The sequence below is a fragment of the Leptonotus elevatus genome, chromosome 4 (assembly GCF_054856555.1).
Source record: "Leptonotus elevatus isolate MCC_2025b chromosome 4, RoL_Lele_1.0, whole genome shotgun sequence".
NCBI lineage: Eukaryota > Metazoa > Chordata > Actinopteri > Syngnathiformes > Syngnathidae > Leptonotus > Leptonotus elevatus.
This window is the reverse complement of record NC_141242.1, coordinates 5,353,139-6,477,412: the sequence shown is the minus strand read 5'-3', so window position 1 is coordinate 6,477,412 and position 1,124,274 is coordinate 5,353,139. Positions and strand designations below refer to the sequence as shown.

General features: G+C 39.6%; 80 protein-coding genes, 5 long non-coding RNA genes, 62 other non-coding genes and 3 pseudogenes across 204 annotated transcripts in view; 47 read left to right on the top strand and 103 right to left on the bottom strand.

Moving 5' to 3' along the window:
- The window catches only part of LOC147175262 (uncharacterized), a 3,933-nt gene extending 1,917 nt beyond the window's left edge, over nucleotides 1-2,016 (top strand). Inside the window, exon 2 of the mRNA XM_086074384.1 lies at nucleotides 1-2,016. This exon is cut by the window's left edge and continues 370 nt beyond it. Coding sequence (XP_085930510.1) covers nucleotides 1-1,576 — 1,576 coding nt within the window. The 3' untranslated portion in view covers nucleotides 1,577-2,016.
- A 6,300-nt stretch (nucleotides 2,017-8,316) lies between these two features.
- Nucleotides 8,317-23,210, top strand: LOC147175261 (uncharacterized). 5 transcript variants are annotated; one of them, XM_086074388.1, is made up of 4 exons: nucleotides 8,317-8,751; nucleotides 9,572-9,892; nucleotides 11,017-11,126; nucleotides 11,947-12,091. In XM_086074388.1, the coding sequence occupies exons 1-3, from the start codon at nucleotides 8,628-8,630 to the stop codon at nucleotides 11,115-11,117; spliced, it is 546 nt and encodes a 181-aa protein (XP_085930514.1). In that variant the 5' UTR covers nucleotides 8,317-8,627; the 3' UTR covers nucleotides 11,118-11,126; nucleotides 11,947-12,091. The 5 variants fall into 5 exon arrangements, with proteins under 5 accessions (XP_085930514.1, XP_085930513.1, XP_085930512.1 ...); XM_086074387.1 differs by lacking the exons at nucleotides 11,017-11,126; nucleotides 11,947-12,091 and adding an exon at nucleotides 22,240-23,210; XM_086074386.1 differs by lacking the exon at nucleotides 11,017-11,126 and having other exon boundaries at nucleotides 11,947-13,653.
- Nucleotides 23,211-24,499: 1,289 nt separating this feature from the next.
- On the top strand, nucleotides 24,500-29,565 carry LOC147175260 (uncharacterized). Its single transcript, XM_086074385.1, has 2 exons — nucleotides 24,500-24,978; nucleotides 25,824-29,565. Exons 1-2 carry the CDS (start codon nucleotides 24,855-24,857, stop codon nucleotides 27,737-27,739), a joined length of 2,040 nt encoding a protein of 679 aa, XP_085930511.1. The 5' UTR covers nucleotides 24,500-24,854; the 3' UTR covers nucleotides 27,740-29,565.
- Nucleotides 29,566-30,973: 1,408 nt separating this feature from the next.
- On the top strand, nucleotides 30,974-44,029 carry LOC147175259 (uncharacterized; annotated as a pseudogene). Its single transcript, XR_015094655.1, has 4 exons — nucleotides 30,974-31,411; nucleotides 32,533-32,856; nucleotides 37,971-38,051; nucleotides 42,561-44,029. The product of XR_015094655.1 is annotated as an uncharacterized LOC147175259 (transcript).
- A 1,197-nt stretch (nucleotides 44,030-45,226) lies between these two features.
- LOC147175258 (uncharacterized) lies at nucleotides 45,227-48,168 on the top strand. Its single transcript, XM_086074391.1, has 2 exons — nucleotides 45,227-45,862; nucleotides 46,482-48,168. The coding sequence occupies exons 1-2, from the start codon at nucleotides 45,757-45,759 to the stop codon at nucleotides 47,846-47,848; spliced, it is 1,473 nt and encodes a 490-aa protein (XP_085930517.1). The 5' UTR covers nucleotides 45,227-45,756; the 3' UTR covers nucleotides 47,849-48,168.
- A 660-nt stretch (nucleotides 48,169-48,828) lies between these two features.
- Nucleotides 48,829-58,759, bottom strand: epx (eosinophil peroxidase). The gene is made up of 15 exons (XM_086072704.1): nucleotides 58,645-58,759; nucleotides 58,522-58,582; nucleotides 56,461-56,545; nucleotides 56,209-56,384; nucleotides 55,867-55,999; nucleotides 55,513-55,642; nucleotides 54,772-54,978; nucleotides 54,362-54,704; nucleotides 53,659-53,819; nucleotides 53,143-53,572; nucleotides 52,833-53,070; nucleotides 50,710-50,921; nucleotides 50,480-50,644; nucleotides 50,128-50,227; nucleotides 48,829-48,937 (listed from the first exon to the last, which is right to left on the bottom strand). Exons 1-15 carry the CDS (start codon nucleotides 58,735-58,737, stop codon nucleotides 48,829-48,831), a joined length of 2,643 nt encoding a protein of 880 aa, XP_085928830.1. The 5' UTR covers nucleotides 58,738-58,759.
- A 1,615-nt stretch (nucleotides 58,760-60,374) lies between these two features.
- hps5 (HPS5 biogenesis of lysosomal organelles complex 2 subunit 2) lies at nucleotides 60,375-78,601 on the bottom strand. 3 transcript variants are annotated; one of them, XM_086074341.1, is made up of 23 exons: nucleotides 78,518-78,601; nucleotides 76,154-76,284; nucleotides 74,823-74,933; nucleotides 74,686-74,750; nucleotides 74,426-74,618; nucleotides 73,124-73,254; nucleotides 72,310-72,528; nucleotides 72,129-72,200; nucleotides 71,930-72,018; nucleotides 71,666-71,844; nucleotides 69,361-69,519; nucleotides 69,131-69,290; nucleotides 68,052-68,169; nucleotides 66,346-66,492; nucleotides 66,194-66,262; nucleotides 64,526-65,058; nucleotides 63,529-63,649; nucleotides 63,308-63,457; nucleotides 63,120-63,239; nucleotides 62,884-62,997; nucleotides 62,532-62,638; nucleotides 60,849-61,110; nucleotides 60,375-60,715 (listed from the first exon to the last, which is right to left on the bottom strand). In XM_086074341.1, the coding sequence occupies exons 2-23, from the start codon at nucleotides 76,259-76,261 to the stop codon at nucleotides 60,655-60,657; spliced, it is 3,288 nt and encodes a 1,095-aa protein (XP_085930467.1). In that variant the 5' UTR covers nucleotides 76,262-76,284; nucleotides 78,518-78,601; the 3' UTR covers nucleotides 60,375-60,654. The 3 variants fall into 3 exon arrangements, with proteins under 3 accessions (XP_085930467.1, XP_085930468.1, XP_085930469.1); XM_086074342.1 differs by having other exon boundaries at nucleotides 78,523-78,601; XM_086074343.1 differs by lacking the exons at nucleotides 76,154-76,284; nucleotides 78,518-78,601 and having other exon boundaries at nucleotides 74,426-74,614; nucleotides 74,823-74,863.
- Nucleotides 78,602-78,671: 70 nt separating this feature from the next.
- On the bottom strand, nucleotides 78,672-84,587 carry gtf2h1 (general transcription factor IIH, polypeptide 1). 2 transcript variants are annotated; one of them, XM_086073808.1, is made up of 15 exons: nucleotides 84,411-84,587; nucleotides 83,946-84,172; nucleotides 83,679-83,871; nucleotides 83,304-83,469; nucleotides 83,122-83,215; nucleotides 82,901-83,050; nucleotides 82,718-82,797; nucleotides 81,666-81,799; nucleotides 81,503-81,584; nucleotides 81,322-81,410; nucleotides 81,102-81,219; nucleotides 80,736-80,826; nucleotides 80,489-80,604; nucleotides 79,809-79,901; nucleotides 78,672-79,374 (listed from the first exon to the last, which is right to left on the bottom strand). In XM_086073808.1, exons 2-15 carry the CDS (start codon nucleotides 84,097-84,099, stop codon nucleotides 79,288-79,290), a joined length of 1,647 nt encoding a protein of 548 aa, XP_085929934.1. In that variant the 5' UTR covers nucleotides 84,100-84,172; nucleotides 84,411-84,587; the 3' UTR covers nucleotides 78,672-79,287. The 2 variants fall into 2 exon arrangements, with proteins under 2 accessions (XP_085929934.1, XP_085929933.1); XM_086073807.1 differs by having other exon boundaries at nucleotides 83,946-84,115.
- An 856-nt stretch (nucleotides 84,588-85,443) lies between these two features.
- LOC147175254 (uncharacterized) lies at nucleotides 85,444-113,891 on the bottom strand. Of its 2 annotated transcripts, none has more exons than XM_086074582.1 (42): nucleotides 113,813-113,891; nucleotides 113,073-113,111; nucleotides 111,524-111,791; nucleotides 111,325-111,439; nucleotides 110,787-110,859; nucleotides 110,193-110,290; nucleotides 109,908-110,118; nucleotides 109,702-109,830; nucleotides 108,651-108,768; nucleotides 108,445-108,583; nucleotides 108,171-108,275; nucleotides 108,031-108,100; nucleotides 107,794-107,931; nucleotides 107,535-107,699; nucleotides 106,700-106,794; nucleotides 106,158-106,284; nucleotides 105,828-106,083; nucleotides 104,249-104,298; nucleotides 103,960-104,060; nucleotides 103,688-103,839; nucleotides 103,470-103,608; nucleotides 103,282-103,389; nucleotides 102,036-102,209; nucleotides 101,730-101,969; nucleotides 101,472-101,628; nucleotides 101,128-101,256; nucleotides 100,852-101,002; nucleotides 100,733-100,776; nucleotides 100,462-100,650; nucleotides 91,686-100,343; nucleotides 91,277-91,515; nucleotides 90,720-90,891; nucleotides 90,373-90,617; nucleotides 90,080-90,263; nucleotides 89,786-89,987; nucleotides 89,528-89,706; nucleotides 88,239-88,308; nucleotides 87,973-88,112; nucleotides 87,868-87,899; nucleotides 87,625-87,790; nucleotides 86,440-86,563; nucleotides 85,444-86,356 (listed from the first exon to the last, which is right to left on the bottom strand). In XM_086074582.1, exons 1-42 carry the CDS (start codon nucleotides 113,889-113,891, stop codon nucleotides 86,179-86,181), a joined length of 14,448 nt encoding a protein of 4,815 aa, XP_085930708.1. In that variant the 3' UTR covers nucleotides 85,444-86,178. The 2 variants fall into 2 exon arrangements, with proteins under 2 accessions (XP_085930708.1, XP_085930709.1); XM_086074583.1 differs by having other exon boundaries at nucleotides 113,073-113,105.
- Nucleotides 113,892-116,905: 3,014 nt separating this feature from the next.
- On the bottom strand, nucleotides 116,906-124,206 carry LOC147175253 (intestinal mucin-like protein). Its single transcript, XM_086074584.1, has 19 exons — nucleotides 123,066-124,206; nucleotides 122,812-122,972; nucleotides 122,454-122,628; nucleotides 122,113-122,360; nucleotides 121,278-121,461; nucleotides 120,985-121,195; nucleotides 120,237-120,412; nucleotides 120,056-120,125; nucleotides 119,766-119,866; nucleotides 119,649-119,680; nucleotides 119,388-119,565; nucleotides 119,200-119,304; nucleotides 119,064-119,104; nucleotides 118,863-118,985; nucleotides 118,399-118,497; nucleotides 117,630-117,758; nucleotides 117,512-117,551; nucleotides 117,313-117,436; nucleotides 116,906-117,212 (listed from the first exon to the last, which is right to left on the bottom strand). The coding sequence occupies exons 2-19, from the start codon at nucleotides 122,953-122,955 to the stop codon at nucleotides 117,002-117,004; spliced, it is 2,391 nt and encodes a 796-aa protein (XP_085930710.1). The 5' UTR covers nucleotides 122,956-122,972; nucleotides 123,066-124,206; the 3' UTR covers nucleotides 116,906-117,001.
- A 4,030-nt stretch (nucleotides 124,207-128,236) lies between these two features.
- On the bottom strand, nucleotides 128,237-144,255 carry LOC147175252 (mucin-2-like). The gene is made up of 29 exons (XM_086072703.1): nucleotides 144,186-144,255; nucleotides 143,862-144,117; nucleotides 143,665-143,779; nucleotides 142,296-142,386; nucleotides 142,093-142,230; nucleotides 141,804-142,016; nucleotides 140,972-141,097; nucleotides 140,770-140,884; nucleotides 140,542-140,692; nucleotides 139,237-139,350; nucleotides 139,095-139,164; nucleotides 138,868-139,005; nucleotides 137,427-137,591; nucleotides 137,259-137,353; nucleotides 136,932-137,058; nucleotides 135,892-136,147; nucleotides 135,750-135,802; nucleotides 134,856-134,959; nucleotides 134,619-134,770; nucleotides 134,400-134,538; nucleotides 134,081-134,191; nucleotides 133,819-133,998; nucleotides 133,255-133,494; nucleotides 133,017-133,173; nucleotides 132,544-132,672; nucleotides 131,937-132,161; nucleotides 131,140-131,465; nucleotides 128,375-128,517; nucleotides 128,237-128,294 (listed from the first exon to the last, which is right to left on the bottom strand). Exons 1-29 carry the CDS (start codon nucleotides 144,253-144,255, stop codon nucleotides 128,237-128,239), a joined length of 4,257 nt encoding a protein of 1,418 aa, XP_085928829.1.
- A 3,441-nt stretch (nucleotides 144,256-147,696) lies between these two features.
- On the top strand, nucleotides 147,697-153,012 carry saal1 (serum amyloid A-like 1). The gene is made up of 13 exons (XM_086073871.1): nucleotides 147,697-147,840; nucleotides 148,282-148,481; nucleotides 148,612-148,710; nucleotides 149,074-149,157; nucleotides 149,278-149,357; nucleotides 149,440-149,499; nucleotides 149,575-149,690; nucleotides 150,159-150,321; nucleotides 150,798-150,880; nucleotides 150,957-151,142; nucleotides 152,043-152,200; nucleotides 152,307-152,399; nucleotides 152,693-153,012. Exons 1-13 carry the CDS (start codon nucleotides 147,837-147,839, stop codon nucleotides 152,768-152,770), a joined length of 1,404 nt encoding a protein of 467 aa, XP_085929997.1. The 5' UTR covers nucleotides 147,697-147,836; the 3' UTR covers nucleotides 152,771-153,012.
- Nucleotides 153,013-159,637: 6,625 nt separating this feature from the next.
- On the top strand, nucleotides 159,638-165,444 carry tph1a (tryptophan hydroxylase 1 (tryptophan 5-monooxygenase) a). The gene is made up of 11 exons (XM_086073221.1): nucleotides 159,638-159,854; nucleotides 162,108-162,239; nucleotides 162,384-162,567; nucleotides 162,651-162,751; nucleotides 162,827-162,894; nucleotides 162,978-163,174; nucleotides 163,245-163,380; nucleotides 163,450-163,576; nucleotides 163,671-163,766; nucleotides 164,778-164,911; nucleotides 164,998-165,444. Exons 1-11 carry the CDS (start codon nucleotides 159,765-159,767, stop codon nucleotides 165,170-165,172), a joined length of 1,440 nt encoding a protein of 479 aa, XP_085929347.1. The 5' UTR covers nucleotides 159,638-159,764; the 3' UTR covers nucleotides 165,173-165,444.
- Nucleotides 165,445-165,605: 161 nt separating this feature from the next.
- Nucleotides 165,606-179,957, top strand: sergef (secretion regulating guanine nucleotide exchange factor). Of its 2 annotated transcripts, XM_086073222.1 has the most exons (12): nucleotides 165,606-166,069; nucleotides 166,321-166,459; nucleotides 166,784-166,936; nucleotides 167,353-167,447; nucleotides 167,597-167,657; nucleotides 167,734-167,847; nucleotides 167,927-167,989; nucleotides 168,517-168,675; nucleotides 168,752-168,903; nucleotides 170,481-170,517; nucleotides 173,214-173,350; nucleotides 179,498-179,957. In XM_086073222.1, exons 1-12 carry the CDS (start codon nucleotides 166,028-166,030, stop codon nucleotides 179,615-179,617), a joined length of 1,272 nt encoding a protein of 423 aa, XP_085929348.1. In that variant the 5' UTR covers nucleotides 165,606-166,027; the 3' UTR covers nucleotides 179,618-179,957. The 2 variants fall into 2 exon arrangements, with proteins under 2 accessions (XP_085929348.1, XP_085929349.1); XM_086073223.1 differs by lacking the exon at nucleotides 173,214-173,350 and having other exon boundaries at nucleotides 179,498-179,955.
- Nucleotides 174,458-189,588, bottom strand: kcnc1b (potassium voltage-gated channel, Shaw-related subfamily, member 1b). 2 transcript variants are annotated; one of them, XM_086073219.1, is made up of 4 exons: nucleotides 188,646-189,358; nucleotides 181,385-182,300; nucleotides 180,313-180,486; nucleotides 174,458-177,006 (listed from the first exon to the last, which is right to left on the bottom strand). In XM_086073219.1, exons 1-4 carry the CDS (start codon nucleotides 189,207-189,209, stop codon nucleotides 176,897-176,899), a joined length of 1,764 nt encoding a protein of 587 aa, XP_085929345.1. In that variant the 5' UTR covers nucleotides 189,210-189,358; the 3' UTR covers nucleotides 174,458-176,896. The 2 variants fall into 2 exon arrangements, with proteins under 2 accessions (XP_085929345.1, XP_085929346.1); XM_086073220.1 differs by lacking the exon at nucleotides 174,458-177,006 and adding an exon at nucleotides 177,430-179,355 and having other exon boundaries at nucleotides 188,646-189,588.
- Nucleotides 189,589-191,575: 1,987 nt separating this feature from the next.
- LOC147175247 (CD81 antigen-like) lies at nucleotides 191,576-202,878 on the top strand. Its single transcript, XM_086073225.1, has 8 exons — nucleotides 191,576-191,772; nucleotides 193,552-193,666; nucleotides 200,406-200,503; nucleotides 200,593-200,667; nucleotides 200,731-200,844; nucleotides 200,958-201,056; nucleotides 202,274-202,357; nucleotides 202,454-202,878. The coding sequence occupies exons 1-8, from the start codon at nucleotides 191,707-191,709 to the stop codon at nucleotides 202,514-202,516; spliced, it is 714 nt and encodes a 237-aa protein (XP_085929351.1). The 5' UTR covers nucleotides 191,576-191,706; the 3' UTR covers nucleotides 202,517-202,878.
- A 3,664-nt stretch (nucleotides 202,879-206,542) lies between these two features.
- Nucleotides 206,543-227,214, top strand: LOC147175246 (plakophilin-3-like). Of its 3 annotated transcripts, XM_086073217.1 has the most exons (14): nucleotides 206,543-206,735; nucleotides 209,910-210,075; nucleotides 214,703-214,788; nucleotides 215,189-215,910; nucleotides 217,550-217,673; nucleotides 218,428-218,632; nucleotides 219,462-219,636; nucleotides 220,687-220,804; nucleotides 220,873-221,037; nucleotides 222,092-222,274; nucleotides 222,352-222,502; nucleotides 224,091-224,286; nucleotides 224,425-224,512; nucleotides 226,284-227,214. In XM_086073217.1, exons 1-14 carry the CDS (start codon nucleotides 206,733-206,735, stop codon nucleotides 226,323-226,325), a joined length of 2,424 nt encoding a protein of 807 aa, XP_085929343.1. In that variant the 5' UTR covers nucleotides 206,543-206,732; the 3' UTR covers nucleotides 226,326-227,214. The 3 variants fall into 3 exon arrangements, with proteins under 3 accessions (XP_085929343.1, XP_085929342.1, XP_085929344.1); XM_086073216.1 differs by lacking the exon at nucleotides 206,543-206,735 and having other exon boundaries at nucleotides 209,807-210,075; XM_086073218.1 differs by lacking the exons at nucleotides 206,543-206,735; nucleotides 209,910-210,075 and adding an exon at nucleotides 210,910-211,024.
- Nucleotides 227,215-227,957: 743 nt separating this feature from the next.
- sigirr (single immunoglobulin and toll-interleukin 1 receptor (TIR) domain) lies at nucleotides 227,958-233,333 on the bottom strand. The gene is made up of 10 exons (XM_086074159.1): nucleotides 232,950-233,333; nucleotides 231,849-232,124; nucleotides 231,435-231,642; nucleotides 231,237-231,364; nucleotides 229,948-230,088; nucleotides 229,733-229,876; nucleotides 229,541-229,643; nucleotides 229,312-229,462; nucleotides 229,062-229,239; nucleotides 227,958-228,315 (listed from the first exon to the last, which is right to left on the bottom strand). The coding sequence occupies exons 1-10, from the start codon at nucleotides 233,053-233,055 to the stop codon at nucleotides 228,143-228,145; spliced, it is 1,608 nt and encodes a 535-aa protein (XP_085930285.1). The 5' UTR covers nucleotides 233,056-233,333; the 3' UTR covers nucleotides 227,958-228,142.
- Nucleotides 233,334-233,370: 37 nt separating this feature from the next.
- On the bottom strand, nucleotides 233,371-255,533 carry LOC147175244 (anoctamin-9). Of its 7 annotated transcripts, none has more exons than XM_086074156.1 (25): nucleotides 255,382-255,533; nucleotides 255,119-255,304; nucleotides 253,043-253,117; nucleotides 251,605-251,736; nucleotides 251,362-251,498; nucleotides 250,818-250,867; nucleotides 250,585-250,643; nucleotides 248,809-248,888; nucleotides 248,297-248,431; nucleotides 247,641-247,734; nucleotides 247,501-247,561; nucleotides 244,518-244,600; nucleotides 244,319-244,423; nucleotides 243,840-244,004; nucleotides 243,723-243,759; nucleotides 239,839-239,950; nucleotides 239,692-239,749; nucleotides 239,520-239,617; nucleotides 239,239-239,435; nucleotides 238,455-238,607; nucleotides 237,038-237,185; nucleotides 236,808-236,930; nucleotides 236,584-236,677; nucleotides 236,377-236,489; nucleotides 233,371-234,361 (listed from the first exon to the last, which is right to left on the bottom strand). In XM_086074156.1, exons 2-25 carry the CDS (start codon nucleotides 255,137-255,139, stop codon nucleotides 234,313-234,315), a joined length of 2,379 nt encoding a protein of 792 aa, XP_085930282.1. In that variant the 5' UTR covers nucleotides 255,140-255,304; nucleotides 255,382-255,533; the 3' UTR covers nucleotides 233,371-234,312. The 7 variants fall into 7 exon arrangements, with proteins under 7 accessions (XP_085930282.1, XP_085930277.1, XP_085930281.1 ...); XM_086074151.1 differs by lacking the exon at nucleotides 233,371-234,361 and adding an exon at nucleotides 234,893-235,633; XM_086074155.1 differs by lacking the exon at nucleotides 233,371-234,361 and adding an exon at nucleotides 234,893-235,612.
- Nucleotides 255,534-258,966: 3,433 nt separating this feature from the next.
- Nucleotides 258,967-280,992, top strand: ano5a (anoctamin 5a). The gene is made up of 20 exons (XM_086074139.1): nucleotides 258,967-259,311; nucleotides 260,571-260,632; nucleotides 266,641-266,742; nucleotides 269,074-269,145; nucleotides 269,211-269,495; nucleotides 270,069-270,188; nucleotides 270,267-270,382; nucleotides 270,471-270,605; nucleotides 270,701-270,806; nucleotides 270,903-270,963; nucleotides 272,121-272,272; nucleotides 274,317-274,394; nucleotides 275,414-275,636; nucleotides 275,747-275,925; nucleotides 275,993-276,090; nucleotides 276,173-276,303; nucleotides 277,674-277,879; nucleotides 277,998-278,191; nucleotides 278,285-278,390; nucleotides 278,859-280,992. The coding sequence occupies exons 1-20, from the start codon at nucleotides 259,242-259,244 to the stop codon at nucleotides 279,042-279,044; spliced, it is 2,682 nt and encodes an 893-aa protein (XP_085930265.1). The 5' UTR covers nucleotides 258,967-259,241; the 3' UTR covers nucleotides 279,045-280,992.
- Nucleotides 259,103-276,293, bottom strand: LOC147175243 (uncharacterized). The gene is made up of 3 exons (XR_015094631.1): nucleotides 276,158-276,293; nucleotides 263,631-263,727; nucleotides 259,103-259,303 (listed from the first exon to the last, which is right to left on the bottom strand). It is a non-coding gene; the product is annotated as an uncharacterized LOC147175243 (long non-coding RNA).
- A 1,097-nt stretch (nucleotides 280,993-282,089) lies between the features above and the next one.
- Nucleotides 282,090-294,894, top strand: slc17a6a (solute carrier family 17 member 6a). The gene is made up of 12 exons (XM_086073016.1): nucleotides 282,090-282,633; nucleotides 283,681-283,936; nucleotides 284,068-284,186; nucleotides 287,038-287,152; nucleotides 288,675-288,762; nucleotides 288,972-289,058; nucleotides 290,234-290,376; nucleotides 290,466-290,615; nucleotides 290,969-291,101; nucleotides 291,179-291,289; nucleotides 292,502-292,629; nucleotides 293,297-294,894. Exons 1-12 carry the CDS (start codon nucleotides 282,545-282,547, stop codon nucleotides 293,624-293,626), a joined length of 1,749 nt encoding a protein of 582 aa, XP_085929142.1. The 5' UTR covers nucleotides 282,090-282,544; the 3' UTR covers nucleotides 293,627-294,894.
- On the bottom strand, nucleotides 282,336-303,745 carry LOC147175239 (uncharacterized). Its single transcript, XR_015094550.1, has 3 exons — nucleotides 303,692-303,745; nucleotides 298,985-299,045; nucleotides 282,336-282,435 (listed from the first exon to the last, which is right to left on the bottom strand). It is a non-coding gene; the product is annotated as an uncharacterized LOC147175239 (long non-coding RNA).
- fancf (FA complementation group F) lies at nucleotides 302,286-303,698 on the bottom strand. Its single transcript, XM_086073017.1, has one exon. The coding sequence runs from the start codon at nucleotides 303,407-303,409 to the stop codon at nucleotides 302,369-302,371; it is 1,041 nt and encodes a 346-aa protein (XP_085929143.1). The 5' UTR covers nucleotides 303,410-303,698; the 3' UTR covers nucleotides 302,286-302,368.
- On the top strand, nucleotides 303,155-329,019 carry gas2a (growth arrest-specific 2a). 2 transcript variants are annotated; one of them, XM_086073019.1, is made up of 8 exons: nucleotides 303,155-303,567; nucleotides 309,987-310,148; nucleotides 312,281-312,411; nucleotides 317,986-318,127; nucleotides 321,306-321,369; nucleotides 321,541-321,751; nucleotides 321,826-321,933; nucleotides 327,770-329,019. In XM_086073019.1, exons 2-8 carry the CDS (start codon nucleotides 310,004-310,006, stop codon nucleotides 327,998-328,000), a joined length of 1,032 nt encoding a protein of 343 aa, XP_085929145.1. In that variant the 5' UTR covers nucleotides 303,155-303,567; nucleotides 309,987-310,003; the 3' UTR covers nucleotides 328,001-329,019. The 2 variants fall into 2 exon arrangements, with proteins under 2 accessions (XP_085929145.1, XP_085929144.1); XM_086073018.1 differs by lacking the exon at nucleotides 303,155-303,567 and adding an exon at nucleotides 304,150-304,324.
- An 84-nt stretch (nucleotides 329,020-329,103) lies between these two features.
- Nucleotides 329,104-331,968, bottom strand: svip (small VCP interacting protein). Of its 2 annotated transcripts, XM_086072631.1 has the most exons (5): nucleotides 331,500-331,968; nucleotides 331,268-331,318; nucleotides 330,523-330,569; nucleotides 330,004-330,120; nucleotides 329,104-329,900 (listed from the first exon to the last, which is right to left on the bottom strand). In XM_086072631.1, exons 1-4 carry the CDS (start codon nucleotides 331,560-331,562, stop codon nucleotides 330,039-330,041), a joined length of 243 nt encoding a protein of 80 aa, XP_085928757.1. In that variant the 5' UTR covers nucleotides 331,563-331,968; the 3' UTR covers nucleotides 329,104-329,900; nucleotides 330,004-330,038. The 2 variants fall into 2 exon arrangements, with proteins under 2 accessions (XP_085928757.1, XP_085928756.1); XM_086072630.1 differs by lacking the exon at nucleotides 330,523-330,569 and having other exon boundaries at nucleotides 331,500-331,964.
- Nucleotides 331,969-340,893: 8,925 nt separating this feature from the next.
- On the top strand, nucleotides 340,894-381,298 carry ano3 (anoctamin 3). The gene is made up of 25 exons (XM_086073326.1): nucleotides 340,894-341,110; nucleotides 356,389-356,595; nucleotides 358,281-358,408; nucleotides 358,531-358,686; nucleotides 358,993-359,093; nucleotides 359,181-359,225; nucleotides 361,161-361,295; nucleotides 361,514-361,620; nucleotides 362,287-362,342; nucleotides 362,406-362,527; nucleotides 363,712-363,846; nucleotides 363,938-364,034; nucleotides 365,753-365,813; nucleotides 367,675-367,757; nucleotides 367,945-368,085; nucleotides 369,221-369,385; nucleotides 369,490-369,526; nucleotides 369,611-369,722; nucleotides 370,221-370,278; nucleotides 371,047-371,144; nucleotides 371,241-371,398; nucleotides 373,065-373,217; nucleotides 375,084-375,234; nucleotides 375,315-375,504; nucleotides 376,372-381,298. The coding sequence occupies exons 1-25, from the start codon at nucleotides 341,065-341,067 to the stop codon at nucleotides 376,552-376,554; spliced, it is 2,925 nt and encodes a 974-aa protein (XP_085929452.1). The 5' UTR covers nucleotides 340,894-341,064; the 3' UTR covers nucleotides 376,555-381,298.
- A 13,568-nt stretch (nucleotides 381,299-394,866) lies between these two features.
- fibina (fin bud initiation factor a) lies at nucleotides 394,867-396,467 on the top strand. Its single transcript, XM_086074054.1, has one exon. The coding sequence runs from the start codon at nucleotides 394,888-394,890 to the stop codon at nucleotides 395,509-395,511; it is 624 nt and encodes a 207-aa protein (XP_085930180.1). The 5' UTR covers nucleotides 394,867-394,887; the 3' UTR covers nucleotides 395,512-396,467.
- A 4,222-nt stretch (nucleotides 396,468-400,689) lies between these two features.
- On the bottom strand, nucleotides 400,690-404,745 carry tmem276a (transmembrane protein 276a). Its single transcript, XM_086073721.1, has 4 exons — nucleotides 404,155-404,745; nucleotides 403,742-403,855; nucleotides 403,527-403,664; nucleotides 400,690-401,466 (listed from the first exon to the last, which is right to left on the bottom strand). Exons 1-4 carry the CDS (start codon nucleotides 404,540-404,542, stop codon nucleotides 401,219-401,221), a joined length of 888 nt encoding a protein of 295 aa, XP_085929847.1. The 5' UTR covers nucleotides 404,543-404,745; the 3' UTR covers nucleotides 400,690-401,218.
- Nucleotides 404,746-406,763: 2,018 nt separating this feature from the next.
- Nucleotides 406,764-409,942, top strand: spi1a (Spi-1 proto-oncogene a). The gene is made up of 5 exons (XM_086074033.1): nucleotides 406,764-406,854; nucleotides 407,098-407,191; nucleotides 407,254-407,423; nucleotides 409,019-409,184; nucleotides 409,505-409,942. Exons 1-5 carry the CDS (start codon nucleotides 406,831-406,833, stop codon nucleotides 409,813-409,815), a joined length of 765 nt encoding a protein of 254 aa, XP_085930159.1. The 5' UTR covers nucleotides 406,764-406,830; the 3' UTR covers nucleotides 409,816-409,942.
- A 725-nt stretch (nucleotides 409,943-410,667) lies between these two features.
- On the top strand, nucleotides 410,668-417,118 carry LOC147175232 (protein regulator of cytokinesis 1-like). 2 transcript variants are annotated; one of them, XM_086074320.1, is made up of 14 exons: nucleotides 410,668-410,815; nucleotides 411,528-411,660; nucleotides 411,750-411,872; nucleotides 412,483-412,725; nucleotides 412,841-413,011; nucleotides 413,095-413,244; nucleotides 413,331-413,478; nucleotides 414,550-414,686; nucleotides 414,773-414,868; nucleotides 415,781-415,927; nucleotides 416,015-416,125; nucleotides 416,193-416,297; nucleotides 416,382-416,546; nucleotides 416,838-417,118. In XM_086074320.1, exons 1-14 carry the CDS (start codon nucleotides 410,805-410,807, stop codon nucleotides 416,907-416,909), a joined length of 1,812 nt encoding a protein of 603 aa, XP_085930446.1. In that variant the 5' UTR covers nucleotides 410,668-410,804; the 3' UTR covers nucleotides 416,910-417,118. The 2 variants fall into 2 exon arrangements, with proteins under 2 accessions (XP_085930446.1, XP_085930447.1); XM_086074321.1 differs by having other exon boundaries at nucleotides 416,382-416,479; nucleotides 416,838-417,117.
- On the bottom strand, nucleotides 416,722-431,857 carry LOC147175231 (uncharacterized). The gene is made up of 6 exons (XM_086074322.1): nucleotides 431,694-431,857; nucleotides 419,648-419,788; nucleotides 419,014-419,565; nucleotides 418,777-418,935; nucleotides 418,505-418,606; nucleotides 416,722-418,440 (listed from the first exon to the last, which is right to left on the bottom strand). The coding sequence occupies exons 2-6, from the start codon at nucleotides 419,768-419,770 to the stop codon at nucleotides 418,306-418,308; spliced, it is 1,071 nt and encodes a 356-aa protein (XP_085930448.1). The 5' UTR covers nucleotides 419,771-419,788; nucleotides 431,694-431,857; the 3' UTR covers nucleotides 416,722-418,305.
- A 2,335-nt stretch (nucleotides 431,858-434,192) lies between these two features.
- Nucleotides 434,193-447,263, bottom strand: clpxb (caseinolytic mitochondrial matrix peptidase chaperone subunit Xb). 2 transcript variants are annotated; one of them, XM_086074009.1, is made up of 15 exons: nucleotides 446,830-447,263; nucleotides 446,296-446,373; nucleotides 443,836-443,996; nucleotides 443,614-443,728; nucleotides 441,865-442,019; nucleotides 441,599-441,758; nucleotides 441,289-441,330; nucleotides 439,932-440,108; nucleotides 439,678-439,842; nucleotides 438,611-438,699; nucleotides 437,441-437,605; nucleotides 437,062-437,361; nucleotides 436,852-436,944; nucleotides 436,404-436,510; nucleotides 434,193-435,495 (listed from the first exon to the last, which is right to left on the bottom strand). In XM_086074009.1, exons 2-15 carry the CDS (start codon nucleotides 446,348-446,350, stop codon nucleotides 435,405-435,407), a joined length of 1,875 nt encoding a protein of 624 aa, XP_085930135.1. In that variant the 5' UTR covers nucleotides 446,351-446,373; nucleotides 446,830-447,263; the 3' UTR covers nucleotides 434,193-435,404. The 2 variants fall into 2 exon arrangements, with proteins under 2 accessions (XP_085930135.1, XP_085930136.1); XM_086074010.1 differs by lacking the exon at nucleotides 441,289-441,330.
- A 2,983-nt stretch (nucleotides 447,264-450,246) lies between these two features.
- On the top strand, nucleotides 450,247-460,554 carry cyp19a1b (cytochrome P450, family 19, subfamily A, polypeptide 1b). The gene is made up of 10 exons (XM_086073550.1): nucleotides 450,247-450,684; nucleotides 451,437-451,587; nucleotides 451,658-451,812; nucleotides 452,317-452,493; nucleotides 452,574-452,688; nucleotides 452,781-452,895; nucleotides 453,647-453,809; nucleotides 454,682-454,923; nucleotides 454,990-455,285; nucleotides 460,484-460,554. The coding sequence occupies exons 1-10, from the start codon at nucleotides 450,501-450,503 to the stop codon at nucleotides 460,521-460,523; spliced, it is 1,638 nt and encodes a 545-aa protein (XP_085929676.1). The 5' UTR covers nucleotides 450,247-450,500; the 3' UTR covers nucleotides 460,524-460,554.
- On the bottom strand, nucleotides 457,230-467,813 carry ap4e1 (adaptor related protein complex 4 subunit epsilon 1). 2 transcript variants are annotated; one of them, XM_086073548.1, is made up of 21 exons: nucleotides 467,521-467,813; nucleotides 466,503-466,574; nucleotides 466,296-466,419; nucleotides 465,918-465,991; nucleotides 465,701-465,822; nucleotides 465,442-465,601; nucleotides 465,136-465,302; nucleotides 464,979-465,052; nucleotides 464,764-464,886; nucleotides 464,573-464,682; nucleotides 464,349-464,488; nucleotides 462,634-462,746; nucleotides 462,431-462,549; nucleotides 462,047-462,349; nucleotides 461,846-461,957; nucleotides 461,635-461,773; nucleotides 461,117-461,360; nucleotides 460,375-460,911; nucleotides 460,091-460,281; nucleotides 459,853-460,013; nucleotides 457,230-458,403 (listed from the first exon to the last, which is right to left on the bottom strand). In XM_086073548.1, the coding sequence occupies exons 1-21, from the start codon at nucleotides 467,659-467,661 to the stop codon at nucleotides 458,243-458,245; spliced, it is 3,387 nt and encodes a 1,128-aa protein (XP_085929674.1). In that variant the 5' UTR covers nucleotides 467,662-467,813; the 3' UTR covers nucleotides 457,230-458,242. The 2 variants fall into 2 exon arrangements, with proteins under 2 accessions (XP_085929674.1, XP_085929675.1); XM_086073549.1 differs by lacking the exon at nucleotides 466,503-466,574 and having other exon boundaries at nucleotides 466,296-466,463; nucleotides 467,521-467,659.
- A 230-nt stretch (nucleotides 467,814-468,043) lies between these two features.
- gnb5a (guanine nucleotide binding protein (G protein), beta 5a) lies at nucleotides 468,044-477,317 on the bottom strand. Its single transcript, XM_086073258.1, has 11 exons — nucleotides 477,022-477,317; nucleotides 476,394-476,530; nucleotides 475,083-475,124; nucleotides 473,474-473,550; nucleotides 471,899-472,031; nucleotides 470,510-470,653; nucleotides 470,322-470,413; nucleotides 470,175-470,223; nucleotides 469,111-469,207; nucleotides 468,864-469,030; nucleotides 468,044-468,778 (listed from the first exon to the last, which is right to left on the bottom strand). The coding sequence occupies exons 1-11, from the start codon at nucleotides 477,155-477,157 to the stop codon at nucleotides 468,767-468,769; spliced, it is 1,086 nt and encodes a 361-aa protein (XP_085929384.1). The 5' UTR covers nucleotides 477,158-477,317; the 3' UTR covers nucleotides 468,044-468,766.
- Nucleotides 477,318-477,421: 104 nt separating this feature from the next.
- Nucleotides 477,422-495,072, bottom strand: myo5c (myosin VC). Its single transcript, XM_086073257.1, has 40 exons — nucleotides 494,967-495,072; nucleotides 494,601-494,711; nucleotides 494,334-494,505; nucleotides 494,103-494,247; nucleotides 492,941-493,097; nucleotides 492,717-492,860; nucleotides 492,568-492,649; nucleotides 492,371-492,478; nucleotides 492,194-492,300; nucleotides 490,369-490,634; nucleotides 490,203-490,284; nucleotides 489,979-490,119; nucleotides 489,761-489,883; nucleotides 488,892-488,975; nucleotides 488,669-488,800; nucleotides 488,490-488,587; nucleotides 488,321-488,407; nucleotides 487,260-487,371; nucleotides 486,924-487,135; nucleotides 486,669-486,834; nucleotides 486,436-486,582; nucleotides 486,198-486,362; nucleotides 484,924-485,017; nucleotides 484,785-484,848; nucleotides 483,802-484,076; nucleotides 483,676-483,739; nucleotides 483,524-483,604; nucleotides 483,255-483,435; nucleotides 483,062-483,155; nucleotides 482,912-482,975; nucleotides 482,665-482,833; nucleotides 482,500-482,584; nucleotides 482,319-482,414; nucleotides 481,778-481,932; nucleotides 480,592-480,681; nucleotides 480,372-480,522; nucleotides 480,019-480,304; nucleotides 478,983-479,157; nucleotides 478,833-478,913; nucleotides 477,422-478,747 (listed from the first exon to the last, which is right to left on the bottom strand). The coding sequence occupies exons 1-40, from the start codon at nucleotides 494,991-494,993 to the stop codon at nucleotides 478,595-478,597; spliced, it is 5,226 nt and encodes a 1,741-aa protein (XP_085929383.1). The 5' UTR covers nucleotides 494,994-495,072; the 3' UTR covers nucleotides 477,422-478,594.
- A 580-nt stretch (nucleotides 495,073-495,652) lies between these two features.
- Nucleotides 495,653-521,601, bottom strand: LOC147175225 (unconventional myosin-Va-like). Its single transcript, XM_086073256.1, has 40 exons — nucleotides 515,847-521,601; nucleotides 513,566-513,676; nucleotides 512,816-512,987; nucleotides 512,311-512,455; nucleotides 512,070-512,226; nucleotides 511,753-511,896; nucleotides 511,568-511,649; nucleotides 511,383-511,490; nucleotides 511,058-511,164; nucleotides 510,722-510,987; nucleotides 510,532-510,613; nucleotides 510,310-510,450; nucleotides 509,693-509,818; nucleotides 509,266-509,349; nucleotides 508,885-508,998; nucleotides 508,619-508,716; nucleotides 508,465-508,551; nucleotides 507,706-507,814; nucleotides 507,420-507,631; nucleotides 507,183-507,339; nucleotides 506,679-506,918; nucleotides 505,488-505,736; nucleotides 504,965-505,049; nucleotides 504,759-504,901; nucleotides 504,512-504,625; nucleotides 504,235-504,366; nucleotides 504,102-504,158; nucleotides 503,740-503,967; nucleotides 503,594-503,661; nucleotides 503,447-503,521; nucleotides 502,287-502,485; nucleotides 501,224-501,317; nucleotides 500,397-500,534; nucleotides 500,138-500,292; nucleotides 498,183-498,272; nucleotides 497,952-498,102; nucleotides 497,601-497,880; nucleotides 496,416-496,590; nucleotides 496,259-496,339; nucleotides 495,653-496,166 (listed from the first exon to the last, which is right to left on the bottom strand). The coding sequence occupies exons 1-40, from the start codon at nucleotides 515,871-515,873 to the stop codon at nucleotides 496,014-496,016; spliced, it is 5,436 nt and encodes a 1,811-aa protein (XP_085929382.1). The 5' UTR covers nucleotides 515,874-521,601; the 3' UTR covers nucleotides 495,653-496,013.
- LOC147175224 (claudin-11-like) lies at nucleotides 517,389-521,900 on the top strand. The gene is made up of 5 exons (XM_086073259.1): nucleotides 517,389-517,552; nucleotides 519,069-519,208; nucleotides 519,304-519,536; nucleotides 520,067-520,234; nucleotides 521,213-521,900. The coding sequence occupies exons 3-5, from the start codon at nucleotides 519,305-519,307 to the stop codon at nucleotides 521,461-521,463; spliced, it is 651 nt and encodes a 216-aa protein (XP_085929385.1). The 5' UTR covers nucleotides 517,389-517,552; nucleotides 519,069-519,208; nucleotide 519,304; the 3' UTR covers nucleotides 521,464-521,900.
- A 534-nt stretch (nucleotides 521,901-522,434) lies between these two features.
- Nucleotides 522,435-541,693, top strand: LOC147175223 (cell adhesion molecule CEACAM5-like). Its single transcript, XM_086072702.1, has 20 exons — nucleotides 522,435-522,501; nucleotides 522,865-522,945; nucleotides 524,624-525,019; nucleotides 525,821-526,093; nucleotides 527,032-527,286; nucleotides 528,202-528,474; nucleotides 528,552-528,839; nucleotides 530,168-530,455; nucleotides 531,805-532,071; nucleotides 533,175-533,462; nucleotides 534,404-534,673; nucleotides 535,200-535,241; nucleotides 536,227-536,305; nucleotides 536,398-536,460; nucleotides 536,551-536,599; nucleotides 539,442-539,534; nucleotides 540,964-541,046; nucleotides 541,119-541,161; nucleotides 541,241-541,391; nucleotides 541,526-541,693. The coding sequence occupies exons 1-19, from the start codon at nucleotides 522,435-522,437 to the stop codon at nucleotides 541,373-541,375; spliced, it is 3,333 nt and encodes a 1,110-aa protein (XP_085928828.1). The 3' UTR covers nucleotides 541,376-541,391; nucleotides 541,526-541,693.
- Nucleotides 541,694-542,344: 651 nt separating this feature from the next.
- Nucleotides 542,345-544,111, bottom strand: LOC147175222 (cAMP-regulated phosphoprotein 19-like). Its single transcript, XM_086074830.1, has 3 exons — nucleotides 543,918-544,111; nucleotides 543,372-543,494; nucleotides 542,345-543,303 (listed from the first exon to the last, which is right to left on the bottom strand). The coding sequence occupies exons 1-3, from the start codon at nucleotides 543,960-543,962 to the stop codon at nucleotides 543,133-543,135; spliced, it is 339 nt and encodes a 112-aa protein (XP_085930956.1). The 5' UTR covers nucleotides 543,963-544,111; the 3' UTR covers nucleotides 542,345-543,132.
- Nucleotides 544,112-545,082: 971 nt separating this feature from the next.
- On the bottom strand, nucleotides 545,083-547,499 carry rsl24d1 (ribosomal L24 domain containing 1). Its single transcript, XM_086073769.1, has 6 exons — nucleotides 547,356-547,499; nucleotides 546,719-546,832; nucleotides 546,570-546,642; nucleotides 545,760-545,823; nucleotides 545,550-545,635; nucleotides 545,083-545,435 (listed from the first exon to the last, which is right to left on the bottom strand). Exons 1-6 carry the CDS (start codon nucleotides 547,434-547,436, stop codon nucleotides 545,359-545,361), a joined length of 495 nt encoding a protein of 164 aa, XP_085929895.1. The 5' UTR covers nucleotides 547,437-547,499; the 3' UTR covers nucleotides 545,083-545,358.
- Nucleotides 547,500-550,519: 3,020 nt separating this feature from the next.
- Nucleotides 550,520-566,141, bottom strand: LOC147175220 (protogenin B-like). The gene is made up of 19 exons (XM_086073635.1): nucleotides 566,013-566,141; nucleotides 565,126-565,425; nucleotides 561,869-562,013; nucleotides 561,580-561,713; nucleotides 561,198-561,494; nucleotides 560,930-561,089; nucleotides 560,601-560,848; nucleotides 559,564-559,728; nucleotides 559,020-559,325; nucleotides 557,559-557,744; nucleotides 555,960-556,055; nucleotides 555,701-555,887; nucleotides 555,460-555,587; nucleotides 554,410-554,580; nucleotides 554,007-554,189; nucleotides 552,714-552,837; nucleotides 552,511-552,637; nucleotides 552,320-552,427; nucleotides 550,520-551,344 (listed from the first exon to the last, which is right to left on the bottom strand). Exons 1-19 carry the CDS (start codon nucleotides 566,068-566,070, stop codon nucleotides 550,973-550,975), a joined length of 3,495 nt encoding a protein of 1,164 aa, XP_085929761.1. The 5' UTR covers nucleotides 566,071-566,141; the 3' UTR covers nucleotides 550,520-550,972.
- Nucleotides 566,142-567,546: 1,405 nt separating this feature from the next.
- ighmbp2 (immunoglobulin mu DNA binding protein 2) lies at nucleotides 567,547-575,248 on the top strand. The gene is made up of 16 exons (XM_086073537.1): nucleotides 567,547-567,900; nucleotides 568,127-568,209; nucleotides 568,574-568,743; nucleotides 568,837-569,032; nucleotides 569,131-569,228; nucleotides 569,506-569,669; nucleotides 569,771-569,971; nucleotides 570,044-570,188; nucleotides 570,282-570,456; nucleotides 570,552-570,734; nucleotides 570,810-570,928; nucleotides 571,854-571,948; nucleotides 572,073-572,196; nucleotides 572,291-573,064; nucleotides 573,134-573,333; nucleotides 574,344-575,248. The coding sequence occupies exons 2-16, from the start codon at nucleotides 568,133-568,135 to the stop codon at nucleotides 574,539-574,541; spliced, it is 2,919 nt and encodes a 972-aa protein (XP_085929663.1). The 5' UTR covers nucleotides 567,547-567,900; nucleotides 568,127-568,132; the 3' UTR covers nucleotides 574,542-575,248.
- On the bottom strand, nucleotides 574,588-583,969 carry rapsn (receptor-associated protein of the synapse, 43kD). Its single transcript, XM_086073542.1, has 8 exons — nucleotides 583,726-583,969; nucleotides 582,984-583,322; nucleotides 580,982-581,140; nucleotides 578,701-578,799; nucleotides 578,507-578,629; nucleotides 577,523-577,576; nucleotides 577,215-577,414; nucleotides 574,588-576,166 (listed from the first exon to the last, which is right to left on the bottom strand). Exons 1-8 carry the CDS (start codon nucleotides 583,948-583,950, stop codon nucleotides 576,094-576,096), a joined length of 1,272 nt encoding a protein of 423 aa, XP_085929668.1. The 5' UTR covers nucleotides 583,951-583,969; the 3' UTR covers nucleotides 574,588-576,093.
- A 2,535-nt stretch (nucleotides 583,970-586,504) lies between these two features.
- kbtbd4 (kelch repeat and BTB (POZ) domain containing 4) lies at nucleotides 586,505-590,012 on the bottom strand. 4 transcript variants are annotated; one of them, XM_086073540.1, is made up of 5 exons: nucleotides 589,959-590,012; nucleotides 588,988-589,449; nucleotides 588,170-588,311; nucleotides 587,939-588,045; nucleotides 586,505-587,370 (listed from the first exon to the last, which is right to left on the bottom strand). In XM_086073540.1, the coding sequence occupies exons 2-5, from the start codon at nucleotides 589,438-589,440 to the stop codon at nucleotides 586,510-586,512; spliced, it is 1,563 nt and encodes a 520-aa protein (XP_085929666.1). In that variant the 5' UTR covers nucleotides 589,441-589,449; nucleotides 589,959-590,012; the 3' UTR covers nucleotides 586,505-586,509. The 4 variants fall into 4 exon arrangements, with proteins under 4 accessions (XP_085929666.1, XP_085929667.1, XP_085929664.1 ...); XM_086073541.1 differs by having other exon boundaries at nucleotides 589,918-589,993; XM_086073538.1 differs by having other exon boundaries at nucleotides 589,750-589,990.
- Nucleotides 589,658-592,001, top strand: LOC147175216 (protein FAM180A). Its single transcript, XM_086073543.1, is given in 6 exon segments — nucleotides 589,658-589,665; nucleotides 590,996-591,148; nucleotides 591,151-591,200; nucleotides 591,202-591,262; nucleotides 591,471-591,532; nucleotides 591,622-592,001. Coding segments are annotated over 5 exon segments (600 nt in total). The 5' UTR covers nucleotides 589,658-589,665; nucleotides 590,996-591,069; the 3' UTR covers nucleotides 591,970-592,001.
- Nucleotides 592,002-597,452: 5,451 nt separating this feature from the next.
- On the bottom strand, nucleotides 597,453-612,451 carry rfx7b (regulatory factor X7b). The gene is made up of 10 exons (XM_086074114.1): nucleotides 612,039-612,451; nucleotides 610,055-610,088; nucleotides 606,453-606,538; nucleotides 606,088-606,192; nucleotides 605,874-605,996; nucleotides 604,367-604,483; nucleotides 603,850-603,934; nucleotides 603,556-603,766; nucleotides 602,395-602,690; nucleotides 597,453-600,966 (listed from the first exon to the last, which is right to left on the bottom strand). The coding sequence occupies exons 1-10, from the start codon at nucleotides 612,164-612,166 to the stop codon at nucleotides 597,751-597,753; spliced, it is 4,401 nt and encodes a 1,466-aa protein (XP_085930240.1). The 5' UTR covers nucleotides 612,167-612,451; the 3' UTR covers nucleotides 597,453-597,750.
- A 10,761-nt stretch (nucleotides 612,452-623,212) lies between these two features.
- On the top strand, nucleotides 623,213-633,711 carry LOC147175214 (transcription factor 12-like). Its single transcript, XM_086074531.1, has 12 exons — nucleotides 623,213-623,410; nucleotides 625,558-625,657; nucleotides 626,606-626,745; nucleotides 626,825-626,948; nucleotides 627,765-627,835; nucleotides 628,198-628,294; nucleotides 628,427-628,500; nucleotides 629,148-629,324; nucleotides 629,930-630,047; nucleotides 630,124-630,271; nucleotides 631,295-631,524; nucleotides 631,605-633,711. The coding sequence occupies exons 1-12, from the start codon at nucleotides 623,342-623,344 to the stop codon at nucleotides 631,739-631,741; spliced, it is 1,485 nt and encodes a 494-aa protein (XP_085930657.1). The 5' UTR covers nucleotides 623,213-623,341; the 3' UTR covers nucleotides 631,742-633,711.
- Nucleotides 633,712-634,432: 721 nt separating this feature from the next.
- Nucleotides 634,433-649,909, top strand: LOC147175213 (cingulin-like protein 1). Of its 5 annotated transcripts, none has more exons than XM_086072997.1 (19): nucleotides 634,433-634,521; nucleotides 637,338-638,187; nucleotides 638,283-638,347; nucleotides 639,960-640,065; nucleotides 640,149-640,244; nucleotides 640,337-640,485; nucleotides 641,517-641,658; nucleotides 641,730-641,942; nucleotides 642,019-642,225; nucleotides 643,892-643,996; nucleotides 644,073-644,225; nucleotides 644,315-644,485; nucleotides 645,818-645,970; nucleotides 647,362-647,451; nucleotides 648,361-648,444; nucleotides 648,814-648,938; nucleotides 649,151-649,259; nucleotides 649,337-649,500; nucleotides 649,593-649,909. In XM_086072997.1, the coding sequence occupies exons 2-19, from the start codon at nucleotides 637,366-637,368 to the stop codon at nucleotides 649,666-649,668; spliced, it is 3,030 nt and encodes a 1,009-aa protein (XP_085929123.1). In that variant the 5' UTR covers nucleotides 634,433-634,521; nucleotides 637,338-637,365; the 3' UTR covers nucleotides 649,669-649,909. The 5 variants fall into 5 exon arrangements, with proteins under 5 accessions (XP_085929123.1, XP_085929119.1, XP_085929122.1 ...); XM_086072993.1 differs by having other exon boundaries at nucleotides 638,256-638,347; nucleotides 649,593-649,908; XM_086072996.1 differs by having other exon boundaries at nucleotides 638,256-638,347; nucleotides 639,960-640,059; nucleotides 649,593-649,907.
- Nucleotides 642,627-652,077, bottom strand: LOC147175212 (uncharacterized). The gene is made up of 3 exons (XR_015094547.1): nucleotides 651,683-652,077; nucleotides 651,169-651,429; nucleotides 642,627-648,432 (listed from the first exon to the last, which is right to left on the bottom strand). It is a non-coding gene; the product is annotated as an uncharacterized LOC147175212 (long non-coding RNA).
- aqp9a (aquaporin 9a) lies at nucleotides 650,070-654,352 on the top strand. Of its 2 annotated transcripts, XM_086072998.1 has the most exons (6): nucleotides 650,070-650,290; nucleotides 651,104-651,230; nucleotides 652,016-652,153; nucleotides 652,420-652,538; nucleotides 653,172-653,389; nucleotides 653,858-654,352. In XM_086072998.1, exons 1-6 carry the CDS (start codon nucleotides 650,213-650,215, stop codon nucleotides 654,072-654,074), a joined length of 897 nt encoding a protein of 298 aa, XP_085929124.1. In that variant the 5' UTR covers nucleotides 650,070-650,212; the 3' UTR covers nucleotides 654,075-654,352. The 2 variants fall into 2 exon arrangements, with proteins under 2 accessions (XP_085929124.1, XP_085929126.1); XM_086073000.1 differs by lacking the exons at nucleotides 650,070-650,290; nucleotides 651,104-651,230 and adding an exon at nucleotides 651,260-651,732.
- A 2,716-nt stretch (nucleotides 654,353-657,068) lies between these two features.
- Nucleotides 657,069-676,604, bottom strand: LOC147175210 (disintegrin and metalloproteinase domain-containing protein 10-like). Its single transcript, XM_086074235.1, has 16 exons — nucleotides 676,442-676,604; nucleotides 673,947-674,097; nucleotides 671,109-671,227; nucleotides 669,932-670,090; nucleotides 669,334-669,434; nucleotides 667,262-667,411; nucleotides 666,318-666,410; nucleotides 665,561-665,744; nucleotides 664,747-664,910; nucleotides 664,445-664,628; nucleotides 663,958-664,108; nucleotides 663,687-663,870; nucleotides 662,597-662,705; nucleotides 662,290-662,510; nucleotides 661,090-661,216; nucleotides 657,069-659,601 (listed from the first exon to the last, which is right to left on the bottom strand). Exons 1-16 carry the CDS (start codon nucleotides 676,506-676,508, stop codon nucleotides 659,423-659,425), a joined length of 2,343 nt encoding a protein of 780 aa, XP_085930361.1. The 5' UTR covers nucleotides 676,509-676,604; the 3' UTR covers nucleotides 657,069-659,422.
- A 987-nt stretch (nucleotides 676,605-677,591) lies between these two features.
- On the bottom strand, nucleotides 677,592-684,731 carry fan1 (FANCD2 and FANCI associated nuclease 1). The gene is made up of 13 exons (XM_086074862.1): nucleotides 683,371-684,731; nucleotides 683,150-683,290; nucleotides 682,560-682,761; nucleotides 682,247-682,480; nucleotides 682,047-682,178; nucleotides 681,184-681,292; nucleotides 680,987-681,106; nucleotides 680,737-680,901; nucleotides 680,510-680,666; nucleotides 679,293-679,396; nucleotides 679,013-679,207; nucleotides 678,790-678,918; nucleotides 677,592-678,672 (listed from the first exon to the last, which is right to left on the bottom strand). Exons 1-13 carry the CDS (start codon nucleotides 684,428-684,430, stop codon nucleotides 678,535-678,537), a joined length of 2,886 nt encoding a protein of 961 aa, XP_085930988.1. The 5' UTR covers nucleotides 684,431-684,731; the 3' UTR covers nucleotides 677,592-678,534.
- A 987-nt stretch (nucleotides 684,732-685,718) lies between these two features.
- apba2a (amyloid beta (A4) precursor protein-binding, family A, member 2a) lies at nucleotides 685,719-699,163 on the top strand. 2 transcript variants are annotated; one of them, XM_086072777.1, is made up of 12 exons: nucleotides 685,719-685,865; nucleotides 688,052-689,233; nucleotides 691,541-691,645; nucleotides 692,619-692,658; nucleotides 692,780-692,919; nucleotides 692,992-693,078; nucleotides 693,163-693,348; nucleotides 694,228-694,407; nucleotides 694,472-694,684; nucleotides 696,343-696,462; nucleotides 696,550-696,690; nucleotides 698,439-699,163. In XM_086072777.1, exons 2-12 carry the CDS (start codon nucleotides 688,247-688,249, stop codon nucleotides 698,508-698,510), a joined length of 2,271 nt encoding a protein of 756 aa, XP_085928903.1. In that variant the 5' UTR covers nucleotides 685,719-685,865; nucleotides 688,052-688,246; the 3' UTR covers nucleotides 698,511-699,163. The 2 variants fall into 2 exon arrangements, with proteins under 2 accessions (XP_085928903.1, XP_085928902.1); XM_086072776.1 differs by having other exon boundaries at nucleotides 692,774-692,919.
- On the bottom strand, nucleotides 692,284-695,961 carry LOC147175208 (uncharacterized). The gene is made up of 3 exons (XR_015094527.1): nucleotides 695,831-695,961; nucleotides 694,502-694,665; nucleotides 692,284-693,332 (listed from the first exon to the last, which is right to left on the bottom strand). It is a non-coding gene; the product is annotated as an uncharacterized LOC147175208 (long non-coding RNA).
- Nucleotides 699,164-699,245: 82 nt separating the features above from the next.
- On the bottom strand, nucleotides 699,246-704,411 carry duoxa (dual oxidase maturation factor). The gene is made up of 8 exons (XM_086072781.1): nucleotides 704,006-704,411; nucleotides 702,953-703,161; nucleotides 702,808-702,865; nucleotides 702,582-702,716; nucleotides 701,613-701,820; nucleotides 701,327-701,541; nucleotides 701,059-701,252; nucleotides 699,246-699,642 (listed from the first exon to the last, which is right to left on the bottom strand). Exons 2-8 carry the CDS (start codon nucleotides 703,097-703,099, stop codon nucleotides 699,631-699,633), a joined length of 969 nt encoding a protein of 322 aa, XP_085928907.1. The 5' UTR covers nucleotides 703,100-703,161; nucleotides 704,006-704,411; the 3' UTR covers nucleotides 699,246-699,630.
- On the top strand, nucleotides 704,030-742,099 carry duox (dual oxidase). Its single transcript, XM_086072782.1, has 33 exons — nucleotides 704,030-704,149; nucleotides 704,234-704,317; nucleotides 726,971-727,135; nucleotides 727,443-727,630; nucleotides 727,793-727,994; nucleotides 729,310-729,476; nucleotides 729,672-729,735; nucleotides 731,016-731,112; nucleotides 731,188-731,278; nucleotides 731,746-731,848; nucleotides 731,973-732,145; nucleotides 732,229-732,404; nucleotides 732,479-732,597; nucleotides 732,688-732,825; nucleotides 732,897-733,010; nucleotides 733,944-734,146; nucleotides 734,237-734,422; nucleotides 734,505-734,730; nucleotides 734,845-734,938; nucleotides 735,015-735,190; nucleotides 735,270-735,339; nucleotides 735,447-735,488; nucleotides 736,067-736,245; nucleotides 736,318-736,548; nucleotides 737,083-737,182; nucleotides 737,800-737,849; nucleotides 737,946-738,073; nucleotides 738,181-738,334; nucleotides 739,895-740,127; nucleotides 740,696-740,854; nucleotides 741,092-741,247; nucleotides 741,514-741,642; nucleotides 741,726-742,099. The coding sequence occupies exons 1-33, from the start codon at nucleotides 704,089-704,091 to the stop codon at nucleotides 741,846-741,848; spliced, it is 4,581 nt and encodes a 1,526-aa protein (XP_085928908.1). The 5' UTR covers nucleotides 704,030-704,088; the 3' UTR covers nucleotides 741,849-742,099.
- Nucleotides 706,643-706,714, bottom strand: trnag-ucc (transfer RNA glycine (anticodon UCC)). The gene has a single exon. It is a non-coding gene; the product is annotated as a tRNA-Gly (tRNA).
- Nucleotides 707,095-707,166, bottom strand: trnag-ucc (transfer RNA glycine (anticodon UCC)). The gene has a single exon. It is a non-coding gene; the product is annotated as a tRNA-Gly (tRNA).
- trnag-ucc (transfer RNA glycine (anticodon UCC)) lies at nucleotides 707,594-707,665 on the bottom strand. The gene has a single exon. It is a non-coding gene; the product is annotated as a tRNA-Gly (tRNA).
- On the bottom strand, nucleotides 707,961-708,032 carry trnag-ucc (transfer RNA glycine (anticodon UCC)). Its single transcript has one exon. It is a non-coding gene; the product is annotated as a tRNA-Gly (tRNA).
- trnag-ucc (transfer RNA glycine (anticodon UCC)) lies at nucleotides 708,413-708,484 on the bottom strand. The gene has a single exon. It is a non-coding gene; the product is annotated as a tRNA-Gly (tRNA).
- On the bottom strand, nucleotides 708,720-708,791 carry trnag-ucc (transfer RNA glycine (anticodon UCC)). Its single transcript has one exon. It is a non-coding gene; the product is annotated as a tRNA-Gly (tRNA).
- On the bottom strand, nucleotides 709,027-709,098 carry trnag-ucc (transfer RNA glycine (anticodon UCC)). The gene has a single exon. It is a non-coding gene; the product is annotated as a tRNA-Gly (tRNA).
- On the bottom strand, nucleotides 709,334-709,405 carry trnag-ucc (transfer RNA glycine (anticodon UCC)). Its single transcript has one exon. It is a non-coding gene; the product is annotated as a tRNA-Gly (tRNA).
- Nucleotides 709,584-709,655, bottom strand: trnag-ucc (transfer RNA glycine (anticodon UCC)). Its single transcript has one exon. It is a non-coding gene; the product is annotated as a tRNA-Gly (tRNA).
- trnag-ucc (transfer RNA glycine (anticodon UCC)) lies at nucleotides 709,891-709,962 on the bottom strand. The gene has a single exon. It is a non-coding gene; the product is annotated as a tRNA-Gly (tRNA).
- Nucleotides 710,141-710,212, bottom strand: trnag-ucc (transfer RNA glycine (anticodon UCC)). Its single transcript has one exon. It is a non-coding gene; the product is annotated as a tRNA-Gly (tRNA).
- On the bottom strand, nucleotides 710,448-710,519 carry trnag-ucc (transfer RNA glycine (anticodon UCC)). The gene has a single exon. It is a non-coding gene; the product is annotated as a tRNA-Gly (tRNA).
- On the bottom strand, nucleotides 710,728-710,799 carry trnag-ucc (transfer RNA glycine (anticodon UCC)). Its single transcript has one exon. It is a non-coding gene; the product is annotated as a tRNA-Gly (tRNA).
- On the bottom strand, nucleotides 711,035-711,106 carry trnag-ucc (transfer RNA glycine (anticodon UCC)). Its single transcript has one exon. It is a non-coding gene; the product is annotated as a tRNA-Gly (tRNA).
- Nucleotides 711,285-711,356, bottom strand: trnag-ucc (transfer RNA glycine (anticodon UCC)). The gene has a single exon. It is a non-coding gene; the product is annotated as a tRNA-Gly (tRNA).
- Nucleotides 711,592-711,663, bottom strand: trnag-ucc (transfer RNA glycine (anticodon UCC)). Its single transcript has one exon. It is a non-coding gene; the product is annotated as a tRNA-Gly (tRNA).
- trnag-ucc (transfer RNA glycine (anticodon UCC)) lies at nucleotides 711,899-711,971 on the bottom strand. The gene has a single exon. It is a non-coding gene; the product is annotated as a tRNA-Gly (tRNA).
- Nucleotides 712,207-712,278, bottom strand: trnag-ucc (transfer RNA glycine (anticodon UCC)). The gene has a single exon. It is a non-coding gene; the product is annotated as a tRNA-Gly (tRNA).
- Nucleotides 712,514-712,585, bottom strand: trnag-ucc (transfer RNA glycine (anticodon UCC)). The gene has a single exon. It is a non-coding gene; the product is annotated as a tRNA-Gly (tRNA).
- On the bottom strand, nucleotides 712,821-712,892 carry trnag-ucc (transfer RNA glycine (anticodon UCC)). Its single transcript has one exon. It is a non-coding gene; the product is annotated as a tRNA-Gly (tRNA).
- Nucleotides 713,071-713,142, bottom strand: trnag-ucc (transfer RNA glycine (anticodon UCC)). The gene has a single exon. It is a non-coding gene; the product is annotated as a tRNA-Gly (tRNA).
- trnag-ucc (transfer RNA glycine (anticodon UCC)) lies at nucleotides 713,378-713,449 on the bottom strand. Its single transcript has one exon. It is a non-coding gene; the product is annotated as a tRNA-Gly (tRNA).
- Nucleotides 713,685-713,756, bottom strand: trnag-ucc (transfer RNA glycine (anticodon UCC)). Its single transcript has one exon. It is a non-coding gene; the product is annotated as a tRNA-Gly (tRNA).
- On the bottom strand, nucleotides 714,240-714,311 carry trnag-ucc (transfer RNA glycine (anticodon UCC)). The gene has a single exon. It is a non-coding gene; the product is annotated as a tRNA-Gly (tRNA).
- trnag-ucc (transfer RNA glycine (anticodon UCC)) lies at nucleotides 714,547-714,618 on the bottom strand. Its single transcript has one exon. It is a non-coding gene; the product is annotated as a tRNA-Gly (tRNA).
- Nucleotides 714,852-714,923, bottom strand: trnag-ucc (transfer RNA glycine (anticodon UCC)). The gene has a single exon. It is a non-coding gene; the product is annotated as a tRNA-Gly (tRNA).
- trnag-ucc (transfer RNA glycine (anticodon UCC)) lies at nucleotides 715,103-715,174 on the bottom strand. Its single transcript has one exon. It is a non-coding gene; the product is annotated as a tRNA-Gly (tRNA).
- Nucleotides 715,353-715,424, bottom strand: trnag-ucc (transfer RNA glycine (anticodon UCC)). The gene has a single exon. It is a non-coding gene; the product is annotated as a tRNA-Gly (tRNA).
- On the bottom strand, nucleotides 715,660-715,731 carry trnag-ucc (transfer RNA glycine (anticodon UCC)). Its single transcript has one exon. It is a non-coding gene; the product is annotated as a tRNA-Gly (tRNA).
- Nucleotides 715,967-716,038, bottom strand: trnag-ucc (transfer RNA glycine (anticodon UCC)). The gene has a single exon. It is a non-coding gene; the product is annotated as a tRNA-Gly (tRNA).
- Nucleotides 716,274-716,345, bottom strand: trnag-ucc (transfer RNA glycine (anticodon UCC)). The gene has a single exon. It is a non-coding gene; the product is annotated as a tRNA-Gly (tRNA).
- trnag-ucc (transfer RNA glycine (anticodon UCC)) lies at nucleotides 716,581-716,652 on the bottom strand. Its single transcript has one exon. It is a non-coding gene; the product is annotated as a tRNA-Gly (tRNA).
- On the bottom strand, nucleotides 716,888-716,959 carry trnag-ucc (transfer RNA glycine (anticodon UCC)). Its single transcript has one exon. It is a non-coding gene; the product is annotated as a tRNA-Gly (tRNA).
- On the bottom strand, nucleotides 717,138-717,209 carry trnag-ucc (transfer RNA glycine (anticodon UCC)). Its single transcript has one exon. It is a non-coding gene; the product is annotated as a tRNA-Gly (tRNA).
- Nucleotides 717,445-717,516, bottom strand: trnag-ucc (transfer RNA glycine (anticodon UCC)). Its single transcript has one exon. It is a non-coding gene; the product is annotated as a tRNA-Gly (tRNA).
- Nucleotides 717,752-717,823, bottom strand: trnag-ucc (transfer RNA glycine (anticodon UCC)). Its single transcript has one exon. It is a non-coding gene; the product is annotated as a tRNA-Gly (tRNA).
- On the bottom strand, nucleotides 718,307-718,378 carry trnag-ucc (transfer RNA glycine (anticodon UCC)). The gene has a single exon. It is a non-coding gene; the product is annotated as a tRNA-Gly (tRNA).
- Nucleotides 718,614-718,685, bottom strand: trnag-ucc (transfer RNA glycine (anticodon UCC)). The gene has a single exon. It is a non-coding gene; the product is annotated as a tRNA-Gly (tRNA).
- Nucleotides 718,919-718,990, bottom strand: trnag-ucc (transfer RNA glycine (anticodon UCC)). The gene has a single exon. It is a non-coding gene; the product is annotated as a tRNA-Gly (tRNA).
- trnag-ucc (transfer RNA glycine (anticodon UCC)) lies at nucleotides 719,170-719,241 on the bottom strand. Its single transcript has one exon. It is a non-coding gene; the product is annotated as a tRNA-Gly (tRNA).
- Nucleotides 719,477-719,548, bottom strand: trnag-ucc (transfer RNA glycine (anticodon UCC)). The gene has a single exon. It is a non-coding gene; the product is annotated as a tRNA-Gly (tRNA).
- Nucleotides 720,034-720,105, bottom strand: trnag-ucc (transfer RNA glycine (anticodon UCC)). Its single transcript has one exon. It is a non-coding gene; the product is annotated as a tRNA-Gly (tRNA).
- trnag-ucc (transfer RNA glycine (anticodon UCC)) lies at nucleotides 720,341-720,412 on the bottom strand. Its single transcript has one exon. It is a non-coding gene; the product is annotated as a tRNA-Gly (tRNA).
- trnag-ucc (transfer RNA glycine (anticodon UCC)) lies at nucleotides 720,646-720,717 on the bottom strand. The gene has a single exon. It is a non-coding gene; the product is annotated as a tRNA-Gly (tRNA).
- On the bottom strand, nucleotides 720,953-721,024 carry trnag-ucc (transfer RNA glycine (anticodon UCC)). Its single transcript has one exon. It is a non-coding gene; the product is annotated as a tRNA-Gly (tRNA).
- On the bottom strand, nucleotides 721,258-721,329 carry trnag-ucc (transfer RNA glycine (anticodon UCC)). The gene has a single exon. It is a non-coding gene; the product is annotated as a tRNA-Gly (tRNA).
- On the bottom strand, nucleotides 721,509-721,580 carry trnag-ucc (transfer RNA glycine (anticodon UCC)). Its single transcript has one exon. It is a non-coding gene; the product is annotated as a tRNA-Gly (tRNA).
- trnag-ucc (transfer RNA glycine (anticodon UCC)) lies at nucleotides 721,816-721,887 on the bottom strand. The gene has a single exon. It is a non-coding gene; the product is annotated as a tRNA-Gly (tRNA).
- trnag-ucc (transfer RNA glycine (anticodon UCC)) lies at nucleotides 722,373-722,444 on the bottom strand. The gene has a single exon. It is a non-coding gene; the product is annotated as a tRNA-Gly (tRNA).
- Nucleotides 722,680-722,751, bottom strand: trnag-ucc (transfer RNA glycine (anticodon UCC)). Its single transcript has one exon. It is a non-coding gene; the product is annotated as a tRNA-Gly (tRNA).
- On the bottom strand, nucleotides 722,987-723,058 carry trnag-ucc (transfer RNA glycine (anticodon UCC)). The gene has a single exon. It is a non-coding gene; the product is annotated as a tRNA-Gly (tRNA).
- Nucleotides 723,292-723,363, bottom strand: trnag-ucc (transfer RNA glycine (anticodon UCC)). Its single transcript has one exon. It is a non-coding gene; the product is annotated as a tRNA-Gly (tRNA).
- Nucleotides 723,904-723,975, bottom strand: trnag-ucc (transfer RNA glycine (anticodon UCC)). The gene has a single exon. It is a non-coding gene; the product is annotated as a tRNA-Gly (tRNA).
- On the bottom strand, nucleotides 724,154-724,225 carry trnag-ucc (transfer RNA glycine (anticodon UCC)). Its single transcript has one exon. It is a non-coding gene; the product is annotated as a tRNA-Gly (tRNA).
- Nucleotides 724,461-724,532, bottom strand: trnag-ucc (transfer RNA glycine (anticodon UCC)). Its single transcript has one exon. It is a non-coding gene; the product is annotated as a tRNA-Gly (tRNA).
- On the bottom strand, nucleotides 724,678-724,749 carry trnag-ucc (transfer RNA glycine (anticodon UCC)). Its single transcript has one exon. It is a non-coding gene; the product is annotated as a tRNA-Gly (tRNA).
- trnag-ucc (transfer RNA glycine (anticodon UCC)) lies at nucleotides 724,985-725,056 on the bottom strand. Its single transcript has one exon. It is a non-coding gene; the product is annotated as a tRNA-Gly (tRNA).
- trnag-ucc (transfer RNA glycine (anticodon UCC)) lies at nucleotides 725,292-725,363 on the bottom strand. The gene has a single exon. It is a non-coding gene; the product is annotated as a tRNA-Gly (tRNA).
- Nucleotides 725,597-725,668, bottom strand: trnag-ucc (transfer RNA glycine (anticodon UCC)). The gene has a single exon. It is a non-coding gene; the product is annotated as a tRNA-Gly (tRNA).
- On the bottom strand, nucleotides 725,904-725,975 carry trnag-ucc (transfer RNA glycine (anticodon UCC)). Its single transcript has one exon. It is a non-coding gene; the product is annotated as a tRNA-Gly (tRNA).
- On the bottom strand, nucleotides 726,211-726,282 carry trnag-ucc (transfer RNA glycine (anticodon UCC)). Its single transcript has one exon. It is a non-coding gene; the product is annotated as a tRNA-Gly (tRNA).
- On the bottom strand, nucleotides 726,461-726,532 carry trnag-ucc (transfer RNA glycine (anticodon UCC)). The gene has a single exon. It is a non-coding gene; the product is annotated as a tRNA-Gly (tRNA).
- A 4,182-nt stretch (nucleotides 742,100-746,281) lies between the features above and the next one.
- Nucleotides 746,282-825,383, top strand: tjp1b (tight junction protein 1b). 11 transcript variants are annotated; one of them, XM_086072765.1, is made up of 31 exons: nucleotides 746,282-746,954; nucleotides 749,015-749,126; nucleotides 775,375-775,516; nucleotides 803,559-803,615; nucleotides 803,763-803,887; nucleotides 803,989-804,091; nucleotides 804,236-804,551; nucleotides 804,883-804,986; nucleotides 805,839-806,007; nucleotides 806,076-806,220; nucleotides 806,526-806,537; nucleotides 807,616-807,749; nucleotides 808,134-808,239; nucleotides 808,576-808,726; nucleotides 809,299-809,407; nucleotides 809,514-809,733; nucleotides 810,256-810,440; nucleotides 810,527-810,622; nucleotides 810,716-810,798; nucleotides 810,906-811,116; nucleotides 811,199-811,299; nucleotides 811,380-811,730; nucleotides 812,821-813,057; nucleotides 814,039-814,896; nucleotides 815,496-815,587; nucleotides 815,805-816,020; nucleotides 816,154-816,290; nucleotides 817,762-818,233; nucleotides 818,341-818,558; nucleotides 820,539-820,682; nucleotides 822,533-825,383. In XM_086072765.1, the coding sequence occupies exons 1-31, from the start codon at nucleotides 746,510-746,512 to the stop codon at nucleotides 822,625-822,627; spliced, it is 5,946 nt and encodes a 1,981-aa protein (XP_085928891.1). In that variant the 5' UTR covers nucleotides 746,282-746,509; the 3' UTR covers nucleotides 822,628-825,383. The 11 variants fall into 11 exon arrangements, with proteins under 11 accessions (XP_085928891.1, XP_085928896.1, XP_085928895.1 ...); XM_086072770.1 differs by having other exon boundaries at nucleotides 804,880-804,986; nucleotides 820,539-820,622; XM_086072769.1 differs by having other exon boundaries at nucleotides 746,283-746,954; nucleotides 804,880-804,986; nucleotides 820,539-820,643.
- A 1,045-nt stretch (nucleotides 825,384-826,428) lies between these two features.
- Nucleotides 826,429-835,011, bottom strand: LOC147175141 (long-chain fatty acid transport protein 2-like). Its single transcript, XM_086072779.1, has 10 exons — nucleotides 834,441-835,011; nucleotides 832,448-832,657; nucleotides 832,213-832,371; nucleotides 831,212-831,336; nucleotides 830,942-831,136; nucleotides 830,185-830,275; nucleotides 829,875-830,073; nucleotides 828,365-828,462; nucleotides 828,159-828,289; nucleotides 826,429-826,906 (listed from the first exon to the last, which is right to left on the bottom strand). The coding sequence occupies exons 1-10, from the start codon at nucleotides 834,904-834,906 to the stop codon at nucleotides 826,730-826,732; spliced, it is 1,851 nt and encodes a 616-aa protein (XP_085928905.1). The 5' UTR covers nucleotides 834,907-835,011; the 3' UTR covers nucleotides 826,429-826,729.
- Nucleotides 835,012-836,123: 1,112 nt separating this feature from the next.
- LOC147175140 (long-chain fatty acid transport protein 2-like) lies at nucleotides 836,124-844,943 on the bottom strand. Its single transcript, XM_086072780.1, has 10 exons — nucleotides 844,345-844,943; nucleotides 842,831-843,040; nucleotides 842,603-842,758; nucleotides 841,322-841,446; nucleotides 840,588-840,782; nucleotides 840,410-840,500; nucleotides 839,637-839,835; nucleotides 839,456-839,553; nucleotides 836,630-836,760; nucleotides 836,124-836,560 (listed from the first exon to the last, which is right to left on the bottom strand). The coding sequence occupies exons 1-10, from the start codon at nucleotides 844,805-844,807 to the stop codon at nucleotides 836,384-836,386; spliced, it is 1,845 nt and encodes a 614-aa protein (XP_085928906.1). The 5' UTR covers nucleotides 844,808-844,943; the 3' UTR covers nucleotides 836,124-836,383.
- A 1,131-nt stretch (nucleotides 844,944-846,074) lies between these two features.
- Nucleotides 846,075-860,936, bottom strand: cep152 (centrosomal protein 152). 2 transcript variants are annotated; one of them, XM_086074884.1, is made up of 27 exons: nucleotides 860,611-860,936; nucleotides 860,399-860,496; nucleotides 858,975-859,090; nucleotides 858,420-858,480; nucleotides 858,018-858,329; nucleotides 857,466-857,610; nucleotides 857,129-857,269; nucleotides 856,690-856,829; nucleotides 856,329-856,529; nucleotides 855,809-855,956; nucleotides 855,627-855,718; nucleotides 855,371-855,534; nucleotides 855,087-855,288; nucleotides 854,934-855,011; nucleotides 854,723-854,853; nucleotides 854,516-854,644; nucleotides 854,313-854,436; nucleotides 852,838-853,098; nucleotides 852,587-852,718; nucleotides 850,614-851,255; nucleotides 850,457-850,532; nucleotides 850,180-850,347; nucleotides 850,024-850,108; nucleotides 849,513-849,595; nucleotides 848,836-848,992; nucleotides 847,171-847,274; nucleotides 846,075-847,095 (listed from the first exon to the last, which is right to left on the bottom strand). In XM_086074884.1, the coding sequence occupies exons 2-27, from the start codon at nucleotides 860,483-860,485 to the stop codon at nucleotides 846,395-846,397; spliced, it is 4,680 nt and encodes a 1,559-aa protein (XP_085931010.1). In that variant the 5' UTR covers nucleotides 860,486-860,496; nucleotides 860,611-860,936; the 3' UTR covers nucleotides 846,075-846,394. The 2 variants fall into 2 exon arrangements, with proteins under 2 accessions (XP_085931010.1, XP_085931011.1); XM_086074885.1 differs by having other exon boundaries at nucleotides 858,981-859,090.
- A 354-nt stretch (nucleotides 860,937-861,290) lies between these two features.
- Nucleotides 861,291-864,910, top strand: galk2 (galactokinase 2). Its single transcript, XM_086073191.1, has 10 exons — nucleotides 861,291-861,514; nucleotides 861,603-861,691; nucleotides 861,882-862,005; nucleotides 862,100-862,193; nucleotides 862,292-862,438; nucleotides 862,528-862,626; nucleotides 863,137-863,289; nucleotides 863,607-863,817; nucleotides 863,912-864,113; nucleotides 864,512-864,910. The coding sequence occupies exons 1-10, from the start codon at nucleotides 861,465-861,467 to the stop codon at nucleotides 864,717-864,719; spliced, it is 1,377 nt and encodes a 458-aa protein (XP_085929317.1). The 5' UTR covers nucleotides 861,291-861,464; the 3' UTR covers nucleotides 864,720-864,910.
- LOC147175137 (uncharacterized) lies at nucleotides 863,878-866,456 on the bottom strand. The gene is made up of 3 exons (XR_015094569.1): nucleotides 866,021-866,456; nucleotides 865,048-865,106; nucleotides 863,878-864,633 (listed from the first exon to the last, which is right to left on the bottom strand). It is a non-coding gene; the product is annotated as an uncharacterized LOC147175137 (long non-coding RNA).
- On the top strand, nucleotides 865,570-866,657 carry nop10 (NOP10 ribonucleoprotein homolog (yeast)). The gene is made up of 2 exons (XM_086073193.1): nucleotides 865,570-865,747; nucleotides 866,264-866,657. Exons 1-2 carry the CDS (start codon nucleotides 865,694-865,696, stop codon nucleotides 866,402-866,404), a joined length of 195 nt encoding a protein of 64 aa, XP_085929319.1. The 5' UTR covers nucleotides 865,570-865,693; the 3' UTR covers nucleotides 866,405-866,657.
- A 380-nt stretch (nucleotides 866,658-867,037) lies between these two features.
- On the top strand, nucleotides 867,038-872,388 carry sqor (sulfide quinone oxidoreductase). The gene is made up of 10 exons (XM_086073192.1): nucleotides 867,038-867,178; nucleotides 867,514-867,697; nucleotides 867,786-867,956; nucleotides 868,057-868,110; nucleotides 868,176-868,370; nucleotides 868,466-868,675; nucleotides 870,564-870,747; nucleotides 871,041-871,108; nucleotides 871,211-871,389; nucleotides 871,474-872,388. The coding sequence occupies exons 1-10, from the start codon at nucleotides 867,171-867,173 to the stop codon at nucleotides 871,529-871,531; spliced, it is 1,311 nt and encodes a 436-aa protein (XP_085929318.1). The 5' UTR covers nucleotides 867,038-867,170; the 3' UTR covers nucleotides 871,532-872,388.
- A 655-nt stretch (nucleotides 872,389-873,043) lies between these two features.
- ctdspl2a (CTD (carboxy-terminal domain, RNA polymerase II, polypeptide A) small phosphatase like 2a) lies at nucleotides 873,044-880,144 on the top strand. 2 transcript variants are annotated; one of them, XM_086073190.1, is made up of 13 exons: nucleotides 873,044-873,261; nucleotides 874,494-874,708; nucleotides 874,940-875,069; nucleotides 875,871-876,017; nucleotides 876,100-876,327; nucleotides 877,224-877,320; nucleotides 877,616-877,727; nucleotides 877,828-877,914; nucleotides 878,007-878,069; nucleotides 878,175-878,254; nucleotides 878,372-878,498; nucleotides 879,235-879,330; nucleotides 879,571-880,144. In XM_086073190.1, the coding sequence occupies exons 2-13, from the start codon at nucleotides 874,517-874,519 to the stop codon at nucleotides 879,634-879,636; spliced, it is 1,425 nt and encodes a 474-aa protein (XP_085929316.1). In that variant the 5' UTR covers nucleotides 873,044-873,261; nucleotides 874,494-874,516; the 3' UTR covers nucleotides 879,637-880,144. The 2 variants fall into 2 exon arrangements, with proteins under 2 accessions (XP_085929316.1, XP_085929315.1); XM_086073189.1 differs by having other exon boundaries at nucleotides 874,940-875,075.
- Nucleotides 880,145-881,525: 1,381 nt separating this feature from the next.
- On the bottom strand, nucleotides 881,526-887,965 carry parp16 (poly (ADP-ribose) polymerase family, member 16). Its single transcript, XM_086072572.1, has 7 exons — nucleotides 887,809-887,965; nucleotides 885,806-886,002; nucleotides 884,626-884,763; nucleotides 884,335-884,541; nucleotides 883,278-883,449; nucleotides 883,049-883,193; nucleotides 881,526-882,819 (listed from the first exon to the last, which is right to left on the bottom strand). The coding sequence occupies exons 2-7, from the start codon at nucleotides 885,992-885,994 to the stop codon at nucleotides 882,684-882,686; spliced, it is 987 nt and encodes a 328-aa protein (XP_085928698.1). The 5' UTR covers nucleotides 885,995-886,002; nucleotides 887,809-887,965; the 3' UTR covers nucleotides 881,526-882,683.
- A 316-nt stretch (nucleotides 887,966-888,281) lies between these two features.
- Nucleotides 888,282-892,454, top strand: nvl (nuclear VCP like). The gene is made up of 3 exons (XM_086072954.1): nucleotides 888,282-888,336; nucleotides 888,576-888,636; nucleotides 889,505-892,454. The coding sequence occupies exon 3, from the start codon at nucleotides 889,711-889,713 to the stop codon at nucleotides 892,255-892,257; it is 2,547 nt and encodes an 848-aa protein (XP_085929080.1). The 5' UTR covers nucleotides 888,282-888,336; nucleotides 888,576-888,636; nucleotides 889,505-889,710; the 3' UTR covers nucleotides 892,258-892,454.
- Nucleotides 892,455-893,554: 1,100 nt separating this feature from the next.
- scamp5a (secretory carrier membrane protein 5a) lies at nucleotides 893,555-900,817 on the top strand. Its single transcript, XM_086072955.1, has 7 exons — nucleotides 893,555-893,625; nucleotides 894,324-894,402; nucleotides 894,530-894,649; nucleotides 896,499-896,655; nucleotides 896,745-896,846; nucleotides 898,368-898,485; nucleotides 898,567-900,817. The coding sequence occupies exons 2-7, from the start codon at nucleotides 894,396-894,398 to the stop codon at nucleotides 898,753-898,755; spliced, it is 693 nt and encodes a 230-aa protein (XP_085929081.1). The 5' UTR covers nucleotides 893,555-893,625; nucleotides 894,324-894,395; the 3' UTR covers nucleotides 898,756-900,817.
- A 1,875-nt stretch (nucleotides 900,818-902,692) lies between these two features.
- Nucleotides 902,693-909,624, bottom strand: LOC147175130 (ubiquitin-conjugating enzyme E2 Q2-like). 2 transcript variants are annotated; one of them, XM_086072952.1, is made up of 13 exons: nucleotides 909,369-909,624; nucleotides 907,468-907,572; nucleotides 907,269-907,394; nucleotides 907,126-907,182; nucleotides 906,892-907,044; nucleotides 905,480-905,564; nucleotides 904,733-904,793; nucleotides 904,545-904,635; nucleotides 904,418-904,476; nucleotides 904,260-904,308; nucleotides 904,081-904,176; nucleotides 903,045-903,111; nucleotides 902,693-902,950 (listed from the first exon to the last, which is right to left on the bottom strand). In XM_086072952.1, exons 1-13 carry the CDS (start codon nucleotides 909,525-909,527, stop codon nucleotides 902,919-902,921), a joined length of 1,140 nt encoding a protein of 379 aa, XP_085929078.1. In that variant the 5' UTR covers nucleotides 909,528-909,624; the 3' UTR covers nucleotides 902,693-902,918. The 2 variants fall into 2 exon arrangements, with proteins under 2 accessions (XP_085929078.1, XP_085929079.1); XM_086072953.1 differs by having other exon boundaries at nucleotides 906,892-907,041.
- A 1,728-nt stretch (nucleotides 909,625-911,352) lies between these two features.
- LOC147175129 (UDP-glucuronosyltransferase 2C1 pseudogene) lies at nucleotides 911,353-914,655 on the top strand (annotated as a pseudogene). Its single transcript, XR_015094652.1, has 2 exons — nucleotides 911,353-911,524; nucleotides 912,360-914,655. The product of XR_015094652.1 is annotated as a UDP-glucuronosyltransferase 2C1 pseudogene (transcript).
- Nucleotides 914,656-916,998: 2,343 nt separating this feature from the next.
- LOC147175128 (neuroplastin-like) lies at nucleotides 916,999-928,775 on the top strand. Of its 3 annotated transcripts, none has more exons than XM_086073003.1 (9): nucleotides 916,999-917,319; nucleotides 919,929-920,276; nucleotides 922,261-922,435; nucleotides 922,530-922,624; nucleotides 924,094-924,227; nucleotides 924,645-924,918; nucleotides 926,392-926,413; nucleotides 927,589-927,665; nucleotides 927,835-928,775. In XM_086073003.1, exons 1-8 carry the CDS (start codon nucleotides 917,229-917,231, stop codon nucleotides 927,647-927,649), a joined length of 1,200 nt encoding a protein of 399 aa, XP_085929129.1. In that variant the 5' UTR covers nucleotides 916,999-917,228; the 3' UTR covers nucleotides 927,650-927,665; nucleotides 927,835-928,775. The 3 variants fall into 3 exon arrangements, with proteins under 3 accessions (XP_085929129.1, XP_085929128.1, XP_085929130.1); XM_086073002.1 differs by having other exon boundaries at nucleotides 927,589-927,669; XM_086073004.1 differs by lacking the exon at nucleotides 919,929-920,276 and having other exon boundaries at nucleotides 927,589-927,669.
- A 3,048-nt stretch (nucleotides 928,776-931,823) lies between these two features.
- On the top strand, nucleotides 931,824-953,922 carry LOC147175127 (potassium/sodium hyperpolarization-activated cyclic nucleotide-gated channel 3-like). Its single transcript, XM_086073001.1, has 8 exons — nucleotides 931,824-932,733; nucleotides 940,693-941,116; nucleotides 942,116-942,277; nucleotides 942,413-942,631; nucleotides 944,386-944,532; nucleotides 946,356-946,596; nucleotides 947,819-947,983; nucleotides 949,304-953,922. The coding sequence occupies exons 1-8, from the start codon at nucleotides 932,111-932,113 to the stop codon at nucleotides 950,806-950,808; spliced, it is 3,486 nt and encodes a 1,161-aa protein (XP_085929127.1). The 5' UTR covers nucleotides 931,824-932,110; the 3' UTR covers nucleotides 950,809-953,922.
- Nucleotides 953,923-954,225: 303 nt separating this feature from the next.
- On the bottom strand, nucleotides 954,226-965,407 carry LOC147175126 (pyruvate kinase PKM-like). The gene is made up of 11 exons (XM_086074310.1): nucleotides 965,287-965,407; nucleotides 962,768-962,940; nucleotides 962,586-962,677; nucleotides 959,912-960,043; nucleotides 959,615-959,801; nucleotides 958,057-958,327; nucleotides 957,829-957,979; nucleotides 957,588-957,740; nucleotides 956,264-956,430; nucleotides 954,851-955,032; nucleotides 954,226-954,645 (listed from the first exon to the last, which is right to left on the bottom strand). Exons 2-11 carry the CDS (start codon nucleotides 962,910-962,912, stop codon nucleotides 954,539-954,541), a joined length of 1,587 nt encoding a protein of 528 aa, XP_085930436.1. The 5' UTR covers nucleotides 962,913-962,940; nucleotides 965,287-965,407; the 3' UTR covers nucleotides 954,226-954,538.
- A 2,151-nt stretch (nucleotides 965,408-967,558) lies between these two features.
- LOC147175125 (protein mono-ADP-ribosyltransferase PARP6-like) lies at nucleotides 967,559-977,558 on the top strand. 3 transcript variants are annotated; one of them, XM_086074261.1, is made up of 23 exons: nucleotides 967,560-968,359; nucleotides 968,436-968,487; nucleotides 969,684-969,752; nucleotides 969,846-969,943; nucleotides 970,024-970,084; nucleotides 970,652-970,742; nucleotides 971,754-971,820; nucleotides 971,891-972,040; nucleotides 972,106-972,247; nucleotides 973,692-973,823; nucleotides 974,148-974,243; nucleotides 974,313-974,405; nucleotides 974,492-974,617; nucleotides 974,679-974,744; nucleotides 974,825-974,892; nucleotides 975,905-975,953; nucleotides 976,077-976,189; nucleotides 976,281-976,353; nucleotides 976,424-976,493; nucleotides 976,576-976,655; nucleotides 976,728-976,785; nucleotides 976,868-976,952; nucleotides 977,032-977,558. In XM_086074261.1, exons 2-23 carry the CDS (start codon nucleotides 968,485-968,487, stop codon nucleotides 977,126-977,128), a joined length of 1,887 nt encoding a protein of 628 aa, XP_085930387.1. In that variant the 5' UTR covers nucleotides 967,560-968,359; nucleotides 968,436-968,484; the 3' UTR covers nucleotides 977,129-977,558. The 3 variants fall into 3 exon arrangements, 2 of the variants coding, with proteins under 2 accessions (XP_085930387.1, XP_085930388.1); XM_086074262.1 differs by having other exon boundaries at nucleotides 967,561-968,359; nucleotides 969,849-969,943; XR_015094644.1 differs by lacking the exons at nucleotides 976,424-976,493; nucleotides 977,032-977,558 and having other exon boundaries at nucleotides 967,559-968,359; nucleotides 976,555-976,655; nucleotides 976,868-976,946.
- Nucleotides 977,559-979,152: 1,594 nt separating this feature from the next.
- On the top strand, nucleotides 979,153-979,786 carry LOC147175124 (ribonuclease P protein subunit p25-like protein; annotated as a pseudogene).
- A 1,814-nt stretch (nucleotides 979,787-981,600) lies between these two features.
- Nucleotides 981,601-984,888, top strand: cox5aa (cytochrome c oxidase subunit 5Aa). Its single transcript, XM_086074842.1, has 5 exons — nucleotides 981,601-981,767; nucleotides 982,432-982,548; nucleotides 984,125-984,246; nucleotides 984,326-984,439; nucleotides 984,519-984,888. Exons 1-4 carry the CDS (start codon nucleotides 981,695-981,697, stop codon nucleotides 984,437-984,439), a joined length of 426 nt encoding a protein of 141 aa, XP_085930968.1. The 5' UTR covers nucleotides 981,601-981,694; the 3' UTR covers nucleotides 984,519-984,888.
- Nucleotides 984,889-985,408: 520 nt separating this feature from the next.
- On the top strand, nucleotides 985,409-1,002,216 carry LOC147175122 (AT-rich interactive domain-containing protein 3B-like). 2 transcript variants are annotated; one of them, XM_086073725.1, is made up of 9 exons: nucleotides 985,409-985,817; nucleotides 986,895-987,513; nucleotides 995,353-995,424; nucleotides 995,503-995,575; nucleotides 996,927-997,110; nucleotides 998,711-998,961; nucleotides 999,037-999,342; nucleotides 999,427-999,516; nucleotides 1,001,101-1,002,216. In XM_086073725.1, exons 2-9 carry the CDS (start codon nucleotides 986,965-986,967, stop codon nucleotides 1,001,238-1,001,240), a joined length of 1,665 nt encoding a protein of 554 aa, XP_085929851.1. In that variant the 5' UTR covers nucleotides 985,409-985,817; nucleotides 986,895-986,964; the 3' UTR covers nucleotides 1,001,241-1,002,216. The 2 variants fall into 2 exon arrangements, with proteins under 2 accessions (XP_085929851.1, XP_085929850.1); XM_086073724.1 differs by having other exon boundaries at nucleotides 986,890-987,513.
- Nucleotides 1,002,217-1,002,384: 168 nt separating this feature from the next.
- Nucleotides 1,002,385-1,009,556, top strand: LOC147175121 (synaptotagmin-11-like). The gene is made up of 6 exons (XM_086074745.1): nucleotides 1,002,385-1,002,484; nucleotides 1,003,992-1,004,256; nucleotides 1,004,334-1,005,208; nucleotides 1,006,656-1,006,806; nucleotides 1,008,030-1,008,190; nucleotides 1,008,281-1,009,556. The coding sequence occupies exons 2-6, from the start codon at nucleotides 1,004,112-1,004,114 to the stop codon at nucleotides 1,008,461-1,008,463; spliced, it is 1,515 nt and encodes a 504-aa protein (XP_085930871.1). The 5' UTR covers nucleotides 1,002,385-1,002,484; nucleotides 1,003,992-1,004,111; the 3' UTR covers nucleotides 1,008,464-1,009,556.
- LOC147175120 (uncharacterized) lies at nucleotides 1,007,916-1,014,835 on the bottom strand. 3 transcript variants are annotated; one of them, XM_086074747.1, is made up of 10 exons: nucleotides 1,014,689-1,014,835; nucleotides 1,014,556-1,014,620; nucleotides 1,014,270-1,014,453; nucleotides 1,013,931-1,014,016; nucleotides 1,012,762-1,012,876; nucleotides 1,012,428-1,012,621; nucleotides 1,012,196-1,012,349; nucleotides 1,012,097-1,012,135; nucleotides 1,010,829-1,010,950; nucleotides 1,007,916-1,010,351 (listed from the first exon to the last, which is right to left on the bottom strand). In XM_086074747.1, the coding sequence occupies exons 1-9, from the start codon at nucleotides 1,014,719-1,014,721 to the stop codon at nucleotides 1,010,831-1,010,833; spliced, it is 990 nt and encodes a 329-aa protein (XP_085930873.1). In that variant the 5' UTR covers nucleotides 1,014,722-1,014,835; the 3' UTR covers nucleotides 1,007,916-1,010,351; nucleotides 1,010,829-1,010,830. The 3 variants fall into 3 exon arrangements, with proteins under 3 accessions (XP_085930873.1, XP_085930875.1, XP_085930872.1); XM_086074749.1 differs by having other exon boundaries at nucleotides 1,012,097-1,012,349; nucleotides 1,012,428-1,012,504; nucleotides 1,012,592-1,012,621; XM_086074746.1 differs by having other exon boundaries at nucleotides 1,012,097-1,012,349.
- A 741-nt stretch (nucleotides 1,014,836-1,015,576) lies between these two features.
- edc3 (enhancer of mRNA decapping 3 homolog (S. cerevisiae)) lies at nucleotides 1,015,577-1,020,693 on the top strand. 2 transcript variants are annotated; one of them, XM_086074914.1, is made up of 7 exons: nucleotides 1,015,577-1,015,648; nucleotides 1,016,024-1,016,189; nucleotides 1,016,678-1,016,787; nucleotides 1,016,978-1,017,322; nucleotides 1,017,400-1,017,553; nucleotides 1,017,704-1,017,921; nucleotides 1,018,853-1,020,693. In XM_086074914.1, exons 2-7 carry the CDS (start codon nucleotides 1,016,026-1,016,028, stop codon nucleotides 1,019,185-1,019,187), a joined length of 1,326 nt encoding a protein of 441 aa, XP_085931040.1. In that variant the 5' UTR covers nucleotides 1,015,577-1,015,648; nucleotides 1,016,024-1,016,025; the 3' UTR covers nucleotides 1,019,188-1,020,693. The 2 variants fall into 2 exon arrangements, with proteins under 2 accessions (XP_085931040.1, XP_085931039.1); XM_086074913.1 differs by having other exon boundaries at nucleotides 1,016,678-1,016,895.
- Nucleotides 1,020,694-1,021,298: 605 nt separating this feature from the next.
- LOC147175118 (tyrosine-protein kinase CSK-like) lies at nucleotides 1,021,299-1,032,834 on the top strand. 2 transcript variants are annotated; one of them, XM_086073045.1, is made up of 13 exons: nucleotides 1,021,299-1,021,665; nucleotides 1,024,606-1,024,683; nucleotides 1,024,783-1,024,896; nucleotides 1,024,979-1,025,103; nucleotides 1,026,590-1,026,809; nucleotides 1,026,905-1,026,998; nucleotides 1,027,086-1,027,151; nucleotides 1,027,263-1,027,362; nucleotides 1,029,086-1,029,176; nucleotides 1,029,253-1,029,326; nucleotides 1,029,468-1,029,663; nucleotides 1,030,796-1,030,882; nucleotides 1,031,151-1,032,834. In XM_086073045.1, the coding sequence occupies exons 3-13, from the start codon at nucleotides 1,024,885-1,024,887 to the stop codon at nucleotides 1,031,343-1,031,345; spliced, it is 1,260 nt and encodes a 419-aa protein (XP_085929171.1). In that variant the 5' UTR covers nucleotides 1,021,299-1,021,665; nucleotides 1,024,606-1,024,683; nucleotides 1,024,783-1,024,884; the 3' UTR covers nucleotides 1,031,346-1,032,834. The 2 variants fall into 2 exon arrangements, with proteins under 2 accessions (XP_085929171.1, XP_085929172.1); XM_086073046.1 differs by lacking the exon at nucleotides 1,021,299-1,021,665 and adding an exon at nucleotides 1,022,632-1,022,702.
- An 806-nt stretch (nucleotides 1,032,835-1,033,640) lies between these two features.
- Nucleotides 1,033,641-1,038,420, top strand: mapda (N6-Methyl-AMP deaminase). The gene is made up of 11 exons (XM_086073047.1): nucleotides 1,033,641-1,033,746; nucleotides 1,033,855-1,033,949; nucleotides 1,034,409-1,035,602; nucleotides 1,035,698-1,035,828; nucleotides 1,035,894-1,035,954; nucleotides 1,036,024-1,036,111; nucleotides 1,036,183-1,036,264; nucleotides 1,036,330-1,036,558; nucleotides 1,037,213-1,037,351; nucleotides 1,037,472-1,037,572; nucleotides 1,037,991-1,038,420. The coding sequence occupies exons 3-11, from the start codon at nucleotides 1,035,558-1,035,560 to the stop codon at nucleotides 1,038,180-1,038,182; spliced, it is 1,068 nt and encodes a 355-aa protein (XP_085929173.1). The 5' UTR covers nucleotides 1,033,641-1,033,746; nucleotides 1,033,855-1,033,949; nucleotides 1,034,409-1,035,557; the 3' UTR covers nucleotides 1,038,183-1,038,420.
- On the bottom strand, nucleotides 1,038,242-1,054,018 carry nat10 (N-acetyltransferase 10). 2 transcript variants are annotated; one of them, XM_086073044.1, is made up of 29 exons: nucleotides 1,053,916-1,054,018; nucleotides 1,053,180-1,053,300; nucleotides 1,053,011-1,053,102; nucleotides 1,052,758-1,052,929; nucleotides 1,052,535-1,052,657; nucleotides 1,052,302-1,052,363; nucleotides 1,052,118-1,052,232; nucleotides 1,051,899-1,052,006; nucleotides 1,051,655-1,051,788; nucleotides 1,051,449-1,051,542; nucleotides 1,050,064-1,050,162; nucleotides 1,049,860-1,049,996; nucleotides 1,048,159-1,048,283; nucleotides 1,047,940-1,048,090; nucleotides 1,047,734-1,047,830; nucleotides 1,045,992-1,046,108; nucleotides 1,045,647-1,045,748; nucleotides 1,045,483-1,045,557; nucleotides 1,045,230-1,045,346; nucleotides 1,044,161-1,044,294; nucleotides 1,044,014-1,044,062; nucleotides 1,042,646-1,042,736; nucleotides 1,042,442-1,042,549; nucleotides 1,042,191-1,042,363; nucleotides 1,041,998-1,042,117; nucleotides 1,040,805-1,040,903; nucleotides 1,039,740-1,039,813; nucleotides 1,039,583-1,039,663; nucleotides 1,038,242-1,038,632 (listed from the first exon to the last, which is right to left on the bottom strand). In XM_086073044.1, exons 2-29 carry the CDS (start codon nucleotides 1,053,291-1,053,293, stop codon nucleotides 1,038,488-1,038,490), a joined length of 3,108 nt encoding a protein of 1,035 aa, XP_085929170.1. In that variant the 5' UTR covers nucleotides 1,053,294-1,053,300; nucleotides 1,053,916-1,054,018; the 3' UTR covers nucleotides 1,038,242-1,038,487. The 2 variants fall into 2 exon arrangements, with proteins under 2 accessions (XP_085929170.1, XP_085929169.1); XM_086073043.1 differs by having other exon boundaries at nucleotides 1,053,795-1,053,927.
- A 741-nt stretch (nucleotides 1,054,019-1,054,759) lies between these two features.
- On the bottom strand, nucleotides 1,054,760-1,067,326 carry caprin1b (cell cycle associated protein 1b). Its single transcript, XM_086074429.1, has 19 exons — nucleotides 1,066,824-1,067,326; nucleotides 1,063,624-1,063,831; nucleotides 1,062,824-1,062,988; nucleotides 1,062,518-1,062,580; nucleotides 1,062,347-1,062,433; nucleotides 1,062,012-1,062,241; nucleotides 1,061,794-1,061,876; nucleotides 1,058,222-1,058,437; nucleotides 1,058,095-1,058,147; nucleotides 1,057,923-1,058,006; nucleotides 1,057,153-1,057,323; nucleotides 1,056,747-1,056,855; nucleotides 1,056,614-1,056,678; nucleotides 1,056,433-1,056,522; nucleotides 1,056,108-1,056,248; nucleotides 1,055,824-1,055,977; nucleotides 1,055,583-1,055,759; nucleotides 1,055,390-1,055,496; nucleotides 1,054,760-1,055,296 (listed from the first exon to the last, which is right to left on the bottom strand). The coding sequence occupies exons 3-19, from the start codon at nucleotides 1,062,986-1,062,988 to the stop codon at nucleotides 1,055,210-1,055,212; spliced, it is 2,082 nt and encodes a 693-aa protein (XP_085930555.1). The 5' UTR covers nucleotides 1,063,624-1,063,831; nucleotides 1,066,824-1,067,326; the 3' UTR covers nucleotides 1,054,760-1,055,209.
- A 5,065-nt stretch (nucleotides 1,067,327-1,072,391) lies between these two features.
- Nucleotides 1,072,392-1,076,214, top strand: lmo2 (LIM domain only 2 (rhombotin-like 1)). Its single transcript, XM_086073738.1, has 3 exons — nucleotides 1,072,392-1,072,743; nucleotides 1,073,854-1,074,069; nucleotides 1,075,444-1,076,214. The coding sequence occupies exons 1-3, from the start codon at nucleotides 1,072,703-1,072,705 to the stop codon at nucleotides 1,075,667-1,075,669; spliced, it is 483 nt and encodes a 160-aa protein (XP_085929864.1). The 5' UTR covers nucleotides 1,072,392-1,072,702; the 3' UTR covers nucleotides 1,075,670-1,076,214.
- A 28,254-nt stretch (nucleotides 1,076,215-1,104,468) lies between these two features.
- Nucleotides 1,104,469-1,124,274, top strand: part of LOC147175113 (homeobox protein aristaless-like 4) — a 28,202-nt gene continuing 8,396 nt past the window's right edge. Inside the window, exons 1-2 of the mRNA XM_086072540.1 lie at nucleotides 1,104,469-1,104,921; nucleotides 1,121,488-1,121,798. Coding sequence (XP_085928666.1) covers nucleotides 1,104,579-1,104,921; nucleotides 1,121,488-1,121,798 — 654 coding nt within the window. The 5' untranslated portion in view covers nucleotides 1,104,469-1,104,578. The remainder of the gene's footprint in view (nucleotides 1,104,922-1,121,487; nucleotides 1,121,799-1,124,274) is intronic.

The following is a 1,124,274-nucleotide window of genomic DNA, read 5'->3' as shown; positions in this document are numbered from 1 at the left end:
AACCGATGACTATGAACAGTCTGACGGTGATGTGACATGTCACACTGACAGCAAACGTTGGAAATGTTCTCAGTGTGGAAAAACTTTTGGCTGCCAGTCTCTATTGAGAAGACACATGATCAGCCACACTGGAGACAAGCCTTTTGCCTGCTCGGTTTGTGGTAAAAAATTTGCTCAGAAGGGAACCTTAAAAATGCACGCAAGAACCCACACTGGAGAGAAGCCTTTTGCTTGCTCAGTTTGTGGTCAAAATTTTGCTCAGAAGGTAAGCTTAAAAATACACACAAGAACACACACTGGAGAGAAGCCTTTTGCTTGCTCAGTTTGTGGTAAAAATTTTGCTGAGAAAGGACACTTAAAAATACACACAAGAACACACACTGGAGAGAAGCCTTTTGCTTGCTCAGTTTGTGGTCAAAAATGTGCTTACATGGAAATCTTAAAAATACACACAAGAACACACACTGGAGAAAAGCCTTTTGCCTGCTCAGTTTGTGGTCAAAATTTTGCTCAGAAGGAACACTTAAAAATACACACAAGAACACACACTGGAGAAAAGCCTTTTGCCTGCTCAGTTTGTGGTCAAAATTTTGCTCAGAAGGTAAGTTTAAAAATACACACAAGAACCCACACTGGAGAGAAGCCTTTTACCTGTTTAGTTTGTGGTCAAAATTTTGCTCAGAAGGAACACTTAAAAATACACACAAGAACCCACACTGGAGAGAAGCCTTTTACCTGTTCAGTTTGTGGTCAAAATTTTGCTCGCAAGGAAATATTAAAAATACACACAAGAACACACACTGGAGAGAAGCCTTTTGCCTGCTCAGTTTGTGGTCAAAATTTTGCTAAGAGGGAACACTTAGCAAACCACATGAGAACCCACACTGGAGAGAAGCCTTTTGCCTGCTCAGTTTGTGGTCAAAATTTTGCTCAGAAGGGAACCTTAAAAATACATACAAGAACACACACTGGAGAAAAGCCTTTTGCTTGCTCAGTTTGTGGCAAAACATTTGCTGTGAATGAAAACTTAAAAAGACACACACTAACCCACACTGGAGAGAAGCCTTTTGCTTGCTCAGTTTGTGGTCAAAAATATGCTTACAAGGAAATCTTAAAAATACACACAAGAACCCACACTGGAGAGAAGCCTTTTACCTGTTCAGTTTGTGGTCAAAATTTTGCTCAGAAGGAACACTTAAAAATACACACAAGAACCCACACTGGAGAGAAGCCTTTTGCCTGCTCAGTTTGTGATCAAAATTTTGCTCAGAAGATAAGTTTAAAAATACACACAAGAACACACACTGGAGAGAAGCCTTTTGCCTGCTCAGTTTGTGGTCAAAATTTTGCTCAGAAGGAACACTTAAAAATACACACAAGAACCCACACTGGAGAGAAGCCTTTTACCTGTTCAGTTTGTGGTCAAAATTTTGCTCGCAAGGAAATATTAAAAATACACACAAGAACACACACTGGTGAGAAACCTTTTACCTGCGCCGTTTGTGGTCAAAGATTCACAAGTAAGGCAGAAGCTAAGAGGCACAAGTGTGCTGGTGAGAATAGCAGAGATGAATGATGGTGCAAAGATCATGTCTACCGCTGAATGAACGAATGATCTGTGTAGCTGTATTGTGTATTGTATGTGTCTGACTTAACCCTATTTTTAAATTGAATTTGTATTCAAAATGTTACATCAACCTGACAAGGGGCTGCAGATTTAAACTATCTGACAGCTATAATCTGGCATGTTTACCGGTAATTGTCCATTAATATGCATTGTGCCTTATATAATTTTTATATTACATATTCCATGTTTAATATTAAAGGTAATTGCAATGACAGAGATTTAAATCTACAATTTTGTGATCTATTTGTATTCGTAAATATTTCTTATAATTATTGTGTGTGCCAAAACACTCAAAACATTGTATATAGTTTGTCCTCTTTTGTTACATTTACACTAGTATGACTCACTCTGTAAATATAATAAAAAATTAAAAAGGATGTCATCCATTATTATTGAAATAACTTTCTCTTTTTTGGTAAACACCTTTACAATTTTAAAGTACGCATATCCATCCGTTATAATCTTAAAAAAATAAATGTAAAATTAGTAAATTATGACATACGAAGTGGAACAGAAGGGAGACAACGGTCCATTAAAAAGTATTACAGTGCATACCATAATATGGACTGAAGGTCTATGTGATTATGATAATTATGTGGCCGGGTGGTAAATACAAGAGTTTACAAGTTTACAACACTGCACATGAACTAAACCTGCTAAATGCATTTTTATTTATTTTAAATTTTTTAATTTTGTATGTTAGTGAATATGTGCGTGTGAGGGTGTACTTATTAGTTCACCTAAAACCTATTAAAAATCCCATACCGTTCACCTAAACCGAATACTTCAGAATCCAGCTAGTGTCGTGAGGTTGTCAGGAGACCCGAGGAAGGATCAAAGAAAGGAAAGTGAAATCCAGCACCGACCAGACTTTACTTACTACCCACCGGGTTACCAACCAGAGTCTTTCACCAACCGCAGAAACATCTAAATTCCAACAAATTAGGGAGACCTCAAAAGACCAAAGGAGAGACTGAGGAAAGGAAGGAAGGAAGGATAGATGAAGCAGAGTGAGATCCACAGACATCAGCCTCCACCGATTCAACGACCAGAGGAAGAAGCAGATTGTGTTTGAATTTCGATAGATGCTGGTGTGGTGGATCTGGCATGCATGAAAACCCCCACCAAAGAAGGGAGCCGTCATCCCGGGCCAGGACAGAGCAATTACAACCCCCCAGGGCCCCCCAGGCCACGGCAGCGCCAAGGGACAACCCCCGTCTACAGGCCGGAGAGCAAACCCAGGACATCCGGGAGAGCACCGCAACACAGCTCCTCCCAAGAGACCCAGGGAACGGCAAAGACGCATCCGCCAGCCAGCAGCCCACAGAAGGGCAGAGCCGCTCAGCCAGGGGGGACAGCACCTATAGAGTTAACCCACTGGCATGCAGTGATTCCGAATATTATCCCTTAGTGCCCATTGGTGGTGAATCTTGAGGAGTTGGTGACTGTAAGGCGTCGTTTGATGTAGTCTGCTGGATCCTGCTGGCAGCAACTGGGTTCGTGTCTATAAAAACACAACCATTAGTTACAATTTGCCAAATACAGAAACAGCAATGAAAGTTATCGTGATGTGGTGGCTCTCGCTAACAGGCAGAATTAAGTAACCAGATTTAGTTTAAAAGATTATATATACGTCGACCATGTTTCTATAAATGTTGATATTTCGTTTTTATTTGAGGCAGATATTTTTTCCATTCAAATGTGATTTATGAGGTTAGACCATTGGTCGATATTCAGAGTTTGTTTATTTTTCCAGTTCACAAGAATATTTTTTTTTTGCGATAGGAAGGGCTACAAGTGTAGATTGAAATTGTTTATGTGGTAAGTCAGTTGTTGTTAGGTCACCTAGCAAGCACAAGTTTGGAGATAAAGGTATCCTACAGTCCAAGATGGCGGAAAGTTTTTCCAAGACTTTAGTCCAGAAATACATAACCGGAGTGTATAACCATAAAGCATGAAAATAAGTGTATGTAGTGTTTTGTAAACACTGGAGACAAATGTCGGAGTCTGAGAGTCCCATTTTCTTCATCATATTTTGAGTAATGTATGTTCTATGAATAATTTTATATTGGATAAGTTGTAAATTTGTATGTTTTGTCATTTTAAATACGTTTTCACAAACTTAAATCCAAAAGTCAGATTCCGGAGCTGTAGACAAGTCTGTCTCCCATTTCGAGATGTGTAAAGACATTTTATCAGTATTCGAAAGTAACATATATTTTTGAGAGTTTTTTTGTTGTTGTCGGAGAAAGCTTAGTAATATCTTTAGCTAAAAATGGCGATTGGAGCATACCCCCAAGTGTTGGAATTTGTTTATTTATCATACTTTTAACTTGCAGATATTTAAAAAAAAATATTATTATTATTTTTTTTCTTTGGGAGCAAGGATGTATATGATATAAACATATTATCTGAGAAAAGATGGTGGAGATGTGTAATTCCTTTCTGCTCCCACACACCTAAATAAAACGATTGGTTGTTAAGTTGAAAGTCGCGGTTATGCCATAGGGGACAAAGCCCGCAGGGCTCCACTTGGGCTTTTGTAATTTCTAGTGCCTTCCACCAGACAGTCAGGGTGGCGGAAATCCTTGGGTTTTTAAAACAATTGTGTCGCTCAATCGATGTTGTAATGAAGAGTAAATCTAGAAGTCTGAGGTTATTACAATCCTTCTGTTCTAGTTCCAGCCAACAGTTAGTATCTCTGTTGGGTTGTGCCCATAGAATGATATATTGTAGCTGGTTAGCTATATAGTAGTGCATAAAATTTGGTGCCTCTCGACCTCCTTGGGATTTACTTTTCTGAAGAGTAGATAGACTAATCTTTGCTTTTTTTTTTATTCCAGTAAAATTTTGTAACGGCCGAGTCCAACAACTGGAACCAGTTAGCCGTAGGTTTAAATTGAATCATTGAGAAAAAATAGTAAATAGTAAATAATATTTAATGGTGGCTATTCGTCCTATTAGAGAAATAGGAAGATTATTCCAGCGCTCCAAGTCACTTCAAATGCTATCCAGAAGTGGAGTAAAGTTTAAATGAATTAAATCAGTTAATTTAGGTGAGATTTTTATGCCTAAGTATTTTAAATTACCTATAGGAAATGAGTAGTGTGGGTCCTGGCTTGCAGGGTTCCATGAATTTTCTATAATAGGGAGTAGTGTAGATTTTGTCCAATTAATGGTATAATCAGGTAAATTTGAGAATTTAGTTAATAAGTTAAATACTTCCCCTAACGAAATAGCAGGCTGTTCTAAATAAAGTAAAATATCATCGGCATATAGATTAATTTTGTGTTCTGTTACCCCAGAGTGAATTCCTTGAATCTTTCTTTCCTGGCGTATAGCTAATACAAGCGGCTCAATAAATATTGCAAATAATAAAGGGGACAGTGGGCATCCCTGTCTTGTGCCTCTCTGTAGAGTTCAAATCTTAGATATAATCCCATTAGTAGTAACTGTAGCTTTAGGAGAATCATATAATACTGACACCCAGTGAATAATTGACTTCCCAAAGCCAAATTTATTTAAAACAGCAAAGAGGAAGGACCAGTTAATTTTGTCGAAAGCTTTTTCTGCATCCAATGATATAATAACTGCCTTTTTATCATGCCGCTGTGACATGCTAATAAGGTTAAAGAGCCTCCTAATATTATTAGTAGAGTGACGACCTTTAATAAAGCCTGTTTGGTCGCTATGAATGATTGTCGAGATTACTGTTTCTCGTCTAGATGCGAAACCCTTAGTGCTAATTTTATTATCGGTGTTAATTTGTGAAATCGGAAGTTAACTTGATGGAAGGGTGGGGTCTTTTTCTGGCTTTCATAAAAGTGTAATTGCTGCTGTATTCACGTGTGGGCATATCTAACCATTAGTTTTAATTTCTGTTACTACTCTTAAGAATAGTGGAGCAAGCATTAAACAGAAGTGCTTAAAAAATATAGCCGGATAACCATCCGGGCCAGGTGCTCTGCCATTAGGCGTACTAGCACTGTACAGCTCGATTATAGTAAGTGGCACATCTAACATATCTTATATCTCTAAATGCAGTTTAAAGATTTCTTATTTATTCTCCAAATTAACCTAGAATTAAATGTCTATTTTAGTTCTCCCCGTGACACGAGATTTGTCCAACTGGTGAGATGCGGTACAGACTGAAAATGCAAGACTTAAAAAAGAACTTATGAAGTTAAAAAAAAGAAAAGAAAATCAAAGTGCAAATAATGTTATACAGAAAATGAAGGCAAACAATCCTGAAGATTTCGAGGACAGCAACAAAGTGAAATACTACACAGGACTTCCTAGCTTCCATACTTTAAGGGCTGTATTTAACCCTAATTTCCCCAGAGATATCGGAAAACAAGAATTGGATCTTGAACAAATTTCAAAAGCTCATTATGACGTTGATGCAACTTTGTCTTAATAAGCCCATTATTGATCTGTCCTACAGATTTGGTGTGTCCACGGTATTCCTAGAAACCTTGAACATCTTATTTGTAGCATTACAGCATTATATTAGCTACAAGCCACTATGCCTTTGGTATTGACAAACTATTTTGGCAGGACATGCATCATAGATTGCTTTGAGATATTTATTGACAGACCATCCAGTATGAGAGCAAGAGCTCAAACATGGTCAAGCTATAAACTTCACAACACTGCCAAATATTTGATTGCCGTGTCACCATGGAACTGTTAGTTTCATATCACGTGAGTGATAAGTATCTGACTGCTAATTGTAAATTTATGGACATCACCCATGGAGATGTGATCTTGGCAGACCGAGGTTTGCCATACTTTTTTTGCATCTCATATTTTTCTAGTAAGATATGATTATCAATTCAGCTTATTTTTTTACTTTACATTTTTTTTATGTTAATATCAATTGTAAGGCCCAAGAATAATATATATTGTTATTGTGTGTTAAACACAATACAGCTTAGGTTTCTTGTGATGCTGAGAAAACTGCAACATGTTTTTCTTTTTCTTTTTTTCTCTTCTTCAAGCAGTCATGTCTGATAACCACACAAAAGCTGTGTATCAATTATTTACGTTTGAAGTCCTGCAAACTTTGTAGAAAGTGTTCCTTCCCGTACCTTTTTCCTTCTGGGTCACTCTTCAACTTGACATATTTGAAGTGAAACCAATCAAATGGTTTGTAAGTACAATTTTCCTCATCACACTTAATCATGCGTCCAGTCCATTGATACCTTAAAAGGGGGGTTTGCTTTCACTCGCGCATGCGTAAGTAATACTCCCGTGGCATCATAGAAGCAAAAATGGCCTAAATATTTGAAATTTGTTAAAATTGGAACAACGAGAATCGGATGAATTATGTGGAAAAAAGGAAAAAAAAGGAACTATTTGCTATTCCCCGGAAAAAACGCAAATCCTGTTGCGTCTCCTTGCACGCAGGGGAGTGTTACACAAAAAGAAAAACTGTCGTTGAAACATCCACATAATTGGAAATAGTACCACAGTTGCACACATTTGTAAATAGTTTGCCAAATTGTTGTCAAATTGTTAAACTGTTGAATGTAAATAAACGTATTTTGCTATCAAAAACTCATTTTCATTGTTGGTGGTAGTATTTTACATAAGTAAAGCACTGTTTAGATGTTTGTGGCATCATTCATGGAAAATAAAAAAGGTGTCAAATTCACTAGAGTGCATGAAATAATATTGTTTCACTAAAAGCTTGATTTCTCCGTATTTTGGTCCAAAACAAGAGCATTTGGGTGAAACTAACCATTTTCTATTGTTGATTACTGAAGAACGGAATAAGGTAGAAACAAACTTTATTTTCTGATGAAAGATGAGAGTTCGATCTTTCATTTGGTAGTATGTGTGTTTACATAGTCCAAACACAAAACTTTCTGTGGACCTTGAAAGATCAGTCAAAATGCTTAAATCGGCTGGCACCCACAGCATCCCTTTTCTGAAAACGTCTGGCAGTCAAAGAGTTAACAAACAGAGGGTGAGCTAAAAGGAACTTTACGTTGTTGTTTATATAACGAAAACAGTGGTGGTTTGGCCCACAGCGTATCTCAGCGCATTGAAAGATAAGATTAAGAAAAACACAAAAGTGGTCAGAGACAGGGACCTGCAGGATATGAGAGGCCAGCATTGACACCTTTTGTAAAAACAAGGTCCAATGTGTTGCCATATGAATGAGTGGTACAGTTGACATGTTGGATAAAATCTGGACTAAAAAGAGAATCTAAGAATTCCATTGCTTTGGAGTGTTCACTAGTTCAACATTCAGGGTCGTCACCATCACACATCATTGGTGCGTGTAGACGTAAATTTGTCAAAAATATTTGTATTTCAGTCTGTTTAGTGTTTAGTAACCATTAAAACTGAAATAAGTTTATATATCTGGTAAACCCCTCAATATTTTTTATGTATATAACTCCATTCAAAAATATTCCACACTCTTATTTTGTAGCACATCGCCAGATGTAGAGAAATGAACGTGATACACTGCACTGATGAACAATGTTGTTAGAAGATGTCGAGGTTACAACAACTCTGTACAGGGACTAAACATGTTTCTTATTCGTCCAAATGCAAAGATAAAAAATATAAAATATCTTCAAATGAACATAGACTCAAATATTTATTTAAGTTATGCCCCACCCCCTGACAGGAGATTGGTCCAACTGGTGTTGCCGTAGAATAGATTTCACGTGACCCATACTCCATTCCAGGCTGCTTTTACAGAGCCACACGCTTTTCACTATAATTCATAATAATTCATTCTGAATTCGTACTATACGAACTTACACATCGACACTGTTTGTCCTTTCACTACTCTATCGAAGCCAAACTGCTCCATTTTGTGTCTGTTTACTTTCGTATCACACAGTTTTTGTCAAAATCTTTCGGCCTTGTTTAGCTTAGCTTAGCTTGCTAGCCACCGAAAAAGGGAGACGCGTTTGTTATCGACATATTGGCTCAACAGACGTCAAATGTGACCGAAAAGTGTCGTGAATATCGTTTGAAAATGTTTGCAATAAGGAAAGTCAAGTACAAAGAGGAGCTTTGTGGCGCACAAGAAGAGAATGAGCGATTACGTCAACCGATGGACGCCTTTTGCAAGCAGCCTCGAATTGTGTTGAACAGAGCAGGTTTGTCACTTATTTAATCAATGCTTTTCAACAATATGTCTATTTTGAAAGGATCCTTCATCCGGGCACTTTTTACCTTACGTTTACAGTTTTTCTCAAGTCGCTTTGGTACATGTCTCAGATAAGAATAGGTGCTCCTATTTTTGATGGTAAATGTTCTAAGAATTTTATAATACAGCAGGTTTACTCTTTATTTTTGATTCGTGGACATACCAACAACTAGAATGGAGGATGGAAGCCTAGTTGATAATTTGGTATTGTAGACAGAAGTGACTAGTTGGACCATTGTTTGTAACTAAATAAAAAACAAAAAACGTTTTTCTTTCTTAGCATAGAATTACCTAATATATTACATATAGACACATATTTATGCTAATGGCACATTGACACTAAGCCTATCACAATGATTAAAAATAAAAATAATTTAGGTTTGACATGCACTTATTGTTGGCTAAATTGATTTTTTCTCCCCTGGCTTTATTTGTTCTGCTTTGCTGCCCCTTAGAGGTGATTAATTTAAAGTTCTTCAACTCCTCGAGAATGTAGTACAGCTGATGCAAGCATGCATTTGTTAGCTTTTTATCAATAAATGCCAGATTTCACAACTTGAAATATTTCCTATATTTTTGTGCGGAACAATTAGTGTTACAGGCGTTGCAGAGTAACGTTGAGTGAATTCTGGAACAAAATACAGATACGTAACATTTGCCAGCTTTGCTCCTCTTTCGCTCAGGTGGCCCATGTGATAATGTTAAATATAAAACACATAACATCACAATAAACAGTCTTTACCAAACCATATGTATCTTGTGTCCCGCAGACGTCAGTGAAAAATATCTTTGTCCTGAGCGGCAGGAGCCAGAGTTCCCTGGCGTGAAAGAGGAGGAGGACTTGGAGCCTTTTCAAGTTAAAGAAGAGGAGCAGCCACAGCCTCCCAACATAAAAAAAGAGGAGCGGCTGCCACCATACATTAAAGAGGAGGAGCATTTCACAGAGTTGCCCGTGACTGGTGTGAATTTGAAGCGTGAAGATGAATGTCAATATGAAGAGAACAAAGGGGCGGAGTCTCCAAGCAGCAGCTCAAGACAACAAACAACAACAGAAGATGACGAGGACCACCGTGGAGGATCACAAGCAGAAGGTGATGACACGTCATACTTTCCTCACACTGATGACCATGAACAGTCTGACGGTGATGTGACATGTCACACTGACAGCAAACTTTGGAAATGTGGAAAAACATTTGTCTACAAGTCTCAATTGAGAAAACGTGTGATTGGCCACACTAAACCCTTGGCCTGTTCAGTTTGTGGCCAAACTTTTGCTCAGAAGGGAAGCTTAAAATTACACACAATAACCCACACTGGAGAAAAGCCCTTTGCCTGCTCAGTTTGTGATCAAAATTTTACTGAGAAGGGAAGCTTAAAAAGGCACATAAGTACCCACACTGGAGAGAAGCCTTTTGCCTGCTCAGTTTGTGGTCAAATTTTTGCTCGGAAGGGAAACTTAAAAATACACATAAGAACCCACACTGGAGAGAAGCCTTTTGCCTGCTCAGTTTGTGGTAAAAAATTTGCTCAGAAGGGACATTTAAAAGACCACACAAGAACACACACTGGAGAGAAGCCTTTTGCCTGCTCAGTTTGTGGTCAAAATTTTGCTTACAAGGGAAACTTAAAAATGCACACAAGAACCCACACTGGAGAGAAGCCTTTTGCCTGTTCAGTTTGTGGTCAAAATTTTGCTACGAAGGAACACCTAAAAATACACACAAGAACCCACACTGGAGAGAAGCTTTTTACCTGTTCAGTTTGTGGTCAAAATTTTGCTCAGAAGGAACTCTTAAAAATACACACAAGAACCCACACTGGAGTGAAGCCTTTTGCCTGCTCAGTTTGTGGTCAAAATTTTGCTGAGAAAAAAAACTTAAAAATACACACAAGAACCCACACTGGAGAGAAGCCTTTTGCTTGCTCAGTTTGTGGTCAAAATTTTGCTCACAAGGGATACTTAAAAATACACACAAGAGCCCACACTGGTGAGAAACCTTTTACCTGTGCCTATCGAAGCCAAACTGCTCCATTTTGTGTCTGTTTACTTTCGTATCACACAGTTTTTGTCAAAATCTTTCGGCCTTGTTTAGCTTAGCTTAGCTTGCTAGCCACCGAAAAAGGGAGATGCGTTTGTTATCGACATATTGGCTCAACAGACGTCAAATGTGACCGAAAAGTGTCGTGAATATCGTTTGAAAATGTTTGCAATAAGGAAAGTCAAGTACAAAGAGGAGCTTTGTGGCGCACAAGAAGAGAATGAGCGACTACGTCAACCGATGGACGCCTTTTGCAAGCAGCCTCGAATTGTGTTGAACAGAGCAGGTTTGTCACTTATTTAATCAATGCTTTTCAACAATATGTCTATTTTGAAAGGATCCTTCATCCGGGCACTTTTTACCTTACGTTTACAGTTTTTCTCAAGTCGCTTTGGTACATGTCTCAGATAAGAATAGGTGCTCCTATTTTTTATGGTAAATGTTTTAAGAATTTTATAATACAGCAGGTTTACTCTTTATTTTTGATTCGTGGACATACCAACAACTAGAATGGAGGATGGAAGCCTAGTTGATAATTTGGTATTGTAGACAGAAGTGACTAGTTGGACCATTGTTTGTAACTAAATAAAAAACAAAAAACGTTTTTCTTTCTTAGCATAGAATTACCTAATATATTACATATAGACACATATTTATGCTAATGGAACATTGACACTAAGCCCATCACAATGATTAAAACTAAAAATAATTTAGGTTTGACATTCACTTATTGTTGGCTAAATTGATTTTTTCTCCCCTGGCTTTATTTGTTCTGCTTTGCTGCCCCCTAGAGGTAATTAATTAAAAGTTCTTCAACTCCTCGAGAATGTAGTACAGCTGATGCAAGCATGCATTTGTTAGCTTTTTGTCAATAAATGCCAGATTTCACAACTTGAAATATTTTTTATATTTATGTGCGGAACAATCAGTGTTACAGGGATTACAGAGTAACGTTGAGTGATTTCTGGAACAAAATACAGATACGTAACATTTGCCAGCTTTGCTACTCTTTCACTCAGGTGGCCCATGTGATAATCTTAAATATAAAACACATAATGTCACAATAAACGATCTTTACCAAACCATGTGTAAATTGTGTCCCGCAGACGTCAGTGAAAAATATCTTTGTCCTGAGCGGCAGGAGCCAGAGTTCCCTGGCGTGAAAGAGGAGGAGGACTTGGAGCCTCTTCAAGTTAAAGAAGAGGAGCAGCCACAGCCTCCCAACATAAAGAAAGAGGAGCGGCTGCCACCATACATTAAAGAGGAGGAGCATTTCACAGAGTTGCCCGTGACTGGTGTCCATTTGAAGAGTGAAGATGAATGTCAATATGAAGAGAACAAAGGGGCGGAGTCTCCAAGCAGCAGCTCAAGACAACAAACAACAACAGAAGATGACGAGGACCGTCATGGAGGATCACAAGCAGACAGCCTGTTAGCTCGAATGTCAGATGGTGAAGACACGTCACACTCTCCTCAAACCGATGACTATGAACAGTCTGACGGTGATGTGACATGTCCCGCTGCCAGCACATCGTGGAAATGCTGTCAGTGTGGTCAAACTTTTGGCTGCCAGTCTCTATTGAGAAGACATATAATCAGCCACACCGGTGACAAACCTTTTGCATGTTCAGTTTGTGGTAGAAATTTTGCTCAGAAGGGAACCTTAAAAATACACACAAGAACACACACTGGAGAGAAACCTTTCGCTTGCTCAGTTTGTGGTAAAAAATTTGCTCACAAGGGATACTTAAAAATACACACAAGAACACACACTGGAGAGAAGCCTTTTGTTTGCTCAGTTTGTGGTCTAAAATTTGCTCACAAGGGATACTTAAAAATACACACAAGAACACACACTGGAGAGAAGCCTTTTGCCTGCTCAGTTTGTGGTCAAATTTTTGCTCGGAAGGGAAACTTAAAAATACACACAAGAACCCACACTGGAGAGAAGCCTTTTGCCTGCTCAGTTTGTGGTCAAATTTTTGCTCGGAAGGGAAACTTAAAAATACACACAAGAACCCACACTGGAGAGAAGCCTTTTGCCTGCTCAGTTTGTGGTCAAATTTTTGCTCGGAAGGGAATCTTAAAATTACACACAAGAACCCACACTGGAGAGAAACCTTTTGCCTGCTCAGTATGTGGTCAAAATTTTGCTCGGAAGGAAACTTTACAAATGCACACAAGAACCCACACTGGTGAGAAACCTTTTGCTTGCTCATTTTGTGGTCAAAATTTTGCTGAGAAGGGAAGCTTAAAAATACACACAAGAACACACACTGGTGAGAAACCTTTTACCTGCGCCGTTTGTGGTCAAAGATTCACAAGTAAGGCAGAAGCTAAGAGGCACAAGTGTGCTGGTGAGAATAGCAGAGATGAATGATGGTACAAAGATCATGTCTACCGCTGAATGAACGAATGATCTGTGTACCTGTATTGTATGTGTCTGACTTAACCCTATTTTTAAATTGAATTTGTGTTCAAAATGTTACATCAACCTGACAAGGGGCTGCAGATTTAAACTATCTGACAGCTATAATCTGGCATGTTTACCGGTAATTGTCCATTAATATGCATTGTGCCTTATATAATTTTTAAATTACATTTTCCATGTTTAATATTAAAGGTAATTACAATGACAGTGATTTTAAATCTACAATTTTGTGATCTATTTGTATTCGTAAATACTTTCTTATAATTATTGTGTGTGCCAAAACACTCAAAACATTGTATATAGTTTGTCTTCTTTTGTTACATTTACACTAGTATGACTCACTCTGTAAATATAATTAAAAATAAAAAAGGATGTCATCCATTATTATTGAAATAACTTTCTCTTTTTTGGCAAACCCCTTTACAATTTTAAAGTATGTACGTATATCCATCCGTTATAATCTTAAAAAAATAAATGTAAAATTAATAAATTATGACATACGAAGTGGAACAGAAGGGAGACAACGGTCCATTAAAAAGTATTACAGTGCATACCATAATATGGACTGAAGGTCTATGTGATTATGATAATTATGTGGCCGGGTGGTAAATACAAGAGTTTACAAGTTTACAACACTGTACATGAACTAAACCTGCTAAATGCATTTTTATTTATTTTTTATTTTTAAATTTTGTATGTTAGTGAATATGTGCGTGTGAGGGTGTACTTATTAGTTCACCTAAAACCTATTAAAAATCCCATACCGTTCACCTAAACCGAATACTTCAGAATCCAGCTAGTGTCGTGATGGTTGTCAGGAGACCCGAGGAAGGATCAAAGAAAGGAAAGTGAAATCCAGCACCGACCAGACTTTGCCTCCTACCCACCGGGTTACCAACCAGAGTCTTTCACCAACCGCAGAAACATCTAAATTCCAACAAATTAGGGAGACCTCAAGAAACCAAAGGAGAGACTGAGGAAATGAAGGAAGGAAGGATAGATGAAGCAGAGTGAGATCCACAGACATCAGCCTCCACCGATTCAACGACCAGAGGAAGAAGCAGATTGTGTTTGAATTTCGATAGATGCTGGTGTGGTGGATCTGGCATGCATGAAAACCCCCACCAAAGAGGGGAGCCGTCATCCCGGGCCAGGACAGAGCAAGCACAACCGCCCAGGGCCCCCCAGGCCACGGCAGCGCCAAGGGACAACCCCCGTCTACAGGCCGGAGAGCAAACCCAGGACATCCGGGAGAGCACCGCAACACAGCTCCTCCCAAGAGACCCAGGGAACGGCAAAGACGCATCCGCCAGCCAGCAGCCCACAGAAGGGCAGAGCCGCCCACGCTCAGGCAGGGGGGACAGCACCTATAGAGTTAACCCACTGGCATGCAGGGATTCCGAATATTATCCCTTAGTGCCCATTGGAGGTGAATCTTGAGGAGTTGGTGACTGTAAGGTGTCGTTTGATGTAGTCTGCTCGATCCTGCTAGCAGCAACTGGGTTCCTGTCTATACAATTTGCCAAATACAGAAACAGCAATGTAAGTTATCGTGATGTGGTGGCTCTCGCTAACAGGCAGAATTAAGTAACCAGATTTAGCTTAAAAGATAATATATACGTAGACCATGTTTCTATAAATGTTGATATTTCGTTTTTATTTGAGGCAGATCTTTTTTCCATTCAAATGTGATTTATGAGGAGGTTAGACCATTGGTCGATATTCAGAGTTTGTTTATTTTTCCAGTTAACAAGAATTGTTTTTTTTTGCGATAGGAAGGGCTCCAAGTGTAGATTGAAATTGTTTACGTGGTAAGTCAGTTGTTGTTAGGTCACCTAGCAAACACAAGTTTGGAGATAAAGGTATCCTACAGTCCAAGATAGCGGAAAGTTTTTCCAAGACTTTAGTCCAGAAATACATAACCGGAGTGCATAACCATAAAGCATGAAAATAAGTGTCTGTAGTGTTTTGTAAACACTGGAGACAAATGTCGGAGTCTGAGAGTCCCATTTTCTTCATCATATATTGAGTAATGTATGTTCTATTAATAATTTTATATTGAATAAGTTGTAAATTTGTATGTTTTGTCATTTTAAATATGTTTTCACAAACTTGAATCCAAAAGTCAGATTCCGGAGCTGTAGACAAGTCTGTCTCCCATTTCGAGATGGGTAAAGACATTTTATCAGTATACGAAAGTAACATATATTTTTGAGAGGTTTTTGTTGTTGTCGGAGAAAGCTTAGTAATATCTTTAGCTAAAAAAGGCGGTTGGAGCATACCCCGAAGTGTTGGAATTTGTTTCTTTATCATACTTTTAACTTGCAGATAATGTTAAAAAAAAAATCTTATTTTGTATTTTTGGAGCAAGGATGTATATGATATAAACATATTATCTGAGAAAAGATGGTGGAGATGTGTAATTCCTTTCTGCTCCCACACACCTAGATAAAACGATTGGTTGTTAAGTTGAAAGTGACGGTTATGCCATAGGGGAGAAAGCCCGCAGGGCTCCACTTGGGCTTTTGTAATCAGGGTGGCGGAAATCCTTGGGTTTTTAAAACAATTGTGTTGCTTAATCGATGTTGTAATGAAGAGTAAATCTAGAAGTCTGAGGTTATTACAATCCTTCTGTTCTAGTTCCAGCCAACAGTTAGTATCTCTGTTGGGTTGTGCCCATAGAATGATATATTGTAGCTGGTTAGCTATATAGTAGTGCATAAAATTTGGTGCCTCTCGACCTCCTTGGGATTTATTTTTCTGAAGAGTAGACTAATATTTGCTTTTTTTTTAAATTAAATTAAAATTAAATTAAAATTTTGTAACGGCCGTGTCCAACAACTGGAACCAGTTAGCCGTAGGTTTAAATGGAATCATTGAGAAAAAATAGTTTATTTTGGGTAAAACTTTCATTTTAATGGTGGCTATTCGTCCTATTAGAGAAATAGTCTTCTGCCCTTTAGAAGTTCACCGTTTGAGTTTGTGCAACCTTAGAGCGCCCTCCAGGGGTTGCTTTGTTCATTGTTTTGGTGAGAAGAGATGTTAACATTATTAACATTGTTTTACTGTTTCGATTTATATTTTAACCATTTTGATTTTAGTTAGAGCTGTGTAATAATAAGACAACAGTTAATTCATATGTTATTCAATCTATAGTCCATTGTTCTCTTCTCTGGGAAAGAGAAGTTGTTTCTGAGTTATCTATGTATCAGGAATGTTTGGAAGTTCACGCAGAGTTCTGTCCATAAATTTTCTGGTCCAGGAGGTGCCGGGACCAATTATTTACCCACATCTGTAGTGGACTAAGATACGAGCTGAAGATTTATTATCTGTTTTGTATTTCACCCTTCCCACAAGGACAAGGATGAAAGAGGGGGAAGTTTGGTGACGTGTATTGATTTATCATGTGACTGTTTGAGAAGGAGAGGATTGGCCGAAGAAGACAGAGGAGGGGTTTGAAGAGTCACGAAAAGGATACTAGTTTTTGGGACAAGGGGAGGAGCATCACACATGAGGGAGAACAATGGCGGAGTTCAGCCGATCTCATGTGTCCATAAGCTTATGTAAAAATAAATCCTGATTTCATCGATCTCATAGTCTGAGTTTGATAATCAACATTAACTAATGGTGACCCCGAACGAAAGTTTGTTTTGACGGTTGCGGGCTGCGGCGTTCACAGACGGGCGGAACTTCTAGGCGCCTAAATAATTACTTACGGTAAGTGGAGACGTTTATCCACGTAGGGAAGTTCTGTCTGTTTGGGACCGCTGCAACCGGTTTTCGTCTTCTAAATTGTCTAAATTTTTACATGAGGTCTGGGTGAACAGGTTGTAGTGGAGTTTGAAGTCGTTCGATTAACGGAGGGACGCGAAGTCTTTAATTTGAGATTTTACTACGACATTGAACTATACACGTACGTGGTGACGAGCATTGTTTACGGAAGTGCTGTCATGTTGGTTTATGCGCAGCTGAAGAAGCATTTTTAGACATACAGGTTGAAGCAAGCGGTTTTATTTTATTTTGTTTTTGGGACGGGAGTCTCTCCCCTGCGAAGCAATCGCTAGATCATGATGGTTATTTTATGAATTTTGAGAGGGATACGGATAGACGCGGAGGGTTTCTGCCGCTAAGTAATCTAGAGATCATGATAGCGCGCCTGCTGAAATTTAGCAGTTATATGAGGTCAGGATGACGCAGCGGTTTTGTTTTTTGCCGCTTGTGATTATTCGTTAGCACGTAATGGTTATTTTAAAATGCGCGCCTGCTAAAATTGAGCAGTAATGAGAGTGAGGACAGGTTGACGCAGTGGATTTGTGTTTTACCGCTGTTGATCGATCGAGAGATTACGTGATTCGTTATTTATGTATGTTAAATGTCTGTTATGTGTGTACGTTTTTGTGGTCGTCTGTGTTTATTCTTGTGAAAATGTTTATTTTGAGGTGAGGAACGAGTAACGTTGTCGAATAAATTTAACCTATTGAACTATCATACTACAAGTGAGACGTCACTGAATTGATAAATATTAATACGACTTGAATATAATAATGACTAAAGAGGTGAATAATTAAAATAAATAATGGAGGACGGTTTTGACTGCAACACCGAATGGTTTGACCTAAAAGTGCTTCCGGTTCATAGTCGGAACTTATTCTTAGATGCACAAGTTAAGAATGCTTCCGAGGTTTAAGTCGGAGCCATGCCCGAAAAACATAGACGAAAAATGAAAATACTGTTTACTGATTGAATTACGGCTTGCTGTGATAAAGGTTGGTTTTCACCGTTAACATCCGCGGTTTGCTTGGTATCTTTGATGAAAGTGGTGGAATTGGCATGCAAAAAAAAAAAAACGGCAATCGCTGGACAAAATGGTACAAGAGACTTTTGTATTTTCTTTAAATGGTAGAAGAGTCAGACGAAATTGTAAAAAAGTGGATCGAATGATGAGAAATGCTAGAATGTTGGCTTTGGGCAGTTCCGTTAAAATCGCTCGGATGGCTATGATAGAAGCTGGTGATGATAAAGTGACTGATTTTGATGCTAAGCTAACAGCTCCGCCGGCATATGCTGAGCCGCTCACGGAAAATATGTTTGATGCTATAAACCCGTGTACTGAATCACCATAAAAGACTGCGGTTCAAATGCTGCAAAATTTGCAGGCGCCTATATTGACTGTAAATGGCGGTAATCTCGAATGTGGATTGGAATGGTGAAAATTGTGATGCGAATCCTCGACCGCATCGATCTGTTTTGCAGGCCGCGGCGGACGGCTTGGCAGCTGGCGTAAACGCCTCTGTGAAACAATTGGAGGGAAAATTAGACGAAATATTGGCTATGAAGGATGACCCGCAGGAAAAATTGAACCAGGCGGAAGCTTTTAAATTGGAACTGACTAGACACGCTGAAGTGCCCCAGGTAGTTCGTAGCAAATGGCGTACGATTCTTTCTCGCTTTGAAAAAGCTGCAGACGACGAATTGACAGAACAAAACCGTTTATTATCTTTAAATGAATAAAAGAGTGTGTGCGTATGTGCCTGCAAAAGTTTGAAAAGTTGAGAGAATTGTTGAGTAATTGTATGAGACCTAGATAAAAAAAAAGTGGGGGCTACCCTGGTGGATTGGGTTTAACTGGGAGTGTGATTGTGAATGAGAAATGTGTGTATGGATATTTTATTTGTTTTTCTTCAATATCTAACTGTATGTTTGGTGTTGTTTTTGAGTAGATAAGACTGGTGTGATAATGGCGTTTGTTTTTCGAATGGGAATGTAGTAAAACAGGTTTTGCGATGTGATAATGCTAAGATTTTTTCTTTTTCCGCTCCCTCCCCTGTGTCTCAAATGGGGGGGGGGGGGGGGCTTTGTGTGTGTGAGATAGGAGTTAGAGTATAATGTGTCCTCGTGATGGAAGTTTTTCTCTTTTCTGGGTAAGAGAAGAATGATAAAAAAAAAAAAACAACAGTATTTAAAGGACATTGCTGAGTTCTTGTAGAAAAACATTAGATCCGATTTTTTTTTAGTGACTGAATAGAAAGTCTTTAAAACTATACTACTTTTGATACAGAAAATAATCTTATTAACTTTCTCTTTTCTAGGCAAATGAATAAAGACAAATGAAAAAATAATAGCATTTTGTATCAAGATATATTGAATTAACATAATTATACCTACATCTGGACAGTTGTGGCTAGATTTAAGATAGTTGAATGAGAAGTAATAAATGTTTTTAAAGACAAAATAATACTAATTTTTAATATTTGTTTTTTCTGAGTGTGTCATTTCAGAAACTGGTGCTAAAGTTCCAAAGCAGATGGGGGCTTGATGGCCCTCACTGGTTACAACCTGCAAACGGGCTACGCCCCAGCTGCTGCTACATTGTATTTACAAGTATTTCTAGTAGCTATTTTGAAGGGCATTCCCAAAAACAAGCTATGGTATAGTTGAAACATTTTTGAAGCAGGAAGTGAACTATCTTGCTATGATCTCATCTTCCTCGGTCTGTCGGTTGAGTGCATTGGATCAGGCAGGTGCATTCATTGGTTGAGGTGAGCTCCAAGGAGGGCCGATATGTGTCATCGGGTCCACGATTGCAGACAGCAACCTCCAGCGTCTGGGTGGACGTGGCAGAGGTCAAAGAGCTTCACGCCGCAGCAAAGTCATTCCCCTGTGCCTACCGACAATGATGGTGCTCAATTCCACAATGCCCAGTGACTGTGCACAAGCCTCGTTACAGAGACGTCTCTCCTCATCACTGATGACGGCTGTTTTGACTCCAGTGAACATCTCAATGCCTGCTTTGAACATTGCCTGAAACATCCGCCGCCCTGCCATCTGCTGGCCAGGACTGAACATTGACTACTCAAAGCCTATGGTCTCATCTGGGATGCGACACCTCCGGTCATTGATATGGTAAACTGGTTGTATGCAAGGCATTTTAATGTGTCGGATGGGGAGATGTGATCTATAGCAAGGTATTTCAGGAAATTGAAAACAACATATGTGAATTTGAAATAGGATGATTGGTAAAATTTATTTCAATCTTAATTACTCTATTTTCCGTTACTTGATGATTATTGGGTTTAGTCTACTAAATTTTTGCCTATTTTCTTGGGAGCATCAGTTTCTGAATTGGTACAATGGGAATTTAACAAATAACAGCGAGTTTGCTGGTTTTTGTATTACTGTTGTGTTTTATATGACCCACTACTATGTAGAAGAGGTGGGGTTGATTAGTATTTTAGGAATAATTGATGGTTTGCTCAAAGTAGGAGTGTTGTGATATTTTCGGCTCTAATTATAATACGTTTATTTTATCTGTTGAGAAGGTAGATATTTGTAAGTTTCTTGTAATTCGTAACCTGAAATAGATTAATGTGGCTAACTGTATTTTTCCCTGACCCCAAAGTCCTCACATACCAGTGTCTCAAATTGTATCTGCTTGTGCTCATTTTAATTGCAGTGACCTGAATCTCTCTCTCGTTTGCCTCACAATCACCTGATTTAAAGGCTTGTGTTATTTACGACGTCTTTTGCGGAAAGCTATAGTCTGGTATTCCTTATTTATGAGCTACGAAGCCTCGGTGTGTCCGCCCTTTGAAATACCATACGTGTTTGAAAAGATCAGAGTGGATCTTTGTCAAAAGGAGGGTGTGTACACATGATAGTTAATTAATGTAGACGAATTAGTAGATTAAAAAATTAAAAGGTTGCGGGGTATTGGTCTATACCCCAACTGACTGTGGGTGATTTTGAAGTGATAATCCACAGTCTGAATGTGATAAATCTACAGAGGAGGATCAAGCTGTGACAGAAAAGTAAGTTTGAAAAGGAGACAATAATGAAGCATATCGCCAAATTAAGGTAATTATATTATATAAGAACGATTTTCCAACAGAGAGAATTCCAATGTGGCAGCACGCAACGCCGACTCGTTTATGTGCTACGCGAACTGTTGGATCCTGTTTCGTTGTTGCTTTGGACAAGAATTGTCCGTAAGTACATGTGATGTTAAGAAAATAACACTGTGTATTAATTTTAGTTAATTAAGGACAGTATTAGAGATAAGAGACTGTTGTGCAATGTAACTAACTATTAGCATGAGAGTGTGTCGTGTACAGTTAGCTAATACACATTGTTTGTTATTGTTTTTTGTTTTTGTTTTACGACAACCTAAAGAGGGTAATGGTCAGAGGCCATTGTTCAAAACAACAGCCCAAAAGGAAAACAAAGTCTTGTTATTTGGAACGTCGTTAACTCGCTGTCTAGCTGGTGAAATCTCGACGCTTCGGAGCGAGGACAGCATAAATAGGAAGATTATTTCAGCGCTCCAAGTCACTATAAATGCTATCCAGAAGTGGAGTAAAGTTTAAATGAATTAAATCAGTTAATTTAGGTGAGATTTTTATACCTAAGTATTTTAAATTACCTATAGGAAATGAGTAGTGTGGGTCCTGGTTTGCAAGGTTCCATGAATTTTCTGTAATAGGGAGTGGTGTAGATTTTGTCCAGTTAATAGAATAATCTGATAAATTTGAGAATTTAGTTGGTGTGTCTGGTGCCCAACTTGTGTGTAATCGTGGGCTGTAATAGCCAGGCAAAAAAGAAGGGAAAGGGTTTTTGTCGACTCACGAAGAGTGTTACAAACCAGGGATTGGAAGCCCAAAAGAAGAGTGAGCGTCGAAGACGACTTTGGCTGGCTGCGATCAACCGAGCAAACCTACCAGGCCAGGAAAGGGCTACGGATTTGCTCCGATCACTTTCTTTCTTTCTTTCTTTCTTTCTTTCTTTCTTTCTTTCTTTATTTTCTGGAGAGCTCAGTATTGTTCATTCAGTAATTTTACCGATTTGACATGTCATCATCATTGCTCTCTTTTTTCTTTTGTATGTGCGTGCGTGTCAGTGTGTGTGTATTCATTAGTTCACCTAAAAGCTATTAAAAAATCCCTTGCCGTTCACCTAAACCGAACACTTCCAGCCAGTCGTGAGGCCGTCAGGAGACCCGAGGAAGGACCAAAGAAAGGAAAGGGAAATCCAGCACCGACCAGACACCACCCACCAGGCCACCAACCAGAGTCCTTCACCAACCCCAGAGACATCTAAATTCCAACAAATCAGGGAGACCTCAAGAGACCAAAGGAGAGACTGAGGAAAGGAAGGAAGGAAGGAAGGAAGGAAGGACAGACGAAACAGAATGAGATCCACAGACACCAGCCTTCACCGATTCAATGACCTGAGGAAGAAGCAGATTGTGTCTGAATTTCTGGTGTGGTGGATCTGGCATGCATGAAAATCTCCACCAAAGAGGGGAGCCGTCGACCCCTGCCAGGACAGAGCAAGCGCAACACCTCAGAGCCCCCCAGGCCGCGGCAGCGCCAAAGGACGACCCCCGGGCCCCGCAGGTGCCACCGGCCGGAGAGCAAACCCAGGAGCAGGAGCGCCGCCCACCCCAACACGGCCTGCGCCACCAACCCAATGCAGCAGGACGGGGCACTGCAGGCCCGCCAGGCACCCCACCGGTCCACAGCTCCCGCTCTCCCAATCCACCCCCACCATCCACCCCACCCCAACCCAGCCCCAGCCGCCCCCAAATCCCCAGACCCCCTCCCCCCCACACACACACCTCCACCAACCGGAAGCCCCCCAGACCCCGACCCCCAGATCCCGGGCATCGGCGCCGAAGAGGGGCCGGACAGCGGAGCGGAGAGGGCACCCGCGCCACCCCACCCTCACCGCGTGGAGGGATGGAACACCGGGGGCAGAAGGCGAGATGGGGGCACCGGGGGACGGGCGGCACCCCCGAAATGTGACCCCACCCAGTGTATATACAAGTGTGTGTGTGGTGCATTAAAAAAATTAATAGGGGGGGGCACGGACAGGGGACTGCAGCACTGCTCTATACTGCGGTCTGCCCCAACCAATGGCACCCCCCCCCCCCCCACACACACACACACAGTTGTGTGGTGCATTAAAATTGGAGGGGAGTTGTCGGGGGAAGACTGTCTTCAAAAAATAAAAATTCACTGACGGAAATTGGCTTCTGACATGACATTGATTAAAAACAAAAAACAACTTGTTCTTTTTTCTCATCTAAAAATACATGTAAACAACAGTCAACCAGCGTGGAGCATAGAGGAAAACAAAGGGGATAAATACAACATTTAAAAGAGCTTCACTTGTATTTTTTTAATGACTTAAGGTAGATGTGCGAGACGTCGTGTAAACAGTGCCTCAGAGCTGTTGCTGCTTCCTGTCACTAGGTGGGGATAAGGCATCAGAATTTTATTTACCTGTATATAGAAATGTAGTCGACGTAGTAGTGGTAAAAGAAGAAACCGAACAATGAACATCATGGACAAGTATTTAGTTATTAAATGCAAACAATAATAAAAGCACTTTATTTGCTGATTTTGGAAAGAACCCGCGGCCTGAAATAAACAGCGCCCCCTTTCGGCCAACCAGGAAATTTCCCGTAATATTTCTCTTATTATGTCTCGTGACTGGGCCTGGTCTGGAGACATAATACCCATAGTGGAGATGGAGTCAAGTTTAACAAACAGAGGGTGAGCTAAAAGGAACTGTACGTTGTTGTTTATATAACGAAAACAGTGGTGGTTTGGCCCACAGCTTATCTCAGTGCATCAAAAGATAAGATAAAAAAACACACAAAAGTGGTCAGAGACAGGGACCTGCAGGATATGAAAGGCCAGCATTGACACCTTTTGTAAAAACAAGGTCCAATGTGTTGCCATATGAATGAGTGGTACAGTTGACATGTTGGATAAAATCTGGACTAAAAAGAGAATCTAAGAATTCCATTACTTTGGAGTGTTCACTAGTTCAACATTCAGGGTCGTCACCATCAAACATCATTGGTGCGTGTAAACGTAAATTTACAAATCATTTGTTTTTCAGTCTATTTAGTGTTTAGTAACAATTAATACTGAAATAACTTTATATTTTTCGTAAACCCCTCAATATTTTTATGGATGTAACTCCATTCTAAAATATTCCACACTCTTATTTTGCAGCACATCGCCAGATGTAGAGATGAGCGTTATACACTGCACTGATGAACAATGTTGTTAGAAGATGTCGAGTTTACAACAACACTGTACAGGGACTAAACATGTTTCTTATTCGTCCAAATGCAAAGATTAAAAAAAAAAAAAAATTCTCCAAATGAACATAGACTCAAACATTTATTTTAGTTATGCCCCCAACCCCCTACGTGACACAAGATTTGTCCAACTGGTGTTGCCGTAGAATAGATTTCACGTGACCAATACTCCATTCCAGGCTGCTTTTACATAGCCACACGCGGTTCACTATAATTCATAATAATTCATTCTGAATTCGTACTATACGAACTTACACATCGACACTTTGTCCTTTCACTACTCTATCGAAGCCAAACTGCTCCATTTTGTGTCTGGTTACATTCGTATCACACAGTTTTTGTCAAAATCTTTCGTCCTTGTTTAGCTTAGCTTATCTTGCTAGCCACCGAAAAAGGGAGACGCGTTTGTTATCGTCATATTGGCTCAACAGGCGTCAAATGTGACCGAAAAGTGTCGTGAATATCGTGTGAAAATGTTGGCAATAACGAAAGTCAAGTACAAAGAGGAGCTTTGTGGCGCACAAGAAGAGAATGAGCGATTACGTCAACCGATGGACGCTTTTTGCAAGCAGCCTCGAGTTGTGTTGAACAGAGCAGGTTTGTCACTTATTTAATCAATACTTACAACAAAATGTCTATTTTGAAAGGATCCTTCATCCGGGAACTTTTTACCTTACGTTTACAGTTTTTCTCATGTCGCTTTGGTACTTTTGTCAGATCAGAATTGTATTTTTAAAACTACTTGTTCAATTTTCACATCACTACAGCAGTTTCTCCTTTGTGTGTGTATATATATATAAAACAAGCTGTAAGAAAAATGATTATGTAATTTTCTGTTGTTTCCTACAATATAAATTTCTTATGTCTGTTTCTCAACCTTTTTTGAGCCATGGCACACTTTTTTCATTGAAAACATTTCGAACAAAGTTTTTTTTTCTTAGCATTGAATTAGCTAATATATTACCACACCGCCATAACGTTTTGTTTAATGCCTGTTTAAAAGGGACTATAGTTAAGGTAGTACAATGATTAAAAATACCAATTTAGGTTTGACATACACTTCACTTCCTGTTGGCTAAATTGATTTCTCTCCCCTGGCTTTATTTGTTCTTATTTGCTGCCCCCTAGAGTTTGAATAATTAAAAGTTTGTCAACTCCTCGAGGATGTTGTACAGCTGATGCAGATGCATATTTTTTTAGCTTTTTGTCAATGAATGCCAGATTTTACAGCTTGAAATATTTTCTATATTTATGTGCGGAACAATCAGTGTTACAGGGGTTACAGAGTAACGTTGAGTGAATTCTGTAACAAAATACAGATACGTAACATTTGCCAGCTTTGCTACTCTTTCGCTAAGGTGGCCCATGTGATAATCTTAAATATAAAGCACATGTCACAATAAACGATCTTTACCAAACCGTGTGTATCTTGTGTCCCGCAGACGTCAGTGAAAAATATCTTTGTCCTGAGCGGCAGGAGCCAGAGTTCCCTGGCGTGAAAGAGGAGGAGGACTTTGAGCCTCTTCAAGTTAAAGAAGAGGAGCAGCCACAGCCTCCCAACATAAAGAAAGAGGAGCGGCCGCCACCATACATTAAAGAGGAGGAGCATTTCACAGAGTTGCCAGTGACTGGTGTCCATTTGAAGAGTGAAGATGAATGTCAATATGAAGAGAACAAAGGGGCGGAGTCTCCAAGCAGCAGCTCAAGACAACAAACAACAACAGAAGATGACAAGGACCACCGTGGAGGATCACAAGCAGAAGGTGAAGACTCGTCACACTTTCCTCACACTGATGACCTTGAACAGTCTGACGGTGATGTGACATGTCACATTGACAGCAAACTTTGGAAATTTTCTCTGTGTGGAAAAACATTTGTCTCCAAGTCTCAATTGCGAAATCATGTGATTGGCCACACTAAACCTTTTGCTTGCTCAGTTTGTGGTAAAAAATTTGCTCACAAAGGATACTTCAAAATACACACAAGAACACACACTGGAGAGAAGCCTTTTGCTTGCTCAGTTTGTGGCAAAAAATTTGCTGTGAATGAAAGCTTAAAAATACATACAAGAACTCACACTGGAGAGAAGCCTTTTACCTGCTCAGTTTGTGGTCAAAATTTTGCTGAGAAGGGAAGCTTAAAAAGACATACAAGAACCCACACTGGAGAGAAGCCTTTTGCCTGCTCAGTTTGTGGTCAAAATTTTGCTGATAAGGGAACCTTAAAAATACATACAAGAACCCACACTGGAGAGAAGCCTTTTGCCTGCTCCTTTTGTGGTCAAAATTTTGCTGATAAGGGAACCTTAAAAAGACATTCAAGAACACACACTGGAGAGAAGCCTTTTGCCTGCTCAGTTTGTGGTAAACATTTTGCTCAGAAGGGAAGCTTAAAAAGACACACAACAGCCCACACTGGAGAGAAGCCTTTTGCCTGCTCAGTTTGTGGTAAACATTTTGCTCAGAGGGGAAGCTTAAAAAGACACACAGCAGCCCACACTGGAGAGAAGCCTGTTGCCTGCTCAGTTTGTGGTCAAAATTTTGCTCATAATGCACAATTAACAAAACACACAACAGCCCACACTGGTGAGAAACCTTTTACCTGCTCAGTTTGTGGTCAAAAATTTGCTCGGAGGGGACACTTAAAAATACACACAAGATCACACACTGGAGAGAAGCCTTTTGCCTGCTTAGTTTGTGGTCAATATTTTGCTGATAAGGGACACTTAAAAATACACACAAGAATCCACACTGGAGAGAAGCCTTTTGCTTGCTCAGTTTGTGGTCAAAATTTTGCTCAGAGGGGAAGCTTAAAAATACACACAAGAACCCACACTGGAGAGAAGCCTTTTGCCTGCTCAGTTTGTGGTCAAAATTTTGTTCAGAAGGGACACTTAGCAAGCCACATGAAAATCCACACTGGGGAGAAGCCTTTTGCCTGCTCAGTTTGTGGTCACAATTTTGCTGATAAGGGAACCTTAAATAGACATACAAGAACCCACACTGGAGAGAAGCCTTTTGCCTGCTCAGTTTGTGGTAAAAAATTTGCTCGCAAGGGACATTTAAAAGACCACACAAGAACACACACCGGAGAAAAGCCCTTTGCCTGCTCAGTTTGTGGTCAAAATTTTGCTGAGAAGGGAAGCTTAAGAATGCACACAAGAACCCACACTGGAGATAAGCCTTTTGCCTGCTCAGTTTGTGGTCAAAAATTTGCTCAGAAGGGACACTTTAAAATACACACAAGAACCCACACTGGAGAGAAACCTTTTACCTGCGCCCTTTGTGGTCAAAGATTCCCAAGTAAGGCTAAAGCTAAGAGGCACACGTGTGCTGGTGAGAATAGCAGAGATGAATGATGGTGCAAAGATCATGTCTACCGCTGAATGAACGAATGATCTGTGTACCTGTATTGTATGTGTCTGACTTAACCCTATTTTGAAATTGATTTTGTATATAAAATGTTACATCAACCTGACAACGGGCTGCAGATTTAAACTATCTGACAGCTATAATTTGTCATGTTTAATATTAAAGGTAATTGCAATGACAGAGATTTTAAATCTACAATTTTGTGATCTATTTGTATTCGTAAATATTTCTTATAAATATTGTGTGTGCCAAAACACTCAAAACATTGTATATAGTTTGTCCTCTTTTGTTACATTTACACTAGTATGACTCACTCTGTAAATATAATTAAAAATTAAAAAAAAAAGATGTAATCCATTATTACTGAAATAACTTTCTCTTTTTTGGTAAACCCCTTTACAATTTTAAAGTATGTACGTATATCCATCTGTTATTATCTTAAAAAAATAAATGTAAAATAAATAAATAATGACATACGAAGTGGAACAGAAGGGAGACAACGGTCCATTAAAAAGTATTACAGTGCATACCATAATATGGACTATGGACTTATGTGGCCGGGTGGTAAATACAAGTGTTTACAAGTTTACAACACTGTACATGAACTAAACCTGCTAAATGCATTTTTATTTATTTTTTATTTTTAAATTTTGTATGTTAGTGAATACGCCCACGCTCAGGCAGGGGGGACAGCACCTATAGAGTTAACCCACTGGCATGCAGGGATTCCGAATATTATCCCTTAGTGCCCATTGGAGGTGAATCTTGAGGAGTTGGTGACTGTAAGGTGTCGTTTGATGTAGTCTGCTGGATCCTGCTGGCAGCAACTGGGTTCCTGTCTATAAAAACACAACCATTAGTTACAATTTGCCAAATACAGAAACAGCAATGTAAGTTATCGTGATGTGGTGGCTCTCGCTAACAGGCAGAATTAAGTAAGCAGATTTAGGTTAAAAGATTATATATACGTCGACCATGTTTCTATAAATGTTGATATTTCGTTTTTATTTGAGGCAGATATTTTTTCCATTAAAATGTAATTTATGAGGAGATTAGACCATTGGTCGATATTCAGAGTTTGTTTATTTTTCCAGTTAACAAGATTTTTTTTTTTTTTTGCGATAGTAAGGGCTACAAGTGTAGATTGAAATTGTTAACGTGGTAAGTCAGTTGTTGTTAGGTCACCTAGCAAACACAAGTTTGGAGATAAAGGTATCCTACAGTCCAAGATAGCGGAAAGTTTTTCCAAGACTTTAGTCCAGAAATACATAACCGGAGTGCATAACCATAAAGCATGAAAATAAGTGTCTGTAGTGTTTTGTAAACACTGGAAACAAATGTCGGAGTCTGAGAGTCCCATTTTCTTCATCATATATTGAGTCATTTATGTTCTATTAATAATTTTATATTGGATAAGTTGTAAATTTGTATGTTTTGTCATTTTAAATACGTTTTCACAAACTTGAATCCAAAAGTCAGATTCCGGAGCTGTAGACAAGTCTCTCCCATTTCGAGATGGGTAAAGACATTTTATCAGTATACGAAAGTAACATATATTTTTGAGAGGTTTTTGTTGTTGTCGGAGAAAGCTTAGTAATATCTTTAGCTAAAAAAGGCGGTTGGAGCATACCCGAAGTGTTGGAATTTGTTTCTTTATCATACTTTTAACTTGTAGATAATGTAAAAAAATTGTTTTTTTATTTTGTATTTTTGGACCAAGGATATATATGATATAAACATATTATCTGAGAAAAGATGGTCAAGCTATAAACATCACAACACTGCCAAATATTTGATTGCCGTGTCACCACGGAACTCTTAGTTTCATATCACGTAAGTGATAAGTGTAGGAAGATATGATTATCAATTCAGCTTATTTTTTTACTTTACATTTTTTTTATGTTGATATCAATTTTCAGGCCCAAGAATAATATCTATTGTTATTGTGCGTTAGTGAAAAAAACTATGTGTCAATTTACAAATATTTGGGAAGCATAATTTATTTTTTAATGAATGTAGTTTTATATAAAGGACCAACTTTTTAGTGTCTATTCTACGTCACCGTCCTACTCACGAGTGGATGAAATTTTAAACATGTTTCGCTTCCCCAATGTTCATCAGTGCAGCTTAGGTTTCTTGTGATGCTGAGAAAACTGCAACATGTTTTTATTTGTATTTTTTTCTCTTCTTCAAGCAGTCATTTCTGATAACCACACAAAAGCTGTGTATCAATTATTTACGTTTGAAATCCTGCAAACTTTGGAGAAAGCGTTCCTTCCCGTACCTTTTTCCTTCTGGGTCACTCTTCAACTTGACATATTTGAAGTGAAACCAATCAAATGGTTTGTAAGTACAATTTTCCTCATCGCACTTAATCATGCGTCCAGTCCATTGATACCTTAAAAAGGGGGTTTGCTTTCATTCGCGCATGCGTAAGTAATAATCCCGTGGCGTTATGGAAGCAAAAATGGCCTAAATATTTGAAATTTGTTAAAATTGGAACGAAGAGAATCGGATGAATTATGTGGAAAAAAGGAATAATATGTGTGAAGGCCACAGCTTTCACACAATGATGTTATTTGTAGTGTTATAGACCTGTATGCGATTATAGCCCATCACGTTGAATTTAGGGTTGCACTCACTCAACGGCTGACCAACGATCTCTTCAGATTCCATCCGTATCTAAAAGTATTAGCTGAATTTGCACATTTATTGATCCCTCCGTTGAAAGTCAAATTATGTTGGTATGCCATTAGGCTCATTTCTTTTGATGCAACTGCATCAACAGGACATGTTGGATAAAATTTGGACTAAAAAGAGAATCTAAAAATTCCATTGCTTTTAAGTGTTCCCTAGTTCAACATTCAGGGTCGTCACCATCACACATCATTGGTGCGTGTAGACGTAAATTTGTCAAAATATCTGTATTTCAGTTTGTTTAGTGTTTAGTAACCATTAAAACTAAAATAAGTTTATATTTCCGGTAAACCCCTCAATATTTTTTATGTATATAACTCCATTCAAAAATATTCTACACTCTTATTTTGTAGCACATCGCCAACACTGTACAGGGACTAAGCATTTTTCTTATTCGTCCAAATGCAAAGATTAAAAAAAAAAAATCTCCAAATGAACATAGACTCAAACATTTATTTAAGTTATGCCCCACCCCCTGACACGAGATTTGTCCAAATGGTGTTGCCGTAGAATAGATTTCACGTGACCAATACTCCATTCCAGGATGCTTTTACATAGCCACACGCGGTTCACGATCATTCATAATAATTCATTCTGAATTCGTACTATACGAACTTACACATCGACACTGTGCGTCCGTCACTGCTCTATTGAAGCCAAACTGCTCAATTTTGTGTCTGGTTAAATTCGTATCACGGAGTTTTTGTCAAAATCTTTCGGCCTTGTTTAGCTTAGCTTATCTTGCTAGCCACCGAAAAAAGGAGAAGCGTTTGTTATCGACATATTAGCTCAACAGACGTCAAATGTGACCGAAAAGTGTCGTGAATATCGTGTGAAAATGTTGGCAATAACGAAAGTCAAGTACAAAGAGGAGCTTTGTGGCGCACAAGAAGAGAATGAGCGACTACGTCAACCGATGGACGCTTTTTGCAAGCAGCCTCGAGTTGTGGTGAACAGAGCAGGTTTGTCACTTAATCAATACTTTTAAACAATATGTCTATTTTGAAAGGATCCTTCGACGGGGCACTTTTTACCTTACATTTACAGTTTTTCTCAAGTCGCTTTGGTACATGTCTCAGATCAGAATTGTATTTTTAAAACGACTTGTTTAATTTTCACATCACTACCGCAGTTTCTCCTCTTTTTTTTTTATTATAACAAGCTGTAGGAAAAATGATTATGTAATTTTCTGTTGTTTCCTACAATATCAATTTCTTATGTCTGTTTCTCAACCTTTTTTGAGCCACGGCACACTTTTCATTGAAAACATTTCGAGCAAACGTTTTTTTTTCTTAGCATTGAATTAGCTAATATATTACCACACCGCCATAACGTTTTGTTTAATGCCTGTTTAAAAGGGACTATAGTTAAGGTAGTCCTATTTTTGATGGTAAATTTGATAAGAATAATATAAATAAGCAGGTTTATTCTTTATTTTTGATTCGTTGACATACCAACAACTAGAATGGAGGGTGGAAACCTCGTAGATAATTTGATATTGTAAACAGAAGTGACTAGTTGGACCATTGATTGTAACTAAGTAAAAAACAAAAAACTTTTTTTTTCTTAGCATAGAATTGGCTTATATATTACATATAGCCACATATTTATGATAATGGAACGTTGACACTAAGCCCATCACAATGATTAAAAATAAAATAATTTAGGGCTGTTCGGTGAAATGGCCCATTTAGGTGTGACATGCGCTTACTGTTGGATGAATTGATTTCTCCCTCCTGTCTTTATTTGTTCTGCTTTCTGCCCCCTCGAGGTGAATAATTAAAAGTTCTTCAACTTGAGGAAGTTGTACAGCTGGTGCAGATGCATTAATTTATTAGTTTTTTGTCAATAAATGCCAGATTTCACAACTTGAAATATTTTCTATATTTATGTGCGGAACAATCAGTGTTACAGGGGTTACAGAGTAACGTTGAGTGATTTGTAGAACAAAATACAGATACGTAACATTTGCCAGCTTTTCTACTTTTTCACTCAGGTGGCACATGTGATAATCTTAAATATAAAACACATAACGTCACAATAAACGGTCTTTACCAAACCATGTGTAACTTGTGTCCCGCAGACGTCAGTGAAAAATATCTTTGTCCTGAGCGGCAGGAGCCAGAGTTCCCTGGCGTGAAAGAGGAGGAGGACTTTGAGCCTCTTCAAGTTAAAGAAGAGGAGCAGCCACAGCCTCCCAACATAAAAAAAGAGGAGCGGCTGCCACCATACATTAAAGAGGAGGAGCATTACACAGAGTTGCCCGTGACTGGTGTCAATTTGAAGACTGAAGATGAATGTCAATATGAAGAAAACAAAGGGGCGGAGTCTCCAAGCAGCAGCTCAAGACAAAAAACAACAACAACAGAAGATGACGAGGACCACCGTGGAGGATCACAAGCAGAAGGTGAAGACACGTCACCCTTTTCTCACACTGATGACCATGAACAGTCTGACGGTGATGTGACATGTCACACTGACAGCAAACTTTGGAAATTTTCTCTGTGTGTCTATAAGTCTCAATTGAGAAAACACGTGATTGGCCACACTAAACCTTTTGCTTGCTCAGTTTGTGGCCAAAGTTTCTCTATGAAGGGAACCTTAACAAGACACACCAGATCCCACACTGGAGAGAAGCCTTTTGCCTGCTCAGATTGTGGTAAAAATTTTGCTGAAAAGGGAAGTTTAAAAAGACACACAAGAACCCACACTGGAGAGAAGCCTTTTGCCTGCTCAGTTTGTGGTAAATGTTTTGCTGAAAAGGGAAGCTTAAAAATACACACAATAACCCACACTGGAGAGAAGCCTTTTAGCTGCTCAGTTTGTGGTCAAAATTTTGCTCACAAGGGACACTTAAAAAGACACACAAGAACACACACTGGTGAGAAGCCTTTTACCTGCTCAGTTTGTGGTCAAAATTTTGCTCACAAAGAAACCTTAAAAGACCACACGAGAACACACACTGGAGAGAAGCCTTTTACCTGCTCAGTTTGTGGTCAAAATGTTGCTCAGAAGAGACACTTAGCAAGCCACATGAGAACCCACACTGGAGAGAAGCCTTTTGCCTGCTCAGTTTGTGGTCAAAATTTTGCTGAGAAGGGAAGCTTAAAAATACACACAAGAACCCACACTGGAGAGAAGCCTTTTACCTGCTTAGTTTGTGGTCAAAATTTTGCTGAGAAGGGAAGCTTAAAAATGCACACAAGAACCCACACTGGAGAGAAGCCTTTTACCTGCTCAGTTTGTGGTCAAAATTTTGCTCACAAGGGACACTTAAAAGACCACACAAGAACACACACTGGAGAGAAGCCTTTTACCTGCTCAGTTTGTGGTCAAAAATTTGCTCGTAAGGGACACTTAAAAAGACACACAAGAACACACACTGGAGAGAAGCCTTTTGCATGCTCAGTTTGTGGTCAAAATTTTGCTGAGAAAAGAAGCTTAAAAAGACACACACTAACCCACACTGGAGAGAAGCCGTTTGCTTGCTCGGTTTGTGGCAAAAAATTTGCTCACAAGGAAATCTTAAAAATACACACAAGAACACACACTGGAGAGAAGCCTTTTGCATGCTCAGTTTGTGGTCAACATTTTGTTGAGAAAAGAAACTTAAAATTACACACAAGAACCCACACTGGAGAGAAGCCTTTTGCCTGCTCTTTTTGTGGTCAAAATTTTGCTCAGAAGGGACACTTAAAAATACACACAAGAACCCACACTGGAGAGAAGCCTTTTACATGCTCAGTTTGTGGTCAAAATTTTGCTGAGAAGGGAAGCTTAAAAAGACACACATTAACCCACACTAGAGAGAAGCCTTTTACCTGCTCAGTTTGTGGTCAAAATTTTGCTCGCAAGGAAATCTTAGAAATACACACAAGAACCCACACTGGAGAGAAGCCTTTTACTTGCTCTGTTTGTGGTCAAAATTTTGCTCACAAGGGATACTTAAAAATACACACACGAGCCCACACTGGTGAGAAACCTTTTACCTGTGCCGTTTGTGGTCAAAGATTCACAAGTAAGGCTAAAGCTAAGAGGCACACGTGTGCTGGTGAGAATAGCAGAGATGAATGATGGTGCAAAGATCATGTCTACCGATGAATGAACGAATTATCTGTGTACCTGGATTGTGTATTGTATGTGTCTGACTTAACTCTATTTTGAAATTGAATTTGTATTCAAAATGTTACATCAACCTGACAAGGGGCTGCAGATTCTGACAGCTATAATCTGGCATGTTTACCGGTAATTGTCCATTAATATGCATTGTGCCTTTTATAATTTTTATATTACATTTCCCATGTTTAATATTAAAGGTAATTACAATGACAGTGATTTTAAATCTACAATTTTGTGATCTATTTGTATTCGTAAATACTTATAATTATTGTGTGTGCCAAAACACTCAAAACATTGTATATAGTTTGTCCTCTTTTGTTACATTTACACTAGTATGACTCACTCTGTAAATATAATTACAAATAAAAAAGGATGTCATCCATTATTATTGAAATAACGTTCTCTTTTTTGGTAAACCCCTTTACAATTTTAAAGTACGTATATCCATCCGTTATAATCGTAAAAAAATCAATGTAAAATAAATAAATAATGACATACGAAGTGGAACAGAAGGGAGACAACGGTCCATTAAAAAGTATTACAGTGCATACCATAATATGGACTGAATGTCTATGTGATTATGATAATTATGTGACCGGGTGGTAAATACAAGAGTTTACAAGTTTACAACAACACTACATGAACTAAACATGATAAATGCAGTTTTTTTATTTTTGTTTATTTTTTTATTTTGCATGTGGGTGAGTATTTGTATGTGTGTGCATGTGTGCGTGCGTGTGAGTGTGTACTCATTTGTTCACCTAAAACCTATTAAAAATCCCATACCGTTCACCTAAACCGAATACTTAAGAATCCAGCTAGGGTCGTGAGGTTGTCAGAAGACCCGAGGAAGGATCAAAGAAAATAAATTTAAGTGAAATCCAGCACCGACCAGACATTGCCTACTACCCACCGGGTTACCAACCAGAGTCTTTCACCAACCGCAGAAACATCTAAATTCCAACAAATTAGGGAGACCTCAAGAGACCAAGGGAGAGACTGAGGAAAGGAAGGAAGGAAGGATAGATGAAGCAGAGTGAGATCCACAGACATCAGCCTCCACCGATTCAACGGCCAGAGGAAGAAGCAGATTGTGTTTGAATTTCGACAGATGCTGGTGTGGTGGATCTGGCATGCATGAAAACCTCCACCAAAGAGGGGAGCCGTCATCCCGGGTCAGGACAGAGCAAACACAACCCACCAGGCCACGGCAGCGCCAAGGGAAAACCCCCGGGCGTGCCCCACCCCAAAACTGCCCGCGCCCCCAACGCAGCAGGACAGGTCACGGAAGGCTCGCCAGACACCCCACCGGCCCACAGCCACCCCCCTCCTTGCCAGCCCGCCCTCCACCACAACCCAGCCCCAGACGCACCCCCCACCCAGCCACCCGTGCATATTGAGCTATAGACAAGATTGTCTCCCATTTGGAGATGGGTAAAGACATTTTATCAGTATACGAAAGTAACATATATTTTTGAGAGCTTTTTTGTTGTTGTCGGAGAAAGCTTAGTAATATCTTTAGCTAAAAACGGCGATTGGAGCATACCCCGAAGTGTTGGAATTTGTTTCTTTATCATACTTTTAACTTGCAGATAATGTAAAAAATGTCCGTTTTTTATTTTGTATTTTTGGAGCAAGGATGTATATGATATAAACATATTATCTGAGAAAAGATGGTGGAGATGCGTAATTCCTTTCTGCTCCCGCACACCTAAATAAAACGATTGGTTGTTAAGTTGAAAGTCGCGGTTATGCCATAGGGGAGAAAGCCCGCAGGGCTCCACTTGGGCTTTTGTAATTTCTAGTGCCTTCCACCAGACAGTCAGGGTGGCGGAAATCCTTGGGTTTTTAAAACAATTGTGTCGCTTAATCGATGTTGTAATGAAGAGTAAATCTAGAAGTCTGAGGTTATTACAATCCTTCTGTTCTAGTTCCAGCCAAAAGTTAGTATCTCTGTTGGGTTGTGCCCATAGAATGATATATTGTAGCTGCTTAGCTATATAGTAGTGCATAAAATTTGGTGCCTCTAGACCTCCTTTGGATTAACTTCTCTTAAGAGTAGATAGAATAATCTTTGCTTTTTGTTTTTATTCCATTAAAATTTTGTAACGGCCGAGTCCAACAACTGGAACCAGTTAGCCGTAGGTTTAAATGGAATCATTGAGAAAAAATAGTTTATTTTGGGTAAAACTTTTATTTTAATGGTGGCTATTCGTCCTATTAGAGAAATAGGAAGATTATTCCAGCGCTCCAAGTCACTTCAAATGCTATCCAGAAGTGGAGTAAAGTTTAAATGAATTAAATCAGTTAATTTAGGTGAGATTTTTATGCCTAAGTATTTTAAATTACCTATAGGAAATGAGTAGTGTGGGTCCTGGCTTGCAGGGTTCCATGAATTTTCTATAATAGGGAGTAGTGTAGATTTTGTCCAATTAATGGAATAATCAGGTAAATTTGAGAATTTAGTTAATAAGTTAAATACTTCCCCTAACGAAATAGCAGGCTGTTCTAAATAAAGTAAAATATCATCGGCATATATATTAATTTTGTGTTCTGTTACCCCAGAGTGAATTCCTTGAATCTTTCTTTCCTGGCGTATAGCTAATACAAGCGGCTCAATAAATATTGCAAATAATAAAGGGGACAGTGGGCATCCCTGTCTTGTGCCTCTCTGTAGAGTTCAAATCTTAGATATAATCCCATTAGTAGTAACTGTAGCTTTAGGAGAATCATATAATACTGACACCCAGTGAATAATTGACTTCCCAAAGCCAAATTTATTTAAAACAGCAAAGAGGAAGGACCAGTTAATTTTGTCGAAAGCTTTTTCTGCATCCAATGATATAATAACTGCCTTTTTATCATGCCGCTGTGACATGCTAATAAGGTTAAAGAGCCTCCTAATATTATTAGTAGAGTGACGACCTTTAATAAAGCCTGTTTGGTCGCTATGAATGATTGTCGAGATTACTGTTTCTCGTCTAGATGCGAAAGCCTTAGTGATAATTTTATTATCGGTGTTAATTAGTGAAATCGGAAGTTAACTTGATGGAAGGGTGGGGTCTTTTTCTGGCTTTCATAAATGTTTAATTGCTGCTGTATTCATGTGTGGGCGTATGTAACCATTAGTTTTCATTTCTGTTACTACTCTTAAGAATAGTGGAGCAAGCATTAAACAGAAGTGCTTAAAAAATATAGCCGGATAACCATCCGGGCCAGGTGCTCTGCCATTAGGCATACTATCTAGAACACTGTACAGCTCGTTTATAGTAAGTGGCGCATCTAGAGGAGCACTGTGGAGCACAAGAGGAGAACGAGCAACAATGTCAACTGCTGGTCGCTGTTTGCAAGCAGCCTCAAGTTGTGTTGAACAGAGCAGGTTTGTCATTTGTTTTAAACCAGGGATTGGAAGCCCAAAAGAAGAGCGAGCGTCAAAGGCGACTTTGGCTGGCTGCGATCAACTGAGCAAACCTACCACGCCAGGTAAGGGCTACGGATTTGCTCCGATTACAGGTAAATATACCCCCATTCGAAAATGACCGCTCTTATTTTCATGTTGTTAGTAAGACTACGCTGCCCTTAAAAAATACAAATACAATTAAAATTAATAATACACAGTCTTTTGTTGTGGCTAGCATGCCGCTGCTGCCATGCATGTAGCCGGCGAGGCCATCACGAAAACAAAGAGAACAATGCTTTGCTGATTTTGCTGTTTCTTTCAAAGCAAAATTATGAAACCAGGAACGTAATTTCTTGACTAGCATGACTCTTATTTCTTTCTTAGGTCGTGCTGTGCTATTTGGAATACAAAAAATGGAAGCAAGAATGGCCTAAATATTTGAAATATGATAAAATTGGAACGACGAGAATCACTGTGTGAAGGCTGTGGCCTTCACACAATGATGTTATTTGTAGTGTTATAGACCTGTATGCGATTATAGCCCATCACGTTGAAGCTAGGGTTGCACTCACTCGACGGCTGACCAACGATCTCTTCAGATTCCATCCGTATCTAAAAGTATTAGCTGAATTTGCACATTTATTGATCCCTCTGTTGAAAGCCAAATTATGTTGGTATGCCATTAGGCTCATTTTGGTTGATGCAACTGCATCAACAGGACGTAAAAATATAGCCTGAAATTTGAATCGGCATGTGGCTTGAATCCGGTAGAGGGCTTGCGCATGCCGCATGGAGGTCTGATAGAAAAGGTCTTCAAAAAATTAAAAAATCCACTGACGGAAATTGGCTTCTGACATGACATTGATTAAAAACAAAAAATAACTTCTTCTTTTTTCACATAAAAATACATGTAAACAACAGTCAACCAGAGTGGAGCATAGAGGAAAACAAAGGGGATAAATACAACATTTTAAAAAGCTTCACTTGTCTTTTTTTTTAATGACTTAAGGTAGATGTGCGAGACGTCGCGTAAACAGTTCCTCAGAGCTGTTGCTGCTTCCTGTTGCTAGGTGGGGATAAGGCATCAGAATTTTATTTACCTGTATATAGAAATGTAGTCGAAGAATATCTACCAATGGTCTAACCTCCTCATAAATCACATTTTAATGCAAAAAATATCTGCCTCAAATAAAAACCAAATATCAAAATTTATAGAGACATGGTCTACGTATATAGAATATTTTAACCTAATTCTGGTTACTTAATTCTGCCTGTTAGCGAGAGCCACCACATCGCGATAACTTACATTGATGTTTCTGTAGTTTGCAATTTGTATTTAATGGTTGTGTTTTTATAGTCAGGAACCCAGTTGCTGCCAACAGGATCGAGCAGATTCACCCCCAATGGGCACTAAGGTTAATATTCGGATTCACTGCATGCCAGTGGGTTAACTCTATAGGTGCTGTCCCCCCCTGGCTGGGCGTGGGCGGGTCTGCCCCTCTGTTGGCCGTTCCCTGGGTCTCTTGGGGGGTGCTGTGTTGCGGGGCTCTCCCTGGTGTCCGGGGCGGCGCCGCTCCGGCGCGGTCCATCGCTCTGGGCCCGGCGACGCGGTTCGGGGCCTGTGGGCCGCCGGGGTGCCCCGTGGTTCCCTCTCCCTGATTTGTTGGAATTTAGATGTCTCTGGGGTTGGTGAAGGACTCTGGTTGGTGGCCTGGTGGGTGGTGTCTTGTCGGTGCTGGATTTCACTTTCCTTTCTTTTCTTTGGTCCTTCCTCGGATCTCCTGACGGCCTCACGACTCTGGCTGGAAGTGTTCGGTTTGGGTGAACGGTATGGCATTTTTTAATAGGTTTTAGGTAAACTAATGAATACACATACACACTCGCGCGCACGCACACACGCACATACACATACACATACAACAAACAAATTAAATAAAAAGAAATGTAGTCGAAGTAGTAGTGGTAAAAGAAGAAACCAAACAATGAACATCATGGACAAGTATTTAGTTATTAAATGCAAACTATAATAAGTCAACATAAAAACAAACATATTTATTTTCCACACTCTTATTTTGTATCATAACCGAATGACGAGATGAACGTGATACGCTGCACTGATGAACACCAACAAAACTACATTAACTAAACATGTGTAATATTCGTCCAAAATACGATATAAATATCATTTTTTTATTATTCAAATTAATGTATAAGTTATTATCAATATATTTTTTCGTGACATGAGATTGTCCCACTGGAGTTGCCGTAGATTTCTCGTGACGAAGATAGATATTCCTTTGCAGGCTGCTTTTACGCAGCCACACTCGCTTCGCGATATAATTCATGCTGAATTCGTACTCGATGAACCTAAACATAGACACTGTGCGTTTGTCACTACTTTATTGAAGTCAAACATAATCGCTACATTTCGTGTCGAGTTATATTCGTCTCAGACTGCTCGTCGAAATCTCTCGGCCCTGTTTATTTTAGCCTAGCCTAGCTTAGCGTAGCTTGCTAGCCACCAAAAAAGGAGACGCGTTTGTTATCGACAAATTGGCTCAGCAGACGCCAAGTGTAAGCGTAAAGTGTCGTGAATACCGTGTGAAAATGTTCTCAAGAACGAAAGTAAAGTACGAAGAGGAGCTCTTTGGAGCACAAGATCAGAACGAACGTCAACTGCTGGACGCTGTTTGTAAGCAGACTCGAGGTGTGTTGAACAGACCAGGAGGGTATTAAATCAATCAACGAAGCTAAAAAATAAAGCGAGGTTCATGCAAAAAACAAAACAAATCTAATGGTTCAGATTAATCAACAAAATCAGGTTGAAACAATTGGAAAATCCAAATTGCTCAAACTTTTGAGCAGCACATATATATATGTATGTGTGTATGTATATATATATATATGTGTGTGTATATATATAAATATGTGTGTATATGTATGTATGTATATATATATGAATGTGTATGTATATATATATGTATATATATGTATGTGTATATACATGTATGTATGTGTATATATATGTATGTGTATATACGTGTATGTATATATGTATGTGTATATACGTGTATGTGTATATACATGTATGTGTATATACGTGTATGTGTATATACATGTATGTGTATATACGTGTATGTGTATATACATGTATGTGTATATACATGTATGTGTATATACATGTGTATATACATGTATGTGTATATACATGTGTGTATATACATGTATGTGTATATACATGTATGTGTATATACATGTGTGTATATACATATGTGTATATACATGTGTGTATATACATGTGTGTATATACATGTATGTGTATATACATGTGTGTATATACATGTGTGTATATACATGTATGTGTATATACATGTATGTGTATATACATGTATGTGTATATACATGTGTGTATATACATGTGTGTATATACATGTATGTGTATATACATGTATGTGTATATACATGTATGTGTATATACATGTATGTGTATATACATGTATGTGTATATACATGTATGTGTGTATATACATGTATGTGTATATACATGTATTATGTATATACATGTATTATGTATATACATGTATGTGTATATACATGTATGTGTGTATACATGTATGTGTATATACATGTATGTATATACATGTATGTGTATATATGTATGTATGTATATACATGTATGTATATGTATGTATGTATATACATGTATGTATATGTATGTATGTATATACATGTATGTGTATATATGTATGTGTATATATGTATGTGTATATGTATGTGTATATATATATATGTGTATATATATGTATGTGTGTATATATATATGTATATACATGTATGTGTGTATATATATATGTATATACATGTATGTGTGTATATATATATGTATATACATGTATGTGTGTATATATATATGTATATACATGTATGTGTGTATATATGTATGTGTATACATGTATGTGTGTATGTATGTGTGTGTATACATGTATGTGTGTATATATGTATGTGTATACATGTATGTGTGTATATATGTATGTGTATACATGTATGTGTGTATATATGTATGTGTATACATGTATGTGTGTATATATGTATGTGTATACATGTATGTGTGTATATATGTATGTGTATACATGTATGTGTGTATACATGTATGTGTGTATATATGTATGTGTGTGTATATGTATGTGTATACATGTATGTGTGTATGTATGTGTGTATATATGTATGTGTATACATGTATGTGTGTATATATATGTATGTGTATATATATGTATGTGTATATATACGTATGTGTGTATATATATGTATGTGTATATATACATGTATGTGTGTATATATGTATGTGTATATATATATGTATATATATATATATGTACATGTGTGTATATATACATATATATGTGTATCTATATGTATATATATTTATATTTGTGTGCGGAACAATCAGTGTTACAGGGGTTACAGAGTAACGTTGAGTGATTTCTAGAACAAAATACAGATACGTAACATTTGCCAGCTTTGCTACTCTTTCACTCAGGTGGCCCATGTGATAATCTTAAATAAATAAACCGTGTGTATCTTGTGTCCCGCAGACGTCAGTGAAAAATATCTTTGTCCTGAGCGGCAGGAGCCAGAGTTCCCTAGCGTGAAAGAGGAGGAGGACTTGGAGCCTTTTCAAGTTAAAGAAGAGGAGCAGCCACAGCCTCCCAACATAAAGAAAGAGGAGCGGCTGCCACCATACATTAAAGAGGAGGAGCATTTCACAGAGTTGCCAGTGACTGGTGTCCATTTGAAGAGTGAAGATGAATGTCAATATGAAGAGAACAAAGGGGCGGAGTCTCCAAGCAGCAGCTCAAGACAACAAACAACAACAGAAGATGACGAGGACCGTCATGGAGGATCACAAGCAGACAGCCTGTTAGCTCGAATGTCAGATGGTGAAGACACGTCACACTCTCCTCAAACCGATGACTATGAACAGTCTGACGGTGATGTGACATGTCACACTGCCAGCACATGGTGGAAATGCTTTCAGTGTGGTAAAACTTTTGGCTGCCAGTCTCTATTGAGAAGACATATGATCAGCCACACCGGTGACAAACCTTTTGCATGTTCAGTTTGTGGTAGAAATTTTGCTTACAAGGGATACTTAAAAATACACACAAGAACACACACTGGAGAGAAACCTTTCGCTTGCTCAGTTTGTGGTCAAAAATTTGCTCACAAGGGATACTTAAAAATACACACAAGAACACACACTGGAGAGAAGCCTTTTGTTTGCTCAGTTTGTGGTCTAAATTTTGCTCACAAGGGATACTTAAAATTACACACAAGAACACACACTGGAGAGAAGCCTTTTGCTTGCTCAGTTTGTGGTAAAAAATTTGCTGTGAATGAAAACCTAAAAATACACACAAGAACCCACACTGGAGAGAAGCCTTTTGCTTGCTCAGTTTGTGGCAAAAAATTTGCTGTGAATGAAAGCTTAAAAATACACACAAGAACCCACACTGGAGAGAAGCCTTTTACCTGCTTAGTTTGTGGTCAGAATTTTGCTCAGAAGGAACAGTTAAAAATACACATAAGAACCCACACTGGAGAGAAGCCTTTTACCTGCTTAGTTTGTGGTCAAAATTTTGCTAAGAAGGAAAACTTAAAAAGACACACAAGAATCCACACTGGAGAGAAGCCTTTTGCCTGTTCAGTTTGTGGTCAAAATTTTGTTCACAAGGGAGACTTAAAACAACACACAAGAACCCACACTGGTGAGAAACCCTTTGCCTGCTCTGTTTGTGGCCAACGTTTCTCTTTGAAGGGAAACATAAAACACCACATGCGAACCCACACTGGAGAGAAGCCTTTTACCTGCTCAGTTTGTGGTCAAAAATTTGCTCGGAAGGGAAACTTAGCAAGCCACATGAGAACCCACACTGGAGAGAAGCCTTTTGCCTGCTCAGTTTGTGGTCAAAATTTTGCTCATAATGCACAGTTAACAAGACACACAACAGGCCACACTGGTGAGAAACCTTTTACCTGCGCCGTTTTTGGTCAAAGATTCCCAAGTAAGGCTAAAGCTAAGAGGCACAAGTGTGCTGGGGAGAATAGCAGTAATGAATGAAGCTTGATATGATCTCCTTTATCATTTTTTTAATTTAAAATGGTGTATAAATCATGACTACCACTGAATGAACGGATGATCTGTGTACCTGTATTGTGTATGTGTCTTGACTTACCCTATTTTGAAATTGAATTTGTATTTAAAATATTGCATCAACCTGACAAGCGCCTGTAGGCATGATGGAAGATGCTTCATCCATGTTTCAGATTAAAGATAATTACAATTACATTTATGTGATTTATTCCTTTTCCTAAGTATCCTAAGTATTGTTTTGGCAATTAGCATTAGTGCCCCAACACTCAAAGCGTTGTATATAGTTTTTCCTTTTTTGTGTGTCATGTTAATATCCAGTAAGTGATTGACTGAATGAAAGTGACTTTGGAGAAACTTTGAGAAGAAAAAGTGTGCCTGATTTTGATTCTGAATAAAGTACTGTTCTTCTTATGCCTTTTTCTCCTTGACGTGCACACACAACTGAAAAGTTCAAGGGTGTTAAACTCGGGTTTGTTGCAGCCCCCTTTGTAGTTACGGGCTCACCTCAGAGGGCTGTTGTAACAGTGAAACCAAATAAATGTTTATTCGTCTCATCAAATTATTATAAATACACAAAAAACTGATGGATCAGAAATCAAGGATAATAGTTAGTTCAGTTATTCAGGGTTAGGATCATTTCTAACAAATCCAAGTCTCAGTTGTGCTTCTTCAAACCTCCACCACTAGATGACGGCAGCAAACAGCCATTGGTTTGTTTACTGTCAGCCAACCGCTAAAAGACACCACAGAAGAAGAACCAGGAAAGACGATGCACGACAAGGTACAGTCAAGTTTCGTGCTTATTTTCAGAGTTTGAAGGTTATGAAGAGAGCAAATGCTTTTATTGATTTTTTTTTTCCAATACAAATTCGTCACATTCACATAATTGGTGGGAGTAGGAGTAAATTCACAAAATATCTAATGTTCAGTCTGGTTACATTTAGTATGCAGTCTGTAAATACATTTTAAAACGTATGTCTTAATATGTATTATATATTCATACTAAAAAAAAATAGTTTTTATTTTTTTGTAAACCACTCAATAATTTGTAAGTATTCATATCCATTCAAACATAGTTATTTTATTCACTCTTATTTTGTACCGGATGACGAGAGATAAACGTGAAACGCTGTACTGATGAACAATGTTGTTAGAAGATGTAGCGTTTACAAATTTACAACAACAATGTACAGGAAACGTATTCGTTTAAATGCAATCTGAGTATTTTTATTACTATACAAATGAATGTAGAATTAAACGTGTTATATTTTTTTAACAAAAATTTTTTTTTCGTTACACGAGATTTGTCCAACTGGTGTTGCCGTAGATTTCACGTGATACAAGATAGATGTTTATTTCCAGGCTGCTTTTACGTAGCCACTCAATCTTCACTATATAATTCTTCATGTATTCGTACAAGACGAACTTAAACATCGAAACTGTGCGTCTGTCTCTACTTTATTGAAGTCAAACATAATTGCCACACTTCGTGTCTGGTTAAATTCGTATCAGACAGTGCTCGTCGAAATCTCTCGTCCATATTTATTTTAGCCTAGCTTAGCTTAGCTTGCTAGCCGCCAAAAAGGATACAGCTGACGTCAAGTGTGAGCGCAGAGTGTCAAAAATATCGTGTAAAAATGTTTGCAATAACGAAAGGCAAGTACAAAGAGGAGCTTTGTGGCGCACAAGAGGAGAACGAGCGACAACGTCAAGTGCTGGACGCTTTTTGCAAGCAGTCTCGAGGTGTGTTGAACAGCAGGTTTGCCACTTGTTTAATCAATACTTTTCAACAATATGTCTTTTTTTTTTTTAAAGAATTCTTTATCCGGGCACTTTGTTACGTTACGTTTACAGTTTTTCTCAATCGCTTTGGTACATTTCTCGAAACAATTGATTTTCTCATAACTATTTGTTAATATTTTCACATCACTGTGTCACTTATATACAGCAAAAAGCAGTTTCTCCTTTTTTTGAACAAGCTGTATGCAAATGAAATGATAATGTACAATTTTCTGTTGTTTACTACAATATCAGCTGCTTATGTCATGTGGATCAAAATAAATAAAAGAGTTGACCCTTGTCTCACACATTGAGTCCACAACATTTTTGCATTATTTGATCGTATAACATTTTACATGCAAAATGGTTGAACTAGTCGTCAAGCATATTTCTATACATTCTCAGATTTTTTTTCTAGACAAATAAACTTTTACTAATAAATGACCGTTTAAAGTTGGAAGCGGAAATGACGTCATTTTCTGCCATGACGTCGTCCGTGCTTCGACCCCTTACATCGAGTTATTCCAAATGGCATATATACGGGGGTAACTTTACCAAACCATTTGTTACTTGTGTCCCGCAGACGTCAGTGAAAAACATCGTTGTCCTGAGCGGCAGGAGCCAGAGTTCCCTGGCGTGAAAGAGGAGGAGGACTTGGAGCCTTTTCAAGTTAAAGAAGAGGAGCAGCCACAGCCTCCCAACATAAAGAAAGAGGAGCGGCTGCCACCATACATTAAAGAGGAGGAGCATTTCACAGAGTTGCCAGTGACTGGTGTCCATTTGAAGAGTGAAGATGAATGTCAATATGAAGAGAACAAAGGGGCGGAGTCTCCAAGCAGCAGCTCAAGACAACAAACAACAACAGAAGATGACGAGGACCGTCGTGGAGGATCACAAGCAGACAGCCTGTTAGCTCGAATGTCAGATGGAGAAGACACGTCACACTCTCCTCAAACCGATGACTATGAACAGTCTGACGGTGATGTGACATGTCACACTGACAGCAAACGTTGGAAATGTTCTCAGTGTGGAAAAACTTTTGGCTGCCAGTCTCTATTGAGAAGACACATGATCAGCCACACTGGAGACAAACCTTTTGCCTGCTCAGTTTGTGGTCAAAATTTTGCTCAGAAGGCAAATTTAAAAATACACACAAGAACCCACACTGGTGAGAAACCTTTTGCCTGCTCAGTTTGTGGGCAAAGTTTCTCTGAGAAGGGAAGCTTAAAAAGACACACAAGAACCCACACTGGAGAAAAGCCTTTTGCTTGCTCAGTTTGTGGTCAAAATTTTACTCAGAAGGGAAACTTAGCAATTCACATGCGAACCCACACTGGTCAGACACCCTTTACCTGCTCACTTTGTGGTCAAAATTTTGCTCAGAAGAGCAACTTAACAACACACACAAGAACCCACACTGGAGAGAAGCCTTTTGCTTGCTCAGTTTGTGGTCAAAATTTTCCTCGCAAGGGACACTTAAAATTACACACAAGAACCCACACTGGAGAGAAGCCTTTTGCTTGCTCAATTTGTGGTAAAAAATTTGCTATTCATGCAAGCTTAAAAATACATACAAGAATTCACACTGGAGAGAAGCCTTTTGCTTGTTCAGTTTGTGGTCAAAGTTTTTCTGATAAGGGAATCTTAAAAAGACACACACTAACCCACACTGGTGAGAAGCCTTTTGCTTGCTCAGTTTGTGGTCAAAATTTTACTCAGAAGGGAAATTTAAAAATACACACGCGAACCCACACTGGTGAGACACCCTTTACCTGCTCACTTTGTGGTCAAAATTTTGCTCAGAAGAGCAACTTCACAACACACACAAGAACCCACGCACACACATTTGGTGAGAAACCTTTTACTTGCTCAGTTTGTGGTCAAAGATTCCAAAGTAAGGCTAAAGCTAATAGACACAAGTGTGCTGGTGAGAATAGCAGTAATGAATGAAGCTTGATATGATGTCATTTATGAATTTACATTTAAAACGGTACAGAAATCATGTCTACCGCTGAATGAACGAATGTTCTGTGTACTTGTGTATTGCATGTCTTGACTTATTCTATTTTGAAATTTCTATTAAATGTTACATCAACCTGACGAGGGGCTGTTACTCTCGCTCTGGGGTGTCAAACTCAGGTTTGTCGCAGTATGTGCCATATGTAAAACCAAACATGAAGTCCCACCAGTTTGGATTTACTTTCAAATGTTGTCCCATTTTTGGCCTACTATAGAATTCACATTTTAAATAAATCCTTCCACAGATTCCATCCGATTGATTTGAATCTGTGGGGGTTTTCATCGAAAGATGTTCCAGATGAAAAGTAAAAGCAAAACTTTTTACTTGCCGAATGCTGTTGCTGTGGATACACGTCGTTTGACAAGAAAAAATAATGCTGATTTGGTTGGCCTAAACATACATACAGGTGAGAATAGGGCTTTATGGAAAGAAAATCTTTCTTTGGGAGCAGACGTTCCTGTAAACCTGTGGTTTCCGGCTTGAAATACCTTTTGTAAGCTTACTGCTCTGATTCCGCGGCCTCACAATGCAGTTTGCATTTGTTAATAATTAAGTACAATGAGAGTGTTTGGTGACGTCGTAATGGCACAAAGGACAAAACACAAACTCGATTCGTGTTCTACACTTTTGTTTTTTTTAGGCCCCGTGTTTCTTAAAGGTGTTATTTCATAGGGGGTTGTGACACAAGATTTGTCCAACTGAGGTTGCCGTAGATTTCACGTGACGAAGATGCTCCATTGCAGGATGCTTCTACGTAGCAACGCGCGGTTCGCTATAATTCATAATAATTCATCCCGAATTCGTACTGAACGAACTCAAACATCGATTCTGTGCGTCCGTCTCTACTTTATTGAAATCAAACATCATTGCTAAATTTTCGAGTCTGGTTAAGTCTGGAGGTGGGACGACATCAGGGATCAGCCCTGAGCCCCTTTTTGTTCGCTATGGTAATGGCCAGGATGATAGCGGTTAAACAGGAATCTCCATGGACTATGATGTTTGCTGATGACAATTGTGATCTGTAGAGAGAGCGCGGAACAGGTGGAGGAGAAGCTAGAGGCGTGGAGGTTAGCCCTGGAAAGGAGGGGAATGTGACGGTTAGCCGTAGCAAGACAAGAGTATTTGTGTGTGAACGGGAGGGGCCCCAAGTGGAAGAGTGGAGTTACAGGGAGAAGAGACCAAGAAGGTGGAGGAGTTTAAGTATTTAGGGTCAACAGTCCAGAGCAATTGGGGGGGGGGGGGGGGGTGGAAAAGAAGTGAAGGAGCATGTGCAGGTAGTGCTGGAAAGGGTGGAGAAAAGTGTCAAGTGTGATAGAAGAGTTTCAGCTCAAATGGAAGGAAAGGTTTGGTCCGGAGACAGTGCAAAAAGGCAGGAGGCAGAGATGAAGATGCTGAGGTGCTCTTTGGGAGTGACCCGGATGGATAGAATTAGGAATGAGTACATCAAGAGGGGACAGCACATGTTTAGAGGCTTGAGTTTCCAAAATGCCAGGCAGCAGGTCTCGAGAGGAAGAGCAAAAGAAGAGGTTTATGGATGGAGTTAAAGAGAGGACATGAGGGCAGAGGACAGGGTTTGACGGGGGCAACGGATTCGCGGTGGCGACCCCCTTGAAGGGGAAAAGCCGAAAGGAAAAGAAGAAAATGATTATTTTTGACTTTCAACTGTATTTCGAAAGCAAGAATGAGGGAGAAAGGGGCTTTACGGAAAGAAGACCTTTCTTCGGGAGCAGACGTTCCTGTAAGCCTGTGGGTTTTCCGGCTCGACATACCTTTTGTAAGCTTAATGCTCTGATTCCGCGGCCTCACAATACAGTTTGCAGGAAATCATTTGTTAATAATTTGAGTCCAATGAGAGTGCTCGGTGATGCCGTGATGGCACTAAAGACAAAACACAAGCTCGATCTCTCATATTTGTTCATGCTGCTGCAGTAAAATGAAAGCTTCAGTTTGCAGGTTTTTTTTTTTTTTTTTTTTTTTTTTTTAGGAAGTGGGCAGCTTAATTTTGCCTTTGGCAACATCCAGCACAGCCTGACTCTTGTTTGTTTGGCAAAAACCTGAAACAAAAGACATCCAAGATTTGTATTAAACATTGGACTGTTTCTATTAAAAATGACTGAAAAGTTGCGATTTCAGTGTCACGCGTGCGTGTGCGTGTGTGTGTGTGTGTGTGGGTGTGTGTGTGTGTGTGTGTGTGTGTGTGGTAACTTGCCTTCGAAAACAGCTAAGGATGATCAGCATTCCGGCAACACCGCCGAGCACGACTATGGCTGCCGTCACGACCAACACGGCGGATGGCGAGGAGGAGAACTCTGGATCAGTGCACACAAACAGAAACAGTCACAAGGAAAGCTAAATGCTAAACAAAACATAATGCACAGTGTGTAAGGTTGGTGGTGGTGGTGTTGGTGGTGTAAGAGTTTTTGTTTGAGAAATTGTCTCGTTATCAACCAACCTGAGCAAGAAAATGAGCCCGGCATTGGACATCATGGACAATCTTGGTGCGATTGGCGCCGATGAGACTTTGACAACTTTTTATGTAGTAAAAGTTAAGATTTGTATACCCTGGCATGTTGGCGGCGGGGAGCTCCACTGCTGACTTTGTGCGTCACAGCTGATGGATGAAGGACCTTGCAGCTCGAAACCAGGTCGGCACTCATACATGATCACATCGTCGCAGAGCAGGGAGTAGCCGGACTGAATTCTGGGTACGGGGCCGCACTTTGGATCTTGGGGGAGAGGTTACCGAATTGTGACAATGTTATGGACAACCTTTACTTTTTTTTGTCTTCACCTGAGTGCGGTTCTTTCCACGGGCTGAGGTTGAGGTCGGGGATGAGCGAGCTGGAGCAGGTCAGCATGGCGTCTGGGTTCTGTGTGCGTGAGAAGGGGTCTTCGGGCACGCGGGCGATGTGGCTGTTGTCGCAAATGATTCGGGACAGAGAGACGGCGCGGAGGTGTGTCCTCTGCGCGCTGGTGAACACTCCTTTCCTCTCCCACCAAAACCTTCAGAGAGGACAGGGGTCGGCAAAAGCTTTACTGCCAAAAGAGGCATTTTAGGCCAAATAACCAAAAAATCTGTCTGGAGCCACAAAACATTCGAACATTGTGATGAAGGTCTTAGCGTGAGTCACCGTAACACAAAAATACGCAGCATCCAATACTTTGACATTTATTTTCTTCTAACTTTTGTTTTCAGTTTTTTTTATTATAATGATTTTTTATACTTCGTTTTTCATACACTTGTAGACTTTTCTGATTTTCTGTTGAATTTCTGACATTTTGGGCAATTTTATGGACAATGGTCATTTTCTGCCTCTCTTCTTCCTGGGATCAGCTTTATATTAGCATTTTTCAGACATTTTTGGGCAAATTTATGGACATTTTATGGTAATTTTCAGGATTTCTTTTGTTTTTGGACATTTTATACGTAGTTACTATTTGAATGTTTTTTTTCCTGCCTTTTTATGCAATTCTCTGACATCTTTTTAGGGCAATTTCATGGACATTTTATGGTAATTTTCAGCTTTTCCTCACATTTTTTAGACACTTTAAGGTCACGTTTTGGAAATTTTTTAGTTTTTTTTCCCATCTCTCTTTTTCTGACAACTTAAAATTTGGGACTGTCATTTTAAAATATTTAATTATGAATATTTTATCCAAATCATTCATTACTTTGAAGAATATTTTATCTAAATAAATAAAACCAAGTATGTAAAAAAATATTTTTAATTTCTACTAATTATTTTAGAGATCCACAGGAGAGGACTAAAAAAGCCACATGTGGCTCCAAAGCCGCAGGTTGCAGACCCCTGAGATAGGAGATTTTTTGTGACTAAGGCTGCAATCACACTGCAGCTCAATTTTTTGTTTTTTTTCCCACAAGTATCAGATTTTTTTTCATGCAGTGTGAACGGTACAATTCCAATTTTTTTCCCACCAGACCTGGGAGTCTTTCGTATGTGGATATAAATCTGATATGTATGCGATGCGTCTGCACTGTGAACGCTCATCCGCACGCATCCGATTCATACGTCATCAAAAGCTTGATATGCGCTCGACGTGGGCGGGAGAGAGCGCTTGCAAGGGAGACTACTGACACGTCTGTGAATATATACAAGGCTGTTTTGAGTAACAGTGTTACATTTGTATTTGTTTTTAATTTAATCACACTTGAAACATGAAGCATAAAGTTGACGTGTGTGGCGTAGAAATTCAGCCCTGCAGACGGTTCATCACAAACGGCGATGACGCAACGTCATCTTCGGTAGACTTCTCAATGAAATGAGGAGGTCGAGGAGTGTCCCCTAATTTCCCCCAAATATTTCATTTTTTTATTATTATTATTATTATTTTATTTTTTAATAAAAAAATAAACTATCAAAAAATGAAAAATAAAGAATATAAAAAATTAAAAATATAAAATTAAAAATATAAAATTAAAAAATGAAAAATAAAAAATATAAAAAAAATAATAATAAAAAAAAATTAAAAAAAATTAAAAATTAAAAATTAAAAATTAAAAATTAAAAATTAAAAATTAAAAATTAAAAATTAAAAATTAAAAATTAAAAATTAAAAAAATATTATAAAAAAAATATATATATATATAGAAAAAAAAAAAATCTATTACCTCTTCCAACCTTGCTTCTCTGGCAACATGAGATGAAAAAAATAAGTCAGACGGATATCTGTTGCTGTTTGTAAACAGCACGTTCAAAACTGACGCATGAGTTAGCCGAGGACAGCAGCCAAACAGAGCGAGCGTGAAAACAGTCCACCTGGAGCGAGCGCGCTCGCGCAACTGAATTTGCATAATGTATGCAGACAAGACACATGAATCGAAATCGGAATTGGCCCTGCAATGTGAACGCAGCCTAAAACAGTTAAGTAGCGACTGAGCAGAGATTACTCTACCTGTCACCATCTCTCAGAGCTCTGAACTGTCTGGCCAGCAAGCAGGACAACAGTGGTCCCACTCTGCCTCCGGGTAGAGCCGGTTCAGAGATGGCCCCCACCCACACGTCAATGTTACGCGGTGTTCCATACAGTTTCTGGAATTTGTGAGCTAGAATCGGACTACCCAGGATGTCTGCCAGCGTCAATGTTGTGTTGGGAACGGAGAGACCGCAGAACCTTCGCCATGAGCTGTAGCCTGGTTGGGGATCAGTTGAGGAAGGTCAGCAAAAGTTTATACGTGAGAGGCTTTTCGAGCCAACGCTGGTACCTTGCAGGCCGTGGTCCCGGCCTCTCTGAAGGTTGAGTGCCCCGAGGTCCAGAGGCATTCCGCCTTGCGCCTGAAAAAGACGCTCTGTAAGCTCCTCCACCATCATCTGACCAGGAGTCTGTAGCTTGGCAGGAGATAGCAAGAGGCCACGCAGTACTGGGTCTATACCGCCTTCCTGGACGACCCTCCACGAGGCGAACAAAGAACGATGCAGGGGGAGCGAGGGATGCTGGGAGTTTGCGGCATACCCGGGCCCAAGCCTGGTCACGATGGGCTGCACGGTGACGTGAGCAAAACGAAAAGCGGCGGTGGCGAAGATGTTGGCAATGCTGGGATCCACGTCAGGGTCGTAACCCTTGTAGGGAGGCATCTGCCTGGACATGGCCTTCTGTCCGAGGACTCGTGGGAGGTAGTGCTCCCATGTTAGGATCTGGAATAGCAACAAGATTTAAGTCAGCCACTGAAGGGCAACAAAAAAAATAAAATTCTACAACTGCCATGTTTGAAGCATTCTACCTGGTGGATGGCACCTATGATCTTCCGGGCCTCCTGGTAGAGGGTGTCGGGACTCCAGTGGAGGTTAAGGTCATGTAGTTTTTTGACCAGACGGTTGTGTTCTCGCAGGAAGAGTGTGTGCAGGACCACCATGCCGAGATGCTCGTTGGCCCTTGAATCGCCTGTCAAACGTGACTCGAGCTCCAGTTGTGCAAAGTAACAATGTGCAAATACTTACGATGGAGGAAGCCTAAATAAAATAAGTGAGTGCAGTGTGAAAAGGGATTTACTCAGTACAAAACGGATACCTGCCATGTCGTTGTCATTGCTTCTATTGGCTCAGCGGCGCAAACCATCATGGTCGTCTATGTAGTTCACAATGTTGTGTTTGAATGAAGTGGACCAAAAGTTTTAATTTTTAATTTTTAATGAAGATGTTGAAAAAGATTTGCTGGTATGGCCAATCTATAGGAGTGACAACCACCGCAGTCAGCGCAGTCCTAATTAAAATTATACTGCACTAATAAACTAACCACCAGAGGGTGCTAGAACTGCACAAATGGAATAGTACCTCGCCTTTTTGAACAGATGGTGCTGCCTTTCATATTGTGAAACGACCACGGCGACGATATTGTGCCAATTTTAATATTCATCCCTAATGAGTAATGACGATCACAGCTCACTTTTTGGTGAGATGCATAGTTCATCGCGGACCTCGACTCACCAGCTTGGAAGCAGGACGTGGCATTGTCCCGTGGCACGGCGCCCTCTCTCGGGCCGCAGGGATCCAAATGAGTCTGCGGGCGCGGCAAGAAGGGCAGATAAGCCAGTTCCCCGTCCGAGTGCTGCGAGTTGCAAGCCATCGAGCCGAGAGGCGAGGAGCGATCGCGTAGCCCCAGAGCCTGACTGTCAGAGCTCCCGTACACCATACTGGCGTCCACAAAGGAAGTGATGGCGTTGAGCTGCTCACGGTGCAGAGGGGGCCCAACTCCATCCGCGCAACTCGGAGCAGAGCGGAAGAAGGGCATGCAACTCTGGATGCCATAACGAGGATCAGATGGTGGAATCTGAGGAGAAAAGCTTTTGATTGTAACAAAACACAACAGTCCCTTTCAGAAGCCGTAGCTGAAACACCTCTATGGGAAAGCAGGGTAAATCTCGGCTGCAGGTCTGGGTGCAGTCCGCCCCGGTCCGGAAAGCCACCATGCTGGGGCTCTGCGGGGTCAGCACGAGGTCGTGGTCAATCCATTGGCCCCACTCAACAAGCAGGTGGGACAGAGTGGAGTCCAGAGAGATGTTGTCATTGTGAGTGAACAGAACCTCCTGAGACACCAGTCGGACCTGCGCAGACCAACAAGGAGAGGTGAGGGGGCGAACCTGCTGTCAACAGGACAGAGAAGACAGTGGTGGTGGAGGGAGCGCTCTAAAATAGTTGGGTCAAAAAAGGACAAAAGTTAAATAACCCAACTTTTTGGGTTACGTATTCAACCCAAAACAGATAACCCAATTTTGGGGGTTATTTATTCAACCCAAAAAGTTAAATAACCCAACATTTGGGGTTATTTATTTAACCTAAAAAGCTTAATGACCCAACTTTTTGGGTTATTTATTCAACCAAAACAGATAATCCAGTTACTGAACTTTTGGGTTATTTATTTAACCCAAAAAGTTAGGTCAAATGATTAAATCACACAGCAACCCTTTTTTGTGTGTGTGTTGGTAAAATAAACGGGGTAGGGGTATTTGTTGTGCAAAACAATCCAATTTTGATTATTTGACCCAACTTTTTGGGTTAAATGAAAAAGTTTGGTCGGTTCCTTTATGACGCATTTTGTTGAACGTTTTGTTAAACTGTTTTTAGAGTGTGTGTCTTACTGGCGGCAGGCTGAAGCTGTGATAGGTGTGATTTGGATCCCAGCCTCTTGGTGTCCCCCATGCGTCTTCATACTCTGGAGGCAACCAGCGAGAATAGGGAATGTTTGCAGAGCCCCATCTGGGATGTTGTCTGAGCAGGAGGAATAGTAACAAAATGTATCTATTAAAATTGCTTTATTCTCCTTAACCAAGGTCACACATAAACTAGCAGTTATCAACTTAAAAAAAACAGCTGGGGCCCCAAAATCGCACCTTGTGGAACACCATACGACAAACCGTATGTAGAAAACTGTATTTCAGCTGCAGAGTGTGATTTTTAGCAAGAGATTTGAAAGAACATGATCAAGAGCTGACCTGTTGTTGCAGTTGGCAGTGATGGTTCTGTAGCGTTCTGCCACGCAGCCAGTCGGACATCCGGCTGTGCGCAGTTGAGCCGAGCAGCCAGTGGCTTGCAATAGATTCTCTACATCTGATTCCCTCAGCAGATCTTGCGGGACAAACACAGTCATATAAATGAAAAAGAAGTATGCCCAGGGACGGTGCTGATGAATGACGGACCGGCAAAATTGTATATATTGCCTACCTCCGGTTATTTACAACCGCACATAAAAAAAACACAATACTATAACAAACACATAACCATGCAGGCGTACCTAATGAAGCGTCCGCCAAGCATATTAATTTAAGTTTTCATACCGTGACCAATGGGCTGCATCATAGTGTTCGTGTAGACCATTTCTCTGATCAGCTCCACCGTGTTGTCCAGCAGCTCGGCGGCCCGGATGTGAGCCCTGCTCGTGCTTTGGGTCTGTTTGAAGTGAGCCAGCAGATCAGTCGGTCTGAGGGCACCTTCTGACAGAGACTTCTTCACCCTAAAAGTGGCACATTGTTAAAATTGTTGGGGAGAAAAATATTTTTGGGAGATGTTGCAGGCAAGATGTTATGGACCTTTCGCTTGTGTGAGCGTAGGCGCCATCGGTCAGCTCAATAGCCCTTCGAAGAGCCTCCTCCACAAACGCAGAGCCCGCGTGCACTTTTTTAGACGGGAAAAAAAACATTACGAGTTGGGCCTAGTAGTGTTGCGACTCGCGAGAGCAGCACAGTAGTAAAGTAGCTCACTTTATTACACTGCTGTGAGGTCCCTATGGACGTTTTTCACACCAAAAAAAACTGCATGAAAATACATCATCATTGTGGGGCTCAACTTCTGGTCCTTATATTAAGCGCTAGATACAAGATGGATCGCGGAGTATATTGTACACAATCTCAAGCCTTTGCCCAAGATCACCTTTGTCAAGTTCCACGAGAAACTCATCAAAAAAGGGACACAAGTATGGAGGACCAAAACTGCCAAAATTCAAAAATAAATAAATGACTAGATAAATAAATGACTTAAAAGTGAAAATAAAAATGGATGTAAAAAATATCATTCGAAAATTAAATCCCCAAAAATAAATATAAATGGTAATAAAAATGATATATATATATATATGCGTGTGTATGTGTGTATATATATATATATATATATATATATATATATATATATATATATATATATGTATATATATATATGTATGTATGTATATATATATGTGTGTGTGTGTTACAGAGTAACGTTGGGTGATTTCTAGAAAATACAGATACGTAACATTTGCCAGCTTTTCTACTTTTTCACTCAGGTGGCCCATGTGAAAATCTTAAATATAAAACACATAATGTCACAATAAACGGTCTTTACCAAACCATGTGTAACTTGTGTCCCGCAGACGTCAGTGAAAAATATCTTTGTCCTGAGCGGCAGGAGCCAGAGTTCCCTGGCGTGAAAGAGGAGGAGGACTTGGAGCCTTTTCAAGTTAAAGAAGAGGAGCAGCCACAGCCTCCCAACATAAAAAAAGAGGAGCGGCTGCCACCATACATTAAAGAGGAGGAGCATTTCACAGAGTTGCCCGTGACTGGTGTCCATTTGAAGAGTGAAGATGAATGTCAAAATGAAGAGAACAAAGGGGCGGAGTCTCCAAGCAGCAGCTCAAGACAACAAACAACAACAGAAGATGACGAGGACCACCGTGGAAGATCACAAGCAGACAGCCTGTTAGCTCGAATGTCAGATGGTGAAGACACGTCACACTCTCCTCAAACCGATGACTATGAACAGTCTGACGGTGATGTGACATGTCACGCTGCCAGCACATCGTGGAAATGCTGTCAGTGTGGTCAAACTTTTGGCTGCCAGTCTCTATTGAGAAGACATATGATCAGCCACACTGGAGAGAAACCTTTTGCCTGCTCGGTTTGTGGTAAAAAATTTGCTCAGAAGGGAATCTTAAAATTACACACAAGAACACACACTGGAGAGAAGCCTTTTGCTTGCGCCGTTTGTGGTCAAATATTCCCTAGTAAAGCTAAAGCTAATAGGCACAAGTGTGCTGGTGAGAATAGCAGTAATCAATGGAATTGACTTTGGAGAAACTTTGAGAAGAAAAGTGTACCTGATTATGATTCTGAATAAAGTGCTGCTCTTCACATGCTTTTCCCTCCTTAACGTGCACACACTTACGACTGAAAAGGCTGCACTCTCAAGTTGCCATGCTAGTTGAGTCGGGGATAGTGGGGGTTACTACCTGTGCTGTTGCACTCGCTCAAGGGTGTTAAACTCGGGTTTGTTGCAGTCCCCTTTGTAGTTACGGGCTTACCTCAGAGGGCTGTCGTGACAGTAAAACCAAATAAATGTTTATTCGTCTCATCGAATTATTACATATGCACAACAAACTGATGGATCAAAAGTCAAGGATAATAGTTTATTCATTTATTAAAGTTACTGTAAAAAGGGTAAGAAAGGGCAAAATCTTTGGGGCATGTGGCAAAAACTTTAAACAGTCGGACTACTATTGAGCTGATATGTCTGACTTGTGAGAACAAAGTGCATACTTGTAGATAGACCCTAATATATATAAAATATTTCGAGTAGTCGGTTCACATCTTTCCATAAGTAACGAGCTGAGGTCCTACCTGAGGTGTTATCAAATGGCATTGCTCGCCATGGGAGGGACAAGAGCAGGATGATGGTCACCTACAAGGAGTCGACATTGAAAAGAAGACATCTAGCACAAAACTGAATTTCAACCAACTCACCCCGTGTAAAATGTCCATCTTGATATGCTTCCCTGTTAAAATCGGGCTGCTGGTACAGAACAGTATCTTACTGCTGTGCTGACTGAGGCTCATGGTCAGCGCCAGCAAGCGTGTGTGTGTGTGTGTGTGTGTATCAAATGGCCATTTATACACTGGCAGGTATGTGCAGAATCCCCTTATCAGTCCCGCTGGTGACAGGAAGGCAACATCAAACAAGCTGTGCTGCCTACGCCTCACAATCTTTTTTTTAAATTTTTTTATTAATTCAATTTATGATGAAAAGCATTCTGTCATGTTAGGATCATTTCAAACAAATCAAAGTGTGTCAGTTGTGCTTCTTTAAACCTCCACCGCTAGATGGCGCCAGCAAACTTTAAAAAAGCATTGGGTTGTTTACCGTCAGCTGATTTGCCAACCGCTAATAGACACCACAGAAGAAGAACAAGATAAGACGATGGACGACCAGGTACAGTCATGTTTCGTGCTCGTTTTCAGAGTTTGAAGGTTATGACGAGAGCAAACACTTTTATTCATTTTTGTTTTAATACATTACAGTTGATAGTAATTTTTCTCATTAAGAATGTTTTATATGTTTTAAAGTGTGTGTGTGTGTGTGTGTGTGTGTGTGTGTGTGTGTGTGTGTGTGTGTGTGTGTGTGTGTGTGTGTGTGTGTGTGTGTGTGTGTGTGTGTGTGTGTGTGTGTGTGTGTGTGTTTATGGGCAAAGTCGCCGAATTTGTGAATCAAAGGTAAGGTTGTCTCACTCCTAAGAACGTTTGCTTTTTCTTTTCTTTTTTTTATATAAAAAAAAAAAGTACTACCGGTACTTTTCTATGTGTGAATAGTGGTCTGGACAATTCCAAGTTTATGTCACAAGTACGTCATAAGTCAAAATGGCGGTCGTACTTGGGGAATGCTGGCTCTCCCTCATTGAAAAGCATTGGACTTTTAAATTTAATTTATAATCATTTATGATTATTTTGATTTCAAAGAATGATGAAATGTCGTTTGAGTACTAACAATCTGCCTGGTTTGTATGCTCGTCACAGACAAAAACAATGCAACACACTGTTTGCTTTCACAGTGTAAGGTGCGTTGCATTGTGGAAATATCACAAATGCCCGTATGTTTGGAATTGTCTATACTAATTAACTTGTCTAGAAAACTATAGATTTGTTTGTACTTTACTTTTTTTTTTAAACTAAATTAAGCTGTAATTGCATCTGTAGTTATAATCTAAGACAATAAATCATTAAATTAAATTCCATCAGTGAGCAGTGTGCAAGTCCGTAAAAAGCTTGAAAGCGGCTGATTGTTTGTGTGCCAGAATCGGAGTCGGAGGAAGGAATTCTTGTCAAACTGAACGCAGGAATGAGGTTGAAAGGGTCGAGGTGACTCATAAGAAAGTTATAAAAGGAGAACATTAAAATGTGAATCCCCAATTTGCTCCTTTGATGCGGCAGGTGTGTGATAAGATCACAGGAATCAGGTGTCATTAACGTTGATCCACATTAGCTTCATCTGCTGTGTGCTTTCAAATGTCACATCCAAAACAATTACTTAGAATCAATTGTTTCGAGTAGAAAAAAAAAGGCATCACAATTTTTGTCAATTTTTCAAGTGTTTTCATAAAAAATGTTGAAAGTGTCAGGCTGCGTCAGCTGTCCATTTTCTATAGTGCAAGTCCTGATTAGAGCCTACGCTAAAACATAAAAGGCAACTTCACGGTACATAATGTGTGTATTTGTATTTATTTATTAAAATAACTCCTGGTTAGAACATATAGTAATATTACTGGTTAAGGTCTTCGGTAAATGCAAAACAAACAGAAAAATCAGTATTGCACCAACATTACATTCATTTTCAAACAAGATGATTTCCGTGCAAAATACAAGCAGTTAACATTTTTTTATTTTAGTTTCAAGGGTGAGTAGTAGTACCTTCATTAGTAATAAAGCAAATAAATTATTCCATATCAGTTTGAGGTGACGCTCGCGTAAAATGCTGGCATCTCATGCGTGTTGGGACCACAGGAAGCGATCGCAGCGCTCGAGCATCGTCTGAATGGTTGCCCTGAAACACAAGATACGACTTAACACGTCACGTGCAAAATGTTAGTAGCAAATAGCCTTTAACGACATCCACAAGTATTATGTAACGCTTGCACGACTATCTCCGCATAACGCAAGCTGGAGGCCCGACTCACCGCTGCCTCTTCTCAGCCACCTTCAGCAGCTCGCACACCAGCTGCGAGTGGGGGGAAAGACTCAGCTGCACTCCGCACTCCTCCAGGACGGCCACGGCGCGCTCCGGCCCGGCCGTGCGGGCCAGCCGCAGGGTCAGGGCCTCGGGGCTGATCTTTGTGCTGCGGTCCGCGGAGCCGTTGGACAAAGTGTCTGACGTCCGGCTGCCGTCCTGAGCCAGCTGGATCAACAGCCTCCACTCGGCCAAGTTCAGAGGCTCCACGCCTAGATGTAAAATCTGTATTTTATTTATTCATTTTATTAGGTACTATTATATTAACAAGCCCTAAATTGCATTTCAGCGCACTTTTGAACAGCAGGCTACACCTCTCATAGCCTGAAAATAAACAAAATGAGGTTGCCTGCCATGAGAAAATACCTCGTCTAGTGGCTTACGCTTTAATCAACACTGAGTGTATTGTAATGATCGACTTAAGTTTGACATCAGTAACCAAAATAATTTTGTTGTTAACAAATAGTAATCATTTTACAAATCTGAATTACTGAAGGCTCCGGCACCCCCACGTGACTGACCATTGTGAGTATTAAGCGGTAAGTAAGAAAATGGATGGATGGATGAATTTTCAAATCAATAAAAATGCCATTAATTTTTTTCCAGTAACCCCCACACCCACCCCCTCATACCCACAAAAATAAAAAAAATGGTATGATGTTTTTCCTTAAGAAAAAATACTACAACTCATTCACTGCCATTGACGGCTATAAACGTCAAAAATTCATTTGAACTATTTTTATTAGTTTAGTCCCCCCCCCCCCACTGTTGTTAACAAGAGTATGAAAACCTAGATATTTTTTTTATTGTACATTTAGAACAGATATAAACTTTGTGATTATTCGTGAGTTAACTAGTGAAGTCATGCGACTAATTACGATTAAAAAAATGTAATCGCCTGATGCCCCGAATTTTTAATAATCTTTTTAAAAATGAATTTATGGCAGTGAATGAGTTAATATTTACTATTCAGAATCGATTTTGAATGTCCCAAAATCGATTTTATTTAAATTATTTTATACCATCTTGCCTTTGTGTGTGCCTTTATTTGGAGCGCTGTTCATGTTGTACCCGATTTGGCCACTTAGGGGCAGTGTGGTTCCACGCGGTCTAATACACTGCTAAGTTGTAGCACATTAGAGAGTAGAAGGAAAAAGTCATGATCAAGTCATTCCATTAAAAGTAGTTTTTTTGCAGCGTGGAGCCGTTCTTTTGAGTGATAAAAGTGCCGCGAGTAGTGCGCTAATTAGCATTAACGAGTCAGACTGGAGTAGATTCATTCCAATTCTTTGCACATCTATAGATTGAAGCAAAAATCATTGTCAATCAAATCATTTTGAATCAAAAATCTTTCTTAATGGAATCGCAGACCTAAAAATCGGAATCGAATCGTGAGACATTCAAAGATTCACACCCCTAGTAGTAATGTTGGTGTATCACGATTAATTAATTAATTCTTCTGGTGTGCGCAACCTGGCCACTAGGGGGGCAGTATAATACAGTCGTGAAGACACAAAGGAAGAAGAATTTCACATCTACTGTACCCCTTATTAAAAAAAAAAAAAATCTGTGATATAATTACAGCTTTTGATAGCCAGTGTATGGTATGGAAACGAGGAAACCGAAAACCCACCATTCGGCTCCTCCAGTAGGCTGATGTCATCCAACTGACAGATTGTTGCAAAAGCTTCGGTTCGGCTCTGCAGCTCACAACAAAGGTGGATATAACCTGTCCAGTAACTGATGACACAATGTCACATGACATGGAATTTAAACTTTGTAGTGAAAATGAGAGAAAACTACCACCAGTATTACTACTACTACTACTACTAATAATAATAATAATAAATTGGTTTTATGTAGAGATTTTCTAGCAAAGGTCCGAACAGAGTTTACAACTAAAATCGGAAGAACACTTCTCTTCATAAATGTGATTCAGCTGCTGCTCAGAGCTCAGGCGGATAAACTTGAGAAGTTTGAAGTACCCGTGACTGCGGCACGTTTCTGCCATCTTCTCCTTGGACGACAAGTCTGCGGGAAGTTGGATGAGCAGAAACAGGAGGCGCCCGTAACCCCAACTGAAGCAATGAGAATTCCATCTGCGACAGAGGTCATTTCACGCCGGGTGCGAGTTTGAAAATGTTGACGACGCTAAAATGAGAGCTAATAAAAGACAACATAAAAAATACAGCAAGTCGCTGTTCAACAGATTTAAGCGGACCTGGGCTGCCCTTCGGGTGTCAACGTATCGCAGCGCTGAGGTGCATCGTGGGTAAGGGCCAGCTCAAGCCAATCTTGACGCAGCGATTCGGGCTCAAGCAGAGACTGCAGGAACGGCAACCTAGGGAGAATTCATCAAAATGCATAGTCGAGTGCGGATTGTTCGGAAGTGTCGAGATGCGGGTGTACCTGAGCTCCTCGGGTTGGGTCAGGACCAGATTATCCAGATAGGCCAAGAAGTGGCTTTCGTGAGCCATCCGCATCACATCCGCTGGGACGATGGTGGGATAGAAGGGGGGGAAGGAGCGGACAGCCGCCTCCCCGTGCTTCCCGTACAACCTGGAGGTCCGCGTATTCAATGACGTACTCGGTAGAAGTCGCTCACGCAGACAATCGGGATTTGGACCGACCTGTGCAAGTGAGCGAGCAGAACCGGAGGACTCCAGGGCTGCAGTTCTCGCAGATAGCGAAGCGATCTCTGTAAATCTCCTTTGTGAATGATTTCCACCACTTTACTGGACTGTGTCACACCTTTGGGGAAAAAAAGACGACTTTTATGAGCCTTTTCCATTTCATTGTGTAAAAATTGTAAAACGTTCTGCTGGTCTCTGGGTGTCAAACAGTTTTGTCACGGGCAAACCAAAATACCAAATAAATGTGTAATTGTCTCATCATATTACATAAACGACAGATTGATAGATTACTAGTTTTGAAATCAAAAGTTAAGAATTGTTTGTTCAAATTTACTATGAAAAGTTGGGACGTAACAAACAGCCTGTCAATAGTCAGGCCTTCAAAATAAAAGCACGACAGTATAACAGTTTAGAAGCCACACTGAAAGTATATATATTAGGGACGAGCGAGTACACCACTATCTGGATAACCATCCAAATGATCCGTAGCTGTATTTGAAGAGGGGGCGTGGTATAAACCGGAAGTGGGCGTGTTTTTTTGTTTGCCATCAGCTTTAGCATCAACTTCCGCAAAAGTAACTCCCAAATAGCCGCTAACTGTTAGCTCGCGGGCTAACCGTTCACCCACACGCTAAGCCCCGGGATAACTCCCAAATAGCTGCTAAATAACGGCTATTAGGTTAGCCCGTGAGCTAACCTAATAACCGTTAATTTGCGAGCTAGCCGGTGAGCATGTCGGCTAATAGCCGCTAATTCGCGAACTAACAGTTAGCTTGCGGGCTAACCATCCACCCGCACGCTAACTCCCAAATAACTGCTAATTCTGCTAACCGTTTACCCACACGCTAACCCGGGGATAACTCCCATTAGCCGCTAAAAAAACGGTTATTAGGTTAGCTCGTGAGCTGTTAGCTTACGGTCTTTCCCTACCTAAAACGCTACCATTTTACACGTGATGAGTGAAAAAAACCAACTTTTTTTTGTTTGTTTTTACCTAGCATGGCTTCGATAAAGGACCTCTGCACGTCCTCCTGCTCCTGGCAGCAGAGCAGACACATGCGTCTAATGCGCTCTTGGTCCAGCAAGAAAAAGTAGCGGCGCAGGAACGTGGCGCAGCTCAACTCCATGGCGTCTGCCTCCTTGCTGAAGCAGCTCATCTCTGTATAAAGCGTAGCCAGCTGAGTGAGATTATTGAAGAGATCGGAGGGTAACGCTTTAGGAGACACCAATCGAACGGCTTCTTCAGGTGCCGCCGTCTGGTTTTCCGAGGCCGGTTGACAGTCGCGCTCCGCCTCTGGAGGGATTTCGGTGTTCTCTTGTACCGAGCTCTCTGTAGGTTCTTCTGTTGACTCTTCTGGTTTCTGCGGTTCCCATGAATGTCTGGCTTCATGCATGTCTGAAGGAACTCCAACATCTGACTCAGGCTGAGCCGGCCTGAGGACTCGCTCCAGTGCCTTCAACCACTCTTGGAGACTTTCTTCCAGGAAGTCTGGATCCAGCAGAACCGAGGGATCTTGGATCTGGTAACTGATGTCAGAACAGGGTTTCATGCGCTGTGCATACCAAGCTAAGCTAGCAATGTGTAGGATACATTAATTGACTTATTTGTGATTATTATTAAGTCAGTCAATGCCAGCAATTTGCACTGACCCTATGATTATTTTTACATTAAATCTACCAAATGAAGAATACACAACGTTCTCTAGTAATCAACAGTAGAACGCAGGTAAGCTTTAAGAAATTAACACACTTTTCCCAAAATCTGGAGAAAAAGAGCATTTTATGTAAACATCAAGCAAAAGAGTGATTTTGATCATTTCTCTTTTCAAACAGCACATCGCCACGGTAACAGCGTGCAAAAAAAAAACTATTCGATAACTTTTTATCTTAAACGTCTTTAGATAAAACACCCAATTTTTGACATTTTGTAGTGAAAAATTAAGATCTCTTTAAGAGGGCAAAATTGGCACACAATTTCAAAATAAATTCAAAATGGCTGACCTCCTGTTAGGTTTAGCATATGGCTGCCAAATACTTTGTTTTTTAGGTATTGGGTTGATAATGTATTTATTAGGGTGTGCCCCAAAAAATCGATTCTCATTTAAATTATTTTATACTTTTTTCCCTTTGTTTGTGTGTGCCTTTATTGGGAGCGCTGTTCATGTTGTACCCGATTTGGCCACTTAGGGGCAGTGTGGTTTCACGCGGCCTGATACACTGTATACAAGTTGTAGCCACATTAGAGAGTAGAAAGAAAGTCACGATCAAGTTATTCCAATAAAAGTTGTTGTTTTTTTGCAGCGTGGAGCTGTTCTTTTGAGTAATAAAAGTGCCTGCAAGTAGCGCGCTAATTAGCATTAGCGAGTCAGACTGTAGTAGATCATTACTATTCCTTGAATATCTATAAATTGAAGCAAAAATCATTGTCAATCAAATCATTTTGAATCAAAAATCGCCCTCAACCAAAAATCGATTCTGAATCGAATCGCTCGCCCAAAAAAATCTGAATCGAATCGTGAGACAGTCAAAGATTCCCACCCCTAGTATTTATGCCTAACAATTTTCACAAATCTAGGTGAACCGCTCAATTAGGAATACTTTGAACCTTATTATCTCTAGATTTTCTGTCATAAAATAAACTAAAATACTAAAAAGTACTTACATGGCCCGCTCAGTGGCTGACTGAAGCTGGAGCAGTTCAGACTCCGTGTTGGGCACGTCTGTGTAAACACTGTGACAACAAGTTGATTGTCAGCAATTTAATCACATGCCCCAAAATGCGAACGACTTCCAAGTGAATCTCGGTGCACTCACTCAATATCTGCTTCCTCAAAGTACGGAGAAGATGTGGCAGACATCTCAGCGTGAGCACTTTCTCTAAATTCCGGTCGCTGCCAGAGCTCAGAATTCATCTGGAGCGTGTTGATCTTCTCGGTTGTCTTCTTGACAAAACTAGAAACACTGAGAGGGGAGCGGGTGGCGGAATTCAATGAGATTGTCAGGGCAACTAACATGCACGACCGGTTGGCAAAATGAGCGTGATGCTTGGAAATGAAACGTGCCACATTTTTACAAACAGATGAACGACATGGAAATAAAACTGACGTGGGTTGAAATCTTCACGGGAAAGGGGAAGTTAAAAAGCCACTGCTACAGCTCAGTCGCCCGTTTCTGTTAAGTTTCAGTTCATTGTTTCGAGTAAAAGCCAGTTAAGCAAATAACTAAAACTAAAATAGAATAGTCTTGGGAGGGAAAAAGATAAAGTGAAAATACATTGTACATTTACAAAAGTAACCATAATTATAACGAAAGTATCCTATGAGCTTTTAATGTTCGTTGAAAATGTATTCATTTTGCATGTTTTTACGACAGTTGTACCACAATTAGTTTAGTTTTAGTTTTAATTGTAATTAATCACACAACTTCAATAGTTAACTCATGATTAATCACAAATTTCATATCTGGTCTAAATGTACAATGAAAACTTTTTTCTAAGTTTTCATACTCTTGTTAACAAAAGTAGCTCAAATGAATTTTTGACATCTAAAGCCGTCAATGGCAGTGAATGAGTTAAATCTTGTATAAAAACTAAGACTAATACTAAAACTAATAAAAACTAAATTAAAATAAAACATTTTTGAAAAAACAAAAATTAGGGCCTTACTGATATAGATCTTTTTTATATTTTTATTATAATTTTTTGTTTGGCAGAATAAAATTCAGAAAATCAATTAAAAATATATACATCAATAAAATAAAAATTTTAACTTTTTTTTCCAGTCCGCTAATGCGTGCTTTAAACATTATTATCTTTGCCTTATGTTGTAATGTGTAAAAAGAAGAAGAAGCAAAAACCAATATTATTTAATTAATTTTAAAGGAGTCAATATTGGCCTATTAAAATCGTCCAGCCAATGAACTCATTCACTGCCATTGACGGCTGTAGACGTAAAAAAATCATTTGAACTATTTGAATTAGTTTCACATTTTTTGAGTGTATTGTACATTTACAACAGATGTAAAATGTGTGATTAATCATGAGTTAACTATTGAAGTCATGCGATTAATTACAATTGAAAAATGTAATTGTCGGACGGCCCTAATTTTTAATAATCTTTCCTTTTCTTTTTTATTACGAGCATCAGGCGATTAGTTTTTCTTGTTGTAATTAATCACATGACTTCACTAGTTAACTCAAGATTAATCACAAATGTTATACCTGTTCTAGATGTACAATAAAAAAATTCAAGGTTTTCATACTCTTGTTTACAAAAGTAGAATTTTTTTTGAAACCAATAGAAATAGTTCAACTGAATTTTTGACGTCTGTAGCCGTCAATGGCAGTGAATGAGTTAATCGGTTGGTCCCTTATAAAAACTAACAAACCTGCTCTAAAAATAAACTAAGACTAACCAAATCTGAAAAAAAAAGAAAAGAAAAAAAGCCAAAACAAAATAAAAGTCCAAAACTCTTAGGACCCTTCTGCTCCCGCACGGCAGCTGCTGCGACACTTTTTTCACCTGTCTTTGACGGCCTGCAGTGCAATGCGGGGGGGTTTGGTGCGGAATGAGATGGGCAGGTGGAATGGCAGGCTCTGCTCGGCTCGCTCGGTTTCTGCGCGCTCGCCGCTCTGCGGATCTGAATGGAGATCGGGGCGAGAGCCAGAGGACAAACACAAAGATGGATGGAATACGATGAGAGGGTGGAAACCACATGCATGTGGCTGGGGGACCAGGGGAGGTCAATGCTGTGCAATACAAAAAAAACTGAACACAGCTGATGATGCATATGACACAGAAGAAGAGCACTCCAAAAGATTGTGCTTGATAAAAAGTCCAAATTAAATAGAATTTGTCACATGGCATCAACTACATGTTCATTATGTTGGACTGTCACATTCAAAGTAGAGATAGACAGATATGCTTTTTAGCGCGCAGGGTAACCGTTAGCTCACGGGCTAACCTAATAGCCGTTAACCCACACGCTAACCCCGGGATAACTCACAAATAGCCGCTAAAAAACAGCTATTAGGTTAGCGTGCGAGCTAACTATTAGCTCACGGGCTAACCTAATATCCGGTAATTCGCGAGCTATCCGGTTAGTTCGCGGGCTAAACATTCACCCACACATTAACCCTGAAATAACTCCCAAATAGCCGCTAAAAAACGGCTATTGGGTTAGCGTGCGAGCTAACCGTTAGCTCACGGGCGAACCTAATAGCCGTTAATTCGCGAGCTATCCGGTTAGTTCGCGGGCTAACCATTCACCCGCACGCTAACTACCAAATAGCTGCTAATGTGCGAGCTAGCCATTAGCTCGCAGGCTAATAGCCGCTAATTCCTGCTTATTGGCTGTTAGCACTGCACGAGCAACCAATCAGATGGTGCTGTGGGCGGGCCAATGCTGCAGGGACTCAGAGCAGACGGAGGAGAAAAGCACCCATCAGAGCAAAAATAACAGTTTTTAACATATCGGCCATCAAACCAAAAAAAGAGGCCGATGCCGATATTCATAAAATGCTGAATATCGGCGCCGATTATCTGCCGGGCCGGTCTATCCCGAATTCAAAGCAGGCGCCTGCATTTTAAGTGTCTCCTACCGTGGTCCGCTTGATCTTCTTCCTGCGCAAAGCTGAACTCTTTCAGCCTCTCTTCCTCCGACGTGGACTGATTCATCAGCGAGCCCGTCTCATCGTCGGACTGGCTCCCTCGACGACTGATCACCCGGTAGATCCCGCAGTCCAGCACGTTGAAGCTCTCCTGGATTTTTACAAGAAGCAAGACTCGAACGACGAAAACACAACCGTCATCAAGTGTGATTTTCGCATACGTGTGATGAGATGCTGCTTCTGCGGCTGCTGCAGGCCGAGTCCAGGGGCTCCAGCTTGGCCATCACCTCATCCAGTTGGCCGATCAACTCGGGGTGAGTGCTGGAACTGAGCTGCGAGTGAAGGTGCTCCAGGCGCTCCATGGGAATTGATTTTCTGGCCTGAATTAGACAAAAATAAGGTTTGTGTTCAGAAAGCACCAATCAGAGACAGGCATTTTGTTGCAGTGTTTCTCAATTATTCTTTGTTACGCCCGCCCGGGAAAGAAGAAAATATTGCGAGCCTCGACTCTTCGGCACGATTATAAATAGTATAATTTGTCCATAAAATTGGTGTAAGTAGACTTTTGAAGAAGAGTTAAAATTTGTTCCGAACTCTCAGACAATGAGCGCGCCCACTGCCACCTAGTGTAGTGGATGTGCTATTACGCTTCCCTATTTGAGAAGCACTGATTTAATGAGAGAACTACTGGTTCTGCTTAATATGCATTTAGGGGAAGAACACTATTTTTATTGAGACTTTAAAAAAATATATAAAAATAAATAAATAACAACTGACCTCTATGAAGAGTGACAAAAGTCTTGAATTTTTTATTATAATTAGTTTTTAATTTCGTCTTAACTTTTGTACTCAAATTCAATTAGTTTTCTATTGTTCTTAGAGCAGGATTGTTAGTTTTTATATTTAAAAAATGCTTCATTTTAGTTTCTTTTTTATTAGTTTTAGTATTAGATCCCCCCCTCCCCCATATATGGAGCATTTTTTAGAAAGTATTGTGTAATAAAGTAAACTACAATTCCCAAATGACAGTTTGACCTTGCTTCGTCGTTACACTAATATCGAAATAAATAAGTTTAAAAACGATGCTGAAAGATCATCAAATTAATTGCCGAAAGATGGGGAACCCCCCCCCCCCCCACTGTGTTTAGTTTAGTTGTATTAACATAAAATCAACTCAAATGTATTTATAAAGCACTTCACAACAACCATCGCTGCATACAAAGTAAAAATGGAGTAAAAATCAGTCATAAAATAAATTTGTAAATATAAGTAGGTAAGTAAATAATTAATTAATCTTGCACGAGCAAACTCAAATTTAAATGAGTACGGTACTTTGGTTTAATTTTTACTTAAATTTATTCTCCCCATTTCGTTTTACTGATGAAGAATGACATTCCTTACCAATGAAAGAAAAAAAGGCCCTGTGTGTTAGAATCAGGGTTGGGAGGGTTACTTTTAAAATGTAATCCATTACAGTTACAAGTTACCTGCAATTTTTTTGTAGTTAGTAACGTAATCCAAGTACCATACTGTTAAAGTAATGTAACTGGATTCCCTTTGGATTACTCCAATATTGAGTATGCTCATGAAGACAAAATAAAAATAAAAATTACCACAATATATATTCTATACAATGTGCTATTTGCGGGTGAAAGGGACCCGGGCAGCCTACAAATAGCAAAAATCCTCGTGTAATTAAAAAGCATGTTGGCTATTGATTGATTGATTGATTGATTGATTGAAGGCCATATGCTGTTTCCGAACTGTCACTGAAAGCAACCACACCTCACAGTTTGATAGATAGATAGAATGAATGAATGAAGATGATGATGCGTGACATCAATTGCAAAATGAACTTTTATCCCAGTCACAAGTTTAGCCGTGTATATGTTGTGTATGATGTTTAAATAGTGAATTGGTGGGAGGAAGATTTGTTTGGAAGGTGTAACTCACATTATGGTCGTAGGCTAGCGGGCTAGCTAGTAAGAAGCTACAGCGCGTAGCAGGCCACTGGACTCTTAGCTCAAACTTTCGCTCCGAGTAAGTTCCAGTGAATACCGGTCGCTATTTCCTCCTCCCGTCCGTGAAGTTTTTTCAAACCGCCCGCGTGTGGAGGACACGACTCGTCAGTTTGTTCGTTCCCACCTCCCTGACTTGTAGCAACGGCCCCAATCGCGCGGGCGTTCTCTCTCATACTCTCTCTCTCTCTCATCGTAGAAATTGTAATCCCTCGGAGTAATCCCCATTTTGAGGAAATGTACCTGTAATCTGATTACATGTTTTTTCCTGTAAATGTAATGAAATAGTTACTTTTTTTTGTAATCTAATTACGTAACGGCGGTACATGTATTGCGTTACTCCCCAAGCCTGGTTAGAATATATTTTTTTTTTAATTAGGCCTACTTAATTTCCTATACATACAGAAGGTCGTGTACTTATCCAGATATTCAACATGACAGCAGCAAAATGACATCACAGGTTTTGGACCGCACGCACGCACATCCACGGAAATACAAGCCGGCGTACCCGACTGACGCAGATGGTGTGCTGGAACATACAGCAGACGGAAGCCGCCAGAACCCAGGACTCCCGTCGCAGGAGGCGTTCAACGCAGCGTTCTGCCGACAACAGGGACAGGTGGGACAGACGGCCGCCGCTGTGGAGGCAGAAGAGCTCGTTGCGGTAGACTGCGATGTCCACCACGTCTGCAAAACCGGAGGGAGGAAAAAAGCAGCTTGATGGTGGCATTTACTGTAAATATTTGCGTGGGTGAGTAACAATGTCTTTCACCTTTGAGCTCTGTCCATAGAAGAACTTGGCCATTGTGAGGTGTAAAAATATAAATGGCTGAATCAGTCCAGGTAAGCAAGTTTTGGTCTCTGACAAAAACAAAAAAAATACAAGTGGTCAATTGCTTTTTCCATTATTTCTTGAGAAATTGTGTTTTGATTTCACACGCTGTGTATGAATCAACCAAAATGACTCTTACCCAAAATATAGTAATTTTGGGAAGGCAATGGATTGGGGGCTCTTCTGGCCTGGATTGTATTGTGGCTCATTTCTGCAGACATCAGAGATTTTTAAAGGCCTTCAGTGTTATTTCACTTACAAAAAAGAAAAAACAATTGGTTTAGCAGTAACTTTACCTCTAAGACCCCGGAGGTTATTACCTGAATGTAACAAGAGGTAGAGGAGGGCAGTTGAGCACCTGTTTGAACTGCTGCGTGCTTAAAACCTCGCCATCAAAACTGGCTTCCCATATCCGAGACCCCGGCCGGGCCGAGTAGAGCAGCGGCGGCTGACCCGCCAACAATCCCTTGTTTTGAGGGAAAAAACAAGCTCCGTAGTCCCCGTCACGCTCTTTGTTCCCCACGCGCCAAAATTTCTCCCTGGCGACAGGATATTAAAGATGATTGTGATGTTACTTCTAAATACAATTACTTCTTTAGGGGCGGGGGGGACAGAATTACAAAATGAGAAAAAAATTCTTGATGATGACAATTATGTTCTATGCAGCCCCATTAGTTTATGGTATTCTGATTAATATTACATTTGTGGAATATGAGTTAAGCGGCGAAGGCGGCCATTTTGCCACTTGCTGTCGAGCTCAGGTCTCAGGTGACAACCAGGTGAGCTGTGATTGGTCGTTGCCTGACCCCTGAGCAACTGTGATGTCATCTTCAGTCGACAGCAAGTGGCAAAATGGCCGCCCCCTGAGATGAATAATAACGGCTGGATTTTGCTTCATGACTCATATTCCACAAATGTAATATTAATCCAAATGTCATGTTTGGATTAGTGAGGTCACATATAACATATTATTGTCAAGAAATGTTTAAGGTTGACTTCCACTTCAAGTCAGAATTTAGATACAATATTGTTCATCATTATTAGCATAATTAAAGGCCAGTTGAGCAAAACTGGCATTTTGGTGTGTATCCAGGAAGTAGCTCTTCAGTTTAGTAAAGAGCTCACCGAACTCACCTGTCGGTATCACAGAGGTAACAGCGGCTCAGAGAGGACACCAGCAGCCGACCTTCCTGGTACCCAAGCTGAACCACTTTGGAGTCGACGGTGGTGATAGTCTGAACAGGAAACATAACAAATCCTGATCCCTGTACAACAAACGACAAAAATAATTTTTTAATTATTAAATTATCATTTAAAAAAAAAATCTGCTATAGTGGAATTTATACGACTTTCACTATAATTTAAAATCACAACACAATTTAATGAGATTTAATAAAAAAAATTTAGTCTACTGCAGCGTTCCAAAACCACTCGTCCCGGTTCATAGTTCATGTAGTAGCAAGCTGCAGAGAAACTGGACAAAAATATTTTTTTATTTTGAGAATCATGCCTCACCACTCACCAATCATCTCGATCATGTGATACAGTAGTAAAAAAAGGAAGCCAATTAGCTAGCAAAAAAAACAAGTATGCAAAGGAATTTATATATATATATATATACTCATTTTTTTTTAAAAATCATATCAAACATAAAAATATGTTTTATACACATGTTCAGGAAAAAAAATGACAAAAAGAGGGAGACAGAACAAGAAACTTAGATGAAAAAAAGGAAACATGAGGGAAGAAGGGAAAAATAAGACCCAATCTGTGGTTCTTTAAACGACAAAAGATACAACAAATTTCAAACAAATTAAAGCTGTCAATGCAGAAGGTTGAATTTTGAATCGCTACTGCCACCTGTGGCCGAAAAATGAAACTGCACATTCCCTTCTTCACATACACAATGCGCACATGACGTCACATCTGCAGACAGAGGGCGGGAAATTCGAACCCGAATCCAGAGGCTTGCGGGACTGCCCATAGTGCATTTAGAAGAAGTTTCCATCATAAATGGTCAAATAAAAATGCTACTGTAAAGAAGAAAGAAGCTTTAACTCATTCACTGCCATTGACGGCTATAGACGTCAAAAATTTATTTGAACTATTTCTATTAGTTCTATTTTTTCCACTTTTGTTAACAAGAGCATAAAAACTAGATTTATTTTAGTGTACATTTAGAACAGATATAAAATTTGTGATTAGTTGTGAGTTAACTATTGAAGTCATGCGATTAATTACAGTTAAGATTTGTAATCTTTTTTTCCAATAGTTAACTCACAATTAATCACAATTTTTATATCTGTTCTAAATGTACAATAAAAAAAATCTAGGTTTTCATACTACAAAAAGTGAAACTCATCGAAATATTTCGATCCGTCAATGGCAGTGAATGAGTTAACAACAAATGAAGGCAGAATATTTTGTTGCGAGTACCTTTCCCATCTTAGTCGATCCTGCCCGGAGAAAAGACACCTTGCCTGCCGAGTCTCCGACAAAAACCTTGAGCGCGTTGGTGTCCCAACAGAGCGCCGTGATGTTCTGGCCCCTGTGCTCCCAGGACACGCTCACTCTCTCGGGACGTCCACGCCGTTCCAGCTGCAGCTCCCACACCACCACCACACCCTGACTGGACCCCCACATTGTCAATCAAAAAGATATCGACCAGTAAAATGCACTTCCTGTGCAACGTTTACCTTGTTGCAACAGCAATGAAGTCTTCGTCATGTGGACAGCACGACACCCGAGTAATAGACCCTTCCTGAAAGGGAGGTCTTGTCAATTAATCAGAAATGACTTTCACGAATCCGCTCAACATCGAGTCACATATTACCTTGTGGGTAAGTATAAGTCTTTGTTTCCAGCCCTCCCGCTGAATCAGGTGCAAGCCACCGGCCGATGTTCCTAATGCTAGCCACTTCCTCGACACGGCCAGACATGTGCACTGAAACACAACGTAAAGGAAATATCAAACCCAAAAATGTATAATAATGTTTTTTAATACTTTGTCCTGCACTCCCACTACGTTTTTTATGATTACAATTTTTTTTAATGCTAGAGCATACAGAAGGCTTTGATACAGCTTCTGACCTGAAGAGGTGGGTTAAAGCAATGGCAGTTATTACAAAAAAAAACGGCCAGCAGGTGGCAGCACAGTATAAGAGATCAACCAGGGCCATGTTGCAAGAAGCGCGTTTTCCCAGTGTTTTCAACAGGTTTGTAAATAATGATGAAACTTAGCTATATTCTAATGCTAATTGCTCCAAAACGTAAACAAATATAAACACAGCTGGGAGCAAAGGGGGTTGCTTCAAATAAATGATAAATCTGCTTCAAAATATTAAAATGCAACACGATGTTAACTATAAGCTACGGGTCATCCACAACTAGGGTGACCACCTTTGATCTTGTGTCCCGAGACCAGGCGGATTTTGCTCGCCCCAACGTTTTGTCCCGTTTTTATTCAGGTTCCGTCATCCCATTTTGGGCCATGTGAGTGTCAATCACACAGTTGTCATCGCAATTCATACAAAAACAATTGAAAAGAAATTTAGCTTTTAAATTATTTTCTATTTACTATCACATTCTCATCTAAATCTCTAAGAGCTGTGTTTCCGTCATACCAAAAACTAGAACTACTTCCTGCTTCCGTGCCTAAAAATCATAGGAAATGTAGTCCTAGTTGTCTAATGCTGTGGTTGCCGGTCAGACTGAACGCAAATTGAGATTTTCTGGTGGCAAAGTTCCAATTTGTTACAATGTGGGACCGGCGCAAGATAAACGTAGCGTTGTTAACTGTCAACCAAGATAGCAATTAGCATTAGCCTTAGTAATAACACCACCACTGGTCACCAGATTGACTAGCAATTAAATTTGTTATAAATAGTTCTTGGTGAGAATTTATTGTATACCTGTATTCAATTTTCAGCAAAATAGGAGTGTCCTGTTTGTTAGTTTTTTATATATCTGGTCCTCCTATGCTTAACTCAACAGAAATGGATAGCTACAAAAAAGTCAAATAATGACAATATGTGAAAATACCCTCATGTTACACTTTCGAATGACACGAGCGCGCACGTCCAAAACTTTCAGCTTGTGCTTCGGAAGTCAATTTGCATAAACAAGACGCATCTTATCGGCTGAACTTTGGTGATTTTGCGCTACCTTGAGTCTGCCAGAGTCTAAGCGCAGAGTGGAAAGGAGAGGATCGAGGCAGTCAAATTCTGCCAGGACGTGACTGTGGGCATCTGGTACGACCGCTATCCGAGGCATCTTCCCCTTGCGCTCGTCGGCAACTGGAAGAGAAGCACACAGACAGGCAGCCTGTCGTAGTCACGATTGTGCTCGGTCACGTATGCTGCAGCATCATATGACTCTCAGCAGGGTTCTTAAGTCTCTCAAATTGGCCAGCCATGACTCGGGTTATACAAGTAACAAGCCCACACAAAACTATCACATCCTGTATTTGAAAGTGGAATGACCATTTTGCACTTCATTTTTTTTTTTTTTAAATGTCACAAAATATTAAGATGTATGTTTTATTTCCTGGTGGTTTAAAGATACAAGGAGGCAGCTGTTAAAGTACATTTTTCCAAAATTGAACTAAAAGGTTCAAGCTTTATATTCAGAACTAGTAGTTTATTCCATAATCTCGATAAAAGTGAAATGTATCAGCCATTTATGACTTTTTCCTTTATTTGCCACTTGCTAGCACTGTAGTGTAGGTGGGTGAATATCTTGCATCATAGTATGATTTGTCATCAAGAATTATAATCCAAAACATGACTTTGCTCTGGAACAAATGACTAAGTGATCCTACATTCCCAAAAGGCTTCTTATTTAAGATGAGTTTTAAAACACGAATGACTGCTTGCCTCATAGCGATAGAGCAGAACGTATTTGCCAAATTGATTTTCCGTGATTTTGGGTCTGGATATCAGCTTGTACCTTTACACACGCTGTTGGGGGGAAAACACCAAGGCCTTAATGAGTCAAAAATAGCCCTCAATTTCCTGCTTTGCGGGGAAGGAGAGTTCTACCTATTAAAGGGATTAGTCAGGCATCTTAATTGGGGATAAATGTAATCAAAACAGGAAGAAAGCTGGAGTTACGCAACTACATTTGCAAATTTGTGGCCAATATTCATTAGTATTTGTTTAGTTGTGTAAAACTACACCACATCGTGGGGTGTCTCGAAAAACGTCATTAACTTGAAATGTATGACATCAATATAAACTAGAAATAATTTAGTAGGGCCAAAATAACAGGCAGGCAGGTTAATCTGACAAATAAATGATCACCTTTTTGAAGGCCTCTACGTTACGCCTGGATGTCATCTCTCGACCCAAAGGTTGTAGGTGCAATTTTGAGCCTCTTGTTACCAAGTTTTAGCGTTCTTGACCAAGAGATTTGTGCTGTTTCTTCAGTAATTGAGTAAGGAAACTAAAGCGCATGGAATACAAAAGCACTATACAAGGGACAGTTTATTTACAGCCAGTATGGCGGTAACTTCTAGGACAGTGTTTCCTAACGAGGGCAGGTGTACGAACAGTTTTAAGAATTTATTTCCAAGATGTTAAATATTCTGTGTTAGCTCAAGTGTTTTATTTTTAACCTCGGGTGATTGAATGAAAAGAAAGTAAACCTGCTAAAGTGGTCTACATATTATTCTTGTTAAGTGTGTTTTGTTTCTTATATTTAAAGTTTTAAATGAAATTCCTGTTTAAAGTGTGCTTCAAAGGAGCTCCATGTTTTGTGGTGTCAAGGCAACATACTGATAATTATCTTTGTGTGAAAAGGAATTTAGGAAACGAAATGACCTTTTCATTTGTATTTATTTTACGGTGTTACGTTCTACTTTTAGAGAACCATCAACGCGTATGAGGGGTTCCTCATGCTATGACAAAAAAAGTGCGGGGGTGCACAAGATTAAAAAAAAAAAAATGTTTCTACGGTACAGAACCAAAATTGTAAAGCGAGCAACCTTCAGCCCATACTGCACGTGTCACGTGACTGCACCAGGAAGTGTTCTCAAATCTGTTGTAAACTTGCCGAAAGTGACGTCACACAATTGAACTGTAGTTACCTCGATAAATAACGGTTGACGAACCCTCACGTGACAAACATTTGTCATTACATTTCGGTTGAATGCAGTGTTTCACTAGTTTTCGTCGATTAGCGGCGCTCTCGCAAACAACCGTGACCGAGGGGCGAGTCGGTCACGAGACGACACACGTCTGCTGATGACCCTGGGAATAAACACTTGTGTCTAAACTAAACGGCATCTCAACAAAAGCTTATCTCACCATAAGCGTACTGTAAATAAAATTTGAATTGTTTTACATCGCTGATTTTTGTTGTATGAAGACGATTTGCAAGCATGCTAGCTGTTTTCTGTTTTCGTTCAGTCGCCGTTCAAAACAAAAAAAAACAAAAACGAAATGCTGATCGTGAGGAAAAAGACACATTTAACAACTTATTTCCGTCTGGCGTGTTTACTAGGTCAACTTTTTGGAGAAAATCACTCACGTTACCGTACGAGCTGCAGCCGAGTGGTCAGCCTCCCTCAGCCGGCGAAGAGTAGACTTCCTGAAAGCGTGCTGACTACTGAGCATGTTTTGAATCTCAAGTGGAAGAACGACACGCCTCATGGAGAATCCGCAAATTAGGAGAAAAATCCATCTCTCATTAGAAGTTTATTTTTTCTCCTTGAAATGAAGCTATGAATCCAAATTTGCATGCATGCACTGTCACCAGGCTGCAACTAGCAACAAAAACGTCCTACCTTTTAATTCATAGTAACATTTGGTATATACAGTACAGTGCAGACAGAACCGACAAGAGTGAACTGTGTCTCCAACACACCAACACACTCCAGTGTGATGTGTCTTTAAAATATTGCTGGAACACGTTTCCATTCTCTGTCCTGTTCCCAGAGGGGCTCTCCGCACCGATGAAACGTCGGCAGTCCTCTGCTTGTCATCCTGAGAGCCTACACGATTTTCATGAGAAACTTGGTGTACAGCATCGTAAAAGTCCCATTACCGAAACCAATATCTCATCCGTAGAAAGAACACAAAGATTAAGAAACAAGTTTTCATGACTAAAATGCCATATGCCTCTCGTAAACGTTAACTGATGCGGCGGCGGTGGCGGCGTCGTCCGCCGATGTCTTCGTCACGAGCGTCCTGTGAAGCCGCCTGGCTGCTATCTGTCGTCTCAGCAGGCGCCCGAAGGCTTCCGTGGGACATCCTTGTCCGCTTTGTCTTCATTGTCCTTCGCCGACAAAGCGCCAGGCCTCAGGTTTTCCTCATCATGCGGCGCGTTTGCCAGACGTGGAACTTGCTGTATGCCGTCTGTAACATCTGCTCTAAGTGTGCTGTGAGCTGCAGGGGTGTCAATAAAACAAGAAGTGATTATATATGATGTTAAAACGAATCAGTCGTTTCATTTGGAAAAAAAAGATATCTCTACTTCTTCGTCTTTACTTTCTTAAAATAGATCCATTACTTTTTCAATCTTCTGCTGATGACATGATGTATAAAAAAATGTAAAGAGATGTCAAGTTAGTTGAGATTTTGAGGGTTATTTTAACAGTAAAAAAAAATTGAGACGGCAGTGCCATGGATGAATGTCAATCAGAGACTGGGAGCGATAATGACCAGATTTGGACCAGCAAAAAATGTCTCCATCCATGGCTTTATTTAATCAAGAGAATTGTTTGATGTTGTCAGCTAATGTAATTGATTGTGGCGAGCGTGCAGAATAGGCGAAAAAAAAAATTGGGGTTGAACTATAGGAAAGAAAAATAGATACTTACGTTTTTATTTAAATATTGACGTTGAATCTTCTCTTGAAAAGGACAAAGCTTGGTTGTCTGAAATCTCTCCAGGTTGGACTTCATTTTAATCAACTGTATAAAAAAAATACATATGAGGGTCTAAATAAAGAGGAGAAATGCTAATGGGACCTTTTTTTGTATTTTTACATATTGGTCGGAGGGAGGGCGTTAGAGTCTGTCTAGGCCATGGGTATCAAACATACGGCCCATGGACGGGGGTTTAATCTGGGCCGTGACCACAGGACACACAAAGTGCAGTTTTCCACCAAAATTAACAGTTGTTGCTCATTTTGTCCACTGGAGGGCGCACTGACAACCACTTAAATAAAATTCTGTTAGTTGTTACTCAGGATTTGACAGAAATGTAGATTACTCTGCAAAAAAAAATAATAGTAAATGTTAATATCTTTATAATGCATTAGGAAATATTTGGAACAGAGAAAATGTTTTAACATGTCGTTATGTATAACTTACTGGTCCGGCCCACTTGAAATCAAATTTGAGTTAAAGTGTCCCCAGAATTAAAATAAGTGTGACACCCCTGCTCTAGGCCAACACAGTGGTATGGGATGTTAAATTTGCTGTGTAAATTCATCTGAAATTAAACAGGGTGAAGGCGCTATTGTGATGTACAATAGTGTTACTCAACAATTAGTCACCTTCTCCTCAAAAAATGGCGTGTTGGCAGGAAAACAGGACCAGAAATGTCTCAACAACTCCCCCGCAGCTGTATAAAGATGCTTCAGTTCCCCTTGTATATCAGATGGTACCATCTCTGCCAGCATCACAAATGAAAAAAGACAAAAGAATGGAAATCAGTTCATGGGGTAAAAAAAATAAAAATAAATAAAACAGTATGCTCTATCAAAGGAAGTGGGATGTTTTCGACTGTGATTCACGACGTACGATTTATGGCTTGCTGCGATCCTGTCTGCATGAGGAGGCCGCCGGGAGAAAGCGCTGCGATGGCGGAAGTTGCCGCCGCGCTGGTTAGAACCTGCAGAGAGGAAATGGCTGAGACGTTTTGCACCGCCGGATGTGATATCACAAGTCATCACATCCAAACGGAAAATAATCCTAAATGGTCTCGGTGGGAGAATGCACCATCGCACCGAGTTTGTTGTACTGTCATTTTGTTCAAATCTTTATTACATACATTAGCGAATGTAGACTATTTGTTTTTGGCTCTCAAAACAAAAATATCATTTAATGAAATTGCAAAAGTAGTGCCAGAGCAAATAATGGAAATGTATAGCGTTCGCTTGATCAAACCTGAGTTAGGTTGGGTTTGTAATTGGCCAACTCGTGCCGGATGTGGTTGACGGAGCTGATGATTTCTTGGCTTGTTGTGTACTTTAGGGACTGAAGAGGCACAGGACCATGCGCATACCTTTACAAGAAAAATTGAGAAAGAACTACATTAGCAACACTGTGGAGAATAATAATAATAACAATAATAAACATAGGCCTTATATGTGGAAATAATTCTAACCTGTCTGACTTTTTGAGGTTTAATGCAACCACTTTTGGCCCGTTTTCCCTTTGCAAATCCTCATACTCTATGGCTTCTTGTAATTTCACCTAAAAACATTGCAAGTCAGTGATTATGCACATTTTACCTTCATGTGATGGACAAAAAATCTAATGAAAATAAAATAACAGAGCAATTGTACCTTCTTGATGGGAGGCTGAAAGAGGTCTGAATCCCGAGAGTTTCCATCAGTGCTGCTGGTCTCGCTACCTTGGTCATTCTCCCTTGAAAACAATGGCGGGGAAGATTTCGGATGAGGAAGTTCTTGGGAAATCGACATGGGACATTCCTATCTATATTTGTACCCCTTGCGTGTGCCTGCTGCCAGCACCATGGCGCTGTGATGGTTGAAGCGCTTTATAATGGCGTAGTTGCTGCTCTCCTTCACTGTCCTGTTTGAATTGGAAGTGGAGGGCAGCGGTGTGCCAACACCGTAACCCTGCAACAAACACAAGCAAGAGACTGAACAGTTGTTTTTGTTAATACTGTAAAGAAAAAATAGCACTCTGTAATAGTGTACTTCATGAACACAGAATTAAAATATTATTAAAAAGAATGTGAATAATTAAGTTTGTGCATTATGATTTAATGCTTCAATTCATTGAGCTGCTCCTTCGGGTGTGCATACCTTGGTCAACAGGGGGCAGTATATTATAATCGACAGTGCTACTACAATCTATTTAAGGCTGTCACAAGCGAATCTTTTACAATTGAGTATCCCATCAGTTACTTTATCGATTACTAGAATAATAGTCGTTGCTTAAGAGCTGAAATTATCAATGCTATCTGTTAGCCAGTCTATGGCGTTTTCTATTATGTGTTAGCGTTAAGCTCGACGGCAACGTTTTGGTGTCGTTTTAAATATACACGGTGTAATTCTGTTTAGTTTATGTTCACTTTAAAATGATTCACTCACATCTCAAGGCAACACTGTATTACCTCTTGGTGTGTTTTGCAGTTTCTTTGGCTATTGGGGCTTTTTATTGTGACAATTATTCAAAAAGAATGCACATCTTTAATTACTTCTGATGCAAAAGTTTTCCTGTTAAGTTGTATTGTTTTACATTTCGATGGTTAAAATGTTTGTGTATTATTTGCAGGCAAAAATAAAAATAAAATTTTGATATTATATATAAAACATCTTAAATCACTTACGGCTGGAGTATTTGTTTACTTTTTTTTTTTTTGCATGTGTATGATCATTAAGAAAACATTGCCTGTACAGTTTTGAAGGTTTTATGGTGACAACAATTTGACTCCGGAATAGATTCATTTTCTATGATTTCACATGGGGTGGAAAACCTGAAGAGGTCAACCAGGGTCCTGGAAAAGACTGTTTTCTATCAGTAACTCTTACCTCATCCAAAGATTTATCTTCTAATGACTGCAGGTCAACCAGGGGGTTCTTAACTCCTTGCACCACCATAGAATTTAACCCTTCATAAGAAACACGTTTTAAATACATATAAAGTATCACATAATGACACATACTGTACATATTACTACCTGTACATATTTGCAACATCTAAATGCTTTCTACCTTTTTCATCCAGCTTGGCACATTCTGTGAAGATGTCCTGCGTGCCGGTGTTGATGCGATCTCGGTGAAAATACTGCGACTGGAAGAAGCACGTCCAGAACTCCTTCTCGGTCAGGTCATTAGGCACACTCTCACAATACTTCTGTTTGACTGCAACGACAAGCGGCGTTGATGTGGATTGCGTACGCTTGTGCGAAAAAAACATTCACAGCCTCATTTACCCGCAGGATAGGTTCTGAAGATAGATTCAATGATATCTGTTGTCAGATTATATCTCAAGCCATTGCAGCCGTCCGTTTGAGGCCGTATGTCTGCCTATAAAGATAAAAAATGCCAAGAATTATTTAAAATGCAGCTGAAATTTTGGATAAAGTTGTACACAAAGGTTTATCGAGTCACTCACCAAAAAGGCTCCAGATATACCAACTTCCTGTTTATTGTTGCATACTGCATGATCTGTGTGGTTTAGGCCTCCTGATCGGTTAGCCCAGAATTCCTCAGCACTGATCACTTGGCTGACCACTAAATCTTTATATAGTTGAAAAAGCACCGGATCTTCTTGAAGCATCCTATGGGTGGAAAATAAACATTTTTAAAAAAATTTAACAAGGCTATGTATGGTTTAACTTTTTTATCAGTAGAATAAGTCATGTATTTTAGCATCCAATTGTCCCCCCCCCCCCATTTTTTTTTATATGTTATGGATTATTTTAGACACATATAAAGTTCTCACTATGTTTTTGAGAACATTCACGTCTCGTTATTAATGCAAGCTCACCTGTTTTTCTCCTCCAGTTCCTTGTTAGCTTTCTTCTTGAACTTGGGCAGGAGTTGCTGCAGAAGCTCTTTAGCAGCCTCCCGGTCTTTGAGTGCAGTGCTCTCATTTGCAAAGTGGAATGTGGTACTCTCGCCGGAGTGAAGGACCAGCTGGAGCTGAACTTTTGCTTTGCCGTCTGGGCTGATTTTCTGACCTGATCAGACGAGAAATAACGCTCCATTACACATTGTCTTTGCATTTTAATGTTTACACTAGAAGAGCTCTCACAGCGAATATCCGCATATAGGTGGCTGACGGTAAAACGGTCCTTGCCCTCTGGACTCCAGGCTATGCGTTCAGCCATCAAATAAAGAGTGCCATCCTGTTTCTTCTGGCGAACCTTTTTCACCACCAGAAGCACCTCTTCTGACAGCGAAGCCATGGCTCGGACGTGTAAACTGAGAGGGACCGGGGGGGAAGAGTGTCATTGTTTCTGGTCGTTATTAATCATGCATCTGTAATAACAAAAACGTGTATTCTTGAGGGGAATAATAAACAATAAGCCATGACAAAATGCACATCGACTCAATGCTTGTCATCCATGCAAGATGATGACTGCTGTAACTGAACAAGTAGTGTAGTGGCGTATTTCAAATGAATTATAACTCAGCTAGCCAGCATTACGTTAGCTAGCTCTAACAGTAAAAAGGAAAAGCCTGAGAGCATAAGTCGGCAGAAAAAAACTTACTTTACCTTAAAACTGGCGGACCCCGCTGCGGATACTTCACCTTTATTCAACGCATTATCTAAAAATAAATACCTAGTAGTCCCTGAATCTAAATAAACGAGCCATCTATCAAAAAAATGTAGACTAGTCTAATAATGAACAGACATACTTTAGCGCCGACATAGCTGATACTGTGTTACACTCAAAATTTCCGACCGTAAAATAAAGCGCAACGTTGGTTCCGACCGGAAAATACTCCCCGTGCAAACAAACAAAGGAACCTCTTTAATTGCATTTATTTACATTATATTTAACATAATAATAATAATAATAAAAAATAATACGCAATTTTCTTTGTTATACTTACCAGTATTTTGTTCGACTACACTGACTACCGTCTGACGAGTGTGTATTAAATTAACTTACATTTATTTAAATGTACTTAACCTAAATTAAACTACATTATGTTAAATTATAAACCCTCAAGGGGAATTTCAGTTCACACTCTGCTGCCTCAACAGTAGTCAAGAAAACAGACTAGCAATTGTTGCTATTTTCTGTTCGCTCACATTCCTGAAGTTATTGTTACATTTTTCTCGTTTTTATTTATTTTCTAAATATTTTATATATATATATATATATATATATGGTTTTTTTTACAAATTTATTTCACAGTAAAACAAGTGAATATCAATTCTCCTTTCAGACAACGTGTGTTTGCGTTTTGTTAAAATGTAGTGATAATCATAAATAATCCCACTCAAAACCTATTGCACCCTCCTGGCTATTTCCAATTATAATAGTATAATAGTCTATTTACAATTTTTCATACATGGCAAAGTAGAATTTGATTATAATTAAAACATCCTGCATAATGATAGTAAAAATAGTACAATATTTAGTGCTACCCATCTATTTTAAATAAATATGTTGAGGGAGGGTGGTCAATTCAATCTCACATTTACCACTATAAATGTGAAATGTAAATTGTGTACTGTATTTGTACCGGGTACTGACAGAATATTTGACATTGCACAATAAAAATAAGACATGAAGAGCTGCAATAGGAAAGTGTTTATTAGAATTAAGAGTGTTTAAGAATGCCAAATCAAAGAACATCAGTGGTTTTGTTGTGCAATAAACCAGAGTGAATGATAGAGAAACAATGTACATAGCAGTGGGATGCATTCTGCCATCATCAACTTATTTAGCATTTAGGGAAATTAAAGTGTCAATGCATTACATTTTTTGTAAAACAATGTATATTATGTGTTACTATGAACACATTCCTCTTCTCGATGCTCAACAAAACAAATTGCACAATGTGCAATTGACAGCAATTTCCCCATTTTAAATCACAAGATTTACAGTATGCAGGTACAGAGACACCGCCAATGCTAAAAACAACCAGATGAAGACTGAAATGCAATGAAATGAAACAATTTACTCTCAACAACTAAAAGAGTCATCAAGGCTCCAATATTTGCTAGACCTGCATGAAGGTATTTTGGTCTAATTTCCAAACATAAAATATTCTCAAACAAGATATGAAGACATAGTTAATCAATTTATTATTTATTAGGCTTAAATGTTTCTGAGCCATTTCCATAGGTCTGAATGAAAGTTTAACAGTAGAATAAACATTTTGTATTGCTTAGTCAGTTATACAAGTGGTCATCATTACACATACTGTAGAGCCTTGATTGTCTAATTGTTATTGAGGCAGAATGAATGATTTTATATGAATAGTGACTGTCCTCCTCACATTTAATACAGCCTTTAAAAATGTCAGATTTAATGGCTTGTGTTTTGTGTACAATGTGTAAGTTGACAGCCACACTTTTCAATTGAGATGTAGGAGTGTTTCATCTTGCTGCCATCAGCACAGATCATCTCCACTTCCTTCTCTTTGGTGGCCGTTTCTTGACAACATGAGCAAGAGTGCGTCAGGCTGTTGCTCTCCGCAGAGTACCTGAGCAGATAGAGATAGATCCACACATAATTACCATTGCTAAGCATACATGAGGAAAAAGTGCTGTTAATGAGAAATCTCACATTGATGTCGACGCTCCGCAGGATCCCCCGCAGGTTGACATTTCCACCGGCACGGCTGAAGTGCAATTATTCATGTGCAAGTAGGTGGTGTTTGTGTTTATTTTACATTTGGAGGGAAGATCAACTAGGAAAGACAACAGATTGCACATTAGAAAATTCATCACACAATAACTTAAGTGGACGGAAGGACGTCTATATCGGAAAATGCCATCAAACTCCTCTTATGAAATATAATTAAAGGGATACTTGGCTCATTGAGACATTTTCAGCAGCAAAAAGTTAGGATTTGGTCTAGAATGAATTTGGTAACTTCATTAATGTTCTTAGTAAGATTAATACCTTTAAATATTTTTTTCTCTCCACTTGCTGTCGACTGAAGATGACATCACCCGTGCCGAGGAAGTGGGTAACGACCAAATCATGGCTCAGTTTGCTGACCAAACCCAGAAAACAAGTGAGCCATGATTGGTCGTTACCCACTTCCTCAGCACAGGTGATGTCATCTTCAGTCGACAGCAAGTGGAAAAATTTGTTTATAAAGTTATTAACTCATTTGCTACCAAAAATGTATAAATACGTTCTATTTTAAATGTTTTAGGTGTCCCAAATACATATTTATAAGTTTTTATGTTTTTTATGCTAGAGCATTCAGAAGGCTTTGATGCAGCCTCTGAACTGCAGAGAACGAGTGAAGGAATGGTCGCAATTACAAAAAATGGTGGCAAATGGCAGCGGAGTATGAGATCAACCAGGGCCATGTTGCAAACAGGCTGATTTCCCCACAGTTCTAAACAGATTTGTGAATAATGATGAAAGCTATATTAGCTATATTCTAATGCTAATTGCTGCAAAATGGAAACATATATAATGAACAGAAATATAATATACTTTAATCTTTCTTTTGGTAGGTTCCATGTTTTTATAGCATTAGAACACAATATTCTGTGGGCCTTGCAAAATCAGTCAAAATCTAGTAAAACAGCCGGGAGCAAAGGGGGGTTGCTTCAGTGAAAATGGCTGGGAGTGAATGAGTTAATTGTACAAGAAAAATAATGAAGCTATTAAATTCATTTTGGACAAAATATTGTCGATGAGTCAAGTATCCATTTAAGGAGCCTCATTATTGTTAATTATTTTAACCCATTTCTACTGGTCTCCTGATGAATTGCATCTTCTCCAACTCACCACATGTCAGGGTCTGGCAGCAGTCTACCGTTTGGTTCACCAACGCCTGGCCTTCCTTGCAGGTTATTGGCGCTTGAGTGGGACACACGCGAGGTACACAATGCACACTCAGCGTATCCGCATCGCAGACACACTGCTGGCAGCCGCTCTCCCAGCTGTCACCAATCTTTAGGTAGTGAAACACAAGTAAACCATGATCAATATATGAACTAACCTGAAGCAGCAAAACGACACCACAGGTACCTCTTTCGGTTCGCCATCAGGCCCAGTGCAACCTTTGACAAGAAACATTCTTTAGGGCTTTCAATTGATTTAATCACATGATAGTTGATTGTCAGTGGCTCTTACAGGCAGTGACGCAGATGTCGGAGGTTGAACTGAACAAGATCGTGCCAGCTGGACAGAAACATCCCTCCACAAATGTATTACACTCAGACCTCTGGTAATAGTTTTCTCCCTGGCATTGCAGTGTATACTTGTTGTTGTATCTATAATGACGAAAAGGGATGGCAGGAAAATACGATGACATCAAAACAAATGTTTGAGTGTGTGCGAACTGCACAATCCCGTGAGTATATAAATACATATGGAGTGAGTGAAATGAGAGTTGTTACCTTGCATTGCAAGTTGGTTCCACAATCGGCCCACAAGGTTTGTAGACTTTATGTGCAGGACATTTATATTCTACAACAATTAGAGAAATGTGTTGATGAATCAAAATAAATGAATATCCCCCTTTATAGATCGGCGACGGTGTAAAGATATTCAAACGTCACAATACGATAAATATCGCGGTATGAACCTCACGATACAATAATTATCACGATATTTTGGGGATGTTGGCCATATTTAAAAAAAAATAGCTCACAATACTGTATAAAAACCCATAAAATTATTATATAAAAAAAAAAAGATAATATTGTGGAAAAAAAGCACAATTGCTGGTATGATTTATGGGAGTGATAACCTCCACAGTGGCCAAAACATTCCTACTTAAAATTAAACCGCACTAATAAACTGACCACCAGAGTGTGCTAGAATTTCGCCTTTGTAGATGTGCTGCTTTTAACTCATTCACTGCCATTGGCAACTATAGACGTCAAAAATTAATTTGAACTATTTTTATTAGTTTAACATTTGTTTCCCCATTTTTGTTAACAAGAGTATGAAAACCCAGATTTTTTTGTACATTTAGAACAGATATAAAATTTGTGATTAATCGTGAGTTAACTTGTGAAGTCATTCGATTAATTACGATTAAAATTTTTAATCACCTGATGCCCCTAATTTTTAATAACCTTTTCTTAAAATTAAAAAAAAAAACTTTTACATTTTTAATGTTTTTTTAAGAAAAAAATATGTTAAATTATTACAATTTGTACACGTAATTAATCGCATGACTTCATTAGTTAACTCACGATTAATCACAAATTTTATATCCGTTCTAATACCCCCAAAAATTCTAGGTTTTTATACTTTTGTCAACAAAAGTGGGAAAAAATGTTAAACTAGAAATAGTTATCAATAAAAATGAATTTTTGACGTCTATAGCCGTTAATGGCAGTGAATAAGTTTTTAATATTGCGACATGATGACAACAATATAGTGGCAATTATAATATTGCAATATTGCCATTATCGTTGCATCCCTATTTATAGGGCACACATACAAAATGAAGATTTATTTTTTCCTTAAATACTTTGGTTTAAAAAAATGAATTGTTACTTGATTTCATTAATTGGTCATTATTATCATTATCTTTTTTCACAGTTTGGCAGGAGGGAAAATCCATGGTTCTAATAATCCCTTACTGTGAGGTGTGTGTCATCCATGTCTACTATACAGAAAGTTAATTAAGTTTCCTTGGCGTAAAAAGGGCTACGCTAAAACCAAATGGTCTTACCGCACTGCCCCTGCGTCGCGTTCCTCCAGTCGACACAGATCGACGCCGCAGCACACATGCCGGCGTACGCCTCTAAACTGGAGCAACCCACTCTGGAGTGTGGCATGTGGCAAACATCAAATATACAGGCCTCGTAAAAGTCATCTGGTGAGACGGCTCTGTGGCACTCCCCAAATACACTGTGTACAAAACACAGCCATGAAGACAATTACTCACGGGCCACACTTTAGAAACAATGCATTTATTATGCGTACTTACCCGCTCATTATGATTTCACAAATTTCCGATTTACAAGTAGGTTGAGTTGGTGTTGGAATTGGTGTCGGCGGGGTAGGCGGCTTCTCGCAGTATGGTTTGTTCTTATCTGGTACATGCCACTCATGAGCCATTTCGGCGCAAGATGAGAGAATCTGCCCGCTGGGTAATCTGCAGTCGTTCTTTTTATTATTGTCACATGTACCTGGTGAGATCAGAAAACAGTTGCGATTGTCACCGTAACATGAAGACTTGTTTCATGTTGTTACTCTGAGCGCAAATACACGATTAGCTCACCGCACTGTCCCTCTGTGTTGTTGTGGAAAAGTGAAAAGGGTAAGTCAACGCTGAATAAAAGACCCTTGAACGTCACAACAGCTTCGATGGCCGGGATTCTCAGGAGCAGCTCGATTGCAGTGCTGGTGATGATGAAGTCGTCGTTGGCGTAAGTTGGAATTACTTTCTTGCCATTGACGTACACCTGAACACATAAGATTTGAGATTCAACAATTCTGATTTATGTTTAAACTATACTTTCATTTTAACAAGGATCAACAAAATATCAAGTGAATACAAGTAAAAATTTGTACCGTGTTGACTGTATTTGTGCCCCTCTCCTGTGTGAGAATGACCTCGTAGCTTTTGTAATACACAATCAAGCTGTTAGCGCAGGTTACTTCACCAGTGGCGTCACAGTTTTTGTTATCAATTAGGACGGTAAAATTGTGTCGAGGAATAATCTCTTTAACCAGGACGTAGGTGCAGTTTTTCTGAAAGCTGTAGTATTGACCGTCAAATGTGATATAATGTGGATCTCCCCAGCCGCTGCAAATACCTATAAAGTGATAGAAATCAATTTGGTCAGGACTATTAGTGATTTTAGGATCTTTTTTTTTTTTGCATGTAAAATCCCTGAAATGCTTCCAGTTGAACTCACATGTGCATTCGTAATGGAAACAGCAACCGTTGTCATCATAAACCCTCACTGGTGGTTGTCCATTTTCACACACAGGAATAATTATTGGGTCGCATGGCGTATGTTCTGTGAGGACTTTTCCATCATCACACAATGAAAAGGTACAGTTGCTTGAAATCCAAGTCTCACCATTCTGGAAAGGACAAATGACACATAAGTACACAAAACCATTTTACCCTGGCAATCTAAGCGTTGTTTTTATTCAGACTTTTTCAGCTGTAGAATAACAATATATAATAATATCATATGAAAACATGAAAGAAATGCTAATTGAGTATTAACCCAGTAAGACTCTGAGGTCTGCAAACTCGGGTCAATTAGTGGAGCCCAGAGTTCAAACCAAACATGGCGAAGTAGCATTTAGCTGTTATGCTGCACACAAATAGAATAAGATACCAGTTTTTGGGATTTCCTCTAGGAAGTGAATTTCCTGATTTGATGAAATACTGCCATGTGATTCTTGGTGAGATTAGAAGAGACAACGGTTATTCAAAATAACATTTGTAGAAGTTTGGTACCTTTCTTGGTGGGATGAGGTAATCACAGTCTTTGGGAGGCGCTTCAGTGGTTACCCTTGTGGTACTGGCGGTTGTTGTGACAACTTCTGTTGTTATGGCAGTTGTTGTTAAGGTGGTGGTAGGTGTTGGTGGAGTGGTTGGCTGACAAGGTCCTGCAAACTTCTCAATATTGCAAGTCTGATTGCAATATGCAATGAAACACCAACCTGCTTCATCGGTCTTATTGTAAACGATGGTACCTAAAAGCAATCATTTAATAATCAAGTCAGTTTGAGAAAAACACTTGCAGTACTTAACATAATTAAATGATTGTTTTTTATGGTGATGGATTGCGCCAAAAAGGTCACCAGGCTTTTGTTATCAGATGTGAAACAGGTCAAATATATTCATAGATATCATCAGTACTTACCAGGAGCAAAAACTTGATCAAGGTATTTGCAGAAGCATTCAGTGGTTCTGCCTGTTGTCTGTGTTGTTGACAAAGTTGTTGAAGGTTTTTCTGTTGACACTGTGGTAGGTTTTGTGGGTATGGTGGTTTTAGTAGATGTAACCAAGGGCCCCGTTGATGGAGCAGTTGAAACAGTTGTATATGTAACAACTTCATGGGTTGTGGTAATTGGTTTTCCAGTTGTGACTGCAATTGTTGTGGGACCTTCTGTTGTTGTTCTTGGTGGCTTTGTTGTGGGTACAATTGTTCCAGTTGTTGGTCCTTCTGTTACTGTAGTGGGTTCTTCCGTGGCTCTGATGGTCGTAATAGCCACAGTAGTGGGCTTTTCTGTGCTTACGGCAACAGTAGTACTGGGCCTTTGTGTGACTATGGTGGTGGGTTTTTCAGTAACGGTGGTGGGTTTTTCTGTGGTGGTTGTGATAGTGGTGGGTTCCTCTGTAATTGTTGTGGGTTGGAGGGTTGCTGTTGTGGGTCTTTCTGTTATAGTAGTTTGTGACTCTGTACTACTAAATGTAACCGAGGGTGTCGATGATGCTGATGCTGATGTAACAGCTGTACTTGTAACTATTTCGGGGGTTGTAGTGATTGGTTTTCCAGTTGATGTGACTGCAGTTGTTGTGAGACCTTCTGTTGTTGTTCTTGGTGGCTTCGTTGTGGGTACTTTTTCAGTTGTTATGGTGGTAGGCTTTTCTGTAGCCTCTGTGGTCGGTTTTTCTGTGGTTTTGGTAGTGGAGCTAGGTTGTTGTTTAGTTGTTCCAGTTGCTGGTCTTTCTGTTACTGTGGTGGGTTCTTCTGTGGCTCTGATGGTCGTAATAGCCACAGTAGTGGTCTTTTCTGTGCTTACGGCAACAGTAGTACTGGCCTTTGGTGTGACTATCGTGGTGGGTTTTTCAGTTACTGTGGTGGGTTTTTCTGTGGTTGTTGTGATGGTGGTGGGTACCTCTGTAATTGTTGTTGGTTGCAGGGTTGCTATTGTAGTAGTTTGTGACTTTGTACTACTAAATGTAACCAAGGGTGTAGAGGATGATGGAACTATTTCAGGGGTTGTAGTAATTGGTTTTTCAGTAGGAGTGGCTGCAATTGTTGTGGGACCCTCTGTTGTGGGTTTTTCTGTGGTAGTGGTGGGTTGTTCAGTTGTTTTGACAGCTGTGCTTATCTTTTCTGTTGATGCTGTGCTGGGTTTTTCTGTAACTGTAATTGTTGTGGTTTGGATCTCTGGTGCTGTGCTTGGAGATTCTGTAATGGTTGTTGGTCTTTCTGTAACTGTGGTGGGTTCTTCTGTGGCTCTGATGGTCGTAATAGCCACAGTAGTGGGCTTTTCTGTGCTTACGGCAACAGTAGTACTGGCCTTTTCTGTAACTATGGTGGTTGGTTTTTCAGTTACTGTGGTGGGTTTTTCTGTGGTTGTTGTGATGGTGGTGGGTACCTCTGTAATTGTTGTGGGTTGCAGGGTTGCTAATGTAGTAGTTTGTGACTCTGTACTACTAAATGTAACCAAGGGTGTAGATGATGATGGAACTATTTCAGGGGTTGTAGTAATTGGTTTTTCAGTAGGAGTGGCTGCAATTGTTGTGGGACCCTCTGTTGTGGGTTTTTCTGTGGTAGTGGTGGGTTGTTCAGGTGTTTTGGCAGCTGTGCTTATCTTTTCTGTTGATGCTGTGCTGGGTTTTTCTGTAACTGAAATTGTTGTGGTTTGGATCTCTGGTGCTGTGCTTGGAGATTTTGTAATGGTTGTTGGTCTTTCTGTAACTGTGGTGGGTTCTTCTGTGGCTCTGATGGTCGTAATAGCCACAGTAGTGGGCTTTTCTGTGCTTACGGCAACAGTAGTACTGGCCTTTTCTGTAACTATGGTGGTTGGTTTTTCAGTTACTGTGGTGGGTTTTTCTGTGGTTGTTGTGATGGTGGTGGGTACCTCTGTAATTGTTGTGGGTTGCAGGGTTGCTAATGTAGTAGTTTGTGACTCTGTACTACTAAATGTAACCAAGGGTGTAGATGATGATGGAACTATTTCAGGGGTTGTAGTAATTGGTTTTTCAGTAGGAGTAGCTGCAATTGCTGTGGGACCCTCTGTTGTGGGGGTTTCTGTGGTAGTGGTGGGTTGTTCAGTTGTTCTGGCAGCTGTGCTTATTTTTTCTGTTGATGCTGTGCTGAGTTTTTCTGTAACTGAAATTGTTGTGGTTTGGATCTCTGGTGCTGTGCTTGGAGATTCTGTAATGGTTGTTGGTCTTTCTGTAACTGTGGTGGGTTCTTCTGTGGCTCTGACTGTCGTAGCAGCCGCAGTTGTGGGCTTTTCTGTTGTTACAGCAGTGCTGGCCTTTTGTGTAACTACGGTGGTGGGTTTTTCTGTAACTTTGGTTGCTGTTGTTGGTACTTCTGTGACTGTTGTTGGTTTTTTTGTGGTTGTGGTGGTTTGAGCCTGTTCAGTAGTAAATGTGGTTGCCTCTGTTGGAGTAGTCGTTGGTATGGATGGCTTTTGTGTGGTTGTTGTCAAGGTGGTGGGTTCTACTGTAATTGTGGTTGGTTTTTCTGTGGGTAGAATGGTTGTTTTGGACGTAGTCGTTGGCTCTTCTGTGGTTGTGGCTACAGTAGTTGTGGCTTTTTCTGTTGTAACTGCATTTGTTGTGGCCCTTGTTGTCGTAGCTTTGGTTGGAGTGACACAATTGTTGATGCAACATTTGACTCTAATCTCATAGTCATAACAAATTGGAGGTATGCCTTGTTCGTTGTTATGGCAGATCAGTCCATCTGTTGGGTTGCATGTTACTTTTTGACCTAGCTGATCCAAAGGTACATCTGGAAATGCTTTTGCTCTGCATTCAATTTCAAGTGGTGGTTTACAGTCACTCAGACTTGGATCAGTTATGTTTGCGATAGATTCATAATCTCCACCACTGGGGGTCGGGTCAGGGTAATGATTGTTGATCCAGCTTGACCAGTGACAAACAAAACAGTCAGATGGTGTTGATGGTGTTTTTTCTGTGGTTGTGGTGGTTTGGGCCTTCTCAGTTGTGACTGTTGTTGGAGAAGTTGTTGGTACAGATGGTTTTTGTGTAGTTGTTGTGATGGTGGTGGGTTCTTCTGTAAATGTTGTGGGTTGGAGGGTTGCTGTGGTGGGTTTTTCTGTCGTTGTAGTTTGGGTCTCTTTAGTAATTGTTACCAAGGGTCCTGTTGATGGTGCAGTTGGAACAGTTGTATATGTAACAATTTCAGGGGTTGTTGTAGTAATTGGTTTTACAGTTGTGACTGCAGTTGTGGTGGGACCTTCTGTGGTTGTTCTTGGTGGCTTCGTTGTGGGTGCTTTTTCAGTGGTTATGGTGGTAGGCTTTTCTGTAGCCTCTGTGGTCGGTTTTTCTGTGGTCTTAGCAGTGGAGCTAGGTTGTTGTGTAGTTGTTCCAGTTACTTTTTCTGTAACTTTGGATGTAGTGGTGGTGATACCGGCAGTTTCTGAAACTGTGGTTGTGGATTTTTGTACTATGGTCGTTGCAGTAGTTGGATTTTCTGTAACTGTTGTGGGGCTTTCGGTGGTAGTTGTGGATTTTTCTGTTGTTGGAACAACTGTGCTTATCTTTTCAGTTGATGCTGTGCTGGGTTTTTCTGTAACTGTAATTGTTGTGGTTTGGATCTCTGTTGCTGTGCTTGGAGATTCTGTGACAGTTGTTGGTCTTTCTGTACCTGTGGTGGGTTCTTCTGTGGCTCCGATGGTCGTAATAGCCACAGTAGTAGGCTTTTCTGTTGTTACAGCAACAGTAGTGCTGGCTTTTTCTGTAACTGTGGTGGGTTCTTCTGTGGCTCTAATGGTCGTAGCAGCCGCAGTTGTGGATTTTTCTGTTGTTACAGCAGTGCTGGCCTTTTGTGTAACTATGGTGGTGGGGTTTTCTGTAATTTTGGTTGCTGTTGTTGGTACTTCTGTGACTGTTGTTGGGTTTTTGGTGGTTGTGGGGGACTCTGTACTACTAAATGTAACCAAGGGTGTAGATGATGATGGAACTATTTCAGGGGTTGTAGTAATTGGTTTTTCAGTAGGAGTGGCTGCAATTGTAGTGGGACCCTCTGTTGTGGGTTTTTCTGTGGTAGTGGTGGGTTGTTCAGTTGTTTTGGCAGCTGTGCTTATCTTTTCTGTTGATGCTGTGCTGGGTTTTTCTGTAACTGCAATTGTTGTGGTTTGGATCTCTGGTGCTGTGCTTGGAGATTCTGTAATGGTTGTTGGTCTTTCTGTAACTGTGGTGGGTTCTTCTGTGGCTCTGACTGTCGTAGCAGCCGCAGTTGTGGGCTTTTCTGTTACAGCAGTGCTGGCCTTTTGTGTAACTACAGTGGTGGGTTTTTCTGTAACTTTGGTTGCTGTTGTTGGTACTTCTGTGCCTGTTGTTGGGTTTTTAGTGGTTGTGGGGGTTTGAGCCTGTTCAGTAGTAAATGTGGTTTCCTCTGTTGTTGTAGTAGTTGGTATGGATGGCTTTTGTGTGGTTGTTGTCAAGGTGGTGGGTTCTACTGTAATTGTGGTAGGTTTTTCTGTGGGTAGAATGGTTGTTTTGGCCGTAGTCGTTGGCTCTTCTATGGTTGTGGCTACAGTAGTTGTGGCTTTTTCTGTTGTAACTGCATTTGTTGTGGCCGTTGTAGTTGTAGCTTTGGTTGGAGTGACACAATTGTTGATGCAACATTTGACTCTAATCTCATAGTCATAACAAATTGGAGGTATGCCTTGTTCGTTGTTTTGGCAGATCAGTCCATCTGTTGGGTTGCATGTTACTTTTTGACCTAGCTGTTCCAAAGGTACATCTGGAAATGCTTTTGCTCTGCATTCTATTTCAAGTGGTGGTTTACAGTCACTCAGACTTGGATCAGTTATGTTTGCCATAGATTCATAATCTCCACCACTAGGGGTCGGGTCAGGGTAATGATTGTTGATCCAGCTTGACCAGTGACAAACAAAACAGTCAGATGGTGTTGATGGTGTTTTTTCTGTGGTTGTGGTGGTTTGGGCCTTCTCAGTTGTGACTGTTGTTGGAGTAGTTGTTGGTACGGATGGCTTTTGTGTAGTTGTTGTGATGGTGGTGGGTTCTTCTGTAAATGTTGTGGGTTGGAGGGTTGCTGTGGTGGGTTTTTCTGTCGTTGTAGTTTGGGTCTCTTTAGTAATTGTTACCAAGGATCCTGTTGATGGTGCAGTTGGAACAGTTGTATATGTAACAATTTCAGGGGTTGTTGTAGTAATTGGTTTTACAGTTGTGACTGCAGTTGTGGTGGGACCTTCTGTGGTTGTTCTTGGTGGCTTCGTTGTGGGTGCTTTTTCAGTGGTTATGGTGGTAGGCTTTTCTGTAGCCTCTGTGGTCGGTTTTTCTGTGGTCTTGGCAGTGGAGCTAGGTTGTTGTTTAGTTGTTCCAGTTACTTTTTCTGTAACTTTGGATGTAGTGGTGGTGATACCGGCAGTTTCTGAAACTGTGGTTGTGGATTTTTGTACTATGGTCGTTGCAGTAGTTGGATTTTCTGTAACTGTTGTGGGGCTTTCGGTGGTAGTTGTGGATTTTTCTGTTGTTGGAACAACTGTGCTTATCTTTTCAGTTGATGCTGTGCTGGGTTTTTCTGTAACTGTAATTGTTGTGGTTTGGATCTCTGTTGCTGTGCTTGGAGATTCTGTGACAGTTGTTGGTCTTTCTGTAACTGTGGTGGGTTCTTCTGTGGCTCTGGTGGTCGTGATAGCCACAGTAGTGGGCTTTTCTGTTGTTACAGAAACAGTAGTGCTTGCTTTTTCTGTAACTGTGGTGGGTTCTTCTGTGGCTTTGATGGTCGTAGCAGCCGCAGTTGTGGGCTTTTCTGTTGTTACAGCAGTGCTGGCCTTTTGTGTAACTACAGTGGTGGGTTTTTCTGTAATTTTGGTTGCTGTTGTTGGTACTTCTGTGACTGTTGTTGGGTTTTTAGTGGTTGTGGGGGTTTGAGCCTGTTCAGTAGTAAATGTGGTTTCCTCTGTTGTAGTCGTTGGTACGGATGGCTTTTGTGTAGTTGTTGTGATGGTGGTGGGTGCTTCTGTAAATGTTGTGGGTTGGAGGGTTGCTGTGGTGGGGTTTTCTGTTGTTGTAGTTTGGGTCTCTTTAGTAATTGTTACCAAGGATCCTGTTGATGGTGCAGTTGGAACAGTTGTATATGTAACAATTTCAGGGGTTGTTGTAGTAATTGGTTTTACAGTTGTGACTGCAGTTGTGGTGGGACCTTCTGTGGTTGTTCTTGGTGGCTTCGTTGTGGGTGCTTTTTCAGTGGTTATGGTGGTAGGCTTTTCTGTAGCCTCTGTGGTCGGTTTTTCTGTGGTCTTGGCAGTGGAGCTAGGTTGTTGTTTAGTTGTTCCAGTTACTTTTTCTGTAACTTTGGATGTAGTGGTGGTGATACCGGCAGTTTCTGAAACTGTGGTTGTGGATTTTTGTACTATGGTCGTTGCAGTAGTTGGATTTTCTGTAACTGTTGTGGGGCTTTCAGTGGTAGTTGTGGATTTTTCTGTTGTTGGAACAACTGTGCTTATCTTTTCAGTTGATGCTGTGCTGGGTTTTTCTGTAACTGTAATTGTTGTGGTTTGGATCTCTGTTGCTGTGCTTGGAGATTCTGTGACAGTTGTTGGTCTTTCTGTAACTGTGGTGGGTTCTTCTGTGGCTCTGGTGGTCGTGATAGCCACAGTAGTGGGCTTTTCTGTTGTTACAGAAACAATAGTGCTTGCTTTTTCTGTAACTGTGGTGGGTTCTTCTGTGGCTTTGATGGTCGTAGCAGCCGCAGTTGTGGGCTTTTCTGTTGTTACAGCAGTGCTGGCCTTTTGTGTAACTATGGTGGTGGGTTTTTCTGTAATTTTGGTTGCTGTTGTTGGTACTTCTGTGACTGTTGTTGGGTTTTTAGTGGTTGTGGGGGTTTGAGCCTGTTCAGTAGTAAATGTGGTTTCCTCTGTTGTTGTAGTCGTTGGTACGGATGGCTTTTGTGTAGTTGTTGTGATGGTGGTGGGTGCTTCTGTAAATGTTGTGGGTTGGAGGGTTGCTGTGGTGGGGTTTTCTGTTGTTGTAGTTTGGGTCTCTTTAGTAATTGTTACCAAGGATCCTGTTGATGGTGCAGTTGGAACAGTTGTATATGTAACAATTTCAGGGGTTGTTGTAGTAATTGGTTTTACAGTTGTGACTGCAGTTGTGGTGGGACCTTCTGTGGTTGTTCTTGGTGGCTTCGTTGGGGGTGCTTGTTCAGTGGTTATGGTGGTAGGCTTTTCTGTAGCCTCTGTGGTCGGTTTTTCTGTGGTCTTGGCAGTGGAGCTAGGTTGTTGTGTAGTTTCTGAAACTGTGGTTGTGGATTTTTGTACTATGGTGGTTGCAGTAGTTGGATTTTCTGTAACTGTTGTGGGGCTTTCAGTGGTAGTTGTGGATTTTTCTGTTGTTGGAACAACTGTGCTTATGTTTTCAGTTGATGCTGTGCTGGGTTTTTCTGTAACTGTAATTGTTGTGGTTTGGATCTCTGTTGCTGTGCTTGGAGATTCTGTAACAGTTGTTGGTCTTTCTGTACCTGTGGTGGGTTCTTCTGTGGCTCTGGTGGTCGTAATAGCCACAGTAGTAGGCTTTTCTGTTGTTACAGCAACAGTAGTGCTGGCTTTTTCTGTAACTGTGGTGGGCTCTTCTGTAGTCTGCTCAGTAGTAAATGTGGTTTCCTCTGTTGTTGTAGTAGTTGGTATGGATGGCTTTTGTGTGGTTGTTGTCAAGGTGGTGGGTTCTACAGTAATTGTAGTTGGTTTTTCCGTGGGAGGAATGGTTGTTTTGGCCATAGTCGTTGGCTTTTCTGTGGTTGTGGCTGCTGTAGTTGCGGGCTTTTCTGTTGTTACAGCAGTGCTGGCCTTTTGTGTAACTGTGGTGGTAGGGTTTTCTGTAAATGTGGTTGTTTTTTCTGTCGTTGTGGTGGTGGTTTTAGTCTGTTCAGTAGTAAATGTGGTTGTCATTGTTGGAGAAGCTGTTGGTATGGAAGGTGTTTGTGTGGTTGTTGTCATGGTGGTGGACTCTACTATTATAATTGTGGTGGGTTGTTCTGTGGGTGGAATGGTTGTTTTGGCCGTAGTGGTTGGCTTTTCTGTGGTTGTAGCAGCAGTAGCGGTGGATTTTTCTGTTGTAACTGGGTTTGTTGTGGCCGTTGTAGTTGTAGCTTTGGTTGGAGTGACACAATTGTTGATGCAACATTTGACTCTAATCTCATAGTCATAACAAATTGGAGGTATCCCTTGTTCGTTGTTACGGCAGATCAGTCCATCTGTTGGGTTGCATGTTACTTTTTGTCCGAGCTGGTCCAAAGGTACATCAGGAAATGCTTTTGCTCTGCATTCTAATTCAAGTGGTTGTTTGCAGTCATTCAGACTTTCATCATCTACATTTGCTATAGATTCATAATCCCCACCATTGGAAATGGGATCAGGGTAATGATTGTTGATCCAAGATGACCAGTGGCAAACAAAACACTCGGGTGGTGTAGATGGTAGACCAGTTGTAACTGTTGTTGGAGTAGTAGTAGTAGTAGTTGTTGTTGAAGTGATTTTGGTGGGTTCGTTTGTAAATGTTGTGGGTTGGAGGGTTGTTGTGATGGGTTCCTCTGTGGTAGTCTGGGCCTTTGTAGAGGTTGGTCTTTCTATGATAGCCAAAACATAACCAAAAACAATAATTGTGTTGCTCCATAGGGCAATATAATGTATGCTGATTAGAATACATAATGCTTATCATTAATGTTTTTCATAGTTGAACATTACCTGTTGTCACAAACACAAATTCTGTTGTCGTTGGCATCGGCGTGGTTGAGGAACTGCAGGCCTTTACTTCTCTTGTAATATTTCCGCGTTCTCCACAAATAGCAGTAATACAGGTTCCGTCTCCATCATGAGTGTCATATGTTATATCTCCATAATTGTATATTTCGCCGTTATATAAACAAGTGCAATCTGCAAAGTAAAATAAAACATTAGCTTGATAAACTGTGTTTAAAAAAAACTTAAATAATTATGGAAACAGCAATGTTTTTACCTTCAATGCTGTTGATGCACTGTCTCTCTGATGAAGAACAGTGGCTAAACAGCAAATTAGACAATCAAATAAAAATAAAAAAGTCCAAGTGTTTTTGAATGTTTTGATGGATATCCTACCATTTCTGACAGTTTTCTGTCTGAAGCATCGTCTCTCCTTCTGCATAATGCTTCCCTTCATCATCATAGCACCCGCATTGCTCCAGTGATACACACTTCATGGTTACCTCTTCTAAATATGGTTGAGCGGGTGGACACCTTGGATAGCAGCCTTAAAGACAAAAATGTAACTGTCAATTGTACAAGCACATAATAGACAAAACTAGGAAGCAAACCTTTCGGAGTTCAAACAGCTGCATCCATTTTATTGACTGATGCTGATCATGACCAACGTACCTTCTAAAGCTGGGATGTGAGTATAGCACTTCCCAGAGGGATTCCTGCAGGTCTTCATACAAGGTTTTCCACAAGGTTCATAATGCCATTCACACTCACCCTCAGGATTGTAGTAATCACAGAATAGAGCTGATTAAGACAAGAAATTAATATTAGGATGTAAGTTATAGAAGAAATCCCTAAAGGCAAATTTACTTATATACCATTGTATTACTTTAAAATGAACAGAATATGTATTCATCTATAAGAAATAACCCATAGCGTGGTTCAATTGTAAAATAGTGAGGATTATGCAGGATTAGATGTAGATTAATTCTGCAAAAAAAACAAAAATGAGTACTTACGACAGACAGAGGGAGTTCTCCATTTTATACAATCTCCGGCCTTATTACAGGCAGCTGCATAGGCCGCCACACCCGAGCAGAAGCACTCGCAATCTCCTCCAGTATTACAGGCACATGTATCTCTTACGCAAGCGTTATAATAGTGCTGAGGGTCCACCTTTGAAGATTAATAAATGTAAAAATGAATAGAGTTAAATTTATAACCCCCAAATGTATTGTATTGAATGTACAAAGTAAGTGCAGCATATAGGATTTTACCTTTGAATGGCAGGCACCAAACACCGCACTGTTGATGATGCTGCAGCGTTTTAGTGCCCATGCCTGCCTGTGCGAGTACAACGTGCAGGGGCTTTTTATCACATTTGTGTTGGCACAGCTCTGTGACACTTTCCAGCTGTTTCCAAACTCAAAGGCATCTACCACCACCTCTTTGTTTCGGGTGGTAAAATCATTCTTGATGTTGCCGTCGTAATTCCCACACAGACCACAAACTTTTCCCTGTGTTGAAACAAGACCGTGTTAGTTTACAGAGACGACACCAATCACTGATGCGGGTTCCCTCACCTTAAATGTGGAGCTGAGTTTGATCATGAGTGTTGTCTTCTTATTCCAGATGAGAACAAGACCATTCTTCGCCTCAATGACAAGATATAATCCAATCGTATGGACTTTATAAGGTATTTCTAACCCAGTGTTTTTCTTTATTACAGTTCCATCTTTAAGGACAATTTCACTGTTCTGAAAAAAAAAGAAAAAATGTTAATCGAATTTAAATCAGCATCACAATAGTAGAAATGACATTTCCAAATTGCAAAGATTGCAATTTGGAGAAAAAAACGGCTTCTTTTTGGTCGGTTGGTAGGTTTTATTTTTCTATTTATATGTATACTTTATTTGTTTCTTAATTTTTTTTTGTATCTACATAAAGTCCAATGCTTACGAGGCGTATCAATCATGAAACATAAAAAGTTGAGGCGATCAAGTCACGGATTTGTTTGCATTATTGTAATCTGATTTATGAATTACTGATTTATGTGTATGCCACACTTGTTTTCTGAAGTTGTCGTAGTGAACGCTTAAAAGACAACAGGTCAAAGTGTTTATTAAGTTAACAATTACAACTGAGCTACATAAATAAACTCTTTACTGATTAAGGGTTAATTTGCTTTATTTTAGCATAATACTAAACACAAAAACATATTTATATTAAATATGATATTATTTATTGTAATACAGATTAAATTATTTCTTGTGTTTGTTAAAATTTACATGGGAAAAGAACCTTGAAAAAATAATTGCATATTAATCATAATCACAATGTTTTTCAAAATCATTCATTAATTGTTTATTCTTATTCATACTAATAAGGGGTCCTCAGTTTACAAAGTAGTTCCGATCCTATGCTGGTGATGTAACCTGAATTTGTACATAAATCAGAACTGTACTGTATTCACTAGCCCACACTAATGCAATGTACACTCTAAAAAGAGAATTGTTGAACCAATTTAAGATTACAAATTGAATTGTTGACCAACTTTGAAAAAAATCGCTTCAATTGGTAACACACGATTGAATTAAGTTAGTCCAAAGTGAATATATTAAGTTTAATTAATTATGAGTTCATTAAACCTAATACTTTGGATTGGAGTCACTTTGGATTAATTTAATTCAGGTGAATATATTAAGCTCTTTTTAGAGTGTAATACTGGTAATCGGTCTGGAAAAAAGGTGATATCGAACATCCCTAGTCATACAAATGGAACCCCTGTACAACATTTTACATGCAATAGTTTAAGACAAAACAATGTACCCCTAAGTAGAGCTTGATCGCAGTAGAGCAGATGCTTTCACTTGGTCCACATGGAACGCTCTCAGTCAAGACCCTGAAGGTGCCGTCCTTGTTGTCCCCGCAGTAATCCTAGATGACAATGAGGTCAGATATCTAAATAATCGCGCTAAAGCATAAAAAGGTAATTACACATTGAACACAAGTGATACCTGAGAGAAGACGTAGCCACAGTCCCCATTAAAGGTAAATTTTTTGTCATCATAGGTGATGTAATGGCCTTCTCCATATATTGTACAGGTTCCGTCACAATGCTGATTGGTGCATTCCCATTGTCGGCTCTTGCAAGTGCTTTCATCACGTAATAAAATTCACGTAAGACAAGTTGGATACAACGCTAATGAAAAAGGACACATAAGAGAGTGCTGACCAGGTGTTGCAGTCCACTTTAACAGTCTCCCCAGGTTTGTAGGATTGTCCGTTATAAGTGCAGGGACAATGCGTCTCTTCAATACAACCTCCTTTACCGTCAGACAACAGGCCAGCAGGACATACGCAGCCCGAGACGCAATGTGTGCTAAGCTGTCAGGCGAAATCACAATGTTAAATTATGTACGCATCAGAGGAAAACCTACATAGTCACATTCGACAATTATCTGACGGTATACATGACTAATTCTGAATAATTGTTTTGAGTCTTACACATTCTGTGTCCAGAGTCTGACAAGTCTTTTGGCACTCTGACCCTGAGTCACCGGGCTTTGCACTTGAGCAGTTGAAGAAAGTCATTGGAGCGCTGCATGCTGATTAGTCAACAAATTTGTTAGAAAGGACACAAGTGTACAATACATTAGCATTGGTCAAAAAAATCCATCCACCATTTTCATGCTCACTTATAGAAAATCGATGGATGTCAGTATAATTAATGAATAAGGTTTTTCTGAACTATTTTAAAGAAAATGTTGCGAAGGATGCTTTGTGTTGTACCTACATTCAGTCAGATGGTTTCCTGTGCAGTTAAGTTTCCCACCACGGCAGATGCTGAAATGCAAAGAAAATATGGATAAAGTTGACACTTTTACATGATCAGGATTTTGAATCACCAATCAGCAAAAAAATAAAAAAAATAAAAGATAACTGATCAGAAGATGGACCGCTCTATCTAATCTATTTAAACAATTTGTTTATTTACTGTACAGTTGACCCCCGCAATTCATGGGGGATTGGGGTCGGCCCAGCCCACAAATTCACATACAATTGATGGCCACTGAAATGCATTGGGGGAAAAAAACTCAAAAAACAATTAAACCTTAAAAATTATCCCCCAAAAGCTGATAAACATTCAATACATGGAAAATGAAAAATACATATATATATATATATATATATATATATATATATATATATATATATATATATATATATATATATATATATATTATTTTTTTTTTTTAATCTGGGAATACTATCTAATAGCGTTAGGGATTAGTGAGGCTACATTCAAATAGCAGTTTGTTTGTTTTATTCGCCAATTTCCCATTTAAATTCACCTGTAAAGGTTCTAGAGCATTTTAAGTTCATCCTGTACTTTACCAGAAAGCTGATTTTGACTTATTTTGAGTACCAGTGGAAGTTCTAGGTGTCAGAGGTTTAGGGCTGCTGAGCTCCCGGCCAGGCAAGATAAATGTAACCATTTTGAACATTTTAACGAAATTTCATTCCCACATTAATGAAACAGAAGTATAACACTTTTCGGTCATGGGCGTTCAATCGGTTAGCTTGTCAGTAGCACCTTGCCTTTAATATTAACACACGCACAGGACATAGAACAAGCTTCTCCCATTCCTATTCAGAGGATAGTGGTGCTGACTCTGACCACTTGAAGTGTCTCCTAGAAAAAAGGGTCAGTTAACTCCTACATAACAACTTACAGTAATTGGTGTAATTGTGTTAGTTTCTAGCTTGTTTAACTCGTTTCACTCCCAGACATTCTCACTGAAGCAACCCCGGTTGTTTCCTGGATTTTGATTGATTTTGCAAGACCCACAGAATGTCGTGTTCTATTGCTACAAAAACATGGAACCTACCAAAAGAAAGATTAGAGTCTCTTCTTTCATCAGGAAAAAAACGTATATTTGTATCGGTTTCCGTTCTGCAGCAATTAGTATTAGAATATAGCTAAGTTTCATCAATATTCACATTCCTGGTGAAAACACTGACAAAAAGAGCTTGTTGCAACATGCCCTGGCCGATCTCTTATACTCTGCTGCCACCTGCTGGCCATTTTGTAAACACTGCCATTGCTTTAAGCCACCTTTTCATGTCAGAAGTTGCATCAAAACTTTTTGTATGCTCTTGCATTAAAAAACAACAACATAAAAACGTGTAAATACGTTTTTGGAGGTGAAGGACAAAGTATTAAAAAAAAACGTGTTTATACATTTTTGGGTTTGAATAAGTAAAAAAAATAAAATAATAATTTTTTAAATTTTAGGGGTGCAGGGATTCAATTTAGGGGTGCTTGAGCATCACCCAACAGGGGCTAAAAACGCCCATGGTATGGCACTCACCAAACTTGTCCATGGACCCTGATGACCTGCTTCGGCCGCAGCACCATGTCCCCTACATGGCAGGAGCACTTATAGGCTGGCACGCACTCGCCCCTCTCATTGAGGTAAGTGCCCTCAGCGCAGCCACAGCCATCCACAGGTGTCAAATCGGCATCGCAGGTTAAGTCCGGCTGACCCAGAGAGCGGCAGGTGCGACCACAGCTTGTCATGTGGTAGTCAAACACGAAAGTTGAAGGGCATTTTGATGTGTATTTCCCTGTTGAACGAACATGCAATACAGTTAGGCTTAATCCAATTGATTAAACTGCGCAATGTTTGCGTGAAACTCACCACATACGACCTCACGCCATCCTGCCAAAGAGACGCCAGCGGCGGCGCAGGCGTGAACGTAGGAGGACATGATAGCACATATAGAATCTAAACTGTTTTCACCAGCGCACGTGTCATATATACAAGACTGTGGGAAGAGAACATATCAAATGAATGTGTTGTTTAATATTTTATATTTTAATACTTTATTTATTAACCCCATCAAGGGAATTTGGTAAAACTATAATTTCATAGTGAATAATGTTAAATCTCACTGCAAAATGGCAGCCAAATGGATAATGTGTCTTTTTGTTTGTTTAATATATAAAATTGTCTGGCCATTGAAATATTAGCGTGGTCCCAGATACCAATAAATGAATGAATTTTCTTTCTACATGTAGAATATTTTTTTTTTTTACAATATTTTAGTCATTTATTATTATTATTATTATTATTAGTAGTAGTAGTAGTATTAGTCTACTACTTTAGTAATGAATGTATGAACAAAAATGACAAAATCCACCCACAACCATTTTAGACAATTATGTAGCACAAATGCTTACAGTTAGATAGTCCTCTGGGTTTATCTCGGAATGACACTTGGAAAACACTCCTCTTGTGTCGATGAGCATGGAGCACCAGTGGTGAGCATATTTCTCTAAGAAGACACATATACATGCAGTATAAGGGAATGCAGACGAATGTAAAAACTAGAGCTGTCAAACGATTACATTTTTTAATCAGATTAATCACATCTTAGAATTTTGATTAATCACGATTAATCGCTTAATAAAAAAGCCTTTTTTCTCCCCCAAAAAATTCCCGCCAAATTTGAAGAGCACCACCGGTTATGTGTTCATTCTTTTGACATTTAATGGTAGGAGTACGTCTTCAACATTTTTTGATCCACTGCACACGCTCATCCTTCTCTATTTCTAATCAGTTAATTACTTGCATAATTTAAAATGAAAAAAATGACCCCGGTATTTTGACATGAACAAATATTCTAAATGAGATACGCAAACATTCATTCAATTTACTTTAAAGCACAACCTGTGCTACCTTAAACGTAGCCATCCGCTGTCACGCTAAAGGATCATCTATGGCCAAAATTAATAGTGTGATTAATATGCGTTAATTCATGATTAATGCAATATTTTTTTGTTATTAATTACTCGATTAACGCTTTAACTTTGACAGCACTAGTAAAAACATTACATTACTTTGAAATACAATTTAGTACAGTTAATGAGGGTTTTGAGATGGCTGACCTATGAAATCGATTATTCCTAATTACGCTATTTCCTATATTGATTTTGGCATCATCACTGTATCTTTGATAACATATTGCAATTTTATATATATAATTTTTATTTTATTTTTTTAAATATAACTTACCCTTGTCTACACTCAGAAGACAGGGGTCACCAAGTATATTATTGACATCTGGACAGGCTCCTTTAGTCTTCCACGAGTTGGCAAATGCGGCAGCCGTCCCCTCAATCATCCCACTTCTGGTTCTGAAGTCATTGGATTCGACATCGTTAAAATCGCCACACAGACCTGCAAAGAGAGGAAAAGAGAGAGAACAATCACCAAACAGATAGAACAAAGTAACCAGGCAAGACAAAGGATTTGGTCAGATATGACAACTTACCGAGGAGTTTGCCTTTATGTGGAAGGCTGGCTTTGATATAAACCTGCATGATGGGCGTGAGCTGAATCTCAAGGTGAAGCCCGTAGACAGTGTGGATCACAATGTAAAATGTGGATGGGCTGAAGATTGTAACGTCATCTGTAGGGAAAACACACACACATTTGAATAAAAAGGATCCAAGTCAAATGAATGTCTTCATTTTTCATGACAAGAAATGAAGAGAAAGAAGGCACTCACCCATGAAGAAAGGCAGACGAGAGGTGAGTTTGTTGACTAAAACTTGACCGCTGGAGTCAACAGCAATCATCTGTATGTGGAAAATGCATTAAATATGATCAAATATGTCTTCTATTGTGGGTAAACAAAAATATCCTTACCATGGATTTTGGCAGCAGTAGAGTGACTGCAGTCAGGCAAGTTGATTTATCGGATTTTTCACATTTGACAAGGTCACCCAGGACAATGAAGGTCCCATTTATCTCCTACAGAGGAAAACATGTATTGTACCAATATTTGGGGAATAGCAAATAGCGAGGGTCATTTTATTAGCTACAGTAAAAAAAAACATCTAAGTTTTTGCCCTAATGGTTGGAAAATGTTGAATTAGAGAGGAAAAATATGAATCTAGTTAGCCTTTAGTTTTAGCCTTACCTTTGTAAGAACATAAGAGCAATCCCCATGGAATGTGTATGTCTTGTCATCATAGGTGGAGATGTGTGAGCCACCCGTTACAGAGCAGACACCAGGACAGGCAGTGTCATGACACTTCCACTCGCTCTGAGTACACGTGCTGCCGAAACAATGAAGTCAGTTTCATAAAGCAGCTTCATAGAAGAAGAATAATAGAGCATAGTCACCATGTCTGACAGGCCCTGGAGTAGGATTCGGCAGGTTTGTAAGGCTTGCCGTTGTGCATACAGGAGCACTGGTCCACGGGCAAACAGCCGCTACCACCAATGTCATCCAGGAGGGTCCCTTGGTGGGAGATACATTAGGAAATTATTCGAACCAGCTCTCCAAGTTGAATCACACCTATTTGAAAGGCAGCACCTGCTGATTTTTACTCTTTTCCCACGTAAGAACAACATGGAATCTTTTTTGGGGTTATCTCATGTTTTTAGTTGTTATGGTGGACGGCAAGGATAATATGGCTGTAACGTGTTGTAAACTTACCAAGCTTATATGCAACATGTATAACATGAACATTATGCAAATATACTTGCGATTGTGATTGGATTGTTAGTTGTTGACATCATCCAAATTATGCGTTTTATTGGTTTAGACACAAATATGTCATTTCCACTGGGACCATCAATCGGTCTGAAGGGGTTAATCGAAATTGAATTACAATTTCAATTATTACACTCCACAATTACAAAATCAGCATAATCGCAAAAAAAAAAGATTATTAATGCTATTTTTGGGTTGTGTAAATTTATAGTTTATACATTTACACCTTTTTAAAATTTTAAAATAACAAATTTAATAGATTTTGTTTCATCCAAAAGGAACTTGCATAATTTTAGTGTTTGAAAGAATATATACATTTATTTGTCGTAATATTTTTTATTTGTTTTTTATGTTTAAACATTTTCTTGTTTTGTACCAAAAAAAATAAATTATCGTCCTGCTGCACTCCAACTTCAAGCTTTTGTCAACATAAATAAATAAATATATATTATTATAAATATATATTATTATAAATTCAGTTTGGTCCAAAAGGGACTTACATAATTATAGTGTTTAATTTTTTTTTAAATTGGTCTTAATATTTTTAAATGCTTAAACATTTTCTTGTTTTGTACCCAAAAATAAATAATCCTTTGAATAATCATGATTTCAATTATTGCTAAAATAATCATGATTATTATTTTTTCCATAATCGAGCAGCCCTATATGTAACCCTACCAGGTGGACAGAAACATCCATCGACGCAGTGTTCCTCACATACTTGGCTCCTCTGTGGGTCAGTACAGGTGTCCATGCAGGGGCTCCCACATTCTTTGTACTCCATGTTAAATGGGCATGTTTTTTTAGCTATTAACCATAAAATAGGAATAAAAGTGAATAAAAGTGATTCAGATGAATGAGCATGTCAAACATGTTCTCCTCACCGCACAAATGTGCATTCCATTCCTGTGGCTCCCCGCCCGCGTGAGCGCATTGGCGCGAGTACTCAGCCATGGTTGAACACAAGCAGGACGTGGAGTTGCTTTTACAGGAGCACAAGTCCTGCACGCAAGCTTCCACGAAGGCGTCACTGTTGATTCGGTCGTGACAGCTGAGGAAAGAAGCACCTGACACGAAACTCTCACAGTCGGCTCTCTGCGGGGCAAAGCAACATGTTAAATATGTGTTTGACAAATCTTCATTTTTGAGGCCATCCTTCCATTAGATACCTGACTGAGGGAGCAGGTTTGGGTAGGGGGTACGATTTCGTCACAGTTGTCAGTCGGACCGTTGGTTTTCCAGGTCTCGTCTAATTCCTCGGTAGATCCTGGAAAAGTGGGTTTAGTAAATTTTAATACTGGGATTGTGGTCAATTGTAAATATTAAACATTACACAGGGTGTTCTCAAAAACGGACATAATTTCAGAGTCTTATAGCCGATTCTCGCTTACAAATGAAATTATAATTTAAAAAAATGTTTTAATTTGTCTTTTTTTGGGGGCTAATTACTCAAATGGGCGAGTAATCGGGCCAATACCGGCCATATTTCAAGGTAACGGGAAGGTAAGGTAAGGTAAAAATGATCTAACATCAAACAAGTCCTCCTCGCCAGTAGTTGGCGCTATACTATGTCAGTTTGACACATTGGTGAATCATCATGTGCGTCGGAAAGACTAAAAGATCATTCTTCACATTTATTTGTCATTGTGTTAATTGGAAATGTATGTACAAAATAACTGGTATTGGTACTCAAAGTGAATAATTGTACTTTTATCAGTTTGAAAAAATGGGTATCAAATATCCCTAGTATAATATTTACTCACCATCAGTGTGGTCTCCATTGAAGTCGCCACACAAACCACAAGTCTGATTCTTGTACTTAGCATCCAACTCAACCTGTAAATTGCACAAAAAAATGTAAGAAAGGGCCGCTCATCCATCGCATATGAGAATTAAAATTAAATTTATCCGCTGATTAGATAGAGTTCAATGTCATACTCAAGGGCACTTACACTGTTTAGAATTCAAACCTGCAACTGTTCCCATTGATTCGTGAGGTAAGTTGGTCGTCTCTCTTATGTTTAAATTAATTGTACAGTTCAACTATGCAATATCAAAACATCTAATTTTTAGCAACCTTCCATCATGAATAAGTCATGCTAGCAACATAGCATCTTTAGCGTGCCGCCATGCATGTGGGCAAAGGGTGATGAGAAGTCAAGTGAGGCTATATTAACATTTTGCTAGCAGCTTTTTTTTGGTGGAGTTTCCCAATCCCTGGCACGTCACTCACTCATCCTTTTTTTTATTTTTTTTTTTATCTTAAAATTATTCTGACGATGATTTGGTGGATGGACTTACCCAGAGAGTGTCTTCTTCATTCCACATAACAACCACGCCGCTCGTCGCCTCAAACCTAACGTAAGAGAACGTTCTCACGATGGAGAGGCCCGCCTGACTGAAAGGCAACGTCACGCTAAACGGAGAAAAGTCATTGCAGGTTAACCTCCGTGTATGACCCATAAAACTTGCGTTGTGTCAAATGTTCTCACATACTCACCTCTCGTCATTGACCATGATGGAGGAGTTGGACAGTTCCACCACCACTCCCTCCAGCCGCATAGTGACCCGCTTGAGAGGAGCGGCCAAGCCAATCTTTTGCCGTTGCAACTGGATGTTAAAGTCCTCATAGTTGCCGCTGCCCTTACAGTTGGATGCAAGGAGATAGTTGCAACTGGAGCGAAGCTGGTAGAATTCGCCGTCGAAAGTCCTGAAATGGTAGTTTCCCCATGTGCTGCAGAACTGGTTGTCGTGGAATGCGCTCACTTCTGTAACAGGGTGGGAAATGATGTGACTTGTGGAAACAGGTGAATAGGATTAAAAATAATAATAATAATAACTTCTTTTTTTTTTTTTTATCTTTAAACGGGAATAAAAAAATACTTTTTTAAATGATTTTTTAGGCATTCAGCAGATTATTTGCTAACCGAGTACAGTAATAATAATAAAAAGTACTATCGTAACTAAAATACATATTTTTTTGGTCTCAACAATGAATAACTAAATTACAGACTGAACAGTATGGCATTTCACAATATTTAATCATTTTGTATTTTTTTTTAGCTTTACAGCACAGAGTTAATTTGGAATCTGTAGATTTTATTTATTCATTTATTTTTGGCAGACTCCCCCCTCATGTTTATCATTATCGTCATCTTCAGCAGATTATTTGCTAACCGATTATAGTAATTAAAAGAAAAAGTACTATCATAACTAAAATACATCTTTTTTGGTCCCATAATGCTTACAACAATGAATAAATAAATACAGACTGAACAATATAGTATTTCACAATATTTTATCCTTTTGTATTATTTATTTTTTTAGCTTTACAACACAGAGTTAATTTGGAAGATGTAGATTTTATTTATTTATTTATTTTTTGCAGATTCCTCCCCCCTTCCCCCCTCGTGGTTATCGTTATCTTCATCTTCTTTTGTTATGTGTTAATGTGAGAAATTTGGGGGGGCAAAAATTTGAAGATTTATTTTTTAAATATATATATATATATATATATACATATATATATATATATATATATATATATATACAGTATATGGACAAATTTTGCCCATTTGAAATTGGCTAATATCATCAGATTATCAGTTTATAAAAAATACGCACAAATGTCTTAAAATGTATTTATACTAAGAAAAATTTTATTCAACAGTATTGCACCGTCTGACAAAATAAAACAGGAATAATAAAATAAATAAAAAGGAAATGGCCCTATTGGCTGTTGAAGTCGAATGGCTGATTAATCTATTTGGTATAGCTTTTACAAAGAGGTGTATTTGCGATAGACTGGAGAGACTGGCCACTCATCAAATGTGAAATTTGATGAGTACCGTACCCATTTCTAATAATGCTGTCATTTTTCCATGAATACAAAAATATAGGGGGTGTCAAGTGAAATATAATTATTGATCTTTTAGGTATTTTGACAAAAACATATCACAGGCAAGTTATTAAGACACTTCAGAATGTTACATTTTTGACTCGTGGAAAAAACAACAACAACATATTTGTCTCCTTTAAGTTGACCTTACCTGTAAATACCGGCACTGCAGCCACCGTCTCAACTGGTACTTGAAAAAGAGGAAAAAACTTTTTTATTTCTTTCATTAATTCATTGATAGTAGCTACACATATATTATTATTACATTTTAGACACACAATCAAAATCATACAAATATATACAGTAGACAGTCTGATTCAATCTGAATCTGAATTTTATTTCAACACTAAGCATGGTTCACACTCACTGGCCACTTTATTAGGAACACATGCGCACAGACACCCGTGAGATTCAATACAAGAGCTTTATCGGCGTAGCGTAAAACTGCATTGCAATGTATTTCTAACACTGCATTACAACTTCACCTCATGTCTGCTAGTTTAATGCTAACACATAACGGGAAAGGGCTAACAAATAGCATCTATGTGGCGGTGTTATAAGTGTTTATTTGAAAATAAACGGTGCAACAACAGATGTACACAGAAAATATAATAATCACGGTGACAGGCATATATTCTTTATCCTCTGTGAAAAATGATTAATATTACAGCAGCATGTAGCCAAATCACGCATTTAATTCTTTACATTCAATTATGTTATTACTACATGGGTTTTTTTTAAATAAAGTATGACATTATAAAGTGCAATTTTCCTTTTATAAAAACACATTACCAAAACTTTTATTGTCTTTTTTGGGGGGGGCGGCACTTGGATTGGATGCTAATGTGCAGGTGTACCTAATGAAGAGTCCAGTCATGAGCCTATACATACCGCTGGATGCAGCAGCCAGTCCAAAGCAGAGGCTGAGCCACGATATCACCCATCCAAGCGCCATCCTGCGTGCTTTCATTGGCATCAACTGGGTGAACTGGGCCTAAATGACCAGTGCCATGTAATATAGTTCATTGGCTGTTTGCAGTTTAGGAGGAGTGACATTGTGACACTGTGGGTGTTAGCACCGTCACACACGTATGAAGAGTTTACTCATAACAACACATCTTCTACATCTCCATGTGACGCACATCGTGCTCCCTTGATATGTTTCATGCTAATCTTTCGACATCACAGTACGTCCTCCTGTAAGTAGAACAAACATTTGAAATGGCGCTACCATATTGTCAATGTATGCTTTCCTTATGATGCTCTTTTGTTCATGTACTTCCCTGTTTTTTTGTACAAGGAAGATGCCAGCGTACTGTATTGGTACTTCAACAAAGACTGTATGCTCTTCTCAGTCAAGTAGAACATTTTAACAAAGACTGTATGCTCTTCTCAGTCAAGTAGAACATTTTAAGCAGTGGGTTGGCCCTCTTTATCTATCTTTTTGTTTTATCTGCCAAGCGTACGCTGATTAAATATTAGCCATCTACTCATTCCAATCAAATATGGACCCACTAAAGGTAAAATCTAGCCAACCGTGGTAAACGCAGGGTGAGTTTAGAACAGGGATGGTGAGATCTGGTCCTCGAGGGCCAAAGTGATTCATGATCAGCTCATCAGCAAGCTCTGCATAAGCCTGAAAACGATCCTGTTAATTGGTATCAGCTGCAGTTCGAGTAGGGAAACCTCTAAAACCTGCCGGACTCCGGCCCTCAAGGACTGCAGTTTGCCACCCGTGGTTTAGATTGTTCAAGCATGTACACCGGGCATGTTGGACATTCTACAAGGACAGAAAAGTAAATAGAAATGAGGCCCAAAAATTATTTATTAAAAAAAAATATATAGAAAAATCTCATTCTCGACATAAAATTTCTCACTCACACAAAATCTCACACATTCTCAAAAAATGCTTCACACAAAATATTGTCGTATTCCCAAAAACCTCACTCACCGAAAAGTCTCACATTCTCAAAAAACTCTCTCATTAAAAACTCATATTTGCATAAACCTCACTCACACAAAATCTCTCATTAAAAACTCATACACCAAAATGTATTGGCTTTGCAGAAACCTCACACACAAAAAAACTCACACATCAGTAAATATTCTTAGTCACAAAAAACTCACACACAAAAATACTTCACGCATCAAAACCCTCTAAAAAAATATATATATATATATACAACTCAGCATTCAAACTTTGTGACACTTTCTTGCTTCAGTTCAGTAAAAAAAAAAAAAAAAAAAAAAAATTTTACTAAGACAAAAAAAGGAATGAGATTTTTTGTTTTTTAATGTTAAGTTTCTTTTGGGGTGTGCGTGCGTATGTGTGTGTGGAAGAGAGAGAGAGTGAGCAAGATCTTTTGGTGTGTGAGAATTATTTTTTACTTTGACTGAGTTTTTTTGCGTGTCAGAGGTGTTTTAGTGTGCGTAAGAATTTATTTGATGAAAGTGAAAGATTTTTCAGTATGTGTGAGAGCCAAATTTTGGTGTGTTTTTTTTTGGTTTGAGTTGGTAGGTGAATCTGGGATCAGACACAAAATAGCATGTACATTATATTTGACTTTATCCAAAATGCATAAGTATATTTATGACTTTTTTTTTTAAAGTCTTGATCCTTCTTACTCAAACATTTCTATTTGTATAGAACTCAGTGAATTAATGATAGCTCAGTTTTATGGAATAATAACACATGTTGAAATTAAACATTGTGTCAATACGCATTCACAACATTTGGAAAGGTCCATCCTCTCGTCAAAACTATCCCAAACAATTTGGCAAACCCACTGGCGCGGAGCTTCCCCATCTTTTATTGTAGGTGTGGACCACAACAATGTTTGCCAATGGTGGACCTGCTTGACAGTGAAGATGTAAGGCAGTGCCATAAAAGAGCTGGTTATACTGTGAAGAAACGACAAATGTTGTTTTAGAGCAAGGTTTTATACTTGCACTGCATTACTCATAAAGTTGTATGTATATTTTAATGCTGCTATCCTTCTGCAGTGTAGTTCTACAACAGATAGAAAAAGTCTACACACCCATGTTCAAATGTCTGGATTTTGTGCTATAAAAAAAAGAGACCAAGGCAAATAAATTCAAAACATTTTCTATCATTAATGTGACCTACAACCTATACAATGCAATCCATAAAAAAAACAAAAAAAACAACTGTGATATTGTGGTTGCACAAGTGCACACACCATATGAACAGGGGATGAGAATTAACCAATCCCATTCAAACCCATGTTAAATGGGAGTCAACAGGACACACACCTGCACGATTCAAAATGCCTCAGATTAACTCAAAATAAAGTTCAGCTGTTCTAGTCGGCTTTTACTTATATTGTATTTGCTTTTTAGCAGAAACCTGAAGTTTTTGTGATTATACTGACTGCTATTTAGAACAGTTCAAAATGCTTTCCACTTTGTCCAAGGCCCCAGTTCCAACTGCAGACGTTTCAACAATGGCCAATAAGTAAAAACTTTTATGAAGACATTTTATCACGTGTTCGATGAAACCATACTTTTGGGCCATAATTCCAAAACGGTATCTTTAGCATAAACACAACAATTCGAAATAGTGATAGGTGCAAAAGCTTTAGGCTTCTGCTAAAAAAAAAAAAAAAAGGCCAGAGAAAGACTAATCAGAGGCAATTCAAATTGTTGCAGGTGTGTGCAGACTCCAATTAACTTACAGTACAGAACAAAAGCTTGGACACACCTTCTCATTCAATACATTAGTTTTATTTTCATGACTATGTGCATTGTAGATTCTTACTGAAGGCATCAAAACTATGACAACTATGACAACTAGATTAAGTGCAATTTCTGCAGAAATTGTGTGAGAATGCCGAAAGATGAATGCTAATACCTGAATGCTAAGTCTAACTTTTGGCCTGTACTGTATGTTTGAATGTGACGGGTTCATTCTGATTCACTGTAAGTAAGTGTGAAACACAAAAGCAAGAAGACACTGAGGAGACATAAGATGCTGTACTTTTATTTGATTTTGAATGCTGATAACTACACAAGTGTACTCATTTGACAAATTGAGTGTTTGGCCAAAGTTTGACCTGGAGATTACAAAAGGGTAAAACTTCTCCTCCTTCGAGCTGGGGCTGCTGCCGTTTTGGAGCAGTCGCTGTGTTCGCATCTACACTCGTCCACGTGGATGTAAGTGTAGGGAATAACGTCTCCATTCAGACACAGCAAGTCAATGGTGCGATTGCTCGATCGCACCCCCTTACAAATGGAGCAGGTAGGCTGCAGGGTGTACGACGACTCTGAGTATCTGAAGGAGAAAAGAGAATGTGAGATCAATAAATATTGAAATATTATATATTATTGATTTCTTCAGTTCCCGGACTGGTTTGTGTGTGTAAAGAGCTTACTTGGTGTAAGTGTTGCAATATCCTTCACAATATGGAAAGTCTACCTCCTCGGCAGACTGGCAGTTCTGATGCATGATTTGCACTTTCTTAGGCACCGGCTTGCAAGCCTTCTCCTGCTCCACACCTTTTCAAAGGAAAAGAACAATTAAATTCCTTTTATTGACTTCAGGCAGAAAGGTAGGATGTCACGAGCACTCACAAACTTGACAACAGCCATCTGCTGCAGTTTGAATAGAGCCCTACAGGAACAAACGGAAATACAGCATGAAGCAGTTTTTAATTTGTGAATTGTTTTCCAATCGATCGCTGAAACTTACGGGTTGGCAGTTGCTTTGCTGGAATAGCGGACACACAATTCGCGTGCTGATGGCTGTAAAAGTCTCACCGCTCCTCAGGCATTTGTAATGCTCACATTTATCGTCCGGTGGTGACCACGTATCACCTGGCTGGAGACATGATCTTCACTGTTACTTTTAACTACGCACCATGAATATGTATTGCTTGTTTGCAATTGCTTAGAGTTAAGTCCAGTGATTTCCAACCTTTATTGAGCCATGTCATATCATTTTACAAATCTCTCTATTTTGTATGAATGGCAACAGATGGATACAAAGGTTACTTGTACCTTCTGACATCTAGTGGAAAATAATGTTCTGCCTGCCATTATACGTTGCTGGCATAGATGGATGAACCCAAATTATTTTCAGTAAATAATAATTGTCTGACTAATTTGTGAAACTCGATCATTTCCCGAGGCATTCCTAACAAAAAACTAATTTGCCGCAACAATATGTTAGATTAGGGCTCTTAGAAACCATTTTGGACAGATTATACCTTCTTCCGCATATTAAAGGAAAAAGGCTCCACAGCTGTGTACTCGATCGATCTTTCTGGCATCCAGTAAATAGTTCAACTGAGAATATGCAGTCTTCTGGTCATTACTGTTAGTATAATATCGCAAGATTTAAGGATAAAAGAACCACGCAGGGGTTCACTTAGAACCTTTCAAATAGTTGGGAATCACTGGTTTAGACTCGGTGGCTGTCTTTTGAGTCAAGTCAAAACATTTGAAGTCATCGTACTCACCCTGAGCATCTGCTCACTACCACTAGCGTTGAAGATGCAGTGTGTCTGTACACACCTTCCACAGCATTCATTTGTGCTGGGTTCCGCATATCTATGACCCTGGAAAAACGGATGTGATGACGACATTGATAATTGACATTGTCAATAATTCAACTGTTTTTTGCCACACTTCAATTTAATGTACATTGTGCCACTTTCTTCTGGTATGCATGGAGACCAACACAACTTCTCAGTGAGAAAGTAATATTAGTTGTTCATGTTCAAATATCTATTGCTTAAAGACTACAAAACAGATGCTAATCATTAGCACGTCTATGGTGTTTTGCATTGTGCGTTAGCATTAAGCTGGCAAATTTTTATACGCACTTCTTAGTTTTTCTTTCTTCAAAATAACTCGTCAGTCGGGCCACTCATATCTCACTGCATATAAAGAACACATTTGTACTGTATTTATGTATACATACCTGTTCACATAGTTGCTGACATTGCAGAACCTCACAATTTATTTGTAGTAAACCAGTTTTTGGGTCCACAAGATTGGTACAGACACACTCCTGACATGGAACCACGGGAACCGACTCACCAGGCTAGAAAATAAAGTGTTCATAATTGTGTGTACGTTGCCTTTAATCTACTGAATGCATCAAATATATGAAATAAAGTACCTGATATTCAGCGTTTTTGTTGACACAAACATTTTTCGGCTCTAGAATGGAGTAAGAGACATGCCGAGGCACACCATATGAATAGGTTAGGCCTATTAGTATTCATACAAGTTCAACCATAAACTGAAAAACTCACCGCACGTATGTTCTGGACAGCATTTCCCTTCCGGCACACTGACAACTACAGTAAATCCAATTGGACACACCACGTCGATGTGTGGACACGTGTTGCTTTGACATCCTGCGATGACATGGCAATAATAAATACCTGAGACCACCTGCATCTTCGTGACTATAAAGATGAAAATCGATTGCGCATCTTACGACAAGCTAGGAGAGAGCAGCATGGGTCGGCTGGGTTGGTCTGGTTGATGATGACGAAACCTGGAGCAGTGCAGTTAACAACAGGCGATGGTGGGCAAACCTTAGGTTGGCATGTTATGGTCTTGATGGCCTCCTCACAGATGCAGTTTTGGCAGTTGTACTCAAACCTTTCATTAAACTGATGGAATAAACCACAGCAGTGACTTATTGAAATTGACCTTTGGGGCAACAATGGCCCAAACATTTCTGGATTTGACTCACCTCGCGAGGAATACCCTCAGGATCAATGCACCCTGTTGGAATATTAGCAATCCCATTAGATTTTATTTAGAATTAGTGATAGAGGTGTGCTCATTAATAGGGAGAGGATAAGCTCACCGCACTTATCAACACATATGTCCGACTCTTTGTTGAAGAGCTTCATTCCATCAGGACAAAAGCAGCCTTCCGTTATGTAATCCAGCCTTCGGTTATTGGGACTGTGAAGGTCAAATCATCAACAAACAACAAATATATTTGAAACGTGGTCTATTCAGTGACGCAATGTTGAAGCTGCTGAAAGATGTCAGGCCTGACTTGGAGTGAGTCACAAGAAGGAGTCATGTCATATCTCTCTCCGAGAGCAGTTTACAAGATAGAGATCAATACAGCTTTTAATTGCAACATACCTGTCTTCACACGTTGGCTGCTCTGCAGGACCACATGGTTTGTAGACTTTGTCGGGTGGGCAATCAATTTCTGTATGCGAAGAAACAAACTTTCCTTGTTGGATGATATTTCTTGAACAATAAAACACACCAAGCTGGACAATATGATTCTGATTGTACTGAAACACAATGGGCTATTTACCGCAGTGTGTGGTATGATTCCTCCAGTACAAACAAACTCCAGCCTGAGCACAAGCGTCAGCATACATGTGCAAGCTTATGCATTCTACTGCAGGGTTGGACACATGGCAGTTGTCAAAAACACATCCTTGATAGTAATCGTCAGGGTTGACAAAGGGGTGGCACTCTTCGAAGACACTGTGGAAGAAAAACCCAAGTTGAAACTGAATGGCAAACAAAAATGCTGGCAAATGACAAGTCAATGTTACGACCCTTGTGGGATATCTGTACAAAATTTTGACATTTTATGATTAAATATTAATATTATCATAGATAAAGCCTATTAAAAAAATCACTTAGGGAGCTGAGATTTGACCGATTGTCCAAACATCTTCAAAATGGCTCTAACCATCCTTTTTTAATTATTATTGTCATTAATATACGTGGGAGACAAATATTTAGTGCGTAAGGGGTATTTGTACAAAAATTGGACCCATTGACTCCCATTATAAATCCTAATTTTGCATGTTTTTTGATGCACTGTACACCTGATGTGTTATAGTGCATTTCCCATGATTGCCCAATTTTATATATAAATACATAAAAACTACATGTGTATGGATAGGTCTGATGCCACTGAACATTTTGAGTGGTCAAAAGTAAAAAATAATAATCATAAATGACTTAGTTATCACACATACAAAGTGTGTCAAAATTTTGGACAAAATACCCCATATGGGGTAAAAGTGTTTTCATGCCCAAGAATCTACCTGCTCAAGAGAAGATCACATTCAGAGTCTGGCCTGCATGGAGTTAGTGTGGGTGGAGGTAGAGGTTCGTCGGTCGGCATCACAGATGGTATCTGGCAGTTTGGTTGGTAAATGTCTTTGGCAGGCCAGAAGTCGGCCATTGCACTGCAGCTCTGGACTATCTGGCCTCCGGGCAGCATGCAGTCATCTGCCTGGTTGTTGTTGCATTGACCTGGTAGCAGTCACAACAAAATAATATTGACATACCTCACAGTAATGATGTACAAATGTAGCAACTGGAATGGAAGACTTACCACACTGGCCCTGTGTGTTGCTGTCAAAATGCTTATGGGGCAGGTTGACAGTGAAGTGACTTAATCCAAATGTAATGATCACTTCTAAGGGCAGAATCTCGACAACCAAGTCAATGCCAGAATTGAAGATCTTAATGCTTTGTTGTAAATAGGGAAGACCCACTCGCTTTTCATCTTTGAAGGCCTAAAAGACAAAAATGTCATTATAAAAAGATCAGTGGCAAACATGAGGAGTTTAGGGTCAATTTGGAACTTGACAATGCCTCATCTCTAATTAACTAATTCACTGCCATTGACGGCTATAGACAAAATTCATTTGAACTATTTCTTTTAGTTTCACATTTTTCCACTTTTGTTAACGAGTATGAAAACCTAGAATTTTTTTATTGTACGTTTAGAACAGATATAACATTTTTGATTAATCATGAGTTAACTATTGAAGTCATGCGATTAATTACGATTTAACAATTTAATCGTCTGACGCCCCTAATTTTTTAATAATATTTTCTTTTTTGATTATTTAATTAATTTAACTCAAGATGAATCACAAATTGTATATCTGTTCTATATGTACAATAAAAAAAAAATTCTAGGTTTTCAATACTCTTGTTAACAAAAGCGGAAAAAAATGTGAAACTATTAGAAAAAGTTCAAATTAATTTTTTGACGTCTATAGCCGTCAATGGCAGTGAATGAGTTAATAGGACCATCTTACACTTCAAATCATTAAGAAGCCTCTCTGTCAAATTAAAAATAGTATGTGGTGTTGATTTACAAAATAGTACATTGTCATTTACACATTTTAAAAAAATGTGACATGTGACAATTACATTACCTCCAGTTCTGACGTCCCAACAAGGTTTTGGCTCTTGAGTACAAATACGTCTGATTTGTACGATATAATTAATGACCGCGGGCATGAAACATGTTGATTGGCATCACAGTAGACGTTGTCAACATAAATCTTTAAGTTGTGCTTTGGCGTAATCTCCTCCATTAAGACATATGTACAATTTCCTTGATAGGTGTAGTAGAGGCCATCAAATGTGATGTAATGCGGATCTCCCCAGCCTTTGCATTCACCTGAAAAGAACAAATGATAGAAAATAATAATGAAAACTCAAGTCAGCAAACACAATAAGTCAATATAGAGTTAGTCATAAATCAGTGACTTACAGTCACAAGCTTGATGTTGGCAGCAGTAGTTCTCATCATAAACAAGAACAGGATCCTTTCCATTGGCGCAAGTGATGTTCTTTAAGGGTGGACATTCGTATGGAATAATTTCAATTATATTGTTCTCGATGCATCTTGCCATAGTGCAGTTACACAACACGAAGGTCTCGTTTTGCTGGGGGGAAAAAAGAATGTTTAAAAACATTTATTCAGTTGTGCTACGCTTGTCTAAGGTAAAATTATATATAGAGTATAGGGGTCAGAAGAGTCACAACTCCTTTCACTGACTTGCATGTCAGGGCATCACTATACATCAGGATAAAGGCTTAATAGATTCTAGATGAATGAAAGTTCTTACAACGACATCCCATTCAGGGCACCAGGGAACAGAGGGGGTGGGTTTTGGCAAGGGCGTGGTCCAGCAAGGCTCAGTTTTGTTATGAATCTCACAAATATCAGAACAAATCATTGTGAGACAAACTCCCGATCCAATGTGTTCCATGTCCAAAATTATTTCGCCTGAAAGTATGGGAAAATAAAGTTGAACAAACAACGAAACCTATAAAGAAATGGCAAAATGTACAGAACATTTGGACAAATTAACTTATTTACCTGGGCTGTACTGCTTGCCATTTATTACACAGAAACATTGTGTGGTGGAGCCTGGAGTAGTAGTGATGGTGCTTGGTCCTTCACTTGTGGTGCTTGGGCCTGCGGTTGTGGTTGTAGATTTTGTTGTAGTTGTGGGACCTTCAGTTGTGGTAGTGGGCCCTGCGGTTGTGGTTGTAGATTCAGTTGTGGTAGTTGGACCTTCAGTTGTGGTGCTTGGGCCTGCGGTTGTGGTTGTAGATTTAGTTGTAGATGTCGGCCCTTCAGTTGTGGTGCTTGGGCCTGCGGTTGTGGTTGTAGATTCAGTTGTGGTAGTTGGACCTTCAGTTGTGGTGGTGGGCCCTGCGGTTGTAGTTGTAGATTTTGTTGTAGTTGTAGGACCTTCAGTTGTGGTAGTGGGCCCTGCGGTTGTGGTTGAAGATTTAGTTGTTGTAGTTGGGCCTTCAGTTGGGGTGGTAGGCCCTGAGGTTGAGGTTGTAGATTTAGTTGTAGTAGTTGGACCTTCAGTTGTGGTGCTGGGTCCTGCGGGTGAGGTTGTGGATTTTGTTGTAGTTGTTGGACCTTCAGTTGAGGTCGTGGGCCCTGCGGGTGATGTTGTGGATTTTGTTGTACTTGTGGGACCTTCAGTTGTGGTAGTGGGCCCTGCGGTTGTGGTTGTAGATTCAGTTGTGGTAGTTGGACCTTCAGTTGTGGTGCTTGGGCCTGCGGTTGTGGTTGTAGATTTAGTTGTAGATGTCGGCCCTTCAGTTGTGGTGCTTGGGCCTGCGGTTGTGGTTGTAGATTCAGTTGTGGTAGTTGGACCTTCAGTTGTGGTGCTTGGGCCTGCGGTTGTAGTTGTAGATTTTGTTGTAGTTGTAGGACCTTCAGTTGTGGTAGTGGGCCCTGCGGTTGTGGTTGAAGATTTAGTTGTTGTAGTTGGGCCTTCAGTTGGGGTGGTAGGCCCTGAGGTTGAGGTTGTAGATTTAGTTGTAGTAGTTGGACCTTCAGTTGTGGTGCTGGGTCCTGCGGGTGAGGTTGTGGATTTTGTTGTAGTTGTTGGACCTTCAGTTGAGGTCGTGGGCCCTGCGGTTGTGGTTGTAGATTTAGTTGTAGATGTCGGCCCTTCAGTTGTGGTGCTTGGGCCTGCGGTTGTGGTTGTAGATTTAGTTGTGGTAGTTGGTCCTTTAGTTGTGGTGCTGGGTCCTGCGGGTGAAGTTGTGGATTTTGTTGTACTTGTAGGACCTTCAGTTGTGGTAGTGGGCCCTGCGGTTGTGGTTGTAGATTCAGTTGTGGTAGTTGGACCTTCAGTTGTGGTGCTTGGGCCTGCGGTTGTGGTTGTAGATTTAGTTGTAGATGTCGGCCCTTCAGTTGTGGTGCTTGGGCCTGCGGTTGTGGTTGTAGATTCAGTTGTGGTAGTTGGACCTTCAGTTGTGATGGTGGGCCCCGCGGTTGTGGTTGTAGATTTAGTTGTTGTAGTTGGGCCTTCAGTTGGGGTGGTAGGCCCTGCGGTTGTGGTTGTAGATTTAGTTGTGGTAGTTGGACCTTCAGTTGTAGTGGTGGGCCCTGCGGTTGTGGTTGTAGATTTTGTTGTAGTTGTTGGACCTTCAATAGTGGTGGTGGGGCCTGCGGTTGTGGTTGTAGATTTAGTTGTGGTAGTTGGACCTTCAGTTGTGGTGGTGGGCCCTGCGGTTGTAGTTGTAGATTTTGTTGTAGTTGTAGGACCTTCAGTTGTGGTAGTGGGCCCTGCGGTTGTGGTTGTAGATTCAGTTGTGGTAGTTGGACCTTCAGTTGTGGTGCTTGGGCCTGCGGTTGTGGTTGTAGATTTAGTTGTAGATGTCGGCCCTTCAGTTGTGGTGCTTGGGCCTGCGGTTGTGGTTGTAGATTCAGTTGTGGTAGTTGGACCTTCAGTTGTGGTGGTGGGCCCTGCGGTTGTGGTTGTAGATTTAGTTGTTGTAGTTGGGCCTTCAGTTGGGGTGGTAGGCCCTGCGGTTGTGGTTGTAGATTTTGTTGTGGTAGTTGGACCTTCAGTTGTAGTGGTGGGCCCTGCGGTTGTGGGTGTAGATTTAGTTGTAGTTGTTGGACCTTCAATAATGGTGGTGGGGCCTGCGGTTGTGGTTGTAGATTTAGTTGTGGTAGTTGGACCTTCAGTTGTGGTGCTGGGTCCTGCGGGTGAGGTTGTGGATTTTGTTGTAGTTGTTGGACCTTCAGTTGTGGTCGTGGGCCCTGCGGTTGTGGTTGTAGATTTAGTTGTAGATGTCGGCCCTTCAGTTGTGGTGCTTGGGCCTGCGGTTGTGGTTGTAGATTTAGTTGTGGTAGTTGGTCCTTTAGTTGTGGTGCTGGGTCCTGCGGGTGAAGTTGTGGATTTTGTTGTACTTGTAGGACCTTCAGTTGTGGTGCTTGGGCCTGCGGTTGTGGTTGTAGATTCAGTTGTGGTAGTTGGACCTTCAGTTGTGGTGCTTGGGCCTGCGGTTGTGGTTGTAGATTTAGTTGTAGATGTCGGCCCTTCAGTTGTGGTGCTTGGGCCTGCGGTTGTGGTTGTAGATTCAGTTGTGGTAGTTGGACCTTCAGTTGTGATGGTGGGCCCCGCGGTTGTGGTTGTAGATTTAGTTGTTGTAGTTGGGCCTTCAGTTGGGGTGGTAGGCCCTGCGGTTGTGGTTGTAGATTTAGTTGTGGTAGTTGGACCTTCAGTTGTAGTGGTGGGCCCTGCGGTTGTGGTTGTAGATTTTGTTGTAGTTGTTGGACCTTCAATAGTGGTGGTGGGGCCTGCGGTTGTGGTTGTAGATTTAGTTGTGGTAGTTGGACCTTCAGTTGTGGTGGTGGGCCCTGCGGTTGTAGTTGTAGATTTTGTTGTAGTTGTAGGACCTTCAGTTGTGGTAGTGGGCCCTGCGGTTGTGGTTGTAGATTCAGTTGTGGTAGTTGGACCTTCAGTTGTGGTGCTTGGGCCTGCGGTTGTGGTTGTAGATTTAGTTGTAGATGTCGGCCCTTCAGTTGTGGTGCTTGGGCCTGCGGTTGTGGTTGTAGATTCAGTTGTGGTAGTTGGACCTTCAGTTGTGGTGGTGGGCCCTGCGGTTGTGGTTGTAGATTTAGTTGTTGTAGTTGGGCCTTCAGTTGGGGTGGTAGGCCCTGCGGTTGTGGTTGTAGATTTAGTTGTGGTAGTTGGACCTTCAGTTGTAGTGGTGGGCCCTGCGGTTGTGGGTGTAGATTCAGTTGTAGTTGTTGGACCTTCAATAATGGTGGTGGGGCCTGCGGTTGTGGTTGTAGATTTAGTTGTGGTAGTTGGACCTTCAGTTGTGGTGGTGGGCCCTGCGGTTGTAGTTGTAGATTTTGTTGTAGTTGTAGGACCTTCAGTTGTGGTAGTGGGCCCTGCGGTTGTAGATTCAGTTGTGGTAGTTGGACCTTCAGTTGTGGTGGTGGGGCCTGCGGTTGTGGTTGTAGATTTAGTTGTAGTAGTTGGACCTTCAGTTGTGGTGCTGGGTCCTGCGGGTGAGGTTGTGGATTTTGTTGTAGTTGTTGGACCTTCAGTTGTGGTAGTGGGCCCTGCGGTTGTGGTTGTAGATTTAGTTGGAGATGTCGGCCCTTCAGTTGTGGTGCTTGGGCCTGCGGTTGTGGTGGTGGGCCCTGCGGTTGTGGTTGTAGATTCAGTTGTGGTAGTTGGACCTTCAGTTGTGGTGGTGGGGCCTGCGGTTGTGGTTGTAGATTTAGTTGTGGTAGTTGGTCCTTCAGTTGTGGTAGTGGGCCCTGCGGTTGTGGTTGAAGATTCAGTTGTTGTAGTTGGACCTTCAGTTGTGGTAGTGGGCCCTGCGGTTGTGGTTGTAGATTCAGTTGTGGTAGTTGGGCCTTCAGTTGTGGTGCTGGGTCCTGCGGGTGAGGTTGTGGATTTTGTTGTAGTTGTTGGACCTTCAGTTGTGGTAGTGGGCCCTGCGGTTGTGGTTGTAGATTCAGTTGTGGTAGTTGGACCTTCAGTTGTGGTGGTGGGGCCTGCGGTTGTGGTTGTAGATTTAGTTGTGGTTGTAGGACCTTCAGTTGTGGTAGTGGGCCCTGCGGTTGTGGTTGTAGATTCAGTTGTGGTAGTTGGACCTTCAGTTGTGGTGGTGGGGCCTGCGGTTGTGGTTGTAGATTTAGTTGTGGTAGTTGGGCCTTCAGTTGTGGTGCTTGGTCCTGCGGGTGAGGTTGTGGATTTTGTTGTAGTTGTTGGACCTTCAGTTGTGGTAGTGGGCCCTGCGGTTGTGGTTGTAGATTTAGTTGTAGTTGTAGGACCTTCAGTTGTGGTAGTGGGCCCTGCGGTTGTAGATTCAGTTGTGGTAGTTGGACCTTCAGTTGTGGTGGTGGGGCCTGCGGTTGTGGTTGTAGATTTAGTTGTGGTAGTTGGACCTTCAGTTGTGGTAGTGGGCCCTGCGGTTGTGGTTGTAGATTTAGTTGTGGTAGTTGGACCTTCAGTTGTGGTGCTTGGGCCTGCGGTTGTAGATTTAGTTGTAGTAGTTGGTCCTTTAGTTGTGGTGCTGGGTCCTGTGGGTGAAGTTGTGGATTTTGTTGTAGTTGTAGGACCTTCAGTTGTGGTAGTGGGCCCTGCGGTTGTGGTTGGAGATTTAGTTGTGGTAGTTGGACCTTCAGTTGTGGTAGTGGGCCCTGCGGTTGTGGTTGTAGATTCAGTTGTGGTAGTTGGACCTTCAGTTGTGGTGCTGGGTCCTGCGGGTGAGGTTGTGGATTTTGTTGTAGTTGTTGGACCTTCAGTTGTGGTTGTGGGCCCTGCGGTTGTGGTTGTAGATTTAGTTGTAGTTGTAGGACCTTCAGTTGTGGTAGTGGGCCCTGCGGTTGTGGTTGTAGATTCAGTTGTGGTAGTTGGACCTTCAGTTGTGGTAGTGGGCCCTGCGGTTGTGGTTGTAGATTTAGTTGTGGTAGTTGGACCTTCAGTTGGGGTGGTAGGCCCTGCGGTTGTGGTTGTAGATTTAGTTGTGGTTGTAGTTCCTTCAGTTTCCACAGGGGCAGTTTCTGGGCTTGTGGTCTTCGTGGTTCCAGTTACAGGTTCTTCAATTGTTGTTGATCCCGTTGTCGATTTTGTGGTCGTTGTTTGTTCTTCAGTTGTGGTAGTGGGCCCTGCGGTTGTGGTTGTAGATTCAGTTGTGGTAGTTGGACCTTCAGTTGTGGTAGTGGGCCCTGCGGTTGTGGTTGTAGATTTAGTTGTGGTAGTTGGGCCTTCAGTTGTGGTGCTGGGTCCTGCGGGTGAGGTTGTGGATTTTGTTGTAGTTGTTGGACCTTCAGTTGTGGTAGTGGGCCCTGCGGTTGTGGTTGTAGATTTAGTTGTAGTTGTAGGACCTTCAGTTGTGGTAGTGGGCCCTGCGGTTGTAGATTCAGTTGTGGTAGTTGGACCTTCAGTTGTGGTGGTGGGGCCTGCGGTTGTGGTTGTAGATTTAGTTGTGGTAGTTGGACCTTCAGTTGTGGTAGTGGGCCCTGCGGTTGTGGTTGTAGATTTAGTTGTGGTAGTTGGACCTTCAGTTGTGGTGCTTGGGCCTGCGGTTGTAGATTTAGTTGTAGTAGTTGGTCCTTTAGTTGTGGTGCTGGGTCCTGTGGGTGAAGTTGTGGATTTTGTTGCAGTTGTAGGACCTTCAGTTGTGGTAGTGGGCCCTGTGGTTGTGGTTGGAGATTTAGTTGTGGTAGTTGGACCTTCAGTTGTGGTAGTGGGCCCTGCGGTTGTGGTTGTAGATTCAGTTGTGGTAGTTGGACCTTCAGTTGTGGTGCTGGGTCCTGCGGGTGAGGTTGTGGATTTTGTTGTAGTTGTTGGACCTTCAGTTGTGGTTGTGGGCCTTGCGGTTGTGGTTGTAGATTTAGTTGTAGTTGTAGGACCTTCAGTTGTGGTAGTGGGCCCTGCGGTTGTGGTTGTAGATTCAGTTGTGGTAGTTGGACCTTCAGTTGTGGTAGTGGGCCCTGCGGTTGTGGTTGTAGATTTAGTTGTGGTAGTTGGACCTTCAGTTGGGGTGGTAGGCCCTGCGGTTGTGGTTGTAGATTTAGTTGTGGTTGTAGTTCCTTCAGTTTCCACAGGGGCAGTTTCTGGGCTTGTGGTCTTCGTGGTTCCAGTTACAGGTTCTTCAATTGTTGTTGATCCCGTTGTCGATTTTGTGGTCGTTGTTCGTTCTTCAGTTGTGGTGCTGGGTCCTGCGGGTGAGGTTGTGGATTTTGTTGTAGTTGTAGGACCTTCAGTTGTGGTAGTGGGCCCTGCGGTTGTGGTTGTAGATTTAGTTGTGGTAGTTGGACCTTCAGTTGTGGTAGTGGGCCCTGCGGTTGTGGTTGTAGATTTAGTTGTAGATGTCGGCCCTTCAGTTGTGGTGCTTGGGCCTGCGGTTGTGGTTGTAGATTTAGTTGTGGTAGTTGGACCTTCAGTTGTGGGAGTGGGCCCTGCGGTTGTGGTTGTAGATTCAGTTGTGGTAGTTGGACCTTCAGTTGTGGTGGTGGGGCCTGCGGTTGTGGTTGTAGATTTAGTTGTGGTAGTTGGTCCTTCAGTTGTGGTAGTGGGCCCTGCGGTTGTGGTTGTAGATTCAGTTGTGGTAGTTGGACCATCAGTTGTAGTAGTGGGCCCTGCGGTTGTGGTTGTAGATTTAGTTGTGGTAGTTGGGCCTTCAGTTGTGGTAATGGGCCCTGCGGTTGTAGATTCAGTTGTGGTAGTTGGACCTTCAGTTGTGGTAGTGGGCCCTGCGGTTGTGGTTGTAGATTCAGTTGTGGTAGTTGGACCTTCAGTTGTGGTAATGGGCCCTGCGGTTGTGGTTGTAGATTCAGTTGTGGTAGTTGGACCTTCAGTTGTGGTGGTGGGCCCTGCGGTTGTAGATTTAGTTGTTGTAGTTGGGCCTTCAGTTGGGGTGGTAGGCCCTGCGGTTGTGGTTGTAGATTTAGTTGTGGTAGTTGGACCTTCAGTTGTGGTGGTGGGCCCTGCGGTTGTAGATTTAGTTGTTGTAGTTGGGCCTTCAGTTGGGGTGGTAGGCCCTGCGGTTGTGGTTGTAGATTTAGTTGTGGTAGTTGGACCTTCAGTTGTGGTAGTGGGCCCTGCGGTTGTGGTTGTAGATTTAGTTGTGGTAGTTGGACCTTCAGTTGTGGTGCTTGGCCCTGCGGTTGTAGATTCAGTTGTGGTAGTTGGACCTTCAGTTGTGGTGGTGGGGCCTGCGGTTGTGGTTGTAGATTTAGTTGTGGTAGTTGGACCTTCAGTTGTGGTAGTGGGCCCTGCGGTTGTGGTTGTAGATTTAGTTGTGGCAGTTGGACCTTCAGTTGTGGTGCTTGGGCCTGCGGTTGTAGATTTAGTTGTAGTAGTTGGTCCTTTAGTTGTGGTGCTGGGTCCTGCGGGTGAAGTTGTGGATTTTGTTGTAGTTGTAGGACCTTCAGTTGTGGTAGTGGGCCATGCGGTTGTGGTTGTAGAGTCAGTTGTGGTAGTAGGACCTTCAGTTGTGGTGGTGGGGCCTGCGGTTGTGGTTGTAGATTTTGTTGTAGTTGTTGGACCTTCAATAGTGGTGGTGGGGCCTGCGGTTGTGGTTGTAGATTTAGTTGTGGTAGTTGGACCTTCAGTTGTAGTGGTGGGCCCTGCGGTTGTGGTTGTAGATTTTGTTGTAGTTGTTGGACCTTCAATAGTGGTGGTGGGGCCTGCGGTTGTGGTTGTAGATTTAGTTGTGGTAGTTGGACCTTCAGTTGTAGTGGTGGGCCCTGCGGTTGTGGTTGTAGATTTTGTTGTAGTTGTTGGACCTTCAATAGTGGTGGTGGGGCCTGCGGTTGTGGTTGTAGATTTAGTTGTGGTAGTTGGACCTTCAGTTGTGGTGGTGGGCCCTGCGGTTGTGGTTGTAGATTTTGTTGTAGTTGTAGGACCTTCAGTTGTGGTGGTGGGTCCTGTGCTTGTGGTTGTAGATTTAGTTGTGGTAGTTGGGCCTTCAGTTGTGGTGGTGGGCCCTGCGGTTATGGTTGTAGATTTAGTTATGGTAGTTGGACCTTCAGTTGTGGATCCTGTGCTTGTTGTTGTAGATTTTGTTGTAGATGTCGGCCCTTCAGTTGTGGTAGTGGGCCCTGTGGTTGTGGTTGGAGATTTAGTTGTGGTAGTTGGACCTTCAGTTGTGGTGGTGGGCCCTGCGGTTGTAGATTTAGTTGTTGTAGTTGGGCCTTCAGTTGGGGTGGTAGGCCCTGCGGTTGTGGTTGTAGATTTAGTTGTGGTAGTTGGACCTTTAGTTGTAGTGGTGGGCCCTGCGGGTGAAGTTGTGGATTTTGTTGTAGTTGTAGGACCTTCAGTTGTGGTAGTGGGCCCTGCGGTTGTGGTTGTAGATTTAGTTGTAGTTGTAGGACCTTCAGTTGTGGTGGTGGGTCCTGTGCTTGTGGTTGTAGATTTAGTTGTGGTAGTTGGACCTTCAGTTGTGGTGCTGGGTCCTGCGGGTGAGGTTGTGGATTTTGTTGTAGTTGTTGGACCTTCAGTTGTGGTAGTGGGCCCTGCGGTTGTGGTAGTAGATTTTGTTGTGGTAGTTGGACCTTCAGTTGTGGTGCTTGGGCCTGCGGTTGTGGTTGTGGATTTTGTTGTAGTTGTAGGACCTTCAGTTGTGGTAGTGGGCCCTGGGGTTGTGGTTGTAGATTTAGTTGTGGTAATTGGGCCTTCAATTGTGGTGGTGGGTCCTGTGCTTGTTGTTGTAGATTTTGTTGTAGATGTTGGCCCTTCAGTTGTGGTAGTGGGCCCTGCGGTTGTGGTTGTGGATTTTGTTGTAGTTGTAGTTCCTTCAGTTTCCACAGGGGCAGTTTCTGGGCTTGTGGTCTTCGGGGTTCCAGTTGTTGTTGATCCCGTTGTCGATTTTGTGGTCGTTGTTCGTCCTTCAGTTGTAGTTGGAGGTTCTGTTGGTGGGTTAGTTGATTTTGTGGTGCTTGGCCCTTCAGTTACAGGAGTTGTTTTCGGAGGGGCTGTTGTAGTGGCACAGGTTTCATTTCCGAATATTACTGTTTTATTAATACATATTGCATAGTAGCACATTCCAAGGTTGTCAGTCACATTGTAAATAACTTCATATTCATCATATCTTCTTCCATTGTAAAAGCAACCTTCACACTCTTCAACACATATCTGGTGATCCTCATCAAATATGGGCTTATCTTCTGGACAGACAGGATAACAACCTGCAAATGCATTAGCATAAACCATCAGACATTTTTCTTTTTTATTTAGATAAATGCTGTCTACAAAAGACAAAATGTATGGTTGAAATCAATATTAAAGGAAAACACTTAATAATTAAAGTCACAGCAGATTAAATATATCATGATCTATAATCTTGCATTGGTATGACATAATGAAATAATAATTATAACTGAATAAAAAATCACTTGCAAAGTTTTGTAATAAACCCCTGTAACTTAAACTGACCCTTCTAACTTTGAATTTGTAACACATTTAAGCGAAATCCAGAGTCTTAACATGTCAGCGTCATATCAGTTATACAAGAACTTAACTACCATTTTATCCTTGAACATATTAAATATGATAATTTAATCGTCTTACCCTCCAGGTTAGGTAAGGGGTTGCTACAAATTCCCTCGAGATTCAAGCAGGTCTTGTAGCAAGGTTGATGACATGGGTTGTAGTGCCACCTGCATTCGTCTGGGTTGTTATAGTAATCACAGTAGACGGCTGAGGAAATAAATCAACATAGTGAAATTGTAAAACTTTCATTTTCTTTTCCAGCTTAGAGTCACAGGTAACGCTACTCGTTGCCAGTCAATCAAAAGGCGCAAGAGACAATCGCTCACACCTATTGTCACTGAGCTAAAATGTATCCCACGCTGGCATCAAATATGTATAAATATGCATACATACATATGCATATAATTCAATACAGCATCAGTGACTACATTGTAAACTTTCACTTAAGAGTGAAGAAAACTGCGAGCTTATTAGTAACTTCAAATGAATAAACACTAAATAATTTCAATCTCAATTCTGTTCCTCAGGACATATTTATAAAATGTACTCACGACAAATGTCTGGTGTTCTCCAAGCAACACATACACTAGCCTCATTACAAGCTTGAGCATAGGCTGCAACTGCTGTGCAGAAACATTCACAGTCGCCTCCAGTATCACAGGCACATGAGTCTCTCACGCAGTTTTCATAAAATGGAAGTGGATCCACCTGTTAAGACAAATCATATGCCCAATCAGATAAACTGTATAATTTCTAATTCAAACGTTTCCAAGCCACATCTGCCATTACCGTATTGTGACAAGCTTGGAATGTTTTTCCAATGATAATGCTGCACATCATTTTTGACCAGTGGAAACGAGAAGGTGTAACTATACACGGATTGGCGTTTGTTTCCACATTTGGGCAATTGCTGCTGGTTTTCCAGCTGTTTGCAAATTCTAACACATTTGACACTAACAGCTGACCCTGAGTGATGAAGTCATTTTGTTCACTGCCATCAAAATCTCCACACAGGCCACATACTTTTCCCTGTGGACACAAACAAATGAGTTAGTGCATTTCTCAAATTATTGTTAAGTATTGAGGTGACAAGGACCGGCAGGCAATATTATTTGTCATATGTATAACGTTTATTTCTTTATACTGCTTATTTTGATCCGGGTTGCATGCACAGGTAAGTTGGAACCTTGTCAAGATGACTCAATTGCAGGGCATATACAGACAAACAACCATTCATATTCATACTCCCATTTATGGCCAATTAATTGTTGAACTTGTAGTTTACAATCTTTGGCTTTCTGAATGATCTCAGAACACAATATTCCTTAATTCATACGTTCAACTTGAACTTACACTGTGCTGTGGTTCCAAGAGGATGCGAACGGTTGTTTTGCGATCCCACATCACCGCCATGCCAATGACAGACTCCACGACCAGATACATGCCAACTGTCCTTATTGTGTACTTTATTTCATTGCCCTGTCCAAGGTTGATCTCTTCATACTTTCCTTTGGATAATTTGATTTCCATTCGCTGCAATGTAAACAAGGTTCATGTTGATTGTGTTACAATGACAACAACAAGCAATATATGTATGTTTTACAATAAGTCTTACCCCCAACTGGATTCGGACAGTTTTGGAGCATGTGGTGCCTGTAGTTCCACATGGAACATTCTCTGTGATAACTCCAATGTTGTCCTGTACTGTCTTATTGCCACATTTGTTCTTAAAATGGGAAATACGTAATAATGTAATTACAAATCAATCATTAGTAATTCCTTGTTGATAAATCTGGTTTAAAATTCTTGTATTATTCAAACTCTGTAGTTAAACAAAAGTGATAATGGATGGATGGATGCTCCTCTCATTGACTAAAAGTGCATAAAAAGCTTTGGTATTTCAACAAAGTCTATATTTGTAGTGTTCGACTAACCTTGACTGCAACGTGGCTGCAGTGCCCTTGAAAGCCATACGTCCGCTGATCAAATGTGTTATAATGACCACTTCCATAAATAATGCAGGTTCCAGGGCATTTTTCCTCTGTGCACTCCCATTTTCCACTTCTGCAGGTACTGGATTACAAACAGTAAATATAAGTATTGTTAATATATAACTTATGTAAACAATCAGATATATAATGTCAAGATCATACCATGTGTTACACTGATTTGGAATCCGTGTTCCAGGAGCATAGAATATTCCATCATGTTTACATGGACATTGTGACTTTTCTACACAGAAACCTCTGCCATCATCAAAAAGCCCAGCTGGACACTGACAACCTGATTCACAATCGTTGGAGTCCTGCCAAGAAAGACCAAAGAGCTACCTGAAAATTAAGTGGAACTGTTCCCAGATACGAGGGGAAACTGGGCAAAAAAGAGCTTACACAATCCTCGCTGTCCAGATTTAAACAAGTTGGTGCACATTGGACTCCAAGTTGTCCTGAGCCAGGATTGGAGCAGTTGAAGTACACTTTGTGTGGAGGACATACTGTAAAATAGACAGAATGTTTGCCTTGTTCAACCAAATGTTTATGTCAATTAATAAATTAGACCAGTGATGGACAACTTAAATGCTGGAGTGGGCCACAATTTTCGTTCAGTACAACTGGGGAGCTAGATATGACCACACACTTCCCAACCTGATGTATGACAACATTTTTATTTAGGATATGGACAAAATACGAGCATATGTGTGAAATACATGTTCGTAAATATTTTATTTTTGATAATACATTTCTCGGTGTATAAAAGATCCACTACCCACAAATTAACATATTTTTTTCCCAGTCCAAAGGGTTCTCTTGCATAAAAAATTACCATTCAAGGACAGCTTTCAACTGTTTAACAAGAAAATGTTTAAACTATTGAGGCACTATGTTTTTTTCTGCAGATCATTCGAAATCAGCCCAAAAAATATTCGGATTGTTGTCATATAGAGATTCAGTGTAACTAAGCCATGTCTGCCATCTAGTGATGATTGGTAATATTACAACTTAAAAACGACACGACTCAGTTCGGCACCTATGGATTTGCATATTTGCTGACTTTTTTTCTCCTTTTTTTTGGTACATATTTTTAATTTTTTCTGTTGTTTTTGTTTAAAAAATACGCCCAATTTCCCTCTTTTATTGAATATTCATCATGTTTTTAAAGAATTCTTTGGGCTTGTAGAAAAAAAATATTACAGACTACAGTATTATTCATCTTTTTTTTAATTAATCAAGTGACTGGTCCGCAGGTTTCAAACACCTGAATTTGACAAAACAAACATGACTTACCCAATGAGCGGGCTCTCCAAGAGTGGCAATGCAGAACCCCATTACTGCACACACTAAAGAGCCACATTGGGCAATAAATGTTAAAAGACCCTTCAAATGACACAACACTGTTGAGTATATGATTTAAAGTGGCCAAACTAACCAGTGTTCATCCTTGATGTTGATAGACTTCCCTGGCTGGATGATGGCCTCATTGCGATAACATGGACACTTTTCTTTGGGGATACAGATGGCATGTTCATCGAGGTATTGACCCTCGGGGCAGGAGCAGCCGTCCACAGGCAGGAAGTCAGAGGAGCAAGTCTGCAGTGTTGAACTCAACGATCTGCAGGTCAGCTCGCACCGTTGATGCTTGTATGAGAAGATCTGGGATTGTGGGCAGGTCTTTGTGTATTTGTCTGTTTGTAGCAGAATGCAAGAAAGGTTAAGTTATAAGAAATTTTCAATTTTTTTAACGCGCAAATAATGACTGTACTTGGAAAATTGCAGCAGCAGACACGTCCACGTCAAAATTGAGCAGTAATAAATGTAATAATAATGCAATAATATATTTTTGGAGACTGGGGTCAAGTTGTATTTTACTATTTTAAAAATGTGCAGAATTTCGCAAGTTACTTCATGTTAATGTTTAGATAGCTCTTAATATGAAAAGATAAATGTGCTGAGCTATCACCGATATCTTACAAATGCAATTATGCCATCTAGTGGCATAAAATGACCTCAACACAAATCAATATCGCACTCTTTTATAGTACAGTAAATCTTTTTAATTTTAACAATTTTTTTTTAAATTATTATGAAATTATTGAATCAATGACTAAAATATGCAGCCATATTTTTATTAGTTTAACAATTTTTTCACTTGTGTTATGTTGACAAGAGTATGAAAACTTAGGGGGGGGATTTATTGTACATTTAGAACAGATATCAAATTTGTGATGAATCATGAGTTAATGTGATTAATTACAATTCAAATTTTAATCGATAGTCCCAGATGAAAAGGAGTTATCCAAATCCTCTTACAGGGTGTAATGGCTTGTTAGTTACCAATTATTTGCCCATCTTTTTTTCCTATAAAATGTGAATTAAAAAAAATCAACAAAAAACAAAACCATGTAGAGCCCCCATTTTATAGGACGTATAGAATAGCATTATAACAGAATGCCATAAGGAAGCACTTACCACACACAAGGGATCTCCAGTCCATCAAGAAGACTCCCTTTGATGCACAAGCTCGAGCATAGGAGGAGAAGACGGCACACAAGCAGGCTTCACTCTTGTCACAGTTGCAGCTGGCGTAAGTGCAGCGCTGCGGAATACAGCACACGTTGCTAACTGCTTGTTGTAAAAGTTTGGTTCGATTCACTACAGCGCTACTCGCCGGCATTTCCATTGTCAAAAGTTGTGAAGGGTGACCAAAATAAAACAACCCAATACATCCATTCTTGCTCGGCACACATCACTTGGGATATCGATATCGGATTTACCGTATTAAATAAAGGACTATACCTTGTAGTATGCCTCAGGATCCACAAAAGAATGGCACTGTTCAAAGGTGCTATTTGGGTGTAACAGCAAGGCGCACCAATGTTTGGCGTACAAGTCTGGAAAACGTGCAAACCATCTCTTAGAACCACGACAAGCCAACACGAAGGTTTAAGCGGTGTGAACGTGTACCGTTTTCCACACTGAGAGAACAGGGGTCGTCGAGTCTTTCCCTCGTGTCTCGGCACATGAGGTTGGACTTCCAGGTGTTACTAAACGTGGTTGCTGTCCCTTCGACAATCCCCTGAGGGGTTTTCAAGTCATCAGACTCGACCAGGTTGTAGTTGCCACACAAACCTGATGAAATAAAGGAATTTAAGGTTTATAAAATGTTCTAAGCATCTCAAACTGTCGCTGAACTGCAGTCGACAATGACAAATTTTGCATTGTTGTGCTAATGTCAATTTGCAAGCCATGGGCAAGGGAATGATTCGCTTACTGTATAAAAAACACAATGCAATGTTACATGATGTTTGGAGATTAAATGGGAAGTTAATCCCCCCCCAAAAAATTCTTGCCAAATAATGTTCTAAATAATGTTCTATGCAGCCCCACCGGTCTAAATACAGTATTCTGGTTAATATTGCGTTTGTGGAAAATGAGATAAGCAGCAACATCCAGCAGTTTTTATCCATATAAGAAGGCGGCCATTTTGCCACTTGTCGTCAAGTGACGATGACATCACAGTTGCTCAGGTAACCACCAATCACAGCTCAGCTTCACAAAACAGGTGAGCTGTAATTGGTCGTTGCCTGAGCCCTGAGCAACAGTGATGTCATCTTCAGTCGACAGCAAGTGGCAAAATGGCTGAGATGGATAAAAACGGCTGGATTTTGCTGCATAAATCATATTCCAAAAATGTAATATCAATCAGAATTTCATGTTTAGACGGGTAAGATCACATATAACATATTATGTCAAGAAATGTTTAAGGTTGACTTCCACTTTCAGACCTATTTAACTAATTCATTGCCATTGACGGCTATTTCTATTCGTTTAACATTTTTTCCACATTTGTTAACAAGAGTATGCATACCTAGAATTTTTTTTATTGTACATTTATAACAGATATAACATTTATGGTTAATCCTGAGTTAACTATTGAAATCATGCGATTCATTACAATTAAAAATTGTAATTGCCTGATGTGATTTAAAAAAAAGAAAAGATTATTAAAAATTAGGAGCATTAATTAATTGCATGACTTCACGAGTTAACGCACGATTAATCACAAATTTTATATCTGTTCTAAATGTACAATAAATACAAAAATTCTAGGTTTTCATATTCTTGTTAACAATAGTGGAAAAAAAGTTAAACTAATAGAAATAGTTAAAATGAATATTTGACGTCTATAACCGTCAATGGCAGTGAATGAGTTAATTTGTATCTTTCCAAAGAAATTAATAATCAGTTTTATGTAGTGGGTGTAAATCTGCCGAGGCAAAAATGAAGAAACAGAAAGAAAAATGAAATAAACCTATCATACAGGATCGCACAGTGCAAATTGTAACTGTTACATTTGCATTCAGAGGTGATATATACTTTACATTTTTAGAAATGTAAAACTCACCACGCGTTTTTCCGTTGTAGCTCTCATCCAGCCGCACATACACTTGCATGATAGGAACGTGCTGAATCTGAATTTGCAACCCAAAACTAGTATGTAGCAGGATGTGGAAAGATGACGCATGGAATATGTTGATGTCCGCTTTGAGTGAATACAAACACAACAACCAATGTTATCACTTATGGACATGAGGGCACAAAACAAAATGAGGGTTGGATTGTGCGATCCACCTGTATGGTATGGCAATGTGATGGTTTGCTGGTTCTGTTTTACTGTCCCATCAGAAATAAACATTAACACCTAAACACAAACATAATTAATCAGTTAAATGGTGCAGCCAACTGGCACAACTCGTATAAAAATTCAACTCACATTATTTCTGTCATTGTTTAGCAGGATTTTAAGGGCCTTGAGACAAGTGTCAAAACGTTGGTTGATACAAGGCACTAACTGCACCTGGATGGTAAACTTTGGACTTGAGGCATCCTGGAACACACATGGACATGTAAATGAGATTCACGTCATACACTGTAAAAAATAACAATCCTAAAATGGCAGAATTTTGATGTTCATTTTATTTTACAGACTTGTCCTATATTTTTTAAATATCATTTAATTTTCAAAAATAGTCTGTAACCTTATATGCTGAATGTAAAATAACATGAAATCACTGTAAGAGTGAAAACACACAATATTTCTGTTCTTTTGTCCAAAGAAATGCATTAGAAATACATATATTTAATGTTAAAATATGACAAATATTTGTCTGTCATTTAAGGGAATCAACAGTAAAATTTATCTTTAAAACTCTTGGGGGAAAAGGGGAAAAAAACATTAAAATTACAGAGAAATTAAATAATAAAAAATTTAATTTTATGGTAAATTATTTGTTAATTTACTTTTTTTTAAATTGAAAATAAGTATACATTTCATCATGTGATCTAAAATTACACACACAAAAAAAAAACTGTGGCGGCGTGGGTCAGTTGTAGAGTGGTTGTCTAGTACCCCTGAGGTTGTGGGTTTGATCCCTTTTGTGAACATGTCTTTGAGCAAGATACTGAACTCCTAATGCTGCGTCATCAGGAGGTGAATATAGTAGTCAAAATATAAAGTGTTTTGAGAGCCTTGTAAGGTGATAAAATACTATATAAATGAATGACTAAAACAGTAAATTGTTCATATTTTAAAGCCAATATCAAAATTTTCAACAGTTTTTGACATGTTTTGAAAGATAATTTTGTGTGTCATATACTGTTATATTACATCAAATGCTAATTATTATAAAACATCTTTCCATAAAATCATGACATTAAAAACAACTAATAACTGCATATAATAATAATGTAATTTAAAGCAGTACTATTCGCAATACAACGTTTACCTACTATATTTCTAGGTAATTCAATTCAAAATGTGAAAATGTTTCTAATTAAACATTAAAAACAACCTGAAAATGAGGTAAAATCTTGTTGAAATGACAACAGCAAACTTTTTAATTATGGAATTTTTTTTTTTTATGAGAAATAAGTAAAAATAAGATTCTGTTATTTCACTGTATTTTTTTTTTTTAGAGCCCCAGCTGCCGGAAATTTACAGTTTTTTTTTTTAAGCATATTTAAAAAGCAAGATAATGGACAGCATTTTCTCTACCAGTCAAGGCTCGGATTCATTTACCTTGCTTTCCACCTTGGCTAGTGTGTAATAACAATCTCCATGGAAGGTGTAAGATTTGCCATCGAATGTGGTTATATGAGAACTTTCCTCCACTGCACACGTCGCCGGGCCCTGAAGATACTCACAAGACCATCTGCCCTGAAAACAAGTACTGAGATAACAAAATGACATTTTAAACACACGATCAAGAGGAACATATTGCATATTATTACAAAACATTCCACTTACCATATCTCCTTGTCTTGTTGGTAGCCCTCGCTAGAGTTGTAGATTCTTCCATGCTTGCACTGACATTCCGATTGATCAATGCACCCTCTCATGGAAATGTCATCGAACACAGTACCTAAAACGTGTAAATGACAAAGAAGAAAATGATTTTACGGGTATAAAATTAGCGCAAACCTGGATTCCAAATGTAGAGAGGACTGACCAGGGGGACAGAAGCAGCCATCCATTCTGTGGTCCTCACACAATGAACTGGTGTCCAGGTGTGTGCACGTGTCCATGCAAGGAGAACCGCTCTCCTCATACAACATGTTGTAAGGACACTGCTTGGCTGTGGAGAGAGAAAGCGAGATGTGGATTAATGCAAGTAACATTTTTGTAACTGATAGGAATTTTTTTAATTTATTTTTGCATTAAGCAGCGAGTATATTGCAAGAATTGCATTTTATATCATATGATCTATTTAAATCTAAATTCATATGGTTTAAGTGCTGTGATATTTTAGGTTAGGTTTTTTCCATGTCAATTATCATTCTGCCTTGGAAAAAAGTTGCCATGCAAACATGGAAGAATAATCCAAACAATCACTTTTACTTGTTGTCTGCTACTGTGTTAAATCTGTGTTTCATTTGTTAAATTTTTTCGAATGAATCATCAACATCTAATGCGGTTTATAATATTGCTGTTGTTAAAATAAATTGGAGGTAAAAAAATATCAGTAGGAATGGGCAAGTATTGATATTATGTATTAGTATTGGGATCCGGAGCTTGAAATTAGAAGAATAGAAAATTGCCCTTAATTTCAGGCAATTTTAAGGAAAAATTGGGATATATGTCTTTCTCTAAAATTATATGTCATTGTATTTTTGTGGCGTGGGGTGTTATGTATCATAGTATTAGTGGTACTGGTACTTGGAATCAGTATCAGTGAGTACTCACTTTACCAGTATCAGTCTGAAAAAATGTGGTAACAGACATGAGAATGTTGTAATTTTCTGCTGTTTTGTGTCAATAAAATATAGGAAGTAAAACTTTACCACAGAACAGTGGTGTCCTCCAGTTGGGAGGCACTCCGCCAGCATGAGAACACTGTCGTGAGAACTCGGACAGAGTGCTGCAGACACAGGTGTCGTTTGTGCGATTGTTGCAGCCGCACATGTCCTGCACACAAGCCTGCACGTAGGGGGCGGGGTCAATAAGCTGGGTGCAGGGGCTCCAAGACTCTGAAAGCAGCATTTGGTTGCAGGTCGCTTTCTATAAGAAAACCAGATAAGTATTACTTGTGTGTCAAATTGTGTACTTTTGTTAACGGAAATAAAAGGAAACTCACAAACTCCTCGCATGAATCAACAGCTGGACCATCTTCAAGCGATTCTCCAAACTCTTCAAAGGGGTCCTCACAATCGTCATTTGGGTTATGAACCTTCTGGTTATTGCCAAACTCAATGTAGCTGATCATCCGATCTGCAATGGATTTCATTTATACCGTCAAATGCTGGAAAAAAATATACGGAATTTTAGGAACCAACCATTGTAAATCAACTCATTGTCGAGAGGAAGGCCATTGTAATCGCCACAGAGTCCACAAGTGTGATTAGCGTAGTCACGATCAACCTCCACCTACAAAAACAGATCATTGAAGAAGAAGATTAATCATTTATTAGTTGGTTTTACACTTTTAAAGGGTGAAGTGAAGTAGGTAACTTAGCACGGTAGAAGAATGATTAAAATTAGGATGTAATTAAAATGAGACATTTAGCAGTCCGACCCAAGTAATGGTGGTAACATTCAATACAATACAAGACGGGCTTTAAATAGTGTATTTAATTTACAATATGCATTTATATTAGAGCTGCCAAAGGATAATTTTTTTAATCAGATTAATCACGTCTTAGAATTTTGATGAATCATGATTAAATGCTTAATTAAAAAAAATTTTTTGGATCAAATTTTTTTGCCCGCCAAATTTGAAAAGCACCTGTAATGTGTCAATTTTTTCGACATTTAATGCTATGAGGAAGTCTTCAACATTTTTTGATCCACTGCACGCTTTCATCCTCCTCTTTTTCTAATCAGATCAATTAAAATGGGAAAAAATGACCCCAATATTTTGACATGAGCAAATACTCTGAATGTCATACCTAAATATTTATTAAATGCTTTACTTTATTGCATATAGTTATTAAGGGTGTGCCAAAAAATCTATTCTCATAAGAATCACGATTCTCATTTAGAACGATTCAGAATCGATTTTAAATGTTCCCAAATCGATTTTATTTAAACTATTTAATGCTGTCTTCCCTTTGTTTGTGTGTGCCTTTATTGGGAGCGCTGTTCATGTTGTACCCGAGTTGACCATATAGGGGCAGTGTGGTTTCACGCGGTCTGATACACTGTTAAGTTGTAGCCACATTAGAGAATAGAAGGACAAAGTCACAATCAAGTTATTCCAATAAAAGTTGTTTTTTTGCAGCGTGGAGCCGTTCTTTTGAGTGATAAAAGTGCCGCGACAGCATTAGCGAGTCAGACTGGAGTAGATCATTACAATTCCTTGAATATCTATGAATTGAAGCAAAAATCATTGTCAATCAAATCATTTTGAATCAAAAATCGAATCGCCCACCCAAAAATCGGAATCGTATCGAATCGTGAGACATTCAAAGATTCCCACCCCTGGTAGTTATGTTTATTGCTCAAACACAACCTGCGCTACCTTTAACATCAGAATAACGCGGCCAGCGGTCAGAATTGATGTGTGATTAATCTGTGTTAACACATGATTAATGCAACAATTTTTTTGTGATGAATTGTTTAGTTCTCATTTAAATTGTTCATCAGATGCATATAGACACACTAAAAGTCTTGCACTGTACAACATTAATTTTGAGAAGTCTTTACCATGACTGCATCGTCACCATTCCACATGACAACAAGGCCAACTTTAGACTGCAGTTTAATGTAGACAGCATTATTTTCCACTTGAACTCCACTATTATAGTATGGCAAATTGACCCTAGAAAACAAAAGACATCTCATTATATAAGCTTGTAAATAAATTTAAAAAGAAAAATTTTTTGCTTCGTTTTTTGACTTACGGTTGGCCATTAACAGTGACCAATTCCTTGGTGAGGTGGAAAGCGAGGTCATTGATGGCGACCACCAAATAAGCCACAGTCGGGTTGCCGTCATTCTGCTCCCTCCTCATGTGAACCGAAAACTCCTGCATGGCCTCGTGGCAGTCGGAAGCGAGGTTGTACTCGCACGCGCCGGAAAACTGGTAAACGTCACCGTCGAATGTCTTGAAGTGCTCTCGGCCCCATGTGCTGCAGATACTGCTGACATGGTTGCTGACTGAAGGAGATGGAAAACAGTCATGGTGAGGGTATGAAGTGACAAAAAAGTGAATTGATTGGTCTTACCCAGTCTGCCCTTGACTTCAATGACAACAGACAAAGCAAGGAAACACAAAGCCGCACATTTCCACATCATGCCTGCCGCAGTTCCCATCACCAATGCAGGTAACATAGGCTGACTCTTTTTCGCTAGCTCCTTATATTTAGACTGCTCAATTTGATCACACCTTCTCTCGGCCAAGTTTTATTGCCACCACATGGAGAACGTGTTGAATGGACGTCTGACGTCAAGATAATGATACCCACATCCTCCTTGTGACATCATTGAGCAAATTTACTTGCAGATCAATTCAGAGATTTTCACGAACAATATATTTAAAAATAATAATAATAAAAGATCCCCTCTGGTTATTCAAGCATTAATCAAAGTCCTTCCTATATTGAAAGTGACTCAGACACTACACCACACACACAGAAACACACCAACATTATTATCATTCCTTTTGTACAGTCCTATGTTCAGTGTCTGTTGATTTGGATGTGTTTGAAAATAAATTTGTTGTACCGATTGATCCAAATTTATAGTAGCGGCCTCAAAGTTGACCAGAAGAGATCTGTGTACAGAAAATGTCCTTGCAATCTGCAATTTGGAGCTTTTTTGCAAGGAAAAGCGGAAGTAATGCATATTTGTCAAGTGCCAAGCTAATAGACGACTATGGTACTGTTTTTTTTTTACCTGACTTTTTCAATTGAATTGTACCAACCATTATTTCACTCTTATAGTTATTATTTTTGAAATGTATTTTAACAAGGGTGTTCACCCATTGTATTATTCCTGACTCATGATAACCTCACTGAGTTCATGTAGAGTCCGTCCGTGCCTTGAACACAACCTGCGTCATCCCATCTGCCGTCTGTTTGATCTGACTGAAAGTGCCAAATATAATGTACGGAAAGAACCTACACTCTTATAAGTTCTCATTTCATTTGGTTGTTTCCAAATCTTACTCATAAAATATGGAAATTTAATGCGAAGAGTTTCACATTATTAACACATTTACATATGTCTGCTGCATTTCCATATCATTGTTAACAAACTATATCTAACTCTAAAGCTTGGATATTTTTTGTTAATGCTGTATAATCATAAAGCAACGAGAAGCTAATTATAGCGCTTGATTGTTATAACGATTATATTCTCAGATTGTGTCCTCTCATTCTATAATTTTGCCTTAGTTTGAATCATTTATATTGTTTAATATTAGTTCATTAACTTGACAGGTGTATGTATGTGATTAACTCATTCACTGTTATTGACGGCTATAGACGTAAAAATTTCATTTTAATTATTTCTATTAGTTTCACTTTTTTCCCACTTTTGTTAACTAGAGTATGAAAACCTAGATTTTTTTTAATTTATTGTACATTTAGAACAGATATAAAATTTGTGATTAATCGTGAGTTAACTATTGAAGTCATGTGATTAATGCCTCTAATTAAAAAAATTAAAGATTATTAAAAATTAGGGGCGTCAGACGAATATAATTTTGAATTGTAATTAATCGCATGACTTCAATAGTTAACTCACGATGAATCCCAAAAGTTTTATCTGTTCTAAATGTACAATAAAAAAAATCTAGGTTTTCATACTCTTGTTAACAAAAGTGGGAAAAAAAGTGAAACTAATAGAAATAGTTCAATTAAAGTTTTGACGTCTATAGCCGTCAATGGCATTGAATGAGTTAATAAAGTATGATTTATTTGACTACTCTGATTTAAACAAGCAGGGAAAAAACAAAAAAATGTCCCCTATGTAAGAGTGATGTGTGGGTGCATGCATCCTTAATTAGTCCAAAGATGCTCAAAACATCCTTACTATTCCTTTATCACATCCCACCATGCACGCTAAGCCTATAAAATAAGTTTATTCATGTATTTGATCTGTGATTACTTCTTGAAAACAAACAGAGTTACTTTGCACGATCCCAAATAGTGATTCAGTGGAAGCTCCTCCAAGTGCAAACAGGGTTTCGGACTACTCCCATTATTGGACAGCTGTATGATGAGGATGTGTAGAGTCCTTCTTGACTGACAGCTTTTATTGTGTTGACCAAAGGAAGACAGCAAATGCGCCAAAATGTCTGACAGCAGTTTTGATTAGCATGTACACAATTTCTGACTTGGCAATTCTTGTTCATCAGGTTTGATCACGTTAACTGTAGATCATATTGAATAGAGTCGGCTTGCATTTACTCCCTCTTTGTATGTCCAGACTGCATATCCACACTAGATGCTTAATCTTAGATCTTGTGTATGTTCAGGGTCCCGTGGTGTTGGTTAATAATAACAGAAAAGGAAGAAATTAAAAGACAGGTTACCTGTTCCATACGCTTACCTTATTCTGAATTTGTGACACAACATAGATGTCACACTCCTATTGTATTGTCAGAGCTTAGTTTTCTATTTGCATGGAAGGATACAAAGTAAACAGCTAACGTAACACATACGAATATGTTTCCTTTGACATGGCAGGTTAATGTTGTACCTTGGCAGTGATGACCCCAGTTCTAAAAGCAAAGCAAACAAATTGTGCCTATTTGGTTTGGTATGGCTATTTGGTTTGAGATTACTTTGCCATAGTAGTTCTATGTCTTAGTAGTCATTCATCTATTTTTTTGTGTTAATTCCTATGAGCGGCACGGTGGCTGACTGGTTAGCACGTCCGCCTCCCAGTGCAAAGGTTGTGAGATCAAGTCCGGGCTTCGGCCTTCCTGGGTGGAGTTTGCATGTTCTCCCCGTGCTTGCGTGGGTTTTCTCCGGGTACTCCGGTTTCCTCCCGCATTCCAAAAACATGCATGGCAGGTGAATTGGACACTCCAAATTGTCCATAGGTGTGATTGTGAGTATGGTTGTTCGTCTCTGTGTGCCCTGCGATTGGCTGGCAACCAGTACAGGGTGTACCCCGCCTAATGCCCGAAGCCAGCTGGGATAGGCTCCAGCAATTCCCGCGACCCTTGTGAGGACAAGCGGTACAGAAAATGGATGGATGGATGGAATTCCTATGAACTTCATATATAAATGATGAACTTTAGCCAGTGTTTAACTATCGTTCTTCAGAAAAATCAAGCGTGTTACCAGTGTGACTTCTAACCTAACCTCTACGGTACACTCACTGTACAACACTATGGTATCAGAGATCATCAGGTTTGCCGAGGTAAATTGTTATAAATGTACATGCACACAACAACAAAATGTGAGCTTGCTGACAGGGTGGACAATGACAGTGGACTTTTTTTTTTTTTAGCAAATGTTAGCATTACAAGATGACTACAAAAATGTTGATTTTTTTTAAATGGTTTATATCTATTGATATTTCACCATAATAGAGTGGTCATGTTAAGCTTTACAACACACAACTACACACATAATATGATGACGAAACAGAGAAGTGCGTGTGTCATATCAGAATCAGCCACCGACCTTTCTCAGCTAGATCCCATTAACAACATGTGATCTCCCAATTGTCCGTACGGGGGCGCCATTAATTTCAACTGTGACGCGTTTACTACACGAAGAAGATAAAGATGACGTTTGATAATGCGCATGCGCTCGCGGTTTAATTTGCTGGGTGGAAATAATTTGAAAAGCCGTCTACTTTGATTCCAATGCTGCCCTAATGGATACCGATTAATTATGTCTAACAAATAAACGGTAACCATGGGTGAGTCCAAACTCCATCATCATCATCAGGCGTGCAGACGAATAATCGCTACGAAACTCTTGCCAATGGCTAGCCGCTAGCTAAAGTTGTACATTGAATTACAGTAATTTTGTCTTCACTTTAAGGAGACCTGAATTTTTATACACATTGCCTCGTAATTGTCAATGTTATCGCTGACTATTAAGGTTTCTCCCCTTTAGTATAACCTCATTGGTGGTTTGTAGCCTAAAATGTGTTCCTGTGTTGAACTACTGGGGAAAATAAACAAACTAAACTAAAACGAACTACTCATGATGTCAGATTAATTGAGGCATGTAGACTAAAAATATATATTTTTCAGCCTTAATATAGTCTTTTTGTTAAGGATTGTAGAGGAGCATCATACTGTTCTCTCGAAGAACACATTATTTCATACACATTCTATATGCTTTCTAATTTCAGATTGCAGTATTGATGGTGCTGAAGACGTAGCAAGTGAGACATACTCACCACAGAAAGGAGATCCCTCTCCAGAAATGGAACGTAACCCATCACCTCCTCCGGAAACAGCCGATGGAGATGAGGCTGAAAATGCAGATGCTATTGGAGACACAGTATATAGCAAGCACTGGCTTTTCAGCACACTCTCTCACCTCATCCAGGTTACAAGACAAAATTCGTTCGTTGTAATCTAATGAGTGACATTTTATGAAAACTAATTTTGAATGTGTAAATGATGTATTGTTAATCTTTTGTATGTCACACTGTAATCATGATACATGTGCCCTTCAGGTGGTCACAAAATCTCCAGGGGAATCAGATGGTCAGATGCAGCTCACTGATGAGGAGGAAGAAGATCTGTGCCGAGTTTGGGACATGGCAATGGATAAGGTGGGTGCTTCATGATTGTTAAGCATCCTTTATTGTTTGTTCCTGATCTGTATAATGATGGATAGTTAAATGGTATAATTCCCTGACTTGGCGCGTATTAATAGAACAACGATAGAGGGAAACATTGTGAAACAAGCAGCATAGATCTGCTGCTTTAACATACTTCCTTCACGTGAACAACTTTTTTTTATTTCACCAACCACTCCGCAGACCACATGCATTCCCACCCGTGCACGGTGAATAAAATGATCCATTGCACCCCCTAGTGTGAGATGCAGTGTCAGCATTTGTCAGGTGTTATTGTAAAACCCTGTATAAATAATGTATTATATTTAATTGTTTCTATTCGCTAACTGTATGCAGGATGTGGCGGATTTCCTGCAGGAGTTCAAAGCTCCAGACATCCTACTTGGAGTGATAACCAAATCTGGTAATCCTCGTCTGACAGTGAGTGCTCCTGTTATACCAGTTCAACTCTGCAATATTTTAATTTTCACCTCAAATCAGCATTATTTACACCTATGTGCCTGAAGAATGTATTAAAGCTCTTATGTTGTTCTTCCTTAGGAAATTTGTGTAGGAATACTTGGGAACATTGCTTGCTTTCCGGACACTTGTTTGACTCTGAGCCAAAATGAAGATTTGGGGTAAAAAAAACAGTGCCTGCTTTCAAAGATATACAAAGTTGTTGTTCATCCTTTTTTGATGCAATACCTTGGTTGTCCGCAGGGCAGTGCTGTTGCTTCTGTTTGGGGATTCAGATCCGCCAACCCTTCTAGAGACGAGCAGGTGTCATGAGCATCTTCTGAGAGGGAGTCAGACAACTCTAAGCAAATCGTTCATTTTCTCTTGTGATGTTTGCAGGTTGATTCTGACCTGCGTTTCCCAAAAAGATGTCAGCTCCCTTTGGCTCCAGCGAATAAGAAAGCAGACGTCTGTGCGCGCCAACCTCCTTTTCATCATGTCCAGTTCAACCAACAGTATTTACCTTTGCTCACTTATGCATAATGCTGCAGTGTTTTGTGCACTCACCAGCCACAAGGTTAGCTTCAACTGCACGATGTATTGAGACAGTATGTATATAAGCACAATATGTATATAAGCTGTTTGTTATCACATTTGGTTTGCGAAAGATTATATAATTTCCAATTCCAATTTGCCAAATAAAGTTGACCAACATCTTTTGTGATCCAACATAAACACAGATCATTTCACGGATATCACAAACTAAAAAACGAACAAACAAAAACAATAATGACATGGATCTTTTTATTTATTTATAGGCTTATATAATCTTTTGGCTGGTGTATACGTACATTAAGCATAAGGCGACTGCATCTTAGATAACATGCGATGCAGTTATGCAACATTTTGTCCTTGTCAGCAACTCTTTGTCTGCTTTGTACTGGTAACATTGATTGCTGACGTTAGTGGCGCTGTTTTTACAGCGGACCTGCTTGAGAAAGTCGGCGAGCTCATTGACAAGCTGTTTGACCTTGATGAGGAGCTGATGAAAAGTTGGATCACAGCTTGGCCGAGTGAGGAGGGCGATGATGGTGACAGCTGTCTGGATTTAGCCCCGTGCCTTCTTGAGGCTGCCAAGCAGCTGAGGTATGAGTCTCCATCCGAAAGTGTAATAAATGTGGGTAGCACTTGGCAATATTGTCATGTACATTCACTGGTCACGGCATCAGGTACACCTGCACAATGAGATTTTGTATCAGTAATAATAATTGGTGATTGATACTGTCTTATATATATTGATTTAACACTGTGTTTATTATTTATGGTGTTGCAGGGGTGGGCAATATGTTATAAATTATTCTCTCTATAACATAGTGTTGTGCAAACTACAATCATAATTATTTGCATCTTGCTAAATTATACTTAATACTGAATTTTTGTTTTCGATGTACCTAATTTTGTGCCTTTCTGCTTTTTTATTTTTTATTTTTTATTTTTTCTTCTTTTTCTTTCTTTTTCAAAAAAAAAAAACTTTCTGCTGATGCAAGTGTCTTACGCAGTAACTGCTTTTATATTTGCTTTTTCTCAGTCTTTACTCATGAATGTATTCATTTTTTTCACAGATTAGAGAGTCCAAATGTCTTAGAGGTTTACCTTCATATCATGCAGCTTTTAACTACTGTAAATGAGGGCATTCAAATGTTCGGTAAGTTTGATAAACCAGTTAAATGCGCCCCACTAAACAGTGAAACAGAAAGAATTGTTACATTGGTTTCTTCCAGCTTCCAGTGAAGGACCAGGAAAAGCTGTATGGAATTTTGTATGTGAGGTCGTCTGTGATGACCTCTGCCAGCCAAATGATCTTGAAGTTGTTCTGCAGGAGCAGAAAGGTGCTTTGCTGCAGGCCTTCTCTGTTTTACAAGCACTCTACGGATTCCAGGAACAATGGAGCAGCACAGATGACAAAAGTGAGTGTAATTGGTCATGCAACAATTGTTGACTATCCTAAGCAGCATGTAGCTTGAGTGGTATATGTATTAAATTACATTTATATAAAACAAAGTGCATATCTAGTACATACAATGTCAATATTCAGGTGTTACTCAAGTTCTCAAAATCAGGGAGAGAGAGAGAATAATTTTTTTTAAGCATCGGCTATTACCGTCATTATTGTGTATTTAAAGTAGCCACACAGCTTCAAAATGTCCACTTATGATAATAATGCATCGGATTTATATAGCGCTTTTCTAGACACTCAAAAACGCTTTACAATGGAATGGATACATTATTTATGCACGCACACATTCACACTGTGGTGGTGGTAAGCTACTTAAGTAGCCACAGCTGCCGGAAGCTTGGCTGCCAGTGTGCGCCTACGAGCCCTCCGACCACCACCAAACATTCGCACCTTTCATACACCAGTGTGAGTAGCACTGGAGGAAATGTGTGTGAAGTGCCTTGCCCAAGGACACAACGGCACATGATTTGGGGAGAGCGGGGATCTACACCCTGAGCCACGGCCTCCACAATAGCTTAATGCTAACAAGCAATGCAATACGCCAAAGATGGGCTAATGATTAGCATTGGTGTCCCATTAACCAACACTGATGGCTCAGCAAAACGTTGACAAACAATATTACACATGCATACCTCTTGAGCAATTTGGACTTTCCAATTGTTCCAATTTTCACATTTACACTCACTTTTGCTATATTACTGATAAATGGGCTGAATTGTAGAGCTGGAGTTTGGACGCATTCAAAATATTCATGAATTCAAAACAAAAAAAGCTAATCAGCGAATGCTGTGCAGTATACAGGTTGGCAATCTGGATCCCTGAATAGCTTATGTTGCTCTTTTTCTCTGAGGTCTGCCTCTTCTTGGAACCGTTTTGCGGGTGATACAGTACCAGAGTGAACACAAAGAAGGGCCCCACAAGAAGGAAAATGCACAAGATGAGCAGCTCCTGACTTTATCAGAAATCACAAGTGAATTTCTGTCAGACATATGTTGCCAGACATCCAAGGTAATGCTCAAATATTAACAATGAGACTTAGATTCTTTACATGCCGATGTATTTTATATAATTGTGAAGTTAAAAGACTAATAAAGATGATTCTGTGCTTTTGCAGGACACAGTAGCAGCCTTAGTAAAGAGAGGTTACCTGACGGAAAAGAACTGTCTAGCAGCTTTTGGAAGTTTGCTTCCCAACTATCAGAAATCAGTAAGTGAACTTATCTTCCCATATAAGATCACATACACAAAGACGTCTACAGACCTGAAATCAATTTATTTGCGAAATTATTAGAACGATAAAAAAAAAATGCCCACCATAATCAATAAGACATCTATTTGTAATACTTTTTCAATTTGTTTTTTTGCATCAGGTAGGCTTCTAAATATTTGACAAATTATTTTGTTTTTTGTATCAGGTGAGGACATGTGGTGCTGCAAGCAAGCAGCTCATGTGGAAAATTAAAAAAAAAAAAAATCCCGCTTCTTTCTTTTCTCTCATAGTTTCAGCACCTGCTGTTCATGTTGTCCCAAACGAATCCTGAGTTGGCTGACAAGGTGAGGAAACAGTTTCCAGACTGATGGCCGCCGCAGGTCAATGTTCAGCCCGCGCTTGGACAGTTCCGCGTGCTTTTTCTAGAAGCAGCCCTCGTCCTAATATTTGACTTTCCGCCGGAGAGCCCTGTTCATTCATCCAAGGCAGTCCGTCATTATTGGCAAACAGACCTTTTTATTCTTAGTATTTCCCTTCAGTTCTCATTATTTTGTAAAGGTTATTTTTGTATTTTATGTTTTATCATTAAAGATTCTCTCTTTACTGTAAATGTGTGTCTGTGTGATGAGTGACGCTGAATTAAATCGGATAAAAAGGTCACTTAAGCAAAGCAGTCATATTTTTGCATCAAATGAAAAGATTACTTAAGAAAACTTGAGGATCTCAACCTTCTCTCCGCACCTGCTCATTATAAAGTAATACAGTAGAGCTGTACTAAAGATTCTGACTTTACAAAACAAATGCTCAGTTTTGACTGACATAGTAGGAGAACTACAAATTTATCAATATGCTCATTATTGTGGTTATAGTTTTCTCATAATGTTTTTCCAATATTTTGATGATTGTGTTTAGGTACCTGTGAGGTTTATATGATGCAATGCAATTTATGAAACGTATGAAATGAATACCTCTGACGTTGTCAATCAAAACGGAATCTTGTTTTTTGTACCTCCTAATGAAGTCATTGGTGAGTTTATGTGTCACATGCAGATGAGTGTCTGTAAAACCGTTCAATACCACTTTATTTTTTCCCACCAATAACTACTCGCCCATCCCTAACTACCAATTTTTGAGGACATATAATGAAAAACTGTACACTATAAGCCTTTTGAACCTCATTCTTTTATTTCTCCATGCATGAGGTGAACCTCACTGAACTGGTATTGAGTCATCTCCAAGCGTATGAGTAATGGTGGCAACATCAAGTGTTTACCCGAGGGTGACAGTCACTCAGTAAGGACAATAACATTAGATGAAAGGCTCGGGCCTGGCAACAATGAGCTCATTTGCTTTCCAAATGCACCATTTCGTCCACTCGTGACGAGGAACAGGCCTGCCTATGTATTACCAGCGTGCTTACTGTGAATATAGCAGCTTTTTAATTAAAGCTTGGATTGATATGTAGAACACTCTTTCTAATGCAAATCTGGAGATGGTGATCATGTAAGCTGGGACACGGATCACCTCATGGAACAAGTTCTCCCTTTTTTCCAAGCAGTGCCTTAACTAGGCTTGTGATGCGCATCGATGACCACCAGGGCCTCAGTCACGTCCACTTTATGTCTTGAACGCATAGAATGATTCAGATGGAAACGTGCATGGCCTTTAAAGATGGCCGGCGGCTTGTGTCTTACACTCTAGCGGGCATTCGGACCTAAGGCGGCCCCTTCTGGGCGAGTCACGTCATCCAGATGAGGGTGAAGCGCAGATGCTTGCCGTTGCCCTGCCAAACATGATCGTCGGCCTGCCAATCTTCGGCGCCGTGTGTTATGATCCGACGCCGCGCTCACAACGTCAAGGTGCCGATTCGCGTGAGGCTGTCCAGCTGACGCTAACGTCTGATGTCAGTTATTAACTTTTAGCTTTTCGCCGGCGCCCACGCTGTTCTTTCTCTGACATTTCAGTGAAATGTCTTCTATTTTGATCTTGTCTTTTTGGCAGTTTATATGTTAATATGACAAACTTATGTACATGTTATTTTGTGACACTATTCCAAGTTAAAGGTTAATGGGATGAATCACATCTTTGACGTTACATTTCTACGTTGTGCCCTGAGTTGCAGATTGATGCAAGGTAAGGAAGCAAACAACTGTTGTCAAAGTGAAATGACGGGTAAACAAAAGTGTTGCCTGGTGAGCAGGAGGAATAATGAAAGGATGAAGAAACACGTCCGTGGTTCTGTGTCCTTTGATTTCAAGGCCGAGCCTATTCACAAGCACCTGGCCTAGGCATGCTCATAATGAAACGTGACGCTTTTGGATGTAATCAAAGCACCGTTCTGCTTGCCTATTGCCTTCTCTGGCTTTCTGCCGCCTGTCAGCCAATCAAAATGAAAAGACAAGTGACGTGGGTCTGAATTGACGCAAATTCTCCCATTGGTATTCACTACTTTTTATGCTCATGCGGTGTTTTCTGGATGAGATACCAATACGCTGTGCAGTGATTGTAGTTAACCCTTTCAGACCCAATTTTTTTCTGCAGGGCAATTACATGTTTTATTTTTTTTCCCTGATCTTGACTCTCTTCACACATAAAAACAACATAGAATTGTTTTCGTCTTTATTTGTTATAGTGGACGCCAGTATAGTATGGCTGTAACATGTTGTAAACTTACCAAGTTTATATGTAACATTTTTAACATGAACATCATGCAAATCAACTTGTGAGGTAGGATCCAATCATGAACCAGAAGTGTTGACATCATCCAAATGATGCATTTTATTGGTTAAGACAATATGCAAATATGTCATGTCCACTGTAATCATATATGGGTCGGAAGGGGTTAAGTTGCGCACAATTAAAAAAATTCAGTCTTCATTTTTCTTTTTCTGTTTCTGTTTATATATATATATATATAAACTTTTATTTTCTCAACAGTAGTGTCATAAAATAAAGTGAGGCTTGTATTGTTGCAAGAGTACTGTCAAGTTTTTTTTTTAGGGAACATTTTTTTAAGACAACAAAAGTAATATTTGTAAGAATGAAATTTTAATACAACAACAACGTTCTATAGGTAGAAGAGTAGTTGCAATTTATGGTAATAAAGTTATGAAAAAGAGACCTTTAAAATATCTAAACTACAGATAAAGTATAATGATACCTTCTTAGAATAATTGGCAAAGTCATTTTTTTCAGATTTTTCAGGAAACACCCAAAAAATTAATCATTTGCATTTTTGGGCAAAAAAAAAATGACTTAGGCAATTATTTTCAGATAAGCAATTCATCTGAAACAAAAAATCTTTAAATTTTGGCGTTTACACACACACACCTACATAAAATACAGATACAAAGACAGTAACTGTATTGTATGTATGCTATACTTAAGGTAATTAAATACATGTTGCCTAACTTTCATTGTGGGAACATAAATAGTGACTGCTAAGAAAAAAATGATTAATCTGTGATTTAACTTAACCTGCGTATTCTTTTTTTTTGATCTTGAGTTTTCCCCTAAATAAAATACAGGACAAAAAATTGATTAATACAACATTTGCATTAAAATTTGGATGCTCTCTAGTTGCTGTCAATCCCGTGCCTGTGTTGTGTGTTGTTTCCACGTTGAATATGGCGGGTGTTTACAAGTGTGGCTCTGCCCTGTCCTTGTGTACATGATGCTTGTCACCAAGTAGCAGATGCCGCTGTTTGCTGTGCAATGAAAGAATTGCAGCTAATTAAAGAGACGGGAGGAAGTGCACGCAGGCTGACCATTCACTCTTCTCATTAGTTTGTTGTTCAAACAACGGCCAGGATCATGTGAAAAGAGCGGAATTCTATTCAGCCGGAGGACACTGTGGAAATTCAAATAGCAAAGTTTCCTGAATAATAGATCTTTATGTTGATGTAGAATAACACATGCTAAGAAGTGTTCATATAATTGTGTCCTTGCTGTCATTATATAAAAGGGCAATATTTGACACCCAAATTGATTTAACACTTCAATACCGGCGGTAATTAGTGTCAAATCCATTTCCATCTGATAGTACCGATCAAAACTTACTTTTACTCAATTTTCTACCACTCTTTCATAGATGTCATAAGATTGTGCATATGTAATTAATATTATTGCCAATGTTGTAAATAATTTTGATTGCATAGGTTTTTATAGCAAATATTTGTGTTATTAGAAAGTATCTCGATATGCCCAATCTCAAATTTTCAAATATAATATAAATGCAAAACTAAATAGTTAAAGTCTGTAGGTATGTTAGATGCTGGCTAATGTCGTTGTTTGTTGTCTCTAAGGGTTAATACACAAAATTTAGAAGAATACAAATATGGAAGCACAAACAGAAATTGGACTATTGTTATCCATGAAAATTCATATTTACTATCCTCGTGACGCATGATAGTCTTCTTGTTTTTAAGACAGGTTGTAATCAAATTAATGCAAAGCCCAGCAATTGAGTGCAGTATGTTTTTTTAAATTAAATTTTTAATACATTCTCTTGGCTTTTGAAACATTAAAAGGGAAGTCAACCCCCCCACCCCCCAAATATTTACAATAGTATGTTGTTTGCACCTCCACTAGTCTAAACATGGCATTCTGATTAATAATATTATTATTATTATTATCATTATTATTATCACTATCATTATATATCAAAATCCGCCTGTGTTTATCCATTTCACGGGGCGGCCATTTTGCCACTTGCTGACGATTGGATTTAGGTCATGGGTGATGACCAATCACAGCTCACCTATTTTCTGAGTTTGGTCTTGTCGCTTTTGCAATATGAGCCGTGATTGGTCATTACATGAGCAACTGTGATGTCATTTTCAGTCGACAGACAAAATGGCCGCCCCCTGAGTTGCTTTATTCATGTTCTGCAAACACAATATTTATCAGAATGCTGTCTACAGACTAGTGTGGTTGCATAAAACATTATTGTAAAGAAACTGTTTGTGTTAACTTCCCCTTTGAAGATTGGTGACTTTAACAGGAACTTTAAATCTCTGCTTGGATCCTCTAATTGGTGAATTATTAGTGTATTATAGAGCTTTCCCATGTCCGGTCACATATAGTCAGATTTCAATTTGTAATGAATGTGTTGGGCGGCGCCTCGAGTGAGATTAGCCATCCAAATCTCCTGTAGCTTGGCGCTCAGACACGGAGTAAATCCTCTGCGATTAAAGTGAACAGAACTGGGACAGACTCAATCACGTCTGCGACACAACATCTCAGAGGAGAAAGTCATTCTGATCTGGAGGTTTAATGAATCTTCAAAACGTTACATTGTCAAATTAGGGAGTGGGTTTTGTCATGTATTGGGGCAACCATGACACTGTGGCTGTGTGGCTAATGAGGAAACTCTTTGTTGCCATATTTGCTCGTGCGTCATGAATGAGATGTGAGAATGTATGAAGTAGCCTTAGAGTAGCAGAAGAGCCTCTTCGGGTCGTGAAAAATCAATACCGAGGTCTTGTTTTCAGGCGAGCTGATAACTATATTGAACACAAACACTACAAACATCCTAGTTCACAAAGACTAATTTATTTATACACCACTGATATGCTTGAAGTTCATTCTGGTTTCTGCAATGAACCATCTTATTCATTAACATCCGTCTGGGCCTTCTCCGAGTGCTTCTGCTGTTAAAGCAACTGTCAGTCGGTGTCAGATAACACAAGCAAGAGCACATCATTAAAGGAACACGCCGGATTACAAAAGAAACACAAATAAATGACGTCTGCTCCTTGTCAAAACAGGTGATCAGAAGCTTGGCCTGGATAATGTTTGAGCCATTATTATTATTATTTTTTATTAGAATCACGATTCAACCTATGATGTAATGTGTTTATTTCCTCATTGTTAAATGTGCTAAGAACTTCTTGGACCCATACTGAGTCCGAAGTCTTAGCACAGCTTAGTCTTTAAACTGTAGAAAACAATTATACATGTTTATTGCCGTCTGTTTTTGCGTACTTGTTTCTTTTATATATGAGCACATACTACATACAACTAGAATGGTTGTCTGCGAATTGGGAGGTTGTGGGTTCGATCCTCACCCTTTAGTGACCCTGTCCAAGTGTCCTTGAGCAAGACACTGAACCCTAATTTGCTCCCAGTGAACCTGGCATGGCAACAGCTGACGACTGGCGTATGAATGTGTGAGCGAATGGAACAATGTGAGGCTTTGTAAAGCGTTTTTGGGCACCGTATTGTGTAGATATATAAATAAAAAAAAACAGTTCATTGACAATTTCTAATGTGTTAATGTTAAGCCTGATGCGTTTTTAATGCTCTCTAAAGACCACCATTTAACACTTGTGGTCCCTAAAGAGCATTTAAAACACTCACATCTGTTAGCGCTCGCATTATTGTTGACTGCTCCCCCCCCCACCCCACCCCACCCTTTTAACATTAAACATCACATCTACAATAAGTGCTGATCTGGATTCAGCTTCTGACGAGAGGAAGTCGGGCTCGCTGCTTTCCCCGATTGTGTAAAGCGCCTGTCCCTGTCACGGGTGACACAGGCCAGGACCACCTGAGACGAGGCAGCATGCGCATCAGCCACGTGGACCGCCACGCCACACAATCACAGGAACAGCCCACCGCGGTCGCCATCTCATCTGCTCATCTACAGCGGGTGAGAGCGGCCGTGTTGTTTTAAGTATCTTAAGTCTTGCACTCCTTTTTAATTGGCCTTTTTCACTGATTGCTTTGATCTTATTAAAAGGCTCACTGTGTTAGAGAAAGACGTAGATTATTGGTGTCATGTGCGCCCAAACCCCGGAGCTGCTTACAGTGCAGAGCAGTGGATTTTAAAAAGGGGGTGGGGGGGGGGGCATTTTGGGATCACCGCACAAAGAAGGCAGGTGGTCCATTCCTAAATCCTCTTAAACCTCGACCTCCTCTTAGGCTAAACAACGGGAATGAAATGCAACACATGAAAGTTTTTGAACATTGTTGCCAACCTATGCTTAAATTTAACCATGATAATTATATGCATAATGACTTCTCAACCATGAAATTTTTTATTTTTTTTTACTGTTTGCCAAAATCAAGCTTTGTGATTGGTCTTTAACCCTACTTAAAAAAATAAAATAAAATAAAAGATGGCACTTTTCCCCCCACCCAAATGACATGAGTGATGCTGCTCTTTTTTCATTTGCTGCTGTCCCTGAGATTATTGCCCTCCTACGCCCCCTCCTCGTTCTCTCTGTGGTTAAATAGCAAAGCGTGCTGCTTCTCAGGGTTACGCATGCTACTTTACATAGAGGGGGGTTACACGGATAATCCACCTGCAACCACTGAATAAATAAAGTCGAGGTGGAAAAAGCCAAGCTGCACTTTGAAATGTACTCCAACAGGATCGATGGACCTCGAAGGGGGAGATCGTTTGACTCTATGAATAATGCCTATGAAGAAAAACTACTCAACAATGAGGTAATTTGAGTATTTTTATTATTTTGACCAAATGTGTAAAGATACTTTGCCACAAGGAGTCTGGGTAAGGTCATGAGCTTTAGAGTTTTTAGTTGTGGTGTTTTTTTTCTTCAATAAATGAATTGAACACTTATTATTATTTTTTTTTTTACAACCATAACCCATTTTATTTGGAAATACATGCTTTTAAATAAGCTTGCAAAATCAATAGTGACATATTGAGCTGATAATATTGGATGTATTTAAAAAAAAAAATACTGATTTTATTTGCCACAAACTATGCAATAACAAAAAGTGAAATAGGCGGTATGAGCAGCTGCAACCAAAATCATCCAATTTCTACGAGATTATTTACAGAAACAAATTGTAAGATACTTTTACACACTGGGTGGTCAAATGCATGTTGCCCGTTCAGATTTGAGTCCACTTAGGGGTTAATAATAGGCTTTCCCTTACTCTAAAAGCGATTGCTGCAAGGGATTTGGGGAAACAGAGACAAGTTCATCTTGGTTAAACCAAGACGCAGAGTTGACCCCGAGCAACCTGATCCAGTGATGTTTTCAGGAGCTCTGCAGACATGGATCCACCGAAAAATACTCACCCGGGTGGTCTGTGCTACGCTTGAAAGGCAAAATATGGTAGGCGACTAAATTTGATGGCAAAACGTGTCCGGGAATGGAGAGAAATATGTCAATGTGACCCTTAAATAGATTTTAGTGTGTTCCAGATTAGCGTTTTATTTCAAGTTTTTTTATTTTTTATTTTAATGCTAGTATGTTAGAGGGTACTTGAGCAGGATTATAATGAATTTTCCCATGGCGTGAGCAGACGTGCGTCAACGTGAGGGTACTGTCCCAGGTTCTGAAATGGAAGTCTCGTGACGATAATCTCTGCATGCGTGCACGCTGCACACCCTCCTCTGTGTCTGTCTGAGGCATTGACATACTTACCACATTCTTATCTGCGTGCAATTTTGTGGGTAGAAGAAGTGGCCCATATTTTTCTGATGGCTAGATGCTTTTAAGTGATAATGAGTTTGTGTATTGGCGTCATGACCAATCCTTGGGCTACGTCTCACTTCTGAGAGATGCATATTTGATTTGGGCTATTGCGAAGTTAGCTAAGAAAGGGAAAGATGTTTATTTGGATTATGTTTTTATTTTACTAACGCAATTATAATACAGGCATTTCATCTTCATGCAAGTAACTTTGACTTATGCTAAATCTATGGTGAGACTACACTGTAAAAAAAATAAAATAATAAAATAATCACCTGGCAGCTGTGGTTACCAGGGAAATTCTGTAAAAAAAAAAAAGAAGTGGAAATGTAAACAACTTTACAGAACAACTTGTTTATTTTACTGGTATTCAATGTACAGTAAACAGAATCTGCATATACATTTTACAGAATTAAATAGTATAAAAGCATCATGTTCTTGGAAAATGGTTCTTCATTTGTATAGCGCTTTCCTACCTTACAAGGCCCTCAAATTGCTTTGCGTTTTGACTACTCATTTCACCTACTGACTACACAGCATCAGTAACAACTGGAGTTTTATTCTCTTGCTCATGGATATTCAACACTGCGCCGGGATCAAACCAACAACCTCAGGGTTGCAAGACCGGCCCTCTACCACTGAGCCACGCCACCTTGTTGTTGTCAAGTTACCAGTAAAGGACTGTTTAAAAAGCTTAGTTTTAGGATATATAATATACAAGTTGTTCTGTAAAGTTGTTTGTATTTGCAAGAATTATTCTGGTATTCACCGCTTCCAGTTTTTTTCCTGTAAAAAACAACGTAATTTTTCACACGTGGTTTTACTGTATATCTAAATATTCATATCTGTAATATGAATTTGTAAAATGCATGTTTCTTTTGGCATAAAAAAAATGTACCAACGAACCTACTGACAAAACACTGCAATGATGTCATTGTAACTGTATCCCAATGTTTTTTGTTTTACAGTTTAACTGTGTTTACAGTAATTTGTGAATTCTCACCCCAAAATTATTTTGAAAATGTTCTTACTGTCAAATCAACAATTGTTTAATTCAGAGTTTGACGACAAATTCATGTAAATTACACAATGCTTCATTGTTTTTGTATTTAAATGTGTTTATGTCACAATTTTACAGAAATTCACTATTTATTCGACAGACATTTTTTTTTACAGTGTACAACAAGAAACGGGAAGTTGTGTATCATTCATGATTCATCCTCTCAGTATAACTATCAATAATTACTGTTTCCAGATAAACAAATCAACCTTCACAAAAATCGAAGAAAACACTGAGAAGAACACACCAGAGAAAGGCAGAGCAACAATTATCTTTTCACTCAAAAATGAAGTGGGAGGACTTGTAAAGGCGCTCAAACTCTTCCAAGTACGGACACATTTTCATATTCATATATTCGATTCTTTAGCTGGCAATCTACATCATACGTGTTGTTTCTCTTTAGTTGATGGTCATATTCACACCACATTTTAACTGGATGGTAAATTTAACAGCGATTCTTATAATTGGCAGGAAAATCACGTCAACCTCGTGCACATCGAGTCCAGGAAGTCAAAAAGGCGCAACTCAGAATTTGAAATCTTTGTGGATTGTGACAGCAACCACGAACAACTCAATGAAATCATCCAGCTTCTGCGGAAGCACGTGAGCGTGGTGGATATGGAGCCTCCAGATAATTCCTGTCTCCAGGAGGAAGGTATCGATCGTAACAGATTTTAGGATCCTTTACGATGCTAAAATCGGTTGTCAATCACTTTCTAATTCAAAGTGTCTTCTCAGATATGCATAATGTACCGTGGTTCCCAAAGAAAATATCAGACTTGGACAAGTGTGCTAATCGCGTCCTGATGTATGGTTCTGATTTGGATGCTGACCATCCGGTATGTAGGACAAATTCGTCTAATTACACTCTTACTTTTCAAATCCTTCTCATTTGTTGTATTCTACTCCTTAAGGGTTTCAAGGATAATGTCTACCGCAAAAGAAGAAAGTATTTTGCAGATCTCGCAATGGCCTACAAACAGTAAGCTTTTGTTAAGGCTCATTTAGGATTTAGGCGAATGTTTTTCTTGTAACTGACGGGGGGGATTTCCTGTTTTCCCGCAGCGGTGAGCCGATTCCTCGTATAGAGTTCACAGAGGAGGAAGTGAAGACATGGGGTGTTGTGTACAGAGAGCTCAACAAGTTGTACCCCAGGTACGCTTGTAGGGAATACTTGAAAAACCTGCCACTGCTGTCCAAATACTGTGAATGTCGAGAAGACAACATTCCCCAACTGGAAGACGTCTCTCGCTTCCTCAGGGGTGAGTTTCATTTCATCCAAGTATTCCATCATGTTGATTTTGAAAGAATAACATTTTTTGTGTTCTCCAGAACGCACAGGGTTTACCATCAGGCCTGTGGCTGGTTACCTGTCCCCACGTGACTTCCTGGCCGGTTTGGCCTTCCGTGTTTTCCACTGCACCCAGTATGTGCGACACAGCTCTGACCCCTTATACACCCCTGAGCCGTGAGTATTACCCAGCATGCAAATGTGAAGAAGAAAGCCGGCATTCATGAAAACCTGGTCATTATCCAGGGACACGTGTCACGAGCTGCTGGGTCACGTCCCCCTACTGGCTGAGCCCAGTTTTGCACAATTTTCCCAGGAGATCGGCCTGGCTTCATTGGGAGCCTCGGATGACTCAGTTCAGAAACTGGCCACAGTGAGTGACCCTGCTAAATTACTGCAATTAAATCGGTGCTTTCATGCTGTATTTTCATCATATTTTATTAATTTTTTTATCATTTTTGTTCCAGTGTTATTTTTTCACAGTGGAGTTTGGCCTATGCAAACAGGAAGGCCAGCTGAGAGCATACGGGGCTGGACTGCTGTCATCCATCAGTGAGCTGAAGGTAAAAACGGATTGTTTGTAAAAGAACTCCCAACAAGACCAAACAATTTTAATCTTTTTTTTTTTGTTGCTTTAATTTGAATTCAAAGTTAAAGGTCTCTAGTTTCTCTGCAAAGTACTGCCCATGTTTAAAGGTGTTTTTTTTTCATTATGAATTACACTTTTTAACTGCAGAAGTGATGAACGTGCGTTTTCACCGAGCGATTAAACATTATTTAAAAGAGGAAAAAAAGCTAAAATTTTCACAGATTGCAAATACTGTACATACGAGGTGTGTCAGAAAAGTTTCAGGACTGGTGTCACAAAAGATACATTGCAAATACAAACTAGTTTTCCCCTTTAAAGTAATCTTCCTGGAATCTAATGCAAATTAACTACTTGAACTTTTCTGACATGCATTGTAAATCACAGATACAATTTTTTTCTGCATCTACAGCAAAGAGTAATGACTTTTTCTATCAATCCAACGTTTTTTCTGTGCGGCTTTTCCTCACTCGGCTCATTGGTGAGCTAGAGCCTATCGTAGTTGATGAGAGGTGCCGTAAACCGAACTGGACCAGTCGCCTGGCAGTCGGGGCACATCAAGACAAATAACCATTCACACTTACAATTTAGTCTTCAGTTGACCTAAAAATCATGTTTTTAGAATGCGGGAGGAAGCTGGTACACCTGGTGAAAAATCACAATACTTTATATGATGACGTGGTTTATCATCAAATATTATAAAACAATGCCTGACCTCAGCCTGGTATGAAAGTCACATAGCTGGTGTGGTCTCCATTTCTGGCCAATGTCCTCATCACAGCCACCTCTTGATAGACAGGTGATCAGTTTCAGGATGTTCCTCGCCTCTTTTCATCGCTGTATAGGAATGTATGGGTGGATGTCTGACTTACTAGTCGTTACAAACTCACTCACTTTAAAACGCTAGAGAAGTCCCTGTCTCTGAAACCCAACGATCAGATTCAATCAAATGCCTGCCATTTCTTAAACATATTGTTCTCTTTTGCAGTACGCACTTTCTGGAAAATCAAGGATCATGCCATTTGACCCCAAAGTAACATCCAAACAAGAATGCATCATTACAACCTTTCAAGATGTCTACTTTGTATCAGACAGCTTTGAGGAGGCCAAAGTCAAGATGAGGTAAACGCGATCGACTCGCAATTCTTCATCCAAATTTCAGATTATGGTGATTTATGAGGAAAGTGACTTCATATTGTTTCTTTCAGGGAGTTTGCCAAGACCATCAAGCGTCCCTTCACAGTACGGTACAACCCCTACACCCAAAGTGTGGATGTGCTTAAAGACACTCCCAGCATCAACAGCGTTGTGGAGGAACTCCGACATGAGCTGGACATAGTGGGCGACGCTCTGAGCCGCCTCAACAAGCAGCTTGGAGTCTGAAATTTCAAAATCCATTTGCAGTCTGTTTGTGTCGCACCCCCAAGCACTGCTCTAGACATGCTGCTTATGTATCACCTTTGCAATTACAACGGCTGTGCATTAATTATGGCAAAAAGACATCAAGTGAATTGCACAAACCCAAAGAACACTGTTTTCATCCATTTGGCTTCTCTGCGACCTGTTGTCCAACCTGTTGTTGTATATCTTGTGCTATTGTTTTGTGTCATTATCCAAATAATCTTCCTCACGCCAGTGATTAAATAACAAATGTACCTTTGTATTCCTATTTTGTATATATCATGGTTCTTTCTGTGTAATGTTGAGGGAAGTTATACGAGAAATGTTATGAAAGTATTTTGGAGGTTTATGCTGACAGATTTAGCCCATGCAGCTCTTAACAGCCCTACATTTTAAAAAGCAGATATTAAGCCCGACTGAAATGAAAAAAATATTTTTTATACAAATCAATATAGACATAACAAATGGTGTACGCATAGGGTATGGATGTAAATATATATATATATATATATATACACATATATATATATTAGTGTTGAAATGTGTTTATGACTTCTTTGCCTCAACTGGCAAAAATTGTAACGTTTGTACTGTTGTGTGATGTAGTCATTTGCTGGATTTAATTAAAATATCGTTTAAATCACCTTTTTGGAATTCCAGTTCAAGGACAGGATTGTTAACGTAATAATTGAAACTGGATGGATGGATACAACCCACTGCTTGCGTTAGAAGTACGTTGTAGTTGTTTTTTTTCCTCCACTGCACAGCAACATACCAAGGCATAAGCGTCCATTTACGACAGTGTCGCGAATTTTCCAACGCAATTATTTACGGCCCATGGCAACTAGCTCGCAGCAGGAGTTTTGTTTACTCGCGTGGGTAAGTTTGTACCCCTATATTAAATGTATATATTTGGAGTTAATTGTGTTTTTATCAAGTTCACGAATACTCTCATGCGCTTTGATACCTTAAACCATGCTATTTTTCTATTGTTAGCTTAAAATTCGTTGAAAATGTTTTAGCTTCAACGCTGCGTAACATACGCATACAAATTCAAGAAATATTTAGACAGTCAAACTGTTTTACGAAAACTCCTGGTTGACACAGTGAATGATAAATATGTTTGTCAGGGGGCCAACAGTTATGGGCAACATGGACAGGGACATGAAGAGGACCAGGCAGTCCCTCGGCTCTCGAACAAAGTTGCTCTGCATGGAAAGACAGTTCAGGCTGTTTGCGGTGGCGGGGGGCACTCAGTGGTTGTCACTGGTACGTACACATTAGACGGAACGGCATAGAAAAAATACAAATTGATATGTAAATCAACATTATGCCGAATGCAGTTGTAAATAGGAGGTACCCTTCAATGAACAGGTTCCATCAAAAACATAATAATTGAATTCAAATCATTTTAGTTGCTCATTATTACCGTTAGAATATTGACAGCATCTATGTGTATATTGACAGCATTTATGTGTACTACGTCATAATCGATCAGTTTCTCAATGAGTGTGTACTTCAGTGAAATAGTTTTTAGGAGTGCATATAAAAAAAAAAGTGTAAACAGTTTCACCATTATGTGCTTTTGAACAGACGATGGAGAGGCGTTTGTGTGTGGGCAAAATCACAGAGGCCAGCTTGGACTTGGCCACACTGTCAGCTGCTCAACACTTCAGCGCTGCTCAGGCCTGAATCAGAGGGTCACAAATGTTGCCTGTGGCTGGGATTTTACTCTTCTTCTGACTGGTGATTAATTACAGCATTTCGCTTAGACACACTGCAGTCCTTTTAACTCATTTCCTTGATATGTGGTGTTCTACTTAAATTAAACGTCCTACGCAGAGAGGATAGGATGGTTTTATTTTTCTTCGACCTGGGAATGTGTGGATTGCTGACACGTGATTATTCACGCATTCAGAAAGCAAAAATTGTGTTCAGTCGTGGATGATTTGATCCTTCATTGACATTCAGATCAGTTTTTGTTTTTTGTTCGGTGCACACAAATATAAATATTAATTTATTTCTGGGTTTACACAATGGAAAATAAAACAAAGTATGAATTTCCCACATTAGGATGATGAAGCATGACCGTTTTGAGTTAAGCCGTAAACAAGGCAATCATTCCAGTACAGTACTAATTAAATTAATAATTTTTCACACAGATTGTGGTAACCTATTAGCGTGTGGCTCCAATGTGTTTGGACAGCTGGGTATTGGTCAGGTGACTTCACATTCGGCAGAGCTCGTGCTCATTGAGGTGAGCACATCATCGATTCAGCCATTATGTGTGTGTGTGTGTGTGTGTGTGTGTGTGTTTTTTTAAAAGGGGAATTCAAAAACATTGGTCAGTGATTTTTGTCACAATAACTTGACTTGTCACAATATAATTCTGTTGCTTATTCTTAGGGTCTAAAGGAGCGTGTGATGAATGTAGCAGCAGGCCTCCGGCACGCTCTTGCAATCACAGGTATACACTATAAATGGATCACTGTGTTTCCTGTCAGCAATAAATCCTGCCCAATCATCCTCTGTTCTGCTCCCAGACTCCGGATGTGTCTACCAGTGGGGGACAGGACTCCGTAGCCTTGCCAAGAGAGCACTGAGTCCAGACCCTATTCCGTCACACCTCAACTCCAAGGTTCCTTCTCTGGTACCAGGTGAGAACAGCGAAAGGAGAGGACTGATGGCTGGTTTGATGTTTGCTGCGGTGACGGGATTGTTTTGGCCATGTTATAGGTCTGAATCAGAAGATGCCTCGCGTTGTCACAGCGGGCTCAGCACATTGCGTGTGCCTTACAGGTATTGCTTGCAGCATGGTGCACCACACACACGCACACACACACACACCCACACACACCCACACACACACACACACACACACACACACACACACACACACACACACACACACACACACACACACACACACACACACACACACACACACACACACACACACACACACAACTGTATTCCGAGATAATGCTATTTACTTTATTAAATTAAATAAACTCAGATCTCAAGGCACCGCTGTAGCTTCTAAGATCCCATCTGTACATTGGTGAAATAGTTCACTAAGTCTTTAAAGTACATTAATATGTATGGCTGTCAAGAGCCCGTAATTTAAAAACATACTCTATGTAAATATAAGTGCATTTCAAATAATTTTCTGCCCGCAAGGTCTCCTGGTTTTCACTTTTGAACTGTCATGCACAACGTAACCATCTTCTCTTTAGTCTGTCCTGTAATTAGTGGATGAGTGGTTCCTGATTACTGCGCTGACTCTGCCAAATGAAGACTAATGTTGCCCCCATCGCTACATGCAGGAAATGGTGATTTATTTCTGTGGGGAAGCAACAAGCACGGCCAGCTGACTGCCACCGAGCCCTTCTTGTCCACTCCCGCTCCACTCAAGCGCTCACTAATGAATGGAGAGAAAGTTGTAAAAGTATGGAGTGGTTGGACTCACATTATTGCCCAAACAGGTGTGCTGCAGTAAAATCGGCATGTTTTTTTTTTAGGCTCACATTTGCCGTAATTAAAAAGAGTCATACATTGCAGAGACTGGGAGAGTGTTCACTTGGGGCAGAGGGAATTACGGACAACTGGGCCGAGCTCTGGCGATTGGCCCAAATCCTGAACACCAATCAGCAGAGAGTGTGAGACAGGCTTTTTTGTCTGCAGAGGTGAATGTCCTCTGTGGAGCAACACAGGTAAGACTTATTATAGTAATAGAAAAGAATATCAGTAATGGGCCGCACAGTGACCTAGTCACTAGGTTCTAGTTCAGGGGTAGGCAAGTTCGGTCCTAGAGAGCCGCAGTCCTGCATGTTTTTGATGTCTCCCTCCTCGACCACAATTGAGAGGCTACTGCAAAACGTAATTATGAGCTGATGATTTGAAACACCTGGGTTGGAGGCAGGAAACACCGAAAACATGCAGGACTGCGGCTCTCTAGTAACGAACTTGCCTACCTTTGGACTAGTGGTTAGGATGTCATAGTAGAGTTTGTATGTTTGCCTCATGCCTGTGTGAGGTTTCTTCTGGGACTCAGTTTCTTCCCACTTTCACAAAACATCCATGTTTGGTTAATTAAAGACTCAAAGTTATCCATAGGTGTGGGTGTACGGTTGTTGTTCAGTTTTTTTGTCGGGATGTTTGAGTTCCTACAATTTTCGCTAACATCAGCCTGGTGTTCATCATGTAGTACTTGAGTAGCCCAGCAGGAGGCAGCCAACACCCACAAATAGAAGACAAGGAAGCTGAAAGTTGTTTAGTGTGGGATGCTCAGTTCACCTAGTGAGAATGAGAGACTTTGATGAAATACATCATTATATGTGCAATAAAAAGCATGCACACAAGGGAGAGAACCATTAATATCTTGCACAGTCAGAGGTTTCCTTTCCCATAGGGGCCATTGTATGGGAGCGTGGCAGTTAACCTGTATTCTAAATGGTTGCTGTGTGACAGGAGAAGGCTGCCAATAAAGTAGATGTCAAGGTTCGCCAAGGGGGAACTCGCAATCCTTCTTATCCGACGTGTCGGGGATCGTCGATGCAGCAGCGGCAGCTCATGTCATTGTGCCGTCACCTTTCGTGCGTAAAGCAAAAGGTGAAGATGGATTTGCTGAGTGGACAATGAATCTCCTAGCCCGCTGGGGCTCTGCGTGACGTGTGTACACACCCACAGAGTCAATGTTTAGTTAGCTGTCACATTTTTTATGAGGCATATGAGCATAGCAAATAATAGCCTGTTGTTGGGTTTACCTGCCACTCTTCTATTCTGAAGCTGAAACCGATAGTAAGCAGACGAAGCCCTATTAGTAAAGATGTTGATTGCAAGTGGAGAAAGCTATAGCCATGTATAGAAGCACTTAGAGACCTCCGTGCTTCCACTCAAGTGAAGATTTATACTGTACATTTGCTGGTAGGTGTCACTTCCAATTTCTGCCGTTGTTACGAACAGTGGAAAGCCTCCAGAATAAAAAGTCATTGCTTATAAGTCATCAATGTGAGGATACACACTCGTCCTTAGCATGAACTCCCTTGGCGACACAGGGATGTTGTGTTTTAATAAGACTACTGCTCATTTTTCTGTCCCTTTTTAAAGATTCATTCACCATTAAAAGGAGGCTGCTGCTGTTTTTCTTTGATGTAATCGGAAACGATTTCTGTAAAACTTACTGTTTGCTGTGTCTGGTGGCTCAGCAGTCTTTGGCAGTGACATCCTTGGTGAAAGTTCAGTGTCAGCCTCCAGCATGCATTTTAATGTCTTGTCGTCTTCCCTGCAGATTGCATGCGGAGCTGAGCATAACCTTGCCATCGTAGGTGAGTACTGTCCTTCAAGGTACATTCATGTGAGTGTTTGTTTATGGTGTCTGAGATGATGTAATATTAGTAAGATCGGGGGGGGGGGGGGAAATATCCACACAACCGTACTGGGGAAAAAAAACAATGCTAAAGCGATTATGTCATATTATTACAACCGTCCGTAACAAGAGAGGGAAGACATAAATAAGTCTCTTTGTTTTACCAAAGATTTACTGGGGAGTCGTGCAATAAGTTAGATATTACACATCATTGTGAAACATTTATCCTTCTGTTGGCTTCCGAAGATTTCTGAGGTCAGTTTATTGTTCTGTGGCCTTTCCCGAAGGAAGTAATTACACGTCGCTAGGATGGGGATCACTGACAGATGCAATTATGAGAGCAGGCCTGTAAATGAGCCGAATTAGTCACACACGGGTTTTCAGGCGACTTTTTTTTCCTGTTGGAGGATTTGGACAGGGGTGCGACTTTGAGACCGACAAGAGCAAATCTTCTTGTGCTTCCTCATCATTAATACAAATATTTGCACCTTTTTCCCATGATGAAGAATTTTTAGAAGTCAAATTTTTCTCACATTAAATTTTGAACACTGACCCAGTTGTTACATCAGAGTGAATATTAATACATCTGAGGAAGAAACATGAGCAGAATGTTCCTTCAAAGCACATGCAGGTATTTTAAAAAAAGCTGCGTTGTATGCTATTCAGACAGGCTGTCAAAACACGCCTTCAGTATTGGCTCTCACTGCTCGAGAGCAGGGATGGGCTAATGTTTGTGCTCAAGGGCCACATTTGACTTTTTACGCGGGCAAATGATGGAAAATATAAAGTAGTTATATTTAAATGATGATAAAATAAGTGTTATTTTTATAATACTGTTGATGAAAAAGTAAGAAAAGGAAAAAAGTTAAATGGACAGTAAATTTCTTAAAGCGACAGCCACAGTTAACAAAGGAAGACATGACTTCAAATGAGGTACGAAAAACTCCGCCCCTCCCCTCCCCAAAGAAACTGTAGAGTGTGCGGGGTCCGGTACTATAAAAGGAAGATAAAAGATGAGAGATGCAATCAGAGTAAAACAGTCAGGGTTCTTCATACTCATCTGGGCATTGGTAGAGCATGCAAAATGATGTAGAAAAAAACACTTTTTAAGGGGAAAAAAGTAATCTGGCATTGAGTAAGTACTCCTCATCAGTAGTTGGTGCTATATTTAGCATCAGTTTGATACATCGACAAATTATCAGCTGCGTCAAAAAGAAAGATCTTTGGATTTTTCGCCGTTGTGTTAAATGAAATGTTATTTGTCAAAAGTGTGAGAGGTGTCGGTACTCAAAGAGTGAATACTTGTAATGGTATCAGTCTGAGTAAAAGTGGAAATGAACATCCCAAGTCTCGTTGCACTCAAACGAAGCAAACGAACAACACAAATGAGCTTTTAAGAAGTACAAATTGTTGTGGGCCCACAAGCTCTACTTTGACCACCCCTGCTCCAGACCGTGAGAAGGCAGAAGAGAGAACAGGAGCGCACAAGTCAACCTCACGTAACTCTTCGCGTCTTCCATCCATCTTCAGCATGGCGGCGGCAGGAGCAATGAAATAGCAAAACAGGATTGGAAGTAGAGACCTGAGTGCTGCTATTTCTGGTGCTCAAGTAGGTCAGGCGGAAACCAACCAAGAGCACTGCATGCTGCTTATGATATCTGTTGCTGGCGCTGCCTCTCCACATTTACACCTGAGGAAGAGCTCCTCACCGGTCTGCGGTCCAAGGTGGGAGCGGGTCCGAAGATGCTCTTCATCCAATCTGAGAAAAGATTTCCGTTTATGACAGAACATTGTTCCCGCGGCTAAAATTGTATGCGAAGTGTTAATCATTTGACATTTAGACGACCAAACAGAAAATCATCAACAGGATGTGTTGAGAAGGAAATTGCTTTTGGTTTGAGCGTCTTGATTTCAATCTTTTTTTTGTTGTGCAGAAAGTGCAGCACTTTGTTGCCATGGAAACGCTGATGTGCGGTATGCTTCTGTCAGTGAGTCCATGAATAAAGCACGGCGCCCAAATAAGGCTCTCTCCCCCCCATTGAGTATGATGCTTCCAAACTTTTAAAAATTCACTGAGAGATTACGACTTGTTACTGAATAACAAAATAGTGAGTCGTAAGGAAATGCATTCTCTGGCGCATTTCTGTTCGTAGCCCTCGTTGGCAGAGTTGTCACACTGACATAAGCTTGCTGGCATGACATCTTGGTCTGCTTGCTGGCAAACGCATATGTTTCGATGCACGCGTCCAAATCTTCAACGCCGAGCAAGCGGACGGACGGACGGACGGACGGACGGACGGACGGAGGGACAGACAGAACATGACAGACACACGACAACAGGATTGGGAGAGCTCAAGGATGTGTTACCCTTAAGAAAGCAAGCTCGCTTCTGTTGCCATGGTAATGGAGCCTATTAGGTAACGGTGTTGCCATGGCACGTGTCTCCTCGGTGATGCAGCCCTGACCACACCCACTAACAAGCTGTCCAGCTGTGATGAGCAGGAAGGCTTTATTACCCGCTGACTGGGTGTCAGCATGTGTGCGTGTTTGTTTTCTGGTTTCTTTTCTTCTTTGCGACTCTGCTTCATCCGCCCCCAGGCTGCTAATATTAGCTCACGCGTTGCTACACTGACCCCTGATCCCTCTCCTTCTCAGGGGAGCGTCTTCTTTCCTGGGGCTGGAACGAACACGGAATGTGCGGAGACGGCTCGCTAGCCGACGTCGTTGAGCCGCAACCCGTCCCCGGCCTCAGACCTCTTGTCATTGGCTGCGGGGCCGGACACTCTATGGCGGTGTGTATCGGGAGTACGCGCAAAGACGATTGATAAACTCCTGAATTCCTATTATGGAATTACTTTATGAATGAACGCTCATCTGAAGCACTCTTTTGGTAGTTAAGTGGCAAAAATATGTGCATGTCTTAAATACCTCGTTGTGTGTGGACATGAGTTATGTCTCCGAGGTCACCATTTATCTCGTCAGTCCGTCAATTTGATGGCCATTATCGAAGGCGATATCATCACGTGACAGGGCCATTTCTACGCCATGTTGGCCCTCCCGAATGAATGAAGGTGTTGAAAATGTGAGGGATGGGCCCGGCTGGAGCTACACATCTTCCCATATCAGCGCCTTTATTGCCTTGGTCTTGAGTGTGAGGAGACATTCACACTCTGATGCCTATAGTGAATATCTCTTATCACCTTTTGATTTACTATATACGTGTGAATATTTTTTGGCAAATGTCATGTTAAAAGGAAGTCAAGCCCAAAAACATTTTCTTGACTATATGTTCTATGCAGCCCCACTAGTCTAGATATGATATTCTGTTTAATAGTGCGTTAGTGGAATTTGAGTTAAGCAGCAAAATCCAGCATTTTTTTTATCAATATCAGAAGGCGGCCATTTTGCCACTTGCTGTCGAGTGAAAATGACATCACAGTTGCTCGGGCCTCAGGTAACAACCAATCACAGCTCAGCTTGAGAAAACAGGTGAGGCCGCCACCTCAGATGGATAAAAACGGCATGATTTTACTTCATAACTCATATTCCACAAATGTAATATTAATCAGAATGTCATGTTTAGACTAATGAGGTCGCGTATTGTCAAGAAATGTTCACGGGTAACTTCCTCTTTCAAGATTACAGTAATGTAATTGTTGTCTTAATGCCACTTTCATACTGTACATGCCATTAATTCTACTTGGGGAAGTTTGCCTGCTGCATGCGACCCATCTTGCATATTTATAAGCTATGCAGACATCTGCAGTGCAGTACCTGGTGACCACATGCAGGTGAAGGGCAATGTTGCATTATGTTATTTTTTTTCTTGATTTTATTTATTACTGTTTTCCTTTAGATATATTTATGCTAATATGGACACCAAGTTTTACCAACATTTTGAAATCGATAAACGAACACCCTCTGAAAATCTCTTGTTTGTTATTTTTTATTTTATTTTATCGAATACTATTTCTTGTACAAGTCTGAACTGTATTGTCCAGAAAAGACACCCAAAACCCTGAACCAACAAACCAATCAAAACTACCACTGAACAACCGACTACGATAGCTAGCCACAAAATACACGGTGTTCAAAACTCACACACTCAATTTCACACATTCGTTGCCTCGTATATTTTATGAATGTTTTAATGAGTGTTTTTAACCGTAACGTTGCTGATATTTCGTTATTTTGTCAGACAATGACTAGCACACAGTTCCCAGTGTTTGGTTGGCAGTGTAATCGCATTTGTTTGTTAGAAAGTTGGTCCCTTTCATTTTCAACTTTTCCAAACAATGAAAGCTGCACTTCAAACAAGGCTATCATAGTTGTTATCTACTCGTTATGATGCTCGTTGCCTGTCCATACTGATCCACACTGGGGGTCCTGCGCATATATAAAGTCAACATTCTCCTGTAAAATGACATTTAGCGAAGATTGGATCATTTAAAACTACGTTAAAAATATAAAAACAAGTAACGTATCGAAAGTACAGTTAACATCTGGTGTCAGGTGGAGGCCTCATATCTCCAAAACCAGTTTTGAATTTTCACACAACCCCCCCAAAAAACAGCAAGGTATTGTTGCGATATTAACAAATATAACAAAAAATAAAAGATTTGTGAAAAAATATGCAGTTAGCCCATTTTTGGACAGAGGTTTCCACCTGACGCCGGCGATAGTGATTAACTTAACAATTTTGCAGGGTCCGACATGAAGCCTTTTTGGTTGAGCCAAGTTTTGGTTGCACTTACAGTACCAGCATTTACCCTTATTTAAAAAAATACTTGACAAAATTCATAATTATATAGGAAATAGTGAAGCGTGTAGTCTCAGCGGCCAAAATCTACCTACTGTATGTACGCGCAATCAAGTAGGCCACTTTTCAAAAAAGATATCCACAGCCCCAGTTTACAGATAATGTGATTTCAAACAATATTTAACCAAATTTAACATGATATACAGTATGCAGGCCTAAATGCGCACAAGTATGTAACACACTTTGTCAGTGAATGGGAGTGATGGAATGTGCACAGCAAGTGTAAAATGAGCAAAGATGATTGATCAATTTAAGTAGATGAAACTAAAAACATTGAATTTTAGATATTAAAAAAAGAACGTGTTGATTCCATCACATTTATACCAGTATCAGTGAATTTCGGGTGCCCCTGGTCTTTCGCGCCACTTTTCATGTCGGACCCTGATTGTGTGACAAAAGCATTCATTAGAAGTAATAAAGTTTTTTTTAGTGTCAACAGTTTTTTGGGAATAGATTATTTCTATGTGCATAGTTTTCCCCCTAAGTAAAAAAACAAACAAAAAGAATAAGTCAAACTTTTAAGTGCCGGCTGTATTATTGTAAGTTGGTGCACAATTATTTTACAACATTATAAGATGAAATAATGCACACTTTAAGCTGCACCATTTTGAGGATTTTCATTCACGTATTTAGATTTTTTTCTGTAAATTTTTTTTTTCTTCTAAATAATTTGATGACATCGTCTACCACCCCAAATGTGTTCTTTTACAGGATGTGTTAACTTTATATATGAACTGAGCTCTATTCTGATGTTAGTCTATCAATTGCTATTGACTGATTAAACTTAAATTACCGGTATACAACTGATTATTAAGAATTTGAATGAAGAGGCACTTGTCCAGTATGTCGTATACACTGTTTTGGCAGCTGTTAGTACAGGTATTACAAATTTGAACTATATGCCAATTCTACTTGATTGTCAACTGAAAATCACAGTTAAAATGTATGTCCTTCATTATTTAGGGTAGGGTTGGCTATCTTCCTATGAGTAGAGTAACCAAATAAGCAGGAAGTCCTTGACTATTTTCTGTTAAGTTCTTAACAGCACGTTTGACCATTTAATGCCTCAAAAATACATGATGGAGTTCAAGTATGACAATTTTGTGGATGTTTGCCAAAAGCTCATCAAAAGAATGTTCCGTGCTGCAAAAAAGTGCAAAAGTCTAAAAAAAGAGGTGAGCATGAATGAGTGTGCAAAGTTAATTTGGCGTGACTTCAAATCAGAGCAACCATTTTTGTCTTTGGACACAGGAATCACACAAATATTTGATGATCACTCCAAAACATTGGTACACACAACATCAGCGCGCACACACAAAAAGAAGCATATTTACAGCACTGGCACACACAGAAAATAGGCACACTTTACAACACCAGTCACAGATACATATAGCTACATAAGGCTTGACAACAAAACGTCCTCAGTGCTACATCTATGCTGAGTTTGTGATGTTCAGGTTGCCGCTTTCACACCCATTTAAAAGTGCTAAGTAATACACACAACAATGCTACTTTACTATCAGGTGGGTGAAGGGCCATTATGGGTCATACACATAGTGGTCGGTACACCATGGTTCATAACACAAACTGACTCAGTTGGTTGTCTGCTCCGGTGCTGTCTCTGGGTCTCTATAAACATATAAAAAAAAACAACAATAATGAAAATAAATTATTACACCAATATGTTTTATGTTGGAGTTGATGGTGATGGCTGATGACTCTGCGGCGCAGGGAGAGGTGAAATGACACTTGGAGGGTAAAGAAAATGTGCTCCGTTAGTCGCCCATGGTAAAGGCGGGTTTACCATGTGTATTCCCATGCGTAGCCAAGGCATCAGACAAAGATGTATTGTCTGGTCCGGACTCGAGAGTCGGTTAATCAACATGCCCGATCATGCGGCCTGTTACAGGTTGAGGTACACTTTTCAGTCATTGTCATGCGGATAGTTCGTCATGCTCTCGCCGTCGGTCCCCTTGTTTTGTTTTTCGTCGTATCAACAAAAGCAAAAAGATGTGTATGCATGTGCTGTTGAATAAAAATGGAGTCTAAACGCTCATTGAGTACAAAATTTATTTCATGCAAGGACTTATCTGTACATATTTTTATTTGAATACTTTTCCGTTGCATAAATGGAAAATACATGCATTTACCTTTCCCCAAGAAGACCCACATTCCATAGTGTTTTGTATATTTTTTTTCCCACCTGCATCTCTTCACAAAAAAATCGTCACATTTTTTTTTTCTCAATATATAACGTCTATTAATCACCACAAAAGACATGACTTGAAATGTAAAACTCAGACACTTAAATATTCTAGAAATTTGTCAAATTTCTTATTGGTCAACATAAAATCTTTTAAAGTGCGTTGAAAAGATTGTGTATAACTATTGGGTCATGTGTAACAGTATTAATATTTTTCAAATGATTAGATACACTGCGCTCCTCTTGCAATGTATTCTAACCTGATGTATATATACCCTATATGTTTTGGAGTGGCCCTAGATTAATATTATGTGCTTCATTAAGCAAACCGATTATTTATTTGCTAACAAAATAACCAAAAAGTCATATTTCCTGCGATTAAGCTGTGTCGTAGAATGAAATCATAAGCAGCTTTTAAAAGTATTTATGCTACAACAAAGTTGTACGGTGTCAAAAATATTATATTTTTTACTTTGCCTCACCTGGTATAAAGGCACCATTATTATAATTCTTGCCTTGATTTCTGCATCTTTATCATAAGAGCGTTTGCAGCAGACAATTTTTTATTTTTTTTTAAAAAGGTCCTAACTTCCGGTGAATATATTTGTTTAAAAAATAAAAAAATGCTCATGGCAGCTCTGTACCAAATTCTTCAAGTGAAATAATTTCCGTTGTCCAATGAAGTCAAATAAATACAAGGACATCTATGATATATTGGGGAAAGGCAAAGAATGGCAGCTACATAAAAAATCTTGCTGTGACTGAGTCTCTTGTAAAGCTGTCTCAGATATGCATAAAAATGGCAAAGCTTTTCGATGCTTTTGAAAGACAATGTTTTCTCTTACAGGTACTGCAATACAGTTAGCTTCTTGTAGAACATAATTTCTCATGCAGTTCATGCAAAGGACCAAACAGTTTTAGTTCTGCTGACATTATTCATCACTAGTATCATAGGAATTGTCATCTTCTCCATAGTGCATTGGACATCATCTTGCTGTTTTTTTTTCTTCCTTTTCTTTTTTTCTTTGAATGTGGCCACTCCGATAGCATTGGCTGGTTTGCGCTTTCAGAATTGTAACGTCTCCACTTTGCAACATACAAAGCACTTAAGAGGAGTTTCCTTAACACCTGGCAATGGTACATTTTTTGGATATGTTTTGAACGCAATGTGTTGTTAATGTCCAGCATAATGTTACATCTTATGAAATTCCTTTCACAGAATTGTCAAAAGCAGATGAGAATTTAAAAAAAGAAAAAAGAAAAATAAAGTCATTGGCTGAAAAGTATGCGAGATCAAAAGCAACAGAGCAACAGGCAATGAAGTCAACATGGGGAAAAGAGATGCGGTTAGCCTGTCGAACGGCGCTTTGTCAGCAACTCAGGTGACCCATGCACGTGTGGCGTCTCGCCAATGTGACTTCTAGTCTAGGATATGATGACACCCGCAAGGACAACCCTTGGGAAGCTGGAGTAATCAGAACAGTTGAGATACAGTTTTTCAGAAAAAAAGGACAATCTAAATGAGAAAGCAGGAACAAAGGAAAAGTGTCAAAAAGCAACAAAAAAAAGAAAGAAAAAAAAAGCGAGAAGTGTGGACTGGCCTTCCAACGCCATTGTATCTGCTACTCAACCATGCTACATAATGGATGGGATGGGAGAATGTGAGTGCTGCATTAGACAGGGTGGGCTGCAGGGCAGGGCGGACACTGAGGACACTCCAGAGGCATCCCCGCTCATGCCAGACATGCTGTTAAGGCTCCAAGGCTTTTCATAACCTTCAGTTGAAAAACAGAGAACGTTCTGAGTACACTGCAGCACTGGATCCATGACATGAGTGTTGCTGTTTTTAAAATATATATTATTGTGCTCCTCATTGGTAATACTACACCTGTTGCTTTCTTGTTTTTGTCTCCAAAGAGAGGTCAACACACACTCGAGACGGATCCGATTTCTCCATGCATTGAGTGCATCCGGAGTACAAGGGCATGCACCGGGGTGGTACTGGAATGGTTTGGAGTGGAACACCATAAAAGGTAGGCACCTCAGGTAGGGAATGTACAGCTACTGCTTGGTTTTGTAACGCACAGCTACACAGTCGTAGCTTTTATTGGGAATGTTTGTGTAAAGTCCAAAAATTGGTACTTCAAAATTTTTTTTATCTCCAATTGTGTTGTGCTCCTTCACCATTCTGATAGCACCCATCAGCAAGACACTTCATGCACCATTATGGCCAAGAGCAATGTACTCAAAGTCAGGATCGCACATGGTATTTATCATTAAAAACACATACATACATACATACATGGTACACACATAGCACATCAATATATTCTTAAGCATAGAAGACAGCACATTCTAGATCATATAAATCTTCAAAATATTTTTTTTTCTTACTGGTAAATAAATAGGGGGTATTACATTATGCATGGTATCAAAAAATATATTATGTAGATGTAGACAACTAGTATTGACATTTTGTGGCGATTGTGCTTGGCCTAAACTTGGAATATGTACAATTCCCGAGGGAATAGTTGAGGAGAAGCAGCGGCTGTGAAGGTGTCGCGTTAAGAGGTTTGCAGTTGTGCGAGTGTGTTTTTTTTGTGAGCGTGTTCCTGTTAGTAATTACACTCTGCAAAGAAGGGGTGGGGAAAAAAAGGGGGCGTGTCCTGTCTAGGGCCTTAGAGTGTGTCAGTATCTTACAGGGGCCTGTGATTGGCTGTTACTGTACGTACCCCTCCTCACTCTGCCCCCTGTGTGGTTGGGCCGCTCGGCCGTGGTGACCAGGAAGCAGGGCCGCTCTCTTTCGCTGGGGCTGAAGATTTCCTCGGGAGATATGGCCTGGTCGATGTGAGGGCAGTCCTCATTGGCTAGAGCAGCGTTCGCAGCCTCACCGTTCAGCTTGGAATCTTTACATACAACAACAACAACAACAGAGAGCAAATAAAAGAGCATATAACGGGGGCAGGGGTGGGGGGGTGTTAAATATTGTTTTTATTTTTCCCATACTGCGGCTCCACATGTGGACTATTTGATACGTTGTGTAGCTGCTGCGTAATGTTTGTCTTTCTTAGGTTTGTGTGCACGTCAGGGCTCTGTCTAATTAGCCCACTGTTTGGATTGCAGTTTGTTTGCCGGTTTGTTGGTTTGTACGATTATGCAACGTATAGGGGAGGCTAGGGTGACCACTGACCAGATTTACAAAAAAAAAATTAAAAACCAGGACGCTACAGTTTCACTGAAAATCAAATATACAATACATTCTCTCCAGGAACTATTTATAAGAAATTTAATTGCTAGTCAATCCGGTTGTGTTATTGCTTTAGCTAATGCTCAACTCAATCTTGGTTGACGTTTTAACAGCTGTAAATAAGTCACAGCACACACCATCATCTAACCTAAGCTATTGAAAGCTTCATAATTTATATTCCACAAATGTGTGAGGTCACATATAACATATTATTGTCAAGAAATGTTTAAGGTTGACTTCCCATTTTAACATTGCAAGGACATGAAGATGACAGACGCTTTGCTTTCCCCTAAAAGACATTATGAACGAATCACTGAATGAAATTCTGAACAGTCAAGTGCAAAAGTAGTGAGTTGCCTAAATCTCAATTTCTCTCCATTTCGAGTAAGAAATCAAGCATTTTATTGATCGTGTGCTGGGAAAGTCTGCTGTGTAATCTCATGTCTGACTTATCAGCTGACTGAAATGTGGGAAGAGAGAAACAGCTGAATAGTGATATGTGTTTTTTCAACAAGGCATGGGAATGTTGTAGTTATTCATAAAGCGCCTTAGCCTACCTTGAAACTTTATCTCGAAAACGTCGTCGTGGGCCACGGGGCTCTGATGTTGCGAGCTGATGCTGGATTTACAGAAATTCGGAGAACCAGGTTGGGGTGCCCGTGGGATATGCCTATTTTTTTTCTTTGGTAGTTTCTGTTTCGCCATGGCCAGGGAGTAATACATTCCAAAGTTGTTGACAATCACAGGGACAGGCATGGCGATGGTCAGCACGCCCGCCAGGGCACACAAGGCTCCCACCAGCATGCCCGAGGTGGTCTGAGGGTACATGTCGCCGTAGCCGAGGGTCGTCATGGTCACCACGGCCCACCAGAATCCGATCGGGATGTTCTTGAAATGCGTGTGCTCGCTGGCTCGGGGGTCGTTGGGGTTTGCGCCGATCCGTTCCGCGTAGTAGATCATTGTGGCAAAGATGAGGACACCCAGGGCGAGGAAGATGATGAGGAGGAGGAACTCGTTGGTGCTGGCTCTCAGCGTGTGGCCCAGCACCCTCAGACCCACAAAGTGGCGAGTGAGCTTGAAGATACGCAGGATCCTGACAAAGCGGACCACTCTGAGGAAACCCAGCACATCCTTAGCTGCCTTTGAAGAGAGCCCGCTTAGACCCACCTCCAGGTAGAAGGGCAGGATGGCCACAAAGTCGATAATGTTCAGGGCGTTCCGGATGAAGTCAAATTTGTTTGGACAGAAAGTTATTCGCATTAAGAATTCAAACGTGAACCACACGACGCAAACGCCTTCGATGTAGGTGAGGTAGGCCGCCGTCTCGGGTTCTTGGTAGGTGCGCTCCACCGTGATGTTGTTTACCAGTTCCACTTCGGTGCGGTTGATGATGGGGTTGAAGGCCTCGTGGGTCTCCAGACAGAAAGTGGTGATGGAAACCAGGATAAAGAACAGCGAGGCCAGAGCCACCCACTGAGTGGGAAATTGGAGAGAGAGAGGAGAAGGCAATGGAAAGGAGGAGATTGGAGGGAGGGTGGGTGGGGGTAGAGGGTGAAGAAGGACAGAGAGTGAGCACAGTAATACACGCAACGTAATCAACCCCAGGCAGTCGTTCTTAGCAATGCAATTTAATCGGAGACATCGGCATCTGCTTTAGTGACAGTGACGGTCCTATGCTCCGCGTCTTGATTCCATTAAATGGAAACAGTCAATGCGAGCTCAACACTCGCATACCCCTCCTCCTTCCGCTCCATCTCAAGGTCGCGGAATTTGCAAGCAATTTCGCAAGCGCCGGTCAGCAGTAACATATGGGACATTTACGAATACATGTTAAAACTGGAGCTCTTGTATTCAGCACCGTAGTTACAGCAGGTCTTTCCCAACTCAAGGTCACATTGATGAGATCCGGGGTCAGCAACCTTTCCTGTCAAAAGAGCCATTTTAGGCCAAATAAATCATTAGAAATGCGTCTGGAGCCGCAAAACATTTGAAGATTGCGATGAAGGAAGCAGTGTGTTAGGGTTAGTCTAATGTACTGAGGGCCCATGTAGAGCTGCACCACAACACAAAAATATGCAACATTCATGTGACGTTCATTTTATTCTACTTTCGTTTTTAGTTTTGGGATTTTTTTGCATGTGTAATTTTTCATACTTTGTTTTTCATACATTTTGTGGTTATTTTCAGGATTTCTTCTTTTGTTTTTGAACATTTTATAGTTACTTTTTGAATGTTTTCTTTTATGCCTTTTTCCTCCCTTTGAAAAAATAAAAACAAATACAAATTCTGACTTTTTTGGGCAATAATTATATATATATTATTATATTTTCTGACTTTCTTTTGTTTTGGACATTTTAATGACTTTTTGATCATTTTCTTTTCTGCCTTTTTTTTATTCAATTCTCTGACATATTTGGCAATTTCATGGACATTTTATGGTAAATTTCTGCCTCTCTTCTTCCTTTTTTGGACATTTTATGGCTATTTTTTGACACTTTTTTTCCCCCTACCTTTTTTGCCAGCTAATTTCTGACAGTTTTGGCAATTTTGTGGGCATTTTATCCTCAGGGAGCCACAATAGAGGGACTAAAGAGCCACATGTGGCGCAGGTTGCAGGCCCCTGGACTAGACAATCAACTCGTGGGACTCATGGTGGGCTCAGGTTGATTAGGATGAGGTCCGCTATTTATAGTATGACGAACCAACATCATCCCTGATTACTGTAGAGTGCTTTACCTTTCATCTGCATTGATCTGGCGATCACATTTCATCACATTTAGCCTCTGATATTTCTGATACGTGCTACATATGTAGGTGTAACTGATATAGCACGCTCTCCTGGGTATTGATGATCGCAGCCCTGTCCTTGCGCTATCCTCTGATTATACTGGATTACAGTATGTGTTACCCCGCCTGCGAGTTGGGGGAAACAGCTGGAAGCGTGCCACCAGCAGATCAGTCGATGCACTGAGAAATGGTTCGCGGGATCCGTTATCACATCTATGAAGTCACCAAATTTGTATCCGTTTGGATTTAGTGGGGTACGTGCGCTCTCAAGCTAATGCGCAGCCTTGTTAAGAGGCTGGGGGGAGTGATGAATGAATGAGGCAGTGACAATGGAACCCGGGCATGTCCAGGCAGGAGAGAATCATATATTCCACAGAGCAAAGGGAAAAACTGCAATCTCGGCCATTCGAGTCCATTCAACGCAGGCTGAGATGGAAAGCAGGCCCTCATTACGGCAAGTCATCAGTGGCAATTGTTTGAATTGCGCTGCTAATGAATGTCTGCTTCCTGTCCAAGTAAGCGTTACTGTTGACGTGACTCCAGCCCAATGACTTTGGTTCTGTCAGCATCAGCCTTCCCTTTCGATAGCTTCAGCGTCACTTTTTTACCATGCGAATGTCAAATTAAACGCGAAGACAAAATGTAGTACGGAAAAGTTTAGCACTGCATTACGCCTCTGCAAGCTTTGCGCACATACACAAACCCCCGCAGCCACGCACTCCAGAATAAAAGGTGAGCTCTGCAGTAACAAACACCACACGCATAACCACACATGCTCAAAATGATGTCTTTTGTCCCTGAAGTGCTACAGTTTACTCCCAAAACTATAATTACTCATAATACTGAAGTGATTAGAGTAAGATGCATAAGATGCGAATGCTCTTTGCAATAATATGTTCTACACGCCCCTTAACATGTCTTAATTATGATTAATATAGCATTTGTGTAATATTAATAAAGCAGCTAAATCTATCTGTATTTATCCATCTAAGAGGGCAGCTTTTTTGCCACTTTTTGTCGACTGAAAATCACATTTGCTCAGGTAACAACCAATCACGGCTCACTTCTTTCTGAGTTTGGTCACGTGACGTTCACAAGCTGAGCCGTGATTGGTCGTTACCTCAGGCTTAAACAACTGTGGTGTCATATTCAGTTGACCGCAGGTGGCAAAATGGCTGCCTCCTCAGATGCATAATAATATTCAATATTAATATATGTATATTAATATTACTATACAATATATTCTATGCACCCCCACTAGTCTAAATACGGCATTATGATTAATATTACATTCGTGGGAATATGACTTAAGCATCAAAATCTAACTTTTTTTTTTTTATTCATTTCAGGGGACGGCCATTTTGCCACTTATTACCTCAGGCCTGAGCAACTGTGGTGTCATATTCAGTTGACAGCAGGTGGCAAAATGGCCGCCCCCTCAGATGCATAAAAACAGGTGGATTTTGCTGCTAAATTCATATTCAACAAATGCAATATTAATCAGAATGTCGAGCTTAGACTAGTGGGGACACACACACGCAACATTTTATTGTAAACATTTTTGGGTTGACTTTCCCTTTAACAGGCTTTGATCTCGACTGTTATTTTTAAAAAGTGACACACACACACACACACAAGCCTCATTGTTTTCAGTTTGGTTCCAAACATTGAGGAGCTAACACTTGTGTGTGTTTTTGTTGTGATGCATTGCATAATGTTGCTGTGCAATACGCCTCCTCTACGATGTGTTGTGCACAAAATAACTCCCCTACAATAAAATGCCAATACAATAGAGTGTAAACTACAACCTCCAAAAAGCAATCCAGGCCTTGCAGGCACGTCGTAATGTGATTACGAAAAAATGCCTTGGGAATACCTGATCTCTAACTTATAGCTATAATCAGCTCATGCATAATTCAAAAGTCAAACAGGCCAATCAACTTTTTACATTGATGAATGTTTGATGTCAAACACTGAGGTGAGTTAGTCTCGTAGATACCGTAATTGCTTTTGGCAAGTGATTTTATTATTATTGATCACTAACTTTGAATTGCTTCCCCTTGACTATTATGCATTGTTATTTTTGGCAAAGTCGAGGTCATGATCGGTCACCCGCCATTAGTGTGATGGAGCCTTTTTGCTCCGTTCGCCAGTTACTTGCTCAGGCCTGCGAACAATCGCACCCTTCAAACGCTTCATGTCATCACACCGCCCCTTTGCATGATGTGACTCGGCAACACTTGGGAACAGTGCGAGCAGTGGGGGAGGGTGGCAGGTGAACACCGTGGGCTGCTTATTGGTTAACTCTCACTGTTGCCGGCAAACCGCGAGCGAGCTCTGATGTGCTGATCTGACATGGCTTTTCCGCTGATGTATCCACTGTGAGTAGAGTCTGTAATTAAGTCTGGGGCTCAGTTCTAATTAATTTTCTTGCCTGTCTTAGTGGAGCTTTGTCCAACCTTGCTCTATAAGACGTGCTGTGCTGTGCATCTTGGCGGTGGGACATTTCAAGGTGATCCTTGAAAAAGATGATCAATGTGAGAATTTTTGCTTCCTAGCGGAAGACAAGGATTTGTGCTAACACTGACTTCTATTTGGAACTGTTCATAATTCACACTACTGTCGATGTCCCCAGTTCCAGGTGAAAGCAAAAAATAAATAAAAAATCAGGAAAAGCCTACTTCGCGGCAGTTTTTCCCCCCCAGCTGGGACTTGGGAACGTTTTCACGGTGGAGGGAATTCTGAACGGCTCCAACATCACAGTTATCTCAGTTGTGTTTACTTCCTGTCTCATATCTGTAGAATAAATTTTACTTTAAATAGAGTCTATTTGGTGCCACTCTAAACAAAGTAAAATTTACACTTGGAACAGAACAAAATGTTCAGAGTAAATTTTACTCTAAGTATTTTTAGTGTGTACGAGAGAATTGGCCTATGCCATAAAAATTTTTTATTAAAAAAAGTAAAAAAAATTCCACTCAGAAAATCTAAGTAAATTTTGCCAGGCGAGAGTTTGACTAACTAGTTTATTTTATTATTATTTTTAAAGTTGCACAAGAGTTAGGAACAAACTCATGACCTTCAGCTTGGGAGACTGCCACTCTACCACCTGAGTTATGCCACTCCTACTGTTTGCTTATATCCAGGAGACAAAAAAACATTGTATGTAGATTCCAGCTAACACATAGCAGGACCTGCGTGGCTCAGGAAGTAGATTGGCTGTGTCCCAACCTGAAGTTGCGGGTTTGTTCGTCAACCCTTGAATGAGTTTTTGAATGTTTTTATTTTTTTATTTTGCTCTCTTCCAAGTGTCAATTTTACTCTGTTTAGAGTGGGACTAAATAGACTGTTTACAGTAAAAAAAAAAATATATATCTCTACGTAATTTACTGTGTGAAAATTCATTAATTTATATTTTAGGTTATAAATCATTTAAGAAAGTTTTAAATGATTTGTCTTGGTCTCATTTTTATACCCCAAAAACTCTGGCACACAGGGGTGTGTGGACTTTTTATATCCACTGTACAAGAGTGAGAGACAGCAGATAGATACAATTGGCTACCGCTGGATAGGGGAGCCTGCTAATCAGGTTGCTGCAGCTGCTCAAGCAGCATGAATCGCAGCAGGCTTCAGAGGAGGACACTTGTCAAAAAAAACAAAACATGTGGAGTAATTGTAATTGTCACTTTTTAGAGGCGCCAATGAGAAAAATGCCCAAAAGCAAGGACTAAAAATATCACCTCCTACAGCAACCTGATTTAGTCTGGAGGCTTGCCATTGAAATGTTGCTGCCTGGTGCTAAAGATCTGCTTCCCTAATGTGTTGTTGACCTATTTAGTCAGTCTACCCAGGGAACCTTGTACCCCGGAAAGATCATTCCTGATTTTTCTCATATGAGCTGCAGAGACTCTGGATCAGGGGCATATCTTAATGATATCTATTTTTATTTCGTATAAACTAGTGGTGATTGAATTGAAAATAGGGATGGATAAGAAATGAGAAAATCTTACTCTGAATATTTTGAACTGATGAGCGGAATAATGCAATCAGTTTTTTTTATTTTTTTTTTTAGTTTTTTTTTATTTTAGTTTTTTTATTATTATTTTTTTGATTCAATGTTATATGGAACATGATTGTTGAGCAACTTCACTCTTTTCAGAAATAGATGAAGGATGCTTGGTGGAATAAAGCGTCGTCGTCTACAACCATGCATTTTAAGTCCCCTAGATCAGTGATCTATACAGTTGTGCTCATAAGTTGAAACTGACAGGCACATATACTGAAGTAATGATGATGTCATATCAATGAACTCACAAATTGACCTCCTCAGTGAGGAATCTGGGTTTGTTGAATTGAACAAAAAACGAATTTACTCGCAGGAAGCCATGCAACAGGTGGTACACTCTGTCATCTAATCAACGACAATTTAATTGTTCATAGATTGATAAAGATATATCTGTAATGATTGAATCGGATAAGCGGTAGAAGATGGATGGATGATGGATGGATGAATAAATAATTTCCTAGTGATATTGGATTATTTCCCACGGGTCCTGATTATCTCTCATGGTTCACCAATGCCACAAAACCACTTCTTGAGTGCATTTCTGATTGACTTCCTAGTCCTATTGGTTCTCTGTCCAGGGCAGAGCACCATCAGCTACTTGCTTGTCAGTCGAACAGCATCATGGGTTGAGCCCTATTAACTCTGCCTAGCAACAAGTGTTGAATATAAATATTTGTATCTGCATTGTTGTTTGTGTGCTTGAAATTTTACATTGCAGTTGATAAGTTTTAGAATGAATCACCTAATTATTTTTGTCTTAACAATGGAAGATAAATGTGACGAGTGTGTTGTAGTTTTCGTGATGTTAGCAAAAGAGTTATATTGTTCCTCTGGCCCGCTCGATTTTTGGTTTTGCGTCCCATCCATGCGTTGGGAGATCAATTTCAAGGTCATCAAGCGCCTTATGGATCCCAGTCACCAGTCCTTCAAAAAAAAAAAAAAAAAAAAGCATGCAAGCAACTCACCCTTGCATATTTGGAGGAGTAGGGGTCTTCAAACAGAGCCCAAACGCGCTTCTGCCAACGGCTCCACAAAGTGCCGCTCCGGGCGTCAGGAGAGTCTCCGTGCGCCAGCCTCCTGGTCATCTCTTCCACGTCGTCCTCCCCGTGCTCCTGCTCGGGCTCGGCATCGTCGTTGCCCAGGTCCAACAGTCCCCCGCCGCCGAAACTATCAAGGGCCTCCTCCGCCTCCCGGTGCTGGCGATAGGTCATCCAGCAGCACGGCTCCACGTCCGTCTCGTCGATGCCCCAGAACGCCAACTCCTCCTCGTACAGCGGCCCGCACACATCGGCCGGGCAGTGCAGCTTACCTGTCCTGTAATAGTTGAGGATGTGCGCGAAGACGCCCGGGTGGCGGTCGAAAAAGAACTCCTCGATTTTGGCGTCATAGTCAAAGTGGTTGGGAGCGTCCGGCTCGGCCAGCCACGACAGGCGGGTGCCGGGTAGGGTGCGAAGCGTGCTGCGGTACGTCTGGTGCCGGATCCCTCCCACGTTGATCACGATGCGATCCTTGTCGTCGCTCAGGCCCATGGCGTCCCTTAAACATCGCTCAGCAAAGTTCCCCTCGTCATGGCGGCAAAGGTGAGCCACCTGTCGTCTCCCCGCCAGGAAACAAAAAGCGACGCGCGTCAGGCGGCGCGCTTTGGGGATGCGGACGCTGACGTGCCCGTCGGGCTGGAGGCGAAATCCAAAATGAACGCGGCCAATGGCATCACATGGACAATGGGCGTCAGTCACATCGTCGCCAAATCCAGCCGGAACTAACACACAATGCTCTTCGCCGTTTACTGGCTCACCGAAGTCAAGGTGACTCTGCAGGTGCTGAGCGGACAGCGCCTTGCCCTGCTGCTTGCGGTCCTCCCGGTGTTCGGTCCCACCTCCAGACGCGCCTCCTTCACACCGACGCGCAGCATCAGCCTATGCAGCTCTTTGTCTCGGCGCCACCGACACGTCTCCCTCTCCTCTCCTCCTCTCCAAGCATCCAGTCAGAAGCACACATCCAAGATCGAGGAAACGAAAAGGCTTGAATGTGATTCACAACATGCCCGCTGCTTCTCCTCTCATATCAGATGGAGCATGCTCAGAGCATGCAGCCGATTTTTGTGCTCTCCAATTACGCCGCTTCACGGTGCCCAATTACCCCCTTGTCACTCAGGAGGTGTGCATGCATGCACGGGACCCGCCCCTCACAAAACAACAACAATGAATGGAAATGGCTGAAGGCGTCCACTATGATGAATGGAAATGTCGCCCTATCAACAGTGTGCATTGACCATCATTCACTGCTTTTTGTTTTCAATAGCTCGAGACTTAGGATGACTGAAGATGAGACGTGTCTTCTGTTGCGCATCTGCTCTCGACAAAAGGGAGCGTTTGTCTGTTTTTTAATCCGCCAGCAGATGGAGCTGTTGTTCACTGCAAAGAGGAGAAGTTCCTGTCTTGCCCATTATTATATTTGCTGATCTTGAGAGTATACCTCATTCACCCAATGGACACTTCATTATGTACTTCTGCTGAATGTAATGATTATGGTAATTCTCTCTGAGCTAATATAATAATGATTGCTTTTGGCGCACTTGTAGCAAAGTGGACTAGTGGTTAGAATGTCCGCCTCACAGTTTGAGATGCGGGGTTCAAATCCATGCGTCTACAAACTCCTGTTCAAATGCCAGGATTTTTTATGACATGAAAGAATGAGACTCAATAGAAATTATTTGGAACTGTTCCTAACTCCATTTTTTAGCAAGACCACAGTTGCAGCAGAAGAAAAATGACTCCAAAGCATAATGCTGACACCGCCATGAGTCATAGTTATTTTTTTTTTCATCTGCACCTGAAGTTTTAAACAAGGTGGAGGGAATTATGACCAGTTCCAAATGCTAGTCGGTGTTTACACAAAATATTTAGGCCTCTGCTAGACAACAAAACAATGTCAGGAAAAGCTTATTAGAACATCTCAAGTAGAGCTGTCAAATTAGTCGATTAATTGACAAGTAATTGATTATCAAATTAATCAGTAACTATTTTAATCATCAAGTAATCGTTTAGAGCCATTTTCAACAGTAATTATTCACTGATTTCCGTAGTCCTTCATGAAAGAAGACCGACTATCTTCTGTTACCAAACCGGTAACATAGTACATCTATCCCTCCTTTTTTTTCCCAAATCACTACATGAATACAGAGTATGAAATAAACACCGGTTAATAAACAGTAATCAGGGGGTAAATGCTTTTGTAATACATTTTAATGCAAAATTAAAATTAATCCGATTAAGTGAATGAATAATCGATTAAAAATATTCGATAGTGACAGCACTAATCTTGAGTTTGTTTGGGGATTAATCACAGGCTCGTTAAATGGTGGCAGGTGTGTAGTGGCTTTCGTTTAACATGATTTTGAATGTGATTGGTTAATTGTGAGCACAGGGTGTGGACACTTCTGCAACATTATTTCCTTTGTTTATTTGTACTTGCCCTCTCAAAAAGATGTTTTTTTTGGTTTGTTTTTTAAATCAGTTGAGTTATGAAGGTTATAGGTCACATTAATGGTGAAAGAAATTATTCATCTTGGTCTTACCTGTAGCATTTGAACAGGGTGTGTAGACTTTTTTATTTTTATTGCTGTTTGGGCTCGGTTGATTGGCTGTTGACCAGTCTAGTATGTACAGTGACTTTTAAATTATTTGGGGGGGGGGGGGGGGCTATGCATATATTGATGTTTCCTTTTACTTTTTCCATAAAAATCAAACTTATTTATTTTCTTTGTAACGCGAGTTCAGTCTTGGAAACAAAGTGGGGCACCCCGTTGACTCGTGCCGGACGGGGGCCATGTTCTTCCCTCGGTCTTCCCCCTCCTGGTGGGCAGTTCCGTGTCTCAGTTTTCACTCTTCATTATAAAGGAGGAGTTTGCAGCATTGAGGCTCTTATACCTCAACTGGCAGAGAGCGTGCGTGATTCTGGATTGTCGACCGGCCTCAGATACCAACTGGGCTAAAAAGAAGAGAAAGTGACCAAAAAGCTGGCAACATGGCGGTGACCGGATGCACGCAATGCATTAAATATATGTTATTCTTCTTTAATTTTATTTTCTGGGTAAGTTGTTTCTTATCATTTGAACATTTTCACGTTTCGGTTTACAAACTTTGACTGAGCTGTATAACATCTGTGAGGTTTATGGATTTACATGCAGTGCATTTCCCAACTTGCGTGTGAATGGCAGGCGTAGGAGAGCGGCATCAACTGAGCGCACCAAATGTCGCTGTAACCTCACAGTTATTTTCTGCACGGTCAAGCAGCAGTGTGGGATGGCTGAGAGAGGAAGGAGAGGGGAGGATTTCAGGGCTGGGTGGGCTTCAATCGAAACCTCTCACGTTAAACCACGCGACCCTATCAGGAATAGAGTCATGGGCTACAAGGAAAGATTAAAAAATTCCTCAATTGATGGATGATTTCTCACAGACGCCTCGCTTCAGAATAAACACTTAAAAAAGAGATTGGACAGAGCTTTTGGGGGACGGGGTGGGGGCGCTGTGTTGCTTTTGAACCTTCCTCAAGCTCAGGAAATACACAGGCATCACTTATTATTTTTTACATACATTTCTATATGTAACTTGTCAGCATCACATAATACTTCCTGAAAACATGCTAAAATTTGCTTCCCAAATACCCGGAATTGACCAGCTGTGAATTTCCACTTGCTTTTTCTCGCCACTTATCTTTTTTTAGATGAACGACATATCCTGGACGCGCCACACCAGAGCGTTTCCTGTGTTGGTTTTTGCCCCGCTTGTCATTGTGAAAAACTGCCATTTTTCATGTCGAGGATTTGGCTTCCTGTCTCTTGGAGAACAATGCCGTGCAGTCGTGGCACTAAATGTGTGGATGACTTTGTATAAACAAGGGAATAAGGGCAATTTTGTACAATCACAGCCTGTGGTCTGCATTCCAACAGAGGGGAGATAATGTAGAAGTTTTTTTATTTTTTTATTTTTTGAGGCCATGGACGGTGCTATAGGTCACTGTCATGTCAGGATGTCCTCTCATCACTTCCTTTAACCTATTAAGGCCTAAAGCGCCTGGCCAACCATGCCTCTAAAACGTAAGGGTGACTTTTGAGTCACTTCCCGAAAACCTGCAGTTTTCCTGGAAATTAAACAATATTAAAAAAATATATATATTGATATCTCAGCTCCCGAAGCAGATAGAAACGTAATTCCAAAAACATTTCAGCGCTTACACCTGTGGCGTTCACACAAACATATGTTTATTATTATAAACCTTCAATATATATATATATATATATTTTTTTAAATCAACTAACAAATGTCGAATCTGCGGGTATATAACTCCAAATATATTTACCTTCAACAGTAAACACTGGAGCGTACTGTCTTGTCATAACCTCGGGGGATCGGGATAATTATTCGTCGTCCATTCCGTTGCAAAGCCGTCAAAATCTTCACCATCCTCATTGTCTACAAACACATTTCTTAACAATATGTCACTGTCGACTCGTTAAACTCATTTGAATTCCTCACGCGCCGTCGTCAATCGCGTCTTTTATTTTATAACTCCCGCGAATCTGCGTCAACCATAAACGCTCGAATAAAATTCCAGGACATGCTACGAGGCACACGTCACCCTCTCGTGTATATTCTGATGCATTTAATCGGCTAATAGACCAAGAATTGGTCAAAACAAAACAAAATGACATATCCGCTCTCTCGGTGTATACACGCACAAATGTTAGCAGAAAGTTTACAACACCAATTTAATCTTAACATTGTAACTTCCATAAAGTTTGGATTTCTCCTTGCAAGACGAGAATAACTATGACATAATGATGACAGTTTATCCCTCTTTTCATTGCAGCTGGCTGGAGGAGTGATTTTAGGAGTGGCCCTGTGGCTCCGTCATGACAGTCAAACAAGCAACCTCCTCATTCTTCAGTTTGAAGGGCAGCAGGCACCCGGCACCTTCTACATCAGTGAGTCAAATGGTTTCTCACAACAACCAATCACGGCTCGCCTATTTTCAGAGTTCGGTCATGTGATGTTCACAAACTGAGCCGCGATTGGTCGTTACCTGAGCCTTCGTCATATTGAGGACAGTTTCTAATAATGTATCTTTGCCCCCCTTTGCAAAACATTACGTCCTGTTTTCCAAAAGATGCGCACATGGAAAAACAGGTGCAAACTTGATTGCTCATTCAAATTGATGCGGAAGTTAATCTAATAACGAGACTCACCGCCGTGCAGTTGATTTCCCTCATCCAAGGTGGAGTATATGCAAATGGATATATTTAGCACGCACATTGTCGCCTACAATAATGAAAACTACAACCAAAAATAATGAAAATATGTTTGATTGATTGTTTTGAAAATTTTAAGCATATTTAGTTTCCATGTGTTGTTATTTTACGAATATTGAGAGGAGGGGAGACTGCGCCATGAGATGATGTCATATGAGAGCGTCTCCCTGCTACTCGTCTGACTGTCAACAAAAGACGAAAGTTCACGTCTTTTATTAACTCCAGAAATATTCCAATGTCTTCGTACACCCAAACATACCTTACTTTATCGTGCGCCGCCAATATTTGGCATTTTGACAAGTTTCGGCATCAGCTTTTTTAACGAATCGGAGCGGTGAATGCTTGCGAATGTGGCGGATTTAGGGTTTTCATCAGGGTTTGTAAGATGTTCACAGACAGTTTTGACTTAGACATTTCAAACATATTTAGACCGTTTTTCACTGTCTGGGAAGATTTTTTTCAAAACATTTTTACGAACCCTGACGAAAATGAGCTACATTCATTTGCCTATGTCGCTCAGTGAGATACAAATAACTTTTCATTTAGGGATTTATTTAAATTTCCACTTCAGAAAAAAAATATGCTGACACTGGAAACGCCGGTTTTTCATTTATTTTTATTTTTTTAAGAAATTATGTTGAGATTTTGGAAAACTATTTATAGCAGAAACTTTAGGGAACTATTTACTTGCTTAGTTTTTAATTTAGCTTAACACATGCTGAAGAAGCTCCCTGCAATTTTGGTTATAATTTTTAAACAAAGCTGTCAATTCTTTATGAAATTAAAAGAAAAAAGTAGTTGGTTTTTTTTGCACTAACATTTTCTCTTTTACTGCAAATGAATATCGGCTTGAATTAAAATATCGGTTATCGTCTCCTTGACTACTAATAATCGGTGTCAGCCCTGAAAAAAACATATCGGTCTATTACTAATTTGTTTGCGACTACATTTTTTTACTTGTAACGTTCTCTCTGGTCAAAACGTGACGTGGTATCCCATCCTTGCCATCTTGTGCTGCCACTATCGAATATTTTTAGAATCAATTAATCTATTGATTATTCAATCGATTAATCGACTAATTGATTCATTTTAATTTGGCATTAAAGTTATTACTAAAGCATTTTTTTCCTTGATTACTGTTTATTAACCAGTGATTGGTGTTTATTTCGTACTTCGTATTCTTATAGTGATTAAAAAATAATAATAATTCAAAATTGTTTTCCAAAAAACAGATGTTTGCAAATGTCTTATTTTGATTAAACACAGAAGAGAATCAGTCTTCTTTCATTAAGGACTACAAAAATCAGTGAACAATTGCTGTTGATATGCTGAAATCAGAGGATTTGGACAATTTTGAATTAAAAAATGGCTCCAAAGCATTACTCGGTTATTAAAAATAGCTGTCGATCAGTTTGATAATCGATTACTTGTCGATTAATCGATTAATTTTGACAGCTCTATTGCCATCTTTCATTTGCAAAACCTGTTTGAATGGCCAAAATTTGCATTTTATTTTTATCGACACGCTGAAAAATCCACCCCTCCAAATTTATTTTCACAATTCTTGAAAATGTAAATAAAAATAGGTGGATGGAAACCATTATTCAAGTGAGTTTGATCCTGGATCTGAATGTGTATACCGAATGAAGTGATCGTTGAGTCGGCGTCCATCTCCAGAGCGATGCTTAAATATTTAATAGCAGGAAGGGAAACATTGGCTGGAGGAGAATGTTAAATGGAGCCTTGGCACATATCCTTATTAAATCAAATGTATTTTATTTTCTAAATGTATTCAACCCTTGCAAGTTGCTCCGCCATGACTTACAGACAACTCGTCTCCCGTTAGGAAGGTCATTTTGAAGAACGCCCAAAATAAAGGCTTACTTTCATATGGGGGCACAAATGTCAACTTGTATTTGACCTCTAAGAAAAGACCAGGAAACGGGACCCGCGTCAATCCGCAGCGTGACATTTTTACCCGGCTGTCAGTCTGACACTCTGAAGGTGATGCATTCAATCTTACAGCCCCGAGTCCATCAAAAAAGAAAAAGAAAAATGGCTCTCATGCTCCCTCCAGAGAGGCCATATGTTGTCAACAGATGTTGCGGCTGGTGTGGGCACTGAGTAACGAGCGTGTGAGCACGGTGCGAAAATAAAGCCATCGTGTGTTCACCCGCTCTGAAGTTTTTGAAGAGTGTTATTACAGTTTCTTCTACAAAATCACAACTGAATACCAGAATCAGGAATGTGCCCCTCAGGTTGCCTCAGCGCTTTAGCTAATGGCGTCCATCATTTTCCTCCTCGTTCCTTCAGTCACCCGCAGGCTGGCCCCAAAACATGCGAAACATGATACGATTTAAACATTTTCCTCATGTTGCCTTGTTGTGGCGGTGAACTGCTGTGAACCCATTCATTTCAATTTGGCCTTGCCGTGTTCTCCCATACTTCCCTCCTCACTAAGTATAAGGAAGCATCACAAACTCGGGCTTTTTATAGAGGAAAGGCCCACTAGTGATTTTGGAGAGGCCCACCCAAGCGAGATCAAGGGAATGTTGCTTTCTTTCGCCCGCCCTTAAACATACGCCCCGGCATAATTCAAATAACCTTGGACATCTGCACATTAACCCTCAAATTAGAGTTGAGCCTGGATGTTTTTAGCACGCTGGCGCAGCAACCTGGTGTTTATGTAAGGCTCAAAATACATATTGTCCAAACTCTGAGGCAGTGCTCGAGCGCAGTTGCTGCTGGCACAGCGCTCGACTGACAATCTTCGCAGACTTGTTTCAGAATGGAGAAAGGGAAGGTCAGTGAAACAAATGACAATTTTGAGACGCACCTCTTAATTGGATAGTCTTGAGGGTATGCGAGACCCCCTGAATCTTTGTTACATGTTTCCGTACTAGTCTTAACACAGAATTCTGATTCATATTGAATATGTGGAATAAGAATTAGGCAGATTATCCCGTCTGTTTTCATCCATCTAATGAGGCGGCCATTTTGTCTCATCAAGTCTAGTTTAATGCTTTTTAATTGTGTTTTTAATGCAACTTAAAACACATTTATTAATGCCCAAAACAATCAGCCAATTATTTTCCCTTTAAAATGTTAGCATCGAATAAAAACGAAGTTTCCGATACTGTGAAAGTACCCTGAATGCACCATTTTGCTTGCGTAGCATTAGCAACTAGCAAGTGTGTAGGTTATGTTATCCTGTTGTCGCTAAGCGACCTTGAAGCAAATTACACCCCAGTTGGAGTTAACTGTAAAACTAAACACACGACGGTAAGAATTACATCCACTGTATATTTAAATACAAAACATGCTTTGTTATTAAAACCTCGCGCTAATGCTACAAGAGAGGGGAGGATCCCATTCAAATGCTAACAGGAAGTTAACATTGACGTCGGGAGTGTTTTTCCTTCAAATAATGAATATTCGCACACAAGTGCTGTGGTAACGCATACCTACACGTAAGATAACACGACGCAAAGGCACAAATTCTTCCCAATGTGTGGAAAAATGAGTTATTTTAATAGAATTCAATAGAAGTCTAGTCCAGTAACTTTCTTCTGTACTCACTTTAAGTGTGTACACCGTGAATGCACGGCACCACACTGCCCCCAAGAGGCCAAAACTCACAGGAACAGTCAGTATTTGCTCTTACTGTTTTTTCAGTTGCTATTTTAGTTTATTCTATTCTTATTTCACTTTCTTGTTTTATTTTGTCATTGCCCTTACAAGTTATATTTAAAGTTGATATTTCAAGAATTCAAAGACTTTCTATACTCAAAATTCAAGGATGCAAACATCCAACGAGATATTTTTAAATAATCGGCAGATTAATCGGTAATCAGTATTTTTTTCTGACAAAAATTGGTATTAGCATCGGCCTCAAAAACTGATTATCTACACACGCACACACATACACACACATGCATACTTATATGCATATACTGTTTATACATTACAATCTTTCATCGTAATTAATTGCATGATTTCCATAGTTAACTTGCAAATTATCTGTTCTAAATGCACAATATTTTTTTACATTTAATTAAATTGTTTCACATTTTTCATATTCTTGTTAATAAACATAAAAGTTTTCAAATGCAGAGCAGTTGCTTTTTGGAATATGAAAAAACTCGTGGACTCCAGGCCATTTTGTCACTAGTTCCCACAAATAGTGTAAATATATTTTAAGACAACACAACGGGTTTCCCTATAATTCTTCATCTTACGAAGACACATACAATTAATTGCTTCCAACTTTGGGGATGTATGAAAAAAAATGTGTGTGGGGGGGTACGAGCCACTTAAGTAGGCTATATACTGTATACTGTTCTCTTTCTTACCGCCCGATGTGCTTTTATTAGTTCCAATATATCTTCTAACAGCAATGTACTAAACCAAGCAGGTACTAAATAGTCAACATGATCTGGAATAAAACTTCACAGCTGAAATAAAAATTTTAGTAGGTGCTGCCTCGTTGATCATCGGAATCGTCCCGATTATTTTTCGGGGTCAGGTTCACGTGGCACCCAGTAGCTAGGAGGAGTTTGTCGGGCTAAGTCATAAGAACAGACTACAGGCCAATGCAAAAAAATAAAAATAAAAAATGGCATAGACTAAGGAAATTACTGTAACTGCTATTATGGTTCTTGTGTCCCAGTACACAAAGCAAAGTCACATTTTCTACTTTCGAAAAATCTCATCACCACCAAACAAAAATTCTACAAAAGGTAGTGATTAAGTAATTGTAGCACTCTCAACTATATGTGCTCAGCCACTTTCACTCTGTCTCAGTCCTGAAGGCTCATTTACAGTATGACCCCTTTTAATGATTAATCCTTATCATAGATCAACAAGCACTCACTAAAACTGGGACCAATGTGAAAGACGGCTGGGACTGACTTTGCAACCTTTTTTTTTTGTAAATAGTGGCTAAGAAGAGAAGAAGAGAGACATCCAAGTGGGGCTTTTAGTGGCGGTTCGACCCCCCTGCCTCCCCCTCCCCTATAGAGATTACACAGAGAGACAAGAAATAAATGAACCTTCCCCGGTGCCGTCTCAATGGCCTTCAAACCTCAAAGGGTGTTGTCATAGTAATGGAAGGCAGTGGAAATAATGGCTGCTTTTGCCACATTGCTGGGTTACCAAGCCTGGTAGCTGGGCTCGCTCAGAGAAAAAAAAAAAAAAAAAAGAGAGGAGGGGGGTATAGCAAGAAGGCTGATGGAGATATATGGCCGCTTTTCGCAGAGAGTCCGAATCTGTCCGTCTCCTTTTCGAGCACCGTCAGGCTGCATTAGTGTGGCTGCTGTTTTCCGAATCAGACTGCTTTTAAAGCATCTGCCTGAAAGGATTTCATTCTTCCGGCGACGTTTCAGTGGGGAGGGAAAGATAAAGGGCAAAAGGCCTTGGAAATGCTGAGTTTGAAAGTACGCTGACACGCTGTTGAATGTGCGGAACACTTTTTACCTTAATCTTGCTTTTACCTGATGAATTCTGATGTGGTGTCAGTGCCTTTGTATGAGATCGTTTTATTCCTGTTCCTGATGTAGGCTTACTTATAATGTGCAAAGAAGCGGGCATCCGACTATTAAACGCACTGTGTTGCAAGAATTTTAGCTTTTGTTCCATTTTCAACTTTGTATTATTATCATTATTGTTGTTATTATTATTATTGTTATTGCAGAAAAAATGCACAGTGTGTACATTCGCTTTTTATTTGTATTTTTTTAAGCTTTTGCAACAAATTATTATTTCAGTAATTTATTTGATGAATCAGATTTAAAAACAATGTTCAAATTCCTATCTCCTGACTTAAAATAAACAAATTAAAAAAACAGCATTGGTTCAAATCAACAGTGCCCAAAAATAAATAAATTATGATCCAGTTTCTGGTTACTGGCTATATAACGTTATTTTTCAAATTAAAAGTTTGTTTTTAATTATTATTATTTTGGTTAAAAACAAAGATAATCAGTCTAATGTCATAGAAAATCTTTACTGTTGAGCTGAAATGTTGAGCATTTGGGCACATTTAAATAAAAAAATGTTTTAATGCATTTCTCTTGGCGGTGCGCACGTTTCCTGCGTGGGTTAGATAATGCCGAGGGTGAGAGGTCAGAGGGGTTTATTACACGTGCGTGTCTGAAAGGCACTTCCCGGCCTGAGGCTCCGCCCCTTCTCCCCACACAGGATCTGGGAGCTGTTTATCTCCAGGATGTCAATAATGTCGTGTCACCCTTCAGGGAGCGCGAGAGACATCCAGGAAGTCCATTACCGAACAGTGTATGGATCAATGAACAAGGAACATACAGTGCACGCTCTCCGTTGTCTTTGCCGCCTCCTGGTGGCGGTGGCGAGCATAACTTCTTTGCCTCATGTATTATTCCACGTTTGTGTTTTTTGGCAGGCGTGTACATACTAATAGCTGTAGGCGCGGTGATGATGCTGGTGGGCTTTCTCGGCTGTTACGGTGCCATCCAAGAATCTCAGTGCTTGTTGGGAACGGTGAGAAGTTTTGACTTTAGAATACAAATGACACTCTTATGGACAAAAAGTCTTGGGAAGTGGAATTACATTCAAACTCTTTTCTGCAGTTCTTCTTCTTTTTGGTCATCCTCTTCGCCTGTGAAGTGGCCGCAGCCATCTGGGGTTTCATGAACAGAGACACCGTGAGGACATGTGCAACAGTCGCTCAGTGATTCTGATTGACATTAACGACAAGCTGTCCACAGATCTCCAAAGAATTGATCAACTTCTACGACTCGGCATACATCAAGGCCGTGGACGTCTCGGGCTCCTCCAGTAAAGACGCCGCCATCAAGGTGCTGGATGTTTTTCACACCACGGTAAGTAAGCATGGACAAAATACAACTTTTGTACTAAGTGAAACGATGCAGGTGTACCAAATTTTGTGGCCGGTTAGACTACATTTGTGATTTGTGTCTTTGGCTCCATCCAGCTCGACTGTTGCGGTAAAGGAGACGACACGGCGCTCTTCAAACAAGTCGTCGGCACTTTATGTCCCAGAAAGTCTCCAGAAGATTTTCTCAGGTCTCAGGTAGTGAAGGTTTCCTTATTTATTTTAGCATTTTCCATTCCATTGTTTATGCATAGCCAAATTGATCTTTAATCATGTCACAGCCCTTTTCTGTATGATGTATTTTGCATACTGGAGGCTGTCTCAGTTCTGTTAGTATTAATTGACACTAAGGACGCACACATACCGATATTACTCAAAATCCACATGATAATTTCATGAAGCACATACGGTACTTTTGCTAGTTAAATGAACTTATTTCTTCTTATAACCAAGGTTACTTTAGTTAATGAAAACGAACGAAAAAACTAAAATTAAAAAACGAAATAAAATAAAAACGAAAATCCTTTTTAAAGTTTACAAAACTAACTAAAACGAACTATAATTATAACGAAAATGTCCTTCGCTTTAGTCTTTGGTAATTAATTTAATACATGAGCCTTTGGGGATGATTTTTAATGTGATTTTAAGTCGATTTTTTTCCCACTATTAACCGGAATAAGGACGTTTGAAAGTGTGTCACACAGAAGTGACGCCATCTAGCGGCAGCCAATAGAAAATCACCTTCAGATGACGTCACTCTATTTGCCTGCTTGACGTTTGGCTCCAATGGCTCGGCTCGCCTGCTTTTTCATTTAACTCAGCCAAAATTAATTTGTTTTCGTTTTTTTCATTTTACCATGGTGTTTATGAAATATTGCACACAAGTAATACAAAAAAAAACACTGAAACTAACTAAAACTAAACTAAAATTAAGCATTTTTTTAAATAACTAAAACGAATAAAAACAGAACCACTCTGAAAACTAATTAAAATGAACTACATTTAAAAAACAAAACAAAATCAAAACCCTGGTTGTAACTCAATTGCGTTATTTTGGGTGTAATTCCACATTAATGTGCTCAACTATTAACTAGTGTTATGTTTTATGTACATTTGAAAGAACAAGAGTAAAAACAGAAAGTATTTCAAGATCAGCCTCGTTTTTACTGAAGAGAATACAGAGAGATTCTATTCAACATCTCATTCCTCTCCCATCCTGCATTTTATGCCTATAGCAAGCAATGGTCCATTTTATGATGTACAGTGGACCCCCGCACACTGCAGATTTGTAGATTAACAAACAATCTTTACAATATTTTTTTATTTTATTGTTAGGTTTTTTTTTTTTTAAGTAAAATGTAAAAACTGTCCAAACGAAACGTGTCACTCATCACCTGCGATTTACTTCCAAACAGAGCTGTCACGACAAACTGATCGAGCTCTTTTCCGAGAAGCTTTATCTGATTGGCCTCGCCGCGCTGGTGGTGGCCGTCATCATGGTGAGCTGGGTCCCCCCACCCCCCACCCACCCCGGTCTCACTTGCATACAAGAATAATGTGAGTCAAAGTCGATTTTTTCTTTCCTTCCCTTGTAGATCTTTGAGATGATCTTCACCATGGTGCTCTGCTGCGGGATCCATAACGCCCCGGCATACTGAACCCACACGGTGATGAGCTCCGTGACACTTTGGTTGTTTTTTTATGCAGTCGCTCCTTTCTCCTTTTAGTAGAACACAGCATGGTGGATATTTTTGCTTTTGTTTTATTTTATACTAAAAAATACATTTTGGATGTTGTCTATTTATCATAGGGCATAACCATAACTTTCCTATATCTATACAGTGTATATATAGTATGCTGTGGAATAATTTGTTGTTTTTGATGGATGTATAAATTGTACATATGCACGTCTTATGTTCATAACAGGACAAGTCACGTTTGATTGTAACATCTCCGTGTTGCAGACTTACCATCTTATTATCACACCGCAGTGTGTTTAATAAACAATCTTCGTGCTGTATCATCTGTGCAGATTCTTTTGTCTCCTGCAGCATTGTGGGTAAGTGGTTGGTGCACATATTAAGATGTCAAGCAGTCACTGTAACACTATGAAAACAACTGAAAAGCAGTGGCATTGGTTACGGCGTTACTGGAAGTTGATTGAGTGGCTGTAATGCCTTACGTCACCACAAGGAGGCAGACTGATCAACGTTTCATCTCTGAACAATTCGTACCGCACACTCACTCCCATACAACATCCAAAACCCACCTGACTTGTATTTCTGGCACAGACACGCCCAGTGCACGGTTCTCGTCACTGAACCTCGCTGATGATGTCACGGGCGCAAATCCCGCCAGTTTGGATTGCTGCAATGAAGCCCGTGAGTGGTTAAGATATGTTTTTTAGTTCTCTGTGATGCACAGGTGGTGATCAACTGGTTGACTGAATGGGAATAGTAACATGTCATTTATATTAGTGAAGAAAGGCCTACATAGTTAAGGCAAAACTGGACTTTTCAATTGCTTGTACTAAAATTGTTGGGGCTCCCTCGAAATCAAGTGTAAAATAAGCCATATAGAAGTAAATCTTTTGGGATCTGTCGCTGAAAATGTGTGTTGGTGAGCTGTTTTGTACTTCGTCCACACTGTTACGTAACCATATGTAAATTAGCCCTTATTTGCATAATAAACACACCCAGTTTCCCTGCCCATGACATGATCAGCAAGGCTAGTTAACTAAAGATCAAGAGCCACTTTCAAGCAGAGGCTGGACTACTCTGCACTACTTTTGTCCTGGATGCGAAAAGTTCAGTTTCCTCAAGTCCATTTTTTGTTCTTCGTTTATCTAATGGATGGATAAAAAAAAAAAAGAAAAAAAGTAAAACTCTCTATATCAATCCCCCCCCACAATAATTTGAGACTTTTTGTATTTCACTGTAGCTAATTCCGTTTTAATTTTATTTACTTTTATTTTTTCCCCCTTCCAATTTGAGTTATTTCGTATTTTTTCGTGACCTACAATAACCTGACTCAATGCAACAATTTCGCGGCGTAACACATTCTGTAGCCGGTAAAGTTGGGCCTTCAAAATAAAAGTATTTCAATAAAATAATAGTTACCCCGCATTTTTTTTTAATGTGTTGATATACGCTACACTTACAAGTTACTAACTACTACTAGTACTACTACTAGAAGCAACAAACGATTATACCACAAACAATATAGCATCGTTAAAACTTAGTAAAGACTTCTGGTTAAACGTTGCCAGCAGGCCTTCCTGGTACTTTTAATGAGAGCAATGGAGTGTGACGTTCCCGTGGCACGAGGCAGCCATTGTGTGCGACCAACCGCAAAGTGTGCGAGAGCAGCTCAAACAATGATTTCACTTTTTGGCCTGATAAACTTGAACATGTTTGACGGTCATCTGATCTCGATTAGGCAGCGATGACGCATAGTTTACTTTATTGTTCTGTGGTGTAGTTAAGCTTCACTTTATCTCAAAACGTTGCTCAAGTTAACCTAATGTTTCCCATTATTGATCATCACAGATCGGATTATAGATACAAATTGTTTAACGAGCCATATAGTACACACACATTTACTGTAGTTACCAAAGTGGCCAGCAGAGGTCACCGTTGCAACTACTCCAAAGCTACGTATATAGTACAGTACAGTCATTTGACCGTACTGTTTAGTTCTTATGAAAAGAATTCTTGAAAATAATAAAATAAAAAGTTTTATTCAATATGAACTAGATGTTTACATTGTTGGTGTCAGATATTTTCGATAAATCCCCACATCCAGCTGTTGTAACGGGATATTTGCCAATATCTTCCTCACTGTTTGGATCATTCCATCAAAAAGACAATTTTATTGTGAACGCTGTTGATCATAATAGCGTTCTTCCGGAGAATTATCTGGCTACTATTACTGTACTAGCACCATATTATTTGCAGAGCAGTTGCCTGGCGACGGTTGCAGACATCAGCTTGTTGCTGGCATGTGCCAACAAAAATTTTCCCACATTAACCTGAGCTCCCCTCCTTAAAAACAAATGTTTCAAAAATTGTATGCAGATTTTGTGAAAATGCGCAAAACGGATATGCGATTTATGCCCATTTCCCTCCGCTCTTCTTTTGGGAATATGCGTCGCGAGATGATGTTGTAGTGATGGAACTTTGGGACAATGGGGAGTTCCAGGTGGGAATGTTGGTTTTGACGGACTGAACGGAAGTAGTTTGTCTCTGGCTTTGCTCCCGCATGTAAAAGAAGTGTGGCGTTATTTTGAAAGCTGATGTTAACTCATTCACTGCCATTGACGGCTATAGACGTCAAAAAATTCATTTGAACTATTTCTATCCGTTTAAAATTTTTCCCTACTTTTGTTAAAAATAGTATGAAAACCTAGAATGTTTTTATTGTATTAGAACAGATATAAAATTTGTGATTAATCGTGAGAAAACTAGTGAAGTCATGCGATTAATTATGATTCAAAATTGTAATCGCCTGACGCCCCTAATTTTTAATAATCTTTTCTTTAAAAAAAAACAATTAAAAAAATTATTACAATTATTTTATTATTATTATTTTTTGAAGAAAATATTTTTTTAAATTAGGAGCGAGCATCAGGCAATACATTTTTTTAATCAGAATTAATCGCGTGACTTCACTAGTTAACTCACGATTAATCACAAATTTTATGTTAAAAAATGTTAAACTAATAGAAATAGTTCAAATGAATTATAGCCGTCAATGGCAGTGAATGAGTTAATAAAGCCATCTAAAAAAATGTTTTTTCTTTAATTAATTATAAAAAGAATCGTGTTTCTTCGTCTCCCCAGACATATCTTACGTTATCATCCGCCATTTATCGTGTGACGTAGTATCGGTCAAAACGTGCGACGTATATCCGGCCGTGTAGTCGTTTCCTTTTTTTGATACGCTTCAAAAACCATCCCTTCCAAGCATAAAAACAATTTTTTGCGAATTTTGGGCCTTTTTGCAAATTTCTAGCATTTCCATTCAGTTTATCTTTCGCAATTCTTACAAATTCCAATAAAAATAGATGGATGGAAACCCACCTAATAATAACAGCATTTTCACTCACGGTGGCAGCACTTCATACAGTCGTGTTTATTTGGTGCATAAACATCCCCAAACACAAATCCTGTACCCCACCAGGGCATCAACAACTTAACTGAAATGTGGATTTTGGCCTGTTTTACTGCCTCTTCTCCTCTCCTCTCTCTGTCAATAGACAGACAAACAGATCGATCTAAAAGCAGTGCCTGGTGCAGACAGTTTTGCCCTCGGGTATGAGACAGCCTGCAAAACAAGCTTATCACTCTCACTCACCAATCGCGCTCTCGTATCAACCCCAAACACACCCTGACTTGAGTGAGTAATTGTGACGAGAATTCCTGTCGGAACGGGACAAAAAAACAGCTGTAAACTTTCAGCTTTAGTCATCCATTTACAAGTGGAAATAATAGCAGAGTGCGAAAAAGACTATAAATAAAACTACGGTATTCAGCAGGGAAGAGTCCGCATCCCACCTGACTTCTGGTGAAGACTTCCTACGTCTTGTAGGGAAGCGTCACATTCATTTGGATCTCACTTCTCCTTTCTGTCACTGTACACTCCCCTGCGCTGTTCCGCTAACACACCCTGCTGCGCTGTCAGCGGCTCCCGGTTGACTCATCTTTTTGTTTGGGGCTCGTCTTGTATTTACACGCAGACAGAACTGACCAATTTTCAGGGCGGTGACAGTTCACACACACTCAACAATTCATACTTTGCAACAAAATCGTTACATATCTGACCACCTGCTTGGAAGAAGGAAGGTGCATCATATCCGCAATCAGCTCCGTGGTAATGGTAGGTCAGCCTTTATTAATGAGCACTTATATCTGAATATGAATATATATCTCTGTATGTTTTAGAATTGCTGTGCATTTTTCACACGCTTATATTTCTCCATTTAACAATGTAATGTAAACACGTAATTCAAGTAAGTAAAATATTTATAGTATATATACATATATATATATATTTTTTTGTAACTCAATTATTGTACACAAGATGTTTACATGTTTTACTATTTGCTTTTTGACCTTTGCCCATTCTTAAGCCCAGGCATGTTTTGTTATTACTTTAAACAGTTGGGTAAAAAAAAATAAAAAATTGGGGCTTTAAAAAAAAGGTTATTTTATTACAAAGCGATTAATTTTTTTTAGTTGTTTATATACTAAACGACCACATTTTTTTGTGTGTTTTATACAAAATTACATTGTTTTGTTTTTTTGCTTTTAATAAATGCACAAAAAAATTGGATTGCTTTGAACAAAAATATTTTTTTTAATTTTGTTTGTTTGTTGTTGTTGTTTTAATACAAAACAACCCTTTATACAAATTGACAAAATTTGGGGGGGTTTCTTGCACAAAATAAAAAAAATTTGCTGCTTTATGCATAACAACCCATTTTTGGGAGTTTTATTCAAAATGACACAATTTTTTGGGACTGTTTATACAAAATAACCCAATTTTGATTTTGATCCAATTTTTGGGGTTATTTTATTAAAAAATACAAATGTCACAATGTACCCAGAAAGTTGGGTCAAATTGACCCAAGTAGTGGATCGGTCCATTTTTAACCCAAAATTGCATTTTTTTTTACCCAACTTCTTCTTATTATTTTTTTGGAGTGTCAGAATGTTAACGTGAGAATATGAAATATTACCTGACAGTTGGCAGCCATTGTTTTCCTTTTTTTGTGTGTAATGATAGGTTGGGTCAACTAGACTAACACTACTAGCTGTCTAGACGAACTAGTCATTATTTTTATCCTACAACTGACGTTAAAAGTGGAATGTCAAGCAAAAATGTGTGTGTTTTTGTAAAATAGTATATAACAGTATCCAGGCATATGCAAACTTGCTCTTTGCTTGCTGTTAGAATTCTGACTCATAGCAACAACGCTCCAGATAAACGTTGGGCGTGGAGTCACTTAACGACTCCGCCACACCTAAGTTGTACCCGTTTGCTATTCACACGTACGGTCAAATCCAAATTTGAAATCTACAAAATAAATTGCGATGAACTGCTGTCGTTTGTCACGTATGTGCAGTATTTTGTACATGTGGAACATTTAAGACGGTAGTGTGAATCAAAATACGCGTCATAGTTTGTGTTCAATCCCCAAATATGTTATTTTGATCATTTGAAATGTAAAAACAATGCTGACGATGTTTATTTATTAGAACTCTGAGGACAAAAAAAAAAGCAATATGAGTCATTTGATGAGCTTGTTTAGCAGGAAAGAATGTCTGCTTCCTCAAATGCACACAGTCACGTCTTCTGTCACAAATACTCAGACAACACGTTATACATGTTGTCGAGGAGAGGAGGCGTACCTAAAGAATTACAATAGGCGATATAATTGAAAGTGCTTTTTTTTTTTTTTTTAAATCATGATGACATCACAGTGTGGATTCCCACGGTCTGAATTTCTTAATGGGAGCATCCTGTCTATCCTTAAACCTTAAAGCCAGAGGGTTGCTCACGATGAATAATCCAGACGGACGTCCGTGTTGTGTCTGGCTGGCAAATCTTTGTGCTCATTTCATTTGTTAAACAGACAAATGGACCGGGTCGTCAGAATCAAGGCCTGTATGTGATTTAGAAGAAAAAAATGTCACGAAAAGTTCAGATGATGAACTCATCTCAGTTTCCTCTCAAATGTACTCATTGTGAAATCTGGTTCAACACAAAGCAATTGTTCTGTTGTATGAGTAAGGAGTTCTGTCTGTCACTATATGTCTCTGCCTTAGAAAAAAATAATAATGATACAGTATTTGTTGTAAATAAATAATTTTTTGAACAACTAAGTGATTATCTCTCATTAAACACAGTGGCTTTAACGCTGTCATAACTGAAGTAAATATTTGTTACATTCATTAGTAACTTCAAAACCTCTTATGTCGGGACTGTTATCTCATTAACTGCCATTGACGGCTATAGGCGTCAAAAATTCATTTAAACTATTTCTATTAGTTTAACATTTTGTTCCACTATGAAAATAAGTATGAAAACCTAGATTTTTTTTAATGTACATTTAGAACAGATATAAAATTTGTGATTAATCATGAGTTAACTAGTGAAGTCGTGCAATTAATTATTAAAAATTAAAAATTTTAATCCCCTGATGCCCCTAATTTTTTATAATCTTTTCTCTTCTTTTTTTTTTTAAATCACGTCAGGCGATTAATTTTTTTTATAGTTATAGTTCACTCACGATTAATCACAAATTGTATATCTGTTCTAAATGTACAATAATCTTTTTCTAGGTTTTCATACTATTGTTAACAAAAGTGGAAAAAATGTTAAACTAATAAAAATAGTTCAAATGAATTTTTTACGTCTATAGCCGTCAATGGCAGTGAATGAGTTAAGGACCATCGTAGTGTCTTGAAAAATATTTTACTTAAAAATAATAATAAAATACTTCCCTACTGTATTCAAGTAGTAAAATCTAATTTTACTTTGTCGAAATAGCCTTGTTACATTTTTAAAACTCGTCTTAATTGAAACACATTTTTATTATTTGAAGATTTGCTTCACAACTCTGTGCCACTCTGAGGTCGGGGGTTTGAATCCGAGCTCTGGCCTTCCTGTGTGGAGTTTGTGTACATTTTGTTCTGTTTTAATTTGAAGCTCATGAATTGAATCGGTACTTCTACTTTAACCTGAGTAGCCTACGTTATTGTTTTTACTCAAGTTATCTGTACTTCTGCAAGCCGTGAGTACCATTCTCACCTCTGTACCAATGTTGTCAAAGCTGTGAAGGTGCGCTTACCTGTTTACCAGGTAGGCACACGCCACCGTCCATGAGCCGTCGTATGGCTCCGCCCCCCTCCTAGTGCACCTCTGCTGAGTGGGGGAGCCTCAGCTCGCCTCTACTCACTCACTCCGCGAACACCGCGCCGGGACGCGCTACTTGTTTTCAACATGAACACCGTGGACTCTGACAATGTTTTTCTGTCCGCTCTACAGCCCAACAACTCGGTCACCACCTACGGCCTGCCGACCGAGATCCATCTCGGGAGCAGCACCTCGGCCTCGGACGAGGTGTCGAGGGTTCGCCGGGTCCAGCAGCAGGTTCAAATGCGTTTGGCCGAGAAGTCCACACTTCCGCGTCAGAATGGCTCCGCCATGTCAGGTAAGACAACAACTAGTCCACCCTTATTGAATTTATTTAAATTCACAGCAGTTCCACCTAACTTTTAGGGTTTGTTTGTTTGATTGATTGTTTTTTACCTGCCTGTGGAATTTAACAGCTGAAAAATGTTTGCAACAATATCGCTAGTTTAATTATGTGGCGACAAATGCTAAGCTGTGTTACTCTAAAGTTTAAATAAAGTTATTTTAAATAAATAAAACACACGTACACACAAAAATAAAATGGCAGATTTAACTCAACTTCGCTTGAGACCCATTTACTGGATGCCTACCAAAAATGTAATAATTAATGTATCATTAACTGAGAAAAATAACTTGACAACAGTGTGTTTGCGTGAAGACGTTGCATTAAAAACATCTTATATCCAAATTTGAAATTTGAAACATTCCTTGGCTCAAGCCCCACCCCTTCAAAAGGGTTCAAATCGATAAGCCAGCCTGTACACACCCATAAACTTACGTTACATAAACAACTGTATAAAGTAATTGAATTAGTCAGCACAGACAAACCACCTACACAACTTTACAATAAGTAAAAAAAAAAGTTGGCTACATTGACTAATCTAATCAGTCTCAGAAAATACCCTTTGCTTTCCATAATCAATCAATAAATCTAAATGTCACTATAAAGTCCAAATTTAGAAACATTTGACAGTGTAAAGTTTGCATAAAACATCAACTATTTGCAAAATGTGTCCGTAGAGTTGGTCTGCAGGTTCTTTCCACACCAACCCGAATTTCATGCATTTGCATTTGAAAGGGTTAATGTATAACAGGCTGCAACAAGTGTGGCTTTCATGAACGTTCCTGTGATAGCTGAGTGAGGTGAAAGTGTGCCTCCCAGCTGCGGGTACGAGTTTCTGCTCTTAGTCAGACACTCGAGGCGACAGTGGATTGGAGGGATGGACAAACGGACACCTCAAAGCCAGGTGACGGTGTCGTGAGAACCAGATGTTGTCTCTAGTTAGTGAGTGTTGTTTGTCAAGAAGTTTGCGCATGGTCGCGTCACAATCGGGTGGTTACGTAAACTGCGGGTCTCCAAAAGGGAAGTGCAAGGTCGTGAGTAGGCTTCCATAAGCTGTGTTTGTGTGATTGGCAATCAAAAATGAAAATGTTCCGTTGGCAATGGAAGACTGAAAAAGTGTCTTTTAATTTTGTGATTTGTTTTCTTAATCTTAAAAAATGGCTGATTATTTATATTTCAATTTTAGGTGGAGTTCAAAAATACAAAATGAGAAAATGAGCCACTAAAATGGAAACATTTACATAAACAAAATTAAGTAAAAAAAAAATTAAAATAATAATAAAAAGATAACTAATTTTATTTATAGTAAAAATGTCCAACATATTAATCTTTGTCAAATAATTTAATATATGAGCTTTCGGTTTGATTTAAAAAAAAATGACGGAGAAAGGTTAAACAGTCGTTTCTTAGGAATTTACTTGATTACACAATACTTATTGTGATTTCTTGACAAATACTCCATATACAGTATTTTTTTTAAACCAACAATAAATCTAATACTAAAACTAATAATAATAATTACAAAAATATATAAAAATAAAATGAAGCATTCTTGAAAAAACAACAAACCCGCTATAAAAAGTAATTAAAACTAACTGAATTTGAAAAAAAGTAAGTCAAAATAAAATATGAATCTATTATAACCCGGGACGGAATTTGAATAGGTCTTGTTTGATCAGCCATATTAAATCAAGGACAAACATGTATGAAATATTATTATAATCAGTTGGCAATGGATGTTACATTTGACACGGAAGATATGCTTTTGCTGTGCAGGTGACTTTTTGAGAACATTTTCCTTCTGCTCGTTCTTTTGTCCACCGTACTGTACTGTACTGCACAATGGTTGAAATGAGAATTAAAATAGAGCATAGAGGTGTTGTTGAAGGGATTTGTCTAAAGTCTACTAGACATGAATACATTGAAAACAGAGAGAAGGAAAAGCAATTCACATATCTTCCTTAATATGACACTTTACTTTGCCGTTATTTTTTTTGAAATATTGGTAAAGATGGTACTTTTACCAAACAGCATGTGATCCTTTTTATCATTGGCTGTCTCATGACAGCTGACGCCGCCTATATGATGTCATTATGTACCGAGGAATATCTTCCTAAATGGCTGCCCATGCACTTTGGCTAAAGTTGTCCCACTGGGTTGATTTTGAAGCCGTTTCTAACGCTCGAACGTAAACCAGTTGAGAAGTTGTCACGTCACATCATACGCCCTCTTTTGCAACCACTCAGCGCAACAAACAGCGGCGAAGGAGACGCCCAAAAAAAAATAGAAGTGAGTGTTCAAAATTGGAATTTACAAGGAAAAGTCCCTCCTCTGCTTCCTGTACAGTACATACTAACCAAGGGAAGCTGTGGCGTCATTGGCGACGTTAGCGAGGCGAAGAAATGAATAATACCAGAGTTTAAAATGGCGACATTTTATTTGTGACGTCTCAAGTGTGCTTGGGCGTTGTCAGGGGGGGGGGGGGGGGTGTCAGTCATTCCTCTCTGTACAGACAGGTTTGACGTGCGTTTGTGTTTTGTCTTTGTGTCAAGCGTGAAGCGTGAAGCCAGTCCACACTTCACTTTTTGCTCTCAGGTGTTGCGACACTAAATTCCCTGAAGGTGACTTCTCTGCCTTTTTACAGTTGTAAATGCATAACTGTAATGAAAAAAAGTAATCGGAGCCTTTCGCCACAACTTCGGTGTTTCAACGCCAAACCCATTGCAGCCATCTCTTTATGGAGTTTGCTTTGTTCGCTGGAAACAAAATAACTTTATTCATTGATTAAGAGGTGTGTCCCAAGGCTTTTGTCACGATCATGCCCCGCCAGGAGTTTTCGGTAGGCAAATACGGCGGAACTATAATAACTACCTAAACAGAATAGCACCTTTTATACAGGACTGTAGAGGCTTTGCTGTCCTCCGTTGACCCACTTATTTTCAATAGTTTTGTGTTGTGCAGCAAACTGCTGACAAAGCGGAGGGAGGGTGCTTGTGTTGTTAGTAGTTGGAAACTGTAAACAAACGTCAAGGAGGGATGAAAAGTTTTTGTGCTTGCATGCACACATGAATCCTCAGCGATGGGGGTTAAGCCTAATTATCATCAGAATATCAGCAAAAATGGAGTCTTACAAAAAAAAATACAGTATTAGCCTTAGCCACAAAAAATGTTGTTAAATTAAGTCCGTCAATCAAAACTGAAAAATATGTATTTTTGACATTGCGCTTGGGCAATATGTACCTAATGAAATGTCTGCTGAGTAGGACTGAAATTTGAATGCAATTTTCAAATTGTAAAACCTGCAATTTGAGTTTAAAAAAAAAGGCTGCTTCATTTCGGTCAGTCGGTAGACTTGATATTTTTTGTATAGTCAAAAATGCCAATAACTGACATTACGAGACACATTTCATGTTCAGTAAAAGGGAAATTAACGTATATTTAAAAAAAATATGCAAATTCCAGCTCTTTGTTGAAATGTCTTAATATGTTGATTGAACAACTTTTCAGATTTGCAAAATGTTTTTTTCTCCCTCTGGGACCTCCCAGGGTCATCAATATGTCTCAAAAAGTTAAATAAAAACTTATAAGTAAATTGCATTTTTACAGTAAATATTTTTTTACTAAATAAAAAAAAAACGGAACTTTTAACCTTTCACGTCTTTGTTTTAATTTCAAAGACAAACAAAAGGTCCATAGAGTTCCCAGGGTCAGCAGCATCTCTTATAAACTGAACAAAAAATGTAAATAAATAGTTTTAAATGCATATTTTATCGGCTGTCACTTTTTTAATTAAGGTCGATATCCATATTTGTCAAAATGTGGAATAGCGGCACAGATAACTGGTCTATCTCTAGTATATACAATACTTGTGCATTTTATTTTAATGGTGTCTTGATAAGTTGCGTGTTTTAAAAAAAAATGCAGTCCTCAAGTTTACATATCATCGTTGCATGAAACATTAAAAGTGATAAAGCCACAGATTTGTTTGCATTATTATTGTTCATTGAACTTATGACTTACTGGTTTATGTTTACGCCACACTTGTTAGGAATGGGGGGGGAGGGGGGAGGGATTAGATTATTCCTCAAAATGGTCCAGCCTTACTACTGAGTGTTTATTACACATACAAAAATGTTGAAAAAAAATGCATGAGTCAGATTTTCCAATCTCCTCTGACCTCTGAGTGGCCTGCACAAGAATACAGTCAGAGGCCGAGTCAGCTTTTATGAAGCGCCTTGCTCGTAAAAAAAAAAGAGGGGGGGGGGGGATTCATATGAACAGAAACAGTGATGGTAAGTTAAAATGTGAAATGCGTGGGAGAAGCACCTTTTGGGAAAATCCTCCTTTGTTGTTTTTTGGGAATCTCTCTCTTAACACGTTTAGCATCGAACAAAGTGTACTATCCTCATTTCAAGCAACAAATGTGGTTCAAATAGAAACGTGAAATTTCTTGCTCTACATGCACTTTTTTTTTTTCCAGCCATGTGAGAAATTTTGCTGCAAGATTTAAGAGGCTTGTATAATTGACATCACTGTGATATTGTCGTCACGACCTCGTGTCATTGTATTTGTTTCTCCCCAGACTACGGTGGATCTTCCACGATGAAATACCAGACGTACAATCCCGGCTCCAAGTCGTCCTACGCGTTCTCGAGCTCCAGGACAATGGTGAGTATTTCACCATTCGCTCCCACTTTGAGCGTGTATTCCGCTAATTTGTCAAGTGTGAGCGGTCCCTCTGCCGGCAGGCGTGGTATTTCGCAGACCACTGTAAAAAGATCGGTCCGGGGATTTCAAATGCACCCTCTAGATTCCAGTTTTACTCGTTTTGCAGGAGGTCACCGGATTTAATGCTGACACGGAATTTTAGACCTGTGTAGAGTATATGACCAATCAATAACATTTGCCGAGTGCTCGTCACGTCCGTTGCCATTTTGGGAAACAGCTGATGATTCCCATGTATTGAGTGGCGCATACGCACGCTCCCACACATGCAGCACGCAGATCGTAATAAGTAACACTCCCTTAACGTTGAAGTCTAACACTCTCTCCCCTCCTTCATCTCCAGACACCACAGAGGTCCGCTTTTAGCTCTCTCTCAACCGGCCCAGATATGGCCCAGTTCAACAGGATCAGTGTCGGCGGCGGACGAGTCGCAGGCGGCGGCGGCGGTTATTACCGTGAAGATGCCCACATGGGCACTTACGGGAGCCAGCAACCGGAAGTCGTCTCCTTGCAAGCCATGAGACAGCAGACCATGCCGGCAACCACCTGGATGGCGGACGGCAGCGACGGCGCCAGCATGGCCTCCGATCGCGACGCCGGGTTCGGCCGTCACTACGTGCAATCCAATGGCTACGTTGGCCAGGTGAGGCAAGGGGGAGGAACCATGACCTTTCCGGGGTCCATGCGTCGAGCAAACAGCGGCACTATCTCACGCGGCCCAGAGATGGACATGGGGATGGTCCAGCAATGTTCCTTCAAGGGCCCGGCGTACCGCACCATCAACAGGATTAACCACCGGAACCGGATGAGCATGGGCTCCATGTCGGGGACCCTGCAGCGCCAGATGTCAAGCGCGTCCAGCATGTACGGAGGAGGCGTGGACCAAGTGGACTCGGGCTTCATTGGGCCTGGAATGTCCGCTGCTTCCCAGGGAAATTTAGCCATGCAGCGGCGTCAGAGTACCATGTCCCGGGCCATGTCGATCAGAAGCATGCAGAGTGTGGGCCGAGGAGTCGACATCTTCAATGGGCAGATGGGAGTCGGAAGTATGGGAAACCTCGACGGGTAAGACGCTCGCCATTATTTATTCCTAATGATCGTAAATTCCCGGTGTTATTTTTGGTCTACCACCAAATTGTGTCCTTGTGAAGATTTGTCGAGTACAAGGCTTTATTCAACTTACATTAATTTAACATAAGCACCGGGCTCAGTAGCAAACTGAACACTTTGGTTGACCCGAGACATAGCCTAGTATGAGATTACAGTGGTATGATTACCATGAGCAAATATATTGTGGTTTCAAAGCATCACGGTACAGCAATTACACATTTAAAATGTATTATCTTGAAATGTTTGAACATATTTTTTCATGGAAGGCAATCTATTTTCTTTTTTATTGTATAGAATGTTTGGTACATTACTGAACATGGAAATAAACACAAACAATTAATATTTCTAAATAAAACGAAACTTGTAGGACAGCAGTAAAAGTATTTAATTCTCAGAAAATGAGTAGCTGCTGCTTTGCTCTTCTTAATTTCGCTACATAACATCAGAGCGGAAATGAGCTGATGGGATGCTAATTAGCCATGTAAATCTGTCTCAGAAGCAAGTCGATAGTATTGTTTTGTTTATTTCAGGACAGCATTATAGTGATATATTGTTTTTCTTTAATTTGTTGAAAATTCAAGAAAATTAGAAGCTACTTACTTTGCTCTTTTAACTTTTGTGACATAACGGCGAGCACGAGTGGAAGCAAGCTGATGATAGCCATGCTAGTTAGGCATGCTACCTGCCTTAGTAGCATTAAGACAGCATTGTAGTATATTAATTTTTACATTTATATATTTATATACATTTTTCCTTGAATTTGTCTAAAATTCAAGAAAATGTGTAGCTACTTCTTTGCGCTTCTCAATTTTGTGACGTATTCTCTGCTGATGTTAGCCACGCCAGTTAGCAATGCTAGCTGGGTTATCTGACTCAAGCAAAGTTGATAGTATTTGTTTTGTTTATTTCAAGACAGTGTTTTAGTAATAAATAGTTTCCTTGAATTTGTCTCAAAATAAGTAGCTACTTCTTTGCTATTTTCAGTTCTGCGTAGTACCGTCACAGCAGAAATGAGCTGATGTTCGCTATGCTAGTTAGCCATGCTATCTGCTTTGGTAGCAAGTTGATAGTACTTATTTTGTTTATTCCAAGACACCATTATAGTCATAAATTGTTTCCTTGAATTTGTCCTAAAATAAAAAAACTACTTGTGATGTTAGCTATGCTAGTTAGCCAGGTCATCTGCATCAGGAGCAAGTCTGTAGTATTTATTTCACCAAACATGCTAACTTGTAGCTGGTTGCAAATGTTCATTTATGGACAGCGTTATAAAAATATATTAATGTTTTTTTTTTTTAGTTCACAGTAAAGGCGATTGATTGTGACCGGGCTTCCTAGCGGTAGGACTGGTTTTGGGTGTGGTAGCGCAATTTCAGGCCTCGCATTTCACACATCCCACACGGCCAAGTGGATTTTGCAGACATCTGCGAGATTTAGGGGCAATTCATCACACGGAACCACGCAATAAGAAAACTCAACTTAGATTAATGTTGCTGCTGTTGCTTGTTAAAAAGAAAAAAAAGAAAGAAGTCAACATATTTTGTGCAGCAACAGCTACTGTCTTGGTAAAGTTCTCATGTGTTCCCCCGAACAGGATCGAAACTTTGGACATGGCCCGAGCTGTCCAGTACCTGAGAGAACCGGACCCCGATTTGCAGGTCCTGGGTGCGGCTTACATTCAACACGAGTGTTATAATGACAGCGACGCCAAAAATGAGGTATGACAAACAGATGAGCTTTGTGGTTGGGATTCCTCAGGCTCATTTCTCTGAAAGATATTATCCGGGAACTCGAGCCACAAAAATTCATTTTGCCTTCTACATGTTGGCGGTAGCGCTCTGTTTTCCATGTTGTTGTCCTTTTGGTTAATACGTCTAACAGTCAACATGAAGGTGTCAGATGGCAGGCATTCATGATGAGGCAGGAACCATTTTAGAAGCTCACTTTGGCGCAGTGCATTTGAGCTATTTTCGTTTTTATATTTAGTGTGTGCTGGTGTCTTGAGGTCCAAAGTGGTTTACATTCGAAATAAACGATGACCTTAGAGCACTTTTAAAAGTGAGCTTGTTTCCTCCCTACTAAAAGTGCAGGAATTATATGTGGTGGGTTTGACTATTTTAGCTGAGGCTAAAAATATGTAGCAGCCTTTTTCTTCATCAAATTACACCAAAAAATTTTTTTAGTTTTAAATTACGGACCAACTGTTTCTATCGTCCAATATTTGGCCTTTTCATAAATATTAATCGGCTGGAGTTTTGTCAATTAAACTCTTATATAATCTTACTTTATCGTGAAACAGTAAATACTGTTCAGTCAGTCTGGGAAAGGAAGTAAAAGGACACGCATAGATGACTGAAAGGTTTCATCAGATAAAAATAGGAGAATTCAGTCTCTGAAGAACCCAAATTTAATTGGATGCTATAAAATGGGGTTACCTAAACTTAATATGAAGTGCTCTTGTGTGCTTTTAAGGTGCGTCAATCCAAGGGCATCAGCGAGCTGGTGAAGCTGTTCAACTCAGACAATCAGGAAGTGCAGCGCTACGCCACCGGCGCCACGCGCAACATCATCTACGAGAACATGGACAACAAGGTGACCCTGATCGAGGAGGGCGGCATCCCCCAGCTGGTGGAGGCGCTCAAGGAGCCCGACGACGAGCTCCAAAAGAACATCACAGGTAGGAATTCGCAGTCGGAGCGCGACACGACATGCACAGCTCAACTTTTTGTTTTGTTTTTTGCCCCATCTCCGAACTTGAGCGAAGCAACCCGATCTCTCTGATTTTTATGCATCATGATGCACTTAAATATTCTTTTGACAAGAAACAAACTTAACTCATTCACTGCCATTGACGGCTATAGACGTCAAAAATTCATTTGAACTATTTCTATTCATTAAAAAAAGTCTATTTTTGTTAACAAGAGTATGACAACCTAGAATTTTTTATTGTACATTTAGAACAGATATAAAATGTGTGATTAAATGTGAGTTAACTAGTGAAGTCATGCGATTAATTCTGATTAAAAAAATGTAATCGCCTGACGTCCCAAATTTTTAATAATGTTTTATTTTCTTTTTTTAATTCATTCACTGCCATTGACGGCTATAAAAGTCAAAAATTAATTTCAGCTTTTTCTATTAGTTTAACATTATTTTCCACTTTTGTTAAGAAGAGTAGGTAAACCAAGATTTTTTTAATTGTAAATTTAGAACAGATATAAAATTTATGATTAATCGTGAGTTAACTATTGGAATCATTCGATTAATTACAATTTTAAAAAAATAATCGCCCGTCGCCCCTAATTTTGTATCTTTTTTTTAAATAATTTTTTTTATGAATTTATGGCAGTGAATACGTTAAGGATCAAATTGCAGTCTGTCCGCTTGCAAGGCACGCAACCGTCGTTTCACTCAGAAGCATGCGAGGAAGAACCTGCTGGAATTTGGAGTTCAAATGAATTCGATCAATACTAACCTCAGCATTTGCTCCCTGTGTTTTTGTGCAGGTATCTTGTGGAACCTTTCATCCAAAGACACCCTGAAGGAGAAACTGGCCCGAGAGGCTCTCCCGGATCTGACCGATAAGATCCTCATCCCTCTGTCGGGCAGCGAAGGCTCGGAGGGCATCAGGCAGTCGGCCTCCGAGGCCGAAATCTTCTACAACACCACCGGCTGCCTCAGGTGCGAGACTCACTTGATATTTGGCTCGCTTGCTAAAGCTGCTTTGTTGACATTTCTTTGTGTTTCACCATTTTTTCTTGTTGAGAACAGCTCCACATTTGCATACTCAAATTCAGGCGGCTGGCTTCAGCTTTTATCATTCTTTGTGTTGGAAAAGCTTAGAGGCACTGCGGTTGCTTCAGTTCTCTTGTTTGTGCGCAAACCGGATGTTGAAACTCTCCAGTTCGACACTCGTTTTGCAGACCTGGATGTGCACAAAAGGCGGCAGGAAAGGAAAATGTGCCAGAATAAAGCCACAAATGGAGAAAAATTTTGCTCTTTCCAAAAAATAAAAAACAAACCAACCTGTAACGAAAACAAATTCAAATTAAAAAAACAAAACAAATATAAGTTAATTTGTTGCGCATGCATTATTATATGCACAGTAACATTTTCTCATCAAATTCCAACTTCATGTACTCGAATTTATGACTTGGTAACGTGACAATTTTTTACTCTAAAAAATGATGAATCAGATCATCTGTGCGAACAAATTATTTTGGTATTGATAGTTTCATACATTCACATATGACTCGAAAAAGAGTGAGTAAAAGGAGCAAGGTTATTATAGTTAACAAAATAAAATAAAAACAAAAATGCTTTTTAAACAAAAAGTTACTGAAACTGCATCTTATGTTTATAAAACAAACTACAACTAACTACTGTATGATTATAGCAAAGTTTTTATTATTTATGAGCTTCCAAAATTAATTTAAAATATTAATTATTTATTTCAAAATTTCGATATATATATACTTTTTATTACACAATACATAGTGACCCTTTTTTTAAATTATATTTCGTTAGTCAAATACTCGTTATATACATATAAAAAAAAAAAACTATTAAAAACTAAACTGAAACATTTTTGAAAAAACAACGTTCTCTAAAACTAACAAAAGTCAAAATAAAACACAAACTAGCAACTATAATGAAAAATCCCTAATCTATTCCAACCCTGATTAAGAGACTTAATTGTCATTCATTGTTCCCTTCTCGCCCATTTTGTAGAAATCTCAGCTCAGTGAATGAAAAGACCCGTCAGCAGATGCGACAAACCCACGGGCTGGTGGACTCTTTGGTCAGCTACATCAAGTCCTCGCTGGAGGACAACAAGGCCGAGGACAAGGTGAGCGCATGAGGAGCCCCGAGCTCAGAACCACTTTGTCGCTTTCTTAACACGCGTGCGTCCTTCAGGGGGTGGAAAATGCCGTGTGCGTCTTGAGGAACCTCTCCTACCAGCTCTACAGCGAGATGCCGCCGTCGGCTTTGCTTCGCCTGGAGGGGCCGACCCGAGCCCAGGCCTCCGGGAAGACCGAAGCCATCGGCTGCTTCACGCCTCAGAGCAAGAAGGCCAACAATGTACGCGCACGTGACGCTTCCTGTTCTCCTGTTTGAATTTTATGAGCTGCTTTATAACCAGTGGCGCGTGCATCAAAAACATTAGTACGCGTTAGCCCCGCCCACCAGGCTGTTTGAATGACGCTGATGGCGCCCGTACCTTTGGAACCCAAACCAGGCGCAGCATGGAAATAACACAATTAATTTGCCAACCAAATCACTACTTCATATTTGTATTAATAATATGGTTAGTAACTTACCAGTAATATTACTAGTAAATATAAAATATGTTCTTTAAAGAATGGTATAAATAATTAAAAAATAATGGTCAAAATATAAAAAAAAATAATAATAATTTATTTGAGGAACGTGCAGAATGAGAATAAAGTTGAACTTTGTGAGGATTTTTTAAATTATTATTTTTGAAAAAAACTCAAACTGAGTTATAATTTTTTTTCATCTTAATTTAGAGGACAACACAACAATAAATGTATATTTGTGTTTACTTTGAGATATTTGAAATTTTTACATCAAATATTTGGATGAAATGACTTGAGCCTGACCGATTAATCGGCCAATATTTACTCTTTTAAAATGCCTGCTTTTTTTCTTTCTTTTTTTTTTGCTGATTGACTTTTTATTATACATTAGCACATTACAACAAAAGATAAAGATAATGATATTCAAATATCGCCCACAAAATAAAATTGGCAAAGTCCCCAAAAAATATATATATATTTTTTCCCTTTCTGTTGATAAACAAATGTTTGTAAATCTTCTTTTTTTTTTTAAGTGACCAAAAAATAAGTGAGTTTTACTAATTTTTTTATTAATCGCTTCTTAATCAGTTGGCATCGGGCAATAAATAAATAAATCCATATCAGCTGGGCCCCAGAAATGACCTGATTAATATGTAGAAGGTCTAAAGAGAGACAGCAGTTCTTAAGTTTATGCCCATGTGCAAATTTTGACATGCACTTGTGAATATTCCGACTTTATTCTCGAAATATGAATCGTTTGTTTCTTGTCACCCGCCCCTCAACCTCCCCCTTTTTGATCCTTCCCTCCCCCACAGAGCAGGAACCAGGACCTGTCCACGTTCACCGAGGTGGCCCGCGTTCCGAAGGGCATGGAGTGGCTGTGGCACCCGCAGATCGTGGGCTTGTACAACCGCGTGCTGCAGCAGTGCGAGATCAACTCCACCACGCGGGAGGCGGCGGCGGGAGCGCTGCAGAACATCACGGCCGGAGACAAGCGGGTCAGCGCTCGGCGACGCACACCTCAGGCCTCGTCCAAACCATGAAACTTTGACTAACTCAATTGACTCTGCTTCAGTGGGCGGCAGTGCTGAGCCGCGTTGCCATGGACCAGGAGCGAATGTTGCCTGTTCTGCTCGATCTGTTGCGCAACAACGACCCGGAGTTGCGCTCCATCACGGGTTTCCTACGAAATTTGTCCCGCCATGCCAAGGATAAGAATCACATGGGTGAGTTCTTCTCACCCTCTGTTTATCACCGGGGAGACACGGTTACCTTGAAAAAAGTCACTTAGTTACTTTGCTGATGACTTGGTTTTAAAAGTAACTAAGTAATTTAAATTACAAGTTACTTTATTAGTTACTTTCCGCAGATGCAGACAATTCTGCTTAACATAAAAATGACAACTGGTTTTGTTGCCAATATTTAATTAGAAATAATAGTACATTTTATTTAAATAAATAAATAAAGCCATTTTGTTTTGAAAAAGAGTCTTTCTTTCTCAAAATGGCTGCTTTTATTGAGTGTTTCCTAAATGAAAAATGAGTGGAATAGGGACAGAGCCCTGCTGAGTTCTAAATGTCATTATTCCAGCAAAAGTCTCGGAACATCTTTGTAACAAGAGTTCCTGCAGCTAAAACATTCATGTGGATATATTTCTCACTCCAATGTGGAAAAACAAGCATATTGTAATACAATTTAAATGTTGACTTAGATCATTACTCTCTCTTTAGGAAGTACAATCATAATTGGGCCCGTCCAATTAAATCAGACGATTTTAGCCCTTTTAAATCTGCAAAAATTAGCACACGTATTTATTTTTACCTCATTTGCTCCCAAAAATGTATAAATATGTTTTAAGTGTCCCAAAGACATATTTATACGCTTTAAAAAAAAAAAATATATATATATATATATATATGTTTTTTGTGTGCTATAGCATACAGAAAGCTTTGATGCAGCCTCGAAAACTGCAGAGAATGGATGAAGAATTAGTAATAATTACAAAAACGGCCACCAGGTGGCAGCGGAGTACAAGATCAACCAGGGCCGTGTTGAAAACAAGCCGATTTACCCAGTTTTAAACAGATTTGTGAATAATGATGAGACTTAGCTATGTTCTAATGCTAATTGCTAAACAGATAGAAATATACTTTTTTTTTCTCCTGATGAAAGAAGAGACTAATCTTTATTTTGGTAGGTTCCAAGTTTTTATAGCGATAGAACACAATATTCTACGGGCCTGTCAAAATCCAGTAAAACAGCCGTGAGCGAAGGGGGTTGCTTCAGTGAAAATGTTGGGAGTGAATGAGTTCATGCTTTACAACATAACAAAAAAAAAATATCTTAGCTGTAAAGTTAATGACAAACTATTTTAATTCATCTTATTGTTGTAAGTGATTTTATTCATTTTACATTATATAATTAATCAGCTGATTAATCTAAACTTTATTCTGCCAAATATTGTAATTGGCACCGGCCTCAAAATCCAAATGAGATGTTTGAAATGGAAATGATGTAGGTTAGGTAAAACTCACACCTTGTACAACAGGTTCTCTATTCACAAGCTCACTTTTTCATTGTTTTTGTTTTTTTAATCCTCTCCTTCGTTATTTGCTGAAAACCTTTTTTCTATTCGTTATTTATAACCAGAGCAAAACATGACTACGCTTGCGGCATCTGTGTTGAATCCATGTTTTTCTTCTGCGTGTGACATATCCTCTTTTGTGGGCGGTCCTTCAATGTACCTCGGGAACAGTCAAAAGTCAAACATAAACACGTTCCTCTAAACGTTTCTGCCTGTCGAATGTTTTCCAGCCACAAAGGTGGTGAACAACCTGGTGAGCAAGTTGCCCGCCGACGGCTACCAGAAGGAGCCGTCCAGCGACGTGGTGGTCAACATCTGCGGCGTTCTCAACAATTTGGTGACGAGCAGTTCGGTCGCCGCCAGAGACGTGTGCTTCTTCGACGGCCTGCCCAAACTGGTCGCCATCAAGAACACGAACGACTCCAGGTGAGGCGGAACTCGGTCGGACCGGCGGTAAAAAAAAAAAAAACAACACTGACGTTTGAATCGGTGGTGTGCAAAAAATGTTGAATAGACAAGTCTTGATGCCACATGTTTATTTATTTATTTTTGGTGTTGTCGCAGCTCTGGAAAGATGAAAGCCGCAAAAGCAGCCGCCACTGTGCTCAACAACATGTTCCAGTACAAGAAACTGCACAAAGACTACAAACATGTATGGATGCTCTCACTAGCCTTGTGTTTTTTTTTTTCATTTTAAATTTTGCAAGAAATTAACTGATTAGAAAAAGATGAGGATGAGCGCGTGCAGTGGATCAAAAAATGTTGAAGACTTCTTCATAACATTAAATGTCAAAACGATGAACACATAAACGGTGCTCTTCAAATTTGGAGGGAAAAACATTTAGATTTTTAAAAAGAGGCTTTTTTTAAGCTATTAATCGTGATTAATCAAAATTCTAAGATGTGATTAATCAGATTTTTTTTTTAATAGCGTTTGAAAGCTATAATATATATAATTTTGTTATTTCAAGTTAGATAAGATAAAGTTGAGATTTGGTAGATAAATAAATAATCATGTTTATAAATCATGATTTCAATATGACTCAAAACAATTGTGATTATATTTTTCCCCATAATCACTCAGCCCTATAATGAAGGTACTCCACACACATAATCAGTGAATTCTCACGGCCCACACCCTCACTCGAGTTTAAAACACTTATCGGAAACCCCCTCATGTCAATGGACTCTTGGAATGCGTCTTTATGGCGTGTTGAGAACGGGAGTAGGGAAAAAGGGACAAGTTAAGCGTGTTTCTAAGTAGGGCAGATGTCGTTCCGTGGAATTCTTCCCATTCGCTTTGAAGGCAAAAAAACATGTATTTTCAAACGTTTTCAGCCGCGCACATCAGCGTTATTAAACAGTTCTAGTCTTTTCATTTTATTTCATTTTTATTTTGTTTTGAGTTTTTGTTTTTTTAAATTTAGTTAGTTTTAATTAGTTTTTAGGGTGGTTTTGTTAGTTTTTATTAGTTTTAGTTATTTAAAAAAATGCGTAATTTTAGTTTAGTTGTAGTTGGTTTCAGTATTAGTTTCCGTTATTTATTTATTATTATTTTTATGTGTATTTCTTGTGCGCAGAGGTGGCAAATCCAGAACCAGAAATTTAAAAACCCTGCCACAGTTTGGCTTTAGCTATTTATGCTAGCTAGCTAGCTCCCTAGCAGGTAAACGAGCACCATGGGAGCTAGCTAGCTAACTAGCTAGCACCTGGGCTTAAAGCCAAACTGTGACAGGGTTTTTACTTTCTGGACCTGGATTTGCCACCTCTGCGTGTGCACAATATTTAATAAACACCATAGTAAAATGAGAAAAGTAATTTCTTACCAAGCGTTGCATTTCGTCATCGCCTCGGAGCGACGTCATCTGAAGGTGCCTTTCTATTGGCTGCCGCTCGATGACGTCACTTCTGTGTGCCACTTTCAAACGTCCTGATTCCGGTTCCCCAAAGGCTCATGTAATAAATTAATTACCAAAGACTAAAACGAAGGACATTTTTGCTATAATTATAGTTAGTTTTTTTAACATAAAATGTAGTTTCAGTTAGTTTTCGTTTTTTAAAAAGCATTTTCGTTGTTATTTTATTTTGTTAACGAAATAGTTTTTTGAATTTTCGTTTTTTTCGTTAACTAAAATAACCTTGACAGCTTCTGACTTGTCCCACTCAAAGGCGCCGCATTTACCTTATGTGCTAAAGAAGGAACAAGTTCTGACGGCACTAAAATACTTTCAGTCCCAAATAAAATCTGTGCCGTCTTGTACAAAATTGGGAGGTGTGTGTTTGTTTGATGTACTTCTTCCAAGGTAGTGCGGTGTCAAGTATGATATATGCTTGAAAGGAATGTCCATACGCTCTGTTTGTTTATGCACAACTATTTGAACGGACACTTGAATAACTGTCGCCTTGTTTGTCGAACATTACAGAAAGGCTTCACGAGACCAGATTTTTCAGACACGGCCATGTAAAAATGGCGACTTCTGCAGTGATCGGCCCTGCGCGCCACCCGCGGAAGACGTCAGCGGAGGAGGAGGCGTCGAGTATGCTGGACTATTGCTAAGCAAATGTGAGCACTATATTCTAGTGTCGGGATGTGTGTTTTTGTACAAGCAGATGTAAAAACTGTGTGAAACTATTGATATTTTAACCAATGCGGTACTTACACGGCTTATTTGTATATATTGCTTCAAGTTCTACTTAAAACGAATTCACTGCCATTGACCGGCTATAGAGGTCAAAGGTTCATTATTTTTACCTGGGCTGTCAGTGAATGAATTAAAAAAAATCATGTTTTATACACTGTAACTAAGAACTTTCTCATTATGTTGTCATTGTTGTCGCTCGCATGATTTAATAATATTGTGTATGAATGAGTGAGAATACATTGTAAGTGAATGTACTCCAGAGACGCATCGTTTGTGTTTTGCTTCTGAAAGGTTGGGATATTGGTTCGACTCTTAAAGCTGTCATTTGTTTTCTTTAGTCATGTACGCTAATGCTGCAAATGTATGTGATCTGTTATATTGTCTGCAATAAAAAAAAGGCTGTAACGGGAGAGTGTTAATTATGTGCGTGTAATTGAGAAAGAATGCAGTCCTAACAAGTTTTCATGTGTTTTTGTTTAGTCACAGCTGTTTTTTTTATTTTTTATAAATGATCCGTGGCATAATTTGACACCTGTCAAGATATGGAGTCTTCACTTTCTCAGTTTGACAAATCTGTCGTAAAATGACCTGGCCACTTGTTAGGCCGTATCAACTATGGTGACCGGCGTCTGTTGTATTGAAAATACAAGATCTTTATTTGCTATATGTTCAACTGTACCATCTGATTTAATAAAGACATGGATTTACCGAATTAGCCGCATGTGTGCTTGTGGCCAACACGTCGACCACTCCCTGTTTACATATTTTCTCTTGTTCAGACAGGAACATTTCCAGCCCTTCCCTTGCTGCACCCTTCTTCAGGCGCTCACCTCAAAATGACTCCCTGAGAGCACATGGAGGCAAATAAATAGCCAGCTATTTTACCTAAACGTGCTGTAAGATTGAGCCCATGTGGTCAAAGTTTGTGTTTATATCTCAAACTGAAGCTTGGCTGTTCAGCAGTGTTCTGACTTTTTGCACATTGCACACGTTATGCTGTCGGCTGTCAGTACTTTCATTGTATCTGTTATGAGTCTGCCCTCTGCTGGCAAAAGGAAGTACTGGAAATGAAAATTGTATTCTCAATATGTGTCAAAAATGCAAAAAACACTTAGAAATATTACTTTTTAAAAAAAACAGGTCAAAAAATGGAAAGGGACATTCTGGTTTAACCAACAAATTAACTAATTAATTGCCATTGACGGCTATAGACGTCAAAAATTCCTTTTCCCTTTCTATTAGTTTAACATTTTTTTCCACTTTTGTTAACAAGGGTATGAAAACCTAGGGGGGGGGGGAGTACATTTAGACCAGATATAAAATTTGTGATTAATCGTGCGTTAACTATTGAAGTCATGCGATTAATTACAATTAAAACTAAACTAATTAATTGTAATTAATCGCATGACTTCAATAGTTAACTCATGATTAATCACAAATTTTATATCTGTTCTAAACGTACAATAAAACCTTTTTCTAGGTTCTCATACTCTTGTTAACAAAAGTGGAAAAAATGTTAAACTAATAGAAATAGTTCAAATGAATTTTTGACGTCGAAAGCCGTCAATGGCAGTGAATGAGTTAAAAATAACACAGGACAAATGTAGCTTGGAGGTGACTCAGGTGAATGTCCGGGCGGGTTAGACGTCCTCCTTAGTAACCAGGCGGTAGAAGTCTGAACGGGCTCCGTAGTTGCGTGCTCCCAGGTCCGACACGTCTATGTCTGAGTTTTTTGGCTCTCGCTCACTTCTGGATACGAACGGGAGGACCGGCGCCTTCGAGGTCATCGCTTTGTATACGGGGAGACGCACACCTACAAGAACGTAAAATTCAATAAATTATTAATGATGATTAATATTACATTTGTGGAATATGATTTATGAAGCAAAATCCAGTCGTATTTATCCATCTCAGGGGGCGTCAACTGAAAGATGACATCACAGCAGGTTCAGACAAGGACCAATCACAGCTCAGCTTCAGAAAAAAAGGTGAGCTGTGATTGGTTGTTACTTGAGAACTGAGCAACTATGATGCCATTTTCACTGGACAGCAAGTGGCAAAATGGTCGCCTTCTGATATTGGTCAAAGCGGCTTCATTTTGCTGCTTAACTCATATTCCAATAACGCAATATTAACCGGATTACCGGATTTAGACTAGTGGGGCAGCATACAACATATTGTCCTTTCAATCAAAATATTAACGATGCTTTCATCTAGGGCTGCTCGATTATGAAGAAAATATTAATCACGATTATTTTGGTAATTAAAAGCAAAATTAGAATGATTATTTAACAAGAAAATGTTAAAACATAGAAAATATTAAGACTAATAAAATTCTTTGAAACACTATAAATATTCTAATCACTTTTGGACCACACAAAATGTATTAAATTAGTTTTTTTATTTTATTTAAAAAGGTGAAATAAAAAAATTAAAAAATTAGTATTTTTTTTAATTAATTTTTAGGATTATGCTGATTGTGTAATTGTGGAGTGTAATAATTAAAATAGTAATTGAATTTCGATTCATGAATTCATCTTTCTTTTTTTTCCATCTCACCCAGGTCTCCAGCGGGGTCCGTGTCAGAACGGCAGTCCAGATAGTCAGGATCAAGGGTCAGCATGGGGTCTTTATCATCCTGTAGGACCGTCTGGGGGTCTCCCGCCGCCTCGCTGCGGAAGACCACCCTGCGGGGCATGGCTAAGGCCAGCTCCTTCCAGAACGTTGAGGAAGGAGTCTGCGGACGAGACGGGTTACACAAAAAAACGTTGATTTCTTCAACGGAAGCGCTTGCTTGCGTTTTTCTTACCACCGAGTTGCGCCTCCATGTGAGGATGGTGAGACCGCGTTGGTGCTCACTGAGCTGCTGCCTGATTTCCGGCCTCATGCGCTTCAGCTGACCCTCCAGCATGATGACGATGGGCTGCCGGCACAGCTCCAGCAAGTGCAGCAGGCCCCGTCTGGGAAAAAAAAAACACACACACACGCGATGCAACATCTGTGATACGTGACGAACAGTTCACGTAATGCTCTCCGACCTGAAGTTGCTGGAACACCAATCCTGCTCCAGGTACGCGTGAGACAGCAACACGATGAGACGTCGAGAGCGACTTATGTTCGTTAAAAGCTCTGCCGAAGGTTCTTGGATGTGAAGATGTGGAACAAGGAAAGCATTTTTTTTATTTTTTATATTTCAATATTTATAATGATGAGTTGGAATATGTTCTTACCTGATCCAGGCATGATGTCGTTGTCATTGAGAAGCACCTTGTGTGCATTTTTATTCTCCAGGTGAGGCTTGAGAATAAAGTTGACGAACTTCCTGTCGTAGTCGTTGCTGACGTAGGAGACGTAGGCGTCGTACAACTTCCCATCTGACCCAAAAAAATTAATAAGCAGCGGATTTGTGTCGACGTCCTCGCACGCCGGCGCTCTTCGTGCTCACCGCTCATCTCGTAGTCGCCGTAAGAGTCGCGGTACCACAGTTTGATGTTCAGGTGGCACTTGGAGTAGATGACGGCGGCCACGGTCAGCAGGAGGAGGAGGACGAAGGCGCCAGCGACGGCAGCCGTGTGGCTTGGGATGCCTGGCGGTTGAAATGAAAAAATATATAAAAATAAATGCTTGGATAATGATATCAAAGATGATGCTCGGACTAAGGGTGCGACGGTTTCAGATTTTGCTTTACGGTTATATTCGGAGAAAAAAAAAAACACGGTTTTACGGTTATTTTTTATAGACATTGAAAAAAAAATCACATCAGCATTCTTTGAAAACAATTTTTTTTTTAACAACAATAAATAACTGAAAATATATTTTTTAAAGTTGTTGCCTTTTAAAACTACAACGGCGTATTAGGGCCACGTATAAATATATATATATTTTTAGAGGGCGCAGGCAATATTCCGAGAAAAAAACTCGCAAATTTGCCACTTTATAAACTAGAAAATTCACGAGGTTTTTTTCTTCAATTTTTGGGCAGATTTGCGAGAGAAAAAAACGTACGAGAAACACACGTAGCGTACTACTCGACTGTTTGTGACGATACTTTTCAGTCGGGTTTTCCAAATAAGGAGATAGTAATTGCTTTAGCATAGATTAACCATATCATGTTAAGCATTCGCTCTTTGAAGCGTTTTGTACGGCGACAAAGACGTCTCGCTTTGCGAAGGTCCACACCCGGACCGATCAAGAATTTAAGTTCATTTGTTAAAATGTATATTTATTTGTACATTTGTTTAATCGCCTGACGCCCCTAATTTTTTATAATCTTTTCTTCTCTTTTTTTAAATCACGTCAAGTGATTTGTGATAATTGTGAGTTAACTATTGAAGTCATGCTATTAATTTTAATCGCCTGATGCATCTCATTTTTAATCTAAGAAAGAAAAGAAAAGATTATTTTAAAAAAATGTCTAGGTTTTCATACTCTTGTTAACAAAAGTGGGAAAAATGTAAAACTAATAGAAATAGTTCAAATTAATTTTTGACATTTATAGGCATCAATGGCAGTGAATGAGTTAATCAATTCATCGTGATTAATCTAAATTATAAAATGTGATTAATCTGATTTAAAAATGTTATCGTTTGACAGCTCAATTTTTTTCTGACATAGCAGCAATATGCTTCTGTAGTTAACAGATCTTTCGTGAAATCATAAAATGCCCGGAATTACTGAAAGATGCCAGTTAAGCGACTAAAATACAAAAAAAAAAAACCCCGACGGTGTTTTTACTTGATTTCTGCAGATTGAAGTCAGAGGAAGAGTTCCTCACTATGCAGCTGTACAGCCCAAAGTCTTCCAACTCCTGAAGATGGACCACCAGCACACTGCTCACCACCTTGTGACCTCCACCCTGAAACCTAGCAAGAAAAAAAAAAAAAGGTCACATTCTTTTTCATTCCGCTCTGTTTGAAAGTTGCTTCCAATCACCAAGAAGAGGCGTTTTGCAAAAGCAGAGAGCCGTTGCTCAGGGGATGGCCGTCTTTTGTCCACCGCAGTGAGGCGTCACATGGCTCATCCGTCGGGTCCCAGGGTAGCACGGCGGTGCAATTCAGATTGACGGTGGATCCCACCTTCCCCCAGAGTGTGCTCGCAATCTCATTAGACTGGAACCGTGGAGCTTTGGCGCAATTGGATGCTGTGGAACGGGATTATGGAAAATGTAATGCTAATTCTAAATAAGGCTAATGATTTGAAAAATAAACTAATGAATTAATCAATATTATGATTTAATATGTGATTATTTTATCAAGGTCATCTTCCATTCACACGCAATAAATTAATCTATATCTGTAATTGTAATTGCTCGGCCCTGATCACATGCGAGGAGCACCTGGCGCTTACCTTGAACCACGAGGCGCACAGTGAATGAAGCTGTGCTGTTGCCGGGCAGAAAACAGGTGTAGTTCCCTCCGGCTTCCAAAGAAACGTTTGTAAACTCAAGGTAGTAATTCCCCTGCTGGGCGCTGAGCCGCTGACAGTCCTTGAGCCAAGTCAGCTGGGGTCGGGGGTCACCCTGGACGTGAGGAATGGACTCCAAGGGGCAGTTGAGCCGGTATGGGGGATCCTGTTGTCCCACATGGAGTACGCGTTCCTCAAAATGGTCCTCGTCAACACACCCTTGACGTTGATTTGCAAACACAGGGGAGTTACACACCCGTCTTTCTTTTCCTTTTTAAAATTCAGTTAGCATTATGTAGTATTAGAGTGAGGTTATATATTTTTTTCTATTAGTTAAAAAAAAAAATATATATATATATATATATGTATAAAAAAAATGCTCCATTGACCAAACCCAGAAAACAAGAGCACCTGTAGGTCATTTTAATTATTATTCTAGACAAATATAAACGCTTTACTGTTTAAATTGGCTAAATGAGTCAAGTTGAAATGATAAAGCACAGATTTGTTTTTCATTTTTGTAATCTGATGTAAGCCTTGCTGATACCACACTTGTTTGACAGAATTATGTGAAGTCATAGTATAAGCTGCAACTCAAGGTGTTTGGTATAACAACTGGTTAGTTGCAACAAAGACATACTAACAACTTTGAGGTGTCACTGGTGGTGGACCAGTTCGACGGGCTATCTTTGCGCATGCGCACATTTATAGCGTGATGTGATTAAAACTCCCAAATAACCGGCACGACTGGCCCTAACTGATTGCTCATAGATATTGTTTTGTCCTCTTTGTGCTTTCTGTTAGACAATTCTCACACTAATATCACTCATCCGGGTTCTAAGTCCGGATCTGGTCCACCTGTTGCCAGGCAACAGCACGTGACTGCGGGACAACTAGCTTGACTGACGGAAAACAATCCATACAGCACTAATTACACTATTTTTAACGAACGTAGACTTAAATAATACACGGTGACACTATACGCGTAAACGTCTTTCCACTTCAAGGTAGGTAAACAAAACGCGTGATTTACAGCATCCTTACCAAGCGAGAGGACAGAGTTGCTCCACGAAGACGAGGTCACCAAAATCAAGGCGACAAAAAAGGACATGTCTTCTGTCCTGTTCCGCTTTAAAAAAGTTCTAAACATTTAAAGTCCAGTCTTTTTGCTTGTTTGTTTCAATGGGGTTATTGTTGTAGTTAGTAAGTGTACAGAGGTACGGTGTCAACTGCGCAGCCGTCGGACACCTGCACCTGGAGAGACATTAGAACCTCTTCCTATTGGCTGTGCCTTGTCACGTGGTCTTAGCCGCGAGTATCACCTGCATTCCAGAATAGAAAGTACTGAACACTAAAATCTGGGCCAATCTAACCAAGCTAATTAAAAGCACACCTACTTAGGAGAACAAGTTTTGCACATGAAGTCAGAGGTGGAAAAAGTACTCATAATACTTTGGTAAAAGTATAGGTTACTGATTCAACTCATTTATTCAAGTAAAAAAGAAAAGAAAAGAAAATAAAGGAAAAAAACACAGACAATGAAATGTACAAAAGTAAAAATGGATGTTTACCGTCTGTTTATGCAATATCGTTTTAATAACTTCACACAACAGAGAGAAATTTACACAAAATAGTTTCCGTGTTATATTAACTTACATAGAGCCCCTGAGGGCCCAAGCAAAAAAACAAAAAAAAAAAAAAAACAACTCCTGTGTTTGCTTTAATCGATGTATGAGTAGCCAAAGGTCTTTGATTATTTTAAAACGGTAAACAATTCAGCAACAACACCGTAAACAAACTTTAAAAATTGTGCAAATTACTTCAAAAACAGAACCATACAAAATTTTTATTAAAAACACAACCAACGTGAAGGTATGGGGAGGGGCTCGACTCGACATAGTTTACGTCATATCAAAGCGACGGCTCTGTTGTTGCAATGCAGAATTCTAGCCTAGGGGGCGACAGATTCTACGCACTACAGTTTTGTTTTTTAAAGGCTTGGAAAGTAAATAAAATACACCTACTTACCACAGTCGCGTTTGTGTTTTCATCCCACTTTTGTTTTTATTTTCATTTATTTACTTATTTGATTAATTTATTTTATTTATTGCGTTGACAAAAAGCCTGGCGGCTCAGTTAGGGACGCTAACAAATTCTGATGCGTCATTACAATGTCCATGGTGTTTCTAGGGCTTTTCATGCAAAAAACCGTTGTTCCCATTACCCAAATTCACAAAAAAATGCTAAATATTGTATGCTAACGAGACTTGGGGGGGAAAATACACTAGATGTCTGCCCCCCCCCCCCCCTCAAATTAGATGATTTTGAACGTGAGAAGCCTGTTTTTGTTTGTTTTTGCATTAACTATTAATTGAAATCTCAACTGAGCTTGACTTTCCTTCTCTTTTCAGATTCTTCTTGTGTCATCATCCTCAAAAGATGAATCAGTAACAAGCCTATAGTAGAGAAGAAAGTACATAAAAAAGTAGTCAGAAAAATAAATACTGCAGTATACCTAAAAAAATCTACTAAAGTACAGTAATTTACTTCCAAACACTTCATTGAATATAATAGCTGGCATCGCAAAACGACTTTTAAATGAGTACACTGCACATATCAAAGAAACATGAGCTGATGCATGCATGATCAGCTTCAATTTGTATATCAATTGCAAAATGCAATTATGTTAACCACTAATTCCATTGCCGACAACAATCACATGAATACACATACATCACAGCATAACCAAAAAACGGTTCACTCCTCATTTTACATTAAAAATATTGTTAAAAGAGCTCCGTTTTGACCCTCCATCTTATTTGAGCACAGCGTGCCAAGAAATCACACATATATATATATTTTTTTAACCAATATCACAAATATTTATTCATTGTTGAGATGTCAGCCTTTCAGTTGATTGGAGCGTTGTAGAGAAATATACCATACTGTATGCTGAATGATTAATATAGTCAAGTGCTCCCCGTAACCACCAGCTAGAAGACCTTTATTTAGGTCAGGGTCAGAAAGAGAATCTGTCCAAATAACACTGACAAGCAACTGTAAACATTGTTTATATGCATATAAAAACCTTAGGCAGAAGTCGATTTACATGCATGCATTGTCAAAAATGTGTCATTTAGCATACTTCTTTAATATTGCCAAACTGTCACACTCAAGACAACCTTTATATTTCTGTGAAGATGTGAGATTGTCTTTAATTCATTATAAAACATTACGATGCAAAACATTTCTAAGCCCTGTTGTCAGTCTCTTGGCAATAATGGTGATTACTACAACGCTTTTCACAATATAAGGCAACATTGTAATACAATTAGTACAGACTGTGCACCAGTAGTATAAATTATCATAAGGCGAGGACCACAAATAAAGTCACAAAATTAATTAGGAAAAAAAAAAAACATTCAGTGCATTCTTACAATAGAATGCCAATAATCTCATTGAAGACAACAGCAAAATGAGTGACTGTACACTTGTTTAGTCCAAGAATACGTCCGTTCATTTCATATGTGGCAATCCGCATATATTCGGCAGATAGACAGTCGGAGCCGTCTGTTATCTGAACACTTCAAGGTGATTAATGGCTTGGGAGTTGTGTGATCGTTGGGACACTTTCAATGCGCAAGGCAACACTGGGTTCACATTCCACTTGCTCCCGCAAATGGTCAGCGCTGGCCCTCTTCAAATGACTTGCAGAGAATGAATTGGGTCTTTAGATTCCGAATCAAAGAACAACTGAATTCAAGTAAACCGCTTTCCGGCAGAAAGATGGGACAAAACAGTCAAGGCGCAAAAAACACATGGTTGGATTGCTTTTGTAATAATTGCCGAGTCACGGCCAATTCTGTGAGATGACATAAGCGTTCAAATATGCGCTGGGAGCGGTAAGGATCTGATTCGCTTTGCAAAAATGAAATGGCTCGTTTTTGAGCATGGCTGGCTGTCACATTTTCTGTAACAGTTAACTATGGATGCTATTTTGTTATCATATTTGATAACCAGCGCCGTAGTTATTACATTTGTGAGGATGGATGTTTTTTTAGTTTTTTTTTTTACTGTCAATCAATATTTGTGTCACATCAATTTATTTATGAATTAATTCATTCATTTTCATTGTTTTATTTAGTGCATCACTCATGGCTCTAAGATCTTTGGAAAAAAAGTGTTAAGGGATTATGATGTAAACACAGTCAAGGTGTTGCATTGATGTTGGTGCGCAATGGTATATGCTAGTAGTTTAATGTATAATATCAACTTGTATGATGCAGTTTTTGGTAACTCAAGTAAGATGGCGTCTTTTTGATTTCCCGAAAAGTAGTGCTAATTGAGACACGGAAGATTTTGCCCCACAGTAACGATAATGTGAATCCATAGTAAGGATTCATTTTCACATTTCTACATTAACATTTGAAGCAACAAAATCACAAAGAAGCTTACAAACTCAAAATCTCACCTGAGCTCTTCTTTTAGCCTTTTGAGTTTATCAAAGAGACTGCCGTTCTTGACCCGCACGGGGGCGGCTGGTACGAACCAGGCTGCGATAAATTTGCATATGACCACAATGTGCTGCAAATAGAGATGACAATACAATATATACTATATTTTTTTACTGTCGTCAAGTTCGCGATAACACCTTTGGCTGCTTTACGCTGAAGCTCACCTCAAACAGGATAACAAACGCGAAGCGCACGGCTAAAATAAGCCAGAATTGCGGAGTAAGGTTGTAGTCCTCGCTGTCTCTGTAGTCTTTATAGCTGTGAAGAAGAGGACTGATGTTACCTCACTAAATCAATTCATTTGAAAGGGTACTGAATCCGAATCCGTCTGCTCAATCTGTAATACTGGTCCACACTACTGAAAAGTTGATGCCAAATGCTAACCAACCTGCAAGAAGAAACATTCATTCCATTTGGAGTCACCATCTGAAGCGGGGAAAACTCCTTGCGGATTTCCAGGTTATCCATGCTGACGGTGGATAGAGTATTGTTTATGTAGCCAACCATGCAACTTGGGAGAAAAAAAAAGAAAAAAAGAGAAAAAGACAATTGGAGACATATACAGCATGGCGGAGCAAGCATGTTGATATTTTCTTTGGAAAGACAACACGGGCTCACTCGATGTCCGCCGCCGTGCCGTTGGCGCAAGGCCCGTAGTAGTAACGGTACACCAGCCGAGGGATGAAGTCTGAGGACACGCCGATGACCAGCCCGTTTGCGATGACGGCTAAAACCCCGATGGCCTCCAACAAGTCAATCCACACACCTGAGGAAAAACAAAACATTTGGACAAAAATATAATAACGTATCCAACATTTATGGATCAACTCCATGAGAGGATTTGGAGTCACACGAATTGATTTGCAATGGCCACTGGGAGGTTCAGTGAGCACAACTGCCAAAACATCAGTGATTCTCAACCCCTGTCCTTGTCTCTCTCAGCCAACACAGGTGATTCAAATGATCTGCTAATCAGCAAGCTCTGTATGTGCCTGATAAGGATTCTCACCTGTGTTGGCTAGGGGCCCCCGAGGACCACGGTTGAGAACCACTGGTCTAAATCAGATGTTCTCAAACTTTTTACATCAAGTACCGCCTAAAACAACAAAACTGGAAGTGGAACTTATTGCATAACTGAAAAACCAAAAAGGGACATCAGCACAAGACATTCACACTAAAAGTTTCATATTTTATACATAGACATATTCGGACTTCCTTTTACACATGTAAAATAATTAAGAATATTAAACAGACAGTTTGACTTTGGATTTAGTTAAAACGAAGAAAATAGCAAAAGTTGTATTCGAGATTTTAATGAAAAACGAGTCGTTTTGCTTGTTTTTCACATTATGAAAACTGTTCTTGTGCTTCACAAACATTATTTTTTTAAATTCAGCATTATAAAGGGCTGTAATACTACTAGATAATTCAACTAATCTTTACATTTAATAAATATAAAGTGGTACCTTGCGGTATGACTGAGTGACCTGATTTTAGATTTTTTTTCCAGATTTTTGCTTTTGATTTGCCAGTAAAAACTCTGGCATAGTGGACAAATCTTCCCCCAAAAAAAAGAGCTTTAAAGTTGTTAAATGCCACTCCTGGTATAAGTTTTATGTCAAACTAAACTTAAAAACAACATTTCACACTGTGTATGTAAAATGGGTACGTAACTTAAGATCACTAGCATAATGCTAACACATAATGGGAAACGTCAGAGACGCGCTAACAAATAGCATCCATGTAGAAGTGCTGCCTTACACACTTTAAGGAACAGATATTTGAACATAAACATTGCAGCAACACATGTAGACTATAATATAACAATACTCACAGGCATATATTATTTACCCCCCCCCCCCACCCCATATTAGGGAGCTTTTTTCCTGGCAACGTTGTACCATTTTAAGGTCAGTATATCATTATTATAACACAATATCCTGTTGGTCTTGCAAAAGTCAAAGTGCTCTAAAATGGCTGGGAGGAAATGTTGTAAATGAGCTCTTTTTTTTTACTCCGCCATCGTCCCACTCACCGATATCATTGGTCTTCTTGGGAATTAGTCTGCGCTCGAGGGTGACCATCTTAATGGCATCCAGGCGAATCTCAATGATGTTATTGATGAGGGCCAGCAGTGGAGCGAGAGGAAAGGCCGCCACAAATATGGTGGTAAAGCTGAACTGGATCACTGCATGGAGGAAAAAACAAATCAAGCAAAGAAGCCATTTAACTCATTCACTGCCATTGACGGTTATAAACATCAAAAATTCATTTGAACTATTTCTATTAGTTTAACATTTGTTTCCACTTTTGTTAACAAGAGTATGAAAACCTAGATTATTTTTATTGCACATTTAGAACAGATATAAAATTTGTGATTAATCTTGAGTTAACTAGTGAAACCACGCGATTAATTACGATTACAAATTCTAATAGCCGGACGCCCTAATTTTTAATTATCTTTTTTAAAATATTTTCTTTAAAAAATAAAAATTAAAAAAAGAAGAAGAAAAGATGATTAAAAATTAGGGGCGTCAGGTGATTAAAATTAATTTAATTAATCGCGTGACTTCACTCGTTAACTCACGATTAAAAACAACAACAAAAGATTATTAAAAATTAGGCGCCAATGGCAGTGAATGAGTTAATTACAAATTTTATATCTGTTCTAAATGTACAATAAAAAATATATAGGTTTTCATACTCTTGTTAACAAAAGTAGAAAAAATGTTAAACTAATATAAATAGTTCAAATGAATTTTTGACGTCTATAGCCGTCAATGGCAGTGAATGAGTTAACTTTTTTTATTTTTATGTACCCATTTCTAGGAACTCTTTGAAGAGGCTGAAGGAGTCCACAGCTTTGAGGCGGTAGTTATTGAGCCAGTCTCGCAGCTTGCAGTTATCGCACAGCTCGGCCCCGTGTTTAGCCTGCGATTCGTCTTTTAGGTAGCAGTTGGCGCATTTTCTCTGAAACTTGTGAGTTTTTCTCCTCTTCAGCCACTTGGCAAACCACCTGATGCCCGCAGGAGGAAAGACAGACAATTTTTGTCGGCTGGGTGCGTAGTGTCTAATGCAGATGCAACTGCCTCATACGTACGGGTAGGTGAACTCAAAGACATTGCTGATGGTTTGCTTCAGGACCATTATGATGGCCATTTGGATGAAGAGATCCGTGAGACATCCGCTGGGATGACACTGGATGGACGTATTGGAAACAGTAATGTGCAAAAGGAAAAATTGCAAACGTTACTCGTATCACACTTACTCACCTCTTCTAACCTCCATTTGCTCGCAATACGCACATAGTGACCGGGATGGCCGTTTATCCTGTCGATTCAAGCCGAGACATAAAACATCCGTCATTAGAAATGCACGTTTGAACGCATTCGAGAGCGTTTATCTTTTGAGTCTCTTACCTGCCGAGAAAAAAGGCTACGTAGAAGAGCGAGGAGAAATAGGTGAAGAACTGGAAGGTGAACATCTTGACGGTGAAACTCCTCTCAGTGGTAGCAAATGATCGGGTTTTCTCTGCCGCAGACATCATTCTTATTAGCAACAAGTTTTTTTTTTTAATTCTTTTTTTTTTTTAAAGATTAGCAACAAGGTTAATCTAGTGACGAGGCAGCCGTCACTATCTTGATTATGCTATGATTTTACGGTCCGGCCCATTTGACATCAATTTAGGCTGTATGTGGCCTCTGAATTACCATGGAGTAGGACATCACTGCTCTAGAGCTTTCTATTTATTTAAACTAGGGGTGTCAAAATGAGTGCGTTAATTTTGAGTTAATTTAAAGTTCTTTTAACACCACTCACTTGCAAAACCTACACTGGGGGGAATTCTAGTCGCAACGCAGTAGGCACGTCCGCATCAAAATTTAGCAGTAATAAATTTAATAATAATGCATATATTTGTGGAAACTGCGGTCAAGTTGTATTTGACAATTTTAAAAATGTGCGGAATTTCACAAGTTACTTCAATGTAAAGATTAGAAAGCTCTTAACTCATTCACTGCCATTGACGGCTATGGACGTCAAAAATTCAGTTGAACTATTTCTACTAGTTGAACATTTTTCCCTACTTTTGTTAACAAGAGTATGAAAACTTCGAAAATTTTTTTGTTATTGTACATTTAGAACAGATATAAAATTTGTGATTAATTGTGAGTTAACTAGTGTAGTCAAGCGATTAATTAAGATAAAAAAAAAAAAAATTCCTGATGCAACTAATTTTTAATAATCGTTTAAAAAAAAAAACGTAAAAAAGAAAGAAAAAGAAAAGATTATTAAAAATTTGGGGCGTCAGGCAATTACAATTTTTCATAATTAATGGCATGGCAATTTTTGACATCTATAGCCGTCATTGGCAGTGAATGAGTTAATATGAAACGAAAAATGCACTGAGCTGTTACCAATGTCTTACAAATGCAATTATGCCATCTCGTGGCAGAAAAATGACCTCAACACAAATCAATATCACCCTTTGCAGTATCTTTTTAATTTTAACTAAATTTAATGAATTATTATGAAATGACCAATGACTAAAAGATGCAGCCACATTTTTATTAGTTTAACATTTTTTTCCCACTTTTATGTTAAGAGTATGAAAACAGAACAAATATTTTATTGTACATTTAGAACAGATATAAAATTTGTGATTAATCGTGAGTTAACGAGTGAAGTCATGCAATTAATTACGATTAAAAATGTTAATTTAAACTTAATTTAAATAAATATTGCTCATAGTGAGAAAGATTGTCGTCAACATATTTGGCCATTTTCAGCCAAAGGGTCATTCAACAAATAATTCTCTTAACTAACAATAATAATACAGTTCTAAAGCAGCCACTGTGATTTAAACAGAGCAACAACAAAAACACACACAAAAAAACCAACATGTTTTATGTATTCTGATTATATAATATCTTCCCAGTCATACTGCCATCTATTGTCTGCTTCCACCCTAGTACAACTAGTTAGGCATCGTTTTACGTCAACTTGCAATTCCTCAACCAGCCTCTCATTGTCATCAATGAGCTTCCTTTTAGAGGTCACCCGCTGTTTCACGTGACTGGCATGTGGTGGCCCAGTTCCAAAGTTCACCCGGAGTTAGTCACCTAATTGTTTGTTTGTGACCACGCCTTGATGCCATGAAGACATTTTGCTTTCTCTCTTATACTGCACGTAGAAGTAAACATGTCAAATCTGTTATGAGAACCCAAAGAACGCCACTGGAAAAAAAAAGTGTTGTCTTCACAAGGTTTCTCATTGAAGCCAAAAAAAAAAGAAAAAGGAACAGTTTATGATTGAACGCGTGCCTGGATCGGGGCCACGTGGCTGTTGGACGTTTGGGCTACGCGTTCTGATGCCAGGCTGCTCTGCAGTGTGTCAGCTTCCTGTTTGACTGACAGCCCCGCTACGTGGGCACACACCACACAACTCAAAAACGTTTTGGTAACAAATCCTTTCTGACCACTTTACGGTTACATCTGGCTATCGTTTGCAAATCATTAATTCCACGACCATGTGAACGGATATTGGCATTTGTTTCTTTGCGTTTTGTGCTTGTGAGAGTGCGTAGGTTGGACGCTCTTGTTTGGCTAAATACAGGAATGTGTGTGAACCAAACTTGGCTCACCTTCAGCGCTTCAAACCAGTTTGGACTGTCAATCAAATATAAACAACTTTGAAACTCCTCAAAACAATTATATGGAGAAAGAATATAATAATATACGACTTTGCCGTTTTAATGACATTTGCCTCAGTCACACTATTTGTTTCGACATGCCACAATAGTAACAAGAAACTAGACAAAGCGCAATTTCTGCAGAAATTGCGTGGGAATGCTGAAAAACTGAATGCATGACTTAAGTACTCAAATGTGATCCAAGCGGGGTTTGAACCCAGGTTCTCCGTGGTGGGAGGCACTGAGCTAACTTGACTCGTTGAAATTCATGGCTAATGGCATATTTAGTTTTGAAAACGGTGAAATTATAATCCATTTCCTGATCTGATAGTCAGTTGGTATACATGTATATCACTTAGCATAACGGCGATGGATATATTTGCAATGTACAGTCGGAGGTGCGATTTGAACCTGCGACGTCCCAACTGCGCTACTGAGCAGTATCATCACACAGGCGGTAATGATGATAAGTTGTTATGTAAGGAAGTGGGCGTGGAAAGTGGGGGAAATTTCAATGTCTGTCCCATTGAAAATAAATAGGAAAAAGTTTATATTTAACGTTAAATTGTGCCAATACTGTAAAGTAATGTGAAATCAGACGATATATACTCCGGAGGCGTGAATTTTAGAAGCAAATTTGAACGGTATACATTGGAAGTATCATGTGGGAGTTGTTACACGGCAAAGAAGTGTAAAGAATAAAAATCACAATAATAACATGTGGGAAAGAACATAGATACGAATCGTACAGGGGTCAGCAACCTTTACTGTTAAAAAGAGCCATTTCAGGCCAAATAAATAAGAACAAATCTGTTTGGAGCTGTAAAACATTTAAACATTGTGATGAATGAAACTGTGTTGTAGTGTTAGTCGAATAATGTACCCAATAAGAGCCCAAGAGCTAATTAAAGCTGCACCATAACAGAAAAAATATGCAGCATGATCCAGTTCATATTCCTCTACCTTTAGTTTTCCATTTTTGGATTTATTATTATTATTATTATCATCATCATTAATTATTATTATTGTTATTATTCATGCATTTTTTTACTTTTCTGCCTTTCTGTAAAATTTGGACATGTAATTGTATCCCTTTCTTTTTCCCATTTTGGACATTTTATGGATATTTTTGATACTTTTTCTGCCTTGTTTTGCGATACATTTTCTGAAATTTTTGTGGAAAGTTTATGGTCATTTTCAGGATTTCTTTTATTGTTGGACGTTTTATAGTTACTTCTAAAACATTTTCTTCTGCTTTAAAAAAATAAAAATACATTTGGCAAATCCAAATACATTTGAAGTAGGTTATTTTCTGCTCACTTTTTGTTCGGACATTTTAGGCAATTAAAAAAAAAAACTTTCAATTTCCGTCTCTTTTAAAACTTAAATTTTTTTTACTGACATTTTGTTTGAATATTTATTTATTAAATTTGTATTTAATCAATTGATTTAAAGAAGATTTTATTTCAAAGAATAAACATGTAAAAATATTATTTTACACAAATTTTGGGGGGGAGATCCACAGGAGAGGGACTAAAGAGCCACAAGTGGCTCCAGAGCCGCAGGATGTAGACCCCTGGAACAGTAATATACGATGCTATTTCACATACTTACCTAATTCACAGAGTTTCGTGGCCACGCTCTTGTTGACCTGCAGACATAGACAAGACGTGATCAACCTCACAAAGGACGCTAAACGGACACAAAGATGCAATTAAGGCTTTTTTGTACCCGGGTCATGACGGTGATGATCAGGTAATGAAGGACGGCTCCCAGCATCATGGCTATGCTGTTGGCGTGCGTGCTCATGAATTCCCATGGCCCCTCTGCCAACTGCACCGCTGCGATCACCCTGAACACCACCAGCGCGTGCGTCAGACCGATGATAACCAATATCTGTGGAAACACATTATTTAGATCCCGAACCCTAATCACCGGGCTGCGGACCGATATCATGCCGTGGGCCTTTAAGTACCGGGCTGCACAGAGAATGAGCAAAAAATATTTTATTGACCACCTGACTGAAAGAAGTTTTAATCTAAAACTTGTGCAGACTACTCGTCTGGGTCACGTTTTCGGTGGTTAAAAAAAAAAAAAAAAGGAAACCCACAAGCTAGCAAAAAAGGGGAAAATGCCAAATGATGATACTTACAAACAACTACAATTACTTTGAACCTCTGTGAATTTACCAGCAAAGACAAAGCACCCACCATAATTATGACACAGATCAAAACCAGCGTGCTGCGCAGGTAGGAGTGCTTGAATTTTTTGGGTTTACAATTAACATCATTGACAATCTCCAAGATAAGCTCCTCCTAAAAAGACACAAACAAAGAGGAACAAACAAAGTGAGCGTTAGCATAGTATTAGCAATACGTTTAATTCCAAAAGAAATATGATTGGTTGTACCTCCTCCTCACACCAATCAGACACCTTCCATTCACACACGTAGGAAGTTCGATGTCTTTTCCAGAACTCCAAAAACAGTGTGGCTGTAAAAAGAAAAGAAACCATGCAAAATTTATCAATTAGTGGACCAGAATGTGCACTGTGGTTGTAGCTCAACTGTTCACACATATTGTGCATCCACACCTACATGACAATTTGGAGCCTTCAATAAAAACATGCAAAACATGACAATGATGTCCACACTTCTGCCCATTTATATACAGTAACCTATTATTTTTTATTTGGTTATAAATATAGTTATTATGCATATTGCACTCACTTGGGGCAAAAAAAAAATAATCAGATTTTTTTGTTGTTGTAATTTTTGGGGGGCGGGCCTTTTTTGGAGTAATTTAAAAAATAGTTTTATTGATTTTTTTCTGTTTTTAAAGTTATACCCCCCGCTTTTCGTAATATTTTTGTAATGACAAACAAAAATACATAAAAAAAAAAGTTAAATGAAATAGAAAATAAAAAAAAGTGAATAATATGCTTCCTTAAGTTACGTTCCGTAAGTGGGTCACACTTCAAATTGAATAGTCCCAAGTGCAAAGTAAAAAGATAAATGACAACATCCGTGCTCTACTTTTATACCCTCAATGCATTCTTTATCTTTCTAGCTCGCCCCGCCCTTTTATGTACATGTCATGTAGTGCCTTTCTTAAATTGGAAGACATGCAGTAGTGAACTCTTCAAAGGGCTGTTCAAATAAAGTTAAACCAACAGTCATTGGCTGAATCAATATTGTACTGCTTAACTACACAAGAAGCAGCCAGAGAAATAGTGAGCAAAACCACACAAGTCAATTTATGCTGCTATTTTTGTCACTTTTTTTTGTGATAATATTTGAGGAAATAAAAACAGCTCTTTCATTCAACACAATCTATTAAATTTTTAAACAAAATATAGAATATTTGGTCATGTTTAAAAAATGTTGACATTTTTCTTCTTTTAATTCTTCTTAGCAAGTCAGTGTCCTAGAGCTATTTTTAGAACAGACCACACTTAGTAAGGCGTGTGTCTCATTTCACCGCCAGAATGTAAGGTGTTCCGCAGGGTTCAATTCTGGGGACTCTGCTGTTTTCATAGTACTTGCTGCCCCCTGGGTTTCATCTTAAGAAAACAGCGGCGGTTGTTTTGAAGTGCTCTAGAAATATAGTTGAGTTGAGTGATGGGAATCAGCGTCCTAAATGCATGATTTGCAATGCCAAGTTGAGCAATTTGAGTCGTGCGCAACTAGCTATCTAGCAAAACAAAAGGAACACTTCCTTAATCTGCATGGAGATGGGGAATGCAAGAACACAAGGCTTGCTGAATTCAAGGTGAAGAGAGTCAGATTCGATGAAAAAGATACGTTCCCTGTTAATTTTGCACGCAAGCACTGTTGCTTCAGGCTCGTGGAGACTCTCGCAAACGAGGCTATTATAGTTCCTTGGTTGGTCATTTAACTCCAGTCAGCAACAAAAGTTAAAGGGACAGTAAATGTGAAAAATCTACTTTTTGGAGCTTTTAGCCATGTTAAAATGCTAATTCCTCACCAAAAACATATTCACCGAAGTGTTGTTTTCTTCCATTGGCCCCTCTATGACAAAGTCTAGGTCATTCTGCTCTCCAAGCACCAGCCCCTCCCAACCTGAAAACGAGCTGTTGGAACTTTTTGACGTCATTAGGCCCTGCGGACTAAAAACGCACGCCAACTTTCTCTGAGACCTCCACGGGATAGTGACAAAAGTAGCCTTTATCAATAAACATTCTGTCCTAATGAATTCAAAGCAATTATCCTTCGTATATTTCAATTGGCCGTCTTAAAATCCCAGAAAAGATTCTGGCTGATACTAGTGTAAACTACAAGTAATTTATTTTCAACTATGAACTTAACTGAACGAATGGTGTAATGGTTAGCAGGTTCGCGACCCACTAAGGGTTGTCTCCCACCCCCCCCTTCTTTTCGTTCTTTCTTTCCTCTTTTCCCTTCCTCCTCCACTACGATTTCTTGCGGCAAGGAGTCGTTTTGTTTCGAATGTTTATTGAAGAATCGAACACCCATCCAATTTCCACATGTAAAGAAGCCGGTCTTGCGTGGCCACACAGCGCTCCTTGGCAGCAGCCGGCTCGGACGAGAGGGGGCGCGGCAACCACACGGGGAGAGGCGGGGTTTTACTGAACCGGGCGTTTGACTTCTGCATTAGAAAAAAAGCCAGCAAAATACCTAATATTTTGTGAAAAATTACATCGCCACAATGTCAAAGGTAACATTTAACTCATTCACTGCCTTTGACGACTATAGGTGTCAAAAAAATCATTTGAACTATTTCTCTTAGTTTCACCTTTTTTCCACTTTTGTTAACAAGAGTATGAAAACCTAGAATTTTTTTTATTGTACATTTAGAACAGATATAAACATTTTGATTAACTAGTGACGTCATGTGATTAATTACAATAAAAAAAATAATCGCCTGATGCCCCTAATTAAAAAAAAAGAAAATATTAATAAATTTAGGTGTCAGACGATTACATTTTTTAATTGTAATTAATCGCATGACTTCACTAGTTAATCAAAAATTTTCTTCTAAATGTACAATAAAAAAAAATTCCCTAGGTTTTCATACTGTTGTTTACAAAAATGGAAAAAAATGTGAAACTAATAGAAATAGTTTAAATGAATTTTGACGTCTATAGCCGTCAATGGCAGTGAATGAGTTCATCATTATATGCCTATCGTTAAGTGTGGAAGGGCTTAAAATTCCGTGATGTAATCCCTTTAAAAAGAAGGAATTAGAAAGCTCTCTACTTCATGTCAAGTGATATTAACGGCGGCACAGACAGCTGCGTATGCGAGTGAAGTGAGGCTACATTGAAATTCTGCTAGTAGCGTCAAGACTCCATTTGGCTTACTTGACATGATCTCAAGTAAAGAAAAGGGTTTGAAGCACACTCGACTCACCCCATACCGCCATTACCATGGCAAACAGCACCGTGCCTTCGTTGTCAAACAGCAGACTCACCTGTGAACATGTGAAACCAACAGTAAGCCTCAAGAAAGAAACAAAAAAAAAACAATGGGAAGCTGATGCGCCGACTTACTTTGGCGTAGGTGCACGTGTCGGACAACAGCCACACTTTGCATCTCTTGTCGCAAAGAGGACACATGACCAAATCGATGTCGCAGACCTCTTTTCTAAAAGGCAACAAGCACTTGGATTTTTCACAGAGTCTGCTGTTTAACTCATTCACTGCCATTGACGGCTATAGACGTCGAAAATTGATTTGAACTATTTCTATTAGTTTAAAATTTTTCCCACTTTTGTTAACAAGAGTATGAAAACCTAGAATTTTTTTTAATTGAATTAGAACAGATATAAAATGTGTGATTAATAGTGAGTTATAGTGAAGTCATGCGATACATTTTTAAATAATCTTTTCTTGAAAAAACATTTTTTAAATAAAAAATTGGGAAAAAAAATTATAATTATTTTATTTATGTATTTAAAAAAAGAAAAGGTTATTAAAAATGAGTGGTGTCAGGTGATTATTTTTTTTCTAATTGCAATTAATCACATGACTTCACAAGTTAACTCACGATTAATCACAAATTTTATAAATGTTCTTAATGTCCCCCAAAAATGTTTTCTAGATTTTCATACTCTTGTTAACAAAAGTGGAAAAAAAATGTTAAACTAACAGAAAGTTTTAAAATGATGAGGCAGTGAATGAGTTAATAGGCTCGAGTCGAATCTTACATGAGGGGCGACGTGTTGAAGAAGGCGAGGCCATAGAGGAAGACGATGACCCCGATGACAGCGGGAATGATGAGCACGTATGTGTACCAGCCCAACCACAGGTAGTACAAGGCCACCTTCTCTCCAAAATAGTTCCTATAAAAACACAAGAGCTGTGTTTCTCAACCATTATTAAGCCAAGACACCCGTTCAGAAAAACGTCACAAATGTCACAAAAGGATGAGCACTGAAATTATGATCTCATTTCTATAACCTCCCTGTGAACATTTTCAATTTGAAGTTTTACGCAACCAACTCACAATGAAGTGAACCCAGAGAACCCAGTGCCAATCTTCATCGGCATTAAATACTGTCTATTGTGATAATTACTCCAAACAAGGTGTGCGTCATATGCCACGTGCGAAGGACGACACCCTCACTTGAACCTACTTCACAACAAGAATGAAAACGCGAAACAATATGGCCGCACAGGCTTGATGTGCGGACAAGCAGAGTCGTGTTGCGATTCCAACCTGACATCAGTAATGGGTTGCCCTTGGAAACAAGCAGTCCATCGAGCCCAGCTCTCCGTCAGCTCACGCTGTTTCTTTTTCTGCAGAGGTAAAACAAATGGGCGACAAAAAGAGAACGAGAGCACGCAGTGAGGATGGCGTCACCGATTATTAACTATGAATATTGTCATTTTCGTATAATATGATCAATAACGGTAAGGACACAAAGTTCTAAACTCAATTATTTTAAATTATTTATAATATTTTTAATCCCTGCATTTTAGCACCTTTTTGGTGGGAAATTCAATTATTTTAATGTCTCTATATATATATATATATATATATATATATATATATATATATATGCCATCTAGTGGCAGAAAAATGACCTCACACAAATCAATATCACACTTGTTTTTTTTTTTACAGTACATCTTAATTTTATGAATTTTTATAAAATTACTTTAACAATAACTAAAAGATGCAGCCATATTTCTATTAGTTAAAAAAAACATCACTAATATTTTAACAAGACTATGAAAACTAATATATATATTTATATATATTTATCCCCCCCTTTTTTTGGGTGGGAAATGCATATTGAATATTTATCAGTTAAAAAAATGTTTTTTTTTAGGGTTAACATTTTTTTCCAATTATTTTTCATATTTTTTCTTAGAAACAATTACTACCATTTTAATGATAACAACTACAAAAATAATGCAAACACTCCTATCAGTAAAATGTATAGATTTTCAAAAGGACATTTAGTGTTATCTAATGATAACATAATATAAAAAGGAGCCAGACACAAACACAAGCACAAATCAACACTATAACTCGTACGTGTCATTTTGCTTCCACTTCCCCTGAAAAACCTGCTGACATGAAGAGGCACATGCTTGAAGAAATCAAACTCTCACACTTGAATGCTTGGATGACTCACTGGCATGAGACATCATTTAATGACTCACATGCAACCGCTGTCGGTGAACTTCACTAGCACCAGCCTATTTATTTTGGAAAGACCTTTGCCGAGTTGTGTTTCACACTTCTCGACAGGAATGTAAAACACTTTGCTGGCCTGTGATACGCTGATATGTAACAGTTGCTAACAGTGTTACAAGCGCTCGCTTTCCCTTGTTTAATTGGACCGATCACGTGACCTGACTTTCGGTCTCTTTTCATACAGGAACAATTTTAAATTAAGAAATGGCTCCAAACTATTACTCGATTATTAACTCATTCACTGCCATTAATGGCTATTAACATAAAAAGTTCCTTTGAACAATTTTTATTAATTTAACATTTTTTTCACTTTTGTTAACAAGGGTATGCAAACCTAGAAAATAAAAATTATTGTACATTTAGAACAGATATAAAATGTATGATTAATTGTGAGTTAACTATTGAAGTTGTAATCGTAATTAATTGCATGACTTCACAAGTTAACTCACGATTAATCACACATTTTATATCTGTTCTAAACGAACAATAAAAAAATTAATTTGTTCACAAAAGTGGAAAAAAATGTTAAACTAATAGAAATTGTTAAAATGAACATTTGACGTCTATAACCGTCAATGGCAGTGAATGAGTTAAAATAGTTGTCAATTATTTCATAATTGATTACTTGTCGATTCATTTTGACAGCTCTAGATCACACTTTGTTATAACGGATCCTTTAGTGTGTCAGTGCAGAAGGTCAGCATGAAGATGAGTCTGCACAGACTAATTACCACCGATTAAACTGCCTCAACAGCTCATTTTATTATAACATCACTTTTTTTTTTTTACCTCATGCAGGCAGAACCTCGCCTCAAAAACCTTCATCTTCATCAGGTCTCGCAGACCCTCTGGCAAGATTAACAGAAGAGTCAAGATTAGATTGAAACATTTTCAAAGAGGATTGTTAAAAAAATAAAATAAAAAAATAAATAAATATATATATATATATATATATATATATATATATATATATATATATATATATATATATATATATATATATATATATATATATATCTTACCTCCGGAACTGATAGGCGTGTGATTTAAGATGAAGTGGACAACCCTTATCCTGAAAAAGAAAAGTCATCATTTCAACAATAGAGAAAAAATTTAATATGCCTCGTAGGTTGGATAAAACCTTCTTAAAAGCAATGAATGCAATAAAAAAAATAATAAATTAAATGATTTAAGTTTAATATAAAAATAAAAAATATAAAAAATAATTTTATACATTTAAATAATTTACAATACATACAATACAAACACTCTTGCACGTTTCACTTTGTTGGTCAAATTTACAGCCCTACACTCCCTAACTGGGCATTAACTTGAATCCGAGGTACCACTAAAAATATAATTCCTAAGAAACAAATTGCGGCATGGAAATCCAAACCAGCATCCTGGAATGTTGAACTGCATTTTCATTCCAGCAACAAGCAAGCTCTTTGCATCACACGCATATCAAAACAGACTTATCCTGTCTATGCCAACTTTTGAGCTACTACTTTCCTATGCGAGTACATTTGTTACGTTGCCGTTGCTTACAGTAGTTAATCGTTTCACCTGGTGCTGAGAGGCACATTGTTCTGGTCTGAGTTCCAGTTACAGGCGTCAGAAACTTTGAGCAGATATCTGTACTTCTCAAAAATCTCTAAAGGCGCTTGCATGCCAAAGAAGACCAGGTCGTCGTTTGTAATTTTCTGTTCAAAGGAAAAAGATGAACAATGTTACTTACATAAGTGTCACACGAGGACAGAATTGTGTAATAGTGCATGAGAAGATGGATCTGTTTATTTTCACACTCACTTTGATTTTGAAATTCTTCTTTTTCAGTTCCTCAATTAATTCATTTTGCTTCTTGATGGACTCTCGATCCAGGTGCTCTCTCGTTTTCGCCACCAGGACGTAGTCGTATGAGAGCGGGTTGTACTGTAGCTCCAAAACAATGTCAGATGCCATTTAACAGAGACATTTAATATCATTACCACTAGAGATAGACCGATTATCAGCCGGGCCGATTATCAGTGCCGATATTTGGCATTTTGACGAATATCGGCATCGACCTTTTTACGAATCTGAAGGCCGATGAAGCTGGCATCTCACGAAGTGGTGAATGCTTGCGAACGTAGCGAATTTGGGGTTTTCATCGGGATTTGTAAGAAGTTCACAAACAGTTTTTACTTGTTGCAAAAATTTTTTGAACATGTTCAGACAATTTTTCACTATCTGCAAAGATTATTGTAAACTTTTTACGAGCCCTGACGGAAACCCAAAATTCGCTACGTTCGCATGCATTTGTCGCTCAGTGAGAGACGGGGATTTATTCATTTATTATTTAAAATTCCACGTTACTTTATAAAAGATGATGCTGACACTGGGAACTCCCTACACTTTTTATTTTCTTAAATGAAACATTTCGTTAAAATTAAGAAATTACCGTTATTTGGAAATTTTGGAGAACTTTATTTGCAGTAGAAAATTTTAGGGATTTAATTTCGTTAAAATTAAGAAATGACCGTTATTTGGAAATTTTGGAGAACTTTATTTGCAGTAGAAAATTTTAGGGATTTAATTTCATTAAAATTGAGAAATTACCGTTATTTGGAAATTTGGGAGAACTTTATTTGCAGTAGAAAATTTTAGGGATTTAATTTTGTTAAAATTAAGAAATTACCGTTATTTGGAAATTTTGCAGAACTTTATTTGCAGTAGAACATTTTAGGGATTTAATTTCGTTAAAATTAAGAAATGACCGTTATTTGGACATTTTGGAGAACTTTATTTGCAGTAGAAAATTTTAGGGAGTTATTTACTTGCTTAGTTTTTAATTTTGGTTTAACACATGGTAATGACTTGGGAAGAAGCTCCCTGCTATTTTTTTTTAAATCATTTTTAAACAGAGCTGTCTATTTTTTTAAATATATATTTAAGGTTAAAAGAAAAACCGTCAATGTGTTGAAAATTTGAAAAGCTGTTTTAACAAACACGCTTAATGTCATTTCAACAAAGTTGATTTGTTCAAATTTTGAAGCACACATTTTCTCTTTTACTGCAAAAGAATATCGGCTTGAAATATCGGTTATCGGCCTCCTTGACTACTAATAACCGCTATCGGCCCTGAAACCCCCCCACATCGGTCTCGCTGTCGTGAGATCCGATACAAAAACATGTATCCAAAAAGAGAAAATAGATCAAACATAGTGCAGAACTGCAGACGTTTGCTTATCACTCATAATTTACTTACTAATGGGGGAAGTGACATCTGCTCATTGCCATTCTCTCTTACGACTCCCATTAACTCCAGTAGCTCGATGCTGGCCTATTGAACACATCAATAACAAGCAATGCATGACTTGGTCGCCGAATAATTCCTTTTCAACACGTCATTGTGTGAGTGAAACATGATGGAATAACACTCAGGTTGCTGATAAAAATCTGTGGAAGGATCACTATCTAGAAAAAAGAATCCAGTTAAACTCTCACGTGGGCGTGTGCGCACGCGCTTTGAGAGGGGAAAAGAAGGTCCACTGTTTATCGCCCGTCTGCGGCCATTTCTGACTCACCGCGGTTAATCTAATGTGACTGAGGCTGCATGTGGTGGCGTTTTCAGTGTCACGCTGTGTTATTCGCAGACGCGCTTCACACAACACCGCATGCGGCGGGCCGCGATCGCGCTCCGACACGATGACAGCATAATGGACGACGTTGGGTACTCCTACGCGAGCCCTGGCGGTAATTGGAGGCAACATATTGAACGTGACCATTTGAATTGGTGGACTAGCGGATTGTGGGGCTGGGCGATTAAGCGAATTCAAATCGATTCATTGCAATGTCGGTATCATATACACATATATGGGAGGAAACGATTATTATTTTTTTGTTAATTCTTAACAGATGGTGTGCACTAGGGTTGTCAGTAATTTTTTTTGTTGTTGAAATTATTATTGGATTCATCAGTTAAAAAATTGTTAACTTGGCATTAAAGTTAATTGCAGAACCATTTTTGTCCTTGATTAATTCGTATCAATCTATTGCTGTTTATTTTGTATTGTATAGTATAGCGATTTAAAAAACAACTAAACAATTAAGCAATATAACACTTGATGGATTGACGTTGTACTCATCAACCCTTTTGAAACAGATACAGTGAATGTGTTGGGTCATTGCTTTCCAAAGTAAAAGCATTTGTTTACAAATGCCTTATTTGGATTAAACACAAAAAGATAATCAGTACACTTTTATGAAGGACTACACAAATCAGAGAATAATTAATTACTTGTGAGAGGCTGAAATCAGAGGATTTGGGGCAATTTCATATTAAACAATGACTTGAAATGATCAACCAGCTAATAAAATAGCGCATTTAATAATAATTAGAATAATTTTATAATCAGTTAGTTGTCAATCAGTTGACTGATACTCTATTATAGTTTATTAACACCTCTAGTGTGCACCATTTTACTTTCCCTCTTGAAAGGAAATTTAAAATCTGATTGCTGTTATAGTTATTGGTCACATCAATTTTTCGAATGATTTATTTGAGTCTCGCTTGTCTGATATTTGAATAGGGGTGTTTATACTTTCTATATCCGCTGTGCAAGTGAATTTCAGTGAATTGCTATCCCTTGTCCACTTTTCGTTCGTTACAGTTCTTTATTACTACGTGTTGTTTCTATTCACACTGCAACAATAACTACCATTCAGTCGGTGCCTTGGTCTAGATCACCACAAATCCACTGACACTGTATAGTTTGTGTCATAAAAAGCTGTTAAACATCAAATAGGTTACAGATAACAGATAAAACTGTGACCTGGAAATCTCAGAAGTTTTGATTGACACAAATATTCATTTAATGTTTATTCTTGTGATTGCAGTTTGAAGTGGCGGAGAGCTGCAAACTCGAAACAAAAATGGAGCCTCCGTAATTTTAAGATTGTCAAGTGACGAAGATGCAATACATATTGAGAAAAGCCTCTCGGTATGAAGCAGTGCAGTTCTACACCCACAACAATCTATTATATCACAGTGTCAATCAAAAACTGAGCAGCATTATCCTTTTAAAAAGGGGAAAGACTGTTAAATGCTGCTCTCGTGTAGGATTCACACGTCATGACGTGAAAGCATTTCAGAAGGCACTTTGACCAGCGGCCATGAGGTCATGTTGTGAGATGTCGTGTCATAAGTCGCCCGCATGCATGTGCTCATGAGGGTGCTGAACGCATGATTGGGTGACATAGTAAAAACAGAAGGAAGTATGCTAGCAACACCATACGTACGTATATGTATATCGTACGTTTGCGCTTAAGTGTGATTTCTTACCTGTCGTCTGTGTCCTGGCATGATTGGCAGGCAGCAATAATAATAATACTAATAAAACAAAATAATACACCTCCCAAAAATGAGAAAAACAGAGAAGCCTCTAACGCTCCTTGGCGGAAATTCCAAGTCCTTCCGTGGCGTCTTCCGAGTTCCTGAGATCGGGCAGGTAACTTCCGTAGTCCTCCCCTGCAACAAACGTGTCGTTGTTATTGCAAGGAATGTAGGAGCGATTCCACCTGTTGCCGACGGTCGTCACGACGAACCTCCACCTTTCCTTCGCTTGAGAGCAGCCGGCGATGTAAACACAAGAGCCACGGACGGGCGGCGTCTTAGCTCCACGCAGAGCGGGCTTGTTTGCTTGCTGGTGTCGATTAGGTTCCTCTCTCAGGTGCGATGGAATGGATTTGTTGTTGCCTCCTCCTCAAGGGCGGAGTGACTAGTGGTGCCCACTAGGTGGCAGCAAACGCAATTATTTAAACCAGGGCTGGTTCGAGCTTGAGTGCACAAGGGTTAAGATCAGGGGATGTTGTTAACATTTGTCAACTGCGGACCTGTGAGACTCTTTAGTGATTTTGTGATAAATAAATTTGACTTGAATTTTTTTTAAATTAATTTTACTGAATTGTGATGGATAGATAGATAGATAGATAGATAGATAGATAGATAGATAGATAGATAGATAGATAGATAGATAGATAGATAGATAGATAGATAGATAGATAGATAGATAGATAGATAGATAGATAGATCCCCTTAGCCTATGGATGTGAACTTCTATCTCTGCAGGTGCATTGTAGCCAGCTGAGCTAGAAGCATCTATTAGTTTTGATTGATTGATTGTTTGATTGATTGATTGATCGATTGATCGATTGATCGATTTCTCTCATCAATCCGTTTTATAAACCTAAATAAAATGTAGGCCCCAGGAGGGCAAGGAAAAACTCAACAAAAAAACAAAAACAAAAAAAACATTATAAATTCCAATCATAATATGTATTAATAAATCCATAACCCAAATGTATGCAACAATTATTACACGACTCTTTCAGGGGTGCCCAAATATCCATGTTTCCCTCCTCCAACACACCTGAATCAAATGATCCGCTCATCAGCAGTATCTGCAGAAGCCATACAGAACGATCCTGATCAGGTGTGTTGTTAGAGGGAGACATCGAAAACAGGCTGGATAGAGGCTATCGAGGACTGGACTTGCGTACCCATGACTTCTTTTTTTTAAAATAAAATATCTAAGATTTTGATATTTTATTTTAAATGTCATAAAATCTGTTCCCATTTACACAAAACACAAGTGGTTTGTGAACTTAAAAACAAAGGTATGTATCGAACCGTGATTTTTGTCCAACCGTTACTTCTCTTATGATAACGCATTTGTGGCTTCGCCGTTGCCACTCTGAAACCTTCAGCTCCCTCCGCAGGTCTCCTTGACGTTAATTCGTTTTTTTTTTGCTTCAGCCTCTCCTTTGTTGGGCAGTTTGTTTTGGGTCATTGTATCCTTTTCAGAAAAGCAGCCCCAAAACGTGTCGCCTCATCCAACACTGACTGTGCGATTGGTTTTCTGTGGGTCATACTTATACTCCATCATCTTCCAAACATGTCAGGTCGAGTTGATGCCAATAAGTTTGGTCTCGTCTGACCACAGCACTTTCTGCAGAGCCTTCACTGTGTCATTTAAATGTTCACTAGCGAACCCAAGGCTGGCTTCCACATGTGCAAGATTGCAGAGGGATCAAACCTGGCAGTCGCAGGGGTTGGGTTGTTGCATATTAAGAGTCTTAAACTGTGTTATTTCTATGTACTATTATAGCACGAGCAAGTGCGCCCTATAACTTAAGTTTTTCACTTTGAACTTGTATTCACTGGAAGTGATATACTGTATTACATAAACTGCATAATCGCATTAAACAGCCTACCAGCTCAAAATCAAAGGTGGTCCTGCTTGTCTTGTCATTACTGGCAACTGTTTACAATTAGACATTGGCAGTGCACACCCAAGAAGAGCCACATGTTGCGGCGACCGGACAATATGAGACTGAAGAAAAAGTGGTCTGGGGAAATGAGTGGCTGTATTTCTGTGCACGCTGCCACACCCGCCAGAGGAGCCCAGCGTAATTACACGAGTGCAGGCCCGTGGAGGCCACATGAAGGACAGCAAGAGGGCCCTGATACTAAATTTAAACTGAGAGAAAATACATGGGAGATGGCTAGGGAGAGGCTTTCCTGAGCTTGAGGATGGAGTGCAGAGTGGAATTGAGGTTAAACACTGAGAACTGCAGCAGAGAAAAAAATGCACTCACAAAATTTCATCTCACAACAGAGCCCTTAAAAATTGCTTTTTTTTTAAATGCACCAGAAGTGTGCGAACATACAGAAATTGTGTCTCATTTGAATCACTTCAGCATACTTCCTTGAGTTGGAACCAATTATTGTACTACTTTCCTATTTAGGCAGGGCTTTGGCAGCATCTTTGGGAGTTTCAGAGAAAAACAAAACCCGCAAATCGGTAAGTTTCGGGGCAAATAGAGATCTTTATTTTAGCAGGCTATATCTTTAGTGTAATTTTTCCTCATGGAAAAGATGTGGCTTAACTCAATAAAGGCTAGTAAACACTGACATAAACAGCAGACATGGAAGAGCAACACACTTTTGCACTCATTCGCAGAGAATATCCCTTTTTTTGGTACCATATATTCACATCTTTTGGACTGACTTCAATAATTTTAACCCCTTTAGACACACATTTTTTTCTGCTGAGCTTTTTAAATTTATTTATTTATTTTTTATTATTTTTTTTTTACTGATTTTGACACATGAACATTTTTTGGGGGGGTTATCTCATGTTTGTATTTGTTATAGGCTAGTGGACGCCAGTATAGTATGGCTGTAAAGTGTTGTAAACTTACCAAGCTTATATGTAAAAAAAAAATTAACATGAACATCATGCAAATTAACTTGCAATTGTGATTGGTAAGCTAGATCATGAACCAGAAGTGTTGACATCATCCAAATGATGCGTTTTTATTGGTTTAGACACGCAAATATGTCATGTCCACTGCAATCCTCTATGGATCTGAAGTGGTTAAGAAAATAACTAATGAACGTAGAATTTGGACTTTACCGAGCCAACTATCATTTTACTTGAGCAAAATCTCATGGCACAAACATCAAAACAACAAAATTGAGTGCCTACTTGTTATACCATAAAGATTTAGGGTAAAATATCATTTGTTTTGCATACAAAGATAATCTGCAATATTGTTGATCATTTTATTTTGTTAGGGAAATTTCGTATTCACAAAGCCCAATTTGTTAAACTTTAAACTCAATGTTTAAAGGTAATTTAATTGATATCGGTTGTTATTTTGAGTCTCTTCATTTGTAAACAAGAAAAGTAAAAATACTTTTGACGTAGGCCTATAATCAATTCTGGTTATTGGAAGTCTGTCAATAATTTGTCTATAAAGTGCTACTATGTGTGTAATTTTTGTTTATGACGATGTAACACAAACACTGAGCTGGAATGTATGTTTGTATATATTTATTTTGTTTGTTTTAATTTGTTGTTATATTGATTTTTTTTTTTTTACTGAATTGTCAAGTTTTTGCCAATTAAAAATTATTTAAAAAAAACACACAAGTGGGCGTGACAATGCAATATCATAAGGTAAAAAAAATGAGGTAAACACAACACATTGTAAACGTAATCAAACAGAAGCGGCCCCTTTTTCGTTATTTATCCAGGTGCAGGATGCGCAAGGCAGTTTCAACGCAGATGTTGAGTTAGCTAGCCGGCTAGCCGACTTTGTGCTAAATATGTACTTCGTTTCGGTGTCATATCTAAATTACAAGTAGGCACTGCACTCGGGTTCCAGTCGGGCTCATATTATTGGCTTGACACGGGGCGCCACTCCCCTCGCGGACCTCCCTCTGTGCAGATCCTGGGGGACGTACGGTAGCAGGCGGCGGTTACTGGGTACTGGGTGGAAGGTACCCCGGGAGAAGTGAGCCGGCAGGGAGGACTCCGAGGAAGAAGGTCGTTGGGCTCAGGACACGCTCAGCTCGATGTGGATTAACGCGCTCCGTTTGTCCAGTCAAAGTAGTCGACATGAACCGAGTAACGGGCAGGAGTGGAGGGGATAGCTTGATAGAGATGAGCCCGTCTGACTCCTATAACGGTGAGTAGTTTAAAAATCAGCATTGCTTGCGTTGCAAACGACTTGTCAAGTGTTTAAAATTAGACAGTATTGACACCCACTCAAATGAACCAAGTTGTTTTTGACGCTGGGTTTCTATAAAACTTCATATTGACATAGTAATTGCTGAGCTATTTCAGGCAGCCAGTGCTGACAAAAATGACATTATGTCATTGCCAAAATTACCCTGCACAAATGCACTGTATGTTTTTTCTTTCCAAAATCCAAAGTCTCCTAAATTTAGCTACCACATTAGTTTTGCTTCTGGAGTACAGAACAGCACTTTAAAATAAACTGAAATAAATTGTTGTACATTTAATAAAAAATAATCATACATTTTGACAGTAATAATCAAGAAAATAATAATTTGTAATAATAATAATAAAAGAAACATCCGGTGTCAACTTTGCTGGCTGCCTGCTGTTCCACCAGTGACCTGTTGGCGGTCTCAAGTTGTAAAAAGTGGTGGTCAGATTCAGAAGAGGGAGCGAAGAAGAGCCCTAGCTTTTACATGCAAAAATGAACTTTCACATAAGCATTAACTCTTTTTTTTTTTTTTATTACATTATCAACAGTTACAGTCAACACTATGCATCTATGTGTCCTAAGTTTAGCCACCTCACAAATATGTTGAGTGAATGGAAAGAGTGACTTTTCAAGCCTGACAGCTGGCTCACTTTCTGGAAACAAGCTCACAGAGGCAGGCAGTCGATAGTCAATCTAAAAAAATCTCTCTGGTTCTGACTTAATTTAGTCTTCAGACATTATAGTGCGTTTGTGGTCACTAGTGGACAAGCTTCTATAATGTAACACAAATCTGTTGTCTTTGTTTTGTATCTCTTACAAGATTGTAAACGCCATTTTGTATTCATTATCATTCATGTTTATTGTAATATGGATCCAGCCTCTCTGATGTGTTTTTAAACCTCTTGTCATGGTTCTAATCTAAACGCATCCATTTGTGTTGCACACAGTGGTGGGAAAAACAAATGTAAAATCTTGTTTGAATTTTCTTACTGGAGTCGCTTTGTGTAGCCGACACGTCATGGCCGAGTTCTGTGGCTGGTGGGAGCCTCAAGTATAAAAATAGACCACAACACTAGCTGCTCTGTACCTTTCTGCAGCTGTTCATGATCACTTTATGACTCCATTTCAATACCGCTTGACATGCCTCTCGCATTCTTTATGTGCAAATGAATCAATATTCACTCCAAACTGGGTCTCATGTTGCTGTCTTTCAGATGATGTAAATGACTACTACCACAACTCGGCCAGCCCAGGACCTCGATATGGACAATCAGAGGTAAAAATGCTCTTCGGCAAATAGTTAATCGAGGTTTATGACATCAGTTTGCATTTCTTGCTTCTTCCCAGTACTTTTTCCATTGTAAAAATATAACTTCTTTTACATAGCCTGATCCGTATATATTGTGCCTTATTGACAGGTGGTTGTTCTGTATTAAGTGGATTTTAATGGAAGTGCGTTGCCAAGGATTCTTTGTATAAAAGGCTAGAGATGACCCATGCTAATGTGTCATCTTCCCCCCTTTTTTTATTAAAGTGTCAAGGTGTGGAGACCTGTGAGTCTCTCAACACCAGCATGGCCACGCTGGCCTCGTCAGACCACAGTGACGAAGTACAGGTGGACGCTCACACTTTAGAGCCTATCAGTTCTTTGACTGGGGTAAGACGCCAGTCCAGTATACAGATGCATGCTGCTGCGGTGGTTTGCATGAGTGTTTGGATATCTGATGCGTCAATAACTCAGCCAATAGTTGTTTGTCATATTGGATTTGAAGGATTTTTTTTAAAGCTAAATGTTGAGCTTATTTGTATACATTTTGATAATGCATCGGTCTCCAGTTGTTCTGTTAGGTTAGGGTCATAGGACACGTTCTCACTGTCAACTCGGTTCCTCCACAGTTCTGGAAAAAGCGGGCGCTGTTCCTGAAGTTTCGTTCAAGGGTATGGCATGGTAAAAACATGCTTTTTGATGTGATGCGATTCAATGCGTACGGTCCGTCTGCTGCCGCAATTACAGCTTGAGAAAATGAAATGTGTGTCAGAGCTGATGTCAGTGTGCATATCTGCTGGCAAGAGCTGATTGTCTGTAGCATGTTTTGAACTCCTGCTGAGTCATGGAAACGTGCTGGGGTGATGCATCGTGAGAGTTCATTAAAACTGCTTTGTTCTCACATGCGATCATTTTATGCTTCACTAACTCACTCACTGCCATTGATGGCTTTAGACGTCATAAATTCACTTTAACATTTGTTTCCACTTTTGTTAACAAGAGTATGAAAACCTAGATATTTTTTTGTACATTTAGAACAGATGTAAAATTTGCGATTAATCGTGAGTTAACTAGTGAAGTCATGCGATTAATTGCGATTAAAAATTTTAATCACCTTATACCCCTAATTTTTAATAATCTTTTCTTTATAAAAACAATAATTGTAATTATTTTTTTCCAATTTTTAATAATCTTTTATTTATTTATTTATTTTAGAAAAGAGTATTGAAAATTAGGGGCATCGGGCGATTACCATTTTTCATCGTAATTAATTGCATGACGTCACTAGTTAACTCACGATTAATCACACATTTTACATCTGTTCTAATACAATAAAAACAATCTAGGTTTTCATACACTTGTTAACAAAAGTGGGGAAAAATGTTAAACTAATAGAAATAGTTCAAATGAATTTTTGACGTCTATAGCCGTCAATGGCAGTGAATGAGCTAAGGAGAAAGTGGCAATTGGATCATAACGAGTGTTTGCTACTTGTTATTGGCCTCAATGTGTGTGTTGGTGTGTTCTTTTGCATTTATTGACCCAAGCATTACAGTATGTTATCGATCGAGACGCTGCACGGAACTTATGCGGCTGACCATATTGGAAGGTCTGCACTTTAGAGCCTTTCCTTTACTTATAATGACCTTCTACTGAAAAAAATTGGGAAAATATAAAAAGCACAAAAAAGCTCTTCACAATTAGAATGATCAAATCACAATCAAACTCATGTTAAATGGATGTCAGCACACACCTGACACCAAGTGCTTCTGATTAACCCCAAATAAAGTTCAGATGTTCTAATAGGCTTTTCCTGACATTGTTGCAAAGCCTCAGAGGGATGTCATTGTTCAAAGCATCAGTCAGAAGAGGAGACAAAAGAATTTCCAAGCTATTAAATATACCGGTACCATGAAACACAGGTGAAGGAGTTGGAGGAATTGCTGGTAAGTAATGTCTTTTTACATGTGACAACAATCCACCATCTTCTTCCTATGTCTAGGTTATGGATTAGAGTAACAAGATGATTTTATAAAGAAGAAACAAATTTGAAATCCAAATGCATGTGGGAAAATGTTTTACGGTTCAATGAAATCAGGTTTGAAGCAACGAAATCTCAGGTTAAGCTTACTTGAACAGCTGAACTTTATTTGGGGTTAATTAGAAGAACTAAATGGTGGCAGGTTTGTGCAATTTCACTTCAGTTTGAAAGTGATTGGTCGATTCGGAAGACGGGCACATTCCACAGTGGGTGTGCACACTTGTACAACCACATTATTCAATTTATTTTTACTTTGCATCTTGAAAATATATATTTTTTTATTTGTACACGATATAGATCACATTGTTGGATAAAGCTATAAAATCTTCTTATTTTTTTTTTTATCATAAATACCTAGCATCTGAACAGGGGTGTGTAAACTTTTTTTTCTTAAAGGGATACTTGACTCATTGAGCCATTTTCAGCAGCAAAAAGGTCATATTTTGTCCAGAATGAATTTGGTAACTTAATTATTTTTTTTATTCTACAATTAATGTCTTAAAATACACATTTTTCTACTTGCTGTCGACTGAAGATGATATCACGTAGTAGGAAACGACCAATAATAGCTCGCCTGTTTTCTGAGCCATGATTGGTTGTTACCTACTTCCTCAGCGCAGGTGATGTCATCTTCAGTCGACAGCAAGTGGAAAAATGTGTATTTTAAGGTATTAATTGTACATAAAAAATAATGAAGTTCAAATTCATTCCGGACAAGATATTAACTTTTTGCTGCTGAAAATGGCTCGATGAGTCAAGTATCCCTTTAAAAACACTGTTTCTGTTGAATTTCTATCTGCGTAGTATTTATGTTCCGAAAACATCAACCTCTGAAAAAGTCATAATTATAAACATTAGGTTTATATTTCCCCTAATAATTAGTAACCTGCTGTGTTACACCGTGTTTTACACATACCACATACATAATACAGCAGAAAGCGGACAAGAAAGGAAGCGAGACATCACCCAGTAGTTTGGGGGTTAGTGGTGGACGGACAGAACTCGAGTCGCTCCACTTGGCAGAGGTGGATCCAAACAGAAGCCCCGATTCCACATGGCTGATCTGTAATTACAGCAAATGAGAGAGTTGTTGCCGTTGTTAAGGAAGGCCGCCGCCCTCGCATGGTCATCATAAAGTAATTCCATCCAGGAGCCAGAGTGGGAATTCAGGCTTTATTTGGGATAAGACGGCGGTTGAAAAGGTTAAACATTTGGACTTGAAGCCTTCTCTAGCAAATTAGTATCCAGCTTTTCCACCCACAATGGATTTACATACATTGATTGATTGCTTTTAGACTCTTGAGTAGCCGGACCGCAGAGCTCCATCAGCCTCGGCAGACTAGATTATTCATGATTTAACTGCTTCTTATACAGTTTGTTTCCACCCCATGTAATAGCCTGTCTGTTATTGAATTAGCTTGCGAGCAAGTAGCATTTCCCACCAATGTGATGTCATCATCCTGAGTATTTATTTATTTTTTTATTTTATTTTTTTAACCCTCCTTGCTCGAATCGAGCGTGTGAGGGCTTGCACGGAGTTCCTCTGGTGCAGGCAGACTTGAGGGCAGCAATGCTTTCAGTGCTCGCCTGCACTCTCTGGAGGAAGGCGAGGGCGCTCGTTTGGGAGGCCGGCTTTTTCCCCTGACGCATCATAGCCGTAAAGGGAGGAGGACCATGGAGGTAAAGTGCGTTCTCTCCTCCTCACAGACGTGCAGACAGACAGAGTGGGCTCTTTTTGTCGACGTTGCGTGTCGCCCTTGTGCTAAATGTACGTTGTCACTGCGGTGATGATAAGTAGCGCATGGTTATGTTTAGCTGCCTGAACAGCTGAAGAAGCACCAGCCGCTAGCAGACATGCTGTCCAGTGCTGGCTAACATATATCCCTGATATGTTTGGATGCCTTGCAGCTTGTTGAGCCGTAGGTCCTCTCGGCATTACCAGCCTGTGTGATTTGAATTTTAAATAATGTTATGCTTTTAAAAAACACACAAAAAACAACAGTGGTTTAGGCCTACGTATTGGATATAAACAATTTTTCACAGCAGTCATTTGACATATAATATTTGTAAACAGTAGACTGCAAAAAAAAAAAAAAAAAATACAAAGTATAAACTAAAACACAAAACTTAGAGGTGTAAATGTAATACAAACCCGTTAGATTTATTTTTTTAAGAATCTGGTTGAAAGTGCTATTTATTTTTGTAATTTTATGTCACCAGAGGTAGTTTGTACTGCTGCATTTACTCCATTACATTTACTTAAGTAACTTAAATTAATTGTACAAAATAATAGAAAGGTAATATACTTTTTACTTTTACCTGGGCATGTTTCACAAGAAACTACTTTTACTCAGTTTCATTGAGCTATAATATGCTTCCTACTTTTATCCGTCTGTTTTGCTTGCGTTTTGGTTTGTCAGACTCTTGTCACATAACTGATCACCAATCCAGCGTAACCACTAGCAGCTAACCCCTTAATAACATTTGACTTTGCTTTCCCTAATTAAACGGAGCTAGGCAGTCACATGACACAGATGCTGTGGCTGATGGACACGTAATGGCGTTAACTCGCGGTAGTGGAAACTGAAGTCACTGGCGGCCATCTTGCGTTGCCATTCGACTGATTTCTCAGCGGCGTATGTTGCGTATGGTTGTACCAACAATTCTGGGAAAAGTTCTATTTGCACATTTCGTTGGTAATAATTCTATTATAAATGTACTTTCATAATGTAAGAAAAATGTCTTGAGTGCTACTGAAAGATTAGTCTGTATAATTTTTTTCAGAACCATAAAAAATGAAATGAAAGGAAAGCCCATCAGGAAAAAAAAACATGCAAAATGATTCTATTTACACATAAATAATAGGAGACTGTCCAGTGAAACATAAACATCTGTAAGTCATGATTCAAAATATTAAGATCATATACTCTTCTGAGGCTCTAATTTGGGATCTTGGCGTAAAACCGCACTGTTAACCGTGTTTTCAGTGAAAAACGAACAGGAGTCGTCAGTAACTGTGGCAACACAAGATGGCTGCCTTTTGGCTACAGCTGTGAGGGCACTGTGAGTCCAAGTTATTTTTACACATCTGTGCTGTGACCTCAAACAGAAGGAACGTAAAGTGGCTAGTTTATGTGAAGCATTCTTATCTCATACTGTATTTTTATCTACAGTCGACCCCCGAATGCAAATAATTGAAAACAAAATTGAAAAATAATTTTGCTAAAAAAATTAGAATTAGAACTTACTCCCCTGTTACTCAGCAGGCCTACTTGAGTAGTTTAATTTTTATTTATTTTGTTTTACTCAATAATTACTTGCTCTTACTTAAAGCTGCAATATGGAACTTTTTTTTCCCCCAAATAACTTTACAATAAGCTTTTAATTTGAACATGTATGACTGAAATGCCTTCTAATTAGTAGATTAACACCTTAGCTGTTCACAATTTGTACTCCTGCAAGCCTCTGGCCAATAGTTTTCAGACTGGATTCGGGTTAGAATTTCCCCGCGCCCTGTCTGCAGATGCAATGTGCGTGGTGTGTATGTGAAGAACGTTATGTGCAGTTCCATTTTTGGTCAGCAGGTGGCAGTAGCGATTCGAAATGGAATATTCTACCTTCAGTAGCTTTAATTAATCTATAGAGGACTACTTTTTGCTTTCATGTGAGTCACATTAGTCTAAAATAACAGTACCCTTGCTTCAGTACAACTTTTAGCGACTCTACCGACCTCTGCGTGACACTATGGAATCAATTGAATCCTCCAAATAACCCAAAATCATAACGGTACGGCTTGCCTGTCTAATTAACGACAAAAATATAATTGAAAACACAACAATTGTATAATTTGTACCTGAGTGTGATGCTTTCTACTGACACATATTGTGCCTCTGTATGTTGTTAATTGCACTGACAGACTTGTAATGTTAATCACATGACTATTGTGCATGTTGTAAGCGCTACAATCTCGTCATAGATCGAGAAACAGCAGCAGAGCAAAGACTTGGTGTACTTCCGCGATGGAGTGCGCAGGATTGATTTTGTCCTGTCCTACACTGAGGAAGGTGATCGGAAACATGTAAGAAACACGTACACACCTGTTTGTTTGTATCCATGTTTTGTTGTTTTCAAATTATTTACTTATATCCTTAAGATTTTTTGTTAATTATTCAGTTATACAGCAGGAAAAAAATCATCAGTGAGATGATTGTGTGACTTTAAAAGACCTATCTTTCCATACATTTCCAATTATTATTTCCTAATTTTATGAACATTAAATTTTAGAGATTGCACTCGACCGAAGTAACTTAAATCATTCACTGCCATTGACGGTTATAGACGTCAAATATTTATAATATTTTAACTATTTCTATTAGTTTAACATTTTTTTCCACTTTTGTTAATCAGAGTATGAAAACTTAGAATTGTTTTATTGTACATTTAGAAAATATCTAAAATTTGTGATTAATCGTGAGTTAACTCGTGAAGTCATGCAATTAATCACGATTAAAAATTTCAATCGCCTCAAGCTCCTAATTTTTAAATGATCTTTTATTTTTTTTAAATTACGTCAGGCGATTAAAATTTTTAAAATTGTAATTAATCGCATGACTTCAATAGGTAACTCACGATTAATCATAAATTTTATATCTGTTCTAAATGTAAAATAAAAAAATCTAGGTTTTCATACTCTGGTTAACAAAAGTGGAAAAATGTTAAACTAATAGAAATGGTTCAAATTAAATTTTAACGTCAATAGCCGTCAATGGCAGTGAATGAGTTAATAATATTCTATGTGGTCTGAAATGAATAACAGTGTACAGAGATCAGAATATATATGCCTTCGGATGATAACTGCCCTTTTTCCATTTCATGGGCCGTTTTTGATTTGTCTGGTAAGAACCGGTTCTTACAGGATGTCCCCTTACTCCAGTGGGAGTCAGCAGCGACATACTCTAGATAGCGCAACACTGATAAAAGAAGACACAAGTGTTCTCAGCTTAGAGAAGTTATCTTCACTCTGACAAGGTCGCTTTCCCATTTTGTGAAACGAGTCCAAATCTTTCCGCAAACGCTGCATACTTTGTGGCTAGCGTTGTTACAACTTCCAAGAGGTTCATAGTTGGGTGTTTGACTTCACATCCGCCTGTTAGGATTGTGGTTTGTTGAATTTTAGGAGCTTCTATTCAAAGGGCAGATCACTGGTCTGCCGGGAACAGCAGCATTTATTGTAAAGAGGAAGAAACAGGAGGCCACGTCCTGTATGTTATCCGTACTTTTCAGTCACTGTCAGCTATAACAAGAGAATGATTGACATGTAATTACACCACATACAATTAGTACCACCATCATGACCAACATAAGAATTAGCATAGGCCTAAGTGGTCATCAAAAAAAGTCTTGAAAATATTATTGGAAGCCCGTGTATCATTATGCAGTTTGAACTAACATTGTGATTCAATTAACAAATCCAAATGTGTTGTCCTAAAAAGTTAAATACAACTGAACTGTACGTAGGCAGTGATTGTTTCATGTACCACCACTTGTGCAGAGGTATCTCCAAACTTCTTCCTCCGAGGGCCACATACAGAAAAATCGCAGGACGCCAGTGCAGCGTTGAATTTATTTCTTTATTTACGTGAATTCATCAAGCATACCAGAAATCAGTGAATCAAGCAATTGCATATTATATTATATTATATTATATTATATTATATTATATTATATTATATTATATTATATTATACCGTTTTTTTTTAGCTGATACCTGAACTGCTTTCAAAAAGGCAAACACTTTAGGATTTTACAAGATGTTGGGGTGGTCGAGACCATGTAACCCACCAGAAAATATCAGCCCCTGCTCTGAACAGAAGCCAAATCCCATCTCTACATTCAGAACCAAAACAGGAATAATCTTGTCATAAAACGGCAACATTGAAATTAAAGTTTCTTGAGAATCATTCATGTGATATTTTCCCAGTTTGGACCTTGACACAGAGCAGAAAGTGGCGGAAAATATTTTTGCTTGTAAAAATTTTATTTTTTCACCAAAGTGTTATGAAGAGAAATGTTGTTGAAACGCTCTGAAGTATATAAAAGACATTTATTAGTAGCAGATGTAATTTTGAGCATATGCTGTAGACCGCATAAAAAGGGGTGGTGGGCCACAAATGGCCCGCGGGCCATTTTTTGAACACCACTGCACTAGCGCCACATTTTTGAGAAACACTGTGCTAGACATAGCGCACAAAATGATGCATTTATTCTCAAGACTCATACTTTACCAATACTCTCAGAACAAAAAAACAATAATTAAATACAAATGTACTAATAGAGAAGTATAACAATGGATATTTTTCCTCTAAGAAAACTGAAGCTTACAATATTGCTTTTTTTGTCTTCCAAAAAGGGAAGAAAGAGGGAGTTGTACGAGGCCAACCTCGAGAAAGTCGGCTTGGAGCTGGAGACGGAAGACAAATCTGTAAGCGTCATTGATTTGATAATGTCTCGCAATGAAAGCCTGACAAGCAAATGACCACATTTCAGGAATCGGAAGATGGAAAGACCTATTTTGTGAAGATCCACGCGCCATGGGAAGTGTTGGCCACCTACGCAGATGTGCTGAAAATCAAAGCCCCCTTCAAGGCCAGCGACATGTCCAAGAAATATGGCATGCCCATGAAATGTCTAGCCACCCCTTTTCGTCTTCCGGAGCACATCATGAATCCTCAGTCGGATTACTTCACCACTACTTTCACCAAAAGCAAATCGGACTTCTTCCTCATCGATGACAAAGACACATTCTTTTCCCCTGCCACTCGCAACAGGATAGTAAGTATGTTTTTATGCAAGTCTTCATGTCCGAACACAAATAGACAAATAATACGTCGTCATTGCTCGCGTCAGCGTCGGTTGCAAAACTTTGAGCGAAATAAACAGCCCACAACATTAACTCATTTGCTCCCAAAAACGTATAAATACGGTCTACTTTAAATATTACCACACTCCCAAAGACGTATTTATATGTTTTTTTCACGTTGTTGTTTTTGCACACAGAAGGCTTTGATGTTGCAAACAACTCTTCCCCCCACTGATTTAAACAGATTTGTGAATACCGGTAATGATGAAACTTAGCTATATTCTAATGCTAATACAAATGTACTTTTTTTTTCCTGATGAAAGAAGAGAAAGAAGAGACTCTTATGTTTTTATAGCAATAGAACACAATATTCCGTGAGCCTTGCAAAATCCGTCAAAATGCAGTAAACCAGCCGGGAGCGAAGGGGGTTGCTTCAGTGAAAATGGCTGGGAGTGAATGAGTTAAGAAGCCCTGCAAAATAAATCTACAAAATAAAATGTCAAGGCATACAACTTGCAAAAATGTGATTTTGTGTCTTTGCCAAGGTATACTACATCCTCTCCCGATGTCCATACGCGGAGGATGAATGTGTAGAGAAAGACAAAAAGGGAATCAAGAGGCTGCTCAACAACGGCACCTACACGGCGGCATATCCGCTGCACGATGTGAGATCCCCTTTTAGCTAAACGTGATACATTATTGAAAATCATTCTAATTTGTCCTGTGCACGTCTTCACATGCAGAGCAGGTACTGGACAAGATCGAAGGATACAAGTTGTGAAAGTGAAAGATACAATCTGTACCAATACTGGGCCAAATTCTCGTGTTTCTTCAAAGAACAGCCCCTCAACCTCATAAGGTAACAAAACGGCACACAGTGGCAATGTTTGTTCCATGAACATATTCATACAGCTCACAGCTAAACATTTTGTCCCCCCCCCACTCAGGAAGTACTACGGGGAGAGGATTGGCCTCTATTTCGCTTGGTTGGGGTTCTACACTGAGATGTTGTTTTTTGCAGCGATTGTGGGAACATTTTGTTTCATGTACGGAGTGTTTTCATACAAGGACAATGAGTGGAGGTGAGTTTAATAAGGAAGAGTGCAGTATATACGAATAACACGTTGTCCAAAGAATCATGCTGATTCACATGCTTTGAATTCCAATTATGCCCCAGTAAAGAAATCTGCAGTGACCAAATTGGAGGCAATATTGTCATGTGTCCGCTGTGTGACAAGAAATGTAGCTACTGGAAGCTCAACATAACCTGCAACGCGTCATGGGTGAGACATCTGTTTTTCATCATCTGTGCGCCGACTTTACATTGATGACTGCATCGCAACAATCTCTTAACATTCTCAACATGTCTTTTCTTTCAGCAATCGAACCTGTTTGACAATGTGGGAACTTTGTTTTTTGCCGTTTTCATGGGGATTTGGGGTGAGTCAATTCTTGAGCTGCAGCACCTCCTAGTGGGCCACATGAGAAACTGGAACGCTTGCCAAACATGCTAACCTCAACTTTGTGTAGATTTTTTTTCCAATGGATTTTGAAAAAGCAGAATGTCTTGTTATAATACACAGCTAGCTAGATGTATAGATTATGGTATGTATTGCTATAGTTGAAAAATACAAATTTATAAAGAAATTGCCAATTATAACCTAAAATGTGTTCACCAACCACCAACTCATACTGGCCGCATCCTTTAGAGATGGACTGTTTTTTTTTCAGGGCCAATACAGATACCGATTATTGGTAGTCAAAGAGGCCGACAACCGATATTCGCTTCCACTAAAAAGGGAAAATACTGGCATCAAAATATAAATAATATAAAAAAATTGTTGAAATGGTCATTAAACATTATTGAAAATGTTTACGTAAAAAAATCTTTGACAATTAGACATCTTTGTTTTAAAATTTAAACAAAAAGTTGGTGAAGGGCCCGAGATCATCAGCATGTCTTAAAAAGTTAAATGAAAACTTAAAACATGTAAATACCTCCCTATTGTTTTCTACAGCAAATACAATTTTCCAAAATTTCTAAATATCTGAAATGTTACATTTTCACTCATCTCAGTTTTAATTTCAAACAAAAATAAAATGTGTAGACTAAGAGCATTCCCAGGGTCAACAGCAGCTTTTATAAAGTCAACTGAAAATGAAAATGTAAATAAAATAAAAAAGAGATAAATTGCTTCGGCTGTCCGATTAAAAAAAGCAGAAAAAAAGAAGCAGATGCCAATACATAAAAAATGCTGAATACCAGCAGCCTATGCTTGGTTTCCTTGTCAACACTCTCAAACATAGAGTGCAAAGTATTATTGATAGTGATGTATAACGATAAAGTGATGACTTACAATATGCACAATATGTACCAAATCTTCTTGGCCCACTTCCCTCCACCGTGTAAGAAATAAGAATGTTGCTAACATTAGGACCACTGTTGCAATTTTTTATTGTTGCGAGAAGAATCGGAAATTTTGCTAAATACAGCAAAAACGTCACTAAGTTAGCAAAACTTCAGACATATGTTGTAGCTTCTGCTTGCTACCTCGCTATTAGCATCCACGCGTGACCACGTGGGATTTATTGTACAGTGACATTGTTCCTGGAACTCTGGAAGAGGCGTCAGGCCCGGCTCGCGTACGAGTGGGATCTGGTGGACTTTGAGGAGGAGCAGCAGCGACTTCAGATCCGGCCGGAGTACGAGAACAAGTGCACCAGCCGCAAGCTGAATCCCGTCACTCAGGTGTTTATGTGCTCATGACGTACGATACTGTTTATATATGTGTTTTGAGTAGACTGCAAATGTGTATACAGTGGTGTTTTGAGTGAGTTTATTTATTTATTTATTTTTAAATGTGTGCTGATTCGATGAAGTGTCAACTTTAGATTTGGGTGCTTTATAATGTCAGTCAACTCACTTGACGGGATATAGCGAACAATTCTACAAAAACAGGCATCAAGTTTACTGTCAACATAAAACTAATTTAACATAGCATAATTCAACTAAATAAACATAACACTAGGACAGGGGTTTGCAACCTGCGGCTCTGGAGCCACGTGACTCTTTAGTCCCTCTCCTGCAGATCTCTAGAAAAAATTACATCTTTATTTTTATTTTTTTAGATAAAATATTCTTCAAATAAATTAATGATTAAATAAAAATGAATAATTAAATACTAAAAAAATCCAGTCAAAATTTTTAAATTGCCGGAAAAATAGATAGAAAGGTTTTTAAAAATACCTTTAAAAAAATGTCCAAAAAGTGACCGTACAGAAAGCAGGAAATTACAATAAATGCCCATGAAAAAAGGCAGAACATTTTTCAAAATGTCTAAAAAAAAAGGCAGAAAATTACCATAATACAGTATGTCCATAAAATTGCCAAAAATGTCAGATATGTCCATAAAACTGCCAAAAATGTCAGATATTTAACAGAAAGGAAGTGAAGTCTAAAAATGTATGGAAAATGTTGTATGAAAAATTACAAAACCAAATAATAAATAAATAATTCCAAAAACAAGACAAAAGGTAGAATATGAATCTCAAACTATTGGATGCTGCATACTTTTCTGTTATGGCGCAGCTCTAATGAGCTCTTGGGCCCTCAGTACATTAGACACACTATTTTGTTAATCACAATGTTCGCATGTTTTCTCCAGACAGATTTTTGGTTGCTGACCCCTGTACTAGGATAATTACACATTGTGTATTTAACTTATTCACTGCCATTGATGGCTATAGACGTCAAAAAATCATTTTAACTATTTCTATTAGTTTAACCTTTTTTCCCCCACTTTTGTTAACAGGAGTATGAAAACCTAGGGGGAAAAAAATATTGTACATTTAGATATACAATTTGTGATTATTCGTGAGTTAATTGGTGAAGTCATGATGCCCCTAACTTTTAATAATCTTTTATTTTCTTTTTTGTCAGGTGATTAAATTTTTTAATTGTAATTAATCGCATGACTTCAATAGTTAAGTCATGATTAATATTTTTTTTTATTTCTGTTCAAAATGTACAATAAAAGTTTTTTCTAGGTTTTTATATTCTTGTTAACAAAAGTGGGAAAAATTAACTAACTAAATAACTAATAGAAATACTTCAAATGAATTTTTGACGTCTATAGCCGTCAATGGCAGTGAATGAATTAAACATAGCCACACAGCTTGCCTTTAGTTGGCTAGCTTCATGCTAACGCTAACACATAAAGGAAAATGTGTCTATAACTCTTTAAGCGACTGATATTTGAACACATTTGCACATTCAACATAATTACTCATAGTCGTTATCTTTATGACGCAATGATGGCACAATTAAACTTAATTAATCTCAAGGCACCACTGTTGTAAGAAGTCAAATGAAGTTAGACTCGACGTCATTGAAAAGAAAGTGTGTGGTTAAAATCTGCCTTGACCACATGGTGCCCACCTGTAGGAATCAGAGTTGGTTCTTGAGAGGACTGCGACTGATCTCGTGGGGAAATTATTTCTCTGCTGGGTCACCGTGTTATTCTGGGTAAGGGTGGTGCTGAAAATGGATGGCCACTTTTAATTGTGGGAGAGCTTTTCTTGGTGGCGTACTTAATCTGAAAAAGACTCAAAGCCACAAGTTTCCTTCTGTGCTCCATTATCGTAATGTGTGATCATTGGGCCGACATCAAAGTAATCGGCCTGATTTGGTTTCCCTCAAATTTAACGTGAATGATAATTAAAAGGAACCTTGTGGAGTTGCTTTTCAGGCTGTAACAAAGTGTGACTGACTGTTTTGCTTGCTGGTGCAATAGGAAGTGGAGCCTTACTTACCCTTAACAACAGGCAGGTGTGCACGCATGTGTCTGTCTGGAGCCACTGTCCTTTTGTGGGTGAGCATTTTATTTACCATCTTTCAAGTTTAGGTTCTCGTTTCCTTTGATATTCTGTACAAGCATCCTAATAATGTTGTGCTGCGGGGGGTGGGGGTGGGGGGATCTCGCAGATTTCATATACATTCACACCCTATGATCCTGCAATGGTTGATCAAAACTAATTGGCATGTGTCTTACAGTTTGCTAACTGTTTATTTTTTTCCACTTTAAAATAAATAAATAAGTATCAGGCAATTTAATTTTAATTAAAAATGTAATCGGAATTATTCACATGACTTCAATAGATAACAAATCTGTTATATATATATATATATATATATATAGTTTTCATAGTCCTGTTGACATAATAGTGAAAAAAATGTTAAACTAATAGAAATATGGCTGCATATTTTAGTCATTGATACAGTAATTTCATAATAATTCATCAAATTGAGTTAAAATTAAGATGTATTGTACTGTAAAAAGGGTGATATTGATTTGTGTTGAGGTCATTTTTCTGCCACTAGATGGCATAATTGCATTTGTAAGACGGTGGTGACAGCTCAGTGCATTTTTCTTTTCTTTTCATATTAAGAACAATCTAATCTTTAACATGAAGCAACTTGTGAAATGTTGCACATTTTTAAAATTGTAAAATACAACTTGACCCTAGTCTCCACAAATATATGCATTATTATGAAATGTATTACTGCTCAATTTTGACATGGACGTGTCTGCTGTGTCGCGACTGGAATTCCCCCAATACAGGCTTTCCAAATAAGGGGCGGTCCTTAGTCGCGCGTTTAAAAAAAAAAGAGTGGCGTTAAAGGAACTCAAAATGAACTCAATACATAAAAAAAGTTTGCCAACTGTGCACGTGAGGTGGTCTCACATATTTTCTCGATTCATTCCGGCTCCCAGCTTGCTTTGCCTGTGTCTGTAGTTTACCGTCTGCACTTGTAACAATACTGTTAGTGAACATTGTATCCTGTCACAGCAGTCATCTTTTCACCTTCACTGTCATCTTTATCCCAAAGCTTTCGCTGACCGTTGCCTGCATCATTGGAGTGATTGCGTACCGCCTGGCTGTGTACGCTGCCTTCGCCAGCTTCATGAAGGAAAACTCCCACCTGAACAAAATGGGCTCCTCAATCACCCCGCAGCTGGCCACGGCTGTAACCGGCTCCTGCATCAACTTCGTCATCATCATGATCTTGAACCTCATGTATGATCGAGTGGCTATTTGGATAACTGACCTCGGTATGGCCAAAATGGCGTACTTCAAACGTGTCAACGTTTTTTTTTATGTGTATGAAGTGTGTAAAGTCTGTGTGTGTGTGGTTTTTTTTTTGGGCTTATCGTTGCCACAGAAATTCCAAAAACCCATGTGGAATATGAGAACAAGCTGACAATCAAGATGTTCCTATTCCAGTTTGTCAACTACTACTCCTCCTGCTTCTACGTGGCTTTCTTTAAGGGGAAGTTTGTTGGCTATCCTGGAGATTATTCTTACATGTTTGGCCAAAGGTCCACACTCAGGAATGAAGAGGTAGATTCAATTTCAGCTTCATTCTGTTCTGTTCCTACCATTCAATTTCCCAAATGTTTGCATTTAGTGTGACCCCGGCGGCTGTTTGATTGAGTTGACCACCCAGCTGGTAATAGTGATGACCGGTAAGCAGGTGTGGGGCAACATCCAGGAGTCTCTGGTCCCGTGAGTACGCCAAAATATCACCCAAAAATACTTAATAAATCTGTTTTGCCTGTACATGTTCACCTACTTGTTACTCTGTCAGGTGGTTAATGAACTGGTGGCGCAGCAGAAAATCTCGGAGACACCCGGAGAGTCTGTACACGCGCTGGGAGCAAGACTACAACTTGCTGATGGTTGGGCAGCTGGAACTCTTCCATGAGTACCTGGAAATGGGTAAAATGGCCAAGTTGAATACATTCAGTCAGTAAATGGGATATCGTACGGTTACACTTTTAAAAAAGTTGGGTAAAAATTAACTAATTAACTCATTCACTGCCATTGACGTCAAAAATTCATTTGAACTATTTCTATTAGTTAATTATTTTTCCACTTTTGTTAACAAGATTATGAAAACCTAGAAATGTGTTTTATTGTACATTTAGAACAGATATAAAATTTATGATTAATCGTGAGTTAACTATTGAAGTCATGCGATTAATTACAATAAGAAATGTTAATTGCCTGACACGATTAAAAAGAAAAGAAAAGATTATTAAAAATTAGGGGCGTCAGGCAATTAATTGTTTTAATCGTAATTAATTGCATGACTTCACGAGTTAACTCGTGATTAATCACAAATTTTATATCTGTTCTAAATGTACAATAAAAAAATCTAGGTTTTCATACTCTTGTTAACAAAAGTGGGAAAAATGTTAAATTAATAGAAATAGTTAAAATGGATATTTGACGTCTATAACCGTCAATGGCAGTGAATGAGTTAATTGACCCATAAAGTGGATCAGTCCATTTTTGATCCATAATTGGGTTACTTTTGACCCAACTGTTTTTAGAGTGGACATTCTGCCGTCTAAAGCAGTGGTTCTCAAATGGGGGTACATGAAGGCACTCCAGGGGATTGTGAGATTTTAAAATATATTAAAAAAAATTATATGTAAATATTTCAAAATATATATATATATAAATTCATAAAATTAATTTTATTTTCAGTAGGCTATTCAATTTCAGTTTCCTAAAAGCACCAGAATGGTTCGACCCAACTTGTCATATGCCACCTAGAATCACCTGTCATCACTTGAATATTATTTCTTTTTTGGAACAGAGCTTTACTATGACCCCAAAAGATGACACTTTATGTTGATAATAATTTGTATGTGCACAAATCTTTATTTATAATTAAATTAATTAAAATAAAAGCTATATTTTTTTTGGCTATATATATTTTTTATTCCAAAAAGACCGCATACATACAAATAGAGTTCCAAAGTTTAATAAATCAGACAATGATGGCACAGCACTTGGTTTTAAGTCTTTTTTCTTTTCTTTTTTTTAGCTTTTCCCTGGGAGTATGTCACAGAAAATAAGGTTGAGAGAAGGCTTGTCATGATGTCGCCATCATAGATCGATGAACAAAAAGACACAATTTTTTAGTAAATGGAATCATAATTTTTGGACCAATAAGTAATTGCATAATTGGATTGGTGTGCCTCGTTCATGAGATCAACAAATCCAGCTCGACCGAGAGAATTTCATCCTGCAGATGGTGCTGTTTCTTCCCTAAATGTTCATCTTTCTTTGTGCTCCAGTGATCCAGTTTGGTTTCATCACTCTGTTTGTGGCCTCCTTCCCCTTGGCTCCGCTGTTGGCCCTCTTCAACAACATCATCGAGGTTAGAGTGGACGCCTGGAAACTCACCACTCAGTTCAGACGTCCCGTGGCGGCCAAAGCTCACAGTATCGGAGCCTGGGAAGAAATCCTCAGCGGGATCGCCATTCTCTCTGTTGTTACCAATGTAAGACGTGGACGAGATCACTCACAGATGTGCTTATTCCCGTCAACATTACTACAGTTTGTTGACGTTGAAAGTTGATATTGCCTATGTTGCTTCTTTTTTTTTTTTTTTTTTGCAGGCGTTCATTGTGGCCTTCACCTCTGAAATGATCCCCCGACTCGTGTATATGTATGCGTACCAGCCAGATCGTTCGATGAAAGGCTACATCAACAACAGCTTGTCTGTGTTCAATATCTCAGCGTTGCCACTGGACAACAGGCCAGAAGAAGAGGAGAATCCCCCCTGGCTCAACGCCTCCATCACAACCTGCAGGTGTGTGTGTGTGTGTGTGTGATGTTGTTGCTGATGATATAGTGTTTTATCAGTTGTTGACTGAATGCTAATGCTAACTCACCAATCATGCAGGTACCATGACTATCGCTACCCTCCTGGCCATGAAAATCAGTACGCCCATACAATGCAGTATTGGCATATTTTTGCTGCCAAGCTGGTCTTCATTATCGTCATGGAGGTAAGATTACTTAGGCAACACCTGCTGACCATATTAGCTGGCAAGGGATAGACGCTTTCCGCTACGGATAGCCGGGAGAAGAATTTAGAACGTAGTAGTTTGTCGTAGGCTTGCAAAGTGTGGTCTCTCTGAGGCAATGTAGTGCGCGTGCTTCAAAATGCACTTTGAAGTTCACCACTAGATGGCGCTAAATTATACACACTGTCCCTTTAAAAAAAGGCAAAAAAAAGTGGATTTTTAATTATTACTGTTAAATATTGGCAGTTTAAAAAAAATATATATATAATATTAATAATAATGTAAAATAATATTTAAAAAAATAATAACTACACTAACAAACCCAAGTTCAACATTAGAATAAATCCCATTGCTGATCCTTCATTTTCATTTAACATAGTGTGTCTACATGGCCGAGCACATTTTATTTGTGTTCGAGTCTCTTCATGACCGTGCCTCCCTCCCCTGCAGCATGTCGTCTTTCTGGTCAAGTTCTTTCTGGCCTGGATGATTCCCGATGTTCCGGCCGACGTGAGGGATCGCATCAAGAGAGAGCGCTACCTGGTCCAGGAGTACCTCCACAACTACGAAGTGGAAAAGCTGACGAACGAACTCAGCGCAAAGCAGGACGCTTGTACCTGCGAAGAGCATCTCTAGCACGGAAAAAAAGCTGCTGCTCAGTCAGCAAGACGTGATGGCAACGATGCAGACGCCCGTGCCTGCTTGTAAATGTTGATCCTGGAGTTGACTGTATTTAATGCGTCATTATGAAATGACACACGCACTTGTACACACATAGCCTTTATGAAGGAGCTCGAGGTGTCCGCCGTCCTCAGCTGTCCCGCTTCAAGCATGCTGAAAACCTCGAAGACTTGAATATAACTGCCTCGTATTTATGGCCTTTGATTCTTTTGCTGTAATTGTAATGCTGAAAATGATCACATTTTGCCTCGAAGGAAACGGAAGACAAGCCACGCCTTCCAGAACTATTTATTGTAATAGCCACTTATACGTCGCTTAAGAGCAGATGCCTTAATATATATACGTATATCACATTTTGTCCTTACTTTGACAATCAGCCTTCCCCGTCATATATTCAGTTTATATGTGTTACATGCCAAAGATGAATGCATTACTTAATTCACTTTACAAGTTTCTGCGGTTCCTGAGCATTATTATCAATATAAACAGGATGTCCCTATACATTTCCATACATATAACCCTATTAAAAACGTTTTTATTTACAGTATAAAATATGCTGGTAATGACTACCATTGTTTAAAAAAAAAAAAAAAAAAAAAAACACATTGCATTGTGTCCTCCACTGCTGACATGAATATATTAGCACAGCTGGAGATATGTACTTTGAAAATACAACCTTCATTTCTGTGACCACACTCTGTAATATTTGACATTTTGCCACGTTTTTGCTTCGATTCAATAGACATTGTGCTGCTCCTTCTGGTGCGTTCTGCTTGGCCACCAGGGGGCATCATATGGCAGACAAACCGTACAGATAGTCAGTACGTGGCGATAGTCACAGATAGTCTCTGTAAGCTGCAAAATATTAGCCGTTCTATGTAGAGGATAAATAATATATGCCTGTGAGGATTGTTCAGGATATAACAATCGTTATTGGCAGTTTATTAGCATTAGGCTAAATTAACTTTAATAAGGCAAAGCTGTGTGGCTATTTTAAAAACACAAATGTTTAAGTCTCCCCCCCCCCCCCCCCCCAGACATGTTTCTTTATGATTGCATTTTGTTCAAAAGCATTTTTTTAAGGGTATCTGAAATACGAAAAAAATGTAATGCTAAAAAAAAACTACACTATATGTATGGAAACTTATGGGACACTTTGTAGGGCACCGTGCTTATATTTAAAACAAAGGTACCTTTAAAAAAACCAGCATTTTATTTTAGCATGAGATCCTCCTCATTCTTGAAACATAACATGAAATAAAAAAATCTGCTGCTGTTACCACTGTGATTAAGAAAGCAATTTGCCATCGACGAGTCATTCAGGCTTAACAGCTGCTGCGAGTTGAGAAGTGAAAGCCTTGACTGAGTGAAGACCCCTGTTTCATGGGCCCCGTGTTTACCAACATGCTGGAGCTGATGAAAAGCGTCCACCTAATTTCCACTTTGCTCCAGTACACAAAGCACCATCACCCTCAGACTTTTTTTTTTTTTGGATGGCACAATGCACTTGATGAAAAATGACATAAGCCAAAAGCATGCCAGTATTGCGGTTGCCATGACGACGATGCATCCAGCCGAGTGTTTTGTAGCAGTAAAGTGTGACAAGTTGTTAATTTGCAGGATATTTAATTTTTAGTCTTTAATTGAAGTATTTAAATTGTATGTAAAATATTTAATTCAGTCATTTATTCAGCTAATCTTATTAGAACTTTATACTTTTTTTCAATTATTTTTCTGTGAATAGCAAACATGTTCTGATGCCTGCTGTCTTTTGTCAATTTTTATTATTTTATCAAGTGAAGCTTTTTACTGTTCTTGTGCTATCCAATCATTTGGTTCCGTTTTTTTTTTTTTTTAACATGTCTTGTATTCAAAATTGCAGAATAAAGTCCAGTTAAACCCATGTTTGCATGATTTCTGAATGTTCTAACTGGCCACACTGCTGCTTTGCTGATGACATTGGCAAGCATGAACATTCGCACAACAGATGGGCCGAGCTGATGCCACTTCCTAGTCAGTGTTTGTTCGCACTAGTGGGTGTGGTTAACACTCAAACACATTGGCACACTCTTCTCACCTGGCAGACAAAAACGGGGGCAACATGCACGTACAGTACGTGTATTTGTATTCTACTCGCCCTGCCCATGCTGCAATTACAGTAATTCTGTTCTTGCAGAATTACACACAGTTTTCCTTTTTGAAAGAAGAGGTGTTTCGGGAATTTTTAGCTGGTAAAGATGTTTGTGCTTTTTTGTTTTATTTTTAACCTACAACTGCGACATTTTCATCCGTTGTCGTGATTGGTCAAAACAAAAGTTGCTGCATTGCCCAAACAGCTCGAAATATTGGACTGATTATCCCGCTTTTCCCGAACCGATCACATTGGAGCAGTCCCAGAATGATATTATGGAGAAACATTGTTTGTTCGTGCATTCTATTAGTTCACCACTAGATGGCAAACATGTCGACACACTGTCGCTTTAAAGAGCCTAAGAGGCGTTTAACAGTGCCACTAATTTATTTATACTTTATGAAAATTGAGCACATTTATTGAAATGGTACAAAATAACGTTGTATTCACATTTCTGCATTTGCATATTCACCTATTAGGGTTTTGTTTGGGGGGGAGGGGGCTTTACAGTTCATTCGTGTGTTTATTCATGGCAACAATTATTTGCGGATTTTCACAAGTCACGTCCTTATCCACCAGCACTTGGCTCCAATTAAAAAAACAATAATGTAAGTAAAATTGCATTTGATTTCATGATATTAGGCACAATTTGTGAACCATCATTGCGTCATCTTCACAGTGGCTTTTGATGTGGATTTCTGCTTTCTCTGTTTTTTTCAACATGAGCAAAGCGTCAGAGTTGATTGCTCTGTGATTCATGGTTACTCATCGTTAGACCACCGTCGGCAGGGAGGAGGGCTGAAAAAAAAAAAAAAAAAAAAAAAAAAAAGTAGCATACTCGACGTGAAGAATTGGTCACGAGTGGGCGGGGCTCCGGCTGCACACAGGTGGCCCGCTCCTTCTCTGTCCGTGGTGCTGAAAGCTTCTCCCGTCCCACTCCGGACCCGGACCTCCTCCACCGGCAGCATAACCCCTATATCCCTCTCCAATATCCCCCACGAAGTTCATCCCCGCCCCCTTGACAACTTGTCACGCACGTCTTTCTACATCCGCGGTTGGATCTTAAAAAAATGGCTCTGCGAGGATTAAGAGACTGCGCAAGGCAAAAACGGACTTACTGGAGCGCCGCTTTGTGACTGTGGAAGCAAGTCTTTGCACGTCGAGCGTCTTCGTCCTCTCCTTAATCTGTTGGATCTCCAGGATATCGAAACGTTTCTTTTGGGGAAACACAAGAAAAGTGGAATTATTCGGATTATACTAGCAATATGTACTTGCGTTTCTTATTTTAGAATAATCGTGCAGATCGTTATTTTTGGGGGGCGAAATGGAGCCTGAGAAAAAAGAGGGAGCTGTTCCAATGAGTAAAGAGGGACTAAAACAATTTGCGGGAAAGGCCCTCGGAAGTCTGAACAGGTAAGGTGGATTTCTATTATTTAGGCATGTTTAAAAGCGAACGAAAATGCATTTCTTGTTATAGGAATAATAAAAATCGGTCAATGTCAATGTTTATTCCGAAAAAAAAAAAAGAAATTGCATGGGAATGATCATTTATGGGATGAATGTCAAGATGTAGAGAGCACGCGAATATTTAAGGATCATATATTTCCCAGGAGGGTGACACCCCCCCCCCCCACTTCCTTCCCCAGCACCACCAGCTGTGCGTCTTTCTTTTTTCTTTTTTTGTTTTAATTAATGAAGGAAACACACGCAGTCGTGACACAACGTCTGCCATGATATCGATTAATGTCTTTATTAATGCACAATTAATGCCAGTCAAATCAATTATTGTTTTTTTTAGTGTCGGGACATAGCAGTGCTGCAAAGCAAATTTTCCAAATTATTTGGAGAAGAATTTTGTTCGGGAACATAAAATCAAATAAGCGTTCTTTCCTCCCCTCTTTTCTCTCAAAACCTGTATGACACACATATTTAAAAGAGGGAGAAACCGGATTTTTACAGTCATTTGCTTCAGAGCTGGAAAAAAAAAACGTGACTCAAAGGTGTGAAAAAAAATCTGTGAAGGCCCATTTTCTCTTGGGCCTGCACAATTTGACATCTTTGCTATTTTAAAACAATATTTTCATTTTCGGAGTAACAGAGGCGCACTTATACTTCATGTTTCGTAGAAGTATATTTAAAAGACATATATTTACTGGCTGGGAAATACCGCAGTGAGGCTATTGTTGCTGCAATGCGGTTTGAAGGTCATTGCCTTTCTTTGGGGGAAATGAATAGAATTTTCAGTAAATGGAAAAAAAGTGTGCTTTTTTTTGGGCAGCACGTTGCAAATATTTTTTTAAATGAATGCACAATATGTGAATTTTCGTTAGTGTACAGTGTATCCCATTTGCCTGCAATATAAATGTGAATAAATCAATATATGAGAAATGCCTATTTTTCCTTTTCTTCTTCTTCTTATTTATTTCTTTTTTTTACCACCCGGTGCATCCATCCACGCAGGCGGTTGGAGAAGCGACAGCAGACGGGCGAGGCCATCGAGCTGACCGAGGATGGGCGGCCCCGGGCCGAGCAGGGCCGCAGGGGCCCCCTGTGCGACTGCACGTGTTTCGGACTCCCGCGCAGGTACATCATCGCCATGCTGAGCGGCCTGGGCTTCTGCATCTCCTTCGGCATCCGCTGCAACCTGGGCGTGGCCATCGTCAGCATGGTCAACAACAGCACCATCCACCAGAACGGCAAGATCATCATTAAGGAGGTGCGTGCGTGCGTGTGTGGAATCGACCACTTCGGCTCCCTCCCCCCTGAGTTCGTGCACATTCTTTGGGGAATCCATTCTTCGTATCTACAGCACATCAGGATATGTTCATATTCTTTTGTTTGTGACAGAAAGCCAAATTTAACTGGGACCCCGAGACGGTGGGGATGATCCATGGTTCCTTCTTCTGGGGTTACATCGTCACCCAAATTCCAGGGGGATACATTTCTTCCAGACTGGCTGCCAACAGGTCAGCCAATTTGCTTTGACTATTTTATGACATCAATTGTTAGAAACATTGCTTCTAAAAAATAAAAATAAAAATAGTATAGAGTATTTGATTATTTTGTAGTGTTTCTCATATTGTAATAATATAGATATACATTTACAGCCTATAAAATATACAACAATATAAATAATATGAAACACAAGCTCAATATACAGTTAATACAATTATAATACATTTACACTAACGCGTATAAGCCTATATGTGTCCTTGTATGCACATATGTATAGGCTATAATTGTGTAAAATACTGTTTGGTGTCACTTAGAAACGTATAAGAAAACCCTCTTTTTTTTCCTTTCCAATGAACATTACATTATTCAGAGGTAGACCTGACATCAGCAACCTTTTTGAAATTCTTGTGTACAGGGCTACAAGTTTGATACATAGTTCTGAAACAACAAAATAGCTGAAATTACCTTAATTATAAGTCATTAATAATCATGAATGCTATTTGTCAGTATGAAGACACTAATCATCAAATTCGTTTTTTTTTTTTAACATATCACATTTAAACAAACATATAACCAAAATGTTTTACATCAACAAGTAGGCTGGTCAAGTATAGCATTATCATACAAACCGCTTCAAAGTAGGGATGTTCGATACCAATTTTTTTTTTTCAGACTGATACCACTACGACTAACCAACTTAATCCAAATGTCACAATACGATGATTATCATGAAAAGCCGTGTTTTTTTTGACGGAGATGTAGCAAAATATTTGCTTGTATGGCTGATTTAAGAGAGTGATAACAGCTGCAGTGGCCAAAACATTCACAATTAAAATTAAACTGCGCTCATGAACTAACCACCAGAGGGTGCTAGAACTGCACAAATGGAATACAGCCTCACTTTTTTTTTGTTATTCATATGCTGCTTCTTAATATCGTGACAGGACAACAATGATATTGTGGCAATTTTATATATTGCGATATTGCCGTTATCGTTACTTCCCTAGTCACTGATACAGATACCAAGTAGCGATACCACTAGTACATTTGATAGCTAAAATTTCCCCAAAACAATGACAAATCATTTTAAAGAAAGACATATACAGAATATCCCAATACTGTATAGCATTTTCCCCCCAAAAACAAAAGCATACATTTCATCCCTGCAAATGAAACAATAAAAATGTCAGCCATGGTCACGTGAGCTTGTGTCTTGAAGGAAGCAAAAGTGAGGATTTGTCCGATGCCCGCCAGGCGTGCCTCCAGCCTCCCTCCATGTTAATGAGCTCCCGTGGGAGACACCGTGCCTAATCCTTTATGTTCACATGTAGGCATGGCGACGGCACCAGCCAAAGCCCTGTGTGAAATGTGGCTGCAACTAATAACTGTGGGATAATTTCCATCATTATTTCTACAATTCATTCAACAGGGACCATTGGATAGAACAAAAGGGCAAACTATAGGATAGTCTATGCAATCATAAATATTGTGCAAACAACCACTGGGACAGTTGTGCTATACATGTATGCACAAATCTCAGAGTACTGCTTATGCACATGTATTTTTTCAAGAACAGCTAGTATGGACTAGTTTGAAGCTGAAGAAGAGAGCAATATTTCTGCAAGAAGCAGAGGAGCAAATGTTTGAGTAGCATCATGTTGCCAAGTAAGATGTGCCCACAGACGCCTTCTGCTGCAAACAGCTCTTTTTCTCCCTTTCCCTTTCCTGTGTGTGTGTAGCATCCAATTAAGATTGATTTATATGCGTTAACAGTGGCATCTGTGTGTTTGTGTTTTTTTACTTCAGTATGCATGTGGAATATAAATAATCACATTGTACAGTGAAACACAATGTATCCCAAGATGTTCTTTGTTTAAAAAAAAAAAAAAGGAAAAATAATTTATTTGCTGTAGGGTCAAATTTTTTTTATCTCCGTTTCTCAGGTTTCCATGCAAACTAAAAAATAAAAATACAAATCAGAATGACTTACTTGAAGGATTTGTAATGTTTCATAAATAAAATTAACATGAATTCATAGAATTAAACATGACACAAAGAAGTTAACTCCAGTTCTAGGTTAACAAAATTTATACGTAAGTGCCAGAGTCACTAACATACTACATTAATGCGGTATTAAAGTCATAATTACCATATTTTTCAGACTGTAAGTCGCACCAGTCAAAAAAATGCATCATAAAGAAGAAAACAACATATATAAGCTGCTCTGGAGTATAAGTCACATTTTTGGGGGTAGATTTGAGAAAAATCGAGACCAAGAACAGCACAGCTCGCACTCGTGCGTTCCCTAATCATGGTTGCATTTGGAAATCTCATGTATTGTTATGATGCTGGACAAACTAGTTAATTGCTCGTCATTGTAACCTCAAAACCGCACATTGCAATAATCAACAAATAAATAAAACACTTCAGTGAGCTCAACTCACTATACAACAAACAACAGCTCATATGATAGTAAACAAGTTAATTTCTTTCATTCTTAAAAATGAAATCATCACCGCTCCCAATTGATGTTTACTGTCAAACAAAGCATAAAAAAAAAGTGAACGACAACACATGTAAACTGCAACATTTGATGTGTGTGCTAAACCAGGAGTAGCACAATGTCTACAGTATTAAAGTCAAGCCAAAAATGGGGCAAAAACGGTTAAATTCTTTACAATGGACTTAATTATTTTCCTTTTTTTCCACAGTGATATTTCTCTTACTAAAAAAATAAATCATCTCCATCTGTTAATGTTTAAGCCACTGTCTAATTATGACATTTTGAAACGGGACCTTCCACCGTACTCTGCTGTTGTGTTCAGTGATGTTCGTTAACGTCCAACTGCCTTGTCTGTGCAGAGTTTTCGGGGCTGCAATCGTGCTGACATCCACCCTGAACATGTTCATCCCTTCTGCAGCCCGTGCGCACTACGGATGTGTCATCTTTGTGAGGATATTACAAGGCCTGGTTGAGGTACTGTTTCATATTGTCCTTCAATTAAAAACAAAACAACGTCTCATTATCGAGCGCTAGCGTCAGGCTCCCTCCCTCCCTGTGTGTTGACATTCACCTATTTAATCACCTTTTCGTTTCCATTATGGATCAATCCTTTCATCGTAGAGCACATGGTTGCCAGAGTGGTCGACGATGAGGACTTATGTGGTGAACTCTTCCAAATGTTCACACACAACAAAAGAGCTCTGGGCGAAAACACTTAATGCACGCGGCTCAATAGAAAGATTCATTTGCTATTATCGGACTGAAGGTTATGTTGTTTTGTTCGGCCGCGTTTCAATGGCGCTTCGTGACCATGAGAGAGGGCGAGAGACGGCCGCGCACAGCTCAGCATCCACTTATTACTGCAAATTAAACATTAGCATTTGGGCTTGTCTCCCTTTGCAAGTCCCAGCAATTTGTGTCCATCAATAGTTGATTGTATGCCACTTAGTGGCTAATAAAGATTTAATGATGATTTTTTTCTCTCTCTCTCTCTCTCTCTCCATCAAGTGGCAGTCTGCTTGAATTTGTACGGACTCACACTTCACCTATTAGTCTCCATTAGAGAGGTCAGCTACAAGCCTACAGCCATGTTATCAGTTCCAATTTGCAGAGGTGTGAATTCGAGTCATATGACTTGGACTCTATTTGGCACTCGACTTGGACTTCAACAACAATAGTGGGCTTTAAAGGAAAAGTCAACCCCAATATATATATATTTTTTACAATAATATGTTCTATGCAGCCCCTCTAGTCTCAATATGTTATTCTGGTTAATATTACATTGTGGTATATGAGTTATGCAGCAAAATCTATCTGTTTTTATCCATCTCAGGGGGGCGGCCATTTTGACACTTGTCGACTTAAGATGACATCAAAGTTGCTCAGGTCTCCGGTAACAGCCAATCACAGCGCAGGTTCAGGAAACATGGATGTGAGCTGTGATTGGTCGTTGCTTGAGCCCCGAGCCACTGTGATGTCATCTTCACTCGACAGCAAGTAGCAAAATGGCCGCCCCCTGAGATGGATAAAAACGTCTGGATTTTGCTGCATAACTCATATTCCACAAATGTAAAATTTGATCAGAATGTCATGTTTACACTAGTGAGGTCACATATAACATATTACTGTCAAGAAATGTTTAAGGTTGACTTCCACTTTAAGTCGATTTTACACCACAAGTAAAATGCTACACGAATTAGCGTCCACTTTCTAGGTCATAGAAGTGTTATTTGATTGACAGTTGAGTGGAGAATGGTTTAAGCGCTTTCGGGTGACACACCCACAGTGTTCAAGAGCGGAGAGAATGTATTAATTTGTCACGATTACGAAAACTCACTTTTGGCGATTCATTCGAGTTTGTTTGGGTTGTCAGCAACACTCTTCTCTGTGTTGTGTCCGATTTAGAAGACAATTATTTTCATTTGGAGGGACTTTAAAGAAATACTTTACTGACGATGTCACTGAAAATTGAGCACAGTGATGTTTCCGTTTGCAGGGAGTGACTTATCCAGCGTGTCACGGAATCTGGAGTAAATGGGCTCCTCCTCTGGAAAGGAGTCGTCTGGCAACCATCTCTTTCTGTGGTACTTGACAAAGCACAATTAGCATGTCTGGAAATGCCTTCCACCAATGACTGCAATCATAAACTTTGGTTCATGATTGCAAAATACTGATCGTCTCTAATGTGCGTAAACGTCGGCTGGAGATTTAACAATGTCGACGCGGGTATTCTTCTTATGAAAAAGCAGCCAGGGATGATATTCTGCTGTCTGATAGTATTTGTCCTGTGCAGGATCCTATGCTGGTGCGGTCATAGCCATGCCTCTGGCTGGAATTCTGGTGCAGTATACAGGATGGTCATCCGTCTTCTATGTGTACGGTTAGTGAATCTGTCATCTAATTTAACGCAAGGCCGAAAATAACTTTTGTTGTTGTTTGATGAGAAGTTTTGTGAATCGATGACTTCATTTGAGGAGAAACTTTAACCTGTGTGTTAGTATATCGCTCGTGTCAGCTAGAATCTTCGTAACTCCTTTTGGATAAAAGCAAACAGTAGAGGTGGCATTGTAGCTTTTTATTGGTGTTTGTTTTTTAGAAAACTAATAAAATTTAGTCAAAATCTCTCCTTAAAAAATGTACTTAAAAATTTCGGAGTGAAAAATGTTTAAATAGTTTTTTTCATGGGATAGGCAAATTATTTCGTATACACTAAAAACACTTTGAGTCATATTTACTCTGAATATTTTACTATTTTCCAAGTGTAAATTTTAGTCTGTTTAGAGTGGGGCCAAACTTACATAATTATGCCGTTTCTCGTTTACATGTCAATCTTAGGTTAGCTTAGCAATTAGCATGGCTTTTCTGCCTGTGTCCAAATTCACAAGGCTGGGTCCTCCGAAGGCCGAATTTGTCGGCTGCATGTCGTCACTTCTGATGTGACTTGACAGCACGCACGGATTTAAGCCTGATTTACGCAGTACTGTATTGACAATCCATTCATATATAAGTCCGTGTGTGCTGTCGAGTCGCGTCGGGAGTGACGTCATACGGCCGACAAATTCGGCACAGCCATAGTCTTCTGTTAATTACTACAGCGGAGCGATGATTACTGACTTGGAAGCGACTCTGCGACATGTTTAGCCACACTAGTAGCCAGCCAAAGCTAGTTGCTAGCTTGCTGCCTTGACCGCCTACTTCCTATGTGTCGGTGACCTAAGAATGTTGCGGTTCAGTTATCGAAAAAAAAAAACTTTAAAAATCTGAGATTCACATTATTTGCTATTCAGTGTTTTTTATTGAGGCGTAAAATGCAAATGTTTGACTCACAAACAATGCAACGCTAAACAGCGTATTTGAGCCTTGTAACATACACCTTAGTTACGGTAGCAATGGCAACTCACACTGTCAGTACTCTTGCAGCTCTTTACTGAGGCATCAGTGATCATTAAACAAAAGCCTATCCATTTTCTATAGAACTTGTACTCATCGAGGAAGTCTCAGTGACATTGACTTATGTTCGTTGTACCTCACCATTGGACCTTTCAATCCTCACAGGTTCCTTTGGTTTAGTATGGTACATGTTCTGGATCTTGGTGTCCTATGAGAGCCCGGCCGAGCACCCGACCATCACAGAGGAGGAGCGCCGTTACATCGAGGAGAGCATCGGTGAAAGTGCCCAGCTGATGGGTGCCATGGAGGTCATTTCTCCATCTCAGTCCAACAATTTGTGTAACTCCACATGCATAACACCCAGACAACAACCCCCCCCCCCCCAATTTTTCTTTAGAAATTCAAGACTCCCTGGAGAAAGTTCTTCACCTCCATGCCCGTCTATGCAATTATTGTGGCAAACTTCTGCAGAAGCTGGACCTTTTATCTGCTACTCATCAGCCAGCCTGCATACTTTGAAGAGGTGTTTGGCTTTGAAATAAGCAAGGTAAGGCTATAAACACAGAACTACAACTAATGATCACATTTTTCACTTTAAGAGACACTCATCTGTACGGAAACAGAAACAAATTTGGAGAGTTGAAGTGCTTGTTAAATTGGTGGTGTCCTAATCAGTGACGGTCTCGTCTTCAAACAGAATAATCTCGTCTTCCTCGTGCGAGACGAGCATGAATCAAGCTCGTCTGGCAGCTGTGATTCAGGCTGAGGAGGAGAGTGTGATTGCTGAGGGTGATATACAGCCCAGACATTAGACCCCAGCACACACACTCTCACACACATAAACACACACACACACACACACTGAAAGGACCATCTTTCTTTTTCATGTGTGCTTCCCAGGTCGGAATAGTGTCAGCACTCCCCCACCTGGTCATGACCATCATCGTGCCCTTAGGAGGCCAGTTAGCCGACTACCTGCGCATCCACAACATCATGTCCACCACGACGGTCCGCAAGATCATGAACTGTGGAGGTGAGCCGGTGTATGTGTGCACAAAGTGAAGTGATGACAGTATGAATCGGTTCACCCGTGTATCTGGCTGATTTTAGGATTCGGAATGGAGGCCACCTTTCTCCTCGTGGTGGGTTATTCGCACAGTAAGGGGATAGCAATCTCCTTCTTGGTGCTGGCGGTGGGATTTAGTGGCTTTGCGATATCAGGTGAGATTTGAAATAAGTCCAGGTTTGTGTTATATGCACAGATGGTGAAATATAGTTAAATTCATATATATATATATATATATACATACACTGTGGTAAAAGCTAAATTTGTAGTTTCCTTACCGCTAGCAAGATTTAAATGTAGTCTTACTTGACTCCTCCCTACGAGCCTCTGACCAAAGCCACATTCCTTATTAATGTGCTCTAAAATTTACTTAAGTACAAAAGCAAAAATATTTGTTATTGTCAATTGTTATACAGCACCCATTTTGATAACTTGGCACAATAAAGCAAACATTTACTTCTCTCAAACAAGTGCTAACTAGCGTCAGCTCAGGCTTTTAAACGATCAAAACAACAAGTTCCCATAGCTTTGCTAACATTGTGAAGGAACTAAATAGAAAATGCTAGATTAGCTAATGATAATAATAAAAAAAATACACCATAGCCGTTCATATGCATGTTTGATTAGACAGAGATTTTTGAAATGCCAAAGTAGGTAGCAAAAGACAACATAATCATTTTTGTAGCTGACAATATCAAACAATCCTCTTAAATAAGGTCATGGCGAATATCTTTTTTCTCCTAATGTGTCACGTGATCGACGTAAATCCTCCCTGGTACATGTTCCGGCATGTTGTTGCTGTCTGTTTTTTTCTCTCCCTGTCATATGATTCCCAAAGATCTCAATCAATCTAGAACTTTAAACACAGTCAAAATCAGTAACACAAAGGTGGGTGCGTCAATTAATTGTTGAGTGACTCTCATTCGGCAATCGTCAACATTCGGGACACCCTCCTCCCATCGTCAATATTTCAAGCCGAACCGGACTGTAATCATCAATCCGTCATTCGTCGATTGTTCGGCAAAATGAGCATCCCTCAATGCTTCGTCATTCAGCATTCTGTCAGCAAAATGAGACATCCGTTGACTGATTACAGAATTTATTGATGGATTGACGATTACATTGATGGCCAAAAAAAAACTTCCACCAATGCTTAGTTTGTCAATTTTTTGAAGTTTCCCGTCATTCGGCAATTGGTAATAAAATGGGCGTCCGCCATTGACGGATTGACCGACCTTCCGTCAATAATAATGGAATTAATACTCAAGTAAGGTACAGATACCTGAAAAATCTGCTTATGTACAGTAAAAAAACATTTTTATTTGTACTTAAACGTTCAAAATTTCAAGGCAAACTTCTGTTTGTAGGTTTCAACGTCAACCATTTAGACATTGCTCCACGCTACGCCAGCATCCTCATGGGCATCTCCAATGGCGTGGGCACCCTGTCAGGGATGGTCTGCCCTCTAATCGTGGGAGCCATGACAAAGAATAAGGTGAGCTATTTTGGTTCTACCACGTAGCGATCGGAATGCGAATGCAATGGATTCTACACTCTAAAAAGGGTTTGGTAAAAAATAACCCAACTATGGGTAAAAAATGGACCGATCCTCTACTTGGGTCTATTTGACCCAACTTTGAGTCAAGAAATTGGTCTTTTAGTAGACAACCCAGAAAGTTGGGTCAAATTGACCCATAAAGTGTATCAGTCCATTTTTTTTTATCCATAATTGGGTTACTTTTGACCTAACTGTTTTCAGAGTGTACCTAACAAGCAAGGCATTCCCCTCAGCGTGTCACTATCTTAAAGTTTTGCAAAGCAACCCCGGACAGGTTTATGGATTACAAAGATGGAAAGGCGATTTCTCTTGTCAACTCCATCACAAATTTTAAGAACTGCATCTGCAGAGCTCAGTGGAAGTCAGACCAAAAAAAAGACTCAATTCTCAACCAAGAAAGAAATATAACTTTTTTTGCACTTAGCAGAGGGCAAAATAAAAAGCGCTTCCAATTAAGACTAAAAATGTGTCAATCTATTTTTTTCGCATATTTAAAACAAATAAAATTCTACTTAATTGTTGCATTGTGGCATTTGGCAACTATTAAATCAGTTCTGTGGGTATTTAAATTGTGACAATGTCTAACCACTATTTCTTTTCCCAGACTCGGGAAGAGTGGCAGTATGTCTTCCTGATTGCCTCGCTGGTGCATTATGGGGGCGTGGTGTTCTACGGGATCTTTGCATCAGGGGAAAAACAGCCGTGGGCCGACCCGGAGGAGACAAGCGATGAGAAGTGCGGCTTTATTGACGAGGACGAGCTGGCCGAAGAGACAGGTGACATCACGCAGGGTTACGGCGCCATGGGCGGCCCCGCTAAAAGCTACGGCGCCACCGCACAGCTCAATGGAGGATGGGTGCAGGACTGGGAAAAGACGGAGGAGTATGTCCAGGAACCGGCCGGGAAGGTGTACTCAGAGCGAGGCTACTCTTAAGAGATATGTCCAATATGCCATCAAAGATTGCACAATCCAACATTCTAGATAGATGAATCCATTCTGTGCATTCCTAGTTGTACGGCTGTTTTAGTTCTTAACGGCCGGTGTAAAGGGGAGTCCGCGTTAGATTCTCACACACTTCCCATGACATCTACAGTCAGCGTATAAAGGTTGCAAAGTCTTAGCCACCTAAACCTCATCATCAGTTTACTTGAACAACATGAGCCAGATGACACAGCAGTAGACCATCACACAAGGGTCTCTCTCTCCTATTGCACTGAAAGTACCACAAGAATTCTAGAACAAAAAAAAAAAAAAAAGCAGATTATAGTGTGTTTTATGTACTGTATATACTTGTATACTGTTTCTGTGAGACTATTGTGGATTTGGGTCGTTGATCTGTGTTTAACATTGATATAAAAAGGCCATATTTTTCATGGACAGCACCTTTTCAGGGAGATGTCTGCTTGCAAATAAGGTCTCCTCCTCGGCTCGAGCGAGACCTGTAATACTCTCGAAGACAAAAATAGGGCGAGTGAACCTTAGGATTGTAGTGTGTGTTTGTTGCATGACTTTCCGCCGATCAATGTTGAGACGCAGCGTTGTCCTCATTCATCCGCCCGCCATAACAGAAGAGAAAATAAACTTCACGCAATGAGATGGTGAGGTGAGACAAATCAGAAGGCGGTTGTTTATTCGAGTTTGGTGTGCACTGCAATAAATCCTGTGTAACGGCTGCTACCCGCCACCTTCTGTTTTTGTAACGTAACACTGGCTTGCTGTATCAAACTGTTCTTGTTTTTGGAGTCATGTGATGATCAACGATAAAGATGTGCGTTTTGAACAATTTTACTCGTGTCCCGAGAATCCAGCTTTAGTGCTCATGGTGCTGACTTTTGACAAGTGAGGAATGCAGTACAGTACGTGGATGACTCTTTTGGTGTTTCTTGCTTGTTCTCGCTCAAGCCACTTTATGGGCACATGAGTGGACCACATTCATTCATAAAAGGCTCTTCCATTTGAATTTCTTTGCTATTTTGTTCCAACATTTTGCTGTATGAAATCTGCAAGGATGTTTAAAATATATGAATATTTAAGAATGTTTAAGATGACCAAAAGATGTTATCGCGGCATTATGCCTGAAGTCAATGTATACAGATAAATGTGATTTTATGGATACAAATATTGTGATTAACAAAGAGGTATGTTGATGTTGAAAAGTGCTATCAAAATGCTCATTTTATATATAAAAAAACAAAAACGAAAAAAAAGCATGCTTTTGTCATCTTTTCATCCCGTGTGGAGGTTCAGCAATGATTCTTTAGGTGTTTAGCAACCACCAATCAGAATGTTGTGCTCCCATTTTCTTCTTGTTTCTCATTAGTAAATCAATGGCAGAAGTCTCTAGGGTCCGAAGCAAAGTATTGGACTCGGTAGCTTGGTAATTGGTAGACGGGAGGAACAGCAATGTTAATGGAATGACTGGCGTTTACATCCGAGCGAGAATCATTAGTCCTTCTATTTAATGACGATGCACATGGCGTGAAATCTGTGAGGGAGCCTATGTATGGACTAAATTAAATCATAGGGGAAAAAAATTGTTTATATTTTTCTTGTTCTATCTATCTAAGAATTGCTAACCACATTGACTGCACTACAGTTACGTGAATCAATAACAATAGAGGGCATTCTATTATATTTGTGCACTGTGTGTAGACGTCATATAGCAAAGTGTGGCACACCTTAAACACTTCAGCTTGTCCTTCTCCACACCTCTGAGGTTAGCCGTGCTACACGCAGCACATATTGACCTGGCTCCAAAATTAAATCTAGTCACGAGACAGACAAATCAATACCTCCAAAGTGGAATCATGGATTACATAAAATCAAGTGTAACAATAAAGTTTCAATTGAGTTGGAAACAAGGGAAGGTCACGTTGCAGCTTTTAGTTGCCAATTTTGGAGGGCAAGCAATCAAAACGCATTTATACTTAAGACCGCAATTGCACTGCAATAATATTTGCATACTATCAACTAAATTGTAAACAAGCAGTGCCTTAGCGCGATTCTTTAATCTTTATCATTAGCCAGCTATGAAAGAATCGATTTGAAGGTATTTATACACAATATTGTGTTTGTGTGTTTATTTGTACAGTAGAATGCGAGTGAATAGTTGTTTCGACCGGTCTAATAAGGATAAGCGGTATAGAAAATGGATGCAAGTCCTTTGTGTTCAGTCTGTTTATGAGCAGCCATGTTAGTGCCTTGCCCAGCCCGACACTTGGTGCAGCTCGCTTGCGAGATGGTGAATAATTCAGAGCAAAGATGGCGCCTATCCATTCACATGCATCACTGTGTGTTTGAGCCTCCTCCCTCCCCTGCAGCAACAAGGATTTGATGGTCTCATGAATGGAATATCACTGTGCCCAATTGTAATACAGTATTATGGGCATCTAATGAGATCCAATACAAGAGCAAAGAAAAACATGTGCTCTTAGTAGATAATAATCAGACCTTTTTATTGTTGAAAATGGCTAAATGAGTCAAGTATCTTTTTAAGTACAGTAACAAGATATTTTTACTCCCTTAAATTACAACACTGATACAGAGAAGAAATGATTAGGGTGTGATCCAAATAATAGGAACTAAGGCTGTCACTATTGAATCTTTTAAAAAATCGATTTTCGAATAATCGCCATGCCCCATATTTTTTGTCATAAACTCTATTTTGATTGTTTATTGTTAATCCCCTAAGGTTGAATTGAGTGGATATAACTACTCTTTTTTTATCTTATGCACATATACATTAAACACTAACCACATTAGCCAATGCTAAAGGGTTAGCAATCACGATTAGCATTAGTGTGCTAGCGATTACCATTTAAGGTAAACAAACACTAACCACCATTTAGTTCACATATACATCATTATAGCTACATGAATTGAATTGCGTGGATATAACTAACTAATTCATTATTATCTTATGTGCATGAGCATGATTAAACACCAACAAAATTAGCCAATGCACAACGGTTAACAATCGTGATTAGCATTAGCGCAAAGGTAAACAATCACTACCATTTAGTTCACACATCATTATATATACACATGTTACACATGTAATAGTGTCTTAAAAGTCACTTACAGGTAATGCTTCAACAATAGACAATTAGTAACAAATGGAGCTCAATAACTTTGAGTCCATTGCATGCATCGGCAAGAAATTTCCATGTAGCAACAAAGACAGCGGTGCAAACATTTTACAGACATTTTCAATCTACCAATTTTTAAAGTGGACTTAACCGACTTGGTCGCCTTTTTTTTATTTTATTTTACCACCAGCCCTAATAGAAACCCTTCTCAATATGATTCCGTTTATTTCTACAGCAAATCATTAGATCTTATACTAGGCAACGTGTTATTTTTCCCCCCAACTGAGCTTGACAGCATCAGCATCATGATAGCAGGATGAGAGCCGAGCGTGGCTCTGTGCCTACGATGGATATAGCTCAAGTCATGTTAGTGTTTACTGATCACAAGCTCTATGCAAGTGGCAAACAATTACAATAAATCTTCGCGCCTCCTTGGATGATCGCCTCATCGGCCGAGGATGAGAAAAAGGAGGGTAAAAAAAGACACATCAACGCTCGCCAATGCCCGCCTCCTCAGTGCACGTGTTAATTTGACAGAAAAACCAATTGTGTCGCAAGTCATGCGGAACGTGTTTTTCCTCCTGCCACACCAGTCACAATGGTCATGGCTGACGCGCCGGTGACAAGCTCGTTAGGTATACGGTGCGCTGTAATTGGACAAAATCTCGAGTCGGGGTTTTCACTCATAGCAGGGAGCAGCTTGGCGACATTGCTGACTTTGTGCACAATCATGTTCATGTCAATGTTTTTGAAATAGTGAGAGAGGGCAAAGCAGAAGGGAGTGGATGGACTGTTGTCGGTGTGTGGGGCAGGTGCAGTTTGGCTCCTGGGGGACTGTAATGGGATGAGGCCCCAGCCGAATGAGTGTTTGATGACGGGCTTGCACCCCTCTCCAGGGAGCCCGCCTGCATGCAATTATCCTGCTGGCCGCGCTCCCCTTTGCCAAATTGTACCTCGCCACCTCTCCACACTGCCGCCTGTGTAGTCATTCATTTTCCAATAATCCTCCATCAAGTCACTGGCTGTAATTAGAAGCCCAAATTCCAAATGTAGCATTGGAGTAATTGGTGTTTTATGAGCCTATCACGTGCGGCGTTACACCACCTCGGGCAATTGAATTGTTCACCTCCTCCCATTAATAAAGCAGTAATGGCTGCATGCTTGGAGCCCCTATCAACCCCTCTTACATATATTAACGTCATACGTATGCGTGTGCTAAAGAATACGTTGTAGTCATTCTTAAATCCAAACTTCTCCCTTACAAGAAATGAGATTCTTGAGTGTGAGTAGAAGAGAAGCAGGAGGCTCATTCTAAGCTTTCATCTGCGCTTACTCTCTCATCCTACTGAAACATTTATAGATACCAAAATGGATACCCATAATGCAGCAGGGAGCTTTTGATGACGATTTGTTTATATGAGGGTTACATTTTCAGACCTGCTTATTACTTTTTCCCCCCCCCCCAGATACTGCAGCACAAAATGTTTTACTTCTTTCTTATTCCATGGAAATAGCTCAGATCCTGTAGTTTGTATGAAAGCTCATCTATCACAAGTTGATCCAGTTCCCCTCCCCCCATATCACATTAGGGTGACAGTTTCATAGCTCTCTCGCTTCCTCTCTCATATTGGCATTACGCACACACACACACGGAGACAAAGGGATGAGAGGCTGATAAGATTTTTACAAGATAGCCTTTGTGCTGGTGAAGCACTTCTGATCACAATGTGGATAAAATGTGCAGATCATGCAGAGGATTGGAATATCTGAAATAAATTTAAAAGGGACATTACAGTGAAAAAATGAATTTATGTTTTATTTTTTATTAATATTCTTGGGTACAACTAAGACTAAGATTTGGGTGTTTAATAGTTTTTTTTTTTTTTTTTTGCATTTGTATGGCGCTGACTGACAGGCAAATATAGTAAACTTAATAATATTTTTTTGGACAACTTGCCCTACACTATTTTGCCTGGCAATATGAAAAAGTCAACTTAAATAAAATGGCTAAAACAAAATGTCATAGTGTAGAAAACAATGTCATAGAAATATTGAGTAGTTTTAATTTTGGAGTATGTGAAAGAAAGAAAACATCCCACTGATCAAATATCAAGTGATTTGTTTGTGTATGTTTAACATAATACAAATGTTGAAAGTCACTGCATCTATTAAAAACTCTTTTTGAGCGTGAGGCATTGCTTACCGCATGCAGTAGTCCTGTCAAAGTTGACCTTTTGGAAGACACCTGCACAATTTTTTTTACCCTAAAAATGAACAAAGAATAACATTAGAGTCAAATAATTAGCTACATGTTATGTGAGACATCAAATTACAAAAAAAAAAACTCAAACTGGTTAGTCGTCTATGAACTGTAGTACAGTGTGTGCATAAACTGTTTCTGCAAGCACATCACAGCTCACTGGGGAGTCTGACGGCGCACTTTTCATAAATGTCCCTGAAAAATACTCATGTGCATTCCCCAATGACTTGCTGGTAAGAACAAAAAGACTTCTCTGCATGTTGATGATCCTCAGCGGTGTGGGACACAGGTGTGAAGCGTGGCCCCCCACACTCCCACCTCTGTGATCTGTCACTGCAGGGGCCAGACGAGGCCAACGGCGGAGCGGCTTAGGCACGTGCCAAGGGAGGGCTCTAAGCCCTCGCCACCCCCCCAACCAACCCGCTCCTATTCAAACCACCAGATGGGGGCTGGAGTAGACCTTTAATGAATGCTATCCCTCACCATGCATGTAGGCGCACAACAACAGACGCCCTCCACTTGTCTCCCTGCAGTATGTTTTGGATGTTTGGGGGGTAGTAAGACTTTTTCCTCTGAGGACACTTCATTAAGAATAATCAAATGTGTTCCTCCCTCGAAATTAAGTTAACAACTGCTGCAAACTATTAACACGATGACCAAGAGTGGACATTACAAGCTATGGTATTGAAGCTCATTAAATGAGAAAATAATTTTAAAACGGTTTTGTGTGACAAAATGTAAACATTCTGTTGGTGCTCACTGAAAAGCATGTATTGTCAGTTGTGTTAAAAAAACATTTTTTAAATAAAAATGCTCACGTGAAATTTGGAAATAACAGTACAGCCACAATCTGTCACCAGGGGGTGTTTGGGATGTGGTTGATGCTGAGAGAGCACCTTCACTTTTAAAAACGGTCAACAAAAAAATATATTAAAAAAAACCCTCATACTAAGATATTGTGATGTATTATAATTACATAGAACCATTTTCAGAACAGTCAAGGTGTGTTTCTAATCTTTTCATGTGGGAGCTGACAGTAATCATCACCATGGCTACATTCTCGCTGTGCATTGTATGTGTGAGGCTGTGTGAAGAAAAGAAGAAAAAAAAAAGCGAATCCTAAACATGTTAACTCTGTTTGGAAATGTGGAAATTGCCATTGGCCTTGCAGAATTACTCATTGGTTTTAGTGTGCTGCATCCACGTGATGAAAATCCAATTGCGATCATTTGCATGTTTTTACAACAGAGGAGCAGGTGAGACCCCTTTAATCATGGCCGCGTCCCCTTTTGTCAGCCGCACATGTTCAGCCCGCCTCGGAAATAAATTGGTTGTGTACACGCGGGCCGTTACTCTGTGACCCTTGTCTGTCACTGCGTGAATTGCTTTCACGGCGTGTTAAACGAGCCGTGGCTGTGTTGGTGTTTGCGTGCACGCGATGTCGGGGCCTCCAATCCGCAGTGCAGCACACACCAGTTATTGTGCAGCCTTTGATTGAACACACAGGCTGCGCCTAATTGATCCCTTGCCACAGAGGCGCTGTGGCCTATAAGCAGCCATGTGTGAATTAGTATTCAAAATCATCTGACACAGAAAGATGCAGTCATGCTTGTATTTCACTGTACTGCATGTCAATGGATGGATCTCCCTTCTCTTAATTTGAGAAAGACTCATGTTTTTTCTTCCAAGGCCTATACCAATAATTGTTTAACTCATTCACTGCCATTGACGGCTATAAACGTCAAAAATTAATTTTAACTATTTCCATTAGTTTACATTTTTCCCCACTTTTGTTAACAAGAGTATGAAAACCTAGATTTTTTTTTATAGTACATTAGAACAGATATAAAATTTGTGATTAATCGTGAGTTAACTAGTGAAGTCATGCGATTAATTACGATTACAAATTTTAATCACCTGATGCACCTATTTTTTAATAACCTTGTCTTAAATTAAAAATCTTTTTAATTTGTAATTTTTTTTAAAGAAAACATTATTTAAAAATTATGGGTGTCGGGCGATTACAATTTTTTTGAAACGTAATAATAGCATGACTTAACTCACGATTAATCACAAATTTTATTTCTGTTCTAATACAAATTTTTTGTTTTTTTATACTTTTGTTAACAAAAGTGGGAAAAATGTTAAACAAGAAATAGTTCAAATGAATTTTTGAAGTCTATGAGTTAAACAGCTTTTCAGATTTGAAACGTTAAGAGGTGAAGTCAACCCAAACATTTTCTTTACAATAATATCTTCCATGCATCCTCACTAGTCTTAACACGATATTCGGATTAATATTGCATTTGTGGAATATGAATTAAGAAAAAAAAAACACCCATTTTTATCCACGACCATTTTGTCACTTGCTGTCGACTGAAAATGACATCACAGTTGCTCAGGGTTCAGGAAGGTCATGACCAATCACAGCTCCCCTGTTTTCTGAAGCTGAGCCATAATTGGCCGTTACTTAAGATCTGAGCAACTGTGCTGTCATTTTAAGTTGACACAGAGCGGCAAAATGGCCGACCCCTAAAAGGTGGATTTTTCTTCTTAATTCAGATTGCGCAAACGCAAAATTAGTCAGAATGCTGTGTTTACATTATTGGAGGCACATACAACATATAATGGTAAAGAACATTTTTGGGTTGAGTTCCCCTTAAAAGTTTTTTTTCTTTTTGTCTTGGACAAACAACAAATCAAAATGCACAAGGAGCTCCCAGGTTCATCAACATGTCTTAAACTTAAATGAAAACCGAAAGTTTTCTACAGTAAATATTGTTTTCCAAAATGTTAATATAACTGAAATGTTGAAATTTTACTGAGCTTTGTTCAAACAAAAACAAAACATGCAGTTCCAAGATCAACACCATCTCTTATAAATTGTATGAACATTTCAATAATCTCTTATTGGCTATCTAATATAAAAAAAAAAGGCAGATGCGTCAAAATGTCGAATATCTAGGCTGATAATAGGCCCAGCCGATAATATTTCTAATTGCAACCTTCTTAGCTCCTTGATGCTTCAACTGCAAACCGAAGTTGTTTTCAGGCTACCGAGGTTAAGGAGCATCTTATTCAGGCACACATAAGGATTCCTCAAATCTTAAGTGTGTGTACCTAATGACATAAATGTAGTGCAAATGTTAGATACAACAAAGAAAAAAATATCTTATGTTCAGGAAACAGGATTTATTTTCCCAATTCTCTAAATTCATCCAACATGTTGTTTCTCTAATTTTACACAGGAAAAAAAATAATAATTTAATAATTTAGATGAGATTTTAAAATAAATAGTACATGCTAACCTTGAAATCATTTGTGAAACTATCCTAGCTGCGACTGATACGTGCGTATTTCTGTTAAAAGATCTCCCCACACACTTAGTCCTCTGACATCAAAGTCTCCATCTGATATCCTCAAATCATTTAGTTCTTTTTCTACATTACTCCTCAGAAAGGAACATGCCTGGAACAACACCAGAAAACGCTCAGTCACCTCCCGAAATGACACTTTGGGACTTGTGCCTCTTTGCACCCATTCGCCATCGTCGACGCAGTACTCCATATCTGCGACCCACTCCTTAAGAACAGCATAGTACATGTCCCTAAATTTGACATGTTTCTTGGCCAGGTCCTTAAGAAGAGATGTAGGCAGTATGCAGCACATGTTCTGCAGCAGGCTGTGTTTTTGCTGGAGCCAGTCCTGGAGAAAATCCACTGAAGCAGTTTGTGCGTGCACGTTTTCTCCAGTCAGCAAAGCGGCAGCGAGGACCAGACACAAATGTTCTGCTTCTTTGCATCCCTGGAGAACTGAGTCAAGAAAACGCTGTGCCCGGGAGACTCCACCGCCTCGGCTCAGCAGGGCGTGAAGGCTCTCCGTCAACATGGCGGCCTGCACTTCAGCACTGGCGTCTGACTGATCCGTGAGCGGACTCAAGATTTTCTGAGCAGATTTGCATTGAATGATGCGACTGCAAATCCCGGTGACATCCTGATACTCTCTTGGTTTGATGTGTGCCGGTATTGTAGTGTCAAAGAGTATCTTCATGATGGAGAGGGGCAGATCAGGATTGTTCAGCAGGCCTGTCAGCAACAAGTGCTGGCATTGTGATAGGTCCAAAAAAGAGAGGTCAGCGTAGTCAGCAAAGACAGCTCGCAAACTGCCATTAGTGTGCTGCAGTTGTATTTCCATAATCCCTCTTATTCCGGGGTTCTGGTGGAATTTGGAAAAAAGGTGCTCGCAGTAGCAGGCCCAGTGAAAAGCCCGAGAGAGAGACTGTCGCTCCCACAAACGGACGTCATTGCTCCGCGCCGCCACCGCCAGCAACTCGACCGTACTTGATAAGTTCTTCAGCACCGCCTCCATGCGGGGCTCTCGGCGAACACCGCCGAGCAGGCTCGGTGCTCGACTCCCACGGAGAACCGCATAAATGGCCCCAAAATGTTCTCCTTATGACGAGCAACGCAGCGCCATCGAAGCTACACGTTAGCTAGCACGAACGGGCTAGCTGCAATGATAGCATGGTGAGTTCGAACGTCACGTAAATTCCACACGCCTTAAAAATGTTCCGCCATTGATAACACACAACGTTTATGAGATAAATACTTTGCTTGTTTAGCGTAATACTTTATAAACCATTAAACTCACGTTCAAGTTGCCACTTTATCCTTTAACTTGTTTTGTATGTGCCGCCTGGACTAGTGCGCATGCGCATTGGAAAGCCGACGCTTGTAAACTTCCTTCAAAATAAACGCGACTTTAACGCTTGATTGGTACAGTATTGTTATTATCTTTTTGTTGTTATTGTCGTGTTAACTTAAGTAACACAAACTGCACAAACAGAGACATTTGATACATTTCAAACCATATGGATTTTTTTTTGCTGAAAGCATTATTTTGGTTGAAAAAAATAGTAAAACAATTCACAATCGTTGCTGTTTACCTTGTCATCATCATACAAATGAAATCAAACAGCACAATGTGCATGGGTGGCTTTATTGAGCTGTTGTATTGAATGCAATCCAGATATGGTATAATGAGTGAATGAGGCAGCATGTGAGTGAGGGGAGGTGGGGAAATCAAACTTCCCTCCCATCAACTATGAGTGTGTGTATTTATGTAGTCAGCTCGTGGTGCAGACCTTGCCGGTCCAATCTGTAGTTGAGTTCTGCAACTTAACCTGTAGGAGTGTGCACGGCAGTGAAAAGCATGAAAAGTGGGACCGGGCAGCTCAGAGGACGAGTGAGAGGAAGGTGTGCACCCAGTAGCTGAACCCTGAGGGTGAGCACTGATAACAATTTGCCTTTTTGTACACTTTATGCTCTGTTTGCCTTCACTCCTATTTCCAACTTGTTTGGATTGCATGTTAAATGGCAGTGGAAGTTTTAGCAACTGTTAGGATTAAATAAAATGTTACTTGATGACAGCTAAAAGCCAATAATTGCTGTTTAGGTTAATATAAATGATGACTTCTATGTTCGAGCTGTGGGGATGGTTTTAATTAGGCAGTAGACTCTATGATTTGTGTCATAACTCTTTAGGCTTAAGCCTTAGTGGTAGATTCTCTGATGTGTTTTATATATATCAACACTACTTGAATGAATAGCGAGTATGTCAAATGTAGCAGTAGATTATAGAACAATTTTATTCAACTGAATTCAGGCACAGCAGCAAATGTGTGGTGAAGGATTTTCCATATGAACGCGTCCATATGTTTTATAACAGGATGACTAACCCAAATGTTATTTATTGACAGTGTATATGAAGCACATGGTTTAACTCATTCACTGCCATAAATTCATAAAATAAAATAAAAGATCATTAAAAAATTTGGGGCAAGAGGCGATTCAAATTTTTAATTGTAATTAATCGCATCAAATTTTATATCGGTTCTGAATGTACGCTAATAAAATTCTAGGTTTTCATACTCTTGTTAACAAAAGTGGGAAAAAAATGTTAAATAGAAACAGTTAAAATGAAATGTTTACGTTTATAGCCGTCAATGGCGGTGAATGAATAAAAATAAAAAGAAAAGATTAAAAATTCAGGGCGTCAGGCGATTAAAGTTTTGAATCTTAATTAATCGCATGACTTCACGAGTTAACTTGCGATTAATCACAAATTTCATATCTGCTATAAATGTACCACAAAAAAATCTAGGTTTTCATACTCTTGTAAACAAAAGTGATTTTTTTTTTTAACTAATAGAAATAGTTCAAATGAATTTTTGAGTTTTATAGCCGCCAATAGCAGTGAATGAGTTAATAAAGGCCTGCTGTAGCCTGTTTAAAAATGAATGAACCCAGGGTAACCTGCATGGCACATGATCACTGATGAGGTTTTCAGGCTTGTGGGAAACACTTCTTGCAAGTTCAGCAGAAATAAAATAGTTGTTGACTGTGAAATACAGCAGGTGATGCAAATTGAATTACGGCAGTGACGGCACACGCAACATTTACATGTAGTGTAAACACAGTGAACTTTGGCTCCTGTTGAAATGGACAAATCTTGCTCCAGATCTCAAGTGGGATCCGAGTGCATGACATGCGGAAAGGGTTCGAACAGCAGAGCAACTCTTGATTATTATTATTCTTTTTTTGTAATTGATTCATCCGCTGCAATCTAACGGTATGTTATGGTGCCTTCACGGCAGTCACGAGGCCTCTCGGTCTGAGGAATGTTTGCCTTTTATATCTGTGGATATTTGACCATTATTGTGCGATTCTTCTGTTCCTAATCCTGAGTCAACATCTGGATCTGGAATCTGATGCTGGGAAGGTTTAGTGCGATGGGTATGCGTACAAAAAGTCTAACAGGGAGGCAAGGCTGGGTTTGTTTTTTGACCCGCACTTGAGGAGGTCAGGCAACAGTGTGGTGCCAGGGCAGAACAACAATTGGTTGTTTCTTTTAAAGATATTTCCCGAGAAAGATGTGGCTTAAACCTCAATGAGATGTTGAGTCACATTTCTAGAGAACAATTCTGCTTTTGAGATACATGTAGACAAATGAAACGAATTAATGAATTGATTAGGTTCAATTCAACTCTTGTGATGTATGTGTCAGGGTTTGGATATAAAGAAGCAATAAAATAACATGCATAATTGTATGCATGTTACTCATAGGTAATTGAACGCGTCTTTACTGGTGAAGAACTAGGGCTGGGTATTGATTCTAATTTCCTCAATCGATTCTATTTCAATTCACAAAAGTTCGGTTTGATTCAGTATTGATTTTTTTTTTATATCAATTAGCCTCTATTCACATCACTTCAATCCAATATAAATTAATTATTGAACATCAAGTCTTCTTAAATATCAATGACATGATAAAACCCCCACAAACAATACATTTCAAATACATTTTTCCGAGGAAGTAACTGGTTAAATTATTCCGTATTATAATCCCTTAAGTGTTAGAGAAACATTTGCATTAGAAAGGATGAGATATAATTTTTCTTATATTTCAAATTTAACAATTGTAAACATAAATTAAAATGATTCTGAATTGTCTTAAAGTAAAATAAGTCAGGTCTTTCTTAAATGTAAGTAAGACATTTAAAGTCATGTGAACAGTAAAAAAAAAAAACTCAGCCTTTAAAATGTAATTTTCTTATAAATGTATGGTAAAAAGAGAGATTAAAATGGATGAATAGATTCATGGTTTTATGAATCGATATCAAGCTCGATTATTTATTTATTTTAAAACCCAGCCCTATAAAGAACCATATGGTCTTTATCTTGTTTACTGATACTTGAATGTTTTCATTTTATTTCAGGAGAGGAGCATTGAGTAGCAGATAATGTTTAAAAAAAAAAAATCTAACAGTTGGCAGAAGAAATAATGACAACAAAAAATAGTTGGGCTGGCTGGGATTTTAGGCGAAAGTTCTTCAGTCAAGCATTGGCATACAGTATATGTAGTAGAGCTGTCAAAATTAATCGATTAATCGATTATTAAATCAATCGACAACTATTTTAATAATCGAGTAATCGTTTGGAGCCATTTTTAAAAATGAAAATGGTCTAAATCATTTTATTCCAGCATATCAACAGTAATTGTTCATTGATTTCTGTAGTCCTTCATGAAAGAAGACTGATTATCTTCTGTGTTTAGTCAAAATAAGACATTTGCAAACATCTGTTTTTACTTTGGAAAACAACGACCGAACTCGTAACATAGTACAACATCAATCCCCCCTTTTTCAAATAACTACATACGAATATGATAATGATGAATGATAAAATAACCACCAATGAAAATGTTTTTTTTTAAATGAATCCGATTAGTCGATTAATCAATTGAATAATCGATAGATTAATCGATTCGAAAAATATATTCGACATTGACGGCACTAATATGTAGCATATAGTTGCTGCTGAATTGAGACGCTAACCAATGCTAAACCAACCAAACTGGCTTACAATGGTCTTGTTTGAATGAAGCTGTGAGACATGAGAACTTGTCCCTCTGCCCCCATTCTGTCTGCCAGTCTGCTCATCGCGCTGGTGGGAATGTCACACCTGTGTGCTGCTGCTGACCGCCTTCTGAGTTTAGGATGTAGGAGGCAGTCCAAGGTGCGCTTGTCTCCAGGAAGAAAACATGACCTTGGCGGCATGTCATCGTTGAGATGTCCATAGTACGATTCTGTGTCATCCAAGTCCAGAGGGAGTCCTTGGATGGATTCTTAGAACATATATGGAGGCTCACATTCGTTGTTTGAAAAAGCTCCTCTTGATTTTTGCATACGAGGAGGCTATTTGCCTACCATGAGGGCTGATCTGTGTTATATTTGAGTCAACGCTAGTAAAAGTCATTCTGCATTGACTACGGCTGACCTCAACAACAATATAAAGGGGAGTAATGTATAGATTTTTATATGAAAACAATGTGTTAGTACTGAGGGCCCAAGAGCTATTTGGAGCTGCACCACAAACAACACAAAAATATGTATTACGCAGTATCCAAAACTTTGACATTTATTAACTTGTACCGTTTTTGTTTTGTGTGTGTATGATTTCAAATTTCTGACTTTTTTTCTTCTTTTTCTTTTAGGGATATATTATGGTCATTTTTCTGCCTCTTCCTTTTTTGGACATTTTATAGTTACTTATTGAACATTTGTTTTTTGCCTTTCTTGTTTTTCAATACATTTTCTGACTTATTTGGCAATTCATCATAATTTTCTGCTTTAGTTTTGTTTTTTTTGACATTTTATTTTCTGCCTTTTTTTTATTAAATTCTCTGATATTTTTGGCAATTTCGTGGACATTTTATAGTAAATTTAAGCTTTTCCTCTTCTTTTTTGGACATTTTATGATCACTTTTTCGACATTATTAGGTCATTTTTAAAGAACTTTTTCATCTTTTTTTGACAATTTTTGGGGAATATTTAATTATTAATTAAAAAAAATCAAAATCATTAATTCATTTGAAGAATATTTTATCTAAGAAATACAAGTATGTAAATAAATATACATTTTTACTATTTTTTTTCCACAGGAGAGGGACTAAAGTGCGAGCCACAGGTTGCAGACCCCTGCTCTATAGCAATTTGGGGCAAAGACCTTTGATACCCCAGTAGTCAAAGTACTGTATGGGAAACTATGAAAAAATATTCCAAAATCAAATACGAACATTTGATGATTGCACAAATCCTTAGATGTGTTGTTCTTCAATAAATCATGCTCAGTATGTCATCATGTCTGCACAGCCGCGTTACTTCCTCCTAGTGTTGGAATTCCCAACTTGCGTCTGTGGAATAAAATGCAAAAGATTTCCAACACTTGGCAAAGCTGGATATTGGAAGGCCGTGTTTAGTCAATGAAATTACATTACAGGCGCTGAGGAGTAGTTAAATATGGCTTTGAATATTGATGGCAAGTGCAGTCCCTCGCCATGCTGCATTAATAAGGCCTGCTGCCTTGTTGAGTCTGCTAAAGCAACTTAAACTACACACGATGGACTTGATTGAAGAACCCCCCCCCCCCCCCCCCCCGGATGTCTGTGCAAAAGAAGTCCAGCTGTATTAGCGTGCTTCTTATCTGTCATCCATTGATGTCATCACATGGACATAGGACAAAATCTTTCTGCTCTAGTTTTCGTTCAAGGCACCTCTGTTCCTTGTGGGAATTACAGGCAGGAATGTCAGCTGTTAAAACACAACTTCCCGCACACAAATCACATGTTATAACCTCGTTGTTCAGTTTTGCTTTATATCACACATATTTTGGAGAATGAACAGTATTGCCACGAAAATAGTACACACACACACACACACGTACTTACTCGCCATCTCATTAGACATTATTATTTTTTTATAATTTTTTTGAGAGAGCTCAGTATTGTGCATTCGGTAATCCTACTGATGCAACATGTCATCATCATTGCTCTCTCTCTTTTTTGTTATTTTTCTTTTTTTTATGCGGGTGTGTGTGTGCTCATTAATTCAACTAAAACCTATTAAAAATCCCATACCGTTCACCTAAACCGAATACTTCAGAATCCAGCTAGAGTTGTGAAGTTGTCGGGAGACCCGAGGAAGGATCAAAGAAAAGAAAGAAAAGTGAAATCCAGCACTGACCAGAAATCACCTACTACCCACCGTGTTACCAACCAGAATCTTTCACCAACCCCAGAAACATCTAAATTCCAACAAATTAGGGACACCTCAAGAGACCAAAGGAAAGACTGAGGAAAAGAAGGAAGGATATGTAAAGCAGAGTGAGACACAATCTAATGAGATCCAGTTATATATTTTGACACTCACTGTCTCAAGTGCCAGAACAAAGCGTTATTGGCACACACAAAAACCCCATCTATAATAATAATAATAATAAATAAATATAATAAAATGTATCTTGTTGCATACATGAGAACTTGTCCCTCTGAAAATTTCCTTTCCAGACCTTCATGCTTTGTTGTCTTCTGTCTCTCACTTCCTCAGGTTATCCATAAGGAACCATGTGCAGCTCCCTTAGTCCCAAACATCCAAGCAGCCCCGGCCTGACAGACGTGCAGCAGTACCACCAGTGGCTGGCCAGTCGACATGAAGCCAGCTTGTTGCCTATGAAGGAAGACCTCGCCCTCTGGCTCACTAATATGCTTGGTGAGTACATATCAGGTTACCATGTGGAAATGCAAGCATAGAAAGTGCATTGGCTTGAAAATAGCTCACCCTCAAAACCCTTTAAATCAACTCTTCCAGGTGCATTACTGTAAATTTAAGTAAAGCTGAACCACCAGTCTTGACATAAGCGCCTATAGATTGGCCTTAATTGAATAATGGGCATCATTACGGCGCAGGGATAATGCAGCGCCAGTGGTGAGGAGGAGTGGAAGAGAGGCAGCAGGCTTACTATTGTCTAATAAATCACTACGTGCGCTCTTGTTAAACAGAAATGCACTGACAAAACAAATGCATGAATAACATAGTAGCTCTAATTTGATTTAAATCAGGTATGTGCTTGTAGTAAAAAATACGACTTGAGAAAAAGTAAGTCAGCCGGGTTTGTGTATTATATGTCGAGATAGACTGATATGGGTTTTTCAGGACCGATGCCGATGCGGATTATTAGTAGTCAAGGAGGCCGATGACCAATATTTGAAGCCGATAGTCATTTTCAGTAAAAAAAAAAAGTGGGGGGGAAATATTGGCGTCAAAAATTTTGTAAATAAAAATGCCAATCTTTACTTTGTTGTAATGTCTTAAAGCATGTTTATTGAACACATTTTGACTTCAATTAAAAAATTTACATTTCTCAAAAAATATATATATCAGAGGGCTCTTAAGGTTATTAGTACGTCTTAAAAAGCTGAATGGAAACTTAAACAAGTAAATACCATAACTCCATATAGTTTTCTACAGTATGCCCCCCCCCCAAATTTTAAAATACTTAAAACTTTCATATTTCTTAGTTTTAATGTTGAACAAAAACAAAAGGTTGAGAAGGTTTCCAGGGTCAGCAGCATCTCTTCTAAAGTTAACTGAAAATTTAAATAAATAGTTCCCTGAGTTTAAAATTGTGTCAGATTGACCTTTATTGGCCGTCAGATCCTTAAAAAAAATACTGATAATCGTCAAAATGCCCAATATCGGCGCCAGGCCGATTATCGGTCTATCCCTAATTATGTGAGACTTGAAACAATTAATTGCTGTCCAAATTATGTGGCACATTACTCAGTAGTATGTAAGCATACGTTTGGAAAGGCCGCAAAGAACCTCAGTATCCGGAACGTAAAAGCAAAAGTTGTTATGCTGACATCAAAGTTCCTGAAAGTTTGGGCGATAGATAGATAGCCTTAGCCTTAGCCTTAGCCTTAGCCTTAGCCTTAGCCTTAGCCTTAGCCTTAGCCTTAGCCTTAGCCTTAGCCTTCGCCTTAGCCTATGGACATGTGAACATCTATCTCTGCAGGTGCATTGTGGCCAGCTGGGCGAGAAGCAGTCGTTAGCGTTACCATGCTATAAACAATGCTATTAGTTTAATCTCTCCTCTCGGGGTTGAGCACATGCAAAGCTCCTGAAGGGGCTGTTATGCTAAGCAGAGTTTAGGTGGGAGGAGAAGTATGGAAAAAGTCTACCGTTTGAGTGGGAGGAGGACACTCGGTTGTATTGATGAGTCATGTGGTGATGGGAGGCAGAGGCATTTATAGGACCGAGGAGCCAAAATGAAATACTTCTTCTAAGTCTCTCTGGAATAAATTGTCCTCACGCAGCAGGAGTTGAAGGGAGCATGTGCGTATTCTGTAAGTCGGGAGCTCACTGAGTATTTCTCAAGATTGCAATCGCCATTTCTGGGCGCAATACAACATTTGGAACTCATTAAATGCTGTGAACCCCCAGACCCCTCCTGCTATAAGAAGCAGAAAGGGATGAAAAAAAAAATCTCGGGTTTCTTTCCACAGACACCCCCTTGCCACCACCTCCTATTTCACGATGATCTCACTGAGAAAGAATGAACCCCTGGAAGTCAGTTAATTGGACATCACATTTTGATTGCCAATCTGCATAATTAGGTTAACTGTGCAGGTACACATTTCCGCTTTGCTTTCATTATGCCACCCTCGTAATGAAGCACTTTTTATAAGTTGTAACATTTGCAGAACTGCACAAGCCAGGTTCAACTCACTGTCTTTCTTCCACTGGGTGTAGACTGGATATTTCGTATCTATTCACATTCTTACGATGAATTTCCTGTGCTTGATTCTCCCAGTATTCTAATTTATGCGTCCCCTGATCAGGCCTGGAAATCACCGCTCAGAGCTTCATGGAGCGCTTAGACAACGGCTTCCTCCTGTGCCAGCTGGCTGAGACACTGCAGGAGAAGTTCAGGCAAAATTGTGGAGTCCGGCCTGCTGTCAACAACAGAAAGGTAGTAAAAAAAACTAAACTGGGGACTGTCACTATTACATTAATGCGGTTTGCGGTATGATAATGACTACGCTAATAGAGAGGTTAAAGACCTGACTGAAACAGGAAACAATAAGATTAGAATCACTCATAAACCAAGTCATTTTGTTCAAATCTATATTTGTGATGCATGTTTTGTCTACATTACAAACCTGTTGCTATTCGTTTAGAGACAAATTAAACCTCCCCACAACATCATAAGTTAGCACTCCCTTTTTTAATTGATTAAAGACAGATTGCTTCAGGGCAATAGCAGTCTGGTTTTATTGACTCCCATAAGTCCAAAGACAGATATATGCTACTATTAAGCTTCACTCAAGATCAATAGATGCTTCTACACTGCAGGTCAGTTCCGACTTTTTTTTTTCTTCCCATATGCAACATGTATCAGATTTTTTAAATTCTATTTCTTCCCATGCAATGTGAATATGAACAGTACAATTTAGACTTTTTTTTTTCAAATCTCACATGGGCCTCTTTTGTATGTGGATATACATTGGATGGGTATCAGATGAGTCTGAAGTATGAATGCTCAAGTTGTGCTTATCCGTACACATTCGACCTAGACCAGAGGTCGGAAACCTGCAGCTCTGGAGCCACATGTAGCTCTTTAGGTCCCTCTCCTTGCAGTGGCTCCCGTGGATCTCTTAAAAAAAAAAAAAGAAGTATTTATTTTTATTTAAATATTTATTTATATTTATTAAGATACAATATTCTTCAAATTAATTAATTATTTTGACTTGAATTTTTTTTTTAATATATATATAGAATCCACATTTTTAAGTTGTCAGAAAAAGATTAAGAACGTTTTTTAATAATGACCTAAAAATGTCCAAAAAGGAAGAGGAAAAGCAGATATTTACCGTAAAATGTCCATGAAATTGAAAAAGAAAAAAGTCAGAGAATTGAATAAAAAAGGCAGAAAAATAAATGTTCAAAAAGTTACCTAAAATATCCAAAAAGCAAAGAAAGGAAGAAAATAAATAATGAAATATTTTTGGAATTGCCAAAACAAAAACAAAATCTGAAAATGTGTTATTGTTATTATTAAAGGCAGAAAATGTATATATTTTTTTTATAGCAGAAAGTAATAAATAAATGTAGAAATATATTAATAAATATAAAATGTCCAAAAACAAAAGAAAAATCCCGAAAATTACCATATAGTGTCCACAAAAATGTCAGAAAATATCTGGCAAAAAAGGCAGAAAAAATGTCAGAAAATAGCCATAAAATGTCAAAAAAGGGAAGATGAAGAGAGGCAGAAAATGACCATAATATGTCTATAAAATTGCCAATAATTTCAGAAATTTAACAGAAAGTCAGAAAAGTCAAAAAATGTATGAAAAATTACAAAACATATTTTTGTGTTATGGTGTGAGGCTAATTAGCTCTTGGGCCTCAGTACTTTAGACTAACACTAACATAATGTTTTTTCATCACAATCTTACATACAGATGTTTGTTTATTTATTTGGCCTAAAATGTCTCTTTTGACAGGAAAGGTTGTTGACCCTTGACCTAGACGTCATCAAATATGTGCCCTGCATGGCTGGGGGCGGGTGCTCGGGAGACATCCGTGCATGTGCAAAGTTGTTTAGAGAAACAGGGTTACTTTTATATTTGACACTTTAATTTAATCCCACTTGAAACATGAAGCTATAAAGTGGACATTTGTGGTGATAGAAGTAATTCAGCCATGCAGACGGTTCATTTGTTACGCGTGGCAATGACGTGACATCATCTGTAGTAGACGTTCGCAACTCTCCATCTGCATGAAATGAGATGGACGGAAGCGTTGTCTCATTTCCCGAAAATATTTCTTTTTCCTACCGCCTCAATCTTCTGTCAATCTGAGGTGAGCATGAGCCCCTACACACAGGACCATATCTACTTCCTTAAACACTGCCACATTTTATTAACGAACTGAGTTCATTCATACACAAATGCATTTGGATCACAGCACGGACAAAGTTGATTTCCAAATCATATGATTTTCCACTGGTCCATGACAATTTTGAAAGGGACAACTTGACATGAGGCAAATCTGTCTACACTGTAGACGCAAAATGAATACTATCCAAGATGAATGATATAAAAGACTGATGCATGTCAGTCATTTGTGATATTTGTGTAGACATGTCTTGCTAGAGTGATTGCATGCTTTTGTCTGAGGGAGCAAAATTGATCAGCTCCAGTTTCTGTTTAGAGGGCAAATGGGAAGCACAAGACTCCTTTGTAGGCGCTTTAGTGCGAGTTGTTGATGTTTGCAGTGGGTCAGGGTTGTGCTGATGACGGTAGGTCTCCTGATCCCAGCACAGATGTGAGGAAATGCTTGAGGTCAAGAGCGTGGGACCACAGAAGCTCCTGCTATAGAGATGCTATTGATCTCATGGGAGACTCAGAAAGGACAGCAGGCACATTCTCAGATGGTCTTGATAGACGACCTTCATAAAGTAAAAAGTTGATCGCAAAAGTTTGTATTATGTTACTGTACAAGGGAACATGCTATATCATAGTGAGTCAACGTTAAACATTTCTTGACTGTCATATGTGACCTCACTAGTGCAAACATGACATTCTGATTAATACTACATTTGTGGAATATGAGTTATGAAGTTTTTTTTTATCCATCGCAGGGGGCGGCCATTTTGCCAATTGCTGTCAACTGAAGATGACATCACAGTTGCTCAGGTTGTTACCACTCGACAGCTAGTGGCAAAATGGCCGCCTTCTGATATTGATCAAAACTGCTGGATTTTGCTGCTTAACTTATATTCCACAAACCCAATATTAAGTTTAGACTAGTAGGGCTGCATCGAAAATATTATTGTCAAGAATTTGGGGGGGGTTGACTTCCCCTTTAATGCTGTCACACTGAGAGCAATGAGAAATGGAGTACATGACACTCTTCAGGTTGCATGCTTCATCAGCTCTTAATGGAATCATTCACCACAATTAAGCAAATGTCCATCTGTGTTCAAGATGCTATACTCCTATGTTTTGTGGGACTAAGTGATTCCAGCAGAGACAAATGATAAAGCACTCTTTTGTGGTTGCTGTCTCGCCACCATCCCCATGTGTCTTGCTTCCATATCATGGAACAGGAGGATGATATGTCTTTCCCGTCATATTACCACCATGGGGTACGCTCAATACAACCACATCATTATCTTGTGAATTTTATTGCTGTCTCAGGGGCTGAAGGTTGAGTATATACAGATGTGAAGGCAGAAGTGTTGAGAATATGCAACAGGTCCTAGCTCCAGCAAGCACAAAACACAAGGAGTGAGAACTATTTTCTGCTTTTGTCATTTGATTAAATAAATCAATCGAACCCTTTATTATTATTATTTTTTTAAATAATATTTTATTTTCAAATTCAAGACATGGATGTAAGAGTTTACTGTTGAATAAAATGGACATTTTATTTTATTATTATTGCCTTTTCATTCAATCTGTGTCTCTTAACCTTGAATTCAGAAAGCCTTGTGTTCTTTTATTCCCCATTTCTAGGAAATGTTATTTTAGTTTTGCTAGATAGCTAGTTGTGCTGGACTAGAATTAGGACGCTGACTCCCATCACTCAACTCTATATTTATAGAGCACTTTAAAACAACCACCGCTGTTTTCTTAAAATGGAACAAAGGGGCAGCATATACTGTAAAAAAATTAAAAAAGAAAAAAGAAAGAAAAAAAGCAGAGGCCTCAGAATCAAACCCTGTGGAACACCATACGTTCTGTTATACATGTGAATTCATTCTAATGTTAATTGCGTCTACCAAAAGTAAACAAAAATAATTTTGTCATCGCACATTTTCCACCGGACTAAAACCCTCATTAATAAACAATAACTGGGACTAAATCGGTATGCTTTTTTTTTTCCGACTAATGAAGACGAGACAAAAATTTACTTCACTTAATAAAAACTGGACTAAAATCTATGGCCATTTTAGTTCATGAAAAAAAACAAGACGTATACATGATTTTGTAAAATCTTGCTAATCTGTCACATCTGTGACACACATTGACACCCCCTTTCAAATCTGCAGCTAGCAAGTGTAACATGCACAAACGTGACAGACCGGAGGTGAAATCACGGTGAAGGTAAAAAAAAAAAGGTACATTATAGTTATAATTTAACATGAATCCAAAGGCTATAACGTTCCAACAATAATATTAATGCGACCGCTAACTAATGCTGGCTAATTTACTAGCTCATAGCATGGAGCCATAGTAGCCATTTTAATTGTGTGTGAAATTGTTTTTCATCAAAAAAGATGAGAGAACATTTGATGTGAAATAGTTTTCTGTCCGAAATGTTCAACATAATTTGCTGCACAATTTTTAAGTAAGTAAAACGATTGTCCTGACTAAAACTAGACTAAAACGTTGACAGTTTTTGGTGATTAAATCTAGACGATTACAATTGTGTTTTTTTTGGACTAAAATGCTGTCAACTAAAAATTGACAAAATAAAAACGGGATGAGGTTGACTAACTGTGATTTAAAAAAATGACAGAAATTGGACTAAATTTAAAAATGGCGGATAAAATTAACACTAATTCATACAGCACATATTCGTCCGACCACTTCCTTTAATTGCTCAACATAGTATGAAGGGATTACAATAATAAAGAAATCACACGACGTTCCATCACAACAGTCAAAAGTCGACTACTGAGCGCATCCAAGTCCGTGCAGCCCAGATAGGCCAAACAATGTAGCGTGATCACCTGCAGCCAATCATGGCCAAGCGGGGTGTATCATCACAAAACATTTGAGTTGGCTGTGTGTCTTGACCTCCACCAAAACCCTGACACTGACTCATCGAACCCCTGGGGTTTGATCGATCCCGGGTTAAGAAACACTGCTCTAAATTGTCCATAGTACTATTTTAGTTGCCTAATGTAAGTAGTGCTTGTGATTATAATGGGTTAATGATGAAGAGTAGAAAGACATTTTAAAGTCATCAGCAAAGGTGTGGGAAAGCCACAGCACAAAGAAAAACACAAATTGCTACCTCACACGTCAAATGAAATTGTGGCCACAGTTATTTTTCCAGAAAAGCAATTGGACATTGACATGGACAGTAAAGACCTCCAGACAAAAAACAGCCCGATGAGAGCTTGGACAGAAAAGAAAAATACCCACAAAGACTGCATATTTCCAGCATGATGTCATCGCACCTTTTCTCATAGCACAGACGCACATATCCTGTATAAAACCACAGTACGGCGCATAAATCTCCCCATAGAGACCGTGTGGGGGATGCGGGCCATGAGCATGTCATCTGATCTCCAATCATCGTAAGCCTGGTAAAGTAGCAGCCACTATTCTGACCCGCCATCTACCATATTGATCTGTGTGCAAAAAGGTCCCCCATCCTGGGCTGAAACAAGAGCCTGTTAGCAAATGGAGAAGGAAATGGTGGTGAGAAAAGTTTTGCTTGATGTCCACGTGCTGCGGGTTTTACATGCACCTATTCACGAATGATTTGGATCCAGATTTTCTGATCACCTGTTTATCTCAACCAGGTTATCCCTTACCGGAGGATCCCATGCCGGCGTACTGCGCCGTCTGGCTCTTTCTTTGCCCGGGACAACACAGCCAACTTTCTGTCTTGGTGTCGTGAGGTTGGAGTGGGGGAAACGTGTTTGTTTGAGTCTGAGGGTTTAGGTGAGTGGATGCTATAATGGAATCGTTTGTACTTGTCCTGAGCTGTGGAACTCACTAGCGTCATGTGGCGATAATAACACAGGGAACAGAAATCATGTGATAAATATTTCTCAAATGAAACACTTAAAATTGTACTGAAATGGAATGTGATTGCTGCCTGTGATGCACTGTTGCCAGGCAGAAAGGCCAAAAAAGTGCTGCAAATAAAATGATACGTCACCTCAGAATGAAACACTAAAATATGACTTCAGTGGCGGCATTGTAAAATGGCATTATTGATTTTTGAGTTTGTTTTTTTACTACCATGATCCGGGTTAATAGTTTTTGATTTTTCCTTATAGTTTATTTTGTTTAGATTTTTTTTTCAGATTCAGTTCATTTTAATTAACTCATTCACTGCCATAGATTCATAATAAATAAAAAAAAAGAAAATATTATTAAAAATTAGGGGCGACAGGCGATTAAAATTTGTCATTGTAATAAATCGCATGACTTAACTAGTTAGCTCACGATTAATCACAAATTTTATATCTGTTCTAAATGTACTATAAACAATTTTCTAGGTTTTCATACTCTTGTTAACAAAAGTGGGGAAAACATTTTAACCAATAGAAATTGTTCAAATGAATTTTTGACGTCAATGGCAGTGAATGAGTTAATTTTTAGAGTGGATTTGTTAGTTTTTATTTATTTCTATTAGGATTGGTGAGTACCGATACTTGACCTTATTTCAAGGTACACGTGACAGCAGCTGTTACCAGTATCGTATCGGCCGCACTCTTGTCGCCATTTTGTTTGTTTGGTTATTGAACATATAAACCACCAAACAGAAATACTGAAATTAAAATAAAAATATTTTAAAAGAAAAGGTTTTTTTTTACATACATGGTCATCATTAAGCACAGTTTACATGTTCAAAAGGGAGTAGGAAGAAGTAAAAAATTTATCGACATTACTTGCACATACATTCTTAATTGCACTCTATTTTCTACATTTGTACTGACTTATACCTGATTTAAATATTGTTTTTATATTTGATATTATTATTTGATATTATATTTTTTACAATCAGGAATTAGGAATTGGGCGGGGGAAAAAAAATCCATTAATTTCATGCAATCTTAAGGAAAAGGTTATATTGGGATATATATACTGTATAGGTCTTTCTTTAAAATTATCTCATTGTTTAATGGAAATTTTATGCAAAGAACATCCCTAGTTTTTAATTAATTCATTAATTTATTTGTTTTTTAGTCTTTTAGTTTTAATATTAGTTTTGATTTTTAAAATGAAATATATCTTGTGTTCAAGATTTAAAAAGATAGATGAATACACACATACATACAGTAGATGGATAAAAAACGAAATACATTTTCATCATAATTAAAGTCAGATTTGGTTAGTTTTGTGAACATCAATTGTAGCTTCTGTTATAAATTTTTAAAAGCTACTTTTCATTTGATCTTGTTTACTAAAATGCTTTTTCAATTGTTATTTCAGTTATTTTGTTAGTCTAGTTCGTTAACTAATAGCCTTGTCATGATCTCACCTTTTGTATCCTTTTCTTTGGCCTTGGTGGAGGTATGTGCTCGGGAAGAAATGGCTATGCTGTCGAGCACATGCCATACATTTTTTTTTAAATAGTATTATAAAAAAAAAAAAGTATTTTCTGGCATGCACACTAACATTAGTGGGAATTCTTGGCTCTCAGCATTCACAGCACTAACAAAAGCACAGGCAAAAGAGTGTCAGGAAAGTAGGCCAACGCTATGCAAATGTTTTCCTCAGCCAAGAGTAGGCACAGTTCTGTTTCCAGTTCTTGTTATCTCAGTATCCTCTGTTGTGAACCAAGGATATCTTGTGTCAATGTCTGTGATGAAATCAAGTCAGAAGTAAAACATATGAATCATGACGTATCATCAATTCCAAGAATGTTTATGTAATCGTCATTTTTTTAATCACAAATGCCCGCTGGACCACAGTTAAGCAATTCAAGCTATGCGAATCCATTTTGAAGGCCACGTTTCACATTTATTGAGCCATCCGCTCAGTGAACACCCTCGTAACACTGAGCAGCTGACAACTGTCTCTTTCTTTCTTTTCTTTTTTTCCCCCTCTTTTTTTCCCTGAAAGGAATTTGTCAGTTCAACAACACCAGGTTTGCTACCGTGCCATGGATATAGTGTGTGTAATGTGAGCCACATGCAGCGGCATAGTGTGGGCTGTCAACACCCTTTTCCCAAACCCGATTGGTAGCTCACCTTAACGGTATATTATATCGTTGGTGACAAGGAAAAAGTAACGCGTCAGCAAAAAAAAAAAACTAAAAACGATGCTGCATGTCACTTTCATAATGGAGCACTTTGACAACTTGCTTTTTTGACAGCCACCATGCTCCTCACTCTTGCTGGTAAAGCCTCGAGTCAGCGAAATAGGTTCGAGGTGGCCTGTCATATTACAACGGTCACACTTGTACAAGCGAGAATATTTGTATTCATGTTTGTTTAATCACATCATGCAATTGTTTGTCCGCTTGCGACACGATGCGAAATGAAAAGGGGAAAAAATGACAGTTTAGGAGAATTTAGCGGCTAGCGGCTACTCCCTATATTCTCATTAGCACTTCTTCTTGCTATTTTTTTCATCGTCTAGACTACTTGTGTCACTTGTCTGCTGTAACATCATGTCTACTTCAATTAAAAACAATGCTCATGTTGTTTAGTTTGTGACGCTAAGAGGATTAAGAATGCATGAGCTGCCATGTGAGCAGAATTGCTTCAAAGATGCAACGCTAGCCTACTGGTCCATTAGCAAAGATCATAACCACTGGTTGATGAAATATTTATGTTCTATATTTGTGTTATCATTCATATTCATCATTATCATCATAAACTTGGCTTGGAATGGATTTTTTTTTTAATACTGGATTTAGGAGGTAGCAGCATTGGAATGCAAGCGCTCAAACTTTAGCATGTTAGCTCATTGCTACCTGGAAACATTTATTGGTTTGAACATGTTAGCATGCTGGTGCAAGCATTTGATTTTAGCGACCATTATATAGTATTGTGTGTGTGTGTGTGTTCCTTAGAATTTTTTTTAATTTATCTTCATTCACTGCTTGTTACGAGTAATGATAATGTATCGTCTACCACAAATTAACACTGTTTTCTTTTTGAAGTTCTTCACAAGCAGCCTCGCGAAGTCTGCCTCTGTCTGTTAGAGTTGGGCCGGATAGCATCCAGGTACTGTTTAACTTTTGATATACACTCACCATCACCAGTCTTTACAAAAATAATAACATTATTTTGTTACGGCATTATTATTTTTTTTTAACAGCTTATGTAATCTTTTGATCCATCAGCATAAATGTATCCATATGAATAATACTGACTCTAAACTCTTTGCCTCCACAGGTACAACGTGGAGCCCCCCGGCCTTATAAAACTTGAGAAAGAAATCGAACAAGAAGAGAAAGCCCCTCTACCTCCGCCGTCGCCCGCATCCCCAGTTCAACCCCCGTCTCCATCGCCCTTATCGTCACCCTCCCCTTCCCCCTCCCCATCGCCAACTCCTCCCAAAGTCACTTCGAGCAAGAAGAGCACCGGGAAGCTGCTGGATGACGCTGTAAGTCAGCAATTGCGCTTGTGGCCTCGGTACGCAAACGTACATTATAACCCGTGTGTCTTTGTGGTTTTCAGGTAAGACATATCGCAGACGACCCACCCTGCAGATGTCCCAATAAATTCCACGTGGAGAGGCATTCGCAAGGCCGATACCGTGTTGGGGAAAAAACGCTCTTTATACGAGTGAGTATATGTCACGATGTCGTCCATCAGAAGACGTTTAATTTTAAAAGGGACGGAAGAGTGTCTTATAAGCACTACAAATAAGTATAGTAGCACTATTTTAGAATAATTAAAATGATTTTGAAAAGTAATCTTTTTTTTCTCAAATTGCGATAGTGATTCTTTTTTCAAGCTCCTCTTCCCATGTATTTTTCAACAAACAAGCAATAAATCAGATTTAGAAAAAAATATATACTCTGGCTATATTGGCCAGACTTGCGCTAAAGTATAGGCAAATCAACCATAAATTAATATGAAAGAGTTTTTTCTTATCTACCGTACTTCAATTTGAGTTAACTGTATAAAACTGACTTGCAGTCGTTTAAGTGTTCACTTCACAAAATACAACCAAACAATTGTAGCGTGAACAAATTAAACAAACAGATTACAACAATAATGCAAAGCAATCTGAGGTTTCATCACTTCACTCGCCATTTGATTCACATTTTGGTCTTTTCTGAAAAATATAGTCTAACAAATGACAAATCCAGTTTTATCAAAATGTCAAATCATAGATGTTGCGCACTTAAATAGCATTTTATCATCATCATACATTTACAAAGCCACATTCAATTTTCTCATTCATACACAGAGTGTAGCATTGACGCAGCGTATCAATCAACCCACTAAAACGGTTTCCTTTTTAGTTTAAAATAATTTACTTTTATCTCTAGGATCACATGCTGTTCCCTGGCCAATGGCAAAACCGGGATGATTGTTCCTCTTCAGCCCATTTTAAATCCATCCCTTGCTAGCACTAAGCTAGTTCGTCCCTCATGTCCGGCGTCCGACTTAAACTCTCATTTATTGCTATGATGGTGTGAAAGGCCTACAGCGAGGCGCAGTGCCTAGCCGGGCTTTATTTACTGACTGCTTAACAGTCGAATGACCTGATCTCGCCTTTGCGATTTGAAAACTGGATTCTACTACATTGTGATGTCAATTTAAATGTGATGCATCGTTCCGCCTTAATTCGCCGAAACTAAAACAAAGACAGAAACATTAGCTACACCCAACCTCAAAACTTCTGCCTTTACAAATAGAACAATGCTAACTTTTCGGATCAGAGGTAGGCCGTGCATTTGGTAGCTGGGCCTTCACTGGGCACTTAGTCCACTCATTAACTCATTCACTGCCATTGACGGCTATAGACGTCAAAAATTCATTTTAACTATTCATATTAGTTTAAAACTTTTTTTCCACTTTTGTTAATAAGAGTATGAAAACCTATAATTTTTTTTATAGTACATTTAGAACAGATATAAAATTTGTGATTAATCGTGAGTTAACTATTGAAGTCTAACTATTTAAAATGTTAATCGCCTGACGCCACAAATTTTTTATAATCTTTTCGTTTCTTAAAAAATATATATATATATTATTTAAAAAAAATGTCTAGGTTTTCATACTCTTGTTAACAAAAGTAGAATTTTTTTGTAAACTAATAGAAATGGATCAAATAATTTTTTTACGTTTATAGGCGTCAATGGCAGTGAATGAGTTAATACCGCCACTATCACGTTGCAATTATAGAAACCATACTATACAAAAATACAGTTAGTTTTATGTATGTCATTGCTTCTAATAGTGTTTTGAGTATGATGCACTCACTGCAGCCTTTCTGCTGGTGCTAGATCTGTACTAGTGTGTACCTAATGTTGCGGCCAGTGAGTTTGCGTTGATAGTGACGCACACTCAGGAATGAAAGTCATCCATCGTGCAAAGAGCCTGCTGTTCTCATTGACTGAAAATGCTATCCGGACAAATTTCCATCCCCAGCCAAGCATAATGTGACTCATTGGCTATAAAGACAAAATAAGAGCAAAGTGCTGAGCAAAAATATTCCTTTCAAAACATTTGATCAAGTACCGGTTATTGACCGTCAGAATCTACACGTCCAGGAAATGTTACTCAACTTTCCATGAGTGTAGAAAGAGGAGATGCATTCTCCAGTTAGTAGAGATTCGATTCATGTGTTGTCCGTCCCCTTGGGATGGTGGTTACTTGGCAACCCGCAACCTGGATTCACACCTCAGAGAATTCACTCTTGGCTGTCCTCTACTGTCAGCATATCACATAGCAGCTTCCCAAATCAAATTGTAACACAATCACATGCCGGGTTAAAGTTAAAGATGCTGTTATGCTTTAAAAAAAAAAAAGGAAAAAAAAGGGCACACCACTTTATTTAATAAAAGCCTTTGCAGCGAGAAGAGCACGACATGTTGTGTAAGCTCGTTTTCATCATTTTCTGTTGGATGACTGAATACCTTAATCTTGATGGCTTGGTTGCTGAGCAACCAAGGACAGGTGGTGAAGAGCCTACGCTGCCTTTATTCACCTCAGTGTACATGTAAAGTCGTTTTTATTTCTATAGCCTGGAATCTATTTGCCTCGCCTCTCAGGGCTTCACAAACATGCCTTCATCATCCTTTACGGAAAAGGAATTTGTTCAGGCCTTCATCAGTTCCTGCAAAAAGGCTTGGTTAGGACTGCAACAGTTTGAGTTGCGTGCCGCAGTCCTAGCCAAGCCTTGTAGCATCAACTGCCTTCTCAGATCAGCCTTTAAAAAGAAGCCTTTAAAAAGATTATAATTACCACTTGGATTGACACAGTCAGAGATGTGTTTTGACCCTTAATGAAATTCACAATTTACAGCCAGATCCATTTTTATCTTTATCATTAATATATTACTATATTTAAGCTACTGGATGCAGAAAATTGGATTTCGAATCGCTACTGCCACCTGTGGCCCGAAAAATGAAAATGCATTTTCCCTTCTTCTTACACAACGCTCACATGACGTCACATCCACAGACAGAGGGCGGGAAATTCGAACCCAAATTCTATCTGAAAACTATTTGCTAGAGGCTTGTAGGAGCGCCCATTGTGAACAGCTAAGGTGTTAATCTACTAATTAGAAGATGTTTCAGTCATAAATGGGCAAATAAAAAGATTATTGTAAAGATATTTTTGGGCCAAATTGTTACAGAGAGCAACTTTAACTCATTCACTGCCATTGACGGCTATAAACGTCAAAAATTCATTTGAACTATTTCTATTAGTTTAACTTTTTTCCCCACTTTTGTTAACACGAGTATGAAAGCCTAGATTTTTTTATTGTACATTTAGAACAGATATAAAATTTTTGATTAATCGTGAGTTAACTGGTTAACTCACGATTAATCACAAATCATTTATATAATTTATTATATAAATAATTTGCCACTTGCTACAATAATATATTTATTATATATTATAATATTAATTACGATGAAAATTTTAAATTGCCTGTCGCCCCTAATTTTTTATAATCTTTTTTTTTCTTTTTCCTTTTTAATGAATCTATGGCAGTGAATGAGTTAATTAAAACGAACTGAATCTGGGGGAAAAAAATCTAAACAAAATAAACTATAAGGAAAAATCTCAAACTATTAACCCGGATCATGGTAGTAAAAAAAAAAAAAAAACTCACGCCCCTGCCAAAAAACACTAAAAATCAATAATGCCATTTTACAATGCCGCCACGGAAGTCATATTTTTTTATTCACCCCTAATTTTTTAATTTAAAAAAAATTAAAATAAAGAATTTATGGCAGTGAATGAGTTAATATGTTAAATAAAAGCAGTTTCCTTTCTATACATGTCCATACATTACCTATACTGTACAGTACATCAAATGAATATCTGTCTGGAAGCTATTATCCTTGACAGACTTTCTAAAATATCTCATTAGAGTGTTCAGGTCAAGGTTATTATAGTTAACAAAATACTATAAAAACGGAAATGCTTTAAAAAAAAAAAAACTAACTGAACATCTTACCGTTCTTACGTTAATAAAAATAACTATAATTATAGCGCAAATGTCGTTCGTTTCATCATACATGAGCATATTCCACATTAAAAATAATACAAAAAATAATAAAAATAAACTAAAATTAAGGATTGTCGAAATAATAAAAACTAATTCAAAAAGACAAACCTGCTCTAAAAACTAATTTAAATGAAGAAATCTAAACCAAATCTAAATTAACTATAATCCCAAACTATTATAACCCTAGCTCAGGTGGAGCTAATGCTAACAATGTGTGAGCTACATCATTTGACCTCTGTGAGTCACTCAAAATACTTCAATCAAAATGATGCTGTCAATTGAACAGCCAGCAGCTGCTTCTACTAAAAAAAAACTAAACAAAAATAATCGTTTGTTGGCCATGATGTGTAGGTCAGGCCTGCGAGACCCTCTCTGCTCGAGGAATAAATGAGGTGGCTGTAGTCCAGCACCTCCTTAGTGTTTGTGAGAGTTTCTGTCAAATATACGCCCCCGGCCCCCATCCTTCTCGGGCTGCCGGTGACTCGGACTCGGGTTGTGTCCCAAAGCGGCGTGATTGAAACGCATGGGCGACACGCAGCTCCATTAAATCCACGGTTACAAAGCCTGAAGGCCTGCTGTCACTGATTGGAAGCACCGCCCTGCCAATGGCTCTAGATTGATTCTTTTAAGAGGCTTATAAATGTTGCATGCAGGGCAGGAAGTCTCATATCTCAGACTCGGGTGACAATCTCAATCTCACTTTGGAGCCATTGAGCAAGCGTTGGGAATCAACCGTGTTCATAATAACCTGTTTGATCTTTATCCTGAGAAGGACATTTTGTAACGCATCTTGTTGTAGTGTAAGTGTAATGATGTGTTAATGAGGTAGTTGGTGAAATGCTTCCATAGTGAGGCCTTGAGCAATGCTTTTGTCTCAGCCTCTATTTCTTCGACGACGTTGCCATGGTAGCCAAGCGTGAGAATGTACCCTGATATGGCAGGCGGCACAATTTGGAAGAAAAACGGAGCGGAAACAACAACCAGTGAAGTGGAAAGCGTTGGTAAACTGAAGTAAAAATGATTGACATTCACAACCTAAATTATGATGTGCTCCATGAAATATTCCAAACAGTCTCTTTATTTGGTCAATGTTTCTTGTGACTTGTCTGCTTCCAGTATGTTAATGTGGATGTTATCTTTTATTTTTTTTTGTCCAATCAGATTTCAGCATCTATGTGTTGCTATGTCAATTTAATCTGCCAACCAATGTAAATTCAGCTATAGCATTGAGTTTCTTTAACCAATCAGAATTCAAATTCATCCTCACAAGGCCAGAATGCTGGCCCTCGATGACATCAGCAATTTCTCATCTTCTGATTGGTTGGTCAGAGCAAAACCTGTTACAATTGCAGTTTTCTGTAGTATTGACAGAGGTGGGTTAAGCAGCAAAATCCGGCAGTTTTTTTTCATCACTATCGGGGCGGCCATTTTGCCACTTGCTGTCGACTTAAGATGACATCACAGTTGTGCAGGTCTCAGGTAACAGCCAATCACAGCTCAGCTTCAGAAAACAGATGAGCTGTGTTGCTCAGGGCTCAGGCAACAACCAATCACAGCTCTCTGTTTTCTGAAGCTGAGCTGTGATTGGTTGTTGCCTGATGTGATGTCATCTTCAGTCGACAGCAAGTGGCAAAATGGCCGCCCCCTGAGATGGATAAAAACGGCTGGATTTTGCTACATAACTCACATTCCACAAATGTAATATTAATCAGAATTTCATGTTTAGACTAGTGAAGTCACATATAACATATTATTGTCAAGAAATGTTTAAGTTTGACTTCCCCTTTAACACATCATCCCTGTATTAGCTGTCGATGTTATTACCTCAATTCAATCATCTTTCAACATCAAAGTGATGCTTATCTTCAAGCCAAATCCCTAATCAGCAAAATGCCAAGAATCCTAATCCTGCTTACTTGTTCTCAGATGCTGCACAACAAGCACGTGATGGTGCGTGTTGGAGGAGGCTGGGAGACGTTCGAGAGCTACCTGCTCAAGCACGACCCGTGTCGCATGCTCCAAATCTCCCGCGTGGAGGGGAAGACGTCCCCCGTCGGCGGCAAAGGTCTCAACATCAAGGAGCTGACGCCCGACAGCTACTTGGTGGTGGCAGCCAACTACCGAAGCAAAAAGTCAACACAGGAGACCGCACCATGAGGACGTCTTTAGCTGTGATATGTTCATGTAGAGACATTTCAAACTCATCATTGCAATATAATGAGTCAACTGGCTATACATGGTGTATATTTACTTTTATAATATAACCAGTTTAGGTTGATACCTTTTGCACATTTTTCTTTATGTGCCTGAATTCATATGACTGTACCTTTTTATTGTTAAAAATTTAACTTAATTGGACTTTTTGAACTTGTAGGCGGTTTATATTAGCTGAAGTGGACTTTCGATGTTTGCTTCCTGGAAACGAAGTTGACATTTGGGTGCAGCATTAAAAATGCAACTGTGACTATTAAGTGAATGCTGATTTACAAAGTAAACAAAAAAAAGAAGCCTAGTCTAGCCCAAAGTTGATTGGTTTATTGCATGTTCACTCCCACGTATCTAGTCTAAGAAATGGAAACCTCATTTGTTTATACATTGTTACTTTTTTTATATAATCTTCATTTTAAAGACTTATACAACACCCAAACAATATGTTGCTTTGAATTTAATTGATACTGCATTTTTTTTAGTTTCTTGAAAAGCGATATATGGGCCATTCCATTGAATCGTGCCATTTGCCTGTAATTCTCTAAAAACAAAATTCTAATCTTATACATATACAGTATTAAACTACTCAAAATATGTATTGGTCCATCTCAGACAATCATCTTTTTTTTTTTACTGAAACGCTTCATTTGTGTAACATAACTGAAAATAACAGGAGTGATTTGTTTTTTCCTTAGCATAGAATTAGCAAATATATTCCATATAGCCTCACATTTATGCTAATAGCACATTACTATAATGAAAAATAATAATTTAGGGCTGTTCGGTGGAATGGCCCATTTAGGTTTGACGTACACTTCCTGTTAGCGAAATTGATTCCTCTCCCCTGGCTTTATTTGTTCTGCTTTGCTGCCCTCTAGAGGTGAACAATTAAAAGTTATTCAACTCCTCGAGGATGTCGTACAGCTGATGCAGATGCATTAATTTGTTCGCTATTTGTCAATAAATGCCAGATTTTACAACTTGACACATTGCAACTCGTGTCACTGATTTGTATTTCATATTCTGTGAAACAAACAGAACCCACACAGCCATATCAGAAATGTGATTTATTGTAGCAAATTACATTGGCTTGATTATCTTTGCGACCAAATGCCGAAAGCGTTTGCAGATCAAGTCAAAGCGGTGAGAAATGCACTTAGCTCAGTCAAAGTTAAATACTTTTAATTATTAATCCTTCACTCTATTGTCTTTCACATTGCAGTTTGCTGATAATTCAAGTGCTCACACAGACAAACTGTGTTGGAAAGAAAAAGCTTACATATGGCAACGCAGTTGCTAAGATATTCAGCATGAAGTTCACGGCAGTAAAGTGAAATTGTGCTCAAAATAAGATGAACAAATGTCGTGTTTTTCATCATAGGTGATGCACCCGCAATTGGTTGTTATTCACACTTCTGGTGTGGGTTTGAAAGTCTGGTATGATAAAAATCATTGTTTACATATTCAACTCCAACATGCACTGAAATGCAAAACATGAATGCGGAAGTCCAAACTGTGAACTTTCATGGGTTTATCAGTGTAATGAGTCGAAAGTCACGTTTGGAAAATGGGACCCTTAAATGTTGGACACTCAGGTTATCGAGTTGTTGAAACTGGTAAGACACACTTGGGCTTTTCCAGCTGGTTTGGAAACAAGGCTTGCGGTCTTGGTCGTCCCGCCCCAATCAAATCGAACGGATCAGCATTAAGCACTTTGAGACGTTTGTTTCAAACTATTGTGAAAATAAAAGCGATAAGTACAGATGCGGACAGCTGTTCAAAACATTCTCGCAGTGATCCCTCTGTGGTTTCGGAGCTTTGGAGTTTCCCCGTTTCAGCCCACCTGCCACTGCGGAGCAAAAACAAACAAAAAATGGTTTATCGTGTGCAAGGTTTGATGTCAGTGGATTCAATTATCAAATTGAATTATCGATTATCGTTTGTTGGCTTACCTTCAACCCGCCGCCACCGCCCGACACAGACGTACTCATCGCCTGTTTCTCAATCTCTTCTTGCTTTTTTCTTTTCCTTTCAACCGCTTCTGGGTTTTTGACACCCCTGTGTGCTGTCTGTTAAAGAGCCAAGAACGTTAAATTGCAGGTGCTGCTTTGGAAAAATAAAATAAAAATATATAAAAGGCTAGGCTTGGGTCCAAACAGCGTGCTATTTTGCAAGAAAAAAAAAATACAATAAGCAGTAAGGGTGCATCAAAACCAGCAAAGCGACATACAGTAAAACTGCCAGAAAAGTATGACATTCAGAGACACCGTACACAAAACATGTGCTGCAACATAGGGGTGGGTTAAGATCCAGCATTTTATTTGTGGTAGTAAGAGTGAGGCTAGCAGTTTTTATTTTGCACAGTGCCAGAGTGAGCCTTTTTTTCCTCGTACTTTCTCTTAAGGGGACTAAGGAAGATGTGGTAGATGAGGTAAGGGGAAATCCAGAGTCACCTATTTGCGTCTACTTACCTTATGGCAGCTTTTGTGTGGCTCTTACGGGTGTGCAAGTGGCTTCGCTGGACAGTAAAACATAGCTCACTAAAGACCATCTTAATTTATTTATTTATTATTAATTTTTTTTAATCAATCAGTTGACTTAGACATGACAGAGCTCTGCATAACAAATCCTCTGTTCACAATATACAAGTCTGTTTATCAGAAAAAATATATATGTTAAAAAAATACCTTTAAAAAACATTTCAGATGATATGCATAACATTCTGGCGCAAAAACTGATTAAAAAAATATTTTTTTTGAGAAAGGAAACAACTTGAATTTTAAAGATTTGAAGCCTCATTTTATATAAAATTTGGCAGGGTGGTTAACAAATCTCCCCACAAGTGTGTCAAATATTGAACACATTATTATTGCTTCCAATAGGCGTAGATGTATTTCTTCCCCCTTTTACGTCTTTTTTTAGCCATCACCATTTCCCTTATGAGATTTATTGTGTTTTCAATGTTTTAACAAATCAGTTTCACCTATTAATCCACGTCATTTGATATTTGCCTGGACTCCCTTCTAAAAAGTTCCATTGAATGTAAATAAACCTGGCAAATCAAAACGCCCAAATGTGCAAAGAATCAATAACATCCTGAGACTGAAACGTCAAATGACAGCTTCATGAATGTGGGATTATTTACTACTACTATTGCATGGCTGTGTAGTGTGTAGTATGAAAGAGTGAAAGTGTTTTTCCAAACACACATTTTACCTCATTTTGTCTTTTCTCTGCAGCCTCGGCCAAATGTCGCCTCCTCGTCTCCTGGAAACACGACCGAAGTCTTTAGCTTCACAAGTAAACAAACCCAAATTTGGTTAACCGGGCGAGGCCCAGCATACCATCGTAACACTAAGCATTAACACAATTTCTAGGTACTCTCAAGATCTAGCATGCCAGAGTAATAGCACAGACATTGTGTTGGAAGTTATTTGTGGTTACATACTGGATCTGGAGTGTCAACAGCGTCGTCGACTGCCCCACCAAAGCAGGGTAAGCACATCCCCATTCTGGACTTTGCAGCAAAAGGCAACGTTGAAAATTAGTTCTTCTGCGTCTATTAGCTTTGTGTTGTTGTTGTTAAAACTACCAACTAACTAATGATCTACCACCTGGGCCACTCTTAAAATCGGTGGTCAAAAGAGAAGTAAGAAGCAGCTTCTACTAAAGGCTGGCGACGCTACGTGCAGGGACATGACGTCGACGTTAGCTTCGGCTAACATTAGCATTCAAGCTAAAACTACGAAGCACAACCCCGACAGTGACGTATGCATCCCGCACCCCTTGTTTAGATAGCGCTGCATTTGGAAGGTGGTCTTTTAACGCCAAATAGTCTGGTGAGTCTTTGTGACAGTTTAACCCATAGACATACATATATGGTTTAACTCACGCCTAATGTCCTGGCTGTGCTATGTTCAAGAACAGTCAACTGTATAAATGTTACTTATGATAACAACATGATGTACAACAAGATGTTACTCTGCTGTTGAGAAACTAGGATTTAGTTGTTGTTGTTGTTCCTCTTCATAATAATAATAATAATAAAATATATAATTGTTAACGAGTTTGTGTAAATGCATCCATTAGTTCAGAACTGCTTTTTAACAGACTGATCTTGAACACAACTCGGGATTACGTAAACGCGCATTTTTCAACCGTTTGTGCAGTAGCACCATCTTGTGGCGAAATAACATAACTGTCAACACGACAAGTACTCAGAAATAATGTACTGTAGTACAAACTGTACAGCGACTCTACAGTTATGATTGACTGCTTTTTGAAAACCTCCCTGACTGGCGCAATAAATCCAATCTGATCATGTATTATAACCACGACGCAAACGTGTTTCTTTTTTACAAATACACAATCAGCCTGAATGACAAATTCCATAATGTTTTGCTGCTGAAACACATGAAGTGGGACTTCCATCCGATAAAATTTCATTAATCTAATGAAACAAAGTTATGACCTTTGAACATTGATTTATTCCTCCAAATCCAACCCAAGTCCACTTTTGAAAATATATTGTCCTCTTGTTGTAATTGGTTGAGAGATGGAAGAGCGACGTCCAAGCCTTTTGAGAGGGTGAGTGATGCTCCATAAAGCAGTTCCATCAAATCAGTATTCACAAGCTTGACAGTTTAATGCTGGAGCCGATTTCACCCAACAAACACTTTAAACTCCTCCCCTCCATCCCGGCTGCGGCGTTCCAGGTTATTTTACAGCTCAAAGTGCGGCACTGTGGGGGAATGGCAGCCTCGTGAGATTATGCAGCCTTTACAGGTGCACATGTGTCAATCACAAAGTTACTGATGGAGGATTGACATTGATGACACATGGACGGGAAAGTATCTCAGGATGTTGATGGCTCTTCAGGTAAGTTCCTTGACAGGATAGTTTTCAGTGAAAGGAAGTGAGTTTCTGTTGTTTGTGACTGTCATTGTAACATATTTTTAATACTAAAGTCACTTTCATTATGTTGTAAATAACGATGGATATAGTGTATACATCACCGAGTGCGTTTTTGGCTATCGCCCTGTTTTCAGTTCAAACGGGGCTGTTCTTAATTATTCTAATACTAAAGAAAGCATTATTATTTAACAAACTATATCAGTGACATTATAGATGAGTGATCATTGATCGTAACATTTAACTTAATTATTTTTTTAGTTCATGTGGCGGCCTAGACTAAAAGTTGACAACATTGCTATCACTTTACCAATGCTTGCTTACAATAGAAGAAATTGATCTCGCCACAGTCCTAAACAACATCTTTTGGACGCCGTGAACTTCTTAAGTTGATTGCAAACCACTAAGTCCAGACGGTAATTCACTCTTGTCATCCCTTAAAGTTATACTGTGGAATCGCCGGACCTTAGGATAGAAAACAATAGATGAAAACAGATCTTTTAGTAATGATTTATTCATGAGCTTTGAATGAATGCAACATACAACAGACATGCAAAGTCGTCATGTTGTTGTTTTTAATATCCTTTTAACTCATTCATTGCCATTGACTGCTATTGACTTCAAAAATTCATTTGAACTATTTCTATTAGTTTAACATTTTTTCCACTTTTGTTAACAAGATTATGAAAACCTACAGATTTTTTTATTGTACATTCAGAACAGATATAAAATTTATGATTAATCGTGAGTTAACTATTGAAGTCATGCGATTAATTACAATAAAAAAATTAAATCGCCTGATGCTATTAAAAAAAGAAAGAAAATATTATTAAAAATTAGGAGCGTCAGGCGATTAACATTTTTAATCGTAATTAATTGCATGACTTCACGAGTTAACTTAATCACAAAATTTATATCTGTTCTAAAAGTACAATTACATTTTTTGTAGGTTTTCATAAAGGGTAAAAAAAAAAAAAAGTTAAACTAATAGAAATAGTTCAAATGAATATTTGACGTCTATAACCGTCAATGGCAGTGAACGAGTTAAACAACAGATATATATATATTTTTAAATTCCACTTAAAAGTTTGCAAATTAATGAGGAACAAATTTGATCCCATGTGCATAAATATCAGTGGTGAGCCCCAGAGCATGACCGCCGTTCACTTTAATGAGCTGTTTTTGAACGCACGCACGCACGCACGCATGCATGCTGCAACTTCTATTAGTCGTTACTGTACACATCATCTCGGCCTGAGGCATACGTACACACAAATGTAAACACTGTAGTCATGTTCTGATTGCTGATAGGACAATGTTTACATATATGTGGAGACAAAGCCTGAAGCCCAGTTTAAAAATCTGTGTTAAACCTTCACAGGGCATTTATTGCAGTGAATGGAATTAAAAGGTCAATATCAAAGCGTATTGAAATATATTTTTAAAATTGTGTTGACCTGGCATTTCAAAAAAAAAAATCCTATTGTCACTATACTATATATATCTTTGTAACGTTTTCATTATGATTTTTTTTTTCTTTGCTGATTGGCTATGAGAAATCATTTCGTTCTCCATTCGAGCCAAGCATGAAAGGTCCATTTTGAACACCCACTGATTTTTGCGAAATAGGGTTCCTTGCTCACTAAATAGCTACAAACCTTTTTCAATAGCACAATAATTCCTTGTGTAATGTTGATTGTGAACACAATGTGGCTATTTGATGAGACAGTTAAGACTTTTTTTGTGATTGAAGGCTATATAAATACATTTCACCTGACATGGCTAAATGTTTTATCCTCGATTCTTACTATTGCTAAACTATTAATAAGCTAAATATGGAAGACTTATTGGAATCGAGCTTTTTTTCAGAGTGGAGATTTGTTGCTTCTTGAGGGCTGGAAATCATTTAAAGCCCAAAAAATATATATTTTCGTGACTTCCACGAATCCTGCACAATGTGTGGCGTAACACTGCACAGAGGCAGGTTAGAGCAAGTATTGGTAATTTTGCAGACTAGCGTAGGCTGGCGGATCTGCATAATGCGCTGCTGTGGGAGTGGTCTAGAGCTGACTTGTATCATGGTAAACAATATAATGTCTCAGAGGGTCCGCTGTTCACAACTTTATAAATGAAAAAACCCACGTTAGACAAGCTGTCTGAACCGCTGTTAGACATGGTCTGAGCAGGTAGTTGCCGTGGGTGGCTGCTTCCTTGTGCTGATATGAAAATCAAGAATCCACCATACTTTGTATGAAAATAAGAGGCTCTGGAGTGTTGTAGATCGGGGTGTGGCAAAAAATCGATTCTCATAAGAATCGCAATTCTCATCTAGTATGATTCAGAATCGATTTTAAATGTCCCAAAATCGATTTTATTTCAATTATTTTATACTATCTTGTTTGTGTGTGCCTTTATTCGGAGCACTGTTCATGTTGTACACGATTTGGCCACTTAGGGGCAGTGTGGTTCCGCTCATTTTGATACACTGTTAAGTTGTAGCCACATAGAAGCAAAAAGTCATAATCAAGTTATTCCAATAAAAGGTTTTTGGTTTTTTTTGCAGTGTAGGATGGTAAGATGCTTCTCTGTATACATTCTTGAAGCGTTTTGTATGAGTGCCACGAGTAGCGCGCTAATTAGCATTAGCGAGTCAGACTGGAGTAGATCATGACAATTCTTTGCATATCTTTAAATTGAAGCAGAAATCATTGTCAATCAAATGATTTCTAATCTAAAATCGTTCTGAATCGATAATCGATTCTGAATCGCATCGCAGACCCAAAAATCGGAATCGAATCGTGAGACAGTCAAAGATTCCCAGCCCTAGTTGTAGACATAAACAAAGTACTCCAGAAAAAAAAAGAAACTAAACAATCGGTAAAAGCATGATCTAAAAAATATCAGCCCGCATCAACCAAGTAATTAGCAATTAGAAATAAAAAATAAATAAAATAAAATAAAAATAATAATAAACAAAGTACTAGATAATGAGTCATACTTTATTAGACAGTAACTTTAGGAAGTCACAGTCCTCAAATTCTATTTTGCAACTCTGAATCATCCAAACTCATGTATATACTGTACTCTAATTGTCAGTTTGCTGTAAATTCATTCAGATTTTTTAAAAACTTTTTTTCTTTGTATACCTCCACAAATCTACAGTGTACAGTACAGGCAAGCCTGAAAGGATGAAGCCAAAACTGATTTTAGTATTCAATTATCACATTTTTAGAATATTTTGTTTTTATTCTCATAATTTGTTTCATAAAATTTCATTTTTGCTTTGTCGAAATGGATTTTTGGTACAAGATTTGTGAGTTAGAAAAGAATGTCAATCTTATTGAGTTTAGCGTAAGTCTGTAACTAAAATGTACAAACATGGAAGAAGATCTGACTACTTTTGGAAAGCGCTAACATGAGCTCAACATTTTGCTGCTTACTTAAGATGTCTTCTAAATTGATGGAAAATGTTTTGGGCTTTTAGCAATCGCTAATGTGGGCTGTTTAAGAGCTGTTTAGGCTCTGAGAGGCCATGTTGTAATGGACACACTGCAATTAACACACACACACACACACACACACACACACACACACACACACACACACACACACACACACACGCACACTTTACCTAATATTTATGTATGACATGATAGCTGTTACTACGCCCTTTTTGTTTTATTATCAAGTAGCTAATAAGTGAAGATTTCTGTGTGCAATCGGGCTAACATGCCGTGCACATCAATTCCAATAATAACATTTTTTTTTTAAGTGTATGCTTACATAACATTCTACATTTTCAATCGTCTCTTGTTTAAATAAATAATCAGCCAGGCAGGAAGTTCATCGAGGAAGCACCTGCTCATGTATCGACCTAAACTAATGTCTCCGTGCCTTCTGAAATTCTTAATGACAGTTTTTCACTCAGTGAGTGCAGTCATATCAGACCGGCACACTCTCGCTCTTATCTGACCACTTGCCAAAAGATCTCGCATGTCGAGTTGCACTTTGTCAATCCGTGTTGGTGCAATAATCTTTATTAATGGCAGACGATCCCCACAGGGAGTTGACTAAATATGCTTATTCAGGGGGGAAAATGCTTCAGCTTCCGCTCTGAAGCTTCAGGCCGTGCTGGTAATGATTGCTGCTGCTGCAAAAAAAAAAAAAAAAAAAAAATATATATATATATATATTATTATTATTATTTATTCTGACATGCTTGTGATACAGGAGGATCATGTCATCAGGACAGTTGCATGTGGGTGCCCCTGCTGGACAGCTGGGCCTGCCGCGCCTCCGCTGGCCTCAGCCAATCAGCCTCCTGGAGCTCCTCGCCTGCCCACACCCACTCGGGAGACACTCAAAGCGAGCAGACCTCCGGTGAGTTTGCACCATCAACATGCATAATGGTCATCTTGCTGACGCCAGCTTTTTTTTTTTTTTGAGTTGTGTAAAAAATACATTAAAACTAGGGGTGTCAGGTGATTACAGTATTTTATGGTAATTAAGCGCATGACTTCAATGGTTTTTATCTAATTTTAATATGACGGTTTTCATAGTCTTATTAACATAAAAGTGGGGGAAAAAATTAAACTAATATAAATATGGCTGCATCTTTTAGTCATTGCTACAGTAATTTCCTAATCATAAAATTTTGTTAAAATGAAAAAGATGTACGAGTGTGATATTGATTTGTGTTTAGGTCATTTTTCTGCCACTAGATGGCATAATTGCGTTTGTAAGATGTTGGTGACATCTCAGTGCATTTTTGTTTTCAAATTAAGAGATAGCTCTTAATCTCTCTAATCTTTAACATGAAGTAAATTGTGAAATTTGGCACATTTTTAAATTGTAGAATACAACTGGACCCCAGTCTCTACAAATATATGCATTATTATTACATTTATTACTGCTAAATTTTGACGTGGACAATGTCTGCTGCGACTGGAATTCACCCAGTACAGGTTTTCAAAGTAAGGGGCGGTCATTAATCGTGCGTTGAAAAAATTAGTAAAGAACTTTAAATGTACTCAAAATTAACGCACTCATTTTGACAACCAAGTTTTATTTTCGAAGCGGCTTCCAACGTCAATCGTGTTCAAAAGACTTTATGGTCTGTACAATACTGTGACTGATTGAACCTCTGTTTGAAGAAGGAAAGTTTAAACCCTAATTTGAATGATATTCTTAGACAAAGAAAGCCCCTTTTGATTGATTTGATTTAATTCAGCAGATAAGCAACATGTTTTTGAATCATGTTTCTTTTATTTTTTTTAATTTTTTTTTAATGATGCGATTAACGGAACTGCAACCCCGCATTTGAATAAACAATGATAGCAAATAAAAGAGCTTGACTAATATTGATTCAGTTGCGTATTAGTGCGGTAACAGAGTGTGTAGACTTTTTAGACATGAAGGTTGCAGTGACCACATTGGCCACAAGGTGGCAGTGTTTAGCCTTCCTGAAGCCTCACTCCCCCTGCAGTGCTGTCATCTGACCTACATCTGAACATGCAGGGACGGGAGAGATGACATTTTTAAATGGGTGCTGACCCTATAAGAGCTGCTTGATTATTTATTAAGCGGTCCGGCGCAAGGAGTGCTGGTCGCTTCGAGTTTTAAATGGCGTGTCGCAATGCTCGCCATCCGCCACGCCACAAGTCGCCATCCCTACATCTTAACAGTGGGGGAGGAGGACAGCAGATGGTGTTTGCACCGGCATGACACCTGTTTGCCTCTCCTACAAAATGTACATGTTCTTATTATGGTCCACTTGACAAAATCACAGCGTCCGCCTCTGTGGAGCCAGGGTTCGGGTCTTAACTGGAGCTCTTTGTGCTCGACTTTGAGATAGGACTGCGAGCTTGCAGGCTGAAGATTCAGTTGCCACTGTGGACAGGTGGTACGATTAAAAAAAAATAATAATAATAATAAGGGTATTTTTTTCTGTGATGTACACTTGAGTGTGAGAGTCAATCATCATCATCCTATTCTGCATACTGCGGCATATTGGTTAGCACAGAAATAAAGTGCACTCGTGTTATCTGTCTTCCCTGCAGAGAAATAAGACAAAATTGAACCATCAGTTTTAATATCCGGTTAGCAGCTGCGCTACAGGACGTAAGTAGTAGTTTTCGTGACTAATGTGTAACAATTAGCTCCCAAGAAGGACTGCCCTGCAGCAGCGTGTTTATTGATTGTTGGATTTTGGATTTTTGTTTTGCTCACGGTCTAACATGCCAAAGTTTGTTCACGCCAGGAAAAGCTGAGAGCGTGTGGTGTTTATTTGTAACTGCATTGTTACTGCTGGCCAGGACTTACTTTTTATTCTTCTTATTATTATTTTAATATATATATTTAACCTCTATTTTCTTAAAAAAAAAAGAACTAATTCTCATTTACTTGATGACAGTTTTTTTTGTTTTTTTGCCTTAAGTATCATCAGTGGCTTATATCTGGTATCGTTACTCGCCCATCCCTAAAAGAAACCACTGCAATAATCAGTCAAATAACTTGAAACTGACACAAGCCATTATTCATTTAAAAATACTGAGAATTAACCAATGAAATCAGGCATTGTTTTGTTATTGTGGCCCAACAGTCTTTGGTCTTTGAAACCCAACCAATGAAAAGAGCCTGGTACCCACAATTTAATATTTTTTTGCACAATCTTTTGTTCTAATTTTATCGCGACTGTTATTTTGGCAGAAGTTTGTTCCAGCTTTTTTTTTTTTTAACAGATGATGTCTGATAGTAATTGTATCAGGGTTTGGTTGCTTTGGTTCTTTGCCATTCTTGTTTTTTTTTTGGTTGTATGTTTTTTTAATTAGCTATGCATTTATGTCTTCATCACATTTCAATGCAGAACACCTTGATAGTCTTGAGATTTCTTTTCACCCAGCAGGTATTGAAAAGCTCCCCCAGATTTTTTTTTTAAACATCCAAATGAGTTGAATGAGGGGAAAAATGTACTTTATAAAATTTCTAAATAGGCTTTATAATCCGCTGGAACAGATTAATGGAATTTCTGCTTATTTCATTTCAATTTCAAAATAAAAGCCAAAATTCAGAATTGTATTTGTTTTTCTCTTCAAATTTCTACTTTTTTTTTAACCTATTCAAATCGTTTCAACTTTAAACTGTTGATGTTATCCCTTCCACTGTTTTTGCCGAAATTTCAAAACACCCCCCCCCCTCTTATTCATACTGCATTTGTTTAAATTTCAAAACAAAAGTCAAAATGTTATTTCCCCCTCCCATCCAATTTCTACGTTTTTTGACCGATTCAAATTGTTCCAACTGTTCAGCTTATCCTTACCGCATTTTTCCCCCAAACTTTCAAAATAAAAGTTTTTTTTTTTTCATTACCTTCATGTAAAAAAAGGGCTATTACAATAAACTAACCATTTATTTAACTTGATAAATGAAATGATACGTTTTAATTGACCACATTTACAAAACAACGGCTAAATGAATGCATTTAAATTCTTAATATAGATGATATCGGCTACTTTGCCCATCTGTCAGTTTTTGCCACTTGATTGGATTTTCATGAGATAATGCTTTTGTATAGTTTGTAATAAACTATGGCTCCGTGTCGTTTGACTTTTCCTGCACTATTAGTTCATTCGGCTTTGAGGTGCGTGTTGGGGGTCAAGCCACCTTCAGTCAGTGTGGCTCAAAATCAACGACAGGATCGATACGCGGATCAATGCGCATAATTGCCACTTCATTTGCGTGGTGACTTTCCTGCAGCTTATTCGGAGTCCTTCAATCAGGGAGCGCAGGGGGCGACGTGTCAATCCCTGGAAACCCCATCACTTTATCCTCCTTCCCCCTGCACGTCACCATGACAACAGCCGCGGATGGTTCGCCACTAGTATAGCGGAGAAGGGAGGGAGGGGGGAGGGGGGGGGGGGGGGCTTGCGGAGCTTAGACAGGTGCTGTTGCGCTTTGCGGATCGTCCGAGCAAGGGGCTCTGTAAGAAGGATGGAACCCGGGAGGACACCTACACAACCCCGTTGTAGTTTGACTCGCACGCGGCCAGTTTGCGGTTCGACTTAAGGAATTTGGTTGGGCGGGAAAAACGCGAGATCGCCGCAATGGTGCACCACTCAGGCTCCATTCAGTCCTTCAAGCAGCAGAAAGGTGGGTTGCAAGTGTGGCCAGTGTGCGTCCTTTGCGGCTGGATTTCTCAGCTTTTGGAGACCCCCCCCCCCCCTCTTGTTTAGTACTTTTTAAATGAATATCAACTTGTCAGACATAAAGCTGTGCATGGTGCTTGAAAGTCTCGTAGTCTCTTATGAGGACCGTTTCTCAGCCACATTCGTTTTATTTATAGTATATTATTGCATGATGTATGAGATACTGCGGGGCGAGATATTGAGAACAGTTTGCATGCTGAACTCAGAAAATGCATGACCGTATGCACAATCCAATCAGTGCAAACAAAAGCCCACGGAACAGCGTAATCCTGAGCTCATCGCTGGAAATTACATTTAGGCACAGATGAGTTTTTTTTTGTTTTTTTTTAATAGTGCTTCAATCCTGTAAAATTCCTTTCTACAGAATGCTGTATACGCTATTTCTATAAAGGTTTCGACAACAGACTAAAAAAAAAACACCCACAAAGGTTCATTTTGCTTATTATTTTCAATCTTAGCCTAAATGTAATCTTATTTTCAACATGTCATGATTTGAAAGTCTCCTAAACCACCAGTGTGTTCCAAATGTCACAAATGCATCATTGTTAGATCATAAGGAAGGTTTTGGAGCAACAATTCCGTCTAAAGTGACCTATAAAAAGTCTCAGTTGGAGAGCTCAGTGCTTTGTTGGGAGTGAAAGAACATCCTGACCCCCCCAAAAAAAGAAAAGTTTGAACTCAAGTGCACTCTAAGGCATAATGTGCTTAAAGGTCAGTCCCTTTTTTTGTTTTTTGTTTTGCTTTCTGTCATATAAAAGCAGCAGTGTTTTTCAAGTCACGACTGTTTTTGACATTTAAAAATCGTTCGCAACAGGCTGTTAAAAGTCATGCAGTCAAATGGAAACTGCACTGTTTTGTATCGGCTGACTAAATAGCCTACTGTATTTTTTGTTTTACATCGTCATAGATACTGCCTGATTTTTGTCATTTGGGACAATGTGAGAAATTAAGTGAAACAGGAAAAATCCTATAAAATGTCAACAAAATTATAAACCGGAAGATTCACACGAGAATTTTATTTATATGATTTATTATACACACAAATTGTATTACTGTAGTCTTTGTAAACAAATCCTCCAAACCAACACCTTGTTTGATTTAAAAGTGTGTTTCGCAAATAATTTTGCAATTTGTCATTCTCCATAGCAGCAGGGGTCTGACATGAATATATGAGTTTGTCAAATGAGAAAGGCAGCAGGCGATGTGGAAAGCTGACTTGAACTTTCAATAGTTGAGTGAGTGCTAAGTGCCCGATTAAAATCGATGACAAAATAATTTTAGCTCACATCTAAGTAGCCATCAAATGTCATACTGTACTCTCATAGAGGCATAAACAACATCACGCGAGGGCATTAAAAGGCTTCCAGGTGGAAATTATGTTGCAGTGATATGTTCTATTAGATCCCTATCATTACTTGGGCATTAGAATCTGAAGCTATCCAAGGGTGGAAAAACATCCAGTGAGTGAGTTAAATCTCTCTGCTTTTCTGTGGAAAAGTGACAATGAGGTCCAACATTAACTCATTCACTGCCATTGACGGCTATAGACGTCAAAAATTCATTTGAACTATTTCTATTAGTTTAACACTTTTTCCACTTTTGTTAACAAGAGTATAAAAACCTAGATTTTTTTTATTGTACATCCAGAACAGATATAACATTTGTGATTAATCGTGAGTTAACTAGTAAAGTCATGCGATTAATTACGATTACAAATTTTAATCGCCTAATGCCCCTAATTTTTAATAATCTTTATTTATTTATATATTTTTAAAAATTTTAATAATTAAAAAAAAATCTTTATTAATCGCATGACTTCACTAGTTAACTCACGATTAACTCATTCACTGCCATTGACGGCTATAGACGTAAAAAACTATTTCTATTAGTAAAAAAAAAAATCCGCTTTTGTTGATTGTTGTTTTTTTTTTTTTTTAAAGAAGAAGAAAAGATTATTAAAAATTAGGGGCATCAGCCAATTACAATTTTTAATTGTAATTAATCGCATGACTTCACTAGTTATTTTTTATTATTTAAAAAAAAGAAAATATTAAAAAAATAATAGATGATTAAAAATTAGGGGCATCAGGCGATTAAAATTTGTAATCGTAATTAATCACATGACTTCACTAGTTAACTCACAATTAATCACAAATTTTATATTTGTTCTAAATGTACAATAAAACAAAATTTCTAGGTTTTCATACTCTTGTTAACAAAAGTGGGAAAAAAACGAATAGAAATAGTTCAAATTAATTTTTGACATCTATAGGCGTCAATGGCAGTGAATGAGTTAAATATCCTGAAGCGATTATCGTCAATCATTTATAAATGACCTCCATTTGAACACAAACCAATGGCACACAGCCGTCTGCTTATTGCCTGTTCATATTTGAGTGGATTTCAAGCGTTTGGCAGATGAATCACAATCTCAGATTTAGTATCAACGTCAGCATATTCGCAAATGTTTGGTATCTGCTTAGTTATGACAAGCAACAAACCCACACAACACCTGCAAGCTTGGACTGAATATCCATCATCTTTAGATAGCTAATTCTTCTAATTGATCAGGGCTCTGATCTCTGCTTATTTTTCATCTGTTTGCTCGGACAGCTCTGGCATATACAGTTTATTTGGAATGATATCCAATATAAAAGCATGATTGGTTCGCACGTCTGCTTCACAGTTTTGGGCTATTTTGTTTGTTGTTTGTAAGTTTTTCTCATGCTGTGTGGGATTTTAGTTTCATTTAAGATTGCGAATTTTCCTTAACTCATTCACAAAAAATAAATAAATTCATAAAAAAAAAAAAGATTCTTAAAAATTATGGGCAAGAGGCGATTAATATTTTTAATTGTAATTAATCGCATGACTTAACTAGTTAACTCACGATTAATCACAAATGTACAATAAAAAAATCGAGGTTTTCATACTCTTGTTAACAAAAGTGGGGGAAAAAACGTTAAACTAATAGAAATAGTTCGAATGAATTTTTGACGTTTATAGCCGTCAATGGCAGTGAATGAGTTAAGTGTGAATATGAGTGTGAATGGTTGTTTGTCTATATTTGGCTGGCTAATGAGAATGAGTGGTATAGAAAATGAATGGAGGCATATCCAGTATAAAATGACCCAAGTGGCAGATTTTTAGGCATATGCAGTTCAGTATATGCAAGAATCCTGTCGATCTATAAGCTGTAATAAATAAATAAAAATTGGTTGGTAGACTATATATATTTTTTTATATTTATTACTGTAAAATCCTGTGAACAACAAAATAAATTGTTTCCCAAAAATAATCCCAAATCAAGGGGGAGGGGCGTTATACAGGGAGCTTAATCCATCCATCCATCCATCCATCCATCCATTTTCTGTACCGCTTGTCCTCACAAGGGTCGCGGGGGTTGCTGGAGCCTATCCCAGCTGGCTTCGGGCAGTAGGCGGGGTACACCCTGTACTGGTTGCCAGCCAATCGCAGGGCAAGGGAGCTTAATAAAACGCAAATATTTTTCACATTGTTTACTTTTGATGTTTACCAGTTACCTAGGCACTACATAGGGGTTGTAAAAAATATATATTTTTAAATCACTTATTTATAGCGCATTTCATGCACAATGTTACTCATTAAGCTTCACGTACTGTAATTAAAGGTACGATATTTAAAAGCAGTTACAAACAGAATTAAAGAGATTTAAAAGAAAAGCATGATTCTTAAACTGGATTTAAAATCATTTACATATTTATTTGTATGTTTTAAATATTAATACATTTATATTATTCACTCATTCACTGCCATTGACGGCTATAAACGTCAAAAATTCATTTGAACTATTTCTATTAGTTTAATATTTTTCCCCATTTGTTGAAAACCTAGAATTTTTTTATTGTACTTTTAGTTATGTACATGAAATTTGTTGTGTTTCTGTTACGCAAGCAGCAGATGCTTTTGTATATGTCGACGTTGGTCTGAGGACAGATTCACGCCGAGGGCGCGAGCTACTGTTGCACATCAGGCTCATTTTGCGTTCATGTTAAATGAGCGGGTCCGTTTTCAACAATGTGCCTCTTTTTGTTCAGCATGCGAACAAATGATCCGTTCTAACAATTTGCAGCTTTAAATAGCCACAAATGCTAAAAGCGAATCCCCTTTTTTTTTACGTCTACAAGCCGTGCGACGTCATAAAAAAAAAAACACAATCAGCATTGGTTATAAAAAGATGATATGATGCTGAAGAGATTTAGAATAAAAGAGGATGTTTAATCAGCTTAAATGATGCAATCCAGAGGTTTTGCCAGGAATGTCTGATAGGTTCGAGACATCTGCTCTGAAGTGCGCTCACGGTCACCCTGCACGTGGGCAGCAGACCACATGAGCAAATTGCCTCTGTTCTCCGGGGAGGCTCTTGACTATTTCCTTCGCGACCCGTGAGACTTCACCTTTGAGTAAGGTCACCCATTGTTGTTACGTTTTGGGCCGATGTTAAACCAAATTCCAATCTTTTTTGTCTCCACGTCTGATTGTATATATGACTTCGGGCAGTTTAGTCAGCGTGGATGTGGACATGGCTGTCTTGTTGCCATGTTAAACGTCATCTTTGGAATGAAAGCTTTCCTGAGAGGCAATTTGGAACATAATACTTAGCAAGCAGTCACTCGATAAAGACCGCCAAAAAAAGACGAGACCCTCATGACAATGACGAGCTTAATACCCAAATTGTCAGTTATAATTACTTTGGACCAACAGACGAGCTAATGCCTGGATCACACTCCAAGATTTTAGTCCCATATTGGCCCGATTTGCCATCACAAACGTTTTTCCAGATCAGGTCTGACAAATTTTGTTCGCACAAAACTCCTTGTAGTGCGACATAATCCACCATTCACAATTTGGCGTCGAGAAGCCATTTGAAGACAAAATGAAAAAAGTCTAGCATATTTGATATTTTTGGGGATTTTTTTTTTTTCGTGTAAAGCTGCCAGTGTAGGATTTTATTACAATAGTGCCATCATGAGCGACCAAATTTGATCCATTTTACTGAATAGAACACATTTGTAATTTTTAAGTGAATATATGACATTAACTAACGAAGTCATGTGGAACAAGCTCAATTACATTCCAAAACTAAGAGCTACTTGGGTAATGATGAATGTAAAAGACTTCCAGTTTGATACACACTTCTGAAATCAATTCTTTCAAATGACCTTCAATTATTATTAATAACTCATAATATTCATCCATGTGGAAAGTCCACCCCACCCCCTAATTTTTTTTTAAATAAATAAATAAAATGCTAGTCTAAATACGGTATTCTGGTTATAATTGTGTTAGTGGAACACGAGTTAAGCAACAAAATCTAACAGTTTTTAATCAATATCAAGGCGGCCATTTTGCCACTTGCTGTCGACTGAAGGTAACAACAGTGTTGCTCAGGTAACAGCCAATCACAGCGCAGCTGAAAACAGGTGCGCTCTGATTGGTTGTTGCCTGAGCCCTGAGCAACTGCGATGTCATTATCTGTCGACAGCAAGTGGCAAAATGGCCGCCCCCTGAGATGGATGAATACGGCCGGATTTTGCTTCATAACTCATTTTCCACAAATGTAATATTAATCAGAATGTCATGTTTAGACTAGTGAGGTCACATATAACATATTATTGTCAAGAAACGGTTAACTTTTCCTTTAGCAAAGTAGACATTTTTCTATAACTTTCTGCAAGTGATTACATTTATAAATAATGACTTTTACAACACTCCTAGGCAATCACAATGCACCATACCTGGTGAGCTATTATTAGGACAGGCCCTCAGGCTGCTCTCGAGGCGATTCTGAGATCAGATTTTTATCATCCAATAAAGGGTTTCACATTTCACTGCCATTGCATGCTAATGACGAGAACGTAATAAAAAATAAAAAAAACATTAAAAAAATGTCGCATGTAGCAAGAGTTTGAGAATTACATGAAACGACAAATTAAAAAATAATTTTGTGCTCAAGTTGTACATTTAGTATTTTACAGCCACAAATTAGCACGCTTTGCCCACATTTTAGCTATATAAAGGTGCACTGATATTTGATCAACCTTTTCGATTCCTAGCAAATTAACAGTAATGCCATCGGAATTGGAATAGCAGTAGTAGTCGATGTTGCTGTTATGACTTTCAGCTTGTCCCTTCAAGTCGCATTAGATCATATTTAGTGTCAGTCATGGCACCTGGTAAGGTTTGCTCGTAAATTCTATTAGGCTGAGCGATGAGTCGACTGGAAAGTGTCCAACTGTATTTTATATTTATATTTCTACATTACTGCCAGAGTAAAAATGATGCATTTTACAGCAATTTGTGTTCGGTCCTGTATGAAATGTTAAATGCTTCATCAGTTCTGGATGCACCTGCATATTGCAAATCAGCCATCTCTGGTCCCCTTTTTACATGGTTCGCAAAATGAAGTGATTTGTGCTGAATATTCAAGACTATTCTCCGCTTCGGTCCTATTGATCGTCGCGAATCCACTTCTATCTGTTCTTTGATATGGAAGCAGACAAGAGGATGAAACACACTCGCTCTCATTGCTTCGAAAAAACATTTTACACCTTCTCTGAGAGTGTGTGTACGTGTGTGTGTGTGTGTTTTATCTTCTATTACCCACTGTTTACAGCTGAGACTATGTTTATTCTTGTTTGATGTATTTATGATGGCAATAAGATGGTAATCACCTTGCTTGGTAGCTCGCTCGGGATGTTTTAGCTCATGGTTTAGTAGTCCAGCTGCAGCTTTAGTGTTCTGCCTCAAACTTTTAGTGTTGTTTTGCAGAAGTTTGCTGCTTTCACGGTATTTTCTCCTTAGATGCACCGTAAGCAGCGGTTTGAAAAAGTCTACACACCCTTGTTCAAATTCCAGTTTTTTTTTTTGTGGTCTAAAAAATTGGACCTATAACCTGTACAGTTGAAATGAAAAAAAAAACCAAATTCTGGTTTTTGGTTGCATAAGTGTGCACACCCTCTTATAATTAAGCCCTCTGTGTAGATGTGATTACAAAAAAAAAGATTTCAGTTGGCCTCACTTATTTTCATATTTCATGAAAACATGCATCCAAAATCAAGTATCAGAAGAATTGGTGGCAATATCTACCGCATCCCTATTTGACCTTTCATGCTGCTCGCCACTCACTCTCAATAATTTCAGTCTGGTCGTTTTTGTTGGATTCTGCTGGACAACAGGCAGGAGTAAAGGATCCTTTCGGGGGATCTGAAATGCACTCAGGCAGGCAAAGCTGCCCGTCTAATGTTATATGATGCAGGCTTAGCTGAAAGCTGAGACGCTAAAAGTGCTTTGAGCTCAACACAAATGAATAATTAAAGACATAGACACTGGGGCATGATGGGAAGCATCCCACTGACCTGAATTCTCCGTTTCGACTTTATCTGTGCAGATAATATCTTGATGCTTAATGCTTCAAATGGGAAGTTTCAGACCCCTTGGTAGCTTCATTTAATGTTAACAACATTGTTGTGCCTCTGGTTGCTTTATGATTGCTTACAATTTGACTTTAAAATAAAGAAATTACTCAAATGCTTTTTTTTTTAATGGCAGAAATGATCAACAAGAGCATAAAAACAGATATTGTCTTTTATTTGTTTGGTTGGCTCAGAACAAAAACAGTCAGCCAAGCATTATTCCCAATGCTTATTCCTATTTACATTGTCATCCCCCCTGCCTAAAAATTAATCCTTTTAATCTCACATCACAAGACTGACATGCGCAGGCTGCATAGAGAAGATCCAAATCCCGGATCACGACCTTTCGTCCAGCCCCCTCGGATGAGTGTGAGGGGATGTTTTTTTTTGTTTTTTTGTTTTTTTGTTTTTAATCGCAGCGTATAAACTAGTGTTGCCATGTGCTGGTTGTGAGGTGATTCTTCCCACATTAACTCACTTCCCTCTGATCTCTTTATTATTATTTTTGTATTCCTGTGTTTTTTAGCTTGTTCTCCTTCTGGTGTGGAAAATCACTAAACACACACAGTCAAAGCACGCGCAGGATTAATTTAGCCGTCACACAGTGAGATTACTGTGGGGCACACTGGATTTCACATTTCATGAACCTTAAAAAATATTTTTCTCAACGTATTTAATGTAGACTGGTAACTCTTCTTAGGAGTGACCTGGGTTACCAGATTTTATATATATATATATATATATATATATATATATATATATATATATATATGGGGAGCAAAAATGGAAAGAAAGAAAAATCTAGCTTTTTTATTGCTATTTCCTCTTTAAGTTTAAACCTAAACAAAGAGAATAACCAAAGCATATAATTTACAAATGTCTGCTAGCTTCATGCTAACACACAATGCAGAATGCTATTGATGGGCTGCAGGAATTAGCATTAATGTTGCGGCAGTTATAAACAATGACTATTTGAACACAAAGGCAGCAGCACATGTGGACAGACATTGTAGCAATACACCAGGCGGTATACAGTAATCCCGACTCTATGGCGGGTTCATGGTCTCGCTATTTGGCAGATTTGTATTGTTTTCTTTTCTTTTTTTTACAGTTTGTAGCTCTTATTTTGTTCTGCCTTCTGTTATTTTGGGTGTTACTCCTCTATCAACCACTACATGGTGGCACACTATTTTTGCTTGACTGTAAATTTGAAAGAAAAGGAATGAAAACAGGTATTTCAGTTCAGTCTATAAATTTGTGCTGAAAATTATTGAATGTCAAATCCTCTTCAATCCTGCTTTTTATACCTACAGAAAGCGACAGCTGTTCGTTCATTTTCTTTACATATTTGGCCATAATTATTGATTTATACTGTGATAAGTAAAGTTTGTTAATTTGGGGAAAAAAATACTTAATTTGTCCAGAGCCTCCTTTACTTGTAGTTCAACACCCATAGATTTGCAGATCTGCAATTTATTTCTTTTTTAATATTAGAATTTTAGTTTTTTATCTATAATGTGGGACGTAGAGGGTTTCTTGTTATAATATACTTTCTTAAATTAATTACTTTTTAATTTCTTAAAATAATGACCTTATTGATATCACTATATATTAACTATTACTATACAGGATTACTATCCTTTATTCTATTCGAAAAATGACTAATATTACTGCAGCTTACTGAGTTACTTACCGGTAGTTGCGAATCTCATCACACGCACACAACCAGTAGAAACACAATTTCAGTGGGCATTAAAGCATGAAAACATGATGCAACAATTGTTTGTTTTTAAGGTGGGGGTTGCAATCTATTCAGTTATGTTTGTTTTTATGAAGTAAAATAATGCAGTGCTATTTTTCTTATGAAAAACTGTAGTCATGTTTTTTTTTTGGGGTGGGGGGGTAGAATGGACTAATAGCATCCATTCATTTCAAATGCATCACAGAACCATTTAAAGTTGTAAGTAAATGCAGTTAAATTCATATAGGTTTGTGTTTATGCATTTTTATAACCTCAGTAGCTGATGATATCTCCCCCCCCCCCCCCACACACACACACAAGTTCTACAATTTCCATGGAATCAATTTCACACAACAACAAACCTGTCCAGTTTGTGCTCCTATTTTAAACTTTGAGGATCCTTTTGGGATGACTGAGCCTCCCCTCTGCAGGTCCATTAACTGGGCTCAGCTCTGTTGTGTCATCTCAGACATAGACAGCCTTTGCAGAATATTCCAGCACCTGGAGCCCATTTCACTGCAGCCTTCTGGGGATATGTATGTGTTTATTGTGTGGGAGTTGCATGGAAATAAAGTAAACACAATCCTCTATTGCAGAATCGTGTGTCTAACATGCACGCTTGCATTCTTCTCCCGATACTGAGGCACTTCATTTACAAGATGGATCTTTTTGACTTCCATTCGGAAACAGCAGGTGGTCATAAAGCAGGCTTTTGCTGCATCAGTTGCTTTCTAACCAGGCCGTTGAACATGTACAGTAATTGCCAATATAATTGGCACAATAAGACTCTTTATCAAATGACTGATTAACAACCCGATGCTCAGCACCGGTTTTTAATATAGCAGATAATGAAAATGAAGAGCCAATTAAAGCATTTGGAGCTGAACTGTGTTAATAAGATGTAATCTTTCCTCCAAAATTTAAAATCTTGTCTTTGTTTATGGAGAGGCCTTTAGTTGTAGAAATGCTTGTGAATGGGCGGAGCTCTGTTGCTTGGTCCTTATGGAAACTTGCTTTGTTTGGCTTTTTGTTCTTGGTTTTTATAATGCAATTCAGTTGGAAGCAGCACTAAATCTCAAATTGAATAGCGTGGTTAAAACAGACAAACTGTACTGCACTGTGCTACTTTTTTGTCTTTATTGTATTTACTGACAAGTTACGCACTGGTTTGCAATGTGAAAAATGTGTAAAGGAAACATAATTGCAGCTACAAGTTAGCACATTTTTAGCCATTCATTTTTTAACTGCTTAAATTCTCAATAGGGTTGCAGGTGAACTGTCACACATGGGTTCTTAACGCTCTTGACCTTGGGGACCAAGGCATGCCAAAACCACTTTAAATGAGGATTAAAAGATAGTTGGTTATCTGGCCAATATTAATATTTAAATATTAACTAATACAAATATTTTTACAAATATTTTAATATAAATATTTAAATTAATCCACTTTTTCTTTTTTTCTTTTTTTTCTTTTTTCTTTAAAGAGCTCAGTATTGTTCATTCGTTAATGTCATCATCATTGCTCTTTTTATATATATATACATACATATTATTTTAATCCACTTTTTCTAATATTGTACCATCAAAGAAATTGTGGTAATGGCAAAAAAAAAATCTTGTTTAAAAGAAGCCTATTATTAACAGTTGTTGAACTTGATTAAAATCAGATTGTGAAGATTGTTCAATTTGTTTAATATCTAAACTAGAACAGTATACCACGGTGTTGTGAATCTGCCAGTCAAAATGGGTTTTTGGAGTTCAGTAATGAAAATGTAGAATAGAAGAGGACCTAAACATGATCCTTGAGGTACCCCTTTGTTCATAATCTTTAAGTCTTATTAGCTACCTTGAAAGGAAACACACTGACTTCTCTGATGAAGAAAAAAAAAGAAAAATGATGACTCAGTAGAAAGACCCAAAGCATGTAATTTATCTAATCAATCCTGTCAATTGCTTTAGCAAGACCAATTAATATAGCACCTGTAGGCATACGGTAATCGGATGCTGATTGTATGTCACATTTTAAAAGAGAAGAGCAACAAAGTCATTCTCCAGTTTTTTTCTTTTTCTTTTCTTTTTTTTTATGATCGTCATGAAGCTTTTATCAGAAACTCCCAGTTTTCCTCATTCCACATCAGTGCGCTGCAGAGAAAATAATCAGCATGATCAGTGGGCCCCTGGGTCCTTGTGCTCAACCAAATCAACCGACTCCTTTCTCATGCAACAGCACTGGGGAATCCCACTGTGATCAGTACCACGAGAATGAGTTATCATTCAGCGTGTGGCTGCGGCAACAGCCCTGGGGATGCAGCTGTGCAAGGTCACGGAACAAACTCCTCGCCGGAGGTGAAAGAACATCGTGTTCCCGTTATCAGTCTCGTGAATATATATGTCAGGTGCAGTACCGCCTCAATGCAGATGTTTTGGTTACAGTGAGCCGCTTCCCATGCCGGACCTCCATTATGGTTTATTAGCCTTTGTACATTCTTGCTATTCATCGTTGACCTTCAATCTCGTTTAACAATCTTGTCATATCACACTTTTGTAGCCACGCTGACCTTGAAAATAACCTCCGCTGGTATTAATGGTATTAGGTTTTTGTCAAGCCGCTCTCACCGGTATTAACGCATACTGTACATCATGTATTTGTATGGAGTTCATTTTTGTGGACCATCCACCTCTTTTTTTTCTTGACTTATCGAGCCGAGTGATTTGATGGCAGAGGAATGCTGACGCTTTCAATGTGCCTCCTCCATGAAGGACGGAATCATCGTCGTCGTCATCATCATCATCATCATCATCATAATGACAGTAGCTTATAAATGGATGGAGGGCATCTGTCCAGCCCCCAAGCTCCCCTTCACTTAATTCCACTTCATGCTGAAGGTTATCTTCCATGATTTTGCCCATTTATGGTATATTTGGACCATCTAGAGTATTTCAGTGTGACCCTTGTTTGTTTTTAGATTTTAATGCGGTGCAATAATCGATATCTAATTATGATTATTGTCAGTCAATCGACCACTGTTGTTTGTCCTATGATCGAAACAAAAATGTCCAAAATGAATACAATTATTTGAATTTATGGATGTTTTGTTCAATACCACTTTTTTTCAGACTGATACTGTACGAGTATTCAACTCTTGAATAGCCACTGATACCAATACCAAGTACCGATACCACTTTTACTTTTGAGACATAGCATTTAAAGAAATAAAAAGCAATGACAGATCATTTTGACGAAGGAACTATATATCCCAATATAAAAATTTTGCTTAAAATTGCATGAAATGAATTGCAATTTTCTATTATGTTCTTCCCATTTATTCATAAAATACATGTTTGTTTAGAACACACAGTAAAATTAATTTGAATAATTCATTAATTGTAAACAAAGAATCCAGTGGCCAGAAAATGTCCAAAAAATTTCGGTCTTTGCACGACTGATGCAGTCAAATGTAATGAACAGCTTCGTTTGGCCGTGTTTGGAGTCGCCTGTGATCGCTCCCACAACGGCGCAGACCTTCCTCTGCCAAATCCGCCATACCCGTCTAACCCGCCTCCAGGCAGTTACGTGGTTCTTTTAAGAAGGCGTCAATATGGATAAACGTTCACACTCACATTCACACCTACACAACAAAATCGCCAGTGTTAGATTAACACTGAGTAGTGTTAAATCTAACACTAGAAAAGTGTTTATATATGTCCACACCAATGAATGTAAATCTGACACTTTTCAAAGTGTTACTTTTTAACCAGTGTTACTCCTACACTGTATAGTGTTACAAATCTACACTGGAGTAGTGTTCAAATTTACCTCAAACTAACACTTCACTAAAAAGTAAAAGGGACTTAATTTTTTTGCGTTTTTCTTTACAAGGCCCTCAAAGTGCCTTTGACTACTGATGACTCAAGGATACTGTAAGTTACTCCGGCTTGGGATCGAACCCCAACCATCAGGGCGACGACCATTCTACCACTGACTCTGCCCCAACAACAACAATTGGGCTATTTAAATGCTGACAGCACACTGGAAATTGGAAAATTTGTCGTTTACCGGAAATGAGGGTGCATACGTCATTTTTTCAAATTTTTCAGGAAACACAAAATATTGAACCATTTGCATCATGAGGAGATGATTTAGGCAAAAAAAAATAATTTTTTTATTATTATTTATATAATTATTTTAAGAGGGTGACGATAAACGATTAACTGGCAACCATTCCAGGTTTTACCTCAACTCCAAGGTCTGCTGTGATAGACTCCAGCTGAGGAAAAAACCTAAAAAATTTGGATGAATATTTAAAAGCTTTAATGCAGAAGCTGCAATGAGAATGTCGCCTCTTTGCAAATTGTTCTTTTGGATGAGAGGGTCAAACAATCTTAAATTCAAATGCACGCCTTCATACCAACTGCCCTGTTGCATTATGCATGCACTTGAGCAATAACAAACTGGTGTTATTCACTGAGAAAGCAAGAAAATGGTGAACTCCATCACGTAATCGGTTTCCTTCTCTGGCCCATGCTCAGTCTTCTCTTTTGTGATTTATTTTATAATCAAACTGTTTTGACAACATAACCACTTTGGTCTAAAAAAAAAACCAACATTTTAGTTTGTACTGTATTTGTTAAAATTCCCTGCATAAATATGTAAACGAGTATTTAAGTGTTTGTATACTTTTGTCTGTATGATTTATATATGGCACAGACGTCACGTTTGCATTTGCCGTTTATAAGCCCTTGCATTCCTTCACGCATCGGACTTCCGAGCCGCAGCGGCCATTAGACATACAGCCTATGTGTAATGTAACACGACCTCATATATCGGGTCAGCCTGCAATTCTCTTTTTATGAGCCTTTAATTTTCAGTGCTTGTTAACACTGTCAGAAAGTCATGATTCTTGTTTATGTTTACTACTCGGGCTCTACTCAAAATGAATCACGTTGAAAAGCTTTTTTTTTTTTTTTTTTATTCTGCCAGACTTGTCTGAGTTAGAAGAGTGCCAAATTTATTACGTCTAGAATGTAATGCAGTCAGACATCATTTCAACCTAAAATCAAAACTGACATTATTATTTTTAAAGGAAGAAATTGTAGCAGGGCAGAGGGTTTAGATCGTACAAGTGAATGAACGTTCTTACAAAAGGGAAAGAATCAAATGCAAGTTAAGAGTCGTCAAGCTACTAATGGCTCTGTTAAGTCTTCATACCGATGCTTGGCCACTCCCATTTTTGATTTAGCAAAGATTTGCAGCCCACATTTGTTCATTGAAATGGATGAGCACTCTTTAACATAATCCCCACTGAAATTGTTTGAGCACGCTCAAAAAAATAGAGCCTTTTTTCCCCCTTTTTTTCAAAATAAAATGCTTGCCCCATTTGCTATGAGAAGACACGCAATAATAATAATAATAAAAGACCTCTCATAATGATAATTGTTCATCCCTAATTCACACTTACTGTACATTCACACCTACTGATAATTTAATCTTCTTCCGTGCATATTTTTAGAGTGTGGGAGTGAGTCAGTAGATGAAGAAAACACTATGGGAACTATTGTTTACATTCTTGTTTCTTCCATTAAAGTGAAAGTCAACCTTAAACATTTCACGACACTAATATGTTATATGTGACCTCACTAGTCTAAACTTGACATTTTGAATAAAATTACATTTAAATTACATTTGTGGAATATGAGTTATGTAGCAAAATCCAGTCATTTTTATCCATCTCAGGGGGCGGCCATTTTTCCACCTGCTGTCTACTGAATATGACATCGCAGTTGGTCAGCGCTCAGGCAACGACCAATCACAGCTCACCTGTTTTCTGAAGCTCATCTGTGATTGGTTGTTACCCGAGCCCTGAGCAACTGTGATGTCATTTTCACTCAACAACAAAATGGCCAACTTCTGATATTGATAAAAGACTGCTGGATTTTTGCTGCTTAACTCATAGTCTATTATTGTCAAAAAAAATTGGGGGGGGGGGGGGTTGACTTCCCCTTTAAATCACCTCTCCATTTCTCCAGGCATGCACACCAGCATCAGCGAGATCCTGAAAGAGAAGAGCCTGAAGCCGTCCCGCCGCAGTCTGCCCTGCCTGGCCCAGAGTCAGACCCATCCCATCAACCTCAACCACTTCCTGTCTGTACCTCTGAGCCCGGAGCCCAAAGCCCAAGTGGAGGTTCTGAGTCAGAGCATCAGCAACTCCTGCAGCTTCCTGCCGCCACAGACAGGTCAGTACCATCGCAGACAGGAGTTACATCACTCGTCTGCATCACACATCACTGTGTGTGCGTGTGCGTGTGTGCGTGTGTGTGTAAACGCTTGCCTTAGGGGTTGTCATATTCACACCAAAAGATGATGTTTACAGGATTATAACAAGATTATGTCGCAAGCTTCTTAGCAGAATTTCCACCATCTATGAAAATGTTGGCTAATCACATTCCACTCACTTTTTTCCCTGCCACGGATGGTATCCAAACACTTCAGCCTTGAAAATGGGCCCTTGTTATACGCACCTGTGAAGTGCAATTTTACATTTGTTGACTTCTACTACCCGTAATTACCTGCTACTCAGCCGCATCAGGTCCGTGAGAAATATAATTAAAAGTTACCTGTTTTTATGTTTGATGCATCGTAGCGCCATCATTTTCTGCATACTCGGCTTATGCAGATTGTGCGGGAAAAAAAGAAGAAGATCAAACGTTTCAATGTAATGTGCAGTTTCAGGCGCATGAAGTAGAAGGTATATTGTTGTATGGAAATGTTCCTTTGCTGAAGGAGTCTTTCATTTATCTCAGTGTACTGTGAACCCGGCACAGTGTTGTGAAGAAGAAGAAGAAAAAACCATACTAGAAGATATATGCTGGTGTGCGCAAGGTTCATTAACATAAAATGTCTGCATTGCGCATTGTATTTTCCTGCGTATGCACTACAGTATTTCTCTCCTAAAAAAACCCAAACAATTTTCTTCATTTTTCATCTCAAAATTCAGCTTTTTGTTTTTCTGTACTTTCAAAGTGACTGCACGGTTGTGTCAAATACTTCAAAACAGTATACAGTATATACTGTTTGTTATAACATTTAAAAAAAAAAATGCATGTTTGCATGGTATCGGTACTCATAAAAATGCTCCGATTTTGCACTGATACCACATCACCAGTCTGACAAATACTATGTACATGTCATGAATATATTCCTGATTTCAAGGTATACCACAGTTTTAAAAAGTCACGGTTTCAAAACTGCTAAAACTTTTACGTCAGCGACGATAAGCTGTTTTTTTTTGTTTTTTTTCTGTTTTGTGTTTCAAACTAACATGACCCTTTCCAGTTTTCTTGTTGGTGCGGGCAGTCATCTTTTCCCTTTGTGTAAAATGTCAGCTCTTTTGAAAAAAATTCGGGTACAGAGGTGAAAATGAACAAAATACCAAAAAAATTAATTAAAAAATCATTTTTGTAAATAAAATAAAGTGTTTTTGACACCGCCCACCTTACCTCGATAAATAACAAAAACTACATTTTACGTTTATAGAAACTAACTATAACTATACTAGTACTACTAACTACCTAACTGCAGCGAAAATGTCCTTCGTTTTCATCTTTGTCAATTAATTTCCATACATGAGCTTTCAGAGATGAATTTAAATTTAAAATGTAATACATTTGAATTATTTTAATAATACTCTGTATATAAAAAAATAAATAAAAATCTAATACTAAAACTAATAAAAACTCAGCTAAAACAAAACATTAAAAAAAACTAATAAAAAGTAACAAGCCCACTCTAAAACATAACTAACTGAATTTGAAATGAAAACTTACTATAAAGAAAAATCCAAAATTATTTTAATCTTGCAAATATGGCAGATATTTTTTACATGTGCAATTGTTGCTCTTTGCATGCGTGTGTCCATCAGAGGATAGCAAGGATGACTACACAGAGGAGTCAGAAGCAACTGCATGTGAAACCAGAACAGACGGGTCCCTCCTACCCCGAAAAACCAGCACACGGGCTAAACTCGAGGCCCGCACAGAATCCCTCAAGGTAACGCACCCTCGCTGATCCACCTTCACGCTGATAAACCTTTAAAGATGTTACAGCACTGTCGCATCGCTTTTAGCATTCCAAGCTCGTGTTTATCATCTCGTCCTTCATTGCTGCTGCAGGGCAGGAATCCATCAGATCCATCCGGGCTCTTCTTCCGCGACGGGAAAAAGCGCATCGACTACATCCTGGTTTATAAGAAGTCCAGTCCGCTGGTGGAGAAGAGGTGCACCTTTGAGAAGAATTTACGTGCTCAGGGCTTAATGCTGGAGAAGGAGGTGACAGCTATTCTCAAAGATAAAAAAAAAAATATATGACAAAAAAAATGCTGTTAAATTTTTGCTAGAAGGAATGAACAGTGGTTTTTTTTAAATAAATCGAATACCTTTTTATTTTGTATACATACTGTCCAAAAAAAATAAAATGTATTAAAAAAAAAATATATATATATATATATTGTACAGTATGTATACAAAATAAAGAGGTATTCGATTTATTAAAAAAAGAAGAAAAAAATTGGTGATAAAGATGTTTTAAAAAAAATAATTTATCGAACACTTTGTGCTTTTCTATGATTCTAAAAGCCTTCCTTGACGAACAATGACATCATGTTCGTCAAAATCCACACTCCCTGGGACACACTTTGCAAATATGCAGAGCAGATGAACATCCGGATGCCTTTCAGGTAACAAAACAAGGGATTTAATTGCACCGCATGTTTTCTTTCAGTGGCTGGAAGCTTCTTTAATGTGTCTCTCTTTTCCTGCGGAAGGAAAAAATCCCACTTTACAGACTGGAAAAGCAAAACCTTGGGCAGGTATGTCTTTTCGGATTGGAATTTTTGTTCAACTGAAAGCTAGTTGGTTAAATGGCAATGGAAAAAAAAAATAGGCAGGGTTTGAGGAGACACCATAGATTGGGTTTTCTTTTCAGCATTGTAATAAAAGCATAAGAATACACAATGTTGAATCAGCCTTTCCAAAATGCATTTGAGAATCAGGGATGCAATGCATTGTAGTCATTGTTATTTTGTCTCAACAATGATAGCGAATGAAACCCTCCAATCATTTTAAAGACTGCAGGAATGAACATGTCAAGGACTCTTTTCACAGAACAATACTGTCACTCACCCACTCTGACGAGGATTTTCCATTAAACAATCTATAATCTTTCAGTCAAACACCAACGAGTGGCACAGGCTTGTTATTTGCATACTATTTTTAGAAGGATGCAGTCGCGCTTTGAAGTGATGTTCAAGTGATGTCCAAGCTCCGCGCTGGACTCCAAATTTCTGTGTCTTATCTCTACAAGCAGACAGAAGCATTGCGGTGACAAATCAACAATCACAAACAAAGCCGCTTTGTGTTGGGGAGAAAAAAAATTCCTGTATGAAAAAAATCGACATAACTTGAAATTGTTCATTATAGTATCTGATATTATGGTGGAATTTGAATCACAGTCATTCGATATTTTAGCATGCCCATGTTGCTGGAAAATGCTCCAATTTGTACTTAACTTTTCATTCCATTTCCCAAATACAGTGTGAGGAAGGATGACCATTAGCTTTGGCTCACAGTCTTTTCCAAAGCTGTTGGACTGAAATGAACACTCAAACGTAAATATGTCTCCCAGTGTTTACCAATGGTCTATCACTAACTCACATCCCCGTAAGGCTGAATAAATGGACCATGTGCATCCATATCAATATTTGTCCCTGACGACCTGCTTTCTTCATAGCAAACATAAACCTTGTGTTCGCAGAGTCCCCGTTTATGTTCGTCTAATCAATACCGGGATGGCAGCATCGTTAAGTCATTTTCCAGCGCCTCGAGTAGAATGTGAGGTGGCTCGCAAGATTGCAATATGAGTCTGGACCACAAATTAAATCAGTTTGAGTTATGGACGGATGAATTTCAAAGTGCCAAAGAGGATGATATAGCGGCCCTGATAGCTGCATGTATTGATAAGGACTGCCATAAGCAGTATCATGGAAACAAATGGCTCTATCAAATATTGTTTACAAATGTTCTCATCGTAGCTTTAATAGGCCTGCGAAGATGGTAAACCCCGCGTGTAAGCCTAGCATAATTCAATCTGACAGAAACTGTTATGTATAAACTATTGTTAAAAATAATGTAAATAATTAAACAGTTTGAACATCACAGCTGTGAAGATTATTGTATTCTACCACTGTGCTAAAAAAATAAGTTGTTTAAAAGTGTATAAGTACTGCGACGTCAATGCTAGTTTCATTAGCCTGTTCATAGCAATTAGCGTTTTGTGTTAGCATTTGGCTAGCATATTTTCATAAGGCAAAGTTAAGTGGTTTGGCTAAATAAACAATATGTAATTCTCTTTGTTTTATGTTGCCTTGGCTGAATAAGGTGTTAAAACTTGTTATTGAGAGTATGTTTTGTTTAAAAAAAGGAAATACCACCATTTTATAGGTGTATGTATATATAGTATTAATACGCTAGTTTCGAGGCATCAAGAGTTTTGAGGCTACCTTGATAACAACTCAAATTTTCAGATCATTTTGCGTAAATTAACTCAAATTTTCCTCATTTCACTACTTCTTTCCCCCTTTTTTGAATACAGTTTCAATTGCAGTGTGTCTGTAGCGCGGATTGAGATGTCAAGGCATGTCGGTGCTGGAGTAAAAGTTAATGATCCACTTTATAATGTCAAAGTAGACAATCTTCATGTTAATCTGTGCCGTTAATCCCGTCCTGCTGCGGCTCCATCTGCGCAGCCGCTTTCATCTGAGATGTCGTCAGATCAAGAGCTGGCTTCCCAGAAATCCCATGAAGCTGGACAAAGAGGCGCTGCCCGACCTGGAGGAGACCGACTGCTACACTGCTCCATTTAGCCGAGCACGCATGCATCAGTAAGACGCCATGACGCTCCTATGTCGCAACATTTGAATTGCTGCCTGTTTGCTTCGTTTTGTTAGTAACAGATCATGGTTAGTTAGTCATTTAAGGGCCCAAGACAAATCAGTTAACCAAACATCTTAAGCGCGAACTGAGTTGCTAATGATGGCTAATATTAGCATCTTCTCAAAGGTACAGTAGCTAACGGATTGTGCCATTCCTTGCCACCCAGCTTCACTATCAACAACAGAGAGACTTTCTTCTCCAACTCGACCAGAAGCAGAATCGTCCACCATGTCCTGCAGCGCACTAAGTATGAGGATGGAAAGTTAAAAATAGGTATGAGGCCAACATCAATTGTAGTATTCAGCAGCTTAGAATCAGCACCAAGCATACATCACTATAATAAATGCACAAAGGCCATAATATATCTTTTTTTTTTTTTAATATTTTCTGCTTTTATTCTGCCTGCGTGTCACTGAAACCACAAGGCAGCAACTAAGTGCTGCTAACATTTAATGAAACCTTGATGGTGGTGCACCCTGGTGAATTTTGTTACAGCCTTATTTACATCATCGAGTGTTCCCTCCACTGATATTTATTAGTCATTATGTTTTCTTATAAGCATGCTGATGTCCGCTGCTATGAGAATGTATAGTCCAGAAAAAAAATAATATATATATATATATTATCATTGTCCTGTCACAAGCTCCCATACTGAATATAACGCATTTCTTATACAGCAGCCGATAGACTTTGCTAGTCACAAGAATATTTGCACACAGTACAGTAGCCTGAACCGTCGTGTTCATTTTCTGGATTTTACAACGTGCATAAATGATGGCACCGGTTCAAATAAAAACCAGTGGCTAGCGGGCAGCTATTTAAAATTCATATTGTTCTAACGCCTCTCATGTGTTTAAGACTTGCATATGCTGATCAATTGTTAATGCGGAGGAGTCGTTTTAGACTCGCTTCTTGACTGATTTGAAATGTAATCTTCAGGTATCAATCGGTTATTGGGAAACAACACGTATGAGGCTGCCTTTCCTCCACACGAGGTAGGAAGTGTGAAATTTGTGCTGAAAAGTGTTCCTTCTTATCTGTTCTGTTTTTCTCACCAGGGTGGATACAAGAGCAGACATCCCATTAAGACGCATGGTGCCCAGAACCACAGGCACCTGCTTTATGAGCGCTGGGCTCGCTGGGGGATCTGGTACAAGTACCAGCCTCTGGACCTCATCAGGTAACTCGGCTTTTGGATGAGGTGACTCTTAGTTTCCCTCACATACGATTGTATGTCCTAATTATGAGCCACAGCTTGGCTTTAAATACATCAAGAAGTGAGAGACAAAGAGTAACCTCGTTTTTATGTCTACGCTGCCTCGTAGGGTTTTAATCAGTTGTGTGAGCAGATTCATTTGTCAATCACTGGAGGTTTTGAAAAGCGCCTCGGTAAACTCCTGCAAGGTGGAATGAGACCTAAATTCTCGCCGTCTGCATTATCCACGCTAAACAGCGGTTTTCCTGTTAGCTTTCCGCCTCCGCAAATGACTCGGGTTGGAGGAACAGCTGCCAAAAACAGTACCTCTTGATAGGAACCAGATTTGATCATTTAAAGGTGAAGTCACCCCCCCCCCCCAATTTTTTTGGACAATAATATGCTCTATGCAGACCCACTGGTCTAAATATGGTATTCTGGTTACTGGTACTGAAGATGACATCAATGTTGCTCATGTCTCAGGTATCAACCAATCACAGCTGAGCGTACAGAGACTGCATTAGAGTGCGTCGTTGTCACAGTCATGAAAAGCCCTGCGACCACAGGATATATTGCAGCCCCTGGAGACTTTAAAGGAATTATATTTTTAGGTATAAGAAAAATGCATCCCCTTTTTCCAGGTCGTAGAAGTAGAATGGGGCGTGGTTTCGGTGCATTCACTGTACACGGCCATAATGTTTGAGTACTGAGAAAACTAGGGGTGTTCGGCAATATATCGCGATATTGCAGCGCGCAATTCTCGAATCGATTCGATATGCAGCCGAATCGATTTTTAAACATTATTTTTTTATGGGAATATTCAACAAAACGTCTTACTTAGGGTTAGGATTCACACATTAAGCATGGAAGAATGTTATATTAATGGAACATTAAGCCTTAATATTTGATTTCAGTGCTGTTCAAACATAAAACAGACTGCAACCTGTTTGTCAAATGCAGTGGCTCAGTTATAACCCTGAATCTTATTGATTGAATTTGTAAAAAATCGCAGTAATCAATTTATAGATTCGTATCGGGATTAATCGGTTTTGAATCGAATTGTGACCTATGAATCGTGATACGAATCGAATCGCCAGGCAATTCACACCCCTAGAGAAAACCTTTTCACCATTTTGAAGCCTCATTTCATATTCTTGACCTTTTTTCAGGCGCTACTTCGGAGAGAAAATTGGTCTTTACTTTGCGTGGTTGGGCTGGTACACCGGCATGCTGATCCCCGCTGCTCTGGTTGGCGTCTTTGTCTTCCTCTACGGCCTCTTCACCATGGACTCCAGCCAAGTCAGGTCAGGTGACAGCGCCCGGCGTTACGACAGCGAGCTGCGCATACAGTTCACGTTTTGTTTTCTAACGGAACTATCTTGCTTGTTTTTCCAGTAAAGAAATTTGTGAAGCAACCACAATCACTATGTGTCCAATGTGTGAGGAGACCTGTAAGCCGTGGAGGCTGAGTGACAGCTGTGTCTATGCAAAGGTCTACTGTTTGTTCAAAACTTGTACTGATAAAAATACAATTTGGTGCCACTAGGCGCAGTTAACTGAATCTGCAAGGTATTTGCATTGCTTTTTCCACATTTTGTTGTTTTGACAAAATGTAAAGTTTTTTGAGGGAATATTTTTAAAAATGTGTTCAAACCAAAAAGCTCAAATGTTGCTATTAGCAAGTGGCGCCAGGATATCTGGGGGGGAAAATCCCCTGGCTTCAACATAAATCCATTCATTTTTCTGTACTGCTTGTTCTAACTATATTACACTCGTCAACCCAAAAATGTCTTTCCAATTTCATATTCTATGTGCTCCAACTAGTCTAAACACGGCATTCGGATGAATATTGCGCTTGTGGAATATGACATATTGCTAAATCCACCCGTTTTATCCTTGTCAGGGGGCGGCCATTTTGCCACTTGCTGTTCATTGAATATGACATCGCAGTTTCAGTACTCAGGTAGCGACCAATCATAGCTTAGCTTGAAAATGACACATGACCAAACTCAGAAAACAGTTAAGCCGTGATTGGGCCTTACCTGAACCCTGAGAAACTGTGATGTCATTTTTAGTTGACAGCAAGTGGCAAAATGGCCGCCCCCTGAGATGGCTAAAACAAGTGGATTTTGCTGCTTAGCCTTAACTCATATTCCACAAACGCAATATTAACTCATTTGCTCCCCAAAACGTATAAATATGTTCTATTTTAAATGTCTTAAGTGTCCCAAAGACGTATTTATACGTAACAAAAAAAAAAGGATGCTAGATCATACAGAAGGCTTTGATGCAGCCTCTCAACGGCAGAGAACGGTTGAGGGAATGGTAGTTATTACAAAAACGACCAACAGGTGGCAGCAGAGTGTAAGAGATCAACCAGTGCAAAAGCTCATTTACCCACAGTTCTATACAGATTTGTGAATAATGATGAAACTTAGCTATATTCTAATGCTAATTGCTGCAAAACAGAAACAGATACAAATATACTTTTTTTCCCCCTGGACTCTAATCGTTTTTTTGGTAGGTTCCATGTTTTTATAGCAATAGAACACAATATTCTGTGGGCCTTGCAAAATCAGTCAAACAGCCGGGAGCGAAGGGGGTTGCTTCAGTGAACATGGCTGGAAGTGAATGAGTTAATCAAAATGCCGTTTTTAGACTAGTGGGGGTGCATAGAACATTTTATTGTAAATTAAAAAACAATTGGTTGACTTCCCCATTGTGAACTTTGTGGCAAAAATCTGACATGACTTCAGGCATGAAGTAGGTGTTGGTCTGTCTCCAATCACCCACTTGGACAGACCCATTGTCTCTCCGGGGTCGTAGTTAATTGCTTTTCACTTATATTGTGAGTGTAAAATGCCCCGCAAGAACTGACCCTCTTATTTACCGTAATTGAGACAAGAGAAAGGCAAAAATAAATCAATATGATGCAGTGCGGTTCCACACTACTGCAAACAACTGCACCATTCGGATCATTGGCAGAGCATTGCTCACAAAGGAACAAACAAATTCAAACTAATACTACAGCACTTCACCTTGTTTATAAGTGTCGATGAAAAATGAGCTGTGTTAGCGTTGTAAATGTGGAATTTTCTTCTAATAGATGCTATTAAATGGCGTGTGATTAATGTTGTGTCCGGTGAGTGTGAATCTGAATTTTGCTTGTCAAGCCTGCATGTTTGATAGAAACCTCTGTTGTGTGTCAAGGTGACCCATCTGTTTGACAACGGTGGCACTGTTTTCTTCGCTATCTTCATGGCTATTTGGGGTAGGTCCATGCTGTTTCTTACATTGTGTGTATGCAATCTGCTGTGTAAATATGACGTACCTGTATACGTATGATTATGAGGATGGTATATTGCTGTATTTCCCGATTATATCGTCATTGTGTTGGAGACTGTGAATGTTACCGCAGTTTCTGGCCCTCATCCATCTTTCTGCCATTGTGAAAAACAATATCCTGTGCCCAGAGGGAACACTTGGCACTTAGTGTTCTATGTTTGGGCTAAATGAAGGCAGTGGCGAGCTGTAGAGGTTCCGGCTAACTGACTGTGGCGCGTAGCTCAGAATTCAGCATGAAGGCTTTTGGCAGAGTAGACCAAACTATGCAGTACTGCGCCACTGAGTGCACTTGAGGTCTGACGTGTGTGTGCCTGTAAAACATTGCTTTGCCCAGGGGAACCAATGTAGTGTGCTTTTGTGTCCCTTAAAGAAAAAGTGGGTCAAGTTATATTCAACTTCAACATGTTTAATAGCCATCAAATTTGCTGCTTGCATGCTTTAGTGTTTTTGAAGTCACAATAGGTATGATACATGCTAGCCATGACCTTAGGTAACCCTTCACAATGCAGTATAAGAATTGTATCAAAACATTATACAATGCTCCATTTTGACTGACGTGATAAAACATTTTGGGTGGATGGATGGATGGATGGATGATGGACGATGGATGGGTGGATGATATAATGGATGGATATATAATGGATGGATGATGGCTGGATGGATAGATAGATAATGGATGGATGATGGATGGATGGATGGATGGGTGGATGGATGGATGATGAATAGATAATGGTTGGATGGATGATGGATAGATAATGGATGGATGAAAGGATGGATGGATGATGGCTGGATGATATAATGGATGATGGATGGATGGATATATAATGGATGGATGATGGGTGGATGATAGATGGATGGATGGATAGATAATGGATGGATGATGGATGTATGGATGAATGGATGATGGATAGATAATGGATGGATGGATGATATAATGGATGATGGATGGATGGGTGGGGAGATGGATAGATAATGGATGGATGGATAGATGGATGGATGATGGATATATAATGGATGGTTGATGGGTGGATGATAGATTGATGGATGGATGGATGATAGATGGATGGATGATAAATGTATGGATGATGGATAGATAATGGATGGATGAAAGGATGGATGGATGATATAATGGATGGATGGATGATGATAGATAATGGGTGGATGATAGATGGATGAATGGATAGATAATGGATGGATGATGGATGGATGGATAATGGATAGATAATGGATGGATGGATAATATAATAGATGGATGGATGATAGGATGGATGGATGATATAATGGATGGATGGGTGAATGATATAATGGATGGATGGATGATATAATGGATGATGAATGGATGGATGGGTGGGGAGATGGATAGATAATGGATGATGGATATATAATGGATGGTTGATGGGTGGATGATAGATGTATGGATGAATGGATGATGGATAGATAATGGATAGATAATTGATGGATGGATGACATAATGATTCTGACTAATCCAGAATACATGACAGAAAAACAGATATCCTCACTGTTTTTGCGATACAAAAGCAACAGTGCGCTGCAGACGGAATGGTACCCATTGAATGTTGAACGTAAAAATGGATCATTTTCCATCAAAGGAGATTTAGGATGAAACAGTGGATGTTTTCTTTCGCCAAAGACTAAACAAGTGCGAGCTGGAGGCTGTAATGAGCATCAATAATGACCGTTTTGTATTTGGGATGTTCCCTTTGATTCCACCCACAATTAGCAGTCAGACTTGTGTTGCTGATCAATAATGTGATGGATCCCCGCAGCCACCGTCTTCCTGGAGTTCTGGAAGCGGAGGAGGGCCGAGCTGACTTACGACTGGGATCTCATTGACTGGGAGGAGGAGGAGGTAGGTCAGCAGGAGCCTCAAACAGAGACCCCCCCCCCCCCCCCCCCAGCGCGCCTTGTGGTCGCCTTTTATGATTTCCTCTCCATTTTCGTGCCGTGCCTCGTCTAAATATGACACCGTAATTGTGTTCTGCTAAAAGCATCCGCAGTTCAATAGTTCATAAGCGGAATGTGTTTTCGTCCATCAGGAGGAGCTGCGGCCTCAGTTTGAAGCCAAATATTCCAGAGTGGAGCGAGTCAATCCCATATCTGGCAAGCCCGAACCTTTCCAGCCCCTCTCAGACAAACTCAGCCGGCTCATGGTGTCTGTGTCCGGAATATTCTTCATGGTAAACCCTTTGATCTCGCAATAATCTCCCCATTGGGGGTTTTCGACTCACGGTGACTGTGTTATTCTGTGTGCTGCCACTGGAGCGAACCGACGCGCCAGCTGTGGCATCACATCACCCCCTGCTGGACAAAACGTCATGGCACAATAGAATGAGAAGCTTGTACTGTATTGTAATAAGTTTTATTTTGAAAGTATTTTTAATAAGGGATAGACCGCTTTGATGCATATCAACACCAGACGACCCCCAACCCCGACGGTTGATGAGGGTTCAATTGAAAACTTTGTAAACTTCAGGGAACTACATGGGTAAATACATTTGTAATTTATGCAAATTAGAAATGCATTGGAAAATTTTGTTTTTAATTTTGTTTTCTTTAATTGAACCCCCCCCCCCCCCCCCCCCGGAAAAATCTTTAAAAATACACACAAACAAAGAGGTGTTGCCACAACACACAAAAAAGTTGTTTTAAAATGTACTGTATTTAATATTTCAAAAATTTTACTATTAAAAAAATCTACAAAAAAAGGTGCAAACCACATACTTAAAACCACAAGTATGTGGGGGTCCATTGATTGATTGATTGATTAAAAATTTCAGTTAACTTAATACGAGATGTTGCTGACCCTAGGAACTCCCTGCACTTTTTGTTTTTGTTTGAACTTAAAACAAAGTAATTGAAAAATTAACATTTCATTTGCATTGAAATTTTGGGGTAAACATTTTTTTACTGTAGAAAACTATAGGCTTCTGTTTTTGCATTTTAAAAAATTTATAATTTGTCTATTGCTGAAGAAAAAAAAACTTTAACATGTTGCAAATCAACATCTGATTGATTATCAAATTACTTAATAATTATTTAGCATTTTTGATCAATTGTTTGTAGACCATGTTTATTTTAAAATTGTTCAAATCATAACATTCCAGCCTCCCAACAATAAATATTCTGAGATTTCTGTCCTCCTCCATGCAGATTATTATCTTTGTGCTGAATCAAAGTAAAACATTTGCAAACATCTGGTTTTACTTTGGAAAACAACGATCAACCTGCTTCCTTGACAACAAATAATCATATAAAAATATAAATGGATTTCGACTGTATCTCTCATTTGTATTTAAAATGTTCTCTACTCAGATTTCGCTGGTCCTGACAGCCGTGTTTGCTGTGGTGGTTTTCCGGCTCATTGCCATGGAGAAGTTTGCATCTTTCAACTGGCATTTTGTCAAGAAGAACTGGCAGTTTGCCACCTCTGGCACAGGCGTCTGCATCAACTTCATGATCATCATGTCGCTCAACGTGGTGGGTGTCATCTGCCGTCTTTACATGAAATTATTCCGGGTCTCATTTTCCTCCTGCTTCTTCTTATCGTTGTCACTGATTCTCTCCTTGCTGATGTTTGTCAGGTGTATGAAAAAGTGGCCTTTTTGCTAACAAATTTAGGTAAGCACATTCCACTTTGTAGCATATCTCTTGTCCCAGATCTCTGCCAAGCCTTTATCCCCCCCCCCCCTCATCCCCCTGCAGAGCATCCAAGGACAGAGTCTGAATGGGAGAACAGTTTTGCTCTCAAGATGTTCCTCTTCCAGTTTGTAAACTTGAACAGCTCCACGTTCTACATCGCATTCTTCTTGGGAAGGTAGGCCAGTTGCCATGAATCACATTTCCTGTTTTTACAGTGGAGAAATGTTGGACCATGCAAAGTGTTTACTTTCCAAATCCCATGTCAGTATATCTGCCAAAACGCCCTTCCTTTCCCTTCTCAATGTATAGTTATACGAACAAAAATATTCAAGAACTCTCGCTAGGTTTGCATGTGGCAGCATATTTCCATTGGGAAGTCCAAAAAAACGTTTCCATTAGATGGACACTTGTGTAACTCTTAGGAAAGAATGCTGATATAATATAATGGGATTCATACAAAGAAACCTCATAGGTGTGAGGTTAGGGGGTTCGAATCCAGTCAAGGCTCCCTTTGTGGTTCAGTTAATCCGGTCAATATTTCAAACTAAATCTAATTCTTAGCATTTAGCATGTACATTTTGGTAGAAAATGAAATTCCTTTGTTATCATATTTACAAACTTCTAGAAGAGTTTTCCTCTTCTCGCCTAATGTTGCCGGTCTCAATCTGTTCAGGTTTGCTGGCAGACCTGGAAAATACAATAAACTCTTTAATCGGTGGCGACTGGAGGAGGTGAGTGCGAGCGCGCATCAGCTCAAGTGGGTGATTATTTGAGCTGCGATTCAGGATTGCTTAATCAAGATATCTTCGCGATGACAGTCTCATTTGCTTTGACTCAAGAGATCATCCATCCATTAAATAAGACCCTCATTAAAATGATTTCCCCCCGTTATTTAAAATGATTTTGAATACAAGGCATGAAATAGTAATACAAGTATAATCATTAGGGGTGTGCCCAAAAAATCGATTCTAATGAGAATTGCGATTCTCATCTAGTACGATTCAGAATCGATTTTAAATGTCCCAAAATTTATTTTATTTAAAAAAATTTTTACTGTCTTCCCTTTGTTTGTGTGTGCCTTTATTGGGAGTACTGTTCACATTATACCCGATTTGGCCACTTAGGGGCAGTGTGGTTCCACGCGGTCTGATACACTGTTAAGTTGTAGCCACATTAGAGAGTAGAAAGAAAAAGTCACTATCAAGTTATTCCAATAAAAGCAAGTTATTGCAGCGTGGAGCCGCGAGTAGCGCGCTAATTAGCATTAGCGGGTCGGACTGGAGTAGATCATTGCGATTCCTTGAACATCTATAAATTGAAGAAAAAATCATTGCCAATCAAATCATTTCGAAGCAAAAATCGTTCTGAATCGAAAATCGATTCCGAATCGAATCGCACACCCAAAAATCGGAATCGAATCGAATCGTGAGACATTCAAAGATTCCCACCCCTAATAATCATATTTCTTTTAATGCATTTGATTATGATCTTTATTTAAGTGTCATCCGAGTGGCTGCTTGATTGATCTGTGCCTGCAAATGGCCGTCATCATGTTTTTCAAGCAAATCTGGAATAACTTCATGGAGCTTGGTTATCCGTAAGTGTTGAATGATTTTGATTTTGATTGTACATCCTGCTAGTCACGTTCACATTTTTCTCCTCCAGCCACTTTGCATACCTGTCGTTATCTCAGTTTGCTGCAGAACTGGTGGTCCCGTAGGAAGATGAAGAAAGGTGGTGGCGCCGCGGGGCAGAACGTGGACAATAAAAGTCAGCTACCTCAGTGGGATCGAGACTGGAACCTGCAGCCCATGAATGCGCACGGCCTTGTGGACGAGTACCTTGAAATGGGTGATTCATTGTACATTGTGCAACTGTGTTGTTGCCAGTATTGATCATGATCAACAGCGCCATCCAGACTGAATGTGTTTGTCTTACGTAGTTAACGGATATCAATGGGAAATCATGTTCCTTATTACGTTTGTATGGAAACACAATCTGTTAGAACTTGCTTAATTAGGCCATTCATATACACTGCATAAAAAAAAAAAGTCATACTACAAATAAGCAAAAATGTCCTCAAATTCAGATACATTTTCTTATTTTAAGCAAAAAATCTGCCAATTGGGTAGGCAAAATTTGCTCGGCGAGAATTCTTAAAACTAATATATAAATCTAGCACCGCTAAAACAGTAACAGGCCTTACAAAAATAAAAAATAAAAATAAAAAAACGTTTATTACAAGCAAGAAATTCTGTTATGGGAGTAAAGTTAAAATAAGTGGTATCTTTTCATTAGTATTTTTTTATTCTTAATTTAAGAAGTGACAATTTACTTTGGAATTTTACATAGCAAATAAAGCTGACTTTAGGACATATTTTCTTGAAGCAGAACATTTGGGTCCAACCCTTAATGCTGAGTGTCAAGCAGGGAGACAATGGGCCCCATTACCCAGCCAGGAATTGAACCCACAACCTCCCAGTGTCATTGTCACTTTTCCACGAGTCCACTGTGCAAACCATTATTTGAGCTTGTTATGATCATTTTTTCTTAATATTAGCTGTAATGTCTGAGAAAAAAAGAAGAAGATATTTTTCCTTAATTTGAGATCTTTTTTTTTTTTTATACAAAAATTATTTTTAAAAACTATTATTCTTATTGGGCAAAAAAATTGAAAATAATTCCCTGAAACAAGTGTTGTTACTTTTTTTTTTAATTTGTTTGCAGTGTACCTATGAAGCTGTTTGCTTAGCCTTTAATTTTATATTTAAAAATATTTATAAAAATAAAAACACTACCCATACTGATGAGTTCAAGCTACCAAGAAATGGGTTGCCAGGTTATCAGTATAGCTGTGGTTAAAAATCATACCCATTTTATTACTAACATTTTCTAAGAAGAAGAAGGAACTTTCCCCTGCCAGGGGTCCGAGTTTTTACATTGGATGAACTTCTTAACAAAGCTCATCCATTTTAATCCAGATTTAGGATGTTAGCATTCACGCTAACCTGAATTCTCCAATCTTTGGTGTCTAAAGTACGCAGTGTTACTCAGCGTTAAATTTACTTCAGTACACACAAAACTCTAAATGACCAGCTTCAGCTGCCTAAATCCAAATTTCAATGCTGGGTCAAAAATAAAGAACCCTAACTTGGGAAAAGGTAACCCAATATGCACGTTGATTATTTGGAGCAGTTCAGTCTGCCCGTCGCTATACAGACATGTTTTGCTAGTCAAATTTGACTGGAACTGTTTTTGCTCTGACCAACCAATCAGAGGATGTTATTGTGGGCCAGCTAGCTGGCACTTGGCGGCGAATTTGAAATCTAAATATATAGTTTAAATTCCATTGGCCCGCACTACATATTTTGAAGGCCCTGAGCAGATTATATGGGAAAATATTAAATAAAATACATAACAAAAAAACTGAAAATGGCTGCTGGATCCGACTGCGTACTGTCCTGTACTGTCCGAAAATGTCAAAGCACGATTGAGCAAAACGATGTTTTCCTCTCAGTCCTCCAGTTTGGCTTCACCACCATCTTCGTAGCTGCGTTCCCGCTAGCGCCGCTTTTGGCTCTGCTCAACAACATCATCGAGATCCGCCTGGACGCCTACAAGTTCGTCACCCAGTGGAGGAGACCCATGCCTGCCCGGGCCACAGACATCGGTGAGAAATTTCTCTTAGCTTAAAGCGGAAGTCAACCTTAAACATTTTCTTGACAATAATATGTTATATGGGATTTCACGAGTCTAAACATGACATTCTGATTAATATTTCATTTTTGGAATATGAGTTATGAAGCAAAATCCAGCCGTTTTTATCCATCTTGTGGCATTTTGCCACATTGATGTCATCTTCAGTTGACAGCTAGTGGCAAAATGGCCGCCTCATGAGTTGGATCAAAATGGCTGGATTTTGCTGCTTCACTCATATTCCATCCATCCATTTTCTTAACCGCTTATTCCTCGTGGTTCCACTAATGCAATATTAATCAGAATGGCATATTTAGACTAGTGGGGCCAAAAATCTTTCTGAAGTGACTCGGGTGTTCTGTTCACACTCAGTCTGCCATATTTATATTAATGGAAGACATGGGAGCAATTTAGGAATGTGAGTATGTACAGACACCTAAAGTCTATTTTGAAGACTGTTGAACATTGTAATTATAAATGTGTCATTATATTACAAACATAGGGAGAGGGCCAATATCGCTATGTACATTTTAGTCATACGTTATAGTCTCTTTATAAAAAAAAGGAAAAAAAAGGCTTCTTACTACTATTTTGGAACAGCTTTTGATCGCAATTCAAGGTTATTCATATAAACGTTACTCTCTGGTAACTGTAAATAAATTATATGTCATTAACTCATCAACTCGCAGCCATTTTCACTGAAGCAACCCCCTTTGCTCCCGGCTGTTTGACTGGATTTTGACAGATTTTGCAAGGCCCACAGAATATTGTGTTCTATTGCTATAAAAACACGGAACCTATCAAAACAAGTCAGGAAAAAAACATATATTTCTATCTGTTTCCGTTTTGCAGCAATTAGCATTAGAATATAGCTGTTTCATCATTATTCACAAATCTGTTTAAAACTGTGGGTAAATGAGCTTTGTTCACTGATCTGAACATATGACTGGATAGCCAACAGTGTATGGGCTATCGGCTATCCAGTCATATTTTCAGATCAGTGGCTTTGTTGCAAAATGGCCCTGATTGATCTCTTATACTCTGCTGCCACCTGCTGGCAGTTTTTGTAATAACTGCGATTGCTTCAACCGTTCTCTTCAGTTCAGAGGCTGCATCGATGCCTTTTTCATGCTCTAGCGCCAAAAAAAAAAAAAAAAATAGTCTTTGGGAGCTTGGTAAAAATAGAACGTATTTATACGTTTTTGGGAGCAAATGTGTTCATGAGTAGGGCCTGACCGATATGTATTTTTTCAAGCCGATGCCAATTCCGATATTTGGCAGGGGGGGGGGGGGAAATCTGATAACTGATGTAACAGCCAATTAATTAATTTTAAAAAAGTACAGTTGTTTTGTCTCAAAATGATTCCAACACTAAAGATATGAATTATCCTATTTTACAAAACTTTATTTTCGTTTAATTTTATTGTAGACAGAAAAATCGGCTGATCGTTTATTTTGGGGGGGTGGGGGGGTGGATTGAATGTCATTATCTTCGTCTAATGTTATCATGAACGTGTTAGCCAAAGATCAGCTGATTTTTAAAAAGCAATATTGACCGGCGACAGGTTGCATAAAAAATATTGCCACACTAATTTCCATGAGCTGTAATTTTCCAAAATATATACAAAACAAAAAAAAAACATTGAAACGTACCAAATGGTACATGTACAGGTTTGGGGAGTCCAGTTCCAGAGAGCACAAACCCTGAAACAGTTTGACTTTAGCCGCAGGTACTTCTACTCAACAGGTTTTTCTATGAGCTCGTTTACCTAATACACAACCAATTTAGTATTTTTCATACACTGCTGATCATTTCAAACATTTATGGCTTACTTATCAGGTATCTGGCACGGGATCCTCGAAGGCATTGGCGTGCTCGCTGTCATCACCAACGCCTTTGTCATCGCCATCACCTCAGATTACATCCCTCGCTTTGTATATGCCTTCAAATATGGCCCCTGCGTGGACAGGGCGTACCGCCATGACGATGAGTAAGATTATTAAAAAAAAAAAAAAACATAAAGATGTGACTTTGCTTCCGATGTGCTAAACATCTCCTTTGGCTGTGCAGGTGTTTGCGAGGCTACATGAACAGCAGCCTGTCTGTGTTTGACATGAGCGTGCTGAAGAACAGCAGTGATCCGGAATATTGCAGGTACCGAGACTACAGAGCCCCGCCCTGGAGCAAGGTGCCGTACGAGTTCACTCTGCAGTTCTGGCACGTCCTGGCTGCCAGACTGGCCTTCATCATCGTCTTTGAGGTATGTCGATTGCCAATTGTCAATTTTCCATCAAAAACTCAAATACGTAGAATCATAGAAAATGGATGCTTCTTCATCAATCGTCTTTCTTATGCCGACACATACTGTAACTACATGTATGAGCTGTGAAAATATATCGGCTATCATGTCTGACAAACATGTATATTAGCGCCCGACCGATTAATCGGCCGCCGATTATAATCGGATGATTATTGTCCTTCAAACATCGGCCAAAACAATCAACCAATTGGGCCAAATTGCCGATTATTTTCCACTTAAAACGTTAGCATCGAAGAAAACCGAAGTTTCAGACGCCGTGAAATTACCCTGAATGCACCATTTTGCTTGCGTAGCATTAGCAACTAGCAAGTGTGTAGGGTATGTTATTCTGGTTATTCTGTTGTCCCTAAGAAACCTTTAAGCAGTTAATTTACACCCCAGCTTCGCCTCATAAAGTACTTGCCAAAATTGTGGTCATCTGTCAATGACGGCCGTTGTAACGGCAGTTTTCAACTTCAACACCTCCTTTGAAGAAAACATTTTAAATACGCTATGTTAATGTTGACCACTGAAAATGAATTCATGGCCCCAAATTCCTTTTGTCTGTCAAGACTGTCAGTAGTTCCCGGCGACGAGCAAGGAGGAAAGGGGGACGAGGAAAGTGACGCTGACTCAAACTAGAGACGAGCAGGTGAAAGGCGGAGCCAAACTAACACTCGGTGGCGTTGATCTAACTCTAGCCGATAAACTCTGTCAAATAACACCGTCTCTACACTCCATTTAACTCTGGAAACATGAAAATTACACTACGGGAGTTCAATTTAACTCTGCAATTTTAACTCTCACACCGGTGAATCCTTTCCTCAGCACTTGGTGTTTGGCATCAAATCCTTCATCGCGTACCTCATTCCGGACATGCCCAAGGACCTTTGTGACCGAATGCGCAGGGAGAAGTACCTCATGCAGGAGATGATGTACGAGGCGGAGCTGGAGCACCTGCAGAAGGAGCGCAAGAAGAACGGACTGCGTTATCACCACGAGTGGCCTTAACTTTTGAACCCCTCAAGCGTCCGCCCAACGTCGCGCAGCCCTCCACGCCCGCCTGTTAAACGTTCGGCAGATTCACCAAAGACTTCACATGTGACGCCCCCCCTCCTAACCACGTTAAAGCTGCTTCACCATGAACGCTCCCTCCCTCGCCATCTGTCGCGGAGTTGGCGCCATCCTCCTCCATCCATCGGCCACCCCCCTTTTCCCCCTTCTGCTGTGTGTCATGGCCTCATTACCACTGTAATGTTTACTATGCAGATGAAGGGCTGCAGAGGAATCCGTGTATCATTCGTTCAGTCGGTTTTCCAAACAAAACCGGAAGTACTAAAACAAAAAAAATGACTTGTTTTCTCAATATTCGTTCAAAAAAAAAATGAAGAAAACGCCGCCGCTAACCTTTTGGGTGCCCGAAGCTTAAAAGTGTGATGTTGCCTCCGAATTTTATTTAATTTTATTTTTCGCGGGGTGGGGGGCATTTCTCATGCAACGATGATCGTTTGCATGTCTCAAAGACCCAACCCCAAACTTTTGTCGCGCCACGGACCGGTTCAAACAAGTTTTCGCAGACCAGCAATCATTCGCAATTCACACGGGTTGGAGTGACCAAAAGATGACACGATTGATTGCTGCTTTGATCTGGTGGCTGCACGGCTACTTAGTAGCGGCTAAACTGCTAATGGTACGTCGGCAGCCTGGGCATGCTTTGTTCTAATGATTCAACAGGATTGTTGTGTTAACTGTTTTTGAGTACTTACCTCGCACAACGTTTTCATTTACTTCACCAGAAGAAGAAAAAAAAACGACTGGATGAACTATCTTGTCGAAACTGTTTCATCTTGGCAAGATGACGGCAAGTCATGGCTTGTTTAGTTGCGCGTTCGGTTATTGTTTACTTTCTGTTTACGTCTTCAACTTGCAAGGGAAACCTGCTCGGATTGGCTGATGTCTCGCACATTTCCATCGTATCTGATCACTCGCTGATGCTCCCAGCTCCATGTCATTATATCACAACTCTTAATCATGTAGCATGGAGCCCTATTCATATGGCTCGTTCTCCATTTTCTTAATTTTTTGGGAAGAAACGAATATTGAGAAAACTAAACATTTTTTTACCTTTTTTTTTTTTTACTTGCCGTTTTGTTTGGAAAAACGACTGAACGAATGATACACGGATTCAGCGGTTCAGTTCGTCAGCCATCTTGCACTCTCTTTCTGTGTGGCAGCTAGCACCTCGTTAGCTTGGACTCGCCAGTCTCGCGTGGCCCGCTGCATGCTTTTCGTTTTAGCGCGGCGGTTCGCGCTCATTTCCAAATAAATCGGGCGGCGTTCCTGCGACTATATATCGCTCTCCAAGCATGCTGAATACTCTTTGTGGCAAGATGTAAAGCAACAGCACTCATGGAGAATGTCTACGGCAGCCTAGAAAGTGCATGGTAGTGTTGTTGTCGTGTCCCTTCTTGGTGCCTGGTTTGTGTGAGCCATGTGTGTGTGTGCGCGTTTGCTTGTTGTGCTACTGCTGAGCTTGACTGCCTTGAGTTCGCAGGATGTGAAATTTTCGCAATATAATTGTGCCTACAGTTGTGCGCCGACATCACGTGTGCCTGTTTGTGCTGCACGTGCGCTTTCGAGCGCAACAAGTCCTCTCCTCTCTTCACTTGTTCTGCTGAAGAACCTTCGAGATGCTCCCGAGTGGGTTTGTTTTGAACGTGAGTCACACATTTAGGTAGCCACTGCGGTCTAATGGCTCTAAAACAACAGCGTCTGTCGAAACGTAAGCCCCCATTATGAGCGACGTATGCACGCAGGAGCCGCAAATCTGCTTATCCCCCTTTCTACGCTCATGGCCTGTTTTTCATTTGTTATTGGAAGGGCTGGAGCATGGTTGAAACTTGGATCGTTTGGACATACCTGTGGCTTGGATGTTCACTGCACAAAGAACATCGAGCCGCTGTTGCTCGCTCGCGGGGAAAAAAAAGCACTTATTCTACAGCGAAGAATCTCAGCCAGTTGCGGTTTTAGCTCCGCTGTGATGCTAATTGTTCTGAAGGTTTTCGAAATTTGGGCGTTTCAAAGGAAAGCAGCCTGTCATTGTCTTTGCCTAACCACAACGACTTGGAAAACAGGAGTGACACATTTTGAGGCAAAACCACTAGCACTCAAAATTACGAACGAAAATCTAGTCTAATTTCCGGGCAGAATATGTCATTAGCGTACTCATACAAGTGAAATAGTGAACAGAAACAACTTGGTCACTAGGGTGATTGCTTTGCTGGTCACATTTTTACAAAAAGTGTCAGGGTGGAACGTGATTGGCTGAGGGAGGGTGGACCCAAATGCAGGAAAACAGGAATCAAGTGCAATGCGCGGTATTTTATTAACCATAGCAGACAGACGGGTCGCTATGACTGGACGAGATGTGAGTAGACTGGTCGCCATGACTGAAACTGAGCGTGGCCTGATTTACCTTGACTTGACTTGCTGTAGAGTGACTTGACTTGGCTGGGGCTATAGCTCCTTATAGCTGTGACGAGGACGGCTTGGTTGGCGGTGACAAGGACGACTTGGTTAGCTGTGACGAGGACGACTTGGTTGGTTGTGACGAGGACGACTTGGTTGGCTGTGATGATGCTTGGATGGCTGTGACGATGACGACTTGGTTGGCTGTGGTGAGGACGACTTGGTTGGTTGTGACGAGGACGACTTAGTTGGCTGTGACGATGCTTGGTTGGCTTTGACAAGGACGACTTGGTTGGCTGTGACGATGCTCGGTTGGCTGTGACGAAGACGGCTTGGTTGGATGTGACGAGGACGACTTGGTTGATTGTGACGAGGACGACTTGGTTGGTTGTGACAAAGACGACTTATTTAGCGGTGACGATGTCCGGTTGGATTTGACAAGGACGACTTGGCTGGCTGTGACGATGACGACTTGGCTGCCTGTGACAAAGACGACTTGGTTGGCTGTGGTGATGATGACTTGGTTGGCTGTGACGAAGGTTGCTTGGCTGTGATGATGACGAAGGTTGCTTGGCTGTGATGATGACGACTTGGTTGGCTGTGATGAAGACGACCTGGTTGGCGGTGACGAAGACGACTTGGCTGTGACGAAGATTTGACGCACGAATTTCCACACATTACATAGGCAATTCACCCACACCGACTGGACAAACACAACAGACTAAATACACCAACACTAATGAGACACACCTGGGGAAGGGAAGACACACACAGGTGGCTATTCGTACATGCTTTCTGTTTTGCACAATCTCAGTTTTAGCATTCAATTCGCCGACAGTGATGAACTAATGACGTCGATTGAAAGAAAGAAAGAAAGAAAGAAAGAAAGAAAGGATTTAATGTTATCACAGATGCAAGGACTAACACCAGGCTGCTCTAACAACATTATTGTTGCTTGAAACGCTTTTCTATCCTGTTGTTATTCTTGTATCTTGGGTGATAATTTTCTATTTTAACTGGAAATGAGACAAATATACATGTTAGGGTTTTGACTTTAACCTCAAAGTGTGTCATGACAGCTGCATTAGAACACTTCCAAACAGATGAGATATTTTAAGACAAATGGACCACAATTTGCGAAATGAATTTTACATTTACACAAATCAAACGAGTGATAAAAAAAAAAATGCTAAATACTATATCACTACAAATATTTCCTGCTGTTCTTCTTTTTGTTAAGTAATCCAATTATGTTGCCGTTTTATGTGTGTGTATATATATGGATCATAATTTATTATTTTTCCTTTTATTTATTTATTTTTGCTATTTGTACTCGCCCTCAGATGTCCTGTCTGCATTTCTCAGGTGTCCTCTGAATGTTTGCTGATGATCAACTTTTCAATCATGTTTTCTACAATACAATCAAAAGGTGCATATGCATATTGCGCCCACCTAAAGCATGTTTTTTTTTTGTTTTTAGTAAGGTAATCTTAATCATATTCTTTCTATTTAGTGTCCACTCAAAAAAAAAAGAAAAAAAGATTGCTTTCATGATATTCTATCAGATAATTTCCTTAAAAAAATAAAAAGTTACTAGAGAGAGACTCTACTTGTTAGGAAGCTAGTCCAGGTTCCCTGTTATGTGAAGATTGAAAATCTATGCATGTTGTAATCCTTGTACAGTCCAGTTTGCATGATTTAGTGCCTCCTTTGGGCAGCGCTAACATCACTAAGTTTGTCTTAAACATATCACAAACACACTTGTTTTTTTCAGCACTGAGGATTTTAGAAAGCCCAGACAAGATGCATGTTTGCTAGAGGGAGGGAAATTTACACAGTGCCGCTATTTTCCTAGACCCATCTTGGAATAGTTGCTTAAATTGGAGTTCTGTAACCCCCAAAATGTCATGGATGAGCTCCTTCACACAAGTTTGAAGTTTTCGCAGTGAAAGAACAGTGTCCCGAATGCCTCCCACTGCTGTTGGCAATAGCACAATGTGAGTATTGTAATGATTAGTAATAACAGCTTGACATTGCACTCGCTGAAAACTTTGAGTGGAATTCACTTGAGAAGTGGATGACAGACACAGAAGTGTTAGGCCATACATTTTGATGAGCGGTAGGATGTGACATGAGTGTATTAGACACATGGTTTACTTCGTTCTTGTTTACATGTAAAAAAAATAAAAAATAAAACAACAACATAGAAATGTATAAAAACAATGTAACATAAGATCATTTGGATATCACTCTTTTCTGTAATAAACCATGGATTGTATCTTTTCAACTGAAATCTGCTGTGTTTACTGCTGTATTAGTTTGTCAGTGATATGAGGGGCTATAATTCAGAAGTACTTCTCAGTTCTCACACACACACTACTTTGATGCTCTCATATACACAGCTGAAACGTACTGTCTGGGGGGGTTGTGCAAGTGTGAGTGTGTTTATAGTGTGGTAGCATTTCAGTAGTGTGTGTGTGGCTGTGTTTAGTAGTTTAACATAACTGTGAAATCTTTCAACAGTGTGTTTGTTTTAATAGTATATGTGAGTGGCTGAAAAAAAATCCAGTAGTGTTTGAAAGCTTTTCATTAGTCTTAAGTATATTAGTAGTGTATAAGTGGGGAAAACCAATTGTGCGTGTGAGTGTTTCAGCTATGTGTGAAAGCTTTTCAGTTGTGCATATGAGTAAAAATAAAAAAAACACAGTCGTGAGGGTGTTTCAGTACTGTGAGAGCATTTAAGTAAAGCATGAGAGGGGAAAAATTGTGTGAGAGTGTTTCAGTAGTGTGTGAGCAATAAAAGCATTCAGTAAGTGTGAGTGTTTTAGTAAAAACATTCAATATAGTGTATGAGAGACTTTCAGTAGTGTGTGTGAGTGTTTCATTAGTGATTGAGAGCTTTTCAGTAGTGTGCATGAAAGTGTTTCACAAGTGTGTCAGTGGTGAATGAGGGCATTTCAGTAGAGTGTGTGAGAGCATTTCAGTAACGTGTGTGAGTGTTTGAGAGATGTTCAGTAGTGTGTATGAAAGTGTTTCACAAGTGTGTCTCAGATTGTTTCATTGGTGAATAAGAACATTTCAGTAGTGTTTGAGAGCATTTCAGTAGTATGTGAGTACTTCAGTGTTGTGTGAGTGCTTCATTAGTGTGCACGAGTGATTCAGTGGTGTATGATTATGAAAGCATTTCAGTTGTGTGTATGAAATTTTCATAGGTGCGTATGGGTGTTTCGGTAGTGTGTGTTTCATTAGTGTACATTAGTGTTTCAATGGTGTTTGAGAGCATTGCAGTAGTGTGATAAATGTATTTTACAGGTGTGGATGAGAGTGTTTCAGTAGTGTGTGTTTCATTAGTGTGCAAGTGTGTTTCAGTGGTGTTTGAGAGCATTTCAGTAGTGTGTGCAAGAGTGTTTTACTAGTGTGCATGAGTGCTTCAGTGGTGAATGAGAGCATTTCAGTAGTTTATGAAAGCATTTTAGTAATATGTGAGAGCTTTGGTGCTATTAAGTGTTTTTCACGAATGTATATCATTGCGAAAACAAATTACACCAATGTGGTTGTGAGGCTGTTTCAGTAGTATGTCAACAAAAAATTAATAAATCAATAATGTGTGAGTGCTTCACTAGTGTGTGTATGAGAGGTAATCCTAAATCAAGTCCCTGACGACCTCTCAGGCAATGTTGTTATTTAAAGGTTTGGTATCGCTACGCCATTATTGCTATAAATATTTTTTTACCCGACATTTAAGTGCTTACTCTGCAAAATTTTAACGTTTTAATGCGACGTGGCCGTCACTATTCTCCTTTTGATTTGCTGAAGATGCATGAGAATGAAGCTGTTTCATAACAAAACTGAAGCCTAATAATGCAAGAGGATGGAAGTGTCAATCAAAACGATAGCCTTGGCTGAGGTTGTTGCTATACCGAGGGAAGTTGGAGTACGTTTATTTATTAAGTGCTGCGCCTGCACAAAAGTTTTTCGGATTCTGTTTATGGAGCAAAATGATTTATTTCTTTGCTCCCTCTGCAATTACAAACCGAGATTCCACTTTCCCCTATGTGTACGACCCTGTTGAAATAATGTTTTTCTATGGCAAACAACTAGTTGAGAAGGAATAACGTATTTTTTTCCCGCACTTGTAGCAAATTTCTTTCCGCTTGGAACTACACGGTTAATCTTTTATTTACTTGCAAAGTTGCCGCAAAATCAGTTTACCTGCTGGCACAAAAAGACACATCAGAGTCGTTAATGAAATCTTATCCTCCCACTCATCCAGAGCAGCAAAAGTTGTGAGCCACGGGGAAACTTTAATACGTCTTTTTCCATTTGAAAATGACAACTTGGACTAAAAGAAGCAAGGAAATGAAGACAGATATTAAAGTGTTAGTGCAAAATCCAAAGTAATCTCCTACATGTCCATTAGACTCGAGCAAAATTACAAGTGGATGGAAAATGCTGTACGATGTGTCTGCAAGTGTGAATGATGCCTCTTTTCACTTAAAGCAGCAATTTCCATCAACGTATTAAAAAAAAAAAAAAAACACACACATCTGCAGAAGAAAGTTAGCGCTTGCAGGGTGGATTATCACATAACATATTTATTATTTACCTAAATTGTGTATATACTGTATACTTTTAAAAGTTATAAAATGGTGTCAAAAGACACTTGTTTATATTGTTGATGAGATTGCAAATGTTTGAGCATGAGCATTTTCTCTCCTACAAAATCAGAGCAGTATTGCATTTTATTGGCGATGTTGAGGTCATTTTCCACCAGGTTGGAATTTACTGCACTGCTAAAAATATACTTCACATGTGGACCTTGTTTTACTCACTAACGCTATTGTAAATGGTCAGATTTTTTTCTCATTTTTTTCAGAGCTGTAACCCAAGTGTCACACACACCACTTTCCCTTTCATGCGCCGACAAGTGATTATTAGGTCATGGCTACGTGATTGATACTACAGTACGCACATGGCACACATAAAGCGAGCGAGGAAATCATGACGCCCGTAGTGGTCGCGGCTATAAATCCAGCTCAACATGCCAAGATGGTAGGAATGGCCGGTATGGGAGACCAAGGAGTCACAACGCTCAAGTCATCAGAGGGAGCGATATTCCGAGGAGTGCTTTTATTGCTCGGCGATGCTGAGATATGTTTCCCATTAACACACCCAATATGTTCACCAACAACTGAAACCCAGCGAAATTGAATTAAAAGTTTCAAATAGCATCACCCCTGGAACGATTTCTTGAATTAGACATGCTGATTTAGTCAACAGAGCAGAATGAAGACCCCGCTCTCACGCATTTTTTAAAACCCGTTAAGTGTATGCTGAGAAGAGAAAACTGCAAACCAAACAAAAACAACTTGCTTGTAAATGTGAACAAGATTCTACTATTACCAGGCCAAAAAAAAATCATTGAGGACTATAACTCTAGTTAATAAATACCGTTGTGCGTCTTTTCTTGCTACATTTATTCCAAAAGACAGACGGAGACGTCTCCAAAATGGAAAGAGAAGAGAGATAACCGGAAAGTCAAATTCACTGCAGCGAGACTCCGACGGTGTCTCGGTATTTGTCCAGTTTTATTAGAACTGGATATTGGTGATTGTTCAGGGCCAACAAGGCTTCCTCTGCTGGCCTCAGCACTATCAGGAGCGCTGGCCTACATTTACAAGGATGTCCAATATTTGTTGTATGAAATTGTATTCAGGGGCAGTATCATACAGTCATGCGGTCACAAACGGAAAAGAGTTTCTTTCAACTGCTGCGAGTGATTCTGTAATCACAAGTAGTTGTCGTTCTTCACGTGGGATGCCTGTTAGGCGCCGTCCACACGAAAGCCAGTTTCAATGTATCCTCACAAGTTTCCTACCGTTTAGGCCGTTCGTCCAGACGATGGCGCCCCGTGCATGTCCGTCTGGACACCATATGCAGTAGGGGGGTGTTAGAAAAAATCGATTCGGCAATATATCGCGATATTACAGCGCACAATTCTCGAATCGATTCGATTTGCGGCCGAATCGATTCTTAAAGATACATTTTTTATGGGAAGATTCAGCAAAACGTCTTACTTAGGTTTAGGATTCACACATTAAGCATGAAAGAATGTTATACTAATGGAACATTAAGCCTTAATATTTTATTTCAGTGTTGTTCAAACACGAAACAACCTGTTTGTTAAATGCAGTGGCTCAGTTATAAGCCTGAATTTTCAGATAAATAAATACATTTTCATACAAGTCTTACAGTGTACATGAACAAGTTTATTGATTAGTATTTTCTAAATTTGAGTTTAATTTTTTTTGCGGTTAATCGGTATCGAATCGAATCGTGACCTATGAATCATGATACGAATCGAATCGCCAGGTACAATTCACACCCCTAATATGCAGGATATGACGTAATGGTCGCAGATTGATGACGTATGTGCCAACCTTCAGTCTGTCAACAACAATGGCGGATAGCCGTGTCGTAATCGTTTTGCGAAGCCTCCTTAGCTTGCTTATGCTTTTGCAGCAAAATATTTTGCTTCTTTATTCCCACGTTCAAGAAGCGGTGTTGTACTTGAATCACCCGCCATTGTCACTTCTCCTGTGTTTGTCTTTTTCATGTTGTTTTGATACATGCAAAGCCATGTTTGCACTGTAGATTGCAATAAAGTTAGAAAAAAAGGTGTTTGTCTTCTTCGCTGATTCTTCTTCTACGCTTTCCGTTAACTCCCTGTGGCTGCGCTACAGCGCCACCCCAGGCTTGGCATATACATTACAGCCATTAAACGTCCTCAGCGTCTTCTTTTGGACCCACGCAAGTCTTGAAATGGCTTCTGTGTGTACGAGATTTGTTTGAGGAACGAAGCCGGCTTTGCTTCCGTCTGGACGGGGCCTGAGTATTGTTTTGTCTGTCTACTGTTTTGATGAACCGTTTGTGTTTAAAAAAGTGTTTTAACACCGCCATTTAGATGCAAGTCGTTAGCTCGTTGATGTTTCCCCTTGTGTTAGCATTAAGCTAGCTGTCCTTAAAGTAGGGTGACCAGATTTTCAGAATTTAAAAATAGGATGCCAATTTGAATGGTTAGTCAATCATAGCTAATGCTAAATGCTATCTTGGTTGACAGTTCACCAACGCTAAAAAAGTCAATGCACTCACCAATAGCGTAGTTTATCTTGTGCCGGTCCCACATTGGAAACCCGCTGCCAAAAAAGCTCAGCTTGCGTTGGCTCTGAGAACCTGCGACCGTAGCGGTAAGACTACATCCCATGATTTTTAGACGCAGAAGAAAGAAGTAGTGCTAGTTCCGGTATAACAAAAACACACCTTCTACCAAGTAGATTCGAATGAGAACACAAAAGCGAATTTGGAAGTGTTGAATTATTAACATTGTTTTTCAGTTTCAATTTATATTTTAGCCGTTTTGGATTTAGTTAACTCAGTATAGCTCAATGAATAGAATTGTCTATTGTATTCTTATCTGTCTCTTTCGCCTGAGAAGAAAAGGGCAACAAGTTATTTTCCATGAGAAGAGAAGGGAGTGTAGCCTGGTACCGGTCTCAGTCCAAGGACAGGCTGATTTATTATTGTTTAGGTCTAACCTGATTTGTATTCCTGAGAACTTTTGCCTTTTTGTGAAGGGGAGGAGGCTTTTCGTATTCACCCACTTTTCAATAAATAATGATGTGCAGGAGAAGGCGGGGCACACTTTTGAACAGAACACTGTTTGGGTGACTTCAATTGTGTGATCAGAAGCTTCTGACTAATTACCTTTGCAAAGGGACTTCTTCACCAGAATCTCACCATTCAGTTAATTGAACACGTAAAGAGTAGAATACAAATAATGTCTACTTTAACAGAAGTAAATAACAGTTAGATTTTAGTGGGTTTATCGTGTCAAATAGATGGCAAAAAACGGGACAACGGGACGAGATTTGCCCAAGGCTCAAAACTAACTAAATACTACTAACTAACTAACTAACTTAGATGCATGCTTGTCGTTTATGTTGTTTCCCATTATGTTAGCATTAAGCTAGCAGCCCTTAAAGGAAAAGCATGTTTGTTTCAAACACATGTAGGCCTATTTCTCTTTCGCATTACATTTTTGAAGATTAATTGACTCTCTTCCTGCGGTTATTCCGCTTTTTGTATCGTATTAATGGTGTCTATAATTGCAATGTGAGTCGTAGTATTAAGAGGGGGATTAAGGCCCAGGTGCCAAATGCAGCGCCCACCACAGGAACTGGGCAATGTTTCTTCATTAAAAGCTAAGCAAAGAACAGCACTGCAGGCTTTTCTTGATGGAGAGCATGGACCGAGCGCTTATTAGGTCATGTTCTCCGTAAGCACCTCGGCAGGATTGATGTTGCTCACACGGCCCAGAAATAAAGCGCAGCTTAGCGAGTTAATCATGGAACCCGCTGTGGCGGTAGCTATAAATCCAGCTGAAGTACAGAGGACGAAGAAGTCACAATTCAAGTCAGCAGGGTTCAGCTTGTGTGGGGGGGGGATGTTCCATATTGTTTGGACCGATACTGTTGTGTTTGGCCCCAAAGAATGTCGGTCTGCTATTGTACTTTAAGGATGTAGAGTTCTGCTCTAATAGCTCATTTAGAAGTAAGCTTGAAAACAACGTCAGCCTGAAGTAGACCAGTGTGGATGAAAAGCATCGCAACAGCAGTTTTATCGGACCGTGTCAACACCACTGAGGACTTTTGTGGGTGGAAAGGATCTCCTCACTCTTCTCACGACTGGCTTTTGTTTACTTTATTTGAAAGTGCCTACTACCCCTTTCCCCAAATAGTTTCTATTCGCGCTTTCCCAGAGACTTTTTGTGAAGCAAGCCATCTGGCAGCTTCAGGTAAGAAAAATACTAAACATTTGGTAAGATTTTTCACACCAGTGACACATAACAGCGCAAACCATAAACTACTGTACATTTTCACATCATTATATTTGCACAGCAGCTCCGTGGTTTATAAGCTTGATGGGAAAATGCTGAGATAAGTAAAAGGGAAGTGACTTGCTGTGTGTTGTGAGGACCCAAGGGTGAAGGAAGGTCAATTGCCGAGTGTGGTGGAGTGATTTATTAAATACTGTAAAGATAGATCATATGCAGTTGAACCGTTTAAATGATCTGCTTTTGCAGTTACATCAAATAACTTTGCACATATGTGCACTTATTGTTTGGAACTTTGTGGGTAGGCGGAACAAAGAAGAGTTTCATTATCCAGCTAAAATGAAGGCAGTGTGAGAAAGGTACAAAAAGATGAGTGTTAAATCACAACAGGGGAGAGACCACAGTATAATTATATCTTTTGAGAACCGTGCGCCCAGTCCTTCACAAGACTGCACAATAACAAATCTGTCTTCTTCAATATTACCACTAAAATTCCACTTGACCATTTACAATTTCTGCTCTACTCTACCAAAAAAAAAATTTTTTTCTTTTTCTTTTTTCTATAAAGAGCACAGTATTGTTCATTCGGAAATGTCATCATCATTGCTCTTTATTTTTATTTTAATTTTATTTTTATTTTTTTAAATATACATATACATATATATTTTTTTTTTACCAAAAAATGCTTATATTAATATTGATGTATTTAAGACTGTCAAAGTCCCTGACCATGTCTAAATACTGGCGCAGCTAGTCAAATGTGATTTTGTGAATATGATTGGGGTACTGGTAGACAGATTTTGAACTCCGGATTCAGAAATTCAGAAATATGTGAAATCAGAATCATTGTACTATATATTTTTTTTAATCATTCTACTGAGCGGCAAAGATATCCAGAATGAGAATGTTCTCCAAGTGTCCGCATCACATCGCCGATATGCTTCCGCCATTTTGAGGATCTAGTGAACGACTAGCGTGCTGAGTGGCCGTGATTGAAGTCAACTTTGACCACTCGCACAGCGACATAGCAACTGTGAAATGACCAACATCAGGTCTAACCCGCATCTGCGCAGGATTGCATCTTGGCAGTGTAAGTGTTTGAAAAACAAAACATTTACTTACAGCCTCAGTCATACTCTATGTGGATGAAAAACAGATGCATCTACTGCGAAGGTTCTGAGGCACATTGACCACTAAATGAAACAATGGCCAGCCATGTTTTGCTGTACTTGCTCTGTTTGAGGGTGCGCATGTAGATTGTTTCGGGTGTACAGTAACCCCAATAATATAAAACCGGTGTCACTTGAAAGCCAATAAGACGTTTCTGATCTAAATTGGAACTGCCATTGCAGTGTAAATCCAGCCAACTGCTCTGTATAAACACAGCTTGGACAGTAAGCAGACTGTGTGGTAAGATATTGCGTATTGTGTCCAAATCAAATCGTTGTTGACATCTAACAAGCGTTAGGTCATCATTATGAGTCAGCGGCATGGCTCCTACACAGCCGTGCAGCATCTCAGCCCTTCACCACCCACGGATCGACACGGTAAGGAAAGCCCTTCGGCGCCGGATGAAAGGTATTTGTCCAACTTCACCGTAAACACACATACGCACACTATTAGTCATTAGATGATCAACAAAAACGCCCCCCTACAACTTCAAAGTCAAAGCAAAACAAAGTCCTAAAAGTGGAAGAAGTACTCACACTCTGTATTTGAGTACAGTTTTTTTTAAGGAGAAGTATTAATTCAATTTTTATATTTACAGTATGAGTAAAAGTAAAAAGTCGAAAAAGTGACAATTTTTACAGTTTTAATGAAATAAACGTATCTGCACACAAAGTAGAAACAGGCCAGTTTCCAAAACATTGTATTACAATATCTTTGTTTTTATTGAAAATTAATTAAATAAAAAATATACTGAATTAATGATAAAAACTGAAGGAGAAGAAAAAAAACGTAACTGTTCTCATGTTCTGCTCATTTCCTGTTTATGCTTTTAATTTGAAGATCCACTTCCTGTCTGCCATTTATTGCGCTTCATTACTGGCCTCATTGATTTCACCTGTTTCCTTCGCTATTTAACCAGCTCTGCCCAGATTTGGTACTCGCTGTTGCAATACTCTATCAAATTAGAATTTGAGCCCGGACCCGGACCCAAACTTAAATTTGGTTTATCCAACCTCTTTGTTTGCAACCTGACTGGAATTAAAGTCCCTTCTTACCTTGTTTAATGATGTTGTAAAGTATTGTTTAGTTTTTTTTGTTTTTTAATCTTTGACTGCTGATGTTGGCAGTAAATATATGATTACTTTGGACCCGGCTTGGAAGTTGGATTCGGATTGTGGATTACTAGTACTCCCGCCTGGAAAATCACCCAGCACCACGGTACACAATACTTCCTGTCTCCCTCTTAAGTGTCACCTGCCATCCACCTGCTCTCCACAGGCTGAGCGCCTCATCACCCTGTGCTTTCCTTAAACTGTTTCAAAGCTGCTTCCTCCAACAAAATCCTGAGAATAAACCTTAGGACCTTCAGTTTGTTGTTACATCTGACTCACCTGCGCTGTCCTCAGGTAAGTGGTCTATTTTGACAAGGGTGTAGCAAGAGTCTATTGTTTTTTTTTTTTAAATGTAAAGAGTAAAAGTTAAACAAAAAGCCATCAGGGGAAAAAAATACTACGGTAAAGTACAAATACTTTTGTACTTGAACTTAATGCTATGATCTTTTGCAGAGGTGGCAAAACCAGGTCCAGAAAGTAAAAACCCTGCCACAGTTTGTCTTTAGGCCCTGAGGCTTGCCTGCTAGCTAGCTAGCTAGCTAGCTCTCTAGTAGGTAAATGGGAGTTAGCTAGGAAGCTAGCTAGTGTTAGAGTAGACAATATTTATATTCTACTCTTTGCGTGTTCAATTAACTGAATGGTGAGATTCTGGTGAAGAAGTCCCTTTGCAAAGGTAATTAGTCAGAAGCTTCTGATCACACAATTGAAGTCACCCAAGCAGTGGTCTGTTCAAAAGTGTGCCCCTCCTTCTTCTGCACACCGTTTTTATTGCAAATCAGTGAATACAAGAAAATCCCTCTCTCCTCCCTCAGCAAGTTCCCATAGGTATAAATCAGAGTAGAGAAAAACAATAATACATCAGCCTGTCCCTCCCCTCTTCCGACTGAGACCGGTACTAGACTACACTCCCTTCTAGATAACAGTAAAAAGAACTTGTTGCCCTTTTCTTCTCAGGCGAAAGAGACAGATAAGAATACAATAGACAATTCTATTCATTGAGCTACACAGCTATAACTAAATCCAAAACGGCTAAAATATAAATTGAAACTGAAAAACCTGGGGCTAAAGCCAAACTGTGGCAGGGTTTCTACTTTCTGGACCTGGATTTGCCACCTCTCATTTTCATAGTCTTTAGACTTTAGAAAATAATCTTAACACGAAATGAACACTTAAAAAGCTAAATTCTTCAAAGCATTTCACACAGTTCATGCAGTTTCATAGTTATATTTCAAAGTTATGACAAGCTCAAGACTTGTTAGCCAAAATCTCCTCTCTGCTCTACTAAACTTTATTTTTCGAACTTATAGCTTTTGAACGACGTTGCTGTTTTTGCTGCTCACTTGGACGCCTTCACTGGCGGCTGTTTTCAGGCCCAAAGAAAACAAGCCTCGCAGACAGAACTTTCTGGTTAAAGACTACAGTAAACGGGAGGGTTGTTGTCACACTCGCTTTTACAACCTGTGTCTTTTACACACGGTGACTAAAGGTCAAAAAAACATGGCCGTATTCCATGACGCAATTGAACACATGTGGACCAATGACTCGGCCTACTGACACGCTGACATGAAACACTCTCACTCTCCACTTCCTGCCCTGACAAGTTCAAACGCTGTTCAAACCAAATATCTACAAGTTCATCAGCTGCCAAATAATTGCCTGTTTAGCCTTTGTTTCCTGGCCAGCTCGTTCTTTTCATCCACTTCCTGTTTGAATCTTCAATCCTGGCTTTTTTCCGACCGCTTGGCCAAAGGAAGGTTTTGCCGTTCTCATGGGTGTTTTCATGTCTTCCTTCTAATTCAGTCATCTTCTTGGATTCCGACCTATTTATTTGTTATTGTCACGCACGGAAATAAGAGAAGCAGAGGTTTCTGCCCTCCCTGGCTGCTCAAATTCTCAAAGTTGAGACTTGGAGTTTGTCAGTGAGAAATGTGTTTGATATTATGGAGGCCCCGGAGGAAGTAAATGGTGGAAAAGAAGTATATTTTGTAAAGTGGGATTATTTTTTTTTCCTCAGGAGTAAGTTTTTCTGCTTCTTTTGCTCCTGTTAGCAGAAGGCTACCTGCTTGTGATTCTTAAACTAGCAAAATGCCAACATCTATTTTCATTGACATTACATTTGCATAAAACTACTTCAATTCTGTGAGGACTAACCCTGCGCATGTTTTGTTTTTTTTCCTTTAGCTTTTTGCACCACTGATCTAACTCGGTTCATTTACCTTAAATCCTTTCATCCGTCCCCTTCCCAGTCACTTCAGGTGTGCCCCAAGGCTCTGTCCTGAGGCACCTGCTGTTCATCATCTACCTCTTCCCCCTTGGTGATATTTTCCTAAATTCAGCAAGCATAATGAGTTCACGCTGCATTTGTTATTAAGTTTTATTTTTAAGCAAAATAAGGCATCCACCTTTTTAGTTGTCAGGTTCAAGGTTTGAATCTGTTTGTGTGAAGTTTGCGTCTCCTCTCCATGCTTTTGTGGGTTTTCTCCAATTCTGGCTTCCTCCACATTCCAAAAACAAGAATGCTTGGTTCGTTGAATATTCAAAATTACGTGTGACTGCAAGTGTAAATGGTCGTCCCTCGACATTAGTGATGAGCATAACCGTTCCTTTAAGTGAACTGAATCTTTAGAATCGGTTCATTAAAAAGAACCGTTCAAAAGATTCGTTGCCTGTTTTTTTAGTATGGGGGAAATTGGTTAGTAATCCCAACAATAAGTGTGCTGGACCTTTCAGGTTCAACAGTCAAACGTTGCACGCAAGACTGATAGCAGCACAAAGCCAACAACATGGACGATTATTACCAGCTTTGTGTTTACAGCTGACCATATGTTTCCACTTGCTGCTGACATATGTAGAGACCACCCTGCGATGATGTAATTATCCCGGCCAGGATATGCAGCAGATTGGATCGTCACCCCGGGGTACATGTGTCTATGATACGGTCACATGACAGTCCCTGGGGTGCTACTTTTGTGGCCGACCTGTGGCAGTGATCCACTATAATTAAAGCCATGCATCCTCAACACCATTCAAAAACTGCTCCTGTGAGAACATAACCCGACCAGAGTTTCTTATGAATGTGTTGATTTTGAATGAATGTCTGGTGAGTGAAACGAATATGTTTCAAGCCCTTACTTTTCTTCACCGCATTTTAGACATTAAGTCATAACGTTTTATGGCACTGAAGAGGGGATTTAAAACGATTTTACCTCATGTTTCTTTTTAGGCCCATGTACTAGTCAATAAATGGGTATTGTGCATTTAGCCAACTTTAAAATATATATTTCACAGTACTGACTACATATTGTGAAAGTAGTTTGTCAGCATGCTGCTTATTTCAAAATAAGACAATTTATGTGGACTTCCTCATTGGCCACAACATTAGGTACACCTGTGCAATAAAATAAAAAGGCACATATTGCCAAAATTATTCCTACATAAAAATTAAAAAAAAAGTAGTAGATGTACATGGGTATTAAATTCATTAACATAATCAACACAGTCAAGCCTATTTACAGAGGAGGTGAAGGAGTAGATATTAAGTTTACTCACCCCTGTTCAGATTGTGCGGACACAAGTCCCGTCCCGGGCTCTTGTATTTTTTTGCCGTGTGTGTGTGTGTGTCAATCACACAGTTGTCATATGTTGTACCCATAAGATTACACAAACTCACAACTCTTCCTTTTGAGGACTGCAAGATTAATGCTAACACAATGGCAAACGAGCTAACGATTAGCATCTGTGACCAGGCGTCTTGTTTTGAGCGGGACAGTCCAATTTTGGCCTTGGGTGCCACTGCCACGTCTCGGCAGATATAGCCAAGCCCATTGTTTTGCCTCGATTTTAGGTAGGCCCCGTCCCGGCGTCCCATATTTTTCATACATCAATCATACAGTTGTCATAGCGACATGATAAACCCATTAAACGGGAATTTAACAGTTACATTTCTTCCTATTTACTTCCAATTTCACGTTTTGCGTTCTCATTAGCATCCGTATCTAATTGGTAGCACTGTATAGCAAGCGCTGCAGAACTACTACAACTTCTTTTATTCTAGGAATCATGGGAAATGTAGTCCTATCAACTTCCATTTGCTGGTCAGAAAATGTAAACTGAGCTTTCTAGCGGTACATTTCCTAAAAGTTCTTTTTATTGTTATTATTTTGAACATTTGGTCACTTTTATCAAAACATTTTGATTTTTTCTAATAGGTTTTTGGTGAGCTAACAAATACACAAATGCACGCACGCACGCACATACACATTCTCACCCACATACAAAAAAAAAAAAAGAGCAATGATGATGACATTACCAAATGAACTCTACTGAGCTCTTTTTGAGAAAAAAGAAATTAAAAAAAAATTAAAAAAATTTGATGACATTTGTATTTATTTATAAATATTGATGATTAAAGGAGTATGGGTTGCAACACACTGATTTAATATAAGAACCTTTTCTGACAAAACTGATCATTATTACCTTTTCGGAAAGAGGCCTATGTTTATGTTGAGCATGCCATTGTATGAATAAGTGTAGTAGCTTTGTGTGGTCACCATGATGACGGGGCCCCAACTCAATTTTACCACGCTGTGCATTTTGGGGAGGGGGAGCAGGGGGAGGCCGTGTAATCTGACCCTTGATGAAAACAGTGCGCCTGATCCGACTCCCAGCGCACATGCTGTGTTGTGGAAAAGCAGGCGCACGATGAATCCTCTGTTGCTCATCGCGCTCGCATGTCTGCCCCTCGGCTCGGCGGTCTACAGCGGGCCCCTGCAAGCCGAGATCTCCAACGGCACTTTCCATCACTTCTACGTCCCGGACGGCGACTACGAGGACACGATAGACCCGGAAAAGTGCCAGATGGTCTTCAGATTCTCGGACGGCTCGCCGTGCTCAGTTGCCGAGGAGGAGAATGACGCGCTGGTGCGGGAGGAGCTGATCCTCGCCCGGCTTCAGGCGGAGGACTCTGCGCGGCTTCTGGAGAGCATCGGGCGGGCGGTGGCCAACGACCTGGACGGAGAGGACACTTACGGCCGCTTCCTCCTGAGGGAGATATCCCAAATCGCGGAGGCTTTCTCTGGCGTGGACAAGTCTCTGGAGGAGCTGGAGGTGAAGTTCAAGCAGAGTCAAGAGAGCGAGTTGAGAGAGGAGCAACAACTGAGCGGCTTTGTGCTCAAGCAAGTGGGGGACGTCAGAGACAGCCTGAGGGGCACCAAGGACATCTCGGTGGGGTTGAAGGACAAACAGGAGCTGCTGTCACTCATCGTTCGCAGCCACGGGAGTCGACTGAGTCGCCTTAAAAGTCAATATCTCAATACAGGATCGTAGTCCATTGCATCCGTCTGTGAAGTTTTTGGAGATGTCACTCAAATGGGACCAACGCATTCCTCTGAGTCAAAGCAGGCTAAGGAATGATTTCCACAATGTTGTAAAGGCTCGTCACAAATTACTTTTACTTTACTTTACTTTGCAAGCACAATCTGATGTCTTTTTTTGTCATCAACCGTGCATGGGTTTCTTGAATGTACTTTATCTTTGACGACGTCCCAAAAGGAGAAATCCATCGGGGTGAGATCTTGTGAGGGTGATCGAAGTCCGCAATGGGGTAATAAAAGATGGTCAATACTGGCAATAAAGACCTCTGTTTACCCTTTTGCACCCCCTCTGTATAGTAAGAAAGCAAATTCATGTTAATCTAATTTTAATATATTTACTACTCCATTTTTTGGGGCATGAACCCATAAAACTTTATTTTGTGTTATTTTCTTTTTCGAAGTCAGCGGCAGACTTGTGGCCCTTAATTGGCGTCTGGGTCCTGTCACTGCCTTCCAGTTCCATCTGGAAGCATTTTACTTTGACTATAAAATATGTTTATCCAAAGGCTTTGGAGTCAATTTGTAACAATTTGGGTTAATGTTGATTGTGGTGTATATTTGTTTAAGAATTGTCTTAAAATACATAAGAAATCATTTCCAAAAGCTCAAATGTCTTCTGCGGTATTACGCAGTATATTCTTATTTATTTTTTTATTTAGTCCCTATAAGGCGTTAGGAAAGTAATTTGCACCTATGTACACTTTTGTATTATACTGTAGATACAGATTCTCTTCCTCTATATTGAAACATACCTTAAGTTCTCAGTGACTTTCCCTGTATTTCCTGGAAAATATGAATAAACCCATCACATGCCTCCTACTTACTGTAATTGGCCATAATATTGTCCGGCCCTGTATGTTCCTGTTCCTGTCCGCAACAAGCACATGGCAATAAAGATGCACGAGATTATGCCTGTGCATGTTTTTTTTGGGAGCCAGATGTGCTGCCCGCCAATGGGCTCAACTGGGTGTGATTTCCTCTGTCTGGTTTCCCTCACACTCCAGCTTCCCCTCTGGGACCCCTTTTTCAAAACGGCTCTGTTTAATGCAGCAGCGCACCAATGGTAGGCAAGCAGCGCTGTCCGAAGAAGCAGGAACTCCGCGTGCACAGAAGAAACCTTATATGTCTACAAGGCTTCGGAAACTTCAGGGGAGCAACCGATTGCTCAGTTTTGACTTGATTGCAGGAAAAAATATCTAATGTGTATGTTAAACCTATAGAGGCTCACAAAGGCACACGGCAAGAGCGATTTTTTTTGGGGGGGTGGGGGCGGCGGGGGGGGGGGGGGGTCATTAATTCTTCCGACAGAAGCATACATTCTTTGCGGCGTGGTTGAGATGGTTTCCTTACTGTCATATTGAAAGTACAAAGGCAGGTCAGGAATGTGATTAAGAGCTGACCCGAAGCCTCTCAGACGCGTACGCAGCGACATGCTTGTTTACATAGACTGATTTATGCTATTCAAATTGGGAAACGCCAATGAACCGTTCAAAACGTAAAACTCCTCATGTGACCAAGACGTTTTGGACAATTTTATTCTTTCAACGTTTTACAAAAAGTTAGTTTTATAGAAAGACCTTTTGTCAGTGGTCCAAAATAACCCAAATTAGGTGAAGCTAAAGTCTTAAAGGGACTGACTGAGCCAATGCTGGGTTATTCATACCTTGCACAGAGTTCACCCATCATGTTAGGTCAAGATTTTTGACCCAACATTAAATAAATAAAAACTACCCGTACTGATTAGTTAAAGCCCCCACAAAATGGGTTATGAGGTTGCTAGAGAGAGAAAATAATACAAATTTTACTACCAACACGTTCTAAGAAGTCACTCACATGATATGTCTGGCACATTTCTACAAAAGATGCTCTTCCTGTTGCAACCAACTCAAAGTCCACGAGTGAGCTGTGGCCTAAATCAACATTGTTACCCACTGAGTAATTCAGCCGCCACCAAAACTCTCAAAAAGGGGTGACCGCTTTCACTCCTCAGCCTGTTATGTGTCGTTTTGTGTAAAACAAAAATTGGGTCAAATTGACCCAATTGACATTTTCCCTTCCTGTGCCAGCTCTTCCAATCGTTTTGTCATAGTGGTGTCCATTTTTGGAGGGAGTGCGTCTGCTCGAGTGCATGGCTACGAAATTACCAATATCGGGTCTAACCTACCTCCGCAAATTGTGACACGGAGCGTGCTTGCATGCTATAAGTGCTCCCGTCCCAGCGTTTCTATTCCTTTGTTTAATGTCCTTGATGAGGAAAAGCGCTTAGTGAATACAGTAGATGGATGTCTAAATACAGAAATTCATTGTTTTTTTATAAAGGCAAACCTTTTAATGAGCATCATAGCAGTAGCGTAATGGTTCACACTCTCATGTCCTTCTTTTGCCCCGAGTCAGCCAAGATAGGTTCGAGCACTTGAATAGAGTGTCGATAGATTAGATGAATCTGATGACTTGTTCTGACTTAAACATATAAAAGTGCTTCAACGTGCCTATTTTTTTTAAGGTATTTTCCCACCAGCACGGTTATCTGCCAGCTGCAGTTAGTAAGCACTTTGCACTTTTATGTGCAAGGAGACAATAAAAGGAGCTCAACGAAAGCAAGGTGTAAATGAAGTGATTAGACTGCAGACAGAATTTTTACGACGTGATAATGATCTGTCCGATGATGATTTGCATCTGAGGAAAGTTCAGTTTAATGCAATAACAATGAAACACAGTGATGTGGATCATTCCTTTATTCGGAACAGTGTTTTGGTAGTATTAAATATTGCTATACAAAAACAAAGTACTTTTAAGAATTTGGGATTAACCATTTGGGCTTTTAACCATTCGTCTGCTTTCTATTGTCCTAATTGGGGTCCCGCAGGGTCAACTGGAACGAAGATTTTATATAATTAAGCTGCTAAGGGAATACAAATATTACATGATAAAAAATGACTGTTGTTTTCCTAACCATCTCGCTGAGTGTAATTGTGGATTTTGAGGAGATTGATATACTTTTACCCAAGGTTGGGTTAATTATTTTTGACCCAGCAGATATGGTTGAAGGTTGGATCATTTTGGGCTGGCTGAAGAGCTTTTTGTGCTCTGGCATTGAAGTCAATTTAATGAAACCTATTTGGAAAATGTTGGCGGTGGTTGATGACTCGGTGGATAACGCCACTGCCAACGGATACAGGAATTAGGATTCAAATCCCACTCAACTTCAAATTGTCTTTATGGATAGTTTTGACCCCTTGTTGGATCAAAAATGTTGACTCAACAGTTTTAAGAGTGTACAATTATTTCGAAGCGTGATGCTGTGCAGTTGTGCGCCCACCAAAATCCCTGAGGCCACGTGTGACTTGGCCCTTTCAGTTATGCTTTGTTCTTGCATTGCCTCTCAGATTTACTGCTAGAAACAAGAATATTCACTGCCAACAGTTGTAGCGTAATCTCCGAACAACAGATAAAGTAGATCATTCCAACGTATGATTTATATTGGCATCTTATTACAGCATGACTGTACTAATAATGTGAATATGGTTTCAGTGTACACGGCGGCGAGTCTGTTCCGTGGTTGCAGCTGCAAATAATCACTTAAAGATTTTTAAAACTGCTTTAAGCGACGTTGTTGAGAGGAGGAACAGCTTGGGGCCAAAGAAACCTCAGGAAATGAGTAAAGTCAGCGTTTGGATTTTAATGTCATTTAGATTTAACTTCTGGTAAACATTGTGGCCACGTCGAGTACAGCTTCATAGCCAGTGTGCACCTCGTCACTTATATACATAAATACATACAAGTGTAAATGTGGACTGTAGTCACTTTGTCTGGTATGTGTTGTGCTTGGTTCCATGTTTTTCAACTAGTCTGCCAATTACTAAATAAAACAACTAAAGAGAACCAGAAGAACATTGCGTCATTTTAGTACCTTCACCTAGTGAGGTTGTTTACAGCAGTTTTTCGTTTTTGGTGAAAATAGAACTAATTGTTTTACGGGGGGAAAAGGTGCCATTTCTTAAAAGCTACTATCCCTTTGCTTTGTCACACAAGGCACAAACACATTTTTTTAAACCAAATTAATTAATAGTAAAGTCAACACGAAAATTGTCTTTACAATAATATTTTCTATGCACCCCCACTTGTCAGCTAAAAACGGACTGTATACCGCCAATAACGTCAATTGACGTCAACTACGTTTTTTTCCCCTCAATGGGCAGTGCAACGTCTTGTACAGCGCTCCTTTTGTGAAAGGGTTTCAAAAAAATCACAAAACTGTCACTAACTATGCCCAGCAGATGGCAGCATTGTATCTCTTTTCAATGGGCTCCCGGTAGTATCAGATTGCAAGAAAACATGGCGGATATTAGGAAATCGAACGTTTTCAAGGATGACGTGAATCATCAAACCCTTTGTCAAATTGAAAGTAATTCACAGAGCGTCACTAAACAAAAAATATGAGTGTCAAAGTCACTGTTGTGCAAAAAATGTATCTTTTCACAAAAAGCGTGTTTTCCATTTTTGCTGGATGACACTCAAATTATCTATTTTCAAATGGTGATTACTAATTAACGGAATAATGAAAGAATGGAATGCGATCTTTCATGTGGTATCCGCCATGCTTGTGTAGTCACAGCACACAATATTCTGTTTGCCTTGAAAGATGAGTGAAAATGTTTGAAATTGGCCGGCACTGTCGGGTTTGTTTTTTTGGATAACATTTGGCAGTAAAAGAGTTAATATTATGTTTATGGAATATGAGCTAAGCAGCAAAATCCACTTGTTTTTATTTATCACAGGGGCAGCCATTTTGTTACCGGCTGCCGATCGCAGTTTCTCAGGCCTCAGTTAACGACCAATCACGGCTCAGATTCAGAATAGTGAAGTGAGCCGCCATTTAGTCGTTTCTTGAGTCCTTGCACTGTGATGTCATTATCAGTTGTCAGCAGAAGACAAAACGGCTATTTTTGGACTCGTGGGGCTGCGTAGAACATATTACTGTATTGTAAAGGACATTTTTGGGTTGACTTCCCCTTTTTAAGGGCAATTATGCTGCGTAAGGAGTCACCATAATGTTCAAGGAATACATCTTAGACAGTATTGAAACTGCAGAATACTTGACACATTTCAAAAGATTGTGCAGGTTTGTCGGTATGTTTTGCATGGCTGTTTTATTTTTCAAAAATATTCTGATGGGGTAGACGACCTCAAGAACAACAAAAACACTTCAGTCGAACACAGTTTGGACCTAATGAGCCATCTTTTCCCCTTGAATAAACACAAATACATCTGCATACATACGGTTCAAAAGGTACATGTACATAACTTGTGCTGAATGATACATAATGATACACAGTTGCCCTTTCAAATGTGACGATACACATCCATATGGTTTCATATTTATTACAGTTTCAAGGTTGTGCTATTCGCTTTCTTTAGTCAGATGGTTGGGGGGGGTAGGGGGGTTACAAATGTGCTGAACTACATACTGTCCTCTTTGAGAGCAAGCAATAACACCGATTCAGTCATGAGGGGGGGGTCATCTTCAGTCAAATATCCCTTCCCCTCCTCGAGTTCTTGTGCTTTCTTTGTGCCACTCTGCACGCTGCAGAATTCCCACAAAACTGCCCTTAATGCGGGTCTCCGCGTTGTCCGTCTGGGGTTAGGGCAGCGCCGGCCCGTCACACGCAGCCGTTCTCCTGCCGCGGCTTGTGAGCCACTGGGGTGTGCGGTGGGTAGAGGGAGGGGGCGAGCGTGCACAGGAACCCGGCCAGCAGAGTCAGTCCCAGTCCGCCCCAGGCGCAGAACATGGACCAGCCGTAGCCGTGACTGATGTCCTCCGGTATTCCAAACATGTAGCGTGGGTAACGCGACAATTCAAAGTTGATTCCCGCCACGCACGTGCAGAGAGAGATGATGCAGCACGTTCCTGTTCGGAGGAAGTGAAACACGTGACAGACATTTAAAGCATTTGGCAGTGTAAAAATGAATGGAGAGTGATGCGTTTAAGAGCTTGGAAATAACAGCACTCGCGTAACATATTTGCTACATCTGATAAACTGGTGACAGAAAGTAAACTACAATTTAGACCAGCGGGTCTAAGTTGTGGTGCAGGTGGATTTGATCGAGGTACTAACAGACAGATTCTGAGTGTATATCTGACACTTTTCAAAGTGTTACTTTTTTTTACACTTAACCAGTGTTACGCAAACACTGTAAAAGTGTAAAAATATATATACACTGGTAAACACTGACTAGTGTTGAAAGTACTCTACACTAGTGTCAGTGTTAAACATTTAACTCTGCCAACTCTTATGAGTGTATTACTATCATTATTCAGGTTCTACGTAACATCCACCCCAACACTCAAGGAAATTTACTCTGACAGTGTTAAATTGACACTGCTTACTGCATATTTGAGCAAACACTGGAAATGTAACACTGACCCATTTGCTGTGCACTAATATTTCAGGGTAACTTGTAATTTTAAACAATCAATACCAAAGTCATCTACTCAACACTGATAATACTGTAACGAGGGATGGGTGAGAATCGGCATCGGGCCAATACGGCCTTATTTCAATGTAACGGATATCATGGAGGCCGTCAATACCAGCCACCGATACTTGACAGCTGTGGCTTAAAGATTTGACTTGGGGCCAAAAAAACTGCCATTGAATAAATCTTCCTTCCCATATAGTTAAAATAATAATAATAATAATAATAAATTATTTTTTTCTTTCTCATTGCTCAATAGGGCAACAGAGCACAATGGCTGTTGCCCCTATTTTCCTGTAGAGTGAAAATAATGATTACGGTTTCAGGGCCAAAACTTAAGGTTTTGTCTCCGTCAAGCGCGGGCACGCTCGCTTGCTCGCTCCGCGCAAGCGTTGGGAAGGCGGAAGTGTTTGGGAGTGTGTGGGCGCGACCGTGCAAAAAAAGACAAGTGGATGTAAAAGTGTGGCAAAATAATAATAAACCAACACTGCAGTGCGACCCTCCGTCTCCCGGTGGCTCATTTTGTTCGACCATCGGGCTGAACGTTTGGCAACATGCAACCTGACCATGGAGGGAAAAATCTCTCCTGCGTTCCCCGACCACGTTCAGGATACCGATCAGGAAAGGATAACCCATGTCAATTGTAACAAAAAGGGCAAAACTGAAGTCGCAGCACAATGGGCGCGGGAGGACATGGATCAATATTGGAGCAGGGAGAATATTGTAGTATGTGGAAAAACCTAAGAGGATAAAACGAGACCCACAGCTTGCTAAAAATGTAAAACCTCGTCACGAAAATGCGATTGGGTCTATTTATGATCATATTTTAAGTATTTTTTGTTATGTATATTATATATTATATTATATATATATATATATATATATATATATATATATATATATATATATATATATATATGATGTGTAATGCTGCTGGTAACGCTGTGAATTTCTCCTAATCTTATCTTATCTTATAAGCAATGCGCAATAAAACTACCACTAACTAGCGTCTCGGCAGGCGTGCACATCGCTGGCTTCCATTCCGCTTTTCGCCAGAGGGGTCGCAAATCTGCAAAAACTCGGTAACTTGCCTTCCGTACCTTTAATTACAATTAGGCTGTAGGAAAGAAAATAACCAAAGTCCTCATGGAATACATTTGATTGTTTACATTTGCACAATCAAGCACACTAAAAAATGATGCCTTTATATTAAATCACTGCAACTTTAACCACCATAAATGAATATATTGATTTATAGCTATCAACTTTTTAAAATACATAAAAATCATATCAAAACTGAGCACTCAGTAATTTTTGGATGCCTCTCTTTCATTTAATCTAATTGTTGTGACTGCTTAGCTTATTTTGACCTTTTTTTTCTAACGTAAATACGCCCCTTGAATAGAAAATGGCTTGGTGTATGCATTTTGGGGGTTCCCTTTGAGAAGGAGCTTACCGCCCTCGTGTGGCGACTTGACGTACAGCGCTTACCTCCCATGAGGAAAAGCAGTCCAGCAACATACTGCATGAGGTCATGTGCCTTCCAACAGCCCAGCACGCCAATGGTCCAACCGAACAGGATGATGGATATGGCCATGCCGATGAAACTGACCGTCATCCTCTGCAGATCTGCAAAAAGAAGAAGAAATAGTGTTGTTTTTGGTCGTGGTAGTTGAAGCATATTCAATTGCAAACAAAAGACTCACGTAGTGCATGCCACTCATCCTGCCTGATCGTCTTCGTAAGGTTGATGGGCACATTTTTGGGCAATGCCGATGAAGAGTAGTAGTATTTTATCGGCGTGCAGCGTGCAACCAATCCTGTGTAGGCAAACGCGGCACAACGAGAGAGGGGGTGTCACACAAACCCTGACAGGATAAGAAGAGGATGCCCCCCCCACCCCCCCCCCCAAAAAAAAACCTTCCATCACCAACCCGTATGCATCCATCCACCCACACCAAGATGGAAAAACGTATTATTAAACGCGCCAATGCTTCTGTTTACACGTTGTTGTTGTTGTTTTAATGTGGAACCTGCAATTTGTATTGGATTGCGCAAGATGTTTATACGCATTGACACGCACGCGCACACACACACACAAATGACCACAGCATCTAACCTTTAAAGATTAAATCCTCCGTCTCCAAATCAAATCCCATCCGGTGACACTTCCTCCACAGTCCGGTGACGGTGGAGTTAAAATGCCGATTGCACAGCGACTCCATCGCGGATGCTGGAGTCGCAAGGTGCCGTCGAGCCCGCAGCCGCGGCATCCTCGCCTCCGACTCGGCGCCCCATTTGGGCAGCATGCGCAGCGGGAGGTTGTTGTTGGAGATGTAGATGTAACCCGGGTCGGTTCTCTTGTTCGAGTAATTCTTGCAGCGCTCTCGGTGCCTCCTGGCGTCCGTCTCGTACCAGTTGTCGGTGCCGATGGCCACCGCGATCAGGCCGAGGGCGCACAAGGCTAGGACGAGACCCGCCGCGGTTAAAGTCCTCATCGCAGCCATGTTCCTTCCATGCGGGTGCCGTGTTGAGAAATCCCCTCCGTGAAACAGGGGACCCCCCTCCCCCCCTCAGGGAGTCATGGTCGGGTTGGCTGCGTGCATCGCCGCACCGAGGATGGAGACGCTGAGGCCTGGATGCGATGTTTTGGTTGTCTGCTTCTGCCAGTCAGCTCGATCTAGCCCGGATACTGGATTGCTCCCTCCAAAAGCGCATTAGTCCACTAGATGGCGCCAAAACAAGATGTTGATACTGTCAGAAAAAGACGACAGTGCAGTGGATAAAATAATTTTCCTTTGTTAAAACGAAACTGGGCATGTTTTTTACGTCAAAAATGCAAATAAGTGTCACAAAAAGTATTTTATACAGAACTAACATTTTAAATCTCATCTCAATCAATGTAGTCACAAATATACGGATTGACTCAGTTCTGCGTTTTTGCTATTAAATTATTTAATTTGTTAATTTTTGGCAGAGATCCATGAAATGTATGAGAATTTTTGGACCAATTAGATGAAATTGGTTGATTTCTAGTGGTTGTGAATGTCTCCTTTTGACACTTTTTCATTATGGGCCATGTTTGATTTTATTTTTAGTTTTTTTTTAATGGACAAACAGGCTAGGTTATTAGTAGATTAGGTTAAAATGTGTATTTAAAATTAGCAAATTAAATAAAAATTGTCCAAATATTTACATGTAATTTATAAAATAATACATTCTATAAGTAAATAAAATAATTCATTATTTTCTATTTAATTGTGTATAATCTAACAAGCATTACAAACAATAAATGTAAGTGTAAAATTGTTGATTTTTCTCATTTCTCAATTTATTCTGTTACAAAAATAAGTTGTTTGTAAACAAATAGAAAATATACGCACATTTTATTTAACCAAGGGAAAAAACTAATGGACTCTGTCTCAATGCTCAGTAGGCTGGATTAAAGGGGAAGTCAACCTTAAACATTTCTTGACAATAATCTACCATACTCTGACCTCACTAGTCTAAACATGACATTTTGATTAATATTACATTTGTGTAATATGAGTTATGAAGCTAAACCCGGCCATTTTTATCCACCTCAGGGGGCGGCCATTTTGCCACTTGCTGTCGACTGAAGATGACATCACAGTTGCTTAGGGCTCAGGCAACAACCAATCTCGGCTCACTTGTTTTCTGAAGCTGAGATGTGATTGGTCGTTATACCTAAAACCCGAGCAACTGTGATGTCATCTTCACTCGACAGTAAGCGGCAAAATGGCTGCCTTCTGATATTGATTAAAAACTGCTGTATTTTGCCCCTACAATAAAATCAATAAATACATGTTAGGATGATGGAAGAGTGTGTTTGTCTTTATGTGTGAGCTCTGTGATTGACAGACAACCAGTCCAGGTTATCCCCTGCCGTTCCCCCAAAGTAAACTGAGATAGACACCAGGCTACGGATGAGTTGTTTGGGATCATAACAGTATAGAGCAACCCTTCATTCTTCAAGGGCTATCTATTCATCATCTATACACTTCTTCTATTCAGTATCATCATGAGGAAGCTGAGGTCTCTGCGTGTTTTTGGAACGCACACGAGCACAGAAAGAGACGACTCAACAGTAAATTCAAACACAGCACAAAGAGTGACCTGTTGAGACCCGAGTGCCTAAAGCCATCACATGAATCAACCAGTTCCAGTTTTCATATTTTTGGTGTGTAACCAAGTTCCTTATATCAATATGAAGACTTTCAGGGTGTACTATAAAAGTGTAGATACATTTCAATATGGCCACATATACTAACATTAAAGTAAAAGTGAAGATTTGTGTTCCTTTATTGAATGCGTTGATGCAATGGAAAATGTAACCAAAGCAACCTTTTTCAGTGAGTTTCATTCTCATGTTCGAAACTTCCTCAACTAAAACCATAATTCCAAACTAAAAGAGGAACAAAGCTAATTCCTAACTTCGCTTTTGGTTTCAGTGTCTGTCAGTGCGCAAATAATACATCCCAGCATACACCTTGATGGAAGTGATGTATTGTAAACAGTACTTGAATACGATGAATCAGATCAACTGGACATAGAGTACGTGTAAAAACGTGAGCTCGCTTGCTAAATGAGCTTTGGGGGAAGCGGAGGTGGACATTTCAATTCGACAATTGGTTGTTGGGACTTTGTGCATGTCAGGTCACTCTCAGTTCCTGTTTGTCTGCTCAAGTCACTGTGTGTTTGTCACATTGTCACTCAGGCAGTAGAAGGGCAACGTTATCGTTTATGATCTGCTTCAATATTCGAATATTACACAATGGAAGGCTTTGTCATACCACCTGTAAGTGTTCATTCTTTTGTCCTTTTCTGTCCACATGCATGCAGAAAAAAAACGTTTTCAGTTTTTAATTGACATAGTAGCGCACAAAGACTTGGGCTTTTTTTGGGGGGGGGGGGGGGGGTAACATTTAAAAATGCTATGTTAAATGTTTACATTATTAATTGAATGTTCTGTTAAGAACAACAGTACTAATACAATGAAGATTGTTGCACAATTGCAAATAAATTCTTCCTCCCACCACAGGCCTCTGAGGATATTATTCAAAGTGAGCCAGAGAGTTATCGAGCCCCGGCAGAGCTGTACCCGTACCTCACTAACGCGGGGGACGTTTATGAAGGTAAGACGACGATTTGATAAGATTGCCGCGTGGCTGCGAGACAAACGTGTGCCAAATGTCAGACTACAGATGGAGCTACCACACGGAGCATGTCCAGCCGGCAGACTTTGACCATTTTCCGTCGAGTCATTTAACGGAACTTCAGTGTGTGGCTCCTCAGCAAATCCAACCTTACCGCTACAGCGCTGACGGCCATCTTCACCTGGAGGCACCGCTTTCGGTGCTGCCACAAGTGAGGCTGTTTTTATTGTCATTATATGTGCCATTGTGCCTTTTTTTTTTCTTCTCAATTATAGGATCTGCATGGATTTGAACTGGAGATTTTACTTTTCATGGTGAAGAGTTGAAATGATGTCAAATTTGTCACCATGTTTTTCTAAGATTTGATGCTAGCCAAAAAGCTTAGCAATTTAGCCTATATATCTATTACAGCGTTTCCCAACTTTTATTGCTCCAAGGCGGCCATTTTACATAAGTAAAATCTCACAGCAAATCACCAAAAACAATACTGAAATAATCATGTCATCTCCATTTACTCACTGATTGACTTCATATTTGGAAATGCTGTTGTAGCAGCCTACCAGGAAGTAAAGGTTTATGGTACCTTCTGCCATCTAGTTTAAGAGCATTTAGTTATTCTGTCTGTCACTATACTGTAATTTGCTGGCAAAGATAAATGAACAAGTTGTAATTAATGAGTAAACCATTTTGGATAAATTAAGTGAAATTGGATCATTTCTCATGGCACACTAGTGTGCACCCAGGTTGGGAATCACTTCTCTAGTGTCATCCTCCGGATTGGGGCACATTTGGATGAAATGTTTGCTTCAAACCAGAATGGAAAAAAAAAAGTGCACGGGCCCTTGACAATTTTTCATGTATCCTGTTATGATAGATCGACAGTATTTTGTGTGGATTTGGGGCTTTATTCTTTCTTTCTTCTTTTTTTTTCCTTATGAGTGACTTTTAAGGGGGATGAGTTCTGGACCTCTCAAAAACATACAGTACATTTTCAACAGCAGGCGATTTAATTAGCCAACAAAGCACTGAAAAATCTGAAGATTTTTTTTCTGATTAAAAAACATTTTTATTAACACAATAGCACACCAACCGTTTTTTGCTGATTTTTCTCTCTGTTTTGAAATTAAACAAATACTAAAAAGCTAAATATTGTAAAATGGTCTGCCAGTAATTTGTATCTTTATTGTTGTAATCATTTAGGGCCCAAAACTGAATATATATATATATATATATATATATATATATTTTTTTTTTCAACTAATTGATGATCTGGATTTTATTCTGCCAATTATCAGAATCGGCATCAGCCTTAAAAAAAACTGAAAAAATCCATATCAGTCAGGCCCTGATAAAAACATTGGCCCCAAAAGGGTAATTTCACTGCCCCAAAAAAGGGAAAGAAGAAAATTAAGCATTTAAGTTTTAACATTAGCGTAGTTGGTTGAAGATGTGATTCATGCAGTGTGGGTGAGTGTAGCTGATGACAGACCACTGCGTCAACATAATATTGCTGCTATTTTTAAGCTCGGACACTTTTACCCTATGAAATCTTCATGAGATGAAAGCACTTATACAAGGCTCCGCTACAAAAAATAAATAAAATAAAATAAATAAGTTGGACTAAAGGGGGAAAATAATCTCACAGAGATTGTTGATTACATTAAATATATATATATTTCTATAATGTTGATCATTTCAAACTTACATTTGTGTCAAAGAAAAGGACATCCTCTTTTTGCATGACTAAACAAACTCACAACCAGCCTATTTAAATTAACCACAACGTGTTTACGTTTTGTCTTGAAGATCCCAAATTACACCTCGTCACTGTACTATCAGTACCAAAGCCCAGTCTCATCCATCCAGTACTATTCGGAAGAGGAACAGAGAGGTATCAGCCCCCCACTGGAAGTATCAGAAGGCGAGGATGGATCTGAGTACCACAACCTGCCTTCCATCAAGAAAGACTCAAGTGAGTGTCAAAGTCTTCAAATGTTTGGGCAGGAAAAAAGTTTCACAGGCTCACCTGGTTTCATCCTTTGGTCACGTGATTTTCGGCACTTTGACGTCAATTTTAGTCACCAGCAGGGGGGTGGGGGGGTTGTTGCATTAAAAACAGCCTCCTTGAATGGAAGAAAAATAATTCTTCTGATTAAATCTTGCTCCTCCCCCCTCAAAAAAAGCCATATTATTCAGAATATCTTGCTTAGACTAGTGGCGGCACATTTTTTACTTGACTTCTGACTATTATTCCTGAATCCTCATTGATATTATGACATTTTTCCAATCTAGACGTCAAGAGGAAAATCCGCTTGTACCAGTTTCTCTTGGACTTGCTGAGAAACGGCGACATGAGTGATTCCATCTGGTGGGTGGACCAGGAAAAGGGCATCTTCCAGTTCTCCACGAAACACAAAGAAGCCCTGGCCAGTCACTGGGGAGTCCAAAAAGGAAATCGCAAAAAAATGACCTACCAAAAAATGGCTCGTGCTCTGAGGAACTACGGTAAAACTGGCGAGATTCAAAAAGTGAAAAAGAAGCTGACCTACCAGTTCAATGAAGAAGTTCTGGCGAACTTCTATTCACAACATTACTGTCACTAATAAAGTTTATTTTATTTTTATTTTTTTATTTTTTTACACTGTCAATACATATTATGTGCGTGCAATTGCATTGCTATTTATTTCATTTGACGCCAGGGGGAAAATATTGCAAATACATACTTTTTGTTGTCCCGATCAATAAAGTTACTAACATTCATGTGGTGGTTGGGGTTTCTCACAATTAAAGTTTGTGTTTGAAGAAGCCTTCAATTAAAAACAATGAAACTTAAAAAGGGATTGTAATTATTATTATATATCCATCCATTCATTTTCCAAAGCACTTGTCCTTGTCCAAGTCAGCAGTATATTTGCATCTTAAAAAGAAGGGACATTCTTTTGAGGGCAAAACGTTCACAACATCATTCAGTACTGTGAGGCAAATGTGCTATAACCACTAGCACACAGTGCTGCCTGGATTGCAAAATAGACGTTATATTATCATCATGTATTTGGGTCTTAAAACAGTAGCCTACAGAGCAAATGTTTTCATCCTAGTGAGAGACAATGTATGCATAGGCCTATAAAACAAAAATAACTAGCATTAGCTATTACAAAATACTTTTAAAGATGCGTGTACTATATCTACTCAAGTTTCGAACTTTTCACTGCAAAAAAAATTTTTCAACGTTTTTTTTTAACTGCCAGAATACGTGACTTTTCTTTATTGAATAATAATATAATAATAATATTTGTTTCTGTATTCAATCGCAGAACAAGTACAGAACAGTATACCTGAAACGAAAAAAAATGGAACCATTAAGTATAGTGTACAACATGCACCTCCCCGTGACGTCACCACCCCGAGCCAATCAGAGTGCACGCGTTCCGACGTTGCAAATTTCAAACGCCAGCTGGAGTCGACAAAAGAGTTGAAAAGAGACACAAGCCACGCCGACTGCAAGTGTTGCGGTTTGACACGCAGGAAGGAGACGTTAGTTAGTTTTTTTTAGTTTTTTTTTTTAGAATAGTCGGCGTTGACAAGTGCCAACATGAGAATGAGGTGGGTATCTCATCTTTAATCAGCGAGACTGATTGTTAAAAGAATACATTCGGTTGCCGTTAGCGAAACGTTGCAAAACTAGCTTGTAGCCTTTTTTATTTGACGACCGTGGGCTAGCCTAGCCCTGTGCTGTTGGTGGTATTATTGGTGAGTTCGAATCAAAATTCTAAACCGCTAGTCCACCGCGTCGTCAGTAATGCGTCAAAAGCTAACTGATGTTAACTTAGCTAACGTAAATGGCCCTCAAGGCGATTTACATTCGACTACTCGTTCACATACTGATGGCGCAGCATCAGGAGCAACTGGGGCTTCAGTAACTTGCTCAAGTATGCTTCGACGTGGTCACAAAAATGGCATATGGGATGAAGGATGACCACTACGACTGTCGCCGCAAACCACAAGACAAAAATGCCACAAAAAGTGTACTGTACTGAATCAATGAGTCTCAATTTACTCAAAAATGTACTTAATCGTCGGTGTTAGTTGACAGTTGTACTTTGTCATCTCGTGGAATAAGGTACTTCAAAGAAATACCCATTAAAGATTTAATCCCAAATAATATCAGGATAAATGAAAAGCAGTACTTGATAAAACGCATACATTATCAAGTTAAAATAAATTATTTAAAACAAATTATAACTGAATGGTGAACAAAAGAAAGCTGGCGCTCAAATAAGAAGCACTTTATGATTTGCCTGCTTGTGTCTTGCAGTGAAGTCCATGCTGCGGAGTCTGTTGCCTACCTCAACAGAGCTCTGGTCAGGTTGCAGGGAGTATGGGATGATATTGGCTTTCCAGAGGAAAAACGCAGCGAAAGAACTAATACAGTTCATCAGTGCATCAGAGTAAGACCACTGCAATACACAGCTTCTTTCGATAGTCGCCGGCTGACTGTTGTCTGTCTGGTATGTTTGGATTGTCACCTGCCCTGCAGAAATTGCTGGACGAGATGATCGTTGAGGAAGAGGAGCACAGAAAGCAAGTGATGGAAAGTATTGAATCCAACCGCAAAGAGCTTCATCAGCTGTGCAGTGAACTTCAGATGCCCCCCTTTGAGGTACATTTTTGAAATGTGTGTTTGCAATCTACAAGATTAGTTGTAATTAGGCCTGACTCGTTTGGATTTTTATTTTATTTTTTACATTTTTTTAAATTCCAATAATTGACAGAAAACAATGCTAAGAGCTAGGGGTGTGAATTGCCTAGTACCTTTCGATTCGTATCATGATTCATAGGTCTCGATTCGATACCGATTAATCCCGATACAAATCTATAAATTGATTACTGCGATTTTATTTTTTACTCACATTTAGAGAAAAAAATCATTAAACTTGCACATTTACACTGTAAGATTTGTATGAAAATGTATTTATTTATCTGAAAAATTACTTACTGAGCCACTGCATTTAACTTTTTCATGTTTGAACATCACTGAAATAAAATATTAAGGCTTAATGTTCCATTAATATAACATTCTTCCATGCTTAATGTGTGAATCCTAACCCTAAGTCAGACATTTTGTTGAATATTCCCATAAAAAATTGATGTTTAAAAATCGATTCTGCCGCGTATTAAATCGATTCGAGAATTGCGTGCTGTAATATCGCGATATATTGCCTAATCGATTTTTTTCTAACACCCCTACTGTACTGTGCGTGCGTGTGAAGGAGGAGGAGGCGGAGGACGGGATCACCGTGCTGCAGTTGGAAAAGAACATCCGCACTCGTGTGGAGATGATGACGAAGCGCAAAATGCAGAGAATGGACGACCTCAAGAGTCTTGCCGTCCAAGACCGCGATTTATGTGACAGTATGGACAGCACCCCCTTCAGCATCGACCTGGAGTCAGTCCCAACCCCGAGGCAACTCGACGAGTACCGTGCCCATGTTCATGTCCTCACTAAGGAAAAGGTGGTGATCATTTCCATTTTTTTCCTGATTTTTATTATTATTATTTAATGTTTTTATTTTTTAACCAATAATTGTGGTCTTTTTAAAAATAAATAAATAAGCCGGGTTTTTACAGGAGCGTCGCCATGAAGAATTTGTGGGTGTAAAGAAGGAGATAATCGCGTGCATGGACGATCTGGAGCGAGAGGCCAAGACGGATTTTGAAAAGGATGTGATGTACGAGGACGAGAAGGTCTTCCTTCTCTCCACTGACAACATCGACGCCCTTAAACTACTCCTTAGCCAGGTGACGCAACCGTGCCTCATTCGACCTCGACAACATCCCGCCGTGTCTGACCTCATAACACGAGTGACCGTGACCCGTACCAGTTGCAACAGTGCAAGGCGGAGAAAGAGGTGCTGTGTGCCGCGCTCCGCACCAAGACCCGGGAACTGTGGGACAGGCTGAAGATCCCCCTGGAGGAGAGGGAGAAATTGTCTGAGCACATAATCGGGTTCAAGAAGAGAAACATTGAGGCAGTAAGAAGGTTTTTTTTGGGGAGGGGGGGGGGCACGAAATGAAACTGCGTGTTGTGCGTATTAATGCTCGTATTCTTTTGCACCAGCTCCAAGCTGAGGTTGAGCGTCTCGAACTGCTGAGACGCGAGAGCATGAAAAGTATCATCGATGACATCAGAGCTGAGATCGCACTTTACTGGGAAGCGTGCTTCTACAGTCAAGAACAGCGCCAGGCTTTTCTTCCTTATCACGATGGTGACTAGATTTACTTTGGTGGCGCAATCTTTCGTACAATAGGACTGGGTTTAAAAAAAAAAAAGATTTTCCTTTCATAACCTGATATGACTTCATAAAACAAAAGATCCTTTTAATTAAAAAAAAGAACATGATAAATTTAATTTAAAAAAATATATATAGTGTCATCTTGTGAACTAGTAGAATGCAATGACCCAAGTTCAATAGTATGTGCGTTATCAAGCACGCGCACGATGGTAGCTCATAAAGACCACACTTTGCAAGCCTCCCGCCATTTATTACATGCAGAGTTCTTCTCCTTCGGGTATCCGTAGCAGAAAGATGGTGGCAAAACATGTCCGCTTCCCGTAAGCAACATATGTAATTGGCGGTTACTAGACAACATGTGGCTCTTTAGTCCCTCTCCTGAGGATCTCAAAAATAATTAATTTATTTGTTTTTATTTATTTAAAGTATTCTTCAAATGAATTGATATATTCAAAAAATGTCACAATCCACATTATTAAATTGATGAAAACGATAAAAAAAAAAATGTCCAAAGGGAGAAGAAAAGCAGAAAATTAATATAAAATGTCAATGAAATTGCCCCACAAAAAATGTGAGAATTTGATTAAAAGGTAACAAAGAAAATGTTCAAAAAGTAAATGTCGAAAACAAAAGGCAGAAGATAGCTCTTAAATGTCTGAAAATAGATTTTTTTTTTTAAAGGCAGAAAATGTCCACTAAAGGGAGAACAGGCAGGAAATGACTCAATAAAATTGCATGCAAAAAGTCAGAAACTTAACAGAAAGGGAAAAAGTATCAATGTATAAAAAATGACACAAGAAATCCCTAACTGGAAAACAAAAGGTAGAAGAAAATTAATCTGTAAGTCTTGGATGCTGCATATTTTTGTTCTGGTGCAGGTCTAATTAGCTCTTGGGCTCTCAGTACATTAGACTAACAGTTTCTTCCAACACAATGTTCAAATGTTTTGCGGCTCCAGACAGTTTTTTTTTTTGTGTGTGTGCCTGAAATGGCTCTTTTTGTACTTGGACCTATTTATTAAAATTGCCATTTATATGTACGCAGACGACATGACGGAGGAGCTTCTCAACCAGCACGAGGCCGAAGTCAAAACCCTGAAGAGCTACTTTGACGACCATAAAGAGCTGTTTGAGGGTGTCCGAAAATGGCAGGAGTACTGGGATGTGTATTTGGAACTGGATGTGAGTACATCGCATGATTGGAAGGACTGTCAACATTGCTTTTGGTGATATTTGTGTGTGGGACGTGCTTTCATTTCTCATCGCAGAGGAAAGCTAATGATATGTCGAGGTTGAACAACAGAGGCGGGACCCTTCTGAAGGAGGCGAAGCAGCGGAGTGACCTGCAGAAAAGTTTGCCCAAGGTACTGTGTAAAGGTGGCAGAAGTACTCTCACGCTGTAGTAGTGATGGACTGATGTATTTTTTTTTTCAAGGCCGATAACCGAAATTTCAAGCTGATATTCATTTGCAGTAAACGAGAGAATATTAGCATTAAAATTTGTAATGTACTTTTTCTTTTAATTTGAAAAGAATAAAGAATTGACATCTTTGTTTAAAAATTATTACAAAAATTGTAGGCCGCTTCCAGGTTTCGTCAACTAAATTAAAAACTAAGCAAGTATATAGTTCCCAAGTTTTCCAAAATTTCATAATCTATATATATTTATTTTTATAAAAAGTGTAGGGGCAGTTCTCAATGTCGGCATCATTTTTTATAAAAACAAAATTTTAATGGATCAAAAAGGTTTCAAAAGATCTTTGCAAACACTGAAAAATTGTCTGAATATGTTTGACTTGTCTTTGCGACGCGTAGTGTGAACATCTTACAAATCCTGATGAAAACCCAAAATTCGCTACGTTCGCAAGCATTCGCCGCTCGGTGACATACCAACTTTGTCGGCCTTCAGATTCATAAAAAAAACCCACATCAGCTCAGTTTGCTGACCAAACTCATTGGTCGAGACCTACTTCCTCAGCACGGGTTATCTTCAGTCGACAGCAAGTGGAAAAATTACTTTTTAAAGTTATTAATTATACAAGAAAAATAAGAAACAAAATATTAACTTTTTACTGCTGAAAATGCCTCAATGAGTCAAGTATCCCTTTTAAAGAAAGATACGAGTTGATGGCAGAGCATTTGACTTGAATCCTAAATGGACAAAGTTGAACTTGACGAATTGAAAATGTCAAATTTTGGTCGGAGCCTAACGATCCCGTGATCGACATGTTTTGCATGAAGGTCGGCATCAATTATTTCTGACTTTCTCTCACCAGCTCGAAAAGACTCTGAAGGCCCAAATCGATTCTTGGGAGCACGAGCAAGGCAAAAAGTTCTTTGTCAATGGGCAGAAGTTTCTGGATTATGTGCAGCAGCAGTGGGAGCGGCACCACGCCGAGAAGGAGCAAGAGAAAATGGAGCGGGTACGTGGAACTTTCTCCAAATCATCATCATCATCATCATCATCATCATCATCCTCAGCCGTTGATGTGTTTTGTTGTTTGAATTAGCAACTGAAGAAGAACCAACAGACGAAGGACGACATGTTGTACGGCACTGCGGTGAGGACGGCGTCCAAAAGGCGCATCGTCGGAACCCCCACACCAAGCAAACAAACAAAGGTGAGGTATGAGCGGTTGTGGTGGAGTGCAACAAAAAAAAATGGTATTGCTCCGGCGTTTTCTGCAGATGGGAATCTCAACCATCTCCACGCCAACCAGCATCCTCCGTTCAGCCTTGGGGGGAACCATGTGCCAGTCTTCCGTCCAAAAGCTGCCTCCATCTGCCAGTAAGGTACGATTGGTCGCGGTTTGCCGTCGCGGGACCAGAGTTCCGGACTGTGTTTCTCTACATAAGTCATTTCAACTTAACTTGTAGAGTGGTGGCCTGCGAACCCCCGGGCATGCGAAGACCCCCCAAGCAACTGAGCGCAACAAGGAAAACTTGAACAGAATCCCTCCGTGTGGCTCTCTCAGGTCTCAGGATACTCAAGATTGCACCTTCACCTTTAACGCTGTTGCTGGCTCCTATTCGGAATTTGCGGTAAATGCAGTTTAACGCGTTCGTTTTTTACACTGAGCAAAGTTAGATGGTGGCAATGCTGTGAAACAAAACATCATTTCCTTCAAAGTACTTTGCTGATTTGTTCGAAATAACTAGTTCATTGTCAGTAGTTGTTGCGTTCGATGTAATCGAAAGATTCTAAAAACACATGAACTCATTTCCACCAATTTATTCTGAATAGGAAGTCATGGTGTCAGAAGACAAAAACACTTGATGCATGAAGTGGTGCTTTCCAAAACGAACTGAACTAACTTTGCTCTTTTGTCTCAGAGGGAGCTGTCGGAGGCTTCTAAATCAAATGTGACGGCCGGCCTGCTCAACTCCACTGTCAGTCAACAGTGACCAAAGTCTTGCATTTCTTATGGTTTTTTTTCCCTCAGTTGTTAACGCATTTGCTTTTTCTGTTACTTTACTTTTTATAGTTGATGTTGTTGTTAGTGCTTCAGCAACTATTATAAGATTGGTTTTATCGAGCTGGAATGAATGCTACTCATTTCAGAAATGCTCTTCTTTTCCAATATATATAAATATGTAAATAAACGTTTGAACAAAATATTCATGAAGCCTGACCTTTTTATTCCATTGTCTTTTATTATTATTATTACAGCATAAAATCAGTTTAAAATCTAATTTGTCAGCTCTGATGCAATATTTGCCTACACCAGAAGTGCCAAACTCAATTTTAGTCTTTATGACTAAAACAATATTGTGAATTTATAATGGTGCTGTCAAAGTTGAGGTGTTAATTTATTGATTAATCACAGCATATTATCACACTAATCATGTTTTAATGCAGATTAATTCGCACTATTTTGACCGCAGATAATCCTTTAGTTTGTCAGTGGATGGTTACGTTAAAGGTAGCACAGGTTGTGTTTGAGCAATAAACATAACTACATGCATTAAAGTAAAGCATTTAATAAATGTTTGCATATGACATTTTGGAATATTTGTTTGTCAAACTACTTTCAATTTAAATTATGCAAGTAACTGATTAGAAAAAGAGGATGAGAGTGCAATGGATCAAAAATGTCGAAATAACATAACCGGTACTCTTCAAAATAGGCGGGCAAAAATTGTTGATAAAAGCCTTTTTAATTAAGGGATTAATCAAAAATTTAAAACTTGATTAATCGGATTTAAAAATGTAATCGTTTGACAGCTCTAATTTATAAACTCCTCATAGTGTTGAAATCAAGTCAGGAATTTTGTTACCTGAATTCTCGCGGTATTTGTGAGTTCACAAACCCCCGAGAATTCATCTTCTTCCGAGCGCGCTGATTTGCTCCGAGCCGCAGTTTAGTGGTGGTGCAGACCAATCACAAAGCAACAGTTGTTTAGGGGCGGGATATATGATATTCGGCTGTGATGAAAACAAGACGCACCGAGGCCGTGAGAAACTAACAAACCGGACATAGCGACATAGAATTACCCGCAGTTTCCTTTTTGAAAGAACAGCGAAAGGCGTTTCCTGCATTTTTTGACTGGTAAAGATGTTTGTCATTTTGTTTTTTAACCTAAGACGACATTTTCCTCTGTTGTCGTGATTGGTCAAGATATGTTTGGTGGGCGTGTTCTTGCCAGGTTATGGTTACCCCCGCCCCAAAATGTCAATGTTACTAAATGTTCAAACAAAAACTTCGGTGAGGACTTTATCATGAAGAAGTAGATGCACATGAATTGATGTGGCTTGTTGGATCAAACCTTGAGTTTGACACCTGTGCTTTGCATGTTCTGCTTAAGTCATGCGGGTCATGAGTTCTTCAAGTGCTCTTTCCCGATGATTTTCATGAACAAGCAGCACTTCTTTGATTGCGCTTTGCTGGAAGCCCATCTCGTTGAACTGAGTCAAGAGGCGCAGGAACTCGGCAGCCTGAAACGGGAATTGCAAGTTCGTGTTCAAAGCTGTGACAGTGTTCACTTGAAAGAGGACAAACCTTGCTCTCACAGCTCTGGAACATCTCCAAGGCCTCCTCCACTTGAGCTTCGTCGTAGCCCAACTCGCACAGATGATTGCAGGCTGACAGGTATTTTAAGAGCTGTCAAATTAAGTTGTTTAGATTTCATTTGGGGCTGTAAAGGCAGCAGACAGTAGTTGTAGTACAAGAGTTTCAAGCCTATGCTTGCGAAGCTATTAACTGTTTTTTTTTTTTGTTGTAAACAATCTTTCACTTATTTGCTGCAGTGATGAACGCGGGACAAATTGTACCTTGTCTGGACTGTTGTATCCGGTCTTCTGCAGAGCCAAGATAGCAGTCCGGAGCGGGTATCCTTTGTCGGTGACGGCCTCCAGCAGCTCCCTCTCTTCTTGGCTGAGAGCGGACAGCAGCTCTGTGGCTGAGTCAAGAAAGCCGCCGGTCCTGAAGGCCTGATGAGCATCCACACGGACATGCTCATGAAGACATCAAAGTGGTGCCCAAACCGCCAGGATGGTCAAAAAACCCACCTTTTGCCTTCGGTTTTTGACGACGGGGCCTGCGGAGGAGGGTCGTTGTTGCTGCAGCCTTCCTGAGAGATTGTTTTGGGGGTGCAATCTGCCCGCAGCGCTCTGTGCACGCCTTTTTTTGGTGACCTTCTGACCTGGAGGGAGGAGGCCGCACTCAGGAGACGTCGAGGCGCCTCTGTGGCCCAGAGCGGGAAAACCGAGGTGCGTGTCTTTGACCCTGGAGAGCGCGGCGCTGCGGGGGCGCTCTCGGCCCTTGGTGGGCTCCTGAGGACTGTCTTCCGGGGACGAGCCTTCATTGTCCTCGCAGTAGCCGTCTTCGTCGTCCGAGTCTGATCTGTGGACGGTGCGACGGTGCAGCCAGTGGACGTCGGCGGAGTTCAAGCTGTGACTGCGGCGTCGAGGTTCCGAGGCCCAGGGGCTGCCGGGTCTGTGAGGGGCCCTGCAGAAGTCGTGAGGGCTGCTGAACATCAGCCAGTAGGGAGGACAGGATGGAGCCTGGTAGGCTGGATGCTGCTGGCCTGTTAATATTAGCTTCTCCAGATTGAAGCCGTACTGTAAAATGTTTCATGAAATTATAAAAATGATTGTCAGGTATCATAATACATGTCAAGAGTGCAGTTTGTGTGAGAGTGACCTGAGTTTCCTGCATTATCCGAGGACAGTCGGGCACAGAGATGTCAGGGGGCGTCATCAAGTACACATCCTGTCCCAGTGACCCCAGTGGCGTTCCAAATGGGACGTCTTCCAAAGTGTTCATCGTCTCCAAAAAGAGAAACTGTGTTGGCGGAAACACAAATATGTCAAATATCTTGCATGTAGAAGGTTAGGGTTTAAAATCAGGGGTTAGTGTATCAATGTAGGGTTTTAAACTAAAGTTAATGCTCCAAGGTAGGGTTTTAAACTTGGGTTGGTTTCAAATCAGGTTAGTGTTTAAAAAATGGGGCTTTAACCTGTTACCATTTCAAAGTAGGGTTTTAAGATAGGGTTGGGCTATCAAAGTAGGGTTTTAAGGTAATGGTTTCAACGTATGATTTTAAACTAGGTTTAAAATCAGGGTTTTATACTAGGGTTGGGCTATCAAAGTAGGGTTTTAAAAATGTTTAGGGTTTCAAAGTAAGGTTTTAAGCTAGGGTTGGGCTATCAAAGTAGGGTTTTAAAAAAACAACAACACAAAAACCCTAATTTGAAACCCAAGCCCTAGTTTAAAACCCTAATTTGAAACCCTAGCCCTAGTTTGAAACCCTAGCCCTAGTTTGAAAACCTAATTTTGAACACAAGCCCTTTTTTAAAACCCTAATTTGAGACCCTAGCCCTAGTTTAAAACCCTAACCCTAGTTTGAAACCCTAGTTTGAAACCCTAACCCTAGTTTGAAACTAAAAACCTAGTTTGAAACCCTACCCTAGTTTGAAACCCTAACCCTAGTTTGAAACCCTAACCCTAGTTTGAAACCCTAACCCTAGTTTAAAACCCTAGTTTGAAACCCTAACCCTAGTTTGAAAGCCTAGTTTGAAACCCTAACCGAAGTTTGAACACTAACCCTAGTTTAAAACCCTAACCCTAGTTTGAAACCCTTGTTTGAAACCCTAACCCTAGTTTGAAACCCTAACCCTAGTTTGAAAACCTAGTTTGAAACCCTAACCCTAGTTTTAAACCCTAGTTTGAAACCCTAACCCTAGTTTTAAACCCTAACCCTAGTTTTAAACCCTAGTTTGAAACCCTAACCCTAGTTTGAAACCCTAACCCTAGTTTGTAACTCTAGTTTGAAACCCTAACCCTAGTTTGAAACCCTAACCCTAGTTTGAAACCCTAGTTTGAAACCCTAACCCTAGTTTGAAGCCCTAGTTTGAAACCCTAACCCTAGTTTGAAACCCTAACCCTTGTTTTAAACCCTAGTTTGAAACCCTAACCCTAGTTTGAAACCCTAGTTTGAAACCCTAACCCTAGTTTGAAACCCTAACCCTAGGTTGAAACCCTAGTTTGAAACCCAAACCCTAGTTTGAAACCCTAACCCTAGTTTGGAAACCTAGTTTGGAACCCTAGTTTGAAACCCTAACCCTAGTTTGAAACCCTAACCCTAGTTTGAAACCCTAACCCGAGTTTTAAACCCTAGTTTGAAACCCTAACCCTAGTTTGAAACCCTAATTTGAAACCCTAACCCTAGTAAGAAACCCTAGTTTGAAACCCTAACCCTAGTTTGAAACCCTAGTTTGAACCCCTAACCCTAGTTTGAAACCTTAACCCTAGTTTGAAACCATAGTTTGAAACCCTAACCCTCGTTTGAAACACCAACCCTAGTTTGAAACCCTAGTTTGAAACCCTAACCCTAGTTTGAAACCCTAACCCTAGTTTGAAACCCTAACCCTAGTTTTAAACCCTAGTTTTAAACCCTAGTTTGAAACCCTAGTTTGAAACCCTAACCCTAGTTTTAAACCCTAGTTTGAAACCCTAACCCTAGTTTGAAACCCTAGTTTGAAACCCTAACCCTAGTTTGAAACCCTAACCCTAGTTTGAAACCCTAGTTTGAAACCCTAACCCTAGTTTTAAACCCTAGTTTGAAACCCTAACCCTAGGTTGAAACCCTAACCCTAGTTTGAACCCCTTAACCTAGTTTGAAACCCTAATCCTAGTTTGAAACCCTAACCCTAGTTTAAAACCCTAGTTTGAAATCCTAGTTTAAAACCCTAGTTTGAAACCCTAGTTTGAAACCCTAACCCTAGTTTGAAACCCTAACCCTAGTTTAAAACCCTAGTTTGAAACCCTAACCCTGGTTTAAAACCCTAGTTTGAAACCCTAACCCTAGTTTGAAACCCTAGTTTGAAACCCTAACCCTAGTTTGAAACCTTAACCCTAGTTTTAAACCCTAGTTTGAAACCCTAACCCAAGTAAGAAACCCTAGTTTGAAACCCTAACCCTAGTTTCAAACCTTAGTTTGAAACCCTAACCCTAGTTTGAAACCCTAACCCCAGTTTTAAACTCTAGTTTGAAACTCTAACCCTAGTAAGAAACCCTAGTTTGAAACCCTAACCCTAGTTTAAAACCCTAGTTTCAAACCCTAGTTTGAAACCCTAACCTTAGTTTGAAACCCTAGTTTGAAACCCTAACCCTAGTTTGAAACCCTAACCCTAGTTTGAAACCCTAACCCTAGTTTGAAACCCTAACCCTAGTTTGGAACCCTAGTTTGAAACCCTAGTTTGAAACCCTAGTTTGAAACCCTAACCCTAGTTTGAAACCTTAACCCTAGTTTGAAACCCTAGTTTGAAACCCTAACCCGAGTTTTAAACCCTAGTTTGAAACCCTAACCCTAGTTTGAAACCCTAGTTTGAAACCCTAACCCTAGTAAGAAACCCTAGTTTGAAACCCTAACCCTAGTTTGAAACCCTAGTTTGAACCCCTAACCCTAGTTTGAAACCTTAACCCTCGTTTGAAACCATAGTTTGAAACCCTAACCCTCGTTTGAAACCCTAACCCTAGTTTGAAACCCCAACCTTAGTTTGAAACCCTAGTTTGAAACCCTAACCCTAGTTTGAAACCCTAGTTTGAAACCCTAACCCAGTTTGAAACCCTAACCCTAGTTTGAAACACTAACCCTAGTTTGAAACCCTAACCCTAGTTTGAAACCCTAGTTTGAAACCCTAACCCTAGTTTTAAACCCTAGTTTGAAACCCTAACCCTAGTTTGAAACCCTAACCCTAGTTTGAAACCCTAACCCTAGTTTGAAACCCTAACCCTAGTTTGAAACCCTAACCCTAGTTTGAAACCCTAATCCTAGTTTGAAACCCTAGTTTGAAACCCTAACCCTAGTTTTAAACCCTAGTTTGAAACCCTAACCCTAGTTTTAAACCCTAGGTTGAAACCCTAACCCTAGTTTGAACCCCTTAACCTAGTTTGAAACCCTAGTTTGAAACCCTAACCCTAGTTTGAAACCCTAACCCTAGTTTAAAACCCTAGTTTGAAATCCTAGTTTAAAACCCTAGTTTGAAACCCTAGTTTGAAACCCTAACCCTAGTTTGAAACCCTAACCCTAGTTTGAAACCCTGGTTTGAAACCCTAACCCTAGTAAGAAACTCTAGTTTGAAAGCCTAACCCTAGTTTGAAACCCTAGTTTGAAACCCTAACCCTAGTTTGAAACCCTAGTTTGAAACCCTAACCCTAGTTTGAAACCCTAACCCTAGTTTTAAACCCTAGTTTGAAACCCTAAACCTAGTTTGAAACCCTAACCCTTGTTTTAAACCCTAGTTTGAAACCCTAGTTTGAAACCCTAACCCTAGTTTGAAACCCTAACCCTATTTTGAAACCCTAACCCTAGTTTGAAACCCTAGTTTGAAACCTTAACCCTAGTTTGAAACCCTAGTTTGAAACCCTAGTTTGAAACCCTAGTTTGAAACCCTAACCCTAGTTTGAAACCCTAGTTTGAAACCCTAACCCTAGTTTGAAACCCTAACCCTAGTTTGAAACCCTAACCCTTGTTTTAAACCCTAGTTTGAAAACCTAACCCTAGTTTGAAACCCTAGTTTGAAACCCTAACCCTAGTTTTAAACCCTAGTTTGAAACCCTAACCCTATTTTGAAACCCTAACCCTAGGTTGAAACCCTAGTTTGAAACCCTAACCCTAGTTTGAAACCCTAACCCTAGTTTGGAACCCTAGTTTGAAACCCTAGTTTGAAACCCTAACCCTAGTTTGAAACCCTAACCCTAGTTTGAAACCCTAGTTTGAAACCCTAGTTTGAAACCCTAGTTTGAAACCCTAACCCTAGTTTGAAACCCTAACCCTAGTTTGAAACCCTAACCCTAGTTTGAAACCCTTACCCTTGTTTTAAACCCTAGTTTGAAACCCTAACCCTAGTTTTAAACCCTAGTTTGAAACCCTAACCCTATTTTGAAACCCTAGTTTGAAACCCTAACCCTAGTTTGTAACCCTGACCCTAATTTGAAACCCTAGTTTTAAACCCTAACCCTAGTTTGAAACCCTAGTTTGAAACCCTAACCCTAGTTTGAAACCCTAGTTTGAAACCCTAACCCTAGTTTGAAACCCTAGTTTGAAACCCTAGTTTGAAACCCTAGTTTGAAACCCTAACCCTAGTTTGAAACCCTAACCCTAGTTTGAAACCCTTACCCTTGTTTTAAACCCTAGTTTGAAACCCTAACCCTAGTTTTAAACCCTAGTTTGAAACCCTAACCCTAGTTTGAAACCCTAACCCTAGTTTGAAACCCTATTTTGAAACCCTAAACCTAGTTTGAAACCCTATCCCTTGTTTTAAACCCTAGTTTGAAACCCTAGTTTAAAACCCTAACCCTAGTTTTAAACCCTAGTTTGAAACCCTAACCATAGTTTGAAACCCTAACCCTAGTTTGAAACCCTAGTTTGAAACCCTAACCCTAGTTTGAAACCCTAACCCTATTTTGAAACCCTAGTTTGAAACCCTAACCCTAGTTTGTAACCCTGACCCTAATTTGAAACCCTAGTTTGAAACCCTAACCCTAGTTTGAAACCCTAACCCTAGTTTTTAACCCAAGTTTGAAACCCTAACCCTAGTTTGAAACCCTAGTTTGAAACCCTAACCCTAGTTTAAAACCCTAGTTTGAAACCCTAACCCTAGTTTGAAAGCCTAGTTTGAAACCCTAACCGAAGTTTGAACACTAACCCTAGTTTAAAACCCTAACCCTAGTTTGAAACCCTTGTTTGAAACCCTAACCCTAGTTTGAAACCCTAACCCTAGTTTGAAACCCTAACCCTAGTTTGAAAACCTAGTTTGAAAACCTAACCCTAGTTTTAAACCCTAGTTTGAAACCCTAACCCTAGTTTGAAACCCTAGTTTGAAACCCTAACCCTAGTTTTAAACCCTAGTTTGAAACCCTAACCCTAGTTTGAAACCCTAACCCTAGTTTGAAACTCTAGTTTGAAACCCTAACCCTAGTTTGAAACCCTAACCCTAGTTTGAAACCCTAGTTTGAAACCCTAACCCTAGTTTGAAACCCTAGTTTGAAACCCTAACCCTAGTTTGAAACCCTAACCCTTGTTTTAAACCCTAGTTTGAAACCCTAACCCTATTTTGAAACCCTAGTTTGAAACCCTAACCCTAATTTGTAACCCTGACCCTAATTTAAAACCCTAGTTTGAAACCCTAACCCTAGTTTGAAACCCTAACCCTAGTTTGAAACCCTAACCCTAGTTTTTAAACCAAGTTTGAAACCCTAACCCTAGTTTGAAACCCTAGTTTGAAACCCTAACCCTAGTTTAAAACCCTAGTTTGAAACCCTAACCCTAGTTTGAAAGCCTAGTTTGAAACCCTAACCGAAGTTTGAACACTAACCCTAGTTTAAAACCCTAACCCTAGTTTGAAACCCTTGTTTGAAACCCTAACCCTAGTTTGAAACCCTAACCCTAGTTTGAAACCCTAACCCTAGTTTGAAAACCTCGTTTGAAACCCTAACCCTAGTTTTAAACCCTAGTTTGAAACCCTAACCCTAGTTTGAAACCTTAACCCTCGTTTGAAACCATAGTTTGAAACCCTAACCCTCGTTTGAAACCCTAACCCTAGTTTGAAACCCCAACCCTAGTTTGAAACCCTAGTTTGAAACCCTAACCCTAGTTTTAAACCCTAGTTTGAAACCCTAACCCTAGTTTGAAACCCTAACCCTAGTTTGAAACCCTGGTTTGAAACCCTAACCCTAGTAAGAAACTCTAGTTTGAAAGCCTAACCCTAGTTTGAAACCCTAGTTTGAAACCCTAACCCTAGTTTGAAACCCTAGTTTGAAACCCTAACCCTAGTTTGAAACCCTAACCCTAGTTTTAAACCCTAGTTTGAAACCCTAAACCTAGTTTGAAAACCTAACCCTTGTTTTAAACCCTAGTTTGAAACCCTAACCCTAGTTTGAAACCCTAGTTTGAAACCCTAACCCTAGTTTTAAACCCTAGTTTGAAACCCTAACCCTATTTTGAAACCCTAACCCTAGTTTGAAACCCTAGTTTGAAACCCTAACCCTAGTTTGAAACCCTAGTTTGAAACCCTAGTTTGAAACCCTAGTTTGAAACCCTAGTTTGAAACCCTAGTTTGAAACCCTAGTTTGAAACCCTAGTTTGAAACCCTAACCCTAGTTTGAAACCCTAGTTTGAAACCCTAACCCTAGTTTGAAACCCTAACCCTTGTTTTAAACCCTAGTTTGAAAACCTAACCCTAGTTTGAAACCCTAGTTTGAAACCCTAACCCTAGTTTGAAACCCTAGTTTGAAACCCTAACCCTAGTTTTAAACCCTAGTTTGAAACCCTAACCCTATTTTGAAACCCTAACCCTAGGTTGAAACCCTAGTTTGAAACCCTAACCCTAGTTTGAAATCCTAACCCTAGTTTGGAACCCTAGTTTGAAACCCTAACCCTAGTTTGAAACCCTAACCCTAGTTTGAAACCCTAGTTTGAAACCCTAGTTTGAAACCCTAGTTTGAAACCCTAACCCTAGTTTGAAACCCTAACCCTAGTTTGAAACCCTTACCCTTGTTTTAAACCCTAGTTTGAAACCCTAACCCTAGTTTTAAACCCTAGTTTGAAACCCTAACCCTATTTTGAAACCCTAGTTTGAAACCCTAACCCTAGTTTGTAACCCTGACCCTAATTTGAAACCCTAGTTTTAAACCCTAACCCTAGTTTGAAACCCTAGTTTGAAACCCTAACCCTAGTTTGAAACCCTAGTTTGAAACCCTAACCCTAGTTTGAAACCCTAGTTTGAAACCCTAGTTTGAAACCCTAACCCTAGTTTGAAACCCTAACCCTAGTTTGAAACCCTTACCCTTGTTTTAAACCCTAGTTTGAAACCCTAACCCTAGTTTTAAACCCTAGTTTGAAACCCTAACCCTAGTTTGAAACCCTAACCCTAGTTTGAAACCCTATTTTGAAACCCTAAACCTAATTTGAAACCCTATCCCTTGTTTTAAACCCTAGTTTGAAACCCTAGTTTAAAACCCTAACCCTAGTTTTAAACCCTAGTTTGAAACCCTAACCATAGTTTGAAACCCTAACCCTAGTTTGAAACCCTAGTTTGAAACCCTAACCCTAGTTTGAAACCCTAACCCTATTTTGAAACCCTAGTTTGAAACCCTAACCCTAGTTTGTAACCCTGACCCTAATTTGAAACCCTAGTTTGAAACCCTAACCCTAGTTTGAAACCCTAACCCTAGTTTGAAACACTAACCCTAGTTTTTAACCCAAGTTTGAAACCCTAACCCTAGTTTGAAACCCTAGTTTGAAACCCTAACCCTAGTTTAAAACCCTAGTTTGAAACCCTAACCCTAGTTTGAAAGCCTAGTTTGAAACCCTAACCGAAGTTTGAACACTAACCCTAGTTTAAAACCCTAACCCTAGTTTGTAACCCTGACCCTAATTTGAAACCCTAGTTTTAAACCCTAACCCTAGTTTGAAACCCTAGTTTGAAACCCTAACCCTAGTTTGAAACCCTAGTTTGAAACCCTAACCCTAGTTTGAAACCCTAGTTTGAAACCCTAGTTTGAAACCCTAACCCTAGTTTGAAACCCTAACCCTAGTTTGAAACCCTTACCCTTGTTTTAAACCCTAGTTTGAAACCCTAACCCTAGTTTGAAACCCTAACCCTAGTTTGAAACCCTATTTTGAAACCCTAAACCTAGTTTGAAACCCTATCCCTTGTTTTAAACCCTAGTTTGAAACCCTAGTTTAAAACCCTAACCCTAGTTTTAAACCCTAGTTTGAAACCCTAACCATAGTTTGAAACCCTAACCCTAGTTTGAAACCCTAGTTTGAAACCCTAACCCTAGTTTGAAACCCTAACCCTATTTTGAAACCCTAGTTTGAAACCCTAACCCTAGTTTGTAACCCTGACCCTAATTTGAAAGCCTAGTTTGAAACCCTAACCCTATTTTGAAACCCTAGTTTGAAACCCTAACCCTAGTTTGTAACCCTGACCCTAATTTGAAACCCTAGTTTGAAACCCTAACCCTAGTTTGAAACCCTAACCCTAGTTTGAAACCCTAACCCTAGTTTTTAACCCAAGTTTGAAACCCTAACCCTAGTTTGAAACCCTAACCCTAGTTTAAAACCCTAGTTTGAAACCCTAACCCTAGTTTGAAAGCCTAGTTTGAAACCCTAACCCTAGTTTGAAACCCTAGTTTGAAACCCTAACCCTAGTTTGAAACCCTAGTTTGAAACCCTAGTTTGAAACCCTAACCCTAGTTTGAAACCCTAACCCTAGTTTGAAACCCTTACCCTTGTTTTAAACCCTAGTTTGAAACCCTAACCCTAGTTTTAAACCCTAGTTTGAAACCCTAACCCTAGTTTGAAACCCTAACCCTAGTTTGAAACCCTATTTTGAAACCCTAAACCTAATTTGAAACCCTATCCCTTGTTTTAAACCCTAGTTTGAAACCCTAGTTTAAAACCCTAACCCTAGTTTTAAACCCTAGTTTGAAACCCTAACCATAGTTTGAAACCCTAACCCTAGTTTGAAACCCTAGTTTGAAACCCTAACCCTAGTTTGAAACCCTAACCCTATTTTGAAACCCTAGTTTGAAACCCTAACCCTAGTTTGTAACCCTGACCCTAATTTGAAACCCTAGTTTGAAACCCTAACCCTAGTTTGAAACCCTAACCCTAGTTTGAAACACTAACCCTAGTTTTTAACCCAAGTTTGAAACCCTAACCCTAGTTTGAAACCCTAGTTTGAAACCCTAACCCTAGTTTAAAACCCTAGTTTGAAACCCTAACCCTAGTTTGAAAGCCTAGTTTGAAACCCTAACCGAAGTTTGAACACTAACCCTAGTTTAAAACCCTAACCCTAGTTTGTAACCCTGACCCTAATTTGAAACCCTAGTTTTAAACCCTAACCCTAGTTTGAAACCCTAGTTTGAAACCCTAACCCTAGTTTGAAACCCTAGTTTGAAACCCTAACCCTAGTTTGAAACCCTAGTTTGAAACCCTAGTTTGAAACCCTAACCCTAGTTTGAAACCCTAACCCTAGTTTGAAACCCTTACCCTTGTTTTAAACCCTAGTTTGAAACCCTAACCCTAGTTTGAAACCCTAACCCTAGTTTGAAACCCTATTTTGAAACCCTAAACCTAGTTTGAAACCCTATCCCTTGTTTTAAACCCTAGTTTGAAACCCTAGTTTAAAACCCTAACCCTAGTTTTAAACCCTAGTTTGAAACCCTAACCATAGTTTGAAACCCTAACCCTAGTTTGAAACCCTAGTTTGAAACCCTAACCCTAGTTTGAAACCCTAACCCTATTTTGAAACCCTAGTTTGAAACCCTAACCCTAGTTTGTAACCCTGACCCTAATTTGAAAGCCTAGTTTGAAACCCTAACCCTATTTTGAAACCCTAGTTTGAAACCCTAACCCTAGTTTGTAACCCTGACCCTAATTTGAAACCCTAGTTTGAAACCCTAACCCTAGTTTGAAACCCTAACCCTAGTTTGAAACCCTAACCCTAGTTTTTAACCCAAGTTTGAAACCCTAACCCTAGTTTGAAACCCTAACCCTAGTTTAAAACCCTAGTTTGAAACCCTAACCCTAGTTTGAAAGCCTAGTTTGAAACCCTAACCGAAGTTTGAACACTAACCCTAGTTTAAAACCCTAACCCTAGTTTGAAACCCTTGTTTGAAACCCTAACCCTAGTTTGAAACCCTAACCCTAGTTTGAAACCCTAACCCTAGTTTGAAAACCTAGTTTGATAACCTAACCCTAGTTTTAAACCCTAGTTTGAAACCCTAACCCTAGTTTGAAACCCTAGTTTGAAACCCTAACCCTAGTTTTAAACCATAGTTTGAAACCCTAACCCTAGTTTGAAACCCTAACCCTAGTTTGAAACTCTAGTTTGAAACCCTAACCCTAGTTTGAAACCCTAACCCTAGTTTGAAACCCTAACCCTAGTTTGAAACCCTAGTTTGAAACCCTAACCCTAGTTTGAAGCCCTAGTTTGAAACCCTAACCCTAGTTTGAAACCCTAACCCTTGTTTTAAACCCTAGTTTGAAACCCTAACCCTATTTTGAAACCCTAGTTTGAAACCCTAACCCTAATTTGTAACCCTGACCCTAATTTGAAACCCTAGTTTGAAACCCTAACCCTAGTTTGAAACCCTAACCCTAGTTTGAAACCCTAACCCTAGTTTTTAAACCAAGTTTGAAACCCTAACCCTAGTTTGAAACCCTAGTTTGAAACCCTAACCCTAGTTTAAAACCCTAGTTTGAAACCCTAACCCTAGTTTGAAAGCCTAGTTTGAAACCCTAACCGAAGTTTGAACACTAACCCTAGTTTAAAACCCTAACCCTAGTTTGAAACCCTTGTTTGAAACCCTAACCCTAGTTTGAAACCCTAACCCTAGTTTGAAACCCTAACCCTAGTTTGAAACCCTAACCCTAGTTTGAAACCCTAACCCTAGTTTGAAAACCTAACCCTAGTTTTAAACCCTAGTTTGAAACCCTAACCCTAGTTTGAAACCCTAGTTTTAAACCCTAACCCTAGTTTTAAACCCTAGTTTGAAACCCTAACCCTAGTTTGAAACCCTAACCCTAGTTTGAAACTCTAGTTTGAAACCCTAACCCTAGTTTGAAACCCTAACCCTAGTTTGAAACCCTAGTTTGAAACCCTAACCCTAGTAAGAAACCCTAGTTTGAAACCCTAACCCTAGTTTGAAACTCTAGTTTTAAACCCTAACCCTAGTTTGAAACCCTAACCCTAGTTTGAAACCCTAACCCGAGTTTGAAACCCTAGTTTGAAACCCTAACGCTAGTTTGAAACCCTATTTTAAACCCTAGTTTGAAACCCTAGTTTGAAACCCTAACCCTAGTTTGAAACCCTTGCCCTAGTTTGAAACCCTAATTTGAAACCCTAGCCCTAGTTTGAAACCCTAATTTGAGAGCTAGTTTTGGGCTATCAAAGTAGGGTTTAAAAAAAGTTTAGAGATTCAAAGTAGGGTTTTAAGGTAATGGTTTCAACATATGGTTTTAAACTAGGTTTAAAGTCAGGGTTTTATACTAGGGTTAGTATTTAAAAGTAGGGTTTTAAACTAGGGTTATGGTATCAAAGTAGGGTTTGAGCTAGGGTTGGGCTATCAAAGAAGGGTTTTTAAAAATTAGGGTTTCAAAGTAGGGTTTTAAGCTAGGATTGGGCTATCAAAGTAGGGTTTTAAAAAGTTTAGGGTTTCAAAGTAGGGTTTTAAGGTAATGGTTTCAACATATGGTTTTAAACTAGGTTTAAAATCAGGGTTTTATACTAGGCTTAGTATTTCAAAGTAGGGTTTTAAACTAGGGTTATAGTATCAAAGTAGGGTTTGAGCTAGGGTAGGGCTATCAAAGTAGGGTTTTAAAAAGTTTAGGGTTTCAAAGTAGGGTTTTAAGTAAATGGTTTCAACATATGGTTTTAAACTAGGTTTAAAATCAGGGTTTTATACTAGGGTTAGTATTTCAAAGTAGGGTTTTTAACTAGGGTAATGGTATCAAAGTAGGGTTTGAGCTCGGATTACTGTTTCAGAGTAGAATTTTAAATTAAAGAGTTAGTCTTTCAAATCAGGCTTTTATACTAAACATAGTTTTTTAAAGTAGGGTTTTAAAGTTAAAGTACCACTGATTGTCAAACCCACCTAAGTGGGGCGAAACTACGGTTAGGGTATCAAAGTATATCGGGTTAGGTTTTCAAAGTCGAGTTTTGTCAGCACTTGCCTCTGTCAGGTGTTTGTCCTCAAGTGGGATGAAGATGAATGGGAGCGTGTAGAATGAATGGTGAAGACAGACGCAGTCACGAGTTTGAAACCCTAACCCTAGTTTGAAACCCTAACCCTAGTTTGAAACCCTAACCCTAGTTTGAAACCCTAACCCTAGTTTTTAAACCAAGTTTGAAACCCTAACCCTAGTTTGAAACCCTAGTTTGAAACCCTAACCCTAGTTTAAAACCCTAGTTTGAAACCCTAACCCTAGTTTGAAAGCCTAGTTTGAAACCCTAACCGAAGTTTGAACACTAACCCTAGTTTAAAACCCTAACCCTAGTTTGAAACCCTTGTTTGAAACCCTAACCCTAGTTTGAAACCCTAACCCTAGTTTGAAACCCTAACCCTAGTTTGAAACCCTAACCCTAGTTTGAAACCCTAACCCTAGTTTGAAAACCTAACCCTAGTTTTAAACCCTAGTTTGAAACCCTAACCCTAGTTTGAAACCCTAGTTTTAAACCCTAACCCTAGTTTTAAACCCTAGTTTGAAACCCTAACCCTAGTTTGAAACCCTAACCCTAGTTTGAAACTCTAGTTTGAAACCCTAACCCTAGTTTGAAACCCTAACCCTAGTTTGAAACCCTAGTTTGAAACCCTAACCCTAGTAAGAAACCCTAGTTTGAAACCCTAACCCTAGTTTGAAACTCTAGTTTTAAACCCTAACCCTAGTTTGAAACCCTAACCCTAGTTTGAAACCCTAACCCGAGTTTGAAACCCTAGTTTGAAACCCTAACGCTAGTTTGAAACCCTATTTTAAACCCTAGTTTGAAACCCTAGTTTGAAACCCTAACCCTAGTTTGAAACCCTTGCCCTAGTTTGAAACCCTAATTTGAAACCCTAGCCCTAGTTTGAAACCCTAATTTGAGAGCTAGTTTTGGGCTATCAAAGTAGGGTTTAAAAAAAGTTTAGAGATTCAAAGTAGGGTTTTAAGGTAATGGTTTCAACATATGGTTTTAAACTAGGTTTAAAGTCAGGGTTTTATACTAGGGTTAGTATTTAAAAGTAGGGTTTTAAACTAGGGTTATGGTATCAAAGTAGGGTTTGAGCTAGGGTTGGGCTATCAAAGAAGGGTTTTTAAAAATTAGGGTTTCAAAGTAGGGTTTTAAGCTAGGATTGGGCTATCAAAGTAGGGTTTTAAAAAGTTTAGGGTTTCAAAGTAGGGTTTTAAGGTAATGGTTTCAACATATGGTTTTAAACTAGGTTTAAAATCAGGGTTTTATACTAGGCTTAGTATTTCAAAGTAGGGTTTTAAACTAGGGTTATAGTATCAAAGTAGGGTTTGAGCTAGGGTAGGGCTATCAAAGTAGGGTTTTAAAAAGTTTAGGGTTTCAAAGTAGGGTTTTAAGTAAATGGTTTCAACATATGGTTTTAAACTAGGTTTAAAATCAGGGTTTTATACTAGGGTTAGTATTTCAAAGTAGGGTTTTTAACTAGGGTAATGGTATCAAAGTAGGGTTTGAGCTCGGATTACTGTTTCAGAGTAGAATTTTAAATTAAAGAGTTAGTCTTTCAAATCAGGCTTTTATATTAAACATAGTTTTTTAAAGTAGGGTTTTAAAGTTAAAGTACCACTGATTGTCAAACCCACCTAAGTGGGGCGAAACTACGGTTAGGGTATCAAAGTATATCGGGTTAGGTTTTCAAAGTCGAGTTTTGTCAGCACTTGCCTCTGTCAGGTGTTTGTCCTCAAGTGGGATGAAGATGAATGGGAGCGTGTAGAATGAATGGTGAAGACAGACGTGGTCACGTGGTTTAAAGCTGGCTAAGCCGCATTAGCTCAAAGCCTTTTATATCACATAACATTTGTAACCTGAAGTTAATAAAGACAATAATAGTTTTAGTTTGTATAGTAATTGCAAGTGTTGATATTAAAATAAAACGACGCTCTTACTCAATGTCCAGCTACTTGAATTGATAAATTTACTATACAGCCTTAACATTTTTGTGTTTTTTTTTGGGGGGGGGGGGGGGGGGTAGTTATATTATCCATATTGAAATACTTTTTTTCTTCATGCTTTTATGGTTTTAATGCAGACGTGAGGGTGGATTAAGATTACGCTACAGGGAGAAAAAACAAGGACATCACTTTCCACAGATTAGCAGATTACATAAAGGTGCCAACACACAAATGGAACACAATCTGACTGTCAGGCTGGACATTTAGGATGGCCTAATGAGAAGGAGTATTTCTAGTATTTATTCTGTCTGTCATTTTCAAATTAATCCAAAATCAATCCAAAGTGAATATAATTAAACCTAATATAGTCACTACTTTGGATTATTTAATTCGACCGTGTGCTACCTATTGAAGTGATTTTTTTTTTCAAATTGGTCAAGAATTCAATTTGTAATCTTAAAATTGGTTCAACAATTCTCTTTTTAGAGTGTATCGAGGAGTCCTCACTAAGGCTCGCCAGGTACCAAATGCATGGCCCGCCACACAAACAGACACTACTTGTTAAAGTTTATACAGATATAAATTTTATTTAAATTTTGAACAATTACATTGTATGGGAGTTGAGGGTGTCACAATTGTGTTGTGTAACAGTCGACTGAAAGAATCCGTTTAAGAAAGGAAAAAAAAAAAAGGAGCTTAAAAGCAGGGAGATCAAATCTAGTTTAATCATCTCAAAGCACATTTTAGCAACAAGCCGTGTGGTTCAGTTGAAAAGAATCTTAATAGCAACAGAATATGACGTCACTAAAAGATGAGCGAGAGACATAAAAGTAACAATAAAGTCCTTTTGGGATGTCCTTTACAACTTTTTCTCAAGATGATTTGTGTGATGGAGAATCCTGATAACATAAAGAGAAATAAACACACAAAAGTTGAAATCTCAATGACATAAACCCTATTTGCTAAGCAACCCTCTGAGTCCGAAATACACACATGTATGTATATACAGTATAATTTCATATTTTCTAAAAAAGTGGGCTGAACACCAAAAATGAGCTAATAACCATTTTGGCTGCTTAAAAGTTCCCCATCTCTTCTCGCGTGCTGTTTGTTGAGCCGCTCGTGTTAGTTTTGCTTCATACTTTTTTTCCTCTTTTTTTTTTTTTTTAAGGTCATCAACATCAATTGATTCACTTTCCACATTGCTAGCCCAATCGTACTAATATGTGGACACCATTATGATAATGGTGCTAGAGAGGATATCATCAAAAATATTGATGCGCTCATGGAATATCATGCCCTCCTGATATAAGGCATTATTTGACATGGCCCCCTTTCCATGCTTCTCACATTTTTTGGTGCCATCTATTCATTTTTGCTTCCCTTGTCCGTGGACTGCCAGTCACCACAAGAGAAGGGAGAAAAAAAAAAAATCACCTTGCTACAAACGCCCTCTCACGAATAAAAAAAATCATTATCTTTATATAGATAAAATGTTAACAATCACCAGAGATTGAAATAATTGTATAAAGGTCCAACCTGCGAGTGCGCTGCGAGACACACACATACAGACACGCACACACAGAACCCGACGTTGTTACACTACGTGTTCATGAAGACAACATCCTCAGTCACAACCGCCTTCATTATCCCTAAAATGTCCATATTTTGCTTGTAGGGCCTCGAGAAAAAAAACAAAAACAAAAAAAAAAACAGAGTTGGTATCACAAAGGTGGTAGCAAACTGTCAACGTGAAATGGCCGACGTGGTTTAGTTGTTGGCGGCGTCCGCCTGTCGAGGCCAGTTCTCCTCCTCGATGCCAGAATCGTAGTCCTCTTCCGCCTGCTCCTTGGCCGGGGCCCTGCAACTCACGCGGAGGGCCATTTAGGCTCACAGCTCAAGAAGAAATATTAACGCAGTCATAACTGTGGACGAGTGATTATCATCCTCTTTTTTTTCTCTCGTTCCAATATTCAGTAATTGCAATACTACAGTTTTTGCAGGTATCATCGCATCTAATTTTATGTAACTTAAAACTAATTTAATGCCCATGTCATACTGTATAGATTGTTTAGAGCTAGACTGATATGGGTTTTTTTTTTTCAATTCCGGTCAAAGAAAAACATATTTTGAGATGATATTAATTTTCAAAAAAATGGGCAAAATATTGGCGTAACTGTCATCCGTAATCACGCCAGAACACAACAGCTCCGAACGCGCTTAGCTTACCAAAACAAAAGTCTGTGTTGCGTTCATGGCCCGCCCAGACCATGGGAAACTACGTAACCCGCGACCCACCCACAACGATTGCTACAGAATGCAAGTGTTTTTTTGTTTTTTTTATCAAATCGGAAAATGTTACGTCATATAAGCAGGTATAATTTTATTTAGCATGTGTGTGTTTACTGACTGGAGATCGCTCTGTTTAATTTTTTAAATATGTATATTGAATTTTTTTATTGATAAATAGTGTTTAAAAAGTGTAGTGTTTACATGCCATGTGTCATGCAACATGAAAAGTTGGATATGTTGAAGTGGTAAATTGTAACTATAACTGTAATTGTAGTTATAGTTAACTGTGATATAATGGCTTCATTTGCCTTTATCTTAAAATCCTGTCATCTTAAAAAAAATAAACATAAAAAATTCATCGCATATGATATCGCAATCGCAATTTTTTGTGGGGTGGGAAAAAAAATCGCAACAGGATTTTTTCCCATAATGGTTCAGCTCTAGTTTTCTGCTATGCATTGTTGAAGTGACACTCACCTGATGTATCTGGGCTCCGTCTTCCCTTGTACCACGTCTTTGTTCAACTCGACGGCCATGATGTCAGAGTGCGGCACCTCAAACATCGGCTCCAGCAGAAGCTTTTCCTGCGGCGGATAATGAAATCATTAAGTGCGGTGTTGCTATGTTTCTTTCGACTCAGCGGATACAAACTTATTTAGCGTTACAGCATTAAGCAACAAAATGTCAACGTGAAGTGCAGGTATTATTTTTGTCCACTTGGGGTCGCTAGTTGGTTCTGCTTGTCCTTCTTTTAAGTGTGACATGATCAATTTTGCACATTATGTATGCTTTAAAAAAAAATGAAAATAAATTGTTCTGAAGAGTCATGGATTGACCTAAATAATAAATGTGTCTTCACAAAATGTGGAGAAAGTTAAAAATGCCCTAAAAAAAAAAACAAGTCAGAAAATGTAGAATTACACACCATAATTGATCTGAGGCCACGCGCTCCGGTTTTCCTCTCCAGCGCCATGCGAGCGATGGCCTTCAAAGCATCTTGGGTCACGTTGAGTTCACACTGAAAATCAAAAACATTTCTTGTTTACGCTTCAAGCAACATCTCGAAATAATCACAAGAATGCTTCTCGACGGCAAAATTGCTTTGGAGTTCAAGCGGCGACGCCGGCCCGCTTACTTTATCCATGCTGAAGAGCGCTTGGTACTGCGGCACCACGGCGTTGCGCGGCTCGGTCAAGATACAAACGAGCGTTTCTTCATCCAGGCTGTGGAGCGGAACCACCACGGGGAGGCGGCCCACGAACTCCGGGATCATTCCAAACTCAATCAGGTCTCTGGCCTCCACGAGCTTCAGCAGCCTGTCCTTCTCCTCGATCTCGGCCACCGTGTCCGTCTCGCCGCTGGTGTTGGCCAGGTCCGCCGCAGCTGCCGCGCGGCGTCCCTTTCCGAGATTGGAGGGGGTTCCAAAGCCCAAATACTGCAAGGGGTGACAACGGTTAGCAAAAGCACACAAAAAACTAACCGAGGTGGATGTTTGTGGATGGAAAAAAAATCACCTTCTCGTTCTTTCTTCTGCTTATGATTCTGTCAAGTCCATTAAAGGCACCGGAAGCAACAAACAGGATGTTTGTTGTGTCCACCTGGACCGTCTCGCCTCTCAGCTTCCTGGAGTTTTTCTCAGGAACGTTGACAATTGTGCCCTCTAAGAGTTTAAGCAACCCCTGACAGGAAGGCAAAAAAAGCAAAGTCAAGAAAAGAGAAACTCCACTTAGTTTACTACTTTGTACCCACAGTAGAAAATAAATATTTAAAAAGGTATGGTCCGAAGGATTTGTTTTGTCCTGTCTGGGATGTTTCTGGGCGGAGATTCAACGTTTTTCTTCTCGCCAAAGCGATGGAGGTAAGATACTATCAGTGGCCTATGTAAATTAGGACGGTACTCACTCCTGATTGGTGGGCTGGTTTCATGCTCGTTCCTGGTTGGCTGCTTCCTGGAGCGTCAGTTTTGAATGTTGTGTTTACACAGACCATTACTTTAATATTTACTGACTGCCATTGACGGCTAGACGTCAAAAATTCATGTGAACTATTTCTATTAGTTTTACACTTTTGTTAATAAGAGTATGAAAACCTAAAAATATATATATATATATCGTACATTTAGAACAGATATAAAATGTGAGTTAATTATTGAAGTCATGTGATTAATTACAATGAAAAATTTTATTCACCTGACGTGATTTAAAAAATAATAATTTAAAAAAATTTGAGGCGTCAGGCGCTAAAAATTTTATTGTTAATAAACACGACTTCACTAGTCAACTCCCGATTAATCACAAATGTTATATCTGTTCTAAATGTACAATAAAAAAAAGTATAAGTTTGCACACACTTGTTAACAAAAGTGGGAAAAAAAGTTTAACTAATAGAAATAGTTCAAATGAATTTTTGACGTCTATAGCAGTCAATGGCAGTGAATGAGTTAATTCATAGTTAATTTTATTTGCCTTTATTTTAGCGTAAATCTAACCTCTAAACCCAAAATATTTACTGGTATTTATAATTTGATTTACAATTTATTGCTTGTAGGACTTTGAAAAAAATAATTACAATAAAATCCAAATTGCAATATTGAGGGGGAATTTTTATTTATTTTTTAATTTTTTAATTTTTTAAATCAACCCTACAATGAAGTAATGTTCCAGAGCTGCACTTGAAATTCTGACCTGCTGGACTCCCTCTCCTCCCACATCCCTCAGTTGATGAATTCCAGGTACGCTGCCGATCTTGTCCACCTCATCCAGAAACACAATACCTGCAGCACATAAAGACATCAAAGTTGGCCAACCAATAACTTTCTCAAGTCCGAACTCCCCTATCGAATTTTCTGTAATAACCCCCAATTGCTATTTGAGCTCATAATCACATGGTATAAGATCGCAATTCGTTACTCTTGCCTGAAAATTAGGTACGCCTCAAAAATCGATCCTTACAGTGATTCTAACTTGAGGTGGTGAATTGCACCGAGAAACCTTTCAGCCGGGCCGATTATCGATGCCAATATTTGTTATTTTGATGAAAATCGGCATCGGTCAGAAGTCCGAAAAAGTTGCTATATTAATGAGCGGCAAATACTTAACTCAACTTAGTGAATTTTGGTGGCAAAATGTTTTGCAAAGATGTTCACAGACAGTTTTTAGTTGTCACAAGCAGCTTTTCTTGTTGCAAAGCAATTTTTCAAAGTGTTCATTCACTGTTTGCGAACATCTCTGGAAATCTTTTTACGAACCCTGACGGAAACCCCAAATTTGCCAGGTTAGCAAGAATTTGTCGTTCATTGATCTTAATAGATTAATTGAAAACTGGGTTAACTTCAGGGAACTTTTCATGAATGTATTTATTTAAAATGTCACTTTATAAAAGATGCTGCCGGGAATTCACTGTACTTTTTTTACTTTTGCTAAAAATGTCAACAAAAATAAGTGAAAGTTTAACATTTCAGCATCGGTTTTGTTTAAATTAAAAGACAAAAATACCTTTAACAAATATGCTCAATGGCATGTTTTTTTTTTTTACGTTAATATTTTCTGTTTTACTGCAATTAAATATCGGCTGCAAATATCGGTTCTCGGCCTCCTTGACTAGTAATAATCGGTATCGGTCTGTCGCTAGAATTGACTGCAAAGGGGCTTTCAATGACAACTACGGCTTCCTTATTACTTGCAAGTCATCATGTTATGGGCAGTGGGTGTTGGAAATGCGTGCCCCCTTTTTTTCCTCCCAGGCCAACAACCTTGCTGCGCTTTGTCCACCGAGTAGTTGGCATCTTGCAGCAGTTTGGCGATAACCGACTCGATATCTTCTCCCACGTAACCGGCCTGAGTGAGGGTGGTGCAGTCGCATATCGCAAAAGGAACATCCAGGCAGCAAGCCAGCGTCTGCGCCAACAACGTTTTCCCTGCGAAAATATTGACCGGCACACATTGGGACGTTGAGGTTTCTATTAATAAGGCTTTGCAGTCAACAGCCCGTGAAAAACGACGGTACCTGAGCCAGTTGGACCGAGAAGTATGATGTTGCTCTTCTCCAGTTTAATGTCGACATGTGTGGAGTCCAGCACCTCCCCGCCCCTTCTCTCCTGGGGTGCCTGCTGGCTGGTCTGCTGCTGCATGGAGGCTCCCAAAGCGTTGCCGTGGGGGCTGATCCCCGCGATCTGCAGCAGCTCTGCAACCACAAAACAAAAATGGCTGCCTCGTTACACTTCGGAGAAGACATTCGACTGACAGCGATAAAGAGGCGCTGAAATGGGTCATTTCTTCGTCGTTCAATGCGAGCAGTGATACAAACGAGATGAGGCCTAAAAATAGACGCGGCGGAGTACGTGCCGGCGTGCATGTGTAAAGTGAGCAGGGCAGGATTGTAAATAGCAAAGTACAGATGTGAATGTAGGTCAGTGGGATACTTTATCTTATTGTCTGCCGAGTAACTGGCACAGTTTTGATATCTTATCCGGGGGAGGTCAAGCCACAAAGTGCATAACAGCTGTCATATCATTTCATACTGTAAGAAGTGGACTGCGAGTATACGCTCACTTTTATACATCGTTGAACCTTAACTTTCGTCACGTGTACTTTTTGCAGAGTAAAGTCAATTTCCCAGCACAACTCGCTTACAATATACTTTTTTTTTTTTATATGTTTGATTAACAACTGTGCTGTGTTGCTCCATGCTGCCCTCAGATGTAAATGTCGCCACAGAATCAATTTTCATGAGGGCTGTGTATCGATTGAAATTCGATTTCAATTCACAAGAGTTCAGTTCGATTTGATTTCCATTTTTGTCGCGATTTGATTCACAAGAGTTCAATCCGATATTGATTAATTATGGAACGTCAACTCTTCTTAAATATCAAGGACATGATTTTAAAAAAAACACACATCACATTTCAAATTAAATTTTACAGAGGCAGTAACTGATTAAATGATTTATTCATTAATGAAAATAACACGTTATAAACACTTAAGTGTGACATAATGACTGACATCAGCATGGATGAGATGAATATATTTTCATAATTCTAATTCAATAATTGCAAATACAAATGTAAAAGATTCTGAATTGTCATAAATTGCAATAATTAATGTATTTCATAAATATAAGAAAATACTTAAAAAAAAATTTTTTTTTAAACCAAACCCTAATTTTCATTTTCAGAAGGAATAGTCATCATGAAGCATTGATTGCACAGCATCAGTTTTTTTTTTCATTTCCAGCTCTATCTTGGACAGAAAAGCATGCCGAAAAAGAATCAGGTCTGTAAAATGTTGGCATTTGTACAATATATGGCAAAGAAATCAAAAGCTACATGTTGGACATATAAAATGATGGCGGCCCGATCACTTACTTGTAAATCTGTATTCATCCTCTCGCCTTCTCATCTCTAGCTCTATAGGGAGAGGATCAAAGTGCTCACATCAATATTATCATTAGCGCTACACATGCTAGCAACACAATGCAGTCTGACATCATTATTGAACAAATGCCAAATTATACAGCCAATAAGTGATGCAAAATTATGCAACCGCCGTTTGTCAGTCCTCCGTGCTTACAAAAGTAGGCGGCACTTGACTCCAACCATTGTGCCAAGCAACTAGTTCACTTTAAATGTAGTAAGCCATTATTAAATACGAAGCTGGCAAACAAACAGTACTGACCACGGGGCGTGAGGGAGGGTTGTTTTTCCACCTCCACCTGATGACGACTGCCGGCAGGGATGTTGTTGTAGATGCGCTTGTAGTGATTGTACACAGCCACAGCCAGCACCTTCTTAGCAAAGGACTGGCCCACCACATACTTGTCAAGATAAGCGTAGATCTAAAGGGGGGGGGGGGGGGGGTTGGATAAATTAGCATGAATGTATAATGCAATAAATAATGTGGATGGGACAGCGCTTATCTCGTTCATTTGGTTTGTTTCTCACCTTCTTGGGAGGAGGGGGAGGTTTCTGTGCAAACGCCAGCTTTACAGCCTCCGCTGCAGACTCGGGCTCTTTGTTTAGTCCCTTCTTGGAGTCCGTCTCGGACAAAACCACAAAAAAGTGGTGGCATTTTTCACATTTGACAAATCGAGTTGATGCTTGAAGAAAGAGACAACCAGACACACCGTAAATTAAACACAAGCACTGCTGGAACCTTTTAAAAGTAGAGTGTCAAAATTAGTGCATTAATTTTTAGGTAATTTAAAGTTTAACACTAGTCTTTTTTTTTTAATGCGCGATTAACTCATTCACTGCCATTGACGGCTATAGACGTCAAAAATTAATTTGAACTATTTCTATTAGTTTAAAAAAAAATTCTACTTTTGTTAACAAGAGTATGAAAACCTAGAACTTTTGGGGTACATTTAAAACTGAAAATTTGCGATTAATCGCGAGTTAACTAGTGAAGTTATGCGATTACTTACGATTAAACATTTTAACTGCCTGACGCCCCTAATTTTTAATAATATTTTCTTTCTTTTTTTAAATTGCGTAAGGCAGTTAAAATTTTGAATTGTAATTAATTGCATGACTTCAATAGTTAACTCACGATTCATCACAAATTTTATATCTGTTCTAAATGTTAAAAAAATTTTCTAGGCTTTCATACTGTCGTTAACAAAAGTAGAAAAAAAAGTTAAACTAATAGAAATAGTTCAAATGAATGTTTGACGTCTATAGCCGTCAATGGCATTGAATGAGTTAATAACCACCTCTTACTTGGAAAACCTGTACTGGGGGAATTCCAATCACAACGCAGCAGACACGTCAACGTCAACATTTAGCAGTAATAAATGTAATAATAATGCATATATTTGTGGAGACAAGTTTTATTTTACAATTTTAAAAATGTGCAGAATTTCTCAAGTTACTTCATGTTAAAGATTAGATAGCTCTTAATATCAAAAGAAAAATGCCCCGAGCTGCCACCGTCTTACAAATGCAATTATGCCATCGAGTGGCAGAATAATGACCAACACAAATCAATATCACACTCGTACATCTTTTAAAATTTTAACTAAATTTTATAAATTACTATGAAGTTACTGTATCAATGACTAAAAGATACAGCCATATTTCTATTAGTTTAACATATTTTCCCACTTTTAACAAGCGTATGAAACTTAGAAAAAAATATTTTGTTGTACATTTAGAACAGATACAAAATTTGCGATTAATCGTGAGTTAACTATTGAAGTCATGCGATTAAAAATTACCTGACACCTCTTATTTAAAAGTTTAAAAAAACATTTGTTTTGTAAAAAAAATACATCCATTTTGTAAGTTATTAAAGAAAAAATGCAGCTACAAGACTATGGCCACAAGCTAATGAGAAAATACGCGGTTTTGATTGACATCTTCACTTACTAGTTGAGCAAAACGTTCATAGTGTGTTTAAATTTAGCACAGTGACTCAAATGTACGTCGAATCCTAAAAAGCACGCTTGAGCTTACTGTGGTTGTCAGGCATGTTTTTTGTTTACTCTCAACTGCAACTCTTTGTGGTCAGACCATGGAAGCGTGCGTGGTATATTTATCCTACTTCCAAGAAGTCTGGAATGCAGCAACAGGTCATTGCTAAACCTCAAGAGTTTGAGTCACTTGCATAAAAGTTACACAATGGCAGCAGTGCAGAAATACAGCAAGTACACCATCCGATCGCCAATGTATGCTCCTGTCATGTTTACTCACAAACAAAAGTTTCCACGTGTGTGCAGGGGTCTCCGCATTTGGGGCAACGGAGCTGACTCCCTCCTTTGCCGGAGCCTCCGGAACCCGAGGCCCTCTTCGCCTCGCTGATGCTTTTCTGTGTCAGCACGACAGCGTGTTACTGTACATTCGCATCATCTCCAAACATGTGCAAAGCAGGCGGTCGTCGCAAACGATACACGAGACGGCGTTCCACAAGATTACCTTTCCACCATCGCTGCCGGTGTCCTTTGTGGTGCCGTCTTTGGAGGCAAAGCAGACGGCGGTCTCGGAAAATGATCTCACTCGCACGTGGGGCGGTAGATGAGCGTCCCTGGAACCATGACGACTCAGAGAATAAAACTGCAACCGGGAGCAGGACAATCCTAGAGTGGAGACAGCAAAAGAACCTTTGGCTCGAAATGTGCAGTAAAAAGGCAAAAACTAAACTAGTCCAAGCTGTGCGACTACAACAAAATTGCAAGTATTTGGATTTCTGTAAATGATTTGTCAAAGGAATATCTTATCTTACATATCAGTATACTCTTTAAATATTGTATTAAAATGTCTAGCAAGGTGACGCATTACAGCTTCAGTGAATTTTGGCGCAGAAACTCAAAATTTAGGCCTGTTAAACATTTAAAAATGCTGAATGATATGATTGCCAACGCAAATGAATCAGACTGCTGTATATACTCCTTATTTGCAGTTTATCAAATATGATTTCCAACCACTGTGCTGTGGCACATTAGGGGCCTGTAGGAGGTCATCAGGTGTCCAATTTTACTTGACTCATTCACTGCCATTGACGGCTATAGACGTAAAAAAATAATAATAATGTTTTAATTATTTCTATTAGTTAAACTCTACTTTTGTTAACAAGTGCGTGAAAACCTAGAATTTTTTTATTGTACATTTAGAACAGTTATAAAATTTGAGATTTATCGTGAGTTAACTAGTGAAGTCATGCGATCAAATACAATTACAATTTTAATCAGCTAAAAAAATGTATAATCTTATCTTCTTCTTCTTTTTATTGCGTCAGGTGAATAAAATTTTTCATTGTGATTAATCACATGACTTCAATAATTAACTCACGATTAATCACAAATTTTATATCTGTTCTAAATGTACAATATATTTATTTTTAGATTTTCATACTCTTATTAACAAAAAGTAAAAAGTTCAAATTAATTCTTTACATCTATAGCCGTCAATGGCAGTGAATGAGTTAATTGGTCTGAAATGTATTTACTATAAATAATATAATGTATCATTGTTTATCTATCTACGCATTGCTTATCTATCTTTTAGATAGCAGAAGGTACAATTAATCTTTGTTTCTGCCTGTTACCATTCATACAAACAGAATAATAGCTTATTGTTCAACTAAACAGACCCAGTTTGCAAACTCACAAAATATATTTGTGAGTAAATAGAGACAAGAGATGGGTACTGCTACATTTACGCCATTGCATTCACTTACGCAACTTTATGGAAAATTGTATATCAAAGAAAAAAAATCCTAAATCACACTGGACTGTCTATAAGTCTTCTTTTCTTTTCTTTTTACACAAAAACTGAGATAAAGACCAGTAGAACTCTGACTCGCACCCAAAATCCCCGTTCCCTAATCGCATTGACAGCAGCAAATGAGTTTCGGTTGGATTTGAAACTTCCACTTCAAAGTACAGAAAAGTTTTCCTTTTTGAGTTTAAAATGTCTTAAACTCAACTAGAATCCCGCATTGCAATGTGGCCAAAAGCGCAATCCATGTCGAGTCTGAGCACTCATTTTAATATATACACCTGAGTATAAGTCGCAGGACCAGCCAAGCTATGAATAAAAGTGTGACATGGTGGGGAAAATGCAGTCGTTTTAACAGAACATACATTTTACATATTTTATCAGTAGTTAAAAAATGCTATTTCAACTCTGTTTCGATGAACCATATTCTGCTCACTAAATGTATTTTTATATTTTTTTATGATTGTTTGCGTTGTCTATTTTTTTTTGTCAGTGATACTTCGGCCTTGAGTGCTGTGACATGACTGACTAGTGATGTTTGAACTCCATTTCACCAATCAAAGACAGGCAGTTAAATCTGTTTACCTTATAGACTGGGGGAGGGGGAAATGCTGTTATGAGCTATGATTTGTGATTGCCTAAAAATGATAACATTTCAGATTTAAGAAAAAGTTATTCAGGTTATTATCAGCAGTTATTCGCCATTTGGTCAGTACTTGAGTAGTTTTTCTGTACTGAACACTTATTTAACTACTTGGAGGATTCGTTTTTAATCTGAAATAAGATTTATATTCTAAAGTAACATTACTCTTACTTGAGTACAGTTTTGGCTACTCTACCAAACTCTGTCCTCGGCCCAAATGTAAGGTAACTGAATTAGACTATGACGGTGGAGCAACGAACGTCTGATACACGTCGTCAAAGTCTTAATGTGCATATTTCTTAAACACACAAATAAAATACAAAAATACTTTGTGACATTTCATTACAATCGGTTCACGTGTCGCAAACGCATTGCTTTAAAAAAAAAAAAATAATGCAGTGCGCTTTTGGCCGCTTGACATATCAAAACAAACTGCCATCGGGGTTAGCTTGAGACCTACTTTCAAGCTACAAGTTAGCAAAACAACAATGTCATGCAGCCTCAGCATTCCTTACCTCGCTGAGCTGTATTTAGAAACAACCTTGCAGCCGAGGTACATGGACAGGACATAACTCCTCTTCTGTGTCAAAATCCTGAAAGCACATTTTATAGTACAAGGTGGTTAAATGAGCAATTTGCTGTCATCGGAGCCGATGGCGTGCAAAGCGAGACCATTTCATAACTACAACGTCACGGTTAGCATTAGCACACCAGGTCATTGGCTAATAAAGACTGCAGCTTCAGTGGTTTGTAAATTTCAACAACGTGGAATACACCCGCTTACTAGAATAGTGTTCTTAATAATCGTCGTATACTCACATGTAGAATAAATTAGCAAAAATAGATAAACAACATTATGTAAGCAGGTAACTAGCATATGCTAGGCCCAGACCAGCGTCACCTAATATGTGTTTCTAACCCAACGACTGGTTTGAAAAAGCAATGTGATGGAGTTACAGCTCCACAAAAAAAAACTGTGCCATCTGGCCAACAATAATTATAAGAAATACAGCAGGACTTTTAAAAAGGCCATTATTGTTTTTACTCACGAGGAATGATGAAACAAGCTGCAGTCTTGACAGCTCCCTTCCTTCTGAAGAAAGTGCTTCAACTCACAATAGTTGAATGTGACAGGTCCACCTAAGTTGACATACTATTATCCGACTATCGGTCGCGTGGAATGGCTTGCTTGCTTGCTTGCTTGCTTGCTTGCTTGCTAGAGCCACTGCTTCCCAGGTGTGATGATGTAAGTGTGGTATGAAGTAGGTCGGTTGCCCCGACTGCGACTGGCTAGCGAGATAGCCAACTAGCAAGCTCGCCTTCTTGCTAAGTCGTAAGGGTGATGTCGTTGCGTAGTAACATGGGGGATTGTGGATCGACTCTGAGATCGACAGTGGTTGCTCAACAGTAGAGGAGGAGGTGGTCTTCGAGACAAGCCAAATTTGACGAGATGTTGTTTATGTGGTGGTGTTTCGTTGCTTTGCCGGTAGAGGGCGACCACGTCTAAGTTGACGCAGAGCCTGAGTTGACGCAGCCGAAAGGAGCAGCTCCAACACGTCAATTGCCCGAAACACCTGTCAATCATGTATATATCGGTGCTGACCATTCCCGGCTTCCTTACGTCATCTGTCTTGAAAGTGGTCAAATTGGTCAAGACCTCGTTCGGAACTTTGGACCGCAGTCATCCTTTTCTTTTAAGACAGACGTTTATGAATTAACTGCTTGTATGACAGTGTAAGGACATAATAGTGTGCGATGTCAATAAATACACGATGTAACGAAGTTGTTAAAAATACCCATAAACCGACTCAGATTTTTTTTTAAAGCTTACTTCAGTGTTAATGAGTAAAAACTATGTTAGCTCATAAGGGTCAAACTAGACTCAATACAGCGTAACTCACTTCAGGTAGCCAGAAAAGTAAATAAGTTTACACACTCTCGATTTTAGTGTGCTATGATTTCCTTTTGGTTTTGTTTAGTAACAAGGAATTCTACCAAGTCTTTACTTAAAAACAATAAAAGCTTTCAAATATGATCTTATTTCAATTCAATAACGTAAATGTTTAATTTAGATTGTCGGTACATGTTCCAGTTGCAGTATGGTATTTGCCCATTAACCCTAACCCGTGTACTTCATTATTTTAATTGTAAATGTTGACATGAATACCACAGATAAATCTTCTGACTTTACTCAGGTGCCAAATCTTGACTATTAATTTAAATTAGATTCTATCTGAATTTAATTATTTTGAATAGCAACATTTGCATTTTAATCCAAAAAGTGCAACAAAATAAATTATTTTATGGGTTTGAAAATTGCAACAGACTTTTTAAGATTCTCGACATTATCGCAAATGATAAATAAAATTGTGCTTGGAAAAATGCCATGCTGAGTGCACTGCTTGAGTGCGTTAGTAATTGTTTGAGAGCAAAGGAACAATAAACAAAAAGTTCTAAAAAATTGCAAGCAAGAGAACATTTACTCAGTCAGGTGTGTTATTAACGATGACCAGTCCAGGATGTGGTGTTCCTTTTGCCCCAAATCATCTGGGACATGCCCCAGCTCCCCGTGACCCAAAACAGGATAAGCATTACTTATATGCGACTGATAGGGGGCGCTGTCAACACATGCCACCCAAAGCCGCATATAGAGGGAGTTTGGCCAACTCTGTTTGAGCAGGGTAACAAGATGGCGTCCATGTCATGTGACCAGCAGTTGTTGATTGGTCACGCTGTGATTGGTCAACTGCTGGCCACATGACATATGGACGCCATTTTGTTACCTTGCTCGAGCCGAGTTGGCCAAACTCTATATATATATGGCTCTGATGCCCCCCCTGATGATCCAGCTGGACTTTATTTGGTGTTCATCAGAGGAACTCTTTAAAATGGTGGCACTTGTATGCCGACTACCATTTATCAAAACACAGCTACAGCCTCAGTTATAAGTTGATGAACACTTGTTTATCTTACTTTTTATCTCTAAAATGTGCCGCGCCCCCAATTGAGTTATACTGGATATCATCCGTGACGGTGTCATAACCAGTGACCAACAATATAAATAAAATAAATATATAATGGATAAAATAACTTTGTTGTGTCCCTTAACACTTACAATAAAGATCTGAATTGCTTTACAAAACTTTTTTCTTAAGTATTTGTTTAACTGACATTTTTTTCAGATTTTTGCGGGAGGAATGTGTGAACGTAATTATATCTGCCTAATGCTCTAATGTTAATTTTTTTTAAGCTATTTTAAAAGAGCAAATTTTGGCCGATTTATTGTCAAGCCCTAATTATAGCGCTTTAATTATCAGCCATTTGAATACAAACGGCGCATCAATAAATGTAGACAGAAAATATAACAGTGCTCACAGATATATATATTCTTTATCCTCTAAACACTTATTATAACAGCAACTTAATGAGTCACTTACAGGGTTCTAGAATACTTTTTTAGATTATTATTTTTTAAACATGCACTCAGTATGATGCAGCGCTGTTCTACACCACCGTAAAGTACCATAACTTTAACTACTGTACAACAATAAATACATCTAATGCTGTAGCTAGTAGTTACCTTCTATTAGGTGCAACATGGAATATATCAAACTATACTTTTCATGAATGAGATTTATTTGTAAGACATTATGTAGCAAGCTTTGTATTAAATTGATGCATGAAAAACAGTGCTCCAGAGCATTCCAATTATCCAGTCAGTCTTTACCACAAGCAAAGAAAGGTTTTGGGCCAATTTGGCAGCATTGGTAAACCTTGCAACATGTTGATCAAGAGCATGCGTTCGTGTTCACCAAACTTGAATGGTGTCTCCAACATCTACGTTAATTCTCTTTTCCCTTTTTGTACTTTGACTATTATTTTCTATCCTCCCTTCACAGTGACAGCAGCATGGACTGAATTATTACTGATTATGCTCCTTTATTCTCCTTTTGGAACAGTCAAATCCTCGCTCCCTTTGACACAGGTCAGTCTGACCCAGCTAAATAAGATCCCCTTGAAAAGAAAGCCTCCTCACTCCAAAGATTTGGAAAACAGGCTTTCTTTCTTTCTTCCTTTCAAACAAAACTCAATGTGCAGCAAGGCCATGTGAAGAGGAATTGAAGAATGTCCCTTTTTCATCCTTATTAATAAAAAAACGGTTATTTGGCAGGGTGGGTTCCTTTTGAGCTTGCTTTGTGGCTTATCTATGTGCTCTGCTCACTGCTCTGAACGCACAGTGGTACTTGGAACGCCAAGGTTCTCGTGTTTCTAGGCAACAAGGAAGACAGTGAAAGCCCTTTAAAAAAAATAAAATAAAGGATTTAGAAACTCTTAAAGCACAGTGATTTAGTTTGCTGGCGAGAGCAGCTCTTCTTATAAAACTAGCGAAGGCGGCACTGCATCCCCTCAGGAGGCACTCAAACCTGACAGCAGCATCAGTGGAGCACAAAGGTGAGCAAGGCGGCTTTAATAAGAATTGCTTTAAAAACTCACATTTTAAACCAATTTAACAGAATGTATAACTAAACCTTTTTATTTTTTATTACATGTATTATCTAGAAACAAAAAAGTTAAAAAGGGAGTCTTGTTTTTTCTGAAATGTGATTTAAATAATAATCAATTACAAATTAAACTGGACCTAAATAAATGTTTAATTCTCATAAAGATAAATAAAACTCAACTGTAATTAGATTATGGATGAAGTTGTTTTGTGTTAAACATGAATGGTAGCTGCTTTTGCTTTGTGGCCAAACCATTAGGTACAGTCATGTCACTGCTGGAGGTGCTGACCATCGGCTCCACAGTGGGTTACCCTGTGCCAGATGGAGTTCTTTTGCTGCTGCTTCTTTTTCTGCTGCTGCTGCTCACCGCCTGGGAATGGACACACTGGTCAAACATACCAGGTAATGCCTTTCTGCACTATAAGGAAAGTCATGTCAGTAATTGCACACACATCACATTCCATGTAATAAATAATCCAAAAGGGGAGTTACAGTAATCTCCCTCCATCATAGGAGATATGTTCCAGTTCACCTCTTAAAATAAGTGAAATCCGCAATATGGAAATACCATTGAATATTTTTATAGCATTTATGGCACCATTTTTTTTTAAAGGTCTTTAAATATACTTTCAAAAAAACACACAAAAAAACACATTTTAAACACAACATATTGAGAGAGTAACAGCAACAAAAAAACACTAAATTATTGTAGAAAACGTATAACAGCATAAAACAAATCCCAAATAATTTTTTTCATAACTAAGCATCATATCACAATACACCCCAACGATTACAGCTGCAGATTATAAAATAAACTTTGATCCGTCACCTTCTGCATGCAGAAAAAGCAGGACTGAATATTTTGACAGTCAACATTGTCAAGGCCGAGCTGTGATTGCTTCCTGTTTTCGTTCTTCTTCTTTAAAATTTAGCCTGTGCCAAACAAAGTAATGTGCCGCCATCCGTTGGTCGAAAGTGGAATTACACACAAAATAAACAGGAGACAGAACAATGTATGAACTCGTTAACCCTTAACACGTGATAGAGGTGGGAATGACTAAATTGGTGAATGTCCTTTTTAAGCACTATAGACAATGGATTTAAATCAGATACATATAGAAAAACAACTTCACCAATTTCCACTCTTCCTTCAGGTCCATCCTTTCTAGCAGGACTCGGTCCGGTTCTTTCCTATGCTCGTTTTATTTACACCGGCATAGGAACAGCGAGCAACTACTACAACAAGAAATACGGCAGCATCGCAAGGGTGTGGATCGACAGCGAGGAGACCCTCATCATCAGCAGGCAAATCCCTCGAAAGTCGAATAGTTTTTTTTTTGTAACAATCGGATAATCTGTCAAGATTTTCTTTCAGATCCTCTGCGATCTATCATGTCCTGAAGAGCGCCCACTACGTATCCCGATTTGGGAGCAAAAAAGGCTTGGAGTGCATTGGGATGGAAGGGAGGGGCATCATTTTTAATAGCGATGTGGAACTCTGGAAAAAAGTCAGGACTTATTTTTTGAAAGGTGAGGAATTCTTGATTTGTGTGTGTGTTAAAATGGATGGCTTTGTGTTCTTGCGAGGTGGTACTCATTTACTGAGAAGGCACATATTTTAAATTTTGTACTTTACAAAACATATAACAATAATATAATTAAATAGTTCATTGCGTCTCCTCCCGGTGTGTCCGACTTGGCCACCAGGAGGCAGTATAATGCAGTCATGAAGAAACAAATGAAGAACTACTGAGTGACTCAGATAACAGCAGCATTATTCGTTGTTTTTCTCAAAGGACAAAGATTATATGCTTCTGAGTATTGTTGTATAGTCTGGATAAATTTTGCAATATGCATTGGCATTAAGCTATAATGAAGATTATTATATTTTGTTTGACTTGTTTCAATCCATTGGTGAAAATTATTTCCACGCAGCAGTATAGTATATAATAGTTCAATGTAAGCATTTGAGAAATTTCCATTTAACATGTTTAAGCTTTTGCCTTACACATTTTATGATTTATGACTTGACAGCCCTGACAGGACCCGGTCTAAGGAGGACCGCTTCTATCTGTGTGAAATCCACAGCAGAACATTTGGATCACCTCCAGGACACGACGGACCCGTCGGGACACGTGGACGCTCTCAATCTGTTGCGAGCAATTGTGGTGGATATTTCCAACAAATTGTTCCTCAGGGTGCCACTTAATGGTCAGATGAGAATCTATTTCACACTCTCTGTACGTCTGATTGACAAACCGGCAATGGAAAAGTTATTTCCTATATTTCAGAGAAGGACTTGCTACTGAAAATCCAAAACTATTTCATGACTTGGCAAACGGTTCTGATTAAGCCAGATATATTCTTCAAAATTGGATGGCTCTACGATAAACATAAAAAAGCAGCGTAAGATGCTATCACACAACAAATAAAAAACATGTCTCCCAATCCAACTCATCGTCATGCACTTGATTGTTGTGTTGCTGTTCTGTCACCAGCCAGGAGCTTCAAGACTCAATGGAGATTCTTCTTGACTTCAAACGAAAGACGATTAAAGAAACCGAGAAGCTGGATGACGAGCTTGACTTTGCAACAGAGCTTATCTTTGCTCAGGTGACTGTTCATTTGTCCGTGGCAACATAGTACCCCACTATATCGAATCCAATACATATTTTATATTTAACTCATTCACTGCCATTGACGGCTATAAAGGTCAAAAATTAATTTGAACTATTTCTATTAGTTTAACATTTTTTTCCATTTTTGTTAACAAGAATATGAAAATGTACATTTAGAACAGATATAAAAATTTGTGATTAATTGTGAGTTAACTAGTGAAGTCATGCGATTAATTACAATTAAAACATTTTAATTGCCCCGCAAGATGATTATTTAAAAAATTAGGGGTGTCAGGCGATAATTTTTTTTACTAGTAATTAATCGCATGACTTCAAAAGTTAACTCACAATTAATCACAAATTTTATATCCGTTATAAATGTACAATTTAAATGTATTGGATTCAATATAGTGGGGTACTATGTTAAAATTTTTACTAGTAATTAATCGCATTACTTCAATAGTTAACTCACAATTAATCACAAATTTTATATCCGTTCTAAATGTACAATAAAATAAAAATCTAGGTTTTCGTACTCTTGTTAACAAAAGTAGAATTGTTTTTTTTAACTAATAGAAATAGTTAAAATGATTTTTTGACGTCTATAACCGTCAATGGCAGTGAATGAGTTAATACAGAGCAGAGACTCCAATGTGTGTTCTTACTGTGTTCTGCCTATGAGATTGTTGCCTCCCCTATTTCATTACCTACAAAACCCACTGACCCACTCTGACCTGACTGAACAGAACCAAGGGGAGATTTCTGGCGACAACTTGAGGCAGTGCGTGCTGGAGATGGTGATCGCTGCCCCGGACACCCTCTCCATCAGCCTCTTCTTCATGCTGATGCTGCTCAAACAGAACCCAGACACCGAGCAAAGCCTGGTAGAGGAGATTAACACCGTCATCAGTACGTTTGAAATGATCTTCAGTCTTCAGTGGGTACTGAACTGATTTGTTTTCAGAGAGAGGAATCGCGGGGATCAGCTAGCGACGGGTTGGCCAACCTCTCCTCACGATTTGTGGCACCTCTGGAAATGTTCTTGTGAATACTCAAACTGTTTAATAGTAATTTCGGTTTATGTTTATTGTAAAACTAAACATGAAACAACAATAATTAGGCCTATAAGTTTATTTATAACAGCCACGTTAGCCTTAGCCTTTTGTGGACTAGCTTAATGCTAATGCTAACATATTGGGGACCGCTTTAGGCGCGCGCACCAGATTGAGCAGCATAATGTGCATTGAGTTGGAGTAGAAAGTGTGACAAAAACAGTTTAATTCGTTTTAAAGATATTTAATGATGTCATTGTAAGATTCTATAAAGTACAGTGAACCACTGCACCACTGGATTCACCTATTCAAGGATAATTACTTATTTTCTTTTTTTTACCCCAAAATATATTGTTTTAAACTTTATCATAATTTGGTGGGGTGTTTGGAGCCAACCCCAATTTTTCATGGAAAAAAGCCCCCGTGTTTTTATTTATTTATCTGTTTGCTTATTGGGTTAAAACAAATTATTTGGGCATGTATAAATCGGAAGATTCGATGTGTGCAGATAGATACGTACTTGATTTGCGAGTTGAATTTGGCTAAACAATTTTGCTCCAACCACCCAAGGATTGAAAAATTCTAACATTATTGTTCAGCGAGTTTCATAATCTTAATCCTCATATTTGTTCGATGGCATTGTATTAATTTAATAAACCAATCCGATTTCAATGTGGTTGGATAACATCAAAACATGAAATTCCTCACACCTTACCATTGCTGTTGCAGATGATAGTGGAGGAGAAAACGTGGATTACACACGTTTGAAGGTGCTGGAGATTTTCATCAATGAGTCGTTGAGGTATCATCCGGTAGTTGACTTCACCATGCGCAAAGCTCTGGAAGACGACGTCATTGATGGCATCAGCGTTAAAAAAGGAACAAACATCATTCTCAACATTGGTCTCATGCATAAGACGGAATTTTTCCCCAAAGCTAAAGAGTTCAACCTCCACAATTTTGACAAAACGGTTAGTCGGCTCTACTACAAAAACACATCAAGGTTGAACCTCAACATGACGTCGCTCTCTTGCCAGGTTCCCAAACGTTTCTTCCAGCCGTTCGGATGCGGGCCTCGCTCCTGCGTGGGCAAGCACATCGCCATGGTGATGATGAAGGCCATCCTGGTTACGCTCCTCTCTCGCTTCAGCGTTTGCCCGCGCCAAGGTTGCACCATCAACAGCATCAGGCAAACCAACGACCTGTCTCAGCAGCCAGTGGAAGACGAGCACAGCCTGGCTATGCGCTTCATCCCGAGAGCAACGCAAAGTGCTCACGCTCTCCCCACCGACACCATCGGCTCAGACTACTTGCTTGCGCTGTCTGGAAAAAGGTGCTAAATTTGTACATTTCAATGGCTTGTCACGCTTCGCCTACCACACCTGATGAGTTTTGTATTGCAATAACACCAGTCACCACTCGATGGCAGACATCTTTCAGTAGCACTTTAAGAAGAAGAAAACACATTGAAACGATAATGATTAAAGAGCATTTGACGGAAAAAGTTTTAATATCGCATGCCACAATGCATTCTGGGAACCGAAGAGCGGCCGAAAATTTGATCCGTTGACAGTTTTTGTAGCGTGCTTAGAGTTGTGTCCTGCGTGTCGTCAGGGAGACGCTTGATTGTACCCAACATTTACCAGTGTGGAGCATTTATGTAATTTTTTCTAATCATACACAGTAGCGGTGGGAATCTTTGAATGTCTCACGATTCGATTCGATTCCGATTTTTGGGTGTGCAATTCGATTCAGAATCGATTTTCGATTAAGGACGATTTTTGATTCAAAATTATTTGATTGACAATGATTTTTGCTTCAATTTATAAATGTTCAAGGAATCATAATGATCTACTCCAGTCTGACTCGCTAATGCTAACTAGTGCGGTACTCGCGGCACTTTTATCACTCAAAAGAACGACTCCACGCTGCAAAAAACAACTTTTATTGGAATAACTTGATCGTGACTTTGATCGTGACTTTTTCCTTCTATTCTCTAATGTGACTACAACTTAACAGTGTATCAGACCGCGTGGAACCACACTGCCCTTAAGTGGCCAAATCGGCTATAACGTGAACAGCGCTCCCAATAAAGGCACACACAAACAGTATAATTTAATTTAAATAAAATCGATTTTGGGACATTTTAAATCGATTCTGAATTGTACTACATGAGAATCGATTTTTTGGCACACCCCTAATACACAGTAATTATTTGTACCCTGTAGGGTAGGCTACATCGCAATAAGTTGTATCTTGAAGGTCAAAAATGGACCTAGTACCCTTTTTTTTTTTACAGTTATATTTTCTCCTGTTTTTTTAATGGGTTTTTTTTTTCAGCTAGAGAAATTGTTTATAAATAATCTTTAAAATTTAACATAGTTATTGAGCAAACTTTAACATAAAATATTGTGAAAGAGATTCAAGTCCTTAGGAACTGCTGGCATGTAGGTCATGGCTCTCAGCCTCAAATGCCTGTTTTGCTTCCCTTAAAGTGGAAATTTGAGATAAAATAAAATAAAATAAATAGATATAAAGCATCTCAGTTTATGGATGGATGGTTCATCATGAAACTTAAACCAGTCCTGACATGTGGGCATACTGTGTAGTTCCAACAACCGGAAAATCAATTTCTAAACAATGAAACAAAACCTGGCAAACTAATTTCCTCACTCTTCAGACTCTTATCATCTGAAAAACAATTCTGGCATACGAAAACAGAGTTGCCAGAGGTGCAATTTTTATTGGCCCAGTCTTTGCACATGTGGCAACAAACCCCAAAATGCCTTAATCTCTCCTCTAGCGGATCCACATGATTTCTCTTTTCGTTGCTTTCGCACAAATTGTATTTCTGCTTTTTCACCAACGTAGTGCGCTCAGAGCTAGCTCCACCACCCCCATTCACTCCCTTGGACCAACACCGCCCCCTGTGCCAAAGCGCGGTACTGCAACACTATCCCCCATAATGGCACTCTTTTCAGCGAATACTTTCTTACTTGTACTTGAGGTTTTTTTTTTTTTTGATGACAACTGTTTACTTTTACTTGAGTACCATTTTTGGCTACTCTACCCAGCTTTACATTTGATGGCACTAGAGACAAAATAACATTTCTTTAGGATTTCTGTAAATATTTGTTTCCATGTATTGTATTATATTACATTACACGTCACATGTTTCTCCTTCCAGTCTGCATTTGTGTTTACTGGGAACAAAAGGTTTGATATGTGATAAGGTTTGAAATAGTTGCCTGTACACACACATGATGACGACTGGTAATCGTGTTGGACTTGATGAATTTATTGAAGTTGGTGTATTTGAGTCAGGCACTCTGCAATCTGAACGGATACTTGCTTCTGTACCACAGGCACAAACCAAACACGCCACCACGGCTTAAGAACATAAGGCTTTGGGTTTAAGTTTTGCTAAGTTCATGCACACAATTATGCTTCACAAGCAACAGCAGAACAAAACAAAACCATTTCCCTGTTCGTACTAAATAAAAAAAAAGGCTGACTGAATCTGGCACAGCGCAAAAATCAGCATACTAAGGTTTCTTTTCATTAAAATAAAACTAATTTAAAATATTTTCAGTGACAATACAAAACAATATTTCTTCAATAATTGAATACAAAAATATAAGAATTGCTATCATCCACCTCTCACCATAATCACAACCAGAAAGGTGAGTGCATAGATTAAAACGAGACAGGACATGAACGGAAAATTGACATAATTGAAAGTCATTACATTGAAGACAAAACATGTCAGCATCATTTGGATCGCTTTGTCACGGCTTTACAACTTCAGTAGTGATGTCCTGATTTGAATAAATTGAACAAAGTGTTTTCCTTCAAATACTGCAACACATCTTAAGACCCACAGTTAATTCTAATTATTTGTTACCAAACAATACTCCAGCACAAGCAAGTGGTTTCTTTCACGTATTTAGCATCCATGGATTCATAATTTTAAGACATATTTATTATTCTGTTCAATTTGTTTTTCCACTTTTTCAATTTTAAAACTGTAAATAAACTGTAACACCATCAGGGACACCCGTATACTCACGAGAAACAACAGATTGCAGTCTGCAACTTGCCCTTGTGCATCTCAATCACCATTAAAATTGAAAGATTCTCATTTCATATTATGAAAGCGTACCTAATGTTATGTCCGGTGAGCATGTGGTCGGATGGGATGGTGATTGTAATGGAGAGAGACTAGCCATGAGACACTCCCTTTTTATTCTGTTATTTTCCTCTGGTGCAGAGCTGATGCAGCTCAGTGGTTCAAAGTTCCTGTAATGCTCTCTGGCAGTGATAGAGCAGGCAGTCGGGCAGGTCTGGGACCGGAGAGCGCAACCACACGGCCAGCGTGCCATCATGCAATCGACAGTGCATCAAACATGGCTGATCCCGGAGGATCTGGCAGGCTACAATTCCTTCCATTCCTGGAGGGAAAAAATGAAAAGAAAAAAAAGCTAACTTCCAGTTACATTCAGTATTTTTATGACAATGTAAAGAATGCACCATTTGTATGGCAGTTGATGGCACTGTTTTGGTACTTATTTTGTTTATTTAGCAAATAATAATTTACTGCTTGTAGACCAGTGACAGGATATTTGAACATTTGGAGATTGGGGACGATTACGTGATTTTCACCTGAGTGGGGATTGAGCCAAAAAGAAAAAAAGTTGTTTTTTTTGTATGCTGCAGCAAAAAGGAAACTGTATTTGAAGAAACAAGGAGACATGAACGAGCCAAAAGATACTTCTTAACTTGTCTGCTTTGCCTGATTATAAAGCCACCTCACGAAACAAGCAATTGTCACACATGCAAATTATTTGGTGACATTTAACTAATAAATCGATAGGGTCGTTTGTAGATGAGAGAAGTCACACACTAACGACGAAGCTGCTTAGACATTTTAGCCTATTAATAAATTAGATAAATCAAATGCACTCATCTAAAGGAATCCCTCAATTTATGTTAAGTAAAACTTTAAAAATTAAAATTATTTTTGCATTTAGAAATTCAGGAAATTAAAATAACACACTCTCTTTCAGCCGATATGATCATCTGAAAATCATGTGATCAGCCCCGATTTCTAATCACTGAATCGGGACAACTATTATAAATGTATCAAATGGCAACCTTGGCCATTGTTTAACTCATTCACTGCCATTGACGGCTCTAGACGTCAAAAAATCATTTGAACTATTTCTATTAGTTTTCCATTTTTTCCACTTTTATTAATATGAGTATGAAAACTTAAAAAAATATATTGTACATTTAGAACAGATATAAAATGTGTGATTAATCGTGAGTTAATTATTGAAGTCATGTGATTAATTACAATGAAAATTTTTATTTACCTGACGTGATAAAAAAAAAAGATTATAAAAAATTAGGGGCATCAGGCGATTAAAATTTTAATTGTAATTAATCGCATGACTTCACTAGTTAAAATTTTATATCTGTTATAAATGTACAATAAAAAAATTCTAGGTTTTCACACTCTTGTTAACAAAAGTGGGGAAAAAAATGTAACTAATAGAAATAGTTCAAATGAATTTTTGACGTCTATAGCCGTCAATGGTAGTGAATGAGTTAAAATGTTGTGGAACATAATTAATAATTTGTGGATATCAACAGCAAAACTGTTATTTTTCCAGTCAACCAACAAAGTAAAACAAACAATGTCAATTTTAAAATATAAGGCAAATTAACAGTTAACAGTAACAATGAAATATAAGCAGTTTTTATACAGGTAACCTATAAAAAAAACGGAAACTGGTCAAACAGCTGACGTGTATCCAGATTCAGTCTGAAAGACAATGTAGAGTACTTGCTTCACTCGGAATTATGACCCATTAGACGTAACAGTGACGTGTCCTTACCTATGATGGCCACCACATGAAGGTGAAGTTTCCTCTTTAGCACATCCAACGTCGCTCTCAAAGGATCCTGGACATCCGTAATGAGCGTCAGGTTCTGTTTTGTATCATTCGAGAAGGTCAGCCACATTGTGCCGTACTCCTCTGTGGACAGCGCCAAAGGCCTTGAGCACAAAACAGATGAGTCTGACAAAAACAAGCAAATAGTCATATTGATTGAACGCGGCAGCAAAGGTTTCACCTGATGAAGGAGGGAAACGGCAGTTTGTATGAGAAGTGGCCTGTCTGAGGAGTTCCATCAGGCATGTTGTAAGAAACAAGGCCGGACACTTGAAAATGAACTAAAGGCTTCTTGGCAGTCAGGGAGTACTGAAACACTTCCACGTGCTGGTTCTTTAACTCTTCTACTGGACTTTCAGAGATAGAGGACACCTGGGGAGAAAATGGCAAAACTTTGGCACAATGAAATAAAAATAATACTCAAGCTCCAACCTAAGACTGAAGTCGAGCAAATTTCTACTTTACCGCAACATCTTCCGAGTCCAACTGCACAAGTAACTGCTTCGCATCAGAGTCGGAGGAGTTGGAAATCAAAACAAGCAGCACCAAACTGTCGTCTTTGTGCACATGGCAGGCGGAGAGATCCACGCTGCGGCAGGAGCACACAGGAGTGATTTCGGAGTGCGTGGCTTCGACGCAGTCGGCAGGGAGGTAAGAGGTGAGACAGAAGTCTTTCGTTCCTGCTGGTTCTTCAGTCTCAACAGATCCAGCAGCGATTAAACCGTTGTCCCTGACGAGAGCGGGCTCAGGTCCCCGCACGTCGCACTCGGTCAGCTCGTCCTCTGCGTCGCGGGTACCGTTAGCAGCAGCGGAGTTCGGAGAACTTGAGGGGAAGGACCGCTCAGGGTCCGTCTTGGAGTCCGGTGGACTCCCCAGGAGGTTATCGGCGCTGTTGGGAGTAGGGATGACGGAACTGGATGTCTGCTTGGTGATGTCTGACGACGAGACTTGACCTTTAACCTTTCTCCTCAACCTCTGGGGTTTTAGCTCAGAGTTCCCCATCTGTTTTAAAGACAAAGCGTCATCAGTGAAAAAAGTAGGGCTGAACATAAAAAATAAATAAATAAATAAAATCAAAATATTAAAAAAATATTGCTGTAGGTGCTTACTGTACATGTATAGTTGACATATTTAGGGAAGCATTTCATTTTTGTAATATTTTTAAGAGAATCAAGTTGAAATAAAGGTGCCACATTTCTCAGCTCACCAAGGACAAAGATGATTGGGAGCCGAGGCCCACAAACAGTGACGACGCCAGCTGCTGTTTTTCCTGATTGGCGGCCGGCGCTGGGCTCGGGTTCTGCGAGATGGCGATTTCGCCAATCTGGCCGGCTGAATGGACCGGACTGGGCACTTCCACCTTGGCAGCTTCTTCTGCAAACTCCCTCTGGGCCAAGTAGCCTTGCCTCCCCCACACCCGCTTCACTTTATCCAGCTTTAGAGTTGTGGGACTGAAATAGAGAGTAGACATCAATATATACTACTATTGATGTAGATGGATGGAATTTTCTTAAGTGCTTTCTCAAGTGGACTTTTGTTGGGTTTCTAAGCTTGGTGGAAATCTAATTTGTTGTCTTAAAACTGTTCCATATGAAAAAACGCCTTAGGCTTTCTTTTTTTCTTTTTTTGCTGTGTATTTGAGACATCTAAAGATTTGAAATAGAAATTTTTAATTCCTGGCGCGAGTTCAAAACGGAACATTTTAAACGAAGAGGAGATACAAACCCTTCTTTGTGCGAGGGGTCGTTGCCGTCACCCGACAGTCCAGAGCTCACTGAGGGCAAGGTGGGAGACTGTCTGCCGTCTAAACTTCCCAAGGGCATGCTGATAGCTAGCGACAGGTCGTAGGGCTCCGCGCTTAAAGCTGAGGATGGAATAAAAACAAAGCAATTCAGACGCTGTCACCTAATACATATATTTTAAAGTTTTACTGAACCTTTTGCTTGAGCGAGCTCTTCCTGACGTTGATGTGGAGACTTATAAGGAGCAGCGCCAGCTGCCAGTGCTTCGGACACGTATTCATCCAAAAATGACAAGGAGGAATCGACCTAGCAAGCCAGAAAATCGTTCTATGTAACAAACGTGCAGTACTGAATGCTGCTACATGATCACCATTTCCAAAGTTACTATATGTTACCTCCAGAGGTTCCATGAAGGCATCTCGAGGTAGCACCCTGGCCCACAACTCAGGATTCAAGTGGAGGTTCTGCAGTTCCTGGGCCCTCTGTCTCAACACTGTGTCCATGGAGCTGCTATACGTTTCGGAAATCCCCTGAAGAGCAGACATACCTGCCTCGCCCTCACAGAGTTTCGTCATTGCCAAGAGGACGCAGCTCTTCGTTTCACTGCTGGTCTGCTTCAAGTCCAAAAGCGTGGCCAGAAGACCCAGAACCGTGGCGGGCTCCAAATTTTCTCTCAAATGAGAATATTCGCCAAGGACCTGAAACACAAACAAGACTGTTAGGATTTACCATTTCAAACAATACTGCAACATGTTGGTCAGCATGGATGTTGCGCTCACCCAGCTGATGACCCGGAGGAAGCGCTGAGGCAGCTTCTCAGGCTCTCCCTGTAGCAGAGACACGTAGGAATCCACTGCAAAAAGCCTCAACATCCTGTCTTGTTCCCCACCCTCAAATCCTGGACCATTCGAAGGAGAAGACACTTGAGACGATGAAATAAAAAGGAAAGCAAATTCCATTCAATCACAAAAAGCTGACTCGCCTTCTGAGACCAGTTTGAGGAAGTTGTTGGGGATGTCGGGCTGCATCAAGTCTCCACCCAGTGAGAAGACGGTGTTCATGGTGTCAATGAACCACTTGTTGTCTGGTGCATATGTAAAATGTTTCATAGGAAAAGCAATGATATCAATTCCAGGTACATTTTCAAATGAGCCATTATGCTTGTCTGTTTAGAGATTGTCTAAAAGCACAACTGATTCAACACCAGGGATGGGCAACTGGCTGCACCACACTCTGATGTGTGCCTCCCTTGATTGATTACAAAAATTAAATAAAAAGCATTCTTTTTCACCCCCTCCCCCCCAAAAAAACTGATAAATATATGCTCAGAATATGAAAAAAAATTAATAATAATATATATATATATATATATATATATAGTGAAAATCTGCAACTTTCGTTTTAAGTTGTAGTATTACCATTCACCACTAGATGGCAGACATGTCTTAATCGCGTGTAGACCGGGTCTTACTGCCCTACAACATGAGTAGGCCTTTTTTGCGAATTTGGAATGACATGCAGGACAAACATAGTGCCTTGATAATATTAAAATTTTGAGTGAGTTGATTTTTGTGAAGAAAAAAAAAGTACAAAATTCGTTTTTGCACTTAATTTTGGTTTCTTGTTCAGCAGTTTTGTGCTGTCCTTAAATGTATTTATTTATATGAAAAAAAAGAGCCCTTTGCACTAGAAAATACAGTATGTGGTTATTTTGTTTCTTTTAAGCTTTTGTTGTTGAATAGTGGGCCTTTTATATGTGCATTGAAAATATATAATCAAAAATTTCATATATTAAGAGCAATGCATGTACTTTGTCCATATTTAAAATAGCATTTTTGCATTTAGGAAATGTGTGATCCCATGTGGGCCCCCGCAGTAGCACTGATGAAAAATTGCTGCCCCATCCAGCATTTAAGTTGCCCATCCTGATCTACAGTAATTTCTGGACTACAAGGCGCACCTGACTATAAGCTGCGCTAGCAACATTTGGGGAATACTACATATATCAGCCGCACCCGTTTGTAAGCCGCAGATGTTTTTAATGTTACCGCACCGGGTTCCCGCTATTTTAATTTTCATAACGAGGGTGCAAATTGTCTTGCTCTCATTCTGTCTCTCCTACTGTATTTGGGCTCACTTGGTTTGTTTTGCTCTGCCTGACGCTCTTGCGCTTCCTTTATAGTACCCTCTTGAGATCTGATGAATAAGCCGCACCTTTGTATTAGCCACAGGGGTGAATGAAAGTGAAAAAAGTAGTGGCTTGTAGTCCAGAAATTACTGTATACAGGCATAAAAATATGCATAAAAATTCTGCAAGCACATCTGTATTTTTTTAATTGATATTGTGATATTAGTTGTTTTTTTTTTGTTTTTTTTAAAGACTCGGGTACTATATTTGCCTCTATTTGTCTTCAAAATGAACAAATGCTTTAATTTACAGTTAACGTAATGTTACATTGCCCAGTAAAAAAAAAAAAAAACTTCCATTCATACATTTTGAAACAGGATTTTGTTTTTTTTCAAGGGAATTTCCTTGCCAGGGCTCTAGAGGAAACAATTCTTAACAGATTCAGAGATTACGATTAATATTAATGGTAAAAGTCGCTGACATCAAATGTAATGCTAATAAATATAAAACCGGTTTCAGATTCAGATGAAATGTAATTGTGAACAATAATATTTCTTCCCAAAGGATATTTTTCAGCCACTTCTGCCACCTTCCCCACCAGGTCAATGGTCGTGTAGTCATCCTTACTGGTGCGCAGAAACTCCAGCATTTTCTCCACAATGACAGTGACATTCTTTCCGTTTGTAATCCTAAAGAGCAACTCCAGCGTCTGTGTGCAAGCAAGAGATGATTCAGTGATATCGGGTGAGCGCACAACCTAGAAGATCCACACTTGAACCAGCATCTGTCTAACCTCACGCTTAATGATGAGGTCAGGATGATCGAGGCATTCTATGATGGTCATCTGATGCTGCAGCGCCAATTTAGGATCCTGCTGGACCACGTAGGTGAGTGCTTTCAAGCCTGTAGTGACACCAAAACATTGACTTTTGTAAACAGACGTACTACAGAAAAATACATTTGCAGGTTGCCTTTTGTTCTTACCTATATATTTCAAGTTAATCTTTGGCGACAGAATAAAATTGCCAATACATTTTGCAGCTTTTTCCAGGAGTTCGCTTTTTGGATGAATTGTGTAAATACATTTCACACACTCGTACAATATCGCTAGAGAAAGATAAATGAGGCGATAAAAGTGAAATTAGAAGTAGATGAAGCAGCACTTAGAAACCATGTTTGTTATTTCAAATGCGTTATACCATAAGTGATGTTGTGGTTCATCTCTGCTCTTCGTAAGGACTCATCAAGGACTTCGTACATAATCCCACTTGTACTGTGTTGCACAAAAAAAAACAAAAAAAAACAATCAAAGCAGAGCAGTTGATGGCCAAATCCATTAAGACTGCGATTAATTACCTCTGGTCACTTTTCCCAAGTAAGGACAGAATCCTGAGAAGCTGGATTTGAAGCCAAGGAGCAGGAACACTATGATAATTGTAGTCCATTGGCAGTTTTCCAGCCACAACCTGCTTCAATATGGTGACAAAACTGCTTGTCAATTCCTTGTAACCTTCTGGATTCTCCTAAAGGTAGAAAAAAAAAACAAGGAAGATAACAGATGTTCAAGTCAATCAAACTAAAATGTGTATATTTAGTTTTATCGTGTCACAGTAATTTTGTTTGCGTTATTAGCAATGATGAAATACAGAAGAAAAAAAATACCTTGATCATTTGTAAGTAGATGTGCAGTGAGGCTGTCATAACACCCGGATCCTTGTCACACAAAGCTTTGCGAAACTTGTTATGGATGTGTTGAACTTGATTGGGTGCAATTAGGTAAAATTTGTACAGAGCCAGGACTGCTTTTCGTCGAATGATTTCTCTGTGAAAAAGTCATGTTCAAGAGCCATGTTGGGTGACGGCCAGTGCATGCATAAAGGACATCCGTCATGTAAACCTTAAAAAAAAAAAAAAATCTTACTTGGGGTGAGTGAGCTTCTCTTCCACTAGAGGGAGGATAGCCGGTATCATATCTTTGGGGAACAATTGACTGACAATAGTTAGAGCCATGCACACTTCAATTAGGTTTGTGCTCTGGAGATCCTAAATGCATAAAAGGCATGGAGGACATGATTAATTCCATTTTAAAATAGTCAATTCTTTATTTAAAAACAAAATACAACAAAAACATAACCTACCTTTAAGACGGTATTTACAAGGAGGAGGAGGAGCTCATGACTTTCATTCAAAAACAAGGCCACAGCAAGGTAACCTGGAATTTGCAATGACCGACAAAATATTTTTGAGGGAAGCACAAGATATACTACTGCGAGCTCTACTCTGAATTCAAACCACTTGGAAAGGAATTCAACCCGACATTTTTAGAGCATCAAGAGGATTTGATCCAAGAGTGGGAAATGGGGAAGTCCCAATTATATTATTTTGTGCCTGAGTCCAAGTAATTTCATTTTGACTATCTGCTGATACTGAATCCCTATCAGATACCTCGGCAATACATAAGCAAGAAAAAAAAATAGACAGTGTGTAAAAAAATTTAAATAATGGCAAACACATACCAACTCTCTTCTCCAAGGCGGTGCCTTGTTGAGCCAACTTGATGGCATGAATGTAGCAGAAGGAAGCCTCATAGCCCAACATTTCACAGTAGATGGCGCGCACCATGAGCTCCTTCATTTGCCTCTGATGATTGACACATGACACCAACATTCAACATTACACTCCACCTGTTAACAAGGGCAAATAATATCTTGAATAAAGCAAACCATGGATGTGTTAGGGGATGACGCTTGATCTTTAATTGCAGTTAGTTCTTGTTGAATCAGTTTATCTTCCTCCTGAACAGGATAAAAACATGACAAAGTGACAGGGGTGTCACAGCCAGAACCACAATCCTAAAAAACAGCCTCTACCCACCCCCACACACCATCAGACTCGTGAATAACCACCATTTTTTCTTTTGTAAATCCTACTGACTTGAACGTTTACACTGTGTAATACAATACCTCTGCAACTTGCAATACTTGACAAGTTGAATGACTTCATCTTTGCACATGATATAAAACATTTTCTTTTCGCATCAAGTAGACTCATGCTACTGCCAAACAACTACAATGTCCTTTTTTTTTTAACTTTTTTTTTAATGTTCTTGTTTTTATATTGTTTCTATGTACATTACCTACAACGCCCTTCTCCCTTTAGTATCCATCTTTCTTTATTTAAAATGGCTCTTTATTTAATCTTGTATATTCTTTGTATAAGTGGAGGGAGGCTAGCAGCCATTGTGTTGTTACTGTGCATACGACGAACAAACATCTTGAATATTGAATTTTTAACATAATTTTTTTAATTGCAGCTTTTTTCCTGAGATTACATTGTTTTAGTTCTTGTAAAGAATACAACTTTTTTTCTTTTTCTATTTACACAATAGGCCTGTATTCGCATAACAGGAGTTTTTTTCTTCTCCTAACAATATGAAAATGTTGTCATAACATCACCACCCTTTTCTCTAAAATAGACACCTTTTGATGAATATGGCATTTAGGATGGCTTTAGGATTATGAGGTGGTCGTTGGGGAAAAAAAATGTCTCCCATGCAAGGGGCCCTGGCTGGACCCAAAGTTTGAGAATCCCGTAACTAAATTATTTTACTCAACTGAGCCACTGAACATATCTACAGATTTTAGAGTATACATTACAGATATATGGACAGTACAGTAGCATGTTAAACGTCTTATATATGAAGTTGTATTATATGAAAGCTTGGGGCAAAACCAAACTCACATGCTTTGACGTTAGTTCTGTTATTCCTCGGATGAGGCTTCCCAATTTGGAGGTGGAAGACAGTTTGGCAGCCCCTGGTTGAGAGTCGAACGACAGCAAGCTCGGCAGAGCTGTCAGGGTTTTCTCTACTACGTCGCTCATTTTGTCCCGCTCGGGAGCTGTTTTGCTTTCTAAACGTTACACCGGATGCGTCGTTTATCCATCTCCGCCACTTTGTGGTACACGTACAGTCAATAATTGTTAAACGCTTTCAAAAAGGCAAGGAAGAAAAATGCTTAGACTGCAGGCGGCCATTGTTGTGATGCTATTTATGTCACTTCCGCTTCTTTTTTTTTAAACAAAAACTTTATTGACAGTGAACAAATAACAAATCAGGAAAAAAGTTATACACCGTTTGTTTTGATATTCAAACGCAGTTTATTATGTTGATAATATCTGTTAAACATTCAATTGTATAACTGTACACTAAACTACAGTGAAATAATTACAGTTAATATGAAATTACAGCCATTAGACAACTGAATGGAAATGAGTACATTCCATGTATTTATTAGCATTTTGATATCTAGTGTGGACCACACACATACGTGACTGGATATGCACATTGAGCCTCAGTGGTGTTTACATGTGTGGAAACATGACAAATAAAATGAACGGTGATGAAGAAAAACTGTAAGTCATAACTTCTCATTTTAATGTGCTTTTTTCAACAATATTGGCAGTTTAGCTTCTTTCATTAATAAAAGATGCTTCGAGTGGGAACAGGTTATGGACATCAGTTTGCTTTCTTGCACTTCTATGATACTGTACTCTATATTCATCAGCATTAGGCCTACCAGTAAAATCTTTATTTTTGTGCAAAACAATAACAAATCAACAATGCCCTTTTATGTGGCACATACAACACATCACTTTATTGTGTCACTTCTATCCTAAAATGCTATTCTCTACAAGTGTTTGTTTTTTTCCCACCAAATATATTTCACATCTTTAATTGTCATCTTAGGTCCTTCTGTGCCGTTTTTATCCAATCATAGTATAATAGGAACATGTCATTTGGCTTAATTGTTTGGAGTGATATGTTAATCTAACCTGGCTGTGAGACTAAAGTACAAACAATGCTTTTGATATGTACAACCACAAAGCGAGAGTCCATTTCTGTGATTGTACGTTAGCAAACAGAAAGGTATTTTGTGTCCGCGCGGCTTCTGTTCGGCCTGACTTTATTTCATCCGCGTCTGAGTCCTCAAGCCCAGATCTGAAACCAAGAAGGCCGCCGGTCATAAAAGACATTTGCGGAAACGATAACACAAAAACGTCCACGACGAGAATCCTTGTCTTACCCGAAGAGTGTGGTCCCAGGAGCCCGTACAGAAAGCCGTCCCATCCGGGGACACCCGCAACGTACTGACACGGTTCTCGTGTCCAAACAGAATAGACACCCGCGTGCCTTTGAGAACATCCCAGACGTTAATGGTGTAGTCATTGTAGCCACCAAAAAGAAGTCGGCCTAGGGGAAGCGCACAGAAATAGTTTCATCTTCCAAGAGGTATTTGCTTTATAAAAGCAAAATATAATTAGAAATCTTACCACTAAGAGAGAAGTCAACACTGGACACGCCGAATATGATGCTCTCTTTGGAATAGATAGCTACTTCTCTGTCTGCTCTTAAGTCATACAGGCGGCACTGAAACAAAAGTGTCAATGTTTGAACAGCATCTCAATAAATTCATGGGAAAATGTACAGCATTTCAGTAGTTGAATTCAAAAAGTAAAACTCTTACAAACAACTGAACCGGACTTACCACTTAACTCATTCACTGCCATTGACGGCTATAGACGTAAAAAAATTATTTTTTTTCCACTTTTGTTAACAAGAGTATGAAAACCTAGAAAAAAAGTGTTGTACATCTAGAGCAGATATAAAATGTGTGGTTAATCATGAGTTAGCTATTGAAGTCATGCGACTAATTACAATGTAAAATTTTAAGCGCCTGACACAATTTAAAGATTATTAAAAATTTCGGGGCGTCAGGCGATTACAATTTTTAATCGTAATTAATCTCATGACTTCACTAGTTAACTCACAATTAATCACACATTTTATATCTGTTCCAAATGTACAATAAAAAAAAATCTAGGTTTTCATACTCTTGTTAACAAAAGTAGAAAAAAATGTTAAACTAATAGAAATAGTTCAAATGAATTTTTATAATTTCTATAGCCGTCAATGGCAGTGAATGAGTTAAAAAATGTACTAGACTGCATTAAAAATAATTAAACAGGCTATAATCAGAGCAAGAAAGACAAACTTTATTCTATGATTGATTTATGAATGTTGTAAATTGCATTTGAATTCATTTTAGTGACATTTTCCCACCATACCACCAGAGGGCGCCCTATACCACACTTTCTAGAATCACTGTTCTCGACAGATGGGCGATGCTAAATTGAGAAGCTTTTCTCTTTTCTCTGCCTAATGTTGACAGAGCAAGTTTGATGCTCAATTTGATCACTGCTTCCTGCTTTAATGATCATTTCCTCCCTTTTAATGAATTGTACAGTCATTTTGCATATCACATACTTCTTCCCAAAGAGCCTTCTTATACTGTACAATAGGTAAATTAGGGATCAAATCATTTCATGAAACTTACTGTGGCATCATCTGAGCCAGACGCAAATGCATCTCCGCTGGGATAGTAACTGTTAAGAGAGCCAGCAAGAGAAAGAGAGAAGCAGAATTATGTCATGTCTAATATAGCAACATAATATAATCCTGTTCTAATCCGTTTTTGACTAACCGCACACTATTGATGTCAGATTCATGAGTTTCAAAAGACTGGATGCATTGTCCCGAGCGCATGTCCCACACATTGGCCTTCTTATCACAGCCCTGCAAAAACAACAGCAGCAGAAACCATGCACAAAATAAAATAGCACTAACTCGTTCAGTCAAAATGACAAGAAGCTGTAAAAGTTATTCCCTCACCCCGGACACAAAAGTGTTCCCGGTCTCGGAGGGCGCCAGATCCAGACACAGCACGTCTGCCGCGTGGCCATGGAAACTCTGCAACAGCTGGCCGCTCTCGACATCCCATAATGCGCACGTCCCGTCCCCGCTGGAAGTCAGGATCTTCGAGCCAAACAGATGATGGGCAATAATGAGAGGGGTGAAATGTTGATGTGCTACAAATGGACGGCCTGCGTTGTTTGTGTACAACAGCAATTGACCTGTACATGAACCCCGATTGGCTGTAGTGAATTATTAAACAAGTGAAAAAGCTTGACTGCTCGAAGCATTAAAGGCATTAAAAGCGACACACAAATGAGGTGAGTACAGTACTGCAGAAGCACAAACCTACAGCTACATCTTACATGAAATGATAATAATTCAATTCCGACAGTGTTTTGTCTTCATTTCATCGAGTGTGTCTTGGCTGCGCAGCTTACAGTCATTTGTGTCATATTTATTATTTTTGGCCAATCAGATTTCAGCTTTTATGTGTCGTCATGTAAATGTTATCTCCCAAGGTAGCATCAATGCTAATTCTGTTAGTTAGGCGTTCCGGATTATATGTTAGCATTAAGATAGCGGACATCATTTGTATGAACATATTTGTTTTTAAAAAGTTTAACTCATTCACTGCCGTTGACGGCTATAGACGTCAAAAAGTTATTTGAACTATTTCTATTAGTTTAACATTTTTTCCCACTTTTGTTAACAAGAGTATGAAAACCTAGATTTTTTTGTACATTTAGAACGGATATCAAATTTGTGATTAATCGTGAGTTAACTATTGAAGTCATGCAATTAATTACAATAAAAAAATTGACGCGATTAAAAAAAAGAAAAGATTATTAAGTTACCCATCAAGGTGACCTGCTTTGTAACATATCATTAAAGGGGAAGTCAACCTTAAACATTTCTTGATAATATGTTATATGTGACCTCACTTTCTTTAAGAAAACATTATTAATTTTTTTTATTTTATTTTAACAAATTTAAATCGGGAGTTAACTAGTGAAGTGATGCGATTATTATTAAAATTAAAATTTAAAATTGTTTTTTAAAGAAAAGATTATTAAAAATTAGGGCCGTAAGGCGATTAAAATCGTAATTAATCGCATGACTTCACTAGTTAACTGACGATTGAAATTTTACATCTGTTCTAATGTACAATAAAAAAATCTAACAAAAGTGCAATTTTTTTTTAAACTAATATAAATAGTTCAAATGAATTTTTGACGTCTACAGCCGTCAATGGCAGTGAATGAGTTAATTTGCTTTCCGTTTTATATGTCAGTTTCACAGTAAACTTCAACTGAGTGACAAATGAGCAGTTTGAAGCAAGTGCGCTGGAGAATCGTATCCTCTCACCTGCATGTCCGAGTTGGTGAAGCTACAGGCAGACAAGTAGTTTGTGTGCATGGCGACCGACTTCTTCTTTGCGGCCAGGTTCTCGTTCTTGTCCAGGGACAGAGGATACACGGAACATTTGTTGTCCAGGCCACTGGGATGGAACACACACGCAATTAAGCCCCAAATAAACTGCAACTCTCACCAAGTTTTTTCTAAGCTAATAATAAAAGTGAAAGAATATATTCATGGAGCGTTTTTGTATTTGCTTGTGGCAGTTTCTGCAATGAGGAGCACTGTTTCGGTAAATTGAAGACTATAGGGGATGTCAACCCCAAAAATGTCTTTACAATAATATGTTGTATGTGCCCCGACGAGTCTAAACTTGGCATTGTGATTAATATTGCGTTTGTGGAACATGAGTTAAGCAGCAAAATCTGCACGTTTTTTATCCATCTCATGCCTCTCGATTGAAAATGTCATCACAGTTCTGCGGGCTCGGGTAACGACCAATCACGGCTGAGTTTCAGAAAACAGGTGATGGCTTCATTATGGAATTTAATTGAATTGAATGTTGAGTTTTGCTGGCGTCGGGCCGAAACCTCCTATGTCACAATTTGGTAAATTTCTGATTTTTTCCACAAATCTGTATACTATTGGTCAACTACAGTGGGTGTTATTTTATTTTATTTTTTTTACAAATTATTAACCAATCTAAAGTTGTTGAAAATTGTTTACTGTCTTGCCGTTTTTAGGGTCGACTGAAAAGTAATGATTTTGGGAGATACAAGGATTTTGCCTGACACCAGCGATTTGCAGCTGAAGTTTGAATTTTCAACACTGAAGTGTGTATAGCGAACAATTCAATGGTGGTGAAATTCATCAGCAACTTTTAATTTCATCATTCTCTGTACACTTTTCAGCATCAAAAATTCAACATATTCAGCTGCAATTTCAAATTTAAGATGTGATATACGGCTGCTATTTTGACTTTCAGATACAAATTCAGTTGCAAAACGTCACTTCCGGGTCACTAGCCCAGCCAGTCCTAAGCAGTCGAGGCGGCAGCATCCAACACCAGCCATTCATGTTAAGCTGCAGTTTAAAGAACTCTTCTAAGAGATTCTATTGTCATGAAACTGTGGGTGTTTCATCGAAAGAAATGCAAGATGAAAAGTACTGGTAAAAGCTATTTCATTCGTTGAACGCTGTTGCCGTGGCGACGCATCTGTTTGCCATGAATGATTATGCTGATTCTGATAGGCTAAACATGTGCTCGATCTATTGCTTTGGCCTGGCTTCTCTTGCATTGAATTTTCAACCGAATAAGTTTCATATTTGATATTAATTGTTGAATCTTTGAAGCTAAAATGTGTACATTGAATACTTTTATGGTACTCAAATTCATAGTTTGCAATTCAGAGTCAGAATCTGGTCATAAATGGTAAAATGAGTGCACTCATAATTTAGCTCTATTAGCTTTTGCATCTAGATTTATCCCAACATTTAACAGGTTTACACATATGCCTTAAATCTAAAAAAAAAGAAAAAAGAATGAAGAAGAGGCAAGTTCACATGAAATGGCGCAGCACTCACCCACAAGCTACAGCGCAGCCAGACGGGGCATAGGCGCAGGCCATGACCCAGGTGCAAGGCATCGTCACCGCATGCTCCTGATCCACATCAAAACAAACAAAGTCGCTTTCAGAGAGGGACAGCAATCGAGCTTTTGAGTGCATCACTCAAATAAGACAACATGAAACACTGCTTGATTCACTTTGTCATCATGCTGGAACGACTCACAATTTTAGAATACGTTTTAGTCTCTGAAACACACTTGTGCTTAAATTTAAGATGAACTGTCACAGGATGGGCAAAGTACATTAAAGTAGAGTGCGTTCACTGTTTGAATTGGGTTTGCATTTTGTATAAACCTAAATGTAATTTATGTATACAATGTGGAATATTTTATGTGTTACTATTGCGAAACACAAATAGTTTTTATTCCTGCCACTATATACTTGCGTAGGATGCGTTTTCACACACGCATAACATAAACAAACATTTCACATGATGAATGCCACAGTGAGACTAAACCAAGGGTCTGCAACCTGTGGCTCTTTAGTACCTCTCCTGTGGCTCCCTGTGGATCTCAATTTTTTTTTTTTTAATAATTGAAAAATTGCATATTTATTTAAATTTTTTAGATAAAATATTATTTGAATGAATTAACAATTTAGATTAAAAAAAATTAATAATAAAACATTCAAAAAGGTCAGAGTCCAAATTTATGAGTGACCATAAAATGTCCAAAAAGGAAGAAGAAAAATATTAAATTACCATGCAAAAAATAGTCAGAATTTTTATTTTTAAGAAGGTAGAAAACACAAAAAGTAATCATTAAATGTAAAAAAAACAAAAGGCAGAAAATTATCATAGTAGCAGTACACAAAACAGCAACAACAAAAAAAAGTCAGAAAAATATATTTTTTTAAAGGCAGAAAAGAAAACATTCAAATATAAACTATAAAATATCCCAAAATAAAAGAAGAAATCCCCAAAATTACCATGAAATGTCCACAAAATTGCCAAAAGGGCAGAAAATTTATAGCAAAAAAAAAAGCATGAAATATCCAAAAAAAGAAGAAGAGAGGGAGAAAATTACCTTTATATGTGCATATAATTGCCAGAATTTTTTTGAAATTTTTAAGAAAGGCAGAAAAGTCTAAATATGTATGAAAAACAAAGTCTGGTTAATTACTAAATAAATAAATCCCAAAACAGAAGATGAAAAGGTAGAAGAAAATGAATCTCAAAGTATTGGATGCTGCATATTTTCTGTTATGGTGCAGCTCTAATTAGCTCTTGGGCCCCCAATACATTAATGCAGTGTTTTGTTCATCACAATGTTCAAAGATTTTGGGTTATTTATTTGGCCCTTAAAGGAGAGGTTGCTGACCCCTGAGCAAAAACAAAACATACACGGGTATAGCACCGCTCTACCGGTTATGGCATCATCTTTCTTTAGATAAAGCAATCGATATTTATTTATATAGCACTTTTCATACAAACATTGCATCGCTGGAGTATTATATTTCAAAGGTCTGAGAGCCAAAGAGCCGTTAAGGACGTCCATAATGTTGAGCGCAGCAGAAATAGAGCTCCATGTTTTATTTAAGGGCGCTATGTTTAAAAGACGTGTTACCTTGTTGGTAGTGAAGGCATCCCACACGATGACTTTCCCATCCTGTAGGTTTAGAAAAAAGCAGACATGATTTATTAGCGATCGTTCTTTAGATCTATATAACTTACTATGTTGTATATGAATGGCAGCAGTTTATTATAGCAGGTTAATGTGTTCCTTCTGCCATCTAGTGGAAGAGCTTTGAGTTGTTCTGCCTGTCATGATACATCACAGGCAAAAATAGATGCATTTTTTGTAGTAAATACTTTGTGACTGCACTTAAGTCGATTTTTTTTTAGGTATCTTTACTTTTTACTTTTTTTTTTCTTTACTTTTTACTGTACTTGAGTAGTATTTTTGACAAGTTTTTACTTTTCTTTATCAGATACCTTGATATTACTTTCTAATCCTTACTTTGTCATAAAGTGGATGATGAGAAGACATAATCAGACCGAGGTAAAGTCAATTTAGGTTGAGATTTTGATTGATTGTGGTATTAATAAGTTGTTGTGCTAATATTGTAGCCATAAATGTCAATAATTTATATTGTAAAGTTGTTCCAATTTAAATTACTGTTCTAACCCCCCAGAAATATAAGTTGTTGTTTTTTTTTTATAGTGTGGCATTTAAAAATTATGTCTAATTTAAAAAAGAAATAAAATAAAAAACATACAGACACAAACTGGATAAGCATTCTATTCAGTTATCATTAGTTAATTCAGAATTTGTTGTCAATTTACCCTGTTAGCAAAGATATGGGAACACTAGTAAGTAAAAAAAATAAAAATAAATGCATTGTTCTTAAAATGGGTTACTTAAATGCTGCCACACCAAAAGAAAAAAAGTCAAATATCACATTGTAATAGTAAAATATATGACGCACATGATATGAAAGTTATCACATTAAATGCGAAACATATCACCTTTTAACATAACTTATGACATTAAAATGTCAAACTTATCACATTTTAATACGAAATTGATCACACCAAACAGATATGAACGCTTTTTGTTTTGTTCACATTTTGCCTGGTATGGCAGCAATACATTTACGTAATGGTTCATGTGCAAAAATGAAAAATGTCTACATTTGTAAAAAAAGTACATTTTAGAGTATACACTTATTTACAGTAAGTAAAGTAAGCGAAGCAGGAACATTCTTTGCAGCAAATCGAATTATCTTTCAAATATTATTGGCAGTCACTCACTTATCTGTGAAAATGAGCAGCAGAGGTATGTGTGTGTGTGTGGGTGTGTGTGTGGGTGTGTGTGTGTGTGTGTGTGTGTGTGTGTGTGAGTGTGTGTGTGTGTGTGTGTGTGTGTGAGAGTGACCTGCGAGGAGCTGACAATCCTCCTCTTGTCCTTACACCAGTCCATGCACAGAACTTTGTTGCCATGTCCCTTGAGAGTTCTCCGGGTCTTCATGACAAACTGGCCTAGGCCCTCCACCTTCTCTGCCACTTGATGCACTGAACACATTCACACACATTGTGCATCACATTCAATCTCCACCTGATTCACATCCAGTGTCGGATTAAAACTGATGTAGGCCTGCATCAAAATAGATGAATACAGTGCTTAATTATTATTATTATTATTTTTTGCTTGAACCTGTCCATGTCCTCAGAGAGCATCTCACACGCAAAAATGATGTCATCCAAACACATATTTTTTAAATCTCTTCCTCTCTAACGTTGGGGTTGTTGCTACGCTGCGGAGGGGATGTTTGGATGCTACAAGAAGTGTCATGCAGATGGATGCAAGCGCCGAGCTCGACAAATCAGGAAGCAGCGAAAGCAAACCGAGGCTGTTCAATGTCAGGACACGTCGAGCCCAAGTGAAGAAAAAAACGACTCGGCTCGCGTTTTGGTAATGCTGCCGTGTAGAAAAACAAACACCCGCTCTGATTTTGTCGGGGCTCGGGCGAATGGCGGGCGGCCTCTCCATTTTCCGTACTCACGCTCGACGTCGTGCAGCTTGGCTCTTTCCTCCTCCAGCTTCGACTTGAGCGACTCCGACTCCGTTTTCAGATGCGTCAGAGTCTCGTTGAGCTGTACCTCCTGTGTCGCCATTTCAGGGAGCAGGGGGGATCTCATATATTTGTCCTTTATGCGGGGCCGCGATGGGCAGCGAAAAGGCTTAAAGCAGTGGCACACGCACACACACACACACACAGCTAACAGCTGATGCTGCTCCCGTGACGTCACGGGACCAAGACGCTACAATATGTGGTCCACTTCTCCGGGAAGAGGAGGAGGTGGGAGGAGGATGCTCTAGTGTGCTTAACGGGAGGAGCAGGGGAAGGAGGAAAGACCCCGCAGGGATGCATCCCGGACGGACTGAATGAAATTCCGGATGAGTTAAATCTGGTTCTTTATTACTTGTTCATGTTGAATGATATTTCACGAGGGACAATGTAATGAAAATTAAAGTATGGCCCGATAATTGATCAAAGTAATTGTGGCATTAATTTAGCAAGTGTTCATTTATTAATTTATGTCATTAGCTAATTGGTGAATGTATTTACTGTAAATACAATCGTGCCTTAAGATGCTAGTTGTGTTTGCAAAAAAAAAATTTTTTGACAATAAAAATAGCACTATTTAATATTGTACTTCCTGACAACATACAGTAATAAAACAAATAAATTGAATGTAACAAATTAAACAGTTTTGGCACATTTTTCCCTGGCCACCAGGAGGCAGTATAATACAGGCAAAGAGGCACACATGAGATAAGTTTCACAACTGCTGCCTATTTAAGGATGTTGGATACCCCTTTTTTCAAACCGATTACGAATACCATGTACCGATACCGCTCGTACTTCTGATGCATACAAAAAAGAGATAATTTTAAAGAAAGACCTACATATATCAATAAAGCATTTTCCCTTGAAATTGCATGAAAATAATGGAATTTTTTTCTAAACTCCTAATTTTAATTTCTAGTTTAATTTCTAGTTAGATTGTCTGCCTGCACATACTGCACCATTTGTGTTCAAATGTCCGTTGCGTAACAGTTTAACAATATTTCAATTTAATTATAATTTTTGATACAGCTCATGTAGTAGGCTTTGAGACACATACAGAAAAACAAATGCATTTTAAATAAATCTATTAAGAACTATATCCAGTAAATTGTGTGTTACTGATTGCTAAATATTGCACTTTAAAAGATTCATAGAAAGAAAAAAAACAGTATGTTTCCTCTATTGTTTGTGAAGAACATTTTTAGCGTTCAATTTCATGGATTTCATGGAAACCTGCTGTGAATTTCGCCGTTCAGCTCCTTGTTTGAGAACAGCAAGTCGTGCAAAAACTACTAAAACATTTCAACAGTTGGACAAGTGATTTAAAAAGTTGAGAGAAGGTCAAATTCAGTCCACCTTTAAAAGTTTGATGTACTGTATATTTTAGATTGACCATTAAATTTCACCCAAAAGCCCAATATTGCATCCCAAATTTGATGTTATTAGTGTATATTTTATACGATATAAACTGATGAGATATAAGCCATGTGATTATCCTCCTGGGTCAGATCATGGTTAAGAATTCCAGGTGAAGGCTAATGGGAACCTGCAACAGCTCCAAAGCCTGCAAGGATGAGCAGAAAGGAAAAGTAACCGGGAAACGATAATGCGCGTCCATCATCAGCTGCGCGGCGCCGTCATGATCTTGTCGAAGTGACTGAAACGAGCAGGATTTCAACTTTTCACATCCGGCGTCCATTACGTGACATCACTTGTTTTAAAGCAGTCAGTTGTGAGCTCACCTGAACTTTGCGGACAAACGATGACGCAACCCTCTTCTCAAAAGCATCGATGGGTGTGTATGAATTCAGAATCTTGACGATCTGTAAGAGGGTATTCAGTTGATCATTTGAGTTTTACAAAACTGCACGGAACCGTATGGTATACAGTACCTGAACTGTGTTGAGCTCAGTGCATTTGTCGGTGATGGCCTTGGCGTCGTCATCTGTGGACTTGCTGACCTGCAGCAGCCAGGCAGCCTCAGTCAGCGGCTTCAGAGTGTCGATAAGATGACAACTCTGAAGGTCTTTCTCCTGAAGCCACTCTTCCAAGTAGCTGATGTTACATCTGGAAGAGCACAATCGCTGTCAATTAGCCTGTTCTTGCGAGAATTTTTCAGCACAGATTGAGAATTTGGGCTGTTTTAGTGTCTCCTTTTTTGGGTGTTTAACCCTCCTGTTATGTTTGTTTGAAGGGAACAACAACAACAATGTCCTCCTGGGTCACTTTGACCCGGGGTGTGTTTGGTCATCCATGCGTGTCAGAAATGTGTATAATCTAAATTCAATACTTCATTTTATCCAGTGTGTTATGTTCATTTCTCAGGAACAGCAATAATGTTTCTGGGTCAAAATAACCCGGAGGTGTATTTAATGATCCAAAAGTGTCAGAAACGTACTAACACTTACTAATAACAACGACAATACTTAATTTCAACCCGTGTGTTTCGCTTGTTTCTCTGGATTAGTTTTAACATCCCGGGTCAATTTGACCCAGGGTCATGTGTAATTAATTACCCCAAAATTGTGATTTTTTTTTTATGTGTGTGTAATCCTGCTTAACTAACAAAGCCAATACTTCATTGCACTCCTGTGATTTCTTCCCTAATCCTGGGTCATTTTGACCCGGGTTCTGGTTAATTATGAAAAAAGTTTCCAAAATCAAAATAATTTCAGCAAACATTTTTTAAAAGAAATTCTCTCTTTGACTCCATCACTAACGATTTAAATTAATATTTCCTCTCTCCTATTTTTTTTAAACAAAAATCTAAACAAATCACAATTTATTGGATATGCTGACTGTTCGTAATAAGCCAAGCAGAAGACTACACCGAAAAACTATATCAACGTTTAATTTAACTATCAAATGGGTCAGTTTGAACCACAGCATAACAGGAGGGTTACTGTAACTTCATACAAACACACAAACCTGATTTGCATTCCTTTCCTGCAGGAACACATGTCTTTCCGCAGTAGCAAGTTGTTGAGGGTAGTCGCCCCAATGTGGAAGATCAGTTGCTTGACCACCTGCTTAATGAGGTGCGGCTCCGTGCCGAGTTGTGTCATGTTGGCGTGAAAGTGAGAGAGTCGCTGAATGATGAAGGAGATTGTGTAGGTCTCCGTGTCTTGATTGTTGTTGCTCGAACGTTTAATGAAGCCTCTTGGTTTCATGCTAGAAATGCCCTGTAAGCTCTCATGCTCTAACATACCAGGCACTATGGAGAGAAGCATAGTTAGTAGTACTAATTATTTATATATTTGATTTTTTTCTTTGCTTCATACCAATCGCGGGGGTGAGAGCCCTTTCCATGGCCGTGATGAATTGGTGATAGATGCAGATAGCCAAATCGCTGACAACCAGCTGGTGGTCCGACAAATCAAAGTTCTGCAAGCAGTTGTTCACCTGACGGGGGGTACTTTGTTTGCTAAAGTCCTGTGAACAACAGAATACCAGATAGGTAAAGCACGTCTGCTTAATTGGTTAACAACAAGTGCTCCTTACCTCCTCTCCGCTGTACTGCTTGAGACAGTTGAGCAGCTGGTACATATTGGACAGCCAAAAGGACAATAATGCCAAGTCATTCTGATGATTCTGAAACAGAAAGTTTCAGTTGATAATTTTATTCATTGGCTTTTCTAAAGTACAATTTATATAAGTGTGAAATCCTTCCCTCAAAATACAGCCATTAACTCATTCACTGCCATTGACAGCAATAGACGTCAAAAATTTATTTGAACTATTTTTTTTTCATTTTTGTTAACAAGAGTATGAAAGCCTAGAATTTTTTTGGGTACATTTAGAACAGATATAAAATTTGTGATTAATCGTGAGTTAACTCGTGAAGTCATGCAATTAATTACGATTACAAATTTTAATCACCTGACGGCCCTAATTTTTAATAATCTTTTCTTTAAAAAAAAATTTTTTAATAATCTTTTTTTTTAAAGAAAAGATCATTAAAAATTAGGGGCGTCAGGCGATTACAATTTTTCATCGTAATTAATCGCATGATTGCACAATTAACTCAGGATTAATCAAACATTTTATATCTGTTCTAATACCCCCAAAAAATCTAGGTATTCATACTCTTGTTAACAAAAGTGGGAAAAAATGTTAAACTAATAGAAATAGTTCAAATGAATTTTTTACGTCTATAGATGTCGATGGCAGTGAATGAGTTTTAACAGTGAAAACCCCTAGCAACAAAACTGAGTACACCCCTAAATGAAAATGTTCACATTGAGTCCTTTTCCTGCTCGAGTATCATGTGACTCGTTAATGTTACAAGGTCTCAGGTGTGAAAAGGGAACAAGTGTGTTAAATTTGCTATTACAACTCTCATAATTTCTCATACTACATTTTCACTTACCTTTGTTATCAAGGGTTTAGCTATTAATGGCTTTATTTCCGAGTTGTTTCTAAGGAACAATGCGTCAAAGTGCAATTTCTTCAGTGTTGTCCCATGAAAAAATATATAATTAAATATCTGCAGAAATTTGAGAGCTAGGTGTACTTTTCAGATATACTGTATACGATGCATAGAGATTTTACTTGAAGAGCAATAATATGTTTTTATGTAACACATACTAAAAATTCGCTACTGTTAATTTACATTTCAGTTTCTCAAAAGTAAATTACATGGAAAAACAACTGTAAGGGGAAGCTAAAATTCCGCCTTAAAACTCACCATGGTGACCTTTTTGATAGCACTAATAGTGGCATTCATAAACGACTGGAGTTTGTCTTCGTCGTTCAGGTAGTCGGCATGGCGTATGCACATGAAGAGAATGTAAGATGGCAGAACGGGGATCATGTTGACCGCCACACCTCTGGGTTTAAGGTCTGCAAGAGAGAATATTAAATTGTGTATTCCTGTTTTGATTCATAGTTGGGTGACAAATGAATGGAAAAATGTTAAGTCAAACAGACTGGTTTTGTGTCTCAGGAGAGAAATTAAAATCTTGTCTCTTTTAATCTATGTTTTTAATCATTATTTTTCTTAAACGTCTTCCAGGTACCAGCATTCATTACATCCGCCTGTTTATTTTTGCTATGTGATTATAGCGACACCGAAAGTACCGTATTTTAGACAAACTCATAAATGAACAAAAGCACTTAATAGAACACCAACGACAAGAATATCTCTGTGATAAATAATAATAAAAAAATCTTAAATCAAGATCTATTCTATGCTTAACCTTTAGACATAAATACAAAAAGGGAAATACCTAAAATAAGGTTTTGAATGAGTCGAGCTTCATCCTGTTTGTTGTACTCCAACATTCCCAGAAAATGTTTGGGACTCGGTGAAGAGGTTTTCTGGGCTGTTTGATACAACAGAACATTGAAACTACAGGTAACATTACTCTATGCATTCAGCATTAAACGTAAATAAATAAATAAAAATACCTTTTTGTGCTGTTTCAAGGCTTATCATTTGATTCTCTAATTGTTTAATGACTCTTTGCTTTTGGTCAATTTGCTCCTCAAAGTCCTTAAAGAAAAGCAGAGTTTGGTCAATTGCACTGGCCCGAAATTGTGAGCCTTCAAATGCAACATCTGCGGTACACGTACCAAATTTTTTAAAGATAACTGGGCAGCTTCTCGTCTTATACGGATCTTGGCATCTCTCTCCATCTGCAGTTGCCTGCTCAGGTGCTCATTCTCCTCTTGAAGGTCTTTTATTTGACCGTCAAGGTCCGTCTTGGCATCCCCCAGCACCTGAGCTTGCTCCTCAAAGTGCCTTGAAGAAATCAAAAGAATTAAGTCAACAGAGTGACAGGACGATGGAAAACATTCAACTTCAATCGGAATATTTCACCTGCACTTTGAACTTGCTTCTTCAACCCTTTTTTGAAGGACATTATTCATCTCGTATGTTTTTTCTTGTAAAATACAAAAAGTGGACAAAATGAATGCAAAAAAAGCAACAATTTAATTTCAATCAAGCACTAGCCAGAATTAAACTCACCCTCTAACTCTTTTCTTTGTTCTTCTACAAGAACCTCACACTCATTTTTTTGTCTTTGCAGCTCTGAAATCTGAACTTTCAGCTCAGGTATAACCTGATAAAAAGAAATAGGTGACATTAACAAATAGCGACATACTAATTATTTTTGCATTAATTATACTACATAATAATCCCTAATGAACACTCAACCTACGGAATTCTCGCTGCTCAGCCGGCACACCTCTTGACGAATGTTCTCATTGATGTTGTTTTTCTCAGTAAAAAGAGTTTGCAAGCTGCTGTTCTCATTTTGAAGGTAATCCACTTTCAGTCCCAAGCCTTCGATTTGAGTCTCGTAGCTTTCCTTCTGTCCCTTGTGGTGGTTCTCCAATGTCCTGCCAGCAACGACGTCAGACAAATCGCGCGTCATTTATCTCACAGCGGCTACGTGGAAGGATGACGGTGACGAAACAGTAAACAGACCTGGTAGCTTTCTCTAGACCATCAAAGGCTGCCAGAAGGTCTTCGGCTTCATATGTCTTCTCAGGATAATCTCCAGTTAACCTTCAGAAACACAATAACGGGCACTCGAATAACATCCAAAACAAAAAGGGAGAATTTGAATGATCAATTACCCCAAAAGCACCTCTTCTTCAACAACGCTTCCGGCAAGTAGTCTTGTAATATCGTGCAGTTTGGCTGCAAAGAAACATTAAAATCACAACAATCCATTTCGTGTGATCTTCAAATATCATCCATACCTCTCGCTTCTTCGGACTGTTGCTTCATCTTCCGCTCTATGGCGTGCTTTTGATTCTGCAGGTTGCTAAGGTCTCTGCGGAGCTCGGGGATGACCTTGACGTGCTTAGTGAGCTGGGTCACTTGCTCCTGCAGGTCGTCAGTCACCTGGTCGCCATCCTCCAACTTCATCCGCAGACCCACTCTCTCGTCCTTCAGTTTCCTCAGCTCCTCTTTCAGGGTTCCCAGCTCCTTCTCGTGTTCCTGTCTCTGCATCTCGAGGTTGTTCTCAGCGATTCTGATGAGATGTATTCTCATTAGTCCTGGGTGACTACTGGGCCATTACTTGCCAAATCACACAAAGGATTGTTAAATAGATTGTGTACATGGTGTACTTGTTGACTTGATGGCACGAGACTAAATCTCAAATTTTAGACCAATCGGAGCAAGGGTTTGGGAGCTACGGCCCACTGAATATTGACATTTTGGGGGGAAAGGGGCGTGGCCACCTTCCTTTAAACCCTTATATTTTAGGAACTAACGGGTCAATCTTCACAAAAATTTTCATGAAATACAATCTCTCTCAAATATATTTCAGAGATGTAGAATTTTTTTGGAAAATTTTATGAAAAATTTTGTTAAGGTCACACAAATCACTAAGTCAATTTCAAGGTCAAATAAAACAAAAAATTTCAAAAAGTTGCTAAAATATGCACCGATTTTCTAAATGATTGCAGATTTGAAATCCTTGTTGAATTCCCTTTGCAACTATACCTGTTTTGTGAAGATTGCTCCAGTAGTTCCTGAGGTATAAGGGTTCAAAAATATCAAAATTCAGAAAGCTGTAGCTCCCAAACCCCTGCTCCGATTGACCTAAAATTCAAAATTTAATGTTGTGCCGTTACTATCAACAAGTCCACTAAGTTTCGTTCAAATCTAAATCTGGTTGGTGTGATTTGGCTCGGAATGACCCTATTGCAATGTGTTGACTTTTTTTTTAACCTACTTTCGAAGCCTTGCTTGAGTTTCTTTCTCCTCCAGTAGCTTCATCTTTATTTGATCAAACTTTTCTGTCAGAGAATGTCAACAGTTTGACACAGATACATAGAAAGACAGACTAGAATACATAGATAGACCCTTCGTACCTTGTTGTTCTTTGGAGGAAGCTTCAAACATTTTCTCTATGGTCTGTTTCTTCATCATCAACGCATCAACGTCACTTTGAAGCTCAGTCATTTTCTACAGTGCAAAAAGGAGATACATTTTAAAAGTGCAGAATAGAAAATTCACATTCAAAATGTGCGTCTTCATGTCGTCGAGTTTTTTTTTTTTTTTTAAAGAGAGAGAATTACATTTGCTGACATCATTTTATAAACATGCAGTTCTACTTAAATTTTCTAAGCTCCGCAAACTTCAGCCTTGGCTTGATTTGTACTATCGTCACTGATGTAACGAGTATTAATACGTAGTAGTGTAGTGATCCATGGAGAAGTGGGTATACTCTAAATTTGCACTTTTTTTTTTGTTAGTCCAGAAAATTGTCCTGTTTTAGAAACAGTGACATGTAAGGAAAATCCTTCATTAGCACTCACAATAATAAAATTATCATGACTTGAGTAAGAATAAACCAAAATAAATACATAAATAAATCATAAAGTATTTGTCCCCATTCTTATGTTTTAACTTCCTTTCAAATCTACCAGTGCAGCTACTATAAAACTAGATCACGTAGTGAGCAATTGGCGGCGCGCACCACCGGGATCGAACCCACACCGCGAGCAAATCTCTGGCGTATGAGTGCAAAGCGCTACCACTGAGCTAAAACTCCACCGTCATGGCTCAGAATGTTATTTGAAGGATCATTTTCCTTGGCCTGACTCACCCTACTACACCTAACAGTGCAGTGCATGACACATTTGAGTCATGTTGCCAACAAGCACAAGTAGGTCGCCGTCTAACTGGGCTGGAAGTGGATCGGTTGTACAGTATTTAGGGCTTGTAGATACAGATGTTTGCTGATCAAGCTTCTGGTTGAGGCAGAAACATAGTCAGGGCTCCAGGGACAAGCTCGTTCCATCAGTCCTGCTGGATGCGGTTAATGCAGTCCATGGTTTATCACATCCTGGCAGGAATCCGTCTCAGTTGTTCGTGCCATTTGTTCCAGCACAGACTTTAAAAGGATGCTCGGATAGCAGGGTTGAGTAGCTCCCGTGAATCTTGCTTACTTCACCGACAAGAGGATAGGCGGCAAATGCTTTGTCGTATATATCGATTGGAGGCTTGTGTTAGGTTTAGTAAAGTAACAACTGGTGCTTTTTCGGTTGCTACAACTTGTGCAATGTTGAGCAGGGAAGCTCTAAAGATTTAAGGGACCTACGACAAATCCTACGTCATCCGACTACTTTAAAATCTGACTGACCAGAGAGGCATCTTCTTTGACTTTCTTCTCTCTTGCTTCCAAAGATGCCTTCTGGTTGGCTGATTTTTTCAGTTGTGCCTCCAGAGCCTGCAACCTGTCCGTGGCTTGAGAATGGGAGTTGGCCAAACTCGTCAGTCTTTCCACCAAGCCGCGGTTCTCTTTACTCTGGGATTAAGGATCAGGGATTAGTTTTGGTCTTCTCCAAGGACTGGACTGCGGGCCGTGAGGCGACATTTACCTGCTGCTCATTCTTCTTTCGCAGCTGCTGCACCCTGAAGGAGAGCTGAACCTGCTGCACCAATCGACGCATGGCGTTAAAACGCCGCCGAGCCAGCCATGCTCTGGCGTACTTCTGCAGCACCAACGCGTTGCGTGCTTCCACCAGCTGAGCAATGACGATGATGTCATATGAAGCCCTAATTTTGATTCTGCGGCTTCACAAATACTGCCAAGTAAGCTACAGTTACAGACCTTGGTATAGGATTTACGGGCCACCCAACCTCGTACGAAAGCTTGGATTGTGATGATGGCCAAGCGTACCGTTTGGTAGCTCTTCTGAATGCGGAATCCTCTCCAGTACCTCTGAATGACCACCGCTGACCAGCCCTGCTTCAGGTTTGCCGCGCTCACTGCTTTACTGCGGTTTCACAAACGAAAACAACAAGAATCTGAGGATATTTGACATCTAAATCTCAAAATTTTAAACCATTAGTGAAATCCACTAACCGTACAGTCCTCTTGCCACGGATGTAGTGTTGTATCAGGATGGCTGCCTGCCTCAAGCGTTGGTACTTTCTTCTCTGGATCCACCCACGGATGTGTTTCTGGATAGTAATGCAAGCCCCTCTTAGTCGGTCCAGACGCAGCTTTTCTAAATATGCTACCTGACCAGCTCGGAGGAAGATCTTTGTACGACCAAACTTGTATTGGTTCGGGTCCTGGAGATAAATCCATAGCGAAAACACAAAACGTGTGAGCCGTCATAATTGTGGAAGCAGGAAGTGTTGGCATCCATGTGTCACTCCAGACAGATGCAATGAAGCAGACAGGAATGTCGCACACCTGAATCAACCTCTGGAGCACATATTTGCATGTCTGCGTCTTGTCATTAACGTCCGCCTCCTCGTTGGTCATTAGGACACTGTACCGGCTGTAAAACTCAAAGTAGGTCCACCTGCAAATGAAAGTTACTTGCATTGGAATTACAAGTGCGAAACAGTTGTCGTTTAAAGGGGAAGTTGACCTAAAAAAAAATTCTTGACAATAATATGCAGCCCCACTCTAAATACGGTGTTTTGGTTAAAATTGCGTTAGTGGAAGGCGGCCATTTTGCCACTTGCTGTCGAGTGAAAATGACAGCAAATAACAAAATGTAAGATGGATAAAAACGGCTGGATTTTGCTGCACAAGTCATATTCCACAAATGTAATATTAACTCATTCATTACTTGACAGCTATAGACGTCAAAAATTCATTTTAACTATTTTTATTAGTTTAACATTTTTTTTCCGTTTTTGTTAACAAGAGTATGAAAACCTAGATTTTTTTTGTACATTTAGAACAGATATAAAATTTGTGATTAATCGTGAGTTAACTCGTGAAGTCATGCAATTAATTACGATTACAAATTTTAATCGCCTGATGCCCCTAATTTTTAATAATCTTTTCTTTAAAAAAACAAAAACATTATTTTAATAATAATCGCATGACTTCACTAGTTAACTCCCGATTAACATTTGTTAAAATAAAATTAAAAAATGTAATAATGTTGTTGTTTTTTTAAAGAAAAAAAATATAAAAAATTAGGGCCGTCGGGCGATTACAATTTTTTTATGTAATTAATCGCATGACTTCACTAGTTAACTCACGATTAATCACAAATTGTATATCTGTTCTAACACGCACACAAAAATCTAGGTTTGCATACTTTTCTTAACAAAAGTGGGAAAAAATTTAAAACTAATAGAAATAGTTTAAATGAATTTTTGACGTCTATAGCCGTCAATGGCAGTGAATGAGTGAATCAGAATGTCACATTTAGACTAGTGAGGTCACATATAACATATTATCAAGAAAGTTTAAGGTTGACTTCCCCTTTAATGATATGTTACAAAGCAGGTCACCTTGATGGGTAACTTTGGGCACTGATGCGAATAGTTTCAAGCACTCCACAGGCCCGCAGCTGCTGCACTACTCTCCCGCAATCATATCTAAAAACAAACAGACATTCACTCAAAAAAAAAAAAAAAAAAAACTTCTAGCACAGAAATACAGACTTAATAATGTACTTACTCAAATGGCAGCTTTTCATCATTTGGCTTAATGCAGCGCACATAGTGAGGGGTCGTAGCATTCAGTGTCTCCATCAGCAAAGAGAGAGAGCTGCGGAACTACATTCAGAATGTGTCAGCATGGACACGAAAACACGGCTCAAACTGCTGAACACACTGCGACAGGGTAAACATGTCCACCTTATCTCCAATTGAGGCCCTCAGCTGTTTATTGGCTGATTTAACACCAGGCCTGGCCGGCTTCACCTTGATACCTTTCATGTTCAGAGTGCTTTGCCTCTCCTCTTGGAAAAAATTGGCCAGAAAGGCAAACTGATAAAAATAATAATAAGAGAAATGTGTTATTCTGAGAAAAACAAGGCCGCACTGTTTGTTTAGAAAAAAATGGTGTTATTTTATTTACCTTACTGACTCTCAAAACGTCAACCAGTTCTTCATAAAGAGCATCTCGGTTCTTCTCAAGAAAACCTTTGCACTGATATTCCACCTGTGTAGCAGCCAGACAAAAGAAAAAAAAACATTTAAAACACCATGGGACATTCTTAAAAGTATTTGCTAAATTTTCACTTATCTTAGTTTTCATTTCAAACAAAAACAGAAGGTGCAGAAATGTATTTACTGAAATGTGAAAATAAATAGTTCCCTGAAGTTAACACATTTTTAAATTGATCTATTATCGGCCGTCAGATTTTTAACCCATTTGCTCCCAAAAACGTATATAAAAAAGTTTTATCTTAAATATTGTCATGGTCCCAAAAACGTATATTTATAACGTTTTTTTAATATTTGTTTGTGCGAGAGAATACAGAAGGCTTTGATGCAGCCTCTGACCTGAAGAGGTCGCTTAAAGCAATGGCAGTTCTTACAAAAAATGGGCAGCAAGTGGCAGCAGAGTATAAGAGATCAACCATGTTGAAACAAGCTCCTTTCCTCAGTGTTTTGAACAGGTTTGTGAATAATGATGAAACTTAGCTATATTCTAATGATAATTGATGCAAAACGGAAACAGATACAAATATACTTTTTTTCCCAATGAAAAAAAGAGACTCTAATCTTTCTTTTGCTAGATTCCATGTTTTTATAGCAATAGAACACAATATTCTGTGGCCCTTGCAAAATCTGTCAAAATCCAGTAAAACAAGCAAAGAGGGTTGCTTCAGTGAAAATGGCTGGGAGTGAATGAGTTAAAGGAGACTGATGCTTTGTCAACGTGCTGTTGGCCCGGCCAATAATCGGTTCATCCCTAATGATAGGTATGAATGTGCTGTGCACCTTGTCTGCAAAGTGTTGAATGACAAAAGTCTCATTTGACAGCTTGGGCCTCTCAAACAAAGGATTGCTGTCCAGGTAGTTGTCCAGTTTTTGGAGCCAGCTTTGATCGGTGCCTTGAGGAAACTGTAAAGTAAATAGCATATTTGTATTTGAGAGCGAGTGATTGAAAAAATAAACACCCATAAACTCGAGTAGTTGAAACATGAAGTTTTTTGTACCAAACATTCTTCATCAAGCAAGACCAGGATTCCCATTTTGGCTTCAATCAGGTCAATGACTGGCTGATTGTCATAGAAATCTATTAACGTCCATGGGATGTCTTCTTTCATGTACTCCTCCTGCTCCAGTTTGAACACATGCTGGATAGAAAAAAGACAACATGAATCAATCGAGAGGAGTGTGCAAGGTTTTACGCTAGTTTAGGATAAACGATGACAAATACCAAGTTAAACTGCTGCTGAAGCTTTTCATTGGCATAGTTGATACAAAACTGCTCAAAGCTGTTGATGTCAAACGTCTCAAAGCTGAAGCGTGAGGACAACATAATGAAATATGTGATAAAGGAATAATCCAAAGATATCAAATTAGAAGAAGATTTTTCCCGTTACCCATATATGTCCAGAACCCCAATGAAAGCATGTTGCTTCCCTGGGACCTGCAGTGCTTTGTTGATCTTGTTAATGATGCAGTTAAACACGTGAGCGTAGATCCGCTTGGCGAGGGCATCTCTGGAATTCACGGCGCGGTCTTTGTGCAACGGTTTCACCACCGTCTCGGCCACCAGAACCAGCCTCCGATTGCACAGCCAACGCACGAGGTCGTCTGCACGTACACCCAACAACTCACAGACGATGCACAGATGGGAATCGCTGTGCTGAAAATCAAATATACGAAAAAATGTAAAGCAGTTCATATCGTTGGGTACACCCACACTATCTAATTATAATGTCCAATAAAGAACAACATATACTTTTGCAAAAATGATCATCCTTAGTTCTGACCGACGCTGTCAAAAAGGTAATAATATTTATTATTATTATTATTATTGTCATGTTGTAATTTAACAATTATTGTACTAAAAAGTAGTGGACAGTTTTGTTTTAATACTAGTGCTGTCAAAGTTAAAGTGTTAACTCATTAATTATTCACAAAAAAATTATTGCATTAATGACGAATTAACGCAGATTAATCGCACTATTAATTTTGACCATAGATGATCCTTTAGCGTGACAGTGGAGGGCTACGTTTGAAGTAGCACAGGTTGTGTTAGAGCAACAAATATAATTACATGCATTAAAGTAAAGCATTGAATGAATCTTTGCGTATCACATTTAGAATATTTGTTCATATCAAAATATTGGGGTCATTTTTTTTCCATTTTAAATTATGTAGGTAATTAAATGATTAGAAGAAGAGGAGGATGAGCGTGTGCAGTGGATCAAAAAATGTTGAAGACGTCCTCATACCATTAAATGTCAAAAGAATGAACAGATAACCTGGTGCTCTTCAAATTTGGCGAGAAAAAAATGATAAAAAAGCCTTTTTTATTAAGCGATTGGTCGTGATAAATCAAAATTCTAAGATCTGATTAATCTGATTTAAAAATGTAATCGTTTGACAGCTCTAATTAATACATACAATTTATTTCCCTAAAATATGAGAAATCATTATAAAGAAAAAACGATATCACAGTATAGCATTTTCCTTAAAATTGCATGAAATTAATGGCAATTTTCTATGTTTATCATTTCTAATTGCCCATCCTTAAGTTTGGCAATTCCTTTCTAAATTTAATTTTGTGTGGAATTGACATTATTAAGAGTTTGTGTAAATTACCGTATTCCTTGAAATTGTATTTTTAAAAATACTTCATTGAACTATTAGTGAAGGGGCAACTTGTTAAAAGATAGATTTGATTTGTACTGTATGTATCTAAACCCAACTTTCTATTTATAGAGCACTTAAAACAACCACTGCTATTTCCTTAAGATGGAACCCAGGGACAGCAGATACAATGAAAACAGCAGAGGCCCCAGAATTGAACCCTGCGGAACACCATTCATTCTGTTTTACATGTGAATACATATTGCACATATTTGTCCCACTAGTTTTTTTTTTGTAGAAAATGTACAAGTAATTAAATTAAAACCGGTTCACTCTGCATTAACTGTGAAAGTGCCATGTGGTTTGTTATTTTTGGTTAACTGCAGAAATAATATAGTTTCATAATAACTAGTGATAGAACAACAAATAAAGCCACTTAGATATATATGTACAATTACTTAAATAAGTGGCAGTGGGAAACTATTTCTTGACTGTTTAAATCAAAAGTGTGTATGATTATACTAGTTATTTTTTTATATTTCCATACAACCCTTCTATTGGATTTCAGTAGCTTGTAGTACGTAAGGCCTAGAAAACAACAAGACTCACAGAAATGGACGACCTATCATCACCAGAGCTCTTAATTTCCACATTTCCCAGATGAAGGATGGCTGCAAGAACTTTGAAGACATCAGACTGAAAGTCCTCCTTCAGTCCTAGACAACCACAAAGGTGGAATAAATGTTGTACAGTAATAAATTTGTCTCCATCTGAAGCATCCTTTACCCATCATTGAGAAGGTCTGCTGAGTCTCCGCCATGCCTTTCCTGTCATCCACACCGTCGATCATGATATCGCCACCCACACCTGTGTAGAGGAACTCATCTGCACTCACTGCAGGAAACAAAAAAAAAACATTAGCCACACACTAAATATATGGACATATAGCAGTAAGGTTCTGTCTCAAACTATCACACACTTACTCAGTTTGAGCGCCTTGAACTGCGGCAGATGTGCACAGGCGCACAGTTGGTAAAATATATGATAGTTGCGCTCAGACTCAGCCTGAAAGCAGCAATGTTACACATTTGGCAGTGGAATGATAATTAACCAGGATATCCAATGGTCATACCTGGAAAACAACTCTGGATTTCTCCAACAGGTACGTCCTCATGTTTGCGCCAATTATTCGATACCTGTTGTCAAAACTGATCTCGGTGAATTTGCCAAAACGGCTGCTGTTGTCGTTCCTGATCGTCTTTGCATTGCCAATTGCCTGAGAGAAAGTCAAGCAAGTTTGACACACCAGCCGTCATAACGACGATATTAACGGAACAAGATCGGAGCGCCTGTTACCTCTGTGATGGGATTGGATGCCAGGACTTTGTCTTCAATTTGGGTTTTGCTGCCAGATTTGCTGACAACAGCAAAGTATCTCATCGCATATCGAGCTGATACTGTTTTACCAGCGCCGGACTCTCCACTGATGATGATAGATTGGTTCTTGTGGTCTCTGGTTAAAACAGCAAATAATGTTATTAAAAAAAATTATATATTCTTTTTTTATCTGCATAATTTTGTTTTCATTGGCATGGGTTTATTTGTTGAAATATCAATCCCCTTCTTTAATGATGGATATGTATTGTTCCCCGATAAAGTAACATTCACATACATGTTTACCAGTTTCTTATATTTTCCAATGGGCAAACATTCAGAAAATACCACCATGTGTAAAAGTCTTTAGTGTTATTAAATCAGTATGATATATAATATAAGAGTACTTAGTGGAGCAGTGATTCTCAAAATTTGGTACGTGTAAAAAAAATTACTGAATTAAATAGAAATATAATTTACATTATAAAATCAAGCATATGTTTAAATTATTATTTAAAATCCAATATAGTGAATTTTTACTTTTTCAAGCACAGTTCTTTTTTTTAAATACAGTTCAGTTGTATTTAATTTTAAAGTACAGTACATTTGCATTTAATGTTTATGTTTTTTTTTATATTTAAGAAGACTTTTTATTTTACTTTTACGTGCAATATTTTTAATTGAGTCAATAGTGGTAAAAATCTGTATGTATTATTGTAAAACGTGAAAGGTAATTTAACCAACATTTTCTGCCCTCTGATTGGTTGGTCAGACCAAGCCCAGTTCGACAAGCAAAACCCATTTATAGTGCTATGCACACAATAACACGTTCAATTAGCACCATCTCAGGTGAGTATGCTGGATCTTCTTTAAATGTCTTGTTTTTGTCATGTTATTTACCAGTAGATATTTTGTCATGCTATTAGATAAAACATATTGTTTCTGATTCTGAACTGCTCCAGATGATGTACATAGCAAAGCAGTGTGTTTTTATAAATGTGTTTTGAATAGTATTGATGGTCTCTATTCCTGCGATGTAATAATGTTGGTATTAAGAGACGGGAGACTGTCCCCACTGACAGCCTAAGTACCAAACGCATAGCCCACCATTGGTAAAACTCCTCTTGTCTGTGCTCTTATTCACCTAGCCATCTGATTGTAAGCCTCCTCTGCCACTGCAAATATATGAGGGTCCATGTCGCCCATGTTCTGACCAGAGTATGCGTGAATGATTGCATCTCCGTAGATATGAATCTGCTTGTAGGGATTCAAAGCCACCAGGATGATGCCTGCGGGGAGGAGACAAGACAAGCCGGGCTGAGAACAACACCTCAGAGCTTCCATGAGCGAGACAAAGTGTTCCTTGCGGGCCTACCACAGTAGGTGTAGATGATTTTGGACTCCAGAAAGCGCACTTTGAGGTTGTGCAGGACTGCAGGTTCATGGAGGTAGCTGAGGGCAGTGAGGTCATTCTCCCCAACTAAGATGTCCGGGTTGCGAAGAGGAGGGAGTTCTGGTGGCAATGAGTCAACGGGGTACTTGAGCTCCTTTGAAGTAGAGATGGATGTCATGGAGGTTATGTGAATGGTTATTTTAATCATCTACAGTACAGGTGTTAGTGAATGTTGTCAATTTTACTTACTGTGCCATTTTCCAAAAGCAGTAGTAAACTACCATCTCCATAATGTAAATCTCTTACAATCTCTGCCGATTTCCACACATGTTCAGGATCTGGAATCCACACTCTGTTGTACTAGAGTGGAGATTGCAAAGTTACATTTCAAGACACTTGTTATACACGTTGATATTTCGCACTTTAAAGATTTTCCCTTTAGGCCTACTTACACATACTGAGAATAATAACATTCAAAGTTGTGTGACACTAAATAGTAAATTCCCCATGGCATTTCGCCTCACAAAATCATTTACAAAGTTACCATATGTCTCTGTAGGTGTATTATAAATACAGTACTTAAGCCATGGCGTAAAAAAAACAGCCTTTTCTTACCCGTGTGTATAGTTGAATCAACGCCATGTTATGGTGTTATTGTTGTAAATCCTAATGTCGAAACATTAGTTCATCATCTGCACTGTACTTCCGAAGTTAGACATTTTTTAACTCTATGAACAATATAAATCAAGAGGAATAAAATTGCAGATCCGGTCGGCTTTTCAAAGTAAGTCTACATATTATTTTATTTTAAGTACAATTGTTTTTCTCCATTGCATTTATCAGTGTGTGATCATATTTAAACTGCCCTCAAGCCATTTATGTATCAGTTTATGTTCAAAATGGATATGAAAGTAATGTGCTGTTTGGCAATGCACAAGTCTAAGCTTTAATTTTGAAACAGCCCCCCGGTTTGTAGTCTTTTCCTTGACAACTTGACTTTGCCGGCGGGAGCCTCTCACCTGTTGCGCCTGTGACAGCAGACTCCGCCCACCTGTCTTGTGACGCGCAGCTCGTTGTTCAAGGATCCAAAGCGGAAGAATCCGGATACAAATACCATAAAGCTCCTCGGGAGATTTACAATACGTAACAGGAAGCCTTTACACAATTCAGCTAATTCAACTCATACGGAGAGAGCGAGAGAGAAATCACTTCACGGTGACCAAGTCCCAAGTCGTCTTTTTACCCCCTATTGTAGTTTATTTTGTAGTGCATATTCAGCTTGTTAAATAAAATGCCTCAAAAACTTTTGAAAGATTTTATGCAACGGACAAACAGATGAGTTTTGGAGTGTACGAACCTGTCTGATAACATTTGTCATGTTCATTTCCTGGATGAATACGAGTTTATCTGTCAAGTGATGCTTGCGATGACAAAAATAAAAAATGACAGCATTAAAAACAATCATAATACCAGACTTTCTACTTTTTATATACATTCAACTTATTATCAACACTTGCTTATCCACTAAATATACTTTAAAGTCTCTTGTATATATTTCCTTAATTAAATAGCCTTTTCTTTTTTTTACATTTATTTGGCACGTGAATTAAAAAGTTAGATACAAATATGATAAATAGCACACCACTGTGTTAAAAGGTGGTTCTAGATGCGGTTGAGGAAGTCCAGATTTAGGCTAGCGGGGATCTGAATTGTCTCCAGCGCCACAGATGAGGGCGAGAAGGAAAGCGTTACAGAAAATATTTTCTTGCCGTCCATCATCAATGTAGATGACTCCTCTCTGTCTTTCAAGATGTCCTATATGGCCCAAAATGGAACAGGTTAATAATTTGAGGACCGTAAAAGTGCATAACTGCACTCTTGCACACGTATGCATGATTACAACTCACTTTAATGGTTGCTATGAATGTGGTTGTCACGCGCTCTTCAAACTCAATCACTGGCGTGTAGAGCGTCAACACTTTAACAATCTGCGATGAAGAACACATGATGAGCAAAGCAAAAGTGACGTATGGCAAGAAAAACGCGACGATGCCGATGATGGACCTGTGCAGTCGTGAGGTCCGTGCACATGTTGCAAATTGCCTGAGCGTCGGCCTCTGTCTTCTTCTTGACCTGCAGCAGCTGCGCGGCCTGTACGAGAGGTTCCAACACTTCTTTGGCGCCGCAGCCGGTCAGGTCCCTCTCCTCCAGCCACTCTTCCAACTGCCACACATTGTACCTGACCACAGAGGCAGTGAGGACACAGGTCAGGGTCTGTGCACATAAAAGGTCAGGCATTAAGTGCAAACTGTTGTCTATATTGTGACCAGAGGTGGGTAGAGCAGCCAAAAATACTGTTGCTTTAGAGAAATATGACTCAAGCAAAAGTAAAAAGTAATAATTATTTAAGAGTAAAAAAAGTACTTGGTGAAAAAACATCAAGTACTGAGCAACTGGTGGGTAAATTCTTTTTTTTTTCTTCTTTTTTTTTAAAGCCAACCATAAACATTTCTTGACAATGATATGTTATATGTGACCTTACTAGTCTAAACATGACATTGTGATTAATATTACTTTTGTGTCATATGAATTATGCAGCAAAATCCAGCTGCTTTTATCCATCTCAGGGGGCGGCCATTTTGCCATTTGCTGTCGACTGAAGATGACATCACAGTTGCGCAGGGCTCAGGTAACCACCAATCACAGCTCATCTGTTTTCCGAAGCTGAGCTGTGATGTCATCTTCACTCGACAGCTAGAGGCAAAAATGGCCGCCTTCTGATATTGATAAAAACTGCTGGATTTTGCTGCTTATCTCATATTCCACTAACGCAATATTAACCAGAATACCGTATTTTAGACTAGTGTGGATGCATAGAACATATTATTGTCAATACATTTTGGGGGGGTTGACTTCTCCTTTAAATCAGAGCGTGAACGTCAAATAAAATAAAAATGAAATATAAGTGTGAAAATTCAGCTATTGTTGAATAATAACACCTCATACTGTAAATAAAATCATGAAATAAACAATTTAAAAAAATTATCAAATAAATTACGCCAAATTCAGTCCCAAGAAATCTTAAACATCATATACTATTTTCTTTCCACTTGTAAAACTTGGGTACAGCATATTAAAAATAAATAAATAAATGTCTACACACCCCTGTTCAAATGCGAGATTTTTGCACACACAAAAAAAGGAAACCATTCTACTCTACTTTCCTGTTTAAAATGTCAGTACCGCTACCTGATCTGCAGCCCTTTGCTCCATGAGCACATGTCCTTCCTGAGCAGCAGGTGGTTCAAGGTGACAGCGCATATGATATAGAACTGCTGCCGGACCACCTGTCCAATGAGTCCAGAGTCCATCCCATGTTGAATCATGGTGGTGTGCCAGAGCCCAAGCTGCTGCAAGAGGACTTCCACCGTAACCTCTTCCTCTGGGGAACTCGGGCTCCTTTTCCTCAGACCTGTCGGTTTGGAGCCTAGAATCCCCTGGATCGTCTCATGTTCCAACATGCTTGAAACTGCACATGACAAACCCGGTCAGAACCCTTCGGATTGATGCATACATGCCATGTGAGCTCTTTCCCGTCACCTATGAGAGGCTGCAGGGTGTCCTCCATGCTTTTGATGAGCTGGCGGTAAATTTGGACGGCGAGGTCAACAAAAACATTCTGGTACTCCGTCAGTTCGAAGTTGGTCAGGCAATGCTCGTTCTGCTTCACAGTGTTGTGCGTCTTGAACGTCTGCAAAAGGAGTTTGGCAGAAAATAGTCAAATGGGTCTTTAGGTCCAACTTTGCAGTCTCATTATAGACTCATGCTTACTTCATCGCCACTATACTGCCTCAGACAGTGAAGTAGCCGACTTGTGTTGGATAACCAGAAAGACGACACGTCAACATCTTTTCCTCTCTTCTATAGAAACAATAGAAACAATCACCGGTGGCACATTCAGGCAACAGCACTGCAAATTACCCAAATAGGTTGAACTCTGCTATACTCACAAAAAGTTAAGGGTGCTGGCTTATGGATGAAATTTCAGGCTGAAAATGTAACTAAAGATTCTAAATTAATATTAATTGCATTTCAGTTGTGTAGAATTGAACGGCAACATACTAAGAGAAGACTGCCACACACAACCTATATTCCGTCTTATTTAGGAAAGATGGTCAAAAGTGATGATTATTTTCTTAGTAAAAGCATCATTTTGGGCACAGTGCTCGTATTGCAGCTTATTAGAGTTGCAAACTTATGAGTCCTGTAGTAATGTGTGAGCTTTTGTTAGCGCCTGACTGATTAATTCATCGGCTTACATTAGCTGTATTTCATTTATTTAAATTAGAGATTATAACCGAAGACAAAGATAATGACAATTAAACATCTGCCCTATAAAAAAATTGGCAGGGGGCAAAAAAAAAATCTGCAGATTTTTGCAGATTTTTGTTTCATTTGTAAAGGTTAAAATAATAAGAATAATAATATATATATATATATATGTATATATATATATATATACACACACACACACACAAAGTATTTTCTGCCTGTACTGCATAACTTAATTACTGTAAGCATCAACTTATTCACTGCCATTGACGGCTATAGACGACAAAAATTCATTTGAACTTTTTCTATTAGTTTAACATTTTTTCCACTTTTGTTAACAAGAGTATGAAATATTAGAAAAAATTGTATTGTACATTTAGAACAGATATAAAATTTATGATTAACCGTGAGTTAACTAAAGTCATGCGATTAATTACAAAAAAAATGTAATCGCCTGACGCTCTTAATAATCTTTTCTACTTTTTTTTTTTAAGTAATTTTATTAATTTTTTTTACATTTTAATAACTTTCTTTTTTTTTTTTAAGAAAAGATTATTACAAATTAGGGGCATCAGGCAATTAAAATAATCATAATTAATTGCATGACTTCACTAGTTAACTAATAAAAATAGTTCAAATTAATTTTTGACGTCTAAAGCCCCCAAACAAAATGTCACCCTGTGACTGGTGGTTCGGATCGGTGGGAGTCAACGGATTCGGTACAAGATGTATTCTCGGGAGTTTGTGAATTCTCAAATACCGCGAGAATTCATCTCGCAGTGCAAAGGTTAATTTGGGTCAGCATCAGCCTCAGCAAATCCTGTTCTGATGGTTGAGCCCTAGTTTTTACTAACTGAGTAAAATGTGCACATTTTTGTTGAGCTAAAAAGGACTTGCATTAAAAGCATATGCATACTTAATTAGTAGGGGTGTGCCCCCCCAAAAAAAATCGATTCTCATTTGGTACGATTTTAAATGTCCCAAAATCAATTTTATTTAAATTATTTTATACCGTCTTGCCTTTGTTTGTGTGTGCCTTTATTGGGAGCGCTGTTCATGTTGTACTCGATTTGGCCACTTAGGGGCAGTGTGGTTTCACGCGGTCTGATACACTGTTAAGTTGGAGCCACGTTAGAGAGTTGTCACAATCAATTTATTCCAATAAAAGTTGTTTTTTTGTAGCCGTTCTTTTGAGTGACAAAAGTGCCGCGAGTAGCTCGCTAATGCTAACAACTGACTGGAGTAGATTATTACGATTCCTTGCACATCTATAAATTGAAGCAAAAATCATTGTCAATCAAATCATTTGGAATCAAAAATCGTTCATAACCGAAAATCGATTCTGAATCGAATCGCAGGCCCAAAAATCGGAATCGAATCGTGAGACATTAAAAGATTCTCACCCCTATTAATTAGGTGTGCATTGAACGGTACCCGTTTACTTTATACTGAACCTTAATGACTCCTTTGATGCTGGAGAGCACAGAAATGAGCAATGTACTGGCCCGCTGATCGTCGTTAACCCTGTCGGCGTATCGCAGGCACATAAAGATTATGTAAGCAGGAAGGCCAGGAAGGAAGCTAACAGCAACGCCACGGGCCTTGAGGTCTGAAATGAACAGTTCCGAGCAACACAATCAGATGCTCACATTCGAGCATTTTTACAGGGAGCTTGAAACAATTATTTACTCAAGCAAGATAGGTTTGTCATACCTAAAATCAGACTTTTCACAAGGCGGCTTTCTTCACCCTCTTTGTACTCCAACATTCCTTGGTACTCCCTTTCCTTGCGAGGTATACTCACCGCTGTACCGGGAGATTTTGTCCCAATGGATGTTTTCCTTTGTTGAGCTAGACAGGACCATTAAGAAACACAGTTAATGCGTGTTAACTGTTGTAGAGCAAAACATCACAACTCGGATGGACATAAAGTGCTTTGTTTGAATAAATTTTGTGAAATGCATTTTTTAACTCATTCACTGCCATTGAGGTAAAAAATTCATTTGAACTATTTCTATTAGTTTAACAGTTTTCCCACTTTTGTTAAGAGTATTAAAACCTAGAAATGTTTTTATTATCGTACATTTAGAACAGATATAAAATTTGTGATTAATCGTGAGTTAATTAGTGAAGTCATGCTGTTAATTATGATTTAAAAAATTTAATCGCCTGACGCCCTTAATTTTTAATAATCTTTTCTTTTTTTAAAAGATTACAAATAAAACAAAAATAATTAAAATACTTTTTTTTGATAAAAAAAAGAAGAAAAGATTAGAAAAAATTGGGAATTTTTCATAATTAATCCCATGATTTCACTAGTTAACTCCCGATTAATCACAAATTTTATATATTTTCTAAATGTACAGTAAAAAAAAAAATATTCTAGGTTTTCATACTCTTGTTGACGTCTATAGCCGTCAATGGCAGTGAATGAGTTAACATTTATTATAGAAGGTCCAAAAGTACATTGCCATTATGTGATGACAATTAAATACTGAACTGCGAACAACTGTGGCCTTCAGTTTGATGGGATTGATTACCTTGAAACTCTTCTACTCTTTTCATGTACAGCTGAAGGTCTTTTTTCAAATTGGCAATAGTCTTGTCTTGTTTGTCCTGTTGCTCCATGAGCTCCTGCAAATATGCAGACATACTGGATTAGAGAAAAGGGGAAACACCACTTCCATACACACCCAAGACAACTGTAAAAACAAAAGGAAGAGGAAATACAAATATTTAAATAAAGTTTACTTTTTAGATACTTCTTTTCCTGTTTGTAGATGGACATTGTTAAGTGTATTTTCTTAGTATGCATGAGGGGAAAACTGAATGATGTCTGGTAAATGACATTGTGGTTGTAGGTAGAGTTGTAGAACTGTACTCTGATATTTTCATGACCTTATTTAGCTACATGGACAGTTCCAAAAAACTGCAAACGACAACTGTAGCAATAAACCATGTTTAAAAACTGTCACCTCAATCAAAACTGAGCATTCTCAAAACACTAGCATTTTTGCCCTTAACTCACTCACCGCCATAAATTCATAAAAAAAGAAGAAAAAAATGATTATTAAAAATTACGGGCAAGAGGCGATTTAAAAAAAATATTGTAATTAATCACATGACTTCACAACTTGCGATTAATCACAAATTATGTTCTAAATGTACAATAAAAAAATTTAGGTTTTCATACTCGTTAACAAAAGTGGAAAAAAATGTTAAACTATTATTTTACTAATTGACGTTTATAGCCGTCAACAGCAGTGAATGAATAAAAAAAAATAAAAAAAGACAATATTATCAAAAATTCAGGGCATCAGGCAATTAAAAGTTTTTAATCGCATGACTTCTCTAGTTAACTCGCGATTAATCAAAAATTGTATGTACAAAACTAAATGTACAATATAAAAAAATCTAGATTTTCAACAAAAGTGGAAAAAAATGTTAAACTAATAAAAAATAGTTCAAATGGATTTTTGACGTTTATAGCCGTCAATGGCAGTGAATGAGTTAATTGTGTCCATTGCATGCTATTATTTTCCATACAAGAGTTAACACCACCATAAAAGGCATTGTGACAGTTGTGCCAGAGAGTAAACCGACCAGATTTGCTCGAGTGAGCCGAGTAATTTCGAGCTCCAGGCCCGCTTCAATGCGAGCGTCTTCAGGCAGGAGCAAAGTCTGATCCAACAGTTTCTGCTGCTGCTCCTTTTCTTGCTTGAGCGTGTTCACCACCTCCAGCAGGTTCTCATACCTTTCACTTTGCTGCCTTTCCAGCTTCTGCATCTGGCACTCCAGAAGCCTGGGATTTCAAGTCATAGCGTCTTGGTTACATGGGATGGATTGACACTGTTTCAAGTGACATAAGTCAATTTTGTAATTTTTTCTTTTTTTTTTGCTCTTAAGTGGTACAATTCAGATATCATCATGCATGGAATCTGATGGCTACAGATCTATACCTAGATCTATATATAATCCGTCAAATTGAATGTGACGTCAACAGAATATACCCTGTTTGGTGGTGTATATACAGCCCAGACAACACAAACATACTTAAAACACTTGCAGTTAATCTTAATTACATCAAAAGCAATGACAATTAAATATCACCAAAATATGTTAAATTGGAAGTTACATTTTTTTTTTAATTAACAATAATATGTTCTATGCAGCCCACTCGCCTAAACACGGTATTCTGGTTAATATTGCGTTAAAGTGGAATACGAGTTAAGCAGCAAAATCCAGCATTTTTATCAATATCAGAAGGCAGCCATTTTGCCACTAGGTGTCGAGTAAAAAAAAAATGGCATCGGAGTAACAACCAACCACAGCTCAGCTTCAGAAAACAGGTGAGCTGTGATTGGTCGTTGCCTGAACCCTAAGCAACTGTGATGCCATCTTCAGTCGACAGCAAGTGGCAAAATGGCCACCCTCTGAGAAGGATAAAAACGGTTGGATTTTGCTACATAACTCATATTACACAAAAGTAATATTAATCAGAATGTCATGTTTATACTAGTGAGGTCACATATAACATATTATTGTCAAGAAATGTTTCCGGTTGCCTAATCATTGCTATGCTATGCTAATAACTGAATAAGCAAAATAATTCGGTTAAATTTATTATTTATTGAATAATATTTATCAAACTAAGATACTTATCAGGATTAAAATGAGACCTGCAGTGTATATCCAGCCATGACGCATGAAGTACTTTTTAGTTTGATCATGTTGAACAACAACATCAGAAACATCAAAAACACCTGTTGGTCTCCTTCAAGCCTTCGTAAGCCAGCCACAACTCTCCATCCTCATTCAACGTATGGATGTCAGTGGACCTGCCAGGTAAACATCATAAAGGACACTTGATTACTAACATTCAAATGAAGATGAGGAGGTCTGGTTTTTACCTGTCAATATCTTGAAATGAGGGAACATCTCTGAGATCTAAACTCACACCCTCTCCGAGTGCAGAGTCCTGAAGGTGGCAGTTAATAAGAAAATATTACCCCAAGATGAAAACCACCAAATTTCAATGGTAGTATTTGAATGTGACCTTGTATTTCATAGCCTCTTGGCGGACTATGTGTGACTGGAGAAGAAGCACTTCCTCTTTTCGCAATTCAAGCTCATCGGTAGAAGAGGTGAGTTGTTCCAGCAGTACGTTGTAAGTCGTGGTGCCCACAGCAGGGGGCATCAGCGCGCTGTTCTCGTCGGTTAAAGACTTGCGCAGCTCACTCAAGTCCTGCTTCAACTTCTTATTCTCAGATTCCAACTCTTGACGCTAAATGAAATCATTTTGTTGACAAAAGCATTACATACCGCAATCGTGCTTTTATTATTATCATATTAATCTTCTGTTGACAATGTTTAGTGTATGACATTCTTTACTTGCCAAACATGTATTCAATATTGTACCTTAAGTGTTTCCAAATCCAATTCTGCTCTGCCGACAGTTATTGCCTCCTCCACATCCTTTGCCCAGAAATTAAAAAAAAAAACAGTGAAAACAGCAACAAATGTATCACTACTAAAATTGTTGAGGACATACCTTGGCTTCTTCCTCTTGGGCTTCCATCTCATCCATCTGCCGCTGTAGCGATTGTTTGACCCTCTCCAGTTCCCTCACTCTTCTCTGGAGCTTGAGAATAAGTGGCAGGTCTACAGTGGAGGCGGTCTCATCCTGCAGATTAAGTAGACATCAACCAATATCCATGTCTCCGCACTTCAGGCAGACATTGTGGTTTATAGAAATTTCAGCCAGCTAATCTAAATTTAAAACATGATGAGTTACATAATGTATGTTATTGTCTGGTTTACTACATTACCGCTTTGTCCACTGAGCTGCCCTGTCCATTCGTAGAGCCAATCATTTGACCACATTCAGGCAAGTTACTGGTGTAGTTGGATTCTGATATCTTGACAGACGACTTGCTTGGACTCTGTCAATGAAAAAAGTGGACCAAGTTGACGAAATTTGGTCCATTGTAGGAAAAAACATCCACAGACACTTATTATATATATATATATATATATATATATATATATAGATATTTTTTTTTTAAGTTGCCTCACCAGCCTAAGCTCCAGTTCCCCTTTCAGGTCTTTATGCAGCTCCTGTAGGTGCAAGTGTTCACCCAGCAGGTTTTGGTACCGGGAACGCTCTTCACTTAACGCTTTCTGTAGTTTTTCAGTGTTTCCTACCTGGGCTTCAATCTCTGATAACATCAGTTTGTTTTTGGTCATTTAGAAACACATTGAAGCTTCAATTTGCATTTTACCTGTTAGTTGTTGTTTTTGTTCCAGGATGAGCTTTTCCTTTTCATCATTCAGCAAACCATTCTTCATATTTAGCTCCTCTACCACCTGACAGCAAATTAAGGCAGCTCAGAAGATGAAACAAAAAAAAATAAACAGTAATAATATTACTAATACTTGTATTGTTTTTGTTGTGCAAGCCGGTGTACCTTTTTAAATTATGAACTTTAAAGGCAAGCTACAAAATATTGCTGATTTGTGAAATCCTCAGGCAACATTCTTGTTTATTTATATTCCTTATTTTAGGAGTAGTAGTGAATTGCTGTTATTATATATATATATATATATATATATATATATATATATATATATATATAATTATGAAGAAAAGAACACATGCAGCTGTTCTCCATCTAACAAAATGTCATGCAGCCGTAGCAGCAGCATACAGTAGTAGACTCAACACTGACCTTTGGCGACACAAACAACAAAACAAATCCATGAACACATAAAATAATAAAGTTAAAAAAAAAAGAGAAATCTCACCTGTTGTGTCTGCTCCTTGTCGACGTTACTCTGATCTTCCAGGACTTCCTTTTCACTACGCGTGTTCTCCAGCTCCCGCTGAAGAAAAGAGAGCTGCTCCTTTAGCGAAGGTAGCTTCTCCGCGTTGCTTCTGGCCTTCTGCTCGGATCTCTGAAGGTTTTCTATCTCTTTGCTGTGTCGCTCTCTCTCCATATCTTGGGACTTGGCCGCCGCATTCAGTCTCTCGCTCAGCTCTCTGACGTCTTTGTGCTGGGGGGGCATGCAAACACATGGTTTGCATGTGATGCGACGGCAACGCCCAGCTACAATGTGTTTTAAGGAAAGTTGTCTGGTTTTCTCATCGTCGGCATCCATATCTCACACTTGAACAAAATTCAGGGCGGTAACATGAAACGGGACGTAATTTCATGCACCTAATTGAGTTAGTATGAGTAATTTCTGCAAATTCCAACATGCATTGAAAGGAATTAGCCTCATAAAAAGGACATAATATAGACACGGGACACCAGCTCATTTTCTGAGAAATGCTGAGGCACTTTTGAGCAAGGCATTAAAAACACGATATTGCACTTTATCTTATTTTTATTAACTCATTCACGGCTATAGACGTCAAAAATTTATTTGAACTATTTCTATTAGTTTAACATTTTTTCCACTTTTGTTAACAAGAGTATGAAAACCTAGATAAATATTTTTTTTGAATTACAGATATAAAATGTGTGATTAATTGTGAGTTAACTATTGAAGTCATGCGATTAATTACAATAAAAAAATTTAATCGCCTGACAAGACTTAAAGATTATGAAAAATTCGGGGCGTCAGGCAAATAATTGTTATTGTAATTAATCGCATGACTTCACTAATTAACTCACAATTAATCACAAATTTTATATCTGTTCTAAATGTACAATAAAAAAATATAGGTTTTCATACTCTTGTTAACAGCAGTAGATTTTTTTTTAAACTAATAGAAATAGTTTAAATGAAATTTTGACGTCTATAGCCGTCATTAGCAGTGAATGACTTATTTATGTTTATTATATTTATTTATTTTAATTATTATTATTTAGTTTCATTAAATATATTTAAATACTGTTCATCTCCCATATTAGCATTGCAAATCTAGCCCAGCGACTGATTACAATGACATCCTACATAATACCAACATACCCTGCAACACAATTCTCTCACCTGCTCGTCTAGCTTATGTTGCAACTGCATAATTTTGTTCTCCATGCCAACGTTGAGATTCTTGAGATGCGCCACAGAGCGCGCCTCAACTTTGAGCTTCTTTAATTCCCTTTTGGCCAGTAGGCGACGCACACAACACTGCAGCAGGATGATGTCTGCCCGAGTACGTTGATAATGCTGCCTGGCCAGCCAGCCTTTCACCCACTTTTGAATGACCAAAGCCTTTTGCTCATACAAAATCTGTAAAGAGAACATAAATGAGTTCATGGCAAGAAGAAGTGCAAAAGGTCATAGTTAAGCCACAGGGAGTTTTTTTTGTTTTTAAGAGAGACAGATTTAGTTGGTCTCCCTTTTGTAGTTATAAATAACATTTTTCACTTTTCTGGAAAGACTTTAATAGAAGATTCTGGAGTGTCTTTGGCAAGTCTTCAGATGACTGTCAGACTTGAGAAAGCTATATCAACAAAACTCATTTTTAACATAATTAGTTCTTGCCTATATTACCTTATAGTACAGCTTTCTGGCTGCATACGCCCTGAAGAAGCACTGAATGACGACAGCTGCAGAGCGCAGCTTTCGGTAGCGTCTTCTGGCCGCCCACATTCGAGCATTACGTTGAACGACAACAGCTGCTTTTGTTCTCCGCAGAAAATGAACATAACTGAAGGGGGCGGGGGGGAAGCATTGGTCATGTTTCATGTCAATTGTATTCTTCTACTGTTTGCGAATCAGTCGGCTCACCAGCGTGCCTGGTGACCTCGCACGTGTCTTTGAATGGTGACGGCAGATTGCTTCATCCTCAGGTATTTTGTACGTGCCAGCCAACAGCGGATAGTCTTCTGGATGCTGACACAAGCCTTTCGTAGCTGCTCAGAACGCAGCTTTTCCAGGTAGGCCACCTGGCCAGCTCTGAAGAAGATCTTGGTTTTACCGAACTGATACTGGTTCTGGTCCTGAGAACAAAACCAGAAAATAGCATAATCAATATAGACATAGTTACGAGTGAGGTCTTGCCTATAATTTACACCTGGATGAGCTTTTTTAGGAGATTTTGGCAGGTCTGTTTTACATCAGGGAGCACATCCTTTTGCTTCATAAGGACCCGGTAACGACCGAAGAATTCCTGATAGGTCCATCTGCAACATTTGGTATTGTGTATTTAACTCATTCACTGCCATTGACTGCTATAGACGTAAAAAATTTATTTGAACTATTTCTATTAGTTTAACATTTTTTCTACTTTTGTAGAAAACCTACATTTTTTTATTGTACATTTAGAACAGATATAAAATTTGTGATTAATTAACTCATGAAGTCATGCAATTAATTACAATTTTAATTGCCAGACGCTCCTAATTTTGAATTGTAATTAATCGCATGACTTCAATAATTAACTCACGATGAACTATTTCTGTTAGTTTAACATTTTTTCTACTTTTGTTAATTAATCGTGAGTTCATTAGTGAAGTCATGCGATTAATTACAATTAAAAAATTTAATCGCCTGACGCCCGAATTTTTTATAATCTTTAAGTCGCGTCAGCCGATAATTTTTTTAATTTGTAATTAATCGCATGACTTCAATAGTTAACTCACGATTAATCACACATTTTATATCTGTATTTCTAAAAAAAAAAATTGAGGTTTTCATACTCTTGTTAACAAAAGTGGGAAAAAAATAAACTAATAGAAACAGAATGAATTTTTGACGTTTATAACCGTCAATAGCAGTGAATGAGTTAACATCTACAGTTTCATTTTCTCAGATGTGCCTGCTGAGTTGCTACCTGGATGGGAATCCAGCTGCTGAGATTCGGATCGTTTCCAGGATGCCACATGCTCGTAGCTGCTGCACTGCCCTCAAAGGGTCCAAGCTTCATTAAATAGAACACAGTAATCAAACCAGAGTGATGCCAGTGAAATCATTATCTTCTCCTTTACCTGAATGGCACTTTATGGTCGTTTGGTTTAATGCACCGTACATAGTGAGGGGTCGTAGCATTAAGCATGTCCATCAGCAAATGTAGAGACTGTCGAAACTGTACAACAGAGGTGATGAACATTAAATACAACGAAAGAAGGCTGACATAAACATCACAGTCATTATAAATATTGTTATATTTTGCCAAACAAAAAGAGAGAGGGATTGTGATTGAGCTTTATTATAAAAGTTAAAATTGTACTGATCACCCAATTTCTGACCTCACCTGCAGTCCCGTCGTCTTCTTATTACTTCTCTGTGACTGACCAGATCTTCTCGCATTGCTGGCAGAACTTGTTGCCTTCCCAATACCCACAAAGAGCTTCAGCAAGAAATCAAACTGAGAACAAAAGTAAAAAGTCGTTTATGTCAGACACCACAGGGTGGCAGTGTTGGCTTTACACCACAACATGAACTGGAATGCATTGCTGTATTTCCTCTAATAGTGCTGGCACAACAATTCCAGGGTGTGCGTGCATAATAACATCAAGTATGAATTTCCAACTGGATTCTAAGTTGAATGGGTACTGACAATGACTTCCTTTACGACTATAAAAGGGCATTCTTCTATTGTACACCACGGCAAGCGGTGGCCACACGTTTTCACCTTGCTCTTTTGTAAGACGTGTATTTGCTCCTCATTGACTGTGTCCTTGTTTTTCTCCAGGAAACCCTCACACTGGTACTCCACCTAGGCACAAAGTTATGGGGGGAAAACATGAGCAATGGTCATAATAATCATGCTGAAGCTAGCTGACTAAACTGTGTTGCTAACAGTACAACTGAATGTGGGGTAAAAGAAGTTAATGTTGGCATTGGCATTAAAACTAATGAGAACATTTGAGTCACCCATGCTTCCATTCCAACACTGCTTGTTCTGCAAAGGGAAATGATGCAATGCATGGAACATATTCTAATGACATGAGCTTGTGAGAATAAACCAAGATTTAAAGTGCTTTTTAAAAAAAGGACAAAAATGCTGTCTTTTTTTCCCCCTTTTTCTTTTTAAATACCAAAACTTAAGCATTATCTACCTTGTCTGCAAAGTGGTGGATGATGAAAGCACTGTTCGATAACCTCGGTTTATCAAAGTGAGCGTTCTGCTTCAACAGGTTGTTGTACATTTTCTGACACCATGTGCCATCGGAGCCTTGTGGCATCTATGGAAACACGAAGAATTGACACATTAGCCACTGCCTTTTACTCAAAACAACATGGAGGCTCAGCCTGTGGAAAGCACTTGCAGATCTAAACAGCTTGAATGAGGTAAAGGTTTGTTTGAATCATCCTTACAAAAAAAAAGAAGGAAATTCTTAATAGCACAGTACAATACATTAGAATGTGAAGATGTTACATTGATATTTTAATATTAAATTTAAACTGCTGCAAAATTTGGGAAATCAGGCCAAATAAATTCATATTCTGCATACACAATGCAAATTCTATAAAGAAATCTCCCATTATAAAAGTAGAGGATCTTTGTAACACTCATATTTCAATGACAATGTTTGGATTCTCACCAAATTGGTACCATCCATCATTAAAAAACAAAAAACAGAATTATACTGTATGTCATGTAATGCACAAACAAGCAAACCATTGACAACCCCAAAAAGATCATCTCCTCGGCGGTAAATTTTAAGCATTTTACTTTGCACTCCTCATCCAGAAGGTCCAGGATGCCCAACTTTGCCTCGATGAGATTGATGCATGGCTGGTTGTCATAGAAGTCAATCAGGGTCCATGGAATCTCCTCTTTCATGTACTCTTCTTGTTCCAGTTTGAAGACATGCTGGAGGCACAGACGGCGACTGTGTTTCACACACGCAATATTATGACTAGGAAAATAAAGCCTGTAGATCAATAAACATACCAGGTTGAACTGCTGCTGGAGCTTCTCGTTGGCGTAGTTGATACAAAACTGTTCAAAGCTATTGGTATCAAAGGTTTCAAACCTAGGGAAAAGAAATAAATGGAAAATGTGGAAAAAGTCAAACAAAAGGACAAAATATTATTGTCAAAATAAAACAAAGAAGAGCTACAACAGGATGATAACAACTTACCCATAAATATCCAAAACGCCAATGAATGAGTGTTGTTTAACTACCGATTTGAGCACATTGTTTATACAGCCAACAATCCAACTGAAGAGCCGGGCATAAATGTGCTTGGCGAGTGCGTCTCGGCCATTGACCGCATTGGTCTTGGAGACGCCCTTGACGTATGTTTCTGTGGTGGTCTGGAGCTTCCTGTGGCAGAGCCAGTGGGCCATCTCTTCACAGGGCACCCCCATCAACTCACAGAACACCAGCAAGTGGAGATTGTCTGGCTGAAAGCAAATAAGGTCAAAACAGAAGTAGCCTCACTTTGTAAACCTCCACTCTTGTGTTTTTGTTTACCGAAATGCTGCTTCTGTCCCCGGAATGATCGTTCACCACCACATTGCTAAGGTGAAGAATAGCTGCCAGAATCTGGTAAATTTCCATCTGATGGCTTTCACTGACTCCTAAAAAGGGAGTGAAAATGTTTCCTTTTTTTTTTTGTACAGAAACACTGTCAGCAATTCAAATTAAAACAGTAAAAAAAAAAAATGTGTGCGCACATTGACAGATCTCATTTGCAGCCAACATGCGTGGGAATATTTTGCCACAGTACGCCACAGAAAATGTTGATTTTAAAAGGAAACAACGGGATGTACTTTACGCACACAAACTAACAACTCACCTAATAGTGAAAACGCTCTCCTTGTGTTGCACAAATCTTTGACATCATCCACTCCATCAATAACTGGATTGTGACCTTGGTTAGTGTAGTGGAAATCATCTGCATCACCTTGATGGAGTAAAAACAAATCAGTCATACCATTTGCAAATCATGATTAAATCAATATATTTTTACATTCAACTTACCTAATTTGAAGGGTTTAAACTCTGGTAAATGTGAGGAGGCACAAAGCTGATAAAATATATGATAGTTCCTTTCTCCATGGGCCTGAAGGTAAAGCAGACATGTAATTACAGCATATGAATTCATGTTGCAGAAAAGAAAAAAAACATCAATAAGGAATGTACGCCATTATGAACATGGAATGTACCTGAAAAACAACTCTTGACTTTTCCAGTAAATATGTCCTCATGTGAGCCCCAATGATACGATGCTTCTTGTCAAACCCGATGTCAATGTACTTCCCAAAACGACTGCTGTTGTCATTCCTCGTCGTTTTGGCATTCCCAAGAGCCTGAAAGTAATACATTGAAGCCTCGACATAACATTTACGATTGGACACTTCACCATGTTTAATTTTTGCAAAGTATAAGTCTCTTATTGAATCTGATAGACTGTGACAATGTACCTCATAGTATTCGACAATGGTCTATATAAATTCATGTATTCTGTGGTATCAAACATCACCTCCATGATGGGATTGGAGGCCAGTACTCTTTCCTCAATATCAGCCTCACCACAGGAGCCGCTGACCGTAGCAAAGTAGCGCATAGCATACTTGGCAGAGACGGTTTTGCCAGCTCCTGATTCCCCACTCACCACAATGGACTGGTTCTGTTGATCTCTGCATGAAAATGCGAGACAGATTTGAAGCAATAAGACTAATCCTCAGGTGGTACTAAAACCAACGATTCTGTCTGAAGAACACCTGGCCATCTGCTTGTACGCTTCCTCAGCCACGGCAAATATATGGGGGTCCATGTCGGCCATGTTCTGCCCACGGTAGGCGTGGATGATGTCAGCTTCATAGATGGGCAGACTCTCGTACGGATTGACGGCAACAAGAACAATGCCTGTTTATAGCAGACAAGATCTCAGTGAGTCGAAATGACAATATTCCACATTTGAATGATCATTCTAAGCATGGCTTTATGACCATTTGAGATCCAAAATCATCTAAAAAAGGTATACCTCTCTGACAGTGATCTAAACGGAGCTTTATTTGTTTATAAACTATTTGTAAAGACAGCCTTGTATTCTCATTAGATTGTGCAGGCGTTCTTATGGGCGTGGCAGTACAGTATGTTAATAAATGTGTGTGCGCTCCTTTAAGAGCAACCTGCCCGACAGTACTCGTCACACATACAGTGAGCAAGACTCCAAAGTCTGCAGTGACAGAGATAGTGTGAGTCAAACCAGATGACGCTCATTACCACAGTATGTGTAAATCAGCCTGGAGTCGATGAAGCGCACTTTGATGTTGTGTAAAACCGCCGGTTCGTTGAGGTAGCTGAGAGCCGTCAGGTCGTTTTCCCCCACCAGGATGTTGGGGTTCCTTAGTGGTGGAAGATGGTTTGTTCTGGGGTCTATTTGGTATTCCGCCTCCTATAAAGCACAAGACACAAACTTTGGAGCAAGTCAGAACTGAAAATAGTGGCCGAAGGATTATTAAACTCAACATAAGACAGGGTGATTTTTAACTACCAAGCAATTTTCTTGCGCAAGATAACTTTGCCTCAAGTCACTCCACCTGCATGCCCCAACTCAGCCCAAATTCCTTCAACCAATGTGTTCAATGTCTGCCCTGCTCTTGTAAAGCTTCTATGGTGCATGCACTTTTTACACTTTGTTCATTACTCTCACAAGTTGAGTGACTATAGATGTGAACACACCCAGTTGATATCATAAAACAAAAAAAGTTTTAAATGTTTTTTGTTTTGTTTTTGGCAGCAATTTGAAAATACATATTGTGCATAAATACAATGGTGGTTTAAAGAGATGTTTTTGCATTTTTTTTTTTTACAATTTGTAGGAAGCTGTCCTAGCTTACTTAAAAAAAATTAAACCTTCCGCAAATTAAATTGATGCTTCAATACACCATAAATACACCAATTTTTTTTTTTTTTTTTTTAACAGGGGTGTGTTCATTTTCTGTATACACTCCATTGTCCGATGTGACTTACAGTGCCATCGTCCAGCAGTAGAAATAACGTCTGGTTGCCAGGAGCGTAATCTTTGACTAGCTTGGCTGACTTCCACACTTCCACGGCATCCGGGAGCCACACACGGGCATGCTGTTGGACAAGGGTGGGAGAAACCACACACAACCATCCAACCTTAAATCCACTTACAGAGTACATATAAAAACAGATAATACCAGAATGCATGTACAATATAAGGATTTACGACTGAATCATGTTACTATGACAAATTTGCATGTAGGTCAAAACACATAATAGCCAATCACTAACAGGGGGTTGCAAAAGTATTCGCACTTTGTACAAAATCTGATATTTGAGTAAGACTGTGGCGCTACGTTGCATTGGTGGATGGAATGTCATGATGTCCCAGATGTGCTCAATTGGATTAAGGTCTGGGGGACGGGCAGCCCTGTCCATGACATCAGTGCCTTCATCATGCGGGAAGTGCTGATACACTCCAGCCACATGAGGCCTCGCAAGGTACCCGGGGGGTACCTCAGCACCATCATATGGTCTCACAGTGGGTCTTGGGATGTCCTCCCGTACCACATGGTGATCTGTGATACTCATCCATGAAGAGCACAGGGTGCCAGCGAAAATTTGCTGTCAATCATTACCTCATTCACTGCCATAGACGTCAAAAATTAATTTTAACTATTTCTATTAGTTTAACTTTTTTTTTCCACTTTTGCTACCAAGAGTATGAAAACCTAGGGAAAAAATGTATTGTAGACCAGATATAAAATTTGTGATTAATCATGAGTTAACTATTGGAAGTCATGCGATTAATTACAATTAAAAAATGTAATTGCTTGACGCCCTAATTTTTAATTATCTTTTCTTTTTCAAAAAAAGATTATGCGGGTCCCGGGGGTTGTCCCTTGGCGCTGCCGTGGCCTGGGGGGTTGTGCTTGCTCTGTCCTGGCCGGGGTCAACGGCTCCCCTCTATGGTGGAGATTTTCATGCATGCCAGATCCACCACACCAGCATCTATCGAAATTCAAACAAAATCTGCTTCTTCCTCTGGTCGTTTAATCGGTGGAGGCTGATGTCTGTGGATCTCACTCTGCTTCATCTATCCTTCCTTCCTTTCCTCAGTCTCTCCTTTGGTCTCCCTAATTTGTTGGAATTTAGATGTTTCTGGGGTTGGTGAAAGACTCTGGTTGGTAACCCGGTGGGTAGTAGGTGATGTCTGGTCGGTGCTAGATTTCACTCTCTTTGATCCTTCTTTGGGTCTCCTGACAACCTCACGACTCGAGCTGGATTCTGAAGTATTCGGTTTAGGTGAACGGTATGGGATTTTTAATAGGTTACAGGTGAACTAATGAGTCCACACTCACACGCACGCACACAAAATAAAAAAATAATAATTAAAAAAAATGTTTTAAAAAGAGAGAGCAATGATGACATGTCGAATCTGTAAAATTACCAAATTAACAATACTGAGGTCTCTCAAAAAGGGGGAAAAGGAGGGGGGGGGGGTAGTATTTTTGACATCTATAGCCGTCAATGGCATTGAATGAGTTAATATGGCTCTGGCAGTTCGCCTTCAGTTCTTCCATGCACACCAGAGTATAGCAGTCCTGCTACTGGGTTGTTGTCCTCCTTTGGCCCCCCTTTCACATCTCCTAGTGGTCCTGGTCTGTTTCCTGGTATGGTATCTCTACCATGTTCTTGCCACTGTGCTGGGAGACAAAGCAAACCTTCTTCTTGCCTTGGCATTAACGTGCCATTCTTCTGGCAAATTAAAAAAAGTGTCTCTCCCCCCCCCCCCCCCCCCCAAAAAAAATATCAGCCGTAATGGATGAGGACAGAAAACCCCTTGCCAATGCTGAATCGTGGAGTTGTCTTGATAACTCTCATTTGCCCTTTGCTTGTTCCATTTGCACAACAGCAGGTGAAACTGGTTCACAATCAGTTTTGCTGCCTCACTGCACAGGCTATCATAAGTCTGACTTGGTGCTTCATTGCTTAATGTTATTATTTTTTAGATAGTTTTAAGTTAGCTTAATGCGCCCCGCTCGTAACCTGGAAACATTATGTCAGTACCGTCGTAAGCAGAGGACATATCACTGCACTAGATGCTTGAAATGAGAACAGTCAACCGAGTATAACGTTCCACAAGTGTTATTTTAAGTGTCCGACAGATAAATATAAAAGGGGAGAATAACTTAATATCCCCGTCTGCATTTAGGAGACAAGGGAGTTTCAAGCAAAGCACAGAGAAGCCAGTTGAGTGATAAATGTAGAAAAATAAGCTTACCTTGGTATAAAGCTCTGGACCTGCCATGACGTAAAGCAAAAATGAAAAGCAAATCCTCAAACCCCTCTCCGAGCAGCAAAGTAGCTTCCACTTGTAAAGACACCGTCAAGGCAGCCTTCACCATGAAAGTAAATGGAAACGTGTGGGGCGGGCTGAAAGGGAGATTGTATCTGCAGCGAGTAGAAAGGGATCCATTTAACGTACAATACAGTTAAAAGTGTTCAATAAATGTTGCAATTTCGGGCAAATTGGCTTAAGGTAGTGCCCATCGAAATGTACACAGCTCCATACATCTTTAAATTTGAATACAGTACTATAATATGTAAATCCCACTATTGAAATCCCACAGAAGATAGGATTTCAAACAAGTAGAGTTAGGTCAGAGTTGTGGAATTCCATATCATTGCCCACTGAACTTGACGCTAAATCGCAGGTTAAGATATCATCGTTGCACATTAGAAACAAAAACATAACTGGAGCGCCCCTTGGTGGCCAAGACGAGAACTTAACACCACAAAAGGCCTTAAAAGCCTAAAAAGTAACCTGCTAGAATTTGGGCGGCGTAGTGAAACCATCACTTACCTTCAGTGCAGGTTGGCGTGAGTTCGCCAGACCATATATCTGTGTGAATGCACCAAAACAAAACAGCAACAAAAAAGCACATTGTGAATGTAAACGGCACCAAACGAAAAAAAAAAAAAGTCCACATTTGGTCCGGACCAAACAAGCATATTAAAGGACATTTCTGCGCTGAATACACCAATATTTTGTAGTTAAATGTTATGTCACAGCAGGGCTCGGCTGCCTCTAAATGGGGGGCATTTTGACCCTAAAATTTGAGAAAATTGTCATCTACCAGTGCAAACAGTAGTAAATTTGCAGATTTTTGTTTTTATTTATTATTATTGAACAACTTTTCACAAACAAATTGTAGAATGCAAAACGGAAACAAATAGAAGTATACTTTTTCTCCTGATGAAGAAGAGACTCTAATCTTTCTTTTAGTAGGTTCCATGTTTTTTTTTTATAGCAATAGAACACAATATTGTGTGGCCCTTGCAAAATCAGTAAAAATCCAGTAAAACAGCCGGGAGCGAAGGGGATTGCTTCAGTGAAAATGGCTGGGTGTGAATGAGTTAATGGTCAAAGTTTTTTCCTATACCACATTTCATACACAAGGCAACTCAATTTGCTTAAAAGCATCAACAAACAGATTCAAAAACAAAGCAGAGAAAATAAAATTTGCACAAAAAAAAATACATTAAAAGAACATACATTGACAATGCTAAAACACATTAACAAAAAAAAAACTATATTTAAAAATATTTAAGAGTAAAGAAATAAGTTGTTTTCTAAACTAATTAAAATAAACAACAGTATTTAAAAATGTTTAAAATACCTTAATCAAAAATTTTAAACTTTCTATATTCAGGACCCAAACCATTTGGTGATTTATAGACCAGTAGCAAAAATTTAAAATATCTTCTAGATCTATATAAAATGAAAAAAACACAAAAACTTATTGGTAGAGATCCGTTGCTCGGGTGGGGAGTGTGTTTGGGGGAGAACTGGGTGTGGTTAGTGCACAAGCGTCTTTATAGGCAGGCACGGGCAGTGAGGATGCGCGTACATGATCTGTGTGTGCCGTGACTTCGAGACACAGCGAATTCCACCATCTTCCGAGCAAGAACGAAAGAGAAAAAAGGGTAAGGCTGACTACATTCCGTGATTCACTGCTGTTGAACTGTCATTCTTAGCAATAGCTAAATGAATAAGACAACCACCGGTCATCAGATTGACTATGTGGATGTTCAAATTTAATTTTTTTTCTTTTTTTTTTCTGTCTGTTGGAACTCCTCATTCTTAAGTTGAGAAATTGCATGAAACTGGCCCCAGCCCGCAAAATCTGATCGGGGGCAAATACTTTTCCTGAAATTGTTTCATTTGTGCTGGTTTGTGTCATTAAAACTGGACTTGGTTGCAGGTTGGCTGTTTGGCATGGATCGATTTCTGTAACATCTTTTCGAACATACACATTGTCAGTTTATTGTCTAGAATGCAGTTCACTGATGCGTGTTAAGTGTCTGCGTGTTTTTTTTCTTCATATATGAATACATAAAGTTTCCTCCCTAACCAAGCAATCATTTTTATATACAATAAGACCAATAAAGTGATACATTGATCCAACTTACATCATTAATGGACAGAATATTTATAACACTATACTGCCATGTTTGCCAAAAAACAATCTTATCTCTCTACGCACAAAAAAAAGAAAGAAAGACGACTCATGTGTTTAGTAAAATGCATAAAACACTGAATGTACACATTGCAATCATTGGTAACTTATAATATATTAATAATTTGGTCTGCTCTGTGGAGAGAAAGAGAGAGGTGGCTAGAGAATCGCATGAATGTTTGTGACATTGAATCAGTCTGACCAGTATGATTGGAAAATTGTTCATCTTTTCAAGGCCGTTTATGTCTTTTATTTCATGGAGGCCACAATTTGTTTTGTTAGTGGAATGTCAATGTACACTCTTTCCTGGCATGTTTTTCTCTCCCAAGTTTGATCATAAATCTGTAATCTCATTGTATAAATGATTGCAGATGGCAGTTGCCATGGGGTGGCCTGGCTTAGTGGTTGTGGTAAGAGGTTGTTGGTTCGATCCCAGACCCTTGTGACTTGTTACTGTAACTTAATGAGTTGTTTTTACATACTTAAAATTCTCAACTCATTAAGATTGTAGAATGCAAAACAAATTCTGATGTTTGTACTGAATGCAGTGTGTCTAACATTTATTTATGTTTATGCAATGATGGATCAGTTTTCACTTAAAAACTAAGATGCATGCAAATTGTTACCTTTTTTTTTTTTTTTAACTGAGCTAGCATTTAAATTTTTTAATGCATGAGTGTAGCTGTCTGTCGGACATGTTTGTTTTTCAAACAAAGCTTCTCTCATTCATTCCAATTATAAGGGGCAGTAGGAGGTCTACTGTTTGACCACCTTTAACATTTCCTACATTGAAAAAAAACTTCAGCAACGTAAAAGTAACCGCTTAATTAATGATAATTGTGTATTGAGTAGTAAGGAGAAACCTGAAGTAATTTTAATCTCTATTCATGGAAATTACATCCACAGTTTTATTATTATTATTATTATTTCCATTTACAGTGCAAATGACCTATAGCTTATCTTCTTTCTCTTTTGACCAACAGAGGGCGGTATATAGTGCAGGTGAAAATTGGTGCACGTGAACTGACGACTGAGTCTCTAATTGGCTGATAAGTTTGGGTTTGTCTCCTCACTCATTTCTCTTCTCTACAAAACAATCTACACCTGACAAGTTTCACTCCACGTAAGACAGCACCACATTTGTGATTATGTCAGCCGGGATTGCTTACTTGGATTTAATATCATTGGATTTTTTTGTGTGATTTTTTTTTTTTACAGCATGGCCAAGATTGTGCTGGAAAGCTTTTTGGGGGTCAGCCTGCTGGGCGTGGCAGGCATTTTATACGCTACGATAGACGGCAAATGGATTAGTCTGTGCGAGTTGGGCGAGAACTGCAAATATATAAAAGTAGAAAAGTCCATAGGCCCATGGGGGGCCTGCCTGTACAGTGTCGATGGTAACAACTTTAGCCTTTGCTCAGCTTCAGACCCCATCGTCCAAGACCCGATTGGTAAGAATAATAATATTTTAAAAAATCACATTGATGAAAAGTTTTAAAAATCAGTTTATTAATTTTAAATTATTTTTTTCTTTCTTTTGTTTACATTATTCTTAATTTTTACGAGTTTGCTGCTTTATATATATATATATATATATACACACACATACACGTGCGTGTATAAACTAGTATCTACAGTACAAATGCTGTCTACATATCCTGGTCATAATTTTGACATTTTAGTGCATGTTTGTTGAAAGCTTTAATATGGGGAAAAAAGCATGTGTTTGGTACCATCTTAACTCATTCACTGCCATTGACGGTTCTAAACATCAAAAAATAATTTTAACTATTTTTATTAGTTTTAACATTTTTTTCGACTTTTGTTAACAAGAGTATGAAAACCTAGATTTTTTTTATTTTATTTAGCGCCCGTTTCAAATCTTAGTGAGGGGTCGAGCAAGAGTCTCACTTCCTGTTGAGTTCCTTTTTAAGTGCGATATTATATGAATTTGAGTTTCACTCACATTTCTGTTTTGCAGATAAAATTCCGATCACGAGTGGCCTGATGGTCACAAGCTCTGTCGTGGGTCTGGTCGCCCTGGCGATTGCTGTTACGGTCAGTCTGTGCACCTACCTAGGCTCCTTTGCCGGCGGTTTCAAGAAGAACCTCGCTGTTGGCATTGCCGGAGTCCTCATGATCATCTCCGGTAAGCGCCTTTGTGACCCGTTGATGCCAAATTCCCCTCCCTCATGCAAACTTTAACAACCTGCAATTCACTGAACACAACATGAAGCTCCACGATTTTCCCAAAAGAAGTCCACAAATGACATTTAGAATTTCCCAAATAAGCCACTAAAACAAGTGCTGCAAACCCACAATATTATTTAACAATGAAAATAATTGGGACATAAACACAATTCTCTTTTTTTTCTCAAAACATCACAATTGACTTGAAATGAAAATGAGCAAAATCTGCTTTAACTGAAGACATTTGAAGTAGACAAAAGTAATGGGACAGAGAAAAATTTGCAACATTTGGCCGATTATTCTGCAGATTTTTTTTGGGGGGGGTGGCGGGGGTGATGTTTAAATGCTATGGCTATGGCAATGCCATTTAATTCATTGTTTCATTCCCCCAAAAAATATTGTTGTCTTTTATGGATCCCATTAACACTGCCATTGACGGCTATAGACGTCAAAAATTAATTTGAACTATTTCTATTTACCATTTTTTCTACTTTTGTTAACAAGAGTATGAAAACCTAGAAAAATTATTACTGTACATTTAGAACAGATTTACAAATTTGTGATTGATCGTGAGTTAATAACTATTAAAGTCATGTAGTTAATTACAATCAAAAATTTAAATCGCCTGACACGATTAAAAAAAAAGAAGAGAAAAGATTATTAAATATTAGGGGCGTCAGGCGATAACATTTTTAATCGTAATTAATCGCATGACTTCACTAGTTAACTCACTAATTTTATCTGTTCTAATGTACAATTAAAAAAAATCTAGGTTTTCATACTCTTTGTTAACTAAAGTGAAAAAAAAGTTAAACTAATAGAAATAGTTCAAATGATTAGCTTTTGCCCTTTGCAAGAACTAATGAAGATCCAGAAACCATTAAACCTGGTGATGCCATGGCGTCATTTCACTATGTTTGTTCTTGTTTGTGGTCAGGGCTGTTCGGGCTCATTGTCACCGTGTGGATCACCACTGTCATGTACGGGAAGAAAGAGCCGATGACCATCAAGCCCCCACTGTATATCGCCTGGGTGGGCGTGTCCTTGTCACTTTTGGGCGGCATCATCCTGACCTCCTACTCCTTGTGGAAGGAGTGCCGCCCACGCCAGGTCGAGCCCTACGTCAACATGGAGGTGGTTGATCCAACCATGCCAATTGCTTACATATACGAAGAGATGATTCTGTGATTTCCTTGGAAGCGTCCTGAAGGGGTGTGGCCTTCAGACTCCCTCCCTGTGGACTGACACAAGATTTTAATAATCAACTTTTGTTTATTGTTTTCCATCTATGAAATTGCACAAATGTTGAGAGTCACACAGCCAAAACGTCAAATCAAAAACATGTTTTTGTGTTAATTGTTTGTAGACATCGATTAAATTTGATCGTTTTTGCATATAGCTGCCGTTCATATTTTTTTTTCACAAATCTGTATTATTGGTAAATTCATACTTTGTGTTATTATATATTACAAATTATTGAGCAATCAAAAATGTTGAATCTGGCTTGCTTTCATTGAGAAAATTATTTCTTTTTGGCTATGTATTATTTGTATGCACATTGATCATATTATTGTTTGACTTGATTTCCCCTTTAACTCATTCATTGAATTAAATAAATATATATATTAAAAATTAAACAAAAAATGTTTTGTTTTGTTTTAAAAAAAGAAAAGGTTATTAAAAATTAGGGGCATCGGGCGATTAATATTAGTTAATTAATTAATCGCATGACTTCACTAGTTAACTCACGATTAATCACAAATTTTATATATGTTCGAAGTGTACAATTTTTTTCTAGGTTTTCATACTCTTGTTAACAAAAGTAAAAAAAATAGTTAAACTAATAGAAATAGTTAAAATGATTTTTTGACGTCTATAGTCGTCAATGGCAGTGAACGAGTTAAGAGAGACAGTGCATGTCCTATTGGATTGATTTCATAACCATTTCCCACACATTAAACAGTTTTTGTCAATCGCTTTGTTCTAAGTTTCAAAATCCTGATGTCATTTTTCGCAACTGCAGCTACAAAACAGTTATCACATTAACTATTGTAGTAAAGTAAAATACGTGTGCCATGTAATGTCAATCTACAGTAAGAAAAACAAGGATCAACAATCAGGTTCTTATCCACATTTTGAAAAGCACCTTCAGCCATGGCATGGCGAATCTAGGCCTGACACTGGTCTGCTGGAATGTCCTTAGTGGCACAGTCAAATCAATCATCGGTAACAAACTGGTGTCGCAGGTGGTGTCAATCGTCATCCTGAAACGTTCATCATCTGAACAAGCTCATCAGTTTTCATAAGGTGATGCTTTAAGCAGATTCACAAAAAAACACCCCACAATCTAAAAACATCGAATCATGGCATTTTTATTTCAGTAATCATAACAATGGTGACAAATCGACAATCTTGTACGAAAAGCTTTAAGACTTCATAAGGCTTTAACTGACTACGGTTGCGTCAGAACGGTCGTCCGGTACATGGTTTTGATGTTGGTGAAACAAAGCTTTATTCCTCTGACATGTGTGCTTTTATGCAAAGGATGAAAGAGCCTTGAACCGTTTGCCCTCCCACATGCTGCATTAGGCGCGCAAGTCATCAGTTTTCAGAAGCAGAAGCCTGATAAACAGTCAAAGGTCAAGTCAAGATCGCATAACCTGCTGGGAGGTGAGGAATATTAATCATATTTTTGTATTTATTTATAATAATAGGAAGCTATGCTGTTGTTAGATGGCTGTGTACACCATTTCAGTGGCCTCGTGGTAGTGTGTCTGCCCTGAGACTAAGAGGTCGTGGGTTGAGTCCCAAGCCGGGTCATAACAAACCCATTTACCTCCCTGCTTGACACTCAGCATTAAAGGTTGGAATTGGGGCGTTAGATCACCAAATGATTCCCGGGCATGACCCTTGCTGCTGCTCACCGCTCCTTCAGGGGATGGGTTCAATGTGGAGAAAGAATTTCTTTTTTTTGCTTTTTCTAGCTGGAATCACTGAAGAACTTGACAGTCACCGTTTGCGTCAGTGTTAGTAAAAGTACAGATTATAGGGAGTGTTACTATATTTCTATTATTCATGTATTTTGAACTGCATTATGAAGCTCCAAATACGCCAAACGAGACCCTGCACTCTTGAGCAACTGAAAACTGTACATCAAGCATAAACATTCTCAAAATGCTTACTGAGTGTTATTTGTTAAAAGCAAATGATGATCTAACACTGGCAAAGGTGCTCCTGTCCCAGCAAAATTCAAAATAAATATGAGTAAATATTTGCAAAGGTTTATCAGTTTAACCATTAAATATGTATATATTTATGTGATAATGACATTTTATTGACATTGTCCCAACTTGGGTTTGAAGTATTCATATCATTGCCTGGAATTATTTATGCTTGATTTATTTCTTGAAATATATATTTATCTATTAGGTTTGTTTCAGATATGTATGATCGTAATAGAAGATATGAGTATTGGTGCAGTGGCCGAATGAAGAATCACACCTTGATTTCCTTTCTCTTGGCATTTCTCTTGACAGGTAGCGATCTCCCCCCTCCCCACCCCCTTTCAATTTGAGGTAGTGACAGTCATAATGGTATCAGAATTTGTATTAGTAGCAGTGATAATAGCATCACTCTTAGTGTCTGTATTAGCATGAGTATTGCTATAATTATCAGTATTAGCATCAATTACCAGTACTATAGTATGAATATTAGTAACTGAGTAGTGAGTATACTGTAAAATGATGGTGTCAGTATTATCAGTGACTGACCCCCCCCCCCCCCCGCCCTTATTTTAAAATGAACTCATTCACTGCCATTGACAGCTATAGATTTAAAAAAATATATAATTGTAACTATTTATATTAGTTTTAATATTTTTCCCCCAATTTTATTAACAAGAGTACAAAAACATAGATTTTTTTTGGTACATTTAGAAAAGATTTTAAATTTGTGATTAATCGTAAGTTAACTAGTGAAGTCATGCGATTAATTACGATTAAAAAATTGTAATCGCCTGATGCTCCTAATTTTTAATAACCTTTTCTTTAAAAAAAAAATCAAACAAAATTTGTTTCATTTAAAAAAAAAATTTTTTTAAAGAAAAGATTACAATTTTTAATCGTAATTAATTGCATGACTTCACTAGTTAATTCACGATTAATCACAAATGTTATATCTGCTCTAATACAATAACAAAAATGGGGGAAAAAATGTTAAACTAATAGAAATAGTTCAAATGAATTTTTGACATCTATAGCCGTAAATGGCAGCGAATGAGTTAAAATTATAATTTATTTGGTCTTTTTATGACTTTTGCTGTAACTTGATTGTGCATTTTCTGCAACAGCTTCTCAGTGTTTAGACATACCCTTTGAAGTGAGGACCCAAAGCGCATCCATTAAAGAGGGCTCGTGCATTGAACTGACTCTAACGTCCAAGCATGAGCTCCCTGGGCTGCCTGTCAATTGGTTTTGGATGAAAGACTCACACCGGAGCGCCTCGCAGAACAAATTCATTGGCACGGTCATTCTCACCTCCGACACAAACCTGTGGCCAGTCCACCCGAACTTTGTGGACCGCGTCAAAACACAGGGCTCACCGCCTTCTCAATGGCACGCCGGAACTTCGCTGATGTCCTTGATGTGCAACATCACAAAAAGTGACAACGGCAATTACACTTTCATCTATCAGTTCACTGAGGGCTCACCTTGGGCAGAGGCATCTGCTGTTGTCAACGTGGAAGGCAAGTGGTGGAATGGCACACACAGAATTACATCATTCGTACGTGGACACCGCCGTTCAAATGTTTTGGGCCACCCTAGGTAAATTACATTATCTCATTCGCGGCCATTGACGGCTATAGACGTCAAAAATTCATTTGAACTATTTCTATTTAACATTTTTGTTAAGAGTATGAAAACCTAGAAAAAAATGTTTGGGGTACATTTAGGACAGATGTGAAATTTGTGATTAATCGTGAGTTAACTAGTGAAGTCATGCGATTAATAACGATTGCAAATTTTAATCGCATGATGCCTCTAATTTACGAAAAAAACAAAAAAGTTTTTTTTATTTTTAAGAAAATATTGGAGAAAAAAATGTAAATCGTTATTAATCGCATGACTTCACTAGTTAACTCACGATTAATCCCAATTTTTAGATCTGTTCTAATACAATAAATAGGCATAGGCATGCTGTAAAAAAGGAGACCAGTACAAAATTTTGCCATAAAGGGAAGGTTGTAATTTTTTTTAGATTGGTACAACCCTCCCCGTGCCTGACAGCCATTGAAAAGCTAACCATTTTTAGCATTTAGCTTCAAAGTTATCGCTAATGCAACACAGCAAATTAAACTAGAGAAACTACTAAATGAGCTTATGTAAGTCAAACAATTGTATCTTCAACACAGTGGAGACTGTACAAAAAACATTTGGGATGTAAATTTTGGGTTTATCATTTTTAACATTGTCAGGAATATTGCAGGATAAATTTGAGGTCCATAACAAACATTTTTAATTTCCAAAACAATGACTTCTCTTTGCAGACAATCCCTGCCTCATCACATTTCATCAACGAAACAACACTGCGGACCAAGTCGAAAAGTTGGTGTTTTGCTCTTACATTACCAACACATGTCCTGTAAACCTGCAACTTTTGGATAGCAATCTGCCGATCCAGTTGCCCCGTCTTCATGGTGGGAAGATTATTATAGCCAAAGTTCTGAACAACTGGCAGAATGATGGCAAGAAGATTGCGTGCCAGGCGCAGGGCAACACTGACGAGTACCTACGGGACTACATCACTTTAGATATACCATGTAAGAGCTTCTACAGTGAATCAATATAAACAATGACCTTATGCACTCTAAAAACGGATTGGTTGAAAAAACTACCAATCTAGTAGGTTAAGCTAATATTGGCTTGATTAACCAATAGATTGGTCAGACATTGAGCATTCCGGGTGGTTACGGGCATACCAATTTTTTGGTTAGCCAAGCAGCCAATGAAATTGGTTACAATAGAAAGTAAGACTAGATAGATCACTTGGAAATATATTTATCGTATCAATTTATTGTATTCTAAATGGATTTATTATGATTACAATATAGTGTTTCAAAATGGAAATGTGTGTAGATAGATCAGTAAGGCGTGACCAGCTCAGTGGACTAGTGGTAGTGTCTCTACGCTGAGACTGGGAGGTTGTGGGTTCAATCCCTAGCTGGACTTTAAACTTGGGACCAATTTACCTCAATGCTTGACACTCAACATTATGGTTTGGAATTGTGGGGTTAGATCACTAAATGAGTGCAAGATTGAAAAAGTCACAGTGTAATCAAGTAAACTGCAATTCCCAAATAACTGAGCTTTCTTTACAGTGATACTTAAATAAATTTAACATGAACCCTGAAGGCTCTAGTATGATATTGACAATGACAAATGACAATGTCTGTAAGTGTAGTTTTAGTTCTATGAATGTAAAATATAGTTATCGTTTTTTTAAAAGCACTCGAGCTTTATTTTTATTTTTTTGGGGACAATTTTAAGTTATTTTGTTAATTTTTGTTAATTATAATAAAGTTGGTCCACTGTATGTTCCACAAAAAACAAAAACAAAATCTATGTAGGGTAGCCATCAAGGCTGTCTGAAAAAAAATTTTGGGTTACTATTCTATCATACAAGTGCAAGCTGTCAAAGTGGTGGCAGACTTGTTTTTTTTTTTTTTGTGAAACCAATTTTTTGTTTTCATCATTTCAGACAGCCCCAAAATCGTTAACGCAAGCTTCCTTGAAGGCGTCACGTTCTTCCGAGAAGGAGACCGCATGACGCTGGATTGCACCGCTAAAGGAAATCCTGCTCCCACGTTTGAATGGTTCCAAAATGATTTGCCGCTGGTGAAGGCGGCCCGATGGTTTGTCCCGTCCGTCAGCATCAAGCAGAACGGAAGGTATAAGTGTGTTGCCACAAACAAGCGGGGAAGCCACGAATCCACTCTTGACGTTGACATCAAATGTGAGTCCGTTCACCTTCTTGTGCACATTTGGAAGTTGGTTAATTCACATGAACATAAACAAATTATTCAATCACTTTAACATGTCCATGTCCATTCACGTACTCACAGAATAGAGATCCGGACGTTGACGTCACGCGTCCCAAAATGGGCGTTAGCGCAGCCATTTTAGCAGCATAGAAAACGTCCACGCTTTAACAATGATTGACAGCTGTTGTGGACCAGCTGCCACAACGAGAAGAGGCAAAAATAGAATTGAACATTCTCCAGGCTACCAAAAGAGGAACCAATGGAACAACGACAGAAGATTTGGGATCCTCCTCATTACTTGTGTAGCAATCATGTCGTATCGGGTGAATCAATTACAGAATCAGTCGTATAGATGTTGCTCAATTGTATAGTTATTAAATGAAGGCGAAAGACGGGATTGGGCACTTTGTACATGGTGGCTAAATCAGCAGATGCTAACGGCTAGTTACCACTACGCCACAAGGGAAAATAATCTGTTTTGTTCCACGTTTAAATATATACCAGTTGAATTTGATAACTGAGCAACACCATAAAGACTTTTTACGGCATAAATGATGGCGACTGAATTAGCAAATGCTAAGTTGCTAACGTACCTATTTAATAATTCCACGTAGCAGCGTCACCGAGTTGAAAAAACGAAACAAAAGCACACCTGACACTTAATCGGCAATGGTAATACATCCAACCTGTCCACCTCGCGCATGTACATCTTGTCCTTTTCATCAAATTAAACGCTAGTTTAAGCCCTGCTCGGTCATTGTAGTCAATTAACGTGGCGCCCTACTTTCCTGCCACAGGGGGGCGCGTTCAGAGAAATAATCACGTGACGTCCGGATCTCTATGTAAACATCTGTCCGTTAACATGCACACCTGACGCAAATTTTCAGACCCTCCGACTGTTGAGATCAGCTCTAGCATGACCACGGTGAAAAGGGGTGACACCTTGGTACTGTCGTGTTTGGTGAAGAGAGGCAACCCATGGCCCAACACCTTCACATGGTACAAAGACGACATACCCATCTCGACCCGGAAAGACCACCTGTACATAGTAGAGCCGCCGGTGCCGTCCAAGTACAAGGGACGGTACAAGTGTGTTGCCTATAATACGGCTTACAGAGACATGAACGCAACGTCGGCCCAGCTTCTCATTGACGTGGAATGTGAGTCTGAGCATCTTTGAGTGGCGTCTGTCTGCCAGCGTGTCGGTGATACCTTTCTTGTATCAAATGCTTTGCAGACCATCCGCGGAATACCAACCTTTCCATCGTGGGTTCTGCCAGCACCGAGGTCAAAGCGGGCGCATCCGTCATGTTGCAGTGCACCACCGACGCCAACCCCGAGCCGGATGAGTACGTCTGGACGCTGTTCAGCCATGATGGGCCCTTGTTGAAATCGTTGCCCGATAATACGGAACACCTGCTGCTGCGCGAGATTCAGCCGAGCGACCGCTTTTGCTACGTGTGTAGCGCCATCAACACGGTGGGCTCCAGCAGAGTCAGTAAATTCCTGTGTATCCAGGTTCTATGTGAGTAAACACCATTTTCAGACCTTCCTTTTTCCCTACCTCGTACCTGGGATTGAATGTCTGTATTAGTGTTGTCATTATCAAATATTTTTGGAATCGATTAATCTGTCAATTATTCAATCGATTAATCGACTAATTGGATCATTTTAATTTTGCATTAAAGTTTATTACAAAAGCATTTTTCCCTTGATTACTGTTTATTAACTCATTCACTGCCATTGACGGCTATAAACGTCAAAAATTCATTTGAACTATTTCTATTAGTTTAACATTTTTTCCACTTTTGTTAACGAGTATGAAAACCTAGAGATTTTTTTTATTATACATTTAGAACAGATATAAAATGTGTGATTAATTATGAGTTAACTAGTGAACACCTGGTGTTGTCGATTAATTACAATAAAAAATATATATATTTGCTTGACGAGATGTTTATTAAAAATTAGAGGCGTCAGGCGATTAAAATGTTTAATCGTAATTAATCGCATGATTTCAATAGTTAACTCACGATTAATCATACATTTTATATCTCTTCTAAATGTACAATAAAAAAAATTTAGGCTTTTATACTCGTTACCAAAAGTCGAAAAAAAAGTTAAACTAATAGAAATAGTTACAATTATTTTTTGACAATTATAACCGTCAATGGCAGTTTATGAGTTAACAAGTGATTGGTGTTTATTTTGTACTTTGTATTCGTATAGTGATTAAAAAAAATTAAAGGGGCGGGGGATTGATGTGCTATGTTGCCGGTTCGATCATTGTTTTTCAAAATAAAAATAGATGTTTGCAAATGTCTTATTTTATGAAGGACTATAGAAATCAGTGAATAATTACTGTTGATATGCTCAAATGACAAGATTTGGACAATTTTTTATTTAAAAAATGGCTCCAAATGATTACTCGATGATTAAAATTCTTGTCGCTCAATTTGATAATTAATTTTGTCAGCGCTAGTCTGTATCATTACAAGACACAAAAAAATACGTGCATGGATTTCAATGAGCTAGTCATGGACCGATTACCAGTTTGACAGTTTTTTTTTAACCATGGTTTTAAAAAGACTAGGTTAAAAAAATATATATAGCTCGTCAGTCACCACAAATGAGCTTTTTTTTTTAGTTTATGTAAGCATTTGTAAGCAGCTGCAATATGATTGGCTCCTTGCAGAGATGACTAACAAATCCTCTCTTTGAAGTTAATGACGAGAGGCCAGCCACTTTTGTTTTCATCTTAAGGGGAGGGGTGATCTAGTGAAGTCATGCGATTAATTACGACATATTTTCTTTGTAATCATTTTTTTCTCCCTTGCCTCTTCTTCATCCAAGACGGTCCGACAAACCCTGTGTTGTCCATGCCCGACAAGGTCCCAGAAGGCGAAATGGTCTCCGTGCGCTGCTCGGCGGACAGCTTCCCGCTCTCCCACCTCACTTTGACCAGGACGTCCCGTGACCAGTCGTCTTTTGAGTCCGTCGCTACTATCCTTGGCGAGACGGCACAAAAGAATATCCTGTCCTACAGCTTCACGGCCACCTGGACAGACGACGGCGTTTACACCTGTGAGGCCACCAACACTGAAGGAATAGGAAGCACAAAGAAGACTTTGGAAGTCACATGTAAGTCATTGTTTACGCAAAACGGAGCTAAATGAGGTATGGCATCAATTAGAGTGAAGGCTATTTGAGACAGTGGTGATAAAAGTTTGTGATGAGCAGTAATTGAAGAATGATTACAAACTAATTGACCACTTGGTACAGTGGAAACTGTGATTATGATTAGGCCATTGTATGGAAACGGAATATAGTAAATCGAGGCACTGTGTCAATTCAAAGAAGTGATGATGAAGTTTTCCGGGGGGGTTTTATGAGCAGCATAGTGAAGAATAACATCAAAAGTAATTTAACATGCAGTGCAGAAAAAAAAAAATTTAGGCACACTAAAATTGCTTTTTAAATACTATGAATAGTGGCAGCATAGCATCAAAGAGAAGAGGCAACTATTTGAAGTTGTGGCGGTTGGGAATGATGCTGTAAAGTGTCAATACGGAACAATGTAACAGTGGAGTCGCATCTATTTGAGTGGAGGCCACTTTTTGAGCACATACAGAAATAGTGAATGAAAACTTTTCTATTTGATGTGAATAATCAACAGAATGTGACAGGGTGTGCTAAAAAAAATCGATTGTCATTTAGTGCGATTCAGAATTGATTTTAAATGTCCCAAAACCGATTTTATTTAAATTATTTTATACTGTCTTGCCTTTGTCTGTGTGTGCCTTTATTTGGAGTGCTGTTCATGTTGTACCCGGTTTGGCCACTGAGAGGCAGTGTGGTACCACACGGTCTAATACACTGTTAAGTTGTAGCTACATTAGAGAGTAGAAGGAAAAAGTTACGATCAAGTTATTCCAATAGAAGTTTGGGTTTTTTTCAGCGTAGACGTTCTTTTGAGTGATAAAAGTGCCACGAGTAGCGCGCTAATTAGCATTAGCGAGTCAGACTGGAGTAGATCATTACAATTCCTTGCACATCTATAGATTGAAGAAAAAATCATTGTCAATCAAATCATTTTGAATAAAAAAAATCGGCCGTAATTGAAAATCTATTCCGAATCGAATCGCAGACCCAAAAATCGGAATCGAATTGTGAGGCATTCAAAGATTCCCACCCATAGTACTTTAAGGTAGGCTTCCAAAACATAGCTCTGACATCTACACCTGACATAAACAATGATCCTGCACCGATTGGACAAAGACAACAGACTAAATACACCAACACTAATGAGAAACACCTGGGAAGGGGAAAGATACACAGGTGGACGTAATCAGACATAACGAGACGGGAACACAAGACAAACAACAACAAAACCCCAACCCCTACAAAACTGAAACACGACAATTTGAGATGGTGGCGTTTCATTTTTCAGTTTTACTATAACATAATTGATCCTCTTACCTGTTTGTCAGATGCTCCCAGAAACTTGACGGTAACAGCTAATCCGTCCCTGGTGGTCACCAAAAACAACACGTTGACGCTGCAGTGCGTCGGCGACTCGAATCCGCCCATCCAGTCGGTGATATGGTGGAAGGCGGACTCAGTGTACCAAAATGAGGCCGACAAAAAAGCCTTAATCATGACGAACATCACGACCGACCACACCGGCATCTACGGTTGCACGGCCACTAACGAGTTAGGCTCGGCCAGGTCACCCCCAGTGGAGGTCAAGGTCCACGGTGAGTTCAAATGCTAAGATGGAAATAATGTCAAAGTCAATAAAGTTTTTGGATGAGTAAACATGCTTCTACTGTGTTATAAATGTTATAAATCAAATGTAAATATTTGAGATAATTCCCCAAAATTATATGGATCTAAATATTTACTATAATACCAAGCTTTGTGCTTAAATGACATTTAAAATAGTATTTTTTAATGTAGTACTTTTGCATTAAATGTGTAAATAATAGACTCTTATCAGATGTAGTGTAATGTAAAATAAAAATAAAATAGTCTTCAATTCAAAAGCAGGATAATATTTACCCCTTTGTGTTAGTAAATTACATTCAAAAATATGAAACATTATGTAAAATTTAAAAAAATAGTCTTAGAAACACACACATTGCCTCCAGTGCTACTCACCCTGGTGTACGGAATTTGCGAATGTTTGGTGGTGGTTGGAGGGGCCGTAGGCGCACACTGGCAGCCATGCTTCCGTCAGCCTGCCCCAGGGCAGCTGTGGCTACTTAAGTAGCTTACCACCACCACAGTGTGAATGTGAGCGCATGAATAATGCAACCACTGTGAAGCGTCTTTGAGTGTCCAAAACAGCGCTACATAAGTTATTATCATTATTAGTGTTTCAAGATCTGCAAAGAAAATGTCCATACAATGTTACAAATTATTGTAAATTTTCATGTACTCGTATATAATATACTCCCTCAATTCTGGATTTTTAAAATATGATATAGAGTATGATATGAAGTTAAACTGGTTTAAAAAAAAAAAAAGGTCATCAGCTTTTGATACAGATTGGTTTTGTTTTGGTTCTCAATATGGAGATCTGCTTCGGGCAATTTGATGACAAAATGGCCGCCCCTTGAGGTGGATAATAAATGGGTGTATTTTGCTGTTTTATCTTTCTTCAAATGTGATATTAATCTGAATGCTGCGTTTTAGGCTAGTGGAAGTTCAATACGAAAGCAAGTTAATAGTTTCCTTTGGTTACAATATAATACAAACGGAATAGATTTTATTTGTCTATCAGAATGCCTTTGTGTGACTTGAATAAAATGTATCAAAAATATCTAAATGTACTTAAAAGTGTCATATTTTCCCCAAGGCGAACCGGCCGATCCGGTGCTGTCCATGGCCACCAAGGTCACTGAAGGAGAGATGGTCTCCATGCTCTGCTCAGTGGAAAGCGACCTGCTCTCCGTCCTCACCTTCACCAGAGCGTCCAGCAAGTCGTCGTCCGAATGGCCTGGCGCTAGTTCCCATGGCAACGCAGTACAAGACAACAGGCTGTCTCACACCTTTAAAGCCACCTCGGCCGACGGCGGCGTTTACATCTGTGAGGCCGACAATGGCTTCGCAAAACGAAGCGCGCAAAAAACTTTGCAAGTCACATGTAAGTTATTGCTTACTCGGCAAACTGGAAATGAGGTTAAGTGAGGTTTTTATTTGTGACAGTGGTGATAAAAATGTTCTAAGGGATGTGGAAAATTTAATTATCCATGGAATATAATCTCCATTTATTGAGGCGGTGCATCAATTAGAGCAGACTCCATTATTTGAGGTAGTGCTAATGAAAACATTAAAGTTCTATTTGAAACAATAGGGATTTTGGTTATTTATAAATTACGTTTTGAAGTATAAATACAATGTAAATAATTTAACACTTAGCCGAGTTCACTATTTGATGAAACACAGTGTTTGTGAATTAATCTTTTGCTAGCGATGTGAGGAAAAAAATACCACTCTCTGCATTAAAGACATTATTTAAGGCATGGCATCTATTATAGTAGAGGTCACAATTTCAGATGTTGAGGCAGATGTTTTCTGTCTTTTCTGAGGGATAAAGTATAAATATAATGTTAACACTTTGTGGAGTAAAAACTAGATTTATTGAGGCAATTGTGATTGAGGCGAAGGAGGCCGCTATTTGAGGAAATACGATTTAAAGTAATTTACTGCTTCAAACAATTTATAGATAATGTTGCGGAACAAAGAATCATGGCGTCTTGCAATTAATTACGTTTAATTTCCAGACGCTCCTAATTTTGAATTATAATTAATCACATGACGTTAATAGTTAACTCACGATTAATCATAAATTTGATATCTGTTCTAAATGTACAATTACAAAAAAATCTAGGTTTTCATACTCGTTAACAAAAGTAGAAAAAAATGTTAGATCGAAATAGTTCAAATGAATTTTTGACCGTCTAACCGTCAATGGCAGTAAATGCGTTAATTAAGGTACGGCATTGATTTGAATGTAGCAAAAATCTGAGGTGCTGCGATTAATTTTTGTCAATGTCCTGATTCCTTTTGTAAATTCTATGTCAGATGCACCCAAAGATGTGGCGGTGAGAGCGAATTCTTCTCTGGCGGTGCCTGAAACTGCAGCATTGGTGCTTCAGTGCGACGCCGACTCGAACCCGCCTGTTGAGTCGGTGATCTGGTGGAAGGCAAATGACACAAGGCCCCAAAACTTGTCACGGGGTCGAACCTTGACCATAGCGTCGGTCGCGCCCGCCGACGCCGGCTTCTACGGCTGCACGGCCACCAATGAGGTGGGCTCGGCCAGTTCACCCCCAGTGGAGGTCAATGTCCAAAGTGAGTTTCAATGTTGACATTGCTAAGAAAGTAGAAATGCAAAAGTAGCGCAATACAGTTAGATGTATAAGTAAAAATACCATACTTGCATTTTTCCATGAATTAAATACTGTTACACGGACAAATACACTGGATGTTTCCTTCGTATTATTAGATAAAATGAAAAAGTCTTGGGCTAATAGTTGCCTTTATTTAATAAGTAGAAATTTAAAAATATTTAAAGCCATCAATAAAGATAAGTGGTCTTAGATTTGTATTATTAAACTAAATTCAAAATAATTTGAAAATATTTTACAAATATGCGGATGCATAACCATGTTTATATTTGGCTTTGTGTACAATAAATAAAAAAATGTCAGAAGCTGCATGAAAGCCTTCTGCATATTAAAAAAAAACGTAAAATTTTGGGGGGACAAAGTATTAAAAGTCGTGTTTGCACGTTTTTGTGTTTGAATGAGTTAATAAGATACATTTATTTGTGTGTTCTTACTCTAGCTGTATTAATTCTTTTAATTTACTCTTTTAGATCTTAACAAACTCCTGGATGTAGTCATGACAACCGACACAGGTGGGTGGAGTACTTGAATATTCTGCTCTAAGTCTACTGTTACTATACAATATATGACTCAAGTCAAATGAACTCATTCACTGCCAAATGAACTCATTCACTGCCATTTACGGCTATAGACGTCAAAAATTAATTTGAAATATTTCTATTAGTTTACCATTTTTTTCCACTTTTGTTAAAAAGAGAATTAAAAATAAAATTTGGGATTAATCATGAGTTAACTATTGAAGTCATGCGATTAATTATAAAAAAAATTGTAATTAATCACCTGACGACCTAATTTTTAATAATATTTTCTTTTTTTAAATAAGCATGTTTTTTTTTCAAGAAGAAAAAAAAATTTCAAAAGAAAGAAACGATTATTAAAAATTAGGGCGTGAGGCAATTAAAATTTGTTATTGTAATTAATCGCATGACTTTAATAGTTAACTCCTGATTAATCACAAATTTTATATCTGGTCTAAATGTACGATAATTTTTTTCCTAGGTTTTCATACTCGAGTTAAGTGGAAAAAAATGTTAAACTAAGAGAAATCGTTAAAACGAATTTTTGACGCGTGTAGCCGTCAATGGCAGTGAATGAGTAAAAATAAATTGTCCTCCAATTAATTACTTCAGGAAGAACATGTAACCTTTACCCTAACCCTATTCAGTGAACAAAAAAACAACTACTCAAGTAACTGGTAACCTGCGCACTAAGGTCAAATAGACCAAACTATAGAATAGCAATGTACAACTTTCTGCTCTGTCCTGCATTCTTCATGAAAATGAGACACTTTAAAAGCTTTGCTTCTGTGGAGGCCTTTTGATACTTTGTATTAGGTTACATCACTGTCTGGCTCCGTTTGATTGGTAAAATAGAGTCAAAGGTCACTAATGCTTTCATTGGAAAGTGATATGACACAAGTCTCTTCTGCCAAATAGCCAAAACAAAAAACAAAAATCCATATTGGGCGGGTAATTGGTCTGTCTGTCGTCCCCACAGATTGGATCCTGAAGTTCGTCATTGCTCCTGTGTTTGTATTCATAATCATGGCGCTCATTTTAATCTACAAATGGAGAGCGTAAGTGTTGTTAGCAAGCTTTTTTGTTTTGCTGTTTGTATTACCGGATTGTTAAAAGCATGCATTAAGTCTTTTAACTCACACACATGCAGGAAGAGGAGATCCAAGCAGGCCTCGAACAACTTTGAGACCAGCGAGTTAAGCGCAGATAACACGTGAGACGCCATCCTCCCTCCGCTCGACGTCATTGGTGCGTTATCACATTGCCTAACGTTGTTTTGCCTTTTTTCTTAATCCTTCCACAGTGCCGGCAAATTTAGTTACGTCATGATCAACCTTTCTTCTGCTGGAAAGGTGAGTCATTCGGCATCCACGTTTGCATACTAAAGTCAAATAAAACAAACTCCCTGCATCCACTGTCACACCATTGAAGTTAGCCGCTGTTAGTATTCAGAGTTGTAACTAACAAACAGTAGTGGGCGATGACTTAAATGGGAACTAAACACCAATTTTTATTAAAAAAAAATTTTTTTAACATGCGTGCACCAATTAAAACTAGAAAATGCACAATTTTTGAGTACTGCTCTTTGGTCAACATGGTGGCACCCTGAGATGGATGATGTATTTTTTAAATGATCAATTTCACTGTTTAACTCATTCACTGCCATTGACGGCTATAAACGTCAAAAATTCATTTGAACTATTTCTATTAGTTTAACATTTTTGTCCACTTTTGTTAAAAAGAGTGAAAAGCTAGATTTTTTTTATTGTACATTTAGATCGGATATAAAATTTGTGATTAATTGTGAGTTAACTAGTGAAGTCATGCAATAATTACGATTGCAAATTTAAATCGCCTGACGCCCCAAATTTTTTATGTTTTTTTTTTATTCATTTACTGCCATTAACGGCTATAGACATAAAAAATGAATTTGAACTATTTCTATTAGTTTAACTTTTTTTCCACTTTTGTTAACAAGAGTATGAAAACCTACATTTTTTTTATTGTACATTTAGAACAGATATAAAATGTGTGATTAATTGTGAGTTAACTAGTGAAGTCATGCTCCTAAATTTTAATAAGCTTTTTTTTTTATTAATTTGTGGCAGTAAATGAGTTAAAAAATCTGCAAATCAGCAGGTACCAACCCGCAAGTTTGCAGGGGTTCACTGTATTTATTTAAAGAAAAAAAATGTTTGGTTCTAAAACATCTAGAAATTCAAATAATCTTCATATATTGTCAGAATTGTCATGTGAAGCACCCTCTTGCATTTTTTTTCCATGATTCACAAAAATCCTCTTGCTACAAGAAACAACCCTGATAGGACCTTGTGTTGCTTGTGCCGAGAAAAATGTAACAATTAGCAATTTAAGGAGTTTAAAGAACGAGGTGTTATCAAAATGCCAGTAAATGTAAAATTGGATCAGGGATTGCTGACACATTGCTGAAAAACAAAGCTAAGCACAGCACAATGGCTGCCGAGCAGATTTTGGCGCACATATATTGCAGTGAGTGGCTCTTGAGTTGGAAGATAGCCAGAGGACTGCTTCGACAGTAAAGTATACACAATGGAATTCCTTCCTCCCTGTTTGGGTAATATTTGCAGGTGATGATGTATCCAAATGACATTCCAATACACCAAACTTGAGTATTTAATACAATAAATAAAATTACAAACACTGATCGCGTAAAAACATTAGCGCTGGGTCGTCTTGTTAGAAGTCAGCACCCCCCCCCCACACACACACACACACACACACACACACACACAACCTATCCTAAGCGCCTACAAGCTGTATGTCTAATCTGTGCGTGTATGTATAGTTTACACAGTAGTCTGCTCGCGAGTTGGGAGGAGTAAGATGGCCGCCCTGTGGCTTCAACGGCTTGCACGGGCGTGTATGGGCTAACTGCTCTCCAGTAATGTATACAGATCAGTGAAGTACCCCAAATTGAGCAGGAAGTGACCCAGAAATGCCCCCAAAATCAACAGGAAGTACCCACAAAGTAACAATGCCGCTTACTCGCCTTCAGAAGTGAGCCATCAACGGCCATCTTACGTTTCCACTCACAAACCTGCCTAACTTAAATACATTGATTCCTCTGTGGCATTTTCATGTTTTCTTCTGTCTCTGGTAAGTCTGGGAGAAGTGCTACATACATTCATCACTAAGAATATTATTTTAAATTTGCTCTAACATGATATTACTCGAGTGCTACACAAAGATTTGTGTCCATCCTAAGATCTGTAAGATAAGATGGCTGCCCTCTGGCTCCACCTGCGAGAAGCCTATTGACAGTCTATTCATCTAATATGTCTGTGGATGTGCCCCACATTCAACACGAAACGACTCAAAGTGCCCCAAAATCGACACGAAGGGTCCCTGATTGAACAGGAAGTGATCCAGAAGTGCTCAGATAACAACCAACCCCGGTTCAGCTTCAGAAAACAGGTGAGCCCGGGGGTAGGTTGTTACCTGAGCAACAGTGATGCCATTTTCAGTTGACATCAAGTGGGCAAAATGGCCGCCCCTTAAAATGGATTAAAAACAGGTGGATTTTGCAGCTTAAATTGTATTCCACAAACACAATATTAATCAGAATACTGTCTTTATACTAGTTAGGCGGCTGCATACAACTTATTGTAAAGAACATTTTGACATACTGTATAGAAACATAAATATATTGGGGGGAAAAGTACAAAACTGCAGCATTATGCTCATCAAAAATAAGACACCACTTCCTCAACAGAACTCGCAAACAATGCACAAAAAGGTTACTGTTTTGCAGTATTGTACAATCCTGAAGATCTTGGCACAAAGTAACAATCACGTTAAACATAAAATTTCTTTTTGAAGCTGATCTTTCATGAAATGTTTTTTTCCACATCTCATCAAATTATGTTTCATCGACCTTCAACATTCTTTCGTTGCTTCCAAGTTTATTGGGAAAGTGGCTCAGTTGACCTGGCAAGTGGTGCATTTTGATGCTCATCCTACTCCCTAGTTCAGTACAGTAGCTAACGCTAGCTAGCTATAATGATCAGCTTTCTTAAAGAAATTATGAACCACATTCACAAATGCATTCCAAGCTCTCGCCTCAACGGTGGTCTTTGTCACAAAGTGGTGGTCCTGAAGCAATATTCTGTTCAGGGGACCGTCACATACTAATCCTGCTTTTTTTCTTCTTCATAGATAAGGCTAGGAAATGTTGGGCATACGTGGCCAAAACAGTCCCCAGAACGATCAAGTGCTTTGACAAACTTCTTGGGGTGGCATGGCTCAGTGGTAAAGCGGTTTCCTCCCAACCTAGAAGTTGTGGGTTTGATCCCCAGCCCTTGTGAACATTTTGACTCACAAGGACCAACCTTTCAGCTTTGTCTTGTTTTGTAACTTGGTGGCTACTTCTCTTGGGGCCCTTATGGGTACAATCAGGAACCCATAATTAGCCTAGCTAGAGTGGGCCCCAGATGGGCGAAAGCTGAGTTGCCCGTGTGGGGTTAAGATGGGGCCTGTATAAGGCCCACCTTGAGCTTCCCCACATGGGGCCACCATGTAACCCCCAGACAAAATGTACTGGGGACCCATTCACTAGCCCATATCCAACCCGCATGGGCCCCACATGGGTGTGTTGGCCAGGTCGAGATTTCAAAACAGTGAAGTGATCAAGTAAATCTGAGGCCAGATTTGGATTCAGCACCCCAAACTTATCTTTAAACATTCATTGCCAGCCATTTTGGAATATTTTAAAACATTTCAATGCCCACACTTTGTTTTCAATAATTATATATCCACTAAATGTACCAATAGACTTTATTCTTTCTGCTTCTTTTATAATCAACAGAAGAAGAAAAAGGTTGCATAAAATATAGCCATTTCTCCCAAACTCTGTTGATCGCATTTAAATGTGGCAATGATGTCCTCTGCTGGTGGTTGTACATCAGTAAAGTTATTTACAAGTTTGTTAAAGACCATGAATGAGTTAACTCATTCACTGCCATTGACGGTTATAAACGTCAAAAATCATTTGAACTATTGTATTGGTTTAAAAAAAAATACTACTTTTGTTAACAAGATTATTCAAACCTATAATTATTTTTTTTGTACATTTAGAACGATATAAAATGTGATTAATCGTGAGTTAACTAAGGTCATGAAGTCATGCGATTAATTACGATTAAACTTTTAATTGCCCGACGCCCCTAATTTTTAATAAACATTAATTGTAATTAATCGCATGACTTCACTAGTTAACTCACGATTAATCACAAATTTTATATCTGTTCTAAATGTATATTTTCTAGGTTTTCATACTCTTGTTAACAAAAGTGTGTGTGGGGGGGGGGGGTAAACTAATAGAGTTTAAATGATTTTTTGACGTTTATAGCCGTCAATGGCAGTGAATGAGTTAATCATATTTTCAAAGTCTGAAAGAAAAAAAATGTTGGCCAGTGTCATGTTGCACATTTTTAATGCATTTCATTTAAATGTGGATTTTGTAGTAATGTATTTTTTTAATGAAAAATAAGTCTCAAATTTTATATGGTGACATCAAAACAAAAAAGCCAAAGAAAAAGCGAGGCAAAATGTTACAACATAACTTGACATATTTAAAATAATAATTGTTAATGTATTTAGAAAATAAACATGTACACTACTGATATAAGTCCAAATGTTCTATTCTGTGGATGTCATGATCATGACATTGTGTGTTCAGGATCTGTCAGCAACCAACATGATTCAGAAAGAACCCCCCAAAGAGAACCCTCTACCTGATTCTTCCCTCCAAGCTGAACACAGGTGAGAATTGAATCTAATGTTTTATCCAGAAAAAAATTAATTTTAAAGACAACCTGTTTGCATTTCTTACAGGCAAAGAAAATATTCCATTCCTAAAGAGAAGGAGTCGGAAGAGGTACACACGAGAGCTTAGAACATCACGTCAAGTTGAATACTCTTTTCTAATATTTGTACACGCAACATTGTTCTTCTAGACAAGAAGCAAGGACACCAGCGAAGAAGATGCCGCGGTGTACATGAGCTACGCTGAGGTGCACTTACAGCCCAAGCGGAGGGCGAGTAACGACGACAGTGAGGAAGACACTTATTACATGGGGTTCTCAGTCTGACCGCTCACTTCGTTAGGTACGACAACGGCACTGAAATATACAATGTGTCTTTACGATGACAATAATGTTCGATTTTTTATTTTTCAAGAGAACTCTGGTAAGACCTTTTACCAATCAAGTCATTTCTATTTTGTCCCTCCTGACCGCCAGGTGGCAGTGCTGAACAGCACGGAAATACGAGAATGCGCACCAAAATGACACGTAGTCCAGTTGTGCGGGTAACGAATGCCCTGTGTATAAAAGAGCCTGGAAAAAAGTCTCTCTCAAACCTTGTTTTTTATTTTGTCTTACTTGTACCAAAAAAATGCAATAAAGATCTTCAAAAAAAAAGCACGTGGCGTCTTTGAATAATTTTAAAGTGTTGCAGGTCTAGCTAAAGGTGAGAGCAAAGTGGGAGGACAAAATTTGCTATAAAATAAAAGTGCTTGTATTTCCAAAGTACCACAAACGTTCAATCTAATAAAATAATGGAGAAAAAAGAAAATCTTTTTTTTTGGGCAAATTAACATGATTAATATTTCCAATTTCTAATACATCATAAAAAGATGGGGGGGGGAGCATGCATCACATTTTCAATACAGTTGTGGATAGTTTCGAGAACCTGAAAAAATATCTAAAAATGTGTATATGACTGTTTTCTCAAACATGACCTATATCTCAAAATACCACTTTTCTCCAAAATGTGTGAGTGTATATACATAGATGAATACTTACCATTTTCTTTCCAAGATAATTCAGTGAGAGCACCTAAAATATCAAGTTAAGGGTCACTGCTCCTATTTAAAAAAATAATAATTTGGAGCCATGATTGTCACAATTTCAGATACATGCAAGTACCCAAGTGGATAAATTATAAAACAATTAACCATGTGGCAATGAATTAAAAAACACAGAAACTAGACATTAAATCTAAAATGTGCATCAATTATCTCACTGGTATTTACGCATTAACAAACCAGCCAAAGGGAATATTATGCAAAAACGATTTTATTTACAAAACAAATGGCACAGTGTGGCTACACATGCACACCCATCCACATACAGTACATGGTTTCCTTCAATAAAATCCTAAACAATTCAAGTCGAACAGCGACGTGACTCTTCTGACAACAAATATTGCCCTAGAAAAACAGTTTTACTTCGATTAAGGCCATTTAAGAGGTTGGATGATATGGAGCCCGTGCCTAAAAGTCTTCGCAGACCACAGTCAATGAAATCCATTCAATTGAAAACTGGAAGACTGTACATAATAAGAATGTGTGGGGGAAATTTCTAACAGAACAAAAATGGGTGACTCCAAATGATCATTTGTCCTTAAACATTTCAACTGGGGGACATACCTGAACGCAAAATTGACTTTTTGTGTGTGGCTAATATTAAGTAATTGGACTATTTGCAACAGTATAGGCAACAAAATTATTTGCGGTAATAAGGTAACAAGCCTCTGCACACTCAATTCCTACTTGTGCCATGTATTTTTCAAAGTGAAAATATACCAAATAATAAAAAAAAAAGGCAGCACTAACATCTCTTTTTAAGAGCGGGATATCAAGTGCAATCGAGTAGTTGGTCTTATGAGCATTTTTGAACTCAAACTTGCTGCATCTGACTTCTAAATTCCCTGCCCATTTTCCTCAGGTTTTTGGTTTGAACTTTGAAAAGAACACATACAGAACGTCTTTTCAACTATGTCAGAAGGTAGGTGGAGTTTGACTCAGTGGTAGGAACGGCAATAAAAGCCGTTAACAGCAAAGCAATTAGCCAGCTAGTTTGCTTGCTGCAATAGAAGTCTTTCTCTGAGGCAGGTCCTGAGGCGTTGGGATGTGACCACCAGTGATCTCGGATTTCTCCGACAGGGCTGATGGTGACTGCTTATTCTTCATTTTGGCCTTGGCCATGTTGTAGTCGCCAGAATCAAAATACTTGGGCTGGGTGAACAAAAACAAGATCTTTCCATCTTGATTAAATGAGATCAGGTTTTAATCCTGATACCTACCCCTTTCTGAAGTCTTTTTCTCAGGAAATCAGATCCCCCGGGTTTGGCTCCAATATTGGCGTACCTGGCCTTTAATTTGGCCTCTTCTGCTTTCTCTGGACTAACGACCTTATCATCCATTTCCTGTCGAAACGACGTACAATTGTCAAGTAAAAAGTCCACAAATGATTAACTTTAAAAACGACAATTCTGACAAGTGGCTGCATTTGTTTCGTAAGAGAATGTGAATACATTGCCACGAGGAAATCCATTTTGCAAAACATATTCAACGTGCAGCGTTTGCGTTCACGTTCGTAACAATAATGGAAATAATGTAGGATTAACAAGCGTGTTACATCACAGTGGCGAGGTTTCCACGTTTACGATAAAAACGGTTGACATTTAAGTGAATGTACTAACTTGGCGATAGCGTCTCTTTGGCTGCACTAGCCGACAGAAGCTAAAGGCTAACTAGCCTCGTGCTAACCACCAGCCTTTGACCAGATTTATTACGCTAGCCATGTTCATTTTAAGATTTTCTTCCCCCCAAAAAAGGAGACAATTTACCTGTTCTTCCAACGTCCTCGTTCCTTCTGCCTCATCGGACGACATACTGCTCGTCTTTCAGGCGTTGCCTGCCGTTTAAAACCCTGCTGTCCGACCAGAAGGAGGATGAAATGTCCCTTCCCTAGCAGCAGTTAGAGCATTAGCGTTTTTATATTTGTGCTCTGGAGCCTGCTGACTTTGCAAGGTTAGTCAATCGATCCCAGAGACGCCAATGACCCGCGTGCACCCTAATCGACACCTTTTTATCTCGTTTAGACCTTAGAACCGGTACAATATTCTGAAACATTATTTATGAGCTTAATTTCTTCAAGATAGTCACAAAAATAATTTTCGAACGCCAAATATATTTTAACGGCGTCTGGGTCAATTTTGGGCTGCTTGAGTAAAAAAAAAAAAAATTATTTGAATTGGCTGTAGTTTAAATTAATTAACTTAATTTCAAGAATTAACTGCTAATTAAAGTAATTTAATCTTTGTTAAAAGTTGTGGAGGGGTTTTCTGAATTTTTGTTTGATTTTCACAAACACGATGACGAACGCCATCTTTTATGATATATCAAAAATAAAAAGAATACTGTTTTAGTGTATATAACAGTACTGCCTCATCTAAGTTGTAGTATAAAGAGAACAGGCCTACTAAAAAATGTATGGGCGGGGTAATTTTTGGATTCAGTAACATAAAAATACTCCAGAACCACCGCAATTTTCTTAGCACCAAAATGTGTGTTGAGCAGTTTTGATAAATCTGCATGCCTCTGGCTAACACATTTGTGATTTGCCTTTAGAAAGATGCTCAGTTGTAGTACTGCATCCTTAATTACTTACTACTCAAAAAATAGTTGAGTTTGGGGTGAAATTTCAGAATGAACCTAAAATGTACCATGACCTTTGGAGGTGAACTTAATTTGACCTCAAAACGTTTGAAAGCACATGTCCAGCTGTTCAATGTTTCAGTACTTTTTGCGCAACTTACCGTTCTCTAAACAAGGTGAATGGCGGGGGGCTCTCGAGGACCGAAATTGAGCATCTTTGCTCTTAACTCAGATGCTACTTTCCTGTTGATCAATTGTTTGGTGTCATCTTGGTCTGACAGATGTGAAAATGTGAACATCATGGCCATAACTTTTTAAATACAGATTAAAATACAAAAGAAACAGCAGCAGCGCTTTTTTTAATGGTGAAAAGTGTTTATTCTGTCGTTTGTCTCTTTTGCAGTAATGTAATACACTGTTATGTAAAGGGATAGAATGAACACACATAAGAAGCCTCCACATAGGTCTTAAGTAGAGCAATGCAACCAGCCAGTGTACAGCACTTAAAACTGAAAGTTTAAACCGCAAAGTCCGCCATAAAGCAATCATTTTGTAGATGTTGCTTCCCAAACAGGAGAGTCCACTGAAAAGTGAGTCAAAATAATTTGTTGTCACACAAAATGAACATATTTAAATATCCCCATCTCCCATGTCTGCATCCTCTTGTAATTTCTGCAACATTTTTTCTTCCATTTGTTTGGGTTTTCCTGTAAAAAAAAGAAAAGTTGCCTCCATTTTACAACATGTAACACGTTCAAGTGTTAGTCAATCTAGATGTTAAAAAAAAAAAACAGCTTTCAAGACCACGTATGAAAACGTACCTGCGTGTGGAGCTTTGATGAGGTGAATATTCTTCTTCACTTCTTTGATGGCCTCTTCCTTCTCCAATTCTTTGCCCTTCTTTAGTCTGCAACGTGGAGACAAAACACAATGCTATCCAAATCTACCACATTCGCGCAAAATAGTCGGATAAAAAAAGTACATAAGACTGTAAGAAGACAGCAACGTCTGACATTGAAAGAAGCGCCCACCTGTTCATGATAAATCTTGCCTGCCGTTTCAGTTTTATTTCTTCCACCTTCTTCATTGCTCCCACTGCAAAAGTGACACAATTGTCAATTTGAGCAAACAAATGGCAAAAGACAATGTTGCTAAATGATTTTTTTTGTAAACATGATCAATTTTCTTGCTTTTGTTTCGACAACCAAAAGTACATCTGTGCCATCCGACAAAAAAAGCCGTATTAAAAATAAAAGCTATTATTTTGACAACTGTCATTAGATTGTAGAAAATAATTTATTAACTCATTCACCGGAGGAAAAAAAAAAGAAAAAGAAAAAAATAATTAGAACTATTTCTATTAGTTTAACTTTTTTTCCCACTTGTTAACAAAAGTATGAAAACCTAGATTGTTTTATTGTACAGATATAAAATTTGTGATTAATCGTAAGTTAACTAGTGAAGTCATGCGATTAATTACGAATACAATTTTGTATCTTTTCTTTTCGTTTATAGTGTCAGGCGATTAATTTTTTTTATTGTAAATTATTGCATGACTTCAATAGTTAACTCATGATTAATCACAAATGTTACATCTGTTCTAAATGTACAATCATTTTTTTCCCTAGGTTTTCATACTCTTGTTAACAAAAGTGGAAAAACATTTAAACTAATATAAATAGTTCAAATTAATTTTTGACGTCTCTAGCCGTCAATGGCAGTGAATGAGTTAAGCTTGATATAAGTACAGATGGTCAATTCCCCCCACACACATTGGTAACAGGTACTTTAGTCATATGTGAATGTGACATAATTTATTTCAAAAACAATTTGTACCATACCTGTCTTATCCCACATCTCCCGGTCATATTTAACAGGTATATTTCTGCGTTTCTCGAACTCCAGAGCGTTATCCTGAAAGACGCATAATTAATGATGAAAGAATCGTGCTACACTTGCACAGTATATCTTCCAATATCTTTAAACTCACCACTGTCAATTCCTTTCCAGCTGCCTTTCGGAATGCTTTGGTCCATCTGGTCTTTCTGGGGTTACGCTTCTTCTTGAAATTCTTATGGCATTTTGATCTGCAGAATCTGAATGACTACAATTGTGTGGAGGAAAAAACAGTCAAGAAAAAATGTGCACAATAACACTTTTTAAAACGAGCATAAATATCCAAGTGAAATTTTTTTTTTCCCACATTGACAGTTTTTCCTATACTAGTAATACAGGTGTAAATTAAGAATAGGCTATTGGATTTCGGTCTAAATTTCAAGTATTAACCTTTAGGGGGCGCACTAGTCCATCATTTAAGGAGCATACGATAGTCAAATGATTGGGCCCCAGCACAACGTCGACTAATCAAAATGGCCCAGTAGTAAGAGTAAACGTTGACCGTTCACCAAAACACCCCGGTAAGAATGTTAGAGTCCATCTCCTCGGCGTCCGTCTTCGTTATTATTATTTTTTAACTCTGCTGCTGCACAATTTACCGAATTTACTGTCGTCCTAATCCCACGTGAGCACGTTAGACTCGCGTTAGCATTAGCCCACCACACGGCGTCCCAAGACAAAGTTCGAACGCCAAAATGATTTAACTATTGACGAACAAAAATGTTTCATACCTTGCAGTCATTTCGTACAAACATAACTCCATGTCCTGGGTACACCGGACCCGAACAGAAATAACACTTTTCGATGCGCATTTTCACAGCAGAAGTGCTGCGTGCTACGCGTGACAACAACAAGACAGAACACTCCCTTCTCCTTCCGCTTTGGGGATAACTGCAAGTGTTGATTTCAAAGTTTACTGCCCCCTGCTGGACAAATGCCTAAATACTGGACAAGCATAGGCTGTAATACAGAAAAGAGAAGCCTTTTTATTTTATTTTATCTGTATTGTTTCCTGTTTCCCAAAAAAATTCATAAAAAATACAGCAGATAATTGAAATACGTTTTGATAATATAAACACGTTGTGCCTCTGCCATATACTATCTAGTCTATTATGTTTGCATATTTTTTTAAAGAGCCTCTCGAGAAAAAAGGCCTGTTGCAGAATTATCAGTTTGACTGATTTTTATATTTATATGTATATGTGAGTAAAATTATGTTTTTATTATGACTGTTTACTATTGTAAACATAATTTCCAAATTCCTACACAAATATTTTAATTGTGTAGTTTATTTTTAGAAAATAAGCTAAGGTCAAATCCCCCCCAAAATGTGAGTTTTTATTTTTTTTATTCCTTTAAATACCCCCACCCCACCGCCATTTGTGTATATAATACAACAATCTATTTCCAGTCAATCACAGGGCACATTCACACTTCCAATCACACCTAGACAGATAGATGTGCTAATAGTGCTACTGTCTATAATACTATATGCAAAACACTAAAACAGTGTTACCATGAATAATATCAAACCAAAAGGAACACTATGAATAATGCATTTGAGTAAATGTTCTCTTGCTCAATATCATGAATTTAACTTTACAGGAGCTACTCTCACACAGTTACAAACTTACTCAAGCAGACAGTGAAGCCACAAGATGTTTTTCCAAGAACAAATTTTATTTATCATTTGCGATAATCTTGAGAGTATCAAAAAGTCGGTTGCAACATTCCAACCCATAAAATACTTTGTTTTGTTGCACTCTTTTGGTTAAAATGAGTATTTTGGTATTCAAAAGCATGGAAATTAGAGAAAACATAAGTTAAATTAACAGTCAAGACTACTCACTAAATCAATATTTGGCACCTGAGTTAAATCAGCAAATTTATCTGCGGCATTCATGTCAACATTTGCAATTATTAATGAAGAACACAGAAAAACTTGGAGAAATGCCACACTGAAACTAGCACATTCAACAATCATCTAAATGTAACATTTAGACCTAATTCTTCTGAAATTGAAATCTGAGCAGTTTTGAGATCTCAAGTAAAAAAAAAAACATAGTAAAATGCCTTTCTACTCATCAAAATCGAATGGAAATTATAGCACATTTAAATTCAAATTGTGTCAAATCAACCCAAAGAAAATCACTAAATTCGAGACTTAAAGCTTCTTTGGTTAAGATAATTTGTATTACAAAGATATAAAAATTGATTATGTTGCTCTTCACACACACTGGGCTTCCATTTTGATAGTCAGAATCCTTCATTGTCACACATGGACAGCAAATATCATGGAGGCATTGTTAACAATTCCCCATACATCACAAAGTTGAGGGGATGTTGGGGAACGTCATTGTTAGATGATGTGCGCCCAACAGGAAAAATACCGTCAAGACACACTGACTGGATCAACCAATTTGTGTCCACCTCATCTTGCCAAGGATCAACTGAATGAAAAGCCACACACACCCGTGTGAGGAAGCAGACAACTCTTTGGATAATAGCATCGGCGTCACCGCTGCACTTAGCAATGGTCTGAAAGGCAAACGGAACACAAGTCACGGGGGACTTGCGCTAAAGCTTTCACCAGACTAAACTTTACATCGAGAAAAGCATTCAAACCAGCATTCAGAGGGAAATGTACATCAATGGCACGTAACAGTATTTTTGGCAAAGACACCCTTCATGTACATCTACCCTATTTTTGGTTGCCCATTATTACAAACTCTTTGGGTACAAATGTTCCTCTCTTTGGATCAAGTATGCAAGGCCGTTCCAGTATTAAGGCCGTGTTAAAGCTTTGAGTTCAGTGCACTGCAAATGTCCAACATCTCATACAACCTGAATAGTTTGACACTAATGCACTTGTTTTTTTTTGTTTTCTATACCACAACACAAAAGGTTGAAAGAAAAGACAAGCAATGGTAAACAAAAGCTCTTTCAACCTCAAAAATATGAAGGACTCCAACAGAAGCAACAAAAGTGGTTTCACACATTGTATGAGCGGGAAAAGGAGGTAGTCATGGAGAGACAAAAACTGAGGTAGACAATTAACTCATTCACTGCCATTGACGACTATAGACGTCCAAAATTCATGTGAACTATTTATATTAGTTAAACTTTTTTTTTTCATTTCATTTTTTATGAAAACCTAGAATTTTTTTTAGAACAGATATAAAATTTGTGATTAATCGTGGTAAAATATTGAAGTCATGCGATTAATTACGATTAAAAATTTTAATCGTCTGACGCCACCTTTTTTTAAATTAGGGGCATCAGACAATTAAATGTTTTAATTGTAATTAATCACATGACTTCACTAGTTAACTAACGATTAATCACACATTTTATATCTGTTCTAAAATTACAATAAAAAACTCTAGGTTTTCATACCCTTGTTAGAAAAAGTGGGGAAAAATGTCGTCAGGTAATTAATTTAAAAAAAAAAGATAATTAATCGCATGACTTCAATAGTTAACTCATGATTAATCACAAATTTTATTTTAAATTTTCTCTTTTTGACAAAAGTGGGAAAAAATGGTAAACTAATAGAAATAGTTCAAATGAATTTTGTATGTCTATAGCCGTCAATGGCAGTGAATGAGTTAAAGAGGAGAACCCTTCCCCCCCAAAAAATATTGTCAATATGTTCTATGTAGCCCCACTACTCTAAATATGGTATTCTGGTTAACATTGCGTTAGTGGAATATGAGTTAAGCAGCAAAATCCAGCAGTTTTTTTTTTACCAGTATCAGAAGGCGGCCACAGTTGGTCAGGGCTAAGGCAACAACCAATCACAGCTCACCTGTTTTCTGAAGCTGAGCTGTGATTGGTTGTTACCTGAGATCTGAGCAACTGTGATGTCATTTTCACTCGACAGCTAGTGGCAAAATGGCCGCCTTCTGATACTGATAAAAACTGCTGGATTTTGCTGCATAACTCATATTGGACAAATGTTTAGACTGGTGAGGTCACATATGACATATTATTGTCAAGAAATGTTTAAGGTTGACTTCCCCTTTAAACTCCAGAAAAACAAATTAAATATGACCAAATGTATCACAGCACATTCTTTAAAACATTCATCATGGGTGAGCTTTGGTTTAGGACAGACGATGCCACAAAGACCAACAGGTAGAATGCAAAAAAAAAGAAAAAGGAAACGAAATGTTGTAACCAACATTCATACAAAATCCTGAGGTAGATCTGAAGAAAACGCTCATTTCCTCCTTCACAGCAGCTGACTTCCTGTTCCTTTGTGCCACAGGAAATAACCAGAGGGCTCAAACCAGGAAACAAACGAGGTAGAAATGGTCATTCTTGGGGTCGGGTGATAAACGGAGTGCTAGCTGCCGTCCGAGGCGCAGCGTGGCCGAGCGGCGTCCGGCGCTGAGAGACGGTAGAAAACGCATTTCTCGTTTTCCACTTGGAAAGATGGCTTCGGCTCGGCGATAGCTGCATTATCCGCTGACCCAAAAGATTCGGATCTGGAGCTTTGGCTGGTGGACGGATTGCTCATCTCTTCATTGCTTTCCTCGTTGGAGTAGTGTCCGGAGTCTCCCGTCTCTTGGCTGCTCTCACTGCTTTGAGAGCTCTCGGTGTGAAAGGGTCCAAAGATGATCTCCCGGGACGATGGAGGCAGAGGCGCAGCGCCTAAATGCTCCTCATAGCGCAGAACAGTTTTGCCAGCTTCATACAAGCGGCCGCACTCCTCAACCTTCAGACAAGGACAAATATATATCAATTTAAAAACTTATTTTTTTAAAAGTCAACCCCAAAAAGAGTTCTTGACAATAATGTGTTCTATGCAGTCTAAATACAATATTCTGGTTAATATTGCGTTAGTGGAATATGCATTAAGCAGCAAATTCCAGCATTTTTTTAAATCAATACACTGATCTGAATATATGACTGGATAGCCGATAGGCCAAGACTTTTGAAGCCGCGAGGCCGCCATATTGCTCCTCCCAAGAAACGTTTCTCAGCATACGATCCTATACATTCACAGTATCGAAATTGGAAAACATTTGAAGCAGTACTTAGTAGAAACATAAACGAGAGGACTTCAGAAATTTTATATAACTCGCCTTAAATACATATATAATTTATATGCTTAATGATGTTTACAGGAGGAAACTTTCTATATTTTTTTTATTAAAGAATTGTAACTGTAATTCAACAAAAGATGCACATACCGTCCACTTGTTAATTATTATTATTATTATTTTTTACTTGTTAAAAAATAGTGACTACCCCGTCACAAGCCCCCCACCCCCGCCCCTACACTAACTGCCTATGAGCTGTATACGTCTAATCTGTACGTATACTGTATAGTTTATACAGTAGTCTGCTCGCGAGATGGGAGGAGCAAGATGGCTGCCCTGGCGTGTATGGGCTATCAAGTCATATGTTCAGATCAGCGTATCAGTATCAGAAGGCGGCCATTTTGCCACTTGCTGTCGAGTGAAAATGACATCACAGTTGCTCAAGTAACAACCAATCACAGCTCAGCTTCAGAAAACAGGTGAGCTGTGATGTCATCTTCAGTCGACAGCAAGTGGCAAAATGGCTGACCCTGAGATTGATACACATATTAATCAGAATGTCACGTTTAGACTAGTGAGGTTAAAGTTGACTGAAGAAGAAAAATGACTAATGATTATGAATGTGAGTATGTTGTCAGACTACTTACATCAATCTCAGTTGGTGTGCTGACATCTCTATTGAAGAGAAGCCACCGCTTGGTTTGATTTTTGCTCATGACCGGACTTGCACTATTTATCGCCATATTAGATCCACCCTGAAACACGTGAAAGTGCATTAGAATTGTGCTTTTTAAATAACACCACCTTTTTGATGCTTTTTTTCAGTCTTTCATCTCACTTTGGCATCTACGAGGTTGGTACTCATCATGGGTACGAGGGCTTCGGTGTTTTCTACATGGCGCTCGTGAGGCAAAGACAACACTTCACCAGGCGGCACAGCAACAATCTTGTGGCTGGATGATTTTCTGGAGAGAAAAAAAAGCCAGTTAATGATAAGAGAAAGTAACCATTTTGTAACTTAACAGTGACATTGATGAGTACCTTGGTATTCCTTTACTGATGAGTATCAAGGCACACATTACAATACAAGCCAAGGCGATGCTCACTCCAACAATGATCCCTGTCATAGATCGCTGGTCGATGTGGTACAGACCATCAGAGAAGACTGAAAAATAAACAAGACAGTCATTTATGATTGAAGGTGAAGAATAGAGGTAAGGGTTACGTATAGCCCAGGGGTCAGCAACCTTTGCTGTCAAAAGAGCCATATTAGGCCAAATAAATAACAAAAAAATCTGTCTGGAGCCGCAAAACATTTGAACATTGTGATGACCGAAACAGTGTGTTAGTGGTATTTAGTCTAACGTACTGAGGTCCCAAGAGCTAATAGAGCTGCACCATAACAGAAAAAATATGCAGCATCAAATACTTTGAAATTCATTTTCTTCTACTTTTTGTCTTCCATTTTTGTGTATATTTTTTAATACTTCATTTGTTATACATTTTTAGACTTTTCTGCCAAATTTTTCAAATGTTGGGAAATTTTACGGACATGGTAATTTTCTGCCTCTCTTCTTTCTTTTTAGGACATTTTATGACAAATTTTTGACATTATTTCTGCCTTATTTGCTATAAATTTTCTGACATTTTGGGAATTTTGTGGACATTTTATGGTAATTATTACTTCTTATTTTTTGACTTTTTATAGTTACTTTTTGCACATTTTATTTTCTGTCTTTTTTATTCAATTCTCTGACATATTTGGCAATTTCATGCATATTTGATTGTAATTTTCTTTCTTCTTTTTTTTTTTTTTACATTTTATGATCACTTTTTTGACATTTTTAGGTAATTTTTAAATGTTCTACCGTTTGTCTCCCTTTTTTCAGACAACTTATGGACTCTGACATTTTTAAATTTTTTAATTTCATCGTGAATTAATTTAAACAATATTTTATCTGAGAAATTAATTAATTAATTTTTTTTAGAGCGCTACAGGGAGCCACAGGGGAGGGACTAAAGAGCTACATGTGACTTCAGAGCCGCAGGTTGCAGACCCCTGGTATAACAGTATCGTATAACAGTATAATACTGCATGATACAGTGTCACACACAATTGTAGCTGAAGTGGTGTTTTATGATAATTTTCAGATATTAGAGTAATACAATTTATTTAAGTTTTTTTTTTAATCGATATATTTCAAATTATCAAAAGTGAGACCTTGAATATGAACCTAAGAAAGAAGGAGTAGTTTTTACTCTAACTATAGGTTAATTACAAACAAGTCATATCAAATCAGCTGCTTCTATAACGTACCATCACATGATCCTCACCTGCAGTGTGCTGAAAACTATCCGAGTGCCAGGGCTTCTTGTTGCGTTGGACATTCCCACGTTTCATAGCCAGCTCGACAACGTCTGAGAAAGGCCCGTCTCCCACCTGGTTGGAGGCAGAAATCTTCACCAGGTAGACATTCCCTGGTTCAAGCTTCTCCAGAAGAGCCATTGTATGGCTTCCTGTTAAAGGTACAAGAGGGATACATTCAGAATGGTCATATAATACAAAAAAAGAAAGAGCTGAGGGAGGATGTTAATGAAAACGCACCAGTGATAGTGTGGTGAAGCGCACAAGCATTACATGTAGCAGCATGTCAATTTTTTTTAAAAATATATATATATATATAAAACAATATTACTGAATACTACTGTATGCAAAAAATTGTAATGCAATGCTCACCCTCTCTTTGAATTATTTGCCAGCGTCCAGCAAACCAGGATGCTTGGGAAGCGTAGAGTATGGTGTAATGTGTCACCACCACGTTGGGCTCTGTGGGCTCCTTCCAGGATACCAACGCCGTGTCGTCCTCGATCAAAGTTAGTCTCACTCCTGTAGGTGGTCGTCTGGGGGCTGCGGACAAAGTCATAACGAACAATTACATATATAGGGCTGGTAAAAAAAAGAGAGAAAAAAGAAAAAAAAGTCGACATAAGTTGACTTTAAAAATAGGTCGACTAAAATGTTCTACCTCGAAGCGCCGCCGGAACCATATTTCGGCCGTCCATATGAGACAGGAACAGGAAGTTATTGACCTCATGTAGCTAACAGCTAGCTCTACCGTTGTTTACTCATGGGATGCTATTAAAAGTATTGTATCAAAGTGACCTTCAAGAGATTATTAAATGTGTAATGTTATGATGATGTATGCGTGAACTAGGTAGTTAGTGTTTGTTTACCTTAAGTGGCAATCGCTAGCGTTAATCGCGATTGGTAACCGTTTAGCATAGGCTAATACCCTTATTTACTCATGGAATAATGTTAGAGCATCGTCTGTAAGTGACTTTTAAGACACTATAAAATGTGTAACGTAGATATAATGTCTGTGTGAACTAAATGGTAGTTAGTGTTTGTTTACCTTAAGTGGTCATCACTAGCACGCTCATGTTAATCATGATTGCTGATTATTTAGCATAGGCTATTTTTGTTAGTGTTTAAATGCATAAGATATAGAAGATAATAAATTATGAGTACTTGTGTTCATTCAATTCAATTTACGTCAAACCTTTATGGATTAACAAAAAAAAAAATAATAATTGAGGGTGCGATTATTTGATAGAATAATCTCTAAAATAATCAATTTTAAAAAGATTAGATAGTGACAGTGCTACAACATATACATAAAGAAAAAAAAACAATTGAGGAAATATATTTATTAAGGTTTCTGTGTTTGTAAATGCACATTAAAAAAAAAACGCAGTCTACAGTGAATTTGGCTGACAAATTGATCACCTGCTGGTTGTGTGCGACGGTAAACCACATGGCTCCAAGGACTCGACAGCTGATCCACATGAAGGCGTACCACAAACTCATAGCGAGTGTTTGGATCTAAATTTTGCACTGTCACATTCTCTTTGGTACTGTGGAAAATAAACATTTTTACCCAAATGCAGTACATAGCATAACGAAATGCACAAAAACGTATAGTTGATCTGTTCCTGTAAAAGAAAAACATTTTGGAATGCTAGCTTACGTTTGGAGGTAGCGGACGGCAGAGGCATTGTGCATGCCCGCAACCGCGTAGCGAACAGTGTAGCTGACGGCCTTCCCAGAAGGGAAAGTAGGACGGTTCCAACGTAAAGACACTTCAGAGGAATTGCTGGCCAAGACAGTCACGTGATCCGGAGATGGAGGGGTGGCTGCCATTTGGTCCCGAGCAGCTGTATATGGCCAAAGAAATAACGTGAGCACCAACGTAAACAAGTGAGATTTCAAAGCAGAAATGTACTCACAGACACATCCAGGGGTACTGACGGCTCGGTCTGTCTCATAGCCATCTCCAGCTTGGCTAAAAGCCAGGATTTTGATGCGGTATCTTCGCCTAGGATCTGGAAGATGTTACATATTTTACTTTAGCTTCATTAACATAGCAAAAGTGGAGGCACTATAAAGAAGGTAAACAGAAAAATACAACACAAGGGCGTGAAGTGTGGCCATCCCCCCTCATGTATGGACAATGCAACATATATATATATATATATATATATATATATATATATATATATATATATATATATATATATATATATATACATACACACAAGAGCATGAGAAAGATCAACCAGCCCCTTAAAATATATTTATATGATCAATAATTAAACTTTCCTACAAATCCATCCATTATCGGAACCATTTATCCTACCAAGACTCCCAATTACTCCAGTCTGCTTTGGAATTAAAAGGACAAACTCTCAGACATCAAAAAGATCAAAGTCTTTGACATGAACTTACACAATTTGTGTTTTAACCTAAATGGCTACCGTTGCCTGGGCTCCTAAATCAGAACCTTTTAAAGCGTGTTAAGATTAGTTTTATGCCTTCCAGTGTGAGAGGTCATCTTATGGGTATTGACCATGGAAGGCGGGTGTCCAGGTCTGCCGTGGGGGCTGGGCCGCAGGGCAGCCTTCAGCTGCTGGGAGCCGAGGCTCATGGGACCGGGTGGGGGTTTGACTTGGGTCAGCGGGTCAGGCCAAGATAGAACAGACGGAATCTGGGTGCAGGACTCTAGGATAGGAGAGGGGCCCCTTTTTGTTTGCCCTCTCACACTCTTCCTCCCGTCCTTGTTGTAAACTGCAATTTGGAGCAAGCATAGCTCAAGAATTGTGCACAACAGTTAAAATTCTAGTCTAGTTTAAATTGAATACGTTTTATTATACATTTTTATTTTAATGATAAATTAAATAATAATAACTAATTAAAATGATTATTTATTATATTTGTACATATTATATATTAGAAATATTATTAAAATAATAATTTTAACTATAAATAATTGAATGTCAGTGTTTAAAGTAAAAAAGGGGAACCAAAAAAATTTGGTGATTCACAGAAAGCTGAACTATATTTTAATCAGTATGACTCAGCTGCTTCATATTGATTATTGGAGGGTTTTGTTTTTTTACATGGACAGCACAGACAAGCAGTGGGGGCAGGGTACTAATCCAAGACTCCTGTCTCATGGCTAAAGGTCAGCGGTCCTGTCCAGTTCTGACCAATCCCAAAAGTCTGTTGCATGTGTGTCGCAGTCCAGCTAAAAGGGGGAGGCGGCCAAAATCTGGCAAGGCAGGTCTGGCCCTGAACACAACAATAGCCGGGGGGTAATTATGAAAGTCGCTGGATGGGAAACGGTGGCTGGAGGGACATCTGGACACTGACCTCTAACCTGGGAGCCTGATCCCACTCAATACTGCAAGCAAACTAAGAGAGGTCATCTCACATTGATCTGTGTCGAGGTTGCAAATGCAAATGCTGCACCCAATGACCCAGCGGTTGAATAAAGCACACAACAGACGTATGCTAATGCTATCATCAGCCTCGCGGTCCGCTCTTACCAAGGCCGCTGATGGTGTAGGTGTACGTCTGAGCCTGCAGCTGGATGACGGGCTGTTCTGGTTGGCTTTCCTCGTGGTAACGCAGGCGATAGCCAAGGACCGCCTCTGTCTCTGGAACGGTTTGCCAGCGCGCCTCAATGGAAGTGCAGTTAAGCGGCTCAAGTTGAAGAATAGGCGCTGAGGGCACTGAAAGGGCACAGAGAGAGAAGCCATGGTTCACTTTTGGAACATCACAAAGAATACTAAAGCTTTGAAGCGTTTCAGGTGTAACTGAGATGCTGTTAAATAAACGTGAGAGAAAAGTGGCTTCAAGTAACTATAGCTCATCAACACAAACTTATATCGGCCATATTGGGGAAAAACAAGCTGGACAGAAGACACCAGGATGTGAAAAGAGGCTATTTTCCCCCACCGACACAGACGCCCGAGGGCCCCTTTTTATGACCCGTGACTGAGGCCGCGCTTGCATCATTGACAGCGGAGGGCAAAGGTTCCTGAGTAACCAACACAAAAGCTACAGAACAATGCTACAAGAACAAACTCTACACAGAAGATAGCCTTGAAGGAGGATCCAGAAATGGGATTGTTGGAAACTTGGGATTGCAAGAAAACTATTACGTGATAACTAAACATCATATAAAAGCATTGACAGAACTTTTAACTGAATTTATTATTCAAGCAGGAGTATCCAAGTATCTTTCTGCAACTTTGTGTGAATTGTTTGAGGAAGGCCCTTTATGGTTCCGTTTCAGTAAAAATGTGCTTAGATGAGTTTGGCGTGTAAAGAAATTACTTATTGTAATTATTAGTAGTCAAGGATGCCGATAACTGATTCATTTTCACTAAAAGGAAAAATATTGGCACTAAAATTTGAAAAAATAGAAACTCCAGCTCTACATTTTGGGGATTTTTTTTTTAGCATATGTTTATTGAGTAACTCTTAGGATTCGTAAAATATTGCAGTTAAAAAAAAATTGTAGTCAATAGAAATCTTTGTTTTAAAAATCTAACAAAACGTATTTAAGTTAAATAAAAACTTAGGTAAATAGCTCCCTATTGTTTTCTAAAGTAAATAGATTTCCAAAATGTCAAAATATCTCAAGTATTCAAATTTTACTTATCTTAGTTTTAATTTCAAACAAAAACAGAAGTTGCAGAGAGTTCCCAGGGTCAGCAGCATCACTGAAAATGTAAATAATGAGTTCCCTGAAGATAACACTTTTTTTTTTTTATGGATCTATTATCGGCCGTATGATTCTTCAAAACGGCCGATGCCGATATTCGTCAAAATGCTGAATACCGGTGCCCATAATCGGTCTATCCCTGTCAAACACCTTTTAGATGACGTAGAAAAGAGATTGTGAGCGTCTCCAAAATAAGCCACCTTCTAACCTCACAAATGCTCTTCTGGATGAAGCTCTTAGATCTATCCAACAGGTGCATAATCAAACACTTATTCACCTTTGCGACTGGATGTCTTCGGTGTGCGGTGGGATGTCCACGCCGAGGGCTCGCACCAACCCATGCGCGTGGCTGCAGCCATGCGCAGCAGGTAGATGGCGTCTGGCTGGAGGCCCTCCAGGAGATACTCGGTGCTATTCTGAGGCAGCTCCACAGAGATGACGGTGTTGTCCGCGGCGGTGCGGTAGGACAGCCTGTACGCCGACACCCGACCGCGGCTCACTTTGGACGGAAGCTGCTGCCAGCTCACCTGGATGTCTGTTGAGTTGTGGCTCGTCAAACGTAGTTCTGGGGTACGCAGAGGCACTGGAAAATAGTACGTATAAGAATGAACACATTGATTATTATTTAGTATTTTCTACTAATACTCAATGTACTTCAGAAGAGTAAACTAAACTAGCAATGGTAAATGACAAAATCCCCCCCCACCCCCCCACCCCCGTTCCCACTCTGAAGTTGCTGTGTACACACAAGATTTACATTCACCTTAACTAAACTGTCAGAGTGATTTATTGCAAGGAATGCTGCGAGTCTCAAAGCTTACCATCCTCCAGGGTGTGTTGACTGACTTGATCAGACATACGACTGGCTCCCATTGGCATGTAAGCCACGATGTAGAAGCTGTAATTCCTGGCCGGCTCAAGGTCATCGATAATGTAACTGGTTGTGTCGTTGCCAATCACAACTTGGTATTCCTCGTTGTTCAGACCTGACAGTGGGTCAGAGAGCACGTTAGGTTTGTCAATTGCAAAAATGGAAACACTAAATGTGATTATTTTTTAATGTCTCTGTCTCAACATGATTCTTTTCGCAAACTATCACAGAAATCATAATATTTTTACATCATACTTATTATTGTTAATCAGTGTTTCTGATGACGATTCCCTTTGATGTAGCTATTCATAACAACTCAGTATGATGCCGCACAGTTAACAGTTGACAATGTGTTATATGTGACCTCACTAGTCTAAACATGACATTCTGATTAATATTAAATTTGTGGAATATGAGTTATGAAGCACAATCCAGCTGTTTTTGTCCATCTTAGGGGTGGCCATTTTGCCACTTGGTGTCGACTGAAGATGACATCACAGTTGCTCAGGCAACGGCCAATCACAGCTCACCTGTTTTCTGAAGCTGAGTTGTGATTGGTTGTTACCTGACACATGAGCAATTGTGATGTAATCTTCAGCCAACAGCAAGTGGCAAAATGGCCGCCTTCAGATATTGATAAAAAACTGCTGGATTTTGCTGCTTAACTCATATTCCACCAATGCAATATTAACCAAAATACCGTATTTAGACTAGTGGGGCTGCAGAGAACACATTATTGTCAAGAATTTTTTGGGGTTGACTTCACCTTTAAGTAAAAACTTGCCAAGGACAGCAAATCACAAAAGACACTAATCAATTTAATAATTTTCTCACCCAGAGAAACACATATCTTTACATTCTTTATCTTCAATTATTATAATTTTTTTATTGTATTTTTTATTATTATTTTATTTTAATATTCTTCTTTATTTTATATCACTAAATAACCTTCAATCCAATTCTTCATTTTTACATTCTTGATCTCACCTTCGGCCTTCATGTAATGGATGGAGTAGGCGATGACTCTTTCCGCATTGTAGAGCGGCCTCTCCCACGCCAGCAAAATGGCCGAACTTGAGATGGTCTCGGCGTGGATGTTCCTCGGAGCGCTGGGCCTGTCCTCTGACATAACCACAATGAGGCGAGCCAAAGACAGCACAGAACCCGGTTCACTCTCGGCTATGCACTGATAGATGGCGTCGTCCTCGGGGATGATTTGGGTAATCACCAATTTACTGTGGAGAAAAAAAACAACGCAATCAATACAAGGCATGAATCCCTTCGGCCAATTTGTGTAATAAATCTGTTTTTAATACCTGTTGTACATCTTAATTCGTCCATTTAGATGAACCTCTTCACCGTTCTTTAGCCAGCTAATGCGGGGCGGTGGGACTCCTTCGGCTTGGCAAATAAACCGGGCAGTGCCGGCTCTTGGACGGGTTTGGCTCTCGGGCCTCTCAACAATAGATGGTGGCACTGAAACACAGCGGTTTACAAGAAATACAGTAAGTAAGTCTCGCAAATACCTCACATGTTATTCTAAACAGCGAGTCAAATCACAATATTGTTATTAATTGAGTGTACCTTGGACAGTGAGGTTGGCAGCAGCTATGGTGTAATTGCGGGTTCCAGGGGTGGTGGCTCTGCAGAGGTAGACTCCACTGTGCTTCGAATTGACGTCTGTTATAACCAGGTTCCCATTGCCCAACACTTTGGCTTTGTACACATCGATGGGTTTACTATCGGCGCGGCTCCAGGAGATGATGGGCCAGGGGTTTCCGGTGGCTAAGCACTCTAGCACCACGGTTTGGCGGAGAGAAACTGTCATGTTCTGAGGTCCGGCTATGATTTTGGGCCTCTGGCGGGTTTTAGCGCCCACACCTTTAATAAAAGAAGGAACGTTTTTGTTTTTAAACAAATTCACCAAGTTACACCAGTGAATGATTAAAACCAAGTTAAGTGTCACCTTGACTGACTGTCAGCTTTGCCTCTCGACTCTTCTGTCGACTTCCGATGTTAGTTGCAACACATCGATACTGCCCGGCATCCTTCAGTTGTACATTGTGGATCTGAAGAACTCCATTGGGCAAAACGGTGATTCTGCACACAGAAGGGTCAAACTAGGGTCAAACGAGGTGTGAAAGAAGAGACTGTAGTATATTGTTATTTATGTCTAATGGCCAAATACTCCAATACGTTTCCATGTAGCACGGTTGTGTGTGTATTAAAATGGCGCAAGGCTAATTTGAAGGTACCTGTCTGTTTGTAGCGGCAATGTGCTTTGGTTAAACTCCCAGGTGATGGTGGCAGGAGGTCTGGATGTTACTGCACACGAAAATCGGGCCACCGAGCCCACAGTCACCTCCATAGGTAACGGGTGTGACAAAAACTCTGAAATACCTGAAAAGAAATAGAAAACACAAATCAAAGGAAGAAATGGCTGAAAACATTTGTATAAGGCAGAACATGCAGAGCGCTGACTTTGATGGAGAATAATTGCTTTGAAGAGAGAAACTAATTTATATGAGATCCTGGAACTACTAGGTATCATGATTTTGCTTTTGTGCAGATAAACTCTTGACTTAATATGCTGGTCAGGATCAATTGAAGAATGACACCGACTGGCAGATACTTTGTTATTAGGGGTGTTAAAAAAAAATCGTTTCGGCAACATATCGCGATATTACCGTGCACAATTCTCGTATCGTATTCAATATGCGGCCAAATCGATTTTTGCTTTTAAACCAAGAGTGCCATCTAGAGGAGTCAAAAAATATCACAGGTGCTTCATAAAGCCTCATTTGTCTGTCTGTCTGGTTAGCTATTTAGCTAGCTAGCTAGCTGGCCCATTTAAACCAAGAGTGCCATCTAGAGGGGTCAAATAGTATCACAAGTGTTTCATGAAGCTTTATTTGTCTATCACTACTGATAAGTATTTTCAAAATTTAAAAATAAATAAAAATCGCAATAATCGACTTATAGATTCATATCATGATTAATCTGTATCTAATCGAATCGTGACCTATGAATCGTGAGACGGATCGAATCGCCAGGTACGAGGCAATTCACACACCTATTTGTTATGTATTAAAACTGATCATCAAAAGTTGAATCATTGATAACTCCTTAGTTGACCGACGACGTAATATGAATCAAGTATTTTAAGTATGCAAAATATTTCCTTTAAAGTGGAAGTCAACCTTAAACATTTCTTGACAATATAATGTTATATGTGACCTCACTAGTCTAAACATGACATTCTGATTAATATTATATTTTTGGAATATGAGTTATGAAGTAAAATCCAGCCATTTGTATCCATCTCATTTGCTGTCAACTGAAGAGGCAACGACCAATCAGAGCTCACCTGTTTTCTGAAGCTGCGCTGTGATTGGTTGCAACGTTGATGTCATCTTCAATCGACAGGAAGTGGCAAAATGGCCGCTCCCTGCGATGGACGGCCGGATTTTGCTGCTTAACTCATATTTCACAAATGTAATATTAACCAGAATACCATATTTAGAGTAGTGGGGCTGCATACAACATATTATTGTCAAAAAAAAAAAAGACATGCTAGGATTGGGCAAATGTTTCATTGTGTGTGGTCAATGCACTCCATGTGAGTTACTTCCTTAATGTCTCACAAAACTCTAAATCTGCGTTCATGTGAAGGGTCCTCTTCAAAATATAACCAATGACCTTCACTCATTATGGTGATAACTCTAACCCTTCCCCCTGCACACACAAGAAACAAGTCAATATCATGTTAAAGAAAATCAATACCCCATTCTCCCCAATGTAAGTCCACATTGAAATCACGATCTTCGGGAACACCAAATGAAAGAGGAACCCTCTAATTTACAAACGAATCTCATCTATCATGCACAAAGAATGACAAGCCTATTAAGACATATATGTGACAAATCACCATGACATATCTGGACAGTGTGTATTTCTTACCTATTGGTAAGAGCTAGCGTACTTGATTACACAACCTCAGGATTAAAACAACTTTGGCCTTGGATGAAAAGTTGTGTTCCAAATATGTTGTTGAATCTCAATGCGAATTGAGTCGAAACCGAACGGGGCCCATGCTAACATGGCCCATGCTAACATGGCCCACGCTAAGGAGCAAATCAATGTCTAGGTCAAACAGCACAAAGATTTCCCTTTAGAGGTCAAAGCTAAATTCAACCCCATGTCTGTTGAATCTTATGTTTCTTATCGCATCTGATATCAATTGGTAGACCACAACAACATGTACTTTGTTTTAGGTGGATATTTTAACATTCTGGCAGCCTATGTTCTATCAGGAATGAGAATGAAAATGAAAATGTTGATCTGCTCAGAAGACTCCTAGCATAAAGCCTCCCTGGATGGTTTTAGAAGGCCATAATCACTCACTGTGGTGTATTAGGCATGTTCATTCACAAGAGAAAGTGTCCCACATTCAACAAAAGGCCTCTGCCTGACAGGGCAACACAGGGGTCGATGCAGTGAAAGGGTTTGTGTCCTGGGAGCCGACACAGCAGGCCGGCCCAGTCGCAGCAGCCCTGTGACATCACAAAGCCCTTCTCTGCTGACCTCTGAACCCCAGGACCTCTGGACAGAAGGCAAGCAGCAATGGGGGGGGGGCCCATCCTCCAACTCCATGCCCACAGATGACCAAAACCTTTAACCCCTCCTCTCACAAAAGACTGGACGCTGGACTAAACTTGGACTTTTGGGGGGGCTTTGTGTGGTATTTTTTTTTCTTTTCTAATTTTCTTGAATAGACAATAACCATAAACAAATCAGCATAGTAAATGCCATACACCAGTACTTGCAATTAGTTCACATTCATATAAATCTTTTAATTGCGCTCATAATTTGAGCTGTGATAAAAAAAAAAAAAATGTAGCCCTATACCTTCCTGTCCTCACTGTCTGTGTCATTATCAGTATATTTAAGCTATCCATGTTGGTTTCCATGACAGTCGTTAGGGATATTCCTCCTCAGACCAATGAACAACACGCATGGTAGATCAGGCCCATTGAACAGGCACAGCTGTCCTGTCCACTGATATGTCGACAAACAAATGTGCTCAAAACCTAGTCTTTTCTTCTGGGGTGGTCAGGGGTACTCCAAACAAAGCCTAAAAGGCAAACGGCCTTTCAGAGATTCCTCTGTGTAGCGGACCATTCAGCAATTACACAGTGCTGTAGCCAGTGGGGACAATGCCATGCCACTGAGCAAACGAAAGCCAAGGTTATTTAATTTCATTTATTTTTTGGTTTGTCATCAGACTTTGGACTCCATCTATGTTTTATAAAAAAAAATAAAAAAAATAGACTGACACCTATAACTTCAAGTATATCTTATTCTGACCAACTCTGGCTTGGAAATTTTTGACTTTGAGAAAGAAAAGGGGAGGGATACAGAATTTGCCATCCAGATGTGTGCATGATGACACCGTAAACTGAATATTACCTCAAATTATTCTGAGTGCAGGTTTTAAGAGGCCGCTACTTACTTGCGATAGTCAGACGTGATCTTTGGCTAAGTATGGCTCCAAATTTGTTCTTGGAGAGGCACTGGTAGAATCCTTCGTCCGACTCCTCCTTGGTATGCTTTATCTTTGGTATGTACAAGGAGCCATTTGGTAAAAGCTGGATGTGCTCACTTCCTGCCAAGTGAACGCCATTTTTCAGCCACTTGATAGTGACTGGAGGCTGCCCGTGAGCCTGGCAGTCCAAGACAGCAGGGTCCTTTGGTAGAACGGTCACATCACTAGGCTCTGTGATGAATGACAACTCGCTGAAACATAAAACACCTGGAGAAGAAGAATGCAGCATTTCATTGTAGAATTCCCAACAGTAGTAGAAGGTGGGTTGAGTATGGAATAAATAAAGTGCATCAAATCTACAGATTGGACGATCAAGTCATCACCTTACATCACGAAACTACACAACAAACTGAAACCAAATGGATGGCATGTATCATGTCCAAAAAGGCCAGAAAATGGCTCATATGGTATCACAGATAACTTAAATGTAAACACTAAGATAATGCACAACAGAAGATTGCCATAATGATGTCCCAGTCTGTTCCCAGTTTGAAAATCTAGCACATAAATATCTTATTATGCGTTATCAAAAACAAAGGACAACATGAGCAATGCCTTAGGACTAAAAACAAACAAACAAAAACATTTGGGGGGTTAGAACTGGAGTGGATACAAATCTAAAGAACTTCTGATGCTGGAAAAACATTTTTTTTTAATTCTATGCAACACGGTCATAAACAAACAGCAAATTATTTCAGCTTGCTCGCATTCAAAAGCACAAGTAACGCAACTCGAGTCGACAAGGATGGACACAACATTGCCTTCCGTGCGCACACGAGCTACAAGACACTTACTTGGTGAATGCAGAAAGAAAACCGAAAACAGCAACACTTTCATCTTAAACTTCGCCATTTATCCACAGTGCAGTCTCATTTCCCCCTGAATGCGAACCTCCGCAATCCTGCGTGCAGCTTGGAGGTCCCCCAGTCACGAATGCTCGCAGCAGAGCAACTCCAGCAGTACTGGGGTGCAAGGGGGGATGGGGGGTTTGCAAGGGGGGGGGGGGGGGGGGCCACCCTCGCGCTTACTCTAGTCACGCATGTGCAGACGACTTGGGTCAGAAAATCAAATAATCCAGGTAGCGACATTACACATAGGTATTGAGCGTGTCTACAAAGAGCTGTTTCTGATGTTTTGCCCCTTTTACAGTCAACCAGAACATTACAAACACCTCTCACTCGAGTTTTATACCACTCCAAACAACAGTGGTAATCATAAGATATTGAAAAAAGTAATTGAATAATTACTGACATATAGTTTTCAACGAGATCGGTGTTTGTCCGCCATGTTGGAGGTCAAGATCGGAAAAAATGACTCGTGTTCATTTTCGTTTGTTCGTTTTCTGTATAACCCTCATCAATTTAATATCAAGCTATGTCATACATTTTTCAACCACCTTATGTGCTAAAAACATGACAGAGAAACCGTAGAGAAACGTTGCAGTGGCAAAGACACGCAACAGCTCTTACTGCCCAACTATGTTAAATCAAGAGAGAGAAAAACAAGAGTTTCACGTGACCCAGAATAGTTGATAGCTTGACTTACTTTAGCTAAAATAGCATTGACTTTGCCAGCTGCTATTCTGCTAATCAAAGAATCCAACATTTCTGACATGTATGTACACCATATGTGATACCACGGAAACAGTCGACCAATAATCAACGTAAAAATATCTGCGTTCGAGTTCCAAACACAACAATGTAAGGAACAATTACGTATGAACACAATATTAGGATACTTTTAGTCATCTACAACATTGCTTTGTATTCATAAAATCTGATTCTGCACTACAACTCTTATATTTGATCTCATTAAAATGTGCAGGTGTGCCTTAAGAGTGCTCATAGGGAGCTGCTGTAGGCCTTTTGTTTCTAAACTTCAACTTGTAGCCTCGTTATGACCTGCTCAGTATCCTTTGTCGCTAGCCTACTCGCCTAAGCGCTGTGTGCCAAGATGACAGGCCCTCATATCTGTACATCGTCAATTAATAGATTTAGATCATTTTGTCATATTTTAATGTGTCCATCCATTTTCTATAGGGATTGTCCTCATTAGGGTCACAAGTAAGCTCCCAGCTGACTTTGGGGGAGAGGCGGGGTACACTCAGGACATGGTCATTAGCCATGATTTTTTGTTTTGTTTGTTTATCTCATTTTTTAATTATATTTTATTACTAGCCATTTTTTTGTTTATTTCATTTAATTTTAATTTTATTAATGTGTTGTTGTTTTTATGTGGGAGAAAAGTATGCGACGAAAACCCACGCAAGCACGGGGATAACATGCAAACGCCTTACCGGAAGTCCACAGCTGAGATTCGAACCCTGAACCTTAGAACTGTGAGGCAGACCAGTAAACCACTTTCACAGTTTTAAAATTTGCTTAGCTTTTGTGACATTATAACAGTTATGTACATAAAATGTAGTAGAAGTTGTAGTTTTGGACGTTTTGTGTTCAAATAGTAAACAGGACTTTGAAATTTTGATTTGTTTGTGGAGCGACAGGAAGCTCCATAAGACTTGGAACGGAAGTTTGACAAGTGCTAGCATGCTACAGCTAACAGCCGGCTGTATTATCCAACAACAAAAAATGGGGTTTTATGCCTGAAGTTGAAAAGTATATTGCTTTTTTTTGCCCCCTTCTTTTAACCTTCGTCGCCAATATTTATGTTTAACTGCAGCGGGTGAGTATTTCATTTCATTCATTCGACGAAATGTTGCGAACGTGGTGTTAGCACGATGGCTAAGCTAACTTGTAAACATTGCATACAGGTGCCAAATGAATACACCGTTAGGTTATATCGGTGCGTCTTTTAAATGAAATTGGCCATTAATACCATCACGTCAATGATTAGTTCATTGGAGAGCCGCTGTAGCAAGTTGTTGATACTGGTCTTGTTTTTGTTTTAGTGAGTGATGGCAGTCGAAAAATTCGTTTCAAAGACACTGGAACTTCTCCAAGAAGAGAGGGAAGCTGAAATAGAGGAAACCAGGTTTGTGAAGAGAACTTAACCGATGACAAAGTATCTAAATCTCCCAGTTCCTTAAGTTACGTTTGTTTCTCCAATTAAAATAGAACACCTGGTGAGTTAATGGTTAGCACGTTTGCCGCACAGATCTGAGGTTTGGGATTAGATTCTCAGGTCAAGCCACCCTGTGTGGATATCTCCGGCTTCCTCCCACATCAGGACCGTAAAGATTACATAAGTGTGAATGTGAACGATTTGTTTTCCATGCTCTGAAATTGACTGACGACCTCACCATTTGTCCAAAGTTAGCTGAAATAGACTCCAGCTCACCTGCAACCCTAATGAAGTGCAATAGAAAATTCATGGATTTTTTTTTTCTGCCCTTCAGGATATGGCAGGAGAACGTCTCACTAAAGGAGCTTCAAAACAAAGGAGTGTGCCTTTTAAAACTTCACATTGGAAGTCAGTCCACAGGGTTGTATGGTCGAACAGTTGTTGTCCTCGAGCCAAGAAAGTATCTCGGCTTTTCATCTCTTCCGAGCAATAGCTTTGGGCCTGGTAAGATGGAAGAAAAAAAAAACTGCATTTCATCCTTAGTTTTTTCAACTTGTTGAGTTCATGTAAATTGTTGTGTTGTTCCCTTTGTTACAGGGGATATAGTTGGTTTATATGACTCAGGTGGATGCAGTGCAACGTCTCAGATCAGTACAGGCATTGTGACGCGGGTCAGCCAGACCTCAATAAGTGTTGCTTTTGATGATTCAAAAGATGGCCTCAGTTTTGATACAGAGGCTCTATACAGTCTCTTAAAGTTGGCAAATGATGTAACTTATAAACGAATGAAAAGGTAAACAATGCATCTTTAATGTACATTCAAATTGACAACTATGTAGTTGTGTCACCTTTGAACATTTTTATTTAATTTTTTTGTGCTTATGCTGGCAGGGCTTTAAACACTTTAAATGGATACAACAGTGGACCGTCTGCAAATCTGATCAATGTTCTCTTTGGAGAAGCCAAACCTTCTTCTCATTCACAGCCAAGTAAGTGACAACCGACTTTGAGAATCGAGGCGTGTAAATGTTCTTCTTACCTTGGAAATTCCAGTTGCACAAAAGTATGAAGGGCACAATATTGACAGCTTGCAAATTGAGATCCAATCCAAGCGCTGTATCAAATAATTAGGATGATATTAATGCTCATTTTTGATTGTCACTGTCAGGAGATGTTCCTTGGTCGTGTAGAAATGCACTGCATCAAACTAAAAGGCATGCTTAATATTCTGTAAAAACAATTCTGCTTGGTGTCGTTTTCCATTAGATGAGGTCAAATTATTTAACGCCAACTTGGATGATTCCCAGAGAGAAGCTGTGACTTTTGCGCTGTCTCAGAGAGAACTGGCAGTGATTCATGGACCTCCGGGCACTGGGAAAACCACCACAGTAGTGGAGATTATTCTGCAAGCTATCAAACAAGGCCAAAAGGTGCAACTAAAAGCTTTCGATTATGCCTACAGTTGTATTAATAAGGATATTGACTGTCAAAGCGTCGCACTTGAACCAGAACATACTTTTTTTTTGTGCAGGTTTTATGCTGTGCCCCTTCGAATGTGGCAGTGGATAATTTAGTGGAGAGATTAGCCCGGTGCAAGGCTAAAGTTCTGAGGCTCGGTCACCCTGCCAGACTGCTTGAGTCTATACAAAAGCATTCGCTGGACGCTATCCTTGCAAAGAGTGACAATGCCAACATCATCGCTGACATCCGCGGAGACATTGATAAAGCTTTTGTAAGTATGTCTGCGCCAGGTCTCTTTCGTGCTTATAGGTAATTTAAGGTACCAGTGTATGTGTACTCTCAGCTGGGAATGAAAAGGAACGAGAAAGGAGAGCGGGGCAACTCCAGGAGGGAAATAGGCGAGCTGAGAAAAGAGCTAAAAACCAGGGAAGCGATGGCCATCGGCCAGATTCTCAAAAGCGCCGACGTTGTGTTAGCAACCAACACAGGTTAGTTAAATTAAGATGTCGAGTAGCCAGATAGTAAATGTCACCTGGGTGTGATGGTGACAATCACCAGAGGCCGCTCGTCCGTACCTGCAGGTGCGCATGCCGACGGGCCTCTGAAGTTCCTGCCAGCCGAGCATTTTGATTGGGGGGTGATTGACGAGTGCGCCCAGTCGCTGGAGAGCAGCTGCTGGATTGGTCTGCTGCGAGCGCGCAAGTGCATCCTGTCAGGAGACTACAAGCAGTTACCACCTACTATCAAATCACATGTGTAAACAATTTTCTTACAGTACTGGACATTTCATCATAAGCTTGTTGTTTTTTCAAAACCTGATGTGATCCACATTGTTTCATGGTTCCCCTCAGGGCGGCTTCAAAAGGTTTGTCTCTGAGTCTAATGGAGCGACTCATCCAGATGTATGGAGACTCAGTTGTGCGCATGCTAACAGTCCAGTACCGCATGAACAGTGCCATCATGGACTGGGCCTCCAAAGAGATGTACCAGGGAAGACTGACGGCACACAGCTCAGTGGAGGCACATTTGTTAAAGTGAGAATCGGCGCAGGGAAGAAAAAAAAGATAAAATAGGATTAAGCACTGTATTGAAATGAGTATCACACACAGAGATCTACCTGGGGTCACCTGTGTCGAAGAAACCAGCACCCCTCTTCTTCTCATCGACACAGCTGGCTGCGGTCTGACAGAAATGGAGGTGGCAGATGAGCAATCCAAAGGCAACCAAGGTTAGGATTTTTACATTTGATTTTACTTTAAAAAAAAAAACTTAAATTAGGTCACTGCTAATCTGCACAGTAAATTCTTTACTGTAAAAATGACAGTATTTCACTGGCAGCAGTGATCCAGTAAAGTACTGTAATTTTCTAGAGTATGTTACTGCATCTCTAATTTACAGTAGAAGGCTTATATTTATAATTAATATTAATTACGTTTATTTTATTTTATTTTACAAATTACAGTATGTTGCTGGATTACTGCTGCAGGCAAAATGCTGTGATTTAAATTTTGGTAGTTACAGTGGTACCTCGGAGTTTGAACATAATTCGTTCCTGCGAAGTGTTCAAAGTCCGAATTGTTCAACCTCCGAAACATTTTTTACCATAGGAAATAATGCAATTCATCCGTTCCCAAGCTCCAAAAACAGAAAATTCCTATTTTAGTTTCTATTTATCTTTTTTAAGTTCCGAGACGTTCAAACTCCTGTATTTACAGTAAATATCTGTATTTTGACACTGTTAACTGTTATTTATTCTTTTAAGCAAATATAAATATATATTTTTCAGAATTTCAAAATAAAAGCCCCAAAATAAAATTTTATATATAAAATTAGCTATAATGTGTACATTTTTTTTTTTTTACTTTTCAGCTTCTCCCCACCACAAATTTAGCTAAATTTAAATATAAACGATTTAAAATAATTGTTTTTAATTACTTGCAATTTTTAAATTTTTTGACTTATTGAAATATAAATAATAATTTGATATTACTTTTTGTATTTTTCTAATTTGCCTTTTTGTTTTTGTTTTTACGATTTAAACTGTTCCAACTTTAACTGTTTAGCTGATCCCAGCCACAATGTTTTCCAAAACAAATCCCAAACAATAATTACTATCGGTTTGACCTTTGAACAGCATCTTCTTCTTTTCTCAGGTGAGGTTGACATCGTAGCGCTGCACATTAAAGCCTTGACTGAAGCTGGAGTGAATGCCAAAGACATAGCCGTTATTGCTCCATACAATTTGCAAGTACGTTGTTGAAGTGGGAAGCAGTATTTAAATCATCAGATTGTGAATGTTTAGCAAAAATTTGGGGCTGTGAGTTGACATCTTAACACCTGATAATGGTTTTAATGTGTGTACCTCTGTAAAGGTCGACCTCCTGCGTCAGAAACTTTCTGCTCGGCATCCAGAGCTGGAGATCAAATCAGTGGACGGCTTTCAAGGCAGAGAGAAAGAGGCTGTGGTTTTGTCTTTAGTCCGATCCAATCGGAAAGGTATGATTTCAGTTTGGTGTTGGTCGTATGGTATCTGCTACACAAAATTGGAGCGGAATTTAATTTGGACAATATTCATACATCCTGAACGCAGGTGAAGTGGGATTTCTGTCGGAGGACAGAAGGATAAACGTGGCGGTCACACGCGCGAGACGTCACGTCGCCATCGTGTGTGACACGCAGACGGTGCAAAATCATGCTTTCCTCAAGACGCTGATCCACCATATCACTGAGTGCGGGGAGGTCCGAACAGCCTTTGAGTACCTACAGGACATTGTCCCGCAGAACTACGTCCGCGATCACAAGGACACAAAGTCTGACTCTTTGAAAACACAGAAGGCTGAAGGAAAGAAAGCCAAAGGAGATCAGAAGAAATCAAGCGCAAGTAGCACAAATGCTAATAAACGACACGATCCCATAAAATCGCGCGCTGAGGAAGAGCAGAAGAAGAACCGACAAAGTGAGATCAGAGAGATGGTGGAGAGCTTTCTGAAGAACCTCAGTCAGAGTGAACTCGAGTTCCCGCCGTCGTTCAACTCCCACGACCGCCTGCTGGTGCACCAGATCGCCGAAGAGCTGGGCCTCGCGCATCGGAGTGAAGGCGACGGGAAAGACAGGCGTATCATCGTCTCCAGGCCAGCAGCACAAGAGGAGGTGGAAAGAGAAGAAAGCGAGGCGGCAGCAGCTTCCCAGAAGCAGGACGCGCCTCAATGCCCCCCAAAAGATTTGTCATGTGAACCTCCATTGGATTTAAAAAGTTTACATATAGAGCGAATGAAGAAGGAACACCAGAAAAGGGAAGAAAATGCTCGACAAAAGAAGCAGCAGAAAATTGTGGTTTCTACAACGAAATCCACTGCCGCTAAAGGTTAGCGTTGCAAACATCTGCATTAAAAAAAAATGTGTACAACGCCAAACAGTGTTTTGCCCTCCCCAGGGAAGAAGCCAACCAAAGCGGGCGCCTGCGAAATCGCCGCAGCATTTTCTCTGGGCGACGACTTTGACGCCCTCATCAGCGCCGTGGTGAAGGCCGACAGCGTGTGCAGTTTTGTCAAGTGTAAAGCCTCCGTGCTCACTCTTGGACAGCTTTGTCTTTTCTGCAACAGGCAATATTGTCTCAGTCACCACATACCAGAGGTAAGGCGGTAGGAAGACTCAAAACTTGACGAGTAGAATTTGCATAATTCTATAAATAAAATAATTAATAACATTCTTCCATGCTTAACGTGTGAACCCTAACCCTAAGAAAGACGTTTTGTTGAATATTCCCATAAAAAAAATTTGATGTATAAAAATCGATTCGGCCGCATATCAATTCGAGAATTGCGCGCTGGAATATCGCGATATTTTGCCGAATTGATTTTTTTTAACGCCCCTAATAAATATATAAACCTAAATAAAATTTGGTGTATAATAAAGATTCAAAAAATAAATATAAAAATAGAATTAAATATCAATAAATAAATAAAAACACTGCTCTCACATTTATTTATTTTATGCTGCAGACGCTCTGCCAGCCAGGACAAAATTTTATTTACTGATTGATATTAAATTCTATTTATATATTTATTTTTGTATTTATTTAGACGTTTATTTTTATTTTTTGAATCTCGTTTTTAAAATTTTGTTTTATTATTTTTTTATGCATATATGTATTTTTTTTAAATTTCCATTTATATTTTTGGGGGGGATTACATTTTTGAAAATTATTTTGTGTTTTTATTTTCACGTTTCGTCATTTATTTATTTTGTCATTTATTTTTCATTTTGTCAGTTTTGGTCCTCCATAAGTGTAGCCCGTCCCCTCAAAGTTCCAGCTTGTCTCAGCAAGACCCTGCTGCTACTCTGATGTCCCCCGGGGAATTTAATTACCCCAGAGATTTTTGTTGGTGGAAAAACGCGCAAACTGAATTTTACCAAGGTAAATCGAAAAGTTCTCCAAAAGTTTCAACGGTGGAAAAGCCCCTATATTTAGCCAGCCGGGAGAAAAAAAGAAGATATTTAGCCAGCCAATGAATCGTTCGGGCCCTAATAATTATAGTGATTGCGTCATTAACCGATTAAGATGGGTGTCCCAATACTTTTGTTGGTATTTCTACCTTTTTACTGATGTTTATTCAGGTCTTCAAATGGTTATATCATTTTAGGTGCACGGCTGTGGAGATCAAGCCAAGACTCACGCCCGAATGAGGATAAGCAAGGAGGGTGTTCTGTACGCCGGCAGTGGGACAAAAGACAAATCCATGGACCCCCATAAGAAAGCTTATCTGCACAGGAAACTGGACTCTAAACTCAAAGATATGGCAACACAGAGGAAAACAAAAAACAAAGAGAAGGATGGTTAACAGCCATGAAATAAAGTAATATAAATCCTGACAAAAGTTGTTTTTTTATTTCCTCTTTATTTTGTAAACAAGATATAATACATTGAACAAGTGGATACATTCATTCAACATTAAAATACAACAAACAGGAGCGCTCACTCATGTCTGCAAACACATTATGTCGCAAAGACAAAGCTAAGCTGGTGGATCACGGGGACAACTGCAGACGCGCCACTACACTAAAGGTGTTACCTTCACACTTAATTTTCACCTCGAAGTTATTTTTAATATAACAAAAGTCAGCTCTAACTGGAAACTCCCATCTTTGTTTACGCTACGGGACACCAAAATCCATCATTATTTATTCTGGATGTGTGAACCACGTTCAACAGAAGTCAGAGTTGAGAGGTAGTTTATGAAGAGAACTCATCTATTTTGATTTTTGATCTGCAATATACTCATGAATGAGGAGACATTTTGTTTTTCACTGTGAAATGTGATCGTGCTGCACTTCTACAATCAATTTTCAAACAGATCTCGATTAATAATGCAATCACTTGAGAGCCAATTCAATTGCTGTATCAAATACTCTACTTTTATAAATATAATACTGCTGAAATTTGACACTGCAATATTAGTGGTTATAATGTGAAAAGTTTTTAACAAAATATATGGATTCTGCTAAATAGTATTATTACAGGTGCTGTATATGCTCACGTAAATAAACTAGATTTTCATTATTCCGTGCTTTTGTTTGGCATTCTATTGTCAATAAAACATGCAACTTCTGACATGCAGAGTTCTCAATTCTACAAAAGCTCATCATTCTTCCCCCCCCCCATTTATTTCAAATGACTAATTAACGCTTATTTACAAAAAGACTACGTTTAAAGCAACCATCAGAGTCCCTGTTCAGCAATCTGCGTCCTTCGTGACTGATGTCAGAGATGTGGACAGAAAAAGGAATTTCTATGAAGAAAGCAATGCGCGTTGATCCGGCTCCTTAGTGTCATTATGGATAACCAGTTTTGTGAAGACGCGAGAGTCTCGTTAAGTTCTTGCGAAACATCTCCCCTAACTCCAAATGTTTACAAGAATAAAAAAAATATCACGTGAAGAATTCGAAAGTGGCTGAATAAAACGTTAATATGCATAAAGAAGTGTAAATAACAGCAAGGAATGCTATCATCCTTATTACCAATGCATATAATAGCATGAGTTCATTATAAAAGTCCTGTGTACGGTCCACATTATTTGCTACTTCCTCTCACTCCGCAAACCAATGGCCAAATACTCCAGCCTGTATTAAAATGTGGCAAACGGCAGTTTTACCTACAACGTCCTCTTCAGTCACCTCCAAACTGATGTCGGTAAAGAAGACGAGTTGAGCCCTCAAGAGTGGGGAGGCCCGCTTCCATCCGGCATCCTTCAGTACAGGGCCACCAATTAGGCGCCCGTCAAAGATCATCATCTCTTCCCCGAGGCTGCCTGCTTCTGTCAAGACCGGTCGGCAGCATGTGAGGCAACAAGTGCGCCGTGTTTGGAGATCCATAGGTCAAACATGGCGGCAACATCACACAAATCCAGGCTTCATGGAGTTCTTGAAACACTTGGGGCAGCCTTTTGTCCCGTTAGTCTGCAGACACCTGGAAGAATAAAAAGTATTATACTTCATTGTTTTCCCAAGAAAAAAAATGGGGAGGTTATTATGGTTAATGGGGGAAAAAATTGAATAAATATTTTTGTCAACAAAATCAAAAACACCTTCTTTTTTTAAACTAATCTTTAGCTAACTGAACTAACTTAAACTAGCTATAATTATTGGGGTCAATTTTATGTTTTTAATATGGGTCATATGGAAGAAAGAATGTTGAAAAATTATTTGAGAATTGTCATTTACATTACTTCATCACACAATTATTTTTATTGCACTCAACAAATGTTTTATATTAAAAAAAAACGAATACTACGGCTAATAAAAATTGAACTAAAATACAGCTTAAAAAAAAAATCTAAAAACTGCAAACTAATTGAATGTGAAAAACAAAAAGTCAAAATAAAAGCAAACTACCCGTATAATGAAATATCCAAAAGTATCATAACTAATCGATACCTACTTGAGGTGGAAAATGTGGGGAACAAATACTCCATGTATTTGTTATAAAATAGAACTAATACTAAAACTAATAAAAACAAAACTAACTAACCTTCTCTAAAAGCGAATTAAAACTAACTGAATTTGAAAAACAAAATAAAAACAAACTATGATGAAAAACCCAAAAGTATTATAACTAATCGATAGTTCGATACCCACTTGAGGTGGAAAATGTAGGGAACAAATACTCCATGTATTAATAATAAAATAAAAAAACTAATAAAAACTAAACCAAAGCTTTAAACGAAACTAACCAACCTTCTTTAAAAGCTAATTAAAACTAACTGAATTTGAAAAACAAAATAAAAACAAACTATGATGCAAAACCCAAAAGCATTGTAACTAATCAATACCCACTTGAGGTGGAAAATATGGCGAACAAATAACTCCCTCCATGTACAGTATTCATTTAAAAAATAAAATCAAACTAATACTAAAACTAAAAAAACTGACCAACCTTCTCTAAAAGCTAATAAACTGAAATCGAAAAACAAACTATAATGAAGAACCCAAAAGTTTTATAACTGATCGACACCCACTTCAGGTGGAAAATGTGGGAACAGGGCAAGGCCTGCAGCTTTTGGTCCCTGTCCCCGATGGATTCGCCGCACATGCCGCAGTAGAGCTCCAGCTCCTCCACGCACTGCAGGAACTTCACCACCTGCTCGCGCAGCTCCTCCTGTCTGCCCTGACTCCTGTAGATGCCTTCCCTCAGGCAATGGGCCTTCAGCGTGCACAGCTTGATGCGAAAAAAGCACAGCGAGGTCATCAGCGGAATATGCGGGGGAAAAAACACCCCCCACCCCCCACACATGGTTTTACATTGTTATCGAGGAACATCACAAACCTTGTTTCCCATTCCATCTGCCAGGGCCTGTGCGCGCTCTAACGAATCCAGAGCCTGGAGAATAAAAAGTTTATTAAAAAAAAAATACATACGTACATACACATACAAATGAATGAACTTGGCAGTAAATGTGTAAATATATTTATTTAAAGTGGAACGATCTGATTCCATTTCATTTGATGCAGTTGTATCTTACGGAAGCGTATTGCATTCACTTGAGGAAAAAAAAAAAGTCCTGTTTTTTTTTTACACATTTTTGGGGGGAGCTTTGGGTTTTTTTGAGTATTTTTTTCTGTTTAAAAAAAATATTTTCTCTGCTTTTCTGAATATTTTTTTCAGGTTTTTTTTTGTTTGTAATTTTATAAAATATTTTTTAAAGGGGTTTTCCCCTCAGAGATGAGAGAACATACCACAATACAGTATACACATTCATTCCTTTATTGAGAGCCAGTAAGTAAACATGACCATCTTATTGCATATGGAGGTATGCGGGAACGTGTCCGCTTCTGCTATTAGCGAGTCTGCAACAAGTCACTTGGAGTTCAGAGATTAAAAAATAAATGAAAAAATTACTCAGAAAAACAGAACACCAGCTCTGTTTTATTGAATAATGTTTTTTTCAGTAAAAAATAAAAAAATAAAAAAAACTTTTTTTCCCCTTGTTTTTCTGAATAATTCTTTTAGCCTGTTTTCTGAATATTTTTTTGACAGAACAAAATATTCAGTAAAAAAGAAAAATATATTCAGAAAAACAGAAAATAAAAAAAATACTCAAAAAAACAATGCTCCCCCAAAAAATGTGTCAGAAAAACAGGAGTTGTTTTTTTTTTTCAAGTGAATGCAATACGCTTCCGTAGTATCTTGTGAAAAAAAAAAAAAGATGTTCATATTCAAATATTTTTGGTACGCCCCAAATATACAAACATGAGCATACTTTTCTTCCCACCGCTCTCTAACTACTGCATTTGCGTTCTAATTTGGCACCTTAACATATTCCTTCAGCAGAAGGCAACACTTTGCCACCGCCAGGTGCACGTGGGCTTGTCCAAGTCGATTCCCAATCTCAGTCATGATACCCAAAGCCGACTCGTAACGAGGGAATGCTTTCTGAAAGGTTGGAAAAGATAAATTATGTTGAAAGAAAGAAAATCGGGGGAAACAAATGACAGGCTACTTACATCAAAGTCACGCCTATAACGGTGTATGTCTGCAAAGTTGAGCAAGCACAGAGCCTGCAGAGGACGGTCACCGTGCTGCAGAGCAATTTTCATCGATTCCTGTTGAAACATTGGAGAGAGGAGAAGTCCATCACTTGAGCTCTGCTGTCATCTAAAAACAGCAACGTGTTTAAATTAATCAACTGGGGAATGAGGGGCAAAACATTTAGGTATGAAAACAGCGAAGAACCAAAGATATTATTGCTCAGTTGTTTTGATTGTAATTTTCTTCTTCAATTTAATGGACATTGTGCGGTTCCTGCGCAATTAGTCGTTCTTCACAGATAACTAATTGTAATGTATATGCTTGTATGTATTGTTATATTATCTGTTTACATGTGATGCTCCACGGTGTGTTCCAATTATGTAAATTATTCACGATGCCACCCCAAAAAAAAACAAATACGGTATTCCTGACGACCTGAGCCTGTCTATGGAGTTTTGCATTGTGTTAGCATTAAGCTAAACTGACTTATCTAATGCAAAGCAATGTGATCGTTTGACATACAAAACGTCTCATTCGCTTTGTTTGATGTTTATATAGATAAAACACATGATGCTTCTTTTTTGAAAAAAGTTGTAAAGTGAGCTGAGTTGAGCTGCATTGAAGACTTCAAATTTTCCACGTGTGTGAATGTGAAGTGAATTGTTTGTCTGTGATTGACTAGGAAACAATCTACCGTAGGGTGTACCCATTTTTTTGCCCCAAATCTGCTGCGACAGGCTCCAGATCACCTGTGCTGTCAACCTAATGAGGGCACAATCACGATGGAGAATTGATTTATTGTTGAAGTCTACCTAATGATATGACTGTTGAGTGTATGCTATATATTTGACTGAGTTCTATAGCTAGCTAGCTAGCGAGCAAGTTAGATCATTATTCAGCGAGCTATAGCTAAATAGCTCAGCCAGCTCGCTCGCTAGCTAGCCAGACAGACAGCCCGCTAGATAAATAGCCCGCTAGCCAGCTAGCTAGCAAGTTAGATCATTATTCAGCGAGCTAGCTAGCTAGTGTTGACATTCTGCTGTTTCAATTTAATTATAACTGTTTTGATTTTAGTTATAACAGTTTAGATTTAGTCATAACTGCTTTAATTTCCTCAGCAAAGCTTGATGAGTGTAATAATGTGACGGAACGTTTGAAGATTCTTCCTTCCTTTTCCCACGTAATTAGCCATCTGTTTCGGGGGGAGAAAATGTGTTATAATCGATTCCTTTGTAAAGTTTTATTTACTGCAAAGGTGCATCTGTCCATGTGTATTGAGTACTGTCTGTCTTGGGACTTAGGTGCAAAACTGGAGAGGGGCGGGGCTTAAGTTAAGTTAAGTTAATTTGTCTGTGTCCAGAAATTTCTGAAAAATAAATCCTTCGAAGGACCTGTTTCACCGATCTCCAGTCTGATTTTACGAACACGCGGAAAACATAGGGATCGTTTTCTAACATTAGCTAGCTGGCTATCTAGCTAGCTGGCTATTTATCTAGCGGGCTGTCTGTCTGGCTAGCTAGCGAGCTGGCTGAGCTATTTAGCTATAGCTAGATAGCTAGCTAGATAGATATAGATAAAATAATATATCTATATATATTTATCTATAAAATAGATAAATCAACCACCAGATCATTAAAAAAAAAAAAAATCTGAGGAAAGTGAGATGTTTTTGAGCTCACCTTCAAGCACCCTCCTGAGCATGTCCATTCTAAATATGACAGGATGTGTAAATTGTTTGGCTAAATGCGTTTGGCAAATGTAATCAATCTGAAAAGCATCCTGCTATTTTGTTACTAGATGTTTGCATGCCAAGTCATTGACATCAAGTTATTCGCTGCCCCCCCCCCCCCCCCCTTCCACAGCACATAATTAGAACAGAGAGCGGAGACTAAAGGCCCCTCTCTTCATTAACACTTTAAACCAGCGCCTCTATGGGCATATTTTGGTGGAGGTCTAAGGTCTAGTACAAGACAACAACTGGTGCTCGCACCTGTTCGCAACCAAGCGTCTACTGTATCTACAGCTCTGACATCACGAAGGCCGAATACCTCACTTGTGACATATTTCCCATAAGCAGTGAGTAACAAGTACAACAACTTCTTTACTGAACTTAAAGTCTACGTAAAGTGAAATTAAATGAATTGTACATTTGACACACACATTGAGAAGAGTGTTGTTAACAACCCCGACAGATATGAATGGTTAAAAAAAAAAAAAAAAAAAAAAAAATTCACCACCACATCCAGTCCACTGTACCTCACAACATTCCATAGCATCTGGGAGGCGCTCCAGCTTCCTGTAGGCCACCGACATGTGGTACTGGCTCATGGCTCGATACTTGAGGCTCCAACCTTTGCCGTAGTCATTGACGAGCTCGGCTGCTTTGCAGGGGAAGAACAGTGCCTTCTCGTAGTCCTGCGGGCACGCGTTTGAAATTTGAATAAGACAAGTCGAAATATGGCAGCGTCCGAATAAAGAAGCCCAAACTGTGCACTCTTTTTTTTTTTTTTTGGGGACGTGTGCATAAAATAACACGCGAGTGCATTTTCCACATGCCGCATGATCACAATGCCATTGAAACCAATCCGCTACGGGAAGCTGGGGGATTACTCTTACAAATCTCCGATGTCAAGGGTACGCCATCGCGCCCCCTCCCTCGCCCCCAGAGCAGGTCCTCATGACTAACAATGCCCACTACTGCATGAGCTAACAGTTGGTCATGTTTGTTTGGATGCTCCGCGGTGTTATCGTGCTCTGCAAATACACAACCGTGGACCGAGTGATTGCGCAATCAAGTCACACGTGCCGCCCAATGTCAATGGGCTGCGGCTGCCGTTTAAGCCTCACTATAAAAAAAAAAAAACAGTGCGCGTCGCCAAATAGAGGCCATCATAAACTCTCGTATTATCTGGGGTTCTTCGTGGCCCGCAGATTATTATTATTATTATTTTTAGGAGGAGTGAAGAGGTGAGTGAAGTTAGCAACACAACAGGAAGCGTCCAGCAGTGTCCACATACTTTTGTCCAGTGTAACCATGCACATTGTTTTATTGTTGCTAATTTAATTGTATTATTCTATTAACTTCTTTTTAGAATTGCATGATAGTTATGAACGTTAACAAAAGATTTGTGACACAAAAGCATCCGGACGACACGATGACTGAGTTAAGAATGTTTAAATGCTATTTAATGTTTGTAAATTTCATAATGGGATTCCTGATGGCCAATTGGGGAAGAACAACGACAATCCAAACAAATTGGATGAAATAAATACTATATTTTCTTTGTACTACTGCACACTATCATAAGTCTCAAAGTGCTACATGAACAATATAAAATGTAAGCAAAAAAATGATAGATCTTAACTCATTCATTGCCATTGACGGCTATAGACGTCAAAAATAAATTTTAACTATTTCTATTAGTTTAACTTTTTTTTCTCCCACTTTTAACAAGAGTATGAAAACCTAGAAAAAAAATTGTTTATTATACTTTTAGAACAGATATAAAATTTGCGATTAATAGTGAAGTCATTTTAATGACAACCCAGATTTTTAAATAATCTTTTATATATATATATATATATATATATATATATATATATATATATATATATATATATATATATATATATATATATATATATATATATATATATAACATAATAATAATAATCAAGTAATCATTTGGAGCCATTTTTTAAAATGTAAAAATGTCCAAATCCTCTGATTTCAGCATATCAACTGTGACTGATTTCTGTAGTCCTTCATTTAAAAAAGAAAAAGAAAATATTATTAAAAAATTAGGGGCGTCAGGCAATTAAAAGTTTAAATTGTAACTAATCTAATGACTTCCCTACTTAACGCACGATTAATCACAAATTTTATATCTGTTCTAAATGTACAATGAAACATTTTTTTCCTACTTTTGTTAACAATAGTATGAAAACCTAGACATTTTTTTAATAATCCTTTTTTTGGGGGGGGGAGAAAAGATTGTTAAAAATTAGGGGCGTCAGGCGATTAAAATGTTTAATTGCTATTAATTGCATAACTTCAATAGTTAACTCCCGATTAATCACAAATTAAATGTACAATAATTTTTCTAGGTTTTCATACTCTTGTTAACAAAAGTGGATTTTTTTTTTTTAACTAATAGAAATTATTCAAATGGATTTTTTTAACGTCTATAGCCGTCAATGGCAGTGAACGAGTTAATAGTACTGCATGGGCGTGGGTGACACTTGTCATTTGCGTTACCTTCAGATGGACGTAAATGTTTCCCAGACTGCAGCAGACTCTGCACTCCAGCATCTTGTCGTCATTATTGTGTGCGTAGCGCAGGGCCTTCTCGTAGCTCTCCAGGGCTTGCTGGAAGAGGCTGAGGCCCAGGAAGGCGTTGCCCAGGCTGAGACACACCTGCCCGTTGAGCTGCAGGCTGACCGTGGTGCCTTGCATGTTTAAGCAGGTCTTACAATACGAGACCGTTTTGTGAAAGTCGCACAGCTTCTCGTTGCTACGCGCCAAATTCAGGTAGCCCTCGGTCAGGTAGTCCGGATCCTCCATTTCCCTGGCCGTGTCGATCTGATCCAAGGCGTACTGCGGAGAACGAGCGACGTGCATAACGATGCCAACATTGCTTTAAAATGTCATCTTCATTTCGGCGAGAAGCGAGTGTCGCTTGAGTGCGGCTGATTATGTCAACAAGACACCTGGCACCGACGATCGGATCGCATGACACTTATTTACTCTGCGTTGGAGCGCAAGCCGCGCATGGAAGGGGTACAACTTTTGATCTGGTACCATTTAAAAACATCTTGCGCGTTGTGGAAATGCACAATTAGTGCATAGAGTTGTCTTGATGACACACTGATGGTATTCAGAAGCATGCGCTCTTGGAATGATGTCATGCGAGCAGATTGCTGGTTGCGTAACACAGATTACAAAACGGACATCCAATTCGATTTAGCACAAATGTTTGACTTGTGTTGGGTAGTCTTACCTTGAGCATTTCTTTATATTTTCCCATTTCCGAGTGAGCCGTGATCAAGCATCCCAAAACCCGAAACTTCCCTCCAGGGTCCGAGGTTTTCTCCAACACTTTTGTCCACACGTGCAGGGCTTTGTCAGTCTGATTGGACTGGTACAGCCTCAGTCCTTTCTCTATCTGTTGCTTGGTTTGGTCCTGGCCCATCTCTGTACTGAGGTGCCTCATAAAAATATTCATTTGTTTAGGCCGTGGGACTTCGGCGGGGCAGCAAGAAAGCAGATGGCCGCCATGCTAAACGTTGAAGATCCCCTGAAGATGATCCCCCCGAGAGCTCGGTGCCAGAAGGCCTAACACATCCAGGTCTCTCAACTCCGGCTGCGCTGGGACGCAAAGGAAACTGGATCCAACCGAGTCGAGACCATTATCACCGGTGGCTTGGTGGTAAACCCGAGAGCCGGGCAAATAGCTTCCCCGTTTAACTCTGCAATAATCCCCCCCCCTTAGCATGAAGCGTTTCAAAGTTCTTCCTCGGATATCCGTCCGAAAAACTCCAAAGAAACACGTTTCCTAGCTGAGGGCTAGCTGCGATATCCCAGAATATCTGCTCCCTCCACACCCGAGCAAAAGGAATTCTCAGCGCCCCCCCATGCCCCTCCACCTTCCTCGTAGTGCTGGCGCTACAGCAGTTGGCCTTGTCACTCCAAACCATGTGTCCCTTCAGGAATTTTGCTCTGTCCTCAACAAGCAGCCCCCAAGGTCACTCGCGCTCCTAGCGATCCACCTTCGCATTAGATCCAGATCTCAAGTCATTTAACATCACTCGCCTCCGGATCGCAAACACGACAAAAGTACAGTATGCCCGACTCCTACGCTGGACAACGGAGTGAGGTGCAAGTTTGATTTCCCAGGGTTTACAGAGCCCGCACGCGAGACGGCGATCTTGGACGTCTCAGATCTGGGAGTCCTTATGGAGGTGCATATGTGCTTCCAGAAACCCCCACCGCTCATCTCAGCGTCAGCAACTGACGCTTAGAATAGTTCGCAAAGTCTGACATGTAACTGGGCTTGGGTTTCAGTCGCACAGCCTCCTGCAGCACATCAATGGGATTAAAGTTGTGGCCTCACTGGAGTAGCTTTCTCTCCTTCGACTCTCCTTTTTGTCCACTATGGACACAAATGTCTTGCTTTGTAAAAAAAAATCATCTCCAGTCCAGAATGTTCAGGCACTCAATTCAAAGGAGGAGTTTGTCGTTTAAAAAAAAAACAACATCATCACTTTTTGTCATCCTGGCCTGATGGCAGTACATTCATGGTCAGCCCTCTGGTCACATCTTGTACCTGTAGGAAAACAACTAATCAGCGATATAAGGCGTGACCGACAAGGTGTCAATTATTTGCCATCTTTCCGACACACTCGTGGTCGGTTGCTGGCGCCGGCGCAACCATGCAGCCCTGTTAGCTAGCTACGTGGAAACGTTATTTAAACATTCACATTCATCATAGGAGGGGTAGAGTTGCTAAAGGCATCTGCGATTCATAATAAAACATCAGTGGTGATAGTCACAAAAGCTACAAGGCCATAAGTTGCTACAGCAATATATTTGACCAGAAATGCTGTACATAACCCCCCCCCCCCCTACACACACACACACACACACACACACATTTTGAAGACAAACACATTCCAAAAGATAAAAAGCATCTCCTGTTATATGTATGTACATCAATATTTGACACTTAAGAAGCCTATGAAACATTTCTTTACAATAAATTGTACTGTAAAATGTGTATACGTGATTAGTGGTGTGCCCCAAAAAATCGATTCTCATTTAGTACGATTCAGAATCGATTTTAAATGTCCCAAAATCGATTTTATTTAAATAATTTTATACCGTCTTGCCTTTGTCCGTGTGTGCCTTTATTTGGAGCGCTGTTCATGTTGTACCCGATTTGGCCACTTAGGGGCAGTGTGGTTCCACGCGGTCTAATACACTGTTAAGTTGCAGCCACATTAGAGAGTAGAAGGAAAAAAGTCACTATCAAGTTATTCCAATAAAAGTTGTGTTTTTGCAGTGTGGAGCCGTTCTTTTGAGTGATAAAAGTGCCGCGAGTAGCGCGCTAATTAGCATTAGCGAGTCAGACTGGAGTAGATCATTAGAATTCCTTGCACATTTAAATCAAGAATCGTTCCTAATGGAAAATTGATTCTGAATCGAATCGCAGGCCCAAAAATCGGAATCGAATCATGAGACATTGAAAGATGCTCACCCCTATACTTGATATTAAGTGCATGCGTGTGAATGAACATCACTAGTTACACAATCGTGGCATATTGTGACTTATCTGCAAACATCCACAATCAGACAAGTCAAGCGCTAATACAAATAACTGGACTGGCGATAAAAACATCAGAAACTGGATGAGTAAAAACACTAGATGTTGCCTCAGGTGGGAACCGACCATTTAAAAAGGGCCATCTCCGAAAGTCGACTGCGATTAGTTTCAGGTGACCCCGAATAGGATCAAAGGTGTACGGCTGGCTCAAAAACGAAGGCGTGCTTCACTATGCTGGGTCAAATGAAGGAAGTCAAAGACATCAAATGTGTGTAACAGTAACGGATGGACCAGAAGGCCCGGCTCACCACCACTGATCTTCTTCCTCTCCAAGCTTGCCATTATGGACCCCTGAAGGGCTTTTCCCAAACTCTTTCCACAAAGTCGGAAGCGTTCAACTGACGCGTCTCTCAGCAATGTTGTCTATATGTACATACATTCCCGAGCAACAAAGAGAAATGATTAGGCCAAGACAAACTGCCAGTTTGTCAGGAGGATCTTCAACCCTCTGATAACGGAGACGACAGACGTCGCCGGGTTGAACTTCAACGTGTTTGCGTCGCCTTTCTTGCACTTGTCCCGAAAAACGTAAATGCAGCCGTTGCAGCTGGCCACTTTCCACAGCGACGGCACGCAGCTCCACGCTTCGGGGAAACGCAGGCGGGTGAAGCTCTCCAGCAACGGATTGTAGCAAACCAGCGAGTCTCCTTCCGCCACGATGAAGATGACGTCCATGTGGACGGCGGCGTGCATGCGTCCGGCGAACGGCAGCATGTACGGTTTCATCCGACAGTTCTGGGACGCCGTGTCGAAACACTGAATGAGGCGCGACGGCTTGGTGAAAAAGTCCATGTCGTTCTCCTCGCCGCCGAGCAAATAGATGGTACCTCCCAAGTTGACGCCGGCGGCTCCCGAAACCGCCGTGTCCAGCTGGCTGGTCTCCGTCCACACGTTGTCCTTCACCGTGTAGAAGATGACGGCGTTGGACAGCGTTTCCTGCTGCGTTTTCCCGCCGAGAGAGTAGATGGCGTCCTCGCCGGAAACCGACACCATGGTGTGGTGGAGGCGGTCTCTGGGCAGCGGCGCGCAACGCTCCCAGTCCATGGTGTGCATGTTGCACTTCCACATGCGCCGCGGGATGGAGCCGCCCACCACGTAGAGGTCACCGCCGTGCTTGCAAGCGGCGGTGATCTGGTGGCAGAGGCTGTTTTGGCCGCTGACGCTGATGGCGTCGTCCTCGTCGCAGTGAAGCGACACGGCCAGAGAGTGAGTCCTTGTGTCCTCTTTGCCGATCAGATAAATGTGAACGTTATCACCGATTTCCTGGGGCCGGAATAATAGATATATTATTCGTTCAGACGCGGACATCACGAAAAAAGTCAGCTTGAACATTAACTCATTCACCGCCATTGACGGCTATAGACGTCAAAAATTCATTTGAACTATTTCTATTAGTTTAGCTTTTTTTTTTTTTTATATGAAAACATAGAAAAAAAATTGTATTGTACATTTATAACAGATATTAAATTTGTGATTAATCGTGAGATTAAGTATTGAAGTCATGCGATTAATTATTTTTATCGTCTGACGCCCCTCATTTTTTATATATTTTTTTAAATTAGGGGCGTCAGGCAATAATTATTTTTTAATTGTAATTGATCACATGACTTCACTAGTTAACTAACGATTAATCTCAAATTATATATCTGTTCTGAATGTACAATAAAAAAAAATCTACGTTTTCATACTCTTGTTAGCAAAAGTGGAAAAAAATGTTAAACTAACTAAACGTCTATAGCCGTCAATGGCAGTGAATGGGAGAAACAAAATGGAACTGAATTTAACAATAATCTATTAAATCAGGTTTTGATTGTATGTGCTTAAATCGTACCTTAAGATTTTCTTGGAGAATACAAGCAAATTCCTCTCTTTCCACCTTGTTGTGATTTATCCATGACTCGATGGCCACAGTTGGATTCTGGGAGCTCGGAACTCCATCTGGGGAGAACAAACATAACGACTTTGATAGTAAATATGCATTTGAAGATGTTGTCTTTTATGGTAAAAAAACAAAACAAGTATTAAAGTAAAGTAAAAAAGCAGACTGTGGCAGCAGAACTACCTTTGATAATGTCTAAGAGGAGACAGAGCGGCAGGTTGAGGAATTCCTCAGTCAGATGAAGTTGGGCCAAGTGGATTTTAGCGCAGTGTTTGGCAGATGTGTACAACTCCTGGTCACTGTGCCTGTCTGCAAGCCACATCACCTGGACAAGGACATAATCACAATTTTTTATTATTATTTTTTTAAACAGGGCTCAATATGATTGAGGCCGATCAGAGAATTCAATAAATGAGATGCCTCTCTTAAGTTAATTTTCTCCAATTAACTTGGCGCGTGCTGGTGGAGGGATGGGGGCAAGATGAGATACTGAAACACGGATGCCAGTTTGCACTAGTTAGCCCCAAGGACAATGTGAGTAGCCCAGAGGGTCAGTTCTAAAGATAGCTCACCAGTGATGGAACACTGTTGACTTACTAAAATTTAAATAAAACAAGGGAAAATGTCAACATTTATTTATTTAAACTTATCTTGATACATGATTGTCCTGTACTAAAAAAAAAAATACATTTTCAATACAAAAAAAATGCTGATTTTATTCACCCAAATATTGGGTAAAAAAAAGAGAGAAAAGGTCATTTTAGAGCTGTAATTTGTTTATTTTTTGCTCATGATTAATAAACTATCAGAATCTAATATCGGCCCATGTGTAACAATGCAACTCTGTAAAAGATGACAAGTTTTGGCATTTGAGAAAGACATCGCTGTTTTTTTATTTTGAAGTCATCTCTTCATGGAAAATCATTTGTCATATTGGCATCAGTCTAAAAAACGACACAAAAACATATCAGTCCGGCCCTAATAACATGTGCGGAACTCACCTGCAGACAATTCTTGACCTCCACAGTCCGTGAGAGAAAGCGAGAACATTCCTCAAAGAGAGCGGTTAACTGGTACATGTCTGCCATCTCGTAGGTGTCCTGCAGCTCCTCCACCCTTAGTTTAATGGCGCCGTGGTAGATGTAGTCAACCAGCAGCTGGAAGACAGCAGCGCTTACGTCCTTCAGTTCGATACAGCGGTTGTGGGATTCTTTGAGGTTGGAGGTGAACATGGAGCGGAAGAAACTGCTCTGCGCTGACAGCACGAGTCGGTGTAAGTGGAACTCTTTGCTATCGACTGTGATGGTAACGTCGGCAAACAGGCCGTCTTCCAGGCACAGGTCCATGATGCTTTTTGCCACCCGGCTGGAGTGGGAGCGGTCGGTGAAGGTGTAGCCCTGGAAGTAGTTCTCCTCTCCCCCGACACTGAGGCCACCCTCCTCACTGGACTCCATATCGCCTGGCTGGGCAAAACAAAAACAAACAAACAAAATAATTCCCTATTAGCCAAACAAAACTCCCGGCTTCATTTGGATTTATTAGATAATTTCGTAAAAGATATGTGCACATAACATGACCAAAAAACAGTGACCGCAAAACATAATTGTTATTGAAACACAATAATCTAGCTCCAGGACGACAAGGTGACCTTTACATCTCATGGCACAAACAAGTAGAAGGTAACTAAAACTATCACATTCCAAAGTAGTGACATGCACTAGATTATAAACAACAATATTTAGATGCTACTGTATGTGACATACCAGTGGTGCTAACTTTAGCTTTTCTGTATGGACGCTCGCGTTAGCGCATGTTAGCACAGCTCCCTGTCCAGCGCAGAAACGAACTCACCCGTGAGTTGACGTTTATTAAGAACAATGTTTTCAACGAAATAATTGCTTAGAATACGATTATTAAATCAGGACAATCACCTTTAACCACTTTAGCGTAAAAATACAACGAAACTGCTCACCGGAAGTAAATAAACTTTGCAACGGTCAGCTGATCGTCGTCTTCTTCTGTCATGTAAATCTGGATGACGTAGGTGTGCTACTGCCTCTTGTAGGCCAGAAGTATATTGCATGTAACTACAGGACTCCTGCCACGTTACGTATACTAGTATTCAAACTACAGTACTATATAGCATTTTGCAGGGGACTAAGCCGAAAGTCAAACAGCAATACGTTGTCTTATATTTTAACTACAGTGGATATAAAAAGTCTACACATCACTGGTCATATACAATATTTTGTGATAAATATAAAAAATGAGACCTAGGGTTAGGGTTAATGACCTGAGGGCTGCCCTTCAAGAAGAGTGGGATGCCATGCCTCAGCATGAGACGTCATTGTCAAGCTGTAATTAATGCTCAAGGGCACATGACCAGTTATTGAGACGTTGACATTTTTTGTTGTAGTGTAGCCACCACTGTTAACTTTTTTTTCATTAAATGTTTTGAGTTGAGGAAATCACTAGTGCATCCTTCTACTTATATGTCCTTCTTTCATTATATGATATCACTGTAGCGTGAACTTTTGACATTTTCCATAATTTCACCTAAAAGCCAAATTATCCCTCACTTTTTGTCAGTAGTTTATGATGGGTGCAAACATAATATTGCTGATCACTTAAATGGAGAATGGCAGTAGCATCATCATATTTAGGGGATATTTTTCTTTTTCTGGAACTGTGGTCTTAGTCAATTAATTATGAACATGTAAAAATAGCAGTTATTTATTATAAACCTTCAGGCTTCTGCTGGAAAGAAAACAGGAAAAGCCTGCCGGAACATCTGACATTTTTCGGTTAATCAGATCCAGTTTAAATGGTGGCATGTGTGGGGTGACTCAGTTTGATTGTGATTGGTTAATTCTGAACACCGCCACATTGCAAGTATAAGAGGGTGTGCACACTTTTGCAACCACATTACCTCGGTAATTTTTTCTATATTTGTTCAATAAAAAGTGAAGGGAGTTACTATTAATTCTTCTACCTCGATTACTTCTGCAGGATTTGAACACTTTGGATCAGAACGGCAAGATCCCAAATATTGCCGCTCCGCATCACGGCCATCTGGCTTCGGAATGCTTTTTCCATGGAGGAAAAAAATGTGTGGTATTCTGACAGAGTTGCCTCTGCCTGTACTCACTACTGGACAAGCGAGAAGGGAGAAGGATGCAGTAGTGTCATGTTGGAAATGAAGTATGAAGATGAAACTCCATTTAAGAATTTGGCAGCTGGTCATCATGTGGATGCGTTTCGAACGAGCACTGCAAGGTAAATTGTCGGACTGAATCTTTGGGAATATGTTGAGACGGAGTTGTCAAATATGTGATGAAACTGACCACACTGAAAACAGGGGAGCTGTTTACCTTATCTGGCGGCCTTCGTTATCAGCATGTGCACCACCGTTTTTTATGTACTGCATTTTGGGAAAAATAGATTTGTTTGAAATGAATCCAGCAAAAAATCTTTTCCGCTTTAGATTCATCTGCAGGTATAAGTCCAAGTGGCTCGTCAGTCGTTGATGCAAACCTGATGTTCGAGGTACCGTTGCCGTGCTACATTTCAGTGAACATAAATTACAACACTCTGGTTCCATTTAAGACAAGTTGTTTGTTCATCCCTTCTCGCAGTTTTTGCTGGGCGGCGTGGAACTCAACCAGGACGACAACATCATCATCCTTGATGAGGAGATGGCATCCATGAGGACTGGGCGGGCCTTCCTCTCGCAGATCAACGACAACATTCCCAGGAGTCTGAGTTCCATGGAGCAGATGCTGGACATGCTGAAGAGTCGGAGGAAGCAGCCGCTGACTCGGGATCAGTTTGAGAGTCTGGTCTTGAGCACGGTGCTCTCGGCGCACCGGGCCGGGAACCAGCGGCGGCCCGAGGACCGGGAGGCCTGGGGCGGCGTGCTCCTGCAGCTGGCAAATATCACCGTGCATGAGCTACGTGGAAGTTACCTCTTCGATTATGTGTAGAAATACAATAAACAATTCATTTTGATGCAGCAGATTTGGCTTGTATGCTTTCACTACAATCATCTTACGGCTATTTATGTAAATGTATATTTAGATTTACAGTGTCAGCCATGGCAAGAAAAAATATAGGAAAATATGAATAAAGAGTAGTAGCTTTTGAAAAATAATATAAGTGCATTTTTTTTTTCTCATTATTGAGATTTAATATGTGATTATTTTCTTCAAGGTCATATTCCAGTCTATTTTTTTTTTTAAATAAACAAGCAATAAATATAATAATCTAATGAATCTGTATTTCAAGAAATATTACCGGATTTAACATTAAACAATAAATTAATAAATAAATAATACAGCCTTCGGTTTCAAATTCAATTAATTGCTCAGCCTGAAGTAATAATTTATTAATTATTATTTAATTATTAAAGCATTGTTTTTTGATTTCTTCCCTTTAAATTTTTCGCATACAACACCCCATAAAGACAACATGAATGTATGTTGTTGTTAAACGTTATTGCAAAACCACTAGTGCGCCGTGCCGTCATCTCCACGATTAACCTAAAAAAAAACGTATTTACAGACAAAAGATCAATTAAATTAGAAGTTAAGGCCCAGTGGTAATGAGGTCACACTGCACAACATCTGCTCCCACCACCGAAGCTGCTAATTATGAGGAGATATTGACGACTGCTGGTCAGCTGCCTAATTCATTCTGATATTGATCCATCCGGCGACCATGCCTTTTGACAATGGCCCTCCCACAGCCTGGCAACACAATGAGCTCCAGCTGTAAGATCGGCCACTTCACATGCGGTACACACACTTGGAGTGGACACATCCCCCAAACACATTTGTCGTATTGTCTAAAATGTAACTCTCAGCAACATCCAGTTTCCACAACATTACTGCACTCCACACTTTAACTCATTCACTGCCATTGACGGCTATAGACGTCAAAAATTCATTTAAACTATTTCTATTAGTTTAACATTTTTTTCCACTTCTGTTAACAAGACTATGAAAACCTAGATGATTTTTTTTGTACATTTAATTTGTGATTAATCGTGAGTTAACTATCGAAGTCATGCGATTAATTACAATTAAAAATTTTAATCGCCTGACGCCCCTAATTTTTAACAACCCCCCCCCCCCAAAAAAGTCTAGGTTTTCATACTCTTGTTAACAAAAGTGAAGAAAAAAAAGTTAAACTCATAGAAATAGTTACAATGAATTTTTGACGTTTATAGGCGTCAATGGCAGTGAATGAGTTAATATCCAAACCAATGATGAGAGCCCAGTGTAATTATGTATTGATTAAAGCTAACAATTGATTTAATCATTTAAAACTCTCCCATATGGCCTGGTCAGCATGCTGTCATTTGCTTATATCTCCTCATTTTATTGACGTGTCAATTATATGTATAATCACAATTTCTGTCGGCATCACATTTGTGATTCTGCAATTTAGTTTTGTGCATGAAACAGCCAAATTAGCTAGGCCGACACGTCTTCTATAATGTCTTACTCCATTCCATTAACTATGTGCAAATGACAGCAAGGTTGGTTATGTAATGGCCACATTAGTTGCCTGGTTTTCCATATATTTGGTTTATCGATTACATATTTGACCAGAAGAGGAGAATCAATACTAAATATTCCAGTGAAATCTGTCGACTCACGCTGCCAAATGCTGTGGCGTGTCCGTGGAGGTCACCGCCACACTCCACACGATTAAGGCCAGGCTGCTCTCAATCAAACGTGATCAATGGGGTTAAGGTCATTAACATGTTATGAATATCGCAGGGGCCTGGGAAAGTAGCGGAGAGGAGGAGCCAGCTGAGCTTTGATTGGTTGGACCTCGTTTCTAGGAGGGGCCAGAACCTGGTGACCTTAGGGGTCATTGGAAGCGCTGATGAACTCTGACCTTATGCTAGGAAGCGGCTGGAGAGGTTTGATTGGCAAATTATTACGCTGGTTAGCTGCAACATTATGACCGCTTGCATCACACAATATGAGCTAATACAAATGCTGAATAAAAAAAAATAAAAATAAAACACTGCCAGGTACTAATGTTTGTTTCTTTTGTTCATTGTACTGCTGCATGGAGAGCAATTCAGTTTACAAGAGAGTTAAATTGGAAAGTTCGTTTTTTGGGCTTTTAAGTTGTACACATAAAACCCTTTTGGGGGGTTATCATACGCGACCATTCTGTATGCATGTTCTGTTCCATTTTCCGACATTTGATAGAATAAAATTCAGATAACCAATTAAACCAATCCATCAATTTAAAAAGGGGAAGCCAACCCCCAAATTTTGTTTACAATATGCTCTACGTGCCACACATATTTAAACACATCTCAGAGGGCGGCCATTTTGCCACTTGCTGTAGACTGAAAAGAATTTCTGAGTTTGGTCATGTGACGTTATCAAGCTGATCCGCGATTGGTCATTACCTGAGCCTGAGTAACTGTGATGTCTATTTTCAGTCGCCAGCAAGTGGCAAAATGGCCGCCCACTGAGATGGATAAAACGGGTGTATGTTGCTGCTTAATTCATATTCCACAAATGCAATATAAATCAGAATACCATTCTTTGTTACTAGTTGGGCTGAACAGAACATATTGCAAATTTTTTTGTGTTGAATTCCACTTTAAAATAGTGTCGTTTTTGGGTCGTTTAGCACAACAACCAAGATACGAATTACAGGCAGAACATGTGACTGCTTTACAATACTTTGGTATTTGCAACAGAGGAAAACAAATGGCAACCATGTTTAAATGTCATTATCTTTGTCTTATGTTGTGATGTGTTAATTGGAAGAAAAATGAACAAAAAATGTCCCAGCATTTGTTGATTTGAAACGGGCTAAGATCAGCTGATTAAGTTTGTTGTGATACTTCCATGTATTTCTATTTACATTGTGTTTTGAGCATTAATATTTGTGTCAAAAGGGATGCAACGCTTGCATTGAAATCTGAAGAAACATAGCCTACCCATATCATCGTGGTCAATCATACAATTTGGTTTGAATGTACAGCAAAAACAAACCGCACTCAAAACAGCAAAAAACATTCTTTAAAAAAAGTTTATTGGCTTTTAAAACCACTTTAAAAATCTCACCAGTGAGTACTTTCCATTGAAAAAAAACAAAAAAAACAATGCGTTTGCAATATTAACAAGCTACTGTACATTAAGCAGTACACCAGACAACACCACAGAGGAGGGTATTTTTTTTTTCTTCTTCTACTGGTAGAAATGAATTAAAGAGTGAAACAGAGTCGGAGCCGGGTCAGTCAAAGGTAAAATTACTGCTTGATGGAGATCAGAAGAGGTGCATTTCCTTCAATAAGAATTCAAATATCAGTGCCTTTAAGAAAAAAAAAAAAACAGGAACATGTCTTCACAACTGAACTTTGAGACGTGTGTATATATATATATATATATATATATATATATATATATATATATATATATATAAAAAATCAAACAACAGAACAATGTTAACGTATAGTAAACAGCAAACGACAGAAGTAGCTGACAAAACTGGCACCGCCTGTCCGGTTAACAGAACCTGCCCACATCACAGCAGACAGTGGTCACCGAGAAGATATAAAGTACAACAGAAGACGTCACACATGCGTGCGTACAATCATTTATCAACACAATGAGCACGTAGGTTTTTAAAGGTTACGTTTTTTTCCCCCCCTTCAATGCGTCATATTCTCATGTATGAGAATGCGTACGAAATGTGTATCTCACTGAGATTAATGCACATTTTGCTACAAGACAATTAGTCATTTTCTGACAGTTAATTTCATTACTCACCTTGTCATAAAAAATATTTTTTTTTTTTATGTTGTGGGCGTCCATCGTTACACTTGTCCGTTAAGACGTGGCAAAGGCGTGTGTCGTAAAAATTTAGTGCAATAATGACAACCTCCGAAGTTTTGTTGAAACATGAGCGAATGGTTTTTCTTATCCAGTGTCTGCTGAAAGGCTTTGGCGCAAAAAATGTTTGCAACCCGCTAACAGTTATCGCGACTTCCCCCCCCCCTCCTCCCCTCCTGTTCAAAGCACACAACCTTCTGCTTCTCCTCCTCCAAAAGTCAAATAAAATCAGCAAGCGAAGACCAGACAGCATTACTTTTACGACACTCTAAGCCAGAAATGTAACACACAACATACAGTAATCTTGCCGACTATATATCTGTTAAGCTTTTTTTAATTTTTATTTTAAATGACACATACTTAGCTATAATAATGGCCATATTATAGTGTCCGGATACATCAAATCTCTATGTATCTATCCTATTTACAAATGGAGCTTAAACATGACTTGTACAACATTGACAATTGCCAAAAACTCAAGTAAGCCTCTTAACTGCATCACATCGTCGTGACGGTTTCAAACATGCTTTTTTGCAGGTCCATGGTTACTTGTTGGCTTGTGACCACTTCCCCAATATACACACTGTACATAGAATTCATGTAACTTAATCCTTTTCCTCAGATGCAATAAAAGGTTTCCGTATGATCGACCCTGCGAGGAGTGACCACGCGTAATAATCTCTTTTCCAAATCTTTGGTATGGAAATAAGGCTGGATCGCACATTTCATTCCAGATGACATCAAGGCGTGATTTCTGCCCGCTTGACTTTTGTCGCTTAGCCTTCTCCAAACCATTGATTATTTTATTTCTATTCAAACATGCAAAAAAACAACAAAAAAAAAAAAAATGAAAACCTAATGACGTAAAGCGTGCCTGCCATTGGTTCCGTGACGGTATATCAAATTCCTCTAAATGCAACGCGCAGTGTAATCGCTGGCCTGTACATAAAAAAAACAAAAAACAAAAAAAACTCATCTACGCTGTAACACTGCGAAACAAAACAGATGAAGGAATAGTGCTGAAAATATCAAGAGTAACAGCTGCCTTGATATGACGAAGACGCTCTGCATGGTTCTATCTTAACATTTGTCTATGTACAGTCTCTCTTAAGATGGCATAAGGCCTTCGACGTAAGGAATAAGGCAGCCACTTCGTCCGACAAGTGGCCTGGAATCCCATCGTGTCTCTACCGTTTCATCTACTCCCTTCGGAAGTTCTTCAACAGTACGAGTTTAGGCTTTTCAGAAAGAAAAAAATGTCAACAATGCTTCAGGCGTCAATCAGTTCTACACTGATTTGGTTTACGATAAAGTAGAAAGAATTTGTCAAAAATTCAGCACCCGGCAGCCTGAATCGCTACCCTTTTTAATATTTCGATATGGCAGGCAAACGTCCAACAAGCGACACTACCGCCGTATTATTATCTACATTTGGTTGAACTGCACACACGGAAAATAGTTTACAACATTTTTGGTGATGTCATATTGTGCCAAATCTCGGTTCACTTCCACACGTGTTTGTTCAATATTGCATTAGTGATTTGTTCTAACAATGGAAGATGTGTTTTTCTCCAAAATGCTCACACACCACTGCATGCTGAGCTACTTCAATCTTCTTTATTTCCAACGCTTTCATTTCTGATTGTAGAAACGGGAGTAAGGGGACGGCGGGAAACGGGAAACGAAGGAAAGGAACGGAACATCAGCAGAACGAGAGAAAAGAGAGAAAAGGGCAAGCCTGGCACTTCTTCTTCTTCTTTTTTTTTTTTAAACAAACCCAACGGCAAAAGTCCAGACGAATCCCAACGAACTGTAGTTTCAAAAACAGATATACTAGATACGCACCAAACGAACGAGCGACACAGAACAGAAGTGTTAGAGAATCAAAAGGTAAGATCAGCCCAGCATCTCGACCGTCGTCGGCTGGTCTTTGCTCTCCAGCCAATCGAAGCCGGAGTTCACAGTATCACTGCATATCTGCTGAAATAGCGGGTCGTTTTTCAGTTCTTCCAGTGTCGAGTCTTCATATTGTTCCTGCTGCTGGTTGGGGTCAAACAGCAGATTTGTGTCCAAGGTGTTAAGGTCAGTGATGCTACTGGACAGATCTGTGGTCAGTCGGATGTCGTTTGAAAAGTCGGACGCCACCGCGTTAAGTTCCGAGGCCACCTGGCCCACCAGCTGCGAGCTGGGGTTGAGGGTGTCGTCGCCCAACAAGTCCTTAACGGTGTTGTTGAAATCCAGCTGCTGCTGAGCGTCCTCCGCCTCCTGCTGCGTCTGCACGGGGATCTCCTGGAGCTGCTGTTGCTGGTTTTGCTCACCGGCGCCCTCTTGTGCTTGGCTGTCCCCGGCGGAGAAGCTCACTTGATCCCCGCCGGCGTTGGAGAGGTAGCCGAAAGCGGCCGGGCCGGAGGTGACGGGCAGCGGGGCCTGGTGCGACGTTCCCACGGCGAAGGCCGGAGTGGTCTCCAGGATTTGCGTGAGATTCATGCGTGCCGTGTAGTTGGACGGGAGGTTGTTGACCCCCAGCCCGCGGACAGACTCGTCCCCGTCCGCCTCCATCTTGCTGAGAAGTACGTTGGTGATTTTGGCGGTGTTACTCGGGCCCTGAACGGGCAACAGCTCGCTCTGCATCATGATGCTCAACGGTACGGATTGGCTGCGTTGGACCATGCTGTGGACGGAACCGGCAGATTGGGTGTTGGACAGGATGCTGAGCACTTCGGAGGTGATGGCCGAGTTAAAAGGCGAGACGACGGTGAGGGTGGCGCTGGAGGTATTGGCGGTGGTGGTGATTTGAGGGCCGGTGTTGCCGCTGGAGTTCCTCTGGCGCACGGCGGGGCTAACACTGCGGCAGCGGAAAGTACCCGACGCCGACGAGGTCGGCGCCTTGTTGTCCAACGGGGCCGGCACGGCGAAACTCTCCTGCTTTGTGGGCGTGGTCACAGAAGTGACGGGCGAGATAGGCGTCAAAGCGCCGAAATGAGCAGAATCCGGCCTGGTTTGAGGTTGAAACGACTGGCCGGGTATTGCGAAAGCGTGCGGCTTACGAAACTGGTCGTCAACCAGGTCTTGGTAGCTCGGCAGGATTCCGATGCTGTGATTGGACAAGGGGCCGGCCGAATTGCTGTTGTAGCGGTTGTTGATCCACTCCAGTTTGGCCTTGTCGGGATGTGTCGCCATTGGCCTCTGCATGGGCTTGACGGGGCTGCTGGAGACGATACTGGCGTCGTGGTAACCGGTGATGCTCGAGTTGATAGGCGTGAAGGCAAAAGGGTTTCGGCACTCCACCGGGCTCGGGGGCACGCTGCTGCTGCAGTTGGACAGCGGCGTGCTGATGGGGGTGTGGCGACCGAGCGCGCCGTCCACGGGGGTGATGGGAGCCATGCGGGAGCAGGGGCTTTCTCTTGTCAGGCTGTGGCTAAGGCTGAGGATCATCTCAGATGTAGGGGTGGGCGTGGGAGTTGGCGTGGGAGTCGGCGTGGGAGTTTGGACAGGAGTGGTGCTGCTGTGGGCCGAGTGGTAGAACGCCGTCCCTGCTTGGTGAGCGTTGAGGGCGGAGCTTTGGTTGGCCGCCAGCTGGCCTTGGAGGGAGGCGTCCACGCAGCTGCCAAAAAGACCCTTCAGCTTCATCTGCTCCTCCATCTGGACCAGCTCCTCCACGATGCTGTCCTGCGTCATGTCGTCGTCGTTGAACGGGAAGTAGTCCATGTTGGGCTGAGAACCGGCAAAGTCAACCATCTCCTGCGCCAGGACGAGTTGGCCCGGCGCGTCGGAGGGTTGGGTTATAAGAGAAAGCTGGTCTGTAGGGGTTTGCTTGTGTTCCGCCGGTACCTGCGCGTGTTTCCGTAGCTCGTCAAGCTGACCCTCCTCCCATATTGTGCTCTTTAGTTCGCTCATCACAGAGGCATTGTGTGCTCCTGAGTTGTTTTGGATGGCACGCGTGTTCGCGGTGATCTGCTGCAACAAGGCCTGCTCGGACGTCCTTGCCGCTTCGCCGGCGAGGGAACGGTCTTCCCGTTTCATCGGCAAGGCCTGCGGTCGGACGATAGCCGGGGAGCCCTGGATGTGCGTGATGGGCGAGTCGGAGAGCGCCAGGATATGCGTCGGGCCGACTGCGACGGGTTTCACGGTCACTTTGCACGGGGCGCTTTCCGGTCGGGCTGGAGTTCCCGGTCGAGGGATCCTCTTCACTGCAGCACTGATTCCAAGTTTGGGATTGTCAGCTGCAGCGAGCGGCTGCTGAGATATAAAAACTCGCTTTACGGGAATAACGTGAGATTCTCCGGTCGGGCCTGTGCGCTTTCTGGGACTCTTGCCGTCTGTGCAAGGGTCTTTTAAAGCCGGAATACTGAGAGCGGAACCGGTGGCTGACATGCTACCAATCGGGTTGCGATTATCAATAGTCAAGTACAAGGTGCTGTCATGGCAGTTACTGTTATTGCTGTCCTGAATCCCAGCTACAGCTACCGAAGTGGAAAGGGATACCGAGTCACTCCTCATCCTCGAGACCCTGTCTGGTCCTGGAGAACACTTAACAGAGAAGCTTGGCTCACTAGCGGCCCTGAACTTTGCCACTCTCTCCTCCGCACCTGCGCCGCCGCTGTAGTTTCCAGCGTCAGACACCTTGATGTCAGTGGAAGCGGTCAAACTGGAGGCAACAGCTCTGACTGCAGCACTCAGGCTCGCGCCTTGAGACTCGTCGAAGCCGGAAATCGCGCCCATCCCGGCCGAGGCGGAGCGTACGACGGCGCTGCTGCTGGTAGTACAGCTGCTGCTGCTGCTGGGAGCTAACGCGATGGCCGTCATCTTGACCACGTTGACCGAGCTGACGTGCGGAGTGGGCATCACAGTTTTGATGGGGCTGTTGGTAATGAGCAGGGTGGGAGGGGACCGGAGTGTGATGGCACTGGTGGCGGAAGGCTTGGGCAGGATCTGAGCGTACCGGGTGCCGTGCCGTGCCAACCGGTCTCCCACGGGACTGGCTGGGATGTTCTGTGGGGTTTTGGGGGACTGTTTCAGTGTCTGGGTGACCAATAAGTTCACAGGCAGCACTTTTCCCTCAGTTGTTCCGACAGGGCTTGGAGAAGTCATTAGCTGCCTGCTTCTCTGTACCTGGGAGAACGACAAAACACAGCGGTATCTTGGATGACTTCATTTTACTTGTGCATAAAATCAAAACCCGGCGATTTTTCCATTACATTTTTTACTTAAAGGGGTACTCGTTGAGCCATTTTCAGCAGTAAAAAGTTAATATTTTGTCCGGAATTAATTTGATAACTTAATTAATTATTTTTCATATACAATTAACTCATTTGCTCCCAAGAACGTATAAATACATTCTATTTTTTATATTACCATGCTCCCAAAGACATATTTATACGTTTTTGTTTTCGTTTGTTATGCTAGAGCATACAGAAGGCTTTGATGCAGCCTCTGAACTGAAGAGAATGCTTGAAGCAATGGTAGTTATTACAAAAAACGGACAGCAGATAGCAGCAGAGTATAAGAGATCAACCATGAATAATGATGAAACTTAGCTATATTGTAATGCTAATAGCTGCATAACAGACACAGATAGAAATATACTTTCTGTTCTGATGAAAGAAGAGACTCTAAATCTTTCTTTTAGTACGTTCCATGTTTTATAGCAACACAATATTCTGTGGGCCTTGCAAAATCAGTCAAAATTCAGTCAAACAGACGGGAGCGAAGGGGGTTTGCTTCAGTGAAAATGGCTAGTAGTGAATGAGTTAATACCTTTAAAAACAAATGTTTACACTTGCTGTCGACTGAAGATGACACCACCCGTGCTGAAGAATTGGTAACGACCAATCACGGCTCACCTATTTTCTGGGTTTGGTCATAAAACTCAGCCATGATTGGTCGTTACCTGTTTCATGAGCACGGGTTCAGACAGGAAAAAAAATCTTCAGTTGACAGCAAGTGGCAAATCTAGTTCTTAAAGGTATTAATAGTACAAAAAAATAATGAAATCACATTCATTATAGACAAAATATTTATCTTCTTACTGTTGAAAATGGCTCAGTTAGTCAAGCAAACCTTTCGGGCAGGAGTGTCCAAACTTTTTCGTTTGAGGGCCATATACAAAAAACCTGAAGGATATAATATTGATATAGATTTTTTTTTTTTGTTGCTTTAATTGATCTTTTTTATTATTATATTAAATGTATTTAGTACACGAAAATTTGTCAAACATTTTTTATACATTTGTTTTGTTTATTTATTTATCTATCTATTTATTTATTTATTTTTAACTGCTTCCCGAACAGCTTTTTTTTTTTATAAGGCAAATAGTTTAGGATTTTACAAGATGTTAAATAGTTAATTTTTGTCTTTGCATAGTTAAAAAAGCTATGCAGTATATAAAACCAATATATAATGTATTTAGTATATGCCGCGGGCTGCTAAAAAATGGATGGCGGGCTATAAATGGCCTTTTAATTTAAATTTCTTTTTTTTTCCTTTCTGTTGCAGCTGACAGTAAAGAATAGATAAGCTCATCCCCCAACGTTTTCCTACCGTGACTGGGCTGGGCACAGCTGCTACTACGATGCCTATGGTGGGCTGAGGGGACAGGAGAGCGGGGCTGCCACAGGGGATGGTCGGGCCGGGGGTGCTTGCCTCCGTTCGTTTGACCTGCGCGTCGCTGGGTAAAGGAGAGTGGAGCTTCTGCTCTTGCTGCTTCTTCTGGATCTTTCGCTGCAGTTGCTGCTTTGCATCGACAGAGGGCGAGGGCAGGGTCTTCACCTGGGGCTGGAAGGAGTTGGCCTCGGCTGTGGGCACAAACGCAGAGGCGGGTGTTGGCGTCTTCATGCCTGGGGAGGAAATAGTCAATAGAGAAAGAATTAAGAAACAAATAATCAACTCTCACTGAATTTAGAGAAACGTTAATGACATGTTAATGTTGTGTACGTTTTTGCTTTAAATCAAATCTTTCACTTAATTTGCTGGGGCAAAAAAAGGCCATTACAGTAGAAAATGCAACCACTTAAAATCTACTCATGAAAAGCACAAAAACAACTGCAATTCACTTAAACAGAAATCTGTGTTTTTAATGGCTATAGTGGAGTTGCTCCTGAGCCTAATGCTTCAAATAAATACAATTTTGACTTACCCTTTAAGAGACATTTAACAGTTTACATGTAGGAAAAGAATCACTAAAAATGGAGAACTAGAATAGCATGACCACAATTAGCATTCAAATTCAAAGCTCAATTTTGGTAACGAAAAATCAGCTTTCTACTGACATTTTTTTTTTCACGTGTTCAAATAGCCACAAAATTTGTTCAACAATAATTCAATAGTCAAATAGACACAACATTTGTTCAACAATAATTCAATAGTCAAATAGCCACAAAATTACAATCGTTGATGTCAAACACAACGTTTTAGACTCTCTTAACGGTGCACATTACCAGTGCACGACTGCCCCCTACAGGTCAAATGCAACGATTAACTGTTATGAATGACATTTAATTAAATATAATATAAATAATAAATCTGGAACATTTTAATGAACAACTGTTAAAAACAGCACAACATGTAAAGATTTAGTTCACTTTTTTTGGGGGGGGGGGAAACCATGCAAATATGATCCATCTAAAACTAATGAAGTAATACAATTTCAACTTGTTTCTTAAAAAATGGCCTTCAAATCAACTTTTTCTTCATCCTCCGTACCTGTTGTGGGTGTTCCCGTCATAACAGTGAGCGCAGCCATGGACTTGGTACCGATATAGTGGCTATTCAGCAGGAAACGCGCCAGATCCTCCACGTTGTCAAACTGACGACTCAAGACCTTTTGGGCCCACTCGCATACCAAACCACAGGCTGCTGACCTCATTTCGTCCTCAGCGCTCGGGGACTGTCCGGCCGGCTCCATCAGTTCACACTGAGGTGGAAACAAAGCAGACAACAGGTGAGTGAATGAAGACGTCATAATATTTGCGCCTTAATTGGAGAAGAAGAACGTACCCCATCGCCTGATTTTTGCAGATCCAAGTTGGGTAATGACGGCATGTGAACAAACGCTTTCTTTCTTAACCCGCTATAACAATATGTTGGAAGGAGTTAAGGTTTGCATTTTTTGAATTTTGTTCTGAAATTCAACTCATTTCTACAATATTCTCCCTTTTATCTCTTTACTTCAAGCAAACTGTGACCTACTAGGAAAAAGCAGCCACAAATAGGTTTTCTAAAATAGAAAGCTGTCTAATAAAGCCTTCATTCATTTTCTAAAGCACTTGTCCTCATTTGGCCACATGAGCTGGAGCCAGAAAGACAATGCTTAGAGAAATTAAGGTGTGAGCGCCACCAGGTGGTAAAACTATCAAATACATCTATTTATTATTATTATTATTATTTGTTACTAAATCTGAAATGCACCTGAAGTAATTCATCCTGAAAGGTAACAAAATTAATAGGAATCAAGTGCTCAAGCTAATTTTACAGCATTTGGAGATGGAAAATGGGAAATTTGTTGAAAGGATATTTGGATTTTCCTCTCATCCCGAGTCGACGTGCCTTCATGTTTGGAAAGACATTTTTCATGATCTTCCCAAAGTCTGCTGCACTCAATGGATTGTAGCCGAGATTGTCGCAATAGCTCCTGCAAAAGAACAAAAGCAGTTACCTTCAGGGGGGCGGGGGGGAAACAATAACTTAATCCTGATAAGATTAATATCAAATGCACGAGCGTTTATGTACTGAGATGAGTCACATAAGTTCTGATAGCACACTTCAAACTTAGTGACATGCTAAAAAGACCATCCAAAATAAAACAGAAAACAATTTGTTGGCAAAAAGTCATGGTGCACTATAAGCAAATTGTAGCCTGTTATCATTTTGACATCTTTGTGCTATTAGCTAGCTAGCAGTTATTGGATACTTCCAAAATTCATTTTAATTCCCGTTTATACCTACACCTTGGGTACTAATTAATGTGAAGCACTACCGGTTTGATACAAATAAAAAAAAAAACCGAATCTGCCATTGTTGTCGTTGCACCAGTTGATGGTTTGGTATTGCTCTAAAATATTGACCTTTGACGTATGCTTGTGTTATTATTATTTTTTAAATATTGTATTTTTTAAATATTGTATTTTTCAAAATTACGCAGATGCGAGTGCCATTTCTAAGAGTAGCAACAAAAAATGAGATGCCGTTCACTAGTGAGCAGTGCTATTTTTTTTTCTAGAATAGCAAAATCAAATAAAAATAGAGATGAGCTATTTTTAGAACCTGTGCATTAGACAAAGTACTAAGATAAATAATAGTCAACAAGTGTTACCTAGCAATGCGGAAATGTTTATTTTTAAATGAGCTAAGCTCCAAATATTTATCATATCCTAAAGTGAAATACTTTTAGTGATATATATATTATATCGCCCGGGCCGATTATGAGCCGGGCTGATAATCAGCGGCAATATTTGGCATTTCGACGCATATTGTAATCTTTTTTTTCTTTTTTAATCTGCCATCTGATAAGAGATCATATTAAAATTGGGTAAATCTCAGGGAATTATTTCGTTTTTTTCCCAAATTTTACATAATTGGGAAGTCAGCCCCTTTTTTCTTTTTTTTTTACAATAATATGTTCTATGCAGCCCCACTAGTCTAAATATGGCATTGTGGTTAATATTGCGTTAATGGAATATAAATTAAGCAGCAAAATCCAGCCATTTTATCCATCTCAGGGGGCGGCCATTTTTTCCATTTGCTGTCGACTGAAGATGACATCACAGTTGCCAGGTCTCAGGTAACAACCAATCAGAGCTCAGCTTCAGAAAACAGGTGAGCTGTGATTGGTCGTTGCCTGAGCCCCGAGCAACATTGATGTCATCACCAATTTCCTCTGCACAGTCACCGAACTCTTCTTTATTGAAAAATAAATAAAAAGAAAGAAAGAAAAGCAACTACTGTTAACCAGACATTTGCTTACAAATATGAATAATGTGGCGCGGTGCCACATCGGACATGATCCTCAAAACCGCACTCACTTGTATTCATCGTACACTTCCTGTTTAGGGAGGGACGTCTCCGGGTGCTCTTCTAGGTGATTCCGTATCCAGTTGAACGCGTACATCTGCTGAGTGCGACTCGATGACATGGAACTCTGATCGCTGCAGTTGGTGCAAGAGGAGAAAGCAAAGTGGTGAGGCGGTGTCCTCCACTGGGACGCATCATTTCGTGTTAAGACAGAAACTTGAATACCATAATCCAGGAGTGGACGACCCCCTCTCATTCTCAGTCCAATTGGGCACAATTTGGGGGTTGAGGTGATGAATAGATATGGGGAAACAAATGAAACACAGACAGCTAGGTATAGCAAAAGTCTACATATGTCAATGTTTGAGTTAAAAACACAAGCTGGCATGAACGTGTGATCATCCCCAACAATATCACAAAGCAAAATTCTTCTTTCCGGTTTTTTTGAGGATCACTTCGGACAAGGAATGAGACAACAGTGCCAAAAACATCATCACGAGTCGAGCAGACGTAGAAGCATCGGCGGGAAAATATGGAAACCTTGATTCCAGTGCGCTTGTTTGTGATTGAGTGTGAAATAGAAGCAGTACCTTTTATCATTGCCGCTGCTTGGACCAGAAGGCAACTTAAGGTAGAGGTAGAGCTTTTCGATGTCTGTAAACTTCTCAACATCTTGCTGTGAAAACACAACAAAAGCAAACGCTGATGAGATCAATGCAGCGGTTTGACATGGGTGACGATTAAAAAAATTGTAATTAATTTTTAAACGGAGGCTGTATGATATTGAATGATCATAGACACTATTAGCTCATTCACTGCCATTGCATTGCGGCAAAAATTCATTTGAAATATTTATATTAGTTAAAAAAAAAATTCCCGCTTTTGCTAACAAAAGTATGAAAACCTAGATTTTTTTTATAGTACATTCAGAACAGATATAAAATTTGTGATTAACAGTTAGTTAACTAGTGAAGTCATGTGATTAATTACAATTTTAAAAAATAAATCGCCTGACGCCCCTAATAAAAAAAAATTCAAACGATTACATTTTTTAATTGTAATTAATCGCATGACTTCAATAGTTGACAAATTTGATATCTGTTACAAATGTACAATACAAAAAAAAGAAATGAAAAAGAAATATTAAACTAATAGAAATGTATTTAAAACTATTTCTATTAGTTTCACTTTTTTTTTGAGTGTGACAACCTAGAATTTTTTTATTGTACATTTAGAACAGATATAAAATTTGTGATTAATCGTGAGTTAACTATTGAAGTCATGCAATTAATTAGAAATAAAAAATGTAATTGTCTGACGACTCTAATTTGTAATAATTGTTCCTTTTCTTTTTTTTTATTAGGGGCATCAGGCGATTATTTTTTTAAATTGTAATTATTCACATGACTTCACTAGTTAACTCAAGATTAATCACAAATTTTATATCTATTCTAAATGTACAATACAAATTTTTTCTACATTTTCATACTCTTGTTAACAAAAGTGGAAAAAAATGTGAAACTAATAGAAAAAGTTCAAATGAATTTTTGACGTCTATAGTCGTCAATGGCAATGAATGGGTTAGAGATGCATCAGGATGGTGCTACTGTCACCAAGGTTATTATAGTTAACAAAAACTACCGAAATAACTAACACTGAAACTGAGAGTGCTTAAAAAAAACATAACATACTCAAAGTACATTTTACATTTAGAAAACTAACAAACGACACTTATAGCTAAAATGTCCATCATTTTTATCTTTGTCAATTAAGGTCGAACTGTCTTTGATGAATTGTAGTTTACATTTTTACACAATATTTAGTGACCCCCAAAGGACCACATGAGTAGCCCACCGCTGTGTTCGAAAAACAGCTCACCAGTGATGAGGCATTGTGATTTCCTAAGAATGATGTAGAAGTGAACATTTGCAACTTCTCAAAATCAAATCCTACTAATCTACAAAAATGGTAAAAATATATTCTAAAACGTACGCAAATGGCTATAAATACACCAAATTGATCTATTTTTATGTACTTTGATCCTTTGTAGTCAAAACACATTGATACCATGTTAAATTATTTTGTTAATTGATGTACATTTGTAGTTAATGACCAACTGTAGTTTCTCCGGGTATGTGCAGAACAAATTCAGAGAGCTCATTCATATTTTACATAGTAGCTCAGCTAATGAAGAAGTTTGGCATCTGTGCAACGCCATTTTTTTATGTACCGTGTCATCACTTATTGAGCCAATATTTGTCAAGCTTAAGTATCATAACTACTTTTTCTTCAAACTTCCAAAGGAGGTTTAAAGTGAAATAAACCCTCTGGAGCACAATTTGTGCTGTCTGTGTGCTTAACGAGGACTCATCCTGCCAACCTGAATCTGTCAAACACCCGACACCCTCGCCGAGCCCCCTTAAATGAAAACAGACAAAAACCTTCTTAAGTAGCTTTGATATGACAACGCGTGTGTGGTACTCTGCTAAATTCACAACAAACCACATTGATGTAATTTACACATAAAAAATATTCTAAGATCAGGTATTTGATGGCCAGTATGTTATAATAACAATGTCTATTTTTACAGCACTGCAAAGACTTTAGCACAGCACATTTAGTATGTTTGTTGGTTATTGGGTTGAATGATTTAAAAAAAAAAAGCCTTTTACAGAAGTCAGTGACAAGTTAGATTACTGGTACAACACTAACGATAACAAATCAGTGGCTTTATCACCTCAGCTTTTCACATTTCATCAAACAACGATATGTAAAAGTTGACTGCTCTTACGTACTGGGATTATTTAGGCACTATAGTGCCGATAGATAGCTCAAGACAATAACTAGCTAGCTAGCTATGCTATAGCTATGGCTAGCGATAGATATGTTGATGGATGCTAGCTAGCTAGCTAGCTAGCTACCTAGATAGATAGCTAGCTAGCTAGCTAGCTAGCTAGATAGATAGATAGATAGATAGATAGATAGATAGATAGATAGATAGATAGATAGATAGATAGATAGATAGATAGATAGATAGATAGATAGATAGATAGATAGATAGTTTAGCCTACCAATCAATATAAATTAAGCATTGTGTTTTGTTTGCTTTCCAAATTGTAGCCTTTGCGATTTGAAAATTGCATTCTACTACACTGTGACGTCAATTTAAATATGATGAATTGTTCATCCCTAAAACGTGGAACCCCAAACGTCAAATGGGCCTGAAGTCGTGCGACTTGAGACGTACCCCGACTGTGCTGTTCTGCTTTCGTTTTAACAACACTCCAAGGAATAGCCTCATTAAGTTGAAAGCATTAAGACTGAATGTTGTCAATACAAAGGGACTTATTACGTAAAATTGGCTTTTTAATGGATTGTAAACTAATAGTAGGGTCTCTGGAGTGCCTGCCCACCCATCAAGCATGAAATTAAACAACCGAGTAAATCTTTTGTTATCTGCCTATTTCTGAAAACGTGCCTGTGAGGGAGACGCTCTCTACTTTCGCCTCACTGTTACAAAAACCGGGCAAATTTACAAAATAATCAACCCCACAGCAAATCTCTCCATTCCTGATATCATCAGATAGACTGCCAAAAATAGAAGAGACACTTCCATTTGTCCCCACTGTGACAACGAGTCACTCTAAAGTGGTCACACCAGATTGTGGGTCGGGGCTAGGACTTGGAAGATGTACTTTTGGGATGTTAACACAGTAAGCTAGCTAACTACTTATTGCGATTTTGCTGGATACCAACTGATGCAAACAAAGGTGCTCAAGTTCTTATGTATGCAGTGTCACTAGGCACAATTTTAGCCATGCCTAAAAAATGTGGAAAACTGAAAGCGAAATGGTGAATCTCTAAATTCACTTTACAGGGTTTTTAGTTATTTTGTTGTTGTTGTGAAAATGTACTATTATTAACAGCGGTTAACTTATTTTACGCAATAGAGTATTGTGTATGACAATTAAGAAAATGTCATTAACGAATCTTGTGGTTAATGGATTTGTCGTGGCATATGTTTGGCGGCCATTATTTCTAATTTGAAAAAATAGTTTTGAGAATACAGATACACAAACATACACCCATCTGAAATGCATCCCTCCCTGGATTGCGTTTGACCTCAGATGTTCCGCTGTCGTGTATGCAGCAATATGCAGGTAAGCAATCATGTGGCATTGTGGATACTCACCAATATGCTGTCCACTTTTGATTGTACAGATTTGCTGCAATGAAAAAGACAACAAAATAAATATTGGGATTGCAGCAACTATGCTTTTAAACATTATAACGAAAGAGATCTGAATATATTATCTAAAGGTTTGACACTGGTTTCCAGTCATCTGTAGAATAGATTTTAAAATTATGTTACTGATCTATGAATCACCGACTGGTTTTGGTCCTGAACACATTAAGAAAATGCTAATTGAATATTAACTCAGTAGGGCTCTGAAGTCTGCAGACGAGTTATAGTAAAATCTACTTATAAACAACTGTTTGATTGCAGAATCATAAAAGTTTTGACTCCCAGAGGGTGTTAACAGCAGATGGGCCTGTTTCAAATGACCCCTCGAGGTAGATAAAGCAGATTGAAAAAAAAGAGCGTCACTCAATAACTTTCATGTGCAAAACAGTTATTGTGTCATGATAAACTGGAAAAAGGAATATATGAGTAATATTAGCACAATAAATTACACGCATTGGCATAACAAGCAACAGGATGAAGGGTTGTACACTGTGCAGTTGTGAATTTACTGCCCTTTGTTCTGTGCCAATGTTCACATAAGCAACAACATGACGGCCTCGACGACACACTGGAGGCGGCAGACGGTTCAGCTGAACTTGTTTCTATTGCATCATGCGTAGTATGCTTATTATTGTGATTCATGTCAAACTGCACTGCATCATAATGAAAGTTGTTTCAAATGTCGTGACCCTTTTAGCTCTCAATATGATAAAGACATGCTGTAAAGTGCATTTTTCTTTGCAAAGTAAGATTTTTATAATTAATCTTAAGGATAATAAGACATGTAAGGTAGGAGTGCATTGATGGCCCGACGATCAAATGGGGAATTTTTTTGAGGAGCACCTTGGTCCGCACTGTTTTTTTTTTTGCAGTATATTTCAAATTTCTTACATGTCTGCTGTTTACACGAACAGAATTAAAAAAAAGCATCACTTTCATGGAAAAAAATAGGCGAGTTATTAACTTTGCATGGTCAAAGGAAACAAGCCATTTTCAACAGATTGGTCAATAATTTGTAAAAAAAAAAAAAATACATATAAAAATAACTTGACTCAGATTCACCAATTATCAATTTGTGATTTTCTTTTTCTTTTTTTTTTACAAATTTGGACATGGGAGGTTTCGCCTAATGCCAGTAAAATACAAGTAAAAACACTTCAGCAACTAACCAATATTAAATATCACAAATCATGGCAAAAAAAAAAATCCCAAAATTTTGTAAGGGTATTATTTCACTTGCTAATAAGACGTTATTACTTATAATGAGTAAATTTAGCTTTAAAAATACCAACATTAAACAAGATTTTTTTTTTTTTACAAACTTGGCTTATTTGTTTCAATAAATCTTGCAAAGTCAAACGTTCCAATTCTACTGCAAGATCATTTTTGCTTAAACTAAGCACCAAATTCCTCATGTCATGACATTTATTCTCATTTTTATGAAGCTTTGCTTTTGCAGTGTACTAACAGTGAACCTGTGCACGCTATGGCCGACTGACATCAGCGAGTATTACTATGTACTACGCCGCTACTACACTCGATGGTTATTAAAACGCATCATATATGGCATGAAAATCTCTTGAAGTGATGTCCCCCCCCCCCCCAGATGTTGCACTTGGCTGTGACACCTGTCATCAGCCCCATGGGTAGACTGTCATCGGTAACATGGCCTCCAGTGGCTCCATGCTAATGATGCGAGCAGCTACTACTGAACGAAGGCAACGCTGGTGTGTTCTTTCCATGCAAACATCCAGCAGCTCCCTTCTCTGCTGCCTCATTTCCGTGTGAATTGTGCCAACGCGCGTTGTTTATTCGCAGCCGCTTTGTGCAGCTAGTAGATGCGCTAACGACGGAGCTAGCGTGGAGAAGAAGAAGAAGGAAAAAAAAAAAAGGACACCGCAGCTACGTCGGGCTTTATTTCCATCCTTACCAAATTGAATTCTTGATTTTAAACTGTAACGCGTTCGCTTCGGGTCCCAGGAGTCCCGGCACCAGCGTTGGGAGGGAGCCGAGTCCCGAGGCAGGCTTCTGGTCAGCTTGTTGTTGATCATCAGCCATCGCGGTCGGAGGGGTGGTGGGGGAGCTTTAACAAGCAGGCCGCATCCCCGGTAGAGCACAGCGCCGCACCGGACCCACCGCACCGCTGTGCTGGGGCGGCCTCAGGCAGCTAGGGCAGCCCGCCGCGGAGCATGGTGCCTACAAATACTGGGCAGCGGGAGGAGGGAAAGCCAAAGGAAAAGAAGGAGAAAATAGGGGAGGTCGGCCATGCACCAGGCATTTCGCAGAGGTCCCTCCGCTACCTCCAATAGCACGCCTGCAGCAGCCAGCGGCAGCCGAGGACGAGCTGCCTGCGTCAGGTTGCACGCTGGTAGCCAATCCCGACCGGAAACATTCCTCATTCTTACCTTCAAAATAAGATCTAGATTGTAATGGCTGGTAGATAGCACGGGATAGGTAGCTCTATATCTTGTTTAAGTACAAGTTACTCAACAGAAAATAACTTTGGTGGTAGAAAAAGTCGTAGAATACTACTTGAGCAAATCTTTCACCCATGGAGCTACGTACCATGTTGGTGATCCCTGTCTTAAACCGTCTCAAACTTGCTTAAGTTTGGTAATTTTCTGATTTACAGTATATCGTTTTTGATCACACGATGGATTCCTTTTCAAATAAGATCTGTGAAAAGTGACCTACAAGGTAAATAGCACTAACAAGCTGGTGATCCATTTAGCTCCATAGCTATCCTGAAGCCGATACTTGGGTAGTAAGAATCTTAAGAGAAAATTACAAAAGCATTGCTGTCACACTAGAAAGAAAAAAAGATCAGTATCACATCACATTGCACCTGATCATTTTCGCGTTTGAATGTGATAACTTATCACATTCCTATCATGTCAACACGCGATTAGTTAACTGGTGGCAGGGATGTGCAGAGGAGGGCTATGGGTGCCTGCCTGGACAGATTAATCTTTTCCACTTATTATTAAAATAATAATTAGTATTAGTATTATTAGCATGTGCTTGTTTGAGAAAGAGTCGTTTTGGTCTCCCTCACAAATCCCTCCATAATTTCCAACTGGCACAGAACTCCGATGCTCAAATCTCACGTCAGCCTTAAAACGGCTCCGCTTGGATACTATATATTTTAAATACATTTCAAAATCTTCCTTTGCTTTCAAGACCATTCAAACCCCATTCAACTCGACTCGACTCAACTCGTCGCAACTTTATTCAAAGGGCACTTCAAAAACAATTTTATCTGCATCCAAAGCGCCTTACATGAAGTACAAATCAGACATTGTAAAAAAAAAAAAAACAGCAGTTAAAACAAATGAATAACATATACATTTAAGTGCAATTTACATTTAAGCAATTACATTTATGAACGGAAACATGAACGCCAGTAAATAACCAATGCTCATATTTTGAAAATCCAAACCGGAATTTGGCATTTCCTTGTATAAAGCATGACATTATTTTTTTGATTGTAATGTCGCTATCAACCAATAGAGGCGCTGTTGCAGGTAGCGCTTGAATCAGATCGTGGCAAATGATGGGCAAATAAACAGGCAGGATGAAATATTATTAATAAATCGCACCACCTCCTCATACTTGTACAACCCGTGAGCATACTTCCAATATGAGGGCTTCGAGTGTACTTGTGACCATGAAGTCTGGAGGTTAAAAGCTAAAAACAACAACAGGATATCCTTCACAATTTTCTCTTGTCAACATTTCAACCTGTTTTCCTCCACTTGATTTGTGTAATCTGAGAAACAGTTAATAATTAATAATAAAAGACTTACCAGGTAAGGTAAATTGAAATACAAATGACACCCTAATGTCTTATCTGCATAGCTGCTTTAAAGTAATTGTTTGCACTTATTAAAAATGCATATTTAGAGTCAATATAAGAGAGCAGTGAATTAAACATCCGGTTTCAAGATCTCATTGGGAAACATTTGAGCGCAAACTCAGAACGAAGTCAGTAGGTCAAGAAAAACAAGTCCTAAATACATGACTTATTTTATAGTGCCATCTGTTGATGGACGCGGGTAGTGCTAATAATCACAACGCATGACAGCACGGCAATAACTTAAAAACTTTCAGGAACATGAGGGAATCTATTACACATTCCTTCCTCCCCTTGCTACAAATTGCTCAACTGCATGTCCGTTTTTTAGTGTAGTTTCTTGCCATGTTTGTTCTGAGTGTGCAGGTCAGACATCAGCTTTTGTGGTCATTCATGAATGAACTAACTATGGATGATTGCAAAACTTGGTAACATGTTGGCGTTGCATCGGGTGACACAGAAAGAGGGGCTTTGGGTTCAAAAACAGGTAATGATGAATATCCCTTAGTTGACTTAAGTAGCTAAATCCACCCGTTTTTCCATCTCATTTTGTCACTTGCTGTCAACTGAAAATGTGATGTCATTTTAAGTCGACAAAAAAGTGGTAGTACAAGAGAAAATGGCCGCTCACTGAGATAGATAAAACATTAACATCCGTTTTGAGAGGAATTAATTCATGTCATATGACTAATAAAAGTTTTGAGGTTCGGATTTGAATGTAGATTTACTGAAAATGCAGCACGCTACTTAGAAATTCAACATTGTAACCAAATAAACAAGACTTTTTATGTTCAAAATGTTTAATCTTTATCATTAGAAAAACCCTAATTATTTCACTGCCTTATTATTATTTCACTTCCTTATTATTATTTCACTTCCTTATTATTATTTCACTGCCTTAATATTATTTCACTGCCTTATTATTATTTCACTGCCTTATTATGAGGCGTGCTGCATTTTCAGTCCAAGTAGAGCTAACTTGCTAACTAAAGCTAACTAAAGAGCTAACTTGACTCGTGGCACCCCCAGTAGGAAACCTGACTTTTCTTGTGACGCTATTATAGAACTTTCGGCCTCACAGGCCTTTGCCTTCCATTCAGGCGTTTCAAAAGAAAGAGCCTTTTTATGATTGCCGACATTCCTCTGATCTCCCAACGTCTGCACGTTACAAAAGCGACATTGTTAGCATGTACAGCAGCACCCACACATAGCCGTCTGAAATGTGTCGCGCATGTGTGCGATCCTTTGTCACAGAGGCGTGCGTGCTTTAGGTGCGCCGTAAAGCAATCAAGTGATTGAGCGCTGATGATGCAGAACCTTGACATGTGGCAACCATGAAACTATTCTGGATGTTGGTGCCTTTTAAGTGATGGAACACTTCCTGTGTGTGCTCCAGACTTGACAGTATTTCCTCCTATACGTGTCCAGTGGCCAGACTTGAATCAGTGTGATTTTCACAACGTGTCACACTCGTTTGTCCAACCTTGTTGACATGTGAACAACACCGCAGGTGTGAAACCATGACACTTCTTCTGAATCTCAAGAAAACGCGTTCCCCCCCCCCCCTCCTCCTCCTCCTCCTCCTTCAACCTCCTCGTTTGATCATTGTTTTCTCACTCTATTTTTGACCTGGCATCGCCGGCTATTCTGGACTGATTTATGTTACTGTCAATCTCCTGTCACTTCCCATTTGGGTCGAAAGGTCGCATCTCAGCGGTCCTTGCCCTTGCTCTTTCCTCCAAATGTGAAGATTTACGCAGCACCTCTGCCGACGCGGCCGCCATGTTTGCGACGGTAACGTGGCAACGTCTCGCCGTATCTCTTGAGTGCAGCCTGTTCGGCCGTCAGGCGGCTTAGATAGACATCGGCGGCGATTTTATGTGGAGAAGATCGTCCAAATTAGTAAGCAAGAAACAAACCAATGAAACTACAGTTCTGTCATTTCATTGGTTGATGTGTTTTTGTTATTCCATTGCAAAATGTCCGCTTTTTTAAATGGCTTGGCCTTATTGGGGCCACAGATGAGCTGAAGCCGAGTCCTGGGCACAAATAGACAAACAAGCGTTCACGCTTTACTTCGAAATTACTCCCATGGCTGCATCTGTGTCAATTCTATGTGATGTAAGACATGCAAAAAATATTATTGAGAATCTATGGAATTAAAAAAAAAAGAAGTAGAATACAAAAAGAAAAGAAGAACCATCACTGGCCCTACTTATCCCGTCCAGTGTTGCCATAGTTAACTGAAAAAGTAACTTAGTTACTTTACAGATGACTTGCTTTTTAAAATGTAACTTAGTTACTTTACAGATGACTTGCTTTTTAAAATGTAACTTAGTTACTTTACAGCTGACTTGCTTTTTAAAATGTAACTTAGTTACTTTACAGATGACTTGCTTTTTAAAATGTAACTTAGTTACTTAACTGATTACTTGATTTGACAAGTAACTAAGTTAGACTACACGTTACTTTAATAGTTACATTCAGCAGATGCCGACAGCTCTTCTTAAATAAAAAGTGACACCCGGCTTTTCCGCTTAATGCATTCTTAACAGAGACGTTTAAGAATAGTTTGTTTTTATTAGAAAAATAAAACAAAGCCAACCATTTTGACATACCATAATTTTTATTTAAAAAAAATAATGAGTCCTTTCTAGATTTCACTTAACATAAATGTTTTTTTTTATAGAAAAAACACAGTCTTTCTGGACTTAATTAACATAAAGACAGTTTTTTGAAACATATAAAATAAAAGCAGCCTTTTTTTACTTGATATAATTAACTATTAATGTTGTCATGGCAAAATGTAACATTTACAATGTGCATTTTTTTATGATAATAATCATTTATGTCACACAACCTGGTGGAGCTTTACCTGCACTGTGCTGCGACCCATGATTTTTTTTTTTTTTTTTAACTTTTAATTTGACGTAGCGTTATTGAAGCCAGATATTGTATATATTTATATGTTTATCAGCATATCAGCACCTGTGAGGTGGATGGATTATCTCGCCTTTTGTTAGACGATATCAAGTTGTTGTGGTTTTTTTTCAGCTCAATGCTGACATGTTTAGCAGTTTTTTTTTTTAAAAACTCTATTTACACTATCTAGGAAGATATCATTCATAATAAAGTAGTACGAGTAATAGCAATCACAGCCAGCATGTGAAATAAACATTTTGCATTCCCCAGATGACAAAAATGAGGCTTTATTTGTGTGCTCAAGTCGTAATCAAAAAGTCAGTTGGGGCACACCTTGTATGACATCATCCACTCTTTGAGAAAATACAACGCGTGTTTTGAGAGATCACGTAACTCATTGGACATCAAGCGGGTCACACGATAGACAGGCAGCGACCTAAAGCCTCGTCTTCCCGTTATAGGTGCGCCGCTCGCTCAATGTGGGCCAGCGAGGTCACGGCGGTGCAGAGGTGGATGAGCGCGGCTCGCATGCGCGCTTCCGTGGCGGCTTCAAATCCTCTTACAGAACAACCCCCACTTCTTAAAGCACTCAGGCCAGACTGCGAGATCAGATCACCGCCTTCGCGTCTTATCCCAAAGACACCGCACAGAGTCACGCCAACAGGTATCAAAAATTTGACGGCAGGCCTTTTTCCAGTTTCATACACTTGGACTAAGAATCAAATCGAATTCTTCCTGAGCGTAACCAATACTGGGAAAAAAAAGACTCACATTTTAAGTACTTTAGGTTCATTTGAAAAGCAAACATAATGAGGATCAGATTTAATGATGATCAATTTTAAAGCCTCTCCTTTAAACTGTGACCATATTAATAGCATCAATCCATCCTTCCTTCCTTCCTTGCAACCCTGCATCCTTGTAACCGACATTCCTTGAATTCCTTGTTTCCAACCATTCATCAACCATTCTTTATTCCAACCTTCCTTCCGTCCTTCTTTACTTCATTTCCTCCAGCCATCATCAATCATTCCTTTTTTCTGTTTACTCATTCCCTAAACATGTCCTTCTTTCATTCTTTCCTTTCTGAATTCCTTCCTTCCTTCCTTCCTTCCTCCCTCCGCCCCTCCCTCTGTCCCTTCCTTCCTTTTTTCCTTCCTTCCTCATTCCCTCCCTTCCTTCCTTCCTTCCTCCCTCCGCCCCTCCATCCCTTCCTTCATTCCTTCCTTCCATCTCTTCCTTCATCCCTCCTTCCCTTCCTTCCTTCCTTCCTCCCTTCTTTCCTTCCTTCATCCCTCCTTCCCTTCCTCATTCCCTTCCTTCCTTCCTTCCTCCGCCCCTCCCTCTATCCTTTCCTTCCTTCCTTCATCCCTCCCTCCCTCCCTTCCTCCCTCCCTTCCTTCCTTCCAGCCATCCGTCCATCCATCATTCCTTCTTTCTGTCCAACCATCCATCGCCCCTCCCTCTAACCCTCTCTCATCCATTCCTCCCTCCACCCTTCCTTCCTTGCACTCCACTTACCATTTTTTACTGGACTGTACTTCATCCATATGCTACTAACACCCCCTAGGGGGCGTATTTGCATGGTATCTGGGGAATATGGAATATGCAGAAATGCTTTATTTTAACATTTGTGTTAGATTTGTTTATATTGAATGAATTAAATGAAATTAATTAAAATGAAACATTACCATTGTAAAGGGTGAAGTTGCGTATTGGATGACATTAGAACAGGGTATTGTGAGCGTGCTGCCACAACTCTTGTCTCTTCTTGCACATCGCATGAAGCATTTGCAGAAGGAACTTTTTGTGGACGTGCTGGCCGATTTTTTTTTCCAATGACAGGTAAAACTCGTGGTTTGGGTTTGAAATATGTAAGTATTTTGTGACATCAGTCCTTGAACTTTCCTGACACACCTTGTTGGTTTATCAGATGAATACAGGTAGAAATATGGGGGGGTCCCTTGAGTTGACGTCACTCACGCGAGCACGCCAGTCCGCGCCTGATCATTATTCCTGGCTTTCCGCGGAAGGGCGGATGGGAAAATTGTGATGTCATCAACCTTGGCGCGGTGGGATGCTGGAGCATGCGGGCCCTCAGGGTGCCACGTTTGGTGCCCGCGCGCGCGTGTGTGTGTGTGTGTGTGTGTGTGCGTGTGCCCTGTAGATGGTGAAATAGACGGCGCGGTGCTGCCCGCCTGCGCTGCACCTGCGTCCCAGCATGCTGATTGATCAGTCTGGTCATGTGGAATGTCACCATCTGCTCCCCAGTCCCACTCACCCCCTTCTTGTGCGGATGCCAATCACTGGCAGGAAGATACTTATTTAAGCCATGTCAAATCAGGCGCATGACGAAGAGCAGCGTGCCAAGCAAGCACACTCGTGCGTAGTGTTCACAATATTTTATTTTTTTAAAAGGAACAAAAATTCCTTTTTTTAAATTTTTAATTTTTTAAACCTTTCGACTTGTGCTCCAAACGCTGCGATATCATGCCAAAATTCAACAATCTGATCGTAATGATGGTGTTGTTTTGGGAATGTAATTTTATGTGTTGTTCTTAAACATGTTTAATCCGATTGAACTGAATGTTAGCCGTCTTTTTTACCCCCCCCCCCCCACCCCCACCCCCATCATCTCAGATGCTCATTTTTTTTCGGCCTCTTAATGGCCAGCGGCGTATCGGGGGGGCCATCAGGAGTGACATTCTTCAATGTAGAGCGTCATAACCAATGACATTTCAGCCATGGGAAAATAAAGATATGCAAATTTCAGCTCATTAACATTTGCATTACCTGTGTGAATAATCGCACTCCTGACAAGACTGCAATTAGCTAAGATTGATGCAAAGTTCAGGGTTAGGGGACTGTATATATTTGCTCTTGGATCGTTTATCCACAAGGTTTGGGTGCGTGTGTGTTTGTGTGTGTGTGCGTCTATCTAAGATGGGAAAACTGATCTCTGTCAGTAGAAAAGGTCATTCCGTAGCTGCTGGTATTCTCGGATCATTGATGAGGAAGAAAAACTTGACTTTAACTGAACTTTTAATTTGGACACAACTCTTATTATAAGTTCTATTTTTAACAACAAAGCATTATCCAAGTGTACTCTTTCGTAATGAAATCCAGCGATAAGGATGGAGAGCTTGACCTGCTAACCCAGTTAACACTAGCGTGAAGAGTCGGGATTAGAATTTGTGGTCGACGCAGCTCACCTCCTGACGAGATTGAGATCAACGCGGCACGGTTTGATTCCAGTCAACAGTGCTGGCAAACAAAATGCGCTTTCATTTTACCCTGAAGGTCAGTCATGGCTGACGCACACACAAAAAATAAATCAAACATTAAACACAGCCAGATTTTTCATTGCAAAAAAACGTTTGATAAAATAATTGATTTATTGTTATACTTCATATATGATTTTAATGGATGGATGGGAGAATGCTTTTTTTTTTTTTTGATACAGCAATTGTCATAATTACAGTTATACTTGGTTCGCATAATAGCATAAATGCTCAAGTCATTTGAACTGACAATGTCACAATATCAATACAAAATACAAATCTGATAGACAGCCGGACTCTTTTTGTTTGTTGAATTTGTGTTTTCTGAAAACGTATGAGCCAAATCGGCCATTTGGATAACGATTGGAATGGAAAAACAACCTCTAAACCGTGAGGCAGGATTCCTACAAATGAAAAACTGTAAGCACGCTACGTATAGCAACATATTGTTGCGCAAAAACGTGCCGTTCGTAACATCAAAACATCGTATTTTGGTACATTCACAAACTATACTAGGGTAGAACACGTTTTTTTCCGGGTTGTATACAACTGAATCTGAACGATTCTGTTTCCAATTCAAACTGTCAAACAACAACACAACAATTGTACAAGTAACGTTTCTTTTTCTTTTTTTACTGAAGTAATTGTATAAAAATAAGTTTATCGCTGAAACAAATCTGAAATAAAATCAAACTATGCACCAATTTGATTCTGCATGTCTTAAGAGGTAATCGAGTCAAAAAATGTTCTTTGCAATATTTTCTATCCTTACTCATTAGTATAAACACAGCATTCTTACTTATGTGTCTGTGATGTCATTCTCAGGCGACAGCAAGCGACAAAATAATAATTAGCCAACAAAATACAATTGACAAGAACCTTGAATTCTTTTTGTAGTTCCATCACAACTGCCACCTTGTTTTGACTGTAAATCAAAAAATAAAACAATACAAGAACACATCGCTGGTAACTTTTCTTTTTTTTTTTTTTACCATTATTTGACAAATTGGAAGCATTGATAATGGCTTAGTGTCTTGGATGATGCAATCTTAATGGTTAAACAAACATGCTTAAAAAAATTCTATTTTGGAGGTACAAGGTTTTGGCCCGACGCCAGCAACATGATGCGACTATACAGAAGTTTACATTTGCCCAAGATTTTCAATTACGCTCTTGAGTATGGCTGTTTAACTCATTCGCTGCCATTGACGGCTATAGACGTCAAAAATTCATTTGAAGTATTTCTATTAGTTTCACTTTCCTCCCCCCACTTTTGTTAACAAGAGTATGAAAACCTAGAATTTTTTTTATTGTACATTTAGAACAGATTTGTGATTAATCATGAGTTAACTATTGAAGTCATGCGATTAATTACAATTAAAACATTTAATAGTCTGACATCCCTAATCTTTAATAATTTTTTCTTCTTTTTTTTATTAGGGGCATCAGGCGATAATTTTTTTTTTATTGTAATTAATCGCATGACTTACGAATAATCACAAATTTTATATATGTTCTAAATGTACAGTAACATTTTTTCTAGGTTTTCATACTCATACTGTTAACAAAAGTGGGGGAAAAAATAGTTCAAATGCATTTTTGACGTCTATAGCCGTCTATGGCAGTGAATGAGTTAAAATGCAGTGATCTCTTAAATTTCATGTTACCTACTGTTTGATTGATTGATAATACATTTAATTTGATTCTAATGCAAAAAAAAATGTATTCATTAGCATCCCATGACAAGAATTTACAAACGGGACGTGTCAGTGTACGTAAGAGCAAGTCATCAGACTTGAGGTTTAACCTCCTTGCGGAAGTCTGCGTGTCAATGTGCCTCCCATTTGCCGCTCACCCAGACAGCGTTCGGCACCTTTTACCCAACCGCCACACACGTGCTTACAAACCGGATTCTATTTGTAAATGTGGGTCAGACAAGGCTGTGTTATCCCCCGTTTACCTGTCTAAAAGGGGCTAATCTTTGTGTGTTGTCATCGCTGCTCTCAGGGCAGCTTTCTCAAGGTTGTTTCTGCACGATTTGTAGGGGCTGGGAATTGCAGAGTAACACATCATGCGATCATGTGATATTTTTCCAACTGCGCTAATTTAATGCAACATATTTTTCCATAACATTGTTATGTAATAATCATCTTATCAAAGACTGCTGTGTTTTTGTAGCATAAGGAAAATTATTTAACGTCCTTCCATAAAAATGTCAGTTTGAGCTTTTCTGCTTTTGCGTGTGTTGTTTCTTTGTCTGTTTAAAATAAGGGGTGTCAAACTCAGAGTTATGGTTGCCCGCTGAGGGCCGTTATGACTGTGAAACCCATATAAATGTATAATCGCCTTATGGTATCACATGTCACATATACACAGCAGATTGCTGAAATAACTAGTTTTAATTGAGAAGCCAGTAAATTGTTTTTCAATTTATTTTAAAGCGGTGGATTGGTAATAAAAAAAATATATATATGTTGCAATATCTCTACAATTTCCAAGAAACTCAATTAACACATGGCATTGCTTTCGCAGGCCACTTAAAATGATGTCGCGGGCCACATCTGGCCCCCAAGCCTTGAGTTTGACACCCGTGACAGATCATTGCTGTCGATGTAACACAATTCCGATATTGATAATGGAGTCAACGTGTTGATCATGTTTATGTGGAGAGTTCCCTCAGTATTACATCATCTCTTATTTATATGTATTATTATTATAGTGTATATATTATTTACACAACTAGTTCAGGGTACACCCCGCCTACTGCCCGAAGGCAGCCGGGGATGGGCTCCAGCACCCCCGCGACCCTTGTGTAGGTATAAGCCGTTAAGAAAATGGACGGATGGATTTTTTTTTTTTTACACCTAAGCTAAATTAAGATGTCCATGTTGCTATGGAAGTCGAGAGGAGGAGAAAAACAAGGGGAATGCTGATCATAGTCCCAACCATGCATCAACTGAAGTAATAATAATATCCTCTCTTGGCCACCCCCTTCTTTACTCCCTGCAATGGTCCAGCCCTTATTTGCATACGCCTGTGAGTAGCCGCACTACCAGCAGGGGTAGATTAGGGGAGGGAAGTGCAAGAGGACTGTATACACATGAGTAGCGGCACCGAGAGACGGACCGACTGACGGAACTGACACTGTGTGGACTGTAACTGTGAAAACCCAGCAGAGTTATGTACTGTGCTCATCCAGTCTCAGGCGCAGCCGGCAACTCGTTGATGTATTGCTACAACATGAAGCCCGTGAGTACATTTCTTATTTGCATCAAGCCAGTTCATGTGTGTACGTGTGATGGGGATGTTGTTGTTTTTTTAGTGTTGATTTACTGCCTTGTTCAAGAGCTTTTGTTTGTTAGTTACAGTGGTTGAACAAATGTGGTCTGCAACTGGTGTGATGGCATTACAAGTCATGCATTCTAACTAAATTTATATATATATATATATATATATATATATATATATATAAATAAAACTGAACACACAGCATGTTTGCCAGTCCCATATCACAAGCACACTTGTGGTGTTTGCATATTGACAAACTTGGGTTTGAATGCACTGGCAAGCGCTCCTGCTTCCTGTTTGTTAGCTCAGGCAGCAAGCCCGGCATCAAGCAAGCAAGCAAGCATCTTGACATGAAGCAGATTGCTCGCTATTTCTATTTGATTTTAGGCCGTCCCCTCCATCGCTTCAGCCATTATCAAAGGCAGCTTTGATCTCGCTGAGGCTAACCATATCCAGACATCATGGATCACAGAGGCAGAAAATTGGTTGCATGTGGCCGCTTGGAGGAGCGCAGAAGCAGAACCTCAAGTGCAAGTTGATATTGCTCTCGTCTAAAATGATAATGTGATACCAGAACAAAAATCTGGCAGCGCAGCACTTGGTTGTTTACTCGTGTCCATTTTGTCTACCTAGTTTGAAATAGTTGGAAATTAAAAGTGTAACCTGGAATGTAACAGTTTTTAACTTTCTCTAACTTAAGAAATGTAAAAAAATAAAAAACTTATTGTGTAGTGGTATGTCATTAATATAATTATGATATACCAAATATCACTACTATTAGGTTTAAATACATTTTCTTTAGCGTTATTATTTTTGACATGGCGAGGTGTGTGGCATTCATTTAAGTTAGCAAATATAGTTAGCCTATTAGCATAAATTAATTGCTAGTCATTTTTTCAACTGAAAACATAACTAATTCACCAGCGTGAAGAATGGAGTTGTCTCGATTGAACCTTTGTGCATTATGACTGGAATGACTGAGAATCTACACAAAGAAAAAACTAATTTTTTAACAAGCACATTAGTTGGTTGATTGTTTGCTATTAGGCTAACAAGCTAACGTTAAAAACACTTTTACAAAATGTATATTGACAACAATGAAACATACTTTCATACCAATCCTTTCCTACTTAAGACCTTTAATTGCTGCAGGAAAAAAAAAAAAAAAAAGAGTCCCTTATCGTTTGTGATGCCATGATTGATGGCTTCTAAATCAATGCTACGCTAAAAGAGGATGCCATGGTGACGGCCCTCCTCTCCAGCGGGGGCCAGGGGAGGCGTGCTGGGGCGGGGGTGTGACCATTATTAACGGGTCGCCTGCTATGCTGATGGTAAGGAGGACAATTGGCTTTATCCTTCGCCATATGCTGCCCGTGGCGGCTCAGACGGGCCCAGTGTCGGCAGGGGCTCCTCTGTTTGGCCTGGCCCGCAATCGCCATGGGACTCGTGCCAACCGGGGTCACGGCTCTGTGTGTGCATATGCGCGCGCGTGTGTGTGTGTTGTCGCGCAAGCGTGCTCAAGAGAGTCTTTAATAGCCTTCTTTACAGGACTTGTCGTCCGGGTAACTGACACCCCATTGATGCTGCGCAGGGAGTTTTATTTTCATTTCCTGGGCCACATCAAAGCACTGGAGGGAGGTGCAGGTGCAGCCCAGACCTCTCGGTGTGTGTATTTGTGTGTGAGTAAGGAAGCATGGGTTGTGTGTGTGTGTCGTCCTGAAGCATAGGAAAAAACGCAATACAAGTGGAAGCTTGGATGGATTCCGTTTTTTTGCAATTAATTTCTCCTTGGATGAAAAAAAGGTTCAACAAGGTCAAACCAGTTCTTACTTGGTTTTCTCCTGTAACTCAGTTTCATTAAGAAGGGAATTGTATCTCAGCCCTCTGAAGCAAGTAGAACTGATCACGATTAGGGCAGGGATTTCTCATGCTGAATGGTTCCTAAATCCGGATGAGGAGGCGCACGGATCTGCAGCTTATGGATTATCGCAACTGCTCTAAGTGTGCATCAGCTCTCTGCTTTTGTTTTGAATATACTGTTGCTTCAGGTCAGAGTATTCATGCAGCCATGTGACCAGGTCTTTTTTTTATTTTTTTTTATTTTTTAGATTTATGGGCAGTCCCCAGGTAGTGACGACTTCAGCCACAACTCATCTTTACATCCGTCCAGCAAGGCCTCCAGCAATGTGTTTGCCAGCACTTTTTTTGGTAAGCAAAATGATGACGACTGTATATCTATTCCAAGCAGTGATAAAAACACTCAAATACTTTTTTTTTGGTACAAATATAACCCAAAGAAATTAAGATCACCAAAATGCTTGCTTCTAGGTAGATAAAAATGAAGGTTGTTTATTCTTCTTATGTCAGTAAAAACTTTCATATCTATCTATTATGTTATAGCCTTTAGGCTTACATGTAAGAGGGATTTCAAATTAACTGCGTTACACTTGTCATTTAGCATTAGCCTTAAGCTCTAGCATACTGAAAGGTTAAGCTATGCTATACTTTCCGTTTAACATTAGCATTAAGCTAGCCGACTGAAAGGTTAAGCTATGTCTTTTTGGGAAAAAAAAAAAAAAGAGTTCATTAATCGTATCTTCCAAACTGCTGGTGATTATGAAAGTCATTTTAAAACACCCATTATAAATAATAAACATTTTGAACAACAAATAGAAAATATGAAAAGCAGCATAGCATAGCTAATTGCTAATGCTAAGTAGTAAAGCAATACATTCAAAATCAGCATTACATTTTGATAAATTGCCCAGCCTTAACATAGGCTATATTGAAAACTGGACATTTTGCCATAAACAATGCATACTAACTAACTGACTCGCCAACTAGTTAGCTATTTTCATTAAAAGAAAAGATACATTTTCTGTATTCAAACTGCTTTTTTTTTTTTACGTGAATGCAATCAAGCCCCCCCACCCCCACCCGCCCACCCAATCCGCTTAATCAGCCCAACACTTTCATGGGTGTCATTCGGCCTATGCTCTTGAATATAAAGTTAATTATGTTTTGAAAACAAAAGACTCTGCGAAAGTGGTAAATAACACTTAATTAATGTGACACCCGCGCAGGCTGCTCTCTCGAGTCATGTCTGCTCGAGATGCCGCTCCAGTGCTACATGCAACATATTGTCATCCATTTTAGAGGGCGCGAGCAATTTGCCCGACATCTGGAGTGCCGTAAACGGGCTGAACCAGCACGGCTATGAAGGTGCGCTGGGAGCAACCGGCAGCCACCAAACGCAGACGGGGAACTACAGCGGTCTGCAGCCCCACGGCCACCTGGTGAGGTTCACATCCAGATCGCGCCGTGTCGTCTCGTGGAACCCAACGCTTCAACGGTGTGTTTTCCCTTCATGTTTAGGACTATTCTCCGCAATCTGTGATGGCAGCAGACATGAACAGGGCTCTCCCTCCCATGTCCACTTTTCACCGCAACAATGCATCATCACACGCCCCGTCGATCAACACAACAGACAATTCCACAGGTGAGGCAGTGGACGGACAGCAGTGGACGGGTAGTCATGACAACTCGTAGATCTCGAGGTCCTCCTTCAAGGTTGCACAAAAATGCAAGGGGAAAATTGAAGAGTTTAAGGCAAAAGCAGATTTGACACATTTCTGGTTCCAGGTTAAAGCAAAAATTTTTTATCTCAGGGTATTTAAGTTCATATAAATTAAGCAAATAGGAGGCTAATTTGGAAAAAAAAAACTTTTACTGAAACTTACTTTTGAAGAGCTCTTTGATGCAGACGACTTCAAGAAAATATTTAGTTCAAAAGTACAACATTTTCATATAAGTACTAGAACTACGACCCCCTGAACTATTTTCGTGGCCGGTGTAAATCCTGCTCGGCACTCGGCCGGTTACACCGTTTTGTTAATTTCGCAGACTGGCGGATCTGTGAGTGGGAGGGCTGCACTGCAGTGGGAGTGGTCACAGCCGACTTCTATCAAAGCAGCAATAAGAATGAAATACGGCGTGTTAGGCCAACTGTCGACCGTGCGCCGGTTCGTAAAGTGTTCTGAGAAGGCATAAGGTTTCGATCAAATTTCTTCCACCAAATTGGCACTCCGCCAGGCGCATCCCCAAGACATTCCTTCCGCTGCGCCGGCCCACCCAGCTTGACACAGACCGGGGCTGCCAAATTGTCAAAACACGCGTGAGCCTTGCTCTGATACGAAAATCAGGACGCACCAACATTTGTGACACGGGGGGTTAGATGACGCAACTGGGATTGCGCAAGCGGCAATTTTTAACCACTTACCTGTACATCATTTTAACACATTGTGATGTTTGTCAGTCCCAGGAAACCACCCGAATGTGCCAGGAGGGTCACAGACCGGCGATACATTGGGCAAAGCTCTGGCTTCTGTAAGTATGCGGGCAGCGCTGTCCCATTGCATCAATTCATTTGTTCCCTGTTACAATCAGACATTCAAAACAAGACTATAAAACCAAAGCGAGGGCCCCATTGCTGCAATGCAAACAGGAAATAGTAGGTCTTTCTTGGCAGGAGCGGGCGAGTGTGTATCGGGAAAGGGCCACTACTCTCACATTTTTTATTAGCTGCTGACTAGTAATATGAGCACAATTGATGAGTTAGTTTGGGTTATGAGGCTGCTCTAACGGCAGCCGGCGCAGAAATGACAAGTGCCTTTAAAATGATCCATGCCCCCCCCCGTCCCACTCATGGTCCTCCTCTTCTTTTTCTCTCCCTCCTCGCCTGCTGCCAGATTTATTCCCCCGATCACACCAGCAGCAGCTTCCCTTCCAGCTCGTCCACGCCTGCGAGGTCCCCGTCGCCTCTGCCAAACGCCAGCGAACCCGCAGGTAAACTGCGGAGCGGCTAAAATCTGCTACTCCCAGTGGGAGAGTGATTTAAAAAAAAAAAATTTTTTTTTTTTTTTTTTGCATTTTACTGTTCTGTGTTTTTAATCTGTTTTTTCTTTGCATGTATTCCAGGAACCAATATGTGGCCCCGCAGCACGGCACAGACACCTGTGTCGCCACATTATGAGTCCTCACTTATATCCATGGTAAGCGCCCGTTTATATCACCATAAAATGCCTTTGAAAGACTTTCCAATAAACTTCACATTCATTTGTATGAACTCGATGTTGCTAGAAATTAATATTAATGGAGGTCCCATTATTTTTTTTAATAAATTAAGCAAGCCGGCTGTTTTCACTGCCACATATCCCAGTTTCTAACTGCGCACATCTATGAAAGTACCAAAAGAAAGAAAACTTCACCTATGCACACAGTTAGACCGCGCTATGCACTAGACTTAAACTGGGCACGAAAATAGGGCCCAAAATGTCATCAAATGTACAGCTGGCATGTCAGCATCTGCCGGATAATTCAGTTCCCAGCGCTATCATTTATAATAGTCTCTAAAATATCGATACATAATAAGAATTTTGTCATTCTTACAAAAAGCTAAGCACGGTTACAGTTATTCATTATGTTCAAGTTTTTATACCATGCTAAGCTAAGCTAAATTAGGCTAAGCTAAACCTAGCTAGCTAGCTAAAGCAAGCTAGCTAGCTAGATAAATAGAGTAGGCCGGTGCTTTTCTTTTTTATATTGTAACACATTGCCTTGTTTTTGAGCTCAGACACATCCATCCATTTTCTTAACCGCTTATTCCTCGCAATTAAACAAATTGTGTTTCCCCTTTAAGTCTCAGGTCGAAGACAGACTGGACAGATTGGACGACGTGATCCACGTTTTAAGGAACCACGCTGTCGGTCCCATGCCCAGCCTGCCCGCTGACATCCACAGCCTGCTGAACCAGAACCTCCACAGCCGACCAAACGCCGCCAGCACGCTGCCGCTCACCTGCAACACCTCGACTATGGTTAGACTTGTGAAAGCATTTGAGCCGCGTCTTCGCAAACGCCATCTTGTGTTTGTGTGTGCCGTTCAGCTTCTGGACATTCCCACTGTGTTGTTATCGGCAAAAATAGGAAGCAGAACACAATGGGTCCGAGTAGGGACACGTCACCTTTGTATAGGAAGTGTATTGAATGTGGGGAGGGGCTTGGGTTTTGTCTCAGATACGGCATGTTTTTCCATTTTAGCCGAGTGGGAGGATTTGGGCCTCGCTGGAGGGAAAGTATATACTAATCCCCTCGGGGAGAGCAGTATTACATTTCATACTTTGGATGTGTCGATTAGTAGTGAATCATTCCTGAAGAGAATTACTGCTGCAATAGAAAGTGTATAGCAGTTTCAAGGGGGGGGGGGATTAAGATCGGGTCTGTACGGAAAGTGATCCACTCAGGAGGGCGTTGGGTACAAAGAAGCAGATGTGGATTTTGTGTCCAGTCCGGATGAGTTTCAAGCGCTGTACTATAGCATCGTTTACCGTCATTATCGAAAGGATTCTCTCGCGCTGTGCTAAAATGAACACCTATTGCAAATATCGGCCTTATCTCATCGAGTTCTTTGTGTGTCGTAAAGGTTGAGGCCGTCGCCATGAATAACAACCACTCAGCCTTCCAGGGCCGCACACAAAATGGACACCCGTACCCCACTCGACAGGGGACCACGCGGGAGCCCATGTCGGGGGGATGCAGAGGTGACCGGATTGCTGATTTGTTCGAGCGATGATGATGATGATGTCACAATGCGTAACGTTCCCTCTTTCCTTGCAGGGAATTTGGGAATTCCAGCAAATGTGGATCTGAAGATGGAAAGCGGCGAGAGGGAAGACATGATGCACACCAGTCACAGCTCCGACGGTCAAAGGTCAGATGAGGAGAGCGAACTCAAGACGCTAGGAGACAGCAGCACGAGGGACAGGTAGACCCTAACGCGTTCACTTCGCTTCTTTGTTACCCCTTCATTTATATCGTAAACCTAATAATAATAATAAAAAGACAGCAACCTGCGGCCCTGGAGCCACATGTGCTTCCTTGTGAATCTCTAAAAAAAATTTTGGATAAATGAATATAATTTTTTAGATTTTCAAAGGAATTAATGATTTAGGTCGATTTGAATAATTACATTTTTAAAAGAGAGACGAAAGAAATGACATAAAAATGTCCAAAAGGAAGAGGAAGAGCAGAAATTTACAATAGAATGTTCATAAAATTGCCAGAGAATTGAATAAAGAAGGCAGAAAAGAGAATGTTCAAAATAAGTAACTATAAAATGGCCCCAAAAAAAAGAAGAAATCACGAAATAAAATTAAAATGTACACAAAATTGCCAAAAATGTCATAAAATAGATAGCAAAAATGGTAGGAATAAATGTAAAACAAAAATAGCTATAAAATACCCCAAAAAGGAAGAAGAGTGCAGAAAACTAACATAATGTTTCCATAAAATTGCCAAAAATGTCAGAAATATGACAGAAAGGCAGTAAAGTCTAAGTAGTCAATAGTTGACAAATTGTACATCTGTTATTAAATGTACAATGTGTTTTTTCTTCTAGGTTTTCATAAAAAATGAAATGAAATAAAAAACAAAGTTAAACTAATAATGAATTTTTGACGTCTATAGCCATCAATGACAGTGAATGAGTTAGTGGTCAAAGATTTGAAGATTTGCTAGTTAAACTTTGACCAATCAGAGGATGGAAAATGCTGATATTATTGTATGGTAAATCTGAAATCCGGAGAGTTCCATTAATGATATATTTTGAGTTACTCGTTCTTAAAATTAAATTGACATGGCAGCACATACAAGCTGAAATCTGATTGGACAAAAAAAAAAAAAAAGGCCAGCGTAGGTCTGTTCTCCTCAGTGGCCAGTAGAGGGCAGTAAAATCCACATTAAATCCCACCTCCTCCCCCTGACTCTCTCATCTCATCCAACGCTAAAGTATCCACGAGGATGAAGATCTGAGCCCGGAGCAGAAGGCGGAGCGTGAGCGCGAGAGGAGGATGGCCAACAACGCCCGGGAGCGTCTGCGCGTGCGCGACATCAACGAGGCCTTCAAGGAGCTGGGTCACATGTGTCAGCTGCACCTGAAGAGCGAGAAGCCGCAGACCAAGTTGCTGGTGCTGCACCAGGCCGTGTCCGTCATCCTCAGCCTGGAACAACAAGTCAGAGGTGAGCGCCGTACGCAGACGATCGCAAGCGCTGGCCGGGAGCCGTCTTTATCCTCAACCGAACCACTGCTCGTCTCTCAGAGAGGAACCTCAACCCGAAAGCGGCGTGTCTGAGGAGGAGAGAGGAAGAAAAGGTGTCAGCCGCCATGACAGATCCGCAGTCCATGCATGTGGCATTTCATCCAGGTCTGAGCGACCCTGCAATGGGCCATCTCTGAGGCTCCGACAAATTTCCAACGTGGACTTTATGCTTCCAAAACGATCTTTATGAGGATATATTTTTTATTAACAATTGATTGTTGACACAATGTTAAAGGAGCTCTAAATTGTGTGTGGGAAGATATATCGAGTACATTCATCACATAAAGTTTGGGATAATTGGGCTTTTGGGTTGAAGTTCAAGGGGAAGTCAAGTTGACCCCCCCCCCCCCCCAAAAAATTCTTGACAATAATGTGTCTAGTCTAAATACGGTATTCTGGTTAATATTGCGTTAGTGGAACATGAGTTAAGCAGCAAAATCCAGCAGTTTTTATTAACTCATTCACTGCCATTGACGGCTATAAACGTCAAAAATTCATTTGAACTATTTCTATTAGTTTAACTTTTTTTCACTTTTATTAAGAGTATGAAAACCTAGTTGTTGTTTTTTTTTTTACATTTAGAACAGATATAAAATGTGTGATTAATCGCGAGTTAACTAGTGAAGTCATGTGATTAATTACAATTTTAAAAAATGAATTGCCTGAGGCCCCTAATTAAATTTTTTAAATTAAAAATAAGGGGCCTCAGACGATTAAAATTTGTAATCGTAATTAATTGCATGACTTCAATAGTTGACTCACGATCAATCACAAATTTTATATCTGTTATAAATGTACAATACCAAAAAAATTCTAGGTTTTCATAAAAAAAGAAATGAAAAAGAAATGTTAAACTAATAGAAATAGTTCGCATGAATTTTTGACGTCTATAGTCGTCAATGGCAGTGAATGAGTTAATTTATCATCTCTTCTGTAGAAAGTGACGCCACAAGGGGGGCGCCATTTCACTATACAAATGCCATACAAGAGAAAATCATTTCACCCAGTTATTTTTTTTTGTGGCATGTTTCCACCCGACCGCACATAATGTCGTCATTCAGCTTCTTGTTGGAGAGCAAGTTGTGCAAAAACCCACTGAAACATTGAACAGTTCACATTTAAATGCAGTACGTTCACCAGTAAAGGTCAAAGTGCATTTTCAGGTGACTCCTGAAATTTCACCCAAGAAGCCGACTATTCCAAAATTGTTGTGAGCAGTGTACTGTATGTGAGAGCATATTTTTGATCAAACTAGCCAATAAATATTTCCCTCTGGATCTCTCAGCTAAACGAAGAGCATCAGAGGCTCTTGTAAAGTGTTGATGCAGTTGAACAATCATCCCCCTTTTGCTTCTCCAACACACTTCGAACTTTGTGCCTAAAAGTATACTTCTAACAGACAAATGCATTGTAACTTGTAGATGTTTTGTACTTTTTGTTGTTGTTGTTGCCGGTATATTTATTTATCTTTCCTGGACGGGTGAAACTCAGTTGCGGCGAAGTGTCATCTGCATTTTGGCAGACAGTTTTGAGAGTGTATTTCTCCCAATGGCAGACGTGACATTTCCGTGTATGTGCTCAGACGGGAGATGTATTTGTTCTGTAGCATCGTGAGCGTGCAAGGTGCTGTGTGTTTGCTGTGCGTGTGCGTGTTTCAGGAGTTGGCCCATTCTGTGAATGAACAAGATCTCCAAGAATGTTTTTAATTAGCATCTTCTCTAATGAAGCTGTTGTTTTATTTCTATGCTTAGCACTGAACAACACTGGTGGGCAAAAACAAAACATTTGTCACTGACATCATTCCTTTTCAATTCTAGCCAAATGTGTGTCATTTCTTTTGCATGTTTAGGACATTTTTTTTTTCCTAAGTCATCTTTTATATAAATGTCTGTAAATGCTTTTGTCACTCTTGATTTTACATTCTGTGCAGTTTTAGACATAATTCATATTTTGAGCAATGCAGAATGATGTGTATATTGCTTCTCTGAACAAATCTCGAATAATCATAAAACGTTCTGCTATCATCAAATGTACAGTACGTGTACAGTTTAAAGTAGCCTAATGGCTTGTGTCTGCATATAGCAATACATGTTTTTCTTGCTCTCTACTTTCTGGGATTTGTGTGCTATCACGGGTTATCGCACATTTTTAATCAATGAAGACAAATCTTTAAAGGAGCGGTGTCATTGAAAGTAGATTGACAACAAAATTGTAAATAATGAACGATAGTACACTTGACATTTTAGACAGTGATGCATGCAACTGTCTCTAAATATTGTAATTTGATATAGAAAACACACGAAATTGCTTATTAATAATTTTTTTCCCAACAGGGGTCCACAAACTGAGATTTGGGGACCCCAGAAGGTGGTCAGTTAGCAGCAGCACACACACACACGCACAAATGAAACAATTGTAGACTTCTAGACTTAATATTTCAAAGGAATTCATTGTATTTTGTAAATTCACTTATTAAAATATGAATTCCTCCATTAAAAGTTTATATCAATACTGCAACTCTATATATAAATATAATTTTAGTCTCTCAACAGTACAAAGTTTTCTCTGAAATTATACTTTTTTCCCCCTTGAAAATAGGAACATTAAATTTTGTCATATTTATTAACACTGTAAAACTTAGACCAACCACCAATGAGCTCGCCGTTCTGTTTGAACGTAACTTTAAAAAAAACATACACAAATCAAAAATGTTTCGGAATGATTCTGTTTCGTAATTTAAATTGAAAACGCAAGAATTTACCGAAGCGCTGCTCTTGTCACGTGACACTGTGATGTCGGACACCGAGGCGTCAGTGAACGCCTCATTGGGCAGAGGCAGCACAGCGGGACAGTTCGGAGGAAGAGGAGGACTTTAACGCACTGGACTCACATTCACTCACTTTCACGCTCACAGTGGGTACGTTTCCCTCATTATTACGATTTTACACCTTTACATTGGGAAAGAATAGCAAGGAAAGGCTTCTACCCTTCTTTGGCGTGTTTGTGGTGAGTTTAAGGAACCTCGGTAAATATCTTTTTTTTTTTCATCCGTTCAAAGCTGCTCGCTTTCTGTGACAGGCGACCTCTCCGTTTTAATGTTGCTGTCCTTTTCAGGCAACCCTGCCCTGCCTTGTAACGATATGCAAGCTTGTTGTTTGCTTAGGTGTTATTTTACCCTGTGGAAAAACGATAACTAGCTAATGCTAACTAACATAAAAGCTGTAAGAAAGCCCTAAGAATAATCACAATAACGATTTGTATGTCAATTATTTCAATTGCTGCTAAAATCTGTGGGTTTTTTTTAAGAATAACATTTTGCAACTTTTATGTTGACTCATCATCAGAAATTCCAAAAGAACACATGGTTTTACTTACCTTATGTTGTAAACTAGTACACTTTGAGGGAAATCTACTTTTTCATATGCTAAGGGTGGATCTTCCCAACCTGGCAACCCCAAAACCTCAACCTGCATAATTATTAATATGGTTAATTGGTTATGGATTGCAGTGACGTAGAATGCGCTTTCATACTGAGAGCAATTTCTAATATTTTGATTATCTTATTCATCTTCTACAATGAAGACATTATAAATAGGGGTGGGAATCTTTGAATGTCTCACGGTTCGATTCGATTCCAATTTTTGGTTCTGCGATTCGATTCAGAATCAATTTTCGATTAGGAATGATTTTTGATTCAAAGTGATTTTAGTTTGACTCTATAGATGTGCAAGGAATAGTAATGATCTACTCCAGTCTGACTCGCTAATGCTAATTAGCTCGCTACTCGCTGCACTTTTATCACACAAAAGAACGTCTCCACACTGCAAAAAAACAACTTTAATTTGAATAACTTGATCGTGACTTTTTCCTTCTGCTCTCTAATGTGGCTACAACTTAACAGTGTATTAGACCGCGTGGAACCACACTGACCCTCAGTGGCCAAACCGGGTGCAACATGAACAGCACTCCAAATAAAGGCACACACAAAGGCAAGACAGTATAATATAATTTAAATAAAATCGATTTTGGGACATTTAAAATCGGGTCTGAATCATACTAAATGAGAATCGATTTTTTGTCACACCCCTAATTATAAACCTTATGGCAGATATGGCTCTACATTTTAAATTGAGTATAATAATGATGACAATGCCTCCAGTGTTGGCATCTCTCTTGACAAATATTGCTCCTTTATTCCATGAAGTGGGTGACGACACCCCGCAGACCTCATCCAGTCGTAAGTCGTCATGCAGTTGGTTAAGCGTTGTTGGTACAATACGACAGTGTCATTAACACACAGAGCGAGTTGTTTGCATTGCGCAGCAAAATCAAGCTCTTGTCCATCAATTGTGTCTTCATGTTGGGTGGTGAGTGCAGCTGCGTGTGAGCGTGAGAGGGAGACCCTTGGGTGGCCTTATGTCGGTCACTGTGTCCTACTCCCACTAAAACTTCAATGTTGTGTAAACATCTGCGTGCGATTTCCCATGCTGGTTCAGCGTTCATCGCGGTTGTAACTTGTAACACCCTGGGCCTGATTTGGGTACGCTCTCAAATTTGACATGGTTAAAACTAGGGATGTTCAATACCACCTTCATTAAGACCGATGCCAGTACGAGTACTCAACTCTTGAGTAGTCACTGATAGCGATGTCAAATACTGATACCACTAATACTTTTAGTGATAGAAAATAAAGAAACCAACATAAAGAAATATCTACATATATATATATATATATTAGGGGTGTGAATTGCCTAGTACCTGGCGATTCGATTCGTATCACGATTCATAGGTCACGATTGGATACCGATTAAGGCTTAAGGTTCCATTAATATAACTTTCTTCCATGCTTAATGTGCAAATCCTAACTCTCAGTAAGACGTTTTGTTGAATATTCCCATAAAAAATTGATGTTTAAAAATCGATTCGGCCGCATATCGAATCGATTCGAGAATTGCGCACTGTAATATCGCGATATATTGCCGAATAGATTTTTTCTAACACACCTAATATATATATATATATAATATAAATGTTTTATTTTATATATTTATTATTATTAATACAAAAAAATGTTATTACTATTTCTGTGGCCGATTTTCTGAGCAAGCTTATTTTTTTAACGCTTTATTGAACATTGACAATTGCACCATCAACTGATTGAAACCCAAATACTAACCTCAACCATCCAGAGTGCCCCCTCGGCTGGGAATATGTGGTACTGCACCCATCCCACTCTTTTCTACGTGAGGACATCCTTTGACAACTTTTGATCCCATGGCCTAGACAGTCAGAACCAACATTGACTACCCCATGTTTAGGTCCCCTTGAACACGCTGGACATGCCTCCGTGGCTCTGCGGCTGAAAATAGACGTCAAAATGACCGTTTGACCACTTTCATCAAACAGTTCAGTTAGCTCCGCCCTGACTAACTGAGGGTTGAGTGTTTGTCATTTTGTATGTTATATAAAGTATTAAAAAGAAAGTGACGTTATAAGACAGTGTATCATTAAAGCCGCTAAGGAAATAGTTTAAAAAATGCGCTTAGAATCCGTATGGGCGGAGTCAAATGTTTAAGTCCATCCCATGTTGACACTCCATTTAACTTCAAACTATGCGGCAGGCCTTAAGCTGAAAATAATTCAAAAGTCTTCACCTCTTTATCACCCGTGAACACACAATTTAGTGGCTGCTATTTGGAATCTTTGTAAATCTGAATCTCTATCCCCCCCCAGTCCATCTGTTAATGCAACAGGAGCCACGATGGCCGGACTCGCTGGCTCCCCAGAAATGATGATGCAGAAGAGTCATGTTGAGCCACACAACCCCAGGGGCGGCCATGACAACTTGTTTGGAGTTCGGGTGCAGGTTCAAGGGGTTAAAGGTCAACCTTTTGTAGTTCTGAACACTTCTGGAGAAGAAAGCCACAGAGACGTATCGGTCATCACTCACCAGACCGGGTACGAGGCGGGCATGGTGAGGAGGTCCGTGGATGAGACTGGCTCCTCGTCAGAGTTTCATTATCAGAAACATCCGGAGATCCTGAAACCGTACGACCCCAGATGCAACAACCTCAACCATCTCAACAATCCGCAAACCTTTCCTGGAAGACCAGCGGACCGGGCCAGAGCTCGGATTCCGCTTCCAGCAGAAGGCCCGACGGATGACCAGAACACACCTCCCACCGACATCCCCGCTGTCGACTCGGAGCCCTTCATGTCCGTAGGCAAGCTAATCAACCAGTTCAACAGCAGCCAGCGTAGAGGAAGGGGCGGTCCCAGGAGTCGGCTGGACCCGGAGGAAACGCGGAGGTCACGTAGCGTGGACAGCGGCCGAGCTTCCGACTCGTCTTCCTCTTCATCCAGCAGGACGTCGTCTCTGAAGGGGGGCAGCAGCGGCGTGACCTCTGGCGGGGCGTATCCCCCGGGGTCAGCCAGGGCTCGACTCCTAGGCGGAGAGGCCAACAAACCCGGCATGCAGCTTAACGCTCATCAGGGGATTGACCCGGCAGCAAAAGTACTTCATAGAACAAAAGAATCGCCGCAGAGCGCCTGCACAGATGGCGCTGAGGAAAGAGACGCTCAGGTAAAGTGATGTCCTCACAGACTTTACTCTCATTTAAAAGGTTCTATTTAATTATGCTCTCTAACCAGGTCACTCCTGATCTTCTGAAAGGACAGCAGGTGTCGGTCGACCCGAATGAAGATGCAGCGAAAAAAATGCTCTTCACCTACCTCAAGGAAGGGTGAGCGGGCCGCCATTTTTCATCATCTGTACTGGGGCCTAACCAGTTACATGACAAAAATGCTATTTTAAATAAGGACAAACTGTGTTTTTCTTTATTAAACAAACAATGTACCAAAGAGTACCTTCATATATTTTAATGCTCAAATGCATAAGAAAATAAATTTAATTCAATGAAACACTATTGGTAGGCTACCCGTTAGCAGTTAGCTAGGTTGCTACAGATCTCAACTCATTCACTGCCATTGACGGCTATAGACGTAAAAAATTCATTTAAACTATTTCTATTAGTTTAACATTTTTTCCCACTTTTGTTAACAAGAGTGTGAAAACCTATAATTTTGTTTGTATTAGAACAGATATAAAATTTGTGATTAATCGTGAGTTAGCTAGTGAAGTCATGTAATTAATTACGATTAAAAATTGTAATCGCCTGACGCCCCTAATTTTTAATAATCTTTTCTTTAAAATAAAAAAAAGATGATTAAAAAATATATATATATATTTTGTATGTTTTTTTTTTAAAGAACAGATTCTAAAAAAAGGCATCAGGCAATTAAAATTTGTAATCGTAATTAATCGCATGACTAGTTAACTCACAATTAATCACAAATTTTATATCTGTTCTAAATGTACAAAAAAATATCTAGGTTTTCATACTCTTGTTAACAAAAATGGAAAAGAAATGTTAAACTAATATAAATAGTTCAAATTATTTGTTGACGACTATAGCTGTCAATGGCAGTGAATGAGTTAAAGGGGTCTGCATGGGCACTCCCAGACCCCTTTGAAAGCCAAGAGGTGAATGCTTGCCCGTCTTGTCACTTGGAATAAGTCACTTGCTTTTGAGACCTCAACTATAACTACTATAAAAATGAGTTCTTACATGTTCTAATTAATTTGCTCTTAATTTGAAAAGAAAAATGTAATTTTCCAACATCTAACATGAAACACTAATGCCACCTAGTGGCAGAGAAGAATGTATAATTTATGTATAATATATATTTTTTAACTTCACATAACTTACATATTGAGTAAACATATTTGTCCACTTTTTTGTTAATTAGCAAGAGTGTAAAACTTGAAAAAAAAATTTTTTTACATTTAAAACAGCTATAAAATGTGTGCGAGATAACTCATGTGATTATTTATTTATGATTAAAACATTTCAAATTTATTTAAAGTTGCGTGCAAAACAGCATTAAAAATCATTCAATTAGATTTGCGGATTTACAGTATATCTTAAAAGTGAAAAAGCAAAACAACATTTGACGGATTAGTTTGATGATAGAATAAAGTGTAAGAATGATTTTTTATTTTTTTTTCAACGTACGCTATTGTGATAGTCTGATAACAGGGTTGCTGGCACAGCTGCTCGCAAATACACACAAGCAGTCAGTCATTCAAGGAATGTAGCGCGCGATATTTCATTTACAGATAAAATGACTCCTTCGCTTGGAATGTCTTAAAGATCTATCGCCTATTTCGACACATGCGCTCACACAAACGTCGTTGCGGCAGGCTGAGTGAAGCTCGGCCAATGTTTTCATCTCTGCACAGTCAAAGCGCGAAGATAAACGTGTTTATAAAAGCATTGTTTTTTTCGTTCCCAGGACCACTGACGAAGTGTCCGTCACCAGGAGGAAAGTCAACCTTCTGCTCGAAAGGATCAACAGACTGAAGTGGAAAACGGCCGAGAATGTGGAGGAGGAGGTGAAAGTGAGCGGAGGAGTGAAATGTTCCCCATTGTAGCTTACGATTGACTCACGTAGCATGTTGGATTGGAACTTTCCCTTCTGTAGGATCAGACAGCAGAGGCGAAACAGCTGCTGGAGAAACGGCAAACCCTGGAGTCGCAAGTGTGCGACTTGAAGCAAAAACTGGAAACCGAGATGAAGGTTTTGGGCAGTTTTTTTTTTTTTTGGTCTAAAACTTGATACGACCAAATAACTAAAACCTTCCTTATGAGACAGATGTCTTTGTCCCCCAGAATGAAAAGACACTTGCCAAAGCCTGTGAGAAGGCCCGGACGGAGAAGAAGAAGATACAGGAAGAGTTGGTCAACAGTCAGGTTGAGCTCTCCAAGCTCAAGAACAAACTGATGGAAATTGAGACACAACTTAAATCTACCAAAGACGAGTGAGCATATGGCGTTTGTTGTTTATTTGTGAAACATTTCTTGACAATAATATGTTGGATGTGACCTCACTGGTCTAAACATGACATTAATATTACATTTGCGGAATATGAGTTGTACAGCAAAATCCATCTCAGGGGGCGGCCATTTTGCTACTTGCCGTCGAGTGAAAATTACATATTACATCGTAGTTGCTCACCTGTTTTCTGAAGCTGAGCTGTGATTGGTTGTTACCTGAGTAACTGTGATGCCATATTCACCCGACGGCAAGTGGCAAAATGGCCGCCTTCTGTTAGTGATAAAATAATTGCTGGATTATACTCCACTAACGTAATATTAACCAGAATACCGTCTTTAGACTAGTGGAGCTGCATAGAATTTTTTTGGGGGGGTTGATTTCCCCTTTAACTCATTTACTCCCCAAAACGTGTAAATATGTTCTATTTTAAATGTTTTCAGTTTCCCAAAGACGTATTTATACGTTTTTAATGTTGGTTTTTAAATGCTAGAGCATACAGAAAATTTTGATGCAGCCTCTCAACTGCAAAGACTGGTTGAAGAAATTGCAGTTATTACACAAACGGCCAGCAGGTGGCAGCAGAGCAAAATATATCAACCAGGGCCATGTTGAAAAAAAAAAACTAAATTACTCACAATTCTAAATAGATTTGTGACTAATGATGGAACTTAGCTATATTCAAATGCTAATTTCTGCAAAACAGAAACAAGATAGAAATGTAATAGACTTTAATCTTTCATTTGGTAGGTTCCATGTTTTTAGAGCAATAGAACACAATATTCTGTGGGCCTTGCAAAATCAGTCAAAATCTAATAAAACAGCCGGGAGAGAAGGGTATTGCTTCTGTGAAAATGGCTGGGAGTGAATGAGTTCATACATTTCTTGTCATGTACCGGATGTCATTACAGTACAACGTACAGGTGTACCTAATATTCTGACCGGTGTAAAACTATTTGTAACAAATGTTCTGTTTATAAGCCTGAATAGTGTACTACACATTTTATATTCCCCCAGGTTGACTCAGATGATCGCCGACAGGGAACGTTCTAGAATGCAGATGAAGGACCTCCAACAGCAGCTTTCTGATATGCACGATGAACTGGACCAATCCAAGAAGGCCGAAATGATCAATGCGGAGAAAGAAGTCCTTTTGGAAGTAAGGCTTCTGTCTCCCAACTCGACGTTGCACGTCAACCAGACAGTGACGAGCACGTGTCGTGTTCTCAGGATATGGCCCAGCTGCGTGCAGACTTTCAGGAGGTGCTGCTGATGAAGGAGGAGCACGAGGAGCTTCTACATCAACAGGAGAAGGAGCTCAGCGACTTGAAGGGGGCCATCCAAGACGAAGTGGAGACCCACGACAAATACATTGCTGCTCTGAAGGAAGAATATGAACTCGAACTTCAACATCTCCTGAGAGATTTGGAGAACACAAAAGAGGTAAGTCCAAACTATTATTATTATTTTTTTAAATCGTTCTCCTTCACAACGACCTTCACTTGTCGTTCAAACGTAGAGCAACAACGTGCTGGGCCGAGAAAAGGTGGAGGCGTTGGAGGAGGGCGGTGAGGCCAAGGAGAAGATGCAGGAGCTGAGTCAGCAAAGAGACCAACTCAAAGGAAAAGTGCAGGAGCTGAGTAGCAAGGTGGATCAGCTGAGCCGAGCCGTTCAGGAGTCCAAAGCGTCGGAGAGGCTGCAAGAGCAACGAGCCAAGCAGCTCGAGGTTTGTTACCTCTACCAAGGAAGATGTTTTTTTTTTATATACCAACCTGGATGAAAGTTACACTAAAAAGTTACTGAAGACTTGATTTTAAAAGTAACTTAGTTACTTTACTGATGACTTGATTTTAAAAGTAATTACGTTCGATTACAAGTTACTTTAATAGCTACACTCACCAAATACAGACAACCCTGCTTTTAACAGTTTGTTTTTATGAAAAATAAAACTTGACATTATTGTTTTAATTTAAAAAAATCAAATGTGATACTTGTCTTTCTAGACTTCACTTAACATAATACTTTTTTTAAATACTTTTTTTAATTAACTCATTCACCGCCATTGACGACTATAAACGTAATTTTTTACGTTTATAGTCGTCAATGTGAACTATTTCTGTTTAACATTTTTTCATTTCATTTCATTTTTTATGAAAACTTAGGGGAAAAAATTATTGTACATTTATTACAGATATAAAATTTGTTATTAATCGTGAGTCAACTATTGAAGTCATGCGATTATTTACGATTAAAAATTTAAATCGTCTGACACCCCTTATTTAATTTAATTTTTTTTATTAGGGGCGTCAGGCAATTACAATTTTTAATTGTTATTAATCACTTGACTGCGCTAATTAGCTAACGATTAATCAAACATTTTATATCTATTCTTAATTTACAATTAAAAAATTATAGGTTTTCATACTCTTGTTAGCAAAACTGGAAAAAAACGAATATAAATAGTTCAAATGAATTTTTGACGTCTATAGCCGTCAATGGCAGTGAATGAGTTAAATCTAAAATAAAGGCAGCCTTTTTTTACTTGACATATTTAACTATTAATGTTGTAAAGGCAAAACTCAAAATTTATCATGTACATTGTTTATAAATATAACTATAATTTACGGTCGTCCTGCACTCACACAATCTGGTGTGACTTTCTCTTTAAGCCAGTGCTTCCTAAATAAAGGGGCGGACCTTCCTTAGGGGGCACAGTGCAATGCCAGAGGGGGCTCATGTGACCTCAGGAAACATGTTATTTTTTTCCCCGTACTAGAATAAAGTGTAATTACGCATCCACTCCAGTAAGTGGCCGTGGCGCTCTTGTTGTCCGAGAAATATTTTCCTAATTTTTTTCGTCAATGCAAACTGCACTGCGATCCATTTGTTTTGTTTTTTTGACAACGTGTTATTGAAGCTAAATGACCTCTTGACAACACAAAGTGTACAATAAGCCTCAAGTTTTTTTTGTTTTTTTAGCTGACACAAACTTAAAATAGTGACTGTACTCCAAGCTTGAAAACGTAAATCTCTCTCATTGCTGTTATGGACACACGAGTCGTCAAACGATGATGTCACTCCCTCAGACGAATAGCAGAGTTTCCCTTTCTTACGTCTTCTATAATGTATAGTTATTTGTTCAGTGACTTTAGTGATCACAAGTGTTAGGAATCAGATGTTTTTTTTGTATAATTTTAAGTTTTATATTAAAATACATGCTACTGTTTGTGGTAGTAAAATGTGCTAATGTTACTTGTATGTAAAAGATAATCATCTAAGTAACGTTTAAAGTTATTAGAAGAGGAACTGTTTTGTACTTGTTTCATTATTGTTCACCGAGTGAAATGATGTCATGCTGCCTTTGCTTTTCCTGCCGTTTGTTTGCTCTAAAGAGGGAAAAGCAGCATTTGGAGGAAACGCTGCAGGATGTGAGGAGGAATGAAGAGGAAATGTGTCAGTCCAACCGCTCGCTACTGACGCGTCTGGAGGAAGTGCAAGTAAAAAAAAAGAAATGGAATACTTTGTGAAAGTATCTTGACATGGATGTAAAAGTTACACTCTTGGTTGTTTTAGAGTAAGCTGACCAAACTCAACCACGAGCACAGGGACATGAAAGAGAAGCTCAGGGAGGAGCGGAAACGAACTGAAGAGTTGTGGAAGAGCAAAAGTGAGATGGAGGATGAGAGAAGGCTGCAGGACAGGACGGTGGAACAGCTTCAGAGGAAGGTACGAGCTTCCCTCCCCGGGCGGGACTGCCCGATCCTTATCGGGGCGGGGGGAGTTTCACCTCTCTGCTTGTAAATCTGCCCGCTCAGATGAATAGCATCATGGAGGACTGCGAGGCGTCTACAGATGTTCTTCAGAGCCAGGTCGACGAGGCCAAAGAGAGGAGTCAGAGGGAGTTGGCCGAGCTGCGCAGGCAGCTGCAGGAAAAGGGAGCTGAGCTGGAGAAATCCCGACTGGCGGCCAAAAAGCTTCAGGATGAGGTGTGGCCCATCAGAACGTGGGTTCAGATGTCAAAGTCACTGATGAAATGGACCAGGGGTCAGCAACCTTTCTTGACAAAAGAGCCATTTGAGGTCAAATAAATAACAAAAAATCTGGAGCTGCAAGACATTTAGAGATTGTTATGAAGCAAACCGTGTTAATGTTAGCCTAATGTACTAAGGACGCAAGAGCTAATTAGAGCTGCACCATATCTCGAAATGATGCAGCATCCAATACTTTGACATTCATTTTCTTCAAACTTACATCTTTTGTTTTGGATTTTGTTTTTTATTGTGTTTAATTGTTCATACTTCATTTTTCATAAATTTTTAGATTTTCCTGCCTTTGTGTCCAATTTCTGCCATTTTGGGCAATTTTACGGACATATTTTGGTCAATTTCTGACTCTTTTTCCTTTTTTGGACATTTAATGGCTATTTTTAAAAACTTTTTTTCTGACATTTGTGGACATTTTATGGTAATTTTCAGGGTTTCTTCTTATGTTTTTTTACTGCCTTTTTTTCTTTCTTAAAAAAAAAAATTCATTTTCAGATTTTTTTTTTTGCAATTACAAAAATATGATAATTTTCTGCCATTTCTTTTTTTTGGGGGGGGGCATTTTATGTTACTTTTTTTCCTTAATGTTTTATTTTCTGTCTTTTTTTTAATTTATTCAATTCTCTGTCATTTTTGGCAATTTTATGCACATATGGCCATTTTCTGCCTGTGTGGGCCTTTTATGTTAATTTTTGGGGTTTCTTCTTGTTTTTTGGACATTTTTTTCTGCCTTTTTTTTGGTTTTGTTTTTAAAATACTATTAATACATTTTCTGATTTTATTTTATTTTTGGGGCCAAAAATATTTTATAGTCATTTTCTGCCATTCTTGTCCTTTTTTTAAACCTTTTCTTTTCTGCCTTTTTTTTTTAATATTAAATTTTCTGGCATTTTTGGCAGTTTCATGGACATTTGATTATAATTTTTTTTCTGCTTTTCTTTTTTATTTTATTTTTCTGACAAAACATATGGACTCTGACATTTTTCGGAATATTACATTTTTCATCTTTATCTAAAGCATTAATTTATTTGAAGATTATTTTAAATAAAAAATACAAATAAATATGTAAATTTTGTTTTATAAATTTCTACCATTTTTTTTTTTTAAGCTCCACATGGAGTCACAGGAGAGGGACTTAAGAGCCACATGTGACTCCAGGGCCGCAGGTTGTAGACCCCTGAAAAAGTCCCAAAATAATTTGAAGTTACAATAGAAAGTAGTCAGAAGTATCACTTCTTTAACTTTCCCTAATCCTTGTGTTTATTCTGTGCTCAGCTGCTTCCTCTGGAGGAGAATCTGCGGAGGTGCCACAGGGAGCAGCAGGAGGCCCAGTCCAGGGCCCGGCAGCTGGAGCAAAAAGTGGACGAGCTGGAGGAGAAGAACGCCACCACGGTGGAAGAGCGTGAGCGGCACGTCAAACTCCTAGAGGTGCCTCAAGCCTCATTTTCGAATTGTTTACTATCTGACAAACTGCTGCTTGTTGTGAAGTGAGTTGACTTGAGGTCACGGCCGCCATACAAGCGCTCATATTTCAAATGTTTGCTCGCAAGCCAAAGCGAAAAAAAACAACAACAACCAGATATCGCACTTGATCACATGCCGTGGGGCGTTAATGTGTCCTGGCACCATTATTTGTCTTTGCTTCGTCCCTGGGAGCGATGAGGGTACCGAACGGCGCCACTGCAGCAGCATCTCACGTCTCGCCACTGTTTGTCTTGCTGATGACAAAACATGACACAGTGACATCAGTGTGTTGACACTGCGCATCGAGCGAGGAAGCTTCGTGTTTACTGGGAAAAGTTCACCGACCTGTCCGAGTGTGACACCTACACTGGAACACTGCACAATTACCGACGCCCTCGGGAGAAGCAATCTCTTTTTAAATACATTTTCGAACTAACTGGAATTAAGTTTTAATACGGAACTGAGCAGCCATCTTGTATCTGCTTACTCGTATACAAACAGTGATGAATATAATACACAAAAATATCCTAAAATATCCCATTTAACTCATTCACTGCCATTGACAGCTATAGACGTCCAAAAATTATTTTAGCTATTTCTATTAGTTTAAAAAAAATCCACTTTTGTTAACAAGAGTATGAAAACCTAGAAAAAAATTATTGTACATTTAGAACAGATATAAAGTTTGTGATTAATCGTGAGTTAACTATTGAAGTCATGCGATTAATTACAATTAAAAATTTGAATCGCCTGACGCTCCTAATTTTTAATAATCTTTTCTTGAAAATAAATAGATTATTTTTAAAAAAGGTCTAGGGTTTTCATACTCTTAACAAAAGTGGGGAAAAATGTTAAACTAATGAATTTTTGACGTTTATAGTGGCAGTGAATGAGTTAACATAAGTTTGAATGTGTACACTTATGCAACTACTTTATATCTTTCTTCTTTTTTATTTTTTACTTCACTTTGTGAAAAGATTTGTTTTCATCAAGTTCACAAGTCACATTAATGGCGTAAAAGGTTTTTCAAATGCTTTGTGGTGTAATTTTTTTTTATATCATAAAAATTGGCTTACTTTTTGTTTATTTTTTTGTCAGGGCGTTTGAATGACTTTATCTCTATTTTATGTTGTAATGTGTTTTTTTTTTATTATCTGGTTTTGAAGTAGCCAATATTAGCTTCTTCTTTTTTTTTTAATGACTCCAAAATAAAATTCAAATGTTTATATTAGTCAAATGTATTGTTTTCAATCCAATCCAATTTTTCTAACCGCTTATCCTAATTCAATGGGGTATGTCTTTACCATCATTGATGAAAATATATCAAAATAATGTTTTTCTTTTTTCCTTCTCAGGGCCGCATTGGTCAGCTCGAGGAAGACGTTAACGATGAGCGCAGCACTGCCGACCGCCTGATGGAGCGATTAGACAAAACCAAAGAGCAGGCAAGTTTACGCGCTTTTTACATCGAACTCTCACCTTTATTATTTGTATAGATTCAGTCAAGGGTCAACCTGCCCGTTATAGAATTATTATCTCAAGTTGCGCTTTTACCATAAACAGATGTGCGTACTCAGATTTCCCCACAGCTGTCCAGTCGTCTCGTAGAAAGTGTGTTTTCGTTTCATCGTGTTCACTTTGCAGCCACGCTGATTTATGCCTCTACCTCACATCATGTCATATGTTTCTTATTATCTTAATATCAGTCAGCATGGGACCCTTTTTTTTCTTTTTTCTTCTCAAAATAGGCCACTGTTAGAAGCAACGCGCTGGGGCCTAATTGACACAAAACACTGTTTTGGATGCGGCATAAAGACACAAAACAGCAAACTATTGTGTGTGGCGATTCACTTTCCCTTCACTGGGCCTCTGGATGTTATTAGAGAGGAGAGGCTGCTAAGACGAGACAGCATTTCCTCTTCTTTTTTTTTATGAAGTCTGTTTAAACTGAAAGTGACCTTCTTCATTAGTTTTTTTTTTCATGTCGATATGGGAGGTAGCACAAACCCATTCAGCCGATTTAAGGGATAAATTCTGTCTAATCATTGCATATCTATCTATCTGTCTGTCCATCTATCTAGTGTCTGTCTGTCTATCTAGTGTCTATCTATCTATCTGTCCGTCTATCTGTCCATCCGTCCGTCCATCCATCCATCCAGCTATCTAGCAATCCAGCTAGCTAGCTGAAATATACAATATACATGTATGTGTGCCCCCAGAGCCTAAATTGTTTTTTCCCTATTGTACGTCTTGTTTTGCGCTATTGCACTAGACAGTGTCATAATATTACAATGCAATGTGATTGTATTGTGCCAAAGTGTGCATTTTGATGTGTTAGCCTTATGTGACGTCAGGTGGATCAGATGAGGAGCGAGTTGATGCAGGAAAGAGCAGCCAGGCAAGACCTGGAGTGTGACCACGTGAGCCTGGAAAGACAGGTAGGGCGAACCCGTCATTAAGAGAAAAATATACTGTGTATGTGCAGCCGTTGGCTGATGACCAGTGCAAGGTCAGAAGGAATATGCTCCAGCTTCTTAGCTCGCTGCTCACTAAAACAACTCATCCAGAAGAACACTTGGAATGTTGGACCTGAAAGACTGCTCTGGCTGTCTATTCTAGTTCGTCCCAAAGGTGTTTGATGGGGTTAAGCATAGATTTTGCTATTCTTCACTGATGCGTATATCGATTAAGTGACGTCTCCTCATTATTTTGTGTACGTGACCCGACTCTGGCCTGTACTGGAAATCCAGCATTTAATTGAATTTTGCCTCATTTGTGACAGTCCACTGTTTCATTCCCTGCGTCAGAATAAAGACCTGAAGAGCACAGTGACTCATTTAGAAGGATCACAGAGGACCAACCAGGATTCTCTCATTTCCAAACTCAACAGCCGCATCCAAGAACTTGAGGAGCGGTTGCAAGGGGAGGAAAGGTAAGCACTCGGCTTCATTTCAGGCGGTATTTTTTTTTGCTTAAGAAGTGCCGTCCCATAATGTAAAATGTTACAGAGGACATATTTTACATCAGTTCCCCCCTTGCGATATCACTTTCCCTATGCTTGCAAGGCTTGCCAGCATCACAGTGGGAGGGTGTAAAATTACAGGAAGCTGCATGATCTGATCACTTGGCGTAATCTCGCCTCAGGGACAACAACAACTTGCAGCAAGCCAACCGCAAGCTTGATCGCAAGGTGAAGGAGATCAAGATGCAGGCCGACGAGGATCACGCCAACCTGCAGACGCACAGGGACCAGGTACGAGCGCCCGCGTCGCCGTCGGTCACGCTCGCCTCGGGCCGCCCGCCGTCTCTGACTTGTTGCGAACGGCGCAGTTGACTCAGAGACTGAAGACGGCCAAGAGGCAGATGGACGAGGCCGAGGAGGAGATCGAGCGCCTGGAGCACGCCAAGAAGAAGCTGCAGAGAGAGCTGGAGGAGCAGCTGGAGGCTAACGAGCAGCTTCACGGCCAAATTGACACCATGAGGAAAGACATGAGGTGAATGTGTGCTGTCGGTTTTTCTCACAAATGACTAAGTACTGCTTGACTTTGGGATTGTTTTGTCTTTTTTTTTTTTTTTGCATCACCAGGCGCAAACGGAAATCGCCTCCTGTAATTAAAGTGGCGGAGGATGGCAGCGGCCTGGATGACACCGGTTCTGATTAACTGGATAAATAACTCACATCACGTTTGGACTTAATAAGGAGCTGCTTTCAGTAATTCAGTAACAACTTCTATTACCCTGGCGGTGTATTAACACTGCCCTCTAGTGGCGATATTTTTAATTACATGCATACCAAATATCCATTTTCTAATGAACTAAAAACATACATTTTACATTCTGTAAATTCATATCTATTCAGTTCCACTAATGTTTATCTGAAATATCTCTACACTAATGGTTCCCATGTACTGTACTGTACTTTTCAAAATGTGTATTGAATAAAAATGGAAATACAACTGTGGCTTCTACACGTCATCGTAATCATGCATACAGGCGGTCACGACACTATCGCAACCACTCGTGTCAATCACTGTGCCTGGAAACTTGCTGATGATATACTAGCAGATCAATCATGCGCGCTGAATGGCTGCGCTGGGGCAGAGGTGGAGATCTGACATGACATCCACTTCTCAGAAGTTAACGCAGCAGGACATCGAGGGACTTTTAATCACAGTCAGCGCAGGAAAACGTTGAAAGAAGAGAAGCATGAGGAAACACTGTGCGATCAAACATGGGATACTTAAGGAATTCCTGGCAGAATTCCTCGGGACCTTTGTTTTGGTTGTAAGTAGCACTTTTCATTTATAATTATTCATTATTCCTCCTGAGTTCTACTCTCACTTCATTGAACATTTCAATACAATTTTTTTTTTTACTGTGCATAAATTACACTTAATGTATCTTTGACTGTCTATAAATTACAGTTACTGTATTCTAACTAATTTATAGAGTGCAAAAAAATAATAATCAAAAACTGGCAACTTTTTTTTGCCAGTTATTTACTGTAAATTCTACCGTCAATTATTTTCAGAGCATGAATTAACTAAGTGGATTTTTCTTCAGAGATTTAACAAACATGAAAAAGTATATTTGTAGCTTTGTCATGTTTATTACACACGTGACCAAAATGTAAAAGCTTTCTCATACCAAACTAATCAAGATAATTAAATTCCCTAAAACAACAAGAGCAACATCAAACCAATTTTTACCTTTTTCTAACTTATTTATCTTTTTTTTACTATTTCAAGCTATATTGAGAAAGAGATAATTAAATTTAAATTGGTTTTCGTCACAATCCACAACCCTAATACACACACGTACACACAGACTGAGTGTGGTCTTGGTTGTTTTTTTTACATTGTGGGGCCAACATTTCATAGAGTTGTGGGGCCCACAAGTTTAGACCTCTTTTTGAGGGTCAAGACTTGGTTTTAGAGTTTAGGTTTGAATTGGGTTATGGTTGAGGTTAGGGTAAGGAATAGGGGTGGGCAATCATGTTTGATGATTGGGGTTAGGGGAAGGGGTTAGGAAATGCATTATGTCAATGAGATGGCCCCACAAAGATAGTAAAAAAAACTCGTATGTTCTACGTTTCAGGTGTTTGGTTGCGGCTCGGTCGCCCAGACGGTCCTCAGTCGAAACACTTTGGGTGAGCCACTTACCGTGCACATCGGCTTCTCTGTAGGACTGATGATGGCGGCTTACGTGGCTGGTGGAGTATCAGGTAAATATGATTTAGGAATCATCACATATGATGCACGATGCATTGCCGGATGTCCAGCCGACGGTCCAACGGGAACGAGCCATCGCTACCACCCGGCCATTGATTTGGTCCGCGTCATGGCGCAGCCTCTCCGGGGTCGTCCATAACCCGGGGCGCCGAATGTCCTGCGAACATCGATTGCGGGCCCACGTCCGTGCGTCTGTGGCAAACAATGGCTTCAAAACGTGACCGCCTGTCATTTGAGCAGCAACTCGAATGCGTTACTAGTTGCACGTTTTGCTAAAACAAACAAATAAAACAGTACACTTAAATCGTGCTTTATCGACAAGATATGTTGCTCACCGAGCCCCATATTCACTTTTTTGACAACTTAGCCTATATGTACATCGACGTGCTAACGCAGCTGCGTCAACATACATTAAGGTTTTCCTTTTTAGTTTAAAATAACTTACTTGGATTTCCGGGTTCCCTCGCCATACACTGGCAACTGGCAGAATGCAAGGTGTTTTTTGTTATTTTGGTAAAGTTTTAAATCCCTCCGTGTTTTCTTTTTTTTTTCATACGAGCTAGCTAGCGCTAAGCTAACCCACGGTCCAACGTCCATCTTTGCAAACGCCCTTCGTGCTAAATAGTGAATGGGAGTAGGACAAAAAAAAATCAGTAGTGTGTATGAGAATGTTTCAGTAATGTAAATGAGTAAAAAAGTGTATGATAACACAAAAAAAGTTTCAGTAGTACGTCTGAATACTAGCCTCGCTCATTCTCGCCTTTGTCCTCCATCACAGGAGGTCACGTGAACCCCGCCGTGTCTCTCGCCATGGTGATCCTCGGCAAACTCAAGATCTGGAAGTTTCCCATCTATGTCATTGCTCAGTTCCTCGGCGCATTTGCTGGAGCTGCTGCAGTATTTGGATTATACTACGGTGAGATTACTTGCGCTTTAGTCGCGTTTTATGTTTCTCAGCATTGATTGAGCCAAGACATGTTTTACATTAGAAATATCTGATAGCATGCCACTGAACAAAAATGTCACAATTGGATTTTTTTGCTAAAGATTTTTAAGTGCTAATTTGTTATGAATTTTACAGCATTTTTGCGTCATGGGACCTTAATGAATCGCTCACATACTCTACATTTGAAAGTTAGATCTTTGACAAATGAGAACTCTGAAGTTCTGAACCCTTCACAGATGCTTTCATGGACTTCACCAGCGGGATTCTGTCAGTGACGGGAATCAATGCGACCGGTCACATTTTTGCATCCTACCCGGCGAGACACCTGTCGATTCTTGGCGGATTCATTGATCAGGTGAAGTCAGCTCATAATGGCCCAATCACCTCCCGATTGTGCTCCTAACCCCTTTCAGGCTCGAAATTTTGCAAAATCTAGGAAATGTCGCTAAAGTGAAATTGATCGCCCCATTTAGCCAGAGAACAACCCCCTCTTTTTTGCTTTGCTTGGTTGTGGGTTTAATGACCCGATTCACCGGAAGGTCAGATCTACACTCAACACCATTTCCAGTCTGTTAAGTCGGTGCACTGATCCAAAAGTAACATGTTGGGGCCAGAGCCGTTGCTAGAGAGAGTTTGGCCAACTCGGTTTCAGCAGGGTAACAAGATGGCGTCCATATGTCATGTGACCAGCAGTTGACCAATCACAGCGCTGTGATTGGGCAACTTGCTTTTCGAGCCCTAACCAGAGTTGTTGATAGAGAGAGTTTGGCCAACTGCCGGTCACATGACATACGGACGCCATCTTGTTACCCTGCTGAAACCGAGTTGGCCAAACTCTCTCTAGCAACGGATCTGGTTGGGGCTAGAAAAGTGTTGAAGGTTGAGATAATGGGCTCAGCGCCGCTAGTTAGCTTAAGCCTTCAGTAGTTTGCATAAACACTGAAAGCAGTTTTTATGTTTCCATCCATCGTTATTGTTCTCCTTGCAGGTGGTGGGCACCGGCATGCTTGTTCTGTGCATCCTGGCCATTATCGACGGAGGAAACATCGGCGCTCCTAAAGGTGTGGAGCCGCTGGCCATCGGGCTAATCATCATGGCCATTGGGGTGTCGATGGGACTGAACTGTGGCTACCCCTTGAATCCTGCCAGGGACCTCGGACCCAGACTGTTCACCGCTGTGGCCGGATGGGGGATGGAGGTCTTCAGGTGACTACGGGACACATTTGGGATTCAGCTACAGTGGTACCTTGAGATGGGAGTGACCTGACTTAAGTGTTTCGGTTATAAGAGGGACAAATGCGTATATTGTTGAAGTGTGGCCTTACGGTGCATTCAAACCAGTGGTAAAAAAACGCCAGGCTACTTCCTGTTTGGTTGCCAAGCAACCAGTACAAAATATGGGACAGGTCGTCCTGCGGCGTACCCCACGCTGGGCGCCAGGAATACCAATTTTAATTTTTATTTTTGTAAATAATATAGTCAATTGTAAGATTAATGCTCAACATCAACCACATGCGAGCGGTTAGTGGACAAACAAACATATTGACTGAAATAATTGTTGGCTTATTATATAATGTCACATGCACTTCCACATATCGTGATCGATTTGCTGTTGTTGTTGATCCAACATGGTTCCATTATACCGCCCAAAGTATCAACATTGTTTCTTTGCAGCACGGCAGACTACTGGTGGTGGATCCCGGTAGCGGGGCCCATGGTGGGAGCTGTGGTCGCAGCCGTCCTGTACTACCTGCTCATCGAGCTCCACCACCCCCGCGCGGAAGCCGAGAAGCCTCGCGAGGAGGAGGGCGAGGAGGGGGAGGAGGAGGAAGATGAGGAGGACGAGGACTGTAGTCTGAAGGACAAATACGAGATGATCACCATGAGTTAAACCGTTTTCGCTCACTGCGCATGTCCTCTCGTCTAAGTTCAGCAAGAAGAGATCGTCTGCTCGAGTTCAAACGTGACATCATGGAAATGTAACGAGCATTATGAATGGAGGAGTTGTAAATATTTTACTGTCAGATATTAGATATGGCAAACATAATCTCCTTCACATTTGCCCCTGTTTTTCTGCAGTAGATGAAGTATTTTTACTTGTTTGTTTCATTTTCTTAAACAAACCAGATGTATTCCTGTTGTTTATTTAATTAAAATTTCTACAAACTAGTTACCAGTATTTTACATCTTCATTGGTTATTTTGTGTAGTAAATAAGTGAAATGCAGTACATGAATACAGAAATAATTTATTTAAATGTTACCTATGCATGTTTCTATAGCATTTACTACACTTTTTTTTTTAAAAGGTCTTTCAACACACTTTTAAAATAATACATTGAAACACATATTTTAAGAGCAACTCATAAAAAAATATTTATAGCATATATATATATATATATATATATATATACATATATATATATATATATATATATATATATATAATACATATGCATGATTTTTCCTGTCTTTCGTGACTGGACAAACTGATTATTTCAGGTGTGTCTGGCTATTGTCGTCGTGGTTACTGAGGTCAGGCACAGCTGGATTAATCAGTTTGTCCAATCATGAAAGACAGGAAATGAAGGAGTGGTACTGAGTCAAGGAAGTAGTGGATTGGTGTAAAAAGCAGGATTACAGAGGATTTGATACAGAACAATCTTCAGCAAAAACTAGGTTGGTCTGAAATACCTGTACTTCCTGTTTTCATTTTTTGTCTTGTCTAATTTAAAGTGGAAACAAAATAGTGCGCTGCCATCTAGCAATCAACAGCAGAATTACATCCATATAAAATCGAGGCACAACAAAATATAGTTACAAATTGTACCTCCCCAAAAATCTACGTAATAGCGGGACCATGAACCCGAAACCTGCAGTTGATGGAAGTTAGCTAGAGTGGGCTAGCGGTTAGCACATATGCCTCACAGTTTTGACATTCAGGGTCCGAATATTGGTTCATGTTCTTCCATTAGTTTTCTCAAGTTACCCTGGCTTCTAAAAACATGCGTGTCGGTTTTTCACGGACTCCAGTTGAAATCACTAAATGGCCCACGAATCACCTCGGCGATCCGGGGTCGTCATGACAACAACATACAACAGCCAGTGTAGCCTATAGCGCTACACTATAAACTCATGTTTACATTTCCTGACATTGAATACAATTAACATGGGACATAAAGTTCTTATAAACGTCTCAAGAATGATAACGTATAGCCTACTTTATGCATGTATGTTAGTGTAAACACTTTGGCCACCTTTGAATGAGGTGAGAGCTTGGTTATGTGAGCGGCAGCAGCTTGCGGGTACAGATTGAAAATCGATGCAGGCCACATTCCATTGCATGTGCAAATGAAGTCATGGCCTGACACACTCTTTTTTTCCTGGTTGGCTACCGTGTTACAGTATTGCATCATCACTACATACGTTCATTCGGAGGATAAATAGGCTACACGCGACACGCCCCCTGCAGTTGCAGAAAAGGCGTCAGGTGTCAACACAATGTAAAGTTGGAAACACACAAAGGCTATATAAAAAGAGAAGGAAATAATACATAAAATGATGTGGCATATAAACAAGAATTTCTCTAATGTTTCACTACCTAACAAAACATTTAGCTCCTCTCCAAGTAGCACCGTTAACATAAAAAAAAAAAGTGTTCATCAAAAACGACACCGTTTTATTCCTAAAAAAGTTCATATTATTGTAAACCACCATTAAGCAGTTTGAACAATAGCACCAGATGATACATTTTTATTTCTCCCCGATAGTTTTCTTTATACATAAGACAAAGATAATGACATTCAAACAAAAAATCTTAAACACGTTAAACACATACTAAAGTACAAAGTATTGCAAAACACAAAAAAAGTCAAATGTTCTGCCTGTAATTCATATCTTTATTGTTGTAAGCATAAAGATTCGGAAGCGTATTCCATTCACTTGAAAAAAACAACTCCTGACTAATTTTTTTTGGGGAGCTTTGTTTTTTTGAGTATTTTTTTAAAATTATTTTCTTTTTCTCTGAATATTTTTTTTCTGTCCAAAAAATTTCAGAAAAACAGGCTGAAAAAAATGTTCAGAAAAACAGGCTGAAAAAAATATTCAAAAAAACAGGCTGAAAAAAATATTCAGAAAAACAGAAAAAATATTATTTTAGAAAACAGGGAAAAATTACTCAGAAAAACAGAAAAAAAAATAAATAATTTTTTTACCGAAAAACAAATTACAAAAAAAAACAGGGAAAAAATATTAAATAAAACAGAAAAAACAAACAAAAAAATAAACAACTATTATACAAATATATACTGCATATATTTTTAATTAATGAGACCATTAGGAATTTCATTCAGCCAAATATCGGAATTGACATTGGCCGAAAACAAGCCACATTGATCGGGCCCTAATTAACTTAAATATAGTAACATTTTAAACTAATGATTTAATTCAAATGTATATCACATCAGTAAAATTTTCTTTTTTTTAACCATATATTTGTACAAACAAGTTGTACTCAGTAAAATTGTACTCAGTGATTCTTTTCCATACCACTAGAGGGTGCTCAAATACCACTAGTAGTAAAGTACCAAATATTAATACCTATACTTTATGTGTGGGCAAAATTTGTCAATTTTTTAATCTGCCCCATGGAAGTTGGCAGTATTTAAAATCCTGTAATATTTGTTACGTTCATCTACACCAGTGACTGCAAAATGCTGAGGAGGTATTGTTTGCGAATTAAATTTATTTGACTGACACTATCAGAGATGTAATGTCGATTATAGTGGCTTGCGTAGTTGGGTTATCGCATACGCGTCACTTCAATTTTGTTAACGAATGAACCCCGAAAAAGGAAAAAGTGACGACCTACAGACTAAAGAGAGCGTCTGACAGTAAACAGTGGTCTATTTTATTGAATGAGTCATTTAATTAATGCATTTCAAGTACTCCAAAAAATTACATCTCTTTGCACAATACAATTGATTTTTTTTGTTTTTTAGTAAAAATGTTCAAAGTGAACAAAAATTTCCAATACTGTATAAAACACAGTGAACATTAAAATCAGACAGTAGTATTACTTTTTAATCGTGTGTTCTTTCGGCCTACATCACCTACAACATTTCAAAATCAATTTGGACATTGCAGTGCACGTTTATCTAAAATCCTTTTTTTTTTCTCTTCATTTTGTTTGTTTTTTGATTTTTAAACCAAGACTACGAAATCAAAAGAAAAGTAAATTTACAGGCATTATTCTTCTGCTCTTCTAGCCAAACCATGCCACAGGATAACAAAGACTAAAATGAGAATGTCACATTAAATCCATCACACTCAATTGTTTTTATATCATCAATGACAGTGGAGAAAAAGTATCATAAGCAAACTCCAGTTGAACTAGCACATACAAGAACATAAATAACTTAAGAGCTTTGTCACATATGAACATCTTTGAATTGGAATTGGAAAAGTCAAATGAAAGAAGAAAAAAAAAAACAATCAACAGATGTATCAAAATTAATTTTCAATTTTCAATGAAATGCAAATTTTCAAAGTACTGTACAAGTTTACATGTTAGATTCTGGAGCCAAGAATATGACATTGTTTAAAAAAAAAAAACTTTTTTTTTTGTACAGACATAAACAAGCCTGATTCATCTTTTCCTCATCCTCAACCCTCAGGACAGTGTTGTAAGACCTTAGTTGTGATTTCAACTGCATGCACTCTAAATGGAATTAATGCCAAGATCAACTCAATTCAGACCAGAAGGCAAAAAGAAAAAAAGAAAAAAAAAAGAAAAGCATGAAATCTATAATGCAAACATGATGTGCTTCATTGTTAGTGTCGAGCAAACATGGAACTGTGCCGAGATGCCGGGCTCAAGTGTTATTTTGTGAAAGGAAAAAACGCCTGAGGTGAAACGTGTCCTTTGAACGATTCCTGTCTTCTATGTGAGTTTAAAAAAAAACAAAAAAACAAAAAAAAACATCACGAGCGATGTAAACTGGAAAGTGTCCGTCCGGAATGGCGAAGTAGCAAAAGCCTTCCTTTAACATTGTCAGCATTGTGTTGACACACATCACAGACCAAAGTCAATCCAATACACTCACATTTGATTAATGCCTCTGCATGCCCACAAAAGTTCTTAAGATTTGCTATCTGAGCAATAGAATGAGAAGTAAAAAAAAAAAAAATAATACATCCACACCGAGTCGTTTTAAACTTAACGCTCACTTTTTAACTAAGCTGCAACTTTCCCATCTCAGCTTGAGTTAGTGGTTATTCATTCTTCATATAGCTAAAGGAAATTGGTAAAAGACAAAAAAAAGAAGTATGACAAGCAGCCAACCTTCTCTTAGGTGACATGTTAGCAAGAAATAAAACGATGGAAAGACGATCTTGGGAAGAAAAAAAAAAGAAGAGGATATGGCGACTGTTCAAATTGAGAACAAGCAACCCAACGTGAACGAGCTCCACCTGATTGGACGATCGCAGAGAGGAGCCGACGGCATCAGATCATCAAACTCCTGGCGACCCGTCATTCCTTCGGTTATGTGTTAAAAGTCCTGAGAGCGCTAACCGAAAAAAAAAAAAGAAAAAAAAAAAGAAGAAGAGTGAAGAATTACACATTTACAGTAGAAGAAATAGTTCGTTTTGACTTTATGATACACTAAATATGTACAGTCACATGCAGGAAGGAGACTGTCCGCACAAGAAACCGGAGCATGTGTGTCCTTTGCCGTTTTTGGGGACAAAAGTGGAAATCACAAAAGTGGCGCCGATCCCCCGCCGAGTGTCTCGTCTCGCTCCCCCGTGTGGCTCGAAAAGCGCGCGACCGCTCACCGCCTCACTCGAGACGACGTCGCCACACAACCAAAACGCGTCGCTAACGGACTCAAGCTACAGATGATTCCTTCACTCCTTGGCACTCCTTTGAAATGAACCAAACTAAGATGACCATGGGGGGAAAAAAAGAAGAAAAAAAAAAAAGAAGAAGAAGAAGCGGCGAGAATGCCGAACGAGTCGCTGGATGTTTCACTTCTTTGCGTGTCCGTAAGATGGAGGCTGCGGTGGTGACGAGCAACCGTGTCGGGCTTTTCTTTGGATGGAGTGACGCTTTAAGTTTCCCACTGTAGGCACAAGGAGGAGCCAAGGCATTGGAGGGGGGTGGCGGGGGTGGGGGGAGATGGGAGGGGGCAGGGTGAGGTGGTGGAGGCGGCGGTGGCGGGGGTGGGGGAGGGGTTGTCTCAGCGTCTCATCTGCCCCATCTGATAGTTCTCTCGAGGCTGACGGTGGTGTCGCTGCTGCTGCTGCTGCTGGGCCTGCCGCTGAGGCTGCCTCTGCGCCTGCCGCGGCCCGCCGTGCCCGGACTGATGCTGCACCTGCGAGTTCGCCTGCTGCTGCGCTCGCCGCCGCTTCAAAGTGCCTGGGGAGGGGGAGGACGTGTAAGTGATACAGGAACGAAAACAACTTGGGGCTTCGTTATTCTTACGACAGTCATTTCTGGACTACAAGCCGCTACTTTTTTCACTTGCATTTGATCCTGCGGCTAATACAAAGGTGCGGCTTATTCATCAGGTCACAAGGGGGCGCACTATAATGAAAGCGCAAGAGTGTCAGGCAGAGACAGAACGAGAGCGAGACAATTTGCGCTCTCATTATGGAAGAGAAAGTAGCGGGAACATTAAAACACCCGCACTCGAGTATTCCCCAAATTTAGCTAGCGTGGCTTATCGTCAGGTGCGCCTTGTAGTCCAGAATTGACTGTATTCTGATAACAGATTAGTCAGTCCATTATATAAAAAGGGGGAAAAATTTATATAATTTAAATATAATAAACAAAACAACTTGGGGCTTCATTTACAAAGAGCACAAATAATTCACTAACAAATTGCACCTATTATTATTTTTTTAGGCTTATGCCAATACTCATTATTTGGCAGAAAAAAATAAATAATCAGATAACAGCAATAATTAGTCAGCCTATTATTTAAAAATGAATGAATGAATATATATATATATATATATATATATATATATATATATATATAAAATTTAAATATAATAAATACAATAACTTAATCTTTGACCAGCTTTGCTTCAAATTTAAGCCACTGGTGTCCAAACTAGGGCCCGGGGGCCATTTGTTGTGCCTGGCATACATTTTCTAATGGCCCACAGCTTTATATATATATAAATAAATAAATAAATAATGTAGTAGTCTATAGTCTAATTTGTGATCATATCACAGTAATGATTGACTAAGATCCTCAAGTAATCAGTTATTTAAAACGTGCCATCTTATTACAGATTACTCTCGATTCTGAATGTGGAGATCTGCTGAGGGAAGGAGATTTATTTTACGACGAGTGCTGTCACTATAGAATATTTTTTAGAATCGATTAATCTATCAACTATTCAATCGATTAATCAGATTTATTTTAATTGTGCATTAAGTGTATAAAAAAGCACCCCCCATTACTGTTTTTATTTTTTTATTATTTTTTTTTAAATCAGTGATTGGTGTTTACTTTGTACTATTCATATAGTGATTCATATAGTGATATAGAAGTCCATTTTAAATAAAATAAAAAAATGGCTCTAAACGATTAATCGTTTACATGTTGATTAATCGATTAATTTTGACAGCTCTATTTACTACTACTTTTAAAATCAGGTTTGCAAAAATCTTGCTCTTGCACTGTATGCTCTTTTATGAATTTTAGTAAGTGAGTGAGTCGATCTTTTTTTTTTTCTACAACCCCTCGGTACTGCCTAGATGTTGTTAAACATCTAACAATGGAAAAAAAATGCCCCCTTTTCTTATTAATTGCCGGTACAAACTTAATTTGCTCATATACACACTGTCACACTTTTTTTTGTGTGCAACATGGCAAAAACAGTCGGAACTCACCAGGAAGTGGTTTAGGGGGCGGAAGCTTGGGGTTACTGCTGGGCGTATGAACGCTACAGATCTTGATAAAGCCTGCCATGAGCATGATGAGAGCGATGCCCATCAGCAACACTGCCCACCAGTGGGCCTGGAAATAAAAGCAAGCAAACACAAACCCTTAAAAAGGTGCACCAAACAAAAATCCTTCTGCAGTCTAATAACAGCAAGTTCTAGTACAAATGATTTGATGTGGGAAAACGGAGTTCAGTTTGAAACTTAAGATCAAGTTTAATACTAGTTCTATATTCGTACATTTATTGAATGACATACTCTTACAATGAAAAGGGATTTTGTTATAATATCTTTGAACACAATCAAACACTAGTTTACTGCCTACAGTATATTTTCCAGGAAATTCGAGAAAAAAAAATTGAGATAGACCCATATGTTTTTGTCAGGGCCGATACCAATAATTGGTAGTCAGGGAGGCCGATAACCGATATTTGAAGGCGATATACATTTGCAGTTTTTTTTTTAACAATAAAATAATAAAAACTCCAGCACTTGACTGCTTAAATGCCTTCAAGGACATGTTTATTAAACAGCTTTTGTGATTTGCAACATCTTAAAGGTTTTTTGTTTGCCATCAGCTTTTGCAAAGACTATAATGTTGCTTCCGCACACTAACTCCCAAATAGCCGCTAATTTGCGGGCTAACTGTTAGCTCGCGGGCTAACCATTCACCCACACGCTAACCCCGGGATAACGCCAAAATAGCCGCTAAAAAAATGGCTATTAGGTTAGCCTGCGAGCTAACCTAATAGCCGTTAATTTGCGAGCTAACGGTTAGCTCTCGGGCTAATAGCCGCTAATTGGCTGTTAGCACTGCACGAGCAACCAATCAGATGGTGCTGTGGGCGGGCAAATGCTGCAGGGGGTCAACAACCGCCGACTCTGAACAGACGGAGGAGAAAAGCCCATCGGAGCAAGAATAACAGTTTTTAATATATCGGCCATCATATTCATAAAATACTGAATATCGGCGCCGATTATCGGTCTATCCCTAAAAAAAAATACACCGGCTAGATAACATAAGGAAGGACACGGCACAAACATTTCAAGGGAAATGTGTCATTCATAGGGAGTGAGTGAGTGTATATCCGTACATCGGACAGAATCCCAAGTGTATAGAAAATCTGCACACAAGTCAATTGCACGTACCACGATCCACTCGGCAATGTTCTCGTAGAGCTCTGGGTTGAAAATGGCCTTCTTGAGTCGAGCGAGCGGGCCGTCCGCATCCACCAGACGACATTTCATGAACACGTCGCAGTAACCCTTGAAGTCGTTGCAGGGCGAGCCGGCCGGCAGGGTGGTCACCTTCTTATTGAAGAAACGAGTCAGACGCTCCGACCCCGTGCTGCTGCACGTGCTGGGATTCACTGCAGAGACCAGACAGAGTCCATTTGGACATCGGCGAACGAGATGCCCACCTCCAGGCAGGTATCAAGAACGGGACACGACTCACTCTTCTCCATGCAGCACACGTGACAAAGCTCCGTCTCGTCCTTTCCTTCCTGGCTGGCGCACGTGCACGCTTCCAGTCCGTACTTATCACAGATGGAGCCGGAGCAGCCCTGTGGGTGAGAAACGGGAGAAGGTCGGGCACGTAATGACGGCCCTCAATCTCCATGACTTCTTTTCTACCCAAGAGTGGAACTGCTCATTTTTGACTATCAAATATATTTGCCTGCGCGTTCAAACGTACTTGCGAATGCATTTCAACATATTTGGGGTGCTGCATGCCTAGGTGGCGATATTGAGTGATTTTTTGGGGGGGAATGTTTCTGCAGAAATTGCGCTTAGTCTAGGTTTATTTTAAAACCGATTTAGAATCAATATACATTATTGTTGTTTGAACATTTTGCTATAAATGAAACCTTTAAGTATCATATATATTTAAATAAATCTATTAAAATTGTAATCGTCCTGAATGACTTTTTTATTGTTTATAATTATGAATAAACAATATTTACTTAAAAAGGTACTGAACACAGAGAATTTCAAATCGCTACTGCCACCTGTTGACGAAAAATGAAACTGCACACACACACACACGCACGCCCCCCCCCCCCCCCCCACACACACAACGCGTACATGACATCACATCCGCAGACAGAAGGTGGGAAATTCAAACCCGAATCTAGTTTGACAACTACTGGCCAGAGGCTTGCAGGAGTACCCATTTTGAACAGCTAAGGTGTTAATCTACTAATTAAAAGATGTTTCAAAATGGTCAAATAAAAAGGCTATTTTAAAGCTATATTTGGCCAAATTACATAACATTTTGGACATATAGATGCAAAAAAAAAAAAAAAAAGCCTTTTTTTAACCTGTACATGCACAAGTCAATAAAAAAAGAAAATCACTTCTTTCCTTTTTTTTTTACCTTGTGGCATTATGGGAAAAAATGCGAAATTTGTAGCATTTGGCCTGCAAGTACTTTTAGTACGTTCTAACGTTATTTGCCAATAAAAATGTTTACTCCACATTGGCAGTTCCACACTTCCGTACTTTTCCACGAGGCCAGCTGTATGTTGCCGTTGCCGGTCACTTACCCCGTTCACGCAGACTTGCGTCTCGCCGTGACAAGCGGTGAAGTTGGCCTTGGGTTCGGACGACGGGCACTGAGGACTCACTCCATTGCACATGCCCTGATGAGCGCACTCCGACTCGTCCCTGCACTTCTCATTGCGCCCCTTGTAGCTGCACTCAGGGGTGCAACAGGGACCCTGGCTGGGACTGAGGGCAAAAGCACAGCTGGCTCAACACGGCCGCAAACGATGGTCTGAAAACTACAAACGGGCGCATAACTGCATCGCGACGTACCTGCAGACTTTGCCGGGCTTTAATTTGCATTTCTTGTTATCAGCCTGGTTGGCGTCATAGCAGCACTGATCCCTGCACTGATCGCTGTAGCCACAGTCACACTCCTCTCCTGGCTCCACAAGGCCATTTCCACAGATGGGCTGACCAGACTCTGGTTGGAGGAGGAAAAAAAATAATACAAACGTGAAGTTTGCTCACCTTATGTATCCTGTGATCAGAGGAATTTATAGAGAAAAATGAGGGGGGGGGGGGGGGGTGGGGGAAGGATTAGCACTAGAAAAAAAAAAAAACCTCTCAGTGTGGTATTTAGAAATAAGTCAAATGAGGCCAGTAAAACACCTGTTCAACCATTGTGGACTTAAAATAAATATTGAAAAAAAAGTTTTTTCTTTTATTTTAGGCGACTCGATATTTTAAAAAGTCGTTAGTGACAGCACTAATTCTGCTAATGCCAATATTGCTTTCACACGGGAATTTGCTGACATACCAACAAAGCAGTTGCTTCTCTTCTTCTCCAGCACCTGGCTGATGTTGCGCACGCTACAGATGGAGAACTTGTTGTTGTTCAGCTTGTCACCCGACGTGGCTCTCGCATACATGATGTAATTGCCCTTCTCCTTTTTGTCTTGGCTCTTGGATTCACCCGGGGTGCACTCTGATCCCGAGTCGTGCTGTGTATGAGGAAAAAAAAAGAAAAAGAAAACAATGGCAAAGATCAGGAGACAAAAGGTGACCACGGCTCCATTGAATCTTCTTGCTGAGAGTGAATGTAGAACACGAGCTACTCACCGGAGAGCCAAAGTTGTGCCCTACTTCGTGCGCAAAGGTGATGTGGGAGACTTTGGGCGGGACGTGGGAGGCGTAGTTCTGGACAGTGATAATCCCTGTGTTGAGAGACTTCTTCTTTCCATCCGAGTACAACTTGCTTTTTTCACAGATCCCTCCAGAACTCCCTGGCGATGATAAGCACATTTTTAAACAAGCCACCCTCTCCAAAAGTATGCATGTCATGTTATGAGATAAGAAAACAAGATTTTAAATTGCATCCATGTTTCATGAGGAAAAACACCCTTGATCCTTTTTGATGTTGGTTCCCATGACAACCACAGCCACTTGCGGTCTGAAGCGCCACATTTTTTTTTTGCAGCAGCAGAAACTCACTGGGCATTCAGCTCACACTCTTTTTGAGTCATAAAGTCTTGACGACTGACCACAATTAAATGATAGATGTGATGTCTGTGAGCAAAAAAAGACTAAATATGTGCCTCCCCTAATCTAAACCTAATATTTTTATTCCTATTGCTGTTATGGAATAAAAAACTTAAATGGCAGATTAGTTCATCCATTTTCTCAGAGGGCTGCCATTTTGGCCCTATACTGCCCTCTGCTGTTGATTGAAATTGACATCAAATTGCCCTCGATCTCACATAGCAAACGTTACAAGTTGAAAATGGATGGATTAATTTGCTTGATTCTTATTGCACAAATGAAATAATAATCTGAATACCACATTATAGCAAACTATTGCAAAGAAATGTTTTGCCTTGAGTCCCCCTTTAAAACCATGGCCAATTGTTTCCAGGTGATTGTAGCTGTGCAGTACCTGAAGGGGCTCCCACCCAGGCCAAACCCAAGACACCATCATCAAAGTCTCTGTCGGTGAAAACGTAAGCCAAACAGTAGTCGTCGTGGTTCTGCTCCGAGTTCAGCTCCAGGAACTTCTCCACTCCGATGTTACCAAAGCGAAAGGGGTTGGACTTGTCCCTCTCATCACTGGTGGTGTTTATCTATGTGGAAAGAAGACAGCTTGTGTAGAGGAAACACTATGATAGAGTATTTTTTAGCGTAGACAAAGAGGTAGGGCTGGGCGATATGGCCCAAAAATAAAATATTGATTTTTGCGGTCATTCAGGACAATTAAGATTTTAATCCATTTTAATCTAATAAACCGAACAAATATTTATTTAAATATTTATTCAAAAATAATTCCTGTGCAAAATATTCAGACAACAATAATATATACTGATTCTAGATCAGTATTAACATAAACTTAACATTCATAGTTTGTAGTTAAATGCCACAATTACGTAGTTGGTAGCAATTGTACTAAACATGTCTTGTAAAACGCCCATCCAGCATTCTGCCACTTGTGCAAAATTACAACTCACAAAAACATCTGTATGCAAGACAACATAAGAACAACAGCTTTAAATAATCCAGAAGACAAAATTAAATTTCACGATTTAGCACATTTTCAACGATTCGATTTTTGGAATGGCGATGTATCGAATTCATTTGATTTATTGCCCAGCCCTACAAAGGAGGTAGAAAACAAAACAACAATTCAATAGAGGACTCACTCTGATTCGTTTCACCATGAAACTGATGTTGCGAATCCCTAAAAAGTCTGTGCCCTGATAGATGGCGTTAATGGCCTTGACGTGGCTGGAAATCTGAAAAGGTAAGAGAACAACATACAAAGAGACAAGCAGAAGAATATAATTAAATGAAGGAATGAATGAATTAATTTCTCAAACACACACACACACACATATATATATATATATATATATATATTTTAAACTCCTACAGCTATATAACTTAATGAAATATTCTCAAACATTAAGACTCCTTTAAAACATAATTCAAAACACAGTCCTACACAATTACATGGAGTCACATAAAAATACAACAAAACTAAAAATCCACAAAGTAATCCACGGACATCACAGTACCTTAATATTTTACATTTTATCTACGGCACTTTACGCATGAATTATTTTATATTTTAGTTTTTCTTTAAACCTCAATAAGAAAGTACGTAGCTTCAGCTCATTATCGAGATGATTCCACAATTTCACACCAAAACTGAGATAAATCTATATTTAACATTTTTCAAACAGAATTAAACCCCTTAAATTGTAGATTCCTTCTCTTAGTTTAAATAAATGTTGAATACAAAGAGGTAAGCTATTATTTACTACATGTAAAAGTGTTTCCATTGTTTTTAAGTACAAAAATATCCATACATTTCAAGATACCCGATCCTACAAATAACTGATTAGTTGTTTCTCTGTAACCAACCTTATTTATTATTCTAATGGCTTTTTTTCTGTAATTTAACAATTGGGTCTATATGGGGTCAAAAAAAAATCACAGCCGGTTCTATAAAGTGTGACGAACGACTTCCAACAAAGACAGCTCGACATTGCTAATTCGCGTGCGGAAGGTGCAAAGAGCAACTGTCGTGAGTCATTATGGCGCGAGTGGCAATCGCACCCTCAATCCCACGCGTGCATCTCACCTGAGCGATGACGGCCTCTCTCGTCTTGTAATGCTTGAAGAAGAGGTGATCTGTTTGGATGAAAAGCTGGCACGTGTTTTTCTCAGCCTGCGCCATCCGCTTCTTTCTCAACATCACAGATTCATTAAGGACCGCCTGACTGTGGAGCGCCTGGTGTGACAGAGGAGGAAATAGACGGCAGTTAAATTAAACATAGTATATTGTGAGGGCATTTACAACCTAACAGCAGCTGAATAAATCATGTCTGATATTTCTGGCTTCTAGTTTTTAAAAGGTACACAACCTTCCATGCAACACGCATTGCTACCATATAATGTGTATGAAAGGAAGAAATAATGACAAGTACATTTCACAAAAACAAATTAAACATGAAGATGATGAAATGAGGTGTCTTTCATTATGACCACATTAATAACATAATGAGATCCCGTACAAGTGCTATATAATATTCAGCCTGCTTATGTAATTTATTTTGCTTTGGCTTTTGAGCAAAAAAATTGAGATACACATGTTAGATGGTGACAGCAAACAAAACTAAATTCATTTCACGACAAGCAGCAGTTCGGCAGATTAAAAAAGGCTTTGAGTGGTTTATTTTCATTCACAGTTTAAGTTCATTAACAAATTACTGTAAACCTAAATATAATTACACATTGTGCGTAATAACTTTCCCATCAGAGATTCCACTAGCTCAATGCAAATACACAATACAAAACACAATAGACAGGCTAATGAATAGCATCTGTGTTGCAATGTTCTCAGGGTTTTTTCCTGTGTACAAAATTCAATTTTTAATCATTTGGTCTTTAGGATAAAACAAGTTTGCCGTAAAAAAAATAAAAGGATTTACTTGATTCATTTTTTTCCACATTATGTACTTTCATGGGTGCCAATAATGGTGAGCAGGACTGTATTAATCTGAGTGACTGATAATGAATGAATGCTTTAACATGATAATACTCATATTCTTATTAGAACTATTATTCTTATTATTGAAACATGGAATTATTATATGTTGCCTGTAAAAAATGAAAGCGAGTCAGTTGAATTTACAGAATACATGCACGTCATGGCTCATGGTCAGGATTAGGGATGTTCGATACCACTTTTTTTTCCCCCCAACAGATACGCAACTCTTGTGTAGTCACCGCTACTGATACCAAATATCGGTACCACAAGTAAATAAAATTCCACGCCCATAAATGACAGATGACTTTAAAGAAAGATTAAAATTGCATGAAGTTAATGGCAACTTTTAACTTATGGTAGTGTTAAACTCTTCTTATTCCTGCGCTATACTGCCCCCTTGGTGGCAGAGGCACTCACACCAGAAGGAGTCATACAACGAATTTATCATGATGTACAAATTGCTAAAATATTTATTCTTATTTAATTTTAAATGATATTACTTCATGTTTTTTTAAATGAAGTGAGTGCTATTTTTCTTTCAAAAAACATGTTTTTTTTTTGAGGAGGTAGCAACAGACTAACTTATTCACTCCCAGCCATTTTCACTGAAGCAACCCCCTTCGCTCCCGGCTGTTGCAAGGCCCATATTGTGTTCTATTGCTATCAAAACATGGACTTTACCAAAAGAAAGATTAGAGTCTCTTTCTTCAGAAAAAAAAAAGTATATATGTATTTGTTTCCTTTTTGCAACAAATAGCATTAGAATATAGCTAAGTTTCCTCATTCACATTTCTGGTAAAAACACTGTCAAAAAGAGATTGTTGCATCATGGCCCTGGCTGATCTCTTATACTCTGCCATCTCTGCTACCATTGCTTTAAGCCACCTCTTCATGTCAGAAGATGCATCAAAGCCTTCGGTATGCTCTTGCATAAAAAAATAAAACTAAACGTGGAGTGAAAGAATAAGTATAAAAAAACAAAACGCATTTACACATTTTTGGGTTTGAATGGCATTTCCAATCAACTTGGCCAATGGGAAGTTCTTGAACTGGATCTCATTAGATTTTATGTGGTCATAATGGCATACATATCCCATGGCCATGTTTGCTAATGGGATAAACATAATAGATCTCTTCTGCTGCAAGAGTGTGGTGAAGTTCACCTTGGACGGCTCCTCTACAGCGGAGGCCTGGTACTTCTTCATCCTCTCAAGCACCGAGCCATCAGCGCAGCCTCCCTCCGAGCCGTACTTGTGAGGATAGTCTAAGTGAAAGCGGCCGACACAACACCGGTCAGGATTATGGAGACGTTAGCTACTTAACCCCCCTGAGTCACTCTTGTTTGTGCTGCTATTCATGATCAGCTAATGGGTGTCCTTACACGCCACCTGATACTCCGTCACTTTACACACTTACTTGATTTACTTAATTCCTCTCGTATTTAACAGCGTATACAAAAGGGGTGATTACATATTAAACGTGAGTGCTGCTCACTATATCTGCCCATGTTGTACAGACAGCTTTAATGAGCCAGTACCCTGAGAGAAAGATCATATTACTCAGCTAATGAGCACCTCCAGTAGCTCGGCTCTTCAGGGTTTTTTGGTTTTTTTCCCACACCAATCTGCCTCCATCAGCTCAGCGAGATTAACCTCACACTTTCGGATCACACGTACCCATATGCAATCAGTAAATGACACAAAAGTGCCTACTGCATGGCCCGTTTGAGTAATTGTGAGCGTGCGGTTGTCAAGGACTCACGTATGTCGTCCTCGTGGTACATGACAGAATGGAAAGGCACGTCTTTGCCCTCCAGGTATCGCTCAGTGGGCTCCACGTAGTAGTTGCCGTGGTAACTCTGAATGAAGCCCTCGAATTTACCATCCACGATTGAGCCATGAGCAAGTGTACCTTTCTCACCTGGGGAGACAAATTACAGGCAGACATTTTATTCTAGAGCGAGGGTGGTAAGAAAACAGACCACAGGAGCTAAATGAAGAATAAAACGGCAACATTCAGAGCTCAAGCCCAGCAACAAGCATTTTTTTTAAATTGTTCCTCCCCTTCTAGGATTTGCTTCATTCTAAAACCAAACACAGGCCTTGTATCAGTTTTCCCCTGCATTAACTGCATCCATTTTTATAGAAAAGAAGATGTAATGTTTGTTCATTTATTTATTTAGCTTTCCACTAATGCCTGCTTATTAGTGTGACTTTCCTACCATCTTCTTTCCAGTCACTTAATACGCAACATTTGCTGCTTTTTGTCATATTTCGCAGCAGACTGTTCTTTGAAACATTATCTTGAGTTGCAAACACAAACGTCTGATGAAACTTGTCCTCTTTTTGAAAAAACAAACAAACCCTCATCTCTCTTTGACACTTCTTTGAACTACATAAATCAAATTTTCAGGTTTTTTTTTTTGGGGGGGGGGTGTAAATAAATAAAAATCCACCTGACCCCAATTTCGAATTAATCGATTATTCGCACATCCTCAGTAGTGGTTTACTTATCTTTATCCTAAAATATACAGTACAGCGACCAATCACAACAGCAACATGATCACTTGCACAATACAATTAACATCCAATAAAAACGCGGCATCCAATATTCTGCCTTATCAAACATAATAAATCATAGTGTGGATTGATGCTGTCAAAGAGATAATATTATTGTGATTGTAACTACACTGCATCACACTACAGATGAGTTTATACATTTAGTTGCCTCCATTAGTAACATGAGGCTCAATAACAGTTCTCAGTATGTCGCAGTACAATTACAAAGCTACAACCAGATTAATGAGCATATTGTTAAACGACTAACCCCGTGACAGTATGAATCAAATTGAACATGCATGTTTTCGCAAAAGGCAGAATATGGTGGTCGGAATGTCGACTGGGGCAAAAGCACATTCCTCAAGGGCGACTTTTCTCACCGTATATTTCTCCAGTGTAGATGTGAGAGGTATCATATGTCGACTCTTGCCCCGAAACATCCACCTTCATGTCTGGCGTGAAGAGGCTAGCATCTCTCTTCATGCGTAAATTAAAATGCCTGAAAAATAGAGAGAGTGAGCAAAACAACTTCATCAGAATATTTATAGCAATGATCTAAAATGTTTGATTCTATGCAGGGACGTGTGTGGATTCAAATTGGGCCTCGCTTAACGAGATTGACAACATCTTTGAGTAATAGAGAGAATGCAAATGAGAGGGAGACATGAGAACAAAACATGTTCAAGGAGGGAAGAAATAAAAAAATAAACATTGGGTCTGTTTGGACATTTACAAGCGGTTTTTAATAGCTGGTGTTTAGCAGGCAAATTATCTCCTAAAATGAGTCAAATAAAAATCGGAAGTTAGTAGGTTACCACCATGAAGCAAATTAAAACATCTCCACTATCCAGCTTTAATCTAATTCGACACCAAGCAAAAATAAATCCTCCAGAATATTAATTAGATAGAATTCAGTTCAGGCAGTGGCACTCTGATATACACAAACCATAATGTAACAATATACGGAATATTCCATTGAATGTGGATGTAACGTAACAAAATGAATCTTCAGAGGGAACGATTGTGTGCCTCGCTTTATCGGGGACAATTCAAACAGGAAAAGAAGCCGACGCATCTTTGCTTTTCAAGGAAACAGGCGGGCCGTCTTCCTTCCGTGTTGCGCACAGCTCTTATCGTTCACCCGCCTATTTAACAGCGTCTGAGGTTGGCAACAGCAGGCTTCGCTCCGCACAGGATGATAAACAGTCTTTGCCGAGCTCTGAGCCAGATGGTCATGGAGAGTGTGAACACGCTCGTACAAAACACCAAAAGCAAGAACTAAACGTCACCATATTTGGTTGAACATAAAGCCCCCCCCCCCCCCCCACCCCACCCAGGCCAGGCATGCTCATCATTAAATGTATTACCGTACACTCATCCATCTCACCAAGCTCAAAGCCTGTTCGATTGACTTGACAGGAACAAGGTCTCGTATCAAAATAACTGCCCTTATTAAAATATTTCAAAAGCTCACCTTTGACTGACACCGTCACGCTAGTATTAATGATGCATGCGGAGCCGAATACCATTATTAGTCGTCACTTAAATTGCAGATGACAAGCAGCAGTATTGTTCAATAGATTTTGTACTCAAAGAGCAAATCAGATGTCACGTTGCGCACTCTCTCGGCCCCAAACAAACAATGCATCTCAGAGGGAAGTTTAAAAGCAATGATGTTATGACTTGTCACAAACCTAATTAACACCCAGTCAGTTTGCTCTGATGTCATCTTAAGATACGGGTCACAGTCCCGAAGCCACAGAGCATTTTTTGGCCCTCTTTTCACAGCAACGTAGCGGCTTCGGTTCTACTTGCCTCAATTTGAGGCGGTCAGTTTTTCATTGCTATGTATTACTGCATCAGTAGTCACACAAAGTATATCAGCAATGAAACACAAAAAAATAAGAAAAAGAACACCTTGAGACTATTGCAGCAAAGAGGAGACTGGTGAATAGAATACTGCAGCTTTTAAAGCTGAAGGTGAGTAAGATAACAGATTAGGGGTGTTATATATTTTTTTAATTCAATTTAATAAATTTTTCAAAAAGATTTTGGCAATATATTGTGTTATTACAGCACGCAATTCTCGAATCGATGTTTAAACATCAATTTTTTATGGAAATATTCAACAAGACGTCTTACTTAGGGTTAGGGCTCACACGTTAAGCATGCAAGAATGTTCTATTATTGGAACATTAAGCCTTAATATTTGATTTCAATGCTGTTCGAACATGAAGCAGATTGGAACAGATTGTTTGTTGAATACAGTGGCTCACAGTTATAAGCTTAAATAAACACATTTTCATACAAATCTTACAGCGTGCATGTACAAGTCTACTAATTAGTATTCTCTAAATTTGAGTTTTTTTTTTTAAATCGCAATAATCAATTTATAGATTCGGATCGGGATTAATCGTATCGAAGCCGAAGTCAGGTGATTAAATGATCACTTCCACCGACCACAGCGTGACTGACCCGCCAAGATCCTATTTACAAAATATAACGCTGGCCGTTTTTTCCCCCCTGTTTTTGTTCTTTTTCTTTCTTTCTTGGCCCCCGGTGCGATGCACCTGCTGCACCGGCGATATTTAAGCCCCTGGTGAACCTCACGACTGTGTTACCGATAAACTTGTGTAAACTACTTCAATAAAAACCTGACAAGTACAGCACCGTAAACAAGAAACAAGGGGTACGTTACAGTGTTTAAAATAAAAGAACACAGCATGTCGCAATCATAAGCAACGATCCAGCAATTATATGCTATTGTTCAAGTTCACATTGTTCAATTAAATTCTTCTGGTTTTGTAGCATATACTGCTCAAAGGCTCTGATATGCTACGGTCAGTGTGATATATCAACCGGCGATAAAGTTCACTACTACTTTCATTCTTTCATATGAGCGACAACAACCTCTCAGCAGTCACACCCAATTTCCAAGGAGAATTATATTGCTCAATAACAGCGTACACTTAAGTGTTTATCTTCTCACAGTAGCACATTAAACGCAATAAAGAACCAAAGATTTGCGGAGACAGGACATTATCATTTATTTTTATACTGGTATGGTAAAGTTAACAAATAAGAATCAGAACTGTTGTCACCCACCTTTAGACATATTTTTGACCACAAAAGGGGAAAGACAACACAGATAAGTATGAATAATTTTTTTTTAAAAAAACAACACAAAACATCTGTATTTAATTTCAAAGTTGACCAACCTTCCATGAGCGTGAAAATCTAAGTGAAGAAACTGATCTTCGTGGGTGAGTGCCCTTTTGGCCCTCTGGTGGTTGCTGTGTACCAGCTCTGTGTCATAAGAAAGGCCTTCATAGTGCCGGATGTACTTGTTGAGGGGATTCCGGTAGTGTCCTGTGTGGAGGGAAACAGGAAGACACACAGTATAAAGTTTCTGGAAGTAGAGCTTGTAAAATGTTTAAGGCAGTAGTCATCTCAAGTTGTTGTTTTTTTCTTTTTTGGGGGGGGAAGAGGGTGGGTGGGGGGTAAACAAGATTACATGCATTTCACTAACAGTCTTCATGGCAGTGTTCAAAAACAGCCCCCAGTGTCACAGTATAATTATCTCTCCGCATGGAGAGTAGGTGGTGGCCATGAAGGAGAATGTTGCTCGAGCACCTCCACCCGTTTGTGCCACTGCTTCACCCGCCAAAAGCAGTCCGAATCCCATTTGCACAAAACACGACAACAATGCAACTCTCTGAATTGTGCGGCACAAAATGACAGCAATGCAAAAGCCCTTGTCGAGCACTGCCCTGTATTTGCAGGGTCATATTATGGCAACAGAGCTAAAGCAGCAGGAGGTATTTTCAGTAAAAGCACTATGTGGTTCTCTGTAATTAGGCCTGAGAGGCGGAATTTCCATCATCCGAAGTAACAACGTTATCAGACGGTACAAGTAGACCGAGCTAGTTCACCGCTCATGTGCATTATGAAAAATTTAGGTGTTAACATTAAATTTTTCATTGAGGTGGGTATGAGCCCGTGACTCTTCTGGAATATTCTCATTTCTACAACAAACATAATTTACTAATGCATATTTTTGATTTTTTTCACAACAACCGCAAACTCAGCTTTTAATTAGCATGTGGCTATTTTGCAGTTACCTGCAACTCGCCATCTAGTTTTGCCATGAATCGCGAAAGAATTACAAGTACAAATCCTGCGCCAGTGCCATTTTGTGGAATAGTGGTTAATTTGAGTGGTTGCCTCTAATGTACACGCTGTACTTTTTTTTACTTTTTATATATTTTTTTAACTACAATTACTTGCAGTTGTAAACAAGCAGTATTGTTTCACTTGTTTATTGAAGAACTGAAGTTATTGAACTTCCTACATTTAAAGAACTAGGACAAGCAATTGGGGCATTTGAAAATACGCCAATCGTGTCCTACTGCCTGACAGCACTGCAGTGAAGGTTATGGTTAGGCTGGTCACACCGATGAATAACAGCCTATTTTCTATGGCAAAACAAAATGAAAACTTTGTGAAAAGACAGAGGGGGGTGAAGCAAGGCAGGAACCACGCCCAGTGCATGACTGGGGTTCATGATTAACCAATCACGGCTGTTCACGGCAAAATAACACTAGCAGGAAAGTTGCTGATCACAGCAAAATATCCACTGCTTTTTTTTTTTATAGGTAAATGTTGGCCAAATACCGGCATAATTTTCCAAGTCATATTTAACTTACTGTCACAATATATAAAGAAAAATACCAATGTGCTTGCGAAAGAAAAAAATGCTTTAAGTCTTTGTAAGACATGTTTTTTCGCAAAGATTGAGTTGTGGCAAATTAACTTTTGTGAAACACCGTTTTGTTGTTTATGTTTTTTTTTTTAAATCAGCCTAATAGCCAAATACATGTTTTGCCTACTGTCACAATCTTTTTTAAGGATGTGGTTGCTACTTTTTTTTTTTTTTTATGTCTGTATAAGTGATGGTTATCGACAAAAAATGAGTTGGCAACTGGACTCTTGTTTGCTTAATTGATTTTTTAAAGGACACTATTTGACTTCCCAGCTCTGCAATCATGTAGCAAATGCTTAACGACAATCACACCCACACACCAGCAGTATTCTACAACACTTAAACATGACAAATTCTCGAAAATGAACCGTTTACAGAGTGCATCGCCCTAAAGTTGATTTATGTATCGCGTTAGCTAGAGTAATATTCCTTTGAATGTGAGCAGATACAAGCCTAAAAATAACTTTCATGTTAACTGCTAAAATGTAGCGTGAATGCTTTAAACAAAAAAGTGTACAATGACTTTAACGGCGATGTTGTAGACGAATTAGAAGCAGTGAGCTATAAGTAGCATAAAGCTAACGGTCCTTTCAAGGCAGCCAGTCGGCATCTCCCATCTTCTCACAACAATGGACGTCGGCGAGATAAGCACAGCAATACATCATAAACCTGGCAAAAAGACCGGTGACAACACGCGGGTATACACGAAAAACGCCGTTATTTTTCAACGCGCCGCCCGAATCCGTACAAGACTTTCCGCCGTATGTTTTTAAGGCGAGAACACGGCGAAAAGGGTGCAGTCCCCTTCACAACAAGCAGGCCCCGCTGATCCAGAGCGTTAGCCGCGAAGCTAGCTCGCTAGCTAGCCAGGCAGCTTTTTCGGCATCAGCCTTTCCACATCTTTTTTTTTATCCGCGTAGTAGTTTTCCTCCCACGAAACGCCGCGCTCACCTTGAGTGTCGTGCAGCAAGTAGGCGAAGAGGACAAGTTTCAGGAGAAGCATATCGGATAGCTCCATTGTTAAAGCATTGATGCCGCTTGCACTTTATTGTCCTAGTTAGATAGGCGCAGACGCCCAGTGTTTATTGCAGCTTCCACTCGGAGCTCCTGCGCTGGTGACGTCACACGCAGCGCAGTTGCTATCCCTTTACCCGAATGCGTCCAGGATCCGGGACACTTAATTAGGTACAGCACAAAAAGCAGGAAAGCAAAAATCCACGTAAAATTGACGCACATTATAAATGCATTTTTTTTAAACCCACAAAAATCGTGGAACCCCCCGGTGTAAATCTCCAATAAGCTCCCAGCACTCCAAAATAAATAATTAAAAACAAAACAAAAAAACATTACATATCTGCAAATATGCCGCTTTCTGGGAGTCCGAACACGTTTGGGACCCCCAGAAACTCTCCCATTTATTTCCCCCAACTTACACCAAGCTGTGAAACATCAGTAGTTTGTGGCAAACTCAACTCACTTCAAAAGCAGCAGTATGACAGAATAAATATGAATAAATGAATACAATTTATTTCAATCAGTCATAAAAGAAAAAAAATACAACACACACAGAAACATACCGACCGAAATGGCATAGGCTGAAGCTCAACGCTTATTTTCGACTACCCTTTAATACACTTCGAGCTGTTTGTCATAAATTGATATGTATTGTCAATCTAAACATGACGCAAGAGAATTAGGCATTCTGTATTTAAAACACACCCACCCACGCACGCGCGCGCGCACACACACACACACACACACACACACACACAAAGTCCACTATAATGCTAACATAATGGAAAACGCCATAGACACAGGCTAACAGTTAGCCTCTAGTGGCGGTGTGTGGATATTTGAATACAAATTGTACACAAAATCATATATTATTTTCGATTGTAAAGAATGACTAATATTACTGCTGAGGAATTGTGACTTCTCCATGTTTAGTGAGATATGAGTAATTTATTCCTTGACCACAGCTAACTAAAAAAAAACAACCTCAGAACTCAAATCATCTTTCCGCATTGTAGGCTAATAATGGAAAATACCATTCATCCATTCCACCCTCCCAAAGAAAACAACAAAAGTTTTCTAAATGAAATACTATGTATATTATACTTTATTAAAACATGCAGGAATTACATAAATACAATTAACAATAAACCATTTTTGTTCCACTTTCTCATTTTACTGTCTCCACCTTGACCACACTGGGGCAGGACAAACAAACATGGTCCAGACAATCAATCAGGAGGTGTGCAGTGAAAACCGTCAATTTTTGATTCAATCACTATGTGAGAAGGGCCGAGTTATGGCAGGAAGATGCGTCTAATCAAAAAGCCCTGAGCATCTGACACTTCCAGGCCGGACCTCACAACTCTCTTGACCTAACTCTGTATAATTTTTCTTCCTCTTTCCCAAGCTCAAGGGTTTAGTCAAGGTGACGACTTCAAGATTTCCGTGACGACTGAGCTGAAGACGATCCGGAAGAATCCTTGAAGGAGTGCATCAAAGTATGGTAGAGAAGGCTGGGGGAAGAGTGCATTAACACTCCAGGGATGTTACTTTTGTAAGAGAAAACTTGTTTGGATTTGAAATATATTTTTATGAAAGTCTTGAAACACCTCGTAGTATTAATACATTTAAATGAGCCAAGTATGACATAAATATAACAATGTCATATTTGTTTTTCTCATCTGTATTGGTATTTGTTTCAAGCTGAAATATCTGGGCCACAATGTCAAAGAGAAGAGAAAAACACCATCAGCTTTGTGTGAGCTCTGATTATCTCAAGCTGAAAGCTTTTTGTGATCCCGGCTGTACTGAGCGATGATGCTCCTTTTTTGTTGCATGCAGTAGTTTCCTAGATAAATAATGGCACTAGGTAGCACATTATACTCCACTTTCCCTCTGCAATTCATCCCCTGCAGCTGAGATAAGCAGCACAGTCTAGATTAACAGAATCGAAAAAGTCATTGAAGCATTTCATTTCAGTTTCGTGGCTGTTTCTTTATCACTTTGGCCTGCCCGTTTTTCTTTTCCTTTTATTCCCCACGGGATCCTCTGGCACCGGTGGCAACCACATGACACACCTCCACATCGGCACCCAGTTTCTGCAGCTCGTCCAGCCAGATTTGTTGCTTCTGGGACAGACGGTCATTCGGCCCCTTCACTTCCACCAACTAAAACAGCATACGTCACTGACTTGAAGCAATCAGGAATCCCAGTTTTTTTACAACTACAATACACACTACTGTACTGCATTTACAAAAAAAAAAAAAATCAGGGGAAGCTCCCACCTTGTAAGTCTTATCAGATGAATTCCACACGACAAGGTCAGGCAATCCTCCACGACAGTGCCTGAAATCTTTCGCCATCCGTGCGATAACTCCTGCTAAGAAGGCTCCACCCATGCATGACACGAGAGACTGCAAATAAACACCACCGTGGATTCAATTATCATTACGCAACACACAATAGACTTTTATTTAAAAAAAAAGAAGATATTTGAAAACAAAGTACCTGGGCTTGACTAAGCGAGGAGAATCGCTCCCAGTTGGCACATGAGCACACTTTACCCTCTTGGGAAGTCCAAACATCCTCTAACATATCCTGCAAGGTTTCTACAGATGCTTCGCTAATTAACTGTACACGGTAATCCACTGCTTCTCTTCGGTTCTCATAGAAACAGTCAGTGTAAAAGTCTAGTGGGCATGCCTGTGACAGAAAGGGAAAATAAACATGTAGAGATGTCTAGATATTCTGTAAAATGTATAGTTTGTTTGGGATTATTATACTGCACCTGGTACAGATTTCGAAAAACGTCTGGTATACCGTTCATAAAAATGATGTCCCACAACAGAAGGGCAAAGAGTGTTGAGAATGTTGAGCCCTCTCCGTGGATTCCTGGTAGATTCAAACAAATCATTTTTCTTTTCACTTTACCAAACATTTAAAGGGCCAATTGACTAATTGAGCCATTTTCAGCAGGAAAAAGTTAATATTTTGTCTCTAATTATTGTGATAAAACTTCATTACCTTTTATGGACAATTAATACACCTTTAACTCTTTTACAAAAAACGACAGTGCCAGCGGATTTCGAGCATTTTAACTCATCATTCAAGGCAAACAGAATATTGTGTGCTGTGACTACATAAACATGGTGGGTACCACATGAAAGATCACATTCCATTCTTTCATTAGAAAAAAAAATATGTTTCTACCTTATTCCCGTACTTTAGTCATCACCATTTGAAAATAGGTAATTTGAGTGACATTGAGCGAAAATTGAAAAGATAAGGACAAAACCAGCTTTTTTGTGAGAAGATACATTTTCTGCACAAGGGTGACTTTGACACTAATATTTTTTGTTTAGTGACGCTCTGTGAATTAGATTTAATGTCACAAAGGCTTTGATCATTCAAGTCGTCCTTGAAAACGTTCAATTTCGTCAGATTTGTCATGTTTCATTGTAATTTCATACTACCAGGAGCCCATTGAAAAGTGATACAATGCTGCCATCTGCTGGCCATAGTTAGAGGGTGTTTTTGATTTCACAAGCCCATTGAGCAGGCAACGCTGTGCAACAAGTTGCACTGTCCATTGAGAAAAAACCCAGTAGTAAACGTCAATTAACGTTTTTGGCGGCATTTATTTTGATTTTAGTATACGTCATAAAAATTTTTGGGTGGTAAAAGACTTAAAAACTAATTTTTCCACTTGCTGTCGACTGAAGATGACATCACCTGTGCTGAGGAAGTAGGTAACAACCAATCATGGCTCATGTGTTAACTGGGTTTGGTCAGCAAACTGAGCCATGATTGGTCGTTACCCACTCAGCACAGGTTATGTCATCTTCAGTCGACAGCAAGTGGAAAAACGCGTTTTTTAAGGCATTCATTGTACATGAAAAATAATGAAGTTACCAAATTAATTCTGGACAAAATATTAACTTTTTGCTGATAAAAATGGCTCAATGAGTCAAGTATCCCTTTAAATCATAATCTCACGACGCTTACCTTGGTCAAAGCCTTGCTGCTGGTAATGTGCTAATGACAGATCTTCCACGGAGCATATTACAGTGCCATCAGTACAATCGTCCCCATTTGATGGTATTAGAAACCGTGATTTCCCCATTCCCCCTTCATGGGGAAACAGCTGTCCTCGGATGGTCACCTGCAAACGACGATCCAAGACGAGGCAAGTTTCACATTTACGTTCAGCCACATGCCGATTTTATACCCACGTGTTTGACATCTTGGACATCGACAGTAGGCAGATCTCCGAGCTGCAGACGGTACTTCTTGAAGCTGGCGGACTCTCTCATCCTCGAAGCTCTCTGGTAGAGGGACAGCTTATGTCCCGTTCGCACGAAAGGGTCAGACAGGCCATCTCTGATAGCGCAGATCGTCTGCAAGGCATCGAAAGCAACAACTCAGACTCAGTGTGACAATGACTAGGTTTTAAAAGATGAAGAATCAACTCCATGCACTGACTTGTTCGGGTTTTTTCAGGTGCTGTTGAAGGTTCAGCGCCAGTCTTTCCCACCAGCGCCCTCGACTGTCAGGACAGTAAACATCCTGCAGAAGTAAGGACCGCAACTCGTCGACAGCCTCCTGGGATTTTAAGAAAACGTTTTCTATCCACAGCTGATGATAGATAAGTTCAAAATACTTGAATCAGATGAGAAAACCTCATAGCGACGTAGCCTCTGTAAGATCTCCACGCCTCTTGACAATATACGCGTGTAAGCCCATCCTGTGGTGAAGCTGCGTAGGAATACAGGGAGCTCCTTTTGGTGACTAGAAGACACGACGAAGGTAATTATGCCACAAGGACCATGGACAGAAAGTCTGTGTCAAATGCCATAACACCAGACACTTAAAGGGAAAGTCAACCTTAAACATTTCTTGACAATTATATGTTATATGTGACCTCACTTGTCTAAACATGACATTCTGATTAATATTACATTTGTGGAATATGATTTATGCAGCAAAATCCAGCCGTTTTTTTTTTCCATCTCAGGGGGCGGCCATTTTGCTATGGAGGACTAAAACTGACAAAATTCAAAATAAATAAATGACTAAAAGTGAAAATAGAAAACAGATATAAATTAAATTAGAAAATATATATAATTGGAAATAAAAACAACTATATATATATATATATATTAGGGGTGTGAATTGCCTAGTACCCGGCGATTCGATTCGTATCACGATTCATAGGTCACGATTCGATACCGATTAATCCCAATACAAATCTATAAATTGATTATTGCGATTGCGTTTGGATTTATTAGTGCCCAGGAAGTAGTTCTCAGTTTAAAAAAAGAAAAAGAAAAAGAGTTGAAGACTCCTGGTGTAGATGTTGTGGCTAGTAAGGGCATAACATTCAAACAAGTTTATAAAATTTGCACACGCAAAAAATCCCAAAATTGAATCATTAAAGACTCTAAAAGTAAAATTTATGAAAAAATCAATAAATAGGTAGAAGGGGGAAAAAAAAAAGATGCCTTTATTTATTTATTTATTTATTTAAAAATGCCGTTCCAACCTGAGGTCATAACTCATCTTCAAATCCTGCCATTCATTCTTAGCTGTAGTGTACAGGCCGAGAGCCTCTTCCCAGTGACCTCCTTGCATAGCCAAGGTCACCTCCTGCAAGGCTCGCATGGCTGCTTCATACCTGAGGGGAGTCACACAACCATGAGAAATAATAGACTCAAACTATCTGAGAACGCACACTAGGCTCACCTGATGAGGTCATCTCTCTCCCGGAACACCTTTGCCGTGCGCTGCACTGTGTAATCGGGGAAGGCCAAACGCCCCGAGTTGACCAGCAGGATGGTATAAAGCTGGCTTTGTCCACCTGCTGCCATCTCCTCCTCATCCATCGTGTCTGTCAGCGAGAAGAGCAGAAGGATGCGAGAAAAAATAGCCCGGGGATCGTGGCGCAGACGCACACAGGAACCTGCCAGCTGCTTTGCCCTTTAGGGGTAGAAAGAATTTGATCACATCATTATTTCAGCACAGCTATGGCAGGCCATACCGTATTGGGTTATCTTACCTTTTCACGATGACAGCCCCGATGTTGTTTTGAGCCTGGCTCAGAGAGAAGAGTGACTTTTGCTTGCTCAACCGGAGAAGCCCATCCACGAGCTGTTGTTTTTGAGTCCCAGAATTGCCCAGATGAAAAGTCTTCGCCAGCGCTTTGAGCTCAGGGGCAGGTAAGAGATCAAGAGCTTCTTCTATGTTGCATAGGTCATTCTCTAAAAACAAACAAACAAAAACAACAACTATTAAATTAAATGCTTAAAAATTGCATTGTTTAAGAAAAATACTAATACAAATATGCATGTGAGGTGTCTACTTTGGAGGCGCCATCCTCAGATTCTACACTGTAGCATCTGTGACTTGGAATGTGCGTGGCTTACAAAGGCAGGGCCTTGATTGACTCAAATGGAGTGTTAAACATAATTGTGCAAAATTCTAGTGGCCAAAAGTGGAATTGCACCCAAAAATAAAGAACAAAATTGGACCCCCAAAAAATAGGCAATGGAGGGGAGTTTAGTGAACAGTGTATGTCGTACCGAGTGCATTACAGCGGCAGCTAAGAAAGATAATGATAATCATATCCTGACCGGTTATAGCAGTTACCTGTCTGCAGAAGACCCCCTTGCACCAGATCCTGAGCAACAGGCCGCAGATCACTGCATATTTCTTCATAATCCAGTTTTTCCACTTGAAGCCACTTCAGTTTCCGCTGAAACAGTCTCACGTACAACTTTTGTCCCATGACTACAAAAGACAGGGGGGGGGGGGGCAAACACATGTGAGAAACAAGGCATTAAAGAGGATCTGCAACATTCCGGCAATACCTGAGAGTTCCTGAAACGCTTGCACGATCGTCATGTCATCTTCGTTGAACAGGGCTTTGTCATCCTCGTTCTCCAGCACGGCCCGTAGGACAGTCTGGAAATTGCGGAGGTAGTAGGGCAGTCTTTGTGGGGGTGTGGCGTTGTCTCTCTGGTCACTGTTGCTTTTCTCAGCCACACTCACTGCCTGTAAAACGCTGCTAGTACAGGAGGAATTGTCTGCGCTAGAAAGGGGATTATAATCTGCAGGAGAGGGCACTTCGGGAAAGGGTTTAAGTTTTACATCATCTTCTGTCGAGTTGGTTCCCTCGTGTTTTGGTTTCTTTCTTAAACTAGACACGTTACCTTTAGCAGGTGTCTCTGTCTTTCTCTTAACTAATTTAGAGGAAGAGGAGAGTGACACTTTTGGCCACATCTCTGTTTTTAGGTCTTTTCCCAAACTTGCTGTTGTAAATGTCCCAGCATTGGTTGTTAACTCGACAGGTCTTACTGAGTCTGCGTCGCTTCCTGAAGCCTGGCTGGCGAGATTTTCTTTCTGTGAGTTGCTAATATCATCCAATTGGTTTTTATTCAGATCAGAAACTGCATCTGCATATTTAACATCTGAGTGGGTTCTATCATTTGTCTTTTGGCATGTTCTAGATAACTTAGCGGACAGACTTCCAAGTTCGAGCTTTCTGACTACAGTCTTGCTGCTTATTTCCCGAGACACATTCGGAGAGGTTCTCGTCTTGAAATAAGGACTGGTCTTGGTTTCTTCTTCCAGCACTGGATCTTCAATGGACTTCAATGAACTCCTGCTTGGTGACACGACAATATTACTTGCTGATGAGGCACTGCTGTCTGGTCTCTCAAAGTTCTTGCACTGCAAATCAATGTGTTCATTGATCCCGAATCTGGAAACCATCTGACCACAAAGAGGGCAGGACAGCTTGGGGGGTTGCGGGCTGCTGAAGAACGACGTGATGGGAATTGTGTTGACAGCCTGACCGCCGCTTCGCTTCTTGTTCTTGGACAACGACAAACTCCGCCTGGTTTTCTGTTTGTCTCCTTTGCCTGCCATGCTCAACGACAAAAGTGAAAAACAAAGTTTCAAGTATTTTTTCCGAAAACTTGTGACGTACCCGCTGCTAACCAGCACATTTCAAGATAGCTTAGATGCTAATTTTGCTCGAAATGGGTAACGACGCGAAGAGAACGTGCGCCTGCAACAGAAATGAAGAACATGTCTACGAATAAAAACAATAACACGCAAAACCGAGGTGGAAGACCCAAAACCGGTTCTCCCGTTTTAGCACCAGCTAAATAACAAACCCGCCTGTCAGACTAGACAAGCAGAAGAACGAAAGCATTTCAGAACATAGCAATCGATCCCAAACGCATCGATATGTTTGCCCTCCTCCCATGCGCCCGTTTACCGTTATATTTATTTTTGTGCTATTTAAAAAAAAAATTGATTTACTTATTTATTTGTATTTATGTTTTAAAAAAAGGAAAATTACTTTTTCTTTTTGTGTGGAAATGAGACACAATTCACAGTTCAACAACAACAGCAATAATAATAATAATAATAAACAACTCTCAAGTTCACTCAACTTTATAGCGCTTCTACGACAGCTGCAGCTGTAACAAAACACAACAGAACACACAATATATACATTATCAATAATACAACCATAACAAATCAACAAAATATTTTTCTACGTTCATATTTACTTAGTCGTTTGAAGCGGTTTTAGATGAAAGAGGAGATTCAAACTCTCCTTTCACAAGAAGAATACTGTACACTGCATCATTCATCCATCCATCTATTGGATCTCAAAGTGCTGCTGGTTTATTTTTTTTTTCCAGATGTAAAGTTTTTTCCCCCTTCTTCTTTATTAATAAAAAACAGCATACAAAGAAGCTACTGGTTAAAATCATGTTAAAAGGACAATATAAACTAAAATTGTGACATCACCATTCAAAGGCTGTTATGGAAGTTCACTTTAGATCCCTGCTGTGAAGCATAGTGAATTAATTGTTATTATGACTTTCTATCTCATTATTTTTTGGATAGCATCTCATTATTAGGACTTAGTATCCCGTAATTATGACTTTGTATATCATGATCTCATTATGACTCAATCAATGTCTCATATGGCTTAACATTTTTTGTAGTGTTTTTTTTCTTCCGTAAATATGCGTATACATACTATCTCATATTTATAATTGTAACCATTAATTTGTAACAAAAATTAACACGTCGCATTATGTGCGATTATTGAACTGTTAAATAATGTTGCGTTAAGGCGTGAATGTGCTTCATCACCTATTCTGCATAATATCAACGTCGAGCACCCGCTGTGGTCACGTGACACATTCCGTATCTTCTATATACACATTCCTGGGCAGCTGTGCGTGTGCGGCTTTTATTAGAAATCACCATCCCGTAGAGCAATCTGATCTGAACGTGCAGCACGTTCAGAAGGGTGAGCCAGACGACCCTACCGATGACGGTAAGTGCACTGATGGATGTTTACAATTATATTTGGGTGTAGGCATACGCTGATTTGATAAGACACAAAGCTGGACGTGCTCATCTGGTAGCACATCAGTGGGATGTCAGCATGGTGCAGTCTTTAAATCAAGGTCGATGTGCAGTTTTGCATGAGAAGAATTGGCTCGATTGAGATGGTAAACCCTAATAAGTGTTTGCCGGGCCTCATCCATACGCACTAACGTACACAATATTTAAAATCAAATGTCTCGTTGTATAATGCGACGTTCACTGGCGGAACGATCACAACAAGCATCCCCTGCAGCTGCGGCAAAAGTTCGCCATAAAAACGGTTTCGAAATTAGCTCTCCGAACGCGTCAAGGGCAGGGCGAACAGCACACACGCCTTTTTTTTTTTTTAATGCCCGTTTTGGCTTTTTAATTGACAGTTCAGCACCATGGAGAAATCAATTGACATGGGAGGATCCCACTCGAGTGACTGGATTCTATCATCGCGGCGTTCAACCAATTCGATCAGAATAACACGACGAAAAATTAATTAGGAGTTATCGAATTCCTCATCTGAATCGTGTGCTGATCTGAAGACCAGTGTCGTCGTGTGTCACACCGCTCGTTGCCATTGCTTGAAGAGTGCACAGTAGGTGTCAAATCGTGTGATGTCGTATTTTCTAGAGTGAGCACCTAATTACACATTGCATTCATCCTTCTCCTAGTTTAAGGACAATTAGTGGGTTTGAAGTTTAGTAGTTCAATTACATTTTGGCAACACAATTCAGAAGTTTGAAGTTCGAACCTTGGCTATGTGTGGAGCTTGCATGTTCTCCCCAGTGCTTGTGGGGTTTTCACCATTTATTCCTTCTACATCAAAACAACAACAACAAGAAAGGAAATTAGATGTTTTCCCAGTCCTCAAATGCATTCTTACCGAACTGTGGCACTATATACTTTGTTGTGCATGTATTGCTTGTGCATACATCGTGATGTTGTTCAAATGTAGCAAGAACAATGCATTGAACCACCATCGTTGTCATTACTAGCTTGTTGGAAGTGGAACATATTTGATAAGCCACAAATTGTGGGTCTCGTTTGTGTCAAATGTGTTACTGATCTTACAGATTAGATTGCACATGTTTGCTGCGGTTTCCTCGTTCCTCAGGACACCATGACATGATTAGAGCTGACACAACAAAGCAAGACTATTAATCAACATCATTAGCGGCTAACAGTTCCATGGCGGTGCACCATGGAATACAGTATTCATGACATTGTACTAGTGTCGAATCATTTTTGAAAAAATAACCTGCATTTTTTGTCTCACTCGTTATTACGACTGCGAATATGCAATACATTTTTATTTATTTAGTTATTTTTGGCAAGCACAAGCAATAAATCAACCCGTTTTACTATAAACAATATAAAAAAAAATTATACATAAAAAATTTGGTCTGCATAGGTTAGGCTTGTGCTAAAATAAAATAAATTGAACCTAAGTAACATGAAATACAGTTTATTCATCTAATTCAGTTAGCGTTGATTTGGGCAAGTTTGATGCCGCTTTTTTTTGGGTTCCTAATGCCCCCCCCCCCCCCGCCCAAAAAAAAAATCTTGTCCACAAATCTATATCGTCATGTGTTTTTTTTTTCTTTTTTAAGCCCAAAAAAGGTTGAGCTCTACCTCGACTAGTTTCGACGCCGACTGCCGCCTTCCTCAGAAGCTGTCAAACTGATGATCCTGGGCGTGGCCGGCGTGGCGGAGCTGTCATGTGACGCTCCACGCCGACTACGCCCACCGTCGCTCGATGATCTCCAGAGAAGTGGATCCCATGTGTGGGAAAGTTGAAAAGTTCCTTCGTGAGAAGACGCGTCACAACTGTCAGTTTGACGACAGCTTCTGAGGAAGGCGGCAGTCGTCGCCGAAACTAGTCAAGGTAAAGCACAACCTTTTTTTTGTCTTAAAATAGAAAAGAAAAAAAAACACAGGACAGTGTACCTAATGTTGTGGTTATTGTTTGTATAGAATGCCACTTGTAATTTCCTGTCTGGTTTGGAGTCATGGAAGAAAGAGATTGCAGTATGGAAATATATGCATCAAAGATGTTTCACAAAGATAATGCTTTTCATGGTACATAGTACATAATGCAATAATCCCAGAGAGCTAATTTTGTTTTGTTTTTAATATTCGCAGGGTTGAGAGCATCTGACTTAATGAGCCTGTAATGGCTCATAAGAGTAGACAAGGCCCAATTTCCTGGGGGAACTAAGCAGAACCAAGCAGCTCACAGAAATTTGATGAGGGGGGGGGGGGGGTGTCCGCACAATCATCCTCCACCTTGAAGGATGATAACAACGACTAGCTAGAGTCCTACTAACACTCCCCCGTATGAATCGCGAACCAAGAGGCGAAGACATGGAGGACGCGCGCTCCGAATACGACAACGTGGGCTCTGACGTGGAGCAGGACTATGACGAGGTGCTGCATTTGAACAGGGAGGGCATCATGGACATGAGGTACTACAAGCAGTACTGCCCCGAGGATGTAAAAAACGTAGGCGGTAAAAACGGAAACGAAAGCAGCGACGCCGCTGACCAGTTCACAGCCACGCCTCGCCAAAGCACAGAAAGACGGAACGGATCACAACGCGACGCTAAACCTCACAAGGCAGGCCGTCCCTTTAGGTCGCGTTGCACTCCTGTTGCGAGGGAGGCGGCGGAGGGCGAAGAAGCCGGAAAGGGCCTGGAGAACCGATTCTTCTTTTGTGACGGAGATGAAATAGAGGAGGTGCTGGATGGGGCCAGATTTATAGAGGATTTAGAGGACACAGAAGACAGTGATCAAAGACAGGCTGGCATTTACCAGGACAATGAACGGATTAGAAAGGGTCGTGACGAGAGGGATCGAGACGGCGACTGCGGAATGAGAAGAAACTACACCATACCAGGAGCCAACAGAAATTGCGAGTCATCACACACGAGCTCAAAAGAGGAGAGACAAGCGAAAGGACGAGGAAGGAGGGCAGCTGGACAGGACATTGAGCACATTACCTCTGGGGTTAAAGGTTGCACAACTAACAAAAATGATCGAGTGAAGACCTCATCCAAGGAAAACAGGAAGGCTCCTGCGAGGACCAAAGCGAAATCCAGCAAGCCATCCCCTCGTCATTCTCATGGCCAAGCGCCTACAAACAGCCACAAGGCCCTACCTCGAAGAGAGGTCGCTTCTGTTCCCAGACCCAGCTCCTCGAGTAGCAACCGGGAGAGCGAGCCCAATACCGTCAAGCAGACTTCACCTCTCTGTCATGTGCCTGAGCAAGAAAAAATGTCCCCTGTGGAGAGCCAGGGCCAAAGCCAGCCACAGAAAGTCCAGCAGGTTTGTGAGATCCATTTGCAGAGGCAATTTACAGCCAAATCGGGTCATTCAAACCTCGGTGTTGTTTTATGTCTTTTAAGAATCCAGACATTCAATCCCAGGTATGTAAGATTAACTCGTTCACTGCCATTATATAGACGTCAAAAATTCATTTGAGCTATTTCTATTAGTTTCACATTTTTTTGAGTGTGACAACCTAGAATTTTTTTATTGTACATTTAGAACGGATATAAAATGTGTGATTAATCGTGAGTTAACTATTGAAGTCATGCGATTAATTACAATAAAACTATTTTTTTTAAAAAAATAATCTTTCCTTTTCTTTTTTTATTAGGGACATCAGGCGATTATTTTTTTAATTGTAATTAATCACATGACTTCACTCGTTAACTCAAGATTAATCACAAATTTTACATTTGTTCTAAATGTACACCAAAAAAAATTCTAGGTTTTCATACTCTTGTTAACAAAAGTGGAAAAAATGTGAAACTAATAGAAATAGTTCAAATGACTTTTTTACGTCTATAGCCGTCAATGGCAGTGAATGAGTTAAAGGAGGGTGGCACTGTTAAATAAATACCTTTCCACAACACAATTTTTATTATTTTCCATGGCAGAAAACATGTAGGGGAGAGTGGTGGGGTAATTAGTGCCAATTTTTACTTAAAGTGTCTTCATTGCAAGGGGATGGCAGGAATGCCTCCAACTAAAATATGTTCCTATAATTTAGGATGTTGTGCATCTCTGGTAGCAATCACTTTGGATCTTCAATAAACTGTTTGAGAAATATAGCTTTAGAAAAAAGGTGGTTTTTTTTGGCACAACTTGCCCCCTGTGCGGGGTAGGTTGTGCCATTAGTCACAATTTAGTGGGGTCAATTGTGTAAAGTAAAGTAAAGTAAAAAAGATCATTTTAATCTCACAAACGATACTGCTATATAAAAGAAAGACAAATTCAATACAAAACTTTGATTTGCAGGTTTCAAAGGGCCTTTTCTTCATTCCTTTCTGTTCCTGTTCAGCCTTTTTATCTACTCTTTCTTTGTGAGCCTTCTCCAACTGCATCTTCTCAAGTGTGTCAGTCACAATTATTTCTTGTTTTTACTTTTTTAGAATTCTGTTCTTTCTTTCTGTGGATTTTGGCAAAGGATTTTTTTTTTCTCAAGACGCATAACCCAAGTGAGCAGAACATCCAGATTTGTCATTTTTTTCCCTTATCCCTATATTATTTTTATGGCCATCCTGCAGATTATTTAAAAAAAAAAATCTAATTTCCAACCAGAGGTATGGTCTTCCTCTCTTTCACTGTTCTTTCCAATTCCTCAAGAGGAGTTGAAACCCTGTCTGTCTTCTTTATGTATCTGGTGGCATGATGAAGTTTGGTAAAAAAAAATAAGAGTGAAACATACTTTTAGTAATCAAATATAAGAATACAGTTTACTACAACAATAAAATACAATTAAGTAATATAGAGTAAATAATCATCATTTAGGGGAAGTAATTTAGGGAAACCCCAAGCCCGCCATTTTGAAAAAAAGTGCATCCCCCAGCTGTTTTGAGCCAACATCATGCTAACCTTATAGAGTCTAGACCAGGGGTGGGCACACTCGGTCCTCGAGGGCCGGAATCCTGCATGATGTAGCTTACTAAAGCACTAAAACATGTGTGAACTGTTTTCAAAGTTGTCTATAATTTTTCAAACACAGCCATCAAAAAACCTTAATCATAGAAATTTTACTTTAGAGGGTAAAAAGAGGTCTTTTGAATTTATATGTGCTTACCTCACAAGCCATGTGACTCCCTTTTTTACCGGATGAGTGAAATGGATGTCTCTTCAAAAATATGTGGTCACATGGCCAATTTCTTCTATGGTTTTCGAAATAACAGGGGTGGAACTACTTGCCCTTTGGCACAAATTACCCCACTCTCCCCTATTGTTTACAATATCAGTGGTTCTCATCCTTGGTCTTCAGGGATCCTGTTTTCCATGTCTCCCTCAGCCAACACAGGTGAGGATCGTTATAAGGCTTCCCCAGAGCTTGCTGATTAGTTGATCATTTGAATCGCAGGTGAGGGTCGTTATCGGGCTTCCCCAGAGCTGGCTGATTAACTGGTCATTTGAATCACCTGTGTTGGCTGAGGGAGACATAGAAAACAGGCTGGATAGGGGCCCGTGAGAACGGGGGTTGAGAAACACTGGTTTACATGCTCCTAACAAGGACAGGCGGTAGAGAAACTGAATGGATCGTCTCTTCCTTGGTGGAGGTAACAAACAATTTAAAATCCCTTTTTTCTTTTTTAATATCAGGATGAGGAGCCAAGCCCAGCCGTGATGCAGGAGCAAGTTCCCGAGCAGCCGAGGTTGCCTCAAAGTCCAGAACTCCTTCCAGATGAGGAGAGCGGCTCCCCCAAGGTTAAAACCTACATTTATTAGCAATACACATCTAATTAGGTGTTTTTTTAAGAACCATCCAGCAGATATAGGAAGTGTACACACCCTTGTCTAAATACTAGAATGTTATGTAAAACATGGCAATCTGTACAATAAATTTAATTGATAGATACTGTACTTGGAAAAAGTATAACAAAGCTACATTTTACAATAATAATTTGCATGTGCACAGTGTGCTTTTGTAAACTTACTGTAAGTATTGTGATATAACAATTAACAATAGGACAGTTATAGTTAATGGGATTTCACACCAAAAATTCAAACCCAATTTTCACAAAATATTGTAAACGGGGAAGAACCAATTAATTTTTGGTCAGACTCGAGTCTCTAGCTCAAGGTTCAAATATATTTATTTATTAGTCCCGCAAATGCCCAGTTACTTGTCATCCTTATGAAGTAGCTTGCAAATCTTTACAATTTCATATATTCCACAAAGTAAGCAACAAGCTCTAAATGTGTATTGAAACAATTTATTATTATTATTATTATTATTTTATTTTATGTAAGAACACTTCTGGTTGTGGTGGTAGGACATTGTTCAATTATGAAAAAAAGACTTTCTTTCATTTTAAGCAATATTATTTACCGATAGAATTTAGTGATACATAATATTTTATCTTTTAAATGACTTTGTGCCCCATTCATCTTTGTTTTTATGTGCTGTATGTACAATATGTACTTGTTTTTTTTTTTAGTTTGGGAAACACCGCAGTATATTAATGGGGCAGTTGATATGATAACTAATGTTGTATTTATTCTTTATGTATTGTTTTCTATTTTGTTGAATTTTAGCCTGATGTCATTATTAATTTTTATTTTATTTTAAACTGACTATTGAGATGGTCAGTAAGTACAGTACAGATAATCTCACTACTGTACTAGATAAATGATTAATATTAGGTAACTGACCAAAATCAACATTTTTTTTCTAAAGAAAACACAAGAAGCTGCTTCCTTCCCCAGTTTTGAAGACGGTAAGTTTTTCAGAATAATCCTAAACTGATAGTTCAGTGCATATTAATACAATTCTTGACGTATGTTAAAGTCTTACATTGGCAGCTTTGTTTTCTTTGTGGCTGTTTCACAAAGTCCCAGGTCCCTGTGAGCCAGAAGATCTGATTGATGGGATCATCTTTGCCGCTAACTACCTTGGCTGCACTCAAGTGCTGTCTGACAAAAATCCATCCAAGACTGTCCGCATGTCGCAGGCCCATGAGGCCGTCAGTCGTATTAAGGTAGCTGACCTCTTTGGTAAGTACTCATTTGAATTAACTGACTTTTTTTTTTTTTTTTTTTGTGTGTAAAAGAGCCAAGATGAAGATTCCCAAATGATGACAGAAGTCGACCTGTTTATCTCTACTAAGACGGTCAAGGTGCTCAATGCTGACACACAGGTGAGGAAGCGTGCGCGCTGGATCAGCTTCCAGTTTTGCTTGAATTCTTATGCAGGAAATTCATTCTTTTTATTCTCCCTCCAGGATACAATGATGGACAGCGCCTTGCGCACCATCTCCTATATCGCTGACATTGGCAGTATTGTGGTTCTGATGGCACGCAGGCGCTTGTCTCAGACGTCATCGGAGGATTTCGCTGAATCGGTGGAGTCCAGCGGCGAAGGGACTAGTCAGTACGGCATGATCTGCTATGTCTTTGAGTCAGAGGATGTAAGTAGCCATTAGCATTGCACCGCTAAATCATATGATTAACTAACAAGTTTTTCAAGATAGAAGCTGTTTGTTTTATTTTTTATTTTTTTTATGCTTTGGCTTGCGGGGTAAAAACCATACAAGACGATGTATGGTAACAGTGAACCCTTTGGCTGATAGCGTCTGCAGCATGAAATAATAAATATGAGAGCAGAGCCTTTTTATTTATTAACTCATTCACTGCCATTGACGGCTATAGACGTCAAAAATTCATTTAAACTATTTCTATTAGTTTCACATTTTTTTCCACTTTTGTTAACAAGAGTATAAAAACCTAGAAAAAAATGTATTGTACATTTATAACAGATATAAAATTTGCGATTAATCTTGAGTTAACTAGTGAAGTCGTGATTAATTACAATTAAAAAAATAATAATCGCCTGACGCCCCTAATAAAAAAAGAAAAGGAAAGATTATTAAAAATTAGGGGCGTTAAACAATTAATTTTTTAAATTGTAATTAATCACATGACTTCAATAGTTAACTCACGATTAATCACAAATGTTATATCTGTTATAAATGTACAATAAAAAAATTATAAAAAACGGACTCCCTGTACAGTACAGTGGATCCCCGCTACTCGTGGGGGATCGGGACCATGCCCGACTGCAAATTGCAAAAAATCACAAATAATTGACGCTCATTATAATTGCCATGAAAAGAAAAAGGTTGCAAGGGATTGGTTAAAGTGAGGTATGGGGAAAGGTGATTTGAGTTCTGAGCATGTTTACATAATGAATTAGACTAGTATCTTGAGGCGCCACTCTATTTGGTTATGTGTTGTTGTTGTCAGCTATGATGTTTTTTTTTTGCTGAGTCACATCCCATCTCCCACAGGCCCAGCTCATCGCACAATCCATTGGTCAGGCCTTTAGCGTGGCCTACAGAGAATTCCTGCGAGCCAATGGCATCAATCCGACAGACTTAAGTCAGAAACAATACAGCGACATCATCAACTCCCAGGAAATGTACCACGACGACCTCATCCACTTTTCAAACTCGGACAACTGCAAAGAGGTGTGTGCCAAAGTAGGATTCTTGTGAATCGAATACATTTTTGAATACAACTTATGTGGTGTAGCTGTGCGTGGAGAAGCAGAAAGGGGAGAACCTCGGGGTGGTGATTGTCGAGTCGGGCTGGGGCTCCATTCTGCCCACGGTCATCCTCGCCGGAATGCTCAACAGCGGCCCTGCAGCACGCTCGGGCAAACTCAGTGTTGGTGATCAGATTATGTCCATCAATGACACCAGCCTGGTAGGGCTGCCTCTAGCTACCTGCCAAGGCATCATCAAGGTATGCAGATCATCTTCATGGACACTTGATATTTGCCATATGATGGATGGATGTTTTATTCGTTTGCTCATAATGCACCAGTGATCCGATGTCTGAGATTGAATGTCACTATTGAATCTTTTTTTTATCATCGATTAAGTCACAAACCCGGATGAAAAATGGGTGGGCATCCGGTGTAAAAACAGCCAAACATATCATTGCTGTGGTAAAAACTGACAGGGAAAATCTGATCGACTTTTTACAGTATTTTATTGTTTGACTGCAGTATCAACTTTCGATCAATAGAGGGTGCTAATAGACAGTTTGAGGAGGATGAAGGCGTGACTACACTGGAAATATCTGAGTCGATGTGGTAACATGGTGCCGCTGAAGCTTCGAGGCAAAAATTTCGTGTCGACCCATTTTATTTTATGTAAATTTATCTTTTTAACATGACTTTTTTGCCAACCCTATTCTGATCTGTTAGCATTTGCTTTCGATTTATACACAATCAAGGTTGGGAGGGTTCCTTTCAAAATGTAATCCATTACAGTTACAAGTTACCAGCTAAAAAATGTAGTTAGTAACGTAATCCAAGTACCATAATATTAAAGTAACTTACTTTTGGACTACTCCAATATTGACTATGCCCATGAAGACAAAATAAAAATAAATATCACCACAATATATATTCTATACAATGTGCCCCTGCTATTTGCGGGTGAAAGGGACCCGGGCAGCCTACAAATAGCAAAAATCCTTGTGTAATTAAAAAGCATGTAGGCTATTGATTGATTGATTGATTGATTGAAGGCCATATGCTGTTTTCGAACTGTCACTGAAAGCAACCACACCTCACAGTTTGATAGATAGATTAGATAGATAGTCATCCAATGAGGATGACGATGTGTGACCTCAACTGCAAAATGAACTTTTATCCCAGTCACAAGTTTAGCCGTTTATATGTTGTGTATGATGTTTAAATAGTGAATTGGTGGGAGGAAGATTTGTTTGGAAGGTGTAACTCACATTATGGTTGTAGGCTAGCGGGCTAGCTAGCAAGAAGCTACAGCGCGTAGCATGCTGCTGGACTCTCAGATCAAATGTATTCCGTTACTCCCCAAGCCTGTACACAATGAACAGTAGAGTAGAGTGAGGAAGACATACCTGTGTATGCATGGACTTCCTGGATCTTCGAACATAACCGATCTAAATGTGCACAGCCAGTAGGGATGTCAAGAGAACGGCAATAATAAAATTGCCACTATAACGTCGTCGTGGTGAGGTCGTGAGGTTGTATTCCATTTGTGCAGTTCTACCACCCTCTTGTGGTTAGTTTATTAGTGCAGTATAATTTTAATTAGAAATGAATTAACCACATAGACCATACTTAGCCAATAAGAGCACATAAACAATGACATGTAATATGACACGACATGGCCAAGCTTATTTTTTTTTGTCACTGCTGTTACGTACAAAAACACAATATTGTGCTTTTCCCCCCATTTTTTTTTTTAACAACACCCCATCCTTTTGTGATAATTATTGTATCGGGTCGTTTTGAATATCGTTACATCACGAAAAGCCAGCCATAGGTCTTTGCATTTTCTACATTGGAGCTTATTTCCATGACTCCACATTCACTTCACTTATGTACTCTTATGTGTGGTGTGTTCCAGGGATTGAAGAATCAACTGAAAGTAAAGATGAGTATTGTAAGCTGCCCCCCTGTGACCACTGTCCTCATCAAGAGGCCCGATCTTAAATTCCAGCTTGGCTTCAGTGTTCAAAATGGCATAGTGAGTGAACAGCAAAAAATGGGGTGATGGCGTTGATGCACATGCAATAAAAAGTTATATGGTGATGGACCTTTTTCTCATTTTCAGATCTGCAGCCTGATGCGAGGCGGGATCGCCGAGAGAGGCGGCGTTCGCGTTGGACATCGAATCATAGAGATTAACGGTCAAAGCGTGGTTGCGATGCCGCATGAAAAAATCGTGCAGACCCTTTCCGTGTCGGTGGGTGAGGTAAGCGATCCTAATCTGCAGGAGTGCAAGAACAATTTCCTCTCCCCGTTTTGCAGTCTTTATGCTCACATAAACAAACTGGTTGCTAGCAGCATTTTAACATCTGCTGTGAGACATCTGCTCCAAATAGAGCACTGCATCGTCATATTTAAAAAGGGAAAAAAACCAAAAAACGAGTCATCATCACTTCTCATTCTCGTCTTTTGTCGTCTCTTTAAACGAATGAGTGTCATGTCTTAGAACGTGTTTATGACATCTTGAGGATTTTTATGTTGAAAAAGAAATGATAGGGCAAAATGCACTCTTTTGTTTCATGTTCATTTTGATCTCATTCATCTCTTATAAATACTGTAGCGCACACAAGATCAATCTCTTTGTGATTAATTATGAATTTAACAACTTCAATCTGGAAACGGGAGTATTGCGGAAAAAAACCTAAGCAAGCAAAGAGAGAACATGCAAACTCTTCACTTATGCCTACGCAAAAATCTATTCGCTGAAAGCTTCCTGGGGTTGGAAGATTCCAGCAGGTCGTCGTGGGCCTTTTCCATGCAGCAACAATGAGGCACACTCTCTAAACTTTAGAGTTATTAAAATACAGTGTAACCATCTTTATTCATCAGTGTTTTAAAGAGATATTGTGTTATTTTAAGTCATAAATAGTAGGGGTGGGAATCTTTGAATGTCTCACAATTCGATTCGATTCCGATTTTGGGGCCTGCGATTCAATTCAGAATCGAGTTTCAATTAAGAAACGATTTTTGATTCAAAAAGATTTGATTGACAATGATTTTTGCTTCAATCTATAGATGTGCAAGGAATTGTAATGATCTACTCCAGTCTGACTCGCTAATGCTAATTAGCGCGCTACTCGCGGCACTTTTATCACGCAAAAGAACGGCTCCACACTGCAAAAAAACAACTTTTATTGGAGTAACTTGATCGTGACTTTTTCCTTCTACTCTCTAATGTGGCTACAACTTAACAGTGTATTAGACCACGTGGACCCACACTGCCTCTAAGTGGCCAAATCAGGTACCACATGAACAGCGCTCCAAACAAAGGCACACAGACAAAGGCAAGACAGTATAAAATAATTTAAATAAAATCGATTTTGGGACATTTAAAATCAATTCTGAATCATACTAAATGAGAATCACGATTCTTAAAATAATCGATTTTTTGGCACACCCCTAACAAATAGTTTCTACCCGTCACATCCTTAAAATCCTATTTTGTCTGGTGTTGTGGAAGGGATTAAAATGTTGTAATGATGACTGTGAAATTAACTCATTCACTGCCATTGACGGCTACAGACGTCAAAAATTAATTTGAACTATTTCTATTAGTTTCACATTTTTTTGAGTGACCTAGATTTTTTTTATTGTACATTTAGAACGGATATAAAATTTGTGATTAATCGTGAGTTAACTATTGAAGTCATGCGATTAATTACAATTAAAATATTTAATTAATCTTTCCTTTTCTTTTCTTTTTATCAGGGGCATCAGGCGATTACATTTTTTAATTGTAATTAATCACAGGACTTCACTAGTTAACTCATGATTAATCACACATTTTATATCTATTCTAAATGTACAATATTTTTTTTCTAGGCTTTCATACTCTTGTGAACAAAAGTGGAAAAAAAAGTGAAACTAATAGAAATAGTTCAAATTAATTTTTGGCGTCTATAGCCGTCAATGGCAGTGAATGAGCTAACACGTTATTCTTGAAATCTGCACCAGATCAACATGAAGACGATGCCCGCTGTGATGTTCAGACTGCTCACAGGACAGGAGACGCCATCCTACATTTGAAGACGCAGCATTTGATTAGTGATGAGCAAAGTTGTATTTTTCTATCATTTTAATATCATTTGGGGGCTCTCGTTGCAATTCCGTAAAGAGGGTCCTGTTGTCATTTCAGGTTGAATCTTGAATTACATTCTCATAATGGCCTTACAATGTGAGTTCTGTAGTGCTGTGTGTGGAGTGTGGAAGAGAAGTAGCTTAATGGTCACTTTTATTTTCCTATGAAAAGAAGTGCATTTATATTTTAGTTAGTCATTTTTATAGTGTCCATGTAATTCTACTGTAAATACTATGGGTTACTCAAGGACTGGATTGGGAAGGCCATATTACTCGTACAGTATATGCATGGTATAATGACAAATTTCTGACCAAGAATACATGATAATATATTACAGTAAGTATTACACATGTACTGTATTACACTGTATGAAGCCACTAAAATTATGTGTAATTATGGAGACGCTGAAGGCCAAAGACACACCTTCATTTTGAAATGCAGTTTTAAGAGATAACCTTTACAAGAGCGTACAAGAATGTACATTACGGAATGAATGTAACAATGTAACACAAATAATACACTCTCACTGCTTCATTCTTGTTGTTTGTTTCTTTTTATTAAGGTGCCATACAAATAAAAAAACGGTATGTCATAAAACACACTTTTACCAAATAGTTTGGTGTTCATTCAACCTCTTTTCATTTTTCCAAAAGTTGACATGTTTGAATCCTAGCTGGCTGAATAACTTTTTCTGTTTAGCAAGGGTAGATACTCTTGCTTGAATACCATAACAAGAAATATAGCATACTGTTTTGTCTTTCTTTTTTTTTTTTTTACTAGCAATATATTTGCCACAATCCTACAGGATCTACATATTTTTAGTCTTTCATGGCAAGCGAAAATAACATGGGCCAATGCTAGACTAACAAAAACAAAATTAAAAAAAAGTGACGTGTTCATTAACACTACAGTGCATGGATTCCGTACAAAAAAATAGTTATGTATTTACAAATAAAGTACAGTTAAATCACTGAAAACATACACAGACATTTGACGCAGATACGAGTGACATTCAACATTCTCTCGCACGATCTTCAAGTATTGACTGCAAAAGTTGTAGAGAGGGACTCATACATGTTCCTGAGAAACAAAAACAAAAAGGAAGTTATGTATATCCAATCAATCGGTGCTAACTTTTTTTTCGCAAAGAAAACAATGATTGACACAGTGGTACTTAAACAGTTATCAATATGTGGTTGTAGTTTGCAGCAATGTAGAACTACACTGTATCATGTTGAGAGCTGCTTGTTTTTTTAAAAAGCTGTATATTGTTACATTTTACACTCTGAAAGAAGCAGACCAAATTTACAATCAATCAAACTTTTAAACATTAAAAACTAATGTAACATATTCATACAATTACTTTTAATGTTTTAAATTTAGAGCTGCTGTGCAAAATTTGATATAAAGTTGCATATAATGCAAGGGTATTTTTCCTAAAATGTGTCCAATAACATCAAGGATCTAAATAATAAAAAATAAATAAATAAATAAACATGAACATTTTGAATGTATTTTTTTTTAATCAATGTCTTTATTAGGTCCACTACAAACCAAGCAATGCAACCAAACACAACTGAGCTGTTGCACAGTGTCCGGGGTTATGTCACTAGTTTTCGTGAGTGGCTGACTGTCAGCTACTAGTTTTGCTGCGATTTGAAATTTGAATCACAGGTGACTATAGTTATAATTTTTTTTGTACCTGTGGTTAAAAAGCTACGTCTCTGTCACTGAAATACAATCAATGAATAGAACCAGTCAGCCTGACAAATATCCACACTCTCCTTCAGTTACTTTTTTTTTTTTTTATTGTATCGCTACAGGGACCAGGAAAATCGGCTTCTTCCTTGACAATCATGCTTTGTTGCTGTTTAAAAATTTACAATATATAAAATAAATAATAAAAATGGTATATCACCGGCGTCCTGCCAAAACCTCTTAAATCATAATTTCGTAAATTTCAGATAAAAAAAAAAATCTATACTATTGGTCAGTCCACATGTGTGGGTGTTATTATTATTAATATTATTATTATTATTATTTTATTTTATTAATTTATTTTTCATTTTTTACAAATTATTGACCAATCTAAAGTGGTGAACATACAACATTCACTTGCTTGATGATGTAATGCAATGTTAAAGGTTGAACATTTTTTTAATTATTATTATTATTATTATTATTTATATATATATATATATATATATATATATATATATATATATATATATTATTTTATTTTATTTTTACAAATTATTGACCAATCTAAAGTGGTGAAAATTGCTTGCTTGATGATGATGATATACAATGTTAAAGGTTGAACAAACATGCTTTCATTGATGATGTCATATTAAAGGTTGAACAGACGTTCTATTTTTGGGGTCTCCTAAAAAGTGACGATTTTGGAGGTACAAGGTAATTCTGTTTCATTTTCAAATATCAAATCGAACTGATGTTATAAGAAGAGGATCAATATATAACTGGATGTATACTGACCACTGTGCCCTCTGTGGATGTGCGTGATGAGACTGTTACATCATCGAGGATGGCTGAATTCAAGTACGTCTCCCCGTAAGAAATATCCTCATCTTCATAACTGTCAACACCCACACTGAAAGCCTCCTTCATCTTCTCAGGTAACATAAAGTTCATTATCACCACCAGAGCCCCGATGACAGTACACAGCACACCTAGGAAAGATTTCAGTTTGGTCAAATTCAAACAAAACCTCATGGAATCTGTAAGCAAGACATTCAATATTTACCGGTAGCCAGAGCCAGCCAAAATGAAAAGCTGTATTCCGCTTCAAAAGAGACGGTTCCGATGGAGAAAATACAGTTGGGCGCATGCATGATGGCGGTGAAAGCAGCCGCCGAGATGAAAAGGAAAGCGGCTGTAGCCAACATCATGTAGCCGGCGTATAAAATAACTGGCATGCAGAAGAGAATGTTGACCAGCATCCAGCAGCAAAATGCCGCCCTGGTTGGGAACAGTCAGTTAATTCCTACAACATTTAAACAAAAGTAGACCACAATTTTATATTTACATACCAGAGAGTTGCAGATGCGTATCGGCCAGAGTGTCTATAGTGGAAGATGAGGCCGCACGGGCTGCTGAGAGTGAATTTCTCAGCGATGTATAGGATGGGGTTCGGTACTCCTTTCTCCAACGCTTCCTCATAATCGTCCTCAATAGTGTCGCGCCAGCTGAACATCTCATTATAGTCGATTGTCTCGTTCAACTGAACAACAGGATTGCCTGCAGAGTGAAAAGGGGGCACCATACCGATTGCAACGTTAACATGTAGTGTACGGTACTGGTTCACATAGCCAACAGAAATCTGTGGTTTATAGCGTTTATATCGTTTTTATACGTTTTTTAGGTCAACATCATTACTACTACTAGCAAAAATGTCCTTCGTTTTAGTCATTTAATGCATGAGCCTTTAGGGGATGATTTAAAATGTGATTTTAAGTAGATTTATTTTGATATTAACCGGAATAAGGACATTTGAAAGTGTGTCACACAAAAGTGACGTCATCTAGCAGCAGCAAATAGAAAAGCACCTTCAGATGACGTTGCTCCCATGGTGTTTTTTAAATATAATAAATATAAATATAAATAAGTAATACACATTTAAAAAAAAAAAAACTAAAACTAATACTGAAACTAACTAAAACTAAACTAAAACTAAGCAGATATGAAATAACAAAAACTAACAGAACCCCCTTGAAAACTAATTAAAACTAACTCAATTTAAAAACCAAAACTCAAAACGAAATAAAAACTAACTAAAATGAAAAATTCCAAAACTATAATAACCCTGGTTGGAAACGGCGCTGATGTGTAAAACCCGGAAATCGCAAATCTGTGGCATTCACCTCATTATAATCCCTGAGAAGAACACTCACATAAAAACTTTTTTTTTAGGACATTATCTACTCAAAGTATTCTGATTTAACTTTTTTTACACCCACCAAAATATTGTGTCACTCTCACAAAAACACACCGTGACTGACCTTTTAGTGTAACATTGATGCCGTACAGGCCAACATGTAAACCAACGTCAGCGTGAACCACCGCATTGCTGAAAGACTTGTAGGTGGCGTTTGTGGTCATACGAGCCTCAGCCCAGTTGTCAGTGAAGTTGAGCGCTGCAGGAGGAACAAAAAAAAAAAAAGAGCGAGAAACACAATTTAAATGCTAGATTCATGAAAAGGTTTGTGGAAAAAGCGGTGAACTCACCCACGATGACGGCGCCGATAAACAAGCTCAGTACGATCCTCAGCAGCCAGAAGATCCGCTGATTACGAGAAAAGAGACATACAGTGACATTCGTTTGAAGGAAAATGTTGATTTTAAGATTTAATTTGAGAGGCTTTCCACTCACCGACTTTCCTCGAATCCCTGGCAGAATGAGAAGTATACAGAGCATGAGCACAAGGAAGCACACGATAACGGCGAGCAAGTGGCCACTGAAGATGAAGGATGTCCTTCGCATATGGTAGAAAGGATAAATGTCATCGTAGAACGTCATGTCGGGTCTCCGGCTCTTAACACGTCGCAGGGGATTCTTGCGAGTGAAGCAGCGAGTGTGACCTATGAGGAAACATGTGCCTCTTTTATACACAAGGAAGAGGATGGTTTGACTGGAGAAAAGTGGGGAAGAGGTATGATTCAGCGCAAATAACCAAGCCCATCTGGGAATTCCAGGTCACATGTTTTTAAATGAAGCAGAAGACACTTCAGCTGCTCCCGCAACTGCAGATCAACCTGCTGAACTCACTACCTTTCAACCTCCGCACAGGTAAGCAACGACTCTCACTCTCTCCTTAACAAATACATTAAAACAGTAGAGTGATTTTTCAACCAGTGTGATGAGAACAATGATCCAATTTCACTTAATTGAGGCAGAAATGATTTACTAATGCACCTTTATGAGTACTGCACATCACTAAGTACTTTATTTATTTATTTTTTAAACAAATGGGACGAGATCATGGGAATGTTTGTCTTTCTTTTTCTTGATTTGATAGAAAAATCGTGGAATGTTTTTGCTAGTACAGTATATCAAAATTTCTGGAGGTAAAAGTGATGATAAAACACGACCTTACATAATATAATACAACTTAATCAGATAAGCTTTGACAGTGAAGCGTGTTCAATAAAAAAAATAACAATTTCCTTTACATTTTTACATGGCATCGCAAACTGTGTTCGGTAGCAATAGAATAATAAAGAGCGACAGAAAATAAAATGTATGATGTGGACAATTTATGGTGTGGATTCCTACCTAGATCCGTGGCAACTTCCTCGTATGAACACGTACGTACCCATCATAAAAGTAATAATAAAAAAATAGAAAATAAAAGTTGGTATAGGAAGTGATAAACGAACAATCTCTGCAGGAAGTAAATGCAAATAAATGTTATCTCCACTTTACCTGAACTTTTCAGAAGTCCTCCACGGCTCTTGGCTGCAGCTCAGGAGCCCATCCATCCATCCATCCATCCATTTTCTGCATCAATGGATTTGCGTAAGCGGGTTTGGAGTGTTTGCGCAGTGCTCGGCTTGCTGCTCATCGTCGGTGAGTAGACGACGAGGTGAAACAGGTTCGAGACCAAAGTGGACAACGTGGAGAGTAAAGCGGCTTTTCGGTACATTTGAACAGATTCGCGGTGTGAAATATCGTGGGAAGTTCCTCGCTTTGACGGCTGGTACAACAGTTTAGGATGTCCCAAACGCGGCGCAGTGGGTAAGGAAAAGAAAAATCTTTCGAATTGAAACTTTTGCATTACAAGCCGCTTGGTTTTCTCAGCACGCGACGAACGTTGACCAGCGGCGTGCGTGTCACCGCCACTCGCGAGCTCGTTTTCTGCCCGGTGCCTTTGCGTGGTGACGTCATTGGCACCTACCTTTACGTAAACATTACGTAGGAACTGAACTCAATATTGTACTGGTGAAAGAGGTACTCATTTGACTCCTTTACGTAAGTAAAAGCAGAAAATACTAGACAGAAGACTCAAAAGTAAATTGTACAATTCGATTTTTACTGTCAATGTTTTGTTTTTTGTTTGTTTTTACCAAGAGCTAGCTTGCGTTGACTGAAGCATTTTATGATATCCAAACATGTTCCGTAGTTATGATATCAGTAGCATAAATATAACACACACTGATTTTTCAGTTTTCAGCAAAAAACGAGCACAAGTTAACAGTTACAGTGGCAACTCGCAACCTCAGTGTCCAGTCAAGTTAATCAATTTATGATTAATAACTAACATCACTAGACACGGCAATAAGAACCGATGGAGACGTTTATTGGGACTGAATGACAACGATGTGCCGTCGTGTATTTTATATCGCTGTATGATTCAAGATCTTGATAATTAATGCATCATAAATGTATTCTGGGGACGGGGATTAATAAGCCTCTGCAGCCCTTTTTCTTTTTGTTGCTGTAATGAGAATATGTTGTGTTGGAAGCTGTTATAATGACATGTCTGAAAGGAAAAATGAATAAAACAAACAAACAAATCAGCTGCCCTCGGGCTACAGCTACGAGTGGCCAATTGTTCGTCCAGTACGTCTGTCCAGCTATATTAACCACTCATGGGCAATCGATCAATGCGCGGCAGACATGCAGCATTGACAGTCTATTAAATCAGTGTGTGCTGTCGAGTAGCGCCGAAAGTGACGTCATGCAGCAGCCAACAAATTCGGCCTTCAGAGGAACCAGCATTGTGAATTCAGACACAGGCAATGAACGGAAGAGATGGCTAAGGACTCTTGCTTTAATTAAGATGGCAGATACATCCAGAACAACTGCTTGGAAGGGAGCTATGCTCACCAATATACAACCACCAGAGTCAGGAGGAGACATATCCACGATATCACCAATAAAGTGACTGGAGGAGGAGTATGGTAACCAATGTGCCACTAACAGTGAACAGAAGATTGCTGGGGACTCTTGCTTTAAGGCAGCTGGATCCAGAAAAACATGCGTTGGATGAATTGAACCCGGGTCAACTGCTTGGAAGGTAGCTATGCTTTCCACTAAACCCAGAACGCAGTTAATAAGCAATAGAGCTAAGCAAATCACAATACCAAAATCGCAAAGAATGGAAAAATTTAAAACGCAGTGAATGGAAGAAAACACTATGCTAACCGCTATACCACCAAAGAAGTCAATAGAGCCAAATGATATTCCACCTAAACAGTCATTTGAAAATTGCAGGGGACTCCCGCTTTAAGGTAGCTATATCCAGAAAAACTTGCATTGGCTGGGAACTAAACCTAGTTCAACTGCTTGGAAGGCAGCTATGCGCACCACTATACCACCAATGCAGTTGAAAAACATCAGAGCTAAGTAAACCCCAATACCAAAAAAACGCAGTGAATGGATGCAAAGAGTATGCTAACCGCTATACCACCAAATAAGTCAATTGAGGCAAGCGCTATGCAGTGAAGAGAGTCTTGTGCCCAGACTTAGTCATAACTGTTTTAATTTCCTTATTTCCTCAGTAGAGCTTTGTGAGTGTTATCGCAATTTCTGCCAGGGGCCGTCATGACTGGGGGACATCCTCTATTTCCACAACAATGGGCCATTGTCTGTGGTTGAAGTCAATGTGTTTGAATGATGTCTTTGAAGTCCTATCTCATGTCCGGTGAACTCCGGGTGGGCTGTTTGCTGGGGGCTCCCTTCAAGATAGTATAAGAATGTTGTAAGTCCTCTGAAATCTTCTCACTTGTGAGAGGCTGCAGCCATTGTCTGGAACTCACTTGTGCCCGGAATATTCTGTAGAAATAAAAACTTCGAAGTAACTGTTCATCGATTTCCAGCCTGTATTCGGATAACCAACATTCTCATTACCCGAAAGAAAACGAACACGTGGAGGAAAAGATCTGCCTCTTAACAGCAGTCATTGGACAACAATACAAAAAACGCAGTGAATGGTAGCAAACACTATGCTAACCGCTATACCACCAAAGAAGTCAATGGAGGCAAGCGCTATGCCACCTAAGTAGTCATTGGACGATTGCTGGGGACTCTTGCTTTAAAGCAGTTTGAGGAAAGAAGAGGTGCATTGGCCGGGAATCGAACCAGGGTCAACTGCTTGGAAGGCAGCTATGCTCACCACTATACCACCAATGCAGTTGCAAGTCAATAGAGGTAAGCAAACCACAATATCAAAATTGCAGTGAATGGAAGCAAAAACTAAAAACGCAGTGAATGGAAGCAAATACTATAATAACCGCTATACCACCAATGCAGTTGCAAGTCAAAAGAGGTAAGCAAACCACAATATCAAAATTGCAGTGACTGGAAGCAAAAACTAAAAACGTAGTGAATGGAAGAAAAACTAAAAACACAGTGAATGGAAGAAAAACTAAAAACGCAGTGAATGGAAACAAATACTATGCTAACCACTCTACCACCAAATAACTCAATTCAATCAAGTGCTATGCCACCTACGAAGTCATTGGGCGATTGCTCGGGACTCTTGCTTTAAAGCAGTTTGTGGCAAAAAGAGGTGCATTGGCCGGGAATCGAACCCGGGTCAACTGCTTGGAAGGCAGCTATGCTCACCACTATACCACCAATGCAGTTGCAAGCCAATAGAGGTAAGCAAACCACAATATTAAAATTGCAGTGAATGGAAGCAAAAACTAAAAACGCAGTGATTGGAAGCAAATACTATGCTAACCTCTATACAACCAAATAACTCAATTGAATCACGTGCGATGCCACCTACGCAGTCATTGGCCAATTGCTGGGGACTCTTGCTTTAAAGTAGTTTGATGCAGAAAGAGATGCATTGGCCGGGAATCGAACCAGGGTCAACAACTTGGAAGGTAGCTATGCTCACCACTATACCACCAATGCTGTTGAAAGACATTAGAAGTAAGCAAACCACATTATCAAAATTGCAGTGAATGGTAGCAAAAAATATGCGAACCGCTATAACACCAAAGCAGTCAATGGAAGATTGCTGGGGACTCTTGCTTTAAAGTAGTTTGATGCAGAAAGAGATGCATTGGCCGGGAATCGAACCCGGGTCAACTGCTTGGAAGGCAGCTATGCTCACCACTATACCACCAATGCAGTTGCAAGTTAATAGAGGTAAGCAAACCACAATATTAAAATTGCAGTGAATGGAAGCAGAGTATGCTAACCACAATACCACCAAAGAAGTCAATGGAGGAAAGCGCTATGCCACCTAAGCTGCAATTGGAAGATTGCTGGGGGCCCTTGCTTTAAAGTAGTTTGATGCAGAACGAGATGCATACCACCGCTATACCACCAAAGAAATCAATTGAGGAAAGCGTAATGCCACCTAAGCAGTCATTGGACGAATGATGGGGACTCTTGCTTTAAAGCAGTTTGAGGCAAGAAGAGGTGCATTGGCCGGGAATCGAACCAGGGTCAACTGCTTGGAAGGCAGCTATGCTCACCACTATACAACCAATGCAGCTGCAAGTCAATAGAGGTAAGAAAACCACAATATCATAATTGCAGTGAATGGAAGCAAAAACTAAAAACGCAGTGAATGGAAGCAAATACTATAATAACCGCTATACCACCAATGCAGTTGCAAGTCAATAGAGGTAAGCAAACCACAATATCAAAATTGCAGTGACTGGAAGCAAAAACTAAAAACGTAGTGAATGGAAGAAAAACTAAAAACACAGTGAATGGAAGAAAAACTAAAAACGCAGTGAATGGAAACAAATACTATGCTAACCGCTCTACCACCAAATAACTCAATTCAATCAAGTGCTATGCCACCTAAGCAGTCATTGGAAGATTGGTGGGGACGCTTGCTTTAAAGTAGTTTGATGCCGAAAGAGATGCATTGGCCGGGAATCGAACCCGGGTCAACTGCTTGGAAGGCAGCTATGCTCACCACTATACCACCAATGCAATTGAAAGACATTAGAGGTAAGCAAACCACAATATCAAAATTGCAGTGAATGGAAGCAAAAACTAAAAATGCAGTGAATGGAAGAAAAACTAAAAACGCAGTGAATGGAAGCAAATACTATGCTAACCGCTATACCACCAAAGAAATCAATTGAGATAAGCGTAATGCCACCTAAGCAGACATTGGACGATTGCTGGGGACTCTTGCTTTAAAGCAGTTTGAGGCAAAAAGCCATGCATTGGCCGGGAATCGAACCCGGGTCAACTGCTTGGAAGGCAGCTATGCTCACCACTATACCACCAATGCAGTTGAGAGACATTAGAGGTAAGCAAACCACAATATCAAAATTGCAGTGAATGGAAGCAAAAACTAAAAATGCAGTGAATGGAAGAAAAACTAAAAACGCAGTGAATGGAAGCAAATACTATGCTAACCGCTATACCACCAAATAACTCAATTGAATCACATGCGATGCCACCTACGCAGTCATTAGCCGATTGCTGGGGACTCTTGCTTTAAAGTAGTTTGATGCAGAAAGAGATGCATTGGCCGGGAATCGAACTCGGGTCAACTGCTTGGAAGGTAGCTATGCTCACCACTATACCACCAATGCTGTTGAAAGACATTAGAAGTAAGCAAACCACATTATCAAAATTGCAGTGAATGGAAGCAAAAACTAAAAACGCAGTGAATGGAAGAAAAACTAAAAACGCAGTGAATGGAAGAAAACACTATGCTAACCGCTATACCACCAAAGAACTCAATTGAATCAAGTGCTATGCCACCTACGCAGTCATTGGCCGATTGCTGGGGAGTCTTGCTTTAAAGCAGTTTGATGCAAAAAGCCATGCATTGGCCGGGAATCGAACCCGGGTCAACTGCTTGGAAGAAAGCTATGCTCACCACTATACCACCAATGCAGTTGAGAGACATTAGAGGTAAGCAAACCACAATATCAAAATTGCAGTGAATGGAAGCAGAGTATGCAATCCACAATACCACCAAAGAAGTCAATGGAGGAAAGCGCTATGCCACCTAAGCAGTCATTGGAAGATTGCTGGGGACGCTTGCTTTAAAGTAGTTTGATGCAGAAAGAGATGCATTGGCCGGGAATCGAACCCGAGTCAACTGCTTGGAAGGCAGCTATGCTCACCACTATACCACCAATGCAGTTGAGAGACATTAGAGGTAAGCAAACCACAATATCAAAATTGCAGTGAATGGAAGCAAAAACTAAAAACGCAGTGAATAGAAGAAAAACTAAAAACGCAGTGAATGGAAGCAAATACTATGCTAACTGCTATACCACCAAAGAAATCAATTGAGATAATCGTAATGCCACCTAAGCAGTCATAGGACGATTGCTGGGGACTCTTGCTTTAAAGCAGTTTGAGGCAAAAAGCCATGCATTGGCCGGGAAGCGAACCCGGGTCAACTGCTTGGAAGGCAGCTATGCTCACCACTATACAACCAATGCAGTTGCAAGTCAATAGAGGTAAGCAAACCACAATATTAAAATTGCAGTGAATGGAAGCAGAGTATTCAAACCACAATACCACCAAAGAAGTCAATGGAGGAAAGCGCTATGCCACCTAAGCAGTCATTGGAAGATTGCTGGGGACGCTTGCTTTAAAGTAGTTTGATGCAGAAAGAGATGCATTGGCCAGGAATCGAACCCGGGTCAACTGCTTGGAAGGCAGCTATGCTCACCACTATACCACCAATGCAGTTGAGAGACATTAGAGGTAAGCAAACCACAATATCAAAATTGCAGTGAATGGAAGCAAAAACTAAAAACGCAGTGAATAGAAGAAAAACTAAAAACGCAGTGAATGGAAACAAATACTATGCTAACTGCTATACCACCAAAGAAATCAATTGAGATAATCGTAATGCCACCTAAGCAGTCATAGGACGATTGCTGGGGACTCTTGCTTTAAAGCAGTTTGATGCAAAAAGCCATGCATTGGCCGGGAATCGTACCCGGGTCAACTGCTTGGAAGGTAGCTATGCTCACCACTATACCACCAATGCAGTTGAGAGACATTAGAGGTAAGCAAACCACAATATCAAAATTGCAGTGAATGGAAGCAAAAACTAAAAACGCAGTGAATGGAAGCAAATACTATGCTAACCGCTATACCACCAAAGAAATCAATTGAGATAAGCGTAATGCCACCTAAGCAGTCATTGGACGATTGCTGGGGACTCTTAATTTGAAGCAGTTTGAGGCAAAAAGCCGTGCATTGGCCGGGAATCGAACCCGGGTCAACTGCTTGGAAGGCAGCTATGCTCACCACTATACCACCAATGCAGTTGAAAGACATTAGAGGTAATCAAACCACAATATAAAAATTGCAGTGAATGGAAGCAAAAACTAAAAACGCAGTGAATGGAAGAAAAACTAAAAACGCAGTGAATGGAAGAAAACACTATGCTAACCGCTATACCACCAAAGAACTCAATTGAATCAAGTGCTATGCCACCTACGCAGTCATTGGCCGATTGCTGGGGACTCTTGCTTTAAAGCAGTTTGAGGCAAAAAGCCGTGTATTGGCCAGGAATTGAACCCGGGTCAACTGCTTGGAAGGCAGCTATGCTCACCACTATACCACCAATGCAGTTGCAAGTCAATAGAGGTAAGCAAACCACAATATTAAAATTGCAGTGAATGGAAGCAGAGTACGCAAACCACAATACCACCAAAGAAGTCAATGGATGAAAGCGCTATGCCACCTAAGCAATCATTGGAAGATTGCTGGGGATGCTTGCTTTAAAGTAGTTTGATGCAGAAAGAGATGCATTGGCCGGGAATCGAACCCGGGTCAACTGCTTGGAAGGCAGCTATGCTCACCACTATACCACCAATGCAGTTGAGAGACATTAGAGGTAAGCAAACCACAATATCAAAATTGCAGTGAATGGAAGCAAAAACTAAAAACGCAGTGAATGGAAGAAAAACTAAAAACGCAGTGAATGGAAGCAAATACTATGCTAACCGCTATACCACCAAAGAAATCAATTGAGATAATCGTAATGCCACCTAAGCAGTCATTGGACGATTGCTGGGGACTCTTGCTTTGAAGCAGTTTGAGGCAAAAAGCCGTGCATTGGCCGGGAATCGAACCCGGGTCAACTGCTTGGAAGGCAGCTATACTCACCACTATACCACCAATGCAGTTGAGAGACTTTAGAGGTAAGCAAACCACAATATCAAAATTGCAGTGAATGGAAGCAAAAACTAAAAAAGCAGTGAATAGAAGAAAAACTAAAAACGCAGTGAATGGAAGCAAATACTATGCTAACCGCTATACCACCAAAGAAATCAATTGAGATAAGCGTAATGCCACCTAAGCAGTCATTGGATGATTGCTGGGGACTCTTGCTTTAAAGCAGTTTGAGGCAAAAAGAGGTGCATTGGCCGGGAATCGAACCCGGGTCAACTGCTTGGAAGGCAGCTATACTCAACCCCTATACCACCAATGCAGTTTAGCAACATTAGAGGTAAGAAAATCACAATATCAAAATTGCAGTGAATGGAAGCAAAAACTAAAAACGCAGTGAATGGAAGAAAAACTAAAAACGCAGTGAATGGAAGCAAATACTATGCTAACCACAATACCACCAAAGAAGTCAATGGAGGAAAGCGCTATGCCACCTAAGCAGTCATTGAAAGATTGCTGGGGACGCTTGCTTTAAAGTAGTTTGATGCAGAAAGAGATGCATTGGCCGGGAATCGAACCCAGGCCAACTGCTTGGAAGGCAGCTATGCTCACCACTATACCACCAATGCAGTTGAGCGACATTAGAGGTAAGAAAACCACAATATCAAAATTGCAGTGAATGGAAGCAAAAACTAAAAACGCAGTGAATGGAAGAAAAACTAAAAACGCAGTGAATGGAAGCAAATACTATGCTAACCGCTATACCACCAAAGAAATCAATTGAGATAAGCGTAATGCCACCTAAGCAGTCATTGGACGATTGCTGGGGACTCTTGCTTTGAAGCAGTTTTAGGCAAAAAGTCGTGCATTGGCCGGGAATCGAACACGGGTCAACTGCTTGGAAGGCAGCTATGCTCACCACTATACCACCAATGCAGTTGAAAGACATTAGAGGTAAGCAAACCACAATATCAAAATTGCAGTGAATGGAAGCAAAAACTAAAAACGCAGTGAATGGAAGAAAAACCCAAAACGCAGTGAATGGAAGAAAACACTATGCTAACCGCTATACCACAAAAGAACTCAATTGAATCAAGTGCTATGCCACCTACGCAGTCATTGGCCGATTGCTGGGGACTCTTGCTTTAAAGCAGTTTGAGGTAAAAAGCCATGCATTGGCCGGGAATCGAACCCGGGTCAACTGCTTGGAAGGTAGCTATGCACACCACTATACCACCAATGCAATTGAAAGACATTAGAGGTAAGCAAACCACCATATCAAAATTGCAGTGAATGGAAGCAGAGTATGCAAACCACAATACCACCAAAGAAGTTAATGGAGGAAAGCGCTATGCCACCTAAGCAGTCATTGGAAGATTGCTGGGGACGCTTGCTTTAAAGTAGTTTGATGCAGAAAGAGATGCATTGGCCGGGAATCGAACCCGGGTCAACTGCTTGGAAGGCAGCTATGCTCACCACTATACCAACAATGCAGTTGAGAGACATTAGAGGTAAGCAAACCACAATATCAAAATTGCAGTGAATGGAAGCAAAAACTAAAAACGCAGTGAATGGAAGAAAAACTAAAAACGCAGTGAATGGAAGCAAACACTATGCTAACCGCTATACCACCAAAGAAATCAATTGAGATAAGCGTAATGCCACCTAAGCAGTCATTGGACGATTGCTGGGGACTCTTGCTTTGAAGCAGTTTGAGGCAAAAAGCCGTGCATTGGCCGGGAATCGAACCCGGGTCAACTGCTTGGAAGGCAGCTATACTCACCACTATACCACCAATGCAGTTGAGAGACTTTAGAGGTAAGCAAAACACAATATCAAAATTGCAGTGAATGGAAGCAAAAACTAAAAAAGCAGTGAATAGAAGAAAAACTAAAAACGCAGTGAATGGAAGCAAATACTATGCTAACCGCTATACCACCAAAGAAATCAATTGAGATAAGCGTAATGCCACCTAAGCAGTCATTGGACGATTGCTGGGGACTCTTGCTTTAAAGCAGTTTGAGGCAAAAAGAGGTGCATTTGCCGGGAATCGAACCCGGGTCAACTGCTTGGAAGGCAGCTATGCTCACCACTATACCACCAATGCAGTTGAGCGACATCAGAGGTAAGCAAACCGCAATATCCAAATTGCAGTGAATGGAAGCAAAAACTAAAAACGCAGTCAATGGAAGAAAAACTAAAAACGCAGTGAATGGAAGCAGAGTATGCAAACAACAATACCACCAAAGAAGTCAATGGAGGAAAGCGCTATGCCACCTAAGCAGTCATTGGAAAATTGCTGGGGACGCTTGCTTTAAAGTAGTTTGATGCAGAAAGAGATGCATTGGCCGGGAATCGAACTCGGGTCAACTGCTTGGAATGTAGCTATGCTCACCACTATACCACCAATGCAGTTGAAAGACATTAGAGGTAAGCAAACCACCATATCAAAATTGCAGTGAATGGAAGCAGAGTATGCAAACCACAATACCACCAAAGAAGTCAATGGAGGAAAGCGCTATGCCACCTAAGCAGTCATTGGAAGATTGCTGGGGACGCTTGCTTTAAAGTAGTTTGATGCAGAAAGAGATGCATTGGCCGGGAATCGAACCCGGGTCAACTGCTTGGAAGGCAGCTATGATCACCACTATACCACCAATGCAGTTGAGCGACATTAGAGGTAAGCAAACCACAATATCAAAATTGCAGTGAATGGAAGCAAAAACTAAAAAAGCAGTGAATAGAAGAAAAACTAAAAACGCAGTGAATGGAAGCAAATACTATGCTAACCGCTATACCACTAAAGATATCAATTGAGATAAGCGTAATGCCACCTAAGCAGTCATTGGACGATTGCTGGGGACTCTTGCTTTAAAGCAGTTTGAGGCAAAAAGAGGTGCATTGGCCGGGAATCGAACCCGGGTCAACTGCTTGGAAGGCAGCTATGCTCACCACTATACCACCAATGCAGTTGAGCGACGTAAGAGGTAAGCAAACCGCAATATCCAAATTGCAGTGAATGGAAGCAAAAACTAAAAACGCAGTCAATGGAAGAAAAACTAAAAACGCAGTGAATGGAAGCAGAGTATGCAAACCACAATACCACCAAAGAAGTCAATGGAGGAAAGCGCTATACCACCTAAGCAGTCATTGGAAAATTGCTGGGGACGCTTGCTTTAAAGTAGTTTGACGCAGAAAGAGATGCATTGGCCGGGAATCGAACTCGGGTCAACTGCTTGGAAGGTAGCTATGCTCACCACTATACCACCAATGCAGTTGAAAGACATTAGAGGTAAGCAAACCACCATATCAAAATTTGCAGTGAATGGAAGCAGAGTATGCAAACCACAATACCACCAAAGAAGTCAATGGAGGAACGCGCTATGCCACCTAAGCAGTCATTGGAAGATTGCTGGGGACGCTTGCTTTAAAGTAGTTTGATGCAGAAAGAGATGCATTGGCCGGGAATCGAACCCGGGTCAACTGCTTGGAAGGCAGCTATGCTCACCACTATACCACCAATGCAGTTGCAAGTCAATAGAGGTAAGCAAACCACAATATTAAAATTGCAGTGAATGGAAGCAGAGTACGCAAACCACAATACCACCAAAGAAGTCAATGGATGAAAGCGCTATGCCACCTAAGCAATCATTGGAAGATTGCTGGGGATGCTTGCTTTAAAGTAGTTTGATGCAGAAAGAGATGCATTGGCCGGGAATCGAACCCGGGTCAACTGCTTGGAAGGCAGCTATGCTCACCACTATACCACCAATGCAGTTGAGAGACATTAGAGGTAAGCAAACCACAATATCAAAATTGCAGTGAATGGAAGCAAAAACTAAAAACGCAGTGAATGGAAGAAAAACTAAAAACGCAGTGAATGGAAGCAAATACTATGCTAACCGCTATACCACCAAAGAAATCAATTGAGATAATCGTAATGCCACCTAAGCAGTCATTGGACGATTGCTGGGGACTCTTGCTTTGAAGCAGTTTGAGGCAAAAAGCCGTGCATTGGCCGGGAATCGAACCCGGGTCAACTGCTTGGAAGGCAGCTATACTCACCACTATACCACCAATGCAGTTGAGAGACTTTAGAGGTAAGCAAACCACAATATCAAAATTGCAGTGAATGGAAGCAAAAACTAAAAAAGCAGTGAATAGAAGAAAAACTAAAAACGCAGTGAATGGAAGCAAATACTATGCTAACCGCTATACCACCAAAGAAATCAATTGAGATAAGCGTAATGCCACCTAAGCAGTCATTGGATGATTGCTGGGGACTCTTGCTTTAAAGCAGTTTGAGGCAAAAAGAGGTGCATTGGCCGGGAATCGAACCCGGGTCAACTGCTTGGAAGGCAGCTATGCTCACCACTATACCACCAATGCAGTTTAGCGACATTAGAGGTAAGAAAACCACAATATCAAAATTGCAGTGAATGGAAGCAAAAACTAAAAACGCAGTGAATGGAAGAAAAACTAAAAACGCAGTGAATGGAAGCAAATACTATGCTAACCACAATACCACCAAAGAAGTCAATGGAGGAAAGCGCTATGCCACCTAAGCAGTCATTGAAAGATTGCTGGGGACGCTTGCTTTAAAGTAGTTTGATGCAGAAAGAGATGCATTGGCCGGGAATCGAACCCAGGCCAACTGCTTGGAAGGCAGCTATGCTCACCACTATACCACCAATGCAGTTGAGCGACATTAGAGGTAAGAAAACCACAATATCAAAATTGCAGTGAATGGAAGCAAAAACTAAAAACGCAGTGAATGGAAGAAAAACTAAAAACGCAGTGAATGGAAGCAAATACTATGCTAACCGCTATACCACCAAAGAAATCAATTGAGATAAGCGTAATGCCACCTAAGCAGTCATTGGACGATTGCTGGGGACTCTTGCTTTGAAGCAGTTTTAGGCAAAAAGTCGTGCATTGGCCGGGAATCGAACACGGGTCAACTGCTTGGAAGGCAGCTATGCTCACCACTATACCACCAATGCAGTTGAAAGACATTAGAGGTAAGCAAACCACAATAACAAAATTGCAGTGAATGGAAGCAAAAACTAAAAACGCAGTGAATGGAAGAAAAACCAAAAACGCAGTGAATGGAAGAAAACACTATGCTAACCGCTATACCACAAAAGAACTCAATTGAATCAAGTGCTATGCCACCTACGCAGTCATTGGCCGATTGCTGGGGACTCTTGCTTTAAAGCAGTTTGAGGTAAAAAGCCATGCATTGGCCGGGAATCGAACCCGGGTCAACTGCTTGGAAGGTAGCTATGCACACCACTATACCACCAATGCAATTGAAAGACATTAGAGGTAAGCAAACCACCATATCAAAATTGCAGTGAATGGAAGCAGAGTATGCAAACCACAATACCACCAAAGAAGTTAATGGAGGAAAGCGCTATGCCACCTAAGCAGTCATTGGAAGATTGGTGGGGACGCTTGCTTTAAAGTAGTTTGATGCAGAAAGAGATGCATTGGCCGGGAATCGAACCCGGGTCAACTGCTTGGAAGGCAGCTATGCTCACCACTATACCAACAATGCAGTTGAGAGACATTAGAGGTAAGCAAACCACAATATCAAAATTGCAGTGAATGGAAGCAAAAACTAAAAACGCAGTGAATGGAAGAAAAACTAAAAACGCAGTGAATGGAAGCAAACACTATGCTAACCGCTATACCACCAAAGAAATCAATTGAGATAAGCGTAATGCCACCTAAGCAGTCATTGGACGATTGCTGGGGACTCTTGCTTTGAAGCAGTTTGAGGCAAAAAGCCGTGCATTGGCCGGGAATCGAACCCGGGTCAACTGCTTGGAAGGCAGCTATACTCACCACTATACCACCAATGCAGTTGAGAGACTTTAGAGGTAAGCAAAACACAATATCAAAATTGCAGTGAATGGAAGCAAAAACTAAAAAAGCAGTGAATAGAAGAAAAACTAAAAACGCAGTGAATGGAAGCAAATACTATGCTAACCGCTATACCACCAAAGAAATCAATTGAGATAAGCGTAATGCCACCTAAGCAGTCATTGGACGATTGCTGGGGACTCTTGCTTTAAAGCAGTTTGAGGCAAAAAGAGGTGCATTGGCCGGGAATCGAACCCGGGTCAACTGCTTGGAAGGCAGCTATGCTCACCACTATACCACCAATGCAGTTGAGCGACATCAGAGGTAAGCAAACCGCAATATCCAAATTGCAGTGAATGGAAGCAAAAACTAAAAACGCAGTCAATGGAAGAAAAACTAAAAACGCAGTGAATGGAAGCAGAGTATGCAAACAACAATACCACCAAAGAAGTCAATGGAGGAAAGCGCTATGCCACCTAAGCAGTCATTGGAAAATTGCTGGGGACGCTTGCTTTAAAGTAGTTTGATGCAGAAAGAGATGCATTGGCCGGGAATCGAACTCGGGTCAACTGCTTGGAATGTAGCTATGCTCACCACTATACCACCAATGCAGTTGAAAGACATTAGAGGTAAGCAAACCACCATATCAAAATTGCAGTGAATGGAAGCAGAGTATGCAAACCACAATACCACCAAAGAAGTCAATGGAGGAAAGCGCTATGCCACCTAAGCAGTCATTGGAAGATTGCTGGGGACGCTTGCTTTAAAGTAGTTTGATGCAGAAAGAGATGCATTGGCCGGGAATCGAACCCGGGTCAACTGCTTGGAAGGCAGCTATGATCACCACTATACCACCAATGCAGTTGAGCGACATTAGAGGTAAGCAAACCACAATATCAAAATTGCAGTGAATGGAAGCAAAAACTAAAAAAGCAGTGAATAGAAGAAAAACTAAAAACGCAGTGAATGGAAGCAAATACTATGCTAACCGCTATACCACTAAAGATATCAATTGAGATAAGCGTAATGCCACCTAAGCAGTCATTGGACGATTGCTGGGGACTCTTGCTTTAAAGCAGTTTGAGGCAAAAAGAGGTGCATTGGCCGGGAATCGAACCCGGGTCAACTGCTTGGAAGGCAGCTATGCTCACCACTATACCACCAATGCAGTTGAGCGACGTTAGAGGTAAGCAAACCGCAATATCCAAATTGCAGTGAATGGAAGCAAAAACTAAAAACGCAGTCAATGGAAGAAAAACTAAAAACGCAGTGAATGGAAGCAGAGTATGCAAACCACAATACCACCAAAGAAGTCAATGGAGGAAAGCGCTATGCCACCTAAGCAGTCATTGGAAAATTGCTGGGGACGCTTGCTTTAAAGTAGTTTGACGCAGAAAGAGATGCATTGGCCGGGAATCGAACTCGGGTCAACTGCTTGGAAGGTAGCTATGCTCACCACTATACCACCAATGCAGTTGAAAGACATTAGAGGTAAGCAAACCACCATATCAAAATTTGCAGTGAATGGAAGCAGAGTATGCAAACCACAATACCACCAAAGAAGTCAATGGAGGAACGCGCTATGCCACCTAAGCAGTCATTGGAAGATTGCTGGGGACGCTTGCTTTAAAGTAGTTTGATGCAGAAAGAGATGCATTGGCCGGGAATCGAACCCGGGTCAACTGCTTGGAAGGCAGCTATGCTCACCACTATACCACCAATGCAGTTGAGAGACATTAGAGTTAAGCAAACCACAATATCAAAATTGCAGTGAATGGAAGCAAAAACTAAAAACGCAGTGAATGGAAGAAAAACTAAAAACGCAGTGAATGGAAGCAAACACTATGCTAACCGCTATACCACCAAAGAAATCAATTGAGATAAGCGTAATGCCACCTAAGCAGTCATTGGACGATTGCTGGGGACTCTTGCTTTGAAGCAGTTTGAGGCAAAAAGCCGTGCATTGGCCGGGAATCGAACCCGGGTCAACTGCTTGGAAGGCAGCTATACTCACCACTATACCACCAATGCAGTTGAGAGACTTTAGAGGTAAGCAAACCACAATATCAAAATTGCAGTGAATGGAAGCAAAAACTAAAAAAGCAGTGAATAGAAGAAAAACTAAAAACGCAGTGAATGGAAGCAAATACTATGCTAACCGCTATACCACCAAAGAAATCAATTGAGATAAGCGTAATGCCACCTAAGCAGTCATTGGACGATTGCTGGGGACTCTTGCTTTAAAGCAGTTTGAGGCAAAAAGCCATGCATTGGCCGGGAATCAAACCCGGGTCAACTGCTTGGAAGGGAGCTATGCTCACCACTATACAACCAATGCAGTTGCAAGTCAATAGAGGTAAGCAAACCACAATATTAAAATTGCAGTGAATGGAAGCAGAGTATGCAATCCACAATACCACCAAAGAAGTCATTGGAGGAAAGCGCTATGCCACCTAAGCAGTCATTGGAAGATTGCTGGGGACGCTTGCTTTAAAGTAGTTTGATGCAGAAAGAGATGCATTGGCCGGGAATCGAACCCGGGTCAACTGCTTGGAAGGCAGCTATGCTCACCACTATACCACCAATGCAGTTGAGAGACAGTAGAGGTAAGCAAACCACAATATCAAAATTGCAGTGAATGGAAGCAAAAACTAAAAACGCAGTGAATGGAAGAAAAACTAAAAACGCAGTGAATGGAAGCAAACACTATGCTAACCGCTATACCACCAAAGAAATCAATTGAGATAAGCGTAATGCCACCTAAGCAGTCATTGGACGATTGCTGGGGACTCTTGCTTTGAAGCAGTTTGAGGCAAAAAGCCATGCATTGGCCGGGAATCAAACCCGGGTCAACTGCTTGGAAGGCAGCTATACTCACCACTATACCACCAATGCAGTTGAGCGACATTAGAGGTAAGCAAACCGCAATATCCAAATTGCAGTGAATGGAAGCAAAAACTAAAAACGCAGTCAATGGAAGAAAAACTAAAAACGCAGTGAATGGAAGCAGAGTATGCAAACCACAATACCACCAAAGAAGTCAATGGAGGAAAGCGCTATGCCACCTAAGCAGTCATTGGAAAATTGCTGGGGACGCTTGCTTTAAAGTAGTTTGATGCAGAAAGAGATGCATTGGCCGGGAATCGAACCCGGGTCAACTGCTTGGAAGGCAGCTATGCTCACCACTATACCACCAATGCAGTTGAGCGATATTAGAGGTAAGCAAACCGCAATATCCAAATTGCAGTGAATGGAAGCAAAAACTAAAAACGCAGTCAATGGAAGAAAAACTAAAAACGCAGTGAATGGAAGCAAATACTATGCTAACCGCTATACCACTAAAGATATCAATTGAGATAAGCGTAATGCCACCTAAGCAGTCATTGGACGATTGCTGGGGACTCTTGCTTTAAAGCAGTTTGAGGCAAAAAGAGGTGCATTGGCCGGGAATCGAACCCGGGTCAACTGCTTGGAAGGCAGCTATGCTCACCACTATACCACCAATGCAGTTGAGCGACATTAGAGGTAAGCAAACCGCAATATCCAAATTGCAGTGAATGGAAGCAAAAACTAAAAACGCCGTCAATGGAAGAAAAACTAAAAACGCAGTGAATGGAAGCAGAGTATGTAAACCACAATACCACCAAAGAAGTCAATGGAGGAAAGCGCTATGCCACCTAAGCAGTCATTGGAAAATTGCTGGGGACGCTTGCTTTAAAGTAGTTTGACGCAGAAAGAGATGCATTGGCCGGGAATCGAACTCGGGTCAACTGCTTGGAAGGTAGCTATGCTCACCACTATACCACCAATGCAGTTGAAAGACATTAGAGGTAAGCAAACCACCATATCAAAATTTGCAGTGAATGGAAGCAGAGTATGCAAACCACAATACCACCAAAGAAGTCAATGGAGGAACGCGCTATGCCACCTAAGCAGTCATTGGAAGATTGCTGGGGACGCTTGCTTTAAAGTAGTTTGATGCAGAAAGAGATGCATTGGCCGGGAATCGAACCCGGGTCAACTGCTTGGAAGGCAGCTATGCTCACCACTATACCACCAATGCAGTTGAGAGACATTAGAGTTAAGCAAACCACAATATCAAAATTGCAGTGAATGGAAGCAAAAACTAAAAACGCAGTGAATGGAAGAAAAACTAAAAACGCAGTGAATGGAAGCAAACACTATGCTAACCGCTATACCACCAAAGAAATCAATTGAGATAAGCGTAATGCCACCTAAGCAGTCATTGGACGATTGCTGGGGACTCTTGCTTTGAAGCAGTTTGAGGCAAAAAGCCGTGCATTGGCCGGGAATCGAACCCGGGTCAACTGCTTGGAAGGCAGCTATACTCACCACTATACCACCAATGCAGTTGAGAGACTTTAGAGGTAAGCAAACCACAATATCAAAATTGCAGTGAATGGAAGCAAAAACTAAAAAAGCAGTGAATAGAAGAAAAACTAAAAACGCAGTGAATGGAAGCAAATACTATGCTAACCGCTATACCACCAAAGAAATCAATTGAGATAAGCGTAATGCCACCTAAGCAGTCATTGGACGATTGCTGGGGACTCTTGCTTTAAAGCAGTTTGAGGCAAAAAGCCATGCATTGGCCGGGAATCAAACCCGGGTCAACTGCTTGGAAGGGAGCTATGCTCACCACTATACAACCAATGCAGTTGCAAGTCAATAGAGGTAAGCAAACCACAATATTAAAATTGCAGTGAATGGAAGCAGAGTATGCAATCCACAATACCACCAAAGAAGTCATTGGAGGAAAGCGCTATGCCACCTAAGCAGTCATTGGAAGATTGCTGGGGACGCTTGCTTTAAAGTAGTTTGATGCAGAAAGAGATGCATTGGCCGGGAATCGAACCCGGGTCAACTGCTTGGAAGGCAGCTATGCTCACCACTATACCACCAATGCAGTTGAGAGACATTAGAGGTAAGCAAACCACAATATCAAAATTGCAGTGAATGGAAGCAAAAACTAAAAACGCAGTGAATGGAAGAAAAACTAAAAACGCAGTGAATGGAAGCAAACACTATGCTAACCGCTATACCACCAAAGAAATCAATTGAGATAAGCGTAATGCCACCTAAGCAGTCATTGGACGATTGCTGGGGACTCTTGCTTTGAAGCAGTTTGAGGCAAAAAGCCATGCATTGGCCGGGAATCAAACCCGGGTCAACTGCTTGGAAGGCAGCTATACTCACCACTATACCACCAATGCAGTTGAGAGACTTTAGAGGTAAGCAAAACACAATATCAAAATTGCATTGAATGGAAGCAAAAACTAAAAAAGCAGTGAATAGAAGAAAAACTAAAAACGCAGTGAATGGAAGCAAATACTATGCTAACCGCTATACCACCAAAGAAATCAATTGAGATAAGCGTAATGCCACCTAAGCAGTCATTGGACGATTGCTGGGGACTCTTGCTTTAAAGCAGTTTGAGGCAAAAAGAGGTGCATTGGCCGGGAATCGAACCCGGGTCAACTGCTTGGAAGGCAGCTATGCTCACCACTATACCACCAATGCAGTTGAGCAACATCAGAGGTAATCAAACCGCAATATCCAAATTGCAGTGAATGGAAGCCAAAACTAAAAACGCAGTCAATGGAAGAAAAACTAAAAACGCAGTGAATGGAAGCAGAGTATGCAAACCACAATACCACCAAAGAAGTCAATGGAGGAAAGCGCTATACCACCTAAGCAGTCATTGGAAAATTGCTGGGGACGCTTGCTTTAAAGTAGTTTGATGCAGAAAGAGATGCATTGGCCGGGAATCGAACTCGGGTCAACTGCTTGGAAGGTAGCTATGCTCACCACTATACCACCAATGCAGTTGAAAGACATTAGAGGTAAGCAAACCACAATATCAAAATTGCAGTGAATGGAAGCAAAAACTAAAAACGCAGTCAATGGAAGAAAAACTAAAAACGCAGTGAATCGAAGCAGAGTATGCAAACCACAATACCACCAAAGAAGTTAATGGAGGAAAGCGCTATGCCACCTAAGCAGTCATTGGAAGATTGCTGGGGACGCTTGCTTTAAAGTAATTTGATGCAGAAAGAGATGCATTGGCCGGGAACCGAATCCGGGTCAACTGCTTGGAAGGTAGCTATGCTCACCACTATGCAACCAATGCAGTTGAAAGACATTAGAGGTAAGCAAACCACAATATCAAAATTGCAGTGAATGGAAGCAAAAACTAAAAATGCAGTGAATGGAAGAAAAACTAAAAATGCAGTGAATGGAAGCAAATACTATAATAACCGCTATACCACCAAATAAATCAATTGAGGCAAGCGTAATATCACCTAAGCAGTCATTGGACGATTGCTGGGGATTCTTGCTTTAAAGCAGTTTGAGGCAAAAAGCCATGCATTGGCCGGGAATCGAACCCAGGTCAACTGCTTGGAAGGCAGCTATGCTCACCACTATACCACCAATGCAGTTGCAAGTCAATAGAGGTAAGCAAACCACAATATAAAAATTGCAGTGAATGGAAGCAGAGTATGCAAACCACTATACCACCAAAGAAGTCAATGGAGGAAAGCGCTATGCCACCTAAGCAGTCATTGGAAGATTGCTGTGGACGCTTGCTTTAAAGTAGTTTGATGCAGAAAGAGATGCATTGGCCGGGAATCGAACCCGGGTCAACTGCTTGGAAGGCAGCTATGCTCACCACTATACCACCAATGCAGTTGAAAGACATTAGAGGTAAGCAAACCACAATATCAAAATTGCAGTGAATGGAAGCAAAAACTAAAAACGCAGTGAATGGAAGAAAAACTAAAAACGCAGTGAATGGAAGAAAACACTATGCTAACCGCTATACCACAAAAGAACTCAATTGAATCAAGTGCTATGCCACCTACGCAGTCATTGGCCGATTGCTGGGGACTCTTGCTTTAAAGCAGTTTGAGGCAAAAAGCTGTGCATTAGCCGGGAATTGAACCCGGGTCAACTGCTTGGAAGGCAGCTATGCTCACCACTATACCACCAATGCAGTTGCAAGTCAATAGAGGTAAGCAAACCACAATATTAAAATTGCAGTGAATGGAAGCAAAGTATGCAAACCACAATACCACCAAAGAAGTCAATGGAAGATTGCTGGGGACGCTTGCTTTAAAGTAGTTTGATGCAGAAAGAGATGCATTGGCCGGGAATCGAACCCGGGTCAACTGCTTGGAAGGCAGCTATGCTCACCACTATACCACCAATGCAGTTGAGAGACATTAGAGGTAAGCAAACCACAATATCAAAATTGCAGTGAATGGAAGCAAAAACTAAAAACGCAGTGAATGGAAGAAAAACTAAAAACGCAGTGAATGGAAGCAAATACTATGCTAACTGCTATACCACCAAAGAAATCAATTGAGATAATCGTAATGCCACCTAAGCAGTCATTGGACGATTGCTGGGGACTCTTGCTTTAAAGCAGTTTGATGCAAAAAGCCATGCATTGGCCGGGAATCGAACCCGGGGCAACTGCTTGGAAGGCAGCTATGCTCACCACTATACCACCAATGCAGTTGAGAGACATTAGAGGTAAGCAAACCACAATATCAAAATTGCAGTGAATGGATGCAAAAACTAAAAACGCAGTGAATGGAAGAAAAACTAAAAACGCAGTGAATGGAAGCAAATACTATGCTAACCGCTATACCACCAAAGAAATCAATTGAGATAAGCGTAATGCCACCTAAGCAGTCATTGGACGATTGCTGGGGACTCTTGCTTAGAAGCAGTTTGAGGCAAAAAGCCGTGCATTGGCCGGGAATCGAACCCGGGTCAACTGCTTGGAAGTCAGCTATGTTCACCACTATACCACCAATGCAGTTGAAAGACATTAGAGATAAGCAAACCACAATATCAAAATTGCAGTGAATGGAAGCAAAAACTAAAAACGCAGTGAATGGAAGAAAAACTAAAAACGCAGTGAATGGAAGCAGAGTATGCAAACCACAATACCACCAAAGAAGTTAATGGAGGAAAGCGCTATGCCACCTAAGCAGTCATTGGAAGATTGCTGGGGACGCTTGCTTTAAAGTAGTTTGATGCAGAAAGAGATGCATTGGCCGGGAACCGAACCCGGGTCAACTGCTTGGAAGGTAGCTATGCTCACCACTATACCACCAATGCAGTTGAAAGACATTAGAGGTAAGCAAACCACAATATCAAAATTGCAGTGAATGGAAGCAAAAACTAAAAATGCAGTGAATGGAAGAAAAACTAAAAATGCAGTGAATGGAAGCAAATACTATAATAACCGCTATACCACCAAATAAATCAATTGAGGCAAGCGTAATATCACCTAAGCAGTCATTGGACGATTGCTGGGGACTCTTGCTTTAAAGTAGTTTGAGGCAAAAAGATGTGCATTGGCCGGGAATCGAACCCGGGTCAACTGCTTGGAAGGCAGCTATGCTCATCACTATACCACCAATGCAGTTGAAAGACATTAGAGGTAAGCAAACCACAATATCAAAATTGCAGTGAATGGAAGCAAAAACTAAAAACGCAGTGAATGGAAGAAAAACTAAAAACGCAGTGAATGGAAGCAAATACTATGCTAACCGCTATACCACCAAAGAAATCAATTGAGATAAGTGTAATGCCACCTAAGCAGTCATTGGACGATTGCTGGGGATTCTTGCTTTAAAGCAGTTTGAGGCAAAAAGCCATGCATTGGCCGGGAATCGAACCCGGGTCAACTGCTTGGAAGGCAGCTATGCTCACCACTATACCACCAATGCAGTTGCAAGTCAATAGAGGTAAGCAAACCACAATATTAAAATTGCAGTGAATGGAAGCAGAGTATGCAAACCACAATACCACCAAAGAAGTCAATGGAGGAAAGCGCTATGCCACCTAAGCAGTCATTGGAAGATTGCTGGGGACCCTTGCTTTAAAGTAGTTTGATGCAGAAAAAGATGCATTGGCCGGGAATCGAACCCGGGTCAACTGCTTGGAAGGCAGCTATGCTCACCACTATACCACCAATGCAGTTGAGAGACATTAGAGGTAAGCAAACCACAATATCAAAATTGCAGTGAATGGAAGCAAAAACTAAAAACGCAGTGAATGGAAGCAAAGAGTATGCTAACCGCTATACCGCCAAAGAAGTCAATGGAGGCAAGCATTATGCCACCTAAGCAGTCATTGGACGATTGCTGGGGACTCCTTTTTTAAGGCAGCTCTATCCAGAAAAACATGCGTTGGCTGGGAAGCGAACCCAGGTCAACTGTTTGGAAGGCAGTTTTTTTAAACAAGTCGTTTAGAATAAATCCATGCCTTTGAGTATTTGACTGACTTTTCAAAAGTTCATAAAAGTTTCCATTCAAAAAGTAGCTAAATTTGCAGTAAGTGCTTTGCTGGGGTTGAATAAAAAGTTGCTTATTCTTGCAACACTCTAATTTATCATCCATGTTTGTATTTCTGCAGGCTCACACATTATGCGGCTGATGCCCGCGAACTTCCGGGATGGCGTCTACCAAGCAGAAAACGAGCCCGAGCTGCCCAATCCAAGAAGCTTGAGCCGCACTCTCAGCGTCGGCCCTTCCGGGTTGCCCTCCACTCAAAATAGCACTGTCTTATCTTTGATTTTTGGTAAATATACATTTAGTCCCCCTCACAGATGTTTTTTTTTTTTTTTTACAAATTTCTGTTACTATGCTCTGCATTCCCGCTCCGCATCGCTCGGTGACGATTGTTGTCTTTTTTGTTTGTTCGACTACGTCACACCAACGAGGACATTTTGGGTTGCTAATTATTTAACTTTATTTTTAATGAGATGTTTCCTTGCACTGAAATCCCACGTTAAATAATATAAATAACATTTGTCTGTGTTGTTTTCTACGAGCATAGTACGCCGTTAGCAGTATATGATGATCTATACAAATGATTTATTTTTCAGGTTATCATGTTGCATTTGAGATCATGAACTCACGGCCTCCTGGGTGCCCTCCTGAATTCATGAACATCCCAGTGCCTAAAGGCGACCCGGTTTTCGACCCAAATGGCACGGGTGAAGTTCTGTTGCCTTTTCAGAGAGGACTATGGGACAAAGACACAGGCCAGAGTCCCGGCAACCCTCGCACACAGGTAATAACTGGAATTATTAGTTGATATTTGGGATGTGACTTTGATTTTGATTAAGCAGTCATATTCAAACTCACGCTTGAATATTATTATTATTATTTGCATTGTTACTCAAGTCAATATTTATATAATCTTTATCCGCTGTATTTAAAACTATTCTTGAAGGTCAATATGGTCACAGCTTGGATTGATGGCAGCTCCATTTATGGCCCTTCCACTTCCTGGTCGGACTCCCTGAGAAGCTTTTCTAATGGGCAGCTAGCCTCCGGTTTGGAATCGAACATGCCAAGACAGGCGACCGATCACAGTCTCATGTGGAACGCTCCTGACCCCACCACAGGTGATCATGGACCTCAGGGCCTCTATGGTAAGATGTATTTTATTCTTTAAAGTAGGGTTGTCAAACAAAATTTTGCTGCGGGCCACATCGTAGTTAGGTCTGTGAACCCAAATAAATGTACGATCGCCTTATAAATTGATGGGTAACTTGTTAAAATTAGAAGCCAGTAATTTGTTTATTCAACAATTTTTCAATTTATTTTTGTGGGGCGGGAGCACTGATCTGAATATATGACTGGATAGTCGATAGCCCATAAACGCCCGTGCAAGCCGTTGAAGCGACAAGACAGCCATCTTGCTCCTCCCATCTCGCGAGCAGACTACTGTATAAACTATACGGTATACGTACAGATTAGACATATATACAGTTTATAGGCAGTTAGTATAGTGCCGGGGGCGTTTGTGGCGGGTGGTCACTATTTTTTAACAAGTAAAAAAAATAATAATGATAAAAAATTAACAAGTGGACGGTATGTGCTGCTTTGAAGACCCCCTTTTTCTTTTATCGCTTCCTCAGTTCAAATATTAGATTTGGCAGAGGCATTTTTTGTTGAATTAGTTATAATTCTTTAATAAAAAATATTAAAGTTTTCTCCTGTAAAAATCATTAAGCATATAATTTATGCATGTATTTAGGGCAAGATGTAAAATTTCTTGAGGTCGTCTTGTTTATGTTTAACACATTTAAAACATAAATCATGCTGTTTCTACTAAGTCTCAAATGTCCTCCAATTTCGATACTGTAAATGTATAAGATTGTATGCCAAGAAACGTTTCTTGGGAGGAGCAATATGGCGGCCTCACGGCTTCAAAAGTCTTGGCCTATCGGCTATCCAGTCATATATTCAGATCAGTGGGCGGGAGTAACTTATAATACATTTTTTGTGTGTGCATGATTTGCCTTCATGGGCCACCTAAAATTATGTCACGGGCCGGATCTGGCCCCCGGTCCTTGAGTTTGACACCTGTGACCTAAGTAGGCCTTTCGTATGACAAAAATATTAGAATTATTTTGTCCATGTATTTCATGCCAGTTTGCTTAGATCAGTGTTGTAAGCCTGAGGCCCTGCCTGATGTATTTGATTGAATAATGGAGCAAAATGGTGGTTCGTCATAAATGTTTTCAAAGTTGTGGATCTGTCAAGTGGGTTGGAAGCAGGGATCTAATTTGTCACTGCTCTGTTGCTACACAGTTGAAACAAACAGTAAAAGTAACTTTCTGTCATTTAGTTGTCCTATATTATTGTACAAGGTGAAATTGGGGTCAATTTTCTGTTCTATATTCTTTGGTAGATTTGTAAATGTATCAGAATGAACTAAAGAAGGCCATCTTCCGCTTCCAGAGTTGGGAAATGCTTGGGGAAACGAGAATGTGTTCACAGCACCAGAAGGGATCATCTGGTTTCGTTACCATAACTATTTAGCCTCTAAACTGCGTGAGGAACACCCGCAGTGGTCAGACGAAGAGTTGTTTCAAAATGCCAGAAAGGAAGTCGTGGCCACATTTCAGGTAAAGGCGAAAGTCTCAATAAAATGTAATCCTTTTTCAACGCAAGAGATGATTTTAAAATTGCACCAATTTTAGGTTGTTGTATATTTGCATTATTATTTGATGTACACTAGACAGACCATTGTCAGTTGTGTACAGTATTTACAATGATATTTTAAGATCCAATAATGTTTTATCTATTAAAAACAACAACAGAATATCGCCCTTTACGAATGGCTGCCAGCATACCTGCGAGACAGAACTCTTCCGCCTTACCCAGGTAAGAATTTGATTAAAAATGATGCTTAGATCTTGATACTCCTGAGCGCTCACCAAGGCCAGCCCACCCGGCGGAGTAGCCCCCGCTTGCCGCATCCCGGAACCATGTTCAACAACCCCAATTTAACTATTTACAGCAGATACATTGCAGCCACAATTCAACCTTATCATGACAGCCTTGCATGTTACAACAAATGTCCAAACAGAAATAGAGCCAGACAATGTTTACATTCTTACAGGAACAGCAATACATGTTATCAATGCAGGTGTATATACAAGAGTTAACCTTGACAGTGTCAGCAAGTAATCATATGCTATATTTACATTATTCAAATCATGACAGATCCAGTTTTGGGTTCATTAATAATATGTTACAATAATTTCATTTGGGTAAAACATAATCCACAATTTAATGATGTGAGTTACTGAGAGCAGTTATTGTCTCTCAAACTCCGCCAATTCTTCCACTCTTTTCACAATCCGTATTTTCTTCTGAGAAGATGTCTTCTTTTGTTTAGATGAAGATCCGACAGTCTTTTGTCCATGTCTTCTCGATAGATCCATTCTTTCTCAATTGTCGCGCCCTCCTGGCAATGTCAGCATTTTGTTTTGTGAGATTTTCATCGACGTAGACATGTTTACCTTTAAGCTTGTAGCTATCTCTCAAAAGAGCAATCTTTTTCTTCCTGCCAACAAATCTGATCAGAACTGCCGGTGGTCGTGTCCCCCCCAGTTGGAAGCCAAAAGCACATCTGAATGTGCGCTGGATCCATAATTAATTCCAAATCTCTGAGTTGAGTTGTCACTTGCTTTTCGATAGTCTCGTTGGCTGAAGTTTGGTCAGAATCAACTGCACTTGTTACACGGTTTAATCTGGATACCTGTAACGATCACATCGTTGATTCGAAGATTCTGTTCCAAATCATCCACTTTTTGTTCCAAGGCGACAATGCGTTGATCTTTTTCTTGTGTCTCTTTCTTCAACTGCAAAATTTCCTGCAGAAGTGGCTCGATGCTCTTTTTCATTTCAAGTAATTCGGTGACCATTTCTTTGAGTTTTGCAAGAGAAGATTTTATCTCCTCAATTTCGTCAGCTCTTTTTCCGCCATGCATATTGCAACAATGTAGTTAAGAATCCCAATGTCACGAGCGAGTGCAGGAGTGTCCTTCCTCGACAGATGCGTTCTTGATTGCGTGCCCACCCTTAGGAAGTTAAAACAGTCAGTGCTCATAAAGTCAATTTTCTAATTTGTTGAAATGTTACATTTTGATTTTTTATAGGATATCAGAAGTTTGTTGATCCGGCTATCTCACCTGAGTTTCAAGCAGCTGCAATGAGATTAGGTATCACTATGGCTCCACCCGGTGTTTATATGAGGTATTTATTTTTTCACTTCCTGGATTCATCCAGTGTCACAAGTCACATGTTCAATGGCTGCTTTGTTTTGTACAGAAACAGAACTTGCCATTTCCGAAAGATCCTCAACACTGATGGCAGTTCATCTTCAGCCTTGCGACTTTGTAACAGCTTTTGGAAACGTCATGTGCGTATGACACACTGCTCAGTTCACCTTCAATATACAGTGGTGCGTTGACATACAAGTGGCCCAAATCACAATTTTATTTTTTTAAGACACGAGCCGTTGGTTAAATGATTGTTTCTTTCAGACTTTTTTCTTTTTAAGAAAAGAGTTGTATTGGTGTTTTAAACTCAACTCAGCTCATTTCACATTTAATGTCATGGTAAACAAATAGAACGTATTAATGGCGTTTATATTCACAATGAGAAAAGTTGTTTTGATATATGGGGTCATGAGTTACGAGTGTGGCCAATTGTATCTCAAGGCACCACTATTTAGGAAACTCCTACACTACACTACTGTATATTATAAGCAATATAATAATACCACTCCGTGTCAATCAAAACATGGCGGTACGGTATTATTTATTTTGTAAAGAATGTTTGAGGAGAGTCAGCTTCTTTTTTATGCTGTTGCCATTTTGTCAACAGGAGATTAATGTGAACACAAGACGGGATGTGGATGATCTCGTCATGGGCATGGCCTCTCAGATTGCAGAGGAAGTTGACCATATTGTTGTGGAGGACCTAAGAGGTGATGCACCCTGCAAACTCCATGTATCATGAGCACAAATGAAAGAATACATTTTTAAACAATATTAAAATATTATATATATTATGTATGTACCATATATTGTATTAATGTAACCCTCCCCCAGACTTCATGTACGGACCTCTGAAGTTCACACGCACAGATCTGGTGGCGCTGACAGTTCAGAGAGGACGAGACTTCGGCCTTCGCAGTTACACGGAGGTCAGACAAACTCTGGATCTGCCACCTGTAAAGACGTTTCAAGACGTCAATCCTCAGATCAACAGGACCAACCCACAGGTAACATCCAGAATTTTCATTTTATAAACAACAATCCAATATAGGCAGCAAACTTGTGCATAACAGGAGGCCTTGTTTAACAGTTGCTCCGAGAAGTTGCACAAATGTATGATGGAGACATATCCAAACTAGAGCTCTTCCCTGGAGGTCTGCTAGAGTCCATGGGTGGTCCGGGACCAGTTTTTTCTACAATAATCTTGGACCAATTTGAACGCATACGAAATGGTGACCGCTTCTGGTTTGAAAACAAACAGAATGGGTGAGTTGCTCCTATTAGGATGTCACCCATGCTGTGTGGCATCATGAATATTTATCTAAGTTTTGTTATCTCAGTTTGTTCTCAGATGACGACATCCAAAGAATCCGCAGCGTGACTTTTCACGACGTCCTTGTTGCAGTCACGAGCGCAGAGGATTCTGACATGCAAAAGAATGTATTCTTCTGGAAGAGTGGTAAACTGTGATTTTATATCACAAACTACAACGTGATTATGATCGTCAATGACTGAATATATAGTAAGAGAATGATCTCACTGTTGTTAGGTGATCCTTGTCCTCAACCCACTCAGCTAAAAGCATCAATGCTCCTTCCCTGCACTAATGCCACCAAACTCAATTACTTTGATGGGAGCAAAGTTGGCTTTGGGATATGTATCATCATTCTGTTCCTCTTTCCTGTTGGTCAGTATCATACATTCACCTCTGTCTATTTTTGCACTGGATCGATATTGATCATCAAAATGCCCTCACAGTGAGTTACTTAGTGGCCTGTACGGTTGCACATCACCGCAAGTACCGCTACAGAAAGTTCCAGAAAAGAGGGAATTCCATCGGAAGAACAGAGACAACTGTTTCAGGATTTGCTGGTAAGAATTTTCGGGGCCTATCTCACTGGCTGCAACTGATTAGATGACAAAAAAAACTTTAGTTAGCCTCCACAGTGTCTCCAAGATATGACAAAAAAACGTGCAAATTTGCCACTTTATAAAGTGACAAATTTGCGGAAAAAAAATTACTCCGAAACTTACGAGAAATACACGTAGCAACTACTCGGATGATTGTGCCAATACTTTTCGGTCGGGTTTTCAAATAAGGAGATAGTAATTGCTTTAGCAGAGATTAACCATATGATGTTTAAAGCGTTGGGTACTGCTTTGCGAAGGTCCACACCCTGAGGATCAAGCATTTAAGTTAATTTGTTAAAATGTATATTTACTTGTGCAGAATTATTATTTACACATTCATACATTTTGGTGTTTTTTTTTTGTACAAGTATAGTTAAGTTGATGTGTCGAATCTGCTGCTCTCCGTCATTCACTTTCATTTACCTAAAGTATTCTAGCTTCTGATTGGTCATTGTTAGTCAGCTGATAAGGGATCAGGAACTGTTGTCACTCGAGCTGCCATGTATGATGAGAAAAGTTTAAATTAAGAATGAATCCGTCTCCATCCTGCCTTTTCATTTTATAAACAGTGTCCAATCCTCACATTCGACTATTGCTACACTACGTGTATTTGTCAAAAGTTTTTGCCTCTTTATAAACTCGCAAATTTGTGAGTTTTTTTTCTCGGAATATTACCCCCTAACTCTAGAAAAAAAATCTCCAAAAGGTTCACCATGTTTGAATTTACTGTGACTCCCTGGTGACTTCGGCAGTCTCCAGGAGATGTCTCAGAGAGTCGAGTCCACATGAGGTCACCAACTAGTCTCCAGGCCAGTGAGATGCATTAGGCTCTTCAGTCAAATTTCTTGTGGGACTAGTGGGAGAAATTGTCTCAGCCATTTTTTCCTTTCTCAGCCTATGAGTGGCAGAACCATGAAAAGCCTCTGCATCCCGTTAGTGTAGAGGTCATAGAGGAAAGGAAGCTGCAGATATGGGACAGAACTGGAGCCACTCGCCGCTGCTTGAATCTGACCAGACAGCATTGCCTTGATGTACTCCTCTCGAACGATCGCCATCAGAAATCTCTCTTGCTCAAAGTGCCAAAAGAATACGACCTGGTTAGTAGCTATTGCTAGAATCAGCAAGGATCGGAATACTCTTCAAAGTTTTCACTAACAGGCTCAGCCGAATATTGTTCACTATTCCAGGTGCTGTTTTTCGACGATGAGAGCAAACGTGCTGCATTCCTCAAGTGTCTGCAGCCGGAAGTGACTGACAAGAGGCTTCGAGTGAGATTGAGGGAGTTGAGTGAGAAGGAGCTTCTGAAGGAGGCGTTAACAGGAGAGCAAAGGGCGCAGATTGTGGAAACTTTCATCCGACACGCTTTCTCCAAGGTCAGCTAAAAAGCTGGTTAGCTAAACAGCAAGCGAGCCGGATAGATATGGCCTAATTATGCACTCTCCTTGTCTGTCTCAGGTTTTGGATATAGAGAAATGTGATGCTGGGGACATGGGCAGTGTTTCGTGCAAGAAAGCCAAAGAGGTTCTGCGGTGCGAGTTGACAGCTGCAGAGTTTGCCGATGCGCTGGGCCTCAAGCCTGACTCCTTATTCGTGAACTCCATGTTCACACTGGCTGATAAAGACGGCAATGGCTACCTCTCCTTCCAGGAGTTTCTTGATGTCATTGTCATTTTTATGAACGGTAAAAAACATGTGATGCTTTAAACTCCATTAGAATGCGCTCATTAAGAATTGAACTGTTGATTTGGTGTCATTAAAAAGCTTCTAGTGTGAGTTATAGTATATGTTTGCACAGGAAGCCCTGAAGAAAAGTCCAAGCTGATGTTCTCTATGAATGACATCAGTGGAACTGGTTCTTTATCAAAACAAGACTTTGCCAGGATGCTCAGGTCAATTTTATGACATTTTTCAAAAGTGGTTCTCCTTATGTAATAATTTGCTGTCGGCCTTTCTATCCACTTAAAGGTCGTTGATTGAAATCTCCAACGGCGCGTTGTCAAAGTGTCAGACGGACGACGCCATCAGAGCCATGATGCAGGCTGCGGGGTTTGATAACAAAGAGAACATCACATGGGAAGACTTTCATTTCCTCTTGCGGGATCATGAGAAGGAGCTGCAGTTTGCCCACCTTAATGTTAAAGGTTGAAGAAGGTTTTCTTTGTCTTTCCTCATTCCTTGAACGTCATACCGATTGATTAATCGACTGTATTGTCCATGCAGGGGTGCAGAATCGAGGAAATAAATTGTTTAATCGAGATCAGAGAGTTTCTTTTATCTGCCCAGTGAGAAGGTAAGTGAGAGGAATGCAAAACACAAGGGGAACTGTCGATAGTGCATAACCCTCAGCCAAGACCTTGCATGCCATGCCTAAAATCATTTTGTTGTTGTTGATTACAGCAGTGAGAAAACAGATGGACCGGATATCCGCAGACGGAAAAAGTGTGTGCCTAATTTCTTATTGATAACCATCTAGAAATAATAAAAAATGGTGCCTTGAGGTACGAGTGATTGGACTTAGAAGTTTTAAGACATAGCCATCATTCAGCCGATTTTTTTTCACAATATAATTACGATATAATTATAATAATTAATTATTATAATTAATTATTATAATTAATTATTATAATTTATATATATATATACAAAATAACATCAACAAGGGATTGACATTTAATAATCTACTGAAAAAACTAAGGTCAGGTGGGTTGGAATACTTCCTGTTTTCATTCTTCCTCTTTAATCAAATTTACAGGGTCAACCAAAATAGTGTGCCGTCATCTAGTGGTGGTTGAGAGTGGAATTACACCCAAAATAAACGCAAGCCATTTTTATTAAGTGTAAAATTATTGAGTGTTATTTTTCCCCTCATTAACACACACATTTAAACTTTTTTTGGGGGGGGTGGCTGGAACGGATTAATGGCATTCCCATTCATTTTAATGTCTCAAGACACCACTGAAATGTGAATTTTTGAAAACAATTTTGGCGGTGGTCGTAATACATATAATTCAATACAGGTTTGACCTAAATACTCCCAAAGTGTACGTGAAACCCAAGCGTGACTTCTACATAAGAAACCCCGTCCGGCAGAAGATCCAGCAGTTCAAACGATTCATTGAGAACTACCGCCGGCATATCGTCTGCTTCATCGTGGTTTACGGCATAACAGGCGGCGTGGCGCTCGAGAGATGTTACTGTAAGGATAAATCTGTTATTCTGTGTTGCTGCTGCATCGTGAGGTCTAATTCAATTCAAATGTTCTCCTCAGACTACAGTTTGCAGATGACGTCAACAGGCATGCCAGAGACTTCAGCGGTGGGCGTGGTGGTGTCCCGGGGCTCGGCGGCTGCCATTTCCTTTCTCTTTCCTTACATGCTCCTCACCGTGTGTCGCAACCTCATCACAATGTGCAGAGAGACTTTCCTCAACAGATACGTCCCCTTCGATGCCGCCATCGACCTTCATCGCCATATGGCGGTGACTGCCGTCGTTCTCGCAGGTTGCCAGGCAATATACAGTGCCTTTTAGTTTCATTCTAAAAGTTCCCCATTTATTTTGCTGTTTTCTATTGTGTGAATGCAAAATAGCTGCCTCATCCTGGCACTTAGGCTAACAGATCCCTCTGGTGTATTGTAACAACATAATGAGGCTCTCTGACATTAACGGTAACGTGACAAAAAGACACCACCAACACTTAAGACACTAAGATGCATTTGCGTTAGTTTTCATAGAAAATGCATATTAAGCAATAGGAGAAACCTCCTCGATATCCAAAAATAGAATTCGCATCTGAAAAACATGGTGAAAATCATAAAACTTTATTTGGGACACATAGCAAACAGTTTGTATTAAAAGTTTGAGATTTTTTAAATGATTAACAATGGACAATAATTCTAATATCACTCAAATTAATTTTCAAAAGGAAATTCGGTGGTGTTTGTTTTTACCATTATTGATAAAATGGTATAAAAATGACCTGTGCATTGAATGTACTTATTTATGAAGTTTTTTGTTTTGTTTTTGTTTTTTGTAGTGGTTCACAGCTTGGGTCATGTGGTCAACTTCTACATTTTCTCCATCAGCAACCTTAGCATCCTGGCCTGTTTGTTCCCGAAGGTTTTGACTAACAATGGGTATGTTAACTTTTTTGTTTTGTTTGAGTTAATAGTGTGAATGCTTACTCATTCATTTTATATGATAGTTTTTTGTATTCTTGACATTTGTGGACATGGTGGTAAAAAGAAAAGAAAAAAAAGAACAGTTTGTGTGTAAAATAATGTTTATAGTTTATTCTAATAAACTAATACCGGTAATGCTTGCTCATTTTTATGTTATTCTAATGTATTTAATTTATTAATACATTAACTCATTCACTCCCAGCCATTTTCACTGAAGCAATCCCCTTCACTCCCGGCTGTTTCACTAGATTTTGACTGATTTTGCAAGGCCCACAGAATATTGTGTTCTATTGCTATAAAAACATGGAACCTACCAAAAGAAAGATTAGAGTCTCTTCTTTCATCAGGAAAAAAAAGGATAATTCTATCTGTTTCCGTTTTGTAGCAATTAGCATTAGAATATAGCTAAGTTTAAGCATTATTCACAAATCTATTTAGAATTGTGAGTAAATGATCTAGCCACTACTAGACTATCTAGATTTGTATAAATAGTGATACTAAATTACTTTCCACTTTGGGTTGACGACAGGATCCCAAAGCATTCAAACACAATTTTCAATTTCTCAATATAGGTCCGAACTTCCTCTCAAGTGGTCTTGGTGGTTCTTTCAAACGGTTCCAGGTACTGTATTGTGGTAGATTTAGAACGTCACAAAGCGTGTGTTTCTCTCGTTACACCGTGTGCTATGACTCCGTATTTTATTTGTGTTGTTGTCAGGGCTCACCGGTGTGCTGCTTCTTTTCACTTTGTCATTCATTTACGTTTTCGCCTCTCGCTATTTTCGCCGCATCAGTTTCCGAGGGTTCTGGATCACTCATTCCCTTTACGTTGTTGTATATATTTTGGTAAGTGTTTTTCCCTATTTAATGAATAAACAAAATGTCCATAGTTTTTTTTTTTAAACATATTTTAGTATGCGTTGTTGTGATGCTGGCATGTTTACATCCAACAGACAATCATTCATGGCAGTTTTGGTCTACTTCAAGAGCCACGTTTCTACATCTTCCTCATTCCACCTGCACTGCTCTTCCTGCTGGACAAGCTAATCAGTCTGAGCAGGAAGAAGGTGGAGATTCCTGTAATCAGAGCAGAGCTGCTGCCTTCAGGTGACCTTTCGTCTGTTTGTTACGTTACGTCCATCCTTTCTTGGTTAGCAAATAGTCCAAACTGAACTCAGGGTCTCTATTTCGGCCACTGCTAATTATTATTGTTGGACTTTAATTAATTATATATATATATATATATATATATATATATATATATATATATATATATAATTATATATAATTAATTATATTAATTATATAATTAATTAATAATATTATATTATATATATATAATATAATATATATATTATATATATATAATATATATATATATATATATATATATATATATATATATATATATATATGGCGGCACGGTGGCTGACTGGTTAGCATGTCCGCCTCCCAGTGCAAAGGTTGTGAGATCAAGTCCGGGCTTCGGCCTTCCTGGGTGGAGTTTGCATGTTCTCCCCGTGCTTGCGTGGGTTTTCTCCGGGTACTCCGGTTTCCTCCCGCATTCCAAAAACATGCATGGCAGGTGAATTGGACACTCCAAATTGTCCATAGGTGTGATTGTGAGTATGGTTGTTCGTCTCTGTGTGCCCTGCGATTGGCTGGCAACCAGTACAGGGTGTACCCCGCCTACTGCCCGAAGCCAGCTGGGATAGGCTCCAGCAATTCCCGCGACCCTTGTGAGGACAAGCGGTACAGAAAATGGATGGATGGATGGATGGATGGATATATATATATATATATATATATTAGGGGTGTCAGGCTATTAAAATCGTAATTAATCGCATGACTTCAATAGTTAACTCACGATTCATCACAAATTTGATATCTGTTCTACATGTACAATAAAATATTTTGTTCAAAATTTTCATACTCTTGTTAACATAAAGAAGCAAACATTTTATTAATAGAATTATGGATGCATCATTTAGTCATTGCTACAGTAATTTCATAATCATTCATAAAATTGAGTTAAGATTAAAAAAAGATGTATGATGATGAGTGTGATATATATTTGTGTTTAGGTCATTTTTCTGCCACTAGATGGCATAATTGCGTTTGTAAGACTTTGGTGACACCTCAGTGCATTTTTTTTCATATTAATAACGATCTAATCTTTAACATGAGGTTACTTGTGAAATTCTGCAAATTTTTAAAATTGTAAAATACAACGTGACCCCAGTCTCTACAAATATATGCATTATTATTAAATTTATTGCTGCTAAATTTTGACGTGGACGGAATTCCCCAGTACAGGCTTTCCAAGTAAGGGGCGGTCATTAATCGCACGTTAAAACATTTTTTGGCGTTAAAGGAACTTTAAATGAACTCAAAATTAAGGCACTAATTTTAACACCCCTAATATATATCAAATTATTATATAATTAATTATAAGAACAGATTTTTTGTTTTTTTGTTTTTATGTTACACTCTTCTTCCTCAATACTAATCCCCAAACCCCCCAAAATAGGAACTACTGCAGTACTCCAGGCTCTTTTGACTGTTATTTGCGCCCTAGTGGTCACAGGGCCCAAAGCAGGTGCTTCGTAGTACCAAATAAACTGCACCATTAATTATTATTGTTGTCACTTATTTCACTCCCTGCAGGTGTAACTCATCTGGAGTTTAAGCGACCAAAAGGCTTTGTGTATCGTTCCGGCCAGTGGGTCCGCATTGCGTGCCTGATGTTGGGCACAGATGAGTACCACCCATTCACGCTGACATCGGCCCCTCACGAGGAGACCCTCAGCTTGCACATCAGGGCTGTGGGGCCCTGGACCAGCCGGCTCAGAGAGCTCTACAGCGAAGAAAGTCTGATTGAGCTTGGAGCCTGTCCAAAGGTAGGACATCAGTACTTCTTTCTTACTTTTGGAATTCATGTTATTTTTTGTGTGTGTGTGTTTTTTTTTTTACAGGTGCTGTGGGTTCAAATAATGTGCTCACTTCAATCTTAATGATTAATTTGACCATGACCAAGCTTCAGCTTTGCCGGACTTCCTTTTACGAGTTGCATTTATCGCCAACAGTCTGCAGATACCAATTGTTGTGATGATTATGGTGCCCTCACATGTACTTAGTTTAAAATAGCAAACTACTCCTATAAAGTTGGAATCTGTTGACCTATTTGTCTTGATCATAAAGACTATTAATCATTTAACTAAACAAGAGAAGTTTCCCTTTTCTTCATACAGCATATCTTGGAGACTAATGATTAATCGTAGGCGACATCATTGTAGTGCCGTGATCACCCACATTGTGCCAACGGGCACCAGGTCACGTCAAGGAATTAGTCGATTAATCGCACGAATAATTGATAGATTAATCGATTCTCAAAGTATTCGATAGTGATAGCACTAAACATCGTACCAAAATATGACTAGAGCTTGTGTTTGACTCTTTTCATCACAGCTGTATCTGGATGGCCCGTTTGGAGAGGGACACCAAGAATGGACTGACTTTGAGGTTTCTGTTTTGGTGGGAGGAGGCATCGGCGTCACGCCATTTGCCTCCATCCTCAAAGATCTGGTGTTCAAGTCCTTCATCAAGTCAAAGATTCAATGTCAAAAGGTGTGCTTCTCTCTAATGATATGGATCATGACTTCCTTGTGGGCGTGCTTACAAGAGGTGTGGGAGTCGAGTCACGTGACTTGACTCGAGTCCAAGTCTGCAATAAATGATGATGCACAAACTTGAATTCTTTACATTTTTATACAGCACAATATGAAAGTTAAGACTTGAGACTCATATGCGGTATGCTTTTCTCCCACCCGGTACTTCTTCTCGGTACGTACCGTGTTATTCCAGGTGTACTTCATCTGGGTGACACGGACGCAGCGTCAGTTTGAGTGGGTGTCAGACATCATCAGGGAGGTGGAGGAGATGGACTCGCTGGAGCTGGTGTCAGTTCACACTTACATCACGCAGGTGGCTGAGAAGTTTGACCTGCGCACCACCATGCTGGTGAGATAACCAACAGGAAATATGCTGTATAATATAATGCTGGCATACTGTAGATATTCATTTCACATTATACAATGTATTATTGTATTATATTTTTTAAGTTCTATATTCATATTGTCCATCATAATTCTTAACATTTCAAGTGCAATCGTAAATCCTCAGAGCAAATCTCTTCTGTTACAAATATGCAAATGAGTTGATAATTTTTGCCGCTGGGTGCGGCGATATGATGATGACTACATTTCTTGTTTTTAATGTGCGAACAGTACGTGTGCGAGCGTCACTTCCAGAAAGTGTGGAACCGCAGCCTGTTCACCGGTCTGAGGTCTGTCACCCATTTTGGCCGGCCGCCCTTCGTGTCCTTTTTCAGCTCGCTGCAGGATGTTCATCCAGAGGTCAGTCCCTTTTGAGCCGGTCTCGCAAACGTCCACATAGAGTGCAGGAGTGAATACGTGTAAATAAGTGTTATTTCCTGCAGGTGTCGAAGATTGGCGTTTTCAGCTGTGGACCGCCGGGACTGACCAAGAATGTGGAGAAAGCCTGTCAGCACATGAACAAGAGGGACCAGGCATTGTTCATGCACCACTATGAGAATTTTTAAATGAAGTTCCGCATGGATGAAAAGGGTCTTTTAATATAAATTTCTGTGAATGGAATGTTGTAATCTACTTTATTGATCATCAAGCACGCTCCCAATAAGTTGGCAAAATGTTTTTGTAATAAATTCTTGTCTCTTTATTTATGAATTAATGAATTTTATTTCTTAAACACACACAAAAAAAGCTAAGAAAAAAATCTATATCTACTCAAGATATTAAAAGTCCTATAAAACGTAAAATTATAGCATAAACATAACATTTATAGCAATAAGTGTAATTGTACATGAGGCATTCATGTAATGTGCTTAATTTAGTAAGTTTGGGTCATGAACTGAAAATCAGATCTAAATAATATTTTTCTTCTTTAATAAATCATAGCTCTAAAAAAACAAGATTTTAATTCATTTTATTTTCAACGTTTCAATGAATGCTTGAAATGTAGTTTATTGTGTGCTCTTGAATAAATTTGAATCTATTGACACAAGTGTTGTTGTTTTTTGTTTTTGTTTTTTACTTAATAATTGAATATTAGCTTGTGCAAAAAAGAACAGAAGTATTTGGAGAGCTGAGGCCCTATTTTTTGTAGATGCTAGCTAAATAGCTAGCTCCCTAAAAGGTAAACCTTTTTTTTTTTTACCTTAATAATTGGATATTAGCTTGTGTAAAGAAGACCAGAAGTATTTGGAGAGTTCAGGCCCTATTTTCGTAGATGCTAGCTAACTAGCTAGCTCCCTAAAAGGTAAACAATGGGAGCGAACTGGGGAGCTAGCTAGCACCTCGGGCTAAAGCCAAACTGTGGCATAGTTTTTACTTTCCGGACCTGGATTTTCCACCTCTGGATGACAGAAAGTAGACTAGATCTCAGACCAGCTGAAAGCAGTTCTAAGTTTGTGGCACAGGTGGTGTAACAGAATTTTGATGGATTCGAGCCATCCTAAAATGGTGCATTTTTGTGTTCACATTGACAATTAATGACCCTCATTGTGGCAGTACATTAGACTTGCCCATGAATTCTTTCATATGGACCAATGTTAAATTTCAAAATTGCTTCTCCGTCACTGTAACTGATTAAAAATGATTTGCATAATGATGGTTCAAATGATGACGAATAAATTTGTCACAAATGGTATTTATCTGAGTTGGTGGTGCAAGAAAAGGAAACTTGACTGCAGGTTTAAAGATTTTACTGTGTTACTTCTTATTATGGGCTGTTAAAAGTTTTGTAAATAGAATATTCTGAAAATGGCGTCACTCGTAGATAACAACGATGGCAAACAAAACAAAAAACACCCTACCTTATCTTCCGTGTAGTTACTTCCTCTATGTTTATGTTGCAAGGTGGAGTTGTAGTTGGACTGTAAGATTGCTGCAGATAAGACATAAAGGAAACCAGTGCATTAATTTACCTAGCTATTGAAAAGCCTTACTCAATATATTGTTTTATGGATTATGACGTATTTACTGTTGAAGTATGTGTGAAAGTCATACAAGGAAGTGATAATATCCTTCCATTTTCTGTGAAAAAGGGCCTTATCAGCCACTATGAACAACATTAAACATTAACATTATTCTTGTGATGCCAAACCCTTTGAAGGGAAAATAAATTCCTCACCTGCGCAATTAAAGTTTTTTATTTCCTGCACCCTCTGTTTACATATTTCTGTCAAGAACACTTCTCCATAAAATCAATAATGCACCGAATGCATAATTAGAAAAATGCACTTTGAAGTTCCAACTGCCACAATGTTGTTGCCTGTTCATTTGACAAGAAACTTCTTGAATCCTCAGTCATAATTAGATCATGCAGAAGGGTGAGCAGCTATGTTCGTAAAAACATGACTGACTGATTGGGTTTTATTGTCTTGGATGTCAAACCAACCATAAAGACGGGAAGTGTTTGGAAGCGTTACAGGGCTGGTTTACATCAGTTTGGGTCCTGTGCTATCAGAAGCTTACAGTAGGGGAGTTAATTACTTTCCCTCACGTTACAATTTACACTATATGATTATTAGTTGACTTCAAGGTAACATTTTGGGCCTTGAAGGTTGAGGTACATTCACACATATGGACAATGTCAGCCTAACATTAGGGCTTTTATTCAACTACCAAAACTTTAAATGCAACTTAAAAGAACAACCCAACAAATAAATTAATAAGTAAAATAATATTTTAGGAAAAGAATTGCAATTAAAAAACGATATGAAAATAAATTCCTGCTGTGTGTGCTATGGCCTCTTGGGGCACTGTTTTGCACTCATGGAGAACATGGACCTAAAAGTTAAGGCAAACTTTATTAATATAACACGTTTTCCACAGATTAGGAAGAATAAATGCCCGTGAGTACTGTTATATTACTTATCTGTATATGTTACTACAGTATTTGTGTGTGAATATTCGTTATTTGAAGGGTAAATTCCTCCTGTGATGTAATGCTACTTTATGCTAGCTTCCACTTAGTGTTAGCATTAAGCTAGCGATGTAACTTAAATATTTTTCTTGCATTTAATTGTACAATGTGTGTAATAATAACGACTACATTCAGATTAATTGCCCAGCCCTACCTAGCACACATGATTTTGATGATGAGAACATACAAACTCCTCACAGGATATTCAAAGCCTGAATTGCAGAACTGTGGGGCAGATGTGCAAACCACTAACACACTGTGCTGCCATACATGAAAACATAAGACTGGAACTTAAGTTAAATTGCTCCTTTCACCGTTATTCAAGACCACCAGTGTGCACATTAGCAATTTTCAAATTAAAATAAACAGAATACTAGAAATAATTCACACTCACAGTCAAATATAAATTTGACTCAAGTCAGAAACGTTGCAGTAATTTTAATTTTCTGATTATTTCAATTTACATTATTTCCTTTGGGGGAAAAATAAAGCTTGACTTTTCTTTGTCCCAGAACTTTGAAGGTCCACTCTATTGATCCTCACTGATCAAATGGCTCCCTCTCCTGGTAAGAGTGAGCTGCCTCCATCTAATGAGCTTCACAAGGGCATCCTATTTTATGCTGCATTACCTTTTTCTATAGATTTTCAATACAACACATTAAGCTGTCCTTAAAGTGTCCTCCTTCAGTCAACTTTTTGCTCCTGACTCAGGCCTGATGCGTCAAGGAGAGAAAATATTGTAATCGCATCTTAACCGGGGTTACATACACACCAATAATTTAGAGCCCGAGGCAAGGGTGCATTCTTATCCCTTAAAGAAAACACACATAAAATTGGTTTATACAACTACATATTTTAACATTCTCTAAGCTGGCTATTTGTGTTGACATTGATTAGTTTTTTTGTTTTTTTTTGTAGCAGTTTATGAAAACCGAACAAGCAAGACAAGACACTGCAAAACATAACAAAAGGTGAAATAAAACTAACTCTAACCAAAACAAAGTCAACAAAAACAGATCATGACTACTGACATTAGCTGCAGTGATAGTTAAAAAATAAATCATGTAAAAAAAAAAAACGTGCTATATAATTTTCAATTTATATTATTTGCTTTAAGATCTAGCAAAAATTGAAAAGGGTACAATTCTGTATTTGAATGAAATTTAGAGTTTCATAACCAGGACTGATGCAAATTAAAAATAATGTTGCAGTAAAGGAGAAAAAATATGGTAATTGTATTTGACAATGTTAACAGTTGGGGGCCTTTTAGGCCATAAAACGTTTTGTTTTTTTCATTTTATTCTGACACTGCACAAGAAATAGTATTAAAATCATTGAAAAAAGTATAGGGGGCTTTCAGGGTAATCAGAATGTTGTAAAAGGTTAAATGAAAAATGAAACAAATAAATGGCCTTTTATTTATTTTTTATACAGGAAATGTAGTTTTCCAAAATTTCTAAATATCTGAAATTTCACCTTTATTTGTTTAAATTTCAAACTAACGCAGAGTATGCAGACTTTCCAGTGTCTTTTATAACGTTAACTGAAAATTTAAATAAATATTTCCCTGAAGTTAACACAGTTTAAATTGAACTATTATCGACCGTCAAATTAGTTTTTTTGAAAAGGCGGATTCGGATATCCGCTGATAATCAGCCCGGCCGATAATCCGTCTATCCCTATTCAAAAGAAAAACTGTTGTTAATAGTTTCTCGCTTTGTAAAACATTAGCCCTCTAACAAGCATATAAGGATTAATTTTGAATATAAATGGAGTTTACGTTTTCATAAACATGGCTAATTTAAATTCAACAAAGCACATCGTGAAAGTTGAAAAATAATTATAAAAAAAATTGTAAAATTTATGATTGTATTATTTTAGCAGAGATGTCATTTTTTTCAGTTTTCTATCACTGCAAAAAAAATTAAAAAAAATAATGCCATACTTTCTGCTGTATTGCAAAATTGGTTTCCTGACAGTTAAGATGTTAGAAAACCTTTTGAGTTCCATTATCATCAATAACAAATGCAGGTCTTGGGTTTGTGAATTACGTTGTGTATGTCTGCTCACTGGGTTAGCCGTTTGCATCGGTGTATTTAAGAGTCTGATAATCTTCTTAGTCTTGGTAAGTACCCAGCTAGAAGTCAGCTACTGTCCAGATTGTCTCATCCTCACGCGGACAGCAACAACAACAACAACAACAACAAAGTGTGCTTCTGCAAACGAGGTGGCATGGTGGCTTCTCCGGCATGAAATATGCGCCTGCCTTCCTTTGGCAAGTGTGCTGACAGAGCTGTGGAAGAAGTGTTGGCGGGCCTGCTCAACTTGAAGATGTTTGGCAGCGGGAAGAAGAAGTGGTTTGTGAGGAAGCACAAGAGGCAGTATCAGCAGCAGCAGAGGTCCGCCAGGAAGCCGTGCACCAAGCAGAAGAAGCGGTGGGCCTCTAAGATCCTCAAGCAGCACAGGCAGAAGCTCCTTAACGAGCTGGACGTCAACGCCGTGCTACCCTGCTTGGTCTACGATAAGGTGTTCTCGCTTGGGGAGTACAAGGAAATCCTGGGACAGGAGTCCAACAAGAGGCGCACTGAAGTTTTCCTGGACCGTCTGTCTTCCAAAGGACCCGCTGCGTTTTGCTCTTTTTGCTCGGTCCTGGAGGAGACGTGTCCCCACCTGCTCACCTGCTTTATCTTGGATGGAGAAGGTATGTCCTTGACATCGCACTTGAGGCCTTTTTTTTTCCTCTTGCATTTACAGAAGAGAAACCAATCGATCAATAATCATAAAAATTACATATCCAGAGCGGGAAACTACTTTGTAATGAACCAGCACTGCAGACTAAGAGCCAGCAAAAAATAGCCTCTTAAACCGGCGATGGCTGAGGGGATTACTTAGCCGACATCCTTTATAACTAGCATATGGCCGACGTGTCTGCAGTCTGCAGGACTCGCGCCGTCTGTGGCATACAAACGTCCTAATCAATCTGATACCCCTGAGTGCCCTCAATTACAATTTCACGCATACAATGCCCTACAGAAGTACAAACCATGAGGCAACCATGCTAATAACTATAGCAACGGTGTTGGAACTCTGGGAGACGCAACAACTATATCTGGTCTGTGAGAATCTACCTGAGAAACTATGTGAGAAACGGTGGATTTCCGCATCCGTAGTAGACAGTATACGGTCCAGTGCAGTAAGGAATGCACTGATATATTCGGGTTGGGGGGGGGGGCATCTTAGCTTTCTACCTGCACCTCAATGAGAAACAAAGCTCTTCTGAAGACAAAAATATTAGTGCTTTCAGGCGATTCAAGATTTAAATCTAATTACTTACAGGATTTTAATTAATTAATTCATCTAATTAATCTATTTTTTAGGTTCCCAAACAAAGAATTCCAATTCTAGGACATTACAAAATTGTGGTCGTGCATGATTAATCAATTGAATACACAAAAAAGAGAAGATTTGAAATCCACATTTCTATTGTTGAAGTGTGCTTCTAGATAACTACATCTACCAGAGCCGTCATTAATTAAAGCCAGGACGCTTGCGGACAGGTGGTGGACCTTTATTGATTTCGATAATCAGGCTTGTACTGCCAAAAACGCCATGACTCCATCACGTCTAGCATCCTATTTTGTTTTACTATAAGCTTTTACTATACCTTGACTGCCGGGGTGGGCTGGTCTTGTTCGGACTTGCTGTCTGGAACTCCCGAGTGATCCAGCGATCCAGTTTCGTCTCAGAATGTAGCTATACAGTCTCCTCTGTTCAGGCGGGAGGAAACTTCAGGCGGACCCCGGGGTCCGATAGCGGCCCTGGAGCCACTCGGGGCCCACATAGCCCGAACGCCCTGACCGAGAGCTTTACAACGGTGTCCGCGCCGTCACTCCACGACATTCCGTTCTGGAGATAGAGGGCCGACAAACCCAAGATCTTTACCCGGGATAGGAAGCATCGCAGGCTGGGTACGTTTTTGAAATCCTTGGTCTCCTGGTGGGCTTTGGGCGGGCAAATCTCCCGGACCATCCTACCGGGGACATAAGGGCATCCCCGGGCACGTCTTGGCGAGAGCTTTCAAACGACGTTGGTGTCAGCTCTCCGCGATATTGCGTTCCGGAGATAGAGGGCCGACAAACCCAATATTTTTACCCGTGATAGGAACCATCGCAAGCGGGGAAGATTTTTCGGATTTCTGCCCCCCGTATCTCCGGAACATTAGGTCCTACCGGGGAGATAAAAAAACATTACCGGACTCGTCTCGACGAGAGCTTTCCAACCATGTCGTTGCCAAGATAGAAGGCCGGCAAATGTTCAATTTCTGAGCCTTCCCGGCCCGCTCCACTTGCGTTCTGGAGATAGTGGCCTGACGGTTTCAATATTTCATGCCAAACTAATTTTGCATGCCAAAAGAGTGAATGCATTGTTGGTTGGGGTGGGCCTCTAACTTGGAGTTGCCACCTGTTGACAAAAAAATTTAACTCTTTTTCACATACACAATGCACACATGACGTCACATCCACAGACAGAAGGTGGGAAATTCGAACCCAAATGCAACTGGCCAGACGTTTGCAGGAGTACCCATTGTGAGGTGTTAATCTACTAATTAGAAGATGTTTCCGTCATAAATGGTCTAACAAAAAGGCTATTGTAAAGATATTTTGGGGCAAATTGTTACATAGAGCAGCTTTAGCTAGCTTGAATGCATTAAAATCATGTCAATTCAGACAACTTGGCTGATGGATCAATCTGCTCTAACAGATGGCACTCCAAGAGGGGGAAAGAAAGGGGGGCTCCCCATGCTCCCAAACACTTCTGGAGATGAACCTCTGTGCTCGCCTCCCATGTACGTTGACCCTGTGTTTGACTCCAGGTAAGATTATGCATTCCTATCATTTTCTCAATTTGGCACTTACCTTCACCACCTCACTTGATCTGTTCCCCCTATTTTCTGGAAATGACTTATAATAAGCTCAAAGGGCCTTACAGATAGAGTCAGTGCACCACGTGATGCTTCGTTAACCCAAAAATGCATTTTTCATACGAACTTTGAGCAGATTTGTGGCGTTCCCTGAATGTGATTCTTTTTTACCAAAACAATGTTCAAGGTCACTACAGTAGCACAGTGCTAAAAATAGTTGGGTCAAAAGTAACCCAATTAGGGATCAAAAACGGACTGATCCACTTTATGGGTCAATTTGACTTTTTGGGTTGTTTTATACAAAATGACCCACATTTTTGACCCAAGTAAAGGATCTAACCAAAATTTACGAGTTGTTTTTATGCTGAAAGACCCATTTCTTGACTCAAAGTTGGGTCAAATCGACCCAACTGTTTTTAGAATGTGTAATAGTGGCCAGCCAGTTTGCGGTTTACACTCTCAACCTTTTGTGCTTGCGTGACCTTTCACTAGATATAGAGTGCCTTCCACATTAAAATATAAAAATAGCATATTAGGTTAATTGCTACAGTATTTAAATGGTCTATAGTTGGTTGTCTACAGTATATGTTCCGAGTGTTTAGTACGTATTATATTGGCACATATTTTCTACAGTGCTCGTTAAGGTCATAGTTGAGGTGGAGCCTGTCACAGATAACTTTGGGCGGGGTGAATATTTAAATTATGCTCATCTTGATATGTGAATATGAAAAAATATCTGAGCATGACTATGAATGGGGTCAATTTGAGAAGTCAGAGCATCCACAATGAAGCCTTGCGAGTGCGTCACAGCTGAGTGATGGCGTAGTTCTGCGTGAGCGTGGACCCTCGGTGAGTACCCCTTGGTTCAGCTGCCACAGAAGGGGGAGGGGTGAGGCTGCGTTGATACTGCGTGTATGTGTGTGCGTCTATGTGTTGGTGAGGTGGGGCGGGCGGGTGGCGATGAGCTTAAAGTGACGGGACAGACGAGCTGATATGCTCTCCAGACCGTTAAGGAGGCCTCTTTAATGTGTGACAGCTAAGTCAGCATTGAGACTGCAGGCCCAGTGGTGTGGCTCTGGGGCACTACACACACACACGCACCCACACATGACAAGATGACAGCAACACACACAATGCAGCGCACGCAGCACAGAGTGGCCACAGAGCCGCCCAACAACACGCAGAGACCACTTGCAAGGCGATGTAAGTCCTCTTGAAATTATTTATGAGCTTACATATGATGATTTTCTCTGGACACGTTCCAACTGCTGGAGTGAGCGCCTCAAAAGGTTGCACATGATTTTTGTTTTTAGTCTATGCAAGAGAGTCAGCAGTCAAGTCAAGGTCGAGTAGGCGTAGAAAAAATGGCATAATCGTTTGTTTAGAGGAAGTAGGACACAAAGCACCTCAAGGCTTGGTGGTTTGGTGCCAGCGCGTGTCCCTCTGTGGCAGTCAGGCTCGTCGGCGGCCAGGCTTGTTAAGAAACAGTGTCTTGCACCTTTGCACGGAGTCGTTTGTTTTGTCGATGACCTCACTTTGCACAAGCCAAAGATGAGATTGTCAGGTTCGAGGCGACTTGAGTTGGTTTTGAGAGCGGTGCTGAATCAGAGTGAACTTGCGAGCAGCTGATCGCATCTCCGGGCTGAAAGTGCCTGGATAGGAGCTACCTCCCCTTTAAAAGAGCACCGCGGGAACAGATGTGAAATTGACTGAATCCAGTTAAGTGCCGTCAGCTGAAATATTGCTTTAGTAAACTTTCTTTTTTTTATTTGCTGAGGTGGAGAGAACAGTCATCTCATCTGAACAACAATTAATCTGCTGATTTAAGTGCACTTCAGATGAATGATTAAACACAATAGAATAGATGGGAGAGGAGACTTTTTAATACCACAGGCAGATAAAAAAAAAAAAAAAAAAGAAGAATACTTAACTGGCTGAATTTCCTTTTTAAAATCCATTTTCTGTATTATGCATAATCATTTGTTTTTTTATCATATCTTAATAACACAAATACGTTTTTTTTAATTATCCGGCATATACTATTTTATTTTTTAATAAGGGTTTGGTGAATGCGCATAAGAAACTGGTGGGGTTCAGTACCTCCAACAAGGTTAAGAACCTCTGATTTAGAGTCTTCACTGAACACTCTAAAAACAGTCAAAAATGGACCTATCCCCTGCTTAGGTCTATTTGACCCAACTTTGAGTCAAGAAATGGGTCATTTAGTGTAAAACAACTCCTAAATATTGGTCAGATCCTTTATTTGGGTCAGAACATTTTGTCATTTTGTATAAAACAACCCAGAAAGTTGGGTCAAATTGATCCATAAAGTGGATCGGTCCATTTTTGATCCATAATTGGGTTACTTTTGACCCAACTATTTTTAGAGTGAACCTAACATGCATGTTTTTAGATTGTGGGAGGAGGCTAATGCAACTGGAGAAAACCTACACAAGCATTGGGAGAATATGCAAACTCACACAGAGAGCCAGAGACAAGATTCTAACCCCCAAAACTGAGAACTTGGCCGCACATGTGCCAAACATGATACAGACTTATATGCTGCCAAATATAGAAAAATGAAATATAAAATGGATGTGACATCTTCTCACAATATAAATCACTAATCATGCTAAAAAATGCACACTCTAAATGAAGTCACTTTCTGTAGGTGTAAAAAACAGGATTACAGAGGATGAAATTCAATAATCTTCAACACGTACTAGGCAGTGCTGAAATACTTCCTGTTTCGTTGTTCTTCTTTTAAATTTACACTAGGGTTGGGAACCTTTGACTGTCTCACGATTCGATTCCGATTTTTGGGTCCGCGATTCAATTCAGAATCAATGTTCGATTCAGAATCGGTTTTCGATTCAAAATGATTGCTTGACAAAGAATCGTCATGACCTACTCCAGTCTGGTTTGCAAGACAGAATGACAAATAGATACAGAAAATAATAATAATAATAATTTCATTTTATTTACATTTGATACGTTTTGAATTGTTAGGAAAGTGCCTTTTTCCACAAAAACAGTGTGTGGACCACTACTGCGTGACTTTTTCCTTCTACTCTCTAATGTGGCACAACTTAACAGTGTATCAGAACGCGCGGAACCACACTGCCCCTAAGTGGCCAAAGCTTGTACAACATGAATAGCGCTCCCAATAAAGGCACACACAAACAAGAGCAAGACAGTATCAAATACTTTAAATAAAATCGATTTAGGGACATTTAAAATAAATTCTGAATCGTACTAAATGAGAATTGCGATTCTTATAAAGATCGATTTTTTGGCACACCCCTAATTTACACTTATCTAAAACTACATACATGTGCCGCCATCTAGTGTTTAACAGTGGAATTTTCCCCAATTTAAACAAGATTTAAACCAAAATAGAGTTACTAATTGTACAAAATAACTGAGCGAAATCGCGGCACCATGAACCTGGAACCCACAATGGAGGGGGGTTCATTGTACATCTGAGTAATAACGAAAAACAGCGCCATCTGTTGGGCGCGTCCCCTTTCACTGCCCCTAATGTAGAGTCTCCAGTGACAACAGGATGAATCACTTTTCTCCTCCAGTGCATTGGTGTGTGTGTGAGATCAGACCCGAGGCCTTATATGTACTTTATATGCGAGGCAGCGGTGATGATGTCACTTCTTCATCCATAAGTGGACAAAACGAGCCTCTGGCAGGTTGGGGAGGCGGAGCCCAGGAGGGATGAAGTGAAGCTGTGAGGTTGATGACTCACCTCGCAGCACATACAGCGAGAAAGCACTGCGACAGCACCGAGGTGTGACGGTGTGCACGCGTGTGTGTGTGTGTGTGTATTTCATCCCGCTCGCTGCCATCCACTTGGTGCAGTGCTTTTAATGTGAAGAGGATTTTGTCTGTGAACTTCCTCTTTTGTTTGTTGGAAAACTAATAAATCACAGGGTTACAGCAATGGAGGTTCTCAGGGCTCCGGGCCAGGTTTGCCTCCAGTGGGAGCAGCCGGCGAGTCTCACAAACAACCAGCGTCGGATATTGCTGCATGCAATAAAGTGGACGAGCCAGTGGAAGGACATGAGAAAGAAGGGCAGCCCCGGCTGGCCTATTTCCTGGCCGAGGAAAAAGAGCACTTTAATGTGTTGTGAGTGCCAGCGCGGGCTTGTGGGGACGGCATCAAATGCGAGCAGTGGTTTCACACAAGAGGAAGGTAATGATTGGCCAGGCCGAGTCATTACTGTATGGATGCAGAGAAGGGGGGATGCCGGTGTGAAATCCGCTGCTGCAGTGGTATGCGGTGGGCTTTCGGACTGCAGCACAAACGCTGACCCCCAGCTGCCGAGTGATTGACTCGCCCAAACACCCACTCCTTAAGAATTGTGTTCATACTGAGAGAGGTTTCTGATATGACACCTCTCGCATGGAACTAAATCACATGCCATGTTTCCTTATAGAGTGGCCAGGTGCATTTATTTACACTGCAACATACTGATTAGTTGAGGGAGTGTGTATTTAAAGTGGAAGTCAACCTTAAAAAATTATTGACAACAATATGTAATGTGACCTCACTCGTCAAAACATGACATTCTGATTAACTCATGTGCTCCTAAAAAACTTAGAAATATGTTCTATTTTAAATATTACCATGCTACCAAAGATGTATTTATGCGTTGTTGTTGTTTTTTTTTATGCTAGAGAATGCAGAAGGCTTTGATGCAGCCTCTGAACTGAAGAGAATGGTTGAAGCAATGGTAGTTATTACAAAAACGAACAGCAGGTGGCAGCAGAGTATAAGAGATCAATCAGGGCCGTGTTGAAAAAAAGCTCATTAACTCACATAGATTTGTGGATAATGATGAAACTTAGCTATATTCTAATGCTGCAAAACGGAAACAAATAGAAATATAATTTTTTTCCTGACGAAAGAAGAGACTTGAATCTTTCTTGTGGTAGGTTCCATGTTTGAATAGCATTAGAACACAATATTCTGTGGGTCTTGCAAAATAAATCTAAATCCAGTAAAACAGCCGGGAGCGAAGAGGGTTGCTTCAGTGAAAATGGCTTGGGAGTGAATGAGTTAATATTACATATGTGAAATATGAGTTATGAAGCCATTTTTATCCATCTCAAGGGGCAGCAATTTTGCTACTTGCTGAAGATGACATCATAGTTGCTCAAGCTCAGGCAAAGACCAATCGCAGCTCATCTGTTTTCTGAAGCTGAGCTCTGATTGGTTGTTACCTGAGACCTGAGCAACATTATTGTCTTTGTCAGTCGACAGCAAGTGGCAAAATGGCTGCCCCCTGAGATGGATAAAAACAGCTGGATTTTGCTGCTCATATTCATATTCTCATATTCCACTTACACAATATTAACCAGAATACCATATTTAGATTAGTGGGGCTGCATACAACATATTACTGTCAATAAATGTTGGAGGAGAGGTGGACTTCCCCTTTAAAGACCCTGTAAAGTGAAAATAAATTTTCATAAAGGCCCAGCCCACACACAGTTGGATTAAAAAAAAAAAAAACGTTTGCATTTTTCCGCCTTTCTCTGCTATGTGCGCAAACTCACGGCAGACAACAAGGCTCTCTAAAGCAGCCACGCCAGCGGACTATCTAAAGGCAAGACACATTTTCAGGGTTTAGGCATAGCTAGCTTGCTAACTACATCAAGCGCATCGGCTAACCACTTTTGTAAATGAAGGAGGTGCTCAATTTCTCATGACGGGGGCCAATTGGCCCTGTTTAAGCCACACCCAAAAGATCTTACAAACTGAAAAACCTAATTGCAATAATTACGTTTTTTTTTTGTGCTGAGTGGAAAGGGGACTTCTATAGAGGGATAGGTGTTTATTTGATCAAGAGGATAAAACATCTGCAGAATAATTGAGAGAGATTTAGAATGGACTGCAACAGCAAAGTCAGTATAATGCATTATGTAATACATCATTTATGCCAAAACGGAGCAATATTATCTTATAGGGGCAGAATTTTTGATACAACTCTTTTTATTGACTCGCATTAGAGTGCGCCGACCTAAGTGAGTCGTGTTGATTGTAATTTCCCCCTCCAATGATATTTGCATGTCGATAGTCATTTCTCAGTGTGCGTCATTTCCACAACCGCCACGTAGTTATTTCGTCAAAACGCCCCAAACAACTAAACTTGTGAGTAATGCCACCCACCTTCCGTCTTTGTTACATTCATTAGCGCACATGTCTGCTAATGAGAGTAGTGTCTCATTATTCTTGATAATCATCTGAATGGCATCCTCATCAGTGAGAAGTGATGGAGTGTTGAAAGGACGTTTGTCAGAGGTTGGAGAATGACTCTATTAGCGGTAGCTGACGACATTTAACAGACCATGTGGAAACTGCCGTATTTTACAATTTGACATGAATAATTTTCATTAGAATTTGGGCGACCATGTACTCTTAACTCATTCACTCTCAGACATTTTCACTGAAGCAACCCTCTTCGCTCCCGGCTGTTTGACTGGATTTTGACTGATTTTGCAAGGCCCACAGAACGTTGTGTTCTATTGCTACAAAAACATGGAAGCTACTGAAAGAAAGATTAGAATCTCTTCTTACTAAGAACTTACTTACATTAGAGTATAGCTAAGTTTCAACATTACTCACAAATCTGTTTAAAACACTGGGGAAAAGAGCTTTTTGGCAACATGGCCCTGGTTGATCTCTTATACTCGGCTGCCACCTGCTGGCCGTTTTTTGTAATAATTACCATTGCTTGAAGTGACCTCTTCAGGTCAGAGCCTGCATCAAAGCCTTCTGTATGCTCGAGCATTAAACAAAAAAAAAAATTTTTAAACGTAAAAATACGTTTTGGGGACCATGGCCATATTTAAAATAGAACGTATTCATAAATTTTTGGGAGCAAATGAGTTAATATCGTTGGTTCCAAAGCAACCCAAATTGGGTGAATTAGCAAACCTTGTGCTGGGTACAAAAGGGTCCAAGCCTATGCTGCATTGGGTTGAGGATTTGACCCAGCATATTGGGTCATTGGCACATTGGGTTTTTCTAAGAAGAAGTAATAACTTTTTTCCTGCAGTCGTCACTCACTCAAGTCACTCACATGATATGTTTGTCACAATTTGTACACTGGATGCTTTTTATGACGCAATCCACCCATCTTCCAAATCCAATCTTCAATCCAATCAAACCAACTAGTTAACCCAAGTTTGGGTAAAAGTAACCCAATCTGCTCAAAATCCACAACTACACAGCCAACATTTGTATTTATTTATTATGTGGTCATTATAATTTTGTAGGAATTCTATACTGTATATATGTGGAGATTATTCATTCAAGCCAAATTGCAATGAAAATTGCATGTCAATTTGGAGACATAAAGAAAGACATAAATCAACTTAGCATGAGATGGCTGATAAAAAATATCAGACACCAAGTGAAGATGGCCCCTCGGGCCAATGAGTAGCATAGAGGATGACATTAGCGCATTCTAGCTGGACATTTAGTAATTGCTCTGATTTTCTGGGAACTGTTTATTAATGCTGTTAAATTATTTCAGGCCATCTATCCGTCTTCCGCATATCCTCACTAGGAACGTGGGTATGCTTTAGTTTGTTCAACCTTAACATAAGTCTGCACGTTAGCTATTTTTTTGTATGTATAACAAATGTGAGTATATTACCACCTATTGCTTAGTAAAAAAAGCCATTGTCTCTAAATATAATCGCCTCCCTTCAACCTCCAGAGACGTTTTCGCTGTATTTTTTTTTTGTGAGTCAGATGTTCTGCGCTCAGGTGAGGAGGCGGCCCACTCCTCCACAACAACAAAGTCTAGACCGATCGACTTACTCTTATGTCTAGAACAGCACCAGTGAATCACGCTATTGATTGAAAAATAACCCAATTGCGGTCAATTGACAAGCGAGTTTGGCAAAAGGTCGCGTGTGCAACAGAGGTAATTTGAGGTTCTGCGCACGATGAATTATTGAAGACATTGCACTGTTGCGCACTGTCAGACTTGCAAGAATAGCACATGATCACACTGAAATTATTCATCATCTTCAGACTTGAGGTTTAAAAAAAGAAATCAGTAAATGTTTTACTGTCTGCGACTAAATGTCGCCATGTTTAGTCCCAGCGATGAAATGTTGTTTGTGTGGTTTTCATTAATACAAGTCAACATTGTTTACTAATTACTATCAGATGATATTCATCTCAACTGACACTTTGATTCAAAGGGGGAAAATAAGGTGCTCAACGATTTGAAATATAAATGATGACAAATCTGAATTATGCGTCAATGGTGGAAACCAGTAGAAAATGTGAAGGCAAAACAATCTACAGTACTTCAGTGTTTGTGGTTGACCTTAAGTGAAGCAAACTGAACCATGAAGAAGAAAAAACTATGTTGGCATAAAATCCATTACCTGGGAATTTGCTAATGAAGGCCATCAGATGTGGATGAATGCTCTGGAAGATTTCATGGCAGTGGTCCGTTTAGACACATTACGACTTTGAAATGGAGCCGTGGAGGTTGTGCACCTGCTGACGCAGAAACGCTTCTGAGGTGTACGCAGTACTCGGTGTTGGATCAGAGTTTGAACTTTTTAAACTAACTACTAGTCAGATGGCAGAAAGTGAATACTACTAACACAGTTAACATGTCAGGACAGACTGTGATTTTAATGTTGTGATTCTTGTGCCACTTTACTGGAAAAAAATAATAATAAATTAAAAATCAATTATTGTAAAAAAGAAAAAAGGAGATACTCTATTATTTCCAACATCCAGCATAACAAATGTTATTATTTTATTATTATTATTATAATTTTTTTTCTTGTTGTTATTACACACTAGAGATGGGGTGGAGCTATCCAAAGCACTTAAAACACCACCTCCATATCGACAGAAACAGTTTGATGCTGATTCTGATATTTGGCAGAGTAAAATTGACATGATAATTTTTTTAAACCGATCTTTTGTTTTCTTACAGCATTTGACTGTTTTACAATATTTATCCTTTAGTATTTAACTTGACAAAAGAGAGGAAAACCAGCAAAAAATTGGCCGATTTCCCGCCTATTTTAGATAGCAATGTTTGTCTTTGAACGTCATTATCCTAAGGTCCTATGCTGTAGTGTGTTAATGTGTAAATAAATAACAATAATTTGTGATACTTTTTTTTAGCAGATTTTGAAAGAGCTAACATTAGCTGATTCAATAGGCCTGACCCTAATCATACCATTCTTTAAAAAAAAAAAAAGTATTCCTTATTCCAGAAGTGTGTATCAAACTGGTAGCCATTTGCATTAACCACTCTTTCACGAAGGGGCATCATACCATCGCAAGGGGCATCTGTCTTGGACAGAAAGGCATAAAACTGATGGCAACATTTTGCACCCCCCAAACAATTTTTAAAAAAGGGGTGGGGGGGCGGGGGGTTGTGCAATCATGCCTCATGCCTCAGGCATCCACTGTGCTTTGCATGCCAGTGAGTGTTGATATAGGGCTTTTAATAAAATGCAGAGTGTGATACATATTTCGTTTTTTGGCCACGATGGAGAGGAGTAGTTGAATGTGACAGGATGATCATTGGCTCATAAAAGTTAGCTTACTCCTCAACAACAGTTCCACCCCCACCTCCCACCCCATTTCCGAAATGATGGCTACGCCCCTGACTACTACTACTACTGAGCATCTCCAAAATGAATAACCCCCCACCCCCTTTCCACCCCCACCCCCTCCCTCGCTCCCGCCAACACCCCCTCCCCTCCCTACCTCACACGCGCGCACATACATACGGACGCTCGGACGCTGCAGCGTTTTTTAAGAGAGTGCTGGCGAGCCAGGAGAGGAGGAGGGAGGCAGGAGGAAGCCGATCATGTCCGGAGCGTGTTAGGAGGAGGCGAGAGAGAGAGGACGCGCGCACGTTGACACAATCGAAAAACGAGGAAAGAAGACGCGATCGGATGGAAGGGCGGTGCGTTTCGGTGCGAGTGTCATTGCAGACATGGGTCGCCGCGGCACGACACCTTGCCTTGAGCTCCTTGGGGGGTGTTTTCGCTGTCAGTCCTTCGGCTCTGCAAATGGCGATGTGCTGCTGATGCTACCGCTGCCGAGCCCAGGAGACGCAGCCGAGGCGGCGGATGCCAGGGAATAATCAGAAGACTCATATATGATCACCTGCGCTTTTCTTTGCCTGGGATTTTCCGTAGCGGTGGACGGTACCATGGTGAATTACCAGAAATATATTACTGTGATGCAGCTGGCTCTGGGGGTGACCGCCTCCAACAAAGAACATTGTCTTCCACCCAGGAAGCGAATGTGGTGAGTAGGAAATCAGGGAGGATGAGGATGAGGATGAAGTGTGGAGAGGGGGGAGATACAAATCAAAGCTGTTTTGCCAAAAAAAAAAAAAAAAAAAAAAGGAGTCCTAAATGACACAATAGTGATTTTTGTCACTGCAGCCAATCTGCAATCATCTCACTACAATGCATGCTGGGAGTTTTTTTCTATGTGTGTGTGCTTCCTCTTAAAGTTGAATGGCTAGTGCAGTGTTGCCCAACCTTTAGTGAGACAAAGCAAATGGAAAAATGTCACAAAAAGTGAATGCACAGGTGAATTATGTTCCATCTGCCATCTAGTGGAAGAGCATTTCATTCTTCTACCTGTCACTACACATCACTGGCTTAGATTGATGAACATAGTAGTAAATAGGGATTAAATGACTAACCTTTTTTTTTTTTTTATGGTCCCCTATAACATGATGAAAGTTAGGGATAGTGATACCACTTTTGTCAGACCGATACCAGTACTAGTATTCAACACTAGTCACAAAACGGATACCAAGTGCCAATACCAGTACTACTTTTGATACATAAGCCCCCCCCCCCCCTAAAAATGACATAATTTTAAAGAAAGCCCCTTATATCCAAATGTAGCATTTAACTTTACAATTGTATACAATTAATGGCAATTTTTTTTTATTCTTCTCATTTCTTGTTCCTGTATGTAAAATTGTCTCAAGAGGACTCGGCCGTCGTAGCATAGCACGTTTCCAGACAGGACATTTGTTTTTTTCATTTCTTTGAAAAATGAGAAACAGTTTCTATTTCACTTGATATTTTGGTAATATATTTCCACATTTCGAGTGTCGTAAAGCGACACAAGTGTTACGATGTTAGTGTTTTGTATTCTACAATTTCTATGATGAATAAAGTTCTTGTTTACGCACGTTTTTCTTCGCGCTTTAATTAATGAATATTGGCGAATAGGTATGGCGCTAAACTGCAGCTAGGGGGTGCTATAGCCCTGTCAGTAATTTGTGTAGCCTCAGTTAAGGGGAAGTCAACCCCTCAGGTGGTGGCCATTTTGCCACTTGCTGTCGACTGAAGATGACGGCAATGTTGCTCAGGGTCTCAGGTAACAACCAATCACAGCTCAGCTTCAGAAAACAGGTGAGCTGTGATTGATCGTTGCCTGAGAACTGAGCAACTGTGATGTCATCTTCAGTCGATAGCAATTGGCAAAATGGTCGCCCCCTAAGATGGATACAAATGGCTTGATTTTGCTTCATAATGTCATGTTTAGACCAGTGAGGTCACATATTACATATTATTGTCAAAACATTTTGACCTCCACTTTAAGTCCTTCCAGTGTTTTATTTACTTTTGCAGCCAACTTGAAATTATTTTTTTAAATTTAAAATAGTTAAATGAAAATTTGTTGCATGATTTTATTTATTTTATATTGTAATTAAATGTGATTGCTTCACAATATAAGACAGAAACCACTGATGCCACCAAGGTGAGATTTAGACTATTTATTTGGATTTAAGTATTTGTAACTGCAATTTTTTTTAAACTTGGGATGGGCTACTACCATTACTAAGTAGGTACCGGTTAAACAAAAAGTGGTATCAAACATGACCAGTTTTGACCATGTTCCATAAACACAAAATGAAGTGTTTGTATGCTTCAGTGGAAAAAAGTTTGGACATCCCCGACTGAATGAAATTGTATTAGGTTGGGAATCACTCAGCTAGGGTGATGTCATCTTCCCGAGCTCCATGTACGTCAATATGAATGCGAAGATTTCATCCATCCTTTCCTTTCCTGTGCTTATGTTTTCCTCATTATAATAAAAGAACATAAAAGCATGGAACATGGCACTCTGCTGTTTTTCTTCCCACATATACACCCTCCATTAAACATGTCCCCTGTGCTCTCAGCATGTTTGTGTCTTGTCTTGCCACCACTTTGTGTCCTCATTACTCCAAACCGCAGTGGTCACCTCCTCTCGCTCCCTCCTCCTGCTCCGGCCTTGTGTTTACTTAAAAAGAACACACACATTTCCTCCTCACGGGAAGGCGCGCACCAAGGCCGGGAGGCTTCGTTACTAGCAGATCATCATCTAGTCGAAAATCAAAGATGCTTAATTAGGAGTTGGCTCCGTGCAAGGGAAATAGCAGGTGGTGCTTGCAAATGTTTGGCTACAGCGGGTGTCAGAGGCAAATCGAACCACAATGCACGAAGCGGTGTAAAAATGACGAGGGCTCGCTGAACAAAGTGCAAATCCACTCATCGGACATTTCATTTGGTACCTCACGCTAATGAATCTCTTTTTGTAGCGTAAAAGTCATGTTCCCATTGTAAAAGGGGCAGATTGTTCCATTTGATTTTTGTTTGTACTGTATACACAAACAGGCCACTTTATTAGGTACACCTGCACAGTCTAGATCAGTGGTTCTTAACCCGGGTTCGATCGTGTGTTTTCTTTATTATTATCCCCTCGCATTAGTAATAAAAAAGAAAGTGGTCAGATGAATATATGCAATATGAATTCACATGTATAATGGAACATATGGTGTTCCACAGGGTTCAATTCTGGGGCTTCTGCTGTTTTCATTTAATCTTCTTACCCCTCCCATTTTAAGAACACAACGGTGATTGTTTTAAAGTCGGGCATTATTTTCCATACAAAACTTATGGTCCACCTTGTATTTTTGTAACCAACCTAACATGGCTCAGATCTTAATTAATGTCACGCTTGATCGTTATAAAAGGGCTTCAAAGATCTTCCTGATCTGTATATATTACCGGATAGACGATAGCCCATACACGCCCGTGTGCAAGCCGTTGAAGCCACCGGCCGGACATCTTACTCCTCCGATCTCGCGAGCAGACTACTGTATATACTATACATATACATACAGATTAGACACACTGTATACAGCTCGTAAGCTCTTATAGTATTGGGGCAGGGTGGTCACTATTTTTTAACAAGTGGACGATATGTGCTGCTTTGAAGACCCCCTTTTTCTTTTATCGCTCAGTTCCTTAGACCCCGATATTAGATTTGACGGAGGCATCTTTTGTTAAATTATACTTATAATTCTTTAATAAGAAAAATCTACAAGTTTGCTCCTGTAAACATAATTAAGCATATAGTGCATACATATTTAAGGCAAGTTGTAAAATATCTGAAGTCCTCTTGTTTATGTTGAACACATTTAAAACATCATAAATCATCCTGTTTCTACTAAATACTGTCTCAAATGTTCCCCAATTTCAATACTGTAAATGTATAGGATTGTATGCCAAGAAACGTTTCTTGGGAGCGGTAATATGGCGGCCTCGCGGCTTCAAAAGCCTTGGCCTATCAGCTATCCAGTAATATGTACAGATCAGTGTTTCCTTACAAATGTCTTACTAACATAACTGCTCCCGCTTACATTCTTCAACAGGCTGTTGTATATTCAAGCTTTTGTTTCTAAGTATATTAATACAAGTTTGAAAATAATTCCTTATTTGTGGAGGGTTACCATTCAACTGTTTTTCATCATTTCGTTTTTCCTCACTTGGGCTTTGCTTCAAATTGGGCCCAGTGATGCCCTATGACCCCAGTTTTGAGTTGCTCCTCTCCCACTATATAAAAACTTGAGCAGTTTTGTTCACATCTGCGATTTCCTGATGCAATTGAAAACTTCAACTTTGAACAAAACAAGTTTGATGTGACAGTGAGGGTGCGGGCAGAGGGTTCGTGCTGGTGTGGCCCCTTTAGAGTGCCTCGTTGTCACGGTGTGGAAAAGCCCCGTGGCGATTCGGTGGGATCTATTCCAGCCACCAGGGCTTTAGGCGATATACTTTCACGGTTCAAATGTACATTATGTGTCGGCTGTCACCATTATTTTTTTGTAATTGATTATTTTATTGATTATTCGGATAATCAAATAAAAATTGCATTAAAGTGTATACCAAAATCCTTCAGTCCAGCACACACCTCCACCATAGCCGATAGCCATCCTAATTTGGATAAGCACCAAATTGCGCACCTTCCTTGATGTCCACCCTCTATAATGCCTCATTTTGACATCAATAGTCATGCATTATTCACTAAGAAATTAAGGACACTGTCAAAAAAAAAGGCCCTACACTGCAATGTTGAAGGAAATCCTGAATCCACACCTTAATTTGATGACATATTTTTTTGCTGCATGGCTCAACCCGCCACAGTTTCAAGGAAAGGTGCTTTTGTGTACTTTCAAACTTGTGCAGATGAAAACATAACTAGTGTATCCCAATGATGTGTCTATTATTATGATATTTCCAGTTTCCGCAACAAACACGTAGTGTAACTTTGGCTTAAAGTCAGCTATCTTAATGCAAACACCTAATGGGAAATGCCACACACGGGCTAACAGTTAGCATCTCTGTGTGTTAGAAAGCTTTAAAGTGGTCAAACAAACATTTTCTTTACAATAATATGTCCTACGCGCCCTTACTAGTCTAAACACGATATTGTGATTAGTATTGTGTTTGTGGAATTTGAGTTAAGCAGAAAATCGACCCATTTTGATCCATCTCAAGGGGCGGCCATTTTACCACTTGCTGTCGACTGAAAATGACACCACAGTTGCTCAGGGCTTGAATTGAATCCACGGAAAGAACTTTAATTGGTGTTTTTCGTATGGAAGCGCTGTATAAAATAAAATTTGAGTCATTCATTGATGGTATGACACTACTATAGACATTGGACAGTTTAAATCTGGTTGTTGTTATTTTGCGCCGTTGTTGACCACTCGATTCGCAATTTGAAAAGAGCTAATATTGGTCGATTAAATCGACTGTCCGATTAATCAGTCGGGCCCTAGAAGAGACTCAATAATAATCTTGAGGAGAAAAATTGATCCACAAGATTTTGGTAGTTAAAGAGACAGTGTGTGGAATTAAGTGCCATCTAGTGGTGAACTAATAATACATTCATTTAAAAAATATGTTCTATCACATCGATATATATATTTTTGATAAATATTCACAGGTCTAGTAATTGCTAATTATACTAAATACTGTAGGTCCCGCCGCGCCTTACAGGAGGCTGACATGTTTCTCCGCCATCTTTCTGCTAGGGATAGCTGAAGGGGAAGAACTTCGCAAACGTAGTAATTTGCGAAATTTGGTCTTTCCGAGGCATCGTAGTGCACGTGCGTCAATAATGCGCACGCTTCGAACTGAGGTTGTTGCATTCCATTAGTTCACCACTAGATGGCACTAAATTATACACATTGCCCCTTTAAGCATAAAGTTAAATATGCTTTCCTTATCAGGTTTAACTCGTATTCAGTAAGAATCCTCTCACAGTCCGACTTAAACAGCTCCACGTCCCCAAAAAGAAGCTAAATGTAGCATATATTTGTGTACTAAACGTCTCCCGCAAACAAGAACAGTTGCTATCGCAGGAGTCAAGGGTGCTATCACTGGCAGCTTTTCATCTTATTGCCTAATCATATTCATTGTCTTTTCTCAACTGCTGCCTGGGGACAAGATGAGGGTTTTCTCTCCGAGACCTTTCATGTCTCCCTTGCTATTGTTTGTGATGATTCACACATCGTCCTATCAAGCATCTGATTTTATTTTAGGGAACCCGGGCACAAAGGCTGAATTATTCATGCGGGCGCCACGGCGAGCTCTGATCTCGTTAGATTGAAGATTTTTAACGGAGTGCGGACGCGCTAATCAAACCGCTATCAGGTGTCATGAAAGTAAGGCGGTTTGGTAGCGTTCAGAGAATAATGAGCTATTTGAGCGCAATGCTGACATCGTCGACAAACGGGGACTCCTCATTGCAACTAATTGTGGTAAATCTGCTTGATCCTTTTTGACATCGCTCTGCATGAGCAAGACGTGTCGTTTGCATCCGTTTCCACCACATTTGCGTTCTGCATCACAGTACGTCATCGTTCGAAACAATCGGCATGCCAGGTTCCCGTGCACTTAACTACTGCTAAGAATGGATTTTGGATGGCGATGTTGTCTCTTTCAAGAGATCTCTACTTAGCATTTGTAATGATTTCAGTTAATTTCCCTAATTGTTTTCTATTCTGAGAACGCGCTCAAGTGTGATGCCGCTCGGAGCTTGGAAAGCTTCAGCAACTGTGCAAATTGTTAATTGTTTTAGAGATTTAGTGAGAGAACTCAATCACAGGAGCAAAAAAAAAAAGAGTCATATTACAGTCATAATTAGAGATGTTCGAGACCACTTATTTTCAGAGCGTTTTCTTAAAATTGCATGAAATAAATGGCAATTTTCTATTCTTCCAATTTCCAATTTCTACTTCCTGACCATTAAACGGCCACAAGAGTCGCGACTCGCGAGTGCCGATATCTTGAAATAAGGCCTGGTATCAGCCCGATACTGATCTGATCTGTACTCATACATCTCAATTACTAATAATAATAAGACCTTGCACTGATTTGATCGGCTGGATCGGGATTTAGCATTTTATGTTAAAATTGATGATCAGCTGTAATTTCTTCATTTGCCCTACCGATCAATTATATCATTGATTGGCTCTGCGAAATAAGACATTACATGTTATATTTAATGTTTATCTCATTTGCTCCCCAAAACGTATAAATACGTTCTATTTTTAATGTTGTAAATGTCCCAAAGACGTATTTAGAGCATACAGAAGGCTTTGATGCTGCCTCTCAACTGCAAAGAACGGTTGAAGAAATGTTAGTTGTTACACAAACGGCCAGCTGGTGGCACCAGAGCAAAAAAGATCAACCAGAGCCATGTTGAAAAAAAGCTCATTTACTCATAGTTCTAAACAGATTTGTGAATAATGATAAAACTTAGCTATAATCTAATGCTAATTGCTGCAAAATGGAAACAGATAGAAATATACTTAATATACTTGTTCTTCCTGTTGAAAGAAGAGACTCTAATCTTTCTTTTGGTAGGTTTCATGTTTTTACAGAACACAATATTCTGTGGGCCTTGCAAAATTAGTCAAAATCCAGTAAAACAAATGGGAGTGAAGGGGATTGCTTCAGTGAAAATGGCTGGGAGTGAATTTTAAATGTATTTATTTATTTCCTCCCAGAATTTCAATTATTCCTTGGTTTTCAGTATTTGTCGTCCAGGCCAGTCCCTATCTAGTCCCTATCTGGGGCCGGTTAACTGTAGAGTAAATATAAACGACATTGCTCTTGTCTGTGATCTATTTTTGTTTTTTTCCACACTCGTTGATTGGTGACCGGACAAAAAATCCTGAATGTGTAAAGCCTGCAAAAAAAAAAAAAGTTGTAATAATTTACAGGACCAAAACCCAATGTAGAAATATGGTTTCTGTTCGGAGGATATTATAAGAAAAATATTATTTAAAACAAAGCTTCAAGCTGTTTGTTTCCACTCTTAACTGAAGGGTATTGTAAAAGTACAACATCAAACAAAGATAACTACCCGTTGTGAATTTAAAACAACCACATAGACTCCGCTACCTGAATGCTAACATACTAGGCATGGGCCGATAACCTGTTTGACGATTTACCGTGGTTTTAAAAAATCAAGGTTTCAATAACCGCTAATACTGTCTGTCACGGTAATGAACTCTTGCGTAAATGAGCCAATTTGAAGTTAATTGCCTTCAATTGACTTTCTTCTCCTTCTACAGCAAGTGCACGTGCACTCGTGCATGGAAGAGGAGGGAAGAATGGAGAGAGGTGGGGGGGGGGGGGTTGGGATAAGGGGAGACGCTTATTGTTATCAACAAAATAATAATAATAATAAATAAATAAATAAATAAATAAATACAAAATAAGTGTACATGTGTAGGTACAAGCTTGGGACACTGACTTGCCAAGAAGAATCCAAACAACAAGAATTTATTTATTTATTTATTTAAACATAGCATGGTACATGTTTTTTAATGTACCAAATATTCTATATTTAGTTTAAAAATTGAATAAAAAGCTGTTTTTATTTACTCAAATATTTTTTTAAAGGACATTGTAGAGCTGTAATTTTAATTCCGTGACACCGCAATATTTTTGCTCACGGTTATCATACCGTCAAAATCTAATATCGGCGCATGCCTATAACATACAATGGGAAACTTCATATATGGACACTGGGTCATAATTAGCGACGATGTGGTGGTGTTCTTTATCCTCTGCAAAGTATGACAAATAACTGAGCTAAGTCTCCAGTACTCTATATTCTGTTATACTGCCCCCAGGTGGCCAAGGAGCACACACCAGAAATGTCAGTGGAGAAAACGTGACGAAAACTGTTATTTTCTAATTGTTTTTAACTCTTTGACTGCCAAACATTATGCAAAAAACAACAACCCCAACATTGCCAGCTGATTTTGAGTATTTCAACTAATCTTTCAAGGCAAACAGAATATTGTGTTTTGACTATATATACACGGTGAGTACCAAATGGAGAATCGCGTTCCATTCTTTCATTAGAAAAAAAAGTTTTTTTCTACCTTATTCCGTTCTTTAGTAATCACCATTTGAAAATACCGGTAGGTAATTTGAGTGGCATTGAGCGAAAATTGAAAAGATAAGGAGAAAACGAGCTTTTTGTGAAAAGATACATTTTCTGCACGACATTGACTTTGACAATAATGAAAAGAGATACAATGCTGCCATCTGCTGGCCATAGTTAATGGCTGTTTTGGGATTTTATAACCCCAATGACAAGGCAGTGATGCACAAGACGTTGCGCTGCTCATTGAGACCCCCCCCCCCCGCATTAGACGTCTATTGACGTTATTGGCGGCATTCATTAGGATTTTCGCATATGTCATTAGACGTTTTTGGCAGTCAAAGAGTTAATTATGTTATTACTGTATGTGTTTCTTGAGGCTCAAGCCGATGTCAGAATGCACCCACATTCCATGATCAATGCCTCAACTCCCACCTTAAACATGTGATCAAACACACTTGTGGAAAAGGTTTTCATGTCCACGAAAGCATTACGCAACATCTGGTTGAAACGATGCCCGTGGGTCAGTCGCGAGTCAAAGTCTCCACTTCCTGCAAAGTCAATCTTGTCAAGTCTCTCCACTTGATCTTGTTGACAAGAGCGGGCTGCTATCTAAATGGATTGGACATGGTCTGTGCATTAATACCATCACTTGGAATGCGCTCGTCTCGCCAAAAATGAATACATCAAATAATGCGCACTGATTTGCTGTAAAAATCAACGCTGTTAATACTACAGCCTACACATATGAGACATCTCATTCCAACAGCACACTGAAGCACCGTTTGTTTATTTAGTAAGTACGTTTGTCAGTTTGTGAGTGAAAGCAGGGTCCGACTGTGTGTTTCTGACATTTTTGTACAAAAAAGGTCATAAGCACTTGCTGCTGGAATCCCAGCCATGCGCTTGTGTCAGCTTGGCAGCTGGGGAAAGAGATGTTCAACACAAAAGCTATTATTTGCAAGTCGCCGTTGTTCTGTGCCACTCTTTTTTTTTCTCGTATGAAATGAACTCTGAATAGCTTGCTGATTTACAGATGGGTGGGGGTGATTCCAGATCAAGCAGCACATGATGACATCATGTCTCAAACAATGAACCCACTAGACATAAACATAGGGAATAGTTAATATTACTGATGTTTAATAACACATTTTTCAGACTAAAACTAGTATGATACTGACAATGAGTACCAATACCACTAGTACTTTTGATACATAAAAAATAATTACCACATTGAGAGATAATCATGAAGAGGTTGTTTTTTTTTATTGCCGATGCATATGATTATTCACCAATGTGTTAAACCGCCAGTGTAGCATCACCTACTGGCAAGGAGGACATATTCAATTTCAGATTAATATTATTTTTGCTTCTAAAGGGAAGATTATTAAAACATTTCATTTACTACAATATATTCTATGCGTCCTCAGATTAATATTCGGTTTAACATTGCATTTGTGGAATATGAATTAAGCAGAGAAATCATCCATCTCAATGGGCGGCCCTTTTGCTACTTGCTGTCGACTGAAAATGACATCACAGTGCCTGAGGGCTCAGCTTGTGAACGTCTTATGACCAGAATAGGAAAACAGGTGAGCCGTGATTGGCTGATCGAGATGTCACTGATCTGTATATATTACCGGATAGCTGATAGCCCATCCATGCCCGTGCAAGCCGCTGAAGCCACAGGGCGGCCATTTTACTACTCCCATCTCGCAAGCAGACTACTGTATATACTATACGTATACGTACGGATTAGACATATACAGCTTGTTGGCTCTTCGTATATGGGTGGGGGTTGAAAGGTGTGGTGGTCATTATTTTTTAACAAGCGGACGGTATGTGCTGCTTTGAAGACCCTCTTTTTCTTTTATCGCTCAGTTCCTTAGACCCCAATGTTAGATTTGACCGAGGCATCTTTTGTTGAATCACAGTTATAGTTCTTTAACACAAAATATACAAGTTTCCTCCAATAAACATCATTAATCATATGATTTATACATGTATTTAAGGCAGGTTCTAAAATGTATGAAGTCGTCTTGTTTATGTTTAACAAATTTAAATCATCATAAATCGTGCTGTTTCCACTGATAAAAAAATATTTTTTTTGCCCTTGTAAATCTAACCTTAGTTTCTTAACTGTATTTACTTATTTTTTTTCAGTTATCATTTACTTAAAAACATTAGTTATATTTCAATGTGCTACTAGTTTTTTTCGTGTAATATTTTTTTACAGCAATTATTGAGGTAACTTTTATAATGAATAATTACGATTTATTCAGTTAATGTGTTTAAAAAAAAATTCAACAAAGACTTGGAGTTGTCTTTTTTTAATACAATTAGAATTTGGTAATCATTTCATGTTATTAATGTTTACTAAATACATTACCGTAAGAAACGTTATAATTACATTTAGTCAGAGTTACTTAATATTTTCCTACATGCAATCTTTAGTTGCATTATGTACATGTTACTTAATTGGAGTGAGTGCAAATACTTGCGAGAGTTTTTTAAAGTAAATCTGACAAGTTGGTTTTTATAGTGTACTAATAAGTACTGTCTCAAATCTTTTCCAATTTCGATACTGTAAACGTATAGGATCGTATGCCAAGAAACGTTTCTCGGAAGTGGTAATATGGCGGCCTCGTGGCTTCAAAAGTCTTGACCTATCAGCTGTCCAGTTATATACAGATCAGTGTTTTCAGTTGACAGCAAGTGGCAAAATGACCGCCCCCTGGGACGAATAAAAATGGTGGATTTTGATGTCTTAAGTATTGGTGGTTGTATCCATGGCCTTCATGAGTACCCGATACCTTGAAATAATGCCATATCAGCCATGACTGGGTGATAAATTTATAGCCAATGTTTAAATTTTGGACACATTGTTGGTTTAACCTTTTTCCACAAGTCATATTGATTATTGATTTATGTCTCCTTTTTGGATCAATGCAGTGCTTTGTGTGTGACTTTTAGAACTGGAAATATGTATTGATTTGACATGTAAAAAGCAGCCTCCATTCAAATTTAGACTCCCCAGCAACTTTTCGGAGAGAGTCATTATGTCGTTCATGATTATGAATTTATTATAAGAGCCGGATGTGACATCAAACTGACACACAAGCTTTTCAGCGAAGAAACAGCAGCCTCATATTAACAGATCCCATTTTTTAATGTCTTTACGTAATTCTTCCCTATTCCCCGGCCAAATGGTCGCCGCCGCTTCCTGTCCCGCTCATCTCTCAGCGTGTGGCGCCGAGATTTACACGTCCCTCTGCCCCGATGCCGTGTGTAACTGCGTGTGTGTGTGCGCGCCATGTGCTCTCTCCCGAAATTAGCGGAGGCACGACTCTGCTCGCCTTTGATAAAGACTGAATAGCTGCAGCTCGCTATATTAGGATTAGTCTTTGCAAACAGATGTTCCTCTTGCCTGCAGTCTTAAAACCAGATTCCCTCCCCCTGCACACAGCCAAAGATTAGCATTAACCTGACTAAATGAACTTTACACTCTGTTGCAGGCCTGCAGGGATAATACAACAAGTCGCATGCATTTATGTAACGTTTGCCTTTATTTTTAACATCTGCCTCACCAGAGAAGAGGGTAAGCGTGAACTTTTAGTTATGATCGCGTGTGCCTCGTGCCCGCGCCGCTCTCCCGCGTCAGGGACGCTCAGCAAATTGTTATATTAGCAGCGGCCAATATGGGAGGAGTGAAGCGTAACATTGCCTATTGACCTGCTGATTAAGCAGTCGCCGTTATTGCCCCCATCTAATCGCACCCGATTGCGCCCGCGGGCCGACTGACAGAGGAGCAACAGAGAGGCCGCGGTGCGTTAGCTGATTAACTCATTCACTGCCATTGACGGCTATAAACGTCAAAAATTACTATTTTTTATTCGTTTAAATTTTTTTCCACTTTCGTTAACAAGAGTATGAAAATCTAGATTTTTTTTATTGTACATTTAGAACAGATATAACATTTGTGATTAATCGTGAGTTAGCTATTGAAGTCAAGTGATTAATTAATATTAAACATTTTAATCGCCTGACGCGATAAAAAATTTTTTTTAATTAGGGGCATCAGGTGATTAAAATTTGTAATCGTCGCATGACTTCAGTAGTTAACTCACGATTAATCACAAATGTTATATCTGTTCTAAATGTACAATAAAAAAATTCTAGGTTTTCATACACTAGTTGACAAAAGTGTGGGGGGGGAAATGTTAAACTAATAGAAATAGTTCAAAATGAATTTTTGACGTTTATAGCCGTCAATGGCAGTGAATGAGTTAATCAGCCGCAGGACACACCGCGGTTTTCATACACTAGTTGACGAAAGTGGGGAAAAAAATGTTAAACTAATAGAAATAGTTCAAAATGAATTTTTGACGTCTATAGCCGTCATTGGCAGTTAATGAGTTAATGCAAAGTGTGTCCCTGCTCCGTTTTTTTTTTTGTAACAGCATCAGGCGCATGTCTAACTTTATTAGCGCTCTACATCATCACACTCCAAGATGGACAGCGCAGGCCGTGAGAGGTCTCCTTATTGATCTGTTTTCTTTTGAAGCTGATTCTTCTTTGTTCTCACGAGCTGCAAAGAAGGACCGTAATGCGGAAAGAGGAAAAACCCATCCAGGTCCAAAATCAAGGTTCCATATTATTTCTTGTTTTTTCCCTATACTTCCTGCTTATTTAATAGACATCATCGTGTCATGCCATTCCCTCTCCAAAAAAAAATCCCAACATTAAATAGACTTGCCGTTTAGATGACATTACATCACAGTGGCAAAGATAGATAAATTGAAGTCATTAATTGCCTCCGCCAAAGAGATTATAGTTAGCATCTCCCTCGCTTGTTTGTCTGACTGTCAGTAGGATTACACAAAAAGTAGCAGGCGGCTTGATTTTCATAAAAGCTGACGGGGCAGAGCGTGAGTAATGGAGGAAGCCGTCACATTTTGAGCGGATCCAAATCGCAGCGCAGATCCAGGAATTATCTTTAGCACTGCGAGACATTTTGTTGACAGAATGTTTGCAGGCATGAAACGATATTACAAAATGGGGCAAGGTGAAGAGACCCTCTCAAAATGACTCATTAAATCTGCTTAACAAGCAAACTGATTGATCTACTGCCTATGTATTTTGGGAACCATTGATTTGGGGGAGGAGGGGAATTTTATTTCATCAAACTGGCTTTCAGATGATATTTTATGTGTAAGCATAAATGAAATGAAGAAAAAGAAAAGGGTCCTTACATTTTATATTATTTTTTCATATGTTTTTACCCTTATGCTAGACATTCATAAGATATTGTTAAAAATGGAGCATAAATGTCACATTTTTTGTCATAGTTGGAATGGAAATAACGAGCTCTGAATTTTTTGATAAAGAAGAGTTAATTAAATGGCAATGGAAATTTGTTCTTTTGCACATAATATCTGAGTGGACCAGTTGTTGAACCGTGTAACATTCTGCTCTTTTGTGGCCTCGAGTGTTTTGGCTGAAATCCATTTCCGAGTCAACATCCAGAAAATGAGTTTGTGAATGCGCAGGACAGCTCCGGGGCTGAGACAGAGTCCGAGCAGCTTTTTTCCTCATTGCTAATGTTTGCCATCTTGTTTAGCAGAACAATCTGAGGTCGACTGTATTTGACTGCACAAATGTTTTTCCATCCAGTAAGCACCTTATCTGCCTCCAGGCAATATTGAATTAATGCAGAGAGAAAAGTGGAAGCGATGTTGTCTTTGCTCCATCTCCGTTAATTCCTTTCTCCAAATCCTGGAAGCTCCTCTGGGTCTTGTGCTAATGGATATCTGGCGTTTCTGGATGACACATCCATGACATCACAACACTATAGAAAAGATAATATGGTATATCATGACTAATACTGTAGGTGTAATATAAACACTATAAAATTGCCATGGAGTGAGGTTTGCATGGTGACATCTATTATCCTGGCATCCTCATACTGGTCAATGGAGACTTTTATAATGGATTTTGATTGCTTATTTGTGATTTCATTGTTGTTATTTCATGTTTTGTGTACAGCGCTTTGTTGCAGCTGCAGCTGTTGTGAATGTTGAGTTGAGACTTTAATCCATCAGACCTGTCAAAATGTACATGGGAAAGATGGTAAAGAGGCCCTTATCGAGCTATACGTCTTCGACTACCTCCCGCCACATAAAACCTGTGATATTCATTCATTCATCCATCCGTAGTGTTTGTCCTCATTTGAGATCATTGCCTCGACTGAGGCAAAAATATTCATGCTTTGGTATTTGTGCATTTTCACTTGCATATCAAATTAAGTCAAGTCATGATGACGGTTTTAACAAATATGGCAAAAAGTGATTTAATTTTTTGAAAATTGCATGCTCTCCCTTTAGGTTGAAGTACAGATTCTTGTGTTTTGAAAAAAAAGAAGATTTAACAGAAGTACAGACTAAAATGTGGTCAACTTGACATGACATATGTGCGTGTTCAAACCAATAAAAACGCATAATCTGGTTCATGTTTGGATTCTAGCTAATCCCAATCCCAAATTGATTTCCATGATGTTCATGTTAAAAATGTTTTACAACACGTTACAGCCATACTATCCTGGCGTCTACTATAACAAACAAAACATGAGATAACCCCCCCCCCTCCGCAAATAATATAAAAATCCATGTTGATCTTATGTGGGGAATAAATAAATAAATAAATAAATGACAAATTTGCCCAGCAGAAAAAAATGCAGGTCTGAAAGGGTTAATTAACCTGGGTTCGATGGAACCCCAGGGGTTCGGTGAGTCACTCTCAGGGGCTCTGCAGAGGTCAAGACGCACACCTGACTCAAATGATTCGTGATGATACGACCCGCTTGTCCATCATTGGCTGCAGGTGCATCATGCTACTTTGCTTGGCCTATCTGTGCTGCAGGGAATTTGAGGCGCTCAGTAGTCGACTTGTGACTGTTGTGATGGTATGTGGTCTGATTTTTTTTTTCTTCCTATTTTAATCCCATCATACTAAATATGTCGAGCAGAAAAAGAAAGTGGTCGGATGAATATGTGCAATATGAATTCACATTCACAATGGATGGATGGGTGTATAATGGACTGTATGGTGTTCCACAGGGTTCCTTCCTGGGGCCTCTGCTGTTTTCATTGTATCTTCTGCCCTTGGGTTTTATCTGGTTTTAAAGTGCCAGTCCACCTGCAGGGTCTTTGTGACATTAAATCCCACTATAGATTTATTTTAAATGTCAGTTTAACCAGCAGGGCGGGCGGGAGTACCGTGGCCTTTGGACGAGCAAGAACGTCCCCAACGTGTTGTTCTTCCCTTTCGGTAGCCTCAGGCCGGTTGTCCTGCTGTGACACAAATGTATTGGATCGCTTTTGTTGTGCTCTGATGGAGGGCTGTTGTTTTTATTTGTCCCACTGACCTCAGGATACACCCCAGCCCGACCGCTGGCTCCGTCACAGCCGCCTCCTCTGCGAGCACCGTTCAGGGCAAGCCGTCACTCCGCCGCATCAAGGGCCGAATCCACAGGAGCAAAAGCCTGGACAGCATCGACCTCCTGGACTCGAATGTAAGTCTACTAAGATGGAATATTGAAAGTCAGCATGATAGCGCACATATGACAAACGTCCCGTATCTTTTACTTCTATCATTATTTTAACACACTAAAAAAGTCCAAGTAGCTATAACTTAGCAATAACTAACAAATAATTGCATGAAAGCTATTAAATATGGAGGACCAAAACTGCCAAAATTAAAAATAATAAAATAATAAAATAAATAAATAAAAGTGAAAATAAAAACGGATATAAAAAAAATAATTAATACAAATATATTTATTTATGTATATATATATATTTTTTTCAACATATATATATTTTTTTATTTAATTTACGAATTTTATTTTTTTATATACGTTTTTTTATTTTCACTTATTTAGTCATTTATTTATTTAGAATTTTGGCAGTTTTGGTCCTCGATAATTAAAGTGTTGTCTACTTTAAAAAAACCTTTGTCCAAACAATTACTTTTTTTGGGGGGGGGGGTTGCTTTGTGTCAACAGACATTGTTTTAAGTATAAAGAAATAAAAATTAAAATGAGTCTTAATGCAGATCAATGTACTTCCTTGTTGTTGCCAGATGGAAGCATAGAGTGCAGACGGTGTAAGCCTCACGGGAGTAATTTGGGGTTGACAACTAAGCTAACTGTGAATTCAGCTCAATGCTCCACCTCATTAAAGTACATAAAAAAAGAAGGGGGGGGGTGTGAGCTGCTTGAATTATTGATACCAGCATTGGTCAGCAGTAGTGTTGAGGCCTTTGGGGATTTGAATGACTGTAAGATAAAAGATTAAAAACCAGTAGTCAGCAAAAAACTGCTTAAAACTGTGTTTGGAGAGATTGCGCTTTGGGGGGAAAAAAACGTTACAGTATTTGTAATACCACTTTGAGTGTTTATCGTCCCTCCCTGTAAAGCTTAGTGGTGGTGTGATGTGTGTGTAACAGGCCCAGAGCTTAAATCTGCTCTCTGACATGTTGATTTATTAAAAACGGTAGAAGTATTACAGCACTGGAAATCTGACAGCGTACATTATCTATGTTAAAAAAACAACAAAGTGAACTCCGAACTATTGAGCAAAAAAGACCTACATTTCAAATGTTATTATAAGCATTGCAGTGATATAATGGAGGTGGATGCTTTTAGCCTTGATTTCATGTGTACTTAGCGAACATAAGCCCTTATCTGAATGCGAAAGGTGAAAAGTGTGACTGTTATTCTCATACAGTGCAGAAACACTCTTTGTCTTGCTGTCAACTTGCTTGTGTTTAGTTCCCGCTTTCCACCCTGATTGTTCATGTCTGTGTGTGGACACGCCCCCACTCTTTTGCATAGCTGTGCCACTAGGGGGTGTGCCAAAAAATCGATTCTCATAAGAATCGCGATTCTCATTTAGTACCATTCAGAATCGATTTTAAATGTCCCAAAATCAATTTTATTTAAATTATATTATGCTGTCTTGCCTTTGTCTGTGTGTGTCTTTATTTGGAGCGCTGTTCATGTTGTACCCGATTTGGCCACTTAGGGGCAGTGTGGTTCCACGCGGTCTATTACACTGTTAAGTTGTAGCCACATTAGAGAGTAGAAGGAAAAAGTCACAATTCAAATAAAAGTTGTTTTTTTGCAGTGTTATTTTGAGTGATAAAAGTGCTGCATTAGCTAATTAGCATTAGCGAGTCAGACTGGAGTAGATCATTACAATTCCTTACACATCTTTAGATTGAAGCAAAAAACATTGTCAATCAAAAATCGTTCTTAATCGAAAATTTATTCTGAATCGAATTGCACACCCAAAAATCGGAATCGAATCGAATCGGGAGACATTCAAAGATTCCCACCCCTATGTGCCACAGCCCAGTGTGGTACGTTAAAAAAATAGTTTTAAGATGAAGGTAATAATGATAATCAATGAATTGATTTTTGTAATGATTCAGAGGTTTCGCTGCATGCTGTTGTCATATTTATGAACACTTACCTGCGCCACAACTTAGATCTAGTTTCACCTGGTCTAAAGTCAAGTCTTTTGTTAGGCGTTCCGGCAGGGGCGTGGAAAAGAACGCTTAGCATGGTGCAAAATATGTAAACACGATAAAATAGACACGCCGAGGCGCGAAAACGAAGATACGGCAATTTTTACGCCAAGCGCACATGCAATGTCTACAAAAAAATAGAGTCCAAAGAGTTTTTCGTCAGCATGTACTTTAAGGCTCCACTGTATTTTAATGCGTAACTCATTCACTGCCATTAACGACTATAGACGTAAAAAATTCATGGGGAACTATTTCTCTTAGTTAAAAAAAAAAAATTAATTTCATTTTATTTTTTATGAAAACCTAGCAAAACATTTTTTATTGTACATTTATAACAGTTATAAAATTTGTGATTAATCGTGAGTGAACTATTAAAGTCATGAGATTAATTACAAATACAAATTTTAATCCTCTGACACCCCTTATTTTAAAGTTGTTGTTTTTTATTAGGGGCGATTACGTTTTTTTTAATTGTAATTAATCACATGACTTCACTAGTTAACTCACGATTAATCACAAATGTTATATCTATTCTGAATGTACAATAAAAAAAATCTAGGTTTTCATACTTTTGTTAGCAAAAGTGGAAAAAAATGTTAAACTAATAGAAATAGTTCAAAAAAATTTTTGACGTCTATAGCCGTCGATGGCAGTGAATGAGTTAATAATAATCAGTGTTTTGAGTGGACTGTATTCTGAGGAGGAGACACACCACATTGTAGCCATTTGTCTCTACATCCTGCCACTCACAGCACCCTTCAAGACGCCACAATCTCACCCGAGACCGAGGATTCATCTCAGGGCGTTTTTTCCTCGGTATATTTCTCAGTGCAGTCCGTGTGCGTACGTGCGCTCTAGTGGAAAAGTTGCTGACGTACCCGGACTCAAATGCAGCTGATGGAAGGAGCGCTCGGCCTCACAGTGAGTGATGAGACTGCAGGATGCTGAGCTTGACGAGCAGTCTTCATTGCTTCCTGTCACAACACATGCAGACCTGAAGCCGAGCCAGTGGATGTCCCGCCGGAGTGTTTTAATAGGGCCTCTGGCTGGGCAATAAATCTCAATGAATTCGATTAATCGTCATTTTAAAAATCGAATCGTTGAAAATGTGCTAAATGGCGTCATCGAGTTTTGTCTTCTGGATTTTATTAAAAGCTGTTGTTTCTCTTACATCCAAATGTTATTGTTAATTGTAATTTTAGTTACCAACTACTTAATTGTGGCATTTAAGCACAAACAAGGGCTGGACTGGCCATCTGGCGTACAGGGCAGATGCCCGGCGGGCCGATGCAGTGCTTTTTAGTTAATATTTTCTTCCATTTTACCTCAAGAGACCGGCCCACAATTTAGAATATAGACAGCAAATTTAACCAACATAAGTCAGAATCCCAGAGCCGATTCTTTTTGTGCCAGTCCAGCCCAGGCTGTTTAGAAACAGTAGCCTATACAGTATTGTTGTCTGAACATTTTGCAAAGGAATTATTTTTGAAGAAATTAAACCTTTAAAGGGATACTTGACTCATTGAGCCATTTTCAGCTCTAAATTTTTTTTGTATTTTGTCCAGAATGAATTTGATAACTTCATTATTTTTCTTGTACAATTATTACTTTGAAATATATTTTTTTCCCACTTGCTGTTGATTGAAGATGACATCACCTGTGCTGAGGAAATAGGTAATGACCAATCAAGGCTCACCTGTTTTCTGGGTTTGGTCAGCAAACTGAGCAATGATTGGTCGTTACCTACTTCCTCAGCACAGATGATGTCATCTTCTGTCGACAAAAAGTGGAAAAATGTTTTTTTAAAGGTATAAATTGTTCATAAAATCACATTCATTCTGGACAAAATATTAACTTTTTACTGCTGAAAATGGCTCGATGAATCAAGTATCCCTTTAAATAAATATTGTTGGGGTTTTTTTTAGATTAAAATCTTAATCGTCCTGAATGACTGAAAAAAAAATCTCCATTTTATATTTCGGCCATATCACCCAGCCCTAATAGTAATAAATAACGGATTAATCAGCTAGGCAATTTAATTGGCTAATATTAGCTCTGTGAAAATCGGCAAAAATCCGTTTTTTCTTCTTCACTTTAACACATTACAACATAACGTAAAGATAATGACATTCAAACATTCCTTTCACGAAAAATGGCAAAAAAATACACGAATAAAAATCTGCCGATTTTTTTCTCATAGATGTTTGATTTCAAAGATGCGAATTAAAGAGCACAAAAAAAGGAGAGTGATGATGACGAACCATTTACTCGGAAAGGCGGCCCAAAAAAAGAAGAAGAAAAAAAAGGAATCAGCATAAAAAAAAAAATCCATATCAGTCAAACCTGAGTTTTTAATTAGGCTGGTGAATGTTTTGTTTGGGAATGTGAGGAGAGTGAATCAATGCAGGCACCTAACTACCACCAGCAAGCATAAAATAATCAATAGTAGTTTAATACTTAGGCTTGTATCGATTGCTTTTTTTTTTCTTTTTTTCTTTTTTAGGTTTCTCTCTTGATAGTCAGAGGAGGACTTTGGCACCTGGCCCACTCCTGCTGTCATTTGTGTTGGCAAGCGGTGCGAGTGTTCACTGAGAGCTTGAATCAGATTTTAATGCTAAGGCTGCAGAAAATACATCAGAGAGGGAAACCACCGTCTTTTATGCACCGGATGCCTTTGTGTTTGCCGTTATTTGGACAATTTGAAAACAGCAGCATCAACTGTGCTGCTGGGTGCTTCAGGCAAATGCTTTTAGATTGTTTTGTTTAATTCACTCTGTGACAATACAAAAAAAAGAATTATGGCAAATAATTGTGTCATATTGAAATGAATGGAAATACCACTAATCTGTTCCAGTATGCCTAAAGAACCCAATAAAAAATGTTGTTCTGGTTGGTGTGACTTGGCCACCGGGGGCAGTATAACAAAATTATACGACTAAAATGTTCCCCAAAGAATTTGCAATGAGCGTCAATTATGTGCAGATTTTCACTATATTGTTAATTTGTTGTGTTATCTTTGACATGGTGCACCACGTGTCTATGTCTACTAGTGGTGCAACGGATCATCAATGATCCGTGGTCGGTTCGGAGGGGGGGGTTAAAGTGTGCATTTTCAGTCGATAACATTCTGACATGATATGTCAAGGAAGCTGAAACGTACTCAACGTAACAGGCTAAGCCTACATTCAAAATAAAGTTTACAAAATACAGTCATCCATTGACGGCAATGCAAATAGCCTTAATACACTTTTACTTTGAAGTTGGCCCACGTCGTAGCGTGATGGCTAGCTTGACTTCCCTTTTTAGACGTTTCTTTGATTGACATTGTGGTTGCGACCAACATCAACTCAACGCTATCCCGAACTCATGTTCAATCGCTAATTTAGGACGCTAAGAAATCGCTAATTAATTACGCCCACATTGTATGCAACGGCAGAAGTCTCCGACGTAAGTGGCTAGCGGCTAGCTGTTAGCATGACCAGCTGGTACTTGACTTACTTTAATTCTTTTTCAATATTCTGGACCACGGCTACTTTGTAATTCACTCTCCATGTTTAAAGGGAATGTGCCGTAATTGCACGTTGAGGTCTAGAATGAATTTTTTTTATTATATATATATATATATATATATATATATATATATATATATATATATATATATATATATATAAAACATTTTTTATTAATTTTTTTGTGGAAAAAGGTGTTTTACAAAATAAATGAAGACACTAAATCCTAAACGGCTATATTAGACATTTTGAATATATATATATATATATATATATATATTTATTTATTTATTTTATTTAATGAAAAACGCACTTTACAAAATAAATGAAGACAAATTTTTATTTATCTTTCTTTTTTTTTTTTGCTGATCCGAAAAACGATCCGTTCCGTGACTCAAATCCGTGATCCGATCCGAACCGTGCCTTTTGTGATCCGATGCACCACTAATGTCTATGGCATGTTGCATTGTTTGTTAGCGTTAACTTCACTGACTTTTCTAAGACACTCTTTGTCTTGTATCACAAATTTCTGCTGTGAAGACAAAGCAAAAAAAAATTGTCCGAACGACTGCTTGGATCTTGAAAAAAATCGCAAGTCCGGCCACGCGTATCTCAAGGCACCACTGTATGCCACCACTTTTGTCATGGTCTCTTGTCAAGACTACTACCTGCTCTATTGCTCTCCTGTAAATGCATCATAGCTGCAAATGGTCTGATTAAGCAATCCCTTCTAAATTACCACCCAAAAAAAAAAAGCCCAATGTAAGCATTTATTCACCTCTCAGTCAGAGTCAGAAAGTGCTGCTGATGCATTTGCGGTGAGTGCGGCTCCGACCGAATGAGCCAATCTGCATATTCAAGACCCGTCGGAGGGAGGTTGTCCCATGTGACGAAGGTGTGTGAGGGTGAACCTGAGTGAGACGCGCCATGCACGAGGACTGTGGAAAGCGAGGGGGAGGAGCTGGGAGCGAGAGATTTATCTGTAGGAGGCCTTATTGAAAGGTGGGATAGAGAGAAGGGGGGGTTCTTTGATTGGAGGAGCACATGATTTTCTCGAGGTGAAACAGGACTGTTGCGTAAGAACAGTCAGAGAATTTATGTGGTTTTTTTTCATGAGCGTAGAGGGATGGTTAAAAAAAAAAAAAAAGGCGGAGTTGGCCATCCGTGATGCATGCAAAGGTTGCGTGTGTGGTAACACAGGCTGCTCGGAGGGGACGGCAGATGTTGCGCACGTTTCTGGAGGGTACGACTCAGGGGCAAGGCCTGTCTATTATGTGTCCTCCAATGGGACATATGGCAGGTTACTGAAGGCGCTCAGTGTGCTTACAGTACCATATCCGTGGCGCAATATGGAGCCTTTGCATGCAACTTGGGACTGGGTCGGGGTTTAACGCAATGGCGGCTTGACGGAACGGCCCCCGCTCGGACTTTCTTACTTGAATGAATCATAAAAGTGATATACAGTAGTCTGCCTCACGTTAATTAATTTATTCACAACAGTCTGTTCTCCTCATTTCGTAGCGTTCCTCACAGCTGCGCTGCTTCTAATGTATTTTATTTATTTATTTATTTTATTTTAGCCTGTGTGCTGTCGTGTCACTGTATCAGTATATACCGTCCACTGATTGGCCGTTGCGAGCAAAATTTGAGATTTCCAACTTAAACTCGCAGAAATGTTGTTAACAGTCAGCACACGTTATACGGTATAATCAGCATCTCTGGTGAGTATGTGCAGAAAATATGATGAGGGTGAGGTTGAATCCGCTTTTATCTTCTTTATTTTTCAAACAGATGTATTTTACATGAAAATCATTTTCATATTCAAGGATGGACAAAAAAAAAGTCTTTGAATCTAAATATGCTGTCTATTTGATGGTTTTTACGTCAATTCCAATATTTTACTCAAGTAATTATCTGTTACAAGTAGGGGTGTCAGGCGATTACATTTTTTTTATCGTAATTAATCGCATGACTTCAATAGTTCACTCACGATTAATCGCAAATTTTGTATCTGTTCTAAATGTACACTAAAATATTTTTTTCCTAAGTTTTCATACTCTTGTTGACATCAAAGTGGAAAATATACAAATTAATAGAAATGTGGACGCACCTATAAGTAATTGATACAGTAATTTCATAATAATTAATAAAATTTAGTTAAAATTAAAAAGATGTACTTCCGTTCCGTCTTCAATTCCGCTTATCCGGGGTCGAATCGCGGGGGCAGCAGCTTTAGCAGAGAAGCCCAGACTTCCCTCTCCCCAGCCACTTCAGCCAGCTCCTCCGACGGAAAAAGATGTACTGTACTGTAAAAAACGAATGTGATATTGATTTGTGTTGAGGTCATTTTCTGCCACTAGATGGCATAATTGCATTTGTAAGATGGTGACAGCTCAGTGCATTTTTCTTTTCATACTAATAGCAATCTAATCTTGAACCTGAAGTAACTTGTGAAATTCTGCACATTTTTAAAATTGTGCAACACAACTTGACCCCAGTCTCCACAAATATATGAATTGTTATTTAATTTATTAATGCTAAATTTTAACGTGGTGTGTTGCTTTCCCAGTAAGGGTCGGTCATTAATCGCGCATTAAAAAAATTTGTGACTTTAAATAAACTCAAAATTAATGCACTAATTTTGACACCCCTAGTTACAAGCTTTGTAGAACATAGTAGAAAATGTGATTAAATCACAATTAATCACAATTAATTATAGAATATTTGGTGATTAATTAGTTTTTTTTTTCAATCATTGTTTAACATCACTAATGCGATGCATGATTAAATATAGATTGCATAAATTATTAGAGAAATACTGAATTAAAACTATAAGCTCTATGATTGGCCGGCAACCAGTAACACAGCTCGTCTTAGTTTTGTGTTGCAGTTCCAGTTGAGCCCCATAAAGTCTGCCTAGCAACTGGCAACAGGTGGTGACATGAAATCTGGAAACGCTTGCTGTGTTGCTTAATAGTTGCTCGATATCAGTTACTCAAACATTTGACTAGGTTGTTGCAAATCCAAGTCGACAAGTGAGTACTGTAGTTCTCCTTGTACATAGACTGCTTAAGCAGTTATTGCACCGCCAATGTGTTATATATTTATATTGTAAATAATTAAATACATGTGGAAATTAAGATTATTTCTGAAATTGCTTTCCCCGGTACAGGAATCTCTTCCCTATTTCATTCCTTGAAGGAATTCATTATGAGGATTAGAACTGGCGGAGGCTTCCCTTGTCAGGGGGAGATTGAAGAAAAAAATGCGTCCTTCTCGATTGTTTTTATGGCCAGGATTGTGTTCCTCATATCCAACAAATCATTATATGAGAGAAGACTAGAAACCGCATAAATCCCAACGACTCTATTGCCTTACACGGGTGATTTATAACAATAGGGCAGAGCTGGACAGTAAGCGGCATCAGCATCCAGATTGGTGAAAATGTAGCACTAAACCAACATCACGTAATATGTTCCATTGCCTGCACAAGCATGGATCCATTTATGTACCACAACAACCTCTTTTCATGATTTGGGATTTTTTCGACAAGTGCCCGCTGATGTTATTCCTCCTCCGTGTGAGCGCTCGACTGGGGGTCAAGTGAAGGACAATCAGGTGGATGATGTAATGTTTGTGCGAATGAAGACGGTGGCCATGGTGGTCAAGTCGAGCAGGAAGAATGAAGCACTAGGAAGGTTGTCCTAAAACAACCGTTTCAATCAATAGACGCTCTGTAAATTATGCATGCTCTATGCTGTAGTCAGATTAATTTATATTGGCTTGACGGGCAATCTATAAAATGACGTGTAAATGTCATATAAGAAAGGGTAGTAGTTGGAATGCATATCATGTACAATAATTAGCAAAAAGCCATCATCGGATTTGTTGTTCTGTGAATGCTTTAAAGTGGAAGTCAACCTTAAACATTTATTGACAATAATATCTTATATGTGACCTCACTAGTCTAAACTTGACATTCTGATTAATATTACATTTGTGGAATATGAGTTATGCAGTAAAACCCAGCCGTTTTTATCCATCTCGGGGGGGGGGGGGGGGGGGGGGGGGGGGCATTTTGCCACTTGCTCTCGACTGAAGATGACATCACAGTTGCTCAGGGCTCAGGCAACGACCAATCACAGCTCACCTGTTTTCTGAAGCTGCGCTGTGATTGATTGTTACCTGAGTAGCCTTAAATTGCTCTCTGTGCTATTTTTGTAGTGTGTGGATCTACTTTTCAAAGCGCAGTTATCCGCTCCTCAAGTGCCGCGTCACTGCAAGAATGCGCGGAGTGATATGTTTTTCCACTTGTCTGTGATTTGCCTTAGTTGATTCACGTCCGCCTCAGTAAAGAGTTGCATAAAGCCAAGCTTCGAGCTTTCCTCCTCATTAAGTTGTTAAAGACACAACAATTTTCGTTTACTAAAATTGGATTCAAACTAAAATACAATCAATGACTAAATTATGACTAAAACTTTCATTCATTTTAACTAAAACTAAATTATTATTTTTTTGTCAAAATTAATACTGCTTGTAGATACAGAGACTGTTGTGAAGAAGCTATTATACCAGCCAACCAAGACAATGAGATAACGACGTGTTTTTTTTTACTAACTCAAATGTCACATTTATATCTTACAACCGAGCACAATTGGCGTGTCCAACATATGAACTGTTTCTTCACTCCAATGAATGAAATGAAAGCGTGCGTGTCCATGCTGTGCATTCCCAAGCACGTCTGCTTTGTTGCTTCTGAATGCGTGCATCATGCAGCGTGTGTCGCTGGACATGTGTGCATGTATCGTTGATGCCCAGGGAGGTAACCATATGCTGTTTAGACTCAGGAGCTTCCATCCCTGCAAACCAGCGAGTAAGAAAAGCCCGACTCCTTTGCTGCGTCTCCCTTCACACGGATTTCATTGCTCACCGTGTTGAAATCACAAAATGTCCTTTTTCATGCTTGTTTTCCCACCGCCCCATCTTGGCTCTCACGGGGCTTGACATGGTCAGGCACAGTTTAAATGTCAGCAGAAGTCCTGCAGAGGGCAGAGTTTTACTTGCTCGATCCTCAGGAGAACCCTGACGTCCACATGGCACAACAGAGGAAGTCATAAAGATAAGGAGGTTCCCGTGAAGCCATAAAAGGCATGTTGGTTCCAGCAGGATGAAATTCATTTTCAATAAAATGGCTTTAAAGTGTCAAGAAAGAGGAATTTGGACTATAGATTCTTGGCAGGAATATTGCACCGGTTGGATTTTGGATTCATAAATTATTTAATACAGTGTACATTTTTTTGCCGACTCGTTGTTTCTTCTTTCTGCAGTATAATATATTTGTCTTTTTTTCTGCTTTACTATCATTATTACTCACCACGGTCTGCCACAATACTGCTGATCCATCTTTATCACCAAAGCGAGGCATTCCCCCCCCCAAAAAAATTGTTCATTGCTCAGAACCAAACAACTCAACACAACATTTTGCTTTGTGAAGACCTCGCTGCCATACATGCACTGACATTAACTGATTGGAATTGCTGGTCTTTATTAGCTTAGCAAGGATAAACATACTTTGGGTGATTGCTTCTTTGCTAGCGTACACGAGGACGTGGTTGGATCCCCGGAGATTTATTTGGGACGTCTGCACTCACAGCACAGCCTGGTGGTGTCACATGATCCTCAGGCTACTATGTGAGGTCATATCAAGTCACCTGATCAGTCTGAGCTCTCAGCTGTTGCTTTCTAGAAGGGGGAAAAAAAAATTGAGATTATGGGTGTTATCTGAAGAAATAGTGATGCAACGGATCATCAACGATGTGGGTTTTTTTTCTCCGAGTGAATTGCTTCAGAATTTAGCTTTTAAATCCAGGAGTCAATAAAACTGGATTTGTGCATTGTAATATTTTGTCACTTTATAATATTATTTTTATATGTGCTTTACCAAGCGTCATTTAGCAAATTAGCATTGAACCACATTTTATAACACAATTAACACCCAATAAACTTTGAATATAGCTTCCTTGGTGCTAATATATAGTCAGGTCCATAAATACTGGGACACCACACAGTCGTCTTCTTTTTGGCTCTAAAAACAACTACAATGGTATGTGAAATGAAACAAATGCTTTATTGCAGCATCTGCTGGAATAATCCAGTACTGGACATCTGCTCTACATTGTATTGTAGAGTGTACTTTGAGGCAAAGTGAATTACTCCAACTGTACACCGACCGATCTGTCAATTAGTTAACTAGATAAAATGTCATAACCCAGGGTCTGCAACCTGCGGCTCAGGAGCCACATTTTTTTCTTTTGTCCCAATCCTATGGCTGCGCCTTGTGGATCTCTAAAAAAAATTGTAGAAATTATATATTTTTTAACATATTTATTTTCATTTTTTAGATAAAATATTTAAATTAATTAATGATTTGTATAAAAATGAACAATTACATTTTCAAAGATTGTCAAAGTCCACATTTTTGAGCTGTCAGAAAAAGAGAGACATGAAAGGTAGCAAATAAGTTTTTTGTTTTTTTAACTAAAAATTTCCAAAAAGTGATCATAAAATGTCCAAAAAGGAAAATGAATAGCAGAAAATGACCATGAAATTGACAAAAATGGCAGAAATGAAAATGTGAAAATAAGCTGGAAAATGTTGGGGGAAAAAAATCCTGAAAATTACTGTAAAATGTCAGAATTTAAAATGAAAAAAAAAAACAGAAAAGAAACAGTTTAAAAGTATAAAATGTCCAATGACAAAATCCCGAAAATTACCATAAAATTTCCACAAAATTGCCCCAAAAAAAGAAAAATAACATTTATTTAAGAAAAGGCTGGAAAGAGAATGTACAAAAAGTAATCATAAAATGTCCAAAACCAAAAAAATATATATTGAAAATGAAGGAAGAACACAATAAAAAATTACCATAAAATGTCCATCAAATTGCCAAAATGTCAGAAATTTGACAGAAAGGAAAAACACAAGACAAAAGGTAGAAAGAAATGAATCTCAAAGCATTGTATGCCGCATATGTTTCTGTTATAATGCAGCTCTAATTTGCTCATTGGCCCTCAAGTACATTAGACTAACACGAACAACCTGTTTTGCTCATCACAATGTCCAAATGTTTTGCGGCTCCAGACAGTTTTTTAAATTGTTTATTTGCCCTAAAATGGCTCATTTGACCGTAACGGTTACTGACCCCGTCATAGCCCACCAAGAAAAGTGTGTTATCGAATCTAAATGTTGATATGAAATGCTATTGAAAGGTGTGTGTGTGTGTTTTATGTGGAGCGCTCAAATGCTTTAAAATCCAACATTAGATTGACTTCAATGAAAAGGCTGGCCACCAAACCGAGATGTGTTTCTGCTGCATTTTTTTTTACAGCTGTTCGTCCTCACCGCCAAGGGCGCGTTCCGTCTTCCTACGCATACGAGGCACCGTTAGATTTTTTTTTACTGCTGACTTTACAAGGTAGCTTATGCTTCCTAGATCGTGGGCCCCTGTCTGTTTCTCGGTGTGGGATGCGTTTTGAAGCCTTGTGAAAGGAATTTCTGTCCTGATGTTACAGGCTGCGTGTCAAGCTAGCAGGGTGATTTTCATGCAAGAGGGCAAACACTGAGCGCAAGGACAACAGAGAAATCACAGAAACGCAAAGTGGCGAAAGCGCACCTTTATGGGGGCTACATCTTGCATTTTTTACTACAGATCAGATGAATTAATTTCCTGCCGCACTATGTTTAACAACTGCCATGTCATTTGATAGTAGTAGCCACACCAATCGTTGCTTAGTGCGCTGTTTTCTTGACCTGCGCAGCAAAGAGGTGACACATTCACCATCGGGGGCGGCCGACATGCTGACAATTCCTCATTTTGCTCTTTTTTCCACTCGTGCGATTCGGCCCAGCAAGTTTGGGTTGGGCTCAAAATGCTGATGAGGATGGAGGCTAACGTTGTTGTGTTGCACGGCATGTGAAACTCCCTCTGCGCTGTCAGAGCCAGTGAGGCAAACAGTGTTGTAGCTTTAGCAGAGGGTATTTCAAGGGCTTCAACAGAGGAAGATAAAGCGGGCGCTAAGCTCACGTCAAAGCTGTACAGACTCTTAAAAGTTTGCTTTCATGCATTTCCACAGGGCCTTTCTGCTCCAATACTTCAGCTGTACTGCATGATAACAGATGATGACTTTGAGCCATTGGTCTTGCACAGTGACACTATCCTGCTTAGTGGCCCAAGGTGTGCCTATTAAAACTGCTTAAGGGTGCAGGCCAAGAGACATGAATTGTGTTGTACTATGCACATTCGAGCGGAACCATTTTTTGGGGGGGCGGCTAATAGTGATATATTTTTCCTTTTCAATATAGTGATTGCGACTTAAAAGGTCATTATTTTTCAAGGTCTTGTTCCCATGTATTTTTAAGAAACACAAGCAATAAAATAATGTGTATTACAATAAACAATATAATGTTATGGTTTCATAGGTTAGGCTTGTGCTAAAATAAAGGCAAACAAACCATGAATTAATATGAATTAAAATTAATATACAAACTTTTTTTTTACAAAAAAATGTCTATGCACCTCTTCTACTCTAAATACAGCATTCCGATTAATATTGCTTTTGTGGAATATTAACTCATTTGCTCCAAAAAACGTATAAATACATTCTATTTTGAATATGACCATGCTCCCAAAGGCATATTTATAAATTTTTTAATGTTTTTTTAATACTACAGCATAAAGAAGACTTTGATGCAGCCTCTGAACTGAAGAGAATGCTTGAAGAAATGGTAGTTATTACAAAAAACGGCCAGCAGGTGGCAGCAGCGTATAAGAGATCAACCACAGTCATGTTGAAAAAAGCTCTTTCCCCCAATTTTAAAAATACTTGTGAATAATGATGAAACTTAGCTATATTTTAATGCTAATTGCTGCAAAACGGAAACAGATAGAAATAGACTCTAATCTTTTGTTTCTATAGCAAGAGAACACAATTTTTTGTGGGCTTTGCAAAATCAGTCACAATCCAGTAAAACAGCCGGGAGCGAAAGGAGTTGCTCCAGTGAAGATGTCTGGGAGTGAATGAGTTAATTAAGTAGAAAAATCCACCCGTTTTTACCCATCCAGGTGGGCAGCCATTTTACCACTCGCTGTTGACTGAAAACGACTTCACAGCTGCTCAGGGCAATCACGGCGCACCTGTTTTCTGAGTTTGGTCATGCTCAGGTGGGTTTGGTCATGTGATGTTCACAATGCAGAGCCGGGATTGCTCGTTACCTGAGCCCTGAGCAACTATGATGTCCTTTTCAGTTGACGGCAAGTGGCAAAATGGCCGCCTCCTGAGATGGATTAAAACGAGTGAATTTTGCCTATGTATTGTGCAAACACAATATTAATCTCAATACACTGATTAGACGAGTGGGGCCGCATTGATAGAACATGTAGTGAAGACAGTTTTGAGCTGACGTCCCCTTTATCAACAAATAAAATGTACACGCGTACATGAATTTGTTCAGCTCTCCATCCTTGTGTGGATCCTATGTTGTTTCTCCACGGGATGTCAATAAGATCAATAAGACTGCTTTTGTTGATCTCATCCTTATGACCTTGGCCAACTGGCATTCTTCCCTCCAAGACGCCCCCCCACCCTTCGCTCCGCGTTATCCTCCATTGGAGTCTCCGGCAAGTCTCCTTACGTCAGCAACATTGCAGGACCTTTGTGCTCCCCCAGCATTAGATTCAACCGCTATCTTACCTCCCGTGCTCATTAGTGCCAGAGGTAGAGGTGACAGGAGCGGTCACACAATCTCCGATCGTGATGAAAGGCACAAGAGTGTGGGTGCTGCAGAGAAAGGGGTACAGTACCTCTGGAGATGCCGCTCCAGTTCATTAGAGGAAGGTTTGGTGCAGTGCACAATTTACATCTCACTGTATATTGATTAAATCTGTACACGGCCCGGGAATCAGTATTAAGCACCGCGGCAGTTACAGGCCAAAATTACCGAAATAATAAATAAATGTGAACAGAAAAACGGACCTAAAAAATATAATATCAATAATTTAGTCCTCTGTATAAATTGTCTGCAGCATGAAATGAATATGAGAGCAGAGCATTTTTTTATTAATTGGTATTTAATTATATATGTATATATTAGATGTATTTTTATATTTATCTTTAAATCTTTATTTTTGTTCAGATATTCATTTTTAGTTTTACTTATGTACACATATTTTTTATTGTTTTTATTTGTATTTTTATATTTTTTATATTTGATTTTGAATGATATTTTTACGTCCGTTTTTATTTTCACTTATGTATTTTTTTTTTTTGGGCAGTTTTGATCCTCCATAATATACAGTAGGCTACCGCGTTCGGATGCTCTTTATCAGTCAATTCGAGCTGGATGCAGCCGCATCCATTCCACCACACATGGTGGGGTTTTGAAACGAATAGGAGAGGCGGTCAAACCTCCGCGTGTGAGTTCTGGCCCCTGTGCGCAGCTCTCAAACTGGAATGGTGCTGGGGTGATGCTGCTTGCCGCTACTGCTGCTGTACTGCAGCTGCCGCGCACAGCATCCCCTGCATCCCCGCTCGCATCACCCCCCGCGGACTCGCCCGAATGGTTTATTCCAAGCGAACCTGTCACTGTCACCGCGTCGGGCAAGCCAGCCGAAGTGAGCGCTCAGAGGGGGTGGAAAGCGAGGAAGGAAGGCATCATCCACTGCCTGCCTGCCATTGCAGTGCGGCAGCTGCTGCTGCTCTGGAGCCACGCAAGGACCTTTCCTTCCCGGTGCTTTTTTTTTTCGTGTGTGGGGGGTAGAAGCACGCCACACGGACCGCCGTCTTTGCCAAGGTGAATATGTTTGTGGATTTATCTATTGTTATGGCTCCCGCCGTAGGAGGGGATAGGACGTATGCCCCCCAGCGGGTAAGAGCGAGCGAAAACGGTGCAAGTGGAGGTAACTTAGCGACCCCAGTGCTAGTAAACTGCATTTACGCGCTATGCTAAGCGGGTTAGCCAGTCAACCCGCTTCGCTCACAAACGAAATGGCAGCTGCTTCTCCGTGTATGTATCGTTTTATACCGTTCTCGTGTGCCATTAAATGCCATCCGGTCAAGATGTCATCTCGCGGAGCGCTAATGCAGGTAACCGTTAGCCAGGAGCAGCTAGCCTAGCTGCTACCACAAAATGTCGGCCAGCAAAGGGGGCTTGACTTGACCAACGAAAGGGAGTTGGGGGGTGGGGGGGACGTTTGGGAAGTGTCGTGCCGTAGCCACGTGACGCGAAGAAGTGGTTGACGAGTCCGAAATATGACATTAGTCATTTAAGTTTAAAGGCGAAGGTCGAGCACTTGCTCGCATTTTTTTTAGGTGATCGTACAGTAAACCTCACGAGGGTCTTTGGGCACAGCTAGTTAGCGGTGTGCTAACATTAGCTCTTTAGCTGACGCGCTTGTCTCTTGTCAGCGTGTTCCGTTACTTGTGAGGGCATCCAGTTTTGCAGGCAGCTGCCAGTCAACGTTGTTGCGCTTGCATCAGTTGTGGTCAGCGCTCGAGCATAGCCATCGGACATCAGCAGCCACCTGTTGAATATTGGCAATCATCATTACAGGTTAAACATTTTGTAAAGTTGTTTTTTTCGATTCACAATATATTCAATAATTGTCAAGTGATGCTCCTTTGCTTGTTCCTAAAAGCTGTATTATGTTTCCCAAATCTGCTCAAAGTAACTTAACTACATGTTACAGACTCACCCTCAGTTGGTTAAAAAAAAAAAAAAGTAATTGAGAGGCCTAAATATAGTTACCTTAGTGCTGCAGTGAACTTCATTCATGATCGGTGATATCTACACTGCAGTCTCTTCTGCTCATGGAATCACTCACTTTCTCAACCACTAGTCAGCCAACCAGCTTTGTTTATGAATACTTTATTCCATCTGGTATGAGTTGGACACAAACATATGATACATGATTGTACTAGAGCCTTAAGTAAAACTACTTTTGTGTCTGCTTGAATCCATGTGCGCGAGTGTAATTAATCACTGCTGCTGTAAAAGCTTATTTGATGACATGTGACTTGAACTAATGAGATGGTAGACCTATACAATTCAGTGGACGAAGCAAAATGCAGATTGTCCATGAATCAATTGTTGCGCTGACAGGAAGACGGACAGACAACCTTTACACACCTACAGGCTATTGGAAGTCCACAAACGAAAAACATCCACAAATAGCCATTGTTGGCTTGAATAGAGCGCACAAACTGCAGATATCTGTTTTAATTAAACTCGCAGTTGTCTTGGAAGTAATTCAGTGTGTGCATGGGATGCATCTAGCAAGGCATCGAGACTATGTTGCCGCTTCAAGGGCAGCCATACATGTTGGCCTGTAAATTACGTCTCCCTGAGCCGTCATGAGAGCAGCAGCAGCAGTCTTCTGAATCATTGTGGTTTCGAAAGGACACGTTCGTGTTGTATTTTGGCTGCATAGGTCCCATTTAACATACATTAAGGTCAAATTAGAAACCATTTGGTACAATAAGTCGTTAGTGATCACGTTTCTGCACATTCTCTGTCTTCTGACATCCACATCAAAACATTTTCTTCAGCTCTTCTGAACTTGAGCATAAAGTTGTGAAATGTTTGATTCCGTGGAAAGCAGTGGTTTTGAAGATGCGATGATTCTGCCTGAATGTGACGAGTGAGTGGAACGTAATATTTGATCAACCCAAAGGTTGTTCAATTCAAACACTGACCCAAAAATATCAAGAATATGAATTTAAAAAATGCTAGGTTCAACCTTCATTTTGCATAATGTCGATTCCAACAAATCTTCCAAGACCATAACTCTCCAAACATCACAGTGTTAATTCAGGACGCATGTTTGGCGGGGGGGTTGGGGGGGGGGGGGGTTGTACCCTTTGAACAGTTGGGTCAGAAGTTGGCACGTCTGGTATACCTCAAGAGAGCTCAGTTTAGCCAACATCAAAGAATTAGCCCCAGGAAGGGATTTACCGTAAATGTTTGACTTTTAAGATTCCACAGCACATTACAGTTGCTCGGAAATCCTCAGTTGAAATGAGTGAGGCGTTATCAAGAGAAATATCTCTGGGCATCCTATTATTCACCTATCAACATAAACTTCCTTCTGTGTGATGTAGAATCCAGCCTTCGTCATGGCTGCTTTTCGCTGGCAGTTTTGTCCTCATCCCACACACTGTGACAGAGACGAGACGGGAGTGCAGGTCAGCAGCTCCGCTTATCAGCACATTCCTGTCCTCCTGGGCTCCGTGTGGCCTGCTGATAACTTCCACTGGGCTTGATTGAGTGCTGGAGCTGATTTCCTGCTTTGTGGCTCTGGTTAGGATCAACAGCTCCAGCCATGGGTTTGGGTGCTACGGTGTGAATAATATCAACGAGAAAATCTCAGGCTGCAATTGTCTGTCGTTGTCTGTGCAGTCGACCCCCGCTATTCGTGGGGGATAGGGACTAGGCGGTCCCGTGAACAGCGAAATAATTGATGGCCATTGAAGGTGGGGGGGGGGGGGGGGTGGCGAGCGTTTCACCTCCGCGAGTATGCGGTGATTGACTGTAATTGTGGAGCAAACTAGCGCGGTCACTATCGAATATTTTTAGAATCGATTAGTCTATTCATTTAATTGATTGACTAACAAAAACATTTTCCCCCTAATTACTATTTATTAACCAGTGATTGGTGGTTATTTCATACTTTGTATTTGTATAGTGATTAAATAAAAATCGGGAGTTATATGTTGTACTATGTTACCGGTTCAGTCATTGTTTTCCAATGTAATTATTACTAATACGTTAATTATTATTCTTATTTTGATTAAACGCAGAATATAATTAGTCTTCTTTCATGAAAGACTACAGAAATCAGTGAACAATTACTGTTGATATGCTGAAATCAGAGGATTTGGCCAATTTTCAATTACAAAATGGTGCCAAATGATTACTCAATTATTGAAATAGTTGTCGATTAATTTGATAATCAATTACTTGTCGGTTAATCCGTCAATTTTGACAGCTCTAAAGCAAACATACACAATTGCAACACTGGGAAAAAAAAGTTTTCCAACTGCCATTGCAAGTCATTCAAATGTAGAAAATATTAGGCTAGGTGCTACTTTGTTCAATTGAAAAATCTCCTAAATCCCTGTATCATGTACTGTACAAGTAATGGGAGTAATTTCCAAAATCTGAAATTTTAGATTTTATCTCTCCGTTACAATAATTCTTGCACATCCTTAAAAAATGTGAAGACTGAACAGAAATGTCTGACCCGTCACACTCCACAACAATCTCTTCCAATGTGGTATGTGCTCATAATTAATCCCATTCATGGTTGCCTGATCTTCAACTTGTACAACAAATATTGCACGCGTCCCTCGTGTTCAACTCACCAACAGTTGTGGTTTTTCTGTTATGGTTAAATCATGAATTAACTAACTGTGACATGGCTTATAACCATTTGTTACATAAATCCTTAGTCCTCATTTTTGGTTTAAACTGCTCTACATGCACATGTAAAAGTAGGGTGAGGGTATCGGAGGGCAAACTACGTGGACTGTGTCCTCGGCTATGTCAATGGAACTCTTCCCGCTTGCCGGAGACATGTATGTCTGACCGTGATGATTTTCCCAGTTCTTGACCGCGTGGGTTTGAATGACCAAAGGTTTGATTATAATGCTGAATTTGTGTGTTTATGACAACGTTGACTGCTTGGATCATATGCATGCACTTAGGCTGTGCACAAATCAGTGGTTTCGCGAATAGAGATGCAAATAGGCCGTTGAAAACGAACGCCGAATCACTATTTTAGGATTCGGAGCATATTGCTACAGAAAAACGTGGAAGGCCAAAGGTGACAAATGAAAGGGAGCTTGCACTTGGACGCCGCATTAGAGACGACAGGCTAGCTTAGCGCTAGCTAGGCCGGGGCTAGTACAACACAACGGGGGATGCGTGTCAAAATTGCCTGGCTACTATTCGTCCACGCTAAAGTCCCATTGTCAGCGAAAGAAAATCATGACGCTGCCACTACCATGCTTAGCTACGCGTAACGCAGGTTACTAATAGATCTTATTAGAAAAATATATTACTAGACGGGTTGAGATTAAACTAAAGCACATTGATAGAATCTCAACATAGATGTTTGATATATGAAAAAAATATTAATATATTTTGATTGAGGGTGTTATTCTAAAATGGTTATGATGAAACAGGTGGTGTTGGGAGTTGAAATAGTTGATGAATCACAGTGATGTGAGTGCTAGCGGTATGAGAACTAAGATGCGTTGTTGTTTTCACTCCTTGAAGCGTGTTACAGAAAAACATGACTTGTCGTCATTTGAAATGTTTGATGGTTGTTCACTTGTACTTGAACTAAAAACTCTCATACTTTTTCAAAAAATGTTGTCATGATTGTTGCATATCGCTAGCATTGGGCCGCCTACCTCACAATTTGGTAAATTTGGTATATTTTTTTCACAAATCTATGGTATAGGTCTGTCTACGTGTGAAGTGTTAATTTTATAAACTATTGGCCGACCTCAAGTGTTGAAAATGGCTTCCTCTCTTTAATGATGCAATGTTAACAGTTGAACAAACATATGCGGTATTTGGCGTCTCCAGCAAAGTGTTGATTTCGCAGGTACGAGGATTCCGCCTGACACTAGCAATATGCTCCTCAATTTTGTTAGCAAACGCCGTAGCTTATGGCTAGTAACATTTGCAGTGTCTGAGCTGTGCATAATAATGTCTGTTAGCAAAGCTATATTATACAGGAAGATGATGTTCTACTCTACGGTTAATTTTTCTTCCACGCCGCTGCAGAGGTAGCAATGGAAGGTCTTTCGGATCAAGGCAAAACAAGCTTCAGTACCATTTTATACTTACTTGGCGGTTTCTGAGTTTTCTTTGCTTTCTGCTGGTTCATGCTATTATTGCAGCACTTTCTCCTGTGAGCCAAATCTACTTTTTCTCATGTGCTGGTCCACGTAATAAATAAAGGGGAAAAAAGAGATTTAGTCGACCAACCTAAGGTACTGCTGAGCTGGGTTATACATAGGTATGGCGTTCTTCTATTTATGTACCGTGTTGTTTTCCTTTAGCTTAGTTGAAGATTAAATTCATATTAGTAATATTAGTTTGATGAAATGCAGTGATATATCACCAAAGACTACAATGACACTATGTTAAAATAATAACTCAGCATATTTATGATGTCACCCTTTATGAGGCCACCGTTTTATTGAGTCTGAACCTTTTGTGCGGGGTATCTAACGTTATGGCTGTGACTCTTTATATTAGCGGGTATATGAGGATCAAGCCGGGTTATTGTATAATAGCTGCTAAAGTGTTTCTGTGGTCTGAGGTTGACTCAGTGGGTTGTCCTCTGAGCTCTCGGGTCATGTTATGCACGATGAAACACTGCGCTATGAATGCCTGATACAGCATAGGCGTAATGTACAGTCCCTTAATGTCATTGGATGTGACACCCGTCTGCTCAATGTGACCGGGAACGGCAGCTGCATTGTAAAGAGGAAGGATAGCGTCAGCCTTCAATAACATGTAGTGAGCAATGTTTTTCCTGTAAGTGGTGAGGAAGAAATACTCCTCTCTCACGTTTTTGGTGGCGGTTTAATTGAAGTGAGAAGTTCACACATTTCTCTTTAGCTTCTTTTAAGGGAACCACTTAGTTTCCTGTGAATGAAAAGCAACTTGGCCAACCTTTCACATCAGTTGAATTGGCTTTTATTGTTCTGGCTGCAGATGACAAACATCACCGAACAAACCCGCGCTTTGTTTTTAACTCTTTTACTCGCAGCCGTTTTCACTGAAGCAACCTCCTTCGCTCCACCGGCTGTTTTACTGGATTTGGACCGATTTTGCAAGGCCCACAGAATATTCTGTTCCTATTGCTATAAAAACGTGGAACCTACCAAATGAAATATTAGAGTTTCTTCTTTCATCAGGAAAAAAGTATATTTCTAGTTGTTTCCGTTTTTCAGCAATTAGCATTAGAATATAGCTAAGTTTCATCATTATTTACAAATCTGTTTAAAACAGTTGGGGAAAGAGCTTGGTGCAACGTGGCCCTGGTTGATCTCTTATACTCTGCTTCCACCTGCTGGCCGTTTTTGTAATAACTGCCATTTCTTGAAGCATTTTCTACCGTTCAGAGGCTGCATTAGAGCCTTCTTTAGAGTCGAGCATAAAAAAAAAGGTATAAATATGTCTTTGGGAGCATGGTAATATTCAAAATAGAATGTATTTATACGTTTTTGGGAGCAAATGAGTTAACTGCAGATGTCAGTTCATTCTTGTGATGTCACTCGTGTATAATATGAGCCCTGTACGACGAAGGGAGTAAAAGAATGCCCCTCGCTGAGAGAAAACGATACTCGGACCAACATGGCAATTTGAGGGTTAAATCCGACACAGCAGTTTACACTGCGGAGGGATGTTCACTAGCACAGAGCAGTCCCATGCTGTAGCGGAACTGCAGATCCCACACAGGTCGCTGCCAAGCCCGAGGGGATTTGCTTCAATCCCATGAGCGTGTGAAGCGAGAGTTGCAGGGGAGGGATCCATTTTGGAGAAAGATGTCTTCTCGCCTCTGCATGCGTGGCACAGGAAGCATTGCGATGTAGCTCCATAAAGCGTCATTTGAGATCACAATTAACGTCTCTGAGTGGAGAGGCGGATGTCAGGTGTGGGCCGCTTGCTCCTTGGTGCGATTGGCGTCGTCACGCATTGCTGCTGCTCGATGAACGGCGTGTCGTTAAACTGGAGATGCGTAACTTGATGAATTGATTTAAGGTCCTCTGCACTTAATTTTTAACAATGCTCATTCAAATAGTTCTGTTGGTGCATCACTTTCTTTACAGACCAGATAATAATTTGTTAATCAGGCCCCTCCACATTTGCATAAACTGGCGGTGCTGCCAGCTAGCGTGTTTTAGCTCACCATGGAAGCGACATTGTGTTTCCCTTGGATTTTTGTAGAAGTCATCATTTGAAAATGTAAACATTTTAGAGATTCGTAGAAATTAAGTGTAATATTGGTTTTTGTGTTTCGTATATTGTTAAAACTCTTGCTAATTGTTGTGAGAAATTGATAATATAAGTGTCTTAGCATTATAAACTAATCATATGATTATAGTTAATCTGAACAAATGTGTTATTCTGAAGGTTGTTTCAAATTATAAGTAGTCTTTTGCGTTCATCCGTACCCAAGAAGTTGTTCTCGTTTTCAAAAGTGTCTGTTCATTCCCCATGCTGTACAACTTCACAACAACTTCATTCTGCTGATCAGCGCACCACTACACTGCCTCAGGTGGACAATTTAGTTTTTTTCTGTTGCCAAGAGCATTTTGGGGAGCTTGCACACTGAATAGACAATGAAGCCTCTATCTTTGTGGCTTGTTACGTATATGTAGATGTCCAAACAGATTATAATTTTTTACTAATAATAAATGTAGCTCAATAACAATACTGGGCAATACTTGTTTTCTGTGTTATGCATGTGTGAGTGTGTCATAGTGGGAATTGGTTAATCCCCAAAAAAAAATCTTTTTTTTTTTTTCTTCTGTCCATCGGCTAAACTGCTGACATACGTTCTTCACAATGATGACAAGGTGGCAAAGAGAGGAATTATTTTACTAAAGTGCCATTCTTTCTTTGGTGAGTGGTTTGGAATTGGTTCTTGTTTTGAGTGTCAGACAAAGAGCTACAAACACAGCTAGTTTGTTGTTGCATTAATCCCTAACTGAATATTTTTGCGGATTTATTGATGTTAAATAGTCAAACATTTAAAATGCTTTAAGGGGTTGTGTTTGAAGGGCCACTTGCTCCTAGTTTTTCGAATGTCTGTCATAATTTTTTTTCGTTTTAGTTTAGTTTTGTTTATGAAGGAAAAAAATAGATTACAATCGAGAACCGGCTTTTTCGAGGAAAAAAATCTGGGATTTTATTACAAAGCCATATTTTCCAGCCCTACTCTCAGCTGTGCGTTCCATCTGTGTGACGGTCCATCTGTGCTGTGCCTACTCCCAAGTTGCGTGGCCATAATCCCCCAAGCATGGCCCGAGCGTCTCCTTAGTGCTGCCAGCATTGGCTCTGCCTTGTGCCATGAGGCTTGTGTTGGCACCAGTTGTTTGTGCTCAGGCAGGACAAAAACACATCAGTCAATGGGGCGACTGAACAACCATAGCCGCGTTTCCACCGCAGGAACTTCAGGGTAAATTTACGGGGCCAGCCCCGTATGTGCACGTCTCCACTGCAGGAGCCTTCCCAACCGGGCCACATTTACAGGAACTTACGGGGACGAGCGGAGGTCCTACTCGAGGGTAGGTACTCCGCCGGCCCGATAAACTCCCGATCGAGCTTTCGTGCTGATTGGCTAAAAATTATTTAGTATAAAAAATGATCTTACCTTCATGCGCGACGATGATGCATTCTCTGCTTAAGTGTCTCCCACCAAAACAATTCTCTTAATAATCCTTTGCCTATTTTCGTTCCACTCTACTGTTAGCCTTTTCAAATTCTTCATCTAAATGCCGTCTCCTCTCACTCAAACCATCCATCGACTGTAAGTACATAAAATAAAAAAGCAGAGAAAAACAACAACCACCTAAAGTTTTTTTCTCTTTACTCGTGATTTTTGTCGCGCGGTGTTTGGGTGATGTCGCGAGACAAAAACCGTCGCACGCCGTTTACGTGTCGATCGAAACTCGTGACGTCGCGAAATGGGTTGTACTCCGCAGTGGAGACACAGCCACAAGGGGGCCGGCTGAGAGGACGATTCCTGTGAAAGTCCCTGCCCCCCACCTCATACCCGAACGTCCCGCAGTGGAAACGTGGCTCATCTGTACAGGAGCGGTTTTCCTCTTATAACTCAAATCATGCGGGGACTGCACTTCCTCCTTAGATTACATTTTTATTACAATTTGGCTGGTTGGTTTGCGACAACTTTGCAACTCGCCAGAACAGTCTTTCTTAACCTTGGTTCAATCGAATCCCAGGGGTTTGCCCTTCTTGGCCATCATTGGCTGCGGGTGATCACGCTACATTGCTTGGCCTATCTGCGCTGAAGGAAATTTGGTGCACTCTGTGTCAGTAGTCGACTTGTGGCTCTTGTGGATGGTACGTCGTGAGATTTCTTTATGATTGTAATCCCTTCATACTAACTACAGTATGTCAACCTTGTACCTCTGAAATTGTCACTTTTCAAGAGACCCCAAAAACGACACGTTTGTTCAACCATTAACATTGTATCATCAAAGAGAGCAAGCCTTTTTCAACACTTAAGCTCGGTTGATAATACGTAAAAATTACACCCACACATGTGGACTAACCTAAAGTATAGATTTTTGAAAAAATATATGAATTTTGACAAATTGTAACTTATGAAAATAAGACTTTTAGACATTAAGAGAAAATATGTTTTGCTGTACAAAATTGGCAACTGATATTCATTATTGCATTATTAATGAGTAGTGATACTTGCATCACCAACTGCTGTGTGAATAGAACAGTTGATTCGCATGTTGCACATAACCAGTGTTTCCCACAGATTTGAAATCTACTTGGGTGGGTGGACTCCGGCGGTGGGGATGGGAGGCGGGTTAGACGGGAGGTGTGTCTCAGTCCTGTTACTACGTCTCCTCTAGCCTTACGATCCACAAGTGAGGGAAGGCTAACTTTACATGAGACACGTTTTTTTTCTTCTTTTAAAATATATGTTTATTAAATTTTCTTGAAAACTTCTTGGGTAGTGGCCAATTTACTTGGGTGGCCCGCCCAAGTATTAACATGGTGTGGGACACACTGCATGGCTATACATGCTTTCCCACTGCAAAACACTCTCCTACTTTCCTACCCATCTCTAGAACAGTATATGTATTAAATATCCATATAATTAACTACATTAAACCAATCAAAATAACTTCTTTTTTTTAAATCAGTGTGCATGTGAATCTATGGGTGCCGAACCACTAGAAAGCGGTGGTCTTCTGTACAGAAAATAAGTTATAAAGAGATGTTGTTAGACTTAATTCAAATTATTCACCAGAGTACACAACAGAGCAAGATTATCTTGTTTTAGGTCGAAATTGTGCACAGTTCTATCACATGGTTAGCCACCTGCACCCGCTAACGGAACAGGAAAGTAATTAATGTAATTTCAAAAGTTTGTTTGCTCTCTTTTTCAACTGTTTACTTTTGTTTATTAAAAAGGTCAAAAGGCATTTTGGTTTGTAAATCCAACTGTGCCTTCTGGCAAGCACTGCAAATGTCAGTCCACTTAAAAACACCACAGTGGTCTGTGTGTTGCCGCAGCAACGAGCGCAGCAGGGGGAAAACGCCAAACTGCATGCCTTCAAAAAGGGGTAGGTGTGCGTCAAAGGGAGAAAAGAAAGGAGGGTGAGAAAAAAAAGCAAACAGTACTTTAGATGAGTTTTCCTTGAATTTTGTGAGCCTTTTACTCAATGTGGGTCATTTTGAACCTTTATGAGCAAAATGTATAGATCCTGTCAAACAGAAAAATATATATACGTCGACCGAAAATGCATTATACGTACGTTGTCTGTGAGCTGCATTCAGTCAAGTACAGTTATTTCCCTTCTTTGCATCGGTGTTTCCATGGTGCTGACCAGTTGGACATAACCGTAAATTATACTTACTTTAAATGTCCCAGTTGGAATTCTATCTTTTCTGCAGTCTTGTTAATATTCAGATGTGTTTAACAGCCCCCCACACCACCACCACCCCCTCCACTGAAGTTCTGCAGTGTACGCTGTGTAGAAGGCTGCCTTGGGGGATGGGGTGCGAGAGTGGTGATCTCATTCAAACTTGCGCTCACTCCTCTTGTGTGGAGTCCCGCCATAAGCTGCCTGAAGAGTTAATGACTGCGGCTGCCAGGCCAAGAACGCGTGGGGCCACTTGCGGCGATTTATGTTTTGCATCTCATTTACGGTCTTGTTACCTAAACCGTTTGCTGGTTGCTATAGCTAAATGCAAGTAGACTTGGTGCTGCTGTAAATGGAAAAGTAATTAAAGAAGTAAATATAGGGGTACGTATGAAATATCCTAACCTATTAAGTTGACAGACAAGCAGCCATTTTACATACATCCTTTACTACCCTCCAGACTTGATCATGTTTTATAAGCATCCATTAAATATGTGTAGGTGAAATGATGGAGGAGCACAGATCAGTTCAAGAATGAGCGGAGGCACTGAGGACAAGGTCGCACTAACAGCTGAAGGAGCCGACCTTCATCTCATTCTCTCAGGGGGTTACTGTGACCAAGGCTGTGCTTTAATGTCATTGACTTTAAGTGTGGCCTCATTTTATCTTGCAAGGTTTTTTATCATTATATCAAGTGAGTATACAGTAGACGTGGCAGCAAATATGAGAGTATCCTGACATCGACGTGTTGAGCAGTTGTTCGCCCTGTTGTGTTAATCACGCTGTGGTCTTTGTGTGTGTCTCCAAGAGTGCAGCAATGGAGGAGACTGTCATTTGGGAACAGCACACTGTAACACTGCACAGGGTGAGTATTCAAAGACAGTCGTTACAAATTAAGATCTTTCTTTGAAAACCCTGTCCTGGTCCAAATATCTTCACTTGCATTTGTCACATTTTTTTTCTCTGGAGAACCCAAGAATGAAATTCTCCCCTTATTTATTTTTAAATACAGGCACCAGGGTTTGGCTTTGGGATAGCCATATCAGGAGGCCGAGATAACCCTCATTTTCAAAGCGGCGAGACCTCCATTGTCATATCAGATGTGCTCAAAGGCGGCCCGGCTGAAGGCCTACTGCAGTAAGTTCTTCAGGTTTTAATGGCAGCACAGTAAGATCAGTTTTACATTTTCCATCTTGCTCGACTATAGCACATCTCCTCTTCTTGTAACCCCTCTGCAGGGAAAATGACCGAGTTGTCATGGTCAATGCTGTGTCCATGGATAATGTGGAGCACGCCTATGCAGTCCAGCAGCTCCGGAAAAGTGGAAAAATTGCCAAAATTGTGAGTTCAATTCTGTTATTCAGTCTTAGAAAAGTCAGTCATTCAAAAATAGAAAGTGGAAGTCCTCTGAGCTATCTTAGGTCAATGCGATTGATTTATCTCTCTGTAACCAATACTTGCTAACATCTTCTTTACAATGAGCAGACAATCAGGCGGAAGAGGAAGGTTCACGTCCCCATGGGTCGCCTCGGGGAGCGGGAAACGATGTCGGAGCATGACGAGGAAGAGGACAGCTACGACGAAGAGATATACGAGACGCGGAGTGGACGTAGCGGCGCGTACAGCGGCATGGGCGGAGCCATGGGTAGGCGCAGCGGTCGGAGCTGCGGACGGAGGGATAGGGAACGAGAACGCAGTGGCTCGCGGGAGAGAAGTCTCTCGCCGCGGTCGGATCGCCGCTCACACAACCTGCCTCCTCGCCCCGCCAAGGTCACGCTGGTCAAATCACGCAAGAATGAAGGTGAGGCTCACAAAGTCGGAGATAGCAGAGCGAAAGATAATTAGTCCAACTGTTAATCCAGGAAAATCACCTCCAACTTTATTTTCCTCTCTGGGTCAGATTTAAAATCTCCCAAGTCAATTTTGGTTAACTTCCAAGGAACACAAAAACTTGCCAGCCACAGCAGAATCCAAGTTACTCAAATAAATCTTAGTAAAAAGAGAAGAGGAATTAATCTTCTTTAATCTTCACTCTTAATCTTGGAGGAAGCGGCGTCCGAGCATGGTTTGCGCCGTGCGGTCCTGTCAACTCTGTGCTGACCTTGTCTTTGTTGTTGTCGTTCACCAAGCAGAATATGGCCTGCGCTTGGCCAGCCACATCTTCGTCAAGGACATCTCCCCCGAGAGCCTCGCAGCCAGAGATGGAAACATCCAGGAGGGGGATGTTGTACTGAAGGTGAGGGAGGGGAGGCTGCTGGGAAAAACATCAAATTGTGTTAAAAATGTATGAAACAGCTGATTATGTTGCACAATGTTCTTTTTGTCGTGCTTAAAAGTTGAAATGAGGAGTGGTAATGTAGTGGAATTGAAAAGTCACAGCCACTTTGTGTTTTTGTTTTTTTACTGCTGTTTTGTGCTGTCAAATGTTGCATAACAGCACTTGCAGATGCAGGCTGGTGCGTTTCCAGAATCTCCCGTTTTTGCACGGCACATAAAATAGCAGTATGTGCGTAACAGGTATTTTATTTTAACTGTAACTGCTCTCAATCAATTATGCAGTCAACTCTGTTCTTTCTTTTAATGTCAGAATGAAGGGGATTTTTTTTCTTTTTCAAATCTATGCAACCTTTAGCATACTTCACTATACACTCTCCATCACATCATCATCACTGTCTGCATGCACAATCTAAAGAGATCAAAAATAAGATCTGTAATTAAAAAAAATTAAATGCGCTAAATGACATTTTCAGTCATAACCTCTCTCAATGGGATGCAGTGCAATTTTACACCAGTTTAAGACATGCTGAGAGTCAGTCAGGACAAAGATATAACGGTGCTACAGTTCTTTTCTTGTATCTCACTGGCTTGTGGTCCTAAAGAGGTCTCTGGGTTGCTTGACAACACTTTTGCATTTGACTTTGCTCTGATAAGGATGACCATTGTTGCTGTTGATCTGCATCCAATCACGACTATTAAGAATGGTTGGTTCTAAAGTGATAAACAAACGGTGTGGGTGAAAAATATCTGGCTGTTGCAGGGAAAGCGTTGCCATGTCGTAGATAACAATCCGTCTCCTGATTCTTGTTAGATCAATGGCACAGTGACCGAGAACCTCTCCTTGATTGATGCCAAGAAGCTGATAGAAAGGTCAAAGGGCAAGCTAAAAATGGTTGTTCAGAGGGATGACAGGGCGACCCTGCTGAACATCCCTGACCTTGATGACAGTATCCCTTCAGCCAATGCCTCAGACAGAGACGGTGAGATTGCTGTCAAGTGTTAACCGCTCTCTGGCTGCAAGTGCTTAACAGCGTGTGTGCATGATCAGACATTTCAGATATCCATTCTCTGGCATCCGACCATTCCAATCGATCGCACGACAGACTTCGCAGCAGCCGCTCCCGCTCTCCAGACAGACGTTCGGAACCCTCAGACCACTCCAGACACTCGCCACCTCAAATCAGCAATGGCAGGTGAAGACAAGCAATCAATGAGAACAAGCATCATTGCATGTATTATTGTGCAAATAGGAATTTGTTTAATTGAATCATTGACAAAAAAAATTTATAGCTACAGTAATCTTACATAGTCTTATTTCATGCAGAACAATAATGACTTACTAAATAAAATTGTGCAGAAGATTAATAAATTAATAAAAGTTTCTCTCTTATAAATTTGCATCACATTTGTAACAATGAATTAACAGCAATATATGAAAGTGGCATTTTCATAAAAACATCAATCTATCTCCCCCCCCCCCCCCCCCCTTTGTGGCCAGTTGGAAAATACCGTAAGTTTGTGGTTCATGTGAAATGTGATTAATTATAGAACTAGTAATATTTAGTGTGATAGAGTAATAAAGCTCAGAGAATTAGAAGTAGAAATGCTAACTTTTCCCGTAATGCAATTTGTACTGTACTGCAACGCAGGAACTGAGTCTATTTTGTATGCAATATTTTGGCAGAAACACTGTACAACAAAATCACATATTTCTAGGGCTGCCCTTCTTCACGCAGTAAAACAGACTGAAGAAATAAAAAAAACATTGTGACATTGCTGAAACGCTTATTCGAGACTAATGTTAAGGATATTGTACCCTACTTTTTCTGTTGGGGATTGTTTTGCGCCATTGCCCTGTATATGTTTTTGGAAGCAGTAATGTTGGACTGATAAGTGAAGTCAGTAATGTTCAGGGTTGGGGAATCCAGGTCCAGAAAGAACAAACCCTGAAACAGTTTGACTTCTACTGAACAAAATGCTTCTATGAGCTTGTTTACCTGCTAGTTAAGTAGAAGCGCCTGTGGCTAAAGCCAATCTGTGGCTAAAGCCAATCTGTGGCAGGGTTTTTACTTTATGGACCTGGAATTCCCCAACCCGGGCAATGTTGCTGTATAAACGCTTATAAATGCAGCTTCTAGCAATTCCATAAACAAGGTGGCATGTTGATGACTCAATTTTATTGCGTTGTGTGCAATCTTGGCTACTGTTTATTGAACCTGATGGTGACATTTGTAATAATTTTTTATTTTTGCTGTAGGCTTGGAGGCATACATTCCTACCAATCTACAGGCTATTAAGTATCTGCATGTTCACCTTGAAGAAGGGAGATAAAGATGCTCTATAAATAGAACATATAACAGTAAAGTTGTGACCTTCAAGACTAAGATGCTGCCTCGGACTCAAGCTGTTCATTTGCTCTGTTTTATTATTTTCTGTCTCTTATAGTGGGGGTTCTCCATTATTGTAGCTTTTAGGGTAGTAGTACACTGTTTGTTCTGTTTTTGTAGCAAAGATGACGAATCCGTTGCCTCCCAGCTTTCTCTGTATTTGATGGTCAACTAAACAAATCCATCTCCTTTTGACCTCAGTCACCGAAGTCGAGATGAGGAGCGGCTATCAAAAGCGGCTTCAACACCAGCAAAACTTTCCGAGGAAATTCCTCTGCCCAAGCCGAAAGAGCCGACTCTTACTAGAGATGAGAAGCAACTTCCACCGCTCCCAGGTCAGCAGTTGAACCCAATCTTCATCGGTGCGTTTCCTGTGTCCTATGCAACAGAACAGCCCTGTCTAAGAAATCTTGCTTTGCAGTTTTTGTTCCCTGTTTTTTGTTTTTAACCCATGAATTCCGAGAAAAAGTTCAGCTTCAGATGCCTGCTGAGCCAGGGTTATCTTGCCTGGAGCCAAGTGAAAATAAACCATATGATTTTATTTAGTCTGACGTCTCATTCCCGCCTGGAGCGCTCTGCTTCCTGTCTGTCCTTTCTGCTCAGGACACTGTGTGCCTTCAGTATTTGTAACAATTAGTGTGTGTGTGTGTTTTTTTCATACATAATTCAGTTTTGATGGTACTCATCTCTCTGTTCGATGACATTTATTTACAAATCAGAGCCGAAGCCAGTGTACGCCCAGCCTGGTCAGCCTGACGTGGACCTTCCTGTCAGCCCATCAGATGCCCCTGTGCCAAGTGCCGCTCACGACGACAGCATCCTTCGGTAGTACTAACTATTCATCTTTCACTGCATCACAAATTTCGCCAATGCTCAGTTTTAAATTAGCCCAACAGGAAAGGTTGGAGTCTTAAACTATACAGTAAATGGGACTGAAATCTTTGTGGTCATCTTCAAAAGCCAGGCAATTGTACTTGACGAGAAGCAAAGGAGGGCAGCATTTCAGTCAACACATTTCTTGGCAAGTTGAAGAAAATACAAAGTAGGGCAGCATTACGAAATCCACTCACTTATTTGCTTTGTTTTGGAGAACACAAAAATTCCATTAAAGTGTATCATGTCTAATAAAGTCTGACTGTTTCCTTTGTCCTGTGTCCTCAGGCCAAGCATGAAGCTGGTGAAGTTCAAAAAGGGTGAGAGTGTGGGGCTGCGGCTGGCGGGAGGGAATGATGTTGGCATCTTTGTTGCTGGAGTGCTGGAGGATAGCCCAGCTGCGAAGGAGGGCCTGGAGGAGGGTGACCAAATTCTCAGGGTACTTTTCTTTTAACCCACAAATAGTGTTTTAAGATGAGCGTTTCTTGAGAAATCTGGTATTTTATTGAGAGTTTTTCCACTTTTCCTAGCGTGAGCAATAGGGTGTGCCAAGTGGCTCTGTGCAATTTTGGCTTATTGGGCATGCAGCTCAAACTATCCCTTTCTGTTTTTCCTTGTACACAATGCTCGCTCCAAAATTCCTGTACCTCTGGGCTGGTCTCTTAGCAATGACTTTGGGAGCGCGCTCGCACACACACACACACACGCGCGCACCCCCCCCCCACACACACACACACAAACTGTTTCCTTTCACTGTTTGTGCCATTTCCATGCAGCCATATATCTCTTTTGTTACACCTCCTTTCTTTAAAGAATGGCTTGGATTCTTACGCTCCACAAAAAAAAAACTACGTTTCCCGAGCAATATGGAAAAAAGAGATCCCTTAACCCTTAATTTATAGATTTCTACACTCCACTATACTGTCAGTATTGAAATCGGCTTAGGATTTAGCTTAAATGCACTTTTTTAAGAAAAGCACCAGGACTAATATGTTTTTTACCTAATTTCAGGTAAACAATGTCGATTTTGCAAACATAATCCGAGAGGAGGCAGTGCTGTTCCTCTTGGATCTTCCGAAAGGTGAAGAGGTCACCATTTTGGCTCAGAAAAAGAAAGATGGTAAGTAAAGAGAATTACCAAAAATTCACCTTACAGTCTCATGATTCCAGGTCTAAATCAGATTATTGCTTTCTCTCTCTTTCTCTCTTTATTTTTATTTTTTTAGTCTATCGGCGAATCGTGGAGTCTGATGTGGGCGACTCCTTTTACATCCGCACCCATTTTGAGTACGAGAAGGAATCTCCATATGGGTTAAGCTTTAACAAGGGCGAGGTGTTCCGGGTGGTGGACACCCTCTACAATGGCAAGTTGGGTTCCTGGCTTGCTATTCGTATTGGCAAGAACCACCAGGAGGTGGAGAGGGGTATCATCCCTAACAAAAACAGGTGCTTGTCAGAGCTTTTTTTTTATTATTATTATTATATAGTCTGTGTTTATCTTTGGTAGTGTCATTTTGTTTACAAATTCATATTTTTTGGTTAACCTTATTTAGCCACAAATGGGACAAAGTCTATGACTGTCCCTTTGTCGTCACTTCAATGCATTGTAGTTCTACACCACTGCCAACTACATTAACATTGTAATGCTAATGTAATACTTTGGACCGTGTCAATCAAAACATTGCATTATGTAAGAGGAAGATCTTGATGCAGCTCCTGTACCCAAACTCGTTAGATTATGCAGTTATCCGGTCTATGTTGACATTAGGGGAAAGTTCGATCATCAAAAAAACGACATGCGGAATAAATGGATCACTCGACATTCAGTCCTGTTATTTATTTTAGATATGTCATTTCCTTGAAATGCTCTTGGTTGCTGGCAGTATTAAGATTAGCAGTGCCAAGTTTATGACACATCCATTACCTTGTGCGTCAAGTTCTCTCTACCTCTGTGCAATGTGTCAACAGAGCGGAGCAGCTCTCCAGCGTGCAATACACACTCCCCAAAACAGCCGGCGGCGACCGGGCGGATTTCTGGAGGTTCCGTGGTCTTCGCAGTTCAAAGAGGAACCTCAGGAAGAGCCGAGAAGATCTTTCGTCACAGCCAGTCCAGACAAAATTTCCGGCATATGAGAGGGTTGTATTGAGAGAAGGTGAAAAATCTGACTGTGCACATTACTGTATGTACATATACCTGTATGGGATTTGTATAATTTCATTTCTTATGTATGATTTATAGCTGGTTTCTTAAGACCTGTTGTGATATTTGGGCCTATTGCCGATGTTGCGCGTGAAAAACTCTCCAGAGAAGAGCCAGATCTTTTTGAGCTTGCAAGTAAGTTTACAAATCATGTTTTGAACATCAGTACAACATACACAAGGTGTGAACTATGTTTATATTTCGTGCATTGTTAATATCATTTTCCAGAGAGTGAACCCAGAGATGCAGGAACAGACCAGCGGAGTTCAGGAATCATCCGTCTTCACACCATCAAACAAATCATAGATAGAGTGAGCTCCATCTCTTTTTTTTTTTTTTTTTGTTGAATCATATATCCACAATAGATTCTTATTTAATCACCCCAACTCACCTTCTCTTCATCTGTTCTCTCTTCAAGGACAAACACGCTGTGCTTGACATCACCCCGAATGCCGTGGACAGGCTGAACTATGCTCAGTGGTACCCAATCGTAGTCTTCCTAAATCCCGACAACAAGCAGGGTGTGAAGAACATGAGGACAAGGCTGTGTCCAGAGTCCAGGAAAAGTGCCAGGAAGCTGTACGAGCGAGCCATCAAACTGAGGAAGAATAATCATCACCTGTTCACCAGTGAGTGGCCACAGAATATTAAAGGGCACTAAAAAGCTGAGTTATTTCCTTTACATTAATTGCCCCAAATTCTCTTTTATAGCCACCATTAACTTGAACAACATGAATGACGGTTGGTACGGAGCTCTTAAAGAGACAATCCAGCAGCAACAGAACCAGCTGGTGTGGGTGTCTGAGGGAAAGGTGAGCGTGTATTTTGGACGTCTGTCACGGCTGCAATGCAGTGCGAGTCGTCAGGACAAGGGTAAATGGTGTCTTCTTAGGCGGATGGCACCACAGAAGATGACTTGGACATCCACGACGACCGTCTGTCCTACCTGTCAGCGCCAGGTAGCGAATACTCCATGTACAGCACGGACAGCCGCCACACATCCGACTACGAGGACACGGACACGGAGGGCGGAGCGTACACGGACCAGGAGCTCGATGAGACCTTGAATGACGAGGTGGGTCTGCCCACGGAGCCCGCCATCACACGGTCTTCTGAGCCTGTCAGGGAAGACCCACCCGTCATTCAGGACACCCCTGGTTACCCCGGATACCAGCACCCTTTGCCGCCCGATCCAGCTAATCGTACAGACCCCACTGGCTTCAAGATGCCATCTCCGCAGCAGGTAATGTTCCGACCCCTTTAAACCACTGCTGTGGATAGACGTACTCTAAAGTAGTTATTAACTCCTTTTTGTCATCTCGGTTGTTGGCTAAGACCATGTCCACACAAACATAATTTTTTGTATGCACGTTGGCCTTATTCACCTCATGCAAATTGAAAACACATTTCTGAACCTTTTTGTTCGTTTGTTAGCCTAATATTGTGTGTTTGTTCTTGATCATCTATTATGTTCAGGTTTCTTACAGTGCTCAACATAAATGAGTACACCCTCTTTTAAAATAAGCTTTTTTTTAAAGCATAACTCTTTGAATGATTGTTAGGGATAGACCAGGCCGGTTATAGGCGCAGCTATTGGGCATTTTGACGAATATCGATATCGGCCTTTTTAAAAATCTTGACGGCCAATATAAGGTAAATCTAAAACCATTTTAATGTCAGGGAACTAATTATTTAAATTTTCTGTTATCTTAATAAGAGTTGCTGCTAACCCTGGGAAGTTAGTTACCTTATGAACCTTTTGTTTTTGTTCAACATTAAATCAAAGAATGTGAAAGTAAGATTTCAGGTGTTTTTAAATTTTGGGAAAAAAATATTTACTGTAGAAAACTATAGAGAGCTGTGGTATTTACTTGTTTTAGTTTCCATTTAACTTTTTAAGACGTAGTGATAACCTTGGGAACTCCCGGAACATTTTTTTAGAAATTTAAAAGGATGTCTATTGTCTACTTCTACATTTTGAAAATATATATTTTTTTAATTGACACCAATATTTTTTTCACCCAAATATCGATTATTGGCTTTCTTGACTACTAATAATCGCCATTGGTATCATCCCTGAAAAAAAAACCCCATCGGTCTATGTCTAATAAACGCCCATCCCTATTCAAAACATCAGTGTAAGTGTGGACATAGCCAAAGTATTAAACATGATTTAGAAGCTACTGGTATATTGTCTGATCAAAGCAGGCATTTGCAAAAGCCTCGTCTGGCTCATTCGGTGTGAGAAGAAATATCAAGGTGTCGGGTTGAGCTTTTACTCTGTGTGCCCTTAGCAAGCCGTGTTTGTAAATGTCTTTTAACAATATTCACAGCAAGAGGAGGCTTCTCTGCCCATGCTCTCCTTGCCTGCAGCGGTGGTAGCGCCCCCTGCTGTTGAGCAGCCTGTACAGCTAGAGGGTTTGCACCTAGAAGAGCCCTTGGCTGCAGCCGCAGCTCCTCAGGCTGACTCACTTAGCAGCCCCAGTCCTGCCCCTGAGCTTTTTCAGCCCCCACCACCACCACCACCACATGAAACCCACCCGTCTGGACCACCTGGTCCAGAACCAAAGGTACCCGCTGTCTCCACTGCCCACTTGGACCGGGCCTGGGCCACAGTCTGCCGTTTTAACTGCCTGTCTTCTCGCACATGCTTTCCACTCGCTCTCTGCATGAATTGCCCACACTGTGTGCCTCACTGAGCCCACTGTGTGCCTCTGGCTCCCAGAGAATGTGTGACATGCTCGTCCACATGTACAATGGTGAGACCTGGGAGACCAGAAGGACTGGTAAATCTTGAGTCTTTGACCAGGGTGAAGACCATCCACAACCAGCCCTAACTGTTGCCTTTTACTTCCTTTGCATGGCTCCAAAACGTTTTTTGGGTTCCTTTTAGCTTTAACTCTCTTCTGTAGATGAACAACGAGCATTTAGAGTGGCATTATTGTAGACGTGTTGTGTTGTAGTGGCAGTAGTTTGACGTTGCATTAGATCCAAACTGAATGTTGGTTGCATGATGAAAGCTAACCTGCAGACAGTACTTTTGATAATGATTTCCATAAAGCAGTTCTCCCTCAGCACACTGCATTATGTTTATGTTCACATGCTTAGTTCTGAGCAGATGCCAATAAATGAACCTTCTTCCATAGGAAGTGCTGGAATTCAATTTGCTGTCTACAGGCTACACATCATATGTTTGAGATTAGGCCTTTCAGAAATTCAATTGTTTTCATTATAAAACGTGAAGAAAAAAAAATCTAATATGATCATTCTTGAAAGGCATCTTGTCAAACGGGCATTCAGAACTATTTAAAAAATAATAATAATAATGTTTGCTTGTGTTATTTGCACTTTGACAAATTTCCTTATGTAATTTGGAAAGTGTTACTCTTACTGTATGCTCACTTCCATGAATTTCACTCTTAATATTTTTAAAATATTCTGCTGGTTCTTTTTAATTTGCTGTTGGATATCTTTCCCCCATATTCTGTCTTGAAACATGATGGTGGTTAAAAGTGTTGCATCATCACAACATCCATATTGTCTCTTCACAGATGTACAAGAAAGACCTGTACAATATGGAGGAACCTGTGCGAATGAACCATGGCCTGAAACACTCTATGAGCTACAGTCACCAGCCGCCGTACCAGGACAAGCAGCCATACCGAGAATACGAGCACCCGCCTTACGGTTACGACGGGGGCGGCTACACGGAACCAAAGTCTCACAACGCTGACTCTCACATGCACTACGACAACCGTGTGCCTCATTACAACGAACAGTGGTCCCCCTACGACCAGCAGACCTCGCCCTCACAGCCCCCGGGTTACCAGCCGGGCCACCAGCAAGCCATCGGCTACAACCCCCGCTCGCCGTACGAGGATGGGCCAGGGAGGGACTACAGCCCGCCTCAGCCTCGATTTGAAGATCCCCTTCCTGTGGGATACGATGGCAGAGCGCGCCACGCTAAACCTGGGCCGATTCGTTACGATGAACCGCATCCACCGCCGCCCCCTGCAGGCTACGATGCGCGTTCTCCTTATGAGGCAGACCCTCACTGCTTTCCCATTAACTCTCCTCGTTCTCCAGAACCGCCAAAGCAGTACTATGGCGACTCCGGTCTAAGGCCCTCCTACATTCCTGGTCCGCACCGGGGCTTCAAGGCAGGGATGCACGAGCCTGTGATGAACTGTGAACCACCAATTCTCCCTCCTAAAACCGAGACCCTCGCATCCCCTGGTGAACCAGCTGTCATTCCTGGATCCAAACCCTTGGCACCCCACCAACGGGAAGACCTGGATGAGGACCCGGCTATGAAACCACAGTCGGTCCTCAACAGAGTGAAGATGTTTGAAAATAAACGGTCCGTTTCCATGGACAGGGCGAAGGAAGGAGAATCATCAGTGCTCAGGGTACTTTGTTTTTCAAGTATATGAGAGTGTGTGCTGTTCTTATCCCTCATGAAGGAGCAGTATTGCCAACAATTAACTCATTTGCTCCCAAAAATTTATAAAAATGTTCTATTTTAAATATTGTCATGGTCCCAAAAACGTATTTATGTTTTTTATGTTTTTTTTTTTTGCTAGAGCATACAGAAGGCTTTGATGCAGCCTCTGACCTGAGGAGGTCGCTTAAAGCAATGGTGGTTATAACAAAAACGGCCAGCAGGTGGCAGCAGAGTATAAGAGATCAACCAGGGCCATGTTGCAAAAACTGCTCTTTTCCCCAGTGTTGTAAAGTGATTTGTGAATAATTATGAAACTTAGCTATATTCTAATGCTAATTGCTGCAAAACAGATAGAAATATACTTTTTTTTTTCCCCTGATGAAATAAGAGACTAATCTTTGTTTTGTTTTTAGAGCAATAGAACACAATATTCTGTGGGCCTTGCAAAATCAGTCAAAATCAAGTAAAACAGCCGTGAAGGAGGGGGGTGGCTTCAGTGAAAATGGCTGGGAGTGAATGAGTTTAAAACCCTTTGTCTAATTGTGTCCTCTCTTTGTCATTTAGCCAGCAGATGTTCCCAAACCTTCAAGTGCACCTGGTCCGGTGCTCAAGGCAAATTCGCTCAGCAACCTGGAGCAGGAAAGGTCCTCCTACAGGTATGTTGTGGTTATTACAGCACCCTCGGGTTACAGGGTTGGTTTTTTTCACGCCTGCTTTATAACGCTTTCATTGTTTGAGCCCCATCTAGTGGAGGTAAGTTGTTGTGCAACAGATAAATTTAAGGCTTACAACAAACATGACCGGCATGCATGGTTTGTCCCACACAGAAGCTGTCATAAATGGATGCCTTATTCTTGTTTGCTTCATCTTTAGGGCCCCTGAGCCACAGAGGCCTCACACCAAACCGCTTGATGATGTAATGCGTACCAATCACTTTGACCCGGATGAGGACGAGGAGTACTACAGGAAGCAGTTGTCCTACTTTGATCGTCGCAGCTTTGACAGCAAATCCATGTGCCAACCCAATCCTGGCATCAATCGCTTCCACGATCTGGCCAAACCAGCTCAACTGTCGTACCCGTACAACAGGTAGAAGCACTTACATTAGTCACCACTGGGGGGGAATAAAAATAAAAATCCCTGCTTTCCTTTTGCATTTCAGCAACAATCACCAATGTTTTTATTCATTCTTGAATCCCCTTTTATGTTCGACCTAAATTAGAGTGGAGTCTGTCGAGAAAGTGAGTCCAGGGGACAAACGATATGATCCCCTACCTCAGATTAGCCCCTCTACTCTGTACGGACCTCCCGGCTCTGCCATCCCACCCAATACACTGCCAAAACTCAGCCCGGCTGATGGTAAGCTCTCTATTTACCTGCTCGACTGGAATATTCCCGATTTGTCCGTTTTTGTTAGCATTATTATGCAACAGCGTGTGTGATTTAAGGTTAGCTGCTCAAGATTAACTTCTACACACTTGAACGCTTCACTCATTTATTTTCTTCAAATTGCATCAGGCAATGTACAGTTGATATAAAAAGTCTACACAGCCCTTTTTACATGCCAGGTATTAAATGAGACCTCTAAACTGCCCCCACCCCCATTTTTCATGAGGGGGGAAGTAAAAATAAACAACTGAAATTATGTGGTTGCCTAGGGATGTGGCGGTGTGAAAATGCGAGTGAAATTCAGATTAAATGGGAGTTTGCGCACACCTGCCACCATTAAAGTTGTGTGAATCAATTTCAGATATTCTCAAAGGTATTTCCTGACTTTGTGGTGTTTTTTTTTTTTGTTTGTTTTTTTGCAGAAGCGTGAAACATTTTGTGTCAACACTGTATTGTGAACATCTATTACACCGCATGCGTGTGCGTTGCGTCTCCGCTTTGTTCCGTCGGCGCAGCCAATTCGTTTCCATTCTATCAGCTTGTTCAAATTACACCAACCGCGTGTGCGCTGCGGATCGACTGCGAACCAGCTGCTAGATAGATAGACCTATGTTCAATTTTTGCCGGACGACGCATCTGTCAAATGGCAAACTAGCGCAGAACACATCGAGCGGAACAGGAAGACCAATGCAATTTCAAAATAAAACATTCCGGATACTTTTCAGAATAAAACACTCGCCATATCCTATTTCGCAATCATGTCAGCAAAACGTCATAATGCTTAACGCTTAATTCACTGCAGCGGACATGGACGGGGGGAGATTTATAATGGAGGTGGATTATATATGACACGGCACATCCTTTTTAGACAACCTAAAAATTGATGCGCAAGGATCGTCATTGTGGAGTTTTGTCCATAAAATTGACGTGTCCGGAGCACGCAGTCAAGACGCAGCGGAGCAGAGACGCGACGCACACGTATGTGGTGTAATCCCGGGGTAAAAACCTCCCTAACAATATCATGAAAAAAAACAATTGATTCCTAAATTGCATGACTTATTCTCTTTTTACAAGAAATGTTCCGCTTGCGCTGTTTATGTTGAGTCACTAGTCATTTTGACCTGATGACTTGGAGAACCCCTCAAGAATTTGACTCGTGCAAGCTTATCAGTGGCTATTTTTAACATTATATTTGCTTATTAATTTGTAATATGTGATATAAAGCTCTTTTTTTTTTTTTACCAGATTTTCTATCATCGATGTCACACAAACACATTACAAAAAGCCATATTTTGCGACACAAAAATACTCAATTTCTCCATATCCCATCATCCGATTTAATAGAATGATATAATACAAATGTCTATGAATTATAAGTTATCGGGAGTATTTGATTAATTGTACTTTGGTGCAATTCTGTGATTATCTCTATTTTGTCCAGTGAACTCCATACCCGAACCACTGAGCTCCCCAAATCCCAAACCTGACCTGGCAGCTCTCAGACCCGTTAGCAGGGATGAACCCGCACCAATCGGCTATCTGCCCCCACGGGCCCTTCCCGACAAGTCCCCGGTCAACGGCACGGATACAGTTACCCCGAAGGCCATCGGTGCTCCCGTTCCCACCGGTTATAACCGCTACGTCCCCAAGCCGTACACCAGCTCAGCACGACCGTTCGAGCGCAAGTTCGAGAGCCCCAAGTTCAACCACAACCTGCTGCCCAACGACACACAGGTGAAGACGGAGCTTCTCGGCAAGCCCGGCATGCTGAGCAACAGCTCGGGAAAGCTGCAGCTCTCACCTCAGCCTCCGGACCACGACAGCGGTCTGGACACCTTCACTCGCACCATGGACAACAGGCCCAAATACCAGCACAATAACATCAACGCCATCCCCAAAGCCATTCCTGTAAGGTAATGTCACTTGGTCTCTTTTCACAATGAGGTCACTGTGCTGCACTTGTTGTGTGTTGTTCTGCACCAAACGCCGCCCTGATTGATGACCGTGATCTCCGCCGCAGCCCCGGCGCGCTGGACGATGACGACGAGGATGAAGGGCACACGGTGGTGGCCACCGCCCGGGGCGTCTTTAACTGCAACGGCGGGGTCCTAAGCTCCATCGAGACGGGCGTCAGCATCATCATCCCCCAGGGCGCCATCCCGGAGAACGTGGAGCAGGAGATCTACTTCAAGGTGTGCCGCGACAACAGCATCCTGCCCCCGCTCGACAAGGAGAAAGGTCAGTCTCGCGTGCAAGTTTGCTGTCAATAGTAAAATCATTGGTTAGCAGGCAAAGTTGCATTGCACGCAAGCATGATGGCGCCCCTCAGTTTTGTCGTATTTCATTTCTATCACATTTTTAGGGACAGTTTTCCTTTACAACAATGTTTTTCTTCTCGTCAATGCTTAAGCCTTGCTAATAGGCACTGTTCATTGTCAGTAGTGGACTCGTCTATTTCCAGCTGATAGGGTACACACCCATTCTCATACATTACTATAGAGCAGCTACAAGACGTCCGCAGAGGATACATCACACCTTCCTTGATTTAAGCTAGCTCCTTGATGCTGGTTTCACATTTAAGACTATTGAGATGTTCCTTAATATGGCGGCGTAAGAACAACTTCTAGAGTCGCTTTCAATGTTTTTAGGAGTGAGGAACTGGGAACGATGGAATTAATGCTGTCTTCATGTGGTATTGAAATTATGGTAAGTACTACATGTCGAGTAGAAAATTGCACGTGAACGCCTCCTCATGTCGTATTTTCTACTGGACAATTCAAGTTTCAACATGGCGGAGAGCACCGAAGGATTTGTGAATGGCAAGAAATATTAACACTTATAAGGGGGTTGATGTCCGCTAGCACAGCAGGATGTTTTAGAATCTACACAATTATGTTATAACAACATAATCACATGAACAGAACTCGGTCGTTATTAGGAGTTTCCGAGTGTTAAGGTCCATCTTTCCCATAGCATGTGAAGGCAGGGTAAAAGATAAACCGGTTATTGAATTTGGAGCACTTCCTGTTGATTTTGGTGCACTTTCGGGTCACATGCTGTTTAACTTGGGGGGCACCACTGATATGTATATATTACTGGATAGCCGATAGGCCAAGACTTTTGAAGCCGCAAGGCCGCCATATTGCCACTCCCAAGAAACATTTTTCGGCACACGATCCTATACATTAACAGTATCGAATTGGAGAACAACAGTACTTAGTAGAAATTGTATGATTGATGATGTTTTTAAATTTGTTTAAATGCATTTTCAGCCCGATTGTACACTTCAGGTAAAACTGTCAAAATCTTCAAAATGAGCAAAAGCACAATGAAATTAATGCTGGAATCATCTTCAAGTTGCTAAAATACACTAATGACAGCAAAAAGTTTGAGTCTACAACATTTAGTTAAGGTGTGAGAGCCAAAATGAACTTTGTATTGCTTTAAATGCATTTTCAGCCCGATTGGACACTTCAGGTGAAACTGTCAAAATCTTCAAAATGAGCAAAAGCACAATGAAATTAATGCTGGAATCATCTTCAAGTTGCTAAAATACACTAATGACAGTAAAAAAGTTTGAGTCTACAACATTTAGTTAAGGTGTGAGAGCCTAAATGAACTTTGTATTGCTTTAACATAAATAAGAGTACTTCAGACATTTCACAACTTGCCGTAAATACATGCATAAATTATGTGCTTAATGATGTTTACAGGAGGAAACTTGTGTATTTTTTATGAAAGAATTATAATTCAACAAATTATGCCTCTACCAAATCTAATACTGGGGTCTAAGGAATTGAACGAAAAAAACTTAAAGAAAAAGAGACCCTCTTTTTCTTTAAGTTTTTTTCAAAGCATCACATACCAACCGGGGTAAGATGGCCGCCCTGTGGCTTCAACGGCTTGTACGGGCGTGTATGGGCTTTCGCCTATCCAGTAATATGTACAGATCAGGGGGTGAGCACTTCTGAGTCACTTCCTGTTTAATTTGGGGCACTTCCTGTTGATTTTGGGGCACTTCCGGGTCACTTCCTGTTTTATTTGGGTCACTTCCAGGTTGACTCCTGTTTTATTTGGGGCACTTCCGGGTCACTTCTTGTTGATTTTGGTGGTCTTGAGGTGAAAAGCAGAGCGCACAACAAACACCTCGCAGATGTACATTTGTTCTCCTAAATGTATCACTTGTAGAATCTAAATGTCGATGCAATGTCCACGCAGGAGAAACGCTGCTAAGTCCGCTGGTGATGTGCGGCCCTCATGGACTCAAGTTCCTGAAGCCGGTGGAGCTGCGCTTACCTCACTGTGCGTCTATGACCCCTGATGGTTGGTCTTTTGCTCTAAAATCCTCCGACTCCTCGTCGGGTACGCTGTCCTCTCTCTCTCTCTGTCCTTGTTGAGTCTGTAGGCTTAAGGATGTGCATGATTGTAGAGGAGAGTTTGGTCACCTTCTTTTCCACATTCGTCATTCCTTCACCATTGGACAGGCTACTTTGTCATTTTTCTTTTCTAATTTTCGTGAATTTTTTTATTTTATTTTATCATTAGTCACTTCATATAATTAGACTATTCCCTTTTTTTTTTTTTTTTTTTATATATTTTTTTAGACTATTCCCATTATTTGGAGACCTTCCTGCTCTTAATTACGCTGCATTTCTTGCGGTCAATCTCCCCGCTGTCACACGACACTTAAGGTAGTATACTTGCGAGGGAACACTATACTAGCATGTGCAAAAATTAGCATTGGGGTTTGTCTCGCTGTCACTTTCACAGCCCGGATGATTATTCTACTTCATCACGCAATCCTCGCTTCCCTCAAGTACAATCATAAAATATATTTTAAGGACTAAGCCGCCCTCCCCCAGCTTGTAAATGTGTCACTGACTAAAAGATGTCGCTCATTAAAGAGCCGACCGTGTGTCCCGCCTTGAGTGGCTTCAATGCCCGAACAACTCTCATATTGTCTAACAACTCTTACTGACATTAGAAGGGACAAAAATTTCACATTTTGTCATTATTTCTTCTTCGTTTACAATTATTTTGTTGTTTAGTTTGAGACATTCAACTTAACAAGCAACTTAAAAGTACAGTTACAATATATAAATATATATTTATTTTTTTTCATCTCATTGTTTATTTTCCCCATATACATACGTGTGATGTGTTTTGGCTTGGGAAGTAAATAGTTTCCAAATTCATGTAAGATTTTTTTTTTTTTTTAACCTCCTGTTATGTTGCGTTTCCAATTGACCCGTTCAACTTTGTCTGGTCTGCTGGCCTTCATTTCTTTTTTTTTTATTTTAATTTTTTAAATATTAATAACATTGCATTCTGTTGTGTGATATTTTTTTGATGATTAAACATTAGAACGGGCCACATTGACCCATGAACATTGTTAAGAAACAAACACAACAGAAGGGTTAACTCGTATTGGCATTTAGGAGTACATAATATGGCAATTATTTTTGATTGACACGAGGATTATGAGGGGTTCCTTGGAAAAATCTCTTCCCTGTAAGGGGTCCCTAGACCAAAAACATTTGAGAAACCCTCGCTCATCGATACGGACGTTTTTTGCTGCCACATCGAGGGGGGGGAAAAAGTTCAGTATCACACATAATATATCAATTTCACATTATAACGTGATAAGTTTAACGTTTTAACATGATACATTTTTCGTTGTGATGAATTTCACATTTTCGCGTATCGTGTTAAAACGTGATGATTGATATGTTTGACTTTTGCATTCGGTTTAACTTATCACGTGAAAATGTAAAACGTAACTCATTCACTCCCAGCAACCCCCTTCGCTCCCGGCTGTTTTACTGGATTTTGACTGATTTCGCGAGGCCCACAGAATATTCTGTTCTATTGCTATAAAAACACGGAACCTACCAAATTTTCTTTATTTCTATCTGTTTCCGTTTTGCAGCAATTAGCATTAGAATATAGCGACGTTTTTCATTATTGACAAATCTTCTGTATGCTCTAGCATTAAAAAAACGTATAAATATGTCTTTGGGACACTTAAAACATTTAAAATAAAACGTATTTATACGTTTTGGGAGCAAATGAGTTAATCATGTCAGAATGTGAAACTTAACACGTTAACATATACACTGCCGTACATGTTATTAAATGATGCTTATTTTATAGATGTACTTTTTTTTTTTTATTATTAATAAAAATACTGATGTTGTGTGTATTGTGTGCAGGTGACCCCAAAAGCTGGCAGAACAAATCTCTCCCCGGAGACCCAAACTACCTGGTGGGTGCAAACTGTGTTTCTGTGCTCATCGACCACTTCTGAAGAGGGCGGACAGCTGGTCTGTTCCTGAACGTGAAAGAAAGCGGGCGTCTGTTGCCTGCACCACGGCAAGTTGGTGGTGGGAGGGGGCACACAGCCTTCACCATTGCGTTGTTTACCGCCTACCCTCCCCCCCTAAGAAAAAAAAAAAAAAAAAAACACCGCAAGGAGAGTCAGCAGAGTCCAGCTGTTCTTTTTTTTGGTCATTTTTCCGGTGCTTTTGAGGCTTGCAAAAAAAAAGGGGGGGGGGACTGAAATGAGAGTGCATGACGGTGCCGCAGACTAAGTAATCTCATCTTGACATTTTTTGCTACTTTTTGTAAAATGTCAGGGGCCTCGCTTATCAATGCCTCAATCTGCACAAAACAGGACCTGAGAGATGCGTACGCAAAGTTTGTAACCTATCAAAAAAAATAAAAAAACTGCGCACATGGAAACACTAACCTCCGTATATTTTAGAGGGGAAATTTAGTGCGACAGTGAGGTGGTGAATGGAAGCCAGATTGTATACGTCCACTTCATCAAACGTTCACTATAGATTCACATGTGCTGATTTTGCACGTCATGTACGAGTTGGTTGTTAATGTTTTGTTGGTCCTTTTTAAATGATGCTGCATTTTGAAGTGAACCTCGGAACAAGGATTAAAAAAGGTGGGATTCACTTTAGATCACATTTGGGTGAAAGTGGCCCACGAATTAAAATGAGTTTGACACCCCTGCCCTAGAGGAAGAATCAAAGGACACATAAACTTTATGATCAGTATTTTTCGTCCAATCACAATCAGTAATCGAACTTGAAGAACCCGATCACCAATTCGATCCCAAGATAGAGCAATATATCCATTTTAAAAACTTTTATCCCAATCCAGCCGATCAGATCGGTGTCGAGTCTACCTAAAACGGTTATACCGCCCTCTGCTGTCGACGGAAATTGACGTCAAAGTGCCCTCGGGCTCGCATTGCGAACATCACGGCGCACCTGTTTTGTGGGTCACGTGACATCAGTGTCCGTCGACAGCAGAGGGTGCTATAATGCTAAAATGGGACGAATGGATTGAAAATATGCTTCATTATTTTTCCACCAGCAGACTCGTGAGGTGAACATGGAATGTATTGAAAAGAAGTGAAAGGACTTTTTTTTTTTCTACCTAAGTGGTACGATTTTGGTCTCTAAAAAAAATAAATAACGTATTTTGTTTCTCTTGTCCTGATTCACAAACTAGCGTTGGCGAGCACGGCCCATTTAAATGTGTGTGGTGCTATTTGCTTGAATTTGGGCATATAGCGGATGAGACGCACTTTTGAAGTGCAACTCTGACTTGGGAAATTTGAGGTTAATGAGTCGTAACTTTTTTTTCTTTTTGGGGGGGGGGGGGGGGGACAAAACACCGTTTTCAGCGTTTGTGTGCGTGCGTACCCTTTTTGAAAAAATCCTACACACGCTTTGATAAGTGAGGCCCCAGATCAATCAAAAATAAGAAAAAAAAGTAGAAATTGGTCAAATGTTCTTTAATAATACCGTTTTTTTTGTTTGTTTTTTGCAAAGTGTAAAAAGAAAACTCCCAAAGGGCAAAGTCGGCCTCCGCCAAAACGTTGTGTTTGCAATTGGCGCGGGCCGTGAAGGATCTCGAAGGACTTGACGTGGCTTGATGCCACAAAATACGCGGACGGAACCAAGGTTCGCCGTTGGCATCGACGAGCGCTGAACGGGGCTCTCTGCCGAATTGAAACGTTTTTTTTTTTTTGTAGCAAATCTTTGAATATAGATCAAATGTACTGACTTGATTTGACAAACTCCTGCTGTCTAGAGATCTATGCATGTGCTATGACTCAGGTCCAGACGCCTGCTACCACTTCTACACATGAGAAGCCCATCCAACACTGCGAGCAGTGATGCCTTATCTGCATATATGTATACATTAGAAATATATCAAAAGAGAGAGAATCCGACTCCGCTCCAGTCCAAGTCGACGCAAAGTTCTCTTTTTTTTCTTCTTTCTTTTTCTTCCCTTCCTCTTTCCTAAACGGAACTTTGATTCTAGCACACGTGAAGAATTGATGCCGATGAAACGAAAGGTCTGCTTTCTTTTCCTGCTATGCATACGAGGCGCAGAAAAAGGACGTTGTGGCTGTAAATACCGCTAGCATATGGCCTTGGTTCTCTGTAAATCAACTTTTGTACATCTTTATTGTTTTGTATAAAAGAGAAAAAGTTTGTTTAAAAAAAAAAAAAAGTGGAAAAGAAAGTGAAGAAGTTACATTGGTTATGTTTGTATTCCGGTTTAAAAAAAAAAAAACCTGAGCCTTGGAACTGACATAAGCAGTAATAAGTCCGACTTTTCTACGTACTGCATAAATACACCACGTAAGGCATTTTTAACCGTATGAAAAGTTTTTATTCTTATTTACAAAACAAAAATAGACAAGTGCTTGGTTTCAGTGGTTTTAATTAAAAGATGCGCTCAAAGGGGGTTAGGGGTACGACAACTGGTCCCTTCCTTTATTTGTGATACTGGATGCTTTATTGTGTGCCCTGAAATGTATTTTTGTACTAATAGATGATTTATTATGGCACATCAGTACTATTTTCTTTTGATATAACACTTCAATGCTTCAATGCAACATTAGTTTGTTTCTTTATGTGTGAAGCGTTCTTTTTATTTATTTGGGTTTCTTTTAAAACTTTCCCTCCTTCTGCAACATTTTTTTTTAATGTATACCACTGTATTAATAAATAAATTCATTTTTAAAGTAAACTACACTGTGGGGTCAGATGTCTTGTCATTTCAAATTATGTATTTCAAGTATTTTGTTAAGTTAGTCATTGGGAATGTAACGATAATGGCAATATCGAGATATTAAAATTGCCACGATGTTGTCATGTCACATCTGTTTCAAAAGGCAAGATTGTATTCCATTTGTGCAATTCTAGCACCCTCTGGTGGTTTATAAAAAAATATGCTGTAGTATCAGGGAAAAGTTGTAAATTTACAAGAATAAAGTTCATTTTGGTCAAATAAAAAATAAAGGAAATTGGCAAGAGTACCAGGTGTAAAATTTGACACTTAATATATATTTATTTTATATTATCCTCAGAGGTGGCAAATCCAGGTCCAGAAAGTAAAAACCCTGCCACGGTTTAGCTTTAGCCCCATGTGCTAGCTAGCTAGCTCCCATGGTGCTCGTTTACCTGCTAGGGAGCTAGCTATCTAACTAGCATCAGGGGCTAAAGCCAAACTGTGGCAGGGTTTCAGATGCTAGCTAGCTATCTCCCATGGTGCTCGTTAACCTGCTAGGGAGCTAGTTAGCTAACTAGCATCAGGGGCTAAAGCCAAACTGTGGCAGGGTTTTTACTTTCAGATGCTAGCTAGCTATCTCCCATGGTGCTCGTTTACCTGCTAGGGTGCTCGTTAGCTAACTGGCATCAGGGGCTAAAGCCAAACTGTGGTAGGGTTTTTACTTTCAGATGCTAGCTAGATAGCTCCCATGGTGCTCGTTTACTTGCTAGGGAGCTAGTTAGCTAAATAGCATCGGGGGCTAAAGCTAAACTGTGGCAGGGTTTTTACTTTCAGGTGCTTTTTACCTCACCTAACTTGCCTATTTGTCCATTTTTAAAAACAAACGTTGCCCTTGCGCACAGCTGTTTTCCCACCGGGCCTAAACATGCCTAACTAAATATTCCTTCGCTTTCTCTCTTGACCTGGGACATACGATAATAAAACTCCGTAACCAGTAAACCCGATAAAAAACCAAGCCCGATCATAACATGCGTTCAAAGGTGCTTTGATGATAACTCCCACCAGATTGGAGAAACCTCGCTACAAAGTTTAATGTCAAGCATGTTAATCAATACACACACGCACAAAACTTCATTCTCATACAAAAGCATTGGATCAAAAGATTTCAGTGTCATGTTTGAAATGGTGCAGATTTCAACCATCGTGAAGATGAAATTATTATCGCGTACTGCGCTTTCTACGGCTGTCAGGTTTGGGAAAACAAGAAACAGTCTTGCGGTGGAATGTTCGTGCATCCCAGAGATGAGTTTGAAGCAGCAAACTTGAATGTAAACAAAATATGTTTGCACGATTTCAAAGTTCTTGCGCTAGAGTTTAATAGTGCCGCTGGTTATGGCGCTGTAAACCTCCGAGGTGATGGGAGCAAACATTTTTTTGGCTGCGTTGAAGTAATATAACGGATCACTGATAAGGGACGGATTGAAGCCTTCTTCCACCAGCTTGGTTTTCTTCAACTTGAACGTGCCCGTCATTTCCAAGGACGGCTGAAAGACACGGTTTAGCAATTACATGCACAAAAATACATCGCACAAAAGCTAGTAAACATAAATACTAGATTTAGTCTAGTATAGTTTTTGGCAGTCTAGATCGCTTAAAGTCCGGAAACGGACAATGTTCTATTCCGCCAAACGTTGTAATGTATATGCACATTTGCGTACATATATACATTAATATATTAGGGCTATCAGTTGATTACAGTTTTTAATTGTAATTAATCACATGACTTCCATTGTTAACTCTCGATTAATCACAAATTAATTGCATGTTATATCTGTTCTAATTGTACAATTAAAAACAAATTTCAAGTTTTTCATACTAAGTGGACAAATGTGGTTGTATCTTTTCGTTCATTGATAAAGTTATTTGAAGTTAAAAATATATACTTAACAGTTAAAAGGAATGTAAAACATTGAGGTAATTTTCTGCCACTAGGTGGGATTAGTGTTTCATGTTGCACTTTGGTAACAGGAACGGTTTTTCTTTGCCAATTTAGAGCTATTTAGTATTTGGAACAATTGGTGGACTCCAGGCCACGAGTCACCAATCCCCAGAAATACATTTAATCACATTTATTATTGCTAAATTGTGTTATAGTGACTCCTTTGTGCAATTTTTAATGTAAAATAAAGCACGAACAACATTTTTACATCAACTATTTAAAAAAAAAATTGCCTCTGGATATTGTGTTGAATGCTTTTTAATGCCATTTAAAGCCTTAACTTTTCATGCTTTTTAACTCATTCACTCCCAGCCATTTTCACTGAAGCAACCCCCTTCACTCCCGGCTCTTTTACTGGATTTTGACTGATTTTGCAAGGCCCACAGAATATTGTGTTCTATTGCTATAAAAACATGGAGCCTACCAAAAGATTAGTGTCTTCTTTCATCAGGATTTTTTTTTTTTATATGTTTCCATTTTGCAGCAATTAGCATTAGAATATAGCTAAGTTTCATCATTGTGGGTAAATCAGCTTGTTTTCAACATGGCCCTGGTTGATCTCTTCTACTCTGCTGTCACCTGCTTTTGTAATAACTACCATTGCTTCGACTGTTTTTGGGAGGCTGCATCAAAGCCTTCAGTATGCTCTAGCATAAATAAAAAAACTTATTTTTTGTTAGAAAAAACTTATAAATACATCTTTGGGACACTTAAAACATTTAAAAAATAGAACATATGTATACATTTTTGGGAGCAAATGAGTTAACGAGCTTGTTCCAAGCACCACGAAGCCTTACTTGGATTCTGATGAATCGCGGCCGTGCGTAGGCCGGCAGATAGCTGACGGCCTGCCTGTAGGCCTCGGCGCAGTCAAAGTCCTCTCCTTCTTTCAACGTGATCGCCGCCATTCCCGCCCGCCCCTCGTTCCCTATCGCAGCAACGACGCATTACAATCAAGGCCACATTTACGTCTAATCTTGCAGACGAGTCGTTGACGCCCTACCTTCCACCTTAACGCCATAAACGTTGGCCTCTAAAACGCAAGGCGCCATGGTGAGGACGTCTGCGACCTCCGACGTGGCCACGTTCTCGCCCTTCCATCTGTTAGGAAGGAAAGGATTTTCATTGGTTCTGCCCAGCAACAAGAGCAATGTGACCAGGAAGTAAAACAAAGATTATGACACATTGAATCAGTGCTGTGTGATTTAGGTGCACCAGAATAACTACCCTGGATTCTAACCAGAAGTGGCAAATCCAAGTTAGGGATAGACAGATAATCAGCATCGGACTTTTTTTTTGTTTTGATGGCCAATATATTAAAAACTGTTATTTTTGCTCCAATGGCCACTTTTCTCCCTAGTCCGCTCTGAGTCAGCGGCTGTTGACTCCCTGCAGCATTGGCCCGCCCACATCTGATTGGTTGCTCGTGCAGTGTTAACAGCCAATAAGCAGCCATTAGCGGCTATTAGCACACAAGCTAACGGCTAGCTCGCGGATTGATGTTTTTAGCGGCTATTTGGAAGTTATCCCAGGGTTAGCGTTTGTGTGAACAGTTAGCCCACGAGCTAACAGCTAGCTCACGAATTAGCAGCTATTTAGGAGTTAGCGTGCGGGTGAATGGTTAGCTCGCAAGCTAACCGCTAACTCGTGAATTAGCGGCTATTAGCCCGCGAGCTAGCCAGTTAACTCGCGGGCTAACCTAATAGCCGTTATTTAGCGGCTATTTGGGAGTTATTCCGTGGTTAGCGTGTGGGTAAATGGTTAGCCCGCGAGTTAACTGTTAGCCTGCGAATTGGTGGCTATTTGGGAGTTGGCATTATAGTTGTTGCAAAAGCTGATGGCAAACAAAAAACCTTTAACATGTTGCAAATCACAAAAGCTGTTTAATTAACATGTGCTTGAAGGCATTTAAGCAGTCAAGTGCTGGAGTTTTTATTATTATTTTATTATTAAAACTGTTGACACCAACTTTTTTTTCTTCCTGCAAATATATATCGGCTTCAAATATCGGTTATCGGCCTCCCTGACTAATAATAATCGGTATCGGCCCTGAAAAAAAGCATATCCAGGTCCAGAAAGTAAAAACTCTGCCACAGTTTGGCTTTAACCATTGATGCTAGCTAGCTCCCTAGCAGCTAAACGAGCACCATGGGAGCTAGCTAGCTAGCACCTGTGGCTAAAGCCAAACTGTGGCAGGGTTTCTACTTTCTGGGCCTGGATTTGCCACATCTGATTCTAACCCTGTATGGATAAATATAAATATAAATATGAGTAACAACATAAAAACAAACACATGCTTAGTAACTCGTATCCAAAACCTTGAGCATTGAAGACGAATGCTGTCCCTGAACCAGAACCCTAATTTAAAACCCCAACCCTACTTTCAAATCCTTACAGTATTTTTTTAAACACTACTTTGAAATCCTGTTATCCAACTATATACGTATTCCTCACTATACTCTCTTCACGAGCACAACGAAAATGACACCATGAAGGGAAAAGTGGCGGCGTGCCTGAAAGTGTCGCCAACTCGATCCTGAAAATAGACAAAGTTGTCGTGGTCGAATCGAAGCAGATCTCCCGTGTTGAAGTACAAGTCGCCTTTTTTCAGCACGTCGCGGAGCCTCTTCTTCTCCGTCTGCTGCTCGTTGCCCGCGTAGCCCACGAAGGGCGACCTCTGAGTCACCTTCCCCACCAGGAGGCCCGTCTCGCCTGGCAGACGGACACGCAACATGGCAACCGTGGACAGTGAGCGTGCATTTATAATTCTGACGGATGGACATAATGTTTTTTTTTTTTTTTTTTAAAGAGTGTCCAGCTCACCTGTGGCCGCCTCGACGCAAAGACCATGAGCGTTTCGGATAGGCTCCTCCTTCTCAATGTCAAACTTGATCAACAAGTACGGGAAGATTAACTGGAGGGAGAGGTTTACAACATTTGATGGTCTTCGTCGTATGGAGGACCAAAGCCTTTTAAATAAATAATAGTGAAAATAAAAACTGATATAAAAAATACAATACAAAAATGTAATACAAAAAATTTATATAAATGAAATTAATTATTAAATTAATGAATTGATTACACAAACACAATAAATAAATGACGTAAAATACATGCAAAATAAAAAAAAAACAATTAGATTCAAAAAATAAATGTGGAAAACTTGAAATAAATACAAAAATAAATATATAAATAGAATTAAATGTGACACTTAGGACCGCCCCCTCATTTGAATAACATTTCATGCTGACAGCATCTTCAGCATGCGTTAAATATGAGAGCAGAGCATTGTATTTATTGATTGATATTTAAATGTATTTTTATATTTATTTTTTTGTATCATTTTTTTTATCATTTATTTATTTATATATGTATTTATTTATTTATTTATTTATATCATCGTCATGTCCATTTATTTTTCTCTCCAATTTTTAAATGTTTATGTTTGTTGGGATGTCTGCATTCAGTTTCAATGCCAAAAACATAAAAATGACAAAAATGGACGGAGTGATATCAGAGCAGCAGGAAAAAGAGCCCTCCTCTTGTTAAATAAAAAAAAAAGAAAAAAGGTTTTACCTACCCTGTGGAAAAAATTGATCCGTCCAACAGCGCCGACTTTGGAGGTGTAGTTAATAAATCCGATGTTTCCCTCCGTAGCGGCGTACAGCTCCTTCACTTTAATGTCACCGAAACGACTCAGAAACTCGGACCAGATGTCGCCGCGAACGCCGTTGCCCATGGCGAGCCGCACTTTGTGTTCCTTCTCGTTGTCCTTCTGCAAGAGGGGACGACATCCGCACCCGGTGGGACCGTCAACGATTGTGAACGTCTCAGGGGAAACGGATCTGACCTTAGGCGTGTTGCAGAGGTAACGCATGGTCTCGCCGATGTACTGCATCACGGTCACGTTGTGCTCCCTGCAGTCGTCCCAGAACTGAGAGGCGGAGAACTTCCTCTTCAGCACCACCGATATACCTGCAAGCACACATCAACAGTCACATATACATATTTTTTTTTTAGGGGGCGGGGGCAATATTCCGCGAATTTTTTTTTCACAAATTGACAAGTTTTTTTCTCTCAAATTTGCTACTTTATAAAGTGCCAAATTTGTGAGGAAAAAAACCCCTCCAAAACTTACGAGAAACACACGTAGCGTTCTCGACTGTTTGTGACGATACTTTTCGGTCGGGTTTTCCAAATAAGGAGATAGTAATTGCTTTAGCATAGATTAACCATATCATGTTAAGCATTCGCTCTTTGAAGCGTTTTGTACGGCGACAAAGACGTCTCGCTTTGCGAAGGTCCACACCCGGAACGATCAAGAATTTAAGTTAATTTGTTAAAATGTATATTTACTTGTACATTTATGTTTCCAGAATTATTATTTACACGTCCATACATTTTGGTATTTAGCTAGCTAGCTAAGTTGATGTGTCGAATCTGCTGCTCTCCGTCATTCACTTGCTAGCTTCTGATTGGTTAGTGTTTAGTCAGCTGATAGGAGATCAGGAAGTGTTGTCGCTCTGGCTGCGCTGAATGACGAGCAAAGTTTAAATTAAGAATGAATCCGTCTCCATCTTGCCTTTTCATTTTATAAACTGTCCCATTAACCACCAATGAATCCTCACATGATTAGACTAAAGCTACGCTACATGTATTTCTCGTGAGTTTTTTTCTCGCAAATTTGCCACTTTATTAAGTGGCAAATTTGCGAGTTTTCTTCTCTGAATATTGCCCCGCCCTCTAAAAAAAAAAATATATATATATATATTTATACGCGGCCCTAATACGCCGTCGTACACTTCAGTACTAAAACGACCAAACAATAAAAAAATTAAAAAAAATCATTACCTCTCTCAATGGAGCCGGCCAACCCGATGAGAAAACCTGAGCTGTGGTAGAGCGGCAGGTTGATGTAGAAGACGTCGTCTCTCGTAACGCCGCACAACGACTGGAGGAAGGACGCGGCCCACATCCTCTCGTGGGTGACGATGGCCGCTTTAGGCAAACCTATCAGCCGCAGGAGAATATCAAACGTACTCAAAACAAGCCACAACGCTATGAGCGGACGTTGTCCCCTTCATACCGGTGGTTCCCGACGTGTAGATGTACAAAGCGGTGCTCCTGACGGTAACGTTGGCGCGGAGGTCCCTGGACAGAGGTTGGTCCGAGGCCTTGGAGATCTTGTCGGCCAAGAAGGTGACGCCCTCAATGTTGCGCGTCTCCGACAGGATGTAGACGCTGACCCCTTGCTCTCTCAACGCAGGTAACACTTCCTCCACGGCGTCCTGCAGCTCTGTCAACACGCGCAAATATTCATGTCATGACTTCCTGGTTTAAAAAAAAAAAAAAAAAAAAGTCCTTTTCAATATGCACGTTTCTGTTTGTTCTGTGTAAACAGAAAAGAAATAAGCAAATTCAAAAGAAGCATGTAAGACAAAACAATTTGACATTGAGTAAGTCCTCCTTGCCAGTAGTTGGCGCTATACAGACGAATCATCATCTACATGCGAGAGAAAGGCTTTTTTTCACAACTTTGTTGGCATTAGAGATTTTATAAATCAAAAGTGCTCGAGGTTTCAGCACTCGGTACGGGTAAAAAAAAAAAAAAAATTAAGTACTCGGTAGAGCTGAAACGAGTCCTGAAGTAATTCAGGTACCCGTGTCCATCCGGGCCAAATATTGGGCCCAGTGCGTCCCTACATAGCTACAGGATATTTTCTTTAGATTAGAAATAAATTTTCCTTGCTCGTGGTTCTCAAAAATAAAGCTCTCTTGTGAAAAATTCCAGTTCAAGTTTGACATTAGTCTAATATACTGGTCAAAGTAGTAAAGTTAATAAACACTAAAAAGTTAAGGAAGTTTAAAATAACAACAACAAAAAACATAGAGAAGTTTCCTCAATTAATGCATGCTTTTCAGCAGTTTTGTGCCATCCTTAAATGGTCAATTTTATACAAGAGAGCCCCTTGCACTAGCGAAAAAAATATCACAGTACGTAATTATTTTGTGAAATATAATATCAAAATATAATATGATATAAATATAATATATAATCAATATTTTAAGAGCTTCTATCCGCGACCCTTGTGCGGAATAAGCGGTTAATGGATGGATGGATGGAAGAGCTTGAATTGTATCTATATTTACTTTATTTGTCATACATCTGATTAGGAAGCGCTTATTCCTATGTGCCCCCCCCCGAGAAGCAATTGTGGCCCCCTCCCATAATTTAAGTTATGGATCCCTGGGCTAGAGAGTGCAGGTGTAGGCGTGTCCAGCCCATTTCGGGGGACGCTAAAGCACCCCTAATGTAAATCCAAGCACCTGCAAAATTTGTGAGATCGGAGATTTTTATTTACTAATTATTGTAGGTCCTTTTTTTTGAGTGCTAAAACCATACAGTATTTTGTAATACTTAATCCATTTTCAACAACCCCCAATGCTTTTCCTCCAAAATGATGCCTGCAGTCACATGTCAAATTTTCATAACCACTCAATATCAACGCACTTATTTCTGCCGCATTTGACCGCAGGTTGCAGTCCATGTCGAAGTAAACATGGTGAAGCTGCATTTAGCTGCTATGCTGCACACAAAAGGAATAAGCTGCCAAGAGAAGTGAAGTCAACCCACAGTGTAAATGCTTCCAGGTTGAAAACTTTGCTTCCCCCCCCTCCCTCTTTTAATTATTATTGTTATTTTAAACTTCCTTACGCTAAATGTGTTTCGAGTTTGCTGTCCAATGTTTTAACATTGTCAACGTATGTTCTTTTAGCAAATTTTGTTTTCTCTTTTTTTTGCTCTGTTAACTGTGCTTGTCGATGCTTATCGGTGTTGTTTTTCCTTGTGTAAAGCATGTATGAAATGTGCCATACAAATAAACTTGCCTTGCCTATGTTGTAAAGTCTAAGTTAGCGGACAATGTTTCAAGCTAATAAACATTCCAGACCGTCAGACAGTCCCACTGTCCCCTTTTTTGAATACGAGAAGCACATTTTGGCACGCCGGTGTTGCTGTTATTAAAGTCAAGGTGCCAAGATTGGCAGAACCCCCTAAACTAAGTGACGTCACATCTCACCTGCTGACGTCACCAGCACTTTCGCCCCGCAGCAGGAAAAGCAGTGCAGCAGCGACTTGGCTCGGATGTTGAAGTTAAGCAGGGCAACCGGACAGCCCAGTTTAGCGAGTCCCAGCCAGGTCCACACGAGGTTGGGTTCGTTGCCCAGAAAGAGGGCCACCGCGTCCCCCTCGCGAAGACGCGCCTCCTGCTTCAGCACCCGGGCCACCCGGTTGCTGCGCCGGTCCACCTCGCCGTAGGAGAAGCGCTCGCCCTCGAAGTGCAAGAAGGTCTTGGCCGGTTGCCTGCGCGCCGCCACCAGGAAGCAGTCCAGGACGCTGTGGAACGGCTTGCTCCTCTTGTACTTGATGAGCCTGACGGCGAGCAGGAGGTTCCGGAGGATGTACGCGCAGTCGTCCGCCCAGTAAGGGAAGCGCGTCCTGAGGATGAGCAGCAAGCCGCCCACCACCGTCAGCCAGATGAACATCGCGAAAACGTCAAGGAGCTGCCGGCAGCGCTGACTTGCCGCACCGAGGGCAGCAAAGACGCACTGGAGAAAGCGCGCGTGCCGCGGAACATCGGTGCTAAAGTTCACAGGCGTACTTTGACCCCTCCTACTTTGCGCGTGTTTTCGAGTTGACAGATCACTTCCCACGCCCGCTCGGGAACGCACTTGCCGGCATTATTCCGGCCTCGCCTTCGCATTCTCCATCCCCGGCCATGTTTCAATGGGGCCGCGGATTTGGGGCCCCATTGTTATTGATTATTTATTGTTGAATTTGCCTTTGACGCATTTGCAGTGAAAGTAATAGATTAATTAATTAAAACGAAATGTTGATTGATTGATTGACAGACAGACAGACAGATAGATGTTTTTAGAACTCTTCGCTTTTTAAGGTGTAAAAAAAAATATATATATAAATATAAAGGTCTGCCACTGAATTTTAATCATCATGTATGTAGTGAGGTGGTGAGAAAAACAACACAGGTTAGTGGAGTAGTAGTAGCAAATCGAATGCATATAACTAGTATATTGTACATGTCAATGATCATCATGTGAAATAACAAAATGTTTCGAAACAATAATATTGTAGTGTAGCAGGAAGTTTGTTGCATAAATCTGCAGGAAGAGGAATGGCAAGTGTGAAAGTGAGCTTTGTTTGTCTGATGATTAATGGAGGGAGGGAGGGCGAGCACACTACACAATACACACTACAAAGCAAATGATCAATTCAAAATCCTATTAAAAAAATTAAACCTATACTGTGGATATTAATTCTCACTTTTAATTGTCAAATGTATTCATTCAACAGCAAAATTACACTAAAATGTATTTAAAATAATATATATACTGTATAACATTTTTTTTGAGATAGATAAAAATGGCTGGATTTTGCTTCATATCTCATATTAATGAGACTGTCATGTTAAGACTCGTGAGGTCACATATAAGATATTATTGTCAAGAAATGATTACGGTTGACTTCCGCTTTATATAATAACGGGATAGATTAACAAAGGCCAAGATTCCTTGCAAGTCACTAACGTATTTGACGACGACATAGAAGCAAATAAATAAAAAATATCAATATATATAACTCACCATTGTGCCATTACGATGACACAAAAAAAAAAGTCTCAAGTGAAAAAGACAACATGCATTAGTGTTTGTAGGCCAACACAACACAAATACAAAACAAGACATTTATTGTAAAATAGTCATTTTAATTAGAGTTAGCAGCAAATTCCTTAATTTATTTATCTTAAAGAATTTTCATATTTAACTTGGCATGACATTTGACATTTTCAACAGAAAATGGATGGCTTTGGATTTGTGACTGTTATTTCTAATATTGTATACATTCACAATGAGAGACATAGTGACACAATACAAAGTCACTACAAAATATACATATATATTTTTTTTTTTAATGAAAGAAGCATGGCAAAAAAAAAAAAAAAAGTTAGATTTTGATCTTGCCTGATAAAATTCCATGGACTGTATCCATAGTAAGTGGGACATATTTCTTCTCCTTGTCATCCAGAAAATAAAGTGGATCCGCGATAGCGGAGGGGTTGAAGCCCTCTTTAACCAGCCTGGCCTTCACAAGCTTGAAGGTTCCTGTGACATCCAAGGAGCTCTGCCGTGAAAGCAGAAATTTACATTATTTGCATATAAGCCTCATTTGGTAACACGCCGCTCGGAGCACCTGAATCCTTATAAAACGTGGCCTGGCGTAGGCCGGCAGGAAGCCTTCAAGGAGCGTGAAGATGCCCTCGGAATCAAACGTATGTCCGTCTTGCAGAGCCACGGCCGCCATGCCTACTCTGCCCTCGTTGCCTGTGAACAAAAATAAATAAATGACGTTCGTTTTTGATCGTTTTATTCTTGTAATATCTTAGAAGTATCTTTTGTGTACGGATGGGGGGGGAGGTAGAACCGTGAGGTTCTCATTGTGAAGAGACCAAAAGGTCCCCTAAGGAGTCGTGTCCTTCCTCTGAAAATTTGGAACCTCAGTGTGCTGTAAAAGAAAGAAAGTGATGTGGAGGTGGTACTGTGAAATTGGCAGAGCCCCCCCCGAAGCGGTTATTTTAGCATCTAGTAAACCCTTGGGAGGTGAGGGAGAGCATGCGTTTCTGGGGAGACTGTTGCCAAAGTTGCGCGTGTTTGGATGCAATTCATGGATGTCTGGATGGAGGGATGGTCTGGAATGATAATGATGGATGGACAGATGGATGGATGGATGGATGGATAAATGGGTGGGTGAGTGATTGGTAATTGATAGGTGGATGAATGGATGAATTAAAGAAAGCATGGAAAGTTGATGGATGGATGGATTATCAATAATGGATGGATGGATGATTGAATGAGTGAATGGATGGGTTGATGGATGGAGGCCGGACACACGGACAGACAGAAGGATGGATGATGGATGGATGTACGGACTGATGGATGGATGGATGACTGGATGGGGGGATGGATGGATGTGACAGATGGATGATTGGTAATGGATGAATGGATCAATTAATGGATGGATGAACAGATGGATGGATGGATAGATGCGTGGGTGATTGGTAATCGATAGGGGGATGAATGGATAAATTAAAGAATGGCTGGATGGATGGTTGATAATTGGACGGATGGTTGGATTATTAATAATGGATAGAGGCCGGACAGATGGATGGATGGACGTACGTAGGGAAAGATGGATGGATGAATGATTGGTAATGGATACAGTAGATGGATGGATGGATGGATGGGAGGGTGGATGGAGGATGGATGATGGATGGGTGTGACAGATGGATGATTGGTAATGGATGGATGGATTGACAGACGGATGGATAGATGGGTGGGTAATTGGTAATTTGATAGGTGGAGGAATGGAGGAATTTAAGAATGGATGGATGGTTGGATTATCAATAATGGAAGGGTGGATGATTGAATGATGGATAGCTGGATGGATGAAGGGATGCAAAGATGGTGGGATGGGTACACGGGTGAATAGAAGGATGACATGGATGGATGGATATTATTTAGATAAGGCTGTATGAAAGGATGGGTGACTGCGTGGATGGGTACATGGGTTTACCCTGAAAATGTTATTCTTGATTTCAAAATAAAATGCTTTTAAATACATTACACTGAACACCTCCATTTAAGAAAAACAATTATGGATTTAAAAACAAAAGCATTTCAAGTTAATTGAAATCAAAGTGTATCTGAGGCGGATGCATAGTTGTAGGTAGATTTAAAAATAAAATGTATTTAGTGTTAACGTTTTGGCGTGAATAAGTGAAGAAGACAATCAACAGATAATCACGTCTAAACCGGAGCCTTTATTCCTTTTGACGAGGTGTCTACTTTGAAAGTAACAGAGAGACTCCATTTTAATGAGAGTTAAGGCATCCACCTTACCGTGTAACACAAATGACTTCTTATTTGGATTATCTGTGGAATCCCAAAACGAGTTCTGTCACTGACCCACAACAAAATAGGTTAGTGTTCCTATTTTGTAGTTCTCTTTTTATGTACCAGGTGTGTGGAGCCATTATACAGTGAATTATTTACTCTCCATTCAGCTCAGGTCATCTTTGAAATCAGTGAACTTTACATTCGTTTGACATTTAATGAGTAACTGCTCAGGTGGAGAGAGAAAAAAAAGAAAACAAACACTGACATTGCAGGTGACTGAGTTCTAAAGTGCCGCAATGAACCTCGCGGAATTGACACGCGCACATTCGGATGAACGTTTAGGACCTAAACGCGATACATATTCAGCAGCTCTGTTTCGTGTTGACCTTTCAATTGAAATGTTGCTGTCACGAAAACATGCTAGTGGCAGGACGGGTTTATCCACGTGAAGCTCATTTCTTCTTTTTACAGTTGTAGCTTCCTGCTGTGTGTCACAGTGACGTCACAGCAATGCGTTCACAAATACAGATAAAACATTTAAATGATGACATCGTTTGGCTGATGCATTAAGTTTAGTACTAGCACTCAATTAGTTGCTTTAGTTGCTATACTGGTGAAGCTGGTTGATTTTCTGTCGCTGTAACACGTTTAATGAGAGACATACATCGCACCTAACGATAACGCCACAAGGGGGCGCAAATTCCACATACAAACACCAATTATTGACCAGTCATGCCTTTTCACACAAGAACACCGTTTTATGTAGCGCTGGATTGTTGCTGTTGTTTTAATCAAGGCATTCTTTAAGTACCTTGCAATTTTTATGTTTTGTAGAGTATAGATGTGTTTTAATGTATCAGTCACTCTTATCAAGTTGTTAAGAACAGATGTTTAAAAGGATTCAATTAATTATTGTCTCATAAAAATAAAAAAAAACATGATATGGTTGTCTTAAGCTAATTTGTCATTACACTGTATCAACAACTTTATCCAGATCTTCGTTAAACCGTTTATTACGTCGCACAACCCCACTACAAATGTTTCTGGCACTCTTTTCTCTTTGTCACCATATGTGATTTAAGCGCATAGCCTATTTAATGCGCTCTCTTGGACTGCAAATTACCTGGCACTTCCACACCGTACACAGTGGCCTCAGTGATGCAGTCAGCCTGAGTGATTACATCAGCGACTTCATTAGTGGACACGTTCTCTCCCTTCCATCTGTTGTTAAACAAAAACAAAACAAACAAACAAACATCAGGATCGGCGCAATCAGCTCAAACGGAAGTAAAGAGTAAATTCACCTGAAAGTGTCGCCAATGCGGTCATGAAAGTAAATGAAGCCGTCTTTGTCTATGAGCATCAAGTCGCCGGTGTTGAAATAGACGTCGCACTTTTTTAAGACGTCGTGCAGCTTCTTCTTCTCGGTCTGCTGCAGGTCTCTTGCATACCCCAAGAACGGCGCCTTTGCAGATATCTCAGCCACCAGAAGGCCAGGCTCACCTAGCAAGTTGACAGTCCCAAAAAAAAAATAGCTACTTAAAGCAGGAAGTCAACTTAAAAAAAAAAATGTTCTATGGAGCCCCACTAGTCTAAATATAGCATTCTGGTTAATATTGCATTAGTGTAATATGACTTAAGCAGCACAATCTAGTCGTTTTTATCCATCTCAGGGGGCGGCCATTTTGCCACTTGCAGTCGACTGAAGATGACATCAATGTTGCTCAGGTCGCAGGTAACAGCCAATCACAGCGCAGCTTCGGAAAACAGGTGAGCCGTGATTGGTCGTTGCCTGAGCCCTGAGCAACTGTGATGTCATCTTCAGTCGACTGCAAGTGACAAAATGTCCGCCCCGTGCGATGGATAGAAACAGCTGGATTTTGCTTCATAACTCATATTCCAAAAATGTAATATTAATCAGAATGTCATGTTTAGACTAGTGAGGTCACATGTAACATATTATTGTCAAAAAAAAATTAAGGTTGACTTCCACTTTAAGGCAAAAAGAAAATCTGACAGCGAGTAAGTGATGTCGACAGTAGTTGGCGCTATACTGTGCCAGTTCACAGTGACGCACCTTTGGGAACCTGGATGCAGAGGCCCGATGAATCCCTCACAGGTTCCCCCAGGTCCACATCATACTTGATCAGTGCGAAGGGGTAACGCCACTGCAAACCAACAAAAATAAAAATAAAAAAGCTGATTGATTAAGAATTTGAGACAAACTTAAAGTGCTTCATGAAGCTCAGACTTACTCTAAACAAGAAGTTGTCTCGTCCCACAGCTCCGATCTTTCCACAGTAATTCATCAAAATGATGTTACCCTCTGTTGCTCCGTAAAGTTCCAGGATTCGAACGTTTCCAAAGCGGTTTAAGAAATCTCTCCAAACGTTCGCTCTGATGCCATTGCCGATTGCGAGTCTTACTTTGTGGCTTCGGTCGTTGGGTTTCTATCAGGAAAAGAAAGATTGAGTTGGGACTCCACAGTGCCTGCCTAACTGTTAAAGACACTGTGACAAAGCATTTCTTGACAATAATGTTATATGTGACCTCACTAGTCTGAACATGACATTCTGATTAATATTACATTTGTGGAATATGAGTTATGAAGCAAAATCCAGCCATTTTTATCCATGTCAGGGGGCGGCCATTTTGCCACTTGCTGTCGCGTGAAGATGACATCAATGTTGCTCGGGTCTCAGGCAACGACCAATCACAGCTCACCTGTTTCCTGAAGCGGACCTATGATTGGTTGTTACCTGAGACCTGAGCAACATTGATGTCATCTTAACTCGACAGCAAGTGGCAAAATGGCCGCCCCCTGAGATGGATAAAAACGGCTGGATTTTGCTTCATAACTCATATTCCACTAACACAATATCAACCAGAATACCATATTTAGACTAGTGGGGCTGCATACAACATATTATTCTCATTTTTTATTTTATTTTATAATGTTTAAGCGATAAATGAAGAGTACTGCGCCTACCGTTGGTGTGTTGCAGACAAAACGCATTATTTCACCAATGTACTGGATGACAGTCACGTTGTATTTCCTGCAGTCATCCCAGAACTGAGATGCAGAGAATTTACTCTTTAGGGCAACTGTAATACCTGAATTCATGACACAAAAGAATACATTTAATTGAGCACATTGATAACACTGGTTATCTAACATCAAGATTTGCACTATACATGGAAAACAAATAAATAAATAAGATGCACAAGTGAATCTTTAGAAGAGTTTCACAGCTCGGGAACATACCTCACCATATTAGTCGTGTCACAAATTGAAAATAATCTTTTAGTGCCATTGCTTGAAACAAAACAAAAGTAAAACTAGCTCAACATAGGTTCATCTAAATAAATTTGAATGTCGTACAAAATATCAGTTTAAAAAGTGAAATTAATGTATTATGCAAATCCAGCTATGGGTTTTGATTCTCTATAAATTATACTGTTCGCATCAAAATTGTCAAAAATTTTGTTGGTGTGTGTGCCGTCATTTAGACACGTCAAGAAAACTGCAAAATACTCACAACGTAACCAACCACGGCGCCGTCAATGCAAAGGCTAACTTCAAAATAAAAGCTAACAAAATAATACATTGACGCCAATGCCTTTGAAAGCTTTTATTTTGAAGTTGGCCGGTGTGGTGACGTGACGGCGAGCTTGAACGGTCTTTACTCAGCTACACATTTCGGCTTACCTTAATACAATTTTTTATTACCATTTCAAAATTCCTACCAACATCAACACAACACCATTCCAAAATCATATTCAGTCACTAATTTAGGATGCTAAGAAACGGCAAATTACGTACGCCATAATTGTATGATATGGTACAAGTCTCCGGCGTTAGCGGCTAGTATAAACATTGACGTCTCTCCATGCGCACCGGACATGAGGCGTATTTCAATGAAGTCGGACATTTCACATATTCAATTCATAATATATATTTTTTAATCTATTTATTTATTAATTAATGAACTTTTTCATCACATTTGCTGGTACCCACCACCTAATTTACCTGGGAACAGTCAAATAAATTGAGTACCGGCGGCACTTAAAGCACTGTATAAAAACCAAAATGATAGAAGAAGGCAACGTTTAAGTCTAGACTTTTTCCCCATGCCTGCTGGAATGAACATTTGGTGGCAGAAAGTCAGTCCAGTTTCACTTGCTTGGACCATGTCTAAATACTGGTGCAGGTATTATTATTATTATTATTATTATTATGATTATTATAGTTGTTAAAATAAGACTGTACCTAACTCAATGGCTCCTGCTAATCCAACAAGTCCCGATGTGTGATATAGAGGGAGGCTGATATACAGCACATCATCCGATGTCAACCCGCAGGAGCGCAGAATCATAGTCATGCGCCACAGTTTGGTATGAGTTAGCACGGCTGCCTTCGGGAGACCTGGCTCAAGAGAAGAAGACGGCGCAGGAAGTGACATCGCTCCTGGAACATCAACAACCTAATGTGACTCACCTGTAGTCCCTGACGTATACACGTAGAAAGCAGGACTGTGCATGTTCAGTTGGGATCTTAAATCTTTGGCGAGCGGTTCAGAGGACATATTTTGCATCTTGTCTGTGAAGCTGTGCATGCCTGAATTTGTTTGTGGCCTTCCCATGAAGAAGACGGTCACCTGCTGCTCCAGAAGCTCTGGAAGAACCTCCTCCACCGCAACCTGCAAGTCTGGAGACAAAAAAAAAAAATCCCTTACTCTACACACATACTGACAATTGGGATGAATTTGAGCCCCCCCCCCCCCTACCCTTTCTAATCAAAGTTTCATTCCTCTGTATGTGTCTTTTGTTGAAATAAGTGACATAAAATGACATTGTGTGCCGCATGCTTCACAATAGAAATAACTTAAATGGTTGAGTAGCTCAGTGATGAAACATCAAAAAGGAACTGAAATTTGTGAATAATTGGTGATACAAGAAAAGGGCGGCATTAACATGTAAGAATTTCCTTTGACAACATGACAGGTAAAAAAAAAATAAAATAAGGGGAGGGTGGAAGATGAAATTAACAAGAAAGGCAATGAAGGCATTAGTCATATCGCCGTCAAGTATTCTCTTAAATCTATTTTGGCCTATTTCATACTTTGTCAGTCATTGTCAGAAAACACAACGCATGCCCGTGTGGTCCTGAAGTACTCCACATTTAAAGTTACTCATTGCTGTAATGGTAGGAAAGCGCAAAACCTCCTCTGGGGGGGGGGGGGGGTATTTTGGGGGCGGGGAAAAACAACCTTGGTTTGTCTTGCGCAATGCTATTTGTTAAGGATAGCCAAAACAGAGTTAAGTTAAGAGTTTGTCCTATTAATCCAATTGTGAAATCAACCAATTAGGAAATCATATTGATTGTAATAACAGACAGGAGGTCCTTTAATTAAGATAAATTCATTTGTACGTAAATTGGAATGTGCATCACGAATCCACGCATAGCAAACAGTTTTTCAGCAATTCAGTTTTTCTGCTATTTTGGCTAGCTTTCTCAGCCTAAAACCCAACAATACACCTTCCCTCCAGATTCAGAGCGTCTCGTTGTTGGCCACGAGTGTGCACGAGATACGCAGAGCAAGACGACTTGACAGCCAGCATTCCAATTTTCCAGCTTGTAGTAATGGCATTTGATTGGCAGTTTCAGTGCATCCAGCGTACACGCCCACTCTCAGAGAGTGAGAGAATGGCTTGATTTTTTAAAAATGATTTTGAAGCCTCATTTTATATATTTTTTATTTAAATTGGGCAAGGTTGTTAACACTGTTCTATTTTGTTGTGTGTCAAATTTACAAGACATTTATTTACACTTTACAGGGACTTTAACATTTTTACCTATAGCTCAGGAAGTAACATAACTTTCTTGAATTCACTTTTTTGTTGTTGTTGTTGTTGATGAACAATCTAAATATTCTTCAAAATCTTTGCTATACTGAGGAGCGTCTGTATACTCGTCGCACAACGTGGATTTATTGGTTGACACTAAATTACCTTGAGAGACCAGCAGGACTTGAGCTCCGCTGCACTTGAAGCAGTGCAGCAGAGACTTGGACCTGACGTTGGAGTTCAGGAGAGCCGCCGAACATCCGAGCTTGAACAAAGCCAACCAGAGCCACACAAACATGGGCTCGTTGGCCACGAACAGAGTCACCGTGTCGCCCGGTTTGACCAGGCCGCTTTGCAGCAGCACCCTGGCGGCCTGGGTGCTGAGTCGGTCGGCGTCCTGGTACGTGAACGTCTCATCTTTGAAGAGGAGCAGCGGCTTGTGCGGCTGCCTTTTCGCCGTCTGCAAAAAGTGGTCCACGATCGTGTAGTTGGTGTCGATGTAGTGGAAGACTTTGCGTCGTATTCGCAGAATTTTCGCGACGTATTTGACATCCTGGTAGAGATAAGGGAAACGGGAAAAAACGCACACTGCAAAGACTGCGACTGCGAGGATCATCCACGAGAGCATGTTTTCAACGGGACGCTGTTTGTCTGCCGAAGAGTACAATCTGTACTATTTACCTCAATGACACCAGTTTTGTCCAAAGGTTATCTCAGCATATCGTGGGCAGGGTCGTTCTACAGCTGTGGGTGGAGGAAAGTGGGGTTCGGACAGCAGTCAGAGGCTGAGCTCAGATTTCACAAGAACCCACCGAAACAATAATTAGGGGGAAAAAAATGAAAGAGTAAACCAATACGTAATGGGACATTCTTCACAACGTTAAGCTCGCTAAAGTCAATCACACCACTAACATGTCGCAGTTTAAAACTTTTGCGCGCTGCCAGCTGGGCAATTTAGTGCAGTGATTCTAAACTTTTTGCACGCATACTTCGCTTTCAAAGTCATTTTGTGATCTATTATAAAAGGGTGGGAGTCAAACCTTTATGAAAACATTGCTAAAAAGTATAATTTTACTACCGTGGCTTTTCACTCGTTTTATAAAGTCAGCGCCCGATTAGCCAATCAAAGATGCCGTTAAGTCGGTGATATCTGTCCTGACCAATGAGAAGCGCTGTATTATCGGCGAACGCGTAGCACAATAACAAATAAAATAAACTACAAAACATGCATGATAGCGGACTCTTAGACAGGCAAAATGTTAGCTAGCGCCAATAATTTTGAGAGAAATATTGCTACATGTGAATTTTGCTTGAAAATGAATCTTTACAAATCTAGATATTGGTCTGTACACTTTGACTGACACTTGTTTTCCCCTTTAAAATTATTGACCATCTCAAATGTTGAAAAAGGCTTGCTCTCTTTGAGGATACAATATTGGGTTAAACAAACATGACATTTTTGGGGTCCCCTGAAAAGTAATGATTTTGCAGGTACAAGGATTTTGCCTAATTTTAGTAGTTTTAAGTGTTCTGTTCCTCGAGCCTGTAACACTGTAAAGAACAACAGCATATTGCTTTTTTTCATGGGAAAAATGTAACATAAATCATCTCTTTCTTAAAATAATGGCCTACTAATCATTTTTCATATTTTTCAGAAAACACGAAAAACTTAACCAAATACTGATTGGCAACAACAACAAAAAAAGTTTTTCAAAATATGACTTGGGACATTATTTTAAGAGGGTAACAATATGCTGTATTTCAATTACAGGTTCTCTAACGGCTCCACAACACTGTACTTGCCCCCATACCTTTAGTCTGTGTGTATATTTATATATTTTTTTTATAACCACAATTTTGACATGAAACCCTCCTTAACTTGGCGTAAAATAATACATTCATTTATTAAAATGAAATACAAACAAGACTATAAAACAGCATATGTAAACTCAATATCTTATATAGAAAATGTACACACGAACAGAAAACAGCAGAGAAGAATTTCTCTTATTGCATGAGATGCATACATAATTGGAAGTTGCAAATTTTGACCATTCAGCAAAAAAAAAAAAAAAAAAAAAAAAAAGTAAAAAATGTAAACACTTGAGGATTAACACCCTCTTTCTGAAAACATAGATTTAAATATGAATTGAAATGTAGAATCCCCAAAGTCATTTGTGCACATAATCATAAAGAAAAGCACAACTCACTACCGTCATTTTGGTTGGTTAAATGGGCTGTCAAAGCCGCTGTCCTGCTGATGCTGTCTCAATTCCGAGAAGAGCGGACCGCTCCACACGCCGCTCCGCTTCTCTGCCTCCGAGCCCGGCGTGGGCTCTCTGTGCGTGTTCACCTTCGCTCTGGGGGCAGGGATTTGCGTCTGAGTCCGAGTCTCCTGGGGTATGTCATTATAAAGCGTCAGATCGGATGCGTCTGGGATGAGACAATCAAACTGGCTGAAGTCAGCGGCGGACACGGAGAACGGCTTCACCGACTCTACTTTCCTTCCCGAGTAGGACACTCGAGGGATGTGGAAACTGTCGGACTCACTGCTAGTCAGGCTCCAATTGGTGCGTTTTTCATCCCTTACCGGAACCTCCTGCGTAAGACAGGTTTTTATGGGCGTGTCCACGTGGATGTCCGGTTGTCCTCCCTGCAGGTACACCTCCCTGGTCTTGGCCCTCGAGGTCACAATGTGCGAAGTGGCCCCGTGCGGGTAGAGTTGCGCATCTGCCGAGGACTCGTATGCACCAGCGTCCTGCTTGCGCACAAATTTACTCCGCGCCAAATCTGACATCTTCTCCCCGTGGGTTCTATCCTCTGTTTTGTTGTCAAGGGTTAGAGTTGATGGGTTCGTCACAAATTCTGTGTTACTTGCTGGGGAGGGGCCAGTGGTGGGCATAACCTTCGTGCAAGCTGTCAACACAAAACAGTCTAAGAATTCAGTAAAAATAAAAAAATAATTTGGATAAAGTGTCGCTGAACACTCACTTGGTAAGTTGCGATTCTTTGCATGTTTGTTTTTCACAGGTGTCTCCAGTACCTTAGCCATGGCTGCCAACTTGCTGGCAGCATTCATTATTTTCTTTTCAGCCCTGTTAGAAGATATCAAGATCAGCACGATTAACTTCTGTGGTGAGAAGTAACTACGTTAAAATACTTGAGTTACTGTACTTAAGTAAATTTTGCAGGTGTCCCAGCGTCATAAGTATTTTTCGGATGACTTGCTACATTTAATTCCTACACTTGAAAACTGATATTTGTACTTTCTACTACTTTTTCAAAATGGGCTTTTTACTCTCTTTTTTTTTCTTCCCAATCTCTACAGATGACATGTTAAAAAAACGATAACAAAAGAAAGGTAGACTAGTTCATACTTATTTCAACTGCTTTTCTCTGTATTTGCTGATATCCGTTTTTTCTCTCTATTCATTTTGCTATTTTTTTATTATAAATATTTGAAATAAATGTATTCATTCGTGCAAAAGAGGTAAACTAAATTGTGGTTAAGGGTTAGGGTTATTCAACTTAAAGTGTGTGTGTGTGTGTGGGGGGGGGGGGGGGGGGTCACGAACCAAGGATCAATAACGACAATGACGCAACAGATTTGGAGATACAAGATATTCCTCATCCTTGGCTTTGTTTAGGAGAACTGTTTGACTTCAGCTGCAAGAATGATTCACAGCGAAAGTGTCTTGTGCCAGCCAAAAATCACCAGTCTCAAATTCTCTTTCCCCAAAAAAAAAAGACATACATTCTGGTTTTTGGGTTGTTTTTTTACTTATTATTAGCTATTAACATCAAAGCCATTTTTTAAATTCTCAGTATGAACACTGCAAGTTAATCAAAGAGGTTTTGGCTAAAAGGAGTGTGAAACATTGAGTCATAGTTTTGCATTGTGGTAATTTTTTGCCATTAGCATTTCATGTTGGATGTTGTTGACAGGAACCGTACATCTTTCTTTTCAAATTTAGATCAACTGGTATTTGGAACGTGAAGAAATTCATGGACTGCAGGCCATTTTGTTCATTGTAAATTACAACTAAATGGTAAATGGTACCTTATTTATAGAAGCGCTTTTCCACCTTGCAAGGCCCTCAACACGCTTTACATTCGACTACACATTCACCTACTGATGACAACATCAGGAGCAACTGGAGGTTCAGTATCTCACTCAAGGATAGTTCGCTGTGGTCACAATGGCATGCAAGCATTCGAACCCACAATGTCTATATTGGGAGACGACCACCATACCACTGAGCCACGCCGCCCCGTCACCAGACCCCACAAATACATTTATTTTTGCTAAATTGTGTTATTGTGACTCATTTGCATGGCTTTGTATGTAAAACAAAGCATGTATTAAAATGTTTAAAGTCTCTCGACATCATATTTAATGCTTTTTAATGCCATTTAAGATCTTAATCGTAGCAAATTCCATTTAATGACTTTGAATGCTTTTTAAACTCTGCTTTAACTATTGTACTTAAGAACAATGCAAAGTATGTACTTTTTGCATGTACTGTATTTAAGTAAAATGTTAAATTAAGTATTTCTACTTTTACCAGTTTCTTCTTCCTTCTTTTTTTTTTTTTTTTACACAAGTATCGGCGATGTGAAGGAATGCCTTGACTTCAAGAAAACTGACGGAATTACCCCGTCGCCTTCCCGCCGTCCTCTAGCAACTCCTGCAGGCAGGTCAGGTAATAGCGTCGCATTTTGCGGGCTGTGTCCTGCCTCTCCCGTTGGACCTCGGTGCGGATCACCTCAGCTGCTCGCTGGCGACTTTCCTGGAGGTAACGCAGCATGTCTCCTGTAAGGCAAATGTATAACAACGTATTGTAAATGCTACTTTGTATTATCCATCCATCCATTTTCTGTGCGAATCACTAGTTTTGTTTTTCTTTGCGTAACTCGAAAATAAAAACGCCTTACTTACCCCTGGTGTCATGTTTTGTATATGTGGGTTAACCAGATGGCAACAAGTATTGTATTTTCCAAAGCAAGTCTCTTGATGACATCCCCAAACTACAACACACTTAACTACTATCTGGTAGTGTTACATTTTTTGTTCGATCACATTTGAGATTTTTGACTTGGAAGACTTCACTTAAGATCAGCTATCAAATTTTTGGTAGCACACCACATTAAAAACGCTGAAACATCTGATTTTGGACACGCCTGTACTACACCATCAGTGACTCCTGCCAAATGTCATTTTCAGAGTTTTACCAAAATATGTGGAAAAAACACCCCGACCCGGGTCTGCTTGTGGTCCACCGTGGGTAAAAATGAGCTGCTTTGTCACAGAGGAACAATTTGACTTCACCAACCTCTGATTTTTTCAACAGTCATCAAGTATTGCTGCTTCATTTCTTCCAGGCCCTCTTGAAGATTTTGCTGATGGTTTAAAGCCCTGAAAATGACAACATCACTTTACTTCATTAAAAAAAAACAAAAAAAAAAACATAAATGTAGGCGGGGGAAAAAAAAAAAATCTGTCCTGTATGGTGCATTTTCCACCTTACAAAACCCAGCACAATAGACAGATAAATGTATCTGAATTAAATAAATGTATTATTGTGGTAGTAGTTGGCAGTGGTGTATACTGGAGCTAATCATGCAATCACAACAAACATTTCTTTGAACGTGTTCGATTGCACAGGTGTATCTAATGAAGTGTCAAGAGAGTGAGACCGATTCCAACAAACTCCTGGGATATATGTCAGTAAGGTGTGGTATTCAGGTTCTTTGAATCAATATCCAAGTATTTGACATTCTAATAATGACAAGCATTATTTGTGTTTATACTGTGAAAATAATAATAATAATAACATCACAAACCCAGCAGTTTCTTTGCTTCGCCTCACTTCTTCCAGTTGTAGCAGATGTTCCTCATTTGCCTTTTGTAATCTGCTCTCATTTTCATCTACAATAAACAGTAATGATGAACACAAAAAAAGGCTGGAAATATTTTAACAATGTTTCATTAAACTTTACCTTTGAGTTTCTGCATGGTGGTTTTGTGTTCCCGGACGCTGTGCTGGAACTGACGGCAAGCTTTCTCCAAATTTTTATGAAGCTCCTGGTTCTTCTTCTGCAGCTTGCTGGCGGTGTCTGCACAATCTTTCCTGCTGCAAGCCTGCCCTCCGATCTGGGCCAAAGAGTCTACACAGCACAGAATAGGACGTCATGTAAGTTCTTGGCAAACTGGTTTGAGCGTAGAAAGATTTTGCGTTCACACCACTGGAAAAAAAAGCAATGAGGAATTTCGTACTTTGCATCTTGTTGATTTCTCTTTCGTGCTGTTCTTGTGTTTCCCGTAACACGCAGCTCAACTGAGCTTCACTTATCTGTGGGCAAAGAGAAAAAATATCCGCAAATGTAAAGTCAGATTCTTCTTTCGTTTCGGGGAGAAGCCAACGAAAACTTACTTTCTTCCAGTCCTTCTTGGCCTGGGTCACCGCTCTGTCGACAATGTCTACGCAGCAAGCTTGAATCACGTGCGTTACGGCGCCCTCCGACATGCGCCCTCTCCCGCTCTCGTCGGCACTCTGCTGCTCAGTCCTGGAACTCCCAAGAAGCTGCGTTTGAACCTCCGCCAGAGCGGTTTGAAGTTCCTCGATGAAATCTTCCCTCATCTGTCGTCTCTGGGTTTGTTCCTTCTCAGCCTGCTGACATCTCCACTCGTCTTTTGTGGCCCTCACAGTCTGCTGAAGCTTGGCCTCCATCTGCAGGAGCAGCTCCTTCTTCTGGAGGTCAGCTTCCTCTCTGACCTGCAGCAAGGCCAACTCCTGCTTCTTATGCTGCTCCTGTATTTTGGTTTGGTACATTTGCTCGCTGCCATTTTGGATAATGGAGATCTCTTGTTGTTTGTCTCTTTTCCAGGCTGCTCTGGCTCCAGCCAGTTCAGCTTTCAACAGGGCGGCTTGCTCCCTTCTGAGCTGCTCCGCCTGACACTGGAGCGTCACCACCTTCTCTTGGAGCTCCTCAGTTGTCGCGCAGCTTTGACCTTTTAGTTGTTCTTGTTGCTGCCCGTGCCACTGCTCCTCTGCTGCCCTCAGAGCCTGGGATACCTGGCACGTTTGCAACAAGCAGTGGAAGTATTTTTTTAAAGTTTTTTTTCCCCCAGAGTATAAAAAAAAATAAGTATTTTTCAGAAAATGGAAAATGGTATGCGAGCCATTCAGAAGAGCGAAGGAAGTATTTTCCGGACTCAAAAACAATTCCTTAAATAGAAAATCAACTGCTGTTCGTACCTTATGTGTTTCCTAAAAGCAAAATATTGAATTAGCGTGTGTTTATACAAAATAACTGAAAATCCATCTAGCCTTTTTCTATACTACTTATCGATACTAGGGTAGTGGTTTGGGATAGACCGATTATCGGCTGGGCTGATTACTGGTGCGGATATTCATCGGCATCTGCCATTTTGAAGAATCATATGGCCGATAATAGATCAATTTGAAAAGTGTTAACTTCAGGGAACTAATTATTAAAATTTACAGTGATGCTGCTGACCCCGGGCACTCTCTGCACCTTCTGTTTTTAAAAAAATTTAAATTAAGATTTTTTTTTTCTAATACTTCAGAGAGAAATTTTGGAAAATTTTATTTACTGTAGAAAACAACAGGGAGCTATTTAAGTTTATATTTAACTTTTGAAGACATGCTACTGCCCCTGGGAGATCCCTTAACTTTTTGATTGAATTGAATTTAAAACTAAGTTGTCTATTGACTAAGATTTCTTTTTTAAACGCCAATATTTTACGAACCCTAAAAGTTGTTTAATAAACATATGCTTAAAAATTCAAAAAATGTAAGAACTGAAGTTTGTATATTTTCAAATTTTGATGCCAATATTTTCCCTTTTAGTGAAAATTAATCAAGTATCGGTTATCAGCGTCTTTGACTACTTTTTTTTTTAATATATTTTATTTTATTTTATTTTTTTTATTTAATTTTTTTTTTAATTTTAGTCTTTGACTACTAATAAACGGTCTATCTGTAGTAGTGGTAGGTTGAGCTGGAGCCTATCCCAGCTAACTTGGGGCGAGAGGGCCACAACCGAGATTCAAACGCAAAACAGAAATGAGAGGTAGACATGCTAATAACCACACTGCCCTGAATTTTAAAATGTAATAACGTTCATTCAGCAATTTTCTGGACCGCTTGTCATCATTCGGGTCATGGGTAAACTTGAGCACAGTAAGTTATGGGAGTTCCAAAACATATTTCAAACACATAATCAGATGTATACCTTTTTAGGCAGTCTTTCTGATGCGACCAGTTTCATGCATACAGTAGATGTCACATTATATAATTAATTAACATGCTATTGTTGTTATTTTTTCAGTAATTACCAGTGTTTTGGTGGGCATGACCTCACAGATGAACACGTGCTTTACCTTTTGTTCCATGTATTGTTTTTGAAGCTCTTCCCAGTTCTCTCTCTCTCTTTGGAGCGAGGCTTGGTATTCCGGTAATGAAGTCAAATCTTCAATCCAGCGGTTATAGGCCCTGGTTACCGCACCTTCGACCTGGAACAAGAACATTCCTGTTTACTTCCGAAATGTACATGGTCACACGCGTTCATGAATTGCTATGACATGATTGAGGAAATCTTAGTACAGACAGACAGTATAATTACAGTATTGACCTTATTAGCCAAGTCTTCGAGATGTACGTCTTGAGTCTCCTTCTGGACTTGTCTCCTGGTTTCTTCCACTGCTTGGCGTCGGACTTCGTCAGCTTCTACTTGCAGCTGTTGTCTCTGAGCACACAGCCTGGAGTCCAACTCCTCAACGGTAATCGTCAAACCGTTTGCTTCCGGCTCATCTGTCTGAGAGGATCCCTCAGAGGTCTCGGAGTGTTTTCCTCGCCTGGCTTCCTCCATCCTCGCAGTCCAAGCCTTCTCCATCTGCACAGAATCATAACCAAACAAAATGGCCGTGTAGTAATTACAGCTCTGGCAAAGAGACACCCGATGGTGCGCTTCATCCCAAGCAGCCTTGGCCACGGCTACGTGCCGTTGGATCTCAGCCTCCTTCTCCTTAGACCAGAAAGCCTTGAGCTGGGTTATGGAGGCCTGATGTTGCGCCTCAAGCTCAGTCTTTAGTTTCTCCACATTTGTGCAGCTCTCCTCACTTTTCTTGAATGAAAGTGATTTAAAATCTCTACATACTGTCTAAAAAGTCTATTTAATGCAACGTAAAACTATTTTAATGCCCATGTCGTAATACATATGCACACATACTGTACATACATACATAAATATTTGCATACCCTTTATATATTGGGGCTGTCAGTCGATTGTGATTTTGTAATCATAATTAATTGCATGATTTCAATAGTAACTTGTAATTAATCACACCTATCTGTTCTAAATGTGCAATAAAATAGTTTTTCATACTCTAACATTAAAGTGGACGAATATGGTTACTAAATACAAATGTGGTTGTGTCGTTTAGTTCATTGATACAGTCAATTTATAGTACCGTAAGTAATTGAGAAAGTTATTTGAAGTTAAAGTTCATTGTAAATTACAACTACCGATACTTGTACAAGTACTATTGCTAAAATGTGTTATAGTGACTCCATTGCACAACGTTGTATGTAAAATAAAGCATAAACAATGACAATTAAATCTCATTTTTATGCCACTGGACATCATATTAATGCTTTTTTTAACACCATGTTAAGGACTTAATTTCAGCAAAATCCATTTAATGACTTTAAATGTTTTTTTTAATGACCCGCAGAAAACTTGAGTGTTGTGCCTCGCTTAATTTATTATTTTTTTTAAACATGTAGTCGTTAGCGCCACACAACAGGTACAGTATGTGTTCATTTTAAGTTATAGCTCGACGTTTTGCTTCTCAAACGTCTTAATAAGGTAAATGTAACATTATAGACTTCTTAAGAGTTGGGCAGTGCAGTTCTAGTTGACAAAATAAACTACAACCATAATGATAAATAACGCTCTGACGGTATAATGTATAAGATAAGAATTAGAATTAGTTTGTGTAGTTGTACCAAATCAGAAAGCCATGAGTATAATCATGCATTTGACCATTAAATAAGTTTCAAGGTAACAACAGAATTCTATATTTTGATATTGAAGATTGAACATACCTCATTTGCACCCTCTCTCGCTAGATTTCTGATGCTATCCTCCAGGATTTCCTTTTCCTTGCAGACAGATATGTAACACTCTTGCACAGCGAGCATCTTGTCACTGGTCTCAGACAGCTGAGTGCTGGGCAGGAAAGAATGCCGAGTGAGCTGCACGTTTTTCCACACACTTCAAACCTTAAAGTGACACCACGGGCACGTACTTCAGGCGCTGGGTGTGTTGTTCATGTTGTGCCGTCAGATGTTCGACCTGAGCGTCGTGTTTCAGCATGAGCTCCGTCCTGACTCGGTTCACCACGTCTTCCCGATGCTGCTGATTAATCCGCTCGGATCTCCATGAAGAGACAGACTTCATTAACGAAGAGATTCAAAAAGAGTAAATATTGCATTTCCTCCTTACTGTGTCTTACCGTGCAGCAGCCTCCTGCTTCTCTTGGTCCAACTCCTTGATCATTTCTCTCATCTTGACGCAGAGCTCCAAGTTGGCAGACCGGACCGTCTCCTCACTCTGCTGCAGCTCTACAATTTTCTTTTCGAGCACCTAGATTTGAAAAAACATCAATAAACCTCCTTATTTTAACAAATACAACCACCACATTTGAAAAATTATTGACGCTCAACCTCCACTTGATCCCGCAAGCGTCGCTTGTCTTCCTCTCCACTCAAGTTCGGATGTTTGCTCTGGCTGGACTGTCGAACCTGTGGACAAGCAAGCTTACTTGGAATTTTATCATTCATTTTTTTTTAGCCTCAATCTTTAATCACAGTGTCTACCAATGAGATGAGTTTGGCTTCATCTAATTGGGTCTGCAGCTCGTTCCCTCTGGCTCGACTCTGTTGCAGTTCCTCCTGCAGATGGCTGATCTTCTGCCGCTTTGCCTTTAAACTCCCCAAGCAGCGCTGCATCTCCACTCGGAGCAGCCGCAAAGCCTCATCCTGGGGCAGCTTGGAGTCGGAGAGGGTTGCCAGGGCCATACTGTTCGTGCAGAGGAAGAAAAACATTTGAGAAGTAATTGAGAGATTTTTTTTATGTTGACATTAACTGTCTGGATAAGTACCTGTGAAGAGAACCATTTTTCAAAGTGGTTTTCTTAAAGCCTAACGCCAAACAGGATTCAGAAAGTTGGTTCTGGCAGTCACCATTGGGATCCAATGCAATAACGCCATGTTTTAATGCAGATTCATAGAGCATAATCTGCTCCTTCAAGTCAGCAAGATCCTCCTTCAGAGTAAAATAAAATAAATAAATATATATATATATATTAGGAACATAAACATACAGACATATATAATTCTTCATTTTGAGACACAAACCTGTAAGATTGTGTTCATATCTTCGCTTAGAACCTTGGCTTTTTGAGCCTGCTGTAATTTCAGCTGGATCTGACTCATTTCCTGCACAGAACCTAAAAAAATCAACATAAATCAGAGTAAAGCAAAAGAAAATATGCGTGTGTGTGTAAATGCTGTCCACTTGTATGACAACTTTGGCTCACTAGTCTGCAACAGCTTGGCACATTGCTGCTGACTCTCCTCCAGACTCTGCGTGAGAGCTTTGACCACTCTGGCTCGCTCGAGTTGCTCTTCTTCGCGTTCCCGTTCCAACTGTTTCACCTGCTCGCGGAACCTCTGACTAGTATCCATCTGAAAGTATATCATGACAGGAGCAGGTACATTTATTTGCTTTATCATATGAACGCAATAGGCCAACATGTATGTATGAATGAAGACATAAGAAATGTATACTCTTTGACTGGATGGCGCCAAACTGAGCATCAAATTGATTAAAGTATGCAAAATAGACTGATCAAGCCAGAACTCCAAAACAATATGGATTTTATTATTTTTGCATTCACATTGCATTGCGAGAAAGGTGCGGTATCTTTCAGTGTTCACTAAGTACAGTTTAAATGCATCGGGCTGGAAAAGGGGCCTCAGTTATACCAAAAGTAAAGCAAATTGGAAGACAGAACAGAATAGAGAGTCTCCTGCTGTTAATACATGAAAAGGCCAAACCTGTTCCTCCAGCGCTTGAGACCTAGCGTCAAACTGCTGCTTTAAGACCAAGAGTGCGGCTTCATGCTGCTCCTTCATGACGGTGACATCTCTGTCGTGCTGCTTGCGCGCTTTGGACAGAGTGTCAGAACGACACAGCTCCAACATTTGCTGCTTCATACTGTCAACAGCGGCCTCGGCCACCTTCTGCTTCTTTGTGTTCTGAAATCATTATTAAGAGTTCACATGAAAGATTTCGGACGAACTGCTTGTGTGTCGGCAACTGTGTCACTGCATTGATTGAATCATACGGATTAAAACCAATTTAGCGTGAATCGTTTCAGCTCCAATAACGATACCTGTGTTCAATTCGACAGCTTACCTCCTGGTCTCTCTCATTCAGGGTCCGCATTTGCTGCTCCATCGCCTTCACTTTGCTCTGCATTTTAACCTCCCGATCTTTGGCCTCGTCCAGGAGTCGACTTGACTCCTTAAGACTCACAACAAAGCCATCTTTCTCATCTATGCATAAATAAATCAAGACTTAATTGTCGACAAGTGCCCTATAGCATCCACAGACAGTGTGGTGCATTTTGGCATCAGGCAGGGAAAATTTGATTTTTTTTTTTTTTAAATCATAATCTTATTGTAGTCCATGCAATGTCAAGTTTAAACTGTTTCCTTCTCTCAGGGCCAAAACATGAAATATTTAAGTGATGAAGAACAACCTTAACATTTATTTAGGCTTAGTACACCAATAGTATAAAATCAAATTCAAACCCTCTTTTTCATAAGTAAATATTGCAAGAAAAAATAAATACCTTTCGCAATTACCAACTGGTGCTCAAGGTATCTCAAACTGCGCTTCGAATCCTCGAGCTTTTGCTCCAAGTCCTCAATTTGCCGTTGATGAGCCTTGTTTAATATCTGCAGTTGGGCAAGCTGCTTTTTCTCAGCAGTTTCTAAAAGACAGCACAAAAAGACCGTCAGTCACAGAAACTTAAAATGGTTTGGAAAGCCAGTAAACCTAAACTTTTTGAAGTCCCTGCCTTTGAATCATTGATTAACAGTATAACATATACATCCATCTTCCTAACAGTGACATTAAAAACAGCTACGAGAGAGAATTAAGTACATTGGCAAGATTATGAGACTTACGCTGTGTTGAGTCAAGGAATTCTCTTTGCAGTTGATCAAATGGATGATCTTGGCGTGTGACCGGCGAGCTCAACGTCTGATGCGGAGGAACGTGAGGATTGTAGCTCGCCGTGTAATTATCCGCACGTCGGTCCACCGCTCCAGACTTTGGATTCAAAATAAACAAACACAGGAAAGTATGTTTAAAATAAAAGTACATCTGTATTTTTTCGTCACACTAAACAAGAGGTATTTATTATATATTTTCTATTATACTTGTTCCAGATTTGAAAAGTAATCACCAGTTACTGTCCATTCATGTGATGAATTACTTTAAAACTGTAAAGTTATTCAGAATGTATTTGCAGTATGTACTGTATATGTTAGGCAAACCACACCTATAACACGAAATTTGGAGGATGTGATGTTTCTTGTTGATTTATTTGTAGTTTGATATATGATGCACTACCAAATACTGAGAGGTGTTTCAAAAAAAGGGGGTTAACGTTACGGTATGACCACTTTTCTGGTGAGCACAACAACCCACACACCGCAAGACAGATTCAGCCTTACCTGAAAATGCACTCCGGGATTATTGCAGTCACCGTAATCGCCTTTATCACTAGCTCCTTCTCCATTATAGTTTACAACGTTATTAGCACGAGGGTGTAGCTCATATGGATCATCTGTGACGTCTGTGGATGTTTCTGTTCCCATGCTGTTGTGTGTGCAGTCTTCCTGGGAGAACGCCAAATCACGTGAATGTTGTTCCCATATGTGAGCCGCAGGTTGAGTTTGAGCGTGACGCTGGTGACCATTGATCTGAACTCCTCCATCCGTATAAGTAAAACCACGGGGTTGTTGATCATAGTCTGCTTCATAGCTCTTTAAAGAGACATCAAGAGCACGGTAGTTATTTTCTATTCAAAACGATGCTAGGTAGTAATAAATACATAAACAATAAAAACACCATGCCTGCTCATGAGAAGTTGGCCTGGGATGATCTGAACGTTGATCAGTCCATTTGGGCTGTGGGCTGTATAGAGACACCAAAGAAACATAACTATGCAAAGCTACAGATTAAGTACAAGGGATGGACATTTCACTCAATTTCATTGATTGACTATGGAGAAAATTAACAACGACAAAATCAAAAATTATAATCTAATTATAATAATACATTGCAGTGATCTGAAAGACTAATCTAAGTTGCCATAACAGCGATAGAAATCTGCATATATCAACTTTCCATATTTGACATGTTCTTTTTGAAACCAGTGATTGCCAATCAGTGGCATCCCAGTGTGCCATGAGATCTCTTCATTTATCCAAGTAAAAACCATATTTAACAATAACAAATACTGTATATATTTGCTCATCTATCTATACATGTAATGTATAATGACAGGAATAACGATTCATTGCTTTTCCATGAGATGGCAGAAGGTACAATAAATGTGTTGCCATTCATACAATCAATTAAGTCATGGCCTCCTGTGAGTATATCAGCTTTGTTTTCATGCATGTTACCTTGACCTGATTCCAGCATTTTTATTGCTGCAGGTGGAGGATTCAAGCTCTGTGGAGGAGGAGTCTCGGCTATCCTCCAGCATGTCATCTGGTAGGTCGGCGAGGAGCTTGTGGAGCTGCAGAAAAAAAGAAAGAAAAAAACTCAAGGTAATGAGTAATCGTGGTTGCGCCGCAACCAAGGGTAATAAAGTAACACAGAGAAGAAAAATATGTAATGTAAAAAATGTTCAAATTTATTATCACATGAAGTCTCCATTCAATGTCAAGTATAAAAAAATGCTAATTGCAACCTCAAGAAGCAGCACGTTATATTAGCTGTCCACCTATACACTATACAATTTACACATTGATTCAAATAATACATTTTGAAGTTACTCTCTCTTATAAATGGGCTTCTAATATATTAAAGGTATAAAGTATGCTTATTCACATCAGAATAAAACAGTATTTGTAGTACAGTATGCTTTTAGTGACAAACACACAGTATTGTTTCCACATCAATCAGATAGTTGCCCTTCTTAACACAGTAACAAGTATATTCTACTTGTGTCAGAAACAGGCTTTACATGCTTTCTTTATTGATAGGAATGGACAAATAAAACCAGCTGGACTTACTTCCCATAAGGACCGTTGAATAGTCTTTAAATCCTCCACCGTGTCCTCAACCAAAGGACCCATTTGATCCCATTTACACATTTAGCAAAAGAGCATGTGTCCACTTCAAGAGCGAATCCAATTCATAACATGCTAACCAATGATCATCAGAGGAAACTTTTCAAAACATCCAAACAGTCCATGGCATGTCGTCGACTCCCTGCACGACTCTCGCGTGCCTTGCTCCAAAATAACTCAATTCATTGTTTGAACAAAACATATAGCAAAGCTAAATGGAGCAGAAACATTCCACTTTCTGGCAGGAAACATTTTCCACTTGATCAGCTACTCTATAAAACATAGGATCCATTAGTAAAAGCGAATGGTAGATGATTAATAGATTCCCAAAATCCAGTTAGTTGTTGCAGCTCACCGGAACATAATTCTTCATGCTTGCTCTTAAGTGCAAGAGGCATTGTGAACAAAACAAGTATTGGTGAGAAAGTAGGTTAACCACATGGCAGCTACAATTCAGTGACACACCAGGAAGGAGCAAACAGAGCCAATAGCAACACAAAGCAACATATTGAGGGGATGAGTCATAACAACAACCCTGCATACCGCCCTAACTGTGAAGGTTTTATCAGCTATTCCTCAAATAGTTCCCAAACGAGGACACATTTGAAATGTGGAATGAAATTATCGTTTTTTTCCTATGAGCACAGTTAATGTCAGTTTATATCATCATCGGATGCTGGTTGTTCTACGAGACACGTTTGGATGTTCCATTTAACCGTCCAAACAAAGAAATCATGGTGTTATTATTATACCTCTTGTTCTCTTGCATAGTCGTCTTTGTCGTATTCTTCTTCATCCTCCTGGGTTTGGAGAGCAGCACTGTCAAAATCTATTGACATGACGGTGTATGCTGCACAGGGAGATACGAGTTCATAATGACTAGAAATGTATAGTATTTTTATCACATGCAAAACGAAAATAGAAGTCGCGTAAAAAGGATACCAAAAAAGACAAAAATGCTTACCTTTAGGCACGAGGTATAGATTTCCCCGTGGTTACTCCTCTTAAAATTAGCGTGTGTTAAATGTTTGCCCCATTGTGGTTTACGGCGCATCGGTGCTAGCTTACCAGCCTCAACCAGCCACTTTAGCGCCCTTGACTGTTACAGAACAAGACCTCAAATACGAACGGGTCGTTTTTCAAAAGTTTACGCATGTCTTACTTCGGAGCGTGATTCTTAACCGACCCGCTGTTGGTTTAACGCCACATTTGTTGTCATTTGGCCCAGCACTTTGCGTCGCAAACTAGCTAGCGGTGAAGCTAGCAGCGGCTAACCGGTTGCTCGCTAGTCCTCGCCCACTTTGAAAAGTCGCGCGCAGTGCTCGCGCCAATGAAACCCACTTTGGACGTCTTTGATGTGCGCTAACGCGCAAACTGCACTAACATACTATTACATCACACATTTACATTGGTTGGACAGCGAATTCCCTGAAAAAAAATCATAATAATACTCATATGTATTAAGTATTTTCTTCTCAAAAATAGACGATACGGGGGAGATAATGATGTCCCCATGGTAACGTGTATCTTGAATTATGGGTAGTGTAGTGCTTTTGTCGACCGCCATTTTTTAAGTATGTCGTGACGTCATTACTACGATTGGTCGCTCCCGCCTCCTTCATTCATCAGGGTTTCCGTGTTCGTATCGCCCAGTTCCGACTGTTCCAGAGTCAGTTTTTATGTTAGTTTGAAATGCGCCATCTTAAAACTCACGGTTAACAACTGACTCTGATTCAGCACAATCGGTATCCCGTCAGCTGATCGCGGTCAGGATGCCAGACAGGACCCTGAGCTGTTCTCCGTGACAGAAGATCTACAATGGCCACAAATCCTCCCAAATTGAAAGTTACGGTCATTGATGATGAAAGGTGAGTATATTGACATTTACTTTGAGGCTAAAGAATGAAGGAAATTGACTGCTGTTTGCTTTGCTGAAAGTATTATTTCTTTCTGTAGGCTGCAAAACTTGAAAAAAACTTTTGAAAGAGAATATGGAGGATCACCGCTTTTCTATGCATGTGCACCCGGAAGAGTCAATCTCATAGGTAACCGAATGTACTCTATTGGATGACGTAAATAATGAATAACAAGAGTGTAGATGTTGACAATTTGTTGTATTTCTTTGATATGCATTAGTATAATATTAGGATGTAAATATTCTGTGGCTTCTTATACTAGTAGTATGCCTTCACTATTCAATTCTGCTGGTTTTCTTCATTTTCTTCCATGTAACAGGAGAGCACATTGATTACTGCGGCTTTTCTGTGCTTCCAATGGCTATTGAACAGAATATCATTGCCGCTGTCTCAGTAAATAATTCGGGGACAATCCAATTGGCCAATATAAATCCTCTCTACAAGTAAGACCTTAAACGTTTCCATATGTCTAACTACATGACTATATACTGCAAGCATCATATATCATTTATATATGATACTGTTTTTATTCTGCAGTAATATCACTGTGTCCTGTTCTGAGGAAATAGTTATTGACAGAGCTAACCCCAAGTGGTATTATTATTTCCTATGTGGAGTTAAAGGCATTCAGGTATGACTTGAACCTTGATCAGACTGTCCTGTATACCAAACATAAGGTCCATATTTCATAAGTGCATTATTATACTTTACCACTTGTGTTCACAACAGGAGAAGTTTGGGATGACAAATTTACCGGGAATGGCGTGTGTCATAGACGGAAACGTTCCACCAAGCTCCGGCCTGTCCAGTTCTAGTGCACTGGTTTGTTGCGCTGGACTCGTAACAACAGAGGCAAATCAGAAGTCCCTCTCCAAAGTAATCCTAAATCCAATAATTCCTAAAATACTATGATAAGCAGCGGAAGTGCTTAACAAACCAATTCCTTATCTTCCTCTGTATTTCAGGTAGCTCTCGCAGAGACATGTGCCCAATGTGAGTGCTACATTGGCACCGAGGGAGGAGGTATGGACCAGTCCATCTCATTCCTGGCAGAGAAAGGAACCGTACGTAAAATAATTTAAGTAACATTTTAACATTCTTAGGCATACAAGTTTAACTCATTCACGCCATTGACGGTTATAAACGTCAAAAAATCATTTGAACTATTTCTATTAGTTTAACATTTTTTCTACTTTTGTTACCAAGAGTATGAAAACCTATCATTTTTTATTGTACATTTAAAACATATATAAAATGTGTGATTAATCGTGAGTTAACTATTGAAGTCATGCGATTAATTACGATTAAACTTTTAATCGCCTTATGCCCCTAATTTTTAATAATCATATCGTCAGGCGATTAATTTTTTTTATTGTAATTAATCGCAAGACTTCACTAGTTAACTCTTGATTAATCACAAAAATCCCCCCAAAAATTTTTTAGCTAATAGAAATAGTTCAAATGAATTTTTGACGTTTATAGCCGTCAATGGCAGTGAATGAGTTAAAAATAGGGTAAGTCTTTTACACTATACAGTAGACTAAATTTGTTGTGTGTGATGTGCCCACCAACAGGCAAAACTGATAGAGTTTGATCCTTTGAGGGCCACTGACGTCCAACTCCCTGACAGTGCTGTGTTTGTGATTTCCAACTGCTGTGTAGAGATGAATAAAGCGGCGACTTCTCATTTTAACATCCGTGTGATGGAGTGTCGGATTGCGACAAAGGTATAAACTCATGGGAGTCTAATGTCTAATTTCAGAAAAACATCCAAAGTATATATTTTTAATTATTATATCTTTGTTTATGTTTTAATATTATATATTTGATTTTTTTTATTTTTTTATTTTTTTTTTAGTTATTTATATTTTTTAAATATTTTTTTATATTTTTTTATATTCTTTTTATATTCTTTTTATATATATTTTTTATACTTTTTAAATATTTTAAATATTTTTTTTAATATTTTTTTTAATATTTTTTTTAGAAATTAAACAAAAGGATGCCTATAGTTTTCACTAAGGTGTGCCTCTTGTGAACACAGATGCTGGCCCAAGCTAAAGGGTTGAACCCGAACAGGTTTTTGAAGCTGGCCCAGGTGCAAACGGAGATGGATGCATCTCTGGAGGAGATGCTGGCTCTGGTGGACAAAGTTCTACACCCTGAGCCGTACAGCCGAGAGGAGATCTGTAAGGTTCTGGGCGTCACCTCCCAGCAGTTCTCCACAGAGTTGCTCAGCGCAAATACTCAACACGGTGAGCAAGTAGAAAACTAGTATCCTGGAACACTTCAACGAAGACAGTGAGAAGCGTGAATGTGATTATTTATTTATTTTTGGGTCATTCACAGTAACACATTTCAAGCTGCACCAGCGAGCCAAGCATGTGTACGGCGAAGCTGCGCGTGTGCTGCGCTTCAAGAATGCGTGTGATGGTGCACCTACCGAGTCTATTCAGTTACTGGGTGACCTGATGAACCAGAGCCATGCGAGCTGCAGAGATCTTTATGAGTGCAGCTGCCCGGAACTGGACCAACTGGTAGACATTTGCCTGTGAGTACAAAGTCTGATTTTAATCCAAAACATGTAGACTCAATTTAGATGCGGTTAAGTTCTATACAACCCTGGTGTGGAACGAAGTATGTTTATTTTGGTCTTTCTAACCAGTGTAGTTTTATAGATTAAATGAGTTAAAGAATGTATCTGCAAAACACATCAGGAAATGTCTTCACAGATTCAACATAGCTACATATTATTACGTACCAAAATTGACGATTTGTATTTTTGACGGACTGCCTAATGCATTACGCATACCTTTTATTGGCTCATCTTGAGACTGCTGATGTGCAACGAATGGAAGGTCATTCATTCAGCAGCAGCAGCGTATAGCCTTTATCATTATAAAAAACAGCATATCTTAAAAATATGTTTCTTGTTTCCCATCCTGACAGGAAATCGGGTGCTGCAGGCTCCCGTCTGACAGGAGCAGGTTGGGGCGGCTGCGCCGTGTCCATGGTTCCCATTGACAAAGTCCAGTCCTTCTTGCAAGCAGTGAGGGAAGCCTACTACCTCCCTGATCCACGAAGAGCAGCAATGGAAAAACAAAGTTTGTTTGTGTCAAAGCCTGGAGGAGGAGCCGCAATTTATCTAGAGAAATGATGTGTATTGTTAAAGTCATAACTCTATCTAAAATATACTGTATTCACTTGGATGAAAAATGCATGAAAACAATAAGGTAGCAAATATTCAAAGAAAAATCTGAAGTGATTCATGGTAATAAAGGTAATACATATTTGTACTCAAGGATTTTTTTTCAATAAATAATGGGCTTATTGCTATCGTTGTCATAATCATTAGAAACGATTTTTTTCTCCAACTTATTTGTTCACACTCTTTGATTTGTTTCTTTTGAAGAAAGTATGGCTCCAAAGTAAAAATGGATTTTCATTGTTGTTTTGCGATTTAAAAAGAAAAAGATGTAATTTACGTGATATCCACTGGGAGGCGGTGTTACCAATCACGCATGGTTACACTTCCACAAGGTAACTGTTGTAAAAGAACAAAGTACAGAAATAAAATAGATTTCAGTAAAAATAATTTAAGGAACATACTGTGCAAGAATTTTTTTGTATTCATTTTTAAAATGCTTGAAAATATCTCAATAATTTGAGATTGTGATTATCTCTAACTAATATAATTAGACTTAGATTTTACTGGATGGGTGCCATATTCCTAGTTATAATAGTGCATGCATTCTTATGCAACCTTGTACAGATCTCAGTTGTTTTACTTCCCTTTTTGAAAATACAGTATGTAATAGTGTTTTTCCCATGATTTATCTTGTTCCCGTTTTTTTTTTGCATCACAAAACCCTTTGTATTTTAATATGAGAGTGTAAAACGATATTGTACAACAGTGAAAAATAATATTTCCTTTCAGTGGTCATTCCCTTAGAACAAAGTGAGGGTCAGGTGTAAGAAACTCAGTGTCCCAGAATGCTTAGCGCCTACAGTCTTTAAACCGGACATCCGCTCTTTTATTCCATTTTCTCAAAACGTGGTACAGTTCGCACTTTACGGACTAAAATAACAGCATTTTGTTTTCGCTGTTTTTGTCTTTTGCTGACCGTCGCCATGTTCTTGCAATATTACCAGGACGAGAATGGGAACAGAGTCTACACTTTGAAGGTAGCGTTATGTTGTTTTTCGTCATATGTTTAGCGAGCTAGCATACCTCAGCCAAACGTATTTTTAGTCTGCTTTTACGTTAGCGCTATTTGTACATCAAAATGAGAGCTGTGTCCAATACATTATTTTGGTTCCCGCAATCACATGGGAGTCGAAAGAATGTATTTTAGTATGATGCGTTACAGCACTGCAGTTATGCAAACAACAACCACAATGATGACCATTTTGCTAAACGAAATGAACAACTAAAAACATACATACTATGTTACACACCTCATGAATTGGATGATATACAGTCTTGAGCAAGGGGTCATAATGTTGTCTGGCCTGTGTCAAATGTGGCAATTGTTTAGATTAATTACCACCATCCATTTTGCATTCTGTAGTATTTACCTTTGCTGCAAGCAATGCTTCCAGTATTTGTATGTTATGTTTGTGGTTAAGTAAAATCCAAAGTTCATTCTTTGTGTGTTTTTAATAGTAATTAACCCATCTTGTTTTGCTCCCTATTGACAGAAAGTGGCACCTAACGGGCGGCCGACCAGCTCGGCCCACCCAGCCCGCTTCTCCCCAGATGACAAGTTCTCTCGACATCGGGTGACCCTGAAGAAACGCTTCGGACTTCTGCTCACCCAACAGCCTCGACCTGTTCTGTGAATTTAATCACACCCACATGAGGAGGGATGTCTGGAATGCATAAAAGAGAAGGAAACATTTGAGATCTTAACACGCCAAGACTTGTCCCAAATTCCACTCTTTGAAGTGTGTTGTGTGATACTCGCATTGCATTGCCTTTTTGCTATGATTCTTTTTTTGTTCCATTTTTTGAAGTACATCTAATTTTGTGTTGAAGGTGTCCAGTAAACCTACCGAGATGAGAACAATTGTAATAAACACATGCTACAACAAATATGTGCTCGTTATTTGCCTCGGCTGTGTAAAGGGAGCCTGTGTTCAAACATGGTTAATGTTATAGATGAATAAATACAGTACTTTATTGGAATTTATTTTATTTTATTTTTTAACATCCCTTGATGGGAACCTAAATTGTCACAGCAGCAGTAGTCACATAAACACTCATGTTAACACAGTAAAACTAAAAGAGCGGCACTGAGGATGGATTAAAAGACGTTTGACTCCAATCTGAAGAAAAGCTGCATGGTAAAATAAACTATTTGTTTTTATTCAACATTCTAGTATCAAGTAGGAGATAAGTGTACTTGTCGGCACTTCCGACCGTTGATATGCTGGCGTCGCATCTCATTGGTCAATATCTTGAGGGGGCGTGACCCTGGTGCCTGTCAGTCAGAGGAAGTGTGTTGAAAGTTCATTTCGGAACACACTCTTCCCGAGCTCGACTAGACACGACCTAAAATAATCTTTTCAACCAACTGACCTTTTCAAACGAAGGTACCAATCGTATATGTCAATGTAAGTATGATCGATGCTTTTTTTTTTTAGTCTACCTCAATGTGTGAAAACATACCTGCGTCTTTACCGTTATAAATGTTATTGCGCTTTAGCTCGCGGTGACGTAACGCAACAGGGGGTGGCAAACACTATGTTAAAATGCGATCATTTGTAAAAAAAAAATATATATATATATTATGTCTTGAATGATGTGGCCGCCAGCGCCTGTTCAATTAGCTGACGTGTGGCTAACTAACCTTGACGTGCAGCAACAACAACGAGGAGTTGCGTTTGAGGACCAAAATCCAGTTATGGGAAGGCTCATGCACATTTTGTCTTTGTCTTCCTTGGCACAGGATGGCTACCTTGTGTCGTTCAGTGGGCTTTTGCGCCTCTCATCTACACACAAGCAGTCGTTCCTCTGCCAAACAGCATTACAAAATGCTGGTGCTTGGAGGAGGAAGTGGAGGAATTGCAATGAGTGCGCGCATGAAAAGGATGCTTGGAGCTGAGAATGTGGCTGTGGTGGAGCCCAGTGAGGCAAGCACACTTCTGTTCAAGATCAAGATTCAAAGTATTCATTCTTCTGATGTGTGCACCGTGATGCAAATGCAATTTGACTTTTCAGATGCACTACTATCAGCCTCTGTGGACTCTAGTTGGTGCCGGTGCTAAAACTGTTGCCTCATCAGGAAGGCCCACATCAAGTGTTATGCCATCAGGTGTCAAGCTTGTGAAATCGAAAGTCGAGGAAATGAACCCGGACACAAACACTGTCCGCACTGACGACGGGACTGAGGTATGCTTGCTTTACACGACTTGACCGTACGTGTGTTTTAAAGCTGTAAAGTTAACGTGCAACCTTTTTTTAATGACGTGACCTTCGCTCCCAATTGCAGATCTCGTATGATTATCTGATTGTGGCGCTTGGTTTGCAGCTTCATTTTGAGAAGGTGAGGATGTGCTTTTATTTTGTTACCTTTCAGCAGCATGTCAACCACCTTGTTTTATCCTCTAGATTAAAGGGCTTCCTGATGGATTTGAGCATCCAAAGATTGGGTCCAACTATTCTGTTGAGACTGTGGACAAAACTTGGGCAGCCTTACAGAACTTTAAAGAAGGCAACGCCGTGTTCTCCTTCCCAAACACGCCAATTAAATGTGCTGGAGCGCCACAGAAGATAATGTACCTCTCAGATGCTTTCCTCAGAAAGGTATGGATTTTTTTTTTAACATCACAAAAACTCTATCCGTGTTTGCAATGGTTAATTTTGTGTGTGTGTGTGTGTGTGTGTGTTTTTTTGTGAAGACAGGAAAGAGGGCAAAGGCCAATATCATTTACAACACATCGCTTCCTGTGATTTTTGGGGTTAAGAAATATGCTGACGCACTTTGGGACATCGTGAAGCAACGTGATCTGCAAGTGAACTTGAGGCAGAACCTGATTGAAGTGCGTGCGGACAAACAAGAGGCTGTGTTTGAGAATCTTGACAAACCGGGCGAGACCACAGTCCTTCAGGTACGCTAACTGTTTTCAATGCAACATTCCCATGTTCGTTGAAGACTCTAAATTGTCCAAAGGTGTGAATGGTTGTCTGTCTGTATGTGCCTTTTTATACCCAAAATCATTTGTGATAAGATCTAGCTCACCCATGACCCAACGAAGACAAGACAAATGGACGGCTACAAGGATTGATAGATAAAATCGAATTTAATCATAAGCCATGACGAAAAAAAACTGAATTTTTGGGTAAGGCCGAATTATTTTATTTTTAATTTATTTATTTTCTTAGCAGCTCCTGTAGTTCAAATCATGTCCCCGCTGATATGAACTGGTTAGACTATAACGGTCACAAATTTAGGCTGTACGATATACCAGTACCAATACTATAAACGTACTGCAATCCCATTTCAATGACTTGCCTTCAAACAAATTTCAAACAAGCGTGAACTATTTTGTCTAGCAAATTTGATACCAACTGCTTGCAGTTTTCTTTGTTTTTTTTCCTTGCCCAAATTACAGTATGTACAGTACGGCACCATTTTTAGGAGAAAAGTTAATATTAGGGATTTTGACCACTTTTTTTCAGGTCGATACCAGTACAAGTACTCTACCCTTGAGTAGTCACAGATACCGATACCAAGTACTGATACCACTAGATACTTTTGACACATAAGATTTTCACCCCAAAAAGTAACGATCATCTCAACTCATTCACTGCCATTGACGGCTATAAACGTCAAAAATTAATTTGAATTATTTCTGTTAGTTTAACATTTTTTTCCCACTTTTGTTAACAAGAGTATGAAAACCTAGAAAAAAATGATTGTACATTTTGAACAGATATAAAATTTGTGATTAATCGTGAGTTAACTAGTGTAGTCATGCGATTAATTGCAATTAAAAAATTTAATCGCCTGACGAGATGATTATTAAAAATTGAAATAAAAAATCTAGGTTTTCATACTCTTATTAACAAAAGTAGAAAAAAAAGTTAAATTAATAGAAATAGTTTAAATGATTTTTTGACGTTTATGGCAGTGAATAAGTTAAAGAAAGACCTATATATTTCAATACAGCATTTTTCCTTAAAATTGTGTTAATTTTGAAAATTTTCTATTACTCTAATTTCCAATTTGTAGTTCCCAAGGTCACAAGATACCAGTATCGGCCGGTGTCGCAACTACCGATACCTTGAAAGAAGTTGAAACCATACCTGGTATTGGTACCCGTCCATCCCTAGTTAGTATTGTGAGGAATCAGCACATTTTATGTTAAATTCAGTGACAGTTAAATGATTGATTCTTGAATATTTCAAATGTTTTATTAAAATGTATTAAAGAAGATTACGTATAAAGGGACAGTTCCTCCTAGAGGATGCTCTTTTACTTTTGCATTATCTGTAAAGAAAATCATATTTAGTTGTGTTTGTTTAGGTGGAATTTGATGCAAGTTAATGCTGGAAAATAAAGCAGATTGGGTGAAAGAAATATATGAAATGCAAAAATTGGTCTGAGTGATGCTATTCGCTTTTTCTTTTTAGCGAAAGGGAAACAAATCAATTTGAATGTTTGACCATTTTAATCTGAGATTTTATGTTAAGGCCACATCGCCCAACCCTAAACTTTTTTTAAATGTATAGTTAAGAACAATAAAATACTAAGTCTTAACTTCAATGGCGATTTACGCTTGGCAACAAATTTTATCTTCTCTTTGTTAACCAGTGACGACTGGTATGTTTTTGCAACTTAGTGTAAATTCTTCTCTTAACATCACAGCTAGTCTTCTTTTTGGGTGAGATAGTTGGAATTTATATTTTTTGTGTGCAATCCTACTTTCCTAAAAACAAAAACAAGGCAAGTGTCAACCAAATCCTAAATTCGTTTTTTTCTTTTTTCTCCTCAAGTACGATATGCTTCATGTCACGCCACCCATGGGACCCAACTCTGTGGTAAAAGGCAGCCTGCTGGCCGATGAGGCCGGCTGGTTGGATGTCGACAAGGACAACCTTCAACACAAGCGGTATCCAAATGTGTTCGGGATTGGAGACTGTACAAACTTGCCTACTTCGAAAACGGCTGCCGCTGTTGGTAAGTCAAGATTTAGCGTGTAGTTTAACCTGTTCACATAGTGATTAAAACGAACTCTACACTGACCAACTGATCTTAACTACACAATTATTTCAAACGAGTTATCGTGAGCTTCCTGTTTACATTCAACACATGCATTTAAGATAAGGCTTGATTGTGAATGCCCTTTCTTTTTTTTTTATGTGTTTGAATGTTTCCTTGTTTTTCCATCCGTCTTACCATTTTATTTCGTAATTTATAAGACAATGTTAATTGCTACAAAAAGGAAGTTAACACCTGTTTTCTCATTTAAGCTGCACAGTCTGCTGTTCTGCACAGAACCATCAAAAAGATATTGAAAAACGAGAAACCCGATAAAAAGGTAATGAATTGCTCTTTGTGACTGATTAGATCATTTCAGGATGTGCATGGACCAGAGTTGGTCTCAAATAAATGTTTTTTTTTTCTCTCTCTCTCCGTATAGTATGATGGCTACACATCATGTCCATTGGTTACAAGCTACAACACAGTTGTTCTGGCAGAATTTGACTACAACGGTCAACCACTGGAAACGTTCCCCATCAACCAAGCCAAAGAAAGGAGACTCATGTACTACATGAAAGCTGATCTGATGCCACACCTCTACTGGCATGGGCTCCTCAGGTACACCATATCCTACATAACACGAGCTGCTTCCAATGATATACCCATTTGATGGTTTCCCCTTGGTATTTTTGTCCTATTCAGGGGATTATGGGGCGGACCAGAAACATCCAGGAAACTCCTGCATCTTGGCATGAAATGATTTGTGATGATCAGTGTGAATATGGGGAAAGCCTCTTTTCCATAAAAGGATATAAGTAAGATTTAGCCTTTATATTACCAAAGAATGGAATAGCATTGTCTGTATTATAAGCAGCTCCTCACTAATGGAGTGTACAATGCTAAATGAAGAAAAAAAATTGCCTCACTAAAACATATTACTTACAGTTTCTCAAATTTTATATATATTTTCTTATCATGATTATGCCGCCTGTGTGAACTTCATTATGATTAATTATGATTGTCATCAGTTGAAATGACTTTTCTTGCAATATACAACCAGCTCTTAATACAGGCTTATAGTCAGAAATTTGCTGCAAGACAATGTTGTTGTTGTTGTTTTTTTAGGTTAATGTGCAATGAATGGATTGTTTTCAAAGTTGTGTAATTGTACTTTGGTGTTACAATTGAGTAGAATATTGCTCATATTTGCTGAATCACAGTTGTTTTTCCTTGTGTGTCGCAATGTGCATCTAACCCGAACTACAAATGTGAATGAAAAGTGACTTAAAGTCTGTCACTGTTTTGACATCAGAAACTGATTTTAAGTTGACATTTGTACATGCTAGCACCTGTTATTCTGTTGGAGACTAAACAAATAGCAAATGTCGCTTAATCAAATGGCCTTCTGATCACCTGTCACTCACAGGACTGACTCATAAAAGACTCTCAAGCATTCACGTTCATGCCTACAGGAAGTTAAGTGGCCGCAATAGGCACTTGTACCTCAAGCTAGTAGAGGGATATTTGTTGTATAAAATTTAAATATGTAGAGAGCGGATTGTGAATGGAATTTCCCTTTGAGGGATTATAGTGAGTAAATAAAACATTAAAATGTTAGGTGTTATTTTTATATTATTATTATTATTATTTAAATGCACAAATTCAAATATCTCCATATTTGAGGACCCAAACACGAGCGATCTGTGCTAAGGTGACCTTTGTTAGGTGACCTTGACATGCAACAGAAAATTAGTTAACAATCGCAATTCACGTAATTTTCTGCAAACCGCTGTAACTCAATTATCTTTATTCATCAGGGTCTTATGAATACAATTGTTCTTACTATGTGTGAAAAGTGACAATGAATTTGTTGTTAATCTTTCTTTTCCTCCCTTACCACCCAGTGTAAGGAAGTACAATACAAGAGAACGACACAGGCAGTCAATTGTGAAATTTAGTATATTATGTGCGCCAATAAAGAATTGATTCAGGAGAACCTAATATACAAGATTTGTTAGTGTGTGTGTGTGTGTGTGTGTGTGTGTATGTATGTATATATATATATATATATATAATGGTGAATCTGCGGTTGCCACTGCAATAGCTTTGTCTTTCATTTTTATTATTTTTTATTTTCCCCTCGATTTCTACTCGTGTTTTTAAGATTTTGTAATAAAGTAGACACCGCTGGAACCTGTGTCCACGGTACGCTCGAAGACATCTTTCCTGTCTACTCCACGCCACGTTGGTTCGCGCGCGCGCATGTCGCATTCTCGCGCGCACTCGCGTATGTTTGTGATGAGGAGGAGGCGGGAAATGGCGTCCGCAGACATGGCCGATCTGTGACTACCAACCACCGACAGCGAGAGACGCCACTGGGCGAGAGCAGCGAGCAACCGTTCCGACCTTCGGCTTGGCGCCGTCGCGGCTTCCCGGGCGCAGAGCTGAAAACGCCGCGGGACGTTTTGGAAGCGCTTCGTCCATTTTTCTGTGAGTACAAGGACGCCGTCAACATGTGTGAGCCGAGAAGTGTTTGTCCCTCCGTTTAGCATGTCTGCTAGCTAGCTGCTAGCCAGCGAAGGGGGCGTAGTCTAATGGCTGAAAATAGTCGTGGAAGGAAACAAAACGACGCCAGACCGTAGCTTTGGGAAATATTGCTCTTTTTACTAACCAAGTCAAGGGCGGGTTTGCTTGTCAAACCCACGCTCGAAAGGGCCAGCGTATCCCTAATGTCACAGTTTCCCTCTCGGTTTGTTAGCTTGGAAGCTAACCGTGGCTAAACGTTAGCGACGAAACTGACCAGAGGTACCTGGCAACGTTGACATATTTACGGGCTAACCGTGAAAGCAAGTCGGGTTATTGTCACGGTCTCGTCGACGCTCCACCGGCGGCGATTGTCCGCGTCAAGTTCGACAGCGGCAGGCTCATAAAAAGCATCGCTGACGTCTCAGGCGTCCGAATGTTTGATGGTAAGGGCATTCGGCGGTGCTGTTTAAAGCACATCGATTTAGAAGACGTTCAGCGAGGATGGTCGCAACTTAAAGTGACCACACGTAACATTCGGCACAATGTCGGCGAAAATAATCGATCCACAAACTGTAGTGGTGTGGACATGAGTGAGCAACATGAGGGAATGTTGACATCTGCTGCGCCGCAATGGAAGCAGATGAGTTTGGCTGCAAGTGATGTGGAGAGGACCAAAAGTCATTGTTTGCAGATTTGCTCGTTTTTTTTATTATTATTATGTTTAATCTCGATTAATGTACATGTTGCACACAAAAAAAGATTCACTTGAAATATCTGAGCTACCATGGTTCAAAATTAAATGTGTAAAACAATTCCAACAGCAAACCAATATCCATTTTTTTATTGACCATGTTCGCATATTCTAACATTCAAAATGGCTTTTCATTTCTCGTTACTGTCGTTCCTCACCCTGAAAAAAGTAAAAGCAAACAACACTACATATTTCGCTCAAATTTAAAATGTTTGAGCAAGATTTGGCAATATTAGCCTAAAATTGGATTACCCTGTAAATTTAAAAATGATACTTTTACAAACTGAATAGATCCCATAAGCAACTGAAACGACCAGAGATCTAATAACCAAAAAATACTCGTCCTCATGGTTCAATACACTTCTGTACCATTCCAAACGGCGCAATCTTCAAAGGTGTCTGTTTTCCCCGGAGTGTCAATAAAACTTCCGTCACCTCTCCTCAGATCCTTCTATGTGATGCTGAAGCATGATGCGGCTGAGAGCGCGTAAAAAAGCTCCTCAGCAGCCCACCTTAGGCCGTCGAGCCCCCACGTCCCAGGCCAAAAGAAAACGCCGTACAGTGGAGGCTCCCCCACTGAGAGGCCGAGGCAGAATGCCGAAGAATGAAACGGGCCTCTTGTCCACCATCAAGAAGTTTATCCGGGGGGACCCTGTCAAGGTAAGGCCTCACGATACACACGAGCGATTCCTACTGAAGCTATCAAATATTTTTAAAGTAGAGTATTCTTACTCCATTGATTCGTAGATAAATTGGATAAAAAGCTTTAAAACAGAGCTTGACTGAGTTGGAAATTTGACCTTGGGAGAGGGAGTGTGATCCCGGATTAAAAGATTAAACCTGCAACAAAAGGTTTTATATCATTGTACCCCTGTTTTTTATATTTGGCAGGTGGAGCCAGATATTCCTGCCAAGAGGAGTCGCATCGATTGCAGCGCTAAAAGCGATCTCATCACGTCAGCGCCACAAACACGAGGCCTTGCCAACAAAACCGTCTCTCGAGTTTGCAGAAAAGGTTCAGGTAAAGGTACGATGTCATCGCATCGAACCTCACCATTAATTCTGCCACAAAGCATCGTCATCGGGGGTTTCCGTGGGTCATAAAAAGTCATTAAATGGGATTTTTGCACAAACTAAAGTCTTAAATGGCATTAAGAAGCATTACAGAGAGCCGTTAAAATTTTTAATACTTGTTCATGCTTTAATTAATTTTTTTGTGAAGGATTTACTATAACACACTATAGGACGAATAAATGGGATAAAAAATATATGTATTTTGGGGGACTGTTGACTAGTTGTAATTTAAAATGAACAAAATGGCCTGCAGTCCACGAGTTGCTTCTTGTTCCAATTACGTATTGGTGTGAATTTGTAATGAAAAATGTACTGTTCTTGTCACCAATGTCCAACGTGAAACACTAATGCCACCTAGTGGCACTGTATCAATCAACTAAATGATGCAACCACATTTTTATTTGGTAGTCCTATTTGTCCACTTTTATGTTAATTAACAAGAGTATGAAAAACTTGAAAATTATATTTTATTTTACATTCAGAACAGATACAATGCGATTAATTTACGATTAATTACAATTTAACTAAGGATGTCATGCGATAATTATAATTGTAATTGACTGTGTACTATACTGTATATGCAGTATGCAAAATATGGCGTGGTTATTAAATTAGCTTTGTTGCATTAAAAAAAAAACGTAATTAAGAAGCATTACATTTGATGGTATCTGTAGAAACCCTTTTGATGATAATGCTGTTTTCCCCCATTTTGAATGACCCCCCCCCCCCACCCCCCATCTTGGTTTAGATACAATAACATGCAACAGCAAGCCCTTGAAACCAAACGGCAAACTCGAAGCTTCAGTCGAGGCGGCGAGCAGTCCTCCGCACACCACCCTCCTCGGAACCATCCTCTCTCCCGTCTTCAACTTTTTCTCACCCGCAACCAAAACTGGTAAAACCACACACACACACACACACACACGTCTTTAAATGACCCGCTTGTTTAATTCCATAACTCGGCACGCTTCATTTAGCGACGCCCGGTTCCGACTCTCCCGGCCAAGCCGTGGAGGCCGAGGAGATCATGAAGCAGCTCGACATCGAGCAGGCCGAGGAAATGCCCAGCAGCACGCTCACGTCCTCCGAGGGCATCAGCATCTGTCACGGCGCCCCGCCGTTGCCGCAGAGGCTCCAGATGAGCGCCGACTCCGCCGTGGAGGGCGGCCAGATCGTGACTGAAAGTGACATGCCCTCGTTAACAGGTACCGCCAACTCGGAGTCGCTTGAGGTGCGCTCTTGCCTCTTGTCTTCCGGGTTAACCCTAAAAGTTGCCTTTTTATGTACTTGAACTTTTCATTTATAATGGTAAGCCCTCCTGTTGGCTTTGTCTTTTTACAAATAAAATTCATGGGTCAATTTGACCCCCGTCTAATGTTTAATCATTATCACGTAACGCAATGCATTTTTAGAAAGTGAAGATGAAAAATGGAGGCCAGCAGACGTAAATTTAATCCATATTTTTAAATTGTAGATTTTCCTAGCAGGTCAATTTGACCCACAACATAACAAGGGGGTTGTAAGAAAGGTCTGATCGATTAATCGGCCAATAATATCTCTTTTAATATCGGCAAAAAGCTGCAAACACAAAAAATTGCTGACTATTCATCTTTAAGTCATTAACGCATGACAATGCAAAACATTCATATAAACATTTCCCCGCCCTACAAAGTCGACAAAAAAAATCATCTGATTTTTGCAAAATTTCTCTTAAGTGAAGCAAATACTAAAAGACAAAGTATTGTAAAACAGTCTAATAGTTTGCCTGTAATTCATATCTTTACTGTTGTAAACATTGAGACCATAACATAAGCTTATATATATATATATATATATATATATATATATATATATATATATATATATATATAAAGCCCTACAATATATTTTTCAAGTATTTTTAATCATGTATAAAGGAGTGTCCTCTTACGACAGGACCAGAATTTGTACAAAAACTGGAACTAGTAGTAAATATTTGCGTTGAAAAAAAGAGAAAACAATAGAATGAAAAATATTATTCTCACTCCGCTTCATTTTTCATATTTCCTACAGCTCTAATAAAAAAGTATATATTAATGTCCATCTCTTCTGTCTCCAACAGCTCCTCCTGGTTGCTTGCCAGATGGCAGTTATCCGCACACGTTACCCTCGGCCCCCGCCGAGCCGTCGTACGAGGAAGACTGGGAGGTGTTTGACCCGTAAGTGCATACCACTTGCTGCTTAATTAAAGCTGTCAAGCAAAAATATATATTTTTAAAAAATGTTAAAATGGATCTCCCTGGGTCAAGGGAACATATGGCATCTTCTTAAATCACATTAGCTGCATGAAAAAAATAAAATAAATACAAACCACTAGATAGCAGCAAAACCAAACAAGACATCTCACACATGACGTTAATAGATTATGTCATATTTTAATTGCTTTGCAAATAGACAATTTATTCATCAAATAAAGGAAGTTGTGGCCTATTTTTTGTGACGTTTGCCTTGAAGGTACTTCTTCATCAAGCACGTGCCGCCGTTGACCGAAGAGCAGCTGACACGCAAGCCAGCCCTACCGTTGAAAACGCGCAGCACGCCCGAGTTTTCGCTCGTCCTCGACTTGGTAAACAGCCACAAAAAACAAAACAAAAAAACTCTCTTGTACTTTGGGTCCTATTTGAAAGCAAGTAGATGAGATTTTCGCCGCGTGTGCTGTTTTTCAGGATGAAACTTTAGTTCACTGCAGTTTGAACGAACTGGAAGATGCCGCGTTGACGTTCCCTGTGCTTTTTCAGGACGTAATCTACCAGGTAGGAACTCGCTACTGGTCACGTGTGCATGTGCAAGTCCTTGTCGATCTTATTAACCGTTCTCTTTTCTTTTTTTCTTTTTTTTTTTGTAGGTGTATGTGCGATTAAGGCCGTTTTTCCGAGAGTTTCTCGAGCGCATGTCTCAAATGTATGAGGTAAGGTTTTCTTTTCACACCACATAACTGGACTTTTGCTTAACTCAAGCTACTCCGGGAGATTGAAAATGTTGTCCCCCCCCCCCCCCCCCGCGCTCGTTTCAGATTATCCTCTTCACGGCGTCAAAGAAAGTGTATGCTGACAAGTTGCTCAACATCCTTGATCCCAAAAAGCAGCTGGTCAGGTCAGCGAAACATTTGCAAAATGATATTTGTTGGACAAAAGAATCGAGAGGTGAAAAGGGCCGATTTTAGTGGGAGTCGAAAAGGTGTCTTAATATTTTGAATATTGTATTTTTCAGACACCGTCTGTTCCGTGAGCACTGTGTGTGTGTCCAAGGGAATTATATAAAAGACCTCAACATTTTAGGACGGGATCTTTCCAAGACGATAATAATCGACAACTCACCGCAAGCCTTCGCCTATCAGGTAACAACTTTCACTCCTCAAAAGTAAAGCGCTGAAAACAGGGTACATACAAGGACCTAAAAAATTTTTTTTGTGTGTGTGTGGTAAACAAAAAAAAAAAATAACTGCAATTTAAAAATTATTTTTGTTAATGAATAAAATAAAAATGCCTTTGAAAACTAATGGAAACTATTGCTTATGTTTATAGTAATTAAAAGTAACTCACTTTTGGGGGTTCATTTTAAATGTATATATTATGGCATTGCTGTACATCAATACAGAAGAAGGAATGTCAAACAGTCACAGTCACAGGAAAGTGACTTGAAGTGATGTTTTTGTTTTTTTAAATTTTGCAATCGACTAATACTCCATGTAAAAAAAGAAAAGAAAATGATGCTATAACTAAATAAAGTGCAATTTCTGCAGAAACTGTGTGACAATGCTGAAAAGCTAAATGCATGTGCTAAAGTACTAAAATGTGATCTAAGCGGGGTTTGCACCCGGGCACTTCGTGGTGGAAGGCAATTGCTCTAACCGCTGAGCCAACTTGACTTGTTTCTAATCATGGCGTATTTATTTTGAAAAGTGTCATCTGATGCTGAAAGCTAACATGCATTTAATCATTTCAGTGAAGTCATAATCCATTTCCTGTTATAATCAATTGATATACACGTATATCACTTAGCAAGAAGCAAAGTCAAAATGGAAAAAAGTACAATAACAGTTTACCTTCTTTTTTTTTTGTGTGTCTCATCAGCTGTCCAACGGGATCCCCATCGAGAGCTGGTTCGTGGATAGAAATGACAGCGAGCTTCTCAAGCTGGTTCCTTTCCTGGAGAAGCTGGTGGAGCTGGTAAGAGTTGTCACTCAACATCGTGTACAGCGAACGCCTCTTTTCCACAATATTGCTTTGGCGCCATCTTGTTACCGAAGAAAACACTTTCTTTGCCGCCATAATGTGGCGTCAAAGTTAATTACAAAGGCGGGCTCGTTCCCTGTCCTCAGATAATAGCTTGGGTTGGCTGTACTTTGTTTGATTTTTTTTTTCTCTCTCCTGGCGCTTTTTCTTGACATCATGTTGAATTGGTGTCAGAACGACGACGTCCGACCGCACATCAGAGAGCGCTTTCGCTTGCACGACCTCTTGCCTTCAGACTGAGCAGCTGGCGTCCGCAACATGGGAAAACCCCCACCCCCACAAGGAAGGATGTATTCGATGGATTTCTCGATAAACTCCAATATTGGCATCATTAAGTTTTCTAAAAAAAAAAAAAAAAGAAAAGAAAAAAAGAAGGAAAAAGCAAAAACGAGTGAAATAGATGTTTTTATGCAGAGACACTCAAACGTGACTGAAGTGCTCGCTGCAGCGGGCTGGCTTCATCGGAGATGTTTTGTCCGCCATTTTGGATCGACAAAACTGAATGTGTTTGTGTTTGGCCAGTCAAACTTGTATTATAGTTACTATTTTCTTGTAAATACATGTACAGATTGTTTTTGGGTTTTTTTCCCTTTAAGGTTTTTAAGTCTTTTTATGTTCAGATATTAGTATGTATACTTTGACGCTATTGCGTTGTTTTTGTTTTTTTAAGAAAATAATTATACTAGTGTGTTATGTTTGCAGTATGCCTGCTTTACTTCTGTGATGCTTTCCTCCATTACATGCAGTTGTCCGTTTTAAAAGGTGCAGTTAAAAAAAAAAATACAATTAACTATTTTAAGGTTCTGTAATGTAAGATAGACTAGACAAGATCTTAACTGAATACAAAGCCATAATGGCCACTCCCTCATTTTGAAGATTTCTATTTGATCATCCATGATAAAGATGATGACAAAGGGCGTTGACATCCAGCCCGTTTGTAAGATGATGTCATACCCGTCAGTTTTCTAAACAGGTGTGTTGATGCCTCAGTTTGAGGAGGGAGGGAGGGAGGGAGGGAGGGGGGGGGGTGACTTAACACCAGCCATTGCTTTGGATTCCTGTTTTTCTGGGACATTTCCAATGTGGGAATATTTCTGATGTTGGCGTTAAAAACAAGTTTTATTGACTCTTGAATGATCAATCATGTTGTATTCAGTGTTATTCAATGGTTTTCCATGAAAATAAATATGTTTTTATAGGACTCTATACCTGCATATATCATGTATATCATGTAGATGATTCACATCTGCCTCGCAATTCTGGGGGTCCGGATTCAGCTTCAGTCTTTCTATGTTCCACTTGTGTTTTTGTTTTTCACAGCTTCGTCACACATTGATTCACTGATTATAGCCTATATAATTGTTTTGAATGCGATCGAGAAACGCACTATGTGTGTTTTGAATGAACTAATCACATTCAAACTTGTGTAAAGGTTTCTTGTAAACTTGACTCACTGCAGAGCAGATTAACCCTGCCAAATTTAAATGAGTAATACATTATATATATATATATATATATTTTTTTTTAAACTACCAATGATACAAAACGAGGCGCTTTCTCGTCCGCCTTTCTCTGACTCACGTGAGGCCTACGAGTCCAACGAGGCACTTTAAACGGCGGTCACAAAGCTGCGTTGCCGTGGTAGAGCTGTAACATGTCGCTTTTGGTACATTCCAATGTGGCCCTTGAGGCTTGAGCTAATCCTGATTTACCTTTTAATGAGCCGAGAATGCATGTTTATGATATATGACTTCCGGGTTTTCACCCATCAACTTTGTTTCCGTTTCGCGACGTGTGGACGTATTTGCGCTTCCGTCTTGGCGCCCCTCTGTTGCGCGTTCCCGTCGACGGGCGCGAGGCTGCGAGTGTGTTGTGTCTGTCTCAGTGTCCAAAGCATTTCAGCCGAGAAGCCCTCCCGCCTATGAGCGGGAGCGCGCGGTTGGGGGGCGCAGGGGTGGAGGTGCGAGTGTTGGAACGCGGCCACTGCTGGCCGGAAACGGCGCTGATGTGTAAAACCTGGAAGTTGGAAGTCCGTGGCATCTACCCCATTTTACGAGTACAGGAAAGACGAGAACGTTTCCATGACACCAAAACACCACATATTTTCCATATTCAAAGATCACAGCGCGTAAACTGAATATTTTTTTATTTTCATTACAGGACTTGAGTGTTAGTTTTGAAATAACTAGATAATTAAAATAGGCATCTTTGCACACTTTTCTAAACCAGGAAACTGCTGCATTCATCAACAATAACAATCGCCATAGTCCTTTTATGACAGTAGAATACAAAATCTGCAGTATAATAAAAACATCTCAAACATACTGTGGAAAAAGATTGAAAATGAGGTTTGCAGGCAGCGAGCGAGATTTGAGGTCCCTTTTAGGATAGGACACACCTGACATCTTAGTCTTGACATACTATTTAAAGTGGTGCGATCAAGTAACTAAGTACAAATCTTTAATTACTGTACTATTTTTCAGGTATCTGTACTTAACGAGAATTTATTTTTCTGACAACTCTTAACTTTTTACTTGCTATATTTGAAAACAGATATCAGTTACTTTCTTCTCTTTAGTCAAAACGGTTAACTTCCAAAAAAATCAGGAAGCAGCAACATGGAGTAACGCAAACCAGTATTAACGATAAACTTGGAGGAGCAAGCTAGTCCCACCCCCTTGAAAGAATCGAAGTATTGATTCTTCAAACTTTTATAACCATGTGATTCTGGCGTTCAAAGTTTATTAGTCCAATCTAAATAATAATAATACAGGTACATTGTATTAGCTCAGTTGCTAGCATTAGCTAATTTAGCGTTCAATCAAAGCTGGTTAGCTATCAAAACTAGCTAGCTAGATGACTTAACAGTAAGACTTTTTGTTCACTTAAGACACGCTACAATCCTGCAGACGCTCACGCACCTTAAATCTTGAGAGTTATGCAGTAAATTACAATATCAGAATCTTTGATGACATTTGAGAGATATTTTTCCATAAAAATGTTGGATTTCGCCTTAGAGGTTCCACTGTTAGAATGTGAAGGCTTACTGAAAAACAAATCAAATCAAGATGCTACATGCTTTCAGCTTGAGTCCATTTATAAAAAAAAACAAAAAAAACTTTTGTTAAGTAGTTTAGTGTAGAAGTCAGTATTTTTGTTGTTGTTACATTAGTCAATGCTTGTGGAAGGAAAACAATATCAAAATGTGCAGTCAAGGTGCCGAGGCCTCCGGTCACATTGATGAAGGCACAATGGATGAAAAGCGAGTCCGTCGTTTGTGTGGTCGGTCAACTGAAGCGTCTGTTCCAAAAGGATGTGAACGTGTTGGAGTTGAAGGTGCCGATGAGGATGAGCAGCAGAAGGTAGAGACTCATCATGACGGCAAAGTGGTGTCTGAAGAACCAGGAGGTGTTGCGGGAATGTCTGCGACAAACACATTCAACACACAATGAAAAGTTATTTGGAGTTAAATATATATATATATATATATATATGGTAAACAGTTAAAAGGAGTGTAAAATATTGAGTCGTACATTTGTGTTGAGGTCATTTTCTGCCACTAGATGAGATTAGTGTTTCATGTTGGATATTGAAGACACCACTCTTTGCATTTGTGAATATTTACCTACTTATTTTTTAGATTGTTTCCTACCTGGTCATGCGTCTCCTCTGAGAGTAAACCAGCAGGTACTTGACACGCAAAAGCTGATTGTTTGTGACCACAAAGTACTTCTCCGGCACGTCCCCCGCCTCGCTGTTTTTGGCCCTGGAGCGCTGCCGGTCAACGATATCCGAGTCTGCCGCAGGATGAGACGAGCGTGTGCGGGGTTACAAAGCTTGAACGCCGCGCTTTGCGACTCGGCGCTTGCGGCGCGACGCACCTTTTCTCTTCACCTGACACTTGACGTCTGGGTGATCGATGACTTCGCACAAGGCGATGCAGCTGAGCAGCGGGCCCAGGAGGCTTTCCTGCCAACCGTTGCTGTGGGGGCTGTAGAGTACAGCCATGCTGAGGTCACTGGTGAGGTAGGTCCCCTCCCCAAACACCGAGTTCTGCATGTGACATGCAAATAAATCAGGTGATGACGACGGTTTAAGACCACCCATTTCTAAACTTGTCCAGCACCTCACGGACAGGTGGAAGCATAAAATAACAACACACTTTGTTCTTTTAATTTAGTGGTGTTATGCTTCTTTGTCTAGAATCTTTTTTTTTCCTTTCAAATTTTTCACACTTGGGTACAGTTCATTGAATCAAATGTTTAATTTGAATTTGAACCATAATTCTTGGACACTTTCTAATCATGTGCAGTACATATCCTGTGTATATCAATATTTTTTATTTCATATATTGGCCAATAAATATCAGCTTTTTTTTTTTTTAAAGCCGCCACTTATATTAACATCTAACTTAATTGGGGAAAAATATGTTAACGGTCTTGGGCAATCTTATTTATCTGACCTGCTTTTATGGGTATCGGCCTCTGAGGTGGTGTTGATGTTATATTATGTAAAAGATGATTAATGCACTTAATAATATATATATTTTAATTCATGCAAATAAAATAAAAAAATATGTAAATATATATATATATTAATGTGTAATTCATGCATTTAATAATATATAAATATAAATTTTATGTAAAAATAATATATATAATTCATGCACTTTATATTTTTTATGATTCATGCACATAATCCCCCCAGTATATATATATATATATATATATATATATATTATATATATATATATATCTATATCTATATATATATATTATTATATATACATTTTGTGTATATATATATATATATATATATATATTTTGTGTGTATATATAAAATATTTTTCAAGAACTGCAAGTGTGACAAGTCTGAGTCAGAAACAACTGCTGCTGACTCAGCACAAGTCAAAGCGGAAGTGCCGAAGCCCTCGCTGACCTTGTTGAGGTGACAGTGTAGCCCGTTGTGAATGATGGAGTGAAAGTTCTCCAGGCGACTCCCGTGAAAGGCATAGAAGACATCCCTGTCCTCTCTCATCCGGTCAAAGCGCGCGTTCAACTGGTCGCAGTACTCCAGCTCGAACAGGAAGTCCGGCGCAGGGGCTGAAACGCCGGCGCTTTGAGTCAAGGCACAAAGTTTGGCGTACTGGCAGAGAGTGGGCGGACGGATAAAATTGAGTCAGGGGTTGCCAACGCCGCCGCGTGCGCATTTTGCGATAAATGCGTGCACCTCATCCTTCTGTAGTGTCTTGATGGCAAAGCTCTTGGAAGAGAGGATCCAGTGTGCAAGGGCCACATGGCGCTTTCCCTCGCCTGGCCGCAGTCGCACTAAATCTCTCACGCCAGGGAAGGAGTTCACGTCTGCCAACTAGACGCACAACATTTGTTTGCTCTTTCATGGAAAAGACCACTAAAATGAAAATACACTGTAAAAGAAAATGGATGGATATCTTGTAGGGCTGAAAGATTGTGAGAAATAATGTAATTGTGATTTTTTTTCTCCCCCCTCACTATTGTGATTCAAATTTAACTCATTCACTACCACAGATGTCAAAAATTCATTTGAACTATTTCTATTAGTTAAAAAAAAAATAATCCACAACCTAGAATTTTTTTTATTGTACATTAAGAACATATATAAAATTTGTGATTAATCGTGAGTTAACTAGTGAAGTCATGCGATTAATTACGATAAAAAAATTAATCGCCCGATGCCCCTAATTTTTTATTAATCTTTTCTTTTAAAAATAAATACATAAATAAAAGATTATTAAGAATTAGGCGCGTCAAGCAATTTTTTTTTCTCATCTAATTAATCGCATGACTACATGAGTAAATTCACGATTAATCAAAAAATTTCTATCTGTTCTAAATGTACAATAAAAAATTTTTTCTAGGTTTTCATACTCTTGTTAACAGAAGTGGATATTTTTTTTAACTAATAGAAATAGTTCAATCAATGGCAGTGAATGAGTTAATATGCGATTACTTTCTAAGGACAAGATCCTCTACTCATGTATCGAGTTTATTATACATATTGTATATGCTTTGGCTTTATACTCTTGATCAATGTAACTGTGGCAATACTGGCAGCAAGTTGGACTCATGTTCATCATGTCTTTCCTTGCAGTCCAGACATTTTGCTTCCTTAAAAGACTCCGAAGGTTTGAACGGTTGTTGTTTATCGTTAAGTGCCCTAAAACGGACCCGTCCAGTGTGTCCCTGTCTTTATGAGGATAAGATGTTCGAACAGCGCTGCATCATACCAAAAGGGGCGTCACATATTCTGCTCCTTTCGTCAGTAAAGTAAATACAAACCAAAATATTAGAAATAACTACATTAGCATTATCCTCATTTTAGTTGTGGGTAACTGCAGCCTATAATCGGAAACAAATTGTGTACATCTTACCAGTCCATCAAAGTCTTTATTGTCCTCGTGTACATATCGAGGAGGGAAGGGGCGAAGCAAAGAATCCTTCTTGTAGTTTTGGGCGGCAGCAACAAACAGGCTGCAGCGAAGATCGGCCGCCACAGGATCTCTGTGCAGACAGGAGCACACCAGCTCTCGGACCACCTCAGGCGGGAGCGGCAGCTGCATTCCCGTCACTACGAAGGGAAGCAACGCAATTTAGGTGTTAACTGAATGAACAAAATAGGAGCGGGACGATATTCTCAACTGTGGCAAGGGGTGTTGACCACTTGATGGGGAGAATGTGCGTGCGTTTACAGCCATTGGGCATCTTCCTTACTTTCAAACTTAAAATGGACTACGACCTTTGTTTTGTTTTGTTAATTTTTCCTTTCGGACAATCATTGTGACAATTTTCAACATTCAATTTACAACATGTATAGTTACACCCGAAAAGAAAAAGGGCTGACGGGATGAAGCCAAAGTTGATTAATTTCCGTCCCAGGAATGCATTAGGACGCAGATTATTAAAATGTTGATTCATCGAAAATATCAAGGTGAGTAATTATCAATTTGTTGATTGATTCCATCAGTTCATCTTCCCGGTGGTATTTTGTTGATCAAATGTTGATTCGTTCTCATGTTGTTCAGTTCGGTCCAGTAGCATTAGATAGATGTTGCTTCATGTTGTGCAATCCTCTCCAGATGGCGCAGTTTAGCTTTGTAGCTATTCTCATTCCGGTCGTGGCGACGTTGGATGCAGCTAAGCTAAGTCATTCCTCACCCGTGACATTACAAGCCTTGGACAGGCCGGCTTGCACTCCAGTGATAGTGCTCACAGCCGTCTACTGCCTTTTTTTTTGCCCATCCGCCATTTTCCTCAGCATCCGATGATGCCAGAGGGCTTCCGATCCCCAGCCACCAGCGTAACGAACAGGTAGTGATCTTCGGCGTCTTCAACTTCAAGCGAGGCTGGACGCAGCGGCCGCCAACTTCCCCAACCATCTTCTGCATATCCAGACATAAAAGTTCCACCCGGACATGAGCCTTGACCAGGTCCAGATCTCATCGCAGAGAAGATCTTGTCAAGAGCACTTAAAGACCAATTCACTAGTTTCATATTGATGTACAAATTGTAGGTATAGCTAGTTTTTTATTTTTCAGTAGTCAGAACAGCTGCTATTTGCAAGTGGTGTATCAGTATTCAGTTCCCAAATGACTATCCGTCCTTGTTCATAGATATCACATTCAGCCATGTTTAAAAAAAAATCCAGGAACACCAAACCTTGTTTACAGTTCAGGGGTTTCACCAGGATCCAATTTCTTCCATATTTTTACACCAGAGCAGGAGATTGAAAATGATTTAAATGTAGTGCTAATACAAATTCGTACAAATACATGTTTTCCTCTCAAATCAGGTCAACTTAATTTGACCTTAAACTTTTCAATGCACGCGTTTCAATACTTTTATCACAATTTACTGTTCTCTATTAAGGAGTTGAACTGCAAAATTCCCTTTACATTGATGCATACAACAATATACATGTGTATATATATATATATATACGCCAGCCATATAACTGATTTGAGCACGTACGATTGTCTTTGTGTAACAACAAAATTGTCAGTTTCTTTATAAAACATTTAGTTAGCAAGCTATCTTAGTTGCTAACAACTGTTTCCTGCAACAGAACAGATTCCAGCTCTTGACCACATCAATTCGTATCCGTGATCACAAGTACGAAGCACTATTTATGGGCATACTCACAGTTTTGGAGGAAATCGCTGTCATGAGTTTAGAAGGTGTTAAACTGTGGCTCTAGCTTATAATGCTAACGGCTAATGCTAGCTATCACAACAAGTGTCAAGATGCAAATACATTGGCGACGTAAACACCCCTATAGACTCACTGCTGAATATATTTGTCATTTTAATACACTCGCGCGGTACCTGGACTTATTTTCGCTAAAAAGATAAAGTTGAATGTCTTCAAATGGCCTTACCTCAAGTTCGCTCAAGTCATAACAGGCAGCCCAAGCCTAGGAAAAGCTGACAACAGCCAATGGCTCTGCGGCGTTCAATGTCTACCGTGAAAAACGATACTTCCTTGAACATATTGAATTGTTGCACGAATGTTCGTGTTCTCAAGTAGTCATATGAAGATATACTAATTTATGTTGATAATGTAGCTGCTTTAACATAATTTTCGTCTCATATTTTTGATATCTTTCGTATATCGACTACAGAATCTTTAAAGTCGTACTCTAGAAATGAGCCATGAATGCAGCCTGAATTCGGCGAAAACATCAATAGGGAAATTGAAAAAAATATAACAATAACAATATATTTTTTTTACTTTCAGCTCTTTTCGACGTCACTAAAGCCACAGCTCTTTTACTTTTCCGACTAGTAATAGCCAAGATATACACGTTATTAAATAATGGCGGAAGTGACGCAGCGGAACGTAGTAAAGTATGGCACTTGCAGGATTCCGTACTGCTTAGCATTCGGCTTCAAGGGTTTACAACGTGGTGAGTCGCATGTCGTTGGTAGTCCGGATTTTAAATTAATAACTATATTTCATTATTTCAATTTGTGGTTCTTATGATACTATGTGCCACATAGTATGTGGTGTGCTCATTAAGTTCCCTTTGATTGTTATGAGCCCACATTGCTTTCTCTAGTCGTTCAAGTGGCGTTTTGTCGACTGAACTTTTTTTTTTTTTTTTAATATGTTGAAGTAACATTCAAATGGTCGTTTTTTGCGCAGGTACTGTATTTGTCCGAGACTGAATGATTCACCACCGCCTCCTTGTCACACCGTGTTGCAGGTAAATGTGCTTCTCTTTTTGATGTTTTGTATTACTCATGGCGATTCATCACCGCCACCTTGTCACACATCTGTTATCCACCTGAGTGTCTGTGGTGCATTGAAGCGACAGTGGCATGGAGCTGCAATTTAACACATGCATAAGTGACCACCCGTCACAGATATACCACGAAAGTGACGAGACACAAAATGACAAACGCCTCGTATTTGTTTTGCATTTCCCGGAAGTTGTCACTGACAGCATTTCTCAAACTGGCCAAGAGATGCTGACAGTGTGGCTCTTGAAGACGGTGAATACGGTTCTGTAATGGTTCTTCATTCAACATCCTAAATTAATAAACACTTGGGAGAACATTGTTTGTAACCCTCTGTTAGACAGAAAGAGAGAGAAAATATATAGTAATAAAACCTTGATGGAAAAAAATATTGAAATAAAACAAACATATTACATTTTGTTTATTTGTTTCATTATTATATATTTCATCAATAGAGGGGTACTAACAATTTTCTCCAAGTGTGTACTTGGCGTTTGGAGAATTTAGGATGTTGAAGAATTATTACATTACACTATTCACCGCTATTAGATGTCGAGCTGTTACCATCTCCTGGTCAGTTTGGAAAAATGTTGTTGGTGACAACTTCCTGGAAACCCCAAAAAATAAACGAGCCCTTTTTCAATTTGTGTCTGTATATTCCATTCGTTTTCTAAATAAAGTTTGAAAATCAAACTGTTGTTAGATTTTTTTTTTCCTTACTCGTTCCAGATAACAAACAAGAAAATTAAGCTGCATTTAAATTTCGGTGTTTCTATTTTAAAACAATAGTCAAATAACGAGTCGTATTTCTATTTCTTTAATATGTTTCTTAAGGTGATATCCAATGACCAAAAGAGAAACGGACCACCCCCGCGAGCCTTCCTGCCAACACTCCATTTCAGAAGATGGCGGTAATGCAGCAAACGTTATTTGCCAACCGCCACTAGACGAAGAAGAAGCCGAGGAAGAGGAAGCAGCAGAATTTGAACAGTATTTACCACGATTCAAAAAGTGTCCTAGGGAAAAAAAAAAATAAAGACATGAAGAACCGAGGTGCTGGCTGCCTGGATTTTCGGCTCAAACAGAGATTGGAGCAGTATTTGGCCTCCAGCAGTGAGTATGTGGATCTGTGCTCGATGGCACTAGAACTTCAAAAACAGTACAGAATGGAATATGGTCGAAGAAATAAGACGGCATTCCGAATTCAAGTTGAGAAAGTATACCGAGCAATAAAAATGGAGTCTGGGCTGAATGATCTGGAAAAAGCCCACCTGACCAAGCGAGCCAAGCACATCAATGAATCTAGCGACGACAGCTGCAGCAGTTCGGAAGATATCCTGGGGAGTACGAACCCCACTCACATGAACAACTCTCTTACATCGCTATACCGGAAAGGAACACCTGATTCCACCTACTCGACTGTTGGAGAGCAGCCCGAGGCAAGCAAAGTCCCCGCAGGAGGTTGGTTCATTGATCGAGGCAAAGGTTCCGCGAAGACAGACTTCTTCGTTGATCTAAGCGAAGATCAGCCTGGTGATAAAGTCACCAAAAAAAAAAGTAAAAAGTCGCTAAAAAGAAAAAAGAGTGATGAAAATGCAGAGACCCTGGCGACGGGCAAAAAAGGAATTCCTTTGGCCAAATCAACGTCGCCGAAGCTGCAGTATCCCACACTGAAGTTTGAAGATGTTGGCGGCAATGAAGACACACTGACGGACGTTTGCAAGCTTCTCATCCACATGCGGCACCCAGAGATATACCAGCAGCTGGGAATGGTTCCTCCCAGGGGCTTTCTCCTCCATGGACCTCCTGGTTGTGGCAAGACCCTGCTTGCCCAAGCTGTGGCAGGAGAACTGGACCTGCCCTTGCTGAAGGTCTCCGCTCCAGAGTTAGTGTCTGGAGTATCTGGCGAGTCGGAACAAAAGCTCAGGGAACTGTTTGACCTTGCCGTGACCTCGGCTCCGTGTATCCTATTTATTGACGAGATAGATGCCATCACACCGAAGAGAGAAACGGCCTCCAAAGACATGGAAAGGAGGATCGTAGCGCAGCTCCTCACCTGCATGGATGATATGAACAGTCTGACATCGGCAACGCAAGTCCTGGTCATTGGCGCTACCAATAGGCCGGACTCGCTTGACCCCGCACTGCGTCGGGCTGGCCGCTTTGACAGAGAGATATGCCTTGGCATCCCAGATGAACACTCTCGTCTCAAGATTTTGAAGACGTTGTGCCGCAAGCTGAAGATAGCGGAAGATTTTGACTATAACAAAATGGCCCGCCTCACCCCGGGTTACGTGGGCGCCGACCTCATGGCACTTTGCCGCGAAGCTGCCATGAATGCAGTCAACAGGGTTCTGTTGGTCGGGAAAGTACCAGAGAAGAGCAAAGCCAACGTCCTCGACGACGGCGGCGGCGACGACTTGCCACTCGGGACTGAAGCCGTGACAAACGAAGACGGTAGCGAAAACCTCCGCAAAGCGTCACCCCCGACGAACGCGGCCTCTGAAGCGGAGGATGCTCATCAGTTATCTCGGAATAACTCGGGACGCGAGGATCTGCCGGGTGACTTGGGGCTCCTGCTGCATCTGCTCAAGAACACAAATGCTCTACCCGAGCACGAGCTGGCCGGCCTCACCATCACCATGTCAGACTTCGAGGCGGCTCTTTCCAGTGTGCAGCCTTCAGCCAAGAGGGAGGGCTTCGCCACTGTGCCTGACGTCACCTGGGATGACGTGGGAGCCCTTCACGAAATAAGGGAAGAACTTACAATGGCCATCTTGGCTCCGGTACGTTCTCCCGAGCAGTTTAAGGCTCTCGGGCTGAGCGCTCCATCGGGAGTGCTGCTGGCTGGTCCCCCGGGCTGCGGGAAAACCCTTCTCGCCAAGGCGGTGGCTAATGAGTCGGGCCTCAACTTCATATCCGTGAAAGGCCCAGAGCTCCTGAACATGTATGTCGGCGAAAGTGAGCGGGCTGTCCGGCAGATCTTCCAGCGGGGCAGCAATTCTGCTCCTTGCGTCATCTTCTTCGATGAGATTGACGCTTTATGCCCTCGACGTTCGGGCCACGAGTCGGGAGCCAGCGTGCGCGTGGTCAACCAGTTGCTCACAGAAATGGATGGCTTGGAAACCCGGCGGCAAGTCTTCATCATGGCTGCGACCAACAGACCAGATATCATCGATCCCGCTATACTGAGGCCAGGTCGCCTGGATAAAACCTTGTATGTGGGCATGCCGCCTCCGGCTGACCGCCACGCCATTCTGCTTACCATTACGAAGAATGGAAGCAAACCTCAGCTGGAACAAGACGTCAGCCTGGAGGAGATTGCGCATGACGAACGCTGCGACTGCTTCACTGGTGCTGACCTGACTGCGTTGGTGAGGGAAGCGTCAGTTAACGCTCTCAAGGCCCACCTGAAGTCCAGTTGCATGCAACCATCTCCCTCTGGTCACACGTTCTCCTCTGGACCTGTCGCGGATATCCGAGTGAGCAAAAAGAATGTGGAAGATGCGTTTATAAAAGTTCGACCGTCTGTGTCAAAAAAGGACCGGATGATGTATGAGCAGCTGAAAGTGTCACTAAGCGGATAAGTTTGCAATTTTGTCTGACTATGACACAAATCATCATTAATCGGCTTGATTCGCCTTTGTAAAGGCCTCATGTATTACAATAAAGTCATTTGTAACTATGAAAAACTGCTGATAATCTGTATGAACGGGTGTCTACTAATGCTGTCTACTTGTCCTGGTCATTATTTAGAGATTTTAATACATATATGAAAGCTTGACTTTGGGGCAAAAACGGTGTGTGTGTGTGTGGTGCCATCTTCAGGTTAAACACTGGCGAGAAATGATCTACTACGTCACTTGTACAATATGATGTAATCGTTCTGCCACCCAAACTGTCTCGGAGCGAGTTGATGTGGTGTTTCAAATGAAGATTCTCAGACTAATTCCTCTTTCATCCTTACCCCGAATAGGCGGTGGAAATTGGCATTTTCACAACAACATTGCCTTTCTTTGTCCAGTGTGCCCGTTCAACACATTGCTTTTTTTTTTCAGTCACAGATTCAACTTCTTGCTTGTTCGTACAAGCGGCAATAGCGCAATAAATTACCAAGTTGTGTAAATAATTTTTAAATACAAGGGAATAATCGAGCCTGCTATTTATTCATAAAACCATGAATTGAATATTGTCGAATACATATACAAATATATACACAATACATATTTACTCTCCAACTAGGACGAACCACTTACAAGATACAATATGTAATCTATTTTTTTTTAAATATATATATATATATACTGTTCTGAACATGTATGCACAGACACAAACAATCCCACAGTTAAAAAAGGTCGACAACACCCACTAAAACTTTATTGAAAATTATTAACTGGAAATCATTACATGACAGCAAGAAATGTGAAGCTTTGTAAACACTTTTTACGCAGGTTTGACCAGCAGATGGAGCTCGGTTGCAGTGTCTTGCAGTGTGTTATGGAGCGGTGTAATTTGTCAATTGTCAATTTTTTACAAACAAACAAACAAGCTAGCTCGTTTTTTTGTTTGTTAGTTTCGCTTGCTCGTCCGCAGTGAGGCGCTTGGAAATTATGTGACGTCACTGGCATGCAGCCAACCGGGTTTGTTTGTGTAATCATCGCAAAGCAAACGGCTGCTGATTAAACACCACGGCTTCTTGATTGGTCGATTCGGACCAGCAGCAAATACAGTGTTTTTGTTCGACACTTGCCCTGCCCGGGCGGGTAAAAAAAATAAAAAAAATAAAAAGACCCCACATCACGTGATCGCCTCTTCCTCCCAAACCCATCATTCGAAGCCCAACGTTATTTCTCTGGCGGATCCGTCCGTTTCAAATCGTGCATTTGGACGAAGATTCATTCATAAGATGCTTTTGAAACAAACCGCGAGGTTTCTAGCGACTCACTAAACGCAAGGTAAGGCCCTTTCTGCACATAATTCATTCATCCGCTCCGTCGAAAAGCGTTCGAAATCCAACCGGATTCCGTAGCCTAGCTGTCGGGGGGAAGAAGCGCGGATGCACCCGTGACGCGACGCACAGTGAAGGACAGCGCTTTCACCATCGCCCGGCATCGAGATGCACGGGTTCTCGCTAATATCACTGCCGTCGTCAGCCGACAGGAAAACCCCATTTGAAATAGATTTGGGATCACAAATGTTTAAAACAAAGCAGACAAAAAATTATTAGGTTTGGGGAGTTCAATTCTGCAGAGACAGCTTTTCAGGAAGATATGCCCTTCATGGCATCCACCATGCTGTGCAGTGTGCACCAACATGTCCTCTATCAGCCGTCGCAATAATAATGTAGCGTTTTTTGTGATATGCGAGTAGTGTGCAATATGTCAATCCGGTTGGTTTATACGTATCACCATTGTTCCCGTTTCAGCCCACAAGGCCACGTTGATCCAATCTGTCATCTGTCTTACACCAGCTCTTATATGGGCTCACGATTCATTCATTCATTCATCTGCATTAATAACAAGGAATGAGACTTATATGGATGGATTGGTATATAGAGCCTCTCCTCTATTTGTATGGGGGTGGAAAATGTGTCACAAGAAGGCCTGTGCACGTCATCACTCCCTCTCTCTCTCTTTCTCTCTCTTTTTTTTAGCACTTTTGTTTTTACGCCAGCTGATCTTAAAGCTATTCTTTGCAAGCAGAGCAAAAATACACGGCTCTCACCATGGCAGGTATGCTTAAAACGCCTTACCCACAATCAGAATGAAAGCATCAGGAATATAATGTTACCATGCAACATCCTTTATGCGATGCATACCGCTCCACTAAAGTGTGTTGTTTTTTTTTTTGCAATCCTAGAGAACAACTTCCCTCCCTTGCCTCGATTTATCCCCCTCAAGCCGTGCTTCTACCAAGATTTCAATGAGATCCCCGACCAGCGTCGCACCATGTGCAAGCGGCTCTACTACCTGTGGATCTGTGAGTGTTCCTGTTGGTTCGTCTTGTGCAGCGACTGCGACATTTTGTGTTGTGTGTCATAAGCCGTCCGAGCCAAACAGCTGTTTTACCCAAAACATTGTCCCGTATAGCTGCGAGACCAAAGTGACGGCTCTCATTGCAGTTTGCAAATCAAGCTGTTTCATGTACACGGTGATAGAAGCACACAATTTAAATGAGATTCTTGACAGTAAAATGTTCTATACAGTCCCACTAGTCTAAATACGATATTCTGGTTAATATTTCTTTAGTGGAATATGAGTTAAGCAGCAAAATACAGCATTTTTTTTTATCAATATCAGAAGGCGGCCATTTTGCCACCTGCCGTCGAGTGAAAATGACATCACAGTTGCTCAGGTCTCAGGTAACAACCAATCACAGCTTGGCATTAGAAAACAGGTGAGCTGTGATTGGTCGTTGCCTGAGCGCTGAGCTACTGTGATGTCATCTTCAGTCGACAGCAAGTGGCAAAATGGCCGCCCCCTGAGATGGATTAAAATGGCTGGATTTTGCTTCGTAACTCAGAATCCACAAATGTGTCAATCAGAATGTCATGCTTGGACTAGTGAGGTCACATACATTTATTATCAAGAAATGTTTAAGGTTAACTTCCCCTAGAAATTATACATTTTCAAGTGGAACGATTTGATGACATTATAATTCAATTCGATGTGGTACAGCTGTACTCATTGAACACCAAAAATTATTTTAGAAATCCATTATTTAGTGCTAAGGTCGTTAAATAAATGTTTTCATTTGGAGGGGTTGATATTAGGGGGGGTGCCAAAAAATCGATTCTTATAAGAATCGCAAATCTCATTTAGTACGATTCAGAATCTATTTTTAATGTCCCAAAATCGATTTAAATAATTTTATACTGTCTTGCCTTTGTCTGTGTGTGCCTTTATTTGGAGCGCTGTTCATGTTGTACCCAATTTGGCCACTGAGGGGCAGTGTGGTTCCACGTGGTCTAATACACTGATAAGTTGTAGCCACATTAGAGAGTAGAAGGAAAAAGTCACGATCAAGTTACTCCAATAAGTTATTTTTTTCAGCGTGGAGCCGTTCTTTTGAGTGATAAAAGTGCCGCGAGTAGCGCGCTGATTAGCATTAGCGAGTCAGACTGGAGTAGATCATTACAATTCCTTGCACATCTATAGATTGAAGCAAAAATCATTTTCAATCAAATCATTTTCAAGCAAAAATCGTTCTTAATCGAAAAGCGATTCTGAATCGAATCGCAGGCCCAAAAATCGGAATCGAATCAAATTGTGAGACGAGATTCCCACCCCTAGTTGATATGGGTCTGATGCCTTGGTCTTTTACATTGCAAGCAATTTGAGGAGTGGTAATGAGGCCAAACCACCAGTAGAAGGAAGCAGAGCACCATTTTAGATTGAAAATGACCTCTGTTTGCCAACTGGTTACAGCGGAGGAATTCCATATCACATTTATTACGTTATATTTAATTCTGTGCAATATTACAGAGTGCTATTCAGAATTCAAGAAGCCACTTTTTACATTTGTGCATCTGTCCTAAATGTCTTTTTTTGTGACTTCATCTACACACATCTTCCTTGTGTGTTTTAACATGTTCGACCAATAAAGATGATTCTGATTTTACCATGTAGGCCTTCCGTTTGACAACAAAAATGTAAGTGTGGTGGAAAAGTGTGTATACTGTATGTTAAAGTAGAAGCAGTCGAGTTGTAAATAAATTGTAGACCCAGCCTCCTTTAGATTAGTATGGTGTCAATGCGGAGAAAGTGAAATTCAATGAAGTGAAAGAAAAAATAAAATCTGAACTCAACTATGTTTCTTTCTTTGACAGTGAATAGTGCCACACTGGCTGTTAATCTGATTGGCTGCCTGGCGTGGATGTGTGGCGGAGGCGGGGCCGCCAATTTCGGCATGGCCTTCTTGTGGCTCATCCTCTTCACTCCTTGTTCATACGTGTGCTGGTTCAGGCCCATCTACAAGGCCTTCAAGTAAGCCACTTCCACGCATGACATCTTGGGGGGTGTTGGGGGGGGGGGTCAACTCTTGTTTCCGATGTGCAAAACTTTCCTCCCTTCAGGACGGACAGCTCGTTCAACTTCATGGCGTTCTTCTTCGTCTTCATGGCCCAGGTTGTGATCAGTATTATCCAGACTGTTGGCATTCCGGGTTGGGGTGTATGGTAAGCTTTTCAGATCCATTTCGGCATCTAATGGGTTGTATCGCAATATCGACACTCGCCAGACACAACTTTATGTACAACTGCACCTGGAGACAAGTTCAGGGTGTGCCCCGCCTCTTGCCCAATGTCTACTGGGACTGGGATAGACTCCTGGGCTACATCCAAGCTGAGCATCAAACGTAGAAACTCAGAACTGTGAAGCAGGCGGCATGGAAGAAACCCCCTATAACAAATAAATTCAGGAAAATACCATTGATTACTAAAGTACATGGCCGATTTTTTTTGCCCAGACTACTCTTCAAATATTCCATTTGCGCTATTTAAGTCGAGTTTTTAAGAGTAAGTGACGCAGTTTGAAACGAAATGGCAATTTTGACAGGCCGACTTGAAAACGCCTGAGAATTTCGACACGTACAAGCCTATTGGTGGGTATTTTTAATTAAAACTTGTCAGCCAATCGGAGAATGGCTTCACCCAGACAGGGGGTCTGCAACCTGCGGCTTTGGAGCCACATGTGGCTCTCTAGTACCTCTCCTATGTCTCCCTGTGGATCTCTAAAAATAAATAAAATTAGAAAAGTAGATATTATTTTTTGAAAGACAAATTATTCTTAAAATGAATTAATGATTAAATTCCAAAAATATTCCAAAATGTAAGAGTCCAATTTTTTAAGTTGTCAGAAAAAAAAAGATGAAAACGTTTTTTAAAAATGTCCCAAAAATGGGAGCGCATTGAGTAGAAAAGGCAAAAAAGAGAACATTCAAAAAGTAACCATAAAATTTCCAAAAACATAAGAAAAAAGTCAGAAAATTACTGTAAAATGTCTTTGGAATTGTCACCAAAAAAAGTCAGAAAATTGATTATTATTTTTTTTGCAAGGCAAAAAAGAAAATCCCGAAATTGATCATCAAATGTCCACAAAATTGCCAAAAATGTAAGAACATTTATAGCAAAAAAAGGCAGAAAACAATGTCAATAAATCTGCCATAAAATGTCTAAAAAAAGGATCAAGAGAGACAGAAAATTACCATAATACTGTATGTTTATAAAATTGCCAGCAATTTGACAGAAAGCCAGAAAAGTCTAAAAAAGTATGAAAAATTACAACAACAAAAAAATCAAAAAATGGAAGACGAAAGGTAGAAGAAAATGAATCTCTACGTTGTGGTGCAGCTCTAATGAACTCTTGAGCCCTCAGCACATTAGCCTACCGCTAACACACTGTTTCCTTCATGTTCAAATGTGTTGCGGCTCCAGACATAACTTTTTTTGTTATTTATTTGGCCTAAAATGTCTCTTGTTGACTCCCTGGGCCAGACGAAACAAAATACTTGAGTTGTACTCTATGTTGAGAAACCACCACGCTATACTGAAAGCGTTTTTTCGGACGAGGCGATGTCACGTTTTCTGACACAAAGCTCAATTTCTCCCGAACTCGAAATCAGCTGGGATGGACTTGACGGATGACTGGATCTCATTTTGCTACCCTAACGTCTAATGCTCTTCTGTTGTGCCCATCAGCGGCTGGCTGGCTACCATCACCTTCTTCAGCACCAACATCGGCTCAGCCGTGGTCATGCTGATCCCCACTATCATGTTTACCGCAGTGGCAGTGCTCTCCTTCATCGCCCTCTCCAAGGTTACTCCCACACTTAAAAAAAAAATCACAGTATTAAATTCCTCATCGGTGTTTTGGTTATTTACTGGCTGTCTGGTTCAGGTGCATAACTTCTACCGCGGCAGCGGCGGCAGTCTGGGGAAAGCCCAGGAGGAGTGGGCCACCGGGGCCTGGAAAAACCCCCACGTCCAGCAGGCGGCTCAGCAGGCCGCGATGGGGGCTGCCGAGGGAGCCATGCAGCAGAACCAGTACTCGGCAGCGCCCACGTATAACTACGACGACCCCATGTAGGGCGAGGAAAAGGCAGCCGGGGTTCTTCTGTAGAAGAAATACAAAAAAGGGATGAATTAAGAACACAACTCATAATTAGGTGCCCTTCATTAGAGATCACTTCACAAGCAGAGGATGACGTAGGGACAAGTGTCAGGTGCAAATGTGCTGTACATTTTATTGAACCTTAGTGTGAATGAGTTACTTTTTGTACAAGTCAAGAGGGACTTAATCTCTCCCTGCATCAACACTGGCATTTATGTATCTGAAACACCTGGAACATCTAGCTTGTTTACATAATTTTTTTTTTTAAACTTTATTTAATTCCCAAACAACAGAACAAGTGCCACCACATTGATAACATGATGACTATTTCACTTAGCTTAGCATAGCATAGCAAGGCTGAAACCAGGAATACCAGGGAGTTAATGCGCACATATTTTCACACAAAACTGTGTAAAACCACTATATGACAGTCTTAAGCTAAGCTGTATAAATGATATGTACTGCTCTGAATTTTAACATCAATTTTGTAACCTTTGGATGTTGGATGTTTCCTTATGCTAAGCTAAGGTCGCTAAGCTATCTTGTATCCTTTAAGGCTGGGGCACTATAGAAATATTAATAACCACTTTACAATGTTAACGCTTAAGGTTCCATTATGCTGAAATGTCAAATGTACTTTTTAACGTCCTCATCTTGGTATGTGAGTTGGAATAGTTTTCGCCAGTCTTTTTCATGTTAGAGGCGACTAGTTAGATCCTTTTAATTTCTACTCAGTGTCATCGTACGGTATCAGCTTATACTTTCCCTAATTGGCATCATGTAATCTTTGTGGTTGTGTAAAAGCACAAACCATTTATTGGAAGGGCCCTCTTTACGGCAGAAAAAGATCATATGACCCCATTCTTAATTATCCCAGTTTTCCTCGAGTTACCTCTCAAGACGTGTGCCGTAAAAAGGGTCGCAGTTGACTAGATAAACATTCCAAATCAGTGTCTTCAATCTGGAAGTCGGACATGCAATGTGAATCGTCGATGTTGTTGGTGGTCATATCCAGTGCGTGATCCGCTTTCTCTCTCTGGCAAATTCTCCTTCTTGTAAATGCTTAAAAAAAAAAAAAGAAGCTTCCTTGTTCCTCCAAGCGCTGGGTGTCATTGTCATTCATGTTGATGTTATTCCACGAGTAGGTGTACTGTGATATTTATTATGAAGAAGAAAATACAAGATGAAGGAGGGTCACAAATGTCTTGAAAATTCCCTAGAAGGCTATTATTGCCAGTGGCACCGTATTAGATTTGAAGGAAATGTACAAAAAAAAAAAATTGTAACTGACGTGACTTGTCTTGTCTGATTGTGATGATGTGGTATTCGATATGCAGTTTGTTTTAACATTTTGGTTATTTTGTGTGTATTTGTGGATGTTTTGGATGAGTTTCAAGCACATGTTCATGTCTATCCAACCGCCCTCCTTTTTTTTCTTCTTTTTTTTAATGCAGGTATATGTTTTAACTCTTGACACAGGTGCTCAATGTAAACCAAAAAAAAAGTCAAACAATTTGAGTAGAGCAATAGCCTATACAATTAAGTTGAGCTCCTGTGTTTGGACTTTGGATGGAGAAAGGCACTGCTCTCAAACGGAAAACCACCCAGTGTCATTTCAGTGTTTGTTACATGTCCATCGGCTAACTTATGACTTGTGACGTGTACAGTACGTGCTCAGCTGTTCTTAAAAACGGACAACGAAATGCAAAAAAAAGGTGACGTGTGAGCTTGTAGCGCACAATGCAGCTGACGCGCTCCATTTCATAGTGCTGTATCGAAAGCCATTTCCTCCAAACGTTCCCAATGCGTACTGTTTTCCTGTTTGATATGTATAATCATGTACTATAGCTTACATAAGTATGAATATAAAATAACTTGCGGGGGGTGAGTAAACATTACGGATACAAACCATTTGATGTAGATTTGAGGCGGTTGCGTCTCCCTGAGGGAGATGCATGTTGATTTTTTTTTTTGGTGTGTGTGTATTACTTTTGTATTTGGCCCTACCGTAATAGATATTAAACAGTTATTGCTGCAATTTTCAGTTGGAATATCTGTCTTCTATGCACACAAAGTCCACTACCTTCCAATGTGTGTTCTGTTGATTAAATTGCATGTTTGAACATTTTCAGGGTTTTGTGAATTTATCAAATAAAAAGCATCATTTAGGAGCTTTTGTCCGAATGATAGACATCTTTCATAAAAATCGTATTTTATTTTATGCCACTGAGTTATTTTTAGCCTGACATACACGAAGGTGTTTGATGGCTTTAGGGTCAGGGTCCTGTGCTTTTTTTTTTTTTTTTTTTAAATCAACTAATCAACAACAAAAAGGACCTTCCCACTAAATTGGAACATAAATGGTCTTCAGGGGTAAACAAGGATGTATTATTACTTTAGTCTTACATAATGTGGATAAAACAACTGAACCAAAATATGTTAATCCGGAATGCGGGATCTCTTGATTGTTAAAGATGCATAAATGACAAAAAGTAAAGACTGCAATAATCGTAAAATTCTTTATTCATAAACTTGATGCAAGTTTACAAATTGCTGTACATGGTCAAAATGTCTTCAAATGAAAAAACAAACAAAAAGCAACAAAATAAAATAAATTGAAAACCAAAGCAAGCAAATCGTGCCAGACGCCATTATCTTGTTTGTTGGTTTAACGAGATTCCACTTTTCAATACAGTCCAGTTCGAGTAGTGAGCAAGTCCATTCACCACCGGGTGACTTTTTTTTTTTCAATCTCGTTCTCGGGGCAGAATTTTGCCATCGGCCAGGTAAGCAACACGATCCTCTGAGGTGAGCACACTTGTGTGGATGTCACAGAATGAAAGACAAAGAAACAATGCCGCCAGACCAGAGTTGCATTCCAGTGCTTCAGAGGGAGACCTCCAGTTGGCATTTATAAATCACTTGTAATTCAATTACAATGGGACTGACGGTGACCAAGCATCCTTTTGTGTCACTTTAGGCCTATTTAAATTGTTGTTGTTTTTTTTCTGAAACGTGAGCAGAAGCTGAGCAAATGAGTCCGTTCCCACTTTAAAACTTAACATTTGATTTGTAGCAATGACAACAGCCAAGACTAACTTTTCATTCTTTCACCGTCTTATTTCATTTTTCACGCCGAAACGCAACACGGAAGGAAGCAAATCTGCATATCGTAGCGATAAAGGACAGCCGGCTTACTTCCCCCCCCCCCCCCCCCCCCCCCTCACTACTGGTAAACCCAACTGTGGTGTAACATAAGAGTTGTGGTTTCAGATCTCAACTGGGAAGGTGCAAACCAATACAATCAAGGTATGCCAGGACTAACGAATTGCACTATTGCTAACCCAATTTACTCCGTAAAGCCGATTTCAGTGCAACTCTAGTCAAGTGGCATGCAAAAAAACATGTTCACAGCCACAAGTGAGTGTCACACTGCAACCGTAAACCACATCAACCGCGCGGATGTTGTGTGGACTCCTCGGAATAAGGCAAAAGAGCTCCTCTTAACATTCTTATTTCTGCTGGTACACGCCCCCCCTTTGCCTTCTCAAAATGCATCATGTTCGGTTTATCAACAATGAGCGGCTACTTAAAAGTCACCCATCTCATCATTTTTTTTCCCCACTCCACAATCTCTTTTAAAAGATTGCCTGGCAGCTCATTTCAATGTAAAGATAACCATCCAAACTATGACAACTGGCTCATTTATTGTCTGGGATGCTCCTATCAAATAAACATTTGCTATAGATAGCTTGAAAACAATTAAGTGTGTACCTGTTTATTAACAAACAAAATCATAAAAACACGTGAGGTGACGTGTCACTCCAAGGGCTTCAGAATGACTTTTAAAACTCTCATTTAAAGTCCACTTTGTCAAAAGCAGCTAAAGAAGAAACATCCCCCCCCCCCGCCCCCCACCCCCACATTCAGACTGGAGAAGAAGACAATCGAAGATATACGAACAGGGCAGGTGACGCCCTCACATCATACGAAGGAATACTTGTCAGATGAACCAACCGGATAGGTCTGCGAGGAACGTGACGCACTCCCAACAAGTCAAATGGGGGGGAGGGGAAAAATACTCCAAAGAAAATGAGACACTTTGACCCATGTTCCCAGTGCATAGTGATTGAAGCTGCTTATCCGTCCTCTTTCGGGGGTGTGTACCAACCTGGGGCGGGGGGGAACAAAAACAAAAACTTCTTTAGTGGTACCCCAACATCTGCGTACGGATCGCTCCCAAAATAGATGAACATTTTACGTACCATTCTTTTCATGAATCTGCACAAGGGATTTGTATGACTGTTGTGCTCTGGCAAGATTGTACTGGTTCTATGAGACGAAAACAGACCATTTGAAATGTTTTTAATGACATTTAATTATTGATGAATTATTAATTAAATTACAAATAACTCAAATTCATTATTTGTTTCACTAATGTTTGCCTTCCACTTACACTTCCAATTCCATCACTTCAAACATTAAGGGGCAGTCAACCCCAAATGTTCTTTTTGACAATAATATGTTCTATGCAGGTCTGGTGTAAATGTGATATTCTGGTTAGAATTGCATTAGTGGAATGCAAGTTAAGCAGCAAAATCCAGCTGTTTTTTAAATCCATCTCAGGGGGCCGCGATTTTGCCACTTGCTGTCAAATGAAGGTGACATCAATAGTACGAATACGAATGTTCAAGAAATGCGAAAATAAAACTGAATGGAAACGCTAGAAATTCAAAAAATTACTGTCGAGTAAAAATGACATTGCAGTTGCTCAGGTTTCAGGTAACAACCAATCACAGCTCAGCTTCAGAAAACAGGTGAGCCGTGATTGGTCGTTGCCTGAGCCCTGAGCAACTGTGATGTCGTCTTCTGTCGACAGCAAGTGTCAAAATGGCCGCCCCCTGAGATGGATACAAATGGCTGGATTTGGCTGCGTAACTCATATTCCACAAATGTAATATTAATCAGAATGTCATGTTTAGACTAGTGAGGTCACATATAGCATATTATTGTCAAGAAATGTTTACGGTTGACGTCCCCTTTAATTGTACGTTTGGACTGCTCTTTTAAATGTTAATCTCCCAAATATGGCAGTTTTACACCTTTTACATGCAAATGCACAATTTAGTGCCCGCTATTCAGAATCTGAGTAAATCCGGCCTCATGTGTGTGTGTGTGTGGGGGGGGGGGGGGGGGGGGGGGGTCTCTCTCACATTTTAAAAATACGTATACCCCACTGAAATGGTTCACATCATGACTAAAGACTCTTAGCCAGTAATTAATTATACAAGATTGTGTCACCTTATTGGCCCCAAACTGAACTCTGGCCTTTCCTTTCACTAGAGTTGCATTTATCTGCATAATAACAGATTCTATGGAATAGGCACTGCTCCAGCCCTGCGACACAGAACAAAACAAAACGCAATGCTGTTCATCTTCGAGAAATCATAATCGCGTGGACAGACGAACTATTTACACACCTGCTTTGTGAGAAGCTCCATACACAAGGCTCCTCCTCCTAGAACATAACTGGAATAATGACGATAATAAAAAAAAAAACAACAACATTGGGAATCATTTCTCAAAAACAATTTGTATGTGAACTCGGACATGGGTAGATCAGCAGAGACACACTCACCCTCCGGAGAGCACAGGCGCGACAACCCGCACAAAAGGCGGGTCAAAAGGAAAATTATCCTGACATCCCAAGAAAATAAAACATCAGCTTTGATACAAATTTGGGTCAAAAAGAGAATTCGACTTACTTTATAAGAGAAATTGAGCAAAATGTAGTCCACTCCTTCCTTTTCTTTTAAGACCTGCAAATCACTATGCAGCGGACTATCTGGATCTACCCTATTAAAAAAAAAAAAAAAAGACAAAAGGGTCAAATCGCCCAAGAACACACAACATGAACACGGGACAATCATGACAGGAAGTCTTCGCCACTTACGTCCTTAACTTGACGTGCCAGTCATAAAGGCTGTCATTGACTAGTTCCACTGAATAAATACCTGTGAAATGACACATACGCAGTTATGGGAAGTACATACAGTACATGACATGATTACTAAAAAGGTAGGCAAACCGGTGGTAAGGTACTCCCTTGAATGTTGTGTCAACACACAAACAACCAAACACTTAATAAAAATGTTCAAACAGCAAAGCGCTACCGCCAAAGTAAAAGCAGGAACAAGTATTTATAACACTGTGGATGTCGCAAATGCCGGTAACAATCGAACAGGGACATCACGGATTGTGTTTGTCCCAAAAACTAAATACTGTATATACAGTAAGTAAGTACGTTAGCTCGTCTGCCTCACAGTCCAGAGCTCCTATGTTCGAATCTCGAATCAAATTGATTCATGGTTGTCGATTCGAGGCCAATATCGGTTGAATTAGAATGATACGATTCAGTGGCATGAAATCAATTTACTAACTTTTTAGCCAAAAATTTAATCAGTGTGACTTTGACAAAAATATCAGCATCCTGGAAAGTGTATATGACAATTCCTAAATTCCTATTGTTTCTTGTAAGTGACTCACATAAAAAAAAATATAATCACTAATTATAAAGATTGTCCTCATGTACTTGCAACCTGTCTCAGCTATGATTATTACTGGTTTGGACGCTTTTTCTAATTGGTTAGGATTACTGTTATGACTCATAATTCATACATAAGATTCAATTGAAAGTCACCTGTCTTGTAACTCTGTGATCTGTAGATCTCCCTGAGTTCCTTCATGAGGCGATCCGAAGCCTGCACCGAGCCAGAGACGGCGCCCTGAAAAATGCACAAGTGGGTTACATCATTGCAACGCCTTAACAGGAAACGTACTATATAAATAGGAGAAAAGTGAAGGGGGGGGGGGGGGGGATTTCCTCATCAGCACTTATTCTTTGGAACTGGAAGGCTGTGGTTGGAGACTGCACACAAAAAATGGCAACTAATATGTCACGCTGACATCTCTCCTTTAACGGCTTACGATTCTGTATGCAATTATTGAACACAGTATCCTGTTGGTCTTAAAAATGTCAAAATGCTCTAAAAAGCCTGGCAGTCAATGAGCTACGCAACCCTTAAACAAAAAAAAAATGAAGAGGATTAAGATGAAGTTAATGAAAGCTTTTGATTCTTCGCACACTGTTGCTGTGGCGATGCACTGTTCGGAAAGAAAAATTACGTTATTTTTGAGGGTTCAAATAGGCGAAAATTCATGAAACTTTGCACACACTTCAGACCTGCCACGAACTTCGATATTTGAGAGATTTGTTGTGCAATTTTCAATTATTACAGCAGTAATGCCAAATGTCAGTGTTTTTGCTGTAATTTCACACCAACTAATCCTCATAGAAGTAAAACACACTGGGCCTCATTCACCAACACACTAATATACAAATATGTCCTTAAATCCTGCAAACGCACATTTGACGCATAAATGGGTGATTCGTCAATATTTGTACTTGAATTTGTGCATACTCAGCACTTTTTTTTTTTAACCTCACTCATACCATTGCGTACCCACAAATAATAATGGCATGGCTTGCATATTTTTCTGGCACTCCCAACATTAGTGAAATGAATTTTATCAGCCATACTAAATAAAGTTTGCATGCATAGAAATGTGCAAATTATTATTACTATAAGTGATGAGATGTTCACATTGCAAGTGCGTCACACGCGGAACTGAACGAGCAAGAGAGAGAGAGAGAGAGATGACGTGTGTATGTAACCAACGTCACTGCTTGTCGGGGTTGTGGCAGAAAGGGGAATTACAGTACCGTAATGTATGTTGTGGTGCGCACTTGAAAATATGAACTTGCGAGCGCACTGAGCGCAGTATGGCATTTGATGACATTTATGGACATCAGTCAGCATTTGTGCGGATCTGTTCAAAAAAATAATCATATAAGAATGATTTCAAAGATTTTAATGCCAAATAAATTGTAGATTTGTGGATTTAATGCCTTTTAATACTTTAAGGCTCTGCAGGGACAGGACCCCTGATTTAAAGACTGAGGTAAAGGTCACATAGCATCTTACCCTTTACACTTGCTAAGTCAATACGCTTCATGGGGGAAAAAATGGACAGGAAATAAAAAACACCTACGTTCAAGTGGTCTTGTCTCTGATTTTTACGGATCTTCTCCAAAATAGCCAGGTGTTCTTTTTCAATCCCATCATCTTCAGACTTCTTGCCATCCACCGGCTCTTCTTCTTTCATGTCGTAATGGTCCAAGTCTTGGTCCAGGTCAATGTCCTGCTGCCACAGTGGACCAGTGGCGTTTAGATAAAAGGGTAATAAAACTAGAAACAATATCCCTTAATGAAAAAGCATTGGCACCTCTCCCATTTCTTCCTCCTCGTCCTCCTCCGACGTCACCTCATCTGAAGGTCCGTGCTGTAGTGTTGCGAAACATTGTGTGTTACAAGAGCAGGGATAGTTTCAGTATTTTGTTTAATTAACCAACATATTTAGGCACGTACCTTGGACCGCTCTTGGATAATGGGCCCAGCAGGCAGAGGCTGGTCAAGCATTTCTACATCTGGATGCTGAGGCAGGTTGTAAAGTCGACACAGGTCACAAATGAGACGCTTCAACTGCTGAAGAAGCTGCACGGAAATGGAAATCAAGTTGACGATTTCGCCTCTCAAGGGCAGTCTCTGAAATTTGGAGAAGACGTACCAACGTGCTTCCTTTTCTCACATCCTCCAAGCGCTCCAACACTTCCGCCAGACTTGGATCATCGGAGTCGACAAACCATATTGGGGACGTTGAGGGATACGACTCCTACAACAAAGGAAGCTAGTGTGTTAAAACAGCTGACAAGATAAAAGATCAAATAAGTCTTTCTCTATGCCAACGGAAAAAAAAAACATAAAAAAAAAAAGTTAAATCCTTGCCATTTGCCACGCTGGCAAGTGCTCCGGCAGATAAGGAGCACAATATCTTGTCGGCTTGCTCTATTATGTGGTTAGTTAGTATAAGCATCTCTAACTCAGCCATATTAAAAGGAATGGAATGTACACCGCAAAATTGGGCGAACAGACGAAAACATCAGAGCATGTATGAGTTATGTTAGTTAATCCTTTTATTACCAAACATTTCCTGATGGCAATCCATCCATTAATCAAAAACGAATTATCAAATTCATCAACAATGTTGATAAAGATGAACCATTAAAGACCTATTCAAAACAAGTAATTTGATAAAATTAGTCATTTTGGTCATGTATAGTGAAGTCTATTGTCAAGATCTTGAACCTTTTGCACATGTCCCTGAAATTGCTGTCCACCCTGTCATTGACGAAACCCACTAATGTTTTCAGTGATATTACGAGTTTTGTCTTTCAATGAAGGCTAGGACAATAGATTGCTGCAGAATATATATTTACACATGCGTTTTGTCATTTGTGTGCAGTTGGATGTTATCAAGCGCGACATGTCCATTGTCATAGTAAAATATTGATTAGATTATAAAAACACTTTCAGGAACCCCAAATATACTTGACAACACACAGTCACCTTGTTAATTATGTTGCTAAACAATAGTTCACTTAGTGCTCATTAAATGCTAACATTAGCCCAAAATGTCCACCCTGTCATTGCCCACGCTGTCAGCAAGCTCACTTATTTTGCTGTTTGCAGTTAATTTATTTGGGGTTAATTTAATTAATACAAAGCGAACAAGAAGTTGAATGGAGAATCTAAACTTTTTGGGTGAAATGGGGAAGTCTCAAAGGTAATTTATGGTGATATTGCCTTGCATCCATCCATCTGTCCAATCTCACTCTTTCCTCTCTGAGACAAACTTGTCCCTGGAGTCGACCAATAAAAGTAACATGAACCGAAAGTATTGCTTGCTATCTAATATTAGATACAAGAGATGTCATCCACAGTACATCGAATCCCCTTCACTAACACTGTTCAATGATATAAACAGGTGACATCAAGCCCAAGCAACCTGATGATCAAAATATTACAAATGTTTAAATGACATAGAGGCAAGCCAACATCCCGCTTTCCTTTAAAACAGCACATTTGCCTATAGAGAATCCGTATATTAGCTGACAAGCCCTAAATATTGTTGTTAATACATGCAAATATTATACAAAAAACGCCTATGGTTGTACATTTAGGACATTCGGAACTGTGTTGACGGTTTAAACATCTTTGCTACGACAGGTAAAAACATCTGTGATGTCGGCTAAATGCATCAATTACCGCCGTGGATTAAAGGGCGACGGTGTGATCAAGTTAACTGCGAAGCTTCGCTGTCAAAAGTGGTGGCAAGAATAAAGCGAATATTTTTTGGGCTAACGAGGAAAGCTAGCCTTCACGTTACTTTCAGTCTGGAGCGAGCTAGCAAAAAGCTACTGCGGCGTAGTTTCACTGTACGCTTCGTGAAAGTTAATTCCACGCGTATAGAGCCTTATTGTGATCGAATTCAAGGTAGTCGCCGAGGACAGAACAACGGAAAACAGTCTACTTGGTTCGTTTGAGCCCGCGGAACTGGGGGCAAACTGTGTGTTGAGTCTTGTGTTGGGCTAGCTTAATACGCAGGCAGAGATGGCCCCGAGGACCCACCGTGATGTTGCAGTGAATGATCAGCAGCTTCTCTCCTGTTACGTTAAACTGGCAACTGAGTTCGTCGGGTTTCCAGTCTATGATTCGGAATCGTTCGTGGTTTGGGTCAAAGATTGACTCGAGAAACTTCAATTCGGCCTTCAGCCCCGACACCGACATCTTGTACTCATCTCAAAGCAAGCAGGCCGCTGGCGGATGGGAAGTCTGGGCGGAATGCAGTCGAGTCGGCTCTGCGGATCTCGCATGTTAGCGTGAGAATAACAACAAAAGGGCTGCGGGTTAACGTAGAGTCCCAAGATAAAAGATGACAACATTCTCAAGAATATAGATGCACGATGCATCAAGGAGTTAAAAGAAAATATTTCCAATCCATCATAAACTCACTACAAAAAAATAATAATGCACAATTCATCAAAATTTATATATATTTTATTCATATATTCAACTTGATTTTTCGGTTTCAGTTTCTTGTTTAGCAAGAAGTGAGAAAAGTAGTCACACTGTACTTAAGTAGAAAGTACTTAGAAAGATACTTGGGTTGAAAAAAAGACGGGTAAAAATAGAAGCACAGATTCAAGTAAAAGTAAAGTACAAAATGAAACGCAGGTACGTGTTTCAGACATTTTAAGGAGCAGGTGCTCAAGCCCCTAAAAAATGGCACCCGCCGCACAATTTATTCATACTATTTACAAAAAACACACACACACTGACATACATTTTTTTTTCCTGTTAATCACAGTCAACTAAGTTAATGAAATCTGTAGAGGTGATTCAAAATAAAGACTACACAACTGTGTTCAAATGGCAGGTTTTTGTTGCACCCCCCCCCCCCAAAAAAATTGAGACCAAAATAAATCACTATACTAAAAATTCACTATATTGAAAACCACTTGGAGTCTCACGTTGTCGTTGTCATTACCAATACAATTACACAAAGTTACCTTATTTAACCTTAATTCAGGTAGCATTATTTAATACTAGCCACCAACGCATGATAAATGCTAACAAACTGGATAGTTAAGTATGCAAGTTGACACGTAGAGTGTGCCATACAGCTAAGTTATTATATTTACAGTTGTTTCCACACTTCTTTTGTATTAATTACTGCAGCCCTTACTCAGTGTGGTTATTTCTATTTTACTTTTATTTTTAGGAGGGAAGAAAATAAACAAATTGAATGGGGTGCAATGTCTAATTTAGACCAGCAGAGAGCAGCGTTTGCTACTTTATGTGCATAGCCAAAGGAGAGTCTGACTTATTTATTTATTTATTTTTAAGCAAAGCGCCCCATGAGTAAATTGTAGAATGAGAATATAGTGATGAATATAGATCGTGTTTTATATTGAAATTAATTTGTTTAGTGTGGGTTTTCTCCGGGTACTCTGGTTTCCTACCACATTCCATAGACATGCATGGCAGGTTAATTGAACACTCTAAATTGTCCGTAAGTGTGGCTGTGGGTGTGAATAGTTGTTTGTCTTTGTGTGTGTGTGCCCTGGATTGGCTGGCAACCAGTTGCCTCCTGCCCGAAGCCAGCTGGGATAGGCTCCAGCGCCCCCGCGAACCTTTGTGAGAAATAAGCGGTTAGAAATGGATGGATGAATTTATTTATAAGAATGTACGGCCCAATGGTGCAGGACGTTGACTTCGTAAAGTGGATGCCAGATTGTAGGACAGCTGGTGCTGGTGCCAGGTCCTCAGGTTGGATTAAAATAAATTTTGTAATTTACCCTTAACCCAACATCTCGACCTGCTCTGTGTGTATAGAGTGAACTAGCTTTGATTGGGGAAAAAATGTGATACAATTGACGCTGATTGGATTTTACAGGTGTACTAAATGAGGTATCCAGCAGGTGGAGTCACTCAGTGGTGTGTGTCTTGCCTCTAGATGGCGTAAGTGATGAATGCACTGGTGAGCGGCTGATTGCCGAGTCATAGGCCACATTGAGCAAAACAAACTTATTGTTTGCAGATATCTGGTCTGCGAGTGCACGCCTTCTCAGATAAAAGAGGTGTGCCACAGTTCAGTCACCAGACAATATGCTCGCTCGCTTGTGCTGAGCCTTTTCCAGCTGCCTTTTGCTTTTGCAAACACACACTTGGCCTATGAAATAACAATTGACGTATTTGAAGGATTTCCATTTCACATACCTTGGGTAAGTCAATGTTATTTATTTATTTATTTATTTATTACAAATTTTAAAGTGTAATTATGTTGAATCTACACATTAATCTCAATACATTTGAACATCATAGAAAGGTTCCCTTATTTCAGTCGTTCAATAATAAAAAAAAAAGAAGTTGATGTGTTGCACAAATTCTTTAAACCACAGGTGTCAAACTCCATGTCGGAGGCCAGATTGGGTCCACCACAACGTTTAGCCTGTAAAGCTTGGGCCTCAACTTCCATGATTCTTGCAAAAAATCTGGATCCAATTTTTTTTTTAAATGTCATATGTCATTTAAAAAAATACGTTTTTTGTTAGCAAATCTCTTTTTACAGTAACTTAATAAAGTTAAGATAAAGTTATTATCCTTCACATCTGATTTCAAAATAAGTTGACCTTTTATTTGTTGTGTATAGCAACGAAATGTTATATGTTGTTACAGTCAAAAATGAGTTTGATACCCATGCTTTAAACACATGGGAAATCTAATTTCAATATTACAATACAATATTAGAATCATTATATTACAATACTTTTGATTGTTTCTAATCTATTTATTAAAGGACAATGTGTAGTTATTCATTAAAAAGTAAAAAACAAAACACTATCGATGACAATAATACAATAATTTCTGTTGGGCTACAGATACTCAAATGAGAAGAACTTTTGTGAACGTAACTTTTACCAGCTTCTCCCGGTAGCCGCTCTTGTTAGCCGGTCCGGCTAACTCCTATTAAACTTAATATTGTTTCCTGGTTTTGAACATGACACGAGCCAGCCAGACTAACAGTAGCCTGTTTATGTGTTTTCATATTTTTTCAAGGTCTCTTGTGGGCGTCATGATGACAAAGTCTGACGTGATCACCTTTACTCTGCTGTTGATTCAACTGCCGTGTGTATTTGGAGGCAACATATTAGTGTTCCCTTTGGACGGGAGCCACTGGTTAAACATGAAAGGAATCATCGAGGAACTTTACGCCAAAGGCCACAAGGTCACGGTGGTGCGGCCGTCTGATAGCTGGTACATCACAGAAAAGTCTCCTCTGTACAACTCAGTCAACCTCAATGGTCAGGATGGTTTTAAGGATCATTTTGAATCATTTTTGCCTCAGCAACTGCAAATGCAGCTTCAGGGGAGGTCGCAATCTCTTCTGCCTCGCATTTGGAATAAGATTCAGAATCAGTTCCTTATTATCAGCCAGTTTTCTATGTTTCACAAGATGCACTGTGAGACAATAGTTCAGATGTTTGAAAATGAAACTCAGATGCAGTCGTTTTATAATGCCAAATATGACGTAGTGTTGACTGACCCCGGCATAGGTGGAGGGGCATTGCTTGCACACCATCTCCGCGTTCCTCTTATTTACAACGCCAGATGGACCTTGCAAGGAGAATCTCATGACCTTATTGCCCCATCCCCTCTGTCGTACACTCCCTTTCTCGCAGCACGCTTAACAGATAAGATGACATTCCCACAAAGAATCGTCAACGTTATGGCCTACATCATGGGTAGTGTTTCAATGTTGTACATATCAGAACCTCACTACAAACCGATAGTGAGGCGCTACTTTGGTCCTGATGCGGATTACTCAACATTTTTTCTGGATGCTGACATATGGCTTTTGAGAAACAATTTCATCTTTGAATTTCCACGACCCACAATGCCAAATATAGTCTACATGGGCGGATTTCAGTGTAAACCTCCGAAACAGCTCCCTGTGGACCTGGAGGAGTTTGTCCAGAGTTCTGGAGATCACGGGCTCGTGATCATGACTTTGGGGACTCTCGTCGCGAAGCTTCCGCAAGATATCACCGAGGAAATCGCTGCAGCCTTTGCACAGCTGCCTCAGAAAGTTGTATGGAGGTATGTGGGACAAAAGCCTTCCAACCTGGGCAGCAACACTTTACTGGTTGACTGGCTACCACAGAACGACCTCTTGGCACATCCTAAAACGAGAGTTTTTGTCACTCATGGAGGCGTCAACAGTGTTCAAGAAGCAATTTACCACGGAATTCCAATCGTAGGACTTCCGTTATTTTTTGATCAACACGATAATCTCAACAGGATTCAGGCAAAGGGAGGATCAGTCAATGTGGATCTTGCTGCGCTTGACAGGCACGTCTTTGCGGAGGCACTCGCGACAGTTCTTCACAACTCGACATACAGGGAAAACATGCAGAGGCTCTCAAGGCTGCAAAGGGATCAGCCAATGAAACCAATGGACCAGGCGGTGTTTTGGATCGAATATGTTATAAGGCATAAAGGAGCTGGCCATCTGAAGGCACAATCCAACAAAATGTCCTCTGTTGTTTATCACTCGGTTGATGTCATTGTAGCTTTGCTAACAGTGGTTTTGCTCGTAATACTCATCTGCTTTTTTATTTTAAGATTTATGTGCACAATATGTTTGAATGTGAAAAAAACAAAACACGAATAATTTTTTTTATTGGAAATGAAAATATGAATATAAAACACCAAAAATTAAGATATTGTTGGCCTACTTTTCAATACACAGAGTTCAACATTTTCTAATGGCAACTGCTTGAATTCAATCATTTATAGATTTTTCTGAAGCTGGGAGAACTGAACCTTAAAGGTGCGTTGTGCAGTTTAAAAAGGTCATATTAAAGCTTTTTCGACATCATGCATGCTCCACCAATGCCCAGATGAGTACGAAGAGCCCTGACCATTTTACTCTGACTGCATCTATCAGCTTTTATCTTCCCTTTTATAGTAGAGCGTGTGGACCGTCACCGTTTCCTTGGGGAGGGGCGGAGTTTTTCTTGCCTCATTTGAAGTCATGTCTTCGTTTGTCAACTGTGGCTGTCGCTTTAAGATCGTGCACATACTCTCACGCGCACAATGAACGAGCCTGACAAGGCTGCTGCAGTTATACTTTGGGCCAGAGGTGGCAGTCACGAGTAAAAAAGTAACACAAAGATCCTTTAAACATTTCTTGAAAACAATATGCTGTATGTGACCTCACTAGTCTAAACATGACATTCTGATTAATATTACATTTGTGGAATATGAGTTACGCAGCCAAATCCAGCCATTTTTATCCATCTCAGGGGGTGGCCATTTTGCCACTTGCTGTCGACAGAAGATGACATCACAGTTGCTCAGGGCTCAGGCAATGACCAATCATGGCTCACCTGTTTTCTGAAGCTGAGCTGTGATTGGTTGTTACCTGAAACCTGAGCAACTGTGATGTCATTTTTACACGACAGTAAATGGCAAAATGGCTGCCTTCTGATATTGATACAAAAAAAAAATGCTGGATTTTGCTGATTAACTTATATTCCACTAACGCAATATTAACCAGAATAGTGGGGCCGCATAGAAAATATTATTGTGAATAAAAAAATTTTGGGGGGGGGTTTGACTTCCCCTTTCAAATGAAAAACTTGTTTCCAAAATGAGACAAAATCCAAATTGAAAATTTATCAACATTGGTTGTTTACACATACTAACTATACCTTTATTAAACTTGTTTGGAATGAGTTTCATTGTTTAATTTATGCCTCCATTTCTTATACTCTTCAGTCTTCACATTTTTGGGTAGTATCTAAAAATAAGCCAAATAGATTTACTATTTCCTAAGGGATGAATTGATTCTAATTACAAACAAGCTGGAACGTAAAACGTGAATACAACACCCTTGTTACTGGCACTATCTGCTTTTTTACATTTTAGATTTTTTTTTTTAAATAGGTGAGTATGAGTATGGGATGTGACTTTGGACCCATTGATGGTATCTCCCACTGATGTCTATAAAAAAGCAATGGTTCATATGCAATAACTATTTTCCCTAGGAGCTTTGGCCACCATTTTATGCAGTCTATGGGGCGCTTGATAGCTGTTCTGAGTTAAATAGGATTAAACTTCTACTTAAGATACTGATGCTGTTGAGGCTTAGTTAGCCTGAGAAGTTGACCTAAAGCACAGTAATTAAAGTAGACATCTTTACAAATGGCACTAGCAGTGCTTGAATTATAGTGACAACTTTAACTCAACTATTTATATGGCGTTTTTACAACAGCTGCTACTGTACTTGCACAAATTGTGCAATGCCAAGACTTTATGCAACGAAAAGGTCACTCAATAGAGCACATAACAACTGACTTTTACCCCCATACTAACGCAAGACCAGGATCGTCACCAACCTTTTTGAAACTGAGAGCTATTCTTGGGTAGTATACTGATTAGTGCGACGGATTGATACATGTCTGATATATACATTTGCTCAAAATTATTTTAATAATATTAGAATGTGTTATTAATAATTGATAATAATCATTTTTTGACGCTGCTGCTGTTAATGATGTCTTACAATAATTAAGAAACAGAAACCCATAACACTCCCCCCCCCCTCTAAATCTCTGCCAATGTTTGCATTTTTAAATTGTCATTTGTACAACATTCCTAGAAAATCACAATGTCCTATCACTGGTGAGATATTTTTCTCATGTGGCCATTGCAAGCAACCTGGTGCCCATGGACACTGCGTTGGTGACCCCTGAACTAGACTGTAGTTGTGATTTATTCATTAAAAAAAATTCTAATGTGTGTAGGCTGTTTGTACTACGGAAGCGTATTGTATTCACTTGGGAAAAAAACACTCCTGTTTTTTTTACTTTAGGGCTTTGTTTTTTGAGTATTTTTTTAAATTTTCTGTTTTATTTAATACATTGGGTTATTGGGTCATAAAAACATTCAGAAAAACTGAAAAAATATTCAGCAAAACAGAAAATACAGTATTAAAAAAATAAAAATACTCAGAAAAAGAGAAATTTTCAATAAAAACAATTTAAAAAATACTCCGAATTTTTTTTGCAAGTGAATGCAATCTAAAAAAAATAAAAACATATTTTTTTCTGATGCTTTTTGGGGGCTTCTTTTTTATTTTCTGTTTTATTGAATTATTTGTTTCTGTTTTTTTTCCTGTCATAAAAAGAAAAAAATTGAAAATATTCAGAAAACAGAAAAAATCCTCAGAAAACCAGAAAAAAAGTATTTAAAAACAGGAAAAATAACAAAAAACAAATTAACAAAAAACTAAGCCCCACAAAACAAAACAAAAATACAGAGAAAACATACATCCCCCCCCCCCCCCCAAAGTGAACACAATAAATATGCTTCCTTATCATACATATGGACATTATTAATTAATGTAAATTTCTTCAACCACATTCATAAAAGTACATTATTGTCAAATTAATATGTTTGACGGGTCAATTGCCTGATATTACCTTTTGAAAAACCTAAATTGTTTACACTCTCTCAAAGCTGTGAAAGCAGCTAAAGGCTTAATTAACACACTCAACCGCTTAAAATAGCTTATGCAACTGTCTAGCAAACATTGTACTCAAATCTTTGTGAAATAGCTGTTAGGCTAGTTGGCTAAAACACTGCTAAGTTAAATTGATTCCCTCCCCTTTGAGATCTCGCGACATTTGAGCTAAGACGCGGAGCTACAAGGTGGTTCTTTGATGCAGTGAAGGAGGGAGACGGAACAGGTCGTCAGCGGCAGTACTAAAGGCTCCCGTTAGTCGAGCCACCCGGCGTCACTTCCCTCTTCCCACAGGAGCGTGCGGAGGTGCGAGCCTCCTTGGCGATTCCTCCTCGCACCACCATATCCCGCGCGGGTCACCTTAGCGCTCACGCACCGGCATTTTCCCCTCCCCGAAGATGATACCTGGCAAACGCCGAGCCGCAGCCATGTCGCTGCCGGCGGCGATATTCGGAATCCTGATGCTGCACACCGTCTCCTCGCAAAACGGTAAGAAATTGGCTGCCCTTGTGTATGATTAACCTGGCGCTAATGTGGCAGCTTTTCAGCCGGCGACGTCGCCTTCTGGGCACACGTTTAATTTGAAGTCATCAACACCATATGTCCGTGACAAATATCACCATACCCGTTTGGCTGCCACTTAGATAAACGCATACTGTATATATATTTTTTTCAAATGGAGGAGGAGGAGGAGGAGGGGGGGGGGGGGTCTGTTTTGCTCGCAGAGCGCCTTAAACGAAAGGTCGATAAAAGATTAATAAGCTACAATCTGTGGATGCTCAAGTGGGCCACACAATGGCCTGTGTGTTGTCCCCCAAAATGTCCTTTAAATGTGTGGAGCTGAATACTGAAACGTAAGCCAAGGACAAGTCCTGCTTAGGAGCTTTCAGGAGAAGTGGTGAAGGGGGATTCATTCTGTCACATTGAAGTTCACACACACACACACACACATAGATGTATGGATGTTGGACTTGAGAAGTGAAGCTCTGTAAATAGCATCAGTCCATTTTGCTGCATGCTTCTATTTTTAGAGCACTGATGCTGCACTGGGATCCACGTCTTTAATGTCCTCTCACTACAATGAATCTGTTAACTCTTTGCTGAGATGCACCGCACCGCACTGCACAAGCACATTGATTTTTTTTCCAAGTTCAGACCTACTAGTACTTGTCCGGATAACCTCCCATGCTCATAAATCTGGTGGTACCCCACCCACCCCCACCGCCGCCACCAAATGGGTTACGGCAGCTCGAGGTTACAGATCCATACTGGAAGTGTGTCTCTTTGCATGGCGAGTGAGAATTCTGCACTCCATGCTGTGTCGGTGTGCACTGCAAATGTTTTCCCCCTCAATTTCAAGTACTGTATATGAGCTTATACGAGGTTCATTCGTTCATTCCATGGCCATGCTTGTAAGGAGGCTGGCAATGTAAGGTATGATTACCAACCTGAGCAATCTGAGAACAGCCATTGCGAGCTAGAAATTAGAATAATAATTTAAAAAAAAAGCCAGTAATTTAATGTAGACATTTGGATATATAGGTCTTTAAAATTAACCATGTTATTTTTTTAAATAGTAAAAGTTCTACTGGTATTGGTACTTGGTACCGTTGATTAATTAAGTTTTGAGTACAGTATTTGTAATGTATCTGTCTGAAAAAAGTGGTATTGATCGTCCAAACTCCCAAATATTTAAAATAGTATAAAAAGTTTTGACATTTTGGGTGTAGTTAGTTAGTTAGTTGCTATGAAGAAATGCAAAAAAATAAAAACCTAAAAAAAAGCCACAATTAAGACTCAGTGATGTAATCGAGCATACTTGTTTTGTAGAGGTTAAGTACACCAAGTAAGAAATTGTAATTACATTAAGCATTATATCATTTTTTAAAATGTAATAATTTTGTGCGAGTTTAGTTAATTTCTTCAAGTGTAGAAAATAAGCGACCAGCGATATACCGGTTTAATGGTCAGGATAATTTAATCAAGTTTATATGTTGCACATTCTCCACATTAAACATTTTTTTTTTTTTACTATAATTATAATAAAGTGAAAACATCACAACGGTGTGCAGTTGACTGCACGACTCACGTGCCTGCGTTTGACACATCTGAGGTCTCAGCAGTTCTGTTAAGAGCTGAGGAGCTACTTTTGCAGTTTCGGCTATGTCAACATCTACGTGGATGTTTTAAAAAAAAACAAATGTTTTTCAATCCACTCTGGGGTAAAAAAAAAAAAGAAAAAAGTTCACATGATGAAAATGTGTTGGTGGGATATCAAATAAGAAGAGAAAAGCTCATCAAATTGATTTGAGTTTTATGGGGAGGCAAGATCTAGATCATGACGCTGCTATGACAAAAAACAAAACAAAAACAATTTACAGTACATGGCCTGGCTGACTCGTCCGTCTTCTTACTTTGTTGCTGTGGACTGCTCCTATGGAAACGAGTGGTGGTGCAGGTGGGTGGAGGGGGGGGGGGGGTCTATTACAATGCGCCCCCACACTCCCCAGAGTCCTGGAGATGTAGCGTCTATAAATCTCTCAATCTCGTGTATGCTCTATAGTTCCTATAGTGCACTCCTATGAATGCAGCAGACCCTCCTCGTCCACTTATGGACTCCCATTTGTTTCATAATTATTGCATTTAGCTCACAGACGTTTCAATGATGGAGCACTTTGCTCAGTGGTGGCAGTGTATTACTGATTAATCATTTTACACCAGCTTTTCCAAACCCTAATGATATTTTCATCACTTGGAATGTGTGAAGAATGACAAGGTCGCTCGGAGGACGTTTGCATACGAGTTCTGTGCGAGCGTGCCATAAATGTGTGTACGTGATGACGTGGTGTCATTAATTGAGACCGGCCTTGTGGGGGGGACCTCCCAGCACAATTGAATTGGAGCGTCCCAGGAATAGCGCTCGCAATGGCTTCATCGGCTCTGATGTTGACTTTTTATATATTGATATTTTGCCGTTGATCTCGCTCTGATTCAAATTGTCTTGTGTGCTTTTATTCCTTTTTATTTTCTCTCATTTACATCCCACAAATGTATTCTTCTTCTCATGCATGCTGCCCCTCGTAAACTGGCGCTGCCAGCGGGCTTTGTGAAATCACCCCTATCTGAAACCAAGCTCACGGGAGACACCTTTGAACTATTCTGTGACGTCATGGGAAACCCCACCCCCGAAATCCAATGGTGGTACTCTGAGATCAACCGAGCCGATTCCTTCAGGCAGCTGTGGGACGGCGCCCGCAAGCGGCGGGTGTCCATCAGCACGGTCTACGGCGTCAATGCGGTCAGTGTGCTGGGAGTATCTTATCTCACGCTGGAGGATATCGGGACGTACGAGTGCAGAGCCAGCAATGACCCAAGACGCAACGACCTGCACATAAATCCCGCCACCACCTGGGTCAGAGCTCAGGCTACAATAACCGTGCTGCAGAGTGAGTGGTCAGTGTGGTGGAAACATCCCCCCCCCCCCCTCCTGAGAGAAACCAAATTGAACAGTTCCTGTGTGATTCAGCCTCCCTTCAAACGTCTTTAGAGGACCGTTAGCTCCCTTTTGTAGATGCCATCATTCCTGGTAGCGGTGAAAAACTGCACCACCATTTGTGTTGATGTTCTCTTTTGAGCAGATATCAGCAGTCTGTGGATCCAGAGTACCCCGTAGAGCCCTTTGTCCTCCCTATGTTTTGTTCACTTTCATGACCTCCCATTTACAGGTTTTTGTGTTTAAAGTGGTTCGATTTTGCAAACAATGTGTGTTGTCGGAGTTCAGTGTGATAGTTATAAATGTAAAAAAAGCGGAAAAAAAAAAAAGCACTGAAACAAACCTCAAACGTTTATCTTATGTAGACTATTTAATTTAGTATTCCAACAAGGGATGAGCATCTGACAAAATGTATTTTATCAACTGTAGTGCTAATGAAATCCATCAATCGGTTATTAGATATTATTTGAAGATTTAGTTTTTATTGTTTTTTTTCTGATTTGAAAACTCTTTACATTTCACTTTAAAGGGAAAGTCCCCCACAAATAAATAAATAAAAAATCTTGACAATATGTTCTTCGCAGCCCCACTAGTCTAAATACGGTATTCGGTTAATATTGTGCTAGTGGAATATGAGTTAAGCAGTAAAATTTCAGCAGCCTTTATCAATATCAGAAGGAGGCAATTTTGCTACTTGCTGTCGACTGAAGATGACATCACAGTTGCTCAGGTAACAACCAATCACAGCTCGGCTTCAGAAAACAGATGAGCTGTGATTGGCCGTTGCCTGAGCAACTGTGATGTCATCTTCAGTCAACAGCAAGTGGCAAAATGGCCGCCCCCTGAGATGGATAAAAACGGCTGGATTTTGCTTCATAACTCATATTTCACAAATGTAATATTAATCAGAATGTCATGTTTAGACTAGTGTGGTCACATATAACATAGGCCTATAATTGTCAAGAAATGTTTAAGGTTGACTTTCCGTTTAATCCCACGTAGAAAAACGATTTAGCTTCAGTTTACTAGATTAGTTTTATTTACATGTATTCATATGAGCATGTCAACATGAACAAGAGCAGTGGTCTCAAACGTATAGCCTGGGGGCCATTTGCGGCCCACAGGATTATATTATGTGGCCCTTGACATCAAAGTTTAATGTTAATGCAACCCCACCTTTTTTTGCCGTGTCGCCCTGGCCATTTTGTTTCTTTTTTTTCCTCTTTTATTTTTTTCCAAGTGACTCCAGTCCCAGTCATGTCTTTCAAAACCTACTGTTAAGAGAACGGCTAGTAACTAGAACAATCAGTTTCATGAAAAATTTAAGACAATAATTTATTTATTTTTAGCACAGGGGCACCAGGCTTGTCTTGAATGCTTAGAACATGTTGCATTGCTCAAGACTGAATCAATAGTGTCCATACTCATTGACCATTTTTTTCTATGCTTTTAATGAACAATCAATTCCATGCTATTGTCAATTAATTGCCAAATTACTGCTAATGCCCATTACATAATTTTCAAAATTTCAATCTCAAAAGTATTTTAGTTAAGAAAATATGCTTGTAGACATGCAATGGATGTCCTATGTGGTGAGTATGCACATTAAGAGCTTCACCAGTGTCTACATGTACAAACAAGATAATCGGGATTAATCTGAATACAAACACTCAAATCAGGATTTTGCACGCTTTTGAGCTCTTAAGTACCCTAAGCAGTATTGTGGGTTTTAACTGTGAGTCACTCTTTGAAGCAATTTGATCGTATCGATTGATGGTGTTTTAAATGGATATAAAACCAGGTCCTTAATTCTAATAAACCAGTAATTAATTCTGCAGCCTGTCCAAAATGTTTGTCCTTTGATATTTTTGAGTGCCCATCGGAGGCCTCGGTCACGTTTTTCAAGTCGGGTTAATTGATGTCTTTTTTTTTTTCAGAGCCATCAATCTCTGCCTCTGAGCACACTTCCCTTCCCGTGGAAGGCCACAGTCCCCCTTTCGCCCTGCAGTGCAACCTGACCAATAGCGACAATGCCCTCCTGGAGAGCTACTGGATGAAAAATGGGGAGGAGATCCCAGAATCGCGCAGTCCAAATAGGAACACCGAGTATCGGTAAGCGTCTGCAACTTAAGTGTGCGCATATGCTGCACTGGAGGTTTATTGGTATAGCGTGGGTTCTCTTGACATATGTGCTTCTGGTCTGCAGGCTGACCAAACCGAGAGGAGATGATGCTGCTGTGTACATGTGCGTCTTCACTTTTGAGATGTCTCCCGCCGCCAACACCACCATTGAAGTTAAAGGTCTGTGTTGATTTATGGGCCGCAATCCTTCAGGCTCGTCATGCAACGGGCAAGGACCTGCGATTTGCTCGCGGGTAGCCGCCGCCCTTAACACCTCCGTTGAACCAGTGGCCAGCTCGGTGGCAGCAGATGGTGTCTTGTTTGTGTGATGCACGGGGATTATAGGTCTAAACAGCAGAATCTAGTTGCAGCCTTTCTGCAGTCACACATGCGCCTGTGGAGGGAAATTAGCGTCACATGAGAGAATTATTGTACTGTAATGTAATTGCATACATACAGTCCTATAAAAAAAAAACTCAAGTCACTTTACTGGGTGTGTGTGTGTGTGATGTGTTGACATAAAAATTTTGGTTGATCATAAGGGTCACAGCATACTAATATACAGACCGCTATTTTTTGTTCTTTGATATAGAATCTATAAATATACATATATATTAGGGATGCACCGAAATGAATTGAAAATGAGAAATGCTTAGCCGAAAACAAATTATGCCAATTTTTTAATTATCATTGCATTTATTATAATTAAAATTATAATATTATTGAAATGCATCCACACCACAGACATCAGAGACATGTTGGCGAATGATACATTAAACACCAAACGCGGGGTGAGCAACTGAGCATTTTCTGGCGGTGCAATTGCACTTTAAAGTCAATGTACAGTAGGTACTTCGCACCGGCGGGCACGGATGACGCATTTGCAGGCTATTTGGAGCGGCACACGCGCACATTTTTTTTCGCACCAGCCAATCTGCTTTGGGAACAGACTGCAAAGTCACACACGGCGTCCTGTACAGATTTGTAGTCACCCGCAAATAGTGGTAAGTGTTCACTTGTTTAAAACTGTTGATAGCAATAGTGCTAACGTTAGCTTAAGTATTTAGCACGGCCACCAGAATGCAAGTGAAAAAGTGGAAGCGCTCGAGGGGCTCTCATCAAAGAAAAAAAAAAAGGAAGGCACTGCAGGAGAAAGAGTGGCTCACCTGTAGTGCAGTACTCGGCAGCGCTCTCTTTTTTGACATAGTTTACCAAGCGACCCTCTCCTTCTCCGGTACTCACAAATGCCAAGGCGGACACTCACTCCCGTGGTTGGTGGTTAATTCAAACAGACACTTGCTTGCAGCCGTGCATGCGTGTCTTGCCAGGCAAAGCTTTTTGGGACTGTCGGGAAAAAAAATAAAAAAATATATATTTTTTTTAAATATATATATATATATATATATTTCGAGCGTTGATTTATGCAGTATATTGTATGTTCTAAATTCCATCTGAAATTAAATGTGTCTTGTGTTTTCAAATGTAATTTGTTGAGCTGGATTCAGTAGATTTTGTGTAATCCTTCTCATTTAATGAGGTTAGGTTCATCATGCGAGTCACAATGTACATTTTAATTTTAATACGTACATATTTTGGGGGGGGGGGGAAATAAAGCTCTTATCATGTATTATTGTATTCTCTTCTTTTAGCTGCTCCTGAGATTACGGGCCACAAGCGCAGCGAAAATAAGAACGAAGGCCAGCGTGCTTTGCTCTACTGTAAGTCTGTGGGCTACCCTCATCCGATCTGGACCTGGCGTAAACTCGAAAACGGCATATATAGGGTATGATGTGTGTGTCTGTGTGTGAATTTCTGTGCATTTAGTATTATTTCAGAAGAATGAAATACATTGGTTTCATTACAAAGCCTGGTTTGTTGGTTGTTTTTTGTGCTTGATTAGCAACAAACATACATCCGGAGAGTAATGAACTTTATGTAAACATTGTATCATGCTTTAATACTTAAATGTGTTCCCTCGCTACTTTGTGGTTCGGTTATTGCGATTATTGTTAAAAAAAACCTTAACACAGGAATTGTGTTTAATGGTTAATTGTCATCTTTAACTACAAACATGTAAAGAAGTTGGTTAAAACTTGGAATGCATACAAAAACAATCTTCTCTATTCTCCTATTACATTAATGCTTTACATTAGCGATATCAGCATGTTAATTTAATGTAAATACATTTTTGATTTGATAGGAAATCGACAACTCATCCGGACGCTTCTCCATCAGCAGCAAAGACAATTACACTGAGCTCAGCATCACCAATCTGGACATTAATTTGGACCCAGGCGAGTACCAGTGCAACGCCACCAATTTGATCGGCAGCAGTGACGAGAGTTCTGTGCTGAGGGTCCGCAGCCATTTGGCCCCCTTATGGCCTCTTTTGGGGGTGTTGGCTGAGATCATCATCCTGATCGTCATCATCGTTGTTTACGAGAAGCGTAAGAAGCCCGAGGATTTACAAGACGGTGAGTCACCAACACTTTGGGAGCTCTCTTTGCTATTTCAAACCTCTTTATTATTCCATTTTAAATGCAAGTGAGGAGAAATGGATTGTCATGAGCGCTCATTCTCCAATCTTGGTCCGCTTTCCTATCGCTGCTGATGGGGTTGTCGCTGATGGTAATAATGTATGGCGCTGCAGTGCCTCTGCCGCAGAGCAGTTAGCGTGCCGCACAGTGGTGCAGGAAATTGGGACGCTTGCCGCCACACGCGCACACACTTGTCGAGGCAAGAGTGGGCAGTGTGGCCTGCGCTCCGCAGTAGTCGCCGTCGTTGGATAGGCGGATGGTTACCCGACCTTGTGCTGTGCCGGCATTCAATAATTCAGTCTGACGAGGTTGAGCCAAAAGGCAGACCACTGTTGCTGGAGGTTGCACCTTGTCAGGACAATTCCATGCATTTAATATTAATGGGAAATGAGATACCGCTGTGTTGTGGAGATGGACGTTCTTAATGATTAATAGTGTTTCGGGGACTTTCCACGCCCCAAGCTGCTGTATGCTCAAGCAGTAAATACATTTTGTGTAAAAAAAATAAATAAATTGCCAACATGGGATTTTCACATCCTACAGAGCCTTTCATTCTTCTGCTGTATATAAATGATGAACTAATGGCATTTTGCCGACCTTTTTCTTTCGAAATGGAATTTTGATTGTGGGTGATTCTCCGTAATTGACAGTTTGAGTGTCGAAATCACGTCTTTTTATATTTCATTTATACAAATCCAATTAAAATTGCTTGCATAAGCCAGAAATCAGAATCTGTGCATCAATTGTTAATAATTAAGATTGTAATGTCATTGCCTTGAATTAGGTCAGCGTTCTCTGCTGAATAATTTATTGTTATCATATCTTCCTTTTCCCAATTGCCCAACCTAACGCTGTATGTGGTAAGTGTGAGACGAGACTGCATGCTTCAGCTTCATTCTCTCGCACGTCACAGGAGAGAATTTGCAGTTGCTCTACTAGGAACATTTTTATGTTAAAAGGATGCAGTGACTTGATTTTGATGTGTTCAACTCATACCTTATTGCACTGTGAAACATATTTACATGTTTTGACTCGGTCAATTTTACTGTCATCGTTTCACACGACCTCAGCAATTGTTGATGGTATTGCTAATACCATTAACAACATCTACTTGTCTGTGCATGGAAATTGTATTGTTGCAAGTTTACTTGCATTTCATTCGTCTGTGGAATTTGGTGTTGTCCTGCACCGGACTGTATTCTCTTAGTAACATTACTAGGCTGCATTTTAATCATGTTTCATCGACATCAATGAAATGTGAAGTGAAACCTTATAACATAATGCACAAGCCTAAGTACACTTAGGCTGTGGATTTAAAAAACAACAACAACACGTCAATCCTTCGTCTCCATTTGCTTGCAATTCTCATTTTTGGTCTTCATTTCTCCATATTTCCCATCGCTGCTTCAGATGATGACCCAGCTGGACCAATGTAAGTATGAACTTTTTACTTTACCATAATACAAGGGGTGTTCCGTTCAGGGTTTTATGCTGCCGATTTTCAATACCGATCATATGGATTAGCTGCACATCTATCAATTTTAGAGCCGCTCACTAACATTTATTTAAATTGATAAAACTGTCATTTGTTTTTATTGATCGATGAATCACATTTAAACAAACATTCTATCCAAGTGTCCATCCCGTTTATTATGGATATTTGAAATTGACAGTGCAGAAAATGCACAAACATACATTATGATTCAGTTACCAGCATATGTAGTGTTAATAAAAGGTGAAGGGGGCGCTATACTGCACACAGGCTGGTCTCTAGAGCTGAGGGGTGATTGTTTTTTTGTTATCGGAAATGAAAAGCATTGCGATCACATAAGGTACTTTCCCGCGTAAATCGACCGATCCATCGGAGCGCCACTCAATGTTGCATGTTAAATTTTCTCTTTGGAGCTTTGAGTTCAGTAAACCTCAAAACTGAACTCTATCTTGAACTTGTAGCTGTACATCAAATAATCACAGGGTGTGATGTTCACTTAAGTCTCACCTCAAATTGACACCCCAGTGAAAAATAACTGATCATGCAAGTTTGACCAATATTCACCCCTAATATGAAGTTCAATAAAAAAAAATCTCAATTTTTGGGGGCGAAATGGGGACATTTCAAAGGTGCCGACTGGCGATTTATAGAGCTGCATGTATTGTACCGATTTTCTGACAAAGGGCTGTGTGATATGACACTGGATATTGTGATGAGCACACAGAGTGTTGAAGGAGCAATGCATTCAGCCACGTGACTGAAATTCATTCATTCTCCTTGAAGGTGAGCAGAATAAATAAACATGGTAGCCATAGCCAGATAAGATTAAATCTAGAAAGAATAACGAGTGAGTGTTTTTGCATTGCTCATCTAATTCAGTGAAGAAAATCTGTTACTGTGACAATGACTTCACCTATATGGGGATTTGCATGATCTTGGTCATATCACACAGCCTGCGGGAGGCGTGCAGGAGACGGATTGTGCTGTGGTGTAGCTTCCTATAAGTTCCTTACAGTATATAAAACATATGTAACGCAGTTTAACTGAATCTGTTGCTTAAAAGTGCTGGCTTTTCAATATACAAACCTGACTGTGTCGTTTACTCCTTGCCAAAGGAAAACCAATTCAACCAACAACCACAAAGACAAGAACCTGCGCCAGAGGAATACAAATTGAGCCGCCTGTCTGCAGAGTGAGTGAGTATTCAATTATTAAAATGACCAAACCGTCGGCCTGATGATAAATATGTATTACAAGCCCAATAGGGACAAATTAGTCAATGACCCAATGTGGGAAGTTGCCACCGAAACATGACGCGCGTCAGGCTGCTCTAATGAGATGTGCTTTCATTTCATTTGCAGGTTACATTACACATGCATTGACCACATGAAGGTAAACGACAACGGAATCAACGCCTGTTGTTAATAGAATTGATCTGCCATTAAAAGTGTGGTTGAAGCTCTCCAGGAAAAAAAAAAAGAAAAAAAAAGTGTGGTTGAATGAGGCATGCCTTATGAGTTTATTGTGTGAGGTGCGAGATGCTCTTTATTCATTCATATCATTACAGGATTGTTAACATAACCATTGTTACTGCATGCAAACAGCGATGTGCGTGATTTAGTTGCCCTCCCCCTCATATTCGCTACTTTTCCACTTTTACTACTTATAAAATAATTGCATGCAAGATGTTGACCCTCTACTTGAGACAGGATTTTGTTCTGTATTTTTTTCTCTCTCTCTCAGAGTGGCTTCATGTAGATAATCTGTACGTTTATAACGAGAGAAAAAAGGACCATATTTCAGCCCTGTAGAAAATGGCAGTTTTGTACGGTTTTATCATGCAGCTGCATATTACCTAAGATTCATCATATTAATATTACATTTCAAGGGCTTTGCAACGGCCCTCTAAAGATTCTATTTGTGTGTATGTACAAATCCCTATAGCTATGTACTGATATAAATAGTATGATGCACTTAAATGTTGACAATAATGGGAACCTGTATAAACCTACTTTATGAAATCTAGAACAATCATTCTATCATTATTTTGTCATGACAGTGTGTATTGTACAGCATGGCTTTTCTCCTATGCAACTAATATCCATATCAATGTATTGACAAAACATTGCGGCTTTTGTTTTTGTTTTTTTGTGTGACAAAGCTTTAACTCGTAGGATTCACCTGTAGAGCATAGACATTTTAGTACACAAGCTGCATGGTTTCTGTACGGCGGACGGGATTGGACAGCCTGCTATACAGACGCTCAAGTCATTTTTAAGAATAAACATTTTAAAAAATCTCACTTTGGCTGTTGTTCTGGTTTCTTAGTAGAAATGCTGCACAGATGCGGGCCAATAGCGGCGCAGAAGAGGAGTTTGTGTTAGAGCGCACTCTAGTGGCTGCAACTCTTAAGAGTAACTCAATGAGGACTGTGATATCGAGAGAAGCAAAATGGTGCTTGATGTAAAAAAATAAAATAAAATCAGGACTTGCTTTAATAAAATTAATACACTGCATGTTATATACTGTATATGTTTCATATGTAAAATCTGTGGTCTAATTGTAATTGCCTAATCTAAACGACAACAACGATCACTTTCATATCTGATTATCCTAATGTCTCAAAAATCTAAATCTTGTTCCAGGAGAGTCCGTCGTAAACCCTCTTTTTGTAGTCGCCCACTGTCGACACAAGTTCCTGCTATTGTTTTTTGATGTTCAAGCCCCAAATTAGATGTGGACAGATTGAAGAGGTGACGATGAAAGCCCCCTGGATGAAAGTCCGGGGATCAAGCTGTATTATCCCTTTGGGATTATGGATAAGTGGAGGTGAAAAGTCAAACATCCATTATAAGAGTGGTGAGCATGCATACAGGTCATCAGCGCACATGTGCACTTCGGAAGTAGACCTCGGTCCAACTTTGCGGAAACTCTATTTACAAGGCGGTAGTCTATTGAGCAACATCACCACAATGAATTCACCTTTTATATGCTCTGCGTTATTACAGACAATATATATATATATATATACATATATATTATTTTTTAAATAAAGGAGGACAGTAAAATTAGAAAAAACACAACTGTGCCAAGACCTTTCAAAATGTTTCTGGAATATTCATTCATCTTGCAGTTGATGGAGCTGATACCATCAAATTAATAAAAAAAAAAGAAGGAAAAAGCAGACAATGGACAACACAATTTCACTTTTTGTGGCTGTATGTAAATAAAAGCTATCGCGGTATTGTTTAAACCTTGTAACTGACTGTGCAACTTTTTCAGAACAAACAGTTGAGCATATAGCTTTATTGCTCACTTTCTCAGCTGCACTCTGACAAACAGCTGTCCACGCAGCACACATGGCACAGAATTAGATGATTAAAGATCTAGTGATCTGCTTAAATATGGAGGATTTGTTGGCAGTTTGTAAGAGACGCTATCCATTAAGTGGCACATGCCTAATGCTGCACTACGGCCAAATTAATCTTGCCCGATACAGTATTTTGAAATCCCAAATCAAGGAGAGAAATAACCCTCTAATTCGCCAAATCTAACTGCACACAAACTTTGAGAACTGAGTTACTTTTTTCCGCATTTATGAATAATGCAGGTTTTGTACTGCATTCAATTTGTGCAACTAAATTATATTATTACTTATTACTTCATTAAAGGGGAGGAGCAAGCTTATATCTGATTTTTTTGTGATACAGTGGAACCTCTAAAGACCATTGCAATCCATCACGTGATCCTGGTTCACCTATGATTGTTTTTTATTTTTAAAAATGTTTTACCATGTCAATCAAGTCAAACTGTGCAAACGGTTTTAAAGTGACAGTTTAAAAATCCACTTTTTGTGCTAAAAAAAATCTTAGCAAAACTGATTTGAGTGTAATTTTTGTCACAAACGCACAAAGCAACTGTTTGCATTTACAATTATGAATTTACAGTACAGTATAATACTGTATGTCTGCATATGATCTTTCCTCATGTTTGCTTGGTTGCTCCAGTGTCTCTTGACCGTCCATTAATCTCGTGATTCCCAACCATGGTGTCGTGAGAGATTAGTTATCCAATTTTACTTTAATTTGTCAAACAATTTTAATTAAATTAATTAATAATAATAAATAAATAAATTTAATTGAAATGAATTAAACTACAACTACTCAACAATTAAGCAATATCACATGAGAGAGATTGATGTACTCACCATTTTTTTTTTAATTGATCCAGTTGCTGGTTCTGTTATTGATTTCCAAAGTAAAAGCAAATGTTTTGCAAATGTCTACTTACTTGTCTCTTAAACACAAAAACAATAAGGAAGGACTAGAATACGTCTGAGAACATTTAAATCGGAGGATTTCAAATAAAATTAAAATGTATTTATATAGCAATTTATATACATAAAAGCACAATTCTAAGTGTTGTGTAATTAAAACATTCATAGTACAAAATATAAAAAGACCCCCTCCCCAGACACAGGCGCCACCTCAGAACTATGTAAAAAGACATGGTGGGGCACAGAGGAACCATGTGAGGAAAAGCACCCAAGGGGAGCTCATCCATACTGAGAGGGATGACAGCCCACTGCCATAAGGACCCATTTCCAGAGACCCCTGGCCCAGAATGACCGTGGTAGGACCTACACACGGTGTAGAGCCTAAGGAACCTTCAGGACAACCCCCCTGCCCAAATGAAAAGGCGATCCACCCCTCCCAGTGCGGTTGCCCCACCATGAGGAGACACTGGAGCTAAAAAGCTAAAAGACAGCAAAATACAATGCTAAAAGACAATATGATGAAATGAGCTAAAAGCTAAAATACAGTGAGATTAATAAATTAAAAGTGTAAAAGTAAAAAGCTGTGTCTTGAGCCAACTTTTAAAAATATAGATTTGGACAGTTTTCACATGATTACATGATTATTATAATAAATTTTAGATTAATTTGATGATCGATTGTTTAAAAAAATATATATAATTTTTGACAACCTTTCGTCTCAATTCGACGCTGTTTGGTATAAGTAAATTTGTGAGTTAATAAATACAGCATCGTAGTTATTTCAGTATACTTTTATATACTTTTTTTATATACTTTTTTGGTGCTATGCAAGGCGTAAACAAAATGTGCCTTTGGCCAGTAAAGGTTGAGAAACCGTGCACTGTGCAAGTGTACCTGGTGTTGGATGGATCGGGGGCGTCAGGAAGCAGGTGGCATGCGCCATGTGCGTGCATGCGTGTCACCACCTTGTGCTGTCACCGCGCATTTATCCTGTAGGGAGGTGCAGAGAGACCATGCTTTGTCATAGAGGAGCTGAGCAGCAGCAGCAGCAGCAGCAGCAGTCACATTCTTTCACTCCTCCTGCACGTCCGACGCTCAGCACGCTTGCATCCTGATGCCGTCTCGTCTACAAACTGTGGATCTACACGCGTTTACGAACAGCCTCCTCCACACGCGGCGGACTTTGATTGTTGACGCATCTCCAATGTTTGGACCCGGGCTGGCGTGGCAAAGCGAGGCACGTCCCAAGTGTCAAATCCGACCCGTCCTGCCGATGCGCCTCCTCGGTGTTTTGCCTTCGCTGGCACTACAAATGATTCACCCCCCTGCTCCTTCCCACTGTGCTCCCCTCCCGTAAACAAATGGAAAGGTTCCAGTCTTCCATGCGCAAGCGGCTCTACAGCTTGCCGCAAAACATTGGGCAAAGACCTTTTACGGTGGACGATGGAGACGGCGGTGACAAGGACACAAAGAGGAAAAGTATTCTGCTGAGACATTTGTCCTCTCTGTCTCCCGCAAGCAGTTGCAGGAGCATCGAAGAGGGCAGCAGGGACGCTGCCGGGAAGACCAACTTGAACGGGGACTGTCGCCGTTTCAGGGGCTCTTCCATCAGCGGGCGGCATCCTCCCGGCTCAGATGCGGCGGAGCAGCGCCGCCTCATCCCGGAGGCGGACGCAGGCGTGGAAGACGGTTCCCCCGTAGAGCGCGGCCCGTCGGCAGAGGGTCTGAGGGGTGCGGCGGCCGGCCAATCGGCGCTGTTCGACCAGACGAGTTTCATCAAGTTGGAAGGTACCGAGCAAATCATCCCCGAGGATGAGCGGCTCTACCAAGCCGGATTCATGCACCGGCAGTTCGGGGCGATGCTCCAACCGGGCGTCAACAAGTTCTCTCTGCGGATGTTGGGGAGTGAGAGGGCCGTGGAGCACGAGAGGGAACGTGTCAAATCTGCCGGATTCTGGATTATACACCCATACAGTGATTTTAGGTAATTCACGTGCAGTCAATTTGAAAGCTTTACACATCTTTTGGAATTACAAATTGCACATATCATTTAATTTCATCAAGTGCAAAAAGTGTATTCAAATGCATTCATTGCTACAAAACTAGTGCTTTGCATTGATTGAAATAATAAAGGTAATACTTCATGATTGTGGTCCAGCACAGCAAAGTTCTGCATGAGTAAAAAACCACAATAGCAGCATACGGAAATTAGTACAACACAACTCTGGCACACTACTTCCATCATTATTTTTTTTTTACAGCAGAATTCTAATAAGATTGATCCTATCTAGCAAAATACGACAATCAGCTGGGCGTGCTAATACAGAGCATATACTGATCGTGCCACAATCGCTAGATAAATTGCTTAATTTCTGAAAAGGACCCTCGACTCAAGACCTAATCACACATACACTAAAGGCCACTCTCACTGAGAATCATTTCATGCCTGCTAAATGTGCTGATTAGCATTCAAAACACCTGACAATCACATTAGCTCCTTCCTGGCTATGCGGGAATGTTTTTCATGGCCGATCCAACCTACCACTTTTCCAAACAAACGCATCAAACCAATCTAAATTGCAATCCGGCGTTTTTGAGGCAGTTTTACACACTTGATAGCATTCTGCCTACCATCCCCATTTCTTGGTATCTAACCTGCATACTCAGCCACCAAATGTGTGTCACCGCGAGTTTTCTTTTCCCACTCATCTGAATTACACTTTTTTTTTTTGTATCATTTAGTGAGGCCCAGTGGATTAGATTAGAGAGAATCCAGCAGGGGCTTGGAAATGGGGTAATCAAAATAAGGTAACATGACCATTCAAGATATTAGAAGCACACATCAGGCGGGATTATTACAGGACAATTAGTTTAATGGAGCGGAGATGTTGTGGTTGGGGCGGGTGCCACCCCGCGACACGCTGACATAGACGGACGGAAAGAGAGATTGGAATGGAATCAAGACACCCAGCTGTTTGCTCTCTGCTGTGGACGAGGTGTCATGGCATCACGCTTAGACTTTTGAACATATCGCCTATCCTACTCAACCCACCATTCTTTAAAGTGCACACTTTGCATGTTATATCATGGCTATTGTGATTGCTGCTTTACCGTTGTTTCCATCAAATGGGACTCACAATAGGTGCTTGCTTATAACCGGTAATGCATAAATTATGTATAAACGGTAATGTCTCACCGTACTTGTAACTTTTTACTTATAACCAGTAATGTGTAAGTCCACTGCCAGCCATTTTACAGCATTTCACTTTTTTCAAGATGCACAGGATGTATATACCAAATAAAAGTATTTTCCGTAATTTTATAATCATCAGTAGAACGAAGGTCGGTTTGAAAAAAATGTTTCTCCCAGTGGACTAACAAACTGGGCTGATCTTGTATCTAAAATGGTGCCTCCTTGCCATCTTGTTTCCAAGTTTGAAATTTACAGTAGAGCAGCATCAGACTCTCCCCCATTCATCCCCGTTGAAAAATGGAATTGTCAAGTTTACTCATCAATGGCAATGTTAAAGAACTAGATAGCCTTACTGGATTTAAATGTGAACATATCACATAATGTGTAACGCCAAAATAACGAACCACTGCACGCAATGCATTAGAGGTGCAACGATGAATCGCCAAATAGTTGATTATCAATTTAATCTAATTATTTTTTAATAATCCCTGGATTGTTTTAGATTTAAAATTGTCCAAATACTCGGCATTTCATCTCTTCAACAGTAAACATCCCCCCTTTTCCGTAGTCTTCCATGATTATCTTTTTTCGAACCAAAATAAAACAATTGCTTTTACTTTGGAAAACAATAATCAACATTTTTACGGATTTTCCTCACATTAGACCTATCCAGTATCTGAATTAAAATTAATTTATGTTTGTGTGCGGTCAATTTGAATTAATGTTCTGTTTTCGACAAATGCCACGGAGATGTTTGTTTTGATCTGATTCCTCAATTAATCGAGAAAATAATCAACAGATTCATCAGTAACTGAAATAGCTGTTAGTTGCAGACGCAACCCCTACAATGCATGCTGATGGCTGTTCTATTACTATCTCAAAATCATGAATCCTTTTAAGGTCAGCCCCTTAAAACCAACTGATTTTTTCGGAGCCAAATTTCCAATCGGACAAGTTTTCTTTCGCACTATAGAAACATGAAAAACATTCCAAAAAAATATTTTTTTGTTAGCAGACATTTATTTATTGTGTTTTCTCTATTGCTTGTCCTCATTTGGGCCATGGCCATGCTGGAGCCGATCCCAGCTATATTTGGGCGAGAAGTGGGCAACGCCCTGAACTGATGGCCAGTTAGTCGCAGGGAACATAAAGACCAACAACCATTCACACTCTATGGAAACTTTAGAGTCTTCAATTAACGCTACATGCATATTTTTGGAATGTGCGAAGAGGGAGAACATGCAAACGCTGCACAGGAAGGTCGGAGCCGGCATTCGAACTTGAACCTGAACTGTGAGGAGGCAGACGTGAACCACCTAACAACTCTCCAGCTCCATTTTGCTGTTAAGATGGAAAACAAAGAACCTATAAATAAACCAAATGCTTTTTTCTCTGTGCAAGAAAATAATAATGTATTATGGGTGTGTTAATTTGACCCAAAGTCACTGTAATTTCTGATATAACTTCTCGGCCGTGCGTATTTTCAACCACTGTGTAATGAATGGCTGCTGTTTTTTTAATTTTTTTATTATGGCTGCAGTGGATACAGCGGCAAGCGTTCTGGACTCACTTGCATGTTAATATGAAGGCGGGCCTGAGCCTCAGTCAGTACAGGTGTGTGTTAAGCCACTGAGCTGATGCAGGCTGTTGTGCTTCAGCTGCAGTCTGGCAACAAGAGATAAGTATCTCCAGTACAAATGTGATCCCCTTTTTCAGCTGTCCTGCTTGATCTAAGCTCCTTTCGCAATTTTAAGCCTTTTTGTGTTCACTTCGCTTATAACTCCTCTCTCTTTGTGCTCTCGTGCTTTTTAACTCTGACCCAAATCGTGCAAGATTCCTCTCCGGAGAGGTGCGCAGTCCCCACAACTGCGAGCTTTATTTTGACGAAAGTGGCAGATTGCACCAGCGAAGTTGCCTGATCTTTGTGGGTCGAACGCTGCGTGCACAGTCAGCTGGTGAGCTAACAGGAGGGTCTGCGGAAGGGGCCGGAAATGCACTGTCCCCGTCGCACTTTTTTTGCGGTCCAGCTGTTCCGATGTTCCACAGCGCGGTGACGTGTGCACAGCCGTAATGCTAACTACTCAACATCTGGCTGGTTGGGAGCTGACTTCTGGAGTTGACATGGATTCCCAGGAGATAACGGAGGATTTAGCCAGGGAAGGGATGAGCAATTAGGACCATTGTGTCACCGCAGCGACAACAGGCAGATGAAGAGAGCAATGCGAATACTTGGTTTGACAGAAAAACAAGATGTACGGAAAGAGGACCAATCGGTTTCGTCAACGCAAGGCTCGAAATAAACGGTTTCGCTTTGCAGTTGCGTGGCAAAATTAAAATCTTGCGCATCGTTAAAAGTGGAAGTCAACCTTAAACATTTCTTGACAATATGTTATATGTGACCTCACTAGTCTAAACATGACACCCTGATTAATATTACATTTGCGGAATATGAGTTATGAAGCAAAACCCAGTCGTTTTTAATCCATCTAAGGGGGCAGCCATTTTTGCCACTTGATGTCAACTGAAGATGACATCACAGTAGCTCAGGACTCAGGCAACGACTAATCACAGCTCACCTATTTTCTGATTGGTGATTGGTTGTTACCTGAGACCTGAGTAACATTGATGTCATCTTCAGTCGACAGTAAGTGGCAAAATGGCCGCCCCCTGAGATGGATAAAAATGGCTGGATTTTGCTTCATAACTCATATTCCACTAACACAATATTAACCAGAATACCATATTTAGACGAGTGGGGCGGCATAGAACATATTATTGTAAAAAAAAAAAAAAAAAAGTAGGGTTGACCCATTTAAAACCCATTGAATAGCAAAACTGTGAATCAACCACCGAGACTGCGTCACTTACATCGCCCACCACTTGTAGTACAACTCGATGCTATTTACGCCGAACCTTCTAGCTAGCAGTGACCTTTGGCTGGCTACTGCTGCGACTAATCACGTTGCAGAGTTGCTCCCAAGTCAGTGATCATCGCCTCCGTGGCAGCAAGTAAGCTACATTTTTATAAGTATCGTTCTGGCGAAGGGAGAAGCCATGCTAATTGCTACGCTAACCCAAGATTGACGCGGCTGCCACAGATAACACCCGAATGAAGTGCTTAGATGATTGACATCTGACAGAAACCACGTTAAAGCAGAGCCTGTTCAACTTTGAACAGCAAAATAGCAGGCAAATTAATGACTCTGGAGAGAAAATCTACTCGCTAACAGAACCGGAAATGAATTGGGGTATGCTATGTTCTACGTCAGCCAGGAGGAGTGGCCTCTAAGTTTATAAGTAGCCTTCTGTATATTATAAAAATATTTACAATCTCAATAATGCTATTGGTTTTCACAATAGAATCTTGAGTTTTTATTTTGACGTCTTCTAAGACAACTGAGTAAATGCTCTAAGAACGATTTAATTGACTATGTATTATTAATTTACACCACCGACGAAGTGACTAAAACCAACGATTTTCAATGAAGTATTGTTTTAGTACACATTCATGTCTACAGTTGTACGTAGTTGACGGGTATATAAGCGTATGAGCACAACTGTAAATGGACAAAAGCTAAACACTACTTCAAGACACAAAAATACAATCGTCACCAAAATTCACAGGTACATCTCTACTCATGTCCACTGCAACCTCTGAAAATATCAAAACAATTGCCACAGTATTTTGGATTTTATGAACATTAAGCTTTTTTTCTCACCAATGTGCTCACAAGTTTACATACCGTTTAGGATATGTCACTACTGTCTTTAATTTGAAATCTTCCCTCAACAACAAGAGGCACAATCACTCAAACAATCACATTTTTATAAACAACCTCAAACATGACTCCTTTTATTTGATTTTTTTCATTTTCACATTAGTGGATGCTTACGTGACAGTTGTGTTAAGTTGGTGTATCTTGCCTTTTAAGTGATCCGAGCCTAAGCAATGAACCGGTGCTTTGGCCTACACCAGTAGTTCCTAATCTGGGTTCAATCGAACCCCAGGGGTTCGGTGAGTCAGTCTCAGGGGTTCGGCGGAGGTCAAGACACACGCCCGACTCGAATAATTTCTCATGATACGCCTTGCTTGGCCGTCATTGGCTGCAGGTGATCACGCTACATTGAAACACAGTGTTCTTATTATTATACCATTATCATCATTATGGATCGATTTGCTGCCATCGTATGAATTCTTATCCTCATCACAAGCTGCCTGGCGTCTATTCAGGAATAGATTACATTGGCACTTGTTGACAGGAAGGTGAGAGCCTCATTTAATCAGCTCTGAAAGTGAATCCTTTGCTGATCAACATTCATCCCTCGGGAAACAAGTTGGTTTTTGAGGATGCGGTGTGTTGATGCGCTCTCATGTCACGAGTACCTTCAGGGGTCCTTCTTTGGAGGCTGTTGATTTGTGTTCTCTGGTACCGGTGCGCAGGTGTGTCAGGCTGCTAGTTGATCGATTGGAGGTTAATTAGTTCTCTGAGATGGATTGTGCGTGCGATCTCACACACGGCTTGGCTGAGAAGCAATGGGCTGATTATTGCTGTGCCTTAGTATCGTATTGAGATTGGAATCACTCTGTGGTCGACTTTTATAAAAGGTCCTTCATACATCAGCTACTTCAAGGAGAAATCTAATGCAGCATGCAAAAACAAAGGCGATGTAGATATGATGGCTAAAATCAATTGGTCACGCAGCTCGAGACGGAGCAGAGCTTCACCAGTGCTGATTCCTGAGCACTGAGTCAGGTGTGAAAATCAATATTTTCTCATGAGAAAATCAGATGGACTTTTAGTCTCCCCATCCTTGTGCCCTGAAGCACAATGTTGGACAAAAATAGAGGCATCGTGTTCTCAGAGATATTCAGCAGAAAATCATGCAAAAGTTCTGCAAAGTTTGACATTTAAGATGAAGCTACTTTTTTAGCAACATGTGCATCACTTCACCAGTGATTCTTAACACAATTCATAATCATGATGGATTTTGGTAGGTTCCAGTTAGGTCATGTTGATTTTGGAACATCATTTAAAAAAATAATAATAATCATTTACTAAAATCAGGCACAGGCTTGTGGCAAACCTATGTATTAACTCCTTGACTTTCTTAATTTGTGTTTTCTTAAGCCTAACTTATTAGTAAACAGTGATTCCCAAACGGCTGTGTCTTGAAACATTAGTGTGTCGTGAGAGATCAGTTGCGCCACAGGAGATGATCCAATTGAATTGAATTGGTCCGAAGAACATTTATAACAATATTTACAACAAATAACTTCTTATTTGGTCTATGCTGGCCAACAATTAAATGCTCTTCACCTAAATGCAAACCTTTATTTCCACCTGTTTCCATTTGTACAATAGATTTAGTTGTTGATTGATTGATTTGAATTCAATTGATTTATTAATTTTGAGCAGATCAAACAATGACATGTTCCAAAAAAGCCAAACATAGCAATACATTATAACGAACAATCAAACAAGAAAAAAAAAACCATCATCATGTATACCTGTAGCAATAAAGAAAGCTAAACATCTGCTACTCAGAAAAAGGAGCGGTAAGAAGATAACTTATTAAATCTTCCATCAATATACACAGTATTCATTAAACTTCCGCTTCCCTAATATTTAAATTACATCCATACAAGTCCTACTAATTAATAGCATGTTTAGAAAACTGGAACATTATATACAGATACAGTACTTTTTAAATAATAATTTATACAATTTTGGAATGAGATATGTTGCAGCAATAATTAAATACCAACAGAGGTAATACAAATATTATATGCCAACATGGTAAAGTATCATCAGTACCCACAAAGTAATGGAATGGAACATACCAGCATGATAAAAAAAAAATAAAAAAAATACAACTTTCGGTAAGAAAAGCCAGTGCGGGGGCAATTAAAGCTAAGCCCATTTGATTAGAATTTTTATTTCAAACATGCACAAAAATAACAATTCAAAATAACGAAAATAAACATTGTGAAGCCAAAACTTGTAAACAGCAAAAATGATTTGAAGTGAAAAAAGCAAATAAGAAACAAAACTTAACATCATATTAAGAAACAAGAGATATAAAGTAAGACAGCCATCAACCCAGTCTGTTGGTAGTACTAGTAAGTTCGAAAAGGAGTAGGAAGAAGTATAAACTTCCTGTGAGTATGGAATGTGTGAGAAAAACATTTTAGTGCTGTCATGCAATTACATTTTTAAAAACGAAATAATCACACACTTTTCCATAATTAATCACGATTAATCCAAAACAATTTTTGTGCTTCTGATTCTACTATTTTCTACACAGCTTGTTACATATATTAAACTTTTCTGACACATTGTATATCAACTTTTGTTTTCAACTAAATAGATTTCACACTAAAAATTTGTGAGTAAATAAAGTGAGACATGATCTTCATTATTTCAGTATAAGTACTTTATGTGAGATTTTTGCTAGTTTTCCTGTGACATTTTCTTTTGTAAAATAATCTGATTTTGTACTTTGTATTACTGCAGTAATATGTCATTTGCAGATAAAATGTATACACGCTTTTGGAGACTGGTTGATGCTTAATGGCATTCAAGTTTTTCAAAATACATATGTAGTCACCCCCCCCCCCCCCCCCCCAAAATAATATTTTTTCTTCCATCTGACCTGCAACAGCTTGACTCATCGTTTTCCCCACTGCAACTAATTCATTGTACCCAAATGGTTTTCGACTTGGGCTGTGGGTGTTTCTGTATGTTGTAGGTTCTACTGGGATCTGACCATGCTTCTTCTGATGGTGGGAAACCTCATCATCATCCCCGTGGGCATCACCTTCTTCAAGGATGAGCACACGCCGCCCTGGATCGTCTTCAACGTGGTCTCGGACACCTTCTTCCTCATGGACCTGGTCCTCAACTTTCGCACGGGTATCGTCAAAGAGGACAACACTGAGATCATTCTGGACCCGCAAAAGATCAAGATCAAGTACCTGAAGAGCTGGTTTGTGGTGGATTTCATCTCATCTATACCCGTGGACTACATCTTTCTCATCGTAGAGACTCGCATTGACTCCGATTTTTACAAGACTGCGCGAGCCCTGAGGATCGTGCGCTTCACCAAAATCCTCAGTCTGCTGCGCCTGCTCCGCCTCTCCAGACTCATCCGCTACATCCACCAGTGGGAAGAGGTACATTTGACACAAATTGAGAAACTGTATTTACCCACACTTACTAATGAGTTAGTTACACCCATCGCCGTGTTTTCAGGTCCCCTAACCCCAAAAAGACATTTCTGTTAAAAATGCTCACTTTTGACTTTTGAGGCTATCAAAACTTGTGATTTTAACCGTATGTTGATAATATCACTATGAGGTTCCTTTTGGTGTCATCATCAGAATCACTCAGTCAAAAATGTAGCAGAATGATGAAAATCTATTGTCGTATTGTAAGTGGCCAAACATTTGCACACGTACGCGGTACGATAAATTGGCTTAACATACTGCAGATCTGATCGGCTCATATTTTGCAGTTTGTGGAAAATTCGGTCGTAATGTCATAAAATGCAGATCGATCAATGATATCATTGATCGGATCCGCAAAATAAGACCATTGCAGCAATTACAATCTCGTTCACTCGCTTGGGGGGTTCTCCCCCCTTACCCCCATTGGGGGTCCCCATTTTCCCCTGTTTTCCGTGTATCGAATATATCATATCTACAGAAGAGGATTAGGGCCAGTTTGGCAGGATTCTCACTTTATTCTCAGAATTCTTACTTTGAAGTTAGAATTCTGACTTTAATCTCAAAATTCTGTAGTATTTTTTAAACATTGATCAATATTGTATCAAACTAACACACTTATTTAAGTGTGATCTTTCCCAACACTATTACATTTAGTTAATATCCTATAATGTCAGGTGACATACATTCCCCATAGGCCAGTAATAATGTTGGCAGGTTATTACGCAATGTTGGAATAGCCTTTTGTTCTCTATGGAGGATTAAGAGCACTATAGTCTGCTATGGCCCAACTGTAGCCATCAGCATACAGAGAACAGAACAGACTCCATTTTGCAAATCCTCTGATTGCATGAGTGAGAATTCAAATTTCATAGATGTATTTACTAAGAGCGATTCGTCACATTGTTTCATGTCCATTAATGGTGATAATCTGTGTGTGTGTTTTAGGTTTTCCATATGACCTATGACCTGGCCAGTGCCATGGTGCGTATCATGAACCTGATTGGTATGATGCTGCTGCTGTGTCACTGGGACGGCTGTCTGCAGTTTCTGGTTCCCATGCTGCAGGACTTCCCTCCCGATTGTTGGGTCACTCGAAATAAGATGGTGGTATGTTTTCATTCGTAATCGTCTCGGATAAACCACATCGACAGAAAAAAAAAGATTCTGATGTATACCTGCAACTAGTAGTGACGGCCCGTCATTTGGTACCTGATGCAGCTATTGTTCATTTTGCTCCTTCAGAATGACACGTGGGGTCAGCAATATTCTTACGCCCTCTTCAAAGCCATGAGCCACATGCTATGCATCGGTTACGGGCTGTACCCGCCAATAGGAATGGCCGACGTGTGGCTCACCATCCTCAGTATGATTGTCGGCGCAACCTGTTTTGCCATGTTTGTGGGGCACGCCACTGCCCTCATTCAGTCGCTGGACTCCTCCAGGAGGCAGTACCAAGAAAAGGTAGGACGACATGATTCGTCAATGCACTGCGATGACTTTTCAGGTCGAAGAGATGAAATTGTGAGGATGGGACAGGGCTGGGTTTAAATCAATCGAATAATCAATATCACACATTTTCCTTTTTGAGCCTGATATTGATTCATAAAACTGCGTATCGATTATTTTAACTCATTTGCTCCCCAAAAACGTATAGATACGTTCCATTTTAAATGTTTTAAGTGTCCCAAAGACGTATTGATACGTTTTTTATGTTTTTTTTATGAGGCTTTGATGCAGTCTCTCAACTGCAAAGAACGGTTGAAGAAATGGTAGTTGTTACACAAACGGCCAGCAGGTGGGAGCAGAGCAAAAGGGATAAACCAGGTCCATGTTGAAGGAAAGCTCATTTACTCACATTTTGAAATCAATTTGTGAAAAATTATGAAACTTAGCTATATTATGATGCTATGTTGCAAAACGGAAACAGATAGAAATATACGTTTTTCCTGATGAAAGAAGAGACTTTCATCTTTTTTTTTGGTAGGTTCCATGTTTTTATAGCAATAGAACACAATATTCTGTTAATTAACTAAATTATTTAACCAGTTACTGCCTCTGCAAAATTTAATTTGGAATTTAATGTTTGTGGGATCTTTATCATGTCCTTGATATTTCAGTCAACACCCCCCAAAAATTCTTGACAATAATATGTTATATGTGACCGCACTAGTCTAATCATGACATTGTGGTTAATATTACATTTGTGGAATATAAGTTAGGAAGCAAAATCTAGCCGTTTTTATCCATCTCAGGGGGCGGCCATTTTGCCACTTGCTGTTGACTGAAGATGACATCAATGTTGCTCAGGGCTCAAGTAACAACCAATCACCGCTCAGCTTCAGAAAACAGATGAACTGTGATTGGTCGTTGCCTGAGCCCTGAGCAACTGTGATGTCATCTTCAGTCGACAGCAAGTGGCAAAATGGCCGCCCTCTGAGATGTATAAAAACGGCTGAATTTTCCTGCATAACTCATATTCCACAAATGTAATATTAATCAGAATGTCATGTTTAAACTAGTGAGGTCACATATAACCTATAATTGTCAAAAAATGTTTAACGTTGACTTCCACTTTAAGAAGAATTGATGTTCCATAATGAATCGGTCTCGGGTTGAATTGAAGGGAATCGAATTGAAGACCTTATGAATCGAAATCGAATCGATTGAGGAAATTAGAACCGATACCCAGCCCTAGGATAGATAATACAAATTAAATTAATATTTCTCCTATGTCACTCACAACCAAGCATTTTCCTCATTACGATAACCATTCTGTAAGGAAAATCACACACTCTTAAGATATTATACATTATAAAAACTTCATAATCACAAACAGCCGAGTGTTAGCATATAGTGAAAGGGAGGCAAAAACAAACTCCACTGTCCATTAGGGGTGTTTTTCCAGCGAGAGTACATGGCTGAAGGACACAGTAGTTAATAACATTAGCCGCAGCCTCCAGAGCACAACTGTATTTGTCAGATGGGACCGAGGCCCAAACCTCCGCTGTGGACAGGTTTCACAGATGGCCTGACAGTTGAGTGTTAACATAATGAGGCACGTTATAGTCAGCCCCCTGAGCCAACGCATCAAACCGATTAATTCACATATGACATTTGCCGTGACTTTGCGTTTTGCCTTCATTATCAAATACATTATTTATTGCTGCTTTTTTTTTCTGTAGAAATGGCTCACTTTTTTTTGTGTCCCGTTGCAGTACAAACAGGTGGAGCAGTACATGTCCTTCCACAAGCTCCCCGCCGACATGCGTCAGAGGATCCACGAGTACTACGAGCACCGCTACCAGGGCAAGATGTTTGACGAGGAGAGCATTTTGGAGGAGCTGAATGAACCGCTGCGAGAGGTCAGAAGTAATCTGCTTTGGGGATTTTTACCTCCTGTACAACTGCCGCCGGGTTATATATATGTTGATTGCATTAGAAATGTAATCAAATCAAATGTAAAGCCCCGGCTTTACATTTGACATTCACTTTAACCACCACTGTCGCTACGTGGATTTGGCTGTCTCGATATCTTGAATGTCATTTATATTTTGTGGGAAATTTGCAAAAACACATTTATGATTAAATTATTTTTTACTTAGAGTGTGAATGAATAATAAAAAAATAAAAAAAGATTATAATAGATCTAAATGGCCTATGCATAATCTACCGGTAGCTCTATCTTTCCACCATTATGTTTATCGTCATGTAATCTGATTAGTAAATGCTGGAGAGTGAATGAGGGCCTCATTAATCGAGCGCTGCTAAACATGCTACTTTCATAATGATTGCAAATGTATCAAATGTCTCACAGATGTTCTGATTGCCCCCATTCGGCAGATCACAAGTAACAAAAGGTCCTCTGTACTTTGTAGATTAAAAAAAGGACAATTTTGCTGTCAATTGTATGCAACGCTTGTGTTTTGGTAGCTTGACTTTTCTTTTTTAATAACTTAATACCCGTACTGAGAAGTAGTAGCATTTACACTGCATCATTTGAGTGAGTTGATTTTGGGGGGGGGGTTCTTGCACTTACTGTTGTTTTTTTGTTCAGCAGTTTTGTGTCATCCTTGAATAGTAATTTCTATGCAAGAGGGCACTTTGCACTGGAAAAAGGATATTTAGTTGTTTGCTTCAAACTTTTAGTTGTTGGGGCAAGATAGTGGATATTTTATACATGTATTGGAAAATGTATTATCAAAAATGAAATATATTAACAGCAAATATTTTGCATGTATTTTGTCCACATATAAAATGGCACTTTTTTTTCACATATCTGGTTAGGACAGGGCTCAGCAACCTTTACAGTCAAAAGAGCCATTTTAGGGCAAATAGATAACAAGCTTCCTTTTTTGGATTTTTTTGTTGTTGTAATATTTCATACTTAGTTTTTCATATATTTATAGACTTTTCTGTCAAATTTCTGACATTTTTGGCAATTTGGTGGACATTTGCCTATAAGCGTTGTCTTAAGTCAATTTTAGACTTTTGGGGGGGTTGAGTTGGTCAATTTTATGGTAATTTCGTCTTTTGTTTTTGGACATTTTATAGTTGCTTTTTAAACTTTTTTTCTGCTTTAAAAAAAGACTCGGACTTCGGAATTTCTTCTTTTGTTATTTGACATTGTATAGCTACTTTATAGCACATTTTCATTTTCTGCAATTTTTGGCAATTTCATGGACATTTTATGGTAATTTTCTGCTTTTCCTCTTTCTTTATGGACATTTTATGGTCACTTTTTGGATGTTTTTAGGTATAAAAAAAAACCCAAAACATTTTCACTACTTTCGTCTCTTTTTCTGACAACTCAAAAAATTGGACTCTGACCATTTTTTTATATTTAATTATTAATTTTTTATGTAAATCATTATTCCATTTAAATAATACTTTATCTAAAAAATTAAAATAAATATGTACAAAATAAATATATATTCATTTCTACTCATTTTTTTTAGAGATACACAGGGAGCCACAGGACAGGAACTAAAGAGCCACATGTGGCTCCAAAGCCCGCAGGTTGCAGTCCCCTGGATTAGGAAATGTGGTCCTATGTGGCCATCCAGTAGTACTGATAAAAAAAAAAACTTGTGGCCCCCTCCAGCATTTAAGTTGTTTAAAGTTCCAAATAACTGCAAAATGGCCTTCAGTAGAGTAACAAAGCATTTACTTCCCACCACTACTGCAGGAGATCATCAACTTCAACTGCCGTAAACTGGTGGCTTCCATGCCTCTGTTTGCCAACGCCGATCCCAACTTCGTCACCTCCATGCTAACCAAACTGCGCTTCGAGGTCTTCCAGCCAGGCGACTACATCATCAGAGAGGGAACCATCGGCAAGAAAATGTACTTCATCCAGCACGGTGTCGTCAGCGTCGTAACCAAAAACAGCCAAGATACCAAGCTGTCAGATGGCTCTTATTTCGGAGGTAATGCCCCCCCCCCCCCCCACACACACACAAAACAGGCTGTTTAATGCATACTAATATAGCCCGTGGCTGGCAGCAGTTCACTGATGTGAAGAAGTGGTAATAGTCTGCCTTGTTTTGATTTATTTTGCTCAGGCACTCAGCAGATTAACTTCCCGCACTATTGCGGCTGGGGAAAAAATGTCCACATCATCTCCTTAAAAGGGGCTCGGGACTAAGAGCAGCAGTAGAGATTGTTTGATTTTTGCTTTCATCTGTGGGGTTTCCCCCATTTTAACACAATATTTATAGCTGTAGCTGAATTGTATTTTTTATTTTTTTTGCTGTAATGGAACATATCAATGACAGTTTTCACAATTTTACCAATCAGGGAGAAATTGTCCAGAAGCCTATTCCTATAAATCCGAGTTAATCTTTTTAGGGTGAGTAGATGTCGCCAGTGGTCAAATTGCAAGTGAAGGGAAAACGTGTTGGGGCAAACACATAGATGATAAATTTGTCAGCAGTTCCGTGTGCTCATGTGACTAAAATAGATTAAATCAATAAACAGGACAGCGAAGTGAGAGCGTGAGAGACCCCGTGTGTTTGTGTCTATATCCTCAATATGTCTGCCCTCAAAAATATGTCTATTTTTTTTTTTTTTTTTTTAATGGCGCTTTATTTAATTTTTCTGATCTGGCACGACAGATTAGGTCAGGACAAACTGTAAGCTGCAGAAGTTGCATTAAGTGCTCCATCTGTGGAGTTCAGAGGCAGCGCTCTTCATGTTTCATCAGCTACCACTTACTAAAACCATTTTGACCGTTTTATTTCATTTCAAGAATGAGCACCAAAAAAAAGTTTGATATTTGTTTTTGTTATTTGTATTTTTATCCTTTAGAAAGAATCATCCCCAAAATTGTATTTACATTTTAAAAAATCTTCCTACACACACTCAAAGTGGTGTTAGGGCGTGTGAATTTCCGAACGCTTTTGTTGGCGGCATCGCACCAGTTCCGGTTGGACAAAACTATAGAAGTTTTTCCAAAAGAAAGTCAATATGATTAGGGAACAGGGATTTGGGTTTTGGATTTTAATATATTCAAGTCATTTGCAGTTGCACCAGAGTACAACCAGCCAAACTTTTGAAAAAAGTGTGACTTATATTTACATTTTGACCTCCTTTAAACTGTTCACATGCATTCAATTGGGTAAATAATCATTCTTCCCGCCCTCCTTGCAGAGATCTGCCTCTTGACCCGAGGCAGAAGGACCGCTAGTGTGCGAGCAGAGAATTACTGCCGCCTCTACTCTCTGTCGGTGGACAACTTTAACGAGGTACTGGAGGAGTATCCCATGATGAGGAGAGCCTTCGAGACGGTGGCCCTCGACCGGCTAGACCGCATCGGTGAGACCTTTGGGGATACAAATTCCATTTCATTTATGGCTTATCACTCTTATGCTAATTTGGAGGCTACCATACAGTCCTGATATTGTTTTGTGATTATGAGTGGTACCTTGACTTATGATTATCCCATCTTTATGTATTTTTTTCTGCCATCATTTTTTTTGGGCTTTGTGTTGCAAGCCAAAAAATGTGAGGTATGAGCAAGCTTCAAATATGCCGCCACTGTAGAGGAGTGTGGGAAAAAGTTACTGTAATACCCTCACCACAGTGTATTTAATAAATACAAATTCACATTGTATTGTAAAATGTAAATGATAATAAACCATAAATAGATGTGTATATAAAGAGGTCAACTATTTTTGTAAAGCGGAGGAATTAGGTCAAAATTCACAAACACACAGACAAGAGGTGTCAAGTAACAAAGTTCTTTGGACATTTAGGTTTAGTTCAGCGTTAGCATCTCCTCCAAGCTTTTTGCAGGTGTTTTTTTTTTTTCCATGTCACTCAAGTGGCGGCGTATCTTGTAAGCTGTAGCACTCTTAAGTCAAGGTACCAGTTTTCAGATGTTTACTTGAAATCTGAGCCTATTTAGTTGAAGACAAGTACATTGTTTTGTTTAATGAATGACACAGGCTAATTGTACCTTTAGCCATGTATGGGGAGAGATTTGTCTCAAAATTATTCACACAAATATATTTGTGTATATTTCACGGGTGTTTTTGAGATCGACAAATGCAACGTTCTTTATCTGCTCGTACTTCTGGCTACTGCTGCGTAGAAAAAAGTAGCAGCAGCAGAAGAAGAATGTTGTCCAGTTCCAATGCAGAGTGAGCTCAAGGGAAACAAATTAAGGTTGTATTTTATTTCCCGACTAAAAAACACATAATAGAAGATCAGATAAGGCTTCGTTTTCTGTTTTTAAATTTCCAACGAGGGACGACTGTTCATTTTGAAATGTGACGTTTGTGGATTTGAGAAAACACGTGAAAATCGTGGATATGTTTGTAGATCTGAAAAATCTATGTGAAAATGAAGCATATATTTGTGGATCTGGAAAATATATAAATATCGCAAATTTGATGTGTTGATCTGATACTGTTTAACTGGCATAGATAGATGGGTTGATGAACAAAGCTACTTTTTTTGCAAATTAATTTTCAGACCAATTAAGTGAAATTGCCTAATTTCCTGCAGTTCGTTTGTGAGCCATATGAGATCAACAGTTGTCAATCACTCAATTAGAGACTGCCTGTTGTGAACATATTGCACATTGTCTCCAACAATGCATTCCTAGCTTCTCTTCCTCTTTTTTAACAACAGGGAAGAGGAACTCGGTTCTTCAGCATAAAGTCCAACATCACCAAAGCTCTGGCACCTTAAACCTCCAAGAGAACGAGATCATCCAAAGGATAGTGCAGCATGACCGCGACATGGCCCAGTGCACGCGACTGATCCAGACCAGCAACACGCAGATCTTGAACATCCCCCCTGCTCCCTCGTCACCCACCCCGGTCATCTGGGCCCCTCTTATTCAGGCTCCGCTCCAGGCCGCTGCCGCCACTACGCCGTTGGCACTGGCTTTGGCTCACCACTCCCAGCTACCCCCCATTCTCTTTCATCATCCTCTCATCCCTGGCCCCCTAAAAGACCCTATCAGCCAGCCAAAAATAACCCACCCTGGAGCGCTGCCATCTAGTGTCTGTGGGTCAGTGCCCGGTTCTCCTGTGGGTTTGACAAAAGTCCGCACAGAGGTTGAAACTTCCACTCTGACCTCAATCAGAGCGCCTCATCTCTCCACAGGGCCCTCACCCACTCTGACGTCCCAGCCCATCTTCACCAGCAGTCTGCAGCCCCTGACCCCTCTCGCTCAGCCGGCCTACCATCCTTCCCACTTGGCCTCGGTCTTCCCCGACTGCCAGGCCGCCGTCTCCTACACTTGCGCCGCTCAGCTCCACCCGCAGCCCTTCCACGGAGCCATGACCACCCCGCCCCACCCGTTTAGTTTGCTCCAGCTGGGGGAGGCGGCGAGACTCGCGGGGAGATTCCCGGCCCCCTCCTCTTGCGCTATAAGTCCTCTGATCTCCAGCTCTGTCAGCCCGATTCTAAGCCAGCTGCAACAGAGCTCTCACGCCATCACGCAGCAGATGGGGTCATGTCATGGAAGCGCCGGCAGGATCACCAGCAGTCTGAACTTGCCACATTTTCCCATCATCACCAGCACACAGTCCTGCGGTAGGACATGTGCGAGCGGAGGCGGGGCCGCAGCGTCTCTGGCGCAGCACAGCCTGGCGGGCCTCCGTTCGGTTTTCCTGCCGCAGGTTCTGCCCGAGCAGTCCGCCCTCGCTTCCCTGACACAGTACGGCTCGGCGGAAGCATCGCCTTGCTACACGCCTCCTCTCCACAGTCCTAGCTTACAGAGCCCTGTCAAGGGAAGGACAGTTTACCAAAGCGAGCTCCCCAGGCCTAAGGACTCTCACAGCCCCCTTACCGTTCAGACCTCGTGCCCGGCCAAGGTGGCGTGCATAATCAGGGAGATCAACGACTCACCAGCCAAGCTCTTGACACCAGAAATAAAGACCATCTCAGGCTCTTACAGTTCTTTACAGCACACACAAGACAGACTTCTGGCTATCACATCAGAGGGGGCAGCAAGCCCCTTCCCCTCCCCTATCGCCGCCAGTAAACCCCAAGTCACGATCCCGGGTCACGCCACCGCTGTCACCTGGACGTATGCAGGAATTGAACCCCAGAATCAGTTTCTAGCTGTAAATTCTAAAATGTTAGAGAGCCAAAACAACCAGTCGAAACTTCCCTCAAGTTTGTGAGACTCAGACACACCCTCCTGTCATGAATACAACCGAATCCTCGGGATCCCTTTTAACCCATACTTTGCTCCTTTAAACATAGGAGGGTGTGTGATTCTGATCTGATTGCAGATTTCCACAGAATGTATGGATTATCGCTAATAACTGATTATTTCGAGAGCATATTTCTCCTTTAAATACCTTTAAATACAATTGGTGGGTATATAGCACCTCCATAAAAATAGAAATTTATCATGTTATCTCTACTATTTACACAAAATGTGATTATTTCAACTGTTTAACCCTTGTTCCTCTCTACCTTTTGTCTTCACTTATTTACAGCTTTGTCAAGTTTGATGAAACCCCAAAAACATTGTCCTTTAAAAAAAAAAAAAAAAAAAACGTTCCCCTCTTCTCAGCTATGAATGCAAAGTTACACTAAAGAGAACTGGAGGGACTTTGGTGCACTCTGATTGTTTTCAGACATCGTGTGACGTTTGCATTGCCAGCGGTAAGTCAAACTTGTTCAAGGTGGATGTTGGGACTTTGCCAAGGATTCATCAAATACATTTATGAAATGTTTAGGCACATACAAGGGGTATAGTATAGAATTTGCCGGTTGGTGACCAGGTAATGTCATCTCTGACCATCAGGGTTTTCTGGGGAAATTAGCAACGAGGGTGAGAAAAAGCACCTCAAAATTGGAGGCCATGGTTCTCAGTCAGAAAAGACTCTTGGAGGAGGTCAAGGTCTTGTAATGAAAGAGAGCAAGATGAGTCCTGAGGTAGACAGACAAATTGAGGATGAAGTCTATGCACCGGTCTGTCATGGTGAAGAGAAAGTTGAGCCAACACGAAAAACTCTCAATTTGCCTGTCCATCTGCAGTTCCCATTTGGTTAGTGACGGAAAGGACAAAATCACAGGTATAAATGGCCGAAAGGGATTTCCTATGCATGGTGTCTGGGCAGATTCAGGAGGAGCGCTGTGGGTTTTGTCCTGGCTATGGAATAGTGGACAACTCTACACCCTCAGCAAAGAGTTCATCTATCAGTCTACTTGTGCTTTGCGGACTTCGAGAAGGTGCCGTTTGGGGAGTCCTGCAGAAGATCCTACAGGAGTTTACCCAAACCCCTAACATAGACTGTTTGGTCCCCGTATGACAGGCATCAAAGTTTGGTCCGCATTGCTGGTAGTTATCAGATTTGTTCCAGTGAGGGTTGGACTCCACCAACGCTGCCCTTTGCCACTGATTCTATTCATAAAATGTATGGACGGAATCTCTCAGGGTTCAGATTGATGACCTCGGTTATTGTATCTTTGCTTTTCGCAGATGATGTAGTTCTGTTGGCTCCATCTAGCAGCGGTCTTCATCTCTCACTGGAGCAGTTCGCAGCAGAGTGCGCCGCTGTTGGGATGAGAATCGGCACCTCCAAATCTGATGCCACGATCTTGATTTGGAAAAGGGTGGAGTCCTCTCTCTGGGTCGGGGGTGAGATCCTGTCCCAAGTACTGGAGTTTGGGGTTTTGTACATGAGGGAAGGATGGAGTGGGAGATCAACAGGCGGATGGATTGGTGCAATGTCTGCAGGGATCTATGTAAACGCTTCTGAGGTGATAAAGGGGCTGAACCAAATAGTGAAGCTCTCAATCTATGGATTGTGACTGAAAGAACGAGATCACGGATACAGGTGACCAAGTTTCACCGTGGGTATCTGAGCTCTCCCTTGGAGGTAGAGTGACAAGCTCAGTGATTCTGGAGGGGTTCAGAGAAGGAAAAAAAAGCTACTTCTCCACATCAAGAGTAACCAGAGGAGTTGACTTGGGCATCTGTGCTCCTGGACGCCTTCCTGGTTACACTTCACCGGTAGGTGGCCCCGGGTCTCTGGGCTTGTATGGTCACGTCTTTGGATTCCCCCAGAGAGGAGCTGGATGAAGTGGCTGGGGAGAGGAACTGCTTAGGTTTTTGCCGCCACAGCCCAACTTTGGATAAATGGAAGAAAATAGGTGGATGTTGTTTGGGCGCACTCTTATTGACAGGACTCATCAGGTTAACTGTGTCAATGATTTCTCAGATCCGTCCTTGAGGTTGTCCTGGTTGGGTGCGATGTCCAACCAGGAGGAGACCCGAGAGGAGACCTTGGATGCGCTGTGTCACAGCTACCCGGGAATGCCATCGGTCGAGCTAGGGCAAAAGTTTACCAGAAGAAACTGGATAAATGGATGTTCTCATTTGAAGTCTGTACGTCTTCCAAGTCGTCTCAGCAATATTGCACAGCCGAACGGGGCACACAAATCCGATCATGTTTATAAAACTAGTGAATGTAATATTTGTCTACCTGGGTGGACCATGTAGGTCATCAGGAAGATTATCCTGAGTGAAAGAGGCATGACTTTTGTCCTATTGCAACCTTTTTTTTCAGAGGACAGTTGGGACACCTAAGCCATGCTTTTTGAATATCCACTCTGTCTTTCATGGCCATGAGCGAGTACTGTGATTGTGTCAGTTGTTAAGAAGCAGCATAAGCAAAGAATCTACGGCACGTTTAACGAGCGACACGGCAAATGTGAATGTTTCTTGCACCAACCAAAGGGCTACCAAAGTAATTACTTGGGACACGTGATAAACAAGAAACCCCGACGGGCCACATTGCTGCACATTTACCTCTTTTCATTGTATCTCATTCGAATCACAACACTGACCCAATCCTCTGTTGTGTTAATAACTACATGTTGCTTAGTTCGCACCTTGCCGTTCAGGACTCACGGTCGGTCATGTCTCGGCATCCTCGGCATCGTTTAGACGCCCGGTTTGTGGATCTTGAGGATGAGTTCTGCTGCGACTGAGAGACGCTTTGGGTCACCAAGCAGCCTCGGCCGGTGGGCTCGATCAATCCCTCATTACTATTCTCCTCCAAGCCCACAAGACCAGAGGCACGAGTGCAGCTTGGCTAGAAGGTTACTGTGGGTGCAAGGTGTGCGTTTTCATACGAAGGACACTCATCAAGTTCTATATATTCTCTGTTCTTTTCTTATGCCTTTCAAATCTGCCGATTCCGTCTCCTATGTACAGTATGGTAGCTCTATTTTATTATTTTAGGTATGAAATTCAATGCAATAAATGATTATCTGCTCAATGATGCGTGTCCTTGCTGTCGTCTCATTTCCAGAAGAAGAATTGCAACGATAAGTATTTGCTGGACTTCATATTCCATATGACCGAGTCCATAACACTGGAAACTCTTAGTTAATCTTGGCTTTCAGTTGAAAAGTGGTGTCTAGTCATGGAGTGATAGAAATTAATTTCTCCGGGCACCGCCGTACGTCTGTTTGCATTGAACTGCAATGATCGTAGGAGAAATGTTCATCTTTCGAGAGGATTCCGTGATAACACTTGGTCACTATACTTTACATTAGTTTATCACTAATAGAAAGAACAATTAACATCCTCCTCTTGAGTTTTATTGCAGCAGTTGGACTTTAAAAGGACCATGAATGAAGTCATTAAGAAATGCGCATGCTGTGTTTAAGGTGATCGAGTAGTTCACCATGAACTCAAACATGACAGAAGGATATCCAATAAAAGCACAATTCATTTTGTACAAGATGAGCGACACGAGTCAGTTCGTCAGAGCCAGTGAACAGAATCATTCAGTCTTTTTGAATGTGAGGCCTGCGTTTAGGAAGAGGACGTTTTCATGGGAGGAGTTAGGTGGTACGAGGAGGCAGGTTAATATCGTCCTCAGATGGAGCTCAAGGCACGAGGACCACCCTCATGGTGTTGGTGTAACCGGAACCTGGACGCCATCCGGTCACTACGAGGGCTACGTCACCACTCTTGAAGAACTTCTTGTGTTTGCCTGCACAGGTAACAACGTCCATATTTCACTAACAAAGTACTCGCTGTCGGTCTTGTTTTTCATATTTTATATTATACATATTATCAATCCCTTCTCTAATGGCATCCAATCACACTAGAGGTGAAAAAGGAAGGGATGAGGACTTTCTAGCACTTTCTCCTCCCATTGCCCATTCCGTTGTTTTCTTTTGGAGACAGTTACTCACCCACTTCCAGGGCAAAGTTGACGCGCTGGTCGACGTCCTCGGCCCAGACGTCGTTGGCGGGTTTAGTGTAGAGCACGGGGTAGATACCGCGGTAGAGGTGAGCCTGGCGGGCCGCCTGGCTGCAGCGGGTCACAGCGATGATGGGCGCGCGGGGCCTGTACCTGGACAGCATGTGAGCAGACCTGCAGGAGGACAAGCCAAAATGTTTCACTTGATTGGGAGTATTCTATATGGAAATATATTTGATGTCAATTGTTATTCATGGACATGACAATTCCCAAGTGTTGTGTTAAATTGGGTGGCTGAAAAAAAACATTGAGGCTGTCAGAAGTAAATGTTATTTCTGCTCATTCATTACAAGAGATGAATAATTTGAATCCTTTAATAGGAGATTCAGCTTAAACTCAATTCAACTCAAATTGAATCGTTACGTCGCTGTCACAGGTTTTATCATATTTGTTTATATTCTTTAACATTTACAAAAAAAGAATTACAGCAATTGTTCAACCTGTGAATTACAGTAAATTCAACTCCTTATTTATTTTTATTTTTTTTACAACAACTTCAGCTTTTTTTTTTTTTTATCCAGTCCAGTAAAAGTTTTAAGTACATTTACTACAGTAAATTAGGTTACAAGTATTTTATCTGTGGCTGCTCCACGCTCCTAAAAGCGAGGCACTATTTGTCGGTCAGCATTTCATCAGCGGCCAGGAAGTGGACAGGAGGCATTTGGGGCTTTTGGGGGGGCACGCTGACATCTGGAAACAACTTGCTGACAGCAGTGAGGCTGAACCAAATTGAAAAGTTGCAAGGCCGAACAATGAGGTCAAAAATGTGATCGAGCTCTGCGGAGATGAGAGGACCTCATCACAATACGGTCTTGCGTGTGTTGATGAGGGCCACAGAAGCGGAAATGGAATTGTTGGTGATTTGGGGAAAGAGGCTTCATTCACCTCATTCTTTATTTTTCTTATCCTGGAATAATGTTTTGTTTGTGTTGCTTTAATTTGAAAGTGAACTGGAATAGAAACCAAGAAGGATAGTCAGGAGTTTTCCGTTTGCTATGACGAAGTTGTGCATGACGAAACTAACAATAAGGAAGCTACATGCATCGAGTGTATGGTGTAAAATATCTTCTAAATATTTTAGAGGTTAGATTGTATCTGCCTAACTTCTCCATCTACTGTAAAACGGTGTTAAGAAATGCTGATCTGTGATGTTCTGCTAATGAAAAGGCAGCTGCGTGTATCACATGCTTTTTTGAGGATGAACTCGCCCGTGAGAGGAATGAACAGGGAGTTAAAATTATCGTGTATAATGTCAGGGTTCAGCTCCCAAAAGGTCACAAGTGGCTCACTTCGCTCGAGCCGGGGGGGTGGGGTGTTTGTTGAGGGGGGGGGGGTATGATCTGACCTGCCGGTTTTGGTGAGCACGATGATGGCGCTGGCGCAGCACTTGAAGGACGACTCAACAGTACCGATGGCAACGGTTTCCGTGGGGTCGCGGGTCAGGTGGGAGGTGCGACGCAGCTCCTCAAACATCTGCCTGTGGAACATGGCCGCCTCGGCTTCACGGGCGATCTGAAGATGTTAAGAAAAACAATAATGAAAAAAAAATTTGGTTACTTGAGTCATTCCAGAATTGGAGGAAATTTTCTCTCACTCCCATGAAATTTCAAATGTAATCTTAAAATACTGAAAAGGCACTGAGATGAAATGTAACTAGCTGTAGTAAAAGTGATTTGTAAATATTACACAAAAAAAACAATAAGCTCTCCAGCCCCTAGTTCCAGTTGAAGAAAAGCAGTTGATGATGCAACACTACCATGCTTCACCGTTATTAGCTAGTATAGCTTAGCTCAAGCAACTTTTTTGGGGGAGAAAGGTACCATAAGGAAGCGATTCGAGTTTATTCGGGACTCGGTTGTTGACGTGAACGAGAATCGCTGATGATGTCCCCGAGTTCAGACACAAAGTAACTGATTTGTTCCCAAAAACTTATAAAAACGTTATATTTTAAATATTGCCATGGTCCCAAAAACATATTTATGGTTTTTTTTTAATGCTAGAGCACACAGAAGGCTTTGATGCAGTCTCAGAACTGAAGACAATGCTTGAAGAAATTATAGTTATTACATAAAGGACTATCAGGTGTCAGCAGAGTATAAGAGATCAACCAGGGCCATGTTGCAACAAGCTCCTTTCCTCAGTGTTTGTGAATAATGATTAAACTTGGCTATATTCTAATGCTAATTGCTGCAAAACGAAAACAGATAGAAATATACTTATAGACTAATCTTTCTTTTGGTAGGGTCCATGTTTTTATAGCAATAGATCACAATATTCTGTGGGCCTTGCAAAATCTGTAAAAATCCAGTAAACCAGCCGGGAGCGAAGGGGGTTGCTTCAGTGAAAATGCTGGCTGGGAGTGAATGAGTTCATGTGCATTGACCTAAAAATAACAAAAATGTGTAGCCCATGGGTCTGTTCTGAAAATTGCTCACCAGTGAAGGGACACCGACTTACTAAGAAGAATTTAAACAGACGAATAATATTAATATTTATTTAAAAACATGTTTCTTAAGGTACCGAATATACTAGCTGGGATTTTAATATTGTGATACCGCGATATTTTTGCTCACGGTTAGCATCCCTTCAGAATCTAACAACGGCCATTGGTTGGGAATCATCGAGCAGGTCGACCCCCCCCCGTGATGACGCCTGGCTTATCCACTCACCTGATGCTGCGTGCGTACTGCGTCCAGAGGGTAGTCCCCCTTGGCCGTCTCGCCACTCAGCATGATGCAGTCGTTGCCGTCCAGCACGGCGTTGGCGACGTCGCTGGCCTCGGCGCGGGTAGGACGAGGCTTCTTGGTCATGCTCTCCAGCATCTGAAGGCCGACGACAACATAGCGATATCAGCACCCCCGACAAAGGAGAGCGGCATCCCTCCTCCCCCGCTGCGGCGATGCATCGGACCTGCGTGGCGCAGACGATGGGCTTGCCCAGCCTGTTGCACTTGCCGGTCATCATCTTCTGGGCGATGAACACCTTCTCCGTTGGGATCTCAATACCCAAATCCCCACGGGCGACCATGATGCCGTCGCTAGCCTCCAGGATCTCATCGAATCTGCGATAAAGATCATTTGAAAACGAATCGGCCGCCGCTACCGAGGGCGCCATCTAAAAAGGTAAGTATCAACTTACCTGCGCACCCCCTCGTGGTTCTCCAGCTTGCTGATGATCTTGATGTCCTTGCCCTTCTCGCCCAGAGCTTTCCTGACGGCGTGAACGTCGGCGGCCTTGCGGATGAAGGAGGCGAACACCATGTCCACGCCCTGCTCCACACCGAACTTCAGGTCCTCGAGGTCTTTCCCGGACAGGGCAGGGAGGTCGACGGCAGCGCCGGGCAGGTTGACGCCTTTCTTGCTGCCCAACATGCCGCCGTTTTCAATTTCACACATCACGTAGTCGTGGCCTTCAAGGCGAAGAATTCACTTTGTCAGCTGCGTTCACCGTACACTGTCATCGGCTTTTTGGATACATACTTTCACTTATCTTTGTTTTAAATTCAAACAAAAACTAAAGGTGCAGAGAGTTCCCAGGGTCAGCAGCATCTCATGTAACGTTAACATACACTTTAAAGGGACATTGTGTAGAATGTAGTGCCATCTAGTGGTGAACAAATAGAATGTAACGAGAGACCACGTTTCGCAAGCCTACCATCAGTTACTACCAATTATTGTTTGAAATGAGTGAACAGGCCGGCAAGCAAGAGCTAGCAGGAGCGGCTAACACGACTAGCGGGTGAAGCTAGCAAACGCAAAACAGAGGGAGACAAGCGGCGGGACTCGGTAACGACCACCTGCAGGCCCCAGGTAAGCAGCACCCGACACCACCAGAGTTATTAAGTTATTCTCCTTCGGGTATCCGTAGCAGAAAGATGGCGGCAAAACATGTCAAGTCTCTTCTAAGTCGCGGTGCGACCAATGTAGTATAATTAGTGATTGCTAGACCTATGATTATGTAATGTTTAATAAATTAACTTAAATTAATAGTTGTTTTTTTTTAAATAAATGAATTAGTAGTTCACCACTAGATGGCGTTAACACGGTTTTAAATTGATCACTTACTGGCCATCAGATTTTTTTTTTTTCATTTTCATTCATTTAGGGATAGCAGTTGCTAATTTGCATCAAAAATATATTATAATACATATCACAAAGTAATACAAAGTCTACAGTAACTATTAATACTTGATTACTTCTCGCCTCTGCTGTTAGCTTGATGAGAAAGTCAGTCCCTCAAAATTGATCTTTCGAGTTAACAAAAACTACCAACATAAACCAAAATTGAAATTCATTATTGGAATAAAATAAATAGAAGAGTGCTTTAAAAAAAAATGAAGAAACTACATTATACATTTCTATTAGAATAATTATATCAAAAATGTGCTTTGATTTCATCTTTGTCGATTAATTTCTTCAATTTAGTTCGGTACGTAGAGAAGAAAGAAGGTCGAACAGTCGTTTGGGAATTGTTGTTTGTTTCTTTCTTTTTTTATCTTGCACTCAATAAATACTCCACATACATAAAAACAACTCCTACTAAAATAATAAGTAAAACGAAGCATTAAAAAAAATGCATAACTAAGCCTGTCTAAAAACTAATAACTGAATAAAAAAAATAAAAAAAAGTTAAAACGAAATAAAAACCAACTACAATGAAACATCCTAAACTATTACTGTACAAGCCTGGCTCTTACCGATGTCTTTGACCTTGAGGGAAATGAGCCCGTCGTCGATGTAGATGTGGCTTCCACTCTGAACGACCTTGGTGATGTTTTTGTAGTCGAGCCACAATATCTTCTCATCACATTTCTCCATGTAGCCGTCATCGAGGGTCAGCTTGATGGTTTCACCTTTCTTCAGCTCGACCTCGGCGGTGCCACTCTGAGCAACCACAACAAGAGCGCGCCGATGACCTTCATTCTCGTCTCGTTGGTGCAAATCCGTGCCAACGTCGCCGAAGCTGTGGCGATTCCTAAGCAATTAGAACTTACGCCCTTGATGAGCCCCGTCCTGATTTCTGGTCCCTTGGTGTCCAAAGCGATGGCCACCGGCCGGTAGCTGAGCGAGCTCGCTCCAAAGCTCTCGGCGGCTTCACGGACGTTCTTGATGGTCTCGGCATGGTACTGGCGCAGAAGTTAAAAAAGAAGGAAAGCTTTAAAAGTGCATTGGAATCTCAAAATTAATTTCCACATCACAAACCGCTTTCATGAGACTCTTATTTAAAGGATTAACTGCCCAAACATTTTTTTAGGGGGCTTTGAATTATACGGCGATTTTTAAATTGAATCTGCTAATTGGTGCTGTAGAAGGTGAAGCCTTTTCTTATTCATATTGAATTATTGAAATATGAGTTAAGCAGCTAAATCCACCCGCTTTTCTCCATCGCAGGGGGCGGCCATTTTGCCACGGCTCACCAGTTTTCTGAAGCAGAGTTGTGATCCGTCGTTAACTGCGATGTCAAAGACAGCCAGTGGCAAAATGGCCGCCACCGTTAAGATGGATAAAAAACGGCTGGATTTTGCTGCTTAACTCAAAATTCCACAAATACAAAATTTATCAGAATGCTGTGTTTGGATTAGTAGGGGTACGTGCAATATATTACTGTCAATAAAGTGTCTTTACGTTGACTTCCCTTTTAATTGGAATGCTGAGAGGCAGCTGAAGAAGACGAGGGCAGCAATCTTACGTTGGCGGATGGCAACGTAAGATGGCCGCCGGTGGCTTTACATCTCCCATTGTTAGACCATCGGTGGTAGCATCTAACTCGTATGCTGGACCGGTTCCACTTGTTTTTGTTTTAAAATCTGGCCTCAGGGTCAGCTGACCAGTTGCTTCAGTCCAAGCGGAAGCTCAAATGGGGGATCGATATTTTTCTTTTGCTGGTGCCAAACTTCCAAAAGTCAGCAAAAGCCAAATTCTCCGATGTTTTTGAAAGATGTGGTCGCCAACCAATGGGTAACATTAATGACAATAAATTGCTGTAAAAAACAGAAAGTAGAAAACCATGGACAGTGTGTCACTTTCTTATTACAAGCTGCAAAGAGGTGCAAATCCTGACCGACAACTGCGACACCAATTTTAGCTTGTGACGCAGTTCAGCTTCACGGTCCCAAAACAGCTGTTTGAAGTGTTAGCAGAATATTTTCCTCCAAGGTTTTGTTTGTGTACGCGTGTGTGTACAGTTGGATGTTCAGCGAGCCAACAATGTTATTTGTTTGGGGAAGTTGCAAGCGCTCATTTGAATAACCTCTAATTGAAATGTTAAGAACTTATACGAGGAGTGTACTTACACAACGTGCTCTTGAGGTACAGTATGTTGAAAGTACCCGAAAGAGGACGACAAGGTTGCTTCCAAGCGAGACCGCTCGCACCCCCCGCATGCCTCCATATAAACTCTCTGAGACTCCCAACTATTAATAGCTGTACTGACAAGTGACCAGGCAGAGGTCAATTTCATTTTGTCCTTCCCAAGACAATTCGTGCATCCACGACGCAAACCACATACTGCAAAAATAACAAGCCATAATATTAGAAACGCCTGTTTCACTAACAGAATATAGACGTCAATTATAACCTCCATCATTTTTTTTGTTTTAGTGCAAGGATATACTTAGATTTTTTTTTTTTTCACGTTACACCCGTACACAGGCAGTCAATCACCCTGAAAGTCACCTTTCCTTTAACCTTTAGAGAGAGTACCATGTGAAGGTTCTTACTGCGCCGAGTCCACTCAGGTGACAGTCGACGCAAAGAAGGATGACCTTTTATAAAAGGTGACGGGGTCAACGGGATTTAATTTTTTTTTTTGCCAACACACTTCCAAATCACGAGTACAAGCAACCAGATCCTATTACAGGCAGTCACAGGCCACATGACCATCTTGACTACTGCCGACTGTAAAAGGGTAAAGTCACTTTTAGTCACTCCCATAGAGTGAACACAACTTCTAGCACACCAACCATAATGTACAGAATTCTATATAGTATGGTTACATTGCTAAATAAATGTACTGCACACACATTTTTTTTTTTTAAAGATATATTCTTTCAAGAGGCTGACATTGTTTGCCATAGGCTACAAATTCTGAGAATTCTGCCTAGCAACAAGTGACAAGGGGTTGTTATTAAATGAGGAAGTCAACCCAAATATATTCTTTACAATATGGTTTTTTTGCGCCTTCATTAGTCTAAACACGACAGTCTTATTAGTATTGCATTTGTGGAATATGAATTTACTGGTAAGTAGCAAAATCCTCCATCCAGCCATTTTGCCACTTGCCGTCGAGTGAAAATGACATCACAGTTGCTCGGGGCTCAGGTAACAACCAATCATGGCTCAGCTTCAGAATACCGGTGCGCCGTGATTGGTCGTTACCTGAGCAACTGTGTTCTCATTTTCAGTCGACGGCAAGAAGCAAAATGGCCGCCTCCAAGTAGATTTTGCTACTTATTTCATATTCCGCAAACGCAATATTAATCAGAATGCTGTGATTGGACTCTTGGGGGCGCATTGAACATATTATTGTAAAGAAACATTTTCTGAGTTGACTTGCCCTTTAAAAATGAGTACGCTGGCATTATCAAACAATCTTAGCAGAAGAGTCGGGTTACGTCACCACCCACTAAGTAGACCGAAGATGCCCCGTTCAAACCCCAGTGCACTCACTTCGTGCGTGCCATGTGAGAAGTTCATTCTTGCGATGTTCATCCCGGCCATGATCATTTCCTTGGCCATGGCCACAGACCGAGAGGCAGGCCCTGCATGAGAACGTTTTACAAGAGAAGACATCAAGTCAAACACACTTTTATTGACTTTTTTTTTTGTGTGTGTGCGTGTGTATTTCTGACCGATTGTGCAGATGATGCCAGTGTTGCGGGACACGGCAGGCTCCGAGTCGATGTCCAGCAGGCACATGTGCTCGATGAAGGTGTCGGCCATGGCAGCGTGCAGCTGCTGGGCGTGGATGATGGAGGAGTCCTTCGATTTAGACATGATTGTACACGTGCCTTCGGGATTATGCCTGCGGGGAAGAGGTTGGAGGAAGTGATTGATTTGTCGTTGATAACTGTGTCATGTATTCATTCGTTCAAGTTCAATTGGGGACTTTTGACAGGATACCTTCGCTACTACACTCTAAAAACACTTGGGTCAAAAATAAAAAAAATTGGGTCAAAAAGGGACTGACCCAACTTTTTGGGTTATTCAATTTACCCAAATAGTTGGGTCAAATTAATAACCCACAAAACAACCCCAAAATAGGTTGCTTTGTGGGTTATTAATTTTATTTGACCCTACTTTTTGTCTTAAATGGCTCAAAAAGTTGTGTCAGTCCAGTTCAATTGGGTTTTTCACTTCAACAAAAAGTTGAGTCAAATGAAACCCAAATTTGGGTTGCTTTGTGGGATTTTAATTTGACCCGATTTTTGGGGTTAAAAAAAATGTTTTTATTATTTAACTTTTTGGGTTAAATAACAGTTGGTCAGTTATTTTTTTGACCCCAATTTGATTGGGTTATTCAGTTAACCCAAGAAGTTGGGTCAAATGAATAACCCACTAAATAACCCCCCAAATTGGGTTGGTTTGTGGGTTATTATTTTAATTCGACCCAACTTTTGGGGTTGAATAAATATTTTTACTATTTAACTTTTTGGGTTAAACAACTCAGAGTCGGTAAGTTATTTTTTGACCCAATTCAATTGGGTTATTTAATTAACCCAAAAAGTGGGGTCAAATGAATACCCCACAAAACAACCCCCCAAATTGGGCTGCTTTGTGGGTTATTAATTTCATTTGACCCAACTATTGGGGTTAAAAAAAAATTGAATGATTTAACTTTTTGGGTTTAATAACTCGGTCGGTCAGTTCTCTTCTGACCCAATTCAATTGGGTTATTCAATTAACTCAAAAAGTTAAGTCATATGAATAACCCACATGGGTTGCTCAGTGGGTTATTAATTTAATTTGACCCAACTTTTGGGGTTGATTAAAACTTTTTATTATTTGACTATTTGGGTTAAATAACTCAAATAAATAACCCACATAACAACCCCCCAAATTGGGCTGCTTTGTGGGTTATTAATTTAATTTGACCCAACTATTGGGGTTAAATCAATCTTTTTATTATTTACCCATTTTAACAAAAACAATGATGGCCGAGGTGGACTGATGCCCAGTGTGACAGAGGTTTTCGTGCGAGCTGATCAAACAGCCCATGTGCATAAAGCAACAAGGACAGCAAAATGCCTGCCTGGCTGCACTCTCCACATTCCACTGAGAGTTCATGTGGAGCTGAAGGAGAGGAGAGGAGGAGCGGGGTCACTTTTGACACAAACGTGGTCACAAAGAGAACTGTGCCTCATATTGTTGACAAACGAGACTTCACGACTGTTGCCGTGTACTAGGAAACAAACACACGACCACCAAGTGTCTGTGAATCAGTGCTTGGAAACACCGAGCGTGCTGGGGACGCCATGCTCACCCCCGGCACTGACCAAAAATAACCACCTGGGAGTATTTCTGGAGAGTGGACGCATGCTATGACTGTGCTTTCCTTTTCATGGCACACATTTGAAATGATGTAATCACAGAAAAGTCACTGCGCAAAAGTCTCGGGCTAAAATTAGATTTGTTGATCATGTATCATCAAATCAGAAGTAAATATTAAAGGGCTGAAGAAGTGAGTGTTTAGTGTGCGCGCCGTGTACTTGTAATAGCACAGGTGAGTCTCAATGAATTAAAAAACTTTGTTTCTGTAGTTCATATTTAATTATACTGATTTATTTAGCAGTGAAATGTATTTTTAAAATATGTTTATTTGGATTTACTGCTAATAAAAACCTAATTTGCCAACTCAAGAAAGAAATTAAATTTAAGAAAAACAATGATTAAAAAAATTTGATAAGTTAGTAGGAGGTGATCTCTTTTTTTCTTTTCTTTCTTTTTTTTTTTTGTATTTTGTGTGATGGTATATTTGAGCAATCAACATAATTTTCACTTTTTTAATTTGCTACGATGTTATAATTTATTTAGATGCACCTGTTAACAGTAAAAGGTATCTCAGAGTAACGTAACGTATGTTACTCTATCTAAAATACATACAATTACAGCAAAATAGAAACAGGAGCTAATTTTAAAAAAAAAAAAGTAAAAAAATAATAATAATAGTAATTTACAATAAAAATTTTTTTTACCTGCAATAAATAAAACCGTTTATAAAATTTGTGATTACATCATATTCATTTACCATTAAAGCTCATGATTAGATATTAAGAATTAAAGAAGAGGAATCTTTTGTTTCTTCGCAGACTATTTTCAAAACATTGAACTGTTTGTCATACACACACACACACTTTGCATGTGCACTCACCTTGGGGATGAACTTTGCAGGGAACCAAAGCGCCACTCGACCGCCTGCGGCGGCTGCTTTTTATGCTCCTTGGCTGACCGGAACTACTTTCCTGTAGCGCGCTGCGGAGGCGTAGTTCGTCAGGTTGGTGAGAAATCACGACGCCGCTCCGAGTCGATAGATTAGTTTGAAAAGCGCGGCAGCTCTCACGTGATGCTGACCGTCGTCGCGAAATAATCGGAATAAATGAATTCACCTCAATTGACAATTTTTATGTATTATCATATAGAAAAAGCATTTTCTACTCTATAAACTCGCACAATTAATGTAATTTATGTACGCTTGTTTTTCTCTTCAATAGCTGTATTTTAAAATACAGTTTCTCTCCCCAAATTAATTTGTAGTTTTTCAGTAAGTTATTTTGTAATCATAAATTATTTATTTCCGATGTATGAATTTTTCATATCATTTATTCAGTGTTTCCATATTTTTTTTATTCACATTAACGCTGGCAATTATGATTCTTTTATACTTTATCTATTATGCATAATAAATTCTCTTTTCTGTGTTTTCGGCCCAAAATATAAAATAGGCATCTTCACTGTTTTAGCCTTATCTTTTATACAAACAGATGACACGTCAATTTTTAAGACCTCACGACAAAATACATTACAACAAAAATATTTCTTCCACATCCAACTTTTTAATATGCTCTTTTCAAGTCAAACCAACAGACGAATAAGCCACCAGTGAACCAGATGCAGCCATGCTTCATATTGCACACGTTGCACACATACATTAGTTGGTCTATAATTACATATGTCAGATAAGTATCATGTGAAGTGCACTTCAAAAATAGTCATGCACTGTCGACATGAAAGTATTGCGTATATCAATCTGACATGAGCATTTATAATTGAGTTCTGAGATGCATGCTTAACTGTATAATATTTGCATTAAATGTTGACTTAACTACAGAAATAAATACCGTAATATTGTGGGCATGTATAAGAAAAGGGAAACAGTGCCCTCTTGTGGGCGATGAGTGGAAATGGACTAATCTTCTCCCAGCATCAAAACATGCAACATGAGTTTGTTTCTGTACAGCACATCAATGTACTGTAGAACAATTCAGGAAAATATGAAATCCTCGGTATGTGTTATTACACACAAACAGGCTGTACTTGCAAAAGGGCTTTCTGGTCATTAAAATTCGGTTATATCTTCATTTAAAAAATAATAATAATAAATGGACATTTCTAAGTGATGACAAACTTTCGAATATCCATCCATCCATCCATTTTCTGTACCGCTTGTCCTCACAAGGGTCGCGGAGGTTGCTGGAGCCTATCCCAGCTGGCTTCGGGCAGTAGGTGGGGTACACCCTGAACTGGTTGCCAGCCAATCGCAGGGCAACTTTCGAATAGTTGTGTGTATATGGGATTGATCCAGAGAATAATTTTAAAATGTCTGCATTTGACATGTTTGAAAGGAACCCCGATTGTAATGACAAGTTTGCTCTATATTATTTGTTTGGTTGTTACTAACATAACTATGCGATATTTTTTTTCAAAAATCATTTCCAGTTTTATACATTTTGTAGAAACGATATTTGGACATACGCCGCCATTGTTATTTACGTCGCAACGCATTCAGTGCGTAGTGACGTAGGATGGCGGCTGCCTCCTCCGCCACTGATCTTAATGACTGGACAGCCTGTTGGCCAAGACTTTTGAAGCCGCGACGCCGCCATATTGCTTCTCTCAAGATGAGACAGCGTGATTTATGATGTTTTAAATCTGTTAAACATAAACAAGAGGACTTCAGACATTTTACATGTATAAATTACATGCCTAATGATGTTTACAGGAGGAAATGTATTTTTTTTATTCAAGAATGATAACTAATTCAACAAAAGATGCCTCTGCCAAATCTAATATTGGGGTCTACGGAACTGAGCGATAAAAGAAAAAGGCGGTTTTAAAAGCAGCACATGCTGTCCACTTGTTCAATTTAGTTTTTAATCTTTATTTTTTTTAAATAGTGACCTCCCCACCCCACGGCCATATTCTAACTGCCTACGAACTGTATACGTCTTACATGTACGTATACCGTATTGTTTAAACAGCAGTCTGCATGCGAGATGGGAGGAGCAAGATGGCCGCCCTGTCGCTTCAAGGGCTTGCACGGGCGTGTATGGGCTATCGGCTATCCAGTCATATACTGTATTCAGATCAGTGCTCTCTGCCGAGCAATTTATGTGAAACGCGTATAAAGAAAGCAAGGTAAGCCCCCATAGCGTTCCTAAAGGTCAATCCTGTAAATCTAAAAAGGTTTTGTGGCATTTTACATTTCTCGGTGGAAAGCCCGCTGCCATTTTTGCGTCACTACGCGCTGAATGCGTTGCGACGTAAATAACAATGGCGGCGTAAATAAAGTTTTATCAATAAACTTTTCAGATGGATTAATGAGCAGGGGGGCACACCACTACCACACAACTCTTTTAAGTGGATTACAGCACACTGAGAAAAGCACTTAATGAGAGCGCACATATGTAATGTATGAAGGCCTTACAAGTGTGTAATCTGACCAGTCAGTCACCAGACTGGAGCAGCAGGCGGCTGCTCACAGGGTTAACTGCTGATTAAGGTCAGACTGGAGATGCATACATTCAGATAGGGGGGGGTGGGAGGAATGCTTTGGATCTGCCAATTTCTCCTAAAAGCCATAATGGCACTCAGCTTTAAGCGTGGAAAAATGTGATTAGTGTCGTAAGTGATTGACAAGAGAGAAAAGAATCTGTTGCAGGCGTCGGCTTCTCCATGGGGATCACATGAGGCCATCGACGACCTGCAGCTAATTTTGCTTCACGAGTCCCTGACGGAACAAGTGTGACAGCTTGCTGTTCAGATCACCAAGAGGACAGCGAGAGTCGCACTACAAGAGCAGCCATCAAATAGGGAGCGTGCTTTTTTTCTTCTTCTTATTCTTCTTCTTTTTTTAAATTATTATTCCAACAGTTTGGATCTCTGGATATAATCACTGCTTCATCAAGTCAAAAATGTGGATGGTCCCAATTACTCTGTGATAGGAGGTAAGTGGTGTCAACTATCAAATTACAAATAGACAACAGAGTGTAAAAATGTTAATTTCAGTGTTTCTTTCCTTAGTTGCAGGACAGTAGATGTTCACAGTTGTTGAAGTGCAAAAACACTGCACATGGTGAGTACTGATAACTTGTTTTATAATATTCAGACAACGAAATGTAAAGGAACACATTTAACTACCACCACACTGCACACAAGCTACTTGGATCCAATATAAGAGCTCTCTACCTTTCCAAAAGCTATAATGACGCTCCCATGTTTACAGTGGCGCACAACATACTTCCAGGGTTGCTTTGTATGTACATTAGAGGTGCAACAATTAATCATTGTATTTAATAATCGCTTAATTTAGATCTATTTTAAAAAAAAATCTCCTCATGATGCGTATGGTTCAATTTTTTGTGTTTATTGCAAAATCTGAAAAAATGACTTAGGCGATTATTTTAAGAAAACATTGTTGTGTTTGTAAAGAACCAAATTAAATAATAGATTTTACTTTGGAAAACAATGATCAACATTTGTACCCATTTTCTTTTATTGACCAAACCATTAACTGAATCCTAATTAATTCATGTCTGTGCATTTTCTGCACTGTCAAATTGAAATGTCGTCTTTTTTTTTTCTTTTTGTATTTTAAAGCTACTGAAGCAGAAAATTGAACTCGGGTTCAGCAGGGTAACAGCATGACGTCTATATGTCATCTGACCAGCAGTTTGACCAATCACAGCAAACTCTATCAACAGCTCTGTGATTTTCGAATTGCTACTGCCACCTGTGGCTGAAAAATGAAACTGCATTTTCCCTTCTTCGCGTACACAATACACACATGACATCATATTCGCAGACAGAGGGCGGGAAATTGGAACCTGAATCCAGTCTGAAAACTTTTGGCCAGAGGCTACTTCCCATTATCAACAGCTAAGGTGTTAATCTAATTAATTTAAAAAAATGTTTCCGTCATAAATAAAAAAGCTATTGTAAAAATAATTTGGGGGAAATTGTTAAAAAAGTGCAGCTTTGATAATCGGATGAAAATGAAAACACACTTTAGTATCCAATTCATTCAATTTGATTAAATGTGTTATTTTAGAAGTGTGTGTCAAACTTGTAGCCCTTCACATTCATCAGTGCCCAAGAAATAGTTATATTTCAACATTCTAGTCCAAAAACATGCATGTTAAGTTATTGGAGACTTGAAATTGTCATTAGATGTGAATGTTTTTTGTTTTTATATATATATCCTTCTTAGTGAAGATAAGCAGCATATAAAGTGGATGTCTGGATGACGTGTTTTCCTATTGTACTGTTCAGGAAGCCGAATGGCAGCAGTGGAGCGAAAGTGAGGAAGACTTTGCCTCAGAGGAAGAGGAAACAACATATGTAAACAATTCACGGACCATTTTTAATCGACTTGCGTAGTAAATAAGCATCATCATCATCTTGATGGATAGAAATGATGTGAGCGTTTCCCAGCAGGAGAGCTGCGTCATCGAGCCGAGCTGCCATCCCCGACTGGAGGGCGACATTGAGATAGTCAGGAGCCTGCATTCACAGAATTCAGTCACTATCGGGTAAACGTTATAACTATTTTCAATATTCAACCATTTTTTCCTGCGTTTTTTAAATTCTACCTGCATTCTGCACTTTTCAGGGAATATCCATCAATCGATCAGGTGGACGTTGATCTGAACATTAACGCCAACATTTTGAATGTAAGTTAACTCATTTACTGCCATTGACGGCTATAGACGTCAAAAATTCATTTGAACTATTTCTATTAGTTAAAAAGTATGAAAACCTAGATTTTTTAAAATTGTACATTTAGAACAGATATAAAATGTGTGATTAATTGTAAGTCAACTAGTGAAGTCATGCGATTAATTATGATTACAAATTGTAATCGCCTGACGCCCCAAATTTTTAATCATGTTTTCTTTTCTTTTTTTTAATTCATTCACTGCCTTTGATGGCTATAAACAACAAAAAATAATTTAAACTTGCTCTATTAGTTTAGCATTTTTTCCCCACTTTAGTTAACAAGAGTATGAAAACCTAGATTTTTTTTTTTTGTACATTTAGAACAGATAAAACATTTTTATAAAATTTTTAGTTAACTATTGAAATCATGCGATTAATTAAAAAAATTAATCTCCTGTCGCCCCTAATTTTTAATAATCTTTTTTTTTAATTAATTAATGGCAGTGAATGAGTTAAAAACAAACCGTTCGATCCGAAACAAAATACTTGATCCTGCCGCATTCATTGTGTGGTGTCCGAAGGAGGAAGTGGCCGAGGCCTGGAGAGTTAATACGTCAGAGCCCATCATTGTCCGCCTGCACTTCTCTCTGTCTCAGTATCTCAATGGACCCGGTGAGTCTCTTTACCGCTGCTATTGTTACACAATTCATTGATTGTTCCATACCTGACCTATTGCATTGAAGTGTAGGGGTGTGCAGCCAAAACCTACACTGAATCCATCTTTCTTTTACAGAGTGTGGCAAAAAATCGATTCTGATAAGAATCGCGATTCTCTTTTAGTACGATTCAGAATCGATTTTAAATGTCCCAAAATCGATTTTATTTCAATGATTTTATACTGTCTTGCCTTTGTCTGTGTGCCTTTTATTGGGAGCGCTGTTCATGTTGTACCCAATTTGGCCACTGAGGGGCAGTGTGGTTCCACGCGGTCTAATACACTGTTAAGTTGTAGCCACATTAGAGAGTAGAAGGAAAAAGTCACAATCAAGTTATTCCAATAAAGTTTTTTTTTTTGCAGTGTTCTTTTGAGTGATAAAAGTGCCGCGAGTAGCGCGCTTATTAGCATTAGCGAGTCAGACTGGAGTAGATCATTACAATTCCTTGCACATCTATAGATTGAAGCAAAAATCATTGTCAAGCAAATGATTTTGAATCAAAAATCGTTCTTAATGGAAAATCGATTCTGAATCCAATCGCAGACCCAAAAATCAGAATTGAATCGAATTGTGAGACATTCAAAGATTCCCACCCCTACTATTTGTGTTGGTTGTGGATACAGAGACCACACTAATCCACAACTAAAAACTTTTAACATTTAATGAATTGATGGAGTTTACCAGCCTTAAAATATTGTATAAAGCCCATCATAAAATTTTACCAGCCAATATACAAACCAAATTTCGCTCGCTGTCATTCATTCTGTGTTGTTTTTTGTGTGTGTGTTGATCAGGGGCAGACGAAACAAGTTGTACTCCCTTCTGTCCCCTTTTATTTCTTTTACTTTAAAGAGTGAAATAAAAAATTGAATTTGAAAATCTGAAAAACGATTTAAAATAATAATCTGACATCAACGTACGCTATGCATTCTCCATGACGATGACGAGTCATGATTTCTCACCATAGAACCATCAGTTGAAGTCTTTCAGCCATCTGATCGACATCATTTCAATCTTGGAAAACAACTGCAAAGGTAGGAAGGAGCATCATTTTATCTTCATATTTCATCTGAAAGACTTAACATTTTCATCATGTCATTGCAGTGTTTTAGCAGTCTTCATCTCCCGGCAGTGGAAGCATCTGACTAACGAGAACGTGATAGTGAGACAGAAGAGAAGGCGCAGCTGGTTCAGGCCTGGCGGAACCATGAAGAAATTCCGTGCAAGACTCAACGTCTGGCTTCCGCTGTCAAAGTATGTTGGACGCAGAATCCGATGTTGCCGTTACAGACTTTTCAAATCACTTCTCTCCCTCTTAGGTCTAACACACTCCAAGACCGCAGCCTGAGGGGAAGGAAAGTTTTGCCCGCCATGAAATTGAACCATTTTGCCAATCGCACAACATCCAACAACATCAAGAATCCATCAGGAGAACTCTTCACTTACACGCCCAGTGGAAAGGTCAGCTCTGCCTCCTTGAAGACATTCAAGTCAGGTTTCTTGGCTGAAGTCACTTGCGTAAAGTTTAGCGCCATCTAGTGGTGAACTACTCGTTCATTAAATTTAAAGGGATGCTTCACTCATTGAGCCATTTTTAGCAGTGAAAATTTAATATTTTGTTCAGAATTAATTTGATGATTTCATTATTTTTCATGTACAATTAATACCTTTTAAAACAATTGTTTCCACTTGCTGTCGACTGAAGATGACATCACCTGTGCTGAGGAAGTCGGTAATGACCAATCAGGGCTCACCTATTTTCTGGGTTTGGTCAGTAAACTGAGCGATTGGTCGTCAGCAAGTAGAAAATTTTGTTTTTCACGGTATTAATTGTACATGAAAAATAAGAAAGTTATCACATTAATTATAGACAAAATATTAACTTTTTACTGCTGAAAATGAATTAATGAGTCACGTATCCCTTTAAAAACTCACTATTGATTTTTATAATATGCAAAAAAAAAAGTTTTATCACATGAGCGTACATTAAAAAAAAAAAAATATATATATATATATATATATAATCATAGGTCTAGTAACCGCTAATTATATTACATAGGTCGCGCTGCGCTAGGAGGCTGACATGTTTCACGGCCATATTAAAGGGGAAGTCAACCCCAAACATTTTTTTGGACAATATTATGTTCTATGCAGCCCCACTAGTATAAATATGGTATTCTGGTTAATATTACATTAGTGGAATATGAGTTAAGCAGCAAAATCTAGCCATTTTTTATCATTCTCAGGGGCGGCCATTTTGCCACTTGCTGTCGAGTAAAAATGACAGCACATTTGCTCAGGTCTCAGGTAACAACCAATCACAGCTCAGCTTCAGAAAATGGTTGAACTGTGATCGGTCGTTGCCTGAGGCCTGAGCAACATTGATGTCATCTTCAGTCAACAGCAAGTGGCAAAATGGCCGCCCCCTGAGTTGGATCGAAACGGCTTCATAACTCCTATTCCACAAACGTAATATCAATCAGAATGTCATGCTTCGACTTGTGAGGTCACATATCAAATATTATTGCTCGCTCGTCTCCCTCTGCTTTGCTCTCACTGGCTTCTACTAGCATTTCTTGTTAGCCGCTGCAGCTAACTCCTGCTGGCACACTTGCTCACTCGTCGCCGCTTGCCGGGATGCTCGCTCGTCCGTGGAAAATAATGATTGGTAGTATTTGGTGATATTGTGCTTGCCACGTGTGGTCTCTCTGAGTGCTTAAAACTCATTGCATTCTGGTAGTTCACCACTAGATGTCACTCAAGTAAAAGTTAGGAGTTCATGGACATCACCAGCAGCTCTCTCACGTCCTCACAACCCGTGACTTTAAAACAACAATACAAAAACTTGACCAAAGACACCTGTGATTTTACTCTGGAGCTTTTTTTCCCTTTTTTTCTTCTGCAGAGGGTTGTTGTCTCAGGAGGGAAGTCATCAGCTCAGCTCAGCACCAAGCAGCTGATAGAGCTGCTGTTCTTCTCCCAGGCCATCGGGCACTGTAAGACCACCCCGACTCTGCAACATGGCTTCTTGGTGCAGGTAAAGCAAATAAAATAAAATAAAGTGAAGAAGATGCACTTCAAAACTTGACCTGTTTTCTGACAATAACAATTTCCAGCTTCTAATAATGAATAACCTTGCCTTTGCTTTTCTGGTGGACAAGGGAAGTAAACGTATCGAAAGCGCACTCCACTATGAACTCGAACCACTGGATGAATTTGAAGGCTCATTGGCTAAAGAGGTGCCGCTGCTAAATATAGTTGAAGTGACATCTGCGAGCACCAAATTCCGTAGTCACCGGGCAGATTAGATTGACATGGCAGCACAGATGAAATTAAAATTCCGCTTGGGATGTGTGCACAGGTGATGAGATACGCAGAGCAGAGAATACCCACATTGAATGAATACTGCGTGATTTGTGACGAGCGACACGTTTTCCAAAATGGCCCCCTGTTGAAGGTAAACGTTTGAAAACAAAAAAATGCTTATGAAACAAAATAATAAGAGTTGCATTTTGCGAATTGCTAGCCTGCCGTTTGCGCCCGGGAACTGTGCGTCTTTTCCTTTCACATGACGGGGCCGATGTCAGGAGCCACAGAGGAGGTGGCCACCGGCGCACAGGTCAAAAACGCACCAATGAAGTGTTTTCACATCAGGTTGCGATGGTTCCATTTGAAATTTTTTTTGTTTTGTTTTTCCCCCCACAGGTGGTTGACTTGCTGGTGGCGATGTGCAGGTCAGCTCTGCAGTCGTCCCGCAAAAGCATCATATTTGAACCGTACCCATCTGTCGTCGATCCAAAGAACCCCAAAATGCTGGCCTTCACTCCCAAGGTATGAGCGGAACTCGGCTGATATTCAACGAATTCCCTCTAATGTTTTTGTCTCACCACAGAGAAGAAGCTATGAACGGCTACAAAAAGCGCTGGACAGTGTCTTGCTGATTAGGAGGATGACGCAGGTGAACCCAACACGCCTGTCATTAATTAATTTTTCTTTTCTTTTTTTTTTTGCCTTGATTTCGTTATCATTTTCATGCAGGGTTCATATTCTGAAATAAAAAAGCAGATGGACAAGATGGACCCTCTTGCCGTTCCTTTACTCCAATGGTAAGATGCAAAACGTGACATTATTAGTGTCTACTCACTGAACATGTCATTGGGCACATGTGCACATCTAACAAGCTAGCATGTCGTACTCTTGGTGTGCATTTGTGTCACGTTGACAAATGTGTATAATACAAACAATTGGCATTCTTTTTTTAAATGTTCAAAGTCAGCTTCGTGTTGAAAAAACAATAAATACAATACAGTATTTCCTATCAAAATTCCAACAAATTAGTGGTGCCTTGAGATGCATACTATAACAATAGTCACAGGTATATATTCTTTAGCTTCTGCAAAAAAATAAAATAAATACTGATAATAGAGCTTACTGAGTCACTTTACAGTAGTAAGGTGCTTATTCACTTGTCTGCATTACTTTATTATACTGCTCCCTGGTGGCCAAGTCCCGCATACCAGAAATAGACACGATGATGCACAAACTGCTTAATTCTTTACATTCTATTTAATTATGTTATTATGATATATTTTTATAAAATATTATAAAATGCTATTTTTGCCTTTCTGTTTGATTTTTTTGATTTTCTTATTTTTTGCAGCATATCCAAATCTGCTTTCCAGTTGTTGTATTTCTCTGGACTTTCTTTGAAAATGTGCATTGCACACCATTTATCTGTGTTCCAGTATATTCTAAAATACAAAATGTGAAATGTCATTCTTCACCCTGAAACAAAAGAAAAAGTTAACATTCAACTAACATTAAACGTCAGCTTAACATCTCGTTAGAATGAGAATTGTCATACAGAATGATGTAATAACAATAATTATTATTATTATTTTTATTATTATTTATACGGGGGGAAAAAATGCCCTCTTCCTGTAGCCGAATTGGCTAACAAAATCCGCAGTACTACACCACAACAACAAAAAACTAGTTTCGACCAAATCCATGCATGGTCGTGTTTGTAAATCCAATCCTATTGTACGAGTGTACCTAATGTTGTGGCCAGTTAGAGTACTACACAACTCATCCATTTGTTCTTATGTTTGACATTAGGATTTCATCGAGCAACAGATCTCACATTGTCAAGCTCACAGCCAACAGGGTAGGACGGTGATGCACTCTTTGATCTAAAGTAGGAGTACATACTGCATTACAGAGATACATATTGTTGAACTGTGTCGTGCTTACATTATTCATCTCCTTTTCTTTGCCGGCTCCACAATAGCAACTGTCATTTATGCACACGCCTCACCAGTTCCTGCTCATCAGCAGCCCTCCCACCAAAGAGGCTCGTTTTCAAACTGCACGCAAACTCTATGGCAGCACCTTTGCCTTCCAGTGAGAATATTGGCGGCCATTTTCTAATACATATGAAACGCTCATTGATTCATCTACGCATAAAAAATAAATATTTTTTTTCTTTTCCCAGCGGTTCCCACATTGAAAACTGGCATTCCATTTTAAGGAACGGGCTTGTGAATGGCTCCAATACAAAATTCCAGGTAAAGGGATGACCATTCTGAAACTTTGTCTCGGACAACCCCTGTAGTTACACCTGTTTCTTTTTCAAAGATGCATGGAGCTGCCTACGGCAAAGGGATCTATTTGAGCCCAGTTTCCAGCATATCGTTTGGATATTCTGGTGTGAATTCACATATTGTTCTTTAAAAGAAAAAAAATAGTATTTCTTTAAATTCCTATAGGGTATCCTCTTCTCTGTTCAGACATGGGCAAGGGACAACACCAGACACCCACCAAAGAAGAACTCCTCAAGAAACATAACCGCATAAACATAATCCAACAAGTAAATCCCTTTTTATGCATTATTTTTATCTTCATCCTGGCATTTTGCATCATATATTTTTCGTTGTTGTAGGATTTCCCTTGCAGGTTTCTTCAAAGCAGGAACTTAAACTGCGTTGCACTTTGCGAGGGTACGTACGAGTCCAAACATTTAAAATGTTCGTTCCAATTGCTCATAAAATGTGTTTGTTGCTTTTGGGTCTTTTTTCACAGTCATAACGTCGAAGGACCTTAAAAAAAACGGCAGCATCTGGGTGTGTCCCATATCCGACCACGTGTGCACACGTTTCCTCTTTGTGTAAGAACAACGTGACACAACTCTTCTGTCCAGATTGACTGTCCATTGTTCGACAACACACTGCCTTTGTGTGTCGCAGGTACGAAAACGGTTGTGTGGGAGATGTCCACATCAACACTCAGGAAGAAGAGATCCAGAGCCAAATTTTAGAGGTCATCGCAACCAAGCCCAGCTGAAATAAATACTGCAAATCATGCATAACATGGAAAAGAGTTTTTATACATTATATTGTACATAAGCATTTTTCTACAGAGGTCTTATCTTGAGGAAATATGAATTTTAAAATAATGTGTCTGAACTGAAATTAGGTGAAGATTTTTTGGTAACTACAGTGAAACAAACATATTTATGGTTATGGCACACGTGGATTCGCAGATTATTATTTTTTAATTATTTGCTTTTTTTTACCCGTAGTTGTGGTTTGGAACACATGGAGTCGTGGATTTTTTTTTTAATATATATATATTTTTTGCTTTTTTATTTTCCATACTCGTGGTTTGTCACGTGGATTTGCAATTATTATTATTTTTTTAATATAAATTTGTTCCTTTTTTTGGTACACGTGGATTTAAATAAATAAATGTATTTATTTATTTCTCATACTTGGTACACGTGGATTCGCGGATTTTTTTAAATATATGTTTTGCTCTTTCTCCCGCCCCCCACCCATATTCGTAGTTTGGAACTTGGATTTGCAGATTAAAAAAAAATAATAATGTTTTTTCCCCCCCATACTTGTGGTTTGGAACACATGGATTCACAGATGTTTTTTAAATATATATTTTTTGCTTTTTTTCCCCGTCATACTCGTGCTTTGGCACACATGGATTCGCAGATTGTTATTATTTTTTTAAATATTGTTTTCGTTTTTCTTCCCCGCCCATTTTACCCCCATTTTTTTTGAAGAATTTGGGAGGTTTAAATTTCTCCCCGCCAGTGAATTTCAATGACCGTTAATTATATGTGAATTTGCGGGATTGCCCAGTCCCTCTCCCCTGAAAATAGTTGGGGGTCCACTGTATATTCAATTGCCTTATTTGATGGAAATCAAGTGAATTGTAATTGCACTGAAATAAGAATGTCCTGCATCTCTGCTGTTGATTATTTGGTGTAATTTAAGAACAACATAATATGTTGTGAAAACATACTTGAACCTCTTTTAAATTCAAATGAAGTAACAAAATGTGTTGTTTTCCGAATAAGGCATATGCCAATTTTATTTGTGTATGTATGTGCTAAGAGACAATCACGTCTTCATAATAAGAAAACTGCCAGAGGACATAATCATTTTTATGACAAAATATTTTAGACAATCCTTTATTTAAAGAAAGAAAACCATAAGACTGTGCTCATTGTTCATATCAGCAAATAACAGGAGCTGCGTCCCATCCCGTGAGGCAGAAACGCAAAATTATAACACTATTGTGCTTCCATATGAGCCCCACAGCTGCCTCCCCAATCAATCTTCCCCTGCCAGCATTGTTGGCATCTGTGAACACACCTGTTTTTGTTGGTTTTACAGACCAAAAAAAAAAAAAAAGATAACAGCTTCACTGTTTGAATGTTCTTATTGATTTACAAGAACCCCCAAGTGTCTAGCATTTTCTGGGTCAACCCAGCAGGCGACTTTACTGACTAAAAGGAGGACAAATGTCTGTATTAGCCCAAAGGAATACATTTCTTAAATACCATATGGCTCCCTGTAAATAGTGCAAAGGACAAGTAAAGGTATCAACGATATTAACAGAAATATTAAAACGTTTGCGAAAGGAACTCATTTGAGTTCAAACAATTTGCAAGTGTGTGCGTTAGTGCATCTCATTAACTCGTGTGTGTATTGAGCCGCGTAAAATTCAAGCAACCACACTGAAGCTTCAGGCTCGCACAAAAGTTGCTTGTCAACCCAATAAATGACATTAATGACTGAATTCAATGAGGCGAAATGTCGCATGTGCCTTTAAGAGCTCTTTGTGCCGCTCGACTGTCGGAGCCTCGTGTGTTTGTGGGCATCAGCTGTCGGTGCTGAATACAGCAAGGACGTCTTTTCCCTCACATCAGACGAATTAGACGCAGAAACGTCCCTTATTTTTTTTTATTATATTTTACGTCTTCTTTGTGGTCATCGCCGAATGAAGGAATGCTGAATTGGAGGAAGACGGAAGTTTGGATGACAAAACTACTTCCTTTCCTATTTTTTGACAGTTTTTAAACAATGACAGAAGCTATAGCTCAGATGGTGCGTTCAAGTACTTCACTCAACGCTGACATTCGATCATTATCTCTCGATCGGAGCAACTTGAGGAGAGTCAAGCGCACGGAAGACAGCGGCGCTTATCCCATTCCTGGACTCGCCGCAGACTTTCTCCACATGCGAGTGAGAGAAGGAAGCAAGATCCGCAATTTGCTGCGGTTCGCAACAGCTCGCATGCAAAGCGAGGGCAAAGACGACAGCCACGAGCGGTCGCCGAGACAAGTGCTCTTCACTGGCTCGGGCAGAGGGGTCACCAAGACCATCACCTGTGCGGAGATCCTCAAGCGCAAAGTGGAAGGTCTCCACCAAGTGTCCAAGCTCTACTACAAGACGGTGGATGAAGTTTGGGGAGCGTCACAAGATGGAACGTCGGGCAGAACCATGCAGAGGACGGTTTCTGCCATCTGTATCCTGCTCTCCAAAGACCCTCTCAATCCCCAGGAGCCCGGATACCAGCCTCCCCGGTCGGCCAGCGCCCCCACGGCGGATACAGGGATGTGCAGAGCCACGCTCAAGCTGCCTCCCCGCCCCTCGGCAGCCAAGAGACTCTGCCTGGAGGATCTGGATCAAATGTACTCCATGATCTCCCAAACGGTGCCTCCAACTGATTTATGACATTTTGGAGATTAATTTGTCAAAAAAAAAAAATCATCAGCATTTCAAGTGGAGGTCAACCTTAAACATTTCTTGACAATAATATGTTATATGCGACCTAACTAGTCTACATTTGTGAAATATGAGTTATGAAGCAACATCCAGCCGTTAATAGCCATTTTGCCACTTGCTGTCGACTGAAGATGACATCACAGTTACTCAGGGCTCAGGCAACGACCAATCAGAGCCCACCTGTTTTCTGAAGCGGCGCGGTTAGTGGTTGTTACTTGAGCAACATTGCTTAACTCATAATCCACTAACGTAATATTAACCAGAATACTATATTTATTCTAGTTGGTCTTATTGTCAAAAAACTGACCATTTTGACTAGGGGTGTGCCAAAAAAATTGATTCTCATAAGAATCGCGATTCTCATTTAGCATGATTCAGAATCGATTTTAAATGTCCCAAAATCTATTTTTTTTATGTCTTGCCCTTGTTTGTGTGTGCCTTTATTGGGAGCGCTGTTCATGTTGTACATGATTTGGCCACTTGGGGGCAGTGTGGTTCCACGCGTTCTGATACACTGTTAAGTTGTAGCCATATTAGAGAGTAGATAGAAAAAGTCACGATCAAGTTACTCCAATAAAAGTTTTGTGTTTTTGTTTGTTTGTTTTTTTGCACTTCTGGAAGAGCAAATGCGTAATGTTAAGATGCTTCTCTGTATACATTCCTGAAGCCTTTTGTATGAATAGCCATTTTTTTAGCGCTAATTAGCATTAGCAAGGCAGACTGGGGTAGATCATGATGATTCTTTGCACATCTATAAATTGAAGGAGAAATCATTGTCAATCAAATCATTTTGAATCAAAAATCGATTCTGAAATTAAACCGCAGCCTAAAAATCCAAATCGAATCGCGAGGCAGTCAAAGATTACCACATCTAATTTTGACTGCTTCAAAACATCTTGAAAAATGACATAAACCTTAGGTAGCTTTAATAAAAACGGTTTATTGTTCTCTCAAACGCTTCTCTGCTCTACGAGAATAACTCTGCTTAATTTCCTCAAACGTGCCAACTGTGCTGTAAAGTGGATGATTTGCCCATTTAAATACTTGTAACAGTGTAATATAACACATTTTTTCAAATCTGTTTTAAGTTTTATATTTTGCAATGTCCAATCAATCAATAATATGGGGTAGATGCCACGGACTTCCGACTTCCGGGTTTTACACATCAGCGCCGTTTCGGGCCAACACTCGCACCCCCACCCCTACGCCCCCTACCGCGCGCTCCTGCTCATCGGCGGGAGGGGTCCGAAATGCTTCGGACACTGAGACAGACACTACAAACTCGCAGCCTCGCACCCGTCGACGGGAACGCGCAACCGAGGGGCACAAAGGCGAAAGTGCAAGTACTGGGACACGGCCCACACGTCGCAACCGGAAACAGAAACAAAGTTGATGGTAAAAACCCAGAAGTTGGAAGTCCCGCCTCCTCCGTGGCATATAGTCCATTAGATAGGCGAGAAACCTGCTAATGCAGGAGGCTACGGTGCACAGCATGATTGACACCTCATCAGCTGTCTCTGATTGGTTGTTTTCCTAGAGGTACAAGTTAGGGCCAGAGGGAACTGATTTTTTTCAACGATCAAGTCAGACTGACAGTTTTAACAAATATGACAACTACAAGATTTTTCAAAACTATATCCTCTCCTTTGAAGCCATTTTTTGCTTCCAGCTTTTTCACACAAGTATCAGTCAGTCAACTTCAACTTGCACATGCGCACCAGGAGCGGATGACGTCACAATCTCAGTGCGGCGATTGAGCTTTCCTTTCCAAGTTCCTGCTGCTCGCAAAACTGACCGGTCGGTTGCCACTTGGCTGTCCTGCATCATGTTCAGAGCAGCCGTCCGCCTGTCTTTCTCCGGTGTTCGGAGTTTGACCCGCACGAAACCGGCTTGCCAAGGTATTTGTCACCACTATTTGTTGAACGTTTTTTTTTTTTTTTTTTAGGAGCCGTGGAAGTTGTGATAGATAGCGGACACATCAGCAAGGGTACCCTCTCGGCTCCCGTGCTAGCTAACGTTAGCGCGTGTAACTATCGCTTACAAATACTAATTATACATACTCGTGTTTTGCGTGATAGAGTCCAGACTGAAACAAATAACAGTCATTTGAAATTCGGGTGTGTTGGACTGTTAACGCCCATTTGGTTAGCTTGTTTCGGTGTGTGTCCTTGTCGTGACCCAGTTGAAGCTGTCATGCGTGCGGCCTAGTGGTAGCGCTGCTAATGCTAACTGAGTTCAATTCATTTCTTTTCTCCCCACATCAATGGCAATAAGCGTTTTTATGACGTTTACGCATGCTATCGTCACGCATATTTGGCTACGTGATTGATGAACTTGAAATGTGTTTTAGTTTTTCGGCTGACGACGACGCCCTTAGCCATACATTGATGCATACAATTTTAAGCATTTTTTTTATTGACAATTTATTAATGCATTTTGAAAACTAGACAACATTTTCCTATATCAACTTTACTAGCTGTTTGTGTTATCCACTGTGGAAAGTGGACCCATTACGTACAATGCATTAAATGGAGATTTCTGTATCCACTTGTCACCTCGCAGGTCTAGTGGCCTCAAGGTGTTATTCACATGGGAAAGAAGAGACCGATGAGGAGTTTGATGCCCGCTGGGTCACCTACTTCAACAAGCAGGACATCGATGCGTGGGAGCTAAGAAAAGGTAAGCTCATCAACCAGATATGACGACAAATCAAGCAAGGTACATTCAAGCAGTGGAAGTGAGTTGTTTACCGTTGAGTGCCGGCAGCGATTCGCATGTACAGAGATTCGGAACAGTACCCAAGTGGTTTAGAAAATGAATGGATGATTTATATATAGACATCATCCATAAGAGGGAAAAAAGGTCGTGGTAATAAACTTAAAAACTTTGCTCTAACGGTTCTGTTAAATGATCTTGGAGAAATTACTCAAATCATTTTAGATTTATTTTGGCTATATGAATGTTATTTTTTGCACCATATTCCTCTCAGTTCTAATTTATAACTAAACAATAACATGAATATGTTCGTCAAAGATGCATGTTCCCAATCGGAGATGAGCTTCGCGCCATGCTTGAGGGGCGCCCCCTGACACTCCTTCATGTTCCTATGTAATCATATGACCACATGATAAGTATCGTGTAAAAATGTCCATTGTGCCGTATGATAGTTTTTATACTTTATCTATGGACGGCTCCACAAGGGCTTCGAAAACACGACGTCGCCATCTTGGGAGCCCGGGCCGCCCAATCAGCGATTTTGAATGCTCGGAGGAGGGACGTTTTTTTGCTAAACGTACACCTGCGCAGCACAAGCTGGTGTTTTTCTACATTTTGTGGTTAGCTCTGTTGCTATGCTAACGTAGCATCTAAGCGTTTCACTCTCTCGGCATAACTAATCAATTTACACACAATGCAACTAGCGTTAAAGTTTGGTTGTTCTTGGTTTGAGTGGTCATCCCTGGAGAGGGACGGAGGAATGACACCTCAATGACTGTGATCAATGCACATCGCCACAAGTGCAATTGATCAAAACCTCAGGGGTAACAGTATCACGAGCAACAAATGCATAGGAAACGTGCATCTCACCGCACAAAAGTGCTTTTTGCTCCACCAGTTTTCTTTTACGCTGAATGGTTTTACGTCAATCTTATTATGTATCCTTTCACATGACAAAAACAAATGCAATGCATCACGCTGATGTGATTTTATTATTATTATTTTAAATTACTATATTTCCTCATATTGCAGGCAAAGTAGCACACATCTTTCTGCAGGGAAAACAGGAGGTGTCCATTTAAGACACGGTATTTATGTATTTACGGGAATGACAAATCTGCAATTTAATTCGATTTCAGTGTCTTATGAAAGTGGACGCCACCCTTTAAGGAAATACCAGACATCCATTTTCTGTAGTGCTTGTCCTGCGGGTGAGCCCGTAGTCAACCCCAGTTGACTTTGGGCATTCCGGGGTTGTAACATCAATCGCTGACTGGTCGCCAGTCAGTTGCACACCTGTGGACAATTGAGAATCTTCAATGACCCAACCGTGCAAGTTTTTTTCGTATGGATGAGAGAGAAAGGCCGTAGTTGCCAGGATTCTTATCCAGAACTTTAGAATTGTCACTCCTGCTAATAACTAGTTCACCTTGCTGTCTGGAAAATGTTGTTCATGTTATTTCATGTAAACAGAACAAAAAAATCCATCTGCCAACGGAAATGTTTGTCATATGAAATGTGTCAAAATCGTGCATTTCAGGGATGAACACGTTGGTTGGTTACGATCTGGTACCTGAGCCCAAGATTGTCGAGGCGGCGCTGCGAGCTTGTCGGCGGCTAAACGACTTGGCCACTGCAATCCGAATTCTCGAAGCGGTCAAGGTGAGAGTTTACGCTGCCAGTGACCATCTTGTATTTGGTTGACTGATTAATAACTGGCTCCTTCCGGTTGCTTCCTCAGGATAAAGCTGGCCCACACAAAGAGATCTACCCGTACCTTCTTCAGGAACTTAGGCCAATATTGGACGAGCTCGGAATCTCTACACCCGAAGAGCTCGGCATCGACAAAGTCTGAGTAAGTTATCTGAGCCAAAGTTTCCTTCACTTTATCAGTAGATGTCAGCCTCTTACAATACTGTTTGTTTGTCTTCCAGATCAAGTGGGGGGTGGACGTCCTCAGAACGCAAAATCGGTGCATCTACGTTTGCCTCATCCGTCTGATAATTTAATTTTTCCTTTTATTAAGTTCTTTTTGCTTGTAAAATATTGATGAACCTAATAAAGGACAATTTATCTGTAACATGTGTCGCAAGATTTTCGGAATACTGTTTAAAAAAATATTGCATATAATAATACATTATGAGTTGTTTTATGGGAGGCTGCACTTGTTTGGAAGCGTTTTTGTGATGTTCGCTTGTTGCCACCAGAGGCCAGCATTTTCACCTTCAATGCCATTTTCACTGCATCGGTTTTCATTTCAGGGACAATGTTTAATACAACTCAAATAAACGTGTTCAAATTGCACATTGGTTTCACATTGTTAATCTATTCAAATGTGAATTAAAGCATCAAAGTAAGAGTTTTATTGAACTAGATTGTTGATAGTTATTGGCAGATTTAATAACCTTTATTACCATGAGCGTGAAAAGTGAATGGACTTTTTGAGAGGGTAAGTTTACCAAAAAAAAAAAACTGATGTGACGAAAGTGTGCACACCCTCTTGTAACTGGGATGTGATTTTTCAGAATTATTTAATCATATACGATTTTATCATACTCGTTAGATATGTTTATTTCCAGTGAATGATCTATTTGTGTGATTCGCTAATCGAACTTGGCTGTAGCACATTTTGCTTTCTTCAACCAATCAGAGGACGGGAAAATGCTGACATCGTCCTATAACGACCAATGCGAAATCTGATTGGTTAAAGTAAGCTCAATTGAAGGCCAGCACTACCAATTCACAACGCCGTGGGTAGATTAGAATAATTGACATGGCAAAACAAAAAAGTAACACTCGCAGCCATTGAATAAAATACCTCATTGTCAGAAATGGCAGCTGTTCTTACAGCACTTTTAGGTTAGTGTTGTTGGTGCCTGCAAGGAAATCCACTTTTACGAGCAGTGGGTGGGCCTCATTCATTCATTTGCGCAAGTTGGGGGGTGTAAAAAAAAAAAAAAAAAAGACAATTCAAGATGTTTGTAGTTACCAAGCGCTGTGACCAGGCAGTTTGTTCATGACCCCACCTCCCACTCTTCATCCTGCTACCCTCCTCCTCCTCTGCTCCACACGGTTTGTTCTCCTAAAACAAGAAGAACCCAAGCCACCAAACCACTTTGGTTCCGAGCCACCTTTCCCGTCCGGAAGGCTCGTGCGATGCGATTCGTTCGCGTGGGGCCCAAGAAGAAGGAACAAGTCGATCGGAGATGATGGATTACTCCAAGGGGCAAATGGTGAGTGTCGACGACCGCTCGGTTTGAAGCTCCCCACTCGTGTTTGCTTTCCCGACAAAGCGCTGCAGGCCACATATCTGCTCGCTTAGCTCACACTTAGTTGCTTTTAACCATGTAACCCACAGCGGCACATTTGGCTTAACGATATATTTTTTTTATATGCCCCCCTTTTTATTAGCTGGTTTTATTAAACCGAACATCGGCCAAGTGGTTTCCTCCCATTTTAACGCAGGGGACATAAAATGTCGCTTAGAAAGTTGCCTGCCTTATGTGTGTATGTGTTAGTTTTATTTTTTTGTTGTTGTAGACCGCTTTATTTTTTATACAGCACCGATATTGTATTGCACAATTTGATGCATCAACGGTTCACTTTAAAATGAATGAACAGAAAAATGTCCGTCTGTCTGAATTATATTATTCCCTTAACACAAAACGTGACGGTTATCCAAAATTTAAGATCGTGCTCGTATTAACAAAAAAAAAAAAAAACACAAAAACAAGTCTAAATCCAGTGTTTGTGTATATGTTTGAGCTTTTTTTCAAACCACACAGCACAAACGTTTGCTATCCCACACTTTGATGTGAAGGTTTCCCCATAAAACGAATGGAATCATTTTAGATGAATGAACACGAAAATGTGCCACCATAGCTTGTTTTAGACAAACCCTACATCGTTTGCACTCAAAAAAACTAAACAAACAAAATATTCCATTTGATAGCCAGAAATGGTTATTGGTTAGCTAATTTCAGAGAAAGGTACAAAACTAGCAATACTCCTCAGTTTCTAATGTGTTATTTCTTTCCCGTTTTTTAAACATTTGTTGTTAGTTACAATAAAAAATAGTACAGAAATCATTATACATTTTTTTGCAAGGAGAAGATGAAAAATAAATGAAAAAATAATCATGGAAATCAGGCTGACAGCCCAGCTGATATGCTAATATTTGGATAGCTGTCATCTATTTATCTTTCTCATCGACAAGCTATTTTGTTATTTGCCCTTCAATAGGAATTTTTTTTCTTCATTATTACAATCGAAACAAATTGAAGCCATAGCATTTGTGTGTCTCAGTCCAGCTTTTCTGAGGAGGGCAGCTCCACAAGGTGCCCCGCGCCCAGTCCTGCCGGCCTGAAGCTGGAGGCGTTGATGGAGCACCTCCAGAGGCAGCAAGAAGCCAAACAGGACATGAACCTCCAGGAGAAACACCTGCTTCAAGCTCAGCTCCTCTTCGCCCAGCACGCTTCCGCTGCGGCTGCGAGGGCCCAGCCGGGTTCCAGGCCGGACCTATTCAGAAAAGCGGATGGTCTCTCTCAGCAAGCTTTGAGCAACCATCTAAGCAGAGTTGATGCCGGGGAGGAGGACGAGGAGGAGGAGGAGGAGGAGGATGATGTTGAGGAGGATGATGATGATGATGATGGTGACGCTGATGAGGAGGAGATGGGGGCAGACGCCGGGGAGAGCGGGTCCCATCAGGAGGCCAAAAAGCCCCGACTGCAGCAGGTTCCGGGCCTCCCTTTCAACCCTTACCCCGGGCCTCAACCGGCAGCAGGAAAGTCGTCTCCTCCTCCGCCTCCGCAAGTAGCCATAAAACAGGAGCAGGAAGAGAAGGAGGAGGTGCTGTCTCCCGTCGGCCCGCCTGCCTTCACGCCTGCCAACGGCTTCGCTGACTGGGCCTACGACGGGCCTCTCAAACAAGTAAGCATCCTCTTATAAGTTCAACGTCTGTAGCCGCTCGCCGTCAGCCTTTTTTTTTTGTTGCCGAAAGAAGAAACGGGGCTCTTTTGGCAACATGCCCAAAGCGTAATCGTTCTCAATTGCCATTTACAGCGGAGCGCGTCGACTTCACTTATATCATGCGCGCTTGATAAAATGCCACCAACCTGGCTAATTCCTCTTGGCTGCGGTCCAAGCCGCCAGTACTGTAACTCCGAGGCAATGCGCGTGTTCGCTGATAACTGCTCAACGCTGGTTTGGCAAGCAGGCGGTCCAACAATATAAAATGTAGATCAGTGCGATCAAACTTTCTTGAGCCAAAGCGCATCATTTTTCTTAAGAAGAATCTCACGTCACCCCACCAAATAAAAATGGCACATAAAGAGCTGTACTTTTTTTTTTTCTCTCTCTTTTTTTAAAAATCAAACCAAATTTTCAAATCAATTTTAAAAACAGTCTTTAAGCCACTCCCAGTTGAAGTTTTTTTTTGTAAACATACAGAAAAGGACACTTTGTCGATTTTAAAACAAACACAAGCAAAAAAATAATCATCTAAATCCGCAATTACAATAAACAATGTCAGATTTATTATACATAAATGTTTTCGGAAAATTAACCATGAATTAATATCAAAAGACAATTGATCTACTTAAATCGGTTATTTTACTAAACAATAAATGTGGCATAAACTTAAGTCAGTAAATCCCAAGTTGAATTACAACAACAATGCAAACATGTATTGTAGCCTTTGCGATAAAAAAATGACATTCTTCTACATTGGGATTTGGTTAATTATTCAGCGCTACACACAGTAACATATTCCTTATCCTCTGCGCAGAACAACTCATATCATTGTCGTGCTGACGAGCAGCCTCTTTAAGGCACCAATGTGTTCTGAAATTATGATCATTTCGTCTCAAGTTACTCAATGTACTTAACTCTGTGTGAAATCCTATTTAGTTAGATATAGTGTTGTTTCTGATACCGATACCGGTATCAGCAGAGGCCCCCGATACTACATAAAAACAGTAGTATCGGCAAGTACTAACAAGTAACATGCCGATACTATTTTTCTTTTTTTTCTTTGTTTCTTTTTTTTTTCTTTTTTAACATGCCGATACTATTAATAATATAGGACATTGGATGCAGCATCTTGTGTTTTACTTGTGCACAACTTTCACTGATGTATGACGTATTCACTGCCAAGCTAGGATATCCTATTGGCCCTTGAATGCTCTAAACCAATGGCAGGGCAGCTTTTTCATGTTGGGAAAAAAAAAACCGGTATCGGTATTGGCCGATACTGCAAAACTGGGTATCGGAATCGGTATTGGGGGCCAAAAATAGGTATCGGAACAACACTAGTTAGACACAAAGCTATTATTTTGTTGTATGAATGTCAATGTGTATTTATGGTCATTTTACTCTAGTGTAAGAACATTTAATCGTTCAGCCTGCCACTATACGCCCCTCACATAGATAAATAAACAAAATATATCAATGTATTTCTGACACAATAAAATCAACAACCACTAATGTGTCATCATTGGTGGTGGTCAATCACTGTCATAGATAACTGTTTCGGTATGTCTTCCGACGTGTGTTGCTTTTTTGGTTAACGGAAGCCAACCTAACAAGCGCTCCTGTCCCTTGCGCAGGCCCCCACGCCAATGCAATTTATAATGATGAGTGAAGCCGGGCTGATGTCTCACAGCATGTAACTGTAAAGTTTACTCGCAGTACATTTTCAGTGAAGCAGAAGTGGCGAATCCAGGGGCTTGGGCACGCTCCTTTTATAGTATATTTCTGTTGAACTCATTCACTGCCATCGACGGCTATAGACGTCAAAAATTCATTTGAACTATTTCTATTAGTTTTCCCCACTTTTTGTTAACAAGAGTATGAAAACATATAGAACATATATAAAATTTGTGATTAATTTTGAGTTTAAATAATTAAGTAATCAAACAAAAAATGATTTTTTTTAATTGTAATTAATCGCATAACTTCAATAGTTAACTCACGATTAATCACACATTTTATATCTGTTCTAAACTCTACAATAATTTTTTTCTAGGTTTTCATACTCTTGTTAACAAAAGTGTGGGAAAAAAATGTTCAACTAATAGAAATAGTTCAAATGATTTTTTTGACGTCTATAGCCGTCAATGGCAGTGAATGAGATTCAGTTCGTCATCCCCTGTCTTTATTGGTTTGGAGAAAAAAAAAATCTTTATACAGGACTGGCTGCACCCGTAAACAAGTCGTTGCTAAGATAGCGTCAGCCCTGCATAATTTAGTTGTCTCCTAGCAACACTAAATGGCACTGTAATTCACATTCAAGTAATCAATACAAAATGGCAACGAGAACGCAAGTCCTTTCTTCGGCACGGCGCTCGGGGTGTGTTGAAAACATCACTCTCGAGCGCGTAAAATCCTGCGCTGTTAAAAACGCATACAGGGATTGTTAATATATATGTTGTTGTTTTTTTTGCCCAGTTTAATTCTCTCCTTTGCTTGAAGCGCCGTTCGCAGTCATGCCAAACTGTGATTTTTCACAGGCTCTTTATATGCGAGGTGCGGGCTGTCACCTGCAAGTGAAAATCCTCAGATGGAGATTCACTTTTGGATCTCGTCCCTTGGCTATCGCAGCCCGTTTAACTGGATTTAAATGCAGCTCTGATTGTTTTGCTGGAAATGCTGTGGCCATTTGTTTTAGGGGGCTCTGGAAACAAACTTTACATAATAACAGCTGCACAGTTTCCCTTCATTTTTTTGTCTTTTTAGCTCTTTCGGTCTTTGTTAAAGAATGAAGTAAAAAAAAAAATAATCGCTACACTGGACGGCCATTGTTCACCCTTGTGTGTGCGATCTCACTGTAAAGGGCCTCGTGGCATTTTCCGGGTGTGTGAAGAGCCCCCATTTGCTCAACAAGGGGTCGTTTTAAATGATCTTGACATGTATGGGAGATTAAAGGCAGAATCATTTAATTTGGATTAAAATTGTAGCCCCCCCTGCTGTTCTATTGAAGCTCCATATTTTCACTTTTGCTCAGCTGAATGATTTTATAACGAGGCCTTTAAGAATCAATTAAAAACAAAAGGGTGGGTGTTGAAAATGAATCCTCAAATACTACAATATTAAAAAAAAATCATATTAAAGAACAAATGAAGTTTGGCAAAAGTGATACATTTACAAGAAGTAAAAAGTAGATATATTTTTTTTTATGAAACAAAAGAAACCTTTTGCTGACCTACATACTGAATACGTTCAGCATTCCCAGGGTTGGTTGTGTGAAAGCTCTGTGAGCAATTAACTGCCAGCTCTTTTGTTAATAGAGCCACAGTAGGTCTCACTTGCTCATCAATAAGGGGGGGAAGGGTTTTATTTCCATTTGATGGTGAAAGGACTGGGATGTTTATCTACCTTCGCGTCAATAGAGTTTCTACGCGGGGGAGTAGAAAGCCCTTTATTAGAAATTCTAAGCTAGGCTATTACATATGTCAAAAGCTACCCCAGGGTGCGGTTTGTGTGAGAGTAGGCTGCAGACAATCATTTAGCGAAGGCTAAATAGGAAGAAGACATTTCATATATAATACCTCGTAGAATTGGAGGTGGGGGGAGGGAGTTGTTTACATGGCCGCTTTGGAGTAAAACCAGATGAAACTGATCTTTTGAGAAAACGCTTTTTAATAAATGATTGTCACTGTGCACGGTGGATGTTCTTATACAGTAAATTGTAGGGCTGAGCAATTCAATTCAATTCAACATAGACATTTTATTTTCAAACCGCAAATGCAGCAATTTTGAAAAAAAAAAATGCTTGTTTTAAAAGCTCTAAAAGTTGTACTTTTTAGTTTAGAATTGCTTACCGGTACTTTAACCAGGATCTGCTCTACATTGTGGCCAAGGGTACAATCCAAGTCAGTTATTGCGCCTGAGTGGCATCCTAAAGCTAACTAGCTAGCTAGCTAACTAGCTAAGGAAGCATTTTCTCTGGGGCAACTGGCTTCCATGCGAGACGGCATAAGTGAGAGGCTAACAACAGAAGTTTGATAGATCTGCCAGATGGTCTTCATTTAGACCGTACTGCTGAAGTGTGGATTTTAAAGCTTGTTAGCTATTGGCTCGCTAACTATTCACATACACGCGTATTCTGAAGGAACCCACTTCCGTGTTAACAGCTTGATAAAGCCGCACAAGACACATGCACACTCTCCTGTTTGGTAGAATTTTGTGACGTCATAGTGAACATCTAAAATTCTGCAAGTCAAAGTTAGCAAATTGAAGAGGGTGAATAAACTCTTTCTTAATAATTAATGGTTAATTTGCCTTTATTTTAGCATAATCCTACACTCTAAAAACAGTTGGGTTAAAAATAGCCCTATTTGAGTAAAAAAAAAAATTGGACCAATTCAACTTTTGGGGTTATTCAATTAACCCCAACAGTTGGGTCAAAGGAATAACCCCAAAATCGGGTTGCTTTGTGGTTTTAGAATTTAATATTTCCCAACATTTAGAGTTATTTTACCCCAAAAGTTGGATTGGTCTATTTTTGACCCATTTCAATCGTGTAATTCAATTTACCCCAAAAGTTGGATCAAATGAATAACCCCCCAAAAATGGGTTGCTTTGTGGGTTTAGAATTTAATATTTCCCAACATTTAGAGTTATTTAATCCAAAAAGTTGGATCTGTTTATTTTTGACCCATTTCAATCGTGTTATTCAATTTACCCCAAAAGTTGGGTCAAACGAATAACCCACAAAACAACCCAACAGGGTTGCTTTATGTGTTTTTTATTTTTTTTGACCCAACGTTTTGGATTAAATAACTCAAAAAGTTGGGTCAGTTCACTTTTGACCAAATTCAATGGGGTTATCCAATTACGGTAAAGTTGGGTCAAACTAATAAACCACAAAACAACCCAAACAATTAGGTTGCTTTGTGGATTTTTAAAATATAATTTGTTTAATAACTCAAAACATTGCTTGTGTTTCGAGAAAAAAACATGCGGATTGTGGAAAAAAAGGACCTGGAAAAAAAAAAATCACATAAGAATCCCAATTAGCTTATTTTTCAGAATTGTTCAAACCCTAACAAATTGCAAGTCTTTTCAAAAGAATACTACATTCAGGGGACAAGCATTTGTCGCAAACGAGGCCTGTCATGGGTCCATGTGAACAAGAATTGTTTGAACAACTGCTTTTTCTAAGACGTCACAATTTTTTTCGAGGCCGTTTTTGAAGCAAGCGTGGAAAAATCGACTAAATGATTCTCGGTAGAGTCTGAAGAGGCTAATGTGAGCGGTGTTTGTACTGCAAACACACGGGACGTTGTCGTCGATGTTTTTTTTGTTGTTTTGGTTCCCATGTGTTTTATAGCTGAGAGTGTGAAATGTTGTTATGGGACCATGCCTTGAACCGTGGTTTTGGTCGTCAAGTAAAAACAACGGAGATGTTACAATCACAATCAGAGCAATAACCAAAACATTCCATTATTTTGATGAAGCGCATGTGTGATAAATGGACAAGACGATCCTGCCCGGGTACAAGCGCACGTTGTGTTGTACTAAAACACGCCCTTGTTTTAGTACAAAACAGCAAATTGAAATGAATCGTGAGCCACGTATGCCGACAAGCCGAGCGGTAACAGTTGTGGTGACAACACTGACGTCAAACGGTGACTTTTTGGATGTATTATACACACACGGCGCAAATTCACTTTGCTCAACGTGTTCACATTGCTATCATCTCACTGCCGTTGCGTGCGCGTCTGCGGGACAATAACATCTCAGCGGGCTTTTCCGCACGGTTGCACACTCACTCCCATTTTAACCTTTAGCTGTCACATGAAGTAGGAGCTCATGGAGCAATAACATGTCACATTAAACTAGCTAGATGACAATGGAGCCTTCTCCCTCATCTCCCGCTCGGCGGCCGCAGCTTTGAGCAAACTCTCCCCCTTAAAATAATGTATTATGTATACACAGTAGAGCAATACAGGCACCCTTTCTGGGGGGGGGGGGGGGGGGGGCAGGTCAGGGGGAGTAAAGTCCACTGTCCTGGGTGATAACAGGTGGAATATTTTGAGAGGAATCGCGCTGCTTTGCCAAATTGACCGGACAGCAAGCATAAAGAGGTTTGAGATCTCACATTAGTGTGTGTATACCAAAATCGGGTATTTTAATAGACATGGTCCAAAGTAAACTAGAGCCAAACTCAGATGTATTTTTTGAGGCCGGTCCAGTTCTAATATTTGACAGGCAACAATTCAGATTTATTTATTTATTGATTCATTTATTTTACTTTACAACAGAGAGACATTTTCAAGTACAAAATGTGCAAAAAAAGCATGAACTGATTAATTTAGTTTTAGATTTAGGCCAGGGGTGTTCAAATCTGATTCTTGAATGCCACTATCCTGCATGGTTTAGAATGGATGTTTCCCTCTTCCAACACACCTGATTGAAATGATCAGGATCGTTATCAAGCTTCTTCAGAGCTTGATGATGAGCTGATCATTTGAACTTTCCTTCCTCCAACACACCTGATTCAAATGTTGATGTTTCCCTCCTCCAACACACCTGATTCAAATGATCAGCTCATCAAGCTCTGAAGAAGCTTGATCACGATCCTGATCATTTCAATCAGGTGTGTTGGAGGAGGGAAACATCTAGAAAATGTTATCACCATCAGGTGGGTTGGAGGAGTGAACCATCTAAACCAGTGGTGGGCAAACTCGGTCCTCGAGGGCCGGCGTCCTGCAGGTTTTGGAGGTTTCCTTGCTGCAACGCAGCTGATTCCAATCAACAGGATTGTTACCAAGCTTATGCAGAGCTTGCTGATGAGCTGATCATATATCAGCTGTGTTGGAGAAGGGAAACCTCCAAAACCTGCAGAACTCCGGCCCTCGAGGACCGAGTGTGCCCACCCCTGATCTAAACCATGCAGGATAGTGGCCTTCAGGGACCGGACTTGAACCCCCCTGACCTAAATCCATCCATCCATCCATCCATCCATCCATTTTCTGTACCGCTTGTCCTCACAAGGGTCGCGGGGGTTGCTGGAGCCTATCCCAGCTGGCTGGCTTCGGGCAGTAGGCGGGGTACACCCTGTACTGGTTGCCAACCAATCGCAGGGCACAAAATCAATCAAAAATGACCTAAATCTAAAACAAAATTAATCTGTTCATGCTTTATTGCACATCAAACGTCTTCAGAAGTTGATAACGATCCTGAACATTTGAATTTGGTGTGTTGGAGGAGGGAAACATCTCAACTTTGCAGGTTAGTGGGCCTTGAAGACTGGATTTGGACACACTTAATTTCGGACATAAATGTATGCAGAACATAAGCAACATAATAAGCCAAGTTACTTGCAAAACATGATTTTCTTCTACTCCGTTATTTTCTTTGCCATGAAGTGGTGTGGGGAGCAAAAAGATCAAAAGTAATTTTTCAAAATAAAAACCAGAGGCACCTTTCTCACATGTCAAAACATGTCATCTTTGCTTCAGTTGCATTTGAACGAGGGCGTCCAACCGAGACGGAAGCAAATTCTAACAAGTATGAATATAAACCATATCAGCATGTTGCATAAGATATTGTGTCTTGATGGCCACATGGGAGGTTGGAGAAGGAACGTTCACTTAGCCATACATCTCCTTTACTTTATGCCCGTACCTTTTTGTACAACATTATATTGGCGTTTAATTGGCAAAAGTCCAGCCGATTATTCTTACTTTGAAAAAAGCCTAGCATGGGCCGGCAGATTCATCAGTCAGACCCGAGTCCAACCCACTTCCTTTTCTCTTCCTATAGCGAGCTCCCATCTGGCCTGAGGAGAATGAAGGCGGAAGAGGACGAGCAGAACCATCGAGGGACTTTGCAAAGGTCAGTCGATTCAGCGGAGGCCATCTGTCTCGTTTCGACAAGAAATGACACTAATGAGCTTTTTGGTCTGCGTCGTAGCTTTACGAACTGGACAACGACCCTCAGCGCAAGGAATTTCTCGATGATCTGTTTGTCTTCATGCAAAAACGAGGTCTGATTTTCATTTCTTGATCTTTTTAATAACATTTTTAACTCATTCAAACAAACAAAAAACAAAACGTTTTTTTAATACATTGTCCTAGACTCCAAAAATGTATTTATGTTTTTTTATGTTTTGACGTCTGGCATGAAGAGGTAGTACAAAAAAACGACCTGCAGGTGGCAGTAGAGTATAAGAGATCAGCCAGGCCCATGTTGCAACAAGCTCTTTTTGACTTTTCAACAGGTTTGTGAATAATGATGAAACTTAGCTATATTCTAATGCTAATTGCTGCAAAGCGGAAACAGATACAAGTATACTTTTTTCCCTGATGAAAAAAGAGACTCTAATCTTTCTTTTGGTAGGTTCCATGTTTTGATAGCAATAGAACAGAATATTCCGTAGACCTTGCCAAATCATTCAAAATCCAGTATAACAGCCGGGAGCGAAGGGGGTTGCTTCAGTGAAAATGGCTGCGAGTTAATGAGTTAAAATTGTGTTTTTTTTAACTAAACGCCTCTCAAAGTGTTGGCCTTTGTGTTTAATGTCCCGGTGACTTTAAATTACTGCAAATTCTGATAGAAATTAAACTACAGCTATAACTCATGATTTAGTAGTTGCCAACTCTGTGTCACTAAATTCTGAACTACACTTGACAGCGAAAATATAACAAATCTAGGGCAAAAGGTGCAGTTCTATATTAAGAGATGTTAAATGCTAACCAAAATGTCAACATCCAGTCAATCTGATTTCATGTAAATGTGCACCAGCTTGAAGATTTTTTCAAGCATTAAATTGTATAACATAAAAATAAAATGAAAGGCATTAAATGCTTGGATCTACAGTATATATTTCATGAGCAGTTCAAGGTGATCATGTTTCACTGATTTCATACAACCTTTTCGCGCACAGGCCCACCGTGCACGTGTTCATGCCTTAGCCCAGACTAATCTTTATTTATTCAACTTGTATTTAGCCTTCTTCATTAAATGGCTTTACTATTGAGGCTCAGAGCGGCTCTGCTGTCAATCTCGTGATTGGCAGGAACTGGGAATGCAGCGCCCCCCCCCCCCCCCCCACACACACACACACACGCTGTGCTCAAATCAATTCTAAAACAAAGCATTTGCTGTGGAATTACAACCCCCCCCTCCCCCATCCATCTGGGAAAAAAATTCATTACAAGACTGTCTTCGCAGATACACACACGATGAGCCTTTTTGTGTGTGTTTTGTTTTTAACCTGCTGATAATATCTGGCCTTGAGGTGAGCAAAGCAGACCGCATGTTGGTCACTCACGGCTGCAAATTGAAGAAAGTGACATCATTATATTCATAATGATCATTTTTTTGCTTTCCTTCAGGGACGCCTGTGAACCGTATCCCCATAATGGCCAAACAGGTGCTGGACCTGTACAAACTTTATAAGCTGGTGACGGAGAAGGGAGGCCTGGTGGAGGTCATCAACAAGAAGATTTGGAGGGAGATCACCAGAGGTCTCAACCTCCCCACGTCCATTACCAGCGCAGCTTTCACTCTCCGCACGCAGTACGTGTCTGATGTATGACAGTGGATAATATCTAGGTTTATTATTACCCTAACCGTGGCAAAAACATCCGGATGGTGCACTTGCTCGTGACGGGGTCACACCGTGTCAACTTCCATGCCTTGGCAGCCCCAGTTTATATCATGATGATGCAAATCATTTATTACTCCTTCCTCCTCACAACAGCAAAAGTCAGAACACTGTCAGCGCAAAAACAAATGCACTGTAAACTCAGGTCTGTTTAAAATAAATAGTGTGTTTTATTTTACACTAATAATCCAAAAATGATGAAGGGGAGAATATAATTCTTGTGGTTCCTGCAACTTTACTTATTACAATTTTATTCTCTGAGTCTGACTTTATTAGTATGACTTATATTATTATTAATATATTATATAATTTTCACAGATTTCTGACATTATTCTCAAAAGCAAAATTCTGAGATTAAAGTTGAAATCTCAGAAAAGGTCAGAACTCTCACTTTTATGTCAGAATTCTGCTAATAAAGTCAGAATTCTCACAAGTCAAACCCGAATTTTTTTTTGGACAATATGTTCTATGCAGCCCCACTGGTCTAAATATGATGTTCTGGTTAATATTGCGTTAGTGGAATATGAGTTAAGCAGCAAAATACAGCCGTTTTTATCTATCTCAGGGGGCGGCCATTTTGTCACTTGCTGTCGACTGAAGATGACATCACAGTTGCTCAGGTCTCAGGTAACAACCAATCACAGCTGAGCTTCAGAAAACAGGTGAGCTGTGATTGGTCGTTGCCTGAGCCCTGAGCAACTGTGATGTCATCCTCAGCAAGTGGCAAAATGACCGCCCCCTGAGATGGATAAAAACGACTGGATTTTGCTTCATAACTCTTATTCCACAAATGTAATATTACAAACCAGAAAGACTTTTTATTACGAATGCGTATTAGGGCCAAGTATAAATATATATATTTTTTTTTTAGAAGGCGGGGGCAATATTCCGAGAAAAAAAAAACTCGTAAATTTGCGACTTTATAAAGTGGCAGATTTGTGAGGAAAAAAACAACTCAGAAACTTACAAGAAATACACGAAGCGTAGCTATAGTCTAATTTGAGCATTCGTTGGTGGTTAATGGGACACTGTTTATAAAATGAAAAAGCAGGATGGAGACTGATTCATTCTTAATTTAAACTTTGCTCATCATACACGGCAGCCAGAGCGGCAACACTTCCTGATCCCTTATCAGCTGACTAACACTAACCAATCAGAAGCTAGCATACTTTAGGTAAATGCAAGTGAATGACAGAGAGCAGCAAATTCGACACATCAACTTAGATACTTGTACAAAAAAATACCAAAATGTATGAATGTGTAAATAATAATTCTGGAAACAAAAATGTACAAGTAAATATTTATTTTAACAAATTAATTTAAATGCTTGATCCTCAGGGTGTGGACCTTCACAAAGCAGTACCCAACGCTTTAAACATCATATGGTTAATACCCCCACCCCCCCCCCCCCCTCTAAAATATCGATTTATACGTAGCCCTAATACGCCGTCGTACCTTATGACTTTTGTGTAAAAAAAAAAAAACCTGCTGCGTTTAATGTGGACTCTTTAGGTATATGAAGTACCTGTACCCTTTTGAGTGCGAAAAGGAGGGTCTGAGTTCTCCAGGGGAGCTGCAGGCGGCAATCGACAGCAACCGCCGAGAAGGCCGGCGTCCCAGCTACACCAGCAGCCTGTACCGCTACTCGCCCTCTCCAAACTCGGCTCCGCACAATCTCCTCTCATCGCCCACGATGCAGACCCCCACCTCTGGACTCAACACTTCCAGTCAGTCAATCAGCCCGAATGTGAAGAAAAATCCAGGTATGAGAAGCACCCGTTGTTTTTCCCTTTTTTTTCTTCAATTGATTTAAATGGACATTCTGCACAATGCTACAGAGGAGGTTTCAACTCCAGTAATTCCCAGCCGGCTGCCCATGGCACTGGGACAGCAGCAGCAGCATCATCATCATCAACATCATCATCATCAGCAGCAGCAGCAGTTGGCCCAAGCCGCCACTCTGGAGCATCTGCGAGAGAGGCTGGAGCGCGGCGTAGGGGGCGCTGTCGCGGACGGCCCGGAGAAGAAGATGATGCGTCTGGCAGAGGAGCAGCAGCGTCTCATGCAGCAGGCGCTCCAGCAGAACCTCCTGGCGATGGCTTCCCACTTCAATCCCCTGAACTTCAAAGTCAACAATGGTCACGGTGAGCGGCCCTCGGCGTTAGCATTCATGGACCTCCATGTGAGGCGGCCATTTATCCGGAATGTTTGCCTTGGTTTCCCCACAGAGAGCAAACAAGATTTGTCCCTGAATATCTCCGCGAATGGAGCGGCCAGTATTAGCGTGTCCGTGGAAGTCAATGGCACCGTGTACTCGGGTAAGTTGTTCCAGTTGCTCATTCCGTGTTTGTTCAGCGAACACTTGAAACGCGTTGAAAATCATCTTTGACTTTTTCAAATTGAATGGGCAAGCCATTAATCCGTTCCTGTCAGAGGAGTTTCATAACTGACTCAGTAAGATGCAGTAACATGAGTTGTTTTTAGCAGATGATAAAGAATCTATCACTGCCGTTGGGTTGAATAGGGCTTAAAAGTGGAAGTCATTTCTTGACAATAATATGTTATATGTGACCTCATTAGTCTCAACATGACATTCTGATTAATATTACATTTTTGGAATATTAGTTATGAAGCAAAATCCAGCCTTTTTTATCCATCTCAGGGGGCGGCCATTTTGCCACTTGTTGTCGACTGAAGATGACATCACAGTTGCTCAGGTCTCAGGCAACGACCAATCACAGCTCACCTGTTTTCTGAAGCTGCGCTGTGATTGGCTATTACCTGAGCCCTGAGCAACACTGGTGTGGTGTGTGTCATCTTCAGTCGACAGCAAGTGGCAAAATGGCCGCCCACTAAGATGGATAAAAACGACTGGATTTTTCTGCTTAATATTCCGCTAATGCAATATTAACCAGAAAACGATATTTAAACTAGTGGGGCTGCGTAGAACATATTATTGTCAAAAAAAATTGGGGGGGTTTGACTTGACAAAATATAAAATTCTCTAAATTTGTTTATGCTGGGATTTCTTTTCAACACAAGGGGTCAAACTCTTTGGACTCGATGGACACAAAAACAATGATGACGTAGCCATGACATCATCGCTTTCACGTTCAGGTCTTAGCATCTTGTGCTACTCCTCTAACACATTCATGTTTTGATTGTCCCATTAGTCCTGCATTTTGGAAGGATATTGGAAATTATTTGAAGTGTGAATCCAAACACAAGATTGTATTGAATGGTAAAAATATTATTACCCTTTTTTTTTAACTTAACTATGGTTAATTTGTGTACTTTGGTGGGAATTTTTTTTATATATTCATGAATGTAAATTTCTAAACACAAGTGCTTTATTAAAAAAAAATATAATAATAATAATAATAAAATAAAAATAATTATATATATTAATTATATATATATATATTATATATATATATATATATTATATATATATATATATAATATATATATATATAATATATATATTATATATATATATATTATATATATATAATATATATATATAATATATATATATATATTATATATATATATTATATATATATATTATATATATATATATAAATATATATTATATATATATATATATATATAAATATAAACTCACAAAGCTAATTGAATGTTTATGGGGTTTTTTTTATTCCGCTTTTTTTATGTGATTTATGTTGATCTTCATGGTGTATCTTTTTTTCTTTTTTTTACTACATGTAAATTAGATTGACTCATCTATGTTCAATAACCGTAAAAAAAGAAAAAAAAAGAAAAGCATGTCGTCCTGCTTGCATAGCCACAAGGATGAGTATCGGCATGACACCCAAGGGTTGTCGTAATACGCTGGACTCCCCTAACCCGAATTCACTTGCGCTGGTCTTCGTCAACAGGAACACTGTTTGCTCAGAAATCCGTCGCTCCAGTGGTTTCGCAGGCTGTAACTCCAGCGGGGACGAGCGGTTTCAGTGCCTTCTCCTCCTCCCGCAGCCCCTCCTCTTCATCCTCCACCTCCTCCAAAGGACCGAATTAAAGACCAGTTTTTTTTCTCCTTACTCCGTTCTTAGCTATGCCTTTGAGCGGTATGCATTATGGGGAGCTCTCGAGTCGGGCAGGAACAGTTTGAAATATGTCTGCCGCTGCCAGGTCTAATGTCTTGTTTCAGCCTTGACACACTTGGATGTTCACGTTTGCTGTTAGTTTGCGTTAATATTGTCAAGCGCGTGGCCTCGGAAAGCTTCTAAACGTAACTTGTTAATCTATAGTTCCTGATGTAAGCTTTTTTGTTTTTGTTTTTTTTAATCGTAGTGATGTTCACGTTCGTGTCTTTAGTGCTAAGAGAGAATCAATGCTGTTTTTTGCGACATCTTTATCATCCTGTTCTGTCGCCTTTTTAGAACAGCGGTGTTGCCAAAGTGAATAAAGACCAAAAAAAGCCTTAGCTCGGTGTCATAGTTCTGTCTAGAGTTTTCACGGCAACCTTCAGGGAAATTTGTACACTTTCGGGTACCACGTTTATATTTAGAAGCTATTTTAGAAACATTTGCTTGTTGGACTTTTTATTTGTATTTTCCTTTTCCTTATTTAATTATTGTAGTTCTGCCTTGATCATATCTGCTGCGAGTCGTTTTGTGTCGAGGAGACGCCGTACTTACCTCATTTGATAAATTGTTTTTTTGGGGAATTTCTGAACTCAGGAATGTCCAATGGACCCATAACTGTGCTTTGATGTATTTTTGTATAGGCGACGAATGTATCATTCATAACCTCACGTTGGACTGAACCAGAGCTACCTCAACCCTTGAGAGAAATATGCAATTGTTAAAGCAGCGGGAGCTGATGTAGCCATCTGCCGACATGTACTGTAAGTGGACAATCAAGTAAAATTGCAAACAAAATGTTACTGACAACTTGACGAGTGTAAACACCAAGGCCCTGTTTTGGTCTTTGACAAGATAATTTGTTGGATGTGCGGTCATGTGGAATAAAATAATCATTTGTGCTGTTCAGTGGGTTTGTTTGTGTTTTTTCTTCTTCGCCGTAACTAAATAAATGACGCCGGCGACACTGAGCATCTTTATTTATTTACATTTCTATTTACAAAAAACGGATAACACATTAGCCACTGTCTGATGTAGCAAAGAGAAGTTCACTGAGGTCAAAGTGCAAATGAAACCTTTTCAGTGCCCAGACAATTTTTAACAAATCGCTCGCAAATCCGTGTCGCAATAACAGACTTGACAGACAAACTGGATTTTAAAGGGTAACCGGGCCAAGGTAAGAGAGTTCAGATGATTTAATCAGTACACGACATGTTGTATTTTCTGCTTTCCAAAGCAAGATCCATCCTCATGATAATCAATGCAACAAGGTTACGTTCAAAGATTAAACTGGTGCATGCCTCCCAACAGTTAATAAAGTAAATGGTTACTTATTGTGCATAGAATAACGGTCAATTTGAAGTACACCATTTGTTCCTAAACATGCAAATATCGTATTACATTATTGATGGGATTAATGATTCATGGGTGTTTTTTTTGTGTGTCATTTCTTTGTTTACACTCCCAAGAATTTCAAACTGTTGCTTTATTTGCTTTACTCGTGAGGTGACCTGTTGTGTAATCCTATTCAAGGCGTGACATGAGAACAAAAATGTATTCCAGCAAATTTAATCCGGTTATGTTTTAAAATAGTGGTGACCCGACTTTAAAGGTTTTCAAAATATGAGTTAAAGAACAAATGTTAGCTATTCACTATCAAACTTAGCACTAACAGACAATAATAATAATACATTTAAAAAAAAGATAGTGATAAGTGACCCCAACAGTTTTTTTGCTATAAAACTTAATGTCAACAGACTAAGACATTGTTATGTTTGATGTACTGCATGAGCAATGAAAATGGTCAATAATAAGCTATAAAAAAAAATGTTTATTGGCTTGGTTTTGGAATATTAAACATTCTGGGTCAAATTGACCCATTTTAAGAGTGCAAAACTACAAAGTATAAATATTAGACAGAAATGTCTCATTGGCAGACTATAGCCTATTTTTAATTGAATGTTAATTGGAATGCTTTTGGAACGTTAAACATAGCTCAGGTCAAATCGACTCATTTTAAAGTTGAAGATACAAATGAGTAGCCCTTTTTTTTTTGCTATGAAACTCATCAATTAAAATGGTTCACTTTGACATACAGTATATTCAATTAAAATGGTTACGAATGTTTATTGGAATGCCTTTGGAACATTAAACATAGCCTGGGTCAAATCGACCCATTTTAAAGTTCAAAGACTACAAATAGCATTTCATGATGAAACTTGTTTTTAAAAAAAACGGTTAATTTTAAATATTTGCAATGAAAGTGGTTCATGTTTATTGTGATATGTTTTTTATCATTAAATCCATGGGTCAAATTGACCCGGGAACATTATTGATATTCCTGAGAAACCGACCAAATAGGAGGGTTAATTACGTAATGACATGGAATGAATCAAACTTGCGTCTCCGCAACAAAGATTTCATGGGCGGCGGGGACAGATTGTGGGATTTATTGTCAGGATAGGCTATTATGCTGCTGGATCGACAGCTGGTATGGTGTCGGCTAGGAAAGAAGATATACAGAGACCGTGGGAGGCATTAAGAGATGGAGATCAGCGCCCATAGACCCCACCCTCTGGATCACAATAATACTGACATACCCACTCGAGACCAAGAACTCACTGTCCTACTTTTATCGGGAGCAACTACGATAATCTTGTTTTTTGTGTGCTTTTACTCCCAAGGAAGAACCTCTAGCCTTGTACTGCAAAGTATTGGCCTATCCTACTTTTGTGTCAAGATGCTTTGACAGTTGTTGGAATTTGAAGCTGTTGGTTGGCTGGCAAGTGCGACGGCGGCCCGCCATGCCTTATCACGACGAGGAGCATCCGGGCCAGCCTCTGTGGCAGTCTGTGATGCTGTTTTGCTGCAAGGGGATGATCGAGGTCATCGTGGTGGTTCTCTTCTTCTGGCTTCTTGTGCAGGTGCTCTTCACCAAACAACTTGAAGGTAAAGCCAGCACGTTTTTTTTTAACTCATTCTGCAGGCATTTGTCCCAAAACCTTTTTTGTGTTTTCCGTCTACAGTTCACCTTCAAGTTCTCCTTCTGGTTGGGCTGATCACATTTTGTCTGTGCTTGCTGCTGGGATGTTTCCTGTGCTGCTGGCGGAGTCACATTTGCCGCGATGAGGACAAAGACAGAGGGACGTCAGCTGAGCCCGCGGCCTTAGAGCACTGCGCGCCGCCTCCGCCGTCATCCGGGTTTCACGACGACGAGCTGGACGGAGATACGATGGACTACCCGTCTGCGTTCGACAGCCCCGCCCCTTTTGAGAGTTCCGCATCTGAGCGGAAGGAGCGCTCCAAGACTTTTTTCTCACTGCGCCGCTTCAGCCATCCAGCCCTTTATAAACCCGTAGACGGCAGCCATGGTTCCCTGCCTTCTTTCCCCAAACTGCTCTCCAAGGCTCTGCAGAGGCGCTGCACTGTGACTGGCGATTGCAGATCATACCAGGAGGAACCAATCCCATTGGTTTCATTGGATTACGGCTCCAGTGCCGGCCGCAAACCGTCGATACCGGCGACGCCCCACCTCGATTTCACGATCCTCTTCTCCCCAGATAGACGAACCCTCACGATCACAGTCCTCGGCCTCGCAGGGTCATCTCACAGGTTGGACGATGTGTGGGTTCAGGCCTGCCTTCCGCCTCTCCACCCCTGTTTCGTACAAGCGCCAATCCAGAGCAACCCCAGCCGAGTCCTGGTTTTAAACGTCAACTCTGCGGAGGAGCTCCAAAGGTGCACCCTGAGAATCGCTGCGCACGCGCAGGATGCACACAGACTGACAGGCGCGACCGCGTTGGGTGAGCTGCAGGTTGAATGTGGAGGAAGAGACTGGAATGCAAGTCATGAGGTTCACATCACCAAAGAACTCCATTCAAACAAATGGACGCCCAAAAAGGTTGTGTTCAACATATGAATGATGTTGCTTCTTATTGGGTAAAAAAAAACCCTATAGTGCAAGTCTTATATCCCCATTTTATGTGTGTTGGTTTGGCATTTGTCAAGTAGCGTATTGATTTTTGTTTGGGAACAGACTCCTTCTTGGTTAACAGTTAAGTCACACTCTAAAAAGAGAATTGTTGGCCAATATATTATTTTTGGATTAACTTAATTCAATCGTGTGTTACCAATTGAAGCTATTTTTTTAAGTTAGTTAAAAATTCCATTTGTAATCTTAAATTGGTTCAATAATTCTCTTTTTAGAATGCAACCAAAAAATATTCTCTAAAATATGTTCTATGCAGCCCCAATAGTCTAAACGCAGTAGTCTGATTAATATTGCGTTTGTGGAATATGAATGAAGCAATAAAATGCACCTGTTTTTATTCATCCGAGGGGGCGGCCATTTTGCCACTTGCTGTCGACTAAAAATGACATCACGGTTGCTCAGGTAACTATAATGACCAATCATAGCTCACCTATCATCTGAGTTTGGTTATGTGACATTCACAAACTTAGCAATGGACAACGAATGAACAATTCAGCACCCTAGTTGGATAGCAAATAAATAAATTCAATTCTGAACATCCGGGCATTTCTGATATTTCCGCAGAACGCAATGAAAATGCTTCCTATATACAAGGTAAAAACAAACAGCGTATTACGTTACATTTGCTAGTGAGTAGCATACAAATCAGGGCAGATTGTTATAGTAGTTGAAGGACATTTCATCGCATTTTTAAATCAAAATGGGGTAGATGCCAAGGAGGAGGCGGGACTTCCGGCGGAAACTGTCATGCGCTTACTCTGTTTCCCGTTATTTTGTTGCGAGCCTTGCGAATGCGATAGGCATGAGCGTTACATACTACGAGACAAAAGATCAGATCAGATAGTCATCACGAATGAAAAACGTGAAGATATTTAAGTGGCAGCGTACAACGACCACTGTAGTGTCGTGTTTTGTTTGATTGTTTGTTTGTTTTTTTACATCGCATGAGGATACTCGACGTCAGTGGATCGCGGCCACAGCAGACAACTATCCAGTCATGTGTAGCAGACCTATAACTTAAACAACAGCCCCCCCTCCTGTTGTAATAGAATGACACGACTTAAGTACTTCAAAGAAAAGGGAGGTAAATCGCGCAGGGATCAATTGGAAAACACACCAATTTTAATGGGAATTACATAGGTTCACACGTCACTTTCACCGGAAGTGCGTGGCATATAGCCCACAATCCACACAAATCAAATTACAATGCTTTTCAATGAGCGGGAGAGCTTCCTTTCAATGAGTTGAGCGCCATTTTGATTTGTGACGTAAGCTCGGAATTGTCAATAACCAGTAAAACTCATTAAACATTTCCTTCTCCTCTCTCTCTCTCTCTGAACGTGTGCCCTTACTGCAGATGCACCAGGATGTGCAGATGTGCAAGGAGCTTAGCTGTCCTCCGCAGATCTTCATTCTGCTGCACTATAACCCTCACGCGCATCGGCTCAAGGTGGCCGTCCTGAGGGCCGACAACCTGGAGAACCTCGCTCACACATCCACTGCACCAGGTAGAATCTGTCTGGCCTCTTGAACTTGTCACCCCCGTGGCCTCCTGACATCATGCATTGAGATGTTATGTAAGCTGCAGGGACGGGGATCACCTTGCGGTGGGGAGAGAGGTAAAATATTTCCCTTTTGCTTTTAATGATAAGGGGATTAGGGGATGTTTTACGGGACCTGAATGAAATGGGAGATCATCCCTTTTTAAATGACATTGTGGTTTAATCTGTTACTAGTCGCAATCCTCATAGCAAAGTGTTCCAATCTCCAGCGTACCTCTTAATCCTTTATTTGCATTAGCACGTCTGGGCATTATGTTCACGGCAGTGGGCAGCCACTATCATCTCTATTTCATGTGCAGGACGCCACGTAATTCTGATTAGATGGAGGTCAAATATCTCATGGATATATTTACACAACAAAACGGAATGCTGTGTACAACTGTAGTTTGCATACCATTTTAACTAGCGAGATAAGCATGAGGAGAGTGTTCTTGATCCTCCACAGCGATACGGAAGCTTATCATGCCGCATGCAGAATCCACGAGTGAGCAGCCAACTATGACTTCGTAGCTAAGTAATAAGCTTATGTTGGACCAACTCAATCATTTTGTCATAGAAATGCGCGCAAGAAATTAACATCAAAATATGAAGTTATTGTTATTATTATTATTATTATTATTTAAGATAAGTTTTAAGTCTCCAAGTATCTGGCTGATACCAGGCCTTATTTCAAGGTAGGAGTACTCACGACAGTGGCTGACACCAGTATCGGCTGCCCTCTTGTGGCTGTTTTATAATCAGGACGTAGAAATTAGAAGAATGGAAAAATGTCATTAATTTCATGCAATTTCAAGGGAATATGCTTTATTGGGTTATATAGAGCTTTGTTTAAAATGATCTGTCATTGTTTTTATGGGAGCAATTTTATTTTTTGGAAGTACTAATGGTATCAGTAATTGGTATCGGTATCTGTGACTTCTTAAGGTTTGAGTACTCGTACAGGTATCAGTCTGAAAAAAGTGGTATCAAACACACCTAATTATAAAAAGTAGAATAAAATAAATAATAAATTAAATTTATAATATAAAAAAAGTCAAGATTTTATTTGTGGGGATTTACGAAACAAATGCAAGCAAATTTATTGAAGTCTGTCGATACAACCACCAAAAGTGAGAAAGTCTGGTGTCGTTATTCTTCCCGAATCGTTGACAATCTGCGTTTTTATACAGATTACCAGGTGGTGATCAAATTACATCACGAGGGACTCTCGATCAGCAGCAGGCAAACAAAAGGGGCCTCGTTTGCTGTGTGGAACTCCTACTTCCTGTTTGATCTCCCTCCAGGAGACATCAGTCAATTACCACTCCTGTTGGAGTTTATAATCATGCAGGTACCATTCCTTTTTGACACGATGATCTTTTATCAGTCTTTTGTATTTGAACTGGCCGCTGAAAGGATTTCCTCCTCTCCCACATGACAGAGTCACGCGCGGTCACAATGCAAAGTCCTCGGTCGAGTCCTCATCGGTGCTGAGGCGGCGGATGCGGGACGTGCTCATTGGAGGGACACGTGCAGCCTGCAAGGGGAGCAGTCGCGCTGGCACACTGTTCAGCCACAACCTTCCTCGAAACATATCAGACTGGACAACACGTACTGTATATGATCTCCATCAACATACCACCTTCTAAATAGGTCACTTTTGCCATCAAGTGCCCACAACGCCTTATTATGATGTTTCAACATGTGTGTTGCTCATGTTAAAGGTACATTCAGTGATCCCTAGTGCCATCTAGTGGTGAACTAACAAATCATTAATTTTAAAAAAACGACTGTATATGTCAATAATATACAAAAAATATGTTGTATTGCAGAAACATTTATTTTGTATTTTTATAATCCTAGGTCTAGTAATCACTATTTATATTACATGGCTGTAGTCTTACCTTATCAGAGCGGCCATGTTTCGCCGCCATCTTCCTGCTACGGATGCCCAAAGGACAACTTGGCAAATGTAGTTAGCCCTGGTGGTGCTTTCACCGAGTGTCGGACCCAATGGGTCGACCGCAGCTTACCCTCCTCGGCTCGGGCCTGCAGGTGGTCGACACTAACTCCTGTGATTCGGGCCTGTCGCTTGTCACGTTCTGCTATTCCCTCGCTTGCTTTTACTAGCTTTTTTTTTTTTTTTACTACCTCCTCCCACTAGCCGCTCGTTAGCCACTTCAGCCTATGGTTTTCCGACTAATTCCCGCTAGCCGCTCTTGTTAGCTGCTCCGGCTAATTCCGGATCGCTTTCGGCGTCGCTCGCTGGGCTTCAAAACGGCTGCCAAGTCGCCATCGTTCACCGAGATGCTCGTTTGCTCACACAAAATAAGAATTGGTCTCTCTGAGCCACCGTAGTGTGTGTGCGCTCCTGCGTGCTTCTAATGCTATTCTTTGACCACTAGATGGCGCTAGGATCACTGAAAGTCCTTTTAAAGTACAACAAATGCAATAACAACAAACATGGCTTTTCTAATGTTTTTTTTTAAATGCATGTCTAAAGTAACCACATGACTGCAGAAAATGAATTAAATATAAAAATAACTTCAAACAGAAAAGGAAAATTCTTCTTTTTTTTTGTCGTTTTACATCATCTCACGTAATAAGTGCTAACTTCTTTAGCTGTGGGATGCTGTTCAGGAGATTATATATATCAAAAGACAATACACCCCTGTTCAAATGTTTTCACAATATTAAAAAAAAAACTGACGTCAAGATACACCATTTCAAAACTCTCTATCTTTGTGAACTAAAACCTGTGCAAATGAATTTGGTTGCGCCAGTGTGAACATTTAACATTTTTGACATGTTGCTGTGTTTAGCATTATCCAACCACATTCAAATTTATGTTAAATGAAAGCCAGCACACACCTGCCACCTTTTGAAAATGCTCCTCTGATATAATTAACCCCAGATCAATTTGACAAAATGTTGGTAAAAGCCTACTAGAACAGCTGAGATTTAATTGGGGTTAATCAGACACACTTTACATGGCGCTGTTTTTCAAGAATTTGAATGTGACTGAACACAGCCACGTTGTCGGTAAAACTTGCTTATTTGGACTTGCCCTCTTGAAAAGATGAAAACAAAAATCAATCGAATTGTACATGTTATTGATCACATAATTGGTTGTAACCCTTTCGAAATGATTTATCTTTGTCTCGTTTTTTTTTCAGTATCACAAAAACCTGACTTGATCAGCAGTGTGTGGATTTGTTTTCATTATATCCATTGCATTTCAAAGTAAAAGCAAACTAGTACGTTTTACCCTTAAATTAATCTTTCATTATTCAAATGTTTAAAGGCAAGCCCCTCAAATTGCTTTTGTGCGATTATCCCGACTAAAAAGCCCTTTTTTGTAGCGCTATACGTCTGTATTTATTGAATTATAAATAATCAACCACATTGAAGCTCATTCTCGTTCCGTCTTCTTCAGTAGTGCTGACATTTACACGTTGAGCCAGGAAAACGCCATCTGGTTTGAGAGACGCTGGCCTCCAGTGACGCACGTTCTGTATAATAATAGTGGGGAAATAAAATACTGATTCAGTGAAGTGTGCAGCACATAAAAGTGAAACAAAACGATAGTGTTTTAGGCCAGCAGAGAAGCAACGCTATGCCTGCATCGACGTGTTCCAGCAGTTTATTCACGAGAGAGTGGGTCATGTGTGAGATTATAAAAGTGAGTGTGTTAATGCAGACACCCCTGAACATTTACTGTACCCCTGGTTGATTAATGCGGGGATTAGTGCACATATGCGTGAGCATAATGGATGAGCGGTGGCTGGTATCATCTGCGTGCTGCGATTAGGCCATTAACGATATTAATTTGCATCCGTTACAGACGCTAACGCCAAATTGATTAAATATCCTCGCTTGTGGTCAGTTAAGGTGAATAACCACAATGTGGAGTCAGGCAGGATTTCCACTATGTTAATATTTTTGTCTTTCGGTTCGGTTCGGTCACATGATGACATTTACATCCTTACATTTAAAACCTTGTTTTAATGAGGTTTGTGCCAACAGGTGCAGCTTCTGCATTTTCTTCATCCTCCTCATAGACTGGCATCAAGACTGAGCCCTGATGCAGGCTCCGCCTGTCAACTACAAACTGAAAGGAAAAATACACAAATTGCAAAATGATCCCACGGGCGAGTTTTAACACTGTACTCTGAAATGAATGGGCATTCGGTGATCCCTAGCGCTATCTAGTGGTCAAATCGTTGCGTTAGAAGCAGGCAGGATATGCACACTACGGTGGCTCAGAGAGACCAAATTTTGCAAGCCTACTACCAATTCTTATTTTGCATGAGCAAACGAGCATCTCGGCAAGTGACGGCGACTTGGCAGCCGTTGTGATGCCCGGTGAGCGGTGTTTTTTTTTTTATTTAAATGTTCTGTTTTTCTAAATATTATTGTTTCTGTTTTACTGCATATTTGTTTCTGTTTTAAAAAAAAATATTCTGAAAAACAGGAGGAAAAATTACTCAAAAAAAACCGGGAAAAAAAATATTCAGAAAAACAGGGGGGGGGGGGGGTTATTAAAAAAACAGAAAAAATAGATATCTTTTTTTTTTTACCTCTGAACTCAAAGTGACTTGTTGCAGACTCACTAATGGCGGTCACTTTCCCGCATGCAATACGCTTCCGTAGAAACTTAACTGTCATCTTATTAAAATCATGCCGACCGATTGACATGTTCATGTACTTACTACCTTAATTGAGCCACTAAGTGATATAGATGAAGGTACGTTGGAGGTATGCGGGAAAGTGTCTGCCATTAGCGAGTCTTCAACAAGTCACTTGGAGTTCAGAGGTAAAAAACAAAACAAAACATTACTCCAAAAAACAGAGCACCAGCTTCTGTTTTTCTGAGTATTTTTTTCCCCCATTTTTAAAAATTATTTTATTTCTCCCCACCAAATCCACCCTCGCTGTTTTTTCTGAATACTGTATTTAAAAAAAAATTATGAGTAATTTTCCTCCTGTTTTTCTGAATATTCTTTTACCTCGTTTTTCAGGATTTTTTTTTATGACAGAAAACAAATATTCAGTAAAACAGAAAAAAAAATCTGAAAAACAGGGGGAAAAAATTACACACAAAAAAACCCCAAATCTTCCCCACAAATTCGTCATAAATCCGGAGCCTTTTTCTTTTTCAATTGAATGCAGTACGCTTCCGTAGTTCTCCTATTCTTTGATTATTTTAATGAGCCAATGAAATAAAATACTCCAACTCAATGAAACAGGATCTTACATTAGTCTTCTTGAGGTCATCCAGTTCCTTGAACGCAGACTGCAAAGTCACAGCCACATGTTGCCATTTCTGCTTCCAGTGCAAGGCTTCGGCTTTTACCTCCTCAATGTCCCGGACCCTCTGTGCGTCTTGTCTTTGGTGTTCTTCCTTCTGTGTTTGCAGTTTCTTCTTCAATTCAGACACGTCAGTCTCTAAACACAAACGCTGATGCAGCAGCCCCTGCTTGTCTACTTCTTCAGCTTCTGGTGAGTTCCTGCCGACAGCAAAGGCAGACTATTGAATCAAGTGAAAGACACATAAACCTGTGATGTCTTCCTCTCGACGGGCCCACCTTAGCAGTTGCCCGTTTTGCGTCAATTGCATCGGCTCCTCTTGCACAGACTCACGCAATTGACTGAGTTGCTCTTCCTTTAATTCAACAATGGATAATTCAGATAATACAACAATAACAAATAAATATATTAAAGTGTACCCATTATTGCTTAAAAAAATGACCTCTGTGAGTGTCTGTGTGCCTTTCTCCATCTGGAATCATAGACACATTCAAAATAAAGGTCAGAGTTTGCACATATCACTAGTGTCGGGATGGAATCCATATGATTTCACGTTTTTGTTTTACTAAGACTTTGACACGTTTATTTGCAACATAGCCAAACCTTACATACTTGTTTGTCTTCTCTCTGTGATCTGAGAATTTTCTCAGAAGAGACAAGCTGATCATGACCTCTTCTGTCAGAAGAGGACCACATCTGCAGCAAATCCGTTTGCAGCTGAATGACCCTTGCAAAGTGAAACAATAGATGATTCCCCCCCCAGTGATTCAAAGTTCCCTGCACTTTGGGTTAACAAATGTGCTCCCTTTCTCAAGGCACATCCGCCATTGGGTCCTTAAAAAAGGCTTCCATTGGGAAATAATTGTATTTAATTCAATCAACTTTTCCAAATTCCACACTAAAATATGACTTATTAGGCTATAGCAGTGTATGTTAGAAGGATTGTAAGTAATTAAAAAAGAGATAATTATCTTTCATTGCTATAAAAAGAAAAATGGTAGTTGTTTGATTGAAAGTAAAAAATAGAGGCACAACATTTAAATTGAAAGTAGTACAGTAACCACGCTCTGTATATCGGGTTCTGGGTTTGCAATCCCGCAGTTTTGCTGATTTATTCATTTATTTATTCCATACAGTTAATAAGTGTAATTCTGTAATTCCACTGACAACCACAAAATGGCGGCATACTATTTAGTTTGAGGCTGTAAATGATACCGAAAAAATATGAAAACTACAGGCAGTATTTTAGCACAGCCTAGTTTTTGTTGAATATTATTGAATATCAAATCCTTTCCAATCCTGCTTTTTAGTTTTACACCCACAGAAAGTGACAACTACAGTTAAATTTTATAATGTACAATTTTGGGCATGATTATTGATGTATAATGTGAGACAATAAGTATTTTAGTTTAGAAAAAAAAAATTGTTTACACGTAGAATAATAATAATAATAAATGTTATTTGTAACACACTTTACATCTACCAGAGATCTCAAAGTGCTACAATAAGTACTTATCCATTGCTCTTGCTGTCACCATATATTATTAAAAGTGTCTATAAAGGCCTTTAAAAAATGCTGTTAAAATAGGCCTAGGCAGTATTTAAACAGAACTTTCACTTATTGCCCTGGTGATACGGATCATAACCACCGCAATGTAATGGAGGGATATTAATGTATTGCTATTTAGATTTGTATTTTATATATAACCTGTTGCTTTTCACATTGTTGCCATTAATGTATTTTAAAGTAAAATGAGACAAACACAACAAACTTCACTTACTTGTCATTAAGTTTGCCACTTTTCCACCTCTTTTCAACTTGGGGCAATCCAGCAACCTCTTCAAGTTCAAAAGCTGATTGCTGTGACTACACAAAAGGCACAAGGGTGACTTTGAGCGATAGGCAGTGCACACCCTGGACCGGCCACCACCCAATCACAGAGGTTGATAGACAAACAACAAGTCACACCAATTTAGAGTCTTCAATGAATCTAACATGCATGTTTTTGGAATGTGAAAGGAAGCAAGAGTAGCTGAGAATTGAAACCAGAACCTCTGATCTCTGAGGCATGCGCCACAAAACATGTTTCCTCGAAAGCAGCTCATTTCAACCTTCTTACCAGTTGCGCAGTAGTCATGTCGTAGCTCATGGGTCCCAGCAAGTCCAGGTCATGCGCCCCGTGGAGCCAGTCGAGCAGCTCCACTGGTCTAAAGGTTCTGTGGTCTCGGGCGGTCAACATTTCACACCCCAGGAAGGATCGTGAAGAATCTTCAGGCGTGAGATGTGATAAAGGCAGCCTCATGCTTGGGTCAGGTATGACGGAACACAACCAATAAATCGTAGACATACAGTATATGATCAAAGGGATTCATTTTTTTTTAAATATATGAATGTATTCCCATCACCTTGAGCTGAATTTGGGTCGCAATCCAAGCTGATGGACAGGTATCGTACCACTCCATTCTGATGACTACAGTTACATTTTTTCAGTGTGTTCTACCAGAAGAAAAGAAATGAGCATATAATAAAGGATCATACCTGGGCTTTGAAGCGAGATTTGGTGTCCCACATATTGAAGTCCAAGAGACGAAACAGACATGAACGTGCTCGTGTCTCTGTCACGTCTCTTCACAGTAAAGGGGAGCGGTTAAAGTACTCCGCTCAGCATCAGGGATTGGTTTTCTCATGAAGGTGACATTTTGAAGCAAAGGATTATTTGAGGCTTGGGTGTCTCACTTTTTCCAGTGGTACATGCTGAATACACATACGGTAGCTTCTGAATATTTCCCTGCAGTGTATGTTGTTTGTTTTTATGCAGCATGGTAAGGAAAAAATGAAAATGTAAAAATATTTTACAATGTCCTGTTCGCTGCTTTCTTCTTCTAGTGGTTGAATGTTACACGTGTTTCATTTCTGACCTTTCAGAGTTTTTTTTAGGCACTGCTCACTTTATTTGTATTCTCATAATTATTCAAATAAACTCTGATTGTGATCTAGTAATCTAGTAAGGCATTCAGTTATCTTAATTTTTGATCAAATACAATATAAATATGGTTATTGGGTGGAATAGCCTGGTATGGTCTGAGCCATGAAACTCCAGGGCCAAATCGGAACTCGAGTCCGGCCCTGATTATTGTGCAATTAATTAGTTTTAAAAATCGTTTTCATTGTATTACTTAATTAGATAAACAAATGTGAAAAACGGCAAGTGAAACATAAATTTTATTAAAAAATAATGATAATTTGAATGCTCATCGCATGTGTACAATTTGAACACACAAAAAAGAAACAATAACGGGATTTAAAAGTCACAATCACCTCAATGGTGGTGAAAATCAGCTCGATACACTGTATTTTAATTTGGTAATATGTAGAGCAAATTTTGCAGATTTTATTTTGAAATTGTATAAGATCCTCTTCCCGGAAGCCAGACGCAGTCATCCATTCCAAATCCATGCTAGCGGCAGCATTAGCGAACCATTCAACTAGCACAGCACAGTAAGTTAACAGTTTTAAAAGTCATTCAATTGAAGCCCTTAACCTTGGTGTTTATTCGTGTGTTTTCTTGACAAGTAATGCGTTCGGGTACATTTAAAAAGAAAGTTTCCCACTTAACCGTCTGGTTCGGTCGCGGGTGGCACTGCGCCGCCGCACTAATGAGCAAAATACGAGCTGGAGCTAACGTTAGCCGCTAGCAGTGTAGCTGTTCGTAAAAAAAGAACACCCTGTTTCCGTGTAGGTTAGGACATTATTAACCATCCATTTGTTTCTATGAAATTCCACGTGTTGAATTGCATTGTCTGGTAACGCCGGTGTAGCTTTATTGTTCGTTGTGTAATAAAAAAAAAAAACGTTAAATGTAAATTTTAACAGGCATGGCTGCGGATTGGCTGGGTAGTTTGGTGTCAATCAACTGTGGACCAACACTGGGAGTGTATCAGGGAGAGGTGTCATCAGTGGACCAGTCCTGTCAAACAATCTCGCTCAGACAACCTTTCCACAATGGAGTCAAGTGCCCAGTGCCAGAGGTCACATTCAGGTAAAGCTTGTGAGGACTATAAGCATTAGGTGTAATCTAGGAATGTGTGTACAATTTTAAACTAGGCCAGATTTAGTAGACCGATCTGTTAAAGGTGATACAAGTATAACTTTCCGGTGACCGTAAGCTATGCCTCTTTAATTAAAACCGGTGTAGTTGAAATTTTGGTTTGACCGTTATTGTCGAATGCAAGATTTTAACTTTTTTCATCTCTGGCAGAAGGATGGTATCGTTGGAAAGCCTGTTAAACGGAAAAACGCAACAAATAATAATGAATATTAAATTGAGAATTTCAACACAAAATTATCTGAAAGCCTCCTTTCAGTAAAGTCATTTAATGTACAAAATACAAATTTAACAATGTTTAAAGTACAGCAGGTAAGGCTATATAGTGTAATACCTCATTGGTGTACAATTTTTTTTAGTACGATGCATGTATTAAGCACCAAAAATGATCAAACCCTTCATCAGTTATCTTTCTGTTGCAGTGCCATTGACATAAAGGACCTCAAGATCTTGGAAATCAGAAATGGAAATACTCAGATCAGCTCTTCAATCTCCACTAATGCAAGCAGCGCCCCAGTTGCAGTACCAAAAGGTGATCCTCGGACCGTAGAGAGAGTCAACTCTCCGCAACACTGCTCCAAAAGTTATGGAGACCGTCATTTGGATGTCCCCAAGGGTTTCAGGCGAAGACACAACTCCTGTAAATTTGGACTCCAAAATTCTATAACTTGTTTGTTTGTTGATGCTCTGAAAATAAGATCTATATACGCTCACCGTCGCAGGGTCATCAAGCAGTCGAGGTGCAAACCAGGCCACCCCCAAAAAGAATGGAGTGAAAAACGGTAGCAGCCAGATGAAGCAAAGGGACGATGAGTGCTTCGGGGACGGCATGGACGACGGCCTGGACACGGACTTCGATTTTGAGGGAAACTTGGCCCTTTTTGACAAAGCGGCCGTTTTTTCAGAAATTGACACGTCAGAGCGTCGGAACGGGGCCAGGTCACGTGGTACGCCTCACGAGCAGACCCCCTCGCGGTACCGTCACGACGAGAACATTATTGAAGGCAAACCTATAGTGTACAGACAGATAACAGTACCACAACCTGGGGCCAAAGAATACTGCACTGGTATGTTTTTTTTCACAATACCACGGAATGAAAGAATGTGGAAAATATTCAAATTCTTGCTTTTTGTTTCCATGTAGACTCTGGACTGGTTGTACCCAGTATAGCTTATGAACTGCACAAGCGTCTGCTGTCTGTCGCAGAGCGCTATGGCCTCACGTTAGAGCGCCGACTTGAGATGACTGGAGTGTGTGCGAGTCAGATGGCGCTCACACTGCTTGGTGGACCCAACAGGTAAGCAGAATGGAACGCTAAATGGGTGAGGCGGTTGCTTACGTTTGTGTTTTGTGGAGGGGATTAAGAAAAGTAGTTTGGCCGGTCACACAAACGGACAACGCAGAAACGCAGGCAGTATAAACTTGGATGCCATTTCTGTTCTCCCAGGTTCACGCCAAAGAATCTCCACCAGCGTCCAACCGTGGCGCTGCTGTGTGGTCCGCATGTGCAGGGGGCGCAGGGAATCAGCTGCGGTCGTCACCTGGCCAATCATGAAGTTGAGGTGGTCCTGTTCCTTCCCAACTTTGTCAAGATGCTCGAGTCGGTCACCAGCGAGCTTACTCTCTTCAGTAAGACTGGCGGCAAGTTAGTGTCAAATATCAAAGGTGAGATTCTTCCCCCCCCCCACCCCATACTTTATTAGAGCTAGCTAGGGCTGGGTATCGATTTGATTTCAGTTCAATCCGATAAAAAATAATAATCCAAATTCACTTCAATCTGATATTGATTAATTATGGAACATCAATTATTCTTGAATAACAACGACATGATAAGGACATAACAAAAAAAGAAGCTCCACAAACATTAAATTCCAAAGAAAATTTTGCAGAGCCAGTAATTGGTGAAATTATTTATTTATTAATGAAAATAGCACGTTATAATCACTTAAGTGTTACACAAACATTGACAACAGCATGGATGAGATGACAATGTTTTCAGAATTCATAAGTCAGTAATCATAAATATAAATTAAAAAGATTGTCATAAAGTGTAATAAGTCAGGTCTTTCATAAATGTAAGAAAATACTTTTAAATTCACGTAAACGGTAACATTTCAAGAAAACAGTAAAATATTAAAAATTACCAATAAAATTATATTTTATTGTTAATTTATGAGAAAAAAGAGGTATTAAAATAATCGATTCATGGTTTTATGAATCGATATCGCGCTCGAAAAGGAAAATTGATTCAATATCAATAATTCGATTTATTTACTTATTTTTCCCAGCCCTATGGTTTACACTTTTTTTTTTGTAAGTAGGACTATCACTATTGAAACTTTAGATTGATCCTATCGTTTATGCCATCAAACTGCAGTATCAACTTTCCACCAATAGAGGGTGCTACTCAACTGTGACATGGTCATGAAGACGCATCTGGAAATGTCTGTGTGGATGCCTTAACATGGTGCAAACATTTTTCCGCCTACTTTTGTGGTCGACTAATCCGTTTTAGTCAACGCCCCTCCTCCAGCCCTAATTAGAATGCTTCAAAAAGTTGTTGGGTGCCATCATATCTCGTTGTCTGATTGCACAGACCTGCCAGACACCCCCGTGGATCTCATCATCAACTGCCTGGACTGCCATGAGAACACATTCCTGATGGATCAGCCTTGGTACCGAGCAGCCGCAGACTGGGCGAACCAGAACCGGGCGCCAGTGCTTAGCTTGGATCCTCCCGTTAGTGGGCAGGGAGAGGCAGTGGAGGCCAAGTGGTCCCTCTCCCTTTGTCTCCCCCTTCCCCTAGCAGAGGCGGCTGGCAGGGTTTACCTGTGCGACATAGGCATCCCCCGCCAGGTGTTCCAGGAAGTGGGTATCAAGTACCTTTCTCCTTTTGGGTGCAAATTTGTCATCCCGCTGCACTCGGCATAACGGCACGGATCACTTCTTGAAGCTTTAACAATCCTGGACGTTTTGAGAGATTTTTTTTTTTCCTTCCTGAGGTTTAAATGTTGCGCAGTTTATTCATAGTTGCTGACTTTTCAACGTGTGAATGTTGACCTCACACTCATTCTGGAGGACCATTGTTTATATAGTGGGTTAGTTGCTCAAGGCTACATGCTTGTGGATTTAATTTCAATTTAAGATTGCTATGATAAAATATTAACACTTTCAGAGCCTGCAGTAATGACGTAGATGCAATTTGTATCTATGTAACTTGGAAGAAGAGCTGATTTAATATTCAACTTTCATCATTTATATAGTGAAGTGTTATATTTTGTTGGACAATCTTGTACTTGAACATTGTTGTATAAATGTCATCCAAAGCCATCGGGTAATTGAACAATATTTCTTACCTGTTGGTCAAAGAACTACGTTTAACGAAACTGGCAGCTACTGACTTACAAGGATGATCATCTCCGTGACCGTTTCATTTTCCAAGCTGAGGTGGACTGTGATGCAAAGGGCTTCAATATAATAATACAGCATGGCTCTTGTTTTTTTTTTTGTTGTTGTATCATCGGAGTACAGGTTGAATGTTTAATTAGCCAATCTCATTTATTTTCCTTTCCATTAATTTGTTTTCGAGGTCACTCGTGAGAGAATGTCCCGGACGATTTTTTTTGGCATAACAAATGTAAAAGATTTCTTGATGAGTTGGATTTATGGATGAAAGATGATGCAACCCACTTGTGTTACTTTCGTGTGTTACTAATAGTTATCTTGAAGTCCGAGCTGAGCCTAATGCTGTGAAATAGAATTCAGGTTTGGAGAGTACACCTCACTGGTTTATGTTGTGCTTGAGGCCTTTGTCAGAGGACAGAGGAATAATCTGTATTGGGATCATTTATATAGGACTCTGTTTGTTCATTGTGCTCGCAGTTACACCTTTTCAGTTACATAAATATATAATTTGACTTCATTTTTCATTTAGGTAATACCTGAGTGTAAATGAGGATTAAGAAACATTTGCACCATATTTGTATCAGCATTATGCCGTTTTCCCCCCTCAACATTCCAACCCTGATGTCAACCAGCGTTAATTGTGAATGACTCCCGCACACACTCATTCTGCTGTGGTCTTATTTTTTGTTGTTGTTGAAGCTGTTCAGAAATGTTCATACTGTACTTAATTACCATTTTGACTATCACCTTTTGTGTTTTTTTTGGTCTAAAAGAGATTGTTTGCATTTCAACAAAGTCGCATCCAAGAACATTTGTTGTTGTTTTCTCAAGTATGTCATGTCTGCAAACTGAAAGAATTAAACATGTTGGCCTTTTTTGTAAAGAAAAAAAATTGTTCAACTTTTAACAAATTACAGTTGAAATCAAGTACCTTATAGACAACATTTGGAGTGCTGCATGGCTTTAAACGGTCATGCAAACGTTCATGTTCTTGTTCCCCGTATGTGTCCGTACATTAAAAACTAAATTAAAGACCTTGCGTCATCTTGTTTTGCTGTAATTTTACTGCTAGTGTAAAATGAGTAGCAAATTATTTGGTTAGTCGCCTCGCTTACAACCTGGCAGTCAAAATGTAAAAATTATTCGAAGACGGGACTTCCTGTTCAAGATCACGACAACCAACCAACCAACCATTAGCACGACTGGTTATGACAGCTCTGAGCACATTAGATTGAAATGGCAGCACTTCAAATCGGACTGAACACAAAATAATAATAATAAATAAAAAAAAACTTCATAAACGTACTGGAAGCTGTGCAGCCAAGAGAAACACCTAAAAATAAAATGTTAGGATTGGGATTAATTTAAACTAAATTAAATTATAAAAAGTTTTAATTCATAATTATCTGTTTAATGTAATGAAAGTGAAACCTTTACTATCACTGGAAACCTGTGTTTGTGTTCATACTGAGACAAAGTTAAATTGTCAAAAACGTTCACTATAATACTGCACATGAAACCTATTTGGTGTTCCGGTTACCCGTCCCAATATGGCGGCCAGTTTGACGTATTGCGACCATACACATGCTACGACAAGATTAATGCGCATGCGTAATGTGAAACCAAGGCGTGGCATGAATTTTAAGAAATGTGTGACGTGAGTATCTTATCTAACCAAACAAGTATTTTACTAGCCACAGAGTAATTGCTTTTTGTCGACCAAATTTTTCCTCACATTGTTTAGTTTCATTTTGTGTATTTGTACGCGTTTGGCTGCTCACCCACTGGCGAGTTTTGTGATTATTCGGGCTTCGCGGACACCTGTGACATTCCCTTGTCAGTATTTTTGATTGATTTGGGGCTTCGACTTTAACTGACGCTTGTGAGTGTTTTTTTGTTTTTGTTTTCTTGCGTGGCAACGTCTGTTGTCACCAGAAGAGGACGTAGTTTGGGCAGTACATGTAACATCCGATACTACCTGGAGTTACTTTTTCCTGTATTCAGGTACAGTAAATATTTATTTTAGAACTTTCTTGGGTACCATGTTTTGATCCAGTAAGTTTGTACTTACGTACTTATTCAACTGTATTTATGTATGTATTAATTTAACGTGAACAGCTAAATGACAGCAAATTTCATGTACAGTAGTTGGAGTGTAGTGTACACTGATTCAGGGACGTCACTAGGTTGTTTTTGTATTTGGGCTAAACAACCCCCAGGAAATGCACAGCATGGCACGGTGGCGCTGAAGTGCAGAACAGAACAACAGATAAGAAAAACATCAATAAAGAAGGCAAATAATTTAAAAACGCGCACACACAAAAACAACCTAACACAACAGCCAATAGAAAACACAGAACTAAATAAAACAACAAGCTAAACACGACAGCACATGAGAAAAAAAAAAGCACAAAAACAAATAACTATTGAATTTATGAAAGAAAACGCAAAAAATCGTGAATAGCTTACTTCCATCGTCGACATTTTACCCTTTTAAAGCGAGATTTTATGCAATGACAGCAACCAAAACAAAATCACAAAGTAAAGTGGACATGAATAACACTTTCGTTGTCCTTGTCAATGAGACAGGCCTGTTGAAGAAAAACAAGTGATTTATTTTTATGTGTTTCTATACCATACCTTAAAATATTGCTTTATGTTACATATACATTACAATACAAACAATAAATTTTTTTCCCGATTAAGCAACAACTCAGATGAGCAAATAAATAATAAATCATACTTGTATTGGAAAACGGGGAATTATTTCAAATTGACAGTTCAGAATGTGAAAACACAAATTCTTGTCAACAGATAAAAGGAGTGGCAGATTTGAACGTCAACATTCCTCAGCCGTCTTGCTGGGCGCAGTCTGACTTGAAACAATGTCCGACGGGTACAAGATAAGAGTTTGATGTTGTTGATTCACCAGTTTCATATTGGGGGGTGGGGGGTGGGTGGGTTAATGCAGGAATTTTCACCAGATGGCTTAAATTTACCTGCACTGATCTTATTATCTCTGTGGTTGAATGTTAACAAAGGTGGGTTTATTTGTTATTGTTATCTTGTATAACTTGCTTTACTTGTGCTAGGACCTGAATACATGCTTTGTTCTACACGTATCGTGTGCAAAAGTGAATTGAATGGCAGCAAGCAAACCTTTAAACCTTTTCAGTCCTCTATCCTAAAATGGAACGTTCTGTCGTTATAATTACATTAATCGATCAAATATGAGTGACAAGCAGGTCATTTACATCGGAAATCTTTTACAGCAAAACTAAACGTCTTACTTTTTAAGTAAAAAAAAAAAAAGATGAAAAAATAAAAGTAGTTATGCATCAGATTGCCGAGTGTTCCACAACCCATTGTTTTGTAATCAGTATTAAAATAAGTAATCGCTTAAACAGATCAATATTAAAAAATATATATAAATAAAAAAGTAAAACATTTTTTACTTTACAGCAGACTAATCAGCCAATTAGAAAAACATGCGTGCTTGAATGCCATCATATTTGTCTTATATTGTAATGTGCCAATGTGTAAAAATTATTATTTTTTTAATAATAATAATATAAAAAATACAAGCAAATCTTAATCAGCTGGGGAAGGGGTTCGGGCGATTAGAAAATAGCTGATATTGACCGAGCCAATCAATTGGTTTAAATGCTACTTGGAGGCCAAAAGTCATCCTGTCTGTATCTTGAAAATCGAGGACACTGATTTATTGTACATTATATAAACGCTCGTTCGAGCGAGCCAGTAGCAGGACGTGTGACATTGTATAACGTGACAGCACTAATTGCATTTTGGAGTGCTCCCCAAAAACAGTGGATATAGAAAGTAAAAACTAAAACTGTTTTCTAGTTACCAAAACTGTTTTGGTGATAATTAGTTAGTTGAATGTCAATGTAATCTGGTGGTGTACTAGTTAAAATAAATATTTGAAAACATTTATTTATTTACTTATTTTATGAATGTGGTGTTTTAACAAGGGCGTGTTGATTATTTGTATCCACTATGTCATCTCACTGTAACGCCCCTGTTTGTTATGCGTGTGTCATGGAAATATCAGCACAAACTCCATTCCTCAGGTGTTATCAAGATTCCTTGCTGCATTGTCAACCAGGCCGAGCTAGAAGAGCAACGTTTATCTTTTAGGGGAACAATCTGATTCTTTTGTGTGAATTGGAGCAACTCTTATTTTTATTTTTAGTCATGCAGCATAACTCATTCATTATTTTGGATTACAGTCATTCCGTTTTCTACCCCCATATTGTTTACAGCCCGGCGTTGCGTGATTGAACATGACAGAATGACATTATTATTAGGGGTGGGAATCTTTGAATGTCTCACGATTCGATTCCGATTTTTGGGCCTGCGATTCGATTCAGAATCGATTTTCGATTAAGACCAATTTTTTATTTATTTTTAATGATTTGATTGACAATGATTTTTGCTTCAATCTATAGATGTGCAAGGAATTGTAATGATCTACTCCAGTCTGACTCGCTAACGCTAATTAGCGCGCTACTTGCGGCACTTTTATCACTCAAAAAAACGGCTCCACACTGAAAAAAAAACTTTTATTGGAGTAACTTGATCGTGACTTTTTCCTTCTACTCTCTAATGTGGCTACAACTTAACAGTGTATTAGACCGCATGGAACCACACTGCCCCTCAGTGGCCAAAACGGGTACAACATGAACAGTGCTCCAAATAAAGGCACACACAAAGGCAAGACAGTATAAAATAATTTAAATAAAGTCGATTTTGGGACATTTAAAATCGATTCTGAATCGTATTAAATGAGAATCGCGATTCTTATGAGAATCGATTTTTTGGGGGGGGCGGGCACACCCCTAATTATTATCATAATGAATTATTGAGAATGTTGTCTGTGTTTTAGCAAGCGTGTCAAAAAAAATATACTGATTGTTTCTTTAGGTGAGTGCACCGGTTGAAATGTTTGCAGGCAGAAGGCGTCATCTGTGAGGAAATTGGGACGGTCTCAGCATGGCAAAGGTGAAAAACTCTCTCTTTTTTTCCCTCTGATTTACAGAAAACATGCAAATAGTACTTAATCAACTATGCCATTCGATTTATGATATGCTTGATGAACAGACTCCATGACCCAAAGGCACCGTGTGTGTGGGCAAATTCAACTTTAAGGGCTCATTAACGCACCAACTCGCCTTTAAGGAAGGAGATCTGTTGACTATCATTATGACTACAGAGGTAATAATTGTTTGTGTGTGCTGCTCAATTGGTTAGCAAATATTTGTTGCTGGTTTTCATTGCTTAATGTGTTATCTTGCAGAATCCAGAGTGGTATGTAGCTAGAAATGAAGCTGGTCGTGAAGGGGAAGTTCCCACCAGCCGCATTGAGAAACGCCGTCACAACGTGGCATCTGTGGAGAATTGCAGCGAGCTGAATCTTATGCCGTGGGTGCCCAAATTACGTTTGTTCATTTGCTCCCGGTGCAGCAAGATTGAAGTCGATAACAATTGTTTCTATATCTGAGAGCAGCAATAGCTCAACAATATGTACTATACATAACTTTGCCTTCTACCTATACCAGGGGTTGGCAATCTTTGCTGACAAAAGATCAATTTTGGGCCAAATGAATAACAAAAAATCTGTCCAGAGCCGCAAAACATTTGAAGATTGTGATGAACGAAGCTGTGTGTTAGTGTGTGTGTAATGAGCTGGGGGGTCCAAGAGCTAATTAGAGCTGCACCATAACACAAAAAAGATCGTCACTTCTATGTCCACTTTTTATTTTATTTTATTTTTTAAATGTCTGCATTTGAGTTTCATCCCCCAAAAACATAAAAATGTAAAAAACAAAATGGACATAAGTGTTTTTCACATAACGGCAACAATATGCAGCATCCAATACTTTAGAGATTCATTTTCTTCTACCTTTCATCTTCCAATTTTTTATTTATTTATTTTGATTATTTTTTTCATGCTATTTTTAGACTGTCCTGCCTGATTTCTGACATTTTTGGCAATTTTATGGACATGGTAAATTTCTGCCACTCTTCCTTTTTTTTTTTGTTGATATTTTGTGGCTATTTTTAATTTTTTGTTTAAATTTTTTCTACCTAATTTGCTATAAATTTTCTGACATTTTGGAAATTTTGTAGACATTTTATGGTAATTTTTGGGCTTTTATTTTCTTTTTGGACATTTTGTTATTTCTTAAACATGTTCTTTTCTGCCTTTTTTAAAAAATATATTTTTTTCTGACATGGCAATTTCATGGACATTTTATTGTAACTTTTGGATTTTCATCTTTCATTTTGGATATTTAAATTAATTTTTAGGTAATTTAAAAACCTTTTTTATCTCACGGTACCTTTCGTCTCCATTTTTCTTTTCTTTTTTTTCTTTTTTTTGAGAGAAAACTCAGTTTTGTTCATTCAAAATCTTACTGATTCGACATGTCATCAGCATTGCTCTTTTTTTTCTTTTCTTTTTTTTTGTATGTGTGTGTGTGCATATGTGCGTGCGTGTGAGTGCGTGCTCATTAATTCACCTAAAACCTTTTAAAAATCCCGTACCGTTCACCTAAACCGAATACTTCAGAATCCAGCTAGAGTCGTGAGGTTGTCAGGAGACCCGAGGAAGGATCAAAGTTACCAACCAGAATCTTTCACCAACCCCAGAAACATCTAAATTCCAACAAATTCGTCTCCATTTTAATTTCATCATGAATTCATATAAAGAATACTTTATCTTAAAAAAAGAAACATACAAAAATAAAAATTCATTTCTACATTATTATTTTTTTAAAGCTCCACAGGGAGTCAGAGGAGAGGGACTAAAGAGCCACACGTGTCTCCAAAACCGCCGGTTTCAGACCCCTGACCTATACAAATGCTTGGATGTCAAACAATGTTACCTCCATGTTTGTCATTGCAGATGGTTTCATGGCAAAATAAAACGGCTCCAGGCCGAGCGCTTGCTCTCCCCACCAGAGATGGGCCTATTCTTGGTGCGAGAGAGCACCAACTATCCCGGAGACTACACGCTGTGTTTGAGCACCAACGACAATGTGGAGCACTACCACATCATATACGGCAACGGCAAGCTTACCATTGACGAGGAAACGTATTTTGACAACCTCATCCAACTTGTTGAGGTACAACCTAAAAGGAGCCTTTTTTTTTTTATGGTGTGGTTGTCTTCTTTTTGTCATATGACAAATAATCTCTTTTTTTCCCCCCTTTAACAAAGCACTACAAAAGCAATTCTGATGGACTGTGCACTCGTCTAATCAATCCAAAGTTGGAGGAGGAGACTGTTGCTGTCCATAATGAATTTGTGAGCGGTGAGTCTTGAGGGCTTTTGTTAGTCACCTGCAGACTGCTCGTAGTGTGTGATTGTGGCATCCCTCCTGTCTTTGACTCGCCAACAGGCGGCTGGGTGATGAACAGGAAGGAACTCACGTTGCTCAAGGTCATTGGACGAGGAGAGTTTGGAGGCATGTAGCCATTTGAATTGTTTTGTCATGTTCAAGTCACTGAGACCTCGAACACGTTTTCTGCGCGATTCGTATTTGCTGTGGCATGAGTGCAAAGTCTTGTGTTTGCAGAAGTCAGGTTGGCCGAGTACAAAAAGTCTCAAGTCGCTGTGAAGTGCCTTAAAAATAATACCACCGCGCAGGCTTTTATTGCAGAGGCCTCTGTCATGATGTAAGTAAAACCAAAAATATTAGAAATAGTTCCTGGTGAGAATTTATTGTACTCTATACAGTGGCACCTCGGAGTTTGAACGTCGTAAAAAAAATGCCTCGGAGTTTGAACACGCAAGCTAAGCCGAACGTACCTTGAAAACGAGTAGCCGAGCGAAGCCGAGCAATGCCGAATGCTCACGTTGCGGTCGTTGAGACGATGCGCTGCTCATTTCCAGTCAGATCGTGAATACTCCCGGAGGTGCTCCATACTCGCGAGTGCATTTTGATTTTTCCACAAATTTTCTTCGCCATGGGTCCAAAAGAAAGACAAAAGTGCCAGCGGCAGCAAAGAAAAACATACAGTGCTACGAAACACAGTGGAATTAGGAAGGAGATTATCGCGCCGTTGTAACTACCGTGACTACTTCAGTAAATACTGGCACGAGGACCCCCCTTAGCTGTTCAACAACGTGCCTGACGTTAAACAACGCACGCAAGGACCGCTTAGTAGTCTAACAATATGCCCAATGTAAAATAAACAATTTCAGCACTGAACTAAAGCTAGCATTAACATAGCATTTATTCATCCACACCACATAAAAAAAGGTAAGGTATTTTTATTGTTTAAATACTGTACTGTACTATAAATGTAAAAAAACATAAATAGAAATTAAAATAGGAATTTTCTGGTTTTGGGGCTTGGGAACGGATTAATTGCATTTACATTATTTCCTATGGGAAAAAATGTTTCGGAGGTTGAACAATTCGGACTTTGAACACTTCGCAGGAACGAATTATGTTTAAACTCTGCGGTACCACTGTATTTGATTTTCAGTGATATTGTTGTGTCCTGGCCTCTTTTTTTTGGGGGGGGGGGTGACAAATAGTTGAAAATTCCTAGGGATCGTTTGTTTCCTTGCATGACGATTCCACTTATCATAGATATCTGCACTTGAATTCTTTATACACACTGCCGAATGGAATATTGGGAAATGAATTTTCAGCGGTGTAGAGCCTAAAGAGCAGCACTAGCTGTTAGGTTAGCAACCCCGGGCTTTTAGCCTGCTGGTTAGCACAGCCTACTCTCAACCCAGAGGATGGCGCTAGCGTGTCTTTGAGATTTGGACAGGACCACGCCGGATGACCACATGACTGTCATATAAGACAGAATGAGAGCTTGGATTTTTGAATTGTTAGGAGGACTTGGATCAATTAATAGTATGATAATTGAATCAAGATGACACCATTTTAACTCATTCACTGCCATTGACGGCTAAAGACGTCAAAAATTAAAACTATTTCTATTAGTTTAATATTTTTTCCCACTTTTGTTAACAAGAGTATGAAAACCTAGATTTTTTTTTTGTACATTTAGAGCAGATATAAAATTTGTGATTAATCGTGAGTTAACTATTGAAGTCATGGGATTAATTATGATTTAAAAAATTAATCACCTGACGGCCCTAAATTTTTTTATTTTATTTTTCTCTTTTAAAAAGGAAACATTAAAAATAAAATAAAAATACTTAATTTTTTTTAAAGAAGATGATTAAAAATGAGGGGCGCAGGCGATTAAAATTAATCACAAATTTGACATCTGTTCTAAATGTAATTTTTTTTTTTTTTAGGTTTTCATACTCTCGTTAACAAAAGTGGGAAAAAAAAGTTTAACTAATAGAAATAGTTCAAATGTATTTCTGAATAAAAATGAAGAAACTCCATCGTCGCCTCTATTTCCACAGGAAATTAAGTCACAATAACTTGGTGAAGCTGCTCGGCGTGATTTCAGAGGCGGACGGCAGTTTGCTGATTATTACCGAATACATGAGAAAGGTGAGTATCTGTCTCATCCTTCGTCAACATCCTTAATACCTGCGGCTTATATACGTGTGCGGCTTTTTTTTTCCAGGGTACCTTGGTGGACTACCTGCGTTCCAGAGGACGGACAGTACTCACTAGCGTTACCCTTCTTAAATTTGCATTGTGTGTACATCGCACATCCCCAACAGTATTAGAGCTAAGATGTTTGTTTGCATGACAGTTACAAAAACAAAATAGTCAATCAGCTGTCGTTGTATTTATTCTATTTTGTGTATAACGCTTGGCTGATTGTTCTTTTCGCAGACACGTCTGCGAGGCCATGGTCTATTTGGAGTCCAATCATTTTGTCCACCGAGACCTTGCAGCCCGTAATGTTCTGCTATCGGAGGAACTCATTGCCAAAGTCAGTGACTTTGGCTTGACCAAGAAAGTGTCTTCCCTTGAGGATACCGACAAGCTGCCAGTCAAGTGGACGTCACCGGAGGCCCTCAAAGAAAAGGTACCCTTGTGAAAGAGGAAGTTGACCCCCCCCCCTAATTTTTTTTTTACAATATTATGTTCTATGCAGCCTCACTGGTCTAAATATGGTATTCTGGTTAATATTATGTTAGTGGAATATAGGGGTGTTAAAAAAAAATGTGGGCGATATATCGCTATATTACGGTGCGCAATTCTCGTATCGATTCAATATGCGGGCAAATTGATTTTTAAACATCAATTTTTGATAGAATTTTTTTTAAAAACATCTTACTTGAGGTTAGCTTTTAAACCAAGAGTGCCATCTAGAGGAGTCAAACAGTATCACAGGTGCTTCATTTGTCCGTCTGTCCGTTTGTCTGTCTGGTGGTTAGCTGTTTAGCTAGCGAGCTAGCTGGCCCATTTAAACCAAGAGTGCCATCTAGAGGAGTCAAAAACTATCACAGGTGATTCATAAAGCTTCATTTGTCTGTCTGTCTGGTTAGCTGTTTAGCTAGTAAGCTAGCTGGCCCATTTAAACCAAGAGTGCCATCTAGAGGAGTCAAACAGTATCACAAGTATTTCATGAAGCTTTATTTGTCTATCACTACTGATTAGTATTTTCAAAATTTTGAATAATAAAAAAAAATCATCGCATTAATCGACTTATATCTAATTGAATCGTGACCTATGAATCGTGATACGGATCGAATCGCCAGGTACGAGGCAATTCACACCCCTAAGCTGGAATATGAGTTAAGCGGCAAAATGATCCATCTCGTGTCGGCCATTTTGCCACTTGCTGAGGATGACATCACAGTTGCTCAGGACTCAGGCAACGACCATTCACAGCTCACCTATTTTCTGATTGGTTGATTTTTTTGATTGGTGAGCTGTGATTGGTCGTTGCCTGAGTCCTGGGCAACTGTGATGTCATCTTCAGTGGACAGCAAGAGGCAAAATGGGTTGGATAAAAACGGCTGAATTTGCTTCATAACTCATCTTCCACAAATGTAATATTCATCAGACTAGATTTAGACTAGTGAGGTCACATATAACATATTATTGTCAAGAAATGTTTATGGTTGACTTCCACTTTAAGTGGTGAGCAAGGGTGTTTTATTCAAAATGATGAAAGTCATCTTCATCAGTTTTCTTTGTCTCTCCCTCAAAAGAAATTCTCCACCAAATCAGATGTTTGGAGTTATGGTGTTTTGCTTTGGGAGATTTACTCATTTGGTCGAATGCCTTACTCAAAAATTGTAAGTATGGAAAATATAATAACTGGAATGTATTCACGAAAAATCTAATGTATCGAAAAAGAATTGCAATATTGAGTCGGTTAAGTTGATTGAGTTGTAGTAGTGAACAGTTCAAGGCGAAGATGTGAACACAGGACGCCACGTATGCTACTTATAGAAATCTTAGGAATTGCTTCCAACTTTTTTAGTCCCAACAAAATTCTAATCCTATTTTATTTGTGCGTGCTGAAAGGATGCTTCAGTCTCACTTTTTGTTCCCATTGTGCAGCAATCAAAGCACGTGGTGCATCATTTGGAGGGTGGATACCGGATGCCTTCTCCAGACGGCTGCCCTGGAGCTCTTTACCAGATTATGAAGCTCTGCTGGCACTTGAACCCTGAATCTCGACCATCTTTTGATGTGTTGAAAGAGTGGCTGTCGGATGTGAAAAAGGAGCTCCGACAAATGGGCACACAGCTCTGACAGGACTGGGGGGGAGGGGGGGGGTTGATTTATCATATCACTTGACAGTTTCCACGTTATGCCAGTCGAGGTTTTTCTCTTATGTTTCTTAAGCCCCCAATGATCAACACTTCTTTGCTGTGTTTGTCTGAACGTTTGAATCTTTTTGTGCAAAGTTCACCCTCAAGACCGCTTCAAGTACACGTTCATGCACGAGAGCCGCGTCGAGCTCCGCGCGCACCAAACAAGTGACGAGGAAGTGGCATGTTGCTCGCCCGTCATTCCTCGCCTGCTAACTGAAAAGCGCAGCAAAGACTTTACGGGGCGAACGTGAACACGCTGTGGAGATTTTCTCAGCTTGGGGATGTCGCAAAGATGCCGGAGTTGCCGCAAACATCAGAACAGCGGTTTGGGTCTGCAGTGAGTCAAATCCCTTGCGTTATATTTGAAGTATTTTTTGGTGTGAAACGTTTTCTTTGTCTTCAAGTTAAAGTTGAACCCGTTATGGGCAAGGATGTTGTATTGATGTTGGGCTTTTTACTCATTCACTGCCATTGACGGTTATAAATGTCAAAAATTAATTTTTACTTTTTCTATTAGTTGAACTTTTTTTTCCCCCACTTTTGTTAACAAGAGTATGAAAACCTATAATTTTTTTATTGTCCATTTAGAACAGATATGAAATTTGTGATTAATCGCGCGTTAACTAGTGAAATCATGCGATTAATTACAATTAAAAACTGTAATCGCCTGACGCCCCGAATTTTTTATCTTTTCTTCTTTTTTTAATTAATTCACTGCCATTGACGGCTATAAACGTCAAAAAATCATTTAAACTATTTCTATTAGTTAAAAAAAAATCCCACTTTTGTTAACAAGAGTATGAAAACCTCGATTTTTTTAATTGTACATTTAGAATCGATATAAAATGTGTGATTAGTCGTGAGTTAACTAGTGAAGTCATGCGATAAATTACAATTAAAAAATTTAATCGCCTCTTGCCTCTAATTTTTAATAATCTTTTTTTTAAAGGAATTTATGGCAGTGAATGAGTTAATGATTAATTTGGATTTTTTTTCCAGGGTGTGATGATTGTGACATGCATTTAGACTTCTCATTTCTCTAATTCAAACTGGGTAAAAAAAAAACGGGGAAAAAACACCCTTGCCAATATTTTGTTAAATGTCCTTTTACGATGTTTTTTTATTCTGTATATTAGCCTGAACACGTGTAGTCTAGAGAAATTCTAAATAACTTCAGTCTTGTGCTCCCAATTATTTCTTGAAAATGAATGATAAGTGGAAAGTGGGAAAAGAACAACTGACATCATGAGAACGCCCCAAATGAATGTGACATTGATGAATATATGTACAGTAGAAAATGCCACATTGTCACGATCTTATTTTTGGTCATCTCACTACTGATGTAAAATGAATGGAAGGTGTGTGCATTTTTAAGTTGACAGTATTGTTTTTACAAGTTTGAATAAAATACAAATATAGTAAATGTTCATTGACTTGTGCTTCACAAACCGTTTTTCACTAAGAAAAATAACAACAATAGATTTCTGTTGTAGTCAAACTAGCAATACTGAACTTTACTGTTACTTTATAGATTTCTACGCTGTGACAGAAAATGAAAGCTCAAATGATCCGTTTTCTAATTTCTAAGTCACTCAATGTACAAATGATGACATCAACCATAACAAAGGCCATCTCCTGCATTAATTAGCAAGTCCTGCAATGAATATGCGAATCATGTTTGAATTTCCACTTCTGAGTTTGTTGACTTTGGTGCCATCAGACAAACGGAGGCTTCTGGTAAGCAGATTCAACTCATTTGTAGATATTATAGCTCTCAAACTGGGCATTACAAATATACATTTTCGCAATTCCCGTAGCGGATATCCACAACTGAATTAAACAATGATCCCATAACAGCAAAAGTGATGCCGTCCTGGGGAGAGAAAAAAAAGTTGGCAGATATAGAAAATGACAATTGTGGAAAGGAAGCATAGACTTGCGACGAGGCAAATTACCCGAGCTGAAAGTCAACACATACCCAGCCTAGCGGATGTTCTTCAGTATCCATTCTTTGCATGCATAACACCAAATCAATGCGGGAGAAGAACATGAACGCCTTAGTTGAAGGTGTGATTTTTTTTTCTTCTAACTAAATTATACCAAAGTATGTTAGCACCCATAGTGTACTCTGCCTGCTTTTTGTCTACAAGATTTTCTTCATACCAGTCGTTTTAATTTCGTTTCATAGCTCCAGTGTGTGTTTTGCATGTGTTAAAGGCTCCACACCCGACCAGTTTTGTTGACATTTTCCTGTCTGTCAAGATTTGGAGGGATTTCGGACTTATTATTAGTTGCTATATGACCAGCTATTGCTTTGTGTCACTTTGACCCGCAACCAGGTACAGTAAATGTTTATTTTAGAGCATTTTGTAGCATCGGGATTTTTTTTTTTTTACTTTTTTTTTAGGTGGGTGTAATCTTGTATTTTCTGTTCTGTTTTTTATTAGGTTGCTCTTCCTTCCTGCTTCCTGTGCCTTCAGCGTCTGTGTTGGGTCACCAGCAGGTTGAAGATACTATCTTGACACCACAAGCGCACATCTCGGTAACTTGCGCAATGTGACGGGACTGTGGTCCTTTTGAGAGAAAAAAAATGTGATGTTTGCAGTTTTGTTTTTGTACAGTGTAACTGTTTGTTATAGCCCCGGTTTATTTTGGGTGTGATTCCACTGACGATCACTAGATGGTGGCAAATTATTTTGTTGATCTTTCTGGCATCAAGTAAATCGTTCAACTGAGAATATGCACTCTTTTCGGTTGTTGTTATTAGTATAGTGAGCATTAAAGTTCGATAAAAGAACTGGTGACAGTTTCTATCAGAACTTTACAGAGTGAAAGAAAATAAGTGCTGGTACTTGTACTTATTCATGTGAGTATAATTTACCAGTATGAAAATTATATTGGAACTGAAGAAGAAAATTAGCCAACAAAACAAAATATTCAATCCACTGTAATTGTATTTATTTTATTTGTATAATGTTTGGCTGATCGTTCTTTTTTTCAGACATGTCTGCGATGCCATGGTGTATTTGGACTCTAATAGCTTTGTCCACCGAGACATTGCAGCCCGTAATGTTCTGTTATCGAAGGAAGTCATTGCCAAAGTCTTGACCAAGAAGGAGTCGTCTTCCCTTGAGGATACTAACAAGCTGCCAATCAAGTGGACGTCACGTTTTATTTGATCAAATAATTCCAATTTAGTTGTAATGTTGTATTTATGCATGTGTTGAAAACATGCTTGTATTAATGTTTTTGTTTGTTTCCACTGTGTAGCAATCAAAAGATGTTGTGCCTCGATTGGAGCGTGGATAACGAATGGCTTCTCCTGATGGATATGCTGACATCATCAAGCACTGCTGGCATTTGGACCCTGAATCAGTCAATCAGTCAGTCAGTCAATCAATTAATCAACCTACCTACCTACCTACCTACCTACCTACTTACCTACATAGCCTCCAGCTCCCTTGCGACCCTAATAAGGACACGCACTATTGCAAATTGATTGTTGTATCTTTAACTATGCTGCACAAAGCAGATTCCACCCTGACACACCAATAAAAGTATTTTTCTCCCCTTTCAAGTTAAAAATGCTGATTCATATTTGAGTCATCTGAATATGAACTGTCTCTTATAAACCTACATGTTATGCAGGTTTATGGATACATCATTTCTATATTTTAGACTTATTGTCATGCGACTAAAATGAATAACCCCCTTATAATTGTATAACATGGCTGTGTCACGAGTCAAAATGTACTCGGTGAAATGACCCTCTGCGTCTATTGAAAAACATTGAACTTTGGATCGTAATTCAATTTGTGAGGATTACTTTGATTTCCTTTGATAAAATTTAATTTGACTACAATAACAATCTCCCTGATTTGTATGATAGTCACAGGCAAAGGCAATACAATACGCCGTTTGTTTTCAGTCGTGTAAAGTAAGATTTTGCATTGCGGAAATATCGGGAAAGCCCGGATGTTCGAAATTGTCAAATGTGTGCGCGGAACCTTTCTCTCGGGACTTGGGAACTTATTTGCTTGCTGCACTTCATTGTGTGTCACGGCCAAATGTGTCCTGAAAACACAGGCCAGCCGACACTAAACTCTTCACATACTGGCAGATATTTTTATTTTATTTTTTTATTTTGACGATGGACAAGAACGACGATGTCTTTTATCGGGAGCTCCCAAAAGTGGTGAGTCAAATTTATCGGCCAGTTTTTTTTTATTTTTTTATCCGGCATTTGAAAGCTTGTGGGACGAATTCAAATGGGTTTAATTCTCCCACCAGGAGCTGCACGCTCACCTCAACGGCTCGGTGAGCTTCCAGACAATGGAGAAGCTCATTAAGCGAAAGCCACATCTTAACATTGACCACCACATGACGGCCATTGACAAGGGCCAGCGGAGAACGTTGAATGAGTACGTAGACCACTTGTGTGCGCTGCCGTGAATTTAGCGGTTGTTAACGACATGGCGTCCTACAGGTGCTTTCAGGTGTTCAAGGTCATTCATCAGTTGGTGGACTCCGAGGAGGACATCTTCATGGTGATCATAATGTGGTTTTTCAAATGTGTTGCGCAAACACCATGGCAATGTTACATCTTTTCATTCTAGGTGGCCACAGATGTAATCAAGGAATTTGCTGCTGACGGTGTCAAATATTTAGAGCTTAGGAGTACGCCAAGAGAGGAGGAGAAAACAGGTCTGGGATGTTAAACGGATTTCATGTCGCTGTCCCTGAGAGTTGTTAACTAATGTGTCGTCATATTTCAGGGTTGACCAAAAAGAGCTACGTAGACACCGTCATAAAAGCCATCCAGCAGTGCCAAGAGGAGGAGGTGGACATTGATGTCAGGTGCGCACAGGATGAACATCCGCCAGCAAAGAAAGATGCTACCGTGGGCAATATTTCTCCTGCAGGTTCCTAGTAGCCATCGATCGCAGGAATGGGACGGAGGTTGCCATGGAAACGGTGAAGCTGGCCGAGGAGTTCATGCTGTCGGCCGACGGGCTGGTGGTTGGACTTGATCTCAGTGGGGACCCAACGGTACGCGAGCCATTAATCGTGTCACATACACGCGAAGACCTGCTTCCTGCCTTACAGCGAGCCAAGAACAGCGGACTCAAGTTAGCACTGCACCTCTCCGAAGTAAGACTGGAGGAATTGATTCAAGCTGTAAACGCCGCTTCAGAGAAGTCAATCCAAACATTTTCTTTGAAAAAATAGGTTCTATGCAGCACCACTGGTCTAAACACGATGTGGTTAAAGCAGCAAAATGCATCCGTTATGGTCCATATAGGGGGGCGGCCATTTTGTCACTTTCTGCTAACTGCTGACTTCTACTTTTTAACTCATTCACTGCCATTGACGGCTATCGACATCAAAAATTCCTTTGAACTATTTCTATTAGTTTAAAAATGTTTCCACTTTCGTTAACAAGAGTATGAAAACCTAGAATTTTTTTATTGTACATTTAGAACATATATAAAATTTGCGAATAATCGTGAGTTCATGCGATTAATTACTTTTAAAAAATTTAATTTTTAATAATCTTTTTTTAAATCACGTCAGGTGATTAATTTTTTTTAATTGTAATTAATTGTATGACTTCAATAGTATTAATATATTATTTTTTAATATCTGTTCTAAATGTACAATATTTTTTGTGTGGAGAGAAAAAAATTTAACTAGTAGAAATAGTTCAAATGAACGTCTCTAGCCGTCAATGAGTCAAGTGTCTCAATTATGCGCTAGCACAATATCTACTGAAGCATACTGACGCGTGATGACAAATTGTTGCAGGTGCCGTCTCAGCTGGAGGAATCGGAGCTTCTGCTCGACCTGCCGCCCGACCGGATCGGTCACGGCACCTTCCTGCATCCTGACGTGGGCGGGTCGCAGAGTCTCGTTGACAAAGTGGTGAAGAATAACATCCCTTTGGGTAAGGCGAAGGTGACCAGTTAGTACAAATGAAGTTCCCCCCCCCCCCCCCCCCCCCCCATATATTCTACTAGTGTGCCGGATTGTCCATGTACTAATAGCTCACTTGTCGTTCTGCTAGAGCTTTGCTTGACATCAAACGTCAAAGGACAAACCGTCCCATGTTACTCCAAGCATCACTTCAAGTACTGGTACCAACTGGGCCACCCAAGCGTCATTTGTGTAAGTTTCAGTCTCTTTCAGACGGCTGCAATGACCTTGACCTTGAATTTGATATAGAGTCGTTTACATACAAAGAATAACTTTGTATTACTCCGTTATGGAAATACAGCATCAATTAAACCGTTTTTCATTATGCAGTTAGCTAGCTAGCTCGTTATGCCTCCACCCTGAAAATTCAGCATCCATTTAAGTGAATTGATGTGGCTACTTCAGAGCGCCTCATTGTCTGCCATGAGTGTGCGCTTATCCAGAGAAAGGCAGGAGAGCGATGAGCTTTAGTAGCCAGTGTATGGACCGGGGTTTTGCGCTCGCTTTAGAGCGCCTCGTTGTTGGCCCCGAGTGCAGGCACGCGGCTTGGAGAAAGGCGAAACTGTGTATTTGAGCATTGTAAATAATGATTTTTTTTGTCCTCCGGCAGACTGACGACAAGGGCGTGTTCAGTACGGACTTGTCTCAGGAATACCAGCTGGCGGCGTCCACGTTCGGTCTGAGTCGCGAGGCCGTGTGGTCGCTCTCCCGGCAGGCCATCGACTGCATCTTCGCGGCGGACGCCATCAAGCGTCAGCTCAAGCACAAGTGGACTCAATTGCAGCCTCACGTGCTCAAATGACAGCTTCGGCCCCGCGCCGGCCAACCGCTTACCTCACTTTATGGAAAAGGGAAAACGACTTAACGTTTTACAACTAAATCTTTTGTAGCAGTTGTAACATTACAAAAAGTGAAAAACACTTGACATTGTTGTGATTGACACTCTTGCGCAATTTTAAACAATAGATGATAAGACATGCCTATATATTTGTAAGTATATATATATTTGGCACACAAATTGATTAAAAAAAAAAAGTCAACGCTCGTGTCCATTTCTTGCATCCCAAAACCCCCCCACAAATATCCCGTCCTTTTAACGTCTCAACTTCACTTGAACGCCTTCTTTCCAAATTTGCCCGGTTTGTCTTTCTTGAACTTTCCGCGCTGCATGTTGTTGTTCTTTTGCTTGCCAAGCTGAAGACCTCCATTGCTTGACGCATCATTTCCTGCGTCCAGTTTCCTCTTCTTGTCACTGGTGGGAAAGGATTGAAAAGCACCAACATGTATTAGGCTGCATTTCCACGGCATGTTCAAGTGCCAATTTACAATGTAGTGCCTCAGTTTAGCATAGGTTAATTTTGTTGGTGTTTAAAACTCATTCACTGCCATTGACGGCTATAGATGTCAAAACTTATTTTGAACTATTTCTATTAGTTAAAAATTTCCCCCCCATTTTTGTTAACAAGAGTATGAAAACCTAGAATTTTTTTTATTGTACATTTAGAACAGATATAAAATTTGTGATTAACTCATTCATTGCCATTGACGGCTATAAACGTTATAAATTCATTTGAACTATTTCTGTTTAAAAAAATCCCACTTTTGTTAACAAGAGTATGAAAACCTAGAAAAAAATTATTGTACGTTTAGAACAGATATAAAATTTGTGATTAATCGTGAGTTAACTATTGAAGTCATGCAATTAATTACTGACGCGATAAAAAAAAAGAAAGAAAAGATGCTTAAAAATTAGGGGCGTCACGCAATAATTTTTTGTTAAACCAATTTTTGAAAAAAAGTTAAACCAATAAAAATAGTTCAAATAAAAATTTTTACGTCAATGGCAGTGAATGAGTTAATTGTGAGTTAACTAGTAAAGTCATGTGATTAATTATGATTTTTTTTTAAATAATCGCCTGACGCCCCTATTTTTTAATAATTTATTTTTCTTTAAAAAAAAAAAAAGAAAGATTAAAAACAAAAATATTTAACTAAAATAATTTAAAGAAAAAAGAAAAGTGAATGAGTTAATGAGTAGTTCAACATTAGTGGATTAACCCCCAAAAATGGAGGGCAGATTATTATTCGATAGGGTGATCTATTTGAAAAATATTCAATAGTCCTATTGGAATTGTGTCACTTAAGCCAGGCTGCGCAAATGCAACCCTTGTCGAGAAGCGCGTCGGTCCTTCCTTACGGCACCTTTTAATGCTGACCATCGCCGCGTTCCCAGCGTTCTTCAGAACCTCGTCCCAGTCCTCGTCATGGCCGCGGATCTTGTACCTGCGACGGCAAAAGGATCGCATCACATCATCGAGCTCGTCGTTTCTTGCACGTGCCGAGACGGCGGCGTACTCACTCTTCCAGGTCAAGCTCCTTCACCTTCTCTTTATCCTGCTTGTGTTTCTCCTCAAACTCCTTTGCAGCCTCATCCTGACCAAAGAGGAAACCATCTTCACTTTTGGTTCTCGCGCCATTCATTTAGAACATGAAATATAAAATAAGTGACTTGTTGTGAAGAACTGTCGCAGAATGATTTTTTTATATATTTTTTAAAATATTTTAAATAATTGATACATTTTATTTAAATTAATAAGGATAATAAATTGAGAGTATTTTTTTTTTTTTTACCTAATGCTCATCTGTCCTTTTGAAAATCAAATATGCCCCTTGAACACTTGCTCTAATTTGTCCTCAGGTGTGAATGGGAGTGTGAATTTTGTCCCCACAGTATTTTTATTTGGGGAAAAAAAGAAAAAAAGAACAGTTTAAAGTTGGAACCGTTTGAATTGGTCAAAAAGTGTGGAAATTAGAGGTTTAACCAAAATTTTAACTTTAGTATTTTGAAATTTTAATAATAATAATGGAATAGTAATTATTTGAACAGCTTAAAGTTACAACAGTTTGAATGGGTCAAAAACTGGAAATAAAAAAAATAATACTGGGGGGGTATTTTTATTTTTTAAGTATTTGGAATAGTTGGGATGGTTTGAATCAGTCAAGAAATGTGAAAATTAGAGGCAAAACCCTCCAAATTTTACTCTGGACTTTTAATTTGAAATACTGGGGGGGAAACAATAGAATCACTGGAACGGTTTGAATCTGTCAAGAAATGTGGAAATTACAGAAATTTTAATTGTGCTTTTAAAAAATATATATAATTTTTTTTTAAATCTTTTTTTTTTTTAAATTGGAATAGTTGGAAAAGGTTTGAATCTGTTAAGACTTTTATTTTGAAAACAAAAATAGGAAAAGTTGAAACTGTTTTAACTGGTCAAGAAATTTGGAAATTCGAAGTAAATCCCTAAAATGTTAATTTGGGGGTAATTATGAATTCAGCGATCGACCGCACGTTCCAAGTCGCTCCCCGGTAAACAGAGAAGCCCCTAAATATGTTAGTGTGACTTTGCGAGCACGGCCATACCAGATCATCTTGAAGGCTTCGGACAGTCGGCTCCATGGTGACGTCTTTGGTCGTTGCCATCTCTGCTTCGATGGCCTTTTCTTGGATGCTGGTAAAAATCTACAACGTACGACGTGCACCGGAGAGGATCTTGAAGCGCCAACATTCAAGCATAACACAATCGTCGACCTAATTGCTCAAGACAAACTTTTCTTTTGTTTATGTTTAAAAATCTCAGGCAAACTAATAGATTGCATGAAAAAATGTATCATGTTTGAAACTACCGGTATACGACCGAATGCCATATCAGAGAGAGCCAATCACAAGCGTCGGATTTAGAAGCAAGAAGTGCTATGAAAGCTTTTGAGGCTAATTTTTCAAATGTAATTAAAATTCGAACAGAATTTTGCACAAGCAACTGCAACTTACGCATTTTCTCTCTTTAATGGATGGACTTGTCAACAATTACATAAACTATGTAATTCAATTACATAATCTCGTTACATATAATCAGTTACTCTTCAACAATGTTATAGAATAAAGCCGGAGTAAGCTACATTGACAATTTTTTACTAAAGTTCATACTTAAAAAATATATATATTTATTAAAAATAATTTTTTATTGTTTCTTATATAATATTCTAATTTACTGAGACAGGTAAAACGTTTTTTGTTAGCTGTAACCTTTAAGCAAAATTATAAAAATAAGAAATATTTCACTGTGTACTAAATTTATATAACATAAAAAAAATACACTTTTTGAATTAATTGACTGAAATAAATGTTATTCTTCACAAGATTAAAATTTAAGTTTTATACTTCTTGAATATCATACTGTATCGGCTAGTGCCTGACCAAAATGTAAAAAAAATTTAGGCCGATGACAATTCCAATATTTGCCAGAATACAATTCTCATAACCGATTAAAAAAAAATATATATATATAATGAACAAAATAACTTATTTTTTGGTCCTTTAACGCTTACAATAATGAAGACATGAATTATGTTTGACTGTTTTAGTATTTGTTTAGCTTTACAACAGAAAGAAAAATCTGCCATTTGGGGGGTTGAATGTCATATTTATCATATCTTTGCCTTATGTTGTATAATATGTAAAAAAAAAAAAAAAAAAATTAAAAAGCCAATTTTGGCCTATTTCACAAGAGCCTATGAAATCGCCCGTCTGATGAATCGTGACTGGCGCGGACATACTTGCACAAATTTTCGCACGAGGCGGTTGAAGAGGCCCATGAGCTGCGAGCTCGGGAGGTCCACCTCCTTCTCCAGCTGCTCCACCGATTTGTGTTGCAGTCCGATGCCCAACAGCATTGCCTGCAAAACACTTTCCTAATTAGAAGACAGAAAGAGAAAAAGGGCAAATCGATGAAAAGCGATGGCGACTTACACACTGCGCCGCTGACAGAGAGACGTCCCCCAGTTGCCTGAGGAAGAACAAGCGCGCCACGGTCGGGACGAGGTCCATGATGAGGTGGTAGTCCACCATGCTGCGCGAGTACAGCTCCAGACGCTTGAGGTCGTACGGGCTGAAGTTGACCGCCAGCTCCGAGGCGCTCATAACTGCGGGGCGGGAGGCGGAGACGACGGGTGAGCTCGGCTACGAAACGGGGGCCGAAGAGCGCTCCCGTGTCCACGTACCGCTCGCGGCCTCCTTGGCGCTCTTGTTCTGCAGGATGCTGAGGGCCAGACTCGGGGTGAAGCTGCTGAACTGGTAGGAGAGCAGGGACAGGAAGCGCCTGCGGAAATCTGAAGCGCGCGCGCGACAGGAGGCTCAGCGGGGATGTGAAATGAGATGAAGATGAAGATGAAGATGAAGATGAGAGAAGCGGCGTGGACGTTGACCTTTCCAGAACGCAGACAACCATTGGCTCTGCTGCTCCTCGTTGTTCAGCTCCTTCACCATCACGCACGAGTGCTCGCCTGTCAGGTCGCTCTGACAAAGCACAAATGTGGATCAACGCAAAAGCAAACTAAATGGACGCTGCCTGGCTTCACACACTATGTCATTCTTTAAAAAACAAAAAAAAAACAAAAAAAAAAAACTAAAAATCGGTCAATAAAATTACTATTTTATAAAAACAAAGAAATGCATTCAGTCAATAAAACTACTATTTTCTTTAAAAAAAACAACAACTTTCTTTCGGTCAATAAAATTACTATTTATTTATTTTAAAATCATTCGGTCAATAAAAAAAAAAAGAAACGTTCTTTCGGTCAATAAAACTACTATTTTATTCTAAAAAACAACATTATTTCGGTCAATAAAATTACTTTTTTTTTATTCATTCAGTTAATACAATTACTATTTTATTCTAAAACATATATATAAAAATATGAATAGTCGCAATGTAAATGTAATTTTATTCTCATATTCAATCATTAAAAAAAACTATAATATTTTGTCTTTTCTTGAAAAAATTAGTTTACTTTCATTGTGTTCTAAAGTAATTTTAATGAGTATGTTTTAAGTATTTCTAAAAAAAGAGAAATAATTCTCATAACCTAACCTCCTCCTCAAAAGAAATACTGTATCTTTAGCATAATATTATTTTTAACCTTACCTGACTTACGCTTCTTCTTCTAAAAAAAGTATATCAGAATATAATAAATATATGTAATTTTATTCTCATATTCAATTGTTTTTCTTTTAGAAAAAAACGTAATCTGCCCTACATAGTTTATTTTCAGTGCTTGAAAATTGTATTTTAATTGTGTTAAAGTTTTCTATGCAAAAAAAAAAATCTGAAAATGACTATCATAATATTACAACCTTAACTGACTACATGCAAAGTACAGTATATGTAATTTCATTCTCAATTCTCATATTAAATTTTTTTAAGACTGTTATTCTGCCCTTTTCTTGAAAAAAAATATTTTTCATAGTAGTCGAAAAAGTGTTTTTGCATTAGTTTTTCTTAAAAAAAAAAAAAGCAAAAACATTCTCATAGCATTTTCCACCATAGAAACGACAATCATATTAGAACCTTACCTGACTTTTTTCTTAAAAAAAAAAAAATCTCACTTTTTTTTTTTTAAATATAAAAATATTTCAAAATCATTATTGGAAAGTGTTTTTTCCCCCTCCAAAAACTCCAACTTTATACGTACGTTGTATTATTAGGTATTTTTCTTGTACCATTCTCATTTTTATTTTCTATTTGACTGCGGTTGGTCAAATAAATTCAGACTACAATATTCTTCCATACTTACAGGCGTTTGTCTCAAGTAGACCGGAGTATAACCTGCTTTCTTCCAGAATCTGCCCATTTGAAAAGAAAAGAGAAAGAAAGAAGAAAACCAAATTTTCCACCTAAGAACATCCATTGCTGTGCTTCATCCACACCGACGTGTCCTCACTTGAGCAGCGGCGCCGTGAGGCCGTAGGAGGTCCCCAAATAGTCCAGTCGCTCCGCTCGCCTCTCGCTCAGCTTCAGCAGCAGCGGCGGCAGCTCCTTGCGAGGCGTCACCACCTCCTCCAGGAGCGTCACGGCCTGAGATCACATCCCAGACGTTTGTGCGTCGTCACATTACAAAACCCACAAAACCCCCACCCAAAAAAAGGTCATTTTGTGCAAAATAGCCCAATAATTGGATTGTTTCGTGGCTTATTCATTTGACCCAACGTTTTGGTTCAAACGAGCCCAAAACGTTCGGTCAAATGAATAATCCAAAAAGTTGGGTTAGTTTCTTTTTGACCCATTTCTTTTAAAAATAACAATAATAGTAAAAAAAATATATATAATTGAGAAGCACTGAGTTAACCCAAAATGTTGGTTTGGTCTAACTAATAACTCACAAAACACCCCCCCCCCCCCCAAAAAAATTTTTTTTTGTTGCTTTGCCCAAGCAACCCCCACTTCTCAAACCCAAAAACGTTTTTATTTTTTAGGATTTTTTTTAAATATTTCTTTTTTTTAGAAAAGAAGAAGACACTGGGTTACATAAATAACCCAAAAAGTTAGGTCAGTCCCATTTTGGGTTATCTTTGTCCTAACTGTTTTTAGAGTGTAGAATCCTTCAAAAGCAATCATGTTGCGATTGATATGACATTTGCATGGTGCAACATTCAAAATCAACAAGATCTTGGTGGATGCGGTGCAATAACCACAACGGGCCTGATATTCAGCAGAAAATTGTGACAAAGCAAACACACTCATAGAGCAGTCAAAAATAACCCAAATTGGGTCAAAAATGGGCCGAGTGACCATCGCGTGTATCAAATGAATAAACCCAATTTTGGGGGTCGTTTTGTAGGTTATTCATTTGACCCAACTTTTGGGGGTTAAATGAGTATCCCAACCCCCTTTTTCACCCAACCTGGGTCATTTTTGACTCGACTGTTTTTAGTGTACGAGTTCGTTTGGTTGAATTTCCATGAAAAGTTTCCAATTTGAAATGTTGCCACGACTTTGATGTGAATCCATACCTCACTGCTGACGGTCGTGATTTCACTGTGCTGGGGCGCTGCGCTCTCATCCATGGTGGGGAATTTGCCCTCGTAGTACATCTGCAGCAGCTGCAGCACTCGCGAGCCGTAGCCCATCTGTTGGGCAAACAAGGACCTCGGCTTATAACGTGCACTTTTGGAAGCACAATGCAGCAAGAATGTCTTCTTTGCTATGCAAGTAGGACAATGCAAGGGGAGGAGACCGGAGAGTGACAATTATGTGTCCTCTTACTCCTTGATAGTCCGGATTTACAGCTATTCGCACCACTCTGCCTCCAGACAGGCTGCCAAACTCCGGATCTTGGAACTGTAGGCAAAAGGATCAATGAGGCCAATAAAAAAAAAAGAAAAAAAAGAAAAAAAAGAAGACAATTTTATGATCCCGTTTCGGAGCACCTGTTCAGACACGGTCCATGGAATGAGGTCACCTGAGGCTTTCTTCCCTCTCGAGAGGCTGTTGAGGATAGACTGTCGGGATATTTCGCCTTCCAGACACACCTGTACATTCCCAGAAAATAAGTCACAGGAAAATGAAATCCAGTGACGACATACTTGTACGATGTTGCAAAAAAAAAAAAAAAAAAAAAAAAAAATAATAATAATAATAATTGCTCACTATTTTAAACCGAAGACTGTAATAACACAATGCCGTCAACACGGCCTTTTGTCTGCCGCGCCTCATGGCGGTCATGCAATCGTTTACGCCGAACATTGCGCACAAAACATGCCGCTGTCTACTACCTGCACCACAGCGAGGACCTCGGGCAGCGAGTTCTGCGTGGGGGGGACGGGCGGCAGAAGGCAGAAGAGGTGATGGGCCGGCGCGTCCGACAGCATCTGCAAGTCGTTGGGCGAATTCTGGAAGGGGAGCGCAAGGAGTCGGCGGGTGAGCAGAAGAAGAAATGAAAGCGCAGACAAGCACCTTAATCCTGTTATGTTGAGGGTCAGAATGACCCACTTTCAATTTAAAGAGCAAATGGCACCTACATTCTATAAAAAAAATTGTTGAGATATTTGCAAGAAACATTAACTAATCTTAAATGATGTAAGTGTCCCAAAGACGTATTTATACGTTTTTGTGTTTTATTTTTTTTTTAATGCTGGAGAATACAGAAGGCTTTGATGCAGCTTCTCAACTGCAAAGAACGGCTGAAGAAATGGTAGTTATTACACAAATGGGCAGCAAGTGGTAGCAGAGCAAAAGAGAACAACCAGGGCCATGTTGACAAAAAGCTCATTAACTCACATAGATTTGTGAATATTGATTCAACTTAGCTATATTCTAATACTAATTTCTGCAAAACAGAAACAGATAGAAAGATACTTTTTTTTTCCTGATGAAAGAATCTTTCTTTTCGTAGGCTCCAAGCTTTTATAGCAATAGAACACAATATTCTGTTAGCCTTGCAAAATCTGTCAAAATCCAGTAAAACAGCCGGGAGCGAAGGGGGTTGCTTCAGTGAAAATGGCTGGGAGTGAATGAGCTAAGCACATAACAGGTGAAAGTGACCCAACATTCCCATTAACAGACTATAAGAAATTGTTAATTTCAACGTACTGGTATATGTAAACTGTTACTAATAAGTTATAAAAATGTTTATTGTGTTGGTTTTGGAATGTTAAAAATTCCGGGTCAAATTGACCCGTAGTATAATAATAATTTAGTTTTTTTTGCTATGAAACATCTCATTGACAGACAATTAAAATTGTTCCCTTTGACCAATTTTTTATTAAATGTTAAATGTTTATCGGAATGCTTTTGGAACATTAAACATAGCTCGGGTCAAACTGACCCAGTTTAAAATGAGTACTTTTTTGCAATGAAACTTTATCAACAGACAATTAAAATTTGCATTGAAAAGTGTTAATCATGAGTACACGATACAGCGTCCCCTCTCTATAACGCGGTTCACTTTTCGCGGTCTCGCAGATTTATTTTTGTGCAATTCTGATTCTTTGAATGCATTTATTTACAGTAATGTACCTATTTTATCAAATTTATGAAGGTTTGAACATTGAGAATGTTTAAACAAGAGAGAAATGTGAGAAAATGTAAATGCCTTGATGAGGAAAGTGCATAAACTGTGTGGTGAGGGGTTTTAGAGCCTTAAAGTTTAACCCGGGTCAAACTGACCCAGTTTAATATTAGTACTTTTTTTGCAAGAAAACTTTATCAACAGACAATTAAAACGACAAATTTGCATTGAAAACTGTTAACCATGAGCCATACTGTAATTCTTTATCAGGGTGCTGTTGGAACAATAAACATAGCCCGGGTCAAACTGACCCATTTCAAAGTTAAAGAACTACAAATAGTAGTATTTCATGATTTGAAATATTTCAAATAAAAGCAGTTAATAATGTTGATGCATTTTTATATATAACTGTAACATTTTCATATATCTATAACTGGGTCAAATTGACCCGGGAATATTATTGCTGTTTCCCGAGAGACCCACCTCACAGCAGGATTAGGGTCTCACCTTGTAGTGGGACGCCACATAGAGAGCCATCAGCCTCTGCAGGAAGGCCTCCGACGCCTTGTGGTAGCAAAACAGTGTGTCTCTGTTCACGTAATATCTCAACGCAAGGTTGTTAAGTTTAGAACGCTCATGACATCATTCCCTCAGGTCGGGCGCTTATTGAACCATGCGCATTAGCAACCCTAACTTCGTCCAAAAAAGGATACAGGTCGCAGGTTTGTGGAAGAGGACAACCGGAGATGAGTCGAGGAATGTTCAGGCAGTCCAGGCAGAGCAACTCATTGAGCCACTTCTCCACCGCGTCGCCCGCCGCGTACCGAATGGACTGGTGCAAGCTGACCTCGTGGAGCGTGCGAGCTGCGCGGTTGGAGCAGACCAGTCAGAGGCTACGAGGGCTACGCTATCCTAAATGCTGCAGTACATACCCGCCGCGAGCCTGGCCGTGGCGGTGCTCCTGTTCTCGGCCGACATGTTCTGCTGGCTGTCGGCGCTCTGCTGCCTCAGCTGCTGGATCAGTTTGAGGGAGAGCGAGCGGCCGGTGCCTTCGTAGCTGCGCACAGGCAAATGGGATCAGCTCAACATATGGAAGCACAAAAGAGATTGGCCGAGAGGTCGTCATTTCACAATAAAGTTATTGTAGTGTAATAAAGTGCCAGCATAGAATGTTTAATGCGTCTCTTGTATTGGAGGTACCATGGATACAGTGGCTATGAAAAGTCTACACACCCCATCCCAAATTTTCCCTGAGGTTTAAGTGATATTTTAAAAAAAGAAAAGAAAATCCTTTATGTTTTTCCCGCCATTAACTCATTCACTGCCATTGACGGCTATAGACGTCAAAAATTCATTTGAACTATTTCTATTAGTTTATAGAAAATCCACTTTTGCAAACAAGAGTATGAAAACCTAGGAAATTTTTTTTGTAAATTTAGAGCAGATATAAAACTTGTGATTGATCGTGAGTTAACTAGTGAAGTCATGTGATTAATTACGATTTAAAAAAATGTAATCGCCTCACTGGCCTAATTTAAAAAATATATATTAAAAATAAGGGGTGTTTAATCGTAATTAATTGCATGATAATTTTATATCTGTTATTGATGTACAATAAAAAATAAAGGTTTTCATAAAAAATTCAATTAAATTAAAAAAATTTAAACTTATAGAAATAGTTCACATGAATTTTCAATGGCAGTGAATGAGTTAATGTGACAAACTAAAACTCACAAACACACCAAAAAATCTGACAGGATGTAAAAATAAATGAAATTATCTGGTTGCACAAGTCTGTACACCCTCATAACTGGATGTGACTGTTCATAATAACCAATCACATTCAAACTCAGGTTAAATGAGACCTGCCATCATTTCAACCTCTATAATCCCCAATAAAGTTCAGGTTGTTCTAGTAGGCCTTTCGTAATCTTTTGTTTTCTTTTTGAAATGTCAAAATACAAGACAAAATGTAGATTTGTGAGGGATTTTTCTCTATCTCTAATTTCTTTATGAAAAAAAATTCTAAATAAAAGCCAATAATTAAGATTTTTTTCTTCTTCTCTAATTTCTTCATTCTTTGACCGATTAAAACCCTTCCGACTTACAATGTTCAGTGCTTTGCATACCCAAAAATGTATTTTAAAATGAAAGCCCAAAATTAAGATTTTTGTAATTTTATTTTTATCTCTTCAAACCGTTCCCACATCACCGCATTCCTAAACTTTACGACATCCAGGGTAATATTTTACAAATTCGTATTCGAGTCATCTTATTTACTGTGAAAACTCCAATAATTCACTTTAAATTGTGGCGATGTAAACGGACTTCCATTTAACATGAACTTTAACTGTGTTTAACATTGACTGGCTAATTCTGAACACAGCCCAGTTATAAGAAGAAGTGCACAATTTCTCCATATTATCTCAGTTGTTTCTTTTCACTTTTCCTCATAAAAACTTAAAAAACAAAAAATAGTTGGGTTGTACTGGTTAAAAGTGATAGTGATGGTGGAAAAAGTTTTTTTTTTTCCCTTTCCGTCACACAAACCTGGCATTTAAACAGGGGTGTGTCAACTTTTTATATTGGCTGTACACGGTACATGTACCCGATATCAGTGGAAATGTACCGACCCATTGATGGTGGAGGCCATGAAAACCAGATACGGTCCCAGCAGGTTCTTGACTAGAGGTAAGGGGATGGCTGCCGCCTCATCAATCACCAAAAGTTCAGCCTGGCCGAGTTTGACCGCATCACCTGGATGGATATACTGCAGAAAAGGAGGTTTGCGTACGTGCGCACAGAAAACCCACAGGGGGAAAAAAAAGTGTGTTTACCTGAATAGTCTGCCTGTGCTCTTTAAAGACGTTGACTCTCACGACCGCTTTGTTGAACTCTGGATTCAGCGACTGGATGATCTCATAGTCCAGATGCTCCTGCGCGAGACAAAGAGGACGCGAGGCCCACGGCGATAAACATTAGCCAGGGTTTCTGCCGGTATCAGCAAGTCTAATTTCATTACGTCGTACTGTATATGCCACGCACACACACACAAATGTATATCTACATATTGGGGCTGTCAGTTGATTACAATTTTTAATCATAAAATTAACAGCGTGACTTCCATAGCGTTTAATCGCAAATTAATCTCACATTATATCTGTTCTAAATATACAATAAAGTTTTTCATACTCTTGTTAATTAACATAAAAGTGGATACATACAGTATGGTTACCAAATATAAATGTTTCAACCATTGATAAGGTCATTTTGTGATAAGTATTTTATAGTTATTTGAAGTTAAAAAGATATACTAAATAGTCAAAAGGAGCGTAAAATATTGAGTCATGCATTTGTGTTGAGGTAAAAATAAAAATTGCCACAAGGTGGCGTTGGTGTTTCATGTTGGATGCTGGTGATAGGAACAGTACTTTTTTATTTTCAGATTGAGAGCAATTGATATTTGGAACAAATTACAAGTAGTCACCAGTCGCCACAAATGAATATATTTTAACTAGTGTTGTCAAAGTTAAAGCGTTAACTGATTATTTAATCCCAAAAAATTATCGCATTAATCATGAATTAACGTAGATTAATCGCACTTGTAATTTTAACCATAGATTATCCTTTAGCGTGACAGCGGATGGCTACGTTTAAGGTAGCACAGGTTGTGTTTGAGCAATAAACATAATTTTTAATGAATGTTTGCGTATCACGTTTAGAATATTTGTTCATGTCAAAATATCGGGGTCATTTTTTCCCATTTTAAATTCGGCATGTAATTAACTGATTAGAAAAAGAGGAGGACGAGCGTTTGCAGTGGATCAAAAAATGTTGAAGACGTCCTCATAGCATTAAATGTCAAAAGAATGAACACATAACCGGTGCTCTTCAAATTTGGCGGGAGGAAAATGTAGATAAAAAATGATTTTTTATTAAGCGATTAATTGTGATTAATCAAAATTATGAGATGTGATTAATCTGATAAAAAATTGTAATCGTTTGGCAGCTCTAATTTTACCACATTTAGTTATAGTGACTCCTTAACACAATGTTTGTAAAATAAAGCATGAACAACAATCTTTTTACATCAATTGTATTTCAAATGTTGGATGCCTCTCAGCCTCTGAATATCGTATTTAATGTTTTAATGCCCTTTTTTTTTTTGCTTGCAAAATCCATATAATGACTTGAAATGCTTTATAATGTTCCCATTGATTACCTGATACTGAAGCGCATCAAAGCCTTTAAAGATGAACTCAAACATGGTGTGCAGATTGTCAGGGTTTGGGGAGGTTACAAAGATGTTGGAGTAGCTGGAAACGACATCAGAACACCATTAGAACTTTTTAGAGCAGCACTTTCAACGAGACACATTCCATGTGATCCATTTGGCCGCTTTTCATGCTCTGTTGGTTTATTCCTTACCCAAAAGCCACAGCTCCGGCGACAGCCAGCCCCATGGCGGCGGATTTGCCTCGGCCGCGAGCAGCGGTCAGAGCCACGGTGCTTCTCAGGGTCTTCTCGGAGATAGCTTCGATGAACTTGAGCACGGCTTTGGCCTAGCGAAAAACACACGTCAAAAGTCAAAACAATAGAAAAATGACCTATAATTAAAAAAAAAAAAAATCCTAAACCAACTTCAAGAAACTCAAATCAAATGGATTTTCACCTGATCCATGGTTCGGCAGTTATCCACCAACACGCCCACTGGCTGAGTATCCTGGAGAGACTCCTTGAGGTCCTTCAGCTCCTGCTCTTTTGGAGACGGCCCATCCTCCTGCGGCAGAAGCGGGGGTGGGGAGGGGTGGGGGGGGGGGGCGGGGGGGGATGATGAGTTTCACAGCATTGAACGAAACAAGCAGGCGACGTTTTTTTTCTGCACGGGCACCTGCGTCTTTGGCGGAACGGGCTTGATGTTGGCCATGTGGCTGGAGATGGGCAGGATGTTGAGTTGGTCGTCGATGACGACACAGTTTCTGCAGGAGGCGAGGGACAGGATGAACCTACGGAAAAAAACAAAAAGGGACACTTAGTAATTGTTGTAAAACGTCCTGAATGTGAACAGAATTGACCTCTCATTGAATCTTCCAACCACGTCCTGATGAGCCTCCGTTCTGTAACGAGCATGCACGTCCTGGAAGAAAAGTTCACAATAATTGTTGGGTCATGTGACTAAGAAAGCATTATGGCTGGATTTGCTTAGGTGAAGGGAGACGATTCAATGTTATTGTTCTCAAGTTGCAAAACTTGGACCTGCATTGTAAACCCATTTTATGTGGCGAAGCCAAAATACTTCCATACATACCATGGTCATTGTGTAGAGCTGCTTGAGGGAGTTCACCGTCCGTAACAGTATGACTACAATACCACCGCCTTCAATTGTCTCAACGGTTCTGGCGAGCAGGTTGGGAGTGAGGGCTTCAAAATCCTGTGCAAGAAGGCCAACAAAAAAATCTAATCATCTCTTCTCCACTTTCATTAGGGCAATGCTGGATATGGAAAATGTTTGTAAGCACTGACGGACTCACCTGTAGGACACACATGCCAAAAGTGTTTCCCAGTATCTTGTGGGTCTCATTGTAGTAACAGTAGCGAATGTTAGTGGCAGCAACAAAAAGCTCAAAAGGGTCATCCTGATTCAGGTTCAATGTGCCCGTTTTTATTTTCTTCTGCAGCTGCTTCATACGTTTCTTGCGGTTGCTGCTTGGACACACGCACAGTCAAAAAAACAACAACAACAAACAAGTAGGGAATAAGAGAAAGGAGGACGTGTGTGGTCACCTGCTGAAGCCAAGTTCTTTTTTGTAGCACCACAGAACAGACGGTCGTGCTCGGACACTTGCTTTGGATAGCATGTGATGCAGAATCACCACCTGGATCATAAACCCAAATACATTATTTTTTCTGAATGACAACTAGCCCAAATCCATTAAAATAATCAGGACAATACCTGATCTCGTCCACGATCTCCCACCACAACAAACATGGTGCGATGCTGCAGGGCGACTCCATTCTCAATCTGGACACGAATGCGGTTGTCAACCTTCTTGCGGACAGTTGCCATTGTTTTACTGGGGAAACAATGCGGAGGAATCACTCATTTTGCTTATATGTTAAAGAGGCACAAATAGCCTAACATATAAACATTGCTCTCTAAAATCAAATGAAGTGAAAGCTGTCAAACATGATTCATTTTTTAAACGAAGTGGATATTTTGCAGTGACTGGCAACTCGCCACTTAGCGCTATTTTGCCGTGAATTGCGCAAGAACTATAAGTACAAATTCTGCGCCAGTGAATGTTTAGCCGGTCACGGCAAAATATCCACCGCCTTTTTTTTCTCTCAAAGAACGTCATGCTACGTAAGCATAGATAATATTAAAAAAAAGGTAAATTACTTAGGAAGTGTTCAAATGTAATTTAAGATTATTTTAGCACAGCATTGGGATGCAAATGATGTCCGCATCATAACAAGCAAGCGCCAACATAATAGTTCATTCATTCAGCAAATTGTAGCACAGAATGTCTCAACAAATGTCTAAGTGAAACAATAAAAAACAAGCAACCTTTAGATGCAAGTATAATAAATCCCGTGTTACGCTGTATTGCTAACACGCTTGCTAAAAATCCACAAAGTCGAAGCTTTCGTTTAAATGTATGCTGCCATCATGCTGTTGATAAACTCACATGGAGTGAGACGCGATTCATGAAGGACCCATTGCTGTGGCGTCATCTATCTGCGACGTTGGTCCCACTCCTCCGTAAATTACTTTTTCTTCTTCTTTTTTTTTAATCCACGTGCAGTCCAAGGATTTTTTTTCAACTGATCACTTGGTGTCTAACAAGTAAACAACAGTTGTGTTTTTTGTGTTTGCGTTGATTTTGAGAAAGAACGTTTTAGAGCTCAACGGATAGATGGATAAACTTAGAAAGCTATTATCGATTGAATTGATTTCAAACTGTGACGATGTGACAAAAATTAACATTTTGAGTCAAATAATAACAAATAAAGTTTTTGTTTGTAAAAATATAATTTGTTATTTTCCTTTATTTTAAATACAACGCCACCAGGGGCGCTATTAACTGTTAAAAAAAAGAAAAGAAAAAAAGCACACCGTTATGTTATTTCCCAGCATGAAAGATTACTTTATTGGTCTTGGAGGTGGATCCATACTATAATCCTATTCTGTATGTAAAATAAACAATGCAAAATCATGCAGAGTACCAGAGTGTTAAGTCTGCCTCATAGTTCTTGGGTTCTGGAACAACATTGTATGGGTTTACTCTAGCCACTTCCCACATAAGTTACCAATGGGTGATCTGTAACCAACTGGCAACAGTCTATAATAGTGGAGCCCATCCCTTTCCCAAAGCCAGATGGGATAGGATTCAGCTCACCATGGCTGTGACCCTCATCCAAAAGTAAGGCATGAGTAAATAGGGTGCAACGTCATGACAGTGAATTTAATACTACATCACACAATTTAATAACAAACTGTAACATTGACAAAAAAGTAAATACAAAGCTGAATCTTGGGTATGCAACACAACTTTATTGAAACCCTTTAAGCAACATCAATTTACAGACAAGGGAGCTTGTTGAACATAAAAACGTTTTTTTCTTCTTCCCAGAACCAAAATGATGACAACTGAGAAAGGGAATTGACTCCCATGGATTGGACCAGCAGTGGCAGGTGCATTTTAATACAAAAAATAACTTATGAAATCTTTCAAGTTTCCAGGAATATTTTTAACACATGGCCTCTGTAAATCACTGATTGCATTTACAGCTTTACTTGTGTCCAGACTAGATGGATTTTATATTTCCAATGTCAAAGCAGCCGCTACTCTGATTGGAGCAGACAGGAACAATACCACTGATGAACATACTGAACAGAGCAAGAGTGAGCTTGGGGAAATGAATAATTTTGGAATTTGGAATTTTCAGTGTGGTGCACTTATTCAGTCATTATGAGGTCTTTCAGGATCTCATTGCCTGACTGCTGCCTCTCGAAGCACCTCTGGGTCCCTGGCCGGCTCCACGCTTGTAGTTCTGTTGGTAACCATCCTTGAGCAGTCAGCGACAAGGGGAACACAAAATAGATTTTAGGGGGGGCTTTTAAGACCAAAATAATAAAATATCAAAGGAGTGCTTTCATACCCTCTGATAATTCCCATTGGAGTAATCCCTGGGCGTGTTGAATTGAGTCTGTCCATAACCAGAGTTGGGAGTGTTTGCGAAAGGAGGGCGATAACCGTCATAGCCACCTAGAAATGAAAATGGGTTTAAAATGTGTTGGTAGGGACACAAACAATGATGCATCCAAAATGGACTACTGCAGGGAAGAGCTAACCTCTGAAGCCATTGGATGAGCCTCTGTAGCCGTTGATCATTCCTCTGGCGTTGCGGGGTCCACCACGTGACATCCCTCTGCTGTTATAGAAGGCCTGAGGCTGCCTGTTGAAGCCTGGGCCTTGCTGCGAAGGCTGCTGATGGCCTCCAGACTGTTCTTGGGAATGGAAGGCGCCAACTAAAAACAAGGGTAAAAAGTCATTCTTGGTTTAAAGCGCCAAATGAAAGACGGGGTTGCCTACCGGGTTGCAGCTGTTCTGGCTGCATCTCTGTTGGTTCCACAGGATGCTGAGGCTGGCTGCTGAAGGCCTGGTTGAAGTTGTTCTGGTACTGGCCGTGCTGGCTCAAAGCCTCCGTCTCACTCGCAGGCGGGACTGGCGCGTTGAGATTGAACACCTAAGCAGGTGATGACAAAACCGGAGAACGTGTTCAGTGTCATGTTTTAAGCTCTAATGCAATTTGCAATGAGAAAAACTTGCATGCTGGGGGACTCATTAAAATCAAAAGTCAAACAAAGCAGTCTTACCGTCTGCATGGACTGGAATGGTGCTGCGTTGACATTGATGCCGCTGCTGTGCGGAGCTTTGGGGACAGGCTGGTAGACGGGGGTCTGGGAGGCAGGGGGGAGGGACGGGGGCGGCTGCTCCGACGGCAAGGACATGGACGTCTGTCCCAAAACAAAGAGATTCTATCAACTGTTTTTTTGTTAGAATGCACAAAGTTCAGTCATCCAAAGCATAGTCGCCCTAACCTTTTGTAGTAGTAATTGGCTATTTGGACAAAATAATGTCATTATAATGCCTCAATTTTCCATTGAGTCCTAAGAACACAGACACTTTTTCCTTGTTTACCTGGATGGGGTCGATGGTTTCTGTTGGTCGGGAATCTGGCGTATGAGAGGTTTGATACATGGGTGGTGGTGTTGGGGAGACGATGGGTACCTGCAAACAGAATCAAAGTCAAGCATGTCCTCTTGTTCAGAGTGGACGAACACAAAAGCAAAAAAATTGTATGGATTGTTGAGTCACTTACACGTGCGGGCTCAGCTTGGACAGGAACACTGTTGTTGGCTTGCGACAGCCGTGAGTCGAGATGAACTAAAAGACATTTGAGGTTTTCGTCAACAAGACGGCATACCCGAGACATTTGTCATCTTCTGGCTTACCTGGTGGACACATCATCTGCGGCAGGTCCATGGTGTGACCGGGCTTCATGGGCTGGGCCGATACAATGGCGGGGTCCATAGGCGGTCCGTCAAAATCCAACATGGAGTCCTAAACCCACAGCTCCAATTAGTGTCATGCAAAACAAACCACCCATCATTCCATTTTCTACACGGGGTCATAGTTCAGCTGGAGCCTATCCCTGCAGACTTTAGGCAAGAGGCGGCGTAGAACTTGATCGGGTCGCCAGCCAATTGAATTGTCAGGCACATACAAACAACCCTTCACATTTACACCTACGGACAATTCAGAGTCTCCAATTAAGCTAACAAGCAACTTTTATTATTATTATTTTTTATTATTATTATTTTTTTTTAGAATGTCCACCTGCTGCCAATCCAGTCTCACCTGCATGAAGTTGTACGTTCCCTGCATCTGTGCCATCAGGTCCTGCACCACCTGCTTCCTGACCATGGGGTCAGTCGGTGGCAAAGGAGTCACCAGGGTTAACGGTTGGCTCTCCATGGCAATAGGGGGAGGGGCCTGTTGCACCGGCTGCTGCTGCATAGCAGCGATCACCTGCGAGGCACACAAACAGCAGCAAACTTGTGATGCGTGCGCGCTCATTTTTTTTCTTCCGGGGAGTGATTACATAGGCAACATAGCGCATGAAAATGTAGGCTACTAAATAAGTGCATGAACCCAAGTTTTCGTGGCTGGGGTCCCATTTCTAGCGTGCTACTAGCACTTTTTCCTCGAGCACACGCTACAGAAGCTAACACCTGGCTGCGTCAATTTGTGGCACGAATGGGAGGAAGGCTTTCGACCGCTTTTAAAACGAACCATGTCCAGCGCCACTTGATTCATTACGGTGTGGATGTATTGAAGCAAGACACACGGAACGCATCCTATATCTTACGCCTGAAATCCGGCACTGCGCCGGAGTTCTATAAGCTCTGTGAATTAAGAGTCAAAGGGCCATTTAACTTCAAAATTCAAATACCCACGAGCATGTCAAATTTGAAACTGAACCTAAATGAAAATACTTAAAGAGAAAAATTCTAAAATGACAACAAATTAAATGGCAACCCACCAGCCCATCCATTAAAAAAAAAGTTTTCAAAAAAAGACAATGAAGGAAAATGATGTGGCAAAGAGGTCAAAAAGTTGCAGCGCACCTCAGTTTCTGTGGTCCACTCCTCCGCTTGTTCCTGTTCGCTGCTGCTGAATGTGACATCTGGAATGAACTGTCTGTTTACAAACTGGAAGCAAAATGAAGAAAAAGCAAACATCAGTACTGGAGTCCGTCGGAAAAAGCTTCACTGGCAGGAAAAACATTTAACCACGAACCTCTTTTGTTTCCACTGCAATGGGCTCGATGTACTCTTCGATGATTTCGGTTTCTGTAAAGCGAGAAACTTCCTGCTAAACATGGTCCACATTACGTTGCGAGGCTTCAGAGAAATGTCGACGCTACCTGCATCCACGGGCTGCTCTTCAGCTTCGGACGACTGAGCCGCCGTTTCTGTTACCGAGGTCGCCGCTGCCACTTCGACTTGCACTTCCTCCTGCTCGGCAGCCTCAGCCTCGCCCCCCTCCTCCTCTTCCACACACACGCCATTTTGGTGACTTGGAACTTGGTCGAAGTAACCGCTCAGCAAAAGCTGCTCTAACTTCTCCTTCAGCGCCTTGTCTATATGCAAGTGACAAAAAGTGACAAAATGACCACAATCAACAAGATTTCTAATTGTATGCATGGTTTCAGAGCTGAAATATAACTATATTTATATAGATGACCAACAGGCACCTACCGCCATGAAAATTAAAGACATCATTTTTAGCCAATGATGAGCTCTCAATACAGTCATGCATATGTGAAGTATTTGAATCCCAACATTTGGGATCATTTTACAGTGAACACAAGAAAAAGCAGATTCTAATCAAAATAAAAACTCATCAAAAGCAGTCAAGCCCCCCCAGCTCGAAAATGTGCATGCCACAATTTAGGGCCACTGGACTGCAAGGCTCCATCACTTTTAGTTGTCAGTCAGCAGTTATCTAACAGGACAATAATGACATCAAATGCAAAAAAGTATGGAGATGCCGGACCATTGAGAGCTCTTTAACACACTATTAAAATTATACACTGAATCCGAATAAATATAGGATAAAACAAAAGCCTAACAGTGGCATTCTTAACTAATTTGACATTGTCTACTAAAGTTTTGTTGACAGTTGAGGAGAGAATTACAAAATGAAGACATAAGGAGACAAGGGCATGAATGACCATTTCTAGATGAGAAAAAAAGGTAATGTCATCAAAAGTTTACAAATATGTTTGGAGATGAAAAAAAGTAGGAACGCACCCTTGCAAAAACATCTTTGCGGCGGCAGCTGATAAATGACTATCAATGTACGTATTCCCCAGATAGCAAAGAGATTATCATGCACAGACTATTTGAATATCCAATTACAAGCAGCAGCTGGCCTGAGTAGATTTTCACTCGACTGCAAACTCGTTTCAGCAAGCCAGGAAACAGCACATAAGCTGCAATACAATGGTGAATTGTTATGGACTACAAAACAAGCAACGTCATTATTCAAGCTGGATAGCTTCCAATCTTTCGCACTACATTCACCATACGAAGGTTGCCAGAAAGACCATGAGAGCCCAGGTCACTCAACGAGGTAAAATGTTAGTCCTGAATGCCTACACAGTACTAGTTCACCAGTGTACAACCACTGAGCTAACACGTGAAGCGAAACCACAGGTGACAAGGCAGCCGGCAAAATGCCCCGCTGCGGAGTAAGAATTAGCTCATAGCATTTTGGCACGATTCGCAGATGAGCACCAGATATGGTTGTTTGGTGCTCATTTTTGTCCCCCGAACCGCCAACCTCATGGATGAACTTGACGATTTATGGCACATTTGGGCAAGGTTTTTTGCTAATAGGTGTAGAATAGATATTGTATGTCAATCTAATATAACTGAATAAGCTTTTTTGTTTTTTATTTTATAATTCTACTTAGTGAATTTATATTTACTGTGTTGCACGGCCCATTCAAAAAACTACCGGTAATTGCACACACCTGACTTGCAGTATGCCTATGATCAGCTAGCACCGTTCTTTTTTTTTTTTTGTACCACTCGACACGTACAGACATCCTTTGGACTGTCAAAACTGTGGCAGAATAACACAGATAAAGCATCAAAGCTGCACAGATCTCCTGCACACATTTGGCCAACTCATGGCGAATGGCCAAATAGCTGATTAGCTAGTCAAGCTAGCTGCCACAATGGTTGCTGTCAGGCTTCTCTATGCAACGCGCCGCAAGCGTTGACTTCAAAATAAAACTGAAACAAGTATTACTGTACAGTACATGGCAACATCTTAATTAGCTTTTATTTTGAAGTTAGCACTTGTGGCGGCTTACTTGACTTTGAAGTCATGGCGCTGGCCTATTTTATCCCTTAGTGTGCACAAAGTAGTTTTTGTACAGGATACCGGTGCCGGTACCGTACCTCGATGTTTTTTTTTTTTTTTTAGCACCAGTACATATAAAAATTAATGCGAGGCCGCCCGCCATCTCCGTTTTAAAGGCGGGTACGCAGACACGCATGGCCGCCTGTCTCCTGATATGCGGAAAACGCCTTAAGCAGCACGCCTCTTTCAGCTGGTGTGCAAGAGGGCTCAGGAAGATGGCTTCACGCTCTGAACACTTACAAGCTCTCTGGCAGTGCACTCCTCGTTGGGAAGCATAACGAGCTAATTAAGGCTTCACACATTGGACACTGAAGCGCTTGCTGGCTGTACACTCCTCGTTGAGAAACAAGACGCACTAATTGAGTGCAGCTTGCTGGCTATCCACTCCTTGTTGAAAAGTATGACAAGCAAAGTGTCACACGAAACTTTTTTCCTTACGTGGCCGACATGACGTTTTGTAACGAGAGCAAATGTCTTTCACGAGAAACAGAAGAAAAAGCAACAATCATTCCTGCAGTGGACTCACGGTGCGTTCAATGAACAGCCACACAGTAGAAAATCACAGGTATGCACAGAAAAAGCCGAAATGACTGATAGAGCGACAGGTTGTGACACATTTTTTTACCCTTGCCTTAAAAAAATTAATCGAGTGAATTATTTTGATCCCAGTTTAATATTTGATTACGCATTGGACTAATTGGGGACGTAATGGAGAAGAGCAAAGACATGCACGCAGACTCAAGCAACGTTACATTGAGTCATTGCAATGCCACTGAATTACCAATATTTAAAACGGATGACATCAAATGCAGTCAAATACAGTATTTCAAGAATATGGCATGCAATGTGAAAGAACATACAATATATACAGTATTTACATAAATTAACATATATACATCCTAATATTTTGGATTAATAAAAAATTTAATTTATTTGAAGTTCTTTTGTCAGTCTTAATTTAACTGCTTTTGCCGATGTTTTAGATTTTTGCTGAGGTACCGTTTCAGTACCGGTATCGGGGTATTTTATGCAGGTAATAGTATGGAAGTCAAAATGTTGGTATTGTGACATTTTGTAGTCTGCTGACAGGCACTGTTTGTTTGCCTTGAAGACATGGCGGCATACAACAGAGGTGCTAGTTTTCTAAAGAGCCGACATTTTGTCAGTCATTGGAAACTGCTGCGGGTTTGGCAGTGTGAAAATGAGATTATAGAAATAAAAGTCAGCTCCAACGTATGTTTAAAGGGTATTGAAATCAAAATGAGTAGCGTGGCTGTATTATTTCAGGATTTGAAATTACGACTTTGAAAACTATTTCTAAGAAAAAGACACGATGAGAACAAACAATCAGGAGTCAATCACGTTTGCAAACGGTCATAAATCAACACGCTGATCCACTTCAATGGTGGTAACTGTTGCAAAAAACTATATATAATCTAGTCTGTACTAAACTCATCAGATAATATGGCCTGATAACAGGTTACACCATTTGGTCATTTGAAATGAAATGTGCCTAACTGCTTGACTTTTTGTCCCAGATTTCAATTTCCAGTGAGGACTTACATGTTGTGCCAACCACAGCCTTGTCCTTGCCTTCCAGCAGGTCCCAAAGATGCACAGACGCCCCCTCGTACTGGTCAACCAACCTGAGCGGATGAGAACAAGTTACCTAAAAAACCTGGATGAGATTAAGTTATTTTAAAAGGAAAAGTTAATTTAAAAAAAAAAAAGGAAAAAAGAAGAACAAAGATTCATGCTCATGTCTGAAGTGTTTTACCAACCTGATTTTTTGGTCACGGTCTGGCCCCACCAACTTGTAGAACTCGTCGAAGGCCGTCAGGTCCACATCTGTGAGCAGCATCGAGCCCTGCTTCAGGTCCTGCCGCACCATCTCGTCTCCCAGCCGGTCGAGGAGAAACTGCAGCTCCAGAACCGTCTTCAGCCTTCTCTGCCCTGCCTCCTCCCGTTGCAGCTGCTCTCGTCGGGCAGATTTCTTCACCGCCTTCTGAATCTGTTGATGACGACGACAAATTCACAGGAAACGTGCTGATTCACGCTACTATTCGTACTCCTAGAATTGAAGAAAGACTCCTAAAACCCACAAGCCCATCCTTACATCTTGACCAAGAGCAACGAACGTCTTCTGCAGCTCTCGGGCAAATTCCAAGTTATTGACCACTTCCTGGTATTTGCATAGGGCCTCCTGGTATGAGAAAGGACAGAAAAATTAGTCGTTCTGGCTGTTGTGGTGTACAGACTACATACATATAAATGCTCATGTTCTCACCAGCTGGTCCTGGTTAAGACTCTCGCCTTTGTCCTTACGGACTCTATAATCGTCCAGTTTGCTCTGTTACAGACAGAAAGTCAAATGTTATTTCACAGGTACTGTGGCTAAGGGAAAAAATAAAGAGACACAAGGACAAACGGGGTTGGCGCTAAAGCTGCGTTGGACGTATACTAAAGGAAGCAGGGCGGAAAGATAGTTTAATGCAAAGGGTGGAAGGATGAAAAAAAAAAAAGCAGGGATGTGGGATATATAACAGTATCGCTAGTACCAGAATGGGTGCGTGCCTAGTCACACGCCGTTTACCTTTTTCTTCTCCATGTTGCGGGCCTTCTTATCAATGACTTGGAGCACTTGTTTCAGGACTTCAGACGGCCCGCTGAGCGGGTGGCTGCCCACGACGCCTGGAGCGGATCCCACATCTGGGCTGGCAGACTGCGCTGTCGCATTGGCATTCATCGCAGAGGGCATCTGACAAATGACAATTCAGAAGTTAAAGAGCCCCCCAAAACAATATAGGGGATAGTGACTTTACACTTGCAGGAGTCGATCAAAATTGAAAACAAAAGCTGCTTGAGGACTGTGAAATGTCAAGCATATTACAAACAGAAAAATGACGGACACAGAATGTTGGCAGTGTTACAGTAAAATTAATGACGTCATAGGTGGCTGTCACGAGATTTTTACAGTGGGTTCAATTCGTCTTCGTCAAGCAATTCAGTGTACTAAATGTTCTCAATGGCACAGCAACACTCAATGTGATAAACTCACCCAGGAAGACAATTAACTTAAGCCAACGTTACCATAACCGCTAAAGAGAGTCAAGTATTGCGGGGAAAAATTTGGACTCATAGATTGGGTTTATACTCGCTTTTTGAACGAGACATGATAATAAAATGGGTTTGGTCGGGTCTTTGCCCCACTGTGCTGAGTTGCCCGGTGATCTGTGAGGTTTGCTAAAATGTCCGCAACGCTGTTAGCATAGCCCGTTAGCCATTATAGCCTTATCACGCACTGCTTGCTTGCTCGCCTCGCGGTGCGTGTTAGCTTAGCAAGCCGGCCGAGGCTCACTGTCTCCACGAGGCACGGTGCGACATTTCACCCACCTTGGGTTTTGTGTTTATATCCACCGTGGAGATTTATGGCGAAATGCACAAGAAGGCCAACTGTTCCAGTTGTTCTTTGTTGCTTTTAGTTTCTTTTTGACTCCTTGTGGGATCCGCCCCGCCGGCCTCACCGACAACTGAGACGGCTAGAAGGAGGAAGAAACTCTTTGGCAAGTCGAATGTCCGTTTTGTGCTGTCCAGGATATGCCTGTCGAAGTAAAATGTACAATATGCATTTAAAAATTACATGGTTATTATTTCAGAAATAACAACAACACATATGTATTATAAAAGCGGACTACACGAATTAGACTTCATATAAAAAATAAACACACGTTCTTGTTATCGATTTTGATCAGGCATTTGAGCGTAAGCCTGATAGAGGGAAAATCTGCACAATCATTAGCTTTGATGGGGAAATCCAAACAAATGCTTTATTTTTGCACTTTGCAGACGACTCTTTGTGTATAACACATTTTGAGCAATACAATACAACATTGTAATAAGAATGTTCCACCCAACTACAAATACCATGAATCAATCACATTGTGAAACATTATTGCTTTCACATGGTTTAATATCTTCCTGTTTTTGCAAGCATTAATTTGGAAAACGTCTCTAAATGTATACTGCAGTGCAATAAATAAAGAAAGCGTAAATAAAGCGTTTTTCTTCTAAAAACAAATTGTGTTCAAAAGAGTGATCATTTGCATCACAAAACCCCAAACTAGAAAAAAGTCAGACACCATTAACGCCTGGCACTATTTTCTGTTCGTATCACTGCATCCAGCTGACAGACGCGCACTAATCTCTTTGGAAATGTTTACCTGACGCAAGAGAGCTGAACTACTCAGTGAACTACTGAGATTTGTATATAACTTTAAAATTGTGTAAACTGTATTATATTATTCTATATGTAAAAATAGTGCGGACGTGTAATTTTCCGGGCTGTACGAATAAAAATATCCCTGAATCTGCGCACCCTTTTCACCGTTTTCCGAGCACGAACATTGGCTTAAGGCAATTTTTATGGAGGTAAATTTGGTGCAAAACTAACTTGTGCAAAAAATTTGTACCTGTAGAAAAAAGTCTAAATTTGTATCTGTAAAAGTCGTGATTTGTATCTGTAAAAAAAATGTGTGCCTGTAAAAAAAAAATTTGTGTCTGTAAAAGAAATTTGTACCTGTAAAAAAAAAATGTGTATGTGTAAAACAAATTTGTATCTGTAAAAACAAATTTGTACCTGTAAAAGTCATGATTTGTATCTGTACAAAAAAAATTCGTACCTGTATTAAAAGTATAAATTTGTATCTGTAAAAGTTGCGATTTGTACCTGTAGAAATGACAACTTGTAGTCAAAGAAGTCGCCACTAGGAGTCACAAGTGGGTTTTCTGCTGCTGTACTGTGACGTGAGTTTTGCCCCAATTGTTGCGCTACAAATGTAGCAAAACTAATTTGTACTTGTAGAGCGCCTGATTTGTACTTGTAAAGAAGGGGGCGGGCTCTGGTGCAATGAAGGGTTGTTTTGACCAATCAAGTGAGAAGGATTTGAGCGGATTGGAGCGCAACCTCATTGGTTTAGCGAACGACGGTGGCGGGACTCGCGGAAGGATACAAGCAGGACACATCGTCGCCAACCAACATACATATTAAGAATACTTCAGTCGACTGAAGTATTCTTCCTCAACATACATATTAAGAATACTGAAGTATTCTTCCTCAACATACATATTAAGAAGTATTCTTAATATGTATGTTGGTTGGCGACGATGTGTCCTGCTTGTATCCTTCCGCGAGTCCCGCCACCGTCGTTCGCTAAACCAATGAGGTTGCGCTCCAATCCGCTCAAATCCTTCTCACTTGATTGGTCAAAACAACCCTTCATTGCACCAGAGCCCGCCCCCTTCTTTACAAGTACAAATCAGGCGCTCTACAAGTACAAATTAGTTTTGCTACATTTGTAGCGCAACAATTGGGGCAAAACTCACGTCACAGTACAGCAGCAGAAAACCCACTTGTGACTCCTAGTGGCGACTTCTTTGACTACAAGTTGTCATTTCTACAGGTACAAATCGCAACTTTTACAGATACAAATTTATACTTTTAATACAGGTACGAATTTTTTTTTGTACAGATACAAATCATGACTTTTACAGGTACAAATTTGTTTTTACAGATACAAATTTGTTTTACACATACACATTTTTTTTTTACAGGTACAAATTTCTTTTACAGACACAAATTTTTTTTTTACAGGCACACATTTTTTTTACAGATACAAATCACGACTTTTACAGATACAAATTTAGACTTTTTTCTACAGGTACAAATTTTTTGCACAAGTTAGTTTTGCACCAAATTTACCTCCATAAATTTTGGCTTCTTGCCATCGGCCTCAATGTGCACACGACACTCACGAAAATAAAAAAAAGCTTCGTTTGTGTAGCGCGCACTTCAGAGAAGAGGATTATGTTGCCTCACACCCAGGACGGAGGAAAAAACATGTTTTGAAGAGTGCTGCTGTCCCTGCATCCCAGTTAAGGTCAAAGGTGTGTCGCCATGTTTACAAAAGAACAGGCCATCAAAGCAGCTAGTAGTTGTGTTTTGCAAATCATTCAATGTCATAAAACCAGTGGCGCTTCTACAAAACACAATTTATTATTTGTAGATTTGTATTATTGTTGTTAGCAAATAATAACGTGATTCAATGTTTCTATGAGTAGTCCATGCTTCCAGACACAGTACAGGCTATATGTCAGGTGTATACGAGTTTCTAAGTGTAATCAGTCATAAGACAATATTCCAAATTGTCAGAAAGACTGTGGATGTGGATTTATGTAAGTTGTACTATAAAAATGTTGTGGAATAATTGTACAGAATATTTGTCACAGTTACAAATTGTATAAACTAAGTAAAAGTTACGATTTTGTATAACTGCTTGTGTGTTTGTTTGTAAAGCATGAATCCTTTCTATTCCATCTTCTAAACTACAATGCATTTTTTTTCTAATTAGATATGCACTCCTGTTACAATGGCTGCAACATTAGAGTCTGAACCCAGTGTGGAATTAAAACCTGAAGAAATTGAGCAAAATCAGTCAACCCCTCTGAAGTCCAGATCTGACCATGACATGAGCACTTGATTGTGGCAGAAATTGTTTCTAAAACAAATACACACATCATCAACATCTGGTACATACTTGGCCCTACCTCCCACCTGGACACAATCGCAGGCAAGAACAAGTTCCCATCTTGTGCATGCAATTTGTCTGAAAATAAAGGCAATTTCACAAGGTCAAAATATGATGAACATCTTCCTCTGACGTGAGCATTGCGGGCGAAGAAAATAGAGGTGACTGGTCTGAGAGGAAGTGGCTTGCCAACGAGTCTGCACGTTTCTAGGCCTTAAGCGTCCTTTAAGCAGCGAAATGACACCGCAGTTGGATTTAACTGTAAAACGAAACACACGACGTTAAGAATTACATCCATTGTATATTTAAATACTAAAAACATGCTTCGTTTTTAAAACATCGCTAGCCTAGCGCTAATGCTAAAAGCGAAGGTAGGATCCCATTCAAATGCTAACAAGAAGTTAGCATCGACGTCGCGAGTGTTTTTCCTTCAAATAACAAATATCCACACACAAATCTTGTGGGAACACCCACCCACAGGTGAGATAACACTACGCAAAGGCACATTTTTTTCCCAATGTGTGAAAAACGAGTCATTTTAATAGAATTCAATCGCAACTTTCTTCTGTACTCACTTTAAGTGTGTACGCCATGGATGCACGGCACCACACTGCCCCCAAGAGGCCGAAATGCACGGGAACAGACTTCTTACTGTTTTTTCAGTTGCTATTTTAGTTTATTATTTTATTATTTCCCTTTCTTATTGTTTTAATTTGTCAATGTCCTTTCAAGTTATATTTAAAGGATTCGAAGACTTTCTTTTTTCAAAATCCAAGGATTTTTTTTTGTCTGAATAGTGAACACACATTTCCACATGACATGGTGCAAAATACAATCCCAGAGTTCCCGGTTAGCCTAGTAAATCCCAACACTTGTGAAAATAACACAAGATAAGAATATATAAAATATAAGGTTAATGCTTTACAGCAGTTGTAAACAAGTAAGAATATTTTTATTATTGACATAAATCTACAATAACCTTGTATACTTCATAATTGTTTTTTGATAAGGTCATACTATGGACTGGTCATTCAAAGCAGAGAATCTTAATCGCGAAAGTTTGTCTGTAAATGACACCCATTGAAAATGAATTGGGGGGGGGGTAATTTTATGCATTATATGTATTTTTAAATAATCAGCAGATTAATCGCATATCATATAAATTGCATATCGGTCGGGCCCTAAAAATAAATATTGGTTTGTTCTATATTTTCATCATCCACTCTTTCCGTTATCCAACAGCTGTCTCCACAAATTTGCAGATGTGACCATGGTGAATGTCCTTTTTAATAAATATCTCAAGTTGTAAAGACACTGATGTTGTTCCATAATGGGCCCATATTACACCAACAGAGGGCAGTCAAGATCAGCAATTATTACCAGCCAATTACTGTACTATACTGTAGTGATACTGTGTGGTGGGGAAAGTACACTACATTTGCATTCACTGCATTCATCTACAGTAACTCACCAGTGTTCAAATGTTCTCATGCAACAATCCACGTTTGCAACAAACCAGACTGGTGTCCAAAGAATATTGCAAGCGGCCTTCCTTCTTGTTTTGCCCAAATACAGGAAGCACTTAACATAGCTGCACAGCCTTTTGATTGCACATGTTCCACTGACAGTGTTTTCTTTTCGGGGATAATGCTGATTATAGGAGGATTGTGAGTCCACGTGAAGATTCCGTTTCATCCAATGACTCATTTCCGCAGCCTGTTGTATTTCAATCAGACAATACCACAGCTCGCTGAACATTTTTTAAAGGGGCCTCACTTGTCCTCGAACCTTTTTGATCTTCAGGTTTTAAATTAAGCCAGTTATTACTTCAGGAACACACACACACATTACAGAGCCATTGCGACTGCTCTTGATTAATCAGGTTAAAACTTTGACCAAAGCGTCACCCCCACCACGCCCACCCTGCTTTTTGTTGTTGTTTCATTACAAGCGGATAACCATCTTTATTCTTCCACTAATCGAGGTCATTTTACAGTAATGCTCTTACAAGATGTTTGTTGCAATAGCAGCAACATATCCTTCAGCAACAGGAAATTATTACACAGTGTCTCCTGGTTTCATGTCGGGTTGAATGGGTGGTTGCCGGGAAAGGAAAAAAACTAGCAAGAGGAAGATTGACACCAGTGGGATGTAAAACATTAGTTTGAGTTGTGGAGGTTGATCCACACAGTAGCTACTAGCTAAGTTTGACCTTGTAAAAACAGGAACATGTTTTGTGTTTTTTCAAGGGAAAAACATTCCCATCAACTGACCATCTCTTCATGTTGTTCTTCCAGTTTTTGTTTTTTTTACTATGTGGTGAATGGAAACATCACCAAACACAAAAACCCAGCTCCACCCTGTCGGCAACTTCACCGAGTTGATGAGCTAACGCGGTTAGCTAATGCTAATCTACTGTATAGCCTACGGTTGTTCACCTTCACACTTGATAGGTTGGCAGATCCAACTATTTAACAAGCATTTAAGTAGTTAATTTTCAATAGTAAGTCCCCTTTAGCAGAATCTTCACTTACAAAAGTACAGTATTTGTAAAAATGGCCACACTATATTAAAAAAGAAAGACAAATATTGCTACCTTGTTCACATTGTGGGTTGTTGCTAAGCAATCCTGTGCCAACGAGCTAGTTTTATCACTATGCTGTGGGCTTCATCTTGATATCATGCACACGCATCTGGAGTCAAAGTGTCTTGAATGGTAAGAAGCCATCATGCAAGTGGAGGGTAGGAAGTTAACAACCCCCCCGGAAAGGATTTATGTGCCACTTGCTCATCCGTTGGCCTTTCTGGCTTGGCTTCAAAGGAAGTAGTTATGTGGCCCGCGGTCAAATTTTATCCGGCCCGCAGCCTCTATCATAAAATTGATAACATGTGGCCCTATTTTCCAACGTATAAATTACATGCTAAAAGCAATTTCACATTTACCCACAAGAGGGCAGCAACACTATATCCACTATCCAGCTCCAAGACGTCAAAGCCTTGCTAATTGCTTTGCTAACCGGCTAACGTTATCGTGAAACTAGCATTAATTTAAGTGCTTGGGTGCTCGATTACACTTTTTACAAAGTTCTCGCTGGTACCGCGTTACAGCGGAGCGTGCCAAACTTTTAATAGCAAAACAGCAGGCCTTTTAATGAGTCTCTTGAGAGAACATTGCTACACAGTTAGCCAAACAGGAAGTGATCTGATTGTTACGGCGTGCCGTACGTCAACCGGGAGGAGGAATATTAAATGTGCAGGATAGATACGCGATTCAGAAAATGGATGGATATACTCAAGCGAACACCCTTTTCATCTCTAAATAATATTTGTTTTCACACTGAAGTCCTGAGTTTGGATTTTGACTTTTGAAATCTGCACAATAAATGTTTTCAAAACGACATTACAGTAAGTAGAGCTGATCTTTTATTTTATTTTATTTTTTTAAACTATTTCTGTCTGAAACAGTTTTTGTATCCCCTATTTAGATTCCTAAATACATCTGTGCAAAATATGTCAGTGGTTACTGTACCTCCTTTGTGAACATTTGATAATTTTATTTAGCAGCATACTGGATGCATTTCTCTTTTGATACAGATCTGTTTGTCACTTCAAAATAAAATGAGAAAAGGTAAACAGTCATAGTGTGTTGTCATTTTTTTTTATAGAAAAACTGAAAATATATTGTTATCGTGATATAAAATAGCCTATATCGTGATCGATTTTTTCCATATCAGCCAGCATTACTTCACATGAATGCAGACACGTCGTCTTATTTAAAATGACTAATATTTAAAAAATCATTTAATTAATTTTATTTTAAACCACTTCAGAATAAGATGATTTATTCCTCTTTTTTGAACTTCAAAAGTTCCGTGGACATTTATTTTCAACGATATGCTGTTTCAAATTAATCATACACCGGTGATTATTTATTTATTTATCATTTTACATCTAAAAGTTCAGTGAACATTTAAGTGCCAGTTATATGTCCTGTTTCAAATTAAACCAAAGACATGTTTAAGAATCTTGACATTTAAATGAAAACGTCAAATATGAAAGGCAGATTGGTTTACTAAAATTTGTTTGGATGTAATTGGTGTTCAATGTAAAAAAAGAATGTCAGCTTTAACTTTAAAACGACATTAAATCAATCATCATCATCAACAATTTTAGAGTCCTACAACCTAATCCAAGAAATGCAAACTCCAGCACAGGAGGCCAACAGCTGAGATTCTAACCTCAGAACAGTGAGGCAATTCAGTTAAAAAACTAAGAAGGTTTTCGATTTGAAGAGTGCAGTTTTATCTCCATCAAGAAGCTACGCTGGTGCCACCTTGCTGCCAGGCTTTCCCTGCTTGGCCTACAGCCTATATCCAGAAATTCTACAGTACGTTGTCCAACAACTGTCAAGCCCAAGGATACGTTCAGCTTACATTGCGGCTGACTCTGGCCGGGTGCCGGTCCGAGGTGCTTTATCTGGTGGTCCAGCCCAACTGCTGTGCAGGCAGCCTGGCAGCAGATAAGAGCAGCCAACATCTTAGACAACAACTGTGAGGATATACGCTTTATACAACTGCCACAAGACGCAAATATGGAATGTTATTTTGTGTGAAGGAGTATAAAAAAAATACTGCATTAATTTTGCTGTGTTTTAATCTCAATTTAAAAAAAAAATGGTGTTAATTTTTTATTTATTTTTTTACATTTGTTTTTTTTAGATGTATGTTTAATATTTTTAAAGTCAAAAGTGAAGGAGTTTAAAAAAACTATTGATTTTTTTAAATTTACTTAACTCATATGATTGGTTAATTGGTTTATTGTAAATAATAAAATAAAAATACACAATTTTATTAAATATTTGGTTAATTATAATTAATTAAAAAATAAGTATGGGATATTATTTTAATATTAAAATAAAGTAGGCTACCTTGCATATTTAAAACACACATTTTAAATATTTTTTTAACCTAAGCTATGACCTGGCCCTTCTATATGTAGTGCATGTAAAGACCTCGATTAAGTTATTTTTCCTAACCATGTTAATAATATATTATAATAATATGAGAACTATAAATATCAATATGCAACACTGTATTTCTATAAAGTCTCTACAAGTACTTACAATTTCTGAATAATCACTTGAATGTGAAATATAACTGTCTGAGCTCGTCTTCCGTATCTCGTGACGACGCCCACGTCATCAATAACTTCACAATGTCGTATGTGCAGGTCGGGCCGCCCGTCGTGGTAAGGAAAGAATAGAATAGCTTGTACTGGATTGCATTGGGTTCGCCGCAGTGTATGTTTCATGCGAGCCCATTTCTGTGTCTCATTGTGAAAAGTTAGGAGCAAAATCTAATTACTGAAAGCACGCACTCGCGCACAAGTTGGCACCGAGTGGGACTCATTAGTGTCAGTCACGACGCAAGCTCCTCGCCTGACAGGACAGGACAGGACAGGACAGGACAGGACGAGGCTCAAACCGCCGCTCATTTCCTGCCATTGTCACACAGTCGTGAGCAGGAAGAGGCAGACCTGCGGGGGTTTTGAGGGAGGGCGACGGGGGGGGGTTTGGCGCTTATTGCGTACTGCTGCCCACTTCGTATTTAAACACGATGCTTGCGGACGAGGACGAAGAGGCACGGCATGTTTACGGAGATCCTTCTGTCTGACCTTGCCAAGGACTGAAGCAGAAACACAAACGTGCTTGATGCCCCGTCAGGAAATGACAGCAATCTACGGCATCGCTTCTCTGCCGTTTAAAAGCACCTGAAACACACAAGTGCGCGCGTCGAGAAGGCTACCGTCGAGGTTTTCGGAGGCTGGGGTTAGCAGGTGCTGCACCCCCCACCCACCCCCACCACACGGATCCAGTCATTTGTGGAGGAATGTCGTCGACGATCGAGAGGAAGACGCTGGAAGCCAACGAGTGAGTGTGTCACATTTGATGAGACAAGATGAGCATTTTAAATAATCACAATATATATACATTACTGTAACACATTGGCTTTGTAGAGCCGATCAAGTGTAATGTGGCGCGGAAGTTCAATTCGCAATAGCAAAAGTAGAAAGATTAAAAATGCATCGAACTTTACTTTCGCAATGAATATACTGAAAAGTGTTCCGAATGTAGTTTGAGGTTACGAACGGCACGCAGTGAACTCGTCTGCGCGCTAGTAATGCGTCGTTATGCGGCGCAAGAAGGCACACTGAATTACTTAGCTTTTTATTTATTATTATTATGGCCAAGAAGCGTTTTTCCTATACGGTTATTTACTGTACTGAACAAGTGAGAAACAGCTACCCCATGTGGTGGGAACCAAAATTACATTGATTAAATTAGTCTTATTATTTTACTCCCACTTAAAGGGGCCTTCAACTCATACTCACTGCCTTGCTCAAGGGCACCCCGTCAAGAGAGAAAAAAAAAGTTACCCACATTTGAGCCCTTCAAAGCCTTTATTGTACTAACTTACTATTATGAAGATTATTCTCTCTCTTTTTTTGTTTTAATCAATGAACTAATAGATCCAAATCTAAATGTATTATCTATGGTTGTTAATTTTCCAATTATTCACATTGTGATTAGTAACCAATCAAGTAGCGAACACCATTAACCATCCACAGCTGAGTTCAACAAGTTACTGAAATATATACATTAATTATTAATATATTTGAACTATATAAAAAGTACAAAAAGTAATGAGATATAATGCATAAGTAATTTTCCAATTTTGTATAATTGACCAGCTGATTATATCATCAGCACCAGTACGTTAAGTTATACGTTCTAACAAATATGATCATTCTTTAACTCATAAGCATTAAACCATCTTTTTCATCTGCAGCTAAGTTGGAAGAAAGTTATTAAATTCAGAAATGAATTTTCTCTTACTGTGAACAATGAATACAAATCAAATACAAATTAAAGTCCTTGTAAAAAAGCACGCCAAGAATACCAGGAATGTCTAACGGGACAAGCTACAAAAACAATCAGCAGCATTACATGACTTGTGTGCTGCGTTTGCATCACGCGCAGGGAGCCGGTGGACGAGGTCCTGCAGATGCCTCCTTCTCTGCTGACGTGCGGCGGCTGCCAACAGAGCATCGGCGACCGCTTTTTCCTCAAGGCCATCGAGCAGTACTGGCACGAGGACTGCCTCAGCTGCGACCTCTGTGGCTGCCGCCTCGGGGAGGTCGGACGCCGCCTCTACTACAAGTTGGGAAGGAAACTGTGTCGCAGAGACTACCTAAGGTTAGTCTGTCTGTTTTAAAGGAGAATTTTTATATATATATAAAAAAAAAAAATAAAGAAATCACAATTTAAACAGTTTCGATTTGCCTAAATAACATGAGGCGTTTGTCAAAGTGTTCAAGAATAAAGAATTGAAAATGCACTATGCAGCATTTTTGTGTTGCCCCGCCTTGTATACTGCTGGGCCAATGGCGAGCATTCATCATGACGATGGGGTGGGGGTTAAGTGGTTATGCACAACAAATGACTTCCTACTTCCTGAAACAGAGTGCAGCAACTGAAAACCCCCCCAAAAAAACAGACATCAATAAAGACAATCTCAATGTGTTTTTACATTTTCACTTGTGAAAGCAGCACATCACAAGCTACACATCCCTTATTACATGCCGCAATTGAAAATAGATGCTTTGGGCTGTTTAATGTCACTCTCAATTAAAGCTTACTGCCCAACTAAATATTAAAAAGAATTACAGCCATATTTTTATGCTACTTCAGCTTACTGAGCCTACCTAGAAAACGGTACACTCTAAAAACAGTTGGGTCAAAAATGGACCGATCCTCTACTTGGGTCGATTTGACCCAACTTTGAGTCAAGAAATGGATCTTTCAGCGTAAAACAACTCATAAATTGTGGTCAGATCCTTTACTTGGGTCAAAAAATGGGGTCATTTTGTATAAAACAACCCAGAAAGTTGGGTCAAATTGACCCATAATCTGGATCGGTCCATTTTTGAACCATAATTGAATTATTTATGACCCAACTGTTTTTAGAGCGCAGGGTCAAAAATACGCCAAATAGGGTGCATAAGGGACTGACCCATCTTTTCGGGTTATTTATTTAACCCAAAAGGTTTGGGTCAATTGAACCCACAAAACAACCACATGCTTTGTATAGCACAACCACATTGTGGGTGTGTTTCTACATAACCCAACTTTGGGTCAACTGACTAACCCACAGACAACAACAATATTGTGGGTTGTTTTGTATAAAACAACCCAACTTTTTCAATTTATTTATTTAACCCAAAAAGTCGAGTCAAATGAATAACATACACAAAACCCAATTTGTGTCAAATGTATAAACCACATAACAACCCAACTTTTTGGTTTTGTTCACCCAAAATGTTGGGTACTTTGGTCAAATGAATAACCCCAAAAATAGCCCAATGTTTGAAGTTTTTTTGTTACCAACCCATTTTTTTTGTGGATTATTCATTTGACCCAACGTTTTGACTTAAACGAATAACCCAAAAACTTTTCCCACCTCCACGTGCATTAGACAAACTACACACTACAGAACCTTTATGCTGTAATGCGTAGCTTGTCTCACTTGGAAGTAGCCTTTCTAATATTTCACGCTTTCCTTTCTGCAAGGCTTTTCGGTCAAGACGGCCTGTGTGCGTCCTGCGAGAAGAGGATCCGAGCCTTCGAGATGACCATGCGCGTGCGGGACAAAGTGTATCACCTGGAATGCTTTAAGTGTGCCGCCTGCCAGAAGCACTTCTGCGTTGGCGACCGCTACCTGCTTATCAACTCAGACATTGTCTGCGAGCAGGACATCTTTGAGTGGACCAAACTCACCAATAACAGTATGGTATGAGCAACAATGGCCATTTCGGATCTCCTGGACTTTTTTTAATCGCTGATTTTGCAGATGAACAACAAATAATACACAGACCTTTCCCAGCTTCCCACAGACTTGGGACTGCCTCGCCTTTTCATGTGGAAAGTGTTTTACACAAATGTGGGGGAAGCTACTGATCACTGCACTATGACTGGCAGCTTTTTATCTCAGGCCTCACAAATGCAAAACAATCGTAATTTACATGCAATAACAGGTATTTGTTAGTCTTATGGCACTTTTGCAAAATGGGGCAAAATTACAGCAACCAGCAGTTTGATTTGTCTTGCACAAAATTACACACATTTTGCATTGTAGACTTTTTTTGTTTTGTTTTTACTGCATCATGATGATTTTTTTTGTTTTGTTTTTACTGCATCATGATAAAATTGTTTTTATTAAATGTTAGTATCATCACAGAGGATCTGAGGAGAATTATAACTCTCCAAACATGCATTCAAAATGTTTCGAATATTTTTTAAATAGATTTATTCAATCAATACATTAAAATTTTGAGGAAAAACGTTTCCAGTGCTGTTTGTTGCATGCATCCACACTGCGGGAGCGTTTTATCTAGAAACGCAGGGGTGTCTATTCATCCTCACACTCCTTCCAATAGGCAATACCATTGTATTTACCACGTTTAGCCACAAGAGGTCAGTAGAAGATTTATAAATGTCCGTCAATCTTTTACAATTCAAAGAATGGGTCGGGCTTTATTACCTTACCAGGCAGATAATGTTTGAATATGGACGTAATAATTTAGTTTGCAAATGTACTGCACAGGTTAATTGGGAAACTAAATTCCAACTTTTTGAAAGCACGTAACCATAACTGTTCTGTGTTTTAGTATTTGTTGTTCTCTCGGATCCATAGCTGGATCAAATACATTTCACGGTTCAATCTCAATTGGTATTAAAACAGTCCTTTTCAAAACATCGTTAAGATGTTCACACCATGAGAACAAGACGACAACAAACAATTGATCAACAGGATGTTCTCAGAGGGAAGTGGCCACTAAGTGTCACAGTCTGAGCGTCGTCATCAAATTGCAACACAGAAATATACAGAAAGGCACAGAAGGAACCATTCTTCGAAATTAAGGGGAAAATACACCCACATAAACACACAGCTTGAGCTGGATATGGATGTTTACCCGCACAAGGGTGCCATTACAAGGAACACACTTTTTCTCTCCATGCAAACACACATCAGCCTTGCGCAGCTGCTAGGAACGAAACAAGAGGCCTTTATTGAGTTCCGCTGGCTTTTTGCTAAGGCAAAGATGCACCTGCAGACTCAGACTGGCAACTTAGTTTGCGCATATACTGTGACTGTCAGGTGAGTGGTGTGACAGATGGGTGGAAAACAAGTAGCACACGACTGGGAGGTGAACTGCAGTATTAACGCAAGGACAGCAGATGGCGCTTCTGGTCTGAGCACAACGTGCGCTAACAGCAGTGTTTGCCACCTTTGAGCTAACTCGCATAACATTACAAACAAATAAAGACAAAAAATGTCACCCAAAATTGATTCATATGTTACGGGTTTTTTTTAACAGTAGAGTGTCCTTAAGAACCCTGTCAAATTGGAATTATAATAATAATTAAAACAAATCTAAAATGATGGCAGGGGCAACCGTTCCATTAAAGGCAATGGGAAGCATGAACATTAGCTTAGCATTGTCGTAGGAACGCAGCTCAAAAGGAGCGATGTTGTATCTACTAATTCATATTAACGGCTGTTGTTTACTGGATGAAGTTCTCGTCATCTAGTCTCTCAAACATGCTGTTTTTGGTACAATATTCAGTTGTTGTTTTTTTTCCCACCAAGCCCTTATTTATCTAGCTTATGCTGCATTCAAGGGAGGTTTGAAGTCGGATTTATCCCACTCGAAGTGTCTCAAAGCGTTCGAGGCAAACGTAAACAACACAGATGGTTAATTCCGGCTGATGGCTTCCTGTCAACTGAAAATGACTTCACAGTGCCTAAAGGCCGGTGTAATGACCAATCACGGCTCACCTGTTTTCTGGGTTCATTCATGTGACGTTTGCACCCTCAACCCTAAAGGCACCATGACGCCATTTACAGTGGCAAAAAGTGGGTGGATTTAAACACAATCAGATTGCTGTGTTTAGACTAGTGTGGTCGCATAGAACATATTGTAAAGAACATTTTGGACGTGGCTTTAATTTGGCTATTTTTAGGCCACATTAAAGCACAAAACAATTTTGTACTGAAGGTTATTTGGTGTTTTTTACACCATGAAAAACAATACTTCCGTTGAACTCTTTCCACGTTAGTCCATTAAATTGAGATTTTCTCCAATAATCAAATAAATATGTGGTCGGCACTCAAAAACAAGGGATTTCTGTACATGAATCATTTTCTGACCAATTAGGTGAACATTCTCAACTCTGGCGGCACAACTAATGTGCAATAGAACCCTGGTTGTGATTATGCGCTAGCGTGTGTGAAATATGAGCAATTTAAAGCAGATAAGGGCCTGACGCGACTGTCAGCTTGAGAAAGGATTGATTCAAAGGGAAGTGAAGGCGATGAGCCCCGCGCCGGGCCCCGCTGCGGACATGACAGGAGAGTTCAGCGACACCTACAAAGGAAGATGTGGTCAGACAATTATCTGCAGCACCGCGGCGATTCATCACACAGCGGCCTGCCAATGTCGAACCCGTATGACAAAACGGGTCCACAGCTATTGATCACGCCCGCCTTGGGTTTCACTTGCACTCACACTTTATCAGATGGAGCTAATTGGGAACATATTCCGACCATGGTCCTGAGAGATGTGTCTGTCAAGAGTCACATTCCTGCTCAGATTTTCCGATAGCACCTAGCGCCTGCTGTCTGGATGGGGAGGGGGGGCGGGGGGGGGGGGGGGGGGCTGTGGGAGTTCAGGTTGGGCGTCGGTGGGGGAGGGGGGGGCTTCAGCAGCACATCCAGAAGTGGATAGGTGAGTAATAAGTGTACATCCTTTAACTCTCAGTGGGCTTGTCCTCTTGACTGGATTAAATATGTGCTGAGGATTTATGAGCTTGAAGACCCCCGGGGCCCCCCGGAGAAGTCCAGCACGAAGCTGCCTGCATGTCAGTTTTTCTGCAAGGCAGTGTTTTCCTCTCTTGCTACACCACACAATCTTTCTCTCTATTACTTAATGTATTGTGCTCTATACCTTCCCATCCTTTATTTTTTAAACCTGACATTATTTTCTTCTCTCCATTGTCCTCTCAAATGATAATGTGTACAGATGTGCGATGTGAAGGAGCAACTTTTAATTTTGTTTGCTACTGTGGCCCTCGAAGCAGAATTGAACCCTCCTGGTAGGCCTATTTCACAAGAACAGCAATAATGCTCCCGGGTCATCTTGACCCAAGCTATATTTAATGATAAAAATGCATCGCAATAAACATTAGGGGAACGGCTTTTATTGCAAATATTTCAAATGAACCCAAAAACTTTTTTTTTTTGTAAATATACAGGTTTTTAATACTCTTTTTAACAAAAATGGGGGGAAAATGTTAAACTAATAGAAATAATTAAAAAATATATAATAATAATATATATATATATATATATATATATATATATATATATATATATATATATATATATTTTTTTTAAAGTCTATAGCTGTCAATGGCAGTGAATGAGTTAAAAAGGGTTCCTTGACCCAGGCTATATTTAATGTTCTAAAAGCATTCTGATAAACATTTAACATTTATTTGAAAATGTTAAATGTTTATCAGAATGCTTTTAGAACATTAAATATAGACCGGAATAGAAAAAAAACAATATATGTATTTTTTAAATATACAACTATTAAATAATAATCATTTATAATATGTGAAAAAAAAAGAAAGTAAAATGCATGTAGCCAATAGTCCTCAAATAAGATATTTTTATTTTTATTTTTACCAGCAATATATTTATTGACATAAAAAAAAATCTATTTAAGACAAATACAGTTATGTGAACACGTAAAGTCATCCAAACAATTTAAGTTTTACTAGAAAATATTACAAAAATGACCACATTCAGTTTTGATTGACAGCGTCTTACGTCTGTTATAAAAATAGTTTCTTATTGCGGTTAAGTGCAGTTCTCCACCACTGCAAACTGTAACCACAAGAACAAACTGTGAAACGAAAACTCCTCTGACAGTGTTGAAACCATTTTCTTTATTACTACATTAAAATTTATCTCCCCTATTGGAATTCCTCCCTTCACTGAATGTGTGTACTTCCAATGCATGTTAGATTTGTGAGTATTTATTTTTTTAATAAATGTGGTTGCGCCAGTACTTGAACCAGGTTGAATCTTTGTTACTTCATGTGAATTGGATTCCATTTGATGAAGATGAATTGCTAAGTAAAAAAACTCTGAATTAAAATTGCAAGTGTAACCATGAGTGATTAGGGTCACAAGTGGGGTTTTGTCTTCATTATTTAAATAAAAAAAAAAAAAAAAAAAAAAAAAAAAAAACCTACCAAGGAAAATAAATTATTTTCAGAAATACTTTATAGGGTTAGGGTTAGGGTTAGGGTTAGGGTTAGGGTTAGGGTTAGGGTTAGGGTTAGGGTTAGGGTTAGGGTTAGGGTTAGGGTTAGGGTTAGGGTTAGGGTTAGGGTTAGGGTTAGGGTTAGGGTTAGGGTTAGGGTTAGGGTTAGGGTTAGGGTTAGGGTTAGGGTTAGGGTTAGGGTTAGGGTTAGGGTTAGGGTTAGGGTTAGGGTTAGGGTTAGGGTTAGGGTTAGGGTTAGGGTTAGGGTTAGGGTTAGGGTTAGGGTTAGGGTTAGGGTTAGGGTTAGGGTTAGGGTTAGGGTTAGGGTTAGGGTTAGGGTTAGGGTTAGGGTTAGGGTTAGGGTTAGGGTTAGGGTTAGGGTTAGGGTTAGGGTTAGGGTTAGGGTTAGGGTTAGGGTTAGGGTTAGGGTTAGGGTTAGGGTTAGGGTTAGGGTTAGGGTTAGGGTTAGGGTTAGGGTTAGGGTTAGGGTTAGGGTTAGGGTTAGGGTTAGGGTTAGGGTTAGGGTTAGGGTTAGGGTTAGGGTTAGGGTTAGGGTTAGGGTTAGGGTTAGGGTTAGGGTTAGGGTTAGGGTTAGGGTTAGGGTTAGGGTTAGGGTTAGGGTTAGGGTTAGGGTTAGGGTTAGGGTTAGGGTTAGGGTTAGGGTTAGGGTTAGGGTTAGGGTTAGGGTTAGGGTTAGGGTTAGGGTTAGGGTTAGGGTTAGGGTTAGGGTTAGGGTTAGGGTTAGGGTTAGGGTTAGGGTTAGGGTTAGGGTTAGGGTTAGGGTTAGGGTTAGGGTTAGGGTTAGGGTTAGGGTTAGGGTTAGGGTTAGGGTTAGGGTTAGGGTTAGGGTTAGGGTTAGGGTTAGGGTTAGGGTTAGGGTTAGGGTTAGGGTTAGGGTTAGGGTTAGGGTTAGGGTTAGGGTTAGGGTTAGGGTTAGGGTTAGGGTTAGGGTTAGGGTTAGGGTTAGGGTTAGGGTTAGGGTTAGGGTTAGGGTTAGGGTTAGGGTTAGGGTTAGGGTTAGGGTTAGGGTTAGGGTTAGGGTATTGAGCCCTTCCGCGACCAGGATAGGGGAATTGATCCCCCCCTCCTGGAGCGAAAGGGAATCGCATGGTCCTTCCGTCCTTGGTACCTCCCGTCGTCACGTTCCTTCCACTGATATGTGGGCTGGCGTCCATAGCGGACAACAGTCCACCCACCATCCATCATACTTTTTTTTTTTTTATATATATCTCTCAGATCCCTTTTTATGGTAATTGATGTATAATAATGTATTTAATATTTTATTTAATAGATAGGAGTTGCCTTTGTAGCCTATGTAATCACTATCTACAAATATATTTTATTGTAGATGTTATGTATAATTACATTTTAATATTTTATTTATTCAATAGGAGTGGCCTTTGTTATATATGTAATCACTATCTATTAATATAAAACAATAAAACAAAAACAATCAAAAATGTTTTTTTATATAAAAAAATAGTTATAATTCCTAATGAGTATAATTAAATGCAAGTGTGCCTTGACAACGTTTCGGCTCTAAAGAGCTTTCTTCAGGTCTAGCACACTACAATTGTTCAATGAATTGTCTGAGATGTTGCCTCTTCGAAAACCAAATCCAAACTGAGCTTCCTCTAACAGTAAATTGCCTTTATATACTGCAACCACCATGCGCAAATAAGTTATCTTAACTGTGCGCCTTTTTCATTCAAATTATTAGGGAAAGTGTCCTATTTATTTTCTATGTAATACTTACATGTAAACCAATATGAAATATTATTTAAATACCAATGTCACTATTATATCTCAACAATTGTTTTATTAATGTATTTATGCTTTTTATGGTTTTGTTAATTATTACAGGGTTAAGGTTGGGGTTAGGGTTTAGGGTTGGGGTTAGGGTTTAGGGTTAGGGTGAGGGGTTGGGGTTGGGGTTGGGGGCAGAATTGAACCCTCCTGATAGGCCTATTTCACAAGAACAGCAATAATGCTCCCGGGTCATCTTGACCCAAGCTATATTTAATGATAAAAATGCATCTCAATAAATATTATGTGAACGGCTTTTATTGCAAATATTTCAAATGAACCATTTTTAACAAGTTCCATGGGTCACTTGGACCCGGGCAATGTTTAATGTCCTCCCTGATAATGAATTATAGCTAATGATTAATAACAGTTAAATATAATGCGAATATGTCAAAATGAACCATTTTAATTGTCTGTTGACAAAGTTTTATTGCGAAAAAGTCGTCATTTTAAAATGGGTCAATTAGACCCGGGCTATTTTTAATGCTCCAAAACCATTGAGATAAGCATTTAACATTTAACTGAAAATATGTCAAAGGGAACCGTTTTAATTGAGAAGTTTTGTAGCAATTTTTTTTTGTGTTTGTAGATTTCAATGTTAACTCATTCACTGCCATTGACGGCTATAGATGTCAAAAATTAATTTGAACTATTTCTATTCGTTTAACATTTTTTCCCACTTTTGTTAACAAGAGTATGAAAACCTAGATGTTTTTTTTATTGTATTAGAACAGATATACAATTTGTGATTAATCATGATTTAACTAGTGAAATCATGCCATTAATTATGATTAAAAATTGTAATCGCCTGGCGCCCCAATTTTTTTTATAATCTTAAAAAAAGATTATTAAAAATTAAACCAAAAATGTTTTATTTATTTATTTATTTTTAAAGAAAAGGGCATTGTCATTGCACATACATTTCTTATAGTTTGTTGATGTAAATGTCGGGTCAGTTTAATTAGTATATAGTGAATGTTCCTCGCAAATATCTCAAAACGTTAATTGTCTGTTGGTGCCAAATTTGATAGCACAAAGCTAACATTTGTTCTTTAACTTGAAAGTGGGTAATTTTGACCCACAACATAACAGGAGGGTTAAAGGGCCAAGGTGGAAGAGGCACTCGGATGTCTGATATAGTAGAGCAAAGTTTAGTAAAACTAAATGAGATTTACAACAGTAGAGGGAGCCCTAGCAAAAAATATTTGTAAATATACAGCAGGTTTTTAATACTCTTTTTAACAAAAATGGGGGGAAAAATGTTAAACTAATAGAAATAGTTTATATATATATATATATATTTTTTTTTTTAAGTCTATAGCTGTCAATGGCAGTGAATGAGTTAAAATGGGTCAATTTGACCCAGGCTATATTTAATGTTCTAAAAGCATTCTGATAAACATTTAACATTTTCAAATAAATGTTGGCTACATGCATTTTACTTTGTATTTTTTCCCCACATATTATAAATGATTATTATTTAATAGTTGTATATTTAAAAAAAATATCTTGGTTTTTTTCTATTCTGGGCTATATTTAATGTTCTAAAAGCATTCTGATAAATATTTAACATTTTTAAATAAATGTTAAATGCATGTTAAAAGCATTCTGATAAACATTTAACATTTTCAAATAAATGTTAAATGTTTATCAGAATGCTTTTAGAACATTAAATATAGCCCCGGAATAGAAAAAACAACATTTGTTTTTTTAAATATACAACTATTAAATAATATTCATTTATAATATGTGAAAAAAATACAAAGTAAAATGCATGTAGCCAATAGTCCCCAAATAAGATATTTTTATTTTTACCAGCAATATATTTATTGACATAAAAAAAAATCTATTTAAGACAAAATAGTTATGTGTACACGTAAAGTCATCCAAACAATTTAAGTTTTACTAGAAAATATTACAAAAATGACCACATTCAGTTTTGATTGACAGCATTATACGTGTGTTAGACTGTTATAAAAATAGTTTCTTATTGCGGTTAAGTGCAGTTCTCCACCACTGCAAACTGTAACCACAAGAACAAACTGTGAAACGAAAACTCCTCTGACAGTGTTGAAACCATTTTCTTTATTACCACATTAAAGTTTATCTCCCCTATTGGAATTCCTCCCTTCACTGAATGTGTGTACTTCCAATGCATGTTAGATTTGTGACTATTTATTTATTTTTTTAAATAAATGTGGTTGCGCCAGTACTTCAACCAGGTTGAATCTTTGTTACTTCATGTGAATTGGATTCCATTTGATGAAGATGAATTGCTAAGTAAATAAACTCTGAATTAAAATTGCAAGTGTAACCATGAGTGATTAGGGTCACAAGTGGGGTTTTGTCTTCATTATATAAAAAAAAAAAAATAAAATAAAAAACTATCAAGAAAAAAAGTACTTTTTTCATAAATACTTTATAACAAAAATAATTTAGCGATTAACTTCTTAGGTTACTTTCCATTCAGCCAACATTTTTTCTTCTATAAAGCACAGAACTATTGTTGATGCAGTACTTTTTCTGGACATATTGTTCCTATGGGAGAAGGTGATGTCATACATGCCTCATGTCTTGCACACCACATCACAGGGACCTCGTAAGTTAAGACTCACTCGGTTTCAACAAGCTTTTTTTTTTTTTTTTTTTGTGAACGTGACTTTCACCTCCTTCTTCTCATCAAACACCAGGAAGTGAACCATAAAAAATGGAAACTGCCACGTGGTGGAAAAAGGTGGTGGTGGTTGGGGGAGGGGGGGGGGGTTAAGATGTGCAGGTAAGTGACCATGTGGCAAACCTTGTGCCAGCCACAGTGCAATTTCCGACTCTAATTTAGACTTCCCATGTGAAGTCTGCTTGTAATCAATCCAGGGAAGCGCCATATGCAAACTGGCATGAAGCTGGACCACACTCGGACCATGGAGAACTTCAACACGCACATTTGTTGAGGCAACTTGACCAGGCATGGACAGGGAACTTTTCTGTCTTCTTTCAGTTTCTGCCAAGCAACCGCTGGTCTGTTAACTCATTCACTGCCATTGACGGCTATAGACGTCATAAATAAATTTGGACTATTTCTTAGTTTCTCATTTTTTCCCCACTTTTGTTAACAAGAGTATGAAAACCTAGAAAAAAATGTATTGTATGTTTAGAACAGATACCAAATTTGCGATTAATCTTGAGTTAACTAGTGAAGTCATATGATTAATTACAATTTTAAAAAATGATCGCCTGATGCCCCTCATTAAAAAAAGAAAAGATTATTAAAAATTTGGGGCGTCAGACGATTAAACGTTTTTATTGTAATTAATCGCATGACTTCAATAGTTAACTCACGATTAATCGCAAATTTTATACCTGTTCTAAATGTACAATAAAATAATTCTAGGTTTTAATACTCTTGTTAACAAAAGTAGAGAAAACTGTGAAACTAATAGAAATAGTATTAATATTGAATTTATGACGTCAATGGCAGTGAATGAGTTGAATGAAAGACTCGTCAACAGCTAGAAGCAACCCATGACGTTAGGGTTAGGGTTAGGGTTAGGGCTACCCACTTGTCGAAAATTGGAGCCATCGTGAATCTTTTCACCTGCCGATTCTCCCACAAATGCCAAAAAACCCAGCGATGTCTTCCCTTGTTATGAATTTGTCTCTTCCATCCTCCCGAATTTCCTCACCTGGAACCAATCTGTAACACAAGCACAGCGTCTTTACATGAAAGCTCAGTTCCTGTCTTTGATTGTCCGTTTCGCCCCACACTTGTTCCTCTTCCCATTTCTCTGATCGCTCAGTGTGGAAAAGTCCTGTTTTGAATCGAATCTTAGCCGCTAACCATCATGCAGTTTTCCTTGAAGTAATTAATCGTTCCTCTGTTTTTTGCTCAGTAGGCAGCCGGGGGGAGGCCCTCTATCCGAGTATGAGCTTCCTCGTTTCAATCACGTTGACAAATTGGAGATAATTCGACTGTACGTGCACTGGCTGATTGTGAAGGCTATTCTGGTGGTGGTGGGGAACGCTGGGATTAATTTGGTAAAAAGTGGGCAGGCCATGTGGTGTGGGACTTAGCAACCTTAATTTAATTTTTAATTACTACCATTATCATATCACATTTATAGAAACCATTAGAAAATCATTGCTTTGGTGCCATCTTCTAGCATCTTGGTGTCAAAGAACTATGACGAAGTAAGTTGAGGACTTTCATTTGGACAGAAATAGAATAGCATTTTGGGGGCACGTCAATTTTTTGCCATTTACATCATCTGGGGTTGGGTGGCGTGGCTCAGTGGTAGAGTGGTCATCTCCCATCCATGAGTTTGTGGGTTGGGATCCCTTGCCGTAGTAACCATGTCGAAACATCCTTGAGCAAGATACTGAACGCCCATTTGCTCCTGATGCTGCGTCATCCGTAGGTTAGTTTGATGTAGCACTGGAGTTGTTTCTTTGAATTTAATTAACTTAAATACTTGGAGATTTAGAGCGCTGTTGTTACATAATTAATAAACATGACAAAAGCTATAGTCGGATTATATCAAATTGGAAACCTACTGAATTTAAATAAATTTAATGATTGAACTTGAAAATGGACCGTTAAAGGACGTCAACCCCCAAAACATTTCTTGACAATAATATTTTCTGTTAGTGTAGATACCATATTCCGATTATTGGTTAGTATTGCTTAAGGGGAGCAGAAAAATCCAGCCGTTTTTATCCATCTCAAGGGGCGGCCATTTTGCTACTTGCCGTCAAGTGAAAATGACATCACAGTTGCTCAGGTAACCGCCAAACAGAGCGCAGCTTCAGAAAACAGGTGAGCTGTGATTGGTCATGGTCTCAGCCCTGAGCAACTGTGATGTCATCTTCAGTCGACAGCAAGTGGCAAAATGGCCGTCCCCCTGAGATGCATAAAAACAGCTGGATTTTGCGTCATAACTCATATTTCCACAAATGTAATATTAACTCATTCGCTGCCATTGACGGCTATAGACGTCAAAAACTCATTTGAACTATTTCTATTAGTTTAACATTTTTCCTCATTTTTGTTAAGAGTATGAAAACCTAGAATTTTTTTTATTGTAGATTTAGAACAGATATAAGATTTGTGATTAACTCATTCACTGCCAATGGCGGCTATAGACGTCATAAATTCATTTGAACTATTTCTACTAGTTTAATTTTCCCCACAAGAGTATGAAAACCTAGAAACAAATTATTGTACATTTAGAACAGATATACAATTTGTGATTAATCGTGAGTTAACTATTGAAGTCATGCAATTAATTACTGATGCGATAAAAAAAAGAAAAAGAAAAGATTCTTAAAAATTAGGGGCGTCAGGCGATTAATTGTTTTATTGTAATTGATTGCATGACTTCAATAGTTAACTCACGATTAATCACAAATTGTATATCTGTTCTAAATGTACAATATATTTTTCTAGGTTTTCATTCTCTTGTTAACAAAAGTGGGGGAAAAAAAAGTTAAACCAATAAAAATAGTTCAAATAAATTTTTGACGTCTATAGCCGTCAATGGCAGTGAATGAGTTAATTTGAATGTCATGTTTAGACTAGTGAAGTCACATATAGCATATTATTGTCAAGAAATGTTTCAGGTTGACTTCCCTTTTAACTCATTCACTGCCATTGACGGCTATAGATGTCAAAAAATCATTTGAGCCATTTCTATTAGTCTAAAAGTATGACTTTTTTTTATTGTACAATTAGAACAGATAATTTTTTTTAATTAATTGTGCGTTAACTATTGAAGTCATGCAATTAATTACAATTAAAAAATGTAATCGCCTGATGAGATTAGAAAAAAGAAAAGATTATTAAAAATGATGCGATTACATTTTTTAATTGTAATTAATCGCATGACTTCACTAGTTAACTCACGATTAATCACAAATCTCACAAAAAAATCTAGGTTTTCATTCTCTTGTTAACAAAAGTGGGGAAAAATGTTAAACTAATAGAAATAGTTGATTTTTTTTTTTTTTTAATGACTTTAGCCGTCAGGGGTTCTGTAATATGAAAAGGCCAAATGTAATTTACATAATCAAGTCCCATGAAGCTAAAACTGGTTTGAAAAAGAGGAATGACAAGGGGAATAAATTATTTTACAAGAGTTATTCCTGATTGTGTTTATCCACTAAGAGTCGATTGAAGCTTCTGCAGGAGTTAATGCTTCTCGTGGCTCGGTGTCATCCCTCACAGAGAGTGTCCAGTATTGTGGGGCGATTCAAAATCTAATAGCAGCCTTTTTCTTTCCGAGTCCAGGGGGATTTTCTTCTGAGTCAACATGCCAGACCCTATTTCCTCCTCACTCACGGTTGCCTCTCAACACCCGACTGGCTCCAGCCACCGCAGATCTCCACATGGAACTTGTATAGATTAAGGAAACCTTGGAAGTGACCCCCGCAAAGAGCCTTAGACACACACAAGGAGCCAGGCCAAGAAAAGTGAATGTTCTGCTCTTAAGTAATTTGTCTACACACATGATTAAGGAGGTTGACCCTCATATTAAGATGACAGACATAGTACCTGCTTACAGAGTGGCGGTTCTAGTGATGGGGCCAATAGGGGCCATACCTCCTGTAAAACTGAATCGGGACCATCCCCACTCTTGTCCCCCCTTCACACCGAATTAGGATTATACAATAATCTAATTATTAGCTCAACAGTCTATTATTGTAAACACAAATAAATATACAAGATATTAAAACAATTGTAGTGTGTGACTTTTAAAATATTATTTTTCTGAGTTTTACAGCAAAAAAGTCCTTCATACGACTGGAATGTCCAATTCCAGGAGTGTCCTTAATTTAAGCGTAATAAGAGAAAATTTCCAGCCGCCGTGAATCAAAACGGACTCCGCGCCGCAACCGAGATGCTCGCCGCATTTCGGACATCTTGTTTTGATGCTTCCCACGAGCGACAACACTGCAGCCGTTATCTGGAGTCCAGTAGCCGGGTTAGGACAACGGATGATGCTCCTCCATGTGACTTTAATTGAGTGATTAGGCGTAATTCAATAAGCAATCGAGGGGCAATGCGCGTGAGTTTGAGGCGTAAAGCAAAAGAGGACTTAGTGAGTGGATCCTTTGTCCGTGACCCTCCGTCACTGCTTGCTACCTTTCGGCAGCAATCATGCGCTCCGATAGGCCTCGGGCCAGCACCCCGAGTCCACCGCTCCAACCTAATTGTCCGTCAGCTTATGGAACGATGCGCGTTATGGCGGTTTGATATTCGTGCCTTGCGTTTGCCACGTGAGTCGGTAGAATATTTGGAGAGGCATCAAGCGCACATGAATGCAGACAGAACCCAACCCTTGGAAACTGTGGGTTGGGGAAATTATTAGCTAATGCACATATGACTTTCTCTGAGCTGAGGGGTCGACAACCCTAAATACTCAAAAGAACCATTTTGACTGTCTCCCACTGGAAAACAAAACAAAACACTTGGAGCCACACAACATTTTTGACATCTTAAGTGAGGATAACATAACACCGCATATGAGTGCAAATAGTAATAAAATTTTTTTTTTTAAGTTATCCTCCTATTCACGGAATTATTATTATTTTTTTACCACATGTAGATCAGCTGTCCAATTGAAAAGTGTAAAATCAGGGGCGAGTCTAGGATTAGAAGTTTGAGGATGCTAACAGTTTAAGAGCACGTTTGATTGGGAGTGATGGGTTGGATCAAACCATTTGTGAGGCAAGGGGAGTTTCCCTGTATGGTTTTAACGATAGACGTCCCCAACACGTTGTTATTAGCTGACCGGAATTGGGGAAAACAGATCATTATAAATCACACAGATATTGCCAAAAGAAAAATATAAATTTTATACTACGCGACATCACAACACAGCTGGAAAAAGCGTAAGTAAACACAGCCAAGCAAGAGAACGTTCTGATAGTTGGCGTGGGAAGCTAACGTGAAGCTAGCATATTGCGGCTTGCAATGTGTGCCAATTTAGCATTTCGCGTGTTGGAAAGGACCGAGCTGCGTTTAACACAACAAATGTTATATGCCGCTTGAAAAATTGATTGGGACATCTCGAGTTTCAACACTTTTCTAGCGTGTTAAAAAAGGGCACAGTAGAAATCGGATTGATTTCAAGGGCGCTCGAGCACCACCCAAAATGATCTATGTGTAAAAGATATATTTGCAAAACAATTGCTAAATAAAAGATTTGATCTGGTTAATGTCATTTTTGCTCCTGAACTTCTTTCTACACACATTGTCTGTAATTGTAAATCACAACCTTCATCTTTACGCATGATTTGCAAACTATGATCCACGAGACTATGTGAGTGTTTGCGCTCACGTAGCACGTAGCATTAGCATTCTGTTTTCATCAGAAACTTTTCTTGCATTTATGGTTTACCCTTCCAAGGTTGAAGGCAGCTCAATAAATCTTGCCGTCAAGTGATGCACATTGTAACAAATATTTTCAACAAAAAATAAATAAAATAAATCTACAAACGTTTGAGATATTCATATTTAACATCACATTTAGAAAACCAACAAACTACTGTAAAATACATTTAAATTAAGTACTTCTTATTTTCCAAAGTGACAGAGCCACAACACACACTTCCTAATCATTGGTGACAAAACGTCACGTCAAGCCAGACACATTACAAGCAACCTATCACATGGGCCATTCGTCTCACGAGAGTCATTTAGCAATCAAGCAAATTAGATTTTGGACAGAAAATTATTGGACCAATTTGAAAGATGCCATAACTTCAGGACGACGCATTAAAATAGTTCCATGAGCTATTTCAGGTTGGTTAAATTGTCTGCTAAGTAAATCAAACCCCAGTGCAGTTGAAGTCTGAAGAATGTGTCTTATTACAAACCAAAGGGACACAAGAAACTTAGCATGTCAAAAACTTGTAATACAATAAAATGTTATTTAAAATCAATGCTTCAAAAAAAAAAAAAAAAAACGTCAGGGAATTCTGGCCAGCGCCGAGGAGGCGCTCCACATCTTGGGCCATCACAATCCAACATGTGTCTTCAATGTTCGGCGGCCCACTTGCCAAGTGTCATATTAGGCCGTTACCCCTTTAGGCGTGCGCCAAAAAGACCCATCGATTTACAGTCATATCCCCGCAGCACAACAGTGAGAGCAGAAGCTTGCGGGGCAGCCGCGGGCCTCCCGAGTTGTGCGTTGTTAAATGTCCTACTGCGATAATTGCTTCAGACTCCTTGAAGTAATGACGACGAGTGCAAGTGACTTCACATCTCCAAGGAGCGAAGATTAGCGAGCCAAACGGGAACGCAATTAACGCTCGCTTCCTAACTACTTCCCTTTGAACGAGCAGATAATCATCTTTTTTTATTATTATAATGATGATGATCCGTGACGTCAGACGCAAGTCGGCTACAATGATTTTTTTGCCTCATAGCTATAAACTGTGACTGTCACGTGGAGTCTCCATAAGCTGCCAAAACTATCTGTTGCCATCATTTATATGTAACTGGACAAAGTGCAATTTCTGCAGAAATTGCGTGAGAATGCTGACAAGCTTAATGGACGTGAAGTAAAATGAAAGATGAATTACTGAAGTATTCAAATGTGGTCCAAGCGGGGTTTGAACCCAGGTACTCCGTGGTGAAAGGCAATTGCTTAATTACTCATTATTAATCGTAGTTGAAAGATAAATGAAAAAAGAAAAAGAAAAGTTGAACTGCAACTAGTCTAAGGCAGGATTCAAACTTTCGAGTGTACTAAAATGTGGTCCAAGCAGGGTTTGAACCCAGGTACTCCGTGGTGAAAGGCAATTGCTTAATTACTCATTATTAATCGTAGTTGAAAGATAAATGAAAAAGAAAAGAAAAGTTGATCTGCAACTAGTCTAAGGCAGGATTCAAACTTTCGAATGCATTAAAATGTGGTCCAAGCTAAATTGGCTCGTTCAAAATCATGGCTAATGCCGTAATCATATTTAAAAATTTTGTACGAAGCTGAAAGCTGCGAATAGAAGCTCAATGCTAATACGTGAATGCATGTGGAATGCTTATGAAATAAATTGAAAGATAAATTATGTGAAAATTACTCATTATTAATTGTAGTTGAAAAAAAAAGAAAAGTTGAACTGCAACTAGTCTAAGGCAGTATTCAAACCTTCGAATGTACTAAAATGTGGTCCAAGCGAGGTTTGAACCCAGATTCTCCGCGGTGGAATGCAATTGCACTAAGCACTGAGCGAAATGAATTGCTGTAGCTCACGGCGTCTTTATATCTAAAAGTTTTGTACAAAGCTGAAAGCTATCGATGCTTAAAAGGGACAGTTAAATTATAATGCATTTCCTGATATGACAGTCATTTTGTATACATGTATATCACTTAGCATAATGCCCATGGATATATTTGCCAAGTACAGTCAGAGGTGGGATTCGAACCCACAACCTCCTGGTTACTGGACAATGCACTTTATGAACTGCGGCGCTTAGCAGTATCAGAGCTGGTAGTGAGTACTGAAAAGTTCAGTCAGTCCCATTAACACATTCACTGCCATTGACGGTTATAAACGTCAAAAAATCATTTTTAATGTTCTATTAGTTTAACATTTTTGTTCCCAAGAGTATGAAAACCTAGATTTTTTGTTATTGCACATGTAGAACAGATATAAAATTTGTGGTTAATTGTGAGTTAACTAGTGAAGTCATGCGATTAATTACGATAAAAAAAATGTAATCGCCTGACGCCCCTAATTTTTAATAATCATCTTTTCAGGCGATTACAATTTTTAATTGTAATTAATCGCATGACTTCACTAGTTAACTCACAATTAATCACAAATGTTATATCTGTTCTAAATGTACAATAAAGATTTCATACTCTTGTTAACAAAAGTGGGAAAAAAAATGTTAAACTAAGAGAAATAGTTCAAATGAATTTTTGACGTTTATAGCCGTCAATGGCAGTGAATGGGTTAACATGAATGGGGAAATGTTTATATTTAACATTAAATTGTGCGAATACTGTAAATATTGTGGAATCAAACGATATATACCCAGGATGGCGTGAAATTTGTACAGTGTAAATCGGATGTGTTACGTGGGAGTTTTTGCACTGTCAAAAAAAGAGAGGAGAATAAAATGCTATCATAATACGTACTGAATAAAAGTTAGAAACAATTCCCACAACTACGCTTCAAATTTCTCGAAGCGATCAAATGAAGCAGTGAAAACAATGGAAAACAAGTGTCATGGAGACACTGAAGAGGCTGTGAACCAACAACCCCCATGTGGCCCCCATCCGGCAGCAACGAGTGGGACGCAGGAGGACAAGGCCGTTGTTCAACAAGTGTCCACCCAAATTTAAGTGCAGGCTGCATGGCTCAAATTAAGGGACTCATGTGAAAAGACTTCTTTCTTGTCTCATTGAGGACATTCCAAACAATTAGCAGGATGAGTACGGTACTGTTTGTCTCTCCGGGGAAATGTCGTCTCTGTGGTCCAGTGACTACCTGGAAGCCCGAGATGCGCTCGAGCCATGTGATCCGGCTAAATGCAGCTCCATCATGTTCCAAGTTGAACAGACAGACGGGGAAAGTCTCATTGTACAAAAAAGGGTCAGCGATCATGTAAGGGTTGACATGAAATGCGATGGCAGGCGTTGTTGTCAGCCGAACCGCAACTTGGGTCGAGGACCAAACAGGACCGGGCCGTTTTTTCATCCTGGTATGGGGGTGATTCTGTAGTGAGTTGAAAAATTCCGCTATGCACAATTTTTACTTCAAAAATTTTAAATTCACTTAAATCAGTTATGTTTCTAGGCCTAATTACTTAAAATTTCAGTTTCAACGATCAGGATCATTATCAGGCTCCTGCAGAGCTTGCTAATGAGCTGATCATTTGATTCAGGTGTGTTGGAGGAGGGAAACCTCTCGAAAACAAAGTACAGCTATATTTTTCAACACATTTGCGTTTAGACTTTAAGAACTGTTTGTTTTTTAATCATTTATTAAAGATATTTTTTATATGCAAAACATTTGAATTTAATAAAAAAAGTAAGCGTCTCATTAGGACGAGAAACTTTCTCATCCTAATTTCATCAATAAAATGATAATATAAAATTGAATTTGTCACATATTTGTAGATTAACCCTCCTGTTATGTTTGTTTGAGAGGAACAATAACAGTGTCCACCTGGGTCATTTTGACCCGGGTCGTTTTTAATCATCTAAACGTGCCAGAAATGTGTATAATCCAAATTCAACACATTGTTTTAATCAGTGTGTTATGTTAATTTATTCGGAACACCAATAATATTTCTGGGTCAAATTGACCCGAAGGCATATTTAATTATCCAAAAGTGCCAGAATTAGTCATTTTGACCTTGGTTTTGCTTAATTATCAAAAGTTTCAGGAATTTAAAAAACGTCCAAAAAAAATTAAAATCTCTCTTTAACGCCATTACTAACAATTTCAATCAATATTTCCTTTTATAGATCATGCTTTAACAAAAATATATACAAATTAGATATGTTGATTGTACGGAAGCCTCTCCCGAAAAAACTACTATCAACCATTTACTTTAACTTCCAATTGGGTCAGTTTGACCCATAACATAACAGGAGTGTTAAAATCAGATGTAACATTTCGTTCACGCTGACAGTGACATTTGATTATCTACATTAGCCCCCAAAAAATATTGGTGGACCAGGCAGGCCACTTGTCTTGGTGTTCGAGCCAGTGTGGGCGTTAACGTAACTGTTCAGAAACGTGTGCCATGTCTGGATTTCACTTCCCTTTCTTTTCTTTGATCCTTCCTCGGGTCTCCTGACAACCTCACGACACGAGCTGGATTCTGAAATATTCGGTTTAGGTGAACGGTATTTTATTTTTAATAGGTTTTAAGTAAACTAATGAGTATACACACGCACATACTCACCAACATACAAAAAAATAAAATAAAATAAAAATAATAATAATAAAAAAATAAAAAAATAAAAAAAAAACGCAATGAAGATGACATGTCAAATCAGTAAAATTACCGAATGAACAATACTGAGCTCTCTCGGGAAAAAAAAAAAGAAAAAAAAAAAGAGAGCGCAATGAAGATGACATGTCAAATCAGTAAAATTACCGAATGAACAATACTGAGCTCTCTCGGGGAAAAAAAAAAGAAAGGAAAAAAAAAGAAGAAATGTGTGCCTTAAACACATTTTCATGATGATGATGATGTATCTTGGGGGTTAGTCAGTAATCACCCCCACTGTCTTCCTGTTAACCCTTCTTTAAAGAGAGACTCCATTGGATTAACGCTGGCCTGAGGGGGCGAGTAGGTAGGGGTAACCTGAACAGAGGGGAAAGCGAGGTCAGCCAACTGTTTCAAGTGAAAGTGGAATTCAGGGGCATCTGTGTTTGTTTGTAATCGGCCGTGTTTGGGGCTGATGCTGACATCCTGTGCAGCCCAAGGGGCAGGGCAGAGGTTACCGGCTAAAGTGCATTTTGCTCAAATCGAAAATTTGGATTATTTCAAGATCAGGAATGCGCAATCTCATCCTTGGTCAATTGTGAATTTTCATCTCGGTCCCAAAGAGCCTGTTGGACGTCACCGTGTCAACAGGCCTGAGATAAAAGCGTCAAACAGGTTTCTGATGACAGCTTCTGTCCGCACCTCCGCACGCAGATACGATTATCTGGAGCCTCCAGTTCAGCCAGACGTGCAAATCTGGACCTCTGCCCAATATCCACATGATTTGCTGCCGATATTCAAATCTCAAACTGTGCTTTGGATAAAAAAAAAAAAAATACAATTCTAATGGAATACAAACGGTGTCATGGGATAGCTCAGTATTCAGAACCCCCCCCCCCCCCCCCAACCCCCCCCCCCCCCACCCGATGGGCCACCTCTGAATCTCCCGGGGTGAAAGTCACTGCTGTGACTCTTCAGAGGGTCTCTCTTTACGCCAGAAGCAAAACACCAGAGGGCAGAATGGTGGCTTGCCCAGCCACCCAACCCGACTCCTCGGGTTCCTGGCAGGGAGGCACAGAGCCCAGGATCATGCCCCCCCCCCCCCCTGCACAAATACAGACGAGGTCGTGGGTCATCTGGGGAGCTCACACAAGGCTTTCATCCCAGAGAAGCTCATTTCAAGGGAATGTGGCGCTTTCCCCATCTAGATAGGAGTTCCTCCTTGAGCCCTGTGTGGCTGAGCTGAACCCTGGACCGACAGACATGTTCCCTCGGACGCGTTTGTTTTGCTTTGTTCCCCGCATCTCTGCGCACATCGACTGGCCTGGCCCAGACACTGTGGTGGGAAGATCAGGTTGGGTCAACACACACATGGTGCTCTGTTACAATCCAAACAATTGTATCAAACAGGCAGATAAAGGAAACCTGGGCAAAAAAATAGATTTATAGTGCGGTATTTATGGCCTTGAGACGAATGAGTGATAGTCATGTGGTTACATTGTTTTTATACGTGTGGCAATATTTGTCACAAAATATCAAAGTTTGTTGTGTTCATCTTCAATTGAATTGTTTGAATAAAATGTCCAGCGGAACTGCAGGTTATGTTTACATTTAGGGACGGTGGCTTACTTCCCAATGCTGGGTAGAAAAATGGCAAAAGCTGTACAGGTAGAATGTTTTAATTAAGGAAATTCTGAGATTGATTTATTTTTATTTATACTAGTGCTTGGACTTGGGGCCATCATCAGCGCTCGAGATTCTTGTCCCGAATGAACTTGAATCGCTTATTTATTGTATTTAGCCCAAAAAACACTTCATAGTCCAACATATGAAAAATCAAATTTGAACAAAATATTAAATAAATGGTAAAACGGAGTGCACTTTATCTTCATATGCTTACTAAGCCATATCCATTTATCTCAATCAATCATATTATATTGATATATTATATATATTTTTAATCCATCTGCGTCATGTGTACTAACTTGTTGTAGCTTCATCCATGTTAATGCTAAGCTCGCTAATGCTAAGCTAGTACCTTCTAGCTCTCCAATATAAGCTCACTAAAGCTATGTTAGTAGCTTTGTCCTCGCTAATGCTACGCTCGCTAATGCTAAGCTCGCTAATGCTAAGCTAGTTATTTTAAATTAACTTTATTGTAGTTTACAGAACAAACATAGCAACAATAATTACGATTATAAGAACATAAGGAGACTGCCAGAAGGAGCATCATGTATAGGTTCATCAATACAAATATAGATAATGATTGAACATCACAGAAGTGTAAAGATCAATAATAGAGAATAAACTAAAAGTATTGATAAAGAATAGCAAAAAGTAAGAAAAACAGTGAATTTAATTTAAAGGAAGAAACAAAATTCAATCTTAGTCATTAAACATTTCAGTAGGGAATTATTTTAATAAAAATAAAAAAAGGTTAATTATTTTACTAATTTCAGAGATTTCAGGTATAAATTTAATTCACTTGATTTTAAAATTCTGTTCTAATGCTAAACTAGTTTGTCCAAGTCAAGAAGGCGTGAGAAGCATCAAAAGTCCCTTTCGTTTGTTGCGTAAGAGACCAACAACTATAGACATAGCAGCCATAACATTAAACTTCATTATATATATATATATTTTTTTTACCATTTTGCTTATCCACATTTTTGATCGTAGCTAAAACAACCCCTAATCACGAACTTGAGTCTCCCCCGGCCACTATCTATAAACTCCTGTCCTTTGTTTGCACCAGTGGCTATTCAGAGTAATGGAAAATGACAAGGCCTATTTCTACCACGACACCGAGCTACCTATGCCTACGACCCGAATATGCATCTTCAGTTCGGTGTCATTATATTGTTAATGTATGGGACTGCAATGGATGCCCGCAGCCAGTCTGCAGTGAAAATAAGTGTAACCAACTGGTTGGGGGGGCGACAAAATGATCATCTGAGCATTGAAATCAGCCAATCCCACATAACACAATGACCATAAGAACATGTGCTATTTTCAGACGAAGATCACTTGCATTAGCTTGTCCTTGAATGTGAATCGAGCACAAGTCTTTGTGCCGAAAACCACATCTGAATCTCATGTTGAAGAATGAGGAAAATTGGAGAATAAAAATGGAAGTAAAACGAGTTATATAATTGCACCCTCACAGCTGCTTTTTCATGATGATCTGGAAACAAGCACATCTGGTTTTCAGGCCATCGGAGTAAAGCTAATGTCAAAATTGCAGGACATCAGCGTGATCTTTTAAGAACGTTTGGCACGGGGCGTCATTTTTGCCCGCAATTACTTTGCATGGCATTGGAAGAAAAGAAAAGAAAGGATTATTATTGTAATTATCCTGTGTTCGTTTCGCAGGGACCGCGCTGTGATCAGCTAGCGCTCAATATCGCAACATTTAACGCCAATCCGAGACGTTTCTACTTGCGGGTTGCATTTCTGGCGTGTACGTCCTTGTGTGTGCGCGTCGGTATATTTGTAGCATGTGTCCGCAAATTGCTCGTCCTCTGAAGTCTTCCATATGTCCCGCGTTAAAACAATCATGAGTGCTGTTTCAGTTTTGACATTATTAGTGCGGGACGCCGCCATGAATATGTTAACACAGCAGAGTGATAAAATATAGTCCACATTTCAGCCACCGAATGTCAAACGTTTGATCCATTGTTAGCGGCCCGTTTAATAAAATGGGTCTCTGCGGGAAAATATTAGCTTCTTATGATTTCTTTGCCGTCAAATGTCCCTCCCAATCATGTGTTATTGCTGAATGCTGTAAGGACTTAGAATTTATCCCAATGCAGTTGAGTGGACGAGCCTTTTTATACAACTACATTATTTACAGCAATGATAGTAAAAAAATTAATAAAAAAATAAAAAAATATGATTACTGATTCTCACATTCGCATTCTCACCTCTGAACTCCTTCCATACTGTTGGAAAGAAATTTCAGGTGACTACAGGTACTCTTGAGGTCCACAATTGTTCATGCTTAGTTTTGATGCCTGCAGTGAGAATTTACAATAAGGTGTGTGCGTGTGTCCAAACTTTTTTTCCTTCTTTCGGCTTAGTCAAATATTTATTTACCGGTATGTACACAACTTCTGCTTATGTCAAAACACATCGAAAATAAGAGGTTTTAACAAGACACATGACTGTATCTTTGTAACAGCTATCAAAATAAGATGCTAATAAAAAGAATGTATGCTAACAAATACACTAACAAAGCTACATTTAAAACATTCTTTTTTTTTGGGTTCTGGTTGGTTGAAAATCGTGAATCTTCCCTAAATCTTGGCAGCGTGTTGCTTATTATTTCCTAGAATTGGGGGGGGGGGGGACCCCGGTTAGGACCCTTGGATGAACTGACTAATTGTTTTGGCCCCATACAGGATACAAATAACTATCACTGTTTGGCATTGCGATGATGGATTGATGGCGAGCTAACAAAGCGTAGAGCCGTGAGATGAAGGCGGCACAGCATCTCCTCTGTCTATCTGTTTGGTCCTGTTTATTGAATTATACATCAGTACAACCGCTGCCCCCCCCAACCGCCCCCCCTTCTCATCTCTGTTTAATTTGATCAGAGAATCTGCTGATGCGGTGCGCCTCCGACTCATGTGAAACCAATTTGAAGCTATATGCAATACAACTCGAGTGTGTTTGTCGCCGGCGCACGCATTCGGGCTGCGGCGTTGCCGAAACCTCGGGTTGTTAATTAACGCTCGAATCCCAGCCAGGGACGTACGTGCGTTTATGTTTATGGCGTGTTCGCAGGTGAGAGCGTGGAAGGACACCATCAACACTTTCATGACTGGAACCTCTCGTTGAACTCAGGTCGTAAAATGAAAGAATTATTCCTCGAATGAATTGCACCAAACTTAAAAATCATTGTTGTGGATGTGACACAATTGGCCAGACATTACACCTACACGATACAATCCCCCCCCCCCCCCCCCCCGACCGATACCAGTATGAGTACTTAACTCTTGCGTAGTCGTTGATACCGATACCACTAGAAATTTTGATTCATAACGTTTCCAATAATATCATTTTACAGGAAGACTTTCTATCCCAATAAAGCATTTTTTTTCTTGAAAATTACCACAAATTAATGGCAATTTTCTATTCTTCTTATTTCTAATTCCTGATCATAAAATGGCCACAGGAGAGCGGCCGATACAAGTATCGACTCCTGTCGTAACGATAACTTGAAATAAGGCCGGAAATGGTCCCTATATCAACCTGGTGTGTTAAACTTATCTTTAACATATATAAGATGAAATGTTGCTTTGCATTGCTTGCAAATGGATTATAACGGCATCACTTTCAACTTCCACTATTTCCTATGGGGAAATCCCCCCCCCCCCAAAAAATCGATTCTCATTTAGTATGATTCAGAATCGATTTTAAATGTCCCAAAATCGATTATATTTCTTCTTTTTTTTATACTGTCTTGCCCTTGTTTGTGTGTGTCGTTATTGGGAGCACTGTTCATGTTGTACACGATTTGGCCAATGTGGGGCAGTATGGTTCCGCTCGTTCTGATACACTGTTAAGTTGTAGCCACATAGAAGCAAAAAGTCATGATCAAGTTATTCCAATAAGTATTTTTTTTTTTTTTGCAGTGTAGGATGTTAAGATGCTTCTCTGTATACATTTCTGAAGCGTTTTGTATGAATAGTCGTTCTTTTGAGTGATAAAAGTGCCACGAGTAGCGCGCTAATTAGCATTAGCGAGTCAGACTGGAGTAGATCATGACAATTCTTTGCATATCGATGAATTGAAGCAGAAATCCTTGTCAATCAAATAATTTTTTTATCTAAAATCGTTCTGAATCGATAATCAATTCCGAATTGAATCGCAGGCCCAAAAATCGGAATCGAACTGAATCGGGAGACAGTCAAAGATTTCCAGCCCTAATGCTAATGCTAGTGCTAGGTTGCCGCCCTGCCTGCTAAGTCACCTTGAGGAGGACATATGGGAAAATAAACTAAGGAAAATAAAGCATTATAACTAAAATATTGCAAATTATATGTGCAGTATATCTATTTTCAAATGATAATTAGTACACAGTTAATACTGAGAGAAAAAACGTATTTATTTTATTTTATTTTATTTCGTCAAGTGGCATCTGGAACCAGATAGACTTTTTAAGTAGATAGTATAGTCTACTTAAAAAAAATCTATCTATCTATCGTATCTCGCTACAGTTGCTACAATATCTACCCAGCTACTGATTCGTCCATCCATCCGTCCATCCGTCCATCCGTCCATCCGTCCATCCGTCTTTATAGTTGCCCCCGGCAAATATTCCAGCAGCTGCCACCGACTACAAGGCACACCAGCTGGTATCTGATTTCCCACCATTCCTGTTCTTACTTAAAATTCAACTATGACTTACATCTGTTCACCACGAGAACAGATTGTGCAGCTCTCGTTTCGTGTAACATGCTGTCTCTTCAGGCCTGTTTTTATTTATGTATTTATTTATTTTTATATCACCATGTCCAACCGAATGTGGCATCTCCAGAAGGCCCGTGCCAATGTAAACCCGAGAATCTTGCGAGGCTGCATGTTGCAAATAATGCTTAATGCCGAGGTGTCCAAACTATGGCCCGTGGGCCATTTATGGCCCACCTTTCATTTTTTTTTATGTACTTAAAATGACATTAGGCATGGCCCGCATCACTATTTTATTTTGATTTCATTTTTATTTTTTAACTGCTACTAAAGACTGGATTTACGTAGAGCTTTTCTAAAATAATAAATTACAATTAAAATCGGAAGAAAAAAATTTCTAATTACCATGACCCGGATGACTGAGAATTTACACAGATGTAAAGAAAACAATGTTCAGCAATCACGTTGGGATATTTTATTGACACAGACAATAAATAAAAAATGGACTTGGGCAGTTACGCTACTATAACGATATGCAAAGACAAAGAAACTGTTGACAACTAAAATTGTAACAATTCTCTTAATTAAGGTGAATAAAGCTTATCAACAAAAATGGTTTCTTTCCTCCACTTTCCGTCCCTTGTCAGGGTCCAATCAATAATCCTAGAAAACCTTTAAAAACACATTTTTGCTACTTGCTATAGATTGAAAATGACATCACAGTTGCTTAGGGCTTAGGTAACAGCCAATCACGGCTCGCCTGTTTTCTGGGTTTGGTCATGTGATGTTTACAAACTGGTTTGTGTTTTCATTTGAGATGGATAAAAACGGGTGGACTTAACATCCATGAAATCCAAAATATTGGGGCGATCATTCTAATATTTGCAGAGGTTACAAGTAAGACATCCACATAAATGTGGGTGACAACTGATCACAGTTTTCTGACTTTAAGCAATGTTATGCTTTTTTTCTCAAGAGCAATATGGAGAGGAATAATACCTAATGTCCATTAAATCCAAAATATTGGGGTGATGGTTCTGATATTTCCAGATGTTGAAGTGGGAAGAAGTAGAGATCTGCGCATACATTTTGGTAATAATTAACCTCAATTTTTGGACACCGAGTGATGTTAAGCTTCTTTGCATTTACATACTGTTCTCAAGGAGGTTTGGACGTGGTTCCGGCTGGAGGTTAAAGAGGCAAGTTAGCATTTAGCCAAAAGCTTTTACAGAGGATTGCCATGTAGGGGCGATTTTTTATCTGTGACAGATGAGCTCTCCCGCCTGAAGCACACGAGTGGTTTGGATTAAGTGAGCACATGGGACTGGACTCCAACGGCGACCTGTCATTCACATGCGTTTGTTTACCTGAAACTGCATGACGTTCTCAGCACTTTATTTTGTATTTTATTTTCTCGTCTCTCTCTCTCTCGCTCACTCTCTCGCACGCACACACATTTGAGATTACTTGGATTAAATTAAATAAATCGACAAAACTGATTATTATTTTTTTTTAATCAACTAAGATTTTGGAAGATCTTTGAAAACCGTTCACATTTTACCGTGTCCGGTTTTCCGCACACTGGCCCCGTTGACGTGACCGTGAGCTCAGTTAAAAATGTCAATTATAGGCTAAGTGAACGGATTTTTACTGACACTGAAATGAGCACTATAATAAAATAAAAATGTTAGTATTAAAACACACTAAATATGTCGAAGAGGAAATTATGCAATTAACAGGGAGTTCGATTGTGAAGGAGAAATAAATAGTCTATATATGAAAAAAAGAAATCATAAGAAAAAAAGAAAAGAAATCCCATGCACAGTTGGAAAATGATCTTCGCAAAACGCAATTAATAATTTTGAATTGAATGCTGATAGGGGGTATATTATAATCTACAACACAGCATCTCGTTGCTGATTATTATAAAAAAAATTTTTTACTTATCAACATTTTGCTCTCGGTTTTATACAAATAACTCACACGGTTCTTAGTCGAATCATATAAACTGTTGTAAGCACAACATTTTAAATGGAGACGACATTTCGAACGAACATAAACCACGTTACAATTAGATTTCACGACTACAACTAATTGGGCAGATAAACAGGGTATATTTCCCCATTTATTTTAATTGCCGTTGACAGATATTAAGTCATTACCTTCGTTGGCTTTCGGATAAATTAAGGACGCGATTGGAGAGGACTTATTCAATTTGGCCACAGACCCAACTTGTCCCCTGTAACCGATTTAATTCCGGTTTGTATAGCTTGCGTCGTTTAAGCAAGCCAAACATTTCGACGAGCAATATTGGTGTGATGCTTCATAAGTAATTTAATACTTAAACTGCAGCTGGTCTCCAAATAAACGGATTGCAGGAGTTTAGCTCGGTGACTATTGTGCATTGTGAGTCCTGCAAAGTGGGACCAGGCCGGGACGCCTCATGTTTGGCTTAATAAAGGATTTTTTTTTTTAAAACAAATAGGCCTCAGACACTATTGACGTTATAGCGAAAAACATCAGGCCACATTAAAAGTCTTGATCCTGGTGTTCCTGGCTAATTATTTTTGCCTTCAAACGAACACGACGTAAATCCCCGAAACGAGAAAAAAAAAACAGCGCATAAAGGGACGCACTAAATAAAAATTCGGATTTAGCGTATACGTAATCAAAGCTGGCCCTTTTCCTCTCCCGATTGCATCAATGTCATGTGTTGCGTTCCCCACGTGTTTACCGACGCACACAAAAAAGGAGGAGAAAAAGAAGAAAACGCAGCCCCCCAGCCACCCTCCACCCCTTTTCCTTGTTTTTGACCTCCCATCGGTGCGTGCAAAATAGCTCGGGTCAGAGCAGAGTGGGCCTACTCGGAGAGCATGCGTGCAACTTGAAGGTCAGCGCGGTTCTGCGTGACACTTTCCCCACTGTGGGCTACATAACTGAGGCATCTCGCTTTCCTTCACAGAGAGGTTTTTTTTTTTGTTGTTGTTGCATTTGTTCATTCCCCCCCCCCCCCCCCCCCCCACCCCTCCCGCTCTAAAGCAGTCCCAGATGCGCCACTTCGAGCGTGTGCGAGCAAGGGCGCGTCAGTGTGCATTGCGTGGAAGTTCGAGGAGTGCCGTTTAGAAGGGGCAGGACGAGAACAGCCGTTTGGATTCGGCCTCTTTTTATAACATCACTTTTTTTCTTCTTCTTCTTCTTTTTTTTTTTTTTTAAGTATGAACGCAGATACGTGCGTCTCATACTGCGACATGACCGCGATGGATGCTTATTACAGCCCGGCTGCCTCGCAAGGGAGGGAGCACCAGGCGAACCCGTTCAGGACTTTCGGCAGCACCGAAGCCAAATACAGCCCCACGTTCGCGGCGAGTAAAGGGCAAGCGTACGGGGAGAAGTCCCGGAGTCCTTTCCAGAGCGAGTGCCAGTCGCTGGACGGCGCGGAGGTCGAGGGCCCCTTCCACAAGTACCAGCTCTTCATGCACAGGCCCACCTGCAAGACTCCCCCCGAGGGGGGGAAACTGCACACGGACGGCGGCCACAACGGCATCCTACCCTGCTACGGTGAGTGGGGCAGACGCGCAAAAAAAAAAAAAACTCCAGTGGGCATTCGCGGGCATTATGTGCTGTGCATGAAACACTTAAAAAAAATAATAATTAAAAAAATCACAGAGGCAAACGTTTAAAAGAGTTATCAAAGACAGTGTGTCGAGACTCCAGGTGCTGCATATATTGCAATCAGATTTTTTTTTTGTTACCATTCACCTTGACCTTTAAAGACCACTCCAAGGTCACAGTCACTCTGGCTACAAAAGGTGTCATTTCCGCACAAAATTAATTGGCAGTACAAGGGTGTTAAAAAAAAAAAAAGTACAGGACAATATGTCAACATTTATAGATAAAAAATAAAATAAAAAGTCTAGTAGGGTATATTGAATACACTGACAGGCCTTACAGTGACAATTAGTTTGTAGCAGTGCCAAAAATGCAGTACAAACGTGATGACAAATGAATGAATAAAAAAATTTATAATTAAAAAATGAACCGAACAAAAAAAAAAGCCTGTGAATTACCAACCAGGGTGTGTATTTACACTACCTTATTATTGAACAACCTGTTATACCGATCAAATCATGTGATCGGGCATCGCTCCATCACTTGATTTTCAGCTTATCAGCTAAAAAAACCCCCAAAAAAACAGATTTTTTAAATGTTCTTAATTGTAAAGTCAAGAATAAACTGCTGACTTATAAAAATGTGTCATGTCTGAATGAATGCCTTTATATATCTATTCAAAGCAAATTAAATTAAGACAAATTAGATGCGCTCTTTTGCATTGCAAGTTGAAAACAAACTGACTCAGGCTTGAGTGCAAAGAAATGCGATCCAGACAATCTTTAGTTATGTGACCTCTTCAGAATGATTTTCTTCTTTATCATTATTCATATTATTTTTTACATCGTTTTGGTGCACTTGTGTATACAGCTCATAGCTCATAGGCTAAATCACGTTACAGGGCAGGAAACCTGTTATCATGGTTCAAAAGTCTGTTTCTGTTTTGATCAAATGCTTATATTTACATGCTTACATGATGACCTTTTTTTTTTTTACGCAATTTGCAGGAATCATTGGGAAATACACGCAGCACACTTTTGCAGTTAGCTATAAAAAAATCAAAGTGAAGTCTGCCAATGCCACACTTGGCAAAATGGCAAAGTGCAAAGTCATCTCGTTTTTCGCGGCGAGTGCGTCCCCGAGCTCGTGCTGTACTTTAAGTGAGCCGATTTGGCAAGTGCAACGACAGAACCGTTTGAACGCAATCATTAAATGCAGCATGCATCCAAAAGAGAAGAGGCTCTTGCAGTGTTCTAACTGAAAATGTTGCAGCCAGATGAAGGCGAACTGTGGCTGTGGGGAGGACACTTTTGGGGTCTCGTCAAAGCCTCAGGCGTCAACAGGCTTGTGCTCTTATGTGTGGTCCAACACGAGAGATATATTGCCCAATGTTGATATTTGATCTCCTTCACCATGACAAAAAAAAAAAAAAATTCTGATATACAGACGGAGTTGTGTGTGCCAACATCGAGTGACTCCAAAGTTGTCTACATGGCAACCAGGCTGTTTGTGCGCTATTCAGTTTTTTTTTTTACGGCCATTCTGGAACTATTACTGTGGAGATTGAAATTTGGGACTGGGAATATTTATTTTAATGAGTGTCTTGTGAAACATACAGTACAGTATATGCTGTCCCTTTTATGCTTTTTTCTTTTGTTAATCGCTTTATGACTGACTGTGTTGATGTAAATCTATTATTGTTTTTTTCTTTATTATTAGAATCATTTTGGGTGATGGGTGAATTTTTTGGGGCTCGAGAACCTGTGCCAGCTTGTCATAGCGTGTTAGTAGATCCAGAAGTACTTGTATTTAGGCAGCAAGTTAAAAAAATAATAATAATTAAGATGTAATGTGTAGATTTTCACTGAAATAAATGATAAATAACACAATGTTTTTCAAGCCAAGCTAGAAGCATGATCACAATCCAACAGAGCGCGCTTGTCACTTGGGCTTGTTGTAAATAAATATAGTATGTCATGCTTTTCACAGTCACAATTGCCCTCTGAGGGAAACCAAAAGCGCCCACGACAAACAGGAGCGTGACACCAATAGTGCAGAAACTACCCTTCAAAATAAAACTAATTATCATAATAATAATGATGATGCATGGTCATTTTCATATAACCGGATCAAAAACGGTAAAAACATGCCCCACTAAATTTCCTTAATTTCACTGTCTAAAAACAAACAAAAAATATTTTGACAGAAATATTTTTCCTAATGCAACATGTTTTCCGGAGATGTTCATTCCCACTTTGCTTAATATGCCTTTTCCATGAAAATGAATGCAAATGCCTCTCAGTGTCCTCAGAGTTTACACTCAAACCGTCGTTACCACTCGTGCCACCGGTGAGAGCCCCACACACACCAATACACACGACACACCAGAAGGAACTGGGAGGTTGCTAGCTGAAGTGTCAGGGTGAGGCAGCCATTTTGCATTCAAACAATAACATCTCTTTATTTGTCTTTATTTTATATATATTCATTTAATTTGATTATTATTTAATTATTTTATCTTTATTTGCAAATATCTCTGTTATCGCTGAGATATGTATGATTATTATTTTTTTTTAAGCGTCAGAACTATTGCATGTCTTTAACGTTACTACGATTGCACTAAGACAAGAGTGTATTGGGTTCATTTATTCTACACATGTAAACTGTGCCACTTACATGAGATTTAAGAAGCTGGCGGGCCACCATCGTCTGCTCTGTCAATAATGATTATGGTTACTAGGAATGGCCAGAATTTTTCAAATCATAAATAACTCTTTGTAAAAATGGGGCTTTAAAGCATGGCTGTTTCAGTTTATGATAGACATAAAACCAAGTTGGCGTGACAAAAACGGCTTTAAATTAGATTTTTTTTTGTGTGTGCAAAAATCTTCACGTTATTGATAAAATTATTTGAAAATTAAATTAAAGGAACACTTTGTTCCCTTAATTTTTCTGTGAGCAGTGTACATTCGGTAACATCATGGTTGGCGCCGCATATTGTTGTGACACAGGGGTGTGTGTGTACGTGAACCGAAGAGCGTCCCACAGGGGCAGAGCATCTACCTGCTCACACCCCTGTGAATGAACTAAAACCCCACGGAGCTGATGGAGTGCAGAGGAATGCGAGTCAGCACCGCAGAAGGGGTCCGCATTAATCGGAGGCAGATGTGCATCATTGGCTGCTATATGGTTATTATTCATGCACTCGCCAAACATCAGATCTCCAAAGCAACCGAGAGTCCCCGCAATGACAAAGTGGGACTGGTTTACATAACCCTGTCTCCACAATACCTTGTAAAAATAAGCAAAATGTCACAAACGGACAGGGGGAAAAGATCTGAGAATCGCTGGAGAGAATTTCATACATGCGCACACCCCCAACAGGCTAATTTAGCAAGCATGCCTGCACAAATATTTAAATTGAAAAAAAAAAAGTCTTTATTTAACAGTATGTTTATTAGGGGTGTGGAAAAAAAATCATTTTGCCGATATATATCGCGATATTACCGTGCACAATTCTCGTATCGATTCAATATGCGGCCAAATCGATTTTTAAACATCAATTTTTGATGGACATATTCAACAAAACATCTTACTTGAGGTTAGCTTTTAAGCCAAGAGTGCCATCTCGAGGAGTCCAAAAATATCACAGGTGCTTCATGAAACTTCATTTGTCAAGTCTGTCCGTTTGTTTGTCTGGTTAGCTGTTTAGCTAGCTAGCTAGCTAGCTAGCACCCCTCCACCAAAAGTGCCATCTAGAGGAGTCAAAAAATATCACAGTATAAATATATTTTTTAGAGGGTGGGCGCAATATTCAGAGGAAAAAACTTGCAATTTTGCGACTTTATAAAGTAGCAGATTTGCGAGCAAAAAACTCAGAAACTTACAAGAAATACACGTAGCGTAGCTATAGTTTAATGTGAGGATTCGTTGATGGCCAATGGGACGCTGTTTATAAAATGAAAAGGCAAAAACTTTACTCGTCATTCACCGCAGCTAGAGCGACAACACTTCCTGATCCACTATCAGCTGACTAACATTAACCAATCAGAAGCTAGCATACTTTAGGTAAATGCAAGTGAATGATAGAGAGCGGCAGATTCGACATCATCAACTTAGCTACTTGTACAAAAAACAAAATATATGAATGTGTAAATAATAACTCTGGAAACATAAATGTACAAGTAAATATTCATTTGAACAAATTAACTGAAATGCTTGATCCTCAGGGTGTGGACCTTCGCAAAGCGAGGAGTCTTGGTTAAAGCCATTATTATCTTAAAGTCGTTACACCCGAGTAGTATGCTACGTGTATTTCTCATAACTTTCAGAGTTTTTTTTCTCGCAAATCTGCCACTTTATAAACTTGCAATTTTACGATTTTTTTTTTGACTTTATAAAGTCGCAAATTTGCGATTTTTTTTCTCGGAATACGTTTTGCCACGCTACCTCATAGCCCAGACATACAGAATGAAGAAAATGGCAGATTGCTGTCATTACAATATACTAAACAGCCAGTACTTGTCAGCAATCCCTCCACCTCGTTCATTGCTGCTGTTGGCCTCTTCGCTCGCTCCCTGATTAGTTTTCTTTGCATCAAAGAGGTTTGGAGGAATGTCCAGTTCTTGCTAATGTCCCTGTTGCGGCATATTTTCTCGTTCCATGGTCTATTTAATGCCTTGGAAATCCTTTTGTACCCTAGTCCTTCCTGACTGATCCTGCTGATGCTGTGAAAGCTTGTGCTGTAAAATGTGTCTGATAAAATATCAGGAAAAGTGGATTAGAACAGCTGAATTATTTGGGGTTAATCAGAGCTACTTTAAAGGTGTGTGTAAAGTAGGGGTGGGAATCTTTGAATGTTTCACGGTTCGATTTGATTCCGATTTTTGGGCCTGCGATTCGATTCAGAATCGATTTTCGATTAACAATGATTTTTGCTTCAAAATGATTTGATTGACAATGATTTTTGCTTCAATCTATAGATGTGTAAGGAATTGTAATGATCTACTCCAGTCTGACTCGCTAATGCTAATTAGCGCGCTACTCGCGGCACTTTTATCACTCAAAAGAACGGCTCCACACTGCAAAAAAACTTTTATTGGAATAACTTGATCGTGACTTTTTCCTTCTACTCTCTAATGTGGCTACAACTTAACAGTGTATCGACCGCGTGGAACCACACTGCCCCTAAGTGGCCAAATCGGGTGCAACATGAACAGCGCTCCAAATAAAGGCACACACAAACAAAGGCAAGTCAGTATAAAATAATTTAAATCAAATCGATTTTGGGACATTTAAAATCGATTCTGAATCGTACTAAATGAGAATCGCCATTCTTATGAGAATCGATTTTTTGGCACACCCCTAGCGTAAAGACGTGCTGACGACTTCCATTTGACATTAGTTTGAATATTAATTCTAGATACCAACACATTGTCAGTTATAAGCTTCAGGGGTTTTGTCCATTAAGTTATACAGGTCACATAAATGTTTAAAAATCAAATTTTAAAATTTGTTATCTCTGTCTTATTGTTTGCCCCCCAAAAAACAACAACTGACATTTGGACAGGGGTGTGTAGACTTTTTAGTACATCCATTGTATGTTACGGATTTTTCAGCTTTTGTAGATTTTGTAAAACTGAAGTTCTAAATATATGGAAATGTTTTTGGGTCAATGGAGCCCAAAATACGTGGACGAATGCATCCGGCATAACAAATGCGCACACTGTGTACAAACCGTGTGAATAGAACACAGACACTGATTGCACCAATTCTCTCTTGCCTTTTCCCGAGTAATATCGCGTTCACGTAATACAGTTCAAATCGCCGTTCTGACCTCAGTGTGAAATCAGAGCATCCTGTGATATGTAAAACATGCTTCTCAACGCATGAGAGCAAAACAAGACCACAAGAAGGTTCTGGCAGCGCTTCAAAAGCATCCTGTCAAAATATAGAACTCGGAAATTGGAGGGAAATGATGTCAGAGGGTACGCATGGATATTTGCTGTGATGACTACCACATTTTGACCATGTTAGAGGCTGAACGGTGACCTGTGATCATGTCCTGAAATGTTTTGTAACTACACAAAGTTGAGGGGGAAAAAGCCTAAAAGCTGAAGTCATACCCCCCAACCCCCCCCCAACAAATTTCTTGACTATATGTTCTATGCAGCGCCACTAGTTTAAATATGGTATTCTGGTTAATATTGCGTTCGTGGAATACGAGTTAAGCAGCAAAATCCAGCCGTTTTTAGCAATATCATAAGGCATTTTGCCACTTGCTGTCGAGTCAAAATGACATCACAGTTGTTCAGGTCTCATGTAACGACCAATCACAGCTCGGCTGCAGAAAACAGGTTGAGATGTCATCTTCTGTCGACAGCAAGTGGCAAAATGGCCGCCTCCTGAGATGGATAAAAACGGATGGTTATTGATTGGCGTGGACATAACTGGAGTGCGCGAGACATAGCGTGGCTGGACGTGACTGGTCGCCGTGACTGGACGGGACGACGTGACTTACAGTGACAGGACGTGACGTGATTGGTCGGCGTGACTGGACTGGCCGCCGTACCAGGACAGGACTTGACTTGCCTTGCCTTGCCTTGACTAGCTGTAGAGTGGCTGTGGTTATGACTTGTAACATCAACAATGCACCCAAAACACAAACAAAAACTCAACCCCAGCAAAACTGAAACGTGACACCCTGAGATGGATAAAAACGGATGGATATTGATTGGCGTGGACATAACTGGACTGCGCGAGACATAGCGTGGCTGGACGGGACAGGTTGTCGTGACTGGACAGGACGTGACTAGACTGGTCGCCGTGACTGGACGGGACGACGGGACTTACAGTGACAGGACGTGACGTGATTGGTCGCCGTGACTGGACTGGCCGTCGTACCAGGACAGGACTTGACTTGCCTTGACTAGCTGTGGTTATGACTTGTAACATCAACAAATGCACCCAAAACGCAAACAAAAACTCAACCCCCGCAAAACTGAAACGTGACACCCTGAGATGGATAAAAACGGCTGCATTTTGCTTCGTAACTCATATTACACAAATGTAATATGAATCAGAATGCCCGGTTTAGACTAGTAAGGTCACATTATAACATATTATTGTGAAGAAATGTTTGAGGTTGACTTCCATTTGAACTTTTTCAGGGCATGCTTGTCTGTCTTGGAGAGTCGAAGCAACGGCAACAACCCGCTTGCTATGAAATATCACATTGTTTCTGCTCTGCTGAAGTTCACGCAGCTTTGGCATTTAAATACCGTTTCCTTAAATATATTTTCCTCTATTCACAGGTTATGAACCACATGGTAAAAAAAATGACCTGGAAAATTCCAAAAATGACCACAGGGAGCTTTGACAAGCCAAATTTGTCATAAAAATAATGGCCGAACAATCTGAACAAAGCAAAAATAAAATCCTGCTTTGATTCATAACTATTATTTGTCTATTTTTCATCTGGGGACTTTTTTTCTTGTCTGATAGATTTATACAAAACCAGTCCTGCAAATGTTCGCTCGCGGCTGTCTGTAGGCTAACCTTAAAAATGGACTTCTGCAGTTCGTGTCTTGAAATTCACACTGCAGCGAAAGAAGGTTTATAAATACACGTCTTGCACTGCACATGGCGTAGCATACTTTACTATTCATCACCACCCAACAATAATCCCGAACTATTTGTGTGCTCTTTTGAGACGAGACAGCGACAGCCACGGCCTAAAGTCTTCGGACACTCGTGAGGTAATGATTGTGTCAGTTTATCAGCCGCTGATACTGAACAGAACGATTTCAGGTTTCCCATGGAATAGAAGCATTCCTTTGTGGGCTGCTGCCATAGATCTCTCCTCGGTAACATCTGGGAGCCTTCCTTTAACGGATGAAACAATACTCAAAATCTTGTCTGAGTGCCCCCATGAAGAAGAGATTCTACATATGAACTCTTGAGCAGCACATTTGGCCACTGGAAATCGGCTTGTGTTAAACCTCCAAAACCTGCAGGACTCCGGCCCTCGAGGACCGAATTCGCCCACCCCAGGACTGGAGAGTAAATATAAATGTTTTTCAAATAGATATATCGCTCCATCTTGTGATTGAATAGGTGATCGGTTATTATTTTTTTCAAACACGGTGAAAAAAAAATCCTTATCGTGTAAAGCTTATTACAAATTAATTTATTACGCCTGTTTGTTAAAAATGACATGGAAAGAGGACCTTGGGGGGTGTTGTGGGGGGTCGCAGTCATTAAGAAAAAAATTGCTATTACATTTTAAAAAATGGCTCCGATTTATTTGAAAATAGGAAAGAATCAAAAATAATTCAACGTCCTCTAATATAAAAAACGCAATGCTGAAGTGATTTGCCCCTAATTCGCATGGACATGAGTGAGTTGTAAGTAACAATCATGTGATCGTGGCAGCTAACAAGCTAACGTGTACGTATTTCCTAATGCTTGTTACCAAATTTCCAGGTCACATATAACCGACCACTTAATAAAGAAAAATCTAATTCAGTCCTCTGGCCCAGTTTATCTTTAAAAGATTTAGTCTTTTTTTTAACCAATCCTAAAACGAAATATGAAAAATCTAGCATTTTTACATTTATTTCTTTTAATTTCCATTTAAAAATGGAACGAATTAACGTGGAGTGGTGACGAAGTACAAAATGCTAGCGATTAAGCTAATTTCAGCTAATTTGATGATACAAATATGAATGTGTTTTGATACATTCAAAGTAGGCTTCGTCTTGCAGTTAGCGGTTTGGCAGCACCCATGAAATTAATTATAATAATCATTAATAATATTAATAATAATTAATCACAATCACCTGATGCCCTAATTTTTAATAATCTTTTCTTTTTTTGATTTTTTTCTTTTTTCTTTTTGAAAAGAAAATATAATGAAAAATTAGGTCGTCAGGCGATTAAAATGTTTAATTGTAACTAATCGCATTACGTGAATAGTTAACTCATGATTAATCACAAATTTATTATCTGGTCTAAATGTACAATATTTTATTTTCTAGGTTTTCATACTCTTTTTAACAAAAGTGGAAAAAAATGTTAAGCTAATAGAAATAGTTCAAATGAATTTTTGACGTCTATAGCCGTCAATGGCAGTGAATGAGTTGCTGTTCTTAATCGGCTTGTACCGTCAAGGTTTTTGCCTCTGCCCCCCCAGCCTCCATTTTGTGAGCGTTTCTTTGCACACATCAGCATTTGCATCACTCGCTGAAGTGTCATTTGTAGAAATGTGACTTGCGTTGCATTTCAAACAACCTCCACATGTGGTTTTGATCAGTCTTGTAAAAATGTGTTTTGATGTGATTTTTTTTTTATGTTCAGGCTTCATAACATCGAGCTGGAGATGACAAAAATCAGATTTGAGGCTGGCAATGTGAAAGAGGTCCATGCGGCAGTGGAACCGCATGATTTCGTGCAACCACTCGTCGAGGAAAACTAATGATAATTACGTTTGTAAAATTCAATTTAAACTTATTATAATGACACATTTTAATTAAATATAGTAATAATGAGCCGTTTTGGGTTAAAAAAAAAAGTTGCAATTTTTTTTGCAGTGATTAGATTTGGATTTTCAACTATTAAAGGGCTGAATACTAATAACAAATATAATCACTTGATATTATTCTGACGAAATTTGATAAGAGGATGTGCAGCGACCTTTGTGGGAACCTCTTTGAGCACTCTGTTTAAAAGCATTCTCCTTCCTCGTTAGTACAAGGTCATTAACCCTTCCCCAGGTTACTAATTTATAGTGTTTCTTTTATTTGGCTTCACTTGACCCTCCCCATCCTATTCCATAAAATCGGAGAGGGTGCCTTGTTGCTTTACAACCAGTTCAATTACACTTTGATGTTTTCTTTCTGTTTTCAGCTGCGATTAAATCGCTGACCCTAGTAAACACGTGACCTCGGCTAACCAAAGAGGTCTGCAGGTTGTCAGAAAATGACGGGCAAATTGAAGGAGCAGGCGGCATTGATTCCTCACATTTAATGTACGCTGATGCGCGCGCGCTACAAGAAAGAAAGAAAGAAAGTAAGAAAGGAAAAAAAAATCCTCTGAATGCCAAGAAACTGCTGCCAAGGCACTGGAATCTTGGCTTAATGGAAGAAAGCAAGGCTTGACGGTTTTGTTCTCGAGAAGAGAAAAAAAAACGTCTCGGCAGGCATGAATCCTGCGTGATGTTGACGGGGATTTTGTTTGGTTACAATTAGCTTTCCACAAAACAGATTGTTTAGAGTGCAAGATGAAGAGAAAGTACATGTTGAGGGTATGTGATCTGTATGTCGGGATGTGTATAAAACTTAACCGTGGCCAGCTGTGCCCCACATGTTTACGTGCCTTGCTCAGGGGCAAGTTTATTTTATTTAAGGAAAACTAACGTAAAAAAACTCAAACTAAAATTCCCAAAAAATTTTTGTTAATGAAATAAAATAAAAAATTTTTTTTTTTTGAACAAAAACTAAGTGAAACTATTTTGTTTACAAAACTAACTAGAACTATAATTTTAGCGGAAATGTCCTTCGTTTTAGCCTTTGGTAATTAATTTAATGTATGAGCCTTTGGGGATGATTTTAAGCATATTTACTTAACTGGAATAAGGACGTTTGAAAGTGTGTCACGCAGAAGTGACATCATCAAGCAACAGCCAATAAAAAGCACATTCAGATGATGTCACTCGTAGGCGACAATTTTGTTCTGCTTGACTTTTGGCTCCAATGGCTTGGCTAGCCTGCTTTTTCATTTAACTCAGCCGAAATGCAACGCTAGGTAAGAAATTAGTTACTTTTTTTTCATGTTACCATAGTGTTTATTAAAGATTGCACACAAGTAATACACTTTTTAAAAAACAAACAAAAAAAACGAAAACATACTGAAGCTAACTAAAACTAAACTAAGGATTTTTTTAAACAACTCAAACTAATAGAACCACCCTAAAAACTAATTAAAACTAACTAAATTGAAAAAAACAAAACTCAAAAAACGAAATAAAAATTAACTAAAATGAAAATTCCAAAATTATAATAACTCTTCTGAATGTTGCTGTCAAGTTCTTGCTCAGAGGTTGAATGAAAACACCGGGCCAAAACGACGGCGGGTCATGTCAGAACATCTGCCGGCATGCGCGGAGACGGTAAGCGGCTCTGACAGGTGGGCCGCAGCGATACGAGGTCGTGAACCCCAGCTGGGCAAGCCGCGCTGTTTCATTAGTCTCAGTCGGCGCGAGTACGAGCCCGAGAACAGGGGGGTGTGGGGGGGCTGCGGCGCGCTTGGAGGGGACGACTATTGACATCACATTGCGGGACACGCCAGCCAAAAGAATATGAATTCATGAAAAACAAACGCGCATGTTGCAGACAGCCGACGCCCGGCTTCATCACTTCAAAACTATTCCGCCAGCTTACTCAACATTAAAAGTATGGGTGACAGAGTCACAAGCACCGCAAAATATCAACAATCCTTCTCACGATGCACTTTTGTTTCTAGGACGACAGACTGGTTGAACGCAAAGCTGCAAGGAAAATGCAGGCGCATAATAAGTCGAAATGTGATCTCGCGGCAGATAAATACACGGCTCGTCTGTTCAGGGACGCTGCTCGACCTTCGCTCAGGATGAATTTAAGCCACACAAATTAACAAAACACAACTGAATCAGTGTGGGGGTCAAACTGCCGCTGTCATAAAACGTGCATTTAACTGTCGTTAAAGTGTAAAACAGAAAGACTTCATAATAAAAAGCCAAAAGCAACCTTTGTACCCAAACTAAAGGATGATGTGTGACAGATGTGTAGCATGTGGAAGGAGGGAGGATTGCGGAAGATGACTCAAAAGTTTGCAACCCTGCAGCAAACGGCGGTGCTGTGCACATTGCACAGCTTCTTTTAGAGATGTTGACTTTTTGTCACTTTAGCCATTTTGTACTGAGCAGCCAGGACTGGGACATCTTTCATTTCCTGTCCATTTCTCTTCTTTGCTGTCACTGATGCTCCAGATGTGCAAGTACCAGGGTCATTTTTTACTTTTTGATTTTTTATTCAGTCTATAGAGCGTGTTTGTTAGCTTTTATTAGTTTTACTGCTTTTGAAAATGCTTAATTTAAGTTTCATTTTCATTATATTTATTTTATTATATTATTTAAATTTTTATATACTGTATTGAATGTGTTTATATGTATTGTTTGTGTAGTACAAAATAAAAAAAAACGCCTAATTCCTAAATGACTGTACGATCTTTCTTCCGTACGCCCAAACAGTAATAAAAATAATAAATACATTTCAAAAAGGGAAGTCAAACCAAAACTCCTCTTTAAAATAATATGTACGATTCAGCCCCGCTAGTCTAAACACGGTATTCGAATTAATAACGTGATTCTGGAATATGAGTTAAGCAGCACAATCCACCTGTTTTTAATCCGTCACAGGGGCGGCCATTTTGCCACTTGCTGTCGACTGAAAACGACATCAGAGTTGTCCAGGTCTCAGGCAATGACCAGTCACAGCCCAGCCTGTGAATGTCACATGATTAAACTCCGAGAGCAGGTGAGCCGTGATTGGTCGTTACCTGAGCAACTCTGATGTCATTTTAAGTAAGTGGAAAAAATGGCCGCCCCCGAGATGAGGTGGATTTTGCTGCTTAATTCATATTCCACAAACACAATATTAATCAGAATGCCGTGTTTAGACTAGTGGGGAGCATATAGAACATATTCATATAAAGACATTTTTGGGGTTGACTTCCCATTTAAATAAACCCCAAAAGCTCATTTATGAAACTGACCAAGATGAAAACAAAAGACATTTTGCCTATAAATATAGTTTTAGTTGGTTAGTTAGTTTTACAAAATGTATCTTCATTTGGCTATTGTGTTTTTCAAAATCACTCTCGTTTTTTCAATCTTAGTTTTGATAACGACGGCAAGTAAAGACAGCTACCAAAATCTGACATTGAGTAAGTCCTCCTTGCCAGTGGTTGGCGCTACAGTGCGACTTGTGTGTGAGAAAGAAAAGTCTTCTCACAAGTATGTCATTGTGTTAATTGACATTCTGTGTATCAAAAGTTGTATCGGTGCTTGATATCTGTGAGTATTCAAAAAGGATACTTGTACTGGTATTATTGGTCTGACAAAAAATGTGTGGTCCATGACTAATAATAATAATATGCTCAAGTCTTGCTTAACTCATTCACTGCCATTGACGGCTATAGACGTCAAAAATTCATTTGAACTATTATTAGTTTAAAAAAAATGTCCCCACTTTTGTTAACAAGAGTAGAAAACCTAGAAAAAAAATTGTACATTTAGAACAGATATAAAATTTGTGATTAATCGTGAGTTAACTATTGAAGTCATGCAATTAATTACAATAAAAAAATAATAATCGCCTGACGCAATTTAAAAAAAGAAAGAAAAGATTGATAAAAATTTGGCGATTAATTTTTTTAGACTTAATTAATTGCATGACTTCACTAGTTAACTCACAATTAATCGCAAATTTTATATCTGTTCTAAATGTACAATCGGAAAAAAATCTAGGTTTTCATACTCTTGTTAACAAAAGTGGAAAAAAATGTTCAACTAATAGAAATAGTTCAAATGAATTTTTGACGTCTATAGCCGTCAATGGCAGTAAATGAGTTCATGTCAAACCAACTTTATTCTGACCCCATTTCGATGCATTTGACAATTTTAGCCTTTTTCACTGCGATGATGGAGACCATTTAAAGACACAACCCTCATGCCAATGCGGCGCAAAAGCCGACAGAAAAACTGAGAGCACTGTTCTGACTGGAGTCATACATGCTTATTTATCCACATTGATGTTTGTTTATATGAAAGAGAAGGGACAGCCTACTTCATCTCCAAAAAGGAAACTAACAAAAAAAAAAAGAAGCTTGCTTGTGCTGACAGGAACAGAGCCAGGTTTGTCACAAAATGGAGGCTGTCCAAATTGGAAGTGACAAACACGGTGTTGTTTACATCTGAGGGCCAAAGTGTGTCGGGCAACAGCGGGGCCCATCGCACACGCACAAACCGTTTCGAAACCAGTCCGCTTTTTCATTGGCTCGGATTTCAGGTGGCGTGATTTGAGCGAAGTGAGCGCGCGCCCCCCCCTGAAAGGTTGTGTCGCAGTTTACCCCGATGTGTCGTGACAACCCTTTCAAACATGCACAAGTGAAGTGTGTAGATTCAGCATACACAGACGAGGCCTTTGAACCCCAAAATAAAAACATTACAGAGGTGATGTCAGCATAAAGTAGCCGCAACTGTGTGGATGTTAGAATGTGATGTTGTGCAGATGCACTTGCTGGCCTTCCCCCCCCCGGCTATATTCACCAAAAGCAACATTTTAAGGAGCGTATTGCTCTTCGCCTGTCGCTGTTTCCCTTCGGGCCTAATTGGTCAGAGAGTTGGGCGGCTGCGAGCCGCAATTAGATGTTTTATATTTGGCTAGCGGCTTATGAACCCAAAAGTGCTCAATGCATTTAGTCATGAGAGTCCATTTTCATTTTCAGCTTTTGAGATTTCCACTCAGTATCGGTGTTGGCGAGTACTCAAAAGTGAATATCCGTACTAGTATGGGTCTGGAAAGCAAACGGTATCGAACATCCTGAGCTGAAATGCAAAATGACAACCTTTCAATTCATCTCCAGACGCCATGCCAACAATCTCCCAGATGCCCGTGAGCAGTATTGGGGTGATGTCATAATCGAACTGAATGCTTTTCTGCAGCCGTATGATGCGATCCACCAATACTGCCTTTGCGATTGACTGGTCGAACGCGATCGACCATTGAGTCCACCTTATGCCACTATTTGAGAACTTGAGCGCTTTTTGTTCACGTCAGTGATTAACCGGCACAATGATCTGCCGACTTGATTCATACGAGGCTTAAGCCTGTTAGCTCGCGAGTTAGCTGGCGGCTAGGGCTTTCTCGTCACGACGACGCGGTGGGATGAGCCCTTTTCGCACTGCATTTAGCAAGGCACAGAGCGTCGTCGTCAAACCCGTTCATTGCGTATGCGGTGAGGGGCAGGGCCACGGAATGGAGGGTCGTGCTGTCATTATCGAATATTTTTAGAATCAAACGATGGACTATTCAATGGATTAATTAAATTTTGCATTAAAATGTATTGTAAAAAGCATTCCCCCCCCCCCCTGATTACTGTTTTAACCAGTGATTGGTGTTTATTTCGCCCTTCGTATTCGTATAGTGATTTAAAAAAATAAATAAGTGGATTGATGTTGTTCTGTGTTACCGGTTCGGTCATCAACAGATGTTTGCAAATGTCTTATTTTGATTAAACAACAGAAGATAATCAGTCTTCTTTCGTGAAGGTCTACAGAAATCAGTGACCAAGTGCTGGTGATGTGCTGAAATCAGAGGATGAGACAAAAAAACAAAAAAAAAAAGGCTCCAAACGATTATTTAATTATTAAAATAGTTGTCAATTAAAAAAAAAAAGTTCTATTCAAGTCAAGGGTATCGTGGTCCTAACGTCAGACAAGATTTAGGCTTATTTTGGTGGAAACTTATTAAGCATTGACGGAAGCTGGTTTTCATCCTCATCACTGTAATTCGTCAACCCGTCAATAAATTCGAGCGATCCGTTAATGCCGGACGCCGCATTTTGGTGACGGATCGACGAATGACGGGAACACTGACAGACGCTCATTTTGCTTTGCAAATCGACAAATGACGGCTTGACAGTTCGGCTTGAAATAATGACGGAAAGACTGTTGACGATTGATGCATGACGGACGCTCAAAATTCATTGACGCGCCTACCTCTGATTAATGTCGCATTTGAGGAAGGTGGGACGTTGGACTTTTCTGACTTTGCACCAGGAAGTACGTACAGGAACAACCCTTTGCATTCGGAAATCCGAGTTGCGAAGTCGGAGGGGAAAAAAAGGACCCCGACTTTATCGACCGATTTAAATCTCTCAAACCCCGTAGAGAAAAAGGCTCTTTAATGGCAAAACATAATTGACACGATTATAAACATATTTAACTATTTATTTACTACATTAATTTAGTTATTAAAACATTTTTTTTTTTTCATAACCCAATTTAATTTGGACTGACTGTGTTAACCGGAACAACAAACAATTGATTGGAATCAGCCATCTTTGTTGTTTACATTTACTTTGAATGCTTTGAGGTCGGAACGGGGAGATTACAAGTGGGATGCGTCCGACTTCCTGCCTTCTTTGAATGCAGCATAAACTATCATAAGCCATCCAAATTTCCATTGAGCGAATTTCACACACCAACAGCTTGATTTTTCCTTCGTTTGATGCACTACGCACGATATGCAGCCCCGTCTTTAAATCCTTCAAATTTGGCCGGTTTGTCAACACAATTCTCCGTGATATGTCAAACTTACAAGACATTTATTTTCGCTGCACAGCGAAGTCTTTAATGCGTGGCTCTCACCATTTACACATAACTGATCGCACCTTTCCATTTATTCCTCAACCCAGGAAAAGACAACGGCCTGACCGAGTCTGAGTTGCCCCCCAGCGTCGACCCCCCCGGCATGGAAAGCAGCTACCTAAATCTCAAGGAAGCAGGAGCGAAGGGGCTCGGCGAGCGTCCGGGCTCAGATCTTTCCGGCCCTCTGGATAAAAGCGAGGCCGAGAGCAACAAGGGCAAGAAGAGGCGCAATCGCACGACGTTTACCAGCTACCAGCTGGAGGAGCTGGAGAAGGTTTTCCAGAAGACACACTACCCAGATGTGTACGCCCGTGAACAGCTGGCACTGAGGACAGACCTGACGGAAGCTCGTGTTCAGGTGAGACCAGATGAGACGTAAAAAGATGAGCAGTGGCGTTCCAACCATCGCTTAAAGAGCGTGAGAGAGAGTTAAAGCTGATGATGACGTGACAACAGCAGAGTCTATTGTTCGCCTTTTTCATCTCAATTTTCCTCCACCCGAGCTTAGATCAGAGTGGGACGGGCGGGTATGACGGGAAACCTCTTTGCAATTACTTTGCGGCAGACTTGGCAACAAAAAGGTCAGAGGCCAAGGGTTTGTCGGTGTTTCAACGACTTCCACACAAAACTGCAAAAGGCAGAAGGTGAGGGACACGGGGAGGGAAGAAGTCATTGGACTATTTGGGAAGGATATAAAAAGCACTTGAGATGCCAGTTTCAATTTCCACGTGCAGCCTGAGACATAGTCAGGGACGGTCTGGTCCGTGCGGTGGTACAGTAGGAAAAAAAAAAAAAAAAAGTTGGTTCACACAGATCCATCCATTCCCCAGATGAATATAATTAACTTTCCCAACCCAACTGACAGGCACACAGCCCACTCTTTTGAGTCACTGTGAGGTTTGACCCAGAGTCGTACAAAACAGACCCTAAACATGCACGCAATCAAGTCTAAATCCCACAATTGCAACAGAAGGCCCATCAGGACAAAGTCCAGGGATACGCAACTGTGGAATACCAAGGGGCATCGCAAGCTCGCCAAGCGACTTAATCATCCTTTTCATCTCGGAAACAACGCAGATGTTTTCTCCGCAATAAGCCAACGTCGGAGTCTTGACTGTTCCGTCCGTAGCTTAACGATGAAGGTCTCCGTGTCTCTGCTATTCGATTAGTTAGCGATGAAAAAAAAAGTCCAACTTCGCTATACCTGCCTTTTTTTGCGGAGGAGGGGGCCGCGCGCTGCGAGCGAAGCGCTGCCGAGGCACTCGATCAATCGCAGCGGTCCTGGGGGATGACAGAGGTGAGGTGAGACGGCTGAAAACTTCAAAGCTGCTTTTGGAGTTTGTGCACGCTAACCCCCCCCCCCCCTCAAACTCTCCCCCTCCCTCCCCACCGTCTTGCCTGCTGGTCGAGCAGCGTAAATAAAACTCTTTAATGGCCTCTGTTAGCTGCCTTTTGCTGTCTTCAGCCATTACTGTAACAACGGCAAGCGCGTCGAGCTCAGAGCCGCCTTCCTTGCAGATGTGTCCGCATCACCGAGACTAACGAGAATAGCGTCTGTCGTTGTAGTAGAGATGGGGAAAGTATTGACATTCTGCACGCGATTTACTTGTATAAAAAATTACATTGGTAAAAGTAAATACTCATTCAAATAATTACTCAAGTAAAAGTAAAAAAAAAAAAGTACAGGCTCAAAAATGTACTTCACGAGTAAAAGTATTTTTACTCTATGTTTCTTCGTGTCATATAATTTGAAGACCATTCAATTCAAAAGATCATCACTTAAACAATTAAAAAAACGGACTAGATCGCCTCATGAAGCCCTTGCAATATTTGTTTTACTCCTCTAGATGGTGCTCTTGGTTTAAAAGGTGCAATGGAAATGAATTAAGTTTCCACTGCATCAACCAAGAATGCCATTTCGATGATTATTTAGCATTACTGTACTTTTTTCAGATTAGACGGGGAATTCTTGTAGGCGGACTTTAGAGTTACACAGGACACGATGCACGCGACATCAATCGTTCTTCCAGCCGACCAATGTGAACATTTCCCGCAGGTAAAGCCGTAGGTGAGCGGACTGGGCGGCCAGCTGACTCGCTAGCTCCTTAGCATCGCGTCTTCTCGCGTCATCGCTATAGCTTGAGCCTATCACAAGCGGGGGACGGATGTCGCTTCATATGATTGGCCGAGCCAGGAACATTGGCGGCAGGTTTAATGTCTTTTTCAATCGTTGTCATGCATGTAAAACTAAAGCAACTTGTTTTGAAAATGTATCGTGTAAAAAGTACAGACAGTTTTTAAAATGCAACGGATAAAAGTCAAAAGTATTCTAAAGAATAAATACTCCATGAATTATAAAGTACTGGGAAAAAAAAAACTACTCAAGTACAGTAACAAAGTATTTTTACTTTGTTACTTCCCATCTGTTAGTTGGTAACTTGGGGCATGTCACGCATTTTGGTGTTCGCTATGGAAAGAACGGGAACTCTGCTTGTCCCTAATAATCATTCTTAAGATGCAGCACTGGGCAGGCAGAACAGCAAAAGACACATCTGACTTCATAATGCTTGCGCCACAAATGATGTCTTTGCCAAACTATTTGGCTTATGTCGCCTTCTTACTGCTGTTCAAAGGCAAAGCAGCTCAGCGCAAACTCTCTGTGAAACATGACTCACTCGGTACACAGAAACCAAGACAAGGGCTTCATAATTATGCGCTCAGCCATTCAAAAAAAAAAAAAGAAAAAGAAAAAGAAAAAGAAAAAAAGCTGACGTTTCGGCAAAGGGAACGTATTTGTCAGTGACAGATTCTGAAGTTTGTAAATGACACGGTAT

Excerpts from the sequence above, each read along its gene's own strand:
- LOC147175261 (XM_086074386.1), top strand. The coding sequence starts at position 8,628 with ATGTTTGCAATAAGGAAAGTCAAGTACAAAGAGGAGCTTTGTGGCGCA. Across the intron at positions 8,752-9,571 it reads AATTGTGTTGAACAGAGCAG|ACGTCAGTGAAAAATATCTT; the intron begins GTTTGTCACTTA and ends TGTGTCCCGCAG. Across the intron at positions 9,893-11,946 it reads TGGAGGATCACAAGCAGAAG|ACGTCAGTGAAAAATATCTT; the intron begins GTGATGACACGT and ends TGTGTCCCGCAG.
- LOC147175260 (XM_086074385.1), top strand. The coding sequence starts at position 24,855 with ATGTTGGCAATAACGAAAGTCAAGTACAAAGAGGAGCTTTGTGGCGCA. Across the intron at positions 24,979-25,823 it reads AGTTGTGTTGAACAGAGCAG|ACGTCAGTGAAAAATATCTT; the intron begins GTTTGTCACTTA and ends TGTGTCCCGCAG.
- LOC147175258 (XM_086074391.1), top strand. The coding sequence starts at position 45,757 with ATGTTTGCAATAACGAAAGGCAAGTACAAAGAGGAGCTTTGTGGCGCA. Across the intron at positions 45,863-46,481 it reads TTTTTGCAAGCAGTCTCGAG|ACGTCAGTGAAAAACATCGT; the intron begins GTGTGTTGAACA and ends TGTGTCCCGCAG.
- epx (XM_086072704.1), bottom strand. The coding sequence starts at position 58,737 with ATGAGCCTCAGTCAGCACAGCAGTAAGATACTGTTCTGTACCAGCAGC. Across the intron at positions 56,000-56,208 it reads GATGCAGCCCATTGGTCACG|ATCTGCTGAGGGAATCAGAT; the intron begins GTATGAAAACTT and ends TTGTCCCGCAAG. Across the intron at positions 55,643-55,866 it reads ACTGCCAACTGCAACAACAG|ACAACATCCCAGATGGGGCT; the intron begins GTCAGCTCTTGA and ends CCTCCTGCTCAG.
- hps5 (XM_086074341.1), bottom strand. The coding sequence starts at position 76,261 with ATGCCTCGGATAGCGGTCGTACCAGATGCCCACAGTCACGTCCTGGCA. Across the intron at positions 74,934-76,153 it reads TAGACTCTGGCAGACTCAAG|TGCACATGTCTGGCCGTGTC; the intron begins GTAGCGCAAAAT and ends GTTGTGTTTCAG. Across the intron at positions 68,170-69,130 it reads AGAAGATCAAGCGGACCACG|ATCCGCAGAGCGGCGAGCGC; the intron begins GTAGGAGACACT and ends ATCTCCATTCAG.
- gtf2h1 (XM_086073808.1), bottom strand. The coding sequence starts at position 84,099 with ATGGCTTCGCTGTCAGAAGAGGTGCTTCTGGTGGTGAAAAAGGTTCGC. Across the intron at positions 81,411-81,502 it reads TTCAGCCTCCCATCAAGAAG|GTGAAATTACAAGAAGCCAT; the intron begins GTACAATTGCTC and ends CAATGTTTTTAG. Across the intron at positions 80,605-80,735 it reads ATCGCAGCAAGCCATAAATC|AGATGGTACCATCTGATATA; the intron begins GTACGTCGTGAA and ends TGATGCTGGCAG.
- LOC147175254 (XM_086074582.1), bottom strand. The coding sequence starts at position 113,891 with ATGAAAGCACGCAGGATGGCGCTTGGATGGGTGATATCGTGGCTCAGC. Across the intron at positions 108,101-108,170 it reads TACTGCTGCCAAAATCCATG|ATGATTGCTGTTGACTCCAG; the intron begins GTAAGGATATTT and ends TTCCACATACAG. Across the intron at positions 101,970-102,035 it reads AACTCAGCTCCACATTTAAG|GGAAAAGTTTGTGGTCTGTG; the intron begins GTGAGGGAACCC and ends GTTTCAACACAG.
- LOC147175253 (XM_086074584.1), bottom strand. The coding sequence starts at position 122,955 with ATGGAACACATTGGATCGGGAGTTTGTCTCACAATGATTTGTTCTGAT. Across the intron at positions 122,361-122,453 it reads CCAACATCAAGCTTGTGACT|GTGAATGCAAAGGCTGGGGA; the intron begins GTAAGTCACTGA and ends TGTTCTTTTCAG. Across the intron at positions 118,986-119,063 it reads ACAAAAACGCTGAATATCAG|CCTGGTGAGTCGGTTCCCGT; the intron begins GTACTTTATTTC and ends TTTATTTTCTAG.
- LOC147175252 (XM_086072703.1), bottom strand. The coding sequence starts at position 144,255 with ATGATGTGGAAATGTGCGGCTTTGTGTTTCCTTGCTTTGTCTGTTGTC. Across the intron at positions 140,693-140,769 it reads CAACAAGACAAGGAGATATG|TACTTGTTTTCAGGGCAGAT; the intron begins GTAAGTGGAATG and ends TTGTTATCTCAG. Across the intron at positions 133,495-133,818 it reads TCTTGGAACCACAGCACAGT|GGAAAAGTATGTGGCCTGTG; the intron begins GTAAGTTCAAGT and ends TTGTGTCCACAG.
- saal1 (XM_086073871.1), top strand. Across the intron at positions 149,158-149,277 it reads CTGGTAATCCTCGTCTGACA|GAAATTTGTGTAGGAATACT; the intron begins GTGAGTGCTCCT and ends GTTCTTCCTTAG. Across the intron at positions 150,881-150,956 it reads TGAGGGCATTCAAATGTTCG|CTTCCAGTGAAGGACCAGGA; the intron begins GTAAGTTTGATA and ends GGTTTCTTCCAG.
- tph1a (XM_086073221.1), top strand. The coding sequence starts at position 159,765 with ATGTACTCCAACAGGATCGATGGACCTCGAAGGGGGAGATCGTTTGAC. Across the intron at positions 159,855-162,107 it reads AAAAACTACTCAACAATGAG|ATAAACAAATCAACCTTCAC; the intron begins GTAATTTGAGTA and ends TACTGTTTCCAG. Across the intron at positions 163,381-163,449 it reads CCCTTATACACCCCTGAGCC|GGACACGTGTCACGAGCTGC; the intron begins GTGAGTATTACC and ends GTCATTATCCAG.
- sergef (XM_086073222.1), top strand. The coding sequence starts at position 166,028 with ATGGCAACTAGCTCGCAGCAGGAGTTTTGTTTACTCGCGTGG. Across the intron at positions 166,070-166,320 it reads AGTTTTGTTTACTCGCGTGG|GGGGCCAACAGTTATGGGCA; the intron begins GTAAGTTTGTAC and ends TATGTTTGTCAG. Across the intron at positions 168,676-168,751 it reads TCACATTATTGCCCAAACAG|AGACTGGGAGAGTGTTCACT; the intron begins GTGTGCTGCAGT and ends CATACATTGCAG.
- kcnc1b (XM_086073220.1), bottom strand. The coding sequence starts at position 189,209 with ATGGGCCTGAGCGACGACAAGGATCGCATCGTGATCAACGTGGGAGGG. Across the intron at positions 182,301-188,645 it reads ACTCCTCCAAATATGCAAGG|TGGGTGGCTCTGGCCTCGCT; the intron begins GTGAGTTGCTTG and ends TTTCCCACTCAG. Across the intron at positions 180,487-181,384 it reads TTTCGAGATAAAGTTTCAAG|ATTCCAAGCTGAACGGTGAG; the intron begins GTAGGCTAAGGC and ends TTGTATGTAAAG.
- LOC147175247 (XM_086073225.1), top strand. The coding sequence starts at position 191,707 with ATGGCGGTGACCGGATGCACGCAATGCATTAAATATATGTTATTCTTC. Across the intron at positions 200,504-200,592 it reads CTCAGTGCTTGTTGGGAACG|TTCTTCTTCTTTTTGGTCAT; the intron begins GTGAGAAGTTTT and ends TCTTTTCTGCAG. Across the intron at positions 201,057-202,273 it reads AAGATTTTCTCAGGTCTCAG|AGCTGTCACGACAAACTGAT; the intron begins GTAGTGAAGGTT and ends ACTTCCAAACAG.
- LOC147175246 (XM_086073216.1), top strand. The coding sequence starts at position 209,865 with ATGAACACCGTGGACTCTGACAATGTTTTTCTGTCCGCTCTACAGCCC. Across the intron at positions 218,633-219,461 it reads GCTCCAAAAGAACATCACAG|GTATCTTGTGGAACCTTTCA; the intron begins GTAGGAATTCGC and ends GTTTTTGTGCAG. Across the intron at positions 219,637-220,686 it reads AACACCACCGGCTGCCTCAG|AAATCTCAGCTCAGTGAATG; the intron begins GTGCGAGACTCA and ends CCCATTTTGTAG.
- sigirr (XM_086074159.1), bottom strand. The coding sequence starts at position 233,055 with ATGTTTAGAACTTTTTTAAAGCGGAACAGGACAGAAGACATGTCCTTT. Across the intron at positions 230,089-231,236 it reads CTTCAATCTGCAGAAATCAA|GCATCCCAAGCCACACGGCT; the intron begins GTAAAAACACCG and ends TTCAACCGCCAG. Across the intron at positions 229,463-229,540 it reads TGGTGTTCCAGCAACTTCAG|ACGGGGCCTGCTGCACTTGC; the intron begins GTCGGAGAGCAT and ends TTTTTTTCCCAG.
- LOC147175244 (XM_086074151.1), bottom strand. The coding sequence starts at position 255,139 with ATGCCAGGACACAGACGACAG. Across the intron at positions 247,735-248,296 it reads TTCAACACGTCGCCCCTCAT|AAAAGAGGTCTGCGACATCG; the intron begins GTAAGATTCGAC and ends GTTGCCTTTTAG. Across the intron at positions 244,005-244,318 it reads TGATCTGTGTCATAATTATG|ATATTGGTTATCATCGGTCT; the intron begins GTGGGTGCTTTG and ends GTGTTTCCACAG.
- ano5a (XM_086074139.1), top strand. The coding sequence starts at position 259,242 with ATGAACCGAGTAACGGGCAGGAGTGGAGGGGATAGCTTGATAGAGATG. Across the intron at positions 270,807-270,902 it reads TAACCTGCAACGCGTCATGG|CAATCGAACCTGTTTGACAA; the intron begins GTGAGACATCTG and ends CTTTTCTTTCAG. Across the intron at positions 272,273-274,316 it reads AGCTGAATCCCGTCACTCAG|GAAGTGGAGCCTTACTTACC; the intron begins GTGTTTATGTGC and ends CTGGTGCAATAG.
- slc17a6a (XM_086073016.1), top strand. The coding sequence starts at position 282,545 with ATGGAGCCTGAGAAAAAAGAGGGAGCTGTTCCAATGAGTAAAGAGGGA. Across the intron at positions 284,187-287,037 it reads TCCAGACTGGCTGCCAACAG|AGTTTTCGGGGCTGCAATCG; the intron begins GTCAGCCAATTT and ends TTGTCTGTGCAG. Across the intron at positions 291,102-291,178 it reads CAAGATCATGAACTGTGGAG|GATTCGGAATGGAGGCCACC; the intron begins GTGAGCCGGTGT and ends GGCTGATTTTAG.
- fancf (XM_086073017.1), bottom strand. The coding sequence starts at position 303,409 with ATGGAGGCGGTGCTGAAGAACTTATCAAGTACGGTCGAGTTGCTGGCG.
- gas2a (XM_086073019.1), top strand. The coding sequence starts at position 310,004 with ATGTGCAGCTCCCTTAGTCCCAAACATCCAAGCAGCCCCGGCCTGACA. Across the intron at positions 310,149-312,280 it reads CTGGCTCACTAATATGCTTG|GCCTGGAAATCACCGCTCAG; the intron begins GTGAGTACATAT and ends TCCCCTGATCAG. Across the intron at positions 312,412-317,985 it reads CTGCTGTCAACAACAGAAAG|GTTATCCCTTACCGGAGGAT; the intron begins GTAGTAAAAAAA and ends TATCTCAACCAG.
- svip (XM_086072630.1), bottom strand. The coding sequence starts at position 331,562 with ATGGGGATGTGCTTACCCTGCTTTGGTGGGGCAGTCGACGACGCTGTT. Across the intron at positions 331,319-331,499 it reads CTGTTGACACTCCAGATCCA|GAGACGAGGAGGCGACATTT; the intron begins GTATGTAACCAC and ends TCGTGTTTCCAG. Across the intron at positions 330,121-331,267 it reads CAGAGAAAAGACAAAATGAG|ACAGCACACAGGGGTGTCAA; the intron begins GTAAAATGTGTG and ends GCTCTTTAACAG.
- ano3 (XM_086073326.1), top strand. The coding sequence starts at position 341,065 with ATGGTGCACCACTCAGGCTCCATTCAGTCCTTCAAGCAGCAGAAAG. Across the intron at positions 371,145-371,240 it reads TTCATGGAGCTTGGTTATCC|TTTGCTGCAGAACTGGTGGT; the intron begins GTAAGTGTTGAA and ends TCGTTATCTCAG. Across the intron at positions 371,399-373,064 it reads GGACGAGTACCTTGAAATGG|TCCTCCAGTTTGGCTTCACC; the intron begins GTGATTCATTGT and ends TTTTCCTCTCAG.
- fibina (XM_086074054.1), top strand. The coding sequence starts at position 394,888 with ATGAATCCTCTGTTGCTCATCGCGCTCGCATGTCTGCCCCTCGGCTCG.
- tmem276a (XM_086073721.1), bottom strand. The coding sequence starts at position 404,542 with ATGGCTGCGATGAGGACTTTAACCGCGGCGGGTCTCGTCCTAGCCTTG. Across the intron at positions 403,856-404,154 it reads GGAGGATTTAATCTTTAAAG|GATTGGTTGCACGCTGCACG; the intron begins GTTAGATGCTGT and ends TTGCCTACACAG. Across the intron at positions 403,665-403,741 it reads GGATGAGTGGCATGCACTAC|ATCTGCAGAGGATGACGGTC; the intron begins GTGAGTCTTTTG and ends TTCTTTTTGCAG.
- spi1a (XM_086074033.1), top strand. The coding sequence starts at position 406,831 with ATGGAAGGCTTTGTCATACCACCT. Across the intron at positions 407,192-407,253 it reads CGCGGGGGACGTTTATGAAG|ACTACAGATGGAGCTACCAC; the intron begins GTAAGACGACGA and ends GCCAAATGTCAG. Across the intron at positions 407,424-409,018 it reads CGCTTTCGGTGCTGCCACAA|ATCCCAAATTACACCTCGTC; the intron begins GTGAGGCTGTTT and ends TTTGTCTTGAAG.
- LOC147175232 (XM_086074320.1), top strand. Across the intron at positions 412,726-412,840 it reads ATGTCCTCACTAAGGAAAAG|GAGCGTCGCCATGAAGAATT; the intron begins GTGGTGATCATT and ends GGGTTTTTACAG. Across the intron at positions 414,869-415,780 it reads TGCAGAAAAGTTTGCCCAAG|CTCGAAAAGACTCTGAAGGC; the intron begins GTACTGTGTAAA and ends TTCTCTCACCAG.
- LOC147175231 (XM_086074322.1), bottom strand. The coding sequence starts at position 419,770 with ATGAACACTTTGGAAGACGTCCCATTTGGAACGCCACTGGGGTCACTG. Across the intron at positions 418,936-419,013 it reads TCAAAAACCGAAGGCAAAAG|GCCTTCAGGACCGGCGGCTT; the intron begins GTGGGTTTTTTG and ends GATGCTCATCAG. Across the intron at positions 418,441-418,504 it reads TCCAGAGCTGTGAGAGCAAG|GCTGCCGAGTTCCTGCGCCT; the intron begins GTTTGTCCTCTT and ends TTCCCGTTTCAG.
- clpxb (XM_086074009.1), bottom strand. The coding sequence starts at position 446,350 with ATGTCCTGTCCATGTACCTCGGCTGCAAGGTTGTTTCTAAATACAGCT. Across the intron at positions 438,700-439,677 it reads GGTGGACAAAGCGCAGCAAG|GTATTGTGTTTCTGGATGAG; the intron begins GTTGTTGGCCTG and ends TATGTGCTGCAG. Across the intron at positions 436,511-436,851 it reads GTGGCCTCAGATCAATTATG|GAAAAGCTTCTGCTGGAGCC; the intron begins GTGTGTAATTCT and ends TATCCGCCGCAG.
- cyp19a1b (XM_086073550.1), top strand. The coding sequence starts at position 450,501 with ATGAATGGTAGCTGCTTTTGCTTTGTGGCCAAACCATTAGGTACAGTC. Across the intron at positions 451,588-451,657 it reads GAGACCCTCATCATCAGCAG|ATCCTCTGCGATCTATCATG; the intron begins GCAAATCCCTCG and ends ATTTTCTTTCAG. Across the intron at positions 455,286-460,483 it reads CTTGCGCTGTCTGGAAAAAG|GCGGAGAGATCCACGCTGCG; the intron begins GTGCTAAATTTG and ends TGCACATGGCAG.
- ap4e1 (XM_086073548.1), bottom strand. The coding sequence starts at position 467,661 with ATGAGCGACGTAGTAGAGAAAACCCTGACAGCTCTGCCGAGCTTGCTG. Across the intron at positions 464,683-464,763 it reads GATTAACTTGAAATATATAG|GCTTGAAAGCACTCACCTAC; the intron begins GTAAGAACAAAA and ends GTGTCACTACAG. Across the intron at positions 462,550-462,633 it reads CCTCAAACTGGTCTCAGAAG|GATTTGAGGGTGGGGAACAA; the intron begins GCGAGTCAGCTT and ends CGAATGGTCCAG.
- gnb5a (XM_086073258.1), bottom strand. The coding sequence starts at position 477,157 with ATGAGATCCCCCCTGCTCCCTGAAATGGCGACACAGGAGGTACAGCTC. Across the intron at positions 475,125-476,393 it reads GGATTGTCAGCTCCTCGCAG|GATGGGAAAGTCATCGTGTG; the intron begins GTCACTCTCACA and ends CTAAACCTACAG. Across the intron at positions 473,551-475,082 it reads ATGCCTTCACTACCAACAAG|GAGCATGCGGTGACGATGCC; the intron begins GTAACACGTCTT and ends GATGTGGATCAG.
- myo5c (XM_086073257.1), bottom strand. The coding sequence starts at position 494,993 with ATGGCGTTGATTCAACTATACACACGG. Across the intron at positions 488,801-488,891 it reads ACGTTTTGAGAGTCAGTAAG|TTTGCCTTTCTGGCCAATTT; the intron begins GTAAATAAAATA and ends TATTTTTATCAG. Across the intron at positions 478,914-478,982 it reads CTGAGCTCAACACAGTTCAG|ATCGTCAAGATTCTGAATTC; the intron begins GTACTGTATACC and ends ACCCTCTTACAG.
- LOC147175225 (XM_086073256.1), bottom strand. The coding sequence starts at position 515,873 with ATGGCAGGTCCAGAGCTTTATACCAAG. Across the intron at positions 504,367-504,511 it reads GCAGCTCAGTGGACAAAGCG|GATGAGACCGCCTCCACTGT; the intron begins GTAATGTAGTAA and ends CTTAATCTGCAG. Across the intron at positions 500,293-500,396 it reads TGTGAAAAGTCTGATTTTAG|ACCTCAAGGCCCGTGGCGTT; the intron begins GTATGACAAACC and ends TGTTCATTTCAG.
- LOC147175224 (XM_086073259.1), top strand. The coding sequence starts at position 519,305 with ATGGCCAAGATTGTGCTGGAAAGCTTTTTGGGGGTCAGCCTGCTGGGC. Across the intron at positions 519,537-520,066 it reads CATCGTCCAAGACCCGATTG|ATAAAATTCCGATCACGAGT; the intron begins GTAAGAATAATA and ends TCTGTTTTGCAG. Across the intron at positions 520,235-521,212 it reads AGTCCTCATGATCATCTCCG|GGCTGTTCGGGCTCATTGTC; the intron begins GTAAGCGCCTTT and ends GTTTGTGGTCAG.
- LOC147175223 (XM_086072702.1), top strand. The coding sequence starts at position 522,435 with ATGGCGAATCTAGGCCTGACACTGGTCTGCTGGAATGTCCTTAGTGGC. Across the intron at positions 532,072-533,174 it reads AGTGGAGGTCAAGGTCCACG|GCGAACCGGCCGATCCGGTG; the intron begins GTGAGTTCAAAT and ends ATTTTCCCCAAG. Across the intron at positions 541,162-541,240 it reads AAGAGAAGGAGTCGGAAGAG|ACAAGAAGCAAGGACACCAG; the intron begins GTACACACGAGA and ends TTGTTCTTCTAG.
- LOC147175222 (XM_086074830.1), bottom strand. The coding sequence starts at position 543,962 with ATGTCGTCCGATGAGGCAGAAGGAACGAGGACGTTGGAAGAACAG. Across the intron at positions 543,495-543,917 it reads CGAGGACGTTGGAAGAACAG|GAAATGGATGATAAGGTCGT; the intron begins GTAAATTGTCTC and ends TCGTTTCGACAG. Across the intron at positions 543,304-543,371 it reads GAAAAAGACTTCAGAAAGGG|CCCAAGTATTTTGATTCTGG; the intron begins GTAGGTATCAGG and ends TTGTTCACCCAG.
- rsl24d1 (XM_086073769.1), bottom strand. The coding sequence starts at position 547,436 with ATGCGCATCGAAAAGTGTTATTTCTGTTCGGGTCCGGTGTACCCAGGA. Across the intron at positions 546,833-547,355 it reads TTGTACGAAATGACTGCAAG|TCATTCAGATTCTGCAGATC; the intron begins GTATGAAACATT and ends ACACAATTGTAG. Across the intron at positions 546,643-546,718 it reads CTGGAAAGGAATTGACAGTG|GATAACGCTCTGGAGTTCGA; the intron begins GTGAGTTTAAAG and ends TGCGTCTTTCAG.
- LOC147175220 (XM_086073635.1), bottom strand. The coding sequence starts at position 566,070 with ATGGCGAAGTTTAAGATGAAAGTGTTGCTGTTTTCGGTTTTCTTTCTG. Across the intron at positions 561,090-561,197 it reads TGCCAACCTCACTGTCCAAG|TGCCACCATCTATTGTTGAG; the intron begins GTACACTCAATT and ends GCTGTGTTTCAG. Across the intron at positions 551,345-552,319 it reads GCACACCAACTGAGATTGAT|GTTGAGGAGTGCGGCCGCTT; the intron begins GTAAGTAGTCTG and ends CCTTGTCTGAAG.
- ighmbp2 (XM_086073537.1), top strand. The coding sequence starts at position 568,133 with ATGGCAGTCGAAAAATTCGTTTCAAAGACACTGGAACTTCTCCAAGAA. Across the intron at positions 568,210-568,573 it reads GCTGAAATAGAGGAAACCAG|GATATGGCAGGAGAACGTCT; the intron begins GTTTGTGAAGAG and ends TCTGCCCTTCAG. Across the intron at positions 569,229-569,505 it reads TTCTTCTCATTCACAGCCAA|ATGAGGTCAAATTATTTAAC; the intron begins GTAAGTGACAAC and ends GTTTTCCATTAG.
- rapsn (XM_086073542.1), bottom strand. The coding sequence starts at position 583,950 with ATGAATATTTTTATGAGGCACCTCAGTACAGAGATGGGCCAGGACCAA. Across the intron at positions 577,415-577,522 it reads CAGATGGAATGGGAAACAAG|CTGTGCACGCTGAAGGCCCA; the intron begins GTTTGTGATGTT and ends TTTCGCATCAAG. Across the intron at positions 576,167-577,214 it reads TCCCACATTTTCCACCTGAA|GTGTCTGCAGACTAACGGGA; the intron begins GTGGGTGTCGAT and ends TTATTCTTCCAG.
- kbtbd4 (XM_086073540.1), bottom strand. The coding sequence starts at position 589,440 with ATGGAGTCCAGTGAGGAGGGTGGCCTCAGTGTCGGGGGAGAGGAGAAC. Across the intron at positions 588,312-588,987 it reads AGGTCAAGAATTGTCTGCAG|GTGATGTGGCTTGCAGACAG; the intron begins GTGAGTTCCGCA and ends GTCCTTGTCCAG. Across the intron at positions 587,371-587,938 it reads TTCTCCAAGAAAATCTTAAG|GAAATCGGTGATAACGTTCA; the intron begins GTACGATTTAAG and ends TTCCGGCCCCAG.
- rfx7b (XM_086074114.1), bottom strand. The coding sequence starts at position 612,166 with ATGGCTGATGATCAACAACAAGCTGACCAGAAGCCTGCCTCGGGACTC. Across the intron at positions 606,539-610,054 it reads CAAAAGTGGACAGCATATTG|CAAGATGTTGAGAAGTTTAC; the intron begins GTGAGTATCCAC and ends GTGTTTTCACAG. Across the intron at positions 603,767-603,849 it reads TGCAAAAATCAGGCGATGGG|TGTGAACTGATGGAGCCGGC; the intron begins GTACGTTCTTCT and ends TTTCCACCTCAG.
- LOC147175214 (XM_086074531.1), top strand. The coding sequence starts at position 623,342 with ATGTACTGTGCTCATCCAGTCTCAGGCGCAGCCGGCAACTCGTTGATG. Across the intron at positions 627,836-628,197 it reads TGGGCAAAGCTCTGGCTTCT|ATTTATTCCCCCGATCACAC; the intron begins GTAAGTATGCGG and ends GCCTGCTGCCAG. Across the intron at positions 628,295-628,426 it reads AAACGCCAGCGAACCCGCAG|GAACCAATATGTGGCCCCGC; the intron begins GTAAACTGCGGA and ends CATGTATTCCAG.
- LOC147175213 (XM_086072995.1), top strand. The coding sequence starts at position 637,366 with ATGGCCGGACTCGCTGGCTCCCCAGAAATGATGATGCAGAAGAGTCAT. Across the intron at positions 648,445-648,813 it reads ACGTGAGCCTGGAAAGACAG|AATAAAGACCTGAAGAGCAC; the intron begins GTAGGGCGAACC and ends TCCCTGCGTCAG. Across the intron at positions 648,939-649,150 it reads CGGTTGCAAGGGGAGGAAAG|GGACAACAACAACTTGCAGC; the intron begins GTAAGCACTCGG and ends ATCTCGCCTCAG.
- aqp9a (XM_086072998.1), top strand. The coding sequence starts at position 650,213 with ATGAGGAAACACTGTGCGATCAAACATGGGATACTTAAGGAATTCCTG. Across the intron at positions 652,539-653,171 it reads TTGGCGGATTCATTGATCAG|GTGGTGGGCACCGGCATGCT; the intron begins GTGAAGTCAGCT and ends TTCTCCTTGCAG. Across the intron at positions 653,390-653,857 it reads TGGGGGATGGAGGTCTTCAG|CACGGCAGACTACTGGTGGT; the intron begins GTGACTACGGGA and ends GTTTCTTTGCAG.
- LOC147175210 (XM_086074235.1), bottom strand. The coding sequence starts at position 676,508 with ATGGAGCTATCCGATATGCTTCTCCTGAAACTTGTCCTCTTCGCCTAC. Across the intron at positions 662,706-663,686 it reads CGCAAGTCTGCGTGAACGGG|GGCTGCTCCGGCTCCATCTG; the intron begins GTAAGTGACCGG and ends TCTCACCCACAG. Across the intron at positions 661,217-662,289 it reads ACATTGCCGAGTGGATCGTG|GCCCACTGGTGGGCAGTGTT; the intron begins GTACGTGCAATT and ends TTTTATTTCCAG.
- fan1 (XM_086074862.1), bottom strand. The coding sequence starts at position 684,430 with ATGGCAGGCAAAGGAGACAAACAGAAAACCAGGCGGAGTTTGTCGTTG. Across the intron at positions 683,291-683,370 it reads AGCGTTTCAGGAACTCTCAG|TCATGGGACAAAAGTTGTAC; the intron begins GTATTGCCGGAA and ends TGTCTTTTGTAG. Across the intron at positions 682,179-682,246 it reads GAGAGAGATGACCTCATCAG|GTATGAAGCAGCCATGCGAG; the intron begins GTGAGCCTAGTG and ends GACTCCCCTCAG.
- apba2a (XM_086072776.1), top strand. The coding sequence starts at position 688,247 with ATGAATCGCGAACCAAGAGGCGAAGACATGGAGGACGCGCGCTCCGAA. Across the intron at positions 692,659-692,773 it reads CTTCCCCAGTTTTGAAGACG|TCCCAGGTCCCTGTGAGCCA; the intron begins GTAAGTTTTTCA and ends TGTTTCACAAAG. Across the intron at positions 693,079-693,162 it reads TGCTCAATGCTGACACACAG|GATACAATGATGGACAGCGC; the intron begins GTGAGGAAGCGT and ends TTCTCCCTCCAG.
- duoxa (XM_086072781.1), bottom strand. The coding sequence starts at position 703,099 with ATGACGTTCTACGATGACATTTATCCTTTCTACCATATGCGAAGGACA. Across the intron at positions 702,866-702,952 it reads CAGGGATTCGAGGAAAGTCG|CGGATCTTCTGGCTGCTGAG; the intron begins GTGAGTGGAAAG and ends TCTCGTAATCAG. Across the intron at positions 701,821-702,581 it reads CATCAATGTTACACTAAAAG|GCAATCCTGTTGTTCAGTTG; the intron begins GTCAGTCACGGT and ends TTCACTCTGCAG.
- duox (XM_086072782.1), top strand. The coding sequence starts at position 704,089 with ATGGATTTGCGTAAGCGGGTTTGGAGTGTTTGCGCAGTGCTCGGCTTG. Across the intron at positions 735,489-736,066 it reads GATATCCGCAGACGGAAAAA|GTTTGACCTAAATACTCCCA; the intron begins GTGTGTGCCTAA and ends AATTCAATACAG. Across the intron at positions 740,855-741,091 it reads CAAAGATTCAATGTCAAAAG|GTGTACTTCATCTGGGTGAC; the intron begins GTGTGCTTCTCT and ends GTGTTATTCCAG.
- tjp1b (XM_086072764.1), top strand. The coding sequence starts at position 746,510 with ATGCGCCTGCCTTCCTTTGGCAAGTGTGCTGACAGAGCTGTGGAAGAA. Across the intron at positions 775,517-803,558 it reads TCGACCTCCTGGACTCGAAT|AGTGCAGCAATGGAGGAGAC; the intron begins GTAAGTCTACTA and ends TGTGTCTCCAAG. Across the intron at positions 813,058-814,038 it reads CACCTGGTCCAGAACCAAAG|ATGTACAAGAAAGACCTGTA; the intron begins GTACCCGCTGTC and ends GTCTCTTCACAG.
- LOC147175141 (XM_086072779.1), bottom strand. The coding sequence starts at position 834,906 with ATGTTCATCTGGCTGACGGTGGTGGGCGGCTTGCTGCTCATCCTCAGG. Across the intron at positions 830,276-830,941 it reads GGATCAATTTTTTCCACAGG|TTAATCTTCCCGTACTTGTT; the intron begins GTAGGTAAAACC and ends CTCTCCCTCCAG. Across the intron at positions 828,463-829,874 it reads CGAGTTGGCGACACTTTCAG|ATGGAAGGGCGAGAACGTGG; the intron begins GCACGCCGCCAC and ends CCTTCCTAACAG.
- LOC147175140 (XM_086072780.1), bottom strand. The coding sequence starts at position 844,807 with ATGCTCTCGTGGATGATCCTCGCAGTCGCAGTCTTTGCAGTGTGCGTT. Across the intron at positions 841,447-842,602 it reads AGCAGGAGCCATTGAGTTAG|GTATTACAGTTGCCCTAAAG; the intron begins GTACAGTCTTAT and ends TCATGAATTCAG. Across the intron at positions 840,783-841,321 it reads TTGTCTGCAACACACCAACG|AAACCCAACGACCGAAGCCA; the intron begins GTAGGCGCAGTA and ends TTTTCCTGATAG.
- cep152 (XM_086074884.1), bottom strand. The coding sequence starts at position 860,485 with ATGTCAATAGATTTTGACAGTGCTGCTCTCCAAACCCAGGAGGATGAA. Across the intron at positions 857,611-858,017 it reads ATCCCGGAGTGCATTTTCAG|TCTGGAGCGGTGGACCGACG; the intron begins GTAAGGCTGAAT and ends TTGAATCCAAAG. Across the intron at positions 856,830-857,128 it reads CCAGTTGGTAATTGCGAAAG|ATGAGAAAGATGGCTTTGTT; the intron begins GTATTTATTTTT and ends ATTTATGCATAG.
- galk2 (XM_086073191.1), top strand. The coding sequence starts at position 861,465 with ATGGCCACAAATCCTCCCAAATTGAAAGTTACGGTCATTGATGATGAA. Across the intron at positions 861,692-861,881 it reads CGGAAGAGTCAATCTCATAG|GAGAGCACATTGATTACTGC; the intron begins GTAACCGAATGT and ends TCCATGTAACAG. Across the intron at positions 862,194-862,291 it reads GTGGAGTTAAAGGCATTCAG|GAGAAGTTTGGGATGACAAA; the intron begins GTATGACTTGAA and ends TGTTCACAACAG.
- nop10 (XM_086073193.1), top strand. The coding sequence starts at position 865,694 with ATGTTCTTGCAATATTACCAGGACGAGAATGGGAACAGAGTCTACACT. Across the intron at positions 865,748-866,263 it reads ACAGAGTCTACACTTTGAAG|AAAGTGGCACCTAACGGGCG; the intron begins GTAGCGTTATGT and ends CCCTATTGACAG.
- sqor (XM_086073192.1), top strand. Across the intron at positions 867,957-868,056 it reads GCACTGACGACGGGACTGAG|ATCTCGTATGATTATCTGAT; the intron begins GTATGCTTGCTT and ends TCCCAATTGCAG. Across the intron at positions 870,748-871,040 it reads GAAAACGGCTGCCGCTGTTG|CTGCACAGTCTGCTGTTCTG; the intron begins GTAAGTCAAGAT and ends TTCTCATTTAAG.
- ctdspl2a (XM_086073189.1), top strand. The coding sequence starts at position 874,517 with ATGATGCGGCTGAGAGCGCGTAAAAAAGCTCCTCAGCAGCCCACCTTA. Across the intron at positions 876,018-876,099 it reads CTCACCCGCAACCAAAACTG|CGACGCCCGGTTCCGACTCT; the intron begins GTAAAACCACAC and ends CGCTTCATTTAG. Across the intron at positions 877,728-877,827 it reads TTTCGCTCGTCCTCGACTTG|GATGAAACTTTAGTTCACTG; the intron begins GTAAACAGCCAC and ends GCTGTTTTTCAG.
- parp16 (XM_086072572.1), bottom strand. The coding sequence starts at position 885,994 with ATGCAGCTGCCGCTCCCGCCTGAGGTGGTCCGAGAGCTGGTGTGCTCC. Across the intron at positions 884,764-885,805 it reads ATAAAGACTTTGATGGACTG|TTGGCAGACGTGAACTCCTT; the intron begins GTAAGATGTACA and ends TTGTGCGTCTAG. Across the intron at positions 883,194-883,277 it reads GTGTCAGGTGAAGAGAAAAG|ACTCGGATATCGTTGACCGG; the intron begins GTGCGTCGCGCC and ends ATCCTGCGGCAG.
- nvl (XM_086072954.1), top strand. The coding sequence starts at position 889,711 with ATGAAGAACCGAGGTGCTGGCTGCCTGGATTTTCGGCTCAAACAGAGA.
- scamp5a (XM_086072955.1), top strand. Across the intron at positions 896,847-898,367 it reads ATTCCGGGTTGGGGTGTATG|CGGCTGGCTGGCTACCATCA; the intron begins GTAAGCTTTTCA and ends TGTGCCCATCAG. Across the intron at positions 898,486-898,566 it reads CCTTCATCGCCCTCTCCAAG|GTGCATAACTTCTACCGCGG; the intron begins GTTACTCCCACA and ends TGTCTGGTTCAG.
- LOC147175130 (XM_086072952.1), bottom strand. The coding sequence starts at position 909,527 with ATGTCGGTGTCGGGGCTGAAGGCCGAATTGAAGTTTCTCGAGTCAATC. Across the intron at positions 905,565-906,891 it reads AGAGACAAGACCACTTGAAC|GGCGCCGTCTCTGGCTCGGT; the intron begins GTAGGTGTTTTT and ends TGCATTTTTCAG. Across the intron at positions 904,794-905,479 it reads ATCACAGAGTTACAAGACAG|GTATTTATTCAGTGGAACTA; the intron begins GTGACTTTCAAT and ends GTCATTTCACAG.
- LOC147175128 (XM_086073003.1), top strand. The coding sequence starts at position 917,229 with ATGATACCTGGCAAACGCCGAGCCGCAGCCATGTCGCTGCCGGCGGCG. Across the intron at positions 917,320-919,928 it reads CACCGTCTCCTCGCAAAACG|CGGGCTTTGTGAAATCACCC; the intron begins GTAAGAAATTGG and ends TGGCGCTGCCAG. Across the intron at positions 922,436-922,529 it reads AATAGGAACACCGAGTATCG|GCTGACCAAACCGAGAGGAG; the intron begins GTAAGCGTCTGC and ends TCTGGTCTGCAG.
- LOC147175127 (XM_086073001.1), top strand. The coding sequence starts at position 932,111 with ATGGAAAGGTTCCAGTCTTCCATGCGCAAGCGGCTCTACAGCTTGCCG. Across the intron at positions 944,533-946,355 it reads TGAATGAACCGCTGCGAGAG|GAGATCATCAACTTCAACTG; the intron begins GTCAGAAGTAAT and ends CCACTACTGCAG. Across the intron at positions 947,984-949,303 it reads CGACCGGCTAGACCGCATCG|GGAAGAGGAACTCGGTTCTT; the intron begins GTGAGACCTTTG and ends TTTTAACAACAG.
- LOC147175126 (XM_086074310.1), bottom strand. The coding sequence starts at position 962,912 with ATGTCTAAATCGAAGGACTCCTCCATCATCCACGCCCAGCAGCTGCAC. Across the intron at positions 955,033-956,263 it reads GTGCTCACCAAAACCGGCAG|GTCTGCTCACATGCTGTCCA; the intron begins GTCAGATCATAC and ends GTCCTCCTGCAG. Across the intron at positions 954,646-954,850 it reads CAACTTTGCCCTGGAAGTGG|GCAAACACAAGAAGTTCTTC; the intron begins GTGAGTAACTGT and ends TTACCTGTGCAG.
- LOC147175125 (XM_086074261.1), top strand. Across the intron at positions 973,824-974,147 it reads AACATGGCTTCTTGGTGCAG|GTGATGAGATACGCAGAGCA; the intron begins GTAAAGCAAATA and ends ATGTGTGCACAG. Across the intron at positions 976,190-976,280 it reads GGCAGCACCTTTGCCTTCCA|CGGTTCCCACATTGAAAACT; the intron begins GTGAGAATATTG and ends TTCTTTTCCCAG.
- cox5aa (XM_086074842.1), top strand. The coding sequence starts at position 981,695 with ATGTTCAGAGCAGCCGTCCGCCTGTCTTTCTCCGGTGTTCGGAGTTTG. Across the intron at positions 981,768-982,431 it reads CACGAAACCGGCTTGCCAAG|GTCTAGTGGCCTCAAGGTGT; the intron begins GTATTTGTCACC and ends GTCACCTCGCAG. Across the intron at positions 982,549-984,124 it reads TGCGTGGGAGCTAAGAAAAG|GGATGAACACGTTGGTTGGT; the intron begins GTAAGCTCATCA and ends CGTGCATTTCAG.
- LOC147175122 (XM_086073724.1), top strand. The coding sequence starts at position 985,791 with ATGATGGATTACTCCAAGGGGCAAATG. Across the intron at positions 997,111-998,710 it reads GCTTTCACTCTCCGCACGCA|GTATATGAAGTACCTGTACC; the intron begins GTACGTGTCTGA and ends TGGACTCTTTAG. Across the intron at positions 999,517-1,001,100 it reads CAATGGCACCGTGTACTCGG|GAACACTGTTTGCTCAGAAA; the intron begins GTAAGTTGTTCC and ends CTTCGTCAACAG.
- LOC147175121 (XM_086074745.1), top strand. The coding sequence starts at position 1,004,112 with ATGCCTTATCACGACGAGGAGCATCCGGGCCAGCCTCTGTGGCAGTCT. Across the intron at positions 1,004,257-1,004,333 it reads CTTCACCAAACAACTTGAAG|TTCACCTTCAAGTTCTCCTT; the intron begins GTAAAGCCAGCA and ends TTCCGTCTACAG. Across the intron at positions 1,005,209-1,006,655 it reads ACAAATGGACGCCCAAAAAG|ATGCACCAGGATGTGCAGAT; the intron begins GTTGTGTTCAAC and ends CCCTTACTGCAG.
- LOC147175120 (XM_086074746.1), bottom strand. The coding sequence starts at position 1,014,721 with ATGTGGGACACCAAATCTCGCTTCAAAGCCCAG. Across the intron at positions 1,014,621-1,014,688 it reads AATCTCGCTTCAAAGCCCAG|TCATCAGAATGGAGTGGTAC; the intron begins GTATGATCCTTT and ends ATGTAACTGTAG. Across the intron at positions 1,014,454-1,014,555 it reads CGACCCAAATTCAGCTCAAG|CATGAGGCTGCCTTTATCAC; the intron begins GTGATGGGAATA and ends ACCTGACCCAAG.
- edc3 (XM_086074913.1), top strand. The coding sequence starts at position 1,016,026 with ATGGCTGCGGATTGGCTGGGTAGTTTGGTGTCAATCAACTGTGGACCA. Across the intron at positions 1,016,190-1,016,677 it reads GTGCCAGAGGTCACATTCAG|TGCCATTGACATAAAGGACC; the intron begins GTAAAGCTTGTG and ends TTTCTGTTGCAG. Across the intron at positions 1,017,323-1,017,399 it reads GGCCAAAGAATACTGCACTG|ACTCTGGACTGGTTGTACCC; the intron begins GTATGTTTTTTT and ends GTTTCCATGTAG.
- LOC147175118 (XM_086073045.1), top strand. Across the intron at positions 1,025,104-1,026,589 it reads AGCGAGCTGAATCTTATGCC|ATGGTTTCATGGCAAAATAA; the intron begins GTGGGTGCCCAA and ends TTGTCATTGCAG. Across the intron at positions 1,029,327-1,029,467 it reads ACCCTTCTTAAATTTGCATT|ACACGTCTGCGAGGCCATGG; the intron begins GTGTGTACATCG and ends TTCTTTTCGCAG.
- mapda (XM_086073047.1), top strand. The coding sequence starts at position 1,035,558 with ATGGACAAGAACGACGATGTCTTTTATCGGGAGCTCCCAAAAGTG. Across the intron at positions 1,035,603-1,035,697 it reads ATCGGGAGCTCCCAAAAGTG|GAGCTGCACGCTCACCTCAA; the intron begins GTGAGTCAAATT and ends TTCTCCCACCAG. Across the intron at positions 1,037,352-1,037,471 it reads GAAGAATAACATCCCTTTGG|AGCTTTGCTTGACATCAAAC; the intron begins GTAAGGCGAAGG and ends TCGTTCTGCTAG.
- nat10 (XM_086073044.1), bottom strand. The coding sequence starts at position 1,053,293 with ATGGCAACTGTCCGCAAGAAGGTTGACAACCGCATTCGTGTCCAGATT. Across the intron at positions 1,052,007-1,052,117 it reads CCGTTCCGCCAAAGACGCAG|GAGGATGGGCCGTCTCCAAA; the intron begins GTGCCCGTGCAG and ends CTTCTGCCGCAG. Across the intron at positions 1,042,550-1,042,645 it reads GTTGTCTGCGTTCTGGAAAG|ATTTCCGCAGGCGCTTCCTG; the intron begins GTCAACGTCCAC and ends CGCGCGCTTCAG.
- caprin1b (XM_086074429.1), bottom strand. The coding sequence starts at position 1,062,988 with ATGCCCTCTGCGATGAATGCCAATGCGACAGCGCAGTCTGCCAGCCCA. Across the intron at positions 1,055,978-1,056,107 it reads CATTCCAGTCCATGCAGACG|GTGTTCAATCTCAACGCGCC; the intron begins GTAAGACTGCTT and ends TCACCTGCTTAG. Across the intron at positions 1,055,760-1,055,823 it reads GCCAGAACAGCTGCAACCCG|TTGGCGCCTTCCATTCCCAA; the intron begins GTAGGCAACCCC and ends CCTTGTTTTTAG.
- lmo2 (XM_086073738.1), top strand. The coding sequence starts at position 1,072,703 with ATGTCGTCGACGATCGAGAGGAAGACGCTGGAAGCCAACGA. Across the intron at positions 1,072,744-1,073,853 it reads AAGACGCTGGAAGCCAACGA|GGAGCCGGTGGACGAGGTCC; the intron begins GTGAGTGTGTCA and ends CATCACGCGCAG. Across the intron at positions 1,074,070-1,075,443 it reads TGTCGCAGAGACTACCTAAG|GCTTTTCGGTCAAGACGGCC; the intron begins GTTAGTCTGTCT and ends CCTTTCTGCAAG.